The sequence below is a fragment of the Vulpes vulpes genome, chromosome 6 (genome assembly GCF_048418805.1).
Source record: "Vulpes vulpes isolate BD-2025 chromosome 6, VulVul3, whole genome shotgun sequence".
NCBI classification, from domain to species: Eukaryota; Metazoa; Chordata; class Mammalia; order Carnivora; family Canidae; genus Vulpes; species Vulpes vulpes.
The window spans coordinates 102,082,016-103,196,593 of record NC_132785.1 but is presented as its reverse complement, the minus strand read 5'-3'; the positions used below and the strand labels follow the sequence as shown (position 1 = coordinate 103,196,593).

The following is a 1,114,578-nucleotide window of genomic DNA, read 5'->3' as shown; positions in this document are numbered from 1 at the left end:
GGCCTATGTGCTCATTCTGGAGTGGAGGTACAGCCCCACCCGGGCCACCTGGACTTGGAGTGAGTGTGTCGGGACTCTTTATTGCAAGCAACACAGAAGACTCTGCCTGCCCCCAAAATTCCCATAAAGAATGGGCTCTCCAGAAGCTGATGCTGGCCAGCCAGCAAACATGACATCATTTAAGAAAGTGGGAAGGAATGGATTACCATCCTAGATCAGGGGCTGTGGCTGGAGGCAAGGGGAATTAGGGTTGGGACGATGGGTGGCCAGCACCCAAGTCAGAGGCAACAGTCACACCACTGTCACGGCCCTGCAAACTTTCACCTAGAGTTCTTGCATCTCTGTGCTGCAGACATTCCCCGCCCCACCCCCCCCCCCACCCGCCAGAACCACCGAAGGCCACTCTGCCTGAGGGTAAGGCAGGCTGCCAGGAAGCAGCTTCTAGGGAGAATGCATACCAGCTTCCACACCCCTCGGACGGCATTATTCTGAGGCTGGAGGTTTGCACTGTTTCATAGCATTGTCCCACAGGATTGAATCCAGCTGCCCAGAGCTTGTGGCATAAGCAGCCAGCCACCCAGTGGTGGCTTTGGGGATAGCCCTAATGCACACACCGCCTATTCTCAGGGACCTGCAGGCAGAGTGACTTTACCTGGTGGCCTCCGTTTAGACCTTTGAGATGGGCATGCAGGGAGTCCTATGTCCCGGCCAAACATCGTCCTACAGCACTTGGGCCTGCTGGTTGGAGGAGCCTCCAGTGTGCTTCAGAGGAATGAGGAATCCTGGTGGCCAGGCATATGGACACTCAGAAAACTGTCACTGGGCGCCTCCCCAGTGGGAGACTCCAGGTTTAGGAGCAAAATTCCCATTTTATAATTCAAGGTAATGGGAAAACAGGGTTCTTTATGCAAAACGTTTCTTTATAGGTGATATTTAGGCCACATCTGTTCACTAAGCACTGCCTGGAGGAGGGTGGATGTTAGGTAAAGCACCTAACCCGGAGTCCAGTAAGACCCCGTTAAGGCTTCCACCCTTCTAACGCTACTACGTGAAAATGCGGAGAAAGCTGTTGTTAAAATGAGCTAGGCGGATGCTGCCCCCCAGTGGCCGAGCATTTCCTCACAGCGTATCACGGATTGCAGCCGGGAGCTCGAGCCCAACGCTCTCACCAGGACATCCTCCCCTGCTTCCATTTGCCCTGCTCCCAACGTGTCTCACCTGGGGAGTTTCTGGGATGATGAGGGATCCTGGCCTGTGCCACAGAGGGACAGCAGGAGCAACTGGGCACACTTAGCAGGAGAAAAACAATGGCTAACATTTGTTGAGCACTTACTTGGCTCTGGCCTAAGTCTTAAACCATTTGCATGTATTTAATCTTCACATAGACTCACATAGACATTATCCCTTTAAAAACCAGGAAACCAAGGCACAGAGATTTTTTTTTTGAAGATTTATTTATTCATGAGAGACACCCAGAGCGAGGCAGAGACATAGGCAGAGGGAGAAGCAGGGTCCCTGGAGGGACCCTGATACAGGACTTGATCCCAGGACTCTGGGATCATGACCTGAGCCAAAGGCAGACACTCAACCACTGAGCCACCCAGGTGCCCAAGGCACAGAAATCTTAAGTTAGTGACGGAACTGGGATTTGAACCCAGGTCCCTCCAACCCCTAGACGCAGAAACAGTGTGTTTCATTCACCTTATCAGTGGTTTTCTGGTAAGAACAGAGCACTCTGCTGTGCTCAAGAATTGTTTGGGAAGGCTGTCAGAGATGCAGAGCCCAGGGCTCTGTCCCTTGAAAACGTGACCAAGTGGAGTCTAAGGAGCAAAGACAACTGGGAGTCTGTCCTTAGGACGTTCTGGGTAGAACCCAGTAAGTAATCCAACGAGGGTCACAGGCCGCATTTTGGGAAACACCGAAGTAAAATCTCATCATTGCCAGAAGGGAGATTTTGTCTGGATACAAGAAAGAACTTTCTCTTTTTTTTCTTTTTTCCTTTCTTTTAGATTTTATTTATTCATTTGAGAGACAGAGACAGAGAGAGAGTGAACCAGAGGGAGAGGCAGAAGGAGAGGGAGAAGCAGACTCCCTACTGAACAGGGAGCACAATGCCCCAGGCTCAATCTCAGGACCCTGAGATCATGACCTGGGCCGAAGGTAGACACTTAACCAACTGAGCCACCCAGATGCCCCAAGAAAGAAATTTCTAGTTATATCTGCTGATTCAATTCATGTCTGCAAGCCGTGCATTTTGATAGGTGCTCTCATGAACACAGTCCATGTTCCCTTCCTTGGTAACCTTGGGAGGTCAGTGTCCCCGGTGTGCAGATGACGGTGCCTCGATGCCTCCCAGAGACAAGCCCCTTCTCCCTGCTTTCTTGTTCTTGGAGATTCCTTTCATTCAGCATTCCACTATGTGTTTACAGTGGGTCCCCCGGAGGCCCTCCAGGACAGGCCACTTCTGCATAGGCGTTCTTTTGAAAGGAAGGTGATCCAGAAGCAGATACAAGAAAGATATCCTGTCCTCCTCTTATATCCTGGAAAGCAGGACATGAGGCTGTGTAAGGGTCCCCTTCTCCCCTCAACTAGGAACAACAGAAGTTGGTCACCAGAGAGAACTCTATACTCTCCTCTGCCCACAATGGCACCAGAGGAGGCTCCATAACCAACATTGCTAAAACTAGCCCTTGGTTCCCATTAATTTCCCATTTGCTGCCCTAGAAACGGTCTTTTTTCTTTGTCTTGCTTCTCTAAAAATGTATTGTTCTTCTGCCAAGATGCTGTATGAGCCCAAGTTCTAACCACCCTTCTGAGTCATTCAGCTCTGAGAGCTCCCGTGCATATGTGGGAGGAACATGTTAATAAACTTCTGTTTGTTTTTCTCTTGTTGATCTTCTTTTATTTTCTTTTTTTAAAAGATTTTATTTATTTATTCATGAGAGACAGAGAGAGAGAGAGAGAGGCAGAGACATAGGCAGAGGGAGAAGCAGGCTCCACACAAGGAGCCCGAGGTGGGACTTGATCCTGGGACTCCGTGATCACGCCCTGAGCTAAGGTAGATGCTCAAACACTGAGCCATCCTGTGTCTCCTTGTTGATCTTTTTTTTCATCAAAACTCCACCCTTTGTCATTAATGTACATTTACTTCATTTGGTACTTCGAAGTGAAGGATAACTTGGTATATTAAAAAGTTAACGAAGATGATGGGATCCCTGGGTGGCGCAGCGGTTTGGCACCTGCCTTTGGCCCAGGGCGCGATCCTGGAGACCCGGGATCGAATCCCATGTCAGGCTCCCTGCATGGAGCCTGCTTCTCCCTCAGCCTGTGTCTCTGCCTCTCTCTCTCTCTCTCTCTGTGTGTGTGACTGTCATAAATAAATAAAAATTTAAAAAAAAAAAGCATCCACGATAACAGTCCTTTGTCAGAAATATGTATTGAAAAATATTTTTTAAAAAAATAAAAAGTTAACGAAGATGAAAAATTATCTCAATTTTCCTTATCTTTCTTTGAAAGCAGTAAGTGAATTCCTTCCATTTTGAGGCTTTTCCTCTGAAGTACAGTGATCATTATTACAGATTGATGAGTTTCACAGAGAAATATGGCTTGAATCAATAATCATCCACCTTATTTAGAGACGATCTACCACTTAAAATAGGCAAGGGGCACCTGGGTGGCTTAGTGGTTGAGCTTCTGCTTTTGGCTCAGGTCATGATCCTGGGGTCCTGGGATCGAGTCCCACATCAGGCTCTCCCCTCAGGGAGACTGCTCCCTCTGCCTATGTCTCTGTCTCTTTCTGTGTCTCCCATGTAAATAAATAAATAAATAAATAAATAAATAAATAAATAAATAAATATTTTAAAAAATAAATAGACAGGGGCAGAAATAAATTAAAAGGTAGAATAGGGGTGCCTAGGAAGCTCAAGTTGGTTACGTGTCTGATGATATCAGCTCAGGTCTTGATCTCACAGTCATGAGTTCAAGCCCCACGTTGAACTCCACACTGGGCATAGAGCCTACTTAAAAAAAAAAAAATAAAATAAAAAAAAAAAATAAAAAAAAAATAAATAAATGATAGAATAGACAAATATCTGAATCATTCCAGAAGATGTATCACTTGTTAACTTTTTTTCAAATTTGTGAAGTATTTGTTGATTTTTTTGAGATTCTAAGTCCAATACCCGTGGAAACAAAACTCGGAAGAAAGTTTTTGTTCTAATATTACATTTGCTATTATAGAAGTAGTTCTAGATAAAATGGAAAGTACTTCTGAAATCTGTCTTTGGTTAGGCTAACTTACAGTGCCCCCAGCCAATGAACCTGAGCTAAGTAGAGGGGGAAAAAAAGTTTTTTTTTTCCTTCCCCTACGCCCCCATGGAAATGAAGCACCTTGATGTTGCTGGGGACATTTGCATAATCTGGCAGAGGCCCAGAGTGAGTGCAGGTAGTGTTGTTGAGCTGGAATGCCCCAACTGCCCCGAGCAGGCTTGAGGGGGGCTTGTGGGGTCTATGGAGCGGCTGCCCCAGGTGTCACCGGTGGGGGGGATGGGGCATCAATCCTGGTATCTGAAGCAGCTAATCCCTGGGACAGGCCCTGGGGGTGGGAGTGGGGAGATAAGGCCCCATAACAGACCATTTGGGAACCAAGTCCCAGTCACCGTGGGGGTGCTTTTCATGTGAGCCACGGAGTGCTATCAAACCAGGACACATCCTCTGCGAGGAAGAAGTCCGTGTGGTCAGTGGAGGAACCAGGCAGCATGAAACCTTACAGTAGGCTGGGAGGAGGGAGGCCAGCTTGCTCATATTGGGGGCCCTAGCACTGCTGCTTCTTATGATCATCTTCCAAATAAACCCTTATTCTTAAATCCCTGACTTGGGGTGTGCGTTTAGGGAAAACTCAAACCAAGCCAGTGGCCCTCCCTGGGCCCAGAGCCCCTGGTATGGTGCTTCTTCAGTGGCACACAAGTCCATGTTTAATGTCTTGCTGTCCAGCAAATATGAAAAGCTCTGGTTTGCAGTGTTCGCGGATTTCTGTGGTGTAAGTACCCCACCAGGCTGACCTCCATCCACCAATGCGATGTCCCTGATCCACAAGGCAGAGAGGAGGTGCCCACTGCTGGCTCTCAGGGTGGTGTGAGCTGGCTCTGCACGGCACTGCCCTGTAACATCTGCTGTGCTCTACTGTGTCTGCTGCTGCTCTGCGGCCCCTCTGTGGTGTCCTGTCATCTCAGCACTTGGCAGTGTCCCCTCATCGTGAGTGCAAATATTTGTTGAGCCAATGAGAGTAGCAAAACCATGGTGGTTGTAGAGTTGAGAACTGCTGTCAAGATGTGCCTGGGCAGAGGGGAAGGGGACCCATGGGCCTGGGAAAACTAAAGACTACCTAGAGGTAGTCTTCTGGCCGAGACCTGAGTGTTCAAGCATTAACTGTGAATCCACCAGGCCTGGCAGGGAGAAACTGAACATACAGGGGTCAGCAAGAATAAAAACTGATTGGGGTAAAGAGGGAATGTGGGGGAATGTCAGGTCTTTGGGAAGCAGGTGGCTGCAGCATAGATGAGGAGAAAGGAGAGGTGTCCCTCAGTCTCTGGGGAACAGTGACCCTAGTATGATCTGCTATCCCACTGGCCCTCCCTACCCCCAAAGCTGAAACCCAGACAGAACCTGCCAGTGGCCCACCAGCTATTTTGAACATGGGAGCCCTGACCTGGTATCCTGTTAGTTCTAGTTTGACAAGAGAACTTGCAATCAGTGTCTTTCCCCAAACTGCCACCTTTGGGAGCTCCTGCAGCTTCTTTCTCCAGGGTCTGAAGAGAGAAGCAGGAAGTAAGCAGGGTCTGTAAAGCCCCAGTGGGGCTGGGAGGGCAACAGGAAACTCATACTAAGAGCCTGGTAGGATGGGAGGTAGAGACAGGCCAGGAAGCCAAGTTCACTGAGCCGCTGCAGAACCAGGTGAGCTGGGAGCCATGAACCAGGCCTTCCAGAAGCTTCCGCACTTGCATATTAAGGATTCAAAAAGAGCAGATGGGGGTGCCTGGGTGGCTCAGTCTGTTGAGCATCTGCCTTCAGCTCAAGTCATGATCCCAGGATCCTGGGATCAAGGCCTGCACTGGGCTCCTTGCTTGATGCTTCTCCCTCTCTCTCTGCCTCTCTCCCCTGCTTATGTGCTCTCTCTCTCTCTCTCTCTCAAATAAATAAATACACAAATCTTTAAAAAAATAAAAGCAGATGAGAATGACCTACCTACCCTGGAGAATTAGCCAGAGCCTGAAGACAGAAATGACAAACTGACTTTGCTCTTGCCTCTCTCACTTTAGCTAGAAGGCAAGAGCCTCAGGTTACATACAGGGAAGCATAGGGGCCCGCAAACCTGGATTTGAATTCTGCTTCTGCTGCTTACTAGCTTTGTGGCCTTGGGGAGGCTGTTTACCCTGGGTCTCCTCGCTCATCTGTGAGATAAGGCTCCCAGGGTTGTGTAATAACGTATGATAACTGACCAACATGGTGCCAGCAATATAATTAGTGTTCAATAAATAATATTGGATTTCATTGAACCTAACATGTCATCATTTTTCCCCCTCAGTTTACTGAGATATTATTGAATGCCACCAATTTTAAGAGTCCATCTTTTGGGGGAGAATGCTTTTATAACATGTACATGCATCTTGTACACTTTAAATATCTCACGATTTTATCTGTCAGTTTGTCTTCAATTGAAAACATAAAGTCATCTTTATACTTTTCTAAGAAAGAAAACAAAGCTACCAAATAAACTGACCTGCCATCCGTTGTAAGATATGCCCAGATTCCAGAGATAATAAAATATGAAAAAAAAGTCCATCTTAGCCCTGATGAAATGTTGTCGTTCTTTTTTTTCTTCTCATCTGTGATTTTTATGCTTCAGGACTTTTCTGCCTTTGGAATATTGTAGAGTGCAAGAACCCCACCCCCAGCTGGCCTGGAGAAATAGTTTCAGATCTTCTGTTCTCTTTCCCTCCAAAAACACTACTGCCCTCTCTGGACTGGTGCTTGGGGGCTGGATGATGCACGTGGTTTCTGGCTGCTTGAATGTCCCTCTTGACATCAGTCTTAAGGGGCCCAGGAAGTCAGGGTCTGTGGTGGCTCACACTGTGTCCAGGACTTTCTAGCCTCCTAGGGCCATATCCACTGCCCGCATGGGTCTCCCACATTTCAAGAGGCTGACATGCCCATCTGATTTCTGCCCCCTACAGCATGCAGAAGTTTAAGGTACAGTAAAACAGGCCACGGGCTCCCTAGAGTCGCAGCACTGACCATTTGTGCCCTAGAGGCTGATGTAGGCATGTGGCAGTCCCTGAGCCTGATGCCACCTGGAAACATGCCCCGATTTGACTTTCCTGTAAGTTCTGTCCTGTCAAATGTTTTCTTTTCATGCACAACTCACAACTTCACTCCCCTTTTGCTACACTCTTAAGGTAAGGCTGATGGCTCTGAATCAAAAATTTGTTTCCAAAATATTTTTGTTGTTGTTTTGAGATATCTTGGCTAAATGGTTGGTAGTTTTGTTTTTCTGTATGAAAATTATATCTGCATTTCAAAAACTATTGACCAATCCCATGGAGTTCCTCAGTGCACTCTGAAACCTTAACCCTGACCCCAGTTTATTCTGGGTACTTGGACACCTAGAAAAGTGGTTTCCTTTGGAAAATGTACAATAGTTTTTTTTAATTGAAGAGTATGAGTTTTAGAATTAGCGGGACACTTCCTGGTGTGTTGCTGTTATCAATGAAGCTACAGAGGAACTCCCTGAACATGATCTTTGTACCCATGAATGCAGATGTGTCTGTAAGCCTCATTACCAGTAATGGGATTGCAGCATTGATGAGTATGTGCTTTTAGCCTAAATAGCCTAAAAACTACCTTTCATTTATGTTCCCACCTTAATGTTTGAGAGATCCCATTTGTTTAAAGATGAGATTAGGGCAATCTAATAGGATAAATAGGATAAAAGCTGCATAACTAATTTGATATAAGAAGTGGTAGGGATCAGCATCAATTAGATGTCAGCGTATTTGTGTGTATGTGTATATATACAAACATATCATCTTTTCATTGCCTAAGGTTTATAAATTATCTGCCTGGGATTTTTAAAATACACTGCTTTATTGAGGTCTGGTTGATAAATAGAAAGCTGTGGGTATTTAACGTACACAAGTTGATGTGCTTGTGTCTGGCACCTTTTAAGTCTCTCCATCCCTGGAAATCACACAGTTAACGTATGTGAGGGCCAATAAATTAGACATCGCTGTTGTTCGGGGTTTTTTATTTTTTATTTTATTTTATTTTATTTTTTTGTTGGGGGGGTGTTTAAAATGAGAAAAATCGAGTCCAGCTGGGAGGACCTAGCCGCAATCCTGCTTCTGGCCAGCAGATGGCGCCTGTGCTCCCCAGTGGCCGCCCCGCTGTGAAACAGGACTTAATATAGTAACCCGATGTTGCCCTGAACGTATAATTTTCAAACCTCCTATCCCACCACAAGGAAAACCTCGGAGGATTTTCTTCTGGGAAGAGCAATTAGCCTAACCTCTTAGGAGGAGAAATTGCATCCCCGAGCTTGACTGGGAAAGTAAAATATCCTCCCTAAGCGGTCTTGGGGGGTGGAGAGAAACCACCGAAGGCCTTGGGGAGGGAGGGGTGGGGAGGAAGGGCTGGGAACTGCAGGAGCGGAGTTAGGGCTGGGGTGGGAAGTGCCTCGGATCTGAGGACATCAGTCCCCAACCTGTCAGTCTCTGGGTTTAGGTGGGAGGGTGATGGAGATACTGAAGAGTGGCAGCATTACTTGGGCTGGGTGAGGAAGGGGTCTCATGCGAGCCCGGCTCAGACCTATGAGGACCAGGCCAGTGCAGGAAACTGACCCCCCGCCCCCGCCCCCCATCTATAGTGAGCAAATGTCACTAGAGATGCAGCTGTGACAAGGTGGGTCTGGTCCTGTCTTCACAGAGCCGCCAGTTTGGGGTGGAAGCAGAGCAGCCTTTTTGCTAGGGTCTCCTCCCAGTCAGGGCACTCAGGTCAGTCGCCTTAGATTCTGGACACCTTGAGATTAAAGACTGGAGGAAGTGCCCTGAACCAGAGAGGATGGCCTAGAAAGGCCCGCACAGCAGGAGAGCCAGCTACAACCCATCAGTGGGGGAGAGTAGGGAGCTTGGAACTGGGGGGTGGTGGTGGTGATGGTGGTGGTGGCACTTGTCACTAAGGCTGTCAGTAATTAGAACCAAAGGAAGCATCCAGATGGCCAAGACTGTGTGACCCTGGGCAAATACTTAGGCTCTCTGTACCTCAGTTGCCTTATCTGTAAAATGGGAACAATATTAGCAGCCACCTCATTGGGCTGCTTTTAACAAAAGGGTGAAACACAAAATCATGCTTGTAAAGCACGTAGCACCGCCCCTGGCACCTGATGCAGTCTCAAATGGTGTTTGTTGCTATCATTTATCATCATCGTCGTCATGATTATTGTCATCAGCTGGAAGAGGAAGGATGGGCAAAGGTTAGGATGCGGATGGGCACGCAGAAGCCAAGTCATGGGGTGGGGAAGGCAGAGCAGGCTGGACTGTGAGGTGCAGGGGGAGCAAAAGCCAAGAGGTGGACGCGTCCAATGACGAATGTAAACAATTTAGCAATGAGTTCGGTGTCTTTTGAGGAAAAACCGTCCCCGGGGGGGAGGGGGGGAGTATACCGCCTCCCAAGCCCGGGGCAGGCTTACCCAGGGATTTGGGGCAAGAGTTTTTCGTGGAAGCAGGGCGTGATTGGCTGGGAGGGGACTGATGCCCTTAAATGGCTAGCGCGTCCTAACCTAAACAGCTAGGGTCAGGTAAGGGGGCGCCGGGGTGGAGGACTGTGATTGGTTAACGTTAGGGTTCCTCATAGTGACGCACTTCCTGTTCTGGGCGTCCTGACGTTCTGACGTCGTTTAGGTTTGTGACGTGCTCCGCGCCGTGCGGCAGCCGCCATTTTGTGGGCCCACCGCACGCGAGTTCCCTTCCTCCGAAGGGCCTGGCCTGCGTCCTCGTGCGCTCCTCCAAGCGTAGCCGGAGGAGCGGCGGCGGCACCTGGAGCTCGTTAAACACGCACACGCTTGGGCCCCAGCCCAGGCCTCCTGACTCAGGATGTTCTGTTCGTCAGGCCGTGTGCAGACGCTCTGTTTGCACGTTGGCGGCCGCGGGGCGGCGTCGCGCGGCGACTCAGGGGCGAGGCCAGTATGGCGGGGCAGGCGGGGAGCCGGGCTGGGGCCCATCAGCACGCGGCTCCTTGCGTACTTGCACGTGCACGCGGTGCTTTGGGGCGCGGTGTCTGTTTCTGGTTCCCCCGCCCTTGGAGGCGAGACTCCGATGCCGTGAGATGCACGTGCCTCCTGTCCCCGTGAGTTCTGACAAACGCGTCTTCCGTCGAAACCCGACTCTGACCAAGATCTCAGACGTTACCAGCGACCAGTAAGTTCCCCGTGCCTTTGCCCCGGCCCCTCGAGGCAGCCTGCATTCGGATTTCTTTCCCGCCAGGACTAGTTTTGCCAGTTTTTTTTTTTTTTTTTTTAAGATTTTATTCACTTATTCATGAGAGACACAAAGAGAGGCAGAGACACAGGCAGAGGGAGAAGCAGGCTCCATGCAGGGAGCCGGATGCGGGACTCGATCCGGGGTCTCCAGGGTCACGCCCTGGGCTGAAGGCGGCGCCAAACCGCTGAGCCACCCGGGCTGCCCCTGGTTTTGCCAGTTTTATTTGAAAGATTTTATTTATTCACGAGAGACGCAGAGAGAGAGAGAGAGAGGGGCAGACACAGGCCGAGGGAGAAGCAGGCTCCCCGCGCGGAGTCCCATCTGAGACCGGATCCCAGGACCCCGCAATCACCACCCGAGCGAGCGGGAGGCACGTGGCCAACCACTGAGCCCCCCACGTGCCCCTCTCTTCCTATTTATTTATTTATTTATTTATTTATTTATTTATTTATTTTTAAATTTATCTACGATAGTCACAGAGAGAGAGAGGCAGAGACACAGGCAGAGGGAGAAGCAGGCTCCATGCACCGGGAGCCCGACGTGGGACTCGGTCCCGGGTCTCCAGGATCGCGCCCTGGGCCAAAGGCAGGCGCCAAACCGCTGCGCCACGCAGGGATCCCTCTTCCCACTTTAGAACCGCAGAGAAGCAGAACGGCGCGGCCAGTCTCCTTGGCAATACCTGTTTCCGTCAGCCTAACGGGGGTAACACGCTCGGCGTCGTGTGTGCCTGTGACACGTCCCTTTTCCTCATGGAGTTGTATTCTGTTGTAGCTGCTCGCCGGCCTGTGTATCCGCTAGGTTGCCTCTGACTGGGGCTCCTGAGGAGTAAGGCTGCCAGAGGCATTCCCGTGTGAGTCTTTTTGTGAACATAGGCCCTCGGTAGATAACGTACGTAGGAGGTGGACTTGCTAGGTCCTAGGGGAGGTGTATGTTTAGTTTTAAAAGAAGCCGCTAGATTTTTTTTTTTTTTAAGATTTTATTTATTCACGAGACACACACGGAGAGAGGCAGACATAGGCAGAGGGAGAAGCAGGCTCCCCCCCCCCCCCCCCCCGGGGAGCCCAACGTGGGCCTCTACCCAGGGTTGTGGGGCTCAACCCAGGTCTCCAGGATCACACCCTGGGCTGAAGGCGGTGCTAAACGGCAGAGCCACCCGGGCTGCCCCCGCTAGATCTTTTCCAGAGCGGTTGTACCATTTTATACTTTCAGCAACAAAGTGTGACCAAACATTAGCATTTGGTCTTGTCAGGCTTTTTAGTTTTTGACCATTTTGGTGCGTGTGTGAGAGTGTCTCGCTCTGGTTTTATTTTGCGCTTCCTGATAAGGACTAGTAACGGATTGCTGTCTTTTTTTGTATGTTTATTGGCCATTCGCAGGTCTTCGTCTTTTTTGTTTGTTTGTTTAAACATTTTATTTATTTATTCATGATAGACATAGAGAGAGAGAGAGGCAGGCTCCATGCCGGGAGCCTGACATTGGGCTGGATCCGGGGACTCCAGGACAGCGCCCTGGGCCAAAGGCAGGTGCTAAACCGCTGAGCCACCCAGGGATACCCCATTGGCATGTCTTCTTTTGAAACCTTTTGTTTAAATATTTCGCCTAATTAAAAACGGCGTTATTTGTCTTTTTACAACTTGAGTTGTATGAGTTATTTCTATATCCTGGATATTGGTCCCCTGTCGGATATGTTTTGCAAATATTTTCTGTGAGTGGAGTTTTACAGGAATCTTGGCTATTGGGTTTGGCTCCAGGTGGGGCTGCTGTGGTTGTGTGGCTGGAAGCAGAGTGGGAGTGGACCACTGGCTTTGGGGTTGCTCTTCCTCTGGGGCCGCGAGTCCCTCCCTCACAGTGCTGGTGTAACATGCGGTCCAGAGGGTGTTACCACAGGGGGTGTGAAGGGTGCGGGTGGGTGCACAGCAAGCTGCTCAAGGGCTTGGCTCCCTCCCCTGTGCCTTTGGGCCCTGCATGAACCCCCTGATCCAAGGAAACCTTCCAGGGGAGTGAGACCAACACCGCCCTCCCCGGCCTTCCTGTGCAGGGTATGAGAGAACATGGGTAAAAGTCCTTTGTAAAGTATAACAAGATAAGCAGAGGTTTATCATTGACCCTGTAATCACAACAGGAGAAAGGACCCTTTCTCTGCCTTTTCTCCAACAGTGCAGTGTGTCTTGGGAGCAGGAGACTAGAGAGAAAAAGCTACCCCTTGGCTGGAGGTGGCCTCTCTGGCTAAGATCTGAGTGTTATAGTGGAGCACCTAAAACAGTACAGGCTTGGTTATCACATGTAGGCTCCAGTCCACGTTCGGCCAGATACTTTCTGTATGCTCTTGGGCAAGCCCTTATTTCATCTGGAAACTGGAAACAACACCTACCTCAGCCCAGTCATTGTGAGGATTAAAACAACTCTTACTTTTGGTGGTATTATTATTTGCAGAATGGTATGCTGAGAGGGCTGCAGATGTTGGGCACTCCTCACGGCGACCCTTTGATGTAAGTTGTGTCACATTACACCTTTGATGTAAGTTTTGGTTTTAGGCAGTTGCTGGTTGCTTAGAAGATGCTCCAGGAGCCTGTAGGAGGCTGCCTTGAGGTTGTGCTCCCAGGAGTCCCATCTGGGGAGTGCAGCTCTATGCACCTGTGCCACAAGGAGCCACCAGAGGGCCCCCCTCCTTCCCCCCCTCCCCCGTGCGGAGACTGGGAGGTCCCCAGCCCCAAACTCGGCTTCCCACTGCTACCTGCTCCGTATCCAAACTGGTCTCTGTGGCATTTTTGAGGATGGAGTGTAATCTTCAGAAGGTCCCCATTTGGAGATGGGGGCCAACTGTCCCACGGGACCCTGCACAGGAAGGCCGGGGAGGGCAGTGTTGGTCTCACTCCCCTGGAAGGTTTCCTTGTATCAGGGGGTTCATGCAGGGCCCGAGGGCACGGGGAGGGGAGCCAGGCCCTTGAGCAGCTTGCTGTGAACCCCCCTACACATACACGCTTCACACCCCCTTTGGTAACACCCTCTGGACCACATGCCACACACACTCCCACACACTCTGGTGGAGGTAGGGATAACAACTCATGGCAAGGCAGGCCTGTGCCTGACCAGACATGACTCTAGTCTCCTCTTTGGCTTCCTCTGTCTCAAAGTTGTGGAGTACCTGGCACTTGTTCTCTGGAGATTCTCGGGCTCCCCCCTGCCCTTTACTTGCTTCAGTCTCCTCTAGACACTTGGCTGGGGGTGGGGGTGGGGAGTCTCTCTGTGTGCCCTTTAATGTACAGAATAGCCCTTGACTTGGTCCAGTTACTTTCCCTTTGTGCTTCATGGAAGGTATGGGGGGGGGGGTGAGTTCATAGACCCATAGGTGCCATGCCCCTCCCTCCAATTCTAAGGTACACGGCCCCACATTAGAGCAGCAGTTTCCTCATCACCCAGTTTCTGACACATTATCCTTACTCCTGGCACCATCTAGCCTGCCCCACCTCCAGTCCAGAGCCCAAGTGGGGACTTACCCCGGAAGGAGGGGCCCTCGGTTCTCCTCGGGCATGGCAGTAAGCCCTTGGTAAGCCACTTCCATGTCAGCTCGAACCCACCCCCTTGGGCAAACAGGCTAGGGTACTGACCCCAGGGCCCAGTGGACAGTGGGCAGGGGTGCTATCCTGGCCTGGCCTTACCTGCCTATACAGGGCAGTAGTGAGGCCTCTTGGCCACCCACCCCCACCTCCACCTCAGGCAGGGCCAATGGATCTCTTGCTCCTCTTTTCCTCCCAGCAGGGGTGGGCAGGTCGATACCTCCTGGCCCAGGGTCCTCTTAAGCAATCGAGCTCTCAGTGGCCAGTCGATGATTGACCAGGCCAACCTGTTACTTGGTCACCAAACGTGCATGTGTCCAGCAGGCAGGAGCCCTAGGGCTTCTAGAGCCCCTTATTCTGGAGACTTGCTGTCTAGGGAAGGAGACCTGGGGGGAATTCATGGTGAGCTATCACGTAGTGGGCCACCCAGTTTCTCAGAAGCCACATTCCTTCCTGTCTCCCAGAGGCCATGTGACAGAGCAGCTACTGTTTTTCCCTCCAGCTGGGCCATTAACCATACAACTACTGGTTTACTAGTTTACTTGTCCACTTGTGCACTGGTCCTCTCACTCATCCCTGTGCTAATCCACTTGTCTACTTGCTTGTCCACTCCCTCTCTTGTCCAGTGAATGTCTGAATACATCAGGTGCCAGTCCAGTGCTAGGAACAGCCAGCAGGGAAGTGCTAAGTGGTGAAGGGCAGAACCTCCGGGGTCGGAGGGACCAGATGTGACTCCTGGTTGTAGTATTTCCTGGCCCCATAACTGTGGGGGCACATTCTCAAATTTCTGAGTGCCAGTCTCCTCATCTATAAAATAGAGACCCCATGCGTCTTCTTCCTCCCAGGATGGGTTTGAAGATTAGCTTCAGGATTAATTCAAGTGCTTTGACCACAGGCTGGGAACTGGAGCTGTGGTTACCTGACCTCTCAGGGGCCATGTCCTGGCCATGGGGTTTGCCTTTGGCCTATTTCCCCATGGCTACCCCATCTCATCCCTGCCTCTCAGCCAGACTATGTTCCTTAAACAGGTGGCCCCCACACCCAGCCTTGAAATGGAAGGCGATAATCACTGCCTTCCCACACAACCTTCACTCTGCCTTCTTGCCCATGGGGCACTCAGGGGTTGCGTCAGGTCAGCCAAACACCTGGAAGATCCAGCTTGCTTCTTCCCTTATTTGCTGCCTAGTTCTCCATGACAGCCATGGGGGGTGGATACAGGCCTAGAGCATCTGATCCCTTGAGGGGTCATTTCCCCTCCTGTCTGAGGCCTATACCTGGCCAGGACTTAGCCCCTACCCTGTTCCCTTCTCAGGCCTGCTGTGGACTCTTCCCTTCAGCTGCTCTGGGGGATTCTTGGGGTTAGAAGATGCTTCCTGGCTGCAGAAAAATTGGCTGAGCTGGAAGGGTGGGAAGATGGGAGAAGACAGGAGCATGGTTGAAATGAAGCTCTGTCTGAGGGATTTCTTCCCCACCTCCCCACCCCTGCCCCTAGACAGCCTGGCCCGGAGGCTGCACAGTACATGGGGGAGTGTGGCACGCTAGCTTTGGCTGGGGGAGACGTGTAGAACTGTGGGTGTGGACTTTGGAGTGGGTTAGACAAGAATGTAAATCCTCTACAAGCCCTGTGACATTGAGCAAGTCACCAGTAAAATCTCAGTGGTTTAAGAAATGCATGTGAGGGGCGCCTGGGTGGCTCAGTTGGTTAACTGTCTGACTCTTGATTTCAGCTCAGGTCATTATCTTAGGCTTGTGAGATGGAGCCCTGAGGCAGGCTCCTTACTGTGGAACCTGCTTAAGATTCTCTCTCTCCTTCTGCCCCTCCCCCTCCCTCCCTCCTTGGAGGGGGGAAATTCCTGTTATGTGCTGAGCCTGAGATGAGCCTGGCACCTAGGAAGTGCTCTGACATCAGGGGCAGCCGCTGTGGGCAATGGCAGTATACCAGTCTGGGTGTCCCCTGGCCATTTGACTCAGCCCAGCACCCCTATCTACAGCTGCCTTCTGGAGTGTGAGATGGGGTCCTGTTAGTGCTCAGACGGAGCCTCTCTCTCCCCTCAGCCAGGTCTCTGGAGCACCTTTCCTTGTTGGGAGAAGCTTTTTGCATCCTGGATGGGGGTGCTGGTGGCGGGGGGAGGGCGGTGGTTAAGGAGCCCAAAGCCCATTACTGAATGGACCTGCCTTGGGGGATTATACTCTAAAGATGGGCTCAGCTGTGGGACCCATGCAAGCAGATGCACAGCCACACTTCAGCTGCCACTGCCCATGGGGTTGGGGCCCCGCCTCTGGGCTCCTCGCCCCTGGCAATGTGGTCAGTATTAGTGTGTTTAGTTTGATTAGGTCACTGAGTTTTTTTAAAAGATTTTATTAATTAATTAATTAAGAGATCAAGTGAGTGGGGGGGAGGGGCAGAGAGAGAGGGAGATAATCTCAAGCAGACTCTGTTGAGCATGGAAGCCGGTGTGGGGCTTCATCTCATGGCCCTGAGATCATGACCTGAGCTGAAATCAAAACTTGGACATTTAACTAAGCTTCCCAGGCACCCTAGTTCACAATTTGAAGCTTCTAAAGGACAAGGACTTTTTTTTCTTAAAACCTCAGTCTTCTTGTTGCCTCGTAGTGTGACTGGCTCTGAAGGACTGAATGAAATGAAAGACCACTAGGCAGGCACGTGGTCAGAACAGGGTAAAGGGACAGTGACTACCATGTCTTGTCAGGCATTGAGTAAGCCAAGGTGGGCACCTCAGGCAGGTCTTCTAGAGGCCTGGGCACCATCTGCCCTGTGCTCTCTACCTGTACTGATGTGGGAGGCTGACAGGCCTGGAATGTGTGCAGCCTTCTTGGTGAGCTCAGGGATTTCCTCTGTCCTGTTCCTGGGTCCTAACACCCACTTCCTATTTGGGGCTTGGCACCCTCTTCAGAAAGGGAGTGCTTTAAAGGCAGGGCCCACATGGCACCTGGCATAGAATGGGTGCTTAAGAAACACTTGTCCATTGAGGCATACACTTGCCGGCTGGGCCTGGGAGCTCTGCCCAGGGAGCTGGCCAGGGACAGTGCTCATGACCTGGCCTGCCCAGCAGGCTAGCCCCAGGGCTGTGGCACCACCCAGCTTCATACCCAGTGGAGACAGATGGCTTGAACCCCAGGAGGTTGGCCAAGAACTGGAATTTCTCCTGAGGAGGTAGCCTCTTCTACCATCCTCTGGCCTGGCCTGGAGCAGGGTGACTGGGAGGTCACCTTAGCCACACCAGTGAGCCCTCCTCTTGGGACTGTAGTGCCAGGATGGGGCCCCCTCGGGAGCAGGCATGCTCACATGCCGTGTCTCCACCGTGGGGCTCAGGCTGCGACCAAATCCTGCTTGGCTACTGGCTACTGGCTGTGACCTTTGGGTGTTGCTTGCTTGTCCTGAGTCCATTTCCTTGTCTGTAAAATGGAGGTGCTTCCACACCATGGAGCACTATGCAGCGGTAAAAAGAAATGGAATACCAATCCGTGCTAAAGTATGGATGAACCTTGAAAATGTGCTCAATGAAAGAAGACAGATACAAGGTCTGGGCTCATGAAGTATCAGAATAGGCAAGTCCATAGAGACAGCACATTGGTGGTTTCCAGGGACTGGTGGGGACCAGGCAATGGGGAGCTACTGCTTAACGGCTGCAAGTCCCCTTTTGGGGGAAACATAATTCATGGCAAGATAGAGGTCATGGTTGCACAATGTTGTGCACGTGCTAAATGCCACTGAATTGTGCACCTTAAAACGGCTCACTTTCTGTCACGTAAATGTCACCTTGGTAAAAATGATGGGCTCGCTGCTGACCTCACTAGGGGGTTGGGAACATCCGGGGAGCAGGTGCGTGAGAGGCCCTGGCTGGATGCTGGCAATTGGAACAGAAGCCGCATCACCCTGGCGGCCATACTACCAGTTCCCTTCCTCGCTCTGCCCTGGACTGTGGGGTCTGACACAGAGGCCCAGGTGGAGGTGAGGGCAGGGGGCCTAGCCAGGCCTATCCCCTCAGCCAAGGGAAAAGGGAACTTCACTGGCTGCTTCACCAGCTGTGGTCCAGGTTCCTATGCTCGAGACCCAGGCTCCAGCCTCTGATTTGCTGGGCAGCTTTGGGCTGGCCCTTCAACCCTGGCCCATTTCTCAATCTGCTCATACCTGCCTCTGCCTGCCTTGGAAAGTATGTGGCCACTGTATTGGACATGTCACCCTTGTCACATCACTGTGGCCCAACTCCCATCTTCTTCACAGTGTACACCATTGTCGGACAATGTATTAGGAACCTCTTGGTTGTGTTTATCATGTGTCTTCCACATAGAATGCAAGTTCCGAGGCACCTGGGTGGCTCATTCGGTTAAGCATCTGCCTTCAGCTCAGGTCCTGATCCCAGGGTCCTGCTCAGCAGGAAGTTTGCTCCTCCTTCTCCGTCTGCCCCTCCCCCTGGTCATGCGCCCGCGCTCTCTCTCTCTTTCTGAAATAAATGAAATCTTAAAAAAAGAAAAGAGGGATGCCTGGGTGGCTCAGCAGTTGAGCGGCTGCCTTTGGCTCAGGGCGTGGTCCTGGAGTCCCAGGATCGAGTCCCACGTTGGGCTCCCTGCATGGAGCCTGCTTATCTTCCCTCTGCCTATGTCTTTGCCTCTCTCTGTGTCTCTTGTGAATAAATTAAAAAAAAAAAAAAAAAAAAAAAAAGCAAGTTCCACAGAAGTAGATACGTGATCTGTTTTGTTCATGACTAGGTCCGGGTTGTTGTCTTGCCCACTTTGCAGATAAGGAAGCTGAGGCGCTGGGACATGGGACAGCCACCATAGAGCTGGGATTTCCACCCAGCAGGCTGGCATCACAGTCCTCACTGTGACCCACCCTAGTAGGCTGTCTCCTACCCTCAGAGCTCCTGGTCTAGAGGGCAGCCTGGGGCCTGGAGCATCTCCTGCCTCCTCAGCCAGCTGGCACCTCCCACTCCCAGGACCTGGGCGGCCCCACATTCACCGCCCCGGAGCCTTTTTCTCAGGCTCACAACCACCTCAGCCCAGCTTCCTTCCCTGAGAATCACTGTCATAAAGAGGGCGAGGCCCTGATCTGGCCTGTCTCTCCACCCCCAGGCCTTCCTCACCCAAGGGAACCTTGGTTATAAATACGGGGGTCACACCTTGCATTTGTATTAAGCACCTTTCATCTGGGGAGCTCCTGGCTGTGTAGAGGCTAATTAGCTGCTCTCTGGGAAGAGTGAGTAAGAGCTGACGTCCCAGCATGGGCATTGGCTAACTAGAGCTGGGGCTGGCCCTCCCAGGGAGAAGTGGGCGCACCACCACGTGGGTCACTTACTCCTTCATGTTTCTCTTTGCCACCAGACCTCTTCACAAGGGTCCCCTTTCTCTGGCTGATCATGAAGGTCACCATTTATTGAGTGCTCACCATGTTCCAAGGGCTGGCTAAGCCCCTTCTGCTGGATGTAGCCATGTGTGCACATAGCACTGGGGTCCATTGTGAAATGAGAACCATGGGACTCCCATTATCAAACCTTCCTCCTTGTGCCACAGGGGCCAGTGCTTCACAAAGGACCTCATGGAACTGATAGGAAGCCCTTAGCGCAGTGCTACCCGTGGAATAAACACTCGGTAAATGGTAGCTAGTACTATTAATCTTCAGAGCCACCATGTGAGGTAGGTACTGTATTATCCTCATTTCTCAGAAGAGGAAGCTGAGGCCCCGAGAAGTTAAGCCACTTGCTGGAGATCACACAGTGAGTGGGAAGCAGAGCTAGAATTTGACCTGGATTAGTTTGACTCTAGAACTGCATGTTGGGCAGCCCTGGTGGCTCAGTGGTTTAGCGCCACCTTCAGCCCAGGGCGTGATCCTGGAGACCTGGGATCGAGTCCCACATAGGGCTCCCTGCATGGAGCCTGCTTCTCCCTCTGCCTATGTCTCTGCCTCTCGTTCTCTCTGTGTCTCTCATGAATAAATAAATAAAATCTTTAAAAATAAATAAATAAAACTGCATGTTGCTTTTCAGGTGCTCTTTCCTCCCTCCCCTTGAGGCTATTACACCCCAAAGGCCTTCCTTTGCATAGTTGCGGGTCACTGAGCAGGGGCTTTTACTCATCTATCACCCCCCGTAGTGTGCAGGTGAGCCAGGCTTGCACTCAGACACCTTGGGGATCATCCCTGCCCCCCATTTTTCAGATGAGGAAATGGGGGAGGGCAGTGACTGCAAGAGGATGGGCCTAATGGGAAGATGCCCTTCCTGCTCCCATTAAACACACTGACACCAAGTCAAGAGCATCCTTACACCAGAATGGCCTCCTTTTACCCAGCTGTTCAAGCCAGAGGAGCTGCCCAAGGGATGTGTAGGTGGGATGGGGGTCTCATGCTATAGGTTAGGGACTGAGACTGGGGGCGGGGGATGGTACTTCATCTGCTGCCCCGCAAGGTGCAGTCCAGGGCAGGCCTCCCCCTGGTGGTATGCTTGACATGTCACTGGAGGGACTCTACTACAGACCCACAGTAGGTACTTAAAAATGGTCATTGGAGAAATGGCTGTGTCCTGGACCCACAGTGCGGGAGATGAAGTGTGGAATGTACAGAAGGTTAGGAGGGTATGCCATATCTTCTCCCCATTGCTTGGTGAACTGGATCCATCAAATGTGGCTCTCCTTTAGATGTTAGGAAGGGGCCTAAACAAATCTGGTTTGGGCAGCAGTAAGTTGGGCCACAGGCACTTAGCTGAGGTTCCCACAGGTGGGACACCCTTCTTGGGTGCTGAGGGAATGGCTAAATGCTCAATAACCACCTTCTCTCCTCTTCCCCTTTGAGTGTTGACGTTTCTGAAGAGTCAGGTCTCTGGGTGCCTGCCCCCCAGCTCTGCCCCTCCAACTTCTGCACTTCCCTTGGACTCTGCAGCGTCTCCCTGCTCTACCTGCAGCCTCACCCCTCCTACCCAGATCTCTCTCCTCCTTCTGGCCTCAGCTTAAGGGTTTCCTCAGAGAGGCCTTCTCCAACAGCCCATCCCAATTTGAAACGAGTTTCCCCTATATATATGTTCTTTGAGCACTTTATTCTTTTTCTTCACAGGAATTCGAAAACTTTTCAAATGGAATCTTACATTTATGAGATTATTTGTTCAAAACAAGTCTGTCTCCTCTGTGAGAATAGGCCCCACAAGGGTGGAAACTTGGTCATGGGTCACTTCTTGTCCTTAGGGCCCAGCAGGTGCATTATCTATTCACGAATGATGCCAGAATCGCTAGGACAGGATGAGCCAACTGAGCCGGTTCTGTAAATGTGGTCTCAGGAGCAGTGGCAGCAGCAGCCCCTGGGAACTGGTCAGAAATGCAAATTCTCTGATCTGAGGTGTGGGACCCAGCAACAGTGGGTTTGAACCTATTGTCCCGGCACCCTGGTGCGTGCTGAAGTTTGAGAACCCCTGGAGGAAGCAGATCCCCTGCCCTTCCACCGGCGTGCCCTGTGGCAGACGGCAGCGTGGGCCTCCAGAAGAGGCACGGGGGTGAGCAAGGCGACACGGTCCAACCCCGCGGAGGGGCGGCCCCTCTGGCAGGAGGCAGGCGGAGGGGGACGCCGGCCCCGCGCGCTGTTTGGCGGGCTGGCCGCTGGAGGGCAGTGCGGCCACGTTGACGGCGCCCGTGCCAAGGCTGCGGCGGGAGTGGGAGCAGCCCTGGAGGCCGCCCGGACCCGCTGGGCGGCTACAGCCCGGGGCGGGGAGGGAGATGGGGGCGAGCCGGTGCCGACCGCGGCCCCCGGCGTCCCTCGGGGCGGAGGGCGCAGGCGCGCGCACCCCGTCCTCCGGCTCCCCGACGGCCCTCCCTGCTCGCCGTCCGGTGCCGGCCTGGTGGCCAGTGTGGCTCGCCGTGGGCCTGGAAGTTTCGGCGGGACTGCAGGCCGCGCAGGGGAGGAGATGCCGTCAGGCCGCCTGGGGCACAGCGCCAGAGAGGGCGGCGGGACCTTGACAGCCTCCCCAAGGCAAAGGGCAGCCTCCCGCGTGACCCCTCCGGCGTGCAAAACAAGTCGCCATCTTGGCGGCCGCGGCGGGCGGGGAAGGGGCGGGGGGAGGGGCGGCGACTGAGACGGGGGGCGGGGGGAGCCTGGGCCCGGGCAGCCCCAGCCCCCGAGGCCTCTGCGAAGCGAAGCGGGCCCCTTGCGGCGCACCTCCTCCTCCTTGCCCGGGGTTAGAAGAGCCTACGGAGGCGGTGAAGCGGCTCCTGCGGCCAGCAGGTGTTGGTCTGCAGTCGGATCGGATCCGAGGCGAGCTGCAGCCAAGTGCGGTGTCTTGTTGCTCACTGCATGGAGTGCCGCTGCTCCCCAGGCCACACGGGTGTCCGGGTGTCCGAGCCAAGGGTCAAGGCCCGGCAGCCTGGGTCTGAATCTGAGTGGCACTCTCCTCTCGGTCCCTCTCCACCATGAGGACTTCCAGTGCCATTCCGAATGCCCCTCCAGGAGCCTCAGGCCTGCGGGCCACACCACACCTGTGGTCTTCCATCTGACCTGGTTCACTCATCCACACTCTCTCTCTTGTCATTTGGGATTTTTCAGCTTCTAAAATATTCTTTTTTTTTAAATATATATTTTATTTATTTACTCATGAGAGACACAGAGAGCGAGGCAGAGACATAAGCAGAGGGAGAAGCAGGCTCCATGCAGGGAACCTGATGCAGGGCTGGATCCCAGGAACCCAGGATCAGGACGTGAGCCAAAGGCAAACGCTCAAATACTGAGCCACCCACGTGCCCCTAGAATATTCTTAATATCATCAGTCCTTCAAGGTCTAACTTACATATCAGCTCCAGCAGGAAGCCTTCCTCAGTTTTCCTCTCTTTGCTGTCAGCAGACTCTGTCCCTCCCCTTCTCTGCCCACAGGTGGTACCATTAGCCTTTGCTAACAGGACTCTGTTTTCTTCCTTGTGTTTGTCTTCCCCCACTAAATTATGGGCACCTTGAGGGGAGAGACCACGAGATAGCAGTGGTCTTAGTGTCCCTGACAACAGCACACATGTAGGTCATTCAGTAAAGGGTTGCCAGACAATCATGAAATTATTGAATGGGTTTTGGCGTTGGAAACAAAGTTCTCAAACGTTTTGAACCTTGGGCAAAGGAACATATAATGGTGTTTTCTTAAGCCCTGTAATGGAATCCTTTTGTGTTTTTAATTGCTTTAAGTTATTTTTAGTGGAAATGTCAGGGTGTCATAGGAACAAACACCATGGAGCTGAGTTGACCAAGAAGACTAACCACTGAGTCCTGGGATGTTGCTTCCCCTGTGTGGCCTCGGGGTGGGATCCTGTGACAGGGATGCCCAGTCTGCAGGTCAGGCCCCAGGGGCCAGCCAAGACAGGTCTAAGCAGGGCTTGAGGTGGTATTTGGGCTGAGGTCCCACAGGAGGCAGAAAGGAAAGTGCCTGGAGAGTCTTGGAGGAGGCTGAAGCTACAGGAAGAATTCTTTTTCCTTTTAAAAGAATAAGCCAAATGCTTCATGAAGGACTCCAGAAAACCCCTTTCATGCCTCACCCACAGATGATTTGCTGAACGCTCATTAAGGGGAAAACAAAGAGGTGGTTTTGTTTATTTATTTAAGAGGAAAAATGAATGAGCTGTGACAAAACAATTTGAAACCAGGCCCCTCTGAGACCTGGGCTTTCACTTCCTTGATGGGAAGTAAAACAGAGAATCGAATCCCCCTCCAAATAAAAGTGAAGTTAATAATCAGACAGCTCGAGCCCTGGCCACATCCTGTGTCAGCTCCCTCCCTCCCTTGGCTCACTGTTTATAGCTGCAGAGCCGCCCTCCTGAAGCCCAGAGTCATTTTAACTCTTTCTTTCCCATCCCAGGGAAGCCCAACCCTATGGTGCAGGCTGGCATCGGCAAGGGCAAGGCTGGCTCTCCCCAGGCCTGGCCACGTGGGCCTGTTCCCCATGGGGCAGCCTGCCTGCCTCTCAGCCTCTGGCTGATAAGTTTAATAAGCCCCCCTTAGAGTCAAGTGATGTTTTCTGCTTGTCCAGCACAAAAGTCAAAGTGGCCACAGGAGGGCTGCACCCACTGGGTATTCCTTTCCTTCTCTACCTGTCCACAGACAACACTAGGTATCATTTCTACCCCAGACTCAGGGCCCCTCCTCCAGGCAGCCTTCCGAAGCTGGTGGCTTCCAGGAGGTGCATTCAGATGGCAGGATGCACAGATATTTGGGGCTTCTGATTTGCAGCACTCTGTGCATGTCCCTGAGCTGCTTTCTATGAAGACTTTACACTTCCTTCAGATACTTTCCCACCTTGTAGCACAGTCATTTCTTCCAGGAAACGTGGGGCTGTCAGTAGTGCATCCCCACCAGGCTGAGGAGGGGAACCCTTGCTGATGTTTACTGAGGGCCTTTTTTGTTTAGCCATCATTGTAAGCCCTAGCTCTGCCCTATAGAGCCACTTGTTATCTTCATTTCACAGAGAAGACTGAAGCTCAGAGGGCTAAGCACCTTGTCCGTTGCTACAGGGTTGATAAGTAGCAGAGCTGGAATTCGAACTCAGGCATGGAGGCTCCAAAGGCTGTGCTCTGCTCTTAGTCTCCCCTCCCCCCACTTCCCGCCCCTTCAAGGTCTCACAACAGAGATTGCTCTCTTCTCTGGAGCCAGGACACTTTCATAGAGCTTAGAATAATCCGGTGAATGCCTTCCGAAGTTCCCAAAGCCCAAGGACATTTTGAGAGTGTTCACATTCTGTGTAGGGATACCTCCCTCTGTTCTGGTTTCTTACTAGGGAAGAAGGTGCAAAGAACATGCAGCCAGGTTGGGCAGACAATGGTATAAAGGAGAGCCTGGGGCATGAGCAGATTGGGATAGGACAGACACTATCACCGCTTGGCAGGAGGCCACAGAGCAAGAATCTAAGGACTTGGGGTGGCTGCTTTCTCAGCAACAGGACTGCCTTCTGCTCTGTCCCCTTGTGCCTTTCAGTCCCGTTTGCCTCATGAACACCTCCTCCTTACTGGTTCTTGTCTCTAGGAAGCCACTTAACCAGTTGCCTGGGGACAAGTGGCAAAGACTTATGAACTGGCTCTGTGGGCCACCCGCCTCTTCTGGGATCCCTGCCTCTGGATGCCGCGGCTATTTAGTTTTGTTCTTAGAAGGGTGTCAGTGGTTCGGTCACCTTGCCCAGCCATTTGGCACCTCGTCCCTCTGACCTGGGAAACTGTGTTCTGCTGCTCCCTGGGGTCTGGAGGCCTTCATGACCACTTGCCTATAACTCAGCTGGGGAAGGTTTCAGGAGTTCCCTGCTGGGGAGCGCTGCAGAGCACAGGGCCTGCTGTCCATCTGTGTATCCTGAACTCCTTGCCCCTGTATTTGGAAATAAGATGAACTGCTGAACGTCTGCCTTCTTAGGACCGACCCATCTTGCCATTCAAAGCCACGGCCCCCAAGTGCAGAGTGCCCTAGTCCTCATTTTTCAATTAATTCTTCAAAGAGAGAGGAAGTGGGGGCTCCATTCCAGGTGGCCCGTTCTTCTCAGAGCAGGAGGCCCTTCTGGAGAGGGAGAGGACAGCAGTGGCTTCTGTGACACCCAGTAGGGTTCTTGGCCCAGAGAGGTCTCAGAGTATGTGTGCCTTGACTTGTACCTAATTTCAATGTTTAAGTGAGGCCACTGCAGTTCAAATAGAACACTTAAGATGGGGTGCCTCCACTAGGGTCCTGAGAGGCTAAATACTGACATTTGCCAATAACTCCTCAAATCATACCCATCCTTCATCAGTGCTTACTAGTACCAAGACACTTAACGTACTTTAATCTCATTTTTTAGCCTCACGATCTTGGAAGTGGGGCACGTCTGATTCACCTCATTTTCCATTTGAGGTTAGGGAAGTTGTCCACTCTGCTATAATCGCTGTCTGCTGGGGAAAAAAAATGCATTGTGTTTTAAAATACATTGAGACCAACCTAAGAACAGTTTTCACTGAGTTTAAAAGCAGTGCCAAATGAACACCAGTCTCTTTGAATGTTTCTTCCTAGCCTGGGAGGCCCTGAGTGATGGGACACCACTCTTGGTTCTCCTATGTGTGGGGGGAGGTGGGTTTAGGTGCCTTCCTGCCCCCTGGGTGGTGGTCTTCCTGCCTCTTCCCCAGTTCTCCCCACTCCTGGCAGGTGTCCCATAGCCTCGCCTCTTGTCCGAGAGCACATGTCCTCAGGAAGTAAAATGTCATGTTGCAAGAACCAATAAGACAAGAATCCCTGAGTTTAAGATGGTTCAGCTTTTATGAACTTAAGACATTTTATTATGGAAAATGTCAAAAATATACAGAAGACAGAGTAGTACGATGAATCCCCACATACCCATCACCAACATCGGCAACTCGTGGTCAGGCTTGTCCACTGACTCCACCATCTGCCTCCCCACCTCCCATATCATACTGAAGTAAATCCTATATATCAGGGCACACTGTTTTATCTGCTAGTAGTTTAGTATGTACCTCGAAAGAAAGGGGCTGGTTACACTTTGTCACACTGTCTTTATTTCACCTAAAAATTAATAATACCCCTTAAATGTTAACAAGATTCAGTTAGCATTCACAGTTCCAGAACATTTTTGAACTCTTTGCCTTTCTACTTTAAGAAAGAAAATTGGCCCTGAAATAAGAATTTCTCAGCATTTGGTCATATCCTCGCAGGCTAGCTCCTAAAAGGACAGATCTCTGAATTTGGGCAGAAAGGCCCGGGTATTAACTCTCTGAGGCCTGTGATCCCTGCTCAAGCTTGCTCCCCAACGATGGCCCTTGGCCTGGCTGGCGCAGAGCACATAGTGGGTACTAGGTAACTACACGCTGGGGTCCATGGAAGGATGAACACATGCAAGGGTGGGGACACTGACAAGTTGAGCTAATGCGGGAGGACTGGAGCGCAGCCCCCTGCGTCCTCCCACCCACGCTGTGAGTGGCTGTCCTTGGCTCTCCCTGCAGTCTCCACCCGCCAGCTGCCTGGGCCTCCTCTGGGACCCTCTTCTCTCTCTCTTGCTCGGGATACTTGACCGCGTTCCAATGACTCCGTGGAACCCCACTTTGTGGGGCCTCCAGCCTCCTCCTTGGTCTTGCCAATTTGCTGCAGAACATACAGCAACAGTTGACTAAGGGGGGTGCTTTTAGGGAGGGGAGCTGCTCACATGTGCCAAGCGCCTTGCTCATCTGTCCTCACAGCAGCAGCCCCAGGAGATGGGGATTGCTGTCACTGCCATTTCATAGCGGAGGAGACGGAAAAGGCAGGTAAGTCCCTTGTCTGCCTAGGCGGTGGCAGTGCCGGGGATCTGAAAGTGGTCAGGCCTAACACGGGCAAACATTAAGACTTGTTTGGCAAACTGCACGGCAGCTTGGCCCAGGACCAGGCACTTACCCTTTTGAGGACAAATCTCAACAAGTTGGGATCTGCAATCACCATGCACTCTTCCCTGCGATGTTCACATCTTCCAGAACAGATATAGCATGACTTATTATTATACACACCCTTATTAGGAGATTAGCTCAGTTGAATGGAATAAATTTTAGGTCATTCAGCCTCTAATTTCCTGGTTTGTCTTTTTTTTCACAGTTAAATAATAGTTTGAGTCATAGATTATACGACTGTGGCAGATTGGAAGGTTAGGAGGGATGAGAAGAAATTGGGTTGAGTATCCAAGGCTACAACCTAGACGTGATACCTGCTGTACATTTTGCCACATCTCTTAGGTTTTTTATAGGAAAAATATGACTTTTGGAATGTACAGAACCAGGGTGAAGTATTTAAGAATTCTTGGGGAGAAGGGCCAGTGTGGGCACTGTTTCCTTTGTCCTCATCAGGCTGTGTGGCTTCCCCTCAGCTGAACTCTGGGAGAGAATTTTTAGGTGGCCTGGACCCCTGTCTACCAGGAGCCTGCCTCCAGACAGCCTGGGCACGCCAACGCTGGGCGCTTAAACCAAACTCGCATTTCTTACTTCCTTTGCTTCTCGATTTTGCTTTAGCTTTCTCCAGACTCCTGCGCTCATAGAAAAATGGACTAGTGGGCAGAGGTGGGTGTGATGAAGTAAGGGAAACGAGCGACCTAAGCAGACACAGAGGAGAGGCCCTGGCTGACTCACAGGAAGAGGGGCAATCGAAGGCTGAAAGGCCAGGCAGACAAAGGGAGAGGAACCAGCATCTTCTGCAAGCCTTCTTTGCCGATAAATGAATTTGAGGCATGGAAGGTGAATTTCAAAAAGCTAAGCTGTTTGCCACCTTAGCAATGAGAAAACTGTAGCTATTTAAGTCCCCTTGGGAATGCCTGGAAGGGAATTTAAATCGTCTAAGTTGTTTCCAAAAGTTGCATTTGCTGGGGCTCCTCAGGCTCTGCATAGAATTGGGTATGCCATCTTCCAGGAACCCCTGCTGTTCCAGGCACCTTGTGTCTGAGGCCTGGGCTAGCCCTGGTCCATCCACAGAGAGGTGGACCTGGAAGATGAAAAGCTGATGGTACAGCTGCATCACACCCAGTGCTTCTCCATGCCAGGGCTCCTTCAGCTCAGTTTCCCCAGTGGGCCCTCCAGAGGGCACCATGATGGAAGCCACTCGGCTCTGGGGCGAACGGCAATGGTTTTCAGCCTTGCCCCAGGAAGATGACCTCTCCTCCTGAGAAGGACCAACGGTGGGGTGAGCTGGGGGACTCATAGGAAAAACATGGGCACACAGGAAGGCTTGTTTTCTAGGGCATGCTCTGCTCAGTGTTAGAAGAGTCTGAAATCCACAAGTGCAGTAAGACTCAGAACATTACTGAGTGTGGTTGGTTGAGGGTCAAACCAGTTTTATTTTATTTTATTTTTTTTCAGGATTTTATTTTTTTTATTTTTATTTATTTTTATTTTTTTTTTTAAATTTTATTTATTTATGATAGTCACAGAGAGAGGGAGAGAGAGAGGCAGAGACACAGGCAGAGGGAGAAGCAGGCTCCATGCACCAAGAGCCCGATGTGGGATTCGATCCCGGGTCTCCAGGATCGCGCCCTGGGCCAAAGACAGGCGCCAAACCGCTGCGCCACCCAGGGATCCCTCAAACCAGTTTTAAACTCATTGCTGCCCCTCTTTCCCTCCTGGGTCTTTTTTTTTTTTTTTTTTTTTTTTCTGTTGTTGTTTGCTTTCACATTCTTCTTCCTTTTCAGAATATTTATAACATTCCCCCTCTTTTTCATTCTCAGTTCCCTTCCCCACCAGACTCTGCCTTCTTAGCATATTTTTTTTCTTTTGGCCTGCCTTATTTTACATCTGGATTCCCGGATGGTTTACTTTGTCAGTTTCCTGAACTCCCTTCCTCTCCTTTTCCTCTTCTTTTCCTTCAGCATCAGTTCATTCCCCTAAAGCTTTCCTTGGGCCACACAGGCTTTTATTCTTGCTCATCTGTTTCAGCAGTGCTGGCAAGGAGGAGGCCACAGCCGGCAGGCAGGGCCATGGTGGCAGGAGAGGACCCAAGCATCTGAAGAGTCTCCCCTAGCCCTGGTATCCCTGGAAGAGGAGCTCGTTTCTGGAGAGGGGGGCTTAGGGACAGTGAGGCTGTCCTCCTGTGAGCGTTCATTGTCAGGCTGGGGCCGAGGGTTGGGGCAGATGGTGTTTCCTCCATGGTGTGTGGGCCTGGGTCCCATTCCTCTCTGAGGGGACAGGTGGGGGATTCATCAGGTTGCACGCTAAAGGCTGGAGCTCAGGGGAGGCGCTGCACACACTGGGAATATATTACTTGCAAAGCTCTGTGCTGTGGGTGGGGGCCTTGCAGCATAGGGGGCTGCCTCTTGGGGGAATCTAGGTGTCCTTTGATACTAGCTCTATGGCCAAAGACCTGAGGCAGCCTTCCAGTAGAAGGCCCTTCCCTCCCAGGGGGTGTTTTTTAGAGCACAAGGAGAATGCAAATAGTGGCTGATCATTTCAAGGTGTCTTAAGGGTGGTTGCAACACAGACTCACCTGTGGGAGGCTCTGAGGGTCAGCCCCATACTGATAGAAGCAGGTGGCACTTCTTGAAGGGTGCGGTGGCAGAGAAACCCTAGAAGTCGCAGCTGCACCCCTCCTGTGTGAAGTGACAGGGGAGGGGGAAGAGGCGCGTCCTGGCTCTGCTCCCCAGCTGTCTGAGGCAGATCGACTGGAGTCCATCTGGCCGTCCCCCACCGCCCCCACCCATGCTTGTCTCCCACCCTGGGACATTGGTGCCACTGGGGCCTGGCTGAGCTCTTGGCGGGCCTAGATAAGGAGTGCCTGGGTCAATATACACCTGAAGCTGAGCTGCATCCTGGGGTGCTCCCCAGGTGGACGTCCATGGGGCTGCACTGCCTTTTCCTAAGCCCTGTGGCGATGGGCATACGCTGCTCTGGAAGCACCATCGAAGTCTCCCTCACCTTCTCCACCCCTTGCTCTCCTGCCAGGTCCCATCAGTTCCTCATCATCTTCATCCATGTTCAACATTACTGCTACTTCAGAAAAATATCGTTGAGGACATAGAAGCTTGAGAAAGATCTTTGCTTATTTTATGTTTTACCTCTGTTTTCTAAGCCTTCAGCCCTAGAGTCCAACTTTTGGGGTCCAGCATCCTTTAAGAGTCTAGAACCAGCAGCTGCAGGAGCCCGCAGGTCCTTACTCTTGAGCCCTGTGGACCTGCTTTGTCTCTCTGGCTGAAGGCAGAGCCTCTGGTTAGGGGACTTATGGGAAAGATGGTGAACTTTCTTCTAAGGTCTTCTCTTAGCTCTTGAAAGAAGGATGGGGGCAAAGATCAGCCTCTCTGATATAGCAGTTTGGTGGGGGGACAGGGGCATTAGGATCCTAGTAGCCTCTTGCCCTTCCTACCTGATTCCCACCTGAGCAAGCTCCTACTCTGTGGTCTCAGCACCACCTCTGTTCCTGCCACCTCCCTCTGCCTTTCCTCTTCCCACATACCGCGCTGTATAAATATTTACACCCCCAGGCTGGCAAGAATCTTTCCCTCCCTGCTTCCACGTCTCTGGGAGAGCTTGTTCTCTTTCTGAACAGCTGCAGCAGATCTGGTTGCCTTTGGTCAGACCAGGGCAGGCCCTGGTTTGGGGGCCCGTGGTTCCCGCAGGGTGGAGAGTGCAGTTGGCAGGAGAAATTCAGCTCCGAGAAAGTCACAGGGCTGTGGCAAAAATCCATCCTCTCTCTCTGGCTGCCCATGTGATGACCCTCCAAGAACTGTCTGATGGCTGCTGTGGCTGGGGAGGGGGCAGGTCCTGCTTCCCAAAGGAACAGCTCCCAGGGGTGGGCTTGATCCATTTCTGGGCTGGGCTTTGCTAGAGAGGGCTGGAAGGTAATTCCAAAGCAAACTGGATGGTGCTAGGACAAAAGAGAAACTTTGTTTACTTGTGAGCCCTTTCCAATTTCTAAGTATATCTGTACCCTTTATTCTTCCTGAAGCAGCCACCCCAGTTCAGAGCAAGAATCCCTTGGAGAATCTTCATGTCAGACCTCTCCCGGCCTCCTGCCCCAGGCCACCTTCCCTCCCTGCCACCAGTCCCTGTTCAGTCTTTCTACCTGGGGGCTGGGGAGTGGAGAGGACAACTCTCCTTACCCCATATTCCCTGGTGACCCGGAAGCAACAGTTTGCCAAGGAGTGAGACTGGCATTTGTTGGGTTCCCATGGGCGGAGCACCGTGTGAGGTACTTCCCCATATTCTCATGTAATTATTTGAGTCATAAGCCCAGAAGATTTTTTAGCTTCCTTGTGTGTCTCTTTTTCTGTCCTCAGAGAGCGGGCTGCATGGCACCAAGTTCTCAGACACAGGGCTCTATCTTTTCTCTTGTCACACTTGCACCAGCAAGTAAGCAACCAGGTTCAATCTCTCACTCCTTTGGAGTGCTCAGACCCCTTCTGGGAATGGGAGAAGAGCAGAGGTCAAAGAGGCCTGGATGAGACTGCTTGGTGTTTAGGGGGTAGACAGCCCCCTCAAGTGAGGGGGCAGGGGGCCAGGTCTGGCCTGCTGGGGAAGACACAGGGAGAAAGGTGGGAGACTGCAGCTCAGAAGCTCTGCAGCTGGCGAGATATTCCTGCTGCCTGCCAGCCTGCCTGCCTCCCCACCCCCAAAAGGTGAAACAAAACCCAAATAAAAGCCTGACCCGGCAGATATTAATACTCCAGAGCCAGGGCTGGTGTGCAAGCAGCCACCCACCCCCCTTCCTCCTTGTGTTTCTATAAGCGGCTGAAATAAATTTAGCGAAACAACCCCACCCGTCTGAGGGCCTAAGATTTCAGAGCAGTGTGACTTTTATACCCTGAAAGCCCCTGTTTTTCAGAGCTGAGAGCTTTTTGTTTAAATTCCCTTTGGGAACGGAACGCTCTCAGTCTGAAATAATTACTGTCCTGCAGTCACCTATTCCTCGTTGATGACTATGACTTTGACACAGTATGGCTTGCTAGAAAGCTTATCTGCAGATGCACTGCAGTTTCAAATAGTCAACTCTACGGGGCTAATGCCTCAGTGGATCCACTGGGGTATTTATTGTAAGATTATTCTTCAGGATGTCTGAACGTTCAGCCAAGTCCCTCTGCTGTCTGTGAGAGGGGCAGCGGTTATAGCGGGCTAAGTCACTAAAATAGAAAGTTACTTATTGAGAGCCTACTGCGTGTTAGGTCCTGTTCCAGGCACTGCAGGTTGAGAGCAGAGAGACTGCTCTCATGGAGCATGCATCCTAGTGGGAAGGGGAGATGTCAAAAAGTTAAATGACTATATTAAAAAAAAAAAAAAAAACTTGCAACTAATGTTGTACTTAATAGTCAAAGACTGAATGCTTTCCCCTAAGATTGGGATCAGGTTAGAGTGTCTACTCTCACTGTGCCTATTCAATAGCATACGTAAGTCCTAGACAGAGCAATAAGGCAAGAAAAAGAAACAGGATGCATAAGATTGGAAAGGAGGAAATCAAGCTCTTCCCATTTGCAGATAACATAATTGTCTATGTCAAAAACAAAACAACAACAACAAACACACAGGGAGGGGCACCTGGGTGGCTCACTTGTTTGGGTGTCTGACTTTTGATTTCCTCTCAGGTCATGATCTTCTTAGGGTCATGAGATTAAGCTCTGTTCTGGGTGTGGAGCCTGTTTAAGATTCTCTCTCTCCTCTCCCTCTGCCACTGCCCCTGCTCATTCGCATGCTCTCTCTCTCTCTCAACAAAACTTAAGGAATCTACCAAAAAAGCCTTACAATTAAAGTGACTTTTGTAAGATCACAGGATATAAGGCCAATGTACACAAAACTGTATTTCTACAAATTAGTTATGAAAAAATTAGAAACAAATTAAAAGTTCCCCCCCACCAAGGGGGAAATACTAGGTATAAATCTAACAAAACATGTATAGAATCTATGTGCTAAAAACTATACAACACTGATTAGAGAAATCAAAGACCTCAATAAATATACCTATCGTGTGTAGATTAGAAGACTCTACACAGTAAAGATGTCATTTCTTCCTGAATTGATCTGTAGATTTAATGCAACTCTAATAAAATTCCTAGTACTATTTTTTTTGTAGATATAGACAAGCTGATTCTGAAATTTATATGAAAAAGCAAAGGAACTAGAATAGGTAAAACGATTTTGAGAAATAAGAAAAAAGTTGGAGGAATTATACCGATTTTAGGACTTGCCATAAAGCTACAGTAATCAAGACAGTGTAGCACTGGCAAAGAAATGAACACACAGATCAATGGACAGTATCAAGAGACACACTACAGCAAACTGATTTTTGGACAGGTGCAAAGAATTCAATGGAGAAATGATAGTCTCTTTAATAAACAGTGTTGGGATTGGACACATAGGCAAAAAAAATGAACTTCAACCTAAATTTCCCATCGTATATAGAAACTGACTCCTAATATATCCTAGATCTAAGTGTAAAACATAAAACTATTAAATTTTAGAAGAAAACAAAATCTTAATGATACAGGGTCAGGCAAAGAGTCCTGGATGTGCCACTAAAAGCATGATCCACAAAAGATAAAACTGAAAAATTAAACTTCATCCAAATTAAAAACCTCTGCTCCCTGAAAAAAATTTTGCTCAGAGAATGAAAAGATAAGGGGCCGACTGCAAAAAATATTTGCAAATTACACATCCCACAAAGCAACTGTAGCCAGAATAGGTAAAGAACTCTCAAAACTCAACAGTAAGAAAACAAATGACCCAGTTAAAAAAAAATGGGTAAAAGACACTTGAACAGATACTTTACCAAAGAGGACACACAGTTAGCAAGTACACACATGAAAAGATGTTTAACATCATTAGCCATGAATTAAATGCAAATTAATACCACTACATACCTATTGGAATGACTAAAATAAAAAATACTGACAATTATAAGTGTTGGTGAGGATGCAGAGCAATCAGAAACTCTGATATATTGCTGTTGGAGATGCATAATGGTATATCCATTCTGGAAAACAGTTTGGCAGTTGTTTCTTAATCTCCACATACACTTCCCATTTGGCCCAGCAGTCCCACTCCTACCTATATACCCTAGAGAAATAGGCACTGTGTTCACACAAAAGTCTGTACACAAATGTTTACTGCAGCTCTATTCATAATGGCTCTGAACTGGAAATCCAGTGCCCTTCAACAGGTGAATAAACAATGGTGTACCCATACAGTGAAACAGTATTCTTCTAAAAAAGTAATGAACTATTGATATATGTGACAGCACAGATAAATCTAGAAGGCTTTATGTCCTGTGAAACCATACATACTATGTGATACTACTTATATGGCATTCTGGAAAAGATCAAACTAAAGTATAGGGAATAGATCAGTGGCTACAGACTAAAGGACAAGGAAGAGCATGACTACAAGGCAGTAGCATGAGGGAGGTTTTTCAGGGTGACAGAGCTATTCTGTTTCCTGATCATGGTGGTGGTTACATGAATCTATTGATGCTAAAAGTCTGTACACCAAATGGAAGTCAATTTTTCTGTATGTGAAATTTAAAAATTAAAAAAAAAAGGTTACAGGAATGAATATTATGCATAAACCAAAATAATTACTCTGAAGGAAATGAACATGGCATGAGGACATAAGAGTGAAGACAGATACCTGGCCAAGTTGAGGGGGAGGGGGACTCCAAGAATGGTTAAGGAAGTGATGCTTGAGCCTTTTTTTTTTTAGATTTTATTTTTGAGAGACACACACACACACAGAGGCAGAGCGATAAGCAGGCTCCATGCAGGGAGCCTCATGTGGGACTCTATCCTGGGACTCCCAAGATCACACCCTGGGTGGAAGGCAGATGCTCAACCACTAAGCCACCCAGGCTTCCCCCTGAGCTGGATTCTAAAGGATGGTTTAGAACTTACTTGGGCCAAAGGCAGGTCAATTCAGATAGAAGAAATAACAAGTGTCAAGGACCTAGGGCAGAAGGAAGTATCCTTCGTTTTCATCTGAAACTGACCAGAGCACAGGGAGTGCCCTGGTGGGATGGGAGAGGTGGTAATGGGGAAGGAGGAGTGTAAGAGTCCAGGCTGAACAAAAAGTCAGATTTTGCTGGACTGAGGGGATGGCTTTATTCTAAAAGGATCCCATCCTTTTTAGATGGGGCTGTAGGCAAGTGTGCCACAAGATCAGATCTTTGTTTTGAAAAAGATCTCTTGGGCTGCCCTAATTTGAGGGGTTTTGGGGAGAGTAGGGATAGAGCTTAAGTAAGTACACAGGAATCTTGGAGGTGGAAAGAACCTCCAAAACTGGGTTTCTCAGGGTAGCTGGGTGGCTCAGTGGTTGAGTGTCTGTCTTTAGCTCAGGTCATGATCCCGGACTCCTGGGATCAAGTCCCACATCAGGCTACCCGTGGGGAACCTGCTTCTCCCTCTGCCTATGTCTCTGCCTCTCTGTGTGTCTCTGATGAATAAATAAATAATATCTTAAAAAAGGAAAACCAGGTTTCTCAGTTTTGGTACTCTTCACATTTGGGGCCAGATAAGTTTTGTTTTGGGGGCTGTTGTGTGGATGTTTAGTAGCATATCTGAACTCTACTTTCCAGATGCCAATAGCTCTGGCCTTCCTTCCTTCCTCCAATAGTGACAACCAAAAATGTATCTAGACATTGCCAAATGTTTACTGCAGGACAAAATAATTCCTGGTTGAGAATTATTGCTCTAAAAGAGACAAATCCAGTGTTTCTGGCTTCCTAGTAGAATCATCTGGGGGGCTTAGAAGATGCATAGGCTGGGCCTCACCCCAGACCAACTGAAGTGGAATCTTTTGGAGGTGGGGTGGGGTGGGATGGGGTGGGGCAGGGCATCTGTATAGCTCCCCAGATATTCAGCTCGGAGTGATTATTTGAGTATCACCTGTCCAGTCCAACACTCTCTATCCACAGAGCAGAACAGGGAAGCCCAGAGTAGAGAATGACCTACTAAACTAGAAGCAGAGTAGTTCTAGAATCCAAGATTCCTGACTCCTAGACCAGTGCTCAGTCCATTAGACTATATCACCTCTTGGGGCGCCTGGGTGGCATAGCGGATTAAGCGGTTAAGCATCTGCTTTCTGCTCAGGTCATGATCTCAGAGTCCTGAGATCCAGCTCTGAGTGGGGCTCTCAGCTCAGCAGGGAGTCTGCTTTTTCCTCTTCCTCTGCCCCTCCCCCTACTTGTGCTCATGCTCTGTCTCTCAAAAAAATAAGTAAAATCTCTTTTTTTTTCTTTTTTTAAAGAGTATCGCTTCTTAACAGCTGCATAGAACATGCCCTGGGCCAGCTGTGGAAGCCCTGCTTCCCTGAATTACCATCTCTGGCTTTCTGAACCTCCCAGTGGTAAGTAAGACTGCCATCTCCCCTTATGGCAGAGCCCAAGCCCTCCCTTTCTGCCACTCCTGGAACCTCTGCCACCCTTCTATCCCATTGCCAAATTTAGGGTGACCGATGTGTCCAAATGGTTTCAACAGCAAGGTTCAGTAAAAATTGAAAAGTGCTGCGTGCCAGGACTAACTCCTGAGGCCTGGGTAATAGAGCTGCCCGTCCTCGAGGAGTTTACAGTCCAGGGGGAATAAGTGGATTAATTCCCATCAAATGCAGCCGAATGCTAGAGTGGCAGGGCTGGGAGAGAGGCATTTTGCCTGCTCGGGCGCTGCCTGAAATCCCGACAGAAGGAACCTCTTGAGCAAAGCCCCAGGGAGGGGTGTGCAGCAACCACCAGCAACTGCTAGCAGTTTGGAGTGACTGGAGGGCAAGTGGCTGTCTGGGCTAAGCACTGGCTGGAAGAGTTTAACCTTCCCCACCATCCCAGAGGCTAAGTGACCTGCTTGACGTTGTGCAACCAGTGGCCAGCTGGCAGAGTTGGGCTTCCCATCAAAGTTTAGGTGACTGAAAACTCATGGGCTTTCTTGTGTCTCTAGGCAGGCCCAGGCAAAAAAGGAGGAGGTACAGCAGTGGCCAAAGTTGTTAGCTGGACCATTTCATGGATGTTTATTATGAAGAATCCTTTTGCAAAGTGAATACTCCTCAGAATATGATTTGTGGTGTAATAAGGCCCCCCAGAAACGGTTTAGTTTACATACAATGGCTAGGCATATAAAACGATTCTGTGGGGTTTGAAACTAAGTACTTTATCAGCCAATTTTAGGCAGTCTTATTATCCATATTCTAGGGGTGAGAAAACAGAGGCTTTGGTCATGGTCTTGAAAACTCACACAGCTAGAAAATGGCAGAGCCAAGATTTGGATCCAGAATGGCCCAACTTCCAAGTCTTGGACCACTGATTCTTAAACCTTAATGTCTGAGTCACTGGCAGGAAATAACTGAAAATACAGATTCCTTACCCCACCCCAGGGCATCTGATTCACTGGGCCTGGGTCCAAACAGAGGAATATGCATTCTACAAACACTACAGGTGGATCTAAGCCAGGTAACTCTCAGGCTGCACTTGGCCTGATAAAGGGCCTCTAATCCAGAGACCCTGCAGCAGTCCCAGGGTCTCAGGTAGAAGAAGTTGGGGTGGGCAGGGCGAGGCCCCATCCAAATAATTTGGGAGCTTGTGCAAGTGACCTGAAGCCTGAAGGGCTCTGGGATGGCAGGTCCTGTGTTGCAACCAGGCCAGGAGGGGATCCCAGGAAGCGGAGCCTTGGAGGGCGCTGATGACAAGGCCCAGCCCATTAGGGGCCCGGCGCCCCCACTGTCTCTCACCTGCTGCGAGGTGCGCCCACGGTCCAGATTGGCCCATGAATATGTCCATCGCGCTTCCCTAATTCCGAAGACTTTCACTTTCCTCCTTGAACAAAACCTAACACCTCCAAGCCAAAAATACCTTAGGCTAGCCCCTCCTGGCGAAGGGATCGGCTCCCAGGGAGCCAGCAGGGCCCGGAAGTCGGGCCTGGGACGGAGGACGGCGGTGCTGATCGCCTCCCGGTCCGCAGGCGGCGGTGCAGGTGAAGGCGCGGCCTCTCCCCACCGGCGCGGGAAGGAACCGGAGCGCTGCCTGCCTCGCCGAGGCGGCGGGGAGGGCGGCGCACGGCGTCGGCCCGGCTTCCTGCCGGGGTCGGCGCTCGCGGCCCTCCCCGCCGCCGTCGGGCACCTGCGGAGCTCGGCCGGCCGGCGCGGGGCGGCCGCACCCCGGGACTCCCAGCCCTCCTCGGCCCCGCCGGACGCCGCTCCCGGGCCGCCGGGTCAGCGAAGGGTTAAGGAGGCTCGCTCCCTCCCCTCGGCTCCCTCACCCTTGGAAAGTCCCCGAAATGACGTTTCAACCCGACAATTAAAAGAGAGTTTAATTATAGAGACAGGCTCTGGGAGCTGGAACAAACTCGGCGGGTCGGCGGGGCCGGTAAACAACTCGGAGCGAGCGGGCCAGGCCGGCCGCCGCCCCGCGGAGCCCGCGCCCGGGAGCGGGGGAGGGGAGCGGCGGCCGCGAGTTGGAAAAGCGGAGGAAATTCGAGGAATCGGCGTTCTCCTTGCGGGGGGGCGGGGGGAGGTAGGGAGGAAAAGAAAAAAGACTTTTTAGCTAGCCTGCGGCGCCGGGCCCGCGTGACGGTTCTTCTGGCCCATCCTGCAGCCGCGGGGGGACAGCGGGTGCGGGCCCGCGGGTGCGGGCTGGGCCTGCAGCCGGGAGGGCGGCCCCACCCGCTCCTGGTCCCCCTTCTCCCTCGCTGCTCCACCCCTCCTCCGAGCCCCCAGCAGAGCTTCGCGAACCCTCCAGGGTTAAAGACCAACGGGCCTTTTTTGGTGGTGGAGGGGGGAGGGAGATAAAAAGACCAAATAGCTTCACATCAGGACGCAGACTAACCTTGTGGTTTTAACGCGCTGCCTGGTCTGTCCTGAAATCTGGAACTCATTACCTCATCACCCAGAAACTGCACGATGGCCCCCTCCCCGCCTTGGAGCTGGGGAAAGGAGCGAGCAAACACCCCTTTAAGAAAGAAACCTACACTTGAATGATTTAAATTAAGGTGGATGGAAGTTATTTCCCTTTCTGGCGCTTGCCAGATTTCAAGAAAAGCTGAAAAAAAAAAATGGGAGCAGGGGGAGGGAAGCAACAGGAGGCTGGACAGCAGCAGAAGGAAAGGCAGAGGGGGCAGCAGTCAGGTTAAAAATGGGAGCCATCAGTGTAAGTCAGAGGGGCCAAATAAAAGCAGAGCCGCTGGGATCACGTAGATTCGTGGCTGCAGCAAAAGTGGTGTGTTTCGCAAAGATTAAAAAAAAAGAAAAGAAAAGAAACCGGTTCCTTTCGTTGTGATTTGGAAGGTTTCCCTGAGTCCGCTCAGAGGTTGACGAATACATCAGAAATGTAATAAAAATGCGTGTGTGTGTGTGTGTGTGTGGGTGGGTGGTGGTGGTGGTGGTGGTGGTGGTGGTGGTGGTGGTGGTGAGAGCGCGACTCGAGCGCTCTGCTCCGCCCGCCCTGTCCTTTCCAAAGAAACGTGCTCATAATGGGGTGACCTAATTACATCGCAATGGAACCCGCTCTTAGCCACTCAGCGCACGGGGTTTCATAACAGACCCGGCGGCCTCGAGTGCTGGGAAGAAACGTGCGAGGGCTGAGGAGGCGGCCGGGCACGCGGGGAAATAGGAAAGAAACACAGCCCCGCGATTTCCGCCTGGGTCTTCGCTCCAGCACCCGGGGGGCCGTGGGCGACACGTTCGCAACTTTTTATTTGGGTGGATGGAGAAGCATCCCAACCTAACAGCATCTATCTATCTATCATCTATCTATCATCTATCTATCTATATTACAGTCTTAAACGGAGTAATCTATGGGGAGAGGGCTTTCGGTTTCGAGAATCCCATGCCCCCCCTCCCCCCATCCCGCCAAAACAGCGCAGCGTGACAAGCCATATGTTCCATTCCCGTGGGGGCGGGGGAGAAGCAACAATAACTTAGAGTGTCGCCTCCCCCATTTCTTTACCTTCATTCTTTTGCCAAAGTAACTTTTTTATTCATTGTTCAAGCATCTAGAGGTGTGTGTGTGTGTGTGTGTGTGTGTGTGTGTGTGTCCTAGTTCAGAGCGAGCGTGGAGAGCTGCGCGTTAATGATTTTTAATTGGGCGGGGAGGGGGGCGGATTGGCAAAGGGCATTCACGAAGATTCGGGTTTTCTTTATGAAAAACTTTTAAGGTTGGATGTGTCACACAAATCCCACTCCCAGGCCTGTTAAACAAACAAGCAATCCGCCGGGGCGGTGGTCTTTTCCGCGACTTCCCCTCCCGCCGTCTGGCTGCAAAGCGCAGGAGGGTAAAGTCGCGTGCGGCGCGCGAAATCGTGCTGGGCTCGCCCCGCCGGGCCGAGCCCTCCCCGGGGGGAAAAGGTCTCCCTGGTTTCCCCTGCCACTCCACCTCCGCCACGTCCTGCTGGAAAATAAACAAAAAAACCCGAACCCCCTAGACCTGAATGCTTTGTGCGTCCCAAACTCCCGATCTCCTGGCCTTGCCTGGTTTGCGGAAGGCGGCCGAGTGAGGAGGAGAACTCGGGAAAAGTAAGGTGTGGGGGACACTTGGAGAAGTTTGGGGGGGGGGATCTGCTCAAGATGGAAACCGCAGCCCGGGCGCTCAGGGCTCAGGACGGGCTTCTTTCTGCTCCAGCTTGCAAAAAGAGAAAGTCGAGCCCGCCTTCCTGCCCGACAAAAAAAAACAACAACACAACAACAAGAACCCCGAAGAGGGTGGAATGAGTGATGTCACAGAGCCGCGCTCGCAGGCTGACAAAGGGGGGCGCCCCCTCCCCCTCGCGCCGCGCGGCCCCGGAGAGAGGGGCGCCCCAAGCGCCGGGGAGCCAAGCGAGCGGACTCGAAACTTTTCCTCTTTAAGAAAAAAAAAAGTTGTGCGCGGCTCGCAGTTGGTTTTTTTTCCCCCCCCCTCCGGCTTCTTTCCTCGTTTCCCCTCCCCCTTCTTCCTTTTGAAAGTTTCTTTTTTTTTTTTTTTTTCTTTCCCGAGTTTGACCGCATGGCTGATTCAACTTCAGTGTCAATCAACTTTTTTTTTCCCCTCCTCTTCCTCATTTAAATAAGTTTAAAGCTCCTCCTTCCCCGGCCCACCAAATCTGAACTTTATAAATTGGGCTTCGCGCGCCGCAGCCGGGGAGAGTCAGAAAGGCGAGGGGCGCCGGGAGCGGGCGTGTGGGACTCCAGACCGGAGAGCCGGAGGCTGCGCCTTCCCCGCACCGAGACCTTCGCGACACGCCAGATCCTCGTCCCTGCCCCGTGCGAGCGCCCAGGATGACCACCACCCTCGTGTCTGCCACCATCTTCGACTTGAGCGAAGTTTTATGCAAGGTAAAGTGCGGCGGAGGGTTTGCTTTTAAAAGTTTCCTTTTTTCATCTAAAGAAAGATCCTCCCAAAAGTTTAGGTCTTGGAAGGCAGGGAGGAGAGGAGGGGGAGGCGAGATAGGGTTTTTATTTATTTTTTTCCAGCCTCATTTCACCCCCCAGTTTAAAGGAATGTGGCTCTCTCCACTCTGAGTTTCAACAGGTCCTCGCGGCGACTGCATGGGAATTTGGAGACCAGAGTTTTGGGGGGCGAAGTTTGAGTGGCGGGGCTGTCCCGGGGACGCGGGGCATTGGCCGGGACCGGGGCAGTTGCACGCTGATCCCGCCGTCCCTCCCGAGCTGCTCCAGCCGGGTTGCCCCGTGCGCGCTCTGGGTCTCGCCGCCTCCGTCGGGAGGGGTTCGAGTCTCTCCAGCCACACCGCCAGCCTTCGGGGTTAGCGAGTCTCGGGAGGGCGTTTTGCTGGGAGATTTCCCTCTCTGATGTCGAATCTGAGTGCTGGGGATCAGCGAGAAAAAGACCAAGAGTTGTGATTCAAAAGGATGTTGCAAGACGGGTTTGCAGTGGGGCTTCAGTTCGTCCCAGCGCGGTCCGGCTTCCTGCCGTGAGAGCCTCCAGTGCTGCAAACTTTGGGGTGAAAATGGGACTAGGGTTGTTTTCCGAGGCGGTGGGGGCACTCGACACCAAAATGCCGGCCGAGCTCGAGGGGTTCTGCGAGGAAGGATTTAATGGGGCCTCCTTAAGAGGTGTAGCTTGCCAGCCGGTGTGGAAAAAAGGCAGGTTTTAAACACTGAATGTTCCAGGCGTGTGGTTTAAGTGTACATAGCAAAAGTCGATGGATGTTAAGTTATTTTTGCCCCCTCGCCCCAGTTTGAGAGCAGGGAGCTGCTAGGCTGCTTTTAATTGCTAAAGTGTTTCGCCTTCTTTTAAACACGTCGGGTCATGTCGCTCTCTTTTCTCAGCTTGCTTCTCCAGTCGGCCCAGCTGCCAGGGCCCCAGGGCTGCAGGGTTGGGGTGCAGGGACTCCGAGGAGCTGAAGAGCAACATCAAAAAAAAGTTTGAAATTTCAGCTTCCTTCCCTCCTTGGCTTTCCCAGACTCCAGCTGCCCTGGCGGGGGGCCTGAACTCAACCTACACTTCTTACTTCTTTTCCCGGCTTTCTCTCTCTCTTTGATCTATTTCTCTTTTTTTCCACTCTCTGCACACCCCTGCCACCAACCCACCCCCCCCCCCCCCCAGGACTTTTTAAATGAACCTTATTGTTGAGAACCAGCTCTCAACTTGGTTCCTGTAATCCGCTCTGTGGGGTGGTTGCTGTTACAGATTCCCGATCCCCTGCAGCTGATCCTAAGGGACCAACTTTAGAATTTGCACAATGACACCCACATGGGCTGGGAGCCAACTCCCAGGTCCCCGGCTTGCACCCTTTCCAAATCTTGGGTACGGGTTGGGCAGGTGACCAGGGTCCCACTGGAACAGAAACCTATCTGTGGTGGCTCTGCTGCCCTCCCCCCTAAAGCCACTATTGACTAGGAGGCGGGTGGGGGGGATGTAGTGCCTTCCTTTTCCTTCCCACCTGCAGCTTTGCGTTAAAGATTAAACACTGGCACTCTTATCCAAGCCTGCCCTTGCAGCCAGAAGACTAACTGCAAAGGCATCTTCCCAGGGGAGGGGGTGGGGTGGGCTGGGAATGGTGGGGAGATCACTGTAGGAGACACCCCTTCCCTAAGCATGGGGCAATGAATTTTGTTTTTTGGAATCCCATCCTTCTCCTGGCCCTGACCCCTACCTCTGACCAAAGTGTTCTCCTGCCCCTTCCTCTCCTCCTCCCCTAAGCAAGATAAAGCCAAGGCAGTCTGGAAACCTTTTGCCAAAGGAAGGGAACACTTCTAAAGGAGGAAGTTGAGAGTCTTAGGCCAGGTCCTGTGTGTGTGTGTGTGTGTGTGTGTGTGTGTGTGTGTGTGTGTATGGAGTGTCCATGAAGGAGGGACTGATGAAAAGGGAGGTACTCCTAGTCTCTTGAGGTTTACCTGGTTTTGTTTGGGGGTAAGGGGAATCTACAGAAGTCTGAGTTGTCTGAGATCTTTTGAGCTAAGGAATCCATTTGGGAGGTAAAGAAGTTAGATTTTGTGGATAAAAGTGGTACCTTCGGGAACAGGATATGGGGGCACATCCCAGGGGTCTGCAAAGAGTAGGGTGGACATATAACAGTTTGATATGGGTCGGGATTTTGTGGTTTCTTCTGTATGGGGCCAAAGTAAAGCTAGGTGGCCTGTCTGTGGGAGAAAGAGGGGGAGGGGGCATACCAGGGGCAGAGTTAGAGATGGTTCCTTAGAGATACAAGGGGCATTGCAGCTTTTGGAGGGGGCTGCACTTAGTGGTACCTTCTTGGCCCTGGTGGATGGCCGTTGTCACTAACCATCCTGTCTCTTCCCTCTCTTTCCTCCAGGGTAACAAGATGCTCAACTACAATACTCCCAGTGCAGGGGGCTGCCTGCTGGACAGGAAGGCGGTGGGCACCCCTGCTGGTGGGGGCTTCCCCCGGAGGCACTCGGTCACCCTCCCCAGCTCCAAGTTCCACCAGAACCAGCTCCTCAGCAGCCTCAAGGGCGAGCCGGCCCCAGCTCTGAGCTCCCGCGACAGCCGGTTCCGAGACCGCTCTTTCTCCGAAGGGGGCGAGCGGCTGCTGCCCGCACAGAAGCAGCCGGGGAGCGGCCAGGTCAACTCCAGCCGCTACAAGACCGAGCTGTGCCGCCCCTTCGAGGAGAACGGCGCCTGTAAGTACGGGGACAAGTGCCAGTTCGCACACGGCATCCACGAGCTCCGAAGTCTGACCCGCCACCCCAAGTACAAGACGGAGCTGTGCCGCACCTTCCACACCATCGGCTTTTGCCCCTACGGGCCCCGCTGCCACTTCATCCACAACGCTGAGGAGCGCCGCGCCCTGGCTGGGGCCCGGGACCTCTCCGCCGACCGTCCCCGCCTCCAGCATAGCTTTAGCTTTGCTGGGTTTCCCAGTGCCGCCGCCACCGCTGCCGCCACGGGGCTGCTGGACAGCCCCACGTCCATCACCCCACCCCCCATCCTGAGCGCCGATGACCTCCTGGGCTCACCCACCCTGCCCGATGGCACCAATAACCCCTTCGCCTTCTCCAGCCAGGAGCTGGCGAGCCTCTTTGCCCCTAGTGTGGGGCTGCCTGGGGGTGGCTCCCCAACTACCTTCCTCTACCGGCCCGTGTCCGAGTCCCCCCACATGTTTGACTCTCCCCCCAGCCCTCAGGATTCTCTCTCGGACCAGGAGGGCTATCTGAGCAGCTCCAGCAGCAGCCACAGTGGCTCAGATTCCCCCACCTTGGACAACTCAAGACGCCTGCCCATTTTCAGCAGACTTTCCATCTCAGATGACTAAACCAGGGTAGGGAGGGACCCCCTGCCTACTCCACCCCTCCCATCCCTACCCTCACCTCCCTACCCAGCCATTCCCAACATCCTGACAACCCCAACATTAACAAGGTTAAGCTCAACCCCTTTGCCCCAGAACCTTGGAATGCCCCCTCCCCCCTCATAATCCCCACCCCCTTCCCCTAACATAAGGACAAGTCAATTTGTCAGTAGCTTCCTCTGGCTTGAAACCCCCTCTCCTCGATTTTATAGTCCACTTACCACGCATAACAGACAAGTCCCATATTTGTCAGTAGATGCCTTTCCCCCCCGGCTTAAGCCTTAAGTGCCAAATCACAAAAGAAAAAGCAGTAACAGTTTACAGAAGCAATTTAGTGCCTTGTAATCTAACTTTGTCACTGTGACTACATTACCTCTTCAGCGCCAGAGGGCACCCGTGGGCCTCCCGGAGCCTCTGCCCATGGGGAGGGGGAGGGGACCCAGAACCAGCAGCTCCCTCCACTGGCGACCCAACTGCACCTTCCCTTATTTCAGCCTCCCACACACTTCCTCCTCCCTCTCCCCATGACCCCCACACCCTTCTTGGGAGCGTTGTTGCCAGACTCGGGTTTTTGGGGAAACCTATCTTGACATTCAAAACCTTTTTCTTCCCGACCTGAACCTCTGATGACTAATCTTGCCTGGGTTCGTGTAGGTCTACAGGAAGGAAGACTGAAAAAGTGGATGAAGATTGTGACATAGTGGGACTTTGTGATTTAATTTTTTGTCTTTTTTTTTTTTTTTTTAAGTGGGGAGGATGGGGAAGCTAGATGGACTATGAGAGACTTGATTTTGGTGCTAAAGTTCCCCAGTTCATATGTGACATCTTTAAACAACAACAACAAAAAATAACAAAAAAAAGAGAGAAAAGCTAAAAAAACATGTAAGGGGTGAGCAGTTAATGGTATTCATTCCACATACAATATCTGTGTAAAACGATTTCCTGTAGAAGTAGCTTTAATGGTTTTTGCTCTAGAATACCGTAGGTCTATCCTTAGAGCACTCACGCCATGCTTTTTTCCCTGGGTTTTAAACTTCATATAACTTTCAGAAATTGGAGAGCAAAAATTTTGCTTGTCACTGCACATCAATATAAAAAAGCTTATTTAACTTATCAAAACGTATTTATTGCCAAAACTATGCTTTTTTTTGTTAATTTTGTTCATATTTATCGGGATGACAAATCCATAGAATATATTCTTTTATGTTAAATTATGATCTTCATATTAATCTTAAAATTTTGTGACGTGTCTTTTTCCTTTTTTTTCCACAGTTTTAATATATTATTCTTCAACGACATTTTTTGTAACTTTACACTTTTTTTGGTTATTTTATTTTAAAAAAATGAAAAATTAATTTAAAAAAATGCAAAAAACTGTTGGATTATTTATTTTAGAAATTTCCCCCCTTTGTGTTGGACTGCAAATTGAGTTTCTTCTTCTTTAGGCCTTTCCACAACTAGGACTGAGAATGTATGTAAAAGTTCTGTGACAGTACAGAAGGAAAACAACTTTTATGTATGGCTTCTAAAAGGGAAAAAAAAAAAAAAGAAACCCTTTGACTTCCACGTGCCCATCTCAAGACATTCCGATTGCAGATTTGAGGTTCTGGATTCCAGGCTTGGAGTTCTCCAATGTTAATGCAAACAGAACTGGCACACACACATTAAGATGAATGTAATTATTCCTCTTGCTGGTCACTACCGTCGCTTCCTATTTCTCTTTCTTTGTGTGAATTTATTTAAAAGAAAAAAAAACTTTTTTGTAACGACTATTTGCAGTTTAAAAATCAATAAACCCCGTTTTTTTTCAAGAAACATGGATGGTGAAGCTAGTTTTACTTCATTTGTGGTTTCACTTTGCCTGTAGGTTTGTCCTTTCTTTGTATGGGATGCAGGTGCTGGGGAGAAGTGGGGGGGCCCTGGTTGCTTCCCCCCCCCCCTTCCTTACAGCTTAAATTCAGGGCTGTAGCTCCCTCTGTTGATGCTGGAAGTCTCAGCTTAGAAGGGATGGGATGGAAATTTTTTGGAAAGGAACCCGGACTTCTCTATTGTCCTCCCAGAGTGTTGGTTCTTGACACGGGACCAACCTTGGGCACCGGGGCAGCTTTGGAGGTTATTCAGAAGAGCTGATGAGGCCCATGGTTTGCCAGTCTTCTCCAGCCTGTGGTCTTCAATCCTCTGGGTGGTGATTGGAGTCCCAAAATGGTGGAGGGGGAACCTAGCACCTGGTACTTCAGCCATTCTGGGTTTGAATGAGTTCTTTTGAGTGTTTCCAGTCTCATTTTTCTCCCATGAAATCAACCTGAAGCTCTAGCCTCTCAACACCTGCCTGGGGCAGGCGTGATGAGGCATTGCAGGCTTAGTGAGGGGCAGTTAAGATGGCTAGGGGCCCAAACCACAGCACTGGGGATTGGGGTGGTTCCACAGGGAGCTGACATGTACTCCCATATCTGGAAGGCTGGTTAAGGAGAAGCAGCTATGAGAACGGTCAGTCATTAATAGGAAGTCCTTAGGAGTTCCCAACCCCTTACTCTTGTTACACCTCTAATGTCAAGTGGAATACGTAGGTTGTCCTCTTGGGAAGAGTGGGCTCCCCTTGGCCTAGAAGCACTGCAGCTAAGGCCAGATGACCACTCAGAAGGGGTTGTTTTGCCTGCCCGTGAGGCTGGATCCTACTGAAAAGGATCCAGCCTGAAGAAGACCCTGAATCTGGGTCTCGAGAGCAGTTCTTTTTTGGAGAGGCAGGGATGGATATTGCTATTTGAGGCTGCCTTTGGTTCCTTGCACTCAGTGAGTTGGGGTGTGTGTGCAGGGAGTAAGTTGAATTTCTGCCTTGACTCCACCTGGCTTCTCCCAAAGGCAGATCTGCAGCAGACATGGGCTGGACTTGCCCTTGGGGCTTGGGAAGACCCACCTTACCTACCCAACTTATACTTCCCTGGACAGCAGGTTCCAGCTGGGGGGCAGAGGCATGATAGAGAAAAAAGGACAATGACCTTTCCTAGGGCAGGGGCTGCCAGTGGAGGTAAGGGAAAAGCAGCCCTTCTTGGGACTGGAGTGAACCTAAGCTACTTGTCCCTGAAGGAGGGAATGAGGTGTGTGTGTGTGTGTGTGTGTGTGTGTGTGTGTGTGTGTGTGTTGAGTGGTGATGGTGGTGGTTGGGGCATGTGATCTTCCTCACTGACTAAAGGCAAAGACATTTAATGGTTACCTTGAGCTCATTCCGTGCAGGCATAGATGAACATACGGCAGACATCTTTCTAGTTCTGTAGCTCATGGTAACAAGGGTTGGGTTCCCAGGGGCTAAGGATACCCACTGGCCTGCCCAGAATTTCTTCAGTTGGAGTCGATCCCTTGAGTGATACCAATGGTAGAAGCATGGTCTCCTGGAGGGAAGGGGTTGCCTGTACAGGCAAGGGGAGGCTCCCTATGGCCTTGGGAAGTTCCCTGTCCCCAAACTTTGATGCTTTACCCCACCTAAGTTGTCTCCATGGGAAATACGTGGGCTGCGAATTCAGCTGCTCAGGCCCATGCATGGTTATCACCACAAAGTTGGATTTTTTGCCATCTAGGTCTTCCAGGTAGAGGAGGAGATAGATCCAAAGCTCTGTGGAAAAGGACCTAGCAGGAAACTTTTGGGCCTTTCCTTCCAGGATGTTAGAAGATGGAAGGACGTTGGCAATGAGCCTGTGCTCTAGGATGGCAGGAGTCCAGGAAGGTATGAGCCCAGAGCTGGCAGGAGACCTCTATGCCTGGGTGCCCCTCTAAAACGGGGAGGACAGGAGCCGTGCAGATATCTGGAGGTAAGGCCTACACTAAAGAAATGGAACAGGAAAGGCCAGGTCTGACTTTGTCAGCAAGTTCTTTGGGCACAACCACTACTTCCTCACTTCTTGTCCCTGACCTTGGGGCATCTCTGGTTTGGGGGCCTGCATAAGGGCAGGGCCTCCGTGGCTGTTGACCTGGCAACTCATGGTCTGGCCCTTTGGCTACAGGTCTTTTTCTCTTGAAGCAGCAAAAAGAAACAAACTATTCTGGCCACTGAGCAATGACTTACTTCCCCAGGCCGGGAAGCCTCATCTTCAGGAGGAAGGTTAGGGGCATAGTGCAGCTTATTGGCACTCTGGTGAAAAGAGGGCCTTTGAGAGACCAGGAAGCAGACATGAGAAAGGTTTCTCAGTCCACTGGATCGTGAAGCCCTGGTTGCCAAAGGGACAGAGAGAGTCATGATAGGAAGAAGAAGGGAAATGGAACCCTTTGACCTGGGTTCAGATCCCAGCTTCTTTTGTGTCGGCTGTGCCTTGGGCAGGTGACTCAACCTTGGATTTCTCATCTATATCTCAAGAGGTGACTGAGGATCAAGTGAACGTTAGCAATGACAACTCTTCATAAGTGGCAGGTAGTCTGAGAACTTTGTGTGTGTTAACTCATCAAATGCTCATATCACCCCATGGAGGAGGCACTTCGACATTCTCATTTTCCATATGGAGAAATTGGGGTGCAGAGAAGTTCACTAATTTGTCACATAGCTAGCAGTGTTGGGATTTGAACCCAGGCAGGCCAGCTCCCTCATTGCACTTAACCACCATATCACAGGCTGGCATACTGAGTACATTTGGCACAGTCCCTGGCACATAGTAACTGCAAATCGACCGGTGTCAGTTCCTGTCTCCCTTGGCCCGTGGAGACTTTGTAGGGACGCAAGAAGCAGCCAGTTGGATTAGATGACTCTGCACACACCCCTCCAGTATCATGATCTCATGTCCCATGCGGCCTGGAGTTGGCATGTTTGTAGGATGGTGCCTGGGAGGAGGGGCGGGCCACCCCCTTGGACTTTCCCCTTTCCTGCCTGCCATGGGGTGGCTCCTGTTAATGATCAACAGAGCAAAGGGTGCCCCAGGGCCACCTGGAGAGTTGGCCCTGTGCCCTTCTTCCCCTGGGATCTTACTCCCCTGCACGTAGCCAACCATTTAATCACGTCTGGCTGGACTGCCTGAAACAGTGCCTGAGTTCAGAGGGGGAGGGGAGATACTACCCAGGCTCTTCACCTCCCCCTGCTGCCTTTTGGATGGCCTTTCTCAGCCAGGTTTCTGGTCTGCTGGGCACAAGTAGGTACCTTGAGCATTGGGAAGCAGGACAAAACCTTGGCCTTTCCTTGAGGTCAGGCTAGCTCTTGGAGTTCATGTGGTGACCCACCTTTTGGTGGGTAAAGCTTGGATTACAGAAAACCTTCTGGTCTAAGGGCCTACACTCCTTTTGCAGAAGTCACAAAGGGTTACCTCTGAGTTACTCTTGTGGGAAACTAATCTCTGAGGAGCCAGGGCAAGAGCTGTCCACATGCCAGGCCACGTTCCCTCCTGCCCATGAGAGCCAGCTGCTGGTCAGGGGATGAGGATGTTCCCACCACGTTTAGGATGTTTGCAGTTATTTCGACATGTTGGCGAAGACCAGGTCTCAAGGTACAGAGCTGGGAGTGACAACTGTATCTGCGCCATCAGCTTGGGGTACAGTGAAAATAAATATTGGCCATGGCCAAATCTGAGGCAATTTTCTCACTATCTGGGGCCAGTCGGGTAGCTGTCCCTCTGACTCCCAGTTGTACCCCAGGCAGAAGGAGGTCATGACCAGATGGGACAGAGTTCATCATTTCTGCCCACCCCAGTGCTCAGGGGGATGAGAGGCTCTGCTGCCCCAGGTGAGGAGCTGGTTTTGGAGTCAGAGAGCCATGGGTTCAAATCCCTGCTCAGGGTCAACCTCACTCTGTGACCTCTGGCTAAAAACTTAGCAAGCAGCTTAGATCCCCAGCTTCCCCATTTGCAAGATGGGGTGAGGACAAGGAGATGATGCTAACTACATCTATGGGTGAGCTTTGGCACAGTCACACAATGGAGTACTATGCAGCCATATACAAAAACAAGTGACAGGGATCCCTGGGTGGCGCAGCGGTTTGGTGCCTGCCTTTGGCCCAGGGCGCGATCCTGGAGACCCGGGATCGAATCCCACGTCGGGCTCCCGGTGCATGGAGCCTGCTTCTCCCTCTGCCTGTGTCTCTGGCTCTGTCTCTCCTTCTATCTCTCAAGAATAAATAAATAAAATCTTAAAAAAAAAAAAAAAAACAAGTGACAGGTAAACACAGCAACATGGATGAATCACAAAAACATCAAGTTAAAGGGGAGGGGTGCACCTGGGTAGCAGTCAGTTAAGTGACCAACTCTGAATTTCGGTGCAGGTCATGATCTCCAGGTGGTGGGATCAAGCCCCATTTCTTATTCTACTTCTCCTTCTTCCTCTGTTCCTCCTCACTGCTCTCTCTCTCTCTCAAAAAAAAAAATAAATAAATTTTTTTAAGAAAGATTTTATTTATTTATTCATGAGAGACACACAGAGAGAGATGCAAAGACAGAGGCAGAAGGAGAAACAGGCTCCATGCATGGAGCCCGATGTGGGATTAGATCCCGGGGACTGCAAGATAATGCCCTGAGCCAAAGGCAGACGCTCAATGCTGAGCCACCCAGGCGCCTCTGTTAAAAAAAAAATTTTAAAACCTCATAAGGTTAAGAGAAAGAAGCCAGTCAAAAAGAGTGCAGGTTGTATAAGTTCATTTATATGAGGTTCATAAGCAGGCAAAACTGAGCTACGATGATAGAGATTCCAGTAGAAGATAGAGTGCATACACACAGAAGTTCATGGAGCTGCGTGCTGGAGATGTATGTACTTTACTGAGTGTAAGTTACACGTAAATGTAAACTCCTATGGTGTTATTTTAAGTGCTCATATACATTCAGGAAAAGTGAAATTCGTCAAAAAAAAAAAAAAAGGAAAAAGGAAATGAAATGAAGACTTGACCCATGGTAGGCACTTGGTACCTTGTGGCTGGTTTTTGTAGTAGCCACGACCTGAGGGATAGCAGTCCTGCTCCCTTTTTATAGAAGGAGGGAATGGGTTCAGAGCAGCTGAGTAACTTGTCTACGAAAAGTGGGATTTGCATTCCAGCACGTCGGCTTTTAAGCCCACACAGCTGCTCACTACCCTAGATGCCCCTCAGTGCACAGGTGTTGCTTCCTTAGAAAAGCTCAATACAGAGTAATCCAGATTCCAGCAAGCTAATTAGTAAATTAAAAAAAAATTAATTAGTAAATATAATCATCTGCATTTAGAAAAGAGTTTTTTACTTTGCAGATTCAAAATTAATCTCCTGTGGCTAGTTGTTACCTCCCACACTTTGTGTGGGATAGATGGAGGCCAAGCTGGAGCCTGGCTGAGCTCTGAGGGGCTGCGGAGAGGAGGGCGTGGCTGGGCAGGCCAGCATCCCTGTCCCAGGATTCACCCGTGTGGCCTGCCTGTCCAGGCCCGTCTCTCCTGAAGGCTGATGGGGGCTGTGAGGCCTCCGAGGGGCCTAGCTGGCCCAGCCTGCCTGCCCTGGCCCTCAGCCTCAAGGGTGCATGGAAGCCTCACGTGGCCATCAGGGTACCACCTTTGACCTCTGTTCCATTCCATTCTTTTGGGACGTGGCTCTCGTATTGAGGCTTTGGAAATGTTCTTGGATCCTGACTGAGGGAGACACCTAGCTCAGCCAGGAGATCTGTCCACCCGAAGGTCTGGGGGCAGGTTCTTGCAGGGTTGATCTGCCAGGGCAGTGTGTGGAGACAGTAGTCTCAGTGCCCAGGCTGCTTAGTGGGCTCAGGCAGCAGGGCAGAAGGTAAGATGTTCCCTCTCAGGGTGGGGCAAGCGAGTGCCTCCTTAAACTAGGCACGCTTGGCACCTCACTCTTGGCACCCTGTCAGGCAGGCCTGGATGTGTAACCCTGCTCAGGCACTTACAAGCTGTGTGACCTTGGGCAAATCACTTTGCCTCTCTGAGCCTCATTTTCCTCCTCTAAGCATGGGTACAGGAAACACACCCTACCCTGGCCACCTCATAGGGCTGTGGTGAGGATCAGATGAGGTGGAGAGGAAGAAGTTTTGGGAATGAAAGCCCCTGGACAGAGGTGGCATTGAGAGTGTGAGAGTAGCTTGTGGCCCTCTGGAGGGACAGAGCCCCTTCTCTGCAGATGTTTAGTGTCACAACCTGGTGCGCTTGGCTGCTGTGGCTCACCTTCCGGTTGTCCTGCCTTGAATTCACGGGTGGTGTATATGTTGTAGGTGATTCTTCAAAATTTACCTAATAAGCATACTAACACGGCTCAGTGTTTGTGGAGACTTACCACGCATGCGTGGTGCTGGTTTCAGCCCTCCATCACACAGTCTCATTTGATAGCACCTATGAGCAAGTACTATTGCTAGACCCATTTTACAGATGGGGAAAGTCAAGCTCAGGACAAAGTTTGTATTCCCAATCACATAGTTGTACCTAGTGTGTCTGACCCCACACCACACAAGCTCATCCCCCACACTCCGGTCGGGAGGCAGATGTCAGATGGCACTGGGGTCACTCAGCAGATCTGGGTTTCTAATATTCATCCTCCCCTGGGGACCCACAGGCATGGAGGAGAATATGTCTCCCCCTCAGCCTGTCCTTTCTTGGGATGTTGCCATCCCGTCTGGTTACCCTCTCCACAGCCCAGGGGATCGGAGTGGTAAGCAGAAGGTATGCTTGTTTTCTGCCTCTTTTGTAAATGGGGAAACTGAGGTACAATATAATAGTGGGGAGTGCCTGGGGATCACTCTCAAGTGCAGCAGCCGCCTTGAAAACCAAGTCCCCAGGGTGGGGGGGCTGTTCTGCCACCTGGCCAGCGGTGGAAGGAATAATATTTTAGCCCTCAGAGGGGTGTCATCCTGCCTAATGGTGATGGAGAAATCCAGGCTCCTGCAGGAGCCCCCTAAGGGCCAGGGTGATCACTCTCTAAGCGGCCTTCGGGTCCACCTGAAGGGGGGACCTGGGCGGGCCTTCTCTGGAAGGCACTGGATGGTTGCTCGAACTGGTGTGCCTTCTTGGGGTGCACCCTTTGCTGAGAGATGTTGCCCGCACTCCAGCATTCCCGGTTCACCTCTCATGTCTTCCTGCTAGTGCAGGGGTCAGAGGGAGAAAAACTGTAGGCCCTTGAGCTCCAGCCAGTCCCTGAAGCAAAGGAAGGAGGCGCTTGCCCATCAGCTCCCGCCTCAAGCTGGAGGCAGGAGGGCAGGGCGCAGGCCGCTTCCGTGACCGGCTCCGAGAGGCCTGTTTCCTCAGGCCTCTTTCTCCCTGTGTTCCTGGTGCTCTTGCTGCCCAGCCTTGAGTGCCCTGAGGCACTGTGGGCCGCCAGGCAGTTGGTTTGGACTCAGGTAAAAGCCAACATACTTTTGGTTTCTGTGTTGTCCTTGCTTCTGCTTCTTTCCTTCTATTCTGCAGTTTCTGCCCTGGTTTGGGGCTGGAGCTGAGTCTGCCCGCACCACGCATGGTCCCTGCGCAATGACCAACGCACATCAGAGCCGAATAGGGGGCCTGGCCCCTTCGACGCACAGTCAGATGCTCAGGAGGACTCCTAGGCTGTAGGCCCACATGCTGAGAGGGCTTTAGGAATCTAGGCTTTCTCTTCTTAAACATACATTAAAAATCACCGGAGGATCAGAAGTCCATGCCAACGTGCAAGTGACCCCGAGAGTTCTATAGTAGGACCACTGCCCAGCTGTGGCTCGCCTGGTTTGGGGACTGGAGAAGACAAGTCCCACCTTGGCCATAATTTGCTGTGAACCTGAGTAGCCACTTCTCATTTCCAGCCTTTCATTTCCTTGTCTTTGAAATAAGAGGTTTGGACCAGATGAGTCCTTAGTCCTATGATTCCATGAATATCTTAGAAAGCAGAACGCACAGAGCCAAGGCTCCTTTGCCATGCCAAATGATGGGGCAATGGAGCCAGCACGGCTGATGCTCTAAAGCCCCAACTACAGTTCTAGCAGAAGGGACCTGATGGGTCTTGTTAATAATGTCAGGTGACTCACGAGGACTGACCCGGGACTCTAGAAGTGGATTGTCTGAGCCTCCTTTGAAGTGGTGGTCTGAAACACTTTTATGAACTGGAGCTTGAATGAGAACATGTAAGTCATCTCCTTGGTATGTTGTATTTTCCCAAACACACAATTTAAAATCAAAACACTGAAACAACTGTCTTATTTGGGGATGGTGCTTTGCATTTGAACACACTGCTTAACATCATTCGCTGCCTGGTTTCTGTGACACTTGGGAGAATGAGTTACTGAAATTTGAAGTCCCAGGGAGGTAGATTTCAGCTCATTTCAGGAAAGGGCTTTTGCCCAAGCCAAGCTGGCCTTTGGAGGTAGGGAATTTCCCATCAGCTGTGATGTTCAAACCAATGCCAGGGGCTTACCAACCTCCCGCCCAGGCCCCCACAGTGCCCTCCTGCCCACCAGTCAGGTTCCCTGACCCCCATCCCAAGCAGCTGCCTCCTCCTCACCCTGTCGTACCATCCTGGCTACTGCTTTAGAACTTGTCACTCTCTGAAGGTGTCACACCCGTTTATTTATTTATTTTTCTCCTTCAGCATCTTGCCAAACTCCAAGGTCAATCTGGCAAAGCAGGCACCCGGGCCCTGGTTCCCCACTCTGTCTCTGGTGTTTGGCCTCCTGGCACGTAGCAGACACGCAGCACATACTGAATGGGTACAATTTTGCTATTGGTATAGGCTTTATAGCTTCTGATCCTATGAGCCCCTCATCCTACAGGATTAGGCCGCTCAGGAGCATGGTTCCAGATGTTGGAAGGAGCTGAGGGAGGGCAGAGCAAGCAACCACCGGGGACTGCGAGGGCAGAGACTCTCTCGCTGGCCCTATCCTTAGGGGAGTCACCCAAACTTTTGGGGTTTTGGTGGCCTCATCTGTAAAAGGAACGGGTTGGATTCAGTCATCTCAAGGCTGACTCCAGCTGGACCACCTTGTGATTCAAGTACTCTGTGTTTGTACTCACTCCTCTGTTCTCAAACTGTTTGTTCAACTCCCTTTTATTAGGGGTTCTAGGGCTATTAAAACAGAAAAAGAAAAAAACCCAACCCCAACTAAGTAGCCTTGGGAAGTGAAGAGTAAATACAAGTGCAAATGGATTGTTTTATTCCACATAACAAATTACAAGGACTGCAGGTAGTCCCCAAGGAAACTATTTAATTAAATAATCCTCAGGTTAAATATAGATAGTTCAACCCAGTCACAAATTAACAACTGAGAATGTTTTTTCCTGATATACTTTAGCCACCTAACAGGGCACTCAGCTGTGACACACCTAATAATCTCTGATTTATTGAAATATACTTTATAAAGAGGTTTATACATTCTTCCTTCTCTTTGGCCTCTCTAGGAGATGGCGAGGAAGCTTGGATGTTTCCATTTTACTGGTGAGAAAATGAAAAATAAGCTACTCTTCGTGATATCATGAAAGCAGCCCCCTGCGGCTGTTTCTGGCTGCTGGCATGTGCTGATAGGCAAGCCACAGAGATGGCTCATTTTTTGTTGATAGATAAATTTGGGACTAGCCTTTGAATATTCCTCTTTCTTCCCTACATAGTCCTCTTTCTTTGGAAAGAGATTTCTTCTGTATCCCAAAGTGTTAATCCGCATGCCACCTGTAACAGCAATTAATTCAGGATTCCCTCTGTGTTGAATCCATCAACACATAGATAGGTATTGGATACGAATAGGGTGTAAAAGGTGCTACACGGTTCGAAAAGATATAGGATGTGATCCTTGTTCATAAAGAGTTTGCATTTCAGTTGGGGAGGTAAGGCGTACATTAATGAAGCCATCCTGAATGAGACTGGATTTTGTGCTTTGATGGCATTCCGCACTGATACAATAGCTTGAGATAATGAGGGGATGGTGCAGCTTGTGATACTCTGCGAATTGGGTGGTACGTTTAGTGCCAATAAGTCAGAGGAGGGAGAGGTTGGCAAGGGCCAGTGTCTCTCTGGAGAGAGGCTTGCTTGCAGCTCCACAGTGGCCTGGTTCTGGGGGTATGGGAGGGACCCTGCAACTGCTCTAAGCCATCGATCTCAGGGAATTGAATATGAGTGGCACCCACTGGAGCGGTGTGGCATGGTGGCCCTGCATCATGAAGAGCTCAGATTGCAGAGACGTAGAGCCGGTAAAAAGATGGCGCTGTCTCAAGGTCACCATCCATGATCTGGTTCAGCCCTTGGGTCCATTAACATGTACCATGCCTTACATGGTATTTCTAAATATTTTGAGCCAACATTTACAAAATCAAGAGATTTAAAAAATAATAATCAAGTTTTCTGGCATCTCTTGAAACATTGGTATATCTGGCCATGGAAGACTCATAGCCCCTTTGGGCATTGATTGAGGTGCCTGTCATGTGGATCTAAGTAGCATCTTTTAAGACGGCTTGTGCTGTCTGGCTTGTCCGCGTCCCCACTTCTCCCTGTTAGTCTCCAAGACCTCCTACCCCTTTTGCTCCAGTGGCAGAGAAATATTTCTCTGTACTCCCATCTCCACTAAGAGTAAGAAAAATAAAAGCCCAAGAGGGCTGTGTGTTTAAAAAAAAAAAAGCAACAGGAAAAAGCCCCATCCTTCATAGAAACAAAGAACGTGCAAACAAACGGCAGCACTGTTGGAGGAGTTTAGCCCACCGGCCTCCCTCATGTACATTCCTGCTAGGCCCTGTGCCAGTGGAGTTTGCGGGAAACACGGATGATTGAATAACAGAGAGGCACCGCCTTACCGGTCGTCCTACTAGCTGAGGTTTATTTTATTTATTTATTTTTAAGATTTTATTTATTTATTCATGAGAGACACACACAGAGAGAGGCAGAGACACAGGCAGAGGGAGAAGCAGGCTCCATGCAGGGAGCTCGACACGGGACTCGATCCCGGGACTCCAGGATCGCGCCCTGGGCCAAAGGCAGGCGCTGAACCACTGAGCCACCCAGGGATCCCCTAGCTGAGGTTTATTAAGGGCTATGGGTGTCAGAGGCTACCTCGCTTAACCTTCCCAACAACCCCACGAGAGACGTACTGCTATCTCCATCTCAGAGTGGGGAGACAGAGGTTACCCAACGTGCCCAAGGTCACACAGCTACTTGAGGGTGGGGACAGGATTTGGGTATGGGTCTGCCTCACCCCAGACCCCATTCCCACCGCTGCTTCCTCTGTGCTGCGGGGCCCTAAGACAGCTACCCCTGGCCGGGGTGATAGATGCATGTTGCGTGGTGACATGTACATGCGTGCGCTGTCTCGGTACCCAGAGCAGTCTTGGCAGCTAAGAAGCTCGCAGTCAATCTCTCTGAATGTGTGCGCTGGGCAGGTGGTTCCTGAGGCCCCCGGGGGCTGGGGCTGTTTGCTGAACTTGTTCCTCTGAGAACCACATCCTGCTGGGGGCTCAGGTTGGGCCTCCTGCCAGCTATGGGCAGGATAAAAGAGACAGGCAGGATAGCCCCACCTGCTCCATACCTTGCTTTTCCAAGACTGGCTCCTCCTGTTCTGTAAGTCTTTCCACCTCCACCTGCCTTCACCCCCTAGACCGCGAGATGAGACAGTTGGTGGCTGGCAGAGTGAAGGGCAAAGCAGCAACTGTTGGCAAAGCCAGATGGTGAAGGAGATGGTTCTCCAAGCCACTGAGGCCCCATGAGGGGCTGTCCTGGGGTGTGTGTGCACAGGGGCTGTGGGTGTGGGTTAGAGGGCAGTGTCTATGCAGCTGGCTCCCTGATGGGAGTGGAGGAAGCCGTGGAAGCAGAGCTACGAGGCTGACAGCAGCAGTGGTCCTGTGTAGAAGCCCCTGCTCAGTGCCTACTGGTCTTCGTTGCTTAGAACTAAACCCCCAGATAAGGGTTTGAGCGCTAGTAGTTAACTTGAGAGGTGATCCCAGGAAGCCCCAATAGGAGCTTGGGGAAATGAGTCAGAGGAGGGAAGGCAGCCAACAAAGGGTTTGTTTTCAAGTTTGTTATCACTGGGGGTGGCTGGACCTTGATCTTGCCGGGACGATCTAGGAACCAGTAAAGGACACATGCCTCAGAGAAGCGCATGCAGGGGGCAAGGGGGCTGGGTACGCACACAACAGTCCCTCAGTTGTGGGTTGAGGGTCACTTGGTCCTTCTGGCTTGCCGTGGGAGTGGGCAGGGGGGCTCGGGTGGCCAGAGAGAGTCCCCAGGTGGAGATACAGGTGCTACAATTGGCAGTCGGACAGGCGTGCGCTGAAGTGGGGAGGGCGAGGGGACGTGGGTGGGCAGCAATCCCCCCTCACTCCCCTTCTGACCATGTAGGTGGAGCATCATGGCTGGAGCTTGGGGTGCTTTGTAGAGGTTCTACACCTGTCCTGTATCATCGGCTTTTGCTACCTAACAGACTTCCTCCAAACAGTGGCTTAAAATAGCAATCGTTTATTTAGCTCACAATTCGGCGGGGTGGCAATTTGGCCTGGGCTTAGCTGGGTCATTCTGGTCTCAGCTGTGCCTGCTCGTGTGTCTGTGGCCAGCTGGAAGGTGGGCTGGGGCCGGCCGGTCTCTGACAGTCTCGTCCGTGGCAGGCTAGCCGGGGCGCGCTCTCACGGCCGTGGCTGCGCTCCAAGAGAATGAGCGTCGGCAGGCAAGGGCTCTGGAAGCCTAGGCTTGGAACTGACACGGCATCACTTCCACCGCATTCTGTTGGCCAAAGCAAGTCATCGGGCTTGTCCAGATTCAAGGGGCTGGGAAAAAAGACTCTGCCTCTCTGTGGGAGGAGCTGCAAAGTCACATTTAGGAGGATAGGAACGTTTGTAGCCATTTTTACAAATGATCTATCATATGTCCCATGCCTTTAGGCATCTTGTGGTCTGGTGGACAATCAAAACCAGTGTTTGTTCTACTCTTGTAGACATAGTAGGAGTCTGAAGCTGTCTGGATCAAGTGTGGGAAAGTCTCTGTCCTGTAATATCTCCTCCACTTCTGCTTTCTGCTTAACGTTGTCCTTTCTTCGGTCATCTTTAAGAAAGCAATTATTTCTGAGGGATAGCACATTAAGCGTCTATTTACTGCAGCAGTGGTTCCATGTGGGTGGGAGAGGCAGCAATGAGCTGAGTGGGTGTGGAGAACATAAACTATGTTTGCTTTACTTCGGGCCATTGTCTGAACCTCTCCCCATGTTTAGGGAATGCCTACCATCCTAGTCCTACTGGGTGGCAGCAGAGCCCGCCACTTCAGAAGATGAAAGGGCCTTGTATTCCCTCGCCTGGCCTCCCTTGGCAGCCAGGGCACGGGCTTGACCTGGGCTCTGCCAATCAAACACACTTGCCCTCATGCTCAGAAGGAGGAGCTAGGGATGTGAAGAAGTGGGGATCAGTAAACTCTCTGGAGGCGGTCTGAGTTCCTGGGTAGTGTGTCCTTGGGCCTAGGAGCTGGGTCCAGTGTCCCAGGGCTAGTATACCGGTGGCATAAGCCACTGTGCCCAGTGCCTGTGGCTGGGGTGTCCTCACAAGTTCTGCGGTGTGTTTTAGGGGAATAGATTCTGGCTACAGAGTCTCAAACTTGGTTCCTTAGCTCTTCCACAGATTATGTAAAATGTGTGAAGTAGCCGTTTAGTGAGTTTCTGTTTTGCTTGAATCGGCTAGACCTTATTTCTGTTGCTTGCAGATAAGAAACTCTAACTTATATGGTCAGGGTGGAGGGGGCGGGAGTGGGGGAAGTTAACAGGAGAAACTGGTTCTTATGTCACTAATTTGTCCCATGTGGCCCCATTGGGAACTGAAAAAGAAAACTGGCTAACTGTTTTTGAAAGCATGTGACACTTTATTAGTTTCAAACAATTTTTTCAGAAGATAAAAGTTGTGCCCTTTTAAGAAGCCAGTTGAAATACTGAGGGATAGCCCTCTGAGAGAGAGGGGCAGATATGAGTGTGCTTCCTGTTTGGAGCCCTGGAGCCAGACATAAATGTCTGAGACTTGGTGGAAGGCCAGAGGTGGCTGTAGGGGGTGATGTGAAACATAGCTGAGGATCCCCGAGTCAAAGGACAGAGTATGAAATTCATTTATTTTTCTCTGAAGAGCATCGAGTTGGATGGGGACATGTTACAACAGCAAAGTTGACAAAAAACATGTGTTATTTAAGGTCTGGTACCTGCTTAGCTAATAAGCAAAATTTTTTTCCTTAATAGAAGATACTTTTAGAGAAAAACCATGGTTGAGTGAATCACATAGGATATTACTGCTGCTTTTGGTTTATCAACTCTTTTTTTTTTTTTTGGTTTATCAACTCTTAAAGAAAGTTTACGTTTGAGCGTAGAGAAATTGGGCAGTTATTTCAAATGTAGTTGGCATCGCCAGGAGGTTATTAATTCACCTCCCTACATTAAATACAAAAGAAATACACTTACAAAAGGCAAGTCAGAGAACATCCAAACAATGTACAATACGGCCCTGCTGGTTATCTTGGGTGGAATGATAGTTCTTGTCAAGACATGGGTGAGGGAGGTTAGCTGCCTAGCAGTAATGCTTCTTGGGCTGCCTGGGGTCATAACTTCACTTTTGGGTTACCCACTCCCCACCATCACCCAGGTAAAGTGCCTCTCGCAGGTGCCTGGCCTTTTCTCCTTCCCCGCACTGCTCTTCCTGAGTTACCTGAGCTGCTGTGTAGAACCCCATTGTGTTCCTGCAGCACCGTCAGTCTCCAAAGAGAGCAAATTCAGCTGTTGTCCCAAGGGCTGGGTCTACAGAGTGGGCAGGGTCCTAGGAGAGACACCCCAGGCCAACTTGCCTCCAGAGGGAGGTGATCCAGCCTGGAGAGCTAGACTACTGTGTGAAGAAAGACTGAGAGGCTCTGGCCCATGCCCATTCACTGGCGGTGTGGGTTTTGCTGAAGGGTGCAGAACACTTTAGATATTAACACATCAAATCTGCGGTGGTTGTAATGGAAGCCCCTCCTTCCACCCCAGGAGGCAGACTGCTCTTGCAGTATCTCCACGTGGGACCAGCTGGGTGCGAACTGAGCATGCGCAGTTCCAATATTCGTGGGTGAAGATGAATCTGTGTGAGTGGCCCTCACCTGTGGTTCTCACTGTGCATCCTGGAAACCAAAGGAAACTTCTTTTTGGCCCTTGGTGCCACTGACTGGGGATACTCAGTCAACCAGCCCATGGCCTTTGTGAACATTTATGTAGAAACTCTTTGCCTTGAAGGCTCTCCTTCCACTTGCTCTTCATCTCAGTCCCTGTTTTACAGGGACTTTTTACAGAAACTGAGGCTTCTAGAGATCAAATGGTTTGGCCAAGTTTACGGAGGTGGTAAGGAGTGGAAATCAAGTCTTTTAATTCCAAATCCAATGTTCTTATCATAATACCTCCCTGTTAATCTCGAATTTGCTCAAATACTGCATTGAAGAGAAGTGACTTAGAGATTTGTTAGTAGTCTTCCTTCAAAATGTTATATGCATCCGGAATGTTCCAGTCACCTTTTTATGATGTCACTTCAGTGATGGTTAATTTTATGTGTCAACCTGACTAGGCTAAGAGATGCTCACATAGCTGATAGAACATGATTTCTGGGTGTGTCTGTTAAGGTGTTTCTAGAAGGGATTAGCCTTTGAATTGGTAGTCCCAGGAAAGAAGACTGCCCTCACCAATGCAGGTGCCCATCATAATATTTAATGAGAGCCAGAATAAAACAAAAAGACCCTGCTCTTTGTTTGAGTTGGACCATCTATCGTCTCCTGCCCTTAGACTTTGATGCTTTTGCTCTCAGGCCTTCAGACCAGGGCTGGGGTTTACACCATTGGCTCCCTAGTTCTCAGGCCTTTGAACTCAGACCAGGACCAGAACTTACACCATCAGCTCCCCTGGTTCAGGCCTTTGGGTTTGGATTAGAACTATACTGTTGGTTTTCCTGGCCTTTGGCTTGCAGGTGACAGATGGTGGGACTTCTCAGCCCCCATAATCCTGTGAGCCAATCCCTGGTAATAAGTCTCTTTCTCTATATCTCCATGTATCCTATTGATTCTGTTTCTCTGGAGACCCTAATACAAACCTCAGTTCCCCTTCCCCATATGCTCTGCAAACACACTGTTCTCATTGCCTCCCGCCCACCCCGGCTTTCTTTCTGCTGATGTGTATGGCGGGTGTCTCAGTACCCTTCCCTCCCCCCATCATTACCTCTGAGTGCGCAATGGGGAGTGGGACACCACAGGTCAGCAAATCCATCTTCCACTGATGTCAACTTCACTGGAAAAGTTTTGGAGGGGAGACTACTACTACAATATATATCCACCTCAGCAGGAGAAAGTCTACTTTGAAGACGAGTGTTTTTTTATCTTTAAAATTAATGCAAAGAAATTCTTGCTTGCAGCAACTGTATCCAGAGATAGCCCTGGACCTTCTAAAGACAGCTCAGTCTCCTTGGCAGACTGTGGGGGTTATTTGCAGAAATACAACCCTCATTATCTGAAAGGCTTGTAGGGTGTCTACCAGATGCCCCAGGACACTGTACTGAGTTCTTGTGTTTCTCATGCATTGTTAGGTAACTCTTCTAGTCTATCCTGTTAGGTTACACCCACTTTGAAGTTTTTGTAGTAGTAACAGCAAATACCTACTATGTGCCAGGAGTAGGGCTGGGACAAGGCTGAGGCCACCAAGGCACCTAGTATAGAAAACTCAGGGGCGCACCCGGTAACAACCTTATACCTAGCAGGACCCTGAGAGAGAGGGCCTTGTTGAATTTTGTACCAGAGGTTCCTGGCCTCTTGTTGGTCCAGCCCTGCCTGGTTCTTTGAAGACATTTTCTCATGTGTTTTGTCACAACAGACTCATTTTACGGGTAGGGAAAATCTAAAGCACATGGTGGTTAAGAAACTTGCTCAGGATCCCACAGCTGGTTCCAGCACACTATTGCCTGACACTCACTTTATCTCCTTTACTTTTCCTACAGCCCTGAGGCCGTGATTGGTCGCGTAGAGTATTGGTTCAAGAGTATTGGCCAATTGCTAAATTCCCGGGAATTCTGTGAGTCAGCTGTTAAACAGCCATCATTAAATAGTCAACGAGACAATCATAATTAATTAAATAAATTATATCAGAAGCAAATGTAATAAGTACCCCCAACCCAACCCTTTCTAGGTCTGATCCCCCATGATTGGGAGGGAATCCTAGCTCTGCCACTTGGCAGCTGTGTGCCTTCGCTGTTCTGTGAGAGCTAAGGAGTGAGGAGCCCTCTGGAGAATGGAAGGGTGGTGACGAGAACCCCGGATTCAAGTCCTGGTTTCACCCCTGCTATCTGTGTTTGTTTTCTCATTTGCACATTGGGAGCAATGCATAGACGAGCATATTGCCACTGATGGCAGTGTCCGCTGTATCCGTCACACGCTGTTGAACACATAGCTTGTGAACATTTGCTGAGCACTCATGATGTGCCAAGCATTGTTCTAGCCCCTTGCTTATATTTTCTTAGTGGTGTTCCAGCAACTCACTGAGATAAGGATTGTTTTTCTCCCGTTTTCAGTTGGGGAAATAGCCTCAGCACAATGAAGTACCTTTCTCAAGGTCACACAGCTGGTATGTGGCAAAGCCAGAGGTTCCTCTTGGACAATCACTTGTACCTAGAAGATGCTTAGTGATCATGAATGACCAGCTCCTGCAGCCCCCCTGGGGCCCCGTGTCATTTTCCTTGGGAGCTTCTAGATCAAGTGTCAGAAGGCATAGAGGCCTTTCAACTTTTCAGATGGTGGATCCTAAAGCTGGCCGGGCCCCCGAGGAGGCAAGGGTCAGAATCCAGCCCCTGCACCCAAACCCTCTTGTCCTCCCTGTCTGAGGGCACCTGAGAGGTAGCTGCAGCTGGTGCTTTGGAGCAAAACTCCCTCCTCTGTAGGGCGGGAAGAGGCCGGCTCCTCCCTGCACCAGCCGGATGCCACTTCTTCCGGTCATTCTCCAGGGCGGATACATTGTAGGAATCAGCCACGCTGGCCGCAAGGAAGAAAAACACCCGCTTCCCATACTCCCAGCACCAGCGGTGGAAAGCTCCAGGCTTGAGCTCCGAGACCTCTCCCTGGGTCCCTGGAGAAATAGGCTCCCTGAGAGGGGTGACATGCCTCTGTCGCCAACAGGGCCTGAAGGGGCTGAGGACAGAGGCTATTGCCCTGGGGCTGAGGAGGCAGTGGGCCTGGGAGGAAGGAGCTTGGCTTTGCGAACCAGGCAAACTTGGATTTGAATCTCGCCTCTGCCTCTTATAAGCTGGGTGTCCTCTACTAACTTCTCTGAATTTCAGTTTTTCCATCTGTAAAATGGGAGAATACCCAACTAATGGAGTCTTACAGACTTGGGGCTTAAAAGTCAAAGAAATGGGGGCACCTGGGTGGCGCAGTCAGTTAAGCATTGCCTTCAGCTTGGGTCATGATTCTGGGGTCCTGGGATCGAACCCTGCATCGGGCTCCCTGCTCAGCAGGGAGCCTGCTTCTCCCTCTCCCTCTTCCCCTGCTTGTGCTTTCTTTCTCTCTCTCTCTCAAATAAATAAAATCTTTTAAAAAAGTCACAGAAATGTGTACAAAGTACATAGACATAAATGGTGGAAGGATTGGAATAAATGGTAAGTGAATAAACACTCATAGCATTGTGTGCCAGGCACTGTGCTAGGCAAGGAAGGTCCCAACAGGGGTGGACAAGAGTTGAGGACTCTGCAGAGGCAAAGAAATGAACCGAGAGATAAGATGCTGTGGATGTGGTGCCGTGGTAGGGGTGTGGGGAGAGAGCAGGGAACACGGGACGGGGCCTCACTTGCCGGTACAGGCGCTCGCTGAGTTACTGATGAGACCTACTATGTGCCTGTGGGTGTTATGGGGGATGCAGCTATGAATACAATCCAGCCCTTCCCTCTTAGACACTAACAGGCACAGAGAGTCAAATGACGGTCCGAGGGATAAAAGCCTTAGAGACTGGGGCACCTGGGCTAGCTCAGTTGGAGGAGTGTGGACTTTTGATCTTAGAGTCGAGTTCGAGCCCCACGTGGGGTATAGAGAATACTTGGGATAATGAAATAAATAAGAAAAGCCTTAGAGACTAAGGCATAAGAAATCACAGAGGGAGAAATGTGGCTTTTAACCCTCCTGAGAGGGACAGGCGACAGGGAGGACACTGGTTCAGACTTGCAGTAGAGTCCTGCAGGTGACGGGCTTCTGGGGAGCCCAGGGTGCTTCTCCGCCTTGTTTTAGCAAGGTGCAGGACAGAGGCCAGGCCTGGCCAGTTTGCTTTCTTCTGCCCAAGCAGTTCTTCCCCGGGTGCCCCCTCTCTGCCTCTGCTGCACCTGTCTCTACTGGACCTCAAAGCCAAGCTGGGACCCTCCCCGACCTGTGTCCCCCCACTCACACCCCCCGGGAATGCTGGGGGCATGCAGGGAGAGGGCGTGCAGGAGCTTGGGAAACAGAGCCAGTCCTTACACCCTTTGTGGGCTGGGGGGATTTGGAGAGGAGCTGGCCCTTGGTTACAGATCTGTCTCTCTCTCTGGCTTCCTCTTGTGCCACTGTCTCGTGGCTGAGTCAGATGGACCTCCCTGGGTTGAAGAGACTGTTTCAGAAAGAGTATAGGGAGTGCGAGGGTGGCAAGTTGGAAAACGAGGCCCTCCCCACACTTCCCAGGCTGGGCCCCTGCAAGCCACCTTGCTCCCTTAGAGGTCCAGGTACATTCCTGCAGCTCCTCTGCCTCCCTTTGCATAAACTGTGTCTCTCTTACGGCACTTTGTTTGTCGTGTGACCGTGTGTTGGTGTCTGTGGACACAGCCTCTTGGTATATGTGACCTTCTGCTTTACCAAGGAACCACTTTTCTCCCCACCCAGGAACAATGAACCCGTAATAGGCCATAAAGAAGGCAACGTGGTGATATCCCACTCACCGATGCCTCCATGCCCACATGACATTAAAAAGGGATCCGTTGGGCAGCCCCGGTGGCGCAGTGGTTTAGTGCCACCTGCAGCCCGGGGTGTGATCCTGGAGACCTGGGATCGAGTCCCACGTCAGGCTCCCTGCATGGAGCCTGCTTCTCCCTCTGCTTGTGTCTCTGCCTCTCTCTGTCTCTCATGAATAAATAAATAAAATCTTAAAAAAAAAAAAAAGTATCCGGTTTTGAAGTTAGAAGAGTGGCTGGAGTGCCAAGTCCACTTAGTCGTGTGGGGCGAGGTGCTACTCCTCTCTGTGCTCGCCAGGCTCACATCTGTGTCTACAGGAGCACTGTTGCGTGGCGCATACAGGGCTGTGTTTCCCCTGAGTGTATTTTCACGTTACAGATCACCTTACCCTCAGAGAAGGGGGACTCCTTTTTGGGGAGAGATAGGCTGTTTCTGTGCTCCTGATGTGGGGGATGGCAAGGAAGGCGCCACCACCACCAGAGTCCTGAGCTTTGCTCACGTCTGCAGTGGGGGTTATGTGTCTGACCCATTTAGCAGAGTTGCCATGAGTTAGGGGAGGGTCAGATGAGGTCTCTGCACAATGAGGAGCACGCGATAAGTGCTCAGTAAACATTGGCCTGTGACAGGCTTGCATGAGCCTGTGGGGGGTGGGGAGACAGGAAGATGACATCCTTTCCCACTTGGTTCTTTCCGTGTTTTTCTTAGGAAGCCCGGTCCTGGGGCGGGGAGCTGCAGCCCCCCAGGGGCACCCTCCCTGCTTCTTCGCTTGAATGGGCCTGGCCATTGGTGGCAGTGGCTGGGTCCGTGCCTGTGGCCGCGACAGAACCACGACAGCGCATTTTGCAGCTCCTCAGTGTGGAGGCTGAACTTCACAGGCTCCGGGATTGTGGGGCCACCTCCTCCCACGACTGGGCCATGTTTTCATTCCTAACCGTCCTCACTAACCCAGAACACTTGGGATTCTCTTGTCTCCAGCAGAACCCCAAACACCTCCCACCCTCTTGTTGGTCTAGTGGTTAATTAAGTGTCTGTCAGTCACAGAAACCAGAGGCAGATATCAGATGACTGTTCACTCAGCCTTTTCCCGAAAGGCCCTTCTAGGCTGGTTTCCTCTGCTCAGCACAGCAGCTCCTCCACCGCCTGTCCTCTCGGGCACGAGGGCGCTGGGCCTGGGGCTGTGAGCAGCTGCCGGCCCTCTCCTGGAGCCAAGCGGGGAGCCAGGCTGCAGCAGGCAGCCCTATCTGGGAGAGGCCAGAGGCAAGCCGCCTGCTCATTATTGGGCTGCCCTGAAAACTTCAGCCCTGGAGGTCTTTCCCAAACAGGATAGAGTTTCATCTCTCTGGAATGTGTTAGGGCTGCAAGGCCTACCGTCCTCTCTGTCCAGATGAAATTCATCTTCCATGAAGGACTGGGCCCCACGTCTGAGCTCCACAGACTGCATAGACCTCCACGAATAGACCATAGAGCTCCACTCCTGGCCGCGGAGACCATGAATGACTATCTTTCCCAGGTACGTGCTTATTTCTTGAACTCCCTGGAAGGGGAGGATTATGTCCCACGTGATAGCCACGCATCACTTAGCTCGGCGCTGGATACTTCTTAAGCATCCGCTGAGGCCCCGTAGTAGTCAGGTGGCGGCCCCTAAGGGGGGAGCAGAGCTCGAGAGGATGGGGCACAGGGTTGGTAGGTTTTGAGGAAGCTGATAAAGGGCTGGCGATTGGGGTGTTGCCTAAGGAAAGTGGGCTCCAGAGTGGGGCGGGGCAGTGGAACTCAGTGCTGGGGACAACAAGAGGAGGTAGTAGCCTGGGGAGAAAGCCCTGGAAACAAGGAAGACAATTGGCTGACGTCAGAGCTTGGTTGACAACCATCCCTGGAATCCCCCACGTGGCCCCTCTCTTTGTGTCAGACCTAGTGCGCCTCTGCTGACCTCCAGCTGGACGGGAGGGGGTCCAGGAGAAGTGTGAAGGAGATGTGGTTTCAGGAGAAATGGGGGCTTGGGTGTGCAGAACCAAAGGATGAGCCTCCAAGCCAGGAGCGATGCGGGGAGGCAAGAACTCAGAATGCCACAGGCCACGGGGCTTCCTACAAGCCTGGGGATGCGGCCACACCCTGTGTCCCCGGGTTGGCAGACCTGAGCTGGTCCCTGGGGTAAAAAGGGAGAATGAATAATAGTGGCCATGGCAGTGCTTCAACGTGAGTGGTGTTTCCCAGTTTACAGAGAGCTTTCACACCTACTAGCTCAGGAACAGGGAGAGGGTGGAGAGTTTCAGTTTCCTCTACCCCATCCACTTCCTGGAGGGCCTTAACCCTGATCCTCTCATTTCTCCTGCCTCTTTCCAGGACTGAGCACTAGTCCTGGATGTGCTGTCTCTAGCAGATTTCGAGCAAGGTGAGAGCAGTGGGGACAAGGCTCTTCAGGGGTGCTCCTTAGAGCAGCCACACCTCCTCTTCTTTAATCCTGCCCCTGCCCCTTCCCAGAGGCAGGTGCTCCCACACCTGGCTTACCTGGGTTCCCAGGAAGAAAAGGAGGTTGGTTCCTCTTTCTGTGACTCCCAGAAGGGAAGAGATGGGGCTAGGAGGAGACCGGAGCTTCTGGTACCTTATTGGCATCACGATAATCTGTTTCTTTCCTCACCTGTTCTACCTTCTAGGTACACCCATGGCTTTCCATCTTGCTCTGCCAGTGGCTCTGTGGCTCTGCCAGCCCCACAGGTCAGCACCTGTTTCCCACACTGACTCAGATCTCAGCTTCCTTCCTGACAAATAGCACACGTGGTAGCCTCAATTCTGGCCTTGGTAAGTGCCCCGATACTCCTCCACAAGCATACTGATCTTTCCAACTTGGGGATTCTAGCTTCAGAAACTTCAACCAGCACCTGTGGCCTGCCCTGATCTGGCCAGGGCTGTAACAGAGGCAGAGGAAAGGTTTGCAGAAGCCCAGAAGACGAATGTTTTTGACAAGAAAACAGGCGCATGTATCAAAGAACAAGAATGGTTGACCACAGGGGAGAACTGCCTCCCGATGGGGCAAAGAAGCCAACATGAAACACTGTGAGCTTAGAGTGTCGTGTGAGGAAGAAGAAAGTCGGCTGGGCCCAGATGTGCAGATCTGGTCTGGCTACATAGAAAGCACAAATAAATTTGATGTCTATGATCCTGAACTATCAAGACTGGCAGATCAGGACATGGATGTATTCTTTGCACATCCAGTGGACTCACCTAGAATTTTCAGGCTAGGACATAAAAGTGCATTGGATGGTCCCACCTATTTAAAAAAATGTCCTGTTGCAACCCAGATCCACAAGACATTGTCCCTTAGGAGTCACAAACAGAAGTATGGGGTATCATGAGTGTAACAGTCAAGCATAAGGAGAAGTGGGGAGAAGGGTCAGAGAGGAGGGAGATGGAGAATCTTAAGCAGCCTCCACGCTCAGCCCAGAGCCTGACTCAGAGCCCAGTGCAGGGCTCGACAGGGGCAGGGATGGGGGTGGGGGTGGGGACTCGATCTTACAACGCTGATATCATGACCTGAGCAGAAATCAGGAGTCAGATGCTTAGCCGGCTGAGCCCCCCAGGTGCCCCAAGCACAATGAGAAGCCTTACGGGGAGAGCCGCGCTGCATGGGCAGAGTGGTGGAAGGTACTGCAGTCTGAAGAATTTGATGTCATCCACTGGAATCAGGTGATCACTTCCCCAATGAGAGTCAGTAGGGAACTAGAAGAAAAACATATAGTCAGCTTGGCTGGGACACATCTAGTGTGCAAAAACAAAGTCAGGGTATGTGCGGTTATGCTGTGGTAATAACCACAAAATCTTGGTGGCTCATGATAACAAAGGTTATTTTTCACTTGTACCACGTGTCTTTTGTGTGTTGGCTGTAGGTCTGCTCAGCGGTTTTCACTCCTCAACTGATGGACAAATGTTGGGACTTTTCGATCTGGGACTCTGATGGTTTCATAGCAGAGGGAAGAGAGACACGATGAATCACTCACTGATCCTTAAAACTTCTGTCTGGAAGTGACCCCTGTCATTTCTGCTCATGTTTCATTGGCTGATGCAAGTCATATGGCTGAGCCTAAACTCCCCCTGGGAGAGTAAAGGATAATTCTCCTCTAATGAACAGTAATAAAGTCTACCGTAAAAAAAGGCCCTAAAAGTCAGTTTCTGCTTTAGGCTGTATTGGGGTCCGGCCTCACTAATTCTTATGAGATATAGAGACTTAAGAATCCAGTTGTGGACAATTGTCTTAAGTTGGAGTTATAGACCAGTCGCAGGAGTATAAGCTCCCGGAGGGACAAGTGTATTTCATTCACTGGTATATCCCAAAGGCTACGAGCAGGTCCCTCATCATATCTTTATTGCCGCATGAATTATAAATGAGTTCAAGATGCAATAAGATCCTTCCTGCCTCAGCCAAGGAGTATCTGTGTCCCATGTTGTGATATCTTTGGGTATAGAGATGGACATGATCAGAGAACCAGGTGAGTCAGGACTTCATCTTCTTCTTTGAGATGCTGTGTGTCCAGCCCAAGAGTCAGCAGACTGTCTATAAAGGGCAGACATTAAATATTTTAGGCTTTGGAGGCATCATATGGCCTCAGTCACAACTATGCAAGTGTGTTGTGGTGCAAATCGCCCATAGACTGCGTGTAAATGATTGAGTGTGGCTATGTTCCAAGAAAACTTTATTTGCAAAGACAGGCAGTGGGCCAGGATTGGCTGGGGGGTGGTCGTCTGCCCACGCCTAGTCTAGCCGCAAAGCTGGCTTCTCAAGCCATTCCTTTCCCCAGTGTCCTTTTCAGGACCATTTTAGAGGCATGCATTTATCACTCTCATCTCCAGAAAATGAAGTGCCACGACACTATAGCTTTGAATCCTCTTGATGTCTGGTTGGGATGTTCAGGGCTTTGGTTTATTTTTGTCCAGGGAGCATGTCCCTCTCTCAACAGCCTGACCTGGCCAGGTTTTGGCTCTCACTGTGCTGTTGTAAATCCCAGATGTTCCACTCTATCGGCATCCTCACTCGTCTTGCTTTGGGGGCATGTGCCCACTCTCCCTGTTTGACTTGCTCCCTGGACCCCTGGACTACTGTGGGGGAAGAGTAGGGCATGTGGCTGGGTGACGAGGAGGACCTCACCTCTCTCCTCACAGGTCAGCTGGTCTGAGAAGCACAGGAATCTATTTTCTTAGGGATATGGCTCAGATATTTTCATTTCATGGAACCTGATGCCTCAGAGTCACAGATTTTTTTTTTTCTTTCAGGCTGGAATGCCTCCAGTATAATTTGACAGTCTGGAGAGTATTAGCAGCTACCCCTTCTTTCTGGGTCAGTACCAGGCTTATGTAATTAGAAGTCCAAAGAGGAAACAGGGAGACAGTCAGACTCACCCTGGGCAACAACCTTTCCCCCTCGCAGCCTTCTAGCTGGTTGTCACAGAATTCTAGACCAGGAAGAGATCTTGCACGTAATGACCTCTCCTCCATCTGGTTCCAACTGGAGATTTGAACACCATGAGGACCAAAATGCAGCCCTTTTGCTCTAGGTGTTAAAGGCAGGGCTGCAGACCCCATGGGCACTCCGCATCCTATCCTTCAACTTCCAGACTGCTGCCTGCTACCCCTCCCCATCGCCTCCAGCAAGATAAACACATCTGTGACCCCATCCTGAGGGGACCTGGGGGAAGGAAGGAGGGAGGAGGGAGCCTCCCCAGTACAGACAATCAGAGACTCGGCCTTGACTTGGGTTGTTATGATAGGACTGCCTCTCTTCTCCAGCTGGTAGGAGCACTGACCCCAGGGAGCTCAAGTCCTGGGGGAGGAGAGGCTTGGCCAGGGAGAAAAGATAAGGGAGAGAAGGGGAGGAGTCTGGTTAGCTCCCATCTCCTGGTTGCTGTTCCAGCCAAGTGGCTGAGCTGGAGAAAGAAAACTGATAACAGATAAGGATGCTTGCTTTCCTGTGGCCTTGTTTCCCTAAGCTTGGGTTCTTGCTGGTCCCTGGGGGCCCGGTGAAGGAGCTATGTGCATAGAAGGCAGTGCAAGGTTCCTGGCCTAAGATTTGCATTCAGCTGGTTGAAGTCTGCGGATGGCTTATAGACCTCCCCCTTACCTCCCAGCCCCACTCCCAGACTTCCTGCAAGAAGCCAGCTAGACAATGGCTTGAGCTGAAATACAAGGCTTTCCACCCTTGGAGTGGGGCCTCTCACCCAAAAAGCAGAGGGCATGGTGACTCTGTCTCTTACCTGGCCTCCTTGGTGTCTGGGCACCTGAGTAAAGATCTCCAGCCCCAACAAGCTGTATGGTAACACGCTTGAGCTAATCCAAATATTCCCTGCCTTGCTTTTTCTGCACTGCATTCCTCAGCCTCCCTGAAGGAAATGGAGTCTGAACTGTACCATTATCTGAGGAGCTGAAAACCATCAAAGAGCAGTTGCTATGTGGTAGGGAATAGGCACAGAGTAATGAATAAAATAGACACAGTTCAGGTACCTGGGTGGCACCTGAGTGTCTGGCTTTGGCTCAGGCCCTGATCCCAGGGTCCTGGGATTGAGTCCTGCATCGGGCTCCCTGCAGGGATCCTGCTTCTCCCTCTGCCTAGGTCTCTCCCCCTCTCTCCATGTCTCTCACAAATAAATAAATAAATAAATAAATAAATAAATAAATAAATAAAATCTTAAAAAAAAAAAAAAAACAACAAAACAGACACAATCCATGCCCTCATGGAGATTCAAAGCACTTGAGTGATTCTATGAATCACGGGCCAAGGCAGGATGTGCTACGGAAGCACATAGCAGACGCCTAACCTTTCTGATGGTTGGGAAAGACTTTCTGAAGCGTGGTCCAGAGGAAGAGTATCCAAGGCAGAGGAAATACTGCAGATGGAAGCACTGGGGAGGAGAAAGAAAGTGGGGTATTTGGGGGAAAAAGAAAGTAGTGGTGTTTAAAGAGCCCCCAAACGGGAAGGAAGCAGTAGTGAGAGATGGGGCTGCAGAGGCAGGCAGGGGTGGGTCATGGAGGGCAGAAAGAAGGAAGAAGTGGGACCTGGGGAGAGGAAAAGAGTGGGAGCAATGTAGACTGGTTGGGGTGGGAGGTAGGAAGACTCCAGGAGACTTTCCTCTACAGAGAAATGAGAACCACAGTCATTTCTGAGATACTCTTGGCTGGTAACTCCTGGGGCAGAGCCCTCGCCAGCCTCAGCTGGTTGCCTTCCAGTGTCAGCACTCCCCAAATGCTTGTGGCTTTGGGGCTGCCTCCCATGGATGTTCCTCTTGGCCTCAGGCTCATCTGTGGTAGGCATCTTTCTGGTCCCTTAGGCTAGCCCCGGGTGGTGTGAGATAACACCAGACTTGTGATGCTGTCCTGAGTGGTCAGCATCTCTGAAGCAGCTCACCCAGATAAGGCCCAATTCCTCTGAAGCTGTCTATATCCACCTACCATCCCTACTTGCCCTCACAGAGCAGCAGTTAGAAGGATCCAGAATATCTTGCTAATGGCCAACTCATGTGTGTGAGTCACCCCCAAGACCCATCAGCAAATCACCCATTTGCTCCCTACTTATCCCTTCCTTCCTTCTCTCCCCTTCAATGATTACTGAGTGCTTATTGACTCTCTGGAATTAGCACACACTGGGTAGCTTCACTGGCTTGAGTTTTATTCTCAGTCCAGGAAGCCCCAGAGCTAGTAACATTAAGTTTAATGGGTCAGGGTACAGGTTCCAATATCAAACCATGAGGGTTCAGATTTTCTTTTTAAAAACATTTTAAAATTTAAATTCAATTTGCCAACATATAGTATAACACCCAGTGGTCATCCCCTCAAGTGCCCCCCTTAGAGCCTGTCACCCTGTCACCCCATCCCCTCCTCTCGAGGGTTCAAATTTTCTAACCACCCCAGTGACATGGAGGAAATCACTTTTACACCCCAGTTTCCTAATCTGTAAAACAGGTAACAATAGGACCTATTGCCTAGGCTGTTGGTGGATCAAAGGAGAGATTCCTGTAGAAGGCTTTGTGCGCCATAAGTGCACAGTTCATCACTGAATATCAGTTACTACTGTTTACATCAGCTGCTTACTTTGAAACAGGAAATTGTTAGGAGGGGATCTTTTTGGTGTTCTTCGCTGAGACGGTAACACAACAAAATTAAAGATATCTATGCTAACAGCAACTATTTTTATATTCACTTCCAGTATTTATCATGAGATCATAATTTTAAAAAAATCCAGAAGTCCATAGAACTTTAGGCTCTCTTTTCTTTCCATCTACTCCAGTAAATCTGCTATATATAGACTCAGGAAATGACCGTGGTGTATGCAATCCACCCCCATATCCACGCTGAGATGTGAGAATGCTGGATTTACATTCCGTTCCGTCCCTTCCATCTTGTGAGATTGTGGATAGCATCTTGGAACCTGTTTCTCCTCATCTGTTCGACGGAGATGATAATATCCTCTCTGGGTTATGGGAAGTAGTGCTAACATGGGCAAAATGCCCAGCACGTAACAGAGGACAGCAAATGCTAGTTCTTACCCTTCCCTCTAATGTAGTGTGGGGTTCAGAAAAATGCGAGGTACAAAGGGGTAGTTGCCCCCAGGCTGGCCCAAGCCTACCTCCAGCCTTCCCACAGGAAGCCCCCAGACTACCTAAAAGGACTGGAAACTACTTTGCTTTAAAGAAGTAGAGGGGGTCGGGCAGCCCTGGTGGCTCAGCGGGTTTAGCGCCGCCTCCAGCCCCGGGCGTGATCCCGGAGACCTGGGATCGAGTCCCACATCGGTCTCCATGCATGGAGCCTGCTTCTCCCTCTGCCTGTGTCTCTGCCTCTCTCTCTCTCTGTGTCTCTATGAATATATAAATAAAATGTTTAAAAAAAAAAACAGGGTTCTTTGAAAAAAAAAGTAGAGGGGGTCAGCCACCCTCTAGTTCTTTCTCTAACATCAGTGCAGGGAAGGGCTGGACCAAGCCAGCTTCCCCAGCTGGCCCAGTGGAAGGGAACTGGGAGTGGGAGAAGGCAAGGAGGAAACACTTTCTGAGAGCCACTGGGGGCTCCATCCTCTACAGTCACAGTGGCCTAACAGCTATTGGGGAGTTGGGGAGAAGAACTGTGGCATGTACTGGCGGGTGAGCCGGGGGGGCGGTGGGTCACAGTGTTCCAAATGAGTGGATGGAAGGAGCCAAGCATGATGAGAGAGAAGCTTCAATGACTGGGGTTTTAGGGCTCATTAAATCAGGCTGATGGGGGGCAGCCTGGGTGGTTCAGCAGTTTAGCGCCACCTTCAGCCCAGGGCGTGATTCTGAAGACCCGGAATCAAGTCCCATTTCAGGCTCCCTGCATGGAGCCTGCTTCTGCCCCTCTCTCTCTCCATTCTCTTTCTGTGATGAATGAATAAATAAAATCTTTAAAAATATTAAAAAAATAAATAAATCAGGCTGATGGGAGCAACCTGGCTGAGTTGCCTAAGTCCTCCTCCACTTGCCCCACAAAGGCCTTTCTCAGACACCGGGAGAATATTACATTAATAATGAATAGTTTTATGGGGTGCCTGGGCGGCTTGGTCAGTTGTGCATCTGACTTGATTTTGGCTCAAGTCATAATCTCAGGGTCATGAGATGGAGTCCCATGTCAGGCTCCACACTGGGTGTGGATCCTGCTTAAGATTCTTTCTCTCCCTCTCCTTCTGTCACTGCCCCCTTCTAAAAAAAAAAAAACGAATAATTTTTGGTTTGTAAAACATTTTAGAAATTACAGCATTCTTTTACAACCATTTTCTAATTCCAATCTCACAAAGAGGCGGGAAGAGAAGTAATATTCCTATTTGACAGCTGACAAAACTGAGGGTCAAAGGGGGCTAAGAAACTTGACTAAGTGCACATAATTCCTGAGCTGGGATGTCAAGCCAGGCCTTCTAGTGCCAAGGTACCCACAGCTGAACAATGAGCGGGGGTCCTCCAGGCAACTAGTGATTGGCCACTCAAATAATTTAGAACTTTTTTCATCAGAATTTTTAAAAGATGAAAGTACTATCTGGCTCTTATTCCTTTTCAGATTCATCAGCTCCTTTTTGGACTTAGGAACTGAGTCCCCATGGGAGAGTTGTCTGGGGACAGAGGACAGAGATACATACAGTACTACACAGCCAGAGGGATTTGTGGCAGCCCTGAAGAAGGATTTTCAGAGCTGCTTGTTAATAGGTGACTAATTGAGGTTACAAAATCACACTGTCTGGACATCAGCTGTCACCAATAGGATTAGGGGCCTCTTATCCATTTAGTGTGTATCTAAGAGATGACCCTAACAAACAGTGTGAATGTGGGCCTTGGGAAGCCCCATTCTCCTCTCTGGGCCTCGGTATCCTCATCTGTAAATGGATAAGCCTTATTCTCCACTCTCCCCCCACCTGCCGTCCCAATTACCTTAATTTGATTTTCTGTGTGCAGGTTGGTGGAACAAACATTTCTTGAATTCCTGGAAACCAGTCTGGCTCTGCTGTTATCAAAAGGTGGCCCTGGACCTGTCACTTAGCCTCTCTCTCTGGGTCACAGTTTCCTCATATAGAAAAGGCTCATGGTGGCTTTTTGGGGTCCTTCCAGCTCTAGTGTTCTCTACAGAAGCCACCCAGCAGGGGCGCACTGGGAAGCCTGAGAGGACGGTGAAGCCTAAGGTCTTGCCTGGATGGGCCCGAATGAGGGGACCGAATGGGTGGGCAGGGGGTCAGAGAAGCCAGTGGAGGGAGGGAAGGAGATCGGGGGAGAGGGCCTGGAAGGGCAGAGTTAGGAGCCAGGGCTGTGAAGAGGGACTCAGAACACCTGGCTACCCCCTCAGGCCTTGCTCATCCTGCTGGGCTATCTCAGAGGAGGCTCTAAGGCCTCCAAGACAGCCTGGGGAGATCCCCTAGGGAGGCTGGAGCTAGCTACAGTGAGACAGGCCCCTTTGCCTCTGCAGGCCTGCCTGACTTGCTTTCCGCTGAGCGGATCTGTCTGAGGCAGGCCGGGAGGCAGGAGGCGACAAATGCCCCAGCTGGAGCTTGCTGTGCAGGCCAGCACCGCCAGGCTAGCGCAGGGTTAAAACCAAGCTCTCCCTAGGCAAACAGCATCTTGGCTATCTGGCGTTTGGATCCCAGCATGGAGGAAAGGCGGTGGCCATAGGAGGGCTCTGCAGTTATCTTGAGGCAAGGCAGTTAAAGGAGAGGGAAAGGGGTTGAGGGAGGCAGGCCGGCCTATAGATAATGGCCAAACTGTTCACTCCAGCTCTCTGGGCTCTTTCCCATTAGGGCCACTGCCTTTCTTGAAACAAGTGCTCTGGAGCCACCTCTAGTCCAGCTGCCTGAGAGGCCTAGAAACTTATTCATTTTTCTCTTGGACCAAAGTGCAGAGTGGAGGGGTCTTGTGGCTATGGCCTCTTCTCAAATAATGGGACCTGAGTTTCAGTTCTCCATCTTTTAAAGAAGGAGAAGGATCCCTTTGGCCACCCTCTCACTCTGGCTCAAGAGGGTAGCATGAGGATACTTGAGATCCTATTGGTCACAGAGCTGTGGGTCGTTAATGAGGCCCTAGGAAAATATGGAGGTTTGAGGCTCAAGTATAGCTCAGTGGTGTTCTTACTCATTAGGTCCTGGCCACCATGCTGGTCCCAGGTGGGACATGGTTAGCCAGGCTCACACTGAGCAGGAAGCCAAGTGCACTTTCTTTTTTTCTTAGTGCAGCCTCAGAAACCTAGGGCTCTTGGCCCTTGGAGTCAGCTAATTCCCCTGGCCTGGCAGCCGGGAGAGAGTTGGGGGGTGGTTGGTTTCTGCATGGGAGCCCCCGAGTCTTCTCAGAAAATGACACACGTCTCCAACCAGCCACATAGGCCATCACCAGCTGAAAAATGTTGACTGTGGGGCCATTGGCCCTGAGAGGTCAGCGCCCTCGGTGATGAGAGGGTAAGAGGTGGGGGCTCGTGGAAGGCGCCTCCTATCAGCTGGAGACAAGTGTCTGAACCTGAGTCAGAAGGCAGATCCCTGTGGGCTGCACGCCAGCCATGTGACCTTTGTCACACAAAAAAGCCCTCTGCCTCAGGTTTCACATCTGTAAAGCCAGCACTCTAATAATAATACATGCCTCATAGGATGGTCGCAAGAACTAAACACGATCTAGAAGGTTGGTGGTCCCGGTGGAATATTGAGCACATTGGAAATGCTCACTAACTGGTAGGGAGGGGAGAGAAGACAGGAGGGCACTAGGAGTGGACAGACGACCTTTCCCAGTGGTGCGGTGTCGCGACCTTGGGGGAAGTCGAGGGGGTACCCGAAGACATGGTTGTAGACACCAGTCTGGGGGTATCGGGCCCAGGCAGCGGCAATTCGTGGATAAAGTTATTGGGATCAAAGGGACAGCGGGTGGAGCAGGAGCAGCTTCTTGGGGAGATCTGCCCTCCCTCCCTCCGAGCCTGAACCCTCAGAGCCCTAAGGCTTTCGGAGGCAAGTAAGGGGAGAGACGGCAGGCTCTGGGGTCGGAGCCTAAGGCCGGCACGGGGACTTCTGTTCTCCTGGAAGCTGCTTGTTACGTCAACTGGAACAAATTTCTTAACCAATCATCCCTGGGCAAAGGGTGAGGCAAATAGGTCTCACCGCTTCTGAGCTGTGTGACCTTGAGCGTGTCATTGCTCCTCTGTGCCAGGAAGCATAATCAATCCTCCCTGGGAAAGTTTGTGAGGTTGGAAATGAGATCACCGTGTGTGCATTCGTACCACCTGGTGAATGGAAGGGGTGGTTGTGAGTGGCAGCCCACACTCATGTCACAGGGCAGGGCTGGCCACCACCTGCCACCTGGAGTGAGCAGGGGAAATTCTAGGATTGGCTCCATCTCACATGTGGGCTCTGGGGGAGCTTCGGTTCAAGGGACGCAGGGCCACCAGTTCAGAGGGCAAGGCCGGCCAGGAGGAAGGTTCTCAAATTCTCCAATAACTTTGTGGCGCCACCTTAAGAGAAATCGGTTTGGCGTCCCAGTTCTGTAAACTGGGCAAGTCCTACCCCCTTCCTAACAGAAGGAACAAATGAGAATTAATTAGTAAACGTGGCTGTCAAACGTGGTCGGTGTTGTTATTAACTCGATGTGTTTGTTTAAAAGGGGAGGCAGGCCCGCTCCAGCCTAGGCGTGTGAGCTGCCAGCCAGCCAGGTTTGATGGGAAATCCTGGAGATTGTTTCCACATGCGGCTTTACAGCACCAGTAATTAGTTGCAGCGGTGGAAGGCCTTGGAGGCAAGGACCGAGGGGTTCGGATGATGGATTTTGCAGTCCTTCATATAAAATGCAGAGGCGGTCCCTAAGGGAAGTTCTGTACCAGGGAGAGGGCGCCCCAGGCTGGGCGAGCAGGCGGGGTGACCAAAGGTGTGGGGCGGGTGGGGGCAGGAGAAGGCAGTGTGGAGAGGCTTGTTTGTAATGAGCCATCTGAATTTTCTAGAATGTGCTGGCGTGAGGGCGGGCAGAAGCACCTCTGCTCTGAATGCTGGCTGCTCCAGTTGACTACGGCTTTGGCTGTATTCGCTGCTCGCTGTTCTTTCTGTAGGCTGGATTCCCGAGCGTCTTAGTCCTGTCCCCCGAGGCAGAATAGAGTAGTGGCCGAAAGCCTGGACTCTGGAACCACACGGCTTGGATTTAAATACTGGCTCCAGTACTTACTAGCTGTGTGACTTTGGACAAGTTACTTAACCTCTCTGTGTCTCAGTTTCTTTCATCTGTAGAATGGGTGGGATTATCTTTTATAGACTTGATTGTGGGGTTTGAAGAAGTTTGTAAAGCTTTTCGGCCAATGCCTTCCTAGGTCATGGTAAATGCCGTATGAAGGGAGGTTAAACACACGAATGGGTTCTCAGTGCCCTGATCCAGGGGCAGAATGGGCTGCTTTAGGTTGCCTAGATCTTTATAATATTTCCTCTCCCCCAAGCCATTTGAACACACAGTCTAAACACACTATGTTTTCCATGCTTTTGGTATTTCATCGCATGGCTCTTTCTTGGCAGCTTGCAAGCTACCCTACCCTGAGCCCACCATGACTCTGAACCAATTTGCCTCATCAGGATCCCCAAATCTTTTTTTAATTTTTTAAAGATTTTTATTTATTCGTAGAGACATAGAGAGAGAGGCGGAGACACAGGCAGAGGGAGAAGCAGGCTCCCTGCAGGGAGCCCGATGTGGGACTCGATCCCAGGTCCCTGGGATCAGGCCCCGGGCTGAAGGCGGCGCTAGGATCCCCAAATCTTGACAGCTGCTGTGTTCTTTGTTCCTTGAAAGGTGATTCCTCGGGCACCCTGGGTGGCTCAGCGGTTTAGTGCTGCCTTCAGCCCAGGGCCTGATCCTGGAGACCTGGGATTGAGCCTCACTTCAGGCTCCCAGCATGGAGCCTGCTCCTTCTGCCTGTGTCTCTGCTGCTCTCTCTCTGTCTCTCATGAATAAATAAAATCTTAAAAAAAAAAAAAAAAAAAAGGTGATTCCTCCTCATCAGGGAGGGTGAAACCAGCCTCTACCTATACCCACCCTCATTGGGCATCTGCCTTCCCATACTGGGCATTACCTTGAACCCAGGAGACCCCTGTTTGTGGGCTCACTGTTCTCACTGTGGCAGGTGAGACAAGGGTGCGTTGGGGAGCTGCAGGGTCCATTTTAGGTTCTGGTTAGTGTCTGGAATCCTCAGAGTGCCTGGGGATACCTGCTGTCCTGGTTTGCCATGAAGTTAGGCCAGAGTCTTGTACCCATCAAGAAAGGACATTTTAAGGACACCTGGGTAGCTCAGCGGTTGAGCATCTGTCTTTGGCTCAGGGCTCAGGGCATGATCCCTGTCTGGGGATCGAGTCCCACATCGGGCTCCATGCGGGGAGCCTGCTTCTCTCTCTCTCTCTCTCTCTCTCTCTCTCTCTCTCATAAATAAGTAAAATCTTTAAAAAAAAAAAAAAAGAAAGAAAGAAAGAAGGGACATTTTATTGACTGTCTGCTTGTTTTTTGCCTACTTTGGTATGACCCAACTCAATATTTCCAGTAGTAAAGATAGAACACTATGAAAAGAAAGCTGGAAAATAAAAGCTGGTATAAACCAAAAATAAGTAATTGGCAACTCTTTCGCCCTGAAACCTAAGCAGACTGTGGTTAAATGTGTGTGTAGGTGTGTTGGGTATCTGTCAAGAACCTTTAAAATGTTCACATCTTTCAAACTAATATCACTTCTGGGAAATTATTTCTAAGGAAATGCTATGAAATTTACAAAGTGCATTATGCACAAAGATGTTCTTCATATAGTTATTTATAAAAGGAAAAATTGCAAACAACCAAAATGTCCAGGATTTAGGGTAATGTGATATAAAACTATGGTTACATGAGTTCCAGTGGTTTTCAATTTTTTGTAGCTTTATGAATTGCTTGGGAAACCTATTAAGATGAGGATTCCCAGCCTCCACCCCTGGAGATTGATTTAATGGGTCTGGGATAAGATCCAGAAATCTGCATTTTTAACATACCCCATATAATTCCAATGCAGATGTTCTGCAGTTCACATTTGAGAAAACTGATCAACGTAATGGGATATTTTGCAGTTATTTAAAATGATGTTTATAGAGAGATTATAATAACATGGAGGAATGCTTTAAAATAAAAAAGTATGTAAGACTGTATATATAACTCTGCATCCAATTATGAAACAAAACTTTGTAAAACAAAGCAAAAATGTATAAAAATGTAAACAGAGGCGGTCTCAGAGCTGGTAGAGTTATGGCGATTTTCTTCTTTTTTCATTTTTTTATACTTTCCAAAACTTCTAAAACTGAGTATTATTTTTATCATAAACCCCATAAACCTATACTTTTAAAACAGAAATTGTTCTTTTTTGCAACGAATTAAGGGGCTATTTTGAGGGGATACATATGCCAAGTGGTTTCATTTTGTCTGTAAACAGACTGAGGGCCTGAAGCAAAGCAGTGCCAGGTTCTTCATCTTCTGAGGGGCCCGGTCACTTCTTGGAAGTGCTTACCACCAGGCTTCACCTACGGACAGTTAATAAACTTCTAGAGTTATCCAGCACACACTTGTCCCCTGCCCCCTGCAGTCATTGTTAAGAGTTTCCACCTGAAGCAATTCTTAGCATGAGATGGTATTGTGGGTTATTTTGCAGAGCTGGACCATTTCTTTTTCTTTTCTTTTTTTTTTAAGATTTTATTTATTCATGAGAGACACAGAGAGGCAGAGACACAGGCAGAGGGAGAAGCAGGCTCCATGCAGGGAGCCCAACATGGGACTTGATCCCCAGTCTCCAGGATCATGCCCTGGGCCCAAGGCAGGTGTTAAACCCCTGAGCCACCCCGGGGATCCTGAGCTGGACCATTTCAACGCAGGTCTCTTAAGAATATTTTAGATGCTATTAGGATTTGTACAGGATGGCCAAGTCCTCTCCCAGGGTGCTGGAGATCAGGCTAGCACAGTTGTTTTCTGAGAGGTGCATGCATCAGTGTGCTAGCACTGCTGTAAGAAAGGACCACAGACCGGTTAATCTGCTTCTATCCCACTCCAGTTGTTAGGCTTTCCAATCACATGAGCCGGGGCTGTTGAGGAACCTCTCCAAACTTCCCCTGTAGAAATGGGAATAAAAACTCCTGTCCTGTCTATCTCTCAGGCTGTTGGAGATAAGGTAATGGAGGTGCTGTGTGAACTGCAAAGCTCTTTCGATCCCCACCAAGCAGACAGTGCAGTGAACACCCCGTCTCACTGGCAGCAGGTGGGCATGAGTCTCTCTCTGAACGCTCTGGGTTCAATCATGCTCAGAAAGAGCATTCAAGAAGGTGAGGCAGTCTTGACTCTGATCGAGGCATATGTTTGTCGATAAAGCACCAACCTTATCAAAGTCCCCACGACATTGTTAAAAAAACAAAAACAAAAACAAAAACCCGCCTTATTATGAAAGTCACACATGTTTCTTATATGAAAATTTATAAATTGGATATAGGCAAACAACAAATCAAAATCCCCCTTTCCAAAAAACAAAACAAAACAAAACCAAAATCCCCCTTTCCCTATCATTCTATCTCCTTCCTACCATCTGGAGATACCCCCTTGGCTCCTACCCCAGTGACTTACTATCTTCCTGTGTTTCCTATGCTTATAAAATATGTATGTATACTTCAAAAAATGATAATTTGGTTCATACTGTTTGAAAACTTGTGTTTTTAACTTAAAGGATAATTGTGGCCTTCTTTTCCATGTCATTTCATGCAGATGGAGCTTAAACCTAATTTTTTTAAAGTACTGCATAGTATACTATAAAACGGATATACTATGTGTTATTTAACCATTCCTTCATTAATGGACATTTAAGTTATTTCCGGTTTTAAAAGATGTGACAAAAACAACTGTGGTGAATATCTTTGAGCACTTTGAGTGTGAATGGACCTCTATAGGATGAAATTCTAAACATGAAGTAACCGACTCAAAAGGGATATTTACACATTTAAAATTTCAAAAAGTTTTGTAAATTACTCTCCAAAGAAACATTGTATCAATTTACACTTTCTCCAACGGAGTTTCTGAGAATTTGTATTTCCCCATAACCTTGCCAACAATGGACATTATGCTCTTATGCCATGCATTCTCTGGAATGTCAAGGCTGCCTATTTTTTTGAGACTATTCTTTCAATATCTTCCCAGAAGTTTTCAAAATCATGATTGTGGGACGCCTGGGTGGCTCAGTGGTTGAGCGTCTGCCTTCGGCTTGTGCGTGATCCTGGAGTCCCGGGATCGAGTCCCGCATCAGGCTCCCTGTGAGGAACCTGCTTCTCTCTCTTCCTGTGTCTCTGTCTTTCTCTGTGTGTCTCTCATGAATAAATAAATAAAATCTTTAAAAAAAAATCTAAGAAAAGAAAAATCACAATTGCAAAGCCTATTGGAGAGAAGCTGCTTGGTCCAAGACCAGAGCGATTGTCAGTTTCTCAAGGAGGCCTCTGAGCACTGGGAGCTTATTCAGGGGGGCCCTGGATTTTCTACCTGAACCTGGTTCCTGCATGGACCCACAGAGAAGCTCATATCTATCTTTCTTTTCATATGAGAGAGGGGAAAAGAAATGAAGACAAGTTTGAGCATCTAACCAAACTCCTGACCTTGAAATAGTTCTCTAGCTATCTGTCTATCTCATCTGATTGGTTTTTCCGCTTCTCTAAATAGTGCTTATAAGGGGGTGCCCCTATGAAATGCTTAGAGTCAATCAACTCCTTATCAGCGGGGAAGGCTGGCCTTGCCTAAGCTCATTCACCCCTGATCTTGTGAGGACACAGCACACACTGGCTGCTGCCCAACCCGGGAGGCAGACTGAGTGCCTCATTAGGATACCAGTAAGTCTGGGGCCCCAAAGCAATGAGGGGAAAAAAAAAAACACAGCTCTGATAAAGTTATCCAGAATATCATGTTTGGAAACATATAGAAAGAAGCAATTTTTATTTCTGAACATATGCACGTTTTTCATTTTGTAAGTTCATAGTGTTTTTATCTGGAATCCCATCACAGATGGTGCCATATGTTGAGGGCTTAGGAATCGGTCTGAATCGGCTCCTCTGGCATTTTCTCCCACCCCCAAGTCATGGCAGATTAAGTGTGCTCTGAGGCTCTGGGATTTTCCAGTCTTTCATGGAGGTCCCTGCCTGCTGGGATTCTTGAGATGGGGCTTCGTTTCAGTGATGTGTTCAGAATAACTACATCACAGGGTGGTGGTGGGGATTTCACTAAAAAAGCATGTGAAGGCATCTGACAGTGTTGGTACTCAAGCAATATTAATTTCCTCTCCTCGTTAGAAGCTTGTTCTATCTGAATCAGGGTTTGACAGGGCAAGACTTTAAAGACTTTAAGAAGTCCTTTATTGCTTTATATGCAAAGTTCTAGAAAAACGAAAAGAGAGAAGTGTGAAATTGGAATTTTGCTATATATCCATGCCCATCATAGGGTTCTCATAAACAGTTTTTCATGGAGTTGAGTTGAATTGAATCGAATCATGCTTGTCTTCACTCTATCCAAGGTTAAATATGTGTGATTCATGAGCAAACGTTTTTCTCCTTCCTAAAACTTTTTTTTTAAGATTTAATTTATTTATTCATGAAACACACAGAGAGAGGCAGAGACACAGGCAGAAGGAGAAGCAGGCTCCCCAGGGGGAGCCCGATGTGGGACTCAATCCCAGGACCCAGGATCCCTACCTGAGCCAAAGGCAGATGCTCAACCACTGAGCCACCGAGGCATCATCCCCTACCTGGAGCTTCTTAATTTCTGTATTTTCATTAGCTATGGAAAACTTGTATTCCATGTTGGAGAGAGGGAAGTAAAACTGTGCATTTCTACAATGTGCTAAACGTTTAGCTTCATTTTACCTTCCCAACAGCACAAAGAGTATTGCTATTTTATAATTAAAGAGCCAGAGTTCCAAGCATTTCTTCTCAGGGTCACGTAGGTGATCCAGGGCAGAGCCAGGACCAAATCACAGGTCCACCTGACCGTATTTTGCTCACTGCCTCCATGGCATCATGTTGGGAGTGAGTCCATGTCATGGACATCAACCCATCATCAAGTTTTAAGGCCAAAGTATAAAGAGAACTCCCGGCTCCCACCCCTTACTGGTTAACTTGAGCATCAGGTGGCTCAGAAGCAGCACTGCTGTGGGATAAAGCTGTGTCATCCAGGGTACAGGAGCCAGGCACAGAGGGACAGAGAGGGCTCTGTAGGTAGGGGTCATGGAAGTGAGTTTGCAGCCTCCTCCATGGCCCAGGCCTTTCAGTGTGTCCTGATGGAGACCCTTCTGTGGCCCCTTTCTTTAGAGAGGCTCACCCTTTAAGCCCCAAGGGGTCACAGCAGCCACTTAGAATCCATCTATTCATGTGTTCTGTGATTCATTCATTCGTCTAGGGACTGTTTATTGAAGCCGCCCTCCTGTCCCCCACTCTGGGTGCTGGGGATAAAGCAGTAATGAAGGAAGGTACTGTTCTTGCTCTCCATAGGCTAACCAGGCAGCAGCTAAAGTCAACAGTCACAGAGGAAATGCATGGATCACACTTTTATGAGTGTGATGAGAAGAAGGTGCACCAAAATCTAGAAATAACGTTTACCCCGAGACCTAAAGGGTGAGCTGAATTTGGCCAGGCAAAGGAGTGGAAAGTGCATTTACATAAACCCACCAGGCTTTACAAATACCAACTCACTTAATCCTTATAACAACCCTATGAATCCGTGCTATTATTAGCCTCATTTTATGGATGAAGAGCTTCAGGCACAGAGAGGTTAAATGACTTGTCCAAGGTCACCCACCTAGGACAGATCAGAACCTAGATGGACACTCATTAGCATATGGCTGGTTCTCAAAACAGGTCTCTTTTGAGACCAGCGATTGAGGTCGATTGAGGTCTCGCTGGGTGTGAGCACAGGCCCAGAGAAAGAGAAGACTTAGACGGAGGCTGGAGTTAAGGAAGACTTAGCCAAGTGGTCTGAAAACAATAGGCAGGCAGGCAGGTGGGGGGCAGGGGAGGAAGTATTTCTGGATGGAGGGAGCTTTTCACCTGGCCAAATGCTGCTGACTGGTGGGAGGATGAGGACCGAGAAGTAACTAGCATGAACCTTTGTAAACCCTTGGCAAGAGGAGAATTGTGGGAGCAAAGTCCCATGGTTAAAGCTTCAAGAAAAAAGGAGAAGAGAGACGTAGTGACCATGAAATCAATAGTTATTTTGAGGAATTTACCCTAAAAGGAAGAAGACAAATATGATGGTGCCTGAAGAATGACCTTGTCCCTAAGGATTTTTTCTTTTTATAAGCCAGAGGTAGTGAAATACACATGCGCACAGGGCAGGCTCGTGCACCCAGGACACGGCGATGCTGCCGCCCCCGGGCAGGTGGGGCAGGTGAGCCGATGGAGTCCAGGTAGAGTGCAGGGCTGTTCCGCAGGGACCCCTGCAGGTAGGCTGAGGGCCACTGCCCCCTGCAGCCTTCCTGAGTCAACAGGAGCAGACCTTGGAAGAGCCTCCCCTCCGGAGCAGCACAGTCCTGTCCCGGAGTGTCACCAGCCTTTTGCTGACATTGTACAGTCTTGGTTGTATCCTTGCAGAGCTGTGAGTCCAGTGAGTAGGAGAGAGTTAGCTGCACCAACCAAGGGGAGTTTTCTCGAAGACTTGTGTGGCCCTTGCTAATCAGGGGCCCTGGGAATCCCTGCTGTCATGTAATAGACTCGAGGGACACATAGCATCAGCTCATTGGACAAACAAGATAGCCGTGAACCCAATTCCAGCAAGTTTACTTAAACTTACTGTGGAGTTTCTAATGCATAAAATTGGCCAATCGGTGCCCTGGGGCGATCGACTCTTCTCCAGGGTCTGGACTTAGGAAATGTCTAGCCCATGTTGAGCGCTGCGGGTTCCAGACCAGCACCCCAAAGTCTACCTTCTCAGCCTGGCTGCGTTAGGCAGAGAAATACACCGGACAAAAGGAGGGGAGGAACTGCGTTTGGAGAGCTTTGAATGCAAAATCAGGGAATTCCCCATTAGGGAAACATTCCTCTGGTTTAAAAAAAAAAAAAAAGAGAGAGAGAGAATTGGGTAAATGAGGCAGAAACACCACGCTATAAGACACCCGGCGCACCACAGGCCTGCTTACTTCATTAACCACTTTCTCATGTAAAAAAAAAAAAAAAAAAGTCTCAAAAATAATACATAGGTAGGTATCCCCTACCCTCTGCCCCGGAGAACTTGCTGTCAATTTCTCCTCTCTCCAATTTATTGTAGGTTGTATTGTAAGTCGTCTTCCTACAAAGTAATAAAATGTAAATGTGGGTTTTAGGTATGCTAATGTTTCCGGCTGGCTGAGCCTGAATTCCCAGCCAGTTATGGGGCGAGGGGCCTGCGAGGAAGCTGTGGGAACCGAGTAGGGGGTGGAGAGTAGAAGGGAAAACAGAAGTTCCCCATTGTTTCAGTTTGAGAAAACCGGGATTTAGGAAACCATGTGATTTGCTGTGAGCTGGAGACATCAGAAGGGAATGTATCCATTAACCATCCAGACGCAAGTTGGCTTTCAAAGGGCTGAAAGCAGTGAGCAGCCCTGTCAGAAGGTCTCTCTAGCCACACAGTAGGAGAAGAGGATCAAGGACCCATTCACCTCCAGGCAGAGGCTGGTGTTCCCCCTCTGGGAGGCTGAGCTTGACTCTTCCTGAAGCCCTCCCACCTGTGGAAAAGGGGCCTGAAAAGGACCCTCCAGGTCACTGGGATAAAGTCCCATAGTTGCTCCAACAGAACATTGGGAGGCCTCCTGTGAACTCATTTTCTTTTAAGTTTTAATTTTAATTCTAGTTAGTTCACATCCGGTGATCATGAGTTCATTTTATTTCAAATCAGACTTCCAGTTTATAATGGAAATAGGTGGTGAGAGAGGACTCATGTACAGAAATTGGTTAAGTCCAAATTGATATGGTAAAATGGGAAGAACCTATAGCTCCAGGGTGGAATCCATCTGGAAAGACTTTACAAAAGCATGTAACTTGGGTTTCTCATTTCTGGATTGGAAAATCCAACTTTTGTTGTACGTTGAAGGCTGGCAGGGCCCGGCAAGGACTCTTGGGCAGCTGGGAAGATGCCAGGATGGAGGCACCGAGGGCCAGCCAGGGGGGTCTGTGAGGATGCTTGCGGGGTGCTTAGGGGGCCAAATGGTAAAGAGAGGTTGGAAATCTACGATTGGCAAGTTGGAGTTTGATAATAGTTGAGAGATTCCAAGAGCTTCCATGAACTTCAAGGACAGGGATTTGATTCAAAGAGGTCTTAAGGCAAGAAGAGAGACTGGAGCAAGAGGAGTCTGAGAAGGAACTTCCTTCTTTTTCAGAGGTGATGGGCAAGAGGGAACCATGCTGGGAAGGGTCATCCAACTGGTGGAGAGCTGCAGAGAGGAAAAGGAGGAGTTATCAGGTGAAGTTAACGGTGGTTGCCAGTCCCTGAGGGCCTACTATGTGCTACCAGTCTGTGGCCTCCCTGTGTATCCCCAGAACCTAGCACGGTGCCTACACCTAGATGACACTCATTCATTATTTGTCTGATGAATGAATGGGTGAAGAAATAATAACAACTAAAATGTCTTGAAGCCACTGTGGAAAACAGTGTGGAGGTTCTTCAAAAAAATGAAACATAAAGTTACCATATGATCCAGCAATTCCATGCCTGGGTATGTACCCCAAAGACTTGAAGTGGGGATTTGAGCAGGTCTTGTTATCCTTACACCACATGTCCTCTCTTCTAGTGCCATGTAAGACAAGACTAGAAGGAGTATCACAGTAGTCAGCAGAGTTCACGCAGGGCACATGTATTAAGTACCAGCTGTATACTCTGTGCTCATTTCTAAGAAGAGCAGGTAAGTAGAAAACACTATTCCTGCCCTCAAAGAGATGACTTACTTATGTTGGGCTAAGCAGCAGATATCGATCTCAAAGGATCTCAGACTGGACAGCATGCATCCACACCGTGGGCTACGAGGTACAGAGGGAGCAACTCAATGTCGGGTGAGATAGTGGAAGGCTTCTGGAGCCAGGACTTCCCGGGAAGGAGTCATCCAGCATACAGTACATTAAGATAGAAAAACCCAAATGTTTAAATATAAACAATATTAGTACAAAGTCACAATCCCTACATTGCAAGGCTGAAATTCAAAGAAAAAAGTTGTTTTTTTAAAAAAGATTTTATTTAGTTTTTTGGGAGACAGCACAGGCACGTGAGGATGAGTTGGGGGGAGGGGCAGAGGGAGAGATAAAAGCAAACTCCCTGATGAGCATGAACTCAATCCCAGGACCCAGACCCACTGAATCTTGACCTGAGCCAAAGGTAGCCACTTAATGGACTGAGCCACCCAGGCGCACACTCCCTCCCCCTAAAACGTTTTATTTATTTATGTGTTGTTGTTATTGTTTTGGACCGAATCTTACCTGGCAGCAGAACTTGACCTGAACTGGAGAGGCTCTTTACTGTTTTTACTTAAGCCCCTCCAAGTGGTTGTTGATGTGTTCACTGCAGAATCATGAAAAATGTCTCACTGTGGGGCACTGCCGCAGGGGCCACTGAGCGGGGTATGTTAGAGATGGTTCTGCACCATGACTTCCTAAAATAAGAAAAAATAAGTGAAATCAGTGAGACAAGGAAAGACAAATACTGTATGATCTTACTTACATGGGGAAACTAAAAGTTCAAAACACCAAAAACCAAACCAAACTCATAGATGCAGATTTGTGGTTGCCAGAACTAGGGGTTTGGAGGCAAGCATAGTGGGGGAAGGTGGTCAAAAGATACAAATTTTCAGTTATACAATAAACAAATCCTGGGGATGTAGGGTACAGCAGGGTAACTATAGTTAACAATACTATACTGTACATTTGAAAGTTGCTAAGAGAGTAGATCTTAAAAGCTCTCATCACAAGAAAAAAAATTGTAACTGTGTGTGGAGATGGATGTTAGCTGAACTTACTGTAGTACTCATTTCACAATATAGACATATACAAATGATTTTATTGTTTACTTAAAACTAATACCACGTTTTTTTTTTTTTTAATTTTTATTTATTTATGATAGTCAGAGAGAGAGAGAGAGAGAGAGGCAGAGACATAGGCAGAGGGAGAAGCAGGCTCCATGCACCGGGAGCCCGATGTGGGATTTGATCCCAGGTCTCCAGGATCGCGCCCTGGGCCAAAGGCAGGCGCTAAACCGCTGCGCCACCCAGGGATCCCCTAATACCACGTTCTATGTCAATTATAGCTCAATTAGAAAAAAAGAAAGAAAAATGATCTTTGGGTCCAAGGTTTTTTTTTTTTTTTTAAAGCTATATGTTGTTTTTTATGATCCACATTTTTAAAAAGATTTTATTTATTTATTCACGACAGACACACACACACAGAGAGAGGCAGAGACACAGGGAGAGGGAGAAGCAGGCTCCAAGCAGGGAGTCTGATATGGGACCCTATCCAGGGTCCCCAGGATCACACCCAGGGCCGAAGGCGGCGCTAAAATGCTGGACCACCAGGGCTGCCCCGTTTTTTGTTTTTTTGTTTTTTGTTTTTTTTAAAGATTTTATTTATTTATTCATGAGGGACACACAGAGAGAGGCAGAGACACAGGCAGAGGGAGAAGCAGGCTCCATGGAGTCAGCCTGATGTGGGACTTGATCCTGGAACTGCTCAACCGCTGAGCCACCCAGGCGTCCTGGGCCAGGGGTTTGGATGAAGGGTTGACAACCTATATTCATCACATGGTAGACCATGTGACCCAGGGATTTTGCCAAGTGCTTTCCCCACATTACCTCACTTCATCCCTTACAGCAGCCGTACGAGACAGGTCTTATTATTATTGCCATTTTGCAGATGAGAAAACTGAAACCAGAGAAAGTAAATAACTTGCTCAAGATCACAGATCTGTAAGTGATGGGGCTTGGTTCCAAGCTTGGGTTCTTAGTTTCTAGTGGCCTCTTGGTTTTGCCTTAGTGGGAACAGTTTCAGAATCAAGGTAAGCTTCCTTTCCAACTAGGGCCCGGCAGAATGGCTCCCGCAAAGAGGGGTGGCGAGAAGAAGAAGGGCCGTTCTGCCATCAACGAGGTAGTGACCAGAGAATACACCATCAACATTCACAAACGTATCCATGGAGTGGGTTTCAAGAAGCGTGCCCCTCGGGCACTCAAAGAGATCCGGAAATTTGCCATGAAGGAGATGGGAACTCCAGATGTGCGCATTGACACCAGGCTCAACAAAGCTGTCTGGGCCAAAGGAATAAGGAATGTTCCATACCGTATCCGTGTGCGGTTGTCCAGAAAACGTAACGAGGATGAAGATTCACCAAACAAGCTCTACATGCTGGTTACCTACGTACCTGTCACCACTTTCAAAAATCTACAGACTGTTAATGTGGATGAGAACTAATCGCTGATTGTCAAATAAAGGTATAAAACTGCAAAAAAAAAAAAAGAATCAAGGTAAAACTGGAACTCAGATTATGGAGGCCCAAGGAGGGAATGGCTGGAGGGAAAAGGGGACCTCAGGACTGGGTTATCCATCTGGGTGTTGATAAGGAGGGGAGGACAGGTGACGGTCTGTAGTGACATCCAGATCAGGTAGGCTCAGGTGGATAGACAGGGTTGGGGGCTGTAGTGTGGCTGGACCTTTGAGGGGAGTCTGGGCTCCCTGTGGCTGAGGCTGCAGTTTGGAGAGCACAGGGCCCCAGAGAGCCTGGATCCCTAAACTTGGCCTTTAATTTGTCACCTACTCCCAGACATAAGTGGCCACCCTTAGGCTTGCAGCCATTCCACTTTCTGTTGAAAGAGGAAGCAGCCCTAGAAGATCCCCTTTACCCACTCTCTGTGGTGGGAAGAAGAGGAACCTGGATCTATTTGGAGTTTTTTAAGAAGTCTTGCTTTACGTGGACCAATTCAACTTCTTCATTTGCTGGCCTAACCAGGACTATGGTAGCTGTGTCTCCTCAGGGACTGGCCAAGGGGACTCTCTCAGCCAGGGACCTCTGAGGGCTGGAGTTTCCCAGCCCTGGTTCTGTGACTTCTTGGGGTGCCTCTAGTTATCTCCAGGGCTACTAGAATCTTCTTAAGTCAAAATTTAAATATTGAAATAAACTTATTGCAAAAATAGGCCTATGGAAAGAAATAAAACTTATACCAACCAGCATTTCCTTGGAGAAGGGGAGAGAGTTATAATTTTTTTTTTAAAAAGATGTCAGTATTCTAGGTGCCTGGCTGGCTCAGTTGGTGGAGCATGCAACTCTTGATATTTATTTTTTAAGATGTTATTTATTTTTTCATGAGAGACACACAGAAAGAAGCAGACACAGGCAGAGGGAGAAGCAGACTTCCGCTGGGAGCTCAATGCAGGACTCAATCCCAGGACACCCGGATCATGACCTAAGCCAAAGGCTGATGTGCAACCATTGAGTCACCCAGGTGCCCCACAATGCTTTTTTTTTTTTTTTTTAAAGATTTGATTTATTTATTCATGATAGACATAGAGAGAGAGAGTGAGAAAGAGAGAGGGGCAGAGACATAGGCAGAGGGAGAAGCAGGCTCCATGCAGGGAGCCTGACGCGGGACTCAATCCCGGGACTCCATCCTGGGACTCCAGGATCGTGCCCTGGGCCAAAGGCAGGTGCTAAACCGCTGAGCCACCCTGGGATCCCTGTGTTATGATTTCAAGCCTCACATTGGGCATGGAGCCTACTTAATATTTTTTTTTAAAAAAGATGCCAGTATTCTAAAAACTGTCATCCATTTTTTTAAAAAAGATTTTGTTTGTTTGTTTGTTTATTTATTTATTTATTTATTTGAGAGAGAGAGCAGGAGCAGGGAGGTGGAGAAGGAGGAGGGAAAAGAATCTCAGGTAGACTCTCTGCTGAACTTAGAGCCCAATGGGAGGCTTGATCTCACGACTCTGAGATTGTGACCTGGGCTGAAACCAAGAGTCAAATGCTTAGCAGACTGAGCCACCCAGGCGCCCCAAAACTGTCATCCATTAAAAAAATGGCTCAATAACTTCCTCACTGTGTGACTTTGGACATGTCTCTTAAAGTTCTAATAAGGTAGGGCTAAAGATGGTCCTGCCAAGGCTGCTGGGAGGACTAAGCAAGATGGGCTCCATGAACTCGCTTTGTAAGTTATGAGGCATTACACAAAGGCAAGGGTTCAGTACTGCTGATCATCCCCCCAGAGCAGAAAATCCTACCATCTCACCTGCACTGATTCTTCTTTCCTGGTGGAGGAGGGATCTGATGGACATCGTTCAGGGTTACTCAATCCATACTTCCTTTCTCTAGGCCTCAATTTCCGTGTTAGGCTAAGCCAGGCCATGCTGCAGTGACAAAGAAGCATCTGAGTTTTTTTTTTTTTTTTTAAAGATTTATTTATTTATTTATTTATTTATTTATTTATTTATTTATGAGAGAGAGAGAGAGAGAGAGAGAGAGAGAGAGGCAGAGACACAGGAGGAGGGAGAAGCAGGCTCCATGCCCGGAGCCTGATGTGGGACTCCATCCCGGGACTCCAGGATCGCGCCCTGAGCCAAAGGCAGGCGCCAAACTGCTGAGCCACCCAGGGATCCCCATCCAAGTTTTAAAACATCCAAATTTTAATGGTTTAACGCAATGAAACATTATTTCTTGCTTTGATGAGCATGCATCAAATCTTTTCCACCTTGTCACCACGCTGTCAAAGCCTGTGGGCTGTAAGTTCACAATGGTGGGGAGAGAGAGGGATGGAGGAGACACATCATCTCTTAACTGTTTGGGTCCAGAAATGATACACGTCACAAATAGTCTGTTGGCTTTACTTAATCACACAATTCTTATCCCCCTGCAAGGAAGACTGAGAAATCCAGGGGGGCACATGGATTTCAGTGAACGCAAATGGACTCTTCATGGGTTCCTCATCTCTCGAGTGAGAGAGTTGGACTACAGGACCTCTGAGTGGGCATCATCCAGCTCTGGCCTTCTGGGATTATTCAAGCCAGATTCCCCAGAACTTGACCTATGGTGAGTGTTAGTACCCTGGGCTACTGCACACAACCTTCCACGGGAAGGACTGTATCCCACCCTCCAAAAAAGTCAATTTCACTTACCTTACTGTCTCCCAGACCACCTCTGTTGCTCCTCCATGCAGTCCCAGATTCTTCAGCCTGTGTGATAAGAAGGCTTATGGGTGACCCCCACATCAGTGTTTTGCTTTCTGAGGGAAATGAGACCTGTCTTGAAGCAGGACATTGATGAAGAGCTGATAGCCAGGCTGCTGGCCAGCTGGGACCCCCTGGAAGCACTGAGCCCTGGGATCCCACCTTCCCTCTAGCATCTCTAAGAGGGATTTAGAAATAACTCTAAAGACCTCCTCCATTTGCTTTCTCCTATTTCTCTCTTGATCTGTGTACTTCCCACTCCCCTTCCCAGTCTAATGGGATCCATCAGCACTGCTCCAGCCCAGATGAGTAAAGATGGTGTATGTGCATTTAAAAGGCATGGTGAGGGGTACCTGGCTGTCGCAGTCAGTGAAGATTGCAATTCTTGATCTTGGGGTTGTGAGTTCGAGCCCCACATTGGGTATAGAGATTAGTTTTAAAATATCTTTTTTTTTTTAAGATTTTATTTATTCATTCACAAGAGACACAGAGAGAGAGGCAGAGACATAGGCAGATGGAGAAGCAGGTTCCCTGTGGGGAGCCCGATGTGGGACTTGATGAGGGACTCGATCCCAGGACCCTGGGATCACAATCTGAGCTGGAGGCAGATACTCAACCACTGAGCCACCCTGGTGTCCCTAAAAAAAAAAAAATCATTAAAAGGCATAGTGATCTCTAGGAGCTCGCATGGGTTCACCAGGAACAAACCTTGGTCCCCTTCCCTTTTTTTGATACAATGTCTGAATTATCAGATCAGGAATGAGCCCTAGATATATTTTTAAGTTCCAGCAGGGGCATGTCATAAGCTCTCATGCACTCTCAGGAGAGGAACTGAAGTGCTCAGCTGGACCCGTATGATAGCATCGTGTCACATGACACTGGTCTGACTCTGTGCACGTCCCAGTTGTGATAACTGGGATTCTGCATTTTCCAGGACTCAGTATCCACCTAGAATCTCTGCTCTATTAGAGGGTTCTTATCATGGTAGCCTGGCCTTTATTCCTCTCGGCAAGAATGTCAGAGCTTTTAGAATATTGCTTCTCCTCGATTACTTATCACCATTGAGTAGCCTGCTGGCTAGAATGTGCACCCTGACTTGATGAGAGAGTATTTTTTTTAAAGATTTTATTTATTTGTTCATGAGAAACACACACACACAGAGGCAGAGACACAGGCAGAGGGAGAAGCAGGCTCCATGCAGAGAGCCCAACGTGGGACTCCATCCCGGGTCTCCAGGATCAGGCCCTTCCTTGGCTGAAGGCGGTGCTAAACCGCTGAGCCACCCGGGCTGCCCCTTGATGAGAGAGTACTGACTGTAAGTACTTCTGCAGCCGAGTGTAGGCTTCCAGGGCTGCTGTAGTTGCTCTAAAGTTCTCTGACATTATTTCCACCCAGAGGTGGGGTCTATGGTTCTCCCGTTGAATCTGATAGTCTTGGATGGCTCTGATCAGTAGAGGATGCAGAAAGTGATACTCTGACTTCCAAGGCTTGGTTCATAAAAGGTCCCACAGCTTCTGGCTGCTTCTCCTAGAATACTTGCTCTTAGAGACCAGCTGCCACGCTGTGAGACACCCAGGCCACATGGAGAAGCCACATGCAGGTCTAAGTGGATCGGTTCTAGCTGAGGTCATCCCAACACTGGTACAAGATGTGAACAAAGAAGCCTATCTTCTGCCTTCTTCCTTCCTTAGTAGACAAATTGCTTTTATTTTTTATTGATATTTTGTTCATTTGGATTTATTAAAAACATTAAAAATTTAAATTTTAGTTCACACATATTAGTTTCAGGCATACAACATAGTGACTTGACAATTATAGCGAACATTTCATAATGTATATAAGTGTAGTTACCACACAGAGTTATTACAATATAATTGACTGTACTTTCTTCTGCGTGATTTGCTTATTTTATAACAGGAGGTTTGTACCTTTTAATCCCTTTCACCTATTTTCCTTATCCTCCTACCCTCCCAAAGAAGCCTTTAGATAACTCTAGCCTCCAACTGTTTAGGTCACCCTCCCTCCCCTTGTAGTCTACTTTTCCCAGCTGGAGCTGAGAAAAGCCATATCTGATATGTTCTGTTTTTTTTTTTGTTTGTTTTTAGATTTATTTATTTATCAGAGAGAGAGAGAGAGAGAGAGCACACAGAGGGAGAGGGAGAAGCAGACTCCCCATTGATCGGGGAGTCCAACATGGGGCTGGATCTCAGGACTCTGGGATTGTGACCTGAGCCAAGGCAGATGTCTAACCAACCAAACCACCCAGGCACCCCATCTCTGGTATGTTCTGTCCAAATTCCTGACTCACAGAATCTGTGAGCATAATAAAATGGTTGGCATTTTATATCACTGAGTTTGAGGTGGTTTGTTCCATAGCAAACTGGAAAACCACCATGTCCTTCTGCCATTAGCATGAAGATGAGGAGATCAATGTCAGCTTCTAGGAGGGAAGTCTCTAGTAGCAGGCTACAGAACCCATTCCTATCCAACCTCTTTAATGACGACTTACAGGGAGCCACAACAGCAGCAACAGTAAAAACAACAGAAGGATCATTTGAAAGTTGTGGGCATCATGGGGCACCTGGGTATCTCAGCTGGTTAAGCATCTGCCTTCAGCTCAGGTCATGATCCCAGGGTCCTAGGATCAAGCCCCATATTAGGCTTCATGCTCAGTGGGGAGCCTATTTCTCCCTTTCCCTCTGCCACTCCCCCTGCTTGTGCTCTCTGGCTCTCAAATAAATAAATAAAGTAAATAAATAATAAAATTTATTATTTATTGAAAATAGAAAAATTGTGGGCATCACACATTGAAATACTGAGGCAGGACATAGGGGGCTGGGGTCAGCATCCTGAAGATCTCAAGTGGCTAAAATGAATCTAAATCCTGCACTTAGGTTTTCAAATCCAAATGTGTATGTACAGGGTGGATTAGTGGTTAGCCAGGTGAAGGGAGGGTTGCCTATCCAGGGTAAGAGGAGACACCCAGCATAACTGAGGGAGGGTTCTGTGGGTGGAGCCCAGGGGGTGTGACTCAAGATGAGACTGGTAAGTGGGTAGGGTCCTGTCAGAGGTCTCAAGGGCCATGGTAGGGAAGCTGTAAAAGGTGCTGGACCCTGGGGTGGGTTTACCCTGCATCCTTGCCCTCAGGAGCTCAGGGAGCCTAATGGGTCTGGCCAGTTACCATCTTGCGTTGCCAATTCTCCTTGCGGATCTTAAAATGGTACAGAATTGATTAAGCTAAGGTAACTTGTAAATGTACGAAGCAAGAATCCAAGGATAAAAATGGCTGGGGTTCACATGATTTATTCTGTTCAGATTCTGTTGGAGCTTCCCTACCATCCAGTCCAGTTACAGCCCTGGACGTACAGCATGTTGGAGTGACCCTGTGGGGAGACAGCTGGACTGGGGGTCCTCCTGGGAAAACCCTGGCAGTGCTCATGCATTAGATTGTTGTGGGTCTCTCTCCATTCTCACTTGCTAAAGAGGCTGTGATAGGGAGGATCCTGGATGGGGATGCATTCCTGGGGCTACTTTATCTAACTGTGGTAGGATATGAGCACTGTAGGTACTTTTGTTTCGTTTTGTTTTATGCAGGGTCTGGTCTGGGCGCAGGGCATGGGCAAGGTAAAGACCCTGCCAGCATATGACCTCACAACCTCTGGGTGGCTCAGCAGAGGAGGGATATCATGGGTGCCAGAGGAGCATGGCCCCTTGCTCCCCATCAGAGTGGCCATGCCATAGCAGGCTTGATCGTCCTCAAGACCTGCATGTCAGGGCTACAGAAAAAACTAGCTGGCTGAGCAGGTTGTGGCTGTGTATAGAAGGAGGGGCCTCCTCTATTTTTTTTTTTTTAAAGATTTTATTTATTTATTCATGAGAGAGAGAGAGAGAGGCAGAGACACAGGCAGAGGGAGAAGCAGGCTCCATGCAGGGAGCCGATGCGGCACTCGATCTCAGGTCTCCAGGATCACACCCTGGGCTGAAGGCGGCGCTAAACCGCTGAGCCACTCGGGCTGTCTGAGGGGCCCCCTCTAAATTGACATCTGAGCCTCATGGGTTCCAGCAGTGGTGATGCTTTTTTTTTATTTTTTCTTTTTCTTTTTTTTTTAGTGGTGATGCTTTTGGAGACACCAAGTGAGAAGCAGAAGGTCCTTTTCTGTCCCTTGAAATTTAGGATGGAGAGGCCCATACTGAGATTGCCAACTTACCTGGCCACCTGATGCTCTCCTTCACCTGCAGCTGCCACCTGTGTGAGGCTCCTCAAAGTCAGCCTGTGCCCATGACCAGGGGTTCACTTGTCACCAGTGCTCAGGGGCAGGAGAGAGATGACTGTGACCACTCTCTGAGCAGGTGATATGCCAGACTGAGACTTTTCCTAGAACCACCTTAGTTTAATTCCCATAGTAATTCTTTGAAACAGGTATTATTCCCGTTTTGGAGATAAGGAAACTCAATCTCTAAGAGGTTAATGGGCAGGTCACATTGCTGTTAGGGGCAGAGCCAGGACACAAACCCGCATCTGCCTGACCCTAAACCCAGGGCTCATAGCCACCACACAGGCCACCTTTCAAAATGTTCTTTCAAGGAGAGCTACGGACTAGCAGATGGAGACCCCCTGGGAACATGAAGCAGTTGAAGGGTGGTCTCGAAGAGTATGGGCCTGGGAATAACCCTATGGGCCCGGTGAGATGCGGCATGGTGGCCCAGCAGAGTTGCTTCCTGCCTTCCCTCCTTCTCAGCCACGCTCTGCTGAGGAGCGCGGGCTCTGTAGTCACCATCTGACCAGCTCTCAGGCCTCCCCCGCCTGAGACTGGCAGAGAGAAGCCTCCAGATCCCCAAGACGGCATCCCCTGGGCTCCACTTCCAGGCTGACTGGGGCTGGAGGAGGACAGGAAGCAACCTGGGACGTCAGGTGTGGGAAGAGGGCAGCGAGTCTGACAGAACTGAGGAGGGCACTGAGGACACACGGGCGGGGCCGGGGCAGCCGGGAAGGGGGGCGGTCTTCCTCATGAGGAGTGAGGCCCTGGGCTTCAGCTTTTGTGGCACAGAGCCCCACAGTGAGGGGCCACCTGAAGCTTGAGTTCTGGCAGAGGAAGGTGCCATCCTGGTGGCGAAGGTCCAGGGGCCCTCTGGGGACACAGAGGCCTGACAGTTCTCTCTTTGCAGCATCATTTTCTTCTCTGTCAAGCAGACTGCTTTAAGTTTTACAGGGATTTTGCCAGATATGGTGCCTGAGTGCAAAATCTGCTGGGGTGGACAGAAGGGTTGAAGAAGACTTGAGGCGGGTGGAGGATTTCAAAAGAACTCGGTTTGGATGAAAATTCTAGGAATGGAGTTGATTGGGCGAGAGACCTGGAAGCTGGTAGAAACGCGGAGGTATTCCAGTCAGAAACACCTCAGGGCTCTCGCTCTCTCTCCCTGAGCAGAAAGGCATCAGAAAGCTCCCTACCTACTGATAGGGTAAGAATTCTGGAATACTTTGTTGGGTGAAAAAGCCTGGGGCACAATACCATGTATATATGGTATTATGCTACCCCAGTGCAAAAAAAAAAGGAATGTAAAAGGAATTATCTGTAATCATATTTGCTTGTAACTACACAAGCAAAATATGTAAGAAATGAATAAAGATAGGGATGTGGGTATAAGAGCTGGACAGATGGGGGACAAGATAGGAGGAAGACATGACCTATTACCTTCTGCGTTTCTCTTTCTTTTTTTTTTTTTTAGAGTGAGGTGGAGAGAGGGGCAGAGGGAGAGGGAGAGAGAGAGTCCTTTTTTTTTTTTTTTAAGATTATTTATTTATTTATTCATGAGAGACACACAGAGAGAGGCAGAGACACAGGCAGAGGGAGAAGCAGGCTCCTCACAGGGAGCCTGATGCGGGACTCAATCCCTGGACTGGGATCACGCCCTCAGCCAAAGGCAGACCCTCAACTGCTGAGCCACTCAGGCCATAGAGAATGTTAAGCAGGCTCCACACCCAGCACAGAGCCCAATGCGGGCCTTGAACTCATAACCCTGAGATCATGACTTGAGCTGAAATCAAGAGTCGGATGCTTACCTGATTGAGTCACCCAGGTGCCCTTCTGTGTTTTTATTTCTGATCCTGTGATTATATTACCTATCCAAAAAATAAAATAAAAATATACTTTTTTATTTTTGACAAAAAACCCAACCAATCCAAACCCTCAAATCAACAACCAAACCCTCTAACTCTAAGGTCACCAGCTGCCTCTCCTCCCTCTGCTCCCACTCCATTTTTGCTAACGTTTTCATGGCTTTCCTTGCTTGATTTTCAACCTCAGCCTGATTCCAGGCCTCCATCGTTAAAGCAAAACAAAGGTTTCCAAGCCTAAAATCTCTGTGGAATTGTTCTTGACTACATATAAATGTTGGCAATAGTTGGTCCCTTTCATCCCATCAGGACTGAGGCTCTGAAATCTGATTGTCCAACTCTCCTGGAGAAGGTAAGGCCATCCCTAGCTGTGGTAACCTGCTCCACACTCTAGTCATCTTCAGTGCGTTCTTGAACATTCCACGTGGACGCTCCCGTCTGGGCCTGTCCATCTGCACCCAGTAGCTAGAGAAATGCACCTCTACCGTGGCCTGTTGAACAATCAGGGCTGGCCAACCTTACACTTCTTCAGTGATCTCTTGTTTCTTTCCTTGCCGGACTGAATGATCTCGATTCCCATTGCCGATTTTACAACCCAGTCATCACACTTCTTTGGAAATCACTTGGAGCATCTCTCCATATCTCAAGCCTCTGTTTTATAACAAGAGGCTAAGCCCTAAGTACATAGAGACCTGTGAAAAGATCACCATGCAGTTTCTCTCCTTCCTTGCTCGGATCCCTGTTGAACACTCAGGCAAGTCTCTTAGATGTTGTTGTTGTTGTGGTTTTTTTTTTTTTTTTTTTTTTTTCAGCTTACAGAGCACCACCATCCCCTCTACCTTGGCTCATCATATCTCTTTAGTGTCTTATTATTTCCACTGATTCAGGGTAAGCCTGGCCCACTGTAGTCTTTATTTAGATCATCTTTATTATACCTGTGGGTAGATCTTGTAAGCAGGCCTTGGCACAGCTTTATTTGTGGGTTTCCTTTTAAAAGGTCACTGTGAAACAGGAAATGTGACTAAGAAAATCTTCTTCTTCCATGAAATCTTCTTCATTAACTGGAAAAAAGCACCCGTCCCCTCTCCCCCAATACTTACTCATGGCCCAAACAGACACATTTCAAAAGAACACATAGTTCCCCAAACACTGAAAAGTGCACCATGAGGCTCACGTGTGGGGCGAGTGGTTATTTGTCAGGTTTGCGCTGTCTGGGGCCGCCCTCGCGCCCACACGTGCAGCCTGTCACCGTTCTGCGTAGCATGTGAGGCTGGTGGGCACCCGGGAGGGCCGGGAGGCCTGTGGCTGCCCGAGGGGGAGCGTGAGCATAAGAGCCAGAACAGCTGCCAGTGTTCCTATGCATCAGGGCCGAAGCGGATGGGCCCCGGGTCTCCTGGCTCTCCAGCCACATTTGCTCACTTAAACCACACGCCTATCTCCTTAAGCTTCTGGAGGGGCCCCTTGCATCTTTCTTGTAGTACAGAAGCCAGGTGATGTTGTAGTGGGGGTGGGGTGGGGGGGTGGGGGAGCAGAGGAGGGGGACCAACATGGGCATGCTGGGAGGGACCCTGGGCACATAGTCCAGGCTTCCTGATAGGGCTTTCCTGGGGAGGCTACTGCACTTGGGATCACCTGGTTTGCAACCTCGCTTTGCTTCCCTCAGCCACACAATAGAAAAACAATAGTCTTTCACTTATAGGGTTGTCATGAGAGGAAAATAAATTAAAACACAGAAGGTGCATCCAGGACAGTCTTGGTGTGCCACTCCTCTGTAACTTTTAGTTATTATTCTCATGGGTTCCTCCTTCCTATTTGATTCAAGAATTTGGCACCAGCCATGGGTTTTGTTGTGAAAATGGCCACATTGAGGTGCCATCTTATTCCTGGCCAGTCTCTGAGTGGCCAGGAGTTTGCCAGTTTGTCAGTTAAGAAAATCTGACAAAGGGCACCTGGGTGGCTCAGTGGTTGAGCATCTGCCTTTGGCTCAGGTCGTGATCCAAGGGTTTTAGGATCGAGTCCCCATTCGGGCCCCCTGCATGGAGCCTGCTTCTCCCTCCGACTGTGTCTCTGACTCTGTGTGTCTCTCATGAATAAATAAATAAAATATTTTTTAAAAATCTGAAAAAAAAATACAGATGATTCAAATGCACAGTCAATACCGCTGGGGGCTGAGGTGCCTTTGTAGACAGGCTATATGCATCAGGGAGCCGGGGGTCTGAGGAGGCCTGGTGCAGGGCTGCAAGCAGCTCCTTAAAGACAATGAATGAATGAGTGGTGTGGTGGGCCCTGGAGCCATCCCAGGCGTGGCCACTGATGTTGTCGTGGAGAATACAGATTGAGGTGCAGGATTTTGGGGCTCCATGGACTTAGACCAGATGCAGACATGGCGCATGGGAGGATGTGAGGGGAGTCTCAGCCAGACTTAGGGGTGCAGGGTCTCAGCTTGACTCACCCCTCCATCTGCTGCTCTCACTCCCAAAGCCTTTGTCTGTATGCTGGGAAATTCCTGGGGGATGGTTAAACCCCAGCTCTACAAGGCATGATACTCTTTTCCTGAGCTCTGAGTTGCTTCACTGGGCTTAACAGCTTCCTGAAAATGTAGTCTTGCTACACTGGAGGAAGGATAGGTCATCCACAGTGTGGGGACCCTGAGTCAGCAGGATTTAATAGGGGAAGCCAGAGCTGCAGCTGCGTGTGTGAAGTTAACAAGGCCGAAGTTTTAATAAAATTGTTATTTCTATTGCATGTGTCTATGCATTAGGCACCAATCTGCATTCCTCCAATGTCAATGTAACCTTTTGTCTCTGTCCTCTTCCCCACCTGCTGACACACCAGGGTTGGGGACCCTCTGTCAGGGAGTGAAGCACACGTGCCCAGTACTGAGATACCTATTGCAGACCATCCCCTGCATCTAGCCACGGCTTAGGCCTGGCTTGTGTTCTGCTGTGCCACCAGATCGTTTTCTTTTCTCACCTACTCCTGGTGGATAGATGAGCTGTCCTTCCTCGAATGTACCTGGATGCATCATAATTACTTGGGTTGCTAGAATTGGAGGGGGTTGATGATTTCTGAAAAATTTGCTCTGATATCAATTACATCTCTTTTTTAAAATTATTTATTTATTTATTTATTTATTTATTTATTTATTTATTTATTTATTTATTTATTCATGATAGACACAGAGAGGCCAGAGACACAGGCAGAGGGAGAAGCAGGCTCCATGCAGGGAGCCCGATGCAGGACTCGATCCCAGGACTCTAGGATCATGACCTGAGCCAAAGTCAGTTGCTCAACCACTGAGCCATCCAGGAGCCCCCAATTACATCTCAGTAAGACTGGGAACCCTGTCCCCTACATACACACACATGGCACAAAGCTAGCATTCAATAAATACAAATAATTATGACCCCTCCCCTCCCTAGACAAGAAAAAGAAGAAAATGTGCTCTGTTTCTAAATGGGATCAAAATAATCCTTAATTTTTTTTTGATCCCTGCTTGGGATCCATTCCATATATATATATATATATATATATATATATATATATATATTTAAGTAAATATATATATATATATTTTTATTCATGAGAGACACACACAGAGAGAGAGAGAGAGAGAGAGAGAGGCAGAGATACAGGCAGAGGGAGAAGCAGGCTCCATGCAGGGAGCCCAACGTGGGTCTCGATCCCTGGTCTCCAGGATCATGCCCCGGGCTGAAGGCAGGTGCTAAACCACTGAGCCACCAGGGCTGCCCAGGATCCATTCCATAGTAAAACAAAATGACAATGGACCAAGTTTTCATTGATTTTAAACTGATTTGCGACAAAACGAAATTCCTGAGTAAAAATAATTTTTGGTAAACTTAAAAGTGGGACTGCTAGTGGTGTTTCCCATTTATTAACTTAGTGTTTGAAAGCACCATGTCCTGATTTTCCTTTTTTTTTTCTCTCTCTCTCCGAGGTCCTTTACTCTTCTTCCAGAGTTTTCTGATGCAGATCTGGGGAGAAACGGCAGGGAGAGAAAAGTGGGAGTTGGTTGGTTTGGGGTTAGGAAATGGGAAAGAGTAGACCTTTCCAGTTCCCAGTATCCCTCTATCCTGAATGTCTTCTGAGTTCCAAAACGTGGCTCTGGGCTGCTTTTGGAATCTGCCTGTGCCCCGGGCCCTGGAGCCTCCTTTGCGGCACCCCCTCTCCGAGCCCCCTGGGGTGGACATGGGCAGAGGCAGACCCTGTGTGTGGGGGTGGTGGGAGCCTCACACCCTAATGGGACTGAGCTGGCCATAACGCCTGTCTCTCCCAATTAGTTCCCCAAAGGGAACAAAGCGTTATTTCTTTCCTTCCTCAGTTCCCAGGCACTGACTGGGGGGAAAAACAATCCCTGGCAGCTCAGGGGTTAAAAATAAAACACAGCAAGGGGGAAAACAAGCCAGGCAGCTGCAGCGGCTCCTCAGAGCCCACTCCAGGCCAAACAGAGGCCCCGGCAGCTCCTTGGAGACTTGAACCCTGGGCGATGGAATTCTTCCTTGCATGGAGGCTATTGTCCTCTGGAAAGGGCCAGGGCCAGAGGAGGGCTGGGGGAGCACTGGTCTCCCCGAGCTCGCAGTCAGCGAGTTCCTGAGAGCCCAGGGGCTCTGTCCCACCCAGCTGGGGTGGGGGAAAAGGCACTGGGGGCACCGTCCACCCCTCCCCCTCTGAGAAAAAGGGGGGGTCTGTTGGGGGGGCTTGCAGAGGCCTGGGCACCAGTTGTTACCCTACTCCTCAGCCTCAACCAGCCAGTCACTGGGATGGAATAAAAGGCTTGGTTCCCTTGGCAACGGCAGGGTCTATGGTCTTTCACAGAGTACAAGATGGGCTTGGGGGTGGGGGTTGAGGGGACAGCATGGGGGAGAGGTGGGGGGAAGAGGGGGATGGGCAGCCTGTTTACCAGCCTTGTTTGAGGGAAGCTTTTGTAGGTTCTGGCCTGGGAAATGCAGGATACCCTAAGTGTGGGGGATGCTCTTAACTGCTTCCCAGTTTCAAGCCACAGTTGGTGGTCCATAGCAGGAACAGGATTGTGTAGGCCTCACGTTGACTTCCTAGACGGCTCAGGAGAGTCAAGTAGAGCCTACCTTTCTAGGTACCAAGGCCTGGACCTGTTTTATGACTAGAGACCCCTGGAAGTGTTGATAGATGCTTGAGCCCATAGAGAGCTATTTGTGAAACCGAGATTAGAATAGCAGGCGCCTGTCTCCTGGGTCTGATCTCGATGGACCAGACAAAGCTATTTTTAATATCAAGCTAGTGGGTTGCTGAAATAATGACAAAGTGCAGAGCCTGGGCTGACTTTGTCTCAAGCACTAGTCTCTGTGAAAGGAGTTAAAAAATCTATTCACATACCAAACAGATGCGTTTAGCCTCAGTGAAAACAAGTGATAAGGGACAGAAGACCTTGACCCAGGGTTTTGGGATTAGAGGTCCCAGCGTGTTGTCACTAGCACGGAGGTGTATGGGACTCTTGGTGTAACCTTTTCTGGGGTTTTAGATTGTGAGAGCTTGAAACCCGGCATTAACAGCAACCGTACATTTACGATGCCTTTAAAAGGGCGGCATCTACCAACCAAATAGAACAAGAGTCAATAAACTGATAGGGTGGCTTAAGAAGAGAGATGACTAGTGTAAATCAGCACACTGTTCAGGAGTCTTAAAGTGATTTTATTTTCAAAAAAAATGAAAAACAAAAAACCACCCAGATTCCTATCTGCTATAGCCAGGCAGGTTTAGAGACAATGAAAACTAGGTTAATGGTTGCTTCTAGTGGAAGGCTTGCTTAATTCTTCTGCTTTTGCCTGAGGATTTGCGGGTGAGGAGGGGTCAAGGGAGAGGTGACAGAGTTTTCCCGAAAGAGTGGCCAGGGCCATCATCATTGAAGTACTTCCTCACGCACACCAGGGTCAATTCCTTCAAAGCTCAACTCCAGTGGGTGGGTCTCATCTGAAAGACACAATTTGAGGAAACCTAGAGGGTGGGTCGTAAGATGAGGAAACACCTGGGTGGCAGGTTCTCGATAAGGAAACAATCCTGAGATACCACTGCGGCTGCTTTGCATGCATGACCTGTGGCCAATCAGACAGCCGCCTGCTTTAATCATCATCATCAAAATAATAATAATAATAATAATAATAATAAAAAGGAATCACTTATCACCTAATTAATTTACTTACCAGCTGGCAGATTGGCAGAGAATAAGTCCCAGCAATGCACAATAATAACCCATTTAGAAAAAATGCAAAGAATGGAAGCCCAGAGAAGAGAAACTAGCACGGGCTTGCCATGTATGTGTAGCCATTCATGTACATACAGTCTCATTTAAGTTTAATGACAATTCAGTGAAGTTGGTGGTGTGATTATTATTCCCATTTTGTCGACGAGAAAACTGAGGCCTGAGCAGGTTAATTCACTTGAGCAAGATCCCATAGCTGAAGGTAGAGAGAATTGGGTTTTGAATCCTATCTGATGATCTTAGATCCATATAACAGCCACTTTCAGATATGAAATCTCACTTGATTCTCAAAACCACTTATTAAGGCAGGAGATTATTTCTGTTTATAGCCTCAGAAGCTGAAGGTCATGGAGTTTAAGTGACTTGACCTAATCACAAGACCAGTATGTGGTAAAGCTGTGACTGCTCTGGGGCTTTTCCCACTGTGGCATGTGGCCTGGTCTCGAGTTCCATTCTTCATAACTCTAAGGAGATTTTAACATTCGCCATTCACTCATTCATTTATTCATGTAGTCATTCAGCTAATATCTGCTGAGTACCTGTCACAAACCAGGCATCGAGGGGAACAGAGAACGAATGAGATTTTTAAAAAGTCTCTGAGTAAAAGGATTTTGTAACCTCACCGTCCTGTGTCTGTAGTTGTGGCTGTCAGTGGAAATCTTCCAACATCAATGTGCTGAACCGTGTCTCATTCAACAAGCTGATACATTTACAATGGGAGAAGGCAAACAGTAGGCATTACTGAATCACAGACGATCCCGGGACACCTCACTCTTTAAGATGGACACAGTCATTCAGCAAGCTTTGGATGCACTCACGGTGACACTGGAGTGGAGGCAGAGGGAAATAAGTCCTGGCCAAGGCTCCCTGGGGCCCAGGTTCACACAGCACCCCAGCCTAGCAAGCATTCCTGTGTCCCTGGGTCCGTGGACTCCGTTGTGAGGGAGCCCTCCCAGGGACAAACTTCCTCCCCCTATCTGATTTCATGGGCCAGCTACTTCCTGAACAGACCCAAATACTTATCAGATGCCTACACTTAACGTCGGCCCGAGTCAGGCTTTATGGGCCCTACTCACCCATCTGCGCAGGATTACTTTTTCAAGCAGATTTCTCACACGCAACTACCACTACCACGGGGAAAACCTCGCTCCCCAAGTGACACAAGTCACCATAATATGTCAAGGGAGATCAGAGCCATTTAAAGACAAACGGGATGTGGTAGTTGCCTGTGAAGAGCATGCAGTTTCAGGTGGGCCCATGAACAAAATTTCATCCTGTCCATGTGGCCTGACATTTCTTCATTCATCTGGGTCACCGTGCAGGTTTTATTAGAGCACAAGGTGGAGGGAAGCTAAGGAGTTTCTACAAGGAAAACAGAGGTGATCAAGGAATGGGGGGTTGGGAGGCAGGCAGGCCTTTGAAGAGAAAGTGTTGATTGAGGTATTCATTCAACACTTACATATATTGAGTGTTTTCCCTGGGACCTGGTCCTGCTCATGTTTACGTACCACCCAGTGCTTAGTAGGATCCTGTGAATTGAGGGCAGGACCAGGTCGAACAGGCTCTCTTGGAAACAAGGGTTGACCTCTGAGAAGGTAGAAACTGGATGGGGAGGAAACATGAATGCCTAATGCTAACCTCCACCTCCATCTGCAAGGGTTTTGCTGCTGAAAGGCACCCGGGAGACATTGATAGATACAGTTGCCCTCTGTGACAGGAAATAGTCTAAATTTTAGAGACTCAATTAGGAAACCCTTCACATTCTTTTGGTAAATGTTAATGGCACTGTTATTCATAAATGAGACCCAAACTTTTTTTTGTAATCTTTCACATTTTGCTATCACTTAATTTTATTGTTTGGGATCTCTGCCTCTTTTTTCTTCTGTCTAGCTTCCCCTTCTTCTTCTTTTTTTAAAGATTATTTATTTGGGAGAGATAGAGAGAACAGGAGCAGTGGGGAGAGGGAGAAGCAGGCTCCCTGATGAGCAGGGAGCCAGACGACCTGGGGCTCCATCCCAGATCCCAGGACCCAGAGATCATGACCTGGGCGCCCAACCACCTGAGCCACCCAGGCACCCCTTAGCTTCCCCTTCTTAAGTAGGACTGCTAGATTTAGCAAATCAAAATACAGTACACCAAGTTGTAATTTCAGATTAACGACAAATACGTTTTTTAGTTTAAGTATGTCCCAAAGAATGCATGGGATATGCTTACACTGAATAATTATTTGTTTGTCTGAAATTAAAATTTAACCTATGTGTCATGTATCTTATCTGATGACACTTCCCCCCTGCCTTCCACGCCTGAACCTCTTTGGGTTTATTTATTTGGATTTTTATTGCCCGTATCAGCTTGTCTCAGGGCAAAGAGTTTCCAGGTTTGTTATCTTCTGTGTGAAGGAGTGTCATGAGTTGTCTTCACCTTTCTTCACTGTCTGTCCCTTTGCCAGAGATTTCAGAAAATGATGTGTTTCTGTGGAGTTTATTTTCTCTTTAATTCTATGGACGTCCATGTTCACATTTGCCTTTCCAAATAGGAAAGTGCTAAGTACATCAGATGTTCCCATGACCAGCTTCTGTATTTCTCCCATTCTTTCTTTTTTTTGGGGGGGGGGTCATCATTCCTCAGGTATTTAATAGAGACTTTAGGATGGATAACATTTGATAGTACCGTGAATCTAGAGGCAAAGACCCAAGGGGATTAAATGTCAGCAGGATGAGATTCAAGATTCTCTGAGGTTTCCTTCCTGATAATGCCCACATTAGCCAAGAACCAATGTTTCCTGGGCAGATAGAAGATTGATAAGGGCTGTAAGGCAGCGCAGGTCCACTCGATAGAATCCTTGAAGTCTGTGTATTTTGTCTTTTCCTGTTGTGTGTTGTATGTGTTATATGTGTGTGTGGGATGTGTGTGTGTGTGTGTGTGTGTGTGTGTGTGTGTGAGTCTGATAACAATCGAATAAAACAACTGAGAGAGTAGAGGAGGGAATACAGGTAAGAAAGATAATGTTGTGCTCCTGACAGTGCTTTCAACACAAGATACTACATAGTAGAGATGTGTTTGGAGGCTTAAATTATGATTCTTCTCTCTCTTCTGTTTTCCAAACCATGCAATATAATTCTTGGAGTTTTTAAAAAAGATTTTATTTTTGGAGTGCCTGGGTGACTCAGTCAGTTGAGCACCGACTCTTGGTTTCAGATCACGTCATGATCACAGCGTGGTGGGATCAAGCCCCGAGTCAGTGTCCCTATATTTCTCTAACTTAAAAATAAACCTGGGGTGCCTGGCTGGCTCAGTTGTTGTGATCTCAGGGTTGTGAGTTCAAGCCCCGTGTTGGGGATACAGCTTATTTTAAAAAACACACTTTTGTTATTTATTTTTATTTTTAAAAGGTTTTATTTATTTGAGAGGAAGATAGAATGAAATAGGGAGAGAAAGCACGAGGCGGGGCGTAGTGGGAGAAGGAGAAGCAGGTGGGGCTTGATCCCAGGACTCTGGGATTGTAACTTTAGCCAAAGGCAGATGCTTAACCAACTGAACCACCGAGGTGCGCCTAAGTCTTTTAAAAAATAAAAATAAAACCAAAAATTTGAAAGTGTTCTTAAATATTTAATTTTTAAAAAATGCAAAGTCTTGCTATTAAAATACCATTGACTATAAAAATAAAACATGACATTATAAAATTATCAAAACATATAAATGCTTTGTAAACTTCACATATTATTTTCTGAGTAACTGTTCCATGATTCCATGACGAAATGGTAGTGCTGCTGGAACTGGAACTCATGCCTGCCTGGCTGAAAACCCAGGCCCTTTCACTGTATTGTAGCAGAATGTACTAGTTGAATCTTGTAGGAGTGTGTCTGTTCAGAGTCTCAGGAGTAATAATCACATGGATTTCAACACTTCATTATTAAATTATGTCTCTATACTCTGAAAGCTTACACTGCCTACCTGCACAATAATTGATTTTTCACTATTGATTCTTCTGCACAAAATTTATAGGGCTTGTGAATAAACCAGCAATGGAAAGTCAATTATAATAACAGCCACTGTTTCCTGGATGCCGCATATCAGGTGCTGAGATGACATTTTAATCCGTTTCACTAATTTAATCCTTGCAACAATTCTGAGGTCAGTTCTAGCCGCATTTTATGGGGGGAGGAAATGGAGATTCAGAGTAAGATCCTACAGCAGTAGGTCAGGAGACTGAGATTCAGAATGAAGAGCCTAGTTACGTGCAATGTGTTTCCTTGTATGCTAATCCTTTTAAAAATTCCATCACCCCTACAGAGGGTAGTAACTCTCTGCATTAGAAAAGGAGAGTACTTTCCTCCCATCCTCCTTCTCTAAGCTGTGAGTAAACAGTTCCCATCTTAATAAGATCCTTAAAAGAAGAGAATGAGAGAGGACAGCTCAGGAGGAGTCACAGTCCGCAGAGTCGACTTAACCCTTTGGATGCCTGCAGTTCAACTCAGAAACACTCACTTTCTGAAGGAGCTTCAAATCTGGCATCTATCTGATGCACCCTTTTAAACTGCTCCTTCCCTTGGAGTTTGTATTGTGAAGGTTGCAGAGGAAATCTGCTTCTTCATTTCGTCCCAGGCCTCGGGAGGATCATTTTCCATATTAAACAAAGCATCACACATTCCTGAGAATGCCTCTCCCACAGACTTGTTTTGACAACCAGGAGGGAAGATGGGAGGCCCCAGAATGGGCTGCATGAGAACCCAAGAGGACCTAGGAGAGCCCTTTGCAAAACACTGGTTGATTATTTCCAGCTCCCCATCAAGCTGCACTTCTCAGAGAGCAGCACTTATCAAAGGGGAGACACCTGGTTCTCTAATAACCTTCCCCGTGTCGGAGGTGTGTTCGGAGCCTTTATCACCCTGATGGTGACCTGGGAATGTCCATGCTTCTGGCCAAAGGTTTGTTTATGTGTTTCACTGAATAGGTTGAGCATTTATCAACCATTATTGGTATTTCATAACTGTTCCTCTTGGTGTCGTAATTAGAATTCTTTTTGCATTCTCAAATTTTGACATATGATTGTTTTTGTATGGGATACTTTGGTTTCAAAACCACTCCGTTTTCCCCTTGTGTGTGTGTATGGGGATGTAAAAAGGAGCTCAGGAGATAGGGTTCTCCTAGGACTTTCAATCACAATGCTTTCTTTCCAGAAAGTCCATTTGGCACTATTTTGGTAATAGAGTCTATCATTAAGTTATGGGTTTCCCTGCCTTTATATCTCCGTGGCAGGCATTACTTCCCATTTTATATAGGCGAGGAGAGATTATTGCTTAAAATCTTAGTGATTTTGCTTCCTCTCCAGAATAGCATTTTTATCGTCATGTAGCAAGAATATCTACACAGATTTATTTGGTAAAGATTCTATTCAAAGGTCTGGGTACTGATTAACACTGCTTGGCCTACTGAACAATGGGTGTAACCTGGGCTTGATAAACCAAATAAGACCTTTGTCTTGTTTTGCTGGCTGGCAAAACTGCCTGTGCCATAAAATCCTTTAGCCTCCAAGAAGAGGCCAGGATTCTTCTTGTTATGACCTGGTTTTTATTTCTTGTCCCTGATGGGCAGTTATATCAAGGGAGGCGCGTGCTGATAGGAAAGGCCTTAAGGACGTGTGTGTGTGTGTGTGTGTGTGTTTGTGTGTGTCCTTGTGAGTGTGTAGATGTCTATAACATAACACACTTGTGCACATGCTCACAAACATACCACCCACTGGGATCCCAGCTGTGGGGGATGGGATGGTGAAGCAGCCAGGTGAACATGGATTGCTTGTGCCCACTTCTTGCTCCAAAGTATCCACATCCTCTTCCTCACCTGCACTGGTCTGGGTCACTTTGCTCAGGTGGATGAAACAAAGGACTAAGGAAATTCCAGCTCCAGTAGTTTCCTGAAAGAGCTACTCTGGTATCCTCATTGATATCTGGAGGATAGTGAGTTTGAGTATGAGAATAGACTAACACAAACCCACCCCTCTCTTGGGAAAACTGCTTGGGCTTGTTCCAGAATGGGGTCACCAGTGTCATGCTTATTCCCTAAAAATACCCCTACTTGCTAAAAACTAAAAAAAAAAAAACAACCCAAACCCCGAAATCCTAATATGCCATAGTGAGGTTTTACAGCCCTCAGGATCCTCCCTGTATCTTTGCGTGTATCCTTGAGAGTGAGTTCCTTGCCCCAATTCCTGACATGGATCTGGTCTTCAAGATGAGAGAACAAAAGCATTAGGAAGACCCCACTCCAGTGAATTTGATGCCTGTCCGTGGCTACTTTTTAGAATGTATTATTTGGAGGAACTGAGGTTACTTGAGGGAGGGGGACTCTCAAAGGGGATCAAGCTTATAGCTTTAAAATACCCAAAGGGCTGCCATGGTGAAGAGGAAATAGACTTATTTAAGGGTGGAAGGGTGGAAGTTTCTGGAAGGAGTATTTTGGTTCGATCTAAGAACAATTGTCTAACAACCACCCAGCAATGAATGGAAAGCTTCCTTGAAGGTGCAGAGAAAGGGCCCACTCTCAGGACACTGCAAGCAGAGGAAAACAGGGATGTTGTAATGTGAATTCCAGAAGTACACGAGGTTCAGCTGATGACCTCCAACGTTCCTTCCAGCTCTAAGATTATATGATTCTATATCTGTAATTTTCCATTTCCCTATTAAGAAGAAAATTTTCCACATTCAAATTTGTTTTAGTATTTGATAAAGGTTGTAGGATGATTTCAGCTCTCGTTGCTCTAACATAGGGCTTACTCCTTTGTATTATGGCTTAGCAAGACATAAGCACATCAGTGCTATTTGTTGGACAGAGGAGATGGGAGTTTACTGAGGAGTGGGAAGGTGCTGGTTACATGAGTCCTACTTTGGAGAAGTTGAGAACTCCGTATCTTGCCTCCTACCCAGTTTCTTTCTTTCTTTCTTTCTTTTCTTTCTTTCTTTCTTTCTTTCTTTCTTTCTTTCTTTCTTTCTTTCTTTCTTTCTTTCTTTCTTTCTTTCTTTCTTTCTTTCTTTCTTTCTTTCTTTCTTCCTTCCTTTCTTTCTTTCTTTCTTTCTTTCTTCTTTCTTCTTCCTTTCTTTTCTTTCTTTCCTTCCTTCTTTCCTTCCTTCCTTCCTTCCTTTCTTTTTTTCTTTCTTTCTTTCTTTCTTTCAAGATTTTTAAATTTACTTATTCATGAGAGACATAGAGAGAGAGAGGGGGGCAGAGACACAGGCAAAGGGAGAAGCAGGCTCCATGCAGGGAGCCCGATGCGGGACTCAATCCTGGGACTTCAGGACCTCGCCCTGGGCTGAAGGCAGGCACTAAACCGCTGAGCCACCCAGGGATTCCTTCCTACCTAGTTTCTGAAATTCCTCCACCCAAAGGATATCTTATCCCAGTCTTGGGTGGTGGACACAACAAAAGCAGTCTGGAGCCTGACTGTTCATTATGTCTACTACCTTGACAGTTCCTCTAGCGTTCTTCCCACCCCCCACAATTCCATATCCTTCTCATGGACCCTGTATAATACAGATTTCCTCAGGAATCTTTGGAAACTCTTACCTAACTTGAGGACAGACTGAACTTTCCTTAAAAACTGACTCTCTTTCAAGTGCTCCTTCCATTGAGCTATTATAAAGAATGAAAACCTATTTAAAAAAAAAAACCCAAAGAGAAACACTAGCACTAAACACCTATCAAATGCTAGATTAAAACTTTGACTTTAACTTTTAAGTGGAATGTTCTTTTGCTTCAACATAGTTAAATCTTTGCCTTGAATCAAAGATTGGTTGTTTTCTTTTTCCTTACAGTTACTTTATGAATATCCTTTCTCTCTCTCTTGGGTTAAGGATATGTTGCAAAGAGAGTTCTAGGAGTTGAAAGTAAAACCTGATAATTCAAAAATGAATAAACTCATACAAACTGATTTTATATCAGTGTTCACTTCAATTAGTAGAGTGTATCAAGGATCTGAGATATAAAGACCTCACCCTTGATGGAATCCACTGGGGGAACCAACCCTCAGCTCTTCTAGTGATAAGCGAGGAGAGGTAAGTATTAGCTGTCAAATCCCTTTAGCTAAATTTCAGACGAAAGGCAACGAACAAAGGTATTCAACATAATTAGTCACCAGAGGACTATGAATCAAAGAGACCTTGAGATACGCATCTATCAGAATGGCTAAAACTGAAAACGAATGAGATATTCAAGTGCTGGGGAGGATGTAGAGCTACTTGCAAACTCTCATGCACTGCTGGTGGGAATGTAAATTGGTACAACCCCTTTGGGAAACTGCTAGGCAACATCTAGTAAAGCTAGAATGCCCACGATCCAGCATCCCGCTCCTAGGTATATACCTAAGAGAAAGGAGTTCATAAGAAATGTGTACAAGACTGTATTTGCAGTTTTATTCATAGTATCCCCAAATGGGAACCACCACAAATGTCCACCAGTAGGAGAATGGATGAATAGATTGCAAGGCAGCCATGCAGTGGACTCCAACACGGAAATAAAAAAGAACAAACAGCTGAAATGACTGACACTGCAACATTTTTTGAATGAAAGAAGCCAGGAGTACTCCTCAAGGAGTATTTCATTTAAAGAAAGTTGAAGAAGAAGAAAACAAATCTATGATGATGCAGAACTATGATGACTGTGGTAGGGGGTAGTAACAGGGAGGTGGGGTGAGGGAGATGTTCTGTATCTCAATCTGGGTGGGGATTTCATAGGTGTATGCATTAGCAAAAATCCATTAAGCTGATGATTTAAGATTAGTGCACTTGAAACAACAATGAGATACCACTTCATTCACTACCATGAGGAAAACAAAAAAGACAATAACAAGTGTTTTGTTAGTAAGAATGAGCAGGAATTGGGGCACTCGTACGTGGTTGGTGGGATTGTGAAGCAGTTTTTTAAGAAGACTATTTGGCAGTTCCTCACAAAGTTCAACATAGAACACCATATGGCCAGCAATTCTACTCCTAGGAATATACTCAAAAGAATTGAAAACATCTGTCCACACAAATACCTGGACATGAATGTTCATTGCAGCATTATTCACAATTGCCAAAAAGTGGTAACCACGTGCATGTCCATCAACTGATGAATGGATAAACAAAATGTGGTGTATCCGCATAGTGAAATACTCTTCAGCAATAAGAACAAATGAAGTATTAATATCTGCTACAATACGGATAGATCCTGAAAACATGTGTTGAATGATTCCATTCACATGAGATGTCTGGATGGTAGACAGAAAGTAAATTAATGGTTGCCAGGGGCCGGGAGAGGATGCAAGGAGGAAGAATTACTCATGGGTGCAGGGTTTCTTTCTGGGGAGATTAAAATGTTCTTAAATCAGTGACAATGGTTGCACAATTCTGTGAATATGGTAGAAACCATTGAACTGTACACTTTAGAAGGATGGCTCAGTCGGTTGAATGTCTGACTCTTGGTTTCACCTCCAGTTGTGATCTCAGGGTTGTGAGATGGAGCCTCAAATCAGGCTCCCAGCTCAGTGGGGAGTCTGCTGGAGATTCTCTCTCCCTCTGCCCTGCCCCCCACTCACACACTCTCTCTCTTTGTCATATTCTCTCTCTCTCAAATGAATAAATAAATAATTTTTAAAGAGGATGAAGTTTATGGTATGGGAATTAAATTTCAATAAAGCAGTTTTTAAAAACAGATTAGTGCACTTTATTGTGTGTATTTAGACTTCAAAGAGAGAAGAATAAAGATGAATTCTTCGACTGAAAACAACAACAGGGAAAACCATGTGAGTTAAAAAAAGAGAGAAGAGGCAGCCCGGGTGGCTCAGCGGTTTAGCCCTGCCTTGGGCCCAGGGCGTGATCCTAAAGACCCGGGCTCCCTGCATGGAGCCTGCTTCTCCCTCTGCCTGTGTCTCTGCCTGTCTCTGTGTGTCTCTCATGAATGAATAAATAAAATCTTAAAAAAAAAAAAAAGAAAAAGAAAAGAGAGAAGAGAACTGATTTGCTTGAACATCTTCCGGAAGTGCCAAGTACTTTCTGTATAGCATTTCGTTTAGTTGTCACAGAAGTCCAATTACACAGGCATTTCCACATGAAAAGTGAGGAAACTGTCTTCTTCAGTAACTTGCTAAGGTTTCCAAAGCTGGGAGTTAGGATCCACGCTATTTATCCTCCCTTCCTCTTCCCCCTCAGATGCATTCCTCTAAGGGCTGGTGTTGGCCTGGGAGCTGATTTTGTCTGGAACACTCATGTGGCAGAAGAGGACCCTGAGACCTAGATGGTGATGTGGCTTCTATAAGATCCCACCGCCAGCTTGTGGCAGGGCTGCATTAAACCCGGAGCTACCAACGTAGGATTCTTCTAATAGCTGATAAAATTAGTAGCACTATATTAAGCCCCAAATCAAGTGGCTTTGTTTAGTCCAGTCATCTCAGAGACCAATCTGGAAGGGCTCAGTAGAGTGAAAATGTGTTCCCCTGGAGCCCAGAACTCCCTCCTGGGATTCTCACTCAGAGCCTTTCTTGTATAGGCCATCCGGGTGTTCGCTTCAGCTTTATTTGTGGCAGGTTAGTGATCTATCACCAAAGGAATGGGTAAGTTAACTGTGGTGGGCAAATACTATGGAATATTCCCAGCTCTTAGAAGCAGGGAACTACAGGCACATTCCATGATATGACAATTTTCTTACAGCCAGAAAAGAAAAAAAAAAAAAAGCAGGCAACCAAATGCTCCTTAGAGCAAACCACTCATAAATTAAAAAACATAACTCCCCACAAATTAATACCATATATTATTTTATAAGGAAATATGCATAAAGGCCCTCTAGAAACACATTAGTGTAATGAGCTTTGGGGTGAGGGCAATTCTGTGGGCATGGTGATGCCTTGAGTAGAATAGCATGATTAACTCAATTCTTTACCTCTGAGGCCTTGGGGAAAAAATATTTTTATATCGGATATTTTATGGAGACAGAAATGTGTCTCCTTTATTTAACTGGTCGAGGCCTGAGTTCACCTAGAAGTATCTAAATCAAAATCTACGAACAATGCCTTTCGAAGTAAGGAGAAATTCCAAAGAGAGGGTGGTCCCTGCTTGGGTAGTTAGTGTTCTTCTGCAGATGCTGCTGGCCTTTCAAGGACAGCTCACAGGAGGCTCTTTCCTCCTTCCTGCTTTGTCCTTGACATTCATGACAAGATCCTCTTGAAGGCAAACAACCACACTGTCTTCCTCAGAAAGCCCACCGGCCTGGAAATGGGTTCCAGGTGAGGAAAATGAAGGTACAGAATAGGAACATGATTTGGCTACGGCAGGTATTATGGAGCTGAGTCATATCCAACATTTGTAGGTTGAAGTCCTAATCTCTCGTACCTCAGAATGTGACTATATTTGGAGACAGGGCTTTTAAAGAGGTAACTAAGTTAAAATGAGGTCATTAGGGAGGGCCCTAATCCAATCTGACTGGTGTCTTTATAGGAAAAGGAAATTTGGACACATAGACCAGCGGGAGTGAGGGTAGGAGACATGTGCAGAGAAAAGTCATGTGAGGACACAGTGAGAAGACCACCATTTGCAAGCAAAGGAGACAGTGCTCAGAAGAAATAAAACCTACTGACACCTTGATTTTAGACTTTTAGCACCCAGAACTGTGAGAAAATAAATTCCCATTGTTTAAGCCACTCAGATCATTGTCAGCTGCCAATAATTTCCTTACAAGTGTCACAGGTCTGAGTAAATCTGTAAATCTGTTTAATTCTGTGAGATTTTATGGCAGTCCTAGCAAACAAATACAGTAGGAATTGGCAGAGCTGAGATGTAGCCTCAAGGGATTAAAAACAAGACTTGGTCCCCAGTCCTCTGATTAGTTAAGTTGTCCTGTAGGTCTTGCTTCAGCAAAACTCTGGAGAAATTTTCCTAAAAAAGACACCTCCGGGGCACCTGGGTAGGTCAGTCGGTTTAGCATCTGATTCTTGATCTCAGCACAGATCTTGGAAGTCAAGCCCCATCTTGGGCTCAATGCTTGGGTGTGGAGCCTATTTTAGAAAAAAAAGACACCCCCGTCTCTTGGTGGTTGGAAGAGCTGACTAAGGTGGATCTCTGGGAAGAACAAGAGATGTTCAATGAACTCATCTAGCCTCTGCACCCTATAGTTAGGGAAGCCTTGAGCAGTTGGCTGACAGACAGGGCACCTGGCGGTTATGAGTCCCCAGGTGAGGGGCAGTCATCATACTTGGTGAGAGACATTTGGCTGGAAGTACCTCTCAACTGACAATAATTCCTTTTTTTTTTTTTTTTAGGATCTCTTTTTTTATTATCATTTTCTTTATTGGAGTTCAATTTGCCAACATATAGCATAACACCCAGTGCTCATCCCGTCAAGTGCCCCCCCAGTGCCTGTCACCCAGTCACCCCAACCCCCCGCCCACCTCCCTTTCCATCACCCCTTGTTCATTTCCCAGAGTTAGGAGTCTCTCATGTTCAGTCACCCTCCCTGATATTTTCACTCATTTTCTCTTCTTTCCCCTTTATTCTCTTTCACCAATTTTTATATTCCCCAAATGAATGAGACCATATAACATTTGTCCTTCTCGATTGACTTACTTCACTCAGCACAATACCCCCAGTTCCATCCACATTGAAGCAAATGGTGGGTATTTGTCGTTTCTAATGGCTGAGGAATATTCCATTGTATACATAAACCACATCTTCTTTATCCATTCATCTTTCGATGGACACCGAGGCTCCTTCCACAGTTTGGCTATTGGGGACATTGCTGCTATAAACATTGGGGTGCAGGTGTCCCGGCGTTTCACTGCATCTGTAGCTTTGGGGTAAATCCCCAGCAGTGCAATTGCTGGGTCATAGGGCAGGTCTATTTTTTTAAGTCTTTAAGGAACCTCCACACAGTTTTCCAGAGTGGCTGCACCAGTTCACATTCCCACCAACAGTGTAAGAGGGTCCCCCTTTCTCCACATCCTCTCCAACATTTGTGGTTTCCTGCCTTGTTAATTTTCCCCATTCTCACTGGTGTGAGGTGGTATCTCATTGTGGTTTTGATTTGTATTTCCCTGATGGCAAGTGATGCAGAGCATTTTCTCATGTGTTTGTTGGCCATGACAACTGACAATAATTCCTTTGCAAGTGCCACAGGCCTGAGTAAATATGTACTTCTCATGAGTTTTTTTGAAAGACTGCTCACTCCAACAGCCCATTATAGGGCTTTAAAAAGCCCAAGTTCCTTCTGCTATCAGACCAGAGATTATCGTTCCTATATCAAAGGCCTAAGGAAGGTTAACGAAGTTCAGGAGTGGAGGGGCTGAGTCTGGGTCAAGCCACAGAGCTGAGGAGGTCTCCCAGTACCGTACACCCTAGGAAAATGTCCCAGCAGAAAGAGGGGAATAAAGGTTACTTCCTGTGTCTTGAGTTTTAGCAATGTTGAGGCAAAAAAACACCCAGTATTTTTGATATAATTTGTGGTACCCACTTTCTCTCTTGTCAGTGTCATGGGTCTTCTAGGAGCCAGGGAGTTTCACTGGTAAAGGAGAATAGACACTGTACGTCTGTGTTTTGGGGCGATACCTTGTAGCAGTGGTTTGGGGTATATGGATATGATGGGAAAGTTAGGTTAAAAATAGGAAAAAGGGGAGGAGGGACCGCTCAAGTTCCATTGGCTTCCCTGAAAGGTTTGAGAACCTCCTAAAACTTGGGCTTTTTTTTCAACCAGCGGCAGGCCACTTTGGGACTTGCCTTGGAGCCTCATTAATGCTCACAGGCAACACCTTTCCCACACTATTACCCTTTTGGTCCATGACAGACCAAGTCAAGTCCTATAGGATTTAAGACAGCCCAAGCCTGTCTAGGGCATCTGTATTTGTTTGCTTGGCTGGTCCAGTTGAAATACCAGTTGAAGAAGGTGTCTCAGTTTATCTTGGTTCAAGGATGTTGCCTACTTCCCATACCCATATTCAAGGCACCATGGCTAGAACCCAGCTAGACAGTCCAGGGGTTTCATATTCTATATCTACCACTTACATGGTGTGAAACTTTGGCAAACTACCTAATACTCGAGCCTCAGTTAGCCCAACCATAAAATGGGAGAATCATTTTGATTCTATAGTGCTGCCAAGAGGAAAAAGTGGAATAAAAATATAAAGTGCTCCTGGCACAGGGTGGGCATTTAAAAATATTAATTTCCTTCCTTTCACTCAGAGGAAGTTTGTGCTATTCATTCATTCATTCAACAAATGTTTATTTATTTATTAAAATTTTTTTGTGAGTAGGCTCCACACCCAATGTGAGGTTCCAATTCACAACCCCGAGATCAAGAGTCATATGCCTTACCAACTGTGCCAGATAGCACCCCTGCTCGACAAAGTTTTTTTGAGTGCCAACTAAAAGGTAGCACATGGTGCCCCCTGCACTTAGGCAACCTGGTGGCCTAGATAACCCTGCCTTAATGAAATGTTTAGTTGAGTGGGTAAAAAGCAAAGTGGAATCAGGTGTCAGGGAAATTGTGGCGTCATGTTTTCTCAGCCTTGTTCTCCAATGTCTTGTCACTTGGCCATGGGGCTAGACATGAGCATGATGCTCAGGGGAATTCTGTGAACCAACCTTGAGAACAAGACAGCGGTGACTCACAACAGGTTCGTTTCCGTCAGCAGCAAATGAAGGGCTGAGGACGAGGTCAGGGAGCCCAGCAGATGTCACAACAATCACCACCATCTCCTACTTATGAGGGACTCTTCTCCCCTTGCAAGCTAAGTGCTTTCTGGGCATTACTCAGTGAATTCTCACAGCCTCCCCAGGTGGCAGGAGGGGCGGAGATTATTAGAGATGAGGAAACAGGCACAGCCAAAAGATAAGTGCCTTGCCTGAAGTCACACAGCCGGCAGAGGCGCTTGACCCAGAATTGGGTTGCCCAACTTGGAGTCCATTGGCTCACACTCTGACCATCAGGGCCATGAGGTCAGGAGGCTGTGTGTGGCTGTGGGAGGCGGGGCTTGTGGTGGCAGGGCAGCCTTCCTGCTAGTTCTTCCAGGCCTCAGGCAGGGCTTCTAATTCTACACTGTATTCTGTTCCAGTGGCTCTGAGCAGTGCGTTTAGGGAGATTCCAGTATTGGTCTCTTCCTTGTCCCTTGATATTGTCCTTAGGATGTTAATGCAAGGGGACCCTAGTGGCAACCTAATCCAATCCTTTTGTGTTATATATGAGGAAACTGAGGCTCAGAGTGATGAAATGACTTGCCCTGGTCACAGAGATGGGAAGTGGCTGCACTAGGTCTAGAGCTCAGCTCTCAGTCACCGCCAGCCACCCTCCCCACTCCGCCACCAGGAAGGTTCCCAATAGTGACCTGGTTCTGCAATCCCAGTGCTCTCTGTTGTCATCCGCCACTCCTGACATCCCACTTTGGAGTTCCAGGCCTCCGTTCTCCCAGTAAAGTGCCTCTATGGGATTTCTCATGGAGCCCTGTCTACCTTGAGAAGCTGTCTTGGGTACTAGCCGCAGGATGGATACCTGGAAGGTCCCAGGAGGGGAGCCACAGGCTGCTCCCATACTTGCTCTTGTCCGCAGCACCAGCCCTTCTGAATCACCTTTCTCGCTTGAGTGCTGAGTGCATTTAGCACATGTGGGAATATTTTCCGATGACAGTGACTTCTTCTCTGCCGGAGATAACATCTGTGTTAGTAAACTCTTTTACCTACCAAGCTTGCCACTTTCTTCCACCACCCGGTGACATATCCCAGGGGCCTCCTCGGCTTCAGGAAGGGGCTGGCATCTTGGGCAAAGTGGTTCATGGCCTCTGTCTGCTGACTAGCTTGCCTTCTGGAGCCTAGTGGACCAGTCAGCCAAATTGCATTCTGGGGGCACCTGGGTGGCTCTGGGGTTGAGCATTTGCCTTCGGCTCAGGTTGTGATCCCGAGGTCCTGGGATCAAGCCCCACATCGGGCTCCCCGCAGGGAGCCTGCTTCTCCCTCTGCTTATGTCTCTGCCTCTCTCTGTGTGTCTCTCATGAATACATTTTTAAAAATCGCACTCTGTTTCACCCTCAGTGGTCCCCACACTTGAAGCCTTCTGGTACGAATGCGGGTAGATGGCTGTAGGTGAGAATGATCTACTTTTTAATGCTTGTGTTTTGATCTCAACTTAGCATTTTTGATGGTTTTTCGATCTTGTCTCTCTCTCTCAGGGTCCTGGGAGCAGGGACACTTAAACTTTGTAGATCCCTGTGGCCTCATTATTCTACACTCACACAGACCTCACAGACACTGCTGCTGCTGGGAAGATACCACGGAGGACTGCTGCAAATTGACGTCCCTGCCTCCCCATTTCTCTGCAGTCCAGCAGCCTGATCTCCACCATCCCATAGGAGCTTGCCGGGGAGGCCCTATGGCTCTGGTTCACAGGAAGGCAGGAGGGGAAGGAGGAAAGGTCCAGGAGCAGTGAGGGTGAGAAATCGCTGATTCTATTATGAAACGAGTCCCCTGTGGCCCAGAGGTGACGTCGTCTAGTCACACAGCTCTAGGATTCTACAGGCACTGATGGGAGACCTGCCCATGGAGCTGTAATAGAGCTGACAGGGTGGTGTAAAGGTATTGGCACTGGGGGCATCAGAGAGTGGGTGCGCTCAGCACATCCTGCTCTGTGATGAGAAGTCTGCTTTGGATGCCCTCTGCAGGTACTACCTGCCCCTTTGGGGTTATCTAGGCCTCTCTTCCTGATGCTGCAAGCACTCTACATCTATCTCATCCATCTGCTCGTCTGAGAACTGGTATTATTACTGCCATCTTACAAGATAGAGAAATTGGGGCGCAGAGCAGGTGTGGCGCATGAGTGAAGTGAGGCTGAGAACGCAGGTCTGATCCCAGCTTGCAGGACATACTGTATCCTGTCCTGCCCACATTCACACCTAAGCCCAAACAGCAGGAAAAAATGGCTTTGGAAGGAAAATAGTGTTAGTCATCTATATGATGGTAAGCATAATGTATATTGACTGTAAAAAATTTCAATGGTCACCAAATTTGGGATTCAGATTCCTCAGATGGGGAAGAATGAGTAGGGGTGAGTGGCGTCAGGATTGTCTGGGGGCATCAGTTGTATAATAGTAAGGCTTTCTGGTTTGGGTTTTGTTTTGTGTGTGTGTGTGTGTGTGTGTGTGTGTGTGTTTGGTTGATGAGTACATGGGTGTTATATTTTTCTTTTATTTCCTTTCTGTATATCTTAAATATTGTACACTAAACGCAAGTCACTCAGACAATCCCCAAAGTGTAAGATTATTGTTGAAAATGAAGGAATTTAAACTAGTATTTCCAAGACTGGGGGCATTAAGGATTGAAAGGATCATTTGAGGAGCCAGAAAGGGGTGTACTTCCAGTGAGAATGGAGGAAAGTGCTCTGGCCGAGAAGCAATCATGGAATTGATTATCATGAAGTAAAATAATTACATCAGGCTTTCTGGGGTCTATATGCACCAAGCACTGGGTTAGACCCTAAAAAATAAACACGTTCCTGTTCTCCTGGAGCTTTCACTCTGATGAGAAACAAAGGTAAACATAGATCAGTAGTCAGCAAAATCTTCGTACAAACTGGGCTGACGACAATAAGGAGGAGTTTAAGTAGAACTAATGTTGCAGGGGAGAAGGCCCCTAGGAGGAGAGGAGCCTCCAGTGGACCCATCTCTTGGTCCCGAAGGGTTCCTCTGTCATCTCTCACTGCACAGATTTGGGGAGCAGCAGAGCAAACTTGGGGAACAAGGTGAGGGTGGAGACAGAGCCGGTATGAGGAGCACCACGGAGGCCTAGAAGCCCCAAACTCGACCAGTCTGGTGCTGGTTCCGCCCTGGGTGTGCCCGGAGCCTGTGCATTATACTCTAATGAGGGGTTGGGCCAATGGTGGTGTATTTCTTTCTTTTTTTTTCTTCTTCTTCTTCTTTTTTTTTTTTTTAATGAGGTGCTGCTTTGCATAGATAAATACTATGATTGTGATGTGGGAACCAAATGGCAGATCATTATGCAAAAAGCATTGGCAGAGGTGAGATTATGAAACCAGTTCTGCTCGAGGCCTGCTGCCTGAGCGTGGGAACTAGGAGGTGTCTGACTGTCTGCACCTCCGCTGGGCCAACTTGATGGAGACCGCCCTCTCCAGCTTGTCTCATGACAGCTGGGCTGGGACAGGAAGTGCTACAGATTCAGAATCCCAGAAGGGGGAAGCCGGAGGGGAAGGCAGGTGCCCCCCCCCCCCCCCCCCCCCCCCCCCCCCCCCCCCCCCGTTGTCCCTACTGTTTGGTTGGTGGGACCAAAGCTCTGCCTTCCGCTGATTCCTGATTGTGGGAAAACAAGAGCAGGGGCTTTAGGTGTCCCACATTGGACTCCAAGAAATCCTCTGCCTGGAAGAAGGCAGAGAATAGGGAAAGGAAGGATGACCTTGGTTCCGAGTGTATAGGCTGGCCTCTCAGCTGGGGTAGCCGGGTCTCAGAAGAGGAGGTGAAGACCTACAGGGAGATGCTGTTTGGGCAGCCAGAGACGAATACTCCAGTAGCCTGGAGAGAGGCAGAGAAGACAGACAGCCGAGGAGGGAGACCTAGGGCCCCAGGATGCAGGCAGAGGATGCTCCCGTGATGCCTCATGAAATGGAGAGCTGCTGGAGTGGTCAACCAGCTAATCAACATAGTGCACACAGTTTGTGCTGTGATGCACCCATCCGTCTGCCTTATGTCAGGCTCAGAAAACCTGCTGAGGGTGAGCATTGTTGACAGCTCCCAAGAGGTCAGATCCAGGAGATATATAAAGCCAAGGTCAGCACTGCCAGGGGAGGAAGATGCAGTGGCCTGCATCCCAGGTGTTTGCTGCAGTGAAGGCTGCAGTGAGAGCGCCCCCTACAGAGCACATCAAGGAGAGGCAGCCTGGGGAACAGGGAGCCTGAGGGTTTATCAGGCGAGGCAAAAGCCATCAATTCTTTTACTCAATCAACAACTATTTGTTGAGCAACTCATGTTTTCATGGAAGTGAAATCAGAATAACCTCCTTATGTTACACATCTGGAGAGCAACTAGAGTTTTCCTCTTGGTTTCCCCTGGTTCCTCAGCACACTGTTACAACATCAGCTCTGAAGAGGAAGTGAGACTGGCTAATGGTCTTCATTACATCTAGATCTCCCTTCCTACTTCTACCAGCTGAGCAGCTGGAAAGAGGGCAGCATGGGAATTGGGGGAGGTGGCTCCACCTTTCCCAAGGTCTTGGGACTCAGTGGGACGCCTCTGGATATTCCCTAGACATGTGGGTGATGTGGCAAGGAGTGTTAATGATGCAATTCAATTATGCCAGGCTGTTAATGAGCTAAGTGCTGTATCTTTATTATGCATCAAATACTGGAAGACATTAAGTACTTACAGTGTCCCGGGCCTTCCCAATACAGAAGAGCATGATTCTGTAAGAAGCTCGGAATCCCTACTTGCCCAACTTCTTAATGACCTGATCTTAAATTGATTCGTAAAACGAACCATGACTATTACTCCTAGGGCTCAAGAGAGTGAATTAATGGAGGATTCCATTATTCATGTTTCATGTCATCCCAGGAATGGTCTTTGGACCTTGTTCTACTCTGTTCTCCTTGTCAATTCCCACCACACCACTGATTCCAGTCCTGGGAATGAGTTGTAAGGAAATTTCTCAACAGAAGCAAAAAATTGTATGTTCCAAGATGCTCGCTGCTGTTAAAAATGGGAAACAACTTAGCACATAGTAGATATGAAATGTTAGAAAACCAGTTGAGTAGCTGATAGCAAATCTGTACATGGTACATTATACAACCACTAGAAATGGTAATGATAATGCCTTTGCAGAATGATGGAAAATATTTATTTGGCAGTAAGTGGAAAAAGAATATAAGCAAGTATGTGCATTTTAGCAATCTATAAGGTATGCACTGAAGGCTGTTTGCAAAAGAGATAATTGTATTAGAATGGTGGAATGCTGGTGATTTTATTATTTTACAAAATTAGTGTTAATGTTAGATAATTTTAAAGCACTCTAAAAGAAGAAAAAAATACTACTTTAAAATATCATAGTAACTGTCCATGATTAGCCATTTTCCCCGACCCTAAAATTGATTCTCAAAGTGAGGCGTGGGGTGACCTTGACATTATATTCAACATGTGGATTGCTGGGCCCTACCTCACCTGGGACCAGAATCCCTGGGAACTTTAATCCAAGAATCAGAAGTTCAGCCAGGCTGCAAAATGATTCTAATGCACATTCATGTTTGAGAACCACTGTTCTAGAAGTTCTCAGAATCAAATTGTAAACAAATGACAAGACGGAGATATTGATTTTCCCTCCTGAGAAGCAGACCGATTCTCTGAGAGCTAATGTGGTCAGGAATCAGTTCATCAGTCTTTGAATTTACCAAATTTTTCAATTTAGCCAACTTACTTTAAACTTGTTTTAACAATAATCTTCCAAAATAGATTCTCTGTGAACATCTGATTGCATTCTGCCTAAATATGTTAGTAACTACGCATTAAAAATATATTCTTATTTGATTCAATGTATTCTTCATGAATTTATTTCTTGCAAAATATTTTCATTAAATAACAGATTTAAAAGAAAATATATTCATAGGAAGAATGTATTTATATGAAAACTAAATCATTCTAGGTCTCTGAGCTTTTGACAAATGGAATATTCCTTAAATTGCTGTTAAGGGCAGCCCCGGTGGCTCGGTGGCTCAGCAGTTTAGTGCCGCCTACAGCCCAGGGTGTGATCCTGGGGACCCGGGAACAAATCCTGCATTAGGCTCCCTGCGTGCAGCCTGCTTCTCCCTCTGCCTGTGTCTCTGCCTCTCTCTCTCTCTCTCTCTCTCTCTCATGAATAAATAAATGAAATCTTAAAAAAAATTGCTGTTAAGAAAAAATATCCATTGAGAATATTCAAGGAGTTTTTGGAAACCCGTGAATTTAGTGAAATCAGAATTGTCATTCAGCAAATTGATCCTTTGGGGGATTCAACTTTTGTTGAATTGACCTAGAGTCCTCTTGAAAAGCCCAAGGACTCTGGGCTATACTGAAGTCCAGGAGGCTAAGGTTGGGTCAGCAGGCTGAGTAAAAATCTGGGTACACGAGGTCTCCTAAGAGGTCCTGATACTCACGCTGAGAGTCCTGAGGGGGTCAATGGTAGCTCTTCCTCTTTCCACATCCAGTGGGTGCAGGAGCCTGCCAGCTGTTTCATCAGAGACAAAGCAGCCCTTACCCCTGTTAGAAATGTTAAGACCCATTCTATGGAGTTTCAAAAAGGAAGGTAATGGTTTGCAGTGGAATTGGAGAAGTGGGGACAGATTGCACGCTTAGAGGGAGCCCCTGTATGCCTTATTCCCCTCACCTAAGGTGGGACTTCCCCACTGAAACCTCCTTTCTCCCGTGGGTGATCTTCCTTTGTGACTCTGCCATAGCTTTGTTGCTTACACAAATTCACACATGACCACCATTTTGGGCTTCACCCTGACAGCTTAGCAGCTATTGAAAGAGCCCTCAAAAGGAGACTGTGCTGATGCCAATGGCCACAGAGAGTCTTAGATAATCCCTGACGACGTCAGCTTGCATCTGTTGAGTGCTTTCCATATGAGAGTCAGTGACCTGCCAACTTCTGTGCACGGTATCACTTACACTACAGCCCTATGAGGGCTCAGTGCAGGCCTATGAGGCAGGTATTATTCTTATCCCTGATATACAGATGGAGAAATGGAGACCTAGAGATGCTAAGTCATTGCTCGAGGCCTCACAGCCACTGTGTGATTGGCCTGAGCTTTGACACCAGGTAGGTCGGCTCCAGAGCTTCTGCCTCCTTTGGTTAGAGAGAAACACTCAGTTTTATTACCTGAAGCCCATCTGCTGACAGTGTAGTCTTGAGGACAAATATTTAAAGAGAAAATGAGGAAGTGAAGGAAGAGGTATTCTATTCTCACAGGTGACCTGCCAGGAGCTTGTTGACAGATTTTCAGACTTGGCCAAATGGGTTCTGGGCCTTGGGACCAATAGCAGATGAAAGTTGGCGATTCTCTATTGAATAAAAAAGGAATCCGTCAGCAATACAGGTCCTGAGGAACTCCTCTGAGCGTCATAGCCCAAGGGAGATGCAAATCAACTGACAAGGGCCTACGCTTGCTTTGTTGGGTTGCTTGAGAAAATACAGGATGTCCAGTTAAATTTTGATTTCAGATAAACAACAAATTTTTATTTTCATTTTACTTATTCATCTTTATTTATTTATTTATTTATTTATTTATTTTTTACTTATTCATTTTTAAAGACTTTATGTATTTATTTGAGAGAGAGAGGCAGCATGAGCTAGCAGGGAGGACAAGAGGGAGGGGCAGAGGAAGACAGATAAGCAGCCTCCTTGCTGAGCAGGGAACCTGATGCAGGGCTCCATTTCAGGACCCCAAGATCATGACCTGAGCCGAAGGCAGATGTCCAACCTACTAAGCCACCCAGGTACCTCAACAAATAAATTTTGAGTATAAGTGTTTTACAAATATTACAGGGGATATACTTATAATAATGAATTTTATTGCTTACTTAAAATTCAAATTTCACTGGGAGTCTTATATTTCTATTTGCTAAATCTAGCAACCCAGTTTCTTGGGGGAGACAGCTCACAACCCAGGCAGTGTGTTAATAAAGACAGAGTGAGAAGTACAGATAATGGGGCCTTTGGAGAAGGGAGAGTTCTGGATATAAATCCAAGGAGGTTACACAATCTTCTGGGTTAACAGACTCACTGGAAGGCACTTTGTGATGGGATGGCTTCCTGGCAGAGCTGGTTTCTAAGGATAGAAGGGAAGGATCCAGAAGGGTAGAGGGGGGGAAGCCTTTGAAGCAATGCGGGGACAGTAAGCAGACAAGGAAATGTCTAGAGAATCTTCTTGCAGGGGAAGACCAGAGGTGAAAGATGGGTCTGTGGAGGGTCTTAAGTGTCCTGTAAAGGGATTTTGGAGACTGTCTTTTGGACAAGGATGGGTGACCAATCAAAGTGGTATTTTAGGAAGGTTAATCTAGTGATGGCACAGAAGATTGGTGGGAATAGGGCAAGAGACTGGGAGTTGAGTGTGAGGTGATGAGGGTCCGTGGGAAAGAGTGACCAGAAGGACATTCCAAAGCAATGGCCTTGTCTTTCAGGTACAATATCCAGATGCCCATCAGGAACACAGGTGGCCCAAGGTGGCTGTCTCCTGTCAAGTGGGAGATCTGGGCCCTGCTGGGTATAGAGAAGAAGGCAGCCATGGATGCAGAATCTCAGAGGGAAAGTATTCATGTCCGAGGCACCCTCAGAAGTCTCTCACTACAGAAGATGGAGGAAGGGAGAGTGAGTGTTATAACTTGTTCCATTCTATCCACCCTCTCTGCAACACACAGGTGCACACACACCACTGTTGCTTATTCGGTTTGTATAGGTTTCCAACAGAAAATGAACTTCTGTTTTAAACTCAGATAATATTTAGTAGGGATGCAATTTCAGCCTTGCATTCTATTGTTTGCTTTCCTGGAAGCCAGTCTTTTAAAGATCCATTCCACTCCCAAAGCTGTCACCAGCTTGGCATGTGACCCTTTTTCTGTGGGTCCTCCTGCAGCTAAGACAACCCTATTTCTTGTAAACGGTTTTGAGATCCTCTAAAGAAAAATATTTCAGCAGCACATAAGATCATTGCTACATGGCCAACTCATCCCTTGCCTTGGCCCTGGCACCCAGCCAATCCTGAAAAGCCCACTCAGCTGTTCTAGGTTTTCCCAGAAGAGCTACCTGGGCAAGAAAGGAGAGGCCCAGACATGTTGGAAATGGCAACTGTTCCAGCCCTTTCCTGGGACTGGGTGGGACAGAACAGACCCACAGGGGCAGGGCATGAGGGAGGAGGCTCCTCCAAGCAGTGGCAAGGCCCTGGGTACCGTGGCTCTATCTGATCTTCTCCCTACCCTGGGGTGATTGAGGGCTGGGCTTATGACAAGGGTGACTTTCCAGAATGGCCTGGAGCAAAGGTGTGGCCCCAGTGAGTGAGGAGGGAGAGCATTAACCTCCCCAGCATGTGAAAGCAAGGTGTTCAAACCCTAACTCAAACGCACCATTCCTGCCTCCTGCCTGCATGTCTTAGGCCAGGTGACTGCTATCTCTTCCTCCCATTGGGTAGAGTGTACGTCTCAGTATCTTCCCTGAGGAACTGACCAAGGCCAAGGTGCACTTGCCAGGACAGCTTGACTTTGGCATCAAGGTGATCCAAACTTCAGTGGTAAGAATGGGGGGTGGGAGGCAATGTGCAAACTGCCCATTAATCCTCATCGTGCCAGCCACTTGCCCATGGGAAAGACTCAAAGGCTCACCTTACCCTCCCACCCCATTGCCCAGGAGCTAAACTGTGCTGCCCAGGGGTTGCACCCCAACCTCGCAGACCTGCAGCCTCTCCCTGTTCTTGTGGCAGCTGGCCTATGCATGGATTCTGTACCCCTTCCCTGATTGTCCTTCCTTCATCAACTTCTCTGCCTGGAGAAGTCCTTATGGGACAACTTGCTCCAAAGTCCTCTCTCCCGTGAAGCCTGCCAGTTTCCTCCTTTGACACCTTCTTCTTAGGGCCCTCTGCTATCTGGAGAGAGCACTTACAAACCCAATACTCCGGAAGCTCTGTGTCCCCAGTTTCCAGCCCTGTGCAAATCTCCACAATTGCTCCCTGCCATTTCCCTGACCCAGTCTGGGTCCACTGAATGTTTGGGGTCTAGCCTGGCTGGACTTTGAGGGTCTCTGGGAGACAGTGCCTACAACTGGGGCTTTGAGCTCTCTTTCCATTCCCAGTGGCCTCCCCAGAGGTGGGGTGCTGACGGAGCAGGAAGTGCCCGGGTCAGTGCCCATGCACACCACCTGTGGCTTGTCTCAGCCTCACGCCTGCCTTCTCTGGCTCATCTCTGAGGCACTGGGTTCCTCCTTTATCCCCCAGACTCCTCCACTGACCGCTCCCTGGCCTTTCTTGCTGAGTCAGCCCTCTGCTAATTGCCACCAGCTGGCCAGGCTGCCTTCCCAAGATGCTGCGGGCTGCCGGCTCGTGGAGGCTGACTCTGGGTGGCTTGTGTGCTGGGGAGTTGGCATTGTCTCCCCCAGTGAATGTTGGGGGAGATATCCCAGCCAGGCCTGGGGGTCAGGTGAGTTGTGGGGAAAGGCCCAGGAGAATGTAGGGAGATGGGGGAATGGGCCTGGGGGAGACCCAAGGGCCTCCCCTTCTACTATCCATAGCCTTTCTTTACAGCAGTGGTTCTCAACGAGGCAGGGTGATTCCCTCTCCCCACCCTCACCTGCTTGGGGCATCTGGCAATGTCTGGAGGTGTTTCTGGTTGTCACAACTGGCGGAGGGAGGGGAGAACTACTGGCATCCCACGTACAGAGACTGGAGATGCTGCTCAACATCCAGCAAAGCACAGGACAGTCCCCATGACAAAGTATTATTTGGTCCACAGTGTCAACAGTGCCAAAGTTGAAAAACCCTACTTTAGAGAAAAGAGGCTGGGGCTGGCTGACATAGGGGCCTCACATTCGAGAGGTGGGATCAAGTAGGTTTTCATTTGTCTGGGGGATGACTTGTCCTTAGGGCACACATACAGTCTTCTCTCCCCCTTTTGGCCCCCCCATGGAGCCATCAGCACTCTCCCTGCACTCACTCTGCTCCTTACTGCCCACCCCCCCACCCCCATCCCTGTCTCCCAACAACTCCTACTGGGGGCAATTTCTGCAGCCAGCAGGTATTAGATGCTGAGAAAACCTCTTACTTTCCTTTATTTTGCTCCATTATCAGCCCATAGTTTCAGAAGGACAAGGAAGCAAGGGTTTGCTTACTATTTTTCCAAAAACACTGTAGGCAAAGGAACATTTCTTTTCTTTCATCTCCTATATGATAATATTATTCACCACCATGCATTGATTGCTTATTTTGTACCTGGAACTTTCACACACGTGTTATGATATCATTGTCACAACAACGCTATGAAACAGCTATTATCACTCCTTGAAAAAAACCCAGCTGAGGCCCAGACTAGTTATGTAACTTGCCCAAGTCATGTAGGTAAAAGGGGTGGTGCTGAGATTGGGAGCAAGTCTTTGGTTCCCAAATCAGTAATCGGAACGCCCCCAAAGATTTCTCCCATAGGAAATCAGCATCACAGAGGAACTTTCTACGTGAAAAGGACCACAGGGTCTCTCATGTCTGCCAGAACCATATGGGTACGAGGAAGGGTGACCAGGAGAGAGGCTTCGGGCCGCTAGGAAAGAGGAGGCTACCAGAGGACAGGACTGGTTTCCGGGAGGGGTGACTGATGCTGCTGTGAGTCAGCCTGGGCCCCGGAAGGGTCCTCTTCCTCCTCCAGGGCCCCTGCTCTCTGGCCCTGGGGTTGGTCAGGTGTCTGGAAGGAAGGACTGGGTGTCCCCCCCCTTCCCCAGGAGAAGTGGTCTCTCCAGGCCTCCATCCGGGGAGCTCTTGCTGGGCTGCTGAGTGCTGCCAGGGCTTGGAGGCTGCAGGAGGCAGGCGGTAAACAGGAAATGGTTAAGTCAGAGCAGGTGGAGCATGCCGGGTGCTGGAGCAGGGCAGGAAATAGCTAAGCGGCTGAATGGACTCAAAAGAATGCTCTGCCCTCCTCCCCGAGGCTTTGGCCAAGGGCTGTCCACCCACCCCTCCCTGCCCTGCACTAGCAGACACGGGCCCAGCAGCCGCCTGACGCCCCACTGCCCTCCTCAGTTCTGCTAGGCCTGGGAGGTGCTGCAGGGAGAGGGCCCAGGGAACCGGGAAGCCCAGCCAGGACGGGCAGGGCAAGAAGGAAGGGCTTCCTTCTCTCTGGGGCTGGGAGCTGGGCCTATCTCCAGTGGCCCAGGAGTGAGAGGGTGGGGCTGGGGGCTTGGGCAGCCTCCCAGGGTCCTAGAGGTTGTTTTTGTCCCCCTGGTTCTTTGTTTCCTAGAGGAGGGCCCTTTCTACTGACTGGGGCTCCTACCCTGGGCTGAGCCTGCAGCCAGAACAGTGGCCTGGGATGTAGACAGAAAAGGCTGGATGCCCCAGGGGACTCTCCTGCTCTCTGCTTTCCTCCACAGCAGCAGGTGTCCCAGAAGAGGGGTGGCACTATCCTGGAAGGTGAGATGAGGAACCTGAGGTTAGGGAAGTTGAGTAGCTCACACAGGGAAAGGGAGCTGGGGCTCGAACCCCTCTTCTGCCTCTCTGTCCTCCCCTGCTGTCCCTCTGCACCTCTGTGCCTCTCCTGTTCAGAGAATTTTCTTTGCTCTACCCCGGAGTAAAATCAGTGGTGCTCTGGGTACTTCTTTGACTCCTTTCTCAGGGGACTTACCCTTGTGGGCAAGCAAGGCTCTACTTCCCAGGGTCCTCTTGCAGGTGAGTTGTTTCTCTGCAGAGCAAATGGTCCCATTGCTCTGGTCTTGAAGGGTGACTGACATGTTACTATCTGAGAGCTCTGGGCATCCAGGTATGAACACTCAGCAGGCAGGATTCCCTGGGTGCCTGAGAGCCACACAGGGACACTGAGATAGGCGTAGCCTATTCCCGGTGCCGGTTGTTGCTTGTTCTGCAGCACATGGCTCCTGGGTGCAGCTGTCTTGCCTTAGTAGGGGGAGAAGCTGTGCTTACATATTTTCCTGGTAGCAGTGGGCACCAAGGGTATCTCAGCCCCCCAAATAATGATAACCACCCAAGTTTATGGGGGTATTTTGTCCTATTTATTTATAGGAAGTATATATTTAAGTATGTACATGAATATATTTATACATATATTGATTCATGTAATCCCTACAGCAACCCAAAGAGGAGGTACTTTGATTATTCCCATTTTAGAGGTGAGGCATAGAGAAGGGAAGTAACTTAACCCTGGTAGTAGGGCAGTGGTGGATTCAGGTACACTGAAATCAGCCCTGGGCAGCTGGCTCTGGCCCGCACTTTGGCCACTAGGCTGTATTGCTTGTGTGGGAGCCTTTGGAGGAGGCCACATTTATTCTCCTTGAGGTCTCTCATAAGATCCCTATTCTTTAGGAAAAATTCCTTGTCTTTCCAGAGTCAGAATTTCCTGAGCATCCTTCAATATATGTGAGGCTCTCGAGGTCTCTGATTAAGAATGCCAGAACAGAGAAGGAGAAAATAGGTGGAAAGCTCCTCGGTTCTCCCAGCTGGGCCATGAGCATGGCATCTTCCAGCTGCCACTGTTATGGGGCCCTGGGGAAATTCCACTATCAGTTCTGTTCCTTCAAGAGCTGTGTGTTGACACCAACTTTTTGCTAGTCCCTGGGCTGGGTACTGGGAGGAGCCAACTAAAGCAGACATATCGTGTGCCCTGGGGTGTTGGCAGTAACAGAAGAGTGTTTTCATGTGTCTTTTGATTAAATGTGGTAGATACTCAGATAGAGGGAAGTGTGCAGGTAGGGAGCTCAGAAGCAGAGGACTAGTACTCAGGCAGCCTGGGAAGTCAGAGAAGGTATGCTGTAGGTGAACAGGCTGGACTGAGCCTTGAAGGAGGAAGAAAAGGGGTGGGCGTTGGGAGGCAGAGGTGACAATGCAGGCAAAGGCTTAGAGGCCTGCTATGTTGGTGAAAGCAGAAACAGAAATACCTCAGCTTTGCTAGAGGCAGCAGGACAGGAGAGGACCTGGCGGGGTTGGCATCACAGGGCCAGTGAAGCCATATCAGAGCCCTAGAGCCTTGTCAGCCTCTGCCTCCTGGCTTGAAAGACCCCTGCAAAGAGAAAGGACTTGGAGGATGACAGCATAAGAGGTGGACTCACACTCTCTGGTTTTAAAAGTTCCTATGAAGCTGCAGTAATTGAAGCAGTAGAACTGATGGAAGGATGGACATTTATAATAGTGGTCGTGGTAGAGAGTGGTGAGGGATATCCCTCACACACAGTCAGCTGCATTTTGAAAAGTGCAAAGGGAATTCAATGGGGAAAGGACAATCTTCTTAAAAATGGTGCTGGAGGGATCCCTGGGTGGCACAGCGGTTTGGCGCTTGCCTTTGGCCCAGGGCGCGATCCTGGAGACCTGGGATCGAATCCCACATCGGGCTCCCAGTGCATGGAGCCTGCTTCTCCCTCTGCATGTGTCTCTGCCTCTCTCTCTCTCTCTCTCTGTGACTATCATAAATAAATAAAAAAAAAAAATTAAAAAAAAAAATGGTGCTGGAAAATTTAGACATCCATAATGAAAAAAAAAAAAGCCATAGCTTTTAATGAAAAAAAAATCAGAGAAAACAAAAGAGAAGGTATGAAAGAAAACATAAAAGAGGGTATGAAAGAAAAAAAAACTAAAAGTAGGAAAGAAGAAAATGCAGGAGAAAATCTCTGTGACTTGGGTTAGGCAAAGTTTCTTGGTTATGACACTAGACGCACAATCCATGAAAGAAAAATGGACAAAGGGGACTGACCAAAATTAAAAACTTTGGGTTTTCAGAAGACACTTAGGAAAATGAAAAGAAAAACAACCACAGACTGGGAAAAAGTGTTTGCAAAATCTGTATCTGACAGAGAGGACTTATATTCAGAATATATTGAAAAATTCCCCAGACTCAGTAATAAGAAAATGAACAATTCAGTTGTTTTTTAATTTTTAAAAAAGATCTTATTTATTTATTTGACAGAGCACAAGCAGGAGGAGGGGCAGGGAGAGGGAGAAACAGACTCCCTGAAGAGCAGGGAGCTGATGTAGGGCTTGCTCGCAGGACCCTAGGATCATGGCCCTCGCCAAAGGCAGATACTTAACCGACTGAGCCACTCAGGTGCTCCAACAATTCAGTTTTTAAAATGGGCCAAATATTTGAACACACACTTTACCACAGAAGAGATGGGGATGGCAACATGAAAAGATGTTTAACGTCATCAATCACTAAAATAAAATGATAATAAGCATCCACTATATACCTTTAAGGATAGCTCAGATTTAAAAAAAAAAAAATCACAACCCAGCAGCTGACAATACCAAGCACTGGGAAGGTGGTGGAGTGATCCAAACTCTCGTTGGTTGCTGGTGGGAATGCAAAATGGCCCAGCCCCTGTTGGAAGGCAATCTGGCAGTTCAGCGTGCAGTTTGGCCTACACTTACCCTAGCACCCAGCAATCCCACAGTTAGGTATCTACCAAGAGAGATGAAAACTGATGTCCACAAAAACTTGTATGCAAATATTTATAATGGGATTTTTCATAATGGCCAGAAACAGGGGACAACCAGGACGACAGAAACATTCTTCCACTGCTGAGTCGATAGACACACTGTCATGCCATCTCCTGAGTGGGACACCGCTCAGAGAGGAAATCAAACTGCTGATCCAAGTAACAACATGGGCCAATCTCAAGTGCACCACGCTAAGTGAAAGAAGCCAGACCCTGGTGACTTTGTACCACAGGATTCCATGAGCAGATACACCTCGGAGACATCATGGGTTCAGTTTCAGACCCCTGCAATGACGTGAAAATCTCAATAAAGGGAGTCAAATGAATGTTTTGGTTTCCCAGTGCATAGGAAGTTATATTTACACTATACTGTGGGCTATTAAGTGTGCAATAGCATTATGCCTACAAAAACAACATATACCTTAATTAAAAATGCTCGCCATCATCTGAGTTTTCCATGAGTCGTAATCACTGATCAAACATCACCATACCAAATACGACAATAATGAAAAGCTCGAAATATTGTGAGAATTACCAAAATGTGACCCAGACCACTGTTGGCAAAGTGGTGCTGATAGACTTCCCCCATGCACGGTTGCCACAAACCTTCAATTTGTAAAAAACAAAAAAACAAAAACCACACAATATCTGAGAAGTACAATAAAGGGAAGAGCCTATATATGACAATCTGGAAAAGGCAAAATTACAGGAACAAAAAACCTAGTAGTTTTCAGGGCTAGGGCTAGGGCTGGGGACAGGGGTGGGCCGGGAACCCAGGAGAATCTAGAGAGTGATAGAACTGTTCTGTGTCTTAATTGTGATGGTTACATGACTGCATGCTTTGTCAAAATGCATAGAACTGTATTTTAAAATGAATTTTACCATATGTAAGTTATATCTTGATAAACCTGACTTTATTTCTTTTTTAAAAAAGATTTTATTTATTCATGAGAGACTCACAGAGAGGCAGAGACATAGGTAGAGGGAGAAGCAGGCTCTCTGCGGGGAGCCTGATGTGGGACTCGATCCCAGAACCCCAGGATCATACCCTGAGCAGAAGGCAGACACTCAACCCCTGAGCCACCCAGGTGTCCTGATAAACCTGACTCTAAACAAACACAGTGCACCAGGTTATAGAGCCTCATTTTATAACTAGGCTTTAGGCCTGGGAGTCGGGGAGACTCACATTTGGTCTAGTTCTTGACAGCCATCCTGCCCCCTTGGAGCCCCCTCATGCCCCCACTCGAGAAGCCTTGCTCTTTGTGATTTCAGAGGGCCAGAAGGGGAACCATTAATAAACCCCTCCTCTGGGGTATTGTCCCTGTTTTTATTGAATGCAAGTGCTCCTCGGAGGCAAGTAACTTAAGTTTGAGGGAGGCCATGGCAGAATGAGAGAAGGGAATGGAAGGATGGGAAGGGAAATGGTTTCCATGAGGCTGGAGAGGGTAGGGGTGGAGGAGTGGGAGGTAGGCCTTCAGTTTGGTTGGTGGCACTGCACTGTACCCATGCACTGTGAGTGTTTGTGGGGAGTATGGATTAGGGGCTCCATGGAAGGAAGACTGCCTCATTGCTTTGGCTTATTATGCAAAATCCTCTTTCCCTACCTGGCCACCATAGCCCCTATCTGGGCTTCCTTCCCCAGCACCTTCCTCCTAATTATCCAATTCCAATTACGGGTTGCCCAGACAGGTTGGGGGATGATTTATTTATGGCATCTAAACACAAAAGACCTCAGCATCCTCTTGCTCACCCACATATTTCCACTCCTCTGGGTCCTTCAGGGTTCATATCACCTTAGGCATTTCTATCCTGTTGGAAATTTCCTTGCCAGAGAGGAGTAGAAGTTCTGAGAAGGCATCAGGGCCCCAGGCTTCAGTGGTCTTGTGATGCAGATGATGGGGTGGGAGGATTGGTTGGGGCATCTGCTTGGCTTGTTTTTGTTTCGACAGCATTTTCTTCACAGGTGCATTCACTCTCCCACCACAGGGCCTTTGCACACACTGCTCCCTCTCTCTGGGACTTCTCACTTTCTGAAGTTTAATTTAACCACCATTTACTATGCCTTACTGTATGCCTGGTATGGAGGATGCAGAAGGAAATAAGACTAGTCTTTTTATGGTAAGAAAGACTTTGGCCTAGGGAGATGGTGGTAACAACAGCAGCCGCAACAAACGCAGGGCCATTTAAGGAGACATTTATGCAGACAATGACATTCAAAATTCAACAGTCCTAAATGCATGTCATTTCTATTAGTCCCTTTTTCTTTTTTCTTTTCTTTTTCTTTTTATTTGCATTTATTCTATGCAGAATTTACTCCCGGGCCATAAGTTTTTGTTTCTTCAGTTTCTTCTGGGATATCTTTTTCTTCTGTGCAATCTCCTCTTCTGGTTTAGGAACAATCTGCTCTTTTTCAGTAAGAATCATCTCAATGTGGCAGGGAGAGCTCATGTATGGATTAATCCGGCTATGAGCCCTGTAGGTTCTACGTCACATCTTGGGGCTTTATTCACCTGGATGTGCTCAATGACCAGAGAATCTACATCTAAACCCTTAAGTTCAGCATTACTCTCCGCATTTTTAAGCATGTGCAGTAAAAATTCAGCACTCTTCTTGGGCCACCGACCCTGTGTCCAGCCCCACTGTTTGGCCTGCGCACACCTACCAACTCCACCATTGTAGTGACGGAATGGCACACACTGCTTATGCAAAGTGATATCTTTCAGATACTTGGTGGCTTTTCGAATATGCATACCCTTGATGGCCCGGGCAGTTTCACGTGTGTTCTTAAAGTGAACACGAAGATTTGAACCTCTCGACTTGCATGATTTTGTAGGGTTTTCTGGGTCCAGCGAGTAGCGAACCATCTCCGGACGTCACCTCAGGCAGCTCGGGGGAAGAGCTATTAGTCCCTTTTTCCAAGTGAGGATGCTGAGTGAGTCTCAGAGAAGTTAAATCTCTGGCTGAGCTGGCACATGGCAGGGTTGAAACTTGAGTCTGTGCCTCTGGATCTCCAAAGCCACGTATATGACCATAGTATCATCCCACCCTCTCTCCCACATGGAGGAAAGCCACTGTCCAATTCCAGCCCCAACCTGCCAGGTCTTCAAGTTGATCTGCCATAGAAGGAATGAAAAGCCAAGAGCACCCTGGTCTATCCCAAGGGATGCGGGCTGTACCTGGAGATGCCAGTCCAAGACTGGGCGAAGGGGGCTGTGCAGAGATGCTACACGCACTGGCCAGCTGGCCCCCACCTTTCCTGCAGAACCCTTCTCACTCACTGTATTCACAGGGGACATTTTCCAAGGTGTGAAATACAGGACTACCTGCTCCAGGGACCGGAGCCTTGGGAAGGTACTCCAAGGATGAGCCTCCCTGGCTCGAGGCTCTTGGGCTCCGTATTTTGGACAGAGGGAAGGCATATCCTTGATGTTGAGTCCACAGCAGACCCATAAGTCAAAGTCCTGGTTGGGCTCTGCTGTCTAGTAAACCGAAGATGATCATTCATGAATAATGTGGGAATGATATATTGTGTAATAGGGCTGGTTGATGGGCTGAGGGGTGACTCATTTCTGGAGAGCTTGAATCAGACCACTGTTATTTCCTTTGGCTTCCAGTGGACTAACCCAGACTCCTCTAAACACCTACCTGCCTCAGTCACTGAATCAGAGATGTGGGCCCTGGTAGGCTGTGGAGAGCTGTGACCTTAAGGCGGGCCGAAACCAGTTAGAGAGAGATGCTTCGAAGAGGTGATGTGACAGGCTTTACAGAAGGGCTGATGGGACAAAGTGGGAAGTAGGGGCTCTGTCCAGGTGCGGTTGATATCGAGACCACAGAGAGAGGGGAGTGCGGTGTTTCGGTTGAAGCCAAGAATGCTCAGAGGGAAAAGAGACAAAATCTGATCCCTGAGAAAGATTAGACTTTCTTTTTTCTCCCTCTCTACCCTCCTCTCAAGAGCTGGAGGGAGAAGAAGTCTAGGAGGAATCTCCTGATTCTTTGGAAAGAATTTGGAAAGGCTGTGGCTTGCTGCCTGCATGGTGGTCCTCTTGAAAATGTCCCTGAGAGAGACCTGACCAGGTGGAGCTGGTGAACTGAATTCCTGTGTGGGGCTGGGGCTCCCACTGGCCCCGGTCATCTGGATATGCCCAGAGGAGCAAAGCAGGGAGACCCTCCTTCTGGGGTAGCTCCCTGAAGGCAAGGGGGAGCCTTCCCTTCACAGTGCCCTCCTCCATTCAACCCTCCCTCCCTGCTCTCGCTCTGGCCAGCCAGCAGTGGGTCCTGAACTTTGGGCAGAGTAAGCAAAAACTCATCAAGGAGAAGAGGCCCAATAGAGGGTGTGGAGGAAGATACTGGGAGGGTGACTCTGGCACAGTCATCAAGGGCTGAAGATGCCCATGGAGCCGAGAGGGGGGCAGGGTGAGAGGGACATTTGACAAACTGTGCAGGTGCAGGTGGGAGCTTCCAGGCCCCACAAAGTCAGTGCTCTCGTCATGGTTAGGAATGGTGCCTGGCCTTCAGCGAGCCCAAGATTCATGGCCATTAGCCCAATTATCTACATTGTATAGAAAACACTGTACTCCTCCTAAGACATCTATAGTCATTACCTGAATCGCACCATTTTAGCCCTCAAACAGCTTTCGGGGAACATATCTACTGCCTGAAGCCTGTTGTTTTCATGTGAATTGTGCGAATGACAAGGTACTTCACTCCCAAGTCTTCATTTTGTTATCCATCTCGTCTGTGACCTCACAAGCCCCATGCCCAGGACAATTTGCTCCACACACAGCCCAGACTCCTCCTAGATGACATGGGCTGCAGAAATGGGGGTTTGCTCGCAAGGCTAGGCCTGGGGCTGACAGGTTGTCCCCCTCTCCAAAAGGAAGCTGAAACACTGACAGGGTAGGCTTCCTTGCTTTGGGGCCACCCAGGCATCACCATATGTAAGTACTGTAAGGATCTCAGAGACCCTGGTCCAACCCCTTCCTTCCTGGGAGCTTCTTCTATAAGATTCCAGAGGCTGCTCTGTGGCTGTTCCCACGCCTGCCCACCCCTGCATACCTTGCCAGACTCCATGTACTTTGCCCCAGACTTTACCTGTCTCCTTCACCTCTTTCCTGAAGAGAGACGGTTCTCATGTGTTGCACTGATGGGGCTCAGCAAATCCAAGGGGGTTGGAGCAATGGGTACTTTTTGAGCAAGGCCTCTGGGAGAAAAGCCTATCTGACTCAGTGCTTCCGGGGAGTGGGGTAAACAAAGGCACAGTCTGAGCATGGGTTGCCATAGGAAGAAGCTAGTGGGTGAAGGTTAACAGGAAGCTGTGGGCTAGAACACAGCATTCTACTCGCTTTCCCTACCTTGTTCCCTGCCTTACTCGGCCCCGCATGGCATGTGTCCTCTGAAACTCAGCCACAAACTCCCAGGTTCCTTGGCGTGGTGTTCACAACCTTACCCACTGTCCTCTCAGGCCCCCCTGACACCTCCCTGCACATTCTCACCTGCTGGCCACACTCATCCACCTGACAGCAGTGAGCTGTGGGCCCTTGGGTGCTTCTGTACCTTTGCACCTGCTGTTCCCTCTGCCTAAAACATGCTTATTTCTCTGATAATTTTCTCATCTTTCAAACCCAAATCAACTCTCCTGGGCTAGAGTCTTCCCTCGTCCCCCACAGAGAGGGTAAGGCCATCTCAGGGAGAATTGCCAGCCTCATTGAGGGATGGTTGACCTCCCTGCACTGTAATTAATCGTTGGCCCTCCTGTCTAATTCCTCTGCCAGAGTGACCCCCTCAGGAGCTCCTGCTGCATCCCGTAGTAGTAGGCACTCAATAACCGGTCATGTGAGCTGATAAATGAACGAATGATCTAGTGGCAGCTTAAGAAAGGGAAACACAGGGTGTCCTCTCCAGAGTCGGCTTTGGGCGCTGCTTCGGACACTGTTTCTCCTCCTCCTGCCCTCAAAAGAAGTTCCTCAAGAAGTTATGCCACCTGCGCGGCTCCTCCAGGGGTTTCTTCCTCGCTGCTAGCTTGTGGCTGTTCTGGGCAGTCCAGTGCAGGGTTTGCACATTTGTTGGGGACTTCTTGCCTGAGAAAGCCTGGGAATCTGGTGTGGGTTAAATCAGAGGCAGGACTTTACTGTCTGCAGTGAGATTAGAGAGTATGTACACCCAGGGGCTGCAGCAAGAACAGACAGGAAGGTGAGATTCCCAGGTTTAGGGAGGATTCCTTTTCGGGGTGGGGAAACCATAAGGACGATTGATAGAGTTGAGGTTGGGCCTGGAGACCGTGGCAGGGGTGGGGAGGGAGGGAGGGAGTGAATGTATGGGGCTGGCCGTGGGAAGGGAAGGTGTGGGCAGGGTTTCCCAGAGAAGGAGGAAGGGAATGGGAATACAAGTGGCTCAGTGGCCCAGCCCGGCAGCAGCTGAATCTTCAGTGTCTGCAGAGATCTGCAGGGAAAGCTGGAGAAAGAAAACGAATCAAGGATGCCCAGGGGCCGGGATCTGGGTGGAGGACAGAGTAGCTTGGAAGTGCTAACCGGAGAGGTTGCTGGGCGCACAGGCAGAGAAGCAGGAAATTGGCTTTAGGACACGGCCCGCGCTGGGAATGTTCTGGACAGTCCCTCTCTTCCTCACAACGCAGCCAGGCTAGTTCCCTCAGGGACCCTGGCCCCACACAGCTGAGCGTGTTTCCCCACTGGCCCCCACTCCGCCCCTCGCAGTTTAGATACTAATAGCCCACGGCACCCCAGGAGGAGGCGAACGGGGATCCGTTTGCTTTTTCAGAGTTTGACCTCGGGGTAAAACTCTTCCCCCCAAATGTGCGGGTTTAAGTGAAAGCAGCGATAAATCAGCCCCTTTGAAATGCAGAAGCAGCTTGGGGAAGCCCCCTTTGATATGCAGCTTGGAAACGGGGCACTTAAAACCTGGGTTAATTCTCCGGCTTTATTGGAGGCCCAGAAAGGGAAGAGGAGGAAACCCAGGGCCACTCATTAAGTCTGGGGCACTTGAAAGGCCTGGGGCAGGGGCCGAGCGGCCGCAAAGAGATCACGAAGGCACAGCGGCCCTGGGAAAAGCGTCCCTGTCCCCGACAAACTCTAATCCCGGTTCCCACCCAGACAGATGAGACGTGGAGGGGGGAAGGCGGTGGGGGGGGGTGGCGGTGCAGCGGAGGGGCGGGCAGGCCCGGGAGAGGCTCCTGGGGATGGGGAGGCGGTTGCCCTGGAAACGGAGTGGGGGCACCGCAGAGGAGAAAGCCAAGGGCCAACCTGGCAATTTCCTGAAAGAAGCTGAGAACTCAAGAGAGTGAGTGTCTCACTCCCTGGGCAGCCCCTGCTTGGGAGCCAGGCTGCAGGGCCTGCCTGTGGTGCCTCCCGGCCCTGCTCTGGGCCCTTCCTTAGAAACATCTGCTCCTCCTGGCACTCCGTAAGGCAGGGCGCAGGGCGGGCTGAGGGCACCCTTCAGGCTCTGGTGGGGCTCTGGGGACACTCGGCTTCCACCATCTGACTCCAGAAGGGAGGAGAAGCCGAGTCCGGAGACACAAGGCACCAGGCAGGTGCCCCTGTGTCCCGCATTTCGGGCTGGTTCCCACTGCTATCCCCGCCGGTGACAAGTCCATGTCTTGGATGGGTCAGGTGGCAGGTTCCACCAGCAGCCGGGTAACTCTAGTGGGATTCCCTGGAGCTTCTGAAGCGTAGCACCCATGGCTGATGGACAGTCCTGCCTCTTCCAAAGGGCCCCTGGCACCACCGAAGGCTGTGAGTGGAATGAGCGGGAAACAGTTTGGTTGCTGCCTTTCCACCCCTACTCTGTCTGGCCTGGTTTTGTTGCGTGTTGTTCCTGTGCAGGGAGGTAGGTGGGTGGTGAAGGATGGGAGCGGAGAAAGCAGAAACCTTTTTAGAGCTTGGTCCTCCCATTTCAGACAGGCCAGGCTGGACAACATCTTACAGGCTCTTGTCACCCCCCTTCCCCCCTCTGACCTGGGGGTGCTGAATTCTGGAAAATGCATTTATCATGCAGCTTGTTGCCCCACACAAATCCTGGCTCAGTGGGCTCAGGGTTTGCATACAGAGATGCTTGCGGTGAGCTTAGCAGCCAATGACAGAGGCCTTTTCTGAGCCCTCAACACATCTCCCCAATCCCTTCCTCATCATGGGAATCCAGAACCCATGGCCATTTGGAGTCTCACCTCCACATGCACTTCTCACTCAGATGCCAGCCCACCTTGGCCGAGCAGGGCCTCGGAGGGGCTGCCAGGATCTCCCAAAGCCTTTCCCTGTGTTAGAACAACATGCTTACAATTGCAGATCTATACTAGGTCTCAGACAAGGAGTCAACTAAATAAATCACAGAAATGACTCACTTTCAGCTCTCTTAACTCAGGGCAAGCTGAAAGCCTGTGGAAGGCAAGAGCAAAGCAGGGATTTTTCTGTCTGCCACTCCCTACCCCTGAGGGATGTGAGGGAGGAGGGGCAAAGGACCAGGCCCAGATCCCACAGAGCTTGTGCCCATTCCCCCCCACCCCTGCCTGGGGGTGACCAAGAGGAGGGAGGCTTCCCAGTGTTGCTTTATCATGTCTCTCCCTGGACTAATTACCTTTAGTCTCCAGATGAAATGAAATGAAATGACTGGAGCATTTCACCCGGGTTAGGGCAGCAGGAGCTGGAGTACACAAGCCAGCTCCATGGTCTTCTAGAAGCCCAGGGCAGAGGCACCATTTTGTTCTTGCTTCCTCCCCAGCTGCAGGGAAGGAGGGGCTTGGGAAAGAGAGGTGGGGAAGTCAGGCTCACAAAATGCCTGCTTGGAAGCAGAGCCAGGGGGGATTAAGAAATTCAGGCAGGCCAACTGGAGATACAGTCCTCTGAAGGCCCCAAAGATAAAGGGAAAGATGACAGAAAAAGGAGGTACGTGGGTCCAGAGAAAGGAAGGCAGGAGAGGAAAGGCAGACTATAGTGGCCAGGGGGAAATGACCAATCCCGGTCAAAGGCCAAATCTGTATTATCTGAGGTGTTGCTGGGAAAAAGATTTGCTGCGGTGGTGGTGGTGATGGTGGGGTGTATGTGCATGAGTGCCTTTGTGTGTGCATGAGACAGGAGCCTGTGTACCTACACACACACACACACACACACATCACTATTGGGTAGGCCTGTGCCAGAAACTGCTGCATTCCTCCTAAACCCAAAGCCAGCCCCCTTTCCAAAATGCTTTCTCATTATTTGCAGGCACATTTTTCTCCACCACACTCGGCTCTTATTTCTCTATTTCTATATGCTTGCTGCAGTTGAGGCTCTTCCCTGCTCTGTAATGCAACTGTAAAAACACCTGCATCTTATTACTGCTGCCTGGAGCCGGGCTGGGCTGGGCCCCTCTGCTCTCACCCCCTGCTCCCTTCTCCACCATGCTCAGTGAAGCAAAGCACCAGCGTTAACCCTGTGTGGCTGGGTCTCGGTCCTGGTCCTGGAGCCCTGGGTACCCCGAGGGGTGCAGACCATGCAGAAGAGGTGGAGATCCCCTACATCCCCGAGTAGACTTGGCAGGCATTTGGGGGACGGCCCTGGCTCCATGCTTTCCTTGTCCCAGACTTTTGATCTATTTCTCTTATCTCTGCTCCTCAGTTTCTCTCTCCAGAATGTGAGAATACCATTTTGTCTTGAAAGGAAAACTGGCAAACTTCTAAGACAGACTCCTTGAGAAGCCTGGCCCTTTAAGTATCTATTCCGTCTTCTTGCCTTGAGGAGCCATTGAGACTAAACCATTCCAGAAAAATAGCTGCTTTCCTCTTTAAAATATTTTAAATAAGGAAAGCATAAAGAATAAAAATGCCCCATAATCCTATCACCCTGAGAGTCCTGTTAACATTTCTTTTAATGCAATATGTGGACATGGCTAAAAAAATAATAATAAAAAAAGAAGCATAGAAGGTATAACATGAAACTTAAGTTTTTCTTCCCTTAAACCACAGTTGTTCCTTCCAAAGGTAATAATTATTAACAGTTTGTGTATCCTTCCAGGGAAAGGATTTGGGTATATACTGACATTTTTTTTTTTTGATTAAAAATAAGTCTGGAATTCTTGCCATGTCAGCACATGGAAACCCCCTTTGTTCTTTTTAATGGTTGCATATTAATTCGTGGTATGGCTGCACCATGGTTTATTTAACCAGTCTCCTAGTAATGGGCTCAGAGGCTGCTTCCAGTCTATAATCTTACAAACATTGCTGTAGTGAGGATCTTCAGACATACGCCTTGGGTGGACATGTATGAGTACATATCTGCAGGGAAATTCCTATGAGCACGGTTGCTGGAGCAAAGGATATGTTCATTTAGCATTTGTCTACTCTTTTTAAAGGGTGATTTTTTTTTTTTATTGCTCGTCTCCATTTTTCTTTCCTTTCTTTCTTTCTTTCTTTCTTTCTTTCTTTCTTTCTTTCTTTCTTTTTTACCAGGCAAACTCCAAGTCATCTATTAGAATCTAGCTCAAATTTTGTCTCCTCTGTGAAGCCTTCCCTGATTGATCAAGGAGCCTGCTGGATTCCCCTTCCATGCTTCCTTAGCTCACTTATCTAAGCCTTATTGTAGCTCAATTTTTAAAAGTGTTTGTTTTCCATACAGGACTGCAATATGAGCACATTGACGTCTTTTCTCTTGGGGCACAATACTTATGTCTTTTCAAAATTTTTATTTGTGCAATTCCACTCCTGGGTATATTTTCAATTCCCACAAGAATTGAAAGCAGGGACTTGAACAGATATTCATTCGTACTCTCATGTTCAGAGTAGCAATATTTACAATAGCCAAAGAGCAGAAACAACCCAAATGTCCATGACAGGTGAATAGATACAATGTGGTCCAGCATTCTCTCTTATCTGCTATTTTGCTTTCCCTGGTTTCAGTTATCTTTGGCCCATTGTCTGGAAACAGATGATCCTCCTGATGTATCTTCAGAAGATCAGTAGAAGCCTAACACTACACCATAAGGCCTTCATCATTCCCCTCACTTCGTCTCATCACGTAGGCGTTTTATCATCTCACATCATCACAAGAAGGGTGAGTGGTATAGTAAGATGCTTTGAGAGACCACAGTCACATAAATTTTATTAGAGTATACTGTTGTGATTGTTCCATTTTTTTTAGTGATTGTTCTATTTTAATTTTAGTTGCTGTTATTAATCTTTTACTATCCTTAATTTATAAATTAAACTTTATCATAGCTATGCATGTATAGGAAAAACATACTATATATAGGGTTCAATATTATCTGTGGTTTCGAGCATCTGTTGGAAAGTGTCCCCTGTGGATAAGGGGAGGTGCACACAAATATATATTATACAGCACATAACATATAATATATAATATATAACATATGTAATTCAGTCTTAAAAAGGAATGAAATTATGACATATGCTACAACATGGATAAACCTTGAAGGTATTATGATAAGTGAAATAAGCCAGTATGCACACACACAAACAAATATTGCATGATTCCACTAATAGGAGGTACATAGCATGGGCGAACCCATAGAGACAGGAAGTAGAATGGTGGCTGCCAGGGGCTGGGGAGAGAGAGCATGGAGAGTTAGTGTTTAGTGAGTGCAGAGCTTCAGTGTGAGAAGATGAAAGGTTCTGCAGATGCACGGTGGTGATGGCTGCACAGCAGTGCGAATGTACCTAGTGCTACTGGACCACACACTTAAAAATGGAGAGGATGGTAAATTTAATGTTATGCACATTTTACCACAGTAAAAAAATTGTTTCTTCATGTGGAAACATACCGTGTTATAGACTCAAAGTTCTTTGCAAGCTCTCTCTGCAAGCTCATCCCCTTACTTCAAGGCAACGCTGACCTATCCAGGATTGGAGAGTACTTATCCTATTTCCAGATATTTCCAGGGAAGGGAGCCCATTACATTATTAGGCAATCTTTTCCAGTGTCTCAAAACCCCAGACATTCTTGGTACCAGACCTTTCCTGCTGCACCTGAAGTTAATTTTTTCTTGGTCAGTAAGTGCTTTGTCAGGCCACTGACTCTTCACACACTCGAAGGCTCTTGTTACATCCCCCCCACACCATGTCTGAGCTGAGGGCACCGAGTAACAGGCTTGTGGGTGGACTTCAAGGGCCTTGTGAGACTTCCTCTCGTGCTTGCATCTCATCAGCAATGATGGATGGAAGGAGCCCACCCGTCTCTCACCTCATTTGTGATGCAGTTTGTTGGGTACTAGAGCTTCTCTCTCTCTCTCTCTCTCTCCCGGCTCTGCCCTCTGCACTCTTCTGTTGATGGCCTTTTGCTGATGGGGTGGAGCCCCCTCAAAGGACAAGAGCGGAACTGGTGACTCACCTCAGCAAGCCCCTTAGACTCTCCTCTGACTCGAGACTACATGGCACCTTCACCAGCTGTTGGAAGGTGTACTTGGCAGGCATGTTCTCCACGGCCTGGAAGATGCTGACCTTGTCAGCTTAGAAACATCAAAGGGCTGATGAGGGAAGAACAGGGGCTGAGAAAGGCACCATCACCTGGGTGCCTGTTGACCGCAGGCTTCCTAGGCCTGACACGGCTGAAAAATGTTGTCAGGAACTCAGAGGAAGTGGGAGCCTTCTCTGTTGTGAAGACCTGCCCCCAACCTCCTCCTGGGGCACAGGAAGGGGAGGGGGCGAAGCTAGTTGGTGGCCCCACGCTCAGTGGCTCAGATGTCACTGCTACCACAAAGGGAAATCCGTGTGGGGGTGGTACTTCCAGAGGCCTCATTCACCTGCAATTCAGAGGATCATAACATCACCCCATGTGTTTGTGGGCCAAGCCTGTCAGCCTCGTAACATTAGTCAATGCGCTTGAGTTGGTGCTGACATGTCTGATTTCAGCTCATGGTTTATGTGAAGGACCTGGCCTTGAGAAGAGGCTGAGCCCTCAGGAGACAACAGTCCTCAGGTCTTGCAACAAGAGTAGAGATGAGGAAGGAGAGTCAGTCCAGTAACTGGGTTTTGTAGGAACTAGATCATGGGCACTGACGTTCATGTAGTTTGCGTGTCATCAGCTCATCTCCATCTTTTACATTTCCTAATAAGCTAGAATGTGCAACAGAGTGAATTTCTGATGCTCTGATAGAATTTCCATTATGTTCAGGTGGTTTGAGGGCTGTCCTGTTTCTACAAGCATTTTGGAACTGCTAGTATTCATATTTGGTTGTTTTCTTCCTTTAGAAATCACACTGTATGTGTCTAGTTAGTTGTTGTATTGATTCCTATCATATCTTCCCACCCCCCAGACTACCCACGCGAAGAGCTGGTTTTAGGAATCACAGTCGTGTGCTCCAGAAGGTTTGAGAAAGATTGCTGGGTCTCATATGAAGAGAAGGCCTATATCTGTTAGTCACCACCAAATTCCCAGGACCTTGCATGTTGCAGGCCGTTAGAGGCTCTGATTCATAGCGGATAAATCTTACAGAGAGGAGAGAGTTCACTTGAGTTGCCGATATTCCCCAGCAAATCAGCAAGGAAGCCAGGAAGAGAAGCTCACAGGCCAGGTCTCTGCAGGAAGCCATGCCTGTCTTTTTATAAGCGTCCTGTGGATGGCTTTAGGTGTCAAGTAGCTCTCCCAGGGGAAGCAGTGGACAGGGCTGAGTCTTGAGCCTCGGGGTGGCTTTGAGACTGTGCTTCTGACAGGATGGGCAGGGCTCAAAAGCCTTGAAGAGCTGGAAAGGCTCTTCCTGCAGCAATAGGCAGGGGGAGGAACTTGGTCTTTGGGCTGGAGGCCCCTTGGCCTAGAATTGCCAAATGGCCAAATGTTAGGACCCCGACCCCCAGAGGTACTCCTGGAAAGGGTCTTCTTGCAGCCCTTGGAGCTGAGGCAGGGCTGGGCCTTCTCCCCTAGGACATGCTCCAGAGAGGCCAGAGCCAAGGGAATAATGCATCCATCTTGTTTCTCCCCTTAGGGCTCTGTTTTCTTTCTTAAGGAGAAGGCTTCCTATTTTTTTGTCAACTGGGTTCAGAAAGTCTCCTTCCCCATGGTCCAGACATTCTGACTGGACCAGAATGTGAGTAGGAGGGAAATTGTCTTTCCAAGAGTGCTCTGTGTTTGGATTGACCATCCCTTGTGCCCTGGGACTGAGAGCATGGGCCAGAGGCAGTAGTTGAACCAGGCATTAGAGCACCTTTGTCTGCTGTGCTTCACTTTTGGAAAGCCAACCGGGACAACACCTGAGCCTATAGGCAGCTCTGGCCCTTCCCTGGACCCTGTTCTAAAGACTTCCCTAGCGTCATATGTCCTTCCACACAAACTCTCCTTGTTCAGTCTGTGGTCCAAACAGCCTGAGGCCTGAGACAACGGTGGTTTTGCTGAGGCCATCAGAATGTTCAGCCTGTGGCTGGGCTCATTCCACCTCACAGAACTGGTGTGGCTACCACAGGTTCCCTGTGGGACAATTAGCTCACCCACCCACCTCAGGTCCATCAGAGGACTGGTTCATTTGCCCTGCTGTCTTGCCGCCCTCTCCCACTGCCCCTCCTCTGTGCCATCTCTCGGCACCATGTCCTGCAGGGACCCTGACACCTGGTACACCTCATGGGGCCAGCTTTCCTCAAGCTCAGCTCCATTGGTGTGAGGAGCTGAAGGTGTTTTCTCTTAAGGATAAGTTGGGAGAGGGTCAGAGAGTGCTGAGAAGTTACGCCTGTTTCTTCTTTCTTTTCCTTTCCCCCTCTGGGGCTGACAGACCAGATTTTTTTCTTTTTTACAGTACATTTTGGCAAGCCCCGTTTTTTTTTTTCTGAAGAAAAAAAAATAACAGGCATATTTTGGGCGATTACTCAACTGGGGTCCTTTGTGACAGGATATGCAGCTGCGTGACTAATGGAGCTGGCTTTCTCCTGGCTTCCTTCCCCTTTCAGAGCTCTTGTTTACTGCACTATACCAAAAAAAAAAAAAAAAAAAAAAAAAAAAAAAAGCCATAAGCTACAGATTTTTATATAAAAAAAATGCCTGTGAGATACTCAAAGGCAATAAATCCTTTGGATATTCCATTTCTAGGGCTGCAAACTCCTCACCCTCTCCCACTTTTTCTTTTCAAATGCTTAAGCTCTTGACTCACGACATGTGAATCTTCTTCTCCAACCCCCACATCCCTGCTTTCTTCTGAACATATGTCCAGCAGATCGTGTGTGTGAGTGTGTGTGTATGTTTGTTGGGGGGGTGGGGGTGGGGAGCAAGATGGGAACCATATTTTTGGTGCTTAACTCAGCAATTGCTAAAGGAAGGAATAATGACTTCCAGGGGCCTCGGGACCTTTTTTTCCAAGGCCTGTTGTGTTTCCATAATCTATGATAATTTTGTGGTGTAAGCAAAAGTTATTACAAAACATGGAACTAGCCTAATGAGGAAGGGTATGTTCTAAACAGGGAGGGACTGTCTCTTTATAGAGGAAGTCTGAATTTTGGCTGGCTTTGGAATTGAGAATCCTTGGCCTTCCCATGGAACTTTTGGAAGATATTCTCTCCAGCTTGTCATGTTCGACAACTGGAACTGGCCTTTTAGTTCTTCTAGAGATCAAACAGCTTTTTATTTCAGAAAGTGTCTGGCCTGTGGATGGGAAAAATGAACTAGCTAGTCAGGTTTGAAAGAGACAGATCGGTGTAGACGAGGTACACGATTTGTGGCCAGATGATTTGTGGGAGCCTCAGTTGGGATCTGGAGTAAGTCATTTAATATCTGTAGGTCTTAGTTGCTCTCGTGAAAATTAGGAGACTGTCCCATTCCCCTAGGTGGCAAGAAAGGTGAGATGACAGAAGTCCAAGGCATGGGAAGGAACTGTAAAGAAGTATTCGGTGACGCTGCTTCTCTAAAGGGCCCCTCAAGCTTTAAGCAGGGTAGAGAGGCTTGTTCCAGAAGAGACTTCCCGATGGATGGGACAGAGGCTGTTTATACAGTGGCCTTGGGACACCATCTCCAGGGGTATTTCGGAGGCTGGTATTGCCTCCAAGTTTGCCAAGTCCCTGGTCATCTTTCATGTGAGTCTCAGAATCCTAACTTTGATCACGTTCTTTTCCTACTCAGGGGGTTCTTGTCAACCCACATAAAAGCACCACTAACCCCGTCTTGCCTACCTTTTCTGTGTCTGGCTCATCCTTTGCCAACACACTGCCCCAGAGATGTGCACACTGGACGCAGTTTACTCTAACTTCCAGCCCAACATTTTCCCTGATGTCGCTTGGAGACCCCCTCCTTCTTTAGCCTCCTTCTATTCCTCTTGCCACTGCTTTCTGGTAAACCTTGCATATTTGTCATTTCCTAGAAGAGGTCACCTAAAATTTAGCTTTTCCAGGAGACTACACTGATTAAGGACATCACCAGGTTACCCTCCAGCAAACCATAGCAACTATATTTCTTTCTCTCCAGAGTTCAAGTCTAATGTTCTTGCCAAAGGCATTGACTTGATTGCACCACAGGGTAAACTGAGGTACCAGCCAGGGAACCAACTGGCCAGGGATAACATACCAAGTCCTTGACACAGACAGGAATAGAAACCCCACATCCTGATTCCACTTTGCCTGGAGTTTAAAAAGGCACCTTAGCTTGGATATCCCAGAATAGTTTCTCCCAGCCTGACCAGCTGTGAAGTGATATGTTGCAAGGGTTATTTTTTGACTTGGCTTAACTCTTAAAAAAACACCCCAAACTTCCTAAAATCAGCCTAAGAAAATCCATCTCTCACAAAGTCGTTTGCTTGCCAAGTATAAACCTAGTATATTACATCATGGACGCCTTTGGGCCTCACTCTCAACTTACGGCGACACTCAGGTATCTGAAGTAAATTCAGAAATCAGAGTTTATTGAAGGAAACAGATCATTAAGTCACTCCACTGGACTGCAGCCGTCCACATTGCTTATTTGGAGAAGCTGAACGTCGAATACTGTTCTCTTGATTCAAGGGGACTTGGAGTTATTCAACAAAGGGTGTGGCTATCCCATGGCGTGAGGCCTGTGGGGGCTCTTGGAAGAGGGAGGGGATGGCGGTGTGCTGGAGCTGCCTTGCATTGGCTGATTGTTAGATTTTCAGGAATTTTGTGAGCCAGTTGTTAAACAAGCCATTCTGAAAATGAAATTATATGAACCTATAATTGAATGCGTTATATTAAAAACAACAGCCATAAATACTAAAAACAGATCACATCCTAATTATTTTGCTTCAATTTACTATTATCTATGCTTTTGAGTTACATGTCTCCTCCATCCATATGGTGGGGACACCATATAATAGTAGGCTGCTTACCATCTCTTCCCAACTCCACATTCAGTAATCTTACATTGGGAAGTTTGAAATGGGCCACAGTGAGAATATTTATGTTACAGAAATCGGCAAACTCTACAAGCCAGGGCTTGTTCCATTGTTTTGTTGATTGTGTAGACTTCAGAAAGTGATAGAGAAGTTGCCAACAAGGTAGATTAAATATAAAAGTGTGTCATAGCTGTAGAGTGACATTGTAACACGAGGAATTGCAGTAATATTCTTCCAATATCCAAAAATAATGATCCAATTTAGCAGTTGCTCCTGTCATTGACAAATGAGTGAAGTTCTGAAATTCATCTTTGTTGCTCCGCTGTTGTTTTACTTATTATTGTAAGTGAAATTATCAACCAACATGCACGTCAGTTCTATATGTGGAAAGCTGATTGTTACACATTTACCATCCCCTCTTGGAAAGGTGTGTCTATGGACTGCTTTCTTGGGGTCCCAGAGGAATACCTGAAGCTCAACAGTAAGGAGCATGTCTGAGGGACAGATGTGGAAGGAGTACTTACTGCTGGGAAGAGACCAACACAGACAATCCAGTGTGGAGTCAGCAGAGACAAGCCCATCGGAACAGGAATGTGGAAAATACACCAGATTTGCTAAATCGAAATGTACTACTGTGTACCAACAAGGCTAGATGGTAGAAAAGCCATAATGACTTCTACATTCAAGGTGAGGGTTAAATGCTGTATATTCACAGTGCTTTAAAGGCCTTTTTTTCAAGGCCTTTTAATTATTATTATTATTATTTTTATTTTTAAAGATTTTATTTATTTATTCATGAGAGACACAGAGAGAGAGGCAGAGACACAGGCAGAGGGAGAAGCAGGCTCTATGCAGGGAGCATGATGTGGGACTCGATCCCAGGTCCCCAAATCAGGCACTGGGCTGAAGGCGGCGCTAAACCGCTGGGCCACCCAGGCTGCCTAAAGCCTTTTTAAAATTAAAAAAAATTTTTTTTATCCATGAGTTCATGTGCCCACCAGAACAGAACCATGAGGTAGATGGGTAAGTTAACTATCAACATCATATCCATTTAACAGATGGGAAACTGAGGCAATGGGTGTCTAAGTGGTTCACCTGAGGTTATTCTCTCCACATAAATGGCTAAGTTGGTATTTGAAGGAAAAATAGAAATAGCACAGACTTGGGTCAGACACATCTGGGTTAAAGATCCAACCTGTTATTTATGTAACTTTGTTACTTTACCTTTCAAAATCTTTTCCTTTCTTTTCTTTTCTTTTCTTTTCTTTTCTTTTCTTTTCTTTTCTTTTCTTTTCTTTTTTCTTTTCTTTCTTTTCTTTTCTTTCTTTTCTTTTCCTTTCTTTTCTTTTCCTTTCTTTTCTTTTCCTTTCCTTTCTTTTCTTTTCTTTTCTTTTCTTTTCTTTTCTTTTCTTTTCTTTTCTTTTCTTTTCTTTTTTCCTTTCTTTTCCTTTTCTTATAACCTACAAAATGAGGACAACAATGCCAGGTCACATGTTTGCAGTGAGGATTGGCTTAAATGAGATGATGGGTATAAAAGAACTGGTACTTAGGATGTCATCAATAAATGTTTATTTCCTTCTCCCTTCTACCATGATGTTTTAAAATTGCTTATGTTTGATTTTTAAATGCAGTATATGACTCTTTTGGCTAATGTATTCATTTTTCTAATTATAATTTTTAGGTTTCAGTAAAATTATTCTACATAGTTTAGGTGAAATTAATTAGAGGAGGTAGGGGCAGGGGCAGGGGTGTGGGGGGTGGGCCTGGAAAGAGCTAGACCAGGATTTAGATTTCATAAAGGGCTTCTTCACTCCCTGGTAATGGGAAAGAATCCATACATGGTATCGAGTTCAGCAAGGCCTTTCCGTGCACCAGGACCGAGAGCTCCAGATGGCCTGCCCCTTTCTGGTCCTAGGCTTCCATGTCACCACTGCCAGCCTCTTAGCCCTCTGTCCCCTGAAACACTCATACCCTCGCCACCATGCTTTGCCTTGGAGCAAAGACCAACCCCATAGGAAGCAGATGCCTCAGGCCATTCCTCATTTCAGTAGAGAGGCAGCCCAGCAAGCCCACCAGGACTCCTGCTCCTTCTGCCCGGATTTATCTTTCTTCTTAGCACTTCTCTCTCTATGCCATGCTGTGTAATTTGTAAAACTGTACCCTCTATGAGGGCGGGGCTTTTTGTTGGTTTTGTTTGGGACCTAGAGCAGTGACAGGGAACATGTAAACCTCTCACTTAAACAGTTACTCAAAGAAAAGAGTAAAATGGGCCATCACCCCACTCCCTGTTTTTTTTCTTTCAAATAACCGTCCATTTGTTGATGGAGTTCCGTGGACTCAGATTTGGCTCAGACCTCACGGGCATAGACTGTGGTGGCAGAGGGTGTTGTCAGAGATCTGAGGCAGAACTCCAGGAAGAGGTGGGGGTCCCTGAGGATGGTCTGCTGACTGTCCCACAGGGACTGAATGAGGCAATGAAGTTCTGTGGTTAAGGACGTGTTGGTTAAAATCTGGCCCCTACCACTTATTAGCTATGCAATCTTGGGCAAGTTATTTTCTCTGAGTCTCATTTTTCTTATCTGTAAAGTGTGGATAAAAATATCCATAAGGTTATGATGTGGAATGAGATAAAACATGGTGCGTGCTTAGCACAGAGCCAGGCATGAAGAAAGGGAGCCAGTATCCCTTACATCGCAAAAGAAGGTGGAAGAGGGGGTTTGTGCAGGGTAGATGAGCACAGCTGGGGGAGCCGGGAGAAGCCAAATGTGCTCAGTGCCTTGGCTTCTGCCGACACAGCCGAAGCCCAACCAGCCTGGCATGGGGCACTGCAAAGGGGCTTTGGAACAATGACACTGACCCAGGAGGATCTGGCTGTCACCGGCAGAGCCTAGCCAGACCCAGAGGCTGCTGGCATGACTCCAGTGACTTTGCTGGACTATGTATGGCGTCTAACACAACTTTCTCTCCTGGGGCAAAATAAGCACAAACTCACTTCAGCCCCTGGGAGAGTCTGTAAGGGGGCGGATACCAAGGCTGAAGCCATGCCCATGAATAAAGGACACAGGGGTTCGTGCAAGGAAGGGAGTTGAGGACAATGGGTTTAGAGCAGTAGGAGGAGAAATGGGCCAAATGGGGAGGATGGCCTCGTTTTCCTTGTATAAGACAGTCATGGTTTAATTCTGAAAGGTGGGTGTTTAGAGGGCATTGGGGGCATGGGGCATGGTGAAAGGGCAGGAGAAGACACTTCAAGGACAGGAAGTCACATGTATAGAGGGGTCAAGTTCATGTGAAGAGGATTGGGTGACAGGGGAGAGGGAATCAGGGATTGGGGGGTACACAAGGAAGCTACAAGTCTGTGCAGTGTCTAGGCAAGCCCAGATAGATCTGTCACTAGGCGGACAGTCTGTCCCTGGATGGGCTCCCTGGGGCCAGCTGGATTTAGGCCCGAAAGTCCCTCTTCTGCTTGGCATTTGAAATGCCATGGGTGCTCAAGACCATATGGTCTACGGGAAGATAGAACTGGAAGAGGGTCCCGCAGATTTAGTTTGAGGTTCCTGAAATGTCATTTTCTAGCTTTGACCATGAGCCTCAGTCTCCTCAGCTGTGACACATGGAGGACCACTCCTGGCTCCTCCTCCTGGTACTCACTGTCAGAGGTTAGTGAGATGAAGCATTGAAAGTCAGCAGTCCTTCTCCCAGGTCTGTCTATTACTAACCCCTGGGCCTTTGGTTCTGGGTGCTCCTTGGACCACTCATTTCAGCAAGCCCACCTGGCTAATGCCGCCCCACGAAAAGAGCAGAACTGCCCAGTTTGGTTCTGACCTCCCGCTGGCCTGCCTGCAAGCAGAGACAAAGTCCCTGGATGCTGGGCCAAGAGGCTTGTCACTCACTCAATGCAGCTCAGGTGCTAAGCACATGAATGGATGCCTGCAAAGCACTCTGGGCTCTTTTTGGGAAAGCCATTGGAGTGAGACAAAGGATGCCTTCCCTCTCTGCATTCCTTAGCAAAGCTCCCCCCTGGCCTGCCTTGCCCTAGCAGCGCCCGTGCAGGTGTGGACATGTACGCTTTCCTAGATGCTGGCCCAGCCCCTGAAAGTGTGCAACGCAGGTGTACATTCCACTCTCCTGCAGCTACCTTTGCAACGGTGGGCAGGCCACATTTCCCTAATCTCCCAGGTTCTCAGTTTCCAGAGCTGCAAAGTAGGAGCCATAGATATTCTAAACCTGCTTGCTGGGAAATCTTCCAAAAGCTATTATGGAAGTTTTAGATTCTCTGGGACCTCTATGGGCCAGCCCACCAGGATGGGGCTCTAGCTTCTACTTACTAGCTATGTGACCTGGGCAAATCACTTTAGCCTTTCCGTGCCAGTTCTCTCATCTCTAAGAGGAAGAATCATGGTTGTATTTACCTCATAGGTTGTTACAGATGTAGCATGAGCTCATACATTTGAGTTATGAGTTAATGCACGAGTTAACACAAATGTATGAGTTCATACTGTAAATGTGCTTAAACCAGGGCCTGGCACATAGTAAGACTAATTATAAGTGATACATAATAATAACACTTACTATAACCCATTTTCCACCCCAGTTATTATTCTGGTCCCATTTTCCTGACTTGCTCACCATAGCCTGAGGGCCTGGCCCTGTTTACCCTCGGCTTGCTACTACCATGAGCACCCCAAGACTTGTGGAAGCAGTGTGTGGGAGAAAGATTGCATAAAGCAGAATGGGATAGAGGATTAAGAAGAGAATATGAGCTCCAGGGAGGGCCAGGGAGATGAGAAAGGCCTAGAAGATGGGATGAGGGAACAATGCCCAGCTAGGCCAACATCTCAGAGGCTGGGTAGCCTGATGCAGATGCAGAGGGTCTGTGGAATTATTCCCACATCTAAGGTCCTGTAGCACCTGCGCTTTAGGTGAGTGAGGCCTCATCACTGTGTTCCTTTCGTGGGGAGGGAACTCAGTAAATGACTCTTTAATTGAACCACATATGAAAATTAGTGTGCTAACCAGTTAGGGTAGTAACTGTGGCCTGGGGTGGTGCAGCAGGGGTGGGGGGGAGGGTTTCCCAACCCTAGGCCTTTTCTTAGCACTCCTATTACTGAGCTGACCCATCAGGAAATTAGGAATCCCCTAGACACTCAAGCCAGCTGGGAGAATAGGAGTGCTGTTTCATGCCCATTTGCCTAGACTCTGTGCCACTTCCCTCTGTTCTTGCTTTCTTTCTCTCTTTTTCTTTTTCTTTTTCATTCTTTCTTTCTTTCTTCTTTCTTCTTTCTTTCTTTCTTTTCTTTCTTTCTTTCTTTCTTTCTTTCTTTCTTTCTTTCTTTCTTCTTTCTCTTTCTTCTTTCTTTTCTTTCTTTCCTTTCTTCTTTTTTTCCTTTCTTCTTTCTTTCCTCTTTCTTCTTTCGATTTATATACTTATTTGGGGGGAGGCAAAGGGAGAGGGAGAGAGAATCTCCAAGCACACTCCATGCTTAGCACAGAGCCCAGTGTGAGGCTTGATCCCATGACCCTGAGATCAGGACCTGAGCTGAAACCAAGAGTTGTCTGCTTAACCGACTGAGCCACCCACATGCCCCACCTCTTGTCATTTCTAACCCATCCCATGGCACCATGTTAGGTTTGTGCCAGATACACTCCAAAGACTTGAAATCTCCTCAAACTATACCTCAGAAAAGCAGGGCCCCAACTCAGATGTTTTTAGATTCCCCACAGACTCCCTCTAGATGTTAATAACATCTCAATCCTGAAGATAGGATCTTAAGGAAGAGGGCAGGAAAGGCCTGCTTTGTCTAACTGCTGCCTTTCTTCCTCTCTCTCTTCCACTTTCCTTCCTGGCCTGGAAGAGCTTTCTGTATCCCTTCCCACCTGGAGGAAATTTCCTCAGGCTACCTGCTGTCTTTTCTGCACTATGACTTACAGCAAAGTCCCATTATTAGATTTCCTGGCTTTGTTCTTATTATGTAAAAGGAAGATTTTAAAATTTGGGAACCCTCTTTCCAGAAAACCTCTAGCAACTCAATGAACCTTCAAGGCTGAGCAGTGGCCCATTGTCCCAGATGATGTCCCCTCCGTAAGAAGAAGCCATGGCAAGAGATGACTCACAAAGGAGAGGAAGATACAGTGGTCTAAGATATTTACTGGTATTATCCCAGCATATTGAGGAAATAAAATGTATCATGAGGCTATTTCTGTATAATTTGACAATTCATTTTATTCTTACATGTACAAATTTAAATAAATGGAAAGGGCATATGGCAAGTGAAAGTGGTCTTTCCTGCATGGTGGGAATAGACATGATTTTCATCTCTTTCTTTTATTTTTAAGATTTTATTTATCTATTTGACAGAGAGAGAGAGAGAGAGAGAGAGAGAGAGAGAGAGCACAAGCAGGGGGGAACAGCAGAGGGAGAGGGAGCGGGGAGCCTGACGAAGGGCTCCATCCCAGGACCCCCGGGATCATGACCTGAGCTGAAGGCAGATGCTTAGCCAACTGAGTCACCCAGGTGCGCCCCTTTTCATCTCTTTCTTTTGGCTCAAGCATATTTTCTACAATTAATATGCTACCTTAGAGTAAAAATTAAAAGACAAAATGGATGATTTCTGATATTTTATATGAAATTTTATATGAAACATAAATATATAAGAATATATGTGAATGAATGAATGTTTTATGAGTAAAGAATTCTATATATCTCTTCATTTATATAGTTAAATATTATATAATATATAATAATACACATAATATATAATATAATACATACTATGCATTGGTATATAGGTGACTATTCATAGAGATACTGGAAGGAAATACAACAAAACTATCAAAAGTTTCCAGTTGTGTTTTTTTTGTATTTCCCAAAGTTTTTTTTTGCATTGAGCATTGATTACTTTTGTAATTTGTTTTTTTTTTTTTAAATGTTTTTAAATTTTTTTTTTATTATTTATTTTTGATAGTCACACAGAGAGAGAGAGAGGCAGAGACACAGGCAGAGGGAGAAGCAGGCTCCATGCACCGGGAGCCCGATGTGGGACTCGATCCCGGGTCTCCAGGATCGCGCCCTGGGCCAAAGGCAGGTGCCAAACCACTGCACCACCCAGGGATCCCCTACTTTTGTAATTTGAAGGAAAAAACAAAACAAAACCTATGTAAGTGTTTCACTTTGGTGAAAACAAAAATTGTCAAGTTATTTTCAGATCATTATTTTTGCTGGTAAGTTTACCTGTTTAGCATGAAAACAAGCACAACGTTTTTTTTTTTTTTTTTCCCTGTTAAGTAGCTTCTAAGAGTTAGGCTTAAACCCTGAAATTACTACGGATTTGATGTTTTAGTTTGGCCAGCTCTGACTTGTTCATAGAATTGGTCAGCGTGGTCAGGTGGACTGCGGATTAGCATCTATGTTTGTTTACAAACAGCAAAAGCCCACACAGTAGAGAATGTTCTGGACTTAATTTCCATGCAGGAGGTGCCTGTTTTGTAGGTGTTGCCTGTCTGGAGGGGATGTATGGGAGATTAATCAGAAACACTACTCACAGTCCAAAGCAAGCAAAAGGTGAAGGCTGGTCTAGGGGGTGGGGGGGTGGTGGGTGAGATTGCATGGTGGCTGTCCAGGCCCCTGGGGAGAGCAACATGATGGTCTCATGGTTATTCTCCATCCCTCATGACCTATGGGACTTCCCTGATGCTGGTGTAGCTGTTTGCAATTTGTCCTTTGGCTGATACTTTCTAGATTGCTAGGAGGAGAAAACACTGATTTATCTATTTGTATTCTGGGGAATATAAATAGCAAAGTTTTAGGTTCCCACCCTCTGTTTATGAACTTTTATCCAATACATAAATGGGCTCCAGAGGGAGAAAGAAACATCTTCAGTAGGTGGATCTAGACTGTCTGGAACCTCTGGGCCCAGATGGGTCCATCTGCAAACAAGGACTTAGTGTATCTCCTCCCAGTCCCGTCTCCCATGGAGTTTTCTGAGGGAACTTCCTCTCTGCCCAGAATTTTGAAATTCTCTGATGGAAGCTTGGTGTAATGGCAAATGTCCTTTTGAAGCCTCAGAATGTTTTCCACTCTTCACCAATCAACCTTCCACAAAGCAACTTTTAAATCCTTCCCTAACACTAATAAGGATTGAGAAACAATAGAGGTTTCATGCTCTTGTCCAAATTGCATGGAAAGTTCCAGGGGCTACGGGAGGGAAGGATGGGGAGGAGAATAAAAACAGAACATCACGGTCTCAGGATGTCCAGCTTAAAATATTAGCCTCTGAAACTCACTGCTTCAAACATGTCACCGAGTCTGTAAATACCATCCTCCTCACCCGGGGTCGTAAAGCTAACATTGTTTAGCTCTCTGGCTTTGCGTTTATGGTCTTGTTTGATTGCAGGACACTGTTCACCCGACCACTACCTTCCATGCACCTCTGTGGGATTCTAGGACCACCAGGGACTGCCTAGAAAGGGATTCCAACTTGTTACACCACTGTCTCCAAGAAGGGACCACCTGGGCACATGCTCATAGCTCACTGAACATTTCTATACTTTTTCCAGGTTATGCATCTTTCTGATCCTTAACTATCTTTTTGCATAACCGATCAAATCTGTAAGTATTGTCTAAGGCTCTATAGTGCTCAGAGCACTGGGGAGGCATCCTTGGAGCCCACATTCTGGGATAAGGCTGGGGGACACACAGACTCAAGGAGACAAAGGCCAATACATCTGAAATGGAGAATATGTGATAATCTTCAGTAAAGAGATAAACTTTATTTGTGCGTGTGGTAGACAAAAAGAGTCATGAGTGGAGAAGGAGAGGACATGGGGGCTCCAGGCTTCCCAGAAGTTTGGCTGAGGGTCAGGGGAGAGGGGAGGGCAGGGCTGGAGCTGGATCTCTGGAGATGGGCAAAGTCTAGATAGATATTGTAAGCAAAGGGAATGGAAGGAGCAAGGACAGAGAGCAGGGATGGAGCAGGATACGGGGTAGATTTGTAGGTCTGGCCAAGGTGGAGTTCTTGGGGGAAGGCCTGGGGTGGAACTGGCTGGAGCAGTGGTAGCATAGGGCTACATCACGGAGGGCTTTCAAAACTTCTTTTTCATTATAAGTTCCCATGCACTCGTCTCCAGATAAAGACATGTTGCCAGCAATGACTTGTCCAAAAATCTGACATTTGCTCCAGATCTCTTCCTCTCGTCTTCTCCCTCATACTGACCCACTAGTAAGCCCCCAGGCACTGACCAACCCTGGACAGGTGGTTTGCCCGGTTATCATGGGTGCCTCATGGACAGTCCAGGCAGCTTTCCCTCGGCAGGGAGCTTCATTCTGCCAACAGAGCTGGACCGGGAAGAGCCTGGATCGAGGGTTTGGGCTGTGTCTCCACAGGCTACCATCTTGGGAGGGCCGATAGCAGACGCCAGGAGCTGGCTGGCGGCAGAGTGCAATCTGGTAGCCACTGAAGAGACCCCCATCCTCAGAGGGTCTGTGAGCCCATAGACACCTGCTTGGCTTGGCTCGCCTTCGCCGGGAGCATTTCCGGCAGAGAAGAGCGGGAAATGAACCGGCAGCTGAGAGCTGACAGTGAGAGGGAAGAAAGGGTCTTCAGTGCTGAAATGGGATATTTGTGAGCCCCTTTCTACAAACAGAGATGTGTCTCAAGGGTCACTGTTGCCTGAAGCACTGCAGTGGGAGGTGAGGGTGGAATGGACCTGTCAGTGCAGCTCTGCGCGTGAAAAGGAAGAGTAAAAGGAGCAACTGGCTGGGAAGGTGAGGTGGGCCATAGATTGAGACAGGATGTGAGGGGTCAGGATGGGAGAGGGTAAGGCATTGCTGGGGTTTGCTGGGGATGGGGCGCTCCCAGGGATGGGAGCCATGGCAGCAGTTCCATATGGACCCTTTCCATCTTTGCACTCGCGGCCTACTGCCTTCTACATGGGTTCATGAGGCCAAGAAGCAAAAGTAACACACAAGAAGGCTTTTCAGCAGAAATGCCCTGCAAACAAAGACTTACTGCCACCAGCAGAGCTGCAGCAGGGGAGGGGGGCACACTTGCCACTCCTCCCAGCCTCATAATCATGACTTTCTCACTCAAAGACTGTCCATCTGTCCATCCATTCGGCCAAGCCCCACAGCCCCATGCTGATTTCCTTTGGAAGAGCCCCAGCTCCTGGAGAGGCCTCAGCAACAGCAGGGCCCACGGACCGCTCCAACCCCAAACTTCCCATCACAGGCAAGAGTCAGCCTGGTCCGTGAAAGTTAAAATAACACACTGGCTGTTTATGAGCAAGAGTCCTCAATAAAGTCATCGGTTGGTTCTCTAGGCAGCGTGTCTAATCTCCTCTGGCTGCCTTTCTGGGCCTGCAGCTCCTGATCTATTTTGGTCTTTCTCTTCTTTGACTCATTCTAGGACTTCCGTGCCATAAATCTGAGCCCCCTCCAGTGCCTGGTCTCACCAGCAGGCAGACAATTCAGAATTAGCGGTGGTCATGGTTGTCCAAACTGACAGGCAGGGAAACTGAGGCACAGCAGGCTACAGGGCCTTGTCTTGTCTCCCACAGTGATCCAGCAGCACAGCTGCCAGCGAGGCCCAGGGTTCTGGCTGGGACTTTTAACACTGGAGCTTGTAGGGAAGGCTGGGGGCCATGTGAACTGCCATAAAGCTCTTACTGGGCCACACTTGGTACAAATCCCAGGGCTGGGTGGCAAATGGGGCGGCAGTGTGTGTGTGTGTGTGTGTGTGTGTGTGTGTGTGTGTCTACCAGGCTTGATGGTGGTGTTTGTAATCTTCTCCATTCCTGGAATTTGACAAGCACAGAATAGAGAAGGACCAGAAAACCCAAAATAGTGGAGATGAGAGAACAAAGAGCCTTCCCAAAGCCATGGTTCAAGCTGTGGGTAAAATGTCTTCCTGTTTCTCATGCAAAGCCCCTACCGCTGGGCCCAAGGGGCTGGATGGGCTGGTTTGGCCAGTCCAAGGTCAAGACTAAACTCCTGATTCCAATTCCTCCCGCTGCCCCAGGCCTCTCTGGGTGCAGGCTGACGTGCTCTAGAGAGGGGAGCAGGGGTGGGGGTAGGGGAGGTGGGCAGGCTGTTAGGGTTTCAGACACTTTCTAGGTGCCTCAGGGGACCTACATATTTCCTATGTAAAGTTCAGTCTGTTTGCAATTAGGCCTCTCTTCTTTGCTTATTTCCGGAGAGATTAAAAATAGCGAAATCAGCTTAATCTGGGACTCTCTGAGATCAACAAGGCCACTGTTTCCAACAGTATGAAAATACCAAGCAGTCCCACCCACATTCATGGGTCACACCGCATGGCAGGCCTGGTAGGCTTTCTGTAATGAAGGAACTTGAAGTTGCATGAATTCTCAACAGATAAGGCTCTGTTTTTGGACCCCAGCAAGGATATTTTCAACTAAAATGGAAGGGATTCCACACTGTTTTGGGCTTGGAATCCTCTCTTTCCTTCTAAATGAGCTCAAAGCTGTAACTTTTCAAGAAAAATCACTTTGATTCAAATACTTCACCGGTTTTAGTCTTTTCTTAGGGGTTTGGGCACAGAGTGGATCCTGGGCAGCTTTAGATACAAGGGTGCTGCTCCCAACTTGTCATGGCCAATGCAACAAATGTCTGAGGCTATTTCCTCAGACTGGGAGCCATGTCACTTATCTTCGGTAGCCCTGGGGAGGAACAGCCCCCATCTGTGAGCTGGCTCTGGGCTGAGGAGGGCCATAGGCCAGAGGAATGCTCCCTTCAATGCTCTACATCAGTCAGAATGGGGATGCTAGACTGCTATAACAAAGAACCCCACATGTCTTTGGTTATGCCATCTGGGACTGTGACGTCAAGATCACTGTAATCAGGGGAGACAGGACTGGATGGTTGCTGATATGCTTTTGAGGGCCAGCCCTGTAAGTGCCCTACATCACTTTGGTCCACATCCCTTTGGCCAGAAGCCAGTCACATGCAAGGGAGGCTGGGAAACGTGGGATTTGGGGTGAGCAGGCCTCATCAGAGGCTTTGACCTGCCATCATCAGCCCTAAGAGTGCCAAAGCCTAAAGAACACCATTGGAGAAACCTCTCAAGGGGCTGCTGGCAGAGCAGTACCATGAGTTGATAGGGCCTGCCTATCGTCCACCCACCATTTCCTCTCGGCCTAGAGGACCACAGGAATGTGGCCGCCTCAGGGAGGCGTTCTGGAGCCTAGCCCCAGGCTGGATGCCAAGACGAAGCCTATAGGAGCTAACTGGATTGAATAAAATTAAGTACCTCGGTTATTGGTGGGTGTAGATGTCTTCCAGACCATCAGAAGGCAGGGTGAGGCCCTTTGGTTGACAGCACAGGGATTTGTAATAACTTGTCCTTATTGGGGCCACAAGTCAGACTTCCTAACAGATCAGCCAGGTGGAAACAACTTCCTGTGTGCTTCTGATGAGGCTCTCCCACAGGCAGCACTGGCAGGGTGAACGCACCCTCCTGCAGCAGGTGCCTGACTCACCACTGAAGGCTGGTCTGCTTTCAGCTAAGACACGGGGAATATATCTTCAGCCACTGGGGGACCATGGGACAGGGCTCAAGTGCTTTTCTGGGATGGTGTTGGGAGGGGAATTCTGCAAATAGTGAAAAATAAACCAATAGAGATTTAATAAATAAGAGCTGATTCACACATTTTAACATCAACAGAATTAATAAAACATTTCATGCAGACTGAATTAAGTCACTATCATTGATTTTCTTCTCTGGTGGGGACTGATAGAGTTTTGTCAAAGGGATGCTCTTTGTAGTGTCCATTTTGGCCTTGTCTTGAGAATCTAAGGCTGAATCCTCACTACCATGTGGACAAGCAGGTGGGAATAGTGGTTCATGCTGGGTGGAATGGTTCATTTTATGTGTCAACTTGGCTAGGCTTTGGTGCCAGTTATCTGGTCAAACACTAGCCCAGATGTTTCTGTGAAGGTATTTTTTAGATGTGATTGACTTTTACAAATACTTGATTTTACGTAAAGCCAATAACCTTCCACAACGTTGGTGGACCTCGCTCAATCAGTTGACGGACTTAAGAACGAAGGCTGAGAATTCCCAGAGAAGGAGTTCTGCCTCCAGACCGCAGCACAGAAAATCTGCCTGAGATTCTAGCCCTTGGACTCAAGACTGAAACATCCCTTCTGACCTGAATCCAGCCCGCCTGCTGCCCTGCAAGAACCCAGGAGCCAATTCCTTTACGTCTCTCTCAATCTCTGTCTCGTGAAATATATATATATATTTCAGAGAACAGAGGACAGTGTAGGTTTCCCCAGGAAGAAAATGGAGCATGGGTACCAGAAGAAAGTGGACGAATGCTGGATAGTAAAAAGAACAAATGAGAAAGCTTAAAAAAAAAAAAATATATATATATATATACACATATATATAAAATTGCCCTGCAGGAGCAAACAGTTTCACATTCTTTTAAAAATGGCTTAAAATTTTTGCCATAGGTCTCCAAATAAATGGGTTAACGTTTCTATTGGCGCAGATTGGCAAGTTGCCTTTGCTCTGGACTTGAACTTATTGTATGAAATGAGTTGGAAGCCATGTAAGAAAATAACATAGAAATGCATAAGCGTAATAAAATCATGCTTAAGTGGTGATTCCCCCAAAAATGTACATATATATATATATATATATCTTATTGTTCTGTTTTTCTAAAGGACTGTAACTCTATACCACTAGAGGGAAAGCAGATTAAATTAGAAGTCATTTCATGATTAATAGTTATTTGTATATTCATAGGGAAAGGGAGTAAACTATAGGGAACTACAAGTCATGATGGTATAAATAAGAGGTTTCACTACAGTAGTATTCACATTAAATGTACAAACTTGATGGAAATGGTTTGATGTTTTAGTAATTTCAATTCCCCCTGTTTGCAGGGGGAACTTCCTGTCTGGGGCTCAACTTTTTCCTTTCTGGGTACATCCTGGTACTGCTCTCCTCACATTAGAGTGCGTGAGAAGCCTCTATCTGTGCACTGAGCCACAGCCTGTGCTTGCAAATTACATGCCTATGGCTGGCCCTGGCTCCTTTCTCTTCATTCCATTTCAACTATGTATGTACCTTGAAATAACGACTGTCAACTAGGGCTCATTGGTTGCCAAACAGAAAATCATCTCAAAGCGCTTTAGCAAGAGAAATCTAATGGTCCATAAAACTGTAAGGTCCAGAATTAGGGTTAGCATCAGACATAACGGGATTCAGGGCTAAGATAAAACACTATTAGGACTTGACTACTTTTCATCTCTCAGCTCAGCTCTCTGCTATGCTGGCTCAAGACTCAGTTTTCACATGACCAGAGACAACAGCAGTTCCAGGCCTCTCAAATTTGAGGTTCTAGGGAAAAGAGTGTCTTTTTCCCAGAAGTGGTAGGGAAAACCTCAAGGTATTTTATTGGCTCTGATGGATCAGATGCCTCTTCCTAAACTAATCACCGTGCCCAGGAGAATGGGCTGCACTGATTGGCTTAGACCTAGGCCATGTGCTTCATCCTGCATTGTGGTGGTATTGGCTGTGCTGGAATCTCATGGAGGGAGAACAGAGGACAGTGTAGGGTTCCCCAGGAAGAAAATGGAGCATGGGTACCAGAAAAAAGTAGATGAATGCTGGATAGCAAAAGAACAAATGAGAAAGCTTAAACAATCATAATCTATTTTATTTATAGAAAAGCACCTCTGGGGGCAGTGTCGATGTGAAGTTGGTTCATCTCTTTTTTTTTTTTTTTTTTTGAGGTCCTGCGGATCCCTTTCCATATGTGTTGTACAATTGTGACTGCCAGAGTGATGCAAGTGTTCTTCCCTTAAGTCCCTTTCCCAACACCCAGCTCTATTTCCAGAACCTGATATAGACAGAGTTGGGGAGGAGGTGGGGGGGACTATATTTCTGACAAAGTAATGTTTCCATTTCACACATATGACTAATAAGGAACTTAGCCAGGAATAGCTCTTTTGCAGTTTTGGAAATCCTGGCCTAGACCATAAATCACTGAATGAAACTCTAGCCACATCCCTTAACTTAAAACTCAATTTCCATCTGCCTAGGATTCTGCTTGAGGAGTGGAGCAACAGAAGAACTGACCTTGAGTGTCTTAGTGGTGTCATCCCATTGGGACAGGCCCCACGCCTGTGGGGAGGTCACCTTCCCATGGCATTGCCCTCAGCAGCAATCTAGGGTCAGGCTGAAACCCTGAGCTTGGTCCCTCACTCCCTTCTCCTGCTGCCTTGCCAATACAAGCCTTAAAAGTCATGGAAACATCTCTGGTTTTCTAACTCAAGGGATTCCAGCAACAGAGGTCGGAGAGTGGAAGGTCACATGGGAGTATGTGGAAGGGCAGATATCTCTGGGCAGAGAGATGCTTGTCCTTGGTGCATCTGTGTGGGTAAGGGGGGAAAGGGGCAGTGAGCATGGAAGGAGCCTGACTTGGGCCTCCCAAGAGAGAGAAATCAAGAGTGAAGGGCATGGGCGAGGAAAAGAAGCATGTCTAGGCTGAGAATCCAGGACAGTTGGTCAGGCATTTCCATTAGGACAGACATCCAGAAAACCTCAAAGCTTCTAACATAGAGGATGACATGGCCCACAGGATGAGTGAGCGTGTTGATGGTTCAATAGGAATGGTTCAGTAGCAAAACTTGGGTTGGAATGGCAAAAAAGCAGAACAACTCAATGTGACCAAATACAAGGAAGACACAGTAGGTGGAAGATTCTGTGGCAACGAATAGATATCATGGGGCCTAAGGAGAGAATTGCTTTCCCCTAACGGGGAGAGCTGTATTCCTTCATCTCGGCAGAATCTTCAACTTTCACAGAGCCCAGATCTTGGGGGAACCTTGTTTTGCCCTTTACTAGCTAAGAATAGTAGGGTGAAATGTGACTGACTGAAGAACCTTTGACCTCTTTTGGGTTTAGCTTTTGGACAGAGTTAAGAGACTCTTCTCTGAGTCTTATTTTGGTAAGAACATCATTTGGGGGAAGGATGGGGTGGGAAGAAGCTCTGTAAGGGCAGGCTGAAGGGCACCACATTTCTTTAGCTTAAACATGTAGCAATCATACTTCATGGTTGGGGAACTTTAAGATCATGCCAAAAAGGGATAGAAAAGGGGGTATCAGATAGAATGTAAAAAACAGTCTCCTAGAAGATTCTTTGCTTAGGATTTCTCTTGAAAATAAGTAATAGAACTGAGAGCTTCTTAAGCTATTAATATAACAACAGTACTTACATTTTCTTTCTCCTGTAGTATATGGGCCGATTACCTGAGGTCCAAATTCCTTGGAGTCATAAAGAGTAAAACCTTGCATCACATTGCTACCTTATCCTAGCACCAAAGCAACACCTTCAATGGTGAGATTTTCTCTTAATGATAATCTTTGATAATTCTCATTTCTTAAGGGCTTGCAATTTGTCTTAGTGTTTCACAAATATAATCTCATCAGGTCCCTACAATGAAGTTGTTAGGAGGGATTACTGCTCCCACTTTACAGAAGAGAAACCAGGGGCTGATAAAATTAATTACATAGCTGCAAAACTAGAAAATGGTGCAGATATAATTTAATCCTGGTCAGACAGACCATAGGTTCTGTGACTTAACTACTGTGCTGTTCTCTTCAATGCCTATACCCTCTGCCCCCCATACATGAGCACTGTTAACCTAACTCTTTAGGTTAACATGATTCAAAATTAGAGTATAATGGTCAGTGTCCTGGCAGGAGAGAGATGACACACTTCGATGGGGTCATTGTGAGGATTTAGAAATGGGACAACTCTCAAGACATAAGCAAAGTTAAAAGAAAGCTAACAAGGCATGGTGAAGCCCTTCAGGGCTAACAGGAGTGGGAGCCTGAAGAACACATGGAGAAAGGCATGAGAGAAGGTGCTCAGGAGAGAGATACCCAACAGGAGTTATGGCCTCAGGTAGAGGGACAGAGAGACACAGTGGAGCCAGGGCCAGTAGTGAGGAACCAGGGGAGTACACACTGTGGCCTTGCTCTACCAACCTCTTTCTTCTTGGTGGAACCCAACTGAAGCCAGAGGGCAAGTGCCCCCAGTGGTGCAGTCCTCAAGGTCAGCATCCTGGGGCACAGAGTAGGGAGAGAAGGATGGAGAGGGGTCCTGGAGGAGCAAATGGACATGCTCAGCATAATGAGTTGACAAGTTGGGCTGATAACAAGCTGAGGGCAGCTTCTGCTTTGGGGTTCAAGGATCATCTCTTTCATATATAGGCAAAGGGATGGTTTCTGAAGATTGAAGAAAGAAAACGCTGAACGTTAGGAATCAGCATGGATTCACCAAGAACAGAGATGGGCTACCAGTTGTATTTTTTTGGTGGGGGGTGTGGGATTCCTAAGTTTGCTTATAGCATTGCAGTGAAAGCAGAGCAGGAACATTATGTGCTCTTGAGGGCAACGAGAAATGGAAGACAGTATAAACACAGTGGCTGGAGATGTGCTGAGTGACTCGTAAGCAGACAAATGTCAGCCTGGATGGGTGGTCTCCTGCATCCCAGAGCACCCCCCTTAACGCTTACTCTTCAAAAGTCTCACTAGACACTAGGAAGAAGAGGGCAAACTCACCCAATCATGACTGGAAGGAGTAGCTTATACCTTGGGTAACAGAATTAGAATCCTCAAATGACAACAGTTTGGATTAATTCTGGTGACAAGTGACAGATAAAACATAATAGAGTTAAATGTATATCTGGAATCTTGGGCGGGGGGGACAAAAGGAACTATACACATCTAGGATGGGAGAGATGTGAAAACCTTGGGGGTTTGTGTTGATGGGACACTTGACATGAGTCAACATGCATGATTACCAAGAAAATTGGTGTGATCTTAGGTGACATTAATTGAAGAAGAGTTTGAGGATTAGGAGAGTATTTCTTTTGCTAGACTCTTTTCTGGTCCATCCTATCTGGGATGCCACACTGTGGGTGTCACTTTTAAGGGAGAAACACGAAGAAACTGTACTGCATTTGGGGAGGGGCAGGGGGATGGATGAAGGGGGCACCATGTGGCAGAAAAGCAGAGGAGATAATTAAGAGGAAGGGCAAACAAGAGAGAGATCTTCGAGGTGGTCATGCTGAAGAGCTGTGTCCGTGTCACGCAGGAAGCCAGCACCATGGCCAGTGGGCGAAGGCTAAGGAAGTGGATGGAGGTTCTAGCTGCTGGCAGTCAGGGTGGGGTGTGAGGTAGTGAGTGTGAATCTGCCCTCTCTGGAGGTGTTCTGGCCAAGGGCTGCTGGAGAGCACGCCTAGGCACTGGACAAAAAGGATCTCTGTCGAATCTGAAAGCCTGGCCACATGAGAAATGTTTGCATGCTACACTTCCTTCACATGGACAATCCATCAGCCGTGGTGACTGATGATAAGCACACCCTGTCACTATTCGAGAACATTTGTGAATGTAGGTTTCCCCAGCGGAATGGAAAAACCCTGGGCTTTGGGGTCAGGCCAACCTGAGTTTGGGTCTCGTCTTGGCCACTTCTGTCTATGAGACGTCAGACAAGTCCCTTGGTGTACAGCGTCACTGAGCTCCTGGGGACAGGCCCTGTGCAGGGAGGAGGGCTTCTGAGCAGCAAACTGAGGACCTTCCTGTCCTGGGGAGCTTGTTGCACTGTGTCTGTTGCTTCCTCCTGAAAATGGGAGTGATTGCTGCTGCTCTCCGGGGTGTGGTGAGGGACGGGGGACGCATGTGTGAGGAGCCTGGGGTCAACCAGAATTGGTTTCCTTTCATTCTCTCCCTTGCAAGTAGCTCAAAGCTGTGGGCAGTGGCAGGAAATTGTGGGCGTCCAGAAATGTTCGTGGGCACTCGTGTGAGATCTGTCTCCCTCCGTCCTTCTGAAGGTTGCAGAGTGTCAGGCATGCCCATGGCTCCCTCCTCCACGGCAGCCCTTCATCAGAGGGCTGCGCTCAGTTCACACTTCCCCAGCCCCCAACTTGTCCCTTGGAGATCCTACCCACAATTTGCTGGCAGTGGGGGTGGGCACATGGGATGGGGAGGCTGGGGGAGGCTGGTAGCCGTTTAGGGTGGCCACCCTTTCTTAGCAGGTGGGGGCTGTCTGTTCCTGTGCTCCTGGGTCCTGATAGTCATGTTCTTAGCGTCCTAGGTGGGGTGAGAAGCCTTTCAGTGTCCGGAGTCTCCTTCAGCCCAAACCTTTTTCAAGGTTTAACCCAAACACTGCCTCCTCTGGGAAACATTGTCTGGTTTCTCCCCATCACAAAACATTTTCTTTTCTTTTTTTTTGTAAATAATATTTTTTAAAGATTTTATTTCTGAGAGAGAGAGAGTGCACACAAGAGACCATAAATAGTGGAAATGGAGAAGCAGGCTGTCCATCGAGCAGGGAGCTCAACGTGGGGTTCGATCCCAGGACTCTGGGATCATAACCTGAGTCAAAGGTAGACGCTTAACTGACTGAGCCACCCAGCCAGCCCCCTCCCCATTTTCTACCACATAACCAGCCTCTGTCAAGAGCTCGTTGCATTTCCCACGTCACTCTGTCTCCCCAACCACAGTGTAAACCCTTGAGGGCTGGGACAGGGTGTTCTTATTTTCTGAACCCATACAAACGTTTAGCTCCATGAAGACACAAGACGCTCCCAATAAATCTTGCTGTTTGATTCCTTTTCAGCCTTCCTCTCACAAATCCCTTTGTTAAGCCGAGAGCAGAGGGAGTAAACAGCAAGTTAGCATTCACTCATCCAACCAACATTTTACAAATGTCTCAAAACCTGTGATTCACACACTAACACCAGCCCACAGGCACGCCTCAAGAAGAGGACATGTGTTTTTTGTTGTTGTTTGTTTGTTTTCAAATTATTGCAAATGTTTAAAAAAAAAAAAAAGACCTGGAGATTTTATACAGAACTCTTGAGATTTTAGGCTCTCTTAAATATTGAGCTGAGTTGTGGCTGTCCCCTTTAGATAGATCCTCTCTGGTTCATGGCAGTCTCCGACCAGCTTCATTCCTTTGGGTTACAGCCACTCCCCATAGGCATCTGAGTTTAGTTTGAGAGCTACTCACATCAACAGGAATCCTATGAAATTTTGAGCTTAACAATAATCTGACTTCCTGATCCACTGTTGGATGTACTGCTCCAACCCAATTCAGGGCAAGATTCTTTCTTGGCGCAGCCAAATCCTAATCCTCTTGTGGTTGTCAACACCTCCCATAGCTTTTGCTGCCAGGTCTCCTGGCCCAGGACCCTGCATGGCTTTTGGGGAGCTCTAGGTGGGCAGGTGTGTGCCCCAGCAGGGCATGGCTCCAGGTTGAGCCCAGCGAGCCCCAGCAGCTGCTCTCCATGTGTCAGGTCCCAGGCAGAGAAAGCTGGTTGGGGAGACCACCCACTCCAAGGCTGGGCCACATCTCTAGAACCTCCTTTCAAAGACACCCCTGAAAGTGACTCTCTGCTTGACCAGTGCAGTGACCTGAGGTTGCCCACACTCTGGGGGCAGGAGGGACCCTGCTAGGGTCCTGTTTCCTGCCCTCTGCAGGCCCAGATTTCAAAGCTGGCCATTTACTCTTCCTTCTCCTCCTGCCTGCCTCCCACCCTCTTCTCCTCCCCAACATTCTTTGCTTCTTGTTTATATTGCAGAAAACATCTGTGAGAGTAAATGACTGAGATGAAAGATCTTGGCAAAGGGCTATTTTTCTTTGCGTGGCTTAAAGGGGACAGATGAAGTCTTCAGCCTTACCCTTGCCTTCCTCCGTGTAACTCCCTCCCCCACCTCCCGGAGAGGAGAGAAATGGGATCTGAATGAAGACAGACCAGAAGGTGGCCCAGCCGGCCCCAAGTCCCCAGGCAGGGGAGATTGTTTTTCCAGTGGAACAGGCTGGCCCAGAGGAAAAGGCTACTCAGAGGGCGGAGGGTGGAGGGCGGAGGGTGGAGGGCGGAGGGAGGAAGATGGGTGCGCTTCTGCAGCCGGCTCAGCACTCTCTGCCCATCCTGCAGAGAGCAGAGCCACCTGCCTCCGTTTGTAACAGGGTGCTTGTTGCAAGGGCCTTGGCACTTTATGGAGGAGGAGAGACCACCCCCCACCATCACCCACCAGCTCTCCTCCCCCTTGCTCTTCTCTCCTGAGTGGCTGTGTACTTTTACAGGAGTAAAGCCCTGGGCATCACATCCTCTCTCACCTCAAAGGAATTCTGTGGTTTTGGATAAGTTAGTAACTTCTCTGATCCTCTGTTTCTCCATCAGCTGTCCTGCCTAGCCATTGTCACTAGTGGAGGGAGGTCAGTGGTCTTGGTCATTTAAATGAGCCCTGGTACATGCACCTTGAGGACGGGCCTATCAGTATAGACTGGGGCTGAGTGTCCTGGGTGCCCAGATTCTCTGTCCGGGTAATCCCCACTGTTACAGCGTGGTAGCACCAGGGTTTCCAGGATGCAGGCTCAGGGGATCCCACAGCAAAAGGCAAACGATGTGGCCGCCCTCAGAGAGCTGCTTGGAGAGCTCTTCCCACCCCATCTCATCTGCCCACCTGGCCCAGAACCTCCCCTCTTTCCTATGTGGCTCTTCTTGGTATCCTGCAAAAACAACAACAACAACAACAACAACAACAAAAAAAAAACAAAACAAAAAACAAACAAAACAAAACAAAACAAAACCTTGGGAAGGGCAAGGCCAGAATTTCGGAGGACATTGGCATGGCAAGGCAGTTTTTATTTGGGAAAATAATGAGCAGATTCTTACCAGGATGGGATATGGGGCAGGTAACTTTTGACTCAGGTATAGGAAGAAGAAAGTTTGGCACAGGGTCCTGGCTTAAGAAGAAGGTAGTTAGTGTTTGAGGACAGCGGGAAACTTTTTTCCTGGCCACAGCATCGTCCATCCTGGGCCTACTAGGCTCCCCAAATGAATCCAGGGACAGTTGTTCATGGAGGATGAAGCCAGAAGACACAGAGCAGAAGGCCCAAGCCTGGAGACCTATCCCAAGGCTCCTGGATCTGCCCTGTCTCTAACTTCCATGGAGACATAACCTTTTCCTGTGCACAGGCCTCCCTCAGTGGGGAAGTGCACACCTAGGAAGGGAAAGGCTGGGTCTGTCTCCTCCTTCAAAGGCAGAAGCACAAAGCCCCCCAGATTAGTCTCCACTGGGGGTGATGAGGGGATACACTTCGGCCACTAGCTCATTTCTGTTCCTATGAGCTGGACGCCTAGCACCTGGTGCCATGGTGTGCAGAAGCCTGGCTCCCATCAGGCCCACTGAGTAATGTTATTCAGCCATGCATTTAAAAATGAGGAAACCTGGAGCACCTGGGTGGCTCAGTCAGTTGAGCGTCCGACTCTTGATTTCAGCTCAGGTCACAATCTTGGGTCATGAGATCAAGCTCAGGGTCAGGCTCCATGCTCAGTGGGGAGTCTACTTGGGATTCTCTCTCACTCTCCTTCTGCCCATCCCCACCCCCCTCACTTGCAGGTGTGTGCTCTCTCTTTCCAAAATAAATAAATAAAAATTTTCAAAAAAAACTTGGGGGGCATCCTGGGTGGCTCAGTGGTTTAGCGCTGGTCTTTGGCCCAGGGTGTGATCCTAGAATCCTGGGATAGAGTCCCACATCAGGCTCCCTGTATGGAGTCTGCGTCTCCCTCTGCCTGTGTCTCTGCCTCTCTCTGTGTGTCTCTCATGAATAAATAAATAAAGTATTAAAAAAAAAAAACTTGGGAAACTGAGTTCTGAGAAGTCAAGCAACACAGGGCAGCCACACAGTGGTAAGTGTAAGTTACAGCCAGCGTGTGAGCCTGGGTCTTGATGCCCCTCCCTGGGAGACCAGCACTGTGCTATAGGAGTATTAATGGCCACAGGTATCATCCACAGGTGCTTTAATTGATGAACTGACACAAAAAGCCCAGTTTCTCAGTCGCACCAGGCACACTTCACTGTTCAATAGCCATGCATGGCTAGTGGCTCTCATGTGGATGGAAACTTCCATCTTTGAGGAAAGTTCTCAGTGTGGCAACTAGACTGAACTTTCTATCCTTTTTCAGCCATGCTGTTTAAGCTATTTTATTCAGTTATAAATTCATCTCTTCTCCTAACACCTATACCCCCTGCCCCTACCCAGTCTGTCCCCAAGGGGAGGGTAATTATTTACCCACTCTGGGGATGAATGGGAACACTACAGAGCAGAGAGGCTCCATGAGGGCAAGGGCCAGGAACTCAGCCCCATCCTCCCTGCCACTCTGATCCTTCCTTGCTGTGTCCGTGCAGAATCAGGACCCGGCTGGTCCCCTCAGGGCTGGGAGGCCGGGTGGGGGTGGGGGGGTTGGGGCATGGGGCCTGACTCTTTCACCCATTGAGGCAGGCCCAAAGGTCACAGTGCTGCCTGCAGTCGCCCTTTCAATCACCCATCTCTCTGAATGGGACCCTGTGAGTGAGCTTTGTGCAAGTGCAGGAGAAAGGGGCTCTGTTTGGGAGTCTGGGAGCTGCTCTGAGCCCCGCACAGAGGCCAGCCCTGTGTAGCGCCGTCCGGAGAGGTCCAGCCTGGGAGGGGCAATGACCTCCAGCATCACACATGGGCCGCCAACTGTTCCCACACTGGCTTGTGTGTGATGTACCCAAATCCTTTGCTACCCCATGAGGTAGCAGGGCAGAATCAGACAAAGCTTCTAGACCCTGCCGAAGGGTTTGTGCAGGCTCACTGGAGGCCCCAACTGCCCTGGGAGATAGGCAGGGCCCCTCTCATCCTCCCCTTTGGCAGATTGAGATGACTGATGCACACAGAAACTTGCCCCAGGTCACCCAGCTAGATGGTGGCAGAGGAAGAGACTGCCTGGAGCCAGGTGAGCTGGTCACCAGGTCTCTGTGGGGAACGGAGGGGGTTCAGCTCTGGATTTGCCTGAGCCCCTTTGACTTGTGCTTTAAATACAGGTCAATCCATTTGGCTTTTCCATTTGCTGGGGGCGCTCAGAAGGCAGGAACCTTGTTCTATCCGTTGCTGAAAGCCAGTACCTGAATCATGCCTCAGAAGGCCCTGAACAGACCTCAGATGGAGGGACAAATGGCTGGGGCTGAATGCAGGTGAATGAGTGGGACAGCAGAGTTGTCTGGCTCATGCCAAATGGAGGTCAGGGCCCCCGGAAAGTACTATTACCTCCTTGACAAGGCTCCGGGACAGAGAGAAGAGACCCCAGGAATTCGTAAAGCCAAGCCTTTTGGAACATTTGGTGCTCCCCCAGGTCCCCAGATCTTAGGGACAGACTCTGGTTCCTCTCCTGCCCCTTGGCCCCGGTTGTGGGCAGCCTGAGGCTCACCCCGGGGCTGGCTTCCAGTGCCCATGGCTCCCCACCAGGCCCCCAGGGCTGGGCGGAGACTGTGTAACCGAGCAGGAGCTGCGTGTCAGAGGGAATGGGGGATGCACAAGAAGGCCTCAGCCAGGATGAAATAAATCTGCCCATCTCTCCCCCCACAATTGCCTGCCCTCTCCCCCGACCTGCACAGGTTTGCAATTCATCCGCCGTGCTCAGATGCTGTTCCTGCTATCAGATGATGAAAATGGAGATTCGTCTTGAAGAAAGAAAGAAGTAGCTCGCTCTCCCCCCTTCTGAGTCTATTTGAGCCCCCCTCCTCCCCCCTCACCATGTGTTCCCGAAACCTGGGGCTGTTCCAAGTCCTAAATGTGCTGGAAAGTATATCCCTGAGCAGCTGCGAACCTGCTCAGGCTGCAGTGGCCTGGGGTGAATCAGAAACCAAGAGAGAGGCAGGCTAACAATGCAGCCCCTTGTTCCTGCGTGGAGAGAGATCCCCATCAGCGCTGGGGCTTCTGGGAGTGAGGGCCAGTGAGCTCACACACACACACACACACACACACACACACACACCATCTACCTCTGGACACCATCCATCCCACCCTGGCCCCCAGAGAAACACTGGGGAGAGGGCTTACGTAGCCAGCCAGAGAGCATCATGACCGGCCAGCTGGGCTAGCCTCTGTGGAGGCTGCCTCTAACTCAGCCTCCTGATCTTTCCTTGCACTCTAATGTAATTGGGAGGGCAGGGTGGGGAGCCGGAGGGGAGGGTTTGCATGAAACCAAGCAGGATTGTCTCAAAGTCTCCCACTGAGCTGGAGGACCACGAAGGAGAGTGGGATGCACAGCCAGAGGGGTTTCTTGGAGCCTGAGAAGGTTTGGGGAAGCCAGTTTGCAGGAACCAGACACCCTGAAAAAAAAGAATTTGCAGGCAAGTCTCAAAACCCGGTCACAGAGTTGGCAGGCGCTCAAGGCCGCGGTGGAGTCAGGGGGCCTCTCCATCAGGGGGCCTGATTACAACCACTCATGAGCCTGGCCAACTGCAGGCATTAAGTGCCAAGTACCTACAGGGGTCTGAACCACCCACAGAAACTGCTCTATTCACGCTCACCACATCCTGGAGAGGTGGGGGTGTTCTCCTCTGGTCACAAAGAGACAAACTGAGGCTCAGAGCCATCTCACTGCCAGGCCTGGTGGTGACAAAGCTAGATGCTCAGTTCCTTGACCCAATTCCTCATAGTTGGGTTCTTTGCACCAGATGCCCCCCGCGAGCCTGGTGTAAGGGCAGGTGAGGAGAAGGATTAATGTCTACACTCCCCAGTGTAGATATACCCCCCAAAGCCCCATCTTCCCATGAGAGGCAGGCTAGTGCAAGGGTGCCAGGAGTGTTTCCAGGACAGAAAAAGGCCTCAACTCCACAACTGATACTGAAGGGCTCCATCCACTCTGAAGCACCCGGGTCACCTCCAACTCTCCTCCCTCTCTTTGTTCCTTAGCCACTATGTCTGAGCCCTGCATGTTCTGTCTCAGAGTGAGTTCTCAAATCCCGCTCTTCCTTCCCTTCCCAATCACCACTGTCTTAACCCAAGCTCACATCACCTCCTCCTGCATTGCCAACATAGCTTCTCTCCTTTCATCATCTCGTCATGCATTGGTTTATCCTGCTCCTCAACTTAAAAATCTCCTGTTTCCCCTTATCCTCAGGACCAAGTACAAGCATCTTAGTCACACATAGCCCTTTATAAACAGGGGCCAATGCCAATTTGTCCTCATCTTTTGTTTTTCCTCCCTGAGCACCTGCCATGCCAGGCACATTGAACTGGTGCCCCTGTGCCTTTGCACATGCTATTCCACCTGCCTACAATATTCTTTCTCTCACATTGTCTCTACCCAGAAAACTTGTGTCCATCCTGCAGAACACAGCTCAAATGCCTTCTAACTTCACGCATGGCCTATGCATTCACACACTCTATGGCCTTCTTTGGACTTCTTCTTTGGATGATTATAATAATCATTTATATATTTGTCCAAACCATTAGACCAGTGGTTTCCAACCCTGGGGAGACTTTGCCTCCAGGGGACATTTGACCATTTCTAGAGACATATTTAGTTGTCACTACTTTGGGGAGGAGTGCTATTGGTATCTAGTGAGTAGAGGCCAGTGATGCACCCTATGATGTACAGGACAGCCCCAACAGCAAACCCTTTCCTGCCCCAAATGTTAATAGGTTGAGCCATTGTGCATTAGAATGTATGTCTCTTTAAGGGACTTCTTATTTGTATCTTTATATCTCCAGTAGTTGGCCTAAAGGAGTGTCCAATAACTGTTTTGAGAATAAATGAGTGAACAGACTGACCAATTGTTTCATATACTCTCTATCTGCAGCATGTGGCTCACTTTGAAACTAACTTAGAACTTAAGAAAGTTGACAAATAGTGAGCGAATGTATGGAAAAGGATGGGATAAAATATGTACTTGAACCAAAATTTGCTTCCAGTGCAGAAAAGGACTGATGTTACACCATCATGTGGATCTCCAGTTAGGTGTGGACACATCTCTCCACTGTAATGGTTTGTTTTTTCCTGAGCCAGGGGCCTGTGCTTGAGAAACATCAGGTGGATTCCTTCAATCCTCTCACCCAGCCAGAGTCAAACCCGATTAAGGCAGAGGACTCAAGGCCTGGCTCTACATCCTTTACAGGTTATGGCCAACTTGGAGCCAGTACAGAAAGAATCCATGAAAATGATTAAAGCTCTGGACATCTAGGCCTAACGAAGAAAGGCAAAAGGAATTGGTATTACTTAACCTCAAAGAAATGAAGCCTGGGGTAGTAGGTATTTTCCAATAACACAGAAGGTTGCTAAATGGGGAGAGTGACCAGCCACTCGTTGGCACCTAGGACACCAGGAGAAGAAGCCAATGGGAGTGAGATGGAGATTAAATGGATTCTAGACAAAGCAAGTAAGTGAAGGGATGCCAAGAACTCAGGGGAGCTCATTGTTGAAGGTCCTAGAGGAGGCTGTGTTTCTCGACTCTTTCTTAGATAATAACCCTACTCCACCACTAGTACTGATGGAGAGCTGGGGAAAGGTCTGTCCCGACTTCGGGTCTTGCTTCTAGAATTTTCTTAGAAGAAAAGGCGGGAAAGACAATAGGAGCCTGGGAGGCAGAGGGAAGAATATCGGGGAGACCAAAAAAAAAAAAAAAAAAAAAAGGTGAGAAAGCAGGAGAAATGAAAGAGAGAGCAAAGAGGCAGCTGGAAAGACATCAGGAAAATGTCGAGGCCTCCGCATCTGGAAAACAGACCGGGGGCTATATTTAGACTGCCATGACTTGCAACAATTTGTGTGAGGGGGAAAAAAAGGAAAATGTGGAGTTGGCGTCATTTTGGGGAGGGAATGAGTTATAAGAAAAGGATGGCTTGATAGGGGAGAGCCTCAGCCCTTGGCCCTTAGGAAAGGGCATCTGAACAGGGCAGGCTGTCAAGAGTGAGTGATGGTGTTTACCGAGTCTCATCCAGCTTATGCCCCTGTCCCCAGCTGGACCCTGTGCTCCCCACCAACAACTTGGGTGCACTATTGGGCATACCAGGTGGCCTGGCTGCCACAGCACCAAGACGTGTCCGTGATGATGCAGGGTGCTTTCTGGAGAAGTAAGGGACGAGGCAGGGGCTCAGCAAGGGGGCTCAGGAATACATGCGCGGCACTCTGTAAATCCTAGGAATTTGTATATATTGCTGAGGCCTTTCTCCAGCTGGATTATAAATAGAGGATTAGTTCAAAGGCAGGCAGCCTTTTGAAGAGATGGTGCCAAGCGAAGCCTGCAAACCAAATACAGTAAAACCTCCTTAAGCCCCTGTTGGTTTATTCCAAATAGCATCCAAGTCAAAGTAACAGCATTTCCCTGGCTGACTAGGTGCCCTGATGTCCTTTAGAGAAAAATCTAGAGGGTTCAAATGGAGCTATAGTGAAACCGCACCTAACCCAAAAGAAAACTGCCGTTGTGGATGGTAGAGCTTGCCAGCTAGCTACGGGGCTTCCCTTGGAAACATCACATGTAAAACTTCAAACATTTTGGATGGAAATCTTTCTTTAAAAAAAAAAAGTTACATACTTCCCGGTTTTTAAGACAGAATATACTTATTTTAACTGAATTTTTGTTCCGCCTTGGGTCATGTTTATAAACTTTAGTCACTGTGCTGTTATTCCAGTAGTGCCAAAACCTTTGAGATATGTGTGGTCGCTTGTTTTTTATTTCAAGTAGGTTCACATTGCTGTGCTTTTGGGGTTCCTCGGTCTACATTTTATCAGGGAACATGCCACTTTACCTTCAGTGACTTCACAACCCAACTTATTTTAGCCTATTCTGGGTTGAGAAACCAGATATGCAACTTGTTAAAATTCTGTGTAGAGAAAAAGTAAGTAGATCATGAGTGAGGAAGTTAGCCTTTCTCTTCCACTTGGATTCATCCAGTCTTTCTTAGGGGGGGTAATAGTTCATCTAGCTCTCTGGGGACAGTTGCTTTGAATTATATGCTACTTTAAATAAACCAATATGAGCCTATGAAGATAATTTTGGCTGCTTAGACGTCACTTGGCTTATCTCCAAGTTCTGGGCTGATTTTAGACCATGAGGTGTTTGGGGATTTGCGTTTTGGGTTGATGAAGTCTTACTCTGCTTGCAGTCTACATTCCCAAGGCCTTTGCATTTGAGATAAGTGTGGGGTGGGGGTGGGGGGTTGCCTACCTATATGTGAGGTTGGTAGACTGATTAAATCCAGTGCAAAAAAGAGAGTGTAAACAATGCCCTTGGCCACTTTGTTCATTAATGTCTCATGTTCTATGTCCTGGAAGTTGATGGGGATTTCTGAGCAGGATGCTAGGCAGAAGAGCCATATTAAAGAATGGGATGATAGAGGTGCCCGGGTGGCTCAGTGGATTAAGTGTCTGACTCTATTTCAGCTCGGGTCACGATCTTGGCCCCGGGTCACGATCTTGGCCCCGGGTAAGGCTCTGAGTCTGCTAGAGATTCTCTCCTTCTCTCTCTGTCTCTCTCTGTGTCCCTCTCTCCATCCCTGCCCATGTGGCATGCACTCTCTCTCTGGAGGAAAGAGAAAAAGAAAAAGAAAGAAAGAAAGAAAGAAAGAAAGAAAGAAAGAAAGAAAGAAAGAAAGAGAAAGAAAGAAAAAGAAAGATAGAAAGAAAGAAAGATAGAAAGAATGAAAGAAAGAAGAAAGAAAGAAGGAAAGAAAAAAAAGAAAGAAAGAAAAAAAGAGAACAGAAGGAAGACACAAAGGTATTAGGCTATGCATTGGTTCAGGGAAGCAAGAAGAAACTGGGTAATCAAAATGGACAAAAACAGGCCAAGCCAGCCTGGGAGGGCCTAAAGGTCCTTGGGTTGTTTTGGGTATCTTCTGGTTAAGCAGTGAAACTCTTTCTGTGGTTAATTAAATTTGGTGCTTTATAAAGTCCTCAGATTGCTGATTTCCCGTCAGCAAAGACTGGACATTCCTGCGAGACATTATGCTCCAGCAGGGAAAGTGACTTTATATTCTCATAGGCCAACAGGCCAAGAGGTGACTCTCAGAGGCCCTGCAGCCAGGCCACTGCCTCAAGACAACATTGTCAGTGCGCCTAAGGAGGAGGAGTCTCACATTCTTTCAACAGTGTCGGGAGAAGTGCTATTACTGACTCCTGCATAAGAGCTCAGGGTCAGGCTTCTTTTGCTCTCATATTAGCAGCAGATTAAAAGACAATCTGCCTTTTTGCTCAAGACGTTAATGCGTTCTCCTCAAACCTGAGGAATTCCGTATCTAGCTTTTCCCCAGAGGACGCATTTTCCAAGGTTTTAATCCTTTTTTTTTTTTTTTAAGATTATTTATTTATTTATTCACAAAAGACGCAGAGAGAGGCGAGACAGGCAGAGAGAGAAGCAGGTTCCCTGCAGGGAGCCCGATGTGGGACTCGATCCCAGGACCCCAGGATCACACCCTGAGCAGAAGGCAGACACTCAACCACTGAGCCACCTGGGTGCCCCCCAAGGCTTTAATCCTTATGCTGTCTTTCTCTCATCCCTTCTAAAGATTTCCAAATCCCTCATGTTCCACTCTTTTGACTGGTGCCGCGGTCGCCCCTGGGGATGGCCAGAATTGATTTTAGTGCACACTGTGCTGCTGGCCCGCCCTAGGACTGCACTCTGCTTGATTTCCTAATAACAAGGCTGTCCTGCCGGCTGACTCCCAGAGCTGCTTCTCCCTAACCCAATACCTCCCCAGGGTCATCACTGTTACAAGATGTCAGGCAGGAAGGGACTTGGCGGTCATCTAGACCAACCCTGTCATTTTAGTAATGAGGAAACTGAGTCCCAAAGAGGCTACATAACTTGCCCAAGGTCAGGCAAAGTTGAAAAACTTGTTTTTCTCCCATTGTGTATGTGCGCCTGCGCATGCGCATGTGTGTATTTTTGACATTTTTGAGTTTGATCTCAATAGTTTAAAAATTCTTCTTCAAGCTTCAGAGGCCATTTTGAAGTGTGCATATTCAAATTCAAATACATTATTTGTAATCCTTGGTGACTGATAGAAATCAACATACAGATGTGCCACAGAACTCTATATGCCCCAGGGTAGAATGAACCCACAAATATCCTATTAATACTCATCTTTTTTATGACTGGTCTCTGAAGTAGGATATGTGCAAGCTGATTTATTGGGGTAAGTGAGAAAGATTAGAAAGTCTATTTAAAAATTGTTTTTTTTACTATAATATGTAAAACACAACACATACACATATATATTTGGGGGTCCCCAATTTTTTTAATAGGCGTATGCAATCAGACTTTAACACACAGTTCAAGTTCACAGTTGCTGTTTACAAAATATATGATATAATGTGATGGGGCTTGTGTAAATTCACCCTAATTCTGCTTTATGCAATACCACAGGGTGAGGAGTACTAATATTTCACATTTGAAAACTCACAAAGAAAAAAATGATGCAATGTTTATTTCTTTCTTTCTAAGGATTTTATTTTTTAAAGTAACCTCCACACCCAATGTCTACAACCCTGAGATCAAGAGAGCCAGGCACCCCTACAAATACTTTTAATAAAATTAATCACTCCTAATTTTTCCTTTTTTCAACAAACAAATCTCAGGAAAATAAGAAGAGACAACTACTTTGTTAACATGAAAATACTTTTTTTATCTTAAATAAAAAGCCAAAGCTATTCTTTTTTTTTTCTTGTTTTTTTATTTATTTGAGAGAGGGGGTGGGGGGAGTAAGCACGATCTGGTCCAGGGGAGGAAGGAAAGGGAGAAGCAGACTCCCTTCCGAGCAGGGAGCCCAACATAGGGCTTGGTCCTAGGACCCCGGGATCATGACCTGAGCTGAAAGGCAGACAGATGCTCAACCACTGAGCCACCCAGGTGCCCCACCAAAACTATTCTTAATTGCACAACATTAGATGCATTCTCATTAAATGCAGAGATAAAATAAGGATGCCAGCTATTATTTTTACTATGTAGTTTTATTCTGTAATAATCATTTTTGAAGTTTCTTCTGATGCAGTAACACATGATAAGGCAATAGGAGGTAAAACTCTTGGAAGTGAGAGAAATAAAATTAAGCTACAGTAAAATACATTAATGTAAGATACGTGAATAATTACCAACAAGGAAAGCAAATTATGTCAAAATCCTCCAATGATCTGAGAATAGATAGAAGTTCCTTTATATTTAGAATTTTAATGTTGAAAGAAATCCTAAATATACATCTGACCTACAGAAGATGCTCAATAAATATTTGTTGAATGCATGAATGATTAAATGACATAAATAAGGTCACTTTTAAGAAAAATGGATTTTGCTTTATGTATGAAATTAAGAGTTGCCACAAATCACTGGGGAGGGAAGTATATTATTTTTTTTTAATTGGAGTTCGATTTGCCAATATATAGCATAACACCCAGTGCTCATCCCATCAAGTGCCCCCCTCACTCCCCGTCACCCAGTGAAGGGAAGAATTTTATTCAGCAAATAGAGCTGAGACAAATTAAAGATTTGAGAGAAAAATTAATTTAGAAACTCATTGCACAACATTTCCAAATAAACTCCACATGGTTTAGAGAGTTATTATTTTTTAAAGATTTTATTTATTCATTCGTGAGAGACACAGAGAAAGAGGCAGAGACATAGGCAGAGGGAGAAGCAGGCTCCCCTTGGGGACCTCCATGTGGGACTTGATCCCAAGACCCCAGGATCATGACCTGAGCTGAAGGCAGATGCTCAACCACTGAGACACCAAGGCGTCCTAGTTTAGAGAGTTAAATGCAAAAAAACAAAATAAAACAAAACAAAACAATAAAAAGAACCCATACAGATACATAGATGGAAATATAGGTGAATAGATAGATACATCTAATCTCTCAATGAGGAGAGACTGTAGACCAAGAGAAAGTAAGACTGATGAAAGAATTGGAAATTTGATTAGATGTAATGTTTAGTGCCTTTACTTTGGAAAGTAATAGAAACTTAATTTAAAAAGCAAACAACATGCCGAGAGTAGTATTTGCAACAAAATGGGAAACACATAAGGTTATTATCTTAGAAGAGTCCATGTAGTCTGATAAGAAAAACAAAAATATAAACCAAGTCAAGAGCACGTTGTTAACATAAAAGGAAATGTTAAAAACTAGCCTCTGGAAAGGAAGGGTGAATTTCATTGATAATCAAACCTTTTTGAATGATCATTTTTTATCTATCAAAAAAGCAAAGTTTTATTTTTTCCTTTAAATGTTATTTAAATAAATGTTTTTTATTACTATTAAATAGTAATAATAAATGTTATTTTATTACTATTTTATTTTTTATTTAAATTCAAATTAGTTAACATATAGTGTAGTATTGGTTTCGGGAGTAGAATTTAGTGATATAACCTCCAGTGCTCACTACAAGTGCCCTCCTTAATGTCCATCATCCAGTTACTCCATCCCCCACCCTCCTCCCCTCCAGCAACCCTATTTCTTCTCTATAGTTGAGTCATTTATAGTTTGCCTCTCTTTCTGTTTTAATCTTATTTTTCCTTCCCTTCTCCTATGTTCATCTGTTTTGTTTCTTAAATTCCACATATGAGTGAAATCATACATTTGTCTTTCTCTAACTTATTTCGCTTAGCATGATATACTCTAGTTCTATCCACATTGTTGAAATAACTCAAAGCTGCCACTTTTGTAAGGAAACAGGAATTTTCATTCACTCTTGGGGGAGAGGAAGCTGGCAGTATTTTACTGAAAAGATTTTAGGCCATCGGCATCCAAAACCTTGAAAATTCTCATCAACTTTGATCCATTAATCCCACTCCTGGGAATTCTACCTATGGTAAGGTTGCAAGATTTAGTAAATAAAAATATTTAGGACACCCAGTTAAATTTGAATTCCAGGCATACAGTGAATACTTTTTAAGGATATGTTTGCTCCTGACAATATTTAGGGCAACTTACACTATAAAATTATCCATTGTTTATCTGAAATTCAAATTTAACTGGGCATCCTGTATTTTACCTGTCAATCTTTGCTTATGAAAATCATTTAAAATGCAGCAAAGAATTATGCACAAATCTTTGTTGTAATTTTATTTTTAACAGCAAAAATACTGAGAGAAAAGAATCCTAAATTTTCAACAATAGGAGAATGGGAGAGGGGTCTGTGTCCGAAGTTTTTAATGATAATACTTACAATAGAAGGTAAACTTAAAAAAAAAAAAACAGGCACCCACACTCTTTAGGATGCTACTATCAAAAAACTCCAGAAAATAACAAGCACTGGGAAGGATGTGGAGAAGAAATTGGAACCCTGTGCATGGTTGGTAGGAATGTAAATCAGTACAGCCAATGTAAGAGACAGTATAGCAGCTCCATAAAAAATCAAAAATAGAATTACAGTGTGATCCAGCAACTTCACTTCTGGGTATATCCCCAAAAGAACTGAAAGCAGAATCTCGAGGAGATTATTTGTACACCCATGTTGTTGCAGCATTATTCACAACAGCGAAAACATGAAAGCAGCCCAAGCACCTATTGACGGATGAATGGATAAGCAAAATGTGGTATCTACCTACAATGGAATATCATTCAGGCTTAGAAAGGAAGGCAATTCCGACACACACTACAACACGAATGAACCATGAGGACATGAAGCTAAATGAAATAAGGCAGTCACAAAAAGACAAGTACTGTATGATTCTACTTACAGGAGATACTGAGAGTAGAATCCTGTGATGGACCTCAGAAGGGCAGCTGCCAGGGTCTGGGGCAGGAGGGAAGGGGGAGTTCAAGTTCAACAGGGATAGAGTCCCAGTTTTGCCAGATGACAAAGAGGTCTGGAGCTGGATGGTGGCGACGGTTGCACAATGTGAATACACTTAATGTCACTCAACTGCACACTTAAACATAGTTTAGATGGTAAATTTTAGTGTATTTTACCACAGTAAAAAAAAAAAAAATTAAAAACTAAACAAGTGAGGCCAAAGCTAATGATCCCAAACAATAAAACAATATGCTCAGGAGAGGAACACAAGATGTCAACAGTGGCCCTCCCTAAGTGCTGACATTATGGGTTATTTTTATTCTCTTCTCTGTGCAGTTCTGTTTTCCCTAATTCTGCACCATTAACACATAATTTTTTTTTTTTTAAGCGGGTGACGGGTGGCAGGGGATTGGTAAAACCAATTAAGAAAAGTAAAATAAAATAAAACCAATTCAGGGTCTGATCAGAGCCTACACTGCCAAGCTTGAGGACACATCTATGAGGGTCTAAAGGCAGATTCCTGCAGTGAGCTGGGAAATACCCTGGAGGCAACCTATTCTCCCTCTTTGGAGAGTGATTCCTGAAGCAAGCCAACTCTTAGGGTGGTCTGTGGGCTTCAGAAAGTAGTAGGGAAACCTGTTTCCAGGCAGGGCCTCAGGAGGGCCTCCAGACCTCAGAGATGGGCTGTAGATGGCTCTTAGACGGTCTCACAGAGAAAGATTCTGGAGGTTCCTCATGGAGGGGGGCATGCAGAGAAGTGGTAGAGAGAGGTAGGTCTTGTAGACATGTGACCAGGGACGAGCCCCATAGCAAGTGTCCTGGGCCACAGCACCCCCTCCCGAAGACTGTAGGGGCAACCTCCGTGTTTAAGCATCCAGTTGATGCTCATTGCATGAATTATCATGGGCAGGTAAATGCTTGTTGCATGAATTAAGATGCCACAATGCCCAGGGCAAGCCTGAAGCAAGGCCCAGGAAAAGGAAGGGAGAAGGGGAGGTATGGGACACAGGAGGAGGGAACAGGTGACCGAGTGCCCCCATAACAAAGAGTAGGCACCCCTGGGGAGAGGCTGGGGACCAACCCTGGGAGAGGCAGAGTCCAAAATGGAAGCTGAGAGATGCTGGCTTACTGATTCCAGCACCTTCTCCCATCCCAAGAGGCTTTGCCTCCTTTCCATCTCAGTTGTTCTCCTCTGGGAGCCTGTGGCTCTGCAGGGAGTCGGGCAGCTGCAACCTGAGGCTGTTGTGTTTGAGGCGCAGCCTTCGAGGAGGGGTGGGTGACCCTCCCAGACCTTCCCGAAAAGGGGAAGACACAGGACTGGTCTGGTTTCTTTCCTGGCATGTGTTTAGCGTTAATGGTATTTTCCGTGAGTTATGTGTTCTGAACACGTCTGCCCCTTCCGCAGAGGAGCAGGATAAAAGGAAGTGATACAGGCAGACCTCATTTTATTGCGCTTCACTTTATCGTGCTTTGCAGATACCATGTTTTTTTACAGACTGAAGTTTCGAGACTTCAGTGGAGGAAGTAACTGCAGATGTGGTGGAAATAGCAGGAGAGTTAGAACGAGAAGTGGGGCCTGAAGGTGGGACTGGACGGCTGTGATCTCATGATCAAACTTTAACTGATGAGGAGCTGCTTCCTACGGGGGAGCAAAGACAGTGGTTTCTTGATGTGGGATCGACTCCCGGTGACGATGCTGTCAAGACTGTTGAACTGACCGCAGAGGATTTAGAATATGATATAAAGCTAGTTGATAAAGCAGGGTTTGAGAGCATTGACTCCAATTTTGGAAGAAGTAAAATGCCATCAAACAGCATCGCACGTCACAGAGAAATCATTCAGTGGGGGTGGCGGGTGGGACAGCATGGGGGGGGGGAACGTCAACTGATGGGGTGAACTCCATCTCTGTCTTATTTTAAGAAACTGTCACAGCCACCCTAACAGTCAGCAGCCATCAACATGGAGGCAGGACCTTCCACCTGTAAAAAGATTCAGAACCCTGAAAGTTCAGATGATGCTTAGCATTTTTTAGCCACAAAGCATTTTTAAATTAAGGTATATACATTTTTTATAAAGACATGATACTATTGCACATCTAATAGACTACAGGATAGTGTAAACATAACTTTCATATGCTCTGGGAAACCGAGAAACATTTGATTTGCTTTATGGCAACATTTACTTTATTGCAGTGGTCTGGAAGGGACCCGAGGTGTGCCTGTGAAGGGCAGAGGAGGAGAGCCATTCCACCTGCAACCACGTCTTCACTTCCCTCTTCTAATGAGGAAATAGAATGGCTTGACTCAAGTACTTGCTTATTTTATAGGGATCTGGTTTAGGCTTTATTCCCTTGCTGTTTCTGTCCTCCGATGGGACCCACCCCCCTTCTCCCTGTAGCACCTGAAGCAGAGTTGACAATGAAGGTGGCAATCATTCATAGCCACGGCAGCCACATACACCCAACTGACTTCTGCTGGACACTTCTCTCTGGTGCCCCCCAAGGAGCCTCGGACCCATCATTTCCCAAACAGAACTCCTCATCTCCCCCTCAGCCTTGCAACGCTTTGGCCTCAGTGGCCAGAGGAGGCATTGCCCCCCGGCTAAGGGGAGGGAGGCAGGAATCCTCATCCCCTCAATATTTCTGGATTGGTGACATGGTCAGGGCCTCTGGCTTTGTGTGAGATCACACAAGACCATTATCCGCTTCCTGCTTAAAGCTCTCTCCGGTCCCCACTGGCCAGTCCCCACGCTCACGGTCCTGCCGACACTTCCCAACACTTCCCGTCACATCGCCCACCCGTTCTACTACAATGTTATGGTCAGAGACACTAAACTCGGAGATGCCCGCCTTACCGGCATCTCAGCCCCTGCTCCGACACACACACACGTGGGGGTGGTGTTCCCCACTGCTCCTTTGCTCCTAGGAATGCCTCGGTCTCTGCACTTACCACACTGTAGGAGGATCTGCTGGTGTGTCTGTCAGCCCTATCTACAGTAAGCTTCCCTTCTAGGGAGCAGTCATTTTGTCTGGGTCCTTTGACTATCCAACACCCCCATGAGGTGCCTGACCCTCAGTAAATGAGCAATAAATGTTTGCTGCACAAATTACCGAGGATCGACACCAAGTGGATTACTGCTCACTCTTATAACACAGGTGGCAAGTAGGTCCCGGTATGCCCATTTCACAGATGGGGAAACTGAAGCTCAGAGAGGTTACATTTGCTCAAGGTTAAGGTGGCTTTTCTGGATTTGAACCCAGATCTTCTGACTCCAAACCCATATTCCCGCCGCCGCACCACAGAGAGGTTACCAGGCAGTCATGGGATGTGCTTATGGAAGGTGCTAGGGAATCATTGCTGGCTGCTTCCCAAAGCCTTGAAAGCTGGCCCAGCCCCACTTCTCCTTAGGCCTTGTGGGACTTAAACTGAAGGGCTCCTTCTCAGTCCCCCTTCCTTGTAGTCTTTGTAGGACTGATGGATTCTTTCTCTTTTCTAAGCTGCCTCTTTTTGCTTTCCTTCCTTGGCTCCTCCTCTTCCTCCCTCCTAAATGTGGATGGACACTCTCCCTGCTCCCCATTTGCACTTCTGTTGCCAACACACTCCATCAGATTTTGGTCCCTGTCCGTGTTTTGGGGCAGAGATGACCACCAGATTGTCATGCCCCCCAGAGACAGACGGCCAGCAGGGGGGCTACCAGAGGGCCGGGTCCCCTGCATGTGGGTGGGGCCAAGTGGCTGAGGTCTGGCCAATGGAATGTCTGGCTCACAAAAACCACCTATGAGATCCTCTACCTTCTCCTAGCCAGATGGATATCCATCTATTGAAGGGTGAGCCTCCCTCAGTCAGGATCCTTGAAATACTGTAGGAGCAGAGCTCCACAAGTCGGGCTTATGTGAGCAAGAAAAAAACTTCTACTATGTATCTCAGGTTGGGGAGTGTGTTGCAGTAGCTAGCAAGGCTCTACTAAGATCCCTAACTGAACTTCGTGTTCCTGGGCTCTCCCCACCCCGGGAGCCTCCTCATTCCACTCTGCCCTATACCCCATTGCTAATCTAATCTTCCTTCAATCCATCTGGGTCGTGTCCCTACCTTGCCCTCGAATGTTCAGTGACTGCCCCTCACCCACAGACACAAGGACAAGCTTCTGGAAATGGCCTGGAGACCTCAAGCCACCTGCTCCCTCTCCTTACATTCATTGTGAAATCAGAATGCCCAGAGCTGCCCAAATGTATCCTGCCCACGCTCATGTTTTCTCTCCATCTTTGTCAAGATCCCTCATCGCGGATCCTTCCTTCTCCAAGATGAACTTTTTGGGTTGTCCATCCATACAGACCGAGGAACACCCACCATCCTCCAACTGCGTGTCACCCAGGGCCCTCTGTCACTGTGCTGCCCTAGAGGTGTGTGTGCCCCCTCCCGCTGGACTGTCGGCTCCCTGAACACAAGCCTGGGTCCCCCATTATTACCACCGGGGCCCCCTCTCTCTCCTCCAACAAGCTTCCATAGTTCTTCCTTGAGGGTGAGGCCAGGGGATTGCAGAGTGTCCATGGCCAGCTCATCCATCTCCCTCCTCCCAACACACTCACGGGGCTAGCTGTGTGACCTTTTGCATCTGTGGATTCCTCTCTCTCTCTCTCTTTCTTTCTTTCTTTTTTTTTTCAAACACAGGGTCTTGGAGCTCGCCTGGAGGCCCAGCCCGGGGAAGGAGTTGTCTGTTCAGTTATATTTAGGCTAGCAGAGACATCGATCTAAGGCTCTTTAAAAATAAAGTCTTATTTCAGCTGGATCCCCGAGCACGTCCCCACCCTCTCCTAACGAGAAGCCGGTCACCTCCTCTGGGTCCCCATGTCAATCCCAGACCTTTCACGTGGCCCACACATGTGTGAACGTGTGGGAGACGTCAGTGAGCCCTTGCCATCCCTGGCCACGCTCAGAGGAGGATTTCTCTCCTCTTCTGGGTCTTCTTTTGCTGGGGCCTTTCTCTCCTCCCGGTCCTGGGGATCTTGTGACCCTCTTCAAGCCCTCTTCCCTCCTCAGGTAGCCACAAGCAAACCTCATGAATGGAGAAAATCCTGCCTCATCCAGAGCCCCTCCGTCCCTCCTTGCCCACGGGGCCGCTGCCTTGGTGGCCATGGGAAGAAGCAAACAGAAGACCAGAGACTGAAGCAGAAAGTGGGGTTTGCAGTTAGTCAGAATGTGGGAGGGGGGCCTCGGAACGAACACTCCCCGGGGGTGGCCTGTGTGTGTGTGCACGCGTGTGAGTGTGCACACGTGTGGGGAGCATACCGGCGGTGCATGTGAGGCCGCGCATGGGAATGCTGGGGCCGACCCTTCCTACTCCTTGACTTGGCTACCGCAGCCCTGGTCCTTTTCCATCCCCACTGATGAAACACTTCTTTATGTCTTATTCACATCCTGTCTTGACTACCACAATTGTCTCCTTGCCGGGCCCACATGTCTCTCATCACCAATGGGATCCAAATGTTGCTGACAAAATAATCTCCCTGCCTTTGTGCTGCAATCACATTCCTCCACTTTTCCAAAGTTTTCTCTGTCTCCCATTACTGGGCGAATCGCACACACAGACCACCACCTCTCTCTGCCTCTTCGTTCCTTCGCCCTGCACCCCACCCCTCTGGGCGCGCCTCCACTCCCATGCCTCTCTCTGCCTTTCCACAGGCTCCTTTTCATCTTCTTGCCATTCCTGAGCTCATGGCTCTTTGGAGCCCTGTGCTGTGTTCCTGGCACAAGCTCCAGCACTGTATTCAGTCAGCAAATGTTTATTAAGAGTGACAGGCACTCTTCTAGGCACTGGAGTGAAGCAAGAAACAAAACTGAGGACAGCAGTCGGCAGAGAAAAATCGAATGGCCTGTCAGGAACTGTAAGCACTAGGAAGGAAACAAGAGCAGAGAGGGCCAGCGAGCTGTTTTGGCCCAGGGTGGTTGGGAAGGCCTCCCCCAGGAAACCTGGATCCTGCTCCCCACCTTTCTTCCATTTGGGGCTGAGGACTGGCCTAACATCCTCCTGCTTGGCCAGACACCTCCCCTCCCATCCTTCTCTTTGTTTGGAACGTGTTTATCTTGATCTTGAGAGTAGGGGAGGCACCGGGCATAACTGCTGCAGCAGGAGACCTGCCGCATCACTGACTCACGGAAGACTCACCATGGGGAGAAGGAACCAAGCACACACACAAATCACTAACACAGACCCAGTCCTCTTCCATTGCCCTGTCCAGAACGCACAGTCATGTAAATCTGGTGTCTGAATGACTAGCGGGAGATCTGTCCGAGTGTCCCACACTGTCCGAGCGGTTCCTCCCCTTTCCTGGAATCAGGGAGCATCACTGGCATCCATGGCCCGAATCTGGCTCTGTCTACTGCAGCCAGGCCTTCCCCTCTTCAGAGAGCCCACAACACGGCTGCTCGATGCTCATCGGGTACCACCTTCAGCTTTAAACAGCCTATGGGAAAGGCTTCAAGGAACAATTTTATTAGCAAGTGAAATGACTAACACAATTGCTAGCAGTTTTTAAAATTTTATTTTTCATTTTTTAAAAAAGATTTTATTATTTATTCATGAGAGACACAGAGGGGGTGGGCAGAGACAGACAGAGGGAGAAGCAGGGTCCCCAGGGGGAGCCCGATGTGGGACTCGATCCCAGGACCCTGGGATCCCTCCCTGAGCCAAAGGCAGACGCTCAACCCCTAAGCTACCCAGGCATCCCTGCTAGAAGTTTTTAACAAAATTGTCATCTATGTGTGTTTTCCTTCCTGGGAGTGGAAAGGCTGGGAGGGGTAGGAGATGAAATCTGGCTCTCTATTTAGACTGGGAACAAAGTTATGGACTGCTCATCTTTTCACAGAGGCTCTAGGGCAGCCAACTCGCTAGTGGTAGTCATGCTGCCCATAACATTCATCCCGGCCCCAGGTTTCTTAGCATGATCTAGCTGGATCCTAGCATGATCTAGCTGGATCCTCCCCAAGCAATACCTCAGCCACCAGCCTCAGCAGGCTATGCACAACTGGGATGTGGCTAGTCTGAATGGATGCATGTTGCAAGCTGTAAAACACCTACCAGATTTTGAAGATTAAGTACAAAAAAGCAAACACGAAATACCTCACAAATAATTTTTATGTTGATTACATGTTGAAATGATATTTTGAGGCTAAATAAAAATATCATTATAGTAAATAAATATTGTCTAATTAATAATACTTATGAATGAAATGTACTGTTAAAATTAATTTCACCTGTTCATTTTTACCTTTTTCTTTTTTAAGGATTTTATTTTTAAGTCATCTCTAGACCTGACGTGGGACTCAAACTTACAACCCCAAGATCAAGAGTCGTATGCTCCACTGATTGAGCAGCTAGGCACCCCCATTTTTATCTTTTCAATGTGGCTATTACAAAATATAAAATTGCAGATGGACTTGTCTTTGTGGCCTGCATTACTTTTGTATCGAAAAGCGCTGCTCTTGTATCACATCTTTGCTTTTTAGAACACTGTTTATGGCAGTTATGCTTTGTTCTACAGCAATCCTACACAGAACTCCACTCTGCAAAGCACCTAACAGTGGAGCTGCCCAGGTGGAAGAGAGGGATATTTGTGGGGAGAGGAGGTTGGGGTTGCAGGGAGGGGGCTGAGAGTGTGGGAGGAGCCCTATCCATTCTCAGAACCTGGTCTGGCTCACTTATTATTGGTTTGGGTTCTCTGTTCATTTGCAAAGGGGAGTGGGGTAAAATACTCACTTGGAGGAGGCCCCCATTCAATCACCCTAAGTGGAATCTGATCGTTATCTTGGGATAAACATTCCAAATGGAAGGTGAGTGCTGGGAGATTAGGAAGATAAGGAAACCATATGGCCCTGTCAGGAGGCTCCCAAGACCTTATTCTTGAAAGGATTAATGAATCCAAGGTGGGGGTGGTCATCTCGGTGCTGTTTTTTGAGAAGGGAGAAGTCCCAAAGCCCCAAAAAGGGATGTGGACTGTCTGGAGGAGGAGGACTAGAACTCAGGACCCATTCTTGCCTTTCCTGGGTGCTCTGCCCCTCTGCGCTCTGTCCCACCCCTTTACAACACAGCCTTTCTAAACCACATTTAGAACTCAGGCCTGCAGGTGTTGGCTTTTGGGATCTGGATCCCTCACTGCCTTGTCTAGCAGAATTTCCAGAGATTCTACTTCTGTCCCCCTAGCCCCCAGCCGCCCCCACTGGCCATTGGCGGACGTCACGGTGGGTACAGAGGGGGAGAGGGTCTCTCTGGGCAGGCCTTGGGGTTGCCCGGGGCCACATGGTGGGGCAGAGAATCACCAGCTGTGGGGGAGGGCAGGTAATATGAGCCCCAGAGAAAGGGATCTGGGGCTGAGGGGAGGGGGAGGTGGAGGCTACGGGCTTTTGAGCACGTTCTCTCCTCCCCTATGTCACAAGGCACTTCATCCTTCATTCCTCTGGCACTGCCTGTCTTGCACAGCTGTTCTCAGACCCACAACTGGAGACTGTCAAAGGTATCGGATTAGGTGCAAAAGTGGGTGCTCAAAGCAGGGTGGCTTCAGGATGGTGTGATAGAGTCACCAGTGGATCAATAAGAATAATACAAAAAAATAACCAATATTTACTGAGGGCTCATTTTATGCCACTGCCTATCTCGATTACCTTGTTAAAATCACAATGGCTCTACAAGGCGGGTGTCATTCTGCCAAGAAGGAAATGGAGGCTCAGAGAGGCTGAGTCACTTGCCCAAGGTTGCACAGCTATTAAGAGCTGGAGCCAGGAGTCAAACCCGAGAGGCTGGACTGCAGGCCCCAAGTTCTTGATGCAGCCAGGGGCCCAGCACACAATTATTCCCATCAGACCCCATCAGCCTTGGTCAGTGACAAGCATTTAGGAGAGAGACTCCTGCTCGGATCTTGGACAGCCCCAAGGTAACCAGCATGGGCCGTGGTGTCTGGTTGCCAAGCCAGTGAGCCTGGGTGGTCACACTTTGCTTGGGAGGGGGGGGGGGCCAAGCCCACTGTTGTCCAAATAGCCCTGGCCAGGAAGAGGTCACCCCATCACCCCCTACCCCCAGCACGGTCACATCTTAGGGAGAGGTGGGAACAACAGAGGGCAGCAGGGGTCCCACAGAGTTCCAGCCATAGGCTTCCCTGCTTCAGGCTGGCCCTGGCCGATGGCCTGGTTTTGGGGCTTTTCTGTGCTCCGAGCACAACTAAACATTTGGAGCAAAACAAGAAAGCGAACAATAGACGTTTGTGGGTTAGAGGACAGGACCGACTTTCCCCTGGGACTCAGCACTGTTCATAAACCGCCCCAGCTGCACTCTCACGCTGGGGATGTCACTGGAGCGTCCTTGAATCACAGCCTTGTCCTCACTGGGGGCCGGCCACTGGCTCCTTTTATATATCTTTAGGGGATGCAAATGCTGGTGGGGCAGCCGGCTGCTCTGGGGGAAGGCATGTTTTCCTGCCTGAATTTTGGGAAATCACACAGAAAAGAGGCATCCGAGCCTGGCATTGTGGCCCTGCCAAGTCATCCCCTGACAGACGTGTTCTGATCAGAGCTGTTTGCCCCACAGGAAAAGAATCAGCTTTCTATCAAGTGGACTCTGGGCACCACCCCAGAGAGCTCAAGCTCCAGAGGACCTGGAGAGTAAGTGGAACTCACTAGTGCTGAGAGCAGTTCAGCCAGCCAACGGTGGTGGCGGCGCCCTCAGGAAGGGGCCGGTGGGGCATCGAGCTGGGTGGGGTGGGAGGCTGGCCAGTGGTGGTGGGCTTCTTTGAGCTGATCCTCCTTAGGCTGCTCAGACCATTGTCATAGTCAAGGGCAGCAGGGCAGGGTGTGTTAGGCCAAGAAAAAGCCAGTGGGTAGAAGGGCACAAACCTGAGCTGGGACCCCTTCTCGTTCAGAGCTGACCCAGTGATGCCTGCTGAGGCCCAACCAGGCTAAATCCCCGGATCGAGTGCTCCCACATCTGTCCCCAGGACCCCCAGACAACAGAGAGGGCCTGACATGGAGTGTCCCCGCCCGGATGGCATCCCTGGAAAAGGCTGGAGTGTTTCTAAAGAGGCTGTTCAGACATCACATCACAGTCCCAGACGGCCGAGAGGTTCTTGCACTCACTTGGCTGCCCTCCCTGGGAAATGCTTTGGATCAGACAGCACTTCTGGGTTGTTTTTGCCTGAGGAAAGTGGTAAGAATTCAGCAAGAATCCCATGGTTGAAGGAAAAGTCAGTGGATTTACTTAGCAAAAGCATGCGTCGAGAACCGTCCAGGAGGTAAGCAGGGTGGCGCTGCAGGCCTGGAACTGCAGACACTAGTGTGGGCAGGAAGGCCTCCAGATGAGGGCACCTTGGGAGCAGACCAAGAGGAATCCAGAGACAAATGGTTTGGCTTCTGGAGCATAAAGAAAGGGTTTTTCAGTGTCTAAGAAGTTTAAAATGCCAGTGCCAGGTCACCCCGGTGAGCTTTGATAGACCATCTCGTCCTACACAGTTCTTCCTGTGGGCCTCGTGCTCCCTGTGACCCTCGGCCATTTGGCAGACACCTACTGAGGGCCCCGGGCATGCGTGCTGAGGATGTGAGAGACGCACAAGAAATCTTGCCCTCAAAGCTCTTGCAGGCAAGCCAGCTGTGGTTACATGGTGTGGAAAGAGCACAGGTGGAGGGTGGGCAGAGAGTGCACAGTGGCAGTGCAGAAGCGTGGGCCTGGGGATGCAGAAGCTAGAGCTGAGTCTTCCAGAATGAGCCAGGAGTTGGCCAGGCAGTCTGAGAGGAAGGACAGCTAATCCAGGCAGAGGGCACAGACTGTGCAAAGGCTGAGAGGGAAGCATGCCCCCTCCCCACCCCTAGAGACAGCTGGAACAATGGCTCTGAAGGGAGCGGGTGCCCAAGAAGAAAAGACCAGCCCCACATTCTTTGCTTTGACGCTCATGATTTTCTGTCAGCTGGGTACAGGCGAGCTGTGAAAACTCCCTGGCACAAGGGCCTCAGCTGAGTTCGGTTCTGTCCCTTTTAGCACATTGATTAAAGGCCTTATCCCAGGCTTTGGTGCTGGAGTGACCCCCACAGAGAATGTGTCTATGGGACACTCATTCCTTTCAAACCTAATGCTTTCCTGAAAATTCACTGGTCTCATGTGTAAGAGGCAAAGAGTACACTTGAAAGCTATAAGGCAGGGTTCCCTTCCCGGGGGCTGAACAATATTATTACTGTATTTTCTTGATTTCTTGTCTTGTCTTGATTTCTTGACTTCCCAACTCACAACATCGCCCTCACCCCTGCCCTGAAAACTGTCATTAAGTCAATACAGCTGTAGAACTGAAGGAATGTGGTAAAGTCCCAATCACATCTCACCTTAGGTACAATCTTTGACCATGTTAGGTCCAGAATATCATATATGCTCTCTAACGTATTCTTCTTCACAATCGAACGCACAGGCGACTGGCTTAAATCCAGGGAGCATCTGACTGAGGCCATGTATTCCCCAACTTTCGGCGGACCTAATGATTTCCATCTTTGTCTCAATCACGTTAAGTTTATGAGGCCTGCCCTTCTTATCACCAGCATCAGCACTTTATTTTCCCATTTTCCACTCATTCTTATAAAATAACAAGGTCCAAATGCAATAACATATGCAAATACTTGCACAAACACTGCTGAACAGTCAAAAGGTGATGCTGCTGAAACCAAACACTTGGCCACCAGGCAGCATTCCCATGTGATGGCTTGAAATGTGAGTTCATCTGCCAACCCTGGAGAGCTTCAAATCAGTGGATGGCTGGTGCAAGGAAGGGGTCGCAGTGGTGGTGGTGCTGTAGGTCAAGGTGGGATATATGGTAAAGGAGGGTGGGCCAAAGTGAAAGGTACAAGCTAGAGGTCATCTACAGTGATCCCACCCTCTGAAGCTCACTGGGATATAAATCCTGCCACAACCTCCCCAGACACAGGGGCACTGCCATGCAATGGCACTGTTGGTGATGGCTTTTCTCCAAGCAGGCTGTATTGTATCACAGAAATGCTCCAGTATCCCTTCTAACATCTCCGAGTCTGCAGGGGTGTGTGTGAGGGAAGAGGGGTTGTAGGGACCACCACCTTATTTTCGTATTCTGCACACTCATCACAGACAGAAGTCAGTTCTAGGGAACACTTTCCCAAACAACTCAGCTGCAGGTTGATCTGCAGGCAGGGGGCCTGGGGGGCCGTTATCATTTCCAGAGATAGGGGGCTCACTGGCCAACAGAGTGGTGAAAGGACACTTAATGCTGCTTGAAGAAATTCCTAAGAAGACCAAAGAGTGCCTGGAAACAGACAGCCAGGATTTCTCTGACACTCAGCAACCCTGGCAGCCAATCGTGACTGGGTCTCTAAGCTTGTAGCTAGTGTGTATCTGAGGGATATACTGAGCAGAGGCTCTTCATCTCTCCACAGGGCTGTGTGAATACCAAGAACCTTTCCTCAAAGCTTTAGGCTCTTGACTCAGAATCCTCTACGTGGGACGGATTTGTGAGGAAGCTGTGGGTGAAAACCTGGTCTTTATTCCACGCCTAAGTAGCAAGCACATCAGAAGAGAAAGAATCCAACTGTGGACATGGGAGACCTGGTCTCCAGGCCCACCTCAGCCCTGTCTTTCTGAGTGGTTGTGGCCAGGCTTCCTCATTTGCAAAATAAGAAGGTTGGTCTGTATGAGCTCTCAGCTCCAATGCTTACAGCATTGGTGAGTTGAGACAACATGTGACATGTGCGTCAAAGTGTGACTTAAAAAAAAAATACATCTCTGAAAATATTTATGGTCTTCATGACTAGAAATGTGACCAAGGCAATAACAAATCATGAGGGAGGATTTAGGGGCTCTCAGTCCGGCCTAGAACAACCACAACAAAACTACCAAATCCTTTACTTCTGAATCAAATCCTCCCAAGCCAGTTCTTCCTCTTTCACCTGCCCTGGGTGGAAGGGTCACAATTTCCCTTCAAGATTCTAAGAGGTATGGGGGCTTTGGTCACAAGTGAAAGTAAAAAAAAAAAAAAAGAAAGAAAGAAAGAAAAAAATTCCTTTTGATGAAACTGAAGACCAAACACACTTTCCCCGAGTTGCTAAGGCCCACATTTCGTGTTTTGCTCGGATTCCAAGGCCCAGTCTGAGGGGCAGGGTTCCCCTACTCTTAAACAAGAAAATGGGACCGAGAGGAAGCCCCATTTGTGCTGTGCCCGTTGCACACCTTCCCGGTGCGAGGACGCCCCCTCCGCCGCGCAGGTCCACACGCACCTGCACCTGCGCAGGAAGGAAAGCCACGCGCTAGTCCGCAGGGGCGGCGCAGGCCCGGGGAGGGAGGGCGCGGCGGCGGGCCGCTCTCCGGCGAGCTGAAAGCCAACTTTTGTTCGACTCTCGTCCCAGTCCTCACCCACCGGCCCTCGACAGGGAGGGGCCGAACCCGCGAAGGTGTGATTTCCCTGAGGGCGCGCTCCCACCAGCCGGCAGCGAGAGGCCCGCAAAGCCCGGGGTGACGGCCTTTGTGCAGCGCCCCCGGGGGCCGCGAGCCTGCGGGGAGGAAGGGTCCGCCGCCCCCCGTCCCCTTCCCCCGTTAGGGTAGGTTTGCGCCGCAGCGCCCAGTGACCCGCACCTTGTCAGCGCACAGTTTCGGACTGAACCCAAGCGGCTGACTCCGCGGGTTCGCGCCCCGCTGGCGGCCTCCGCACCCCCTTCCAGGCGGGCTTTGGAAACGCTTCTGTCCACTCCCCGTTTTCAGACTCTTACTGTGGGGACGAGCCCCCCGCCCCCGCCCCCGCCCCCCTAGACGCGCGGCCCCGGTGACCGAAATGGCTGAGTCAACTCGGCGACACACGAGCGTCCCCAGCGGGCCGGCGCCCCCAGCCCCCTTCGGCCCTCGCTCGGCCCCACAATGCGCCCTTGTGCCGCGCCTGCAGCCAGGCCCGGGGAGCTGGCGCAGGGATGGGGGGGAACAGTCGTCAGATATTTAAAACAGAACCGGGGGAACAAAGCAGGCCTTTGTGCAGCGGGAGCGGGGAGCGGGGAGCGGGAGCGGGAGCGGGGAGCGGCGGCGCGCGGGCTGCTGGGCGCATGCGCGCGGCGGGCCGGGCCGCGCTCGGGTTCCCGAGAGGGTTCCTCCCGGGTCCGCCGCGCCCGCCTTAACCCCTTGCCCGCCGCTCCCCGGGGCAGGCGGACGGACGAGGTGCCTTCCCTCTGCCGGCCGCTACATGTTTAATTGAGAAAAAGAAATAGTCGTTCTCCATGTTTCTATAGGAAGCACAGATCATTAAAAGAAAATGATACACCGATTGGGAACCCAGATCTTAAATGAGCGGGGATTTAATGGGACACTTGGGCCGCGTGAACATGGAGGCATTTCGAAAGGACGCCGCCTTCGGACGCCAGTGAAACCTTTTGAAAGGACCAGCTGCTCTGTTCTGGCCTATGCAGGCTGACCGGCCGCTGTCTTCCTGTTTACAGTCGCTGGGAGCTGGAAGATATGTTGGTTATGGTCAAGGTTCTGACTCCTGTTTGGGGTGGGGGCTGGACGATGTTTAGTTTATTTTTTTTAAATAAATAGAGGTAGAGTGTGCATGGTACAAAGGCGAGATTGGGTCACGAACTAAGGAATGTCATTAACTTCATCTGTGCGCTAGAGGTTTTTTTCTAGAAAGAGAGGGAGGGAAGGAGGAAGGAAGGAAGGAAGGAAGGAAGGAAGGAAGGAAGGAAGGAAGGAAGGAAGGAAGGAAGGAAGGGAGGGAGGGAGTTGTTGAGCACATTTTGTTGGGTTGGGGGAGTTCTCTCCAGCAGCATAGACTGGGAGTGACTGGCGGATGGGACGTGCAAACTACTCCATTCTGCTTTGCACTAGCAGTGATCACCTTTCCTTGGTACGTAATGAGGAGTGACAGGCAGAGGCTGCGGAGGTTAACTGCAGATTTATTATGCTTGACTTATCCAGATGAATGGGAAGGGCGGTCTCAAACCACCAGGTGATTCTATAGCCTTGCAAACAAAGCTCCTAAGCCCAAGTCCAGCAAGGTTAGATGGACAGCCCCCAACAGAGCAAGTCAGGGGAGTGGAAGGAATCCAAGGGACACCTCATGACATGTACACTAGGACTCTGCATTAGCTTACTCTGCTCTGCCTGTGTACATACATCTGAGGAATTTATGGCTTTCTCTCTCCTTCATAGCTTCGTTACCAGGTGGTCACAAGAAAGCAAAGAGATATCTCTGTGAGGTCATCTTGGCAAGAAGCTCCCTTACCGTCCTTGACTTCCAGGTCTCCAGGGCAACCACTGCTGGGATGTCATAGGCACCAGATCCTGTCCCTTAGAGTCCACATCGCAGGAAGGACAGATAAGCAATTTCTTGGCAACTGTCAGGTAGCAGATTCATTCTCCAGTGAGAATGATGTATGTGGTTTTTTTCCACTCTCTTCCATATTCTGGCCCAGAATTCTTCTGGGCCTAGGATATAGTCTAAGAATGTACCTTGGGATCTGAGTTAAGAGAATCGTGTGAGGAGGGACTTGGAGAAAGAAGTACCTTGTTCTAGACACAGGGTTAAAGTAGTTTTTCCTTCTGGCCTCCCAAGCCCATAGCTCATTTCCTCTCCCTCTTCAAGCTCAATAAAGGAAGTGGTGGGGGACAGTCTCCAAAGCCCCCAGCCTTTCCCTCCTGATGTTTGTGTGCTGTTTCCCACCTCTTGAATCTGGGATAGCCATAGTGACTTGCTGGACCAACAGAATACAGTGGGCCACATTCTAGAACTTCCAAGCCTTGATTATAAGAAGCTTTCTGATATCTGTCTGGGTCTTTTAGAAGCTTTAGTCCTGGGACACTTGCTCTAATAACTGGCTACCATCCAGTAAGAAGTCCAGGCCCCACAGAGAGGCTGGAAATAGGTTCTGTCATCAAGAACCTAGCTGAGCTCTCCTCCAAGATTCACATGACTGCCAGCCTTGTGAATGAGTGATACCCATGTGGCTGTGCAGCTCAGCAGAACCTTGGGGTGAGTCCAGCCCTAGCTACCTTTTGGCTGTCACTGCAAGAGGTCCTGAGTGAGAACCAGCTGGCTGAGCCCAGCCAGCACAGCTATAAGAGAGAATAATGAGTTGTTTTTAAGGTACTACGTTTTAGGGTGTTCTGTTATGTAGCAATAGGTAACTGAACAGAAATGAAATGCTGGGTGGAGAGTGAAAAGAGAGGAACTCCTGACAGTGTGGTCACTTTGAGGGGTTCTGTTTCTCTTTTTGTCCCCCTAGGTACCCTAACAGCACCTGTTCTTTCTGAGCCGTGCCTTTCTGAGCTGGCACACAACACACCAACCTTGTACTGCTGCTGATTGTCGCACATGTACTCAGCTCTCCCATGTGATGGTGGACACCCTGATGGTGGACTCCCCTGAGGGTAGGGCCTGTCTTATTTGATTCCTACCCTCCCTGGTACTGACAGATTCACCAAGCTGCACTAGGTGATACACACGGAGAGTAACTGCTGGAACAGTATCTCCAGGTGCATAAATGGCTTGGCCTCTGATCTTTGACATTTAATACCTGGTATCTCAAGTCCCTGCTGCCTGGGCCCACCTAGGAGCCAGCCACACCATGGGGGAGTCTGAACCCCCCCCAGTACTCTGGCCACTTAAGGGAAGGAGATCAGGGCCAAGGGGACAGTTGCAAATCTCCTGATTGGATTTGTCCCTCTGGAGGCTTTAGAACCAGTGAGAGGACACAGCGACAGCTCTGGGAGCCAGAGGAGGTTTGTAACTGTGACCCCAGGACTCATTAGTGGAGCTCCCAGGAACAGCTGAGAGCCCGTTGTATGAAGGACGCTTCCACATGTTCAAGGCCTCCCCCCAACTGTCCATTGTAGGACATGAGTGTTTAAGCCACGCCAGGGTCAGTGGTGTGAAGAACCTGGTGCCTGCTCAGGGGCCCTGCTGAGCCCAGTGCACTCTCAGAGTTTGTGAGAGAGGAAGGGGAAAGGCAGTGCAAGGGCAGCTCTGGAGAAATTCCTTCATCCTTTCAATAAACATTCAGCTGTGAGCCCCACTTGGCTCCAGACACTGGGCATGCAGTAGGAGGCAGTCCCTGCTTCCGGGTGAAACATCTGGGGGAATTGTATCTCAGGAATTGTATCAATGTCACCTGTGTCAGCAGAGCTTGGCTGGCACTGAGGATCAGGGGAACTGTGTCTTCCCTCTTCATTATAGCTTAGGCTCCGGACTTCATTTAAAGACCCGGAAATTCCTGTCCTGTGAAGGTGGTAATAGGTGTGGGCACTAATGCCATATGATCTGAGTTCAAGTCCTGACTTCACCAGGACTTATTGGCTATATAATCTTGGCCAAGTTGCTTAACCTCTCTGAACCCCATTTCATCTCAGCAATGTATGGAGAGTTGATGAGACCCTGCTGGCAAAGCAAGCACTTAGCTCCATTCCCATAGCTTGTTTTCTAACCTCCGGGAAGACTGGGCAGATGGGTAAATATCACAGGATATCATGCTGGGAAAGCATTTCTGAGACAGGGTAGCTGCCCCTGCCCACAGGTATGAGTTGCCTTTGCAACACGTCCGTGCACTGTAAAGAAATCCGTGAGGGACCACGGCCCATCTGCACCCACCAAGCATTTGCTCAAACCGCAGTCCTCCTCTCAAGCAGCACACCTATGTTATGCCACCATTCAGACAACACTGTCAGCTAATCATTCTGAGTATGGAGTATGTTCTCTGGTGAGAAGCTGGGCCCTCCATTTCCTCTCGTTTTTCTGAAAAATGCCCACTTTACCTCATCTTTCGGGGCCTCCTTCCTGACCAACAGGCTCAAAGTAAGTGAAGCTAGAGCCCGGTGTCTGGGAAAGATTCCAAACCCCTGGTGTTTCCAACACAGAGAGGATATACTTACTGTAAATCTTTACTCTCCTTAAAGTAGTTTAACAGAAATAAGGCATTTGATCCTTCCTTAGTACATCTCAATAGTTCAATTTGCACTGTCATCTGAACTCAGGACATAGAAAAATAAAACATAAAGCCTTCCTGGGACTACTGGTTTATCCATCATATTCTATTACCTTCTAAGAAGTCTGTCCAATTAGCATATCTGATTGCTTGAGGAACACCTGGCTGGACTATTTAGGTGGTAGCAAGGGATGGATTGGCTTATTTTTCTCCCCAGATGTAATTCTTTGGGCTCTCCACCCAGGGTCACCACTAGCTCACATGGCATGTACGTGCAAGTGAGAAAAAGACGCCCCTTCCTTTGTGTGGATGCAGCCCTGCCAGGGGGCACAGCGTGGCAAGCAGAGGGAGGGCAATGAACAGCCTACATGGCTACATATGGTAGCCCTGCCTCTATGCATACCAGCAGGGTCACTAGCTCCACTTTCTCTTCTTGGAGCTGTGTTTGCTAGAGGGGGACTGGGAAGGGGGTCCTCACTGCTGTGTGTTAGAGACAGGTTTCCCAAGACCCAAGAGCAATACCTTAATGCAGGCAAGTTTTGAGGTCTGAGAGACTTTCGGGGCGTTTGTAGTAGGGGCACTTTTTCAGGGATAGAGAGCCCAGTCTTTGAAGTTAAGACAGTTCTGGGGGCTGGGACAGCTGGTCAGTCTGCCCACAATCCTGCTGGGAAACCTGACAGCAAATGGCCTTGGATTTGCTCATTTGGATGCTTTATGGTAATTTCCAAGAACTCTTTCCCCTCTTCTGAGAAAGAGAGGGTAGATTCATGGCGCTAGTCTCCCCTTGTCTGTGGTTAGGACATCTGGGCACAGGAGTCTAACCCATCTCTGCTTTCATATCTAAATCCAATCACCTGTCAAGAGGCTGGCCTTTCCTGCTTTAATGAGTCCATTTATGGAGTTCTCCACGGTGTGATCTGTGTGGGGGGAGGGGGTGAGTCCGGCAGACTCCCTGTGGGATCTCAGGGGTATCATCTTTCCTACTTGTGACCCGGCAAACTCACCTCTAAAATGGAAGGACCCGCAAGCAACACTTCCATATCATGAATAGACTGAGGATTCATGACTTTAAGTTTAGTTAGATTTTTTGGTGTATGAGTACATTAACAGACCCAGCACCAAATCCCATTAGTAACCAAGGGTTCTCAGGGAATGTGGAGATATTTGTTCATTTCCTAGTTTATTCATTCAACAAACATTTACTGCATACTACCATGTGCTGGCTCTGTACTAGGCTCTGGGTGATGATGTAAATGAGAAAAATATTCTCTTGTTTTCTGTTTCAATCCCATTTCCTTGGGAAGGCTCCTCCCAAGAAGGAGGACCCCTCCCTGACTATACCCTCCCTCGGCTCGGGAGCCCTGTGTATATTCCCTTTTGGTAGACAGCAGTGTACTTTAGTTACTCCATCCATTTCTATTTTCACCACTAGATAGCTTCAGGAGCAAAAGGACCGTGTCTGCATTCATCAAAATGCATCTGCACTAAATTCTGGTGCCATGTGGCCCCTCAAAATATGGGTTGACTGAATCCATTTGTTCCCCACCTTGTATACTAGATCAGAATGGCTCTTCCTCCTGTGATACTACTGTGTTTAGGAAATCTGACTTCTGTGGAGGATTGGATCCCAAGCAAGGATTCATTTGTTCCTAGAGGGTCAGGGCCAGATGATTGTCAAGGCCCCTCGAGCTTAAAGCCAGCAATTCTAGGACAGATGGGGCTCTAGAAGCCTGGACAGTAAATGGATAATAGAGCATGAAGATGGGCCACGTTAAAGGCATGCTTGTGGAAACATTGCAGGTGCCAAGGCTCCAGACCTAATAATCCCTTCTTTACGAAAGGAATAAAGATGTGAACTGGGAATGTGGCTCTGAAGAGGAGCCTCCTGAAGGTCTGAGGCTGACCACCCTCCACTTCTAGCACATGTGCTCCAGTTAGGGGAGACTGACCTTCAGTGGGTCTGCCAGAGGCAAGAGGAGAGAGGGGAGTGGAGTTATGGCTGTTGGCCTGTCTCCTACACCTGAGAGCGCTGTGTCTGGTTACAATCATTGTCACTGTGCACAGAACCGAGGTCACCATTGGAAGAAGATTAGCTGGGCCCTGGTTGCTGACAGCACTGTTTTAGTCTTGCCTGACCATTAAATCCTGGCTTTGTTGTTTTGTTGTCAGTAGCAACAGGAGGCAAGGCAGTTTTCTCCATGTTGGGAGCTTATTTTTCTCTTCTTTTGGATGGGCTACAACCAGCCCAGGGTCCTTGCATGAAGGCTGGGTGCCCTGGGCTCCCCATCAAGACCCTAAAATCCACACCCTTTTGGCCGGGGAAGGCAAGGTCAGGTTATTCCACCCAGGCACACTGGGAGTGGCAAGATAAAGGGGGACCTGTGAGTGAGGAGTTAACAGCTTTTCTTTCTTTCTTTTAAAATTTAGATTTTATTTATTTATTCATGACAGACACAGAGACATAGGCAGACTCCCTGTGAGGAGCCCGATGTGGAACTCGATCCCAGGACCCAGGACCACGACCTGAGCAAAAGGCAGACGCTCAACCACTGAGCCACTCAGTTGCCCCGAGTTACCAGCTTTTCTAAGATTGGGCTCAGTTGCCCCACTTTAGTTTTAATGGCTACAAAATATCCCTGGTGGCTGCCTTGGGTATGCTTAAAGGGTGAGGATTAGAGGAAGAAAAAGGAGAGGAAAAAAGGAGAGAAAACAGAAAGGGGATTTAAGAGTAGAAGAGAAAGAGATGGGGAGGGAATGAGAAGAGGAGAAAGGTGTCTGTGGAGAAGTGTGGTAACCCCATTGGCAGCCTCTGGCATCACTTGGGATTTGAAGCCAAAGTGTGTTGACCCCACAGACCTGAATGAAAAAAAATAGGGATTCTTTCTGAAAGGGGCTTTTGCTTCCCATTGGGAAGGAGCTGCCATCCTGGATGAGTGGATAGATGGATGGATGGATGGACAGGTGAATAGGACAAAGACCAGTGGGATAGGATTTGCCAGGGATTGAGTGAGTGAAAGGGGAAGAAATAAAGTGAGAAGTGAGAGAATCCAGTGATGGGGTGAATCATTTTAGAGACTATCAACTATGATATTGGTGCCAAGTGGTGGTTGTGGGAAAGGCGGCAGGGGAGGGGCTTCTATCTGCCCTATCTCTGTCTTAGATAAACATATGACCTAACAGAAATTTAGTAGTTACTATACAAATAGCCTGAAGAAAAATCCCCTGTATCACCCAGTTCTCCATCTCTAGGTCCCTCTTTCGGGAACTCCAGAGCCAACACTGGTCAACTGCAAGGCATCGTGTTGACTTTAACTAAATCCCTTCCAAGACCAAGTGAATTTGGCTTGCATGGACCGGCAAGGGCCTGAAACGTAATTAGAGGAAGCAGGGAAAACACACTTCAGATTAGTTTGAGGATAGGAAGAGTTAAAGGCCTCAAAACTGTCAGTCACTCCTCTTCAGGCATTTAGAGTATTAATTACTCCGACAATAGCAAATCATTGAGTACATGGTCTCTTTTCTCCCTTCAGTAAAAAATGTTAAGTATGGACCTATTCCCAGGGAAGGCCCAGTGGGAATTAGGGTCAGGGTCAAGGGTTAGGGGTCAGAGGGTTATACTTTCCAAGCCTTGGATCAGTAGTGTGGGTAGCTGGCACAGGGGTGAGCAAAACGTTTTTCATGGAGGTTCCTTATCAGAAACCAGACTGCACAGAGGGATGCCATGAGTCAGGTTATAACAGCTAGTGGTAGGATGAGGTCACAAGGGGCATTATGTAGAGGCTGCAGGGTAAGGGTGCCATTCTTTGGGCCCTGCTACTATAGGAGCCTGCTGACTCACTTGGAAATCCCAGAGCTCCTAGGTAGACCCAGTCCAACAACCTGCCTGGGTGCATTCTCAGGTAAGTTTGGGTTGCATTTAATGTCAACAAAATAATAGGAAAATACTGGCCTTTTCTGCAAAGAAAATGCACGATCATGTTCAGGCCTCTGTAAGAGTTGAAGAGTGAGGAGGTCTGGTTCCCAGAGAGGTGTAAACCTTCCCCAAAATCTTGGAAGGGGCCCTAGAGAGAGAGGGAAAGAGAGGGGTTAATTCGGACATAGTGGCTCCAGAGGTGTTGGCACTGAGTTCCAATATGGGCAGAGGAAAGGTACATTATATTTAGAGCAAGGGTCAAGTGAAACTCTAGGAAAAACATCAACCATGTAGAGTGAATAGGCTGTCATGTTAGAAGTCTCTAAGGGGCCTTAAGTGTTCCTTTGATCAAGGGGAAGACACAAAAGGTGCACTATGCAGAAATAACTTCCCCAGGAAGGCAAGTAGGTTTAATGGGTTTTCATAGAAGGGTGGAAGACCATCTTTCCCCTCTCAGGACAGGGAGATGGGGACGCTGGACCCAAAGGTTATGTGTTCACTTTTATGGTTTTCATTGTGGCCTAATGTCTATCAGGATAGACAGCCACTAACTCTTTGGTTCTTGTTGCTTGTGGATTTTTTCCACTCTTCCTTTGGCTTCCATTTCTAAATCTCCTGTAGCCTGAGGGAGGCTATAGTACACAGCCCTGTCTAACTTTCTTGACCTCAGGAATACCTTTATATAAAACTAACCTTTTAAACCTTTAAAACCTTCCTCATGACTTTTCCTTCTTTATTATTTAATTATAATTTAAATTATTTTCGATTTTTAAAAACATTTTTCTTTATTCATGCTATTTGTCTTTCTAGTTAGAAGATAAAAATGCCTTCTCTAGGGTGTATATCTCAGGAGGGAAAATTTTTTTCCTTGTGTATTGAGCCCTACTGGCCAGGGCCAAATGCTCAGTAGCTTGTATGAACTTGACCTTGATCTCAAAATGATGCTCATCCTCATTAAGTGGTCTACATTTGGTCTGCTACTTTCTTAGCCCTCAGCCGGTTGTATCTGTTGCTAAGATCTGGAGGGAGGCATGTGGATTACCCTATGAGGCACAGCAGCTAAACCAGGAATTCCAGTGTGGGAATAGGAGACAATAAAGAAAAGGTAGGTTTGGGGAGGGGGCACTAATTATCTTAGGGCTGCTGCTGTGGGGTAGTCTGCTGAATTTGAGTTTCTGATTTATACGGCCCTGCATAGTCAAAGCTAGGCCATGGGCAAACTAAGGAGATATCGGAAAGTGGTCTGCCTAAAGTCATACAATTAGTGGGCAGTACGTTGTTCAGTTAGGGACAACATCAATAATTCTATAGTATCAGGGTCTTTGTGGGAAAAAGGGAAGAATTTAACAAAAGGATTATTTAGCAAGGTTTGATCAGGCTCAAGGGAACTAACAAAAGTGGTGTGATACTTAAGGTTTAATAACATTGAGAAGACGTTACCATTCCCTAAATCTGAAGAGTCAAAAGAAAAAATAGTCACTAGAACCTAGAAAGAGTACCTGACAAAACCTATAACCTATGATCTCTGGTGGAATAACAAAACCAATCCACAGTCACGGTGATTTGGCAGGTAAGGAATTAGGGGAATAAATAATCTTCCTGCCTTCCAGTTTCCCACTTGTACCTCTCTTTGGCTGAGCACAACTAGAAACCAGAGCCCTATTGATGCAGTATAGAAGGTTAATCCTCTAAGGTACGGGGCAGGATGAAGGGTGGAGAGTAGATCTGGAGAAACAAATAGAAACTATCTAGGCACCTGGGAACACAAGTGAGATTTGTTTTAATAGCCTCCACCTTTTCTTCCTTTCTCTATTGTCCTACTTGTTCCTGCATGGCTTGTAGATGCTAGAATCTTCCTGCTGCCTCCATATACCCTGGGATCCCCAGCTAAGTCATTAGTGTCTGACTTTTGGGCATGACTTTTCTCACCACTATTTCTTTATCAAAATCAGGCCTTAAGATTTCTGCTTCTGGCCATGACAGAGCAACAGGATCCCGATTTACTTTCCCACCATACACAACTAGTAAACTAAACAAAATGGATACATTGATGGCTTTAGATACTGCATAACAGGCAGTACAAGACTGTGATCTCCGAGAAAAAGGAAATAAATGAGATGGGTCCAGTGATTGCCTCAGTTTCTGATTAGAGACATATTCTGGTATAGAGCAGGAAAAGGAATACCAAACTGTCTGGTGGTCTTGCTGAGTTAAAAGACAGAACCTGAAGATCAATGAAACTTTGGATGGAAGGTGTGGGGCAGAGTTCTAGAAAAGTGGGGTGTATGTGGAAACAAACTCCAGAAATCTGAATAAAGTTCTCTTGAGTATTTGCTTAATACTAAGATGTACACAGAGTGAAGCTCCATAAGACTGGGCAAAAAATGATCAGAAGCTATCAGCTGAATAAGAGTTCACATGGGACTGATAAATGTTCAAATATCAACCAGTTGGATCACTCAGGGCATGTAGTAGAGACCCTGTAAGGGTAATGCCAACTAGTATTTTCAAGCAATTTTCTCTAAGGACAATTTAGACCAACTCTAAAAAACTTAAAACATGCCTCTAAAGGATTGATCTTATCCATAAATAGCCTAACTGCCTTCCAGATAAAAAGTTCGACATTCTTTATTTTATTTTATTTTTTAAGATTCTATTTATTCATGAGATGCAGAGAGAGAGAGAAGCACAGGGAAACAGGCAGAGGGAGAAGCAGGCTCCATGCAGGGAGCCCGATGTGGGACTCGATTCTGGGTCCCCAGGATCACGACCTGAACGGGAGGCAGATGCTCAACCACTGAGCCACCCAGGCGCCCTCAACATTCTTTAAAGAGAGATAACAAAACAAGACAATAATGTAACATAAAATATCTGACATCCAATGAAAAATCAATAGAATTATCAGGCAGCAGGAAAATGTGACCCATGACTAAGGAATAAAAAAATACCAGTCAATAGAAATAGACTTTAAAATGACAGAACTGGTAGAATGAGTAGACAGGCACATGAAAACAGCTATAATAAATATGTAAAATATGCTTAAGGATTTCAAGAAAATCATGAATAGAATGAGGAATGAATGAGATATGTATACTTAAAAAAGAACCAAATGGAACTTCTGGCAATGAAAAAAAAAATACAATATCTGAAATGAAAAGTCAGTGGATGGAATTTAAGACAAACTGGACACTACAGAAGAAAAATAAATGAAATTAAAAACATAGCCACAGAAACTATCCAGAATGAAGTGCAGAAAGGAAAAACACAAATGTCCAAAAATCTTTCAAATTTGATAAAAACTATAAGCACTTACAGACCCAAGAATCACAATGAAGCCCAGCAGAATGAACAAACAAAACCAACAAAGAAAGTCAAATTGCTAAAAATTACTGAGAAAGAGAAAATCTTTATTTTTATTATTTTTTTTAAGAGAAAATCTTTAAAGCAGCCTGATGTAGATATATCTTATGGAGGCACAAAGATAATGGCAAACTTCTGATCCAAACTATGCAAGCCAGAAGACAATGGAATGACATCTTTAATGTGCTGAAAGAAAAACTGATCAACCTGGAATTCTGCATCCAGCAAAAATACCCTTTAAAAATGAAGGCATAATACTTTTAGAGATACATGAAATCTTAGAGAAATGTTAAAGGAAGTTCTTTAGGCAGACAGAAAATAATACTTGGATCTACATAAAAGAATGAAGAATGCCTGAAATGGTAAAGAAGAGGGTAAATATAAAACTTATTTTCCATTTTAAAAAATTTCTTTGAAATATTAGAGCAAAAGTGATAACAAAGTACTATGGAGTTGATAATGTAGAGACAAAATGTCTAACAACAATAGCACATAGGACATGAGAGTATAGTTAATAACTCAATATAGATAAAATGAAGTCATAAAGAAGACCCCTCCACCCAAAAGAAGACAGTGAGAGATGAAAAAGAGAAGAGCAAATGGAACAAATAGAAAACAAATAGTAGGATGCTATACCTAAGCCAAACAGATTGTAAGTACATTGTATGTACTTGTAATTAAATGCAAATGACCAAATTAAAAAGCAGAGATCATTAAAATGGGTAAAAAACATATTAAATGAAACCCACTTTTAATGTGAAAACATAAATAGTTTAAAAGAAAAAGAACGATAAAAGATGCACCATCCAACCTTTATCATAAGAAAGCTAGACTATATTAATAGAAAAAGACTTGAGGACAAAGAATACTATCAGGGATATATATGGATAATTTCATAATGATAAAAAGAAAAGTTTTTTAAGAAGGTGAAGAAGGTGTAGTAATCCTAAATGTGTGTTCACCCACAAACAGAGCTTCACAATACATGAAACAAAAACTGACCAAATTGAAAGGAGAAATAGACAAGTCCACAATACTTTGATATTTCATCATTTCTCTTTCAGGAGCTGATGGAACAAATAGGCACAATAATTAGAAGACTTGAACACTTGTTTGCCATCCTAAGGGGACATTTTTAGCACACTCCATGCCACTCAACAGCAGAATACATATTTCTTTTTAAGTCCCATGGAATATTCATCAAGATAGACTACAATTTGGGACACATGCACACACACACACCTCATAATTTTTAAAGTGTAAAATTTTATTGCAAAATAATTAAATTAGAATAAAAGCCAGGAAGATGTTTGGAAAATGCTCACACATTTAGAAGTAAAATATCACATTTTAAATAGCCCATGGGTCAAAGAAAACAATGCAAAGATATTTTAAAATGATTTTAAATTGAATAAAAACAAAAGCATAATGCATCAAAATTTATGGGATTAAGCTAAAGCAGAGTTTAAATGAAGTTTTCAAAAAAATCTTATTAAAAATATTTACTGAAGTATAAATTCCATATTATAAAACTCACCTGTTTTAGGTGTACAATTCAATGATTTTAAGTTAATTCACAGAGTCATGCAACCATTACCATAATTTGTATTATCTTCTGGTCCCTCAAGAAACTACTGTTAAATTCCAGTTGCAATAAAGTAACAGTTGTTAGCTTTTCTGCATACCCATGTACCTAACCTAACATTTTAAAATTGAGATACAATTCAGATAACATAAAATTCATCATTTTAAAGTGTGCAGTTTGGTGCTTTTCACTACATTCACTATGTAATAAAGTAATAATCACTACTATCTAATTTCAGAATAATCCTGTTATCCCCAAAAGAAATCGCATACCTATTATCAGTCAGTTCTAACTCCTTTGTCCCTTATCCCCTGGAAATCATTAATCAACATTCTGTTTCTATGGATTTGCCTATTCTGGACATTTCATATAAGAGAATTTTACATTATGTAGCTTTTTGTGTATGATTCCTTTCACTTATCTTTTGTATGGAATTTTAAAGCTTTAAATGCTTATTTTAGAAAAGAAGAAAGACCCATTTTTGACATTGTTATCAAGACAATTCAATAGGAATAGAATAGTCCTTTCAACTTATGGTCCTGAGACAAATGGATATTTGTATGCAAAAAAAAAAAAAAAAAAAAAAAAAAAAAGTTGGATCCCTACCCCACACCATATACAAAACTAAAAAATGTATCAAAGAGCTAAACATAAAATTCTCAGAATAAAGAATAACAAATCTTTGCGACATTGGATTAGGCAATGGTTTCTTGGCTATGATATGAAAAATATGGCAACAAAAGAAAAAGTAAACTGGACTTCATAAAAATGAAAAACAATTGTGCAAAAATGCTATCAAGAAAGTGAAAAGACAACCCAATGGAATGGGAAGAATATTTATTTATTTATTTTTAAATATTTTATTTATTAATGAGAGACACTGAGAGAGGCAGAGACATAGGCAGAGGGAGAAGCAGGCTCCCTGTGGGGAGCCTGATGTGAGACTCGATCCCAGGGCCCCAGGATCACAACCTGAGCCAAAGGCAGACGCTCAACCTCCAAGCCACCCAGGTGCCCCAGGAAGAATATTTACAAATCACATATATGATAAGAGATTTATATCCAGAATATGTAAAGAACTTTTACAATGGAACAATAAAAAGACAAACATTCTAAATTTTGAAAATAGGCAAAGGATTTGAATAGACATATCTCCAAAGAAGATATACAAATGGCCAATATGCACATGAAGAGATGCACAACATTTTTAGTCATAAGGAAAATGCAAATCAAAATCACAATGAGATACTACTTCACACCTACTAGTATGGCAGTAATAAAAAAGACAATTTCAAGTGTTGCAAGAATGTGAAGAAATTCACTCGATATTACTGGTGGGAAAGTAAAAGATACAGCTGATTTGGAAAACAATTTGATAGTTCCTCCAAAAGTTAAACATAGAGTTACCATATGACCCAGCAATTCCACTCTTGGTAATGTACTCAAGAGAATTAAAAATACACGTTCACCACAGTAATACATAAGTGTTCGTATCAACATTATTCACATTAGCTAAAGAGTAGAAACAATCAAAATGTGCAACCAATGAATGGAATATTGTTCAATCATAAAAAAGGAGGAGATTCTGATTCATGTTACAACATAGATGAATCTTGAAAACATTATGCTAAGTGAAAGAAGCCAGACACAAAAGACCATATATTTATAATTCCATTTGTATGAAATGTCCAAAAGATGCAAATCTGTAGAGACAGGCAGTAAATTACTGGTTGCTTGGGGGTGGGAGGAGGGAGGAACAAGGAGTGACTACTAATGGGATTTGTTTCTGGGATGATGAAAATATTCTGAATTAGATAGTAATTGATGATTGATTACATGACCTTGCGAATATACTAAACAAAACAAAACAAAACACTGAATTAGGCACTTTAAATGATGGGTTTTATGGCATGTGAATTAAAAAAAATAAGAATCTGGGGTCCCTGGGTGGCTCAGTCAGCAGAGTCTGCTCAACTCTTTGTTTCGGCTCAGGTCATGATCTCAGAGTCCTGAGATTGAGCCCCATGGCAGACTTTGCACTCAGCAGGGAGTCTGCTTGAGATTCTTTCTCTCCCTCTCCTTCTGCCCCTCCTTGCCCATGCTCTTTCTTTCTCTCTCAAATAAATAAATAAATAAATAAATAAATCTTTTTTAAAATAAATAAATCTTAAAAAAAAGTAAGGATTCGATAGAAATGACTATATGCCTCAATATTGATAAATGATAAAGTTTTAATGAGCCACTCTTTACAGGAATACCTGATTTAACTTGGGCCAACCCTTCCTGCCAAAGGCTATGGAATTTATTTTCTCAGAAAATCTGGCTCCTAGGACTTTTGATTTTATTCTCAGCTGTGATTGCTACTGGGCTGCCTCCAAAGCCTGAAGAATCCTAAAACAGGTCATGCAGATTGAATTTGTTTTTTTAGGATCTATGCTAACTTTCCTGCTGTATGAATTCTTTAAAATCCATTGTTATCTTTTTCCCATAGCCAGGCTCAATTGGAAGGATAAAAGACGACAGTGAGGCACTTTACAGTTTACAGAAAGCATTTTCACATTCACCGCTCTTTTGATCTTAGGCATTTACATTTAAACGTGCATTATGACTGGCTACACAGTGGCTGGCCCTGAACTTTAGCCCCGATTTCTCGGACTCCAAAAATCTAGTCTTTCATAGAACAAGCCAAATGCGTTTGTGAACAGGTCATGGAGAAAAGGCCTCCCATTCAGCCCTCCAAGGATATTACACAGGCTCTTTGGCATTTAAACAACAGCTTCCGCTGAGAACCCTCTATTGGTTTGAATTATGCAGAATGACCCCCGAACTAGTCATGGGGAGCACCCAGAGATTAAATGGCTTGGTCCAGTATGCTCACCTCCTTCATCATGCTATTTATGGACTCATTTTCACTCCTGTGGGGTCACAGACTCCCCCAGCATGCTTGGGCATGTGTGTGTGCGTGTAAAGACACACACACACACACACCTCTCTTAAGGGCTGAGAACTGAGTCACCTGGCTGCCTCCTCCCAGCAGTGATGTGATCTGGACTGAGTCCCCCCTTGTATTTCTTCCCCCCTCTTTTTTTATTATGGTAAAACATGCATAACATAAAATATACCATTTTAACCAATTTTAAGTGCACAGTGTCCTGTGACATTGTTCACCATCTGTCGTTTTCATCTTCCCAAACTGAAACTCCGTATCAGTTCAACATGAACTCCCCATTCTTTCTCCCCTCCCTCCCCTGCCTCTGACCCCCCCAACCACTGCTCTACTTTCTGTGTCTATGAATTTGAATACTCTAGGTGCCTCATATAAGCAGAATCATACACTATTTCACCTTTTGCAACTTGTCTTCTCGCTATCAAGGGGTCATCTGATTCCTGAGCTGGCCCAGGGGACCGATGTCTGATGGGGTGACCAGCCCAGGAGGAGTGACAGCGAGTCCTGAGCACAGAAACAGCTCTGATCAGAGTCATGGGGGCTCTCTCATCCCAGCAACAGCTGGAAATTCTTTCTGCTCTTCTGCAGGCTGGGTGTTACAAACAGGAGACTTTGCAAACTCAATCCCAAACACAGGAATTCTCCCCTCGTCTGTCTGTCTCCTGGGCCCCAGCGAGACAGCTGTACTTCCCACGCAAGCAAGCGAAAGCATTCAACTGTGAGAGCCCTTTCCTGGGTCAGCTTGCTCTAGCTTAGCCTTGAAAGATAACACAAGCACCTCCCGAGAAAGGACTATTTTTCTGCTCCAGGTTGTGTGGATGTGGGGTAGAGGACTTTGGAAATGTCCCTTGCTGCTACCAGCAGCAACGGCGCCATCTATGCCATCCCAGGTTAGAGTGGCGATGGGGTTTACACAGCCAGTTCTCTGAAATTTACCAAAAGGATTGGAGTCTTACACGCCTGATCCTTCCACTGGCTTTTGTGAAGGTAAATGAACCAATTCCTTCTGAAACTGAAAAACAGAATCCTTCACTGGATTTGAGGTAAGGCCACAGCTAGATTGGAAGCAAGGAGAGCTGAAAAATGCATCTAACAGATTCTGGGTTGTCCCAGGCCAAACCAGGTGATAGGGGCTGGGTGCATACTGTGCCGTGGGTGCCCAAGCACAAAGATCTGCGTAAACTCTTGCCGAATGAAAAAGCTTGGCTTTCTCTGAATTCCCACAAATGACCTATGTGACTACCCAGTGTGGACAGGGGGGTGGTGTCCTATTTGACTTTGACAAAACACATTTATTTGTTTACTTTTATATGGTGCATTTCCTTATAGGAGCTACAAGCCTTAACAAGCTCCCAAAATCTTCCTGCAATGAAGATAGTGCAGGAGGGAGTGCAGGAGATGGGAAGTCCTCTTCCCACCCCTGCAGAAGACCTAGCTGGAGGAAAGATTTACCGTGGGTGTTGAGGGTTAGAGGGGTGGGAAATTTCAAGAAGAACAAAGAGAGAGATTTTTCACTGGAGATGGTGGGGGTGATGGCATCCTTTGCTAAAAAAAGGCGAGGAAGCAGTTTCCCTAGAGGTTCAAAAAACAGGACTGTACTCACTGTTGGCTATTTGATGTGGGCCTGGGGGTGGTTGTGATGGAAAAATGGGCTGCATGACCCCTGACTCCTCATCCAAGGTCTCTCTGTCCTGATTCTATTCCACTCAGTCTGTGGGAGAAGGGAAAGAGTTGAGGACAGTTGAGCACATCTGTGGAGGACATGTGCTGTCAGACGATGTGCAGCTAAGCCTGGGATTCCTTGTCTCCCTAGAACCTTATCAGGAACCAGGAGCCCAAGGCTGGGATGTAATGCTGCTGCTGACTGGCAGCAAAGTCTGGGGTCACTCTGGCCACAGTTTTATCATCTATGAAATCAAGGGAAAGGACCTAATTCACATGTGTAGTTTCAAGTTGCATAAGAACTAGCTGTTCTTTGGCCTGCAGGGCCACATAACCAAGGAGATCACACACACACACACACACACACACACACACACACACACACACTGGGATGCAGTTGTAATAGGAAACAAACACTACTTTAAGAGTGAATGGGGAAGGGGAGAGGTGGATTTTACCTTTGGAATCTTGCAGGTTTCTTCAAGAGGTGGGCTATGGACTAGACCTTGAGTATGGTTGGATGAAGTGATGACAGGTGGGTATGGAAGCAAAGAAGAGGAGGTATCTCTGGCAGATAAGACAAATGAACAAAAAGAGAAACCAGAAAACTGGGTGAGTGCAGGGTAGAAAATTCTGGGGAGTGCAAAGTAAGGAGCTATGGTCTGGGCACAGGAATACATCATATGACCAATCAGTATCTGCGAGGGATGATGGCAGTGACAAGGACCAGGCTGGAAGGACAGGAGGGGTCTCCCTGTCTGGGGAGCCAGGAGCAGCGCCAAGTTCAAATGGGCTTCTGAAAGGGAGACGGCCACCCTGATGGGCTCTGTGTCCAAGGGCAGATGGACATGGGAGGGGGGGCCCACAGGCAGAGGGGAAAGGTCCAGGGGAGAGATGACAGGCGTTTGAATTTAGATAACAACATTTGGACAGAGAGGTAGGTATATACAAAATAATGCAAAAGAAGATTCTGCAGGCTTCTGGAGGCTGATTGGATGTGCGAGGAGGGGAAGAAGGAGATGGTGACAATTCTGAGGGTTTTGAGCCCGGGTGGTGGGGAGGATGGAGATTCCTGAACAGAGATGGGCAAGGCAGGAAGAGAGATGGGTCGAGAGAGGAGGTGATCAATGTAATGGGAGAGACTCTGGGACGTCCACAAGGTTTGTGTGTAGAGAAGGCCATCGGTTAGACAAAAATGTGGACATTTCAGTGGCTCTTTGGGCTCATAGCAGTAATGGTTGAAGAAGCAGATGCAGGTAAGATGGATAGGTGTGCGGGGAGGAGAAGCCAGGTGGAGGGATAGGTAAGGAGCACCTGCCCAGGGAGGAAAACGGAAGCCTGGCAGAAGGTTGTCAGGACAGCCTGAGGGAGGGAATCTGAATGGTCAGTGGGGCTGAGCCATGTGAGGAGGAGGTCATAGAGGTGGCTCCTGGGCCACTGTTTGGAGAAAGGTGTGTGGCAATGGCCCCAGGTAGCAGCCAGTGGCCAAAACCTGAGGAGAGGAAATAGAGGCAGAAGGTATGGGATGCCTGGGTGGTTCAGTGGTTGAGTGCTTCCTTTACACCTAGGTTGTGATCCTGGAGACCAGGGATGGAGTCCTGCATCCGGCTCCCTGCATGGAGCCTGCTTCTCCCTCTGCCTGTGTCTCTTCCCCTCTCTTTCTCTGTGTCTCTCACGAATAAATAAATAAAATCTTAAAAAAAAAAAAGAAGGTGTAAGGGATCCTATAAAGAAGTTCACAAGTAATGGAATGAGAACAAAACAATGGTGAACTATGTATACAATGGAATATTACTCAGCCATTAGAAATGACAAATACCCACCATTTGCTTCAACGTGGATGGAACTGGAGGGTATTATGCTGAGTGAAGTAAGTCAATCGGAGAAGGACAAACAGTGTATGTTCTCATTCATTTGGGGAATATAGATAATAGTGAAAGGGAATATAAGGGAAGGGAGAAGAAATGTGTGGGAAATATCAGAAAGGGAGACAGAACATGAAGACTCCTAACTCTGGGAAATGAACTAGGGGTGGTGGAAGGGAAGGAGGGCGGGGGGTGGGGGTGAATGGGTGACGGGCACTGAGGGAGACATTTGACGGGATGAGCACTGGGTGTTATTCTGTATGTTGGTAAATTGAACACCAATAAAAAATTTATTAAAAAAAAAAAACCAATGGTGAACTGAGAGAAAGTGGGACCAAAGGAAGCCATTTTAGGATCAGGACAATGTGGCCAGGCTTTGGGGCAGTGCTTCTCAAATGTGGTTGTACATTTGCATCACCAGGAATCCCATTAAGTGCAGCTTCTGATCCAGGAATGAGGGCAGGGGACCACATGTCACAGAAGACACAGGAGCCCATGATGCCACCTTGGGCCAGGTAAGTAAGTTGGTTTTGCAGAGGAGGATGAGGTGTCGGCTGCGCTCAGCCCAAGGGAAGGAAGACAAAAGTGTGATGTGAAGGAGCCATGAGGTGGGGAGAAAGAGGCATGAGGATGCCCCTGTGGGGATGCCTGGACCCCCTCGGTCTTGTGTGCAGTGAGATTCTGCAGATGGAAGGCAGAGGTGGGGCCCAGGTGGGGGGCGGGGGTCCCAGGGGGATGGAAGCCTCAGGGACAGTGGTCTGGCTGACTCTCTGGCCAGCAAGGAGCATGGGCCTCAGGTGAGCTGTGCAGATAGTGGGGTGGCTGTGCCCCTGCTGCAGACTGGAACCTGCAGGGCGAATGGGTGATGGGCCCTCTGGAGTTCCCGAGCCCCAGGGTGCAGATGAGCCCTTGGTAGAAAAGGAAGCTCCCAAAGGGACATGGGCGGGGCGGGGGCGGGCGGGCCAGGAGAGGGTTGGGAGAGAAAGCAGGAGAAAGGAAGGGGTGAGGGGGGAGCTGCTGGCTGCAAGGTCTGGGAGGTGAGCATCGGAGTTGGTGCAGGGGCCCAGGCAGCGGGGCGCAGCAGTCTGGAGGCTGGAGACACGTGGGCGTGCAGGCGAGGGCCCGCGGCGTGGAGGGCGAGGCAGGTCTTGTGGCAGAGTGATGGGTGACACAAAGAACCAGGGCCCGGCAGCTCCAGGAGGGTGGGAGCCAGGCGTGGCCTGCGAAACTGCTGTGGAGAGCCCTTCCGCGGGCGAGCAACAGCACCTGTGTGGAGGCCAGAATGGCTCCCCAAGGCAGAGGGGCCTGCCCTGTTCCGGTTCACTCAGCCCCCACTTCCTGAGGCTCCCGGGGTGGGGCGCTGGGCTGAGTCTCATGCCTTCAGACCATGATGTGGAGGGAGGATGTGAGAAGTGACTCCTGCTGTGAGGACACACAGTGGTCACCCCAGCTTTGGGCGGCTGCTCCCTAGGGCCAGGAAAGGCTAGCACCCTACTCTGAGGCTAAGCCCTTGGGCACTGAGATGCCAGCAGTCCAGGGTCCCAGCCCCGGGGAGCACCCCTCACCTCTCCCACACTGCCAGACCTGTCTGGAAGCCCGTGAGTGCTCCTGGCACAACCCTGAGCCGGGGAGTCCTGCTGGGGAAGCAGGACAGGCCGTTAGCACTTCCTGCCCAGGGAGGACAAGCCAACAGCACGGCTGGACACCCCACTCTCAGTTTGTTCGGCTCAGTTTGATTCTCTTTCTCCCCCTGGTGAGCTTCAGCCTGTAGTTGTTTGCTCTTCATCAGCAGTTTATGGAAACTGTGGTGTCAGGGGAGGAAGAGGAGGGACGGGAACTCTCTGGAGCGCACTGGTGTGCAGTTGTGCCTTGAGTCTTCCCATTAGGCCTCCCTGGCGTGGGGAGGGCCTCCGTGGGCCTGACCCTCGGACCCACAGTCTTGTCAGACAGCCCCTCGTGGTGTACTTTTTAAAAGGCCCTTTGGAACTGGACCAACGCCTGCCAGAAACCGCCTGGGCTCCTTCCCTCCAGATCAGAATTTCTTTTCTTGATTCCCTGAGTTAAGGCCTGGAGTTTCTTTGCCTCTCAGCCCGGCTCTCCCTCCCTATGGAGGCCTTTGCAAGAAGGGGGCAGGAGGTTGGGCGGCTGGCCTTCCTTTCGCCTTGTCCCCCCTGGGTGATCTATGGCTGCTCTTGCGTTGCCAGACCCGCTCCATCCTCCTGCACCACAGGGAGATGGCCTCCCGCCCTTCCTGGTGTGTGTCTTCTCCACCTCTGTTGGTCATTCTATCCACCCGGCCCTGTGTTCCTCTTCTCCCCTCCCCACCCCACCCCGTGCTCCTGCTTATCTGTCCAGAGAGGAGGAGGGAAGCTCTGAAGGATTTGTGCAAAGACCCTGGACCGAAGAAGATAAATGGAATTTGCAATAAATCTAGGAGCAAAGTTGTAACTTGACTTAAAAACAAACAGAACGGCCAGGACTGCACTTAAGCTCCGCAGAAGCTCATCTCCCAGTGTAAACAGAAAAGGGCGGACGTGGGCCGAGGAGCCGAGCAGGCCTGGGACAGCCAGGGAGGGGTCTGGAGTGCCTGGCGGCCACCCACTTCCTGGAAAAGACCAGTGGTGGGGAAAGGTCTCTGCGGCCTTGTGAGAGGAGAAAGAAGATGCTGGCACTGCTGCTGTTTGCCACTCGTTTTTCCATGACTTATCCTTTTTAATGACACTCTCAGGATTGGGACAAGAAGGTTGTTTGGGGGGAAATGCCTTCTCAGTCTGTTATGGTGGCTGGAGCCTGGCAGATAAAAGCTGGGAGCCATAGAGAGCAGACAGGGGCGGGTGTGAGCTCCGGAGGCCTCAGCCTCCCCCCCCCCCCCCCCCCCCCCCCGCCCCACGCTGGAACATTAGGGAGTTCACTTGGACCTCTCTGCTGGCTCCAAGGCACAGAGCCCACCACACTGGTCTTCCCTCAGACTGTGGCTTGCTCACTATGACCCTGGAGGGGTCGCTCTGGTGGGAATCACTGGTCTCTCCTGGAAGTGTCAGGCTGCAACCCCCACAGTTACAGCACCATGCCTTTCCATATAATTTTTAAGTGCTTCTACACAGATCCTCTGAGGTGGAACAGATATCAGCAGCATTTTACAGGCAGGAAAACTAACACAGAGAGGTTAACTCTCTTATCCAAGGTCACACAGCAAATCAGCAGTTGACCTCAGTCAATGCAGGGGAGAAGTTGGACTTTGAGATACAGTCAGCTGATAATGAACCGTGTGGCCTTGGGTGAGTTACTTAATCTCTCTGGACACAGGCTTTCCTCCATAAGATGCAGTTCTTTCCAAAGTTTAAGCAGATCGGCTGCCCCTCTAACTCTGTGCCTACATTATCAACCTCAGAGGAAGCTCAGGGGAACATAATGGTGTGCCAAAGAATATGCAAAGGCACCATTTAAACATGGCACATCTTTCTGGAGCCTCATTTCTACACTTGGATATTTAAGGAGGAAGAAAATAATCTTTTTTTTTAAATTGTAAAACAAGATGGCTGTGTCATAGAAGGGAATGCAAAATTGAAACTTTCAAAGTAAAACAGGAAACTAAGGCCATCTTGTGCTTGCTGCTGTCTGTTTCGGGTCCTCCCAGTACACATCCTCTCTTACACAGCTTGTGGACTAGGTGGGGAGTTTTCAAACGGGTATTTAGGACCTGCCAGGCAGTGAAGTGCAGAAACTCATATTCCTGGTGAATGTGTGTATGTGTATGTGTATGTGTGGGGGTGCTGCATCCCCTTTCCTAAGGAGAGACCTGTTTTCCCAGCATCTGATACAGTTATTTTTACCCCAGGCTTCACCTGCTGAGGTTGAAACACACCCATGTCAGGTTCCCTCTGACCTGGCAAAGCAGAGTGCTGGGAGAGTGGTTAGTGTCCCATGGATTCTAAGAGCTTCCCAGGGGATCCTAATGTGCAGCGTGGGCAGTCACGGTTCCGACTTGGCAGTTCAGGGAGCCCCAGACTGTCCATGTCCATGGAGGGAAACGGTGACAGACAAGACAAGCTCCCTACCCTCTACCTCTCAACTGCTGTTCAGACTGGTGAGCAGAAGAGACCGCATTCTGGAAGCCTGTGCCCCTGCTAAAGGAAAGGGCAGTGAGTTTGGACGGAGGTGGAGAATAACACAGACACTTGTCAGGTCAGTGCAGGAAGGCTGTTCTGGGTTGGATAGCATTGCCCTAAAATCCATGTCTTTCCTGGACTCTTAGAATGTGGCCTTATTTCTTATTGAAGTAGGGTCACTGCAGATGTGATTCATTAAGATGAGGTCATACTGGAATTGGGTAAGCTCTTAATTCCTTGCAAAGTTGAAGCAGGAAAACTGACAGAGGTAAAGACACCTATCTGAGGTCACACAGCACTTTGGCAGTTGGCGTAGGTCAGTGCAGCAGAAAAGGTGGGTCCTGGGATAAAGTTCCTTACAAGAAGAGGAGAGACACACAGGGAGAGCACCGCGTGAAGGTGGAGGCAGGGATTGGGCTGATGACGGACCCGAATGTCAGGGAAGCCTGAGGAGAGCCGGCAACCATCAGAAGCTGGAGAGAGGCCTGGAACAGAGGCTGCGAGAGCCCTCAGCAGGAGCTAACCCTGCCGACACCTCGATTTCAGACTCCCAGCCTCTTGAATTGTGGGGAAGGTTCCGTTATAAGCTGAGCTTTACCAAGTTTGTGGTCCTCTGTTGCAGCAGCCCTTGGAAGCTAATGCAGAGGCTGATGTCAGGAATCCTGACTGTCGTGCCAGGACCACGGTGGGCTTGGGGCCGAGGATCCTGTGAGCTGGGAAGGGAACAGCGTGGGGCTCATTCTACTGAGAAGCTGAGGGGGACAGAGTCAAGTGTGACCCGTTGGAAGTGTGAGTCTGTGAAGATAAGAAGAGAACAAAGGAGTGGGTTCTTTCGAGCCTTCCCTCACTCGTTCACCTTCTATGTGAGGTGCCCAGCTCTGTGCCAGGCTCCGGGAAACAAAGATACAGAGACCAGAGCCAGCCCTGCCCTGCCTTCAGGGAGCTTGCATCTGAGGAGTCCCCTGCTCATCGATAAGGAGGCTGGGTCAATGAGCACTGAGATTTCTTCTACCTCTGACATTTGGTGGCTGAAAGGGAGCAAGGATGGTGGCCTGGCTGGGGGCCACTGGGCTGCCACCGGGGCATTTTGCACGGAGAGAGTGGGAGACACTGCTTTCTCTCTGCCTGCAGGGGACACATGCCTGTGAGGACATGGGGCTGGACCCCTGCTTTCCTCTGCAGTCACAGATGGTGAAGCACGCCTTACCGGAGGGCCGTGGTGGTCTGGAACAAAGGCTGGCCTTGGCCTGGCCGCTGCAACCACTGGTGGGACACTACAGTCGGTGAGATGGGCCTCAGTAGTCACCGCTAATTGCACGAAACCAAAAAATCTTGAGAATATTTTCAGCCCATTTGCACTTATCAAATATCACACTGGAAACCCCAGAAATTTGCGTAGGATCCTTTCCAGAATGAGGGGGATTTCACCAATTTGGCCTGGTGCAGCATGAGTTTCTTGGAATTTCAGCCTGGGAACGAGCCTGGCCTCATTGTTCTGTTCACCCCACCTGGGTCCACATGGCTCCAGCCACTCGCTGGCACACCTGCCACGTTCCAAGGTGACTCGAGACATGCTCTCCAGCCACGAGATGTCTGCATTTGTCTGGCTCTTTGGCTTCCACTTCACAGTTCTGGGAGTTCCATGGCACTCAGCAGCTGGTGATTCTGGCAGTCTAAGAACTACAAAATTCAGGGCCTGAGGTCACTGTGGCCTCTGCTGTGGTTTTCTGAAGCTCCATTTCATCTGGGCCAGAGGTGAACACTTTCCTCCGGAGACCCCAGCAGGCGGGTCTGAAGCAAAGTTCAAGGAACAGTCGCTTCCACCATGGCTGGGTGTTGTTCATCTGGCCCAGATGCAGCCTGACGACACTCTAACAGGCGGCCCAGGAGTGGCCACAGGGCCCGGGGACTGGAGAGGTGGCCCAAGGCGAGACGAGGTGTACCCAGCTTCCCGGCTCTGTCTTGACACCAGTTTAATAACAGCCGTAATCATTAACTCCCTGAATGCTTTTATTAAAAGTTTCATGTTATCTGACACTTGAACATAATTAAAACAGAACAACCGTTTGCAGCTAGCTTTACCTTTTATGACCACACAGATTTTTACAAGGATGTCCCAGAATGCCTTCTTTTCAAAGGAAAGGCAAGAGATAGGCCAAGGGCCCCAAGAAAGCACAGAGAGCAGAACCCTGAATCCCCTCATACTCATAAATGAAAAGATGAAAGAAAAAACATGTACTGTGTTTCTATGGTTATAAAAGTGTTAACATGTGTTAACATGGTCACAGAGGACAATTTGGAAGACACAGAAAAGTATAAAAAATAAAATAGAAGCCACCCACAATCCCATCCCTAGAGACCACTGTCAATGGTCTGTGGTATATATACCCTTCCTCAGTATGAAAATCTCTCTTAACAGCTGCCCCTTGAAAATGAAGGTAGAAACAGACTGGGGCATAGTTCATGCTTTCATAAATGAGGCTCGAAAATGTGTCCTGTTTCAGGTAAATTTGATATAGGGATCAGTAAAAAGAATCAAATGAATTAATGCTCCAGGTAAGTGAGGTCCTGCTTTGTAGAAAGTACTCCCTTAGGTACTAAGGGGGGATTAGGGATACCCACAGCATTGGTCCTGACCCCAAGAAGGCAGAGGGAGAAGACAACACATGGAGTGGCTTTTGATATTTGTATCCTCAGCTCCTAGCAGAGCTCACAGTTGGGCCCTCAAAATGGCTTTCTCCAGTAAGCTGCATGGGGCCCATCACAGAGGCTGTTTGTTATCCCTTTACTGAGTATTTACCTTGTGGGTACTCTGAGTCAGGGGTGAGGATCTCAGGTTTTGGAGCAGGGAACCACTGTGATGAGGGCGATGTGTTAGGAGATTTACATGAGCATTGGCTTTGCCAGATGGTGGGGTGGTGATTAACTTTATGTGTCAACTCCACTAGGCCATGCTACCCAGATACTTGGTGAAACAACAAGCTAGATGTTGCTCTGAAGGTTTTTTTTTTTCAGATAAGATTAACTTTTAAATCAGTAGATTTTGCGTAGAGCAGAAAACCCACTGTCGTGTGGGTGGCCCTCATCCAATAAGTCGAAGGCCTTGAGAGAAAAGACCAGAGTCCCGTGAGGGAAAGGGAATTTTGCTTTCAGACTGCCTTTGGACACCAGCTGCAATTTCAGACTTGCCAGCCAATCAATGAGCCAATTTCTTAAAATTTCTCTGTGTGTGTGTGTGTGTGTGTGTGTGTGTGTAGAGGAGAGACAGACAGACAGACATATGTATATATCCTGTTGGTTTTGTTTCTCTGGAGAACCCTGACAGGAGTGCAGAAAGGCAGGAATCAGGAGAGGTGGTTGCTCAGCAAGGGTGAGGGAGACCAGTGCAGCCTGTTAGGGGGTTGGGAGGGCAGCAAAACTTGGGTGTGTGTGTGTATGTGTGTGTGTATCCTTTGACTTTGTGTGTGTTATTGTGTATATGCCTATGTGAGTATGTGTGTCTATGTATACATCTGTGTGTGCATCTGAATGTGTGTGCTTCCGAGTGTGGCAGTATGTGTTTGTACATCTATGGGAGTATTTGTGTCTATATCTGAGCGTCTGTGTGTGTCTACATGAGAGCACGGCTATCTGTATATGAGTCTCTACATCTGTGTGTGCCTGCTTACATGTGTCTGGGTGTGCCTATGTGTGTCTGTGTGTCTATGTACCTGTATCTTCGTGTGCTTATGTCTGTGCCTGTGTGTGTCTGGGTGTGCCTGTGTGTGTTACCTGCATGATGTGTACATGTATACATGTGTCTGGGTGTGCCTGTGCATGTACCAGCATCTCTTTGCACATCCTTATACATCAGTGTATGTGTGTCCTCACAAGTGCTCATGTGTGTCCATGTGTTTGGGTCTGCTGGGGCCTGTAGGCAGGGGTGAGTCTGTCAGGGTGCCCCTAGGTGAAGACCTTGGGTGCTAGATTTTCAGTCAGTTCAGATGGCTGGCTGGGAGCAGGAGTGCTCACAGGTCTGGGAGGCAGGGCAGGAAGGCGGGCGAGCAGGAAGTGGGTCCTGTGGTGTCCCGACCTGGAACAGCCCACAGGGAAGGGGCAGGAGACTCAGATGGGTTTGGGAAAAGGACCAGAGGCCACAGTGGTACAGAGAGGCCTGTGGGACAGTTCAGGGACATACACATGTCACACCTACCTCAAATCTAGAGGTTTCGCCACCTGGGGAGGGTTTTTGCAAGGACAGAGCGAGCTGGGACAGTAAAACCCGGCAGTAGGGGTTGTCCACGGACAGGGAGGTCTCAAAGTAAGGGCAGGGAATTGATCTGAGGACAATGGTGACTTCAGTTTGGACCTGTTGGGGTTGAGGAAATCACAGAATAAGACTTGCAAGGGAAAGGAGCGAGTGGTGACCAGTGTCATGCTCCAGAAAGGACAAGGAGAATGTAGAATGAGAAAAGCCATTGAGCTTAACAATTAGGTGGCCTTGTAACCTTGGTGGAGGTGACAAAAGCTGGAGTGAAGGAAGCAGGCAGTGGGTAAGCATGGTAGGAGGGGAGCAGCTGTTGTACTATGGTGTATAGAAATGAGAAAAGAAAACAGGATAATAACATGAGTGGACAGCAGAGTCGAGTGATAGGAGCCCAGTGCATATTTGATTTAAGAATGAAACTCAATCATCAAGATATTTAGCTCTGATCCCATTAAGTACTTCCTCTGAGAGTTAGCAAACTGATATCCTTTAATCATGCCTTATATTTATAAAGGCCTCTCTCCAAAGAACTCCAGGTGCTCAATAAACATTAATTAATTCACCCTTGCAGCCTCCTTTAGGGAAAAGTTGTGGCAGGTATCGTCATCATGTTTATGGGCATGGATATTGTGGTAGAGATGAGAACCAAGTTCACACAGCTAGTCAGGGTGGGAGGCGTCATATCTGGCTCTTCCCCTTCTGCTTCTAAGCAGGCCATTCCTAAGTCACCCATATCTTGCCGGGACCCCCATGTTAGTGGAGGGGGGCTTGGCTATGAGACAGACCAATTACAAGGTTCATGCTTTAGGGGGTAGCCTCAGGATAATCCCAGGGTGAGTCCTGGGGCTGCCAGCAGTGGGGTCCTGGGAATGAAGCTGTTGTTTGCTCAGTTCTGGGCCATATGGGGGCCTAAGCAGCTTACTGTGTCTGCTGAGTCCTTAAGGGCCACAAATAAATGCTGAGTCTAAGCAACAACAGAATCGCCAAACTGAAGAAAGCATGCCGTTGTTTCACTTGTGTTCCACAGGTATCCTCACATGGGAAATTCTCCACTGCCTTCCAGTAAGGAAATGCCCCTGGTCTTTATGCTTTGGGCTGTGCAAGATCCAACCATTTGCTCAGAAGCCAAATGATCTCTGAATGGCCAATAATAATCAGGGACAGCCCAGTAAGATGATTTAGTTGCCTCTGCTGGTGAGCTCGGGCTTTACCGGGCCAAGAAAGGCAGGAAATCCCAAAGATCTCAATGGTGAAGTTGGTCTGCAAAGCCCCCCAGCCGTGGCAGATATAGGGACAATTAACCTAAAGTCATGCTGTCCTTCCAGGATTGGGCCTGCCGACACCTGTTGAACTCTGTGAGCTGGCCATGCTAAGACTAAGACTCCTAGCTAATGAGCACTGGCTCTTACAGGCTCAGCTAAGCGGTTCACATTCCTAGCCCGGTGTTTATGCCACTTGGGTGGACTTGGGAAAATCAAGGGGCCACCGGCATGTTGGCCCAAAGCCAGGGTTTAATTAAGCCCTAAATCTCCAGTGATTCCACCAGAGGCCTGATCCTCGTGAGGCCAGCTGAAGGGAGAAGCATCCCAGGGAGCACTGGGTCGGCTTCTTTTGAGTCTTCCCCGCAACCCATTGTTTGTGGAGGCCTTGCTTGTTAGTGCAAATAATCCCCTCAAAGTCACAGAGCAGCGTACAGAAAACCAGGGGACCAGCCCGGCACTGGAGCAGCCTAATTATGGCACCTCTATCATGGAAAGCAAGTTGTTTCCCACACCCGTCTGCTGCATTTGGTAGAACGTGGATATCCGTGAGCAAAGAGAGGATAGATTAGCACAATACTTTCCTCTGGGTGTTTCTGTTGAAGGATTCTTAGTGTTTGATCATAAATTACCAAAAATTAGTCTTGTTCAGGAAATGGAATGATTAGGGATGACTCTTTGAATTGGAAGGCCCAGAAGGTCCTATCACCCTGCAGGGCAGAGGTCTGGGACCCATGGTGAGGCCTAACCTCTGGGAGACCAGAGGACCCCTGGGAAGGAAGAGAGTGATATGAAATGCTTCTAATGGAGGGAGGGATCTAGTGCTTTCAGGGGATTTTTATCTTCTCCTGCATGTCCCCAATCCTCCTTCGCAGGTTTGGAGCAGAGAAATCCCAGCCTTCTATAATTAAGGGGAAGAGGACCAATGCCAGAACGGACAGTCGTGGTGCAGACCCACTTCGTGTCTGGGTGGCCAAAGGTGAGATAATATTTTCAAAGAACTGCTGGATGAAGGACATGGATTCAAGTGGACTGCAAGTGGGGCCTATCAGATGGAAGACTGTGGGATGAGAACTGTAGAGTCTTATCCTTCTCTAGCTTATTTTATCTTTTTTTTTTTTTTAAGAACATAAGAGGTAAGTCCTTGACTCTTGGGGTCAGATGGTCTGAGTCTGCACTCTGGAAAATGCCACTTGGAAACCTGGTCCCACCCTATTTGGGAGCCCACCAGTCCCAGGGATCCTGTACTTACACAAGGCCAATGGGTTTCCCAAAGAAGGCGAGGCCAGATTTCTGCCTCCTGGCAGCTGCCTGCTGCTGCAGCTGGGGAGGTAGCATGCTAGGCTCCTGGGTATTTCTGAACTGAGTTGTGATATAGTACGTGAGGATGGCATCTGGCACTTAGTAAGTTTTTTATCTTGGTACCACCAGCACCACCACAGCCACCACCACCACCGCCTTCTTCTAAGGCCTGGAGATGATTGAATATGGAGATTTGCCCATACCGCCATAGCTCCTGGCAGCCTCCCTGGGTCCGGAGAGTGTGGGAACAGGGCACTGGCCTGTGTCTGATGGCTAGCACTGCAGCGGATCACAAAGCAGCGGCAAAGGGAGCGGCCCGCTCAGATAGGGCGCTGGAGATGAAAGCCACCGTGTTTGCCTTTCCAAAGTGCCGCTGTGTTCCTGCACGCCTGCAGCTTCCTCTGCCCTGCTGGGGTTTTTTTTTCTTCTTCCCAGTTCCTCTCAGTGATATCTTAAGAGGCAAACTTCCAGCACTAACAGGAGGTCTTTTGTTCTTTTTTTCTCTAAGTGGACTTTAACCCAGTTACGACAGATGAGTCACTGTAAAAACAAACAAATAATAATACTCCATTTTCTTAAAGGCTCTTCCAGGCCTGCTGACAGAAAAGGGGGAACCTGACACTGCACTGGGCCTTTGGGGCTTCTCCCTGCCCCGACCTTCTGGAAGCACAGTTCGGAAGAACCTTCCAGAACATAGCAGAGCCCAGCACTGTGAAACTGTTCAGCAAGGCTCTGGCTTGTTTGGAATTGCATCTGATGTGGGGTGGCCCGGGGGCTGCGAGGAATCTGGGTGTCGGCACAGTCCTGGTTGAGATTTACAGTCTTAGATTCAAGTAAATTCTGGACTTGTCTCCCTTCACACATTAGTTTCTCCATATGTGAAACAGAGTTATTAGACACTTCATGATTCTATCAGGAGGGATTTTGAAGCGAATATTTTCTGCTATTAGAAGACCTACAAGTGCAGTCTGCATCTGTTCAATAAAAGTCCACCAGGCCTTGGGAATTGGGGCTACAGAGATGAGAGAGACCCATTTCCTGCCCTTGGGTAATTAGACATATAAGTAAATGAATACAGCGACTTCTGAAACAGGTAAGATGCAGCATGTGCCAAAGTAGGGTAAGGAAGGGGATGGCCATTCGATCCAGAAATGTTGGGAAAGTCTTCTTAGAGAAGATGGTATTTGAGCTAGGTCTGGAAGCGTGACTAGATATTCATCAGATGCTCTGGGAAGAGTGGGGCAGATATGGTAGGCAGAGGGAGCAAGGGGCAAGCCAAGGACTGAAGCCCATGGCACATTAGGACCCACCCTATGCAAACTCTCTCCAATCTTTGTCCAGGCGTTTTTGCCCTATATGCTTAAATGGAGCTGGACTCTCAATTTCCCTAAGAAGGAGCCATGTCTGGATGAACATGCTCAGGACTCAGGTCTGAGATGTCTTCTGGCTCCATCAAATGTTAAGGCCTGCAATGGGCCACTAGCCCACAGGTTCATTGCTAAAGAGCACAGCTATGACTTCTGATGGGTGATGGGGTGCATGTTCTATAGAAGGCTGTCACCCACTGTGTTCTGACTTTTTGAACCTCAGATACATAGTGAAGTACACTCATGTCTATGATGAAAACATCAGTCTAATTGCCTGGAAAGCTCCTACTCATTGTTCAGCCCAACTTACAAGTCTTTACTGTGAAGAGCTTCTAGAAGCTGTGAGCAGAATTAACATGCTTCTTTATGCACCCATGACTTTTTACCTTGCTTTAGTCTTTCACCATAGTCTATAATAATTTCTGAGTCTCCCTGAGTGCCCTTCTCCTAGACTGTGAACTCCTGGAGGGGATGGTAGGTAATGCATTTTATTTGGTGCATGTACCTACAAGGTGTTCAATAGATATTTGCTAAATGGACACGTGAATAAATGAATGAGGTTTGAGTTGGTGTGGTTTGCATAGCCTGACAATGATATCAACAGAAAGCTTCACCTTCATCTTCTTTGATAATAAAATGGTAGCACCTAAGGATTTCCTACAGAAAGCATCACTTTGTGCATAAGTAGTTTTCTCACCCTGAAGCTACTTTCACTTGAGAATTTAGACTTCAAACAGATTGAGCCCTCCATGGGGTTCTAGAGCTAAGGGGACACTTGTCTATTTCTCCAAGCTGACTTCCCTGCTCTAGCCAATTCTGGGAACTGAAACAATGAGGATCTTTGGTTTAATCTATTGAGTTTTTGTTCTCTGAAATACAGAAATACAATTCTCTATTTCTGTGTCAGTCATCTGAAAAGCGAACATCTTCCCAGCTTGTGATCTGGCAAGGATAGAGTAGGGTTAGACTTCCTTCCAGCAGGGTCAGTCTATCTATTCCTACTTTCCTTTCCTTTTCCTTTTCCTTTTACCTTTTTCCTTCTTTCTTTTTCTTTCTTTCTTTCTTTCTTTCTTTCTTTCTTTCTTTTTCTTCTTCTTCTTCTTCTTCTTCTTCTTCTTCTTCTTCTTCTTGTTCTTCTTCTTCTTCTTTCTCCTCTTTCTCCTCCTTCTTTCTTTCTTTTCGTTTCTTTCTTTCTTTCTTTCCTTCTTTCTTTTTCTTTCTCTCCTTTTTTGAGAAGTCTTCTCCAGGGTCAGGATAGTGGGAGCCTCATTCTACAGGGTAAGTTTTCCTTGGCTGGCCTTTCCTTACCCACTCTTTATTTCCACCATCCCCAGGCAATCAAGAGTAGAGAGCATGAAATGAAATCAGGTAGGGCTGTGGTGATCATAGCTGTTGGAGGTGGACCCCAGACTCAGTGCATAGCTCAGTCCAGCCTAGCCTCCACTCCTTTGTCTGCTTTGGAAGAACCCAGGACCCTGCTTCAGACTTCATCTTCTGGGGCTGGCTTATAGCTTTAAAAGGATGAGTAAAAAAATTCCCGGAACAGGCTTGGTCTCAGACAGGAGCTGGTTAATGACTTCTGCGAAAATGGAAACCTTGGTCTCCTGATAGTGCAATGACAGGCACCAGAGGAATTTTCCAGTACGAGAAAGGAATGAGTTTTCCAAGGACAGGCTGACTGAAAAAAGCCACCATCTGACCAGGCACCAGAATTGGGTAACGTGGCCCCCCTGGGGTGGCAGGAATGGCCAGCTGGCATAGCAGACCAGTGGACCAGGAGAACAGTGGTGCTCCGGGCTACCTTCTAGGTGTGTCACCAAGAGCTGCCACAGACAGGAATAGTGACTTCGGGACAGCTGGGACACCTGTAGTGCCATGTCCAGGGAGGAGAAGGGGTTGATCTTGACCATTCTACTTCAGAAGGAGGTGGTGATAAGGAACAGCTAAAACTAGATGGGTTTTTAGAAATCTGTGGCAGAAATGGTGTGCACCGAGGCCGGTCTCTTTTCGGCAGTAGATTTTACAGTGGTTTCCTTCCGTGAAATCAATTGCTACTCCCTTTGCGCACTCTCAGGCACCCCTCTGTGCAGGGCACTGTCCCGTGACCCAGGCAAACAAAACCCAGCTGTGTCAGTCTCTTAGTTGTGTCCCCTCCAGTTCCCTTCCTTGTCCTCCCATGGTTCTCCCAGGCCCTTTCCCCTTCTCACTATGACAGCAGATTTTCAGAACTCTAAGGGATAGGGTGCAATAGAAAGGCTCAGGAGAAGGGATGAATCACCTTCATGTTTGAAAACCCACGGAGCAGCTGTTGAGGTTTATAATTGTCCTCTGTGAGCCCCAACCCCGTGGAGAAGTTTGTTCCTGGTTAGAAGAACAATTGGTTTGGGTACTATTAATTCCCAGTGTCAGGTGGGAGGGACACCATTCCAAAGCTGTCACTGTCAGTGAGTGATTCACCTTGGAGATATTGCTTAGGACATCAGCTACTCTGTGCCTCTTGCTTCATAAGTATCTGTCTATTGTGGGAAGGGCTGAGAGATTTGAATTTCCAAAATAAAATGGAGAAGAGACATGGGATAAAGAAACAGAAAACCTATTTTCTGGCCTTTAAGATGATCTGTTTTTTAAAAATAATTTTTCCCCAGGTTTTGGAATAATATATGTTTATGGAAGAAAATTTTTTAAAAATAAGAGACCAGGGTACTTGGGTGGCTCAGTTGGTTGGGCATTTGACTCTTGATTTCAGCTCAGGTAATGATCTTAGGGTCATGAGATTGAGCCCTGTGTTGGGCTCCTTGCTGGGTATGGAACCTACTTGAGATTCTCTCTCTGCCCTCCCCACACACCCACGCTCACATGTGCACTCTCACTATCTCTCAAAAAAAAAAAAAAAAAAAAGCCAAAAAATCAAGCCAAATCTAATTACCCAGAGATAGCACAATTAACATTTTTATGCATATTCTTCCAGTTAAAAAATATACACAGTACTAGTTTCTTACAAGACTGCTATGTTCTGTCCATACTGCTTTGTAATCTGCTTTTTCCTTTTAATGATATGTTGTGAATACTTTCCCACGAGATTAAGCCTTCTTCTAGCACATAATTCTAATAAGGGCCCACTATCCATTATACAGATGTTTGTGTAACTAATACCCTATGGGTGAACACTGAGGTTGCGTCTGTTTTTTGCTATTTTAAGTAACCCAATATACATGCTGGGACACTAACTCAGGCTGTTTCACTGTCCTGGTCTTAAGTCACGTAGTCCTTCCTTATAAGCCACTGGTCATTTTGTGAGCCAGAGAAACTACACTGGCTATTTCATAAACCTTGCTCAGAACATACGGACAAACTTGATTTACTCAAATAGATTAAGCCCTGCAGGTTCTCCTAATTCCACAGAAACACCCACCAAGATAAAAAGACAGTTGTATTTAACTCCTTTGTTCATAGATGTGCTATTTCAGACAAAACATGTTCCCTTGCTTGGCTCCCCTTTGACTCTGGTCATCTTGCGACAAGGAAGTTGAGCTTATTGTTGAGAGCAGAAGAAGCTTGCAATGAGTATGATAAGTCAGCAGAGGCACCTGGAAGTATGCATTCTAGGGTGACTCATACCTCATTCTGAATCATACTCTGCATTTAGTATTTCTGGTGTCACTCTTCTGCTTTGCTGGAGTAAATAGTCAAGAGGGGAATAGCAGAAAGGCCCAAGGATCCCAGCAAGCCAAAGGGTTAACCCAAACACTGTGCTTGACCTGGGTAGAGCGGGGTAAGGGTGTGGGGGGAGTTGAGGGGAGACTTGGCCACTGAGCAAACTCCCAGTTGAGTATTTGGGGCAGAATCTAGGCCACTGGTTCCCGGGTTCGAGAAAGTCAAGCTGCCACCTGGGGTGCTACATGTCTTCTGTTTCCATTACTGACATTTGAGCTTAGCAGGAAGTCCCAGAGGAGCTGCCAGGTGAAGGGGCAGGTGCTTCATGCTTGGGAGCTTGGTCTGGGCAGGGCGATCAGCAGAATGATGCCATCACCCCTTCTCATCCCAGTTCTCGCCCCATCCCATGTCTTCAAGAGTCAGTGGATGATGAGATCACCAAGGAAGACATTCTCATTCTAAGGCAAAGTCTAGACCCTCTTGTCATCATCTCTGAGGCCTGAGGCTTCCAGAAGAGGCTGGTAGAAGGAGAGGAGTTTGAGGGGAATGGCATAGGAACACACATGATGGCTGAAATGTGCAAAGTGTGAGAAATCAAAAATTGGCTGGGGTGGAATAGAAGCACACAGTCTCACACTCATGCACTCACTCACTCACTCACAGTTTAATGGGGTTTCTGGGAGAGGAAACTGTGGTCTTCAATGTCTATAAGAAGTCCTGGAATGAGCTCTCAAAAGAGAGTGGGCTTGGGGAGCTGGGCGATCCCAAGATTCCCATCAGGCAAACATGTTTGTCTTACCTCCTTTCTCAGCTGCTATGATATGTCACCAAACACCCTGCCCAGCCTGACAGTCCCATGGCCACAAACAGCACCCCAGTGAGCCATTCCTTTCCCAAGCCAAGGGGTCTTCTGGAGGTTGAAAAGCATTCTTTCTGGGCTGCTCCAGCCCTGGCTGATGAGCTCAGCCATCTCCTCTTCTAGGAAAGCAGGCTGAGCTTCTAGGAAAGATTTATTGCAACAGAACATGGCTGCTTTCCACCACCTCCCTCAGCCACCCTAGTCTTTCGTCCAGGCTGGAAGCTGATGTGGGGGAAGTTTTAGAGGGGATCCTGGGAATAGATCAATATTCCTGCCCTGGGTGATTGAGGAGCCAGGCAAAGGCAGCAGCAACCCCTCTTCATGCCCACGATTGAACAATGTGATGCCATTGTTCATCTCTCTGTCCCATCAGAATTCATCTCTCCTCTTTCTTGAGGCCTACAAGGACAGGCCCTCATGGATTCCTTTTACAGTTTTCTTCTCCCTACTAATAGGACAACTTGACCCCTACCTTATCCTTATTTTCCGGATGAGACTACTGAGCCCAGAAAGGTTCATTAATTTTCCCAAGGTCACACAGATGACAAGTAGCAGAGTGAAGATTTGAACCTGGCAGCTTGGCTTTGGAGTCCTGCCCTTAAGGCCATATTGCAGATGGTAACAAAAAAGCTCTGTTTCCATCCGTCCTTCTGCTATCCCAGATCTGACCTTGGGCCTCAGTCTGACAACAAGATTCTCTCTTGCTCCTGTGCTCAGACTCTTTTGTAGAGACTTCTTGGTATGTTCATCTCTCTAGCATACCTTAGGATACCCTATCCTTACCATCCCTCACTTCAAGTTCTGGAATCCCACCCTAAGCTCATGCTGTTGGTCATTGGACCTTGCTGACAGATCCCAGGCAATAAGATTGATGTCTTTCTCAACTATGGGTCCCATACCCAGGCTTCTAGCACAGTGCTTAACACACAAGGAGTGTTCCATTTACATTTGCTGAAGGAAATCAATGTCTAAAGCTCTGTGCCTCAGTTTCCTCATCTGTTCAATGAAAGCATCATAGAGTTTTGTGAGAACGAATTAAATGAATCTATGTAAAGCTCTTAGAAGAGTGTCTGGCACATGGCAAGTGCACTGTAAGTGTTGGCAGTTTCTGCTGTATGTACAAGTGGAAGACCACTCTCAGGAGACTACTCTCAGAAGCTGGGATTTGAATGCTATCTCTGCCACTTCTCACATTTACGATCTTTGGTATTTGACCTAAACTTTTCTTCCTTTTTTTTTTTTTAAGATTTTATTTATGAGGAAGCGTCTGACAGTGGCGGCAGCAGGCGGAGACTTGCACGATGGCCCCGGACCCCTGGTTCTCCACATATGACTCTACCTGCCAAATTGCACAGGAGATTGCCGAGAAAATCCAACAGTAAAATCAATATGAAAGAAATGGTGAAAATACAATCAGGCTTACTGTGACAATCAGAACTTTGTTGCAGAATCTGAAGGAAAAGATCGCCCTTTTGAAGGACTTATTGCTAAATGCTGTATCAACACATCAGATCACAAGCTTGAAGGAGACCAAAGACAGAACCTCCTGGATGAACTCATAACTCGAGAGAGACTGCTTGTGGCATCTTTTAAGAACGAGGGTGCAGAACCGGATCTCAGCAGGTCCAGCCTGATGACTGGAGGGGCTATGCCAGGAGTCCCCAACCCTTGGCTCTTTGAGGAGCCAGAGGAGGCCAGAGGTTTGGGTTTTGATGAAATCCAACAACAGCAGCAGATTATCCAAGAACGGGATGCAGGCCTGTATGCTTTGTCCTCTATCATAAGTCGCCAGAAACAGATGGGGAAGGAAATTGGGAACGAACTGGATGAACAAAACAAGATAATTGATGACTTTGCCAACCTGGTGGAGAACACAGAGAGAAAGCTCTGCACCGAGACCAGGCGTGTGAACATGGTGGACAGAAAGTCAACGTCTTGCGGGATGATCATGGTGATTTTATTGCTGCTCGTGGCTATTGTGGTCGTGGCATTCTGGCCCACCAACTAGTGATAGCAAGGGAACCGCCAGCTGTGACACCTGCCGGTGATGGAGAAAAGCCCAGCACCCCAGTGGTACATGAAACTGCTCTCAATAAATCCCTCCCCAAAGCAAAAAAGAAAAAAAGATTTTATTTATTTATTCATGAAAGATGCACAGAGAGAGACAGAGACATAGGTAGAAGGAGAAGCAGGCTCCCTGCAGGGAGCCCGATGTGGGACTTGATCTCTGGACCCTGGGATCACGCCCTGAGCCAAAGGCAGATGCTCAACCACTGAGCCACCCAAGCATCCCTGGCGTAAACTTTTCAATACTTATTTTTCCATTAAAAAATTGCATAACAATACTTGTACCTCACAGGGTTTTTTTTGCAAATTAAACGAGATAATATATGCTAAGTGCCTGGCATAGAGAAAGATGTCACTAAACGATAGCCAAAAAATGATTAATTATACTATTGTGATTATTTTACAAACGAGATGCATATGGTTAAAGCATTTTGGGTCACTTAGTCGTCTTCTTTTTTTAAGATTCATCTATGATGGACATTTGGGCTGCTTCCATAGTTTGGCTATTATAAATAATGTTGCAATAAACATAAGGGTGAATGTATCTTTTCAAATTAGTGTTTTCATATTCTTTGGGTAAATACCCAGTATTGGAATTACAAGATCATATGATAATTCTACTTTTAATTTTTTGAGGATCCTCCATACTGTTTTCCACATGGCTGCACCAGTTTGTTTTCCCACCAATAGCGGATGAGGGTTCCTATTTCTCTACATCCTTGCCAACACTTGTTGTTTCTTGTGTTTTTTATTTTAGTCATTCTGACAGATGTGAGGTGATATCACATTGTACTTTTGATTTGCATTTCCCTGATGATGAACAATGTTGAGCATCTTTTCATGTGTCTGTTGGCCATCTGTATGTCTTCTTTGGAAAAATGTCTGTTCATGTCTTCTGCCCATTTTTCATTGAGTGATTTGTTTTTTGGTGTTGAGTTGTATAAGTTCTTTGTATATTTTAGACATTAACTCTTTACCACATATGTCATTTGCAAATATTTTCTCCCATTCAGTAAGTTGCCATTTAATTTTGTTGATTATTTCTCGCACTGTACAGCAGCTTTTTATTTTGATGTAATCCCAATAGTTTATTTTTGCTTTTTTCTCCCTGCTTAGGAGATGTATCTAGAAAGAAGTTGCTAGAGTCAATGTCAGAGAAGTTACTGCTTGTGCTCTCTTCTAGGAGTTTTTTTGGTTTCAGTTCTCATATTTAGGTCTTTAATACATTTTGAAATATATTTTGAATGTATTTTTGTGTATGGTTTAAGAAAGTGGTCCAGTTTCATTCTTTTGCATGTATCTATTCAGTCTTCCCAACACTATTTGTTGAAGAGACTGACTTTTCCCCATTGCATATTCTTGCCTCTTTTGTGGAAGATTAATTGGCCATATAATCATGGGCTTATTTCTGGGCTCTTTATTCTGTTCCATTGGTCTGTGTTTCTGTTTTTGTGCCAGTACTATACTGTTTTTGATCACTTCAGCTTTGTAGTATATCTTAAAATCTGGGGATGTGGGTGCCTGGGTGGCTCAATGGTTGAGGGTCTCCCTTTGGCTCAGGTCATGATCCTGGGGTCCTGGGAGTCCCGCATCGGGCTCCTCACAGGGAGCCTACTTCTCCCTCTGCATATGTCTCTGCCTCTCTGTGTCTCTCATGAATAAATAAATAAAATCTTAAAAAAAAAATCTAGGGTTGTGATACCTCCAGGTTTTTTCTTCTTTTTTAGATTGCCTTGGCTATTTGGGGTCTTTTGTCATTCCATGCAAATTTTATGATTGTTCTAGTTCTGTGAAAAATGTTGTTGGTATTTTGATAGGGATTGCATTAAGTCTGTGTATTGCTTTGGGTGGTATAGATATTTCAACAATATTTGTTCTTTTGATCCTCATCCATGAGCACAGAGTACTTTTTCATTTGTTTTTATTGTCTTCAATTTCTTTCATCAGTGGCTTATAATTTTCAGAGAACAAGTCTTTCACCTCCTTAGTTAAGGAGATCCCTCCCTTTGATATTCAAGAAACACCTCTTCACTTCTCTCTTCCTTTCCTTGAACATGCACTACAAACACACACACACACACACACACACACACACACATACTCACACACACACAGGAAGACATGGTACCGCTAGGGGCAAACACCCAGGGAAGAAGACTGTCAGAGCAATGGGGCTCATGGGTTGATTTGATCTTTTAGATTTGAGAGAGAGTGAGCATGAGCGGGGGGAGGGACAGACAGACAAGCTGTCTGTCTGAGCTGGGAGCCAGCCCTGGGGATCCATCCCAGAATCCTGAGATCATGACCCAAGCCAAAGTCAGATACCTTACTGACTGAGTCACCTAGGCACCCCTATGTGGATTTGATTTTAATTATCTGAGGGAACTCTGCCTATAGTATCATCATGGAGTTATTTATAGGGAAGTGTCCATGTTGGAGGGATATTCTGGAGCGATTATGATGGAAAAGCCACTTTACTGGTGAATGTGAGATAAGTAAAGCAAACAGAAAGGGGCATCCACAAGATTCAGCTGGAAGAGTGTGGCTGCTGTTCAGTACACACAGCTTCCTCGGGAGACCTTGGTATTGGAGGACTGCCATTGTCCCCCTCCTATTTCCAGGTCTTTTTCAGTCTTCCACTCCCCACTGCCCTCACACATGTCACCCTGCTATTAGAGCCCAAGCTCAATCCACTGTGGCAGCCTCCCCTAACCTACTGCAGGGAAGGTGCCATGACTCAGTTTCTAAACACAAATAGGAAACAGGGTTTTAACTTGTTTTAATAGAAAGGAGGGAGAAGGGTCATAGGTGAGATGTATACGGGGACACTGCCATGATGGGGAGAGGTGGGGACAGGGGCTGCCTGGCCCTTCTCAAGTGGGGGCAGTCATCTAGAAAGGACAGGATGGGGTTTAGCTCAGCCACCCCCCTACTGCCCCTCCAGAAAGGCTCTTCTGTGATGAGGATGTTGGAGATAGGACATTCTGAAGACTTCACCTTCCCCCATGGTCAGTATCAGAATGGCTCACTGTAGTCTGCGGTAGTTGGTAGGTAGCTCAGCTATGGCCTTACCCTGAGAGGTGAGTGCTTCATTAAACTCTTAGGTAGAAATGTTACAGGGACATGGAAAAATTAAGATTGGATGGCCCCTCAAAGGCAGTGGCGAATGTCAAGTAAGGCTGTAGGTAGTACTGACATTTAGGACTCCAGGTAGGTCTGTCTATACCTGCAGTAGGACACCCCGCACCCCCGAGGTGAAATCCAGGTCTATTTTTCAGTCTTGGGATGCAGTAAGAAGACCCGAGTTCCAGGTGCCTTTAACATAGAGAAGCCCTCAGAAGACCTGAAGTCTCCAGGGTTTCTTTGCTGTGGGAACCAGACTCTGAGACAGGTGACCCCAAACCCTGCAGGGCAGGTGAACATGAATACCCTGCTATGCAGGCAAGCTGGGTGGGATTATAGGCAATGTGAGGAGCAGCCAGACTGGTTTCAAGCTTGTGACCTACCCGTGGAAGACAGATTTCATTTTGTAACAACTGTCAACTGCCCTACCTGAGCCTTTGTAGAACGGCTGGCCGAGGGAGTTTGAAGAGATACCTAGCCATTTGAGCCTCAACTGTCACTCCATCACCCAGCCCAAACCTTCCCTGACACACAGAACCTAACTAACACACAGCAAAGCTCTTCACATAGCAGGCCAGGGACTGAGGCCAGTGTGAGCTCTCAGAATCAGCATCTGGGAGGACACACCAATCGGCTGTCCTGGGGTGACCTGTGTGGGGACAGGCAGCGGATGAATGTGAGGTGAGAGTGCAGGCAGGGAAGGAGGCTCTAAAATGGGACTAAGTCTTAAGTGAAATAAATGCCAGTGCCATTAACAAATACACACCGTGAGCACAGATCTGAATGCATCTGGAGTGTGTATGTGTGTGTGTGATTTGAAGAGCTAAGGAAAAAGGGGGAAAAAATGAAAAAGAAAAAAAATAATAAAAGTCCTTTCTATCCCTGTAACCATTAGAAAGAAAATGAAGTCCAAATTGCGTTCAGGGCTGCTGGGACAGAGGAAGAGAAGCAAGAATGGAAAAAACAGGCCATAAAGATGCCAGGGCTGCTTAAGCAGAAACATCTGTTGAAGTCATAAGACTCGGGCCTGGTCAGGCTTCTAACAAACCCAGGAAGAGGAGAGTCTGTGCTGGCTCAGGACGATCCTCGTCCGCCCCATGCAGGGCCCCTGGGACCCGCATACGTGCCGAGGAGATACCTTCTCCAGGGTTCTGCCTGGACCTGGCTTCCAGCAGGAGAGGAAGGGGGGAGGGGAGGCGTCCCCAGGTCAGGAGCAGTTTTGAGCATGTATTTATTTAAAGCTTTAAATTCACTGGGGTAGCCTGGTGGGCCACATGTGTCAACTCCTGCAGCTGAAAGAAAAAATGAAAGTGGGGGAGGAGAGGGTCAGTTGCTGAGCTGCACAGAATGGGGGGGGGCGGGGGGGGGCTGTGCTTGCGATTTGTAAATGGGAGACCACTTTCTTGTTTGTGGTTTTCTGCTTAGGCCAACCGCCTAAGGCTCACCTCTTCTAACAACTACAAGAACGACAGCTAGCGTAGTGCCCAGACGGCGTTCTCTGTGCCATACTCTTCATAAGTATCACCTCATTTAGTCCTCCAGCTACCCATCGTCCCTGGGTCCCCAGAATGGGTAGAGACTCACATGGCATCTTCAGAATTGCCATCCTAGGAGGAAACTGAGGCTGAGCCAGGTTAGACGAGCTGGCAGGTAACCAGCCAGGACATTTCAAGGAACACCCAGGAGCATTCCTGGTCTCTGCCCCCCTAAAATAATTAAAAGCAGCATCAGCTGAGCACCGTTGGGAAAGCAGCTCTGCAAACTGAGCCCAGCCTCCGTGGAGACCTCACGGCTTCAGCGGGCCCCTGTGGCTGTGTGTCCCAGGGCTCTGTTACCTCAGCACAAGGGAAGAAGAGGGAGCTATGGCTGAAGAACAGGCAACACACAACAAAGGGAGGGGCGTCAGTGCTCCTCCCCAGCAAGGACCAAACGCTATCGTCTCTCAAGAAATGTAGAGATGGTAAAAGAAATGAAATCCAGACTCTGTAAGCTACTAGCTTGTGGGAAACAGTCAAAGTACCATTTATGAGGCTCCATTCCCTTTTTTTTTAAATTTATTTTTTTTATTGGAGTTCAATTTGCCAACATAAAGCGTAACACCCAGTGCTCATCCCGCCAAGTGCCCCCGTCAGTGCCCATCACTCAGTCACCCCAGCCCCCCACCCACCTCCCCTTCCACCACCCCTAGTTCATTTCCCAGAGTTAGGAATCTCTCATGTTTTGTCACCCTCACTGATTTTCTCTCCTTTCCCTTTATTCCTTTTCACTAATTTTTATATTCCCCAAATGAATGATGAGGCTCCATTCCCAAAGATGCTGTGTGCGTCTCCTCTTCCTAGAAGTCCCTCCTCTCGACCTGGCTCTGCCTGTCTGTTCCTTCAGCTCCTTCCCCCACCTTCATCCTGCCACAAGGACAACTCACCACCCTCCTTTCACATGGGGGGCCAGGAGAGAACTAGAGATGAAAGGGACAACTATTGGTCAGGGGTCTATGGGTCCTTTCAGAAAATACAAGTGAAACAGCAAGAGGGCCGGCTGAAGCCTCAGCTCTGTGGAAGTAGATGATATTAATGTTCCCTGAGCGATCAGCTCTGTGCTGCTAACATTTACTAGGTTGGAGCCTACTGGTGCTGGGCCCCCGCCTCCTGTCAACCCTTTATGACAGATAACATCACCTCTGCTTTACAGATGAGGGAACCGAGGCTCAGCGAGTGTGTTTCTGTGCCTAATGTCACACTGTTACTGAGTGACAGAACTGATATTAAAATCCGTGAGGTCAGAGATGGAAGCACCCGTACATTCTCTCCTGAGATCAGGTGCGTTGCAAACTCCAATGTGCCTCCAAATACCGGGCTGTCTTGTTAAAACGTATTCCCCGATTAAGGGTAAGGGCTGAGATTGCCCTGAGATTGCATACCCATGGTGATGGCCATGCGCAGGCCCCAGGACGACTTTGAGAAGCAAGGATCTGCACCCCGCAGGCTTTCTCAACCCACGCTGTCTGTGCCATCCGGGCTGGCATTTCTCTGCCTCTTCAGTGTAGATTTGCCACCAGAACAGACCGAAAAACCACCTGTGCCACCCAGTCAGCTAAAGCGATGCACCGAATTACTGCTAATCATTCCACTCCTCCCCATTACCAGGCTGAGTTGGAAAACCCCACCCCAGCTTTAGGTAAGAGAGGCTGGCAGTGCTGCTTCAGTGAGGCACAGAACCGGATGTCAGAGGACGGCTGTTCCCCCAACACCCCACCCCGGGCTGGGATAGGACTTTGATATGATTCTGTATCTCGGGGGGAATCTATGTGATGAAATCTCCCCCGGTTGGCCTCTCCAACGAGCTGACAGGAATTTCCTGTTCAAACCAGCAGAGGAACTCGGGTTTGCTCCTCCAGGGCCAATCTTGGTGGGAAAAGGCACAAAAAAGCAAGAGGCAGAAGCTGCCTTTGTCTGAGTCCAGATGACTTGGGGTCCTGGTTCTGTTCCACTGGTAGCTGGGGGAGGGGGTCTTCTGTGGCTTTCTAGTTGCAGCCCTCAGGGCTGGCTCCAGGGGTCTGAGGACAGATCTTTCAGTAAGGCTGCTGTGACCTGCATTCCACAGAAAGGAGGGGTGGGGAGAGGCTCTGGCTCAGGTTTGCTCAGGAGCACAAAGACAGGCTAGAAGGACAACCCAGAAAACCCAGCCCCTGCAGCCCCCTGACATGCTCCTTCCCGTCTTTCAGCAGACATCACTGAGGGCCTCTGGCGCAGGTGCTGTGCTGACGCTGCACACGGCAGAGGCCGGGATTCCTTGGCTGTGGCCCCACGGAGCTCACAGCCAGAGGGAGCCGAGTTTTAAACAGGTCTCTGGAGTTCCATGGAGTCAGTGCTGAGAGGGGGAGTGTCTGCGGTGCAGGGGCCCAGGTGGGGGTTACAGGCTCTGGGTGCTGTTCCCTACCTGGTCACACAATCAAACAATCCAGCTTTCCTTTCTCCAAGAGAAAACCATCACCTCTTCTGGTTTACTTGCTCATTCTCACAGCCTGGCAAACATGGGTCTCCTGTCTCCTCTGGCCAGCTTCCATCTCCCCCAACACCACCCTTTTAGGATCCTCTGGACACCTTGGTGAGAAACCAAAGACCCATATGGGCTTGTACACGAGTGGGCATCTGGAACTTAGCAGCATGTTGACTGGTAAGGTCCTTCCTTGGGCACTCTGCAAAGGTTTGCCTTGGTCAAGAATAAAGGGGTGTGTGGAGGGTGAAAGGTCGGGTCAGCCAGGGAAACAGAGGAGTGGCTGGAAGTGGATGTTGCTACAGTCTGGTTACCAGGGGCTTGTTACCACCCGAACTCCAACAGTCCTGGACAAATGGCAGCCTTTGGAAGGGGACTATTGTGCCTCTCTCCCTCCTCACCAGCCTTGGAGAGTTGGGATCAGTTTTTCTCCCCCCTGAATTATCTCCTCTTCCCCAGGCAAGCGATGGGGTTGAGGGGTGGGGTTTTGGAGGAGTACTGATGGCAGCAGATTCACCATTAAAGGAAAAGCCCTACATGCTGTGGATGTCTTGCAGGGCGTGATGGGGTCTACAGCAGATGAGCAGTTGCCTTGGTGACACTAATGAAAAGCAGGCCTGGGAGAGGTCCAAGAACCCCCATGGGCTGAGTTATCTACCCCTTCCACAGCTCCCCTCGCCTCCCCACCACCAGCCTCAGATCAGACTCTCCGAATATTTATAAAATCTCAACCAGAAACAGAGAAAGTCAGCCGCCCAGCCAGGCGTCTGCCCACGTCCTTCCGGAGCTGCTCGGGTGACAGTCTCCAACGTGGCTCATTATTCTAGTTTTCTTCCTTGCAGTGAGCTGGGCAACCAGACTAGGAGAGAGAAAAGAAAAAAATGTTTGCTCTGTCCTATCCTGGATGATTTTGAATCAGGGAACTTACTTGGAGTTTAGGGGCCTTATTTTGGGCAGGTCACCCTGTCCCTACCCCTAATGTCCCTGGGCCACTCCCTGCTCTTCTGTCCCCAATCTGTTTTTTGCTTGCTCCCACCCTCTGTGAAAGTGGGGCTCCAACCTAGACCCTCCACTTCATTTCTTCTTGGCTGTGTACTCAGCTCTTTCCTACTCTGACCCCCCAGCTTTCCCTTGGGAAAGTCAGAAGGGGCACTTGTTATGATGCAAATCTGGGTTTCCAAAATGAAAATGCATGGGATTATGGGGATTGGTAGCAGGAGGAGCCGGCTGCCAGCTGCCTAACGTGGTGGAGCAGGGATTGGGCTTGTTCTCTCTGGAGAAAAGGGGAGACAACAGGGAATTGGGGCTGGCCTGAAGAAACTCTGGGTGACCTCTGATAATTATATATATATATTTTTTTTGATAATTATATTTTTCAGCGTGTTTTCACGCTGGATCTTTTTAAAACAGATAGCAAAGAACTTGAAAAGCATAAGGTGTATAGAAGTGAGCAGCAGCTCTGGACTCTGGGCCAGCCAACAGGCAGGTGCCATTTTCCATTTAATGAGTATATCATGTGATTGTCTCTCATGACTGCCCTATCTTCCGGGTGACACAGACTTCCATATGGAGAGGAGCAGGGATTTGTGGGCAAGCCTCAGACTGGGTCAAGGGGGTTGAATGTAATTCCAACAGGTTTAGCCTGGCTATGTTATAAAACCTTTATCTTGGTTTTACCTTTTAAAAAAAATGAAGGTTGGACTAGGTGGTCTTTAAAACCTCTTCCAGTCCCATGATCTTTATATAAGAAGCAAAGAATAATAATGCCATATGGCATGAAGTACTACCATGAATATAATTCATTTGATCAAGTGTGGGTCCAGGTGATAATACAGGTGAGAAAGCAGGAGAAGCATTAACAGAAGGCATTGGGAACCTTTCATGAGGTTGGAGCCTCAAGTGTATCTTGAAAGATAAAAGGGATTTGGACAGAAATAAGGAGAAAGTTGAGCTGGGGGTAGGTCAGCAGATGTTGGGAGCAGGGGAGGAGCCTGGAGAAGGAGGCAAGCTAGGTGGAGTCAAGGTAGGTGTTGGGAAACACTGGAAGGTAAGGGTCAATAGAAAGGGTTGGTCCAGGCCATGGGGGAGGAGTATGAGTGTAGGAGAGACAGAGGCTCTCCTGCTTCTCTGGAGATCAGTGCACCTGCTTTGAGTGACTCCCACCAACACACAGCAGTGAAGGTGGGAGGAAACCAGGTTGGTAATTGGAGGCCAGGACCCTAGGACAATGGGTCCTATGGCCTCAAGAAGGCTTTGGGGTCTGACTCCCCAGAGAGAGTCCTCTTGTCGCCTTTCTGCCAAGGAGAACAGCCAGGTGGCACAGGCTGGTAGGGATTAGAGTCAGAGAGTGTGAGAGGAAGAAAATAAGTCCCCACTGTTTCAGGAGTGTGAGGCCATGATACCTGAATGACCCCAAGGCACGAGGTATCGGGCAGAGGCCCAACCTGGAGCATAGAGGTACTGGGCATCCTAAGGACTCTTCTAGGAAACCTCTGGTGTTTCTCCTTCTAGTTTTCACTGGCTTCCTGCACTCCCACTAGGCACTGGCCTCAGCCTAGTGATGAGAGTGACCAACACATCAGGAGTCTGGCTCTGGCTCTCCTCCTCCTAGTCACAGCCCAGGAGCCATGGGCTCAGTATTCACAGGTGTTCACAGGTTAGAAGTCCATTTCCCCAAGATCCATGCATGCCCTGCTGCTGGATCTTGCTTCGGGTATTGGGATCCTGGAGTCCCCTCCCCAGTTCCCTGAGCTTAACTCCAATGCCAGGGCGGGACTTGAATCTAAGTCTTTTCTGCCAACAGGAGTGGAATGCCACTGGTGAGCGTACCTGTGGACCTCAGGGGGACAAAAAAGGGATGACTTTTGGGAGTGGATGTGAGTATGTATGTGGAGCTGGGATATGTGGGCTGGGTATCACACATGTGTGCTCAAGGTGCTTCCCAGTGCCAATGGAGCTTGGGTGTGGAGCCAACCCTGGGTTGACTGCCCTCAGACCACTATGTTCCAGTGTGAAACTCCAAGAAGTCCACCAATTCTAAATTCAAATTTCACCTTAAAGATGCCATGAAGTATACTTGTCAACTTGAGAGAAGGCAACATATTGTATTTAATAGCTTGTTAGTTTAATATGCAACTTTCAAATATTTAGACCTATAGAAGCTGGGTTGCATTTATTCTTACCTAGACCCCCAAAGTGAGAGGGCATCTACATTTTCTAACCCATTTTATAGCCTGTTCTCTGACTTACATGACACTAATGGTCACCTGGTCTCTGAAGAGCTCATGCCCTCCTGGCAAGCCTACAGGTGCCTTAGGCAAACCTGATGGGCAAAATCAATGGATCTAAGACCTTGGTGAATCCCCACCCCCACCCCCCCAAAGCCAGTTCCAGAAACATAGCAGCACAGAATACAGGCCTGCAGAGATCTCTACACTCTCCCATGTGTGTTTCTCTGGCCTTGATCACCCCATGAGGCTGGGGACCCTGTGTGGGCAGGCAGGGCCCAACTCATAGGAAGGCAGAGTGGGTCCCTGTGTGATTTTGAGGGAACCTGCAAGATCTCCTTGGCTTACCAAAATACCTGCTCCCCATCCACATCCTCCACCAATGAGGCCTGAAATTTCTTTACAGGTGACCCCAGGGACGGGTCACTCTAGGTCTCAACTGCATGCTTCTGCTCAGACTGTTAGACTTAAGTCTTCCCCACCCTGTCTTAAAGGCAGACTGCTTGACAGAGAAGGGCCTTGTCAGAAGTGACCCATCCCTTCTCCTTCAAAATCACATTGTCCTTGCAGTTACTATTAGAGAAGTAATTAATGCACCTGGGAAAGATCACACATCCTATAGACAGGTAGAAATGAAAAGCAGAAGCTTCTGAGCCCTAGCTGCCCTTTTCCAGAGATGACCATGGAGACATAGTTGCTTGTGTCCCTTGTAGAAATAGTCTGAGCATATCCAAGGCTATCTTGGCCCTCCTATCTGTTTGTTACCTGAGGTCTCCAAGGGAAATGATACAGAGACGAGAACAGAGCCATGCCTAGAAGGAACCTTGGGGAAATGGGCCTGGTTGGAAGGGACTGAGAGAGGCAAATGGCCATGAGAAGGAAGCAGAGATGCCAAAGAAGGGAGAAGAAACGTGGAAGAGCATGGCATCATGGAAACCTTGAGATAAGGCACGGCCTCACAGACACTCTGTGAGAGAAAACTGTGGAAGGTGTGCATCAGGGACAGTAGAGGGCTCAAGAGGATGAGAACTAAGAACAGAGGCACTAGGGTGATTAAGGGAGCTGTTGAGTGGAGCTGCAGGGGCAGAAGACCACCCACTGTAAAACAGTGTCTTCTCTATGTTGGTCACTGTTCTAGGTGCTTCCTGCATGTAAATCCATTCCATCTTGACAAGAGTCCCCGTTTGCAGATGAGGAAATTGAGGGGCAGAGTGCTAAGTACTCCAAGGCCACACAGCTAGAACAAGGGAGGGATGGAGTTTGAAGCCTACCAGTGCAGTGTAGATCACCACACTCTTAGCCAGACCATACCTAGTCTGTGTGTAGGAGGTAAGGATGTGGCGCCAAGTGGTGGGGCTCCCCAGATATGGTTTGCACCAAGCCCAGAACAGCCCATAAGGTGTCCATGTCCACCATTTTCCAGAAAACTGAGGGGAAGGAAGAAGATGGGTTAAATCAAAAGGGGAAATGGAATGAGAGGATCCTGGATACCATGCCCGTTTTGTTCTGGGATAGTGGGAGCCAGCAGAGGTGTCAGGAGGGGTAGCTCAAGTGGCTGTTCTGCAGGAAATCAGTGCCTCCTGAAGGGGCACCTTTCCAAAGTCCCCTTCAAAGCTCCATGCTTGCCCTGCTGGGCTCTTTCCCTCTCCCCAGTCTCCAGTACCTGTTGCCACCGCACTCCCAGTTCTCTTCCACCTCCTCTTTCTGGGCAGATGGTCTGGAAAAGGCCCTTCGCAGATCCCTGCGCCCTTGACTGTGGGGGCATGTGCCACGTTTGGCAGCCATGAGCATTTATTCCCTTGCATTTTCTTTCTTGGGTGCTCTGACAGTGGGGTCGGCCAGCCCTATCAAAAAGGCTGCCTATGGGGAACAGGAGATGGGGTCAGAAGTTGCGCCCCACATGGCAAGCCCAGTTCTATCTAGGCTGATTTGGGACTGACTGGTGTGTTTAAAAATCATGCAAATAGGATCACCAGATAAAATGCAGAAAACCCAATGCAATTGGGATTTCAGACAAATGAGGAATAAATTGTCAGCATAAGTGTCTCCCAAATATTTTACATACTCATACTAATATATATCATACTCATACTATATACTCATAAATATATATGTATATATATACATATATATATATATATATATATATATTCACTGTTTATCTGAAATTCAAACTTAAATGGTGTTCCCTATTTTTATTTGCAAAGTCTGGCAATGCTACCCTCAAACACAAAGCTGCAGCCTGGCTCCCAGGACTTGTCAAAGAGAAGGCCAGGCGGTGCTATGCCTTTGATCTAGTGGACCTGCTTAAGTCCTTGTACTCCAGGAATAAAAGAAATCTCTGAGCCGCCCCGGTTCATTGTCTGAGAAGCTCAAGTGCCAAGTTAAGAGGTCCCTCCCCCTGGCCCCTCTGGTGGGAGCCTACATCTCTGTGGGTGGTAAGCAGAGAGGGGGAATGGGGGAGCTTGGCAATTTGGAAGCAGCTGGACAAAGGTCTTGAAACAGTAGACCAGGGGCTGGTTCCTCACATGGGAGGCTCCGAAGTGACTTGTTTTCAGACCCTTGAATTCTCAAGGTTGAGTAAGACCATGTGTGCAAAGGGAAATTGGTGGTGGTCTCACTGAATCCCTCACTACTTCCAAAAGGTAGGTAGGGCAAAACACAGGCCTATTAGATGTCCCTCAAGTGCACTCTCCTCTCTTGCTTTCTCTTGGCAGCCCTGGATTTATCATGTGTTGGAAGGCACATGGGTTGGGGCATCATGTGTAAATCCAGACCGCCTCCCCTGAACACCTTTCTGAATTTTGGTCCTCGTGATCCTGTGACCTACTTTTTCCAACTTGCTCTTGGAAGGAGTCACTTCAAGGCCTTTTCTCTATGAATTAATATATCTTTTTGAGGAAAGAGATTATCAAAAGACACTTCAGGACCTGGGACTCAGATATGAAGCTTTGTTTATTTTTAAACTAATTGTGTAGCAGGTCTTGCATGAAGCAATCTGGTAATTTCTGAAAATCTCTATGAAGGTTGCCATGTCACACTATCTGTGGAGGGAAATTACTTTATTGGTTTTTGTTTTCTTTGCTTTTACCACGATTAACAATGAGTTCTAACAGCTATGGCCACATTCTGTTGTGTGGGCAGCAATGGGTTTGACGCCAAATACACATCACAGAATCAGGAAGGTCAGTGTGTTTTTCAGGAGTTTGCCTGATGGACGTGAGCCAGCTTGAAGTCCTACAAAGCAGCAGGCACAGCCAACATTCCCTCTGAGTTGCAATAATCCAGGCAAGAGGTGACGGCAACTTTGACCAATGAAGTAGCAGTCGAGGTGGTAGGAGGTTGTTGGATTGTGGATTTATTTTGAAGAAGTTGCCAACAGGATTTGCTAATGGGTTAGATGTGGGGTGTGAAATCCCCAGAGAAGCAAGGATGACTTCAAGACTTTTTGGCTTGTACAGCTGGAAGGATAGAATTACCCTTTACAGATATGGGGAGGTTGAGAGGGGTACATGTTGGGGAAGGAGAGTCAGGAGTTTCACTCTGGATAAGTTCATCTGAACATGCCCAGTAGACATCCCTGTGGAGGTGTCAAGTGGACACTTAACTCTGCAGTTCTGGAATTTAGGAGAGAGGTCCAGGCCAGAGGTTCAATCTGGAAGCTGCCAGCAGATGGATGTCATATAAAGCTGTGAGACAGCATGAAATCATGGAGAATGAATGAAGATAGAAAGAAGAGGTCTGAAGGTGGAGCCCTGAGGTCCTTTTCTACTGTTCACCAGCAATACCGAGGAGCCATGCTCAATGTTCAGTGGCCACTCAGGTCGCCCACAGTAAGGGCTGGTTCTTTTTGCATGCAGGTTTTCTAATTCAAGAATAGGCTTGGGAGTGAATGATGGCTGTAAGGTAGATTGCATAGCTGTTCTATTGGACCTGGAAGAGGTATTCAGGGAGACAGGCAGACCTTGGTGCCCCTACAACCAGATTTCCAATATCGTGAAGCAGGCCAGGAGGCTGAAGGCGTGTACAGTGGGAGCTCCTCTGAGAGCATGGAAAGCCAGGCTACATAGATAGGAGATCTTGGTTGGAGAAAGTCATGTGCTGAGGCTCTGTGAACCAAAGGCATGGGCCAATTCTCATGAAGTGGGTTCCAAGAGGCCGGCTGTGCTTAGGCAGATGGGTGCTATAAGGAAGGGTCTAGGTAGATGAAATGGGAGAAGACAGTGCCTCAGAGTGAGTGCCGCGGTCAGGCTGATGTGCACTCAACTCGGGCAAGCTACTAAGCCATGCTATCAACAAGGAGTTGAGCATGGTGCCTGCAAACAACCTATGATCCATAAATGGTAGCTGTTAGTATTTTAACAATCACTCGTGGTTTTAGGACACTCTGTCTGTATCTAGGCTTATTCAGATGAAGATTGGAGGATACATTGCAGAAAAAGCAAAGACAGCATACTGCCCCTCTGAGACATGAGTTTGGTTTTTAGAAATAGCTATACTGAAGCTTTGCCTTCCACACAAGGAGGACATTTTTTTAAGGTTTTTTTTTTTAAGGTTTTATTTATTCATTCATGAGAGACACACAGAGAGAGGCAGAGACATAGGCAGAGGTAGAAGCAGGTAGAAGCCTGTGGAGAGCCCGACATGAGACTCAATCCTGGGACTCCAGGATCATGACCTGAGCCAAAGGTAGATGCTCAACCACTGAGCCACCTAGCTGCCCCGAGGAGGACATTTATTTTCATGACCAGGAAGCAGTGGCCTTACTGAGAGAAACGTACCTTGGAAGAACACTTTCTTGCCTCCAGATATGACAAGAAAGGGAGAAAGGCAAAGCAACGCAGTCCAAAGCACAGACCTGGGAAGGTAGTGCAGATGGACTGAGTTGGTCACTGTATTAGCAGAGGCTGACTTCAGCCTGTAAGGCACAGGGAGGTACCGTCCGGCACATCCTTTTTAAGGGGGAGAATTGGAAATGTGTCCTGGGACCAGCCTCACCCTTTAATTTGAGAAGAAACAGGCTTGACGCAGGGGAAAGAATCACTAAAGGTTATATAGCTGGTGGGTAGAAGGCTAAGACCAGGTCCAGGAAGGCAGAAGCTGTGGGGTAGGAGGATCTGGATGAGGTGTGAGGAAGGTGCGAAGGGTAAAAAGTAGGTGCTCTGGCTTATAGTCTGGGTTGTAGAACCCCATGGCAACAACCAGCCTGGGACTGGATTTTTAAATTCTTTTTAAGTAAAAATCAGGGGAACAATGAATACAATCAGATCATTAAAATAATGCTTTTATATTTCATTGTGGAAGCCTCTAGACTAGAGAAGTGAGGATTTATCTTTAGTTATTCCTTTCTGAAGCTGGGCCTTTATTTTTAAAAGGATTAAAATAATGGGTGACAGGGTTTAAGGAGGGCACTTGCTGTGATGAGCACCAGGTGTTGTATGTAAGTGATGAGTCACTAAATTCTACACCTGACACTAACATTACACTGTCTGTTAACTAATTGGAATTTAAATAAAACCTTGAGAAAGAAAAAATAAATAAATAAAATGATTAAAGTCATGGACAAGGCTCCAGGACAAGAAAGACCCAGTGAGTGGCTTTGCTCTAGTTATCCTGTGGAGGGGCAGCCAGTTCCTTGTGTTCCCTTGAGCCTGGACCACACAAACCTGGCATTGCCCTCCTCTCTCCTTGCCTCATGGTGTCTCCTCTTGAATTACAGTCATCATGGAGATCAGGTTATCTCTCTGGCTTTTAGGCGAAAGGTCAAGATCTGAAAAGACTTGGAACCAAACTGGAAAATCTGCTTCCCTCTCCAGAACTCCCTGTCAGCTTTTAAGCTCCTTCTGTTTATACAAGTCTCAGAGAGGGCATTGGTCTTTTGTGTTCTCACATAGACGCAGGCCTCTCAAGCTTGTTTTCCAGTGAATCTCAGCAAACCACAAACAGAATGGCCTTGTTTATTCCTTATTTATCCAGAACTTTTTTCTAAGTAAGAGAAAATCAAATGCTTTCTCTTGCTTTTGAAATACACACATGCCAAGATCTGTTGTACCATGGCAGTGGTGAGCTTAGCAAGGAGCATGGATTCTGAGTCAAGCGATAGCTCACCCAACCCAGGCCCACCTCTGACCCCTTACTGGCCTTACATCATGCCCATGCCCCCAAATCAAAGTCCTGATCTCACCTCCAACACAACCAATTGAACAATGGACTTCAGAGGAGTAATACTGATCTAATTGTTATGAGGCAAGGATGCCTCCTACCCAGAAGCTCTAAAGCACTGAAGTCCAATCTTCCTCTGAGAATATTTCCCTATATTGCTTGGCATTAGTCATGCCCACTGCTTTAATGTCTCTTTCTAGAAAGTAAGACTCATTTCTTATCACCAAGCACCATAGAAATTATGCCAAGAGACTTGGTTAGAACAAGGGTTTTAAATTTTACTCATCTTCAATCTTCCTGCAAATGTCTTGATCTTTCATTCTCCAAAGCTTGGAGATCCACAAAGGATGAAATTGGCTGCCTGGTGGGCAGACAGCTTGGTTGCAGCGGTGGCTGCTGGTTTCTAGAATGAGCAGGGCAGAGGGCTCTGGCAGTTGCCTAGCCGTCTTCCTCTTTGGGATAATCCCAGCTCATCAAGGGTGTGTGTGTGTGTGTGTGTGTGTGTGTGTGTGTGTGTGTGTGTGTGTGTTGGGGGAGGCCATAGGAAACGCCTACTAGGAATCTAGTAGGCAAGGTTTTAAGATTCAGTGGTCAATTTCAACTTACCAAACAGGGTCCCAAACCCAAAGAAGCACCAACTGAGCTCATTTCACTCCAAATCTGCCAGACCCAAACCACTCTAGGTTCTCAGTCTGGGGGGAAAATGCAGTATGGGGACCTCCAAGGAGACATTAGAGGGGACTCGTATGAGTTTTGGAGTCAGACAGACCCACGTTCAGATTCTGACCTCACTATTTAGAAGCTATATGAACTTGGGCAAGTCAAATGACTTCTCAGAGACTCAATTCCTTCATTTTCCAGTTAAGGATAAAAAACACATCCTCATAGAGTTCTTATTTTGATAGAATACCCCTGGCTAAGCAGTAAGAAGAGGCATCGAAAGGGTGTGCCAGGCACAATGCCAGGCACAAAGCATATGCTCACTAAAGGGTCTCATTTGTATCTAAGCCAATCCCTATGGTCTCCTATCAAGGAAATAGTTATTCTTGAGAAGTTTCTTGGAAGCTAGGGTCTTTTTAATTAAGACTATTTTTTTTTAGCTATAGGCTCCACACCCAGCGTGCATCTCAATGCATAATGCAGAGCTTGAACTCATGACCCTGAGATCAAGACCTGAGCTGAAATCAAGAATTAGACACTTAACCGACTGAGCCACCCAGGTGCCCTCTTACCCTCTTGCCCCTTTAACTCCTTGGCCTACTTCCCTAATACCCTGCCACCCCACCTGGCAGCTTAAGACAAAAAACCCTGGCTAACTCGGTAGGCTGTCACCACTCCTTGAGGACCTCTGGAATTGACTGAGGTCACCTCAGGTGCCACTTTGCCACTAACCTTGGAAAAATAAATAAATAAACTATGATCTGTTGGAGAACAGCAATAGGAGAAACATGCCCACAACCTGGTACTGTGGGGATCTCAAACCACAGGGCTTTTTTAGTAAAGTAACACATTTCTGTTTCACCAGCCCAAGGTCCACTGACCGGGCCTGGTGGACTCAACATGGAGGTCTGGGTGCTCCAGTTTCACTCTGGCAGCCCTCAGAGTCCTACCTTCACAGGCTGCAGAAGTCCTGGATGGGAGGACAGGAGCTATCTTTTAGGAGAAATCAACAATGATTTCTCAGTTCTATTATTTTAAATAATATCCCGTAGGTGCAACATGGTTTTGTGGGCTAAGTATTCAACCTATGTGGCCAGTGATGTTAGTGAAAACAGTTTCTTGCCATCCCTGGCTTGCTAGAGTTAGGGTGAGGGTAGAGGGTAGAGGGTGTTGGATTCCCTTTAATAAGTAAGTGAGCATAAATAAACAGATAGATAAACAATAGATAGGTGATAGATAGATGATAGATAGATAGATAGATAGATGATAATAGAGTGGTCAATGAGAATGGAAGATTGATCTAAGCCCAGAAATATGTGCTGCATGTTCTTGTTCGCCAGGCTATATGGAAAGAACTAGGCACCAGAGTGAAGCTAAATCTTTATCTGTGAGCTGAATGCAAGGTCTTTCACCTGGTGGCTCAGGAACAAGCATGGAGTGGGACTCAGGACCAGGACAGTGTCTGGAGGTTCCTTAGAACATCGGGTTTCTGAGGGGAGTTTGGGGGATTCATATACTAATTCAACAAGTATATGCTGCAGCTTTGTTCTCAGTGGGAATGACAGATAATAAACAACAGAGACATATCACATATGTTGTTTGGTGATAATTTTATGGAGAAAAATCAGTCAGGTGACAGGGATGAGGAGTCTTTAGGTAAGAGTGCCAGCAAAGGTAGGGCATTTTGTTTCTTCATGTAGAATGTCAATAAAGACCTCCTTAAGAAGGGAACAAGCCAAGATACAAGATTGGGGGAGGGCAATCAGGGAGAAGGATGAGCAAGTGCACAGGCACTGAGGTAGGCAGGAGCCTGGCTTCCTTGAGGAACATCAAGGAGTCCAGTGTGGCTGGAAAGGAAGAGAGAAGAATGGGGAGGCAGAGGAGGTGAGGGCGGAGAAGGGGCAGGACTAGGTCATGTGGGCCTCTAGGCCACTCTGAGCCCCTGGCTTTTACTAAATAATATGAGGGCCACTAGAGGATTCTGAGAAGAAGGAGAACATGATCAGATATACGGGGATTACCCTGGGTGCTGGTGCCCCACAGCTAGGTTTGAATCTTGACTCCACATATGACCCATAGCACCTTTGGTGAGCTATTTGATCTTTCTATGCTTCACTTGTAGAATGGATTAGTACTCATCCTTCATAGGGGCCTTCCTAGGGTTATTGTAGGGTGAAATGAGGTAATGCATGCACAGTGCCTGGCATGTGGTAAAAGCTCAAGCATTAGGTATTATTATGCTGCTGCTGCTGCTGCTGCTGTTGCTGCTATTGGTTTGGACATAGGAAGGCAAGTTCTATGGGTGCAAAGGGGTGTTAAGATTGAAGCCACCAATGGGAGGTCAGTCATGGAAGTCAGGACTCACTGGGAGGTCAGGACAAGGAGTGGTCAAGAGGGAGAGGACAATCTAGCTCTAGAGGCAAGGTGACAGTGTGCAGGTGGGCAGTGAGGGGTACCCCAGGAGTTACCTGGTTGGCTAACTGGGTTCAGGAGCGCCAGGCAAAGAGACCTGGAAACAAGGAGCTGGGTCCCGGGCATGGCATAACGAAGGTGCTCTCCAAGAGATCCAATGGAAGAAGTGCCCAGCTACAGGGACAGCTTGAGAGCAAGTAGACCAATGCCTTCCTTTTGGTGGACTTCGTGAAGAAGAAGCATTAGCTTCTAACAAGTAGAAAGCAAGACAGCTGCTGACACAGTCCAGCTTACAAAGTGTGAAGTCTGGGAGGTAGTTGGGCAGGTCCATGAGGCAGGGTTGGGGCTGAAGTGTGGTGGAGGAAATTAAACCCACTGTAGGGTTGAGAGACTCCAGGGGACTACCAAACACTTAGCAGAACCCAGTAATGTATTTGAGCTAGAGATAATATCTCAAAAGGTTGACCAGACATTTAAAAACGGATTACAAACATCCCTGCTTCTAAGCCAGAAGCTTTAGGACACAGGACATGGGACAAACACCAAGGTCTTGAGGCCAAGTTTCTGTATAGAGTATGAACTAGTTAAAAACTGGGGTCTGAGAGGGCAGACAACGTATGTGGGCTAAAAATGACTCCAGAATGGCATATTTTCTAGTTCTTGGGATTGTGCTTTATAGGTTTATTCTGCTAGGCAGTGAGATAAAATCCTGTGTCTGCCTCCAGCAGCCCCTTCTTCCCGTTAGAGACTGTTGACTCTTCTTTTTCTCTTCTTCTAACAGTCTTGATCATCTGGTTCTTGAGTGAGGACCAGAGCTGAGGATGTCTTTCAAAAACAGCAAACCAACAATCAACCAAAACAAACAAACAAACAAACAACCCAATTAATAACTGACAACAACGAACCTACTAGGTAGGCAAAACAATGGCCCCTTAAGGATGCGCATCCCCTCATTCCCAAAAACCATGAGTATGTTACCTCACAAGGCAAAGAGGAATTAAGGTTACTATTGGCTGGCTTTAAACTAATCATATTGTCCTGGATTATCTTCGAGGGCCCATTGTAACCACAAGGGTCCTTCAAAATAGAGGGAGGCAGAAGAGGAGATTGGGGTGATGAGATGTGAGAAGGACTCAACCCATCACTGCTGGCTTCACAGATGGAGAGGGGCCAGGAGCCAAGGAAAGTGGGTGGCTTCCAGAAGCAGGAAAAGGCAAGGGAAGCAAGTTTTCCCCTGGAGCCTCCAGAGAGGAACAGCGTCCTGCCAATGCCCCCATCTCAGCCCAGTGATACCTTGTCAGACTCCTGATCCCCAGCACTGCAAGATAATGAATTGGTGTTGTTTAGGCCACTAAGCCTGGAGCAGTGTCCCAGCAGCAGTAGAAAAGGAGCACAGTGCCCCCCAAACTCTCTGTCCCATGGAGCCCACCAGGTGCTACAGCACGGGGGCCCTCAGCCTGGCTCCCAGACTTAGTGCACAAGGTCGCCGGTCTTGTGCTACCGTCCCTTGACCATCCCTGCCTCTCACCACTACCAGTGCTCAAGATTCCTCCTGAAAGGGTCCTTTATGTTTGCATAGAGCTCTCAGGCTTACAAAGCACCTTCCGTGGTTGGTGTGAAGTTGAGAAGAAACGACTTACGTGTGAGCGCTTTGCGAACTGGAAAGTGAACACAAGCATGAAGTAGTGATTTTGTGTGTGTGGCTCTCCAGGCGTCCAGCCCAAGGCCTCTGAATGCCCACAGGGCTTCTCCCCTCAGGGCACTGGCTACAGTGTCTTAAATGCTAGTTCTGTATATACACGAGTTACCTTCTCACCAGGCCCGGAGCCTCTTTGAGGGCAGGGCTCCGGACTTACATATGGATCTTGACAACCCTCGTAGGGAGAAGCTTAGCTGTGGTACAAGTGGGCATGGGGAGGGAAACAAGAGTCAAAAGGTCACAACAGATTGGCAAGGGCACTGGCCCACCTCTCTGCTTAGCCACAGCACTTAGACTCACACTCCCTGATGACAGGGCCATGCTTTTGCCCCCTTTGGAGTAAGGTGTTTGGCAAACAGTTGTTGGAAACATATTTCTCTCAGTACCCTGCCCTGGTATCTTTTTTTTTTTTTTTTTTTTAAGATTTCATTTATTTATTCATGAGAGACATAGAGAGAAAGAGAGGCAGAGACACAGGCAGAGGGAGAAGCAGGCTCCATGCAGGGAGCATGATGTGGGACTCGATTCCAGGTCCCCAGGATCAGGCCCTGGGCTGAAGGCGGCGCTAAACCGCTGAGCCACCCGGGCTGCCCCGGTATCTTTTAAGTCCTACCACAAATTCCTCCAGATGCCTCTGGCCTTTGTCTGATTCTGGATCTTTTTCTTTTCTTTTTAAGGATTTATTTATTGAGACACACAGAGAGAGAATGCATGAGTGTGTGGGAGGTGGGGGGAAGGGTCAGAGGCAGAGGGAGAGAGTCTCGAGCAGACTCCATGCTGAACTCCGGGCCCGACTTGGGGCTTGATCTCCTGACCTGGAGATCACAACCTGAGCTGAAACCAAGACTCAGACACTTAACCAGCTGCACCCCGGATCCCAGGGCTTCTTACCTACAGTCAAAGGGCCCCATGAGGGACACCTGGGTGGCTCAGTAGCTAAGCAACTGCCTTCAGCTCAGGGCGTGATCCTGATCCAGGGATCAAGTCCTGCATCGGGCTCCCTGTGAAGAGCCTGCTTCTCCCTCTGGCTGTGTCTCTGCCTCTCTCTCTCTCTGTGTCTCTCATGAATAAATAAATAATTTTTTAAAAAACCCTGAAAACATTAAAAAAAAAAAGGGCCCCCATGAAAAGAGTCTTAATTCTGGGCCCTCTCAAGCTCCCTCATGCGTCCTGCGCTGGGCTCTACTCCAGGCAGGACAGGCCTCTGGCTACTGCGTTTCCACAGGTTCGGGGAATGGATGCAAAACAAGGAGCCCTGCAGCAGAGGGATCCGAGTATGGGGACCCAGGGGCCAGCAGGGCAGCCTTGCTCTTCCCGCTCGTTGGCACAGCCTATCCTGTTACTCTGGGCCACTTTAGGTGAACGGGAAAAAAAACAACGTCTGTCAGCTACAGAATGAACCCATCAGGAAAGGAATGTTATTGCCAAGTGTTCTCAGAGGGCTTGACAAACAACGAAGGTGAAAACTTTAACATCAGGCTCCGGTTCCTGACCTTGGCCCCTGGTGGCCCTTCTGTGTGCAGAGGCCTGGGGCCCCTTAAGAGAGAGCCCCTGTCTACCTGACTCTCTTCACGTTTCCAGGCTTCCTTGGCCTGTTGGCGCAGCTCCTGGGAGAGGGGCTCCCAAATGAACAGCCTGTGGGGAGCAGAGATTGCTGGGATTCCGGCTGCCGTCAGGCCAGGCGCTGTGGCAAACCTGAGAGCCCACGGCAGTGTCCAGTGTCGCTTCTGGCTGTGCCCTTTCTATAGTGGCATTTCCATCTCCAAGGAGGCAGCCAAGGCAATGGGGACCTTCAGCGTCTTGCCCTCTGGGCGGACAGGGGTGTCCCCTAGCAACTGGAGCTGTGATCTGCATATGACAGCACGTTGCATCTATTCAGGACTTTCTTTCCCTGCTTTCTTTGAACCGAGCTTGCCCTCTACCCAAGTTCCCTGTGAACCCCATACAATGAAAACAGCAGTTGACAGGTTCCCTGTAACTCGTGCAATCTGAGTGCATCCAAGAGGAGAAAGAGAGCACTCATTACTGAAACACAAAACGAGCCCCTTCCAAGGCACAGCTAGTCGGCCCTTCAGTTTGCCGCCGCTGACCCCACTGCCCTTCCAAGCACAATGAGCAGAGGGAGGAGAGGGAGAGAGAGGTCTTTACTCCTCAAGTTGCCAATTGATCATCTTCCTAACCCCTCTGGGGGCTTCTTCGTCCAAACAATTCAGGTGACAGAGGTCAGGGCTCCAGCCCATTCCTTGGGGAGATCTTAGCTCTCCCTGCAGGGACTTTCCCAGGTGAAACAAAGACAAGCTCTAGAAGCCTTAAACAAACTCCTGCTGATGACGCAGAGCAGAAACAGAGAAAGGGGAAATTAGAGGTGCTCAGAATCACAACACTGGGCCTCAGGCCTTTCATCCAGCCAGACCTCAACACCCTTTTCACACTCTGTGACTGGGCCATGCATTGTGGAAGCCCAGTCATGTCCAAACCCCCAACATGGCAGCTAATGACAACCACCTGGTAACAGGGTTGGGGAGAGAAGCCATGTAAGGGATGGAAACAGGTCTTATTTTTGCCCAGGTCAATGAACAGCCTGTGGGGCAGTGATTAACCAGACTTTTAGCTGATTAACCAGACTTCTAATATGCAAAATATCAGAAGATGAGAAAGAAGAGACAGAGAAAGAAGAAGGAAAAAGATGGAGGAAGATGAGGACAATGATGAGAAGGAGGAGGAGGAAGAAGAAGAAAGAAGAAGAAATAGTTTATGAGGTAGGTCTAAACAGTTCAAGCTTTCAAAGAAAGCCTGCAGAGAACTGCTGACCATTCCGGAGGCTGTCCAGGGAGGGTTCTGATGGATCTAACTCCACCGCTTGAATGTTATACCCTATTGCGCACAAAGCAACACAAGCTAGTGTTAATGAAAAAATATACCCGGGCTCTTGGGCTTATCCCATCCAGTCCTCAGAAGAGCAAGAGATGGCTAAGCAGCATAGGGCTTTGTACTTTTATTCCTAATTCCAGAAGCAGTAAACAGAATGAGCACACAGCCACATTGCGCCAATGATCTCTTTGGGTTTATGTAGGACCACAGGACCAATGGGCCTCTGAGTTTATCATCAAGAAATGAACTGTATAACTTGCAAGTCTCTACATATGCCATGTACTTTCATTTTTCCAATACTGACCCCTTATGCCGAGTGCCCTCCCTACACTTATTGACCTGGCAAATTCCTGCTGAGTCTTCAAACCACATACCAAGTGCTATGTTCTTTATATACACTCATATCTTAGCAGTGTTCACATTGTGATCTATTTACTTACCTTTCTGTCACAAGGCTGTAATTCCTTTGAGTGCAGGATCACGTTTGTTTTTTCATTTTGGTATTGGTGGTTAGTACATAGTATCTACTCAATAATCACCTAAAGAACTGAACTAAATCATGATAAAGACCATTATTTCTTTTTCAGGTCCTAGGTTGGGTTTTATTCAATCACCAAGGACTGTGAACAGGGCTCTGGCATTGCATAACTCCAGAGACCCCATTTTCATAGAATATAAGAATGTTCTTATACTCTCTATGCAATATGGTAGCTCTGCTTATGGAACTCCTAACATAGGCCAGGCTAAGGGGGAGTCTAAGTAGGAACTTACACTCTAGTTACAAGGACAGAGCTAATGTGGAAAGATACAAAAGTCAAGAGTGGTTTTGCCTATGGGTGCAGGAGGAGGCCTGGGAAAGGAGAGATCAGTGTGGACTCTAGTCACTTGGAAAGGCTTTGTGAAGAAATTTCACTATCTGTGATGAATGGGGTAGAAAATAGAATGATAAAAAGAAAGCATGAAGAGCACAGAGTACTTTCAGGACAGTGGACCTATTCTCTATGATATTAAAATGGCAGATACGTGTTATCATACATCTGTCCAAACTCACAGAATTTATAACACCAAGAAGGAACCCTCATGTAAACTGTGAACTTTGGTGATAATGATGTCCCAATGTAGATTCATTGGCTGTGGGGGAATGTATCACTTTGGCAGGGGATGTAGATAGTGGAGGAGATTGTGCATGTGTTGGGCTGGGGGATATAGGAAATCTCTTTACTTTCTGTCAATTTTGCTGTGAACATAAAGCTTCTCTAAAAATAGTCTATTTAATAATAAAAAAAGAAAGCATGAATCTATTTGGGATATTAACAGGAAAAGGTTTATTGAAAAAGGAGCAAGCAAAGCACATAGGAGATAGTAAACAACGTGGCCTGACCAGAGATAGTGGGAGGAAGTATGCACTGAAGAGTAATGAGAAATTAGGTTGGAGAAGTAAGATGGGGCAGATGATGAAGAATCTTGAAAACCAAGTAGAGAAGTTCAGACTTGATTTTGGAGGACATAGGGGGCCTTATAGGTTTTAAGGCTGGGAGGTTATTTAACAAAAATAATAAATGTAGAAGCAGAGTTTGAAGAGTGTTTAGAGAGAGAGAGCCTAGAACATTCTCCTAGTTATCAAGGCACCAAGTTCAGTAGGTATATGTTTTGATCTCATGACTATTTATGGACAGAGCTGTGGAAGAGTGTGGTTGGTCTGGCAGCAGTGGGCAAGATCCTACAGTGCTCTGTGAGTATGAGCTTTCTACTGGATTGAGGTCACATGATGAGTGAAGCTGGCATGAGAGCATATGAGACAAGGAGTGCTCAAGCTTGAGGGGCTAACCCGGCTTTGCTGCTTACTTAATTTGCTGCTGCTTGAAATTTGGCCTTGACATTGTTTTCCTAATATCTAATAAGGATGATAAATAAGACAGTTCCAGGGGTAGCCCGGGTGGCTCAGCAGTTTAGCACCGCCTTCAGCTCAGAGCCTGATCCTGGAGACCTGGGATCGAGTCCCACATCGGGCTCCCTGCATGGACCCTGCTCCTCTTTCTGCCTGTGTCTCTGCCCCTCTCTCTCTGTCTGTCTCTCATGAATAAATCAATAAAATCTTAAAAAAGAAAGAGACAGTTCTGTGGACAATGGGCCTTCTTGTTTATTGTTTACCTTCTTGTTTAGTCTCTGGATTTTTAGTACAGTTTGTAAGAGATGAAAAAGTGGTTTTCTGTATCTTGAAAACCAGTCAGTCATTCAACAAAGAGTTATTAACTTTGAGGACAGACCAGGAAAGAAAAGAGACAAAATCCCTGCGTTTCCAGGGCTAAACATTCTAGTAAGAAGCCATGTAAATTAGTATCGTATCAGTTGTAGGAAGGGTGAGCCCTGGACCCATGTAGCCTGGAACAACCAGGAGTGGAGGGTGACAAAAACCAGAGAAATGTAGGAAGTTGGAACCAGGAAGAGAGAGCAAGCTTACTTTGTTTTAGAAAAGTAGTCTTCAAATTTTACAGACAGTATACCCAAAGGATGCAAGTGGATATAGCCTCTCAGCAAGAGTGGCTTGTGGCTACAGAGGTACTAAGGAACGATGAGAGTATAAACACCCTGAGAAAGAAGAAAGAAGAGATCCAGGTTACATCCCTTAGTTGCATGGGGATAACCTGATGGAGTGAGGTGTACAAGGGAGCAGTTGCTTCCTTGGAACACATTTTCCTTTAAAAAAGCATCTTTTTAGCAATATCTTAAAAGATGATATTGAAATTAACATGTTAAGCCCATCATGAAAACACACTAGGGAGAAAGCAAGAGTCAGTCTGTCTAGTATGTAGTCAAAATATTAATGACCAGGCATGAGATGTAGAGAGAAGTGGGGACAGGGGGCAACGAGGTCAGCCTTCTTTATATGTCTGGATATTGGAACCTGGGAAAACTGCTGGCCAGCTCTTGAGAACTATTATAAAACTGGGTCAATGCATCAAAGTCACAGAGTGGTGGATTCTATCTCAATATAAGAAAGAACTTCCTGAGGATGAAAACTTTCCAAAAGTGGCTCAGATGTCTTCACAAAGTAGTGTGTATCCTATCCTGGAAGAGTTCAAACCCCATAATGGACATCTGTCAGAGCCTCCAGTATTGGGATGACCAGCCAAAGCCTCTAATGCTCCAAATCTCAGATTCTGGTGATAGAAGGTAGACGTCTGAAGAGTAGGATAAATCTGAGGACTAGTCTTACCCAAAGCCTAGAGAAAACCTTCCAGCTACAATCATAGGAGCCCAGAGACTGGTTCTTAAAACATAATCCATTCCCTGTCAGCCCTTCATTACCAAGGGCTTGGCAGTCATTCCTCTGCATCATTATTTGATAAAATACTTAGAGGCATTTTTAAAAAAGATTTTTAGTTTATTTATTCATGAGATACACACAGAGAGAGAGAGAGGCAGAGACACAGGCAGAGGGAGAAGCAGGGTCCATGTGGGGATCCTGATGCGGGACTCAATCCCGGGACTCCAGGATCATGCCCTGGGCCAAAAGCAGGTGGTAAACCTCTGAGCCACCCACGGATCCCTCTTAGAGGCATTTTAAAGATGGCCAAAGTGGAGAAGTGAGAAAGCAAAGGGCGTAGTTCAAGAAGGAGACTTGCCTAGGACCAGAACTCAGTGAGGTTTGCACTCAAGGGGTGGTGCAGAAACTCCAAAACAGAAAGGCCTGGCTCTGACAGAGTCAGATCTCAACTACCCTGGGCCCTCCTTTGAATGGTTGAACAAACGGCTCTAAATCACCTTTTGCTGGAGGAAGCCTGGTGCTCACAGGAGGGTCTGAGATTGGCCCCTGATAAGGCAGCATGTCCTGTCTGGCTCCCCATCCACACCTTCCCAGCTGGGCCCGCTGTGGATGCTGCAGAGTTCAAAGGCACTGCTTCCCTTGGACCCACATCAAGGACTAGAATGAGAAAAGGTCCTCTGACCTTCCCATAGTGAAGGATGGGACCACCTTTGTGTTGCATGTGTTGAGAGGGGGAGTAGATTTTTCCTGTCACTATTGTGTTTTCATGTACTGAGTGTAGAATATCTGAAAACAATCATCGGAAATAGTCTTTCACCTATGGCCAGAGGCTGGAGCCTGGCCCAGTGTGGGGAGAGGCTGTGTCCATCCAGTGGGAACCCGGTGGCCCCTGTTAAGGACTCACTAGGGGGCATGGCTGGGCTTTCCTAGTCCCTGCCCTTAACACTGGTGCCCTGTGAGTGCCTTCTGGCTAGGCCATGGGTTCTTTTTTTTTTTTTTTTAAGATTTTATTTATTATTTATTTATGGGGGGGCGGGCAGAGACATGGGCAGATGGAAAAGCAGGCTCCATGCAGGGAGCCTGATGTGGGACTCAGTCCCGGGTCTCCAGGATCACACCCTGGGCTGAAGGCGGCGCTAAACCGGTGAGCCACCCGGGCTGCCCTAGGCCATGGGTTCTGATTGCAAGTGCATTCTGCTTACCAGCTCTGTCAACAGGAGCCATCAACCTGGAGACCAAACCCTATCCTAAGTCCCACAATCCACCTCAATCTCTAAGTTTTCTACTTCCTCTTCAACCCAATTTGATCATCAAGACCATTCCAGGCCTGAAGTTCAGCCCTCTCCTGGGCTCTTGGGAAGGTGCCATGTGGTAATGGCAAGCCATGTGGGGAGACAGTCAGATTTCCACCCACCCTGAGGTTAAGGCTGCTGGGTGCTGGTGGTGGGAAGCTGACGAACTCTGTGGCTGTAAGTACTGGGTGGGAAGGCTCCTCCAACCAGAGCTCCCCTGCTCAGGCCTGGACTGGCCTCCTCTCCGGGAAAGAGGACCATGCCACATTCTTTCTCACAGGCCTGTCCCACGCCGGGATAGATCGCCATGCTCCAGAGGCCTCCTGTTATCAGAAAGGGCCACAGCAGTGCTCACAGGGGCGGTCCAGGCCTCTGTGGTATGACCTCTCCTGAGAGGAGCCTGGAGAAGCCATGGACCAACACCCACAGGTTGAAAAAGAGACGGAGTACATTAAGGAGGGAAAAAATGAGAAGCATGAAGATCTGTACCAGAGGGGTGCTGGCCACAGCAAGCCCCTCTGCAGGCTTTCCCCACCATTCTCTGCCAATCCTGACGTCTCAAGGACCCAGTGAAGAAAAATTGAGCCCCAAACTGATTATGGCCCAACTTTCTGAAAGGACATAGGTCACCCCTTTTCCTCCGTCCCAAACACCAGGCAGAGCAAATGCTATTAATAACCCCAGCCCCTTCCCAGGCCACTCAGGGTATGTAGAGCCGGAGCCTGCTTCTCGAATGCAGGCAGCTGTTCTGAAACAGGTTTGAAAAGTGATCTTTGGCACATAATGAAAAGGGTGTGTATATATGTGTCGGGGAGGGGGGTACCCAAGAACTCTCTATCAGGGCCAGTAATATTTTTAATTGCCGAGAATCGGCCTGTGGCTGTTGCTCAAGGCTACAGCGTGCAGGCTTGCCAAGGATTGGAAACTAATTTCAGAGGAGGTAAGAAAGCACGTCCCAAGGACTGTTCATTACTGAGCTGTCATTTCTTATGGAAAATCAGGTGACGCCTCAGCGTTTATACAGTCCTCTCCCCACCACCTCTCCCTCTTTCGTTCCCATCTAGAAAGGGAGCAGTGAACTTGAGCAATCTGGGAATTTTGGTTTCTGCCCTCCCCCTGAAGCATGACCGATGGCCCATTTTTCAAGCCAAATCTCACCCCTTGCAGGCAGCTGTCAGGAAACCACAGAAGGTGCTTGCAGGAGCACAAGAAATGGCTGGTTCTAATCTGGGGAAGAAAATGAATTAACAAGGCAGCTACTTATGGAAGAATGTTTTCTTTCCTTCAGCCTCAGCCTGCATATTTTCACAACATGTGTACTCTGTTACCTTGTCACTTCCCTGTTTTCTTTGGGTAAATAACTGGGCTCTGGATTTAGGGGAAGAAAGAAAGAAAGAAAGAAAGCAAGCAAGCAAGCCAGCTCAGGAGTATCACCAGGAAGGCTTGCCGGGCTGAGCTGGAAAGGGAGAATGAGCATGCTCTGGGCAAGAAAGGGGCGCATTGCAAACTCAGCCTGGCCTGTTCCAGCCGGGGCTTTTCACTGACCTCTGCAAGTCAGGGTGTGGGAGTCAGAGAAGGGAGGAGAAACCTGCTCCCGCAGCCTTGGGGCTGGCAGGCCCCGTGGCTTAGGGGGAAATAAAGAACTTTTCTCCTTTGCCAAGTCAAATGGAAAGCCCTCTCTGAACTCGACAGAGTCAACAAGGCATACTGTGGCTCTGCTCCCAGCCTCTGCCTTCCCAACTGGCCAGGGAGCTGCCAGGGTGGGGGAGGCCCCTCTCCTGGCCCCCAATCCACACCCCATTGTGAACTTTGGCAGGACCCGGGTCCTTCCGTGCAGCCCAGGAGCAGGGTCTTTCTTTGTGGAGCCACATGGCCAGCGTTTGCTTCTGTAGGCAACATTCTCCATCTCAAAAACGGCCGAAGGTTTCTGAGTCTCTGTCTTGCGGAGGTGTTGCTCAGTCCTTTACTTCTCTGGACTAGGAGTGCTCGCCTTGGGATATCTGTGCCATACACCAGCTGGGTACAAATCCACACTGGTTTCACCAGCAGAGTACCTTTTAGAAATGCACTGTTGATGACGGTGCAAGGGAATGCTGAGTTTGTGGGGAACAACAATTTACTCTGCTAACTTAGGGTCTTTTATTCATAAAGCTTTGTGACACTTATTCCCTCAGGTCCTCACAGCTAGTCATTAGAACAGGGAGCCAATACCAACATTGCTCCTCATATTGCACAGCACGTAAAAGGAGTTAGTTCACCAGCCGCCACAACACACTTGTGGGTGCTGGTTCCATCCCGCAGGGGGAAACCGAGGCAGAGAGCACTCAGAGGCTGAGACCAGCACAAAAGCCCCCACAGGCAACATGGCAAAGGCACAGGCGGATTAACTGGGTGCTGTCTGGGCTTCTGCATATGTGCATTTCCTTTCTCCATCTGCTCAGGAGCCTTTGATTCCAACTCTGTACTCCCTATCTCACTTTGTAGATCACACAGCCTTCGCCAGGCAGAGGTTTGGAATTCAAAACCAGAGTTTTTGGTTGCAAAGGTCTGGCCCCCATCTGTCGAGCTGTTCCTTCAGTATGTCTGGGAAAGGCTGCGAATGTCCCACAAGGTGAGGCCACTTGGAGCCGAAGGGGGATGTGGTTGTTGTCTCTTCCAAAATAGTACTTGCGGGACATCAAGGGCTTTCAGCTGGAGGGAAATGAAGGATGAACCTTCAGATGAACCCCAGAACTTTCTGGAAGCAGAGAGACAAGGACACTCATGGACTACCCAAATCATCCATGTGCTCTAATTCAACAGCGGGCAGCGTCAGAGACCTGCTGCCAGGCAGACAGGAGCAGCTATGAGAACAAAGACACCAGCTTGGGGTCCTTGAGCCCTTGCCCCTCCCAGGACTGCTGAGAGCTTTGCTGGGGGCACCTCATCTGTTCCCCCGCTAACCTGGTAACATGGGTAATGTTGTCTTCTTCTTCCCAGTGAGGCACAGGGAGAGAAGACGTAGCCTGCTTCAGTTCACCCTTAGAGACCAAACGGGTGACAGTCACTCAGGCAGGGTGATGCCAAAGCCAGTATTTTTGCTCACTGTGCTGTGCTGCCTCTGAGGAGAAGCTGAAGGAGCTTCTTCCTCAGGATCATGGCATTCGGGAGCAGCTCCTCTGCCTGGCTTGGCGATGGCCCACCCCAGATCCAGGAGAAGGCTCCACTAGCACTGACACTGGTGGCAGAAGATTGAAATGTCCCTTCAGTGACTGTTCCACTGTATTTCCATGTGGAACCCTACAGGGCTGGTCCTGGGGCAGTCACACTTGGAACTGCCCTGTCTCGACCCCGCTTGCCCCGGTTCAAGGCCACTGCCAGCCTGGTGTACACCAGGGCTTCAGTCATGCCCTTGCACTTCTGTCTTTACTTCCTCCTCTTCACCTCCACTAAGTGCCCTGGGCATGCTTTGTGGAGTTGAGGCTGATGTGAGCATGCTTGGCCAAGAACTAAGCCACGTTTCTCCACGGGTGGCCCCTTAGGCCACCAGCACCAGAATCTTCCAGGTGCCTCAAGAATGCACATTCTCTGGCTCTGTCAGAGACCTCAGTAAGGTTTTCAGCATTGGGACGGGAAATCTGCATTCTTAACATGCTCCCTCAGGGGACTCTGATGCTCCCTGAAGCTGGAGACCCACAACAATTGGTTTCTCTGAATTAGGTTGTGTTGAACATAAGCCAGATGTGGCCAAAAGAAACCAGGCAGTGTCATGCTGTAGTCTGCCTCTCGTCCCTCAGAGGGGCTGGAGTGGGCACTGTGCAAAGAGCTCAGAGTTTATTTGGGTAGAGACATGGGTGTTCTCAAATGAGGAGGCAGGGGTGAAAGGAAGCAGGGAGGGGCAGAGGAAGGTGGAGGAGGGTGTGCACTCTCTCTGCCAGTCTATTTAGAAGTCCGAGATGGGCAAAGTTTCCAAGCAAAATGCCTCCAAAACCCCATTTAAAAAGGCATTCCCGAATCCGGACCATTTCCTGCTGGATGATCCCAGCAAGCAGGATGGAGAGTGAATCAGACCCTAGGGTTTTCAGAAGGGCAATCAGGCAGCCTTGCAAAGCAGAGAAAGCAGGAGCACCAAGTAGGCCACCTGGGGCAGAGGAGCTGTGTGAAGAGGGTAAGAAGCATCTCAAGACTTCTGAAGGCCACTTTCAAAGAGGCATGTGAGAGAGGGAGCCCCTGAGGGACCTTGAGCCCCAAGATCATTAAAGATATCCTAGGCAGGCCACTGTGTCCAGAAAATGAGATGAAGCTTTTAGTCAGTCAGTTTGGAGTTTGAAAAAAAAAGTTCTTTTCTTGATCCTTCATAAAACTGAAAAAGGAACGGGTTTTCCCCCCACCTCACCAACAACCCCAGGACAACTGAATACAAGGGGCTTTAAACTTGACATGTAGGAAGACCTCCCTGAAAATCATTTCCCAGCTCATTTGAAGGGAAAATAGTGCTATTTGGGAGACCACCTATAACCTATAACATCTGGGCATATTCAGTGGAAGTAACTCAAGTGAAAAAAATCTATTAGTCGGGAAAGTGTGACACAGAGTAGATAGAGAAGGAAGGGGTGGCGTGAGTCGGGGAGCCTCTGGATATGTGTAGACATGACTTCTTCTACTTGTCAAATGGTATGTGCTCCAGTGGACCTGGACGAGCCATGTCACATCTTTGGGTCTGGGTCTTTTCCTGTGAAACCAGGTAGAGGAGAAAGCTGCATGATCGGCAGAGCTGCTGCCCTGTGGCACCGGGGCACCTGGGTGGCCACACAGTGCCTCTGTGTATCCCGCATCCTCATGTCCTTGTCAGAGCCCAGCCCCGGCAATGACAGACCTTTCCTATCATCTTTTTAGTGGGCAAACCACAGGAAAGAGATTAAGAGCGGCTCTGTGGTGTTTAGATTAATAAAACCAGGGCATTACTCAGAATTACTCCTATGATTGGTATTTATATAGTGTCATATATGTATTTATTAGTGTCATATATATTTATATTATGTCATACATCATATATACAAATCACATATACCTGCCATTTGTATTTATATAATGTCATATATGCAGTGCCATTTGTATTTATATAGTATTACATCATGTATGTTAACAAATATGTGTATTATCATGTCACATTATATGATATGTGATATCATATGTATGATACTATATAAATACAAATCAGGGGTATTTGTATACATATTACAAATAACCTATTATAGGTATACGTAGGTAAATGCGTATTCTAGGTATTTGTATATACATGTATGCACACATATGTGTGTATAGGTATTTGTGTGGGTATATATATATATGACATTATATAAATACTAATCACAGATACGCACACGTACACATACACACACAGTCACGGGTTGAGTAACCTGAGGCTTCCCAGTGAGGCCATGGACAATAAACATTTGACTCCTATTGTGGGTTGGTTTGCATTCGAAGAAGATACATTGAAATCCTTATCTGTGAATATGAACTTATCTGGAAATAGTGTCTTTGCAGATGTGAGTAAGATGTGAGTTAAGAGGAGGTCATACCACAGTAGGTTAGGCCCTTGTTCCAATACGACTGGTGTCCTTATAAGAAGAGAAGAGACACAGACATAGACATGCACAGGGAGACGATGCAGACACATGGGGAAGATGCTACATGAAGATGGAAGCGGAGACTGGCGAGATGCATCCGCAAGCCAAGGATCAACACGGATTGCCAGCAACCGCCAGAAGCTGGAAGAGACAAGGAAGGATATTCCCCTAAAGCCTTCTGGTAGTGTGGCCTTGCTGACACCTTGATTCAAACTACTAGCTTCCAGAACTATGAGAGAATACACAGCCGTCCTTTTAAGCCACCCAGTTCAGCACCAGCGTGTGACACCTTGTTAGAGCAACCCCAGGAAACTAACATGACTCCCACTGTAGAGTGGTAGGGGAGGTCAGGCTTTTGCATCTGCTGAGCACCCCTGTCCTTGGCTGCTTTCCCTGGCTCTCTCACGGGGAAGGGGTGGGGTGGAGAGATTTAACTGTTTCCAATTGAAACCAACACTTGAAAGGTTCTGAAGGCCCCCACACCCCCTGCTCCTCTGTGGTGATAGCTGATGGCTCAGGCCACACCTCTACCACCCCAAGCCCAAGCTGGATCATCTGGACCGAGCTGAGAGGACAACACTTCGCAGCCTTCCTCTTCCGGCACCGGCACAGTGGCTTTGAGCCCTCAAAGGGTGGTGGGAATTTATGGGTAGGCTGCCTCTGGATCAGAGCTCCTGCTGTGAGAGGTTCTCTTTTTTCACTTTAATGGTGCCCGGGAATTCTCTCCACGCCCCCTCAAAACAGCCACACATCTTTTTAAAATTTGCACCTTTTTTTCAGGCTGGTTTCCTATGGTGAAGGAGAGGCTAGGAAATGCCCAATAAATCATCTGTCTGTCCTCACTCAATTGAAAGGCAGGAAATGCAGAGAACAGTCCCTTACCTTTTCCACTTTGCATATAACAAGAGCTAGCAGGACCCTTAGGAGGGCAGCCCCTCCAAGGGCAATATTAATTCTTCAAGGCCACTGGAGTTATTTTCAGGGACTAGACCCAAGGGGGCAGGCACATTTGGGATGTTGATTGCCTTCACCACCAGCCCTTTCCATGGGCAACGTTTCTGGGACTTGCCCTGGGAAGCTGGGTCAAGGAGTTTGCAATCTAGATCGTACAATAGCTAAATCGTGTCCAAGAAGATAATGACCACCTACAAGGGAGTTTATGGAGGGTGTCCAAGGAGAGGTTGAGGGTGTGTGGGAAGGAACAGAGGATGCTTCTTGGTGGCCAGCAAAGACTTCTTGGAAGAGGTACAGAAGGTCCTGGACTGAAATGTGAAAACTAGCAAGGTCTGGGAACATAAGAAGGAGGCATGTGCCTGCTGGAGAGGCTGGGCACTCCTGAGAATGGCCTGGAATGGGGGGTGAGGAAAGCATGTGGCTTACTTGGGGAGCAGTGGAAACCCACCGTGTGTGGAAAGAGTCAGGTGGGGTGGCAGGAACAAGCCTGGGAAGCAGAGGAGCTTCTCCAGGAGGCCTTGAGAGCCCAGCCGAGGACTGAGGATCAGAGGGAGGTGAACTGAAATCATGCTTCTAATCTGCACAAAGGGGTTGGCAGTCCCTGCAACACGGCCTCCACTTGGACACCCAGTCAGAGAAACATGGCAACTCCTAAAGCTTTCGGGCCTAATGTAAGCCCCACCCTGGGTTTTCTCCAGAGGCCCTCAGGAGATGGGGTTCCTACAGTGCATTTCACACCAAACCCTCCCCAAACCCCCTGTGATACTTCCCCTCTAGTTTCACACACTTGAATTATCCCTCAATCTCTCTTTTTCTCTCTTTCTCTTTCTGGCCACCTCCCCTTAACCTGTCCCACCTCCACCCTGGGGGTCCCCTCACTGCTGCAGGCTTCTCCTCTTCTGACCTGCCTCACTCCCCCACCAGTCAGGCATCCACCATTCAGGATAGATGAGCCTCTCCTTAGGGAATTAGAGGTGACTTCTGCTGTGCCCAATTTTCTACTCATGACTAGCCCTCTGGCTAGCCTGGGGCTACGATGCTTCATCAGGCTCTGGCTTCTGGAACAATCTGGGGTGGGAGGTGGGGAATGCAGGCCTGCACTGCAAGGATGTGGAGGCAGTGCAGACAGGAGAGCAGATAGGGGGCCACTGGTTCCTGGGGCAGGCCGAGAAAGGCTCTGGGAAGAAAAGACCCCAAAGGAAGATGGGAAATTCACATCAAAAGGTGGTCCTGGGTCTGGACAGACTTTCAAGTTTGAGGTCTGTCACCTTTACAGACTGGGAGCCATGAGCCTGAGTCTGTCCTGTTTACTCAGCTTCTTTAGGCCCTAGCACGGCGTTGAACACACAAGAACATTTGGTACATGTCTACTGAACAAATGAATGTAGGAATGAGGAGAAGTGTGTAAGTAACTCAGCAGCGACCCAACTGAAGAGAAGGGATCCTCTGCAACCCCATGCAGGTGATGGGGTTCGGAACACACTACCCTCAAAACACAGCAGCTTGGCATATTGGATATTTTAACCTGAAGGAGTCTGAGAAAATAGCAAAAGCAGGAGGGTCACTCTGCCCCCCTCCTCCCCACCCTTGACAACACTGTTCCCCCGAAACAGGCCATAAAACCCTCATGTGAGGGGTGCCCTTCACATACTTGGAGGTATATCTTATCCCCAAAGAAAAAGGGACAAAGAGGGGAATCCTAGCGAACAGGCTTTGCTAAGCTTCCCCCAGTTTATTACATTTGCCTCCTGTTCCTTAAGCTATGGAATCCCTCCACGCCTGCTCCTCCTCATCAAATCTAGCATCAAAATAGTCAGATCCAGCTGTTTCTTCGGGTCTTCATTTCCTTGTGGAGGCTCTCGTGTCACACACAACTTACATTACACAAATATGGATGCTTTTCTCCTGCTAAACCGTCTTTGTCAGTTTAATTTTCAGATCCAGCCAGGGACCCCAAGACGGGTGAGGAAAACTTTTTCCTTCCGTATACAGGTCGATGAGCAAACGTCCCGGGATTCACTTGCACAGCTGTCCACAAAGGTGGCAATCCCAACAGGTGAGAGGGAGGGAGTCGCCCCCAACCAGGGTGCCCCCCTGCCTGTCTCCAGTCTGCCCTGCGCTGATTCACACCTTGGTGGAATCCCAGACAGTGTGGGAAATATCCTCGGAGACCTTGACTCCCCGTCCCACTAGATGGACCAGGAGACCCTGGCTGGTCCAGAGTGTGACTCACCCACTCCCCCCCACAAGGGCCCATGTGAGGTTTTCCCTACACTATCTGCTTCATGGATTGTTATCCCCTCCAGAAATATTGTAATCATAAAAGCGGACCATGCTGAGCAGAGAACACTTACTACAGGAGAAGGGAAGGGGAGAAAGAGAACAAATACATATTGATTCCCTATTATGAGCCATGTTAATGTTCATGCTGTGCTAATGTGCTTAAGAATATTTTATTAATTCTAATACCTCTCTTGCTATCCATACAACAATTACTTTTTGAGTACCTAATATGTTCCAGGCATGTTTGAGGCATGGGGAAAAAGCAGCAATTGAAACAGACAAAAATCCTGTCCTCATCACACATTCCAGCAGAGAAACAAGAAAATGAATAGGACGCCTAGCATATTAGCAAGTGATCAGTGCTGCAGAGAAAAAGAAAGCGGGGAAGGAAGACAGGAAGTGCCAGCTGGTAGGTGGGGGGTGGTGGAATGTAAAATTAGGTGGTCCAGGAAGGCACCTTTCAGAAGGTGACATTTAAGCAAAGACTCAAAGAGGGTAGGGAACGACCCATGGCCACATTTGGAGGAGAAGATTCTAGGTATAGGAACTGCCTGCATAGGGTATGATCCTGTGGCTGGAACGTGTGTGGTCTGTGCCAGGCTCAGCAAACCCAGTCTGGCAGGTAAAACACTAAGCCCACTTTCTAAACATGGAAAGAACTGGCTCTTCTTGGTGGCTCGCCAGGTTAATTCATAGGATATATTTGTTTTCCAACAAAAGTCATCTTGCAAGGACAGAGGAGATGGATCACAGGAGAATGTATTAATGGGCCCAACTCTGTCCTTCCTGCTGGCCTGGAGCCCAATCCCACTGCTGTTCGCCCTGAGACAAATCATGCTGCTTGAGCCTCAGTTTTCTCTTCTGCAAAATGGGGGGGGGGGGTAACATTTAACAACACTGATCCCAAGAGATTGGACTAATACCTTGTATAAAGCACTTCGTAAACTGCGACATACTGTAGAAATTGTTTATCGTTCTTCTTATTATACTGTAAAAGCAACTCAAGGTCTATATCCAAGTCAGGTCGGGTCTGCAAAACCGCTTTCATAGGCAGAGATAACTTCTTGGTTCTCTTTGCTAGGTTGCAAAACTATTTTTACTTTGGTGTTACAAGTAATCTTACTACTTGGGGTGGGAAGAAGAGATTTTACGAGGCTCTCACCAGCCCCTCTGAACTTTGGCTGGATCTACCAGACTGTTTCCCAAACCTGTGTTAATCCTACCCCCACCCTTACATTCACCCCACTTTGGCTTCTGTCTCCCAGCATTGTGGAGAGACTGGCGTGTCTGTGCCAATGGTCTCTATCACTAAGTCTCACGGGGTGACCACAACCGGGCTCTCAGCAGTGCCAAACAATTTTCATCTTCTGGTTAAGTCCTTGTTTGCTTCCTGCGGTCAGAGCTCAGAATCCTAGTCCCCAAGCCCACAGCCCTTCCCCTCACTCTGGGCAGATGGCCGGGCTGCAGCTGCTTGAAGAGGTGCAAGTTCAACCCCACAGGCTCCTCCCTGCCTGGACATTCCTTACCACACCTCAGTCTCCCCTTTACTCCACCCATCTTCTCTAGATCCAGAGCCAAAATCATTCCCCTGTGGAGGGGATGACTTCTTCTTGTGCTCATGGCCAAGATCGCACCTTCTATAGAAATAATCAGAGTGACTCCAAAGAACTTGCAAATAAGGAAGCCGACTGCTGTATTGTTTATCATGAAAACTGAGAAGCAACTCTATGTCTAACCAAAGGAGGCTGATTAAACTGTGGATGTGTACAGCCATGAGATGGCAAGGAAAACTTTATAAACAGCATGTCTCAGTGTTGCTAAAAGCCAAATAAAATTGGCAACAGCAAACACAAACATGTGTGTACAGAAAAAAAAAAAAAAGACTGGAAGGAAATATACAAAAATATAAATAACAATTACCTTCAGGCGATGACATTATGAGTGATTTTTACTTTCAGTATTTTACTATATTCTGAAATGTCTACTGTAAACATGCAGTATTTCTATGATTAGAACAAACAGCAAAAATATTATTAAAACTTCTCTGTAAAAGCTGAATGCAATTCAGTTCTTGTCCCTTGAAATGCAGCCTTTCCCTGGTGGGGTCTGGTTGACAGCTGGACAGTAACTCTCATTACATGTAAGGCCTAGAAGAAAACCATAACCAATTAACATTACAGCGGGAGCTGAGGCATGCAGAATGGAAATGCCTCAATGGGAACGTGTTATTACTAATTTTTTTCTTTTGTGGGACAGGTGTTTAGAGGAATGTGTTAAATTGGCTTCAGATGACTTATTTTTTAAATATGATGGTTACTTCATTTTCTGCCTCTGTTTTCATGAGAACCCTTACAATGGGGAAGGGTTCAGCATGGATACTTTGTTCTAAGCCTGCTTAACCTATTTACCTGAGGCCCTACTGTGTGCTGGCCCTGATGATACAAGGGGTTACCTGCCAGTGCTCCTTACCTAGGGCTTTGGAAATGTTTGGGGGTGATTTTGATTGTCCAAATGATTGAAAAAAAGTGCTACCAATTTAGTGGGTAAGGGCCAGGGCTGCTAAACATTCTATGCTATCCTGGACAGTCCTATGTAACCAAGGATTGACCTCCCTCTCATGCTACCACCCCCAGGGAGAAACCCTGAACAGGACAGGGAAAGTAGGGAAAGTCTGGAAGGGCCAGAGGAAAAGGAGGGCCCGGCTGCTTCTCAACCTTGTGCTAGGAGTCGGGGATCACCCGATCTCCCCGGTTTTCCAGTGGAGCTAGAAGTGTAGATGATGATGTAAATTTTCCCGATTTTTAAAAAACACTGTATGGGCCAAAGAAAACACATCTGTGGGCCAGATTTGGCCCGCAGGTTGCCAATCTGCAACCACATCTTAGGGAAAGTCACAGTCCCTGTCTCCGTGAGAAGAGTATGATAGAGCCCATCGGAGTTCAAGTTCAAGTTCTTGAGTGGACTGACCTGGGTTCAAATCACGGCTCTGTCATTCACTAGCGACAATAGCCAGCAAGTTAACATCCTCTGACCCTCACTTCCCTCCTCCGTAAGACGGAACTAATGGGCACACTCATTGGTTTGTTACAAAGATGAATCCAAATGGGAGAAGTCCCCAGTGAGGTGCACATGGGAAGTGCTTAATAAAGTAGATCACAGTCGAGAATAAGTACTTACTGTGCATAGGACACAGTGCTAGGTGCTGAGGGCTTCTAAATAAGTGTGAGAGGAAGCCCTTGACCCAGAGGTGTTTTCATTCTGGAGAAAGATAGACCCAAGACATAAATATTTTAAGCTGGTCAGATATACGAATGTGACTGACATGGACATTTATAGGAGACTGGAGGCCTGTACCTCTCACGAAGGAGGTGGGGGCTCAAGGTGTTGGAGTCCAGCCAGAGAGAGGGGGGAGGGAAGGAGTGGCCTGAGCCAAGGACAGATTACAAGATCATAGTAAGAACCGAGTGCATACCACATGCCAGGCACAGTCTAAGCGCTCCATGGGGTGGTGGATAGGCTCCTTTGGCCTCATACATATGAGGGATAAGGCATGGGCCCGGAAAGATCCCCTGGAACTGGGGGAAGGGGGTGCTGACCCCAGGCCAGACCATGGCAGAGTTTTTAATGTGTTGGCAGGGGAGGGGAAGCCAAGAAGTGACATGCGGGAGCAGTAATCTGGGGTGGAGCACAGGATGGAGTGGGGGTGGAGATGAGGCAGCACACTTGTGGGGAGGCCATGAGTGAGGCCAGGGCATGGGTGTGGAGCCCCGTGGAGGGATTTCTTTCCCAGGTTTCTATACAGACCCAATTGAGGGGGGGAGGGATGCTGTCAAAACTGATTGCCTAGGGGACGATGGGAATTTTATAGAGAGAAAATGATTTTAAACTCTTGTCTTGTACTGCCTCCACGCTCTCCGGCCTCTCCCTCCTCACCCTCCACTAGCATGTCCCCGTTCACTACTGACCAGGCCTTGTGGTTATAAATACGTTCTCCTTGACTATTTTTGAAAATTTTGGAAGCAACTCCTTCTCTCACTAATGTGCTGTTATTTTCAAATCTCTCCAGCCTGTACCTAACCGCCACCCCCCCTGCACACCCCCACCCGCACCCCGGCACCTCTCTGGAGCACAGACCACTGAGAGGGTTGATGGATGGGTACAGAAAAGCTTCCAGACTTCTGGCCCATCAGGGCTGGCTGATATAAAATCCCATACTAGGTATGAAGGAAGAGTGTATTTAGCAAATTCTATGGAACAGTTTTTTTCAGGGGAAAATTGTTAATCCACTAGAAGAACAAACAGTTTCCAAGTACTTCAATCCATTTGCATGTCAACAGGCAAAATGCTGTTTACACAGGAAGCCCATCTTTTTTTCAAAGTCCGGACCAGGCCACACCTCTCTGAGGGAAGATTGTGTTAGCTGTGATTCTGATTTACTCTCTAGGACGAAGAGGAGTAAGACCATTTTGCTGGGGATGTTGGATGCCCGAGCTCTCTAGACACTCACCTGAATTAGTCCAGGTCAGCACAGTTTTGCTGCAGGGCATCTTTAGCACGAACAGCTTGCCCAGGTCAGAGCAGACCAGTCCGTTCATAGATGGCCTTATAGACGGAGGGGACCAAGCGTCATGCCCTAGCACTAGGATTGTGTGCGGCTTTCCCCAGGAAGCAGTAACAAAGAAATACCTATCAGACCCTTTTTTTCTTTCTTCTAGAGCCTTCTATAAAAGTGTGTCTAAGGCAGGGACTAAGCACCAGATGTGGGCTAACAATCCTGTGGTTACCTGGCCCTGTGATTTGGCGCAAGTCACTTCTCATCGGGTTAGACTCCGAGAAATCTGAGCAGGCTCCTGAGCTCAAACATTCTATGACTTAGAGGCAAAGGCTCAAAAACGAAGACCTTTCCAGGTCCGACTCAGAGCCTTGGAATTAGGATTGTCCTGCTGAGGAGGTGGGGCGGGAGGCTGGAAGTGTATCTGGTGGATTTTAAAGGACCTGACGTGGTCCCGGGCTCCAGACTCTCAGCTCCCACTCTGATTCCTGGGACCAGAAACTGTCAGCCTCTAGACCTCTCTCCCTGGGGATCTGAATCTCCGACCCCGCTCAGGGGTCCTGTAATCAAATGCAAATGATGCTTTTAAGCACCAAAGGGGTGGGAGGAGGGATTAGCTGACAACCCTGGGAGCGCTGCCTAAGGCCCTTGGGAGTGACAGCCCCCCACAGGGGGAGGTCAGGAGGGAAAGAACAGAAAAGGGAGAGTGCTCAGGAGGGGTCAGGGGCCTGCAGCAGCCCCCACTTCATCCCCAGTGTGCCCCGAACACGGCCCTGGGTGGGGGTCTAATCCCCAGGCGGCCCTCCCTCCGCATTGTCTTGCCAGGGTCAGGACCCCCACCCCGTGTGTCACTGGATGCACTCTGGCCCCTCAGCCTCTGTACTAACGCCGCCACTCTCCAGGCCAGGGGCCCAGACGCATCTGATCTGTCCCTCTCACTCCTACCCAGGCTTGGAGGAGTCAGGACTGAACACAAAGTGAGGGGAGGGGGGCCGCTGATGGGGCCAGAGCTTGGTGAATAGGGGTGCACAGAGGGCGGCAGAGCCGGTTTGGAACCAACCCCCAAAGAGTGAACCAAACCGCTCACCTCCCCTCCCTGCAACCCTTTCCAATCATGGAATCTAAAATTACCATATTTACAGCATCTGCAGCCAAGCCGAGCACTAAACAAGATGAATAGCGGTGACGCACAAGCCGAGTGGAAGTATGCAGCAGGGCTGGGCTGTGTGCGCCCCGCACGGGAGAGCAGGCGGGAGGCCGTCCCTGGCAGGGCACTGGCACCACTCACCCAGCACCGAACCCAAAGGGAGGTGAGAGACAGACAGACAGACGGACAGAGAGGATTTGAGGACACGATGCTGCCTTTACAAAGCGTCTCCCTTTCCTCTCCCTCTGCCTCCCTGCTCAGGAAGCAATGGTTGAGGCCCCAGGACAGGATCACTGGGGTCCTGCTCACAGTGGGCCACCTTTGTCTGTGAGTCCTCTTCCCAGACAGCCTTTTCCGGGGAAGCTGTGGTCAGCCCACATGGTGACTCCTTTTATAGAGAAGGCCCAAGAGCCTGAGCCACGCAGCTCCGGTGGAGACCAAGGCAGGGAAGGTGGGAGCGTGTTCCGTGTCATGCTGTTCTGCGACTGCACCAGCCTGGCCTGTTCTTTCTCTGAGAGGGAAAAGGCCCAGGAAAAGAGTGACTCGTGACCTGCAGACGCTCTCTCAGAGAAGTTCAGAGCCAGGAGGGACCGACCTAAATACAACAGAGACCTGTGGGGGTGGGTGGGGGGGGAAAGAGATAGAGTTAGGGAATCTAGGCCCACAGACTCTTAGGCCACTACTATTTCTCCTGCCTCAGAGGCTCACAGCATATCCCCTGGGGTGCTGGGGCTCTGAGGGACCCCTCCATTCCTTCCTTTAGACCAAAGAGCATCTCCTCTTTGGTCTGTTTTGTGCCCTGGGCTTCTCTTGAAGCTCTTGTTTCATTTCTGCAACATTTTCAGTGCCTAAATTAGTGTGGAAATTGCTGGCTTGTGCTAGAGGGCAATAATAGAAGGTAGGGTGGCAAGAAGAAAGGCAGAAGGAGGTTGTCTGTAGAAACAGGGTTGGATGATGCTGAGAAAAAGAGGTTGATATCGATGGAAGGTTAAGATCAGCACTAACTTGTGAACCAGCTCCCAGAGGAAAACATCTTCCTTGCAAGAACTGCAACTAGCCACCATTTGCAGTAACCCTGCTGGAACCTGAACCCAGACCCCAAAGTGGGGGCCATTTGTTAATCCACATGAGCCATTTTTGGTAGGAGGTGATAAGAGGCAGGATTTGCTCATGTTTGAGTGGTAGCTGCCCACTCGAAAAACATTTCCAAGCTGAGAACATCCTCAAATAGGCACACCATTCAGCACATGACAAAATCTGGCCCTACCCCCAGGGTATGTTAGAAGGAGAAAGTCTTGACAAACTACACAGATGTGGGCAGCCCAAGTGGCTCAGCGGTTTAGCACCGTCTTCAAACCAGGGCCTGATCCTGGGGACCCGGGATCGAGTCCCACATCGGGCTCCCTGCATGGAGCCTGCTTCTCCCTCTGCCTGTGTCTCTGCCTCTGTCTCTCTCTGTGTGTCTCTCATGAATAAATAAATAAAATCTTAAAAAAACAAAAAACAAAAAACAACTACACAGATGTGTTTCTGTTCTTCCCAGTGACCGGAATTGCTAAGAGCTTCCCTTTACCACTAACATGGTAAGAAATGGGCGGTATAAGTCACCCAAGATGGCGGCTCCTATTCTCACTGCTCTGTCTTAGGTGAGGCTTGTATTTCTCAATGGTGGCCAGGAGTCTCCCTCTCTTCTCCTCCTACTTCCTGGACCTCCCCTTCTGTCTTTCCATTGCTCCTCTTTCCCACTTTCCCGTGTGTTTCCTCCAGGTTTAGGCTTCTGTTGTCTGTTCGAACTCTGTTCTCCTTGAGCAACCTTATTCTCTGCTGGCTTTGTTTATCACCAAAAACCTGTGACCTCAGCCCCAGCCATCTCCTGGATTGCCCACATATATTTCTGACTGTCTGCTGAACATCTCCAGTTGGACATTCTACAGTTGTCTCAAATCACACATGTCCAAAACTGATCTCATTATCTACGGTCTCCTGCTTCCCATGACAAGTCCCTCCTCGGGTTCCTCCCCTCTCCTTTCTCTCTCAATGGTATCACCAGCCACTCAGACATCCCAATGGAAACCTTGAGTCACCTCTGACCTCTCCTTCTCCCTCATCAGAGTCTGTCAGTGTTAACTCGATGAGTCCTTTAAATCTTTCCCCCTCCTTCTGTGCCAGCATTGCCCCAAATTAGGCTCCAAGCTTCTCTCCACTACTACAATCCTTCTTAGGGAATGAAGATCCTCAGATCCCCTCCACTCTACAAACAGGAGGCAATTCTCTGAACACCGATCTGATTTGGTAAATATTCCTGAGGGCTCATTTTGTGCCCAAGACTGGGCATACAACAGTGAGTAGGACCAGGTGGGGGTCCCTGTCCTCATGGGGTTCACATCCCCATTGGGGAGTTGGACAGGAAACAAGTACAGACTATACAAATGAATAAAATACTTTTAAGTTGCAGTAAGTGCTAGGAGAGAAAAAAATCAGGGGCTGAGGTTGGAAATAATGGGGCGGGGCGGAAGTCTGTGCTGCCACCCACATAAAGACCTTCAAAGGCTCCTCATTATGCACAGAACTGGGTTCAGACTCAGCTTGGCATGCAAGGCCCTTGCCAATCTGGCCTGATCTGCCTTTCAGCTCTTCTTTCACCACCTCATCCCTCCCCGCTCCCCTCTAACCCTATGCTCATGTCCCATTCATCTTTGAACTCCCAGATCCATGTTTCCTGGCAAATAACAAGCAGTTAATAAGTGTTTGGGGAATCAATATGTAGAAGAATGAGTGGTGGACAGAATTCTCTTTATAGTCATGCCCTCTCCCCTCTTACATGACTGCTTTCTGGTGAAGCTGCTTTATAGCGGTTCCTTCCCCAGAGTCTCCATAGTGTTTCTCACTCTATTTCTGCCCCAGGTACTTAGAATACTTGACTGTCTCTCCTGGTAGACTCCTAGGGCAAAGGCAGTCTTGTTCCATTCTGAAAAAAAAAATGACTGGCACACAGCAGGTGCCTGAAACATGCCAGTTGAGTTGATGTGAAGAGCATGAAGCAAAGGGAAGTGATGGGTGTTCTTTTTTTATTGTTTTCTCCTGAAACAACTCCAATGGCCAAAATAGTTGGGTGGAAAGAAGCAGTGTGAAGACATCATTGCCAAGTGGAAAGCCAGAGGCACACACCTCCTCTCGCTCAAGGAATGGCCTCAAAGAGCCTGACTTTATCACTATGCCTCTACTTTGAACTTATTCTTGCACAACCAAAGCAGGGAGCAATGAAGCAAAAATGTGCCCGTGGAAACTGGTACTCAAAGATCTGCCTGTATCCATGAGAACAGAAACTCCTCCGGGTTGGGAGTTGGTTCTAGGGCTCAGCTTATCCTTTCACAGGATCTATGAAGAACCAGCTCAATTTCCATCTGAGCAACCTAGGGTACTTGCTTCTTTCCAAGGACCTTAAATGAAACCTAACTTTTCTGCTGTTCCCACATCCCGTGCTTGAAACTCCTTAATCATTATTCCCTAAGGGCAGAATAAATAATTCAACACAGAGGTCTGTTGGTCTTTGGCAAATACATTTGGCAGGGTAGGGGGAAAGTGGACAGGGAACCAACCGTAAAAATTTTCAATAAAAAAATCTGATTAAAGGTAAGAATAAAAACGAGAAGTAGATTTTGTGAATTATTTTAGGCTTAGTGCCTGTTCTCAGAAAAGTACTGGACATGTGCCAATATGCCTGACTTTCTCAAGTCACTGTTGATTCATTTGAATTTCACACATGGTCACCTTGTCCTCCTTTCTTTTTTCCATCTCTCCAGAAAGCACCCCATTTCTGACCTGAGCATTTCATTAGTCCTATCTCCTTGGAGACCATTTCAGATTTTTCTTGACAGCCTTATTTTATTCACTCTGGCTCAATGTCACCAACCCAACTGTCCTCAGCCAAGCCTCCAAAGGAAATATGATCCACTTGCTGCGTCAGATCATTTGGAAATAGATACGATTGGCTTGGAGTCACTCCATGCGGGGCTGTAAAATTGCTCTCTCTCCTTCTGAGTGGGTTGGGTCAAGCCCAAACTGAGGCAAGAGGTTTCCAAGGAACACAGAGCAGAGGACTATAGTAAGTGGTGGTGATTCAGTCAGTGGTCCTCTTGCTTCTGAGTGTGAACCTTCCATTGGTGGCAAATATGCATAGGCTGCCTCCACAGTCAAACAAAATAATGAAGTCTTCAACACTGGGGATCGTGAAACATTTTATAAGAGTAGCAGGGTTGCAGGCTTGGTGCAAATCTCTACATTCAAGCCAGTTTCTAGTCTAAATTTTTGTGTTTCCAAGATAAATGAAAGTTAGTTAAATTGATCATGAGCTTTAGGTTATCTTGTGCAAAGTTGGCAAGGTGTCTGTATTTCTATTGGGCCAACTCTATAAGTACCTTTGAAATTCTCACATACGTTGTCCCAAGTTCTCTTTGGAATTTCAAACGGGATCAGTTTCTTCTTTGAACTAATTTTTCACTGTGTCATTTTGTTCTAACTACTTAAGAGGCTCTGTGGTCTAGTGAAAGAGCCTAGATTGGAATCAGAATACCAGGGTCAAAGTCCCAGCTCTATCATTCTTTGGGCGAGGTATTTAACATGCCTCAGTTGCCTTGTCTACAAAATAGGAATTGTGCTACTTGTTTTGCAAACCATAAAGCAACATATAAACACAGGGAAGTTTTGACCTTAGCAGTGGCAGTGTGGTTGAAAATAAAGTAATTCTCCAGATTATATTAAAGCCGTGGGCCAAAACAATGTGATGAGAACATGCATGTGGATGGTCAGGTGAGCAGGACACTGATTGCCCTGAGAAAAAGCCTAGTTTTAATTCAAGCCAAATCCTTGAATCTCATTTATTAGGATTTTTATATAATCTTTTACTTAAAATAAGTCTTATAAGTAAGCCATTCAATCTTGTACCCAGTGTAAGAATTTTCCTCCATTTTTTTCTACCAAGAATGTCATGATAATGCTTGATAATCAATAATGTGTCTTTACTGAATGGCTTCTAGGTCCCAGACTTCTAGCTTCCAGGGACTAGGAATGAATCTTTGACTTTAAGGGATTTAATCCTTTGAGAAAGATGTACTTTTAGAAGAGATGGTCATGCAGAAAAAGCTAGAAGGGGAACAAGGTATCTAGGGCAGAGATTGGCAAACTATAGCTCTAGGACCAAATCTGGCCTACCCACTACCTATTCTTATAAAGACAGTTTTGTTGGAACACAGCCACACTCTTTGGTTTCCATACATATTATCTATGGCTGCATTGGCACTACAATAGCAGAATTGAGTAGTTGTAATGGAAACAGTATGGCCTGCAAAACTTAAAATATTTACTATCTGGCCCTTCATAGAAAAAGTTCACCGACCTCTGGGCTAAAAGAATCAAGTCTTTTAAAGACTCAACTTGAGTCCTCAAAGTTGAGGAATTAGCCAACTGGAGAATAAGAGAAAGGCATTCTGGTTCGGTCTAACAGTAAGTAATAAGGAATGGAGTTATTAAAGGGTATTTCATGTTTAAGAAGCAATGAGAAATCTCAATAGTATGTGACAGAGAACAATGGGAGATGAGGCTGGCAAGATGGAGTAAGGTCAGACAGAAAAGGATTCTTTATGTTAATGTTAATGTGCTTGAAATTAATCCTGTAGCCCTTTGGTTTCCAAATGGGATGGACATCCCAGAGTTACACGAGATGATCCATCAGGATTCAGGCAGAAATTTTCAGAATTTTAACTTCATTTTTATATAAGAAATAAGAAATTTGGCTTTCTGATATTTAATATACACATCAACACTCTGTTCATGGCTGTAGCCACAGGTCATAGATAGTTCCTGAGCTAAAGTATCCTGCGGCAAGATTCGGCATGGCACAGTGCAGAGGGCTCACCAGTGGGGTCCTCAGTCCTCGCTCTTCTCTGGGCTTTTAACAGAATTTAAGCCAATACAGTTTACATGTTCTTGGTTCATTGAATTATGGATATTATCTAGTTCAACTTCACATATACAAAATGGACAAGGGGTCTAAAACTATTCCTGCATGGAAACAACAGATGAAAGATAGTATTAGTAGTATAAGAATAGGTAAAAAAATAGTATTTATACTTCTCTTAGAACAAGTTCTCTTCAGTCATATTCCAGCTGAAAAGAAAAAGAAGTACCAAATTTTCACGTGCAACAAGGAGAGCCAACCACAGTTAGAAAGTTTCAGAAGAACTGTCAGACATACAGATTTATCTCCTCTCTCACTTATGATGAGCTCTGCCTGACACAATTATTGTGTTTTATATTAGCTAATGATAGTACAATGAATCCATCATGATTAGCAAGATGTTTTAAGCTATTGCTTATGTCAATGTTATTTCAGCCTTCTAAAAATTTTAATTTTGTATATGTTTCATAATGTACATACATAGTGTATTGGTAAAGAAACACATGTGTATAATGTAAAAATAAATACATATATATTGGGAGTACATATTCAAAAGTTCTTTAATTTTAGGGAATTCAATCAAAAAAGTTTGGAGACTGTTTCTGTAAACAATAGAGAACCAGTGGAGGTCTCAGTAAAAGAAGAGTCAGGATTAGGCATGCTTTCGAGAAAGATGCCATAGGCTGCAACAAGGAAACCAGAGTGGAAAGGGAGAGACATGTTGTAGAGTGGCCACTTCCAGTCATTTTTAAGTGCTTGTAGACCTCAAACAGAAGGTGTAAATACTAAGAGCTGTTATTACAAATTCCACTCCGCCAACTTTCTTCTTTCCAAAATGAATGGTATTAAGCCTGAGCAAGGTCGTGAAGCTTTCCGCTGACAATATAGCTTTGTGATGAGCAAAGTTAGTTGGGTGACATAAAAGCACAAGAGTAAATTCCAGAGATGAGAAAACATACCCTAAGAATGTTGCATGCCACCTGGACTCAACTTTCTCCTCTGACCTACATGACAAAGGATTCTTCAGTCGTGAAGGATGTAGCCACTGTTTCAGCCAGAGAGGCCAATCCTGGTGCTGACAAGCATGATTAATTGATTCTGATGGGCAGATATCATTCTATCAAGACTGTGCATATAGGATGTGGCTTCTGGGGAGGAGGAGTATGGCATTTCTCCTGGGAAAGGGGCCAGGTAGGCCATTAACCTATTATAGCCAGTTCTCCTTAGCCATCTATTTCTTGCCACAAAGAACCTAGCTGCCAGATTTGAAGAACTTAACTTATAGCCTTTCAAAGTCTTCAAGAAAAAGAAGCTAAACCGAATCGGGTAGGGTAAGGGTCTGTGGCATTCCCCGGAGGACACTGCCTGGGCAGTCCTCAGGAGGAACCAGTGTGGTTCATAAACCTAAAAGGTTCCTAAACCTAAACCTAAAGCCCTGAAACACAAAAGGGCATTTCCTTCTCTGTGCTCCATGAAGGAAGGCATGCCCTCATCCTTGCTCTCCCTTTAAAGTGCTGGGGTGGGGGTAGGGATAAAACTAAAAACAAAATGAAAGCAACAGCCACCACTTTTTATGGACAAAGATGGACTTAGAAAGAAAAAAAGCACACTCCGGCTTTCACAACTCTACGTCATCTGGCCCTACTCTTCATGAGGATTCTTCATTCCAGTAATGTCTGTTCCCTTCTCTCAGACATGCCGTCCAACTCCACCCTCTGCTCCTGGTTGAAATTCTACTCAAACCTGGAGCCCTTGCAAGCCTCCATCAGCTTCATTTGGCTTCCTTCACTGCTCCCAAACCCACCCTCTCTTTCTTCTTCTGAATTCAGTTAGAGCTCCCCTGTGAGTTTCTCTAATTGTTTTGGGTCTCCCCAGCTATCTTTCTTGCAGGGCTTTGTCCTTATGTATTTCCATAGCACCTAGATCTTGAGCCTGAAAACGGGTGCTAGGAACTCAAAATTCTTTGCCCGTGTTTGACCTGAGCAGATTGTTTTAATTCACTAGATCTTGTGTTTAAAACAAAACAAAAGAAGGAACAAGATGGGACTCACTCATGACCTGGAAGCACTTGGAAGGGGCTGAGAACAGACAGATCTATCCAGTGGATTCTCTCTGTTCTTGTTAGTTCTGCACAGCTGCTAGGGATGGATGCCAGCACAGACATGCTCTGAGGAGGACACATCCTGCCGGGGGGATTACAGGGCCTAAAGGAAACACCACTGCAAAATACAAGCCTGACGCCCTTTCTTATTGCGTCCATAAAAAAGCAGCAAACGCAGGACAGCTTAGCCAACAGCAGACTGGAGGATGCAGGGCCCCGCTGGAGGCCACAGTTTAGCATCTTTTCACCCAGATAAGGGAAAAAGTCCCTTCTTTTCTCACCCCTTCCCCAAAATTAAAACAATGAAAATCAGTTCTCATTATCCCAATAATTAAGTCCCATTCAGCCAGCTGACAGCAGCCAAAGAATGATTTTTCTGTGCTGGGCTGTGTGGCTGCCCTCCATGGCCCCATTCATGGGCCACTGTGTGCATTTAATCACCCCAAGCGGGCTGAGCTAATGAAATGCTGGGGCCTTGCCCTGCCCTGACCCTGCTGCTATTTCTATCTGAGCTCAGCACGTCCTTTGCTTGACAGTTGCAACCGAACAAGCAGATTTTTCTCTCCCATCTATGGAGTGTAAAGAGCCTATTTTGGCAGCCTGTGGGGCTGGGGACCCCGCTGGAAAACCAGTGAATGCCCCTGGAGGTTAACGTGCAAAGCTGTTTTCCAGACTGAGGCCGGGCGGAGGAGAGGCGGAGTGCGGAGACCTGAAGGCTCGGAGGCCAGTGGCCCGCGTGCATCGGAGAGGAAGGGCAGGGGCTCCTCTGGGGCAGAAAGGGAAGATGAGCCTGGAAAAAGTAAGGGGCCACGCAACGGGCAAAGCTGATTTATCCGATGCAAACCTGAACAAAAGCTCTTTGTCAGTTATCAAAAAATCTCCCTCCCTCGCTAGGGTCAAAGTGAGAAAATCCATTCCGTTTGGTTTCCAGTTCGCAGGGCGTGGTGAAAGGGGGGATCCCTGCCGAGAGATTGCTCTCTTGACATTCCTAGCTGTTTTTATGTTTTTATTTAATGACTCCCTAAGATTCAGAAGTTAAGGGGTAGGATGCCAAAATTATGCTCATTTATCCATACTGAAATGTAGTCAATTACACTTAGCTAATGAAAAAATAAATACACAGTTTTCTCCGAGGGAAGTTGGGGAGAAGAGGCAGAAAATGTACTAAATGTGTCAGCATGGCGGCTTTATATAGAAAAGAGATATCTAATGAAGGACTTAAATCAGAGGTGACAAACTCACATGCTCCCAGGGGCCAGAGAGGTCGCCAGAATGACTGAAGGGAGGCAGGTGGGAGCTGTGGCACGCGGAAAGGCCTCTGCTCAGTCTAGAAAAGGCCTCTGCTCAGTCTAGAGAGTGCAGTTGCTACTCAGCCCTGCTTCTTTCTGCCGTATAGCTGGGTGGGTCTGGGATGACATGATTTTCTGTGTTTTGTTAAAAGAGAAACCAAAATCTCTATTCTCATATGAAATCTCCCATTTGTTAACGTTGGAAACTAATTCAAGATGTTAAAAACAAAAACAAAAGCAACCCAGCATGCTAGCCAAACTAAGTATGCTTGCATACTGCAATCCTACTGCTCACATTTGCAGGGCCAGGGGCAAGGGGAGAAATGGGAGCCACATATTATATGCCTAAATATTGAAAAGGTATAAATCAAGCTCACTAACTGTGAAACAAAATATGCTCTGTCTGCCTACAGTGAAAAAATATGCTTGTCTAATGACCTGGTAGCCAGGTGTGAATTTAGAATCCTTGGACACCGTGGAGTCTGTCACAGAAATGAGGCAGCAGGGGGAGAGCTGGTTCCTGGCCCCAGGTCCTTCTTGTCCCACCCCTACTCCATCCTGCATTACCAGGAGTCTTGTACACTCATGTGGACACACCAGCCCACAAGTCCAAGCTCTGGCTACCCCCCTACACCTCAGATGGCTGCCCCTTGGCTGTCACTCTGGCGTAGTGGTATCTCCAAAAAGGATGCAGTCTGCCCTTGGGAAGGTAGACCCAGATGAGCTTGGAGACATTTGAGAGTGAACTCCAGGGTTCTGGGATCCAGGATGTGGTCCAGGGGTAAGAGCATCATCTCTGAGTGGTCACATCTCTTCGGCCCATGGAATTAGACAAGGGCCAGATTGAGGCCCTTTAAAGAACAGGGTCGAAGGCCCAAGTGAAGTCCTGGCATCAATTTCAGATCCCTGCCTTAAATAATCATATGCCCAGAAGTGAAGACATCCTTATTTCGGGCCTGATTTTGTGACTAACTGGTTATGTAACTTTGGTTAGATCACCAACTCACTTGAGAAATAAAATGAGATTATTTTGTGAAAAAACTTTAAATAATAACTAAACAGAGAAATTTTTTAAAGGATTAAGAAAATAATAACTGCCTCAGATACAAATTTTATAAAGAGAACATATGTCTGAAGGTCTCACTCAAACAATCTAATTAAAAATCCATTTTATCTCGGGAGGCCTGGGTGGCTAAGTGGTTGAGCATCTGCCTTCAGCCCAGGGCATGATCCCAGGGTCCCAGGATTGAGTCCCATATTGGGCTCCCTGCATGGAGCCTGCTTCTGTCTCTGCCTCTCTCTCTCTCAATCTCTGTGTCTCTCACGAATAAATAAAATCTTTTTAAAAAATCTATTTTTTCTCAAGATATGGGCTGAGTCTAGAAGAATTGAAATGAAAGTTTTTTCTCTTTCCTAACAATCCCTCAGGATGGGTCTCCTATCACACTGATTTTTTTTTTTATTGATTTTTAAGAATTTTATTATTTGAGAGAGAGTGAGAGAAAGAGAGAATGAGCAGAGGGAGAGGGAGAAGCAGACTCCCCACCAAGCAGAGAGCCTGATGCAGTGATCAAATCCCAGGACACTGGGATCATGACCTGAGCCGAAGGCAGCCTCTTGACCAACTAAGCCACTCAGGCGCCTCCCTATCACGCTGATCTTAAATGATGTTGCAGAGATAAACAAAAAACAAAAGCAAAATAGATTTACAGTGATTCATGAGTCCTTTCTAAAAACAGAGCAAACTCTTTTAATCCACATTCGGACAGAATTTGTCTTTAGGGACATGGGTCCTGTTACTGTGATAGTCATTCTAGAAATGTTGCGTCCCAGTTTTTAATGAAAGAAAACCAATGGGAAAAGTGGCAAAGGGAAAAATCTCCATAACGATCTAAATCAAGTCAAGAATTTTATTTTTAAAGGCATGGAAAAATAACTTCAAACCACAAAGGGAGATATATTGTACAAAAGATAACTTGATATACCCAGAAACAGTCATGTGACAGTAAATTGAAGAGTTCCTTCCAAAGAAATATTGCTTGATTTTGATAATCATGTCAAAGCATGCTGGTTTGGTACTAAAAGATATCTTTCTCTCCAGACCGAGTCAGGACTGACCCTGAAAGTATAGCCAGAGAGTAGCTAAGGTTTTGTGTCTTCTTAAATATCCACAGAGGACCTGCAAATTGTGAGCATTTGTTGTGTTAGCATGCCTAGCCCTCATTTCCTCTCCTTAACACCACCTTGTTTTCCTTTTGGGGGATAATCTCTTCCCCTCAGGATGAGTCTGTGGATAGATATGGTTAGGAGGTTTGGGACTCAGGTTAGGCCAATCAAATGCTCATCTGCGGAACATGAGTTTTAAGCAGAAGGACAAAGAAAATGGAAACATAAGGAAAGTCATTGGATCCAAGTCAAGCATCCTGACCAGGCTTTTGGGATCCTTGTTGGGTACTTACTTTCTAGCTTCTGGAGCTTGATTGCCTCTTGCCCATTTCTCAGGCTGGTTCTCTAGTCTTTCCTTAATCCTATAAGCCTCCTATATCCTCCTTTTAAACTTCCTTTGGTTTATGTAAGCCAAAGGTGCTTCTGTTGTGTGTGACCAAAGAATTTTAATGGATACGACAGCCCCAGTGCACTGTGGGCACTGACCTTCTGTCCTATTTGCCATGTGTTTCTGGAGACCTTCCCAGTGTCCTGACCCCAGGGAATGTATGTCTTACTGTGGGACATGAGGCAGAGGCCTAACACAGAAACAAATTTCTACTACCCAGTTACACATACCCATTTTCTTTCTTGGTTTTCTTGAAACATTGGAAGGTTCATTTAGTTGTTCACTTTGCAGTGTGAGCGGTTCATAAAATGGGCAGCAGAATCTCAGCACTTCAAAGGGTGCATCCAGAATGAGTATGTAGTTGGAATCAGTATGACAGTGAGTCAGCCTAGTGATCCCCAGGCTGCAGTGAGATCGATGTGTCAATATCACATGCTCAGAGTCTAGGTTCCAATATGCCTGACTGTCCTTAAAAAAGTTAGTGGAAGAGGCTGAGGGTATGCCAGGTGAAACTAAAAATAACAAAGAAGGGAATATGCGGTGGGTCAAGATATAAAGGAAAGAAGGGGAAACTCACAGCAGAAAGTGATTGATTCACAGTGAGAGATGAATGAGTAAATGACATTTGGGGCAGCAAATGCCCTATGCTAGCTTTTAGACTAGCTTTTGAAATCAGTGGTAATATTTATTGTTTAATTTTTAACCCCATTGCTCTTTGGTCATGTACCATCTTCTGGGCTCTTAGCTTGATATTGTTCTGTATGTCCACCAACTGTAGGGAGGGGGGGTAATTTGGAGGTTCACAATATAGGGGTTCCAGAGCCAAAATACAATGAGAGTGTGTTTGGACATCAGCTCTACCACTTGCTAGCTAAGGCAAGCTATGTAGCTTCTCTGTGCCTCAGTGCATCTATCTGTAAAACGGGGTGATAATAATAATACATATGAAACACTTAGCTGTACCCTGGCACATTCGTGCTCAGTAAATAGTAGCTACTGTTATTTATTCAACATTTACTGAGCATCTAGGATCTCCAGGCAGTCTTCTAGTCCTTGAGATATATCAGTCAACAAAATAGACAAAGATCCATACCCTCACAAGTTTACATGCTAGTGGAGGAGAGACAATAAACAACATTGGTGCTGTTATTATACCTGACTCAATTATTATTATCTGACCCAATAGCCACCTCCTCCCTCAAACTTTCTGGAACTCCCTTAAATTTTTATCCTCATCTTTAAACAGTCTGTTCATCTTGGGGCCTTCACTGAAACCTGGTTGGCCCAAGTATATGGTTTTCCCCATCGCAATGAAAAGTGGGGTCTGCTTTTTCTCTCATTGTCCACGTATCCCAGAGACTGATAATAGGGAAATTGGCTTCCTTGCTTCCCACTGCTCTTTCCATGCCTTTTCTCCTCCTTATCCTATAAAAACCACATCTCTTTGGATGCTCATTTCTTCAGACCATGTAACCTTTCTCCATTTTGTTGCTGTCATCAATCACCTCTCCATTACTCATTTATTTATTCAACACTGGACAATGCAGCTCACTCTCCTCCCATTCATCCCTATTTCTGTCATCATTCTTGTTGACTCGAATATCCCTGGTCTCTGAGTTCCTTGACCCCCCTCACTTCCACTGATCTGTTCTTCCATCTTCCTTGCCTATTTTAAAATGGCCATAGCCTAGACCTTGTCAGCACCCCTCTTTCAAGTCTAGATTTTAATTGTCATGTGATCCAACCACCAGTTTCATCTTTCCAGACAACTTTCTCTAGTGTTCCTCCTCCAATCATGTAAGCTCACTTGCTTGTCTATTTGTGTTTTGTTTTGCTCTGTGTTGTCCTATCTAGGCCAAACTTGCCTAGAACACGCCAGAGCCGGTTAAACCCAACTATCAGCCTAAACTGCAATAGCTGTGAGGCAGTTTAAGATAAATTGGGAAGATGACACCCTGAATTGACTGATCCCATTTAAATCCAAGACTACTATAGTTCTCAAATGAGCATTCAATATTGCCCAGAAACCCTGCATTATTTCTCTGTCAAGTTCATTCTAATTTTCATAAGATCACTGTGTGTGTCTCTTCTCCCCTTCAAACCTCTAATCATCACCCACTCTCGGTTGATGATCTCAACTCGTGTCTCATTGAGAAACAGAAATAATCAGACCGAAACTCTCATTTCCTCCAACATGACATCTGCCAAAGTACTGGCATAGTATATTCCTATTAAAGCCAAACCCCGCTACTTGTGTTGTGCGTCCCATCCTCTCTGGATGTGTCAAGGGCTTTGTTTCTGAGGTCAGCCCCATCTCCCTTCTGCACAATCAGACTCTTCTACTGAATCCGTCTATCAGCACCAGCAACAGGATGCCCAGTTATCCCTCATCTTTAAAAACCCTCCCTTCATACCATGTTCTCCTCCGGCTACCATCCCATGCTGTCTCCCTTCGAATTAGTTTTATATAGTGTATAGGGAAGGCCAGTGACCATTTTTTAAAAAGACTATTTTTTTAGGGCAGTTTTAGGTTCACAGCTGAATTGATCAGAAGATACAGAGATAGTCTCCTGCCCGCCTCCAGCCTCTCTTATTATCAACGGCCCCCATCAGAATGATTCATTATTATAATGGATGAACCCACATTGACGCATTATCAAAGTCCATAGTTTGCACTGCAGTTTGCTTTTAGTGTTGTGGATTCTATGGGTTTGGACAAATGTGTAATGACACACATCCGTTATCATCCAGAATAGTTTCAGCCCCCTAAAAATCCTCTGAGCTCCTCTGCCTATTCATTCTTCTCCCCACTTTCCCTCCCACCCTCTGGCAATTTCAATATTGATGTTATCTTCAGCACACCACCTAACTCCCTTTTCATTTATGATACTTTTCCTATAGTATGGATTTTTCTGTGTATCTTTCTATTCAAAGGAAGATCACTTGTCTTTTCTCTTTATAATTCTTCTATCTGATTTCACTTTCTTTCCTCATTGCACTGATAGAGCTGATAATGGGTATCGTCACCATCCCCCCTGCCTGATTTTAACAGGAATATATATATATATTTACCACTGAGGTATATTACCTTTACAAAGGTAATTGTTATACATCCTTTACTAAGTTAAAGGAATTCCCTCCTATTCTTAGTCTGCTGAGTTTTTGTAAAGGATAATTTTTGTTTTCCATCAAATGACTTTTCTGCATCTATAAGATGATCATAAACCTTATCTCTTTTAATCTGTAACAAGTGGCATCTTATATTAGCAGCTTCTGATGTTGGGTCATCCTTACATTTCTTGGATAAATTCCACTAGAAGGTTTTTTAAAAATGGATGCACATGCCCTATCATCATCATCATCATCTCTGGTAATATTTTATTTAGGAATTTTTCATTTATGCTGGTAACAACCAGTCCACAATTATATAGTCCTGGGTTTCATATCAAATTTATAATAGGCTCGGGCAGCCAGGGTGGCTCAGCGGTTTAGCGCCGCCTTCAGCTCAGGGCGTGATCCTGGAGACACGGGATCGAGTCCCACGTCAGGCTCCCTCCATGGAGCTTGCTTCTCCCTCTGCCTGTGTCTCTGTCTCTCTCTCTCTCTCTGTCTTCCATGAATAAATAAAAAAATCTTTAAAAAAATTTATAATAGCCTCATAAATCGGGTAATTTTCCTTCTTTTTCTATACTTTAAGACAGTTCGTGTAACATAGAGGTTAGCTGTTCCTTGATGGGTTGGTAAAACATTCCTGCAAAACCACGTACGCTCAATATCATTTGTTTTTTTTTTATTTATGATAGTCACACAGAGAGAGAGAGAGAGGCAGAGACACAGGCAGAGGGAGAAGCAGGCTCCATGCACCGGGAGCCCGACGTGGAATTCGATCCCGGGTCTCCAGGATCGCGCCCTGGGCCAAAGGCAGGCGCCAAACCGCTGCGCCACCCAGGGATCCCGCTCAATATCATTTGAATGGAAGATTTTGAATAGTGATTCAGTTCCTTCACGGGTTATTGGTTGATTTAAAGTTTCCAGTTAATTATCTTTGATTCAATTTTGAAAATTAATTTTTCTAAAAATTATCAATTTCATACATTGGCATTAAGTTGTTCATAGAATTGTTTATAAAGTTGCTCATCCTATTTTATTGTGATTTTTTTTATCCCAAGTATCCATAGTTATGAGTCATGGTCTCTTTTTTATTCTTAATATTATTTTTTTCTTTATTTCTCAAGTAGTCTTACAGATCTTTATGTATTTTCATTTATTTTGCCAGTCATTTCAAAAATAATTTTACCAGTCATTTAAAAAATAATTTTTGGGTTTGTTGATTCCATATTTTGTTGTTTCTTTTTCTTTTCCATTAAGTTCTGATCTTTATTATCTTGTTATCTGCTCTCTTTGAGCTTAATCTATTTTTTCCCTTGCTTCTAGATTTAAACATTTAACTTCTTATATTCACTTAATTTTTTTAATGAATGTTTTTTAGGATTATGAGTTTCTCTCAAGTACTTTGGCTATGTCTTCAAGCTTTGATGTATAATTACATTTTTTTTTCTCTTTTAACACTAGTTACTTATGAGATTAGTTTTTCTTATTTAATTTCACTGTGGTTAGAGAACATGTCTGTAATGGCATAAATTCTTAAAAATTTGTTGAAACTCCTTTTGTGGCCTATTATGTCAATGTGTGTAAATGCTCAGTGTGTTCTTAAGAAGAATATGTGTTCTTTATTGTTGGATTTTGAGTAAAGTGTATAGCAGTTTGTGGTTATATCTTTTACTTCTTAATAAGTATCTTTGCAAAAATGAGTTTAAATCTTCTACCATGATTGTACATTTATAATTCCTTCAGTTTTTATTTTATATAGTTCAAGGTTTCAAGATTGTGTTTTTAAGGGCATACAGATTCAGGATTGTTATGTCTTCTTGATGGAGACTTCCTTCTATCATTATGTGTTTCTCTTTATCCCTATTAATATACATTGCTTTAAATTCTATTTGTTGTGATGCTTGGGTGGCTTAGAGGTTAAGCATCTGCCTTTGGCTCAGGGCATGATCCTGGAGTCCCAGGGTCAGGTCCCACATTGAGCTCCTGCATGGAGTCTGCTTCTCCCTCTGTCTGTGTCTCTGCCTCTCTCTTGCTGTCTCTCATGAATGAATAAATAAAATCTTTAAAAAAAAAATTCTATTTGTCTGTTATTTATACTCTGACACCACCTCTCTTTGGTTATTTCCTAGTATGGCTTTTACCATCCCTTTATTCTTAATGTTCTGTGTGGATTGGCCTTGGTATGTGTTTTGAAAACAGCCTATAGCTGGACACTTAAAAAAATTCGAATCTGATAATCTCTGGTTTTTAGTAGGTACATTTGATCCACTTATACTTATTATGGTTACTATTATATTTGACTTCTTCCATTTTACTTAGAGTTTTCTATTTATCTTCCTTCTTTGCTTCTTCATTCTTGTTTACTATTACATTGATAAGGTGTTCTGTGCTCTATACTTTTCTCTCTGTTGATTTGGAAGCTACAGATTGAAGTTATTCTCATACACATTTAGTTGTAAATGTTTCAAAGTATAAAGATTTTTGGTATTTTATCTTCTTGACCGGGAAGGAGTCTTAGCATATTTTAACTATCTAATTATCTCTCCATCTCCCACCAGATTGTCTTGATTAATATTTTGATTTAGCCTTTAGTTTAAACTCCAGATTTAGTTATTGTTATAATAGTTGAAGTGCATTTTAATCAGTTTATTTCTATGCCCACTATAGTTTTGTGATTCAGATACTTTACTCAAGACTCAGTCTTTTTCTTACTATAACACATCCTTTAAGAGTACTTTTAGTGATGATCCAAGACTGACAAACTTCATTTCTTTTTATTTCTAAAAATTCCCTTATTTTTAATCCTCTTTTAAGTGCTAGTTTAGCTAGATATAAAAAAAAACAAACAAACCCTTTAGATTCAAAGTTTTTTTTTCCCCCCTCAGATCTTTGAAGATATCACTCCACCGTCTTCTGGAATCTCTTGTTGCTACTGACATGTCTATTATCAATACAATTGTTATTCCTATATAAGTAACATCTCTTTCCTTTCTGGTGATTTTTAATATTGTCTTTTTTTAACCTTGAGGTTCTACAGTTTCACTACAAAATATTTGAATATGAATTTACTGTTATTTATCCTGCTCAGTATTCAAAGTGCTTTTTCAGTTAATTTTTTTTCAAATGTGTCTTCTTGAATATCTCCTCAATGCTTTCCTTCCAGAACTGCTACTAGAGATAAATTGGAGCTTTTCATGCTAACTTCCATGCTCTTAACTTTGATGGGCTGTATTTTGAATGAATTCTTCCTAAATACCTTCCCATTTACTGATCCCCTGTTCATCCCCTGTGTCTTTTCTAGAGTTTATCCTATCTACAGATTTTACCTTTTTAATTGGTTCTTTTTCATATTTACTAATTCTGATTCACTTATACCTGCTTTCTTTCACAATTTCCTTTTAAGAATAGGCATTATTCCTTTTTATTTAAATACACTTAGTTTAAAGTCTTTGCCAAATTATTATCTTAATTTCTTTTGGATGAAATTCACCTAACAAATGTTAATTGTGTTGACAATTTCTCTTACTGTTGGATATTTTTGTTCAGATGCTAGTTGGAGTGTGTATGTTGGGAGGAAGATGGTCCTCTTTCTTTCTTTCTTTCTTTCTTTCTTTCTTTCTTTCCTTTATCCATTCTATCTTAGAGATTTTATATAGGTCTCTGGTTCAGAACTAAGAACTTGCATAACCATGGTAGTAGAGATGATTCCCTAAGTAGTTAAAGTATCCTGGTTTCTGTTGCTAGGCTTAACTACTTCCTCCCACCTCTATAGGCCTACAGTTTCATAGAAGCAGTCCCAGGTAGTGTCATCAACATCATTTTTCAACCTCCTTACCCTAGTAAGAAAATTCCACCTCAGTGTTTCATTTCTAGCAGTGAGTTCAACTACAGTCATCTACCATGCCTGGAACAATTTAGTCCCTATTATTCCATGGACTCCTTTGTCCAGATTCTGGATTTGGAACTCAGTCATCTGTGGTTTCAGCCCTGTTTATCATCTCAACATTAATCCATCTAGAAAAAGAAAATCAACTGCATTTCCTGATGCAGAATAGGGTTGGCAATTATTTAGAGTTGAATGGACCAGGGTGTCAACCACAGACTTATCACTTACTAGCTGGGATGTTGGGGGAAATTTATCTAACTTGTTTGAGCCTCAGTTTTCTCATCGGTCAATTATAAATGATAAAACCTTTGCCACAAGATTGATGAGATAAAGTTTAAAACAGTGTCTGGCACCCAGTAGGTGCTCACAGCATGTATTAGAATTATTAAACAATCATTTTAAGAGGTAAATATTATGTTCCAAGTAAATCCATATTTGCAGTCAGAATTTTTTTTCTCACTAAATACGGGATCTTGACTCAGACTTTCTCCTTCATTCTCTTCATCCCTCCTTCCTGGAACTTACAGGTCAAGATGTTTAAAAATATGAATTTTAACGGGCTGATCATGAGTTTTTACAAGCAAATAGATAAAATTTCATTTATTTTTTGTACTTTATGATTTATATCCAACTTTCAACGTATTCTTAATATAGTTTACAAGAAAAGAAATGTGTACAATAAGTTGGATGAATAAGAGAAAGAGAAATTTAAACCATAGAGGAGGAAGAGAAAATAATTATGCCAAAAACCTGAGCTAACCATTACTGTAATTGAGCATTAAATTTGTTCAAGGCTTCTTGGCAGCTAAAGGCAAAAAAGAGGAAATGTGATGGGTGACATAATTCTCAGTGGCTAAAGTTTTTCTCTTAAGTAGTTTAGCAAGGTTATGGTGGGGTAGAAGCCATTTGGGGGTTAAGCTCCATTGGGGCTGCATGATGTGGAGAAGAAAGTATTCTTTACTGGGGATGGTAGAGTCTATCCCCATGGCTTTAGCAACATATTGGATGACTTTAGCTTTGTATGGCTTAGTTCAAATCTGACTGGAGCCAGGAAACTGAGATTGGTGACTTTTTAAGCAACCTTTTTTAAAATTTCAGATAATAAAAAAATACATATTTATTATCAAAGATTTGAAAAATACAAAAGAATATAAAGGAACAAAAGTTCATAATCCCATCACTTAGAAACAATCATTATTAAAACTTTAGTGAATTTCCTTCCAAACTTTTTTTCTATGTGTACTTATATTAACTGACTTCTTGCAGTTTTCTTCTAGTTAGAGGACTCTCTAAATTAGGTGGTCTTTGGCCCACGTGATTGTTACATTTAACTAATGAAAATAGCTGCTGCTTGCCTATTGAATGTCTAATGTGCTCCAGGCCCTGTATTTCCAGTTTTTCTAATATCAACAGGTACAAGGCAATTTTTCCGATTTGCAAAGAGGTTATGTAACTTGACTACATCACACAATGAAAGGAGAGCAAAAACACAGATGCTGGTGTATCTGCCTGTGCTGCTTCGTCTCCTTCTTTTGCGGGTGCTGCTTCCCTGAGACACAGGCCTATTCCTGGCACCTGCCGCTCACCTGGGACTCCTGGGAGTGGGGGTGCCTGGGTCTGACATCATCTTGCCTGACTCATGGGCCCCAAATGGCCAACACAAAAAGCAGAAGGAGCTCATTCTTTCCCTATTCTCTCCTCTTTCCTCCTGTTCCTTCCCCTACATGCTGAAGTCAAGAAGCTAAATTGCTTAGGTTCCCAGTTTAGGCCAGCCAGCTGTTGGGATGCTTTTGGCTTTGATAAAATTTTATAATTCAAACTTCCTATAGAAACAAAGTTAAGAGAAAGCTGAGAATCTCAGTTCTGTTTTCAGTCCCGAGGATACTGAAGAGCATGGAGAATTTTTGTCATTGTTATTACTATGGTTTGTAATTGAAGCTTTGTGCAGATGTGACTTTATTCTCTCCTGAGCCCCTCTATCTGCTCAGAAACTTCTTTCATGAGTGAATCACAGATTAAAGTGTCCTGCAGCAGCCCCCAAGTAGCCAGTAAGAGCCTGCTCCCTCAGCACAGACCAGGCCACGTGGTTGCCAGGGTAGGCTGGTTGCCACACCCAGAAAGGCAGCCTATTGTGAGTGGCCTCCAGCCAACACAAGCAGTGTCTTGGGCTCTCAGGGTGCCTCCTACCTGAAAACTGGCCAATCTTCTCCCCTCTCTGTCACCACTTCTGGGGACCTATGAGCTAAGTCTCGAAATACTAAGAGGCCTAAATGTCAGGGCTCCTGGTTGGCCACACAGTGAGCTGAGTTGAGAACAGAACTCTGAATGGTCTGGGTGCAGGCTGGGCTGCCAGTGGGTGTGAGTCAGCAACTACAATACCCTCTCTCCACTACATTTGCACTGCGCTAAGCACAGAGGTTGGTGTTTCCCTACAATCACTCCTCTGACCCTGGCACAGCAGGGCCTGCTTCCCAAAGGAGATGTCTGGAGGGGAAAAAAGCTTTAAAAGAGGATATTGCACACCTGAACTTTCAACACCATGTGGTGGTAGTTTCTGTCAGTTGAAGCATAATATATGATGAACCAGGAAGAAGCTGGTTTTCCTGATGTGCAAAGTGACTTGCCCCTGAGATTTTGGACCAAGTTAATTATAATAACACCAGAACAACAATAGCAATACTAACCACAACTAACACTTACCTAGCCCTGAACATATGCCAAGTGGTTCTAAGTCCTTTATGCATATCAACTTGTGTATTTCCCCCAGTTTACAGATAAGAAAACTGAAACACCAGAAATTTAAATAACTTGCCTGGTGTCACACAGCTAGTAAGTGGCCGAACCTGAACCCCAGCAACTCTAGCTTCTTAGCTCAAGAGTTTGGCTTGGACATTCATGTGGGAGGAATGGCAGACTGTAAAAAAATCACAAATTTTCCAATAGTTAGCTTCTTAAACCCAAAGGTATCTCAGATTGTGCCCCTGCACATGGCTCTGTCATGCTAATTCCATATTCAGAGATCACAGAATTGTGTCTGGCTGTCTGGAAAAGGAAAGAAATCCCCCAAACATCGAACTGGCCTGAAGTATTTAGCCTTTTTGGTTGGTGTGAAAGAGCAGCTCACCATAAGGCTGTAGGATATCTGGACCACACTGGGGGGAGGCCCTGGCAACAGTGCCCAGAAGTGGAACATCCCTAGCTGAATGCAGGCCCCATCCAGGGAGAACTCTGATGGCTGGAATGTGCACATGTAGACAGACGGTGCTTAGCCAGGAGGGCAGTGAGAGTTTTCAGATGGTCATCAGGAAAATGCTGAAGTGACTATTGTGATTTTTAATCCCCAGATCTTGGGACCTGGGGATGTTGTTGTCTTTTGCATTGCAGCTGTCTACCAGACTCTGGGTTAGTTTTCTATTGCTGATGTAACAAATTACCCCAAATACAGCGGCTTAAAGCAATACGAGTATATCATCTTGTAGTTTGGGAGGTCAAAAGTCTGACACAGGTCTCACATTGCTAAAATCAAGATGTTGAAAGGGTTGTCTTCCTTTCTAGAGACTCTAGGGGGGAAAAAGTACATTTTCTTAGTTTTCCAGCTTCTGGTCACTGCTCACATTTCTTGGCTCATGGCCCCCTTCCATCTTCAAAGCCAGCAATGGGTCACATTGCATCAGTCTGGCACTGACTCTTCTGTCTTCCTCTTCCATGTCCAAAGACCCTGTGATTACATTGGGCCTACTTGTGCAATCCAGAATAATATTCCTATTTTAAAGTCAATGGATTAGCAACCTTAAATCCATGTATTACCGTAATGCTCCCTTTTCATAAAATATAACATATTCACAGGTTCCAGAGATTAGAACATGGGCATCTTTGGAAGGCCATTATTCTGTTGATCACAGGCCCCAAATGGAAAAGCTGAACATCCTTATCATGGACATTTGTAGCCCAGTTGAGAGCCTGCCCAGCAGCTGGCAGTCTCTGCTGCATGCTAGAGAAGAATCACTGGGGACCTGCTCCAGAGAAAAGGCTGGGCAATCCATATATGGTGTTCAAAAAGCTGCAGATGCACCTGCTTTCTTGAGAAGACCCAAACACTAAAAATCTCAAGTTTCAAAACCTCTGCTCTGCATCAGAACCTAGATAAAGAACCCATCCCATGTGGTCAAATCAATGACACAGGCAACTAGGAAGCTTTCTTCAAGGGACAATTGACAGGAGAATGTGAGCACTCTCCCACAGTTAACTCATCCCTAAAATCTCAAGAGTATGTCTCTAAAATATTTTAAAATCATGTGTTAGGCACACTTTATGTAAAGCCAGCTTGAGCCTGTAGGTGTCCTTAGTCTTTCTCTCTACTAGGGAAGTTAAGTGTAGTCCTTGTAATTTGCTTATATTTCTTGGTCTTGAAATACCTCCTTCAGGAGTATTCCTAATTCCAACACTCCAGTGTGTTACCCACTCAGAGTATCCATACACTATCTATATCCACACACTTTTAGTCTGTCCAGCCTAAAGAGGTTGGATTTTTTACATTTTAAGCATCTTGTTATATATGTTTCAAATTTTTCAGTGCTTCTAAGCCACTCTGGGATCATGACAGGAGCTTTCTCTGTTGGTCCATTATGCTGATTCTGTGTGTGTTCCTGGGTAGGTCATGTGACCTCTCTCTCTCACTTTCCTCATATGCAACATGAGGATAATAATAGTACCTACCCTATAGGGCTAGAGTCAGGAGTAAATGAGTGAACCATGCAAAGCCTTTAGAACAGTGCATAGTACTTGGTAAAGCTGTAATACATCTTGGCTCTTATAATTGTTAAAAGGCCTAATAATACATGAACCCTTTCTCTTAGAGTCACCAGAACCGGCCATTTTGTAATGTCTCCAGACATTGATATTCATTCCACCTTGAGGGTAGAAGACACATTCCTAATCAAAGTGCCTTTTTTTGCTTTGCTCTATAGGCATACTATTCCCATAAAGGCTATTGCTAATAGTTAAGGTAAGATATCAAGATCCATTGTCAAGGCAGTGGAGACGGGCAGATAGAGGGCTGAGTACTTATGCCAAGAGAAAGCTTTTCTTCTCAGCTTGGGGTATAGGCACGAATCTAGCAGACTGGGTTCTCTTGGGGCCCTTTGGTGCCACATTTTACCCTAATCCAAACTCAAAAGGGAGCCTCTTAGGAGAGTGTCATGTCTCCCTAACAGTCAACCCAGTCCTATTAATTCAAAAGGCCACCTGGACAATTATTGTCATGAAGAGCTCTTGGCTAAGACAATTCTATTGTTCCAGCAAACCTCCATATCCCAGCTCCACTTACATCTCTATACTTTGGGGCACAGTGCTGAATGTCACAAAACTACCCTTGGGTTCTATAAAGAAGCATGAGCCCTAAGGCTTCCACCCCACCCCAGGGCTGCTTTCTGACCTCTGACCTCTTGCCCAGTATTCTGCTTTCCATTCTCATAGCAGTGGTTACCCAGACTGACTCCAAATGGCCAGATTCTGCTACTAAGCCCAGAGGAGTTTCAAGGCTGGAGAACCTTAATTCCAAATAGCACACAGGCCACATAAATTCCTCAAATATGCACCCCAAAACAAGAGTCCCCAGGGATTCAGTTTATCTCACCAAGTTTCAGCTGAGGGAAAAATATTCTAATGGCACATAAGGAAAGCTGTCAGAGAATGTTTTGCTCAACATCAAATGCATTCCAGGCCTTATCTAATCAGGGAGTCTTCTTCACAGCTGATGCAGAGGCTGTTCCTGGACCAGGAGAGAGACCTTGATTTTAAATACAAAATAATGGTTCTTTTGGCACAGGCAAAACTGGTCGGCAGCTGGAGGTTTGGAGTGACCCCTGACCCTCTCCCACAGTTCCTCCTGAGTCCCACTGCACAAAACTAAGCCATGCTCAAATCCCAGGCTCTAATTGGTTCTGGTTTGTTTTGCTTTTCTATTCTATCCAGAGCTTCAAAAGGCGTTTCCATAATTGTTTGAGGCATGAAAAAGGCAGGTTTCAGCTTTCCTAACTGGAATTGGAGGTAATTACTGTCTTGCACACACGAGCCAGTACATGCTTCAAATCAGATGGCTCTGGGTTGTTTTATAAAGTGTAGCTGGGCCTCTGAGCCAGGAGAGGGAGGATTATGGAACCTTCTAAAGGCTCTGTTCTAGAAAAAGAAAAATTTGGACATCTCAGAAACAGTGCGGGAAGCATCCATATACTTCTGTGGTTACTTTAAACTCTGCCCAAGAGATTTGGCCTGAAAAGATTGTGTCCCCAACCTCATCTTTCTAGAATGAGGAGGCATTTTTTTGGTCCTCTCTTTCAAGAGACAGGAGCTGACACCCCATATAACTCCCATCTTGCTTGTAATTAGCACCCGTGGTGTTGGCCTGGGCTGTTCACTTGTGAAAACTCAGAATAGGGGAAACAGAGTCAAGCATCCTAAGAGCCACCTCAGAGAACCAGATCAGGGATGCACATGTGGATTCTGAGGACAGCAAACACAAACATGGGCAGTCTCTGGCTTCTGTCCCACCCACACCACCCTGAGTGTGGACTGGGGAGCAAGACACTATTTCAATCTCAGCTAATTCACATTACTAATCCTCCATGGCCTCACCTACAGAATGAGAGTAGTGACTGGCCCAGCCTCATAGGGTTGTTCTGACATCTAAATGAGGTCAACCTGTATCAAATGCTTGGTCTGGTATGTGCACATAGCAAGTACCCAATAATAGCTATTATTATGAACATAATTGTCAGGGGCATGGCTATGAGGGCCAAAGGGACCACTTTGTAATGGTGGAGGTTTTCAAGATTCTAGAGATTCAGAAATAGTGGAAGAAAAGCTGCTGCAGGAATCATAGAAGGAGTGGGAAGGGGAAGCAGTGTGACAGCCCCCACCTCAAAGTGTCTTCCCTCCCAAGGGCATTGTCTTACACATATTAGGTGGCCTGAAATTCCACAGATTAGAGATTTAGTTCCGCCTTTTTTCAACAATATATCTCAATGAGAACTAGCTGGTTAAACAGCATTCACACATCAGTGTAAAGTGGTTTATTTGCTTTCTTTCTAATACCTACATACTCAGCAGCTTGGGGGTCAAGGAGCTTGGGACCGAGGAAGGAAGAGATAATAATTTAATGTCATGAAGCTCTGCCTGGGACAAGGCCAGTCCAGATTCTGAGAGCTCCAATTCAATTCACTCACTGGCCCACAGACTGCTTGCCTGGCTCAGAGGAAAAGAGGAGGTGGGGGTTGGATGTGTGCTGGGGTCCCTGAATAGCTTTTCTGATTTTTGTACTCTCATAGGGACACACCTAAAATAGCCTCTTCCAACAGCTTCCAGGACTGTCTCCTCTCTGGGAGTTCCTTCTCCTCTGCCAGAGAGAGGTCATGGGGCTCAGACCTTGCTTCTCCATTCTCACATCACCCCTAAATTATCTCAGGAGGACTTGAGTCTGCCTCTGTGTTGTTCACTCCCAAACCAACTTCCCTCTTGATTTGGATATTTAGGTGCCTACTTGACCTCTCCCTTTCAAGTGTTCCAAACTCTCAACAACCCCTTCTGCCACCGAAAACAACAACAACAACAACAACAACAACAAAAACCTATTGATAAGGTCTCCATATAAATGTTCTCATTGCAGATGATCTTTCAAAACTGTTGACCTTCCTCTTTGTACCATTGTCTTTCATACCACTCAAGACAATGTATAATCACATATTTATTTTTATATTTATTTGTATAATATCTGTCTCCCAGTAGGCCATAAGCTTCACGAAGACAAGAGGAGATCTATCTGCCTCTTGTTCTTCCCTACACCTAGCCCAGTGCCGGACATAGACTAAATCTTAATTATACATTGGGTGAATGAATGAATGATTTCAAAGTGGACATGGGTCCCCAGATGAGGAAGAGAGCTTCTAGGTACAAAAAAGCCTGTAAAATCTGGCAACAAATACTGAGATGACATCTTGTTTTCCCAAAGTGGGCCATTTGGCCACTCCCCCTTCCCATATGATGAAGTTTCATGTTTAATAAAAGCCCTGAACAGTTAGCACAAACATATAGGACTTGATCATGAATTTGATGAGCTGCTGCAATGTCTGATATGGGGAATGCCTAAATTATATTCATAAACATGGCCCGCTCTCAATTATCCATTCTAGTGGATAATCTAATAGTCAATAATCTAATAGTTTGTAATTCAATAGTTTAGAATCTTCAAAGTTTTACCTGTGGCTTTTGTGAATTTGCATCAGTATATAAGGAGCTCTGATAGTTTAGGAATTCACAATACTTTGAGCTCAGATGTCCAATGTCACCTTCCCCAGTTGCCTATTAAGGACTTCTCTGGGCTCCAACCACATGTAGAGAAAATACTGCATTGTGTTTGGGAGGAAGGCACATTAGTTTTTTTGTTTTTGGTCCTGAGAATTGGGCTCCAAACTCCAGCTCTGCCACCTACCAGCTCCCTTTTCATATTATCTGGCCTGGTCTTTGTTTTCTCATCAATACCTACCTCCCACGACTATGATGAAATTTTTCAGGAAAAATTAATGGGAACCACTCACTCAGGTAGATGCAAAACAAAAGTAGGGTTTGGTCTTCTTTGAACTTTGTTTCACAGCTGAGGAAAGATTTCTCTTTCCTTCTCTTTTTTTCTGCCATAAAGGAGCTTCTCTTCCAGGCTCAGCAGGCTAAAGTAAACAGGGTCCTTACTTCACAAATCATATTTGATTGTGAAAGCTCCTGCTAATGCCTGTACAAATCTGAAAGAAAAATGCTATCTTGAATAATCTAACATTAAAAACTGACCATGGACCCTCCCTGGGCTCCATCAACCCTCTCAACAATACAAATGATGGTGCATATGTCTGGGCATTGGCCCATGTCACTTTGGGTCCAAGTCTCAGGTTTAGAAAGTAGAGACATCCTAAGATCCAAGGCAGAACCAGTTGTCTATTGTGGGGGCTAGAACCCCAGAGTTCCCACCTCCTTTTCCTGTCATGAAGTTTATATCTCGAGGGAAAACAGCTGTCCATTCTCAGGCCAACTGGGACTAAAGCCAGCTGTTGCTTCCAGATGCCAAGAGCCAGATGTACACCCACTCTTCTCTCCCACTCCTTAAGCCTGAAGTCTTAAACTTTACTGAATTTATTAATAACCTTCACAACGTGCTAAAAATGCATTTCCTCAGGCTCTCCCTCCAAAGAATTTAATCCAGTTAGTTCAGGTTGGCCAAGAAATCTACATTTTAAACAATAACACTTCCACTCTCATCTTCTCTTTTCTCTAGGAAATTCAGATATAATTAATCTGGGAAACATACTTTGAACAACAATCTCTATAGTAGAGGCAGCAGCATGCTGGTAAATGTTTAACAACCAGTTTTGGAGTGGAGAAAGCCTGGTTTGTAGCTTGCCGATTTTGGTGATTTAAATATTCTCACCGTGGTCAGTTCAAGCTACCAACATGACATCATGATTTTGAAGTTGGGAAAACAAGCGTGCAATCAATCCTCACGAGCTCATAGGAACTGGTTCCAGCATACCACTGGGTAGAAGCCTTTGGTTGCCTCCAAATGGTGTTTCCTGGGCTTTGGCATAGAAGGGCCACTGTTCAGCCCATGATGTCACATCCCTGAGTATTTTTTCCCCTCAGTCCTTAGCTCTTTGAAGGGTTTGTTTTGGTGACTGGTTCCCAGAGACCTCTAGGGGTTCCAAACCAGAAAGAGAGGAAAGAGAGAAAGAGTTCCAGGAAAGAAAATGCAATTAGCGTGGGATGTTGGCCTCAGCCACACTGTCAACCTTGTTCAACCCAGCTTTCAACAGGGAGGAGCTTTGCAAACACCTGCTTCTGCCTTCATTTGATAAGCTTTCTGGTCAACTCACATAAACCTGATCCTGCTGACCTGGAGAATGATGAAAAGGCTGAGTGTTGGGGACCTGAGGGGATGAAAGGGGACGGGAGAGGACCATGGGGTGGTCAGATGACCCGGGGTCGCCAGCAGCTTAAGGCTTCCCCTTTGTCTCCCTGTTCTGGCCCCGTGTTGGAAGTTTCTGGTGATTTCCTCCCACCCCCGACCAGGCCAACAGATGTGGAAAGGTCTCCAGTTCCCAGGGATCCGGACACAACCGTTTGTTGTTTCCCGCTTACAGACAGGGCCTGTGATCACAGACAGAACAGCTACACAATCACTCACCAAAGAGCTGAGCCCAGTCAGGTGCGAGGTTCAAACCTACTCTGCATTTCTGCAGCAAGAAAAATGTGTAAGAAAAACTGAATGAGAATGAAAAAGACCCACACCTCTCCCTGTGTTGTCTAGGTCGGCTTCACAGGAATGCTGAGGGCTCCAGGAGAGGCAGCACCTTTAGCTTTTCCACACTGAAAAAATCCTCATAGATGCCATGACCTTTTGAGCACATGCAACCTTTAGGGCCTGCTGCCTACCTCATGGATGTAAGACCTGTGCCCACTTTAAGGTTGGAGCTTGAAGGATCCTACTCCCCTGAACAGGATATCTTCCACAGTCCACTGAGCTGTCACTGCTCAGGGATGAAAAACAGAGAAGAAAAGGTTACAAAGGAAGGGGGGCAGGTGTCAGTCTCCTTGTTTACCCTAATAATTTGACATAGATAGTCTGAGAAATTTCTCAGTGCCAGCTACCTACTGCTGTATGCACACCTTTTACAAGTGGGGAAACGAAAGTATGAAAACTAACTTCCATAAAGAACTTGTCTCATATCAAGTGCACCCACAAGAATAAGCTGATGTCTAATGAGATTTTTCTAGCTTCTGCAACAAATGATGGCCATTACAATGTGACACAAAGACCCAGTACATATATGTCTTCGCATGTAGTACATTCATCTATGAATGCTGCAGGCAATAGAATGGTACCCTTTGCTCTAAAGCAATGGTTCTCAAAATAAGATCGATGGACCCCTGGGGTCTGTGAGACCCTGTGAGGGTGTCTGCAGGGTCAAAGTCATTTTTATTATAATACCAAGTTGTCATTTGCCTTCTTCACTGTGTTGACATTTGGGTAAAATGCTGGCACCAGACACAGTGCTGGCAGTCATGTTATTCTTCACTGCCAAAATGTCACAGAACAGAAAAAAAAAAAAAAAAAAAAAAGGAAAAGGAAACCACTTTTGGCTTAAGAATGTCTTAGATGAAGTAGTCAAAATTATTAATTTTGTGAAATCTTGCCCAAAGTACATGTCTTTTTTTTTTTTTTTTTTTTTTTATGATAGTCACAGAGAGAAAGAGAGAGGCAGAGACACAGGCAGGGGGAGAAGCAGGCTCCACGCACCGGGAGCCCGACGTGGGATTCCATCCCAGGTCTCCAGGATCGTGCCCTGGGCCAAAGGCAGGCGCAAACCGCTGTGCCACCCAGGGATCCCCAAAAGTACATGTCTTTTAACTATTATGTGTGGCGAACTGGAAAGTAAGCATCCTGTAGCACAAAGGTTGTTTGGAGGAAAGGCATTCGCAAGAGGAGGAGGTTATCATGAGCTAGCCCTTCCATGAAACACTGTGTTTGCTCAAAAGGAGCAAATAACCATGGCTATTCAATCTTGGTTCTTGGATAGACACTTTCTCCCAAATGAACAAACAGAGCTTGTCACTTCAAGAAAGATAGCTGCCAATATTTGCTGCCAAAATCAAAGCTTTCGAGCAAAAATTAGAATTTTTGAGAATTTATATCTGCTGCAATGAGCTTTACACCTTCCCAATACTTAAAGAAGTTTCTGATGAGACCAGTGCTGTCATTGGCAAATGGGAATTTTCAGTTTTTATTATGAGACACATCCAACTCAGAAAATCTGCATAACTTAGTAGAGCAATAGTTTCCAAATGACCCATGCATAGCATTATACAATCATGCGTGGGCAAAAGAGCCACACAAAGCACAAGACAGACCAAATGGATTTTAATGTAACGGAGCATGAAAAGTTCATTGATATCATTTCAGATGCTACATTGCAACTAACATTTAATGACCTACCATTTGTTGAGTTTTGGTAGTGTCAAAGAGAAACACGGGCCACCACCACCATCCAAAAGTAGAGCGTTGCTATGAAATCTTCTGTAAGCTGAAAAGGTGCAATTTCACCTTCAGTTTCTAGGGAAAAGTCTTTTCAGTGTTCTCAGACCCCAAAATACTTCTCTTAGGCTTTTCTCATACCTTAGGACACATCTTGCTAACAAATGCACCTCAAAGATGCAGTTCAAAGCTCTGGTGGCTGGGATGGATGCTAAGGTGCTGAGTGTAGTTCCCAGGGAAGGAGCCGGGCAGGGCCCCTCTTGCTGGTTGGGGTGCACGCTGCACCTATAAGGACTCTGCAACACAAATACTGAATGAACAGTATCTTCACTTTTTGCCTTTTTTTCAGAAAAGCAAAAATCCTCTTCTGATTTCTTTTGGTTAACGAAAAAAGGCACTAATGTAGGGCTTTCATAGAAGCAAAATGGTGTAAAACAGACTTTTGAAAAGTGGGGTACTTGTATCTACAATTATCTGAAAAAACTGTTAAAATATCCCTCCCTTTTTCAGCTACATATCTATGTGAGGCTGGGTTTCCTTCATACACTTCAATCAAAACAACATTATCACAGCTGATTGAATGCAGAAGTAGATATGAGAATCCAGCTGTCTTCTATTAAGCAAGACATTAAAGAGATTTGCAAAAATGTAAAACACTGTCACTCTTCTCACTAAGTTTTGTCCTCTTTTGCTGTGGAAAACACAATTATTTTTACAATAAGCTTATGTTATTTTTAACTTCTTGGCAAATAAAAAAATTTATGACCTTTAATGAAGTAATAGATATGACTACTCCTATAAATGAATATTAGATAGATTAACAAGTAAATATTAAGTGTATTCTTCTCGGGTTTCTTTTTTTAACATGATAAATGATTTAATTATCTGTTACTGCATAGCAAAATACTCCAAAACCCAGCAGCAAAGCAACAGTTACCCATATCCTCATGGTTGCTGTGGATTAGGAATTCAGAAGTGGCTTGACTCTGCAGTTCTGGCTTGGGGCCTCTCATGACACTACAGTCGTGTAAAGGCTTGACTGGGGCTGGAGGATCTATCTGCTTTCAAAGAGGCTCACTCCCAGGCCTGGCCAGTTGTTGCTGGCTGTTGAGAGGGGGCCTCAGTTCCCCTTCATGCAGGTCTCTCCCAGTGTACTCAAAACATGGCAATCCGCTTTCTCCAGAGGGAACGACAGAAGAGACTAGACAGAAACCTGGGGTCCCTCTTATGATCTAGCCTCTGAAGCCACACAGCCTCTCCCGCCATTCTCTGCCGGTCACCTAGACCAAACCTGACTCACTGTGGGAGGAGAATCCACAGGCCATGAATGCTAGGAGACACGGATCACTGGACACATGCCAGGGTTCATCAATAGATACTACCCACAAAAACAAGGGCTTTGGGGGGTCTTCAGCAAATTTAGAGTGCAGAGGAGTCCTTAAGGCCAAAACATTTGAGAGCTGCTAGCCTAAAGGAATTGATCCACATCTTAAAAGGATCTTTGCCTCTCCTCTCCTCCTTCTCCTCCTTGTTTTTTTTTTGCCTTGTTGCTTACAGTTATACCAGCACTTAGGCAGCTTCTTGCTCCACAAGCTGAGGGACAGTTCCTTCTAGCTTTGTTTTTTCGGAACTTCAATTTATCGGGGAATCCCTCATGAGTTTAACACTCCTTATAACCCTTGTTTGTTGGATCTTTTGCTTGGCAATGCTTGGGGCTCCCTTCAGTTCTTTTCATTTGCAGATTAGGCTCCCCAAAGAGCCCATGTCTTGAAGGAGGGGTCACCAGCATGTGAACTTAGGTCATTGGTAGGCAAAGACAGCAGCTCTGAGCCAAGGGCCTAAAGACAGTGGAGAGAGCTGTGAGCTAAACAGAATGGGGTCCCTGCCCTCATCTCCGCTATTCCTGGAGTAGACTGTAAAACCCCCCATTGCATTCACTCCTCTGGGTGTCAAGCCTGCCCCCCTAGGAGCAGAGGTTCCCATGCCTTGTACAGACCTTCTACTACCTGTTGTGTAGAAGACAGTAAAGAAAATCACACACGGTGTGCAATTTTATTTAAAAGAGTGCAAGACTGTTCTTGAGCCTCTCAGTCTGGTTTTTTTTTTTTTTGTCTTTGTCTTTCTTATCGGAAATGAAAGAAAACAGCCATGGGAGATAGGATCTCAGGTCAAGAAATCCTAGCAGGTAATTTGGGAGTTGAAAACAAATCTCCCTTGAAATGAATTAAGCAGGTGAAGGGGATTCTAGCTTCAATTCTTAAACCACACCTTATCCTGGCCTGGCAAATGACTTCCTTCCAGCCCCAGGCAAATCCCAACTTCCACCTACTAAATGCCTGCAGTTAATAAATGTTAAACAACAACAAAAACCCAAAGTGGAAAAAGGAAGACTGATTGGAGGCCAAGATACCAGAAGGACTGCTTGAGAACCTTCCCTGAGAGCTGCATCCACAGAAGCAACGTTTAAGCAAGGAAGCAGGGCCTGGGATGGGTGACCCAAGATATGACAGTTTTTAGAACATCAGAGCTAAGTAAATATCTGACTTGAGTTAAAATGACTATTTTTCTTGATCAGACCTGTTCACTTGTTTCATTAGAACTTTATACCACGAATGACATTCAAACCCTTTAAGTTGGGATCCCTGGGTGGCGCAGCGGTTTGGCGCCTGCCTTTGGCTCAGGGCGCGATCCTGGAGACCCGGGATCGAGTCCCACGTCGGGCTCCCGGTGCACGGAGCCTGCTTCTCCCTCTGCCTGTGTCTCTGCCTCTCTCTCTCTCTCTCTCTCTCTCTCTCTCTCTCTCTCTTTCTCTCTCTCTGTGACTATCGTAAATAAATAATAAAAAAAAATTAAAAAAACAAAAAAACAAAAAAACAAAAAACAAACCCTTTAAGTTGGCTAAAATCTCCGGAATCTATTACTGAGCCACAATTTCATCATGGCTCCTGCTAAGTATGCCAGGACTGGAAATCCCAAGCTCAGGTCTAGGTAAGTTAGCTGAAGGCTGGCCAGGATGTTCTCATAGGTCCAGTGCGAAGAGAGAAAAATAAGCATCGGGTTATGCTCTGAGGAATTCACTCAGCATTACTTTTTATTCTCATTCTACAGACCAGAAAACTGAGGCTTGGAGAAGCTGGGTGGTCCCTTAGCTAGCCAGCAGCAGAACCAGGACAGAGATTCATATGATAAATCACAATGACTATCATATGCTAAGTACATTTGATGAGACAGGCAAAGTACCTTGTACTTTGTGCATGTTAACTTTTTCATTTCTCATGGGTTATTTCCTTTCTAAAGAAGTGAAACCATCCAATAGAACTTCCTGCCATGTTGGAAATGTTCTATATCTGCACTGTCCAGTAGCATGAGAGTCACCAGCCCCATGTGGTTATTGAGTACTTGAAGTGTACCAAGTGGGACTGAGGAACTGAATTTTTAAAAATTTCATCTTAATTGATTTAAATTAAATAGCCACACGTGGCTGATGGCTACCGCATTGGACAATGCAGTGCTAGGAGGTTTGGGAGCTTTTTAAAAAACTTTCAAAAGTTTGTTAAGTGGTAAGGCAAGGTTTGCATCCCAGGCTGACTGAACCCAGAACCCTCACCTCTCTCCTCTCTGCTCCTCAACGAGGTAGCCTGCATTTTGCAAAATGAGAGAACCTGAGAAGGAAACTGATGAGACAGTATTCAGGCAGCCAAAAATACAGCCAAACCCCCTAAAGACCAAGTCTGTACTTGAGTCTGATTTTTCTGAGTGCATCTAGAGGCCCCCACAGAGGTCCCAACAAGTGGTCAAACAAGAAGCTCAAGACTCTGCACCAGCAACTTCCCAGAGCCTACCAAGAGTGGCCCAGTTGATTGAGGGTTCTATGACTCACAGGTCCCAACCCTGCTATTTAAACACCAGCATTTCCTTTTTTGGGGCTTAAGACTAATTGGTATAGAGGTGGTGAGCTCCCAGGCCAGCCCCACCTTGCTGAAACATATAGCCCTCAAAGGTTTCTACTTCAGGCACCACCCAAGAGGTACAGCTACCATCTGCCATGTGTCTGGGTGCAAACGTTTACCCCGAGCTGGGCCATCATTCTGGGTCATCAGTTTCTCTCCAGCCCTCCAGTGTGCATCCCTGCTGCATCACCCCCTTGCTCCAAAGCCTCCAAAGACCACCCCCATGAACCTCACAACAAACCCCAAAGTCTTCCTTCCCCGAGCTGGTCCCTACCCACTTCTCTGACCCCATATCGTGCCTATTATTCACTCTGTTCCCATCCCTTACCTCCTAGCTGTTCTGAATACATCACACTTGTCGCTATCCCAGGCTTTTGTACTTAGTGTTCCTTTTGCCTGGAATTCTTTTTCTCAGGGCTGAATGTGGCTTACACTCTCTTCATTCAACCTCTGACCAAATGTCCCCTCTTCAGAAATGTCTTCCTGACTCCACTATATATAAATAGTGCATCCCTCACCCCTCTCTCTCTACCTTGCTTTATTTTTTTCAAAGTATCTATCCCTAGTTGATACATGTATACATATATGTATGCATATGCATATTTGTTGGTGGTGCTGTTTGGTTGGTTTGCCCATTGTCTATCAGCCCCACTAAGATGTAAACAGGGTGAGGAGGGACATTGTCTTTTTTCACTCTATGCTCCGGTGTCTAGAATTGAGTCTGGCACATAGGTGCTTACTGAATATTTGTTGAATGAATCAGTGAATGAATGAATGCATGCATGACTTCTTCCTCTAAGTGCAAGGGGGGGTTGGGTTGTGGGGAGCTCTGGCTTGCCTCACTCTACACAGATCAGTGCTTTCTTGGCTTGGATACCAAACCATGAGAAACAAAGAGATTTGTTGGTTTAATTTCTTTTGCCCTGGGAAAGTTAAAGATCATAGATAATCCAAAACTCAGTGCCAAGTTCTCTATTTATAATCGAGGAATTATTCACACAGAGGTAAACAAGAGCAAAGGACTGACAAGTGAACTGTGGGAGAATGATGGGAAACAGATTGAGGGACCCGTACATCTGCATGCCTTCAACAGGCCTGGGTTCCTACCAGCACTCATTCAACCTTGGATCCAGAGAACCCTTGACAATTTTCAGTCCCAGAATCATTTGGGCCAGGCTACCTAGGTGGCTGTTGGGAGTGAGGTAGGGATTGTAAGCAAATGCAGCTTAGGTAAGTCCCATACCTATGTGACAATGATATCATTAGGCCTTCTGAGAGGCACATCCAAAACAGTAGGTGTTTCTCTAGAATGTCCAGGCCCACAAAGTTTCCCTAAGACCTGGATTTTGGGGGAAAAATTGCCTTTCTTTCTTTAATGTATTCCACAGAATTGTATCTCTTTTATTTCTTCTCAAAACTTCAAAGAAAAGAAATTAGCAGTGTCTAGAAGTGTCTGACACAGAGGAGGTAATCAGTAAGTACTGAACAACGAATGAAAATGTCAAGGCAAAAAGGAATGTAGTCTGGTGAGGAATGGATAGTTGGGCAAAACCTGATGGCTGGGAACCATGGGCTGGACCCTCTACTCCAGCTCTAAGGCCTCAGTTTCCCTATCTGTAACACTGGCCTGGATGAGCTGGACTTGAATTTCCCTCCCAGTTCTGACACTCTCTAATCCTCTGAAAAACTGTGTTACAGCTTTATTGTGGATTAGATCTATCTAGCTGGTGTCCCACTGAAAGCAAAGCCTGCTGCTCTGTAGACTGCCCATTGTTTTTAAGCACCAGGGGTTATTTAATAGCAACTCTCCCAAAATATTTTTCATGTCCTTCATGAAAGAAGGTTCTGGAAGGTAGCCATCATCAAAATAGGAAGTAAAGCCAGGCTGGTGTTCCATTTATCAGATAATAGATTAAAAGTTCCTGTTACCCCATATGGTGATTCTGGGAGCTTGACCAGATTTCAGAGGTTTTATATTCAGAGCAGTAAGAAATCATCTCTGTTGCTTATAGGATTTAGTACCTATTTCCCTCCTTTCCGAAGCTCGGGGCTCTGGGTGCCAACATAGGCCCCCATGACTTTCCTCTCAGGGCCTCAGCGCAGTGTCTGAGGAGAGCTCCCCCTATGGGCATTGTTGGGACTCCAAGCACTGGCTTGGATGGCTCCCCTGTCCACTGCAGCATGTTATGTTAAGCTACATGTGAGCTTGCCATTTTCCTCTACTCCTAGAAATATCCTAAAACACCAGTCCAATAGAATTCAGACTCCTTCTCTACCTTTCCTACCCTGTTCATTGCCTTCATGCACCAGAAGGATAAAGAACACCCAGTTGAGAGTCTGAGAGGAGATGAGATGGGCTCCTGCTGGGGTATCTATCTCCCTAGGCTTCAGTTTCCTCAGATGTGAGATTAGAAAGGGGTGCTGGCTGGTTCCCCTGTCTCCTCCAGCCTCATGATCCACCCCACCCTCAATTCCTCCCCAACCCAGGCCCAGAGGCAGAGCCAGCCCCTTCCCACGAGGGAGTCACAGCTCACATGTTATGTAATGGTCATAAAGGCTGGAGCTCTTCTTATTTTCTTTTTAATGTTTTTAGGTACTCTAGGAAGAGAGAAACATTTTTATGATCCCAGTAACCAAACAACATAATGAAAGTCATGGCAACCATCAACCTAATAAAACCCATGGCAAAAGCCTCCACATTCTCAAATAAGACCCTGGGAATTCCAAGCTCTCTGAAGCCCTAAGTGGTCCGGGCCTTGCTGGAGGCCTTGGGATGCCGGCTGATGGTTGATGAAAGGATTTTAACGCGCCACTGAAATTCTCTTTTCCAAAATAACCACTTTGAAACCTGTTAATTACAGACACACAACCAGCCCCAGCCCCCAACAGGACCTGGGGCTTTCACCAGGGAGAGCCCAGCTCCAAGGCTGGCTGCTTCCATGACGCTACACATGCTTTGTGTTGGGAGAATTAGCTTCAGGAAGAGAATCCAAATTAATTAAAACCACATGGCCACTCCCCTCACCCCCCAGCCTTCTACCCCACCTCCCTCCCCTGGAGACAGAGGCCAGTTCAGTCTAATTTGGTCCAGTGTTTTTGTTTCCTAAAATCTGTCTTGGGCTCTGGGCCATTAATAGGTTGCAGCTGATTTTAATCTACATGAATCAGAGACCTGGCTTCTTTGGTTTTAAGGAGATTACAAATTGTGTGTCCCACAAACGGGATGGAGGGGAAAGGTCCTGGGGAGGGCGGGGGAAGGGGACAGATCCTAGAAGTCACAGAAACTCTGCTCTCTATTAAGTGGGTGGGTTTGAATGAGCCTGTGATCTCTCAAAGCTGGAGGAGGGGAGTGAGGTGGAGGTGACCCCGTGGAAGGAACACAGACCTGGGCTCGTGTAAACAGAATTAAAATCAAGGATCTGGAGCACAGAGGTCTCTACTCACCTATCTTTAACATCAATTTCCCAAGTTTTTCCTGAGCACCTATCCCCAGGTAGAACAGGGCTCAGCACACCATGGCCCATGGGTCAAATCAGGCCCACAGCCTCATTTCATAAATAAAAATTTCGTTGCAACACAGCCATGCCCACCTGTGTATGTATCATCTGTGGCTGCTTTCGTAGTGTGGCAGAGACCCCATGGCCCACAAAGCACAAAGTATTTACTAAACATCACTCTTCAGAAAAGTGTGTGTCATTTAACCAACGACAGTAAGGAACGATGCCAATAATCATGCCACTCAGTTAAGGGTTTAAAGTACTCTCCCTGACAGCCCTATGCTTCCACTTCAAAGATGAAGGAACAAAGTCATGGAGATAAAGCAACTCACCAAAAATCAAATGGGAAACAGCACAGTTAGGGAGAGCCAGGCCTCTGAGTCATAGTAAAGTCTTCTGTTCATCAGATGATGGTACTGAAGGGAGTTGGGGGATTTTAACATAATACTACCCTTTATATGTGTTGTACTGGCCATTTTATGAAGTTTTTTTCACATATAGGTCTACAAATAATCCAGTAGAGGCTCAGAGAAATATACCTCCAGTTTTTAGGTAAAGGTGTATAGCACTGAGTGTCAGTGGATGGGGATGAGAATGAGGGCAAACCCCTTGAAAAGTGCCTTTTTCCAAGGCCCAATGGCTAGTGAGTGTTGGGGGTACTCATTGCAGGCCCTAGAGGACCCTCATCCAGCCAGGACCTCAGGCCACCCCAGACCCTCCAGTGTGCCTATAAGACGGCTCTTTGCTAGCAGGGGAAGACACAAGGAAGGGGCAGATATGACTCCATGACACACATAGTGATGGAGGGATATATATATATGGGGTTCTTGGGGAGGACAGAGGAGAGGAACCCCACCATTCCCTAAAAGCAAAGCCCTCTCAAGGAAACCCAAGTGAAGAACCTCTGATGCCAAAGCTACTGCCTAGAAATGTAATCAGGCCCCCTTCCAGGGCTGTTGGGGGCAAAGTAGTTGCTGGAGTTATTGTGAGGCCTGTCAGGGAAGCCTGAAAAATCCACATCCTCCCAGGGCCTAGTCTTGGCACGCAAGTGCATGGCACCCAGAAAGTTGCTGCCTTGGAGCAGTCTCTTCCCACAGGAGCCCATTTCCTCTGGGGCTAGGATTGGCTCCAGATGGAGAGCCTTCCAGCCAAGGAAGGACTCATCTCAGCTGCAGTCACAGTGGTCTGGAACAGGCAGCTATGTCAGGCTTTGAATAGAATCACAGATGAACAGAGTGCTACACTAGCTTGCATTGAATGTGAACTCTATGTCAAGGTCCCCAGTGAACAGGAGCCGAGAGGTCCAACGAAGGACAAAGATCTGTACCTCACTCCATCTCCACTGCTGCCTCAAGGTCTTTTTTCCTTGGCAAGCTTCTCCCTGAACTTTAGGCATCGCTTCAAAGGAGTTTCAGAATTCACTGAGGAGTCATAGGTCCCAATCTTTCCAGTTCTGCTATTGTTCAGAGGTCTCCTAGGATGAGATATTGTGAATTGCTTGAGGGTGATGGAGGGATGCCAACTTAGTGGGGATGGAATATCAAGCAAACTCCTATCACCATAAACAACTGAAGTCCTGCATCAGACCCAGGCAAAGCCTGGGACATGACCCCATCGGCAGCACGCCACTGTAGGAATGCCGCGTTCAGTAACAGCTTTAAGTGGGGCTTAGACATTGGCCTGATAGAGGACAAGGTATGGCTCTTCTCGCCTCTACCTCCCAGTGAGTCTTCTGGCACACTCCTTGATTGGTATTCTTTTCCTTCCATAAGCATCAAAGGTTGAGGGTGTGATCTGCAGAGCTCTGTTTTGTCTAGACTTGGCCTCCTGATAGGTTTGGGCTCTGCTTCATGGAACCCGACATCCAGGAGATTTTTCTACTCTTCCTGGAGTCTAGACTAGAGGAAGAACAGAGGCTCGTGACTCTCATGCAGGTGTATCAGGAAGCCGTGTGTGTTCAGGACACCTGATCCAGCAAGGTACTGTGCTATGCTGAAGAACAATGGGGGTTCTGTTGACTTTGGTCCCTTGGTTGGACTAGAATGCACCATGGTTAATTAGCGGCCACTGAGCATTTATGATCTGGGTGTCACATGAATGAATATACTGGCAAGATAGACTCTGAGGAGGTCGCATGCCAAGGAGTTTGTTTATAGAATGTGGTTTCTCCCCATACTGAAGTGTTCAGCAATGTCTGCTCATATGCATGCCATGGTGATGTTGGGTCAAACTTCCCAGCTTCACTGTGGATGCCGGTCCGAGGACCCTGTATGATCTGAAGTGCCTAAGTCAAGCTCTCCCCTTCCATGCCACCAAACAAAAGCAACTCAAAAGAAAACAGTGTGAAAAAGCTCATAAACACTTCCTGAGGCCAGGCTCACAAACTAAAGCTCAGAGTGGAACAAGCCAGACAAGTTTAAAAACACATACACACACAGGAATGTCCAGCTGCTATTGGACAAGCAGATCGGGCACTAAAATGGCTTCAGAGCAATGAAGGACAGAATTTTAAAAATTAGATCTCTACCTTCTCTCTCCCAAGTATACGAGGGTGGGAATTCTGGGTTACTATTAAAAATTGATTTCAACAGTCCTTTAAAAGACACAGGGCGGTGACTCCCCTCCACTCTGCTGCCCACCCCCACCCCTCAAAATACACTGTCCCACAGCTCACCTCTGATACCTGGAGTTTTTGCTCTAAATCACATTTCATGTCCTGTATCCACAAGGGCTGGTAACTAGTACAGGAAATGAACTTCACAAGCATTGAATGTGTACCAACCTGTGGTATGGGGAATTGCCAAGATATTTTTCTAACTGAGAATTTTCATAGACTCTTGAAACTTTCTTTCAGCTACCTCTTCGCACACTTGAACGCATGCACACATGCCATATGTATGCACTTACCCAGACACAAAATTCCCTGTTTCCCTCAACACACATGAACAGAGGTCTGTGCTCATCCACAGACACACTCCCATTCTCAAAACTTCCCCTTGATTCCCCACTCCCTCCATCTGTAAATTTGAGCATTTAGGTGTGTGGGTGCTCCCTGAAGTCCTCTGATACACACAGAGCTTTGTGCCCCCTCAGACTCCCCCCAGCAAATAGGAACCCAGAGCCATATTTATAGTCTGAAGTGCACACATGCGCATATGCACACACACAGAACCACATTGCAACTGGTTCAATCATAGCCGTGACAGGCCTGGGTCTGCTTGCTATTGTTTCTCACTTGCCTCTAGCAGGCCATTCATGTAAAGAGAGTCCTGCCATCCCTTTTGTAGCATTTTCCCTGAGTTCGAGTGTTGGGAAGGTGGCTTTTAAAGGCATGTGTGGATGGTGGAGTGAAAAGCAGGGACAAAGGCATCCCTTTGGGTCTCCTGCCATAGTCTCCCATGCTAATGAGCACTGTTCTGGATTGTTCAGGGCATTTCTTTATTTGTTGTTCTGTCTGAAACCAGGCTGAGAGGATGGACGCTCAGCTGAAGAATTTCCAGAAGTCTCTCAGGGTCCTGCTTTGCCACTTCTTCCTGCTCCCAGTATTCCAGGCCTACACCCAAGCTACTTGAGGGCAAGGCCTGGGTGGCAGGCACCAGCCAAATGAGCAAAGACAAATCTGGGGAGAAATTTAAGGAGATGAAAATAGGCCCCAAGTGACCACTACCCCTCTGGGAACTTTGGTGCACAAGAAGAGCTGGTATACAGAGGATTCTCCTCCCCTCCTTGGACAGCAGTAAAGGTCGCATTACATTGCAAAGGGGTCACTGTCTGCATTGACAATGGGACCGACTACTGTACAACTTCATTTTTTCTGTCCAAGAGCCAGACGGACTTAATGCATCTAAGAAATGAACAAGCTTGGGTGCCTCCTCCATGGGACTGGACAGGGGGAATGCCTCCTCTTGCATCATTTATACACCACAGTTGACTCATGGTAGGCACACACGGGGTCGTGACCAATTTCTCACCGCTCCACTGAACAGTGGCGAGGGGCTGTCTAGAAGTATGTGTACTTTGTCCTTGGCCACTGCCTATAAACTCCACCCCACTCTCTTACCCAGCAGTCTGTTTTTCAAATAAAATCTTACTAGAAAGCCAGTGTGCAAAACTGATAAAAGCAGAGATGGTTGCAAGGGGAGGGGATGAGTTAGTTGTGTGTGTGTGTATGTTGGGGGTGGGGGTGGTGGCAGTGGGGGTGGTGGAGTGTGGTCCCATCTGCTCTGGCTCCATCCCAATCCCTCCCCTAGCTCTACATCAGGGGCTCTCTGAGGGGTTCCTTGGACCCTAGTTTGAAAACCATTACCATAATGCAGGCCCTTTCTTCTAATAATTGTTGAACTTTAGTACCCAAGAACGCACACAATGACAAAGAACTGGGAGAAATTTGACAACCCTTTTAAATTAGACTTTCACATACTATTGATTTGGACTATAACCCATATTTGGTGTGGCGTACAGAGTTAGGGACCCCTTGCTAAAACTCTATACTCCTGCCCACAGGTCTGCAGCTCACAAATTGGGAATCATTGCACAGAAGTTAGAAGAGGGAACAAGAAATAAGACTGGGGTCCCAGATGGAGTCATACTAGAAAAGGACTTCAGGGTCTAGTGAAGCAATTTGTGCCTAACACTATTTGGCAGTGGAGAACTATTAAAAAGGCATGTGCAATTATTATTATTATATTATTAAAGCCAAGAAATGACATGATGGGACATGAACCAGCAAAAAAAAAAAGAAAAAAAAAAAAGATTTGCAATTAAGTCCCCTTACCCATCTCCAGTTGTCTGAGCCTCAACATCCAGTGTGTCCATAGGACATAGGAGCAATTTCCCCCCCAAGAACTCCTGGGTGTGTGTCAGCCCAGACATCACCTTCCTGTCGCCTTCATCAGAGGGGCTTACTGTCCTACACATTGGCACCCACCAAATTACACAATGAACATGAGCCTAAATTAAAGAACGTGCATAATAACGAACAGTCAACAAGGGGGGATTTATACTGTGTGCAGGCCTGAGTGAGGTCTAATTCCTCAGCTTTGCCCCTCTCATTCCTAGACCTTCTCACTCCCACCCCCACCCCTCGAACCTCTCAGAAAACTTGGTTTTATTTGCTGAGTCAGCAAACACAGCTGGAAATGGCCTCCAACACACAGGTTTAGGGAATGAGGCCATGTTCTATTCACCTTGGGGAGAATTGCATAAGCTTTTGGTACCCAAACCTATCCATGCCTAAAAGGAGGGGTACTGTTAACATGCGCCTACCAACTTCAGAAAGGGCCATGGGGATGAAGGTGTAATTAGAGCCTGTGAATGCTTTGTGCTTCCTGGATGAAAGACAACACTCTGAAGTTTTATTATCTACCTACTTTGCTTTTTTATTGTTCCAGTTCCCTTCTGTTTTTCCTTTTGGGGGTCTGTGTAAACTTTATTAGGTATTAATTTCAAAAAAGGCCTCCTTGCACCTCAGAGAAGGATTTTATTTGGTGCCTCAGAGAATTTCTTTCCATAACCCGGACCCTCAAAGGATTCCTCTTAGTCAGGGTGAAAGAGGCCTGTGTGTGTTCAGCCGCTCAGTTCAGTTCAATTTAACAAATATTTCCGAAGCATCTACCACCATATGCCTAGCCCCTGGAGGCAGGGCAGGCCTGGAAGAGTAGGGAAGGTTATGAACTCTGGAGCCAGGCCGCCTGGGGATTGAGTTCCAGCCCAGCAGTTCCATGTGGTCCTCGGAGAGCCTTGATCAATTCTTGGAATCTCTGTTTCATCACCTGTAAAATGGAGATAATCCCATCCATCTCTCCGGGCAAAGTAATAAAAAGATATAAATCTCACAGTGAGTAGTGGGTGGCAGGTCAGTAATTCCTGGTTGTCCACCCCCTCTTTAGGATCTGGCCCCTGAGAAGGGGGAGAGGAAATGCCTTTACCTTCGTTTCTGTCCAGTCTACCCTGAGGCCCTCTCTCTAGTCCTTAGTCATCCATTTTGGAAAGAATGCCAGCTAGCTAAACCAGCAGTTCTGGAACGTTCTCATCTCAGTTTCCCCGGTGCTTCCATTTCCTCTATTCATTCCCCCTTTACCCAAATCCCTTCCAGGCCTCCTTCACCCTCCCTTCAGACCCACTCCCAGGAGAGAGAAGAAAAGAACGTTCCCATCCCTTTGAGAAGGAGAGCACAGTGGAAATGACTTTGGATTTTTTTGCACCCACTTCACAGGCTCTGTGAAGCCCCAGTCCTTGGAAGGTGAGCTCTGGGCAGGAGGGAAGGGGCTCGAGGCCAGCAGGGTGGGCTGAGGCCATCCAGTTCAGGCAGGACCCAAGGGAGAACGTTTTCACAGGTTCCCTCGCCTCCTGGATCCAGCGTGGAAGATGACCCTAGAGTGTTCGCTGGCAGATCCTGCTGTCCAGTCTGAGAGAAGCACACTGGAGGCATCCACACAGGACCCCGTGAGCCCTGAAGGAGGCTTCTTGCCATTTCTCTGGTTGTCAGGGAGGAGAGGGGATGTCAAGGAAGCCCCAAAAAGGCACCAAGAGGCCAACACAGATTAAATTAAGCTCCTGAGGGGCCGGGCATCCCACAGATCCCTGGGAGTGCATAGCTTCGAGGAGGCCTGTTCAGTTGGTTTGTTCTTTCAGGCGGCACCAGGGAAGCCAGGAGTTATTGTTTCCCCAAAGGTAGGCCCTCATCAGGTGGGTGGTCTTAGCATTTTCCATGTGCTTTCATTCCCTCCCTCTTCTTTTCAGGACCACTGAGGGGGTTCTCTCCCCTCTCCCAGCGGCGCTGAGGCAGGGTGGGAGGGTGGCTGCACCGTGCATCTGGGCTGGGTTTTCCCACAGGCCCTCGAAAGGGCAGCCTGGTTGCCTTCAGAAAGCCCTGGGCGGCCCGTGGGGGGAGCAGGGCTGCAGCTGTGGGTCCCCTCCCTCCGCAGCAGGCTTTGATCAGTTCTCATGGGGGCTGTGTGCAGCCTGACCTCCCATCTCCAGCGCCTCTCAGGTGGAAAGTTCTGTTCAGCCTGTCTGAGGCTTCAAAGGCTCTCCCCTCCTTAGGCTGGGACGAGACTGATAATGGTTCTCATTTTGTTGTCCTGTGATCTCCCAGCAGCCCCCATCTTTCGATTGACAGGCTTCTGCTTGTTTGCTTGGGCTGCTTCGGCCGAACTCAAACCACCTTTCTGGTTGAGGAAGCACATTGACATCCTCCCCCATTGAGGCGCCTTTGTTGCTCAGACGTGGCCTCCAGCCCAGACAGAGGTGACCGGGCCACCGCAGCTGGGCACCTGGGGAATCAGACTGGGCGTTGGGCAGGGCGGACGTGAGAGAGAGGCCAAGGACTCCCTGAGCCTGCAGGCTTCAGGAGGAACCCTCAGCTCCGCCCTTCCTGCCTCAGGGAAGCTGGTGGTTCTGCCCCAGTTCCTCACAGGAATCCAGCTGCGGGGGCTGAGGTGTGCACCCCGAGCCCGTGCGTGGACCTGGCTCTGTGTAGGAGAGGCTGCGAGGCCCCAAGACACCAGCTTCCCAAGAACCAAGCTATTCGCAGTCTTGAGCCTCAGGCACCAGGCCAGCCGCATTCGGGAAGTTCCTTTGAGGGCCTATTATTTCCAATGGCTGTGGCCTTCTGGCCTCAGTTCTCAGCCCAAGGGGTAAACAACAGCTGAGCGGCCACTCCAGGGCCCACTTCCAGCGCCCTCCCCACACGGCTGCTGACCCTGAGCCCGGGCCTCCCAGCCCCCTGCCCAGGGCGAAAGGACACGGCTGGGGTGACCCACCCAGGTGGCTGTCGTCAAGTTTGGGCAGGATCCCTGCCTCACCAGAGGGCCAGGGGGCCTCGGAATGGTGCGCTGAGCCTCACACAGGGATGGGGTTAGGCTGCATGTTGCCCTTCGGTTTCCTCATATTTAAAATGAGGGTGGCCAAGGGCAACAGGGGCGGTCAGGAGAGCATCCTTCTTCCCCAGCCTGATAGCACAGTGCTCTTCCTTCCTTTTGATCGTACTCAAAACACCGGCTGCACTAGGAACAATGGGCCCGGGAGGAGGCCGGAGGGGATTTATTATGCTGTCGTCCTGTGGCACAGCCTCGCCTGACTTTATCTTGCACAGAGGTCTGCGTAGGAGGAAATCTGGCAGGCCCTCGGGTCGCCTCTCTGCTCCTGCACTCCCTCCAACTCAGAATGCTGGGAGGACAGGGAAGAAGCTGCCCGTTTAGCCACGCCTTAGCCTAAGCGGGGGCCAGAGAGAGGTCAGCCCAGACCTCTCCAAAACTCTGCCTGTGACTCTGTGAAAGGCACAGGGACTCCAGGTGTTGGGCCTGCCTGAGTCCATCCTGATGAAGAGAGGGCCCCAGACAGTGTCGGTGTGCCCAGGACTGGGCTTTCTCAGAGCCTTTCTCTCTAGGCAGCTTGCTCTCTTCTCCTGGCGATGGGGAGAGAGAGTTATGCCAGATGGGTTCTGTTTGTGGACTGTCCAGCCTTTCACAGGGAGAGGCCACTTGATTAGGGGTTTCACCTTTTGCCCCAGCATGGCCAAGGGGGAGAAAGGCCTTGGGCCTGAGAGGACCTTTCTCGATCAGTATCGGTTGGGACTAGATTTTCCTGGAATGTGGATGTTTTGCCGTCCATCTGCTGTTAGCAGGGTCTAACCAGATCCTTACCCAAACTGTAGTGTCAATGGTGTTAATATTTAGAAAATAAACACTTCTTTCTCATCAGCCAGCAAGGCATTGTGGGATATTGTGGGGTGCTGGAACACCCGTCTTTGTGAGGCTTGAATCTTCTGTAATGCTGTGGATTCAGCACGGGTCTGGTGCCATCATCATTCCCTCTATGACCTTGAACAGGCCATATGACCTCTCAGAGCCTCAGTTGACTCATCTGTAAGATGGGGATGAGAATGCTAACCTCATAGAATGGTTTTGAGGATCAAACAAGATAAGTATGTAAATTACATAGCACATATTAAGAATTCTATAGACTATGGTCACTATGATCACCACCATTCCAAATAGGTGCGAGGGCCTGATCTGACTTCCTCTGATCCTGAGTAGCATCCTTGAGGGAGCTGTGGGCCCTGCTCTCAGCTGTGAGGAGTGACAACATGAGGACCTCTTGAGGAAAACAGACCCACAGCACAAAGTTGACAAAGTTCGCCTTGGATACCAGCCCTAAGTTCAGGCATTGGACTTGGTTTTCTAGATTCTCTCTCTCTCCTGTCACATCATCTCTCTGTGCAACCTCATTGTATTAGTTTTCTAAGGTGGCTACAACAAGTCATCACAAACCCAGCATCTTAAAACAAAAGAAATTTATTCCACCACAGCTGGAGAAGCCAGAAGTCCAAAATCAAGATGTTGGCAGGGCCATGCTCCCCTGAAGGCTCTTGAGGAGAACATGTCTCTGCTTCTTCCAGCCTCTGATAGCTCCAGTCATTCCTGGGCTTGGGGCTGCATAACTCCATTCTCTGCCTCTATGCTCAAATGGCCTCCTCTTTTTCCTGTTTCTCTTATAAGGACACTTGTCATTGGATTTAGAGCCCACCTAGGTAACCCAGGATGATCTTATCTCAAGATCCTTCACTTAATTACATTTGCAAAGACCCTATTCCAAAGAAGTTCACATTCACAGGTTCCAGGGGTTGGAATGTGGACATATCTTCTGGAGGCTGCCATTTTGCCCACCACATCCATCTGCCCTGTAAAATGTCCTGCTGGATTATGACTAAAGAATCAAGACCAAAAAAAAAAAAAAAAAAAAAAAAGAAGACAAAACTCTCACTTGTGGCTGGTGAGGAGGATCACTCATTTCCATGGTTCTCCCCTTAGCCCCAAGAAAGGGGTGTGGTCCATCTTCAAAAGGTAATCTGGCTGTTCATTCTTTGGTTCCTGGAGGGTAGTGAAGATAAGTTCCTCCTGCCCTGTGAAAAACTGAGACATCGCTGCATTCAAGGGCAGCACTAAAATCAGAACTGCGTTCCAGGGGTTCCTGTTCTTAGCCAGACACACTGGGGTTTCAAAGCCCCTGAAAGGAAAAAAAAAACAAAAACAAAACCCTGAAAGGCTTACAAGAGAGCTGTGAAGACCTACTTTCAAATGGTGTGTTGAGTCTCTCTTCCTGCCAACCCCACTGGAAGCATTTTTTCTTCCGGTGCTCATACTCTTCCCCTTCTTCTTTTCCCCTTGCCATCTTCCCGAGGCCTTCCACTCACAGAAAGTGTCCAGGAGACCCTAACCCTCTCTTTTCTTAAAAGCCTCCTCTGGCCATCCTCCCTTCACAGGGCCATGCTCTGAGAGATCCTCCCTGCTCTCTTTCCTGTTTTAGCCCATATTCAGCCATAAAGGTCCATGCCTAACAGAAAGGACATTGTCTCAGGGCTTCCAAGGCCTCTCTCTTTGGAAGGCCTTCTTTCCAAATTGCTGATGCTTCCGCTATCAGGCTGTGCAAGAAGAAGAAAGATCATCATATAGCAGGGTTTTTTTTTTTAATTCTTCCAATCAAATGATACTTATATATAGATTTAACATATGCTTTGACTCCCTCTGAGTGGTTTCAAGAACTAAACCAGCTCTATGCCCCTTTCCTCTGACCAGGCTAGTTCAGTGGGGCTCTGCTAATGACCTGGCCTTTCTCCTCTGCAGTTACTATGAATAACTTTGCTTTTGTCGCTTTCTCTTTAAAGGTGTTCCTCCTCTTTCTGGTTCACAGATGGTAATGGGTGGCATGAGCAGAGTTCAGCTTTCATGAATATGGGAGCTCTAAACATTGGGTCACATGCTAACAGAATCCCTCATGTTTACGAGAATCTAGCTAAAGGTAGAAAGTCAATATGACCCCACAGTCTTGAGAACATTGTGAATTCCCATGAGGATAAAAATCTGACCTGTGCCTGTACATTGCTAGTGGGAATGTAAAATAGTTCACCCATTTAGGAAAACAGTATGGCAGTTCCTGAAAAAGTTAAATATAGATTACTCTATGACCCAGCAATTCTACTCCTGTGAATTTAAAACAGTTACTCAAATAGATACATGTACACACGAGTTCACAGCAGCACTATTCATAACAGCCAAAAAAGGTGCAAAGAGCCCAGATAATCCACCTGTGGATGAATGGATAAGCAAAATGCGAGATATATCCATACAATGGAATATTACTCAGCCAGGTACTGAACTATGCTACAAGATGGAGGAACCTCAGAAATATGTTGGTGAAAGAAGCCAGACACAAAAGGTCACATACAGTATGTTTTTATTTACCTGAAATATCCAGAATAGGTAAATCCATAGAGACAGAGTGCAGACTGGTAGTTTCTAGGAGCTGAGCAGAGGTGGGAGGATTGGAATGCACTGAGTAATGGGTATGAAGTTTCCTTTTGGGGTGATAAAAGTGTCAGATATTGGTGGTGGTTGCATAACATTGTGAGTGTACTAATCACCTCAGATCATGTTTTGTGTTATGAGATAAAAACTTCAAATGTAAAAAAAAAAAAAAAAAAAAAAGGTAAGAGAAAATCTGACCTTTGTGCTCCACGCACCACCCCAGCCCCTGGTCTTAGCCTCTCTCTACATGTCCTTCCTGGCCAGACCTGTGGGCCCATTCTCAGTGCCAGGGCTCCAGATTGGTTTAGGGTACAGATTACTCTCAGGCTTTTTCTTGATCCCACTTCTAAGGCACATCTCCTAAAATCCCATGACTAAAGCTGAGTCTTTGCAGCAGCAACCAAGTGTTGTAGCAGAGAACAATGGGTGTGGGTGAGAAAACCTTTCTATCCAGACTGTTGTTTCTCAATATTTTGTTTCTGTGGCAGTGAGCTGGATTTTCTAAGCAAGATTAATAGGTTCGTACATTTCCCTGTCTTTAAGAATTTCTACAGGTTGGGAGAAGACAAAGAACACAAGTGACAAGGTACCTAGAAAAAGATGTTCAAGGCCTGCATGAAGCCTACCTTGGGTTCTATTTGAAACTATTGTTTGTTAAAGTCATGGAGGAAGAAAGTTCATGCCCCATTATATTTATTCCAACTTCATTTGAGGAATATGAAGAGACTTGGAGTTTTGTGCTTCCAGAACAGAGGAGATATGGGACTTTGAGAAGAAAAATGTCTCTCGAAGGAACGGGGGCCATGGGGACTTCCTCACGTTAACTGGGATAGAAAGTTGGAAGTCTGATAACTGAGCTGTCATTCATCAGGGCACTCACTCACTTACCCCACTGGGCCTGCCCTGAGCCAGCATGCAATGGGCCAGGCCACTGGCTGGAGTAGCCAGAGGTGACCAGCACCTGTCCTGACTGCATTTGCAGCCCCGTGTGGAAGTGGGGTGGACATATGGCGAGCATCATGGCCATGGTGCATGTGCTCAGTCCGAGGGCCGTGGAGTACCAGGAATCAGAGCCTGAGGTGATAGGGAATGCCTCCCCCCCATCATTGGTGACATCTGAGCCCAGGGTTGAAGGAAGATGGAGGCAGGGACAAGCATCACAGATAAGTGAGCACAGCAGCAGTATTGGCCCAAAGGCATGAAGACGAGTGGCATATCTGGGGAATATGGCCAGATCCCACAAAGAGGGCTGCACACATCCCTGGAACATGTAGGAAAGGCCTAGAATGGCTGAGAGGTTGTCGCTGGAGAGGCAGGGAAGAGCATAGGTTTGGGGAGGACCCCAGAGGCTTTAACTGAGTTGGTGACATTTCATTTCTTAAGCTGGGTGTTGATATAAGGAAGCTCTTTATGCGTTTTTGTACATGTGAAATTGTCTCAGTGACTTGTCAATCTCTGTGGGAAAGTTTCGTGGTACATGGAGGCTGAGAAGTCCTTGCAAGACTACGAGCTTCTGAGCATCCCACTGTGGTGGCATGTAAGCTGCTCGTTTTTTATTCCCTTTGCCAAGGACTCCAAGGCCACACCTCTACAGAAAAAGCAGGACAGAGCCTGACCCTCCCAGCCCTGGGGCATACAGTTCCTGGAACAGAACGTTTCCCATCTAGGGAAGTGTGAGCAGAGAGGAAGGAGTCTAAGCCCCATTTTGTGTCCTCGGGGACAGCTGATACGCCCCTTAATGGACACTGCCCCAAGTTCTTTTTCAAGTGAATTTCCCTTCAGCTACACTGTTTGCTTTTTCCTGCCAGAGCATCCTGCCCCCTCCAGTGCGGTCCTGAGGAGGAGATCCAGCCCCTGCCTTCCTGGTGTGCAGAGCTTAAAACAAGAGCCCTCTGCCCATCGGACATCCTTACCATTTCCAGCTATTGAGTGTAATCAGGTGTGCCAGGATCTGATTTCAAAGCCCAAATCCAAGGGGCTCAGAGGAATCCTTTCTCCCTGTTGCTCCAGTGGAAGACAAAGGGGACTGAACAAACAGGATGTGCTGAGAGCTGCACGGAGCACAGGCAGGCGGGCAGGACGCAGGGCTGGAAGAGATGGCCCGTGAGCCGGGGCGCGTTGGCATGTGTGGTTAATCATGCCCAAGAGAAATAAGCAGGACAAGAAGAGCAGACACAGTGGTCCATCTGAAAGCCTCTCTGGATGGTGATTCCTTATACTCACGCTCATGCAGGGTCTGGGGAGTTACAGAATCTCTGCCTCCCAGAGGATCCTGACTCTGGCCATTCACCTTGCAGAAGCTGTTAGTATTTCTAGAAATTGCGGGGGCAGGAGAGAGACAGGACTCAGGGATCTACAAACAAGTTAGGACGGATGCGGGGTGCAGTTGGGAGAAGACACACCAGTCGCAGCCCAATGGTTGGGTCCTGGTGATTCCATTTGTTACTGTCCCTGTTTCTGTCTCTTACTATCCCAGACTCTAATCACTGGGCTTGGGAACTTACATCTAGTAAACCCTCTCAATCATGAACTTGAAAAAGAGTCCAAAGTCATTCCAGAGAACAAAACCCTTCTTAGGAGGATAGTTCCTCCTCTCCCCTTCTACTGCACAGTTTTTTGTTTTGTTTTGTTTTTTTAAGATTTTATTTATTTATTCATGAGAGACACAGAGAGAAAGAGGCAGAGACACAGGCAGAGGGAGAAGCAGGCTCCATGCAGGGAGCCAGATGTGGGACTGGATCCCGGGACTCCAGGATCACGCCCTGGGGCTGAAGGCAGCGCTAAACCACTGAGCCACCTGGGCTGCCCCCTACCGCCAGTTTTATATGGGAGAAATCAGAGATTAAAATCATATTTATCAACACTGGATTTGAAAGCAAACGAAGGTCTTTGAAGGCTACAAGGGTAGGAAGCATCTTACCCTGGGGATAGGTTCGTCCCCTTACCACATAATGGTATCTGCCCCCAGCCACCATCTTTCAGAGATACTCTCCCTGGTACTTCCAATCATGGGTACTTGGAATATCGCTTCAGGCACTTCTGGTTCTTCCAGGCACTGGGGGCCACACCTCACATTCTGTGGATGGGGCAGCAAGGACAAATGCCTGCTGGTACACAGGGCAGTCCCACACAGCTGGAGAACTATGCCAGCATTTTTTTTTTTTTAAGATTTTATTTATTTATTCATGACAGACACAGAGAGAGGCAGAGACACAGGCAGAGGCAGAAGCAGGCTCCATGCTGGGAGCCCGATGTGGGACTTGATCCCCCCGTCTCCAGGATCACACCCTGGGCTGAAGGCGGCGCTAAACCGCTGGGCCACCTGGGCTGCCCTGCCAGCCTTTTACTAATAGAGAAATACTGGTGGAATTGGTCGTTTCTGATACCCAGCACAACCCCAAGCATCTCCAACCTAGAGTCTTTGAACATAAAACCTACAGAAAGAGTATCTGACAGGGAGTAGCACATTCTAAAGGTCACTGTTGGTTCTAGATGAAATAAAAAGCACCCGGAAAATGAAAACCTGCATGACATCTATAGTTCATCATTGTCTCTGAAATAAACCAGAAGTTTCCAAGAGAGATTTTAATCTGGCACAAAACATCAGATTTATGGAGATACTTCCCCCTGGAGCTAATGTTCTGGGAGCTAGGGATTCAGAGGCTGTCCCTCAGATAAAATTGGTTTGGGCATATATTAAGTTGCTTTGCCCTGATGTGGTGTAAATAGTTGGCATGCTAAGAATGGTTAAGAAAGAAAATCCCAGCTAAGAGTGTGTATATGGAAGGCACAATGAACATGCATGTTAAGTAGCCAGAGTGAAAACTGAGCTGGGGTCCTTGGGGGAATTCCAGCTACATTAAATGAACTAACTAGGGTCAGTTTGGGAGGGGAGGGGGAGGACGCCAGGAGACACATCCAGATTTTCTTAAAGGGAGAAACTTGAAGAATCCATCATTCCACTCATAAGCAAATGACCATCCCAAAGAATTTGAATTCTAGAGAGATCTTGAGCACAAAATTGCAATCTTTCAGAATTTGATTTGTGATTCAAGATGAACTGCTTGCTAACTCTGGAGTTACTCAGCCAAGGAGGGTGGGAAAGGCAGGCCCATTAATCAAAAGGTGTCAGGAGACCCCTCCAGGTGGTAACTGAATGAAGGGAGAAGTGAGCTCAGGTGGAGAAGAAAAAGGAAAAAAAGAAACACCCCTTCTCTGATCCCCTGGTGTGGCCAGGAGAGATATCTGCTTGAGGGAAGCCCAGGGGGATGGTCTGACCCAAACTGTCTCTCAGAACCAGAGTGGCTGGAGCTTGTCTGGGTAGAATTAAAATCCTTGCTCTGCCACTCTCTAGTTGTATGATATTAAATAAGCTAACCTGAACTTTGGTCCCTCACTTGTGAGATGGGGTTAATGGTACCTGCCTCAGAGGGTTGTCAAGGAAATAAGCAAGCATTTATTGAGCACCTTATATGTGCCAGGCCAGGTATCAGATCCTGGAGAGACAATGGTGAAAGGGCTGACAATTTCATGAGATTACTTATGTAGTGAACTGGGAGCAGACACTGCCTAGCATATAGTAGCTGCTCAACAAAGTCCTTATCCATGTTTTCCATCCTAAAATTACTACAGTCATGCTGTGTGGAAGAAAGAGAGGATAGATGGGCCAGGCTTTGCTGAGTGGTGCCTGACAGCAAGGATCCAGTTCTGGGATCTTTGCCCCCTCCCTCCAGACCCCTTCCTCTCTACCAACTGGACACCTGCTGTGTACAAACAGTTTTGCCAGGCCCATGGGCCTGACATTACACAGCACTTTGTAGCTTCAAAATTGGCTTTACGTATCAGAAAAAAATGTCAACAGTTTTCAAATTTGTTCACTGGAGCAAGAACTATTCCACAGAGAGCCTGCAGGGACGGAGAGATTTTTGAACTCATATTCCCTTCAACTAGAGCAGCCCTTCTTTGATTGGTTTTATATCCTGGACCTCTAAGAAAGATCAAACCTATTTACTGAGTGTCCTTGATGTGCTTGACACTGCTCTGGTGCTTAAGACATTCAGTGAGCCAAGCGGAGATGCCTGGCCTCCAAAACTTTTATTGTAGTAGGGAAGATACACAGTGGATGGTAAACAGAATGAGTTATTTATTACGTCGTATGGTGATGAGTACTTTGGGAGAGGCAAAGTAGAACAGGATGGGGATAAGGAGGGTGGGCAGAAATGTAAACAAGGTAGGTCTCATGCAGAGGTGACATTTTGGCAGGAAGTTATAGGTAAGGGAGTCACAGCAATATCTGGGAAGGTTGGTGAGGGCATCAGCTTCGGGACTGTCTGGGGAGCAGGACTGCTACAAGGAGTCAACGTACAAAGTCCATGAGGGAAAGAGGGCTTGGTGCCAAGAGGTGTGGCATGGAGAATGGGATGGTCAAGGCAGGTGAGCTACAGGAGATGGGACTGCAGGTGCTGGTGGGCATGCGGGTTGTGAGGGACAGCAGAGGGACTCTACATTCAGTCTAGGTGAAAAGAGAGTCCCTTCAGAATTTTGAGCTGAGGAACAGCATGATCTCATTCAAGTCTTTAGACTGCAAAAATGGGTCAGTGCATTAACTCAGGTTCAGGCCACCAGCAAAGGCTGGAAACCAACCATTCATCTACATAGGCATCCCCGTGGCCCCTTGGAGTAAAGCCTGGGCAGATTACTCCTACACCCATTTTACACATTGGGAAATTGTGACTCAGGGAGGTCACAGGCCTTCTTTGAGGGCACACAGCTGGAAGGCAGCGGGCTAGGGACTGGTCTTGGCCGGGCTGCTGGCCCCAGGGGCTGGCCATCACTCCACTGCCCACCTGAGTCTCTTGTCTCCTTGAGAACTGTTTCAGGGCAGACAAAAGACCACCCGGGTCTACTTGGTTTTTCAAAATTAGTACTTTATTTACTGAAGTCATGCATTAAAAAACTCAGTTGTCTCTCAGGCTTTAAAGTTCACCTTACAAATCTTATTTTACTCTAGTTATAAATCACAGATGCTCAAGAAGCATCTGTGATGTCCTCACATTTCAAAAGCTCCTTCCTTGCCTTATGCCTTAACAATGAACCCAGTACATTCCACCTAGTACATCCCGCATCATGTATCCCACAGTAAATCACACCAGAAAGGAAGAGAGAGCCCTGTTGGGAGGCCTGGGCCAGACAGGACTGTGACCCCAGGCCTGCGGGGTGGGGCGGACTTCCTGCCAGGCACCCTGTTGCTGGGCAGGGTACCACAGCAGAAGAATCCAGAGGCACCTGGATGAAGGAAAAGGAAATGCTTTCTCTTCCTCTATTCCTTTTTTTTTTTTTTTTTAACCCTTACTCTAAAGAAAACTTTGTGAGGGCAAAGTTGCAGGCTGATGAGCAGAGGCTATGCTTTACAGCATAGACTCTCTGAGCCCCTCTCCCCTCTGTCCACTGTCTACACCATCTCACCCCACCCTGCTTTTCTAACTGCTCTGCCCTCCATCTGCCTCCCAGTACTCCAGCTTTTCCCTGTCACCCTCCCTCCCACTGCCTTCCTCCCCCCACCTTCCTCAGGCCTTGGGAGCTCTCCGCCCACCCCCTCCCTGCGTGTCCTTCCAAACCCACACTCTTTGTTGCCGAATTCAAGGTTCTCAATACAATAAAGCTTTGATGATTGGCCCCGATTGAGAAAGAATGTCAGCTTAAATTAATGAAGGGTCTGAATAATAGAATTTTAAAGAAAAGTTTAGTTGCTCTCATGTTTGTAAGACATCCTTTCCAGGGAGAAGCCTTCACATTCAAATGCCCTAAAAGCTAATGCTGAGAAATGGGGCAATATGTCTTAGAGACTCTTTTAAATGCTTTAACAGAAAGGGCCCTCTATAATTGGCATATACTTTCTTTGAATATGAGTGTTTCTGCTCCTAAAACCTTTAATTTTTGGTGACCAACATTTCTTTTTATCACTCAGATTTTATTCTCTCAGATCTACCACAGTTTCAACTCCTGAATTCTTTATGACAGAGACATGTCCACATGGAAAGTCTCTAAAAATTTCAGTTTTCAATTTCGTGAGCAATACACGAACATGTGTTTCTTTGCAGAAAATTAAAACCTTAGAAATAACAATAAATGAAAGCCTTATTAATAGTAAAAGAATACGTGTCCCAGTTTATATCACTTTAAGGTGGTAACAATGTATGATCTATAACAAACTATCCAGCATAAAAATCCCTTTTTAGGGATCCCATCCAAAAGGGAAGGCACCTACATCTGATTGGGAATTGTTTTCTTGCAAAAATAAGGCATCCTTGAGGTGGGTAAAGCCCCGTGCTCTCCCATTCAGTACCACCATGCCTCCATCCATTCCCATTTCCTTACTGCTGCATTCCACCCTTGAAAGGAACACTCACCAATAGGAAATGAAAAGGGCAAATGGTAACAATTATTAAGTCTAGATAAGGGTACTTGGGTGTTCATTTTGCTATTTTCTCTACTTTTCTCAATGTTTAAACTTTTCATAATAATAATAATAATAAACCTCACCAAACGCTAAGAATAGTGAAATAGCCAAGTAACCCTTGGAAGAGAGAAGGACTGGTTCTGTTTAACACTACCCTCCTCTTCATAGGGATTCCCAGCCCCGCACTGAGCAAGGCTGAGCCTCACTTACCAGCTATAGTAACAAAAGAAGTACATGGTGTATTTCTTAGCTATGTGCCCACATTTGTAAGCCCTTTCATACATATTCTTCTTTTCCTTTGGGGGATAGGCAAGGCAAGTGTTGTCACCATTTTGCAATAAGGAAACCAAAATTCTTAGTGACACTACTTAGTTACTGCTTTCTTATGAAGCAGCAGGCATTATTCTAGGCACCTACTTGTATTAACTAATTTTATCATTACAACAACTCTCAGTTACATGTGTAACTTGCTCAAGATTGCAAAGCTAGTAAGCAGTGGGCTGGAATATGAACTCAGGCAGGGTATCCAAGAGCCAGAGCTCTACACCTACAGCCTCATGTGATGACATTACAGATGCTTTTCCAGTAGTCCAAGAGTGGAAACCTGGCAGCCTTCAGGGTTCACTCAGGCTATAAATGTGCTGATTTGGCTCATACAGTATTTTACAATTTTTGAATTAATGGCCATAATCTAAAATTTTATTTAAAGGAAGATTCCATCAGAAAATCCAGATTTCTTGTTCCCTTGAAAAATCACATACTGGCAACATTAGGCTGCCATCCCACAAAGTAATAATTGGCTGGAACTGAGTATACACTGCCCCTTTAGGCAGGGCACACTCTCTTACCGATTTGTCACCTTCCCCACTACTCCCTATTATGCACCTGGCCTCTTTTTGCGACTCTGTTATTTAACATGAGCATTTGAGTTTGCAATCCTTGCAACCTCTGTTACCTAACATGAGCATCTGAGTTAACAACCCCTGCACTGTAAAAATCTACAACCCCAAAGTAGTAGAATGTGATGGCTGCCCTGGTGGCGTCAACACACTACTTAAGTCATATATTCATCCATCTATCCATCCAACCATCTCTTCATGTATCCAAGTGTCCATCTTTTTGCTCTGCCTATCTCAGCCACCTTCCCTACCTAGCTTAGGCATTCTCAAACTGACTGTACAGAGTGCCTAGTATCTACACTTCTTCTGCTCAGAAAGGCAGCATCAGAGGATGGGAGATGATCTGTTGAGGAGAAGTTATGGCAGCTGTTATGGACTGAACTGTGCCCCATTCCATCACCATCAAATTCATTATGTTGAAGTCTTAACCCCCAATCTGACTGTGCTTGGAGATAGGCCTTTATTTTTTTTTAAGATTTTATTTATTTATTCATGAGAGACACACAGAGAGATGCAGACACATAGGCAGAGGGAGAAGCAGGCTTCCTTTGAGAAGCCTAATATGGGACTCAATCCCAGGACCCCAGGATCATGACATGAGCTGAAGGCAGATGCTCAACCACTGAGCCACTCAGGCATCTAGAGACAGGCCTTTACAGAGAAGTAATTAGGGTTGAATGAGGTCATAAGAACAGGATCCTAGTCCAAGAAAACTGGTGTCATAAGAAGAGGAAGAGATATTAGGTGTGCACACATATGAAGCATCATGTGAGGACACAGTGAGAAGGGTCCCATCTGCAAATCAAGGAGAGAGGCTTTGGGAGTAACCAAGCTGACTGGCACCTTGATCTTAGACTTCCACTCTCCAGAACTGTGAGAAAATAAATTTCTGTTCTTTAAGCTTTTCTGTGGTATTCTGTGATGGCAGCCTTAGAAGACTAATAGAGCAGGAAAATATTTTTCATGTGTCCCCCATCTAGCCTTCCAGCTTCCTGGTCCCCAGCCCTTTTCCCTGCACAGACAATCACCTGACACCCAAAGCCATCTGGGCTGGTTACTAAGAGACATCGTCAGCCATCCCAATTAAGAATAAGGTCTGCTGGGATCCCTGAGTGGCTCAGCGGTTTGGTGCCTGCCTTTGGCCCAGGGTGTGACCCTGGAGTCCCAGGATCGAGTCCCACGTCAGGTCCCCGGCATAGAGCCTGCTTCTCTCTCTGCCTGTGTCTCTGCCCCCAGCCCCGCCCCTATCATGAATAAATAAATAAAATATTAAAAAAAAAAGGATAAAATCTGCTATTTCTCCAGTGGTGTAAACACAATCATTGGGATGGGCTGAGAGGGTAAGGAGAGTGCTGGGAAGATGCCACTAAAGCATTGCATCAGTGAGATGCACTCAGGACATTTCACTAAACCCCGTGTACCTAAAATATATGCTGCCTGAGTTCACAGCATAAGGAAACTCTGGAGCTGAGATGTGGACACAGAAAGTATTAGTAAAACCTAAAGTGGCTTAAGGAGCATTGAGAGCCACAGGTTCATCCAGTTAGTTGGCTGGTTTTAGCAAGCTGGTTTTTCTTCTGGACAGTCTGAGTCCAGCTTAAACAGTGATGGTCAGAATAATTACTGTAAAATTGGCTTCATCTTAAGCCTTCCTATGGGTTTCCTCCCAGGTGTTCTAGTTAGAGAGGCTTATGTTATTAACACAAAGATAGGTGGTTGCTGATTAACCTCAGAAGGGCCTAGAGGACTGGGAGAAAGCCAAACTGGCTTCTGCTCCATCTTTGCATCAGCTTTCAAGCTGTTAGAGTGGCAATGACTGTGGAAATTGGACAGTGGTGTTGGAGAGAGAGCCTGGACAAACCCCAGATGGGTTTTCAGATACCAGGGGATAGACAACGGCAATAGATTTCAACCTCAGATTCTAAATGTAATGAACAGAGATCTGGAAGTAATCCAGAGGAACTGGCTCTAGAATCCCACAGCAGCAGATTTAGAAACACCACCAGAACTACCTTCCTTGCCTTCATAAGCTCCTAGGGAAACTGCAATTTTAGTCAGTAGATAAAAGTTTGAACAAGGTTTGATGGATGATTTAATCAACACTGACATAACCCAGAGCTCAGGAAAGGGCAAGGAAATACAGCGTTGTTTAGACTTGCCTCTAATTCACTTCTAGCCTCACATCCACTGAAAAGAATACAGAGATGCTGACATTTGAATGTGGGTGTTTGGGATTGGCCTTTTAACCAGCTGATGAGGTATAAAGGCAAAGCATAGTATCATAATTCAATTTTTCCCCTAGTACTCTCCCTGGGTGTGTAAATTCAGACAAAGCATAATTTCTCTGACTCTGGTGAAACAGGGCAACACCACACATGACCAACCCTCTAAAATATCAGGGAGATTTGTGAAAACTGCCAGTGAGGAGCTTTGGGCATCTTGGGAGAAGGCAATTGGTAAAGACCTTATCTACACAGATTCTTTCACTTGTGTTCTAAACCCTACTTTGAAAGTAAATTGCTTGGGATTTGATATTCAAGATTCTGGGGTTCCATGAGGCATGAGGGTGGGGGCCCATGGAAATGCAAAGGTCTGGGATGGGAAATAGGAATGGGGTCAGAAAAAGCTCTGTGTGATTAGTGGAGCTAGACTATCTTCCTGCTTTGCTCCATCTGGGTCCCCTGATGACATTTCTCATGATTCTGCTGATGTTTGATTTTGGGGAAAGGGAATTTACTCCAAAGATTAGGAGAAAGAGAAAAGGTACTTGGGTCCCCTTGTGGGAATGGGATTTTCTTTAGCTAAGAAAGGGTTTTATTTCCATTTCTTTTTCCACGCCTTCCCCAATCTTACTTATATTCTCAAATAAACTTTAAGAGGTCTTTCTTCCCACTTACCAATCCTATACTCCTGTGATGGGTCAGTTCAACAGGGTGAGAAGCAGGATGCTGATCAGGCATTGGGGGATGAGCAGTAATGGGAGCGTAGGCTATGACTCGAGATCTGGCCTACAGTTGATGAGAGTGGGGAGGAAGAAGCAAGAGAGAATAAGTATCCTTGCAGCAATCCCATGAAGGGTTCAAAGAGTCCACTAGAGCCCATCATGTCCTCACGACCTCACAGATCCTCTAAAGGAAGCTTCCTTGCCCCATCTTCTGCAACTTAGGCAATCATGCTTGCAGGGCATCCCTCAGCCCATAGTTGACTGGCTGGCTAGTGACCATTGATGTTATCTGAGACAGAACAATAAGACAAGCCTGAGCCAATACGATTGTGTCTTAGGAATTTTAACTAGGCATACCAAGGAAGAAATCCAATGGGAACTGAAGTTGAAAGGCTGAGGTATATATGGAGGAGCTCAAGAGCCCATGATGAGCCACATGCAAGGTGAAATTTTGAGTAAGCAGAAACTGCAATCTATAGGACATATCTGCTAGGACATGAGAGTACCTCAGGCAGAAATGCAGAGGTAAGCAGAAACTCTTAGGTAATAAATCCTCAGAACTACCTCTGCTCCTGAAGGCTTTCCAATTCCAGACCATCTATATCCTTAATGCCTGTTCCTTTTTACCTGAAGTCACTGAGATTCTTCTCAAGTTCCATGTAGGTAAGCTAGAATTGAATTATCTGAAGATATTTGCTTTAGGGAGAATGAGTATGCTGGCTCCTTTAGTAAACATGGCTACTGCCATTGCTTACTTGGAAGCATTTTGTGTGCTTGAGATCAGGTTTCAGGCAGGAAATAGTGCATCCTAATTTCTCCCTTTGTTCTTATGATGTCAGGGTAGGCCAAGACTATGTTTGAATCCTGAAGAAAGGAGGTCTTGGCATTTACAAAAAGTGGGCTGGTCTGAGAAAGCTAAGTCCTTTTTAAGTTACTAAGATCCAGGTCTACAAATCTCTTAAAGGGAAGCTTTAAAACCATGACTTTTTACCTAGTTAAAAGGAGCAAAGAGGTGTGGCAGCCATGTTGGTTCACCAGTGGGATCTCGTGAATCATTTCTCATCTCCAATTTCAGGGCTTAGGAGGGCTAAACTGGAAGGAAAACTGAGAGCAGGTCTTGTCAATATGAGACCTCATCTATTATGTCCACAGCCTGTTGGAAATGTCCCCCGGCAAGGCTGCCATCAGCACTTGACTGAAAACACATGGAAACAGCCCACTCAGAGCAGGAATTCATTACTGGAAGAATAATAAGGGAAAGTTTTTTCTTTTTTTCCTTCTCTCTCTCTCTCTCTCTCTCTGTCTCTGCTGGGAGAGCTGCTTTCTGGAAAAGTCACAGGGCTTAGAGGGAATTTGAATCATGTCTGGTAATAACGGGAGGAATGGAGGAAAAAGGGCATATTTCCAGAAGCCCTTTCAGACAAAGCATGATGGTTCTGGGCAACTCAAAATTAGTTGTTACATCTTAGATGTATTATTGAAGTCAGGCCATGGCTCCTTTTAACCCATTACTCTTTCCTAGAGTTATTAGAGTCTGATAGTTCCAAGGGAAAAGTTAATTGGTTTTCCGGGGCTATTCCTCTCTTTCAAAATGGTTGCTCATAGATTAAGATGGACCATAAAACTATTTGGTCTTCTTTCCTCAAAACTAGCCCTAAGTCTTCAATATATGCTGGGTGATCCCAGAGAAGGGTATTTACAAGGCATGAGTATGAAAGAAGGAAAGATATGCCAGCTCACTGGCTTCAGCATTGTGTGGCAGACATTATAAGTGTTCACTAATATCTAGTTCTCCATCCCTTCCAAATACAGGGGAGGTTTGTATTTCCCACTTCCTTGGAGTTGGGTATGGATGCATGACTGCTTGGCCGTAAGAGCAGAAGTGATGTGTGTCACATCTTGGGGGAAGCACTCAATTTACAGTGTAGAGCCCTTCTCTTTTCTTCCCCTACTGTGGCAATTGTGGAAGTCCATGTTGATACCAAAATGGAATACTAAAAAAAAAAAAAAAAAAAGGAATATTGAGTCATCATATGGGGGATACCATCCCGGGAGAGTCTCTCAGACATGCAGACTTTCAAGATTTCTGGGGGTGTGTGTTTAGGCAGCAAAACCAAGTCTGTCCTGACTTATGCCCACTATTGATTGGTCTACTCTCTTCCAAGACCTGTTTGGAGTTTCTTCCCAGATCTGTTTGGAGCTCTAGAGAACTTGTGCTCTGACTGAACACCATGCTCACTAAAGTTCAGAGAGGTAGGCAGTGTGCTTTCTCTCACACTTAGGATTTTCTCTTGAGGACTGCAATGGGCTCCTTTCTTTCACTTGAGCAGAAGAAGCCTTTCTTGAATTCTGTAGTTGAATAAAGAAAGCCCTTTAACAGCCAGAGGACAAAAGTGATGGTGACAATATTGAAACCAAAGCTCAGAAAAAAATGATACTCCCAAGTGGTTCTAAGACCACACTTTTATTTTATTTATTTATTTTTATTTATTTATGATAGTCACACACACACACACACACAGAGAGAGAGAGAGAGAGAGAGAGGGAGAGAGAGAGAGAGGCAGAGACATAGGCAGAGGGAGAAGCAGGCTCCAGGCACCGGGAGCCCGACGTGGGATTCGATCCCGGGTCTCCAGGATCGTAACCTGGGCCAAAGGCAGGCGCTAAACCGCTGCACCACCCAGGGATCCCAAGACCACGCTTTTAAGGTCAGAATGTGACATTTGCACTTCCTCTTGCCTTCATTCCCCATTTCCCTTTACCTAATCCTTATTCCCCATCTCCAGAGTTCTCATTTGGCAATCATGATTTTGCCAGATAATCTTTAAAATCCTGTCCCTGAGTGGCAACCTTGGTCATAATATACAACATACAAGATCTGACACATAGAGTTCAGCACTTTCTGTTCTTTTTGTTTTTTGTTTTTGTTTTTTTTGCACTTTTTGGTTAGTCCAGAAATGTTCACTCTGTGGGCTGACAGGGACCACTTCTGAATCCTCACTAGGACTGCTGCACACCAACAGAGTAGCTAAGAGGATAGCACAATTCTGGAAACAAAGTTGGACTTTGACATATAGATGTATATGTACACACACACATAGAAAAAAATCAGCGAGTAGCATCCAAGTTCAATCCAACATACCTTACTGGCATCTCATGGGTGGTACCAGCTTGTCAGCTGCTCACTCATGAATACCACCTGTGTGTCTTTTTTCTTGTGAACATTTCCTGGGGTGACTTTCCTGAGCATGGCTCCTAATCTTTAATCATGGTGGAAAGAGAAGGAGGTAGTGATAGTGATGGAGCCTCTACTAAACTCTCAGCACTGCTGCCTAGGCTTTCTGCAGCTACTCCTCCCAGTGGAAGATCAAACCACTAGTGTTGCTTTTGGTGATTCTTTGGAAAATACAGAGTTCCTATTACGCGCATAGTGTTATGCTGAGCACTTTAGTGAATTGAGGATGACTAGGAGAAATTATAACAGATGTGAAAAGAAATACTACATGGGTGAGGAATGAGAGAGGAAGCAACAAGGCTGAGTGGGTTCAAATCCACATTCCATTACTTTCTAGCAAGAGACTGAATTTTTCTTGCCTCATTGCTCATCTGCACAGGAGGAATGATATGAAGTCCTACTTTGTGAGACTGTTAGGATTAGGCAAGCTTATGCATATATAGTATGTGTCAGACATGAAGCAACACTTAATAAATACTGGCACGATGCAGAAACAGCATGGAGGTCCTGTCCTGGCAGTGCGGCTTGTGGTGAAAAGCCCTGTTGGAACTTGGAGCGGAAGAGTATGGGATTGATTTGTCAGTCACTGGGTATACAGCACTGTCTTAGGGTTTCCTGGTGTCAAAAAAGTAGGCTCAAGGGGGAAGACATTTAATCCTTGCCATTTGGGATTGGGAGATGTCTTCCTGGTACCTTTCTCAGACACTGTTGAGTGCCCTGGTTTAATGTGTGAATTGCTTAGCTTTTCTATCTTGGTGGACAGTGAGAGTGGAGAGAGACAAAATTCATAGTTACAGAGGATAAAACATCTTTCTCAATGTCTAAAATAGTCCCTTGATGTTTGGAATTAGTCAATTCAGGTAGTAAGAACTCATAGGGAATGTACATTCAATCAGCTCCAAAAACTCAGCCTGCTTTTTACAAATGTTCTGTTGAAGACCACAAGTTCTCAAAAAGCATTGCACTCAGAGGGAGGCAAATGACCAGTCTGGAAAGTCTGCCTCCCCGACTTCTTTCAGGTCTACCCAAATCCTCCCTGCCTTCTAACACCCAGCACATTGCTTGCTCTCCAGGAATACCTTCTGTGACTCACTCCAGCTGGATAAAACGTCTCTGCTCTTACCCTTGCAGCATGTGGCTTGGACGTTCATCTATCGTGTTATTTTATTTTATTCTGTTTTATATTATAGTTAGTAGTATATGAGTCTTTTCCATTCTTTATGATAGAATAGTTCTCGAGAATGGGATGCATATCCTGTTTTTGTGAGCTTTCCCACAGAATTTGGTATGTACTCAGCAAATACTAAGTAGTTAAAATACTTAGTCATTCAGTCATTCTTCACTGATCCATACCTACTTGGTGCATAGTGTTCTGGTGGGCACCGACAGGAAGCATTAGATAGGATAAGACCTGACTCTAGCCTCCAAAGCATTAAAAACCTCTGGAGGGGGAGCAGGTCCAAAGTAATTCTAATAAAGGACAGCTTAGGGGTTGGGAAGGTTCGATGCCTGGCTTTGAAGGAGCTGAAGCCCCCAGGCCTTGCACTGCACCCAGTCTTCCAACTCTTGGTTGGAAACTTCACTGGCAGTAGGAGGGTGTAAGGCTGGCTGTTCTGCTGGAAACGACTACATTATCCTATGGGTTACCAATTGGTTTATTTGCTAATTGACGGCCCAGCTTTGGGCTTTAAATCTAAAGAAATCATTTCATCCTTTATTAAATACTGCATGAATCTCACTCTTGTTCTGCAGGGCTATACACAATAAACTAGAGAAATCTGAATTTACACCACAATAGTTGTGCCACTAATGACTTTCCAAATGCCACTAATACCATACATGTTCTGCTTCTCAGTTGGATCTGAACCTGTCAGTGAATTCTGAGCCCATTGGTCTCCCTCTGACACAAGGGCAGACCCCCACGCCCATGCCCGCCCCCAGCCTCCCCACCTTTCCATGATTTAATTTCTGAATCAGTTACTCTTTGGAGACCCCAATTCCTTTACAGCCATTCTTTTTATATGGTGGACAATACTTTATTCGGAAATGTTCCCTCCTGTAATTACAAATCCTGTTAGTCCTCCTCCTCCTCTCCCCAGGGGGATTGTGGGCTTTAATTAATTAACGTTGCTAAACCGCTTTGAGGTGCCCAGTTGAAAGGTGCTATATAAGTGCAAATTATTATTATTATGGCTGTTGACATCCCATGGTGGCAAAGCCTTCAGCCCCACGCATCTACAGACCTGAACAAAGGCTTCTTCATCCTCACCTTCCCTGCTAGGTCTGAGATGGCTTGCTAAATGGTATGGGGGCAAATCTGTTACCATCTCAACATCAATCAACTAATTAATCCCCATTATGTTGGCTTCCGTTTCCTTCTTCCAAGTAGCACCATCCTGTTTCATTTCACAAATTGTGCCCCCAGCAGCTCTAGACAATGGTCATAGAGTCCATAGCTACGGCCTCTATGCCTAAAAGAGAAAAAAAAAAAGAGAGAGAGAAAAGAAGTTTGGGGGGGGAGGGGAGTGTCATCATGAAATGCACTAACTTCTCACTAACAGTCTAAATAAAATTTTCCTTCTAGCTGTAGTCCCCTTAAACACATGCCTTTCTATTACCTAGGGAGCCAACAGCCTTACAAACCAGACACCCAGAAACACAGCACAGGTATGGGGTAAGGCCCTGTAGCCCTGGCCTGACTGCCAATAGCTACAGACAAAAGCCCTTTCTGGGCTGGGTGGGAAGAGGTCATCCAGAGAAGTGAGAGGCCCTCTTTGGCTTCCTCCACTAGCTCCAGGTTTCCCCTGAGAAAGCCCGCTGCCATCTGTAGCCAGGAAGCCCTCACAAAGACGGGGTACCATGATTTAGATGTTTTGTGCTGCACCTAGCAAACATCAGTCCTTAACAAATGCCTAGCACTTCCACTGTGATGGTAGTCATTGAAAGCAGCCCCGTGGGGGAGATGTGGCCTCTTGAAGGGATGCTGCTGACCAAAATGCTCCTTACAAGGTTGTGCCTCAGACCCTTTGTTAGTGTGGACGTGGGCGAACCTCAGGGGGTCATGTCTTCATCTGCCTCCATTTATCCTCCCTATTGAAGAACTCCTTCAGGACATCGGTCAGTCTCTGTGGGAAGTGATTTGGAGGGCAACAAAAGAACTTGGGCCCTTTGGGGGGCCTTCAGAATTCAGTAAACATCTGGACACGGAAGGCCAGGTTCTCAAGCAGTCTAGCTGGGGAGATGTCAAAAGAGAGAAAAAGCTGTGTGTGCAATGTGAACCCTTGGTTCTGTGGTGACATTTGTTGTAGAAAAACATAGCCGCCCCAGTAGGTAGATAGGAAGATTTTTCAAAAGCTCCTCTATTTGTCAGTTTGTGTGAGTGCAGTGTATTCTTTGTAAGTTCTTGTGGCATGTGTGAGGAAGCAGAAGTTTCACATGGCTGGGGAGCGGCATGTGATGGATGTTCAGATTCTCTCTGTACAATGAATAACCCACAGTTGCACAAGCCTGTCCTGGGAGTTGTTATTAAGCATTTCTGTTATCCTTGAAGTTTGTAAAACACTTTCTAGTCAAGGTGACTTGTTAGATTCTCATCATGAGCACATTTTAATTGACCAAAAAATGAAGGACTGGGGCTAAGGGATTTACATTTCATCAGATGGTGAAATTCAGGATCTGAACTCTTGACTCTCAACATTCCCTTTATTATTGAATCAATCCGTTAGAATACATTAGTCAGCATGATTCAACATTAGTCACATGGCACTAATCAGCATTCCCCAGGGTTCCCAAATCTATCCTCAAACAGGGAAAAAAACTGGCCTCTATCAAGAGACAATGGAATGCCATTTCATCAGTATTCCATCAGTATTCGGGGGATGAATACTGTTTAAACCTTTCCTGCCCCCCCTCAAGAACTTTCCTCAGTCATCCTGCTTGAAATGATTCTATCTCTTTTACCCATATCACACTGTTTGAACCTCGATAATAGGTGTTATAGTTTGCCTTTGATTAAACTTACTTTGTTTTTGAGCTAACTAGATTTTGAGCTACTGAAAGAGAGGGACCATTTTTTTTTTCCAGGCTTATATCCTCTGAGCACCATGGTCTACATACGATAGATACCTCTACAAATACCTGCTGAACTGAACTCACTGAAATGGAGCTTAAGTCATATTCCAGAAAAAACATCAAGTCCTTTTGGAAGAAGTTTTCAAAGAAAATCAACAACCTGAATTGATTTAACATCTTTTAGTACTATTACCTAGGCACTTTCACAAATGCAAATTGTTAGCTCTGCAAAGATATCCAAATGGCTTCCAGGTTCTAAAAGAGTGTGGATCGAGTCTAACTATAGTCCAGGGCCTTGGAATAAAGTTTTTTCTATAACTTTATTCCAACTGACATTTTGTTCCATGCTTAAAAAAATTCGGAGACAGGAAAAAATATTTTTGGTGAAAAATGTGTTTAGTCTATGACTTTGGACCCAAATTCATACCCTGCTTTGTGCTATAAGTACAAGCAGCTCTTGTTCAAGTATCTTTCTTGCATAATGTATAATAGCAAAACACACACTAAAGTTTCTGCTTGAGAAAGATTCTGATTTGGGTGGGGGACCAAGATTTTTGGTGCTGATCCTTGATGGTAATACTGATTGTAATACTCTACTTGTCTGCTGTAGATTCTACCAAAGAGGGCCTGATAGCATTTTTAACATACAATATTTACAATACATTATTTATGCTACATTTCAACATTATGCTATGAGCCCAACCCTAGGGTCTGTACTATTGTACTTTAGGGTCTAATCTCTGCAACTGGGCTCCTCTGAAAGTGATGTGCTACTGAATATTTATCTTCTCTTCTCTCTCATGGTAAAAGAATTCCCAAAATTTAGCTGGGCACATGCACACCCACATAAACAACCAAATTTTCCAGTCTTTCTTCCCATATATCTGCAAACTGGCCAACATGATATAAGCAGAAATAATGTGTATAACTTCTGATTAATATCCTTAAAGAAAAGAAGATGCCCTTTCCTCCCACCACCATTCCCTACTCCATACAAATTCTAATACCTGGATGGAGGTCAGGATACTGAGCCATTGTGGACTGTGACTATAAGAGCAACATCCTAGATGTGATGGGGCAATAAGCTGAGAGCCTGGGTCCCTAGACAAACACATGGGATGAGCTGCTATACTAGCTCTGGACTGTATTCCTCTGCAATGCTATGCGAGAAAGCAGTAAGCCTCTACTTTGTATGCCACTGTTAATTTAGATTGTGATTCCATCCAGCCAAACATACAACCCAACTCAGGAACTTTCTTGAGGGCTTGCTTACATTAGTGTGATCCATCTTAATTTAGGATTTCAAGATTCAAGATTCAGGACAGGACTGGAATATCCCAACAATGACTCATGAAGCCTGAGGGGTAAGTTACCAGAGGGGCTGCCATGATGGAAGATGAGAAGATCCAAACTCATCTCTGATTTCACAAAATCTTAGGAGCCCTGAGGATCTGCAATTTTGAGACAGTGAATACTACTTGGCCTTTCTGGAACTCTGTCTGCTGACCTGAGTTCAAGGGCGATGGATGACACTAAAATCTCTCATTCTTGGAAATGTGTATAGCTAACTTTGGGAGGAATTAAAGTAATTTTTGTCAACTAATCATCTAAGTATATGCATAAAGCACATGTGTTGTGCAGAAGATCCCTCTAGAGACTATGGAAAGATTATACCCCAATGGCAGAGATAAAAGAGGCATCCATAAAGAATACAAAGAAGACTGCCCATGGAAACATGGCAACAAACTTATAATTACACACAGCTGTGTAGAAATTGGTCCACTATGTCCAGAGGAAGTTTACATTGGTAAATGTCCTTGGAAAGCAACTTGGGAATATACAGTAAAGATTAAAATGTGCATACCCTCTTATCAGTCATTCCACTTTTTATATATCCCCAGAGAAACTCTCACACCAGCATACCAAGCAGCACATGCAACAGAATTCAGTAAGTTAACAAATAATTGAAATTACCATCAATAGGGGAATGGATAATGTGGTACATTCATATAATGAATATGGATACCTCATTAAAGTGAAAGAAGTAATCTATGTATATCAATGTGAATAAATTGTAAAAACACAACATGAAGTGACAAAAGCAAGTTGAGGAATGATGTGTGCAATAAAGCATTTATGCAAACTGGGAATGCACTCAAAACAAATCATTATATTATGTTTGGATTCACGTACAAGTAGACAAGGTCTTTGGCACGAGGAGAAGGATGTATATCAAACCCTGGAGAGTTCTTTTTTTTTTTTTTTTAAACCCTGGAGAGTTCTTACTTCTGTGGAAGAGTGTGAGGTAGGGAGGGAATGGGCTGGGATACATACAGAAGAGTTTTTTATTTTGTCTGGAGGATTTTTGCTTCTACGTTCATCAGAAATATTGGTCTGTAGTCTTTATCTGATTTTGGTATTATTTTATAAATAATCAAGTTTTATTCCTATAGCAAAATCTGGAGCAAATGCGACAAAATTTTAACATTTGCTAACTCTGGGTGTTCAAGTCATGGGTTTTACTTTTTTCTGTCCTGCTCTGTATATAAAATATTTTTTTCACACGGAAAACAGAATCTCTCTTTGAAGCTAATAGCCAGAGTAAAAGAAGTAAACAAGCAGAGGGTTGGTGTGAGGAGGTGTCATGGAGGTAGGGATTGTGAAGTGTATGTTAAAAAAAGGAGGGATCCCTGGGTGGCGCAGCGGTTTGGCGCCTGCCTTTGGCCCAGGGCGCGATCCTGGAGACCCGGGATCGAATCCCACGTCGGGCTCCCGGTGCATGGAGCCTGCTTCTCCCTCTGCCTGTGTCTCTGCCTCTCTCTCTCTCTCTCTCTCTCTGTATGACTATCAAAAATAAATAATTAAAAAAAAAAAAAGGAGAGAACTGGCAGAGGGGCATCCTTCCTCATTTCCCTTGGGAAGCTCCTCCCTGAGAGGTAGGCAAGAGCCATAGAGGACAATGGCTTGACCTGCACCAGCTTTCTGAAGCTGTTGTGGCACCTGGCAGCCCAGGGACAATGTGACAGACCTGCTTTGCCCTCTTCCCTGTGACCTCTGGGAGAGGAGTTCACTTTCTCTGCTCCACTGAATCCCAGGGCTGTCTGCCCAGGCTCCCACAAGAATGCCAGGCTATGCCGGGTGTGTGGGTTGTGTTTACCAAGCAGACCTCCATACCTGGATGGAAATGGATTGAGAGTCTTCTGGGTCACTTTGAGTCCACCAGGCAGAAAACATTTAGATGGGTTACTAATTCAAACTGAAATCTGATGAACTTAGATGGTGGTATTTAGGGGAAAGAATTTTTCAATAAATCATCCAGTTGGCTCAGTGACTAAGAAAATGGAGTAGAAGAATCTAACCCAACTTTGTGACAAGGGAACAAATAGAGGAGATTAATGCCTCTCTCAATAAGCTTCAGAAGACGATCGTCCGACAGCCATTCTTGATTTTACAAGAGAGATGAGGGGCATAGCTTTCCTGGTCTTAAGAAAAATCATTGTTTCTTTGTGTTTTGGTTTCTTATGAGTCCTTGTATTAGGTGATTAGAAAAACAGGAAACTAGTTTCATTTGCAGAGTTGTCTCTGGACCCATCTCAGTGTGCCTGGGCTTCCCTGAGTTCCCTCAGCCCCATCCCAAGGTTTATGCTGCTCATTCAGATTTAAACTGGCAGAGGACAGCACCAGAAACCAAATTCAACCTGTTATACCTAATTTTAATTTTTTAAAAAACAACCCAAGAATCATGATTCTATCCTACCTAGAGACTAAACCATTATCCTCGTCCTTAACAACCTGTCTTTTGTTTTTCAAATGCTCCCTAGATTCTTGAGGAAATGGAGAAGGTAGGGCAAAGAAGAGTGAATAAGGAAGAGCCCCTGCTGACTTGGTCTCTTCCTTATCCATGGCCAGTCTTGACCAAGTTGACAGGCTTCTGCTGCCATGAGTCCAGGATAAGGCCAGGATGGCCCTGGGAGAGCCTGGCTGTGGGTTCTCCCTAGGCCTCCCGCAGCATCAGCAACACAGCCTGGCTGTTTTCAATTACAGAATCTTAATCTTTATTCCTGGCCTGACACAGAGGTCCAGGGGTCCCAGCTGTGTTCTGTGGGGCACAACATTTTGGGCTTGTTGGGGAAACAAGGAACACGACCCGAGCAGAATATGGGTCGAGCTGGAGTTCGCTGTAAATCCTCCCTTCCCTTCTGTGGCTGTGCGGTTTTGGGGGCCCACTCCATTCAGGCCGATTCCCAAAGCCAGCTCCCGCTTTTCCTTCTCCCTTGGGTTCTGGCACCCCTTAGCCTTACTCTGAGCCAGCCAAAACTCTAGGCTTTTCTACCCAGTGGGTGCTGAGACTTTCATGGTGACCTCTGGGGACAAAAGGAGAAAAGGATTAATGGGAGTCACCCCCACAGCCACCCCCATACCCTCTACTTTTACCACTTCAGTTGCACAAAAGGGCTCTCTCTCCCTCTGCCGGGAGCTGGCCCCTCTCAGAGTCTGAACCATCAGGAAGCTGGTGGCTGTGAGCTCCCTACCCTTTGGGGCCAAGTTTTTCCAGGGTCTTGAACCCAACCCGGAGGACAGGATCTCAACAAGTACAGGACAGACAAAGAAGATGCAAACAGCACAGTATTACCATGGTAATTGCCTTGAGCCAGGCAGCTTCCAGAAGGTGCAAGGAGGAGGGGTTTCTTTTCCTTTTCCTTTCCTTACCTTACCTTACCTTTTCTTTCCTTTCTTTCTTTTTCTTTTTTCTTTTCTTCTTTTTCTAAAAGGAGAACAGTTCCGCTTTCTATTTTACTACAACAATAGCCCAGATCGGCTCCTTCAAGTATTTCAAAAGCCAGCCTGAGAAATCTCCAACCAGGCCCCTCAGTCTCCCTGGCCTGCCAATTTATTGTTTCTCCCATCCCAGGAACAAAGGGGCAGGAAGGGTATAAGGCCCCCCAGTTGCTGGCTCTTCTTAGCATCCCAATCCTTGAGAACTGGTGAAGGGGATGGCCTGTGGAGCCATTAAATGGAATTTTGGCCTCACCTTTTATTCCCACCCTCTGCTTATGCATACAGGAGCACTTCAGGTATTATAAAACCTCTTGGTTAGCAGGCTGGTAGGAATCTTGGACTTGCTAAAGGGATAAAAGGCACCGAGGGATCATTCCCATATTCACCAACCCCCTCATAAAAGGGTAGCCTGTATGAATTGTTTCTTCCCACTACTCCAGGCTGTCTCCATTACAAATATACTAAACGTCCAGTCCCAAGTGGCTGGGCTAGCAGTTTCTTTTTTAGTTGGTACCACAGGAGCTGCCCTCATCTTCCCAACCCTTCCCCTCTCTGCCTCTATGTGCCTCAGACATGGACTGTAAATCTCCAGCACTAGGTACCAACCAACCTCCATGCCAATTTGGGACTAACACACCAGAGCAACCTCTCACCCAAGGAAAGCGTCTTGGCCTTGATTCCTGGTATCTTTCCAAGGTTACTACCCAGGAATCAAAGACTTCTTTGCCTTGAACCTGGGGAATTGTGCAGGTGTTTCTGTTTTGTTTTGTTTTGTTTTGTTTTCAGCTCAGTCATCTGGTAAGAGTGGGGGAAGAAAATAAGCTTTTATGTTCTGGTGTGTGGAGATCTCAAGGTACAACTCTACTGAGCTAAGTGATGAGAAGTACACCATCTCCTAGGAGAATCAGATAAGCTGAAGGGTTAAGGCCTTTAGAGGTCACTGAGGCCAATGACTACAGTCCAAGCAAGAAAAACAGTTTCCACTGCACATACACAAATTCACAATGCACATACAGTCACACAAGAAATATTTCATGAAATAGTGTAATAAGTGTGATGTAATCTGATATTTTCTATTCTCCTTTACTTCATTTTTTAAAATTCTGGTTGTGACTCCTTAATTTCATTTCATGACCCACAGAGGGTTGCAACACAGTTTGTAAAGTGCTGAATCAAGTTCAACACTGTCATTTTCAAGCTGACCAAACACAGGTGACAGAGATTTTCTCAATATCACACCGGAGCTGGAACAGAAATCCACCGGGTCTCTCCACTAAAGAAGGTTCTCCATTTTTCTCGGGATAAGAGCTCCTTTTTGTTTTCCCAAAGTCTTGGGGAGCACACAGCTATTGGGGATGGAGTGCTAGAGGCTTGTATTCAGTGGCATTCTTGCTATGGGCATAAGGGTTCTGCTGCTTCAGAAAACCTCACAGAGGGAGGTGGTATAGCTAGGGGAGTGGGATTGGGGGAAAAGCTTCAAAAGCAACCAGGTGAGGCACTGAGGTCTCCTAGGCATTTTTATTTACTGGTTGGGATTCCTGCATCATCGGACACTTTCCTGAATTTTTCTCTTTCCTGGACACACAGCTACGGGTCAGCCTCCTTTAGTGATCCACCTTTTCCTTTGTTTTCTGGCTTTTTCTAATAGTCTTCCTTTGTAGATTTTTAATCTCTACTGATCCATTGTACTTCTAGCCTCTACTTTCTCTACCCAACTTCCTGTTTCCTGTCAAAATCAAGATCTTAGCAATGAGTGTCAGAGAGGTAACTCTGTGAATCTTGTTCTCACAAATGTTATCCTATAAGTTATCCAGATTCAGTCAGGCTTAGAAATGCTATTTACAAAAAAAATAAATAAAGAAAAGAAAAGAAAAGAAAAGAAAAAGAAAAAGAAAGAAAGAAAGAAAGAAAGAAAGAAAGAAAGAAAGAAATGCTATTTACCAAAAGGCCCAGTGATCAAGATAGAGACACTGTATAAGCCATCTGGGCAGAACTGCCTTTTTTCCTTTCTGAAATTGCCTTGTAATCTTCCATAGAATTTCTTAAAATCTTCAACTAAATTTGCTAGTTAGTCGATTTCTAATCTTTTAAGAAAGCCTCTAAAAATGAAGAGCCAAAAGCCACACTGTGTACTGGGTAAATAAAAGTTCAGCTTTCTGATTGCTTATTAGTTATACACCCTTAGAGAGTATGTAACAAAGGGGCCTGCTGTTTGCTTTGCTTAATCTGGTCTTAAAATCTCTGCTTCTTTGTCAGAAAACAATATTTGCAATTGTAAAAAAAATATTTACCAAGGAACTTGGATAGCATAAGTCAAAGGCTAAGAGCCAAAGGTCAGTAGTTCTTACCCCAAATTTCCCTGGACCTGAGTCCCCGCTGTGGAGCTCAGCTACACCAAACAAACAGGCTGCTTTCCAGGTCCATTAAGAAGTGGACGTTTTAGAAGGGGAAGGAAAAGAAAGGCTGGAGCCTGTTCCTCGGTCCAAAGCATGAACCCTGCAGCCTGCTCCACAAAATTGCTGCTAGATCTTTGCAATTCAATGTGTCTCCATGGGAATATTGTAAGGATTCGCCCTGTTTCATAAACCTGGGAAAACTACTCAATTTACAAAGTCCTAAGGGGCAGATATTCCTCTCATCAACAGCAAGGACAATATGCTCTACCAGGGTTCACGGCAGATGTTCACCTATGCATTCTGTGGATGGGGCCTCCTGCCTGGCCATGGGGGACAGATGTGTATCCAAGCACTTCAGTGTGGGGCCCGTTCTCAATCGACAAAGCAGCTTTGGACATCTGGTCCTCTGGGCTAAATTCAATGGTGTTTGAATCTACCTCTCATGTTCCTTATTTTCTGGACAGACATAATAACCACCAGAATATCCACCCGAAGATCCAGTATCTGAGAACTACCACTGAAGATCAGTGAGTTCCAGGTTGTGGTCTTAGAGCAGGCTACCATGAGTCAGAACTCTACACCTTCTAGGTCCCAGGCCCATGTCACAAGAGCAAGTCAGCAAAGGCCTGGTCCCTGGAAATGTCGGGACTTGAGTAAAGAGAACAGAAATGGAGTAACCAGAAAGAGGCTGAGGCAGTAGCACTCCTGGAGTCATGACAAAGTGCCCCACAGGCTGCCAGACCAGATGGTTTTTATGTTTGTTAAGTAAGAGGGTGCTGAGGCAGTGCCAGGTCCTCCATACTGGTGTCAGAGGCTTACCGCCTGCTTCTTCACTCCATAGGATCTGTGAAGAGGCCTAGTGATTGGTAGTTCCCAGACTGGTGCTTTAACCCTCATTCTTGGTCTCACTCTGTTAGGAAATTCTGCAGTTCTCTTTCAGCCCTACCTCTACTTTCTGTTAAGTTCTTGCTACAACTGCCAATCTCTTTTATCTCATCTGAATAAATATCATTGGCAAATTCATCTTAGCCTTTGATTCTGTCCTGAGGTATCTTCTATCAGGAGCATAGCAGTAATTATTACCAATGATAGGCAGCACTGAGTATAAGCAGCTTAAAGACACAGCTTAATCTGAGGATCTTACCTTGTAGAACCAGGCCTTCCTTCTTGATGGTGTAGGCAAATGAGGTGAAGGGAGCCAGCGGGGACTTGGCGATAAGAATCTGCACATAGAGCATATTTTCCCAGGATTGGTCAAAGGGGATATCAGAGATGAACCTCTATTCCCTCCCCTTCCCACTTTGAGATAAAATGGTAACCTGTGACTACAAGCCATAAAGCTTATTTAAAAAAATTATTTTAGAACCAAATGAGTGTTATTCCTTCAATCAGCTGGCCATTTTAGAAAGCTATACATTTATCCCAACTATTCTGCCACCGAATGCCATGTTCTTGAGCCGTTTCTTCTAGAAATGTTTCATTACTTTATGTTACATGCTTAAACAACTACCTTTCTGCCCAAAGATAAACCTAGACTGATTCTCTAATCCTATTCATAAATTCAGCTATTTTGCTAAAAAGAAATTCAAAGCTACCTTCAAAAGATAAAGTGTACCATCATTACAAATATTCAAAGTAACCCAGTAAAAACAAAGCCATGATAATTTGCTTTATTGGCCCCAATGCTTCACCAAGTCTGTTTTCATGCTGTTTGCCAGGTGACCACATTTCCTCTCACTTATGTGTAGGCGATTTCCATGGTCCTGCACGGTGGTTTTGGCCATGTGACTTGTTTCCCTAATAGGTTCTTTGGCTAGGCTTCATGTAGCCTCAGATGTTTTCACTTGCTCTCTTATGTTTCTGCTAACTGCTAGGGGAAAATATGTCCAAGCTCATCTGCTATCTCAGAAGGAGGATGAGAGACACCTGGAGCAGTGCTGGCCATCAGTGAAATGCTTATTACTGCATGCTTCTGAGATTTTGGTGTGGTTGTCATGAATTATCACAGCAAGAAGAACTGACTGGTATACCAGCCGACACAAAATGTCAAAAATATTTTGAGTAGTGGCATTCTCCTAACAAAATACCTACTTTAAAAGGGATAGTCATTAACAAATTATTATTATTAACAACAATTACCATATTTCATATGGTTCCACACAACCTCTAAGGGCTGGTGGATTATTTTATTATAACATTTCTCAAATGATGAAAATCATTTTCCTGCTTTACAAAGTAACATCGTCAGACATGGTGACAGTTTAGTACAGAGCCTCTTATGTAATCAGGGAGGCAAGAGAGAAGGAAGAAGTAATTTCAAATAACCAGAAGGCTTACATGTAATATCTCAATTTATCTCAGTTCAGCAAACATTTACTGATTGTCAACTATGAGGAATGGTGGTATAATGTGGTGGAAAGATCACAGGTTATAGTCATAGAGTTTGAATCTAGGCTCTTCCACTAATCAGCTTGGTGCCTGTGGCAAGGCCTGCAATTTTCCCCTGATAGCCACTTCCCCTTCTTCTTTTTAGTTAATAACTCCCCAGGCTTCAACATTTCTTTTTCTCCTTTGCAACTGGGTGTAGCCGTGTGACCAAGCTCTAACAGATCATGAGTATAAGTGACAGGTAGCACTTCCAATATTTTGAAAATTTATCTTTTCATTAAATAATTATATGCTCTTCACTTTCCCTGTCCCTCTTCCTAAGGGCAGGAACCAGCTTCAACCTCATGGAGGTGGACATGCTGGGAGATGATGAAGCAACATGGGAGAAGGAAGCAGGGTGACCTCATAGAGCATCTGTGCTTCCCACCTGGGGTCACATGCCCATCTCAAGATAGAGCCACTTGTCTGAACCACTGAGGTCCCAATGTTTTCATTATGATGGTAAGTATAGCCTGAATTCTAACCAATACTGTGGCTTTGCACAACCTACCCTTTAGGATTCTCAATTTCCTCACCTGTGAAATGGGGCTAATAACGCCCACCTAAATGGGATTATTGTGAAGATTAAATTAAATATATAAAATTCCTGTCACTGGGTCAAACTAACAAAAATATTTCCAACCAACTCATCATGTATGCTTCCCAAGTACCCCTTGATTTTCACTCATCAAAAACAAAAATACGGGGATCCCTGGGTGGCTCAGTGGTTTAGCGCCTGCCTTTGGCCCAGGGTGTGATCCTGGAGTCCTGGGATCAAGTCCCTCATTGGGCTCCCTGCATGGAGCCTGCTTCTCCCTCTGCCTGTGTCTCCTGCCTCTCTCTGTATCATGAATGAATGAATGAATGAATGAATGAATGAATGAATGAATGAATAAATAAACAAATAAAATCTAGTTCATTTACAAAAACAAACAATAAAAACAAAAATACTTCTACCAGAGGGATTCAACTCAAATTAAATCTCAATAATTTGGGATCCCTGGGTGGCTCAGTGGTTTAGCACCTGCCTTTGGCCCAGGGCTTGATCCTGGAGACCCAGAATCAAATCCCACATCAGGCTCCCCGAATGGAGCCTGCCTCTCTCCCTGTCTCTGTCTCTCATGAATGAATAAATAAATAAAATCTCAACTTTTTCCTACTGCTCCAAAGTTATCTAGATAAACTTGCTCATCATCCTCAGAAACAATGAGTAGATGGTATAGGTGGTTATTTGCATCTTCATGTCAAAAACATCTTACCTGAAAATTAGATAGGACCTTTCTGACAGAGATAGTTTAGGGATGGTTCAATGTGAAGTTAATGGATGCCCCTTGGTAGAAGAATGGCATAACAGAATAGAGGATAGTGCTTCTCAAACTTTAATGTGAGTGTAAATCACCTATAGGTCTGTTGACATGCAGTTTCTCATTCAGTAGGTTTCAACTGAGGCCTGAGAATCTGCATGTCTAGCAAGCACCTAGAGATGCTGATGCCATGCTCTATAGACCATATTTTGAGCAGCTGGTTTCCAGGAAATTAGCCTGACTAAAGAATCTAAGATGAAGAAGTAAGAGACAGGAGTCCTGGAACCAATTAGAAAGCTACTGTGATAACTCAGGGATAAGATGACAAGAGCCTCAACCACAGCTGTGTCAGAAAGAATGGGAAAAAGGGAAATGGAGAAAAGAAACATAAATCCTTTATATCAAAGAGCAATAGGAATAAACTAAACATCCAAAACCTCACATCTTTATTGTCTGCATGGAGCAACTGGACATGAAATCAAAAGGATATAAATAAATAGTAATCAATAAAGTATCATATTATATTTTTGAAAATTATATTACCATTTTTATTTGATAGACTGAAAATCTGAGACTCATGAAAAAAAGGATGGGATATTCCAATGCAACACAACAAACTGGATCTAAGCCTAAGCCTCCAGCTGAGTGGTGCTACCTCCATCATTTGAATGTTTCCACTCCCAGGCAGTGCTTGCTTATTGTGAATAAGCCAGGAGGACCTCACCTGGAGGGATCTCACACCTGGAAGGACCTTACTTGCAGGGAATCATGAAGTTTGGACAGATCATTGATTAATGTCCTGTTCTTCCTGAGCAGGGTTTAAATGGGTTATCGAAAAGATGACTTGTGTGTAGTTAGAAAGAGGAAGTGATCAGTCATGTCAGCTGAATCCCACTTCATTTTTTTGGAAAGAACTGCCAGACTGTTAGATGAGAGAGCTACCACCAACATGAAATATATGATTTTTAGCAAAAAATGTAACAAGTTATCAATATCCTTTTGGATAAAGTGAAGACAAGTTTGGCTGGATACTAATACCATTAAGTGGATTTGTAAGTGACATTAAGATCAACAGCAACCTCTCACAGAATGTACTGGATTCTAGCCTTGGTCTTGTCAATGTTCAACATTCTTACTGACCTGGACAAGGAAAGTGATGTATTCAATCACATCTGTACAACAAATATGGGATCCACCAGGGAACAGAACTGACAAAAATTGCCACCCTAGTGGAACTTCTATTATAAAGGAAGAAAAAGAGAATAAACAAAATGAATTGGTAGAATAAATGGTATATTAGATAATCATGCATGCTATGGAAGGGGAAAAAAGCAGAGAAAGATTACAGGAAATATATTAGGAGAAAAGTGTCAATTTTAAATAGAGTACTAAAAGAAGACTTTACTAAGAAGGTGACCTTTGGAAAAAAAAAAAAGAAGGTGACCTTTGGACTTGTGGATCATGTAATTAAACCATTGATGGGATGCTGAATATAGTAATAGAAGATAAAAAATTTAGGGGTACCTCGGTTGTCCAGCCAGTTAAGTGTCTGCCTTTAGCTCAGGTCATGATCTCAGGGTGCCGGGATTGAGCCCCTTGTTGGGCTCCAGATTCAGTGGGGAGTCTGTTTCTCCCTCTCCCTCTGCCTCTCCTCACCCCATCCTATGCTCTGCTCATGCTCGCTCTCTCTCTCTCTCTTCTCAAATAAATAGAATCTTTTTTTTAAAAGATTTTATTTATTATTCATGAGAGATACACAGAGAGAGGCAGAGACACAGGCAGAGGGAGCAGCAGGCTCCATGCAGGGAGCCAGATGTGGGACTCGATCCCAGGACCCTGGGATCATGCTCTGAGCCAAAGGCAGACAGACACTCAACCACTGAGCCACCCAGTCGTCCCAAATAAAATCTTTTTTAAAAAAAGACAAGAAAACTAGAAAGTTGTCATATTGGATTAGATAATCATAATATCAAAACAAATCTTAGTTTGGTTAGAAGGTTGGGAGACACCCTACAAATATTTTAGAATGAAACTTTATTGAAATGTATGTAAGGCCTTGTCCTTGAGGACAGAGGGCCAACTACTGGTTACAGAATTGGGACATGAGATTTAGCATTCAGAAAATGGATTAGGGGTGCTAGTTAACTACAGTTCAGTGTGAGTCAGTTGTGGGATGTGGTTCACAAAAATCTACTGTAGCCTCAGGTTGTATCAGTATCTTGCAGCATCTGGAACAAGAGAAGTGATGGTCCTTTTCTTATTCAGCAAACCATACTGAGTGCAATGTGTTTGGATTGGAGCCTAAATTCCAGAAAGGAAACCAACAAACAAGAGAACAACTAGAGGAGAACCATCAAGTGGTTAAACACTCAAAGCAACCTATGACCACAAACACTTCAATGCAAACGTGATGTTAAGAGTTCTGGGGTGAAGGTGCATATTGCTTGTAATGTGAGTTTCTTTTCTTTCTTTCTTTCTTTTTTTTCTTTGCTGAGTTTTCTGATCTGAAGATTCTGTAGTGTTACATAGTAGAGAGGGGAAGTGTAAATTCACGTTCTTGCCAGACAGATTTCAGAAAAGAAGTGATGCTTGCCATGTATCTTTATGAATACACAGTCTTCCCTTTTTAAGACTTGAATGAATACCCCATGACTTTCTACCTTTCAAACTAAAAATTATTCTTTTCTAAAACAAACAACCCTCCCTAATAGATAATTTGGGCTGTTTTGTTTCAGATGTTCAGTCATCCCATAAATTTGGGGTGTTCTAATCATTTTCTGACTTGTGCTGTTGTCAAGTATCATTCCACCTTCTTCAATAAAGACCTACAGGGAGGGTCTGGCTGCTTAAGGAAACTCCAGGGCCCTAGTGAAAAAATTTTATCATACTTAACCCTGTGTGCAATATGTGAAGTTGGTTTTGGAATCCTCTGAGAGTTCATAGAAATGTGTAGTTGGGCAAGAATGAGTGGAAACACTGTGGCTCAGAAAGCCCAAGGCTGCACAAGACAGATGTGTGATATTGTGAGCTGTTATACAACCTGCAAATAGCCAGGTTGTTTTTTCTTGAATGTTTCCTTCAAATCAGACTAGTGTAGCTTTATACTCTAATGAATATATTTTCTCCTCTCTTCACCTATTCTTCATGGAAAGTGGCCATCAATATTTTAAAATTCTTTGAAGGAACACTTAAGGTATAGGTGTGCTGGGTCTCAAATCCCACTACTATCTGGACATAATTTCCATTACTTGTACTACCCATCCATCTATCCAAGTACTTATTCAATCCACAAAATATATACTGGGCACTTTTCTTTGTGCTAGGTACTGTTCTGGATGCAAGGAATATAGCAGGCAGTGAGACAGAGAAGGTCTTTGCTTTCATGGAGCTGACATTTTGGTGGCAGAACACAGACAACACAGGGAAGCCTTTGGGCCTTTGGGGTTTTTTTTCACATGGACATTCTACTATGAGTTCCTCACTCCTGGGCACTCATTCATTCATTCAATCCATTCATCGGTAAACATTTATTGTTGAGCCAGGCAGATTCAAATTTGCACTGTGCAAATTTGCACTTTTAAAGGACTGCTATCTATTTCTACCTCAATTTATTTCTTAGGTATATGCTCTGAATTCTTAATGGGATTGCAAAGATTGGGGGCATGTTCTTTGATACCACACCCATCCCTTTTATAGGGCCCAATCCAGTGTTTTGTACAAAGTGGGTTCCTATGGGCTCCCTGCATGGAGCCTGCTTCTCCCTCTGCCTGTGTCTCTGCCTCTCTCTCTCTCTCTGTGTCTCTCATGAATAATAAATAAAATCTTAAAAAAAAGAAAAGGGACCCCTGGGTGGCTGAGTGGTTTAGTGCCTGCCTTTGGTCCAGGGCATGATCCTGGAGTCCCAGGATTGAGTCCTACATCGGGCTCCCTGCATGGAGCCTGCTTCTCCCTCTGCCTGTATCTCTGCCTTTCTCTGTGTCTCTCATGAATAAATCAATAAAGTCTTAAAACAAAAAAACTCAAAGTGGGTTCCTAAAATGATTGATGGGTATTCTCCTCACTGTTCTTTACTTTTACCCCATGCTGTATGTGTCAAGGTTTCTCCCAATTTACAAGTGAAAACACAAAGGCCTAGATATTCTAAATAAAACACGGAAGGGGAAGTTAGCCTTTGGAGCTCACTGGACTCCCCTTACAAACCCTATTCTTTTATGTCCCTCAGGTGCCTATTTAGCTCTGAGCAAATAAATTGTCAACTGATTCTCTTCAGCTCTAAGGTGACAGCTGATTTAAACCTTCCAGTGTTACCCTTTCTGGTGTTTGCATTTTAATATAAGACTCTTGAAGTAGAATAATGGATCTAAAGTGGTGGAATATCCTATAGGATTGAGGTGGGTGAGGGAGCCTTCTGGAGTACCCACAGTAATGATGATGGTGATGATGAAGAAAACAAAAATCTTTTGAGGTAGGTGGCTTTGTTAAGTGCTGAAGTCAGGATTCCAGCCCAAGTCAGCTGGTTCTATAGTCCATACTTTTAACTACCATAATGGTAGTCCTCAATCATGCACAGATAGGTAGTCAAGCACAGATCAATCTACTTCTCTGGGATAATACATCAAATGAGGCAGAATACATAACAGCAAATAAGGGCATTCCCCTGCCCCCCCAACAGCATGGATATTGAACAATTCAAGACAAAGAAGGAATTAGATAGGGCACCCATGCAGGTTGCCTTGGATGTTCACAAGCTTCCCCACTGGTAGTCTTCTTTCTGCCCTTCACTTCTGAAAGTCCACATCCTACCTATTCCTTGAACCCTATACAAATGCCACTTCTCCCAGAAAGCTTATGCCAGTTTCTCCAGCCTGAGGTAATCTGTCTCTAATCCCATTACACTTCATCTATACCTCTCATAGTGCTTACTGCCTTCTCCACTATTCCACAGTTAATGTTACCTGAAGTCACTGCCATGTATTTGAAGGTAGGGGCCATCAACATCATTGCTGCTTCTCCTAGTCCCACTAACTTCCAATATGGTGCCAAATACATAATAGAAACTCAATTATAAAACCCCAAAATGGAGGAATGAATAAATGCACAAACTGGTGACCCTCAGAAGCCCTGACTCACACCTACTTTGAGGACTTAGCTGGCACCTCTCCCCAAAGTTGGGAGACTCAGAAGATGCCACAAAAAAGAGCAGCCTGCCCAGTCAATCACTGCCAAGATTCTCAGCTTGAGCAGGTCCAAAGTCAAGTCTTTGGTTTCAGCATGCTATAGCATCACATGTTTTTCCTGGCCTGATCCCACTTCTAAAAGGCTCAGAAAGTGAAAAAGGAGATGTAGAACAGAAAGTGCTGGCCATAGGAACCTCAGGCCTCCTCCAGTATGGTATACCTTCTAGGGATAGTGCCTGTGTTCTTCTAAAGTGTAGGTGTGACTATCATCTGGGGCTACCCAGCTCAGGCCTTCCTCATGGGTGGTCAGGAAGGCCAGTATGGAGCAGACAGCCCAAAGATGTCAGGAACCTTGGGAATAGGCTATCTTGGAGGCTGCTTTTATAGAGTTCTAGTCCTGGCAGATTACCTGAGTTCCTGCAATACAGCTCCAACTTTAGGAAAAAGTGAGTTTTGCCTTTATGGCTCAGGAAAGTAGACATGAATAAGCAACCATGTGCTGAGGGTAATCTGGCACCAATTCTTCCACTTTCTCTTCTCTAATTCTTGTGCCAGGCAGGCTTCCTTGAACACTCCTAATGAATCCTTCCTCTCTTCTATTTCCTTCCCCTTCCCACCCACTACCCCAAAGCTCACATTGGTTGGGAGTGAAGGGCAGAGTAAAGCCAGCTGGCAGAAGAAAAGAATAAGCAGAAGAATTTCTTCCTGTCAGGGCAGGTGGTAGGCCTGGCTTTCTATCCCTCATCTCTGCTACAAAATTTAGAGCCCAAAGACAATATAATTGCTGAGCCAAGACAATTGGGGTTCGAAGCAATTGAGAGAGCTGAGAAATGTGACTTTATATCCATTTGCAATTTCCCATTTTGGTAATTATTCAACCCTGCCTTGGTCTCCTCTGTGATCAGCAAGATTATGTGATTGTTGATGAATTCAGCAGCAATGTCCTTGTCGAGTGCATCCGATACTTTCATCTGCATGCAAGGGTCCTTCTGAGAAGCAAGGGAGGAAACCTATTGACTCTGAAATGTCCTTCAACAGCGACCCTATTATCTCACTTCAACTGGATGCCGGGGCTAATAAAACCCAATGCTAAGCTAAACAAACCTTTCCTCTAGCTGTGCCAAGTGTCTGCGACAGAAATCCTTCATGCCAGGGATTTTCCTCCTTGTCCAAGACTTAGAAAAAGGTTGTTTTCTCAGCTGCTTTGAAGCCCAGGAAGACAGCCAGGGAGGCAAACAAGCCAGTCAGTCTTGCATCAGATAATTCAACAGGCTTTTGATAACCTCAAATCTTCTGTCTCTTCCCCAGGTTGAGCTGAACTCTCCAAGCCTAGGGACAGAAGGGCCGGAAATGCTCCAGACAGGAAGATCTCTGTGGCTGGAAGGAGGCCACAGGACCAGGGGGGCTTCAAGTATACCCAGTGATCCTCAAAGGAATTCCCTAGTCATTGTGTTAAGAGAGCTGCAGGGAAAGGTGGCAGAGGTCCAGCTCCCAGTCTGCATCTGGATCCTATACTGATTAGAATCTGCTTCATCACTTGGAAAATCACTCTCCATGGAGTGCTGAAGTGTCAGTACCAACAAGTTTGCAAGATTATGAGGGGAGAGTAGAGGATGAGTTTAATGGCATCGAAACTGCCTTCTCAAGATAGGGGAGTAAGGTCTGTAGAAGTAATATAGTACTAGAAAATGACAGGGTGGAAAAAGGAGTCATATTTGAGCAGGCATGAACTTATTGTCTCCATGTGGCCTGTTTCACAACTTTCCCTACAGAAATGAGGGGCAGAAACTAAGTTGATCTGAATTGCTAACGAAATATAATTCTAGACTCAGAAGATTCTCCTAAAAAGTTTGGCCCTGAGGCTACAAGATCTTATTCCCCTATAGAGTATCACCATGCTTTTTTTTTTTTTTTAATAACACCTCTCTGATGATTATTTAAAAATGTTTATCTCTAATACATCAAGTTCCCAAAGTATATAAACTGAAAGAGCTAACTCCCTAAAGAAAACATTAATTTCCTCAGACCAATAGGATATTAATTTAGTAAATTGTGATAGTAATACTTAAGGGTCAGAATGGCATTTTGAGTTCACTATTTTTTCTAACATTTTATTTGGAAAATTCTCAAACATAGAGCAAAGTTGAAAAAATTTTAGAGTGGGTACCCTATAAAGGTACCTATTAGGTAGATTCTACCATTAACATTTTATTATATTTGATTTTATCACTTATCTATCTATCCATCCATCCATCAACCCATGGTATATTTTAGTTGATGCCCCATTTCAAAGTCAGTTGCAGACATCATTGCACTTTTTCCTAAATACTGTGGCATGCATATAGTTAACAATAAGCTTAATATCTGTTCATATATATATATTTTTAAAGATTTTATTTATTTATTCATGAGAGATACAGAGAGAGAGAGAGAAAGAAGCAGAGACCCAGACAGAGGGAGAAGCTGGCTCCATGCAGGGAGCCTGATGTGGGACTCGATCCCAGGACTCCAGTATCACGCCCTGGGCCGAAGGCAGGTGCTAAATCACTGAGCTACCCAGGGATCCCTGTTCAGATATTTTTAAAACCAGGTTGTTGTTATTGTTGTTTTCAGTGAATTTTACATGAGGTTTGAAAAGGTTACTGATTTTTCCCAATTTATACTAACATCAGAGAGAATTTAGTGACTATACATATGTGGATAGCATACAAATATATAATCAAAGAATACAGGTCATTCTTTCTATATTAAATATCAACTTTACTGAGGTATTACTTATATGCGATGAAAACCTTTTTTTTTTTTTAAGATTTTATTTATTTATTCATGAGACATACATAAAGAGAGGCAGAGACACAGGCAAAGGGAGAAGTAGGCTCCCTGCAAGGAGCCTGATGTGGGACTTGATCCTGGGACCAGGATCATGCCCTGAGCCAAAGGCAGATGCTCAACTGCGGAGCCACCCAGGCATCCCTGAAGTTCTTTTTTACTATAGGCACTTAAGCTATAAATTTCCCTTCAAGCACTGATTTGTCTGCATCATATAAGTTTTGGTGTGTTGTATTTTTTGTTCTCACTTTCTCAAAATATTTTCTAATTTCCCTTGTTATGTTTTCTTTGATTGCTTATTTAGGGGTGAATGCATGAGTGTATGTTTAACTTGCATACATTTGAGAATTCCTCACATTTTCTTCTATTATTGATTACTGATTTTATTCCACTGTGACTGGAGACATTTACACGGTTTCCTTCAGGCTCAGTCTGTGGCCTAATATTTGGTCTATCAAGGAGAATGTTCCATGTACACTACACTTGAGAAGAATGTGTATCTGCTACTATTGAGTGGAATGTTCTACGAATGCCTATTAGGTCTAGTTGGTTTACAGTGTTGCTCAGGTCTTCTATTTCCTTGTTAATCCTCTGCCTAGTTGTTCTATTATTGAAAGTGGGTATTAAATCTCCAAGTATTATTGTTGAATTGTCTATTACTCTGCTTCAATTCTGTCAGTTTTTGCTTCATGTATTTTGGAGCTAAGTTGTTAAATGCATATATGTTTATTATTGTTATGTCTTCCTAATAGATTCACTTCGTTATGCTTTTAAAATGTCCTTTTTGGGGGGCACCTGCATGACACACACAGTTGGTTAATCATCTAACTCTTGATTTGGACTTAGGTCATGATCTCAGGGTCATGGGGTTGAGCCCTCTGTCAGGCCCCATGCTCAGCATGGAATCTGCTGGCGATTTTCTTTCCCTCAGCCCCTCTCCCCACTTGCATGCTCTCTCTCTCTCTCTCTCTCTCTCTCTAAATAAATGAAATCTTAAAAAAAAAAAGATTTTATTTATTCATGAGAGACAGAGAGAGAGAGAGAGAGAGAGAGAGAGGCACAGACACAGGCAGAGGGAGAAGCAGGCTCTATGTTGGGGGAGGCTGACATGGGACTCCATCCCAGGTCTTCAGGATCACACCCTGGGCTGCAGGCAGCACTAAACTGCTGCACCATCAGGGCTGCCCATGAAATCTTTTTAAAAAAGGATCCTTTTTTGTCTTCAGTAATAATTTTTTAAAAAGTCTGTTTTGTCTTATATTGGTAACCAGCTCTTTTTTGGTTACTGTTTGCAAAAGGGTCCCTGAACCTAATTTCAATGTACATGTATGTTGAGGCTTCCCCACACCAAGAAGCATTCTCAGGCACCAGCAGGGTGTTCAAGAATTCAACTCAACTCTGACACTGTCTACCTGGAGACAAAATCAGATTCCACAGATAAAGGACTTAGGCCCACAAGACTACTCTCCACATGCCAGTCACAAGTTCATGTTGTTACCTGTGCTTCTCACAAACTGGGCACATTTTGGAGGTTCCAATGATCTGTTCCATCTCAGGTTGCCAATCACAAGTCCAGGGTGTTACCCATACTTCTGATTAACTGGCTAAAATCAGAGGTTCCCATGACCTCCTCCTAGGGTTCAATTAATTTGCTAGAATGACTCACAGAAATCAGAAAAACCCACTTACTTACTAATTACTGATTACAAAGTATATTAAAGGACACTAATTAACATCCAGATGAAGAGATGTATAGGGTAAAGTCCTGAACAAAGGAACTTCTGTCTTCATGGAACTTGGGGCTTGGGATGGTGGCATGTGAAAGCATTCTGGATCCCCAATGTAGAATCTGTCTAAACCACCTCCTTTTGGATTTTGTGGAAGTGTCAGTATGTAAGCATGATTAACTCATTGCCCACTGGTGACTGATTCAACCTCTAGCCCCTCTCCCCTTCTTGGAAATCAGGGTGTGAAACTGAAAGTTCAAATCCCCTCTTCATGGTTGATTTTCCTGGCAACCAGACTTCATCTTTAGGTGTTTTGCAAGAATCACCTTCATTAACATAAACCCATTTGTCCTGGAAATAACAAGGCAACTATTTTACCTTTATGGCTCTGAAGCATTTTCAGGAATTGAAGACAAAAGACTAAATATTATAACAAAAGATGCTCCATTGCTCTTATTGCTCAGGAAATGCCAAAAGTTTTGGCAATCCGTAAGTGAGGAACTGCAGATGAAGACCAACTATATATAAGAAATACATTTGGGTCATCTAAATCACAATTTCACCACTTACATGGTTATCTATTTGTCCATCCTTTTACTTTAAATCAATTTGTGTCTTTGACTCTAAAGTGTGTTTCTTATAGACAGGATTTGGTTGAGATGAATATATATATTCTTATCCATTCTGCCAATCTCTGCTTTTGATTATTTAGTTTATTTACTTTTATTTTTATTTTTTTAAAGATTTTATTTATTTATTCATGAGAGACAGAGAGAGAGAGAGAGAGAGAGAGAGAGAGAGAGAGGCAGAGACACAGGCAGAGGGAGAAGTAGGCTCCATGCAGGGAACCCAACATGGGACTCGATCCCGGGACTCTAGGATCATGCCCTGGGCCAAAGGCAGGTGCTAAACCATTGAGCCACCCAGGCATCCCAGTTCATTTACTTTTAATATAATTATTGATGAGGTAGGGTATATCTGACATTGCTATTTGTTCTTCTGTATATCTCATGGTTTTTTTGTTCCTCCATTTTTCCATTACTAACTTGTGTTAGATATTTCTCTAGCATACAATTTTAATTCTCTTATTTCTTTTACCATACATTTTTGAGTTATTTTCTTGGTTACTCTAAGAGTTGCTATTAAAAATTTAACTTTAAACAATTTAGTTCAGATTGATAACACTTTAATTTCAATTATTTACAAAAACTTTGCTCCAATATAGCTCCATTATCCTCCTTTCCTTTGTACTATTATACAAATCACATTTTTATACATTTTATCAACATAGTTTTATATTTATTGCTTTATGTAGTTGTCTTTTTTTTGTAGTTGTCTTTCAAATAAGATAAGGATAGAAAATAATTACAAAAAAAATTCATACTGTTTTTTATATATTTATCTATGTATTCACATTTACTGACTCTCTGAGTCAATTTCTTCATGTGGATCTGATTTACCCTCTAGTGTCTTTCCATTTCAGCCTGGAGAACTCCTTTAAGTACTTCTTGTAGGTCAAGTATACTAGTAGCAAATTCTCAGATTTTGTATTTCTGAAGATGTCTTACTTTATCCTCATTTTTGAAGGATAGTTTTGCTAGATATACAATCCTTGGCTGATAGTCTTTCAGCAATTTGAATATGTCAGTCCACTGCCTTCTGGCTTCTATGGTTTCTGCTGAGAATCCAACTAATTTTATTGAGGATCCTTTGTACATGAAATCACTTAGTGACTAATAATTGAATAGCTAATGATCAAAAAGATTCCCTAAATGCCTTGAACCCGTAAGTCTCCTCACCTTTGCCAAGGGTCTCTCTGTGTGTTAAGGCATGCCTTCAACATTCCAGCAAGCAATTCAAAACTCTGTGTTAGCCTTTACTTCTTGCTTACACAGAGTCTTAAGGTCAGTGAGAGTGTAGGGTCTTAAGTCCTTCCTGATATTTGTGTAGCCTTCCAGGTTCCCTGGTGTAAGTAGGACATTTACAAAGCCCCCATGTGGACATCTCATTCCCCAATTATTTTCTTCAATTTTTTTTTTTTTTTTTTTTTTTGGCTAGACTCTTGTTAGCCCTACCTGGTAATGGGACCTTAGGCAGTCATGATGGTAAGTAATTGCCACTGATTATTCTAAAAAAATTCCCTGTGGGTAGGGCTGTTCACATAGACCAAGTACTGAGGCAGGTTAAAAAGGACAACTCCTGAAAATGGAACTTTCCCTGAGCTGTTGCACAGGTCAAATGGTGACAGTTCTCTCAGATGGGGTTTTTGGGGGAGCTGGAAACCTTACAGTGGTCACTCTTCCAGTAGTCACTAGGCTGCTGGATTACAAAATTATTGCAGCTGAAAGATGGTCAGCTTTCAAGATTACTGCAGAACTGGGGAGGAGGAGGATGGGATTAGGGAAAGTTAAAATACCACAAATATTGCTGTTCTTACCAGGTTTCTTCTGCTTTTCTTAAATTAACACTCCTCAAATTGTTGCAAGCCTATAGTTAAATTCCAGAGTTCTGAAAAAAGTTGATTTGACAGTTTTTGTCAATGTTCTTCTTGGTTTGTTGGAAGTGCAGACATTGTGAGGGCCATATTCTGCCATTCTATACATTGAGTCTCTCAAGGCAAAATTTTAAACATCTGATTCAATATTCACCTGTTATTTCCTCCTATTTAATCTTGCCACCTTCTTTTTCTGTTTTAAATATTTTCACAGTTTTAGATGATTGGGTTGTGTTTTTTTTTTTTTTTTGAGATTTACTTATTTATTTGAGAGAGAACATGTGAGTGGAGGAAGGGGTACAAGGAGAGGGAGAGAGGAAATCCCCAAGTAGACTCCCCACTGAGCACAGAGCCCAATGTGGGGCCCATCCTAGGACCCTGAAATCATGACCTGAGCCAAAATCAAGAGTTGGACACTTAACCAACTGAGCCACTCAAAGTGCCCCTGTTTTGTGTTTAATGAACTTAATGCTTACATATACTTTGAAATAGCAATAACATCATTTGATATTATCTTCCACCCCTTTAACTGAATTTATGTTGGCTATCATATTTTTAATTTCCAGGAGCTCTTTCTTGTCTCTGTTTCTAATTCAGCAATCCTATTCTCATTAATTCTTTAACTCTCTGAGATTAATTATATACTTTATTTTGCTTTTTTCTTCTTCTAAGTTTTGCATTAGCTCTCATTCCTCATGGAATTTTTTTCTTTTTTTCTGTTTGTATGGTATGTATATATATATATTCTCTCTGTGAAATGGGAGGCATTTCCAAAGTCTAGTGATCCTTGGCTGTTCAGTTATATTTAAATTATATAATATAAAATTATTTTATTCTAAAAATATAATCAGAAATACTATGTATAGGGACAGCATTTGTAAGCTAGTGGGATCCACTAGAGAGTGATCAATGTCAATATACAGATGTCTTCTCAGAGGTGGATTAGCATTTACCGAAGAGTTCTTCAATTTCTTATCTAGTTTTCCATATTCTAGAAGCAGGGCAGAGAAAGATTCACCATTTGGCAGGTATAATCTCCTATTTTAGCCACATGCCTTCCCATATCCTCTACTTTGTTGGGAGTCCTAAGCCTGAAATTTTTAAAATTTATTTTCTCCAAAGATAAATTTTGGCCTTCACCCTGGGTTAGAGATTTATCACCTGGCTGTCCAGGGTGAAAAAGGGGTCCAACTATTTCATATACAATTTTCAACCAATCTGTTGTCATCTTCTCTACCTTCTGTGATATCTGGTGCTTTGAAGTCCTGAGAAAACCTCTTGTGTTCTAGTGTTACACTAGATTGAAGGCATTTTGGCTTGCAGTTTCCTCTGTTATGCTCTGCCAATCTTCTATCACCTTCTCTTTCCCAATGTTTTGTTGAAATCCATCAATGTCTCAAAATGATTCTCAATGTCTTTGCCCTCTTGGGTTAATATTTTTTTATTATTATTAAACTGAAATAATTTCAGATGGATCATGAGGAAGAGTGGAGAGAAGCATAAGCGGTTAAACCTCCACAGTAAAGAGGAGGTTGTCTTTGCAAGCTTTAGTTCTTTCTCCAATTAGGTAGTGATTTGGTTACATTATCATAACATTAGATTTGAGAGTCAGTTACACACACACACACACACACACACACACACATACAGAGCCCATACATATAAGTACTATATACACCAAAAAGCTCTTCTCAAGGGTGTGTATATATATATATACATATATACACACATATATAGTTAAAATTATAATATAAATATAATTATATAATTATAAAAAATATGTTATAATTATAATTATAATATAATTATAATATAATATATATAATTTTTAATTATCCTCAAATCATTCTCCTGGGAGGCTAAAAAAATATGGCTTAGAGCCAAGTACGATCATCATTAAAAAATGCAAAAAGGCTTTGAATTTAGTCAATCATGGCTTCACATGTTGGCTGTATGATTTTGGGCACCCCAACTTCTCCAATCCTCACTTCCCTCATCTCTAAAATGAGCACAATAATACCACCCTCATGGATTTATTGCAGAGATTAATGAGATGAAGGAAATTAATGAAAAATGTGGCACCTCACAAGTACCTAAGAAATGTTAGCTTTTTTCCCCCCACCATGGTGGGAGAAGGGGTAAAAAATGCAGGAAAGTTTGTGACTTCCCTTGTCTCAATGAAGGACAGTCAGCTCAATGATCTATCTGTCTTTGCTGTCCATGTGAGAGTGTCTGTGTGTGTAAAGATAATGTATCATTTCACACATAGGCTTGTAACCTCATTTGAGGCTTCAAATGAGATTTCTAACCATTACTGAAATTGTTAATATTACCATTGGGAGCTGCTATTGGAAGAAGAAAGAACTAGTTGCATCCTTAGTAAGTCATAGCCATCAAATATCATATTTAAACTTTGTTTATAACTTTAAAAAAATCATAGGTTAATGGAAGTATCATTGATTTTAACTTTTAAATAAGTATGAGCTGGTTTCATTGTTATCTGAATTTGGAAATTACAACCTAGCTCTGACTAAAGCAACCAAATAATATTACAGGCAAGTTCAAGTAACAAAGACCTATTCTCTTTCTCTACCCTATATCAGGAGTATAAAAATGACCAGGAAAAAAAAAGACTCACAAAATACACCAGATATAAACACTAAGCTCTCTGAACATGCAGTGAGGCAGGCCTGGCTTCCCAGCACCATCCACAGGCCTGTAGGAAGCAGAGCTGGATCTTCTTGTCCAGGCCTGCTCAGAAAGACAGCCAAGGTAAGGCAGCTCTGGCCTGCAAAGGTCACAGAAGTAAGGCTGTGGCTGTGTGATTATTATGGTAAAAAGATGCCAGGAACTCTGAGGGTGTGTCTTGAATTCTGAAGCACACATCCCTGTTACATCATGCTTGGGCCACGCGGGATTTTCTTTCGTCTTGCAGGAATTGATTCGAGGAAGGCAACATGTTTCTATGTAAAGAGGCCGAACTCTGGGCTTGACATATCCAAAAACAGCTGGTCAAGTGGGACTGGTTTGTGTAATGTACCACATCCCTGGCTCTGTTTTGATGGGTGGAGAAACTATTGCTAGTGAGAAATCAACACACTCTTTCTTCAGAGCCTGGTCAAATTAATTCCCTCTGTTACTGCAGCATTCTTACTATTTCCCTAAAGCCCTCCCCCAGTGAAAAAATGGGCAGAGGACAAGGAGGAAACACAAGACAGGATTGCCAATGAGTTTAAGAGTGTAAGAGAGAGACAGAAGAATATCATTCTCATCCTTTCCTTTAAGGCTTCAACTGAATCTAGTTTGAACTAGTCTTTGCAAGAAGCTTAGTAAGATGGAGGAGAGCTGGAACTTTATACAATAACTCTCTTTGGTGTTGTCAGCACATTCTCGAGAACCTGTCAGTTTAATCTTTGTATTTTTAGTATTTTAACTGTGACTAAATTTTACACTATATATAAATATACAGTAACTCATGTTTTGAGTATTGTTGAAGAATTAAGGTATCTTGAGCCCACAGAATTAGACTCATAGACTGAAATAATTCAAGAGATGGGGATCTGCAGGAGAAGGACTTTAGAAAGAACTTGGTAAGAAAAACTTGATAGAAACCAGATTATTTGTCAATTGGAGTTAAAAAGCTGTCTTATTTCTTTGGGAACCCATCAGGTTTCCATTTGGGGTTTGCTTCAAATGTCAGGACTCTTGGTGGACTTGGGGTAATAATAGTGATAAGAGATGACATTTATTAATTAAGCTCTTGCTATGTGCCAAGCACTATTGTAAAACACGTAGTCCTCACATCAACCTTATAAAGTTGATACTATTATTATCCCCCTTTAAAAAATGAGGAAACTGAGATACAGCTCAAACAAGTCTACTGATCAATATTGGGGAGTGTCTGGCTGCCTATGCCTAGAACTTTTATTTATAGAAGCCCAAGAGCAAGGGAGCCCATCAGGCAGCCATTTATGGGGTCTGATTTGAGGGGTGACAAAGGCCCTTAGTCACAATCTTCCTTCTTTCACTAACTTGTTAGGATCTGAAATTCTCAAAAGAACCATATATTTGGATCAAATCTGTGTCCAAATCACAGCCTCTGTGATTGACACAAAATGTACCAACCATATGGCAGAGCACATTCTCTAGAATGAGTCAGTAGGTAATTTTACTGGGAAGGCCAGACCCTGACGCTAGGAATACAGATGAATATTGACCAAGAAAGAGGTCAGAAAACCATCCAACATAAGATGTTCCCTGTGATGGGGAGTCTGGGCAGGGCCCTTTGTGGGATCCAACATGCCTGGCATTGAGCCCCCAAAGGAAGGAGGTGCGGGGGATAATATAGTTTTATGTTTTTCTGAATATATAAATAACACATGTTCACCATAAATAATTCAAGCAATATAGAGTTATGTGGAATAAAGCAAACCAGCCCCTTCCCAGAAATTCTGGGAGAGAGAAACTCTTTATGTCAGGAACTACAGAGCAGAGAGTGGGGGTCTAAGCTCTCTTGTCTCCCCTGGGGCCCTTTGGAGGTGGGCTAGGAGGCAAGTCCAGAAGATCTGGTCTTAAAAAGTCCTGAACTCTGGTCCCACGCCTTCCAATGTCAGCTTCAATCTGTCATCCCTCTGCTCCTGTCCTCCCAACAGGCAGGGAACTGCTTTCTGGAATGACACACAGCAACCTTGGTTTGGCCCAATTAGGAGGCACAACAATGTGAAAAGCCTCTCCTTTGTTCCCTCAGGGTACCCATCTTAAATAACAACCCTCCACTGTCCCCCCCTTCCCAAGGATTTAATCATGTTTTAGAAGTAAACTAGAGCTCTGCCTAATGACTACAGGACAAAAGCGTTTTTCACAAAGACAAGAGCCCACACACTGAAGAGTTTCCTTAGTGCTCAGGGAGAGTTCTAACACAGCCAGGAGGAAGGAATTAGAGGTAACCACCCTAATGACACTGCAGATTCCTGACCATACCGGCAGGCAGGTTCATCCCTGGGGGGAGCCAGGCAGGACTCAATAAAAACTGAGATACCAAAGAGGAAGAAAGGTGACAAAAGAGAATGGAAGCAAAAAACAAAAACAAAAGTCAGGTCCAGCAACTCAAGAGCCTAGCGGGGAGACCTCCGTCCTCTGGGGCACAGTTACAGAATCTCAGACTCAGAAGTCACATGATGAGGGAGTGTGTGATCTCTCAGGGATGACTTGGGGGATGGGCCTAAGGAAATCTCATTGTTCTGAGCTTGGATTATTCGGTGAGACCTGAGCAGTGTTCTCTCTGTGCCATCTTTCCCTTTAACATCAGGATCAAGAGGAAGGACCAATTAAGGCAGGGCTTATTAAATGACATTTAAAAACAACTACATTTAAAGATCCATTAAATCCAGACCAGTACAGAACAACTTCTATGGCATATCTGTATAATGTTTACTATGCTCTTTGGGTTTCCCAGGTAGAAGGGGTTAGACAAGGTTAACAATGAAGCAAAGCATGCCTACAATTAAAATAGACCTAAATCAACTATTTCTGAAGTGAAGCTATTGATTGCTACTTCTCTGGCTTGGATCAAAGCTATTTGCTCCTTTAAATAATTAAAAACAAAAGTACCTAAAGTATTTTGAGTTTAAGAAACACAACATTTCATTCATTTTAATGTCATCATCCTCTTGACTACATTTCTGTTATATCCATACCACAGAATACTATGCTGCTATGAAAAAAGATTAGTAACTATATTTGCATGGCAAGATTATCCATGATATAAGGATGATTTAGAAAGCAGGTTATAGAACATTAGATATTGTCAGCACACACATATGTTTATATATTCATAGAAAAAGTCTAGAATATAATATACCTCTAGAGGATTTTCCCTCCTACTCTCTATTAGTCTATGTCGCTTGATTATTTTTCTGCAAGTATGCATTACCTTTATGTTTCCCATCTCAGAATAAATAAACAAAAGCCTTCTGTCCCTTGTACAGGTAGGAAAAGTCAAATTAAAGAGAGGGTGAGTGCTCTGCCATACTCAGGCAGCAATCTAGCCAGGATATGCAATTCATCATTGCCAAAAGTTTTCTGTTGAGCAGGCATGGACTCTAGCTGAATGCCACTGAAAGCGGATCATGCCAGAATGAAAATACAGAACCTAAAAAGGGCAGACACACTTTGTAATTATATAAAGCCATTATATTTATAATAAGTATAAGCAATGGTTACTTAGAGCTGAAGGACTTATTTAATGTTATACTAATTCAACAAATATTTACTGAGAACCTCCTATGTCGCAGGTACTAGGCTAGACGTTAGGGAAAACAAAGATGGATATGATGAGGTCCTTGCTCATAAGAAGCTAAATGGCCAGCTTTGAAGTAACCCAGAAGGCCTCAGGAATCTGGAAGATGACACACGCTAAAAAATACTCGCTTCCCAGCTTCTTGCTTCAGGATGAACAACAGTCCAGGGCTTTCTGGGCTAACATGCCTGTCCTTCTAGCTTTTCCAGATTAGAGGTATCCTGGTAGAGCCTATAGCTCATATAGCTACATAATCTTAAAGTGAGTTTTCTCTCTCTCCATCAGATAAGCAAGACACTGCATACAACCCAACAGTCCTTACCCCTAGACTAGCACATTCTAGCCTCTTAAAAGCCATGCTTGGATCTCTAGTGTCTACTTTTCAAACTCTTTTGTGGGTCCTTCCCAACCTGGGTCAACTCATTGCCTCAGTCTCTCCTCTTCCCTCTTCCTCCTGATTACTCAATCTAATTCTGCCAATTAAACATATCGAGCACACCTTTACTTTACAGGGGTTGTTCTCTCTTCCTGAATGAACTATGTTGAGCCCAGCTCAAAAGTCACCTTCTCTACGTAAAGTAGCCCCTCTATTTGCCTCCATTACAAGGCCTCGAATATCAAATGACTCCCAGGCTTACTCAGCCCTTTCCAGTTATTAAAACACTGAAATACTGCCTTACCATTTGGCAGATATTGCTGTTCCTAAGGTCCTCACCAACCCCATTGCTTCACCAGCCCAGGACCCTGCTACATGACCCAGAAACTAAGGCATTACTGCTTGGCACAGTGGGAGAGGGTAGCTCCAGCACCTACTTCTACCAAAGGCTGGCATCTGTTCTGCTGGGTCCCTTCCCACGCAGAACTAGTTGTAAAATATCTTCACTATCTTCCCACTCATCACACTGCACTGTGGTCAGTGGTTCCTAGGCTTGCCGATCCAGCTAGATTTTGAAACTATGTTTTATTCGCCTTTGCTTTTTCCAGAGTCTAGTCCAGTACATGGTACATGTGTGGTAAATGCTAAATGACCACATTTCCCAAATTATTACTAATGTCATCTCAGTTACTTATTTGATGCCACTTTTGAACTGGAAAGAATATTTTACAGCCCATCATTAATGATTAAGTGAGACTAAACCAGAAAAGGTTGTATTTTTGCCATGGAAGAAATGACATCAAGGACTTTCATAAAGCTTAATATGTGGCAAAGAAGCTATGGCTAACTAAAATCCCCAAATGATTTTTAATTGCTTTTAACTCATTATTTTTAATGTACTCTTTATCTGAACCTTTTCAAAGAGCCTTACAAACCAGGAAAGCTGTTTAATAAAAGTTTCATGCTTTTTTCTTTCTACAGAGTGGAGGTGAATAATGAAAAGGACAAAAGAAAACCAAGGAAGGAAAGAGCAAACATAAAAGAAGGAATAAAGGGCAGCCGGGGTGGTTCAGCAGTTTAGCACTGCTTTCAGCCCAGGGTCTGATTCTGGAGACCTGGGATCCAGTCCCACGTCGGGCTCCCTGCATGGAGCCTGCTTCTCCCTCTGCCTCTGTCTCTGCCTCTCTCAATTCTCTCTCTGTGTGTCTCTCATGAATAAATAAAATCTTAAAAAAAAAAAAAAAGAAGAGAAAAAGCAAAGAATGGAATCTTTTAGAAAAGGAGGAAAATGAACCTGAGCAATCATAACTGGTCTCTACCTAATGGGAGGATATTATGAGCATCCAATGTGCATATTATTCAGTACTCTTTCTGTTTTAAGTCACAGAAATGCAACTGAAACTGAATGAAGAAGGAAACTTACTAGCTTAAGTAAATGGAATGCTTAAGGGGTAACTGACCTAAGACATGGTTGGATCCAGGGCTTCAAATGATGACCTCAGAATTTTTCCTTCTTCACCATGGAACATTTTCTCAATCTCTTGGTTTTGCTTCCCTCTAGGGTGACTTCATTGCCATTTTTTTTTAATTAAAAATTTTTTTGAAAGATTTTATTTATTTATTTATTCATGAAAGACACAGAGAGAGACAGAGAGAGATAGAAAGAGAGAGAGAGAGAGGCAGAGACACAGGCAAAGGGAGAAGCAGACCCCATGCAGGGAGCCCAATGCAGAACTCGATCCTGGGACTCCAGGATCATGTCCTGGACCGAAGGCAGGCGCTAAACTACTGAGCCACCCAGGTGTCCCTTCATTGCCATTCTTAAGTGGATTCCCTCTGTATGGTGTCCAAGATGGCCACCAGGAGCTCCAGACTTACATTCTACCAATTTAGCAACTCCAAATGTTCCAGCAAAGTCCTGGGTTTACTCTAAATCGGCTTAGCTTGGGTTAACTGATTACTGCAAACCAATCTCTGCAGAAATGATATATGATTCTTCCTTTGGTCAGATCTCTAGACAACTGGGGACAATCAGCCCTACGTAGATAATCCAGGCTGAAACTTGAAGAGGGGTATTTTCTTATATGAAAATCAGGGTGCAGGATTTAAAAGAAAGGATAAGAGATCAAGGAAGAGCAAAAATACCGGATGTGTGCCATGCCCTTCATGAAGCAAACCAATCTAGTGGCTAAAAGCCACTTTAGAGTTAGACGGACCTGAACTTGATTCCTTTTTCTACCATTGACTGAGTGTTTTTAGCTTTAAAACATTTTTTAACCTCTCTGAGCCTATTTCCCTATCTGGAAGATCAGGAAAATCATACCCACTTCATGGTGTTATTGTAAAAACCCATCTCATAGTATATTTAAAAAAACAATGTTTGTGTAGCACTTTTCACATCCTGGTCATAAAAATGGCAGCTGTTAATATTATAATTAGTATTCCCTGGAGCATCTGTAGAAAGCACAAAGGTTCTTTCCTACAGAAATAGGTAGGAAAGGAGGTAAATAGCCAGCCATAGCCTAGATGCAAGCCATGATGCCCGGCCTCATCTTCAGGCCCTCCGGAGTTCATTGGCTTGATCTTGGTGGAATCCCTGCCTCCAATTTCTGATACTCTTCTCAGCCCAACACCACATTACTTTCCCTCTACTGTGCAAATTTAGTAGGATGGGCGATCCCAGCTATTCACCAAATCGATCACTTTCTATATACCTGTTCATGACTTTGGGAAAGTCCTAATTACAGATTTTCCAATATAAGAATAATATAACTTGAAAATGGCTAATGCCTAATTACATTTAAGGTGAGTCCACAATTAAGAATGCTAAGCATACTAAATCCAACAATTTTTAAATCTGTGGCCCAGTGATATAGACTAAAGAGGCAGGGATTCAGGAAGCCAGTTGATTTTAAGATATATCGACAGAGTTGTACCTTAATGGCAAACAATAATTGAGAACAACAACAACAACTAATAATTACTTAACTCTTTGTGTCTTAGTTCCCTCACCTTTGAAATTCACTTAATAGTAGCTACTACCATACAAAGGTATGATAATTAAATGGATAATTACATGCATAATGGTAAATGGTTAAGCACTTGATGAGCTTAGAGCTGTGTGAAGCTCAGAGCCCTGTGAGGCTGGGAAGAGAAGTCAGTGGTCTCTTTCTCTAACTTGCCCCTTTGTTATAGGCCTGTGGGCCAGCTCTTTAGCCTATAAGCAGAAGTGTAAATGTAGGAGGACATCCTGTAGTTCTAGTCTGTTGTTGGCTTTGGGCTCCATAATGAGGGTCTCTGCCCACCTCTGGACCTCATAAACACAGACTTGAGAAGAAAAATTTGCCAAAGTTCAATTGTATATCAAAGAAAACCACAGAGCCAGAGAGCTCCCTGAGGACTCACACAGCCGCTTTGTCTACTGCCAAGCCATGGCCCCAATGCATGGATACGCCTGTAAGCCAAGAGCCAAAGCCACAAAGTTCCACCAGTTCATTTAGCCTTGGCATTCAACATACTGAAGGATCTGTTATTTGGGTTGTTGTCTCATTGTTAAGGGGTAAAAACAGAAACATCCCCGTCATCGGAAAACTGGTTTACTAAATTCACCACCACTACCCCAACCCCACCCCGAACCCTACCGTGAGAATAGCTCCACTGCCCTGTGTGACGAAATGGAGCAAATGCCAGCTTTTCCCCACTGGTGAACCCTGATCTCCTTGTGGTGATTCTTTCCCACGGGCTGACTCGGATGGGCCAGTTTCTGCATCCCAGGTAGGTGCAGGCCTGTAGCCAACGTCACCAAAGCTCAATATGGGCTGGGGTCTACCCTATCTCAATGCCGGCCCCTTTATCAATGAAGTATTCTTGATAGTTTGATTCCTATTCCAACAACTTTTCAAATCTTCCCTAACATTTCCCCCCACTAAAACATACAAACAAACAAACAAACAAAATTGTAAGTCTTCATGCTTAGGATTTGCTTGTTTCTTCAAATAGTGCCCCCAAATCCAGTGACTACAACTTTTCTCCCTGGATGCCATGATGCTTTGAGTTCCAAAAATGTCCCCAGATGGAAAGCTACATAGAGGACTTACACAAGAGAATTCTGAAGTTACAAATGTTAGCTTGTCTTGGAGACATTTATTTCCTTTAAGTCAACAAATACATGTGGGGCATCTGCTGGCTGCTGGGACTTTTAGGAGTGAGTCAGCCCTGCCTTCTAATTTAGCTAAACACCTAACGATGCAGGGAAATGGTAGCAGGTAATTGCACTTACAGCCATGTGTAAAGGAAACTCAGAGAGCCACTTTTTCATGGTGGTTGAGAAGGATGTAAAAAAAAATGATATCATCCAGACCAGATCATGAAGAAAAAGTAGGATTTCTTCAAGTGAAGGACATTCCAGGCAGGTATAGCACAAACAAAGGAAGTCAGGATGGAAAGTTGTAGGCATTACCACACACTGCAAAGCCTTACTGGAAACATCTCAATTATGAGTAAATACAAAATTATGAGTAAAGAAAAGGTACCTAGCACTAATAATACTTATCTGTGAATTCTGTTTGAAAGCTCAAAGTTCATCTTAGCTTTTACAATTTGAAGCACACAGCTGTTTTGTTTTGTTTTAAACAAGTTTATGTTTTTGGACAAGAAAATACAGTCCTTAAGGAGAGACTTATGCAAGGCTGGGCAAAGGTCAGTGCCTTAAACTCTGCAAGTGGCCAGGCTGGAGGCAGACCTAAGAATTCCCATTTTCTACATTACCACTGGACCACCCGACCATCTAATCAAACTCCATGTCTTGGTTTTGAACATTTGAAGATGGAAAGAAATGTGACAGGTCAAAATCTCAGATTCCTTGGCTTTCTGATTACTTGCAAATCCACACAAGGCTCACATATCAGTCTCCTCTCATTTTGTCAGCATCTGAATTTGTTTGGTTGTTGCATGAGTGATGAAACCTTAAAAGCTATGTTGATATGTACAGCATGTGGAAAACCACTCCTAGGTTCTCTGCTCTGAGAATGCCAAAGGTACATGTACACATTCTTATACACCCAGACTATCGGTCCACTTGTGCACACACTCAACATCACTAGACACTCGTTTAAAAAATGCAGCGTACTGTGCACTGACTTGATGGGAAGCCACAGGCTAAGTTCTCAGACACTGGCCAAGAAGAGAAGGGATCCAACCCATCCCCAGACCACAGGAAAAATACTTTCAACCACAGAGCTGGCTGCAAAATATTCTTTTTGTAGGAAACAAAATGTTTCCAGCCCTGGGATTTTTTTTTTTTTTTTTTTTGGTCCTTTCACTGTTATTGAGTAGGAAAGGCAAATGCTTAAGCAAGAGGCCAAGTAAACATCTAAGGAAACCAAAACCAGGCTCCTCTGCTGCGAGGGTGGAACATAGGGTGAATAAGCTGCATGCTGGACAAGCCCTGGGCCTTTATAAGCTTTGGGGGCAAAGGAACCTGGGCAATTCTTTATGTGTTTATGACCCCAACTTAATCCCACTGCACTGCAGCTCCATTTATTAACTAAGCAGTCTAGGACAAGTGACTTCACTTTTCCAAGCCTTAGATCCTTAAGTGTCAAGAGTGAATGACCATATGGATATCATAGATTACTGTAAAGAGTAAATGAAGCATATGTAGAAGTCAAACAATGCCCAGCACAGAGCAGGCACTCAAGAAACAGTATTTGCTAAGGCAAGTGCAGTAATTCTTATAGGTTACTACAGAACTATTTTCATGGACTATTAGAACCCAAGAATTCTACCCCCCACATTTTAAAAATAAGGAAATAGTCCTAGAGAGATGACAAAGTATGACCAAATCAGCTAATAATAGACCCAAAGCTAAGATCCAGACTACAAACTAGATGCAGAGGGCAAAGGTAGTTACAGGACCTCCCATCAGAGAATATACATATGCTATTGGTTGGCGGTGGCTCTCAGACCCTAGTGTGCCTAAGAATCATCTGGGGAATGTATAAAAATGCAGGCTTTTAGGCCCAACCCTGGCACTACTAATTTAGTTGTGAAAGGCCCAGGAATCTGAGTTTTTTTAATCTGAAGCTTTAACAGGCTCTGCAGGTGAATTCCAAGAGGTTTTCCTCTGACCTCTGGTCAAGAAGTATTACAAGAGGAAGTCATTGGCCAAATAAATATTTGAGCTGAGTGCTAGGGTTGTATCCTATGGTTTAGCACAAACAAATGATGTGGCAAGCCTTACCATGAACATTGTACAAAATAATAAGTGAGGTATAGCATGACATTCCTTCTTCTTCTGGATCATTAACTGTTTTACAGAAGAGGAACCTACAACTCATAGTTGTTTACCTAAGATAATATATATAACTAGAGACAAAGCTAGAACTTAATTCTAAAATATCATTATCTTTTCCAAATGAAGACTCTCTTCTTTCTAGGTATCTGGAGGTGAAGACTGTGGGCTTATGTATGTATGTTATATGCCAGAATCCATGCATTAATTTTAACCTCTGACATAAAAAAAAAAAAATCCTAGCTTTTTGAGGCATTCAGATGGAAAAATTCATATTATTTCTGTGGCTATAATTCACTCCATTGGCTCTCTCATAGGCTAATGGAAGAAACTTAGGAGGAAGAGTAACAATGTCATATAATGCTGGACATTTCAGAAACACCAGAACTATTCACATTGGTGCATACCATCTGCTTCCTTTTCATTAAATTTCTACTCTTTTGTTACAACACATATATCTGACCCCAAGATCTATAAACTTCTGTGCTTCATCAAATAACCACCCAAGTATCCTAGGTAGTGGGTAGTGTGCTAAGAAAAATTGGGGAAACTTCTTAGAGCCCAAATAAATCCATATGTGATTAGATTCAGAGTCATTCTTCAAAGGATGGAGTTTCAGCTGTTCCATGTAGTGATGTAGCAATGTAAGAGTCTCTTAGCAATTTCTGGTGTTTTGCCCCCACAGACTAGCAATAGGGATTACTTTTTACTTCTTGGTCTAATACTGAAGGATCTGAGAAGGTACACAAGTATAACTCTCCTTCACTTTTACTTTCCCTGATGAATGCTTTAAGACAACAATAATCTTCATCCCCCAAAAGACCCTTCTGAAAGTTGCTATGAAATGTGGGGCAATATAGCAAAGTGAAAGCCATGGCCTGATTGAAGAAAATCAGTAATGTATTCTGCAGTTGGATGATGCTTATCCTCACAAGAATCTCAGAGCGCTCCAATTCATTAAATTGGTAATAGCGGCCTGAGAAAAGATTTATGATTTAGATCAATCTTACAAAGAAGATCTGGCCAAAGAAGGGGATTATGGAATTCTCCTTACAGAATCTGAAGTGGAATCTGAATTAGAATCCAAATACATAGCTAACCACTTAACATCCTTTTCCTCTTGCAGAGAATTCTGGCCTTTGGAGTTATTCCTCTGCTCCATGTCATCACTGCATTCAGAAGGTGCCAACTTCTCTTCCACGATGTGAACCCATTAAAGGATGTGTGTCTGTCATGATTTCAACAAGGGAGGACCAGGGTCTTGATGTGTATATACAGACCCTGGAACATTTCAACACACTTCTTATAGAGGAGGTTCTGTTGGTTTCAAACCCTCATCCCACCCCCCCACCCCACCCCACCCCCACCCCCACGTATTTCCAGCCATTAAAATGTTTCCTGAGCTTAGATACAACTGGAAAGTTTTGGAAAATCCCACAGGAAGGAGACAGGGCCAAGAGAGCTCCCTTTCTCATGCCATTCAGGAAGCATTGAACAAAATGTTTGCCCTCCAAGACAGTTCAGCCTAGGATACTGACTCTTAGGGCTAGAGAATCACAGTAGGCATAGGAGCTCTGTACAGAACTGGGGCAATGGAAAGTATTTGGGGTCTTATATTAACCATGTGCCAATCAGAGAGCTTATGCAGAACATGTCAGTCAAGATCCATCAGGAAAATAGGACTCATCCCACATAGCTTAAGAGAGAGAATTTATTTATTTATTTTTAAAGATTTTATTCATTTATTCATGAAAGAGAGAGAGAGAGAGAGGCAGAGAAACAGGCAGAGGGAGAAGCAGGCTCCATGCAGGGAGCCTGAAGTGTGACTTGATCCCCGGACTCGGGGATCACACCCTGATCCAAAGACAGATGTTCAACTGCTGAACCACCCAGGCAACCCAAGGAAGAAAATTTAATGTCAGGAACTAGTTACAAATGTGTTGTAAGAGCTGAAAGGAAAACAGGGGCAGTGAGGCAACCCAGAGACTAGCAGCAATAGGAAGCCACCACCATCCTTAATGGCTCAAGGAGCAAGGGAAGAGGTGCTGTTACTAGAGCTCAGAGAATGGAGCTGCCCAACTCCAGCCCTTTGTGAAGCTGGGACCACACAAAGGTCATGGAGGAGGACTATTACTACTGTCTGAGACACCACTAGAAGCAGAGAGAGGGAGGCAGAAACACACAACTTCTCCCATACTTCTGCCCTCCACTCTCCTTTCAGGACCCCAAACTAAGCAGAATCTGGGAAATGCAGATTACAGCACCAATACTGTGGGGTCACCAAACAGAGCAGGGAGGGGATCTGAGCAAAGAAGCAATTGATTGGTCTAACCCACTAAGGTATGGATTCCTGATTCCCAATTTGTAAATGGGGATCTTTTAGAAAACCTGGAAGCCTAAACTGATAGTTCTCCAAATTAGTGATTCCACATCCCTGGACTTTAAATAGGCCAGAATTTACTGGAGAGGAAGACACAGTTATCCATAGGCCCTCTCCTTGCTGAGTTTAGGGGCTTGCATGCAAATAGTTTGTACCTTTCCCTTTCCCCTGCAGGTGTTTTCAAACTTCATTTTTCATACATTTTGATGAACATTGCATTTTTATAGAAGTTGGGATTCTAAAGGAAAGAAACAGTACCAAGGAAGAAGAGAATGATGGGCTAGAAGCAATGGTGCAGTGTATATAGAGGAAGCGAAAATTTTGACTCAAGATTCTGCACAATTATAAGAACTCTCTTCTGATCTCTAAACTAATAACTGACAACAGTCATTGAAGTCTGGGAGGAAGAATGGAAAAAGCCATACCATCACATAAAGCAGGGCCAGCTCTTCTCTCCCTCCCTCCTCCTGCTTGTTCTCCTGTATTAGACCATTCAGTGAGTGATGACCTCACCTATTCATCATAATCAACCCCTCCTTCTAGATTCTCTCTCTGTGTGCTTAAGTGCTGTTATTCCTGCCTCCTGACCATCTCATATGTGTCTCTTCTTCGCCATCTCAATGGCCACTGCTTTGGTTCAGGCTCTCATTTCTTTGCATCCTATTTCAAACCCATATGGCAAACTTCTGCCTGAGAGAGCCTTGTAAAGTACAGATATGATGTCATAGCCCAGCTGAGTTTCTCAGTGGGGCTTCTGAGACCCCTCAGGGTCAAGTCTGATTTGCCCTGCCTGTCTTTGCTTTGCCTTTATATACAGACTCCATTTCCCCTGCCCTCACCCATTGTACAGACACACACATACCCTCTCCAGTAGTGCTAAAGAAGTGCTACTTCTTTGCAGTTCCCATCCCAGAGCCTTTGTTCATATTGCTTTCTCAGCCCCCTTCCCCAATTACCTGGCAAATCCTGATACACTGTTCAAGTTTTCTCTCAAACATTATAACCTCCTTTCCTGATCAGGTCTTCCCTGCTGAGAGTTCTGACCATCCTGATATTGATGCCCACACTGTATTCTGTTATAGTTCCCTTGGTACCTATTTATATGTATTTACATGGCAGTCTCTCTTAACTAGGTATTCTCTCCTCTGCTAGAAGGAGAAGGTATTCTCCTTCTTCATGGTGGGAAACTGGGTTTTATTTAACTTCATATTCCTAAAATTTGGCACAGGTATCTACCCAGAAACAATTTGAAGGTAGAAAAAGAGGAAGGAGGGATGGAAGGAAAAGGGAGTGTCCAATACAAAGAAAACTTAATGGTTTAGTCTAGATAAAAATATAAGAGTTCTAAGAGGATCCATGTCTATGGTTAGAGCACACACAAAGGACTATTATAATTACAGTCTTTAGAAGATTTATTTCTAAATATTGTAAGTTATAACATATACTATTATTTCCTAATTGAGGAAAAATACTAAGATTTTTCATAGATGAAAAAAAGTGACCAGTACTTCACAGATGCTGTGGCAGTCACTTAGCCGACTTGTTTCAGTGGGTTTTCTTTGAAAATATTTAGCCTTTGGACAGCATTACACAATATATAATGAGATCCCCTATGCATGGGGGTCCTAGAGACAAATGAAGCCTTTGGTAGAAATTCCTGCTGTTTAAACTGAGATTATAGGCTGGTTCTGAGACAGACTGGCCTTCTCAAGTCAATGGGATGAAATGCTAACAGATTCAGCAGAGCCAATCACTGGGATCTTGGAGCAAGGTCTAAATGAGAAAAGGGAAGAGAAAGGCATAAAAAGGTAAGGCTGGTGCCAGAATGGTGTCACAGGTAGAAAATGGAGAACAGTCACAAAAAGAGCCTAACATTCCTGTGCGTGGTCAGTGTAGGAGAGTATGCCTGCAGAGAATGCTGTACAAATAGCTACAAATAAGAAAGAGCAGCTTGGTAAAGGCAGGCTATTAAAAAGTTAGAAACTGCACTGGATCTGCTGAACCTCTATACTCTAAGGAGGGACCTGTAAGAGAACACAGAACTGCCACTGTTTTCCCATGCCAGTAGACATTAGCTGAATATCCATTAGAGTGCTGGGATAATACTTTCAAAGAAGAACAGACTATTCAGAAAAAATGAAAAGAAAATCATGAAATTGATTACTATGTGGGGGAAATGACTTTGCAAGGACAGACTAAAGGGATAAATATCATTTATATGTCATTCTTATCATCTGTGAGGGAAGAGATATCTCTACAGGGTGCACCATTGTATATCAGGGGTCCTGCAGGTTCTTACTCGAGGAGGCCAGGGACAGGTAGGTATAGGTCTGCCCCCACTGTGGACAAGACTCCATGGAGACTTTCTCTTTCTGCTTTGACAGTAAATATCAGGCACTGAAGCCAAACCCAGAACATGGAAATGATGCTGGCTGGAAAGGCCAGGACTGGGAAGTTGAGAAAGGAAGGGTCATGACTTCCCCTGACTGAATGGAAAGATTCAGAGGACCATGTCCCATGGAGCTCATTCTTCTTCAAGAGTGTTCTGTTGCCTCATGGAACCACATTGTTTTTTTTGTTGTTTTATTTTTTTATTTTTTTTATTTTTTTTGGAACCACATTGTTATTAAAAAATAACTGATGAATATTTAACAGAGATATAAAAAGCTCTCTCAAGGCAATGACTCCACTCTTTGAGGGGAACATTCTACCTAGTATAACTGCTGAGGGTGGCCATGCCACCATGGTTGAATGGAGAAATTTCCTGCAAGTAATTTCAAACAGTGGGCACAAAGTCTTACTTTAACATGGGAGTCAGTAGAGGATGATGGTTAAAAACCCAGGAATGTAGAGGACGGAGTGTATGTATGTGCATAGGGGATGAGATGAAAGGTCCTTAGAAGCCATGGGATTCAGAGCAATTCTTTAAAGTTCTATAAACTTCAATGTACTCATCTACGAAGCATACCTAGCAATATCTATCTCATGCAGTAGTTGTGAGGTTTGAACAGGGGAATGCCCACAAAAACTTGGCACAGTAGGCACAAAGGAAATGCTCAAAAAGCAATTGAGTAAACAGACTAAAGTAATCAGAAAGCCAGGGCTGCAGGGGCTTGGGTGAGTTGTTCTCAGTCTATCCCAGATATACCAAGTGCCTCTGCTCTAACTTTTTAAGGTTTATAACAATGAACTTCATTCCAAAGTTTTGACATTCAGAGAATTTCGTTACCTAGAGTTTTGGATCATACTCCCAGCTCAATCTCTCATTGCCAATTCTGAGTCGAGGATTCAGAAAGTAGGCAGTGGGGTAGAGCCACTATAGCTTGGCTCTCTAAAGGTGTTCTCAAAATCATAGTCCCTTTGGTAACAATAAAACAAGGGTCCAAGACTCGAGCACACATGCTCTTTGTCCTAGATGCCAGAATTCTTAAGCTCTGCCAAACCAAGAAGGAAAACTTTCAGAAAGATACCCTCTGTGGAAAATCTCTGCTTTGAGCATTTGAACTCTAAGGCAGTTGCCAGGAGCTATTGATTTAAAAATCCAGGAAGGTTATGGGGTGGGGGCAGGGAGAAAATGTGCAGAAAGGGACAACAGGGTAAGAAGGTCGAGAGAAGGAAAGAGTGAAAATATCAACTCTATGGTAACTGAAAATTCCAAATTATTTAGAGCCGCAGAAATTAGAACAGCTCAACGACTTATACTGCAGTTGACAACCAATCATGCATTAGATAATGTTTAGCATATTATAAAATATTATGGTAACATAATCAGACTTACCTAAATTCAAACTGAATCCTAGAGACATATTTAATTTGTTTTTCCCTACACCTCCATCATGTAAATCCTTTGTCTGCTTCCCACCCTCCTGCACCTAATTTCATAAACCATGAAGATTTTAGAAGGGTCTGAAGCGCCACTGCCCCCAAAGCCCCCAATCAGGTTGAAATACAAACCAGCATTGTACCATGCTGTAACCCTCCCAGCCACCGTGGACCCTGGGAGAAGTAGAGACCACAGGCCCAGGCAGTGCACCACTTGGGCAGGCATACTCCCCTGGCAACAGCAGCCAGATGACGAATTCTCCAAGCTGGATCTGCTTCAGCCACAAGTGTGACAAGCTGTGCTATTCAAATCACACACACAGACAGGGCAAGGAGCATTTCTGAATCACAGTCACATGTCAGGAGTATTTCTCAGCCAAATAATGGCAAGAGCAAGAGGAAAAAAGCAAGCAGCAGCTCATCATCTCCTTCCTAATGTCCCAGGCCCCAGAGTGGGAGGTGCTGTTCTAATATGTAATTCAGTAAGCTTTGGAGGTAAGCTAAATGACATTCTAGATCCAGTCATCCTTGGGGAAAAATCGGAAAGAAAGATAATAAGGACCATTCATTGCAAGCCAAAGGAATCATCACTAAGGCAAAGCTTAATTTTCTAGCACCTCATTTGATTCCTAAATTTTAAAAAAGTGCCTACATCTCAGAGGACATGGTATATAGCAAGAAGATTTAGGCTTGGAAGTTAAACAAAGTTAGTCTCAAATCTTGATCTACTACTGAATACAAGTTTTTTATCCTCTTAGTTCAGTTTCTTTATTTGTAAAAAGGAGATAAGATCTATGTTGAAGGCTTGTTGTGGGGTCAGTGGAAATAATGCAAGTGAAAGGATCAAACATGATGCCTGCAACAGTTAGTACTCAATAAAAACTAACCCCTTCTCTCCTAAGATAATAAAGAAGACTTTAAATTAGTGTTGCCTGGAGCACTGGAAGCCAGCAAGGATGCTCTGTGGAAGCCTGAGATGGCAGGACACTAGCTGCCTGCCTCCTTCCCTCTGTTTCACTCTGACTTTCTCAAATAAAGATGCAAAAGCTCAAAGATATGATCATTACAAAGCTTTTCTTGCTCTGAGAAGACCAGGCAAACAAAAGACCAGAAAACTCCAAAGTTCCCAAACCATCACATACCTTAAACCTATGGAAATAGCCAGCAGGAAGCTCAAGATGAAAGGTGACTCTCAATGAACACACATAACCATCTGTGGGAGATGGGCAGATTAAACAGCCTTGTTTGCAGGATATTGTCTATAAAGAGTCACTCACCTGGCAAGTTTCATGCTCATTGTGAAGTTCAACTTAGAAAAAAATCATGTATTCACCAAGAATTTAAAATACTGACTTTCTTTTATTTTTTTAAGTTTTATCTATTTATTTGAGAGAGAGAGAGAGAGAGAGAGAGAGAGAGAGCATGAGCAGAAGAGAGGAGGGAGAGGGGGAGAGAGAATCTCAAGCAGACTCCCCACAAAGTGTGGAGCCCCACGTGAGGCTTGATCTCAGGACCATGAGATCACAACTAGAGTTGAAACCAAGAGTTGGACACTTAATCTTCTGCACCACCCAAGCGCTCCTAAAATGCTGACTTTTATCTGGTAATTCACTGCAATGTAGGGTGGGATGGTGCCTTAAAAAAAAAAAAAAATATATATATATATATATATACACACACACACATATATATATATACACATAATGTTTGCAGAGTTCTGTAGAACCTTTTTATTAGCCACTGAAATTCACAGAGGATATAAATATCACTTGGCCAGCAAAACCAATAAATTTTTTTTAAATTTTTTTAAATTTTTATTTATTTATGATAGTCACACAGAGAGAGAGAGAGAGAGAGAGAGAGGCAGAGACACAGGCAGTGGGAGAAGCAGGCTCCATGCACCGGGAGCCCGATGTGGGATTCGATCCCGGGTCTCCAGGATCGCGCCCTGAGCCAAAGACAGGCGCTAAACTGCTGCGCCACCCAGGGATCCCAAAACCAGTAAATTGATTGGGCTAGGGCACTTTCTTGCCTAGAGTTTTCCTATTAAAAGTTAGCATAGTAGAGTGAAAATAGCAACAGATTAGAAATTAGAAGAATTTAATTCTACTTCCATTTCTGCTACGTAATTGTGACCCTGAATAAGTCACTGAACTTCACTTGCTAATCCCCATCTGTAAAATGAAATGGCTAGAAATACAGTGTGGTGTTGAGCACCACCCTGGTGAGAATCACCAGAAGTGCTTGCCCTCACAGAATGGTCACTGTGGTGGGGTCTAGGAATCAAGATTTTTAAAAAAGATTTTATTTATTTATTTGAGAGAGAGAGAGAAGGAGAGAGAGCAAGCAGGGGGGAAGAGCAGAGGGAGAGGGAGAAGCAGGCTCCATGCTGAGCAAGGAACCTGATGCAGGGTTAGATCCCAGGACCCCAGGACCATGACCTGAGCCAAAGGCAGACACTTAACCAACTGAGCCACTCAGGTGCCCCTAGGAATCAGCATTAACAAACATTTGTAAGCTTGCTGTAGTTAAGAATCTTGAATAAGATCATCTCCAGGAGTCATCTCAGAGGGGACATTGTTGTATCCTACCTAAATGCCTTCAAAGCTTGTAGTGAAAGCGCTGGTTCATTTGTAAATCAGTTCATAGTTTATGTAGCTCTTGCTTTTCTTAATCAAATATGTTACCCCATTTTCTTCTCAGTCATAGCTAACCAAAGCCAAAATACAACATCCTGTCCAACCTTCATTCTCAAATGAGCCAAATACATTTCAGTGTCCCTGACTCTCAGGTCACTGCCTTGTCCAAGAGATCTCATAGCTGTTTCCTATGTTGTTTCCCAACTGAAAACACATCTCTTCCCTAGCTGACAACAAGGTCTTCAGTTTGGTTCCAAAGCCCTGTGTCTCTTCCACTTCCTGCAACAGCTGAGATTTCTCTGGAAATCTCTCATTCACATATTTGTCCTGGTTTACTTAGCAAGTTAGAGCTGGGAGGGTCCCTGCATAAGGGGGTTTGGTACTAGACAGTGTATAAAAATAAAACTAGTCAGAGCTTGAGGAGAATGACAGAGGTGATAAAATACTGGTAAGATGAGTGGCTCAGTAATGGGGAAGTCACCTAAACACTATGTAGTGGATCAGTCATTCAGCCTCTGACAGTCAGAGATCATGATCCTCAAAAACAGAAATAAGGACATGTACTAAGTCTTTCATAAAAACAAATGTGTCTGATTTATGGTAGTATTCTTTATTCACAGATGTCTTCCCTATTTTTTGGTGTTAAAGTGTCTTTCCATTTTTAAAATGGTGGTCACACTTAGTTTTACAACTCTACTTTTTAATAACATTTAAAACCCTGTGACGGTCACCCCACCAACCCTTATTGTTTTGATTTTGATTTGAACTTTTGATTCCATGTGGCTCAAAATCTCCTAGGAAAAATGGACTCTTCCCCTCAGCAAAGGTACTTTGTCTATCATGGCTAAGGTATCTGAAAGGCAGACCCCTATCAGAAGCATGGCATCTGTACTAATGAATTTTTACCTGGCAACTTCCAATGGAATCCCTTCAAGGGAAAATTTTCTCTAGTTGAGCCCATTCAGAGGCTGTGGGGTTTTTTTGTTTTGGTTCGGTTTTTGTTTTGTTTTGTTTTTATTTTTGTTTTTTAGTACATAGACTTTTTTCAGAGGGGGTACAAGGGAGTCTGGGTTTTTTGGTAGTTGGTGGGGAAGGCACTGGTATTCCTATCTCAAATGTGGAGACAGAAACAGGAAGTGTCCATTTGGGTATCTATGTTGTCCTTTCCTCAGATGGAGCCTGTCTTTAAGCTCTGAGTCTTAGCTCACTGCATTCATTTGCTGTTACTGCATAACTTTAAGTGGGATTTCCTCAGATTTTAATACATTTGCCTGGTGACCTGAAAAAAAAAAAAATCCTTTTAAAAGTCACCATTCTGGGTTCTTCTTTTATACATTTTCCCAATCTGCTCAATACCTGTTAGAGCACTTCTGATGGAAGAGTGTGGGCAGGGGGTTAGATTTCACACTTGAGCAGCTCTGAAAAGGGATGGAACATTTATACCCAAGGCAATGTACTTGGCTGGGATTCTATGTTCCCTCGGCTATTTCTGCAGACATTTATGCTTAAAAAGAAATTTCTCCCACCCCTGCAGCCAAACTTCTCTTTTGGCTGGATACACACACACACACACACACACACACACACACACACACACACACCTCCTTGCCTAAAAACAGCAGACGGGCTGAGGTAGAAAGAAACAGAATAAACATGATGACCCAGAACTATTTTACAAAGGGAGAAGGGCTCATTTTTGAGAGTGCAACTAAGCCTGAATTCCTCTTTGGAGGGATCTGCGAATAGTGAGACATAAAACAATGACTTCCATAAGGTAAAATGTCTTCTTCAATGTCTTTCTTTCAGTGAATATGATTGTATGCCTGACATTCTTGCCTCAAATCTATCCTTCAGCTTATCTGGGAGTTTATTTCTCAACTTTCCTTTAGTTGGTCAGTCCTCCGTTAAGCCTATCTAAGCACAGACAAAAGAACTTGTGGCTGGTGGAAGACAGCAACAAAGATTTCTTATCCTTCTCCTTAGCCAGAGTCCACATGCTGCCTGTCCCCTGAAAGCAGCTGTGGGATCCATCTCCCTCACTCCGACTGGGTCTGTGTTTAGGGCTCTGGTTTGCTTACACAGAGGAATTCCAAGTAGGATTGCAAGGGAACCCTGACTCTCATTCTCCCAGGGTCCCAGCAGGCTGATTCTGCAAAAAGATATTCCTATATCCAGTACTCATACAGAACTTCCTTATAAGTGTCTGCTTATAATTGTCAAAGTCTGATGCCAACCTTTTAAACTGATAATTACTAATACTTTAAAGGAACTATTAAGCTGCATAACTCCATGCCTTTGGGGAAGAGTGAGTCCAAATAAGCAATATGGCCTTCTTCCTTAAGACTGGGTTCATGGGGACATCCAGGTGGCTCAGAGGTTGAGCATCTGCCTTTGGCTCAGGTCATGATCCCATGATCCCAGGGTCCTGGGATCAAGTCCTGCATTGGGCTCCCCACAGGGAGTCTGCTTCTCCCTCTGCCTATGTCTCTGTCTCTCTCTGTGAATCTCTCATGAATGAATGAATGAATGAATGAATAAATAAATAAATAAATAAATAAATAAATAAATTTTTAAAAAGACTGAGTTCATGTATGGATATGAAGAGTTTCTCTCTCCTTTCTCTCTCTCCATCTCTCTCTCTTTCAAAATTTATGTATTGAATGTGTAAGTGTCAAGCATTGTTCTGCTTCTGAGAGCAGTTAAATAAGATTCAGTCACAGCCTTCAAGGGGCTCACAATCCAGGTTTCACTCATGCAAGAACAGAGACAAATACTAGGTGCATTTTGGGGACAAAACTGAGGGAAACAGGGCTGATTAAAGTTGGGTGTCAAGAAGTCTTCACAGTGATGGCATCTGAGTCTTTTAAAACAGAAAATGGATACTGAGAGAAGAATTACATCACCAGAAAGGAGCCACTAAATACTTCCAAGATGCAAAATAACCTGGGACCTTGATGAAAATCTAAGGATTCCAATAAGGACCAGGAGTTTGAGTAACATTATTGGTCCTGTCAACAATTTACTGGGTACTTTAAGCTCTCCCCTCAAGCGTTCTTTAACTTCCGGGTGACTTCTAAATAGAAGATGAAAATATTATTATAAGGTCCATTTAAATAAACCTCCTATATGAAAAAATCATCTCTTCCTAGTTTGTTGAAATGAGAGTCATAATATTTATTTCATTGAGGGGGTGTGAAGCTTAGTTGGGACTAATTTACTTCAGTACTCCTTCCAGGACTCTGAAAAATTTATATAATCCCATATGTGGTTTGTAGGAATGGACTTCATGACAATTTGATGAGAAATAGTATGAATATTTTATCAAGGTTTTTTTTTTTTTTAAATCATTCTTTCGAGTATAACCGCCCTTACTCCAGCTTTTCCAGCCCCTCATGACAGGCACCTGGTCACTGCCAGCACTTCCTGAAGAAGGACCTCAGCCAATCTGTTATGTGTGTTACTGCCTCACCAAACACCCCACAACCTTCCTTTGTGGTGGGGCCCACTCTGTCCTCCATGCTCACTAGACTCATCATGTACATACAGTATGTGCCATTCACATGTTGACCTCTTTCCCTGAGTAAATTGTGAACAGCTTCAGGGCATCAACTTGCTCATATTTTGAACCTCTGGCATCTTACATGGTGACTAGCAGAGAAGAAGTGATCAAATAAAGCCTTGTCAAATGACTGAGGGCACAAACCCTCTGCTCTTGACAAGGCCAAAACCAACCCATGTCTTCTGAACATGGGACTTGCCCTCCGGTTTGTCTTCTTTTGCTGTTCCTCCTCACCCTAAATTTTCCCTTTTCTTTTTCAGTAATATACATTTATCTATTTAAGGCAGCAGTTTTCACCTTGGCTACACAGTAGAATCACTTGGGGGAGATTTACAAATAAAATAAACACCCGTGCCGACACAGATTTTGATTTAATTGGTTGGGGTGGGGCTCTGATGTTGGTATTTTGTGAATGCTCCTATGATGAGTCTAAAATGCAGCCAGGCTTGAGAAAACACTGATTTTAAAGTGATACTCGAGTCCCATCTTCTAAAAAGACTAATGTGCCTCTGATGAGTTTACCTTGCTCTGGATTCAAAGCAGGTGCTGTCTTAACCACTTATTAGGTAACAAATCAAACACTGTCTTGTGACAGTACTTCAGTATTATTTTGTTCTTTAACTCCTATACTTCATTTTGATTACTTATAAGTGTATATACATATGTACCATCTCTCATAGAAGACCAGAAGAAACTTGAAGACAAGAACTGTGTCTTCTACTTCTTTGCCTCCCCAAGCCATGCACATGGTGGACCAAAAACATATTTTTGATTCTTAAAAAAAAAGAAAAGAAAATCCAAAATATTAGAAGAGGAGAAAAAAAAACCTTAGTAGAGGCCATTTTAATTCCACTTTAAGGACATGTCTTTGGTAAGAATAAAAATGTTGCAAAAAGGGTGGGGCAGGATTGAAGCAGACTAGAAAAAGAGTAAATAAAAGTCAAATGGAAAAAAAAAAACTAAATTAGTCCAAAAGAAAATGTTTCCTAGCTTCTTAAGAGGGTTTTTGCAAACACTGAAGCAGTATAAACAAGAGAATTAACTTGGCTTGTGCCCTGATAAGGAGATTTCTTTCTTGGTTATATAATTTTTACAAAGTTTCCAGGGTGTAAAGAAAATAATCAGCCAGGGAGGACTCCTTCCCTTGGACTATACAATTCAGCTCTTGGTTTAATCGGGTCACAGAGCTGCTCAGCTTGACCTGACCTCCTTCCAGCCCTGTGATCTCAGACTAAGCCGCACATTCAAGAGCCCTGGTGTAGAGCTCAATGTCATAGAAATGAGATAAAACATAATCCTCATTCTATGTCCTTGATCCCTTGGTGTTGTGGCCTCTGTTCATTGGTGGGGGTGGGGGGAACTATACCTGGTATCCTCTTCCTGGTGGTTGGTGTTCCATACATCTGCTGATGCTAGAATGATCTAGGCATGTTCTACTAAGTAGTGTTATAAGGAGGTATTGCTTGGAACAATGACCTTAAAGACTAGCTTAAAGTACTGTTTTGTGCACATAACCCAGAAAAGGTTTATCTTCATATGGCTTCTCTACTTTGTCATGAAGCAAGACCACAGGAAAGGCTCAGTGAATCGTGATGCACACCCTCTGCTAAAGTGAGATAAGTTCATCAGATAGAGACATGTTTTCTATATCAAATTTTGTCTTAGTTATAAGGTGACAAATTGAAGGACTGGTTCCAAAAGGTGTGCACATTTCTATAGATTAATTAAGTCTAAGTTCTTTTGCCTGGGCTGGCCATTTTAACACTGGTTATATTCTATTTTCCTATAGCATTTTATTATACTTTACTATTTTATTTACATATTTTACTAATTAGTGTTTGAAAACACAATTCAAAAGCATTTAACTCTGCTCTTGATTGATTAGCAATGACAGTAACATGTTGTCCTTTGTAGATTAAGATAACACCACTGACTCATTTGATAGGATATGAGTTGATAAACTGTCACTAATCTATCCATTCTGTGCTCCTCGTTCTTCTTGTGACTAGTGGCCTGTATTTGACCTTATGAGCCAAGAACCAAGAGCCACCAAACTCCTGCAGTTACCAAATAGACATAAAATAATAGCATTTGTTCCTACCAGCTACTTCCTGTTGCCACAGAAAAAATTGCAAATGACTGGCTAATTTATTAAAATAAAAGGAAAGAAAAATGTGGCTCTAATGTCTTTATATGCTAATAAATGCTAGCTAGAATTGATAAAACAAGGATCTGGGGGCCTGGAATCCATGATACCATCTACATCACAAAATCAGGGTGTACCATCTAAAACCTAAAACAGAGATAAACTACACATTTTCAAGGAATGAGGTTAAAGATCTATGAAAATGAATGGATTAACACTGATTCACAAGGAATTTTGCTTCCTCAAATTAGAGTTTAGGGAGTAGTGCCTGACAACCCATAATGATATCACTAATAGCTGCAAACTGGGTTTATTTAACATAATTTATAACCGAGGGTACAAACCAAAGGTTATTAGGTTCTACACATCTCTGGATATGTTCCATTGAAAAGAGAAGTAATGGATTCAGAACCCAGGATAATTGAATCAATGGGAAAGGTATCACTTAGGTAATGAGCATGCCAGGACCTGAAAACTTAAGAATGTTTCCCTAAATAAAAACAAGCAGCTCCATCTTCTCAGAACATGGCTGACTCAATCATCAAGCTGGAATGTTATTTACATAGTCCCAAGCAAACCAAGAAGAATCCTCTGGTCTGTAACCAAGGGCACTCGGAAAGTTATGTCTGGAACAGGCAAAGCCTCATGTCTGTTTCTGATGATTCCTGACTCCTTGAAAGAGAGCCAATTTACCTAATGCAGGTAAAGGGCAACAACTCCCTGCCACCTCCCCCAGAAAGGACCACCAGCATAATATTTCATGCCTCTTTAGTTAATAACTTGGATAGTAACATATTTAGCAAGATGGGCAAATCTGGATTCTGAATCTGCTCCATCCAACAAATCAGAACAATCACCCTATCTTCTTCCTCCTCCTGCTTGTGGGAGAGGTCATGATGGAACCTGATCCACATAACAGAATAAAGTTAAGGTCAGGCATAGGGAAAAATAAATTCCCTAATTCTGAAACATTTTACCAAAGGGATCAGACTGTGGGGTCCCTTTCTTTAGAGTGGAAGAGAAGATTGAGAAAGGGGTAGAAAAAAAAAAAAAAGAGAAAGGGGTAGAAAGCTAAACTTTCTGGGTGGAAAGGGGGTTAATTCTCATTTGAGGCCAGGATAGAAACCATCAATAGGAAGCTCTGAGAGAGCTAACATCCTTTTAGGGGTCTCCATAGCATCTTTTGGTACTTGAACCTACTGGCTTAGGAGTTAATGCACAAGTACCCAGGGTCTGGGGAATAGTTAAATTACATGGCAGGATCTGTCTGGCCTATGGTTTTTTTTTTTTTTTTTTTTTAATTTTTATTTATTTATGATAGTCGCAGAGAGAGAGTGAGAGAGAGAGAGGCAGAGACACAGGCAGAGGGAGAAGCGGGCTCCATGCACCGGGAGCCCGATGTGGGATTCGATCCCGGGTCTCCAGGATCGCGCCCTGGGCCAAAGGCAGGCGCCAAACCGCTGCGCCACCCAGGGATCCCTGGCCTATGGTTTTTAAAGCATACTAACCTCAAGAAAAAGCACCATCACTATTTAACTTGTACACAAATTACCTACTCCTCAACAAATACCAGCTAAGTGAAATGATCATTCACCCTTTAGAGATGGAGAGTTTGAGATTCCCTAGAGGTCCACACCTTGTCACTTACAAGCCATTGGCAAATATCAGGAGGCATGTTGACTCTACGGGCTCTATTCTTACATATTTTTTCCTGTGAGTGACTGATTTCCCACTTCATTATAACTGCTATTGGGGTGGGCAGGGATGCTGGATTCTTTACCTACCCGCTCATAGTGTTGGCCCAGGACCGACAATACAGCCAATGCTTTCAGAAGATGAACACTAAGATTGCTAAGTACATCTTGTTCTCTAACCTTGACAGTCAGGAAACATTACCAAAGCACTCACCTGTCTTCTCTCTGAACCAAGGTACTGGAGAATCAGTCGGGTGTTTACACTGTGACTCCAGGTGTTTCCTAGGGCAGCCATCACACAGCTGGAAGCAGAAGTGCCTGAAGTGAAACAGGGTAAAACCATGATTATGAAGGCCCATTTCTTGTAATGGTGTTTCACATAAACAAAAGTCCAGTCATTGCTCAAGGTATAGAGACTCCTGGGCTCGGTTCATTACCACAAAAGTTCATGAATTAGAGAAGGAAAGGGGATAAGGAACATGAGACTAAAAATAAAAACCAGTTTCCTTCAGCCTCAGTGAAAGTGACCACCCCTGGGCTAAAAGATAATAGAATTACATATCAATAAGAGGTTGCATGCAGCTTGGAGCCATGGCTAATAATAAATCAAGCCACTCAAAATCTATGGCAGAAAGGCATAATGCTACTTCAGAGAATAAGAGCCAGTTATGAAATAGTCTTAGTTTAAGAGAGTTATGACTTTTTCTAGCTTGATAAGAGTCTTATCTCAATTTTCCTAATCAATATAGAAAAATCGTGGCATATGCACATAAAATTCCTTTGCCCTTCCAACCCCTGCACACACACACCCAGAAGAGGAATCTGGAAACTCTAACCATTTTCATATCTAATCTGTATTAGACATCCTTATCCTCAGAGGAACATTCTTTCACCTTCTAAGACCGTCCTATAAAGGGGAGGATCTGAAATAATCATCTGAGTAGTTTCTAGTCTGCTCCAAGTTATGCCTTAGCTACTACCTTACATCTCCAGAGCTTTGCTGATCCCTCTTGAGAGCACCAGGAGGAAACTATTCCTGCTCTCCTCCTCTTCTTCCTCCTTAAAGCCAGGCTCCCAAGCCCCATCACTTAGAAGTCAGCATCCCCCCCCTCCCATCATATCTGGCACATCCTGAGGTCTTCTCTGAATACCTGTGCCCACTCTGGCCCTAGGCCATGAGAGGAATCTTAGTTCTACAGAGCACAGTGGGACATTCATTATGACTATATCCTGAATATCACATCTCTTTGCAATGAGGAGATTAAGTACAGAGAGGCTGAAGTCCACTGACTTAGTTAAAACATGAGGCCTTGGCCTTCTCATTCATTGCCTGCTTACTGCATCATCTGATTTTCACTCCTCAGCCTGGAGTATTGGTCTTCTTTTCTCTTCTTTCTTTTCTGGACACATCATCTTTTAGGGCGGTCGCTAACTTTGCACAGCCTTACACTACTGGGCTCAAATATTAAAGCAGATGAATGTGGGTCAGTGGTTCCAGGCTGGAGGTAATTTTGTTGGCAATGTGAGATTGCCACTGGCATTTAGAGGGTAGAGGTCGGTGATGCTGCTAAACACCCTATAATGCACAGGACAGGCACCTGTAACAAAGAATTATCCAGCCCAAAACATGACAGTTCTGAGGTTGAATGCCCCTGGGTTAGATAACACCAATCATACATTTTCTCTGGTTCAAGCAGGTATGGGAATGAATTAGATGGAAATCAACAACTGGGACCATAATGAGCCAGGCAATTTTGAAATGAAGAAGAATTTAGCATAGGAAAGAATAAAATTTAGGGTGACCTTGGTGTATCATGCACATAATTCAAAACATATATGAATTAATTTGAAAACAAATTATCTAGACGGTGTTCATCTGATTGTATCACTTCCTTAACTTAAACTCCTCTAGCATCTCTCTGTGCCTAGGAGAAATATTAACTCCTGAATAATGCATCCAGGACACTTTGTCATCTGCACCCGTGTCTCTCTGGCCCCATTGCTCTAAGCTTTCTCCCTGGACAGTCTCCTGTAACTTCCTGACTTCCCTGTCCCCATTCTCCTTGACCTCTTGTTAGCAGCTGATAAAGCTTCTCCCTCTTTTGGCAACTAACATACTGTTTCTTCTGCTTTTTCTGGACCCTGCTGAGCATTCTTCTCCTTCTCTGCTTTTCTTCTCCCTCTCTTCCCACATAACTCACTCTTCCTTCTTTGTCCCTTTCTTTGGCCTTCTAGTTAAACTGGTTCAGAATCTCAGTTCCATTTTTAAACTTTCCTTCTTCCATGCTTCTCAGTTCCAATAAATTGTGACACTCTGTTGATTGAACTGTAAAATCTCACCTATATCTATTCCCTACCCTCTGTTCCCCCAACTCCAGCCTTAGATCAGATCCCCACTTGCTTTTCCCCGGGGATGGTCGCTAGAGCTTTCTAACTGATGCCCAAGCAGCTGCCTGCTTACCCTCCTCAAGCACACAACTAAGCATACTCCTGTCACTTCTGATCAAGCATGCTCGAAAACTTTCAATGGCTCCCAAGTGCATCCAAAGAGTCATACATTCATCATACTGGCATCCAAAGCTCTTCTAGTCTGTACCAAACTGGCCTTTCCACACTGCTCCCTCCATTCCACTTCATACAGACTTTGCTCCAATGTAATCACCTCTTTCCCATGTCCCCTCCACACCTGAAATGCCTCTAGGTCTACACGTTGTCTTTGATACCACTTCCTGCTTGCTACTTTCTTGGTCATCACAAACATACTGTCTTCCTCCTCTAAATTCCCATAATATTTTATTTTCCCCTCTCACGTTACACCATTTTCTCTCCTATGGTTTATTACTTGTGTGTGCTTTTCTTATCACCCCTAATACATATTTTAAGAGGGCCAAATCCATGTCTGATTTATGCTAGCCTGCCTGAATCATATATGCCTCAATCATTCTTTGTCACTAATGCACAGAAGATACTTAATAAATCCTGATTAAATGGTTAATAAGTCATTCCTACTAAACTTTGGTTTTTTTTTCCTACTAAACTTTGAACCATATTATGATATATCTGTTTTAGCAGCAGATTTACATTCTTAATTCTATCTTGCTTAAGCTAAAATTAATAGCATTTTCACATTTTTCAAACAAACTTGTTAGAAGCTTGTTGCTTGGTACCTTCTAAATGACAGGATGAAGTAAGGCTGAGCTTTCAAGTTTGCCACAAAAAAGCTAGCTACATGTGAATAATTAGGAGTTGTTAATTAGTTAAGCACTCAAACAAAAAAAATTTTTGATAATAAAATTATAGGCACTTCCCAGGTGTGGAAGATGTTTTCAGGAGCCACATGTGGCCAGTGGTGACAATTTAAGAACACCATGTCCCTAACCAATGAAAACAGTATAACAAAGTACCCATAAACCTGGCTGCTTTCCAGACGGGTAAGCTCAGGTCCTGATGAAAGGCCATGAGTACATACAAATCGGAAAAGTTTCTAATGGAAACCCTCAGTGGGTGGCTTGAGATCTATTTTCAGGGGTGCTTACAAACATTACACCACCATAAGAGCAGTAACAGAGGGCTTTGAAAGCTAATGGTAAGAAAAGACAATATTTTTAGAGTACTACAAGTGAGACACAAGGTGGGCCCTTTATATAAGGAGGGCTTACATCTCGTTTGAGCTTCATATCCTAGTTACATCTTTTTTGATCCTTACAGTCACCCTCTGAGGTAGGTAATATAATCATCTCTATTGACAAACTAAGGCTAGAAGAGATTAAGTAACTCTTCTAAGGTCACATGTGGGTTAATGACAGGGCAGGGCTCCAACCAGGCTGACTCTCTTCACCACTACTCCAGTCAGCCTTCTCCAGGCTTGTTATGCCAAATAGCTCCTGCAGAGCCTGAAGACCTATCTTGGGAAGGCACTGATGGAGGCATATTGTGAGCATCTCATCACTCATCTGAATCTGTATGTCACTCTGACTCCACAACCAGCTTCCTCTGTTCTGATGTATAGTGATAACTCAGGGCAAGGGGTTTCCAGAAAGACAATGCATGCCCTGGCTTGGCAAGTTATTTAACCTCGCTCAACTGGCCTAGCAGCTGATTCATGTAAATCAGGTGGCCTGAAACTGACCCTCTGGTTGAAGACCTAAAAATCTGGTCAGAATTGAGAAATTATTTCACTTAATAGGACCTTGAAGAGTGGCTATAGGTGGTGGGATTACCTGAGAGAGAAGTGGGAGAAAGGAAGATGGGGAAACTGTCAGTTACTATAAATTTATAACTTTCTTTTTTTTTTTTAAGGTTTTATTTATTTACTTGAGAGAGTGCACAAGTGTGGGGAGGGAGGGGCAAAAGGAGAGGGAGAAGCAGACTTCCTGCTGAGCAGGGAGCCAGACATGGGGCTTGATCCCAAGGACCCCAAGATATGACCTGAGCTAAAGGCAGACACTTAACCCACTGAGCCACTCAGGTGCCCCTGTAACTTTATTTTCAACTAGAAAATTTAGTGGTTTCATGTCTTTTGACTTTCAAACATTTCTATGGAAGGACTGGCATAAATAATAATTAATGTTACTTATGAAAAATCAAAGGTAGGAGGAATCTGTTTGCTGCCTTTCAGAAAAGGTGATTTCCTGCCTAATGACCTAACTGGTTAGGAAAGAGATAAGTGTGTTTTTTTTTATGCTCATTTTAAGTGGGAGTTCTAAAATTTAGAGCACTCTCTCCCTTTCTCCTTTTTTTTTTTTCCTTTCTCCTTTTTGATGACTCTGATATTTAGACCTGCCAAGGCAGAATGACTTCATTGTATTGGAATTTGGTTTGTTTCAATACAAATAGAAAAATCAAATAAGTGAACTAGGTTTTGAAAATATTTTCATTATTGGAGATTTTTCATCATCATAGGATTGAGCTTATGGAAGTATTCGAGTAAGCTACATGGAGAAAATCTAATTTGTTTACACTGAAATCAGATCTCTCTAAAACAGACTGTGGGGACATTCATTCTTCACTCTCTGGGATTCTTTTAGGTAAGTCAAAGGCATGTTTTCTTTCTGTAATTGCTTACCCATCTGTAAAATGTGAATAATAGTTCCTGCCTCCAGGCAACCAAAGGTTCGTGGTGACTCTTAGATGGAGATATTTGATATGTGTAAATGACAGGAACAATGATGATCAAACATTGAAGATGAAATTCTAAGGAGAAAGAAAGTTGAATTATCATCTTCAACATTTTTTGTTCTATTAATAATGGGGCAAGCTAGTAAAGCTCAGTAATGAAGTGGTTAAAACAACAGGACTTGGATTCTGGAATATCTTTCATGACCACTATCTTTTGGATCCAATTCCCCATGCCTGTGGAGTGGGAGTTGGTTACAAAGATACATTTCTCACAAGGCAAGGGGCTCTCTCTCTGTTCTGTACATAGGGTGTAGTCCTTGTGTAATCCGACTGAAGGAGGATAATCAGGTTGCTATGCAGCCTTGATTTCCAAAAAGGTAATGGGCTTCTGGTACCAACCCGTGTCAGTATCTAGAAGAGGCCTGTTGGGGGGCCTTCAATGAGGAAGCTCTTTCTCTGAAAACATTTCAATTTATGACTCCTCTAACTAAGCATTTCTGGGAGGTCAAACTAAAAGTCTAGTACATAACATAAAACTGTCTGCCCTGTAGCAAAAGGACCAACTTTAAAAGAAGAGACTTTCCTATGTTAAAAATAATGAAAGTATTAAAAAAGCACGGACTCCCAGAACAGGGGAAAAGGAAAAATTCGCAGTCCAGGAGAGCTGGATATTCTGGACATTGGTCCCTCCCGTCCCTTTAAATGAAGACCAACATATTGAGATTAGAAAGAGGAAAGAAAGAGAGAGAGAGGGAGAGAGGACAGAAAGACAGGAAAGAAAGAAGGAAAGATGGAAGAAAGGAAGGAAAGAAGGATAAAAGGAAGGAAAGAAGGAAGAAGGAAGAAAGGAAGAAAGGAAGAAAATACCTATACATCTTTCCAGGACTGAAATAAGTTCAGGATGGGGATGGCATGTTAGCATTGGAATGAACAGTCTCTTTCTTTGTCTTCACATCCTAAAGTGTGTTCTATGTAATGCATAACAGCATATGGTTAGCTGCTGGCTACATGGCAGGACCTTGGAGTTCTATTTCCAACTTAGCTGTGGGCTTTTAACAAGACTGGGTGGGAGAAGGAGAGTGACATAACAAAGAACATCAGGGCAGGCCTTGGCAATGACCAGTTACTTCACCTCTCTGAACTTCCAGTTTTCTCATCCATGACAAGGGGTTACTGACAATGATCTCAGAAGTTCCTGCCTCTACTAACAACTTTGAATCTATGGCATTTTGATGACAAGAAATTAGTTCTTCTTTCTGGACTTCACTTTTCCCAGAAGTTTAAGAATGTTCTGTTCCATGTGTTATCTTTGAATGGCTGTACACTACCTAACCCTCATTTAAGCCTGACGAGACTACAGACATGTGGTCCTTTTCCTAAGAGTAGATTTCTCTCCAGACTAGGGATTTTCTAAGTCTATCCTACTTACTAAAAACCTTATGATGATTAAACATGTGATGGCCAGTGGCCAAGTCCCAGCAAACACAACTTCATAAAAACAAAGCTTAAATAAATGTGGGAGTCTGAATGAGAGAGTAAGGATCAGAAGGGGATTACCATTCATGAAATTAAGATTCTCCTATTGAAAACCAGGCCCATGGAAGAGGCTGAGCTTCAGCATATATTTTTTGTTTGGTCATTCATTTGAACAGGGGAAGTGACTGAGAATCTTGGTTAGCCCCAAACAAAAGATGAAGTAGGGAAATATTTAGATCTGCTTTTTCCTAAGTTTCTCAGAGTAGCCCAAATTACCTGTTTGTATATCATCAGGTCTTATTTTATTCGATGCAGAAAGCCAGAATTTCAGCAAGCAGTGTTGAAGAGGATGAATGGGGTATAAAAGGGAAAAAGACTGCCTAGGCTAGGTTATTTCTAGAATAACGATTCAAGATGACCTACAAGCTCCATGAGGCCACAATGCAAAGGTATCACATAAAAGAGACTGGGAGAGGCTCACACATCTATCCTCCAGCAAAATTAATTTCCTTGGGGGTTTGTGGTTCATTAACTGAACCTGTGAACCAGCTGTATTCAGTTCAGTGTGCACTCTACTTCCTCAGGCCTTTAAAATTGACAATGGTCTGTAGGTCAAGTTCCAACGGAAGTGATATTTCTGACCTAGCTCTATAAATAGAGCACTGGAAAAAACCCATCAGCTGCAAATGGCCCAGGAAACACACGCTATCTATTAAGTAAGTAACCGCAGTATCTGTACTGCCATTTTAGATGAGAAAAAAAATATCTTTTGTTATTTATAATCTTCTGAGCTTTGAGATTCTCAAAATACTTTAAAGCTATTAGTCTTCTTTCAGATTTACAAATAAAGGATCTGAGGCATAAAACCACACAATAACTGCCTCAATGTCATCTGTGCATTGAGGAAGGCATTTGGCCTGATACAGAATTAGGCTGCTTCACTTTGGTAAAGCAGAAAATTTCATCCCCAATGTTTCTTGGCTAGAAGTGAAAGATCTGAATGCAGTCCAGAGTCTTTATTTGCACAACACACCGAGGATCCACGTTCCAATAATACTTGTTAGTGAGGAAGGTTAGAAATGTGAAGACAAGAAAAGGCGGGGCAATCAGAACCTTTGGAATGCAAGAGTTAGGGATGGGTTAATCCTCCACAGCAGAAGGAAGAAACAGAGCTAGCTAATCACTAGGATGAAGACTGGTATGTGCTAGCACAAACCACTCAAACAACTCCATTGGCTTTGTGTGGGGAGAACATACTTTAAGTTTCCCAGAGTCTTAGTATGGTTATGTAAGTCATCATCCAAATAGGACACTTTTGAAAATGAAATGGGGACATTTTAATAACTATATTGGGATAACAGAGATAAGCCAGGACTGTTTTAATAAATCAAACCAGGATGCACATGGGAAATCTCAAGACGGGATGAAGGTAGCTCACCCTATACGAAAATGGTCAGTCTACAACCTATCTAATTTACCAATCAAAAGTTTTATAGGGCATACTGCATAGAACTTCTTTGCTATGTTTGCAGTGACAAGTATGAAAGTCCTCAAAGATAGCTATGAAAACAGTAACAGGCATGAGAAGAACAGAACTAGGGTGTCTGAATAGAAAGAATTAATCTCCCACCCAGCTCTGTTTCCAACATTCTCCAAGAAGCCTTGCCCCTGAAAACTTTCTCTAATATAGCTTTCCTCCAGCTCTTTAAGGAGGGGGAAAAATCCTGACTGGTGACCTGTAGCCAGGTTCCCTGACCCTCTGAAAAGAACTATTTAATTAAATTAAACTCACTTATTAGAGAAAATGCATACTATTCTTAGGTAAATACTAGCAAATAAACAAAGAAAACAAAAAACTTAACCATTTAAGGAAATCTGGGGCATTGTCTTTCTGAATCTAGGCTTAATTCAACATCAATCAGGAAGATGCTTATGTGAAATGGGTTTTCTTCCATAGCAATGTATTCTAGATGCTCATTGTAAATAAGTGAATTCCTCAAATTATGCCAATCAGCTGTCTTGATATGAGCTTTGCTTTTCTACTCTCATTGTAGAATCTGGGGCAACAGGAGGATACCAGAGCTGGATTCTACTAAGTCTTGGCATTATACTTGCTCATCTCATTTTTTTAACCGTCTTATATTTTTTTCAGGTGACTTTTTTTTTTTCTGGCCGAAGCAGAAGAAAGATAGTCACTTGTTCTGATTTCCGATTATTTAAGGTCCTGGCTGCCAGGGGTAGGGGGTGAGGGAATACCCCTTAGAGGTATGCATTCAGCCAACTGCCTTTGGAGAAAGCTTGGAAGGACAAAAAGTGGCATATCTTTTATCAGTTATTCTTCCTGGGGAGATTTAAACTATAGTGAAGTAATGTTTGGTAGCTTTACATATCCAGGGAACTAGTCTGGACAATGAGTAAGCTAGGTGATAGCCCACCTGGCTGAGGAGCAGAGGAACACATTAATAGTGACGGGGAATCAGCTCACATGGCAAACCCAGGACCAGGAGATATGGTCCTTCCCCAAGGCCTTGGCTGATGCAGGATTGGGCCCAGGTTAAGCCTGCTGTTGCTCAGGCTGGCACTATATCTCTGGCTTTTTGCCAGTAATAAGGACAAAAGGAAAAAGAAATGCTGTTGTCTATCAGGTAATATGTTCTTAAAGAAAGAAATTTCTGTGAAAACATCAGTGGCTTAAAAAAATCATTAACACATTTGAAATGTGTTACACATTAACACATTGAAATGAAGACATTTCAACTAAATAGAATGTCTAATCCTGGAGTAGATCTTTGATCAGAAAAAAAAAATTTCCATAAAGGACAAAATTGGGACACCCAACAAAGTTTGACTCTGACTGGTATATTAGATAATAGTATTATATCAATGCTAATTTCCTGGGTGAGATCATTGTATCGTGGTTATTACGTAAGAGAAGTTCTTGTTTTTCTGAGATAAATTCTGAAGTATTTGGAGATGAAGGGTCATGATATCTACAGCTTATTCTCAAATGGTTTCCTAAAGCTAACAATAATAGATTCATGTTATAAAAAAATAAGTTGGTAATAATAATACGAGAGAGATCTTAAAAATGTGGCAAAAGGTTAGAAGTCTAGGTGAAGCAGGTATGGGAGTTCATTGTACTTTCCTTGGAACTTTTCTGTAGATTTAAACTTTTTTACTTAAAAACACAAACCGAAAAAACCACCACCAACAACAACTGTGAAAATGTAGGTTAGCCTACCCTAATTGTTGACTTGGGTCACTGACATAAAATCAGGACACAGGACTGGATCTCTGGAGAAATTACTAGGGCATTGTTTCATTTGCATGCTTATGTATTAGAATCACCAACCAGGTAAACCACTTTTTTTTTTTAATTCCATGCTTTGTAGTTTTATGCTATAATTGCTTAAAGATTAGAATTATGTGTTTGCGTTTGATATGTAGTTGAGATAGCTTCTGTTTCTTTTTTTTTTTTAAGACTTTATTTATTCCTGAGAGAGACACACACAGAGAGAGAGAGAGAGAGAGAGAGGCAGAGACAGGCAGAGGGAGAAGCAGGCTCCATGCAGGGAGCCTGATGGGGACTTGATCCAGGGACCCCAGGGTCATGCCCTGGGCCGAAGGCAGGGGCTAAACCGCTGAGCCACCCAGGCATCCCAGTAAACCACTTTTTAAAATGTAGAATCCTTGTCCCCATCTCAAACCCAGTGAATCAGCATCTCTGAGGAATGATGCCTAGGAGTCTACATTTTCAAAAGGCTCTCCCAGATGATCCCTACATACATTAAAGTTTGAAAAAAATCACATGTCAGGCATTTGCTATTTTGCTTGCAATTACAGACTTCTCAGACGTCTGGACAGTCCATGTGGTGTTAATGGATGATGCGCTTGCATTTAAAAAAAAATCTCTCCTTCATGTTTTGTCATGTAGCTCTGCATCCTTTTCATCAATGGAAGACACCAATCTGGTGAGCACCCTCTCCCGGTTTTTAAGACTCCTATCTGCTGACTTTATCCCCCACCCTACTTCCCAAGGGGAATAGGGAAGAGATGTAAACTGTTTAGAAATGCCATAACTCTTCTAGTTGGAGTTGTTGTCAGAGGAGCAACCCAAAGCGCCAACTCAGAAAGTGGAGGAGGGGTAGCTGACAGCCTGCAGCATGAAACAGGACAGGGCCGGTCAGGAGGCCCGGGTCCCCCTAAGGCAGGCACCCTCATTAAGGCCCCTTGTCAGTCAGGCTCCTTGACCTGCATTTCTTCTAGACGCCAAACATAGCGGAGCTTTCCAAGTCCGGCTTCCCTTTGTTTCTTCAGTGGGAACAGGAATGGAGCACAAGTGAGGGAGTAAGAGAATCAAGTGGGGCAGGAGCTGGGAGCCCAGAGGTGCTCTGGAGTACAGAAGTGTATCTGACGAATTCAACTTAAACTGCACTAACACGCTACTTCCCTCAATCCCACACCATCAGTGTGATCATTATTCCCATTTCATAGACTAAGAAGTAACTAGACTGAAACCCACACCCAGTGTGAGGCAGAGCTGGGGCCCGAGCCCAGGCACGCTAGGACTTTCTGCTGACCAGCTGCCTCCCTTTCGGCCTTAGAGAGCACATTGCTGTGGAGAATGCTTTTAATTATCACCTTGCCCAGAGTGCAAAGATTTATTATTACGCTTTCTTCCCGCCCCGTCTCAAGCACCCCTCTGGGAAGTAGCATGATCATGATAGGAATCAGGATCTTTTCATGCATGGGAGGGAATGGAATGCTGGCATCACACATGTTTGTTGCCCCTGAAGGCTGTGAGAGGGGGATGGGGGTTCAGACACAGAATGGTGAATAGTTTGGGGAGGCAATCCCCGGGTCCTTAGCACCCTGAGTTTTAGACAAGAACCCAAAAGTACTTTGGGTATCTTTTCCCACATTGATGAATTCAGGGGGACTGCCAGCTTCCTTCAGTTCAGCCTATGTTTCCTTGACATCTGGAGCTGGGCCTTTTGTGTCAAAGCAAGGAGAAGCTCCTGCACTTCTCCCTTTCTTGAGGTGTGCACACGGATACACACACACCCCATGGTTGTCATGCCAATATAAGGCTCACCAGAAGTTGGGGCCACAGGAGAGGGGGAAACTCCATTCATGCTTGGAATTCACGGTGGCCTCTGGATCACAGGTTGCAGGGTCCAGGCATGCGGGGGTTGCCCTGTTGTGGGGGATCTTGGGCAATGGAGATGACCTTCTTTTAACTTTCTTCAGTATTCTCTCACAAGACTGCCCCAACCTCTGGTGGTACAGTCAAGTATTTTCAGGCAGGAGCCTCATGGCAGGAGAGGGAACTGACGAAAAAAATGTGCTGATGCTAACAGGACTATTTTAATTGGGGGGAACTGGTTTTGGTGGCAGCAGGCAGTCAGCACACATCTGTGAAATATGAGTTCTTGAGCGAAGCAATTTCCTTCTTCCTTGAAGGCCACAGTTTATCTAGAAAGTGGACAGAACTACGGGTTTACTGAAAATGACCAGGTTCACAAAGTGATCAAGATCATCAGCTTGGTATAACTTGTCCCATATCTCAGACATCACTTGTTGCAAGGCATTAAAGAATTATGAGGTGATGTTTTTGGAAGAATTAGTATGTTCCAAACACTAGACCCAATAGCTTACCATACACCCATTATCTCTATGAGGGAGATGTCATTATTATACCAATTTTCTAGAGAAGGAAGTTGAGCTGGAGAAAAAGTTATTGCCCAAGGTGACCCTGCAAGTGGCAGAGCAAGGGTTTGAACCCAGCGGCCTGACTCATCACTTCTTTCAGTATTTCTTTCAGCCATTTAGAAAGTATTTAAAGAATGACCATTCACCTCTCTCTCTCTCTCTCTCTGGGAGAGAAAACTCACCCCATTTTCAAGATACTCCACTCATTTTCCTTTCCTTATTAAGTTGCAATATTCAATTTCTTATTCAGAGTCATCTGTGCCTGTCTAGGAAAGCATATTTTAATAATGCTCTCTCCCTATTGTTGGGAAACTCTTGGTCATATGATATGTTTCTAGAAACTGATACCGAAGAAAAATAAATCTCCAGGTTCTGTAGATTTCCAACTGAAAATATGTAAAATAACTTTAGTTGCCAAAATCATGATTGGCTTTCCTTCCATGAATATAATCTCCACATCTGGTTCACCTTCTTTGCCAAAAAGACATGATTATATATCCTTTTTTTTATATTTTAGGGTGTTCCTATTTCATGACATTTCTAAATAGGATTGCTATGTTAATCATCATTGCAATCCCATTGATAATTACATTATTTCTTTTATCCATGTTAACTCTATGATGAAAAATAAAGCAGCAGAAGGTAAATGTGATATAGTCAGAAAAGCCCCACAGGAAGCCAGTGAACCCATTTTCTCATCTGTAATATGGTTGTGGGATAGGAAGGGGGTCAATAATCATGGTTGACATTCACACGCATCTACAATGGGCCAGAAGCAGTTTCAAGTACTTTATGTGATAACAATCTTTTAGTCATTCCAATAACAACATGAAGTTGGATACCATTATTACCCTTATTTTAGAGATGACAAAAATGTGCCACATTTGTGTAGCTAGCAAGTGGTGGATAGAGGGTTCAAACACTGAGAGTTAGACCCCTGAGCCAGTGTTCCAGCCTTGCCCATGACTCTGACAAGCAGCCAGAGCTGGGAGTCCTTGTTCTTGCTGACCTCCCACATCAGCAGCCAAGTTTAACCCCAGCAGTAGATTATTATATCATACTTAGCCAAGGATGGCCCATAAAGTTTTCATGACATTATCATAGACTCATCTGGTTTATGAAACAGAGTCATGGTGCACACAGAAAAGTCACGTATTAAGCATTTTTTTAGTAAAAGGTTTTATCATCATCATTGTTCTTAGGGAAAGTGACATGCCTAAGGTCACACACTTAGTCATGGGTCAGTATTGGCAAACAAACATCCCCTTTTGGATACTACTTGAACCTTTGGATTGATTGCTTCACTTAGAAGACATCATGGTCTCCCCACCTGATTGGGCACTTCTGTAACTGCATACAGCTCTGTGCAAGACCAAAGGGATCACATACCCACTTCCCAGCAGCCCTAGCTCTAAATTAAAAACAGCACAACAGCAACAATGTAGTAGCAGCAACAAAAATAATAATAAAATACAGGGCAGAAGTACCTTTAGGGTGCAAAATTTCCTTAAACTTTCCATCTAGAGAAGGAAAGGGAGGGTTCCTTCTTTTAAGAGGCATGCTGCCAGCAGGAACCTAAAACTCATTATTATTCTGTATTCTCTTTTTGCATGACTGAAAAGTTTTTCTGTCCTCCTCCCTCCCATCCTTATCAAAAGAATACCCCCAAGACAATCACAAACTTTAAAAGTAGCAAACTGTCACTTCAAAAAAAAATTTTAAGAACGAAAAATCAAAAAACCCACAGTGGTTGCAAAACAGCTTTGTGTGGAAGAAGGGCAAGTTTTCTCTTAAGAGAGGCTAATTTCATAGGGTTGGGAAAGAGAGAGATGAGGGGGAAAGGGTGGGAGCACAGAAGAAGGGGAGGCGGGAGAGGAGGGGATAAAGAAGGAAGAATCGCTGGCTTTAAAAAGCAACATTGTCCAGAGAGGTGAAAGGGAACAGATGGCCGTGGAGAATGTGGCCCTCAAAGCCCAGAAGAAAGGGGCGATGCTGACAGATCTTGCTGTTTCCCATTGACGCCTGAATGTTCTAGTGTGGGGAGCCGAGGCCAGTGCAGGGGACAGATCTCTGTTCCCAGAGTCTCACTGGGGCACTGGCGCTGAGGCTCACTGAGAAAAAGAGCAGGGGAGGGGGGTGGGGAGGGCAAGCAGCTGTGGCCACAGAGGGAGGGACAGTGGGGGGCGTGCGGGCTTCCACAGCCTTCTCTTCTGGCCTGCCCGGGAAGGTCAGCCCAGTGCCGGTCTGTGCCCTGACAGAGGTGAAGGAAAGGGCAGCAGCTGGGGCCCAAAGTCTCGGTGTCCTTCCCCGAAAACACACTGGGGGAGGCATGTCTGGGACAAAATAGATACCTTGAGAGAGGGAAATGAAGAAAATATTCCAAATGCTTTTGGAGGATTGAGACATTCAACTACAATAAACAAGAAACTTGGGTCTTTGAAGGAGGTCAGAGAATCCTGCCAAGTAAATCCCATATTATTTCATGGAGTCTCAGGGCAGAGAAGGGATTTGGAGAGGAAACACAAAAGTGAGCTGGTGGCTGACCCAGGAAGGAAGGAATCCAGGAGTTGGTTTCGAGGTCTGAGTCGGCCTCCACAGAGATGCAGGATTCACAGTGGAGCTTTGCAGGACACAGCGGGATGACAGGACCTGGGACAGAGGGGGACTCCCGTGTCCTGGGTGTGTTCATGTGTGTTCATGTGTGTGAGGGGGACAGGCATCTGGAGGCACTGCCCGTGGGCCCATTGCTTGTGGTTGCCCCACGCTGGAGGATGTTACCGGAAACTCATAAGTCATCACAGACAGACATAAGTGCTGGCACCTCTTGCCTCTCCTGCCTCCCGGGAAGGGAAAGCCAGACAGGCAGCCCCTGTAGAGCAGGCCTGGAGCACAGGTGAAGGGGGTAGGGAGGGTTTGCAGAAGCAGCCGTTACAGAGAGGCTCATAAACTTTAGTGGACAAAGACACAATTTGGTGTAAGTTCCTTAATATAACTTTGATCGGGAAAATTATTGTTCCAAATGACCCCCTGACCTCTCCCTACACCCTCCAGAGGACCACGATAAAATTAAGCACTGCTCCTGCCCACTAAGGAGGGAGCCACATTCTTCTTGGCTCATTGTCCAGCTGGCCCACAGAGAGCTGCACAAGCTTAAAATACTGCTCCGGTTTTGTTTTTATTCGCTCTTCTTCCCTGACCCTGAAAATGAGAGAAACCTGAACTCAGGACTGAGGGTCTTCAAACAGTTGGGTCGGAGTGTGGAGATACAGAAACCTTCATCAGAATAAACATTTGGAAACATTTCCACATGTCTCAGGCCCCCATAAACATCTTTCTTTAAACCGTTGGTGGAGGAGGGGGAGGTTAAAAGGTGGCTCCAAATATATTTAGTGACCTGGCAAGTTCACTTTCACTTGGGCGACATGTCTGTTTTCATGTGCAAGGGGATGCCAGGGTGGCCTTCAAGCCCCATGTTTTGCACTGTATGTACATCTGAGTTCCTAAGAAAATCCCCACAGAGTGGGGTCATAAAAAAAGATCAACCATGATGAAGACCTTGCCGTTTATTTCTCTGCTTCTTCCAAATTGCTCCCCAGGCACATTTAGACTTAGAAGCTCCACTAATCAACCTTATAAACAGCAGTCCAGCCACTGCATAGAAATTACTTTGTATAGCTTTTAAGTGAAATTACTCCCGGGGAAAGAAGATGCCCAGGGCTTTCACAATCACCACATAACATAGCCTCAGTATGAGAACAGAAGGCAAGTATACTTTGACATCCCAATTGAAACTCCAGGCTGAATCGGACACAGAAGAATGTCATTACCTTTCCTAGTCTGACGGCACACTAAAGAAATTGGAGAAGTGGAATACCTATTAGGTCCCCACTAATCCTCCTCCTAAATTCAAAGCAGGGCTAGTCCCTGGAATTCATTTCTGAGTATTCTTCCTTTCTGCTATTGTGAAGCAGCTCAATTGATAAGTGCTTGCAGCTCATAATGCTCTCTACTGAACTCACCCCTCCTCCTTCCTAGCAGCTCAAAGCACTTTACAAATATCACCTCATTATTCTTTATAACACTCAAGTGAGCCTGATAGGTGGAAAGGTTCATTATCTTCTCTTTACCAATAGGGGAAACAGACAAAGGAAGAAGTGACTCGTTTAAGCCAACAAAGCAGACGCAGAACTGGAACGGAAAACTCAGCCGTCCCCCTGACTCCGAATGTGCACATGTCCTATGTCAGCTTGTAGAGACATTCTGCTGACAAGGCAGGATTCTCTAGTTGGGGGCTGTGCTGGAGTCAACAGGTTTGCAGAACTGGGGCACTGGCTGAAGGGGAAAGGGTAGGAGTTGAGATGGAGAAGCCCCACTTGAATGGTCTCAACTAGTTCGGGCAAGTTGCTTCACCTCTGAGTCTCAGTGCCCTCTTTAGGAAGGGGAGGGGTTTTGATTAGAAGACCTTGAAGGTCCCTTTCAGCTCTTAGATGACTAGTCAAGTGCAGGTTTCAAAAGAGGAGTTCTAGTTTTCACCAGCCCCTTGTGATGTCTGGGCTTCATTTGTCTTGTATGCCTGAAATAGCATCCTTGTCTCTTTATAGAATGCTCTCTGTCATCCATTGTTCACACAGATGATAGTGGGGATCAAATCAGTCAGGTCAAGGTGGGGAAAGTGGAAGAGGTAGTCCTGGGGTTTCAAGGCCAAGTGCTCAGGGGAGATGGAGACAGGCAGGGAGCCGGGTGATGGAGGACAAGAAGAATTGGCATACATTCTGAGCTGTGCCTGGGTCCTACCTAGGGGCACTCCCTACATTCCAGGGAACCTATGATAAGTCCTCCAAAGCTAAGGAGGCCCCACAGGAACAAGGCTTGCTTTGCTTTTTCTAAATACACAATTCATTTGCCAACCCCAAAACCCCTGTGAACAATGGCCCAATGTCCCCTGCCTTGGTAGTTTTCCATTTACACACAACTTCATTTTAATGAAAAACACCAATGTGCCTTCAAGTTCATTAAAATTGGATTTTACAGATGGCTTCGTGTAGTTTGTAATTTGTGTTGCTTGAGCCAGATATGCCTGAGCCTTTAGAAGACCTGCAGTATTTTCTCTCTGATCTTTTCTACTCTCTTTTCCTAAATGATGCTTTGATACTCTTTATTTGCCACAAAGAAAATTGGAGAAAGAGGACTTTTAGTGAAACCAACATTTGTTTGCAGGAGAAGCAGCCCCCCGCAAACAGAACAATGACCCTGGAAAGAGTCTGGGTGATGAGCCGATTATAGTGACTGGATATCAAGGACCGACTGCACAGCCGCCAGAAAGAAACACATTTTTGTAATATCTCAGTTGTTTCTATTGGCCTGGCCTTCCTTGCATTCACCATGGGAACTGAGTCAACACATTTTCTCGCTTTTCTGTCAGTGACTGCAGTACATTCTCCTCCCCTCACATACAGGGAAAAAGAAGTAGAGAACAAATAGCCCCTGAGAAGCAAAGCCTTGATGGTCCCAAAAAACGGGTATGATTTTATTTATTTCCAGGTCCAGCTGTAGAAGTAACTAGTTGCAAGCTTTATTCCATCTGCTCTCTCTGAGGACCTCAGCCTGACCTTGTGGAACCTTCTTTCTGGGAAGTTAAGGAATTTCCAGGATTAGCTCAAGTTCTGAGGCTGCCAACTGTGACAATCTACAAAGCTCTCTTAGGTAATGATTCAGACCCCACTTGTGCTCAAGGCCAAGACAGTCCCTGCGGAGTTAGAAATATTCTCATTGCCTGCCTGGACCCGGACTAATAAGGCCAGTTGACCACGGAAGAATTTCAGAAGGGCAAGCTCAGCATCTCTGCATACTAAAGACTCAACAACTGATACATTTATGACAGCAGAAATGTAATTGGATTTGAAAAGTGAGTATTAAGAAGTCGGATCAGAAACAAGTTTAAAAAAGAATACCATGGAGAAAGAAGGAAGTAGGAAAGGAAGACAGGAAAGAAGAAAGGAAGGAATGGAAGGAAAGGAAAGGAAAGAAGGAAGGAAGAAAGCCTCATAAATTTAATAACAGTGGATCTCCACTACCTGATGCTGGAGAAAGACATCTTCTGAATACCTCCTGAATTAAACTTTTGAATTCTCCAGCAGAAGGCCAAGTTTGCAATGCCAATCAGGTAAAATGCCAAATTCCTCTCACCATCACAATCTCAAGATGAGAAAAGAGGAAGGATGAATCAATATTCCCTTCTGTGGGGTGACCTGGAGAAGAGTAAGGCTTTGGATATAACCAGAAATTGCACTAGTTTGATGGACTCTAGGTCACCCTAATCCCTCCTCAGACACTGACTTTCCCTATGCCTCCTAAACAGTAGAGACATCTGGCTAGGTGATGGAACACCAAGTTTCTAACTCCATCTGTGACCTCCTTAAGCCTCAATTTCCCCATCTGAAAAATGAGGAGTAGGACTAGAGGCCTCTAACGCCCCTCTTCTCTCCAAGACACCCTATTACTATTGTATCTCTGCATAGATTGGCTCCAACATTTTCTCCACCGTAATACATTTTCTCTTTTAAGCTTCACCCAGTGCTGTTCCCAAGGGGTCCCTGACAGTGTCTGAGGGAGTCAGGTCAAGAATTTGTACTGGCTAACAGGGATATTTACTTCTCTTCAGTCCTGCAGGGGAAAGTTAGCGTCAGAATACTAGTGTTCCAGCTGACCTCACTCAGGAAAACCCGCTGGCATATGCCAATAGATACAATCCAAAATGGGTAAGAATAAAGGCCCAAGTGGGAAGATTTAGTGTGGAAACCAAAACTACAACAGGCTAAGCACTTAGTGTTAACATCTAGGAAATAAATGGGTAGCTTTTAAAATAAATGACTGGAACCTCAAGGTTTAGACGTTTCCACTACTCAAGATTTGCAGTTTAGTTATGACCCGGCTCAGCAACTATATCCATGACAATGGATTTCCACAGTGTTAGTTGAGGAAATTTTAAGAACAGTCAGCAACTTGACAGAACTTTTCATTTAAGGACTCCAAAATGTTATATAAGTATTATTTCTTATGATCCCAAACAGATGTGGTGATGAGACTCTCCGTTTAAGAAACAAGGAACATATTACAGACTTATCTCAAGTTGAAGAATAAGCTAGGACTTGAATAGAGACTCCAACAAGCCACTCAGAAAGTTATCCATGTTCTTAATGTGTTAGGTATTATCAGAATATCTGGATTTAAAACAGTAGAGAGAAATACTGAAGATTCACTGAGAAACAAGAGGCCTGACTCAGTCTTGAGTATCTCAGTGGTCAACCTGGCAACTCAACTCAGTGGTCCATTTGCTTACTACCACTTTTATTTAGAAGTCTCCTGGATGATGAACGACATCTAGATTTATCAAAATGACTAACATAGATACTAATATGTGTTCATGTTTTTTTTTAAATAAGTTTCCACTTAAATTTTTTTTTTTTATTTTTTAAAGATTTTATTTTTAAGTAATCTCTACACCCATTGTGGGGCTCAAACTTACAACTCTGAGATCAAGAGTCACACAGTCTACCAACTGAGCCAGCCAGGTGCTCTAAACTCCACTTCTAAGTTATCTTTCAGCTCAATTCAAAAGCAGCTTCCTTAAGATAGACAACATTTGGAGTGCCTGGGTGGCTCAGTCAGTCAAGTGTCTGCCTTTAGCTCAGGTCATGATCCCAGGATGGAACCCCACATCTGGCTCCCTGCTCCATGGGATTCTGCTCTTCCCTCTCCCTTGGCCCCTCCCCCTCTGCTCATGCTCATGCTGTCTCTTGCTTGAAGAAATAAATAAATAAAATCTTTAAAAAAGAGCAACATTTAAGATGCTTTGGTAGATCTGATATATTAAACAAAAGAGCAAATTAAAAGGATCATGTGTACTATTGTCTAATTTTTGAAAAATATTTACATAAATATGTGTATCGTGTAGAGAAATGGCTAGAATTATAAACACTGATATTTTACGTTACCTTACAATAGTAGGATTATCGTTTTTATTTTTTGGCTAACTACATTTTCTGCTGGTACATACAACAAAACATGGATAAATTTTATAAAAAATAATGTTAAACAAAAGAAACAGCATCAAAGAAAATGTACTATGTAATTCCATCTATATAAAGTTCAAAAACAGGCAAAGCTAATCTATGGTTGTAGAAATCCAGAATGTAGTTACCCTTGAGTTGGAGAGAATGGGTAGTCACTGGAAGATGGAGCTTTGGGGGTACTGTTAATGTTTTGTTTCTTAATCTGGGTGCTTGTTATACATATGGGTTCATTAAGAAAGCTCATGGAGTTGCATACTTGTGAAGTATATGTTTTTTGCTATGTTATACTTAATTTTAAAAGCTACTTAAAACAGGGGATCCCTGGGTGGCTCAGCAGTTTAGCGCCTGCCTTTGGCCCAGGGCGCGATCCTGGAGTCCCGGGATCGAGTCCCATGTCAGGCTCCCAGCATGGAGCCTGCTTCTCCCTCCTCCTGTGTCTCTGCCTCTCTCTCTCTCTCTCTCTCTATGATAAATAAATCTTTAAAAAAAAAAAAAAAAAAGCTACTTAAAACAGAAGAAAACCGGAATCCGGAGGCTTCCTTACACATACTGCCAGGAAGTCAAGAGAAACAACTGTTTTTTGGGTGGGAGAAATATTTCAAGTTGCACTTTCAATTGTACCATTGTCTCCTTTTTGTGGTGACGATGACAATACATAACAATATCTCCATAGCTTCATCCCTGGGATAGAGATTCTAGAACCTGGCTTCAAAAAGCAGGACAAGAAACACATATTGATGTCATTGAAATGTCCTGACTCATTACTATCAGCATCCTTCATATCTCCTTTGATGACACTGAATTAACAGTGACTCTGAATTAACGAAGACTCTGGAAATCCAAGTTCTCTTTTCACTCAGGCTCACAGGGCTGGATCAGATGCAGTCACACTGGGAGGTACACTTCCTGCATTGAGCTTACATTTGCAAAAAACAAAAAGTGGCTCAATTTGCTAGAAGAGATGTTCAGGGAAGGCTGAGAACTTTTATCCCCAGTGCCTAATCAAGACCTAGCATAGAAAAGGGGTTCGATAAGTACTTTCCAGGTGAGTATAAAAATCCACTTTCAAAAAGAAGAAACTGTTACAGCTCAAGTAGGAGTCACCATGAATGGTAAAGGGACGGAAAAAGGATGGAGTAAGTTGACACATATTCGATTGGTGATACGAGTTTTCGCCTGCTATCTGAAAGTAGACTGTTTCTCTGAAACCTTTTATAAACTGAAATGGCATAAAGTCAAGAAGCAAACACCATGAATTTATATGGAAAAAGTTCTGAACATTCCCAGACTCAAAAAATAACTTCTTACAGGACAGGCTTTTCTGATACCTTAGGGCACATCTTGCTAATGGATGCTAAAAAGAAATCAAAAGGAAGCACACATGCTCACAGACATAGTTTAAAGCTCTGAAGGCTTGATGCTGAAATGCTGCTGAGTGTGGTTCCTGGGGAAGGAGTCAGGCTGCTGTCGCTGCTCAGATGCACCTTGCCTCTTTAAGAGTTTGCTGCAGAACTAACACTGCATGAGTGCTATTTTTGCTTTTTGCCTTTTTTCATAAAAATGAAAATCCTTAGGATTTTTCTCAGTTAGTGAGAACAAGTATTGATGTAGCTTTTTCATAAAAGCAAAGTGGTGTGAAGGGAATTTTCAAAAAGTGGGGGATATGGATACCCGTATGTCTCTGATCATCCTTTCAGTGATCCTCAAGCAAGCTAAGTCAGATTAACTAAGGCATGGAGAGACTTGCGTTGCTCTAGATATTTGGTAAAACCATTTAGAACAGCATGGTCCAATAGAAATATAATGCAAATGTAATATAAAATTTTCTAGTAGCCACATGAAACAAAATAAAAGGTGAAATAAATATTAATTATATATTGCATTCAGTGCAACACACCCAAAACATTGTCATTCAACATGTAATCAATATGAAAATTAATATATTTTGCATTATTTTTCCTGACATGTCTTTTTTTAGGGGGGAAGGGAGAGAATCTCAAGCAGGCTCCACTCCCAGCACGGAGCCTGACATGGAGCTCAATCTCACAAACCTGAGATGACAACCTGAGCTAAAAACAAGAGTCTGATGCTTAACCAACTGAGCCCTCAGGCGCCCCTCACAGCATACTTCAAGGGTTTAACAGCCACATGTATCTATTGGCTATTGTATCAGCAGGGCAGGTTGGGGATATCCATCTGATGAAAGTTCTTTCAGAAAAGATGAATGGGATTTGTGTGTGTGCATGCACACACATGTGTAAGAGAGCTTAAGAGAAAAAGAGAGAGAGACTAACTTGATGGTGTTTAACCCTAGTTTTATGTGTTCCTGAAGTCAGCTGCATCCCAATCCTTAGCTCCTGCAGACATATCAGTATCCTTATAATTTCTATTTTTGCTTATAAAACTTCCAGTATAGTTTCTGTCACATGCAATAAAAAGAGTCCTACCTAAGAGTGATGAATATAGAAAAAACATGCCCTATAGGTGCATCCTGCTTTAGAGGCACAATGCCTGTCCAGTAGTTGACACTAAATCGACATTGTGGAATTTATAAATCAAGAAATAAAGTTATTAACAGAAATTCTACTCTGAAGGCTTTCCTGTCACTTGCTGGTGGTTGCACAACCAATTTGTACATCACTTTTGAGAACAAATGAACCAAAGTCTAGTTCCAACTTGAAATATTCCAGGTGCATTTTGGCTGTAAATTCTGAATCCAACAGGAGTTTAATAAGGTGCAGGCGCTACAAGTTACCTGGATGCTATCCATCCGAGGCTGCTGCCATGTAGCAGAAAATGAAAATGACAGCCTTTCTATCAGCCAGCATACCTCCTGCTTCATCTTAGGGTTTGTCTTCCTGCCAAGGCACCTTTATTTCTGTGCATCTTCAGTTAAACGTGGAACTGGAGTTTGAGAGGAATGGGTCTATGGTTTAATTGTGCTGAGGAAAAAAAAAAAGCAGCAAGCAACCCACAGCCCAAATGATTCTGTTACTGAAACGCTGTCAGTAAGTTTGGCATATCAGTATCACGTTTCATTCTGCTCTGTTAGGTCCAGACCTGCCCAAGAGAGGACAGTTTCATCTTGATTTTGCTTTTCCCATGTCACAAACCAGTCTTCCGGCAGCCCAAGTTGTATATGCTTCCCCTGTTCTTTGGATATCATTGCAAGCAGTCTTCTAGTGAGCTGGAAAGGCAGCACTGAGAGGCAGGAATAATCCCCTTCCCACTGCCCCGTGAGGAACCCCTCTGGAGACAGACAAGAGAAAGAATTCTGTAAAGAGGAGTTCTGGATCAGCTTTCAACACCAAAATGCTGGGCAGCCCCGGTGGCGCAGCGGTTTAGCGCCGCCTGCAGCCTGGGGTGTGATCCTGGAGACCCAGGATCGAGTCCCACATCAGGCTCCTTGCATGGAACCTGCTTCTCCCTCTGCCTGTGTCTCTGCGCCTCTCTCTCTCTGGGTCTCTCATGAATAAATAAATAAAATCTTTAATAAAACAAAACAAAAACACCAAAATGCTAAAGGCACATGATGGAAGGGTCAGTGGGGGTACTAGGCAGTATCAGGACAGGGATAGGTCCTTTCTGACTAGAAAGGACCAAAAAAAGTAAGCTGTCTCATTTGTTGTTAAAATCCCTAGATAAGCCCTGCATGGACTGAATGTGGGAGGAAATTTGCAGAATTAGCTGCGACTCCTGCCATCCAGAGAGGTATAAGATATCTAGTAGGTATAGAGGAAGCAAGGAGAGGAATGGGAAGTGGTATGTTATTGCTACATTTGTATGAGTCATAGGCTTGTAAATGCTTTATATTTTGCATAGATCATTCAACATTTGAATTGGGAACTTAACCCAATTGTCTATGGAGCTGTTCCTGATTTGCTCTGGTTGTAAGGGTTAAGCAGGTCAAAGAATACTTAACCTCTAATATTTGAATTTTCTGCTCATCATAATTATGAGTGGGAGAGACACGTAACAGATGGAGCCCCCAGCAGGAAAGCAAGGATTCCTGGGTTCTGCCAATAGCTTGTGTGTGGCCTTATGTAAGTCCCTGCTTTTATCTCAAAATTTCTATTTGTACAAAGGGGGCAACAATAACTTCCAGAGGAGAAGTTGGCTTAAGTGTTGATGAGATCACATCTAAAGAACCTGCAAACTTTGGAAATATTGCTGAGGGAACAGAGCAGATGGAGTGTTTAAGTGACCACAGTAAGTGTCTAAAAGCACAGCTTTGGAGCCAAGCTCTGGGTTTCAATTGCAGCTTTGTAACGTATCATTGGCTGTTTGCCTTGGAACACACTGCTTAACCTCTCAGTGCCTCAGTTTCCTCGTCTATAAATCAGAGCTAATCCTAGTATCTACTGCACATGAACTCAAATGACTTCCTACATATTAAATGCCTAGAGTCATGTCTGGCATATATGTACATATTAGCAAATTTTGCTATTAATAAGCACAGTCCACTTTCTTTTTATAGCTGGAAAAGATTTCACACAATATCTAGTCCTTCTCAGGAAACACCCTTTCACAGATGAGAAAACCAAAGGGCAGATAGGTCAGAATAAGTCAACAGAAATGTTTTCCATATCTTGGCCAGCTCATCAGCAGAGACAATGACATTTCTGAACTATTCTCAGAAAGAGCCATAAGTGACATTGTTGAATGCTCTTAACACTAGACTAGGACCAGAAGAAAGGTGTGTCCTTCTGGATATAGTCCTTGGGGGACAACTTAAGGCCTTGCTTTCTTAGCTGCCCAATGGGCTCTTCTTTGAGACACAGAAAGTATAGGAGAGCATTTGGTTGGTGGTACAGTGCCATCCAACTTCCAAGATGGTCTGCCTAAGGTTGCCAATTGCCTTGAGGGGGTGCTAGGAGGGAGAGGGTGCTAGAGATAAAAAGCCCAAACCTATCATATTGACTACAAGAGTCTTTGGAAGAGTGAGCTGAGCCTGGAGGCTTATGTTTCTGTTGTAGGGGCTGGGAAGCCTCAGCTCAATGTGATGCAGCAGTGAAGGGTGGCAGACCTGGCCTTCTGCCTGATGAAGAAAGGCTGTGGCCCAGCTGACGGGAGAGTCAGGCTGAGCAGTCCCACTGTTCCCTTGAGATCTGGAGCAAGCTCCTAGCCAGGGGAAGTGGGGATTAACACAATGTGGTGTCCGAGCTAATGAGTTAGCAAAACAGAGACAGATGGCAATTGTAGTAACTTAAGTCGCCCATCTCTGTTTGCAGCTCACTACCACAAGCTTCTCCTCTGTCCTCTCTCTCCATCCGTCCTGGAAGCCCATGGTGACAGGGAAATCCTCCCACATGAAGACCTTCTAGACACAACTGTCACCCACAATTGAGGTGTAGTAGTAAGGAGATCTTTCAGACAGCTTTGGAGAGATGCTGACCTCTGGTTCTAGAGGAAATGCAGTTATTTTTATTGAATTCTTTTTATTTTATGCTTGTGATAGAATTCTTCATAATTGCTTGAAAGGTAACTAGCTGCATATAAGAATGCTCAAAACGGGTATAATTTGCAACTTGAGGATAAAAACAAGGGAACTTTTATTCTAACCACAAAACAAGTTTTCTTTAGACAGATCAATAGACTGGGGATTGGTTTACCTTCACAGGCATTTGCCACATGTGACACATGATGTTAGTGTACACTTAGACCAGACATGCTAACCTGGCTAGGTTGGGAGGCAAACAACTGCTCTACAAGTTATTTATCAAACTTATCCTTTTTTAAGGTCCCCCTCCCCAACTTCTTTCCTAGTGGTTGTTTCCAGGTGTCATTAGGATGCCATCTGCTTGGAGACTCACTTGGTAACAAGACCAGCCAGGACAGAGCCATACTGGGCAATCCTGCATCAGACTTTTGAGAATTAGTTCATTTTTATACTATTCTCTTTATTTTTTTTTTTTAAAGATTTTATTTGTTTATTCATGAGAGACACACAGAGAGAGGCAGAGACACAGGCAGAGGGAGAGGCAGACTCCATACAGGGAACCTGATGTGGGACTTGATCCCGGGACTCCAGGATCACGCCCTGGGCTGAAGGCAGGTGCCAAACCGGTGAGCCACTGGGGCTGCCCATACTTACCTCTTTAAGAATACAATTCTACCATGTAGACAACAGAAGACTTTTAGGAAAAAAAATAATTTTTAAAAATCCCTGATTTGTGCATTTTGGTAAAAATTTTTCCTCCCTAATCTTAGCTCCTTCATTCAATAAGGTTAAGAAACTTAAAAGAGAGAGAGAGAGAGAAAAATAGAAAAGCTAAACTTCATTGATGCAAGTGGGCTTTGCTTTTGCAAAGTGAAAAGCTGACTCATGAGAATAAATTTAGGTGGCCACTGAATTATTCAACAGACCATATACCTAAATAGGGATATTGAGAAAGAAGCTTGCAAGCACAAAGTACTCCTACCCACAACCTCAAACTTCCCACTCAGTGACTCTCAGGGCCTACCCGCTCACCTCGGTCTTTTTAGAATGGGCCTTGGGACTTACACAGAGTATGAGTGATTGGTTTTAAGAATCTGTATCTTACCAGTTGGTAGGGTCAACTTTAGACCAAATGATGTCTGGGGAAATACTTATATTTTATGCCTGATAATGAGGGGCAGTGAAGTAGTGGAGACGCTGAACAATGGGGTGCAGTGAGTAACATTCTGAGGAAACTAAATACAACCTTCTTGGAAATGGATCTTCATTGTGGAACATACTTTCCAATCCTGAGGATCAGCTGTTTTCAGGGGAAGTAACTAGGCACAACCTCCTGGTTGTGAAGAATATCCTGAAGAAGTGAAACTGATCGATGATCAGCATCTAGTTCAGTTACATTTACTCTGCATTTGTCTGTATCATATACTACCGGGTTTTCTCAGCCTCAGCACTCTTGACATTTTGGGTGGGGTAAGTCTTGATTGTGGGAATTATCTTATGCATGGTAGGATGTTAAGCAGTATCCCTGGGTAGACCCTAGTGAGATTCTTCTCCAGTGGTGACAGCCAAAATGACTTTGGATGTTGCCAAATGTCCCCTGGGGGGCAATATCGCCCTGGGTTGAGAACAACTGGTAGACTAGTATACGTGGTTAGGCTAAGAATTCTGAAAAAGCTTGAATGAGAACTGTTATAATCTTATGGTTGATACTTTGAATAAATAATTAGCTTGTAAAATGTATTTTTATCTTGTTTAGTAAGATTCCAACTCACAATTAGCTGGAGAGATTAGAATGCTGAAGGGGAATTAGTACCAAATGACAAGAAACATTGGTTGTTTCCAGGGAAGGAAATTTAAGAGCAAATTAAAAATTAATTGATTTTTTTCCAGTTGTGGTTTCTTATCTAAAAAGAGGAATCAGAGTAAATTAAAAGAATATAATAACTATAAACAAGGCCATCTGGTATCAGAAAGTATAGTGCTGTGAATCTAAAGACCAACAGAGTTGGGCCCAGTTGGGCCAAAAGAAGCCATGTGACACTGTGCTAGTGAGGGTTTTTTTTTTCCCCATTTGTCCCTAGGAATCCTTTCAGCTTTAACCATAGCCTTTATATCCCATGAAGTTATCAACATACCATCAGTAGAACATGTCTTTGAAGTGTGTGTGTGTGTGTGTGTGTTTTAATTAAAGTGTGGTTGACACACAATACTACATTAGTTTCAGGTCTGCAATATCGTGATTCAACAGCTCTACACCAACTCTACATATTACGCTCTGCTCACTGTAAGTGTGGCTACCATCTGACACCATACTATGCTATCACAGTATCATTGGTAATACCATATTCCCCGTGCTATACCTTTCATCTCCATGATCTATTCATTCCATAACTAAAAGCCTGTAATTCCCACTCTTCAATCATTTTGCCTATCCTGCCAAACAGCTCTCCCCTGGTGACTATCAGTTTGTTCTCTGTATTTATAAGTCTGTTTCTGCTTTTTTTTTGGTCATTTGTTTTGTTTTGTTTTTGTTTAGATTTCACATATAAGTGAAATCATATGGTATTTGTCTTTGTCTGACTTCTTGCTCTTAGCATAGTACCCTTTAGGTCCATGTTGTCACAAACAACAAACTCTCATTCTTTTTTATGGCTGAGTAATAGTCCATTGTAAGTATATACCACATCTTCTTCATCCATTCATCTCTCAGTGGATATTTAGGTTGCTTCCATATCTCAGCTATTTTAAGTAATGTTGAAATAAACATAGGGATGCATGTATCTTTTTGAATTAGCATTTTCATTTTCTTTGGGTAAATGCCCAGAAGTGGAATTACTGGATTGTGTGGCATTTCTATTTTAATTTTTTGAGGAACCCTAGTGGTTTTTAGAGTAAGCAGGATATATTTGTGCTGGTCTACTCAGTGAGATGGCTGGTCCAAATTAAAGGCAGATAAGTGAATACAACCTCAAAATCTTAATATCATTAGCATTTGGTAAGCAAATTGATTATATTGAGTAGAATTTAAAGAGTATTAAGTTCTCTATCTTTGTGGGAAGGTTCTCTGTTTCCATCTAGAATTAGCAGGTGCCTAACATGGTGCCCTCTGCAATAGTTATTCTTTCAATGAATGAATGAAGAAATGGCTTTAGAACCTAATTATAAGAAAATTCTACTCTATGGCTTTTTAAAAAAAGATTTTATGTATTTATTCATGAGAGACACAGAGAGAGAGGCAAAGACATAGGCAGAGGGGAGAGGCAGGCTCCGTGCAGGGAGCCCAATGCAGGACTCGATCCCAGGACCCTGGGATCACTCCCTGAGCCGAAGGCAGACGCTCAACCGCTAAGCCACCCAAGTGTCCCTACTCTATGGCTTTTATTTTTTTTATTTATTTTTTTTTTTTACTCTATGGCTTTTAAACAGAAATTTATCAGATCAATTTAGGGGAAACAGGAAAAAAAAAAGTACTGCTTAAAACAGAGCTTATATTAGTAAAATTAGTAAAATTCTTCTAAGAAACGGGTAAAAACTAGAATTCTGGTGACCCAGATCTTAACTAGCTAACTAGCTGTGTGATTCTGAAACATCACACCCATCAATGAGACTTGGCTTCCTCATTCAAAAGAAGAGCTTAGAGGATCCCTGGGTGGTTCAGCGGTTTAGCGCCTGCCTTTGGCCCCAGGCGCGATCGATCCCGGGATCGAGTCCCACCTCGGCGCCCGGCATGGAGCCTGCTTCTCCCTCCTCCTGTGTCTCTGCCTCTCTCTCTCTCTCTCTCATGAATAAATAAATGAGTCTTTTATAAGAATAAGAGATCAATTCTAGCAGCTAAATTTAGCAATTGACAGGATTGACAAAGAAGAGAGAAAATAAAGGGAAATTGGAAAATGTAAGGAATTCTAAATAAACAAGACAATGAATTCATGGTTTAGAATCTGCTCCTTTAATTTAGAAGCCTATCAATATATGCCAATTAAACTCACCTTAACTGATCAGATCTAACTTAAAGTGACTGAAGTGCCCACCTCATTTATTTTTATGAGGCTGGAGCCACCATTCTTCCAAACTGAAGGTTGCCTTATGTGGGTTTACACAAAACATGGCCTTGATGGAGGGAGAATTAGAACAGTTTTCTTCCTGCAGTTCAAGTATTCTTTTTTTTTTTTTTTTTTTCCAGTTCAAGTATTCTAACTTAATGCTGAAAACCCTGAGATTGCAACAAAAGATTTGGGATAACATTTTCACTGAAGTGACACTGGAGTGGGGGTGCCAGGCCGACTCCTGACTGAGTTATGGCACAGATGCAGCCCAGAGTCTTGGCTTTTCTCTGTTGCTTTTTCATCTGATGACTCTCACTGAGACTGTAAAAGCCAATGATCCCTGCTCCATCCCACCCCCATCTCTCTGTGGGGAATTATAATATGATTAAATACTCTTAATTATACACACACCCTGACATCCTGAGGAAACTGATGAAAACTACCTGGCAGAAAGCACAGGTGTATATTAACTCCAACCATCTGGGGCCTGCGGGGGCACTAACCACAATCCTTGGCTTTTACTCCCTAAGTGAGATGTCATTCTGAGACCATGTGTGTGGTCAGTTAATCATGTGTGTTTCAGTTTGGCGTAGTGAATATACTCTGCAATTTCACTTTGGTCTCCTCACATTCTTAGCTTTTTAAGATGACCAAAAACCCCTGTCAGAGACGAATAATCCGGGAGGGAAAGTAGCCTCCTCACTGGCCAAGTGGAGTCAGACAATGCTACATGGTTTCCAGGAGCTGCTTAAAAGCCCACTTTAAGCACAAGAACATCTCCAGAATCCTGGGGCTTTGAGAAAGAGGCAATTTAAGAGAATGACAGCAAAATAAAAGCCTGGAATTTCAGGAAGTGGTTCCAGGGACAATGAGTATACACAAATGAAGTGGAATCACTTTTTCCAGGCAATACACTTTCAGAGACAATGCAGTCATACGACAATAACTAGCATTTATGAGTATGTGAGCACACACACTATATGTTTATAGATACCACAGCAGCAACCAGCAGCGGAAGAGGGTGAATGGATCGTCTGTGACCAGCAGCCTGTCTCTTCAGTGTTAGAACTTCACCACACCCATGGGAGCCTCACTCACCAACCAGCCCAGCAAGAGCTGCCTTGATTAAAATGTGATGGCCCTGGTCACTAATAGTTCTCTTGGGACATACAGGGAAAGGAGCCAAACCACACTATAGGAGAAGCAGAGGAAATATCTCTTCCCTTCCCATTCAGACAGATCCTCGCCACAGAAATTCTCTTCCCAGCAACTCTTCTGTTCTCCATTCTAACCTTCCAACCTGGTTCCATTTATCTGCCTTTCCACTTATGCCTCACACACCTCCAGCATTTCTCTTCTGTTCCTACGGTGGGGCTGGGTATTTCAGTTAACTCCAGGCAGACCAAGTGACACACTCGCATATCCGCTCTGAGGTGTAGTAAATGCATCAGAGACAGGAAGGTAGAGAAAGCCAGAAAGGAGATTTTCTCTGCTGGCCTTGCAGCATACCTCTCTTTCATTAGTTCCCTGTTCTTTTCCCTTTAAAGTACTTAACAATCTTGGAGCAAATCCTGTAGACTTCAAACTTGACAAAATGTTGGCAAAAATCTATGCAGCAAAAATTATCTACAATGTATAAATTTTTATCAGAAGGATAATAGAATAATTTTTTCTTAGATTTATTCATTCAGTTACTCATCATCCAGTAAATATTTACTGAGTAACTTTCATATACCAGGAACTGGGCTGGGTGAGACTGGCTCTGGGTCTTTGATAAATAATGGCATGTGACTTCTGGCAGGCTGAGTAAGCCTGGCAATGTTAGTCTATCCTTGAGTGAGAAGCTCCACTTCTGAGTTCCTAAGACAAATAAAAGTGGAACAACCCAATATGGCAAGTAGCTACCCAATATATATTTGTTTCTGTTATTGGATGAAGATGCATTGTTGGAAAGAACACATAAACTGAGTCAGAAGATACAAGACACCTCTCTGAGTGTGAGTGTCTTCATCTGTGAAATGGGCATCAAGCTACCTGCTTCATTGATCCCACAAGACTGCAGTGAGAATTAGAAGAGATTATGTCCATAAGAATGGAATACAGACACAAACTACTGTTGTGATTGCTCAGTCTTGAGGTCACTGGCAAGAGTAGCTCAACTCTTGGCTTTTTCAATCAACACAGAAGCCCCTATAAAGGAAGGTGGGCTCAATGAGATGAGTCACCAATAAATTAAATCATCCTAGCCCTAGAGGGAACGAGAAGGAGCTATTGGCAGAAACACGCTCCGTATAAATTAACACATAGTGATTGAAAACAGGGAATATTTCAGTTATGAAAAGAAAGAAGCCCACGTGCTAACAGACTTCAACATATTAGGGTGGTCCCAAACTAACTAGGTTGAGGAGGATGAGGATAAGAAAGTTAAAGCTAACATTTTGTCCCACCTCTATATCCAGTTTATGAGCCTATAGAAACAGTCCAGTGCTTCTCAAACTGGAGTGATATATGGACTCCTCTGCTCTCCTTTGGAAGAGAAAAAATTATTTGAGGCATTCAAAATCCATTTAAAAACCTCCAAGAGAACTTAGCACCTAGGCAACCTTAGACCAGGTTTCAGAATCAACTTTAGAAACTTAAGATTTACTTTTTAAAAAATGTCTTTTAATTACTAAGTATTGTCTTTATAATATCTTTCAAGTAAAAACATAAAGAATGTAAAATCCCATAGAATATGCAGACCCCAAATGTCCACACCCCCCAGTTTGAGAAATATTGACTTTTGCCTCACCCTTTCTTAAGGATGAAGGAACTCGGGGCCTGTGAAGCAAAGCAACTCTCCCAAGCCACACACATGACTATTAGCAAAAGAAAGCCATAAGCCCAGGTCGTCTGATTTCTACAGCAGAGCACTTTCCATCTTTAGACAAGGCCTCCTCTGTTTGGGCAGAACTCATGCTATCGGCTCCAGACAGATACTGGTATTGTGTTAGCCCAAAGACAGGGAAGCAGATGAAAGCAAGAAGGTTTGAAGGGGAGGTGACGTGGGTGTGGCCGATGCAAGACATCACTGTGGCTGGGAGAGGGAGTTTGTAAGAGAGGTATTTCCTAGGCTGGATTCTTTTGCTCACCATTGAAACAAAGAAACTCTGGGTGGAAAGCACAAGCAGTTTTAATAGTGGTAGAATTTCTGCCTAACAAGTTTGGGTAGAAAAGTAGGAAGAATATCATCTCAAACTAAAAACTGGAGAGGAACTGCAGAAGGTATGAGGTTATAATTCAGGGTGGCCAATTTAATCAGCTCATATTCATTAAACACCCACATACACACGATGCTTTACAACAAACCCCTTTCCTCACTCTGAAGCATCCATGGGCCTGTTTTAAATGGGCCACCCTGTACATGTTGGGAATCTGGCCAAGGTGTTAAGGCAACTGCTTCCCTTCCTAAGAAAAATAGGGTAGATTTTTAGACAACCACAAGTAAAGGTAAGTCCTCTAGTTTTAACATCCTATCTAAAAGCTGGGGGACACTTGGGGCATCTGTTTTCTAGGAATCTGTTTTTAGAGCTCAGTAATATACTAAATTCTTCCATTTTGGATTGGTAATATCTATACTATCTACCTCCTCAGACTTTATCCTGCAATATCCCTGATGATTTCTGCCTCTTAATTGGAGCTAAACTCAAGTGCTTTATTAATATTTCCACATAATGACTCTTACAAAGCTTTATGGCCCTTGAGTTATGTCTAATTAGCCAATGAGCCATTTTGGTCACTTCTGACCTTTGGATAATGAACTCATTGGAACTACATAAAGCATGTTCTTACCTCTGCCCATTTACACTGCCAAGAATATTTTCAGTTTTACTGATTTATCAAGCAACTTTTGACTGCAGTCTGATGAGATGGCTGACTGGGCCTGCTCCCTTGACACTCCCCTGGAGCTGGGCTTACCAAACTCCTGGTATCAGGTGGTCTTTGACCACCAGGGAGCAATGCAGCACAAGCCATCCTGCTTGAGTCCCTGCCCAATTGTGTGGGCAGGTGCTGTGACTTTTCCAAGGTATCTCTGATACTTCCAAAGATGGTGACCCACACAGGAGGGTATCAGATCATGAGGAAAGACTAAATATTTGCCCTGACATCAGACCATTCTCTGATAAATTTCTCCTTCCTATATGAGGATATCTACTAGAAGTCCTTGGGAAGCTTAGGACAGGACTCAAGACCTTCTAATTATAGCTTATAACATAAAGCATATGGTAGGTATTCAACCAGCCATTGCTGAGTGATTGGTTGTTTTTAAGTTGGGTTAATTTCAATAGGTGGGTTTGGAAAGCAAGATGGGGGACATCCGGGTGGCTCAGTGGTTGAGCATCTGCCTTCGGCTCAGGTTGTGATCCTGGGGTCCTGGGATCGAGTCCCGCATTGGGCTCCTTGCACGAAGCCTGCTTCTCCTTCTGCCTGTGTCTCTGCCTCTCTCTCTGTGCCTCTCATGAATAAATAAATCTTAAAAAAAAGGAAAGCAAGATGGATTCAAGAAGCACTAGTTACAAAAGGAGAGACAGCACAGCTAGTTTGCAATGGCTCTGCATGTTTTCAAAGATATTAACAGGAAAAAATAGGTATTTGTCAAGGCAATTATGCAACAGCCATAAAAGCTATAACATAATTAGGTCACTTTAAAACCACCATCACTTTTTATAAAATCCTTACATGGCCCTTTTGCCTTTGCCTTGGGTATGCATGGAATACATAGCAGGTGCCTTATTTGGCATGTCTCTCTAGTTTAGGAGAAGGTCTGGAGCCCCTGGATCCGTAGGAATCCTCTAGCTTAAGAAACGGAACATTACCAATATTCTGAAAGCCTCTTGTGTAATCCCTCCCCACTGGCATTATCTTTTTTCCCAAGAGTTAACCTTCATTCTAAACTTGGTGATTTTCAATTCAAGCTATATCATCAACAGTTTAAAAATCCTGTCAAATTTACATAGGATAAGGCTCCCCAAGCCAATATAAGGGACAGATTTATTTTATTTTTCAAATCAGCTGGAATCAAATCAGCTAATTCATTAATTTATTCAAATTTACATAGGATAAGGCTCCCCAAGCCAATATAAGGGACAGATTTATTTTATTTTTCAAATCAGCTGGAATCAAATCAGCTAATTCATTAATTTATTCAACAAAGTTTTCTCGAGTATCCACTGTATGTTAAGCAAAGACTTGGGCACTGGGGAAATAGCCATGTAAAAGGCATGGTCCAAACAAGGCAAGTGTGGTCCCTGTCCTCACAGAGCTCACAGCCTAGATAAGCAAACAATTACACAAATCATTCATTGTAATTGTGCAAAGAGCTCTGTAGGTGAACTTGAGGATCCTCTGTGAGGTATATCTGGAACAGTCACCCAGTAGGGGAGGGTGTCCCTGAGAAAACACCATAGGTGGAGACTGGAGGCAGAAGAACCAGCAGGACACTAGGTATCAACAAGAAAATGGAATCATTATTTAACTATCATGGTTTGTTTAATAGGCCCAAACCTTCAAAATGCAGGGTCCATAAAGAGAAATACAGTAAACAGTGAAGAGTTTGGAAGCCACTGCTCCAGAGTGACCCCCTAGCCACAGAAGTGGGGATGGGAGAAAGAGCGCATTTAGAAAATTCAACTTTACCATCACACACAAGAAGATTAAGGAAAACCCTCACACCATGGCTCCTGAATGCCCTTTCTTGAGATCAAGCAGCAGAGCAGTTCCCGGTCTAAACAGGGTGGTGCCGTTTCGGTTGTAGAAGCAGTTCCTTCTCCACTAACCTTTACAAACCATGACTGTGTCAGTTTTTCCAGGCAGGAGAAATGGGTGGAAAGCCAGGCCACATCTTAATAGGGCCTGGGTGAGCTAATGGCTGTGATTATTTCATTGTCTCGGATTCACGCCAGCCCAGGCTCATCAGATACAGGCACAATCCAGGAGAAACATGACCTCACTTTCGACATGGGACTGCACACTCAGATGCCAATAGGAATTTAGCGATCCCTTAGCGCAGGTAAAACTGAACTCTTTACGGTTCCAGCTAATGAGAAGCATACCAAAGTTACCTAAAACAGTAAAGCTAATATTGACATTAACATACTAGATACTGTTAGAGTAAGGGAAGCCAGGAAAAACTTCTGAGACCATCTGTGCTACGTGTGTCACATCCATAATAAGGTGCGTATTTAAGATAAATTGCCATCTCTTTAAATGATTAAGTACCAGATTTATAGAAAGCTATAACCCCATTGGGACTGCAGTGTTGTTAAGTGGTTAGGGCTATAAAGGTGAGAATCTCAAGATTTTCATTGTGTCACAAATTGTCCACTGACTTGCAAACGTCTTTGCCAAGGTAACTTTTGTGCCTCAGTTTCCCCGACAATAGAAAAGCAATTCCATCACTGAGATTGCACAGCTATGAGAAGAGCAGGAGTTCTGCAATAAAAAACATACATGCGTTCACTGATTCATTTGTAGACTGATTCATTTGCAGAACCTTCCACTATATCAGGCCAATATCCATTGGAAAACTCTAAGAAGCACAACACAAGGCTCAATACATTTTAATTGTAAGCTTACAGCATGTTCGATCATTAGCCATATAATAATTTTTCTTGCCCCCCTACTCTGTGCCACAGTCCGACCCTATACCAGACACTAGGGATATAATAGTGATTAAAAACAGACTCTCTCCCTGCTCCAATAGAGCTGAGATTTTGCTAAGGGAAGAACGAGGATTGACTCTTAACTCCTTTGTGAGCTGTGGCACTGGGCAACTCATTTAATTTCTCTGTTAAATTTCATTTCCTCACCTGCAAAATGAAGACAATATAAACTGTCTGGTCTGTGAACATGCCTAAAATTGCATCTGACACATACAAGGTGTCCAAGAAATGTTGATTCTTTCTTTCCTTTCTCCAAATCACAAAGATAGTAATATTTACAGTTTTAATAAAGGTTTCACAAATACAAATAACCAAGCCATTATTATCACTGACTATATGATAGGCAATGTGGTATAGTAAGCTGCCTGGCCAAAAAAAAAAAAAAAAAAAAAAAGGGAAAGCTGTCTGGCTTTGGAAATAGAGACCAGAGTTAAATTTTTTACTCTCTCACTCACTGGACATGTGGCTTTGAACAGGCTATATTCTCTCTGGGCTTCCATGTCCTCATTTGTGAACTGGCAATGAGAGAGCAGTTCTAAGGACTGAACAGGATGATAAATACTATGTACCTAGGGTAAACAATAAGCAGTGGCAAGTACCTAGGTAATTTGCCAGTAATGAGGAAACACATATACACACAGAGCCCATCTCAAAGAAATTGGTTTAATTATTATAGTACCATTTTTACAGACTTTTCCCATTTACTTTATTCACAGAGACACAAAAATACACATCAAAAGAAAACATCATTGCCCTAAGAATGGCATACATCACAGCAGGGTTCCTGGGGAGAAGTAGGCAAAGGGGCCATGAAAAGGTAATGTCACCACCTTAAAGAGGAAAGGAAGTTCTGTTTGGTTTCCATGTTGCTATTCTTTCAGGGACCTCAGAAGAAAAAAAGTAACTCCCTTAATTTCCCTACTTCTTAATCACCTACAAGTCCAGCTTTTTTACTTTCTAGTTATCAGTACACCAAACAAGGATCTTAGAATGTCAGAATTCTAATTAACTGCTGTTTACAAACAGCATTTGAGCAGAATTCAAGTACCTTCCAGGAAGCATAATTGATAGATGCCATCTGGGAAGTCCTCTAGTCAATATTCCCCTTCCCTAAGCACCTACTGTTGGGTCTGTAGTACATACAGATATGAGAGTCAAGAGCTCTTTCACAAATATGAAAGAAGCATAATGTGGATGTAGAATGATGACTTGTTTAGTTTGTTTGGTAGATATCTCTAAGCAACTTAGTGAGGGACAAAAGGAGTTGAGTTGGCCCTGGACAGCTGGGAAATATGCCTCAAGCTCTATGACTTGAGCCAAGTGGGGCATCTTGGAAGGAGGCAATGGCTCTGTTAGTCTCTCCCTCTACCCTACTGGGGAGGGGGGTTCTCAGAGGAGGTTCACTTGACACAGCCACCAACATTTTATCCATTCTTTATAGAGATCATCTCCCCTAGCTCACAGAGTTGGCAGCCATTTAGGGAATCCTATCTCTTTTTCTGGACTCTCTCTTTCACTGAGTAAATTACCAAGTCTAGACTTGGCATCTATTCTCTCATGAAACCATGAAGGAATCAAAGACAGTGGTGGCAAAGTTTAAAGATTGCCTGACTAGTCCATCAAATCTTCTCCAGTCTCCAATATTTCCCTTTCCACTCATCATCTCATGTCTTACTTCACTGTGAAAAGTGAGGCCATCAGAAGAAAATGATGTCATCCTCATCACCAAATCTATTAGCCTACTTGCAGTTATACTCATGTAGTCTTCCTTCTTTTTTGCTCCAATGGATAAGCAGTCCTACTTCAATCTAAGGCCAGTCCATCAGTGTGGACTTGTACCCCATCCCTTCCTATATCCTCCAGGTCTTTGCACTAGTAGTATCCTATTTTCTCCCCAGCATTATCACATTTTCCCTTTCTACTAATTATGTTCATCACTATAAAAATACAAAATAAAAACACATTTGCCTTCTCCAGCTACCTCTCCATTTCCTTGTTTCTAGTCATAGCAAAACACCTTTAGAAAGTTGTCTTTGCCCTCTATTTTTACTTCCTCACCTCTGATTCTTTTTTCAACCTACTCCAGTAGGCTTATATACCCAGCCCCCAACACTTCCCTGAAAACTACTCTTTCAAGGTCACCATGGACTGTATCCTGACAAATCCAAGGCTCTACTCTCAATCCTCACCTCACTTGATCTCTCAGCAGCATTAGGTCTGGCCCCTTTCTTCTTGAAAGACTTGCTTCATGTAGCTCCCAGTAAAATCACATGCTCATGGATTTCCTCCCACCTCATCATCCCTTCCCTCCCAGTCTCCTTAAAGATCTCCCCTCTTCTTGGCTTCTAAGTGTTATACCCCCAAGATCAATCCTTAGTCCTTTCCCCATCTCCAATCATCCACTCCCCTGGGCTCCAGAGTCATATAGTCAGCTGCCTACCTGGTATCTCCAATTGCATGTTTAATAGACATTTCAACTTAACATTTCTAGGACAGAAATCCCTCCTTGTTCCCCTCCATCCAATCTGCTCTGCTCCTCAACATGGTTAGACTTTTTTTTTTTTTTTGGCCTAAATAATAACTCCACGGAACTTCATAGAAAAAAAATAAAACTATTCCCAGAGTCATCTAGGTCCCAAAATCTAGAGACAATTCTTGATTTTTTTTTTAATATTCACACTTCATATTCAATCTTTATACAGTTCTTGTAAGCAGTTTCTTCAAAATTTATCATGAATCTAACCACTTCTCACACCTTCTACCGCAACCAGCCAGTCCAAGCCACCATCATCTCTCACCTGGATTAATGTTGTGTTTCCTCACTGGCCCCTAGCTTCTACTCTGGCCCATTTATAGTTGATATTCCATACTGCAAGCTGAATGACCTCTCTAAAATGCAAATCACATCATGTCCATCCCTGGCTTAAAACTTTACACTTTACATCATGCTTAGAATAAAGTCAAAACTGCTTCCCTTGACTTATATTCCCTTGTTCATGCTTACCTCTCCATCCAATTCACCAGCTTCCCAGGTCATTGTGAATATAAAACTAAATATACAAAGGAACTTTAAAATTATTAGGCACTGCAAGTAGATGATGTTGTTGCTATGGTTATATTGGATCAGTTGCTCTCTGGGACAGAGTTTAAATATGTATTCTAAACATAAACTATAATTCCTGCCAATAGCTATATATTATTACAAACAGATTGTGTAAAAGGCAAACTCTTTCATTCTCATTAATAGGTTCAGCCATTACCCTCTCGCTATATATTTAACTTTGTCTTTTTCCCCTTCTGGATATGAGATGTCCCTTGCAGGAAACAGCAGCTGTGTCACTAACCCTGGACATGGTCCAAGGCCATTTCCATATCCTGTGGGAGAAGCATCCCCTCAAAGTTTGTTTTTGCAGCACAAAGTAGAAGAAAGATCATATTTAAAAATATACATTGTATACAGCAGTTTTTGTCCAGAAGTGACTTCTGTATGACCCGGAGGGATGACTAGGTCTCCAATTTTGCAACTTGTACTGAGCTAGTCATTACAATCATTCCATCCATTACTTGGATGCAATAAGCTCTGGAATGGAATCTAGCAGCCAGAAATAATTTATAATGACTCCAGAGGGAAAATGAAGGACGTGGCACCCATTTTAAAGAATAGGAGTTTAGAGAAGAGGAAAGTCATTGAGTTGTCCCTAAAATTCCAAAGCCAAGTAAAGTAGCTGACACTTTTTCCCTTCAAAAGCATAGGACATGAGTTTCACATTTTACCCAGGAAGGAACAGTGGTATGACCAGAGGAGAACCTTAGAAAATAGAGCAATATTTTATGGATCACCAATACTATTTCCTGAGTTCTAATTTTCTTAGGGAGGTTTACCATCATTCAACTCAGTGGACTCAATGTGTTCAAGAGCTGGTATGCTGAAGCGCAACATGCCAAATCTGATACAATGCTAAGAAAATTTTGATGCTGGTTTCCTAAATGAGTTTCTAAATTTCACAAATAGCCAAAACCATTGGCACTAAGCTATTTGCCTTAAGTGACTTATTTTTAGATGAAAAGTCAACAAACACATGAACAATCTGGGGATTCAAGCAATGAGCCCAATGGGTGATATCAATATGGAGTTATGTCTTAGGTCCCAAGAGAGATGAATCACTGGCCTCCTCAGGACAAGCCAGAGCTGGGTACTGGCTAAACTGTATAGCCAAGGGATGCAGGAGATTGTTGCTTATTGTAGGTTGCACAAAGAGGAAAAAAGTACAATAAAACTAAAAAAAAAAAAAAAAAAAAAAAAAGAACAGATTCCAGCAGCTACCCTGAAAATGAGCCACAAAATCCCAGCATGATTTTACAGTCATCCTTCAGATATTTGTAATCTATTTCATTTAGTTTCCTTCAGGCTTTCCCTTCTAATTCTTAGACTGCATATCTCTCTTCTAAATTCACTGCTCTTTTTCCTTTCTTTATGTAGCAGGGGATATGTTCCCTACTTTGGGAAATAGGCATGGCTTTCTTGTCTTAGGACTTTAAATGATTTTTCTCATTCACCACTTTCAGAGTGAAGTAAAGACACTAAAGTAGCAGCCTTGCTAATAGATATGCAGCACACATACTGCCACTCCCCCTGCATGGGGCCCAGGGGAGCTGCTATTAGACAGTTACAATACAGCAGTCCAAGCCACCACTATTGACCCTTTGGAGTAGAATGGAAGATGGAACCTATTTGCCACTTCTGGCTAGAAGCATCCAAGTATTATAGAGAAAAAGAGAAGGAGGAAGAGAAGGAGGAGGAGGAGGAGAAGGAAACATATCCCCTTTATAGGAAGAAAAACGTGATCAATGACAAAACCAAAACACACACAAGAAAATTCAAATGTCTGCCTTTACTCTTATAGGTTGACATACACCTGAAGATTTAGCTGATGGAAAAGACTATGCATAAAAGAGAGGATATGTGCTTTGCCGCTTACTGGCTGTACTAGGATTCTGAAGAATTTATTTAACTTCTCTGAGGTAGTTTACTCACTTGTGACTATGCAAGTAAAATAGCTGCTTTACAAATTTCTATAAAAATTATAAGAGAAAAATGAAAAGAAATACTTGGGTCAAGATTAAGTTAGCTCCCTTTCTGATTAGCTTTCTGGTATTCTAGTTCTTAGAAGCAATTCTACCCAGCTTTAGTAATATTTCCTTAGTGAAAAAAAACACCACCTTTAAATTGAATCAGCAATAAATAGCAGAATTCTCCAAACTCTTTTTGGCATCCAGATAGATCTATAGCCAGTAAGATAAGAATCAATTCTAGAATGTTGCCCCCAGGAGCTCTTCTTTTCTATGTGGTAGCCAGAGGTCTTGGAATGTTCATCCTCTTAAAGATAGATTTCAGAACAATGTATTTTTCAGAAGTTTTTCTTGTTTTCCCCTTTTCTACAAAAGGGGAGGCCTCAACAATTGCCTCCATTTCTAAAAATCCCATTTCCTTAGGACCCAACAGAACCACCCCTTGATTGGTCTCCTCCTAGAGAAGGTGACAGTTGGAGCCTGCATCTTTTATCTGGGCCATACTGATCACAAATTTAGCCTTTCTGAGTAACCTTTTTCAGTACTGAATCCTCTGCCTAAAATATTCTTCTCCATTTTTCTGCCTCATGGATTCACCTCTTGTCACTTCCATTAGGCTTTTCTGGACCTCCCCATTCTTAAGAAGCAATGGCTCACTTCTCATGCATTCCTTCAATCCTTATAAGCCTGTATTTCAAATACTGTTTGTGGGTCTCACTCTACTTTTTTAAAATTTTCTTTTTTATTTTTTTAAGATTTTATTTATTTATTCATGAGAGACACACAGAGAGAGGCAGACATAGGTGGGATGGGGGGATGGTAGGCGGGGTGGGGGGTAGGAGGGTGGGGGAAGGAGAAGCAGGCTCCCTATGGGGAGCCAGATATGGGACTTGATCCCAGAACCTGGGATCACAACCTGAGCCAAAGGCAGATGCTCAATCACTGAGCTACCCTAGTGCCCCTGTTTTTTTCATATTTTCAAGTCTGGTATATAATGGTATTAAATAAATATTAAGTAAGCAAATTAACGAACAAATTCTTAAAAGTTCTCAGCTTTTCAAATGTCCCCTTACAACTCACGCATAAGCATATAGGTCTGTGGTGAGGTGAGTCTTGGAGCCCTCCAAATCAACTGTAAAAAATAGGAAAGTGGTGAGCTTCCCATTTCATAGATACCATCTAATTTAGTCTAGATAACAAAACCATTACCAAGAAAATGAATATCAAGCACAATTTGAAAAATATTATTGGCATTATCTTTTAGTTCCAACAGTATATCTCATGAATGTTTTTATGAAGTGGCCATTTTGTAAAGGCTTTTAGGTTGCTCATCACACTGGACCATACACAATTATGAGGATTCCACAGCAGTGTACAGTCCCTTCCTGCATTTTATAAAGAGCACTGCTCTGGAAAAAAAATCTGTTTTTATGTTCTAAAGCTCCTGAGAGTGAAATGTTACAGTTGGAAGCTGCCTGAAGCTCATTTATACACTGAAGTTATTAATCCCCTTCTTATATGTTTGATATAAGCCCTAGGGCACTTGGGAGAGTGATCCAATTACCCAATTCAGAGAACTGCCCTTTTCTTTCAACCAAGTTCAGAGCTCTGAAATTTTGTTCCACCAATGACTTTTTGTTTCAGTCAAACAAGGTCACGGAAGAGGCCAATATGTGCCAAGGCCAACAGGGGTTTCATTTACATGCCCACTAATGCGAGCAACATAAGAACCTCTTGAGAGCATTCAACTAGGGTGTGGGACAACAGCCTGTTATTTACTTACCAGCTCCCAAAGCTATCACAGGCAGTTTCTTGCTATTCAACATTTTTGGTTACCATTTTGGACTTAATCAAACTCATCTTCCATCTTCCATGCATCTGGAAGGTGCCGTGGAATTTGCCAGTAGGCAAGGAACCCCTAGGGATGTGTTTGAATGAACCCCAAGGGAAGGCCACTCTACCAGGCACATTCTGCATTTTCTTAGAGTTACACATTTCCAAAGGTGGCCTGTTCATGACTGTAGATCAGCAGTTTTCTTTTACCATTCATTATCTGCCACAGACCTTTATTAGTGATTTTTATTTGTTTGTATTTGTTGCTTCCTTTATAATAAATATTAAAACATGAGTCAGTCTACTTTAGCCAAGATTGGAACACTTCCAGTGTGGCCAGAGAGAAGATGGTCTGGTCAATGTCCTGTCACTGTCAGAGACACAGGCTATCTGTTGGAATTGACTGTGGTGTGGTTTGTTGTTTGAAGCTCATGAACAGTTGAGAATAAGCATTTAACAGACGGTCCAGAGAAATAAGGCAAGATGTCAATCTATTTACCAAAGCTTCCAGGACTCCCACTTTAGAATTTTTGAACAATTCAAGCGACACTAAGGTCAGTTAAAAGAAAAGTTAATCTTAGGAATGTTTATTAAATTCAAAAGTAACCAGTTGTCAAAAAAAATATGTTTCTTCAATTTACCAAACAGTGATACCAGTCTTTGAACTGTTCTGTGTTTGCAATACAGCAATCAACAGAAACATCTGGAAAACTCTCCTTCCTGCCTGAGTATTTCACAAACGTATTAAAATTATCACTGGAAAAAAGTCAGGAAATGAAAAGGGAAGGGAAAAAATATTATATTCTTCCAGTGGCCCAATCATAAAACCAGCAGTTTTTTGCATCTGATATGCCAAAGAGGTGACAAAATTTCATAAACAGTTGGAGATATGACTTATAAAAAGCAAAGGAAGAAATGATAGCTTAAAAATAGAATTTAGACAGTCATACAGTTTCGGACACATACTGCTCAGATGAGAGAATATCTTGTTTTTGTTTTTGTTTTTGTAACAAGAGGAAAGAATGCATAGGTCATACTTATTAGTTAATGATCTGGTCAACAGAAGGCCCTGAGTTTTAATCTCATCATGTGGTTTGGGAAAGGCTTACTCTGCCACCTAACCTCAGTTTCTCCAGATGAAATATGTATGTTGTTTGATACAGCATGATTCCCCAAATAGAATCCTTTTGAAAATAATACTGCTTGCACACACAAGCTCTGAGGTTAAACTCCCTTCAGCAGTCCGAAGACCTAAAACCCTGGAGAGCCTAAAACAAATAGGACAGTTCTGTGCTTTCTAACAGTACAATCAAGGTGTGAGTAGACATCATCTCACATCTTCCCTCATTGAACAGCTAACGTGGGTACAGAACCTGACTCCAATATTCCATATTTCGTACACAGGCCTCTGCATTCCTTCGAAGTCCCCTGAAGCTCCAGCATTAAAGCTGCTGGTCTGTTCTGAGGCAACCCACAAAGTACTCTTTCCTCCCACCTCACTTCCTTTTCTTTTCTTTTTTTTTTCCACCTTACTTTCACTTGGCTGTGAATTCCAGCCCTGGGTATCCAGTCCCCAGTACATTCTTTGGGCCCAGGATAGGATGAGAGATGTGCTGGATTACTAAATCCCTGGTGCACTTACCCCAGAGCAGCCTCCCCACAGCTGAGGGAAGTCAGATGTCAGCATGGAGACACGGGCATCTCTCTGCCCCAACACCTGCCAGTTCCTGCCTAAAACTATCCAAAGAACGCTGGGGTCCAGGGAGCATGAGTGGGAAAAGGGTAACTGGCAGAAGGGAAAACAGATCCTGGTCTCAAAACAGCAATAAAAATAAAATTAAACCCTCCCCCACACACATAAGATTCTTTATGTCTTGAATGGAAGCTGCCTGAGTCCTTCACACTGGAACTACGTGCAAAAGGATTTTCTGCAAAAACAAACCACACACACAACAGACCTTGCTGCTCCCTTGAAGAGGCTTATTTAAGGCAAAACAAGGCCTCCCATCATTCCTGGGAGAGATCATTGTCCCCCTTGTTGCCACAGCGCCCTGTGAGGCTGTGGGAAACAAATGACCTCAGAGGCACTGCAGTGTGTGTCACTGCAGAAGAAAAGAGAAGCGAGGGGGCGGGGGAGGGGGGCTGCTGGCGCACAGAGCCCTCCATGGCGCAGCCGTCCTCCAATGGTATCCCTCCAGGCACAGCAGGAATGAGGCTCGCGGGGCCCCAGGAGTCTCCAGCCAGCCAGTAACGGGATTAAGCTCCCATTCCCCAGAAGCAAAGCGTCTTTCTGGATGTCCTGCTGCTTGTCCTGATCAATCTGGCCTCTAATTGGCCCTCCTCACAAAGTGCCCAATGACTGCTAGTGTCTCACTTTGTTTAATGGGTGTCTTGAGTCAAGACAGGGCCCTTCTGAGGCCGCTGAGGGTCTAGTGGTGGCAGAGGGAGGGGACAGGAGGAGAGTGCAATGCGGGTGAGAGGGCTAGCCAGGGAGGGGCAGGGGACAAAGAACTTACAAACAGAGAGCAATCCAGAGAGGGCAGCGGAGGCAGCGGGAGGAGGAGGAGTCAGGAGCATGGGATGGTGAGGCAGGAGGCAGCGGGAGGAGGAGGAGTCAGGAGCATGGGATGGTGAGGCAGAGCTGGCCTAACTACAGAGCAGACCGTTATTCGGCCACAAACTGCGGGCCCAGGGAAGGAAGCCCACGGTATCCTGGCTCTCACTCAGGGCATGTGCATAAGAACAGGCAGGTCGCCATCATCGATGTTACCTCTTCTTCAAGGACCTCCTCAGTTGATGTGATTTCCACCTTATATGTGGGCACACAGAAGCATGAGAGTGAAGGGTAGGCTCTGAGTCTTTGTAAGGTGGCACCTCTACCTCCAGCACACACAGAGACACACACAGAGACAACACAGAAGAGGCAACACAGACCACCGCCAGTCTGTTTCCACTGCTCCAGTAGGTTACAAATCTGCTCAAAACATTGAGGTGGAGCACCAAGTTTATCATTCCGACATGACACCAGCTCTGGCCCTCTGCTCCTGGCCCCCCTACCCGAACCACAGAGCTATATGAACCCCAAGGTGACAAGCAAAACTGCGGGAGGAGGCCAAGAATGGGAGCAGGGAGGCCTCCCTGATGCAGAGCCAGAGCTCCTGAAGGTATTCTATCTCCACACTAGGGAGCATGTAGAAAATACAGATAAACATAAAGAATTAAAATAAAATATTATATATTAACACATATATACATACAACTACATCATATAAAGTTTATGTACGAAATTCCTTTTCTATATGCATGCATTTCCTATGCAAATACAGAGTATATGGCTATATACGTTTCTTTTAAGTGACTGTTTAACCACCTATGTTCATTCACCAAATATTTACTCAGTGCATAGTACCCATTTTTGAAAAAGAGCTGCAAATATTGAGTTTATCTCTACGATTTGTTTTGGCTTCTATAAAGAGGGAGGCATGGTGTTTTGCAGTCTCAAGGGTAACAAGACCAGTGAGGGTTGCTGAATATGAAAAACAACTTTGTACCAAAAACCTTTCCTCACAAACAGCCTCAACTGTGGTAATACAGGTTTTTGCAGCAGCCTGGCAACTGGGAAATACTGGTTTGGAGAAGCTGGGTTTGGTGCACAGAGGTCCTGCCCATTTTGAGTTGTTTCCCAGGAACGCGGACGTCCCTGGGTTGCCCTCCCTCCTCCTGGCAGTGCCTGGGGACATGCAAGAGCACCAGAGGCATAGCCTGTTACAGATATACTCAGTCCCATGAAAATACAAATGACAGATAAGAATGAGAAGGATTTGGTATAGTACTTTTATATTAGGTTCCCATTAGGACCCAGGCTTACTATTTTTCAGAGTGGGATGATTACAAAGGAGCATAGGCTCGAGGACCAGAAGCTGGGACTCGAGCTCCCCAAATGAACCTCTCTGTTGTCTCCACCACCCTATCTGGGAAACAAGGCTGGTGATAATACCCACATCATCAGACTGTTGTGAGAATTATAACTATGTTATAAGAATATGAGTCAAAGGGCCCCTGAGCGGCTCCTTTGGTGAAGCAGTCGACTCTTGATTTCAGCTCAGGCCATGATCTCAGGGCTGTGGGACTGAGCCCTGTATCATGCTCCACACGGGGCATGGAGCCTGCTTAAGATTCTCTCTCCCTCTCCCTCTGCCCCTCCCCCATCCCTCTCTAAAAAAAAAAACCCACACATAATAAGATTATGAGTCAATACACAAAAAATCCTATAGCAGTGCTTGGTGCATGGTTACTAGATGTTAGTTGTTGTAGCAATTATTAATCTTAATTAAGGTATTTCCCTAGTTTCACTCTCTTTTAGGAATTTTAGTACCCCATTCAAGGATTAATAAACATAATGACAAGAGCTCACATTTACATTTTTTGAGAACTCATTACATATCAGGGACCAGGGGTCATTTATATGTATTATATGTATTTAATTCTTAAAATTCTGTGAGGGAAGTTTACAGGCATCTTCTTAAAGCCTCTGACAGAGGCACTCTATTAGCTTGACCCAAATGATATGGCTAATCTTCAATTGTTCTGGATCTATAAAAACAGTGACTTCATTTAATTTAGCCTACTTTCTTTAGGGTGACTAAAAAGAAATCAGGGAAATAGGGCTAGTTCAAGGAAAATAGATATGTGAGACAAGGAGGTTACCCTTTGCTCCATCCCCAGCCCTGGAGCTAAATGTGATGAGAGGGTATGGTTCTTAGAGGAAAAACAGGAAACAGGATGATATCAGGTACAGAAGGAGAGACATTAAGGGCCTAGGGAACCCAGTTAAAGGACACAGTGTAAAAGCCATCAGAAAGATTTCCCCAGGCTCAGAAAAACAATTTCAGGGCCATTCAATCAACAGATATTTACAGAGCATCTACTGAGAGGCCATGAAATAAAGTAGAAATGAATAAGATCTGCATTCCAACTTTGGTCCCGTCATTGGTTAGCTGTGTGACAGTGGCTGAGTTGCCTAACTCCTAAGCCTCAACTTCCTCATTGTCAAGCTGGAGATGACACCATCTATGGTGTAGGGTAACTGGGAGGATTAGGGATAATACATGAGAGAAACACACGGGATAGTGCCTAGCATGTAGCACATACCTTATAAAGCATATTACTATTATTACTGTTACTACTGCTGCTGCTAACACATACCACTGCTCTGCCTCTAGCACCACAGGCATTGTGTTAGGCACTCAAGGTTGCTTCCTGCTGTCAAAGATGTCAGTAATGGAAGGAAGACTCAGTGCATTTAGGGCAGCCTTATATGGCCAGAGGACTTCAGGGAAGGGTGGAGAGAAAGCATTCCAGGAGAGGGAGTGGCACCTGCGAAGTGGAGAAGCTTAACTGGCAGGCCCTGGGAAGCAGCTGAGTTTAAGAGTGTGTTTGGGAGGCAGAGGGACCAGGAATAAGACAAGGCCCAGAAAGGTGGCTGGGCCACTGGATGGAAAAAAATGAGTAAAAGCATTTTCTCTTCTACCTTCACTGGTAATCCAAGAACAAGAAAGAGTAGATAAATTTTAGGAGATTCTTCTCTTAACTGTTGAAGAATTTCGGGGGGGGGGGGGGGGGTCGTTTGAGTGTTTGTTGTTTGAGACCAAGTTGCCCAGCCCTGGCTCACCAGAGTTCCCCTACAGCCTGCAAACATGGAGAAAGGTCAAAAGTAAACACGTAAAAAGTACTCAGGTCAAAGGCAAACAAGAGGGTTGGTTTTTTTTATTCTCTACTTCCATTCTCTCTGAAAAGACCTGTCTCTATTTCAAACAAAAAGAACAGACAGTTCCAGCTTCTAAATACTGGCAGAGATGAACAACCACTCTTTTGGAGAAATAAAAAACACACCACCCACCACTTTCAGCAACATTTTTGCCAGCAGCATTCAAAAGGATTCCTTTGAGTTAGCCAAGAGGAGCCCTCAAAAGGTGAAAAAACGTGCAGATATGCATGGCTTCTGCAGGAGGTCCTTGCCCTGCCCGTTATAAGGCCCTGCTGCAAGGTGTGGCTGCCCAGCTACCCAGCCCCCCTGTGCTTCCAGGCAGCAGCTGTTGGTGTTCACCACTCACCACCGAGGAGACAGGCATCTTCGTCTTCATTCTCCACCCCACCCATCCCCCCACCCCAGCTCCCTCAGAGCCCTCTCCCAAAACAACAAAAACATGCTGCCTTCCCCTGGGCTAAAAGGAATCCAATCACCTAGAAAGGGAGACTTTATGAGCTTTCTGGGGGCTCTGGGCGGATGGAAGGGATTAAAGCGAGGTGTGCTTTATGTCTTTTGTAGTTTACTCTCCCCCTGTCCCATGGAGTAGCCAATTCCCCACCCTGGGACAGGTCTGCTTATTCCTTTTGGTGAGTTCTCTTTTTCTTTTCTGCCCACAGGTTTTTCTTGAATTGGAGAGAGGATGCAATAAAACTTCATTTCAGATGCATCATAAAACTCAGAGAGGCTGGCTTATAAGCAGCTTTAAGCAGGTGGGGTACTCCTGGCTGTTGTAGCAGCTCCTCTGCAGAGAGGTTTCCAAGAATTCTGTTGCTACTTGCTAACACAGAGAGGGGCACAGCCCAGGGACACCTTCTCTAAAATTGGTGTCTCCAATTTACTGTTGACAGTCAAATTGACTGTCTCCAGTCAAATTGGCTGTTGTAGCAGCTCCTCTGCAGAGAGGTTTCCAAGAATTCTGTTGCTACTTGCTAACCACAGCAGAGGGGCACAGCCCAGGGACACCTTCTCTAAAATTGGTGTCTCCAATTAACATTGTGAATGTCTTCTTTAGGGAGTTAAGGATATTGTTAAGGATATTCAAATGTTACAGTATAGTAAATATAGAATATTCTTAAAATATCTTCCTAATGGCTTTAAATTTTTTTCTTTACTATAGGCTTTCATATCTTGCAATCTACCTGACAAATACTTTATAGTCCAGACCCTACATTCCATGGGCCAACCAGACCATAACACAACCAGAGTTTTCAGACTGTGCTAAGCAAGTAAGTGACAATAGGAAAAATACAAACAGGCAATAAACATACAAAAGATGCTCAATCTCTCTAGCAATCAAAGGCAAGCAAATGTAATCAACTATAAGATATCGTTTTCATATAAGAGGTTCACAAAGATTGAAAACAAATGTAACCCCCTGTGTAGGTATGCAAATTGATACTTCCTGACAGGTAGCAGGGCAGTACATATAAAAATAGAAACATGTCCATCAATATCATTTCAGGAATGTATCTTAAGGAGTCAGACAAGTTTGGAAATCTATATGTAAAAAGGATGCTCAATACAATGTTTTTTCATGATAGTAAAAAATAGAACAAAACCCTAAATAACCAACAATTGAGAAATGCACAGTTATTTAATGGACTATCATATGTAGTCACTCTAATTAATAATGTCCTTCTTTATATGAACATTCAATGGACTCTGGGGATATTACTAAAAAATATTTGTATTAACATTTTCTTTTCTATACAAAGAGTTAAACAACAACAAAAAATTATGTCTCCAAAAAGGAGGCAAAACTGGGATGTAAAAACATATTTGCACTGGGATCACCAGAACAGGAGGGCCAACTCTGCTATGCCTGAGCAGGGTCCTTTGGGCAGGCTGCTCAAACCCCCCCAGTGATGAGAAAGAGTCCTTTTCCCCATGCATTATGGTGCCCCCACAGCCAGAGAGCTCACACCCTTCACTGGAATTTTTCCTAAATGCTGAAAGGTGCTCAGATACTCCTCTCACACTGGGATTATCCTCTCCTTTTACAGGAAGGGAAACTGAGTCACTCTGAGACCAAGAGGCTTATTCAAATGCATTTCAGATCTCAGAGCCTGAAATGGGACTCTAAATTCAAAATTTAGTCTTGAGCTCACCATCGAGTTGTCTTTTCTCCCTCAAATCATAAGTGATTCCAGAGGCTAGCCTGCAACTTGCCAAGGATTGACCTGACTTCCTTCCCCATCAGACAGCATAAGGTTTGGGGGCTTTTAAGCTTCCAAGTGCCCAGTTTAAACCATTATTAGAATATGTAAATGTTCTTATAATAGGCACACTATTTCTATTGCACCACAAATAGTAGTGACTATGGCTCCTCTTCTAAGTTCTTCACTACTTTACAAGTAATCTCTTTGTCAAAAAGACATTATCATTATAGTCAACACTTCTAAATAGTTTTCTGTTTCATGGAAATGGTAATGAAAAAGGATCGCATACTTGTTTGTTTGTTCAACATCACAGGTGGTTCTTACATTGTGTATACATGATTAGAGTACATTCCTTAGAGACCCATGGGCTTGTGTTACCCCACATGGTCATACCAGTTGGGTGGCCTGAGTTTCCCAGAAACCTCATTATTAAAGCATAGCTATGTGGACACAGGGAAAGTCTTCCTAAATCATCCCCCTAAAGTGGCAACTTTTCAGAAAAATTTTAAGTAAAATGTTGATAGTTCTGTGCTCTGATCCTCCTGCTGCAACAACCAGACAACAGTGGCCCAAGCCATGGCCCTCTATACCCCACTCTCTGTTCTGTTATAACCTGGCACCACCTCTGCTTCCAAATTTTTATCCTCTCTGCTGGTGACCCCATGGCTACCTGGAAACCCACCTTTCTCAACTGGTCTTTGATCTTGTTTTGCCCAAATGCCAAGGAAGCTACTCAGGTTCATATGATCTCACTAGAATATGGTGATGTCAATCCTTTTTTTTTTTTTTTTTTTAAGATTTTATTTATTGGGCAGCCCGGGTGGCGTAGCGGTTTAGCGCCGCCTGCAGCCCAGGGTGTGATCCTGGATATCCGGGATGGAGTCCCACGTCAGGCTTCCTGCATGGAGCCTGCTTCTCCCTCTGCCTGTGTCTCTGCATCTCTCTCGCTCTCTCTGAATGAATGAATGAATGAATGAATGAATAAATAAATAAATCTATCTTTAAAAAAAAAAGAAAAAGATTTTATTTATTCATGAAAGGCACAGAGAGAGAGCCAGAGGCAGAGACAGGCAAAGGTTGATCTGGAACTCCAGGATCACACCCTGAGCCAAAGGCAGACGCTCAACTGCTGAGTCATACAGGTGTCCCTGGTGATGTCAATACTTTGTGCGACCTACCACTACCAACAATGCATCACTTTATTTTTCTCTATGGGGTGAAATAGGGTGGCCGTAATTTATCTCCTATATATTTTAAAGATAAAGGAGGGGCTACTGGCAATTATGCCAAAGACACAGGCAAAAACCAGGAGAGGCCTCAGAAATTGGGATATGTGTTTATCCTTAGTCTCAGGAAAACAACACAAGATACGGAGAGGCTAGAGAAGAGGCCAGACAGAGTTGTTTTGTTCTCAACCTGCTTTCTGACATTGCTAGCAACAAACCACCTTAGAAACTTCCAAAGAGTTGTGTGCTTGCTTTAGGAATTAGAAAGATAAGAAACATTTTATGACACTACTTTGTAGGCTAAGCATGGGGAAAGAAATAGCGCTATCCCCACCCTCCCTGTTATATCCCTCCTCCTGACCCCATCAGATTCTTACTTGCTGATAGTAAAAGCAAAGGACACAGGCAGGTCAATATTTGGAGTCTCAGACAGGATAAAAAGGGGTGAATGGGTTCAGGTGCAGACCTAGAAAAGCCTCAGAAAGCTTGCACTGGTAGGGGTCCCAGAAACCCCTGGAGTCCCCCACTCTGAAGCCAGTAAGCCCCTCACAATCACAACCCTGTCTCTCAGTGCCTGGAGAGGGGGTTGGGAAGAGAGTGGAGACCCATGCCCAAGGCAGAATGAGGGAAAGCTGTCCTGGTAACCCAATGTCCTATTGAACTTAATGTCCTTTAGAAAGGGCCCTGGTCAATTAGGGTCAGTTGGGGTCTCTAGTGGCATCAGCCTAGGAATCTAGGTGCTTCTTGGAGAACAGTGTTCTACAATCCAAACAACCATCTTCTATGTGAACTCTTAGAGTCCACCCACTCGCAAGTTGGAAGGTTTTAGGAGGTGTTTCCAAGTAGGCAAGGGGGTGGCTTGGTCACTTCCCAGCTATTTGTTAGTTTTCAGAACATATCCATACGAGACACAAGGAACAGTCACAGCACAAAGAATTTGCTTTGACTTCCTCACAAGTGATAATGAATAGTTACAGAAATACAGCATTGCACAGCTGTTTAGGTCCTCTTCTTGTTCTATGTTCTCTCCTCACCCAATCTCATCCCCTAACTCATTCTATTATCATTCATTCAACTAACATTTATTCATCCACACTCAGGGTTCAATTACCATCTACGGAGAGATGATTCTCAAATGTGTATCTCCAGCCCAGACCTTTCACTGAGCTCCAGATCCCTGTATCTTCCTGGTATATCTTCTCAGTGTGCTAAAGGCACCTCAAACTCAACAGTCTCCAAGGCCAAGCTCATATTCAGCCCTTGAATTTATTCCTTTCACTTCCTCCCCATCACCATTACTCCAGTGCAAACAACCAGAATATGCTACCTGGAAAATCTCATTTGCCTCCCACTGGGACTTCCTGCCTCCCTTTCCATGTCTCTAATTCTTTATGCTGCAGGCAGATGGCCTTTCCAAAAAACAAATCTCATCACTTCAACCTTGCTTACAAAGAGTTAATGGCTTCCCTTTACTCATCGAATAAGGACAAATTCCCTACCCTGGTGTGCTTCCTAACTCTCTAGGCAGCTGCACCTAGAGGGCACATACCCTCACTTTCACGGTGTCTCGCACAGGCAGTGTGCACTCCGACTTGTTTTCATGCAATGTTGTCCCCTAATCAACTCATACTCACCCTTCTAGCCACAGGACATCTCCCCAACAAAGCCCTGCAAAATATGTAAAATTCGCCTCTAACACCCTCCCTTAGCCAATGCACACTCTTTGAGGTAAGGATCATAGCTGTAATCTGTCGTTTACTTTGGGCTTGATTTGTGGCCGTCTCCTTCTTCAGAGTGTAAGCTTTGTGTGGACAATAGCCGTATCTGTGTGGTTTACCACGGGTGTTCATTAAATAATTATTGAATAAAGAAAGGAGGGAATGAAGAAGGCAGGGGGAGGGTATACTCCCATACTCTCAGAACACATTGTGAACTTTCCTACTTTTGGAATTTTGTTTATGCTGTTCTCTCAGTCTAGCAGATTCTTCTTCCTCCTGCTAGTCAAATCCCTCATTCTCACTCAAAGCCCAATTCCAATGTGTGCTTCCAATGTCTCCGTTCTATATCTGCCCTTCATTTTTGGCATTCTTTGAACCTGGACTTGATTAGGGCGATTCATATACACAGTCACCTTTTGAGAGGGTACATGTTTAATTTGTCTCTCTCTCCCACCCCCGCAACCGCAACCAACCTCTGGACTTAGGACAGACAAAAAGAACTAATTCAGCTAGGCACCATTGATAAGGCTGGAGCCATGGAGAGAAAATTTCTTTATTCTAGAGTTAGGAGCTGTCACCTTGTATAATCACAATGCTGCTCAGTGCCATCCTACTTAAGACTTCATTGAAGCTGTGCTGGCAGTTAGTTCTGTTAGATTTAAAAAAAAAAATTTTTTTTAAGTAGGCTTCACGCCCAGCATGGAGCCCAATGTAGCTTGAACTCACATCCCTGAGATCAAGACCTGAGCTGAGATCAAGAGTTGGATGCTTGACCGACTGAGCTACCCAGGAGCCCCCCTACTAGACTTTTTTTTTTTTTAAGAAGTCAAAGAGATGTGATTTCTATCTTCTAATATCCCACTATCTAAAATGGAGGACCATAATAAGCTGAATACTTAAATGCCAGCATGAGGGTAAGGGTGTTTAGTGGGTTTGATGAATTGAGGTGGAGGGAGTTAGCTAGCCTGGGGCAACCATCACCTCCCTTTCATTCCATCAGGGAAACTGTCTATCTTCACTTAATTCTATTTACTTAACATGAGCCTAAAGAAAACTCGTTTTACTTTATCCATCTGTCTCATGGTTGCCACAATATAATTTTCAAATGAAATTTCTAAATGCAGACCACACACGCTATTTCAGTGGACCTAACCCTGATTTATGCTAAGACTGGGGGAAGGGAGATACTCTGAAGAAAGATGCTTAGCCAGCAGTTTTCTGACTGCGAGCCGTTGCTTGCTTTGCCATAGCAGCAAGCAGATGTAGTTTAGTGTCTCAATTACTTCTGGATTTGGCCTGTTCAAGAGTTATATCATTTCTACTACACCAAGTAGGCATGAAAGTCAAAACTGTGATTCCTAAGACAACCATGGTGATAGAATATAAATTAAAAGGCCCTTGCTTGCATAGCCTTCATCTGAAAACATCAGAATGCAATTTGTTGGACAGATTCTATAATCTGCAGATGAAGGCAGTTATAGGGCTCAAGTTTATCCAGCGTTAACAAGCCCTAATAGTCTAGTTCAGCTCAGACATAACAAACGGAAATGGCTTTAAATTATCCTTCCCTAGAGACATGATTTCATAAGAGAACAAACTCTATATGCGCACAGAGAGATTTCCAATGTAAACATGTGGTGGAAGCTAAAAGCTGCAGCAGGGTTTCAAGCCTGGATATGCCAATGGGAGGGTATTTGATTTCAAAGACACCGATTTCCGCCCAGTGCAATAGCATGCATGCTTTTTTTGCTGACTACACTTTGAACTGCAGAATACACACAAGCTTGCATATATGTGTAATTTTATAGTTTTCTTTCTAGCTAGGATATTAATAGATTTTAGCCTTTTCCATGCACAAGTATGGCTGGGATACAGATGCTTAGGGATAGAGTTCCTCATGGAAAACACAAGGCTCACTCATCACTTGGGCTGTCTGAAATGTAGACTGGCCTCTGAGGCTTTGAGAAACGCAAGGTGAGCAACTTGGCACTTACATGTTCAAGAAGGACATCAACCCAGCCCCCTCTGAATATGAAAAAGTGAAGAAAGCAGAATTTCCTTGCACTATACTGAGGGCAGAACACCCTAGCTTGTTCCTTTTGGGCTAGTCAAGTCCAAAAAGCCTAAGACCAAGATTTTACAATGATAATCATCCAATGTCCATTTGGCTTATAGGCCAAATGAGGTCTGCCTCCTGTTTTTTGAATGGTCCATGAGCTAAGAAGTTCTTACATTTTTAAATCATAGGAGAAAAAGGCAAAAAAAAAAAAAAAATTCATGGCATGAAAATACTGTGACATTCAAATTTCAATGTACATAAAGTTTTATTGGAACACAGCCATGCTTATTTGTTCATGTATTGTCTATGGTTGCTTTCACATTATAGCGGCAGAGTACCTGCAACAAACACCATACGACCTGCAAACCAAACCTAAAATATTTATTATCCGGCCCTTTACAGAAAAGGTTTGTTGATCCCAGATCTAAACTATGAAACAAAGGCAGTATTAATCTTCAACCTTCTTGGTTTGTTTTTATTTTTTATTTATTTATTTTTTTAAATTTTTTAAAAAAATTATTTATGATAGGCACACAGTGAGAGAGAGAGGTAGAGACACAGGCAGAAGGAGAAGCAGGCTCCATGCACCAGGAGCCCGACGTGGGATTCGATCCCGGGTCTCCAGGATCACGCCCTGGGGCAAAGGCAGGCACTAAACCGCTGCACCACCCAGGGATCCCTTGGTTTGTTTTTAAATAAACTGATGCATTATGCCTAGAAACTCACAAATGAGTTAAATATTCTTTGTGTTTATATGAGAATCCATTTATCCAAAGTTGAAAGCCTTTGTGCAGTTTTCCCGAAACCACTAAGTCATGTTGAATCATTTAGACCTGAGATCACAAAGTCAAATACATTTAAGACCTAGGCAGAAACCACAAGTAAGAAATCTTAATTTTTATTAAAAATTTCCTGAATTTGAAAATATTGTATGACTCTGATCCAGTGGGCATCAACCTATAATCTCTGATTTAGACCATGACTCTTCATTTTCAGACACTATAAACTATAACAAAATTGTGCTTTGTATTTTATATTTTTACACAATCAAAAAATAAAAATAATCAAATAAAAGTAATATTTATCATCAGAACCCATCACATAGGTATATTCGTTTTAGTGATGTTAAGCACTTGGGATTATAAACTCTTTGAGGTCTGTCCTTCTTGCTTATCAGTGTCCATCCACAGCATACTTGCTGACTCCATCAGTAGTCTTCACTTCGTAACTTTGGTTTTTTGTTTTTGTTTTTTTCTTAAGATTTTATTTATTTATTTATTCATGAGAGACACAGAAAGAGGCAGAGAGAGACACACAGGCAGAGGAAGAAGCAGGCTCCCTGCAAGGAGCCCGAAGCAGGACTTGATCCTGGACCTCTGGGATCACGCCCTGAACCAAAGGCAAATGCTCAATTGCTGAGCCACCCAGGCGTCTGTTAACTTTGGTTTTCGAAGCCTTGGATGGAATATTGAGCAAATTCCTTTATTTCATCTCTGCCCTGAGGAGATGAGTAGTTAAACCACTCCAGAAAGATGAGGCTCTCTAAAGCTTTAAAGTCCCCTCTCAATCCACACAGATATCCTCTACTTGTGCTCCCACACAATCCTTCTTTATGGGTGCTTACATGATGAAGACCCAAAGTGACCAACAGCCCTCTCAACCCAGTAAGGAACAGAGGCTGTTAACATGAGTGGCCGAAATTACTGTAAAGCAAAGCCTACTCCTGTTCACAAACCTCCTTCCTAAGGCCAAATCATTGCAATACAGAGCCCCCTGACTATTCTGTGGGAGTAGCTAATTCTATATCCTCAAAGTTATAGGAAGTAGAGGAATACTGCTAACAAAAATGCCTACATTGCTGTTTATTCACACACGTAAACATGCATTTAGTCAACAAACATCTACGGGATGGTCTTCAAATGTCAGGTACAATATTATGTGTGTCGGAGACAATAGGAGTGTGAGTTGGACTTAGCGCCCAGGACCTTTCAGTCTGTTAGAGGCAAATTACATTGTAAACAACTCATAAAAAGAAAGAAAGAAAAGAAAGAAAAGAAAAAAGAAAAGAAAAGAAAAGAAAAGAAGAAAAGAAAAGAAAAGAAAGAAAAGAAAAGAAAAGAAAAGAAAAGAAAAGAAAAGAAAAGAAAAGAAAAGAAAAAAGAAATGTGTTGAGGACAAGGCACAGAAGTGGACATAAAGAAGAGACTGCTTGCTTGCTTCTTCCTAAAGGTGAGTGGTCAAAAAGGCTTCAGAGAAGAATTACACTCTGGTTGAGTCTTGGAAGCTGAGTCTGTTTGAGGGGCAAGGGAAGGCTAGAAAGTATAGATTATAGGCAGAAGAGGGGCAACGCAACCCCAAAATGTGAAATAGCATAGCCCCTGAAAGGTACTCTGAGTACTTCACAATGGCTCTAGTGTATGTATTTGTGGGGGAAGGGAGTGATGGCGAAAGGAGGCCAAGAGAGAAACCATTCAGAAAGATATGGCTGGAGAACTCAGCAGTTGCCAGACCCTTGAGGTCCCTGTATGTATGCTAAGGAGTTTAGACTAAATCCTAGAGGCAGTAAAAAGACACTGAGGGATTTCAAATACAACACAATCACACTGTTGCATTGGAAAGAACACTTTGGCCATGGTACAGAAGAGGGAATAAGAACTATACTGTGGGGGGATGCTGGACCAGTCCAGGTAAGAGAAAATTCAAGGCAAGAAGTTAGACACTGGATGTATGGCTGGATATGAGAGGTACTGAGGAGAGAAATCTTGATCATGGAAAGGATATTGGGAGGAAGGAGCAGCAGAGAGTAAAGGAAATCTACGTTGATTCCTAGGGTTGGGGTTTGGTGACAGGGTAAATGGGTGAAGCTATTCACCATGAGAACGGATAGAGGAGGAGAAATAAGATCTTTTTTTGCTTAAAAACAGAAATAAAAGGAGTCAGTGACTTTCTGGTTATAATCTAGGCTAGGAAACCATATCAAATGAAAGTTGTGCTTCAGGGTGTCTTGGAAAATTCTTTTTTTGTCCTTGTGGCTTTTGAATGTCATGGATTAGATTACCATGTTGAAGATGAAGCCATCTTAAATCTGTTTTGGAAAAAGATAGGATATAAATAAATAACACATAAAATGCCAAGATATTTAGTTTTTAAAATCCATTCTCTACACATATTCAAAGACAAATATAGTATTTTTCTAAAGATTTTTGTGAAGATTGAGGGGACCATTAAACTATACAGCTTTCCCACCTGAATTCTAAACCCATCAAAAGAAACAGAGAAAGTAGATGTGGCTTGGGAGCACGGCAACAGTGAGCTTCTCCCAAACTAAATTAGGCAGTGGCCCTGATGCCTCTGTGGCTGGTGGAACACCATACCTTCCTTCAGTTCCTTCCTTATTCTAGACTCACCAATCAGATGAGCCAATCCACTTTCCCTGAGAAGGAATGATGAAGAAACACAGAAGCCAAGAGTTGCATAGGGAAAGCCTTTCCTCATGAGGAATAAGTATTTTCCCCTAATGCTCTTGCCTAGTGAACTTTTAAAGATTATTCTTTGCCTAACATAAGCAGTGTAAACAGTGCATAGGTTCAATAAGCATCAAGTGGCTTCTGTGTCCCAGGTACCAGACTAGATGCTGGAGAAAAAGAGAGACAAGGTCTGTCTTCAAATGTTCACACCCTATTTCAGAAAGCTAGTTCTGTAGGAGGATAACCAAGTGACAGAGTAGAGAGGTAAGCAAAATATTCGGAAGCAAGGAGGAATTAACAATTAGTTGTAACTCTGGGGACTAAAGAGAATATTAAAAAGCATCTTAAATCATTTTTCTTTCACTACATACAATATTTGAAGCTGTGATTTCATTTTCCTTAGTGAAGGCTCTCTTTCTTTCTTTCTTTCTTTCTTTCTTTCTTTCTTTCTTTCTTTCTTCTTTCATTCTTTCTTTCTTTCCTTCTTTCTTCCTTCTTCTTTCTTTTCTTTTCTTTCTTTTCTTTCTTTCTTTTCTTTCTTTCTTTCTTTCTTTCTTTCTTTCTTTCTTTCTTTCTTTCTTTCTTTCTTTCCTCTCTCTTTCTTTCTCCCTTTCTCTCTCTCTCTTTTTTTTCTTTGCCAAAGATGTGAAAGTGCCTGACATGCACTTGTGTAATGTATGGGTGGACAGCTCTTCTTTCTGCCTACTCAACATCCCATGCCCCTTTTCTGGTAACAAAAGACTTCCTTTAGAGAATTGCTCCACCCCACCTTTGGGGCCCTTGTCTTTCTGCCACAGGGGTAGGCAAGTAATCCAGTAGGTCAGATGAACCCTTTTGGGGTACTCTGACTTAAAGACAGAAAGAAAAAGGACCCCATGCCTTTTAAGATCTTAAGTGATGAAGACTAGGGAAGCCACTTTGTCATGTGGAAGAACTTGCTGAGATTAAAAACAACAGGAGGAAAGCAGAGCAGAGAGATGGAAACAGGACTGGAAATGATACATTGTTGTAAACCCAGTTAGATCCACCCCTTAGACTTCTCAATTACCTTAGCCAATAAATTTTTTTTTAAGATTTTATTTATTTATTCATGAGAGACACAGAGAGAGAGGCAGAGACGCAGGCAGAGGGAGAAGCAGGCCCCATGCGGGAAGCCCAATGTGGGACTCGATCCCGGGGGTCTAGGATCATGCCCTGAGCTGAAGGCAGGCGCTAAACCACTGAGCCACCCAGGCGTCCCTTAGCCAATAAATTCCATTGAATCTGTTATTTACACCAAAGATCCTAGATAATACAATATTTATCATAAGCTTACAAATTACTTGAAAACATTACTTATAGATTGCTTCTATTGTACCTTTGACCTAAATAAAATATTCAAGTTGAGACTTCCACAAAACTTTATAAAGACCCTTATTGCTTTTATGCTGTAAGAGATATCCTGGGAATTGACAATTAATTCTATAAATGATAGTGCCATTTAATGATGAAGCTACTCTGATATGGTATCATTTATCAACTATCACTTTCAGTTTTTATTTTTCCAATTTTATCATATTTTTAGCTCAACCTTCACAATACATGTTTCTATGAATTATTTTAATCCATTGTGTTGTCATTTTTTTTTGCATTACAGTTTACTAAAATATAGTCATCTTGGTTCTTGTTGCCCTTTAGAGAGACAAAATTCATTTTCAATGCCAACTTAGAATCGAAAGCATTAACAGTATGCTTTATCTTAATATTCTCTCTGCCCAGTCCATTTTGGCAGCATTTGTAAAGTTAAGACACCATCCATAAGTGGACATTGTTGTTTTTCACCCTCCCTGAAGGTGAAAATTCCAGCAAAATTAGAATTTAAACAGCAGGAATGACTGACCCTCTGTTTACACAGCAGTTAAATAAAGACAGTGAACCCTATTTTCCTCTTCTTGCCCTATAAAAATGAAATGGGACAAATTAGAACACGTAGAGATCTCTGAACACCAGAGGTGGCAGTGTTACCTATCACTTTTGTATTTTATTTCCTACTAAATTCTTTTTTTTTTTTTTTTAAGATTTTATTTATTTATTCATGAGAGACACAGAGAGATAGAGAGGCAGAGACACAGGCAGAGGGAGAAGCAGGCTCCACGCAGGGAGCCTGTTGTGGAACTTGATCCCAGGACTCCAGGATTGCACCCTGAGCCAAAGGCAGGCACCCAACCGCTGAGCCACCCAGGCATCCCCTTCCTACCAAATTCTGATCTCTTATAGAGTCGAGTATCATGGATGTCTTTGGTCATCCCAGATAATGTAAGTTGGTGGCAAGATGACAAAAAGAGGAAAGAATAAAAGCTTTTCTACCTTCCTTGGTAACTCATTCCAATGTTTCAAAACACCTGGCAGTTATTTCTAATAAATATTTCTAAGTAAACACTATTGGTAAAAAACTACTGAATACTAACCTTGTGCCAATCACTGCTATATTCCTCCTAAAGCATTTCCTCTTTTTAAAACCCTTTTGTAGACAAAGATAAAGCAGAAGACTTTTCTGTAGATCATTATACAGTCACATCTCAGCATTGTCTGTGACAAAGCACCTCAATTCCCTTAAACATTCTTTATTTTGGTGATTAAAATTATATGCATCATAGAAAATGACTATGCGATTTGACTATCTTACTCTATTACTTTTCAACTTTTACTACTTGGAAGAAGCAGATTTGCCAAAGCTCTAGTTTTCTCAACATTTAAACTTATGAATATTTATAAGAGGGAGAACTAGACACAGAGACAGTGTATTCAATGTTTGGCTTAGTGGCATCTGTAAGGTTAAATCATCCTAATATATGGAAAGTGTTGCTTCTCACTTTCCCTAAATGTGAAAATTTTGGCAATGGAGGCTGAAATCAGAAATAAAGTTATTTGGTATTGATGCCAGGGTAGGATGGAGAACAAGAATACACCAAGTACAGAGAAATAGTTTGAGACATCTGAATAGCCTCTGATCTGAACTCACACATGGATGGGCCCTTGGCAGTCATGTTTGAACAATGCTATCTGATGGGGGTATGGGCAGGCACATCACCTATTGCTAGGCTAATCAGATCTCCTGGACTGGTCAGCTGAAGTGAGGATCCATAAACTTGGATACTGAGAAGGTACGACATTTGGCCAAGTGCTCACTAAGCAGTGAAAGTGGTCAGTAAAGAAAGAGAAAAGAAGGCAGCAGATATATGGAGAAAGGCAGAGCTTTGAGTCCATAAGGTTCTGAAGGAAGCTAGGCAGACAGAGGAATATATATATATATACACATATATATGGTGGAATATATATATATATATATATGGTGTGTATATATATATACATTTATATACATATATATGTAGGAGATATATATATATAATGGAGACTAGCGCCTGGGTCCTGCTCCATTTCCAGGCTTGGGTCTCTTATGAAGCCCAGATGGATCTCATACCCTTGGGTTTTGTAAAATACTTCTGTTTCCTTATGGTAAATTTCTCTTTTCATTATGAAAATTTGAGTGGGCTTCAATTATTCACAAACAAAAGATTTCTAACCTAGGCAATAAGACTGGTTCTCCATTGTGGTTGAGCCTCAGAATGACTGAAGAGGTTTTCAAAAGCACAAATACTCCTGTCCGGCCTCCAGGGATTCTGACTCAGCAGGTCTGAGACAGAGCCTGGACAGGTTAAATTCTTAAAAACTTAACCTGAGATCTATGGCTCATGGCATGCCACCCACAGAAGAACTGCAGAAAAGGAAAAAGAACATTTGGGACCAAGATAACAATGACAAAAAAGGAAAAAATAACCATAGGATGTAAGAGTGCATACCACTTCCACAAAGCTGAATACTGTAAATGACTAATCTTAGTATTTAATTCCACACTGAACAAACTGTGGTCAATTTCAGTCATCTGTCATGAAGAAGGCTTAAATCTCCAAGGGTTTGAGGTATTTCAGGTTTGATTTACATATGAACAAACTATCCCCTGCAACTTTAAATCTAAATCATTTTGGTACCTGGAAGCATCAAATTTTACAAAAACAAAACCAACCTCACTGAGCTGGACAATTATAGGTTGCAATGAGCTAGACTAGGCACAAATGAGAATATGATGTGGGTATGTACAAAAGAGGCAATTAAGGGGGAATTTGCTATAGAAATTCTTCCCTGAACAGGAAGAAATTGAGTCCAAAAGTTGATTGTATTCATCTGACAGCAAGATTAACACCCAAATTATGGAATACATTAGTACATAAAGCTGCAAGCGAAATCACCCTCTTATTACTTTGACAAAGGAATTTAAGTTTAGAGAGCAGATCTTTTCTAGGGTAGATGAGAAAGTTTACTGTAATATTTGTAAAAAAAAAGTTTTCAAGAATCATGAAAAGGAATTTTATAATATTTTACTCTATAGAAATCCATCTTTTAGAACTACATTATTGGGGTAGGTGGCTCTGGGAACAAATAAGTATATGGTGACCTCTCTTGAAAAACCTGAGAATGAATTCTCTACCAGTAAATGGGCTGATGTCTGGAAGTCACATCAGGATTAATATACAACAGCAGAAGTTTCGATAAACTGATGCAGCAAAAGAGAATCTAATTTATGAGTTACAAATCTCCTCCATACAATAGATAAAAATTCGGCAGCAAGCAGAACTTTGTCATCATCTTATGTTAAGGTTCAAGGCATTTCCATCAAAATGACTCCAGGAGTTGGGGAGTACTTCCCTCTTGAAAAATTTCAAGAACTTGATGGTAATTGTTTGGAGAGCACCATGATAACAACCTGGGTATTAGACAGCAAGACCTCCAACAGGAAGAGCTATCTACTGTGGTCAATGTCATTGCTTAGTGGCCCCATGTATGGCCCCATGTATACCAAAAGGGAAAAATAAGTGTTGGATGAAATATAATGAAAAGAAAAATAAAACCAGCATCACACATTGACATCATTGGACAAATAAATATCTTACTTTTTAAAATTCTGCTTTCTTAACTGCAAAACCGAGACTCACTTGAGTCAAACATGAAGGAAGATGCTAATGACAGCTTTGAGAGATAGGTATGTGGTTTATGGCAAGATGGAAGAACCATAATTAAAGATTCTGTTTCCTCAATAGTTTGTTCTATGAATGATGTAATAATAGCTAGCATTTGTTGAGCATATATACCCGACACCATTCTTACATAGTATATCGTTTAACTCTTTAATTCTCATTACGGCCCCTGAAACAGGTGATCTTATTATTCTCACTTTTACGGTGGCACAGAGAGGTTAAATATCCACTAAGGTGAAACAGCTGGAAGTGGAGGAGCCAGGATACACACCAGGGAAGGGCGACTTCTGATAAACCTCTTCACCATTCTGTTATACTGCTTCACAGGATGCACTGACCACACAGACTTCTCATTTCTCTCCTCATCTCTTCAAGTATGGCTGACCTCATGGCCATTTCCACAATACAAACCTGTGTTGGGGGCCGGGGGCGGGGCAGTTGTCCACAGTGAAGGCTCAGTAGAATTTCCATGAATTTCCAGTATCTCCATGCTTTTGTTACTGGAAAATCAGGAGTCACAGATTCTGGTCCCTACTCTAGTTAGCAGGTGAATTTGAACAAGCCTCTCACGCCCACAGTTTCCTCGTTCAAATAAAATAATTACATTAGATGGTCCCTGAGGCAATTTTCCAAGTCTCTGAAATACTAGGGGGAGAAAGGGAAAGATTCCAGGCATCTCCTACAATTCCCCACATTGTATCGGTACCTTCCCTGAGCTTATCAGCAGCTACAGGCAGGTAAACTAGTCATGGTGAAACCCGTAGGTGGCAGAAAGGAAAGCCCTTGTACTCGGGGCCTGGAAAGATGCATGTCATAAAAAGGTGGCAGGATTGAAGTGTGCTGACTGCAGAGTAGACGCATGGAGGACGATTTTCTTTTCTTAATTCTGAAAACATTTTAAATACAGAAGATACAAAAGAAACTAAAACAAACCCTATTTCTACATTCTTCAGTTTTTTAAAAAATTTTTTGTCTTATACATTAAGAAATATATCAAGTCAAAGTACCACAATTGCATTTCCTTCTCCTGGTAACAACACTTAGCAAGAATTTGGTATTCACCCTTCAAGTCTTTCTTAAAATAAATACACATATGGGGGTTTGGGTACATTATCTTACTTGCAGGGCATAGAGTTCATCTCAGGCACACATCTAGAACTGTATTTATTGGATTGCAGTGTGTGTGCATTTTCATGTCTGTCTAGATGCTACCAGATTATTCTTCAAAGTGACAGTACCAATTTACTGTTTCATTAGCAATATGAATTCTTGTTTCCTCACTCACTAATTGACATTTAGGAGTTTTTAATTTGGTTCTGGTTTTGGTTTTGGTGGGTGTGTTTCTTTTAGCCAAATTGATGCATAAGAGTGGTATTGCATTTTGTATTATTTCTGTAGGGACTTGTAAAATTGAAGATGCAAGTTTCTTCTTTTAAAAGCTACCAGTTTACATAGCCTTTGCCCAATTTTCTATTGGGTTGTCATTTTCTTATTTACTCATAGAATATGAATATGCCTAATTTCCTAAGACTAGAAGGTCAGAGGTTGCAGACTAGTTTGGAAGCCCCTGGTTGGCCTTGATTGGATCAAGCAGCCACTTGATTGGCTGGCAGGCTTATAGCAGAGCCAACATTCAACAGCAGAAAGAGTGAGTTCATTCTATTCAGGAAACAGCCCACTGGTTAATCACTGGGTGGGCAGGTTGTTCACAGAGCTCTTCGGTTCTTTTTCATTTGCCCAACCATTGTCTGGTCACTCTGCTACACTATACCTCTATGTTTTACTCATTAGGAAGCAGAAATATATACTAGCCTTGCTATTATCTCTCATGAGATGAAGATCTCTTAAGCTTTCTAAAGAGAGGTTTCACAAAGATGAGATGAATTGAAAATGTTTCTTCTCAGCTTATAAAACATTTAAGAAAAGAGCAGATGAAATGAACTGCAGTGGAATAGGAGAAAGGTATTTAGCTGTATTTCTCTGCACTTGAGTTTTCTCTTCTGAGAAATGGGGGAAATAATTTTTATTTTCCTGGGGCTAACTACAGATAGCCTACAGTTGGAAATACAACAGATGTAAAATCTTCTCTTTCTGTGAGGTGAGGGAATATGTGGCATGAACTTTTTCCCCAAGAGAATGTGGGTCTTTTAACATGTAGGCTACAAGGCTGCTCCATGGCACTGTCCCTTTCTCAGTGGAGAAGAGCCATGCACCCTACAGAGGTTTAGAAAGAAAACAATACTATGAAAGGGAGCTTAGTCTCTCTGGGTTTTCTTGAAATAATGATCTCGTGTCAAGCCCTGACTGTTAAAATGAATTGTATTTTGATTAATGACCTTTATTCTGCTAAAAAAATAAATGACCAAAGTGTGTGTTTATATATGCAGAGATGTATATTATACACATGTGTGTGTGTATCTCCTTTGTGTCTATGTGTGTATACCAGGAGTGAAAGAGCCAGCTGTTCCAGCCATTTATGTTTGGGGGATGGGTGGGTAATACAGTAAGTTCTGTTGAAAGGAAATTATGGGAGAGAATCTGATACCCTGTATCTTTCAACGACACACAGGTCAGGGGACAAGTGAGGAAATAAACTTAGAAACTAGCTTCTTGTTTCCAAATCAATTTTTAAAAAGTAAACATAGAACATGCACTCTTTTTGGAGGTTAGATTCTTGTTGTTTATAGGTATTTGGTTTGTTTGCTTGATTGGTTGTGTTTTGCAGCTGATTTTTTTTCTTGAGTAATTCAGCTGGGATATAAGTATGGGTGCGGTATTGCCAGGTCCCTTTGTATCAAAACCACATGTTCAGCAAGCTCTTCCCCCAATAATTTCAACAACTGGTTTGCAGACCTGCTAGTCTCTCTTCCTAGTTACTCCCTGTAACTTGAAACTATAGATCTAGAAATTATCACTTGAATTTATTTAGAAAAACTGATTGAGAAGTCAGTCAACCTCTGCTTATTAGCAGATACACTTAAAGGTTGGAAAGTTTTGGATAAACTTTTAAGTGACCATGTGTGCTCCATGAAGATGAAATGACTGCTGGTGTGTAATATATGGAAACAGCAGTGTCTAAGCAATGTGACCAAGGAAACTGTAGAACCCAGTCATGGAGCTAATCAGTAGATGTGTGGGTGCATGAAAACTACAGCCAGGGGAGCTTGTGATTGTACAAAAGCATGCTGTGTTGCCACATAGTAGAACTTGAGATAATGGACTAAGTCATAAAGAAAAAAAGGAGAGCAACATATAGCCTTGAATTTTCTTTTTAATCTTAATTTTTAAAAAGGTCTGGGTCCATCAGGGAAACCTAGGTGGCTCAGTGGTTGAGCATCTGCCTTCAGCTCAGGGTGTGATCCTGAAGTCCTGAGATCAAGTCTACATCAGGCTCCTTGCAGATATTTCCCTCTGCCTATGTCTCTGCCTCTTTCTCTGTGTGTCTCATGAATAAATAAATAAATAAAATCTTTTTAAAAAAAGTCTGGATCCATCAAAGCAGTAATAATGCCAAAACTATTGTTCTTTAGAATAGTTTTTCCACGTATAAAACTAGAATTGTTTCCCTAGATGAAATTCATTTTCCTGAGTCTTGGTTTGAACTCTCTGGATCCTAAATGAGTCCCATCAAGTTATAATAGGCAATAAGCTAGATACTTAATCAGAGTCAACATTAGATGCTCCTGACTCAGTGGAACCCACTTAATTCTACTCCCCCCAAAATACCTATACCAGTGCTAAGCTATCACAGTATTTGTCTCATTCATATAGTTAATGCAGAAACTAATTATGACTTTCTGCCCAACAGCAGCAATTGGAGGCGTAGAAAATAGAAATCCTAAGTTGTACCATTACTTCACTGCTACATTTTTATTTCTGGCTTTTTTTTTCCTGATGCTGTTTGTCCATACACAATATTTGCTTCTTTACAGGCATACTAGGAGTGTTGGAAGTAACTTCTGGATAGAAGTACACCTACACCAAACCCGCCAGTGTTTGTTCATCTTACAGTTTAAGATATGCAGCAGATGGTTTCAAATCCATGATTTAGTAATCAGAATCTTAATGAAGAGGAATCTTAAAGGTCATCTAGTGCAACCTTCACCCAGTACAAGAAACCTATGTGCCTGAAAAAAAAATCCTTCTTTTGTACAAATGAAACATCTAAGGCAATTTTTTTCTCAAACTCAGTGGAGGAGGACAACATGTGCCACCTTTTTCTTTATATGGGTTCTTCCTATACTTAAGTACTATTTATTTTCTCCCTTCAATCTTCTTTTCTTTAGGTTAAATAGCCCACTTTCATCGTTCTTCAGAGATCTGATTTTCCATGCTTTTAATCATTTCAATTGCTTTCCACATCCTCTCAAAATGCACAAGTCCAAGCTGAGCATATTGGCTGAATGAAAACCTTGCTACTAATGTTTCATTAATGCTGAATATGGTGACTCAGTTTTTCATGCCAGGCTCCTGCAAACACAGCCTACCATCATGTTAGATTTTTTAAAGTGTGCTTGAAACACACACACACACACACACACACACACACACACCTGAATCTCTGACCTCTTTAACCATGTTATCAAAAAATATTTTTAACATTAACTTATTTAAATGTGAAAATTCCTCAAGGCATTTAGAATGCTTTTTCTTCCCTAAAGTAAAAACCCAGACATCACTGGGCTTTAACATTTAATCACAGATGTCATACACAGTTGGTGATACACTTTGTTAGCAGTCCCAAGTCTCCTGGAATTCCCGAATTCCAGGTGTGTCACCCTGCTTTCTAGAACCAAAACTGAGGAAAAATACTGTGTAGTTCTCTGGGACTTGCAGCTCAAGCTGACCATACTATCTTTTTAGTAGCTTGTGGCCTCCATGGAACTACAGGTTTCAGAAAGGGTTGAATTCTCAGATGTATGGATATTCTACTCAAAAGTCTAGGTTACAAATGACAGAGTGCCAACTCAGTTTGTCATAATGGGCAAAACAAAAGATAGAGCCTATTAATGGGTACATTTTCAAGGCAGGTAGACTCAAGTGCTCAAGTAATGATAGAATCTCTTCCACCACAGTTCAGCTCTGCTTTCAGTGTGTTGGTGATCTTTAGTAGGCTCCCCCTAATGGGTGGCTACAGGCTTACCAGTTATCCTAGCAGACAGGGAGGGGCTCCTCTTTCCTGGTGGTTCCGGCCAAGCTCTAATAGTGGATTCTCACATCCTTAGCTTGACTCACATTGTTGATTCCTAAACCAATCACTGAAACTCTGCCTGGTCTGATTCCCGTTCAGAGCCAACCTCTGAGCTGGAGGGTAGCATCAGCCTCATATGAACCACATGGATGGAGATCAGGATGATGCTGTCTCCAAAAGGAAAGGGAATGAAAGCATGTCAGGGAAGAGCACAGCACTCCTCTACTCCTAGGCCTTCAGCATCTCCTCACGGCTTTCAGAGAGACCACAGTGGCCTGGTCTGTGACACACCATATGGGATCAGTAAAGGCTGAACGAATGACTCCACTGGCTAGCCGTCTAGCCCCTCACCAGCACAAGACCTCAAACACTTAAGGACAACAGTAGCCTTGCCTAGTAATGCACAAAAGAAAATGCTTGCTGGGTTGGGATGGGGATGTGGAGTAGAGAGAAAAGGGCTGAGAAGATACAGTTCTTTCTGTATAATTTCAGAAAGAGCAACCCAAGAATTAGAGAAATCTCTCCCATGGATCTAAGAAAGAGCATACACTTAAAGCCTATAATAAGAATTCTCTTTGCATTTCTTTGATCCTCAAGTCAGTGAAATTCTGATCAGAATTTTGCAGTGACTTTAGGGGTAGCTCAGTAAAATAGGATGATCACAGACATAAGGCTGGATAAAGGTCTATGAGGTGTATGAAAAGGAGGATGGGCTGAAGGGCTCCATAGAGAAGTAGGGAACTTCTATCTAGAGGTAGGATAGCTGTCCTAGGAAATTATCTACCTTTTGAAAGTGATTTAAGGGGTGCTGATAGTCATGGGTAAGATGAATGAACTTGGTGAATACCTTGAAGAGTCTACAACTGTGATTTCCAGACACTTTGCTGAAACAGGCCATAATCATGTTCCCCAAGGCCACAGTGATTCACGTTTAAGGCCAGTTTATTTGGCCTTTTCGTAGTCACAGATATTCCTTTGCAATTATGACTTGATATTTAATTTGACTACTTTATACCATGTTTTAATAATACCTTCTCAAAGATTAATATCCACTCATAGTGGTTAGAACTTGAAATAATTAGAGTCTGTTTACCTTTGGTTCCTTGTTGAGTCTTAAATTAATTATAAAAATATTTGTAAGTAATAAAAATAGCCTTGTTGGGTAATACGGGCCTTGGTATTAAAAGCAAAAGGGAACCAGGAAGTTTAGTTGGGTTCCCAAAGGAGTTTTTGGCTGAGAAAGTTTTGGAAGCACCATGCTAGAAGTCTCCAAATGTAATATACTCTTGGCCTAAGCACAGTAGGAGAAAGCAGTGAAGAGGAAAAGAGGAGGGGAAATGAAATAACTCTCTTTGTAAAAAGAAGAATCTTTGAAGAATCGCATTTTTATCCTCGTATACTCTGGAAGAAAACAGGCTAACAACTCTCCCCCCATCCCTCCCAAATGAGCTAAACGAATAAGACACTGAGGAAAATAACTGAGCTCATCAAATTGAGAATATAGTAACTATGGCAGAAATAGTTTATAACCTATTAAAAATTTGGCTTGCCAAAACAGATAAAATTGAAATACACATCTCCACCTCTAAAATCAAACATAGAAACATGTTTGTTAGGTATATTCCTGTAGATCACTCCATATTTACTCTCCATCACTCTACACTTTGCTGTCTGCTTTCGAACTTGACCTGTGTGGACCTCATCAACAGGGCCCTTTCCTGGGTTTGGCCACTGGGGAGTGCCAGCAGGGGACTGGAGTAGGTACAATGGCCTTGGGTTGTAGGTTACCTGTGCCCCTTGATGGAAGGTCTCAGATCCTGCCCATTAGTCCTTCCTGTCTCCTGTTTCCAAAATCCAGCCCATCTTCTTGCTCTTTCAGTCTAGGGATATAATGGAGCCAATGATTATTGGACCCAGAATAAGCTCAAGCCCTGCTCAAGCCCTGTGGTCTCCTTGCACCCCTCTCCGTTCCACTACAGGTACTCCTTTTGTTATTCACGTTTTCTCAATGATCCTAATTAAAGTGCCATCTCTTTCGCGATGGAATCCTGGCTGATACAATATGTAATATACTCAGTTGAAGAAAAAGTTGTAGAAAAAGTTATAGTAAGTTATCTGTGCCTCCTTTTATTTCTAGTCCTAACATTTACTGTTATTTTTATTAGAGTTGAATGCTGGCCAAGCCTAGGCATAAGGAAGTTTATGACAAAAACTGCCTTTAGTCCTCTACTAATGATCTAGACATAGATACAGAGTGGACTGGAACGAGGACTGCTTGGCTTTCATCACACTGACACAAACCTGCTGCTTCTTCTCCACTGTCTTCAAAAATCCTGACTTCATCCTTATAACCTGGCACCCTTTCCATCTACTGGGTAGTGGTAGGGCAAACAGCACTGTTGGTGATAGTGTCCAGGACAGTACTTACACACAGTAAGTACCACCAGGGAGATAAGTCTTATTTATAATGAGTAATAACATTACTTAGTTAATAAAAACTTACTAAGTTACTTTGTGTTTCATAAAAGATGAAAAGAAACTGCTATAACCCTGAGCACCTCTGCAGCCAGAACCACATCTGTTATATTTCTAGCCCCAGACCTAATTCAGCACCTGGCACTTAGTAGGGACCCATGAAAACACTGAGATGTGTTGGTGTCACATTCTAAGGGGCAGTGGGATGGTAAGTGCTATGGGTAGTCACACTTGTATATACTGGGTGTACATTTCTATGATCTACACAGTTCTTTTCACTCTTCTTTTTTTTTAATTTTTTTTTAAATTTTTATTTATTTATGATAGTCACAGAGAGAGAGAGAGAGAGAGAGAGGCAGAGACACAGGCAGAGGGAGAAGCAGGCTCCATGCACCGGGAGCCTGATGTGGGATTCGATCCCGGGTCCCCAGGATCACGCCCTGGGCCAAAGGCAAGCGCCAAACCACGGTACCACCCAGGGATCCCTCTTTTCACTCTTCTTAATAGAAATATCATTTTTTAAAAATATTTTATTTATTTGTTCATAAGAGACAGATAAAGAGAGATAAAGGCAAAGGGAAAAGCAGGCTGCCTGCAGGGAGCCCGATATGGGACTCGATCCTGGGACTCCAGTATCATACCCTGAGCTGAAGGCAGATGCTCAACCACTGAATCACCTAAGTGTCCCATAACAGAAATATCATTAATGACTCCCTCAGTGGTGCTTATCCTATTTTGGGTCATGGATGTCCCTCTGAGAATCTTACACACAAACATATAAATATAGGTCAAGGACAAAAAGTAAAAACAAACAAACAAACAACCCTTCCCACCACCCCACCCCAAAACCCACGTCTTAGTTAAGATGGTCTAGAGTCGTGAAGCAGATTTGTTCCCTCTGTAGTAAAAGAGCAGGGCACAAGGTACTCCATGAGGATTCTGAGAAGGCACATTCCAGTCCAGACTTCCCAAGACTATAAACCAGAGAACTTATTTTCTTTAGCCAGACTCTAACTTCTGATAATGAATACCTATGGCTGATGGTGGTGAGGGTGATGACAGCTGTCCCTATGGGCCTAGGTGCTATGCTAGGTATTGCCCTTATCTTAATGTGTTTAGCCTCACAGCATCTTTATTATGTAGACACTATTATCCTCATTGTAAAGATGAAGAAGTTGAGACTCAGGGAGGTTTAGCAGATCATTCAAAGTCAATAAAGTCCTTAGTGAAAAGCCCAGGATTAGAATGCAGGTCATCCCGAGGCCCCTGGGTGGCTCAGTCAGTTAAGCATCTCCCTTTGGCTCAGGTCATGATACTGGGGTCCTAGGATTGAGTCCCACATCAGACTCCCTGCTCAGTGGGGACTCCACTTCTCCCTCCTTCTCCCCCTCTCTCCCCTGCCCCGCCCCCCACCCTCATGCTCTCTCTCTCTCTCAAGAAAATACATATAGTCTTAAAAAAAGAATCCAGGTAGTCCCACAAAATGTTTGAATATTTTCTCACATCTGCTCTTGCTCCCTTATGAGCTAATACCTGTTCCTAACTACTTCACCTCCTAATGGAATGTTACTAGGACAAGTTTCTTGAGCATCTACTGGAATGTAAGGCGCTGGGCTAGTTGTCATGAGAGAAGCAGAGATGTGTGAAACCATTTCACCTGAAGAAGGCAGAAATGCTAGGAGGAGGGGCAGGTTTAATGCCTCATTTGCATTAATACCATGGTATGACACAGGTGAGGAATCACTGGGGCAGGGCATAAGCTCAAGTGAGGCAAAACACTGAGTAGACGGGTCTAATGGAGCCTGAAAGGTGATAAGGTGATATAAACTTCCAGGGAAAAGAAAACTTGACAACCTGAAAAAATTATTAGTAGGAATGAAAATGTGAAGTAATTGGTAAAAAAAGGACAGTCACACTCTAGGAGGAAAAAGTATGTTCAACATTAATATACAACATGAAACACAAAAGTCTGTATCTCAGATATATTATTTACATGATACACAAGGAAAAAAGTTATGAAGAGTCATTTATATCATTAGCAGATACCACTTGGAAGCAGAGGAGTGCAGAAGAAAGCACGTGCAAAGTGAGCCCAGGGTCAGTCCCGATTCTGGGGCTCATCGTGTGCCAGGCTCTGTGTCTGGAGCTGAACAGGAGAGAAGACCTATTCTGAAGAAGCACAGAATATACTGGGAAAGACAAACTGCTTTGCAATTTACTACAAAGACTTTGTGATGACCACAACAACAGGGGATGAACAGAGTCTCTAAAATGAGACCTGGAAATTTCATCAAGAGTAGTCCCTGCCCAGACATGTAGATTGCGAGCAGATAGTTTATTCAATTTAACTGGGTGGAGACGGTCCATTCTAACACGGTCTGAGTAGAATTTAGAACATAAAACAAAGGCACCTGGGTGGCTCAGTGGGTTAAGTGTCTGACTTTTGATTTCAGCTCAGGCCATGATCTCAGCATCGTGAGACTGAGCCGCATGTTGGGCTCTGTGCTCAGTGTGGAGTTTGCTTGTCCCTCTACCTCCCTCACACTCGCACATGCTCTCTCTCTCTCTCAAAAATAAATAAATACATAAAAGCTTAAAAAAAAAAAAGAACATAAAACAAGAGATTGAGACCCAACAAAAGAGCACCATAAGTAAACTACATATAATTTGCATATTATGTTGGGCACTTATAAAGTGAGTTACAGTGTGTACAACTATAGGTGTGTTTTATTTATGATCATCTAGGAGATTAGTAAACTCTTACGGCCACTTGGTGGACTGCAGGTGCCTGTGCTAGCTCCTTCTCTCAGCTTCTTTCCTGGCTGGCTTTGTAGCTTCTGAGGACTCACATCGGCATGTCCTGGCCAGCAGGGTGAACTCTTGCATGTTCTCTTAGTATCTGAATGTCATGGTCGAAGGTCAAGCTCAGACTCTCAGAAAAATGTCTGGGCTCTTGCTTCTGTTTTCTGGATGCACAGCATTGGTACATCACTTCCTGCAGGGCTAGGTTTCTCTAGGGCTTGTTTGCACTGTGCTTCCCCTCTGGCAGGTTTCCCAGTTCTCTAAGGAATGCCACCCTTCATGGCCGAGGCCTTAGATTCAAGGCTCAGTGAGGTCCCAAGTCAGGGCTCAGCCCAGTATCTGGCACGTAATAAGCACTCAGCAAAGATCTGCTATAGAACAAAGACATCAACGAATCAATGCCCACACTTGGGCCTCTAATAGATCCTGCCCTCAGCTGCACAGACAGCAATGCTCAGCTCCCACCGTTGCCTGGCTGGATAACCCTTTAGCTAGTGCCAGTTTCACCGAACATTTCACCCTCCCGTCTGCTCCCACTCCCAGATCCTATAGTCTCCCTGAGTATTCCTGTCTTTGGGCCAGGAAAGCCTATTCATCTTGTCCTTGGGCTCTTCTTGGAGGGTGAACAGCTTCTGGGCAGAGTGCTGCTGGATAGACTAGCCCTGAAAAACAAGAGATGGTCTTCCTGTCTGTATTCTTGCTTTCCTTTTTGAAATTCTCAGTTGCCACATCTAGAGGTCAAGGCTACTAAAACCATACATCTCCAAACATCAAACACTACCCACAAGTGGGGAAAAAGCACGTGGCATTTTTTTATTCTTCCACTGTCTTTGCCCATTGTATCTCTAACATGTGAGAGTGACATGGTCATGTGAGTTGGTGTAAAACAGATTAATAAAAGTGTGGACATACATACCACTGTGCTGGAGGGACAGAATTTACTTTTAGAAAAGTTTTTCCCATGTAATTTTATTTATCCACCCACCAAAACTTGCTTAGGATATGAATAACAGCACACTACTGCCTTAGTTTAGAGAGTGCCACTAATAGATATGCCAATTTCTCCATCTTGCTTTACCCTGTGCAGCAGGGGTGCTGCGGTGCTTTTTCCAGCTCTATTTAGTTCTTGACTCACTAGGCTTGCAAAGCTGGAACATTTTCAGAGGCAGAACTTTGCATAATAAAAAGTATATTTTAAAGTCCCTTTTTAACCTTTTCTCAAGGTGCTAAAAGCATCCTGGTAATTCTGCAAAGCCAAAGTCTTCAGCCTTCTGCTTACAGGCTGCTTCTCTTTTCAGCCCAAGTTGGAATCCCAGCACAGGACCAACCACCACCCCCCGCCTCAAAACTTCACAGTGGCTTCATCTGCCCTGGCCTCTACTGGGGGTTCCCATCAACCTAACATAAAGCAGGGAGACACTGGGCTTTCAACAGAACACACTGATGAGGCCTAGAAGCAAGATTCCAATAGGTGCCACCTAGCTCTCGGCCAACAATTTCCTATTCTGCAAACGCTCAAAAGAACCAATCAAAACACTTTGATAGAGAACCATTCGTGCACAAGGCATGAAGAATGATACACAACCATCAAAGGTGACCCTCATCCCCCTAAAGCAGCTTATGATCTAGAAGATGAAAAAGGCTTTGTACTTAAATTGATGTCCAGTAACACTTGGGCCACACAGGCTGACAGCCAATATGAGGTAAGGGCAGCAAGGGCAAGTGGATACAGGGGAGGGGACGGGAAGGAAATCTGAATGAGTTGGAATGGGAAATAATCAGTCTAGCCAAAATACAGGTGAAAAGAGGTGTATACTAAGACCAAAATGTCAAAGTCCTTGGGTGAAATTAGGGAATGTGTTATCGCGCAGTCCTTGCAAACTGCCACTTGGATTCATTTTGGACCTTTAAGGTGTCAGACAGAAGCTGAATATAGTTATTCAGGCATGGATCAAAAGAGGGACATTATGATTTTTTTTTGGCTTCATTATATTTACTTACTATCATGCTTACTATATGCTAAGCACTGTTCTAAATGATTTATAAATACTAACTCATTGAATCCTTACAGCAAATACTATAACTTAGGATGATTATTTTGCCCTTTATACAGATGGGGAATCAAAATACAGGGTAAGTGACTTGCTCAAAGTCTACACCGGTGCTGCCTCTCTTGCTCCTGAGGAAGAGCAGATCATGGACCAAACGCTTCTGTTTTCTGAGCCTCTCAGAGGCAATGAAATACCAAAGGCAGAGACTAATCAATGTCTTTCCAGAGTTTCTTCTTAAATCTTCTAAGACTGGGCAGCCCCGGTGGCTCAGCGGTTTAGCGCCACCTTCAGCCTGGGGTGTGATCCTAGAGACCCAGGATCGAGTCCCATGTCAGGCTCCCTGCATGGAGCCTGCTTCTCCCTCTGCCTGTGTCTCTGCCTCTCTCTCTCTCTCTCTCTCTCTCTCTCTCTCTCTCTGTGTGTGTGCCTCTCATGAATAAATAAATAAAATCTTTAAAAAAAATCTTCTAAGACTATCATTTACTGAATTGTTCCTGAAAGCCCTGGTGGAACCAGGGTTCCATCCATCACCCAAATGGAGGGAGATAAAAAATTTACAAGTTTACCAAGTGCACACATCGACTAAATTAGACTTACAGGGGCAAGAGGAATTCCGAAAGGGCAGAGGAATGTGAGGAGTGGGGGAGTGGGTGGGGCTACCCTCCTCTCAGAGAAGAGAACAAGATTATTTTTCTCAGACTGTGGAGGGCTGAGGAAGATTCTAACAGTATGCCCCCACCTCTGCTGTTTTCCTAGTTTACCTTTTTTTGTTTGTTTTAAATTTGCTTTAAATTTTGTATTAGAATTAGAATTACTTGATTTCGGAATCTTTGAGAGGTAGGCGCTGAAAGGAAACAGGAAGTAGTACGATGGGGACATGAAGCCAGATGAAAACAGAGCCGAAGACAAGAAAGGAGACCTGTACACTATGACCCAGGGGATAGGAAGATGAGAGGCATGTCGGAAGTCAGAGGAGAGAGGGTAACTCTTCACCAAAGGCAGTGTTCCAGTGTGACCCTATGAAAGACATTCTTCCAGACCCTTGGGCCCATCACACAGTTTGAAAAATGCCATTGAGATGTTTGGTAGACCACACCCATAGAGGTATTTTACACTTAACAACTGTGGCCACAGCAGATGATGGAAATAGAATGGCTAACTTCAGGAACTTTCCCAGCTGGAACAAGTAAAGCTTTACTTGATGAGCTCAAAACGCTGACCAATCATTTTGTATAAGAAGTAGGAGGAGCAAGTGTTGGTTCAAAAAGAAAATGGTGAGGGGTAGTATATTTTTTGCTACTTCTTTGCCAAGAGGAAAGCTGTGACAGGGGAACCAGTGGGGAAGACAGGTCTCTGTCTTTGTCGTGACAGTTGGCTGAGCAGTACAGCAGTCCTGCAGAATTTAGACAAATGGTCATTCTGGAGCAATCATGTGATTCCTATGTAAGTTCATCTTTGAGCTGTTAGCTATTTACAGTCTAATGCTTGAAAGTCTCTTCAGGCTCTTTAAAGATATTAAAATTAGGACACATTTTAAAATGTGGTAATAAAGTTCCAGGGCTTTTTCACATTGTTGGTTTAATCATTTTCATATAAAATAGGAAACATCCAAAGTTAACATCTTCCCATGCCCAAATTCCTGTGTCTATTGCAATGCTGCATGACACACATAAACAAAGATTACTTGGGGCCAATTTCAGATGGAAAAGTTCTCTATCTATTCCAGCTAGTAAGGAACAAGGAAAGAAAGGTTTAACTCCAGTATTAAGTCAAACTGGGGGCTCAGAAGGGAGTGGAAGAGTGGGGAATCTAAGGGTACCACATGTGGTAGCAAGAGGTTAAGCAAAGGGGAGTCAGAGGGAATTGGCTGCTAATACCAAGTCCAACTTTCCATGGCTCTGTGAACTGCAGCATGCTATCTAATCTCTTTGGGCCTTTATTTCTTCATTTGTAAAATAACGATAATAGTATTGCCCAGCAATATGAACTCACGTAGGTAATGAAGGTAAAGCAATGGTGCATTTAGACACTCAGTAAATGAGGACTATTCTTATTCTCAGACACATACCCAGGCAGAGCCCACTTCAGCAGGCCAGATAGGAATTTTAGAGAAGAATTCAAAAGGGTCTAATGCTACCCTAAGGAGGTCAAATATTTGGGATTTAAAAGGGAGCCTCAGTTCTGACCTAATCATCTGAATTAGAGCCAGAACAGAGAAGCCATCCAGATGGTTTATCAAACTATGACTTTGAGCTACACTAGAGCTAGGAGGGTCACTCCCAATAGAAAGGGATCCTCAGGGCTAGCCACATTAAGATAAAGAAATGGGAAAGGACTCCCTTCACCTTTGAATGACTCATCTGATTCTATTTTCGGTTTTATCTCCTAGATTGTTCTGAGTTCAAAACCGATAGCGACCTTCAGTAATCATAAAAACTACCAGGCTTCTTGGGCAGCCCTTTTTATTATAGAAGTTAGGGTCACCAAATGTAGCAACTAAATCTACAAGATGCCCCATTAAATTTAAATTTCTGATAACGAATGAATCTTTTTTCATGTAAATGTGTCCCAGGGCAATATGAGTAATGTACTTATACTCAAAAAGTATTTGTTGTTTATTCAAAATGCAAATTTAACTGAGCATACTGCATTTTATCTGGCAACTCTCAGCAGCAGCCAGGAAGCTACCCTTTCTAACCCAGAGAGTAACAAAGCAAAGTCACTTCCCATCCATAATTAGTAATGCATTGGAAAATACCAAAAGAGAAAAAAAATCCCACAGTTTCTAGGGCTTTTACTTCTTAGCAAGTACAGTACTAAATTTACAGACTTTTTTTTTTTTTAATAATATCATTTCCCCACTCAGGGATTTTTTTTTTTTTTTTTATATTTCAGTCTAGAGCAAAAAAAAAAAAAAAAAAAATAACAGTGAGAGGGGACTTCCCCTCAGATGGCATGTAAGTAATTATTGGTAGACAGACGATTGAGACATGATGCTTGTAAGAGCACTGACCTCTTGCTGTTTTAGCTTGTCTAGCAAGGCCAATAGGATAAGTTATGTTCTTCCAAACATCTCTCCTTTTTATTCTTTATGAAAAAAAAAATACACAGAAATTATATTTCCCCAAATAAAGCAGCATTTTCTTTGGCAGATTCAATGCCACAAAAGACTATGAAATTAACCTTTGGGGCTTAAAGGGCAAGGCCCAGCAGTACTGGCCATTGTCTCTAGCTATAGCAACAGCCTGGTTATTCACACTGACCTCAGAGAGAGAGGTTGACCATGTTGTGAACAAGGCCACACAGTAGGTGGACCGCCCATGCAAACAAACAAATACAAGACTCCCTCTTCCTTGGTTATATCAAAACCAACTGAGTTCTTTCCTTCCTGATTGAATACCAACAATATTCCTTACTTTTCAGAATATCCCCAAACAACCCCTAGGTTCAAGGTCCTCAGCAACCTAAATTTATTTTTTTAAAGATTTTATTTATTTATTCATGAGAGACACAGAGAGAGAGAGAGAGAGAGAGAGAGAGAGAGACAGAGAGACAGAGAGACAGAGAGACAGAGAGACAGAGGAACAGGCACAGGCAGAGGGAGAAGCAGGCTCCATGCAGGGAGCCTGATGTGGGACTCAATCCCAGGTCTCCAGGATCACGCCCTGGGCCGAAGGTGGCGCTAAACCGCTGAGCCACCTAGGGATCCTAGCAACCTAAATTTAGGGATAGGTTTACCCTGTGGAGTCCTGGGAATTTTAAGCAAATGATACCACTTGTCTTCTTTTTCTTCTCAAACCTCTAATCCACTTCCTGAGTCTACTCAGGTACAGCAATTACCCCTTCAAAGACTAGTAGCCAATGTTTCAAGGAGCTGTTTTTTTTTTAATTATCTTGCAAGTATTACATTAAACTTCTGGGCCAGGGTACAACAGGTCTATGGCCACGTTGAACCTAACAAACAAATGGAACTGGTTCCAGCTCACCAACCTGACCCCAAAATGTGCTAGTCAAAGAAGTGCTTTTAAAATCATGAGGAACCACTAGTGAAAATCCGTTGGTGCTTTGATGGTGGTGGCTTCATAATGAATCATAAAAGAAGAAACTAAAGAAGGAAACTAATCATCATATCATCTTGGCATAAAGCATACATAGGGGACAGAATGGAATGAATTGCCTCTCTAGGAAGCCTTCCTTGATATGGCCAGGGGAAATAAGAGCATGTGATTTCTTTGATTTCCCTGTTTCTGACTTGGATATATGGAAATAGTTTATACTGTACGACATATGTATCAATGTTTTCAGAACATATACCAAGCTCTCCCACCCCTGACCCTTTGCTCACATCTTTCTTCTGAAGCACTTCTCAAAGCTTGCCCACACCTACTGAAATCCTACCGTTTTGTCAAAATTCAGCTTTGGAGGTTTTGAGCTTTTGAAGTAGCCTGTGAGCTACTTCTTCTAAGATTTCTTGAGGTAGTTTTTCTTTTGCCCCTGGTGTGTTTTGCCTTTTCCACCTGTATGCAGATACCACATATAATTGGAAGTAGTGATAGATTTATTTCCCCCCACCAATTGCAAAAGCCCCTTGTAGGCAGGCACCAGATCTCACAGAGCTTCATTCACATGGAGCAAAGAACAGGTGCTCAATTTATGTCAGCAAGATTGATGCAATTATTAGCCATGTCTTTGATTTCTTAGTAACATCTTCTCTAGTGAATCTTTGCTTTGATGACCTTTCTGATACTATGCAGCACTTCTCTCTAATATAGAATTTACGACATCATATTGAAACTATCATATTACCTATGAGCCACTAGACTCTAAACTTTCAATGTAGGGACCTTGTTTCACTCACCTGTATGTCTGTAGTGCCTAACATAATAACTGAAAATGAGAGGACATGTAAATAAATCTTTGATGAGATGTTAGGGTGGGCTATAATTTCTTTGAGGGAAGGATCGACACATTCTTATCTTCTGCACCTTCTCTTTACAATCAAGAAACACTCATTGATATTGATATGTGAGGTAGGTTCTATAGCAAATGGTTTCTTAATTCTGTCAAGTAGATCATACCATTTGATGAGCAAAAATATGGAAAAATCTTCTGAAATACGAACATTAATCTCAAGGCTTCTTGTACTTTGAGAAACTCAAGACTTAGTTGTCTCCAGTGACTTGCTAGGTGGCCTTCTTCCCTAGCCCAAGATAGCCTCAAAAATTTATTTTGTACTTCAGCATGACCTGCATTCCAATTATGATTATTTGATATATCAAAATAACTCCAACTAAAGTCATAAAACTGGATTGTGGTGATAGTGATATAACTTTCTAAATTTATTAAAAATCATTGAATTATTACATAAATTATACCTCAGTAAATCTGTAAAAAAAAAAATTACTTTAGACTCTTCAACAACAAGGAAAACATCTTGTTTTTCATTTTGCCTTCCAGGGTCTACCATACTAACAGATAGCATGGCTGTTCCTTGTTAGCCAGGAGGTGCATCCATGCTGGCAGAAGTGCTCAGTCAGGTCACCAAATGTAAACAGCTCTGCAGAGGTCACCACAAAGGCACTGTTGTTCTATCTCATAGCCGAGAAGGAAAGGAGAGTCACCATGGAATATCTACTCTCTCTTGCATCCTTAATTAGAAACATGTGGAAGAGGGCCCACCCACGGGTCAAATCAGCCAGAAAGGCCTCCTTTCTTCTGCCTAATGTTGCATGTTGGCTGAAGAAAGACCTCTCCCTGGGTCTGCCATAGGAATGGTTTCAAATTATAAAAGTATCTACAAAGGCCACCATCAAAGCACCAATGGATTTTCACTAGTGGCTCCCCATGATTTAAAAAACACTTCCTTGACTGTTACATAATTAGTGCCAGGTTGGTACATATGACATATGACAATTTGTCCAGTTCAACCTGACCATAAGCTTGTTGCACCCTGGCCCAAATCATACACTGTTCAGACCCCCATGGGTAGGTGAAATAAAGAACTCACAAAATATACAATTTCTAGGCAGCACCTTGGCAATTCAAATCACACAGATGTCTGCATTCTTTCTTGTAATCGACTTACGTTGAACTTAATACTTTGGTTCTTTTCATTTTACAACTGCACCAGTATCTAAATTGTCTCGGTGAGATATGAAGAAAGTGAATGAGAGATTATATAAACTCTATTTGCTAATGTCCCAAAGAAAATGCCATATTTACTATAATGTTCCCCCAAAGAGCAATACTTTGTTCTCATTCAGAAAAGCCCCAGTAAAGATTCACTTTTCTCTAAACTCTAGGAGACAGTGACTTGTTCTAATAGAAAACTGATATAAAGTCAGCACAAATAAAACTAAAGTTTTATTTTGGGTCTCAAGAGCTACAAAAGCTGGCAGACCAAATTATTTAAACACACTTAAATGCCTTTTTTTTTCTTTTTTTTTTTTTAAACATAGGGAGCAATCCACGCAAAGACTGCTGTGCTGGCCCAACATGGGGCCTTTTGCAAAGATCAGATAGTCCAAGAGGCTCACTTTGATCTGACCAAAGGCGGGTATTCAGTCTCCTACGTAGAAGAAAGCTATAGTTTTTAGATTAATTACCCGACCACAGATCTGCTGCCAAGCTGCTCCAAGTTCCTCTTCCTAATGTGAAATAAAATGGCCATAGACTTTAAACCATGTGATAGAGCCAAACTTGTGCCAGAGAATATGAATTCCTTCTGTGCTCATTTACTGATTATATAAAAGGTCAGTGCATCCTTCGTGTGCTTTAGGAGCAACAACCAGTTTACTCCATTGTCTAGTCTAAGTTTGCCAGAAAGAGGACTAGGGACCGGCAGTGGGTGATTCATGGAAAGGAACTGAAAACCAGAGAGAGTTCATTTTGCATATGAAGAGTGATCTTCTTGGTTGAGATGCCAGACTTACAATGAGACAAAGACTGAAAGGCCTTCTGGGGAATCTATACAAAGTGTCATTATCTGGTGTACTACAGAAAACCAAGTGGGTTCCAGCAGCTGGATGGTGGTGTCAGTAGGTGGGGAGAGGGAATCGTATTTAGAACCCAGGTTCCAGTTACAGTGATTGTATGCTTTACAGGAAAGTGATCACCACTGCTTGTCATGAAGACCAAAGTTTCAAAACTTGGACTCACTGGCTGATCGTGAATGAATTTCCAACCCTTCCAGTGTCTCTGCTGCCTCAACCATTAAAACATAAATAAATATACCCACCCACTTTGGTGTGAAATAAGGTTGTATCACATTTTTGGCTCCACGATCAAGACGTGTCTTGTTAATATTACATTGCTCTGTAGAATCAAGCACGTGGAAGCTTTGGGCTTCCAATATATGAATGAATGCCAGTAACCATATGATCAGCAGCCAAATGTGAAATCAGATTTTCTACAAAGAGGCAAGCATTTTAGGTCTGCCTTTCAAGAAGCTGCAGCCCCACCCAATTGCTAAGGTCTAAACGGAAGTGACTTAACACCATTTGGCTGCATTTTCTTTGGCTGGCCAATGCCTCAGTGACCACCTCCAAGAGAGGTCTGCACAAGGTGAGTGACCTGAATGAGTACACAGGGGTCAGAGGGCTGGGTGTAGGGACAAGAGTGGGCACAGTAGAGTGGGAGTAAACTGGGCAGTGAATTGTCCTATGCAAGTGCTTCTTTTTCTCTAGGCAGAATGATTATAGGGAACTTGCTGTTAGCACTCCTGGACTAATCTTTCCAGAGTGAATGACTCTGATCAAACCGAAATCAGCAGTTGAGGAGGTGGAGGAGGCATTTTAGAAGCTGGTGATTTACTCCTCTGGCACACAGCATTTGCTATAGCCCCTAAGCTTAGGCTGCCAGGCCTGGAGAGGCTATAGCAATCAGAGGCCACAGGGGCCTTTATGCTCCTTCCTCCCTGACTTCAAATTGCCAACAGAAAGAGGAGGAAACCTACTAGTAGCTAGGAATCCTGGTCCTGAACAGTCCTAGCTATTGTCACACCATTCCATATGCCTTCTATCAGCAAAACCACTTATATCACCCCAGACCTATCCCCACCCCACAATCTCCTTAACTGAATCTCAATCCATGATGGTTCCAAGGGAATTGCAGGCCAAATGTGAGGGATTCGTTTGTTTCCATCTCTATGATAGGATGACATGTGGTCCTGAGTGCCAAGGTACTAAGATAAGAGGGGTGCTCAAAATGCCCAGATGGCTGAAGAATAAAAACCCTGAGAACAGAGCCAAATTTGCACAGCAGACAAGGGCCACTGTGGCCAGGGCTGGAAGCACAGTGCTCATAGTCCACAGGCAGCAGCGGAACTAAAGGGAAGCCATCCCCCAACTCAGCTGGTGGGAGTTGGGCCACTTCCCAGCTGGAAGGAGCTCTCAAACACATCCCTGTAAGCTACCCACCAAAGACAGAGATGCCGTTAAAAACAACAAACAAAAGGAGCTGCTAATCAAGAGGAACTTTAGACTTAAGAATGGGATTCAGTCTTCCTTCCAGAAAGATGCACGTCTGGACCGAGGCCCAAGAGCATGACATTCAGCTGCCATACCCCTCTATGGGGCCCAAGTTTGGAGGCACTGAAAGAAGAAGAGATTTACAAATGAGGCAGATGGGAAGGCCCCCATACACATGCAGTGTGGCTCCCATTCAGAAGATTAGAATTCACCAGGTAAAAGCAATCGCCATTGTAATTGGCTGCTTGGAATTGAAGTCATGTTTTGAATGAGAAACCAGCAAAGACCTCAAAACTCCTATCATTCCTTTCCCTCTGAACTTTGAAACAGTTCTAGCCATTTGGTGGTTGATACACAGTGCAGGAAGTCAGCAACCACAGAGCTTGGAACCACTCCAGGATCTGATTCCCCAAGACACCCCAAGCAAGGGCCTTTTCTATGGTGGGTAAAACAAAGGTATTTTGCATAGATAACTCAAATGACTTAATTCTTCTCTTCCAAGCTTAATACTTAAAACTAGACTCTTTTGGTTAATAACGGCCCCTCCCTGCATTTTTTCCTAATCTTTTCAGTACTCTCCAAATTGCTCTTAGCAATATGTTATCTTCCACTAATTCTTCAGCTAGAAAGGCTATGACAGTGCCAAGTGAATCAAACAGAATAAGACTGTGAAGAAGAGAAACAGTAAAAACTTGATGGCCCTGCTGGCAAAATTCACACACTGTGGAAGGAACTGCTGACAAGACATTCTAACAAGACTTGGGCTTTGAGAACTATCTACATGGTTTCTAGGGTTGGGCTTTTTCTTTTTTCCTTGAAGGTCCAACTACCTTAGTTGAGCATAAGAAGAGGCATCAGTGTTGACCCAGCCACTGGCAGAGGATGGCAGGGTTTAAGACTGAAAGGTCTGCATGGTCTCTGTAAACTTGACTTTCCTACCAACTTTGCCTTGATGGCTTGATGGGACAAAGGTAAAGCAACAGAGTCTTCTCCCATTAGGTTTTAGTTTATGACCTGTTTTAAAACAGAAGATGGTAGGAAAGTAGAACGGTGGACTGGTTCTACATTGGTTACAAAGCAACTGAGAGGCTCCAGGGGACCAAAGTTTGCTCTTCCCGCTTCCGGAAGTCGTATCAGTGCCCACTAAGTGACTCAGTCTTCCTCATCAGAAGCAGCTGGTCCAAGTCTAACTTACTCTTGGGTGCAATGCCTTTCGCCAGTATTTGTTTTCTTAAAATACATTTCGCTTTCATGGTGTTACTATTCAGTACAAACCAGGACCTTGGTGGATGTACAGAACGTAGTTAATCCCACAAATGGACAAAATAATATTTGATTAAAAAATAATAATAATATTTGATTTACACAACATAAGTTGAAATCACAGAGCTGAGTTTCAATGGGTAGCTTTGCTGAATTATAATATGTTTGGGACCAATATTCACCTACCTTCTTTTTTCATCCAGCCCTTGCACACACACACACCCCATCATGATATCAACATCTATGTGTAGAGTCTTCTAAACAGCACTGGTGCTATTTTAAGTATGATAATGGGGGAGGGGGGAGATGATCTTGAGCTGAGATAGCATGAGGATTGCAATAGGAACAGGATACCCTTTGAAAAGAGAATGCAAGCTCTTCATAAGAGCAAGAATTCAGGATGTCCTGGGTCACTGTTGGTGGCATTGTCATTTATCACTGGCTACAGCACACAGTGGCCAGATTTCCTGGGAATAAAAAAAGGCTTTTTTTCCTGAATTTTCTCTTGACGCAAACTATTATCTATGGGCAAGAGATGAGGGAAAAAAGGCACACACATATGTTAAGAACTTCGAGCCTTTAAAATAGTCACTGCCTGCTTTCCAAATGGCCTACTTAAGTCTCATTTTTAAAAAATAATTATTTCCTTTTCAGACAAAGCTGCCTAGGAGTAGTCTGTTAAAATTTATTTTGTTGGTCTTGTCTTTTCTACTAGATTACATATTGAGCTGCAGTTAACAAAGTGGACATGGTACCAACATCCTAGTCTACATTCCTCCATGCACAGAAACTTTCTGGAGGGAATGAGTTCCACACATACAAAGATGAGGTGTAGGGATCCCTGGGTGGCGCAGCGGTTTAGCGCCTGCCTTTGGCCCAGGGCGCGATCCTGGAGACCCAGGATCGAATCCCACGTCGGGCTCCCGGTGCATGGAGCCTGCTTCTCCCTCTGCCTATGTCTCTGCCTCTCTCTCTCACTGTGTGCCTATCATAAATAAATAAAAATTAAAAAAAAAAAAGATGAGGTGTACAGGGCTAAATAAATGGGAGATGAGGAAGTATGAGGGGATAGAAGAAAGGCCACTAGCTAATGAGGTACATCTCTGATATGCTGATGATAGAGTGGCTCCCAGCTGGGGGAACTCCATGGCCTGAACTTTCTCCATAGAAGAGGCTGCACCATGATTGTAATGTCTTGAAAACACCTGTGAGAGAGGACGTGAAATGGTTCACAAAGGAGTCAAGTGGGAAAAAGCAAAAGAACAGCCTGGAACCTGGTTTGAATACCCAAGGCTGCTCACCACTCTATAGAGCTTCTTTTGTTTTAGACAAACTAGCTTTCCTTAGAGAGAAAGGCCATCCACTGTTTAAAAAAACTGCCCTCGGGACACCTGGGTGGCTCAGTGATTGAGCATCTGCTTTTGGCTCAGGGTGTGATCCCGGGGTCCCAGGATTGAGTCCCACATTGGGCCTGCATGGAGCCAGCCTGCTTCTCCCCCTGCCTGCTTCTGCCTCTCTATGTGTCACTCTTGAATAAATAAATAAAATCTTAAAAAAAAAAAAAAAAAAAAAAAAGACTGCCTTCTTCCCCCTCACCTTCACCCTGACTGGTCCCACATCAGGCACTCAGACCTGCAATAGTCCTGACAATAACGTGGAGTTGTCCAATATATTATGTTCAGATGTTTCATGTGGTTTACAGGCTTCGTGGCTTTCTAAAAAGTGCAAGCATGGAGGATGAAAAAGGAGAACACTTAAAAACTCATCAGGTGCTAAGAGGAAATCAGGCTTGGGTGCCAGAGGGGCAAACAGCCCAAAGAGTTTTGATGTGATCCTTTCTATCCTAGAAGGAACAGAGAGTTTGATCTTACTTGTGCCCCCACTTTTGCCAGAGGAAGGAGAGATTTGCACAGGACAGAAGCAGGTAACCTCGTGATGTTTACAAGTCTCCCCAGGAGCCTCTATGAGGCAACTGGCTGATTCCCAACTAATTAATTTTTAAAGCCTTAAATTATAGAAAGCAGGAACATAAATGAAAGATGTTCATACCTGACAATGGTGTCAAACTCACACAAAATATAGCAGAATAAAATCAAATTACAAAAAAATCTTATTAAATTATGTTTCCTATGATAGCTAGTCAACTTGATTTACATATAATGTCTTGGTAAGTCTAAGAATATTCCTTATATAATGTTACCACATTCTCTTGGATTTCCCTAAGCATGCTAGAATAACTATTAGCTGTGAATATTCATTTGGGTTTTTTTTTTAAGATTGTATTTATTTATTCATGAAAGACACAGAGAGAGAGAGGCAGAGACACAGGCAGAGGGAGAAGCAGGCTCCCCACAAGCAGCCTGATGTGGGATTTGATCCCAGATCCTGGGATCACGCCCTGAACTGAAGGCAGATGCCCAACCACTGAGCCACCCAGGCATCCCTGTGAATATTCATTTCTTTTGGTTAGAGGAACTAGTTAGTGTCCAACACCAGAGGCTCTGTGTCTATTCCCTCACAAGATCTCAGATAGATATCCCAACTCTACTCTAAGTTGCAATGTTTTATGACAAAGGATACTGCATTTAAAGATGCTTTATCCTTAGGAAGATTTAGTAAAAGCAATTAATAATCCTTATCATTATTGTTGCTGTTAGGAAAATAATGTGGAAGTTTCTAAGCACAGAGAACTCCACACCCCTAGCATGGAGCAGCCTTTAATAACTACTCTGCAGGTACCTTCATCCACCCTCTGATTTTCCTCTCCAAATGTAATGAAAGCTACAACTAGCCAGAACTTTTTGGCTCTCTGCTCTTGGAAGATGCAGTGGTGTTTAATGCCCGGCTGGATCCGTCTTTGCCTTTCATATCTCTCTACTTCTCTGTGATTCTCCTTTCTCTCCACCTGAAAATAAATGCTCTATCCTTGGGCCTGTTGTTTTCTGATGCACAGCCCTTTGCATCATGAAGCTGGTGATGAGTGATGACCTCCCTGTCCTCCTTTCACAGCGAGTACCAGGGCCACTTAGTTCGCTCCTGCTTCAGTAAGTAGAAAGTGGGCAGCAGAAATCCACATGCAGTGAGGCTGCTCTGTCTCTGACACTCCCCATCAGACAGATGAAACAGAGCTGACTTTCTTGGTAGAGAACTTGAGCTATCTTGTAGCCCTCTTAGTTAATGAAGGGTCTTGCTGTAAGAATAGCTTTCCCAGTCTATTAGCAAGATAATTCTCTAAAGGATCTGTGAACATTTCTAAGAACTAAATATGGAACAGCAATCTTCAAGTGGCAGAAACCAAATAATATAGAGCTGTTCAGAGGCCTGGCAGTGAAGTAGCTGGTATTCCACGTGATAGCAAGGATGTCCCTTCTGTTTTATAACACCCTCCCACTCAGTATTGTCCATGAGCTGAGATCCATGGTGGCTTTTCCAATAGAAAGTGCATTTGGTTTCAATTCACTTTCATAACAACAGAGACTAATGCTTAGCAAGATGGAGAACATTAAACGCTATTGTTCCAGCCGAAGTATGACTGGCAGGAAATAGAACAGTCTCTTCTCTGGAGAAGAAAATGTCTGTGGGTAACAAACCTTATTCCCAAACAGCCTTCTACTCTTTTTTTTTTAAGTGACAGTGAAAGAAAATCAAAGAATCATCTCAAATCATAGAAGTGGAAGGGATCTCAAAAAAAAAAAAAAAATTAATCATCATGTGATTCAGCTTCCTCTAGAAGGTTTTTGTTTCTTAAATAATTATATAAACCCCAAGGCATGGTGATTTAATAAGGTCTAAGGGCACAGCAAAGCATTTTATAAATTATTTTCCTAAGCCCCTTGTGGAACCCTTTATTATCTTAAATAATGAGAAATGAATGAAATTCTTTAAGATTTGCAGCTTTCAGATTTTAGAGGTTGTTAAGTGGAAAAGGTAGGATAGGATCCAAGTTGTGTTCTTTTGGCAAAAGAAAATGCCCATGCCATTGGTTAATGTCTCAAACAACCAGAAACTCACTCTCCATCACTGTAATTTTCAGAAATACCCTCCCAGTTACATCCCCTTTTCTCTCACCAATGGAAAGAAAGGCACATTGGATAAGCTAATACAATGGAAGAATTCTGACTTAAGAAATGTCCTAATGAAGGGTCCTTCAGGAAAAAAAAAAAAAAAAGCAAAAACACCAACAACCACCCAAATGAGGAATTATGTAATTCTATCCTTGTATTATTTAGAACATGGCAAGGGGAAAAACACCATCCACTGTACGTTCCTTGAGAACCTCCAATCAAGGGCTCTAGCCATTTAAAAACATGTTTCCTGGCTTCAGACTGGCTATAAATACATTTAATAAGGATGAAAAAAAAATCACTGCATCATTTACAGTTCTCTCTCAACTCCAGCTGACAAAAATCCAGTCCAGATGTTTGTTTTGCAAGAACAACAGCAAAAGGGTGAACTTCAATCATGAGTATGAAAGCCCCAGAAGAAGGGGGGGGGGGTGTTTGAAGAGAAAGGGACAGCGAGGTTGTCAGAGATGGTGTGGACAGACCTGGTCTGATACTGACTTAACAGAAATACAGTAATTAATTTATTTTGTGTGTAAGAAATCCAATTTACTAGCCTTGCCCCTGTCTCATTGCCCCTTTCAAAGCCACAGGGGCTTGGCTGGTGAAGCCTGAAATGGTTGTTTCATAACCTTTGCTTTTAAATTAAACAAATGACCTCAGATTTTGGAGCAATTGTTGATTCAGGGGAAAGTATGCCATTAAAAGTGTGCCAGAAACAGATTTAATTGGTACAAGTCCCAAAAAGTGCTCGAAAGAGAACAGGCTTCCCGCATATAGATTTCAGGGAAATTACTCAAAGGCCGCATAGCTTTTTCAGAATTCGAGATGTAAAACAAGGCAACTGAAAGACTCCATATCAAAAGAGTAAATTCAATTCAGGAGATATTAATCTGATTACCTAAGTAAGGCTGAGAATCGGATATGCTCCATTGTGCGCGCTTGTTCAACCTGGACAGCTGGAGGAGCCAATAGCTTCCTTTTCCCCCCAACATATAATTAAGTTTTAAGAGATGATCGAGTTACGGATACAAAGTTTTAAGAAATATTTCATTCAGGAGTGGCATTTACAGTGCTTGCCTGTTGCAAGAGACATTGTTCACTTTATTTCCTTGAGCCACGCTGGAGAGTGTATGGATCGGGACCTAGGGGCTTGGTGTTTGTGTTTCAGGCTACAATAAACGCCCTCTGTGCACCTGCCTGGAGGAAAAACCAGTCCAGCCACCTCCCTAGACAAAAGGGCCCTGTATTAAGTGCTGAAAACCCAGACATGAACTGACCCTGTCAAATTCCAGATAGAAAAAAAAAAATCAATATTTTTGTCCAATCCAAAAGAACCTGTCATATAGGCTTATGGCTTCCTTTCTCATCCTCACTGGATCTGAACAACAGTGACCTGTCAACAAAAGTCACCTTCTTTCTCACGAGTTTCCTCACCTTTCTAGATTCCTTTCCTGATGGCGCAATCCATGGCCTGGCACACAGTAAGCTATCCTCCAGTGATGAACATACACTTCCAGCTCTTTCTCCACCAAGTCCTTCCCCTGGAATCTCACATCAGTCTCTAAAGACGTACATCTTCCTAAAGAGATGGCATTACTAACTTCCACGTTTTCAAAGATTTCCCCAATACATTACTTATCACAAATTCCACATATGCTTAGATTTTCAAGAATGTTTATCTGTAGGGCAAAATATCAAGATCACAGTTCCTCCATGCCTGCTGTAGTTCCCAATGCTAGTTGGGCAAAGGCCATACCAGGTCATGTGTACCAATTTCGGATGACTCCTTCAGAGAGCTGTTCAGCTTGGGCTTCTTCTAGAATCAATCATGCTAGTCTCAGCTGATCTGTGTATTCTCATGAAGGAAAGTGATTTCTCACAAAATCTGAAACCCAACCAAATGAGGTTTTGTTTGTGAATTTCACCAGAAGCACAGCAACTTTACCCCAGTTCACAGATGAATAAACTGAGGTACAAGGTGACTACCTCAGCTTGAGAGGGCAACTTGGTTATAAAAACCAGAAAAGAAAGGATCCATTAATCACAACCTCTGACTTCTCTAAGCCAGCACTGAATAGAGGGTAAAGTTAATGAAATCCTGATTTTGATAATTACTGAAAACTGTCATATGTGGTAAGGCTTTGGCTGCAAACCATTTTCGAATATATTTGGTGAACAGCTAAACCCCTTTTAAGGGTTAACAGCTTTCTCAAGGTTGCCTCAACAGCTTCTCCAAACTCTGACCCGGAGGGGCAGGAAAACCAGATGATCAGCACAGGAAAGCCAGGTTCCCTAACAGGACTATTCCAACAGGATGTGCTTAATTGTTTGTGTCTGGAGTGAGCATAGGAACCAAGTGCAGTTTATCTGATTTGATGCTCATGAAACAACTGGTCAAGAAAAACAGTCACCCACCACAGGTGCTAAGCTACACAGAGCTACCTTGGCCAGCCCGGTGAGTCCTCAGTAAAATGCATGGCTAATTTACAGCCTGTACTTTTATGAGCGGTGGAGGTTATCTATGGGCTGATATATAGGGCCCTGTGATATATAGGGCCACTGTGATTCAGGACAGACTGGTCAGGGAGTCCATCCTCACGATGTCCTCATATCCTAAAATGGTGGCCCAAGCCACCAAAAGATTGTGATGGTCACCCCTTTCCATGAGTGCCCCAGAACATTTAAAATCTGCCCCCCTCATCCTGGCAACTCACTAAGTCTATGCTTAGTGTGACTTTAACTGGTTCATGTGTGTGGACTTCATATTCTGGCCTTTGCATTTCTTATCTTTTCCTGTCCTATCCGTTGTGGTACACCACATACACCCTGTTCAGATGTAAGGTTTGGCTTCATTACGGTATGAAGGAATTCTAGGATTCCAAGATAAGGCTGACAAAAATTAGAATTAGTCTTTATGTTCTAGAGGGCAGAGGCCAAGCCTAATATTGTTTTTGTTACCCCTGAACACCCAGCTAGGTTTCTTTTTTCTTTTTTTGTAAAGATTTATTTATTTATTTGAGAAAGAGAGAGAGAGAGAGGCAGAGACACAGGCAGAGGGAGAAGCAGGCTCCATGCTGGGAGCCCGACGCGGGACTCGATCCCGGGACTCCAGGATCGCGCCCTGGGCCAAAGACAGGTGCCAAACCGCTGAGCCACCCAGGGATCCCCCCCAGCTAGGTTTTTACATGACAGATGCTTTATACGTGAATGAATGAACAATTGAAAGAATGGAGCTGACACTCAAGTCTCATTCTTTTGGGGACAGTAAAGAATGCTACAATGAAAACAAGGAAGGGAGAAAATCCAACAGTCCCCATGACATTAGTGGCAGCCATATGATGACTCACTGGGATGTGGGAAGAAAATATTAGAATCTATTTCTTTTTTAAGGCCTCTATTTCTGGTGTGTTTTATGTAACCTCACAGCATGGTAGCTCTGTAATTCACAGATAGCAGTTTTATATATTTTGGGTAGTGTGCCCAAAGATGATGGGTGTGTATTCAAAAAACTGTGAAGATTGCTTTCTACATAACCAGTAAAATAATAAGTGACAAAAGGATGTGCCCAAATGTAAATAGAGAGCTTGGTCCAGCCTGAGATTTGCTTTGTTCATCTTTAAAGGAGAAAAAGAGAAGCTTGAAATTTGAAAAAGAAAATATCAGTTTGCCCTTTGAAGAAGCCAACTTCACAAGACATCACCTAAGGCAGCACCCTACATATGTGGTGGAGGGAATCAAGGCCCAGAGAAGTTAAGTGACTTGCTCAAAATAACACAGATGGTTTGTGGCAGAGCTGGTCCTTGAGAATAGACCTCCTAATTCCAAATGCAGTGCTTTGTCTACTGCTTAACAACACCTCTTCTCTAATATCTGTCTGTAAAGACATTTCAGGGTGTCTACAAAAAAGTGATCACAATTATCATATCAGTTAGCCTGGGATCCTCTCAACTCTGGCAATGGCAGGCAGAAATATGTGATCATAAGCTCCATGAGGTAGTTGTATGATCATCTTGTAGAAGTGAGTATACTGTACTGGTCAAGAGCACAGACTCTGAAGCCAGACTCTCTGGGTTTGAATCCCAGCTAATCACTAGTTAGCTGACCATCAGCTGCTTATATAAATGCTCCATGCTTCAGTTTTTTTTTTTTTGTTTGTTTCTAAAATGGAGATAGTAATTGAACCCCACAAAGCTGTTGACAATTTTCATGCTCAGTATAATATCTGACACATATGGGACACTCATCATTATCAATAGCAAAAGGAACACAAAACATTAATTTCCATAGTGCCACTTAAATCATTTGCTATTTTTCTCACCACCTGGCAAAGAATTACAGAGAAGCCATTTCTAACTATAAGGTGCCTTAATAAAGGGAAGGCTCATCTGATGCTATTCAGAGGTGTGATGCACCAAAGAAATCTCTCCCAGGTTGATGAGGTGGAAAATCAAAACCAGACCGGGCCACCCAGACTTTAGGATGGTTAAAGCTTATTATGAAGTTTCCTTTACCTTGAGAAATTTAAGGCTATTCCCACTCAAAAATGATTCCCCTCAAAGAGATCAAAATCCAGGTTCTCTGCTTTCATCCTCATTCTCTCTAACCTGTGTATCACTCTCTGAGAAAACTCTTTGAACCACAAAATAATCCTGTCTCTTGCCTGTTTCAAGGGCTCCCCCCTCATTCTTCAGGAAAGAATTCAAAGTTACTGGCATGATGAGTAACACCTTTCACAACCTGGCCCCTGCCTATCTTGACAGACAGACCTCGTGCCACTCTCTTACATGCCAGCCATAACACCCCTCCCACGGGTCTCCTGTGATGCCCTACCTCTAGCCCATTACATGGGCTTTTCTCGAGGCCAGGAGCACCTTGCCATCCTCTTTCTCCTCTTGGGACTGCTATTGATCCTTCAAGGTACAACTCAAGGTTCTTCTCACTGGAAAGCCTTCCTAGAGAACTCCCATCTCCAAACCAGTACTCCTGTGTGCTTCCCAGCAAGATCCTCCACCCAGAGCCTTCAGAGCACACTTTGCTTACTCCTCCATCACACTTCCCCCTACCTGACTGTGAGCTTTGTAAAGAGCAGGGACTGTAGCTTTTGTCTTTGTACCCTTAGCATTTGCCTAGCACAGGACCTAGTAGATAGTAAGCCCCTAATAAATATCCGTATCAGACTCAACAGATTCAGTTGCCATGCTGGTGTAAATGGGGGAGATTTCCTCTTCAAAAGCAGAGTTATTAGGCTCCTGTTCTGTCCCTTCTGACACTTTGCCTGCACTGCCTAATGTACTTTGTCACATAGTCAGGGCAGGTACATAGTTAAAGCTGACTGCACTTTGGAGGAATTTTAAAGCATATATGATTATGTCTGGTGAGAAAAATCACAATAGTGGTTTCATGCTTCTTTAAGGGAAATACATATCCAAAGCTTTAAATAATTCTTTGAAAAAATAAATAAATAAATAAACAAACAAATAAATAAATAAATAAATAATTCTTTGATTGCCCTCACTTTGTAGCTGTAGGTGCCTCACCTATTCATCAAATATTTATTGAGTAACTACTATACCAGGCAGTATAATAGGCTCTGATGATCCAGTAGTGAACAAAAGAAATAAAGATTCCTATCCTCAAGGAGTTTACCTTCTAATGACCGCAAGATTTTTTTTTCCTTTTGCTAATTTATCAGAATTTTGTATCGTCATATCAAAGTATAAGCTATTTTTCTTGGTTCCAGAAGGAGCCTGAAGGAGCCAAGAGGGTCTTTCTGGTTGGGCTTTGGATCTACCCCTTAAGGTCTGGCAGCCACTTATTCATTGATGTTTGTTTCCTGGGCTCTAACTTTAAAGATTTCAATGATTTATTCTATCTCTGGTCTACAGCTATCTTGGGGACATATACTCTTTGTCGATTAACTTAGAAGCGACTTACTTTGCTTCTAGCCTCATTTGTCTATATATTATATTTAAAAACAAAATAAAGTTTGTTTCCTTAATTCTTGGCCCACTTGAGTATCACCCGTCCTCTATGGCTAGAAGTAATACTCCCAAGAAACTTAGATCCTCTTAGCTGCTCGTATGGGTCCATTAGTTTAGAAACATGGTTAAGAAAATCAACATCAGAACCTAAAAAGACCGCATAGTCTTCTATTAAAACACAGGAGCACACACACACACACACACACACACACACACACTTGCATTTAACCCATAAAACTCAGACCTCTTCCTGAGCTTAGGGAGTAATTTTGTTCCGAGCATGTCATAAATTGTGGAAAGGATGGAACTTATAGATCTGGAGTTTTCCACTGCACATATTTCTGTCACCCAGCTCTCATCTTGGCTTCTCTGGTTTATCTTGTCTTAAGCAGTGGTAAATGATGACTGACCACAGGATGAGTCTGTTTCAATATGCTGGTCACATGCCCCTGAATAGGAGGTGATTTACACACAGGTAAGCTTAGGCTTCATGTCTCATCAGATAATAATTATTTAGAATCGTAGTAGGTTCCAGATAAATAGAAGAGACCTCTCTTGCCCCTAAAGAAAAACTCTAGGGTTGACTGGAGATACAAAGAAGAACCAGATGGTTATCTGAAACTGGGAAAAAAATATTTTCAAATGTTACTGTTTTGTTTTGTCTTCTTTTTTTTTTAATTTTTATTTATTTATGATAGTCACACAGAGAGAGAGAGAGAGGCAGAGAGAGAAGCAGGCTCCATGCACCGGGAGCCCGACGTGGGATTCGATCCCGGGTCTCCAGGATCACGCCCTGGGCCAAAGGCAGGCGCTAAACCGCTGCACCACCCAGGGATCCCTGTTTTGTCTTTTTAAACAGTGTATTGGCTCAAAGGCATGGACTAGGGCAGCCTAGGTGGCTCAGAGGTTTAGCGCCGCCTTCAGCCCAGGGTGTGATCCTGGAGACCTGGGATCGAGTCCCACATTGGGCTCCCTGCATGGAGCCTGCTTCTCCCTCTGCCTGTGTCTCTGCTTCTCTCTCTCTCTCTCTCTCTCTCTGTGACTCTCATGAATAATTAAATAAAATAAAAAAAGGCATGGACTAGCAATAGGTAAGTAATACCAAAAAGTTGATCAAGAAAAGAGGAGAGGATTCTGAGAATGGATGTGACTGATGGTATTGACACACACCTCTGATGGGTACACACACCTCTGGGTTTATAAGTAAATTCATAATGATATCTGCTTAGTTGGACAAAGTTCTCTTAACTAGATGTTATGTTGGGGTAGGGGAATCTGCCCTTCATACATAACCTGTTATAAAAGGAAAGTGCCCCTTATCCGTGTACCTCATTGAAAAGATACGTCAGATATGATGTTCATATGACTTCTTAGCCATGGGTGACAGGGTCAAAGGACAACCCATCCACAGAATTACCAAGTGTAAAGAGATAAATTGGGCCGACCAGATCATAATTTCAAGGGCCAGTGCCATGAAAAGCTGAGGTAGGGATGAGAAAAATGAAGAGAATGACCTAAGTTTCAATCTTTCCGATTCCTATGTATTTGGGCCATATTTTAGTTCCTTCTTGCACACAGCCATGTATCCTTACAGAAGAACCTGGTGGAGAAAAATGTAAGTTCTGGAGCCAGTCTTCTGGGTTAGAATCCTTGCTCGGTTATTAATTGTGTTGTTTTCTAAGCCTCAGTTCATCTATAAAATAGGATAGTGATTACCATCCACCTCAGAGGGGTATTGTAAAGATTCAATGCAACAATGGATGTACAATGCCAGACATACAATATGTGGTCCATACTGTTAGCTATTGTTAATAATAGTCCTAATGTTTTGTTAGCGAACTCCAGTGACTTTCTGTTTCTTGCTACCAAAAAGGCCCCAAAGAGTGTAGTAACTATGCTATTACAGACCTGGGACAAAGCCTGAAGAAAACACCACTGGTGACAAAACAGGGACCATGAGTCCTTCTAACATGCCTATATCCTCTCTTAAGATAGTCTTCTTGGGGCATCTGAGTGGCTCAGTGATTGAGCATCTGTTTTTGACTCAGGGCATGATCCTGGGGTCCTGGGATAAAGTCCCACATCAAGTTCCCTCCCGGGAGCCTGCTTCTCCCTCTGCCTATGTCTCTGCCTTTCTCTTGGTATCTCTCATGAATAAATAAATAAAATCGAAAAAAAAAAAAGTCTCCTTGAGAGAGAGCTCAGATGAGACACATACATCTTGGTATTCTTGGTGCCTAATACAGATAAGAGACTCACTGAATAAAGTGTAGTTCTCCAAGTGTGGTCCCTAGACCAGCAGTATTAACAACAACTCTAAGAATGTGTTAGAAATTCAAATTATCTGGCCCCTCCCAGGACTGAATGAAACTCAGAGTGGGAGCCCAGCAATGTGTATATTAATATTTTCCACCCCCGGCCTGATGATTCTGATGCAGGCTGAAGTTTGAGAACCACTGGAATAAAGGTTCTGGTGTGGAAACACAACCTTTCCATATCCTTGACAAAAGAACAGCCCTATTCTATCTGGGAAGATCATCCATCTTCTTTGATTGAGCATGTGGCTTTGGAAGGGATGCACATGGAACTGTAAGGGAGGAAAGAGAAACATTCCTAGCCAGTCAAATAAGCCTCATCAATCATGTTGATCAAGGAAATGACGTGTTGCCAATGGATTATCCTCACATTCTTCTCACCGGGGCTTCAGGAAAAATCATAAACTCCCTACTGTGGCATGCCAGATGTCCATAATCCACATTGTCTGCTTCTCAAGTCTCATCCCTTGCATTTCTCATACACCCCTCCTGTACTCCCAGCCATAAGGAATTCTTGCAGTTTTTCAAATGACCATGCTCTTCCCATCATATCTTTGATAATGATACATCCTCTATCTACAATGTCATTCTTCCATCTCTGTATACTTAGCACTAAGTATAGTTTCCGGTGCATAATGGGTGCCCCATTTCCCTAAATATTTGATGAGTTCATTGTCTCCCTACTTCCAATCTCCCTACCCCTAAATCATCCTACACATCTCATCCAGGTTGTCTTGAAAGGGTATAGTTATGATCATTTTAGCATGAAAATCTAAATTCAGTCTGGCATTCAAAGTCTGGCCCCAATCTATTTCTAGATTTATTGTAAATGACCATCCCAGGTAAGTGAGGCTTCTTTGCCCTCTTCCCAGCATATCTTGCATTTCCCTACAACACAGATCCCATATTTGTTGAGTATTCTCCAGGAACTACAGAATACAGGAGCAACCAGGGAAGAGTCCCTGCCCTTGAGGAAATTATATGAAAGCACACGAGGCAGACAGTGAACCCATAGACAAATTTATAATATGAGGTCAGGTAGTGATAAGGGCAATGAAGAAAAATAAAGCAGGCTTGGAGGATAGAAGATGATGGGAAGGGGACAGGGGTCCCAACTTAGAAAGGTGAAGGAAGACATCTCTGAGAAGATGACACTTGAGCAAGACAGAATGCAGTGAGAGAGGAGGCCATGGAGAGATCTGGACAAGTGTTCCAGTCAGTGGGATGGAACAAATGCAAAAGCCCACCAAATTCACTTTGGTGAATTTGAGAAACAGGAGAGTGGGCTATGAGGCTAGAACAGAGAGGGGAAGAATGACAAAAGATAAGGGCAGGACATGGCCCAGTTTGAACTTAATGTCTTAGTGCATAGCATTTCCTGATCTCTACTCTTCTCTGTCTGTTGAAATCTTATCTATCCCTCAGGGCTGTCTCTTACACCTTCCTCCCTGGGCCCTTTGGATTCCTCTCTGCTGAAAGAGATGTGCTCCTCTTCCTAAATCCTGGAGGCTGTGGTGCATACCATCTTGGCTGAAAGCACCACCCACATTCTACCAATAATGTTCTCCTTTAGAACTATATTCAAATTACACTGTAAATATCTTGTGGGCAAGGACCATATCTTGCTCATTTCTGGATTTCCTATAACATTAACATAGTGCATATAGTAGAGGCTCCACAACTCATAAAATCCTCCGCTGGAAGGCACTTGAAAGTCTCTTCATAGGAAAAAAAAAAAAAGGAAAGTCTCTTCATCCAGCCAAAAAGGGTTTTTTTTTTGGAGGGGCCATAGCTCTAAAACTATGCTAATATATGCAGGAATGCAGCTATTGCATCGGAAATGTCAGTATAACTGACTGAAATGCAGCTTAATCCAACTAGAATTTATTTAGTGGCTTATCAGAAAAATGAGGAAAAGCAAAGCCCTCAGAGAGACCTGAGCCTTGGTCAGAGCTCAGCTGGACTGTCCTTGGGCTAGACCACCTTGCCAGACCCTGTTATAATCCTCCCCAAATCCTAGTAAACATCACAAATGCATTCTGAATGTTTTTCATGTCACATTACAATGCAAACTAAGTTATTCTCTGGGCACCACTCCTAGAAACCAGCCCTTCATCCCTTCTTTATGATCTCTGACCTAGAGGCCTCTCATATTTGGTACTGAATTCTCTTTGATGATGGTAAACATGGAGCTTGTCTCAGAAAATTCTTCCAACTTGAAGCCCTGTGGGATCACACCCCCTGTTGGATCCTATTCTTGGGCTTCTGGCTCCTCTTCTCTGTAGTTGAAACAGTTGACAAAACTGGCTTTGGTGATCTTGTCCTTTCTGCCTTCATGACACTGAGATGTTAACAGGAACATGTGTAAATCTGGGAAATTAGCCAGTAAATCCTAAGTAGTGAAGAAGTCTGAGGGTAAGAGGAAAATACTTAAAAAGTATTTTCTAGCCCAGCCTTCCCATGAGCCACCTCAAAGACTGCCCCCCAAGAAAGCTCTCTCTCCTCTCATTTGATCATAATGCACCTCATGCTTCAAATATGTCTCTCTTTGGCAAACTATCACTAGAAAAATAGAGCTCCTGACCAAGAAATACTTCATAGTGGCTGACTTCAATGTTCTTTTTCTCTCCTGTTGGTCCTTCTGCCTTGATCCTATAACCCCCTGGTCTCTCTGCTGGACATCTTCAGCACGTTCTTCTCCCTTTTGAGATTCACAGCTTGTCAGACCTTTGTAGGCTCTGCCCACTCTCTCTCGATTCTAGCTGCCTCTACCTCATATAATAAGTAGATTTTCTTTAGCCAAACAATATAGGGTTTTGGTGCTTTTAAACTTTTTCTATAAATTAGGCCTTTCATGGCATCTGAACAGTTGCTGGAAGAAATATATACACCCAGCTAAGTGCCTCGGATTCTTGAATACTAGGGAGGGTAGAGCATGGACAGGTGTGTGTTCCTTGTGAATGGAAGCATGTGAGGTTGTGTGTGTCGGTATATGTCTGTGGCTTTGGAATCAGAAATTGAAAGGTCACCAGGACACTTAAACATTTTTATCCAAAACCCTAAGGGGCAGCAGTAGCCAAATCTAGGATTTCACAGGACAGGCTCTAACTTGTTCTAGGCACCACCACTTCCCACTTATTGTGTGGCCTTTGAGCAGCTCCCTTCTCTCCTTCAGGCTTCAGTGGCTTGAGGTGGTTTAAGTGATTCATCATCTTAAGACATTCTAAAATACTACAGAAATGTTAAGGTCAACAATGCTGATCACAGTTGTTAACATTAACCTCATTGTCACATGGTGACACTTTATGTTTTCAAAGCAATTACAACCAACCTGCACCATACCCCTGAGAGGTGGATTTTTAAAGCTGCTCCACCCATACTCATTTGTACAAGGTCCTACCCAAACCAATGCACATTTTTAGTTTGGGATTGGGCTGTGGAGGGCCTTGGAGCTAAAGTGTGGAGAGAGCTCTGCTAAATTGACCAACCCACCCCAAAGTCTGTGGTTAATGGATTACAAATTTGGGTAATGCCGGACAATAAATTACAACTATAATAATAAAGCTGAAAGTACACACAATTTAAGCAGAAACACCAGTGTTTTTTTTATCGGAAATGAAAGAAACCATTGATCATAGCAACTGTCTGAGATTAGCAGGGAGCGACATTTTCAAACATCCTGCAGTAAATCCAGAGCAGATCCAGCTGGAAAGCAAGAGTGGAAATAAAACTTGAAAATTCATACCATGCTTTGAAGTCTGCTTCTTTCACAACCATGAGTCCCTGATTCGCCCCAACCATTCTGAGCTGCTTTTGCTTGTTGAATTTATTTTAAAAGAGACACAAGCCATGCACTTGCATATAATCTTTCAAATGGACTCCAGCTTTTTGCAGGGATGGTTTGTTAAAGAGTATGAATCCCAAAATACTTTCTCTTGCACATGAAATCAGCCATCAATCCAACTGGAATAGAAAGGCTTCCACTACTAAAACTAGAAACCACTCTGGGTTCTAGTAAGTACTGCTTTCTCTCTTGTGTTCTTTCCTTTACCCATCCATGCACTTTTAATTTTTAGTTTTTGAGTGCTATTGTCCATCAAAAAATATTAATGCAGATAAAAGGATACTAACATGCCAGATGCTGAATGCCAGGATGGCAGCCTAATAATGTCTTCCTTTCCATAAAGCCATCTGGGGCTCCTGAAATGGGCCAGGTCATCATACTGAAGTGACTGCTATCCCATTAAATCATCAGAGGAGAAGAAGCCAATGGTGTAGGTTGAGCAGAGCTTCAATCTTACACAGGCCCCACTGTCACCAGACGTCAACCTCACCTACCAACTGTGCTTGTGTGGACAGGAGCCCAGCCGGTCCTTCTGCCCAAATCCCAGGTGACTTCAGAACAGGGTATGGAGTCTTAGGCCAGTTGGACTGCTAGATCTTTTCTCTACTGATCATTACAGGGAAAAGGGATATTCCCTAGAACAGAGATCCAGTCATCCTTAGTATTTTCGATGTCCACTAGGAAAAACTGGCAAGGGCATCTAAGGAACATGTCCTTGGCGACAGAACAGTCATAATAACCGAGTCAATAACCAGTCACTCAACTTTGTAATAACCTAGTTGCCTGAGTTTCTGTCAACAAAACGAAAAACTAAAGAAGAAAATACTTTGATTCACAGTGCCTGGGCAAGAACAATGTAGATTATAAAACCAGACATCTGGATTTCTGCCCTTAGGTTCAGTTCACAGGACAGTGAATTTTGGTCAATTTGCATTAAGTCTTGAAGGTTCCATTCTTCCCACTGAGTGAAATAATGTTTGTGAAAGGCAAGCTGAAAACTGACAAGCATACTGCATCTATGAGAAGTTATTTTAATGAAATAGGGAAAATTCAAATTTCAATCAGCCCTCTGATTCCTTCTCAAGGCACAAAGCTATGGGGCAGGAGCAATATGAAGAAAGTCCTTGACCTCTGGGGCCTACATCTCTCTTCTTTGGCTCTTCTACCTGGGAGCTAGGTAATGCAACAGTGTAATGAAACTCCAATGAAGGGAATCATACCTTGGAACCAAGCAGTGAACATGGTCTACATTGTCCAAGCAACAACCCAGCCATAAACTTAATAAGAAAAAAAAAAAAACTAGCAACACAAAAACAAAGAACTCTCAACTTTACAAACACTGGGAGGGCAACAGCTGGTCAGCCGAGATTAAAGGAGCGTGAGAGAGCACCTCCCCATCTCCTGAGTTCTCCTCCCCCATAGAGGTCCCTGCAGCCAGCCAGCGCTCGCTTTTACAGCTCTGTGAGGATGACCTTGTTCCAGCTAAGATAGGGGCTCTTTGATCTCAGCAGGGGGATGCTCTGGGCCTGCAGCTGGCAGATATTAATAGTACAGGATCCGCTGGGGTGGAAGAGATCTCTCAGTTGGGCCAGGTCACTTGTATTCCCTGCTCTGCATCAGAGCAGAAGGGACTTCATTTCCCTGAATTGGCCCCTGCTGGGTATTTCCCTAGGTCAACTCAGATCATTTTATTGCTGGCTGCTCTTGGCCGCTTGTTCTCACCCCACAACTGTTTTCAAGGGAGACTGTTTAAGCTGTGCCCCCTGCTCTGCAGCTGAAATCTATTACACGACGGGTGGACCTTGAGCTCACTGCATCACTGTTTCTCACTCTCACTGGTTTGCTCATGTTTCTTCTTGTGTACGTTTGTGTGGAGAAAAAGGCAGAGAGCAAGAGACAGACAGACCACAGCATAATGGTTTACAAAATAAGGATATAGCAATGGGGGAGAGGTATAGCTATACTCTAATAGGTATACCAAAGTATCAATGCTAAAATTCCTAAAGATCCTTTCTATTATGCTTAATCTAGGAAAATACAAGGCCATTCTTCTCATTCCATAAGACAGAATTTTAAAACCCCATCAACAAGTGAATGCTCCTGATCTTCAGATCCACATCATGATCTCTGAATGGTTGAGTAGAAAAGACCTCAACAATCTTGTATTTCCAACCTGTCATTTAATAGAAGAAGAAAAAAACCACCGGAGGCCTTAAGTCATCAAAAGACCCGCCCAAGCTCACAAGGCTAATTAACACAATAGCAAAGTTGATACAACAGATACTGGAAACAACCAAGTAATTTACTAACCATAGTGGCATTAGCAACCATTGCAATGTGTTTGAATAGGTATAAATGTTTTAAGAAAATTGCCCATTTTTGTTCACTGGTAAGGAACTTCATTATAGATTTCAGGAAAAATACTTCCAAAGCCTCTTTACCTGCTCAGCTATGCAAAGGAAAGATCTAGAAAAACAATTGTTTCCATTCCCCCTAGGATTTCATCATTTAAAAAGTTGTCTAATGATAAGCTGGTAAATCTCCCCTTGTCACGAATACAACTTTACCATTTTCTGGAAGCAGTTACCCTGGAGCCCCAAAACAATTTCCTTTGTCTCTATTCTGCTTTTCCTCTTTGCTTAGGATAAACCAAGGAAGCCAAGACAAACCAAAGTACTATCACTTATTGGTTTATAAATAAGGAAACAAGATTGTTTTTTCTCCTCAAAGCTGAATAAATGAGTGTGTGCGTACATGTGAAATAATCACAATAATTTTTAATGAGGTTCTTTATGTCAATATCACTGTTACTGTTTACAAAGTACTTACTACCATGGCATCCACTTAGCATTTATTTACTGCTTACCCTGTACCTAGAACTTGGCTAGTCACTCAGGATACAAAAGGATACAAGATAGCCTATGCCCTTAAAAAAATCTGCCAATCTAGGCAGGAAACCATGATAAGTTAGGTTAATTTTCCTAGACTTTTTCTTTATAAAGCAGAGCAGGTAAAAGAACCACGGAGGAGGAGGAGGAAGGAGTGAGACCTCCCTGGAGTTCAGACTGAAACAAATAATGAGGTTTTGCAGAAGATGTGGTCTTTAAATAAACCTTGACTGAGTTGAAGGATTTGGAAAGAAAGGGAGCAGTACAAGTGAAAAAGAGAAATGCTGTTCTAGATAGGAGGCTGTCTGTATGTACAGCAGCACGGGGCAGGAGTGGGGAGTGGCGGGCAGAAAGCACATTTGATGGAGGAGCTTCACCCAGGCATTGACAAGAACCAAGGGGACTAGGAAGGAAAGGGCAGACTGTGAGGAGTGAGGAGGCACTGTCTCTAGTGGTGTTTAGGAAACCGATCCACACAAAAGAAAAGCAAGAAAATCCTGACTTTTAGCACGTGCTGGTTCCTGTGGTATATATACTTCCACCCTGGCAGGTTTCAGGCTGACAAACCACAAATGCCTGGATATTTTAAAAGCGGCTTACTGATTTTAGCTCATTCTCAGAAAATGGGCTAATACAATTCCAAAACTTCTGAGTAGGAGAGAGACACAGTAAAAGGAAGCCAGAGTCGGAGAGTTGAATTTGGTAGTGGCATAATAGAAATGGTAGAGACACTGGATTGGGTAGTCCATTCTGGAATATATAAAAAAAATCCAGCTGTGAGTTCACTAGGTCAGCTGATCACAATACAAATTACAAAGAAGAGGCACCTGGCTGGCTTAGTCTGTAGAGCATGCCGCTCTTGACCTCAGTCATGAGTTCAAGCCCCACACAAAGAAGAGGGGGCAGAGGAAGAATATATTTGGAAAGAAGAATCAAAAAGACTGGATGAGAGGAGTGTAGGGAGGGAGGAATAAATGATTCATTCAGGTTTTCAGTCTAGGTGATGATGGGGAGGGATGACATATCACTGAATGGGGAAATAGGGAACACAGAGCATTTTAGAATCTTTATAAATAAATAATTAGTTTTTTTGCTCTGAAAAACACCACCAAGAAGCAGGGCCGTGGTCCTTCCAATTTTTGAGCCCATATACTGCAGACAATTCACAGAAGACCACCTGGGCAGTCAGGAACCTTGATAGGCCTATAAGTCCCATCTCCTCCCTCATGAATACTTCTCAGAAAATGGAAGTGCAGAGGGGTCTGTCATAGCTATGAACATTTATCCAGCCCACAGCTAGCAGAACTCAGAAATGTCACATAAGAACTTTCAATAAAACTAGAAACCACCCACTGGCTCAGTGGTGTAATTCCCCTAGCTACGTAAACCATAGACAGCCTGACCTTTGCTAGCATGGGAGGGTGGAGAAAATTTTGCAGACTTACCAACGTGGAGAGTTTTTCTTAAACTTTCTGTAAAGCTGGTTGGGAATGCCACATCTCCAGCACATGACACTGGTGTACACTTTTAGCCAGTCCAAACCAATAAAGCCAATCTATGAGCATCAGTCTCAAAAATCAAGTCACTTAGCAGTTGGCCAGCCCTTATACCAAGGACCCAAAATCAACCTATGGAGATGTGACCAGTTTCAAGATTGAGGTGATGGATGTCTGTGAGGGTGACTCACTCAGACAATAAAGGAAGTTCGCCTCTAGAGACAGGGCAAGAGCCTCTCCAAATACAAGGGATCAGATGCCAGGGAAGTTGGCTAAGCCTAAATGGCCAGGCTCTGGCTGGGTTCGCTGGCCAGGGCCTCTGAGCCCAGTCTCCCAGAGCCACAGGGGGCAGAGAGGCAGAGAAGAGAGGCAGTGGGGCTATATGTCAGTGTCAAGTTTCTGCCCCTCTAGGACAGATCCCTTACCTTCAGACAGGGACAAATCATCAGCTGGAGACACCAGGTCTGCCTGAGAAGCTAGGGCTCTGCTTAGATGCGTTGTAATTTGATTCGTCAAGATAACCTGTGAACAGACAGGGAGGAGGAGGGGGAAGGGAAAAGAAAGAGACCAAATTAATTATTAGAGTTCTCAGAGGACAGACTGTGGTTCAGTGGAGGACTGATAAGCACACAGGTAGGAAAACCCCAGTTCTGACTTCCATCAGTTTTTGTTTTTTGTTTTTTTGTTTTGTTTTTTTTTTTACTTCCATCAGTTTTATCTGAAGGCCAGAATATCTGGCAAAACCTACAGGTCATTCAAAACACAGAAAACAGGCAAGAGGCTTCTTTTGGAGCTTAACCTACCAATCGATTCTTTCTAAAGGCTGAATAAATTGAGACCGAGAGGCATTGTCATGTTAGCTAAATAACAGAAGGCTTACCAGAGAATGAAGATGCACATGAACACATTTTGTCAAACTTCAATGTTTAGGATTATATCTACAAGCCAAGATATTGCTAGTGCTAAATAAAAGCAATAATTTAACATCTGGATGCCTGTGGCTTCTTTCTTATTAACTCAAAGTCAGGGTTTTATTTCCAAATTTGTGAAACTGTAATGAGATTCGTCTGTAAAGAAATCACACTGTTCTTATAGGTTTGTTGAACTCCAACAAAAAATTCCAGTCTCACTATGCATTTAAAACACAAGTTAATATAATCCCATGTATACAAAATAAGGTTCATAGCATTTAAATCCATATGATCCACTGCCACGCAGAGGCATTTGATTTAGTTGATAAACTATTCTCTTCCTTAAAAATCTTACTTATAAAATTTACTATGTTGTTTAGAAACCTGTAAGGACGAATAAAATACAAATTATCTCCTGGAACATTACATTGACTAACACAATTGTTTCCCTAGGTTTGGGTATCTGCACCATGCTAAAAACTGTGAGCATCCTGGTTACTCAGAGGAAATGGCCCTTCTGAAAAGGGTACTAGGCACTTAGTATCTGGAATGAGCATCTAGTTGGACTGTTTTGGTTTGTCCTGAGGGTCAGTTATGGCTTTTTTGCCACCCAAAATGGAACAGAAATGGAAGTTGTCTCCATTCTTTATTGTCTGGCTTTTCAGCCACACCTCTGTCACTGTCTCTTGAATGAACCAGGGACACATCATAAATCCTCTACCAATGGCAGCTTAATTGAGAGCTGAGAGGGGAGCATAATGGCAAGGTCAGGCAAAGAAATGAAGTACTCTATTAGCAAAGACAACCTTTGCAAGGTGTCTGTGTATCAACTAGGCTTATGAGTCTCCAACTACTTTGAAACGATGGTCAGATACTGCAGCATTCTGCAGAGTGTTTGCCCATCTTATCCTCTCTGCTGCATTGCTATTTTTCATCTGGACTGGTAAGAATCACATACAATGTGTCTTCAATTACAGGCTTTACACAGTCAAATAATAGCCTGCTCTTTCAAGAACAAATGTTCATTCTTAGGAGTATGAATAAAAATAATGTTCTCTTTTTATTATGTAAGACATGAGCTTTGGAGTTTAATTAAACTGGATTCAAATTCTGACTGACACTGCACACCTTGGGAAGGTTACTTAAACTTTTGAGCTTCACTTGCTCATATGTAAAATCATACCCATCTTTATAGAATTGTTATGAGAATTAAGTGAAATAATCAATGTGAGGCACCTAACATTATGTGTGGCATATAGTAAATAGTCAATAAACAGAAGCTATTGTTATTGGTGTTATTTTCTTCAGAATGATGCTATTATAGGTTTTATGTATGTATACACACACACACACACACACACATATATATATATGTACACACTATATAGTAATTGCCACATGCTTCAGACACTTGGATCTCACAGAACACTAAATCACAACTTTCTACTTTAGGATATATGTCAGGCTCTGATCATTTCTACTAATCTTAGTCTCTCTTAAGATTTATTCAATTGCGAGGAATTTGTATAAAAATCTCAGTAAGAAAAAGATAGCAATTATTTAAAGGCAGGCTAATAAGTTACTGGTAGTACTCTGAAAATACTATATGCCTTATTACCAATGAACAAAACCATGTATCGGTCTGTCCTAGTTTTTAAAAACATGAAGCTTCTGAGAGATCAGAATAGGTAAACTCTACTTTTTTAGAGGATTCTTCGAAAAGATGGCTTGGTAAAAATGAAAGAACTCCAATGATATGGTAATGATAATACAAAACAATGTATTGAATACCTACCATGCAAGGCCTGTCACCATATACACAGAGGGAAATAAAAAGGTAAATGTACTCTATGTCTTCTCTAGAAACTTGTAAGTTAGAGATGAGCCATTTACAGAAATATTCAGATCATTTGATGATTGATGAACGGAAGCTCATTTTTATTATTACACCAGTCCTATAATGGAAACTTGTTCTGAGATGATGGTTTTAGTATAAGTTACGTCCTGTAGAACCTCAAACCAAACCAGATGTCCCTCTGAAGGTACTCAGCCCCATTTCCACTTTCAATGAAAGACAAGGTGGAGAAGAAAACATTTCACTCCCCAAGGGCAAAAGAATAAGCTCCTAAGTGGTTTTCCTAATAATCCTCTCCTTTTGTATTATGCACCTGAAAGCCAAATCACTGAAGGACACATAGCAACCAAACTTAGGGGTTTGCTAATCAAACCATCTTACTAAATTGTTGTGGTTTTCTAAACCTGTGTTCAGCAAAATGATAGAATGGAAACATTTTCAAATAGCATCAATGACAAATAACCATGGCTTGGGTAGAAGCCTATAGATGTGTTGTCCTCTGAGGCAATCTGGACACCTGAAAATTACACCCTTAAAATATAAAATATTATTACAAGTTATAAACAGAGTCTTAATACTACCTAGTTTCTGAAAATTTGTCCTGACTGACACTTCAGATGGGCTTTCTTGCCACTTTGTTCCATTGGAAAGATTAAGGCTTCTAATGCTTGGTGTATATTTGTGGGGAGCAGTTTGCACAGTAGTTAGGGTGAGTGCTTGGGAGTCGGACAGACCAGAGTTAAGATCCTTGGCTTTACCACTTACTAGCTATATAACATTGGGTAAGGCTCATAACCTCTCTGGTGTGATAATACTGGACTCACAGGGTTTCATTAAATTGGATAATGCACACAAGATCCTAGCATTAGTGCCTGACCAATGGTAAGTGCTAAAATGTTAACTACTAAAGACCATTGTCTTTAGTTATCCTTTGCTGACTGGTACCTTTGTTTTTAGATAGAAAACATACCTGATTCCGTTTTGTATAGCAAATAGCCCACTACTGACAAAGAACAAATGTTATGTTTAAATGATATGTTTAAAAAGCAATGACAATTTAAGTGAAATTATATCAACTACTTTTGCCATTTCTCTAAAAGTATGGCTCATTTAAACATACCACACCCCTGCCCCCATCAACTACAAATCCAAAGGCCCAAATGGGGTTCTTGGACTAAGGGAAAGATATGCTGTTTTTCTCTTTGTTTTGTTTTTAATGATCATATTACATTTGAAGGCAGGAGGAGATGAAAGTCTAGCGCAACGTTTATTCTTCAGGAAGGAGAACATGTAGAGGAGGCTTTGTAAGTCAGATAAAGTAACTATTGTCTTCACTCAACTCTATACATACAGAGAGAGACCACTTACTCCCAGGGCTTCTTCATGCTGCCCTCTGGGTTATAGTATGTTTCGGGTGTACTTGACTTGGAAATGGTCCCTCTTATCATGCCACGTAGACTTTAAGTCTCATTTTTAGTGTTCCTCTCCCAAGGTAACAATGGGGTGAGACTTCTTCATCCAAAGACCACGTCCCTGAGTTCTAAGTTTTCTCTTGCATTATCTGGTTTTCTCTAAGTGCATCCTACTCAACCCTTCTGTATATAGCATCTGTGCTCAGTTTAAAGACACAATAATGCTCTTTATAAAAGAAGAAACTTTAGGGTACATATTCATAAATAACCCAGTAAGTCCTACTTTCACAGAAAATAGGACTTAGAGAAAAAAGTTGGAGAAACAGGAACTAGTTAAAGACCAGGTGAACTAATGAGGCAGATAGGTGGGAAAGAATGCCATTTTGATCAGTAGACAAGGTCCTGTGAATGAAAGAGCCAACTAACACACAAACAGATATATGACTCATTTCCACTAAATATCAAAAAAAAAAAAAAAAAAAAAAAAGCTTAAGAGAACAAACTGGAGACAAGAAGATAGGAACAGAATAAACTGGTCAGAACCATCGGCCCCAAGGGTCAGAGGGTTGGGGAGCTACAGTCTACTGGCCAATTGAGCTTGCCTCTCCATTAGTCTCTGTGTCCATTGCGACCATTTGCCTTCAGTTGACCCATCTTTCTTCGGCTATGCTATGACCAGACTATATCTATGCTATACCCATGCCCCCACACCCTACTCATGCTTCCTGCTCCTGGTCCAGAATATATTCTACCGTAGGAGGCCACTGTATGTCTAGTCTGATCCACTCTACAGTGAAGTATTAGTATTTCTGCTGGGACCTCCCAGAGTAGTCACTTAGTATATTCCAGCCCATGGTAAGTACTGGAAAATGGGAGAAGAGAAAATGCAACAGCCCTGGAGAAATCAGGGTGGATAACTGTCAGATCTAAAGGCACAGCCTTTGGCAGCAGAAGCTCCTTTTATTTGATTCTTGGAAGATGACAGAGAAGAAGGATGTTATTGTAAGTCAGGGAAAGAATAGGTTGGAATGGAACATCTGGCCCTCTTTGGTCAGCAGAGGAAATCTTCAGGGTCAGCAAAACAGTAACTCAATCTTTACAAATCAGATTTTTTTAAGGACCTAAATATATGGCACGTGCCCTCATTCAAATTTCTGAGGGGACAAGTGAGAGGCAAAATTTGTAAGCCCCACTTTCCACCAGGTAAACTAGAGTCACCTGCCTGAGGTCAACAGCTCAGGTAAAAAGAGGGATGGGTGTCTCGGCTTTCCCGCTCACTCCTAAGGCAGCAGTGGGCAGAAGAGAGAGGAACTGAGCTCAGACCCTAGGACAGGTGACTTTTCCAGGACTGCATGTCCTGGTCTAGAGAATTTAATCTATAGATTTCTTTATTATTTTTAATGCCCAGAAATTATATTATCAAAGTGTTACATTGTAACAAGAGACTGATCTTATGACAAGAGTCCTTTTGGACTCTGATGCTATGAAATAACCATAAATCAAGAAGGTAAATAGCTTTAGCTTCTACAAAAGAGCCAAGCATTTGAGGCAATCTGAGGAAAATGCTGACTATCTCTTTGGTGTTTTTTAATGGCCACAGATGCATATCATTTCCAAGGCCCACAGAAGGCCTAGAATCTAAAGCTTTTTGTGGAACTCATGTCTAAGGGCTAGAGGAATTGTGAGGCCTCATGGGGGCATTTCTATGCCCCTAAAAACACCCACTTCCTCCTCCCACCCACTCCCTGTCAGAATCCTGCTACAATCTAACACAGAGAATCAGACAAGTTTCAAAATCACTTCAATTGGGCCTATAGGGCTAGGTCCAACGATTGCCCTAATGCTCTTGTTTTACTCAAGTGAACAGACAATGCACAGATCACCTGGCCAGCCAGGAAAAGAACAACACTGGAGTGCCAGACAGAGAGGCTGGGACTAACTCTGCTCACAGACCTCCTGCCTGCCACCCATCTAGTACTCTCAAAATGACAGGGCTCTTCACAGGTTCCAAAGGCAGAGTTAATTTTTTCTTCTTTTTGTATTAAACATGCTCTATCTGCCCAAGGTACACTTTTTTAAACTGGTATTTTTGGTATCTTAAATGATTCTAATTGCCAGATAGGACAATGATGGATCCTTCCTATCTAAACATAGGCCTTGGATAAGTCAGAAATTCTGGTTTTAATCCTGGCTCTGTTAAGGGTTGCTGAATGTCCTGCTTTTAAGAAGACAGAGGCCAGAATTTTCCTGTGAGAAATTGTTAAGGTTCATTGGGTCCTTTCATCACCAAGGCTTGAGAGAAAGGCCCTGGAGTGGTTTTTACCATACTCTCCTCTTGATTCCCAAATATGACAGTGTCTGCCCCAACCCATTCTGCTATATAGGAGTTGGGAGTGACAGGGAACCAGAGTTGGGGGGTAAGCAGGGGGAGGGCATGAGGGATCTGAGGGAGCTCTGCGTGCAGTGTAGGAACAGAGGGAGTCCCCTGAAAGAGGCCTAGAGGTCCACACTCATGCCTCTCCCCTGACTCTCCTCATCCCAATCCCTTCCTGTCACTTTCAGCTTTGAAAAGAGATATCCAGTATTTGTTGTGAGGAAAAGTCAGACCAAATATTTTGGAGTTTGAGCATCACAGATCTGGTTTTACTATTCACTGGCTTAATATTGCCAAGGTCTGGAAAATTATAAATCATTCCATTATGAGAAAATAATCATTTTTCTTTCGCTTCAGCCCAGAGGATATCATTTCTAGAATAGAGAACTGATAAGGCTTTAGTATTCCAGCCTGCTTGAAGGTCTGCTGACAATTGTTTTCTGGGAAAATATGAAAGGCTGTGGGGGATTTTCCTTTCAAAATATTTGTGGTAAAAGGACCAAACTTCAATTTGGCTTGAAGAAAACACTATTGTGGTAGGCAGGCATCCTGCTTCGTATTTTTGGCTCTGTCACTGTTGCAATTCTGCTGTGCAATTCTAGAAAATGCTCCTAACTTCTCTGAACCTAAAAAGTGTTAAGTTAAAAAAAAAAAGTGTTGAGTCCATAAAAGATATAAAGAAAATGAATATATTATGACTATAAATGTAGCAATCTGCTATGAAAAATGTTATACATTTCAACTCACATCAGGATGAGTGTTATAATTTAAAATCCATCTTATCATTGATTCTCATCATCTCCACCCTTAAGAAATCCATTTTACACAGAACCAATTGGCAGTGGCTGAGGAAGAGAGAAGGAAGAAAAAGAATGAGGGACACAACTTCAAATAATTTTGTATTTGTGGTGAGAATTCTTTCAAATCTTGATAAAAATTCGCATCTCTTATTATGAACCTGGAGGTTCATAGGTTATAGGTTTCACTGTGAAAATTCACAGGCAAAGCTCAAGAAATACTGCTTAGCAGGAGAGGCCCTAAAGTACAAGAGTCCCTAATGAAGATACTGGCTCAGTATGAGGCCCTGAAGATGGAAGAGAAATGAATCTCCACAGCTTTGCACAAACACACACTCAATCACACAGAAATTGATAATAATCCTGCTTCTGTCTCATGTTAGCCATTGTCTAGACCACTGAGTTCAGAGGAAATGAACTGAAGTGAAACTGTGTCTGCCATTTGGTCAAAGTAAACATACAAGAAAACGGCAGCACTATAGGGTGGCTTTCTCTTTGGTCTACTTCTCCAGGGGTGCACATGCAAGGGGATGCGGTGGGAACCCTGGGGTGGCAGCTACTGTGTAGGCGTGAAAGCTCTGGTTCCACTGTCAGCTTGCCGTTCCACTGGCTACGATGGGTTGAGGTTAACACATGCTGGTTCCGGGTCTCAAATGGGGTGACAGTTGTAATGAGGCCAACAAACAGCAGCCTGGTGTGTTGTTTCCACCTGCAGCCCAACCTAGGCGACATCCTGTCAGTGATCTTGGGCTTATTGTAGAAAATAACACGGACCATTGGCGAACTGCGACAGTGTGCTCACAGTGGCTTTGAATAGTGCATTCCCTAACTGTGTGCTGTTAGCATAGGGTCAAATAGGTCTCTGGCCAACAGGGGCTTGGAAACGAACAAGGCCAATTGCTGGATGACTCTGAAGTTCACAGATTTGGAAGAAACCTTCCTACCAGCCTTCACTGCACCGTACATTTCTTGCGGCCGAGTCACTTTTGCGTGGTTTGTTTGGTTGTCCTCGCCCACTCCCTTACTGCCCACTGAGCCCCACAGAAAGGCAGGGGAGGTGAATTTCCAACAGCCCCCTGAGTTTCTGCTGACCTTTTTAGGTGTTTTTGTTACTTGATGGTGCTTTCTATTCACGTGTACTCCTGGGGTCTGGGGATTCCCCTCCTTTTGATTTCCAAAGAGGGTTAGAAAGACACAGCTTTGTGATCAGTCCATCACAGGCAGCTACTATTGACTGATTTCCCCTCCTTAGACTCATTTGAGACTAAGAAAATAGTTCTGTTGAGTCACTTGCTCCCCAGGGGTCTGAAAATAGGGCTCTTGGGGGAGTCCAGCCTGATAAACATCAACTTCTTTGCGATTCTCCAACCCCAGCCAAACTTTAGTGGCTTATCGTAGGGAGGAGCTGAAGCCCGGAGGGCCTCAGATCATACCCCACCTTTTAAAAAGCTCCAATGGAGGATGAGCCAACACTAATCTAACTTCTATATCTCTATGCCACTCAGGCAAATGGCATGCCAAGGGCTCTCTGAACTCAGAAACTGAGTGTATGCATTCAATTCTATCTTCAAAGTGTATCTGTAGCATAAAACGAGAGCAAAGATCATTCACAACCTGTTCAAAACATCTGCCTAGGAACAAATTTCCAAGACAGCAGTAGCCTCATCAGAAAAGCCTTTGAACAAAAACTGTTTATTTGATATCCTCAAAGAAGGGATACTGTGTAAAGCATTGTTGTTGTTATTGGGGGGGAGGGGGTTGAGAGCTGAAGCTGTCTATATCCATACTTAAATAAATGACATCAACATACACAAACAATAATAACCTACAGTTAAACAGAGTCAACATAAGAGAGACAGAAGAATAGGGCCAGAACAAATATATTAAAATGGCTAAATATTTACATGGCAAGTGAGGACAGGCCTCCTTCCATAGCAATGCCCTTGGAGTGGAGATCTTCGACCAGGGTCACTAAAAAGCCAATCCCAATCATGGGCTACAGGCCCATAAAATGATGTCCTAGCCAAGGGTAGGTCACATTCAAGGCATGGACCCCAAGGCCAGATGACAAATAGACTTTTAGTTTCCAATATCAACTCCGGTGGCTTGGGAATGGCCATCTGGAGCACTGTCCCAAGGGGAAGTGTGGTTGTATCAGGCCTCTAAGTTGCTCGAGGGGATGGCAGGGGACATGAGCTTCTAACTATAACTACTCGAGTGTGCTCTCCTATCATTTTTGCTCCCTCATTTGCATTTGTCTATCTTGTTCACCTCTCACCTAACGTCATTAACGAGAATAATGACAGCACTTTACATGTGCATGATGCTTTATACTTTTCAGAGCATGTTCAGAGTGGCCTTAGCTGATCCTCACTGCCTCATGAGGGAAAGAGCTGTTGTGTGTTAGGAGGGTGTGCTCTAGAGTCAGATCTCCTGGGTTTCTGTCTCAGCTCCAGCTGTAAAATTTGGGGTAGATTACTTAATCTCTCTGTGCCTCACTTTCTTCAACTGCATAATGAAATACAATTGTACCTGAGGTGAGGATAAATGAGTTGGCAAAGAAGGCCATTAAGACAGTGCCTGACACCTAGCAGGTGCCTAACACCTATCAGGTTTTTACTACTTATTCTACCGGCTTCCATTTTTCCAGTGGGAACACTGAAGCTTGTGACATTCTCATTCTCCTATGTTTCTCATGGTTCACTCACTCTGGCTCTCATCCCCATTCCAAGTGCCCCTTGCCAAGGCTGAAATATCCTCCTTTACTCTTCTTCCAGCTTCCATCTTTGCAGGGCCAGTTCAAATCCCTCTTCGATGAAGTCTTTCCTAACCATGCTAGCTGCAACTAACTAATCTCCCAGTTCCTAAAGCTCTCATTTTAGAATCAGTACCAAGTAATTTAGTACAAGGATTTTTTTTCTCTGTGTCATGCATGTCTTACATGTCATGCATGTCTCTACAGTGTAAATGTCCTGCAATTTAATGTGTTGCTGCCTCCCTGTCCCTATTCTAAATGCAAGAAGAGAGAAAGGAGGAGACTAACATTTCCTTGTGGATCTAAGCCTGTGCCAAGTGCTCTACATACATTAGCTCATTTCACCCTCACACCTCAATGAGGCAAACATTATTATCCTACTTATTCCTAGAAGATGAGGAACTGAGGCTCAAAGGAGTTGAGCCATTTTCGGAGATTGAATAGCTAGTCCATGGCAGGGCCAGATTCATACCAGATCTGTCTGCACCACCACTGTGTGCTGGCTCTACCACATAAAAGCTTCTTGACCCAAACACTCACAGCCTCATGGATATTTGTAGATTAATTTCCTCAAAGCATAGCATTTGCTGAGATCGGACAGACCAAGTGCCATGTTATTTAATGCAAAATCACATGGAAAGGAAAACTGCACAAAATGTTTAAGAATAAGACAAACTTTCAATAGCAAGAAGAAACCAGTCGACTGTTAGAATGCTGTCTGGTAGAGCTGGAAACACTGAGTCTTCAGTGCAGGGAGGAACCATGCTCCAGCAGGTATGGCAAAAGAAAAGACACAGACTCCTGGATTCTATTTCTGTCTTGGCCGCTAATCTCTCTGCTAATATTTTCACTTCTGCTAAAATGTGATGACAAGAGTTTCAGAAGAAAGGTTGCCACATGAGAGCAGAATAAGAACAGGCAGTTAGCTAGTTAAATGTGGTAGAGCCACAAACAACATTGGTATCTGGAGCAGGAGCTCACAGCTGGGACAGATTCCATTTGGGCATTTATCTTTCCAGTTCCACTTCAACTGACAGAGAATAGCACTGGGTACCCTGCCATCCTTAAATATACATGATAGTAGTATCTATATGTTTAAACACCTTAAAAGGACTATCTTTAGTTTACTTCGGATCCACATGAGCCATTCAAAAAGTTTGTTCTTGTTTTCTGACTTGAAATGATTCTGCATTTAATTTATGACTGGTTACACCATATGCTGGTGGTGCTAAATAAGAAAAAAAAAATCGATTCTTCATATGTTTGATAATTGGTTCATGAAGTGTATCAGTGCTGATGCATTGTGATGGAGGTTCAGTGAAGACACACCCGGGATGAAGGGCATAAGGGCAGAGGTTTGCTCTTGGTCCTTATCATCCAGCCAAGAGGCCAGGTCTGGAAGGACTGGTAACCCAGGTAGGTTTGTGGCCATGCTGGCCATCATTTAAGGGGCATGACGATCCCTTTGAAAACAAGAAACATGGGACCTGCGGATTGTGGCTTTCCATTTCCACATATCTGAAGTCCCACTGAATTCAGAATCCTGGAGGTGTGGGCAAGTCTTTTGTAAGACCTACTGCTCAGGTCGAGGCTTAGAAAGGGATCACTGCTGCAAATGAACAGCCTGCTGCTTTGGCATGGGCGGACAAGGAAGCTCTTCTCTGTCTGGTTATTTACAACACAGCGTTCCTGCTCATGGATTCCTCCTGCCCTTCCCAGGACCACACTGAAATGACTAAATCTGCCTATTACTCCAGTGAATCCAGTCAAATAAATAAGTCAATTCTCTTTAAGTTTGTGGTCTCAACTCCTTGTTGGTTTATTGCAAAATTAAAGGGCACACAGAGGAGAACCATCAATCAGTAACCAGCACAGGAATAAGCTCTTTGTGGAATGTACTGAGAAGCAGGAAAGAAGAAGGAAAAAAAAATGAAAAGAAACCTCATGAAATGGTCATTTGTTAGCAGAACAGAGTGGGGGAGAATCCACATTTCACATGCAGCATCATTTAGGAAAAGTCTTATTAAAGGTTTCCTATCTCGCCAGGAGAGCAAGCACAGGAACGCAAACAAAAATCCCTCAAAATGATCTGCCATTTATTAGTGCTGGTTTCTCATGGACTTCGCTGTGTTCCATAGACACAGCCAGAGATCATAGGGCCAAGCGGCTGGAACAGTGACTCAGCAGGCTCAGGATCGGGGCAAGGAGATAAGATACAATAGCTTATCAAGAGGCAATCATAACTGGCTCCCTCTATTCTTCATCCCAATCTGACGGTCTCTTAGCACCCTATTATTAAAGCACTTCCTTAGTACCATGCCTTATTTGGAATTTTTAATAAATGTGATTTGATGAGGGTAAAAACTAAAGAGCAATATATAGCCTAGGGGAAGAAAACTAATACTCATTGAGTACCCACTGGGTGCTAAGCAGTACACTCAGTGCCTTATTAACATAATTTGCTTTAATCCTCATTGCAATCCTATGTGGTAAGTGACATTGGTCTTCCACTTTCGGGATAAATGTATTCTGTAACTTGCATGGCTTGCAAGTAAATGTATTTACTTCCACTTTCAGATAAATGTATTCTGTAACTTGCACAGCTTGCACCAAGCAGCCACATCTATGTGATTCCAAAATCACTTCTTTCAACCAGACTCACCATGTTCAAGCATGGCACCAGGAAACATTGTGTGGATTTTAAATCCTGCTAGAAGAAATGAAATAGGCAGAACTGGAAATAGCATGATGGTAACTCACCAGGCCCATGTATACCTTGCGTATTTTCTACTTCAAATAACTTTCTTCTTTCAACAACTAATATTTTTTATCATTTCACAAGAGAGGAAAGCAAGGGGCCCCAAGAGGTAGAAGGAATTGATCACACTAGTAAGCAGAAGAGCCATCAGATGACAACATGGCTCTGATTCTCACCTATGGCAAGATGTAGCTTTTGAAATAATTTGGGATTAGGGAAGAATTCTTCATGTTGCTTTAGTAAAAACGAAGGGGTTATATATACACACATATACAAATACAAAATCTCAGGACATCTAAATGGCTCAGTTGTTTGAGCATCTACCTTTGGCACTGGTTATGATCCTGGGATCCTGGGATAAAGTGCAGTGTTGGGCTCTTTGCTCTTCGCTCAGTAGGGAGCCTGCTTCTCTCTCTGCCTGCCACTTCCTCTGCTTGCTCTCTCTCTGATAGATAAAATCTCTCTAAAAAAAAAAATCTCATCTGAACCTTCTTATCATCTAGTGATAAGGTAAGTATTACATCTCTTTCCACATTAGAGAGGAAAAATGAGTAGCCTAAAGTTTATAGCGTATATGTGAACCCAAACCCAGGTCTACTGACTCCAGATCCCATTCTCTTTACACTTCTTGATCCTGAAGGGGAGTGCATCTCCCAGAAAGAGGCAGATTGATGGTAAAGGAATAACATTCATGAGAAAGCTAGGTCTCAATGTCTTTCTGAAACAAGGAGGGGCTGTGTGTGTGAAGTTGGGATGCCTGATGTAATGGGACCTAGGTTTTATTCTCTCTCTACAGAGGTGACTATCGATAGTGTTAGAACCTTTATGATCTCTTTGAAGGTGGTCCTCTGTTACTAATGTGAGGCTCATTTAAAAACTGCTGGTTATGGTTTATTAGAAGTGGTCCCATTCATTAATTCAGCAAAGGAGTTCCTAAGAGAGGACAGTGGAAGCAAAAAGTGAAAGAAAGCTCTATCTGGGACTTGGTAGGTTTGGGGCAAGACTGCAAGGGGTTAAAGAGTAAAGTGTGTATTTATGGCTTCCCTTTCCAACACCCACTTCTTTCTGCTGTGAACCCCATGGGCTTTGTACACTCATCTTTCCCAACACAGCGAGAGAGGAACCCCTCCCAGACTTCCCTTCCCCAGCCTGTACTATCTTGAAGGGCTTTCAAAGCCCAGGACTCTATCCCTATATCATCCACTACTACTTACAAATCCACACAGTCTTTTCTCCCCTTCTCTCTTTCTAATGAGCTAAATCTTAAATTAAGTCATAAGTGACTTTTGCTACAGATCTTCATGCTACCAGGGAGGGTGCCCAGTGACATACCAATTGCTCTAAAGCAGTGGCTCTTAAGTGATTAAGGTGGGCGTTCAATCTAGTCTTCTCCCTCCAAATTCCAATTTAATTCCTCCCCATGTTCTTTTCATCACTCTTCTGAGATAGAAAATCTGGCTCTACATCTAACTGATGGAGTCCCCCATAGATATCTGAAGCATAGCTGAAATATAAGTTGAATATCTGATAAAATAAAATCACTCAAGTTATTTAATTCTTACAACTTAAAATGTTAATAAAATATGTTTAAATACTAATGAGGGTCAAAACAAAGCAAAGACAATATTGCTATTTTTCTGTTAAAAGGGAGAAGTAATATGAGTATTACTATGCAAACTAGAATGAAAGGGAAAAAAATAATCCTTGTTGTAAAGAGGATGAAAAGAGAGAGCCATTAGAGTCTAGAAGATGGGGAGAAGTGGCTTCTCACTGTGGGGCTCAGGGAAAGTGTCATTTGATCTGGGCCTTGGAAGAAGGGTACAACTTTGTCATTGAGAATTATGTGGAAGGTTTTTTTATAAATGGCAGAAGAGGCCTCAATATTATAAGCATTTGAACTACAGAGTATTTTAGAGGAGAACCTTAAACTCTGGAATACTGGCAGGCACTAAAAAGGTAACCAATCTGTATCAGTAACAGACCAGGCATTTATACCAGGAATTCATTTTAATTCAAAGAGGCCTTTGGAAAGCATGGAAAAAGGCCCCCCAGCCAAGAGACACTAGAGGAACCAACCTTGCAGGAAGGAAATGCAAGTTGCCTCCATACCTCCATCCTGCCACTGAAGGTGGCTCCTACAGGGCAGGTTCTTGCAGTAAAATAATAATAATAGTAATAATAATAATAATATCAATTGAGAGACTCATGAGTGTGTATATGCATGTGTGTGTTTCAAATTGTATGTAGAAGCTAAATTCTGCTAAAACACATTGAGGGTACCAGTCCTCATTACAGAAGAGAGGAAAAGCTCTAATCATATGCAACAGGGTTTAGGAAAAATCCTTCTGAAAGACCTTTTAGCAACTAGAGGAGTAAAAACTAAAACACAATAAAAACCAAAAAGTCCTCAAATGACTGTGTGTCTTGTGTCCATTCTGGTAGCTTTCTTCCAATCCTCTCACAGGCAGATGAGACTGCAACAGACTGCAGAACTTCCCTGCCCTGGAGAAAGGAAGCATTAGAAACTAAAGCAGAGTCTTCTGGTTTGTTCCACTTCTTAAAAATCTATTTTTTTTTCCTACCGGTTCCTTTTCAGCATGACTGACAAGATTTCCACTTTCTATTTATGTTTACTAAGCCAACAACAAAGCTAAACTAGAGGTTCAAATAAAAACATGAATCAGTACAACATAGGAGCATATTACTTCCAGGTAAATTCAGTCAGCTATCAGGTAGTACTTGGAGTTACACTGGAGTCAAACCAGTTAATCAGCACTTACTGGTTCAGAACTGAGTTACAAATGAAAGGACAGAATATGTACCCCATAAAATGATGGATCTAGGTAATAATCATCAATGGATTAGATGAAAAGATGACAGAGAATTTGGCAATAGAATGATCAGCTGTCATTATCTGAACCCACTGATCAATTTAATCACCATTAGAGGTGGTATGACAGGACATTATTGTTTTATGGCATGATAAAGTAGGAAGCAAACAGCACCATCTATAGAATATTTTGGCTTAAAAAATCTAAGTTCCAATCTAAGAACTACTCATTGATAGGGTATAGAAGAACAAGTTAAATGACACCATGAGGAAACAATCCACCAGATCTAGAATGTGAGGCATTCTACATCCAATTTCCCCAACAACTCAATATCAAATACAAGAGAGGTACAGGGGGTGCTATGACAGAATAAAAGAAAGGGAATGTAACAACCAATTTGTGACCTTAGTTAGGTACTTACTCAAATTAACCAACTATAAAAGGACATCTGTGAGACAATCAGGGAAATTTAAATATAGGCTAGGTATTGGATGAAATCAATAACTTGTTACTTCTGCTAGATATGGTGAAGGTATGGCAGTTATGGTTTCAAATGCCCTTATTAATTTAAAGATGGGGAATGGGTGGAGAAATATGCTGTAAAGAGAAATTTAAAAATACAAGGAAGGAAGTAAAGGAGGGAGAAAGGGAGGGAGGGAGGAATTAAGGAGGAAGAAAGGAAAAGAGGGAGGGAGGGAGGGAGGGAGGAAAGAAGGAAGGAAGGAAGGAAGGAAGGAAGGAAGGAAGGAAGGAAGGAAGGAAGAAAGATAATCCTGGTACATTTAGTAGCTCTCTGTGAATACTTCCATTGGCACAATAACATAAATGCTAAATGTGGTTTTAACTAAATATTAAGATGACACCACACTGGAAAGAAGGGAAGAGCAAAACTGAAAGGGAGATTAGTGACTCAAGTGGTCATCTTTTACAGAATCATTTTCTATGGAAACATCAAGAAATAGCAATTCAAATATATCATTTAGAAATAGGCAGATAACTAGCAGAATCGACAGCTCAATGGTTTGAAAGTAGATGCTCCCAGAGAGTAAGGATCAAATGGGAGAAGCTGACTTGGGGCCAGGAAATGCCGTTTTTCAGTTTAAGTATTATATGATTATTAGATTTATAAAACAATATCCAAGTTTTACTTTGATGAAAAATAAAATTTAAATTAAAGTGCCCCCCTCACCAGATGTATGTGAGGAGGAAGTCAGACAGCCAAAAAACTAATAGAAAGGATAGCCAGCGAGGCAAATGATGGCAGTGCTGATTTGAAACCAAGCTAGGGCTGCCACAGGGCCCTGTGTGACCTAGGTGAGCGCATGGATCACCTGACAAATAGATCTGGGCTGTGGACACAGATGCAGCAGACTACCAGTCACCCACCAGAAACATGTGAATCACGTAGCTCCCTTATTGTCAATTCCATATTTAATCAAGTAACCTTCCAGTAACTTGATTTAGCATTTAACTTGCTTTGAAGAGGAAATGTGCTAGTTAGACCAGCGTGCCTGTCCAGTGCACAGAACACTGTCTTTTTCATTGTAAAATTAACAATTAGGCATTCTGCTTTTATAGCTCAGTCTGGCTTGAGAGCTTCGGGACCATAAATAGGGCCAGGTCCACCTGAGTGTGGTAACTCTGGGTCGAAATTTGGGCCAAGGCCAGATCCTCAGGCAAAGTCTACCTTATAAGACCTTCCTGACTGGCCTAGTAGCTTTCTCTCTGAGGGCTGCCCTGACTCAGGGTCTTTCCCAGATTACCCCAAGCACCCTCATAACAACCCTGTTGACCCCTATCGTTTCCCTACCTTACACTGAATAATTGAGAGGCAACTGCATTTGATCACTTCTCGGAAGACAGAAGTGATGGCTTCTTTTCAAGAAAAGAATCTTCACCACATGCTTTCAGGACTCCACAGGGAAATATGGGCAGAAGCTGAAATTCCCAGACTTACAAAATATAGAAAGTGTTCATAGACTTAAAATATTACAATACCAGATTATTTCAATTTTTTAGTAAATGACATAATAGTAAACATTATTGAGTACTGTTCACGTGTAATAGCTCATTCAATGCCCACAAAACCCTGTGGTGTAGGACCATTCCGTTTTTTATTTCTGTCTACCTACCTACCTACCTACCTATCACTTTACAAAGGTGAAGAACAAGTTGTATAATTCAGCCAGGTTACACAGCAAAAAAGAACATGGTTTCATGCCTGGGCCAAACAGTTAGAGGGTCTGGTTGAGATGAAGTGTCTTGTTGAGACTCACACAGCAAATGAGCAGAGCTGCGAAGAGGCATCTCTTCTTCGTGTGTGTGTATTTTTTATTGGAAGTTCGATTTGCCAACAAATAGCATAACACCCAGTGCTCATTCCGTCAAGTGCCCCCCTCAGTGCCCGTCACCCAGTCACCCCGTCCCCCCGCCCACCTCCCCTTCCACTACCCCTTGTTCGTTTCCCAGAGTTAGGTGTCTCTCATGTTCAGTCACCCTTCTTATAGAAGGAAGTGGAAGCCAACTGAACCCTTGAGATACCACAAGCTCCCAAAACCAATTTCGTTAGCTCTGAACAAGTTAACAAAACAGACAAGTTATATAAAGTCCTCCCAATGATCACCTACTGAGGCAGAGCCCCTGTGCCAACTTAGTCCTCCAAAATTCAAAAATAACCCCTGAAATCATAATGGAACTGTCTCATTAGAGAACAAAGAAAGGAGTATAGCCCATAAAAATTGTTCACTGTTCCATTTTCAATTTGAAACAAAAAGCTCATACAGATAACAGGTATTTTGCTTTACTTCCCCTGGAGAAGAGAGAATTGGAGGAAAACAGTAACATTAATTAATTTAGGAGGTTCCCAGAGTCCTAGTATTGTTCTTTTCTAAACTCTACCATTTATTGAGCAGTTACTCTGTACAAGCAATGAGGCTAACTTCAAACATTATTATCACTGTTCTCAAATAATAGTTCAAGTTAATGGATCCCTTACTATGAGCTGGTCAGCCTGGTAAACCCTGAATGTGGATTACCTCTTTAATCGTGACCAGTGTCCTATTAGTCAGGCCATAGTATTATAATCATTTTACAGGTAAAGAAAATGAGCTTACAGAGTTTATAAACATTGCAAAAGGTAATAGGAGAGCCGGAACTTGAAGCTAAAGCCCAGATCCCAGATCTACTGGAATGCAAAGCCTTACCTCTTAGCCACCATGCTATCCTATCTCTTGATCTTTACAACACACCATCAAGGTCAGTGCTATAATCCCTATTTTACAAATGAGAAAACTGAGGCTCAGATAGGTTAAATCACTTTCTGAAGACATACAGCTGCTAAGTGGCAAACCTGGGATTCAAATCTGGGATCATGTGACTCCAGAGCCCAAGCTCTTTATCACTACATTAGATCTCCTTTCCACTGAAACATTGGCTCACTCACTCAAGGAATATTTACCAAGGACTCAACTATGCACCAGGCACTGTTCTAGGCACTTAGGCATACAATGTGAATGAAAGAGCAAGAAATCCTTGCCCTGTGGAGTGTATATTCTACCAGTGGGAGGCAGACAATGGGCACAAGAAGTGCTAAGCTACACAGTGTGTCAAAATGTGATTATTTCTAGGGGAAACAATTAGAGTAAACAGGTTTGGTATACCTGAGAGAACAGGTTGCAATTTTAAATAGAATGGATGGGATGCCTGGGTGGCTCAGCAGTCGAGCGTCTGCCTTCAGCTCAGGTTGTGATCCCGGGGTCCAGCACTGAGTCTCACATCGGGCTCCCTGCAGGAAGCCTGCTTCTCCCTCTGCCTAGGTCTCTGCCCCTCTCTCTCTGCCTCTCATGAATAAATAAATAAATCTTAAAAAAAATTAAACAGAATGGGCAAGAGAGGCCTCACAGAAAGGAGAAATACGAAAACAGACTTGAAGCTGAGGGCAGTGGGTGGGCATGCGGCTATGAGACAGTCTGTAATCTATATCTTCTCCCGAGATATCTTTAAAAGGAAATCCTCTAACCCCTTAATATCCTAACTCATGTGGAAATACCAAGGAAGCAGAAAAGTTAAAAAGGCAAGGGCCTGGGCAGCCTGGGTGGCTCAGCGATTTAGCACCGCCTTCAGCCCAGGGCATGATCCTGGAAACCCCGGATCGAGTCCCATGTCGGGCTCCCTGCATGGAGCCTGCTTCTCCCTCTGCCTGTGTCTCTGCGTCTCTCTCTCTCTCTCTCTGTGTCTCTCATGAATAAATAAATAAAATCTTAAACAAACAAACAAACAAAGGCAAGGGCCTGTGCTTTGCCCCTTAACTTGCCAAAACTGCACACTGCAAGGTGATAAGAAAATATGCACGTGGCTCATCTACCATTACAAATGGAAATGGCAAGTTTGGGTGGCTCTGCCCAGGCAAGAAAGTGCTACATATTTTACTTTTCAAGCATTAGCTCCCAACATACATGGTCTTTCCCAGCAACCCAGCTCTCGGTCTACAGATGTTACCATTATACAACTATTCCCATAAAACTGCTCTGAGTGACAGAGGCTGGCTGAACCCCTGGTTTTGATAACCCAAAAGTGCTATCTCCAGAAAACCAACAAGGTGAGCCATGAGTACACAAGGCCCAGGCCATCCCACTGTAAGAGCTCATTATACTGCAAGGGTCATCAAGGAGTTCAGCCTATGACTGTGGGAAGTTACAGAGATAATCTCTCAAAATCCAAATAAAAATAGAATTCCTCTCCTAGGAAAATCCTGAGAACTCATCCTCCTATTCCAGACTTTCTGATAAGAGCAAAACCTAGGCACTCAACTTTGGTACTTGGCCTCCTCTATAAATGGTCCCTCGGTGGATCTTCCTCTTCCTCTTCACAAGCACATTTCTCTGTCATGTCTGAAGATTCAGCAATCTATATATCTTATAGGGCCTCTCTCATATTGGGCTAGATCACAGGGCATCTCACAAAATAAAGGAACTAAAGAAGTAGTTCAGTAACGGAAATTAGGGTTGAAAGGTATTATCAGAGTTAATGTCAGGAAAGTATTACAGATTGTTTGAAATTTCTTTGTAGTTTTGATTTACTTACTGACCAAATATTATAGAACCATGGTTCTTTATTTATTTTTTAAAAGATTTATTTATTTATTCATTCAGAGAGAGCGAAGAGAGGGGCAGAGACATAGGCAGAAGGAGAAGCAGGCTCCCTGCAGGAAGCCCGATGTGGGACTCGATCCTGAGTCTCCAGGATCACACCCCGAGCTGCAGGCAGTGCTAAACCGCTGCGCCACCAGAGCTGCCCGAACCATGGTTCTTTAATAGCTGTTTCCAATTCACAGTGGTGCAAGGCTAGAATCTTCAGATCAAGTAAGCAGGGAAGCCCAGGGCTCTGGCACAAGGCCTGTGGTCTAGCATTAGATCACCCTGCTTTTCATGAGGCAGGTTCTGCACAATAAGTGAGAGAGAAACAGAGACACAGAGAGAAAGAGAAGGACAAGCTGAGAGAGGTAAACAATGCCAGACTCCATCCTTCACCGAGTCTACATGTTATATGTTTATTGAGCAGCCACTGGGTGACTGTTCTAAGACACCATTCTAACTTCTGGAATAACAAAGAACAGGACAATGCCAATTTCAGATGTGGTGAGTGACATAAAGAAATAAAATATCGTGTGTGGGGCTACTGATAGGTCAGGGAAGTCCCGTCTGCGAGAGAACATCTGGGCTGGCATCTGAGTGATAGCTCTGGGGTGCCACAGAGTTCAGGGCACAGGCTAGGCAGAAGAGTCAACCATTAAAGTCCGGAGGCAGAAACAAGCTTGAGGTGCTCTAAGGACCCAAAGAAGTCCAGCCTGGCTGGAGGTTAGTAAATGAATGAGGGGAAGGGTCAGGCCGAGTCAGGCAGTAACTTCGAAGCCCAGCCAGCACAAAGGCTTCAGGTTTGGTTCTAAGCGTAGTGGGAGGCCCCTGGCAGGCTTCAAGGACAATACTGATGTGATCTGGCTTGTTTTAAAATCTGCTTATTCTCAGGAATTAAAAGTCCAACATTTAATCCCCCTTGTGAAGGTACAGATTTTGTGTTCTGTTTGAAATCCACTTAAAATATTCATAAGAGTTCAATCCCTCTTGGCAAGAGAAAGGGATGAAGAAAGAAAGGGAGAAAAAAATGGAGGGAGAGAGAAGGGGGTAGACAGAGAAACAGGAAAGAAGAAAGAGAGGAGAAAAGAAAAAGAGAGAGAGAGAGAGAGAGGAAAGGACGAAAGAAGAGAATGTCCACTGAGGCTCCACTTTTTCAGGCTGCTAAGAGTTGGAAGCAGGGTAGACACTGAAACACAAGGCCCCAGAAACCCAGCACAGGAGAAGATGACCCACTAAGGGCCTACACTGGAGCTGGGGAGTGGGTTCACAGCCCCATTTTCTGGGTGACCCAGAGGGTAAGATCCGAGGGAAGAAGGTATCTGATCACAACACACCAGCTTAATCTTAATAGTAGTGATGGCAACGAAGAAGAGTATTTCTAGCTAGAAACACTCTCAAATAGAATTCCAGTTCACCCGGACCAGGATGTGGTCCCACTGTATCCGTCAGCAAGTACTTATTACATCTCTACCAAATGCAGTGTAGGAACAGAAAAAGATGACAAAGCGAATTTGTGTAAATTACAGATGCAGCGTGCCTTTGAGGATTTGAGTCTCATAGGGAAGCTTAGGAGAGAAGGGGGAAATTCTCTGTAGTGGTAGACAGAGCCATCTTCACATACATGTAGATATTTAGAGGTAAAGCTCAAACGCAGGTCTTTGGATTCCTGGTTCATCACCATCTCAGGTGAATGGATTCACAAAGCCCATGGTTTATGATTCTAATCGTAATGGGATGTGATCAGACATTCTGCCTGCTATTACCCCCAAGAAGACAAAGGTCATCCATAAACAGTCACTTGGCTGAATCCACTTCAGTAAATTCAATCTCTTCCAACCCACCATCAGTTTCGCTTCCCTATGGGGAAGCTACAAAATGTACATGGGAGGAAGTGAGAGTAACCAGCTGGTGATCATTTGTCTTTTTTGAAAATGCACAATCTACACATGACATTTATGCATACACAGAGACAAATGGCAGCCTGGGGTGTGTGTGTGTGTGTGTGTGTGTGTGCGCGCATGTGCATGCACAGGCACATGTGCATGTATATGCATTCTAACAGCTCATCCAAGAAAAATAAGAAAGATCTGAATATGTCAGGTGTGTCTACAAAGTATCTAAAGTGATATCTCCTAGAGGGAAGACAAAATTGGCTTAGTTTTTCTGGCTAGTAGGGAATGCAATTCTCTTCTTGCTGCCTAGACAGTAATGTTAGCTTGGTCAGAGAGGATTTTTTTTTTTTTTTCCAGAGAGGATTTTTTTATATGTCAGTTTCTGCCCTCCACTCAAACAATTTTCAATAAATGTGGCACTTAGTTCACTTGTTTAAAACAACAGTGATTTATAACAGTAGCTGATATATCGCATGGAAACCTCTGGCATATTATGTGACATCTGAAAAGTTTGGTTTTTATCCATGTAAAATTGGAGCTATAAAACTGAAGTGGCTCAGAGTCAGGGGCATAAGGAGCTCGAGCATGGAATCAATTGTTTGATTTATTATGATAAAGCACTGTGTAAACAACAGCCACTGTGAATATATTTATTATATTATATTCATAACCAAAGTGATACATATGATTTATCGGATGTTAACCCAGATCTATCAGCTGGAGAGACATGAGGCTTACTTGTTGCCCATGAGCCAACTATTTTAAAGATAACTTCCTTTACAACCATGGGAGGACTCTTCTTCGGGGGCTCTCCAGGCACTGAGGAAACTCTGGCACAAAACTCTTCTGTGAAATGGCTTATATCTAGGAGGGCCTTCCTTTTGATTAACATTAATATTTGTTAAATGATCCATCAAATCCAAAATACCTAATTTTCATCTATTATCTCTTTGGATTTTTATAGCAACTTTCTGAGACATACAGAAAAGTCATTATTATGATAAAAACATTAAGATGATAAAAAAAAAAGACTCAGGGAAACTATTGGAATTGTACTTTCTAAAGGAGATAGGGTTCTAATCCTAAATTTTGTTGATATCTAATTATCATTATTTCTGTTAGTCAGTAAATTAAAACTAAACTTTAGCAAAGTTCTGTTAGTCAGTAAATTAAAACTAAACTTTAGCAAAACTATAGCAAGTTAGAAAGCAAATCAGTGTTTGCCTGGAGCTGGGGGCGGATACTGATTGCAAGGGAACATTCAGGAAGTATTTGGAGTGATGGAAATATGGTTATTAGATACACCTATTTGCCAAAACTCATCAAACTATATACTTTATATAAATTAATTTTTAAAAAATTGATGTTAATGTAACTCCCCAATTTTGCTTCACATAAACAAGAGAAGTGATTGATTTTCATGACGTTCCTGCTAATGCCTTTGTCCAGAAGAATTCATCATTTCATCTGAAATCTTCTGGTGGTAAACACATCCTCTTTGTTGTCATCTCTTTGATGTTAATTGCAATGACATTAAATTATGTTTCTGGGGTTGCATAAAGGACCTTTTTTTCATATAATACCATATGTATTTTCTTATCTTGGTTGGCTAAATCGAGGTATGTTTTTAATATTTGTGTTTGTCACAGTGTTTCTACTATTAGGATTATTCTGTGGATCAGAATCAGCTGGGTTGTTCACATTTCAGAGATTAAAACCAAAAGAGTGGGATCCCTGGGTGGAGCAGCGGTTTAGCTCCTGCCTTTGGCCCAGGGCACGATCCTGGAGACCCGGGATTGAATCCCACGTCGGGCTTCCGGTGCATGGAGCCTGCTTCTCCCTCTGCCTGTGTCTCTGCCTCTTTCTCTCTCTGTGTGACTATCATAAATAATTAAAAAATAAAAATAAAAAAAAATAAAAAATAAAACCAAAAGAGCAAACATTTCTAAAGAACAAAAAAATGTAATGTCCTTCTCAAAAGCATAATATTCTCTCCCTTTTCAAATTTCCTTTTACCTGACAGAAAAGCATACCAGGTCCATGAAGGCAATAAGGTAGACCTGCAAGAGGTAATTTTCAGGGTAAGAGCCCCTAGAGAGGACTCAAGGCTTTGTTCTACTACCACTTTGGAGCTAATACAGAATCCTGATTCTGTTTTCCTAGAAGATGGGTCCTATATCTCTGTGGCTCTGCATATTATATAGAACTGCATAAATAAATGGTTTGCCAATGTTTTTGATAAAATACTAACATTTACATCTTTTCACAGCTTTTTACATAGTGCTTTCACATTTATTAGTGCACTTGAGTCAACAATCTTGTGAGGTTGGTACTATTATTAATCCTATTTCATAAAGATATGAAAGTCACCATGAATTTATGCAACTTGTCAAAAGACACTCAGCTTTTAGGTGGTAGAGTAAGAATTTTGCCTGTCCTCTACTTATTCCTACCACATTGCCTTTAATAACTCCATGTGATCAAAATGCCATTCTTCTGGAGAAGGAAGCATCCAAAGCCTATTTTCAAGAGTGCAAACATTGATCACTTTGCTAGACAAGGACTTCCTTACAAGTAGGGAAAGAAAGAACAAATGAGATCATCTACCACTTTATAAGCCCAATATATACAATTTATGCAATTTGGTGGTGCTATATGTTATTAACTGTGCATTTCCAACTATATTTATTTTTTTTTCCAACTATATTTAAAACTCATATTTTTTGAACAAAATATTCATCCCTTAAAACTCTAGCCATTCACTCCCTCCCCTATGAAATCCTGTATGATCTTTCAGAGTAAACTGTTTTCTTCCTCTGTGCTACTTGATTCATACCAATAAAATAGCATTTATTATCTTATATAGCATAGTTAATTATTTTCATACCAGTATCTCCCACTGGTCTGGGAGCACCTTATAAGAAGGCCCATGGGGACAGTGGCTGGCTCAGTGGGTAAAGCATGCAACTCTTGATCTTGGAGTTGTGAGTCCAAGCCCCATGTTGGTTATAAAGCTTACTTTTAAAAAAATAATTAAATAAAATATTTCTAAAAAGGAAACAAAACAAAAAAAAAAACAAGGTCCATGTGTCATTCACCTTCATGCCTTTGGCACAGCACCTGATGCACAGCAGACCCCGAGGAAATGATGACTGAAAACTCACTATGGAACCTAAAATCATGTGACATTCTTAGCCATGAAATAAGTGATAAATTTTAAGAGACCAAGCTTTACTAAGGCCTAATCATTGTCCCAAAACATAGAAATTCTATTATAATCCTGCCTCCAAATCTAATTTAAGAACTCTATTTTAACCACTGATGAAAATTATCACAGATCCCTAGACCATAAGGGTCCATGAACTCCAGACATCAGGGTATTAGAAGTCCTATCAGTTAAGTGAACTGGATACAGGATAGGATGTTGAAATCCAAGACTATCCCACTTATTCCAAGACATCTAGTCACTTGGCCAGTATTCCATCTAATCCACTTGACCTAGATTATCCCATTATTTCCCACCAAACTTTGTGGTAAGCATTATATGCTAATGTAGACATACAGTTCAGAGAGACAAAAGTCTTTAGACACTATATTCCATGTTTTCCCACTATACTGTGCAGCTTCCATACACATACCTTCAATATGAGATTAGTAATATCCAGACAAGGCAGATGAGAAGTGGTAAAGGAGGTTTAAAGCACAATGTGAACCCCTCTCTCTCACTTCCTGCCATCCATTTTCCTTGGATCCTGAAAGCTTCTGACATCTTATTCAGTATTCTGTAATCATCGCAAACTTGATTCTACTAAACTCTTTTCTTTCTTTCTTTTTAAAAAGATTTTATTTATTTATTTGAGAGAGAGAAAAAAATAGTAAGAGAGAGCAAGACAGAGCATGAGCAGGGGCGAGGGGCAGAGAGAGGGAGAAGCAGACTCCCTGCTGAGCAGGTAGCCTGATGCAGGGCTCAATCCCAGAGCCCTGGGATCATGACCTGAGTTGAAGGCAGACACTTAACCAACTGAGCCACCCAGGTGCCCCTAAACTCTTTTCTGATTGAACTAATTCCCAGCCTTGTAACTATGTCAAGGCTCCATGAAATTTCCAAAAACCAACTAGAATCCACTTTCCTTTTTTTCTCTTTTCTAGTCTCTAAAAAGGTAAATACCCTATAAATGCCTCCTACATCTCTGGCATGTCCCACAAATTAGTAAGTCCTCTGATACTCCACAGTATCTCTCACTGGCTCTTTTAAAATTTCACAAATCCTTGGCCATCCAAAACACTATCTATTTAGAAAACTTTCTCTTCTTTTCCACTCTGGTAAATTCCATCACTAAGCTTATAAATCCCAGATAATATGACAGAAATCTGATTCCAGAGACACTTGAGTAGCTCAGTGGTTGAGCGTCTGCTTTCTGCTCAGGGTGTGTTCCCAGGTCCAGGGATTGATCAAGTCCCACATCAAGTTCCCTGTAAGGAGCCTGCTTCTTCCTCTGCCTGTGTCTCTGCCTCTCTCTGTGTGTCTCTCATGAATAAATAAATAAAATCTTAAAAAAAAAAGAAATATGGTTCCATTCCTATCTGTAGGTCATTCCTAGTCACAGTATTCCTAGAAAACTAAGAACTTTTTTTTTTTAAAGATTTTATTTATTTAAGAGACAGAGCATGAGAGAGAGAGGGAGAGAGAGAGAGGAGAGAGCGAGTGAGCACATAAGCAGGAGGGAGGCGTGAAGGGAGAAGCAGGCTCCCCACTGAGCAGGGAGCCCGACGTGGGGCTCGATCCCAGGACCCTGGGATCATGACCTGAGCTGAAGGCAGACGCTTAACCCACTGAGCCATCCAGGGGCCCCGAAAACTAAGAACTTTTAAGGCATTCACACTTCCCTGAAGACGGTCCCAAATGGTCTAGGCATGTTGACCAATATGACAACCCTACCCTGACTACATGAAGACAGAGTGTCAAAAGAGTCCTACTAATTTAGAAGCCATAGTCTAGACAAACATAATACTCACCCCTACTCTAAGCAATATACCCTAAGCTCTACTCATTGTTTTCAGTGAATTCTGATGAAGGGCAAGAGAGGTCCTGAGTTAGAGGGTATAGTCTGCAGAGCCATCTAAAAGGTTTGGCAAAATGGGATAAGCACCCACCGTTTTTTGGAGGCCTTGGCTGTTCCCAGAAGAGAAGCAAGTGTAAGTCAGAAGATAAGTACCCAGAAGGTGAAATTTACATATGAAATAAATTTGCTGCTGACTTCTCTTTGCACATTACTTTTTGGCAACCCTTTTACCTACTATACGTTGTTTATGATTTTTGTGTTCTGCTTTCTGATGATCAAGGCTGCCATTAGTGCTCATTTAAACCAGATGTTTTCCACAAGAAAATGTCAGATGAGGGGAAGGGCTAGACTTGTTATGAAAGAACGTAGGCCTTACAACTTTCCTCCTCCACAAGACATTGCAAATTTGACTCAGGTTTCCGAATTGAAAGCCTGACACATTCTGTTTTGCTTACAGTAAAATGTAGTTTCGTGCGTTCAAGTAAGAACTAGGGTCAGAAGAAAAAAAAAGCACTGTGAAATATACTAATCTTTACTGTATATGCAATCGATATTAAATAAATCTACAATGTAAAATTAGCAGTAAATATTCATCTAAATGGTATCATAAAATAAGATTGAATTTCAAAAACGTTGCTTAAATTTTGCCTGAAAATATGTCATCAACGTCACTGGGGCTGTCTGCCTTGTAAGCTCCCATTCTGTCCCAACCCTTCTACATGGCTATTTGCATCCTTGCTCTCCTTTCATTTCTGAGGTCTTCCCTGGCTTCTGTGAAACCAGAAATTCTGCTTTTTGTATAAGCTGGTTAGGTTTGAGTTTTTATCACTTGCAACAAAGAATCTTGACTAAAATGTCTTACTATGCCTTAGGATTTTCTGTTCAAACTCTTGGTAGGGCAGTTTGTTTTATAAGCACAAACATTGGGGAAAGTGCTTACAGATATCCTGTTACCTTCATCCTTCACAATATACCAGTGAGATGGGTACCATTTCCTCAATGCAGATAAGAATACTGAGACTCAGACACTAGCTCAAAAAACGAATGGCTAACTAGCTGGGGAGGATTCCACCTTGGTAGAGGAGACTAGAATTTCATGGACTTCCTCAAGGAGTTGGGTGAGGGAGCAGGTGAATATAAATTTCAGCTGTACTTAGTAAAAAGTCTAAGTGGTGTGCTGTTTACACTTTTCCCTTACCAGATCTAACAGTTTTTTGCCTTGGATTAAACACACTCCGAGTTAGGGGTGAGGCAGGGGTGAGAAAAGGGTAGGGAGTCGTGCTCCAGGCAGCCAGGGAGGGGGGCTGCCAGGTGCATAAGAGTTTGACCTTTACTCTGCTCCACCCCTCAGTGGTTCAGGTCCCACCCCACCCACCCCCACTCCACCTAATAGCCCCAGGCACAGAATAAAAGGCAGAACTTGCTCCTACAACTGCAGACCCGCAAATCCTCTTGTCTCTCATGCTTTTCTTTCCTGCACTGCTGCTTTTCCCTCCTACTCTGGCTACAATGTCACAAACACACACCCACACACATGCAGCAGCATTCACACAGAACAATGCACAAGGAAGCATTATTACAAGGTGAAGGGACTCTAGGGAAAAGAGGTATTATCCAGCCAGCAGGGGTTATTCCCCTTGGCTAGGATGGCTGGAGTCCTGCACTCACTAGAGGAAACTTTCTTATCCATAAATTATCCATCAGCCTCCTTCCCTGCCTGACTTCTGCATCAATGGCCTTGGATTTCCTTTTCCTCTCTCTTTACTGTTGAATCTCACAAGTTCCTTCAACCTCATCCCTTTTCCATGCGTAAAGCCGGATATTACCCTTCTACCCCAACTGGTGTTGGGGGTGACAATGAGTTGACTCTCAGTGATGCCCACTCTCATACTCTAGGATCATCAGTGATTTTAAAATATTGAACAGAGAGGGGCACATTTTACATCAAGATTGCATTCTAAAGTTGGTGTGTAAGTCAGAATTTACATAGCTGAAATTACCCTGGAAGATCCCTTGAGCCTCCCAGTAAAAAATGTAAGGTTCCATAGTCACAACACTGCACAGTAATATGTGTACACAGTAATATGCATAGCATATAACTAAAATTACGAGTGCAAAATACAATTCTGGAATATTTTAAATTATAAACAAGAAAGAGAGTGCACAGCTGAACTTGAATAAATTCAGCGGGGTGCTGATGCTGCTCGTCTGTGTCTTTTCCCCAACCCCCACAGGCTCTCCACACACCTCTAAATAGGCTTAAGGACTCCATTTACATGAAAAGGCAGACAGCTCCGGGAACCTTTGAGGCCTTCTCAAAGGTATCTTAAGATACACAATCACCACAAAAGGAAAAGGGAGAGCATTCTTTCACACAGATCTCTTTTCCTGTTTTTGCCTTGTGGCAGGAACAAAAGAAGATTTCTGAAAGAGAAAGCTGGTAAGAGCTGCAGGAAATCACTTCTACACTAGGCTGTGAAAGATGCCCAGTGTCAGGCTTCCTTTAGCTGCAACATCCCAGACATGCAAAAATCTGCCCAACCAATTGGCCTATGGTCTCCGAAGGATGCGCCAGCCTTAAGAGCAAATCAATTCCAAGGAACCATGCAGAATTGAATAAGAAAGGTGCATCCTGGGCAGCCCCGGTGGCTCAGCGGTTTAGCGCCACCTTCAGCCCCGGGTGTGATTCTGGAGACCCGGGATCGAGTCCCATGTCAGGCTCCCTGCATGGAGCCTGCTTCTCCCTCTGCCTGTGTCTCTGCCTCTCTCTCCTTCTGTATCCCTCATGAATAAATAAATAAATAAATAAATAAATAAATAAATAAATAAAATAAAATAAAATAAAGAAAGGTGCATCCTAGCTGAAGTCTGGGGTAAAACAAAGCTTATGTTAGGTGCTTAAGGATTAACGGAAGATTAATAATTTTTGTGAATGTGCTTATAGTTCTTTAAGAACTCATTCTCCAGGGATCCCCGGGTGGCTCAGCAGTTAAGCGTCTGCCTTCAGCCCAGGGCATGATCCTGGATTCCTGGGATCGGATCCCACATCGGGCTCCCTGCAGGGAGCCTGCTTCTCCCCCTGCCTGTGTCTCTGCCTCTCTCTCTCTCTCTCTCTCTCTCTCTCTCTCTCATGAATAAATAAATAAGATCTTAAAAAAAAAAAGATAAAAAAAAGAACCCATTCTCCAAGTATATCTTGAAATATGGTATCCATGATTATTGTTAGTGATTGAATGTTCTTGTACGTTTGAGAAAACCAGCTTTGATCACTCTCCCTGCTGTCTTCTCCTTCCAGCTTCTTTACCCTCCGCACATACATAACACAGTGTCTCAATCACACTGGCTGCCATTTTGTTGGAGAATTCTTCATGCTTATTTCTACCCCAGGGCCTTTGCATCAACTATTTCCATCTATCTTGAATGTTTTCCTCAGTTCTCCCCATGTTTGGATCCTTCTCATCATTTAGGTCTCAGCTCAAATTGTCTGCTCAAAGAAGCATTTCCAACTACCCATTTTATAGCAGCCAGCCTCTCTACCACACCCCACCATCTCCCTGTCATCACCTGCTTTGGTTTTATTTCCCTTGTCACATTTATCAATATCTAAAAATACTTCAAATATTTGGGGTTTTTTGCTTATTGTCTGAATCCCTCCACTAGAATGTTAATTCCTAGCTTTGCGTAGTGGCAGTATCATAACCAATGAAGTTTAACCAAGGCGCAATTATTGCTAATAGAATGTAAATTCCTTGAGGACAGAATCTATCTTGCTGACCACTTTCCTCCATGTCTGGTTCATGCCAGGCTCAGAATAGGTGCTCAATAAAAATCTGATGAGAGAACAAATAATTCTCTGGCTAACTAGTCATAAAGCTGTGGGCCACATAGCCTTAGCCCTCCTGCTTGGACCACAGCATTAGGGCCCAGGCACCACGCATAACTGGTGAGTGCTATCTTAAGCACTAGGTAGAGGTCAAGAAAGAAAATGAAGCTTTAAGAAGTCAATTTGCAAGCCTAAAGTTATAGAGAGCCAGAATTATCAAAGAATTGATTGGTTTGAGGCTTTTCTATTTACCATTTCCCTCTCTGACTATTGAAAAAAGGGAAGAGATATCAGAGATGCAGAATTACCACCCATCAGGAATATCGAGTACATCACTGTCTGAGATCTCCAACAGAACCAAGTTCCCATACCATTAATGAAAACCTAGCTGCTGCTGCTTCTTCTTCTTCTTCTTCTTCTTCTTCTTCTTCTTCTTCTTCTTCTTCTTCTTCTTCTTTGTATCATACTTTATTTTTTATTGAATGATTTTCAGTTATACTAGGGCATTTTAATTATTACAATCATTTTATAGTGGAGGAAATGGTGGCTCAGCAAAGGCATATAGCTAGTTGAAGGCCACACGGGTACAAAATGATAGAATTTGCTTTGTGAATCTTAAATGATAGTAAATCCCAGCCTTGCACATCCTAGTGTTCTCAAAAAATTTTTTAGATTTTTAAAAAGATTTCTATTTACTTTTAGAGACAGGGGTGGGGGGCAGGCAGAGGGAGAGGAGAAACAGTCGCCCTGCTGAGTACAGAGCACCCCACCCCCCCACCCCCGTGCTCAATCTCACAACCTTGAGATCATGACCTGAACCAAAACCAAGAGTTAGAAGCTTAACCAACTGAGCCACTCAGGCATTCCTACTTCCTATCTTTTATTAGACATCTCCACTTGGATGTCCCACAAGCTTTTCAAGCTCACCATGGTAAAAAAGTCAACTCATCATCTCCATTCCCCACCATACAAATCTTGCTCTTTCTCCGTTCCTTATAACCTAGGGTTGCTCCTTCTAACTGGCCCAGGCAGACTCAGTAAGAACATAGGTTCTAATCCAGGATATTGTGGGGGAAGCAAACATGGTTATGACATAACCATTAGACCTGTGATGCTTTCTTACTTCATTAAAAGAATATACCCACCTCCTTTTATGGTACCTGTTGAAATTCATTAAACAGAACTTACTAAGTACATTGTAGACCAGACATTACACAGAGTGCTACAGAGGACACTAAGATGAGAAAGAGTCAGTGTGCTCAGCATCAACAATTTACTTGACTATGGGAGGCATAAGGCAAACATAAAAACACAGGTTAACAGAAGTACCAGAAGAGGTCCAGAGAGTGCTCACTTCAAGAATCACTTATTACTAAAATGAATAATCCATTCAGAAGGTAATATACAGAAGGCTAATGGATCCAATAATAAATTTATGTGTCCCTATTATCTGAGCTATGGAAGGCACTGAAATAGCTAGCTAGAGAATCAAGGACGCAGTAGCATGATAGTAACAAACCATAATGAATGGGGAAACATATAAATACTTCCCAAAGTATCTTCCAATATGTTAGATATCATCCTTGTTACCTTTACAAGGATTAAGTAATTTTTATAATAACCACGTAAGGTAGAAATTCTACTTTTATCCTTGTTTTTACACATGAGAAATGTGGAGCCCAGAGAGTCATGGTAAAGGACATGAAGGGGAGACATCAGCATGGGACCCAATCTTGACACTCACCATCCAGTCCCCTTTTTATTCCCCACAATCATTTCCTTGATCACGATATTATATAACTCATCTGTGTGAGACAGAAAACCACACTCACATGAGTTCTCCAGATTCAGCCTTTTTGGTGATAAATACATAAACTTCCAAAACAGAGTCCTTGCCCTTGTAGAGCTTACACTGTAGTAGGGTACATTTTATTGGTGTATTGGCTGGAGGAATGACAAACAGGCAAATGCAGCTATAATCAAGAGGGAAATCCTATTAGAAAGATAGGAGATCATGTAAAATCTTGGAGGCCGTGGTATGAGTATTTTGGATTATATTCTAAGGGAGATGGGAAGCCACCAAAGGGTTTTCAGCAGATGAAGTGCTAGGACATGATTAATACACTAGAAAGACCACTCTTGGCGGCTATACCGGGAATAGATTTAAGATGGCAAAAGTAGAAACAGGAAAGCCAGGCTGTTATAATTGCTTAGATCATTAATGATGGTGACTTCGGTTAGAATGGTGAAGGGGACGAGACTATAGTTGAAAAACTGATATTCTGGGCAGCCCGGGTGGCTGAGCGGTTTAGCACCGCCTTTGGCTCAGGACCTGACCCTGGAGACCTGGAATCGAGTCCTGCGTCGGGCTCCCTGCCTGGAGCCTGCTTCTCCCTCTGCCTGTGTCTCTGCTTCTCTCTCTGTGTCTCTCATGAATAAATAAATAAAATCTTAAAAAAAAAAAAAAAGAAAAACTGATATTCTATTAGTCTGATTTCTTTCAGTTTAGGTTTTGTATTTTTTTCTGTTTCTAACTGGCATCTGTTACCTTTGAGTGAGCGCAGTGTCTAAATATGGGTCTAGGTATCAGTACTTTAATAAAAACAAATCCAAACTGCCTGAAGGTAACAATAATGTTTCATGTCCCTATATTAGACACTTTGATCTTGGCCTGCCACAAGCATGTCTCGTAAGGGAGATCCTATACCTATAATCCCTTCTGTCAGTGTTGGATAGAAGGCCCAATTTCCCTCTCTCTCTCATTCTTTGGTATAGGCAAATAAAATTTCCTGCAAATGTTTCTGCAGCATCAAGTGCCATCTTTCCTCTCCCCAGCCACGTTGTTGCTCCTATGCTCCCCAATTAAAATTCTAGAGCCTCTACTGCCAGTGGCCTTACATGGTCATATTTCAGACCGGGGTGTCCCTTTCCAGTTAAAGTTGACCAGACCAGTGTTAAACAAATGAGTCAAGGGTAAGAAGTGAGGGTGGAATTTGACAGTGGGTGGGATCCAGGAGGAGCTGCTCAGACTACAGTGGAGACATGTCAGTGAATAGGCTCCCCAGATTCCTGCTGCTCAAGTCCACCTTTTGGTATGAACCTCCATGAAGCTCTACACTATCATGGTTTCTGTTCTTGAATTTCTAGGAGATTCTTCTTCCTTTACAGTAAACCTTCTTTTCATTTGAGCTAGCTTGAGTGGGTCTTTATTTCTCACAACCACAGAAGTCTAATTCAGTTAACAATGTATGAAAAAGAAAGAATACTACTCTCCATTAAGTAAACTGTCTCATGGGGATGGTCATGAACTGCCCTCAAACAGGCAACTTGTGGGAAAGCCTTGAGTAGGAATATGGTTGGAAAGGTACATTCATTGTTTGACACAACACAAACACACACACAATCTGCCATCATGGTCTACATTGTGGATGCTATCCTTGAGATGACATAGTTTTATAAAATAAATTATATTTGGAAAGAACTATAGAAATCATTATTAGTAATACACACACATACACCCACCCACATCCACACACTATTTTATTAGTCAGTGAACCCACAGACTAAGTTTTATTAAAACATGAAGTCCATGGAAACTTTCCAGAGTCACAATAATTTTATTACTGACTGAAGAAATATATTTCTGGAATAAGTAAAAAGCAAAGAATCAAAACCAACAACTGGTTTCAAATCTTACCAACTATGTATTGTCATACAACTTCCATTTCTGAAACCCAGATACTTCATTGTTAAAAGGTGAGTAGTAATAACTTTCAGGGTTTTACAAGTATTTAAATGAAACCAATTATACTAAATATTTAGCATTATATCTGACACATAGAAGTATTAAAAAAATATCAGTTTCCATCCTTTAGTTTGAATGTCTTTACTTTTCTCATAATTAATACATCTATTCATGAATCAAAAGCATTAATTATCTACTGTGTAATTCTCTGTGATTTTGTGCTTGTATTTGTATTTTTTTTAAAGATTTTATTTATTTATTCATGAGAGACACACAGAGAGAGAAAGGCAGAGACACAGGCAGAGAGAGAAGCAGGCTCCCCGCAGGGAGCCCGATGCGGGACTCAGTCCCGGGTCTCCAGGATCAGGCCCTGGGCTGAAGGTGATGCTAAACCGCTGAGCCACCCAGGCTGCCCAGTATTTGTATTTTTTTAATAGACTGGTTATAAACTTCCAGATTCCAGGTGAGGACTTACTTTTTTAATGTTTATTTTTTAATTTTTAATTTTTTTTCCAGGTGAGGACTCTTGATGTATCTTAAGTGCTCAAGCTAAAAATCAGGAGATAATTTTTTTTAGGAGATAATTTTTTTATTGCTTTTTGATATTCTGCTTTTCCATGTGATAGAGAAGACTTTTTTTTTAAATATATGTACACCCAAAATAATACATATATTCCTGAAGAAGAATATTAGATCTTTCTTTCTCACAAAGTTAAACTGCATTACATTTATTGGTAATTCCTGGTTATTAAATAATTCTTTGGAGAGATAATATCTGTTCCATTTTACTATGTATTACTTTCTTTTTTTTTTTTAAGTTTTCTTTTTTCTTTATTTACTTTTAGACTCCATAACCCATTTCTCTCCTCTACCCACCACTCCCCCTATCCCTGGCAACCACCAAACTTGCTCTCTGGATCTATGAGTTTGTTGTTGTGCTGTTGTTGTTTAATTCTACATATAAGAGAGAATATGGTATTTGTCTTTCTCTATCTGGCTTACTTCAGTTAGCATAATGCTTTTGAGGTTTATCCATGCCATTGCAAATAGCAAGATTTCATTTATTTCTATGGATCAATAAGATTTATATACACACACATGCATATATATATATATATATATATATATATATATATATATATATATACATACACACACACAGACACACACATCTTTATCTGTTTATCCACTGGTGGAGACTTGGGTTGTTTCCATGTCTTGCTTACCATAAATAATGCTGCAATGAACACAGGGATGCAGGTTTCTCTTTGAGACTGTGATTTCATTTCCTTTGGATAAATATCCAGAAGTGGAATTGCTGGATCATGTGGTGGTTCTATTTTTAATTTTTTGAGGAACCTCCATATTGTTTACCATAGTGGCTACAGCAACTTACTCTTTCAAAAACATGGAGTATAGAAGAAACAAAAGACACAGACTCTAAGTGCTTACAATTAAGTTAGGAGGCCAAAAATCATCACAGAGAACACATTAAAACCTTAATATGTCTATATACATAGAATGTAAGATTTTATAATAATTTTTAAATTTATTTTATAAAATAATAAAAATTTTAAAAATATTTATAATAAAAAATTTTAAATATTTTATTTATTTGAGAGAGAGAGTGAGTATGAGAGAGAAAGCAAGACCAAGAGCATGAGAGGGAGGAAGAGCAGAGGAAGAGGGAGAAGCAGACTCTGCTGTATGAGGTTTGATCCTGGGGCTCCTGGATCATGACCTGTGCTAAAGGCAGATGCTTAACTGACTGAGCCACCCAGGCACCCCTATAATGGAAATATTTCCAAAAAAATTACCAATCCTATAACCTTAACAAATCAGTTGTTTTCATTCATCCATATCCTTCTTATCTTGATTCACATATACACATTTTTATAATTTTGTATTCTGCTTTTATTGCTTACTATTCTACAAAAATTCTTATCGATGCAGTCTTCAAAAATAATTTAATTTTAAATTGTTATCAGGAAATTCACAGTGTAGTGTGTATATTATAGTTGAACTAGTCATTTTCCCATTGTTAGACACTGAAGACTTCCTCTGTAATTAATGCTGCAATTAATTTCATTAGTGTATTGATCACTGTAATTTTTTTTTAGTTTCACATTTTATTACTTTTCCCTAGATCCTATATCCCTAGCAATAAAATGTTACATATGAACTTTGTTCTTAGAAATATCAATCACTTTTTTTAAAAGATTTTATTTATTTATTTGAGAGAAAGAGCACATGAGTAGTAGGGGTGTGGGGCAGAGGGAGAAGCAGACTCCCCACTGAGTAGGGAGCCCGACACAGGCTGATCCTAGGACCCTGAAATCATGACCTGAGCCGAAGGCAAGACACTTAACTGACTGAGCCACCCAGGCACCCCCAGAGACATCAATTGCTTATAATCTCTATAATATGTCTTATGTGAATAAAACCAGATTTTACATTGACAACTTTAGTACTTATTGGACTCTATTAGACTGCTTCCTCTGCCAAAGTTTATCTTTTTTTATACAAACTGTCAGATCTGTAGAAGTTTAGTGGCAAGAGAGATTGGTGAAGGATTAAGACAATAGGAAAACCTCATGGAAGAGGCAGGATTTGACTCAGGCCTTGGAAATACAGTAGGATGGTGAACTGACCACGGAGAAAAGGGACACTACAGATAAGGTAAGGAGCTTGGGAGAAACCAAGTTGTTATAACCAAAGTATAATGACTGAGCAGTGTGCTTTATGGGGCACTTTCCCCAATATTAGTAGATATATCATGGGAGGATAGACAGACATAAAAATTGATACGTCCCCAACTGAAATTAATCCAGAGTCACAGTCATCAGATCAGATGAAACATTTAATGAGCTACTTGATAAGTCAAAGAGATGACTTCAGATACTCAAGGCTTTCTGGCCAAATGAAGAGAGACCTCTAACTCCCTCCACAAAAAAACATTTAGCAGACAGCAGATGTCAATGGGCATGACAGAAATGGCCAGAAAAATGGCCACCCACATTGGCCAGGACAGGTTACAAACATGGTGGGAACTCAGTTATAAGGGCTGTAAGTCTAGGGACCAGCCCACAAATTCGTGCTGAAATATGATAAATCTAGCCATTTGTCAAATTCAGTGTGTCACCAGACCAAATCCAGTCAGAGGTAAGGTGCAGCATATATATTTTTTTGATTGACCACAGTATAATGTCCTGGATCCAGATGAACTTTCTTTGCACAGTATTTATTATTCTAATAAACTAAATGGAATGTTTAGAGATGACTGAAGCAATCTGATTGGCAAACTTACAGGGCATTAATTCTTCCAAGGTGACTGGTGCATAAAAAGTGAAACTATAGCACTCATGTAAACAATCCACCTGCCTCATTTCCCTCCCCCAGGCACCTCTAATTTTCAGCTTATGTTAGCTGTAAGACGAGCTAATGTTTTTAGTGTAGAAAAATGGCATTATTCCAGACATAGAACTTACTTTAAGAAAAAGAGGACAAATTGTATAGCCATACAGATTGTATCAATAGGTATCCATGACCAATGACTAAGATGAACTGCTATTACATTTCAGCAGATAGGTGAAACCATGGCATAAGGATTTCAGAAACTAAATCCTAACTTATTAAGGCATCAGAAGTTCCACTTTAGGTGAAAAAACTGTGCGATAACTTTTGCCATAAATATGTATACTTTTGAACTAATCCCAAAGAAATGACTGCGACTCAACAATACATCTAATTGTCTCATCTTTTTTTTTTTAAAGATTTTATTTATTTATTCATGAGAGACACAGAGAGAGACAGAGAAGCAGAGACACAGGCAGTGGGAGAAGCAGGCTGCATGCAAGGAGCCTGATATAGGACTCAATCATGAAACTCCAGGATCACGCCCTGGGCCAAAGGCAGGGGCCCAACCGCTGAGCCACCCAGGGATCCCTAATTGTCTCATTCTTTTAAAATAGGTACTCCCCTGTGGGTACTGTGAAAAATAAGAGTGAATGATTGTCTTATGAGACAAGTAGTTTATAAAAGGAGCTGGATAAGTCAGATATGAAAGCAGGCTTTGAAACTATGGGTCAGACCAAGGTACACATGCTCTTTCACTTTCAAGCAACCAGGTAGGTGCCCTCTAAGGTCAATTCTTAATTATCTCCAGATAATTACCTTACACTTACCTTTGGCAGATCTTGCTCTCCACTTTTGGTTGATATTATTAACCCTTTCTATCAAGCCCTTTGTTTAGTCTTATTCCTAAATTCATTCTTAGACCCAAAAGAGGAAATACTTTTTAAAAATAGTTGAAACACAAACTCATTGTGATATCAGTGTTTTCAGAGTGGAGAGTGAGAGAAGTAAAGAGAAAGAAAAGGAGAAAGCATAGTTGATAGAAAAAGAGGATGAGGAAGAGGATGAGAAAGAAATGAGGAAGACAGAATGGAAAGAAAGAGGTACTCAGTGAAAAGCAGGGAGTATGAAAGGGGAAGGAGAGAGAAGGGAATAAGTAGTTCTAGTTATGATGATAAAGAGAATTTTTCTAGAAGTGAACAGATCAAGGCAATAGAGAGGGATGTGCTGGATTGTTTTTCTGCCCTTCCCAAATCGCCTCTTGATCACTCAGTACCTAATGAGCATTGATAAAGTCCAACAGTACACTTTGCATTCAAATAGATAGAGGCTCTTCATAATGTTTATCCATAGACCCTTTTGGTGGTTTGATGAAGCCTATGGATCCCCCAAAAAAGCGTTTCTAAGTGGATAAAAACATAGGACTACAAACAAAACCAATTTTATAGAAACTCAGTTTCTAAAATAATTTTTGAATATGTAAAATATTAGTAAACATGCTTCTGAATCTATTACATAGCAAAATCAGTAGTGGGTCTAATATGAATACTATAATGTCAAAGTAGTGATGAATATAAAAATATTTCAAGATATCTGAAACAACTAAAATGTCTTATTAAATATCTATAGTTTAAAATCACAAGTACTTGGGTAGCCTGGGTGGCTCAGCGGTTTAGTGCTGTCTTTAGCCCAGGGCGTGATGGTGGGGACCCGGGATGGAGTCCCGCGTCAGGCTTCCCACATGCAGCCTGCTTCTCCCTCTGCCTGTGTCTCTGCCTCTCTCTCTGTCTCTCATGAATAAATAAATAGAATATTTGAAAAAAAAAAATCACAGGTACTTTTTTTTTTTTTAAATCACAGGTACTTCTATTTTTTTTTTTTAATTTTTATTTATTTATGATAGTCACAGAGAGAGAGAGAGGCAGAGACACACACAGGCAGAGGGAGAAGCAGGCTCCATGCACCGGGAGCCTGATATGGGATTTGATCCCGGGTCTCCAGGATCGCACCCTGGGCCAAAGGCAGGCGCCAAACCGCTGCGCCACCCAGGGATCCCCTTAAATCACAGGTACTTCTAATACTACCATGGTTTGTTGCCTACATTCAAAATTGAAGGGAATGGTCAATTTCAGTTATAAAAGTTAGTGAAAATAGAGATGTAATTCTTTTCTTAACCAAATTCACGGATATCCTGAATTCAGAAGTGGAGAAGAGCAGGTCCATTCGCCCTAGGATAAGACATACTTATCCTTTTTTTTTTTTTTTAAGATTTTATTTATTTATTCATGAGAGACACAGAGAGGCAGAGACATAGGCAGAAGAGAGAAGCAGGTTCCTTGCAAGGACTCGATCCCGGAACTCTGGGATCACGCCCTGAGCCAAAGGCAGATACTCAACCCCTGAGCCACCCAGGCTCACATATCTTATTCTCATATAAATAATAAAAACAACTGGAAGACTTAGTCTCTCTTGTTTTATAAACCCCCCCCCTTTTTTTTTATTTATTTATGATACTCACACAGAGAGAGAGAGAGAGAGAGGGGCAGAGACATAGGCAGAGGGAGAAGCAGGCTCCATACACCGGGAGCCCGACGTGGGATTCGATCCCGGGTCCCCAGGATCGCGCCCTGGGCCAAAGGCAGGCGCCAAACCGCTGCGCCACCCAGGGATCCCCGTTTTATAAACCTTTAATCTAGGAGCAGCATCAGATTCCACAAAATTATGCAGACCAAAGTTGCTGAGGAAACCAAGAACTCTGAAGAGATGCAACTGAAGAAACAACTAACATGAAGTAGCACTAATTATAAAGTCTTCAGGGGATCCCTGGGTGGCTCAGCGGTTTCGCGTCTGCCTTTGGCCCAGGGCACGATCCTGGAGTCCTGGGATCGAGTCCCATGTCAGGCTCCCGGCATGGGCCTGCTTACCCCTCCTCCTGTGTCTCTGCCTCTCTCTCTCTCTATGTTTATCATGAATAAATAAATTTAAAAAAAAATGATAAAGGCTTCTTGGAAAAAATAAGTCCTTTCCAAAGTCCTAAAAAAAGTGTTAACATATTGGTGACGTTGACTAATTGAAAAAAATTAAATCTGAGCCCCACCTCATACCACACATTAAGGTGAGAGCCAGACAAATGAGAAGGAAATAAAATTAAAACTACTCAAAACATTAGGAGAAAATATAGGTATTTTTCGTCTTTGTTTTTAGTGATTATTGAGACAGAGTAGGATTTAGTACAGTACTCCAGGCTTAGCAAATATATCAGTAAAACATATGGCCATATAATGAAGTGGGGAAGAGTGTGGGTTTATAGACCAGACTGCTTGGGTTTATGCCACTTCTATTTATATGACTCTCTCTGCCTTAATTTCCTCATCAGTGAAATAGAGATAACATTACTTATCTAATAGGTTTGTCATAAAGAGTAAATATATATAAACTTATATATATAAAACAGTTGACATGGTAGCTAAGTGCTAAAAAATTATTATTATTATTATTATAGCCTCTTTAAAGGTCCTTTTAAGCCTAAAAAAATAAGCTATAAAGGAAAATACTAACATATTTGATTATATAAAAATTTAAGACTTGTATAATCTGTTATGGTTATCTGTTATGGTTCTATAAACAAATTAAAAGACAAATGAAAAACTAAGGAAAATAACTGAAACAAATATGAAAGACAAAAGGTTAATAGCTTTACTATATAAAGAGTTCTTACAAATCAATATAAAACACATTAACATTCCAATAGAAAAATGAACAAAGGACATAGACAACTCACAACAGACAAAATACAACACGTAGACAATTTGTTCAAAAAAAGATTTAAGGATCAAGAAAATACCTAAAGTAAAATGTTAAATAGAAAAATATTGGACCAAAACTATACACACTGTGTCAGTTTTGTAAATATTTGCACAAATACATTGAAAAAGAAGGCATGGAAGAAAATACAGGAAAATGTTAAAGATGATTCTAGTTAGAGGATTATGAGTAAGTGATTTTTATTTTCTTCTTCATATTTTTCTGCCTTTGTGGAGAATTTGACCAAATTCTCAAGGAATATTCCTTCTTGATTAAAAAAAAAAAAAAAATAACACAGCATTGCTTGCAATAGTGAAAAATTAGGAGCCATCTAAATGTCAATCAATAACAAATAGGTTAAAAGTACACATAATACATATGCATGTATTCAATATGAATAGGCAGCTGTTAAAAAGAATACAGTATATTTCTTTCTCCAATGTTTTTACATAACACTGCAGAAACAAACAACTTGCAAAACAGTTTATTTAAGCGTGACCCCATTAAAAATACTGTGTCTATTTCTCCATTATTTGGCAAAAATACGTGTGTGTGCACGCACGTGCACATACACATGCATGAAAGGAAGGGTGGTGAAAGAGAAGTAGGCAAATAGATTAAGGCCTGGAGGGAGTATATTTAATTTCTAGAATCTAAGATAGGCCCATATTCACATGTAAGTTCAAAAATACATATCCAAGCTAGAGTTGTATACTCAATTCCTTCAGCCTGCAGAATTAAAAGAGGAATCTAAGCTCTTTCTCTTTTGTAGAAGCTGCAAGAGACCCTTTAGAAATAAGGGACTAAAAAAGAAAGGCTATTGGCTGTGAAACACTCCTTTTAAATTCTCAATAAAAATCAGTTCCTTCCTGCGCTTTACAGGTTACAAAGGCTTCCCCAAATGGCAGACAGATCAATCTTTATGTGCATGGCTGAATGAGAACTGTATTCAGTCTAAGAGACACTGGTGTTTTTCCCATAATATCAGAAAATGGAGCATTTTTGCATAAGTGTGTTAGCATAACATCTTTAAACAACACTATTCCTTCTCATTATTGAAAACAACAGTATTTACACTTTTATAAGGGTTGAGCTAAAAAAGTACAGCACTAACGTCTGAAAAAAATCATCAGGGCAATGAGCAAAGACGCTGAGCCCAGCAGACAGGGAAGCAACTTTAGGTGGCTCACGCACACAGAAGAACAGCTGTGATGTTTGCAGGGCACTTCAGAGAACAGAAGCCCATCATGGGAAAGTCTCTTTTCTTAAAATTATTTCCTTTATTCTGTTCTCCTAAACATTAGAGTCAAGTGACAACTCCTCCACATTCCTTCAAAAGTTTCAACAGGTTTTAAGCTATTTACCAGCATTTAAAAGAGAAAAAGACTTTTCCCTTCTGTAGCTACACTCCCCTCTAAAAACACAACACATGCTTGGCTCTTTCACCTCATGCTTTTAAGAAGGAATTTTAATGGGATGGAGCTCCTCGAGGTGCACAAACTTAGGGGGGAGGAGCACAATAGTAAATTACACAAGAGTCTGAGCCCACTGGTCACTGCCAGTGATGTTAAATCCATAAACAAAATCTGTCTTACAGGAAAAAAAAATTCCTCCTTGAAAGGTGCAACAGAAGAAGATGAATCGCTTCTTTTTCTTTGGGTCTGTCATACAACAGCCAAGGACTTGGCAATGATTCCAAACAGCAGGGCCTTGACAATTGGTCAAAGACAAAGTTGTTTTGTCCAGCATCTCTCTTTTCTCTGGAAGCATTTTCTTCCCAATTAATATAAGTTATGAGGCTTTACTGGAGAGCTCAATAAACAGAGACTCAAGAACATTTGTTGGCTCTTTAATGCTGAAAACCATGGTAAGCTGATATCTATAGCTTGTGTCCATGAGGGTGCAGGTGCCAGGACTTCTGGTCACCCATTTCTCACAACCCTACCACTGCACTAGGGCTGAGCTCCCAGCTCACCTCTGCCATCCTATTTTGCCAATATTCTCTCTTCTCCTATGAATGCACCCCTCCACATCTGCCATATTCCTCAACTCTACCCTTCTTACAGTTTGACCCCAGCCACTCTGGTCTCTGGTTTTGAGATATCATTTGTATGTAGGTATAAAGTCCTCAGTGAATTAATGGTGGTTGTTCTGAGACTGTGAGCAGGGCTGGGTACACCTATTTTGGATGTGTTTTTTTCCCCTATGGATAAAAATAATAGAACCACTACCAATGTGTTGTTCACTTTGGAAACACAAATCCAGAGACTTTTGCAATATATGAGGACATCTAATTAAAGATATTGTTTAAATTAAGGTTATTTCCCTTAAAAGTAAACTATATAGCTCTATACCTTGAGCATTATGAGAAAATTAAGCTTCTTGACTCAGAAACAAATATAGCAGCAAGCCATGACTCATTTTTACCATTGTTCTATTCCAGAAACTTAAAAGCATGGCCTGCATAGTGAAGATCCACATAAAAATGCACAGACACATTTGCTGTAATCCTAAGAGCAGAAGATATCAATTAATTGGGGGGTGTGAAAATAAAGACAGAACAAATGGTGGGGGGGGAGAGTAGGAGGGAGGAGTGACAAACAACAGCAAAAATATCATAAATAATTCAGAATGGATGCTAAATACAAAAGTGGGAGCAAAGCCAGGCTATAGTTCAGAGACTGCATCTAGGGTTATTTTGTGCAACACATTGATTCACTAAAGCACCAAAGCGGCTATTGAAGGAAACAATAAAAAGGTCCCCTCCCCCTGGAAATTTGAACCCTGCTTTGGAATTTTTATGACATTTCATTCTTAACAAACAAGAAAGTCTCACAATCCTCTTCCAGCTTCAAAGCATCACCATGGTGGTGGCCTGTGATAGATATCCTGGGTCTGATTTATATATGTTGTTTCAGGTATTCTCAAAAGTCATATGGTTTACTCTTTATTAAAGAGAAGCAGCTCTGTCAAGCAAACAAATAAACAAAGCCTCCTTCTCCCTAACGTGTGAGCTTATCCTGATTCCTGCCACTCACCTGGGTCACTTCAACAAGCCCTTAAGTCACCAGTGCCTTCTCTGAAAAAGTAGGGTCATACAAGTGGCCTCAGCTACAAACCAAAAATACTCCAAGATTCCCAGTTGGAAAATAGTGTAGAGTGTGGTATAGGTAGGTGTGTAAAGCTACAGTCCAGTTACTCTTTGATGCAACAAGTGGGCTTCTGAAAAGTCAAGGTTTAAATACTTTTTTTTTTCATGTTTGTAAATGGAATCATTTACAATTCACATCAGGAACTTGCTATTTAATGAAATCCTATTGTGTTTCCAGCTGTAAAGGACAGAATGCCCCCGTAATTAAAATAAAATCTTTTTTGACTAATTTTAGACATTCAGACTTGGCTTTACTGGAGTTCCTTTGGGGATCCCTGGGTGGCTCAGCGGTTTGGCCCCTGCCTTTGGCCCAGGGCACAATCCTGAAGTCCCAGGATCGTGCCCAGGGCACAATCCTGAAGTCCCAGGATCGAGTCCCACGTCCGGCTCCCTGCATGCAGCTGGCTTCTCCCTCTGCCTGTCTCTGCCTCTCTCTATGTCTATCATAAATAAATAAGCAAACAAACAAACAAACAAATAAATAAATCTTTAAAAAAAATCTACTGGAGTTCCTTTATTTAGCGTCTACATAGGGTGTTCTCACTGGTCGTATGCAGTTGTGTCTTAATGCTACTCTTTTCTTTGTCAGCAAAAACTCCAAGAAGAATTTCTGTACTCCTAGTTTCTGCTCTTAGCAGCATGGAATGACGAACCTGGTACTGCTGCTTTCTTTACTTTGTGCTTCCTGTGGCATGGGAGGTACCCAGGGAGACAGACACTTGAGTGCTGAGACATCAGCAAATCATTAGAAAAAGCACAAAACAAAACCTAAATTGGACGCGACGTTCCCCAGGCCATGCAACGATATTGCTAAACAAGCTAAAGAGCTGAACCACCATCAGGCTGTTCTTTGAAAACAAAAACCTGTTTTGTATACCTGAGTCAGCGAGGGCAGCATCTTCAAGCCGGCCTAGCTCGGCCACTGCAGTCCCCCTGCCAGAGCAATAGACACCACTCAGGGCAAAGGCTCAGGAGCCTTTCCCCTAGGCCCTCGATGAGCCGCTGGCACTCAGGGTAAGAGTGCCAGCACCACTGGGGGCATCCATCCCAAGCTGCCATTTCAAAGCAGCTGCCTGCAGGTCCTGTCTGCCCTCTGCTACATGAATGCAATGGGGCAGAAAAATTAAAATGCTGGGGAGCTGGGGGAAAAAAAGAAAGGAAAAAAGAAAGAGGGAAACCTTAAAGGCAGTATCTTGGAAGCATATGTTTTCGAATCACTGCAGCCAGTTCCCTGTCAAGAAAATATTGGCCAGGTTGTCTGGTCCGATCTCATGCAGCCACAGATGGCTTCTGCCTCACTATTCAGGTCCCTCCACCGAAAGCAGCAAGAAACAAAGGATACCCTACTTCGTGGTGTAGTCATTCTGCCACCTAGTGTTATACGTGAAAACAAACACATGACTACTTGCTGTCTTAAAAGAGGAAAGAGTCAAGAATATTGCTAATTGCTTTTTTTCTCCCCTTTCTAAAAAAGAACATCCTTCATTTATGCTTACAGCCTGAGGTGGTATCACCAATATTTACAATAGTCTTTTTCTCATATGAATGGGAAGCCAGAGAGCATGAGATCTGCAGTTTAGAATGTGAAGGAGAAAGGAGTGTAGCCCCACAAACCCATTCTAATGATTTTTAAAAGATCTATCCCTCAATATAAGGAGGAATGTAAGGTAAGGGCAATACCTCCATGTAAGGTAAATACTACAAATACAATAATGCAAATCAGGAAGTGAAACCACCTAGGCCTAGGCAGGGACAGCCTACCCCTGCACTTTCTGTCCTGGAGAAGAGAAGAAAAGGCAGAGAAAACAGGCATTTCTATTTAAGGTGTTATCACTTCTATAGCTAACACACAGGGAGGTAATGAAATAAGCTGCAGCCTTGGAGAGAAAGTCTTGGGTTTGAGTTGCAATTCTGTAGCTCCCTAGCTGGGCTGGGTGAGTGGCTCAGTATCGCTGCGAGGTGAACTGCTTTACTAAAAAACAACTGTACTTATGACTCCTCTTTCTGCTTTCACAAAACTGTCCTAGAGGATCAATTAGGTTATGGACATGAAGGCATTCTGTCAACTATAAAGCATTACGAAGACCATTTCCCCAAGTTATTATTCCCTTCTCTGGTTTATGGTTGTCACTGATGTGTAATGTGGCCCCCTGTGTAAAGGGTTTGTGTAACCAACTAGTCCTAGAGTGCTAGTGTTTATTCTCAAATAAAGTGCTTTTATGGCTAAAAGAAATATTAAGTAAGAAATGTTTGAATATTTATGCAACATATGAAAATATCCCCCCACTTGACTAATGAAGAATCAGCATTATAGTTTAAAATCCGGTTGCTCCAAATGTTTCTCCTTAAAATTATGTTCCCTTGAGAATGATAAGGTTATCTTGATGAGCTGTTTCACTAAGACTGACATAGTCGTCCAAGTTCTTAAAGTTACAGAGAGCCTGAACTGAACTTTCCCTCTCGTGAGTATAGCCTGCACAGTGATGATCATTGATCTAGCATCAGGACTCTCATCTTTTGTTTCTATTCCCACATTAACCAAGTCAGGCAACTGCAAGCAAGTCACTTAACTCAATTTCGGTTTCCAAATGTGCAAAATGTAAGGGGTGGAATAAATAACTGCTCTTTCCAGTTCTATAATGAAAAGTTGTTCTGCTTTTGATATTGAAATTCAAAGAAAATTCAAAGCTCGAGGTAGACCAGCTATACTGTAATTCTTCAGAAAAATCCTAAAAGTTATATAAATTTCCAGCCACGGGACAGAGGGGACAGCCTCAAGAGAGATGGCCACTGTAGAATGGGTGTTTTTGTGTCCTCTATCAGAATCTCTTAAAGCTGTTCAGAAACCACTGTGGGCTAAAACAAACAGGCTGCAAGAAAGTGCTTACCCAGCCACCTACCTAGGCTTTCAAAATGCCAAAGAAAGATTTTGCTTCCATTTAGCTTTGAAAACACAGTTTTGCTCTTTTTAGTAATATTTTTAACAATGCCAAAAAAAGAGTTCTATTTATCCAGATTTCCTCCCTTCCTACAAATGTCAACATTACTTGGGACTACAGCACAAACAGCCTGGAGTTTTCATGATGTGAACATCAGACCAAAGTCACAGTGCAGAGGGATCAAACTTGGAATATGATTGCCAATAAAGGGTACCACTTGTGCCTAGAAAAAGCCAGCCATTGATTCCTCTGTCAGAAATCACAACCACACTGGGTTTACCAGCTCTTCTTGCCATATGGAAGCCACCTTATTTTAAATGTCCCAGATTCCCTCTCCCCTAGGGTGATGCCGTTGCCTAGTCTTGTAAAAAATGCTTAGCTTTGCTCAATACCCCTACCCCCACCCCCCACTACCCCAGGGCTGCTATGTTTGTGTATGTCGTGGCATATTTGGGCTAGGAAGATTTAGTCCTTACCCTTCCCCCATGGACTGGAACTCCCACCACCCATATCAAAAGGATTTTTTCAGGCCTTGCCAATAATCTCCTGGAGGCCTTGGAAACAAACTTAATCACGGTTCTCATCAATCTTTCTCCTCTGGCCAAATAGAGCCAGGAGGAAAGGTGGTGCTAGACTCTTTTATTTTCTCCCTCAAAACACACTTCTGTCCACAGAGTTAGGCCCACTATGGGTTCCTGGGAGCTAACACTTTTCTGAGGAAAGTTCTGGGATTTCACATTTGCCCCAAACCAAATGCATATGAAACTTTAAGTCTAAATTCCACAGCGCCTTTTAAAAGGAGGGGCCTTGCCTCCCCTTGGCTTACAAAAACCCTGAAGGCTTGTTGTAGCTCATTCATTTTGGCAGTTTTCCAGGACAGCTGACAAACTGAAAATAAGCACACTGCTGTCCCCCCTCCTCTACTCCCCACACCACCTTCCCCCATTCCCTGACAACCAGTACTCTTCACTTACACACGCAGACCCCAGAGAGTCAGACATACTCTCAAAATAACGTGTAGGTGAACACCATCTCTGCCTAATTGCTCAGAGTTTAATAGTGATCTTAAACATTCCTGGTTTGAGATTACAAATGTCAGCCATCATTAGTTAAATCAGACTATGGGATTAGAGCCCTGCTCAATATGTGAGAGTAGGATTTCACCTTTTGGGGATCTGTATCCAAGGTCAAAAATCTCCTTTGAGACAGGCCTACCTCCACTCCTAAACTGCCTCTGTGTTTCTGTCTGTTTTGATAATCAACAGGAAAAGATATACAGGATAACTGTTGTCATACAATTTGAAACCAATATTTGAGGCAGGCCTCTCCATGCTTGGGAATCCCTGTTGGAAAGCTGATTTGGGAGAAGGATGTAAGCAGTATCATATGCTAGCAAATCCCACCAATGCTATAAAATCTGAATGATGGACTCCAAGTAGACAGCTGGGCCCCCACAGAAGGCACCACTGCCAAGGACCACTGATACATCACAAATCTGATCAGCCATAGCTGGAAGTCTACTTGACTCAAACTTATCAGCAGGTCCAGTTCCCCAAATAGGGGAGGGGAAATAGGCATCCAGTTTGTAAAGCCTTCTAGAAAGAACCACTTTCTTAGAATTATTAAATTTATATCTACCTCGGTAGGTACCTTATGGGACCTTACCCTGCCTGGGGCTTCTCTAGATTATAATATGAGTGGAATTAAGACCCCTAGGATCAGGTCAAGGCCTGATGGTCTAGAGAGGATAGAGGAGACAATGAGGATGAGGCCACAGTTTTGCCTAGGTGTTTTCACCTTGGTGTCAATCAGTGTATTTCAGCTCTTTTGTGTTAGGATATTTTCCAACAACTCCTTCGAAGAGAAAGATCATAAGCCTTTCATACCACCCCCATTCAACTATCCAAATGTTAGAAGATTATTTTCTTTATGAAGTATGCTGATTAATTGCCAAGGCAACACCTGTGCATCCCCTTTTTTTGCTATGGGAAGCATTCTAGGAAATTCATGTACAAGACTGCCCAGAGATCACCCACCCATTGGCTTGGAATGCAGTGTGACCAAAGGCATTTCCAGAGAGCTCACAGGGCACAATGGCCATGCATGCGTGGATTTGCTGGATGGATTAGACAAACCAACCGCAACCTTTCCATCTTTTGTTTCGATTCCTTCCAGTAGATTGGCCTTGTTACCAATACTGATGCCAAGACTAGCAATTGCTTGCAACAAAGAATTGTTGTTAACCCCTACCCCCTGTTTCATTCACCCTAATTATTCTCCAACAATACAATGGCTTCAAAAAGCCTCCAACTGTCCAGCAGACACTATGGGCCAGAGGAATCACTGAACACAGGCAGCCTATCAATAAAAGACAATACTGAAGCAGCTTCTGTCTGGGTATTAGCTGCATCTTCCCTGAGACAATGGGAGAGAGAGCTCAGGGAATAAAAAGGAAGTCCTACCCTACAGATCTTTTGTTTGTCTGCCAATGCGGTATCTGTTCCAAGTTCTTGGGCATATCCTTTACCACTCCCGAATACAGGGAAAAGCCTCCATTTCCTAGGAAATGCAGCATCTATGTTTTTGATGAATTCTTATTGTAGCCAAATCAAGACTTCAGTGAGGATTCTGGTTAAGACTTTTTGTTTTGTTTTTTCTAAGATTTATTTATTTATTCATTCAGAAAGAGCGAGAGAGAGGCAGAAACACAGGCAGAGGGAGAAGCAGGCTCCATGCAGGAAGCCCGAGTGGGACTCGATCCTGAGTCTCCAGGATCACACCCCGGGCTGCAGGCGGCGCTAAACCGCTGTGCCACCGGGGCTACCCGACTTTTTTTGCTGTTGAAGGTCAAGTACCTCTTATATACCAGAGATCTGTGGGCCACTGAGATAATTCTTAGTAAGCAACAGCAAAATAGTTATGTTCATAATATTTAAGATGACAGCACAGAGCCCGCAAACCTATCAGCATTTTTGTTCTGTTTTTTGCTTTTTTAAACAAATAACATGGGTTAACAGAGTAAATGAACAGATAAATAACGGGATGGAAGCAGGCCATCGTGAAAGGAAACCTGTTTAAGAAATTGAAATTGAAAAAAAAAAAAAAGAAATTGAAATTGATAAAATAATCCTGGAAGTTTCCAAACAGGGAGAAAATAAAGTCAGCAGCAAATGAAATGAGAGGAAGCTTCTCTTGATTACAAATCAACACATAATTAGATTGGGATGCACCCATGGTGATGAAACGTCAGTGGAAATAAAAGGTCAGTTGTTTCCAATACTCCATGCTGTCCATCCCATGTTTAAGGAGAACAGACCAACACAGTGAACCAGAATCCCAAAGATATTCCAGAATAAAGGGGACTCATTATAGTCTATTTGAGTCATCAAGTAGTGTATGTCCATATGTAAATGGAACATGGGATCTGGAATGTGTATAATATGTCAATTACTATGGAGCAATTGAAGCAATAAAAACCAAGTCTTCAAACCATGCCCACAGTAGAGCTATAAATAAGTGAACGAAAGGAAACTGAATTCCCCAAGGAAGGAAAAGGCTGGATCAAAAAAAATCAGCAAACTCTAGACCTCAGAAAATACAAATAACACCAACCATGACAACTTAATTGTTACATTACCCATTAATTTTCACATGCCGGTGACCCAACCAAAATGAGAAACTGTTAAAAATGTATAATCATATGCAGAAAGTTGCTTTTTGCCTAAAGATTTGTATAATGCAAGAAAATTTACCATAGGAAAAAGTTTGAACAGTATGTTATATGAGGAAGAAAAAAGAAACTTCAGTTAACTAGAACTTGTGAAGGTTAAAAAATGTAACCACCTCGAAGATAATGTAACTAACTAGAAAACAGGCTGCTAATTCTAGGCAAGTTTTCAGTGCATTTTCAAAAATTATAATATCAAATACTATGGCTACAAAAAAAGGAAAGAAATGTCATTGATTATCATATGTGAATCAAAGAGTGATTTAAAAGTAACTGGTATTGCTTTGCTTTAAAATCTCTCATATGTAGTCCCAGCTTCTAGACATAAATTATTTCTGAAGATCATGTCTTAAATTAATAAGTGTGATAATAATGCATAAGGTACACACTACTTACGGTGTCATTAGTTGGTAGATATTGAAGTGCACTGTCCAAAAGCCCCTTCAAGGAAGGACTTGGTGTACAGCCATGGTCAGCAGACAGCCTCTGACATCAGCTCTTTTAGGGTCAGCCTCAGTTTTAGAGGGTCTCCTTGACCAAGGTCATGCCCTTGAGGAGTAGAACATATCCCTTAACTAAGAGGCTCAGTGGGGGTTGGGCTGGGTATAAAGGCCACAGCAAGTTTTAGAGTGAATAGGTTAATAATGTTGGTTCTCTATTAGTCTAGTGGGGGGACTTTTTTTTGTTTTTATGTACTCTAGAACTTGCTCCATGATTGGCTGATGCTCTGCTAGGTCTTTAACACAGCTTCCCCTGCTCAATCCTGCTCCTTTCCCTTCTTTTCACAAGTGTTGATCCCTGCAACATCTTGTATCCAAAGTCTACCCTGTATCTGCTTTTGTAGAATCCAATCTGAAACAGTTAACAGCTCCAAAGTTCATTCATTCATTCAACATATAACAAATATCTATCTATCTATCTATCTATCTATCTATTTCAAGTAGGCTCCATGCCCAGTGTGGAGCCCAGCCTGGGGCTTGAACTCATGACTCTGAGTTTAAGACCTGAGCTAAGACCAGAGTCAGGCACTTAAACAACTGAGCCACCCAGGTGCCCCAACAAAATATAACAAATATTTATTAAACACCTATTATGTGCCAGGATACTGGATACTACGTTCTGGATACTACGGATTCAGTGCTAAGTAAATTGCTGCTGCTACTGGGCCTCAATTCCAGCAGGGAAAACAGGCAGTACATATAAAAGCAAGTAAATGTGATCAATTCACACAGTGATAAATGGCCAGAAGAAAATAAAATAAGGTAATTAGGGTAGAGAGTGTATAGAGGAGGTAGGAAAGGGACTGCTACTTTAGCTGGGAAGTCCAGGGAAGTCTCTAGAAGATGAATTTCTAGCCAAGATGATGGGACATGCAGCTGTGAAGATCAGGTATGATAGCACTCCAGGCAGGAATAGACTATTGCAGATGCAAGGGTCTGGAGACAAGAACAAGTCTGGCATGCTGACGGGAGATTGGGAAGGCCAGGAGGTTGAAGTGCAGTTTTAGGAGATGAAGTCAGGGAAAAAGGTGTGGATTAGCTCACATATCTTTGTTACTGGACACTCAGTAACTCAACAGACCTATATCTTATTTATCTGGTTAAGAGCACAGGTTTGGGGGCAGACAATTTGGGTTCAAATTCTGGTTCTAACACTAACTAGAGCTGGATAAACTTGAACAAGTTACTAACTCCTCTGACCTACAGTTTACATGATAATACACTGATAATTTCTTCCTCAAAAGGTTGTCATGAGTATTAAATTGTGACAAGTACTTACTTAGCATAGTGTCTAACACCTAGGAAGGGCTCAGAAAATTGTAGCTATAATTTTTAATTCCAGCAATTAGCATACTTTCTAACATTTAGCAGGCATTCAGAAAGTGTGTGTTGACGAAGTAAGACAGAATCCTGATTGCTCATATATTCTATCTTCCTCTGTGTGGACATTAGAGGAAACAATCAAATTCAAACTGAGAAGACAAAATGTTGAAAGAGAGAGTTTTATTATTTATTTACTCAATATTTATTAAGCACTGACATGTTTGAAAAAGACTTCCAGCTTCATGGGACTTACAATCTAGAAGGAGAAATAAAATCTATTTTTTTCTATTTTCCAGGTAATCTGGGACAAGTACCATCTAGTAGACTATCCAGGAGTTCAGAGATTGGAGGTCCCTAGCTAGAGTGGCTAGGGAGGGTACCTTGAAGGGTAATGGGATTTTTGACAAGCAAAGATGAGAAAAGAAACTCAGCCAGGGCAAACAGAATTGACTAAGCCACGTGTAATGTGTAGAAGGTAAATGCATCTTTAGGGAATGATGACTAGCCCAGACTGGCTGCAGGGAGGGAGTTTATACTGGGGAGCAGGGAGAAATAGGTCTGGGAAGAACAGTGGGGACTAGTCTGGAGGGACCTAAGCACCAAAGCACAGGGGGTGAGAGCCAGAAGAGCTTCAGAGTCAAGGTGAGGTCACACTGAGACAAACTGATCTGTCAGCTATGTGGAACGCTGACCCAAGCAAGGGTACTCTGGAGATGGGGTGGACACTACAAGTCATTTAATCCTGATAATAACCCAACAAGTATTCTTCAATAGGGAAAGTGAGGCAGTGTGTGCCCAAGGTCTCAGAGCTCAGAAGTGGTGGGGTGGGGTATGAATTCTGACTCCAGAATTCATAAAGAGAGAAACATGATGAGGCAGGAGGAAGCATGTGATGGTCTTGGGGAAATATACATGGGCTGGGCTGGGCTGGGCTGGGCTGCGTGGGGTGGGGTGGAGAGAAGGTGGGCAGAAACAAGTTTTTAAAAAATAAAATCTGGGGTGCCTGGGTGGCTCAATCAGCTGAGCATTTGACGTTCAGTTTAGGCTCAGATCATGATCTCAGGGTTGTGGGATCAAGCCCCATATTGGGCTCCACACTCAGTGTGGAGTCTGCTTATCCCTCTCCCTCTCTTCTCCTCCTCGTCTTCTCTTTCTCTCTCTCAAATAAATAAATAATAATAAATAAAATCTGAGACCACAAAGAACTTGAATTTAAATGGAACCTGTATTTATTAGACTTAGTCAAAATGATGAAATCAAATATTTTTTCATGACATTATGATTGACAGTTTTCTTTTTTTCTCTCTTTTTAAAAGATTTTATTTATTCATTTGAGAGAGAGTGAGAAAGGGAGAGAGAGAGCACAAGTAGAGGGAGAAGCAGACTCTTCTCTGAGCAGGAAGCCCAATGTGGAGCTTGATCCCAGGACCCCAGGATTATAACCTGAGCTGCAGGTAGATGCTTAACTGACTAAGCCAGGCAGGTGCCCCATGACTGACAATTTTAAAAGAGCATAAATATATTTTTTCATAACAAAGGAATAAAACAAAGAGAAAGAAATGGAGAGAGAGAAATAATTTTTTTTCAATCCTGAGTCCCAATGCTGACCAGCAGCTTACAAGATGGAAGAACATGCCACTTGGGTTTGTCAACGTACTAGAGAAGATGTCATAGAACAGGCCTTGGTGAGTCTTGGAGTTTAAAGCCATGACAACATATAGCTACTGGCTAACAGAACAAATGATAAACATGTAAAGATGTGAAGCTCATTGGAATTGCCTTTCTCAGCAGACATATCACAGAAGAATTGGGTTTTATTTTAGTTTAATGCAATAATCTATGTAAGGTGACCAAAACAACTGCCTGAGGCAAAGCAAATGCTAGTTCCTTTGCTTTTCCTTCTCGGCTTTTTCCCATCCTATCCTACACAAAGGTAATATAGATAACCTTTCTTTCTCCAATAGCTTCATTTGGAAAAACATAAAACAGTTCTATAAATCTACAGAATGAAAAACATCAAGGCAAGTTTTCCTGGGTGAAAGTCCTTGAGTTCTGGCATCATTTATAAGTGAGTTGGGATGGGTATGAAAATAGAACCTGTTTCTTTGAGAAGTAAATGAAGGCAGGGATGTGAGCAAATATGGAGCCACATGAAAACAAGAGGTCTTTTATACTACGGACACTTTATCTTTATTCTATTAGTGACTCACCATAAAGAACAAGTTCCTGTGCCAGTTGAAACCTCTAACTTCTTTCGTTAAAGAAATAATCATTCTTTATTACCATTTTACCTCCTAGCAATTGATGAGTACAGCGCTTCTAATGAGGTATTAGGCAAGCAAAAGTATTGATCCTCCATATGCTGTAGATGAAGCACACTGGACACACACATGAGTTTGGAATCCTAGTGGTCTATGCTGCTCATGCATATCATCTTCTCTTTCTGTCCATCCTCCCTGGGCAGGTAGTCCCTAGAAGTTTCTGTTTATTGTCTGTCTGTCCTTAAGTGGTTGTGTAAGAAGTATGGAGTTGAGGCTGTTAAGAGCTTCCAGATCCTTGGGTGAAAGGTACTGTTTTAAGTCATCCTACCCATTATGGATAGAGCAGGCATAGGCTGTGGCTCTAACTATATCCAATGAGGCCTGTTCTGAGGTGAAGGAAACTCAAGATCCAAGGCAGTCTTTATGACTGCAGATATCATGCCCAGGGTAATAAAGGGTGCCCTATAAAAACCACTGCTGCAGATAAAGAGGGGCTGGGGGCTCCTGCAGAATTTCAGTGTCATGCTTAGTGAAAAGATTGCTCTGCTCCAGATGCCCATGTGGATGCTCTTGTGGCCAGACTTTGGCCTGGTAGACTCTGTAAAAGTAAGAAATGCAGTGGGCCAGAACAATGTGGCTAATGTAGCTTTTACATATCCAGTCTGAGACCTTCCATCTTTTTTTTTTTAAAGGTTTTATTTATTTATTCATGAGAGACACGGAGAAAGAGGCAGAGACACAGGCAGAGGGAGAAGCAGGCTCCACGTAGGGAGCCCGATGTGGTACTCGATCCCAGGACCCTGGGATCATGCCCTGAGCCAAAGGCAGATGCTCAACCGCTGAGCCACTCAGGCATCCCACCTTCCATTTTTTTAATTCAAATATTGAATTATACTCAGGGATGCCAAATTTTTTCAACTATAAGCCTTGTCAGTAAAGTATATTTAAGGGGAAAATGGAACAGAATATTTTAAATGAGATTGTTGAAACATCTGATGATGATAATAGATTCTTCTGAACAATGAGGTCTTGTGTGGCTCTTCTGGCTGGAGATGATTACAAAGAATGCTCCAGAGTCTTAGGCTGGATCAGTATCCCTGCACGGGGCTGCCAGAATGGGTGGGTGGAAGTGAGAAAGATTGAAAGAAGAGAGAACAGTAGACAAAAGAAGAGAGTAGTGAGATGAAGAAAATATATCAAAGTTGGGTACTAGAGTGGGTTTCTGGGGCTCAGTGAAAGAAAGAAAGAAAAATGGCCTATGGGGAAGTACAGCTTCTTGGACAGAAGCAGAACCTGAGTCTGGCACAGGACAACTGACTCCTTCCTTGGAAGATCAGTGTCTTGGTCTGCACAGGCTGCTATAACAAAGTACAGTTAACCAGATGGCTCAGGAACAACAGAAATTTATTTCTCACAGTCCTGGAGGCTGGGAAATCCAAGACCAAGATGCTAGCAGGGCCATATTCTCATTCTTTTCCAAGCTACAGACTGCTGTTTCTCATGGCAGAAAGAGCGAGAGAGCTCCCTGGGGGCTCCTTGATAAGGGCACTAGTCTCACTCATGAGGGCTCCACAGACCACAACCCAGGGTATACACTACTAATGTATACCATTTGATGTGGTCTGGCTGTTAAGAGTTAAGATCAAGCTGAAAGTTTCAGTAATGAATGAGGGCTAGCATAATCTATCAGCAATATTTCCTTATGAAAAGTACAAATTCTATGTCTTCTCACTCTGCTTATGTCTATGCCTCTCTGTGTCTCTCCTGAATAAATAAATAAAATCTTAAAAAAGAAAAAAAAAGTAGGGAGTGGTGGGGACTTTGGCAAATGGGGGAGGCATCCCCACTCTAAAGGGTGCAGAGGGGCAGCCCCGGTGGCCCAGTGGTTTAGCGCCGCCTTCAGCCCAGGGCATGATCCTGGAAACCCAGGATCAAATCCCATGTCGGGCTCCCTGCATGGAGCCTGCTTCTCCCTCTGCCCGTGTCTCTGCCTCTCTCTCTCTCTCTCTCTCTCTCTCTGCACCTCTCATGAATAAATAAAATAAAATATTTAAAAAATAATAAATAAAAAAAAATAAAAATAAAGGGTGCAGAGTTATGCAGGTCTACTCAATTGTCAATCTGCAAGAATAGAGCCCAATGTTGTAGATCTTCTAATTTTCAGGAAAAGTAAAAAACCTAGATTTTTATATGTCTCAATTTTTAAAATACTGACAATGAATTCATATTTTCATTATTTTTATTTTTATTGGTGTCAACTACTTTATTTTAAATTAGCATTTTCAATTAAAATGATCAGAACTGACAATAATTTTACCATATTCTCTCTTTCTTTCTTTTTTTATTGGCGAATTCATGGTTTTCTTAAAGACATCATTGAGACATCAAAGTAAAATATGTCTGTGAGCCAATGGATCCATGATTGCCAGCTTGTGACCTTGAATCAATACATGTACCTTTCCTTCGCTGTTAACAAAGTTGATTGCATTTGAGGAGCTCAGAGGCCTTCATATACTAACAATTTGGAAAGTCTAACCAGGTGACAAATATTTATCAGAGGCCTCTTAGGTGTAAGGGACTATAAGTTAGGAGCAATGTGAAACAAGAGAATAAGTTACATCCTGGTTAAGTCAATTAGCATCACAAATGGGAAGTATGGCATTTGTGAGGGAGATGGCTCCAGCAGCCTTCATAAGACAGTTACACATATGGCATTACAACCAGGATCCTAAATCCCAGCACACTGCTGGGCCCCATTTTGAGATACTTAAGGTTGGCTCTGGACTATCTGAATTCATTTATTTTTCATTGCTGCAGTGAACAGCAGGAAGAAATAGACTCATAGTTTTTAAATGTGCTTAGGAGCTTCAGTTCAAGATGCAGCTCATCGTTCCCGAGTCAGAAGGGAACAGACACTTGAATCCAGGTGCTCTGTATGCTGGAAGAGATTTAAATCCCGGAGTTGGCGCAAAAGTAGAAATACTTTTCTCATTAATTCTCTTCTGAAGAAATTTCCCAGGACAGGGAGTTTTGTGGCAGATACATCACTGCTCACATAATTGAAATAGCAGGTGAATAAAGGGGGGGGGGGGGTCAGCTGATTTGATGAAGGGTCATACAGGTGTCCTTGAAAAAGAACAACCACTGGAGAATCAATTTGTACACTTTCTCAGAGACCCAGGAACAGACTGTTACAATTAGTTAAGGGGTTGCATACAAATGACACTCCTTTTGTGTGGATGCCTGCAAATCTCTATAAGGCCAGCAGTTGTTTGGAATCCAGGTCAGCCAGGGAAAGCTGAGTGGGAACATGTGTTTCTGTGTCCCTGAGAACAATCTCCAACTCCTCCCCAAATCAGCACACACAGATAACAGCCTGCAGGGAGTCAGTGTCCCGCTAGCCTTTGACTGAGGCTTCCAACCTCATTAAAACATTTATTAGTCATGTGTAGAAAAATAATAGAATCCAAAGTATATCTTGCATAGAAACAACAAACACAGTTGGGAAATGGCCAGTTAGTGATTCTTAAAATTCTCTACACAGTATGAATAGATAGATTCCTGATCCACAACTAGAATAGAATATACTGTCTACTGGCCCCCTTTCTCTTCTGCTTCATTGATCTTATCAGCTTCAAGTAATTCAGGTACCGCTCAGCTGATCTCTTCCTTGACCTATGCTCAAGAACCGCCCACTGCACTTCTCTACCTCAATGTCTCACCTCATTAGCACCTAAATTTCAACTCAACATGTCACAAAGTGATCTCTTCACTCCCCAAGGCTGCCTTTCCTCCAAATTTGTCATTGAAAGCATCATGATCCACCCAGTGACCCAAGTCCCTAATCTGGGTCATCTAAATCTCAAGTCCTGTATCTGACTAGTCATTAGAATCTGCCCATTTGACTTCTGAGACACATCTCAAATCTGTCCCCTTCCTTTATGCCCACCCTCCACTGCCACATCTAGACTATGCAACAGCTTTCTAACTGGTCCCTTGTTTACCCTCTTCTCCTACTCCATATTATTATCAGAATTTTCTTCCTGAAAACATAATCAAATAAAATTACTCTTTCTTTAAAACCTCCATTAGCCCCTCCAGGGCTTACAGGTTAATGCCTTAGTGTGCCATACAAGGTCCATCACAAGCTAACTCCAACTTACTCCATTTTTGTCTCATTTTTTGCCACAGTCTCATGTTTTAAAATGTCATATTCTACCCTAAACATGTTATGTTCTTTCCTCTTTGTACACACTGTTCCCCCTACTGAGGATGCTCCCCCCCACCCAACCCTTTGTCATTCGGGACAATTCCTATATGTTTTTGAAGTTCCAATTCAAGTGTTTCCTTTGCAGAAATATTTGCTGCTCCCTCTGTGCTTTCTCAAAGTATTTTGCTCATACCAATCACAAAGCACTAACACAACATGTAACTTCATGTCAGGGTGATGTCTCAATGACCAGTACACTCAGGTACTTAATAAATGTCTGTGAATTGAATGAATAAACCAGGAGACTAAAACATTACAAAAGCAAGAGAAGCAGACTTTCCAGTAGAATTTAGACATATAATCATGGATCTAAAAATAAACATTTCTTCTAAAATGAATTTCATGATGTGGAATATTGGCCAGATGAAATAATGTAATCAATATATATGGCCTTGGCTGAGACAACCAGAACTAACCTTTTAGTCTTGCAAATATAGTCTCTTAGGGAAAACAATTAGTATAGTGCCTGGCAAATAATAAGCAATATATGTCTGTTTGTTGTTGTTATCATTATTAGGGGGTTATGATTTGACCCAAAGTTCATCTAAAGAGATATAAATATTAGGTGTCATAATGGAATTTTACTGGCTAAGTGGCCTACAATACTAAACATTACATTAAGGAACTAATATACTCACATATACCTAGGTTTCCTAATGCACATGGAACTATCCTGCTTCAAACACATGAATGAGCCAATGGCCTTTAGCCATAACCCACATACTAGCATCCGAGGACGGTGTACTTAAATGTTTTGGCAATATCTTCTAGGTTTTTCTATAGAACAACAAGCCAATTTATCTGACCTCCTTGATCTAAACAGCCTAGCTAGTACCTACAGCTATGTTCTAGAGGCCTGAATGAGTCAGAAGAAGAAAATGATTTATCAACTTGGAGAGATGTGAAAGCTGGAAGAGAGCCATCCTGTGAGTAAAACTTCAGAGCTATGGGATTGCAGCCATTGGAAAGTTAGGGGATTTCCATGGTTGAAAACATTTGGCCGGCATGCTGTAGTCCTCTGACCTTGTAATAAAGACAAAACCTTCTGAGCTGGGCAATTTACCTCTGATAATATCCTATGTCTGCTGCCTTTGGCTTTTCACTCTGACTTGACAAAACCGAAGTTATCCCTCCTCAGTGTTATGACTTTGGAACTGGCTCAGAAAATTCCCTCTGCTTTTTCCTCCCAATGGATATCATTCTGGGTCCTTGGCTTCACTGTTATGTATAGTGAGGCTTAAGTTGAAGTGTCTGTAAAGCACCTAGCAGAGTACTTGGCCAATAGCAGGTGGGTCTGCACTTTTTTTAGGCCCCGTTGAACCCCCAATACTCAAGGTATACAGGGCCATCTTGCTTTTCTTTTTTGATAATTATTAAACTAGTAGTACCATTTAAAATCACTTTTCCTGCTCAAGATCTGTATCACTTACCACTGTTCCTCGTTTCATCTATTTGAATTCTTCCAATCCCTTTATCAAGAACTTGATTTTTGAAATTAAATTTTTTAAAGATACTACTCTAATACTGTCTGGCTTTTATTTTTCAAACATACTAAAGATACTGCATCTGAGCAGTATAATTGATATTCTCTGTTTGCTGTTTAACATGTTTTATTAGGGGATCCCTGGGTGGCGCAGCGGTTTGGCGCCTGCCTTTGGCCCAGGGCGTGATCCTGGAGACCCGGAATCGAATCCTACATCAGGTTCCCGGTGCATGGAGCCTGCTTCTCCCTCTGCCTGTGTCTCTGCCTCTCTCTCTCTCTCTCTCTCTCTCTGTGACTATCATAAATAAATAAAAATTTAAAAAAACATGTTTAAAAAAAAACATGTTTTATTAATGCAAGGACAGCTTTTGAAATTTCTGATCTATTTGTTTCCACCAACATATCTTGATTTCCATCTTCTTGCTCTTTCACATATGTACACTGCCCTCTTTCTCCTTTCTTTCATTTAAACATATGAATCACTTGGATTTTATTACCGTTTATTGCCATCTCTTTCCTGGTTCTGCTTTCTGTTCTATCACTGCATCCATAATACATTCTTTGTGTCTGCTATCAATAATGTGCCAGCAGGATATACTAATGCCTAATTGTTTATTGGTCTCTTGTCCCTATTCCTCCTTGAATATAATCTATTTTCCTTATATAACTTCTTAGGATCTTGTCCACTAATATAATAAAGAAATAAGTTTAGGCAAAGCTTTCAACTTAACTCTCTTTCTTACGAGGAAAAAAAAAATCCAAGTATCTCTCCATTGAACAAGCTAGTTGTTTGAACACTGTCACACATCTCCATATACATACAAACATATCAATGTAAACTTTGACTGGCAGGGTCCTTAGCCATTGATTCATGGATCACGAGGCCCTTGTTGAGCAATGATAGGTGCTGCTTTGCACAGCACTGGCATTGAGAGAAGGCCCTGGGGGATTGTGCCTTTTAGGCCACAGGTCAGTAAAAACACATTGGTAATTAACAATGAAGAATAAAAAGCTTGGGAGTGAGGCACTAGAATGTTGATTTGGAAGAGTAGAAAGAAAGGGAATTTCAGGAAAAGGAACAGAAGTTATGGACCAAATAAGGAAAGAAAGAGAAGGATGAAATAGGGTTAGAGAAAAGAAGCTTTAGAGAGAAAACACAAGAGTAGGTTGGAGGAAAGTGGTTCGGGAAAAGAAAGAATCAGGAACAGAGGCAAAGAGAGAAGAAAAAGGTGGCAGCAGCTGGTCCTCCACTGAAGAAAGAAAGCATGAAGGAATATATTTAGGAATAAGTAAATACAGATGAGAAAACATTCCAAATCAATGTGTCAGCCTCATTTTAAAATCCCCTTTGTTATTATAATCTACTACCCATAATATGGCTTCTTGTTATAAATCCCCGAGCCTATAGAAGCAGAAATATCTGTCTTGCTGATTTGTTTGAAGTCAGTCACTCTCATCAAAGCCAAAGGGTAGGCTTATAACAACCCAAGCCAGCCAATCAGACACTCTCTTGGGAATTTGAATAATTAGCTGAACAGTAAAGATCAGAAAATGTCTGGAGTGGATTCAACCCAAGAGTGGTACTATGATGTGACTGTCCATCCGTTTCTGTTTCTTGTATTCCTAGAGCTGTCCTGGTCTGGAAATCTGTTTGCTTTACTTTTCCTTCAATTCTATGACCCATTGCATCTACATCCATTCAAATTTTGCTTTTTTCCTTTAAGTTAGCCAGAGTTAGTTTCTGTTGCTTGTAATAAAAAAATCTGTTAATATAATACACATTCTGCTGAATCAAAAAGTCATCTGTGTAAGACTGTCCTACAATTTGATGCCTTTTGTAAACCTCTCAACTGGCTACAGGCCCACTCTCCTTGCCTTTTCAGCCCTGGATATCCAGTTGGAAAAATTTAACTTATTCTGAAGAGCAGGGGTAGAATGCAGTGATGTGCTAGAAATGAAAGGAGTTATTTTAGCCGTCAAAGTTGAACTTGTAGTGTGAGATGAGGATATAGCCTGGCCTCTGATGGCCCCAGAAAGTGGTCACAACCATTCTGTCAAATCCTAACCATTAATCTAGAGGTGAGGCAATCTAAAGAGCTGGTTGAAATGCACAGATACAACTGATCTGCAGAACAGCTCTGATCCTGGCCCCATACTGAATGCCCGTCTAACCAAAAGGACAGGGCATGCCCCACATTGCAGCTGGGATACTTGTCCTATCAGTTACAGTTTCCAGGGGCAGCCTTTCTGTCTGGAGACAGGGTAACTGACCAACTAAAGAGGAAACACTGTTCAGCATATACCCAGGGACTTGCAGGGATATAGCTGAGTCTAGGACTGGAGAATGGGGCCTAGTTATTCCCAACATCCTGGAGAGTGCTCTACTCTGAAACTGGCTGTGAGGAGATTAATACAGATTTTATCATAGATATCTACTCCATGGGGCCATTTCTTTCTCATCCTGAAGCATATGAGGCCTTGAAAATTACAATTCCTGTCACTGTGAAGATGAATATGCCAGGGACATCTTATATAATGCAACATTCTTACCTATACTGAGAATTGTCCAGAAGTCTCAAACATTATTTCAACACCTTGGTTCTTATCATATACTATTCTAAGATGCAATGTGTTGCTCATCTTATCCATACAAGTCCCTCCCAGAAAGTTTTATAAGAACTCGTAACTGCCAAGAATTTCAGAGGTAAGCCAAGAATACAATTATGCCAATAGTGACTAGGTTCTTCAGCTCCTGGCCATTAAGACATATTAGCTTGGCCAGCATGGTAACTATAAGTCAATGTGAAAAGATTTAAATATATAACAGTTCAATGTAAGAAAGAATATTTACTTCTCATCTGTCCATAGATGTTTGTTTATAATGTACTTTCAGTTTATGAATTTTCAAACTTATAAAGCTATGTCTCTGTCAATTTAGCCCACAGCAAAAGATGATAGTAGCTATTGCATGAATAGTATCTTTTTGGGCTTAGAAACAAGTAGACATTTGGGACCTATCTGTTTATAAGTTAAGAACTTCTGTAGTATATTCAGAGAACATTAGGTTTTCTTCCCAAATCTGCAAATTTCTAGGGTTACAGATGAGTCACTGAGATAATTATACTTTATTTCCACATTTATAGTCTACAGAAAGCTACAAAAGCTGAGACCTGGAAGGGAACTTAGCAATCATTTAGATTAAATTTCATCATTTTGCAAAGTCAAACTGCATGTGAGACCCATTCAAGAAGTCGTTACCTGACATAAGCCACACAGGGGCTAGGCTAAATCTAGAGCACAGATTATCTGACTCTTCTTCAGAATTTGTTTTACTATATCAAGTGCTTTTAAAACAAAGCAACTAAAATCTCATTCATAAATTCCATTCTACATAATGTATGATATGTTATGATAAATTTGATATTATAAAATTCTGATATGCCAGGAGCTGTTATAGGTAGGCACAAAATGATAAATAGAAATAAGTTCCTTAAAAAAAATCAAAGTTGAATCTAAAAATAACACCTCTGAGTGCCTTAACACATTTTGACACATGGTAAAGGCAAAAGAATTAAGACAAAGATGAAGTACGGTTGCACATTCCTAGTAACAATAATGGTCCAGTATCAGTTAAAGCCATATGTGAATTTGCTGCCAACAATAGGAAACATTTCCACTAAGCTTGAAAGTAAGGCTTAGAAACCATTCCCAGTAAGGCCAAGAAGCCATTATGACCTAGCGTATTCTTGACCCAAAGGTAAGACTCTAGTCTTAGCCAGGATGGCAAAAAAAGGAGCTATGGTAAAAAAAAGATCATGGGCATTGATTGGGCTTTTGATCTAGAGAGACCTGTGTTTAAATTTTGGCTCTGCCAATTACTAGCTCATGACCTTGGACAAGTTCCTTCCTCTTCCTTGGTCTCCATTTTTTCATCTCTAAAATGGGGATGAGACCACTTACTTTACAAGGTTATTATAAAAATTAGATATAATACATGCAAATCATTTAGCTCAGTTCTGGCACAGAGTGGACCCTTAATACACAGAATCTACCATTATGGTCACCAATAATAATTAATGGCATTATAATACAACCTGTAGAACAATTCTTTTTTTTTTTTTTTTCCGGGTCAGACTCTGGGAAGAGTGTAGAACAATTCTAAAGGAACAAAACTAAATACATGAATTCCCAGCTGACATCTTATAAAACCTTTACATAGGTATGTCTACCATACTTAAAGTTATCTCCAATTAAACATTAAAGATTTGAATTTAGGTTGGTCAGACTATAGAACCTGAACGCATAACCAATCTGTATACTATCTCCAAACAGACAGACACTCTAATACAGACAATCTTCAGGAAGAAAGCACAGGTTAAGTAACAGGACCTGAGAGGGGTCTGGCCTCCTTAGGACTAGGTTTAGGACTAGGATTTAGGGCTAGGCTGAAGAGACCACTGCAGAGGAGGTTAAGAGTAGGGTTGCCGTCCAGGAAATCAAATGCTTATTGCTTTCTTAGTAATAATCATAGTCTCATGGGTATTGTTTCACTTAATGCTTACAACACCATCTGAGGTAGATATCAGTATTATTACCCCCAATTTACATATGTCTTAAGTAATTTATCTGAGGTCAACAGTTGCTGAGTGGCAGAGTAGGGATTTAAACCCAGGGAGCCTTTAGGCTAAATAATTGGCTTGGACCTCAGGCAGGGGTGTGGGGTTGGCTCTAGAACCTGGTGCTGTGAGTTGCAAAAGTTCCATATATGTCTTAGCCATGTTTAGGTCCACATCAGAGGGTCTGGAAGAAGAGAAAAAAGGGGGAAGAGGCTCTTTGAGAAAGGGAGGAGAAATTTACAAAGCCTTGGAGGATATGTATTTCTACCTTTTGTTACTCTGCTTCTGACCACAGACTTGGGACAATGGAGGCATTATTATACCATTAAATGTATCCACATGCCTAGAAAAATCCAAAAACCTCTTTTACTATCTGAAACACTTTTTCTTTGAATTAAAAATCCTTGAAGCCTCCATCAAATTCTATTTTTATGACCAGCAACTAGCACAGTGCCTACCATATTAACAGAGCACAATAAACATTTCTAGAAGGAAGAAAACAGAAGTGAAGGTTAAAAAAAATAAAAGTAGATACGATTCTCAAATAGTGAATCAGAGTATCATTATCAAAGGCCTAACTCAGTGAAAGAGAACTGACCTGGCAGTCAGGAGATTTGGGGTCTATCTAGCTCTGAGAGCAGCCATGTAAACAGGCAAGTCATTTTGTCTCTCTGGCTCTGTTTTGCTCATGTATAAAATGGGTTGGATGAGATAATTTGTAAAGGGGTTTTGCTCAACAGCCGCCCAAAGAAGGCTTTTATCCTATGTTTACTATAAATGATGCCTCCTACCTTTTAAACTCTATCCTAAGTAATTTAGCTGGGGCCCCCTCATTTCACATTTTACAGATTTACATTTTACAGATGAGAAAACTAAGGCACAGAGGAGTTAAGTGATAAATACAAAATCACCCAATTAATTATCGTACACCCAAGACGATAAACTCCCTCGACTCTCAGCCTGATGCTCTTTCTTCTGCGTCACACTACTTCTTGACTTGATTGATCTACTTGCTTCTCTCCTGCTACTTATGAAGAAGCTTTTAAAAATAAAAACACCACATGATTGATGGGATTCCAGGAAGCCATCAAATCTACACCATTGTCATTAAGCAAGACTCATCTCAAAACACCCAGAGAATAAAATATATAATTTTTAATTCTCAGAGATGAAATTCTACCATATTTCCCAGTAGTCTATAGTCTACTCCAGTTTTGCTTGTTACTAGATTCCTTCTCATGTCCAAAATCTTTCATGCTATAGTTTAAGTCTCTTGTGTTGTCCTCAGGTGAGATGAAAAAAAAATGTTGCGCTAAGAATCTTTTTGTAGACAAAGATGGCTATGAAGTTGCCCTTTATCTTCCTTTCTTCCCAAGCTGACTAATCCCAGTTTCTTCAAATTGCTTCCTAGTTCTTCATTCCCAATGCTTTAATCACCTTTGTGGCTGAACTTTCAACCACCTCTTGACTCAACCCCTCCCTGTTGATTACAAATCACAGAACCAGGGATGATTTCCAACCATGGTTCTGAATGTTGACCAGCAAACTGATTGTGTCATGGTTCCTATGGGGTAATTCCCTCAGGTAGTGTTCCACGACCATGCTTTAGTTTGTAAAACTATAGGCCACTCTATTTGGGCTGAAAGTAGATGATTTGCAGCTTCTCCACAGCAAACTTACATATGAACTGGCTATCTCCTAACTCTTAGCCTAGTTCTCTCTACTTCTCTAAGCAATCGGAGAACTAATTTTACTAAGAACCCAGGTAAAACATGAGAAAGAAAATAAATTTGTTGAATAGGAATCCTAAAATGTGTATTAGATATGAATATAAGCAGGTTTGGGTTTTGTTTATCACTGTTCCTACATTTGTACAGATAATATAGTGGTATTATTTGGCAATAAGTTGCCAAAGCACAATTTACTTAACATGTATCATCTCTATAGTGTTTTCTGTTTATTTGTATAATCCTAAATTTACTATGTTTTGGAAAAAAATTTTTTTTCTAAATTGCATAATAGCATGTCTAAATCTTTTTCTACAATAAACATACCTTTCTCCTGTGTTTTCTATATATGTTGTTGAGGCTTTAAAAAAAATAATTTTTTGAAATGTTTTTGTCATTTAGTTAAAAAACAAGATCATGGTTAGTATAAAATTAGCAATCTCCTCAGCCATATATTAACATGAACTTGATGAATATTTATCAGATACCTAGTATGCACACACTAGGTACCTAGAGAGCAGGATAGAATATAAGCAACACATAGTATGATTCTGGAAAGCTTTTCAGAGGAGGTGACATTTAAGTTGGACATTGAGAAATGAGTAGGATTTTTGGCTGACACCCAAACTGAAGGAACATAAACCAGGCAGAAGTAACAACGAGCCAAGAAAGGCATAACAGCATCAATTATAAGCTAACGAGACATTGGCCTAGGAAGTGATTGGGAAAGAACAAAATTGGATTCTGGAGAGATGCTATTTTTACAATAGTTTTTCCAACGAAAAGCTGTCCTTGAGAAGTCATCTTAGTACTGTTAACAGAGTCACGCCATTTCAGTACAATCTCAGGATGAGAAAACTAATTAACATGACAGGCTTCGTGCAGGATGGAGACTGCATAAAAGGAGGCACTTAAAAGGCTGAGCAATCCAGGGAAACAAAGTCATTTGCTTTTTATGGTTTAAATAATTTCACCCACTATGGTTTCACAATTGTTCTTCATTCCACACAAGGATTGTTTGGTCCCACTTGGCTTACAAGGGACTTCTTTGCCTGTGCATGTGTGTTTCTCAGCAAAAAGAACAACAACAAAAAAATGTGGTTGAGGCTGATTTGTAATTTTTCACTGTGGCTTTGAATCATGTATGGTATCAGCAGAGCTACAGAAATTGGGTTTGTCAGCTAAGACTCCCTCCCTGCCAGCCAAGCAGCAGAGCATGAAATATAAACCATAAAGAAACAATAGCAAGACTTGGGGGTTATTTATTGTTGTTCTCCAAATACATCTTAGTGACAGAATGGAAAACAGTCAACTGGGAATCCAAACTATATTCTCATCGAGGCCAGGATAATTTCTTAGGGTAGGATTTTCTTTTCTCTCTTTCCTTTATTATTATTATTTTTAAGTTTTTGAAAATTTGTTAACAAAGGAGAGGGAAAATGGTTGAGCAATGTCTGAGAGTGGTTTGGCAGCACAAAGTATGTGGTTTAACTGGCCAGAAGGTATTTTGAGTTATTGTGGCAGAACTCTCAATCCACATCCCTGTAACAATGACATGGGCCCATAGGCCTATACAACATAGGTGTGCATAACACCGATCCTGGGAGGGGGTTAAAGGACTGGGCAAGAGTCCGTGGACTTGGAGGACTTGTATGAACACTACATGTATGTGTTTTTAGACACACACACACACACACACACATTTGTGTATGTCCTTTTAATAAAAAATGGAAAGCTATAGAATAAGTGCCTATTCATTAGATATTTATTAAGAACATGAATATCTTGGATCAGGCCTTGAGCTGGGCGGGGATAACAAGTAACGAGCAAGGAACCCTGTCTTGGAAGGGATCCAGAACCAGAAGGAGAAAAAAGAATGTAAACAACTTTGATCTGGTGTGGGTAGAAAGGGAAAGGGGAAGTTCCTCTGGCCCCAAACTGTGATGGAGGCAACTATGATTTTTCCCACTCATCAAGATGGGAAAAAAATTGAGAGATGGTCATTTTGGAAAGAAAGATGAATAGTTCCAACTTGAGCACTGGAGCAGCAGGTAGTGAGCAATACAACATGGATTAAGTAGGACACCTACAGCAAACCCTTGAGCACATGGGCCTGGGGCTTCGGAGAGAAGTGTGGGCCAGAGGCAGAGATGTGAGTATGAGAGTGAAGGTGGATTCAACAAACATAAAGAAGAGAGGATGGCTAGTGAGAAGAGAATCACGGTATTGAGAATGCTGTAATAGACAGTAATTCAGCAAACACTTCTTGGGACACCACTCTGTGTAATCACTTCAGGAGGTACTTCCAGGCATAGAGAGGTGCAAAGAACAGAGTCCTGGCTCTCATGGATATACTCCTTATGGGTATTTGAGTAAAACAAACCTTTCTTGCCCAATGTCAATAGTACTGTCCCTAAAACTATGCCCCAACTTACTAAAATGACATGGAAAGTAATATTTTATACTTTCTATGCCTTCTCGGTACATTTTCCTAAGTTTTAAATTTTGTTCCTAAATTTAGGATTATCAGTTGCCCATTTTGTCTCTGCTGTTTGAACACTAAGTTCCTTGAGGTCAGGAGCCACAGTTATTCCTCTTTTTAATTCTCAGGACTCTACATGAGACTGGTAACTGTCACTTACTGAGCATATAACATATGCCAGACATTATTTGTAAGTACTTTACAGAAGTTATTTCATTTAAACACGAGAGCCTACAAGGTTGGGATTACTTCTCCATTTCATAGATACAACAATCAGGCTATAACTGCTGGCAAATGGCATAGCCAAGACACAGATCCAAATCTGTCTCATGACCACAGGAGCAAATCATGATCTTTTAAGTGTCCATGTGTCATCTTTGTGTGTCCACTCCTCATGAAGAGAGAACAAATGATCACCATCAGTGACAGGGGGGAGGTTTATAATACCTGAGGATCTGCCATCAAACACTCTTGTCCACCTCTACCCACTCCTGGGATTACTTTAGGAAACCAATTAGCCTACTTTGAGAAGTACTCCTCTTTAAGACTATTTAGCGAATGTCCAAACTTTGGGGGGCATGAAAACCTGATGAATAAAAAGAGGTTGTTATATTATTAACAAAACAAAACATATCTATTTAAAAGTGGAACAGGTAATGTTGTAGGCAGGTTTACAAGGTTGGCCTTGGATCTTTTTCTTCCATGTGTAACTAATACTGTGTCAGGCAGTAAAACTGGGGACTTAAAGGGATCTTACTAAACTGAAGAAAAAAAATCAAAAAGCTAAATGAGATTCAAAAACACAAATTTGAAAGAATATCCCCAGAGGAGGAACAGAGTAGATTATTTGGCCTTAATGTACTGAGTTTAATAAGCAAGCAAGAATAAACAAAACATGGTGTGTCCATACGATAGAATATTACTCAGCCATAAAAAAGGAATGAAGTCCCAACTTGTGCTACAACCTGAGTACATCTTGAAAACATTAAAGGAAAGAAGCCAAACACAAAAGGCCACATATACTGCCTGATTTCATTTATATGAAATGTCCAGAATTTGCAAATACATAGACACAGAAAATAGATTAGGGTTGCCAGCAATTGGAGGGTGGGGTGCAGGGATGGAGAGTGACTGCTAACAGGCACTGGGGTTCCTTTCTGGGGAATGAAATTGTTCTAGAGTTAGATAGTAGCAATGGTTATACACCTAGTGAATATACTAAAAAAAACCCATTGAACTGCACACATTAAATATGCAAGTATGTGAATCCCAGATCGATTAAAAATTACAAATTAAAAAATCAAGCAAGACAATGAGATTCATAAGAAAAAGTACTTAGGAATCACAAAACAACCTTCTTTTTATTAAATAATTGGTTAGACCCTATGGACTACAGCATCAAGTTCTGGAATCCAGATGGTTTCTAGGAGAGGGTCAAAGCTGATTAAACTTGGAAAATAAGACATATGGGATAACTAAAGAGATGGGAATGATTCTGTCTAAAAACCCACAGTAAGAGGGGGTGATTTAATCAGTTTCTTCAAGTATATAGGGATTCTTAAGCAAAGAATAGTAACCAGCTGCTTTCCACCTCTTGTGAAGATAGAGCAAAAGGAAGAGGGCTCAAAAGATAAAAGGAAGGATTTAGGATAGACACCAAAAAAGTGTATCTTTACAGTCAGAGTTTAACAAAGGACAAGAATTTAACTAAAGGAGGCTGTGGGCTCTCCATCACTTCTGAACATCTATGGAATAAGGGCAGGGGTATCAGGACTTTCAAGAATGTTTTCAAACACCCAATTGTGAATACATCATCAAACTATTCTAGAGGACATCCCTTCTACGGTAAGATAACTGAATGGGATGTAGGGAAAGACATCCCATAGACTAGACGAAGTCTAACTGGGTTTATGTTAGAGTCAATTTCTTTCGAATAATTCCAGTTTCCTATTGTTTTCCTTCATAAATCATCCTCATGGGAGGAAAAGAAAATTATCAAATTCTTCTGCTTCCAAATGAACTTAGAAGATTTGATACACAAGATTCAGGTGCTCTATCACAAAATGCTCCTGTGCTGGGTGCTTTAGTTACTCAGAAGTGCAGGAATTGTCCCATCACCAGGTTTTGTGTTTTATTGAAGCGCCACTGCTCCCCTGCTGCTGTCCACAACAACCTCTGGGTTGGACTGCATCATCCACCACATCTAGCAGTTCTAAGTGGGGAGACTGATAATATCCATACACCCTACTGTCTAATACATTGCATCTTCATACTGAAAAATTCTACAAATTTAAACTTTCAGATTATGCTGTTATCTATGTTAGATGCCTGCTTTTTCAATATAGAAGTATGAATTTTCTTTTTTTTTAAGTTTTTTTTTAAGAGATCTTATTTATTTATTCATGATAGACATAGAGAGAGAGAGAGAGGCAGAGGCACAAGCAGAGGGAGAAGCAGGCACCATACTGGGAGCCCGACATGGGACTCGATCCCGGGACTCCAGGATCATGCCCTGGGCCAAAGGCAGGCACTAAACCACTGAGCCACCCAGGGATCCCCTAGAAATATGAATTTTCTGATAGAAGTATGGTAATTTTTTATAGTTCTTTTGTGTTCTTTTTTTAAAGATTTTTATTTATTTATTTATTCATGATAGACATAGAGAGAGAGAGAGAGAGAGAGAGAGAGAGGCAGAGACACAGGCAGAGGGAGAAGCAGGCTCCATGCCGGGAGCCCGACGCAGGACTCCATCCTGGGACTCCAAGATTGCGCCCTGGGCCAAAGGCAGGCGCCGAACCGCTGAGCCACCCAGGGATCCCCTCTTTTGTGTTTTTTATCTCTAAGGAAAGACCAACATACTGATGTTCTAATCATACAAATGAAATTTCTATCTCTTGATTAAATAGACAGAAGTTAATGTCAGTGCCATGTCACTAACATTCACATTCCAGTAAGAGCAAAATTAAGTCATCACTTATAAATTGGCATGCTTTCTAATAAGCACATATTTGTAGAGTGCTCATCCTCAGAATATCACAAATATTACTGGCAGCCATATAAACTGCTATGAAATGTACTGCAAGCTGCCAATAATACTTAACAAAAAGTAGACATCTCACCTAACCGAAGCCAGAATCAAAGTTAGACCAGAAATGAATCAGGCAAAATTACAATCTTTTTCCTAACCCCTCGTACTAACTTGGAAGTAAGATGGGGGTGGAGGAACAACATCAAATAACTTTTACAAGTCAGAACAGAACAGGTCTTAAAATTGTTTTTGGCTCCACTGCCCCTGGGTCAGCTCCTGAAACAGAAGTCAAGCTGTGACTTATAGGCTTATATTAATTTTCCTTATGCTGCTTAATTTTAGTAGCATAGTTTCCACACACCCTCATTTCTTGTTTTCAGTGTTGTATGACATGTCTTGTAAATAGTGTGAAGTTGGTTTAACTGCACAACATTAAAGTTATATCCCCATTAGGTCTATAATCTAAAGACCTGCTACTTCTAGATAAGGAACAGTTCTGACCTCTGGGAACTGCTGAGAATTATGGAGAAATCCAACAAGGCCTTCTTACTTGCTTGAGACTAACCTTAAACAAGAAGGCCTTGCTAATTTATACAAAGTGGTCCTTTCAAAATCAAGTAGACAAACACTTCATGCTCCAGACCCTCAGTCTTCCATGACTTCCACTGTTTCAGAAAAATATTCTTCTACATGAGTGTCCAACTTTCTGCACCACATTGTTCAAGTCCAACTCCTCCATAGACTATGTAAATGTGGCTAATATCATATTTCTCTTGGCCCACAGCCATATAGTTTCATCAAGTAAAAAAAACTTGTGACTATCACTTGAGGGCAGGGATTGTATATTTTCAGTATTCGGAATAGATCCTGAGAGCATGCTTCAGACAGGTCCACCTAGCAATACAGCAGCCCTTGGACTCTCAGTGGGTTAAGGTCCCAATTGCCAGTCAGCCTGATGGAAGAATCCACTTCCCCTATCCTGCACACCCTCCTGATAAAACACCGACCAACTGAAACAGTAGTTAAGTTCCTGATCAAGGCATCCTTCTTTGTAAAAGGGCTACAGCCTCCATATTAATCAACCACAAATGTCACATCTTTACATTGTATAGGATTAACCTCTCTGATATCTCTATATTACTGATAACATGAGATTCAAAGCTAGCGGTATTAGGGAAGGAGAGATGAAGAATGATCTAAAAGCAGCAAAGAGGAAAAGGATGATACTAACCTGGCAACCAGGTCTGGGGGCATGAGACAGTAGAAAACAAAACTGCCACCACTAAGAGGACAGCATGCTCAGAAGAGAGACATATTTCTGTTAGACTTAGGTGAAAGTAATGTTCTGAGAAGAGGTTGGGAATATAGGAGATTTTGCTGATGCTGGATTCTGAATTCTAGAGGACCCGGGACTTATGGAGGAGTAGAAAAGGAGTAGATGAGAAAAATTAGAGTTTGAAAGTTTTAAAAAGTTTCCTACAAGTTGGGCTTCTTGTGGTGACATCTAAACAGTGGTCAAGCATAATAAGATCAGACCTGCATTACTGGAGGCAGATATTGGGGACGAGGCTGAGAGTGGAGTCAGAGAGGGATGACCATCTGGCTCCCTTTGACCCTTCTTGATGGAAGGAAGGAAGTCCAGGGGAGTGGGATATTATCCTTTTCTTAATCCCTGACAACGGAGGAGGTAATAAATTCACACAACAGAGGAATATCACATACATTAAATATTTCTATGTAATTCTAGATTTAATTTTATGATAGGTAAGAAGGTAAAGGAACAGCTGGAATAAATGGAACTTAGATGAGATTCTTTAAGAAGACTTTGACAGCCAGGGCACCTAGGGGGCTGAGTGGTTGAGTGTCTGCTCGGGTCCTGGGATCAAGCCCTGCTTTGGGCAAGGGGCCTGCTTTTCCCTCTGCCTATGTCTCTGCCTCTCTCTCTGTGTCTCTCATGAATAAATAAATAAAATCTTATAAAAAAAAAAGACTTTAACAGCCTTACCTGGGAAAACCTTTAGGGAAAGTTAGAGATATTTCATGGCTCTGGGAAACTGAAATAGGTATGATTGAGTTGATGCCCTCTTAAACATTTACAAGGCACTAAAGTGGAGTTTACATTGGGAAAGTTATAAAATCTTGAGATTCAGTTTCCTTATCTGTCAAGTGGTTAAAAGTGGAATAATACCTAATAATACCTATCTCCTAAGACTTTCATGAGAATTAATGCTGTAATTAATTATGTAAATACAAGCATAGCACCTAGCATATAGTATAGGCCCAGTAAATGTATTTTTTTATTTGAGTATAGTTGACACACAATGTTACATTAGTTTCAGATGTACCCAAAGCAATCAACAGATTCAATGCAATCTCTATCAAATACCCACATCTTTCATAAAAACTAGAACAAATAATACTAAAATTTATATGAACCGTGAAAGACCCTAAATAGCCAAAGCAATCTTAAAGAGAAAAAGAAAGCTGGAGGTATCACAATTCTAGATTTCAAGATATACTAAAAAGCTGTGGTAATGAAAACAGTATGGCACTGGCACAGAAAATAGACACACAGATCAATAGAATAAGAGAGCCTGGAAATAAACCCACAATTATATGGTTAATTAGTCTATGGCAAAGGAGGCAAATTTATACAACAGGGAAGGCTGTCTCATCAATAAATAGTGCTGGGAAAACTGAACCCAGCTACAGGTAAAAGAATGAAACCAGACCATCTTTTAACACCATACACAAAAATAAACTAAAAATGGATTAAAGTACTAAATGTAACCCTGAAACCATAAAAATCCTAGAAGAGAACACAGGCAGTAATTTCTCTGACATTAGCCATAGCAATATTTTTCTAGATATGTCTCTTAAGGCACGGGAAACAAAAGCAAACATAAATTATTGGGGTTACATCAAAACAAAATGCTTTCACACACCGAAGGAAACCAACAACAAAACAAAAAGACAACCTATTGAATGGGAGAAGATATTTGCAAATGACATATGCAATAAGGGATTAATATCCAAAATATATAAAGAATGTATACAACCCAATACCAAAAAACCCCCAAACAATCTGATTAAAAAATAGGCAGAGGACCTGTATAGACGTTTTTCCAAAGAAGATATACAGATGGCCCACAGACATATGAAAAGATGCTCAACATCACTAAACATCAGGGAAATGCAATCAAAACTACAACGAGATAACACTTTACACCTGTCAGAATGGCTTAAAAATCAATAAACATTAAATGACCCTTTTCATTTCTTCCTCATAACAAATGCATGAGTCAAATGTTACCTTTGTTTTATTTATTTTTTTTTAAAGATTTTATTTATTTATTCATGAAAGACAGAGAGAGAGAGGCAGAGACACAGACAGAGGGAGAAGCAGGCCCCATGCAGGGAGCCTGATGTGGGACTCGATCTCGGGTCTCCAGGATCACGCCCTGGGCCAAAGGCAGGCGCCAAACCACTGAGCCACCCAGGGATCCCCTACCTTTGTTTTAAAATGCAGAAACAGATTCTTTTTTTTTTTCTTAAGATTTTATTTATTTACTCATGAGAGACACAGAGAGAGGCAGAGACACAGAGAGGCAGAGACACAGGCAGAGGGAGAAGCAGGCTCCTCAAGGAGAGCCTGATGCAGGACTCGATCCCAGGATCCCAGGATCACACCCTGAGCCAAAGGCAGACACTCAACCACTGAGCCACCCAGGCATCCCACAGAAACAGATTTTTAGTGAGATTCAGTAACTTCTTTGAGGTGCCTCCTCTAGGAAGAGTATGAGCTGGAATTTTTGACTCTGCTTAGACTGATGCCCAAGGTTGGTCTAAGCTCTTTCTGCTGAGCTTCATTGCTTCTCCTGTTTGTTTTTCTGTTACAGTTAATATCAGAACTTATTTCCCGAAAACTGATGAAGAAACATACTGAAAAAATAAAAATAAAAAAATAAAAAATAAAAAAAAAAGAAACATACTGCCTCTATAAATGCCAAGCATAGTAAAATAGGTGTATCTGGCACAGGCCTACATGTGAATCACTCTCAGACAAGAACCACTTGCATACTGATGTAGTGGTGGTGAAGAATGAACAGAATATGAAGAAAACATCAGGCACTTAAAAATCTCCTAATAACCTTAGATTCTTTATGATTCTAAGTGAGTTCCTCTATATTATAAGGGTACAGTTTGGCTCAGTTTTCATTTGTTTCCTCTTTATGTATTGAAAAGAACCAGTTATTAATGAAAACCAGTGAAGCAGATGCAGTGTACAGAAGAAAATGGGTTTAAAAAAAAAAGAAGCAGAAGAATGCCCTAAATAGTCTAAAGACATTCTGACTCTACCTAGGCCATCTGGGTACCCAGTGCTGGCAGGTTCATAACCTCTCTGGTAGTAATAATCTATTGATTGAAAACATAAGTTTCAAAATCAAAATGCTATGGGTTTGATTCCAGTTTTTCTACTTACTACTATGTGACCTTGGACAAGTTTTACTCTTGAGCCACAGCTTCTGCATCCCAAAATGAAGAAATTAATACTTAATTCACAGACCTATTATTACAAGTATCAAATAGACTATTGCAGATAGTTGGTACAGAGTTGGTGCTCAAAAAACATCTGTAATAATTGTTACCACCACCACTCTCTGAGTTTCATGTTCTCTGTCTCTGAAATGGGACAGTAATACCTGTCTAAGTCCCCTCTGCTCTACCTTCCAAACAGGATTATTTGAGATGACTATCATTGTGTAAAATGGAATTTCGTTCCATTTTAAGACCATGCAAGAATAAGAAGTTATTATGATGGTAAGTCAGGAGAGAATTGAATACTCTATTGCTGCCAATAGTGACAGGAATGATTACTCTTGAGATTTTGGGAAAATGATAACCAAGTCCTAAAGATTCTAAATATCTAGCTGAGGAAAACAAAAATGTTCTTCAGGTTCTCAGAACTCCAAGTTCTTTTTTCCATAATATAATTGAAACCCCTAAGGGTCCACTTAATTCACAATATAAACGTAAAACAACAACAACAAAGTTGAAATAAAGGGAAAGATGGTTTCACAGATTGCCCACAAAACTGGGAAACTGTTTACTACAGCACAATGCAATAAAGAGGCTTACAAATTGAGTCCTGGGGGAAGGACACAAGCTATATTTGTTGCATGTGGATATCAGAGGCCAGAAGTTGGCTTCTTCTATTCTGTGAAGTGCCATGTGCGTAAATTTGTAGACTGTCATTCCCTTTAACTCAAAACACTGGTGAACAAACAGTTGGAGCAAAGCCACCTCCAGAACATGACCAGCCATAACTCTCAGAACACTGACCATCTCTCATTGCTCAAACAAACTCAGCCCTAAATCACTGACTTGCTGAAGTCAGAGTTGTTGTTCACCAATGTGAATCTTCACTGATTTTAGAGAATCTTAGGGGGGAGGGGATGATATAAGTTATTTGGACCTGCCTCCAAGCCCTCAATGCTAGAAGTGTCTTTTACACACAATTCCCTACAGAGGCAGGACATTTCAGAGACAAGAGTGCCTAGCTGGCTTGGTGGCCCCCACTGGTGGAGTTACTTACGGTTGACAAGTACCAGGGCTAACACAATTCCTCTGCCCTAAGGCTTCCATGAGGGGCCTCCTGCTACAGAACATTCTGATCTTTTTTTGCAGCCCTCTCCAAGGATTCCAGGAAGAACTTCTGTGCAGACATGAACTAAGCTCCTCTCTCACTCAGAGTACAGAAGTTATTGTTGTTTTCTTCAAGCAAGTACATGACAATATTGACACATTATATTTCCCATCAACAAACATCACTACAACTTTTCCCCATCACTTGCTATCAAATCAATCTTTCACCTTCCTCTTTTGGACTTAATGTAATGTTTTGTTAAGTGTAGGACTCTACATTGACCTCTGTAAAATTCTGACTCACTGGCTCTAATAGCATAGTATACTAGTTAAGAACATGGGTTTTGGTGTTAAACAACTGGTTTCTGTTCCACCTGTGCCTCTTATTGACTGTGGGACTTGAGTAAATAACTTCACATCTCTGTGCCTCTATATATCTACAATCAAACAGAATATTAATAGTACAGACCTCAAAGGGTCATGTAAGGATACATGAGGGAATATACATAACACATTTGGCATTCTATCTGGCATAAGTCCTCAATAAGTGTTATGTGTGGTAGTTATTAGCAAACCCATCCCATCAACCTACAAAGATCTTTTAAAAATCTTATCTCTTATTGGATATGTTAGCCATCATTTCCAACTTTGAATGAACCATACATTACACAACCACATCTTTTATGTTTTCATCAAAATTTTTAAATGAGTAAACTGGACAGAACAGCATCAGCAAACAAATTCCTGAGTCCTTCCAGATGGACATCAATCCATCAATCAGCTTAAAACCACTTGGTTAGGGGGATCCCTGGGTGGCTCAGTGGTTTAGTGCCTGCCTTCGGCCCAGTGTGTGATCCTGGAGACCCGGGATCGAGTCCTGCATCTGGCTCCCTGCATGGAGCCTGCTTCTCCCTCTGCCTGTGTCTCTGCCTCTGTGTGTGTGTGTGTGTCTCTCATGAATAAATAAAATCTTAAAAAAAAAAACACACTTGGTTACATTTGTTAAACCAGCTATGAATCTACTTAATTAATCCCAATTAGACAACAAGAATATAAAAATCACTGCCAAATTCCTCCCAGAAAGAAAAATCCATTCTATGACATTCCTATAACCAATCAGATGACTGTGGAAGAATAAAAGGATGTTAGAAATAGGAATGTTTTGCTTTTTACAAACTCATACTGGTTCTTAATAATCGTCACAAGGTGTCATTTGCCTTGGTGGTGGTGGTGGTGATGATAGCAGCTATGTATAACACTCTGAGTCAAGCACTTTACATGGATTATCTAATTTAATCCTCAAAACAGCCCTTTTTGATTGGTGTCATGATCATCTTCTTCCCTTTTTGCAAAGAAAGGAGCAGGCTTAGGTCATATAGTTTGTAAATGGCAGACCTGGCACTCAAACCCATGTCAGTTAATTTCTGGGACCCAAATTTCTTTCTTTTCTTTCTTTCTTTTTTTTTTTTTTTTTGTTAAGATCTTATTTATTTATTCATGAGAGACACAGAGAAAGAGAGAGAGAGGCAGAGACACAGGCAGAGAGAGAAGAAGGCTCCCTGCAGGGAGCCCGATGTGGGACTCGATCCCGCATCTCCAGGATCACGTCTGGGGCTGAAGGCGACGCTAAACCACAGAGCCATCTGAGCTGCCTGACCCAAATTTCTATCTAAGGTCTACATTACCTTCCTTTTGTACTAAATGCCACCTAATGCCCATTTGAACTATAGAGCTGGGTTCCAGTTCCAGCCTGGTAAAGCTAAAATCTCGACACTGTCAGTATCCCAGAACTGATTAGTATTAGTTACAGTGCCTCACCTTGACAAAGTTCACAATCAACTGGTATAGCAAACCAGAATGCCAATTTATTGATTTACAATAGCAATGTATCTATCGCACAGACCATAGCAGTCATAATTGTCTGACCAGAGCACTTCCCCTTTCCACCTACAGAGTTCTACTTACAGAGGCAAATTCTAATCACAAGGTATCAGAATGAGAAGTTTGCTGAAATGTTAAATTGAATTTCCCACAACAGAGGACTTGTAAGTAGAACCAAAACTTTGAAGGCTACTGACAATCCCATTCCTAAGGACAGTTACTGGAGGCATGAGGCACAAATAGTATGCACTTTTACGTGTCTGTGATTGTTGTTCAGCTCCCATTGTGACACATTTATGCTTGCTTACATTTATGCCAGTTTTTGGCTTGGAGATAATCACTCTTTAGGTGACTGTCCCCAACTCTGATCTGATTCATTCTCTGGTGGTCATATATATTAATTTATTTCCCAACCAAGTTTTTGAGTAACCCCATGTCTTAATCTATACTCTATACTATAATTAGCTCTGGCCTCAGGCCTTTGACTCACTCAAGACAACTAGGAGTTCTCTACCTTTTCTATTTTTCTTCCTTACCTCTTAAAAACATATCTACCATGTTTAATTTGTTGAACATGGTGCAAAAATAGAATTAAGTATGCTTCTGTGGACATTTTTCTCTCTTCTCCAAATACTGGTTTCAATGGGGAAAGGGGGTAGACGGTAAGTAATGTGATCCAAGAGAAAGAAAAAAAGGATTAACTTATTTTTTATACAGTTCTGTATTATTTTTTTAGAAAATGTATGTGTTACTTTCATGGTTAAAAATTCCAATACAGGGACACCTGGGTGGCACAGCGGTTGAGCATCTGCCTTTGGCCAAGGGCGTGATCCTGGAGTCCCAGGATGGAGTCCCACGTAGGGCTCCCTGCATGGAGCCTGCATCTCTCTCTGCCTATGTCTCTGCCTCTCTCTGTGTGTCTCTCATGAATAAATAAATAAAATCTTTAAAAAAATTCCAATACAGTTTAAAAAATAAAATAGAAGTTACCTAGTCCAATAATATAAATCCTCTCTACAATACACCTTCACTAGTTGTCCAGTTTACTCTGAAACATCTCCAGTAATGGAGACTCAGTCTCTGGAGGCTCTTCATTCTACCTGTGAACAGCTGTGTTAGAATCATCTTTGTATCATTAAGTCAGAATTTGTCTCTGTGTAGCTTCTACCCATCACCTTAGTTCTATCCCTTGGAGCCCCAAAGGACATAGCTCACCCTGCTTCCTCTTAGACATTTAGAGGCCTTTTGATAGTAAATGCAGCGTAACCCAACTTGCCTGGCTTTTCTTCTAGGCTGAATATTTCCTACGGTTTTTGAGAAGGATGCTGAAAGACAGCAGAACAATATATGTTACACATCTTTTCTAGACTGATTCCTGAGATTGAGCCAGAACACCTTGGCTATGGGAGGGTTCACCACCATGTTACATGTTACAACTCTCACTTATAGAAGGAAGCAGGTAGCCAGCACTAAAAAGGGCACCAAACCACAGTACCCAGAAAAGGGGGCCCTGTGCTTAGGCAGCCAGGTCCTTGACCTAGAAGTGGAAGTAACCCTATACACAAACAAATGAGAGCCACCACTAGGCCATGGGTGGTGAGGGCAGGGGTAAGGTTCCTAGAGAACTTTCTGGGCTGGGCTACTTGTTGATTTTCAACATTCCTACCTAGGAAATGCACCATGAGCAATGCTCTTATTCTGACCACAGTGCATTAGTCAGATAAACAGGCTTCTCAGAGAAAAGATCAAGGAAGACAATGAAAAATTTTAAGTGTGGGAATGTCTCTGACACTGAACCGAAGCTTGAGAACTTGAAAGTGAAAGTGACAGGAAATGAAGTGAAACCAGTTTGCTGGTCAGGAATGGAATGTGAAAATGAACCGAACATCTTAAATGGAGCACACTTCTCATGACCCCTCCTCAGTTTACTTGGTGACTCAGATGGGGAGTTTCTGCAGCACATACAGAATTCTGTTTGGTAAAGTGACCTACCTAACTTTTCTGACCACCTTATCCTGAATATCTGGGGAATAACTCACTGCACGTCATCATAACAATCACAGGCATATTTCTCCACTCTCTCAGACTGCTACAGAGATTACGAAGCACTTTCCCAAAAAAGTTTTTCATCTAACCCTCATATAACCTCTGTGAGGTCGACATTTCTGTCTGTTTGTTACAGGTAAGGAAACCACTCTAAGTTCAAGGATTTTTTTTTTCTCCATGATACTACAGCAGTGGGGGCTGCGATGATAGCCCACACAGACTTCCCTGCAGGCTACCAAAACACACTCAATTATCACTCTACCACCCTTCATTAGCCTGAAGCCTAGCCATCTAAACAAACAAGCCCAGTTTCTGCAGTGATTTGTGCACACATACACAACACAGCCTTATCAGCTCTAACATCTTTAAAATAAAATGCACACGGACCAAGAATGCTTTTAAGGTAGTCCTACATATTTAGCCCTGGTATATCTGAACACAGGAATACAAATACCGACTGCCTTTATGTGCTTCAGGCATGCCATATGAAATCTGGTTCCATTATTACCTGGTCTCAAATTTTCCAACACAGAACTATTCTAAAGATATTCCTAGAGTGTGTTTCGCTCAGATTAACACAGCCCGATGAAATTTCAGTGCCAAATAAGGAAAAAGATCATGTGCTGCATTCCCTGGAGGGATATTACAGCCTGGCAAGCAGCTTCCTGCAAGACCCATTTGAAAAGATAGCAGGAGAAAGAAAACCAAGGTTACAATAAAAGAATTATCACTAAAAGTTCTCAGTGTAATTCCTTTCTTTGAGGTGTAAACATAATGTTTTCTAACAAGATGGTAGGTAAGGCTTGTGTATCCAAAGGGCAGTAGATACCTGACGGTATAGAATAATTTAAAATTATCTTCCTAAAAGTAGATTTAAATGGGACATTTCCATCTTTCAGGCCTAAATATTCTTTCTCCTTACCCTCACTTCAGCTTCTCAAAATGTTAAAGAAAACTGAAATGAAAAAGACAACAAAGAGAATTTTTAAATTCTCTTGGAAAACCTCATCTCTTTCAAGGGAATCTTAGTGAGAAGGCTGACTTCTCCTGAGGAAGAGTCAGTGAAGCCGTAGGAACACAGGTTCTGGGAGCCAGAGCGGTGACCCCCCACAAAGGCCATGGCAGGGACGGTCAGCAATGGCTGCCATGCATCCTGTTACTGCCCTAAACCCAGGAAGGAGGGCGGTAGTTCTCAAATGTCCTTGTTATTCCTACTATGGTGTCTGGCTCACACAACGTTCTGTAAATATTTGCTGACTGAAAAGAGATGAAATGGAAACAGCATCCCATATGTCCCAAACTGGTAGCCACTTTTATCCCAGAGTAGAATTATTCTCTATTGGCAGAAAGGAGAAAGAAATATGATTTTGAATCTAATGTCGTTAGGTTTTGCAACCTGAAGGATGAGACAATTCTCTTGAGTCCAACAGTCTCCAGACTGGATCACCTATCATGAAAAAGGAAAGGGCTTTCATCAAGTGCTACAACCCATAGCATGTCTTCAACCACTCAACACAACAGAACTTCGCCTCGGGACAGGCCTAGCACAGATCTCCACAGATCTCACTCGACTCAGAGAAGGTTTTACTTTCAGGTTACCCACAGGGTTTGCTTGCGGGTGGTGGCTACCTGACTGCCGCTTAACACAGTACAACTCTATGATGAAATAGATTTGGTGCGCAACGTCTAGAGTATAATGTATCACCCCAAAGAGGTTTTGCTGCTGAAAAGAGATGCTATCATGTACGATACGGCTACAGACCTGGGTGCAGGGTCAATTGGCCTGAGTTCAAGCTCTATTATTTTCCAGCTGTGGAGACATGGACACATTATTTCACCTGAGTCCTGTTTTCCAGTGTTTTCATCTGGAATGTGAGAATGTAAAAGGCTTAAAATGGTTCACTTCAAAGATCCTTTCTAGCTTCTACCACTGTTAATACTCCATGACTCTGGGAAGAAAAACAACTGTATTTAAACCCTTTGTTGCTTACATGCTGCCTAGAAAACAGGTTGATGCATCAACAGGTCACAAAGACATGGATCCTATTAGCAAGAGCTCAGCCCTTTCTGTGGCTGAAAGGAATAAGAATAATATTTTGGCTTTCAGAGAGGGCAAAGGTTTGGTTTGGACTTCTCTCTAAAAAGACAGCATGTCTCAGCAGTTAGAAATGATGCCAGTAGCCACAGGCTGGGTCACTGCTTCTAGTGAGGGAGGCCCAGCATGCACAACACAAATTTCTTAATTACCATTACCATAACCTTTACCACACCTTGTTTTTCTTGGGGGCTCTCCTGGTCAGGTAATCTGAGTTAGATTCAACCCAATTTATAAAATTTGAAACTTTTCCCACTGTAGGTAAGATTACATGCTATTTTAAGAAACCTCCTGGGGGATGAGGAAATATGCTGTTTTTCTTTTAAATATTATACTGTATATCGATTCCAAATGCTACCCGAGCTTTTAAAGAAAAACATGAGTTCTCTAAAAATAGCCTGTCTACAATGCCTCTTAGATTTGGGCATTTTATACACAAAGCATAACTTGCTTAGCATGTAATTAGAAACAGAATAATATTTGGTGAACATATCTAAAAGGTTAGAAAAAACTAAATATAAGTGTCAAATATTAATTAATGTGAGCTACATTGCTACTTTAAAGTTGTACTCTTAAAAAAGCTCAAATGAGCTCCTAAGTCCATTTTTAAAAATATTTGGTAACCACCTGCTCAAATCTAAGGTCTAGTCTTGGTCCTAGTCTAGTCTTCAGTTTTCCCTGACCATCTGCAGGATTTGCTAAAAACCTTTCTAGTCTTGACCTTCATGACTCTATGTAGGACTGGCTCTTATTCTCTTCATCTCCTTCCTGGGCTATTCTTATTTGTCTCCTCTGTGTCCTACCACAATATCTTCACGGATCTCAAAATTTAGTGACCATCCTATTTCCTTTTTCTTTTAGTATATTTTGCATATAGTCTCTCCTTTGGATTTAGTAATCTCAAGGTGTGTTCACCCTTAACTCTGGTTGGATGACACCATAACCTTAATCACTAAATCTAACTCTCTTATGTGTGTTTTATTTTCTATCTTCCCTACTGCATGCTGGATATCTTTACCATTTCACTTTACCATTATTTCAAACTTGGAAGCTATATAAAGCTGAATTGAGCAAGAAAGAACACTGTGGAGATGGACTATAACTGGAAGTATCAGAGTGATTTCACAGTTTCTAAAATATGTGTGTGTATGCATATGTATATTTATATATATATATTTCCCAGCTCTGTCAGCTGAAAGAGCCAAAAGGCACAGAGCACACCTACTCCTAGAACCTGGTCACTACTACCATTTCCAATAAAAAAGAACTGGGAATTATTGGAGAAATGGGTGATTTAAGGACTGGGGAAGAATAGGTACAAGATGAGCCTGGGAATTGCTTTTTTTTAAAAAAAAAAAAAAGGAAAAATATGATGGGGGATACGACACAATGGCTAAATCTGGGACAATTTGAGCATCAAAATAATTCAGTACAGTAACCACTAAAAAGAATAGGAATTCATGAGTTCAAACTGGTGACGGATGGATGGATGAATGTGAGAGCTCTCTTGCTTACAGAAAAATGTCTAGTGATAACTGGTAAATGTGGAGGAATGTTAGAATTGGAAAATCATGATTTTGCAGCTGTCTTATACAGTTTGGACTACACAAAAAGAACTATCAATGAATACTAAATACGGGTGGATGATGAAAAGCAAGACATTTACTTTTTACTGACTGCTTGCTTAGTGCCTTGCAAGGAAAAAATGGTAACTATGTACAGGAAAAAATACATAGTATCTTAACCTAGTGTTCAAAACTTACATGAGGGACAGATGGACATTACATCATACATACAGATATGATAACCTGAGAAGGACGAAACATCATCTGGCTGGCAAGACATCACCTGAATCTAATTACAAGGAAACAACAGATAAATTCAAAAGAAGGGTGTAAGGAAGGAAGCTGTATTCTTCAAAAATGTCCAAGCCATAAAAAATAAAGGTTATGAATCTGTTCCCAGATTAAAGGAGACTAAAGAGACATGACAACTAATTGCAATACCTAAATCTAGACTAGATCCTATGCTAAAGGAGGAAAAAAATGCCATAAAGGACACTATAGCATCACTAGGTCAACTGACAAAACTGAAATACAAATGGTAGATTAGATGAAAGTATTTAATCAAATTTATTGAAGTTGATAATTCTCTAATGATTATATAAGAGAATATCCCATTTCTTGGAAATACACACTTAAGTATTTCAGGGGTGAAGAATCAAGATGCATATAATTCACCCTCAAAAAAATCAGAAAAGGGACGTCTGGGTGGCTCAGTGGTTGAGCGTCTGCCTTCAGCTTAGGGCATGATCTTGAAGTTCTGGGATCAAGTCCCCCACATCGGGCTCCCTGCATGGAGCCTGCTTCTCCCTCTGTCTATGTCTCTGCCTCTCTCTGTGTCTCTCATGAATAAATAAATAAAATATTTTTTAAAATCAGAAAAATATTATGTATATGCATATGTAGTTATTTAGATGATACACATATAGTGGGTAGGTAAATTTTTTTTTTCAGGTAAATTATAAAGCATGTAAGAGATGCCTTGGTAACTCAGTCCATTAAGCATCCAACTCTTCATTTCAGCTTGGGTCATGATCTCAGGGTTGTGAGATCAAGCCTCATATTGGGCTCTGTGCTAGGTAGGTGTAGAGACTGCTTAAGAGTCTCTCCCTCACCCTCTGCCTCTCTCCCCACACTCATGCACATGTGTTCTTTACACTATGTTCACTGCCAAGGGTAGCAACTACCATCTGTTCCATGATATTGTTGTTGCACTATCACTGACCAGTTATCACTACCATTGTTACTCTTATAAATTTTCTATACTTCCAAATAAAAAGTAAGAAAAAAAAAGAACAGTAAACAAACAAACCTGGATTGAAATGATTTATCTTAGCTTCCAAGCAAGCTGTCTCTACCTCCTATTGATTTTATTCTCTCAGGAAAGCTTGAAATACTGTAATTGTCTCTGGAACTCTTCCTTCTCTCATTTTTTAGAGACATTCCACCATATATTGCCTATTCACCCTTCATAATGTTTCACATCTAGCCTTTCTTTTGAATTCCTACAACCACCACACTATTTCAAATGTCTATCATTTTACTTTATTTCTTTGTTCATTTTTAGAGAGAGAAAGCATGGGGTGGAGGGGCTGGAGGAGGAAGGGTGGAAGGAGAGAGAGAGAGAGACTTTTAAGCAGGCTCCATACCCAGCAAGGAGGCCAATCTCATTACCCTGAGATCATGACCTGAGCCCATATCAAGGTTAGTCAATGGTCAGAATGGCTAAAATTAACAAGTCAGGAAACAACAGATGTTGGTGAAGATGCAGAGAAAGGGAAACCCTCTTACATTGTAGGTGGGAATGCAAGCTGGTACAGAATGGAGGTTCCTCAAAAAGTTGAAAAGAGAGCTACCCTATGACCCAGCAATTGCACTACTAGGAACTTACTCCAAAGATATAAATGTAGTGATCTGAAGGGGCACCTGCACCCCAATGTTTATAGCAGCAATGTCCACAATAGCCAAACTAGAGAAAGAGCCCAGATGTCCATTCAACAGATGAATGGATAAAGATGTGGTGTATATATGCAATGGGATATTACTTAGCCATAAAAAAAAAAAAGAAAAAGAAAGAAAGAAAGAAAGAAAGAAAGAAAGAAAGAAAGAAAGAAGAAAGAAAGAAAAGAAAAAGGAAAAAGAAATCTTACATTTGCAATGACATGGATGGGACTAGAGGGCATTATGCTAAGCAAAGTAAGTCAACCAGAGAAAGACAATTATCATATGATTTCACTCATATGTAGAATTTAAGAAACAAACAGAGGATCATAGGAGAAGGGAGGGAAAAATAAAACAAGACAAAATCAGAGAGGGAGACAAACCATAAGAGACATAGGAATAAGAATCATAGGAAACAAACTGAGGGTTGCTGGAGGGGAGGGGATGGAAAGATGGGGTAACTGGGTGATGGACATTAAGGAGGACATGTGATATAATGAGCACTGGGTATTATATAAGGCTGATGAATCACTGAACTCTACCTCTGAAACTAATAATATATTATATGTTAATTAATTGAATTTAAATAAATTTTTAAAGAATTTTTAAAAAGTCAGTCAAATGTCCATCATTTTACAATGAAGTATTGCTACAATCTGCAGATTCATTAGCAATGAACAGGAGACTCAACAGGAGGCTCTCTCTACTCTCAAACATCTTACACTCCTTTACACATATGTCTTGCAACAGTATTATTTTCTTTTCTTTTTTTTTTTTTGCAACAGTATTATTTTCATTCTGTCACTTACTTCCTCAGATTTTCACACTGGACTCTGTATTGCCTAAAATAAATGAGTAGGTTAAAAAAAATAAAATAAAATAAATGAGTAGGTTAATCAACAAATAAGTGTCTAATTTCTGATCCTCATGTAAAAAAAACTTAATTCAAAAAAGCACATTTTCACAGCAGAAGAAAGTTGAAAATATCAAAAAGATCAAAGAAGAAAACTGAAATAACTCATAATCTCAAAACATATACACAACCACTGCCAACAGCTTGTGGTTTGCCCTCCCTGATATTTTTCCTCATAACACATATACTTTACAAAATTGGGATCATACTGTATATTCTATTTTATGAATTACATTTTTCACTCCTTCCTATACTATACCATAGTATTTCCCCATTTGAGTAAAAAGTTTTATACAACATGATTTTTATAGCAATAGAGCTTTCCCTTGTAAACGTGTAATCTAACTTAATCAGTTATCTGAGTTTGGGTATTTTTTCCCCTCAATTTTTTCCTTAAAAAAACATTTGTACCTACATATTTTTTTTTAGAGAGAATCTTTTTTTTTTTTAAGATTTTTTAATTTATTTATTCATGAGAGACACAGAGAGAGAGAGTGAGTGAGAGAGAGGCAGAGACACAGGCAGAGGGAGAAGCAGGCTCCATGCAGGAGCCTAACGTGGGACTCGATCCCAGGCCTCCAGGATCATGCCCTGGACTGCAGGAAGCGCTAAACCACTACGCCACCAGGGCTGCCCCTGTACCTACATATTTTTAGTCATCTCTTAATGCTTTCCCTAGGATAAGTGGACTGTTTTTAAAAAACTTAAGCTGAATCACATTTTCTTCTATGAATTAATCTCCTACTATTTAATGTATACTAAACATGTTATGACTTTTCATTCCTATGCTTTTACTTCCTTTCTCATGTTCCTTTATGCCTCCTCGATGTCAATCCAAATCAGAATCAGGCTCCATATCTTTTTGTTTTGTTTTGTTTTGTTTTGTTTCAGGCTCCATATCTTAAATGTCTTTGTATCACAAGTGCTCAGAAAATGGTCTTTGAATGATTAACATCCTCTATTCTTCCAGGCCTCACAGGCCTCACATAGGTCTCCCTTCTTCAACAGAGCCTTCCCCATGACGTCTAGAGGCCACAGTTAGCCCTCCTTCCTGTTTACCATGGATACAAGAGATTGCAATATTTTCTTTCATTGACAAGCAGGTGACAAGTACCTATGTCTCTTCCATTTGGCAGATAGGAGAAACATGATACAGAAAGGTGACTTATTCACCAATGGTCTGGTTCTGAGCCTGTGCCCTCAGAGAAGCCAAGAGAAGCATATTCCCTAGGAAATTTTCTGTGATACTCAACTTGCCTCTGTTTGGTCCTATATGTCTGATGAAAGCACATTTTGACTGGGCTCGCTTAACATTAAAACCAAACGATTTTTAAATTAATTATATGCATGAATACTTCAGGTTAATGAATTCTCTTTCCAAAAATATCACTAAGATTCAAGATGTTACCTTTTCATTATTTTCAGGTAGATATGTTTACTAGAATAATGCTAAGACATCTAACAGAGAAGGGGCTTTACAGAACTGCTTTAATAAATAGACACAAATGATTTATACTTACAAGCTCAATAAATGATATCTGAATAGAAACTTCTAAAGTTTGTGAAAATACTGGAGAACATTTTTCTTTTCTTTTTTAAAGATTTTATTTATTTATTCATGAGAGATACAGAGAGAGAATCAGGGACATAGGCAGAGGGAGAAGCAGGCTCCATGCAGGGAGCCCGAGGCGGGACCCTCTCCCAGGACTCCGGGATCACGACCTGAGTCAAAAGCAGACGCCCAACCACTGAGCCATCCAGGTGCCCCTGGAGAAGACTTTCCAATACAAAACTTTCTAATCTGACTGCATTTTAAAAACAAATTCATGAAAAATCAGAACATCAATGGGGCTCCAATATTTCAGCAAAGCAGTCAGGATTACTTTGGACTCTGAGGCATCCAGATGCTGCCTTAATACATTTACAGAGAAAAATCACTGTTTTATTTTACTGAGTTCCTTTAAGTAAAATTTTAAGCATGAATTAACTAAGTCACGGCCCAAGCCATACTAAAGTACCTTTGAGGTTCATGAAAGGAAAGGTCTCTGAGGATTAAGTTAGAAAACACACTTGCAAAATTTTGTTCCTCAGCATTTTTTGGTCTATTTGGGAATTTTCTGTAGTAGAATTTTATGCACATTTTTTTACAATTTTAATGGGAACCACTATTTTAAAAAGCAACGACACAGCACTGTGTATTGCCCTCTCTAAGACGGATAAGTTCTATCTTGTCAAAGGGAGGTTAGAAGGGGCAGCTAATATTGCTGTAGTAATCCCCATGTCAAAGCCTCCATGTGGATGGCCTATGTTCTCAGGCTCCCTCATGCTGGACACTGAGATTGGTTTCAGGGACAAGGAAGGTGCCACAAAAGAAATGATTAAAAACAACCAGAGGATGATTACTCCTTTGTGACTCCTGCTTGAGAGCCTGAAATCTGAGCAGAATTCATCTCAGTTTCTCTAATGAATTCCTCTGCTGCTGTCATGCGGTTAATTCTCCACATTTTCTACTACTCTGATTATTAAAAAAAGAAGTAAAAAGGAAAAGGAGCCAGCCAATATAAACATCAAAGAGTACTCCCACTTCTGTGGCCTTCAGATATTTTCCAGAGCTGGACTGTGGGGACAAAAGAGATTGGGGGTGGGGGGTGGCGGGGAGAAGCTTGATTTCTGTTTCCTCTGGGAGACATTGGGAAAGTCGGCCCCATAACGCTGTAGTGCAAGTAGGTGGCATGTTTCTCAGTGAAGCTAGGCATCAAAGGTTTTCTCAGTGAAGTTGGATGTTCCCTTGGCTTAGCCAGAGACCCCAGCTATTACTGAATGGTGGCATGTGGAGGATGAGAGGGGGGCCCTCCCTGCAGACACCCTCCCCTGGGCCTCAGACCAAAACATTGAAGGGAGCTGGGGGATGAAGTGGAGGAAGGAGGCGGGAGGCAACTTGAGAAACTTAAAACCAGCATAACTTTTCATTTCCTGAACTTAAAGCAAATAACTGTTTGTGGTCTTCACTGGAGTTTGAGTTTTTTTCTTTTGCCAAGCCTTGTAGACTCCACCAACGTCAGTCTGAAGTTAACAAGAGGAGACTGAATGGGAATAAATGTACAAACCTATTACATGGAGAGAAGAAAGTTCAGGATAGGAGAGTGATCAGGGCTGAACAAGAGTTCATGTGAGAAAGATCTAGAGTTTTCGTCGACTGTGAACAGTATATGAGCCAACAGTGTGACTTGCCTGCTAAAAAATCCAATGCAATTAATTTAAGGCCGCATTAGCAGAAGTATGATATTCAGAGTAAGGGGGAAAATGGCCCCCCTATGCTCCACACTGGTCCAGACACAGCTGGGGTGCTGCCTCCATTCTGACTGTCAAGTTTTCAAGAACACAGAGAAAAACTGGAACATGTCAAGAGTGTCACAGGAAGAAAAAGGGGGTGGAAATCATGTCACATGCAGAATAACTGGAGAAACTAGGATTGCTTCAACTGTGGAAAAAGAACTTCTTGGGGAAGTTCTGTAACTATTTGCAAATAGCTGGGGAGTCATTGTGTGGAAGACAGAGCAAACTTAACTCCATGTCTCCAAAGAGCCGACAAATGGGCAGAAAAATAACCCAAATTAACAAAAAAAATTTCTAACAATACAAATTGTTCCAAAATGGAATCAGCTCTTCTGAGTAATAGTTACTTCTCCAGCATTGGAAGGGTTCAAGGCCAAACCTGCCAGGGATGTTACGAGTATTCCAACGTTAAGTGGAAGACTGGGCAAATGGCTCATTAGATTCTGAACCTGAGAACTATATGATGAGACAGAAGTAACATTAAAAAGTAAAAGGGACCTACCATTTGCTTAAACTCTTTTATATATCAGTGGGAAATTGACTCAGTCATTCAACAATACCACTATGGTTCTTTCAGCTCCTATTAAGAGTAAACAAGGGAAGCCTTCCTCCTGTTAGGGTCTGAAACTAGAGAACTTTGTTTGTAGGAATGCGAGCATTCTAACACCTTTCCTACTATGTTTATTAACCTGTTTTGCCTTTTAGGTATCTTCAGAAACTCTAAATGCCAAAAACACTGAACTCCTTGAGAGCAGGGTCTATGTCTTATTTACCTTTGTACTCCAAGGACTAAGCACAGAGCTTGACACAAAAATAGGTGGTCACAACAATTTGTTATCTGTGTAGCACATGCTAGGTTCTGTGAATACAGCAAAAACAAAACAGTCCTGGTTTTAGCCATCATGAACTTGCAACCTAGTGGGAGCCATCCATACTCAACAAAAAAGTCATAAATAGAAACACATAATTCTAAAGTTATATAAATACAAAGAATAAGAAGTAAAGAGAAGAAAGAGGGGTTATAAGGAAAATCTAACTTTATTAAGGGAGTGATCCTTAAAGAGTGGAGGAGAATGGGAGTTGGCCAGGTGAAAGCTGGAGGAAGGAAGACTATTCCAGAGAGAGGAAAGAATCTGTCTAAAGCTGTTGAGAGGTGGAAAAGAGTGAGCAGAAAGCAAAGGTGGGGACCATGCAGGACCTCACAGGTTTAATCCTAAATGCAACTGGAGCCAAAGAAAGGTTTTAAACAGGGAAATGATAGAAACCATCCCTCTAAGAGCTGCATTGAGGAAGATTGGAACAATCAACCAGTGCTGGCAGGAATATAGAGAAAAAGGAACCCTGTGTACGGCTGGTAGGAATGCATACTGTTGCAGCCACTTGAAAATAGTATGGAGGGTCCTCAAAAAATTAAAAATAGAATTATCATATGATCCAGTAATGCCACTACTGAATATCTACCCAAAAAATATGAAAACATTAATTAAAAAAGATACATACACCAATGTTTATTGTGGCATTACTTACAATAGCCAAGATATGGAAGCAACTCAAGTGTTTATCAATAGATGAATGGATAAAGAAGACGTTGTGTATATATATATACATATATGTGTATGTATGTAAGTATGTGTATACATATATATATTCATATATGTATGTATACACACACACAATGGAATATTATTCAGCCATAAAAAGAATGAAACCTTGCCATTTGCAACAACTTTAGATGTATCCAGAAAGTATAATGCTAAGTGAAATAAGCCAGTCGGAGAAAAACAAATACCATATGATCAAACTCATATATGGAAGTTAAAAATTAAACAAAAAACAAACAAAGAGGCAAACAAACAAACAAAAAAACACCCCAGACTCTTAGTTATAGAGAACAAACTAGTGGTTGCCAGAGGGGAACTAGGTGGGGGAGAAATAGGTAAAAGGGATTAAGAGTACACTCATCATGATGAGCACTGAAAAAGGTATAGAATTGTTGAATCACTATACTGTAAACCTGAAACTAATGTAACACTGTATGTTAATTATATTGCAATGAATGAATAAACAGAAGGAAGAAAAGGAGGGAGGAAGAAAGAGAGAAAGGAAAGGAAGAAAGACAGAAAGAAGGAAGGAAGGAAGGAAGGAAGGAAGGAAGGAAGGAAGGAGAAAGAGAGAAAGAAAGAAAGAAAGGAAGAAAGAAAGAAAGAAAGAAAGAAAGAAAGAAAGAAAGAAAGAAAGAAAGAAAGAAAAAGAAAAAAAAAGAAAAGAAAAGAAAAAAGAAAGAGGATTAGAACAGTCTGTTTCAATGCATTAGTGGGTCACAAAACGATTTTAGTTGATCCATGCCCAGGATGAAAAAAAAATAGAGTTTCCAAAAACTCTGATTGCATCCTACAAAGTAAAGGTAAGTCAGTTGAGAATCTGACCCTTGGTTTCAGCTAAGGTCATGATCTCAGGGTTATGAGACTGAGACCCGCATCAGCTCCAAGCTCAGCACAGTCTGCTTAAGTTTCTCTCTCCCTGCTCCTCCCCTCCCCTTCCTTCTCCCCCCTGTAATCAATCAATCAATCAATCAATCAATCAATAGTGAAAAGGTAGTCAGGCTTAACAAGAAAATGAAATGTCTTATATGTTTAAAGTCAAGGAAGAGCACATCAACTTGGGACAGATTTTTATTATAAATCTCCACTTATTAATTAAAAGTCACATTTTATAAAACCAAAGGAAAGCTATCTTTAATCACAATCATACTATAAAGCACTCTCACTCCTTTATTGCAGAGTACTAATAAATCTTCAAAAGTCCTCTTCTACCATGCTGTCACATCTCATTTGCACTCGGTGTTTACAGATTTACAAAAGATTCAAAAGTTCTGAATTCACAGTCTAAACATTACTCAGATTATTCCCATGTACTTGGTAGAGGGCAGGTATAATCCTCAGTTCAAAGGAAATAAATGAGTTATGGAGAATATCCAAGAAATCTAAAGCCACTTAGCAGCAGAGTCCACAGTAACCCATTCCTTGCCTTCTGGTTTGTAGTCAGCCTGTGGCACTTTGGTGACACTCTGCCTAACACCATTTTTTGTTGATCCTGGTACATCTGAGCTGTCTATTAAACTTCCACTCCCTCAGGGGTAGACACTGTGTCTTCTACTTTTACTGTACTGTCCATGATGCTTAGCAGTCCTGAAAACACTAGACACTTAATATTTCTTGACTGGACTACTAATGAGGATAAAACGGAGATCTGCTGATTTAGAGGCTGTTTAACTAGATTGCTCCCTTCATCAAGTTGTGTTGGTCTTGCATGCAAGTTTTATCTCCAGCCGACCCAGTCTTCCATTACAAAATAGCACTCGCCTCTTTCCAAAATGAAAAACATTTTCCATTGTAAATTATACTTGCAGCTGCGATGTTGAAATATTCCTCAAGCAAAGATTTTTATCTGTGCTGCAAAGGGGAAAGTGTAGCTCATAAGCTTAAATCTTTAAACAAATCCAGTAACTCTGTCCCTTTGGTCCAGACAGCCCTCTTAGCTTATTTGTTTGTTTTCATGCCCCATGTTCTTCCTACCCCCCCAAGATTCCTGGTAGTAAATTACCCAGTGCATGTGATCACACTAAAACAGATTATTGCTGGTGTGACAAGTATGATCTCTATGATCTCTTACAGCTAACATGCCATCCCACACAAAAAGAACACTGAAAGGATAGGTAGGAGCAGAGAGGAGGCCTTGGGTTAACTTGAAAGAAGTCTAAACAAACAAGGTTAGTCAGAGCGCTCATTCCCCAGCCTTCTTGCCTGACTTTGAAAAACAGACGGGAGGAAGATATGCCAACTATCTCTCCTGAGTTTTAGGGATCACAAAAGTGCTAACTATGTGTTTTGTCACACATCTGGAACTGAAAACTTGAGGTATTCATTTTGAGGACAGTATTGACTATTTTAAAGAAAATTTTGAGTTTGACCAAGTGTTTTACTACCAGTCTCTGAGCTCTTCCTCACAGCAGTTCTGAGAAATCAAAATATCGCTGTTTCCATATATTTCTGAGAAAACAAAAGATGCATGCAACTTTGTGCTGAGCCAATCACTTAGACGCAACTTAGAGATAGGATCCTGGTTCTCAAAGTCTGCCTCTCATAAAGGAGGAAAATGTGTATAAAAGTCAATTAAAACACGAAGTAGAGTGAACTAAGTGCTCCAATAATAGGTCAAAGAGAGCAGTGCAAAGAGTGGCACTTAAGCCCAACTGGAAAGCGGTGGGCAGAATTCAATGATGGAAGGAGCATTTGAGCCTTGCCTTGAGAGATGTCAAGTATTGCAGTAGATGAGAGAAGAATGCTAATTATGAAGAGCATAATTCAAGCCACAGAGGTGTGTAAAAGCATGCTGTATTCAGGGAACCACATTAAACCTAAATGGCTAGAGCAAAGGACTCTCAAGTGATCATCAAGTGAAGAGTAAAAGTTCACATGAGTGAAATCCATAAAAAAGCTATCAGTAAAAAGTAAGTGTGATTTTAAAGTCTGGAAACAGTGCAGCCTGGGTGGCTCAGCAGTATAGCACTGCCTTCGGCCCAGGGCATGATCCTGGAGACCTGGGATCGAGTCCCACGTTGGGCTCCCTGCATGGAGCCTGCTTCTCCCTCTGCCTGTGTCTCTACCTTTCTGTCTCTCTGTTTCTCCTGAATAAATAAATAAAATCTTTTAAAAAAATAAAAAATAAAGTCTGGAAATATTTTGAATGTTTCAAAGAAAAGCATCTGTACCAGCTTTAGTGTTACAAATTCAACGTAGGATGAAGCTGACAAATTAACAAATCTGAAAACATAACGTACTACTATATTATTATAATTAAAAAACCCACTTGTATAAGCAATCTATTCCAAATTCATTCATAAAATGATCCTATCCAAATTCCTGGATCTTACCCCCTCTTTCAATAAGGGTAACTTACAAGATGAATTCTCACAAAATAAGGTAAGGATATAAAGGAAACAAAAGAGAGAGAAATGGGAAGGTTGTATCCATCAGGTTGGGGGACAGGAAAAAGAGCTGTCTGGTGAGATCTAGTCTGTTTACATTAACATCAATAGAAACATATGTTTAAAAACAGACACTCTGAATTCTGGATAGCAAAATCTGTTTTCAGAGAGACAATATATAACATTTGGCAGCTGACATTTAAGAACTAATCAAGTTTGGGGCCAACTGAAAGAAATTGTCTGGAGAAAACTGACCTATTGTTTCTATTGTCATTAGCTGAAACATAAACATTACAGCTTGATCATTTCGATTTGGAATAGAAAAATCAGTTTTCTAAGAAGCCAATATATAATATTCAGCAACTTGTGCAAGTCAACACAGAGTCTTCTCACAGTGAAAGGGGGAGAGCACCCCAAAGGCAGACTTCATGAAAGGCTCCTTTCAAACAGTGGCCCTTGCTATGTCCTCTTAATTAAGGGCTCATAAATAAAAAGACACAACAGCTGCAACTTATGATTAACCATGGTATAGTATTTCAAACAGTGAATAACATTATAGTTATTACAACTAACAAAACTCCTTACATTGGTTCAACACATGACCTTGGTTTTGTCTGGCCTGTAGGTGACCTGAATTGAAGAGAGATGTCTGGGTTGAAATTTAACTCGGTGTCTGAAAAGCTATGTCACATGGCTGGAAAGTCAGTAATGTGGCAATTTTGGGAACCTCTGCTTCTTTCAATGTGATTGGATAGTGTGTAAAGGTAAATCTGAGAAGAACAGTGAAAAATAAAGCTAACTGGTCAGTCTAAGACAGCCCTTGAATAATGTCCAAACATTTGCAAACTGTCTGAGTAAACCACTCAGGTTATTCTTAAACAACCTAAGGTAACTTTACTGAATGCCATGGGCAAGTGCCCTTTAGATTAACGTGGTAAACAATTCTTGAGTGATTAATGACATACACTCTTTCTCTGCCCTCTACTGAGGGCAGAACTCTAAGGAGAGTAGGAAAAGGTATTACCTTTTGATTTATAGGCTAAGACCAAAGCAATCTGAGTTTCCTCTGATAATGAGAATCTATTCCTGAGAAAGATATGGGTTCTCAAAAGAGGGACCACAGAAGACAAGGAAGAAAGAGTCTTCTATTATCTCCTTGCTCCATTAACTATGCTCTGAGAAGCTGCCTGTGTTCCTCCAGTCTTAATTAGATGGGTTCAGGACCTAATTCTAAGAACTATTGTCCTCATGACCATAATAGATGAAAACTAAAGGAAAAGCCTGACTTTTCTCATTTCAATTGATAAGTAATCATATCACTCAGTACTTCATTTCTTATCATAGAACCTCCAATACCTTTTATTGGGTTGTCTTTAGGTGTCTTGATCATGTAATACAGAAACTCATGTTTCGATAAAAGCAGATCTAGGGTCTCTTAAAATCATAACCAAGGCACGTATGATTAATTTTTGTCTGTTTATCACTAGTTCACATCTTAACATAATATAAGATTTAAGCAATCACGTTTCTACTCCCAACTCTGCCAACAAACCACTCAATTCCTCTAAAAATTCGCAATAACATTTAATATAAATACATTCTTTTTGAATTTACAATAGTGCTCTTTGAAAAAGGATATTATTTCTTTAAAAGCCCTGCAGTGATAAAGCATTAACTAAAAGTAGTTAGACAATTAATATTGGGAACTAGGAAGATATATGTTTCCCAGGAAAGAAAAGTTTGCTTGGATCTTCCATTTCATTATTACTAACAAAATGTATAACATTAACCACATGAAGAACTGAAAATTCATCAGTCACTATTTAAATCAGTGGGATAAATTGCTAGCTTCTAGAGAGATTTTGATAATGATCTTGAACAGTAGTGAGCACAGAATAGATCCTAAATGGATACTCATTAACTTGAGCCAATTAACCACAGGGAGTAAAAAAATAATTTTTTAAGAACACAGAGCTGAGGTAAAATTTTAATCTGAACTTGTCATCTTAGTATCCCCAGAGTACAGAGTGCCTTGTACACAATAGGCATCAACAATGACTGATTTTGTGAATGAACGAGCTGATTAATTAATTAGTGGAAGAAGGGCAGTTCTAAGACAAACTAAGAAGGGATAAAGCCATCTGGGTCCTAAGGATAGTAGAAAAGGCATGTCCATTTGGCGCTAATATTTACCTATTTCTAAATATATTTTTCAAAAAAGAAAGTTAAAAATCTGAATTAGCACAAAGTAATGATATTTCAGCCTGGATTTTCTAGCACAGGGAAGGTAACTAGACCAGCCTCATTTTAAATAGGGAAGTTTATTTATTTCCTTGGAGGCCCTAATGTAAATTAAAGAGATTGATTTCAGGATCACCTTTCAAGAAAGACTACTAAACCATTTTGTTAAATCAAATTACTCTAAGTTTTCTGATATCTAGCTTTTAAAAAATGCATATATACCATTTCCTTTAATATGTCAGCAACTCTTAATGGGAGAAGTAATCTTAAAGTTAAATATCATTCCACTTCCGAAGTAATTTAAGCCTAGATTTAGGAATTTAAGGGAAGGATTTGTTGCTTTTGTTTCTACTACAAATAAATTGTAAAAAAAAGGCAGTTTGAACCTAACTATATCTCTTTTCTGTCTAATACCTTGGCTTAAGATTTATAGTTTCTTTTCTTTTTTTTAGATTTATCGTTTCTAATAAAGCTTTATCAAAAGGGTAGAAAAATAGGTAAAAATTGTTTTTATTCATGGAGCCACAATTGCCACTGAGGAAATCAATAATAATATAGGCTATATCTCTTTTGAGGCTAATAGCAAGGAAAGGAACAAATATTACTTGGTGTCATAGTCCTACAAAAAATACCCTTTAATGTCCCTTTCCCATAAAGAAATCAACACCAGATGGATATAGTGGCCACTCATTCATTCAAGCACTACTAAGTATCCCTAGAGCTCTAAGAATGAATAAAATAGGATTCCTATTCCTAAATTCTGAAGGCTCACAGTCCAGGTACAAATTCATCAACTGTCTATTTAAGATTTGTATATTTTATTATACAGAAATTATGCCACACACACACACACACAAAAATTAAAAGGGCAAAGACACATACGGTAAGTTATACCATAGCATCAGAATCACCATAATAGAAATAGAGAAGAGGAAATAGGAGTTCCTTTCTTTGTCTGGGAAGTCTAGCAAAGCCTCACCAAGGAACTAATGAACATGCAAGCTTCATCTAGCAAAGAAGCTAGCAAAAATAGCAGAGGGTAAATCCATGCAAAAGCACAAAGGTGAGAAACAGCAAGAAATACAATGCATCTGGGGCACATGTAGATGCTATGAGATGCTGAAAGTTGAGACAAGAGAGGAGGGTTAAAAAAAAAAAAATCTGAGGGTATTCCTCGGTGGCTCAGTGGTTTAGCGCCTGCCTTTGGCCCAGGGCGCAATCCTGGAGTCCCGGGATCAAATCCCACGTTGGGCTCCCGGCATGGAGCCTGCTTCTCCCTCTGCCTGTGTCTCTGCCTCTCTCTCTCTCTGTCATGAATGAATAAATAAAATCTTTAAAAAAAATCTGATATACCAAGCTAATGAATTCAAATTCTATCCTACAGAGAAGTCAAGAAAGGTTTTTATTTTTTTTATTTTTAAAAGATTTTATTTATTAATTCATGAGAGAGAGAGACAGACAGACAGACAGACAGACACAGGCAAAGGGAGAAGCAGGCTCCATGCAGGGAGCCCGATGTGGGACTCAATCCTGGGACTCCAGGATCACTCCCTGGGCCTAAGGCAGGCGCCAAACCGCTGAGCCACCCAGGGATCCCAAGAAAGGTTTTTAAATAGGAGAGTGACTAGATCAGATTTGTTTCTATGTGGATAACTCATTCTTTCTTTCCAAAGCAGATCAACATCACCTCTAAACTCCATTGGTTTTCACAAGCTCATTGCTGGAAAGAATCCCAGGATGGGAAAATTGCTTTCCTGAAATCATTAATTCAAGATTCATACTTTTAAATACAATAATTTCAAGTAATGGGTTGGCCAATATGGAAGTAGAGCCACAGCCAAACCTAAAAAGTTCTTGCTTAAAAGAAAAACAACGACAACAACAAAACCACCCTTTAGCTCTCTTCTTTGTAACTCTGTAAGATATTTACCATCCAAATCAGGGTCTAAGGGGTTCTGAAGGATTATGAGAAAACTGGTATCAAAAGTCCTCCTATAAAATATGTCTAATAGGTAATATGAGAAAATTGTGCAAAACTACATGTAACATAGAAACACATTTTTGTTAAGAAAATGAATAGTAAATATGCTCATATATGCATTGAAAAAGTTTGAAGAAATTATCAAAAACTTGGTATCAGTAGATAAATCTAAGATTATGGGATTATGGAAGACTTTCTTTTTCTCCATAATATATGTCTTTTTTTTTTCTTTAAACTTTTTTTTTTAAAGATTTTATTTATTTATTCATGAGAGGCAGAGAGAGAGAGAGAGGCAGAGACACAGGCAGAGGGAGAAGCAGGCTCCGTGCAGGGAGCCTGACGTGGGACTCAATCCCAGGTCTCCAGGATCACATCCTGGACTGAAGGCAGCGCTAAACCGCTGAGCCACCCGGGCTGCCCTCCATAATATATTTCTTAAAGTTTGAATTTTATAGGTATGTATTACTTTTACAGACAGAAAAACACATGAAAGATCAATTTAATTTAAATAAAACCTTCGATGGCAGCCTATATTCACAAAGGTTGCAGGAAGCCAGATAAGTGAACTAAGAGCTTCCGCGTGAGACTCACCACTAACAAGTAGGTTCATCACATTTCTATGTGGTCAAATGACATACCAACAGGAAAGTTTTCAGATTAGCAGGCAATTCTCATCTATCTGCCTCCCATTCTCCCTCCCTATTTTACTCAAAAACATGGTATAATTCCTTGCTAAGCTAATTTTTTCCCTGTGGACTTTAAAATGATGATTTGAATGCTGATTAATTTATGGTCAGTCCATACTAGCCACAAATAATCATCAGTTTTTGTCTTTGTGGGCTGCATTTTGGGCTTGTTTGTTGCTTTTCATGGAGAAGCAACAAACCCAAATGGTGAATTCAAGAGATTCAAGATTTCTGCATGCATCCCACTGCCCTGGGCGGCTCAGCTTGTAAAGGTCAAATCTAACCTGCTGGCAATAACCTGCCAGCATTACCTTCTATAGTTATTTTTCATTTTTCAAAGTACATTCTTATACATTGTTTCATGTGATTCTCATAATAACTCTATGAGGCAATTGGGACTGGAAATTATCTCCATCCTTATTGTTTTTCTTGAGTTTCACATCTTAAGAGATACTGGGATTGGGAGGGGAAGTAAATACAAAAGGATCACATTCCCAGTACATAAAATTTGGAGGGGCGGGGGGGGGGGGGGGGGGGGAAGAGAGTTAAAAAAAAAAAAAAAAGGAAACAAACCAAACTAAATATTATTCATAATTTCACCACCACCACTGTTATTACTATTTGGTTATATAGGTTTCCCAATATTTCTTCTCTGTATTCCATTAAGCTTATTAGAAGGTAAGAAAATTTTCACATGGATAATGAGAGTCAAAGCCAGGGCTAACACCCATGAATACTTTCCATCATACCAGGAAGTTCCTTCCTTCTTACTAACCTGTTCATCTTTCAAAATGTCCAAGCATTATAAAGAAGAAAGCTCAGAAATACAGATTATTATATATTCATGTTTTGTTTTGATGTACTAATAAGTAAATTTACCAGTGGTCTTTAGACATTCATACCTCTAGTATATGAATAACTGTCAAACTCAGTGATCTCTAAAATGCTCTTTAACTATGAAGTAATTCTAATCTTCTCTGAATGAAAAATGGCCAGAAGACAGGGTCAAGAATCTGAGTCAAAAGGATATCAGATGTGGGCAAGTTAAGTAAATCAAAATCTCATAAAGAAGGAGTTAGCCAAACTAGAATCAAAATCACAAATCAATATGTCATCCATTGGAACAAGGGTCAATCAAGGAAAGGAAAGAAATGTAAGTCTGGAAGGATGAGGCTGAACCAACAGATACATTTTTCAGAGATTGCTCGTTGGTCATAAAAACCTATTTCCTTTTCTTGGACACACAGCTACATCACGGTTCCTAGTTGTCCCTGCAGTTCAGTATGGCCATATAAGTCCTAGCTGATGGAATATTGGTGAAAATGATCTGAGAACATTCTAGGCTTGGCTCCTAAAAACCTGACAATTTGTAATTCTTCATGCTTTCTTCTTACAGGGTGACTTTGGAAGTCATCTGTTGAACATGGTAGAGTCACAAGATAGAAGGAGCCACACGATGGAAAACAGTTCTGCTTGAGGAAGAGCCTCTCAACAATCAAGAACATCTAATTAAACTTGATGTAAGATATAAATTTGTATTTATTATGTCATTGAGATTTTGGGGTTTATGTATTACAACTAGTATTATAATCTCCCTGGCAGGTGATGAATAAGCCAGGCCATGTGGGCAAGGCCAGACTGACATAATCATGGATTGCCTGTCTTCCTCACTCTAGGGCCATATCTGCTGAGCAGGTTTGATAGGCAAATTCAGGATGCTGAATTACTTTTTGTCAGTGAACTATTCTGAATTTCACATAAGCTAAGAAAATCAAATGACAGATGGAATCATAAATGTGTTATAGGCAAATTGTGAAAAGACTCAACAAAATCCAAATGTCCATTCAAGTTTTGAGAACACTTTGATAGCATTTTGCAGAGAGAAAGCCACAAAACAAATTAGAGCATACAGATTTTCCAAATCAGAAATGCAAAAGGGAGGGAGGGAGAAAGCTATGAATTAAATGTTTGTCACTCCCCTATATTCATATGTTGAAATCCTAATCTCCAATATAATGGTATTCCAAGATGGGGCCTCTGCAAGGTGTATCATGAGGGTAGAGCCCTCATGATTTAATTAGTGCCCTTATAGGAAGAGACACAAAAGAGCTTTCTTTTTTCTCTGCTCTTAGCCACGTGAAGATACAATGAGAAGGTGGTTAAGACCGAGGGAAAGTAAAACTAATATTTATTTGAAGTCTATATTCTAGAATCTTTCACATATATATTCTTAGTTAATCCTTACAACAAATCTGTATAATAGTTATTACTATTCCTTTTTTTCAGAGGAGAAAACTTAGGGTCATAGCAATTAAGTAATCAATCTAAGGTTACACATCTAGAAAGTGGCGGGGGGTGGGGGGCGCGGGGGCAACATTAAGCCTTAGTCTGTCCTGCAAAGCTTGCTCACGTTTTCACTATAGCTTTGTTATCTTGATATTCGCACATGTTTCAAAAGATATGCAAAAGTTTCCCTGACCCTAGTGCATTTCTTGGATGGCCTCAAAGGTCTCACCTATCTAGGTACAATCACAGAAACTCACTCTAAGAACCAAAGAGATAAATGCCTCTAAATTTTTCCTGGGAGGTGACTTCTTAGAACATGCCTTGGGAAGGTGCTTTAGAACTCATCTTTGAGGGCAGCCCCAGTGGCTTAGCAGTTTAGCACCGCCTGCAGCCCAGGGCATGATCCTTGGAGACCTGGGATCAAGTCCCACGTTGGGCTCCCTGCATGGAGCCTGCTTCTCCCTCTGCCTGTGTCTCTGCCTCTCTCTCTCTCTCTCTCTCTCTCTCTCTGTGTCTCTCATGAATGAATAAATAAAATCTTAAAAAAAAAAAAAAAAAGAACTCATCTTTCAGCTGGATGCTTGTTCCAGCTTCTGGCAGGTGGTGAGAAGATTAACATCTCTGCTCTCTGTTACTATATGAACACCATGTACATGTGCATGTGCATGCATGCACCCACACAATGTAATTGGCTACATTTCAGGTCACCTGACCTTCAAGTGAGGTGGCCATAATCAGAAACTGGTATACATCAAAAGGACATATGAAAAATAATCCAAATTGAAGGGAATATTAAAACATTTACAGAACTTACATATTTCCTGTTCAAGAAAATTCTGCTTCCCTCAACTTTGCAAACACATTTGTTTATATTATGTTAAATCATTACATTGGAGATAAAAGTTCAAACCAACATGCTGATCTGAATGGGTGAGTGACAGACTGAAATGCTTACAGCAGTCAAAATTGGAAAAAAGTAAATCACAGACTTACCCAGTACACCTCTTAACTGTTAATTTAGCTTTGGAAAAATCTCTCTTAAAGCAGAACTTTTAAATGGAAGCCACAAGATGGCCTGAATAATGGCCGTGGTTTGTAAGGGAGGCCGGTATCCCTTGGAAGCATAGGGACCACACAATAGACATGAGGGCTCTCAAGTACACTTTGCTTCACCCACTATATCATCATGGCAAAATACCTCATAATGCTCTAGGGCTTGAAAATCTTAATCTATAATGCACACATAATTATATTCTTTAGGATGGTATTGCATCTAAATAAAAAAAATTGTACTGTTTAAAGCCAATTGTACTTATTAGCCATGTAAGATTGGAGAACAGGATGCTTGACTTTTACTCAGAGTTTTTCCAGTGACTCACTGTGTAATTCTGAGGACACAGTGCTTTGATCTTTAGTTCCTTAGCCTATAACCAGAGAGTTTTAAATTGTGCACCCCCCCCCCAATCTTTTTTGGAGGGCACCCTCTCTAGCTTCTTTTGCCCTCAGATGAAAGGATCTACAGACGTGGAAAATTGTCGTTTGGTGATTTCCTATATCCCCCTTTCTAGTATTTCAGCTGTTCTCCTTTTACATCTGAGGGACACTGCAGAGAAATCACTGCTGCGCACAATCGAAGCCACCGGCTTAAAATTTCACTGTTGGAGGGGCAGGCTGAGAAGGAACAAGTCTGGCTTTAACACTACAAATATCTCCAGTTACCAAATGTGAGCAGAAAGAATACAAAAAACAAGGGAAGACAGAAAGACCCTTGGTATTCTTCAAAGCTTCCCTTTTGGGATGAAAGTGGTTTTTTTGTTTTGTTTTGTTTTTTGTTTTGTTTTGGGTTTTTTGTTTTTTGTTTTTGTTGTTGTTGTTGTTGTTTTTAGGCTTCCAAGGCAGAAAGCCTAGGCAGCCTGCACACCTGGAGTGCATTAGTGGGCCCTGGACTCAAGGTGAAACAGGCTGAATTTCACCTAGATGCTTCCCACAATCCATTCTCATAAAAGCTCACAGTAATTTACCAGCTTAGGAACACGGCATGGTATTCATGGAGCACTGAACCCTGGGATTACCTTCCAGAGGCACTGGATAAATCCCACTGCTCATCTATGTAAATACACTTTCATCTTGATTACCTTTAGCTCAAGGAAAGTTTAATTTTGTTTGCTGTGGCACAGGGTCAAGACCAAAATCCACCCTCAAATCACTCTCACAGCTCTTTCAAAGAGCATCCAAATATTGATGTAACTAATGAATGAGTTTTTGCATTATGCTATGTATCCATCTAAATACATAACACCAATGCCTCTACTGTTATTTCCCTTTCCTCACCTGCCTCGAGGAGGTGATGCCAGCTTGTCTTTCCAGTTCTTCATTTTAGTGGCCCCAACCTGTATAGAGAGGAAGTTTTGCTATAGTCACCAGGCAGGCTCTAACCTTAGTGTGGTGCTCCCACCCAGAAAAACCCTTTGTCTTTACCCCATAACTCAGAATAGGGCCCACCTGGCCACTATGACTACTGTATTCCATTTTGGCTCTGCAGTTTATTACCCATATGACTTTGGAAAGGTTATCGAGCCTCTCTTTGCCTCAGTTTCCTTATTTATAAAATGGAGATAATGATGGTAGCTACCTCATACATAGAGTTGTTGTAAGGATTAAATATATGATCTTAGAATAGTGTCTGAAATGTTGTAAAGCACTCAACAGCATGATGACTAACGATCATGCTGATAGCTTCAATATCAAGGTCAAGTACTTTCTTTAAAAAGACCACTCCTCAGATAGCCTGGGTGGCTCAGCGGTTTAGCGCTGCCTTCAGTCCAGGGCCTGATCCTGGAGAGCTGGGATTGAATCCCACGTTGGGCTCCCTGCACGGAGCCTGCTTCTCCCTCTGTCTTGTCTCTGCCTCTCTCTCTCTCTCTGTGTGTGTCTCTCATGAATAAATAAAATCTTAAAAAAAAAAAAAAGAAAATGGGACTTAAAATGGAGTCCATTTCTTTAAAAAAAAAAAAAAGATCACTCCTCCAAGTGGCCATCTCTCACAGTAAACTGCAGGATAAGCAACTTTGGGCAAAATACGACACAAGGGCAAAATAAAGATGAATGAGATAAAAGTTCTCAAAACATGCTGTACTCCATCAAACTAAATGTTCTAAAAAATGTAGGTTATGGCTCAGAATCTACCCAAAGTTGGGGTATTATAAGGTGACAGGTGATGATATTTCTCTCCTTGACTGTAAGGAGGACTACTTGAGTTAGGCAGTGCTCTGGCCTACAGACATTCCTCAGGACTGAGAAATTGTTGTTGCCATAGACCAAACTCTAGTCACAGAGTGCCAGGTAGGAAGAAAGGGTAGAATATGAAGCACATCCACACTCAACATACACGCACATGTGTACCTTCTACCATTAGTAGAAGAACCTGTTGTCTTGAAATACTTTAAGATGTGAACTGGCTGGAGTCTTGGTGTTTGTGGCTTCTAAGCCATTTATATCTCCAGCATTATGTTAGGCATGATACTCCTACATTGTGAAGGATGTATTTGTCTGTTCATTAGCACACACTAGTAGTCTAACACACGAGTTCTGTGGCAGCATCATTCCTAACAGATACAATAATAGTTTAGCATAACATTTTTCAAAATGTACATCTTTCTGAATTATGTTATTACTAGAGATGTTCCTTGAAAAGAATAATCCCATGTGCCATATAAATTGTATCAATTTCTATGTGTACTATGACATAAGAAAGATTATAAAGCATTGCTCTAGACTACTATCAGAAAGAAACTTACTGTTAATAGGATCCAAACATTTATTGAGAAACTATTAAGTATAAATCATGTGATACTATGCCTTTAATAATCTGAACTTTGATTTCTTATCTGTAGGTCAGTGATAAATACATTGGTCTCAGAGGATTGACAAGAAGGCAATAATGGCCATAAGTGCTTTGAACTTTTTAAGTAAAGAAAAAAAAAGTTTTTAAATATTTATTTTTAATTTGCTGCATGAAATGTGTTTTATCCCCAAACAGATTCTTGCCAAAAAAGAAAAAAGAAAAGATAACAGAGCCTCATCCTAAAAACAAAGCCTGAAATCCAGGGCTTATATATGAAGAATATTTACCACATTCTAGTGTAACAAGGAAATTACATACCACTAAACAGTAATTTAACTGTAGAAGGAATGCTAACACATACTAGAAGCAGCTCCTTTATCTTCAAAGGAAAAATATTAATGAAGGAAGAAGGGGTTTTAGAGTACTTTGCAGAAAGGTGGCATTGATCTCACCTGCCTCTGTTAAAATGCCAATATAGAAACATACTCCCACACTCCCACTTCCACAACCAAGCATTTGGCATTCTCTGTGATTCAGACCATAGCAACACTTTTATCTCCACATCTCCTTCAAAGTGATTCTTATTTCACCTTCTTCAACACAACCAAATAATATTTTGCTCTAGTTCTGACCTCAAAGAATTCTGTCTAAAGTCTGCTGACAAAAGTGGGGCAAAATGATTTTTTTTTTTTTTTACAACCCAAACATCCTCAGTTGCCAGACATACAAAATAGGGGCAAAGAAATGGATGTGCTAGGAGGGGGGGGCAGCGGGGAGGGAATTTTTGTGGTGCTTTACTGAGGACTCTCTCCTCTCTTGACGGTATAGTCTGCCAATTTCCAATACGCTAGCTATGGGCCAGAGCTAGGAAAAAGTTACAACACTCCCTGATGCAGCCTGAAAACTCCTTTGTTGATTTAAAGGAATAAGATAAAATCAAAGGCCTGACCTTCAAACTTTTAACAAGAAGGATTTACAAAGGAATGGGATTGAACGGGCCCAATTACTTAGATGATGGAAGTCTTAATCCACTCTCCAATGCCAAATCCTCCTGTGTGGTTACAGTCAAGGAGTTAACCCCATTTCTTCATTCATAAGACTAGAGGGTAGAGGCAGGCAGACAGTGACAGAAAAAAGAAAAAAATGCTCAGTTCAGCACTTGTCAAAATGTAAATTGGTATACAATTAAAATGATAAGGCGTATAAAACAGTAACAGCCTTTCTCTTATGGCTTCAGAAAAAATGTTTCAACTAATTGGGTCACCAGGAAACAATATCATATAGAATTTTGATAAGTGGGTCCAAAGGTTTAAAAGCTACTTATCAATGAATTCATTCCAGGTCTTTGTTCTACAAAGACATATGGGTTTCAGTTGATACTTGCTGTTGTCAAAACAGCCTCAGGGTGGGAAGGAAGGTGAGAAAGGAAGAAGACTCTGATTACTCCAAAGTAAAGAAGGCAGCATGGTCACGAGCTCCATGTTAGAAAAAAAACATTATGATAAAAGCACTGCTGAGATGACCTGGTATTCTACTTGCTTGGATAAGCTGCCTCCTCTTGGGTAATGCCAAGGTCACTTACTGAGCTGTTAAAGATACCCAGGTAGGAAAATATTTTCTAGCAAGGTGACTTTCTTTAAAGTGTGCTCAGCACATGGTCATCTGTTCATCTCAACAGTGGTTCAATGATCAATAGACAAGACAGGGTAAAAGGTGAGTCAAAGTTCAGAAGGTCTGAACCTCTTGGCTGGAGAGTTAAATTCTTTTAACCTTTGGAAGGCTTTCTTAAAGCCAATTTATTTATATATATTGCCAGAGCTTTGGCAGACTTGTTTTTTTTAACTTAATTGCTTTTTATTTCCATTTCTTCATGCCTTTCTCTTCCTCCTTCTCCCCTTCCCTCTCTTTCCTCTTCCTTCCCCTCCTTTCCTCTCTCTCCCAAGTCAATTTAGGATTACTTGGAAAAGCTTCAATGATAATGTCAAAATGAAAAAAAAAATTATATATTTTCTCCTTATGAACAGAATTGAGTTGTATCTTAGTGAGAGAAAAGATAACCAATATGTGATTGTTTTTAAAGAAAAGCTCATTGAAAAAAAAACTAGTAAACTTGAAAAATGGATTTTGGTAGATGGAAATCAGAAAAGCATATGTTAATTAGATCACTCTGGTACTGGCCAGCAACAAGGATCATTCTAAAACAAAAAAAAATCACAACTAGGTGTTTTGATGTGCCCATGCCCACACACATGTACATGCAAAGACAGCTGTTGGTAGGCTGAGTGTCTTCATGGCACCCAGGAAAAGGTGGTACTTCTATTTTTTTTTTTTTTTAATTTTTATTTATGATAGTCACACACACACACACACACACACACACACACACAGAGGCAGAGACACAGGCAGAGGAAGAAGCAGGCTCCATGCTCCGGGAGCCCGACGTGGAACTCGATCCCGGGTTTCCAGGATCGCACCCTGGGTCAAAGGCAGGCACCAAACTGCTGCGCCACCCAGGGATCCCAAAAGGTGGTACTTCTAAAAGTTCCCAGGAGAAATATTACTGTGTATGATTGTGAACAGAATTGCATGCCGTTTGCCCTTCGGAGTAGATATGACAATGTACATGATCGGTAGTATTCTGGAATCTGGAATAAAAACATTTACATAAAAAAGTCTTAATCCTCAGTATTATCTTTCTTGGCTTATTCTTGGAGTTACGATCTAAGCAAAAAGCTTCTTTGCTCATTTTGTGACATGCCTCATTTGTGGATGGCACACTTGATGACAATATTATGAACAAAGTGATTTAGAACAGATCTCTAGTAAAAAACAGAACTCAATCTTGGCATAGTGCAGTTGATTAGTATGCCTGGGGCCCACAAAATACACACTCTTGCTGCTAATTGAAACAATCCAGAAGCCTTCTCTGGGAGTTACCTAGGTGATACTGTTCCATTACTTTACCCTCTTTTGGCACTGCTCTAACTATTTTAAGATTGGTTACCATTTCATTCCCAGAAGCAGGATATTCATGGTCCAAAGTTTACCTTTTTGCATTTAAAATGAATGTGCTCAGAAGTCTTCAATATGAAATATTAACACTAGAAACTCATGTAATTTTCATCCTCTCTGGAGACCAAAGTGCTTTACTAATGCTATTTTAATTCTACTCCTGAACAACAGACATCATGATCCTCATTTCCTTCATGGAGAAATCATCCAAGGATGATTGAGTTGCCTGAGGTGGTCAGTGGTGAAGCTCAGAAGTAAAATCTGAATTTCCTGATTCACTATTGCAGCACTAGATTTTATTATCTTATTTTAGACATGATGAAGGATTTGAGAGCTAACTCTTTGAGAACAGCACATTAATTAAGAATACAGGTTTTGGAATTATTTGGACCTGGCATTGAATCCCAGTTCCACTATTTACTGTTGTGTATTTAACCTCTTGTGCCTCACTTTCCATTAATCCATGCAAAGGCCCAGAAAGGAAATAGGTGTGAGGTGGTATATTTCCAAGATGCATACCTAAGGAAGAAAACCTGCCTCCTCCTCATCTCCTAAAGATGTTTTAAGGATTAGATGATTGGTGAATCAGCACATACTCAGAGAGCCCAGCTAATAGAACTCAGCACCCAAATAAGAGTCCAGGCTCAGCAAGAGGAGCCAGTCTATTAGAACACTCACCTGGAGATGTTCTAATGACTGCAGTAAGCAGGCTGCTCTATCAGCTACCATGATACAAGAGGAAGGAGGGAGCAGGTAGGGGGACAGGAAACACTTGGATGACAGATATTGCAAATTCTTTGCAACTACTTTAAAAACTGAATATGTAGTTTAAAAATGTGAAGCCATTGTCTTAGAACTGTCAGATTTTACAAATGAAGAAGTGGAGGTCCAGGGAGTTTCACTCAACAGAATTCATACCATAAGAGGTAGTAGGAAGATTTGAACCTGGGTCAGACAGATCCACATGTTTTCTACTGATACTCTGAATTTACCTAGGCAGTAACAACCCAGTATGTAAATGTTAACTGCTAATTTATCTCAGCCACTTGGAACTTAAACAGACATCATAATTCCAAAACTTGAATTTGGTTTGGGAACCATAAAAGAACCCTGGTCCTTCTGGTGAGGCACTGTAGTGAGTATTGTGTCCCAGCAATGATTTAGACAGAAAAGAATCACAGACCGAGTCAGTAATAGCTAATCCTATACAACCCCAAATAGATGTTTCTTAGTTATTTTCCATATAAAGACTATCTCCTGTCAGCTATGTTAGTGAGGTATGATGAGCTCACCTAAAACACAAGTGGAAGGGCCATAGACAAGTGCACCTACCAAGTCTTTATAAGCCATGAATAAAATGGAAATAATCAGTCTGACGCATGTAATACTTAAATTACCCTGCATGACAGATACTGTGCCCCTTTGGTATGCTTTATTTCTATTTCAAACACACCAACTATCTTTAAGTTCAGCAAATACACCCTGAAGTCTTTCCCTCATCAATGACATCAAAAAGATTGAAAAAGGATTTTGAAGTTGCAAACCTCCATTGAGAAAAGAAAATAAAAAAGAGAGAAAAAAAAAACCCATGGGGAAAAAAACAAGTGGAATGACAAAATGTGTTCTATCAGTATAAACAAAGATCAGGTATTTCAACCATATCAGTATCACTTTATTTAATTTTTAATCTTTCAGAGAAATCCTGATCACCAGGATTCAAAGTATAGCTAGAAAAAGGAGAACTTTCTGTTCCATTCTCACAGGCAAATATTATTAATATTTATACTAACTAAAAACCATTATTTGCAAGGAGCATTAAAATAAAAACTAAGATGTGGATCACACCACTGAACTCACCAACTATTGCATTATATTTTCTTATGTTATGCAGGGTTAATCAACAATGAAGTTTCAATGAACTCATTCAAATCACTGCAAGTTTAAATAGTTGGGTCAGAATAGATTTGAAGCCCTCATTGAGAGGATGACATTTAGGCAAAGAATTGAAGGGGGTGAGGAAGTTAGTTAGTTAGGTGTATATCAAGGAGAGGAGCATTCTAGTTCAACCGAATGGCCCTGGTCTTGGCCCCACTGGGGAGAGCCTCACCACTTGCTCTTGGCTTTACTCCAGCACTGTTCTGTATTGTCAATGTACCCCATCCTATGCCCATATGCTTTATTTTTATTTTTTAAAGATTTTATTTATTTATTCATGAGAGACAGAGACAGAGAGAGAGAGAGGCAGAGACACAGTTAGAGGGAGAAGCAGGCTCCATGCAGGGAACCCGATGTGGGACTCAATCCCGGGACTCCAGGATCATGTTCTGCGCCAAAGGCAGGCACTAAACCACTGAGCCACTCAGGGATTCCCCCATATGCTTTATTTTAAAATGGCTTTTGTTAAAGGGCTCAAAACACTAAGTCTAAGCTGCTCTTGTCTTAGCCTGGGATCACTGAGGCCCATCAAGATTATATCTTGTCTTAGTCAAAATGATGTTTTTCTCTTTCTCCCTATTGTTCTTTATTCCTTGATATCCTGAACTCTAAAATCTACCAGTAAGTAGAACTTACCAGTGTCTCCATTAGGGTCTAAACATGTAGAGTGGGCAGCCCCAGTGTCTCAGTGGTTTAGCACCGCTTTCAGTCCAGGGCGTGATCCTGGAGACCCGGGATCCAGTCCCACATCAGGCTCCCTGCATGGAGCCTGCTTCTCCCTCTGCCTGAGTCTCTGCCTCTCTCTGTGTGTGTCTCTCATGAATAAATAAATAAAATCTTTTTTAAAATTTTTTAAAAATAATTAAATAAAAAATAAACATGTAGAGTAAAAAATAGCATTATGTGCAGAGTAAGGATAGCAACATATGGATCATTAGAACGATAAGGGGGAGGGAGTAGGAATTAATAAGCAGCTGCTAATCACTTATATAGTCAATGCTACACTGGAAACATCGTGATGAAATAATCTAAGACTTGGGCTAGTCAGTGCCATAATTACAAAGATGCCTTAAAGAGTAAGTTTCTAGTGGTTGAGGTTTCAGTGGCTAGAACTTTCCCTTTCATAGACCAATATGTGGCCACAGATGTCAATATAATAACCTATGTAAGAGTATTTTGTGTATCTTACCAATCTTAAGACTTTACTCTTTCAATGCTAAGCATTCTTCCTTGAATACATATTTATCTATACACTCCAGTGGCTATAGCCCAAGGAAGAAGCCAGGAAACATGGATCCCACCCCATCTCTGCCTCTGCTCTTCAATATGACAATGCAAAAGTCCTGTCTCCTCTAGGTTCCCACTGCTTGAGAAACTGAGATAGTCTATGCCTCGGAACCAATCCTAGAAACCTTTACACAAAATCACTCCTTTCCATGTGATTCTTATTTCACAGAAGGTGTCCAGTCCTTGGAATCTAAATAAGTAAATGACTCTATTCTTGTCACTTCTGAGATCGTGATTAGGACTTCTCTCCACATAAGAAAAACCTGCAGCACAAAGGTAATCTCTCGGTTAGGTCTCACTACACCTATTGACTGTTGTGTTGGAGAATAAAGTCTTGTTTCTGAGGTCAGGTTTCCCAAGCTCTTTGCACTGGAATATAATTTTGATAAGTTTGACCTAGGCTTCAGTGACAACAGATCAAACACAAAAACTTATTAACAACAAATGACTCGAGCCAGTCCTACTTGGCTTTATAAATAAGAAACAAAAATGAGTTAGACCCTGAGCTAAGTATATAAGAGTATACACTCATTCGAATTCTGCCATAGACTTGTGGAACTTTTGGCAAGTCAAAACTGCCCTGAGTCCACAGCCTCATCTGATTTAAAAAATAAATAAATAAATAATGATATTTTACTAACTAGGTTTTTACAAGCAATAAATTTAAAAATGCCTTTGAAAAATGCAAATGCCTGGAGCTGTATAATCAGTCACATCATCTTCAGAGTAAAACAAAGGCCCAACTCCCTGTGATCCAGGTGTCCCTACACTCAATAATAAGAGACCTTGGAGATTTGGCTCAGAAATGAGTAAACAGACTACAATACAGGAAGGGCAAGCTACTGGGAAGGGAGGCAAATGCAGGTTAATGATTCACAGGATTAAGTGTCTTATTTCTCTTTCATAACAGAGGCTTGACTAGCATACCCAGCCAAGCACAAAAAGCCATCAGTGGTTAAAAGGAAATAATTGAATGGGAAAGGAACCATGGTTCAGGTCACATCATTTTAATTCTCTTAAGTTCTTCCTTTTTAAGGGTCTTTCTTCACTTGAAATTTGGAAGATATCAGTTTAACCTGGGTACATGGAAATTTAATTATTTTTCTTACCTAGGCAACCACTTACATGTTGTAAAAATGAGCCCCCAAAAGCTTACGAATTCTTGTGGAAGAGCCTGGCAAGGGTTCTCAATCCCATTCTTAGTTTCTTGCTATGTGACTTAGAAAAGTGTCTTAATCTAGCTAAACTTCTTTTCCTCCAAGTTAGAAAACAAATTATGAATTGGGCCCTGGCTAATGAAAGGATAAGCCCATTTGTGCCTGGCTCTCCTTTACTTAAGTAATATGTTTGTACTTTGCAATATGATCAGAGGTCAAGTCAGTAAGGATAGCACAAGTGTACATGTAATAGGTTAAAAATGTAATGACAGGAAAACAAACATACAATACCCACATCCTCCTCTCCACAACTGATGAAGCATTTCCTTACCCCTTCTAAATGAAAATTGGACAATATAAGTGAGAAGGAAAGTAGAGAGTGAAATTGGGGGAGGTACTATTTAATTGAAGACCAAACAGAATATAATAGAAGTATATTAAAATTGGCTGGTAGGATATACAAATTTAAATGAGGCTATAACACAAAGGTGTTAAAGTTTCAAATATTTTCATCAGCCTCAAATAGGAATATGAAATATGATGAATAAGATGAAAGGTAATTACTGCCTAAAACTATATTTTTCTTTAAAAAATAAAAAATATTTCTAGTGAAAAGACTGTAGTCTCCAATCTTTTACTCCAGAGATGATTCTTCAAGAAAAAGAGAACCTCTTATATTAACACAGGAACTCAGTCAGGCTGAGAATCTGTCCACCTGTTCACACAGAAGAGTGAGAGACTGCTCTACTACTTGGGGTGTGGAGGTGGAGCTAATCTGGATGTTGACCTAAAAACTTTCCCTGGGCAGGTGGATCTTTTAGTGACTCCTGCTGAAAACTTACTTTGCTCAACACAAAGGCTAAAACCAAGACACAAAGCTTTTATTTTTGGAAACTTTGGTCTCAAACTCAAAGGCATTACCCTCTGCACATTTTTTTTAAAATTTCACATAAATGTTTTATGTTCAGAAATCACAATAAAAGGTCTCACAACCTTTCCAAAATGCAACTTGCTTTTTTTAAATTTTTTATTTATTTATTCATGAGAGACAGCTGAGAGAGGCAGAGACACAGGCAGAGGGAGAAGCAGGGTCCTCGCAGGGAGTCTGATGCAGGATTCAATCCCGGATCCTGGGATCATGACCTGAGCCAAAGGCAGGCGCCCAACCGCTGAGCCACCCAGGCATCCCATAACTTGCTTTTTACAATTGTGAAAAATAGACACATCTTGTATGTCCAACAGTAGAAGAATGGCTATGGAAATTATGTTACAATCATGAGATAAATTATTATGCTGCCATTAAAACTGTGTTTACAAAAATGTTTTTAATAGGATGGGAAAATGTCCATGATAAAATGGTAAGTGAAAAACACTATGTAAAAACCATACATAAAATATAAGCTAAACTATGTGAACATTTTAAATTTATATAAAATAGGAAATATAACAAAATGTTATTAAGTAGTAGACATTTCAGGATTGAGTTTTAGGTGATAACTTTTTGTAGAACCGCTTTCTTTAGATATAATTCACATACTATACAAATTCACCCATTAAAAAATTTCAGTGTTTTTTAATCTACCCATCAAGTTGTACAACCATTATCACAGTCAATTTTAGAACATTTTTATCACTTCCAGCAGAATCCTTCAGCCATTTATTACCCCCAAATCTCCCATTCCCACCCTTAAGTAACCACTAATCTAATTTCTGTCTCTATAGATTTCCCTGCTCTGGACATTTTATATGAGTGAAATCATGTAATGTGCAGCCTTTTGTGAATGGCTTCTTTCACTTAGCATAATATTTTCAAGATTCATCCACATCGTAATATGTATTTGTGCTTTATTTCTTTTTATTGTCGAATAATATTCCATTGCATGGACATGCCACATTTTGTTTATTCTTTCACCCATTGATGAATATTTGTTTCTACTTTTTGGATATTATGAATAATGATCCTATGAACATTTGCATACAACCTATTTTCTGTTATCTTAGGCACACATCCAGGAGCAGTTGGGTGATTTTCAAAACTTAACCATGCTCCCAAATTTTCCACAAGTTATATATAATACTTGTATTATTTAAGAAAAAAAGTAATGAAAACAGATACCCTTTTGATTTTCATTCTTTGCGCGCAGTGCCTCCCATGCTCAATCCCTCAGTCTCTCCTAAACCCAAGCCAGACGTTTTGTAGTTAATTAACTAAAATGCTTTTAATGAATGCTTGCTCTGAACTGGACCCTGTACTAGACAAATTAGAGGATATGAAATAGGAAATGAGGGCTTTGCTTTCAAGAAAGAGATGCTGCTTAACTCTAGAGAAAATGCTTGGGATGGTAAACCACCAACATTAACCTAGGAATTAGAGGAATCTAGCATATTCAAGTGGGGTAGGGTCCATCCTGCACTAAAGAGTGAACCATTCCATTGATCAACATAAAACCAAAGAGTTCTCTCATTTGCCTATGCTCTCACCAAGAAGTCAGAAAACTGAACTTCACAATCATTATCACCTTCTGGAGGAAAAGCATTTTCCTAATGAAGAACCAAAGGCTGGGACATGGTTATAAGGTTCTCTCTGCCACAGCTAAGAGCCCACAGAATAGTATTATCTGTGATTTTCTGTATGCATGCATGCATACATGCAAACAAGACCTGTTTCCATTTAGAAAAGGTAGTAATGTCAGGACAGTATAAAAAAGTTGGGAAATGGCACTGCTGTAAGGCAAACTAGGAGTCCATCCAGAACCTCCAGTTCAAAATGAGCCTCTCAATTCAATGCATGCATCATGACTGACTTGCAAGAACAACCTGCCCTCCCGTGAAAACGTATCACTAACTGCCTCTCAGCCACAGAACAAATCAAGGCATGAGGACTCAGCAACATCCACAGAGAGAGAGAGTTGTTTGTGATATAAGATATCCCATCAAGGGAGGGAATTAACTTTTTAAAATGTAACTTACTATTTAAAATATATTTATATGTTCTAAAGAATGATATAATACCCAAGTACTCAACTTACGATATAAAACATCAATGAGGTATACTGTAAGGAACAGATAAATGGAAAAATCAAATTATGCAAAATTAGTGACCAATAATAGAATTGAAAGGTTATAACCATCAGCAAGAAGGTCTAAGACTAGTATAAAATGCTTTGGGAACAGAAAATTTGAATCAGGCACTAAACAAAAAAAAAAAGAAACCAAGCTACTTTAAGATAATGTAACTTGTCCCAAATAGGACTCTTGCCCTGGCACTCCCTTGCCCTCCTACACTACAGCCTCCTTTGAAATCATGCTTCTCCCAGAGTACCAGATGAATCATTCAAGTGGGGTAGGTTAGAAAAATGAAGAAAACAGCCTCAGTTTGAAAAGAACAGAGACCAAAATTCATTGAGGTTCCTATGCGTGCTGAATTCTTCAGGGAACAGGATCTACATAAACTGCTGTTATGATGATTAGGAAAACAACAACAGCTAGAATAATCCACACCCCCCCCCTTCCCGAAAACTGAAATAGGAGAGTGCCAGGAGTGAAATGCTTTAGTGGAGGTATGCCCATGTCCTAGCACTGGAATAAAAGCGGGTTTTAAAGGGCAAGTCTGAAATGTACTCGCTGAACATGACCTGCCTTGCTAAGCCTGGTTCTTGTCATGGCTATTATGCCCTCAATTTCATGAACATCATGTTCACTTGGAAAGAAAGAAAAAAACTTGTTTTAGTAGTAATTGCACATCAATACGAGAGTCCTATTATTTCTATTAAGTTAATTAACCTATTTTTGAAAAGTATACAAAATAGGTCACTTAAGTGGGTGTGACCTTACCCAGTGAACTATGCTTTTAAACTGTCTCCAACTATTAAGATTTATAGATGCCTTTATCAACATCTTAGTTTGAAAAGACCGGCTGAGTGAAAGGCATGCAGCACCAGGCAAAAACAGCTTCGGTCCCTATCAATCAACCTATTATAACTTAATGATATTTAGATGATGTGATTAGATTTTCAAATTGAATGCTGCTTAATCTAAATTCCAGAGTGCTTGTGTAATCATGCCATATTTTTAAGGCTTGGGCAAACAGTCTGAAGGAGAGAACTTGTATCTGAGTTCTATAAAAAGTAATGTTCTTCCTAGGTTGCTGAGGAAGAAAACTGTCTTACCATAGCACACATATGTGGTCAAAAACCGCTTCTAAATGATCACTACTATCATCATCACAACCATAAAAGGACTTTGTAGAACTGAGCATGGAGCTAGGCAACAGACAAACATTTTGTCTCTCATTTTGCTCCTGATTAGATGGCATAAAAATCCTGGAAGTACATTTCTATTACCTTTAATAACATTGCATTTACAAAGTAATAATGTCCTTTCAAGCCCCTTCTCATCTGAGGGTCTCTGGTTCCATGACCATGTGGCCCAGGCCAATGAGTGCTGTAACTGATATCATCTAGATGATGGGAAACCTTTGCAAGCTCTCACATTCTAACAAAATGGCTTCACTATCAGAGAAGTGCAGATCACAAAAAAAGAACATCAAGCCTCCTAAGCCTGATCACCTTCATAGGATCTGTGAGCTCCAAAATTATGCGTATGAAATGTTTCTCATGTTGAGACCTCAACTAAAAAGTAGTGAATTGTGTCAAAGTCACAGAGCAGCATCCCAATTTAATTCATTTTTAACCCCCTGCTAGTAATCTATCAGGCACTCAGAAGCTTACTAATTTAATGAAGTAGGATACAGCAGCTGGCTCCTTGGCACCTTCCAGAAGAAAGTCCAGCCTTCTAAGTCTTGTCTTTGAAGGTTCAATCTCTGTTCCTACCTTCATTTTGCTCCCAACTCAGCTCTTCATGGATGCTTCACTCTAGGGAGGGTGACTTACTTTTGATTATTTACCATTCACTCTGGCTTTCCTCCAACTTCGTGGCTTTGCTTGTATTATTCCTTCCACGGAAAGGTTTCCTCAACCCCCTGTCTTCAAATCGTACCCACACTCTTAGTTTGGATGTAGCATCCTGCACATCCTTCAGAAGTTTATTCCCTGGAGAAATGGATCTTAAGGGATTCTGGACTCAAAGACGGAAAGCAAGGCTGGTGAAGTAGTGAACAGAATTGTATTGAATGGGAAGGCTGATAAAATTCTATGTACAGGAAGAGACAAGACCCCTACCTCTTGCCTCTTTCCTTCCCTCAGCTCCCTAAACTCTGACAACCATCTGTTTCTCCCTCAAAACAAAACAAAACAAAACAAACAAAAACAAAAACAAAAACAAAAACAAAAAAACTGGAAGTTTCCTCTCCACACAGCGAGAGAAAAGACAGAGTTGCAGATATTTGGAGCTCCACCTAGAAAATACTGGGATCCATGCCCACAACCCTCTAATGAAGACACAATCAACATAACTGCCCATATACCTAGAATTACCAGTGTGTGTGTGTGTATGTCTGCACGTGCATGCTACTCTTGCTCTTCAATACGAATGGCTTACCAAAGATCAGCAGACTTTTGAAGAAAACTTCCCACATGAAAGACAAAGAACAAATTTTAATCCCACCAGTGCTGCATCATAAAACTAGCTTGTGTTTCCCATGAAACAATTACATTAAAGATTTTTAAAGAACACTTTTGGGGATATCAAATATATGATTTTCAATATTCAGCATCTTGTACTTCGATAAGATCTAGATGACTATCAATATAAGGATGATAGAAACTTTCTATGGATATTTTATTAAGATTAAGTTAAGATGTCGGGATGCCTGGGTGGCTCAGTGGTTGAGCATCTGCCTTTGGCTCAGGGCATGATCCCGGGGTCCTGGGATCAAGTCCCACATTGGGCTTCCTGCATAAAGCCTGCTTCTTCCTCTGCCTGTGTCTCTGCCTCTCTTTCTGTGTGTCTCTCATGAATAAGTAAATAAAACCTTTAAAAAAAATTAAATTAAGATGTAGCTTTAGCAAAGAAGTAGTGAATGAAGAAATAAAAATTTTGCTATTTATATTAAGATAGTGTCTATCCTAGGGACACCTGGGTGGCACAGTTGGTTTCGGCTCTGGTGGTGATCTGAGGGTGGTGAGATTCAGACCTGCATTGGGTTCCACACTCAAGGTGGAGCTGCTTGAGACTTTTTCTCCCTCTGCCCCTCCCCCTGCTTTCTCTCTCTCTAAAATAAAGAAATAAATCTTAAAAAAAAAAAAAAAGACAGTGTCCAACCTAGGCCCACCATCATATCTAACCAAAGTCTGACTTCCTAGGGCTTGCTCCAACCTTGAAAATGATCCTCCATCTTCTTTATACTATTTCTCTCTTTCAATATAGAAATTACAACTCTCATTTCCTCCTCAGAATTCTCCTCTTGGTGATTTGGCATGAAGAAAGTGATCCATTTGACTAATATACACTAAAGTATTTAACTGCTAATACATTTGTGTATCCTTCCAAGGTAAGGGCCTAAAGAAAAGAAGATGCTGGAATCAATGAACCTAGGCTCAAGCCCTAGCTCTACCATGTCAATGGAATGACTTTAGCTCCATGAATTGCTTTGAAGTTTTATTTCTTTATCTCTAAAATATATATGATAAAAGTCTCTCTCATAAGGTTGTTTTCAAAATTAAATAAGATAATGTTTATGGAAGGACTTTGTAACTATAAAGTTCTAAGAGGGAAAGGAGTGTATATGAAATATCAGAACCTTAACAAATGAGCCTTCATGTGAAATTTCAGACTATCTATGAAACCTTTGGGTAGGTGGAGGGGCTAAAGAGACATTCTTGTTGGCCTTTCAATCATACCAATAGTAAGTAAAGACCTAGTATATCTATCAGATCTTGATCTGGCTATTTATTAAGGCCATTTCCATTCAATACTGAAAAGGGAGTGGAATTTGAGCAGGTAGATAGGGTCACAGAACTTTACTTCATCCATCCAGCAAATCTATCAATCAAGTCCTACCTCTCTTCCAACCACTGAGTCAGACATGGAAGTACAAAGATGAACAAGATACAATCCCTCAAGTAGTCAAGTAGGAAGAGAAGGGTAAAGTAAGTGCTATAGGTTTCACAGGAACTATATAAGAAGCATATACAGGGTATAATGGGATACCAGGAGGGAGTAACCAATTCCATTTGAGTCACAAGCAAGTCACAAGCAACATCATGTTTGAATTGGGATTTAGAAATAAATAAATGTTTTCCAGTCAATGGAGTGGTTGGAGAGAGTGTAGAGTGTTCACAGGGATGTCTAGGAATCCATAAACTTTCAACGTGACTGGAACATAGATCACAAGAGATTCAAAGTCAGAAATAAGGTAAAGATCCCTAAGACCTCAATAATCAATATAAGGAGCTTAAATCTTGTCCGGTAGGAACAAGAGGCCATTACAAATTTTTCTGGTAAGAAAGTAACACTTTATAATTTGCATTTGCATAAGGTTAATCTGGAAATAGTATGAGAGTAGACTGCAATTAGAGAAGTTCAGTTGCAGGAAGGCAATTGCAGCCATCCAGCAACAGAGAGCATGAGTTCAGTTAAGCTAGTAATAGGGGGAGAGAGAAAAGGGGCATAAAATCCTGATAGTCAAATCCATAGAATTTGAGGGGAAGGAGTAAGACTTTTCTAGCTTGAGAGATGGGTGATTCCATTTACAGAGAGATGAAATTTGGGAATATTATATTAACTTAATTTTTATACATATCGAGCTAGAAATTATCATAGGCCATCCAAGTAGAGAGGTGGTCTACTTACTTGAAATTTATGGGTCTAGAATTTTTTCTTATTCAGGACAAAGATCTAGGGTAGAAATATAGATTTGAGAATCATTTAATAGATTGGGGCTAACTGGAATTATGAATTCAGCAACATTTCCCTAAATACTTTCTTTGCTGCTACTTAGCCGATGTCAACAGATAAGTAGTCTCAGATCATTTAAAATCAAGGACACCTTGAAGATGTGACTTGGTTTATAGCTTAAAAAACAGTATTTAATTGAAGTGTTGGTACAAATAACAAAATATCTCCTTCTGAAAGTCATGCCATGGATTTTACTATACTCTGGATCCAATTTTGAAAAAAATTAAATATGGTAAATAATTGTTACATGCAAGACTAGTAAATATAACACAGAAAAGGTTTACTTCAAAGGCTTACTCTTCTGAACTGTATAAATATTTTTTTACCCATTGGTTATATTACCTTTTATCCTCTTATAGACTATAAGAACTTTATACTCTCTCTTCTTAGTTTTTTTTTTTTTCTCTTCTTAGTTTTAACAACATGTCTGTCAAGTAGGCAAATGGATTAAGACTTGTATCTTCATGGCATAGCTAGAGAACCTAAAATATTAGGAGTACAAATAATGTGCCTCAGGTTTCCCAGTAGGTCATTAAAGTGAAGCTGGAAACTGAATACAGACTACCAAACTCCTGGTTTTCACTCTATACCGTCACCATCATCAATCACCTCTACAATGGTAGTAAGTACCTGGTTTTATATTCATGGTCCCATGTCAGGCCACCCTCATATATAATAAGATACTAATGCAGAGATCATTGAGGGGTGGGGGAAGAGGTGTGAGTAGGGAATTTCTATAAGGCCTTTCAGATTATAAGGCCTTTCATGTACCATGTTTACCAAATAAAGTAGATTATTATGAAAAACTAAACAAAATTTTAGAAAGTACTTGCAAGCTCAAGTATAAAGCCAATGCAAAAGATAATCTATCTTGGTAAAGAGAGTTGTCTTGATCATTACCAAAAAAAAAAAAGTTTAATGAGGTAGACAAGATGATACTGAGAACTGGCTTGAGACTTGGAGCCCTATACCACCAGATCACCAGTTCAAATCTAGTGGAGGCTTGGTGTAAATGGAAGTTATTTTGATATCATAGTGTTTTGTTGGCTAGTGTGAAATAACTGATCAGTTTCATGCCACTTCTCACAAGTCAAGAATCTACACCACAAAATAAATAGTACTTCTGATCCTAAAGGACTCTCTGCCCAAGAGAAAAAATCTGTATGAATAGAGCCTGAATTTTCATCTACCTACCCTTCTCTCTGCCATAAAATCTGACCACTTTCTCACTGCTCCATCCAAATCAATAACCTCTAGATGGTTGTTATCTCCTTCTGGCAAAGCTTGCATGCCACTCTGCAATCTTACTTTCCTTCTGAGATGAACCGCAGAAGTTTCCAGGTTTAAATTAAAGTTAACTGGTGCAAAGTTCCCAATGTGTTATTAATGGGACAAAAGAAATTTCATTTTAGAGTGATTTTCAAATCTCTCTACAGGACATCTGAAAGTACTTAAGAAATACACTGTACTCCTAGTGGTTGAAAGGGGGCGGGGGGGGGGGGGGAAGAGAACAACTCTGTCTTGCTCCATAAAGGTTATTGAAAATACCATGCGATTAATGCTATTTATATGGCGTTGAGCTAAACTCGAAAGGTAACACTTAACCACTCTGTTTACCAAGTTAATCTACCAGATTTGTTTACTTTGTCTGATTTACGAAGACAAATACGTTGAGTGTCTGAAATGTTTTATCTGGCCCTGGGAAAGGAAAACTAAAGGAGTGTTGTGCTTTTATTAATAGATAAGTGCAAACAGGCCCTATCCTATCAAATGAACAGCTAGGACCTTTGGCCACTGTTTACTGAAAATAAAATTAGCCTTGGCTGGCAGGTACTTATCAGATCTGAGAATAATTAACTACTCACATCTGGTACATGTTACTGAAAATGCTAGTGGGAGCCATTAACTTTGGTAAGGGTTATTTTTCCTGAACAGCTAACATCCCCCTAACATTCCATCAGAATGTACTCTTTCTTCCCAAACACACTCATGGCAGCACCAAAAGCAATTCCACAAGCTGTTTCCCCACTTCAACCCAACAAAAAAAACAGTTCTAGAAATCCAAAAAAAAAAAAAAAAAAAAATTACTGAGATGTGGCTGGTTCCCACCACACTCCGAAATGCTCCCCAGTGGCAGCACCTGCTTCAGCAAGCACTGGAAGCTTTGCAAACAAACAAGGGTAATTTTAAGTTAATCAATAATAACATCTTGCCCTTTAAGTTTGTTTTTTTTTCCTCAAAGAACTTCAGGGAACAACATCAACACAGAATAAAATGAGTACAGTTTTCACAATTCCAAAGGAGAGCCTAGAACCAACATCCTCCATTACCAGTCAGCTGAAAAGGTGGTAATCAAATTCAGGTACATTGTGCCTAAGTTCATTTCTTTTTTGTTCTAACAATTTCTTTACTAGGTAATAGTTTTCATGATTTTATTAAAGGAAAGGAAATGTTCCAAGGCATTTATATAAATAAGCAATGCAAAATAAATCATTTTATATTTATGTCATGGGCGCTAAGAGACAGGAAACTCAAGGGCTCTGCAATTAGCTTACTGTGAAATTCTAAACAGGTCAAATGACTTGTTTAGTCAAGTGATTTCTCATCTGTCTGCTCTATAAAACTGGGAATACTAACTTACATAACAAAGCTGTGGGGAGGAGTAAACTTCCAACAGTACCAGGAAAATGATCATAAACAGAAAGATAAAAATCTCCAAATCTCAAAGAACATTTCTTCTCAAGAAAATAGTAGGCCTATATAATAACAAATTATAACATTTTACCCAACACCATTTATCAGGACAAGTTGCAGACAAATATTATTGCCTATTGTAATGTGACAAAATAATTTGGATCTTAATGATTAAGACCTTGGGTAGTTTGAAGATCAGAAGCTGCCTTATTTCCAAGGCAAATGCAAACTGTATTCTATCAACAATGAACGGATGGCCTACATATACTAACACTTACCTTACTAAAATATGCTTGGGAGTAGACATCAGATACCTTAGTAGATGAAGTCGTGAACTAAGAAACAGAGAAATCTCAGGATGTGGAACCAGTAAATAGAGTTTGGGAAGCAGAAGGAAGTTGGAGTACTAAGTGAGAAAAAAACATAATACAAGGGAGGGAATAGAGGCCCCAAGAGAGGGCAGAAACACAGAAGAAATAGAAAACCAATGAGTATTTCCTGGTTTAGGCAGTATGGTCAGTGGAGGAGTGAAGCCAAGCCCATGGGGATGACAGGCCTGAGCTGGAGGAATCGCAAATGATCAAGAGAGATGGGGGTGGGGTGGGGAGAAGGGAGTTCCATGTGAGATATCAAAACAAATAGGAATTATCTGGTTGAAATCAGAGAAAATGTTGATCTGGGTTAGGTGTCATGAGGTTGAAAAGAACCAGAGAGAGGAATGGATTCCATGTAAGCAGTCATGAGGCATCTGGAACATAATACTGAAGAATTATTTGTGTAAACCCGGCAAAATTAGAATCTGCTAAGCCCCAAATCTTCCAACTCCAATAATAAATTTGATTTGCTGGATTATGAGAGATTTCTTATGTGACTGCAATCTGTAGTATCCCCCTAATCATTTGATTATTCTACTGGAATACTACTTCCAGTTAACTATAGAAACACAGCTTTCCCAGATGATTCAGATTTGCATAATTTAGAACTCACAGTCTCAAGGAAATGGACAGTTCAATCTGTTTTAATGTCATTAAACAAGAAGGCTGATTTTTCTGAAGTGTCAAACCCCAAAACTAGCAGCTATAACACATTAAGTGTACTCTTCTGCCTTATTGTTCATAAAGCACTTGCTCATAGAAATAAATTAAATATTTTATTAAATTAAATCTCAATATCATCAGAATTTTTAAAAATGCTTTGGCTGAGAGTTTAAAAAATATCTCCACTGGTATAGAATCTTCTATTTGAAATGTTTAAAAGGCTTCCAAGATAAACTTATATATTTGTTTTAAAAGCATTCAGTATTTGATTTAAAATATTCCCAGATCTACATTTTAAGGAAAATTTATATGGTTTTGGAATGAAAAAATTATGCCTGGGAAGTTAGCTAAAGGCTGCATAAAACAATTTTTTTTAAAGGAACATATGTGCTATTTCAATTGACCCATTAAATAAGAGAATGTGCTATTCTAAAATTGGCTGCTTTGGCAATAAGATTTCCCTTAATTGAGACGTTACTTAATTGTACCTAGATATTTGAATTATTTCAGTCTTGCTCTTTATTACATTTTTCTTTCAAAACTTCTGTTAATATCAATAGCCTGGAAATGGAACCTATAAAGCAGAGTGTCTCAATTTCAACTCTGTTGACATTTTGGGCTGGGTAACTTGTGGGGCCAGGATGGTCTCTATTCAGGATGCCTCCAACCACCCTGCACTCTCCTGACAGCCAAAAGTGTCTCCAGACTTTGTCAAATTTCCTCTGGAGGCAAAATCACCCTGCTGGAAAAGTACTATAGAGAAATGATAACCATAACAATTTCATGGAGAAACTTCAGGAGAAGGAGTGTGGTATTAAAGGGAGATAACAAGGTGTGGAAAAAAGAGGATAAAAATTAGAGTTAGGCAAATTTGAGTAAAAATTCAGGCTTAATTACTCATTAGTTGTGTAGCCTTGCAAAAATTAACTATGCCTCGACTTTCTCATTAATGAAATGAGAATGATATCTTAATAGACATTTGTCTTTGCCATCTAGCAATCTCTTTTGGAGGGGAAGCAGTTAAGAAGGTCTAGCCACTGCTCTGGGACTGAGCATTGAACCACTCTTTGCCAGTGAAATAACTACATCTCCCAGGCCTTAATTAATGGTGCAGGGATGGGCATATGACCCATAGTAGGCAGATTATATCCAATTCTGAGGCCTTCGCTGGAGTAATGAGGAAAAACTTATTCCCTTTCTAAAGTTACTAAACTAGTAGAGTATGAGTCTGAGGCTTCTGTGTGGGAAAAGCCAACTCTGCAGAAAACATTCAAAAGATACAGAGACCAAGCCCTAACCAAATGTGTTCATATGCAAAGTCTACCCATTAGATTTTCAGTTGTTAGCTAACAAATTTCCTTTTATTTTTAACTTAAGTCAATGAGAGTTCTCTTTTATCATCTGGAACCAAAAGTGTCCTATCTAATAAGTTACCTATCTTAAACAGCTATTGACAGGGCCAAGTAAAATAATGAACACAACAGGCCTATAAAGAGCTTCCCTTCCTGATTCTTAATTTATAGAAATCAAAACAAACAATTACACAAGAGCTCAAAACACAATGCAGTGAAGTATCAGAAAATAAAACCCAGGACTTAGCTTTGAACTCTTTTCAATAATCTGGTAGACATTCTTTTTTTTTTTTTTTAAACGTTATTTATTTATTCATGAGAAACACACAGAGAGAGAGAGAGAGAGGCAGAGACACAGGCTTCTTGCAGGGAGCCCAATGTGGGGGACCTGATCCCAGGTCTCCAGGATCACACCCTGGGCTGAAGGCGGCGCTAAACCGCTGAGCCACTGGGGCTGCCCTCTGGTAGACATTCTGAGGGAGCTTAAATTCACAGAGCCAAAAATTACTACTTTGAGTAACGTACAACCAAGTCAATGAATAGGACATGCAAATTCCAGTTTTTCTTTGTTACCATCATTTTTAGGGGGCTAACAGAAAGGGCTTGCTTTGAGTATAAAGGTTCCATAGCTTTTTTTTTTTTTTTTTTTTTTTTTTTCTGCCAGAAGCCTGAATGAAAGGATTTACAGAGTTAGGGGGTTAAATAAAAATAGCAGGGCCAGGGGTAGGACAAAGAAAGGGAGGCACTAATCTCAGATGCAAAATCTTAGAGGCTGCCAAACCTCAGTAATCAAGATAAAATAGTATTTTAATGCAATTTTTTATAAATCAAAATTAGTGCCAAAAATCCATAATGAAGAAAATAGCAGAATTTTAAACAAAGACAGATCAGTATCACTGAATTTTCATTTCGCCTCAGGCTTCAATATGGCTCAGCATGGCAATGCAAAATAGAGTAAAATGTCTTTCTTTTTCTTTTTTTAAAGATTTTATTTATTTCTTCATGAGAGACACACAGAGAGAGGCAGAGACATAGACAGAGGGAGAAGCAGGCTCCGTGCAGGGAGCCATATTCAGAACTCGATCCCAGGACCCCTGGATCATGACTTGAGCCAAAGGCAGATGCTCAACCACTGACCCACCCAGATGTCCCTAAAATTTCTAAGCTCTAAGAAGCAGAGACATTTCTAGTGTTCACAAATAACATCAAGGGCCTAAAAGCACGTGAGAAACAACCTAAGAACTCTGAATGGAAAGCTAAGGGGCTCAAGTTCAAGTTCCAGTTTTGCCAATACTAAGGTATGCGTATGTAACTGTGCAAATTATTTGGCCTTTTCTAATCTTTAGTTCTTTCAAACATAAACTAAAAGGACTATACCAGGTGATTATCAAGATCATTCTTAACTCTAAAGTTCTATGATTACATTCTAAATTTGATTTCCTTTGATGTCTAGAAACAAATGATATCATATATGTTATACTTCCAGTTCAGCATTTGTGTTATCTAGGAGCTTATGAAATGACAAGCTTTAACCATTCAAGTCTTACTAGTGAAAGTAATCCAGGTTGAGGGTGATTTTATTTGTTTGTTCAATATGAGTGCTTTCGCATGTTTCAAATGCTATTCGATTATAAGATCCTATAATAGGCAGGTCCGCAGCTTTCTGTCATGAGTATAGTGTAGCATGGTTGATCTGGGTTTCTAAAAGCTGAAATAATTTATAGGCCACCTACTGACAAGTCCATTGTAGCATAAAGTAACCAAGTTAATAAGTGACTATTCATAATTCTCAATAATTTCCAGAAATATGAAAATGAACATCTAAACTCAATAATGACAAAGAGAAGATGACAAATGTCTAGAACAGGCATAAGAAAAAAAAGGAATTTCTGAATTCTTTTAAAATATCATGTTAAGTTACAAGTTCTAAAAGTAGCAAGTAGTTTAGAAAGCACTGGAAAAATATAAATATTGAATATGAAAAACTAAAGTAATGCTCATAGGCTCATGATTAGGTTTTTTTCTTCTTTCTTTCTTTCTTTTTTTTTTTTTTTTTTTGCTGAACTCTAAGAAATAAAGCATTCTCCATGTCTGAAAGATAAAGGACTCAACAGCTTTATCTCTGCCTCTGCCTCGTGATCCCACGGTCCTGTCTCTGCCTCTTTCTCTGTCTCTTATGAGTAAATAAATAAAATCTTAAAAAAGAAAAAAAATAAAGGCCTTGATAAATAAAAACAGGTGCTTTTAAAAAACTTTTTATTATGTAAGATTTCAAACATATGCAAGGGATACAGGATAATATAATGATCCCCCATATACTCATTAACTGCTTCAATAATTATCAACTCCTGACTAGTCTTATTGCATCCATAGTCCCACTAATTTCCCCCTATTCTCATAAAGGGCTTTTCACTTTAAGCCCCAAAATAAACAAATCTTTTGGGGCTTCAATTTCCTTGTTTGTAAAACACAGACAACTATAACTAACCTCCTCACCTACGAATAAATTCATGAAAAATAGCCAAACCTTTCAAGCCTCTTCTAATGCTTATGTGGTATTTGAACATAAGAAACAACAAGAGAGCAAATGGAATCAACTTGTGTTTTAAAAAGTCTTTTAAGCAGTTCAATGCGCTTTGGAGGATTTATCTTTCATTCTTCCAGCACCTTTATGTGGTAAATGGAAGTATTATTATTCACCTTTAGCACACACACAAATTAAAGAAAAAGGAAATGATTCAAGCCAGATCAAATGAAAAATCAATAGTAGGGGAAAAAATAAGTCCACATTTTCTGATTCCCTGTGCTCTGTCATTACAAAATGCCACTTCTATCAACATATGTGGGTGAAAATGATTGTTTTCCCTAAATAAAATGGACGTACACTCTATTAAGCAGTTTATACTTTTAAAAAAGCAGTACTATATAATATGTAGGCCTTCAAATATATTGACTGACTTTATTTTATTTTTTTTTAAGATTTATTTTTATTTATTTATGATAGACAGAGAGAGAGAGAGAGAGAGAGGCAGAGGCACAGGCAGAGGGAGAAGCAGGCTCCACACCGGAAGCCCGACGCGGGACCCGATCCCGGGACTCCAGGATCGCGCCCCGAGCCAAAGGCAGGCTCGAAACCGCTGAGCCACTCAGGGATCCCCATATTAACTGACTTTAAAGCTCACCTTGTAGATTCATACAAGAGCACAATCTTAATTTAGTTGGTTCAGCCTACATAAAAAAAGACAGTGAGAAGTAAAGGAAGGAAATTAAATACACCTGTGGTTCACTGGAATTGAACAATTATAGATTGCCATTTCATAGGTTTGAAATTTAAACTATTTACTTGGCAGATACAAAAATTACTTCAGTATTACACCGGAGAGTTACACCGTTTGGGACCAGTCCATAATGCCACAGGCATGGATGATGCAATTTCTAACTCAGTTGCAGAATATTTTTATAGCACTTACCAAGTCATTATAACTTCATATATTTAAGACACTTTCCTTCCGACTCATACAATGGTTCCTGTTCATTGCATTTAGTCAAGGCAAGTTGGGATAGTGTGGGAGGGAAGGAAAAAAAAGGCCATGGAAAGAGTGTGGTGAGAACAGTCTGCATGAACTAGGCTTCCCTCAATGCTGCCTATTATTCATTGCATGGGATACATCAGTGCAAAGGCTCTTTCTCTTTCTATGGTCTCAAAAATAGTAAGCTGTGACCCAAGTGATGTCTTCTAGGATCATCATAGCAGAGATGACAATTACCTAAACATTCAAATAAATGGTTTAAAACCTTATATAAGGGGATTCTTCTCCAATTAGTTTTCTCCAATTTTGAAAATAATATTAGAGGCTATGACCTATCTGCCACCTGGCTCCCTAAGGCTTTTTGACAAGACAAATAGAAACCAACCAACAACCAGTCAACAGGTTTATTTTTATTTTTTTTAAAGATTTATTTAAAGATGAAGCAATAAATAAATAAATTTTATTTATTTATGATAGACATAGAGAGAGAGAGGGAGGCAGAGATACAGGAGGAGGGAGAAGCAGGCTCCATGCCGGGAGCCTGACATGGGACTCGATCCTGGGACTCCAGGATTGAGCCCTGGGCCAAAGGCAGGCACTAAACCACTGAGCCATCCAGGGATTCCCTGTTCTGAAATTCTTAAGACTGCATAATTCCTTAACATTTATTATATTACTCTATTTAATGTCCTCATTTTTCATAATGCCATCCCTTTCATATAACATGCTTTAAAACGTTAATCACCTATTGATTAGTTTATAGAAAAAGTTTAAAGCAGAGAAAAAAAAAGAAGCATTCATATTAAATGAGCTTTTATTCACACCCTTTTATAGGTATAGGTTAAAAAAACAGTAAGATTTTCTAGTTCTTCTCTCAATCCCACCTAATCACGTGGGTCATTTTCTGAGATTCAGAAATGGCAGTTTATAAAATAATAACATATACATGTCTGGCCTAGCACTCGGTACATAATAGAAGCTAGATAAATATTTGGGTACCTTCACTTCTCCCCAAATTCCCATCCTCCTAACACTACCACCTCCACCTACCACAAGTCTTTATAAACTGCAATACCTTCTTTCAGTCAGAGATGCTATGGAGCCAGGCTGAGGACTCAATTCTGAACAAGAGTTTATACTTTATGTAAAAGAGTTCAAAACATCACCCAGAAAAAAGAAAAAAAAGTATCAGTTTCTGTTTTCAAGCTGTCAAAAACAGCCTTGGGTGAATTACTAATAAAAGGAAATTTGTTAATAAATGTAAATCATCATAATTCATTATAGCTGAAATATATTTTATATTTTCCCAAATACTTCCTGAATAAATGTCACTTGGTATGCAATGACCTTATTATGGTGAAATTAAATATGAATAAACATAGAACATATAATAGTAATTTTAAAAATACATAAGCCTCCTGGGTATACTGCATGTACAACTTACCAAACTAAGCCTGAGACAGAACAAGATATGCTGTTGCAAGTTTAAAAAATGCCAAGAGAAATCATTTTTCTAAAATGCTTTCTTATTTAAAAGAGGGATTGACCTAAAAGCTGATAATTAGATAAAGAGGAGACCAGTCTTCCCTCACAAAAAGGCACAAAAAAACTAAGAATAGCAACGTAACCGAAAAAATATTCTAGAATTTTAAAACTTGAAATACAAAAGCCTTTCTCTGTGGAGATGAACTCCTTCCATTCTCCAAGGACTCTGTCAACATCACCAACCTCAAATACTTGGCTCACAAAAAAATGTGATGACGCAGGAAATTGTCTGGAAACAAACAAATAAACAAAAAAGCATTCTCTCTCCCTGGAACCAGAGCTGCCCCGACAGAGCAGGCAAGCAGCCAGCATGTCAGGGCTTCATTTTAAAGTCTGTTTTAATTGTTCCATTCCAATTCAATAGTCCAAGCCCCTCTTCCAAGAAGTACAGAGGGGGGGGATCTTTACAAGATATTATCTATCTCTTACTTCACTAGCCCCTATTGAAGAAACTCTAAGTGCTAATTAGTCACATAACTGGGCAGATGAACTTCAAGTCTATGTATCTTTCTCGTCAAACTTAGAAGGGTCTCTATCTGCTCCAAAGACCTAGTCAATCTGAAACTCACACTTGCAAATTGTACCCTAGATTCACAGTTGTATTCTAATCACTGCTGTTTATCCATGACCTTTTCTACTTTTCAAACTACCTATAAAAGGAGAAAGAAGTTGCAGCAACTACCTTACCACATTATAGTTGGATTTTTGCAAACATTTATTGACTTGGCTGACTTTATACGAGGTGTAAGAACTGGAAAGAGATAATCTACAATTCTTTAGCGTTGGGATATTTTTTTCCTGCCACTTTTCTTGCCAAAGATTACTGTGGCTTCCCAGTGACACACACACACACACACACACACACAAACACACACACGAAAAAAACAAAAATCTCACAGCTATTTACTGATAGAAAGAAATTAAAATACTACTGTACTATGATACCAATTTGGTTCCCTTTGCATCATTTCCTTTTTATAGAATGGATTCTATGAAACTTAGACTTTCAGTGGCTTCTGTATATCTTTTCCCCCCAAATTCAATAACCTGCCCATTGATGTGGTCAATAATGTATACAAGGAATTTCATTAGGCAGATTATTTGTGAAGGATTTATTTGAGTAGAAGGAAGAATAGGTAAGAGTAATTCTGAGATGAACTCTCTCTCTCTTTCCCAGCTCTCAATCTATGATGAAGCATCATGGGTATTTCACTTAGAGACCCCCTGTTTTACTACTGGTCATTTCTAAAACCACCTTTGAAAATTTAAAATAAGCTCTTTTGCTTCTGACCAAGATGGAGGAAGAGTAATCAGATTTACATTATCACCTAAAATAACCAAAGGCTTTTTAAAAGACAACATATGAAACAAACTTTTTTCAAGACACTAAACATCAAGCACTAAAGGACGGTGATCCCTTAGAGATGGAAAACAAACAAGGAGAGCTCTATGACTGCCCCAGCTTACTGCCTTGAAAGAATTTCCAGGCCATGGTTTGGGGAGAAGGAACCCAGGTAGAGTGCAGACTCCCCGAATTGAGAAGTTGGAGCCAAAGATCTGGAAAGAACAAGGTACTAGAGTTCATAAAAGAGATCTATAGAGAGTGCTCCTCAAATATTTAGCAGACTGCTGATTAGTGTAGACATGTTAAAAAATTACTTAAGGTTAGAGAGAGAGAATGATTTGAAAGGAGTACAGAAAAGAGTACCTGCACTGAAAGAGGGCTATTACTATGAACCAGATTAGAAAATTTTATAATTCATGGAGCAGTGGGAAGAGTATTCAGAAGGGTCTTGCCTTAATAGTGGAGAATAGTTAACTTTAAACTAAATGGTTCTGGTCTTGCCAAGACAAATCCTAAAAGCAAATCCAAAATATCCAAAGGATCAAACGGTTTCCAAATGATTTAATTGCAACTCAAAACAAAGCTTATTTTGTAGGAAGACAAAAATATACAGCACCCAAGAAGATAAAATTCACAATGTCTAGCACCAGTTAAAGATAACCAGACATGTAAAGAAGCAGGAAAGGAAGACCCATAATTAAAAGACAAGTCCATAGAAATGACTCAGACTGACATAGCTGCTAGAATGAGCAAAGACATTAAAATAACCAATATAGTTATATTTCATATGTTTTAAAGGTTTAGAGACCAAGAAAACACAATCAAACTTCTAGAGATATGGGATCCCTGGGTGGCACAGCGGTTTGGCGCCTGCCTTTGGCCTGGGGCGCGATCCTGGAGACCCGGGATCAAATCCCACGTCGGGCTCCCGGTGCATGGAGCCTGCTTCTCCCTCTGCCTGTGTCTCTGCCTCTCTCTCTCTCTCTCACTGTGTGCCTATCATAAATAAATTAAAAAAAAATTAAAAAAAAAAAACTTCTAGAGATAAAAAATACAATGTATGAAATAACAAATACACTGGATAGGATTAATGGTAGATTATACATTGAAGAACTAGAAGACAACGATAGAAACTAAAAACAATGGAAATAGACAATAACAATTAGTGAATTTGAAGGAATAACAATAGAAATTATCCAAAATGAAACACACAGAGAAAAAATTTAACAAAAATGAAAAGAGCATCAATGAACTATAAGACAACTTCAAGTGGTTTAGTAACAGAAGTCTCCAAGGAAGAGGAGGTAAAGAGAGAAGAAAAAAATATTGAAAAAAAAATAATGGCCAGGATTTTTACAAATTTGATAAAAACTAAATCCACATGTCAAAAAACTTCAATAAACCCCAAGCATTAAAAAGAAATGAAAAGAAAAAAGTTACACATGGAGGTACTTGATAAACTGCTCAAAAATCAATGAAAAGAGAACAACCTAAAAGGAACGTAAAAAAAAAAAAAAAAGACCTGTTATATACAGAGGAAAAAAGATAAAGATCAGTGAAGTTTCTAGTTGGAAACAATGAGACTGAAATTTAGTGGAGCAACAACTGTAAAAAACTGAAAGAAAAAACTGTCAACCTAGAATTCTATTCCCAGCAAAACTATCTTCCAAAAAACCAAAGGTAAAATAAAGACCTCTGCAGACATGCAAATGCGGAAATAATTCATCACCAACTGACCTGACCCACAATAAATGATAAAAATAAGCCCTTCAGGTGAAAAGAAAATTATACCAGATGGAAATTGGGATCTACTCAAAGGAATAAAGAACAATGGAAATGATAGTTACTGGTAAATATATAGATATTTTTCTTATTTTTTAATATATTTTAAAGATAATTGCTTAAACAAAATTGTGTTGTAGGATTTATAATTCATGTGTATCTTCTATGTAAGTAAAATGTATGACAACTACTGCAAGGCCACTGTAAGTTTCTTACACTATATGTAAATGTAAAGTGGCATAATATCACAAAGATAGACTGTGGTAAGTTAAAGATGTATACTATAAATCCTACAGAAACCACAACAATAACTAAACAAAGAGTTATAGCAAAAAAAAAAAAAAAAAGAATTATAGCTAATGAGGTAACAAAAGAGGTAAAATGAAATTGTGAAAAATATAGTTAATCCAAAAGAAGACAGGATAAAGGTTAATGTACAAAAGTCAATTTTTTTTACATACCCATGATGAACAATTAGAACTTGAAATTTAAAACACAATATTTTACACTAGCACTTAAAATACACAGAGAGAGAAACACTTAGGTAAAAAGCTTAACAAAATATGTACAAGATCTATATGAGGAGATTATAAAACTGATGAAAAAAATCAGAAGACATCTAAATAAATGGAGAGATATTCCATGTTCATGGGTAGGTAGGAAGACTCACTATTGTCAAGATGTTGGTTCTTCACAACTCAATCTATAGATCCAATGCAATTCTTTTTTTTTTTTTTTTTTTAAGATTTTATTTATTTCTTCATGAGAAAGAGAGAGAGAGAGGCAGAGACACAGGCAGAGGGAGAAGCAGGCTCCATGCAGGGAGCCTGACATGGGACTCAATCCTGGGTCTCCAGGATCACGCCCTGGGCTGAAGCCAGTGCTAAACCACTGAGTCACCTGGGCTGCCCCCAATGGAATCCTAATCAAAATCCCAACAAGTTACTTTATGAATATGGACAAACTGATTCTGAAGTTTATATCAAAAGGCAAAAGACCCACAATAGCCAATACAATATTGAATAAGAAAAACAAAGTTGGAAGACTGAAACTATTGAGACTTCAAAACAGTATAAAGCTACAGTAATCTGAGTGTGGTATCAGTGACAAAATAGATAACTTGATCAACGGAATGGACTTGAGGGCCCAGAAATAGCCTTGCATAAATATAGTTAACTGAATTTTGACAAAGGAGCAAAGGCAATTCCATACAGAAGAGTCTTCTCAACAAACGGTGCTGGAACAACTAGACATTCACATGAAAAAAAATGAATCTAGACACTGACTTTATACTCTTCACAGTATTAACTTAAAGTGAATGATAGAACTAAATATAAAACACAAAACCAGGGACACCTAGGTGTCTCAGTCTATTAAGCGGCTGACATGATTTCGGCTCAGGGTCCTGGGATAGAGCCCCACACTGGGCTCCACACACAGTGGGGAGTCTGCTTGAGGATTCTCTTTCTTCCTTTCCTTCTGCCCTTATCCCTGTTCAGACTTGCTCTCTTGCTCTCTCTCTCTCTCTCTCTTTCTCAAATAAATAAATAAATCTTTAAATACACACATACACACACAAAACTATAAAACTTCTAGAATATAACATAGGAGAAGATCTAAGTGACTTTGGGTCTGGCAATTAGTTTTTGATATAAAACAAAAAGCACTATCAGTGAAAGAAAACATTGTTAAACTTGGAATTCATTAAAGTTAAAAACTTCAGCTTTGCAAAAGATACTTATTAAAAGAATGAAAAGACATGCCACAGACTGGGAGAGAATATTTGCAAAACACATATTTGATAAAGGACTTGTATCCAAAATAGTCAAGGAACTCTTAAAATTCAACAATAAGAAAACAATCAATCATTTAAAAACAGAGGAAAAATCTGAAGAGACACTTCACCAAAACAGATATACAGATGACAAATAAATATATGAAAAGATGTTTATCTTCATCTCATTAGGGAATTACAAATTAAGACAATGAGATACCACTATACACCTACAGCTGAAATTCAAAGCACTTGAAATCATCGAATACTGGTGAAGCAACAAGAACTCTAGTTCATTGCTGGTGGGCATGCAAAATGGGACAGTCACTTTTGAAGATATTTTGGCAGTTTTTTACAAAGAACTATCCTAAGTTCTAGCCATTCTACTCCCAGGTAGTTACTCATAAGAAAAGAAAGCATACCTATATTCAATGATTTGTAGTCAAACATTCAAAGTAGCTTTATTTGATATAGCCATAAACTGGAAAGAACCCAAAATGTCTATCAATAGGTGAACAGATAAGCAAATTGTGTCATATGCATACAATGGAATACTATTTAACAATAAAGAGGGATGAAGTATTGATACATGAAACACCATGGATGAATCTCAAAGTAATTAAGCTGGGTGAAAAAGTCAGACCAAAGAGTTTACACTATATGATTTCATTTATATAAGACTCTAGAAAATGCAAACAAATCTTTAGTGACAAAACAGATCAGTGGTTTGCATGAGGAGGTTAAGGTGAAGAGGGATGGGAGAGATGGATTCACAACAACCATATGGAAACTTTTGGGGATGATGGATATATTTATCTCCTGATTGTGGTGATGACTTCCTGGGTGTACACATATGTTAAAACTTTTCAAATTACACTACATATGTGCTGTTTATTGGATGTCAATTATGACTCAATAAAGCTGTTAAAAAAATTTTATAAAGCTCCCAATTTTGCTCCCATGTTTGACTCTTTAGCCATAGTTCCTTCCTGCTACATTAAGTCTCTCACCATGACAGTCAGTTGTTTAAAATATAAAGAACTACTTCTTCATTCTCATTAAACAGAAAATATTTAATAAACACCTAATGTATGTAAATCATTAGACTGAGCACTTGAAAGGGATACAATTGGAGGATATATGTCAGATAGATGTCAGACTACAAGGAATAAGTGATATAGTGATAATGGCAGGTGTAGTTTACTTCACTAGAGTATAAAATGGCTCAGAGAATGATTAAACAGGAAGGCAAATTTTAGGTCATGGAGAGCCCTTGTCAGAAAGCTTTAAAAAATGGCAAGGCTAACATGTCAGAACACAAAAGATACCAAACACAAGTTCTTAAAGTAAAATCCTTTTCTAATCTTCTTATTTATTAAATGGTAGTTTATTAAACCTCTATGGGAGAACATGAGATTGGGGCAGACACATTATTTTGAAGACATATTTACTCATAATATTTTTTCTATATGAAAACTACAGGAATACATAGTTCCAGTATCATCTAACTGAACTATGTCTCCTGAATTTATAGACTTCAGTTGATTGTTCTAAAATTTATCAACTTTTGCACTGTCCCCTCAAGGGCCAAGAATCTTTGGCTGTTATGCCTCAAGTGGAATAAGACTCCTGGAGAAATTCTTTTGCTACCACAACTATTTCAGTGCGGTTAAGTGGTGAGCCCCAATGCTTGCCAAATTCCTCTGGTTTGATCCCATCTGGATGAACTCAAAATACAGCAAAATAGCACCTTCTACTTCCTGGCCATACTTGATTGTCCAATATCCTTCCAAAATCATGCACACTTTTTATCTGTAAGAAACTACTGGCCCAAGGCTTTTAATCTAAAAAGGACATTAGGTACAAACAAGCATGAGGAACAACCATTTAATTCTTAATCACTGCTATATTCTCTTTCACTTTCATCTTACTGAAAAAGTAATCAAGAAAATTCTAAGAGTGTTTACACCTTTTACGTGTCTAATCATAGTTACAGACCAAATTACACGCACTTGAAAGTCCCTTGGCAATCAAGGGTTTCATAAGGAGGACCCCCATCATGTGCAAAGCACAAAGTGTCTCTGGGTAGCTTAATATCTGTCTAAAATCTGAGCCAAATCTCCTTTTCTTGAGCGCCCTCTTAATTAGAGAAGTAAAATTTTTTCTGTATAGTTTCTCAAAGTCCTTCTATCCACTTCAATCTTAAGAGAATTCCAGTCAACCAATGAGATTTATGCAATCTGAGAGGCCCTCAACTGAAATTTCCCTGAATCACTAATTCTGAAGCTTCCAAACTTTCTTTTGCTGCTTCTGGACTTTGCTAATTCAAACTTAGCTTTTGTTTTCTAACTCATTCCTTCTCTCCATACTACTAGTTTTGGACAAGATAGTTCTGTTTTGTTTTTTGTTTTTTTTTTTTTTTAATTTATGATAGTCATACAGAGAGAGAGTGAGGCAGAGACACAGGCAGAGGGAGAAGCAGGCTCCATGCAGCAGGAGCCCGACATGGGATTCGATCCCGGGTCTCCAGGATCGCGCCCTGGACCAAAGGCAGGTGCCAAACCGCTGTGCCACCCAGGGATCCCAGTTCTGCTTCTTTTTAACAGAACAATCTTGGGTCCCTTTGTGTTGAACATAACTTTTTTTTTTCTTTTTTCTTTCTTTCTTTTTTTTTTTAAGAGGCTCCACACTCAGCATGCAGCTCAACACAGGGCTTGAACTCACAGCCCTGAGATCAAGACCTGAGCTGAGACCAAGAGTCTGACACTTAACTGACTGAGCCACCCAGGTGCCTCCATAAAATAACTTCTACCTGACTGAAGTCATTCACTACACAGTTTAATGAGTTTCAGCATAATACTAAAGATCTCAAGCTTCTCAAAACTATGAATATAACATTCTATGTAGATTATATTTTAGATTTATACCCTAGTGTCTAGCTAAAAAGAAAAGCAGGGGGTAAAACCAAGTACACTCCAGATGTCTTCTTTGGGTGAGTTCAACTTGTACAAAAATTTTTGGACAAGATACATTGCAGCTAAGTACAGATGAAAGCCATAAAGAAAAGGAAAATGCATGAATCATAGTCACGGTATAAATAATTTGCAGGAATTCATTTCCAGACAACTCACTTCATTCATACTTCAATGCTGAGTTTAGAAGAATATTATTGAATAAAAGAGGGTCTGAATAGTCATCTATAAAACATCTACTTTAAATTATTACTTGTGAAAAAAAATTAAAAAAAATAAAAAATAAATTATTACTTGTGCATATAACATTTCCCTGTGATCAGGTTTTTGTAACAATAATAATTTACAGAACATATGTATAACAGGCACTTTACAGATTATACAATCCAATATTCACAATAACTGTAACATATTATTGTTGTTATTATTACCACAGTAAGGAGGAAGAAAGAGTTCCCAAAAGTTTTAATTATTTGCCCAATTTACCTGCCAGTGTAGGGTAGAACATGATACTCAAACCCAAATGTGGGTGTGAAAACCCGTGCCCTTTCCAGTAGGATGTATTCACTTGCTGTGAAGTATTTATTACTAGTCCAGTGCTTTGGAAAATTCCTGACATGTGCAGCCTGGGGTAATATAGTAGAAAAACACTTGTGGGCCCAGACTGGAGTGGGTACATGACCTTTTGTAGGGTTTCTTTTTGTCTTCTATAAAATGAAGAGTATGGATAGTTGACATATAGGGGCCTTTCCAGCCACAGTGCAAAAAATACGGACTGGGAGGAAAGGATGAGTAACAGAGGGTTACTTGGTTATTAGGAACAATATAGCCAAGTAAGTCCAGGACTAAGGAAAACAAGACAGACAGGAATAGAAGAAAAATGTAGTAGTATTATATTCCCAATAGGAATAAAAAGACTTTATTTGGTATGTATAAAGTTAAACAAGATCCTATCACCAAAATATTTCATCAGACTCATCCTTTTGAATTTAATATCAATTAACATTTAAATCATATGAAATAAAATACAAAATACAGACATGAGAAATCATCAACCCACATAAAGATGCAGGTTGAGTTTTGTTTTGTTTTGTTTTGTTTTTTCACAAGGTTCTGAAAACTATGTGGGGTTCTGCTCATATAAAAAAAGGTATGAACTGGCACAGTCAGGCATAGGGGAAGAGAGTTGGTAGAGTTTCTAGAAAGAGTGGCAGAGAAGAACAACCCATCGGGTTTAAAAGAGTTCTATTCATGAGTGAAAGAGAAATGTTGTACTGCAAAAGACAATGACTTCATAGGATTTTTGTTTTGTTTTGCTTCTAACATTCAGGCCAGCAAAGTCAGTCTGTGCACAGTGGAATAATTTAAAACCTTCATAATACATGGCTTCTCCTTGTATCAAGCCAAGATTCTTCAATAAGATTTCCTGATTCTTTCTTAGTTTTCTAAAATGATGAGAACCAAGTACCTCTTTACTCAGCTGCCATCACTAAGAGCCAATATAAGATGTATGCAGACAAGTTCCGTGGGAAAGTAGCATAGGTCAGAGGTGAAAGGACACCAGAGCTAGCTCTCCACCAGCTGGGGCCTGACAGACAAGAACGGCCAAGAGCTCTCTGGGCCTTGAGAGACCTAATGGTTTGGGATATACTAATTTCTAGGCTTGTGAGAGAGTACAGAGGCTCTGGTTATCCATCTTAAGCTCTCTCAATAGATAAATATGTTTTATGTGGAAAAAAGAAAAAAATAAATAAAAGATGATTAGCAGCCTGGCAAAGGAACCTAACACAAACCAAATCTTCCACAGGATATTCGCAGACAAAAAGGCTGAGGAATGTAGAAGGGGGAAAAACCTCCCCAAAGAGGAAGGGAGGGGAAAAAAATTAAAGCCATCAGTTCTGACATTTGCCAAAGAAGGAGAATGAAAACACTGTTCAAATTGTCTATAAACCAGGTAAAAGTGACTTGGTTCTGACTGAGTCTACACACACTACAAACACCCCACCACCACTGCCACCACCCCTATGCCTCCACTGAAGACTGCAGCTGCTTCTCAAAGCCCCAGAGAGCAACGGGCAGAATATAGTGACAGCTGGAAGGAAGGGGATTAGGCGAAGACTTGGCAAACACAGAATTATAGCCAAAAGGCACAAATATGAATAACGAAAGACAATTTTCCTGTGCAGTTTGTGTGTGTGGTATGTGGGGAGCTCAAAAGATGAGCTAGCCAAAGTTCTGGCCTTGATTGCCTGAAGGACTTGGCAGGCTCAGCCTTTCTCATGGCAGGCAGGCCAGGAAATGAAGCTTTCAGCTGTCTGCTTCAATGTTTGCCTCACTGTCACCATTTTCATGTTTGGCCCGTGGCTCGTTTGTATTTTCTTCTTCTTCAGGGATTAGCACGTAAGTGTGGACAAAATCCATTTTGGTTATTCAAGACTGTGTCATTTCCTCCCACACCGTATTTGTCAACTAGGGACTTCAAGAACATGAAATTCTGACAGAGTACAAAACAAACCATAGAATTAGATGATCTGAAAGGGACCTGGGAAGCCGTCTATTCCAGACTCATTTTACAGATGGGAAAACTAATAACAGCTGAGAAAAGTAAGGTGATCTGCTGAAATCACACTGATATTTAGAGAGCAACAAAGTTGGGACAAGCATCCAACTCTCCCATTCCCATCCAGCCAGTTCTCTGTTCACTGAAAGCAGTGTTCCTTTAGGATCCATCTCAGACAACATGCTAATCTCCCCCATACCAATCCCTTCTTTAATGAGGACTTAGTAAGATTATTTTTTTCCCCTTCCTCTGCCTTCCCTCCTCCCTCCTCTGCTCTCTGGTCAAAAATTCACACATAGGTTTGGTAAGTAATTATCCAAAATTTTAGGTCTCGGGCAGCCCAGGTGGCTCAGTGGTTTAGCGCTGCCTTCAGCTCAGGGCGTGATCCTGGGGACCCAAGATCGAGTCCCGCGTCAGGCTCCCTGCATGGAGCCGGCTTCTCCCTCTGTGTTTCTGCCTCTCTCTCTCTCTCTCTCTGTGTCTCTCATGAATAAATAAATAAAATCTTAAAAAAAAAATGTTAGGTCTCAAGAAAAATTGGAGATTTATATTACTAATAATACTCTGAGCAGAATGCATGTCACTAAAAATGGGCTTAGATGTTGACTTCCATGTGTCATCTACAATTACCACTATCAGTAGATCGTGAAGATAATGCTACTACCGGGATAAACCGTGGCCTCAGTGTATTCTGCCATGTTGATGCACAGGAACCAAGTATGGCCCCTAAGGAGCCCTTTGAAGGAACCACAGTCAAGACAGTATAGAACTCTGTCTCTTTGGAAAGAAAAACACCTGCAAGATAGCTCAAGTCCAGAGAGATGAGCTAATTCTTGAAGGGAACCACAGTAAACTTGTGTCAAATTCAGCTGCTTTGATACAGTAAGCCACAATAGTTTTAAAAGTCTATCAGAAAATCTGGGAATGGTAACTACTATGTCTTTGAAAAAAGAAATAGCTCAGGGAATCCCTGGGTAGCTCAGCGGTTTAGTGCCTGCCTTCGGCCCAGGGCATGATCCTGGAGTCCCGGGATCGAGTTCCACATCAGGCTCCCTCCATGGAGCCTGCTTCTCCCTCTGCCTGTGTCTCTGCCCCCCTCTCTCTCTCTCTGTCTCTCATGAATAAATAAATAAAATATTTTTTAAAAAATAGTTCAATACACTGATGAATAAGATCTAAAACCTGCATGGCTAGAGAAACAAGATACTGGGTGACTCCTAAAAAAAAATGACATCATTGTTATGTCAAAATAAGATTATTTAATAAAGAGTACTCAAACAATTAAATAGCAAAAGACAAAGACTTAAAACAAAACAAAAAATAGCATCAAGGTAACCAAACATAAGAAAACATCATAACCCTCAGAGCTGTCATAGGAGCTTTGTCTCCCTATATTTATACAGAGCACTAACTGTATGCAAGGCATCTTGCTAAGTGTTGTAGTAGACGTAACAATGAATAAACTAGTCTCTCCCATCAGGAAATTTATCATCTCACTTTACTTGCATGTTCCTTCCAGGGATGAGAAAGGTTCAGGGCAGTAGTTCTCAAATCTTTTGGTATTGGGACCCATTTATACTCTTAAATACCACTAAAGACTTAGTTTTTATTTATAAGGGATATGTTTACCATATTAGAAATGAAAACTGATGAATTTTTAAAGCACTTGTTTGTTAACTCATTTAAAAATAACACCCATAACATGTTAACATAAATAACATATTTTTATGAAAAACAACTATTTTCTAAAACAGAATAATTTGGTGAGAAGAATAATACTGTTTTACATTCTTACAAATCTCTTTAATGTCTTGCTTTAATGTCTTGCTTAATATGTGGTTCTTCATTCAAGGTGTTATAATATCATACTTCACAGGTTCCCTAGAAAACTCCACTGTATACTTCTGAGAAACTGAGAATGAAAAAGGCAAAAAGAATGTCTTAATATTTTGATGAAACTACTTTGACCACACAGACCCCTTGAGAGATCTCCTGGGAATCCCAGGGATCTCAGACTTCATTCTAAGAACTACCGGTTAATAGCAAATGTTCAAAACTGGGTAAATTGAGAGTGTGAATTCAAGCTTACTTTAGTTGAGGTTTTAACTTAGGAACATCTTAGAGTAATAGAGTTCATTACTTAACCTACTAATTCTAAGACTAGACTTGTTTTCTTGTAAACGAGACAATCCACATTGCATGATGGGCCTGCCTTCTCTGGCACTGTCAAGATTGCCTCCTCAAAAGGCTTGGGCTGGGTGGGTGGGTGTTGGCGCAAAGATGATGGGACCCGGTGCCCTCTTTGCCTAGGTCAATCCTGGTAAAGTCCTATTGTTTCAGAGTAATCATTAGTAGAACCCCTTCACTCTGAAAAATGTTCTAGTTTAGATGATAAATTATATGGTCACCTTGATAATGCCTTGCAAAAGCAGCATTCTGTTTCTTCCCATTGTGTGGACAGGTCTAAAAGAAGCCATACTAGGTTTGTTACACAGTAATATTCCACCAGCTTCTTCTACTAAAAGAAATCTGATCAAGGCAGAAAATTCCTCACAACCTCTTGGTTCTGTGTCTTCTTTCGCTTTCTTAAACTGTTGACAGCAACTATTCTTGATAGTATGTATGATAGCATGTGCTGTTAGATTTTTGCTGTGTGCCTCATTCAGAGTTTGAACTACAGGATGTGACTCTTGCCCAACTGTTTCAAATTGGGTGGAATATAACCTACAGATTGAGGGCTACAAATTAACCAGACTGGGTTAACCACTAGGCTAATAAAACCCTAGGCAACACCTAGCACACAGGTTCACCCCATATCCAGAAATTGAGGTAACCCAGTAAGACAAGAGACTTCTTTGAAAAAGTATTAAATCTACCAGGCCTAACTCCATGAGTATGGCAGGGGGGATGAAGAGGACTGGAAAAGAACTGCTGTAAATTTTGATTAGTGAACCTTGAAACTGACACGAATTTGGCTTTGCATCCCCAAGTGGCAGAGAAACCTCAGCGGTCATCCGGTGCTTTTAGAGAGTAGGGTAAAATTATAAGAACATTTTTATGAGTTGTGGCTGGCAAGCCCTGGCCTGTTAAAACTCTTTAAAAACCAATGCCTTGGTGGAGGTAACATTTACTGTTTACTGTAGCTCTGGTTGTTAGGGGTTATTGCTAAGGTCCCCATTTTCCATGACATCAGCAGCATTCCAAGGGAAGTGTGTGTCAGTGACTTTCAGTAATGACTCCTTTTTCCAAATGTTCAAAGCTTCTGCCAAGCTGCCCTACACCTGCACACCAGCTGAGTTTGAGGAAAAGGAAAAGCACAATGGATTTAGTGGGATTTTTGTCTGGGTTCCTTAATGAGACTAAAGGCTTTTCTTTCTTCAGTGTTTGGTTTTGTCTAATAAATTGATGCCAATCCCTTTAGGAGTGACATGACTCATCCTTAACATTTCATAAACCAATTTGACTATCTGTCATGACCTCTTGCTGTCATATTCTGGACTAGCCTTGTGAGAGTTTTCTTCTGCAAGAAAAGTGTAGAGCTTAGCAAGATGATCGGCATGGCATGCCAAACACTGGAAGAGGGTTTTGAAGGAGGCATCTGCTGCTCCCCAAGGTAGCAGGAAACAGAAGCACTGAGATGCTACTGCATAGCTGCTTTAAGGATCACCTGGCTGGCAACATTTCATACCAGATGTATACTCTCAAGGCAGAGTTAGACTTACTCCAGAATCTGTCTTCACCAGAACAGGGATCTGGTTAATTTAATCCAAGGGTGCCTACTGCCCACTCAAGAAGTTTGTCAGTGATAGTATAACCAATACTAACTGTGTGCTTACATAAGAACTTTCTTTTATTTTTTTCTAATTTTTTAAAGACCTTTCTTCCAAACTGTGATGTGGACATATTGATGTTTCCAAAGAAGAAATGTTGGTGACCTGCAAAAATAAATCTGACAGATAACTACTTACATAGCATTCTTCTAAGTAAAGGCAGTGGGGCAGCCCTGGTGGCTCATTGGTTTAGCGCCGCCTTCAGCTGAGGGTGTGATCTCAGAGACCCATTATTGAGTCCCACATCAGGCTCCCTGCATGGAGCTTGCTTCTGCCTCTACCTGTGTCTCTGCCTCTCTCTATCTGTCTCTCATGAATAAATAAATAAAATCTTAAAAAAAAATAAGTAAAGGCAGTGAATTCCCCCATTTCCAACTGGAGGATTTATTTAAATAAAATATGCTTATTCAATACTTCCTCCAAAGATGGTTTCTTTAGTAACCCACGCATTTTGTTCAAAAAGGGTAATATTGTATTCTTGTGTGAAATGTAAAAAAGCAAGTCTTGCCTAATGATAATGCCACATTGTATATATTTTTGTTCAACAAAGAGGTATAAAACAAAAGTTCTTGTTTGCCTATAAGTTCCTGACATTAGCTCCCATTAAAGTAAGAATAACAAAAAACAAAACATGAATTTTTGCATTAAAAAAGACCTTTACTCCAAAAGGTTACAAGCATTTTATCAATATTGAAACTCATCAGTTTTCATCACAACCCTCTGAGAGGTGGCAAATATTAGTTCAGGATGGTAGAAAATGGGAGATGACATTAAGGAGAAGTAAGTCCTTTTGCAAGAGTGAGGCAGAAAAGCTCATGGAGCCGCTACCTCACACTTTCATCCCTTAGGTAACTGACCCCTTTCCAGTTCTGCCTATTCTAGACTAATCTGCTCTCCTGTCCCAATCAAATGATTGTGAAAAACAAGCCCTGTTGTTAATGAGGCAAAGTGTGAAGCTGCCAAAGGAAAACAAGAAATTTTATGGAAAAGTAAAGAGGAATGCCCTCTTAAGGATTTTGATAAGAACGATTTGCGCATTCAATATCTGCTTCTAGGAACAATGAAAGGCAAAAGAGTCCATCTTTTTGTACGTTAGTTCCCTCATCTATAAATGCTAAAGAATTTTTTTTAATATCTCCAAGAGATGTTTTGAAATTTTAATTTTTTTACTTGCATAGAGAACTTTTTTTTTTTAAGATTTTATTTATTTGTTCATAAGAAACACACACATACAGAGAGAGAGAGAGAGAGAGAGAGGCAGAGACACAGGCAGAGGGAGAAGCAGGCTCCATGCAGGGAGCCTGATGAGGGACTCCCGAGTCTCCAGGATCACACCCTGGGCTGAAGGCAACACTAAACCATTCAGCCACCTGGATGAGTGATCTCCGAATCAGAAGGATGATCTCCGAAGTGATTACACGGTTCTGAAGGAAATTCCTTTAATTTAGGAAACAGGAGTAAATTCATGTGCTTTCCAGTGATTTTTTTAAAATAAAAAAGGCTCAAAAAATAAATAAATAAAAATAAAAGAGGCTCTATAATTACAAAAATAATAATCTTTTCATCTTGAAGAAACTACAAATAATTTTTTTTAAAGCCATAGGGGTGGTATTATCTGTGGTTTGTGGCAGTCACACATAGCACACTAACAAAAATGGCTATTTCCCAATTTCTCTAAGACTTTGGGATACAAACATGAAAAAATAGGAATCATTCTCATTCAACCATAGATTGCCTATGAAGACAAAAACACAACTCTTGGGTTCAGTTCCTGAATTAAACTATGAGAAGTCTGCCCAGTATAATCTCACATTAAATCCCAAGCCTCAGCTTTCTTGAATAATTTTTAAAGGGGAAATTTCACAAGTATGGCTTAATAGAAAAGATTGAGCTACTAGCAATGATAAAACAAGATTTCAATAAAATTTCTGGTACATCGAATTAAGTTACCTGAGAGTAAATTCCACCAATCATTTCCATAAATAAATAAATACATAAATTAGGAACCAGTGGCAGGAAGTGTTTTTCCAAAACGCTTAAGTCCTAAGAAAAAAGAATCAGAAAAAAAATAATTTTCTTCTCAAAGATAAAAGATTTAATGAGTTACTAATCCCCTCAGTAAAGTTCCTTTGGTAACTGCCCCTATTCTAAGCCACACTGATTTTGCTAGGAGCTTTTGTTGTTAAGAGATGCTGTTTTATTATGTTAACCTACACACAAAAGCAATGTAACAAAACAGCAAAATATGCTTCTGATTTTGTTATGCTACCAACCTATACTTATCCAGAAATTGTAACTGCCAAGCGTCTTTTATCTAATGCAGACTTCATCTTTCACCACCCACCCTTCGCCACATGAAGTAACAACGTCATTAGGAGTGGAAAACTCTGTGGGAATAAAAACCTGAGCCCTGGAAAAAAATACTAAATGGGAATCTGCCTCCAGCTCTGCAGATTTTCGAGTTTATCCTGGCCTCTTGGGTCTGGAAGCTAGACTTTTGTGCCCAGAATAAGCGTGGATGAGGAAGACAATCTCAAATCGCACCCCGAGGGCTAGGAACAGAACACACAGCCTACAGTCCTCTAAAGAGGTTTGAGGACGCCCGCTACAGAGAATCCTTTCTCATTGGCCATTGGTGATGTCATGCCCATGTCTCCAGGGCCCAGGAAATGCACCATGACTAATGGAGTACCTCATTTGTGAATACACATTCCATCTCAGAGGAGCAGCAACAGGCAGAGTTTCAAGGCAATGAAGGCCCAGAGAATGCCAGTCAGCCATGCACAGAGGGCCTTTAGTAGTCCTGAAATAGACTGCTCTTGTTCACATCCTCAGAAACCCCTTCAGCAAATGCCTGTATGCCTGGGCCCTGGACTACTGCAGGACAGTCACCCTCAAACTAGTTAAAAATTACTCGCTTTAAGGAAAGAAAAGTGGTCACTGTAATGGGTCACATATCCTTCCAGATTTCTAACATATTAAGGCAAGGGTTGACAAACTTTTTCTGTGAAGGACAAGATCATACAAATTTGAGGCTTTGCAAGCCATTCGGTCTCTACTGAGACTACTCATTTCTGTCTTGCAGTATAGAAGCAAGACCTAAACAATGAAGTACAGATGCATTACAACAACACTTGATTTTACAAAAACAGGCAGCAGGCTGGCTTTGGCCAACGGGCTGGAGTTTGCTAACTTCTGTGTTAAAGGGTGAATCACTCCTTCCTTTGCCACTTATCCATGCCAAAGGACTCTCAAATAAGAGTGCAGTTGCCAGGAAAGGATGTGAAGGAGTTTTCACGATAGACCTGTGATGGTTATTCCATGTAGATAGTTTACAGAGGTGGTCTAACCCATGGTTTCCTACTGTGGGTTCTGAAGTCAAATGGCTGGGGTACAAATTCTGACTCTGTCACCTCTGAATTTAAGGATTTGGACAAGTTACTTTATTTCTCTGAACCTTGGTTTCTTCATCTGCAAAAGGAGTCCCAAATTATTCTTACTTGGGTAAATATGAAACTTCAATTAGATAATATTTGAACAAAGCTTATTAGCATAGTGTGTAGTACTCAATAATTATCTGCCATTATTGCTAGGTTTAAAGTTTAAAAATGACCATAATTACTACCCCTGATTCCAATAGCCCAAAGTGAAGAGGCACAAGATCACTAGAAATAAAGGGCATTGTGAATTTCTTTCCAACTTTATTCCTTTCTAATACTTTCATCATCTTTAGGAGCTGCATAGAATTCCACATGGAATGCACTAAAATTCCTATTGCTTAACTTTTGCTTAATATCTTTAGCCATTATTAATAATAGTATGATAAATGTCCTTAAATATATACCTTTGAACAACTGTTCAATTTTGTTCCTTGGGCAAAAAAGGTATGCACATTTTAAAGAACTTGTAACTATTCTGCCATTTGGCTCTCCAAGAAGGTTGTACCAATTTCTGTTTCAACCAGCACTGAGAGGGTCTGTTCCCTAACATTCCTGACAACACTACAAACATTTTGTTTTAACACTGGAAAAACTGAGACTCACAGAGGTTAAATCACTTGCTCAATTTTAATAAGAAATGCTTACTGTTTCCTTTGGCCTACAACTTTATATAAAACATTTTATAATTATTTTGATAATGGTCAATTTTTCCAGAACCCATATGATTGGCAATTATTATTATTAACAATTCCATTTTATGATTGGGAAAGCTGGAGCTCAGAAGTTTACTTAAGATAGCCAAAGTTCTCCAGATAAGGCAAAGAATAGAGAGGAGCATGATCAAGCTAGAAATAAACTTCACCCTATTACAGGGCCATGCAAGGCTCACCCATAATATCTCAGACAAAATTTAATTTCCAAACAACAGAGAAATATACTGCCTTCTCAGGAACTGATTTAATTTTTCTTTCTTTTGGCAATTAGCTAATCCAAACAGATCTCTCTCTCTCTCTCTCTCTCTCTCTTTTTTTTTTCTGTGAAACTAAGTAAGCCTATAAACCAAATGGCTTCTTCCCAGAGGAAAAAACTTGAAACCCTGAGCTTTTGACATGAAAACCACAGATCTAAAACATATTTTATTCACTCTGTCCTATCCTCTTGCTTTATTTTCAACACTTATCACAATTTGAAATATATTATTTATTTATTTGTAACAGTGAAGTTCCATGAGGGCAGGAACTTACTTAGTCTTGTTTACTATCTTTTCAGTACCTAGAACAGTTACTGGCACAGAGCAAGTGATTTTTAAATATTTATTAAATAGATGAATCCTCCCACATGCCATTGATGTATTTTTCTAGCTGTACAACCTCCAAGACAAGCAGGCTTTGGCATGTATTCTCTATTAATAAGAGTTGCTATTTCCTATTTACAACATTGCAAAACAAACCAGCTTCCTAATGGAGAAGAGCAGGCTGCTTCTCACAGCATCAGAGTTCTAGCCAGTTATAGCCCAAACAAACCTCCATTATAAGTTGAACCACACCACACGCTGGCACATGTCAGCATACCCTGATTTCCCACCTTATCCTTTCAACCAGGATATTCAGCCACTGTTTGCCCTTGTGAGTACGTGTACTGGTTTTATGTACTGGGTTTGTTTGACTCTAGAAGAATCTCCCAAGTGGGTCACTAATTAGGTTGAATTTTGAAGACAAATATACCACCTGTTCACTGTTTTTATAAAAGATGTTTTATTAAAGATATAATAAACATGGTAGTTAGCCAACTACCTAGCACCATTCTGTCCCAAATGAATGATCTAGTTCTATGTAGCCAGATATGGTATCCACTGGCCATAGGTGATTATTCAAGTTAATCCCAAAAACTCAGGTCCTCAGTTGCACTAGTTTCAAATGCTCAATAATTGCCACATGTGCCTAGCAGCTACTGTATTGGAAACACATACAGACTATTTCCATCACTAAAGAAAGTTCTATTGAACAATATGGGTCCTAGTCAAACATGGTAATCTCATTCACTTTGCCTGCAATTGATTTTTAAATGGGCATGTGACAGAATTCTGGTCAATAAAACGTGGAGAAGTCTGTCAAGTAGCTTTGGGAAAGGTTTCCTTATTTCCACCCAAAAAAAAAGAAAAAGAAAGAAAGAAAAAGCCCCACAGGACTTCTTCTGTCTTTGCATAATATTTGTTTAGAATGTGATGGAAATGCTGCAGCCCTCCTGTGAACCTAACTGGAGTCAGTCTAAGAGCAAAGCCTACCCACTAAAGATGGCAGAGTAGAGCAACAGAAGGAATAGGACTTCTTAATGAAATCACTAAGCTATTAAATTGTTACCAACTCTGTATCCTCATTGTGTGAGATAACTAGATGACAGAAGTCCCTATTGTTAAAATCATTTAGTTCTTGAAGTTTTTGTAATATATATCCAGATGCAACCTAACTTATCCAGAGCTTTGTTTATATTGTTGTATTACTCTTTAATAAAAAGGTTTCAGTCCATCAATATACTGCTAAAAATCTGCAAGGGCACTCCACCATGATGTAGATCTCAAAGTTTGACTACAACACTGTAAATAATATTGCCTTTCACAGATCTAAGCATCTTAAAAATAACAGAGGGAGAAAGGAATTATTTACCCTACCACTTTCTCATCTGAAAAATTTAAGTTTAAAATGCAATGTGGAAAATATTTTACATTTGCAAACAAAATTTCAATAGTGAAAGCTCTATTTTTGATGAGTAACATAAAGAATTCCAGGGTAGGATTAGAAATTTCAGAGTTCTCAGAATTGGGAGGATCATCAAAGATCACCTAGTTCAGCTCTTTAATTTACAACTGAAGAAACTGAGGTCCACAGAAATATGGTTAACTGTGATAGATGGAACAATGGCCCTCCAGAGATGCCCAGGTCCCAATCCTCTGGACCTGTGAATATGTTATCATACATGGCAAAAGGAATTTGGCATTTATGTTTAAATTAAGGTTCTGAGATGGGAAGATTACCTGGGATTATCCAGTGACCCCATTACAATTACAAGGGATCTTGTAAGAGGGAGGCAAGCAGGTAAAAGAAAGGAAAGGGAGATATAACAATGGAATAAGAGATTGGAGTGATGTACTCTGGTGCTAGAAGGGGCCACAAGCCAATGAATGACAGTGACTTCCAGAATGTGGAAAAGGCAAAGAAATGTATTCTCCCCTGAAGCTTCCAGAAGGAAGGCAGCCCTACCAACACCTTGACTTTAAACTTCTCACCTCCAAAAATGTAAGTAGAATAAGTTGATGTTTTATGCCACTAAATGTGCAGTAATTTCTTACAGTAGCAATAGAAAATATAGTTAATTACCTTCCCAAAGTTAACCCAGCTTGGAATGGGAATGCCAGAACTCAAATCTTCTGACTCTAAATCGAGTTTTCCTCCTATCCAAAATTTCTATACATTACTTCCTTTTCCAGGCTGCTTTCTAAAATATGGGAAAATCTCAGTTCAATGCCTTTATAGTGTTATATGGAAAGACACCTGATTAACCACAATATGAGGCCATTGTGTAGTAGGTAAGAACATAACCTCCAGAGCCAGATGGACTGACTTTGAATCCCACCTGGCTCTGCTGCCTATCAACTAACTTTAGGAATTCTGAGCATAAGAGCCATTCTGTGCCTCAGTTCCACCATCTATACCATTGGGCTAATAATATTACCTATTTTATAGGTTTATTATGATAATTAGGTAATATTTGTGAAGAACATAAGACATGGCCAGTACAAGGTAAACAGTATGTGTTTGTTATACCATTACAAACTTTTAGAAATCTGACCAACCTACAAACTGTCACATGTGAACCTGCTCCCAACAACAACAACAACAAAATTAAAGGCTATTAGATGACAAAGAATTTAACTCAAAGTCAAATTTTCAACTTAGGGTGTTTCTTACTAACTTTGATTTCTAAGTAACACAATTCAGATCTCTTTAGAATGTTTTGTATGTTTGGGCAAATTACATTTAAGCCAGACTACAAATAGATCAGCCAGATTACAAATAGGAAAAGTGTTTCATTTATACCATAAAACTGTTAGGGAATCAGTTTTTATAAATATATGACTGGGATTTTTAAAAACATGGACCATTCAAATGGTATTTGATTAACTAGTTCATTCAAATGACTGGGCCTCATTTTATAGAATAAGGTGAATGGAAGCCTTTGAGATCTCATATTTAGAATCCTCAATCACTCTTAAGGTAACTTAGGGCTCTGCCAAAAATTTCCCCAATTGGCAAGAAAGTAGCTAAATATGAGGATTTTTCTCCTCATAACATATTCTCATGTGCATGCTTATAAGTATTACTTTTTTGGCTTGGTTTCCATGTTAATGGAATGCAGCCACTCCCAAAGCATTAAAACCATTCACTGAAATTTGGACATGCTGGATTTTGGACGATTGAAAAAGATTCTTTAACAAGAGATGGGAAATAAGGACATTTACTTGAATCACTGAAATATTCACAGGCAGCACAAGCCTATAATAATAAGAAATAAGAACGAAAATGTAAACTCCATGAGGGTAGCACCTATGCCTATCCTGTCCCCATTATGACCCTGACTTTAGCACAATCGGATTGCCAAAAGCTGTACTTTCTGATATGTTCTGGATTGTAGAGAGAAGAAAATATTAGTAATGTGAGGTGTCTATTTGCAAAGTCAATGGTACAAGTAGAATCTATAACAAAATCTTGCTGAACTCAGAATGAAACTACTCCCTTAAAAGAGCTGATTTTTTCTTCATTAATTTAAATACCACCAAAGAGAAAACTTGGTACTAGAATAGAGCCAAACACACAGGCATTCCACTATATTTGAATACTGTATACTGAATGATTTTATTCATCTTAAATTTAGCCATAACTGAGCTGAAAAAGAAGGTGGAATAGGTAACTTGATGATTTAAAATTCTTTAGACCAGGGGTGCCTAGGGGACTTAGTGGGTTAAGAATCTGCCTTCAGTTTAGGTTGTGATCCCAGGGTCCTGAGATTGAGCCTCTCTTGGAACCCCAAATCGAGCTCCCTGCTCCTCGGGGGAGTCTGCTTCTTCCTCTGCCTCTCTCTCTCTCTCTCTCAATTTCTCTCTCATAAATAAAGAAAGAAAACCCTCAACACAAAATAAAATAAAATTCTTTAGATCTATCACAAATATATAAAAAGAGAGTCATCTTCATCAAAATTTAAAACTTGTGCTCTGCAAAAAACCATGTTAAGGGGATTTTAAAAACCAATTTACAGTCTGGGAGAAAATATTTGTAAACCACATATCCAACAATGGACTCATGTCCAGGCTTATGAAGAGAACTCTCAAAACTCAACATTTAGGGACTCCTGGGTGGCTCAGCGGTTGACGGTCTGCCTTTGTCTCAGGTTGTAATCCTGGCGTCTCAGGATCAAGTCCCACATAGGGCTCTCTGCATGGAGCCTGCTATAGCCTCTGCCTGTACCTCTGCCTCTCTCTGGGTCTCTCATGAATAAATAAATAAAATATATTTTTTAAAAAAACCTCAACATTTAAAAAACAAACAATCCAATTAGGAAGTGAACACAAAGATATGCATGGACATTTCACCAAGGAAGACACACAGATGGCAAGTAAGCACATGAAAAGACCTTCAGTATCATTAGCCATTAGGAAAATGTAAATTAAAATGACAATGAAATATCACTACGTAACTATCATAGGTGCTAAAATAAAAATTAGTGATAATATCAAATGCTGAAGAGGATGCAAAAATTAGATCACTCTCATACATTGGTGATGGGAATGTAAAATGGAATAGTCACTCTGAAAATAGTCTGACGGTACCTTTCAAAAACAAAAATACATTTATCACACAAGCCAGAACTGCACTTAGGCTTAGATCCCAGAGAAATGAAAACTTATTTTCATTTAGAGACTTGTACAGGAATGCTCATAGCAGCTTTATTCATAAAAGCCCCAAACTGGAAACTCTCCAGATATCCTTACAAGGATGTGGTACTCCATACCACAGAATATTACTCAGCAATAAAAAGGAATGAATTGTATATCCAAACAACAACCTGGATGAACCATAAGGAAATTATGCTGAATAATTTGAATAATGCCCCCTGGACATTTCTTTGCACCTTCCTGTGAATCTATAATTATTATAAAATTTCAAAAAATTTTAAATCTTCTTACAACAAATCATTAAGATTTAAGAATGTTGTAAATGTTGTATCCTTTTGAAGGTAATCTATGTGATTTTAAGTCCCTAGGTTCCATTTTTTAATTTTTTTAAGTACACATGATTTCTCCCACACGGGACATTCATGTTTATTTTATTTTATTTTTTTAAAAGATCTTATTTATTTATTCATGAGAGACACAGAGAGAGAGAGAGACAGAGACAGAGACACAGGCAGAGAGAGAAGCAGGCTCCATGCAGGGAGCCCGATGTGGAACTCAATCCTGTGACTCCAGACCATGCCCTGGGCTGAACGCAGGCACTAAACCAGTGAGCCACCCAAGTGTCCCAAATGATTTTTTTTTAAGATTTTATTTATTTATTCATGAGAGACACAGAGAGAGAATCAGAGACATAGGTAGAAGAAGAAGCAAGCTCATGCGGGGAGCCTGATACAGGACTCGATCCCAGAATCCCGGGATCACAACTTGAATCAAAGGCAGATGCTCATCCGCTGAGCCACCCAGGTGTCCCCATTCATCTTTAAATAATAAAATATTTTCCTCCATTCTCAAACTCAAAAATATATTTGGGTAAATATTCTCTGGTTTCCAACCAGACAAATCCTTGAGTTGAAATACATAGGAAAAATATTTCAGATATAACCCAAAACAAATATAAGCAGGTGGAATATTTGCATCTCCAGGTTAGGAAGAATTTAAGGATCTTCCAGTTCAAATTCCCACCAACATAAAAATCCTTTCTGTAACATCTCTGACTGATCTAACCTTTGTTTGAACAGATACCATGATAAAGTAATGGACATTAATTGTTTTACCCACCCACCACATTCCCTTCTGACAAAAGCATCCCTCTTTCTTCTGTGAACTGCTTTTCTCAACTGTGGTTCTACCTAGAGCCAACTTTTCCCCATACCCTAGTTCAGTTCAGAGAAGGCACCTGAATCACACTGAGTGTCCTGACCATTAGCCATGGTTGATTTGTCCAGAGATGGACACCTGACCCAAACTGGACCAGAGCCTTTCCCCCAAAATTTTTCTCACTAATGTGATAAAGTTTCTCAGCAGTATTGTGAGATATGAAATGCAGCACTCTTAGCAGCCATGTTTCCTATGATGTACATGCAAGAGAGTCTGCAGAAAAAGAAAATAAATTCAATATCCTGAAGAGGAGATGATAGAAAGAGAAATCACGCCAGCTGCATTTAGGTCTCTGGTTCTAGTTGTTTCTGAATCCCATTAAGATGTCTGCCCTTCCCACAGTTTGTCTGGTCAATCCTTTTTTGTTCACATGAAATATTCCTAATATTTTTCTAATAATTTTCTTTTTTACCAAGCTAGTACAAGTCAAATTTCTACCACATGCAACCAAAAGAATCCTAATAAAAATGGGCTCTAATTGTTAGAATGTTCTTCAAGTTGAAACACTTAAGTAAGCTTCCCTGGACATTCTACCTATTGCCATACATCCATATCAAGTCCCACCTCTTTTTCAAATATGCAAAGATTGTGATTACATAACCTGTTGTGAACATCCACTACTTTTTGACTGTATGGCATACATTTCCCTACTATTTTAATAACAGCACCCCAGTTCTTTGGGGAAAATTACCTCTACCCTATTGAATGTAGTCCAGTAGGACTGTGAGTCAAGTGTCCTGTCTTCCTTGACAGAGGAGCATATGGCCCAAGCTAGACTCCCTAGTCTTGAATCTTGACAGAAATGCTGAAAGTTGCTAGAGCATTATCACTCTGGCAGTGAAGCCATGAAGAATATGACCATCAGGGTTGTAGAAACCTCTTGAGCTGCTCTGGCCCCTATCCTTTCTAAGCTTGATTTTTTCAACCTTCCCTGACTATGTACGCTGCTTGATACTCTTCCAATCGGGTATGTTATTGGTTAAATTAACTAGTTTATGCAATCAAAGGGTTCTAACTTAAACATACTCCAAAAGTTCTTTTTTAGACTAAGTAATTCGTTTGTTGAATTGTACTAATTCATGTGACTTGACTTCTAATCTCTAATCTGATTGATCCCTCCTAAGTAAATTCATTTATCAAAATCTTTCTGAATAGCCAAACAAAAGGTGGTCTCCCAGAAGAGAGATAAGAATAATATGTCCATCTTTGAACTGGACATGTGCTTATGTGAATGTAGCTACAAAGCCCATGACACGATGAAACTGAGTGAGGATTTTTAGTTTATAGGTAACTATAATTCAGTCTTCTTCATGTTAACTTCTATAAAATTAAATATTTCCTGCCCTAAAATATAGAGTTGACTTTTTAAAGTCTAAGTAACATTTCAGTATGTTGGATTTATGTTGTTCATTTCAGTTCAGTCTGCAAAGGTTTACTATAACCAGTGTTCTGATATGGCTATCACCAACTTTAGAAAAAAATTCAAATAGAGACTAAGTTTTATTCTCTGACAATGTAAGACTATCCTCATCTGACAAAGGAATGAACTAAGAATAATCCTGATTACCAGTCTTTACTAAAGGAATTTAAGAATTCTATATTTGCATATTCGAGTTATATAAAAGCACTAGCTAATTAAACTTTTATAAAAGGACCTCCAGGCCATTGATACTCAAACAAATAAAACTAGACTTTTCTTAAGGGATGAAGAAACAAAATTAGGCAAATAGAAGTAAAACACATACATACGCAATCAGGCACACAGACCAGGTATTGAAAATCAGTAGATCACAAAGCCTTATTTGTTAACTCTCAATCATTTGTAACTGCAATGCACTCCTCTCTGCAGGAATTCCCTTGGGAAGTGAAGTGAAGCTGCCACTGTTTCACCCTTTCTAATTTTATTTTCAAGATCCCACTTCAGGTCAGAAACTATCTCAAGGCTTTAGTAAGGGAATCAATTCTCACACAAAGAGAGTTTGGATAGACTGGCTAAAGAAAAATCACTGGACATTTTGTTTGAATTTCTAAGAACTTTTCCATTTTAATTCTCTAGGGTATACTATGTAATGAGAAGTTTGAGGAGCAAGTACCACTGTAAAGCAATAGAGGGGGATGATGCCTAAGAGGACAGGCTGGCTGCCCAGTCTATCTCCAACAGTGGTTTTCATTTTGGTGAGTTTTTCTTCATCCACAATCTGAATCACAGCTAATCAGTCTGAAGCAAGCCTTAAACATAGCAAGACTGGGACTATATACTAAGAGGAGAGCCACATTAAACAAGTTCACAGGGGCTGAGGTATAAAATCAGAATACTGATCTATTAATCTCCTGAGAGAAATTCAATTACTGCATAGACCAGAACACTTGAGTCAGGCAGACTAGCATATTTCTCCCTTCAAGGCAGCCACTATGGACCTGAGAGTGACCTCCAGGAGCCGAGAGCAGTACCCAACTCTTGCTTGCGTTGATAGCAAGAAAACAGGACTTCAGTCCTATAGCTGCAAGGAAATGAATTCTGCTAATAACCAGAATGAGCTTGAAAAAAGACCCTGACCTCCAAATGAGAATGTTGCCAGCCAATACCTTGATTTCAGCTTAGAGAACTCAGCCAGGCTGTCCTGGATTTTTGGCCTATAGAACTGTGAGCTAATAAATAGGTTGTTTTAAACTGCCAAATTTGTTACACAGCAATAGAAAACAAATATACCTATACACCAGTGAGTCTTAAAGTGTAGTTCCCCAACCAGAATCAGAATTATCCAGGAACTTGTTAGAAATGTAAATTATTGGGCCCTAAGAATTTGGAGGGTAAGACCTAGTAATCCATATTTTAATAAGCTCTCTAGCTACTTCAGAAGTGCACTAAAGTTTGAAAATCACTGAAGTAGGATGGTCATGTAGGCACAGGCAACCTTTATCTTGTGATTTGACCTTGTCTGTGCTTCAACAGCTAAACAATATATTCTCTGATTGATACACTCTTTCTCTAGGATGAAAACATATGCTCTTGAGTTCTCCAGTCATCTTTTTTGCTTTGGCAACATACTCTAAGACAACTGTGTAAATATCCACTGTGATCCAATGCTTATTGATTCCTAGTTTAACACTAAGGAAAAATCTTACCCTCCTCATTAAATAAGGCATCTCATCATTGTTCCCCTATGGTGTCTACCCTGTACCTAATGGCTAACTCTCTAGATAAAGAATAATTTATTTAGGTCTCTACATATTGGCTGTGTGTTGCCACCCAAAATGCTCAGTTCTTACAACTCTGTCAGTTGCAGCCTGGAAGTGAGCATCTTGTCTCACTAGATAAAGAAAATCCATAAGACATAGTAGGAAGAGTCTTGGACAAGATGTCAAAAGACTGAGGTTCCAGTTTAGTCATGGACTAGCTATATAATCTTACACAAGTCAGTTAAAATCTCAAAGCCTCTTTCCTCATCTATAAAACGATACGCTTAAAACAGATGATCTCTAAGGTCTCCAGCAGCTAAATCATTGTGTGGCTGCCACATTCCTAGTGCATTCCCTTTAGAAGCAAGACTGGTGAGTGCCCTGGATGATAAAAGAAAGATATAATGTAGTAGATGATATTGCAAGTGGCTTAGTTTATATAATATCTCACAAGAAGTGGAAAAGACTAGCTACCTTTCCATCTCTAGGAAGTTATCCTTGGGATTAAATAAAAATTAATTTCAATGACATGTTAAGTTTCAAAATTGAAAGGTTACCAAAACTAGGTTGAGAGTTTAAATTAAAATTATTCAATGCCACTTTAAAAGTAAGGGAATAACTTACTAAGAGCTGTATATTTAATGATATTTTTTTAAAAGATTTTATTTATTCATTTATTTGAGAAAGAGAGAGTGTGTGTATGAATGGGAAGAAGAGGGAGAGAATCTCAAACAAACTCTACCCTGTGCATGAAGTCCAATGCATGGCTCCATTTCACAACCCTGAGATCATGACCTGAGCTGAAATCAAGAGTTGGACACTTAATTGTGAGTCACCTATGTGCCCCATAAGAGCTGTATATTTAATATCAAATTCAATTCATGTGAGAATACAAATATACAGCAGGATCTATAAGCCCTTTATTAATGAGACTTGTACTTCTGTCAGATCAGTCTGAAAATTACAGAAAATATGCTGAAAAATTTTACTCTTGTGATCTGATTTCTCCTCACATTACCTTTTTTAAAGTTTATTTCTCTGAGTAAGAATCTAAGACAGAGATAGAGAAACAAGTAGGATTAAGCTTCTAAAGGAATGAAGTTTAATCTTTTAAAGGAAGAATCTGGGAGCAACCAACACCAGATGCATATTCTAACTTGTAAATACCACCATCTTTGTAAGATTTCAACATTTCTCTTGATAGTCGCTTGGTCCCAGGTATTCCACCAGCAATAAAAAGAACTTTCACTTTGAAGATAAAGAATTTGTATAGGTTTTTCCAATTGGGTCATACAGTCATTCTAACATTCAATTCAATAAATATTTACTGATTATCTACCACACTCTCTAGGCTCTATGCTGGGAACCTGGGGATATGAGGAGGCATGGTATCTCTTAGAACTCAGGGGTCTTGGGCAGCCCCGGAGGCTCAGCGGTTTAGCGCCGCCTGCAGCCCAGGGCATGATCTGGAGACCCTGGATCGAGTCCCATGTCAGGCTCTCTGCATGGAGCCTGCTTCTCCCTCTGCCTGTGTCTCTGCCTCTCTCTCTCTCTCTCTCTCTCTCTCTCTCTCTCTCTCTGCATCTCTATGAATAAATAAATAAAACCTTAAAAAAAAAAAAAAGAACTCAGGGGTCTTATATCTGTGGGATAGCCGACTAATTAATGGCAATTCTATCAACAGATACAATGAAAATTCAAATCTAAATTTGATTGTAGATCAGAGAAAAGCACAACAATCAATTCTATTTAAGCCCCTAACAGATGATAGATTACCATCTCTATGTTTTAAAGTAACAGTTGAAAGCAACATATTCTTCCTGTCATGATGATATGACCATAAGCAGAATACTTCTTGGTACTTATGGTTCTCTGGGGATAAAAAGCACTAATGCATGTATATGCATTGTAATGCGCAACTGTCATTTATGTCTATTATTATGCAGTGCAGCTAACCATAGAAAATGGGCCCCTTTTCCTCTGTTCCTATAACTCAAGGCACTGTTCATTGAATAAATCCAACATTCATTTAGTAGAAATGTAATGAGTACTCTCTGTGTCCCAGCATTATGCTAGGCCCTGTGGAAATACAGATGGAGGGCATAGTCATGTCTCCATGGAATTTGCAGTCTAATAGAAGAAACAGTCTAATAGAATAAACAAGTCATTGGAATAGTATGTAAATCGTGCTTCAAGAGCACATAATTCTAATAGAGATGAGGGAGTGAACAGACTTTCTTAGTAGAGGAAATCAGGTGGGCTGAGGTGTGTACTTGATCTATGGCTACATTCAAGGGACTGGGTATAGCTGTTGGGGGAATACAAAAATCAGTAAGATGAAATTTCTACCCTGGTTTCAGTGGTAGATGGGGAGAGAAGTGAAAAAAATATTTCAGAGGCAGGTTGAGATGTGAGATAAGTGCTTATAGAAGTGGAAAGTGCTTTGGAAAAGCAGAGCCAGGAAGACTTTCTTTGCACAAGACACTGAATAAGGCTGGTATTTGAGTTGGTTCATTGGCTTATATTCTAGAATGTTCTATTTATACTAGTAGACATAAATGATTTCAGTTCTGAAGAGGTGCTTTTAGACTTTCTCTTATTTTAAAGCCTTGACAGAGAAACTGCAATAGGCAAGTATATTTTCTGCAGAAAGAATCCACCCAAACACCTTGACATTCTCATTCCACATATTTCACACATGGTATCTTTTATGTCTGGGAAAGTAGACTAGGAAATGATTCAAATACCCAAGGGCCTCAAAACATATATGTTGGAAAGTGTACCTAATTTCCAAAAAAGGTCAAATTGCAAAAGAATCCATTTTGATTGGAAAACAAGCTGTTCAGTTGTGGGTCTGGAACAGTTGCTGAAGTTTAGGCAAAAAGGAAGTGAAAAGGCACCTCTGCTGTCGGAAAGTCCTTGTACAGCGTCATCTTCAGACCAGCAGCAATCTCACACTGACCAGAGTGTCACATGAAAACCAATTTGGGAGGCAGGGAGGTAGGCAGAGTTTGATACAGTTGTTCAAAGGAGTGAAACACTTCTGACTGCTGCTTCTGATCGTTGCCAACAGTGATTTAGCACTGGAAGACTTGAATACAAAATAATCCATAAAGAAGGAAAGTTATTTTGCTTAGTGTGAATTGTTTTCTGACATACATAAGAGTTAAATGGCTGCCCCAGAAAAATAATACGTACAACAATAGAACTGAGGAATGGAAGTGATCAATAAATTAGGCTACACTAACTAAAAGCTAAGTCTGAATATTTAAAAACTGATAAAAAGAATGATTATTTTTGGCTACTACAAGGAAAAAACAACATTATCATCAACCCAAAGAAACTGCATGGCTCAAAGACATAGATGTGTACAATTCAATCTCCATTTCATTATAGTTACACAGCCAAGTTATTCATGCCAGATCTAGCACCTGAGAAGCGACAAAGGAACACCAGGTTGAATTAAGAATGCCCATCAACATAAATACTGATAGTCATTGTGAAGATCCACTATGGGGATGTCTTGCTTTGACTTCACAGGTATCATTTCAATAACCGTTTTATAGATTCTTTTTCTGTTATCCTATGTATCATGGTGCCTTATTATGTTTATTACACTTCTAAATGACACCGAAGAATGGGCTTTGATGGAAGATGGGCTTCTAAGAACAGAGATTACCATCAAATTTCATGGCAGATTACATGATATTTAAGATCAACTATCTCATCCATCATCCAAAAAGAGGTTTACCTTTTAAAAATACAAGAAGAAAGAAAGAAAGAAAGAAAGAAAGAAAGAAAGAAAGAAAGAAAGAAAGAAAAAAGTCTTTTAAATATCTAACTGGTTCCAATAGCCCCAGAAATGAGGCATTTTTTACTTTCCCCAGGCATATCCAATTCTCTTGGCAACCCAACTGATCGAAGCCAAACTGTACCAATTATCCCTACAAACCTGGGTGTGTGACACATTACCCAAAGTGCTCTGCCATTGCTCACACTAAAGCTCAGCCTGCATGCCTTGTAATTTGTGTTCAGGAAGCCCCAGTTCTAAGAGTTATCAGACTCCATTCCCATTTAGAGGAACACAGGGCACTGAGAATTACACAGCCAGCTACCGACAAATGACTGCTTGTGCTTTTTCCATTGCATCTTTTCTTCCAGCTCTCATGGAAACAAGCACTGCCACAACCTCTTGATGAGCCAGCAGAGCCCAGTCATCTGGCAGCCATGACTGGTCTCTGGCATCTGAGAAGAACATCAACGAAAGAAAATGAGAGGATAAAAAAAGAAGTGAACACAGACCATTCATTTCTTGCCCTCTTAAATTCTGCAGTTCCACTTGCCTGACTCTAAATTAATTTTGTCTTGAATGCTGTAGAAACTAATGTTAAAGCTCTATGCAGTTTTCAGACCTCTTTGCTATATGTCTAGTACAGGGCTCAGTAATGTTACTGCTGGCTTGAGTGCTTCATAAAGCTTATGACTCACTGACGTAATATTTTAAATAAGGATATATTTCTCATCGAAAATGACATTATGTGGGAAAATTTAACTCTGTCACCTGTTTGTCACGAGAGTTTGAGACAGTTACATATTCTCTTTCAACCATACCTTTATCTGATTATTAAAATGAAAGTAAGAAAACCTGTCTTTATTAACTGGGAGGTCTACTGATTATTCAAAATGAGCAAAAACTATTCACAAACTAAGTGACATCAGGATGTTAGTTCACTGTTTTACTTTAGGAAACACTCTTATAAGGCTTCAGAGAAAAGAGACGTCACACTTATGTGATCTCTGAGTTCTCTGCTAGTTATTTCAATGACCTTATGTAAATGCATTTGGTGTTCCCTATCAAAGCAAGATGTTAGCCTCTCAAATAAGATATATATACACACATATATACGTATGAGAAAAGTATCGTTACATGAAAGACAATATAGTGTAGTAGTTAAAAGCACAGATTGGAACTAAATTCTTCTACATATAAACTATGTGCTCTTAAGTAAATAAGTTACTTAACCTCCTTGCTTTTCAAGATAATATTATTGCTTCACATGGTTTTTAGAAGAATTACATGAGTTAGAACTCATAAAGTGCTTAGATTAGTGCCTAGAATGTAGGAGGCTTTAACATTATGGATGTTTGTGAACACTGTCAATCCAGGGACATTACCAAACCATAGTTCTTCACACCAAATTTTCATTGGCAGGCTTTTAGGCCAATTTTAGGCCAGGTTTAAATTTTTACCCTAAACCACATTGGACAAGTTTTGTATAAAAATTCTCACAATGCCCAGTGACTAGAATGAGTACAAAATAGGCACCTAATAAATATTTGTTGAATGAATGAATGAATGAATGAATGAATGGAAGATCCCCCCCACACCCACACACATATACCCTTTTCCTCCCCCCACACCCCAATCCATCCAGAGCCATAGCTGAGAAGAGCAGGCTATCCTACTTGAGGGACAGCTTTTCCTAGTTTGCCCACTGAGGTTATTGCCCTTTGGAGTCTCAGCTATAAGCAGGAAGCTCCCATTTACTCTTCTCCTGATCAGAACTAGCTTTGTCTCCTATCCTCTCAACTCTGAGTGTGTCAAGTGTCCATCAGAACCCAGACTCTACTTCACCAAAGATTGGCAGCTGCTCTCAGGGGAAAATCCTTCCAAATTTTCTTCTTCTGAGAAATGTTATTTTTTCAGCTATTTCTGGCCAACATTTACTTTTCTTTGTCTCTAGATGAACCTGCTTTAAAAAGACAAATTTTACACTTTAACCAGAATTCTTAGGTATAATGTACTCACCCACCATATTGCTAGATGTAGAATTCTCTACACTCATTTCTTTAAAATGGAAAGAATGGGTTATAAGAAAGTTAAGGTCTCTGAGGTTTGACATTACATCTTTACTCCTTGGAAGTTAGAGTTCTTTATTTTGTGTGTTCCTGATTAGAACACATTTATTATTACCTCATACATGAATAACACTAGCTATAGCCTATTGAATACTACAATGCACCATGCATTTTACATATATTATCCCTAATCATTACAGTAACTTTGCAAGAATTTATTAGCCTTATTTTAAAAGTGAAGAAACTGAAAGCCAGAGCATTTATGAAGCTTTTCTAATGATTCAAGGCAGTAAGAAGTTGTAGCAGATATATATTATGGCACCTGCCTACCCACATTCCTCTAAGGGATGTTATTTTACCTTGTTGAGGGGTAGCAGCCATGGTTTATACCATATACCCCCATATCCCTGCCAACAAAATGAAAGGTACTATATTGACCAAGAATTTGTTATATGTTGGGTCAATGCCCTCTGACCAACCTAAATGTTGATGTGGGCCAATCAGGTTCTCTCTTTTTCATATGAACTTTGCCAGTGGTGGGTTATCTCTAACAGTCAAAATTTCCTTTAAACATTTAAGTGTTGGGAAAAACAAAAAGTTGAGAAGTTCTAAGTGGTCAGTCTTGAAACAAATGACAAAGGACTATATTTTTTCACCATTATTTAAATAAGAAAAATAGCCTAATTGGAAGTGCTGTACGTAAGAAACAATATAATAACTTCTCCTATAAAATTATTCTACTTCTTTATTAAATCTCAAGTATTTATGAGACCAGAGGAAACAGGAAAAAGGCCCACTGTTTGTTTAAAATGTCCCTGCGTGGTATCAGTTAACTTTAAAGCACTTGAACAATTTGACACAGTCACTGATTATACTAGGAGGAGCTCAAGTCAGTAATGTGTTCATTCCCTTTTAATCATACAAATTTATTCATTTATTCAACAACTATATTTGGTGAGTACCTACTGTGCTCTCAGAATTGTGCTAGGGGCTAGGAAATAACAGTGGTGAACAAAAAAGACTTGGTTCTTTACTTCATAGTATTTATATTCTAGCAGGAAAAAGACATCAAACAAATAGTTGCATAAATAATTACTTGCTGTAGCAAAAAAATGCTATGAAAAGGGAAATAAGATATCTAGTAGAAGGACCAGAGAATGAGAAACTAGCACAGAAATGTATTACATACAGATAAATCTCACTCATTATAGGTACAAAATTTTAAATAAAATATTAGCAAATAATCCATCTTGCAGCACCTTGAAAGAATAATCACCATGACAAATGGAGTTCATATAGGAATATAAGGATAGCTCAGTATTAAGAAATCTGTTAATATAATTTACCATATTAAAACATCATAGAGATAAATCATATTGTCACCTCTATATATGATAAAAGGCATTTCATAAAATTCACCAAATTCTTGATTAAAATAAGAATATATATTTTTATTGACTGCTTACTACATTCCAGGTACTTTTTGAAGCACTTTATGAGTTTTAACTCATCTAATACTTTCAAAAACCCTATGAGGCAATAATATTATGGCCAAATCATACAAGGCCTAATAGGCCTTACTGAAGATTTTGGATGCTATCATAAGAACAAGGAGAAGCTGCTGAAAGGGTCAAGCAGAAGCATGATGTAATCATGCTTGTATTAATGTATTTATGTATTTTATGAAAGATCACTCTGCCTACAACATGCAGATACAAGAGCAGATATGGGGCAACCAATGAAGAAACTATAAGAGTAGTCCCAGTGATTAACAGAAACATCAGATCTCCCAAGTTACAAACTTGGGAAATTGTTAAAAATTAAACGTGGGGAGAGCTACTAAGAATTACTGAATAGAAAGATATTGCATGTACAGAGGTATTTGGGGTGAGTCAGAAGGGGGAAGAAAGTCAGAACTAGAGAGACCAGCTAGGAAATGACTAATAGATAAGGAATGAGGCTGAACTAAGGTGATGGCAGAAAAAGTGGAAGGAAGATAGGGATACAAGAGACTCTGAGCACCAGGACAAAACTCCCAGAGCTTCATTTAGATCTGTACCATGGTTATGGATAGTTGTGTTGTTTTCATGCACTATGAGCTCCTTTATGACCAAGCATATCACACTCTTCACATTATTGCAGCAATCAGTACAAATTTGGCACATGGTAGGCTCACAACTGGTCAAATAAAGGAAAAAATGAACAAGATACAGAATAGCTAGAATCGAAAAGACAAGAAATAACAAATTTGGCAGGGATGCAGAGAAAAAAGTACCCTCATGCACTATTGGTAGGAATGTAAATTGTGCATCCACTATGGAAAACAGTGTGGAAGTTCTTCAAAAATTTAAAAATAGGAATATCATATGATCCAGTAATTCCACTACTGAGTATTTCCCCAAGGAAAACAAAAAGACTAATTCAAAAAGATATATATGAAAGATATGCACCTCCATATATAAAAGATCTATATTGCAGCATTATTTACAATAGCCAAGATACAAAAGCAGCTCAAGTGTCGATCAATAGATAAATGGATAAAGAAGATGTGGTGTATATATACAATGGAATATTACTCAGCCATAAAAAAGAATGAGATCTGGCCATTTGTAATAACATGGGTGAAACTAAAGGGTAAAATGCTAAGGGAAATAAGTCAGAAAAAAGACAAATACCTTATGATTTCACTTACATGTGGAATCTTAATAAAAAAAAACATCAAAAAACAAATGAACAAACAGACTCTTAAACGCGGAGAGCTGGTAGTTGCCAGAGAGGAAGGCAGGGAAGGAGGGGGTAGCATGGGCAAATAGATAAAATAAATTAAAAGGTACAAACTCCCAGTTATCAAATAAATAAGTCATAGAAATAAAAAGTACAGCATAGGGAATATAGTCAGCAATATTCTAATAATGTTTAATGACAGGTGGTGACTACACATCTTCTGCATTGAGTAATGTATGGAATTGTCAAATCATTATGTTGTATACCTAAAACTAATACAACACTGTATGTTAATTATACTTCAAAATTCAAATACAAAAAAAAACCCCTCAAATATATAGACAAGTAATTTGAACAAATTGTTCTGTCAACTATTCCACTGTATTGCAGGCTATAAAATAAAATCATGGGGGAAAAAAGAATGTGCAAGACAGTGACAGTGACAGAGATATTTTTGGAATCACAATCAGAGTCTATGGCTCTTTTATTTTTTTTTTGCAAGGGTTGGGAGGGAGGTGGTACTTTCCTTTAAATGTTCTTGTGGAACTGTCACAGATTAGGAGAGACCAAGGACAGACACACAACAACAAAATGAAGTACTGTGGGATCCTGGGTTGGATCTTGAAGCAGAAAAAGAATATTAATGGGGAAAACTGGAGAAATTTAAATAATGTACATAAATTAACAAATAGTACTTTATTGATGTTACTTTCTGGATTTTGATAACCATACTGTGCTTAAGTTAGATGCTGGGTGAAGGATATACAGGAACTCTGTACTATTTTTATAACTTTTCTGTAAGTCTAAATTATTTCAAAATAAAAAGTTAAAAAAATAAATACATTTGCTAAAGGCAGATCTTTATTTTTTAAAGTATAGAACTAACAGACAACAGAAAAGAAAAGAAAAATTAGTGCAGAACAAAGGCTGGTGAAAAGGTCAGTAATCTATCTGGGTAATACTTTCCCCTTTCTTTGCAAGAGGAAGGATTGATTAAAAAAACATGGTATGACTTTAAATAAATATGAGACTGTTTTCCTTTACAGTTCATAAATGGCTTCTAAAGGCAATTCAAAAGGATGAGTTCTAAAAATATTTTTTGCAATGACAGCATTGTTGGATTCCTGTAAAGAATGGCTACACTGAAGAATAGCAGTCATTTAAACAGTGTATCTTATGGTATATTTATTTTCAAAAAATCATTATTCATTCCCTTCTGGTCATACCTCAGGGCATTCAAGCAATTTCTGGGCACTCAGTAAGTAAAAGTTAATTGAATGCAATAATTTATCGTGTCTCCTTCTGCTTTCTAATGTAGGCGCCCAAGTCAGTTTTTAGACTACTCTTCTGTTATGGAAGGTCTTGTTTTACCTTTTTGAGCTTGTGAGCAAATTTATTACTTTTAAGCAGAAATTTGCTATTCTTTGCAGGGGGGTGGGGAGGGGTGGAAAGTACAAAGAGAAACAGAGTGACAGAGAGAGAGAAGCCACAGGCAGTGTGTGGTCAAAAAGGTCAGTTCTCCCCGGTAATACCTTTGTTGGTTTCACAATGTACTCTCTCTAGATCAACACGGACCATCCATCCACTGGACATAATTCACCAATTGTTGGTCATGACATCTACACCGTTGTATGGAGAGTTTATAACTCGGGACTTAATCCATGAGCTAATAAGCTCAGATATTCATTGATCAGAATTTGTGTTGGAAGATTTTTCATACACATAACCAAAAAATAAAAGAAACTAATATATAAAACTATATAAATATTCATAAACAACTATCCAAATAGGCACTCTACCCATGTCTATAACAAAACAGAAGCATTTTATCTCATTTCCCTAATGAAGCAATGTAGTATAGGATATAGGCCCACAATTTAGAACCTATGTCCTAATTTTTGCCACTCTTCTTTTTGTCACTTAATTTGCCCACATTTTGCCCCTCCTGCTTATAAAACACATGTAATAACATTGTTACCTTCCAGGGGACTTATGTAAATTAATGAATATGGCTATAAAACATTTTGCAAACATGAAGTGTTACATAATTACTAATTCCTTGACTGTGCTCATTATATTACCCACTTTGAACCTTAATATTTGCTTATAACTCAACACTTCAAATTTCCCCAAGGAAGAAATTCCAACTTTACTTGCTTGTGGCCTTATAGACATTTCTTTATATAAGCAAAGTCACAATTCAATAGGACGCAGAACCATGAACAAACACTACTAACTGAAAACCAGGCACTATTCACAGATGCTCTCAGCCTGTGAATGTATAAAATGCACTCTAGTCATAGTTAGGCACATTCATTCAACATTTCCAGTTGGGGATTGTAACAGAAATGTAATGACTTACAGAGTTAGTTAGATAGTAAAAATTAGAAGTTCACATTATAATCTAGTGACTCTCAAATTCTCTGCTTAAACAGAAGACCATATTTTCTCACTATTCAAAGGGCAGAATCCTATTTGGGTAAAAGAAAATTTTATATCTGAAAAATATTTGAATAATTTAGCCTATTGTTCTAGCTTTACATGTTTTGTCAATGAGTCACTTTAAATTACTGCTACTCATGCTCTATTTTAGCCCATCTGAAATGGTCACCAACTTGAAAACACAGTGTCATGCTAAAAATTACTAAGATAATTAAATAAGACAGTACATGAAATATTCTGCCACAGTATCTGTTATACAAGGTAAGCACTCAATAAATAGTACTTACAAAAATATGACATATAAGTAATAATTAACTCTGACAAATCAGTTGTTGTCTAGTGAAAATTATATTATGGAAGACTTAGGGAAATACCAATATTTTTACTTGTACATTAAACCCATGACAAAGAAACACAGGTTGATAAATATTTAGTCTATATTTCGATAATAAAATAAAATAAAAAACTCAACACGAAATGAAAAATGGTAGCTCTACTTGTGGTGAGCTACACTTGTGGTGAATCACTATGTTGCACACCTGAAATTAATATAACATCGTACATCAACTATGCTCAAAAAAAACCTTTTTTTAAAACCTCATCACAATGAGAGTAACAAGATTAGGGAAAAATATTCTTGATAAAACAATTTTTATATGCCAATATATCATAAAATGTAACACAGAAACCATCATATATTACTGCACAAATTTAATGGCAAAGTGTTGTGTAGAGCCCTCAAAAGCTTCTATTAAAAGACTGACTATCACAGCATAGGTAAGTAAGTAACTGTCATTTAATTGTATTACACTCAGATTGAATAATGGAAGGATGAATATTATGGTAAACAGTATGCAATCTATATAAATGAGTCAGTGTGAAACAAATGTTTTGTTTTCTAATATTACAACTTGGAACAGGTTCTGTTATTAACAGAGAATAGTCCAACTCCACCTTAATAGTTATAGATATAAAACAAAAAAAAATATGATTTAGTGCAAAGGATGTTGTTCAATGAGGCTGAAGGGTTTGCTATGATTCAGGACTGGACACCTGTCACTAATAATCACAAATACATAGGATAAATTAGTAAAACAACCAGAAGTGCCACAACTCCTATGGCATCAGCAAGTTCACACAAGAGAAAAACTATACATGTACTGAATGTGGAAAAGTGCACAAAAAGATTAAGACTGCTTGCATACCAGAAAATTCATGCTGGAGAGAAACTATGTCTGTACTGAATGTTGGCAGGACTTCAGACAGAAGTCAGAGTTGATTACTCAATCAGAAGATTTGTACTGCAGAGAAACCTCATGGAAATAGTATCTGTGGGAAATCTTTTGCTAGGAAAATCACATCTTCAAGTGCATCAGTTAATTTATACAGCAGGAAAACCTCTATATGAACTAATTACAGGAAGGCCTTCACTAACAGGCCAAATGTGCAGAAACCTTTAAATGGTCATATTCAGTATAGTGACTCTGCTAAGAGTTCCATCCAGTCACCCTGATAGCCAGATATTGAGCCTAGTATGCATCAGAACATTCATCCATAAGAGAAAAAGCATTTGTTGTTAGAAAGTGATAAAGCTTTCTCACAGGAACCTAAGTTACAAATAAAATCTAAGTTAGAAAAGAAAGTTAAAAGTAGCTAATGCAGAGGTGCCTGGGTGGCTCAGTCTGTTAAGCAATTGACTCTTAGTTTCTGCTCAGATCAGGATCTCAGGGTGCTGAGATCAAGCCCTGCTTTGGGCTCTGGGCTTAGTGTGGAGTCTGCTTAGGTGTCTCTCTCCTTCTCCCTCTGCTCTCCACCCCCCCCCCCCGCCTTTCTCTCTAATAAATCTGTTTAAAAAAAAAAACAAACTCTCCCCCTCCCTGTTCCCACCCCATTCTCTCACATGTGTGCTTTCTTTCTAAAATAAATAAAATATATTTTTAAAAAGGTAGTGAATGCACATTCTACTGAAATTTTAAAAAATCAGTAAACCAACTGACTACACTTTAAACATAAGTATGCTATCCTACCCAATAGAATCTATAAAATATTTTCAGGCAAAAATTAGACATCATGGGTCAATAATTATATGAGAGTTTAGAGAACTTTAAGACAACCAAATTTAAAAGCATATCTTTGCAATTTAGGGGAAATAATACCCAATTATATTAGGTAAATATTCTTTCTGTGTAGGGAATTTATTGAATTTGTAAAGAGGAAAACGGTGATGACATGCCTACTAAACATGAACTATATTCTTAATACCTTTTTACTGAAGTCTTACTTCCTGAGTGTTAATTGAACTGGCTTCAAAAGCATCTGGCAGGTATTGCTTTGGATGACCAAAGAGGACCATCTCCTGGAGTGGGGGAGCCTGGGGAGCTGCCACCACTTTTCCCTCTGAATACAGCTCAATAGAACCAGCCAGGACACAGCTGCAGCCCAGCTGTTGGCTTTGTTTTCCTATGGCTGCACTAAAATCAATCACCCCAGCTTCATCACATGATAATTAAATCTGAATTACTATAGCTAAGACTCACAAAATTAAAAATTAAAAATTGCCAAGAATTCAGAAAGACTATCTAAAGAAAGAAATACATTTGTGACAGTGTCATTATGTACCCCTATGTATATTTTGTTATCTCATCTGAGATCAGGTAGACAAAAGGGCTGATCGCATTTTGTAGAGAAGATAAATATTACATTGGCCAAATGAAGAAGGAGAGAAATATATTAAGGCACACTTTTGACATAAATGCCATTAACAGAGTAATCATCATATCAACACTCAGAAAAACACTTTTCCTCAATACAGCTCACCAGACCATAAGTTCTCAAGAGCAGGGAATATAGACTACCAATTTTTCTAACATCAGCCCAAGCACAGTGCCTAACACGTAACAGGTACTCAATAAATGTGTTCTGAATGAATGAGAAAGGAAGCTGGTAAGATAAACTACACAAAAATCTCCTTTAACTAGATAACAATGGGATGGTCTGATTATTTTATTCATTATGTGATGCAGAGAAAATTAGAGGTAGAATATTCCTCATTTCCACAGACTCTGTCCCTTCTGGCCATGACTCTCACAGAATGAGTGCTCAACAACTTCCTGATTATAAAGAAGAATATTATTGGTATCTACTCTGGATCATAACCAGGAGAAAAAGGAGAAAAGCATTCACAGTTAATCAAAAGAACTTCTAGGACTAGGAAGCAAATATTCTCACCAACAAATATCTCCAGTAGGTTCAGGGTTACCTTTAATAGTGATATGTGCTTCAATAAATGTCTTTTTAAGGATAGCAAATCCTGCAGGGTGCCTCTGACCTGGTGTCTGCCCCACTTACTTTGCTGGAGTTGTACTGAGTGTAGGAGTTGTAACATAATTCTGGAAGGCCAGAAACTCATTTATATAAATTATATGTAAATTATACCAGAGAAGTGGGGAAAATAATCAAGACATACTTATTTTGCTAGCACTTTTCTCTTGGTCAGAGAAAATGCTGGGTCTATCTTAGGGGAGCATTGACACTTTAACCTTTCATTATTATTCCCAAATGTGGCTTTATAAATGGGGAACTATGGGATCCCCAGGACGTTCCTGTGATTCAGTTTGAAAATGTGTCCTTGTGGATGGCTGGAGAGACTGGAGATGATGCCATGTGCTTGGCTCTTGGAGACATGGACACAGATACTTCAGGAGTGGTAATAGGGTCTACCCTGTGATAAGATAGGTAGACAGGAAAGGTGGGCTAAAGAGGGCACACTGAATCACAGGGCACACTTAATCTCAACCAAGGGAAAGGACGTGGACCTGTGTTCTATATCAGAGAAAAGAAAGAAGTTACTGAGAAGATAGCAAGCGAGATCTCAGAGGAAGGTAGTTGAGATTGGGCCTAAGTGAATTACGAAAGACCACTGTTAAGTGAGGTTGAAAAATGCAAAAATTCAATGGAAGGAGAGGTGCCAGAACCTAAGACTTTATGAACACAACATTATCTAAGATTCCTAACTTTGAAAGCTAACTGAATCTCCTGTATGAGGTTATGCTGTGGTTAGGTTACATTTCAAAGAGTGAAACCCCCAAAGGCTTAGAAAAAAATTCCTTGAGGCAGTTGCATGTGCAGCGTTGTATCTGCCGCTGGAGCCCGGGAGAGATCCTACTATGCACTTACAGGAAGGTTAAGGATAGCAGAGTGAAGCTAGCTTTTCAGCAGTAGCAAGGCTTGAGGGCAACCTATAATATGAAAACACATGCCCAAACAATGAGCAATGGGGTCTGGGGGAGGAGGCTGGAGGAGGATCACACAGGTAACGTAACTTGAGCACCTGGAAGGTACACGGTACAGGCACAAATCAAAGGCTCAGTAACATCATCACACTTATCACCACAGGTCAGTCTGTTGTGGGATATAACTGCTGCCTTCTTTCTAGCAGCCATCTCAGAAGAGCCTTGCAGCACCTCTGGCAACCTGCCCGAGGTGGTCCTCCCCTTTGTATATTGGCAGGAACTGAGGTACTGGGGTAAAGGAAGTGGTTTGGGGAACATGACTGGATTTGCAGTTTAACCTAAACCAAAGTACTTCAAATAGCATTGTAGTGGGGTTGTACTGTATTTACTTCTCAGAAAAGAATGAACTGCGGCACATTTGATATGGGAAGAGGAGCCTTGAAAGCAGACACCTACACAGCAAGAGCAAATAACAATTTAAGATGGATGAACTAAAAAGACATGCAATAGCACAACCACATGAGAGCTTTTGCGTATGTAAATTTGCTTGCTTTTTTAAACCACTGATATCCTGTTTCTGAAAACTTATTCCTAGTCCCATTCTCCTCTAATAGAACCCAATCAGTTTCTGACAGCTCTTTCCCAAACAGCTGTCTTTCATTTAATTTCATTTAGTGTGCAAACCGTTTCAAGTTGCATGCACAAGCACACTGTGAAGAATTCATTTTCTCTAGTTTCCTGGCGACGATAAAAGAATTTAATAATAAAAAAAAAGTTGAACTTTGGCCTGAAATGTTGCTGTCCTGCTGAAATGGTGAATTATACAAGTGGAAGTGATCCAAAGGTTATTTGGTCCACCCCCTACCATGCAAAAAGAGCCTAAACAGATCCTTTTGTGTAATTATTCTACTTGTCCTTTTAAAATCTTGTAAGAAAAATTCTACATTCTCACTAAATAAATTTGGTCCAGACCTTGATAATTTGAAGAATGAACTTCCCTAGGGATAAATGCAAGGGGTGTGTGTGTGTGTGTGGAAGGATATAGGACTCACAAACTGGAATGAGTTAGGATATAGAATTAACAATACAAGTATGATCCTAGAGTACTTTTACAGGGAAATAACAGGGAAGATTTGTGTTAAAAAAGCTGAGTTCTTGAAAAAGAGAGACACATCAGGGCACAATAATTTAGGGCATAGACTTTAGAGTTTCATACACATGATTCAAATTCTACCAATGCTGCTCTAAGACATGGTTCTCTTGTCTCCAAAACAGGGGTTAACCACAACATTTATTGAACTCTTACTACATTTTGGGCAATATTCTAAATGCTTTATGTATTGATTTACAGAAAAATGCTAATATAGTGTTGTATAGATTAAATAAAACAATATAACATGCTTGGTACAATTCTTGTGTTCAGAAAGTGGGAATAATCATTATTCCAACTTTTGCTCATGAAAATCTAAACTGACCATCAATAAAGAGTTTGGCACCCAAAGACCTTAAAAAAGAACTAAAACAAGTGACACCACTTTGCTCCCTGCCCTCCTTTTCCTCTATGCCCCATAGGAAACAAACCTGAGACAGGCATGAGAAAGGAAGGAAATTCAGTTTTGTACTTTTGCCTAAGTCATAACAGTAAGAAGGGATTATGGATAGTGTGAGGACCTTCCTATTTTTTTCTGGCCCAGTTAGGAATCTCCTCATCCTCCACCTCATCCTTCACTGCAAGCATGCTCCTTGTAACATTCTGAGTTTCGAGTCCACCAGGATCTTGAATGCCACACGGTGCTTCAGAGAACCGGCTTGTAATCCCTTGTACGGCTTGGCCCCTATCTTAAACTTCCACCTATCACAGAAGACATGCTAAGCTTTACTTTCCCAGTTTCTCCTTGGAAATGGCAAACGTCTCATTATGAACTTCAGCAGAATCAGGGAATCTATTAATAGGACTTCAGTCTCGGCATCTCTCCAGGTAATAAAACTCAGACTTCTCTGTTCAGTTCAAGCACAACTTGAACTCCAGGGAGATAGAACTCAAAGGTGACTATGAAGTCACTTGTCCAAGAGACTTTTCCATATTTGGGGGAGAAATATTGAGAGTAGAGAAGAATGACTTGCTTCAAATTGAGAGTGAATATAACATCTACCTAATAAATAGGAAAAAATAACTGAGAAAACTGAATTAACCTTGCTAAAGGAAATAATTTTACAAATTTTAAAACATAATTTCCTTGATAATGAAAACTGGTATACTTTGGTATGAGTTAACTCTTTAAGAGTTTTTTAAATTATTTAAATTGTTATTTTCTGCGGATGTTTTTAGCTAAAGCATTCTGTTAGAAGGAGAGAGAGGATGATAGCTGAAATTTCAATTTAACTCTAAGATACTATGATAATTCAAATGTTTCTCTAGCATAAAACTTTCTTTTTTTAGAAATTCAAGTGAACAAATGGTCATTATTTAACGTACCCACTCCTGCTGCCTTTAAAAGCTGAAATATCTGGGATACCTGGGTGGTTCAGTGGTTGAGCATTTACCTTTGGCTCAGGGCATGATCCCAGGGTCCAGGGATTGAGTCCCACATCAGGCTCCCCATGGGGAGCCTGCTTTTCCCTCTGCCTGTGTGTCTCTGCCTCTCTCTCTCTGTCTCTCATGAATAAATAAATATGATCTTTTAAATAAATAAATAAAAGCTGAACAATCTATTCTACTTTAAACAAAATAGATCACCTGTTAATCTAGGTTCAAAACTGCTTTAAAGAATGGAAAATAAATTTTAAAATAATATATTCCATCACCCTAGGGAGCTGTTGAAACCAACAACTATAAGGTTAGGCAGGGATTAAAAGAAGCTAAATTTAGAGCTTGCTATCACTTGAACTGGGCACAAAGACTAAGAGGCAAAGGGAAGGTTGCTGGTAAGTAGGACCAATGTAGCAAAGACTTGATTAAAATTAACAATTCAAATGTGGCTGGAACTGAAGCCATGTTAATAGAATTCTTTCCACGTATGCCAATACTTGGCAGGCAATGGCTACAGGGATACTTAACATTCAACTTGACAAGAGGCTAAAACATAACCTATTTTAAAAGAGAAGACCAGCAATGAAAGTGGTGATGCCACTGTCTTGTATTATCAAATACTGCCACCCACTCTTTTCTGTCCAGCCCATCCTGCCATCACTAGCAAGTACGCCTGAGCCAGACACCACATTCAGAACCATGGCTCCTTGCTGTCTCTATTCCAGGCCCCAAATAACTGGTTTCTTTATCCAATCACCCTGAATAAGAGGGAATATTGTCTAGCAACTACAGCAAAGGAGCACCAGGCACTCCCTAGGAAAATGCATTGGGAATATCAGTGGAAAGGAATTGTCTCCCAGCAACGAGTTTACCTTCTCGATCTTCCAAGCCCATTACTTCTCTCGGAAAACTTCACTTCCTATTATATAATGAATGCTTTGGGTAGGACACTCACACTTCTCACTAGCACCATGCCAGAACATTCAAGAAATAAAACCTACTTCAATTCCATGTTTACAAAAAAAGAGGATATGTATGAATTCATTCCATAAGCGGGTCTCACAGACACATTATAAAAGTCATATTCAACCTGCCTGCATTTTATCAAACCATAAATCATTTCTACTCTGACCCCCCAACATTCTTATGCTCTGGCCAGGGAGCATTTTAAGTGTGTGGCCATCAATTGCCATGAATAACAAAGAATGCAGGAAAAGCAGTTTCTAAATCAAATCCATACTCTTGAAAATAAACATATTTCCAAATGATGTAATTGCAACAATATGCCAGTCTTGGTTTGAAAATTAATATAACATTAAAGTTTTTTTTTTAAAAGACCAAGAAGGAAGTATAAATAAAAATGACATCATATTACTCTATCAGTTTTTGCCTGTATGTAGTAAGACTAGCTGGTGGAAAGCAAGGCAGTAGATAGATGCATAAAAATAAAGAAGATTAAAGGTCCTCCTGGATAATTAAAGTTTAGATTACATTGTTACTCAAACTGAAATAACCCAAACACAGATAATCCAAAACCAAAGTAATAGATTTTTAAATACATGTAACAGCTTTGTTGCGATATAACTCACTTACCATAAAATTTACCCCTTTAAGCAATTCAGTATTTTCTAGTACACTCACAGAGTTGTATAACCATCATCAGTACCCAAGTCCAGAAGATTTTTATTACACCCAAAAGAAACTTTGTACTCATTAGTTAGTCACTCCCCATTGTTTCACTCCAGACTCTGACAACCACTAATCTATTTTCTGTCTCTATGGATTAGACTATTCTGGACATTTCACACAAATGTAATCATAGGATATGTAGCTACTTGTGCCTGTCTCACTTAACATCATGTTCATCTGTGTTACCAATCTATCGGTACTTCATTCTTTTTCATTGCCAAACACTATTCTGTCGTATGGATATACCTTATTTATTTATGCATTCATCAGTTGATAAACAACATCAGTTGATAAAATATTTGGGTTGTTTCCATTTTCCGGTTATCATGAATAAGGCTGCTATGACTTTTCATGTGCATGTTTCCGTGTAAACATGTTTTCAATTATCATGGGCATATACCCAGGTGCAGAACTGCTGGGTCATAGAGTAACTCTACATTTAACTTTTTGAGGAATGCCAAGCTGTTTTCCAAAGTGGTTACAATATCTTACATTCCCACTAGCAATGTATGAGGGTTTCCATGTTCCTACCCCTCACTAACACTTGATATTGTCTTTTTTATTATAACTGTCCTAGTGGTGTGAAGGGGTATTTCATCTTTGTTTTGATGTGTATTTCACAAACTGCTGAGTGTCTTTTCATGTGCTTACTGACCATCAGCATTTAGTCTTTGGAAAGATATCTATTCAAATCTTTCATCTGGGGGCAGCCCTGGTAGCTAAGCTGTTTAGCGCCGCCTTCAGCCCAGGTGTGATCTTGAAGACCTGGGATGGAGTCCCCTGTCGGGCTCCCTGCGTGGAGCCTGCTTCTCCCTCTGCAGGTGTCTCTGTCTCTGCCTCTCTCTCTCTGTATCTCTCATGAATAAATAAATAAAATATTTTTTTTTAAATCTTTCATGTTTTTAATTGAGTTACTTATCTTTCTATCATTGTTTTTCAAGTGTTCTTTATGTTTTCTGGAAACTAGACTCATCAGATATAAGATATGCAATTATATTCCTCTATTCTGTAAGCTGTCATTTTACTTTCTCGATGGCATATTCTGAAGCAAAAAAGTTTTATATTTTGATGAAGTTCAATTTATTTTTACTTTGGTTTTTGTGTGTGTGTGCTTTTAGTGTCATACCTAAGAAACTAGTGACGATTCCAAGGTTATGAAGATTTATACCTATGTTTTCTTCTAAGTCATATAGCTTTATAGCTTACATCTAGGTATCTGATCAATTTGATATATGGTATAAAATAGGGGTTGAATTTTATTCTTTTGCATGTGGCTATCCAGTTGCCTCAGAGCTATTTATTGAAGAAACTAACCTTTCCTCCATTTAATTGTCTTAGAATGTTTGTCAAAATTCAAATGACCATAAATGAAAGAATTTACTTCTGCATTCTCAATTTTAATTCACTTATCTATATTTCTATCCTACATCAGCACCACACTAACTGGATTACTGTGGCTTTATAATAAGTTTGGAAATTAGAAAGTCTGAATCCTCAAACTTTGCTGTATTCTTTTTTTTTTTTTTTTTTTTTTTTTTTTTTTTTTTTTTACTTTGTTGTATTCTTTAAGGTTATTTTGGCTGCCTAGGTCCCAATGAACTTTAAGTTCAGCTGGGATTTTGACAGGGATTGTGTTGAAACTGTACATCAATTTGGGGAGTACTTCCTTTTTTTTTTTTTTTTTTAAAGATTTTATTTATTTATTCATGAGAGACACAGAGAGAGAGAGAGAGAGAGGCAGAGACGCAGGCAGAGGGAGAAGCAGACTCCATGCAGGGAGCCCGATGCGGGACTTGATCCCAGGTCTCATCACGCCCTGGGCTGAAGGCAGGTGCTCAACCGCTGAGCCACCGGGCATCCCCCATTGGGGAGTACTTCCATCTTAACAATATTGAGACTTCTGATCTGTACACAGGAGATATCTTTCCATTTATTTAAGCTTCTTTAATTTTTCAACAATGTTTTTATAGTTTTCAGGGTATAAATTCTACTTTCTTTTGCTTAAACTAATCCTAAATATTATATTCTTTTTGATGCTTAAAGTATTAGGTTTTAGGGATCCCTGGGTGGCGCAGCGGTTTGGCGCCTGCCTTTGGCCCAGGGCGCGATCCTGGAGACCCGGGATCAAATCCCATGTCGGGCTCCCGGTGCATGGAGCCTGCTTCTCCCTCTGCCTATGTCTCTGCTTCTCTCTCTCTCTCTGTGATGACTATCATAAATAAATAAGAATTAAAAAAAAAAGTATTAGGTTTTAGTCTTCTAACTTTCTTGAAGCACCAAGATAAAAAATAATTCTATCCATAGTCAAGCACTTCAGACCAATCTTGGATGTTTATAAAGATCTTTAATGAAGAAGGAAATTGTATAGATCTATCAAGAGGCAGTAGAATGGAGCGGAATGCAGACTGGAATCAAGTAAGATGGGTTCAAACTAAAACTTGGTCACTTATAGATTATAGAATGCTGGAAAATTTGTTTTCCTTCTCTAGTTTCAGCTTTCTCATTTATAAAATTAAGAAAATACCTACCTGTATACTTTATATAGACTAGAAACAATATACCAAACATAAACTTCTTAAGGGCTTTGTCTTATTCATTCACCACTATATCTCTAGACCCTAGATCAATGTCTGGAACATAGAAACTACTCAAAAATTCGCTGAATGAATGAACAAAATGTCTGACGTAGCATCTAGCAAAAATAAGAACTTATTAAATGACAGCAATAGTTATTATCATCATTAATATTATCAACATTAGTATAAATAACCTAATGCTCCAGTGAAATAAGTAAACTAAATTATACCAGTACTACAATCTGAAGAAAGTGGAAGAACAAATAAATTTAGCCAGAGGTAGTGCAAATCTGATAATAGCAAAGGAAAACTTCAACAATGCCAATGTGGCAGATCTCCTTTAAATTAACTTTTTGCTTACTTCCTATTTTTGAATATGGGAAAGGCTAGAAAACGTTGTTGCAGATAAGGGAAAATACGCCAGAATAACTGGAAATTTAAAAACCTATCATGTCTGTATTATATTGATTATAATAATAAAAATATATTAACAGAGCCAAGGAGGTACTCTGATTTTTCAAAAATGGAACATTGCTTAGGTCCTTATTTTCTGTAAAGTTCACTGTTTCAAAAAGAAAGAAAGAAAAGTAGAAAGGATAAAAAAAATAAAGAACTCTACGAATAAGCCAGGCTAGAAACCTCTAGTTTGGGGTTTTTTAGAGTTTTTCAAAACTTCATAGAAACATCTGTAAAAATAGGACAAAAGGACAAAAAATAATGCTTAAACCAAAATTCAAGTCCAGTGCCATATGCAGCCTCTAAAAAAGCCTTCTGATGTTTCAATAGACTGTGCCTTTTCATTTCCTGTAGTTCTATCTTATAAGAAGAGGGAGCCACTGTTTTGCATTTAAGACATGGCGTTAAGAAAGACTACACTCTGACCTTGGAACTCATCACTACTAATTAATTGGTTTGAAAACCGATTGTTTCCATTTCTATTTCATTCCAATAGCAGCAAATCAAAGGAAGATGATTCTACAAACTGTCACAGATAGGCTAAAGGAATAATATCTTTTGGAGTGTCAAATAAATAAAACTCTACAATCCTGTCATTAACATTGCTAAATCTTGCTTCTATGGTTTTAAAAGGCTGCTTATTTCATCAAACAAAAGTAGCTGTTCTCATTGATAGACAGGATTTAAAAGATCTTTCTTACTATAATAAAAGCAAAAAATCTACTTATAATTTCAAATAATATGTTAAGTCTACATAAAATATTTGGAGTCTGAAATTACATTCCACATATTGTTATCCTGGTATGCATTCTGTAATGATTTCAAAGTCTTCCTTTTTTGTCCTTTTAAAATTAATAATAAGGCCATTTAAAAAAATTTTTTAAACAATGCATGGATTTAGTAAAAAAATTAGAAAATAAAAGTATAAAATGAATGTAAAATTCTCCCTCTCCACAGACCCATTACCCTATTTCCCCAAAGAAACTACTATTAACTGTTTTTTATTAATAACCTGAAATTTTCCATGCACAGACAGGTATACCCAATCATACATATACAAAAGAAATTTCAGTTTTACTACTGTCAACTATAAACCATCTCCTTTAATACAAAATAAAATTATGCATGTATCTAAATATTTTATTTTCAGTGTATGACTATAATACAATAATTAGAGAACTTAGGTGCTTGAAGCAACTCTGGGAAGCATTTACCAATCTCTTTGTTTTATAGTTCAAGAAACTGCCACTCAGTTAATTAAAGTTAGTTAACCAGGTCCTAACTGACCACTTGGAAGTTCTGGTATTTTGTTCATTGCATGATTCTAAAGATATTACTATCTTCAAATAGAACTTAGAACATTCTTCTTGAATTGGGAACAAAATTCTGAAGTTTATTTTAATATAAAGATTTATTAATTTGACAGAGAGAGAGAATGCACAAGCATGGGGAACAGCAGGCAGAGGGAGAAGCAGACTCCCTGCTGAGCAGGGAGGCCATCACAGGGCTCAATCTCAGGACTCTGGGATCATGACCTGAGTTCAAGACAGACACTTAACCGACTGAGCCACCCAGGCACCCCCTGAGATGTAGTTTAAAGTGAAGATACTGTTCACTTTAAACAGAGAATACTGTTCACTTTAAACAGAGAATACTGTTATTCTCTCCCTCAGTTTGAACCTCTCACTCTGCCAGAGTGGAGATTTCATTTAGTTTCATCCAAAACAACAGTTCTGCCTCCTGGGCAGACTCAACAGCCCTATTCACATCTGTAGTCTTAAGTAAACAAGTAAAAATAAGGTGCAAACCTTATGAATTTAGCTAACTCCCATGTGAGCATAGTAAAATGATGGATTTGGCTTTCTCAGTTGAACACCAAAGAATTCAGAGAACCAACAGGCCCCAGCCTGTACCCTACGTAATAAATGAATAAAGATCTCTCATTCGGAAGCTCAAGAGGGCAAGTTCTTAGTTTCTTCAGAAGTGAATGAAATATATGATGGATTCCTTGTAATCCAATTAAAAAAATCACATGGGCCAATATTCACCCAACTGGTATGTGAGCAGAGACAAAATGTCAACGGAATCTAAAGATAGCCCGGTACCAAAAGCCACTGTGTTTACAGCAAGACTCTGCAGTGATGAAAAGTACTTTACTGAATGAGTGCTGGCTTAATATGCAATAAAGTGGGTAGATTAGATAATTCTGTTTTGGTCACACCATGTGACCACAGGCCTATCTTCTAAGTGCTTTGTTTCTCAGTTTACCTGCTTTCCTCATTGGTCACAAAAGAATTTAGTACTGGTTTGGGAAGAGGTGTGGGTTTCAGAGACTTTGGATGAACAAAGGCCTTGCTCAATGAACCATAGAACTTACTGTGCTTTTTGACTTCTTTTAATTAAAAAACAAAAAACAAAAAGCCAACAAGCAATTGTTTGCCTTCCCTCACGTCTTTGCAAGGTTCTATAGAAGTCTGAATCTCCATCCTCTATTATATAATATTTTCGCTGACTTTTTAAACCTTTCAGAATCACACAGAAATAGAAACTGCCCCTTAAGTCTGACCTGGCACTAAATACTAAAACTTCTGTAGATTGTTAGCAGTAAAAATGCCAAATAAAAATCTCCCGGATACACTCTCGCACTCGGCGCATGTTGTTACCTTGGGCTTCTGGGATTTGTCTCCAACATAAACAGTCCTATTGTCACACCGAAGGAGGTTACCTCAGCCCTTCTGAAAACAGGGACTGAGTGAGTTCTAGTCCCTGAAACAAAGACAAAAAGAGGATGGGCCAGACAAGTGACAACTAGCACCTACAACTAGCACTGACAACTAGTGCTGACAACCAGTACCAAATGCCAACTATTGCTTCTAATGGGATACAAAATATATTCTGAAAAAAAAAATATTCTGAAAAATTCTCTATATTTTTACGGTTGTAATTAACTGTATTTTTCAACCAAAAAGCACCTTTCCTTTGAGGAGTTATTTGATTGATTTTTTAAAAAAAATTTGCATGCTCCCTGTCTAAAGTTGTTTGTCAGAAGTCAATAATACATTTTCTTCCCCTTCATGCTAGTTGGGGCAAGGACCCTTCCTTATTCAGCCTATCCTCTAAGGAAATCTAGAAAAGCTTCCCCTCCTCAACTGGTACTAATATTTTAAATTAACTTTGCACCCTGGGGAAAGTAAAATGAAGAGTTACTATAGGTTGGGGATACAGACATAAAATATTATAATAGTAGTCTTAGAAACCCACACTACATTCATAGGAGGAATAGTCTAGAATCTCAGTGACTGGCATCTGATAACCAAGTATCTTTGCTTTTGTTTTTCACCTCCTGGTTGCCTATTTTGGGGCTACTTTTATTTTTTTAATCGCTGTATACTCTCCACAGCAGGAAGAAAAACACAACAGATTGAAACCTAATGTTGTAATTGACTTTGTAGTTGCTCTCCTAAAAAGTTTGATGGAAACAGAGACTGAAACTATCGTACTGACTCATATGATGTTCTGAATTATACAAGCAATTCATTTAATTATTTTATAAATCAATAAAACAAGATGCTGTAGTTCTCTCCATTGCATGAAACACTGAACCCTAAGCAGCTCAAAAGATACGCATCAATGTAGGAAAAAAATAGACAGGGGGGCAGGATCTGGGTGGAGTCCCTGCACTTCTCTTTGCTAGCTGAATGCCCCTAAGCAAGCCAATTATTCTTTCTGCAGTTTACTCTTCACAAAGTGGCAGGTGGGCCAAATGATTTCTAAAGCTCTGTAAATTTATGAAAGATAATGAATTATTTTTAGCAAATTAAATATCCATAGCCCCTTTGAGGTAGGTCATGCTCACATTAAAATTATTCATAAATATTAGGAAAAAATAAGTAAAGTCCAATAGAGAGATAAGAAGCCAGTGTCCATGCTCAGTAAATAGAGAAGCTAAGTACTACAGTAAGTTTACCAACCTTGGAACAGGCTCCATAAACTTCTACTTTTTTTTTTTTTTAAGATTTTATTTATTTATTCATGACAGAGAGAGAGAGAGAGAGAGAGAGAGAGAGTGAGGCAGAGACACAGGCAGAGGGAGAGGCAGGCTCCATGCAGGGAGCCTGACGTGGGACTCGATCCTGGGTCTCCAGGATCCGGCCCTGAGCTGAAGGCGGCGCTAAACCGCTGAACCACCCGGGCTGCCCACCATAAATTTTTCCTAAAGAAACTACAGACTTTCAAAATTAAACCTCTGTAAAACAGGCCAGAGTTTCACACGTTCCAGAGGCAAATAAGCATCCAATAGGATTCGTAAAATAGTTTTAAAAGTCATTTTTCTCTAATACAGAAATTTGTATTTGATCATTATCCCTCCACCATTGAGGTGGCTGGAAAACACTTCTATCTCCTTCCTTTCCTATCAAACTCACACATGCTTACAAGAGCCAGCTCTAATCCAAGCATGAACGAGGTCATGAGACAAGATCTGATCAGGAAGAAAGTCAGCAAGAACTTCCCCCACCCTTTGAAATTTTAACTCCTGTCCAGGCACTCCCTCTCACCCCATACTCCTCTCATAAAACGTGGTATTTATTTATCTTTGATTCTCCCTAAAGGCGCCAGGAGAAGCCTGTCGAGTGAGCTGCCACCTTCCAGATTGAATCGGTTTCTCTGAGCTGCTGAGCAGCTCTAAAGGCAGAAACCAGAAACTCTTCCGCCCGATTGGGTTTTCTCAATACAAGAACTGGCATAGTCTCACACAAATTTCATCTAAGCGGAACAATAACAATATTAAGTTCCCTCCTATCACAATGGCCCTAGTGTTATTTGGTTGGGTTGTCATTCCACCTGTCAGCTGCCACCAGAGGACAACGAATTTGCAAATTGACACAGTTTTCTTAGGAATGTTCTTTGTTGTTTTTCTCTTTGTATTTAACATTTCTGTACCTCCTATTCTTCAAGGGCATGGGGCTTATTTAAACATAGATTTTTACAACTTAACTGGAAGGGTGCCCTGCTCACACATGGGAAACTGCCATAGAGCAGACCTAATTTATGTACTGAGCAGGTGATAGAGCAAGAATAGCAGTCAAAATGATGATTTCTTGTCTTACAAAAGGGTCTAAGAGGGTTGTGGACTGGATCAGGGGTCTGGGAAAAGAAAACAGTGGTATCTAAATCCAGTTACAGTAAGGGAATTTTATATACATCCATAACCTGAGTCAACTCAAAGACATAAATACCTAAGATGCTCTCACACATCCCTGATCATCATGATTAAATATAGAGAGATTGGAGATCTGTCCTCTAAATCAGTCTCCTACTGTGTTAGGAGCCTCTAAATGATAAAAATCTATGGGTTCTCCTCCTAGAAAAAAGAGTAGGAAATGACAAGCAGTTGGGAAGAACAAAGGAACTTTCTCATGTTGGGACTTTTCAGTTTCAGAAAACAAAACAATCAAAAAAAAGGTATGATATAAAATATCAAAACAGAACAGACTGCACAGTTAAATAACAAACAATGCTGATGTTTGACAGCCTTTTCATTGCTATCTCCAAGGCCTCTAGAACAAGGCCTGGTACATAACAGATGTTCAGGAATGTTATTCTCTCTGCCCAGAACCAGCCACCCTCCCCCATAACACCACCACCATGCCCACAGGGCTCCTGTCTCACTTCATTCAGATCTGTGCTCAAAGATTTACTCTTTAAACACACCTTACTTGATGCTCTAGGACCTCCTCATTCCTCTTCATTTTCCTTACGACACTTATTACTCAATACTGTATTTATATGTACTTGCTTTTTAATTGTCTGATAGGTACTGTTTTTGTTCACTGTAGTATCCCAAGCCTCTCAAACAATATCTGGCACACAGTTAGTACCCAATAAATAGTTACTGAATAAATAAACAATTAGACTGGTTTACAACCTACAGACTTACTCTATTTCATGCTCAGTCAGCCAGCCAATAACTACTAGCTATTCACTAAATGTTGGACACTGTCTAGGAGTAAAGAACCTATGTTAAGATTAGGCCCCTCTCTAAGAAAGTCATGATAACAGTTTAATAGGGTATGTGTCATGAGGCTGTGCATAATGGGATACGTGAGCAAGGAAGAAAGGCAGCTAATGCAGAGAATAGGTAAAATTCTCCCAGTCATGCTTCAGTTACATTCTGCAAAGTGAATAGCATGGAGGAGGATATGGAGCATGTAGCCACAAGATGAAACTATGTGGTCAGTAGAGAGAAAGGGCAGGAAGTAAGATAAGCACAATGCAGGGGACTTAGCAGGAAGGACCAAAACCAAACCTAATCCCGAAAGCTGGAAGGAGCCATTGAAGGAAGGAGCCATTGAAGGTTTTAAGCAGAGGAGTGACATGATCTGACTTGCATTTTAGGAATATCACTCTGACAACATTAGGAGGAGGCAGAAGAGAGGCAGAAGTCCAGAGAGAGCAGTAAAACTAAGACAATCCATCCCAACATTCATTTGTGCATTTCTTCAAGAATACGGATGCCTGCTTAGGAAGGCTATGTGCAAAGGCTCTCAGAACAGGAAAGAGCAATGGGAATGGAAAAGGGCCAGCTCTAAAGCTACAGAGTGGGTAAAACATAAAGACCTGGGTGGCTGATAGGGACATGTAATATGACAGCCATGTATGTGGTTTGGCTATAGCCAGAGCAGTGCCGTTCATCAAAATAAGAAATGGAGTGGGAAACGAGATGGGGAAAGTGTGGAGGTAACTTGATTTGGGGGTAAAATTACATGTGAAGTTTCAGATGATTTGAAGTACTAGTCAGACATTGAATTAGAGGTGGCCATGAGGCAATAGGGATTTCTTTACTTTCATGAGAACAAGCTGAAAAAAGCATTCTATTCTAGGTAAACTCAAAAACTTCTATAATGGTAGTTCTGTTTCGATATTTTGTATCATATCTTTCTTATTCTTATGAAAGCAACAAATTAGTTAAGTGTCTTTATGTTTTCCATAAAAATTAAGTGCATACCTTTACTAAAAATTGAACTTGGAGAAATATACATTAAAAGACTAACTTAAAAAAAAGACCAAGTTTTCAGAAAAACAATTCTTTATGTTCATACTCAACAATGAAAGGCAACCACTGACATTCTACTATTACGTTCATCAAGAGAGAAATCCATAATAAAAAATGACAAATTAGAAGGAGATGAAAGAGAGGAGGAAAACAAATGAGGAACATCAACGTGTCTACATGACATTCCTAGCAGGAAGGTGATTTAATTATCAGGTCAGGAAAGCTTCAGTTGACCTTACACATGTTATTTGTACATTTATATTCATCACCACCAAAGGGATATGTCGCAACTTATGAAAACACATTCAAAGCAAAAAATTTTACAAATTAAGAAACATGAATTCAAAGAGAAACACAGAAAAATAATGCTAGGAATAAGATTATTGCACAAATGTATATTGCTTATTCTTTCACGTCCATTAGACATGGTCTACAAATTTGGCTCTAACCTTTCTAGTAACCAATGTAAAGAAGAAAGTACGATCAAGTATAAGATTTTTTTTTTTTTTTTAGAAAATGAGTCAGTGAAAAGGAAAAAAAAAAAAGAAAAGGAAAGAAAAAGAAAATGAGTCAGTGCTTCTAAACCCTGGGATCTGAGAAGAATGTCAACTGCAAGTCCTCTCAAAAATGATGTGATGTACTATACTAAGTAGACTTGTTATTAAAAACACAGAGAGAATAGTGAATTTCACCCAGCTACTTGCTATAACATCCATCATTGAAGGCCAGCAACTTAACACCACTATCCTATAAATAACATTTCTCAGAAGTAGGTTTTTGAGCAAATGGACAACAGAGAATTTAAACTTCCAATCTCTAAAAGGAATGTGAACACAGATTTTTTTTTTTTTTTTGGTACAACTTAAAGGCGCCACATCCTTTAGTGATAGCTAGAGCAGAGGGTAGGGTTAAAGTCCTCTTAAAAAATTAAGAAGTTTAATGAAGACATCACATTCTGCAAAAATATGGATTTTGTAGAAGATAGTCCATGAAAAATACAGTGCAGTCAGGAAGGAAAAAAGATGAGCTTTGGAGTTATGTTTGGCTTCAAAACCTGGTTCTGATACTTATAGCTGTATGGCCCTAGAATAATCACTTAACCTTTTGGAGTCTGTTTCCTTTATCTATAATATGCAGGGTATAATGAGGAATAAATGAGATTATAAATATAAAGTGTTAGTATAGTGTTGAGTACGTGAACATAAGATAAGTGAGGGGGCGTGGGACAGAATACCAATAGAACTAATTATAGTAGGAAATAGTATACATAATAGTGAGGGGAAGGAAATATGGAATCTGTATCTGGCAGAGGAAGACTCATTTACACTGTAACTAAATGACTTTGGTGCCAAGAGAGTGCCACTTCTACTAATGGGAGTACATCATATTCCCCAAGAATGTTGATTGAAAGTAAGTATACAGTTCTAGACCATAATTGCCTTTGCTCCCTCCAGTTGTGTACAATTAGTTAATATTCAATGTTTCTTAGAAATAAGAAGAACCGGGACACCTGGGTGGTCCAGTGATTGGGTGTCTGCCTTCAGCCAAGGGTGTGATCCTGGAGACCCAGGATCGAGTCCCACATCGGGCTCCCTGCATGGAGCCTGCTTCTCCCTCTGCCTATATCTCTGCCTCTCAATCTCTGTGTCTCTCATGAATAAATAAATACAATCTTAAAGAAAAAAAAAAAGAAAGAAGAACCTACACATCAAATGACAAAAACCAATAAAATAATTCATCCATCTAACTTCCAAGTAGCCACCCACATATCAACTTCTGTATATCATCAATTTAAGGTGCAGCCAAAAGCACACATGATAAATGACTTAATTATAAATCTATACTTGCCAGGGAAAGAGTTTTAATTTAACAAGCAACATAAAAGATAACTAGAGCCTGTTCTCAATAGTAGCTACTCATTTTTGTCTCACAGCAGGTGTACACATGCACTTGAAACATCTGCTTTCCTTATTATAGAAATCTTCACCTAAAGAAAAAAAAGAGAAGTTCCTGTTTCTCCCACAAAAGCTTTAAAAATCAAAAAAGGTGCAACTAAATGTAGTTATTTAGGGGCGTTTTTCTTCCTTACAGGCATCCTGCTTATGAATCATAATACTTGAAATATTTTATTTCTGTTTTCCTTCAATTAACCATTTTTTGGCTAATCTGTTTTCCCATCACCTCTACTAAAATACATTCACCTCATCCCCAGACTACTGGTTAATCACACTTCTCAGCCGAGAGTATATTATCACCATCAGTCCATAGAAAGCCCCTCTCTTGGTTTATTTATTTTATTGTTTTCCCCCCCTTTATCTCCAATCCCCATTCTCTCCCACTTCTACACAAGCAATCACTGAATTGTCTGGCATCTGTCTTTGGATACAGATTGTTTATTTGAAAAATATAAAGTGTTGTTTTTGTGTATATGTATGTTTAAAATTTTTCATCAGTGGCAATGTACTATGCATAATCTTCTCTCATTTCTCATGAAATCTTTCCAAATTGTATCCATGATGTAGCATGGCCTTTTAATCCACACTAAACTGTTGTGTTGTATTCCAAAAAATGAACCTGTTACCTCAAAAAATGCTAATATATCCAAACATGACATCTAGATAAACTGAAACTTAAATGTAAAGGTGGCTAACAGTGGAGCGCCTGGGTGGCTTGGTAGGTTAAGCATCAAACTCTTGGTTTCAGCTCAGGTCATGATCTCACATGACATGAGATGGAGCCCTGAATTGGGCTCTGAGTTCAGCAGGAGTCTACTTGAAGATTCTCTCCTTCTGCCCCTTTCCCACTTGTGCACGTGTGCTTGTCTCTCCCCCAAATAAATAAATAAAATATATATTTAAAAAAGATGGCTAAGAAAGAAATGTCAGATCAGTGAATAATCTTGTGGCCCTAGAAAATAAAAGCATAACTTTAAGGTAAAAAAAAAAAAAAAAAAAATGGAGGAGGAGGAGGAGAGGAGATATATTTGATAAATTCAAAATTAGTCTTAAATCACAATAGTAAAAAGCCAAATAACTAGCATATAGAGACTAAACTTTATTAATAATGGAAGGAATGTAAATAAAAATGAATATCTCTTTACATCTGTCAGTTTGGAAAAATGAAAAGTCTAAATATATAAAATGTCGGCAAGGATGTGGGGAAGCAGGAGCATTCATCTACTATTGGTGGGACACAGACAGTGCAGCCTTTCCAGGAAGCGTTCTGGCAGTACTTGGTGACTTTCAGAATGTGTGTTCTTTTAAAGATGTTTATTTATTTCAGAGAGAGAGAGAGAGAGAGAGAACAAGCCAGGGGGTGGGGGAGGAGGTAAGGGACAGAGAGAGGGAAAGAGAATCCCAAGCTGACTCCAAGCTGAGTGCAGAGCCCAGCGAGGGACTTGATTCCAGGACCCTGAGATCATGACCTGAGCAGATATCAAAAGTCAGACGCTTAACTAAATGAACCCCCCAGGGGCACCCACAATGTGTGTTCTGCAATCCTACTCCTGAGTACATACCCCTAGAGTACAAAGATGCTTCTCATACCATTGCTTGTGGTAGCAGGAAGAGATAATCCACTCCTTGTCTTATGCAAGATAAAATTATATAGATACACACTATGAAACTATGTATCAAAAAAAGAAACTATGTATCTCTTATCTCTATAACCTTTTTAAAACAAAGATTCTGCCATAAATTTTCTGTAAAAAAATTAGAGCATGCCTGCAGACTTGAAGTACAAAACACAAATAACATCTCACATTGGCAAATAGTGGAATATTTTCCTATAGAATCAAAAGGAATCTTTCCTAAATAACTGAATATTCTCTACAAAGGTCCTAAATACATGTACCTGTATGAGTACAGTCTGAATATTATTTAAATATAATAGCAATGTACTTGAAGACTTAAAAAAATTTAGAACAATTTATTAAAACTGCAAATTCTACCTGTTATTTTAGCTACAACGTGATAGTAAATCAAAGGATACAAATTGAGCTTTTTAAGGTTATATTAGCCATGTAATGACAAAAGTTCCCTTATTCTTATTTTCCTGTGCGGCCTTAAAACAAGTAAAGTCATCAGTTCTCAAGAATTATGGGATATAAATGCTACAATTTAACAACGCACAATGCTATCAGTGTTCCAAGTGCTTTAAAAAAAGGTCTGATGGATACTGGTCATGTTAGTGTCACACTCAATTACTGAGTTCATGTACACATGTGGCTCTGGAGTCAGAGTTTTTAGATGTCTGGGCTTTAAATAAGACAATAATTTGGACACTCAGGAAAGTTACGAAAAGCAACTTGAATTATAAATACGCAACTCAGTTTCTTATAACATCTCTAATTTTCATGTACTTTCCCAATATTAGATCCAAATCTGAAATGATACTACTTGGGGCATAAAAGCCCAAATAACTGCTGCCTATACGTCTCATGAGAAACCACTGTCCTGGGTACCTGGATGGCTCAGTCAGCTAAGCGTTGCCTTTCGCTCAGGTCATGATCCCAGGGTGCTAGATCAAGCCCCCACATCAGGCTCCCTGTTCAACGGGGAGCCGGCTTCTCTCTCTGCCTGCTGCTCCCCCTGCTTGTGCTCTCTCTCTCTCTAATAAATAAATAAAATCTAAAAAAAAAAAAAAAAAAAAAAAAAAAAGAAAGAAACTTCTGTCCTAAAGTGTACTTTAAATACAATGGTCAAAAAATAAATAAATAAAAATAAATAAATACAATGGTCCTTGCCCAAAGGCTGCTTTTTCACACACACAGAAACATTTACCTGACACAGAAGCTTCCAAAAGAACTACATTCACAGGAGGGAAAAGAGCTGGGAGCGAGACTGGTTCTTGGCAAGGATGGCTATTTGAGAGGCCTGAGCTGACTGGACCGTATGGCTTTGTTCCCTCCAAAGGTCGTTTGAAGCACAGTATTTTTATGGTAGGGTATTGAGTTCTGAGATCTCTGATACACCCCAGGGAACGAGCAAAGGCTACTCTCCGCCCTGTGCCAGCCCCCTGCCAGCTCACTAATGAAGGTGAAGAACTGTGAGTGCACCCAAATAAAACACAGGAAAAGGCGAAAAAGGACTCCGAGCTGGGTCCATTCCTTTTATTCCGGGAGCAACCTTTTCTGCACTTAGGGACTAATGAGTCATGAACAAGAGGTGGGAACAAATCCCACAGTGCGTTACCAGGAGGGACAACACCGTCGCCCTTTGTTTTCCCTAGCTGGTTCAGTTTTCAGAGCATTTCCCAGCAAGGACCAAAAGCAACTAGAACAAAGGAAATTGAGCAGATACTTGAACTGTCTCCATTTATACTTCAGGGAACTGGGTGCCTCAGTGTTGACGCGATGGTGCGGGTGTGGAGGAATACATAGGTAAAGGGGCCCAGGGAATCAAATAGAGATGACTTTATCTGAAAAGTTTATTTAAAAATTTACTTTGAACAACCTTATCTTTTCTAAGGGACTTGAGCTCTAATCCCTCAGCAGACTTGTAAAAGGAAAACAAAAATAAAACTTGAGGTATTGTATTTTTCTATTCTTATCACTTAATTAAGAAGGGCCTTAATTGCCTTTCCCCCTCTCCAGCCTCCTCCACTTGGGGGAGTACCTAAACCAGAGTACCTAAATCAGAGCGGAACACAAATCTGAAAAGCTACTCTCAAGGGAAAAACACCAACACAATTATCTTAGACACCATGTCTCCCTTTCTCCTCTGCTCTCTTTCCCCCACTCCATCCATCTCAACAAGCACACATCCACAGCATTTCTGGTGTACAAGAAGCTTTCCTGGCAGCACTAAAATCACCAAATGCTGCAATATGAGAAAGTTCCCAATAATCTGCAGAAAAGGAAGAAGAGGGAAAGAAGTTATAAAATAGGAAAAAAAAAAAAAAAAGGATGGGAGAGAGGCTAAATCTGCCATGAAATAACATCTTCTAACTAAGACACATTAATAGAAAATAACAGGGATCCAATAAAATTTGATTTGCTCCCCTATATGTTAAAAATCTAGAATTTTACCTCTTTTCTTGTTATTTACTATGATGACATGCAGACCAATAAAAAGTGTTCTTTGCTGCCCCAGAATGATCAGGAAACTTCTGTGATGTGACTACCAAAATTTATACCAAGGACATTATCATTAATCTCTCTTAGACCCACAGAGAAAAAAAAAATCCTCAATTTTGATTTGGTATTCTAACAAATCAGAGTATGCTCACCAAGGGTCTTATAATAGTAAATAATAAATTATTTTTATGTAGTTAAAAATTATATCAGCTCCTTTTTTATTAATATCAATAATGTGCTAGCATGTATGCATGACCTCTAATCTTTGTAACCATGATGGAAGTTAGACATTACCAGATATTCCCATGAGGATATTAAAGACTGAATGATGTGCTCAAGATCTCATAAGCTTAGTGATGGAACCAGGATTTGAATCTAATTTTTTCTGGCTCCAAAGACTATCCTCTATTAAGCCACAGAAGAAAGTGAACTATATCCAGCCCTTTAACATTTGAACAGTAAAATTTAAGCTTAATACTATGATAACACTGAATTTTCTACAATCAACAATCCATCATATCGATCAGTAATAATGAAGAATCATAATGAGAATGACATAGTTGCTAATTAAAGTAGATTGACTATAAGTGACATCCAGGTTGTACTTCAACAACTGCATAAGTTTCTGAGGGGCTCAGAACACCTGGCTACGTTGATTATTTAGACTATGATTGGACTCTAAACCCTAATCTAACCCATAGGTTCAGAGTCCAATTCTAGTATATGCCTGCTACCCATAAAAAAAAAAGAGTCATCAAATGAATGCAACCTCTGGGGATCAATGGCCCTTAAGGAATTCAGAAATAGTATGGATTTTACCAGAGGTCTCTCAATGTCTCTATCACTCTGAACCTTCGGGAAGTCCCAGAAGTGTAATTCCCCGAAAGCCTGGAAACTAACCCCTGCAGAATATGGACCTTCTCTATCATTAACAATACTCCTCCAGTTTGAAGGATACCTCTACCTAAGATCAGTCCTTCTTCCTGAGCTCTGGATTCATCCCATCTTAAGTTGCTCCCATCCTCATGTTTGTTCTCTCCTCTACCAACCTCTATGTCTCCATTGTCTCCTACCTATCAGCATGTAAACATGCTCCAGCTCTCATATCCTCTCCCAGCCCATACCTCCATCACATACTGTCTTCTGTCTCTTCCCTTCTTTGTAGCCAAAATACATCAAAGCATGACCTGCACCTGTTGATTCCATCCACTCACCTCCCACTTAAGTGTTTAATCAAATTTACTGAACTCCTGCAACCATCAGTCTACTGAAAAAGGTTCTCAAAATGTCACCAATGCTTTTAAGTAGCAAAACCAATGTCACTAGTCTTCACCTTACTTGACTTTTTAGTTGAATTCAAAACCATTAAATACTACCTTCTTTTTAAAATTCTCTTCCTGTGGGTTCCACATAACATACACTCATGATTTTCCTCAAACTTCTGCAGCATCTCCTCTTCAGTTCCTGAATATACCTCCTTGTATGTTGCTATGCTAGGCTCTCTTCTTCCTCTAGGGATTCTCCCTAGGCAATTTCATCTGTCTCCTTGATTTCAATCAAACCAACTATTCCCTAAAGAATACCAAACCTATACATCCAGCCTAAACCAGTCTGCATCCCTAGAAATGTAGACAACACCTGAAGAACAGGATATATAACAAGGAACAAAATAGATATGAATTATTCTTGGCTCCTCCCTTGCTCCAATCAGTTACCAAATCCTAATGTTTCTATCTCCTAAATACCTATGAAATCTCATCATCCCACTATCACTACCCAAGTCTACGCAAGCACCATTTTTCACCTATGTTACAGCCAATAGCTTCTTAACTGGTCTACCTGCAGGTTTCCTTCCTGTTAATTTGCTACACATAGACATAAGAACCACATAGCACACACATGTCACCAACACTGAGACTGGCCTATAGCAGGAGCTTAATATATTTTTGTTAACTGAATGAGTGAATCAATCAATTGATCAATGAACCAACCAATTCAGAACTCAAGGGCTAGCTTTAATGATCCTTAAAGAATCTCCTCGAAATTGAGTGGTGGCCTTTAAAAAAATATTGCCCCCAAATTTGTGCCTTTGTGTTATTCTGCTGCACCAGGTCACAAATACTGGGGAAGTGCAGCAGACTGTTGAATACTGTGGGAGATCCACATTTATACCTGCTCTGTAGGATCACCATGTATGCCTTTGGTAATGACTCTTAGTTGAGGTCATTTCTATTCCCCTGGGGGTACTGCTACTGGCATCTAGTGGATAGAAATCAGGGATGCTGCTAAATAGACGAAAATGTACAGAATAGCCCCTCATAACCAGGAATTATCCAGTCCAAAATGTTAATAACGTCCAGGTCTATAGTTATAAAATCAAAGTACCATCACCGTAACAGTTAACACTATTTCCAAATGCCACAAGATCAGAAGTCACAAGATAATAAACCTTTCCATTCTCTCTGAAAAATGAGATATGATACATTCTAGAGTAAAAGTTAATGGGCTTCTCCAATTTAAAAAAAGAATGGAGATAAAATTTAAATAATGATTTAGCATTCCAGCTCTGGGAATATAAAAAAATATATACACTTTTGAAACAACTTCTAATAAGATTTATTCATTTCTTAACAGTATGGAGATTCCTCAAAAACTTAAAAATAGATCTACTCTATGATCCAGCAATTGGATTATTAGGTGTATATCCAAAGAATAGAAAAATACTAATTTGAAGGGATATATGCACAGTGATGTTTATAGTACCATTATTTATAATAGCCAAATTTAGAAAAAAGCCCAAATAAATGTCCATCAGTTGAATGGATAAAGAAGATTTGGTGTACATATATATATATATACATACACACACAGACACACACACACACAATGCAATACTACTCAGCCATAAAAAAGAATGAAATCCTGCCATTTGCAACAACATAGATGGAGCTCAAGAGTATTATGCTAAAAAAAATAAAAATAAAATAAATAAATAAATAAATAAATAAATTTTTTTAAAAAGACTATTATGCTAAGTCAAATAAGTCAGTCAGAGAAAGACAAATACCATATGATTTGACTCATATGTGGTATTTACAAAACAAAACAAACAAACAAGCTGGGGTTGGGGGGAGGAAAACCAAGAAACAGACTCTTAACTATAGAGAACAAACTGTTGGTTACCAGGGGGAAGGTGGGGGGGGATAGGTTAAATAGGTGTTGGGGATTAAAGAGGGCATTTGTTACGATGAGCCCCAGGTGTTGTATGTAAGTGTTGAATTACTAATATTACACTGTATGTTAACTACCTAGAATTTATTTTTTTTAAATTTTTTTTAAATTTTTATTTATTTATGATAGTCACACACAGAGAGAGAGAGAGGCAGAGACATAGGCAGAGAGAGAAGCAGGCTCCATGCACCAGGAGCCCAACGTGGGATTCGATCCCGGGTCTCCAGGATCGCGCCCTGGGCCAAAGGCAGGCGCCAAACCGCTGCGCCACCCAGGGTTCCCAACTACCTAGAATTTAAATAAAAACTTTAAAAAAAGCTTTATTCATTTCTATTGAAGAGTCCATTCTCAGAATAAAAATGAACACAATAACAAAACTCCCCAATATGCATATAATGTTTTATTATTCTTATTATTCTTTTTCATGCCTTTGAGAAACAGGAAGATGGTCTCTCTCTCACCTCTATCTTCTCCACTCTATTTAACCAACCATAACATAATTGGGAAGTATGTTTTATTGTCTGTTATACTAGATGATATGCTTCCTCTTCCTAAGATAAAAAATAAGTAGACTTTCTTTATATATTTCTCTCAGAACAAAGACTGAAACAAAAAATCTGAATCAAGATGTTTTATTTGCATGAATAGAAACATATTTTTTGACAATCAAGAAATAAGAAATATTCTCCATTTTTATCTTAGTCAAAAAGCCATCAACCAATGGCAATATAAAACCATTCTAATGGCTTTTTTTTCCTTTTATAGATACCACACTTTTAAGGAATGGTGTTTCTGCACAAAATCAAAGCTAAGAGACCAGCAATTATAATTCATTGAGTGAAAAATTTAGGGGAAATAAATACTCCACTGATTGAATATGAAAACCTCCGTTGCTTGCTGTGACAATATTCCTTTTTTGTGCTTCATATGACTCAGTGAAGATTTAGCATAACCTACTATATAGGTCAACAAGCATGCTCAATGATTTTGTTGTGTAATTACCATAACCAACATAACCTTAAGAGTTTTTGATGATCAAATGTACCAGCTGCAGCTTGAAGAGAGCTATATGATGTAGGGTGAAATTACATATGGAGACCTCGAAAGCAAAAAGTAAAACTGTTTTGAGTATGTATACTCATCTCATCCTAAGAGCTTTAATGGTTCCCATTTTCTTAACCCAACTTTTTCAATGATGCAGTTTTCTTTATCTTTCTTGTTTTTTTTTAAGATTTTATTTAATTATTCATGAGAGACACACACAGAGAGAGAGAGAGAGAGAGAGAGAGAGAGAGGCAGAGACACAGGCAGAGAGAAGCAGGCTCCTTGCAGGGAGCCCCATGTTAGATCCCAGGACTCTAGGATCAAGCCCTAGGCCAAAGGCAGGTGCTCAACTGCTGAGCCACCCAGGCTTCCCCAATGATGCAGTTTTCAATAACACAATTTGAGCGTCACTAAATAAGAACCATGTCATCTAACTGAAACTTTGTAATGCCATGGTAATAAAAATCCCAAATTAATAACTGTAACTCTTTAGTTTGCCAATAAGAGCTATGACTCAGCACTTTTACAACATTAGGATCTCAACCAACAGGATTTACTTTGAGTACCCTGGGGAAAGAGTCTAGAACTAGATAGGTTAGCATGTACCCAGATATCTATACACAAACATCTCAGATGTGTCAGAATAGATAGCTCTCCATTCTTAGTACTAATATCCAGACCCTGACTAAAGCAGGAAATAATTTGAAAATGAAAAATAAGCAGAAAGGAACATTAATCATTAATTAAAATAAAAGACTGGCAATATCCTATGTGTCCATTAGTAAGGATCTAGTTTAAAAAAAGTTGTGATTTACTATATGATCCAAACAATACATAACAAGAGACTACAAGAAGTCTTTTATGTACCAAAATGGAATGATCTTCAAGTTATATTATTAAATGAAAATAAGACATACAATAGTAATAAGTAGCAGTGTTTGTGTGAAAAGGAAAATTATTGTTTATTTATGTACATATTATATACACACATATATACATTAAATATGTACATACACATATCTTCTATATGCATGAAATATTTATGGAAAGAAACAGAAGAAGCTAGTAGCAGAACTGGGTTTCAAGGAGGCTAATATGGTAGTTTGGGAAAAAGAGTGAGTGAAAGACTTCTTATATACTGCTCTGTACCCCTGTAATTTTGAACCAGGTGAATATATTTCCTACTGCAAAATAAATAAAACTGAAATTTAAGAACATCTTATTTGCCAAAACATTCCATAATGATTCATTGGGGGAAATACTACTTCTCCTTCTCTAAGTCAGTGACTTCTGTTAACGTGTGGGTCAGGATGTATGCCTCAACATTCCATTAATATGGCACTGGTGAGAGCTCCTAACAAAACAGTAACTTAAAACAACAAGAACAACAACACTCTATGGCCACTTTTTCCTCAATCATTTTCTCTTCAGGACACCTGGGTGGCTCAGTGGTTGAGCATCTGCCTTTGGCTCAGGGTGTGATCCCAGGGTGCTGGGATCGAGTCCCGCACCGGGCTCCCTGCATGGAGCCTGCTTCTCCCTCTGCCTGTGTCTCTGCCTCTCTCTCTGTGTATCTCTCATGAATAAATAAATAAAATCTTAAAAAAAAAAAAATTTCTCTTCAAATCAGTATAGAATTTGCAGTGAAAAAGAGGCAGCATTAAGGTTTAATTTTTGCTTCCTGATAAAACTTGTTTTCCTTAACTATGAATAAGGGGAAAAATTAGATGTTTTTGGCTAATTTATTTGTCTATCATTAGGAAATACATATAAATACACAAGTAAATTTGGACACAGGCGGTTCCAACTTTAAATGCCAAAAAATAAAATTCTGCCCTAACTCTTCTCTTTCTAAATAACACCTGTATCATTTAACAATGTGACAGTGCAACGTGGACACATATCCCAAGACCATAGTTAAAAGAAAGTTGAGGACTGCCCTTCTAAGCTAGGACCACAGCTCTGCCCACACATTCTAGGAGTAGGCTCAAGAAGCATTTGAATCAAAAAAAAAAAAAAAAAGAAGAAGAAGAAGAAGCATTTGAATCTTTGTCCGCCTTCTGACAGATGAGGAAAAAATAAAAAACAAAAAAAACCCCTCTGTATCAGTTATGCCAGCTCAAAACCTATGATCTCTGGGAACACTCTCTTTAGTACTCAACTACGTGTTTTTTTAACTTTTTGAACAATTACATGCTTTAAGCATTTCATTATAGAACAAAAATTTTTAAGTTCTGTCAAAATCGTTTTAAAGAGCTACTTTGACTCTTAACTCCTGACTTTAAAAGCTACCAGGACAAGGTAATTTTTTAAGGTCATGTTAGTGCTAAAGACCTTTGGGGTTCAACTAAGTACTTGTTCTCACTCGACTTCATAAATCAGATTAGGGCCAGGTTTTTTGCACAGCCTTATAAATGGGGAGGCATTACTTTAGCTCTGACCTTCAGCAAAATTCTATCAATGAATAGTGTCTAAGTTTCAATGTCCTTTTTTTTCTCTTGACATTTAAATGTTCATAGTTTATGTGTAATTAATGGTGACGCCATATATTTACTAAGCTATTTTTCTTTTTTCAATAAGTATCAGACAGACTACGCATATATATGTTAAGTGTTGTGGTAAAACATGCTCTTACTGAGAAATTAAGACTTTTTTAATGCTCTCAAAGAGACCACCAAATTCAACCCTCAGTGATGGCACTATTTCATAAATGATCATTTAGGTTAAAAGAAAAGAAGGTATCTGAGTAGACCAGAGGGAGGTTTAAAAAAAACAAAAAAAGGCTGAAACACTCACCTTGAGCTATCTGCACTTCAGATTGGGGACACCCCTCTTGGAATACCTTCAGTGGTCTAGGACCTAGGTTTTGATTGACACTCAAAACAAATGCAGCTATTCAAACATTAGCCCATATCTGAAAAGTATCTTGAGTACTCAAGTGCATTATGGAATGTGATTAACATGCTTTGATTTTGAAAAATCCCAGGAAAGGAAAAGAATGTAAACAAAAGAATGGAATATATATATATATACACAGTTGTACATTATGGAATCAGAAGTGTATGGACAGAAAATATATAAGTAGGATTAAGTTAATACATATGGGGAAGGAAACACTAGTCCATTCACAAATTCTCTATGAAGTAAATGGGAAGCAACTCTTTCTATTCTCATTTTGCAAATAGGAAAATTAAGGCATGAAACAGAAAAGTAACAATGTGTGCGTGTGGGGAAGGTTACAGGTTTACAAAAGTAATGACTGAGTAAGAACATTAAGGCTAGTCTCTTGATATCATAATCTATGGTTCTAATCTTTCCTTATCACAGAAGTACCTCAATTGTTCTTCCTACTTGTTCTTCAGGAAATTTGTGAACTACCTAATAACCACCATAATATATAATTATCATTTTCATGCATACAGAATATAATTTTAGGTGGTGTGAAAGACAGAGGAGAAAGGGGAAAAAGACATGGTCTTTGATTTCCGGGAGATTTGTTGAGGGGGGTGGGGAGGCAGAAGAGAGGGAATATACTGTAAATCTTTTTGGAAACAGAGAAGAATGAATAAAATTTGGTTTAAAATAGGTGGCATAGGGCAGCCCGGGTGGCTCAGCAGTTTAGCACCGCTTTCAGCCCAGGGCATGATCCTGGAGACCCGGGATTGAGTCCCACGTTGGGCTCCCTGCACGGAACCTGCTTCTTCCTCTGCCTTTGTCTCTGCCCCTCTCTCTCTCTCTCTCTCTCTCTCTGTAGGTCTCATGAATAAATAAATAAAATCTAAAAAAATAATAAATAAATAAATAAATAAATAAATAAATAGGTGGCATAGATATAGTCCAATATCATACAGAGTGAGAAAAAAAATACTTAAAAAAATTTTTTTGTCTTTTTTGTTTTATCATGCACTTTGACTAAACAGTCACATGACACTGGATGCAGCAGTAATGAAAAATCAACCAAAATATTTAGATTTCATTGAGATAGGCTCATTCTAGTTCTAAATATTAGTTTATACTGCTAGTAATGCACACTAAAACTAATAATGAAGGGGAAACTACTACTACAGTATCCTCTGTTTGCTCAAACATATCAGAGTTTAGACAGAAGTAAATGTTAAATATTGCACTCAAGTAGAGCTTAAGATTTCTGTGGGATTGATGTACATTTTTTTTAAAGGCCACAAATACTATGAAAATCAATGGAGCCATAAGTTTCTAAGCAGAATGTGACTACAATTTAAGCATAATTGTAAAAACCACATGAAAGTTTAAGAGTAGGGTAATAATTTGCCTGCAGAAGTTTTGACTGAACATATATCCTAAGTGCTCCTTGCCTGAAATCATACCAGCAGAGTGGAAAAGTAATATGTGAACAATGGAAAACAACTGAATTAAAATGCACATTAGACTCTAAAAAAGAAAATTATTATTTTGGAAAATATAGGCTCTAAGAAATAAATATCCACAGCAAAGTTGGCTAGGTTCTAAGACCACAGAGATTAAAAACAAGAAGGTATATAGTATGTTAGCTCCTTTCTAGCATCAAAATTTGGATAGCCATTTAAAACAAATCCAAGATTTTAAATAGACCAAGTTATAGGTAAATATACCAATGACCTACTCAAGTGGAAATCAAATATCTCTGTATCACAGCTAAAGTTGGTCTCTCAGAAAACATCCAAACAATGTGCTAAGTTAGCTACTAATTATCTTTATAAGGTTTTATTATTTTATTTTTTATTATTTTTTAAAGATTTTATTTATTTATTCATGAGAGACAGAGAGAGAGAAAGAGAGAGAGGCAGAGACACAGGCAGAGGGAGAAGCAAGCTCCATGCGGGGAGCCCGACGTGGGATTCGATCCCGGGTCTCCAGGATCACACCCCAGGCTGAAGGCAGCACTAAACCGCTGAGCCACCAGGGCTGCTCTCTTTATAAGGTTTTAATATGACATTTTAATGACATTAATAATTAGACAACCTTGTTTATATTTATTTAAGAAGAAAAAAAGACGAAAGGCTTAAAATCTATCATATATGTTCTATTGTTTTTACTTTAACATGTTCTGTTCATAAATTGTTCCTTTAGTAGAAAGAATAAGAACTTAATATAAACCAGAAATGACACCCTTCAAGCACTGCAAAGCTAAAAGCAGCTTAAATACAGACATCTTGTGTTTATAATATAATATACATTTATATTATAATAAAATATTTTTAGCCATTCAATTAAAAATATATATATATCACTCAAATAATGAAAGATTTAAATATTCAAAATACTTCATATAATATCTGCACATCATGTGTATTTTATACATGTGACATACCTTGCATACTGGGTAGCTCAAAGACACTTAAAACATTTGTTATCTTCCACCTTATGTACATATAAAAATAAACACATTTTTTTTCATTAAAGATTTCATTTTTTTATTCATGAGAGACACAGAGAAAGAGACAGAGACATAGGCAGAGGGAGAAGCAGGCTCCCTAAGGGGAGCCTTACATGGAATTCAAATCCAGGACCCTGGGATCACCACCTGAGCCAAAGGCACACACTCAACCACTGAGCGACCTAGTTGCCCCATAAACACACATTTTAATGTGATATATTCCCAGCAATATTAAAACACAACTCATATTTTTGTTTAGGGAGGAAGGATTGTTTTGCTTGTTTTTGCAATTTGAGTTTATGATAGTCTTTCATCATTGATGTATACAAAATAGTACATGTGCAGATATTGAGAAAAAGTAAATATCTTTAATATACAACTTGAAACATTCTCAAGTTTAATATGGAGTCTCTACATAATCAGTAGGCTAGTCCTCTCAAAGTAAAACCTAAGCAAGATAACCTATTAAATAATAAACAATCTAGAGGACAGAGTGATTATAAGTACCCTGAGGGCAGGGGCCATGTCTTGTATTCTACATTCTGCCCATCATCTAGCACGGCAGCTTGCATACAATAATTATATAATAAATACTACATGTCCAAACAGATTCAAACAGCCCAAATCCTGGCTTTACTTCTACCACTGACATTTTTTTAAATGAAATAAATATTTCATGGAATGTCTATCCTAAGACTTACTCCATCCTCCCTCTTAGAGCTATTGACCACAGTATAGAGGAGAATGCCTAGGCCTGCCGCCATTTTAATCTTATTTCAATTATATGGCCCTTTCTCCTTGTCCCTAGCTGATCGGATCAAGGGTAGACTCAGGATTCAAATAAAAGCAATGAGAGCATTTCATATGAAAATTTGATATTGGAGGCACATAAACTGGTATTTGGAAACTAAATATGGCAGTGGGGCAGAGTATTAAAACAAAGGTTCAGCTGAGTTTCTCACAGCTAACAGTTCTTTTTTCTGAGGCTAGCTGTACAACTATTCCTTGAACTCTGAGAGGTTCCTTATATTCTTAAAGAAAAATTTCATTTTTGAGTAGTAAGTAATAGAAATGAACTAAAGTTTAAGCAAGAATCTGGGGCAAGTCACTTCTCTTCATAGGTATTACAACACATGAAAAATATTAGATATAGTCTTTAAATAAGTAAGGACCTTAGATATAAGTTAGTTTAAACTTTGAATCAGGAATTCCTTTGACAAACCCTTAAGAAGTAGCTCATGCTAACTACTTTTTGAACAGAAGAAGCCAGCCCTAATTACCAGGTCCCTTTTTGAAAAGAGCTAAAAAATCTGCCTTCCTATAACTTTGATCTAGTGGTCCTAGTATTGTCTTCAACAGAAATTTAAATAAATTTATTCTGCTTTCTATGTGCCAATCTTTTAGCTTTTTCTAGATAGATGCTCTATTAACCCCTTATACTAATATAAGCTCTCCAGCTCATTCAATTCTTATCATACTTGATAAAACACTTGATAAAATACAAGATAAGATATTTGATTTCTATCCCTGGCTACTGAGATGTCACCACTAAAGGAGCTCTGCATTCAGCTCCTCCATCTGGAAAGAAACGGCATGGAAAAAGTGCCTCTGTTTAGAAAACATTTCTTGTATGGACAAGTATTATTATCCCAGTTAGAGACAAGGGAACTGATAGCAGCCCAATTTCAGACAAGCAAGAGCAAAGCTTGATATTCCCTTCAACATTTCCTTCCACACCCAGAGATCCACACACTATGACATACTGCCATGCTTTCCCCACAAATTTATTTTCATTGGTCTGTGGAAAGCACCCCTAAATGCACTGAGGCATTTGTATGCCCTGCTCCAGTTTCTAAGGCATAGACAGCTCTGATCAAAGCATAACAGGTCATACGCCTGCTCAGAAGCATTTTTTTTTAAAGGCACACTAGTAGCTCATAACAACTCATCTTATAGCATAAAAAGAAACAGAGTATTCAGGAAAAGCAATTCCAGAATGGCAGTGCAGTGATCTTTAAAAAGATCTTAGAAAAAATCTGGGGATCCCTGGGTGGCTCAGCGGTTTCGCGCCTGCCTTTGGCCCAAGGTGTGGTCCTGGAGTCCCAGGATTGAGTCCCTAGTCAGGCTCCCAGCATGGAGCCTGCTTCTCTCTCTGCCTGTGTCTCTGCCTCTCTCTCTCTCTCTCTCTCTCTCTCTCTCTCTCTCTCTTTTTTAAAATTAAAAAAAAAAAAGATCTTAGAAAAAATTTTGTTGCCCATTCAGAAAAGCAACAAGAATACTGGCAAATATCAAAATCAACTCTCCCAGAACTTTGGAAATTAACTAAAGGCTTGCAACCATTAAAAACTTACTCTATGATCCAACTATTTCCACTTAGGTATAAACCCAAGAGAACTGAAAACATGTCCATATAAAAATTTATTCGTAGCACCATTATTCATAACAGCTAAAAAATGGAAACAACCCAAATGCCTATTAACTGACAAATAAATAAATAAAACTGGTATATCCATTTGGTACATTTGGCAATGAAAGTAAATAAAGTACTGATACATAACTAAGACATGGATGAAGCCCATTCTAAATCAAAAAGGCTAGTCACAAAAGGTCACATATTGTATGATACCATTTATATGAAATGTCCATACAGACAGAAAATAGAGTAGTGATTGCCAGGGTCTGGAGAGTACGATAAATGTTGAGTGACTACTAATGGCTGTAGAGTTTCTTTTTAGGGTGATGAAAATGTTCTAAAATGTTCCAAAATTAGGGGCACCTTGGTGGCTCAGTTGGTTAAGCATGCAACTCCTGATTTCAGCTCACGTCATGATCTCAGGGCTGTGAGATCAAGCCCTGAGTTGGGCTCCACACTGGGCGTGGAGCCTACTTAAGATTCTCTTTCTGTTTTTTTTTTCTCTCTCTCTCTCTTTCTGTCTCTCTCTCTCTCCCTCTGTCCCTTTTCTTTCTCTCTCTCCCCGCCCCTCTCCCTCTCAAAAATAAAATAAAAATGTTACAAAATTAGATTATTGGTGAGTTATGCAACTGTGTAAATGTACTGAAACCATTAAATTATAAATTTGAAGTGTTATAAAAAGTTCCTATTTAAAAGAGAGTTTTCGGGGATCCCTGGGTGGCGCAGCGGTTTAGCGACTGCCTTTGGCCCAGGGCGCAATCCTGGAGACCCGGGATCGAATCCCACGTCGGGCTCCCGGTGCATGGAGCCTCCTTCTCCCTCTGCCTGTGTCTCTGCCTCTCTCTCTCTCTGTGTGGGACTATCATAAAGAAATAAAAATTTAAAAAAAATAAAATAAAATAAAAGAGAGTTTTCACTGATCTAAAAACGGCTCCCATGTTTTCTCACCTTTGCTTCTTTGTCTCTTTTCCTCTGCCTGGAACGCGTTCCCTTTTACTTCTAACTACTGTAGTCAGACTCATTCTCTAAGAGTCCATCCAAATGCCACTCTTTCCACAGAGTCTTTCCCAGAGTGACTTTTTTCCTTTGGACTTCCAGAACACTTTCTTATGCATTAGCTTTAATAATTCTTTGTGAACATGTTTTACCTTCCCTACTATATTCTAAGATCTCTTGGGCCAGGGGGATCATACCTTATTTGTGTAAATATAACCTGAGTGTATAGTAGTTTGCTTTTAACCTAGAAGGTATTCTCACAATGTTTGGTGAATGAGTATGCTTTGCTATCTGAGTAAACAAAATATATTAAATCACCTTTACACAACAGTCTAATACTTTTCCTTTTTATTCTGTCTTCTTTTTAGGAACATGCAATACATTGCTTGAATAATTAACATCTGAAATCTTTAATTTAATGTTTCACATAAGAGTCATCTTTATTATAAGTCAGTTTTTTAATGCTTTTTCCTTAATTTAAACACTATATCTTTCCAGAAAAATGGAAAAACAAGTGAAAAGTTTTAAAATTATTAATATTATCTATCCAGCAGAAAGACTAACATTTTTCTGTATTTCCCTATATACTTTTTTCAATGCATCATTAACAGTTTGAGATCCCAACTGTATGTACAATTTTGTAAATTTTCCTCTTAATTATGATGTCTCATCATGCCATTACAAAATCTTTGCAAACATGAAATTCTTTCCTATAACTGAACCATCATTCTTCTTAATTCTAATATTAGGTTGTTTTCAAAATTTCTCTATTATGAATATGACAACAAATTACTTAGCAAATAATCTACCTGTATTTTTTATTATACTTTTGGAACTTAGAGCAAGTCAATAGATTGATGTGACTGGCTCCAAAAGAAGAAACATTCTTTACAAAATAACATCCGTTAGCTTTTCTTTTTCTTTTTTTTAAATTAAAGTATAAAGTACAATGTTATATTAGTTTCAGGTATACAACATACTGATTCAACAATTCGATGCTTTACTCAGTGTTCTGCATAAGTGTAGTCACCATCTGTCACCATACATCATTAGAGTATTGACCATATTCCCTATGCTGCACTTTTCATCTCCATGACTTTTTTTTTTTTTACTTATTTATTTTATAACTGAAAATTTATACCTCTCAATCTCCTTCATCTATTCACCCATCCTCTGCCTGTCTCCCCTCTGGCACCCACCAGTTTGTTCTCTGTATTTGGGAGTCCTGTGGGGGTTTTTTTGTTGTTTCTTTGTTCCTAGCTTTTCTTTATCATATAAATTGTATATGATCCCTAAAGGAAAAAAACTTTTATTTTTTTATTTTTTATTTTTTTTGGAAAAAAACTTTTAAATACATAAAAGATATAAGAAAAATAACAATTCCTTTTGTGTTTTTCCTTCTCTGTTCTCCCTCAAATATGTGAGATCATGTTTTATGCAGATTATTTTCCTGTCTTAATTACCATTGTAATATAAGTACTTTAAAATTTTGGGATCCCTGGGTGGCGCAGCGGTTTGGCGCCTACCTTTGGCCCAGGGCGCGATCCTGGAGACCCGGGATCGAATCCCACATCGGGCTCCCGCTGCATGGAGCCTGCTTCTCCCTCTGCCTGTGTCTCTGCCTCTCTCTCTCTCTCTGTGACTATCATAAGTAAAAAAAAAAAAAAAATTAAAATTTTATTAAAAGTTTTTATAGGGAACCCTGAATGGCTCAGTGGTTTGGTGCCTGCCTTCGGCCCAGGGCATGATCCTGGGGTCCTGGGATCGAGTCTTGTGTTGGGTTACCTGCATGGAGCCTGCTTCTCCTTCTGCCTGTGTCTGCCTGCCTCTCTCTCTCTTTCTGTGTCTCTCATGAATAAATAAATAAAATCTTTAAAAAAATGTTTTTATAAATATTTTAATGACTTTATAATACTATGCTGTATAAATATACAATTATATGTTTATTTAATCACTGAGGAATATTTGGATAGTTTTCTATTTTTATTATAAATAATACTGCAGTAAATATCTTTGCATATAAATATTTTATATATAAATAATCATATGTATATGCATATATATGATTATTTCTTTAAGATAGATTTTCTGGGGCAGCCCGGGTGGCTCAGCAGTTTGGCACCGCCTTCGGTCCAGGGCATGATCCTGGATACCGGGGATGGAGTCCCATGTCAGGCTCCCTGCGTGGAGCCTGCTTCTCCCTCTGCCTGTCTCTCTCTCTCTCTCCCTCTCTCTCTATGTCTCTATGAATAAATAAAATCTTAAAAAAAAAAAAGATAGATTTTTCTGTTAACAGAATCCTGAGGTCCAAAATAAGGCTGTGGATAACTTCAATATTCTGGATATTATGACACTAAATTACATTCCAGGAAAGTTATAATATTTTATACTGACAAAGGTCTATGAATGTGACTGTATCATATATAGCATTAGGCATTATCTTTAAACAAAACAAAACCAAAGAACTAAAATTTAAGTGTGCCTTTTAAATCTATGATTTTGTTATTTTTGCATTGAAATATGTTGTTTGTGTTAACATATTAACACATCAATCTATTAATCTTTTATTTTCTTTTTTCCATTGCCCTTAGGCTTTGGAAGTTCTTCTCTATTGAGATTCACATCAATACTTACTGATACTTTCTCTTAGCTTTTTTAAAGTGCTCTAAGTGTTATCTGGGAAATATCCAACTGAAATAAAATATCTACTTCATTTTTTAAAAGTTTCTATTTAAATTCCAGTTAGTTAATACACAGTGCAGTATTAGTTTCAGGTGTACAAGACAGTGATTCAATACTTCATACATTACACAGTGCTCATCACAGCAAGTGCACTCCTTAATCCCCATCACCCTTGCCCCCCCATTTCCACTCACCTACCACCCTCTCCTCTGATAACCATTAGTTTGTTCTCTATAGTTAAGAATCTGTTTCCTGGTTTGCCTCTCTTTTTCCCTTTGCTGTTCTGTTTCTTAAATTCCATATATGGGTAAAAACATATGGTATGTGTCTTTCTCTGACTTATTTCACTTAGGATCATACTCTAGCTCCAACCACATTGCTGCAAATGGCAATATTTCATTATTTTTTATGAATAACTATTATTCCATCGTATGTATGTAGGTATGTGTGTGTATATATATATAGACACATATATCTCATATCATCTTTATCCATTCATCAGTTGATGCCCACTTAGCCTATTTCCATAATCTGGCTATTATAGATAATGCTGCTATAAACATCAGGGTGCATGTATCCCTTTGAACTAGTATTTTTGTATTCTTTGTGTAAATACCTACTAGTGCAATTGCTGAATCATATGGCAGTTCTATTTTTAACTTTTTAAGCAACCTCCATATTGTTTTCCAGAATGGCTATGGCAGCTTGCATTCCCACCAACGGTGCGAAAGAGTTCCCCTCTCTCCCCATCCTCATCAACACCTGTTGTTTCTTGCGTTGTTAACTTTAGTCATTCCAACAGGTGTGAGGTAAAATCTCATTGTAGTTTTAATTCATATCTCACTGATGATCAGTGATGTTGAGCATCTTTTCATGTGTCTGTTGGCCATCTGTATATCCTCTGTGGAAAAATACCTATTCATATCTTCTGCCTATTTTTAATTGGATTATCTAGGGTTTGGACATTGAGTTTTATAAGAAAAAAAAGAAATATAATTCTTGTTTTAAAAATGTGTGGGCTCAAAACTGACAAAATTAAAAAAAAAAAACTGACAAAATTAGAGTCAAAGTTAGAAGGAAGTTTGAAGGAATCTCAGGTGCTTCTGCTGCTGTCATATCAAACTAAAGCAAAATCAAGGGTCACTTTAGTTGCAATACTATAGACAAAGGGAAATTTCATTGAAGAGGGAAAATGTAAACTCTAAAGAGAAAAATAGAGAAAGGAAAGGAGAAAAAAAGAGGAATAAAGGAAAAATTTTATAATGTTAGTATGTTTGAGATAATTGAAATCACCTTCATTTTCAACAAACTTGAATAATGGACTTCCAACTTAATAAAATAGATAATAAAGGAAACTAATGTTTAAGAACTATTTAAGGTCTAGAATGTAAGGAATATTCTGGTTGTTAAGAGTTATCATATCAGATAGTGTTATCTACTGGCAAAGGATAATACTGTAATCCAATTCTTGTAGACATTATAAATATCCAGAAAGTACCTGTGTGATATTACTTTATACTTTTATAATGATATAAGATAAAGATCCTACATGTTTAAATATTCAGCAAGATTTTCACATCTAGCATTGCTTATTGATCCTTTGTTACCATTATCACATGATTGCTTTCCATCTCACATGGTAGGATTTACCAGTAAACCTATCTGGTCTTGGACTTTTGTTTGTTGGGAGACTTTTGATTACAGAACCAATTTCCTTACTAGTAACTGATCTGTTCAGATTTTCTATTTTTTCATGACTCAGTCTTGGTAGGTTGTATGTTTCTAGGAATTATTCCATTTCTTCTATGTTCCAATATGTTGGTATTCTAATCTTCTTTTCAGAATCACTATTTGGGGATAATTTTTGCCTTTGATGACATTGATTTCTCTTAATATGCATATTAAACAAAATAAACTAATAGTGTTTATCTACAGATCATCAGAGTTCTTGGATACTTATGTTATATATAAATATGTTAGTAAATCAATAGCCATTCATCCCCCAAGGGATTTATTAAGGGAATGAGATCACTTCCAAAATCATCTTGAGACTAGCCATACCCTGATACCAAAACAAAATTGCAGGCCAATGTCCCTAATGAATTAGAGGCAAAAATCTGCAACAATATATTACCAAACCAAATTAAACAATACATTAAAAGGATCAAATACTATGATCAGGAGGGATTTACTCCAGGAATGCAAGGTTGATTCAACGTCTGCATTTCAATCAGTGTGACAAACCACATTAACAAAATGAAGGATAAAAATCATATGACCCATCTTAATCAAAGGATGAAGAAAAAGCATTTGACAAAATTCAACATCCATTCATGATAAAAAAAAAAAAAAAACTCTCAGCAAGGTGTATATAGAGGGAATGTACCTCTACATAATAAAGGACAAGTCCACAGCTAATACCATACTCAATGGTAAAAAACGGAAAGCTTTTTCTCTAAGATCAGGAACAAGACAAGGATGGTCATCTTCACTAGTTTTATTCAATATAGTGTTGAAAGTCCTAGCCAAAGCAATTAGGCAAGAAAAAGAAATTAAAGTCATCCAACTCAGAAAGGAAGAAGTAAAAATTGTCTCTATTTGCAGATGACTTGATACATATAGAAAACGCTAAAGAGTCCACTAAAATAAAATTAGGAGAATTAATCAATGAATTCAGTAAAGTTGTAGGGTACAAAATCACTATACAAAAATATGTTGCACTTCTATATACCAATAATGATCAGAAAAAGAAATCAAGAAACAGTCTCAATTACAATTGCATAAAAAAAAAAACTTAGGAATAAATTTAACCAAGGAGGGAAAAGACCTGTATGCTGAAAACTATAAGACACTGATGAAAGAAATTGAAGAAGATACAAATAAGTGTAAAAACCTCCATGTTCATGAATTGGAATAATTCATATTCTTTAAATGTCTGTACTAACCAAAACAAGCTACAGAGTCAACACAATCCCTAACAAAATTCCAATGGCATTTTTCATGGGAATAGAACAATAAAATTTTTTTTTGAACAAAAAAATTTTAAATTACAAAAGACCCAGAATAACCAAAGCAATCTTGAGAGAAGAATAAAGCTAGAGGTATCACATTCCCTAATTTCAAACTATATTATAAAGTTGTAGTATTCAAACAGTATGGTATTGTCATAAAAACAGACACATAGGGATCCCTGGGTGGCGCAGCGGTTTGGCGCCTGCCTTTGGCCCAGGGCGCGATCCTGGAGACCCGGGATCGAATCCCACGTCAGGCTCCCGGTGCATGGAGCCTGCTTCTCCCTCTGCCTGTGTCTCTGCCTCTCTCTCTCTCTGTATGACTATCATAAATAAATAATAAAATAAAATAAAAATTAAAAAAAAAAAAACAGACACATAGATCAACAGAACAGAATAGAGCCCAGAAATAAATCCATACATATGTGGTCAATTACTTTATGACAAAGGATCCAAGAATATACAATGAAAAAAGAGAGTCACATCAAAAAATGGCACTGGGAAAACTAGATAGCCATATGCAAAAAGTAAAATAAGAAAAGGAAAAAAGAAACTGGAGCACTTTCTTATACCATGCACCTAAATTAATTAAAAATAGATTAAAGACTTGAACATACAACCTAAAACCATAAAAATCCTGGGAGAAAACAGGGAGTAAGCTCTTTGGGTGGGGAGGGGAGCTGTAAGCTCTTTACTATCAGTCTTGGCAATGTTTTTTGGATTGACCTGAAAAGCATAGGCAATGTAAGGAAAAATAAACAAGTGGTATTATAACCAAAGTTTCTGCACAGCAAGAGAAACTATCAACAAAATTAAAGGCAACCTACCAAATGGGAGAAAATATTTTCAAACCACATAGCTGAAAAGGGATTAATATCTAAAATAAATAAAGAACTCCTACAACTCAATAACAACAACAACAAAAACCAATTCAATTAAAAAATGGACAGAGGGTCTGATAGACATTTCCCCAAGGAAGACATACAAATGATCAACTGGTACATGAAAAGGTGCTCAGTGTCACCAATTATCAGGGAAATGCAAATTAAAATGACAATGAGATTTCACCTGGTACCTGTTACAATGGCTATTATCAAAAAGACAAGAGATAACAAGTGCTGGTGAGGATGAGGGTGGAAAAGGGAACTATTGATGGGATTATAAATTGGTACCAGCTACTATGGAAAACAGTATAGAGGTTCCTCAAAAAAACAAACAAACAAACAAAACAAGAACTACCACATAATCCAGCAATTACACTGCTGGGTATTAATCCAAAGGAAATGAAATCACTATCTCAATGAGACACTGGCATCCCCATGTTCATTACAGTGCTATTTACAATCACCAGGATGTGGAAATAATCTAAGTGTCCATCAATGGATGAATAGATAAGGAAAATGTGATTTTGTATATACACACACACACACATACACACACACATTATAATATATATTGGAATATATATGTAATGAGGTATTATTCAGCCATTAAAAAAGAGAAAATCTTGCCACTTGCAACAACATGGATGAACTTTGAGGGATTATGCTAAGTGAAATAAGTCAGAGTAAAACAAATACTGCACAATATCACTTTTATGTAAAATCTAAAATTTAAACAAAAGCAACAGTACTCATAGATACAGAGAATAGAGTGGTGATTGCCAGAGGCAGGGAGTTGGGAGTGAGCAAAATGGGTGAAGGTGGACAAAAAATACAAACTTTTATTATAAGATAAATAAGTCCTGAGGATATAACCTACAGCATGGTGACTGACTATATAGTTAACAATATTATATTATATCTTTGAAAGTTCCTAAGAGAAGAAATCTTAAAAGGTCTCCTCACACACACACAAAATTTGTAACTATGTTTAGTGATAGATATTAACTTATTATGGTGATCATTTTACAATATACACAAATATTGAATCATTATGTGGTACATCTGAAATTAATATATGTCAATTATACATTAATAAATAAAAAGTTCTCATCACAAGAAAAAAATTGTAACTATATGTGTTGATGGATTTTTTTTTAAGATTTTATTTATTTATTCATGAGAGAGAGAGAGAGAGAGGCAGAGACACAGGTAGAAGGAGAGAAGCAGACTCCATGCAGGGAGCCTGACGTGGGACTTGATCCCTGGTCTCTAGGATCACGCCCTGGGCTGAAGGCAGCACCAAACCGCTGGGCCACTGGGGCTGCCCTATTGATGGATGTTAATTAAATGTATTGTGGTAATCATTTTGCAGTCTATACATAAATCATTATGCTGTACACCTAATACTAATATAATGTTATGCATAAATTATATCTTAATTTTTTTAAAAGAGTTTAAAATATACTCATATCTTCAAATTAGCTGTACTGAACAAATCGCAGGTTTTCCTTTTTTTAAATATTCAAGATGTAAAGGATGTTAGACATCATCTAGACTAATGCCTTCATTTTTATAGATAAGAAAACTAAGACCCAAAATCATTATATAGTTAGATAAGTATTTTTCACTCAACTTAACTGTTGAGTTCGGGGAGATTATTATAATACACTATTACCAACAAGACTCAACTGGCTCTCCAAAGTGATTATAACTTTAGGAGAAAAAAGTATGCTCAATACAATTTAAGATTGGTTCAAAATGTCATCTTATGATATACTGACACAATTGAGTCCTATGCAGTTGAACAAAAAGAATGAGGAAAATCTTATGAAATGATTTGGAATGATGTAGGGATATGATTAAGAAAAAATACAGAAGAGTATCTATCGTATGCTACATTTGTGTATGATAGAAGAAGAAGCTTAAAAATATATGTGTCTGTTCAAATAAGAAATATATACATATCTGCAAAAAGAAAGACAGGAACAATGAATAAGAAATGAGAGAGATTATTAGTTATAGGAGGTAGGTGAAAAAGGGAGGTGGGAATGATATAGAAGGAAAGGGAGGTGATTCTATTCCGAGTATACTTTTTCACACAGTTTTGACTTTGGGAAATTTTTCATGTTTTATACACACTCAATAAGAATGGAAGAAAACTCTAAAATGAAAAATAAATAGAAACAAAAGAACCAAACTCATATTTCAAATGAGTAACACAATCACACTTGGTGGAAGGATACAGGAGAACAGAGAATGGAAACCAGCCCAAGTAACTTATAAACATAGTATTTGCAGTATCATAAATACAACCATATTTATCAGGCTAAGAGCAAAACAACACTCTAAACAAATATTGAATGCTACTTCATAGGATTTCTTTTTACAGATATATGGGCTAGCAATTCTCAAACTGTTTCCTTTGTAACCTAGGATTGAATAAATAAGTATACTGAGTATATGGAACTGGCTTCTCACTGTCAAAGATGGGAGTTAAAATATGGAAAGAAAACATGATAGAATGAACCCTGTGGTGCTGAACTGGAACTGGAGTTATCAGTAGGAATTCATAGTTTCTCATAGGAATAAAAACAAAGTATCACTTTTGTGGTATTACCACTCAAAATGTATAACTTGAATCCAATCATAAGGAATCATCTGACAAACCCAAAATGAAACTCTTTTTATACAACAGGACTGTATTCATCAAATATGTCAATGTTGTAAAAGACAAAGAATGACCAGTAAACTGTTCCAGAGTAAAGGAGAGTAAGAGGCATAGCAGCTTAATGTAACATATAATCAGGGATTTAAATTTGCTATAAAGACTGGTATTGAAACAACTAGAAGAATCTGAAAGAGGTCTATAGATAATAGTATTACATCAATGTTTTTATCTTAATAACTGTATCATGACTAATAAGAGATCATCCTTGTTTTTAGGAAACATACGGGGAAACATTTAAAGATAAAAAGACATTATGTCTTCAGTTCCAAAATGGTTCAGGAAAAAAAAAGTGTGTGTACATGTGCATGTGTATGTGTATAAAGCAATTATGGTAAAAATTAACATTTGGAGAATTTAAATGAAGGATATTACTAGAACTCCTTGTAATATTTTTTCCAAGTTTACTGTAATATGTCAAAATAAAAGGTTTAAAAACTAGTCCTGTTCATTGCTGCAACCTCAATGCCTAGAACCTGGCAGAGAGCTGGTATTCAATAAATATTTGCTCAACAGATGAAGCCTCACTATTAAGTTATAAAACTCTAAAATCAAGTCAGAAAGAAGGAACAGACATGGAAACTCATTAGGAATCAAATTTCTGCCTCCTTTCCCAACTGCAAATACATCAGATACCCAGAAGAGCAGACGATTGAAAGGGGAACTATAGTTTCTATTTTATAAAAACAAAAATGAAACATTTTCCCACTTTTGCTATGTGTCGTTGTGAACAAGCTATCAGCCTAAATGCTAATATTCCCCACTGCACACATACATACATCAGCCTGATCTCAGAGTAAAGTGAGATCAACACTTACCAAGAGAATTATATTAGGGTATCAGAGATAGTGAACTCTTGAAGGAAATAAAGCATTTAAAATAATCTAAAAGATCTAAGGACCCTGATTAGAGTATTTAAGATAACACATTTAGGTACTTACAGGAAAATTAGGAATAAAAGGTGCTTTATCAAGAATCCAAAAGGTTCTGTCTCTTTTTGACCAGAGCATCTGACTTCAATATACAAAGATTACTGATGAGAGTTAAATAATCCTTAGCTGAAGGGAGGAATCACTTCTAGAAAAACCATTTTATCTTCTCATTCTCTATAATTCATTCATTCATTCATTCATTCATTCATTCATTCATTCCATTATTTGCCCAGGCAATTTATATTTATTGAGCACTTACTACATGCTAGGTCCTATGCTAGCATTCTGGTGACCCAAAACCATAGAAGTCAGTGATGCATGCATATAAGAGATACCTCAAAAAGACAGGTTCTGCTTGATTCATATTCTTTCATTCCAAAGAATAAAGCAAAGACAGGTAGACAGCTTATTTATGTCAAAGACTGGCCTAGGTATTCCTAATAAATTGTTCCATACTTTTAAGTTTCCAAAATAAATTTCAAGAGCCCAACACCACCTTTCAGAACTATTCAGGGAAGATAGCCTTTTTTTCCCAAAAACTATACTCTGAAGATCTAAAGTAAAAGCAGTTCTCCAGCTTCCCAATTCTGAAAAGACTGTTCTATTGGAGAATGAATCGGTATTTAAGTGGCAGAACCCACAGCTCAATTAAATATCAAGGTAAATAGTCTTTCCAACTGAATGGGCAGTGGAACTATTCCATTCTTCTATGGATTCAGTTCAAGCCTGGGTTAAATATAAATATAGCTACCTGTAGAACTAATGGGTGAGAAGGCAGGACAAAAGGGCAGAAATAGGCACAATTTGGTGTCCATATGACAGGGACACATGAAGAGAGACAGATGAAAGGAAGACACCAAAACAAATAAAGAGAAAAGGGATCTAGAAATGACTAGAGACAATGAAGCAGGAGTTAAGAATAGGAAAAAAAGGCTGAATGGAAGGAATGTTCATTAGTGGCAATGAAGCCAACCACAGGGGTCTGTCATTCAATGGCAAGTTAGTTTATTGCACCTAAGGGTAAGTTTATCGGTAAAAAGAAAAAACTACTGAAATTCCATCTCAGATGCATTACACAGTACTTGGTGCATAGTATATGTTAGATACATTAAATGTTAATTAATTAACAATAACAGTGATAATTAATAGCAGCAGCTGAAGAAATAGATCTTATTGATGTTACCCAAGCTGGATTTAAAAAGAAAATTAATTCATTTCTGGTATAGAATACCCTAGACATTGGGACGCCTGGGTGGCTCAGGGGTTGAGCATCTGCCTTCGGCTCAGGGCATGATCCCGGAATCCAGGATCAAGTCCTATGTTGGGCTCCATGAATGGAGCCTGCTTCTCCCTCTGCCTGTGTCTCTGCCTCTCTCTCTCTGTCTCTCATGAATAAATAAAATCTTAAAAAAAAAGAATTCCCTAGACATCATCGTGCTGCTTTTAAATTATTTCCTCAATATGTTAATGTCTTAATTGCCCTAGAAGCTGAAGCAGAGTAAAATGCAGAGAAACCAGATCTTTCTGTATATTCAACAGAGTTTGAAGTCTGTAGTTTAGATATTGTAATTTGCTTACCTGTTTATGTATTATTTACATTTTACAATTTAAAAGGTCTTAAACCTCAATAATTTTCTACTTAATTTTGAAAGCTAGCATCATTCTCCTAAAAACTGAGTTATTGAAAAAGAAAAATGTATGTGTTAAATAGAAATATCAAATAAGTGTGAAAAAAATAGTTGTCCTTTTAATAAACAAAATTCCCATGGGAATTAGATTAGCAAAGTCCATTGTTAAGAGCAAAATCACAATCACTTGTGACAAAGGCCTTAATAATGTGAAAATTCATCTAGTGATTTCATGTCTAGGTTTTTATTTTATAGAAACAACCAAGGTTTTACATAAGAATTTATCCATAAGGATGTTCCCTACAGCATATTTATTTATAACAGCAAAGAAAATATTGGAGAAAAGGAACAATCTATATTTCAAATAATAAGCTAGTTAATACAGTCATTAAAATCATGTTCTAGAACTTAGTAGCATAGAAAACACGTTCAATATGTATTTTTATTTAAAATTTAAAAAGTAGTTCATTTTTTAAATAAACTTATTGGTATTTTCAAAAACTAGTTTTTCTATATAAACTTGAACATTATTTTATCCAGTCTTTAAGAAAATCAGGATTCTAGCAATCTGGTAACTCTTGCTTTTAATTTATCCTTAAGGGGGCATCTAGGTAGCTCAGTGGTTGAGGGTCTGCCTTTGGCTCAGGTCATGATCCTGGGGTTCCTGGGATACAGTCCTGATAAGGCTCTCAGCAGAGAGCCTGCTTCTCCCTCCACCTATGTCTCTGCCTCTCTCTCTGTGTCTCTCATGAATAAATAAACAAAATGTTTTTTTAAAAAATAATTTATTTTTAAGGATTTTAAAAATTGTTGACACTGCTGTAAATGTAACAATTATTCTTTTTTTTTAAATTCTAGTTACTTAAAGGTACATAGAATATATATATATCTGGTCACCTAATTAGGTTTTTTTCTCTTATTAATTCAAATTACTTGTTAGTATTTCTTCTAGAGTTGAATGTAAAGCAATTAATGCTCTTGGAAGGATTTTCTTAATGTACAAGGGAAAAAGATTCAAATAATTATATATAATATTATCCCACTTTGGCAGCATACAAATGTCATTATATATAATATATTTGTATATGACTAAATGAGGTTGGTAAATGCTTAGACACACGGCTTGTTCACATGGATGTCTGCAGAGAGAGTGAGAAAAGGGGAAAAAGGAAGTAAGATAAAGTTTCTTCTATATAAAATTAAACATTTCTAAAAAGATATTCATGAAAAGCAGCATGAGGGGATCCCTGGGGTGGCTCAGCAGCTTGGCACCTGCCTTTGGCCCAGGGTGTGATCCTGGAGTCCTGGGATCGAGTCCCATGTCGGGCTCTCTGCATGGCGCCTGCTTCTCCCTCTGCCTGTGTCTCTGCCTCTCTCTCTCTCTCTCTCTAATCTCTCATGAATAAATAAAATCTTTTTTAAAAAAATGAAAAGCAGCAAGATACATGTCAACGTGTGTATATGAAGAGATGCCTAAAAAGACAGTCGCCAAAATGTTCATAACTTCTTATGGTGATAGGATTTTAGGTATTTTTTATTTCTTTCCATTTTTATGTAGGGTTCAAAAATATTTTATATGAAAATATATAATATCAAAAAATAAGTTCTTTTCAATATGTGTATCAAAATATGGTACACACTTGAACATGCTGGTATCCTGATAAGGCTTTCTAAAGGAAAAGAAGAGGAATTTGATGTAAGGGAGTGAAGATAATAGTCCAGTGATTTTTAACTATCAAGGAGAGGTAATGGGGACAAAGCTGGAGGAGAAAAAAAGAAAAAAGGTTTTGAAGAGTACTTGCTTTATGATGATAATGAAGAAAAAGGGACAGCATTCACTCAATCTTCATCAGAGTTTCTTCTTTTTTTTTTTAATTTTTATTTATTTATGATAGTCACACAGAGAGAGAGAGAGAGAGGCAGAGACATAGGCAGAGGGAGAAGCAGGCTCCATGCACCGGGAGCCTGACGTGGGATTCGATCCCGGGTCTCCAGGATCGCGCCCTGGGCCAAAGGCAGGCGCTAAACCTCTGCGCCACCCAGGGATCCCCATCAGAGTCTCTTGATGAAAAAGTTTATAATCTAGTTGGGGAGGGGATCCCTGGGTGGCTCAGTGGTTTAGCACCTGCCATGGGCGTGATCCTGGAGACCCGGGATCGTCCCACATCAGGCTCACTGCATGGAGCCTGCTTCTCGCTCCGCCTGTGTCTCTGCCTATTTCTTTCTTTCTCTCTCTTTCTCATAAATAAAAATCTTTTAAAAAAATCTACTTGGGGAAAAATAACTTTCGTAATGACATAATTTCATCTATATGGTATATAAGAGGAGTAGAGGGAAAGGAAAGACCAAGGTGGACTGAAATTAGAAAACATTTAATGGAAGAAATAGAACTTGAAGGATTTTCTAGGCCTGTGAAAAAATATGATCAAAAGTATACAGGTTGAAATGCACACCAGTGAACTGCAAAGGTAGCTTCATGTGGGAACAGGAAATAAAAGTATGCAGGTAGGGGTGGCCAGGTCAGAGAGAGCCTCAAAGAACAAGCTGAGAAATTTAGGCTTGATGCTCAAGGCATTCTTGAGCAGAGGAATGACAGGAGAGGAATGTTTTAGAAAGATAAAGCTGAAGAAGGTATGTAAGAGGGTACACAGTGGGGGAAGAAGCAAAAGAGCTGGAGAGGAGGCTGTTGGGAGTAATGAATGCCTGGATTCCTATCTTGGCTGTGATGATAGGTATACAGGGGCAAATTCAGGAGATACTTTAAAGGACTACTTAGAAAATCTTGCTATAAAATCTCAAAGTCTTAATTATAATTCCAAGGAGACCTTGAGCTCTAGGAGGCACAGATCATCAGCAGCTGGGAAATCTGGAGTTGTTTGTAATCTAGAAAGTGAAGTAAAGGGCAAGGAATGACTCCGAGAAGGGAAAATGGAGAGGCCTCAAATGTTAGCAGAGGAGCAGGGACACTGAGTTGGATAGGTTTTCCGGAGCAAGCAAGGAGTGCCACCTCTATGTGCTCTGATGTGTCCTGGCACCTATAGGAAGTGCTGGCCTGGTCCAGGCTCCAAGTAGCATCTTCAATAGCTAACAAAATGTCCAAATTGCTGCTGATCCTTTATTCAATTCTATCATATAAGCTCTACCTAGGCTGATCTTAACCTCCTAGTAAATGTGTAAAGAATGTTTTGATTACTCACTATGTAGCTATCTAAATGTTGTAAAATTCAGTTACTCCCTTGTATATTTTATCTAGGTGTTGGAGGAGTGAACGCCCAACAAATATGTTCATATCATTTTCAAAGCAGCCTTTCTTCTGATAAGACTTCTTCACCATTTAGAACTTGTTGACATACTAAATGCTGCAGATAAGGTTTTGGTTAAAAATTTTTCATTCTTTAAAGAGGACAGGTTCTTTTTTCATTCCCTCGAAAATAAAACCTCAAAGCACAAGTGAGTAGGAGAGCAAGCAAGAGAGTGAATGAGAGAAAGAGCAAGAAAGAGAAAGCAAAAGAAAAAGAGAAAATAAAAGAAAAAGAGAATGGGGCAGCCCAGGTGGCTCAGCAGTTTAGCGCCGCCTTCAGCCCAGGACATGATCCTGGAGACCGGGGATCGAGTCTCACGTTAGGCTCCCTGCATGGAGCCTGCTTCTCCCTCTGCCTGTGTCTCTCCTCTCTCTCTCTCTCTGTGTGTCTCTCATGAATAAGTAAATAAAATCTTAAAAAAAAGAAAAAGAAAAAGAAAAAGAAAAAGAAGAGGGAAGAGAAAGAAAATGAGAAAGCTTGAAAGAGAAAAAGAAAAAAGCACACCATGAAAAATGTCTAGCTTTCTTTCCTATTGTCTGCATTTTCTCTATACAGTAGAGCCCACTCAAAGAAGCAGACTCATTTATTAGACACTCTCTGAATCACAAGCTCAAAGCACAATAATATCTATCCCCCACATCAATAAGAAGAGATAATATTTGCAAAATGCTTAACATAGTCCCTGGCACATTATAATTACTCAGAACGAGAATACAAAATAATGATCAACACAAACAATAGCCGAGACAGTGTTCATACAGCATGATTTCAATTATATTAAATTACACGGGAAAAAATCAGAAATATCCTAAAAAGTTAAGAGTCCTCAGCAAAAGAAATGACCAACAAAATAAAAAGGCACCTACCAAATAGAGAAAATATTTGCAAATCACAGAGCTGGTAAGGGGTTACTATCCAAACTATATATAGAACTCCTGCAACTCAATAGCAAAAAAAACCCCAAATAATCCAATTAAAAATGGGTAGAAGACCTGCAAAGACATTTTTCCAAAGAAAATATTCAAGTGGTCAACAGGTACATGAAAGTACCTGAACATGAACATGAAAATAAGTTCAGTATCACTAATCATTAGGGAAATGCAAATTAAAATGACAATGAGATATCATCTCACATCTATTATAATGGCTATTATCAAAAAGACAAGATATAACAGGTGCTGGTGAGGATGTAGGGGGGAAAAGGGAATCTTTGTGAACTGCTGTAGGATTGTAAATTGAGAGTCACTATGGAAAACAGTATGGAGTTTTCTAAATAAAAGAAAATCTAAATAGAGCTACCATATAATTCCACAACTCCACCTCTGGGTATATATCCAAGGGAAATAAAATCACTATTTCCAACAGAGAGCTGCACTCCCATGTTCACCACAGCATTATTCACAATGGCCAGGACCTAAGCATCCATCAATGGCTGAATGAATGAAGAAGATATGGTATTGAGATATCTATCTATTCATCTGTAAGAATATTATTTAGCCATAAAAAAGCAGGAAATTCTGACATGTGTAACAACATGAATGGACACTGAGGGCATTATGATAAGTCAAATAAGTCAGACAGAGAAAAACATATATTGTGTGAGCTCACTTTTATGTGGAATCTATAAAAAGCTGAACTCACAGAAACAGAGAACTGATTGGTGGCTACCAGGGATTTGGGTGGGAGGGGTGGGGCAAAGGTATTTAAAGGGTACCAACTTACAGTTTGAGGGTTAAAAAGTTCTAGGGATGTAATGTATTGCATGGTAACTATAGTTAATACTGCATTGTATATTTGAAAGTTGCTAAGAGAACAGATCTTGTAAGTTCCCACCACTCATACACACACAAAAAAACACCTTTAAATATGTGAAGTGATGAATGTGTTAACTACACAAGATATACATACATCAAAAATCACACTGTATACCTTAAACTTACACAATGTTATACATCAGTTATATTTCAATAAAGCTGAAAAAACTGAATGCCATATTAATAAGCTGCACAACCATGAAAAGAAAAGGAAGAGAGAGTCATCTCTGGGTGATGGTGTTAGGTGGTTGCTCTTTCTTCTCTTTTCCTCATTCTTTTCAAGTTTCTCACAATGGCACACATTTCTTTTATAATCATAATGTGAAATTATCTAATAGTAACAGTGTTTTGCACAAAAAAAGGGGCTGGGAGAGGGACTTCATGCCTCTGGCAAGTAAAGATGGAAAGAATTTTTTTTCCTTTCTCTGTTGAACACTTTGGCTCCTTAAATGACAAGGCCACACCTCATAAACTTTATTTGCCTTCTATTTGTTCCCTCTACTTCTCTGAAAATTGTCTACCTGCTATTCTTTCTTTTGCCCTCTAGTGTTAAAGAATAAAAATTTTAAATGTACAACAGCGCCTGGGTGGTTGGTTAAGCATCTGACTATTGGTTTAGGCTCAGGCCATGATCTCATAGGTCTTTGGGTCAAGTTCTGTGTTGGGCTCTTCACTCAGCAGGGAGTCTGCATGAAGGATTCTTTCCCTCTGTCCCCCTCCCACTTGTGCTCTCTCTCTCTCAAATAAATAAATAAATCTTTTTTAAAAAGTTTTTAATGCATAGAAAGCAAATAAAAACAAATTTTAAAGAAGCTTACTTCTAAGTAGAAATCCTATTTATGTAGATACATGACATATTATAATAAAAGTCTCCTGTAGTGGGTGTATGGTGTGATGTGATGTTTTAATATGGTAGAAAACTTGGAAATGCTATAATTTTATTCTTTTTTAAAAGATTTTATTTATTTATTCATGAGAGACACAGAGAGAGAGAGAGACAGAGACAGAGACATAGGCAGAGGGAGAAGCAGGCTCCCCACAAGGAGTCTGATGTGGGACTCGAATCCAGGATCCTGGGATCACGACCTGAGCCAAAGGCAGACACTCAAACACTGAGCCACCCAGGCACCCCAGAAATGCTACAATTTTTTAAATCCTGCAGAATCCTATTATCCTATTTTAACTTTTTAAAAATGACACATATGTAAACCCTATATAAGAATGGAAGGTCTTTCATCCAATGATCTTAAAATGGACCACAGTATAATTCTATCTGATTTGTTGAGAAAGATAAATGATCAACCCCATTTAATACTAAAAACCATAGAGTGTGTAGATGGCTCTAAAGTTTTTTAGAAGCAATGTTCCAAAATGCTACAAGATGAACAAGTTGTTCCGCAGAAGCTTTTTCTCTGCAATGAGATATGGTATTCTGCAATTTCCACAGGAGAAAGCCAGGGCTTCTGCTGGTGCTGCTGTTAAATCTAAGGAGGGGAAAAGAAAAAATTCTAAGAAGGAAAAAACCAACAAGAATTGAAGACAACCTCTGTGTCCAGACTTGAAGAATTAAAATATCTATATCTCTAATATCTAATAATTTTAAGCCCTTAAATTTATAAGCCTTTTCTTTTTAAGCCCTCATCCATGAGGGCTTGCCTCGCTTGCAATTATGGGCTGAATGTATCCCTCCCCAAATTCACATGTTATAGCCCTAACCCCTAATGTGATAGCATATGGAGGTGGGGCCCTTGAGAGGTAATTAGTTATAGATTAGGTTACAAAGGTAGGACCCTCATTATGGGATTAGTGCCTTTATCAACAAGAGAAACACAGAGATCTTGCTTTTTCTACGCATCCACACATGCACTAAGGCAATGTGGGCACAGAGCAAGAGCAATGTGTCTACAAGAAGGGAAGGAGCCCTTACCAAAAACTAAATCTGCAGGTACCTTGATCTTAGATGTCCCAGCCTCCAGAAATACAAAAATAAATATCTGTTGTTTAATACACCTAATCTATGTTATCTCATTATAACAGGCTGAGCTAAGGTGCTCTCTTCTTCTATCCCATGTTATACCTGGCTTGTCCCCTAGTCACTAATACCAACTTTAGGACAGGAATCAAATACAGGGCTAAGATATTTTTACATTATTGTTTCACATACTTATCATGAGAATGCTTTGCTCCTTGATGTTAATTTCAAATGCATAACACTTTATGCTTCTCGAAGAAAAAAAAACTTATAAAAACTAAATTAAATTACTTTTTGTTCTATGATCCCCATTTGTTTTTGTTTCCTGTAAGACAAATGAATTTGGGGCAGAAAATATTGTTCATTATTCCTGGATTATATATTAAGATACAGAATTAAATATCTTCCCTCATACTCAAAAATTAACTGAATTAGAATTGTAACAATTTTTTACTCAGCCTCTGCTGTGTAAAGCACTGTGGGAGATAAAAAAACATGAAACAAGAGCTTCCCTCAAAGTGTTTGCCTATATTCACTATTATCCACCAAACTATACCCTCAACAATGCAACAAATTATTTTAATTTTCTAAAAAGTAATACCATCAGATTCATGGGATCTATCTTTTCCTTTCAATGTCACACAAATCATGCCTGCTAGAACAAACTACAGTTGGGCAAAAAATAATATGTCACAATGTTCCCACTGGTCACTGATAAGTGCTCACTAATTAGATTACTACCAGTAAGAAAAGAAAGCAGGGAGGAACAAAAAAAGAAAGGTAGAGAAAGAGAAAAGAAAAAAAATTGTTTACCAAGTTGTCTGTTTTAAGATAACCAGGACCATGCTTTAAGAGGGAAAACATGACTTTTTTCTTATTCTGAAAGTAATTTAAGTATTACTTAAAGAAATACAGCCCAAATCAAACACTTTAGATCTATGCCAGTGTGGATCTCTAAGGAACACCTAATACTCTAACCAGCTAAACCATTGCCCGGATAAAGTCAAGGACTCACAACAGCTCTTTTTGCTTCTTTGGCATTTTAAAGAGTTTAAAGAACACATGTATTAAGGGGGGGAAAAACCATCAACACTAGCTCAGGGATAAGCTTATCCTGCACCCCATCATTTGAAGAAAAGAAGAGTCTACATCGTTCTGCCTTTCTCCTTATACTGGTTTGCAGAATTCTAAACTAGAATTTCCCAGTACCTCCTACCAGTTGGTTTCAAAATAATTTGAAATTGAAGACATCCATGTCAATTTGTTTAAAATGCTTCTTTATTCTCCTGCTGGATGCTTATTTGCTCGGTTGTTTTCTCAGGAGACAGTGACTAGTCATTCAAGTTGCTGGCACTGCTTTCTCTGGGCCAGTTACAAGAGATAAGATGCTGACAGTAGACAAGAAGAAACCTGCTTTTGGGGATCCCTGGGTGGCTCAGCGGTTGAGCGCCTGCCTTTGGCCCAGGGCGTGATCCTGGAGTCCTGGGATCGAGTCCTGCCTAGGGCTCCCTGCATGAAGCCTGCTTCTCCCTCAGCCTGTGTCTCTGCCTCTGTCTTCTCTCTCTCTCTGCCTGTGTCTCTGCCTCTCTCTCTCTCTCATGAATAAATAAATAAAATCTTAAAAAAAAAAAAAAAAAAGAAGAAACCTGCTTTTATCTTCATGCTTTGTTGCAACCTGATGGGCAATACGAAGTTCAGTGTCATATTTAGCCATATCCTTCCCTTGTTCTGTAAAAAGTTTATGGCTTAGTCCTCATTTGTAAAGTCTCAGCATGCTTCCTTCTTTCACAACCTTTTCTACAAACTGTAATGGAAAAGCTACCTCACAGCACCTTATCTAACATAAGTCCTCTCAGGGGTTTTGCCATCCCTGGTAATTTGGCTTTCAAACCAAAAATCTGCCCTATGCTTATTCTCCTTGTTTTTTTTGTTGTTGTCGTTGTTTTTGTTTTTGTGTGTGTGTGTGTGTTAAAATTCTAACTTATTTCCCCAGAAGAGAGTTGTTCTTTCTACTTACTTGTTGAAAATCTTTTTTCTAACATTAATTTTCAAATTAAGTGTTGGCCCAAGGTTGCAGATCAGCTCTACAACTTTTCTAAAGATTTGCAGATCAAGCCAGAGAAGTCGGGTCTGGTTTGCTTTTGTGGAAAAAGTGATATGGACAAAATTGGAAACTACTACTTAAAAATTCCAAGTTCCAAATCTGACTGAAAATATTTGGGGCTTGAATTCCATTTTTATCCTCATCTAAGAAAAAGTTGGTACTAAAAACCTGATTATAAAGTTCCTAATATTTCTCAGTCATCAAATATCTTTTCCAAAACAGCTTTCTGATCAGTATAATGCATATGAATCACCAATAAAGCAATTAAATTCCACCCAAAATATTCCCATACTAAAATTCAAAGGAAAGTGCTTGGCAAAATGCATCTTAGAATCTGCCAAACCCCAAACATTTGAAAACAAATAATAACTCCAGGATGCTTTGCCAAGCTCCAAAATGCCAATGGCCACTGCTCTTTGAGAATGCACGTTTCTGAACATCTTCTACTTAGACTGCATAGTCTAAGCCCTTTAGTGTCAAAGGTCAAGAACCACCAACCAAAGAATTAATAAGACTGAAGCTCTGGGTAAATAAACTTAAAACTCCAAACCTCTGTCAGATTAGATTCTCACACAGTTCATCTGTTGAGAGATTTTTTTTTTCCCCATTCAAGGAACATTTTAGCCTTAGGATTACCTTTCATTCAGCAAGGATCACCTACATTCTAGCTCTTGTGGTTATTACAGCAAATCATGGGGTTTGAGAACTTGGCTTCCTCCATCTTAATAAAGCAGTTAAAGTCCTAGAGGCAGTTAATCTTTGGAAGGCTTTGTGATCCCATCCCCTGACATGTTTGATAAATATGGAAATTGTAAAATGTTCTGACTTGTTAAAAAATTTTTCAGCCTGCTTAACATGCTCTTTGGCCTTAACATGCACAAAGTGCTGACTTGGTATGCCCAGGGGCCTCCATCACCTTCTCTATTGTGTATACACTGACAACCCCTGAAGCATAAATAAGTCACACTTCACAAAGAAATGTTTATTCTACACTCTGAGAGGGATTCTCCTTTTCTCAAGGAAACAAAAGTATGGCAAGGGGAGGGAAGAAGGGTGTGTACAAAAAAATGTGGCAGAAAGAAGGAGGAAAAGCCTCAGTTCTAAATGATTGCAAAGCTGGAGACCATTAAAAAAATCTGGGTCGGGGCAGGTGTGTCTACAGTTGGCTAAAAGATTCTAAACAAATCTTTCAGAGTCTGAAATTATAATGGTAAGAAACAAGTATTCCTTTTTGGTTTTTGCTGTACAAAATGTAACGAATAATACAGTTTTCTTTCAGTACCTCCTATACTTCAAATGAGCCAACTCCCCTTTAACACCAAAGTCAATAAAATGAAATACAATGATGACCTGTATATCTGGCCATCAGTGAACAAGAAGGCAAGCTCCCCCGTCATGAGTAGGCCCAACTTCTACTCATCTTAAATAACTAGTCATCTTAGAGATTGAATAAACAACTACATAAATACCAGAAAGAGGGCCTGTAACTATACAAATTGGGTGTGGTGTCTAGAAATCCTGTAGACTCCTCTGGGCACAGTATTCACAGGGAAATTCTATGAAAAAACCACAAAGACAATACACTGATGAAATGATGATGACGCACTGGAATACTTCAAAATTTATGGCCAGCTGTACTCGTCACAGCCATTCCTGATATTCCCAGAATTCCCAACATCAAATTCCCAATATTTTGACCATTTCCAGAAGACTGTCTTTATGACATCTCCTGAGGCTGCTGCTTGTATCAAACTTAGAAATGTGAGCGTAACAGCAAGAGATGCATGGTGGGATAGAAATGGAGGTCACACAGATGCAGAGGAAGGCAAAAGTGATAAGAAAAGCGAGCAGTAAAATAGCTGAGTGGCATGGAGCTGGAGGGGGAAGGAAAGAAGCCAAGAGTCTGGATTGGTATTCATAGTATTAAAACCATACAAAGATAACTGAAAGTTAGTTGGAGCTCTGCAGACTGTTAGTTCTCAGGGTTAGGGAGATTTAAGGTAGGCAGGAAAAGGGCCCACCAGATCATTCCAAAGGGCAAGAACTTGGTCTGTGGATGCCAGGGAAGGAAACAAGAGTGAAAATTTTGATCTTTCAGGCTAGTCTTGTTACCCCAATTAAGGAAAGAAGGAAAGTGGACAAAAGATGACTTCAGGAGAGAAAATAATCAAAATGATGGAGAATATTCTCTCATGCCTTCCCACCAATACAAAGCAGCAGGCCATGAAGAAATAACACTGCAGAGAGAAAAGAAGATCCGCCAAATCAATGACCAACTCATCCATCTTCTGAGATGCAGAATGCTCTGCAGTCTAGGTCAAAGCTTCTCAAACCTTAATGTGCATAATCACCTGGAATTTGTTAAAATGTAGATTCTGACTAATTAGTTCTAAAGTGGGCCAGAGTTTTTGCAGGTAATGCTAACACTGCAGGTCCACAAACCATGCTGCGACTAGCAAAGGTTAGTATGGATCTTGCTCGGGATAAATTCTGGCTTGTCCCATAACCCTGGAGAAATTACTTCTTTAATTTCTCAGTTTCCTCACTTATTAAATGGAGATAGATACTGACCTCATAAAGCTGATATGAGGAATAAATAAAACTATTTAGCCTTATACTTCCTTATTACAAACACAGTATTTCCCAAAGTTAAGTACACATATCATTGGTGTTACATTGGACAAACTTAAAAGTTGTCATTTTTAAGCAATATTTTCATAAGTATTAGAAAAAAAATTACTGTTACCTTAAAGTCAAGATTTCATGGGTATTATCACTTAAGAAAAAGCTAAGTTTAAAAGAAAAAGCCAATCTAAAAAATTACTAAGTAAATAAAGGTACAAGAGGTATATGGATATGACAAAAATGATGGGAAACATCAATGAACACAGTTACTAAGTTTCTGAAGGGAGGGACTTGACCCAATCATCCCATCAAAAGGCACAAGTGTGTGACAGAGTCATGAATGTATTTCAAAACCTTCTGATCGCTCAAGGCTTAGAAACTACACTTTAACCAAGTGATATTCTGACCCACAGACTTGTATATATTGCATACCTCTGCTATCATAAATCATCAAACTATCCATAAGGCTAAGGAAAACAATTCCATGGAATAAAGCCATTTTCCTCTTTGATACGTAAATTAACCAAACCTAAACTACCTCCCAAAAGTGGGCTAAATAATAGAATTATGCCTCTAAGGAAGGAAAGCTATGATTTCATAAATCTAGTATAATGATGTTTCCTCTTTTCCCACAAACATTTTGTAACACCATTCTAAGGTAATTTGTGGTCAAAGAGATGAATGTAGATGACTGAACACTTTACAAACGAATTTGTCATACCCTTTAACAACAACCTTTCGAGCTAAGACAGGAAGTCTGAAGTCATATATGAGTTGGAAAAGAGGCAGCATGTTTGTGAGTGGCATGGTTTTTAAAAGAACTATAAAAGGATTCCTGATGTATTTAGCATCTGATGTCTGGTACACTTAGAGCAATTTATCATTCTTACAATTCTGCTGTGGCTGGCCAATGGTTCTATTCAACTTAATGAGCAAAAAGAAAGTAAACACAGACGTATGTCAGAACTTCACTCATTCATTTGTCTATGATGTGAATCACTTCTTTGCTGAAATGGATAATAGTTTCAAATATTGGAAGAATATTTTCTCATATTTTGTGCTATCATAATATACTGGCTATAGACATGATACACTTTAATCTCCATTATTAACATTTTCTCCATCACTTTCTTAAGTCTAGGCAATTAACAAAACAATAAATCAAGTGCTGATTTGGTTTTGCCAATTTCCAGTGTTAATACTTCCACTATGGCTGATTTCAAGTTGCCAACATGACCTCATTGAACATAGAGTTGGAAGAGATGTGCAGGAGTATACACCATTACATAGTATTTTCAATGCAGATGCAATAGAAATGAATATTTCAAGAGTATAGATAATAATAAAATGTAGTGAAAATTATGAAGTAATGAACTTTGGGCATTTTTCAATATAATTTATTTAATTTTAAGTTTATATAATTTAATTTGTAATGATAACCAACTGACACAATTTCTAAAAATGTAATAATTGGACCTTGGGAGCTTATGAAGACTGGCTCTAGCACACCACTTGCCAAGGACCACATCCTACACATTGTTGCTAATCCCACCATATTTATACATCAATTTTGAGTTTTCCAAGTTAAAAATCTCTTACAGAAATATGGTAAATCTTGTGTATTGGAGACAAGAGCCATAAAAATAACCGATGGATATTACAATCAGTATTTTTTTTCATAGCCAAGTTTGTATTAACAATAGAAAATAGAAACAATAGAAATAGGCCACGAAGCCTTTAGGAAAGCAACTGACAAAAGCACCTTTATATCTTGGGAATAAACATGTAGGCAATAGATATTTGTTTGGGTAAAAAAGGACATCAAGGCAAAGATAAAGGTATCTGGAGCAATTTTCATAAATAAAACTGGTCAGAAAGACCTGTTTTCCTAAGGGAACAAAATTAAAAGCAATAATTGCTTATAAATGAATCATAAATATTCTTTCTATAGACAACCACCAAATATAAATACTTTACATATCATCATTACATGCCAATACCAACTTTCTAATTTGTAAAAGATAAAGGAAATTATAAGGAAATCCAAAGGTATTTCACTAATCCCTGTAGCCAAAATAAACTGCTCAGGGAATGAGAGAACTTATTCCACGAAATGGTCATTTATGATAACTAACACTTGCAAAGACTCAAAAACAGGTCTGCTCTGCCCTGCTAAGTCTTGGAAAAACTAAAAGTAGTTAGGTTGCTCTCTGTCCCTTGGAAAGTTTGATTAACAAGGTAATGTTAAAAGCGTGAAAATTCAGCTACCTTCCCCTTCACAGAGGACATGCTTATGTGAATGACTTTCCAAAACCAACTCTAATATCCTATGGAATTGTTTCTTTCAAAACTAAGTCTTCAAAGCTGAGAGAAATGTACAGCACACACATTGTTTATCTCTACAAGATGGAGCATATGGAAAAATTTATAACTGTCAAGTGTTATTACACTGCAAAACAAACATGTGCAAGTATACAACAAGGATAAATATAGTGAGATTTGTTTCCAAACTGGAAATGCTGGAAGCACGTGGAAGAGTTTACAAAAATTGCAATGTTTAAGAGAGATCAGGAGGACAGTGGTGCTAGCCTGCCTTCACAAAAAGATTGTATGCAATAGATTCCATTCTTCCTTCAGAAGGATAACACAAGTCTGGACATGCAGGTTAATATGAGAAGCAGCCTTTAAAGAAAGGAAAGAAGAAAACAACTCCTGTCTCGTGTTAAAAATTCCAAATAAACATTATGGAAACTCAAAAAACAGGAGTAAACATTAAGATCATAAATAACCAGTGAATAATAAATATTCTAAAGAAAATAGAGTTGAAAAATTATCTTAACAAAATACTTATTATAAAACAAATAACTTAGTTTTCTTAAGAACTTTAATGAATAGCAATACAAATTGTAGAATTAGGTAATTTTAAAATATCAGCCATTTCTGTAATGACTTTCGGTAAAAAAGGAAAAAGGGGGGGAAAGGCACTAAATGTACATTTTTAAATGGAGAATTTTGCACTTCCCAAAACTCCTCCTTCAACATGGTCTAATATTGGAATATACAGTATTTTAAAAATCCTACTTTCACATACAGAGCTTTAATGAGAAAAAAAAATTTCCCCCAAATTTCTCAATATTAGCAGTGCCCTGAAAAACAACAACAAACCCTTCCTAAGTGGAGTATAATGATAAAGAGGTACTCCCAAGGTAGTAAAAAAGTATTCTCTGTCCTAAGCACACATGTACTACTAAGTGCAGAGGCTGAAATAACGCTTGGACGTTCTATTTCCTTCAGTCCTCAAGTCATTACTTTAACAGGCAAAGAATAACTAAACAGCAAAACTCTTTGACAGAGCACATACTTTCCACACACTCTAAGTGTCACAGGCCTGTTTAGAGAAAGGCCAAACAATCTATGGCATCTTAGCCAGAAGGGCCAGAATTAGATGTTTCTGACTAAGGAGACTATTTCTGCCTCTACCATGGCCTTATTTTGTAACGTTACTAAAGAGATTTATCTGTTCCTCACTTGGCTTTAAAAATAAAGATTGAGCCACATAACCTCTACTTAGCTTCCTAGAATATTGCAGGACAACAATAAATAATGCCCATAAAAGCTTTGATCTCTTCAGGAGGAAAAAATGAATTCTGACAGAGGCAAGAGAGGTTTTAGAGGTTCCTGAGAGACCAATTCTGGTCAAGGTAGAACACAAGGAACAGATAAACCACCAGTCATTGGAAAATGCCTGTTAACCTTCCTTATTTATTTTTCAGGTAAAAATGGTCTTTGAAACTAAGCCCATAACCTGTCATCTAGATCATATCCAATTTCTACTTCTATTGTATCCACTTATGCCATCACTACAAATTATAACACAAGAGTAGGTAAGAGACAACTAGAGAAAAGAGACTCATGATTGGAAAACCCAAGGAAAATTCAGCATTCTTGATTTCTAGGCCTGGTTTCTCCTGACATTAAAAAAATGAGGAATTAGAAAGTTAGTTTTAAAAAAAGATCTCAGGCCTCTTTATAGTCCCATCTGTTTCTCTCATGAGAAGTCATCGATATGGCTGCCAAGATTTCTTGGTGGGAAAATTATTTTGTAAGATGAAACAATTACACTTAATTGAACCTTAAGTTTCTGGATATATGCCAGAATTTGCATTTAAGTTTTTAAGGACTGGGAACAATGGTTTCAATTGAATCTTCTCTCTAAAGGCTCTTATGTCTGTAATGCATATAATTTATATATTTTCAACTATTGTATATATTTTCAACTATAATGATGGCAACAGTTAATTTCTTTTTTCCCTAGAAGTTTGATTCACAATAGCTACACATTTCAAATACCAGATACTTATTAATATACTATATGACAACAGAGTAGCATTTAGAGATTTATAATGTGACATGAAATCATCATGCAGAGTAGAAAAGGAGAAAATAATGGAGTATATAAACAATCTTAGCAAAATTTCTACATCTTGACACAATCTGTGTTTTGTTTCATTGACCACAATTTTAATCCTTAGCGTTTGAAATCTACCATACAACTAATCTTTAATCATTATCATCTTTAGGAAAGAATGGTAGGTCATTTGTAATTTCTAGCTTTAACTAATTTTTTGTTAAGATTTTATTTTTATTTATGAGAGAGAGCAGGGGAAGGAGTAGAGGGAGAGGGACAAGCAGACTCTGAGCTGAGCTGGGAGCCTGATGTGGGCTTGATCTCAGGACCCTGAGATTATGACCTCAGCCGAAACCAAGAGTCAGACGTTTAACTGACTGACCCAGCCAGGTGCGCCAAATTCTGATATTTTGTCTGTTTTACAAAAAGATACCTGATGTGGTATTCATAAAAATTTTACTCTATATCATTAATAAATTGGAATCATGGTAATAATAATAAGGCAATAATACCAAGAGATCTTTGAAGACTGTGAGAAGGCAAGAGTAGTAGCAAGAGACCTTTGAAGACAGTGACCACCTTTATATGCTCTACCAGATAGATGAGATCATGAACATAAAATATCACAGTTTTTCTCTCACTTTCAAATTCCTTCAATCATCCTAAGCATAAGAAAAGGTGGTTTACTGAAGACTAAACAGCAAGTAAATTGCAGAATAGGGATTTGAGCCCAAGTCCATCTTGCTTCAAATGTCTATGTTCCTTCCACTGTGCCATGAGCCCTCCACCAGAGGAAGACAAGGCCCTCTCAGTGTCCAGAATATCACTGGCAGCTCCTGCTCCTGCTACCAGTACCATTCCTAACACAATCAAGCAAAAGGAAATGGGGGACAAGGAAGCTGTTCCGATTGCTGTTCCCTACCTAATTCTAGAAACATATTTTCCATAGAAATAGTTAATTTTTTTAAGTTAAACTGGAATCCACCATCTGAAGTGTTGGGTTTCTAAAAGAGTAAGGAGATAAGTTTTCCTTGCATATTAGTACACAACAAGGGAAGATTGTTATATTTTCTTATTTGCATACCTTGCTCAAGAATATAACTCAGAATCTGCTAGTCTGTGAAAAAGTAATTCTTTGCTTTTTAGAGCTGTACATTAATTTTCCTTGTATTAGTCCACGTTTTCAGAGTATCTGAGTACGAGTATAAAACAAAAACAGTTCATTTTGAATCCTTTAAAACTGATATCCTGCCAACCTTCCTAACAGACACTTAAATTATTTTTTTATAGATAAAAAAGAAAAAAAAAGTCAGACACTGGAAATAAGAGATAAAAGGATGAAATCCATGAACACACTCCCAAGTAGTTTACTTTTTATGAGAGGAAATGGGTAAATTAAATTAACAAAATCCAAAAGAATCAGAGATCTTTTTGCAAATAGGAAGCAAACCTATCCCCAGCACAGATTTAGGATGTACTTAACCCTGGAAGCCCAGATTCCTTTCAGTCATATCCTCTTCTTGCTTCTGCCTGAAATCCAAGGTGCATGATGGTAAATTTACCTAATTTGAAACATTAGGAATACCAAGCTCTTTGGATGAGCCTCTCAGGTTCTCTAGGTAAACTGCTAGAGAAAAATGTTGAAAAAAAAATTATACGGCTTACTTTCTCCCCAAAGGACTTTCTTCTTTTTTTTTTTTTTTTGTAACTGTCTAGCATAGGCTTTCCTCTGGGAGACTCTAAAACAACAGATTTACCTTTTTTGCCAAAAGTGGTATTTGGGTCAGCCTAAAAATATGCAGAAGGGACATCCATTATTTAATTAACTCTAGTTGATGATAATTTTGTATTAAATGGAATTATATAGATAAACTGCCTTCCCAATATTCTTGTTATAAACTTAAGAAGGCAAATAATCTTTAAAACAAGTCTAATCTGTTTTGGGTCAAGAAAGAGCTCTGAAAATTATATCTTCCAGTGGTATGAAAGGCTCAGTAATTCCAAGATTAGGAATATTTCCCTGTAAAATTTTTCTAATTATGTTTTTGACCCAAGCAAGATGCACCAAAAAAACAAACAAAAGCTATCAAATAGTCAAAATAGTGGTCAAATATGCTATCAAATAGTCAAAATAGTGGTCATATCAGAAAGGCAAGGAAAACTAATATATACTGATTCATTTGTATATCAGATTAAAAAAAAAAAAAGACTTCTTTCTTAGGAACAATGCAATCAAACACAATCATTATCAACTACCTTCTACAATGAAGTTTTCATAAGTAAACTTGATGAAAATGTTTCTTAGCTAGCAGGTTATATTCAGCCGTAATATGAATGCTTTCCAGAGCATTCGTTTTTCTCTGTCAGGGATGATTCAGCTCCAGTACCTACTTCAGCCCAGTGGTGACTGAAAAGGAGAGGATCATTAATCCATCAACAAGTTCCCCTGAGGAGTCTCCCTGTGTGCAGCTGCCTGTGGGAGGGGTATGAAGGGACCGAAAAAGTCTAGGCCAAAAAGTTTAGCCCTCTGCCCTCCTGGTGCTTTCTAGTTAGCCTGGAGAACAAGACAACTCACTGGGCTTTTTTATCTTTTAGGTTACACTGAATTGAAGACTACATGATTTAAACACAACTCCTAGTTGAAAAAACTTCACAAAATTATCCATGGAAATGTCATCCAAATAAAGCTGGAAGACTGAATGAAAGTTGGCAGAAGTGCTGATGTTAAGTGGCATTTTACACTCAAAAGCATCCAAATTGGGGGGGGGGGGGGATGCGGTATTTGTAGCACAGAATGAAAACAAACATTAAAAGATTTTAAAATAAGGAAATGTGTAAGGATAGAAAAATAAGAGCATGTGTTGAAAAGCAGTCTTACTATTTCTACATTTACTTATGTTTAAAGAAATATTCAAAGCTAAATACAGGAATACCATATGTAGCTCTAAACCCTAACAAATGTCGTGGTATAGGATGGTTTTTCTCCTTCTGTTGTTAATTAACAACATTTAACAAAATTTTACTGAATGTCTACTATAAGTCAGGCACTATACAGGACATGGCTCCCGCCTTCAGGGATCTTGGGAAAAGACAAGGAACTATAACATGGAACAAACACTATGATAATGGGGTAGTATGGGACAGACCACAGGGACACCAAGCCTGCAAGAAGGCCCATTTGAGGAAGTAAAGTTTAGGCTGAAACCAGAAGGCTAAGCAGGAATTAGGCAAAGAGGAATGATGAAAGAAGGAGGGAAACAGTATGTGAAATAGCTCAGAGGCAAGAGGGAGCAAAACAAAATGAAAAGAAATTAAATTAAATTCAATCAGGAGAGGGAAGCCAAGAACAATGGTGCAAGATAAAGCTAACGAGACACAAGTAGATCCTGATTAAGCAGGCTCTGTCCTAAGGACAATAAGAAGTGAGTGGAATGTTTAGAAAGGAAAATAACATCATCAACTTTGCATTTTTTTAGAAGATCATTCCATTTATAGTGTGGATTTCGAATAGTGTGGTGAGGGGTGAATAGTACAAGGCTATTGTCACAATCTTGTGAGAGAGAATAGCTCCTTGGACTGGAATGGTGACATCCCGAAAAAGAGAAAGGCAGGGAGAGAGAGATGTGGAAACGTTGAGGCAATATTTAGGAGGTAGCATTATCAGAATTCTGCTTGGTACAGAATACAGAGAGAAAGGAAGAAGGAAACAAAGGTTATCTTCCAAGTTTCTGACTTGAACCACTGGAGGATGAAATCGCTGGAAGCAAATCAGGTGTGAAAGGAATGAGATTAGGATTGAGAATAAAATTTAAAATGCTTGAGAAGCTCAGAAACTAAAGTGGGTTCCAAAATGAGTAGAAGGTGAAAAGTTGAGAATGTAATGGAGAAGAGATACAGGGCTAAATGTGTAGTTGAAGTAGAACAGTTTTTAAAAGATGAATTTAATAGACTTAGGAACAAGTAGAAAGGGAGGTCATAATAATACAGACATTTCTTCTGAGTGCTTACTTGGTACCAACCACAGAGTTTAGCACTTTAAAGATATTCTCTCTTTTAATCTTCACAGCAACCCTAAGACATGGGTATTATTATTCCCAACTGACACACAAGGAAACCAAGACTGAGAGATATTATATAATTTGCCCAAGATTTCATAACAACAGATCTCAAATTAGAATCCAAGTATGTCTGATTACAAAGCCCATGTTCATCATCACTAGTCTACATACAGAATTTGGGAGAGAGATGGGATTCGAGAGAAATCAAGATTCCTCTAAGGAGGAAAAGAACTGAATCCAGACTTTAGGGAATGAAGGAAAACCTTTTTTCCTAACAGAAGGAACAGAGGAAAATAACTACATGAGAAGGTTTATACCTTAGATAGCAGATGAGAAGGGAGTTTTCCAGACTCGGAAGTAGTCATTTGCTGAGTATCAAGACAGAATTAGTAAGATGTTAGAGAAGAGTAGAAAATAACTGAAATTGTCATTCATTCACTGAAGAAAATTTTTTGAGTGCCCACCCTATATTCTAGGCACTGGGGTTACAATAGTAAGAAAAAGAAAGATAAAGTTTTCTGTTCATGTGATCTTTACATTCTTGTAGCGGAACATATCAAAGAAACAAGTAAATAAATATGGTAATTTTACACTGTAATATTGTAATGGAGAAAATGAAGCAGGGTAATGAAACAGAGTGTTTAGGGAGAGCCGCTTACATCAAGTGCTCAGGGGAAGATCTGTGTGAGGCAGTGGACACAAGCTGGGACCGGAAGGAGAAACCCCAAGCAAAGCACATTGTCCTGGCAAACGGAGAGAGTTATTTAGGGAATAAAATTGGATCACTTCATAATGCTGAAAGAACAAGTGAGGGAGGTGCCAATGTATTTACAGTGACCTTAATCTGCCTCACTCTATGTTTTTCTCCAAATTAATTCAGCAATTCAGGAGAAATTGCAGAAAAAGCTCCAGAGTCACTCTCATTTGGGAATTTACCAGACAGATATAACTGACAATGGGGCATAGGAGTTTAGTAAGTTAAAAAGAGAAAAGTTGGGTTTAAGGTTCATGGAACCTAAACTAAAGAGAAAGGATAGTGAGGAACTTGTCCCATATAATCGCAAGTCCCCATGAAGCTGAAAATTTGGTGATAAGCTGGAAAGAAAGAAATTATGGCCAGAGAGGTAAACATCTGAATTTCAGAAGAGGTATGAAGTGGATAGAAAAGTGGCATGGGGAAAAAAGGTATCAAAAGAAATGGTTTTTAAAGAAATGGAGAGAAAGGGGTATTGGAAGAAGAATAATGGGATGAATGGAGTACCCATACAAGACAAAGAGTGAAGTGGAGGCGGGTGGAGAAGGAGAACAATGACAGCTAAACCAACTGTTATTTCTTTTCTGTACTAAGTAGCAAAAGCATCCTCAACAAGGCAGAGTATTTTACAGCAGATGAAGAAATAAATGGTGGCCTACAAGTTGTAGGGGGGATTTAAAAGAACAATGGCCCTGCAACAGAGGAGGTGTGGGAAAATGTGAGCATCCTCTCAGAAGAACTGTAGCACCTCAGGGGAGAGCAGGACCTGGAGTCAAGAGACCTTCCTAAAAGAGGTTTACCCTATGCTGAAATTTCAGACATGCCTGCCATCATTGGCATCTGATCCTTGTGTGAAGGAACCATTTCTCAGGGTGTGATGCTCTCCATCCACAATTCTCTTTTGCCCTTATTCCTCTAATATGACATTAACATAGTAAGGAAGAAATCCAAGAGAATCACTAGTCTGGAATAAACATCCTTTTAGACAAATTAAAAAAAATTATACTTTGGAAAAAAAAAGAAAAGAAAACCCCAAAGCTGCCATGTTGACATCAGAACAGTAAAGCAGTTTATTTAGAGAGTCATTTGAACAAGGCAGACACAGTTTAAGGACCCAGGGGGGTTTTCAGTTTCCACCATCTGGTTATTTCCCCAAGTCCTCTGCCATGCATCACAAAGCTCTCTGTGAATCCACTTAAAAATGAAAGAGCTAACATTCCTCTTTATTTGCTTTAACACTGCCCTCAATAAAAAGTGGTACATCCAAAGGATAAAGTAAATATTCAGCCACAAAAATCACATTGGAAAAATATATTTCTTTATGTGGAAAGGTGTTCTCTTTTTATTGTTAAGTATTAAAAGCAGGTTATAAATTAAGATGTTGAGTATGATCTCATTTTTGCAAATCATAAATATTTTTATGGTGATAAAATAAACATAACATAAAATTTACCATTTAACCAAAATATACATAACAAAATTAACCATTTTAACCATTTTCAAGTATATAGTTCAGTGGGATTTAATGCATTCACACTGTTGTGCAATTATCACCACCATCCCTCTCCAGAAATTTTTCATCTTCTCAACTTTCAACTCTGTGCCCATTAAACAAAAACAATGAATTTTTACATAGGAACATAGAAAAAGTCTGAACAAATGTATACCAAAAATGTTAATGGTGGACAATGCAATTTCAGGTGGCTTTTTTCCTTTTTTAGTCCTCCCTATTTTCTGATTTTTTTTTCCTAAAGGAACAGCATTTCTAGTATAATTTTTTAAAGTAAATTGATTTCTTTAAAAGACATTGATAGTTCAAAAGAAAAGGAAAACAAAATTAGGGGCCTTGCTCATCACGTTTTTTAGATATGAACTAGTTACTAAAATATATTCTATGAGTGATATAAAGCAACTCGGTTTTCTTTTTTTTTTTTTTAAATAAATTAATTTTTATTGGTGTTCAATTTACCAACATACAGAAAAACACCCAGTGCTCATCCCGTCAAGTGTCCCCCTCAGTGCCCGTCACCCATTCCCCCCCACCCTCTGCCCTCCTCCCCTTCCACCACCCCTAGTTCGTTTCCCAGAGTTAGGAGTCTTTATGTTCTGTCTCCCTTCCTGATATTTCCCACACATTTCTTCTCCCTTCCCTTATATTCCCTTTCACTATTATTTATATTCCCCAAATGAATGAGAACATACACTGTTTGTCCTTCTCCGATTGACTTATTGCACTCAGCATAATACCCTCCAGTTCCATCCACGTAGAAGCAAATGGTGGGTATTTGTCGTTTCTAATGGCTGAGTAATATTCCATTGTATACATAAACCACATCTTCTTTATCCATTCATCTTTCAATGGACACCGAGGCTCCTTCCACAGTTTGGCTATTGTGGACATTGCTGCTAGAAACATCGGGGTGCAGGTGTCCCGGTGTTTCGTTGCATCTGAATCTTTGGGGTAAATCCCCAACAGTGCAATTGCTGGGTCGTAGGGCAGGTCTATTTTTAACTCTTTGAGGAACCTCCACACAGTTTTCCAGAGTGGCTGCACCAGTTCACATTCCCACTAACAGTGTAAGAGGGTTCCCTTTTCTCCTTATCCTCTCCAACATTTGTTGTTTCCTGCCTTGTTAATTTTCCCCATTCTCACTGGTGTGAGGTGGTATCTCATTGTGGTTTTGATTTGTATTTCCCTGATGGCAAGTGATGCAGAGCATTTTCTCATGTGCATGTTGGCCATGTCCATGTCTTCCTCTGTGAGATTTCGCAACTCGGTTTTCTATGTATTTTTTAGAATGGAAATAAAAGCCAATTATCAATTGCCTAATACTGCAATACTTGAAAATAAAAATGATAATTGCATCATAGACAGCTTATTGTCCCCCATTGTCCATTTCCCCTCTTCTTCCTAATAAGAATCTCAGTTCTTAGCAGGGTACATTGGTGCCCAACCAAAAGAGAATTATTTCCTGGTTGTCCCTCTTGTAGTTGTGACCACATGACTAAATTTTAGCTAAAGAGGAAGTACTATGTGCCACTTCCCAAAAGGAGCACCCTCTTCTTGTTCTTCTCTCCTTACTAGCTGTGTACTGACTCAACAGCTCAAGCTATGGCAGCTATCTTGGACCATGAGGCCACACTAGGGATGAGGAAGCCATAAAACAGACATCTTTTTGTTATATGCAGTCCACCTGATCTCCAACTGAAATAATTACCTTCTAAATTGTTTTTCTTCCAACATATCTTACATTCAGTCCTATACCTTTGTCAATCATAATTATAAAAAAAAAATACTAGTAAATACAAAGATGATTATTTATTTATTTATTTATTTATTTATTTATTTATGATAGTCAGAGAGAGAGAGAGGCAGAGACTCAGGCAGAGGGAGAAGCAGGCTGGTAAATACAAAGATGACTATTTATTTATTTATTTATTTATTTATGATAGTCACACAGAGAGAGAGAGAGGCAGAGACTCAGGCAGAGAGAGAAGCAGGCTCCATGCACCGGGAGCCCAATGTGGGATTCGATCCCGGGTCTCCAGGATCGTACCCTGGGCCAAAGGCAGGCGCCAAACCGCTGCGCCACCCAGGGATCCCCAAGATGACCAATTCTTAACCTTCTTCCTACTTGAATTCTATATAGAATCTGCCACTAGTGAACTAGGCCAACATTCTGAAACTCTTTTCTTTACTGAAATAACACCTTGTAGATTTTGCTTCCATCTCTGTATTTGTTCCTTTTCAGTTTCCCTACAAGGCTCCTTTACAATCTGGTGGTCAGTATCTCTAAACTGTTTGGACTATAATTAATTTTTTTGTATGTATTTAATCTCTGTTTCAGTGATCAAAATTTCTCTGAAGCAGTATGCTATGGAAGGACTTAATTGTGTCCCTTTAAAATTTATGTGTTGAAGTCCTAACCCTCAATGTGATGGTATCTGGAGATGGGGCCTTTGAGAGGTAATTAGATTTAGTGGTCATCAGGGTGGGGTCCTCATGATGAAATTAGTGCTTATATGAGAGGAAACACCAAAGAACTTGTTGCTATTTCTCTTTCTCTCCCCGCAATCATGTGAGGACACAATGAAAAGGCAGCCATATGCAAGCCAGGAAAAAGAAATAAGTTGACTGGCACTTAATCTTGGACTTCCAAGCCTCTAAAACTGTGAGAAAATAAATTGTTGTTGTTTAAGCACCCAGTCCTTGGTATTTAATTATAGCAGCCGGGCAAATGAATATACAGTTACTCCCTCAATTATTACTGAAAGCTTAATAACTAATTACTTATTGAATGCTTACTATATGCCAAGAACATTAGATATTTTATCTCGAACCCTCTCAGTTACCCTGAAAGCTAGAGATTATTATTTTCATTTCAGAAATAGGAGGCCTGAAGCCTGAAGAACAATTACCCAAGTTCCCATAGCTGGTAAGTGGAAGAGTCAGACTTTGAATCCAGGTTTACGTACTCTAAAGATCACTAACCTTATACCCATGGCACACACAAGTTTCTGACTCAAGGTATTTATGGTATTTTAGAGAAGCGACCCAGACAAATAAAAAGCTGAATAATTCAAAAAGCTAATAATAGTAATGACAAAAACAGAGAAATAATAAGAAACACTAGGGTTCCTAGGAGGGAGAGATCACTGAGCTTAAGAGATCATGAAATAACCAAAAAAAAAAAAAAAAGAGAGATCATGAAATGCTTCGATTTCTCCCCCATATAAAGAGTTATTGTTAAACCAAATCCTTGTTGAAGCCCATCCAAACCAAGTAAATAAAGTGATGAGACATTTCAACCTTGGAATAAAGGTAAAACTTTAATAGAATGTGCTTTGACATTTAAATTAATATCTTTAAAAAGGCACTAAAAAAAGCACTTTCCTTCTACAAGATAATTTATTTCATATCTTAATCTTTACATGAAAAAAATTACAAAGAACCTTAGCTTTTGTAAATCGTCTACTAAAACTAACCAGTTATTACTAAACTAAAAAGGGTCAGGAAATGTAGTTAAAAGTATTTTCTGGAAGGTCATGAAATTCTATTGCTAGCTTGTTTTTGTTTTTTTTTTTTTAAGATTTTATTTATTTATTCATGAGAGACAAACACAGAGAGAGAGAGGCAGACACATAGGCAAAGGGAGAAGCAGGCTCCATGCAGGAAGCCCAATGTGGGGCTCAACTGCTGAGCCACTCAGGCATTCCATTGCCAGTTTGTTTTTGAAGATACAGGTTATCTCCTACTTTTCAGAAGTTCACATTATTACACCACTTAAGTTTTTCAAAAGAGCTTCATTATACCTATTTTCCCTAAATGAAAAAAAATCTGAAAAGGATTTTCACTTTTAAGAAAAAAAGACAAAAGGCGAAAATAGCAGTCAGCATTTGTTTTAGAGACAGCCACCCCCAAACAGCAAGAGCCATCAGTCCAGCTCCTTCCCCGGGAACCACACTCAGCAGCATCTCAGCATCAAGCCTCCAGAGCTTTGAACTGTGTCTGTTAAACATCTGTGCTTTATCTCAATTTATTTTGTATATCCGTTAGCAAGATGTGTCCTAAGGTATCAGAAAAGCCTACGAGAGGTTTATTAGGGGGTCTGGGAATCCTCAAAATTTTTTCCATACGAATTAATGGTTATTGCTTCTTCACCTTATGTCTTTTCTGCCTCCAAATGTTTTCATAGGAATGCTCTACTTTTGGATAGTGGGGAAAACTTGTACTTTTAAAATGTCTGAGAAAAACCTTTATTAAAGTAGGAAGAGCTATAAATGGTCAAATAAAATTTTAACAACTCACAGGATGGGCAGGAATATGGGACACACAGGACCTAGACTCAATTTCGGAACAATATATCTTCAATTTTCCTAGTGATGGCTAGCTAGCTACTTCAACTACTAAGTGGTTTTTAAATAGATCTATCAATTAAATAGATAATTCTGGAGTTAAAAAAAATTTTAATGTGGGATACTTTTATAAAAACCCAAAATCTCCCATGGACATCTATGATAGTCTGCACATAAAATCTAGGAGAAAAAAAAACAAATCCAGTATTGATCTATAAGAAGCAAATTCAATTTCTATGTTCTATTAGTTGTGAAAAGAAAAGAAAATTTCTCAAACAGAAATGATCTATTTGGAAAATGCCTTTTAATTCAACAAAAATTAGAGCTATTAATTAGAATTTGGTATTATAACAAAAAATGATATTATATTTTCATTATAAATATAAAATATGATCCTGACAGGAGATTTGAAAAATGAAGACAAGGATAAAGAACACAGCATGTCCTTACAATCTCCAAACACTAACATTTCCTTCTACTTAGCATATTTTTATACTTCTTAAAAATTTTGATCATTCAATGTAAACAGCGTATTTTTTTGCTTTTTTGTTCACTTAAACATATGGTATCTTCCCATGCAGTTATAAAATCTTCAGATTAATTCTTAACTATAAACAACTAAGTTACTTTCTGTTACATTAATAATGTCCTACTGAACATAGTTCTACATTTTCCAATTCACAGATAATTTCCTTAGCACAGAATCTAGTGGTGAAATTACTAGTCAGAGTCATACAATCACTAAATAGCAGGACCTGGGCAAAGAGACATGGTAGAGTCAGCTTGTACTGGTTCATGAGTGCTGCTTGTTAAATTTTCAGAAATTTTCTAAGCTACTTGTTAAATACATCTAGCATTAAAAATTAAATGTTATAAATGTACAATTAAACAGATTTTATTAACACAAAGGTAATGGGTGCTCAAAACTCACCATTTATTCTGTTACTGCAGTTTACCATTATCTTTGCTGGCAGTTATTTATACCTACTGTATCTATATAGTGAGATTACTACCATATATAATGCTGTCCCACTGTGCATCTCTTCCTACTGCCACAGTCAGTGATGGCATGCTGGTAGCATGAATTTGGCCATAGTGGGAGTACAGATGAGGGCCTTTTACTCCTCTAAAGAATCTAGCGAATTAACCTGATTATTCAGATGGTGAGTTATCAGTGTATCTTGTTTATTTCACCCTGAAACTGCCTATTTTTCTACCTATCTATGCCTTTAAAGAACCCTCAAAAAAGATGGAAGCAGACACTGACATCTGAGCATGTTAATGTTTTCCTACTTGAGCCATTCAGTAAATGTTTATAAAGTATTTCTGAAGAGTACTATGTTGAGTGGCTGTGATACAGGAATGTTTAAGTCTTCAAGTAAAGAAGATAAGATCTGCACAATAATGATTTAACAAGATAAAAAATGATAAATACTATAAAATAAAATGATACATGGATGCAAAGAAAGGAGAGATTATGTCCTCGCTGAAGAATTTTAAAAGGTCCACTAAAGATATAACATTTTCAGACAAATAAATAATGGCAGAGAAAAGTGAAATGGCTTTTTAAGGCTATCAAAACCTCCATCCTCTTCCTTTCATAGCACTTTTACATACCTGCTTTATAACATATTACTCCCCCATCCTATATTGCAATGACTATTATTGTTTATACCTCTGGCCCACTACACTATTCATACCTTCCAGAGCAGAGCTTTACTTTTATATCCTCATCATATCAAATGTTCAATAAATTTGTCTTTTGTGAATGAGGACCTTGCCACTCTCCATCAAAAATTGGGGGTCTATTTTTCTCCTCCTAAACTTGGATGGACTTGCGACTGTTCTGACCAACAGAGCAGGAGAGAAATGTTGTTCTGTGATTTTCAAGGCTATCTCATAGAAAGGATACAGCTTCTGCCTCACTCTCTCTTTTCGGAATGCATGCTCTGGGGAACCCAAACAGCCCACTTAAAGAAGCCAAAACTTCCATTTGGAGAGATCACAAAGGAGAGATACATGTGGAGAGGAACTAGAGTCTTCCTAGCCAACAGTAGGCAACAACTGCCAGACATATGAATGAATGAGCCTTCGGGTGATTCCAGTTCCCAGCCTCTGGGTTTTCCAGCTTCAGACATTGTGGAACAAAGAGAAGCCATCCCTGCTGTGTCCTGGTCCAGATTCCTGATACATGGAATCTGTGAGCATAATAATGGATTGTTCTATGTCACTAAATTTGGAGTAATTTGTTACACAACATTGGGAACAGGAACAATACAACTGCCACACTTACAATTTGCATTTAAACTAAAACCAAAAAGATTTTAAAGTGGCTTACAAAATTAAATATAATGCAAATAGGGCACAGATAAAACAGACATAGAAAATCATAAAACAAAGTAGAAACAAATGTCAGGCAAACAACATATTATTATAACAACAACAATAGCTAATAGCTAATGCCTCCATGCATAAGGCACTGCAAAAAGCATTGATTTAACCCTCATAAAGGACTACTGGGATAGTGGTGTTACCTCTATTTTATATATCACACACACAAATCAGAAATAAAATACCTTAAGACTAAAACTATGAAAAACTTTTTTTTTTTTTATCTTGCTTTGTTGATTCAGATGGCACTTTTAGGATTCTTGTAATGGGTGATCATCATAACGATTGCTAATATAGACCAGGGGTTGGCCAACATTTTCTTAAAGAGCCAGACAGCAAACATTTTAATCTTTGAAGGCTATATATAGTCTTTGTTGCATATTCTTCTCTGTTTTCTATTTGTTTGTTTGCTTGCTTGTTACAACCCTTAAAAAATGTAAAACTGTTCTTAGTGGTAGGCAGTACAAAAACATGTTGTGGGAGGGACCATGGGTCATAATCTGCCCAAGAGACCACTATAGGGAAATGCTGAATACTACAAGTCTAATAAGCCTACTTTTATTATAATAGTATAATAGCATCTATAGTTATACTAAATTAAGAAAGCATCATTTCTGGCTTAGCCTTTTATTACCCACTAAAACCACAAGCCTCCCTGAACTGTTGGTAAGTGAAAATGTAGACCCAAACATCCATAATTTCCATTACAATAAATATCTATTCATAATTGACATTCACCTACTTTGTAAAGGTCTGGAAGACTGTCTGAAAGAAATTATCTCTCCAGGGTCTAACTACTTCTCTAGGCATATACATAGATATCTCTATGTTTGTTTATTGAGATTAATGACATCGCAATGTGACTGATAAAACACTGAACACTTCTAACCTTTAGTGTTGCTCCTTTGCAAGAAAATATTTATTATTCTTGGCAGGAAATTATGGAAACTGGTAAGAAATAGCCAGACTACCTTCATATGTAAGTGAACTGGAATTTTTAGGGAACAGTTCTGCCTAGTAAATTTGTCTACACACTGCTTAATCAACTAAATTTACAGCTGTTAACAGGTTGTGCCTCTGTATTCCTGAACATATAAATAAACTTCTTAATCAGAACAAAAACAAGTTTGGAGTCCAGTTGTTTAAACTGGAATTGGTACAGCCAGTACCCATCTGTGGTTAAAGTGACTCTCAAAGAGAATCACAATCTTCATAGACAGCTTATTTTTCAGTTTCCTCAAACTACAAAGATGCTATTTGGCAAACACTTCCGTGATCATCTAAAACTGAAATGACATGATCTCATTTAAAACATGATACCCATTCTAATGCCAAATCAAACACACAAGTTTTCAAATTGAAGTTCCAAATTAGGAAGAAGCTAATTACTTATATTCAATTGGAAGAGGAAAGATTTTTGAAGTCTATAAATCAGAAGGCCCTTAGATATTGGAATTTTGAAATGCAAGTACTAGAGTAAGGAAATGAACTCAAGTATAAAAAATTTACTCATTTTGCTTAGAAATGCAAAAGCAAATAAAGTTTAAGTAAGTAAAAAATAATAAGAATGTTTATGAACAGTCCTCTTTAGAGACTAAGAATAGATATGAATTGATTACTAGTAGCTAATGTGTTGGCCATGTCATGATAATAGAAATGAGTTGCCTTGCTGAATTAATTCGTTAAAATAGTCATCAAGAAAAGTAACCAGTCCAATCACTAAAAAGGCATAGCTGGCCAATTTACTTCCTCCATTTTTTAAAATCTCTGAAAAATCAGAAGTATTATTGCAAGGCATCTGAAATTTTTATTACTGTGTATGATTCTCCACATTTCTTTCCTCCAAAAGATTATCCAAAAGACAAAGAAATAAAAATATTTCTGATAAGTACAGAATAGAGCAGCTAGACTTACAGAAAAATCTATCACTGTAAAAACAGCACTTTTCAACCTATATTACTATATAATTGACAAACTCTATTTATTATAAGCTGAACTTAAACAATACCATACTCCATATGAAATCTAAATTTTATGATACTCTAATGCCATATAATACCTGCCAAATTCTCCTTTCCTCAAATTATTCCAGCATGTCTTCAGCCTAAGTGTCCTAAGTGTCCACAGTAAAAGCTGATCAGAAGAAATAGCTCACATATATATATTTTCTAAATACTGGGAAGGGATCTAATAACACTTAAAATAATGACATTTAAGCAAGAGTATCTATTTATAAACATCTGAATTGTTCTGACACGGGAAAGATTTTCATACTGGCAAAACAGAGCCTATTACTCTAAAATTTAAAAATCTGTAGTAGAAAGACAGGAAAAGATTTGGGCTGAAAAAATAAAATGAATAAATGATACAGGACACCAAACAATCAGCTTCTCCAATGAGCTATATGTCTAATGACCCAAGGTTTCAATGATTTTTTTCTTTTCTGAACTTCTATAGCATCTATGGACTAATCAATCACATGGTCAAGCAGCTGATTATATATTTCTATTGTTTTCAAGTGATTTCTTATATTGCTGTAATGTCTTTAATTTTTTTTTTTACTCTTGTAGCCTGCTAAATACATCAATAAGCAATTCTTACAAAACCACTCGCTTCCTTGAAACTCTCCTGAGTGTTGTGGAAAGGTATGCTTCAGTTTAGATATAAAAAGCTTTGAGGGCAGCCCTGGTGGCGCAGCGGTTTAGCACCACCTGCAGCCCGGGGTGTGATCCTGGAGACCCAGGATTGAGTCCCACATCAGGCTTCCTGCATGGAGCCTGCTTCTCCCTCTGCCTGTGTCTCTGCCTCTCTCTTCGCTCTCTCTGAATGAATAAACAAATAAATCTTTAAAAAAATAAAAAGCTTTGAAAACAATTTAATTTAAAGGATTTGTGCTTAATTCAGTAGATGATGGCAAGCCACTGAAAAAGAGTGAAATGGTAATAGGAGTATTTGAAGAGAGTTATCAGATATCTTATGTAGGTTGGATTAGAGGACTGAAAGAAAAACAAAACAAAATTTAAAAACTATTCAATTGTCCACAAATAGATGGGCACTGCCTGAACTAGAGTGGTAGGAGGGGAAGTAGAATATGCATAAAAATAAATCAATATATTGAGGCAGCCTGAAAAATAGTCACAAAGTGGTAATTTATTAAGTATAAGAATTAGACTGAGGGGCATCTAGGTGGCTCAGTAGTTGAATGTCTGCCTTTGGCTCAGGTCATGATCCCAAGGTTCTGGGATTGAGTTCCACATCAGGTTCCCCACAGGGAGCCTGCTTCTCCCTCTGCCTATGTCTCTGCCTCTCTCTATCATTAATAAATAAATAAAATCTTAAAAAAAAAATTAGACTGAATGGTCAAAGATGGTTAGTTTCAGTTCAGCAAACATTTGTGGAAATCCTACTTTGTGTGAGGCACTCAAAAATATGAAAATAAATCAGCTCTCAACATACTTAAAATGCACTAAGGCAGATAGACAATATCCTAAAAAATAATGAGGTTTGACCATAATGCATATTATAACATAGGTGGAAACAACATATTACCATAGTCCAGGAGGTGACACAATCAATCCTGAGTAGAATTGAGAAGACTAAAGTTTTAAGTTTGAGAGACTTTTAGAATAATGGTATTCTTGTCAAATAATGTATATTCTTTCTTCAAAATGTACCTTAATTCACCTCCCTTAAATCTCTTTCTACTAACAAAATCCAAGCACAGGTCATAAGTAGAGCAAATCAAGTTAATTAACAAAGTGTTAGCCAACTGTTTTTATCATGCTACTACTCTCTTACTACTTTAAGGGAGAGGAAAGGGCTTTGGTGACTTCCAGTGAATTTGAGGATCAACCTATTGCTCCCAAAAAGGTCACTTCTCTAATCCTCTCATCCTACTTTTCATCTGAGCTCTTCTCATTTTAGTCAGAAGACTTTTACATTTCTTTTTATCTTGGTTAAAGAGACATAACCTTATTGTAAAGGTAATGTGAAGGGCCTGTGACTTACGAGTCAGAAAATATGAGACTAGGGACACCTGGGTGGCTCAGCAGTTGAGCGTCTACCTTCAGCTCAGGGCATGATCCTGGAGTCCTGGGATCGAGTCCCACATCGGGCTCCCGGCATGGAGCCTGCTTCTCCCTCTGCCTATGTCTCTGCCTCTCTCTCTGTGTCTCTCATGAATAAATAAATAAAATCATTAAAAAAAAATATGAGACTGCACACGGGCTCTGCCACCTCCTGGTTGTACGATATTGGGCAAATCAGTCTGTGCTCTTATTTCTGTATCTGAGGAAATAAAGCCAACCTTGTGGAGATATTTTGAGGATATATGTGAAACTTTTATAAAGCGAGAAGTCAGGATACAAACTATAAATATGAAGATGACTACAGATGCATATCAGCTAAAGTCAATTCTTTACCTAATGAGTGACCGTCTACATAGTTCAGGGCCTAGATCAAGGATTGGCCATCCCAAGTTTCTGAGTCCATTTGTTTTGGCATGCCAGACTAATTGGAGTGGTTTTTAATCTATATCTTTGGTATGATTTCCCAAGACTCCTGAAGCCTTTGGCTTTGTATCCCTATCCAAGCCAAATAAACTGAAGTTTTCATCTATAAAGAAAAAGAAAAGCCTAACTGGCCTTTTTAAAAACACAATTAGATTAGAATTTCCAATAACTGTTCCCACTCTGTTTTTTAAAGCATTTGTAGTTTGGGAAACATTAAACTCTTTTATTCACTATTCTCCTCTTCTATAGAAATGTTTTGCTAGAGTTCTCTAGCTAGTCATGTGTTAACTGTCTACAATAATGTTGTCCTACAGCATTTTCTGCAAGGCTGCTTATGTTCCATATCAGTGCTGTCCAGTATGGTAGCCATTGACCACTTCTGGCTCTTGAGCACCTATAATGCAGCTAGTGCATCTGAAAAACTAATTTTTTACTGTAATCTTAATTTAAATGGTCACAGGTGTCTACTAGCTACTGCTTTGAATGGCTCAGGTCTATTCCATGTGTACCAGAGACCAACTCATTAAGACTTATAAAATCTACTGACAAGATTTTATGTCAGCTAGAGTATCCATACCACCTCCATTACAAAAATGTTGCTGATGCTCTCTAGAGTTGGGAACTAGCTCCCACAAGTGCACCTGTACAACTATGATTCACTTATTGGTCATAGTGTTCCCTCTGCTTCAAATGCCCTTCCCCTGACTGTGTGCCAAGCAAACTCCTATTTATTTTTCAAGGTCAATTCAAATATCACCCTGCCCATCGGCCAGCTTTGATTTTTTTTTTTTTAAAGCAACATAGTAGAGTGAAAAGAGCTATAGTTAAGAAACAAGGCAGATTAAAGTCTGAGTCCTGGAGATAGTCCTAACTAGCCAGAATTTACTAAATCTTGAACAAATCTTGAGCCTCAATGTTCTCATTTACAAAATAATAATTAAAAATATCAATTTTGTAAATTTGTTGTAAGATTAAAAATTCTAAGCAACATCATATTATGTCTAAAATTTATTGTGTCTACTTGTATCAGTCATTGTGGAAGCACAACACCACTAAAATTTGTTCATCTCATTTTCACGGCAACCTAAAAAGTAATATTCCTTTATCTACTCATCCATATATTCATCAGTTTCATTCAATTTTTCATTCAACAAACAGTTGAGAGCCTAATGTGCCTCGTGATAAACTAAGGATAAGGCACCTGGGTGGCTCAGCAGTTGATCGTCTGCCTTCCACTCAGGGCATGATCCTGGGATCTGGGATTCAGTCCGGCATTGGGCTCCCTGTGGGGAGCCTGCTTCTCCCTCTGCCTGTGTCTTTGTCTCTGTCTGTCTGTCTCTCTCTGTGTCTCTCATGAATAAGTAAATAAATCTTTTTTTTTTAAGAAACTTAAAGATACAAGAGTGAACGAACCCTGACAGATTTTAGAATCTAGTGAAAAAACGTAGTAAGCAAGACAACAGATGTAGAATATAGTATCAGTACTGTTAAGTGTTAGAAAAATAAAGCAGGATAAAATAGAGAAAAATGAAGGATGCTATTTTGTAGAAGAGGTTGTCCAGCAAGGCATCTCTATTGAGATGAAAATTGAACAGTGAACTAAGTGATGCATGAGGATGAGTTATATACAGATATATGGAAGAATTCTCCCAGGAAAAGGAATACATTGGGAATGACTATGTAACAGACCCTATGCTAGATGTTAGATGTATATGAGTAAACCAGACAAAGTGATTGTCCTCCAGGATTTTGCATTACTGTGAATAAATGAACAAAACCATGAAGTCTCAAGAGTAAAAAGTTTAATGAAGAAAAGGAGAAAATATAAGGAAATTATTATTATTATTATTTAAAGATTTTATTTATTTATTCATGAGAGACACACAGAGAGAGAGGCAGAGACACAGGCAGAGGGAGAAGCAGGCTCCACACAGGGAGCCCGATGCGGGACTCGATCCCCGGACTCCAGGATTGCCCTGGGCTGAAGGCAGTGGTAAACCGCTGAGACCCCCGGGCTGCCCGGAAGAAAGTATTATTTCTATTTCACAGATGAGAATACTGAGAGGTTAAAAAAATAATAATAAATTAGAGAGTAGGTCATTCTTTTAATTATTATGCCATTTTCTCCAACCCCCCCCCCACTATAAAATAAAATCTCTACTGGGAATCAGAGAATGGCAAGGATTACAATCTACTCTTTGTTATATCCTTACTATTAGTGCAACTGCACATAGCAGATGCAAAATGAGGTTGAATTAACTCAGATTTCCACTCTAGATATAACATAAGAACTCCATTATAATTAAAGATACCATGATCCTAAGAACAGGAAGATGGTTCTGTTTATTACAGAAATCCCATTTAAAAATTCAAAACAAGAAACAATATATAATATTTAAAGAAAAAAGTGATAGGTTTTGGAAGAGAGTTGGAGTGAGACAGAGCTACATAAATGGCCCTAATGCTTATTACTGCAATACTGAACTACTTATATAAGTTTGGTCAAGGGTAGAATGGAAGACTAATAAAACGGGGAGGAATAATAAAGTTATCATTACAGAGATGTTAACCCAACTGGTGACAAGTTAGCAATACATTTTAGGACATATTGACATTAGTTGCCAAAGTATTTTATTCATTGTAAATCCTTAGGATTTAAAATATTTCAAGTTTCAAAGCTGCTTCCTAACACTTAGCAAACTAGTTCACAACTATCAACTCTCATAAACTAAAGAAAATCCTAGGGCCATATGGAAAAAATTCTCAACAAGCCATAATAATCTATTTAATCTGTGTGAAAACATCTTTTTTTGTAAATACTGTACTTTTTTCTAATTAAAAAGCAACACATATTTATTTGTGAAAATCTAGAAAATTCAGAACTTTACAAAGGAGAATATATCAACTTTAATTCATCACCCAAAGATAGTCAGTCAGTATGAGGTATTTTTTTCTATATCCATATCTGTGCATGTTTGATGGTTGTTGTGTGAATGATGGTTGTTTTTTATACAGCTGTTACCATACTTTTTATATAGCTTTGTATCTTGCAATTTTTCACTTAACATTAACATTATATGAAGAACTTGTCCATATTTTAAAATATGAATTTTAATAATTTTAATAATGGTAAAATATTCTACTGTATGCAATTAACCATCTCTGTACTGTTGATTCCAAATTTATGCCACTAAACATGCTGAGATGAATATAATCATACTTAATCCATATTAAAAGCAACAATTATTTTCTCAAGATGAATTCCAAGAAGTAAAACTAGTGGTTTAAATTATATAAATATACCAAATTTTATAAGTGCTATCAAATGTAATACCAGTTTACATATCCACTATTGAGTTATCTGAGAGTTTCACTCCATACTCACCCATAAAAAGCATCACATTTTACTAAAATATGCAAGGCAAAAAAACCCTGACATGTCAGTATTTTAATTTGTGTTATTTCATTAATGAAGCTAAATGAAGCTAAATAGTTTTCTTTTCTCTATTAGCCACTTGTACCTCTGTGTATTTTTTTTTTACCTCTGTGAATTTTTATTTGAATATGTCATGTGGCCATTTTTCTATTACATGTTACCATTTTTCCCTTCTCACTGATTTAAAAGAATATTTCATAGAAAGATATTTGCCCTTTACCAACATATATTTAGGAATACTTCTACCTCTTTACTTCTGGCAAATATAGAGACAGAAAGTAGATTCATGGTTGCCAAGGGCCAAGGGAAGGCAAGAGACTGCTAATAGGTACTGTGTTTTGTTTAGAGATGATGAAAATGTTCTGGAATTAGATAGTGTTAATGGTTGCACAACTCTAAATGTACTGAAAAAACACTGAATTGAACCCCTTATAATGGTGAATTTTATTATATATAAATTATATCTCATTTGTAAAAAGATTTTAAAAATTAAAAACAGAAAAAACATAAAAGTTAATACTGTACCAGCCCTGGGGTTTATGAGACCAGAAATTCCACTTTATGAATTTATCATCATTGTAGCCATGCTTGCTACAGCAAAAGACTGAAAATGATTTAAATCCCCATTAATTGGGGACTGGGTAAATAAACTATCATACAACATTATTAGATACTATTAAGTTAATTTTTTAAATTAGAAGCTCTCTCTATATGTTAAAAAGCAAGGATTTCCTAGAAATATTGTTAAGTGAGGAAAATAAGTTTCTTAAAAAAAAAAAGTGGTGGGGAGAGTGAAAGGGAGAAACAGACTCCCTGGTAGCAGAGCAGAGAGCCCAGGTCGGGTGCTGGATCCCAGGACCCTGAGATCATGACCTGAGTCAAAGACAGATACTTAACCAACTGAGCCACCCAGTCACTCCAAGAACACAGTTCAAAATAGTATATAAAGCATGCTACCAGTTATGTTAAAAATACACATATTCATATATGCTTGCATATACAATATTTAAAGAGAAAGTGACTAATAATTTTCTAAAATTGAAACAACTTTATATCAACAGATTTATTTTTTTTTAAGATTTTACTTATTTATTCATGAGAGACACAGAGAGAGAGAGGCAGAGGGAGAAGCAGGCTCCATGCAGGGAGCCCGATGGGAGACTCGACCCTGGGTCTCCAGGATCATGCCCTGGACCGAAGGCAGGCACTCAACCGCTGAGCCACCCAGGTGTCCCTATATCAACAGATTTAAAAACAGATAAATCAACAACCTTCCAGGAAAGATTTTTATAAGTACCGCGTGCTAATTGATTGTGCCACTGGAGCTCCAAGGAAATGTTTTTAAAATGATCTCAAAAGGAAACAGAAAACTTGAATTATTAGAAAACTTTAATTTTAAAACTACCCATAGGGACTCCCGGGTAGCTCAGTGGTTGAGCGTCTCAGGGCATGACCCCGAGGTCCAGGATCAAGTCTTGCATCAGGCTTCCCCGGGGAGCCTGCTTCTCCGTAACCTGTGTCTCTGCCTCTCTCTCTTTGTCTCTCATGAATAAATAAATAAAATATTTAAAAAATTAAAAAATTAAAATAAATAAAACTACCCATAAAAGAAACTATTTGCAGTACATTTATCCAATAAAGGATGCATATCTGTAATATATAAAGAACTTCTATTAGTCAAAAAGGAAAAAAGAAAAAAAAGACAGTCCAAATGGACAATAGGCACTTTACCAAAAAGACTATACAAATGACCACTAAGCATATGAAGAAAGGTGCTTAATGTACTTAATCATCAAGGAAAGGCAAATTAACAGCATACTGTGATAGTCAATATACCAACCAGAATGGCTAAAATAAAATAAATACCAAGCCCCAATAAGAATGTGTAAAAATCAGAACTCAAAACACTGCTGATAAAAATGTAAATTAGTTAAACAACTTAATTGGAACCACTAAACCACTAAAGCTGAACAAAAGCAAATTCAACTCATAGGTTAAAGGGGCATGTAAATACATTTACCAAAATACATATATAAAAATGTTCAGGGCAGCCCGGGTGGCTCAGTGGTTTAGTGCCGCATTCAGCCCAGTGGATCCTGGAGTCCCAGGATCAAGTCCCACATCGGGCTCCCTGCATGGAGCCTGCTTCTTCCTCCTCTGTGTCTCTGCCTCTCTCTCTCTCTCTCTCTCTTTGTGTGTCTCTCATGAATAAATAAATAAAATCTTTTTAAATAAATTTAAAAAAAAGAATGTTCATAACAGCCCTATTCATATTAGCCAGAAATTGGAAATACCCCAAATCCATTAATAGTATAACAGGTAAATAAATGTAGTATATCCTATTATATGACTATTCATTCAGGTAATAGAATACTAGACAGCAAATAAAATGAATGCTATAAAATGATGAATAAAAAGATGAATCTCACAAATATACTGTGGAGTAAAAGAAGCCATATGCAAAAGATTTCATCTCGTATGATTCCACTTACATATAATTCAAAATCAACCAAACAACAAAAAAATCCCCAATCTCCAGTTTAGAAATTGGGGTAGTGGTAACTCCTGGGGAGGGGCAGTGTTTGCCGAAAGTATATGCAATTAATAATTCTGGGGTGCTAGTAAGATTTAGTTTCTTGATCTGGATTGTGGTTACATGGATTTGTTTAGTTCGTGAAAATTCATTGAACTGTACACCCATATGTATGTTATACTTAAATTTTTTTAACCTATAAAAACAAACAGGGGCACGTGGGTGGCTCAATCAGTTAAGCATCTGCCTTCAGCTCAGGTCCTGATCCCAGGGCCTGGGATGGGCCTGTGTTGGGCTCCCTATTCTGTGGGGAGTCTGCTTCTCCCTCTGCTTGCTCTTCCCTCACTGCTTGTGCTCTCTCTCAGGCTCTCTCTCAAGTAAATAAATACAATCTTTAAAAAACAAACAAACAAAAATAACCTCTCTCCCACCTAAAAGCTTCACCAAGTACAGAGGGTATAAAATAAATTTTACCATATCTTCAGGGAATAAATCCTATATTACACATATTTTTCCAGCTATTAAAAAATTAGGAAAAGTCTCCAAGCTTATTCTATGATCAAAAATGTATTAACACTAGAAAGAAAAGTCACAGGGCATTCCTAAACAAAATATTAACAAAAGAAATCTAGCAATATATTATTTTCAAGTAACTAAAAAGAGCTTGACTGGGAATACAAGAATTGTTTAACACTAGAAAATCCATTAACATTTTATTACATTAACAGGATAAAAGAGAAAATTCACATGATTTATCTCAGTAGGTATAGAAAGAACATTTGAAATTCTATATTGATTCACTACTTTAAAAAACATTTCCACCAATCTAGCAACAAAGAGAAACTTTCTAACATGAAAAATGATGTTAGAAGGAGTCTCTTAAAGTCAGGAACAAAGCACAATCCCACCCTCACCACTTCTACTCAAGAATGAAGTAGTATGAGATTTGAAAAGGAAAAGAAAAATTGCCACTGCATATGATCTGATTCTTTCCCTGGAAACTCTAAGAAAATGCACAAATTATTTTAATAAACAAGTAAAGCAAATTTACTGGACTCAAAATCTGTATGTAAAAATCAATTTGGGGGGATCCCTGGGTGGCTCAGCAGTTTGGCGCCTGCCTTTGGCCCGGGGTGTGATCCTGGAGTCCTTGGGATCAAGTCTTGCGTTGGGCTCCCTGCGTGGAGCCTGCTTCTCCCTCCTGTGTCTCTGCCTCTCTCTCTCTCTCTCTCTCTCTCTCTCTCTCTCTATGTCTATCATAAATAAATAAGTAAATCTTAAAAAACAAAAAAACAGAAAAAAATCAATTTTCTGAGGCAACAACCAATTTGTATAACAAAAAAATAACTCATTTTTTAAAACTATTAAAATCTATTAATAAATCTAATAAATGACGTATAAGATATTTGAGGATAAAACTCTATGATTATTGAAGAGGGCTTAGGTAAATAGAGAAATAAACCACTTTCATTAATGAGAAGATTCAATATTGGAAATATGTAAATTTTCCTCAATTTAACTTATGAACTCAATGTAATTCTCATACAAACCTAAAAGGATTTTTTTATGAGAACATACTACAGAGAAAGAAAGGGACAGACTTACAAATGATTGTTATAAGAGAGAAGGGCAAAGGACTTTTTAAAACTTGAAATCCATATTTTAAGGGTGATATTTGAGTTTTATATTTGTCCACTTCTGGTCTTATCATTTCCTGGGGTAACAGCTCTCTCTATGAGCCTTATTTTTTTCCAAAATATTCCAGAGCTTCAGAAACCAAAGAAAACAATAATAGAATAAATACCTAAAGGCCAGATAAAAGTTGCCTACCCACTGGAGAAATGAAGCAAACTCAATTCAGGAAACCCTCTGATTCTTAATAATCATAGTAAAAAATAGTAATTTAAAACAAAAGCACAAACAAAATCTCATTATAACCAATCTTACCCTCAATGAAATAAAATGCTTAAGTTTAGAACCCTCCACCAGAAGAAATGTAGAATATATTATTTACATATTTTATTAAATCCGGGGATCCCTGGGTGGCGCAGCGGTTTAGCGCTTGCCTTTGGCCCAGGGCGCGATCCTGGAGACCCGGGATCGAATCCCACGTCGGGCTCCCGGTGCATGGAGCCTGCTTCTCTCCCTCTGCCTATGTCTCTGCCTCTCTCTCTCGCTCTTTGTGTGACTATCATAAATAAAAAATTTAAAAAAAAATTTTTTACTAAATCCTTGACAGTAATCCTACTACATGTGAACACAAAAAGACATACTATAGTTAAGAAATGTCTTTTCAGTATTTTCACATTATCAATCACTTAGAAATCTTAGGGAATCAAGCTTTACTGGACAAAAAAAGATAAAAATGGAAATAACCCAAGGAAAAAGATAACCAAGAAAAGCAATTCAGCAAACCCTTAGAAACTTGTGAACATGCTCTAGAGTTTAATATTAATGAAATGATCAGCTTAGAATATCAACTTAAAGTAGTTTTGAATAGTGGTTAGGAAAATATCAGCCCACAGGAATTTTCCACAGGCCTTCCCAGATTTATTAGTCACAGCAGTAAATAGGAATGGCCTAAGGAAGTATACTTTTACTATGGGTTACATTTTCTGCTTGTTCTTTTATTATTATTATTATTCTTACTTTCCTACTACTAGGGTTTTTTGGTTGTTCCCCCCCCCTCCCCAAGACCTACACTCCTTTTCTTAAGGATCTGGACTATGTTAACTTTCGTAAATATACTTGCAGACTTCCCCACCTTTTACACCTTTGAGACCTTGCTTCCTATTCAGGTCCTTTAAAGTACAACGTTCTTGGAACCCATCTAACATGCATCAAAACCCTATTTTGCCTTCAAGACACAATTTAAATGTCATTTCCTCCCAAAAGAATTCTGCAGTAATAATTAACTGTTCCTTTGTCCTACATTAATTCTAAGGAGAAACACTTAATAAGCCTCTACAATATGCCAAGTATTCTATAAAAGAATTTCATTTCCATCTTCTCAACAATCCTGAAAGTATTTTCTCCATTCTGCAGAATAAGAAACTAAAGCAATGAGAGGTTACACAGCACAATAATAAGTCATGGAGTTGAGATTCAAATGAAGCCTATCTGATTTCATAGTCTATGATCTTCATATAATTTCATGTTGTTCTATTATAGCTTTTATCAGGAGCTGACATAATGAGTTATTTATATGTTAGCCTACCCTCTCACAGGTTATAGATCCTGAAGGCAAAGATCCTATCCTATTTAGGTTTGAATCCTCCCATCCTAGCACAGTGTCTAATATGTAGAACATGATGTCCTCTAGCAGTACCAGAAATATGTGAAGAAATTAATACAATGTTCACTTTCCTCATAGAATTAGCTCTCATGTGATCTCATGACCATAAAAAATAAGTACCTGGCTTCCAGCCATAACAAAGTAACCAGGATCAGAGCTGTCCTCCTGCTATAAACAGTGAGCAAAGTAACCAAAATACATAAAAGAATTACTGTCACACATTGGACAAAAGTCAGTGAGGACTATGATCCATAAGTGCAGGAAAATGAACAAGATAAATCCCCAAAATGTCCCAAAAATGTCTGCCTGGAAGTACTTTCTGGAATGCAACACAGGGAGCACTAACCTAAGCAGAGTATAGATGTCTTGTTAAATTGGGGTGATAGAGTTCAGGATTAAAGAAGAGGAAAGGGATATAATCTGTAGAACAAACTACTAAAAAGAAGGGAGCTAGGCAGACAAGAGCTCAAGAAGTCACAGTGGTTCTCTTGAGACTATGGGTGAAAATTAAGCTGCACAAGTCCAGAGCAAAAGCCACAAAACCAAGCGAAGTATCATGAATGGTAATCTGAATAATATTCAGAACTCATACAATGCTACATGATATTTTGACCAGCTAAAGTAGAGACCTGGATAAATATCTGGAGCACTGCATAGAGACTCCAGAAGGGTGCCACACACTAGCAGCAAACCTAAATTAGCTCTAGAGTAATGATTCTTAAAAATTAAGAGTGTATCAGAATAACCTGGAGGGTTTGTTAAAACACATACTGCTAAGCATCACCCCACAGTCTGTGATTCACTGATCTGGAGCAAAGCTCTAGAATTTACATTTGTAAAAAGTTCCCAAGTAATAATGATGCTGTTGGTCCAGGTACCATACTTTGAGGACTACTGCCCTAGAGGAAAGACAACTCTAGGCACACTAAAAGAAACTTCAAAAGAATTGAACTAATCCACAATTAACTCACTACTTGTTATAACTAAGCCTGTCTTTACAAAAGACAATAAAATTCTGCATTCAGCAACAGAACATTCACAATATATAGTATCCAATCTCAAATTATCATATGTGCAAATTATCAAGAAAATGAGACCCACAGACATTAGAAAATAAAACATACATGTAAATGACAAAGATATAGAAATAGCAGATAAAGACTGTAAAAGAACTAAATTTATAATCATGGATATAAAAGAAAACACAAAAATAAGGAGAGAAATGAAAGATTACCAAAACAAACAAGCAAAACAAAACAAAGCCCAGAGCTTTTAGAAATGAAAACCAAATATATGAAGTGAAAAATGCATTCATGGAATTCATCACAGATTAGACACAAGAAAAGATCGTTGAACTTGCACAACAATAGAAATTATCTAAACTGAGACACAGAGAAAAAAGACAAAAATAGGCTCCCTATCTGTGGAATAATATCAATTGAGTTTAAAGTGTTAAAAAACAAAACACATTGTCAACCTAGAATTCTATATCTAGCAAAAATATCCTTTAAAAATAAAGATAAAATTTTTGAAAATTTGCAGGAAAACAAGACTCCAAGAACTTATCGTAGTATATCCATAGTGTAAGAAATACAAAGAACATTCTTTGGGATGAAGTTAATAAACATTGCCAGAGGAAAACCTAGATCTATGAAAATAATGAAGAATATCAGAAATGGTATTCAATATTAATATTTAGTTTTAATACTTAATATTTGTTAACAAATTTTAAAAATTATTTATAAATTGAGTTTATTTAAATTTAATAGTATTATAAATATTATTTATAAACTGTTTTAATTTAATTCAATGAATTTATAAAATAAATTTAAATCTTAATGTTTAATATTAAAATAAGTATACAGAAGACTTTCCTCCTCATTTACTTAATTCCTTCAAATATAATTGACTGCTTAAAGCAAAAAAAAAAAAAAAATCACCTTTTACAAGCATTTGTTTGATACCAGTATGCATCACACATTATGTATATTAGAGTCTGGGGATAGAGATAAATGAGGAATAATATTTGCCCTCACAAAGATTATGAGGGAAAATGAAAATAAATAACAGCAATAATATGTTATTTAGGGTCTTAAGAATAGTATATTACTGGCTAAAGTTGGGGCAAAGAAAGATGTGGTCAATTCTGCTTGGACAGAGTGCTACAGAAAACCCTTTATCCAAAGGTAATGCTTGAGTTAAGATTTGAAAGATAATATAGGTTTTTGATAAGTGAATTTGGAGATGAGATAGGAAAGCAGTGTATTCCAGAAAGAGAAAAGAGGCGTGAGATAGTGTGAGTCAGAAAGGGAATAAAGACTAGAGAACTAGAGATGGCAGATCATAAAAATCTGTATCAGCATAGATTTTATAGACAATGGGAATAATTGATCAAATTTTAATTACAGAGTAACATTGTCTTTTGTGTTTTTATGTCTTTGTGGTTTTTGTTTTAAGGAACACTTTGATAAAAGAGCAGAGAAAGGATAGGTATGTGGAAGAGTTTGGGAACAGAATAAGAGACAGAGTATAGGGTATAACTTAAGAAATGACTATGAAGAGGGACAGCCCTGGTGGGGCAACCCTGGTGGTGCAGCGGTTTGGCGCCGCATGCAGCCTGCAGCCCGCAGCCCAGGGTGTCATCCTGGAGACCCTGGATTGAGTCCCACGTAGGGCTCCCTGCATGGAGCCTACTTCTCCTTCTGCCTGTGTCTCTGCCTCTCTCTCTCTCTCTCTATGAAAAAATAAATAAAATCTTTAAAAAAAAAAAAAGAAAGAAAGAAACAACTATGAAGATTTAAACCACGCCAATGATGAATTACTCATGCTGATTGATATGCTTCCTTCACTTGCCTTCCAGGGCACTACACTTGATTTTTCTCTTATCTGACCAGTTGCTTCTTCTCAGTCTCCTTGGTCAATTTCTTTTCTTTCCCCCACCTTGAGGCAATCTAGATACCTTAGTGTTGAAGTGTCCTGCGCTCAGTTCTTGTCCCTTTTCTCTAGATTTCACCTAGTCTTTGGTTTTAAATACCATTTATTTGCACATGACTCCCAAGTTTATTTCCACTGAAATTCTGAACTCTGTCTACTCCATACCCCTACTTGGATATGAAATAGATACCTCAAAGTTAACAAGTCCAAAAATTCAACACCTTCCCTCTAAAACTTGTTCTACCCTCAGGCTTCTCACCTCAGGTGATGGGAAATACAGTTTACTTAGGTAAAAAAAAAAAAAAAAAGATTTATATTGACTCTCTTACCTGATATGTAATCTATTAGAAACTCCTGCAGACTATCTTCAAAATATACTGAATCTAACCTCATCTCACCCCCTTACCCCACCACAAACCACTCTATCCAGGATACCTTTATATATTGATTGAAATATTCTAACAACCTTCTATCTGGTATCTCTATTTCAACCCTTGCTTATATAATCTACTATCAACCCAGCAGCCAAAAGGACTCATTTAAAATACAAATCAGGTATTTCTCCTCTGCTTAACACATCCATTATCCAAATGCCCCACAAAGGCCCTACATGAGCTGACCACTGTTACCTCTATGATCTCATTTCCCATGACTCTTCCCTTTGCTCTCCCTAATCCAAATGTACTGGTTTCCTTGGTCTTCCATGAACTCACCAATCATGCTCTCATCTTAACAGCCTTTGTGCTGGGTACTCCCCTTGTCTTGAAAGCTTTTCATTAGATATTCTCATGGCTCATTCCCTTCCCTCCTTCAGGTTTTTGCTCATATTTCATCTTCTCAATGAGGTCTATGCTGACCACCATTTTTAAAATTCCAACTTTCTCCCACCACACACACTCTCAAACCTCCATTCCTATCCTACCTTTTTTCTTTTTTTTTTTTTTTAAGATTTTATTTATTTATTCATGAGAGACACAGAGAGAGAGGCAGAGACACAGGCAGAGGGAGAAGCAGGCCTTATGTAGGGAGCCTGACATGGGACTTGATCCTGGGTCTCCAGGATCACACCCTGGGCTGAAGGCAGCGCTAAACCGCTGAGCCACCAGGGCTGCCGGTATCCTACCTTTTTTTTTTTCATGGCATTAACATTTTCTAAAATACTATAGAATTTATTTGATACTTAGATATATTCTTTATTATCTGTCTTCCCTGCAAGTTACATGGGGGCAGGGATCTTTTTGGGTTCACTGCTACAGCCCACAATCAGAAGCAAGTCTGCAGATGCTAGCAAGTATTCCTTGAATAAATAAATTGTACCACTGATATAGAGAAGGCAAATAAAAGAAAAGTGAAGAATGTATTATAAGCAGGACTCAGCCATCACTAGTATTTGGAGGATAAAGGGGAAAAAATGTGCGGGTTAACATGCATGTGTCTAACTTGGGACAGAGGAAGCAAAACAAATTTGTAAGGAAAAGATCCCAAATTTAGTTTTGGACAGAGTAAATGACGGAATTATATCCTTTACTGAGTTTGTCTTAGAGCCCAAATCCTGAAAGTCAAAGCCAAAAACCTTTAATCTGATAAGTTTAGTTTTGATAGAGGGGTATTTGTTGTTGTTGTTTTTGTTTTTCATTTCTCTGCAGTCTTTTAAGTTTTAATGTAAAAGGGAATGTTTTTATTTAGCTAGCCTTTTGAAATATTTTTGAAAGTTCTTTTTTTAATTGTGGTAAAATTCATATTACATAAAATTTACCATCTTTATCAATTATAAGTATACAATTCAGTAGTGTTAGGTATATTCATATTGTTGTATAACCAATCTCTAGAACTTTTCATCTTGTAAAACTTAAACTCTATACCCATAATAATTTCTCATTTCCCCCTCCCCCTCAACAACCAACCACCATTTTACTTTCTGCCTCTGAATCTGACTACTCTAGATCCTTCACATAAGTAGAATCATACTACTATTTGCCTATTTGTGACTTGCTTGTTTCACTCAGCATAATGTCCTCAAGGTTCATATATGTGGGGGCTTATGTCAGGATTTTCTTCCTTTTAAAGACTGAATAATATTCCAATGTATATACCTACCAAATTTTGTTTATCCATTCGTCCACTGAAGGACTTTTGGTTTGATTGAACTTCAAATATTGCGAATAATGCTGCTATGAACGTGAGCATACAAATATCTCTCCCATTTCTCTACAATCTTGAGATGATTATGGGAAATGTCAGAGATCATTGTCAAGTTAGGGATGGAAAGACTAATGAACAAGAATCAACATTTTGCCAAAGAATCCTCGAAAACTTCAGATAAAGACAATCTGGCAGAAAGAATAGTCTTAGACATGTATAGATGACTTGATGATCAACCAGAAAAGACCCCTCCCCGCCTTAAATCTTGCTTACTATAGTATTCTCATTTTACATTTCTAATTGTAAAACTAGATACTACTACTCTTCCCTACCTGGGTGTGATAATGATTTATAAGCGAATGTTAATAGGTATACTTTTAAGATGAAAGACAGACAGTAGCCTTCTTATATTAAGATAAATTAAAGATAAAACTTGGCAGTGTAACCAGTGAATATATTCAGCTATTAACTTATCCTTCAGGCAATGCCTTTGTTGGCTTCATATTTCTAAAGCTTTCTTTTTTTCAAGATCATTCTTGTCTGCTTAGCAATAATAAACACTGAAATTAAAACTGGCTAAAAACATTTAGCCAACAGAGCAAGAAAGGCATTTTTCCTCAAAAAACAGTGGTTAGCATGTATTTTAAAACCCTTTGCATAATATTTTATTTTTCCTTTCAAAGAGCAATATGGAAATTAATAGTCCAAAAAAAAAAAAAAGTACACAAAACTCTGACATTATAAAGAAAACTCTAAAAAACCAAATTCTACCTCAGAATTCAGCTTTAAAGCAATGTTAAATACTGATGATGTACATAAAGGTGTGATTTTGTATGAATACACATAATAGCTAATGCAGTTACACTAAGGATTTTCCTGCAGTTCTTTTAAAGTTTTCTTTGCAGTTTACATCATAAAAAAATAAAAAATAAAGAGTGACACTTATTTATTATTTTAATAAAAGTGTCTCTTAGCAAGTTATTAGACCTGCGTCTATTAACAGTTTATTAACATTTTCATCAGATAAATTATAGTATATATGAACTTCCCAACACTTAAGAGTGCCCAGCTCTTACACCAAGTTAGTAAAAAATATATATAAATAAAATGAGTAAAATAACAAATGAATGAACAAAACCAATGAACTTGGTTATCCTGATGTGTCTGTTGTTTGGTTTCATAGTACTATCTTCTCATAGCTGCCACATAATCATCTTGGTTTTGGTGCTAATCAAAAAAAAAAATGTGTCAGAGTATAAACAAAAATTGTTGCCTGGAAACAATACTATTTTCCCTTATAAACCCCTATGTTAAGTCCTTTTAATTTCAGGAATATATTTTAGGTGTAAGCAGACAAGAATAAAGTTCTTTGCAGAAGCAACAGGCATGTTTTGATAATAACATAAACAGATGATTCCTGCTTCTCAATTTAGGGTCAAAGACATTCTCTGCTTCTTAACCAAATGACAGGGAGTAAGATTGGTTGTAAACAAACAGGGAACACACCACCAAAAAAAAGTCAGACTGCATCTTAGAAACCGACTAGTTTTAGTCACTATCTGATGAATTAATTTCTTCTCTTACCATAGGCCGAAGGTAATTTGGCAGCACCCTGGAAAATTCACTGCTTAATTCCTAATGCAATCCATTCCACTTTTCTGGACAACTCTAAGGACCAGAAAACTCTTCTTCATTGAAGAGTTTTGTGGAGTCAAAAATCTATCTCCACAGCCTGAGTCTCATTCTAACCACTCTCCTAAAGGGTTGCCCACCAAACATTAGAAATGGCTTTATGCCCCCTTACAAACTAAGATCCCTTCTTTCTCTAGTTTGTTTATATGAAAAATCCCCTTATCATTTTAGTTATTTTCTTCTGGATGTACTTGAAGCTTGTTACTCTTAAAGTGTAAAACTCAAGTAAAGAATGGTCTAAAACAGGACAAACCTATTCTAGATGTTTTATTAATGTAGCCTAAGATCATACTGTATTTTTTCAAAAGGAACATAAAGTTGTTCATATTGAGTTTTAACTTAGAGATGCTAAGTCTTTTTTTTCTACCCCTATATCAAAACCACCTCTTCCCCATTCTGTAATACATAGTATTGTGTATACTACATTAGAAACATGTTCTCAGTAAATTTTATCTTTTTTAAAGATAGATTTATTTATTTATTTATTTATTTATTTATTTATTTATTTATTTATTTATTTTAGAGAGAGAGAATGGGGGGAGGAGCAGAGGGAGAGGGAGAGAGGAAATCCTTAAGCAGACTCCTAGCTGAGCATGGAGCTCGATGCAGGGCTTGATCCTAGGACACTGAGATCATGATCTGAGCTGAAATCAAGAGCAGACACTTACCTGACTGAACCACCTAGGTGCCCCATAAATTTTATCTTCATGACCAAGCCCATCATCCTAGCATGTTTGGACCTTTTTTGACTCCTGTCTCTATCACCTAATAATTTAGTCATCCTTCCCATACAAATTTGATCAGTGTGACAACTATATTTTCCTTTAACTCCTTGTTTATGTAGTCTATAACATGAAGCTGAAGACAGATTCCTATAGTATCCCAGAGTCTTCCTTTAGTAGGTTTGCACTTTTTCCATTAAATAACACTCTTTCAGATGGTTGTTCAATCAGTTGCATATGAATAGGACTGTGTTATTATACCTCTCTCATCCATCTTGTCTACAATAATATCAAGATGGGCTATGTCAAAAAGCTGCAGGAGGAGCCTGGGCAGCTTAGTCAGTTAAGCATCTCCTTTCAGCTCAGGTCACAGTCCCAAGGTCCTGGGATGGAGCCCTGAGTCAGGCTCCCTGCTCAGTGGGGAGCCTGCTTCTTCCTCTCCTTCTGCCACCACCCCTGCCTCCCACTTGTGCTCTCTCTTACTAAAAACTCTCTCTCCCAAATAAATAAAATCTTTTTTAAAAAGCTGTAAAAAATCTCAGACACTTGTTTCTTGTGATTAATAGTCTAATAACCCTTCCAAAGAAGAATGAAATTAGGCTAATCTACCATAACATTTTTTCATAAACTCAGGCTGACTCCTAGAGATCAACATTTTTCCCTCTGAGTACTGAAAAACCATCTGCTAAGTCATCTAACCTGGAATTTTACTGAGGATTCCCTCCAGATTCACCAGCTGTACGGAACAAAAAAGAGAGAGAACCTACAGATGCTCTTGCCTTAGGCTCAGTGATTTGTTCCCTCTCTTTTTACCCCTATAGCTCCATCTCCAGGGATCATGACCAAGCTGCAAACAGAAGCACGGGGAGAAAAAAGACATGAACAATAGGTTTTCCAGATTTAAGTGTCCACCCAGCTCCTGTTCCCAACTGCCTCTCCCAAGTTCTTTATACCAATAAAGAGTAGCAATCATTATCTACTATTTTTGACTGTACTACTGTACTTTTTTTTTATCTCTACTACTTTTCTTCTCCATTAATATATGGTATAGAGTTAACTATCGTGAAATGGTTTATATTAAGGCTTCACTTTACACCTTCTCTAAAAAGAAACAAATGCTAAAATTTTAACATAGCCATATGTCTGTGAGGAAAGAAGAGAGTAGCTTGAGATGCAGCTATATGATCATACCTTTCTGGGTTTTCTTTTCACTCTATCACCTACTTACCACAAATTATACATATTCTAGACTTTTAGCTTAAAAATGTCCCAAAGTACTTATCAGTTAAACATACTATCATTCTTCAGTTAAAAAAACTCAAAGTATCAAAGCTTAGTTCTTAAGCAGTTATCATACCCAGTAATTGGGTATGACAGATCAGAATTTTAAGTCAGGAACTTTATCGTCAATTAAAAATGTAGAAAAAAACACAATTCATTTTTCTAGCAAAGATAATTCTAGCATTTGTTAAGTCTCATAACTTCAAGCATTAATTCAGTCTTTCAAATCTTTCAGGTTTAGGGACACCTTGATGGCTCAGCAGTTCAGCTCAGAGGGTGATCCCGGGGTCCCAGATCGAGTCCCACATCAAGTCCCGCATCAGGCACCTTGCAGGGGGCCTACTTCTTCCTCTGCCTATGTCTCTGCCTTTCTCTCTCTTTCTCTCTCTCTCTCTCTCTCTTTCTCTCTCTGTCTCTTATAAATGGATAAATAAAATCTTAAAAAAAATTTTTTTAATCTTTCAGGTTTATGTTTGGGAAATTTTTCTGAAATTGCAATTCACTTAAATATATATTTTCTATTATAGACTTATTGCCATGCATGTTTCTAGAGGGTCCTTGCTGTTATTAGCAACAGGTCTTTTATCACAGAAGACATCTTCTTAGCAAGTAAAGAACTGGTCATAAGACAAAGAGAAGCCAAATTCAGAATACAAGTGCATGAAATACTATGCTCCCTAATGATATTTATTCTCTAAACAGCCACTGGACGTGAAAGATTTTTATTTACTTTTGCTTTTACTTTTTTGCCTGATCGTCCTATTAGGAATAGTGACAAAATTAATCACATGGTGTTAAAAGTCAAGTCACTATACCTGGCTATGATTTGAAGAGTCATTTTGTAATTTCCTCTGGGAAATTATCATCAAGTTCAAACTTAAAGATGTTTCGTAGGTGAAACAATAGCCTACACTGGGAAAAATTCAGGGGTAGGCATGTAAATGCAAGCAAAGCAGGTAATTTCAAAGAAAGACATTATATCAAGGCTAAGGTAATGGCATAATACAGGAAATTCTAAATGAAAGTTCTCTCTAAAATTGTGGCCTTACAGTGGGGTTGCCCATCAACCCACTGTCCTCTACTCTAGCAAGATAATTAAAAGTCACATAGTCATAGTTGTTGTTGTTCTAAGTATCTCATTTCCATATCAAAATGCAAAGTCAAAATTCATGTACTATTTTAAAACACGTTTCTTTTAGAAAATGTGTCAGGAATTTCTATTGTATTCTGCATTACATCTATCATAGATACCATAGCAAAGTAGAAACCTAGGATTTCAGAGTTGAAACCCAGGATATCATCTAGTGTAAGGCTTTCATTTTTCAAAGGTCCAGAGAACTTAAGTGATTTGCCTGAAGTCAAGCTGTCAATTAATGAATAGATCAAGAAATAATAATCACACATAATTTTGTTACCTGGACACTGTTGGCACTGGGTCCAAAAGAGTATACTAATAATCCTTATTTTTTTTAAATAGGAATCATACTTTGCTTGACAGCCAAATATTTTACATTAAGTGCCTGCTAATTCAGAAATCTAAGTTTTCACTTAAATGAAACTAAAACATCTAAAAGCAAACATAACCACAAAAAAATGAGTGAAGTTATTGTACATTTTACAAACCACATTATAATAGTCTAAGTGTGTTATAATCAAATGGCATCACATATAATTAAAGATAAATTCAACATCGTCAAAATAGAAGATCAAAACCCTTTTAACATAGCAGGGGCCATGATTTTCAATGGATAGTTCCTTTACCATTTCTTTAATTCACACAATTCAGTGAACCATAGTGCCTCTTTCTGCTGTAGTAGAAATATGCCTCAAAAAAATCAACTTTTTGAAAAAAATAGGCAAACGTGAAATATTCCCAAGTCATGTCTATGAAAAGATTAGTGCATGGTCAGTTTTCTATTAAACCTGATCCTGGAAAAAAAGAGATGAGATGTTGTTTTTCCTTCTCTAAGTCAGATTCTGATCTAAGCATACATTTTTGAGTCATAAGAAAGAATTCTTGGCTTCATACTATGGCAAGAAAGTAGATCATCTGAATTACCTGATATTTCTTGTTTATTGGTGGTTGTTGGGTTTTCTTTGTTTGTTTGCTTTGTATTAATTTGTTTTCAATACCTTCCAAAGGCAATGAAACACTACCTACTACCTGAGTGATTCAGTAAGAAAGAATTGAGGATAGTATCACTCGGCATGACACAAAAAACTTCCATTTCAGTTATTTCACTCCGCTAAACTTTGGCTGAACCACACTGATTTGTTACTTCGCTGGGGAAGTGATTGCCAAGTTATCCACAGGCACATAGACACAGACAAACCACAATATGGAGAATGTCAGCCGTTACTCCTCTAAGAATATCTCCAGTAAAGTATGTGCTGAGTAACGAGGAGTGATTCAGTAAGTTGAGATAAATGCAGAGTTGGAATAAGTCTTCAGAGATAAAGAATCAACAGAGATAATAATTGGCCAAGACAAGAGTTAAGAAAGTCAATACTAAGGATATTACATGTTCTTCATCAAAACTAGAGAAAATAATGTTCTGGGAGTTCCTTAAAGCCTACTGATTTAAAAATTCTAAATAATCCTAAGTAACAAATTCAAGCTTACTATGGACCTTTAATAAAGAAGTAATGGGTTTCGGGGAAATCAGAATCTCGAAAGGCTAAATGCAACTTTTCAGATGCTGGCTTCAAAATGGAAAACTTTTTACTTGTGCTTGCCCTTAAAACTTACAGTGAGCCACTTTCTTTTAACCTTGTTTAGTTGATAATTAAAGAGTAATTAAAGATAATAAAAGATTTTTTTCTTGACCACCTTAGATATTTCAATCTTGAGAAACATATTTTTAAAAGTCCAAGATATTTCATGCTAATTTCATTGTCCACTGAAATACCAGGTCAGATGTAAATGCTATTTTGGAACTCTGAATTTGGAAAAGAGGTCAAACTTTATTGCAAAGGGTTTCCTCAGAGGAATGATGAAAAGAAATAACACATGTCAATTAGTACAGGATTCCCAGAGTTCTGTGCATGCCGCATATTATATTACACTCTGTGGTAGCCAATTTCCTTCAAGATTCAATAAAATAAAATAATACTTCCATTGATATCATGGCATTCTTTGACCTCCTTAATTACTGAGAGTTCATTAATCTGGTATATCCTTTTCTGTACATTTTAAAGCATCCTTTTAATCTACAGTATACGTAAGAACTTTGGCTTATGAATATATTTAATTTTTATTATAGGCCAAGTATCATACATGTTTGGAAGTGTCGAGAACAAACATTAAGAGGATGAATGATCTCTGTCTCCAAGGAATTTATAATGCAATTTGGGAAAAAGGACTTACAAATGAGCACACAGCACATGTGTACTCAGAGAGAATTAAACTGCAACAAGAAAAAAAAAAATCAAGATATAGTGGAAACAGTTATGCAAATCCAAATGAGGCTTTCTACAAATTTAAGGACCTGTACTCTTAAAAAATGTCAATGCCATAAAAGACAAAAGCTGAAAAATTTCCCTAGTAAAGAAAACTAAAGGGACATGACAAAAAACTTCCTATCCCCTAATCCTCAGATTAAGGAAAAAATAGTATAAATATATATACCAAAAAATAGGCGAAATCTGAATAAGGGCCACACACTACATAATAATATAGTATCGAGTTTGTTGAATATACTGTAGTTATGTCTCAAAGAGTATCCTTGTTGGGATACCTGGTGGCTCAGCAGGTAAGTAAATAAAATCTTAAAAAAAAAAAAAAAGTATCCTTGTTCATAAAAGACACACACTAAAGTAATTAGGGTGAATGGTCATAACCTCTGCAATTTACTAGCAAATGGCTCTGAATGGCTCTGAGTAAAAGTATGATATGTAAGTATTTGTGTATTTATGAGAGAAAGAGCAAATATGGCACAATGTTAAGAGTGGATAAAACTAAGTGGATGGTATATGGGAGTTCATTACAGCACATTTACAATTTCTCTGTATGCTGGAAATTTTTTCAAAATAAATTTTTTAATTCAATGAACACTTAGGCTACAAAAAGACCTTAGAAATTACTAATTCAATCCTAGACTTAACTATACAAATGAAGAAACAGATCTGACAATTTGAAATATATAATTAATAACACAAATCAGTGGTCTCCTAACATTTTAATGTGTGTCTCATCAGGAAAATATTTTGGGCATGTACCTTTCCTCAATATATGCATTTTAATTATTTTCTGTATTATGTTTGTGTCCTAATTGATTTTGTACATTATAATACTTTGCAAATATTTTTATGTGTAAAATTCTAATATTTTCTTTCTGCATATAGTGGAGCATCCTTGGCATCCTGTCCCCTTACCCCTACTTTGGTGACCAATGGCATAGAAAACTCTAAGCACAAATGAGGCATATATAATACGTATAGATAGGTCTGACAAAAGGTCTGACTAACTAAAGTGGCATCTGAAGCATTGTAGTGCTAAGATAAATAGAGAGGAAAGAAGGGAAGAGGAGCCAGACTGAATAAAGACACAGAAAAGGCAAAGAAGGAAAAATAAATCTTAAAAGTTTTGGCAATTCATACAGAGGAGCAGTTACACAAAGGGTTAAAAAACAGATTGATGATGGACTGTGAAAGGAGAAATGACATAAACAGGTAATGAGAGACTTTTGAAAGTTAACGTAAGAAGATGCCTTGAAACCAACAATTAATTGTTTACAACAATTAATACAGTGTCTTGAAAAAGTAGTTCAAAAAGATACATAAGGGCAGCCCGGATGGCTCAGCGGTTTAGCGCCGCCTTCAGCCCAGGGCGTGATCCTGGAGACGGAGAATCAAGTCCACATCAGGCTCCCTGCATGGAGCCTGCTTCTCCCTCTGCCTATATCTGTCTCTGTCTCTGTCTCTCTCTGTCTCTCTGTCTCTGTCTCTCTCTCTCTCTGTGTCTCTCATGAATTAAAAAAAAAAAAACGTAAGTTATTACTGGATTATTCATCAGGAATTGCCATAACTTCTAAGAATCAAACTAAATCTTTCATGAAAACTTCATTCTCCCTAACTTTTTTACTTACCTAAATTATAGCTGACTCTTAAGGTTTAAACTGTGTGGGTCCCCTTACATGCAGACTTTTTCCAATAAATACAATATAGTACTGTAAATCCATTTTCTCTTCCTTATGGTTTTTTCTTTTTTTTTAATTTTATTTATTTATTTATTTATTTATTTATTTATTTATTTATTTATTTTAGTCACAGACAGAGAGAGAGGCAGAGACACAGGCAGAGGGAGAAGCAGGCTCTAGGCAGAAAGCCCGACATGGGACTCGATCCCAGGTCTCCAGGATTATACCCTGGGCTGAAGGCAGCGCTAAATCGCTAAGCCACCCAGGCTGCCCAATGATTTTCTTAATAACATTTTCTTTACTCTAGCTTACTTTATTGTAAGAATACAGTACCTAATACATATAATATATAAAATATGTGCTAATTGACTGTGTTATCTATAAGGTTTCTGGTCAACACTAAGCTAATGGTAGTTAAATTTTAGGGGAGTCAAAAGTAATATGCAGATTTTTGACTGTGCAGAGGGTCATTGCCCCTAAACCCCACATTGTTCAAGGGTCTACTGTGTATCACAATAGACCTGGCTTGCTTTCCATCCACCACGAAATATACCTAACAATTTTCAGTACAGATCACTTGTTTTGTCATTGTTATTTCAAATCCATATTGCCAGCTAGTCACACTTTCTCCTCCAAGATATAAAAAAAATTAAAAAGCTGATAGGATATGCTTATTACTATAATTGAGAACTTCATTTAAAAACTAAGGACTAGTAGCTCTGCAGGCTCATCTTAAATTGTTGCAGAATCAAATTAAGTATCTCTTAAACATCATCATATACAGAAAGTAAAAATCATCCCTATTGTCAGCTACCTCATAATTTAGGTGATAGTTTGCAGGATAAAAATACTAACAACTTTGAACATATTTTGCACATTGTTACATGTTATTGCAGAGCTGTCCAAGTGGTGTCATTGAACCTTAGCATAAACTCATTATTTTCTTTAACTCACAATGATGTTGACATATGGTAGCCTACACAGAATTGCTTTTTTTAAAAAATAAACAGACCAGTGAGATCTGAGCTTACTTTCATAATAGATAAATTAAGCACAATATGTGAAATACAAAGATAATGCTGACATTCTACTCGATTTAGATTCTTATTTTAACCACTATATTGGTTGGTTTTCATTCCTCATTTGTAATAAAACACAACAGTTGCCTTCTCCAAATTATTTTGTAAACTAGTTGCTTAACCAATACCATGTAATAGTACTATAGTTTCAATGGATTCATTCTTATTTTAGTAATAACTTGGTTTAAGAGAACACACTGAGGGACACCTGGGTGGCTTAGCGGTTGGGTGTCTGCCTTTGGCTTAGGGCATGATCCCGAAGTTCCATGATCGAGTCTCGCATCGGGCTGTCTGCATGGAGCCTGCTTCTCTTCCTTCTTCCTATATCTCTGCCACTCTGTGTGTTTCTCATGAATAAATAAAATCTTTATTTAAAAAGAGAGAGAGAACACACTGAGAAGAAACAGAAAAATATAGGGTTTAGCAAGAAAATAAAAGAAGGAAAATATTAATATTTAGATAAAGGTTGAGGTAGTCTACTAGAATTAAAAAATAAAACTTAAAAAAATAAAATAAAATAAAACTTGTTCCTTTTTTTATTATCAATGTAGCTGTACATATCCTTTTTTTTTTTAGCTGTACATATCCTATATGCAGAGTGAAAGATGAGTGCTAGATGATCAAGGTATAATAATTTTTTCTTTTTTAAAAAAAGATTTTATTTATTTATTCATGAGAGACGCAGAGAGAGGCAGAGACACAGGCAGAAGGAGAAGCAGGCTCCATGCAGGGAGCCGGACGTGGGACTCGATCCCACCAGGTCTCTAGGACCACGCCTTGGGCTGAAGGAGGCACTAAACCGCTGAGCCACCTGGGCTACCCAATAATTTTCTTTATAAAATGGTCTTCTTGGGGCACCTGAATGGCTCAGTTAGTTGGGCATCCTTTTGATTTTGGCTCAGGTTGTGATCTCTGGGTCACGGGATCAAGCCCCAAATGGGGCTCTGTACTCAGCTGGAGGTAGCTTGGGATTCTGTCTCACCCTCTCCCTTTGCCCATTCCCCCAGTTTCCCATTCACATTTGCACTCTCTTTCTCTCTCTAAAATGAATGGATTGGATCTTTAAAATTAAATAATAAAAAATACAATGGTTTTCTCCTTTGATAATATTCTAGTGACTTTATAAAACCAAAGATGATAGGCAACATGTGGGTCTCTTCTATAACATATGTTGTTATATTTATGTTTATAAATACACACATTATATTTAAATTACATTTATAATATGCTAATGCACATATGAAATGATATAGCTTTGGCTGAATTGTATCACTAACACTTCTTTATAATATTTTTTCCTTTTTTTAGTTGAGATGCAATTTTATTTAGCTGTGAAAAGCTGCAAATAGGGCAGCCCTGGTGGCTCAGCAGTTTAGTGCTGCCTTTAGCCAAGGGCCTGATCCTGGAGACCCAGGAGCGAGTCCCACATCCGGCTCCCTGCATGGAGCCTGCTTCTCCCTCTGCCTGTGTCTCTGCCCCTCTCTCTCTCTCTGTCTCTCATGAATAAATAAATAAAATCTTTAAAAAAGAAAGAAAAGCTGCAAATATTTAAAAAGTACAATTTGATAAGTTTTGAATTACGTATACATCTACAAAACCATCATCACAATTAAGAGAGTGAAAATATCAATCACCCCCAATAGTTGCTTTGCATCTCTGTATACACCCTTCCTCTTCCCCTAACCCTTATCCCTACACAACCACTGATCTGCTATCATTATAGAGAAGTTTATATTTTCTAGAATTTTACACAAATGAAATCATACAGTATGTGCTATCTTTTTGTCTGGCTTCTTACATTCAGCATAATTATTTTAAGAGCTCTCCATGTTGCATGTGCCAATAATTAATATCTTTCATTGTTGAGTAGTATTCCCTTATATGGCTATACTATAGTCTGTTTATCCATTCACTTGTTGATGGGACATTTGGATAATTTCCAGTTTGAAACTATTACAGGTAAATCGGACTCCAATAAAAAAAATATACAAAAAAAGAGAGAAACTATTACAAATAAGACTGCTGTGACATTCATGTACAAGTCTTATAAGGAAATATGCTTTAATTCTCTCAGGTAAAAAGCTAAGTAGAATGGCTAGACCATATGGTAGGTATATATTTAACATTTAAGAAACTGCCAGAGGGGTGCCTGAGTGGCTCAGTGGGTTAAGTGTCTGCCTTCAGCTCAGGTCACGATCCCAAGGTCCTGGGATAAAGCCTCGCGTCAGGCTCCCTGCTCAGTGGGGAGTCTGCTTCTCCCTCTTCCCCTGCCCCTACCGCCACTCATGCTCTCTCTCTCAAGTGAATAAACAAACAAAAAAATTGCCAGAGAGTAGAGTGGCAGTTACCAGGGACAGAGGGTGGGTGAAATGGGGAGGTATTAGTCAAAAGGTACAAACTTCCAGTGAAAAGGTTAACAAGTTCTAGGGATTTAATATATAGCATGGTGATAATAGCTAAAAATACTGTATTATATACTTAAAACTTGCTAAAAGAGTAGATCTTAAATGTCCTCATCACACAAAAGAAATGGTAATTATGTGAAGTGATGTATATGCTAGTTAATATTATGGTGGCAATCATTTTGCAATATAGAAATGTTTCAAACTAATATTTTGTACACCTTACATTTACACAACACTATATGTCAACTATATCTTGATAAAGCTGAAAAAAAGAAAATTAACTGCCAAACTTTTTCAAAGCGGTTGTACTACTTTATGTTCCTACCGGTAATACATGAGTTCTGGATCCTCTACATCCCTGCAACATTTGGTATGGCCAATCTTTTGCATTTTAGTCATACCAATAAGTGTGGTGTCTTACTTCAATTTGCATTTCCCAAATATTTACTGATGTTGAGCTTCTCTTCATGAGCTTATTTGTCATCCATATATCTTCTTTGGTAAAATATCTGTTCAATTTTTTTTTTTGTCTATTTTTGTTATTTATTTTCTTATTGTTGAGTTTTGAGAGTTCTTTATATATTCTGAGTCCTTTATCATACAAATATTAACTCATAGACTATGTCTTATCTTTTCATTACTTTTTAAAGTTTTATTTAAGTAATTTCTACATCCAATGTGGAGCTTAGACTCACAACCCTGAGATGAAGAATTGCATGCTCTTCTGACTGAACCAACCAGGCACTCCTTCATTATCTTTTAAAGTGTAGAAATTTCTAACTTTGAGGAAGTCCAATTTATCAATTTGTTCTTTTATAAATCATGCTTTTGGAATTATATATAAGACATTTGCTTAATCCAAGTGAACAAATATTTTTTTCTCTTTATGCTTTCCTTTAAGAGTTGTAGATTTTAGGTTTTACATGGAAGTCTATGATCCACATTGAGTTAATTTTTATATGGTATATGAATCATTTTTAAATATATGAATATCCAACTGCTTTAGCATCATTTTTTAACAAAATTGGCCTTCTCCAGTGAATTGCCTGTACATTTTTGTTGAAAATTGCTCAGTTATGTATGGATTTCTGGGCTCTCCATTCTCTTTAATTGCTCTTTTTCTCTATCTTTATGCCAATACCACTTTGTCTTGATTGTTCTAGGTTTATAAGTCTCAAGACAGGTAGTGTTGGTCTGCTAACTTTATCTTCTTTTTCAAAGTTGTTCTTTAAAAAATTTTTTTGGTATGAGATGCCAGTGCTAAAAATGAGAAAATATAATTTCAATTTTAAACATATAAACCCCAGGGCTTTTTCTCTATTTCTCTTTTTCTCTATTTAAAACCATCAATTCTAAAAGCCAAGCAATAATTTTAAAGAAGACAAAGTAAAGACTTCAGTGGGGCTCATTTTATAGTCTCCAACATATATTAAGCAATGTGCAGGCACCATTACTCAACTCTTTCATTTAGTAATTTATCTAATTTAAACAGCTACAATTTTTAATTTAGTAACTACAATAATAGAATATACATTTAATATCCATATTTGCTCAAAAGTATATTAGACTCCAGTTTAAAGAAATGGAAGATAGTATTTCTGTCATACTGATATCCACTTGGAAAGAACACACATACAACAATTAAAAAAAAAAACTTCAATAAATCAGCATAAATATAATCAAGTGGGAACTTGGTTGAAAAGTATTGTGGAAGGATGCCTTTGTGGCTCAGTGGTTGAGTATCTGCCTTTGGCTCAGACCCAGGGTCCTGGGATCGAGTCTCGCATCCAGGAGCCTGTTTCTCCCTCTATGTCTCTGCCCCTCTCTCTCTCTGTGTCTCACGTGAATAAATGAGTAAAATCTTACAAAAATAAAGTACTGTGGAAAAACAGAACAGATGGGATTATCACGAAGACTCCTTCAGGAAATTATAAATCAAGTTTTGAGAGAAGTATTGGCGAGACTAGGATGAGATCAGTTGATGATCAGTTGGAAAAGGCATAATGTTATTTAAGAAAGATTATCCTACAGCACCAGGTAGGGCAGGTTAAAAAGGACAATGACGAATGCTAGGGGGAGCAGAGAGAGAAGACTTTTGCTATAATCCAGGCATGAGGTATTGGGGGCCCAGCCAGAGCAGTGGCTATTGGAATAAATGCCTTGAGACACACAAAAAATCTGAGAGCAAAAGTACTTAGTTATTCACAGTGCTCAAATATGTTACATATAAGAATTTAATACTGTATTTTAACTGCACTTTGAAAATATTTGGAACAGTATACAAATCACAATTGCATTTTTAACGATTTGCTTTTGTGGGGCAGAAACAGCTCTCCACTCTCATCCTGAACAGTAGAGAGGCTCTGGGTTGCAGAGTTGTTTACAGTGAATTCTGAGGGGCCACAGCTGCCAACCTGCCCACATTGTAGCTTCATGTTTATACAGCAGCAAGTCAGTCAAGTACATTTTTCTTTTTTCCTCCTTCAGCAAAATGAGTAGACTAGCTTTTAGCATATGGAAGCACTTTCATATTGCAAGTTCTGGTGGGCGGGGGAGGGGGATAATTTGCAAATGCCATCAAGTGAAATGTGCACTTTCAAATGAGGCTGATTAGACAGATTTCATGTGGCAAAAGTTGCATCCAGTAAGTCTCTTCCTTTTTTCAAGAAGTGAATGTTCAATATTTTTTTATAAAATAAAGCAGTGATCAAGAAAGATGGAGACTAAGCAAAAACTACATTTGGTCTTAGGAACATCTTTGGAGGTTTTCAAAAAAGCTCTTTTATTGAGTATTGAGGATTGAAATTCAAACAACTTTGTTTAATTTTTATTTTAAACTCCTTTAGAAATATTAGAGTGGTGGCAGCTGGAACATGGCACAATAGGGCAGAGGTTAGTTAGGAAAGGCAGTCAAGTCCTTTGAGGACTACACTCAACCTCATCCTGATTTGTTTTCATGCCTGTCTCTGCCCCTTCCTGACTCTCTCCCACTTCTCTCTTTTACCTTTAAACACAGTGGAGGCTGCCCACTGGATAGGGAAGTGTGGAGAAGTATGGAATGCGTTGAGAAGAAAACTAAAAGAGGTGATAATCAGAGCTAATATTGTTGGACTGGATTTCATAAGGAGGCCCTGATGGGTGCAGGAAGGCTAGAGGAAGGAATGCAGAGACAGGATGTAGGAACTGAAGTATCCTTTATCTTCTCCAGGAAACATATCCAAAAGTCATTAGCTATGAGGATAAAAGGCAAGAATCAAGAGCTTTAACCTTTCAACTTCCTTAATTTCTCTAATTCAAATATTTTAGTGCTAAAAAGACAGGAATCTTGGCTGAAACAACATGAACAAAAAAACAAAAGGAAAATTTTTTTTGTATAAATAATAGTAATTTAGCTAAATGCAGACCAAAAATGTGCAACTAATACCTAAATTGCAGACTTGACATTGTAAGTAATTCTAAAATATAAACCTAGAGACAACTATAATGAAAATTTGCTCCTCCTCTATTCTAACCATGACCTATAACTTTGGAGGAAAAATAATGAAGAGGAACAGAAAGGTAGAGAAAGAGGGAGAAGAAACAAAACGAACAAAAAATAGGATACAAAAGAATGTCAGTAGAAACTAATAATGTAAATAGAATTCCATCTTAGCATAGACCTAAACTTAAGGTTACCAAAAGAACTGAGGCTTTACTTCACACTGACTGACAGACCTCATTCTCCAAGCCTGATACAAAATTATACCAAGAATATTATGGAACATGATTTTAGCCCCTACATTATTTTTAGTCTGTATGTGTACTTATATTTTGACTACTATTATTAACTGACTTTAACTTTTCTAGGTGAATGAGAAGATGCTGAGACAAAATTTCAATGATTGCCCTTTCTTTATGAATCAAACCCAAGAAAACTGAGAGACAGAGAGGAGGGAGAGAGAAATGGAAAGGGGGGTGAGGGAGGAGATAAAAGTAAATTCCTTGTTCTACTTATCTATGCCAAAGGGCTTGGCCAGGCCAATAGCTGAAGCAGGCCAGGGATCAAAAACCTTGAATAGCTCGCTACTTAATACCTGTTCTGCTCCAGGCGACTCTGAAGCGTTTGCTTTGATTCTTCAAGGCTAAAAGCCAGTTTTGATAGTTGGCCACAGGCAACATTTTTCAAATCACTTCATACAGCAACTCTTCTTCAGGAAAATGATGAAATAGTTCCAAACTGTCCTAAGTCTTCACTCACCCTCATTTCCAGCTCTGAGAGCTCAGATTCATTCAGCAATATCACAAAGAGGTTTTTTTATACAGCTAAATCAAGTTTTCTAATTTTTAATCAATCAGCCAACATGTACTTAAGAGAGAACAGTAAAATAGAGATGCAAAAAGTGAAAGGAATTGGTCTTACAGAACTGGAATTCCAATTGGGCAGGGAAATTAGCTAAGTCAACTAAACTAAAGATATATTGTTTAGTATTAAGCATTAATATAACAGGAATTCAAAGATTAATAATAGAGTGCACCAGACAAGTCTTAAGTGGCTTGATGAAAAGGTAGAAGGAAGGCACATAAAGAGATCTAAGCTAAGAAATAATCAGTAAGATAAGAAAAACCAAGGAGAATAAACATGACAGATGAGGGAGATAATCAGAGATGAAGACAAACAAAAAGTAAAACTGAAGATAGTATTAGGGATAAGGGTGGGGATGGAGTATGAGTTATAAATAACCAGTTTAATTAAAGTAGGTGTTTGTTAAGAAACACAGTTGAATAAATAGGGTGAGGCTGTATATGGAATGCTTTGCATGCCAAGAAGACTAATAATAATAAAAAAAGACTAATACAAACTTAAAGATTAGGCCTTAAAGATCTTGAAGATCAGGGAAGCAGCATCATTAATTTCTGTAGAGAGGGCAGTTTAACAGCAGCATGAAGGTAAAGACTGGAAGCCAGCATAGAAGTTGGTGGAGTTATTTAGGTGTGCGGTATTGAGAACCTCAACCAGCGTAACAGCATCCATTTATGAAGATTCGATAACATTTATTGAATGCCTGGATATTTATCATACGCATGTGGTATTATTGGCCCACAGAAACAGTGAGATAATAAATGTTCATTGTTTTAAGCCGCTAAATTTTAGGGTAGTTCTTCTTAAAGTAATCTCTACACCCAACGTGGGGCTCAAAATCACAACCCTGAGATCAAGAGTCACACGCTCCACGACTGAGCCAGCCAGATGCCCCAAGGTAATTTGCTGTAGCAATAAATTACTAATGCAGAAGTGAAGCCAGCAAAGGTGACACCGAGGAAGTTTAGGCAGGAGGGGAACCAAAAAATATATTGCCACTGAAAGACAGGGAGAAAAACTGTTTCAAGTAGAAGGTAGGTAGATAGGGTCAGACATAAAAGAGGAATATAAGATGATAAAAGCTTAAAAAAGGTTATGGAACTTGGTATAGTTCACAACTAATTAAAATAAGATAATGTATAAGAAGGTGCTTAGAATAAATGGTGACCAAATTGTTATTTTTTTAATTTTTAAAAAAATTTAAAATGGAATGCGTCAAGAGACACATTATTTGAGACAGAGAGAGGGAACAAAAGAGCATGAGTGGGGTGACAGGGGAGATGGAGGAAGACCACTCCCCACTGAGCAGGGAGCTTGGATCCCAGGACTCTAAGTCAGATAGATGCTAAATGACTGAGCCACCCAGGTACCCCTCCCCATAACAAAATAAGAAGCTTTTAATTTATTCAAACCTCTGTCATATCACTTACTACATGGTGCCATAAATTATTTACATGTCTGCCATCCCTACTACCAATAAGTTCCTCCAAAGCAGGGACCTATAGTTTATTCATCTTTGAAGTCCCAATACCTAGAACAATACCTAATCTACGGATTTTCAGTCGTTAATTGAAAATTACTAAATGTAGGGGCAGCCAGGTGGCTCAGTCATTTACGCATCTGCCTTCATCTCAGATCATGATCCCAGCGTCCTGGAATCCAGTCCAATGTAGGGCTCCCTGCTCAGCAGGGAGTCTGTTTATCCCTCTCCCTCTGCCTATACCCCAATTCGTACATGCATATTCTCTCAAATAAAGAAAATCTTTAAAAAAAAATTTTTAAAAAGAAAATTACTAAATGTAGTAAAAAACACAATGTCTTTCCAAACATATTCCTAGATCATAGATGATTTTTGAAGAGTTAAGACTTTTCTCCCACTTCTGCCTCCGTTGGATAGTATCTCTTCACTGTAATTCCCTACTTAACATTGTCCTATTTGTCCACCTTAGAAAACTAGCTGAAGGAGTACTATAAAAGTTATAGTTTTCCATTTTTATTTCCACACAAGCAGAGAAGTGATGCCTTTTATCCTGTATTTATATACGCAATTATTTTTTTCACTTTATAACTGATATTACTGATAATAGATATGATAGATAATGGAACTAAGCTTACACAAACACGACATAAATTAGTCTATGCTTTTTGCTGTATCTCCATTAGCAGTATACATAACCTATAGTCTATTACAGATTTTTTTTTAATTTTTATTTATTTATGATAGTCATGGAGAGAGAAAGAGGCAGAGACATAGGCAGAGGGAGAAGCAGGCTCCATGCACCGGGAGCCCAACGTGGGATTCGATCCCGGGTCTCCATGATCGCGCCCTGGGCCAAAGGCAGGCGCCAAACCGCTGCGCCACCCAGGGATCCCCAGATTTTTAAAAAGAACGGGAAAATAAAATCTGTCTCCTTTAGAGTATCTCTCTACAAAATCCATACTTTTGGCTAAATATAAAAGATAAGATTTCTAAAAGTAGCTTTACAAAGGGGGGGGGGGCTATTTAAAATTGTGACTTGGACACCTAAATGACTCAGTGGATGAGCATCTGCCTTTGGCTCAGGTCATGATCCTGGGGTGCTGGGATCGAGTCCTGAATCAGGCTCTCCACAGGGAGTCTGCTTCTCCCTCTGCCTCTGTCTCTGCCTCTCTCTCTCTCTCTTCTCCCTCTGCCTCTGTCTCTGCCTCTGTCTCTCTCTGTCTCTCATGAATAAATAAATAAAATATTTTTTTAAAAAAGAATACTAGTTGAGGTCCTTCTATCACGTATGTTTTCTTCTGCATTTTTCTACCGATTCTGCAGATTTCGTACCTCTGATGTTAAAAAGACATTTGAGTATCTTTTTCCTATCCAACTTATTGATACTCAGTGAATTAAACTGAGTATGTTTCTCAAAAGATAAATCCCCAGAAAAACAATATGAAATAAAGACGAAAAGATGGGTGGGTAAGTTAGCATTAATTGTTAGACACCACTCATATAAGTGGTTCCTACGTCACCTTCTGCATGAGTCTCTTGAGTTTCAGTGTCTTCACTTCTATAAATTCAACTGCATTCAGACTCAGTTCTACACTGAACAACGCTGAATCCATTTCTTTCATGTCTTTCTTTCCATATCATTCCAAATTTTGGTTTAGAATGTCAAAATACTTATTTGGGTATATCAGAATCTAAAATTCTGTATTCTCTTCCTCTCAAATTGATAACTGTCTAAATGAATTAAATAATGAAGTAATTAAGAGGCTATTTTTAGAAATTTAAGTAGAAGCATAAGAAATAAGAAAATGAGGTGAAGTCATATAAAAATTAATTTAAAAAATGCTCAACTTTTAAAGGTCTATTTAAAAAACAAACCAATCACATTTTTAAATTTTAAAGTGGTCCTGATACACCAAATTAATAGAGTAACTTTGCTACTTAAAATAGAAATAGGCTACTGTCAATCTTAAGTAGTTATAATCCAGACAAATCTTACACTGAAAATGTTTATGGGCATTCACGCAGAACAGCTGCCACCCAGGATGACTAAAATAACACAAATTAGATGTAATTGAGTTAAAGGACCACACCAGGTTTGTAATTCAATTTGTCCTATGTGGTTTGGGTTTGGGTATTTTTTTTTTTTGCCCCTTCAGCAAACCACAGTTTGAAAACTTCATCAAATGGGAAGTACAAAGGAATAGGAATATATAAAGAAAATATTTAGCATGAAAAATTTACATAAATTTACTTTAACAGTTTAAACGATTTTTTTTAAGGTCTGAGTGCAACAATCACTTATTTAATAAAGCTTCCTTTGAGGGTCCTATTCAATAAAACTTCTTACTGCCAATTTCTCACTCTATCATAATTTATCCTAGCTGTAAAGTGAGTTTTGTTTTGATCTAGTTTCCTAACCTAGAAGTATACAACAGAGTCCAGGTTAGATTCAAGGCCACTTACAGAGTTCAGTCCAAAATCCTTAGGGTCATTAATGAGAGTCAAAAGTAGAGCCAGAATTTTTACCACAGTGGACCTTTCAGCAGCCTTAGATATGGTTGATTATACACTGCTGATAGATGTGGCTAATTACATTGTCATCACTGGTTGATAATTTTGATATTATAAGTCCAGCCAGCAAAGAATTGTCCCTAGAAGAAGAATGTTTAAATAAGCTGTCCCAAAACTAACCAATCCCAAACCCTTATGGAATCTACTCATAAGGGCAATTTGATCACTGAGAGATTTTTAAGAAAAAGACTTAGGTTTAGAAACCTAATGTTGCCTCTCACTGTGCCCTTTCCATTAGAAGCCATGGATTTGAAGCAAAATTTGAGGTGAAGAATTTTCCAAATGAATAGGTTGAGTAATCAGCTCTCTCAGTTCATGCCATGACAATAGTTCCACATAAAGCCAAAGGGTCTAACATAATTAACAGGTTTCATTTCAGAAAATTCTACTTAACAAGGTTTCTCTGATAATTATGGTTAAAGCAGAACACAGGGGATCCCAGGATGGCTCAGTGGTTTAGCACCGCCTACAACCGAAGGCATGATCCTGGAGACCCGGGATCGAGTCCCACCATCGGGCTCCCTGCATGGAGCCTGCTTCTCCCTCTGCCTGTGTTTCTGCCTCTCTCTGTCTCTCTCATGAATAGTAAATAAAATCTTAAAAAAAAAAAAAAAAAAAAGAACACAGCAATAGGAGTGTGTATCAACTTGATAACCAATCAGAAAACAAAATCACCTTTTTATCTCAATTACCTATAAACTAATCTGAATTCTTGCATGTATTAAAAAGTAATTTTGCCCTGAAAAGAGAACATACTTTTACTGAGACACTCTTGCCCCTTCAGTTTTTGGCTCTGGCAAATACAGACATGAAAGGCACCTGGACTAAATAATTCTTCCTTGCATAACACTCTGGAACACACCACAAACCTATTCCCTCTAAAGCCTAGATTCTTTTTCTTTTTTTTAAAGCCTAGATTCTTCCAGCTTTCCTAAGACTGACTCCAAAACCACACACAAGTAGCTTAAACTTCTTAGGTTGTTCAGACAGTAAAGTTATTAATCGTGTCAAATGATAAGAGAAAATTATTTTTAAATCATATTTTAATAATACTGGTATCAGGGAAATAATTTTTTTTAATTACAAGAGCTAGCTATTCAGTCTTCTGCCTGGTATCTGACACCACCTGAAGTATACTGTAAATCTTCATGAACAACAAGGCTGAGAAGTACTACTGGCTAATTATAGGGGTCTCATGTATAAACCAGATGCTGAATAGAAGATGACTAAGATTATTGCCAGCTAGAACATGTATAAAGTACTAAAACTATCTTGGGAGCCTAATCATTATTCTTATGCACACACACACCCCCAAACACACACACACAAATGTAGTTCCATTCTTAAAAGGATAAGAATGTACTAATGTGGCAAGGCCATCTTCTATATTAAACTCATTCATAGTGAAGAGTCATCTCTACAACTTTAAACTATTTGTCTCCACTGAATTAAATAAACCTCGAATTATCTAGCCATATGTATGTATAACATACTAGTCATATAAAACAAAAATCTCCAGGAGGGAATCTGGAATATATTAAGAACCACGTATTCTTCAAGACCCAGCTCAAATCCTATTACAATTTATTCCCCTTTCTCCACTTTCCAAATTTTCTATGCTATCAAACTGCCTTTATTTTAATAACAGTTTTTTCTTTTTACCTTTTTTTTTTTTTTTTTTTTTTTTTGGAGGTGGGTAGGGGCAGAGAGAGAGAGAATTTTAAGTAAGCTCCAGGCCTACCACAGACCCAGGGCTGAATCTCAGGACCCTGAGATCATGACCTGAACTGAAATCAAGAGTCAGATGCTTAACCAACCAACTTAGCCACCCAGGTGCCCCAACAACAATTTTTTGGAATACAAAGCTGTAATTCAGTTTCAATTTGCAGGCAAAGAAAGGAAAAACAATAGAGATGCAAAGTATGTGAATGGTATCCTCTCTAATTGCCCTGCTTGGTTACTTGACTGATTTGGATTGTAAACTTCAAGAGCAATCAAAAAGTAACCTTGTTTTACCTGAAAGCTAAACTCCAAAACCAACTCTACTAACTACAGATAGAAAGAAAATATGTTCTTCTGGTATAAGAAGTAAACAGACTTAAATTTGGAACTAACCAAACCCCAGTCATCTTTCAAAATTCATATGAAACTGCTGAATAAGGAAACATCCATTTTTACAACATCAGTTCACAATCTCTTGCTTCAGCTGAGACTGGTCTGAAGCATTCCAGAGTAGTTTACCTACTGAGGTATAAACATAACCATTCCATTTCAGCATAGGTTATACAAGTTTCATATGTGTTTATAAATACTTTGATTGTGAAATATATACTCTAAAAATTGTAATCTTAATTTTTCACATCATAACAGAATAGTCTCCAGATGCAGAAAACACACAGCAAACACTGCTGGACTTCGTGCAATCAAGTGTCAGTTTTGTTCACCAGTTGGACTTTAAGCTTTGAAAGAATTCTCACATCCCCCTGGGGTGACATCAATTTGGAAAGAAGTACAATGAGAAAGAATGCATTTCTTTAAACTCTTCCTCAAATATCTCCTTTCATCTACAATTGTTTTTTCTTTAAAGAGAGTTTATTGGCGGTTTGCATCAACCAAAGAAACAACAGGTATTTTTCAAGGAGGTTAAGAGTCTCTTATCTGCTTTTATAACAAAAAACAATCAATCACAAGGTGAAAAGTGGCATTCAGAAAGAGAATCTGACACGATGACTCCACAGAAACGGTTAGAATTCCAGTAAAATGGCAAATTTTACATATGACTTTCTATTTCAAGGTTATCTAAACGACAGAACTCATGGAGACTATTTGAACAACATAAAAATACAAAAATCCTCCTCCCCTCTCCCCACAAAAAACAAATTGAAAGGTGGGTCACTAACTTTTGTAAAAAGCAGTAAATGACTCAGAACATTAGAGCTAGAGAAAGCTATCTAAAAACATCATGGATTTACTCCTACAATGTCACAAATCTTTACTTTTCTATTAGTTTTCAGCTTTGTTCTACCTAACACAGAGCATGCTTTGTTGCCCTAAGAGAAAATGATAAACAAAAACTTTATTTTTTATTTTTTATTTTTTTTTAATTTATGATAGTCACACACAGAGCAAGAGGCAGAGACACAGGCAGAGGGAGAAGCAGGCTCCATGCACCGGGAGCCCGACGTGGGACTCGATCCCGGGTCTCCAGGATCGCGCCCTGGGCCAAAGGCAGGCGCTAAACCGCTGCGCCACCCAGGGATCCCAACAAAAACTTTAGATGACTTATTCTGAGTATTCTTCTCACTTTCAAGAACTTACTTTTTTCTTTTTTTTAAGATTTTATTTATTTATTCATGAGAGACACAGAGAAAGAGGCAGAGACACAGGCAGAGGGAGAAGCAGGCTCCCTGTGGAGAGCCCAATGAGGACTGGATCCCTGAACCCCAGGACCATGCCCCGAGCCAAAGGCAGATGCTCAACCACTGAGCCACCCAAGTGCCCCTCAAGAACTTTCTTAAATAATGCAAAAACCACCCTACTACTGCCATTAATTGATTTGGAATTTCTACCAAGCAGTACAAAATAGTGGGTAGTGGTTATATTTATTATTTCAGAAAACATCCCTTTGTAGGTTAGGAGTCAGAAATAATCTACTACATGTTACAGGTGGGGAAATTTAAGAGCAAGAAGTGACCTACCATCACAAAGTGAGTCAGTGATGGGCTGGGACTGACTCCCCAAATCCTGACTTTTAACTCTTTGTTCCTGGTATATGAAGGGACCTCTTAAATCTTTAAACACTCAAAAACATATAATAACTGCAAATATCTCACAAGTATTTTCTTAGATCACCCCTTCACTTTGACTCAGTCCTGCATTTTGGTGGTAATAATAGTACTTGACAGTTATGAAGTCCTTTGAGTGGCTTACTTTGAACATTAAAGGAAACATTCAAGGAAGAGTGACAAATAAGTAGCACAAGTTTCATCTATTTCAACATTACTAAATGATCTATACTCATAATTTTTTTTTAATTTTTATTTATTTATGATAGTCACAGAGAGAGAGAGAGAGAGGCAGAGACACAGGCAGAGGGAGAAGCAGGCTCCATGCACCGGGAGCCTGATGTGGGATTCGATCCCGGGTCTCCAGGATCGCGCCCTGGGCCAAAGGCAAGCGCCGAACCACTGCGCCACCCAGGGATCCCCTATACTCATAATTAACCACAACTTATGCACAGAAAAGTTTCAGTTTATCAGAATGTAGTCTCTAAAATAAAATTGTCCATAACTTAAAAGAACTCTAGAGCTGTAAAAACCCAAAAGATCACCTAACACCCTCATTTTACAGATTTCAAATTTGCTTCTTGAGTTAATTTGGGAATTTAAGTGCTAAACAGAAGCAACTGAGGAGGGAGGACCTGAGCATATGGAAAAGGGAAAACCAGATGTATATATACCGCAAAGAGCCTTGGTTACATTCAATTTCCAGCAATGCCAATAATTGGGGAGTAGGGTTATGGGAAACGGAGGGGGTAGGGTGTTAATGTCAGTGATGTCCTTTGAACTGGGTCCAACAGTGTTTCTAAGACATTCTAATTTTTAAGGAAAACATTCCTCCCCCACCCAGCAATTGCAAGCTTCTTCTTATTTAATTGGCAGCAGGATCAATACTTGCTTGCTGTGCTTTGTTCTCTATTACCTTCTAATTGTCCATATGAGATTACCAAGAGAAGAGGAAATGGACAAGCTTCTTGTAGGAACAATACTACGAAGTAGAAGTTGAAAAAAATGTGATAAATCATCTGTACTGATATGAAGAGATCTCTAAGATATACTGCAGAATATAAAAAGTTTACCAAATGAGAAACAGTATGATACCACTTTTGTGGGGAAAGCAGACACAAACACACACACAAAGCACTACTATACATCTTTCATAAACCTATTTATCTACCCATACATGTATCTTTAAGTTACTGCACAGAAAAAGGTCTGAAGCCCCAAACTGAAAATAGTTTTGATGTCAGGAGAAAGCTGATTGGGATTGGGGTGATAGTGGTAAGGGGAATGTCAAAGGAGCCTTCATAGGTATTCTGAATGTTCTGAACATGTTAATACATGACTTACATAATAAAAAATAATTTTTTAAAAAAGAATCAGACATATACAGAAAGGAGAAGAGTTAATCGGGAATATGCAAAGGTTATGTAAAAGCATGCCTAGGCACAAGCTTTAGAAAGCCTCTTCTTCCCTCTGAACTCTAGGTAAAGAGCTGCTGTTTTCCTTCCTTCAGTTTAGTCCTTAAACCCACCATCTCTGGCTCCATCCTATTGACTCTTAACAATGCACCAGTGTGAAGGCTCTTAGTAGTTTCTTATCTGTTCCTTATTCCCTTGGAAAATGAAATAAGGCAGGAATAGTAGGTATATAAGGGTAATGTGTTCTCAATTCTTGAACTATACCAGGAATCTACCAAGGCTCCTTTCTTCTATCCTCCACCTATAAAAATAGGAGCTGGCTCTTGACTATCAATAGTAATAAGAAGGAGGCATTCCTCTAATACTGTTATAAACTAGCTCATCACTGCTCTGGCTCTAGTACCTTCTGGAATTAAGTCCTTCCTCCTGGCTGGCCTCAGGTAGAAGTAGTCTACAGCTCCTAATCTGACCTCTGCTCTAATGGGTATCCCTAAATGCCATGTTCTATACACAGGACTCGTTTCTTTTGCCCTATTTTGTCAAGAGTATTCTTTATAAAATCTTAGTTTCCTCAGTTGTTCCACACAAGCAGTTTATCAAAGAAGAGTATTCTGTGTGTATGGAGCAAGGAACGGTATGATCAAGAGCACAAGGAGAGCAAGCTCAGGGAATAATAAGGAAACCGGTGAGACAGAATAAAGGTTCCTGTGTGCTTGGCAGTAGAGTGGGGGTAGGGAGTGGCAATTGTGGCAGAAAATAAGGTGAGAATAGTAGATTGGGGCCAGACTATGAAACACTTGCATGACAGCTAAAGAGGTTAGACTTTATCCTTTCAACATAATAGGGACCCATCAAGGGTTTTTAAGTCAGAGAATGATATGATTAGATCTGTCTTTAAAGATATTTGACAGCATGCTGGAGGATGGATTGGAAAAGGAAAGCCTCAAAGTAGATAAGCAGCTCTCCTCAGAACTGGAATGAAAGGTGAAAGGGGCCTATGCGGGGCAATGGTTATGAGAACAGAGAAAAGGAAACAAACATATTCAAAAGCAATTTTGGAGACAGAAGAGACAGGACTTGTTGATAGATTGGTTGGTTGTGGAGCCTAAGAAAACATAAGGACTCAAGATGAATGTGAGGTTTCCAGCTGAGAGGATTGGGAGGCCATTTAAGAAGATAGAGAATAGGGGGAAGAAGGAGGTGTTTAGAGAGTGTGTGGAAAATTGAGTTTGGAATTTGTTGAACTGTATGCTAGCATATCAACTCTCAGTAAGCCTCAAAAGGATAAGGATCTTGTTTGCTAATTTTCTCTGTGCTGCACCCAGTTGCAAAGCCATGTGTGATCAATTCAAGTTTGTGAGGACAGTGATAATGCTAAGCTACCTCAGGATAATTGAGACTTGACAATATTTAAGATATCTCTTCAAGGTCCCTGTATGGAAAGGAAATATGAGACAAGGAGATTTGTTTTACTTTTCTGTCAAATTTCTTCTTTAGTAGTTTCCAAAATAAATTTCCACTAATAATAGGGCTTTTAACAAGAAGGCCCATTACTAAGAGCAGCCTGAGGCAGACCAGAATACCTCTCACAACTTTACATTCTGCACATTCCAATAATCAAGTCATATCACCTTTAATTCTCTTTCTTGTTCAAGAACCTGTACTACCACTTAAGATTCTAAAACCAGCCACTCCCAATAGTCAAACATAATAAGAACCATTTAAACAATTTGAAAACAAAAACCAAAATACTGTTGTGTTTTATTTGAAAAATCTTAAGAGGGGTATATGGGGGGGGGGAAGCATCATTTATTTGTTCTGGTTGGTGTTGTTGTGCAATGTTTTCTGGGGTTTGCCTTGTAGACATGTTGAAATCATAACTAAATAAATCAGCTTCGGCAACACAAAGAAACAATATTCCCTTCCCCCTTGGACGCCTGAAGGAAAAATGGCATCTTCACCATGATGTGCACACACTTTGGAGCTGCTTTGTTTTTAATCCTCTGCCAAGTCAAGTTTTAGTTTTATTTTAATCTTAGTAACCACAGTAAATTCCAAATCTTTGACAAGTAAATGCTTTCTTCCTTGCCAGAATCCCACTCACTTTCCTTTCTAACTCTTAGAACTTAAGAGTTCAATAATGCCTGCACTGCTGATCTCCTTTCATAAGAAAGAAAATACGCTATAAATTAAGTATATTTCCTGATATTTACAAGTTATTCGACATGTGACATAGGTTAAGATAAAATTATATCTTTCCTGCCCATCATTTTAAAAAATATATATATTCACTTGTACTTTAGGGGAAGGAACAAATAGGAAGTCAAGAGATCAGGGCTCAATCCTCATTCATTTTAGCTGACTTGTTAGTCAAGCAACTTAAAGTAGGTTTCTTACATGAAAAAGACAAATAGGCTGGTCGGTTTTTAAAGACCCTTCTCTTTAACCTTAAAATTCTGATTCTTAAGATCATAGCTGTTATCTGATTTTTTTTTTTTAACACAGCAGTCATTCAAAGAAACACTCCTAAGAAAAATACTAGTTTTTGTGGTAACATGGAATAAACTTCAGAAATTATCTAACCCATACAGCTTTGAAACTATATTCCAAGAGTTATGTATTGTTTTGTTTATTGGAAAAATTCTATAGTTTAAAGAAAAAGATTACAACCTACTAATCTAATCCAACTCTGTCATTACAGATGAAAAACTGAGATGAGGATTGGAAAAAGAAATATAACAAATCCATAAAATACCACGCAACTATTAAACATGATGGCAAGAAATAAAAGGTCATGATAAATTTAAAAAGAAGTGAGGATATTAAACTGTGTATTTTTTAAAAAATGGCATTTAAGTATTAACCTATTTTTCAGGGTAATATATTCACTGTATTACTTTCACTAATTTTTTTTTTAGAGATTTGTTTACTTGAGAGAGACAGAGAAAGAGAGAGAGAGAGAGTGAGAGAGAGAGAGCATGTGCCCACAGGTGGGGGGCAGAGAGAGAAGGAGAGAGAATCTCAAGCTGACGACACTGAATGTGAAGCGCCATGCAAGACTCTATCCCATGGACCCTGAGATCATGACCTGAGCAAACCCAAGAGTCAGATGCTTAACTTTGCCCTCTAGGCTCCCTTCACTAAAACATTTTTACTATCAATATTCAAAACAACAAAATATACAATAAAATGCAACAAATGATCCAAAACCTCAACACTGAGAAATATTAGATATTAACATTTAGTGAATATCACCACAGAGAGCTACTCACATGTACAGATGGATAGATAGATGAACAGGAACAAATTCATTATTTCTGGGATAAGAATATACTAACTTTTAAAAATAAAAAATATAATTTTAATTTTACTTGAAATTAATAGAAGCTAACATAAAACTGAAGAAATTTTAAACCTTAGATAAATGCTACTTCACTTAGAAAGCAGTAACTATGAAAAATCCCTCTAAATTTAAGAAAAGTCATTTTTAAAACCATAAATAGATTATTACAACTATTTTAAAATTGACATTACTGATAAAATTGTTGCTATGAAAGGAGATTAATAATTTCCATTTCCCTCCCACCTACTTCCAACCTTTGTTTTACTTTGCCCTGATGTATAATGTCTATATTTTGTTCTGTTACCACAGTTTCCATAGTTCCTAAATCTTAGATTTACATGTAAATTATTTTTTTTAAATATCAGTCAATTTTATCTTTTTTTTTAAAGATTTATTTATTTATTTATGACAGACACAGAGAGAGAGAGAGAGGCAGAGACACAGGAGGGAGAAGCAGGCTCCAGCCGGGAGCCCGATGCGGGACTCGATCCTGTGACTCCAGGATTGCGCCCTGGGCCAAAGGCAGGCGCTAAACCACTGAGCCACCCAGGGATCCCCGATTTATTTTTTTTAACGTGAGGCTTGAACTCTTGACCCCGAGATCAAGACCTGAGCTGAGATCAAGAGTCTGGTGGGTTAACTGAGCCACCCAGGTACCCCTATGTATTTAATATTCACAACCAGTTGTTATTTGGAGTCATCTCTTGTTGGCTCAGTTATAACAAGTAGTTTTTTCAGAAAGGTCTCACAAATGTTTATTCTCTAGATTCTTTCATATTTGATGATTTATATGCCTGTTGCCTTTAGTCCTCAGCAACAATTTGGCCAGATATAATGCTCTTGGGTCATACTTTGGGTCATACCTTCTTTTTTATCTGAACTGTGTTGATACTGCTCCTCCAGGATTATACTTTGTTGTGGAGAAATCTGGGAACAGTCTAATTTACTCTCTTGCAGATGACTTTTGCTTTTGCATGAATGACTGAAGGAGTCTTTCTACAGTGACAATCAGAATATGAATTGATGCTGATTCCTTACCAATTTCAGTATTCAATGTTAACTTTTTGAGGGGCAGATTCAATTTTTCACTTCAGTGAAGTTTTGCTCTATCAATTCTCTACTTTTTAGTCCCATTTGTTGGATCCTCTTCCTCACAGACACCAGTAATCTTTTCCTTGACTCTTCTTTGTATATCATCTATCACTATTAACCAGTTTGCTTTAAACTATCTTTTACCCCTTTGTTTAGTGTGATTATTTCAAGCTTTTGCTCCAAACCATTATATTTTCAGTCACCTCTTCTATTCCCTATTGGTTCTATATCACTTATTAGTTCTTCAACCATGTTGTTCTAGCCCTTAATTTGTTTCCTTAGCTCTACAACCTCATTTTTCCTCAATAAGAATTTCTTAGAATTTATTTATTATTTCTATCTGTATATTGCGTGTGATTCTCTGTGTGTGTATAATATGCATGTACTATAAAAGCCCAAAAGACTATACACCAAAATTTTAATAACTTTCTGTTGTAGTCAATGATTTTTCCTTTTTTGCCTATTAGATTTCCTAAATTTTTTCATAGTGAACATATCTATTACTTGCACATTGATTCTGATAAACACATACACATATATATAAATATCCCATATATATCTTTAGAAAAAAATTGTATTTCTAGAAAAAATAGAACAGGAAAGGTGAAATAATCTGTCTAAGGAAGTTATCAGTAGGATTATAACATTCAACTCTACGATGCTATTTCCAAGATGTTTGTTTCTGACAGGATAGCTATAAGTTTTAAGAGAACTGAAGTATCCAGCTAGGGACTAACCATCTTTATGTCAATGATCCAAAATGTATAACTTTCTAATAATATTCTTCCTCAAGTTATACTTGGTTGTAGTCTTTGGAAAGTAGGAAAGTAAACTGTGTGAGCAGTCAGATATACAGCATATAATCTGTATCATAGAGATACAGAGTAGATATGAGTAAAAACCACTCCTACTTTCTTTCTGACTTTGTTCTGTTTCAGAGGTTAAGCAAGTATAGACCTCAGATGATCTTTCCATGAAAACTGTATCTAGAAAAGGAAATTCCTCTCAGAGTAAAGCTCATATTGATTAATATGTCTAGGCTCTATACAGTGTTTTTGAAAATATATTTCTCTTAAATTTATCTTCTCTTAGATATATCATGGGTATATTACTATACTTATACTCACTCTGATTCTTTCAAATTCCTAAAATCTTAGGACAGGGTCCTGGAACAAAAAGCAATTTTTATTTTATTTTGCTTCATTTTATTTTATTTTATTTTATTTATTTTATGTATGTATTTGAGAGAGCAGGCATGCATGCTCACAGGAATAGGGAGAAGGGGCAGAGGGAGAGGGAGAGGGAGAGAATTGCAAGCAGACACTTCATGAGATCATGACAGGAGACGAAATCAAGAGTCTGACGCTTAACGGACTGAGCCACCCAGGCGACCCAGCAATTTTTTTAAAACAAAAGATAAAAATTATAGGATCTTCTGAAAGGTTGAGCTGAAAAAAAAACCAAGAACTTTCACTGATGGTTAAGAAAACAAATGTGATTTATAAAAAATAATCATAAAAGATCTGAATTTTTTTTTTTTGGAAGAGATGAAATGATGTCATAGAAAGATCAGGTGAAATGGAATCAAACTGTTCCTGAATTTGAGTCTCAGCTCTTACCAAACTGTATGACTTTCAACAAACCATTTAACTTCTCTGAACTTGATTCATCTACTCAATAAACCAGTATTTATTTCTGTCAAGTAATATATTTATATACTTACTATAGAATATTAACTTTATAGTTGTATTTTTATATAAAATTTAGAAAGTGATTTTAAAAGGTCTCATTCTTGGTAGAAATGGACAAATATAAAATTGATTTTAAAAATTAGTTGTCTATATCTATACACACACACAAACTAGAAAGAAGACACAGCATGGTAATTTTTTTACTTCTTTATAAACTAATCATTAACAATCTGATAACACTTAAAGATACATCAGGATATTTATCTCTGGGCTTTTATTTTTCAATGCTAACATAAATTTTAAAAAAAAATACTGACCAAAAGAACGAAGGAGAATCAAACAGAAACATCATGAAAGTCAAAAACAAATTTTAAAAAACTGACCACAATAAAAGATGTAGCAAGTAACCTCTGAAGCTTTAGAAAAAGTCATAATAAATCTAGATAAAGGGCAAAAAAGGTAAGTTAGGGGAAAAAGAATGGTTTTCAGGGAAATATTAAAAAGCTACCTTGTCAGTCTAGGAAGTATCTTCTTAGTGTCTGGAACATTCTAACAAAGAAAACTAAGCTTAATAGTTGTATCCACATAATGACTTTGGATGAGCAGTTTTAAAATTTAGTAATGCAAGTTAAAGTAGATGGATACTCTGAAGGAGGATCTAGTAGTAAAATTTGGTTTTGCTCAAATAAGAGTTGGACAATCTTCAGAAAGCATGGAGATCTTATTCACTTTGCTCCAGCTCTGTTTCATCAAATTTGCATTCAATCCTCCAACACTATTCCAGAAGTTTGCCCCAAATAAGAATAGGGATAAAAATAAAAAGGAATATTTGTTCACTATAGCTTTTATCCGAATTTCCTGTTTACTGTATTCAGTCTTGATTTCATATGAAGTTTATTTGACAAGCACTTGGTGGTAAAACTAGACACCAAATTTTTCCTCCATGAAAACCAACGTGGGTGGCTTCTCTGTATTTTTCATCTTTTTACAAGAGGGTACTTCTTTGTGGTGGCATAAGACCTCATATAGCTCTCTGTGAGACCTTCTGCTACTAGGCATTCAGTTAATTCCATCTCTCTATGTTCTACTGGATGAATAATTATCAGAAGTTTCAGCCAATCTAAAGTCACAAAAGGGAAGAAAGGCATAAAGAAAATCATCATCAAATAAAAATAAAGCTTAATGTACAGAGCTCTCTGATAAGCATTATGCAAAATAAGCAGATATAATCTCTGCCTTCCAGAAGCCTCCATGCTAGAGCAGATGATGTCGACACAGACATATAAACAGACTTTCACAATGTAGAACAGAGACTTGACGACTGCCAGTAGAGCAGAAATAAATCAACAACAGCTAAATATTTACAAAATGTGAGAGATTTATTATGTGCAATGTATTTTGTATAATACATAAAATAATCCTTGGAATTGGTGACGGTTGAATAAAGATACATTTCTTTTGTGTCCTGATCCCACTTTCTCTCTGACTCCTCATGTAACCCTTAGGTTTTAAACTACAGTGATTATTTGTTGTTGCCCTATAAAAATGAAATAATAGCATTTAAATTTCTCCCAGGTTATATATCCTGTAAGTGTATAGGTTCAGGAAAATATAACACAGAAAATTATATTATTATAATTTGCAATGAATTGAATCAGGACAGTAAGTCGATTTTTAAAATCCCTAATGAAAAATATTCTCACATAACACACTTAATGATACCACCTTAGCCATTTGGGAACAAGAACTTCTGAAATAGCTGATCTGATATTTTGACTAAAGATAGGGAATCTAGTGTTATATAAATGGAATTATCATTCCCCATCAAATGCTACCCATTTTTATTTCTCTGAAACTTCCTCTGGCCATTTTCATTTATTTTTTCCTTTTCTCCAATTTCCTTTCTTTTCATGTCTTCTTGTCCACCTCTGACTGTGGGATCTACAAATATAAGCTCCCCAAATAGTGAGAGGAATCAGGGACCTTTTTCCCTTCAGATTCAAAATAGAAGGAAGACTGTTTTTTAAATACCTTAAAGATATCATAAAAAGACTCCAAATTAAAAGACCTTACAGATCATCTGGGCTCTAGTCATAGTGAACACCTTTCAGTCCCTGAAACATGTCACATTATTTTACATCCAAGTGTTTTTACACTGCTTGGATCATCCTTTCACCCACTTTCTCCAACATTAATCAAACCAACACCTACTTACCTTTCCCCAGAAGTAAACCTTGAGTCTTGCTTCTGTACTTTTCCTCATATACGCTCATAGCTTCCTATAGTGGCACTTATCACATCTTATTTTATTCACCTATTAACTTAAATCTATTCTCCACGAGACTGAAAGATCTATGTAGATAGGAACTAAAACTTTTCATGATCATCTGGCACATAGTAGACATTTAATGAAGGTTTGCTGAAGATATGAAATGAATGGGGACCCTGGGTGGCTCAGTCAGTTAAGCATCTAACTCCTGGTTTCAACTCAGTCATGATCTCAGGGTTGTGAGATGGAGCCCCATGTCAGGCTCTGCACTAAGCTAAGAGGCTGCTTGAGATTCTCGCCCTCTCTTCTGCTGCTCACCCTATGCATGAACGTGCTCACTCTCTCCCTCTAACATAAAATAAATAAATCTTTAAAAAGTAAAATAAAATGACCAAGCCAATCATCTGAACTCAGAGCAGCACCGCCCAACAGAGTTTTCTGCAATAATGAGAATATTCAAATATCTATGCTATCCAAGATGATAACCATTGGTGTGGCTACTAAGGACTTGAAATGTAACTAGTGTTAACTAAATTTTTAATTGTAGTTAATTTTCATTCATTTTAATAGCCATTTGTGGCTATCACTAACATATTACAGCATAGCTCTAGAATCACAGTGGGAATGTAGAACATTATGCATGACTTGGTTTGCTTATATTGTTTAACATATTGACCTTTTAGCTAAAATTAGCTTGCTCAAATAATTAAAATTTCCAAAGTGAAATTTCTCTTAACAGAGTATGCTCTTTCTGAGGTCAGGAATTTTATCTTGTTCATCATCTTCTTATATATAGAGGTTATGTAAAAACAACGTTCAGTTTAACTAAATGATATCAGTTGCTCAAGTTTAAAGACTTTGGTGTCTCTTTCATTTTCTTTCCAGTTTAAGAGTAGCAGGTAAAACTAAAAAATAGCTACCATTAAAGTAAAATAGAATAAAAAAAAAAAGATGTCGTGATATCTGGACTGACTGTAGAGACTGCTACCTAAAGTCTTTACTTTTAGAAAAGGAACTAAGGAAAGTAGCTTCCTAAATACATACCACATCTCCACCTCTGCTCCAACTTTGCTTATTCTATTTTCTTTGCCAAAAGTGGAACTCTTACCCCCAGTGCCATCCTAATCTGTCCAAAGTCTACATATACTACAATGTCTAGCTCACATGCCTTTATTTATGAAGCATTCACCTTGACAAAAAAGAACAGGATCTCTTATCAAGACAGTCCTCTCAGAGGGTTCAATTCTGCTTTGTTCTATAGATGTTTGTTAAGTTTATGAAATAAAATTTGAGTTAGCCACATGGCATTTCATGTCTCACTTTTCTAAACTATCAGCAACATCTATATGTAATGTTTCACTTTTTATCATAACAAATTCTGAAAATTAAAAGTCTTCTCGGATTGAGTCAAACATCTTTTACACATTAGCCTGTTTCTTGATTTGGTGTATTTCCAAACCCAGAAAAATATCTTTCCTATGAAACAGATGAAATCAGAAACAAGAGGAGGCAGACACTGTGTCATGCAAAACCAGCCACTGAGTGACAGAAAAGATATGCTTGGCAAAATCCCAAGCTACATTCCTAGAACGAACTCAGTCCCTAAAGAGATTCTGTTTTCTTATACTACTTGAAAGTACCTTCAAGTCCTAAGTGTACATTACTTTTTTATGATCCAGCCATAAACAGTAACAGTACCATCATCATTTATATTTCTGGATCCAAGATATGTACATCATTATGAATTAGCTGACAACAAAATTCTTCATATTTCTGAGTATAGCCTTTCATGGAATATTCTTCTGTCCTTTTAAGCAAAAAAAAAAAAAAAAAAGTGGGGGGGAATTTTACTAGAGACAGGCAAGAAATAAAATTATCTATCCTCAATTATGTCCTCACTGAAACTCAACAATTAATATCATTTTAACTACCTCTTACTATAACTACTCCACATCTTTTCTCCACTCCTTTCTCCTCATTCCTAGCAAATGGCCTTACTATTTTTAATGAGATGTCTGAGGTCATATGGTATATCCTCCCTCTGCATCTGTCCTTTCTACCAAGAAGCTCCCCTGTACCTTCACCCATCTTTTGTGCTCTTTCTCCTCTTATCTCTAAAGATTCTCTCCCAATATGAATACCTCAACCCATACATTTTATTGCCTTCTTTCCAGACTCCAAGATCTGTCCGTCAGTAATCAACCCCCTATTCCTGAGGACCTTTTTGCTCCTTCTCTAAAGATTCCTTTACCTCTGCCTACAAATATGTTCATTTTCCCATTAAAAAAAAAAAAAAGATGAAGAGAACAAGCCTTCCTTTCACCTTAGTCCTTCTATGGCTAACATTTCATCTCTCTACTCCCATACATCTCCTAAACCTTGAAAGAGTAGCTCAAAACAATTAAATTCATTTTTTATAAAAAAAAAAAAAAATTCATTTTTTATAAGGTACTCCATTCTTCAACTTTCTGGATTTTTTTCACCATATCACTGTACTAAAACTATCTTCTTCTTTTTTTTTTTTTTTCTTTTTCTAAAACTATCTTCTTAAAGGCCATCTGTGACCTCAAAACCACCAAACCTAGAGGTCTTTACTTAATCCTCAGGTATTTCCTCCTCTGTGGAGCATACGATACTAGATACCAAACTTTCACTAAGATTCTTTCACCTTTTGTTTCTAAGTCATATGCTGGTCTGGAGAGCAAACATCACAGCCAGCAGCTACACCTATCAAATGCCTACAATCATTTCCCTCATTCATAAGACATAGGAAAAGAAGCACTTCTTTCACTGGGTCTGTCCCAAGTGGATATTTAGCACATAGAATCTCACCTATTGGGTGAGCTGGGGAATGATAATATAACCTTGGCACTGAGAATGTAGGCCTCTGATTCCTCACACTGTTCTCTTGATTATCAGTCCTAGCAGCTTCTGTGATGTTTAAATAGGGAGAATAATGGAGTTAACTCAAGCTAGAGGACTATTATAACTGATTTCCCAAAACGTTGGAGAGCGGGGAGCACAGTTCTTTGGCAAAAAAGACCATTCACTGCACAGTGAAAAGTCTAGGGCAGTACACAGCAGAGATTACAGGAACAGAAACTATAGTAGCCTCAGTAACATGGGTCACACAGCAGAAGCCAGGCTTCTTTAACACACTCCTTTCTCCGCTCTTTGATCACTCTTACTAACTTATTTTCTTCTATTCAAACTCCAAAAGTTATGTAATGTATTTCTTAAGGCTTCATTTTCAACCTTCTCTTCCTGTTGCTTTCTCCTCCTTACCATTTTTTTGTGTCCCTACACATTCATCTCAAGTACTTCTTAATCTTTTTAATTCCCCAAACCAGCTCCTCCTCCTATTCCTGTTTCTATTACTGGCATCACCACTACCCTAGCTACCCAGATGAAAATCTGCCTTAAATTCTCTCTTTTCCTTTGTTCTACACATACAATCATGGCTCAGTTCTGCTGATTCAGCCTAGCAATTGTTTCTCCTTTCTATCCCATTTCCACTGCCACACCTTATGTCAGGCCCTTGTTATATTTTACCTGAGCCTCTGCAATGTCCTCTAAATTTCACTTCTTAGTTTCCGTTTCTCCCTACTCCATTGTACCCTTTCAGTTAATCATCCTAAGCACAGCTATTGGCTCCTCTCCTGTTGCTGCTAAAAAGCTTCACAGGTTCCCACTGCCTAGATAATAAAGTTCAAAATCTTCACGTCTTCAGTTAACTTTTATTTACTTTTTTAAAGATTTTATTTATGAGAGAGAGAGAGAGAGAGAGAGGCAGAGACACAGGCAGAGGGAGAAGCAGGCTCCATGCAGGAAGCCTGACATGGGACTCGATCCCAGGTCTCCAGGATGACACCCTAGGCAGAAGGCGGCACTAAACCGCTGAGCCACCCAGGCTGCCCTTCAGTTAACTTTTAAAACCTTCCATGACCTGGATCCAGCCTTCATTTCCCATTTTATCTCCCACCACTGTCTTCCATGAAAGCTATACTTCACCCTATCTCAACTACTTCCTGTTCCTAAATATCTCCACATCTCCACCTCTGCTCCATCTTTGCTCATACTTTTGTCTTTGCCAAAAGCCTGACTCTTACCCCAATCCCATCCTAATCTGTCAGAATTCTACATGCACCTCGATGTCCAGGTCACATGCTTCTTTGATGAAGCATTCATCTTAACAAAAGGATGAGATATGGCTTGTCCACAGAGTCCTCTCAGACAGTTCACTCTACTTTGTTCTAGAGATGTTTGTATATTTATGTTCCCTGCCTAACTAAACACTTGGTTCTCTGAGGACAAAAACAATAATCACCTTGCTCTTTCTGCAATGCTTAGCATAGTATCCTATAGTAGATGGGACTAGAATATGTGCTGAATTAATGAAGTCTCACAAAATAGCTGGTGTAATTACAGACACTCAGTTGAGAATGCCAAAGGACATCTGATTCAGAAATAGTTTCATGCTAAAAAGGAATCCGTTTTTGCTTTTCGAATCCTCAGAGAGCTCTGAAGTTGCACTCTTCCAAAATTCTCATTGTATGCAGTGTTCCTGAAAACTTTCCAAAATTTGGACATTTTTTAACTTCCAGTTATCATTTTCTTTATAAATGAAGCCAGGGAGAATTTTCTACATTTGGTTTGGGCAACATCTGATTATCTGAGATGATCTTTTGTGATGATACTGGTATTATAGTATCAACAAAACTTACAGTAGCAATAAAAAGTAAAGAAATTCTGGAATCCAAACACTGAAAAGAGTGACTAATACTTTATTTCTCCTGGTCGTCATATATCCCAAAGAAGAATTTATTTTAAATACCTGTATATTGGTTTGACCATTCTAATTGCATTCGGAAGTATCTATTGCTTTTACCAACATTTGTAAATCACATGGGGTTATTTGCTCAAAAGAACATGAGGTACAGAAATGTTTCCATATGCTAGAAAATGGTTTCAACATTTTAATAAGACAGAGGAAAATGTGGTTTATTTTGCAAATAAACACTAAGCTATAGAAGGTGTCCTTATAAGAATAAGTGATCTTCAGGACTAGCCATAAACAACTCTGCAGTCACAAGAGATCACCTCACAAAAGGACAGAAAAGCATAAAATCAATTATGATTTACATAAGTTTAAAAATGCTATGGTTAAAATATAATTTAGTATCTAAATTCCCATAAACTTGAACTCTCACCCTGATAAAAAGGCCTATCCTTTTGTGACATACATGATCATATGATCAAGAGGAGACAGGTTTCAACTTTCTGATTTCAAAACTTTTAACATTCTTACTCCACTCTGTCAGAGCCTCTTAAACCAAGAGGACAATAAGTTTTAGGGAAAAAAATGGAGATGCTACCTTAAAGACTACAGGTTAGTTGCCTTATTTTAGTTAACAAATAATTTAATTTTCCATTTTTATTCTTCTGAAAATGTTCATTAAAATTTCACTTAATAGCACACTACCAGAGAAGAAAGAAGACCAAAGCCACTGACAGCCAGATATACTGTTATTACAAATCTCATCCAACTCTAGACCAAATGAATAACACTATATTTCTTTTTTTTTTAATTTTTTTTAAAGATTTTATTTATTTATTCATGAGAGACACACACAGAGAGAGGCAGAGATATAGGCAGAGGGAGAAGCCGGCTCCATGCAGGGAGCCCAATGTGGGACTTGATCCCGAAACTCCAGGATCAGGCCTTGCACTGAAGGCAGATGCTCAACTGCTGAGCCACCCAGGCATCTCGAATAACACTGTATTTCAATGGGCACTAAACCACCACAGGCTATTAACTACATATACTACAAGCAAATTTGCCATGGAAACAAAAAATATTCTAACACTACATGTTGAGTAGCAACTATGTCCAGACACCAATTCCTAATGCAAGAGATCTATACATACCTACACTGTCCTAGAAGATGTTTAAAGTTCACTGTCTATGTGTAGGAAATAAGGAGATAACATTTCTATGACCAAAGAAGTTCAAAATGTCCCCTAATCTAAACGCAACCTAGAATGATTCTAGAATCAACCAAGCCTCGTGAGAGTCTTCTTTTTCAAAAAGGGTCATATCTGGGATCCCTGGGTGGCGCAGCGGTTTGGCGCCTGCCTTTGGCCCAGGGCGCGATCCTGGAGACCCGGGATCGAATCCCACATCGGGCTCCCGGTGCATGGAGCCTGCTTCTTCCTCCGCCTGTGTCTCTGCCTCTCTCTCTCTCTCTGTGACTATCATAAATAAATAAATAAATAAATAAATAAATAAATAAATAAATAAATAAATAAAAAATTATAAAAAAAAAAAAGGGGTCATATTACAATGTTTCTGTAGACTAAAATACATTATTATGGATATGTGTATCTGGACTCTGGTATGCAAGAGGGATAATAACCTATATGCCCAGTTAGGTACTTAATCTAAATATAACTCCAAAAGACAGAGTTTTTCTTAACAGATGGAACAACTATTTACCTAACTTTGTCACAGTGGCCATACTTCATTATGAACAGTGCTCATTTCTGAAAAATATCATGTTTCCTGTAGTTGTAAATGTTTTGCTAGACTATGTAAAGTTCTCTAAAATAAGAGAGTAAAGGGCAGCCCAGGTGGCTCAGCAGTTTAGCGCCGCCTTCAGCCCAGAGCCTGATCCTGGAGACCCAGGATCGAGTCCCACGTAAGGCTCCCTGCATGAAGCCTGCTTCTCCCTCTGCCTGTGTCTCTGCCTCTCTGTCTCTCTGTGTCTCTCATGAATAAATAAATAAAAACTTAAAAAAATATATGAGAGTAAAGAGTATTTCTTAAATATCTTATTGAACATACTACGTTTTGGGCAGATTTTTCCACTATCATAAATACACCAGTATACAAGGTAATTTAAGTATGAAATGGGGATCCCTGGGTGGCTCCGCGGTTTAGCGCCTGTCTTCGGCCTAGGGCGTGATGCTGGAGACCTGGGATCAAGCCCCACATCAGGCTCCCTGCATGGAGCCTGCTTCTCTCTCTGCCTGTGTCGCTGCCTCTCTCTCTCTCTGTGTCTCTCATGAATAAATAAATAAAATCTTAAAAAAAAAAAGTGTGAAACATCAGTGATTGCCTGATATATACACAATGAAGATAATGTTTTTTGTTTTATTTTTTTTTAATTTTTTATTTATTTATGATAGTCAAAGAGAGAGAGAGGCAGAGACATAGGCAGAGGGAGAAGCAGGCTCCATGCACCGGGAGCCTGATGTGGGATTCGATCCCGGGTCTCCAGGATCACGCCCTGGGCCAAAGGCAGGCGCCAAACCGCTGCGCCACCCAGGGATCCCGTTTTTTGTTTTAAAACCAAATATTTGCCTTTCTACAAAAAACATCTTAAACCTGAATGTTCTTAAGTTCAATTAAGTCTTGTTTCCCAAGTGATTTGTTTCAAACAAAACAGCCTTCTTCCAAAAAAAAGATCTGTATTTTAATCAATAATTCTAAAAGAGCCACATTACTGATGTGATTCTTTCATAAGAAATTCTTAATATGAAAATAGCAACTATTTTTGGAAATCAAAGGAAAAACAAAAAAGAAAACATAGACAGATGAAGACAAACATTTAACAGAACATCAACTGTGGGCCAGACACTAAAATGGGTGCTAAGGATAAAGGTAAATAAAACATAGTCCTGGCCCTCATGAAGCTTATAATCAATGTGATGACATCTCTATATTTTTCAAAAGAGCTATCAATATTGCTATTAATCTACAAATGAAAGCTAAACATGTCTTGAAGAAAACTCTCTTCTAACCCCTGCAATGATCTGCTCCTTCAATCAAGACACTAATCAACTTGACCTTCCCATTCCTCTATGTCTTTGGGTGATTTTACTATGTATTCTTTATGCTGTACATTCAGCCTTGGGTATACGTAGTATATATGTTGTTATAATGATGATGATGATGATAATGATAGCAATAACTAATACTTATTAAGCATTTATCAAATTCCAGATACTGCACTAAACACGGCATTTATTATTTAGTGTAACCTCACCATATTCTATTTGGTAGTTACTACTGTTATGTTTGACAGAAATAATATTAAAAGGTCACTGTTTAATTAAAAGATATTAGGTCAAAATAAGGGACTTTAATATATCAAATTAAGGGGATCCCTGGGTGGCACAGCGGTTGGGCGCCTGCCTTTGGCCCAGGGCGCGATCCTGGAGACCCGGGATCGAATCCCACATCGGGCTCCCTGCATGGAGCCTGCTTCTCCCTCTGCCTGTGTCTCTGCCTCTCTCTCTCTCTGTGACAATCATAAATAAATAATAATAAAAAAAATTTTTTTTAAATATATCAAATTAAGAAATCTAATTTTATTTCTTTCTTGATTCTTCTATCTAGAACTACAGGTAATAGCTTAATCAGAAATATATAACTGTAATTTTAAGTTATAACTATCTGCTCCTCAGTAGAGTATATGCAAAGTTAGGACAAGAGAGACAATAGGGAATAAAAAAGTATATGTATCCCCTCCCTCCTTAAACCTCTGTCTAAAAAAAAAAGTATAAAATCAATTTGTATTATCAAATGACTTATACCAAAGACTTTTATCTAACTCTTTTATCCTGCGATGAAACTTAAGATTTAGGTATTAATTTCTTCAGTTCTTAACTGAGAAGTTCTAACAACTTTTTCCCTTTCTTACTCCTTTCTATTCCATTTTCTAAAAATAACCCTTTCCCTGACTAAAAATTTGAATTGAAAAGAAGTATTTTCAAATTCCCCAAAAGGCCCTCAATTCAAATCAGTATAACCTACTGAGAGTTGAGAGTTCCAAAACCCCATAATGAAACACCCACCTTCAAGACCCAAATTCACTCAGAATCTCCAAACTTCAGTCCCTAAAAGGAACCAAAACAGCCCCTCCTTCTCCAAGACGCCTATTTGGGAAGATATCTCTCTTTTCATGATCCTGAATTGGAGAAAAAGTAGCAGACTCCTTTAGGTAAAGTCCTAATTCTAATTCTTTACTTTCTAAGGGACATAGAATTTTTTGAGAATCTTGAAAGGGTGATGGACTTTCTTCCCAGAGGAAAGCTTCTAAGTACGTACACATAAAATTTAACACCATTTCAGGAGTCCTATGGAGTGAAGGAAGCCCAGTCATAGACCTCAATTTAAAACTCTTGGTCTATGTTGCCTTATCAATTACATACCTTTCTATAACACCAGGGCAAGGATCATATTTGGGAAAATAATAGAGTGAAACTTTTTGAAGAAAAATCAATTAACAGAAAAATGTTAAATATCCCAAAAAGGAAGGGGTACTTGGCCATTTGGGGTCTCCCTAGGCTGGTTATACACCAAAAGATTTCACCAAATGGTACAAATGAGGCCATCTAGAAGTTATCATGGTCTTACTATGTACGAACTACATTATTTTCTCAGACTCTCTTTACTGATTGACACTTTCTTGCTTAGATATTTTAATACCACTTATACTCATATTTTCCTTACTCTTCCTGATTCTTAACTGGAAGACCATTTAGTTCATGTTGGTTTTTTTTGTTGCTGATTTAATGATTTAACTGTTAAGAGAGAGGGAAATCTTGCTTTATTCTTGGTTTCTATGAGTACACCTAAATAAATATTTTAATATAGTAATGCATTCAAGTTAGGTATGATTTTATCTTTCCCTTTGGGGAAAAGGCTCTCTGGTCTATCCAATAATCATGGTGACTCTGCAAATACATCTCTGCATCTTTATGACCTATTCCTAATCCTGTAGATTTCAGTGACTCCATCAAGTATCTAACAATCTGCAAGAATCATAAGGGCAGAACCTGGTCAGTTTTGGTCACTATATGATGCCTAGTACTTAGCATGACTGGCACATAGTAGGTGCTCAGTTACTTGTTCACCCACTGAGTATATGAGCTTGGCAAGTTATGAAACATTTCTGAGACAGTTTATTTATCAAGAAAAAGAATAATAATCCTCATAGAGTTATTTCTAAGATTAAATAGTTTTTAATTATTAAATATACAGTATAGTAGTAACAAAAGTACTATAGTTATCCTTTAATGTACACCTATATTTTAAAGTCTACTAGAATAAATATAGTTGAATTTTTTAATATGACAACATTATAAATTGATATGATTCAAATTACTTTTACAACTACATTTTTATAAAATAATAAATTAATTAATTAATTTAAAAGGGCCAAAAAAACCTCTGCTAGCAGAGAAATATTAAATACTGGGACAAAGAAGGAAAAAAATTGTCATAAATAAGACAATGTTTTGAAAGAAAATAACTTCCTTATATATTTGTGGCTTAAAACACAACTAATACTTTCCAAGTGACAAACCTGGCACAAAATAGCAACTGGGAGATTTATTTTTGCTAAAATGATTATCTAGCTCTGTCAAAAAAAAAAAAAATCCTTACTTCTTAGAGGCACGTACTCTAAGATGAAATTGTCTTGGTTAAAAAAAAAAAAAAGCTCATTAAAATGTGCTTTAGCTTTCTTTTTCTCTCTAGTACTTGTTTCTTTAAAAACTAAGTCAAAAGCGCCATCTACTGTGTCTATTAGGATCCCACATCACTTTTGTTAGTTTTATCAGAGTGCTGAAGAAATGTAAACTGTAGCAAATTTAGAATTTGATATTTTAAAATCTTATTCCAAAGAAATAAAAGAGGGTGTGCTTTTTTTCCCATTATATATTTTTATACAATACACTTAGCTGTAACTTAGACACACACATTGTCCTGCCTCAGCAATCATTTTTCCTGCTTTGTTTTTACTTTCTTCTTATATAGGTTTGAACTCATAAAAAAAATAATCACAATAGGAAGCAAAATGGTTACTTCTATACATTAGATAAACATGTAATAATAATAGTAAAGTTTTATTGAGGGATTACTGTGTGCCAAATAGTGTTTTAAGTGGTTTTTACTCACTATATCATGTGATCCTCAGAAAACCCCACGGAGACAAGTGCCATTAATATCACCTCCATTTTACAGATTAGGAAATCAAGGCACAGAGAAATTATTAAACTCTTTGCCCAAAGTAACACAGCTGGGAAGTTACCAAAGTATGATTTAAACCCAGACATTCTAGCACCAGAACCCATATCTTAACTATGATACCAAGTTTTCTATTACTATCAGTGGGTTCAAATAATTATTAACCACACTTCTATCATCAGAACCACATAGGATAGGGGTAAGCATACACCTACATGGCTGGCCCAGTTGGTCAAGCATACACCTCTTGATCTCAAGGTTGAGTTCAAGTACCAGGATGGATATAGAGATTACATAAAAATGAAATCTTAAAAAAAAAAAACTGCATAGGACAAATGCTACATCATACTTTATTCCAATACATCCTAACATCATTCTATCTTTGGACTTTTTTCATATATATCTATTTTTAGTAGGTATCATTTTATGCATAGAAGAACTTGTTAAAATACCTGGGCCCTACTCTGTAGATTCTGATTTGATATGTCTGAGCTAGAATTTGAAAGTGCTGTTTTTAACAAGTTTTCCTCAGTGACTCTGACACTCCAGTCTGAAGCCCTGCATTTAGAACCATAGAGCTTTAAGACATATTTTATTCTTGGGCTAGCCATCTGCTCTCAAATTTTTAAGTTCTACTAACTTTTCTCTTATTTTAAGAGTTTAAATACAGAGAATTGCAAAGGAAAAGTCTGTCATAAATTCAAATATGTGGGCAATTTTGTGTTTATATTGACTTTCAAAATAGGGAAGCAAAGGATTGGTAAATGGAAATTTTAAATTTTGTTTTAATAATCGCAGGAGAGTAAAGAAGAAATGAAGTAAGCCTCCCTAACTGCTTCATATGCAAAGTATTTCCTGGCCCTCCAGATAACATATTCTCTGTACCAATGGTTTTCAAAAGTTACTCCAGGATTCTCACTGAGGCAGAGAAGAGAAGGCAAAGATTCAGCACCATCCCTATCCCACTCTCACTTAATCAAAATAAAATTTCCATAGATAATGTCTGAGATCATTGACTTACTCCACTAACTACTGGTGCAATTAACTGCTGTTTGTTTCACATGTATACATCACCCAGCAAATCAAACCAAGCATCTTAAGGTAGGGGCTGTGACTCAATGTTCTTTTGAAGTAAATCAATGGACAGACGGATGGATAGATGGATAGAGATGGTCAGCCCATAACTCCTGTGACAGTGGCTATCTTATTTATTTCCTAACTCACAGAGTCTTTTTTCATTAAATAGATGTAAGCTTTACTGAGAAAATATCAATGCATTAAAAAATAATCTCGTTACTACCTAATCTCCTGCTTCACCCATAAGATTACACTTGGGAGTCACAGAACTCTAAAATCTTAAAAACAGAAGGTCATTTATAAACATGGTGTATCTATAATGTAATGAAATGGGTGTTTTAACAAGCATCTATAACTTACATATCTAAATGACATATAAGTTATGCATAAATTATACACATATGATATGTAAATTCTACATAAATGATATAGTAAGTTAAATGATGTTTGTGAAATAAATCAACCAAGAACTTATTCTAAAGGAAATCCTGCCATTTACAATGACATGGATAAACCAGGAGGACATTACATTAAGTGAAATAAGCCAGACAGAGAAATATAAATACTGTATGATCCCACTTATATGTGGAATCTGAAAAAGTTAAACTCATAGAAAGAGAGGGTAGAATGCAATTAGCAGGGAATGAGAGGGGGAAAATGGAGAAACGCTGGTCAAAGGACTTCAGTTATAAGTTATAAGTAAGTTCTAGGGATCTAACGTACAACATGATGACTATATTTAACAATACTGTACTGTATACTGGAAATTTACAAGAACAAGTCTTGAATATTCTCAATACAACACAAAAACACTAGGTGAGATGATGGGTATGTTACTTGATTGTAGTAATCATTTCACAATGAATACATATACTGCATCATCACATTCCACATCTCTTTTTTTTTACGGTTTTATTTATTTATTCATGAGAGACACAGAGAGAGGCAGAGGGAGAAGCAGGCTCCTGCAGGGAGCCCAATGTGGGACTCAATCCCAGGACCCCTGGATCACGACCCAAGCCAAAGGCAAACACTCAACTGCTGAGCCACCCAGGCATCCCTCATATTCCACATCTTAAATGTATATAACTTTGTCAATTATACCTCAATAAACCTAGGGGGGAAAAACAGAGCAGTTTATCTAAAAATGGGGGGAGGGTACTTATTTTAATATTACCATTACACAAATATTTTTGCAATTTCTCCCTTGGTAATTTACTTCAGAAATTGTAGAAGCAATAAAAGAAAATTAGTTTTATTACTTTATATTTAAATTATACTTAATTTTGGGGGGGTCCCTGGGTGGCTCATCAGTTTAGCACCTGCCTTTGACCCAGGACGTGGTCCTGGGGTCCCGGGATCGAGTCCCACATGGGGCTCCCTGCATGGAGCCTGCTTCTCCCTCTGCCTGTGTCTCTGCCCCCCCCCCCCCCGTGTCTCTCATGAATAAATAAATAAAATCTAAAAAAAAAAAAAGTTTAAATTATACTTAGTTTGATCACTCGCCTTATTCATCACACTGGATTCTAAATGACAACTGGCTATATCAAAAATCAAAACTAACCCCCTAAATGAAGACCTGCTACCATAGAAAATAGAATGTACTAAAGGCTTCCCCCAAAAAAAGAAACCAGTAGCATGCATAAAATGAGTATATAATCCTCTGTGACCATTTTAAGGGAAACAGCACTTATTTGAATGTACTGCTGCTGGCATTAAAAAAAGAAAAAAATCAACACCATAGTTTTAAATAAATCACTGTTTTGTAATTACAACTACTGCTACAGAGGTTTTTATTTTTTTATATATCAAAATGTCCTTTGTCCTAAGTCTTCTTTTCATAAGAGGAATCTAAGCCAAATCCTTAGGATTTCACAGTCTTCCTCTTGGAAGACTTGGCAGGCTTTGTGACTTCAATATATTGATATTACTCCTGCTACTTCACGTAAACCTTCACTTCAGTTTGGTGTGTTTGACACCATATTGCCCAATCCTTCCACTATTCCAAATACTCTAAAGAAGCTTCCCAGAAATCCCTGTTTGGATCAGCAAAAGCAATTTGGTGTCATCAGCAGATTTCACCATTTCCTTTTGGAGTCATTAAAACATTAAACAAGCACGATCTTGGTATCAACCCTTGGAGTTCCTACTACTAACCTCTCTCCAGCTGAAGTCAAGCCATTTTCTGCTATGTTGTGATTCCCATCATAAAACCAGGATGTGTTTATTTGCTAAAAGTTTAAACTGTGATGGATATTTTTTTAACTGAAAGTTGCAAAATGCATTACGAAAGTAAAGAGAAAAAAATTCCCAAAGGAAAGGCCAAGTAAACCAACAAAGAGAAACAACCCCTACTTGAGTTGTCTTATCCCAGTACTCAAACCACCTCATATTCAACTGATTGTAAAACTTCAACAGAAGGTTGACCTTTCCCTCCAATTATTTACTTCTTTTATAATTGTATGAGAAACCTTATTAAGCACATTTGAAAATTCTATATGAATTATAACCAGCAAGTTCCAACTACTTTATTAGCTTTTTCCCCTCTTTATTACATTTGAAGGAAAAAAGCAAACAGTCCTTTACTCCGAAAGTGAAAAAGCAAATAGCTTTCTCTTCAAACTGGTCTGTACTCTGAACAAGAGAAATCACTCTTTCTTTTATTCAAGTGCAAATCTGTTTGAGGCTTTCATTCTGCTTTCCCAGCCTGTTCTCTGCAGCTGCATAAAAGATGAGACGTGGGAATGAAAGAAAACTAGATTGGGGCCAAAAAGCAATACTGTCCATATGCAAACTCACTCAAAGAGCAGCAAAGCTTTCATACATCTCTTCCCACATTTTCCAACCTAGCAGACCCCTGGCCAAAAGGAGGAGGCACTGTGCTGCCCATGTCCAATCACATTTAATACAACTTTTCATATGTCATTAGAGGAAAGACAAAGTTACTAGACACCCTCCCTTCACCATCCCTGGTCCTGACATAGTGCTTGAGGTGATCTCAGGACCAACCTTTTCATTCTAAGTTAGATGGAATGAGGCAAAGTCAGGGAACAAATAGATCCTCACAGATCTCTGAAGCTGCTTGTGGAGCAAGAGAGTGGCAGAGGCACAGCAGCAGTAAAGAGAATTTATTTTATCTATCTTACCCCGTGCAAAATCAAGGCAAAATCTTCCCCCAAAAAGCCAGCTCTGTAGACTTTCAGAAAGTCTGGCAGCCCATTAGCCTAGAAGCAAAGGTGTTAAATAACCTTGTAATTCCAGCAATCTACTCAGGCCAAACAGTGAACCACAAATTTGAGAAAGTTCACCATCAAATCAAACTCTGCTGGGATCAGAGAGTATTCTCAAGGGTTTTTACTCAGATGTCATTATAACCCTATGTTATTTTTAATACTGTTCTTTGGATTTTGCCCCACACAGAATTCCCAAGTTACAGGAGTACCATGAACAATGTCCAGATGTATAAAAAGCAAAAATACTTCCCTCCTACTTGTGGATTCCAAGATAAACACCACAAGAAGCACGTGTGACTAAACTCAGAGCTCATTCCAAATTAAATACTGCATCATGTGCACAGTGTAGGACTTAAAAAACAAAACTGCACAAATATTCTACACGGTTCATAAGCCAGACATGGGTGAGCACATGACCATGTTATAAGAAGGAAACATGAATTGGAGAGTAGGGGTAAAGGGTGAGAAAAGTCTTAGTCATGACCTTTCCCAGAAAATTGGTGCTATTTTCAGAGAACACTTGTATAATATGGGACATAGATGAAAGACAAAATAGTATTTTTCTTTGTTTTTTTTTCCTACTGATGACCCTCAATTCTAAAACCACCCAGTAAATAGAAAACCCTACAAAGATTTCAAAATCCCTAGCTAAGCCATGCACAAACATCATTAAACACACACACACACACACACACACACACACACACACAGAGGTAATGAATACTTAACGTCTGGCTGGCCAGCCCAGACTGAATCCTTTTGACCTATAAACTGGGTTCTAGACAGAGTACATAGAACTTTAGAAAGCAGGGAAACAGAACATTCAGGTCATATGAAAAGACTTCTACATAATTTTTATTGTGTTCCAAAAACTGAAGTATAAAATATGGATGGTTAGATGGCTGGATGAATAGACAGTAGACAAAGAAGTAGTTTGGCTGAGTGAGTTTGGTTTTTCTACCACAACTTATCCTAAGTAAAAGCTTTTAATAAATTAAGATTTGGAAATGTTTACTGAATTATCTGTATTTTTAAAAATTACATAACATTGATAAATACAAAGGAATATATATAGTAAGTTATAACACATAATGAAAAATATGTACCTATGAACCCATCAACCAATTTATGAATTAGAATATTCCTAGTTCCAATCAAGTTACCATTGGCCCTTCATGAATTCATATCTTCCTGCCTCTCTCCCAATGGTCATCACTATTCTGAATTATGCATTTATTTTATTCTTGAGTTTTAGAAAAAAAATAGATTTTACTATAGCTGATGTCATTTTCAAATGCATGTTGTAATTCTCCTTTGTGTATGCTTCCATAATGGGAAGAAAAAAAGAGTAAATCCTTACTTCAATTTACGAAAAAAAGGATCTGCCTGTATGTATATCTTCCCCCACAGGCAAATACCTCAAGATCAGGAATTATGTCTTATTTACTCTAACTTCACAGTACCTAGCAGAGTCGTAGGCACAGAATATGTCAGATAATTCTTTTTCAACTAGTCTTTCAAATTAGAGTCCAAATGCTTTAAAGTTTCACAGTTGGAGATGATACACAACAAGTATTGCTCTTTGGATCATTACCTTTCTTCTATGATAGATCTCCTAACCCTAGGCCCCAGGGCCCAAGTTTATCAATTATCTCCATAGACTACAAACCAATATAACATATCACCTCATCACATACTAGATAAAATCCTAGATGGCACTGAAATTGTCAAATGAGACTATTTTCCTCAAGGGTCAAAGAGTGCTGACTCCCTAGTCTGGAAGAACATATTACCACATGAAAGTTTAATTCAATAGTGTTTGAGCTACACTTAACCACAGATCCCAATCAGACATGGAGGCATCAATTGTTTTCTACTTAAGAAGGGCATCATCTACAAAGCAAACTATACACAAAATGAGTGAGATATTCCTGTTATTTGACAGCAAAGAGTTTCACAACCACATTAAAATATCTTTACATTATGAACTGAACACATGTCTCTCCGGGGCAGTGTTCTAAAGGATAAGTCTACACCCTCAATTATGTCACCATTATGCAATATACTCATGATTACAAATTTTCCCTTCAGCCTAGAAGAGCAAAACCAACAGTTAATGTGGCTTCAGATTCAGATTACATTGTATGACCTTCCCCAATGTATTAGTGTTAGAAAATTTCTCTGACTCATTTCTTCACTCTGATCAAAGCACAAGTTTAAGATTAAAATTAAGAAGATCCAAAATATCTTTGGGTGTGGAGTCAGGAGAGAATGTTCCTGAAGGACTTACACCAGTCATAAGACATGAATCTAAAAGATCTTTCTTGGGATGCCTGGGTGGCTCAGTGGTTGAGCATCTGCCTTTGGCTCAGGGCATGATCCTGGAGTCCCAGGATCAAGTCCCACATCAGGCTCCCTGCATGGAGACTGCTTTTCCCTCTGCCTCTGTCTCTGCCTCTCCCTCTCTCTGTTTCTCATAAATAAATAAATAAATAAATAAATAAATAAATAAATAAATAAATAAATAAAATAATAAAATAAAATATATTTCTTAAGAGATAATTGCAACGTTACTCCAAAAGGTTTAATAGTTACTGTAGGGAGCAAAGTTTAGGGAACTGTTCACATAAGTAAATGCTATCTATAGTCTGGAATTAGTTCATATATTATAAAAAATGAAAACTTAAAAAATGTTAAAGCACTGCAGCATATGAGAGTCTACTTTATAAAACCCACATCTTTTCACATAGTAAAGAGAAGTCTTAGGAACCCAATTGATTTTGATGGCCATTCCAGGGAAAAACCTTGAAGAGGTGAACATCCTTCTCATAGTGCTCTATTTCAAACTCTTAATGAAAAAAGAAAAGAATCACTTATCTGTCCCTGTCATTTACCAAATACAATCATCTCTTCCTTTTGTGTGTGCAGAAAGCATCTTTTTTTAAATTTAAATTCAAGTTAGTTAACATATACTATATTATTAGTTTCAAGGGTAGAATTTAGTGATTCATCAGTTGCATATAACACTTAGTGCTCTTTCCATCAAGTGCTCTCCTTATTGCCTATCATCCAATTACCTCATTCTCCTACCTACCTACCCTCCAGCAACCCTCAGTTTGTTCCCTATTGTCAAGAGTCTCTTATGGTTAGCCTCTCTCTCTGTTACTATTTTATTTTTCCTCCCCTCCCTCTATGTTCATGAGTTTTGTTTCTTAAATCCTACATGAGTGAAATCATATTTGTCTTCCTCTGACTGACTTGTTTCACTTAGCATAATAACCTTCTAGTTCCATCCATGTCATTGCTAATGGCAAGATTTCATTTTTTTTGATGGTTGAATAATATTCTATTGCATATATACACCACATCTTCTTTATCCATTCATCTGTCAATGGACATCTGGGCTCTTTCCATAGTTTGGCGATTATTGTGGAGACTGCTGCTATAAATATTGGGGTGCATGTGCCCCTTCGAATCACTATTTTTTGTATTTTCTGGATAAATACCTGTCAGTGCAATTGCTGGGTCGTAGGGTAGTTGTATTTTCAACTTTCTGAGGAACCTCTCTACTGTTTTCCAGAGTGGCTATCCCAGCTTACATTCCCACCAGCAGTGTAAGAGGGTTCCCCTTTCTCTTCATCTTCACCAACATCTGTCATTTCCGGAGTTTAAATTTCTTTGCTATTACCATTGCACTTTGACAGCAAGCTGAAGATATGGTAGGGGGACTAAGAATACTCTCAAATGACAGTATAGACCACTTGGAGAGACTGATCAAAAAGATGGTCAAGTAACTGCAACCACCTCAGTGCACCACTCCATGTTCATCAAAGCAGTCCACCTCTCAATTACTAATTGAGCAACATCTCCACTCAGACTAGGATATAGACACACTCCATTTTATCTACCTATCTCCCACCTATCCCCCATCTAAATATGAGTCTTATTACCAAAGGGTTACTCTCACTCTACCTAAAGTCAAAGAAAAACAGCAGCTTGTAGCACTAGGATGTCCATCAATTGTGAAGGCATTTCTTTGACAGTGATTTGACAAAAGTAGAATAACTGTCATCTCTGCTGGAACTAGTCAGTCTTTTATTGTTTTTTGCTTTATTTTTGGTTATATCTCAAGATATAAGATATATCTTGCCTGAGCCACAAACGTAGAAAACAACTACCCTTTTCTCATCATCCCAACTCCTAGCATTTCTCTACCGGTTTGTAACTAGGATAACACAAAGACAGTAGGAAAAAGGTATGATATATACTGGAGGGTTTATAGTAGTTCTTAGTAGTTTGTTCCCTTTTTGGCTTCCTGTAATTGCATTCCATACTGATTGAGGGAACAGCTTTGAATATTAGTAAAAGACAATTGCCAACGTCCTTGTTCATCACTTTATTTTTTTTTTAAGATTTTATTTATTTATTCATGAGACACAGAGAGAGGCAGAGACACAGGCAGAGGGAGAAGCAGATTCCTTGTGGGGAGCCTGATGCGGAACTCGATCCCAGGGCCCCAGTATCACATCTCAAGCCAAAGGCCGACACTCAACCGCTGAGTCACTCAGGCGTCCCTGTTCATCACTTTAAATGACATGCTACCTGATACAATGAAGCAAAACAATGCAATAAATCTAAACCACCTTATTTCATGTTATAAATATTGCATTTATACATATATAAATATATTTGTGCTTCAAAGAAGCAAGAAAGTGAAAAGAAATAATGGGAGAAAATACTTAAAAATCAAATATCTGATAAGGGACTTCGAGTCAGAATATACAATGAGTCTTAACAATTCAATAATAAAAAGACAAACAGAGGAGCCTGGGTTGCTTAGTTAGTTGAACATCTGACTCTTGGTTTCAGCTCAAGTCATGATTTCATGGGTTGTAGGATCAAGCCCCACACGGGCTCCATGCTCAGCAAGGAGTCTACTTGAGATTCCCTCCCTCTGCCTCTCACTCAAGTGTGCTTATGCTTTCTCTCTAAAACAAACAGTCCAATTTAAAACGAGAAAGAAATGTGCAGAGGATTTCAATAGACATTTCTCCAAAGAAGATATACAAATGGTCAATGGGTACATTAAAAGATTCTCAACATCTTTATTCATTAGGGAAATGCAAATCAAAACCACAAGGAGAAACAACTTCATACCAATACTACGATGGTTATGATTAAAATGAAAAAAAAAAAAGACAAGTATTGGCAAGAGCATGGATATATTAGAACTCTCATTCACTGCTGATGGGATTATAAAATGGTGAAGCCACTTTGGAAAACAGCTTGGCAGCTCCTCAAAATGTTAAGAACAGAGCTACCATATGAATCGGCAATTCTATTCCTAGGTACATAATCAAGAGAAATGAAAATATGTGTTCACACAAAAATTTGTACATAGGTGCTCATAACTGCATTATTCATAAGAGCCAAAAGTATAAACAAACCAAATGTCTACCAACTGAGGAATGGATAAACAAAATGAGGCATATCTATACAATGGCATATTACTTGGCAATGAAAAGGAATGAAGCACTGATAACATGCTACCATATGGACAAACCTTGAAAACATTATGTTAAGCAAAAGAAGCTAGTCACAAAGACCACATATTGTATGATTATATTTTAACAAAATTTCCAGTATAGGCAAATCCATAGAGACAAAAAAAAAAGATAGTTGCCAGCAACTTGGAGGATGTGGAAATAGAGAGTGACTGTGATTAGGTATGGAGTTTCTTTCTGGGGGGATGAAAATGTTTTGGTACTAGATAATGGTAAGGGTGGACAAATGTGTGAATATACTTTTTTAAAAACCCATTGAATTATATACTTTAAAATTGTATGTGAATTATATCTCAATAAACCTGTTTAAAACACATTTCTGTTATTTGAAAGCTTTTTGTTCTTTATAAATAGCAAGTATTATGAGGTCTATAATGATATATCTGTTTTCTATGCATTCTTGAATATGAAAGCTCTGGCATTCAATAAATAGATGTTGATCTACTGACACTCACCTCTGGTGCAGAATTCCTATTCTTCCTATCTTTTCCTACTCTACTCAACCTAGACTTAGTACTAATACTCATCATTATAAAATGAAGTCCTCAGTAAGCCCTATAGCCTAAGTAGTAATAGAGGCCATCATCCCTATTATTTTTTAAATAAGAAATACAGCTGGGTTATTTATCCACAGCAAAGCAACGGAATCCACATTAAAATTTAAGAGTTGTATTTACAGAATTGGTATTACAAATCCATCTCTATCTTATGACTGGTATATCTTCTGGTTATCTTTGAAAGTGGATTATATGTTAAACTTCAAAGTAATTGTCTACACACTCTCATACATGTGAAAAGTGTTAAGGTAAGATCTTTCTTTTTTTTTATTTATTTATTTATGATAGTCACAGAGAGAGAGAAAGGCAGAGACATAGGCAGAGGGAGAAGCAGGCTCCATGCACCGGAAGCCCGACGTGGGACTCGATCCCGGGTCTCCAGGATCGCGCCCTGGGCCAAAGGCAGGCGCCAAACCGCTGTGCCACCCAGGGATCCCAAGATCTTTCTAGTATATTCAAAAATTAACTAATAAAGGGTTCCAGTATAAACCTACCTTATAATTAAGTACATTATAACTAAGATTTATTCATTCTTTTGACCAAAAATTTTTGATGACTCACACCTGCCAAACACTGAGATTGCATAAATGAATTAAATTAGACACAGATGCTACCATAAAATAATTCATCATTATGGAGAAACACAGAATGCCCTGTAAACAGACAATGATAATGGTGTGCTACAGTGGAGGAGGGTGTATGGTGCTGTCAGGAAAAGTCTTCAAAGTCAGAAACCTGAATTCTACAAAGGGAAGAAAGTCTGAAAATTCTAATCAGGAGATAACTTGCTGAGGTCCCTATTTGATCCCAGCAGTCATTCAAAATTAAAGCACCTTCCCCACCACCATTAATAAAAGACAAGAAATGAACTGCATGTTCTAGATGCTTGAATGACTAGCCCTTAAGGAGCTAACTTTCAAATACGTTAATGAGAATATTTATTTTTAATTCCAGAAAAGGTTTACTCTGATAGAATGAAATTGATATGAAAGAAACAAAACTAAAATTAAAAAATATTCATTTCCATATTAACATATACTCTACAAAAAAGAGGTCAAGTTTTAAATTCAGATATTTTAAGCTCCCTTTACCTATAGGGGAATGTAGCTGGCTCACTCAGTAGAGCATGCACCTCTTGATCTCAGGATCATGAGTTCAAGCCCTATGTTGGGCATGGAGCTTAATTGAAAAAAAAAAAAAAAGAGTCTAAACTCCCTTTACCTATAAACTCTCAAGGTAGGAAGAACATCTTGTTCACTACAGTATCCTAAGCTAGATTCCCTCTCATTAAATACATGTCAAATAAATGAATTATCAAAAAAAATCAATCAGCAAAAAATGCTATTTTACTACTTCCTTTACAGTATACCTCTTTTCCTTTCTCCTTTTCTCTTCTCTTGCCCTCCTACTTCTTCTTTTTCCTTTATCCCTTCTATTCTTCCTTTCTTTCTTACTTAAAACCTCTGTCTTTGGACTGCCACCAGTTGCTATCACTGGCCAAGTTTTTGCTAGATTAATCCCTGTGGTAGTGCACTTGAATTTTCTAATTATATTTCTAATTATAAAGCTCCACCTAGTGGTCTAAGCTTCCTTTATCTAAAAGGTACCAGATAATAAAACTAGAAAACCTGAAAGTTAACTAAGACTAAGACACATCAATGAATTCCAGTTCTTCCGTTGTGCCAGACTGGTCCTCTCATAGCATCAGATTCATTGAATCCACGTCTTTTCATATCTACAACTGATTGGCCTCATCAGTTCCAATGTTCCCAAGTGCAGAAGCATGAAGTAAAAGAAGGATGAGGTCTCCCACCCAGAAAGCGCACCTGGGTGGCTCAATCAGTTAAGTGTCCAACTCTTAATTTTAGCTTGGGTTATTATTTCCAGGTCATGGAATCGAGCCCCATGTCAGGCTCCCAGCTCAGCCAGGACTCTGCTTGAGATTCCTTCCTGCCTGTGCATTCTTTTTCTCTCTAAAATGAATGAATAAAATGAAAGAAAGAAAGAAAGAAAGAAAGAAAGAAAGAAAGAAAGAAAGAAAGAAAGAAAGAAAGAAAGAAAGAAAAAGAAAGAAAAAAAGAAAGAAAGAAAGAAAGAAGAAAGAAAAGAAAAGAAAAAAAGAAAAGAAAAAAGAAAAGAAAAAAAAGAAAAGAAAAGAAAGAAAAGAAAAGGAAAGGAAAGAAAGAAAAGAAAAGAAAAGAAAAGAAAAGAAAAGAAAAGAAAAGAAAAGAAAAGAAAAGAAAAGAAAAGAAAGAAAAGAAGGCACCCAGGAGTATATCTACCCTGTCAAGAATGGACTGCTAACAGGGACCAGTGGGAGAAGCCATGATTATCCTTCTCACTGATGGGAGGGGTCTGGATGAAGTTGGCCACTACTTAAAGAAATAATCATCTATGCTTTGATCACCACATTAGAGGAGGCCATCAGTATCTGGCAGATACTAGTAGAAGATTTAGAACATAGCTCTCTGCCAACCACTCTGAAGACCTCTAATTCCCCTATTTAACTCTGTTTTCAACATAGAAGGTGTGGATACTGAAAAGAGAGAATGAACACTATCTCTGAGCTAGACCACAAGCAGCCTGAGTCACAGCTGCTAGCCTGCACTGGGAGACTATCCTTCCCAAAGTTTCATGCTGACCTAGACTATTTTAAATAACAATAAAATATACATGCATATATACATACATTCATCTATACAAACACGCACACACACACACACACACACAAAAGTTGTGAAATGTACTCTTGAGGTCTCATATAGAAAAAAAATTGGGAAACAACACTTGCTTATATCCCAATAAACTGAACTTACTCAATAAATTGGTTACAATAAGAACTACCAGGGCACTTGTTAAAAACACAGATTCACAGTCTCCCTCTGAGGACTCAGATTTTCCAGGTCTAGGGTGAAGTTTAGGAATTTATTTTTTGTTTGTTGGATACTTAACATTTGTGTGATGCTTATGATCACACTAATTTGAGAAACCCTATTCTAAGGGGAACAGATTAAACTCCTGAGTGTAGTATATCAGAGAGCTCTCATGCTTTCTCAGTTCTTCCTCTTACTCTATGCTACAAAGAGAAATGTTTGCTATTTCCACAAGTAGTATTACATGTCCACATTTGCTCTTCTTAATACCTACTTTTCTTGAGATGACCTTTTCTCTTTATTCATGTGGCTAAATATCAGCTAAAGCTAAACTTTCAACCTTCAATTTTACTACATTTACTTGTTTATATATCAAACTCCTTTCTTTGGGACTAAGAATTATTAGACATCCTACTTGTTCTGTATTCCCAGGACACAGCACAGAGCCTAACATACAGCAGGTACCCTAAAATGTTTTTTGAGTGGATTAACTAATGCACCCAGACCCCTGGATGATCATATATGATAGGAACCAAACTACCATAAATTCTTTCACAATGCTAAAACTTTAAAGTAATAATCTTCATTTAGATTTTCTTTTTCTCCCCCTGTAGTTTTTCCTTTATATACTCACTTATCTATTAACTTACCAAGTGAAAAAGCAGATGATACATGGTTCCATATTTATGAGAGAAATACTAATGTGATACAAAACTGTCATATTTTATGTTATAGTCAAATATACAAAAGAAAAAATGCAAACTCTAGATCAAATAGATTTATAATTAATTAGGCCTTATTCTTTCAACAAAATTTGTATTTGCTTTTAATCAATCTCCAACTACAAAATAACTGCATAGCAAAGAATTCCACAAGGGAAAAAAAAAAAAACATCACTGGGATAACATTACTTTATTGATGTAAGTCAGTGGGTATAAGTCATCTTGGGAAGGTAAAAGAAATTATTACATAAAAATTCCATTGCTTCCCATACCTAAGATTAATAATTAAAAGTTTTTTTTCTTCACACTACTACATAGCCATGTTGAAAAACAAGATATTCTTATAAACATAGAAGTTCCATACATACAAAATTAAAAACAGATAAATGCTGATAAATGTATATATGAACTTTAAATTCTTTCAACTAATAATAAACAATGGTTTTCCCCTGCCCATTCTCTGCAAAAGTAAAAGGAAAAACAAAAGAAGTTTTCTTTTCTAGAGTGCCACAAGGACTATTCTTTGGCCAATCCAACAGTCAACCCCAAGCTGTTGGTTTGCCAGTTCAATTACAGACGGTCAAGGAGCTAAAGACTAGACTTTTAATCCTTCATCCTAACTATGAGTGGTCTAGGAGTAGAGTAATAATAAACTTTACAAACCTTCACAGAATCCTGTAATTGTCTGTTTACTTGTGTGTACTCCCTCCAGTGTAAGCACCTTTAAGTGAAGAAGAAGAGAATTCCCTAAATCTATGAAAGAACGACAAAACTCCTTCAGAATGGTCAAATATGTCAGTATCAGTTCAATTTGTTTTTTAGAGCCCTCTTCCCTGGATCTTGCCTCCCTCTGCCCCAATCTGTACTGGTCATCTCTAAATCTGTCAGTTGTCATCCTGAATGATCTTTTACTATCATCCTAGGAATTTCCTTTATCTCTCTCCAGTATTATATCTCTGTTTTTCTTGGATTTCATGTCTTCTTTTTCCCTTCATGTCTCTTTCAACTATTACCTCTCTTTCTGATCCTTCAATTACTTCCTAAGAAAGGATGTATACGAGATACATTTTTGAGACCTTGCATGTTAGAATATATCTTTACTCTAGGCTCATAAATAGTGTGTGTTGCTGGTATAGTGGTGAGCATAGCTGCCTTCTATCCTCATAATTGTTTTGACAGAGAAATACAGGTTTGTGGTAATTTTCCCTCAAAATTTTGAAGGTATACTTCACCGTTTACTAGCTACCAGTGTTATTTTGAAAAGTCTGACACAATGCTAATCCCTGTTTCTTTCTTTGTGACTTCTTTTTATTCGAGGGTACTCTGAAATGTCTTGGTAGTATCTCCCCCTACACGCTCATTCATAGTGCTAAGCACTTTCAATCTACAAATTCATGTCCTTCAGTTCTGGAAAATTTTCTCGTATCATGTCACTGATAATTTCCTCCCTTCCATTTTCTTTGGTCTGTCTCTCTGAATATCCTATTGGAAAAAAAGCTAGACCTTTTACATGGATTTGCTATTATTTTTAACAGATCTCTGATATTTTTGCATCTCTCTGATTTTTACTTTCTGGGAGATCTCCTCAATCTCCCAATCTATTATTTTTTAAGTTCTTCTGTTCCACTCTATGAGCTCCTTTTCTCTGAATATCCCTTTTGCAACCTGTTACTCTTGTTTCATGTAACAATATATTCCTTAACTCACAGAGATAATTATGTCAGGTAGTATGCTAAATGATTTACATTCACCACATTTAAACATCTCAAATTCAATATATATGGAAATGAACTCCTGATCTTTTTCCTAAAACATGCTCTACCCACAGTCTTCCCCTTGTCAGTTAATAACAATTCCACACATCCAGTTCCTCAGACCAAAAGTCTAGGCTCCTCTTTTTGTTTCAAATAAACAATATATCCCAATCCATCAGAAAATCCTGTAGGCTGACCCTTCCAAATGTATAAGGAATTCAACCATTCCTAGACATCTTCAGTATTACTACACTGATTAAGCCACCATCACTCCTCAGCTAGGTTACTATGAAAGCCTCCTAACAATTTTCTCTGCCTTTATCCTTAACCCCTTACATTCTGTTCTCAAGACAGCAACCAGAGGCAACCTTTTAAAACCTCAGTCAAGTCTTTGCTCAAATGTCACCTTCTCAAGGATGCCAACCCTGACAATCCTAATTCTGTATCTGTTCTCTTCCCTAATCCATTTCTCCCTGTCCCTGCTCTACTTATTCTTTTCCTACAGCAATTACTATTTTACAATGTCTGGTTATTGCTTCTTCTCCCACTAGAATGTAAGCTGCACAAAGGAAGAAATCATCATTGTTTTGTTCACTGATGTTTTCCCCAACACAGAGACTAATAATAAATATCTGTTGAATGAATAAATAAATAACTTTTAAAAAATTAAATAAATAAATAAATAAATAAATAACTTTTATATATGAGAGTAGTGAGGCCTACAGAAGTTAAGTGGTCTAAGGAGACACATCCAAAACATGAAAAACCTGGTTAGAACCCATATTGGCCTGCTACCAGTCTTAAATTAGACTGCTCCTTGACATGTCTGTGATTAAAATGAGGTAAATCCTCCATAGACTTCCAAGTTTGGAGGGTTTTCTTCTTACATTTCTAACAAAGGGAAAAACACATTCCTTTGTATAAATTCAGAGGGAAAATGTTTATGCAAATGTGTCAGGCTGCAGAATGTGATGGCATTTAACTCAACACAAAGGCCAGCAGAGTAAGTAGACTGGAAATTGCTTTGACTCCTTCAACTATCTAGATAGGAACAAGGTTGCCAGAAAAACTTCTAAGTAAGAATCTCTGACCCCCTGGTAGGATATGTACTGCTTCCTTCCACTTTTTACTTAGTAAAAGCATGCCACTGAGATACATAGCATATTGACTTTTCCAGGATTTTCCAATCTTTCTTCTAAAGATTTAAACACATGCTATTAAGTATTTTAACTGGACTATTGAAAAGTTTTTGGCTATTTCCTCTATTCCTATTCAAATGTCTAAATTACATATTCTCCTTAAATAGGAGCTAGGGAGGAAAAAAGCTTCAGGCTCCAAAAGGAAATATTGCTTTTTTTGCATTGGCAAGCTTAGAAAGTAAGGATAGAGACTTTATATGTTGTAACTTTAGACAATACTAACAAAGAGAATCAAACTCCTGTGGTATAAATATATAATTTTATAAATATTTTATATGTTACATAAGAATGGTACATTTTACCCCCTAAAGTCAAGAGGAAAGTTGAGGCAAGGTCTTTTACGTGTCTTTGGCAGTAGGTCTGGTAGGCAGGACTTAAGCTACAGTAAAATAGGACCCTTATGCTTATTTTCCTTCACACTGCTTGCCTGATGTCATTTCCCTCCAGCAAGGATGGAAAAAGTAGTAAGCTACTGCTAAAGTACGGAAGAAAGCAAGTAGTAGTAAGGAGTCTATTCCCAAAGAATTCATTCAGGCCATTTTCTTTCTCCAAAGTATCACAATTTTTTCATTCACTATTAAACTCAAACCTATCCAATAAATCTTACCCAGGTATAAAACTTGTGCCTGACTGGCACCTAATCCCCACTTCTTCTAATAAATATACCCCATTTCTTTGGAAATCTCCAAATTGTCAGACCATGTGTTTTGGGAGGGGTTGCATCCCCAGCAGTAGGGGTGTGCCATCCAGGTCCAGCAGGGACACCAAATCTCCCCAGCCACAGTGGGCATATGACCTGGCAAGTCTGACCAAAACAAACCCCAAGAACTTGACAGGAGCTACAAAGAGGAGACAACATGGGTCAAAGCAATTTAGCCAAAAATAGACCCTGAGAATAAGGGTAATATTGAAAAAAGGAGAAAAGAAAGATCAAGAGAAAGAAGACTAAATTCTGATAAAATCATTTGAGCTCTCTAGATTATTTTTTACTTGAGGCTATACTATTTTCAGACTAGTTAGGGAGAAAAAATGTGTGTGTGTGTGTACATATATACAGATTTTAATATAAGGTATTCACCAGTAACTCTAATATAAGGCATTCAAAAAAACATTTACTATTGTATGAAGCACTGCAAATCATACTTGATTTCTGGAAAAACTAGAGTTGCAGAAATGAGACAGATCAATTTTCAGTGTTCAAACAATTTAAGTAACTCTTTTATTCACTCAAGCTGCTAACAAAGTCCAGGAAGATAGTGGAGGCAGAGTTAGTATGGTATTTCTAGAATTACTTCTAACTTTTTCTGAAAACATCCACTCTTAGATTACCAAGTAAATAATGAAATGTGGTGTCATTAAGAACAGCATCCTCTTCCCCACTGAACAGTTTTTCTGATTATTTCAAAGCCTTTCCTTTCTTGCTTCCTACCTCTGTCCCTTTCAATTCCATTTCCTCTCTCTACTTATACATCACGATCTTGCCAGCACCAAGTTAGAAATTACTCTCTCACAGTCTTACTATATCAAAATTAAAGCATCATTCACTAATTTGATAAAAAATAATATACACCTTAGTCCTAAAGCCAACATCTTACCTAACAAACATTGGGGACCTACCTTCTAAAATCAAATGCAAGATAAGGATACCCACTATGTCCACTACTATTCAACACTGAACTGAAAGTATTAGCCAGTGAAACAGGCAAGAGCCTTATGAATTGGAAAAGAAGTAAAATTATCTCTATTTTCAGATGATATAATAGGGTCATATCAAAAACACTTGAGAATCAATTATATAAACTAACTGAAAACAATAATTCAATGATGTAGTAAGTTATAAAAATAAAATATAGAAAACAATAGCTTTCATATACAAACATATTAAACAGCTAAAGAATAAAGAGAAAGAGTAAATTCTACTAAATATAACAAAAAATACGATAGGATTCTTAGGGATAAATTAACAAAAAATGTGCAAAACTTATATGAGGGAAACTTTAAGACACTCTTAAAAGGTACAAAAGTGGATTTGAACAGATGAAAAGACATCTAGTGTTCTTGGCTAGAATGATTCAACATCATAAAATTACCAGTTCACCTTGAATTAACTTATAAATTTAATGCAATTCTAATAAAAATATCAATAAAGTCTTTTGGGGAAGAACTGGACAACTAGATACTAAAGTTCATATGGAAAAATAAACATGCAAAAATAGTCAGGAAAACACTGAAAGAAAAGCTGTAACATAGTATATACTATTGGAACATAGTATAAAACCTCTATAATTAAAACATGTAGTATTAGCACATGAATAGACAGATAAGATTAAGTAGGAGAGTCCAAAGCCAGACCCAAATGCATATAAAACTTAATAAAAATACAGGTGGCATCTCAAATCACTAGAACAAAGTTTTTTTTTTTAAGATTTATTTATTTATTTTACAGAGAGAGCAAGAGAGAGTGAGTTGGGAGAGAGGCAGAGGGAGAGAATATTCAAGCAGACTCCCCTCTGGGCACAGAATCCCACACAGGGCTCAATCCCACAACCCATGAGATCATGACCTGAGCTGAAACCAAGAGTCAAACGCCTAACCAAGAAAGTCACCCAGGTGCCCCAAAGATGGATTTTTAAAATAAGAAAATAAATGGAGATGGGACAACTGTTTAGCCATTTGGAAAAACATAAAACTAGATCCATACATCAAATCATTCACACAAATAAATCCCTAAAGGATCAGATATCAAAATGTAAAATATGAAACTAGAGTCGATTTTGTTATTCATAGCAGTTATGTTCTACAAAGTCTCCACAAACACTGAATTAGCAAATACTGAATCCTTGCTCCTAAGGGAAACGCAGGATTAGGTTCCTCAAGCCTCTGGTGATAACAGTTTCATCAATCGGCCAATACATAACTTGTTTTATGTATGCTTCTGTTTAAAGACACGTTATTTAACATACGTTGTCGATTCATTAACATTGAACTTGTTTCCAGTAGCACTAGGTAACTCATACCTAAATGAAACTTATCTGTTCACTCCCTGAGGCGCATCACAACCTCCTCATGCTTAGGAACACCAGAGAGCAGTGCAGAGAGCCCATTTTAAACAGCAAAATCACCAACAAAAAGCACAAAAGAAGAAGGCAGAGCATCACATTGCTCAACCTGGGGGGGGGGGGGGCGCAGACCATGAGCACTAGATGAGTCACATTTTTCACCCCTCTGCAGATATCTGCAAGTGACTGTGAGAGTACCAAGACTATTAACTAGGAAGTTACAAATAAATTTTAGTGGAGGCAAACTCACAAATACAGAATCCACAAACAATAAAGATGAATTATATGTTCATACTTGAAGAAAACATGAGTGGCTTCCTCTTTACTCTCAGTATTAGGAGAGGCTTACGAACTATGACTCACATTCCAGATATACTTAGAAGAAAATATAGATATATTTGACTAATAAAAAATTTATGTATGGCAAAAAAAATTACAAAAGTCAAAATAAGCTGACAGAGGAAATATGTATAAAATACATCCCAGATAAAAGGCTAATATTACTAATGAATCTTTAAAACTTTAAAAACTAAAGGAAAGAAAAACTAGACCCAGAAGAAAAATATGCTAAAAATTAACAATTTACACAAAAAGATATAAAAATAGGCTTTACACTAACAAAAGAGATTTAATCTCACTCATAATACGTGAAATGCACAAAGATATAATTTCTAAAGCATCAGAGAAGCAAAATCAAATATAATAATACAATATGTTGTCACGCTTATACATTGCTAGTGGGAATGCAATTTGGCACAACCCTTATGGAAAATTTGGCAGTTAATAACAAAACTACATGTGAGTTCACCTTTTGTCTTTTTTTTTTTTTTAAGATTTTATTTATTTATTCATGAGAGACACAGAGAGAGGGAGAGAGGCAGAGACAGAGGCAGAGGGGGAAGCAGGCTCCATGCAGGGAGCCCAATGTGGGACTCAATCCCAGGTCTCCAGGATCACGCCCTGGACTGAGGCGGCACTAAACCGCTGAGCCACCTGGACTGCCCTGTGAGTTCACCTTTTTTTTTTTTTAAAGATTTTATTTATTTATTCATGAGAGACACAGAGAGGGGAGAGAGAGAGAGAGAGAAGCAGGCTCCATGCAGAGAGGCTGATGTGGGACTTGATCCCGGGTCTCCAGGATCATGCCCTGGGCTGAAGGTGGTGCTAAACCGCTAAGCCAACCGGGCTGCTCTATGAGTTCACCTTTTGACCGAACAACCCCACTTCTAGAAATTGACCATGATTATATACTTCCAGCAATACTGACATACATATGTCATTTGTTGCAGTATTGCTTTTAAATGCCACATACTAGAAAATAACCTGACTGTCCATATAAAGGAAAGTGGTTGAATAAAGTAATAAACAATAGTGTATCCACACAAAAGACTTCTGACACAGCTATCAAAAAGAATGAGAATGATGCCTATTGACTGATAGAGTTATTTGCAGGTTATATGGCATGATTCCACTTACACAAAATTTCCAGAATAGGCAAATTCATAGAGACAGATCCCAAGTTTATTATTACCTAACAGATAACAAATTGCCAGAGACTAGGAGGATGGGGACGTAGAGAATGACTGCTAATGAGTATGGAGTTTCTCTTTGGGGTGATGAAAACGTTTTAGAATTAGACAGTGGTGATGGTTGCAAAGGGGTAACTATTAGTGCATGTTAATCATATCTCAATAAAACATTTTTTAAAAAGAGTATCTATATTATGCTGCCTTATGTATAAGAAATGAGGGGAAATAACATCTGTGTGTGTATGCTTTTGTGCAAAAAGTAACACCAGAAATGTATGAGGTTGGTTATCTACTGGAGGTAAGTAGAACAGAATGGAATGATGACCAGGTAGAAAAGGGATAGAGGAATAAGGAGAGGGAGTGACTTTTCTTTCAGTAGATCTTTTTGTATACTTCTAACTTTTAGAACTATGGTAAAAAATAAATACACAAATAAAATCAACCAGGGTAGGAAAAAAAATTCTATAATGATCCACTAACAGAACTATATTACAAATGTATAACACAGTCACTGGGGTAGAAATGGGGAATAGAGAAGAAACCAAAGTAACTTTTGAACACAGTATTTGAATTATATTCCCTTAAACTAAAGATATTTTTAAATTCCAGATGAATTGTAAACTCTAAATAGTAGGAGGTTTTTCCCCAGAGGCTTAGCTCAGCATTTCTAAAACTACTTGCCGTGTATTCTATGATTGAATAATATATCCTAAACAATGGGACATATACTATGAACATTAGAGAAGAGAGTTACAAATGTGGAAGGGGTAAGAAAAGAATGAATCCTGTGATGCTGGGTTATAATTAGGAGCATCAGTATTAATTCATGATTTTATATAGATAGAAACAGAAATAGGTAAAGATATAGACATAAATGTAGAAATAGATATATGTACACACACTCACACACACACACACACACACACACACACACATTTTCCCCCCTAGTTCTGTCTGCTAAGAGGACCTAGAATTGATGAGCACACCATATGCCCAGATTTCAGTTTCTAAAAACTATATTAAAAAGAACAAGGACTACTTCTACAGGTAGGACTGGGAAAGCACAAGATGATCATAAAGCATGGTTTTATGTTAGAAAGTAAAAAAGGGCTCAAAGAATGATGAGAATATGTCAGAAGAACATAGAAGCCAGCTTGAAGAGGTTCCCACTGGACTAATCTGGGATAATTTCAGTATCAAAATAAATAATGATAGTAATTGTTTATAGCCCACTGAGAAAAAAAAATCCATGAGTTAATACTCATAAAAAAATCAATACATAAATAAATGGAGAAAAGGAAACTTATTCCTTATACCAGAAAGCCAATTAATAAATGTAGGTAAAGTGATAGTATTAGAAAATCATTATTTGACAATCATCATGGTAATAACTGATTCAGACAAGAAGCATCAATAAATGCTAAAAGTACAGTGAAAGTTTGAAGAGTAATTTTAGGATATATACCAAAGGATATATACCAAGTCTCAATATACCTCTTCATAAGATACTTATTAATTCCAAAGGGGAAAATAGTCATTTTACAGTGGAAAAACTTGGCAGATACACCCTAAGTAAAGTGATTAAAGTTAATATCACTAGTAATGGGACAAATCAACATCATGTACCTTATGTTATGATACCCCGAAAAGACCATACGTCACTTTTGTGGTATTCCTTTAAAAAAAAAAAACGGGGATCCCTGGGTGGCTCAGCGGTTTAGCGCCTGCCTTTGGCCCAGGGTGCAATCCTGGAGTCCCGGGATCGAATCCTGGAGTCCTGGGATCAAATCCCACGTCGGGCTCCTGGCATGGAGCCTGCTTCTCTCTCTCCTCCTGTGTCTCTGCCTCTCTCTCTCTCTCTATCATAAATAAATACATAAATCTTTAGAAAAAAAAAAAAAACATGTCCTATATCTAAGCATAAGGAAACTCAAATTGAATGACATTCTACTATTCAGGTGCATATTTAGATAAAGGGGCATACATATTTATGTAAAGGAACAAAATACTCATGATCACATTTAACCTTCCATCCAACACTCATCCATCAATGATTACTGCCTAAGTCAATAACCCTTCATAAAGATGATAGAATAATAATCTTCTATCATTCCTTCCATATTTATTAACTGGAACTCTTCTGTAAAGGGTCCCTTGATTTCCCTAAAGTATAGTTAAAACAGAAGACAGAGTAAATGCTGAATTCTTTCCTTTAAATTGCCAATTTTCACATTAAGGAATCAGTGCCCTAGGTTCTTCAATGGTTTCCTGTGAGATGTCGGGTATTTTTCTTTTTATCATAATTATATATATTTACACATTAAATGTGTATCAACCAATTGTTTGTTTAGTTGGTTTTTTGTTTCTTTGTTTTTGAGACCTAAATTTTCTTATTGGCCAATACAAGCCACTGATGCCCTTTGAAGTTCAGTTTTGAACAAAATGAATTTGAAGAGCCTATGAGACATATAAGAAGATAGACCTAGCAAACAATTGAAAAGTGTTCTGAACAAAGAAACAAAATAAAAGGTATATATATATTTCCCTTAGTTTCTGGTCAGTCCCTACAATTCTTGATGTTCCTTGGCTAATTGCTACATCACTCCAATCTCTGCCTCTGTCTTCACATAGCCTTCTTCCCAATGTGTATTCTCTGTGTTTCTATATCCAAATCTCCTTCCTTCTCTTATAAAGATACCCATAATTGGATTTAGGGCCTATTTTAACCTAGTATGATCTCATCTTAACTTGACTACATCTGCCAAGATCCTATCTCCACAGGTGATAAGTTTAAGGACCAGTGATTAGGACTTGAACCTATCTTTAGGGGGAACACTCAACCCACAACAAACCTCTTCACACTCCTACAAAGTACTGAGGTTCCCAAAGAAGTTTCTTAAATGTGGTTACATTCACCAATACTTATCATATTAGAAATTAAAATTAATTTAGCACTTAAGTACTTACCTATTAATTTATTTCAAAGTAACAATAAGCTCATTGCATGTTAATTTAAACAACACATTTAAAAAAAAAAAAAAACTGTATTTTACCCAAAGAAACCTGATGAAAAGAGTGGCACTATTTTAAATGTCTGCAAATCACAACAGAAGACAGCTAGATTCTCATATCTACTTCCTCAATCCATTGCAATGTAGAGTTTTTTTGGGTTTTTTTTTTTTTTTTTTTTATGATAGTCACCCAGAGAGAGAGAGAGAGGCAGAGACATAGGCAGAGGGAGAAGCAGGCTCCATGCACCGGGAGCCCGATGTGGGATTCGATCCCGAGTCTCCAGGATCGCACCCTGGGCCAAAGGCAGGCCCTAAACTGCTGTGCCACCCAGGGATCCCGCAATGTAGAGTTTTGAATGAAGTATCTAAACATAATCTGACCTCACACAGATATGTAGTTGGAAAAAAAATGAAGTGTTTCAGTGGCTTTTTCAGATAAGTATAGACATTATTCCTTACAGTACATATTCCTATAGTACACCAAACTCAATAAGTGGTCTTTTTTTTTTTTTAAGATTTTATTTATTTATTCATGAGAGACACAGAGAGAGAGGTAGAAGCATTGGGCTCCCTGTAGGGAGCCTAATGCAGGACTCAATCCCAGGACTCCGGGATCACCACCTGAGCCACCAAAGAGCCCCAGTGGTCATTTTTTTGAAAGTCTGTTACAACACAGGCTCTGAAACTATATCAATGAACTTTTGTGCTATTATTAAATATTACAACACGTTCATTTACTTTGTACTTTGAATGGATGTCTACCCATGCATGATTCTATAATACCATGCATTGGTCATTGGAAGATGTTGGTTATGCAGATCTTCCCAATGTTAACAGATTTCAAATACCATCAATCTCATAGAAAAGTCTTTAAGTATTGGGAAGTTTTCCACATTTCTTGTTTTTGCTTGAAAGCTTAGATTTTATCATTAGCAATGATAAAACTCTGTTTGTTTATTTTGGGGAAATTTTTGAATTTTCCCAGAATTCGAAATCGAAGTCTGAATAACTATATATAGTTTGTCTACTAGTCATTTTTTTCAAGTGAAAATGGTGTCCACTTGGGGGGGGGGAGGAGGGAAACAGCTAGTTTAGCTCACAACTCAAACAACTGCAAAAGTATTATTCATTGAGACAATCATAAAACTTCAGAATGCAGAAGTACTTAATGAGTATTTTCCACACTGTCAATTAGAATAATATAACAAGTGAGCAACTATATGCCAGCAAATTACCAATCTGGAAGAAATGGATGCATTCCTAGAGATGTATAAACTGCCAAAACTAAAACAGGAAGAAATAGCCTGAACAGACCCATGACAAGCAAGGAAATGGAAGCAGTAATCAAAAACCTCCCAACAAACAAGAGTCCAGGGCCAGATGGCCTCCCAGGGGAATTCTACCAAACATGTAAAGAAGAACTAATACCAATTCTTCTGAAGCTGTTTCAAAAAATAGAAATGGAAGGAAAACTTCCAAATCTTTCTATGAAGCCAGCATTATTTTGTTCCCCAAACCAGACAAAGACCCCACCAAAAAAGAGAATTACAGACCAATATCCCTGATGAATATGGATGCCAAATTCTCACCAAAATACTAGCCATTAGAATCCAACAGTACATTAAAAGGATTATTCACCACAACCAAGTAGGATTTATTCGTGGGCTGAAAGGGGGGTTCAACATCTACAAATTAATCAGTGTGATACCCTACATTAATAAAAGAAAGGACAAGGGACACCTGGGTGGCTCAGCTGTTGAGCGTCTGTCTTTGGCTCAGGGCATGATTCTGGGATGGAGTCCCCTCGGGCAGCCTGCTTCTCCCTCCTCCTCAATCTGTGTATCTCTCATTAATAAATAAATAAATCTCAAAAAAAAAAATAAAAGGACAAGAACCATATGATCCTTTCAATAGATGCAGAAAAAGTATTTAACAAAGTACAGCATCCTTTCTTAGTTAAAACTCTTCACAACGTACCGATAGAGGGAACATACCTCAATATCATAAAAGCTATAAAAAAGCCCACAGCAAATATCATTTTCAATGGGGAAAAACTGAGAGCTTTTCCCCTAAGGACAGAAACACGGTAGGGATGTCCACTATCACCACTGCTGCTGAACATTCTACTAGAAATCCTAGCCTCAGCAATCAGACAACAAAAAAGAAATAAAAGGCATCTGAATTAGCAAAGAAGTCAAACTCTCACCCTTTGCAGATGACATAGATACTCTATGGAAAACCCAAAAGACTTGATCCCCAAATTGCTAGAACTCACAGGAATTCAGCAAAGTGGCAGGATATAAAATCAAAGCACAGAAATCAGTTGCATTTCTATATACTAACAATAAGACAAAAAAAAAGAAAGAAATTAAAGAGTCAATCCCATTTACAATTGTACCCAAAACTAAAAGATACTTAGGAATAAATTTAAACAAAGAGGCAAAAGATCTGTACTCAGAAAATTATAGAACACACATTAAAGAAATTGAGAAAGACACAAATGGAAAAATGTTTCCATGCTCATGGATTGGAAGAAAAAATACTGTTAAAATGTCTATGCTACCTAGAGCAACCTATACATTCAGTGCAATCCCTACCAAAATACCATCAACTTATTTCAGAGTTGGAACAAATAATCCCAAAATTTGTACGGAACCAGACAAGATCCCAAATAGCCAAAGGAATATTGAAGAAGAAAACTAAAGCTGTTGGCATCACAATTCTGGACTCCAGGCTGTATTACAATGCTGTAATCATCAAGACAGTATGGTACTGGCACAAAAACAGACACATACATCAGTGGAACAGAATAACAAGCCCAGAATGGACCCTCAACTCTACAGTCAACTCATCCTCCAACAAAGCAGGAAAGAATATCTAATGGAAAAAAGTCTCTTCAACAAATGGTGTTGGGAAAATTGGGCAGCCACATTCAGAAGAATGAAACTGGACCATTTCCTCAAACCATACACAAAAGTAGACTCAAAATGGATGAAAGGCCTAAATGTGAGAGGAATCCATCAAAATCCTAGAGGAGAACACAGGCAACAACCTCTTTGACCTCAGCTGCAGCAACTTCTTGCTAGATACATCTCCAAAGGCAAGGGAAACAAAGGCAAAAATGAATTATCAGGACTTCATCAAGATAAAAAGCTTTTGCACAGCAAAGAAAATAGTTAACAAAACCAAAAGACAACCAACAGATGGGAAAAGATATTTACAAATGATGTATCAGATAAAGGGCTAGTATCCAAAATCTATAAAGAGCTTATCAAACTCAACACCCAAAGAACAAATCCAATCAAGAAACGGGCTGAAGACATGAACAGACATTTCTCCAAAGAAGACATACAAATGGCCAACAGACACATGAAAAATGTTCAACATCACTCAGCATCAGGGAAATACAAATCAAAACCACAATGAGATACCACCTCACACCAGTAAGAGAGGCTAAAACGAGCAAGTCAGAAAACGACAGATGTTTGCAAGGACGAGGAGAAAGGGGAATGCTCATACACTATTGATGCAAATGCAAACTGGCGTGGCCATTCTGGAAAACAGTACGGAGATTTCTCAAAAAGTTGAAAATAGAGCTACCCTATGACCTAACTATTGCACTACTGGGTATTTAGCCCAAAGATACAAATATAGTGATCCGAAGTGGCACCTGCACCCCAATGTTTATAGCAGCAATGTCCACAATAGCCAAAGTAGGGAAAGAGCCCAGATGTCCATTAACAGATAAATGGATTAAGAAGACGTGGTATATATATACAATGGAATACTACTCAGCCATTGAAATAATGAAATCTTGCCATTTGCAACAATGTGGATAGAACTAGAGGGTATTACGCTAAACGAAATAAGCCAATCAGAGAAAGACAATTATCATATGATCTCACTCACATGTGGAATTTAAGAAACAAAACAGGATCATAGGGGAAGAAAGGAAAAAATAAGACGAAATCAGAGAGTGAGACAAATTATAAGAGACTCTTAATCATAGGAAACTGGAGGGAAGAGGAGTGGGGATGGAGTAACTGGGTGATGGGCATTAAGGAGGGCACGTGAGTAATGAGCACTGGGTATTACAATATTGATGAATCACTTACTTCTACCTCTGAAACTAGTAATAGATCTTAATTAATTGAATTTAAAATTTAAAAAAATAAAAACATGTACTCAAGAGGCAAGATTTAATGACATTAATAATTTTTACTGACTCATTCTTAAGCAAAATTAGATTTTTTCCACAAGTGTGTGGCAGTGAAAAGTACATTGATTACTAATATAATTTGGTACCACTGCCTTAATTTGTGCTACGGCAACTGTAAGTCTATCCCTCATTGTGTTTCCACCATCAGTGGAAATGTCAACACAGTGAAAAAGGCAAAAAATGACCTAGTATAAATTTGAAAATAATGACATTGCACACTCCTGAGTCCCAGAGACCACCTCCCACCAAGAGTCTCCAGACCGTATATTGTGGACCACTGCCATACATAAGTGTTAATCAAATTTGATGTGCATCACAATCACCTGTGACTTCAAACTAATGATTCAAGTATCTGTATGTTATTGACAAAGCAACATTACAGAAATTTCAGGGGCACCAAAGGTTGATAATTCCTGGCCTAGATAAAACTAGAATTTTTTTTAAAGATTTATTTTATTTATTCATTCATTCAGAGAGAGAGAGAGAGAGAGAGAGAGAGAGAGGCAGAGACACAGGCAGAGGGAGAAGCAGGCTCCATGCAGGGAGCCCAACGCGGGACTCGATCCCAGGTCTCCAGGATCACACCTTGGGCTGCAGGCGGCGCTAAACCGCTGCGCCACCGAGGCTGCCCAAAACTAGGATTATAGTAGTGGGAATAAACAGCAGGAGACAGCAAGATACTCTATTAAGAACTAAAAGTCTTTATAGATTGCTAAAATGTGAGAATATGAAGAAAATTAAAAACATCAAAGATTATGAGTACTGATTACTGAAAAAAAGTGGTAACGTCATTAGGAGAATGAGAGAAGTCCTGAGAAGCCTGTAAAGGAACTAGAGAAATAAGAAGGAAGATGAATTATTTGTTCTTAATCGTCCTAGACAGAATTAACCTCCCCCTCCTCTATGCTCTCACTAAATGTTGTTCTTATCTCTATTTGTTAACTTACTTCACTTAAAATTTTACTTCATCTTGCAGTATATTACAGTGAGCTGTTTATATATCAATCTCCCACTCAGTAGAAATTAAACCACTTGAGTGCCTGAATGAGCTTAGGAGTACCAGTTACCAGTTCTGGACTCTTAACTGTATGATCTTAGAAGTGTCACTTAATCTCTCTGGACTCAATTTTATCATGTCTAAAATAGGGATAAAATGATCTATTTTTTAGGGTAACTGTATGGGTCAGAGATAAATTTTCATAGTAATTAGCATAATGCCAAGCACTAAGTAAAACTCAACAAGTAACAATAACAGAATCAATCAGCATAGTTGCATTTTGCTTTAAAGTACTCTTTTACAGCTAATACTTTTCTGAGTGAATACAAACAGACCTTTGGTAATTTTCACTGTAAAGTATAACACAGAAACAGATTATTCTCAATTAATTATAGGAATGATAATCTAATTTGTTAATTGAATCGTTCAATTTATGCTGCAACAGGCTCATTAAAGCCTCTAGAAAAATGGGCAAACAAGAAGTACATGTTTATAATATGTTTTGCTTTCTGGGAATGCTGCATTTAACTCTGCATAAAAAGTAGAAGAAAAAAAATTCTCAAATAAAATTCCTAGATTGCTAGTGGATTGAATTTACTCATGCTATCTTAATCCTCATATTTACAGATAATTTACAATTTATGGCAGAGTAATAAAATTCTTTTCTCTATTCTTCTAACTGAAACACACATCTGTTCTAAGAGACAGCAGTTTGTAAGAGTCACTTCACAGAGATTAACAGAATAGAAGTACAGCACAAAACTCCATTTAAATTAAAAAGAAACAGAACTGAGGAGAGAATGGGAAGGGGTGTAATCTAAGGGAGGTGAAACACGACTCTCAAAGCTGGCTTTCAGCCAGTATGGCTAAGTTTATATCTCCTGACTTGCCAAAAATAACATTAAGGTCTTTTTGACCACAAGTAGTAAGGACTACAGCTTTAGGTTTCATCTAAAAATAAGTATAAAAAAACAACACCCCCCTAATACATCAAAGTGCAATGAGAATTTTTAAGATTCTGTATCATGATCCAATAAATGTTGTTTCTATTACAATCAGAAATGGTGTGCCTTCTCCCGTTATTTTTATATGGCATGCATGGAGGAGGTTGTAACTCTTTAGAGAAACAAAATCTAGAGTGTCATATTGGATGCTTTCAGTTACAAGTTAAGTAAAATTCAAAATATTTTATTTGAGCCAATTCAAAATGGCTCAAAGTAACAGTTCTCCAGCTTTTGTGCACATACAAATCATCTAGGGATCCTATTAAAATGGAGATTCTGATTCAGTAGTACTAGGAAAGAGTTTGAAATTCTTCATTTCCAAGAAGCTCACAGGTGATATGGATGCTGCCAGTCCATGGACTACAACTTCAATAACAAGGATTTAAACTGTAATGAAATACATAGACTAATTCATCTGGAAATGCAAAAATAAGACTGTTCAATAATGTCACCAAAGACCCAAGGCTTTTTTGTCTCTCTGCTCTACCACCCAAAATGTCAGCTTCATCCTAAGGTTGAATATTTTTCTTCCTCATCCCACCAATGCTATCATTTGATTCTGAATCCACTGCATCAACTTTTCCTGCTTTTAAAAATTGTTATTTTGGGACATCTTTAAAATCTTTACCACATTTGGGGCACCTGGGTGGCTCAATGGTTGAGCATCTGCCTTTGGCTCAGGTCATGATCTCTGCATCCTGGAATTGAGTCCCATGACAGGTTCCCCTCGGGGAGCCTGCTTCTTCCATTGACTGTGTCTCTGCCTTTCTCTCTGTCTCTCAAGAATAAATACATAACATCTAAAAAAAAAAGATCTTTACCACACCCTGTAAAATGGCTATTACTAAGCTCCTTCATCTATTAGAGTTCATTTTAGAGTATAACTATAAAATAATTTCAAAATACTTTATCAACATAAAATGAGAGAAATTTTATTTCAGAATATATAAAATTATAGAATAATAATAGCAACAGACTATATAGAAGCCCAATAGTAAAGTAAGAAATAAATTCATACTGTGGGATATACAAATGAATAAATGAATGGATAAAGAAATATGGCCACCAATTTTCTCAAGGAAGCAAAACTCATCCCAGATCAATTTCATGGTACAAAAATTATACCTGAACAAAAATGTTAAAAAAAAAAAAACACTCTTCCCTCTAATAATAGAGCAACAACTTGCAGAAAAAATATCTAAAACTGAGGTAGCCACATGTCACAAATGCCAAACATCTACTGGTCAGTTTAAACAAAAATCAGGATCACATAAATGCAGAAAGTAATACCAAAAATGTGGATTGGCTGGTCTGATCTTTTTTTTTTCTTTTTTTTTTTTAAGATTTTTTATTTATTTATTCATGAGAGACACACACAGAGAGAGAGAGTCAGAGACATAGGCAGAGGAAGAAGCAGGCTCCATGCAGGGAGCCTGATGTGGGACTTGATCCCGGGTCTCCAGGATCACGCCCTGAGCCAAAGGCAGGCACTAAACCACTGAGCCACCCAGGGATCCCCTGTTCTGATCTTTAATGTTGCTCTACTTCACAGAACTCCTAGACTCAGGAAACATAATGTTCTTTGGAAGAGGTACTCTTGCCTTGATCGTATAGTACTCTGCGTTGTGGAAGAGGTACTCTTTGCTATAGCAAACAGAAAGCAAAGGCTGGAGTCAACTATATAAGCTCAATGCTTGCACACATTGTTCCTAAGAAAAATTTGGCAAACACCTCAGTCATAATTCACTAACAGAGGAGACCTTTTTAAAAAACATAAATACTATAGAAATTTTATCCTTTTACAGTTGGCCTATTTCATAAGGATCTCATCTTTAATTCAGCATTAACATTGTGAAGGAAAAACTACTATTTCAAAATTAGATCTATAATACACAATATAAATCCTTATTCAAGACTATCTTCAGATATAGGTCTATGCTTTTCAACTTGATTTCTAATTGGTACCTGATTGCAAATACTGCATAAATCTAGCACTACACAAACCTAATGAAATATAAAAAAATTAAATGGTATTATTACTCTCAATAGCTAAGATACAGAAACAATCTAAGAGTCTGTCAACTGATGAATGGACGAAGAAGACATGGGTGTGTGTCTGTGCATGTGTGTGTATATGTGTGTGTATATGAACATTATTTAGCCATGATAAAGAAGGAAATTCTGCCATTTGTGACAACATGGATGAACGTAAAGGACATTACGCTAAGTGAAATAAGTCAGAGAAAGACAAATACTATATGATCTCACTTATATGTGGAATGTTAAAAAAAAAAAAGGTTGGATTCATAGAAACTAAGAATAGAATGGTGGTTGGCAGAAGCTGGAATGGAGGAAATGGGGAAATGTTGGTCAAGGGCACACGTCTTCAGTTATAAGATAAATAAGTTCTGGGGATCTAACTTCCCACAAGGGGAAAAAAGAAATACCTCTGCCTGGTCTCTAATAATCTGCTTACCCTGATTATTAATCCCCCTTCAACCTACTAGGTTGAAGGGGTATTACCTCGTAATAGGTATTTATTTGCCTCATAGAAGAAAAGGTCTGGAAGCAGAGCATCCAGGGCTGACATCTAATGATATCAACATCCTTAGCATTTTAGTTTATTATATCATGGGCACAAGATAGTTGCTGTTCCTTCATGGCAAAAAGGGATAAGCAATGGAGGACCATGCCAGAACATCACTTTCTTTTCATTGTTAAGTAAAAGCCTTCCTAGAAGCTTTCTTCTTCCCACTAAGTACCCTTCCCTTAAATGTTGTGGCAAACTGTATTTTCAAAAGAAGCCACACCAATATATTTATCCCATCTCACATGTTCTTTTCATGATGTGATAGAGATCTCTAAGTGAGAGGTCACGTTCTCTCCTTCTGCATCTGGGTAGGGGCTTGTGATGGTGTCAACTAAGAGTACAGCATAAGTGATGCTATGTGACTTCTGAGGCAGGATCATAAAAAGAATGTAGCTTCCATCTAGGCTCTCTCCCTCAGGAAGCTCTCAGAATCTAGTGAACATGTTGAAACCAAGTATACATGTTCCAGCTGGGCCCCTAGCAGACACAAGCATTAAATGCCAAACAGCATGAACAAGTCTTCATAAGATTCCAGCCCCTAATATTAGAGTCTTCTGGCTGAGTTCTCAGACATCTGAATTCCTGACCCATATGTGAAATAATAAAAGTTGATCATTGTTTTAAATAATTACATTTTAAAATAACTTATTAAGCAGCAATAGGAACTAAAATAGATATCATTGGCCAGAACTGGGTTACATGCGCCTATATTCTGCTGCCAAAGAACCTAGGAAATCAGGGAACATGATTTCCACGAATTTTTAGCTAAGTTGGGTACACTGCCACTGAAACAGAATCAGGGTTCTAGTAACAAGGGGAAGACGGAAATGAGTATTGGGTAGGCAACCAACAGTTCCTGCCACAACCACTTACTTAAAACTTATTATCTCCCATTTTATATCATGTTGATCTTTTCTTAACTATATGTTTTATATCCACTAATAGAATATAAGAGATTTGAAAGCAAAGGCTATTTCATTACAAAATCTTTCAATGGTGGTTACTCTAAAGACATTAGCTATTTAATTTCTGAAGGGAAATATTTAAGTTATACTTTAGAAGAATTTCTAGGTCCTAGAAACTGTGTAAAACAAATGTACAGAAAAAGTTTTATAATTTTTTCCTAGATTTTTTTTCTTCAGAATTATCTCTCTGGGAAAATGCTGGAGCAATTGAACAAATGAATAAGCACTGAAGTTTTTTTTTGGTATACAGACAAATGTCAACTGATTCCAGAGTTAGAATGAGTCAGCACAATGGTATCTAGAAATCCTGCTCAAAGCTTGCCAATATAGGGACTGGCCGAACCCTTTATGTAGAGATATACATTAGTGTGGGCTAATTAACAATTGCAAGGTACTTTGTAAACATAAAGTGTTAAGTATTTATTTTTAAATAATCACACTGATTTATCACTAAATAATAATCTATTCTTAGTAGAGCAGGAACCACACTGTGACACTAGCCCCTAAGTATTCCAGACCACTCATGATTTTTACTGAGTCACTGCCCCTATCTTTTAGTAAGAATAATAATATAAAAGCCAGACATAACTGCAATTTAATTTTAAAATACAACTTAACACTCGTCAGAAGACATTCCAAAATTTCTATTTTAGCTAGCCAGAAGTTAAGTGCATTATCTGAATTTCTAAAACCCTGATTCATCTTTCAAATAACTGACCTGAACACAGCCACTAATTCATGTTCAGTTGATTATGAAAATATCAACTAATTTATTCACATCGTGCTTCAGAATTTACAAAGTCCTTTCATAGATATGTAAATATATATATTCCTATAAAATTATTACATATGAAAGTGCTTTGATGGGGTGCCTGGGTGGCTCAGTTAAGAATCTGCCTTCCCTTCAGGTCATGATCCTGGGGTCATAGGATTGAGTCCTGTGTCAGGCTCCCTGCTCAGTGGAGAGTCTGCTTTTTCCTCTCCCTCTGCCCTTCCCCACTGGTCATGCTCTTTCACGCTCCCTCAAATAAATAAATACATTTTTTAAGTGCTTTTGTAAACTGTAAAAACCTTGATAAAGGTTAGTAATCTAGTCATACATGTTTATTATTATTCACTTACTAACATTATTAGTAATAATAATATTAAGTCTTTTGAAGCAGGAGCTTTTACCCCCTTTCTACAGATAAGGATACTAAGGCTCAGAAATAGGAACTGACTGATCTACAATCCCATAACATTAAAATGCATTTGGTTCTTAAAATCACATTTTCTGACTTGAAATTCTAGGTACTTTCCCTTGCATCATACTCTTTCTACAAAATGTTTACTTTCCAAAGTGTGGTTCCCAGGGAATGGAAGAGAGAGGTAAAAAAAAAAAAACAGGTCTATTGTTGGACAGAGAACTGTCATTTCCAAGGCTGTAGGTCAGGCCCAGCCCATGTTATCGGACAACCTAGTAAATTAAGCTAAAGATCACAAAGCGCAACAAGAGATTCATTCAATATAGTCTAAGAAATGAACCAATTTTAGTTAACTTTAAGCTAGGAGCATTAAAAAAAAAAACTTTTCACATTATAACATTTCAGTATTTCTTTAAAACACTGCACTTTGGTCCTCATAACTACAAGTATTGCTTTATTCCAGTTCAGGTCAGAGCTGTCCCTCCCTCAAGCATATACACTAGAAGTCCTTTGAGTCATGATGCTTATAAAAACTATCTTAAGTTGTAAGTTCCTAGGAACTTTTAATTAAATTCATGAACAGCCAATTTTACTGGACACATCTGGCCATGAAACTAAAATGTCTCCTGTCTAGTCATAGCACGTATTGAGTTTTCATTAAATCTCAAAGCAGAATCTTAGGAGGCTGTCTGTACTTCAGATGTTGCCCAAGAGAGATCCAAAATACAATTATTTTGGAATTATTTTCCTAAAACAGCATACTTGTCCCAGAATTTAAGCTACAAGGCTGCCAATTCCAGCTTGAGAATACAGAAACCCAAAAAGTCTTCAGCATATTCACTAGCAGATAAAAGGCATTAATTATACTCCTAACATACATGTATGATTTATATGTAGTAAGAAAGGAACCAAAGCTGAAAAAGCAATCAAATACTTGCAAGTATGCAAGCATTTCTCTTACTTGAAATACTGATACCACTCACATAGAGGCAACTCTACAATTACATTTCCATACAGAAAACAAAGCATAAAGCAAAGCATGAGACTTTCCATTGAAAAAAGCTTAGAAGAAAGAATTCTAGTACTGAACGGCTTTTAGTATACCAATGAAAAGCAAGGAAACAGAATAATTTTGACTGCCGCATTTTAAGAAGCAGTGTCCCACTGTGAATAAGAACACATGCATTGGAATCAGATCTGAGTTCAAATCCTACCCCTTCCACTTACTAGCCGCATGATTCTGGGAAAGTCATTTAATCTGTATAAGCCTCAATTTTCTTCAACTACAAAAAAGGAATTATATGACCTACTTCACAAAGTTATTTAAAGTTTTTTTTAATTTTTTTTATTTATTTATGATAGTCACACAGAGAGAGAGAGAGAGCCCGACGTGGGACTCGATCCCAGGTCTCCAGGATCACGCCCTGGGTCAAAGGCAGGCGCTAAACCGCTGTGCCACCCAGGGATCCCTTAAAGTTTTACATGACTATGAAAACTGAAACAAAAATAAGCCCCCAATAAGGTATAATTATTTATTATTAACAGCCATTGAATAAGCCTGTACATTTTTTACATAAACTAGAACAATTTCAACAACTACCTACTTTTGCCAATAAACTAATTCACACACCTTCCAAGATACTAAATAAGGTCCCTGATCTTAAAAGGGCCTACAAAACCCAAACATTTATGATCAAAATTTAATTTTAAAAGAAGCTTAGGTTTTCAAACTATTACTGGTAAGAACAAGAGCCTTTGCTCTCTTTCTAACCTTACACATTTTTCTCTCCTGTGACCAACAAAATCGTTTTAGGATTAAAGAGCTATCAATTGATTTAGATGTTTCACTTTTAATAAAATATTTCCCAGCAAAGACTAAATCAAAACAAATAGGAAAATGAGAAACTGGTAAGATTATATCTTTTTTAATATTAAGGATAAACAAAAGGCAAAAGATACACAGGGAACAAACTGTTCAAAAGAGAAATATCTAATTTTTTGTATCTTCTATTTTAAATTATCTTATTTGTATTGGAAGACAAAACCTTTAAACTACAGCTGTTATGTATTCACATAGACTCTTAAATGTATAGGAAAAAATTGTAAATCTTACCAAGTTAATTAAGTGCCTACTCCAATTCTTATACTCAATAAAGGAAAACATTCTAACTGGGGTAAAGTTGTTTTCTGTTTTAAAACTAAAAGTTAAAGCCAATAGTTAAAACTCTATTAAAATTATGGACTATAAGAGGAATAAATTTACTGACCTAATAAGCTTGTAAAAGGGAAAAATTTAGCATGTCTAACTATACTGCTTCTACTTCCCTTTCTGCTGTGACCTATAGCTTAGGAACTTCTGATTAGCCCTGTTACATAAGCACGTTAATCATCAAAGGAATTTTGCTCACGGCTGAGATTTGCAAACACTGCTTTTTTACCCAAAACCTATCTCACTTGAGGAGATAAGGAAGTTCGTACAGAAATGACTATGCTATGCTTAAGATTTATAGAACACATGCCAGATTCCTATACTGAAAGATCAACTGACCAAGGACAAAGAAGTTACATGATCATCCTCCTGATGCCTACAGTTACCTTTGACTCCAACCCCCAATGCTTCTGAGCAGAGGAGGATGTTTTCAGAGATGTACTTTGCGAAAACTATGTAGCAATGGTATGTACCTATACAGAAAAGAAATAAGCAGACCAATTAAGACATTGCAGTAATAATCCCAGAGAAAAGCAGCAAATGATATTATTCTATTATGCAAACGATTTGTTGAGGAGACTTAGACAAATCACTTCATTTGTCTGCATTCTTCTTCTCACTTGAAAATTAAAGTTTGCCACTCAGCCACCTTAAGATCCTCAAGATCCTTAATCGGAAAATTCTACAAACACATCAAGTCACTCTGTAACATATATAAAATAACACTAAAGACCATGACCTGCAACTGCTTTCCTTTCTTTTTCTTAGCAACATAACTTTGGAATTGTGCTTGTGCTTTATCAGTTTAACCACTATCTGTCTCCAAAAAAGCACTCTCCTTCTGAATAGGAATGTACAATAAGGATCAAGATTAGACATGATAGAGGCGCCTGGCTGGCTCAGTCGGTAAAGCATGTAACTCTTGATCTTGATCTTGGAGTTGTGAGTTTGAGCCCCACATTAGGTGTAGAAATTACTTAAAAATAGGGCAGCCCCGGTGGCGAAGTGGTTTAGCGCCGCCTGCAGCCCAGGGTGTGATCCTGGAGACCCGGGATCGAGTCCCACATTGGGCTCTCTGCATGGAGCCTGCTTCTCCCTCTGCCTGTGTCTCTGCCTCTCTCTCTCTCTCTCTCTCTCTGTGTGTGTGTGTGTCTCTCTCATGAATAAATAAATAAAATCTTAAAAAAAAAAAGAAATGAAATGAAATTACTTAAAAATAAAATCTTTAAAAAAAAAATTAGACATGATAGAGTTTAAGTAGAGCCTATGAAAGTCTAGCTACCTAACTTTATTTCTCTCTTGTAATCCACAGTCCCAAGTAAATGGAGAAGGCTACAAAGCTACTTACATAACTGCTAGAAACACACACAAAAAAAACAGTGGACAAAATACAGGTTTCTCCCATCATCCAAAAGTACAGCATCACTATGAAACATTTCAGAACCCAAAAGACATAAAGTGAAGAAGCAATTACCATTAACTTAGAGGGGAAAAGTTTTGAGTGTTCCCAGACCCAAAAAATAACCTCTCCTAGGCTTTTCTGATACCTTAGGACACATCTTGCTAACAGATGCACAAAATAAATTGAGATAAAGCACAGATGCTCACAGATACAGTTCAAAGCTCTGGTGGCTTGATGCTGAAATGCTGAGTGTAGTTTGGGGAGAAGGAGCTGGGCGGGGCTGCTCTCCCTGCTCAGGTTGCCTCTGTAAGGGTTCACTGTAAAACAAATGCTGAGTGCTATTTTCATTTTTCATCTTTTTTCATAAGAGCGAAAGTCCTCTGAAAATATTTCCTTCAGTTAGCAAAAATACAGACTTTCAAAATGTGGAGGATACCTGTACTTATTTCATTGTCCACTATACCAGAAAGCCATCTGTCTCCCACTATTTACTTACTTACAGAAGCCTTAAGGACAAAGACAATATTCATAGTACCTAGCACAGAGTTTTGTACACAACTGCTGAAGATGGAATTAAAAAGAAAAAGATGAAGAGAGTCTGAGATCCAAAGAGTGAGTTAACCAGGCATTATGAGGGTCCAGGCAGTAACAGCAACCATCAAAAAACAGCTAGAAGAGGATATGATATTTTTCTGCCTGAGAAACATACAGCTTTGTGAAAAAGAATATCTGGAGGAGAGAGATAAAATATACCAAGCATTTGGAATGAGGTAACTACTCAAATTATTAATGGCTACCTTTTACTGAATGTGTCAAACATTGTGCAAAGAACATTACAGACATTATCTCATTTAATCCTCACACCCCCATGAGTCAGATATTATTATCCCTGTTTTTCAAATGGGAAACTAAGAGCTGGAGCTAGGATAAATAACTTACTCAAGGTCATAAAACCAGCAAACAGTGAGGCTATGATTCAAACCAACATCTAACTCCAAAGCCACTCTTAACCATTGGGAACCCAGATGATGACACTAAAGGTAATGGGAAATAATCAGGTATTGAATATATCTTGAAAAAATAGCCAGCTAGATTTGCTGAAAGATGATGAGCAGTGTATAACTGAAAAGGTATTAGGTAACATTTATGGGACCAGATGATTAAATCAGTGAGATCCAATGCCTTAGAAAAAGTAAATCCCCTTCTGGCAACTACGTTCCTTCTCTAGACACAATCAATGGCATTTCTTTATGAGCTGCCAGAGCCAATGTATGCATATAAAAACACCCCCAAATCACTTTTTTTAAACTTATTTTAAAATAATCTTAGACTCACCAAACAAATTGCAAAAAGATAGCTCCTTCCTATATGCCCTTCAACCGGCTTCTCCTAATGTTAACCTCTTATACAACCATACTAAAATTACCAAAACCAATAAATTAAGAGTAATGCAATACTAGTGACCAACTTTGCCAGTTTCGAGCAATTACAATAAGTATTCTTGTACATATCTATTGATTCCCCGTGTGTCAGGGGTCCTCAGGACTACTCTCTGGGAGACAATTTACTGAACGGACTCACAGGTCTCAGAAAAGCTATTACACTCAGTTGTGGCTTATTAGAGTAAAAGGATACAGACAAAAATAAGCAGAGAAAAGGAGCATGAGCAAAGTCCAGTAGAAACTAGGCACAAGCTTCCAGGTGTCATCCACAGCGGAGTTGCATGGACATGCTCAATTCTCCCAGCAACTATGTATGACAACACATGCGAAGTGACGTCAACCAGAAAAGCTTGCCCAAGCTCTGGTGCCCAGAGGTTTTACTGTGGGTCAGTCACAAGGCATCCAGGACCTGCATGACTAACCCCAGCTTTCAGATTCCAGACCCCAGAGCAAAATAGGTGTTCACCATAAATCAAATTGCTTTAAACTATCTGATCCAGCTAGTACTGTGTAGTCCAAGTCCTCAGGCATACAAAAACACTCTTTTTATAAAGAATATTCCAATAGCTAGAATTTGTGTTCCAGGAGTAAGCTAAGAGCCAATCTTGAAGACAGGCCTTTCTCAGAAATGTGCTGGGTTTGGGCAACCCACACCAACTGAGTTAATCCTTTTTTTGTTTTTTTTTTTTTAAGATTTTATTTATTTATTCATGAGAGACACAGAAAGAGAGCAGCAGAGACATAGGCAGAAGGAGAAGCAGGCTCCATCCAGGGAAACCCAATGTGGGACTTGATCTTGGGATTCCAGGATCACGCCCTGAGCCAATGGCAGATGCTCAACCGCTGAGCCACCGAGGCATCCCAGAGTTAATCTTTTCCTACACAACCTGTGAGTGTATTTCTGGGCTCTCATTCATTTTAACAATGGCATGATATCGTGTTAGGTGGATGCACCACTAATTTAGCCAATCACCTACTTATTAACCTTCAAGCTATTTCTAGCTTTTGGCTCCTCTCAACAATAAAAATAAAGTTTTAGAAATTATAAAGAGCTACACAAAAGAAAATACAATTTTCCAGAATTATTGTCACTGACTGATAAAGGTTTAGTCTATAGTACGAGTTTCAGTCACTTGAATGAATAAAGGGTAGCTGTAAGAATGAACTGAGTGAGCAAACAGAAGGCAATTATGGAAAAGAAAAATAGTTGTAAAGGATGTTTCTCACCTCATAGAAGTCCTATAGTGTTTGCTTTCAGTAGTTAATAGGAAAGTAATCAAAGTAAACCAAAAATTACATGACTTCTAGAAAAGCAGATAATAACATTACACAACAGCAAAATATAACTCTAGAGTTCTGATAACTTTCTTATATACACCTAAAATCTAGGATCCCTATTTTACAATCCAAGTAACTTCATTAGGCTTTCACCATAAATGCAAGTACTGAATTTTTATGTTAATGATAAGAATAAATGTCAAAATTAGGAGTACACACACTCTCCTCTATCCTACAAGTCATAAACATAATATTCCAATTTTGTAACTAATAATACCTCAATTTTTTAGACGAATTGGCTTGGTTTCCTATTTTTTTTTAAGTTTTTTTTTTTTAGCTTTTATTTAAATTCCAGTTAGTTAACATATAGTGTAGTATTAGTTTCAGGTGTAATAATTTAGTGAATCAATACTTCCATACAACACAATTTAAAAAATTTTTAACATTGATTAATATCTAAGATAAGACATAATCCTACAAAATTAAATTTCTTTGCACAATGGGACAGCTAAAGGGAAAAGAAAAGAAGCCTTGGCCCATATGAAGTTTACCATTAAACTGAGAAAAAAAAGAATATATTTTTATGCTTTTGTCAAATAATAATAAAAAGTTTAATTTTGTATGTGCCCCACTTAAAACAAAAACAGAAATAATTTCCACTAATGATTTTAAATACATATCTTTAAAATAAGAAAATAATATACATATTTTAATTCATTTTTCTATAAATAGCTTTAAACCTTTAGTAAACATTAATATTTCAAACGAAGCTTTGTTATGCAATAAGTTAGAGCAATGCATATTCTCAAAAGGCACATAATCAAGAATATAGTTGATGACAACAAAAAAAACTGGTTAAAATCACATCTCAGTAAAATAATTTGGATTTTAACAATACCTTTTAATGAAAATAACACTTTTCCTTCTTAGATTGTTTAAAGAGTACACCCAAATTTTTTTTTTTTAATTTTTAAAATTTATTTATTTATTTATTTGACAGAGAGAGAGAGCACAAGCAGGGGGAGTAACAGAGGGAGAGGGAGAAGCAGGCTCTCTCCTGAGCAGGGAGCCTGACATGGGGATTGATCCCATGACTCTGGGATCATGACCCAAGCCAAAGGCAGATCCTTAACCAACTGAGCCACCCAAGTGCCCCTCAAATTTTTCATGAACTGTTACTGGTTTCCATATACTAGAAAATACTTATACAATATCAAGAAATGAAGGTAAAATGAAATAGAAAGGAAAGAGACAAAAACTTGAATGCTACTCATATACTAACAACTGAAATTAACTCATCGAATCCTCTGAAACAGTAAAAATTTAGACCATAGCATTTTGTTTTTTCTGCATCTGGGTTGGCTTGTTCAAAAATACAAATTTGAAGCATTTGAAGAAGCATCTTGAAGGTTAAAGTCCTTTTATCTTAGCAATGTATTTTTATTCCCTTTTATTTAAATAGTGCATAAAAACTCTAAGAAAACAAAAAAAAATTAACAAGAGAACACAGCTAACACGGCATACTATAAAGGCCAATATAAAAAACAAGGAAAGGATGTAAGCAGTAAGCAGAGAAAATTCAAATTATGTTTAAAAAGATAAAAATTTTCAAATAACGCAAACATTACATATATGTAGTAACTATATTTTCATAAGCCTTAATTATAATTTTTAAAACTTTTCAGGTCCCTTTACAACACTCTTAAAATTAGGTCCCTCTTATTTAAGCAACAGTTACATGTTCTAGTAACTCATACTATCACTTATCATTTAACAAATTACTTTCCTCATTCAGCTCAATAAAAAACTTCACTTTCAGGCCCTCTTTACACATGTGGAAGTTAATACACAACTCTGTTATTATTTCAGGGTCCTGCATATGCTTTTTTAAAAACTGAGATATAACTGATGTTATATTAGTTTCAGGTATACAATATGATTTAATAATTGTTATTTTATTAGCTATTACTTCCTAAATATTACTTGTCTGCAGTATGAGGCCCACAATCCTGTCTTCAGAAGGTTTAGGTCTCAGGAAAAAGATAATCCTACAGTAGAAAAAGAATCCGAGAACCGGCATCCAAAAGATCTTGCATTCTACCCACTATTTGTCCTCTCCTATGCTAAATATCCTTGAACAAGTCAAGTCACTACTCAGCTTCAGTGTCATTTGTGAAGTGAAAGGGCTGATTTAAGTGAACTTTAAGGTCCTTTCTGGCAAGAAATCCTATTATTTTAATCTGATACATAATTTTCAATATGTATAATAACTACTCTGTGTATGGTAATTAGAAGTCAGTGATAAAGAGTCAACATAGGGCAGCCCGGGTGGCTCAGTGGTTTAGTGCCTGCCTTTGGCCCAGGGCCTGATCTTGGAGACCTGAGATCGAGTCCCACGTCGGGCTCCCTGCATGGAGCCTGCTTCTCCCTCTGCCTGTATCTCCACCTCTCTCTCTCTGTGTGTGTCTCTCATGAATAAATAAATAAAATATTTTTTAAAAAAAAAGAGTCAACATAAAGAACTATGACCACAATTTGTTTTATACAGGTAATATTTAAATTCTTCTCTCATGTTCTTTTCAAACAGTGTCTATAAGCACTTTTAGAGCCTTCTGCTTTTTTTCCAATACTAGCACGGACCACTTTAAAAAGACAAAGATTCTGTATTATAATCCCAACAGCAGAATGTCCCTTACAGCTCCCCGATAAACTTCAGGACACAAGACTCTATAAGACTTACACAATTGCATCTCTCAAACTGTAATCTATAAATATATTCAGTGGTCTGTAAATTCTGAGGATTTCTAACTTTTATGTTTTCATTTCAATAATGGCCTGAAATATTAGTATAGACATTTTATAATTGAAAACTGCCACATAAAAAAAAAAAAAAAAAGAAAACTGCCACATGATATCACTGTCTGTTTTCAATCAAGTAATGTACCGCTTTAATTATCAGGGACTAATGAGAAAAGAGCAATGGTAGACTCATATATGCATTCACACCCAGGTGAGGGCCAAATAACGTCACCCTTTCCAAACAGAAGAAGGTTCTGTAGTAGCTCAAATAGATAAAAGAGGTGGGAAAGTGGAGTCTTCATATGAACGACAGTAGAACATACATATATATGTATGTGTATATATATATATAGAGTATATATGTATATTCTATTGCAGTTCATATATAGACTATATATGTATATTCTACTGTAGTTCTATATGTAGAGACTATATTTATATTTTTATATATATGCAATGCAAAAGACCCTGTACCATAAGTTAACTTGTTTATATTGCAAGCAATAATTTGATTTAGCAAATTATCATCTTTAACAGAGTAATGAATTTGAATAGTACTGTGTCACTTGTAAATGCAACCCACTTTCAGGTTTCATGGTGTGATCTGATATGAAAAGTTATTAGCTTGTTTTATAATTCTATCTATTTCTGTGATATTAAAATGAAACTGAAGTCAATAATGGGGGTTCATGAGAATATTATTTGCATTTAAAATTGGGTCAATGCCTTAAACTAGTTTGAGGAAACACTGCTTTTATGAGCACACTGTTCTATTCCCTTCCTCCTAATCCCATAAACTTCTGGACTTGTGGTAGCACCAGTCCTGGGTGGCTTAGCCTAGAGAGAAGGGAGAAGGGTCCAGATCAGGGGTTGGCAAACTATGACCCATGGGTCAAATCTGGCCCTCCATCTGTTTTTGTAATCAAAGTTTTGTTGAACCACAACCATACCCATTTGTTTGCAAATGGCTTATGGCTACTTTCAAGCTGTAATGGGAGAGCTGAGTAGTTGCCCCAGAGACAGCACAGCCCACAAGGCCTAAAAAATTACTATCTGGCCCTTAGAAAAAGTATGCTGCCAGTGGCCTACATGAGCTAATAGGACAAAATGAGAACATGCCCACTGGCATTTGAAAGTCCTGGAGCAAGCAAATGGGAAACAAAGTATTACTGTTTCTGGAAGAGAGACAGTAAGATTCTCTCATCTGTAAAATGAAGGTGTTAAATATTAGTTATAAGCTTACAGCTTTTTTCAACTGATCATTTGTTAAGCTGTGCGTGAGCCTCTGTGCTAAGTATTTAATTCAAAAGAACAACCAGTTTCTACTATCTGGGAAATACCTTTTTTTTAAGTCATCCTTTAACTTTTTTAAAGTTTATTTATTTATTTAAGTAATCTCTACACCCAACATGGGGCTCAAATTTACAACCCTGAGATCAAGAGTCTCATGCTCCTCTGAGCCAGCCAGGCACCCCACCCTCTAACTTTTCTACTATCTACTGAAGACTATCACTATACCACTGTTTTAAAGTTGGGCAAGTCCCATTTTATACCTCAGGAAACTTAAAGATATAAAAGTTAAGTTATACTGGTAGCAAGTGGAGAAATCAGAATTCTAACCCAGATCCGTTTGACTCCAAAGCCCATGGTAAAAACTACTATAAAGTACAATTCTAATATTGTAAAAGTTTGTGAGAAAAAATGTTTTCACCCAAAATCCTTAAGCAAGTAAAAACTCTCTTTGAAGTTAAGTTTTGGCAAAAATTGACTTATCAGAGACAGAAAACTTCCACAGACATTAAAAAAAAAAAAAAAGGCATTAAAGTCTGTGTGTGTGTATGTGTGTGTAGGTATCCTCTACTTACTTACCTGAAATTCTGTGAACCAGAGCAGTGAACCACTACTGATTATTCATGAAAACAAAATTGACCTCTAATGTGTCTTTATTAAGGTATACAGAGGTTCTACTGTCCTAATACTTCATATACATTTAAAAACATATATAAAATATAAGTTTTAGAAATAGAAGGTAAAAAGTAAATATGGATGTTTCCAATGTTTTATTCCAACACCGCAACGTATCATCTTATGCCCACCATATGAACACACTGCTTTGGAGATCAGTGAAAAAGAAAACAATGCTTTCCCTTCAGCAAGTAGATATAAGACCTGAAATGCAAGTGAACTGAAGATCTAAGATGTTGGTGAAAATAAATTTGCTGAAATGGTGTAAACGATTTGTTTCTTGTTAGAGGAATAGGGCTAGAATATAGGACTGCACCACAGCATGGTGGTTGTTGGAATTTGCAGAAGCGTAATTGGCAGCAAAAATCCAACTTGGTGATCCCATCACACATGTCTCTACTGCATATTCTCTGAACTGTTTATGTCTCTCAAAACAGTATTAATAAATTAGATCTACCAGGCTTATTGACACTATGTATTTTTTTAATATTGGGTTTCCTGGGCTGCCATATTATAAAATAAATTCTTCCTAACTTGAATACACTTAGCATAGTACAAGTTTACCCCTTCTGAAAGCTGTAAGACTACCCATATTGAAGCAAATAGTCTTCTTCACAATGAAATAAATGGATCTAATCAAATACGTCTAATGTGTGCACTAGATTAAGGCATCCCAGCAATATCAAGGGGATGAATGTGAATATTATTCTCTATTACCTAAACTTTTAGAGGAATCATGTCTGTGAAGTCCCAAGAAATTAAATAATTATGTAAACACTTCAATTAAGTAGTAAAAATAGACTCTGTGTCTCCTGAAAACTTTATCTGCTACCATTTTGTCTTAAGACAGGAACATGCGGGGAGCCTTGATCGTTCAGTTGGTTAAACATCCAGCTCCTCATTTCAGCTCAGGTCATAATCTCAGGATAGTGAGATCCAGCCCTGCGTCAGGCTCCTGCTGGGTGTGGAGCCTGCTTAGGATTGCCTCTCTGCTCCTGCCCATCCTCACCCTCTCCCTCTCTTAAAAAATAAAAATAAAAAATAAAAATAAGACAAGAACATGAACTGAAGCTTAAAATATAATGACATACTTTATTAGTGAACCAAATATGGTGAAATCAATCAAATATTTCACAAACGTCATAAAAGAAAGCTGTGTAAGTCCTATTGTGACCAATCACAAAAAGCTTTGAAAAGATATCAGTATAACAAAATGTTAGAAGGGGAAATGGCCTTGCCTTGGTCTTCTGCAACTTACACTTGCTTGGAATATGCTCCCAAGTTACTACCTGAACATCTCCAAACTTTGAAAGAGGATCAAGTCACCCATGGCCACCAAATGTCAGAACTTTAACACCTTTGGGGGACCTAAAAGTCCCTAAAATTTAGAATTTTTTGTGCTACATACTTCTTCTTCACCCTATTAAAATAAAAAAGTAGTGAATAGTATATCCTATATAAACTACTCCAAAGAGCTGCTTTTTGTGACTTTCCACAAAACTAATAAAATAAAATGTCTAGATTTAAATCTTGATTGAGATCATAGTATCTTGTTACACAAAACTAATGAAGAAAGAACAAAAGAAGACCTTGAGAGATCAATTTATCTTCAATCCTGAGGGAGGATGTTTCTTCTTACATTCTTATAAATTAATCATCTCCAAAAAGAAGGCATGAATTTAAAATACAAGTTAGTGACAACTTCTGAGGTTAAAACTATCTGAATTCAAACTGAGACATTTCAGCTTTTTAAAAATTTGCCTTGGCATTATCGTTAGGGATTACTATATTTCCAACAGTCATTAATATGCTGGCAGTGCTCACAAATTGTCCAAATATATCACTTCATAGACAAAGATATTAGTTAAAAAAAAAAAAAAAAAAAGGAAACACGTTTCAGAAAGAAGAATTAGCAAGAGGCTAAGGACCAGTTGGGTTGTTTCTTACCTAGAAGTCTTCAACAACTTGCTCCTACAACTCAACTGTAAAAAAAATCTACAAAACTGATTTTGAGGCTATTATAATGCAACATGAAATAAAACTTCAACAACTTGATATTTTCCCATAAATTCTGAAGACAACAGCAATTTTTTAAAAAGAAGACTGTTAGGCCAAAGCTTGAACTGCTGAAATAAAGTTCACTAATTAAACACACCTGGTAATTCTTTTTCCTTACAGTAACGGAAAGTTAAAATCAGAGAAGAAAATTCTGAATCATAAGAGATCCTCTAGCATAAGTGCTTCATTTGCTTTTTGTTGTTTCTTCTTGAGGAAAAATTAACACATAATTTAAAAAACAAACCCTGTTTGGGTGATAGTTCTGAGTTTCGAGGAACTTACATACTCATCTAGCCACACCACAATTAAGATATCGGCCACTCTCATCATGCCAAAAAGTTTCCTCATACCCACTAGTAATCAATCTCCTCATCTTCCCACTCTGAGCCCCTGAAACCACAAACCTAATTCTCACTTCCATAGATCTGCCCTTTGCAGAATATCCTAAAACAAATCACATAAAATACAGTAATTTCAGTCTGGCTTCATTCATTTAATACAATGCTTTTGATACCCACCCCTGCTATTTGTATCAGTAGTTTATTCCTTTTTATTGCTGAGTAGTATTCTGCTATATGAATATTGAATTATTTGAATATGAATTTCTTTATCCATTCACCAGCTGATAAAATTCATGCTGTTTGTGGTGTTTGGTAATTGTGAATAAAAGTACTAAAAACATTTTCATACAGAGTTTTACAGGGATAGAATATAATTTCTTTGCATAAAAAACAGAATCCCTAGAAGAAAGATTGCTGGGTCACATAGTTAAAATGTTTAACTTTACAAAAAAATGTCAAAGTATTTTCCAGAGTGGCTCTACCACTTAGCATTTCCATCAGCATGGATAAGAGTTGGAGCTGCTCCACACCCTCATCAACATCTGGTAGAATCAGGATTTTGTTTTCTGTTGTTAAGATTTTACTTATTTGAGAGAGAGAGTGAGAGCTCTTGAGTATGAGAGAGGGGAGGGACAGGGAGAAGCAGACTCCCCACTGAGCAGGAAACCCAATGTGGGACTCGATTCCAGGACATGATTCCAGGACAAGATCATGACCTGAGCCAGAGGCAGACATGTAACCAACTGAGCCACCGAGGTGCCCGGTTTTTGTTTTTTTGAATTATTCTAATAGGCATGTAGCAGTATTTCATTGTGATTTTAACCTGTATTTCCCTAATGACTAATAATTGAGCATCTTTTCATGTGCTTATTTGCCATCTATGTCTTCTTTTAAGTGTATATTCCATTTTTTGCCATTTAAAAAATTAGACTTACTGAGTTTTCATAATTCTTTATATTTCTAGGTATCAGTACTTTAACATATAAGTTGTACAAATATTAACTGATAATCTGTGCTTTGTCTCTTCATTTTCTTAAAAGTATCTGCAAAGAGTAGGAGGGTTAATATATTTTACAGTTCATGTGTTTTGAATCACTAAGAAACCTTTGCCTTGCTCAAAGTGACAAAGATTTTCTCTTGTGTTTTCTTCTAGAAGCTTTATAGTTTTAGGTTTTATGTTATAGTGGATGATTCATTTGGAATTAGGTTTGTGTAATAATATGAAGAATTGGTCAAGGTTTATTTTTTACAAACAGAGATCCTATTGTTTTAGCACCGTTTATTGAAAAACTATCCCTTTTTTGTTGAATTATCTTCTTTGTTCAAAATTAACTGACTATAAATTTACTTATTTTCTGGACTCTCTATTCTGTTCCACTGATCTGAGAATCTACCCTATCACCAATACAATGCTCTCTTAATAACTGTGGCTTTATAGTAAGTCTTGAATTCTTTTTTTTTTTTTCCTTTTTATTTTTAAGTCTTGAATTCTGAGAGTGAAAGTCCTCGATACTCCCCTTTTTATAAATTGCTTTGGCTATTCTCAATTTTCTGCATTTCCACATAAACTTCAGTTGCCTTATTGATTTCTACCAAAAAGCCTACTGATTTTGACCGAGATTGTGTGTTAAACACATAGAGCCATTTGGAAAGAAATGACATCTTGACCGTACTGAGTCTTCAGTCCATAAGCATGATATGTTTCCATTTACCTAGGTCTTCTTTGATTTCTCTTATCAATGTTCGGTAGTTTTCAGCATAAAAAATATTATATATATTTTGTCACATTTATCACTAAGTATTTCATGTTCTTGGTGCTCTTATAAAAGGTACAGGTTTTTTATTTCAATGTCCAATTGTTCATTGCCAACATACAGAAAAACAAGTGATTTCTATATATTGACTCATAGTAGCTAGTAGCTTTCTTTTTTTGTGTAGAATCTTTAGGTTTTCTACTAAAATTATACAATCTATGAATAAACATAGTCTTATTTCTTCTTTCCTAACCTAAATGTACTTGAATTCTTTTCCTTGCCATATTATATCAGCTAGGATCTATAGTACATTAGATTACAATGGTAAGAGTAGGCTATCTTATCCATGCTCCCAATCTTAGGAAGAAAGATTGTATTTTACTGTTAAGTATAATGTTAGCTGAAGGTTTTTGTAGATGCCCTTTATCAAGTTGAGAAAGTTCGCTTCTACTCTGGCTTTATTGAGAATTTTCATCATGAACAGCTGATGAGTTTTGTTAACTGATTTTCCTTCCTGCATCTACTGAAATCTTTTATTAATATGTTGATGTGATAGATTTTATGTGTTTATTTTTTTTTAAAGATTGTATTTATTTATTTATTTATTCATGAGAGACAGAGAGAGGCAGAGACACAGGCAGAGGGAGAAGCAGGCTCCATGCAGGGAGCCCGACGCAGGGCCTGATCCCGGGACTCCAGGATCACACCCTGAGCCAATGGCAGGCGCTCAACCGCTGAGCCACTCAGGGATCCCCAGATTTTATAGTTTAATGTTGCATTCAAAATCCACCTTGTATTCCTGAAATAAGCTCCACTCAATTTATTGCTGGATTTAATTTGCTAATATATTGTTAATGATTTCTGTGTTTATGTTTATAATGGATATTGGTCTGTAGTTTTCTTGTATATTTTCTGGAAGACTTGTATAGAATTGATATTTCTCCTTTAAATTTTTGGTAGATATTACCAATAATATCATTTGGACCTAGAGTTTTCTTTGCAAGATTTTAAACTACAAATTCAATTTTTCTAACAGATAAAGGATGATTTAGGTTATCTATTTCTTCCTCAGTAAGTAATTTGTGTCTTTCAAAGCATTTGTTCATCTCAGTTATCAAACTTAATAGAACAAAGCTATTCATACATTCCTTTATTATCATTTCATGTCTATAGGATATATTGGGATATTCCCTCTTTCATTCCTGACTTTACTAGTTTGTTTTTTATTTTTTCTCTTGGTCAATTTGGGTAAAGTTTCGGGTAAAGTTTTATCACTTCTATTGGTCTTTCAAAGATCTAGCTTTTTATTTCATTGAGGTTTTTTTATCCATTGTTTTTCTGTTTTCTTTTTTGTTTGTTTTTCTGTTTTCAATTACATTGATTTCTGCTCTTATTTTTATTATCTCCTTCCTTCTGTATACTTTGAGTTTAATTTATTCTTCTTTTTCTATTTCTTACAAACTTAGATCATTGATTTGTCATCTTTCTTTTCTGTATAAGCATTTAATTGTATAAATTTCCCTATAAGCACTGAGTTAGCCACATTTCACAAATTTTGATATGTTGCATTTTCATTTTGATTTACTTCAAAATATTTTCTAAGTTCTCTTGTGATTTATTCTTTAACATAGGTTATTTAGAAGTGTTTGCTTAACTACCAAATATTTAGGGATTTTCCAGATATGTTTAGATTAGTGATTTCTAATTTAATTCTTTTTGTGGATCAAAAAACATACACTGTACCATTTCAGTCTTTTAAATCTGTTGAGTTTTATTATATGGCCCAGAATACTGTCTATCTTGGTGAATATCTCATGTGTACTTGAAAGAAATGCATTTTCTGCCCGCAGTGGGTAGAATGTTTTATAAATGTCAATTAGATCAAATTTGTGGTGTTATTCAGGTCTTCTGACTTTCTAGATTTAATTTGCTAACATTTTTGTCTATTAGTTCTATCAATCACTAAGAGAGAAGATTGAAATCTTCATGAATGCAAGGATCCTTGCATACAAACATATGGAAGCACATAGAATGTGACATTCAAAATTAAGTACAGATTATACTTTTAAACTTTTCCCCACATATTAAAAGCATTGCATGTTCACCGAAAAGAAATTTTAAAATTCAATAAAGTACTCATACTATCACCTAAGGAAATGATATCTAGAGTGTCAAAGTACCAGACATGGTCTTGACCCTATCCACCATCTCAGATCCACAGCCAGAGGGCAGACTGGAATGCCTGGCTTCCTGCCCACAACTCAGAGAACATTGGACATTCACTTATCATAGTTCTACTAAACTGAAATAGAATCTTTTTAACTTCCTGGCTTTCTGATACTATATAGATCTCTAAAGCCTTTTCCAAGCTTAAGAATTTTAAGAATTCTTTTTCTTCCTATCAAATGCCAGTGTAATCTGAGTACAGCTCCCATATAATGACATTCTGCTATCTAATATTATCTTTTATTACTATTAGAAATAATAAACAATATTAAAAATGGATCAAAAAAGGTTAAAAGCAAACATTAAAAATTTAAATGTAGTACCAATATATATAAAATTAATTCAAGTCCAAAGAGAAAAGCAATATCTGCAATTCATATATTCAAAAATATTTACTGAGAGCCTACTATGTGTTAGGCACTGTTTCTGCTAAGAATAAAGTGGTGAACAAAGTAGACAGTTCCAGTGGCCAGTCTATGGGGTGGAGGAGATAAACACACAATTATAATAAATATATAACATGCTAGAGGGTGAAAACTGTAATGAAGAAACATCCCAAGCATGATAAGGGAGATAGGAAGGCAAGGAGTGTGGTTAACACTTACATGGTAAGGAAAGTCCTCATTAATAAGAGGACAGGAGAGAAGAAATCATATGGATATTTGTAGGGGAAATATTCCAGACTAGGAATAACAAACACTTCTTGCGGTGGGAATGTTTGTTGGTATGTTAAGGAACTATAAAGAGGCATACAGTCTGCAATTTTGAAAGGGATAAATTAGATAGTCACATATTGTTTTCAGCTAGTTAGCTTCATGTGAAGTCGCTTATTCAAAGTACAGCTCAAAAACCTAAAAGTTCAAGATTTTTCATTTAAATGAGGTAATTAGCCAGGAAAATCCCCACACTTCCCAACGGAAGTATTTTTCAAAATCCTTCTAAAACCAACAATAACTTGTCACAAAAACCACTACTATCCTGTGTTACAGAAGTGCATATTATATTCTACATTTATCTCCAAAGAGAAAAACAAAGGCAAAGACAGAGAGTTGGAACAAGTACCTACTTTTTCAGAGGGCACTAATAAAAACAAAGAAAAGCAGAGCCCTTTTCTCACTCAAGAAAATAAATTACCTCAGAAAAAAACTGAGAAATACTAGCCTACAATTACATTTAAAAGTAAACAAATACAACTTATAAAAAGTGAATTTTCATATTTTGCATAGGATTAACTCAAGTAACCAGTATGAATTAATAAAATAAGCATACATACTTAACTTTTCCATTTAATCAAATAACCCTACAAAATTTTTAAAAATTCCCTTGGCCAGGGAAAACATGGATTTGGAATTATCATTTTAATCGACTACAATAAAGTTTAAAAGATGAGTGTCATCCAGGATAAACTTTACAGCCCTTGACTTCACCAGGAATTACATCATATAATCCAAAATATGAATTAAAAAGCCATTAAGAAATGTAGAACTTTTTATATGCCACATTTTCTACTTTGACTTCCTGCTTGGGTTTATAAATCTCAAAGACTGTGTGGTAGTTTACAGCATTGGTACATATTATAAAGATCCAAACTTTTAATTTTCCATTACGAATCTAAATTTCATTTTCATTTCCAAACACGAATCTAAAAATTATAAAATCATAATTAAATTTTATCTCAGTTTAGAGAATTTTCTTATCTTCTGCTGAGATGATGTCTGGCTAAAATTGAAAAGTCTAACTATACTAAATGTTGGTGAGGCTGCAGAATAAACAGAACTCTCCTCTCTCTGTACTGCTAATGGGAAAGCAATCAGTACATATACCTTATAGCTTACCCACCACAAACCCTTGCAAGATACCCGCATCTTCAGATTTACTCATCACCACCCCACTATGGAAAGTGGTGCCAACAGTAATCTCTCAAGGTTTCCTTACTGATATTTTCAATACTGTCACTCCCAACACACTAAAATGTGATAGTCAACCTCTGGCCATTTGGAGCAAACCAAATGCTACATAGTGTATAAGACAGCACTGAACATTATAATATAGTATCTAAATCTAAAATATTTATAACATTGACAAATATTGCCATAGAATAAATGACAGGAATAGATCTAGGCAATTTCATATAGTTCTAGTAATTCATATTGACCTGGGTGTTTAAAAAGTAATACAAAGCATACACAGAGAGTCAACAATGAGATGGAAGAAAAAGACTGACTAAAGGAATTTTTACAAACAACGTTAAATCTGCTCCCAACTCCAGCTGTGAAAAAGATAACCTCAACAGTTTAACAAATTTAAGAAGATGGTGGTATTTGCTATAGCAATTAGACCATGCTATCTTTAACACACCATCTGTTTTATTTTCTTCTAATGATATTAGTTGATGTTATAGGTCAGTGAACTTAACATAAAAGAAAACACAGAAAAAGAAAAAAACTTACCGGGATTGAAAATTCTTCAGCCAAATACTTCAAGGAGGCTGCTTCTCTCGCCAAGAACTTGTTTCTTTCTCTCATGTTGCCCTGAAGTTGTGTATCAAACTCCTTTCTTACCACAGAAGCAACAGAGTCAATAATTATGAGTTTAACTCCCTTGGAAATAATTTCTTCTTCCAAAGATTCAATCCTATAAAAGCAGAATTTGCAAAATAGTGGATAAATTTAAGATACAATATAAAATGGAGTATTACAAAGATGAACCAACTTAAAAACAATGCCAACCAATTGTTCTTCCCTAAATTACAGTAATGATTGCGAGTATTCAATAATCATAACTTATTTCCAGCTCTTTTATACATATAGCACTCTTTTGAAAATGTACCAAAATGTTTTCATTTGGTTTCTTTCTCTGGTTCTCCTACAATCCTGCTACTTTTAGGGTAAAATTGCTTGTTATCAGCCCCCATTACTCCCACCTGGTATTGACAGCCTTCTGCAGTCCCCTCCCACAATTACCAGGGTTGGTCTGTATAACCAACAGCATATGACAAAATGATGAGATGTCACTACTGAGAGTAGGTTATAAAAGACTACAGCTGCCCTCTTGGGCTCTCTCTCACTTGCCCACTCTCTCAAATCACTCTCCCTGGGGGAGGGCAAGTTGCCATGTTGTTACAGCTCTATGGAAAGGACCACATGGTAAGGAACAGAGGCCTCTGGCCAACGGACAGTAAGGAAGGGAGGCCTTCCAGTGGCCTTGGAATTCTCCAGCCCTGTTTGAGCCTTGAGATGACCATAGTCCTGGCTGACAGCTTGACTGCAACCTCTTCTGCAACCCTGAGCCAGAAACACTCAGCTAAACCACTCCCAGTGGTTTAAAATACCTAAGCCTCTGCTACTACATGAAATAATACATGTTTGCCTTTTTAAGCTGCTGAATAGGGGATCCCTGGGTGGCTCAGTGGTTTAGCACCTGCCTTTGGCCCAGGGCGTGATCCTAGGGACCCAAGATCAAGTCCCACAACAGGCTCTCTGCATGGAACCTGCTTCTCCCTCTGCCGATATCTCTGCCTCTCTGTGTGTCTCTCATGAATAAATAAAATCTTTAAAAAATATAATAAGCTGCTGAATATTGGGAGTAGCCTGTTAATGTAATAGGTAATTAATACATCACTTAAATAATTAATTAAATCTAAAACATTTCACTCATTCAATATGTTGTTTTCATTTTTAAAGAAATGTCTTATCCAATAGGTTATAGCAAATAAAGAACACTGAAATAATTATTTCCCATAACCCTAATACATATGCAGAAACTTTTTCACTCAGAAGCTAAAAACATAAAAAACAAAAAATAAATCTTCAAAGTATTACCAAAATCTAAAGCATCATACCTTTGCAGAACTTCATCACAGCTGAGTTCCCGATAAAGATGAACTTTACTGCTTGTCAAAAGTAATTTCTCTTCAGTGTTAAAATATCTGGGAAAACGAGATTCTGCTATCTCAACCAGTCTGTAGGGAAGAAAAATTGCACAAGTGAAAATAGTTAATGATATTTAAGGCTGGAATGCTGAATGTCTAATGAATTTTACTTAGGAAACTCATAAGCCACAAGTAACACAGAACAAAAATAGAGTAGGTATAAGCAAAATGCCTTAATATATTATTTTAGATAGTAAGCCTTCCTTTATAAAAACTAAGAGAGGTTAGCAGTCAGAGCATGAAGCCAGCAAGTGCTTTCAGATCTCATCTAAGGTTAAGTACACAACAATGTCCTGAGGTTTATCTTTCTAGAAATAGATACGTTTTTCAATAAATGATAATTTGACTATATGTTTAGTAAATAAGAAAATTATTTCATCATCATGAATGAAATATATTTGAACAAATATATAATATTATCATTGTAACAATCAAGTATCAGTTAAGTCTCCATGTCTTAGAACAGAAAAATATGCTTTCTCAATTAAAACTTAATACATACAAAATAAATGCTACGCAATAGCTTCTTGGTAAACAGGAAATTATTTTCTTTCTAAGAGACGTCTAAGTCTCTTGATTAAGGTAACTATTTGCTGAGTTTGGAGCTGGTCAGAGAAGTCAGCTAAAATAAAAGCTCTGATGCTTGCAACCCACTAATTTTTAATAGGATAGGTATGGCAACATCTGCCAAAAACCTGCAAGTTTTCCAAAACTGGACGCTCAGTTGATTAGGTACTGAGTACTTATCTCAGTCAGTGAGTACCTAACTCATTGGCAACAACAACTGAATAGCTGACAGACAATAATAATTTTCTGCTTTCAACACTAGGCTGAATTTCAGCTGGTGCCTTGAGTGGTAAAAGGCTCTCTCATTCCATTAAGACCCCTCAGAAGGAAGGTGGTCAATGTATGGACACAAAGTGACTTTACTCACAGTTACCATGCTAAATAACTCTATCAAATGGTTATTTATATATCAATACACTATAATTTTCTATAATCAGGTTTTCTAAATATTTTTTTATTTTAGAAAAGATATCTAAAAAATACAGAAATCAAAAGCCAAATACAAATGTAGTATCTATATGCCTCATATTAATTATAGCAATTTATTGTGACAATCTTCATCACAAGTATCTTTCTTGGTTAGAGGAACAACAGAAAAGATCCTATCTTTTGCTCCCAGACATTTACTACAGAAAGTTTGAAAGCAATGCCATCTAGCGGACATCTTTTTCATAAAAAGTATTCAAGTATGCACTTAAGATTCCTTCATTTGAAACATTTAGTGAAGGGCGCCTGGGTGGCTCAGTTGGTTAGGCGTCTGACTCTTGGTTGCTTGGGTCATGATCTCAAGGTTATGTGTGGGATTAAGCCCTGCGTTGGGCTTTGTGCTCAGTGCAGAGTTTGCTTCAGATTCTCCCTCTCACTCACCCTCTGTCTCTCTCTCAAATAAATAAATAAAATCTCAAAAAAAAAAAAACCCCAAAACAAAACACACATTTATTGAGGATCTACTAAATACCAGGCACGATTCTAGGTGACACTGAAAAACAACAACAAAAACAAAAAAGCTGCCCTTGTGGAACTTACAGTCTACTGAGAGGCACAAATAAATATATACTATATATCAGGTATTAAGTGCTCTCAAGAAAAATGAGCCAGAATGAGGGAACAGACTGTGACAGATAGACATACTATTTTATATAAAGTGGCCTGGGAAAGTCTCTTTAATAAGGTGAACTGAAGCAATGGTTTAAGGGAGATGAGAAAATGAACCATGGGATATCCAATGGAATAGTGTATAGGAAAAGAGAATTATATATAACAAGGGCTTGGGGTGCCTGGAGTGATCGAGGAATAAACAAGGATGCCAACATAGCTAGAACACAGGAAACAAGAGGGAGAATAAGAGGAAATGAGGTCAGAGTGCTAGCCAGGGGCCAAGGTCACATAAGATCCTTAGGTCTATGGTGTTTTATTTAGATATTATTTAGTAAAATAAGAAACTTGAAAGCCGAACTGACATGATCTGACTTCTTTTTCTTTCTTTTTTTTTTTTTTTTTAAAGAATCACTCTACCAAAATGGAAAAGAGGCTGTACATGGGACATGGGTGAAAGCAAGACCAGCTAGTACAGTAGTCCAGATAAGAGATGATGGTGACTTCATCTGGAGAAGAGCTCAGCTGATTAGAAGTGAACTTAAGGTAGAGTTCAAAAGAAGAGCTGAAGGGATTTCTTGACTAATTGGATGAGAATCTGGAGGAATGGAATTACCATTGAAGTGGAAAAAACTGGATCCGTTCCAGGTTTTTGTTATTAGTTCCCCCTGTTACTTCACAGCTCTTGTATAAAAGGAAAGTTAAATGCTTTACATTAGTGACCACATGACAACTTGAAAGAAAACACATGCTTAATGTAAAAAAAAAAAAAAGTTTTCCAAAATTCTAGTTGAAATATAGCATCATAAATGTGCTGAAATAGAAGTTTATGGTTCCTCAAAGCTGCTTGTACATATGTATTTTCCTGTTCATTAATTCAGTATGGATTTGTTCAGCACTGTGATATAAATACAACAATGTGAATCTATTAGTCCTTTACAGCTTTCAGAAAATTCCAAAGTTTTGTTTTAATAAGTACTTATGACTAATTTCATTCTCTATCTTAGAACCTCTTCAAGATCTCCCCACTAATTCACCTAGATTCACAAATGCTAAGTAGCTGAAATTAGACTCAAGTGAAACCTACCCAGACTTAAGAAACCATCTCAAAAAGTGTCTCTCTCTCCCCACTATTGTTTGCCCCTGGGTCACAGATCCTGGATTCATGTCAACAAATATATAAGTAAATGGTCTTAAGGCCACACTGGTAATTATCTTTCTAATGAGCCAAAGTCATGGAGAGCCACTAACATTATATGCCTCCCTCCTGATATATTTATTCAGAAAAAGTGACATTCTAAATAGTCTGGTGGGAATTGGAGGGCACTAGCTATGGGATACTTAAAACCTTGAGAGGTGACAGGCAGCTCTTCAGATCTAAGCTTGACCACTGCTTCCACATAGTATCAATACAACATACACCTCTCCTTTGTGCATGGACTTATAATAGTTACAATTCTACACATTCGTGATTATTTAATGTCTTCCTCTCCTGTTGAACTACATTTCTTCCTAGTTTTCAGAGCTATTCTGATTTCATGACAACTCAGGACTGCCCACTTCCATCTCCTAAATTCCCAAACTGATATTCCACTTCCCCAGGTCCATACCTTCCAGAGTCTCAGACCCCATCTCTTATTTCATCCTTCAGTTTGCCTCATACACATACCCACTTGCAGTTCTAAGACCTAGTTTTACCTTCTTTTATCCATTTTATTTCTCCCAAAATTGTACTTTTTAAAAATATTTATTTATTTATTCATTCAGAGAGAGAGAGACAGGCAGAGACACAGGCAGAGGGAGAAGCAGGCTCCATGCAGGGAGCCCAACGTGGGACTCGATCCCGGGTCTCCAGGATCACACCCTGGGCTGTAGGCGGTGCCAAACAGCTGCGCCACCGGGGCTGCCCCCAAAATTGTATTTTGAAAACATCTATTACTATTTACCATCCTTCCTTTTTTATTCTTAACCTCTGGTTCCATCCTTTCCTAATTACCTCCAAAACGGATAATACAGTAGTCACTCAATTCACATATACTAGAATTCTCATGGTTGCCAAAATTTCTGTACAATCACTAGATTAATCTATTTATCCATATTCTCAATGTATGTAAGCATAGAGTACCTATAACTATCTCAGATCTTAAGCAGACTCTTCTGAATCAATGAGAAAGGGAGACCCAGAACTCTACTTACTTATCAATCCCCTCTTGCCGAGGTAGTCCCTGAATACCTTAGCACTAGATTCTACTATTATGTAATTATTAATAAGTTTGGAGATATAATTTCAGTCTGTGGTGAACACACTTAACATATACTATTTTATTTTTTTTAATATTATATTTATTTATTCATGAGAAACACAGAGAGAGGCAGAGACATAGGCAGAGGGAGAAGCAGGCTCCTTATAAGGAACCTGGTGTGGGACTCGATCCCAGAACCCCAGGATCACGCCCTGAGCCAAAGGCAAATGCTCAATCGCTGAGTCACCCAGGTGTCCCTTAACATACTATTTTAGATTATCTTCTCAAAGATATGTAAAAATAAACTTTTTTTTTTTAAGATTTTATTTATTCATGAGAGACACAGAGAGAGAAAGAGGCAGAGACAAAGGCAGAGGGAGAAGCAGGTTCCATGCAGGAGCCTGATGTGGGACTTGATCCCAGAACTCCGGGATCATGCCCTGAGCCAAAGGCAGACACTCAACAGCTGAGCCACCCAGACATCCCAAAAATAAACTCCTTAAAACATATACCTAATTGGGATGCCTGAGCGGCACAGTTAGTTGAATGACCGACTTTTGGTTTCTTTCAGCTCAGGTCATGGTCTCAGGATGGTGAAATAGAGCCCCACCACAGCAGGCTCCAGCATAGAATCTGCTTGGGACTCTCTCTCTCCCTTTCCCTCTGCCCTTCCCCATTGTGCATGTGCATGCTCTCTCTCTCTGAAATAATCTTTAAAAATATATACATAACTAATCTTTCCAAAGTGCTTTTAATACATCATCTATAAGGTTTTCTTTTTTCAAAATGCATTTTAAACTTAAGCAATTTTTATTTACTCCTTTATTTTTTTCTTTCCTCCTTCATAAAAAGGTATCTAGCAATTTATTATTTAAAAATTAAAATTATTTTCTACTTTTTATCATTTACATTAAATTCTCTATATGCAAATTGGGTTGGTTTTTTTTCTTCAGAGAGAGACAAGGAGAGGGGTGGGGGGTGAAGAGAGCTACAGGGAGAGAGAGAATCTTAACCAAGATCCATGCCCAGCATGGAGCTCAATGTAGGGCTATCTCACAACCCTGAAATCATGACCTAAGCCAAAATCAAGAGTCAGACACTTAACCAACTGAGCTACTAAGGCACTTCTTTATACAAATCCTTCAACCTTCCTCAGAATAATCCTTCAATTCACGTTCTCATTTCTGCTGATCTGATAGCTTGCTTATAGGCACAAAATGAAGACACTGCTACATACAGAGGCATACAGAAAGCTAAGATATATTTGAGTCTCATATTTTCATGCTTTTACCTCTTCCCTAAGTCCAGAAACAGTCCCAGTGGTGACAGACACTATTAATTACCTACAAATATCCATTCCCACTTCTTTTTTCTTTTTTACCATGAGAACTCCAATTTTATCCAGGCAACAATGTTAACCAGCCCCAGGAAACTCATCATGCTTATTATAACAATCTTTTCCCCTCCTTTCCCCACTCTACCCTGTATTTAGGGGTGGTCCAGTGAGAAATCTGCAGGACAATTCCAGAGGATGAAAAGGAATCCAAAAGAGGGCAAGAGACATTCTGGGAAAAACATATTTTCCTAATAAAACATATAGCTAGTCCTCTCCTTTCCTACTGACTGGACAAGATGCCTAAAAATACACCAGCCCTAAGTCTCCCTATCATCACTGAGTGGCAGAATCAGAGCCCACGACCACCAACTCACTATTCTGTGGGTATTCAGTTAACTTGCAGCAAAAAGCTTTCCTAACTGATTAATCTTCCCCAAAAAAATACAAATAGGGGTCAAGTAGTCCTGTAATAGCACAAATGAAATGTGACCTCACAGTACAGACCCAGCTCCATTCTCTGACCCACCATGAGAAACTCTCCAAAGGGCAGTTTGTCAAAAGAGAACTGGTATTTTTTATTCCACCTGACCCTATCACCACACCTCAGAATGCAATCCATGTGGCAACCAGATGACCACACTCTTTCAGCCTGTGGAGAACAGACTAGAAAAGTAAAAACAATATAAATTTCAACCCCTATCCTCCAATGACCTTCATAAAGGCTCCTTGTGAATTATGAAATATAATTCCAGGGGCACATGGCTGGCTTAGTCAGTAGAGCATGCAACCCTTGATCTTGGGGTTGTTGAGTTCAAGCCCCACATTGAGTGTAGAGATTACTTAAAAATAACATCTTAAAAAAAAAAAAAAAAAGGAAGAAACATAATTCCATTAAAGGAACTAAAATTTTACCTCCTCATTTCCAACTTGTTTTTGGCTTGTTAGTTGAAGGTTAGTCATTGACATTTTATTTTATTTTTTTATTTTTTTATTTTTTTATTTTTTTTAGTCATTGACATTTTAAAGAGTACCTTTCATTTGGCCAACCTCAGTAAACGAATGTCTTTAATAATGTTAGCATCAAATATATTTCAGTGTTCAGACTTTCAGTGGCTTCATATGTTTATGCTTCTGTTCTTTTTAATGATTTATTTAAGATCCATGTAAGTTCATCACATTGCATTTGACCAATATATCTTTTTTTCCCCAGTTTTATTGAGATATAATTGGCATATAACATTGTGTAAGTTTAAGGTATACAGGTAATGTAGGCAAGGTATAAGGTGATGAAGGCAGAAATAACTTTCAAATCTCTTTTAATCCAAAAGTTCCTCCTCCAACTCCAACAATCATTTATTCTGTCATTTCCCAGTTTGGATATTGCTGGTGTGGTTTTACATATTCGTCTCTTCTCTGTATATGTTATAAACTGGTAGTTGGATCTGAAAGCGTGATCACATTCAGACTTGACTATTCTTATATCAGGAGGTACCACAATGACTAGTTTTCTTTTTTGTGATGCTAGTAGCCTTTTATGTTTATGAACTGTTTTTACTCACCACACTTCTGACAGCAAATGTTTGGGTTTTCCATACCATGCAATTGTTTAATTCCTTATATACACCAACTGTGTATCTGACACTTAACTACCAGGAATTAGCTCAGACCCCACAGTTTAAGGGCTCAGACCCACAAGACTGCCCTCCTAACTTGGGACATTAATCACAAGTTTTGGAACTCTGGGACTACTACTACTACTACTACTACTACTACTACTACTACTACTTTTGACCAACTGAGCAACTACAAATCAGGAGTTCCCACACACCCCTCTTCAAATTCAATAATTTCACTAAAATGGTGCACAGATCTCAGTAAGGCACTTTACTTACTATTACCAAGTTATTACAAAGAATAAAAGATACAACTCAGGAAAAGATGGGGGAGGGCTCTGGGCACCTGGGTGGCTTGGTGGTTGAGCATCTGCCTTTGGCTCAGGTAGTGATCCCCGGGTCCTGGGACCAAGTTCTGCATCAAGCTCCCTGTAGAGAGCCTGTCCCTCCCTCTGGCTGTTATCTCTGCCTCTCTCTGTGTGTCTCTTATGAATAAATAAATAAAATCTTAAAAAAAAAAAATGGGAGAGGGCTCCAAGGCACACCACCCTCTCAGCACCTTGATGTGTTTTACCAACCCAGAAGCTCTCCAAACCCTATCATTCAGAGATTTTTGTGGAGACTCCATTACATAAGCATTATTGATTAAAGCATCAGCCACTGGCAATTAACCAGTTACCAGTCTCTTTCTCTTCCACAGAGGTTGGGGGGAGGGGGATGGGTGGAGCTGAAAGTTCCAATCCTATAATCTTATTATAACATCATGATCTGCAACCATCCAGGGGCCCACCAAGCCATCCAGGGGCCCACCAAGAGTCATCTCATTAGCATAAACTAAGATTAGGTTGAAAGGGGCTGATGATGAATAACAAATGATACTCCTGGCACCTCTATTACTCAGGAAATTCCAAAGGTTTTAGAAGATCTGTGGCCAAGAATCAGGACAAAGACAAAATATGGATTTCTCATTATATCACAATATTCAATGTCTAGATCTGTTAGATCGTTAAGGTTTGTAATTTGGTAACATTCTATCATTCCTTCTTCCTTTATTACTGGAATACTCCTCCTCTAAAAAGACCTATTTGCTATTTAGTAATACAGTTCATATAGAAAAAGAATAGATGTTTGATTTCCTTTTTTTTTCTAAGATTTATTTATTTATTTATTTATTTATGATAGACATAGAGAGAGAGAGAGAGAGAGGCAGAGACACAGGCAGAGGGAGAAGCAGGCTCCATGCAGGGAGCCCGATGTGGGACTCGATCCTGGGACTCGATCCTGGGACTCCAGGATCAGGCCCTGGGCCAAAGGCAGGTGCTAAACCACTGAGCCACCCAGGGATCCCCCAATTTCCTTTTTTTAAAACTCATTTTCAAAATAATGAGTTGCTTCTCCAAAATTTTCAATACTGGGATCCCTGGGTGGCACAGCGGTTTGGCACCTGCCTTTGGCCCAGGGCGCGATCCTGGAGACCCGGGATCGAATCCCACATCGGGCTCCCGGTGCATGGAGCCTGCTTCTCCCTCTGCCTGTGTCTCTGCCTCTCTCTCTCTCTCTCTGTGACTATCATAAATTAAAAAAAAAAAAAAAATTAAAAAAAAATTTTTCAATACTAATCAATTAGCTGCTGTTCATTTCCTTATATAAATTCATGAATTTAAACATATTTTATGGGTTTTAACCTACTGTCATTCTTATTGGTGGTCAATTTGTCCCATCTTTGGCCACGAGAGCCTGTTCAGGTTGACCCCTAAGTACAAAGTAGTCTTTGAGAGCTTCCTTGGTATCTGATAATGATGTTTCAGACTCAACTTAAAAATTTCCCACTCTAGTGCTGGAAGCAGCCATTTCTCCAAGAATTCTCATTCCTTTTAATAGGAAATGGTATCTGGATTTCACAGTTGAGAGTAACACCTGTCAATTCATTCATCAAACATTTTCTGAGCAGTTAATATGTGTCAGTCACTAGATTTGGCTTTGAAGATAAAGATATAACACAAATTCACAAAGCTGACAAACCAGTGGCATATATTTAGAATAGATAACCAAGCAACACAGAACAAAGCAAATAAGCCCTATGCAAAACAATTCATTTGGAACTTATCTGGTCAAGGAATACACTTTGATCTAACTAGTATCCTTAGAGAAAAATAAGAGAGAAATGTGATTCATAATGACAGAGTTAAAGAAAGACTCAAAGGACTATACCTATACTACACCTTGACTAAAAGAACAGAATTGAATCATTCTCCAGACCTATAAGTACTATGCTCATGAAAGTCAATCAGAACTGGGGAGGGGGGTTGGGGGGGAAGGTTGAAGAAGGGCAAACTTATTTTCACGTGTACAAAATTACCCAAATAACCAAATCCTTTTCATACAATGTTAAAGGTCCCAGCCAAACTAAGGAAATCTTTCCTTTCCAAGGATAGGTACACTTACCATCAGTGTGTTTCTTACCATACTATTGCAGAGATTGAAGTGAAATACTCTCAATCAAAATATATTTTGAAATTTGCAACTATTCCATTCACTAATATTTTACTTCCAACTAGAAATTAGTTACATAGCACCTTACCTTTTTTCTTTTTTATTAATTTTCCCTCTTCCCCATTTCCACTTACATCCCTTTCTGTTTCTTAAACTTCTTTCTTCCTGACTTCCTGAAATGGAGCTTATCCAGGAACCTCCCTTAAACCAATGACAAAGCGATAGAAAAGACAAAAAGAAACTGCTTCCTGTGTTAATTTTAAAAGGAAAATTCATTTAAAACAGTATCTAGCATTCTGCATTCTCACAAAGGAAAGGTAAATGTTAACCTGTTTGAAAATGTTACATGCTATAAGTTACAAAATTAAACATTACAATAGAAAAGAATAAAATTTCCCACCTTTCAGCACTAAATGCTGACTCTGTGTCGATGTACACAACATCTCCTTCTAATCCTCCCATGTTGGTAGGTAATGTGGCCAAAATGCTCATCATTATACAAAACTGAGTTTTTCCACAACCTGGTGGGCCTGTAATCTTAAAAAAAATTTTTTTAAAGTTATTTATATAAACATCACAAGCTAGTCAAAGCAAAATTCTCTTAAGAACTTGCCACTTGCACAGTCCCACTAATCTGGGCTCCTGGAGTTCCTTAATGTTTCTTAATATTCCTTAGAATGTTCTTCAAACATTCTAATACATCTACTGTATGTAAGGAATTAACTTCTCCCTTATGTGTCTGTGTTGGTACTAGTTTGATACCATCCTTGGGAAAAATGAGAAAATAGTCACTCAAACCATGCTTTATGTTCTGCAGTTCAGATGAAAAGCTTTGGTTGAGAGAGGCTGGAGGGTGCATTTATACATTCAGAACTGGGAGTTCTATATCTTTTCCTCATTAAGACATTTATAGAAGGAACTTGAAAACATTTAAGAGGCTCTATTAATTGGTTTAGCATTCTTATGTATTGGCCTTTTAAAAGAACAATTTTGTACCAGTCCCCTAAAAAGCTACTTTGATCTTTATTGTGAACAGTAAAGAATTTAGAGGTGAAGAACACTGATGTATACAATTTATTTCCAAATGCTTCAGCAAAAATAAAAAAGGCATGTGCACACACATGCGTGTGTATACAGAGAGAGATTAAGCAAATATAACAAAATTCAACAATTGTTGAATCTAGATGATTCATACATTGAAGTATGTTTTGAAATTTTAGTTGGTAGAAAGCCATCTAAAATTATAAAATTTGAAATCAGGAAGCTAAAGATGAGAAAAAATAGAAAATTATATACATGCATATTCAAATCCAACTAGAGATAGTTAATAAAAATTAATTTGAAAATGTTAAAAAAATACCCCCTTTAAAACACATGCTATTTATCACATTGGTGGTGACATCCAAATTTTAGGAATCAAAACATTCCCCCTTTTGTGAAAATAACACTAATGACTTTAACACACATTTTTCACAAAGGAAGGGAAAAGAACAAGAGGGAAGGAATAGCAAAAAAAAAATCTCAGGGAGAGATGAGAAAGTCTGAGCTTAGACTAAGATTATAAATATTTGAATAAACAGTCTCAGATATACCAAGTAGGAAGAAATAAGGGATGATCAATGAGTCTACATCATTTACACCAGTGGTTCTCAAACTTAAGTGAGCATTGGAATTCCCTGGCAAGCTTATTAACCAGCATCTCTGGTTCCATAGATCCGGGATGTAGCCTAAGAATTTACATTTCTAATAAATTCCCAGGTGATGCTTATGCTGCTGTATACTTTTGAGAGCTACAGTCTTAAAATTTAGACTGAAGCTAACTTTCATTTATCAAGGCTCAACATTAAAAAACAAAAGCTCACAAGTTACAAACTACATGCTGATTTATTATAATTTCTACACAGTGATTTAGACTTTCAGAATAAATTGTTGCTACCAATAACAGTTTGCCAGATCATGAGTAATCAATGAAAAGGGGTCTCCACAAGGTCACTTAGAGAATCAGTAATAGGGCTTGAATATTAATTATACTTATCCACCACATTACAAAGTCTCACATTACAAATATGAACCTCAAATTTAAATAACCTATTTTATTAGACAAATAGAGTCTTTTTTTTTTTTTAATTTATGGGTAATGCAAGCCAGATTAAAGGACCTCACTGTCCATGACTCCCATGTTTGGGGATTCTCCTACTCACTATAAAAATTTTTTATAACCCCCAAAATCAATACTCAACTCACTCTCATGGTCATTCCTAGGTATGAACAGAGCAACAAAATATTTGAGTTGCTGATAGTGCATGTTCCCAGCTAAGGTCCAGTGTGGGGATACTTTGCCTTCTTGTTTTGGATCTGATACTGTAAATAAATATCCCTTTTGTGGTTTAAAAAAAAAAAAAGAAAGAAAGAAAAGGGGTCTCCAAAATTTTTGATTACATAGTCAGACCAACCAAAAACAGACAAAATTTAGTATGGTCTTCCAATGTATGCATGTTTATTATATACACACTATTTTACTAATACATTATAGATAATATAAAGTACACATAAGATAGGGATTAAAAATTTTAAATAAGCATTTAAAAATAATTTCATATCTTATTTTTTAAGATAAGATAGGGATTAAAAATTTTTAAATAAGCATTTAAAAATAGTTTCATATCTTATTTTTTAAGATTTTGTTTATTTATTTGAGAGAGAGAGTGTGTGTGTGTACATAAGTGGGGGTGGGGGTGGGGGAGCAGGGACAGGAGAGGGAGCAGACTCCCCGCTGAGCAGGGAGCCCCACTCAGGGCTCAATCCCAAGATCATGACCTGAGCCAAAGGCAGATGCTTAACTGACTAAGCTCCCAAGGTGCCCCTCATATCTTATTAGTTGACAGATTTTTTTTTTTTTAAGATTTATTTGAGAGGGAGAGAGTCTGAGTAGGGGTGAAGGGCAGAGAGAGAGAGAAAGAGAGAGAGAGAGAGAGAATCTCAAACAGATTCCCCACCAAGCAGGGAACCAAACTCAGGGCTCAATCCCACCACCCTGAGATCATGACCTAAGCCAAAATCAAGAATCGGGTGCTTAACCAACAGAGCTACCCAGGCACCACTATCCTGTGTGTTTCTTAATTTTGATGGCTTCCTACTACCATTACTCAGTATTTCAAGGGACAAAAAAACAAAAACAAAAGTTTCATTAATAAATGATAATGGATATAATTTGGTATATCAAATTATCTTCAGAATTTCAAAATTTTTTGGGTGTATTCTCAAATGGAATCAGCCTGTCATTGACTTTTACTTCATTAGTCAGGGGAAATTCATTAGCTCTGACTTGTTTGTGCATGTGGTTCACTGCTACCACATTACTAGTATGGTCTCCAATATACAGTTTCTTTGCAGGAATCTTTTTATGCCGTTTGTCTGTTTTGTGAGATTTGGCTTAGTTAAAAACAAAATCCACCTAACTAGGTACATGTACAATTCATCCCAGTATGCTGGGAAGATGAAGCAAGGTGCTTCTGTCGATCTTCTGTATCACTTCCTCATGGACTATACGTGACACATGACAGTCTGACATACAGACGAAGTGAAGATGCCAGTGTCCATCTATATGTTAAACCTAATTAAGGTTTACTTCATTTTTTAGGTTGAAATACCAATAAAAGTTCAAAAAAATTTTCCCACAACCTAATGGACCATCTTACATACTCCGCTTTGGAAACTGCTAATTTTAAAGAGCCCCAAACACTCTTCACAGACCTTTTATCATTATCAAAGACAGCATGGATCAAGTTAATCATCAGAAATCAGAGGAAAGGTAGCTTTGGTCCGTAAAAGTTGAAAGTGGATCTAGAAAATGAAAAATGGTTACTCTTCAGGATGCTAACTAATGGGAGGAACAGAGAGCGGCCTTTCTATACGTACTATGTACACACCAGGTTTTAGACAGGGTCTGAGATTTAATGAGCTTAAATCCATTAAACGCTTTGTGATTTTTAGTGGAAAGGTAAAACAAGCCACCATTTTAATTAAAATGATACATATGAAAACATTAAGTAACATATCAAGTCCCAAGAAAATGTAAGGTATTCTCTTATTGTTCCATCTTTAAAGAAAACATGTAAAAAAATCTGAAAAGTTAAACAAGTATAACTGGCATTTTTTTTCCTACTTCATTATTTTCAGGTACTATTCAGTATAGTCTTGGGAAAAGTAGAACATTATGTGAATAACTTTATAAGAATTCTGGGTTTGTTTTGTTTTTATTTTGCATTTAAAGTTCGATAATTACATTATTTTAAGCTATCATAACTAATTTCTATTTCTTCAGCAATCTCAGATCCTCTTCATATATTTTTCACTCTCTTCCTAGACTCAAAAAAATGTATGCTGTATGCAATTCTGATGGGCTGACTGGAGTTAAATTTCATTATTTTTTCAGGTTTACTTAGTGGGTTAAAACATTTCAACATTAATAATTTTTAGCTTCAGATAGTTTAGCTCTGAATTCTACCAGCCAAACCACAAAATTTCAAGTTGTGTTCAGTTCCCAGGTTCAGCTCCAATGGCGGTTAGAAAGAGAGAACATGCCAAACCAGAAAGTCTCAGTCAGTTGCTTCTTGGAAACTCAGTGAATACACCACTTACACACTGAAGACACCAGTAAAATACAATCAGCTTCATAGAGTTTAGATTGTGAGCCTCAACCCCGCCTGAGAAATAAAAGAACGGAAGGAAATAACCAGTGGTAAAGATCACTCGACTATTAACAACAAGAAAGCAGATATTAATAATTAGTTTAAAGAAGAAAGAGAATTTAAAAAAAAAAAAAAAAGGAAGAGAATTAATCTCAAGAAAAGAAAGTCTAATTGTTCTGAAGTAAAAATGAAGCCTAGTCATTTTAATCTTTAGTGAAACTGAATGATTGAGATGATTGTGAAACCTGGACCCATTAGGACCTAAAACCAAGTTAACTCTCCTCTCATTCAAGGTGGAGGCAACAGGATGGGCCATCCACCAAGCCAATACTTCATCCAAGAAAATTTAAGGACTGCCTGGTTCTGATCTGGGAAAAGAGCTTGTGAAAATTTTGTATCATTTTTTTTTAATGACACTCCTCACCCATCATTTGTCTCCATTTGCTCTACAATTATGTAGAAATATGATTAGACCTTCAGACCTACAGAATTCATTTTATAAATAACTAATTCTTAAAATCCTAAAACAAGCAAACAAAATCTCAGACAATTTCAGAATGGCTAGATAGCACTTTGCCTTCCCTAAAAAACCTTAATCTTAAATCACTTTACAACACGTGGAAGATTTTATACCTTGGATTTTCTCCACCACTCCCTCTTATTTCATATTAACAACTGCTGTCTTTCAAATACATGGCAAGAGACAAAAAAAGAAGAAGGGTGGGGAACACAAGAGGACATGGAAATGACAAGTACCCCAAGCCTCACGGTTAAAAAAAACACCAAACAATATCAAGGGAATAATCATTCATTTAACAATCATATAACATGTGCCATATAAAAGATTCTTTGAAACCTTTATGGAGAAAGACGTTTATTTCTAAAGCTGGAAGTGAGTGAAGAATTAGGAACAATGACCCAATCAACCACAACTGCTAAACTCCTGTATTAGGACAGAGGCCTGGTTATCTTGCCTTTCAAAACACTAGGCAGGGCAAACAAACCATGTCAGTGAATTACAGTCAAGGAACGCCAATTAGAAATTTCTCCCTAGTAAACCTACTGCTGTTGTTACACGTGGAGCACACCTTAACCTGACTGTATTTTGAAGATGAGACCCATCTTGGCCAACCTACACACCCATGGGCAAGAAAAATAAATGTTTGCTGCTGTAGTAAGCAGGATAAGCAGTCAAAACTGACTAATCAACATTTATGTCTTATACTTGATTGTTTATGCATTTTTATGACATGCTTGGACCTTGTAGGCATTTAAGTTTACAACCCTGCCTTATTCGCTCCTGTGATCTTGGAGGCCACAACTAACCTTGCAATAAGAAAGAAAAAGAACTGTATATTGAACTGTTCTGAGGAAAAATAAGGATGCCAAAATAGGATCCTGGCATCCTGCTTCTTTTCAGGATAGTAGAATAGTCATTTCCAAAGCAAAACTGACCCCCTCAAGGAGGACACCTGGTCTCCTTAAATCATGAACAAAGCTTAGAAATGAATCAGGAAATACAAATAAAATTAAAATGTGCTACATCCCTTCTTAGTATGTAGAACAAGGATCTGAGTATAATCATCCTTCTTAAATGTTGTAAAGATTTGGCAGTGCTTCATAGGTTTTACTCTTCAGAGGTACCCTTTAACAAAGATATGCAGATACACATCCCTTTTAATTGACATGAGTTTGGACCAGTTCTCTAGTCCAATAACTTCAGGATTACAATATGAAAACATGTTTTTGGTGATCCCTTTAAATACAACCTTAATTTTGCCAAATGACATTAGCAACTTTATTTTGCATTTTCAGCAGGGGTGATCTTGACCGGAAGGGTGAGGGTTTTGATAGGGGAGAATGGAGATTTTACTCTTTCACTGCTTTTACTGTATAAAACACAGATATACACACAGTACATAAATAGGTATACAGTGTATTTCTGGTATTAAAATCTCATGGGGGGAACTTCATTAAAAAAAGAAAATGGGGATCCCTGGGTGGCGCAGCGGTTTGGCGCCTGCCTTTGGCCCAGGGCGCGATCCTGGAGACCCGGGATCGGATCCCACATCAGGCTCCCGGTGCATGGAGCCTGCTTCTCCCTCTGCCTGTGTCTCTGCCTCTCTCTCTCTCTCTCTGTGACTATCATAAATAAATAAATAAATAAATAAATAAATAAATAAATAAATAAATAAGAAAAAGAAAATGTTGGGGCACCTGGATGGCTCAGTTGGCTGAGCGTCTCCCTTTGGCTCAGGCCATGATCTTGGGGTCCTGGAATCGAGCCCTATGTCAAGCTACCTGCTCAATGGGGAGTCCGCTTCTCCCTCTCCCTCTGCCCCTCTCCCCACCCCACTCCTGCTTGTCTCTCTCAAATAAATAAATTAAATATTTGAAAGAGAAAGAAAGAAAGGAAAAGAAAAAAGAAAAAGAAAAAGAAAGAAAGAAAGAAAAGAAAAGAAAAGAAAAGAAAGAAAAGGAAAGGAAAGAAAAAAAAAGAAAAAAAGAAAAAGAAAAAGAAAAAGAAAAAGAAAATGTCTAAAAAGCTCCTTAGGGAAGAAAATGAAAACAAGACTCAGAAACACTGATTTAATGTACATTACCCTTATGAGAAGGCTACCATGTGGTTTGACCTCCATATAATGTAACCTTTTAAACTTTAAATTTCAAATGTATCTTTACTACCAATAGTCAGTAATAACATATGCAGAATTATCTGCGTATATATTCCACAAGTAAGGAATTTGATGTTCTCAGGGAATGGGACAAAAGCCCTGTTGTTCAATTTGATCTGTGATTCAGCAGAATTGGTTTCTCTTTGGTTTCTCCTCCGCTGCTTCTGCTTTTGGCATGAGTAGTGCTTCTCTAGTTCTACTTTTGATCTTGGTGCTATAACTGCATATACAAAGATTCAGTGAAGTTCACATCAATCAAAACTGGGGATAAAGAAATTAAGGAATTTGGAAGTTAGAGTCAGGAAAGAGCAGCTATAAAAATGCCACCAGAATGTTTCCAGACTTATTCTTACTCCCTCAGTTGTCTCCAGGCCTCATCTAAGTTTATTCTACCAATTACTCTACCTCTCTCTCCCCTCCACCAGATCTAACTTCTACCTGATATTGGGGATTCTAGGTTTGACCTTTTAACCAGAAACAAAGATCATGCAATACAATTAATTAGGCACCTCCAAGGATGCTTGGATGGCTCAGTGGTTGGGCATCTACCTTCGGCTCAGGGTGTGATCCCCTGGTCCTGGGATCGAGTCCCACACTGGACTCCCTGCATGGAGCCTGCTTCTTCCTCTGGCTATGTCTCTGCCTCTCTCTTTCTCTCTGTCTCTCATGAATAAATAAATAAAATCTTTAAAAAAAAATTAGACACTTCCATTGATACTATTTAGTTCTCTATTGTTCTGTAACAGATTACCACAAATTTAACAGCCTAAGACAATACCCGTTTCTTATCTCACACTTCTGTAAGTTAGCCTGGATGGGCTTGACTGGATTCTCTGCTCAGTCTCAAAGGGCCAAAATCTAGGTGCCAGCTGAGCAATCCACTACTCTGTAGCTGTGTGTCTGAGTTCCCTATTTCCTTTCTGGCTGTCATCCAAGGGCTGGTCACTGCTTCTAGAGGCCACCTACATTCCTTCTCACATGGCCCTTTCCACCTTTGTGTTTTGAATCTTTCTCATTTCTCCTTCTTCTTTAGCCAGAGAGAGCTCAGCTTTCAAGGGTCCGGGGAAGTAGATCAGAATAATCCCTCTCTCTTAAAGTCAATTGTGCCATATAACATACCATAATAACGGGAATACCTCATCATAGTCACAGGTTACAGGATTATGGCAGAGCATCCTTGGGAGGCCATTTTAGAATTCTGCTTACCACAAAGTCTCTGAGAACGGAGAGGTAATAATGTAAAGTTTTTTAAAGCTTACACAGACACACACACATACATATGTAAATACACATATATAGTGATAGCCAGGCTCTAAGAAGGACCCAGTGATCTCATTCTGGTATTCACACCCTTCTGTGTCCCCTCCCACACTGTAACAAGTGTGTCTGTGTAATAGAATATAGGAGAAGTAATGCCATGTATCTTCCAAAGATAGGCCATAAAAGACATTGCCATTTCTACTTTGTTCTCTAAGATCTCTTACTCTAGGGAAAGTCAACTGTCATGTCATGAAGACAGGCAAACAGTGGAGAGGTCCAGGTGGCCAATAACTAAGCCTTCCAGTAACAGCCAGGACCAACTTCCAGCCATATATGCAAGCCATCTTAGAAGCATCTTCCCCCAACTCCAGTCAGGTTTTCAGATGACTGCAGCCTCACCAATACCTTGACATAATCTCATGAGAGATCATAACCAGAAAACCAGCTAAGATGCTCTTGAATTCCTGACTCACAGAAACATAATAAATATTTCTTGCAGTTTTTATCCACTAAACTTTGGAATGATTTGTTAAGCAGCAATATATAACAAATCCATAAGTATGCAAATACAGATATACAGATATTAGATACATACAACTTTAAAGACATTTAAGAAAAAAAACTCCTAAAATGAAAGAATCCCTGATGTTCATTAATAGAACATAAATTAAGTAGAAAAATCATATTCCTTAATAGTACTATTTTGTACTATTTTGATAATTTAATGGCATACAAATGAAAATAAATATTATACCTCAGAATAGCAATAACATTAAAAATCCCTAAAGTTTGGCTTATTCCAAGACTCAAGGAGAGAATATGAAAGAGGTAGCAGGAACCAAAGTATTACAGCAAACAAGCACTATATAAGTGTTTTTTGTTTTTTTTTAAGATTTTATTTATTTATTCATGAGAGACACACGGGGCGGGGGGGGGGGGGGACAGACACAGGCAGAGGGAGAAGCAGGCTCGATGAAAGAAGCCCGACGTGGGACTCCATTCCCAGGTCTCCAGGATCACACCCTGGGCTGAAGGCGGTGCTAAACCACTGAGGAACCCAGGCTGCCTGTATACATGTTCAAATAAATGAAAACAGATTCATTCTCTCAATTAATATTAAGTACCCCCTACATATGCTAATATTGTGAATGTAACAGTAAAAATAAAAAGATATAATCCCTACCCACTTGGAATTTATTCTCCAATGAGGAAAATATGCACTAACTAATTAAACAGTACATGTGTAACAGTGACAACTACGACAAAGAAGAACCACAATACATGCTTCAGTTCTCTAGAAACATATGACTATTCTAAATGTGTTAAGTTAAACACAATAAAATAGGCTCAAAGTACATTAAGTAAAAAAATAATAGAATTACAAGTAACTTTGTCAATTCAACAACATAATGAGCTATTTTAACAACCTTTTCTAAATTACTATTAGGTCAGGCAGAGAAAGAAATTGGTAAAGACAAAGAAGATTTGAACAACCCATATAATAATCTTAATTTAATGGTCATATGCAGAACATTCAATTATTAGAGAATAATCATTCTTCTCAATCACACCTGGAGCATTTATAAAAATTGATCACATAATAAACCTTAAAATAAGTTTCAGAAAATTTCAGAGAATCAGTATCATGTAAAGTTTTCTGACCAATGAATTTAGGTTAACAATCTGATTTTAAAAAGAAAAATTTTAATTAAATAATTTATATATTCAAAATTTTCTAACGCATGAATAGAGAAGCAATCATAATGGAAATTTTAAAATACCATTAGAACTAAATAAAAGTGAAAATGCTTTATATAACAAAAAAATGAAGCAATGGATATTCATAGCCTATAAGCTCAGAGTAAAAAAAAAACAACTGAAAGTTTATGGGTTAACTGTACAAGAAGTTGGCGGGGGGCGGCGGGGGGGGGGGGAGCGTTGGTTGTGGTTAATCCCAGAAAACATGCAATTACATAGGAAATAATAAAATAACAGAAATCATTGAAGTAGAAGACACTGAAAAGATAGAGAGGACCAGAAAAGAACAACAAAAAGCACAGTCTTTTGAAAAGACTATAATAATACTCAAAACTTTGATCAGACTTTTTAAAAAAAAAAGAGACAAAGAAGACAAAGTAGGTAATATTAGGAATGAAAAGCAGAATAAAGCCACATATAAAACCAAATTTAAAGATAAGGAGAACACAGGGAATAACTTTATGACAATAAATTTGAAAAAGGAAAGACAATGGGCATATGCCTAAAAATATCATTCACCGAAACTACTCAGGAAGAAATAAGAAATCTGAATAGTCCTATAAATATTTAAAGGAATTAATTTCATTTTTTTAAACTTCCCACAAAGAAAAAAAATAAAAAATAAAATAAACTTCCCACAAGGAAAATATCAAGACCAGACAATTTTTTAGGCAAGTTTTATCAAATATTCAAGAAACAAATAATTCTAATTTACACAAATTGTGAAATATTAGAGATATTACACAACTCTATCAATTAACTCAAAATAGATAACACAAAAATTAATTCAAAATAGATCATAAACTAAATGTAAAACCCAAATATAAAACTTTAGAAGAGGGGATGCCTCGATGGCTGAGTGGTTGAGCGTCTGCCTTCGGCACAGGGCGTGATCCCGGAGTCCCGGGATCAAGTCCCACATCGGGCTCCCTGCAGGGAGCCTGTTTCTCCCTCTGCCTGTGTCTCTGCCTCTCTGTGTTTCTCATGACTAAAAAAAATTTAAAAAAATTTTTTAAAGATTTTATTTATTTATTCATAGAGACACAGCTAGAGAGAGTGAGAGAGAGGCAGAGACACATATCTCATATTTAAGTACATAGTCAATAAAAGAAAACTATAAGGAAAAAATTATAGGCATGGTAAAAATTCAGGATACAGATTACATCTCAATAGGAGGCTAAAGATAGGACCAGGAAGAAGCCCACAGTTAGTTTCAATGGTTTTTGTATTGCTCTGGTTCTTATTAAGCCACCAGGTCATAAGACTCCATTTCTTACACACGCAGGATATATTTAATCTTATATACATAAAATATACAGTAAAATTTTATTAATAAAAGGTAAACAGCTGAAAAAAAAAACAACCCAAAATAACTGAATAGACTACCTGTAACTAAAACAGAAAGTAAAGAACTTGCCACTAATAAGCAAGCAATCAGGATATTTATGCTCCAAGTCAACCAAGTAGATCATGACAAAACAACATGGCTTATAACTACCACTTGGATTCAGAAAGAATTGACAAAAGCCAAGTGAAAAAGCATTAAAAATTATTCTAAAACTTAAAAACCAAAAAGTAACTTTTTTTAATCTTCCTTAAGTTCAGTTTTTACTATTTAGATAAGTTTATAACTGCGGAACACTGCTGTTATAAACTCATTTGAACAGAGGTCCAGCTAGGGTGTAAAAACATTATAGATAATAGGATTCTGGCACCATCTGGTGGCAGTACCCTGAAACAGCCGGGGGCTTTTGCTTCTTTTAAAGATTCACTCACTCATTTATTTAATAGGCATCCTCAAAGCATAGTACACACACATTTTTAAATCTTTCTCAGAAGACAGGAAATAAAATAAGGTATAGTATCTAAAACAGAGTGCCTATCTTCAAGGAAAAAATATACAATTAAATTTATGACTATCAGAATATAAGAGTCTGCTCTTGGGCAGCCCAGGTGGCTCAGCTGTTTAGCGCCCTCTTCAGCCCAGGGCATGATCCTGGGGACTTGGGATTGATTCTCACATCAGGCTCCCTGCATGGAGCCTGCTTCTCCCTCTGCCTGTGTCTCTCATGAATAAATAAATAAAATTAAAAAAAAAAAGAATATAAGAGTCTGCTCTTGCTTACAAGTTTGCTTAAAGTATCTATGCCCCTAGAATTCTCAAGCAGGTAGTGCCTCAGGAGTATCCAGGTAAGTCCACTGAGTCACCACACCAGGACCAGTAAGCACACCAATGCAGCTTGCACGGAAAAGAACTGGCAGCTTTTAAATGTCCTCCATTTCACTATGGAAAACAATATAGAGGTTCCTTAAAAAAGTTAAAAACACATCTACATACAACTCAGCAATTCCACTTCTAGATATATATACCCAAAGGACATAAAAATGATTTCACCAAGATATCTGCACTCTAATGTTTATTACAGCAGTCTTCTCAATAGCCAAGAAAGGGAAACAACCTAAATGCCCATCACACATGAATGGATTTTTAAATGTGGCATACATACACAGTGGAATATTACTCAACCACGAGAGTGGAGGGTATCTTCCCATTTGCAACAATATGGATGGACCCTGAGCACATTACACTAAGTAAGATAAGTCAGATAAAGATATGTACTGCATATCAGTTATATGTGGAATCTAAAAAAAGTTAAACCTGTAAAAAAAAAGAGTAAAATGATGGTTAACAGGGGATGGGGAGATAAGAGTGATGGTATCTGCAGTGCCTGGGTGGCTTAGTCAGTTAAGTGTCGACTCTTGGTGTCAGCTCAGGTCACGATCTCAGGGTCGTGTGAGATGGAGTCTCATGTCAGGCTCCACACTTAGCAGGGAATCTGCTTGAGATTCTTTCCCTCTGCCCCTCATCCCCCTCCCTGTTCACCTGAACACGTTGTCTCTCTCTCTCTAAAATAAATAAATCTTAAAAAAAAAAAAAAAGTGATGCTGTTTAACAGTACAAACTTTAATAAGTAGTAAATAGGCCATAGCGATTTAATGCAGTCTAATGAATATAGACAATATTGTACTATAATTACGTAATATAGTAATTATTGCTATACCAGCAATCATATTACAATATAAATATATTAAAGTAACATGATGAAAACCTTAAACTCATACAATGTTACATGTCAAACTTATTCAATTAAAAAAAGTGTCCTCAGGGCACCTGGGTGGCTCAGTCAGTTAAGCGTCCAAATCTTGATTTTGGTTCAGGTCATGATTTCAGGGTTTGGAGATCAAGCACTGCAAGGAGCCTGCTTGAGATTCTTTCTCTCTCTCTGCCCATTCCCCCCATAAAAAAAGAGAAAAAAGAGAAAAAAAAAAAAAAAGTCCTTGAATTCTTGAAACTTCTTTCTAAAAGTATAGCCAAATTTCTCTTCCTTGAACATAAGCTGTATTAATGACTTGCTTCTAAGAAAGAGAATGTAGCAGAGGTTAACAGTGTATAACTTACACAGCTACATCATCAAAGGAATCACCGCTTCCATCTTGCCTTCTTTTGGATTACTCACCCTTGGGGAAGTCAAACATCATGTCATGGGGAACTCAAGCCTGCTTGGAGAGGAACTGTAACTTCCTGCCAACAACCAGCATCAACTTCCCAGTCACGTGAGTGAGCCCCCTTGGAAATATCCTCCAGCCCCACCAAGCTTTCAAGATACTGCATCCCAGGGGCACCTGGGTGGCTCAGTCGGTTAAGTGTCTGTCTCTGGCTCAGGTCATGATCCCAGAGTCTTGGGATCAAGTTGCACAACAGGCTCCCTGCTCAGCAGGCACTCTGTTTCTCCACGTCCCTCCCTTCACTCATACTCGAGCTCTCTCTCTCTGTCAAAAATTTAAAAAAATTAAAAAATAAAAAAGATACTGCATTCCCCACGGATATCTCTAAGCTAAGCCCACTCCCAAAGAAATTGTTGTTTCAAGACACTCAGTTTTTTTTTTTTTTTTTTTTTTTAATTAATTTTTATTGGTGTTCAATTTACCAACATACAGAAAAACACCCAGTGCTCATCCCGTCAAGGACACTCAGTTTTGAAGTAATTTGTTGTACAACAATATATAACTAACACAACCTATCATATCCTAGAACCAAATTTTATCTACAACAGAAACTAAAAATAGTTCACTTCAGTTTAATACTATGATTTGCTCACGTTAATCAAATTTCAAAATTTCCTTCCTACTACTCTAAATAATATTCTTTCTGTATACTAATATACTCCTAATACATTAAGTATTCCTTCTTTAATTCCCCCAAATTGTTTCATACTATTTCATAATATTCATCATTTTCTAAGTGAATTTAAAGAAATAGTAACCTAAGCAAACTTCAGGTGGTCAGTAAGGACTATTTTGAGTATCTTTATTTTTGCAAACACCTATAGTAGGTACTAAGTGGAGAACCACACCCTTGAGGTATGAAATAATTCTTGTTTTTCAACTAATCTTTCTCCCCTGGCTCTTAATGGGGGGTTTGGAAAGTTTCTCCTTTACCTCTGTGAGGGATCCACAAGCCACACCACCATGCAGGGCTTCATCCAATGCAGAAAGGGTTGTAGCTAAGAATGCGGGCAAGAGAGAAGCAGACGTTTCCATCTTTATCCTATAAGCCTGAGCAAGAAAAAGAAGACATTCTTTTCAGTCTCTGTGTCTATTCAAAACCAGAAACAACTCCAAATCTCAATTTCTAGCAGCTGGAACCCCATTCCATCTCTCTTTTCCTCAAACATCTATTCGTTAAACAAATATTTACTCCATGCCAGAGACCGTGCCAGACAATGGGGATATGACAGAAGAGATAGAGCCCCTGCCCTCACAGCGCGTAGAGTCACCCAGTGATTGAAAGCAGTACTGGAAACCAGGCAATTACAATACAGTTATTAGAGATGCCATGACTGGGAAAGTGGACGCAGAGACAGTATACCTGATCTACGGATTTTGTGATCCAGGAAGGCTTCAGGAAGAGCTGGATGTCTGAGCTAAAATGTGAAATAGCTGTTAAACAAAGGAAATCATGCATGCTCCTGCCAAAGAGACAGACGTACAAGGAAAGGGAGAAAATGGGAACTAATAAAATCTACAAAAAAAAAAAAAAAGAGAGAATTCATTTAGAACAGTTTGAAAGATGAAGTGTGGTTACAGTGGGGCCAGTGATGAGGCTGGAGAAATAAGCAGCGGTCAAATCATGAAAGAGCCTTGTTGAAGTCTGGGTTCTATGCAAGAACAAGAAAGAATAATATGGTCAAGTTATCTTTTCAAACCAAGGTTGGTCTGTGAAGAATAGCTTAAAGTACAGTAGGCTGAGAAATAGCCCCCAGAAGATACTTGCATCAAATCCTTGGAACCTGTGAATATTACCTTCTTTTAAAAAAGGGCCTATAAAAAAAAAAAAAGGGCCTATAAAGATGTGATTAATGTGATTACGTACCTGGCAATGTTTACGAATGCTTGCCTCTGCAATTTCTAACATTAAAAATTACTAGTATTTTATTAAATTGCCCAAATAAACTGAGGTGAAGCCACAGGATTATAATTATTCATTTATTCATTCATTCATTTATTCAACAAATACTGAGTAGCTACTGCATGCCATATACTATGACAAACTCTGGGAACAGAGACAGTTTCTAACCACTTAAAGTTTACAACTTAATAAATCTGTATATCAAATCCAAGGCTCTTCTGCTTCTGTGAGGATCTAGGAAAACCAGCATATTAATATTTATAGGACATAAATGTGCCCACTGCTATCTAATCTCACCTATTAAATTCTTAAATCAGTTAAACCATGGATTATCACTTTTTCTAAGTCTATACTCAAGTGCATAAAAAAAATAGAAAAGCTACAGAAAAAAAAGTCTTGTGGCTTGTGGTATGCATCAGATTTAGAAATATCTAAACATCATCCACAACATATCATCAGACTGATGCCAGACAAATGGGTCCGGGGACATTTTAACAAACATGTAAAGGCTGCCCATTCTGTTAACATTAAAATACTTCCTTTGCAACTGTAAGTACAGTAATCATTAAAATAGATTTAGTGACACATATTTAAAAAAAGACTAAAATGGACAAACAGAATCAGACTTCAGAAATGGCAGTATGTACATAAATGAAACAAAAGGGAATATTTTGGTATGCCACTCCCCACCAGTTTTTCTTCTACTTTGGTGGCTGCTGCTTCTCAGACACATCAGTATCTAATCTGATCTTAAAGTGTTGGCTTCGCTCAGGAGTTGGTGTTGGAAATGCCGATCTCATTATCGTATCTACACTGATGACTCCCAAATGCATTCTGCTACTACAGACCTCTCCTTCAGACTCCAGGTCCATGCAGTGAACTGCCTGCTTCACATCTCCACTCACTATTTCACAAGCACCTTACATTAAATAAGTACTAAATTAAATTCATGATCTGCCTCCCTCAAGCCTGATCCTCTTAAGCATTCCTCATCTCAGGACATGGCACTACCCAGTTTGCCAAAACAAAAATCAAGGAATCATCTATCACTTTCGTGTTTCTCACCACCACCCATAAGCAAACAATCATCAATCCTATTCATTCTACCTCCTAAATATCTCTCATCAACAGCTGACATTATGCCATCTGCACAGATACTACACTAATAATTCATGTCATAATCACTTTCTGTCTGTAATACAGAAGTAGATCTATTTCTTTAGAAATATCTAAATATCATCCACTAATTGGGATGTATCATCATACACTAATAATTCATGTCATAATCACTTTTTGCCCTTTTTGGTCTTTTTTTTTTTTTAAGATTTTATTTATTTATTCATGAGACACATCAAGAGAGGGGCACAGACACAGACAGAGGGAGAAACAAGCTCCATGCAGGGAGCCTGATGTGGGACTCAATCCTGGGTCTCCAGGATCATTCCCTGGACTGCAGGCGGCACCAAACGACTGAGCCACCTGGGCTGCCCCCTAATTGGTCTTCACAAATATTTTCCTGCTCCTTTTCAATCATTTATCTATGTTCAAGACTGAGTTTTTAAAAACACAGATTATACTCTTTTATGACTTTTTATTGCTCTAGGAATAAAGTTCAAAATCCTTTACAGGGTCTGCAGGCCCCATGATCTGACTCCTGCTTACTTCTTTAACTTTATCTCCCAGGCCAATCTGCCCCTCACCGTTATGTTCCATTCATTTCACCCTGATTTTACTGCCAGGTAAGTGCTATTCTTCTCCTCACAGGGCCTTTGCACTTCCTGGTCCCACTGCCTGCAGACTCCTCCATTCTCACCTCCTTCCCAACTTTGCCTATATCTCCCCTATTTTATATTTCTGTTGCCTTTATCATATCGTTTTTATAAAATCCACATGAATATTAGAAGTTTTAATTGAAGTTTCTTCTTCAGGTAAATATTAGTCTTCTTCCATAACATTATAAAATGTTTTTAAATTAATATATTGGAAAGTTTGTGTTTTGCTACATAGTTCCATTGTTTTGTCTCCTTGGTTAATTGAAATTATTTTTTTAAATGTAATAGTTCTCATATATAAAAAAAAAAAAAGGTTTTAGCTTCAGGTTTTAGCTAAAGTGTCACTTCCTAGGGGGAGCCCTTTGCAACCTCTGAACTAAGTAATGTACCCTGTTATTAAGTTTCAGAGCTTTTTGTACTTTTCCTTGATAGAACTTATCATTACTTCAAGCAACTAATTATTTACATAATTATATGTGTAATGTCTGACTTCTCCCACTAGACTGTAAGCTGCATGAGGGCAGGATGTTACCATGTTCACTACAATATCCCCAGAGTACCTACTACATGGCTGGCAATCAATAAATACTAGTTAAAGGAATATACAAATGAACAAAAAAATCTTCCCTGGAAAAATGGACTGAAGCGAATCCAATGTTTAAAATAAGATTGGAATCGACAGAATTTGATTCAGAATTCACAGGATGGAACTTAGAACAAAGGAGAAAGACAGCTTCTGAGCCAGTGTTTGGAATGGTATTGATATTGCGGTTGAAGTGGTTGCAGGAGTGGACACTAAAGGTGAATTTCCTGCAAATACTCTGGACTATAATTCTCTAACTAGAAATATGCCACAGATATTGACCAAACTGAAGGACACATATCAAACTAAAACACTTTCTTAGTACTTTACAACCTTCAAAATAGCAACAAACAAATTTGAACCTGGTCACAGAATTATCCCTTACTATTTTAGCCCTCTTATTTCTCCCCTAAAAAAAGTGCGCCGTTCAAAGCTCTGAGGTCAATGACAAAGGTAAGACAGTGCCAATCCCTAACTCCAATTCTAATTCTTCTGACCATTCTGCATTTGACGTATTTTCCTAGATCACAAGCTAAATCTGAACAAAAGAAAATACTTTATTCATTAATTTCAGAAGTTTCAAATGACACTAACATCCCTTCTTTCCAACTTCATAGAATTGAACTCCACTTTATTGCTCAATGGTTACCAAATTTCAATATAAGACGTAAGATAAGTAATCTACAATCCATCCAAATAAATACATTTGCAAATCACTGAACAGACTTCTAGGCATCACATTCTGGGAAAACAAGATCTTGTCTACCATGCACTAAACCAATATGTTGAAAAGCTAAAGTTATGAGACAGGAAGTATAAAATAATAGTACTACCTAATGAGTACTATTATATTTGTTATAAAAGACTCTTCTCAGGACGAAGCAAAGTTTTTAGTATTATTTGTTCAATCAATAAGCAAGCATAAATCCAATATGTGTACTCTGTGATGTAGACTAATGATGATAAGTTAGCATTACATAGGACATTCTAAAACTAGGAGTATATTATAATATAACTGTGAGGTCCACAAATCCTACCCAAACAAAAGACAAAGATGACCTTTTGAAATATTACTATTAGCTACACAGAAAAAACTTCCTACTGCTTCCTCATTCCCATAATTATGAACTGTCTCCCGTAAGCTTATAAACTACATAAATTTTTCACATACATTCTCATGAAAGGACTAACTCAATGTGAGAGTCAATATTTTTGAGGTGTTCATCTCTATTTTTGATTTTGCCTCATCCCAAAAGAGATTTTAATTTTTTTAAGATTTATTTATTTATTTTAGAGAGAGAGAGAGCATGCACATGCATGTGTGCATGCAGGAGGGGAGGCAGAGGGAGGGGGGAGAGAGTCTCAAGAAGACTCTGCAGACTCTGCACTGAGTGGAGCCCAATGTGGGGCTCAATCTCATGACCCTGAGATCATGACCTGAGCCAAAACCAAGAGTTAGTCACTTAACTGAATGCACCATCTAGGCACTCCTTAAAAAAGACTTTAATGAGATAGTCATCTCAAAATAAAAATCATAATCAAATTATAATAAAATACACATATATACCGTTTGCATCTTTGGAGCACAGGCCCTGCTGACCATACATAGAAGTTCATGGACACCTTTATAACTAAGGCCAGTCATCTTCATAAGTTCCAGCGGGGAAAGACATAAAAAGTCCTAAAGAGACATAAAGAGACTATTTTAAACATATACGTGCAACAAAGATACTGGAATTAAAAGGAAATTTTCAATGGACACTGTCCATGTGGAGATAAAGCATATCTTGTTGTAGATCAAAGATTTGTATGTTTCTTATAGTACTTCCCCCCAAATATGCCTTAACTGAAAGATATGATGCCATAAACTTAACTAATTCTCCAATGTAGTTAGCATATACCAAATAACATCACATAGCAGCAGCCTCCAACCCAAGTGTATATGAGCACTGCCCTGTGTTAGAGTTTGGGCACAAACACCAGAAAGTGTCAGGTTGAAATAGGTTTCTTGGTAAGCTGTAAGATCATTCAGAGGAAGTATTTAATAATTGAGACAATGAAACTCACTATAGAATTAAATGTTAAATCTCATACTTTTAAGAGTATTTCTAAGCATGAACATGAGGATTATTAAATGTATAACAGAGGAAACAGAAATACCATCAACACACAAAGCAATTTTTAAAAATTGCAGCATACTCTGAAAATCTGTCTTATTAAGGATTAATCCTAACACAAAACCTTATTTAACCTCCTAAGAAGGAAGTTCACTAGTGTGCTTAAAAATGCAACATCTGCTCTATCCATTTCTCTCATTCATTGATAGGAAAATGATTCTATTAATTTATCTGGCTTGCAAGAGATATTATCCATTTTGAATACTAGCTCCTCATCTGAGTTCTCTCATATAACTGCAAACATTCTTTCAAGTGGATGAAAACTTCTCTAGAATCCCAAATAAATGGCATGCGTATACTTCACATTATGCTATAAGTATTCACCCCCAATCCTAAATGGAAACATATTGGAATCTGGGTAAATGAAGTCACATTTGGAAATACAACCTCAGTGGTCTATTATTTTAAATTGGCTTCTGAAGAAGCGCTATCATTCATCTTTTTATTTTTTTAGAAAGTTACATTTTCATTTTTCAGGCTTATTTTAGAGTTATTAAGGTTTCTCCATGAGAAAAAGTACATAAGTTTTACCTGACAGGTAACAATCTGATATCTGTTCAGACGGTCACACAGCTCTTGTGATAAACCCACTCGTCTGAGCTTCCTGCTACTCATGGCTTCGGATGCAGCGAAAAAGAACCCTGGAAAGCATTGGAAAAGAATATAAGCAATAGTAGACAGGCTATCCAAAACACTCTACAAAATAAAAAAGTCTTCAAACTTCTCCAGTTGCAAAATGAAATGTATAGTTTTTAAAATATTACTGATAAAATAAAGGAAGGCTACAGAATCTAAATGTCCACCAAACATGCACACAGAAAAACAAGACAATGTAAGAATGTACATTTCCCACAATTCTTTGATATTTCTTATATGAGTATAAAGCTACCACTTCACATTTGTATAGCATCTTAAGATTTTCAATGCATTTTGAAATTTTATTTGGATATATAATTAACCTTCAGGGAATACTTCCAAGCAGCACTCCTTAGAAAGTCTTTACTTTCATTGCACTGTAATAATAAATTTACTGTGCACCTACTATGTACCAGGCACTGTTTCAAAGCTTTACTAAATTATCACATTTAATCTTCTCAACAGCCCTATCTAGACATTTGATTATTGATCCAATTTTTACCCATGAGAACACTAAAACCTGGAAATGTTAGCTATTTCATTGTCACCAGAAAAAGAAATGGTGGATCCAAAATTTCAACTCAGGAAGTCTGAGACTCTATCATCTCAACCATTACATCTTACTACAAGTCCATAATCATATTTAACCTCTCCTTTTTCTATGAGGCAGAGTAAATCTCCGAATCAAATGAGATTAGTTCAGGTCTTATTTACAACCTGAAATTTTTTTTTATTGTCTTAGCTGCTCACATTCTCACATGCAACTAAATTTCATTCTTCTTGTTGAACCTCACTAGGGCTAAATGAGGCTCATGAAATATTTGCCTTCAAAGAACTAGAACATAATCTCCGATTCCTTTCATAATGCATGCAAAGGAGAGGCTGAGATGGCAAGATATGCTCTGGATATAGTAGAACAAGGAACTCTTTGCTGTTCAGGGGAAAAAGCAAAATACTTATCAGAAGAGGGGTGACATTTTGAAACAAAAGTACAGTCCTAAGAATGTAGATACATGTTTATTTCCAATACCATGGTCCAAATTCCTACATAACATCTACATTCTCTCAATCAAATGAACCCTCTCCCCTGCTCTCTTTCTCACATTCACCTGTACTTGCACACATACACACACACTTCCCAAACACATTTCTCTCAGTGGGAATTTGTCAGTATTGATTTGTTTCTCAAATAATTAACCAAGTGATATCTGCCGTATCATTTCCTAGTGTCTTTACGAATCAGGGAGTTCTGGGCAATAACACCATTTAGACTGATAAATTCAATCAAAAAGGAGAACCCAAACTACCTGAACTTTAACAATACCAACTCTGCTATCACAGCCTTATTAGGGCCACTCCCATCATTAGCCTGCACTATTGCATACTGCCCCTGGATATTCCCTGAATCATAAAAAAATAAAAATAATAAAAAAAAAATCATTAATCTGCTCCTTCTGCAGACACTTCTTAATCACACTCTGCTGAGCCCCAGGGTAGGAGAATCAATTAAGCATATTCCCGACCCTTTGGGAACTCACAGTAAAAGGTGAAAAGACGTGTATACACAAATAATTACAGTCATGCAGTAAGTCTGTCATTGGCATTTAAAGGTGTTATGGAAGTAGACAGAAAGAAATATCAAACTGGTCCGCAAAAATCAGGTCAGTGCCACAGATCCTGCCAGAGACAGCCACCTAAAAATTTCCTCCAAACCTATCACTGTCATCCTTTACAACTACCCATGGAACCATTAGACCATGGGATAAATTCCACAGTTCTTAAGACCGCATGAAGCCCCTTCACCAAATGGTCTCTCACTTCCCTCTCAGTCGTACAACTGATTGTAAGGCCTAGATCCTGGCCTTGTTGGCAGCTACTTCACCCCCTGGTGTTTGTTTCCTCATCTGTAAAACAAGGGTAATTCAAATATCTACCTCATTAAGAATGTAGTGAAGGTTAAAGGATTTGGATGGCGCCTGACACACATAGCTCAAGGTTAACAATCATTAACACTACCAATTCAGCCAGCAACACATCATTTGCCGCCTCACTCATCTGCTCGCCAGCTGCAATATGCTAGTAGGTTACATACACAATGGTCAGTCAGCCCCACTCCCTGACTCTGACTCTTCTCCACGAAGCCTGCCGCCCGCCAGCTCACTCTTCCTCTCCAACGCTCTCATCATATTTTGCACGTATTTATTGGATAACCTTATGAACATATTGTCACAGCTCGTGTGGTTTTTTTCCCACCAGACTTAAATGCCTGCTGTGTGTGTGCGCGTGCGCAGGCCTGCACATGTAAACAGGGGCGAGGGAAGATGCTCTATCCTGAAGACTGAAACCTTCCCTCCTCAACAAAAATCCTCACGTAAGAGGTTCAATGAAAACTGCCAAGTAACGATAATAGCTCATACTTATTGACCTCTTATTACGTGCCAACTACTGTTTCAAGAGCTTCCACCAGATATTTTAACCTCCTTTTTCAGACTAAGGATACTGAGACATTGAGTTGAAAAACTTGTGCAAATTCTATCAGCTAGCAAATGGTTGAGTCCGCTTTCGAATCCAGAGATCAAACTCCAGGTTCCTCGCTTTAACTACGTCTTCTTCAACACCACCAGAAGGCGAGCGGACCCCAGACTTCCCTTAGTGACGGGCTCCCCTGCCGAGACCCACGCAGCCCGCAAATGGCAGAGGGGAGGTGGGCATCAAGAGGCCAAAAGGTCACCTAGAATCCCCTAAAAAGAACTTTTTCCAACAAGGAGCAGTGTCCCAGCATCCCCCACAAAAGAAGGCCAGAAGCCCCCAGACTCGCGGCAGGGTTCCTGTTAAGATGCGTATAGGCCTAAGGAGGAATGTACTGGACCAAAGAGAGATTCTCGGCTATCCTGAAATCCATAACACAAAGAGGGGCCCAAAGAAGGAGCAGGAAATAATGAGCGCACCCCCATTTCCCCACAAACGCCCCCCACGCGAAACTTTCCAGTACCGGGTCTGTAGCATCCAACTTTCAAAGTTTCCCCCACCCCTCACGGTTCCCCGCGGAAAGCGCCGCAAAGCAACAACTCAAACGCTGATTGGGTCGTCCCCCTGGAGGAATATCCAATCAGAGGCAGGAAGAGTCCCGGGTGGGCTCCACTGCTTGCTGGGAATTGTAGTTCACACTATAATCGGTGGATGAGTTTCGGATAGTGTCTCAATACAGTGATGATCAAAATCCTGTAGAAGATCATCAGCTATGAGAGAATGAAGCCAGGAAAACCTTGCTTGGAATGGTCTCTTTTCTTTCTTTTGTCACTACATTTAAGAAACGTGTAATGGACCAAAGAGACATGTTAGTTCTCAGGGAATAAAGAATCCCCCAATGGTAGAAGAGGTTCTGAAAGAGGACTTGGTTTTGTCTTTGCTTTTTTCTTTTCTTTTTAAGATTTTATTTATTCATATGAGACAGCGCGCTCACAGGAAGAGGGGCAGAGGGAGAAGGAGGCTTCCCCCTGGCCAGGGAGACCAACGCGGGACTCCATCCCAGAACCCCAGGGTCATGACCTAAGCCCAAGGCAGACCCTTAACCGCTGAGCCACCCAGGCGCCCCTGATTTGCTTTTTTAACCACACTTTGGTGGGAAATAGTTTGGGAAATGCTTAATTGCTCAAATTGAAAACACATAATGGGGCAATGTAAGAGTCTGTAGTTTAAGATCATGAAGGAAACCAAACAGAAGTTTCTGTGTAAAAGCAGCTGTGATAAGGAAGCTTAGTAAACTGTTGCTTTAGGACCAGTTTCAGGTAACATATTTGCAAAAACTAGAATCACTATTGATTATATTATTATAGTAATATATTATTATTATTGTTATCTACACCATTATTTTTGCTCATTCTTTGCTCTCATCCCTGCGGTGCACACTATCTTATAATTTAGCCTACCTTATCCTAATTACTAGCCTGCACTCCTCAGAGGACTGTGAGCTCCTTGAGGACAGGGTCCGCAACCTATTCAGCCTATAAAGTAGGGCCCAGCACCCCGTTCAACGAACAATTGTTAGGTAAACAAGCAAATAAATTAGTAGAATTAGGCAGAAAATGGGAATTCAGGACGTAGGATTCTGGGATTATAAGAGAGCCCAAGCAGAAGAACAAAGGAGGAGGATCCAGATTTCCTTACTCTCGTATCCCCCAAGGCCTGGCAAAACACTGTCACTGGCTAGCACTTAGTAAAAAGCTGACTTCAAATGCTGGGGAATTAAAAGAGAGAAGAGGGGAAAAAAAAGAAAAGAAAATCAAGGGACACTGATATTCCTGCCACCTGCTCCGCCGAAAGCAAAACAAGGTGTCGAGCGGGGGTGTGGGGTCAAAACCGAGAGGAACCATCCTCACTAGCTAGGTAGCTGGTTTACTGGGTCCTAGCGTTCTCTATTCCTAAGAGCTCGCATCACGTGACCCAAATAAATATGGCGCCTTATTTGCATCGTCTCTCTATTGGCCAATAGGAGTAGCGGCTGTCATCGCCCCACCCCCACCCCGCCGTCGGGCAACCTCCCGAATGGGACCTATCACCTGACTCGGCTCAAACATGGCTGCGCTGGAAGCCCTATTGCTTTGGGTACCGGGTGCGGGTGAGTGAAGCCGCGCTAGAGAAAGCGGGGGCGCTCTCCACGACCTCTGTAGGGAGCGTCCGTCAGCCCCAATCCCCACGGTCATCTAGCTCGGACACAGACTCTTCTGATCTTCACTCGTCTGCCTTAAGAGAGGGCGCAAACTAGGGAGGTTCCCACTGAATTTCTCATCCCTAAGGAGGCGACCACCTGGGGATTTGGAGTCGGAATGGGCGTAAAAGTTAAGTGGGGAATATGAAAGTGGACCCATGGGTCTGCACCACGAGCTAAAACGATCATTAAGGTTAAATCCTGGGTGCGTGTAGAGGGATGGGATCCACCCCTTGGGGGAAAGGTGGAACTTCTCGAAAAGAGTAACACGTCAAGTTAAACTTAAAACGATAATTAGGGAAGTAAGTCCCGCTTTTCCCAGCCGGGCTGGTAGTTACTAGTTTCTCTAATTATGGTTCCTTCCGTTTCTCCTCACTGTGGTGTGTATTGTTTCTAGGAGGTGCTTCACGAATGAGAAAATTGACAATGTGTTCTGCGTAATTCATCTCTTTTTATCTCCCTGCACTCTGTGCTGGGAAAATGCATCATCCATTTGGAAAAGAGGAAATTGCTTCTCAGAAGCAACTTTTTGGGTTTTTCTGTGAGTGCCTTCGCAGAGGAGAATGGGAGCTGGCTCAGGCATGTGTACCTCAACTACACGAGGCACAGGGGGATATCCCAAAAAAGGTGGAAGATATACTTCAGGCGCTGGTGGTGTGTCCAGATCAGCTAAGGTAAGGGATGTCTCTTCATTCCAGCAGTCACAGGGCGGGAGACCAGGCCAATATTTGGGCCCTCACCTATGCTCTGAAGAATTCTCAGAGTGTATTTCACCTATGCTCTGAAAATTTGCCTCATACATATTTACTACTTAATCAGTATTGGTTTTGAATTGTCATCTGCTACATTTAAGCCTGGTCAGTAGTGTGCCTGAAACCACCATTTCTTGATTATTATCATTAAAGTAGATGGTGGAACTGCATTGAAAAGCATTTTCTTTGCCTCCAGAAAAGCAAACCCTGCTCTCTTCTTGCCTATGCAATTGAAGATATTACAACTTTCTTTTTTAAGATTTTATTTATTTATTCATTATTCATGAGCCCAGGCAGAGGGAGAAGCAGGCTCCATGCAGGAAGCCAGAGGTGGGACTCGATCCCCGGACTCCAGGATCAGGCCCTGGGCTGAAAGCAGCACTAAACCGCTGAGCCACCCAGGCTGCCCCATATTACAGCTTTAAAAAGAACTGGAAGTTAATTCACTGAAAGCTTTTATTGTGAAATAATTATATAAATATTATATTAAAAGCTACATAAGTTTTACATTCACAAAAAGTGAAAAAAAAAAAAATAGAGTACTCTTTACCTAGCTTCCCCCAATTGTGGTATCTCATATACCTATTGTACAATGTCAAAGTCAGGAAATTGACATGGGTACATTTCTGTTGACTAGACTACAGACCTTATTCAGTTTACACTCCACTTTTTTAATGTGGATTTGTTAGTATGTGTGTAGTTCTGTGCAATTTTATCCAGGTACAGAATCATGTAACTACCACTAAAACCAAGATATAGAACTCTTCGTTGCACAAAAGAATTCCCTCACTCCCTGGGAATACCTCTTTGTATTTGATCCCTCTTTGTACCCTGGCAACCACTGTTCTCTATCTGAATTTTTAATGAAGCTCTTCCTGGCAATGCTATTAACAGCTAGTGATATGATAATTAAAGGTGCTGTTTAGTCTCTCCCTCTCTTTACCTTACTTTGGCAGCTATATTGTTTTAGTACATACAGAGTAGAGACTTAAGTGATTCTTTTTTCTCTTTATTTTTTTCCCCTTATATTTGGGTTCTAGCCAGTTTGTCTAAATTACTAACTTCAAAGAAAGCCTTATGAATTCCATAACCCTGTTTTTAGCATAGATTTAAAAATAAAGTCTTATAAAGTATTTTTGTTCTTTAAAACCACTTGATTCAATAAATAAATAAATAAAGCCACTTGATCCAGTTTCTCTTTTCAAGAATATACTTCAGGGAGCCTTGCTTTTATGGTTTTCTATGGATGTTATTTTGTTTAAAAATAATAGATTAGATAGGGAGGTGGAGTGAGACTTTTTTCCTTTTTTTTTTTTTTTTTTTTTTTTTCTTAATGAAAGCTGCTAGCTCTGTTCTGGTTTTATTGATCTATCATATACATTTAAAAATTTCTCGTTAGGACAATGTCTTGCGGTTTAAAACAAACTAAGCAGTGAAATCCAAGTCTTGGATCACAAAAGAGTAAAGGTCAGTAGAAACTCTTTGTTTAGAAATTCTTTCTTTTTACATTTTTCAGATGTGGACAGGACATCAACCCTCAAAGATTAGCCTGGGTCTGGTTTCTTGTACTGGAAAAATGGTTCTCCCAGGAAAAGGTAAACAGGTTTATATTTATATTATATGGATGTTTTCCTGAGGCCAAGATTGAGAAAAACTTGGAAGTAGTTATAAGATTTCCGTTTCATCTCTTACTTCCTTTATTGTGAGGTTTGTCATATTCCCCTTTCAGTATCAAGGGTGAGAATGGCTTAAATTTTTATTGTTGTCTCCTTACCTAAATTTACTCATTAATTTGCTAACATACATTAGCATATAAAACCATCTGAGATGATATCATGTTAAATACCATTGTGAATCTTGTGCCTGAACAGATCTTTGCAAAACTAAGTGAAAGTGACAAGACAGCAAATAAAGTATGAACCTCAAAATACTGAACGCAATACAATAAGTAATGGAGAATGGGCTGAATTGAAACCTTGCTGTTCTTCCAAAAATCTCATTTTAATTAGTTCAGTGCAGTGAATACTAATAGATTTAAAGCTCATTGATTAATAATTTAATAATCCACATGAATTAAACTAAAAGTTACCAGATATAGGGATCCCTGGGTGGCGCAGCAGTTTGGCGCCTGCCTTTGACCCAGGGCGCGATCCTGGAGACCCGGGATCAAATCCCATGTCAGGCTCCCGGTGCATGGAGCCTGCTTCTCCCTCTGCCTGTGTCTCTGCCTCTCTCTCTCTCTCTCTCTCTCTCTGTGTGACTATCATAAATAAATAAATAAATAAATAAATAAATAAATGTTACCAGATATAAAAACAGGGTGGAAAAAAAAGTGAGCAAATTAATAATGAAAAGCTTATAACAAAGTGCTTTTTTTTTTTTTTAAGGCTGCCATTAAAAGCCTTTTTAAAAGTAGGTGATACTTATCAGAAGTTGATATCCATTAGAGGAATTCCTCTGAGACAGTTTTGTATTAAGCCTCAGACTTGAAGATTTAAGTGAGAAACCTCTGACCCAGAAGAGAAGTAACTGGCCCAGGGACACACCATAAAGTTAGTTGGAAGAACTAGGGCTGGAACCAAGATCTTCTGACTTGAAGCCCCAGTCTACTGGTTTTTCCACCTCCACATTATTTGAGGTGGCACTTAAAAGAAAGAAACCATAAATTCTGTTTTGTAAGTATCTGTAATTCAGCCTAATTTTCTTTACTCCCCTTCTGTCATCAGAGTTCATTTTGCCTTCAGTTCCAGTTTTGCCTGACACTTCTTCACACAGCTGTTAAAAAAATAACAGAAATTACTAATCTAAATGTATCTCATATGCAGGTTTTTGCTAGTGTCTAAAAAAAAAAAAAAAAGACCAAGAAATGACTAGCAAGAGAAGAGAGAGAAGCAAAATTTAAAAATAACTGACCCCAAGATGATTGAATTGGCTATAGTTTCAGATCTAAAAGGGAATTAGAATATTTAAAATGTCTTCAGAGAAGAAAAGAAAAGTGTCTATTGTTATTGACTAAAAATCTGTCTAGTCCAAACATGGAACTTGTCAAACCAGATGAGCTTTCCCCTCACTGAAGGGTATTTGCCTATTTCATGTCTGCTTTTTCTTTTTAAGATTTATTTATTTATTTTAGAGATGTGTGGGGAAGATAGGGGAGGCAGAGAGAGGGAAAAAGAGAATCCTAAGCAGGCTCCACATGGAGCCAGTCCCAGGGCTTGATCTCACAACCCTGAGATCATCAACTGAGCTTAAATCAAGAGTCAGATGCTTAACCAAGTGAGCCACCTAGGCGCCCCATTCATGGCTACTCTGTTGCTTATTTTCTGCATAGTTGCTCAACCAGACCAGGTGGTTGATTTCACTTTGGTGGCTCCTTTGCGCAAACTAAGAATTGTTCCTATTTTTCCCAATATCCAAGACCATTTGGTCTTAAGGCTTCAGTGCCTCAGTTATTTAAACAGTTGTGGGAATGTTTTAAACTTTAAGCAAGGACCTCAGTGATTTAACTCTTACAAGGACTAAGATTGCAATTCTTACAAGGACTTAGAGTAGTTCCACAAGGCCAGTCGCTATCCTGAGTGACCTTCATCTTGTAGGGGACTTGGCTGCCTCTTCTTTTCCAGTCTCCCACCTTCTTCTAAAAACTTCCTTTTTAATTATTAGTTGAAACAGTGATTTCATTTTCCCTTTTCTTCATCCACTTTTGCCTTCTGCCTTTTTATCTTGCAGTGATTTATCTCTACAAGTGGAAGCATGTGTGCAAAGATTTAACTGCAGAGATGTTCACTGCTGCACTGCTTCTAATAAAGGAAAGCTGGAAACAACTCCTATCTCCACAGTACTGGACTGGCTAATCTATTTGTAAAATACCATGCCACTATTAAAATTATGTGGTAAATGAACTTTCTGTGACATGGAGGGATGTCATACTCTGCTACATGAAAAAACATTTTAGAAAACTATGCATTTGGGATGCATGAATAATTTGGGATGCAGTCATTTATGACCCTGCATGTGCATAAAGCAATTTCACTAGTAACATAATTATAAACTAAGGAATCTTTAAGATTCTAGATTAAAGTCCTGATGTCTTAACCAGACTTTGTTCTTTATCAGGCACCTGCTGTCTGGACATCTTATCTATTCCTTCCTCTTAGTCTTCAATAGAAGCAGTTAACTTTTAGCCTTCCAGCATGAATTTTCTCCACTGACTTCTAATCGCAAGCATTATATAAGCATTCAGGTGGCATAAGTGCATTAAGGAAGGACATGATAAAAAGAAATAGGATTTTGCACCAAGTACACACTAGATCATGTTAGTCTCTGATACAGTGAGAATAGAGAAAGTGTGATCTTGTGTTCTAAACCACGCCCCTCCCCCCACAGTCTTGCAGATGCTTCTTGCTTGAGATAGGAGACCTTAAAATAAAACTCCTGGAACCTTTAATTAGCCATGTGATTTACAGGTATCTATAATTTAAAGCATTGTTGGGGTACCTGGGTGACTCAGTCACTTAAGCATTGGACTCTTGATCTCACCTCAGGTCTTGATCTCAGAGTCGTGAGTTCAAGCCCCATGTTGGGCTCTACACTGGGTGTGGAGCCTACTTAAAAAATAAGTAAAGAAAAAATAAAGCAGTGTTTGTTAGGATTTGTCCTAGATTTTACTCTTATTTATATTTGTGTCTGGAGAAAGAGAAACTATAATTTTAGTTTTAAGAACTAGGTGAAGGCAAGTTATTGTGAAACAAGCAGGTCCAAGAAGAGTCCAGAGTTCTTTCCTTCATATATCAGTTTCCTCTGATGGTATGTCTCACTAACAAATATTTGGTGAGATCACTTTTTCTTTTTCATGCTTGAAATAATTGGAAAATAATTCCTAACCATTTCATTTTTAATAAAATATATGCTCAAGGTACAGGTTTGTTTGCTTTAGAGATTAAACAAAATTTTTTTAAATGTGTTAAAACATGGCACACAGTATCTGGCACATAGTGTTTAATAAACATTAGGTCCCTTCCTCTTTCGTTTTCCAACTTATAGTGAATACCAAAAAACCAAGATTTGGACCAAAAGAGGATCAAGTGGGCGGTACCCTCCCAGGCTTACTCATAACTGGGTGTTTGGACACCGCAAGGGAGATTCTTGGAAAAAAGACTTCATGTGACAGAGAAGTCACATGAAATGAACAAACCTTGGAATTTGAGGCTTATCCATGTGGGATTTAAATATTAGTATTTAAGAGGGATATGCATCCAAGTTTAGCTGTTTTTGTTTAAAAAGAAAAGTATCTCAAGATGCCTGGGGTGGCACAGTCAGTTCGGTATCCAACTCTTGGTTTCAGGTCAGGTAATGATCTTATGGGTTATGAGATCAAGCCAGGTTTTGCACTCAGCAGAGTCTGCTTGAAGATTCTCTGCCGCTGCCCCTCCTCCCCCTTGTGCGTACTCTCTCTCTCAAATAACAAATCCTTTTTTAAAAAGAAGAAAAGTGTTTCAAACATATCCAGGAATTTAGGGGTTAAAAGTACTTTATCTTAGAGAAACAGCAGAAATAAGACTAACTGGAGAGAAATATTTGCTTATTATTTGTTAAGTAAAGCGTATTTCTAATCTTTATGCTTCTTTCTTACGATTTTTCTAGAAATTACTCCCAAATGTTTTTCGGAGAAAGCTTGAGTTTCTGTTATTATCAGAAGACTTCCAATGTGACATTCCAGAGGACATCTTCAAGGTGAGAGAGGGCTTGGGAGCCATCTGCTGAGGGTTATAGTCCCTCAACAAGCCCAGCTTGTAACTGATGACATTGGCCAAGACCAGGTTGGTAGAGGTCCTTCTAAAGGAGAGTTCAGAATTATAATAAAGCATACCTGATTTTAGAATTCTTAGAATTGGATTGTCTGGAAGTACTAAGTATAACTGGGGATTAAAGGAGTTTTTTTCATTCCATGTAAAATAAATATATAACTTAGATTTAAACTTGGTATTTGAATTTTTCACCACTAGCTCATAGGGAGTATAAAGGGAGAAAGGAAATGGTATTTGTTGAATACCTCTTCTATAACAGGTGCATTGAATGTGATAATTCTCACAATAACCTTCTGGGGACAGATTCAAACTAAGTCTTAGCCATATCTATACTTAAGTGCCTAATGTGTGGCCTGAGGGCTGGTACAGATTTTCTTCATGACCTGACCACCAGCTAATTAAAGACATATTAACAGTAGGATTTAGGGTAGGAACTTTTCATTTGTATAGGTCAAGGAATCATGACCCTGTGACCACCTTGGAGGCAGTTGATGAAGAAGCATCCCTGAGCATTGTCCATGAGCATGATGCTAAAGCATGGGAAATCACCTACTTCCCCATCCTGCTTTCTCCCTCTACACTAACCATGCAAACAAATTATAGGCTATAGAAGTTCTTGCCTTCACCGGCTTACCACCTAGTTGGGGAAGAAAAGACTAATACACACATGCCACAATTATGGACTAAACCAGATGGTACGAATTTTGAGTACTTTGAAAGCCCAGTAAAGAAAGAGAGTTATGTGGGTTGAAGGTATCTGGGAAGGTTTTAAAGGATGAGGAATGGGCTATACCTCAAAGATGGAACACCTAGGCAGTTGAGCTCTCTCTTTGCCTCCATCTCTTCATTTGTAAAATGAGGATAATATTAGCATCTTCCTCTTAAGGTTGTCGTAAGGATTAATTTAACTTGATTTTTCTATGTAAAGGACTCAGCACAAAGTAACTATTACAAAGTGTTTGCTACTGCTCCTATTATATACACACTGAAAAGAGGAAAACATCAAGGCATATGAATGATAACATCCTAGACATGCTCACCATGAATCCCTTGCTTCATTCTCTGTTTAGGAGTTATATGAGGCCTTAGCTCAAGATACAAGAGGCCCTATGCTTGACGGAAATCAGAGGCGGGAGAGCTGGACCCCTCGACTCAGCTCAGAAGCTGTCTCTGTGCTCTGGGATCTTCTGAGGCAGGCTCCCCAGCCAGCACAGGCCCTGTTGGAGCTCCTACTCCAAGAGGACGACGGTACTGGCCTCTATGGCTGGTCTCTGCAGAAGGCACTGGTGGACCTCATTCGAAGGGCACTTGAAGCTGTGCAGGGCCCTGCTGCTGGGCCCACTGGTATAGTAGATGCCATCTACAGAGCCCTGCGGAGCCTGCATTGCCCTGCAGAGCCACTTGGGGTGAAGCTACGTCTCCTGTGTGAGGAACTCTTGGAAGTCTGCAGGGCTGAGGGGAGTCCCCTGCAGGAGGAGCAGGTGCTCAGCTGCCTGCTACATAAGGCCGGACAGAGCCTGGTATCCCTGTACGGCCATACCTATGCAGAGAAAGCCACAGAAAAGTCAGTGAAGGCCATACCCTCGGGAAAAGGTGTGTGCTCTTTGCTGCTGCTTCTTGCATTTTGGTAATTCCACTGTACCCAGCCTCTGAAGTTCCTCTAAACTGGTGCCTTCCAAGTTGCTCAGGAAATCTAGTGGAGAGGCTAAGCAAAAATAGTAAAGTGTTCTTTTGTAAAAGTACAGAGTTTGTAGTCCAAGATTGAATGATGGAAAAAATAAAGTAATAGCAATACCTAGAAAGAGCTTTTCAGAAACTAATGAGAGAAGTAAAAGTGTCTTTAAGATAAAAGTGTAGGAAGCCTGGCTTAAGTTTTTAGAAGAGTGAACTCTTACATCTGTTGGTTTTTGAATGGGCTTTAGCTTAGGAAGGAAGAGCTCCCTATTCCCCAGTAACCTTGTGTGGTTTAATTTTTTTAGTGTCCCCTGATCATCTAGATCCTGAGCAGGCAATGCTAGCCCTGTTCTCCAATCCTGACCCAACCCAGGCTTGGAAATCAGCCTATTTCTACTGCCTGAGCAACAGCAAGCACTTCCTTGAGCAGATCCTGGTAAGTCAAATTTACTCATTCTCCATCACAGAAGGACCCAGGGATTTTCTGTAGGCTTTTCCATTTCTCATTTCTCTCCCACTTGTTCTCTCCCAACATAAAGCAGTCTAATTAGCGGTGAGTCATTTGGTGTGTCCATCGCAAAGTCCCAGGGGAAGGGAGGCTCTGAGAACTAGTACCATTCATAATTAGAACTGCATTCGTTTTATATTCACCCTTTGGTGGGAACTAAGATGTTCATACATATAAGCTTTCTAGAAGGTATGAGGAAGAAAAGATGGTGGCAGCAATATGTTGCCTAGCTGACAGGGGACTTGAATTATTCTAACCTCCTTCCGGACCACAACTGAGCTTTAGTTTAATTCAACAAATATTTATTAACCTCTTCCTGTGTGCCATGTACTGTGCTAGGAGCTGGGGTTGTAACAAGTCAGTCCCTGCCTTCAGAGGGCTTACAGTCTAGTGTTTGTACTCAACTGGCCAATTCTGTCATTGTCTGACCTCTCCCTGCTTTACCATAAAGCTTCCTACGCTACTTAAAAAGCAGCAGGTAACCACCTACAGCAGCTTCTATTGGCTTATAGGTAACAGCACTAGCACTGCTGAAGGAAGAAGACTTCCCAAGTCTTGGCTGCCTACTAGACAGAGAATTTAGGCCTCTCAGTCGACTGCTTGTGCTCCTGGGCTGGACACACTGCCAGAGCCTAGCATCAGCCAGGAGGCTGCTCCAAACACTACACAGAGCCCAGGTAACTCTCACTCTGCAGTGTGAGCTATGGGGCTTCGAATTGAGGCAGGATACAGGGTCCTGTAGTGGGTCACAGCCTCTGACCCCGGGTGCCTTAGTCAGTGTCTCTTTCTTCTATATCAACACAGGACCAAGGCTGTGACAAGCTCCTCAGGGATGCCTGTGATGGGCTGTGGGCTCACCTGGAGGTCCTGGAGTGGTGTGTACAACAGAGCAGGTATAGTCCTATCCAGCCAGCCCCCTTCCCCACTGTTGGATGGACTTGACCCCATGCTCTGCACATGTACCATTTCAGGTTCCTTCCACATTTATGTTTGAATTGACAGCATTGACTGATCATTCCAGCTGTTAAACCAGGAAAGGAACATAATTATTACCATAGCCATAAGGTTATAACTAGAGGATAATTTGAGGATGACAGTGAGGAATGAAACAAAAGTTCACATTTCCTGAGCACTTTCTATCTGCCAGACATTGCTTTAAGCCCTTTCAGTAGGTGATTTCACTTAAGCCTCACAATCATTCTATGAGATACATCCTGATCTTGTTCTAAGTGTAAAGGTAGGACAACTTAAGCCCAGAGGAGTTAAATAACATGCCTAAAGTGATATAGCTAGTAGATGTGGCCCACATTCTTAGGCCTGTGTTATCCTGGATCACACATTTAATCAACAACTGCCTCTCGCATTGTGTATAAGGCTGTGCTTCCCTGATAATTTAGCCTTAGATTTTTCTGAGATCCAGGTTCATGGTTTGTTCTTCCACTTCACCAGCACTTCCTAAAGTAGAGTAGGCAGAGGGGCAAGTGGTGGGGGGCCCTTACTCAAAGCAAAGCAGAAAACCTTGGGTCAGCTCTTAGCTGGGAAGAGTATGGAAATTGGGAAACCTGATCTGTAGGCCCTTTCTAGGTCCTTTCTAGACAAGTAGAGGTGACTTGATGGATGTACTTTCTGATGGTAAACAAAAGCTCTGCTATGTCCTAGACCAGCTAGAATTTAATGTTGAGGGAAGTGAAACCTGTGGTGTCATGGGCCAGAGAGAAAGAACAAGAGGGAATCAAGATGGATTTTTCAGAGCACTAATATAAACTCTATCTCGGGCAGCCCCGGTGGCGCAGCAGTTTAGCACCGCCTGGAGCCCGGGGTGTGATCCTGGAGACCCGGGATCAAGTCCCACGTCGGGCTTCCTGCATGGAGCCTGCTTCTCCCTCTGCCTGTGTCTCTGCCTCTCTCTCGTTCTCTCTGAATGAATAAATAAATAAATCTTTAAAAAAAATAAAAAATAAATAAAAAATAAACTCTCTTTCCTACCTCTCTATTTTGCCTTTCAGTGACCCTATACCAAAGAGAGATCTCTTGTGTCATTTACATGGTGGAGACAGCCACTCTGTGCTCTACTCTCTCCATCACCTTACCAACCTTCCAGCCCTCAGGGAGGAAGATGTTCTCAAGCTCTTACAGATGGTGCCAGCCAAGGACCCCCAGCAGGACCATGGTGAGTTGGCAAGGATGACTTGGGCAAGCTTTTGTCTTAGGACAGTCCTGCACCAGTTTATCTCAGCATAAGATTTATCTAGAAATGATCTGTCAAGGTGGGTGGTCCAGCAGGTGCCTACTAGATTCACACCATTTGCCCCAGTCAGATTATGGGATGTAGGGACACTGTTCTCCTTTCTTGGTGAGGTATGGGAAATCCTACGAGAACAGTCCCATAGGAACCTTTGTCCTCATAGAACCTTCTCAGGAACCATTCACATACCTTCACCCCAGTGAAGCAGAATTAGGACCTGCCCTCTGAGTTTACAGCATTTGTTATGGGCAGTATTTTCCATGCTTCATAAACTTCCTCCTAGCACATTCTGTGCTTCCTTTCCCTCCCATCTCTTGTGCATAATCTATTGAATAAATAAAGAAGTTTAGAAAAAAATACTTGCCTAAAATAATAACAAAGCCTGGTTTTAACTTTGGATCTCTGCTTAAAACTGAGCTCCGCATTAACAAGCTCTTTTTAAAAAAAAAATAAAAAAATAAAAATAAATTATAAATAAATAAATAAATAAATAAATAAAAACAAGCTCTTTTTGGTATCAAAAACACATCATAACAAAGCCAGAACACAGACCGGGGACACTTAGCTTTGAGAGAAATAAATGTTTCCTTATGGCAGTAGATGTTTCTCAACATAGATACTGCTTTGATTTACTTTTTATTATTATTTTTTAGGATTTTATTTATTTATTCATAGACACAGAGAGAGAGAGGCAGAGACACAGGCAGAGGGAGAAGCAGGCTCCATGCAGGGAGCCTGATGTGGGACTCGATCCCGGGTCCCCAGGATCACACCCCAGGCTGCAGGCGGCGCCAAACCACTGTGCCACCAGGGCTGCCCTGATTTACTTTTTAAAAGAACCTACTGCTAACTGGGAAACCAGTTTTCTACATTCTATTTATTTTTTTAGGAAAAGTAGGCAATCTGTTTACCAAATTTCCTAAAGGAACTAGAACACTCTTTTTTCACATACAAGTACAAAAAGGTAGACTAAACATTAACTTGACATTTTAATTTTTTTTGGAAAACTTTTATTTTAAGAAACATAAGGGAAAGCCTTGTTAAATAGCCATGAGGGCTATAGTGAACAGCCACGTAGAGGGGAGGTGGGTGGGAACAGAAAACAGGGGCTGCATGTTGGTGTTGAGTGGAGGAGGGGCCCAGGCCGTGTGCAGGCCAAACTGACAACAAGGAGAAAGTGTGAGAATCTGAGCCTAAAGAGCAGCATGTCTTTGCTTTGGCCATGCTTGTAGCCCTGTCTGAGAGACCTGGCTCTGAAGTTCTGCCTATTTCTCTATAATTCAGATTCAGCTGAAGCCCTAGTCCCAGAGCACCTGAGCCGGTGTCAGAACCTGACACTCTACCAGAGCTTCTGTGCCATGAAGTATGCCATTTATGCCCTCTGTGTGAACTCACACCAGCACTCCCAGTGCCAGGAATGCAGAGACAGAGCTTCAGAGGACCTGGCCATGGCTGCAGAGCCAGCAAATGATTCTCTCTCCTCCCCAGGTACAACACTTCTCTCTACCACCTATCACAGATGTAAGCTGGTAACAGCCTATCCCAGTGAGTTCTTCATGGAATTGGGAGGTGGCCTTGGTTTTCTTATGCCTGGGCATAATTTCATCCATTTATCAGCCTCCATGAATCAAAAGGACATGGAGAAGACAAGTGATTTGCCTAAGTTCTAATGGAGTCTGATCCCTTAGTGCGGTATTTTCTAAATGCTTCTTTTTTAATTACAATCCGCAATGAAAATAACATTTCACATAACACTCCTGTTTGTACTTAGGAATGTAATTTGCATTATTTATATATATATATATAATAAATATATATATATATGATATAAACTAGTTATTTAGTTATATTTATGTTATATAATTATATTTTTATAATTATATATTATATAATTATATTTATATGATATATAAACTAAGTTTTTTGGGTTTTTTTTTTTTTTAATTTTTATTTATTTATGATAGTCACAGAGAGAGAGAAAGGCAGAGACATAGGCAGAGGGAGAAGCAGGCTCCATGCACCGGGAGCCCGACGTGGGATTCGATCCCGGGTCTCCAGGATCGCGCCCTGAGCCAAAGGCAGGCATTAAACCGCTGCACCACCCAGGGATCCCTGTTTTTGTTTTTTAAGATTTTATTTATTTATTCATGAGAGACCCAGAGAGAGAGAGAGGGGCAGAGACACAGGCAGAGGGAGAAGCAGGCTCCATGCAACAAGCCCAACATGGGACTGAATCCCAGGACTCCAGGATCACACCCTGGGCTGAAGGCGGCACTAAACTGCTGAGCCACCCAGGCTGCCCTATAAACTAAGTTTTAAAGAAACAGTACTTACCCTTCCAAATGGAGCATTTATATATATATATATAATGTGAGATATATATGTATCATATATATATGTGAGATATATATAACATATATATGAGATATATAAACTAAGTTTTAAGAAAGAATACTTATCCTTCAAATGGAGCACACTCTCGATTATTTTTCTGTTCTTTTTTTTATTAATGTAGCTCTCTAAGTCAATGTCCTGGGTTACAACTTACATTCTGAAAGAACGTCATGTTTTATCCTCTTTCTTTTTTCCTAATCACTTAAAATTCCTTAACTTGCTTTCCATGACTAGTGGTCAGTTTATCTCTCCCATGTGGCTTTGGAATAGACCTTCACCTGTGAGCATAGTCTTTTTTTTCTTTTAAGATTTTATTTAGTTATTCATGAGAAAGGCAGAGACATAGGCAGAGGGAGAAGCAGGCTCCCTAGAGGGAGCCCAGTGCGGGACTCAATCCCAGGACCCCAGGATCACACCCTGAGCCAAAGGCAGACGCTCAACCACAAGCTACCCAGGCATCCCAGCATGGTCATTTCTGACCAGTGAGTATTTCTTGAAAAATGTAGGTAGCTCATGATGAGTGAATGAAAACATAATTGAGAAATAAGGAGTCTCTATACTGCCTTCATTCCAGGTACTGAAGTGCTTATCAGAACGAGGGATAATACTTAAAAGCAAAAACAAAATAATGAGTGTTCAGTAAGCTATATTCTTAATTAAGGTAGCAAAATCTTTCTGCAAATCATGAAAAGACATGGCTGAATAGTCTCTTATTCTTCTGACTATAATTGCTTCCCTTAGTCATTAAAAAATAAATGAGTTAAAAGTAAGAGAATGTTTGAGTCTGGCAAGTTTATAATGTTTGCATTTTCTCTCTTCTCTTTCTCTGACCTCTTATATGTGCTTCTTTAGGTGCTTCAGATCTCTTTTCAACATACCTAGCCAGATGTCAACAGTATCTGTTCAGTATTCCTGACTCTTTGTGCCTGGAACTTCTAGAAAACATCTTCTCATTGCTCCTCATCACGTCTGCCGATCTTCACCCAGAGCCTCACCTGCCCGAGGACTATGCTGAAGATGATGACGTCGAGGGGAGGGGCTTTTTGGAGTTGAGGTCACCATCAGAGAGCCCTCAGCACATAGAACAACCTGAGAGGAAGTCAGAACAGGGTTGCCAGGGAGTCCCCAGCAGCCTTCCTAATATAGTCCCAAGCTGTCTGAAGACAGAGCCAAAAAACAGTTCCCCAGGGTCCCATGGCCACAGCTTTTTGGACCTAAAGCACTTTACTAGTGGTATCAACGGGTTCCTGGCTGATGAATTTGCGATAGGGGCCTTCCTCAGGCTTCTCCAGGAGCAGCTGGATAAACTCACCAGCCACGATCCCCCTGAGAAGCCAAAGCTGCTAGAAGGCCAGAGCTGCTCAGGAAGCAGAGATGGACTGCAGAGCCGCCTGCACCGGTTTTCCAAGGTTCTCTCTGAGGCCCAGTGGAGATACAAGGTGGTAACAAGCAACCAAGGCTCAGGTGAGAGGAGACGGAGAGCTGGTGGGTCCCAGAAGTGAGGAGGTTAAAAATGCCAGGAATGTAGGAGAGAGCGAGTTATGTAGGAGTCACACCTTAACTTCTGGCATATAACCATAGCAACCAGTGTCAGAAACCTAAGAGCCAGTTCAGATCTTCCCCTACCTGTTATCCCAGGAGGCAGGTCAAGTCAGAATTGGACACCTCTATGTGACCCATTGTTTGCTGTTGCAGAGGAGCAGCCTTCCGGAAGATACCGGCCTGTTGCCACAGGGTACCTGAGTCTCCACCGGAGGCATCGGACAAGAAAGAGCTGGCCAGGTACTCTAAAAAGCTCTCCCCACTCCTCATTCCAATGTACCAGGCAAGTGGTATGCTGCCACGTGTCTAGTATTCTTTAAAATAAAACACATGGTCCAAACAAACGCAAGGGATCTAAGATTATTCTAGTCCCATTCCCCCAAAGTAACCTTGCTAATAGTTTTCTTCCAGAAATTTTCCATGCAATATAAGCATATGTTGAACTTTATATATACAACACAGATGCATCATACTGTATTTACTGTATATATTGAGACTCATGATTTTTTTCACTTGCATTCTTTTATATATATAGATGTATCATACTATTATATTGAGAACTTTTTTTCTCTTGTAATTTAAAGTCTACTTAACATTTCATTGTTATATATACCTTTTTGTAGACATTTAAATTGTTTCCTGTTTTTTACTATTATAAACAATGCTGTAGTAAACAATCTTGTACATATGTCTGTGTATACATACATGTATATGTGAATATATCCATAAAATAAGTCCCCTGCAGTAGAATAGCAAGGTCAAAGATTTGTGGATATAAAATATAGATGATACCAAATTGCCTTAAAAAGGAGGTAGACCGGGATCCCTGGGTGGCACAGCGGTTTGGCGCCTGCCTTTGGCTCAGGGCGCGATCCTGGAGACCCGGGATCGAATCCCACGTCGGGCTCCCGGTGTATGGAGCCTGCTTCTCCCTCTGCCTATGTCTCTGCCTCTCTCTCTCTCTCTCTCTGTGTGACTATCGTAAATTTTTAAAAAAAGGAGGTAGACCAGGATCCCTGGGTAGCTCCATCAGTTAAGCATCCAACTCTTAATTTTGACTCAGGTCATGATCTTAGGCTTGTGAGATGGAGCCCCAAGTCAGGCTCTGCTCTGGGCATGGAGCCTGCGTAAGATTTTTTCTCTCCAACTTTACCCCTACCCTTCCACCCCCTTCCCGCTGCTCATGCTCCCTAAAAAAAAAAAAGGACCAATTGATAGTCCCACCAACTGTATATGAATGCCTATTTGTACATGCATCCATCAAAAATGAGTAGTATCAATTAAAAATTTTTTTCACAAATATTAATATAATAGTGGTTTTTATATTTAATATTTTAATATTAATTTTTGGGTTGAAGTTGTATTTTCATGTATTTATTAACCATTTATATTTTTCTCTTAGCTGATTATTCATATCTGAGGCCCATATTTTCTGTTGGGTTTACTTATTGAATTTTAAGAAGCATTTTATACATTAAGGAAAACATGTCATTATGAGCTACAGTTTTTTCTCTATTTTGTCTTTTTTTTTTTTTTTTTTTTAAGACTTTATTTATTTCAGGGGATCCCTGGGTGGCTCAGCGGTTTAGCGCCTGCCTTTGACCCAGGGCGTGATCTGGAGTCCCAGGATCGAGTCCCACGTCAGGCTCCCAGCATGGAGCCTGCTTCTCCCTCCTCCTGTGTCTCTGCCCCTCTCTCTCTCTCTCTCTCTCTCTTTCTCTCTCTCTGTCTCTCTGTCTCTATCATCAATCAACCAATCAATCTTTTAAAAAAAGATGTATTTCAGAGACAGCATGAGCTGGGGGTAGGGGCAGAGAGAGAAGCAGACTCCCTGCTGAGCATGTAGCCCCAATGTGGGGCTCGATCCCAGAACCTGGTATCATGACCTGACCTGAAGGCAGACGCTTAACTAATGCTTAACTCCTATTTTGTTTTTAGACTTTTATTATGAGTTTTTCTTAAGGAGTTTAATACAGGAGCATTATACATGAGCATTATACATTTTTAGATAGCAAATTTCACTATGGTCTTTGGTGCTGGCTTTCAAATAAGTAACAGGAGAAGAGTGCCTGGCTGGCTTAGTCAGTGGAACATGTGACTCTTAATCTCAGGGTTGTGAGTTCAAGCCCCATTTTGGGTATAGAGATTACTTTAAAATAAAAAATCTGATAAATAAATGACAAGAAATTCTTAAGAGTTTCCTGTGTGCTGAACAGTGCTATCTAGGTAGCTTAAGGGCAATGAATGAGGCATGAACCAGGACCTTGCCTTCAGAGAATCTTAAGTTACCTGTATTGACAATATATTTGAAAAACTTCAACTGCACTGAAGTATTCACTGTCTGAAAACAAAAGAAATCTCTTAAAAGGGGAGATCAGCATAGCCTACAAAGATTAGGGAAAGGGATGTTATGGAAAAGTTGACTCTTGAACTGAGCTCAGAAGAACGAGTAGGCTCTAGCTAAGTGGCAATGAGAAAAGTGTGCATACTGGGAAGGGTGGAGGATACTGTGAAAGAAATCTGGAAATTTCAAAGTTGAGTTGCTAATGCCTTAAGCTGCTCATTTAATTGGTTTGAGTCAAAATAGTTTGTATCTGCTTGACCCATCCAGCCCAAGAATGCAAAATCCATCTTCTCTTTCCTATAACTGTCCATTTCTTTCTAGTGAGCCAAGGAGCCTCCTGTGCACAGGGCTGATAACACTCTTAAATGACCACAGTAAATAATAGCAAGCCTCCATTCACCAACCCAAGCACTTCAGAAAGCAGGTGTTCAGAAGCCTTTGCTCCAGAGCTTTAAATGTCATGGTCTTTGCCAGACTGGTTTTTATACTTGGTTCCCTGCTTTTTCAAGTATGAGGACTCTTTCTAAGTCAGAAAATTTTTTGGCCCTCTTTGCACCCTACGTGTCCTGCTCATAAGAGTTGTGCTTTTATTTTTTTAGAATATAGACAGTGCTTAGTAAGGAGACAGGGTTGCTGACTCCTAGAAGTAACTTGAACGCTCCTGAGGCTCTGAGACCCACAGGTTGGAAACTGCTATTATTCAAATGAGCACAGGGACCGTATTAGGCCCACCCTTCACCTTTGATCTGTAGAAACTTGTATTTGCCATGAAAAGAGCAACAGGGTAATAGTTACCATTACCCTCTCATTCTTAATACCCAGGCCTTGGCTTCAAGCTGAGTTTCCACACTATAAGTTGATGGTTGATTTTTCTCTCTTCTTTCTAATACCTTTAGATGGCCAGGACAGAAGTTCTAATCCATCCCTGGAAAGTACAAGTAGTGAGCTGAGCACAAGTACTTCAGGTATGGGGGTCCCAACCAGTTGCCAACTTCAAGCATCTTTGCCTTGATATAGAGTTGCCCTACACCATGATATAAAATCCTGGACTGAGCAGTTCATATCTGGGTTCAAGAAGGTTGGTCCTAAGAATGCAAGCTTCCAGTTATAAGATAAATAAGTCCTGGAGATATAGAGTGTTACTGTAGTTAACAGTTCTGTCTTGTATATTTGAAAGTGGCTAAGAGAATAGGTCTTAAAATTCTATCACAAGAAAAAAGTTTGTAACTAGGTGTGATAAGTGATGGATGTTAACTTATGGAGTGGTCATTTCACAATATGTACGTAAATCATTATGTTGTACACCTAAAACTAATACAGTGTTATATGTCAATTATATCTCAATTTGAAAAAAAAAAAAAAAAAAAAGATGGCTCTGCAGATGGACAAACAGATTTCAGCAGGGAAAAGGGGAAGGGCTGTCCCACCATCAACTGAGTTACCCATCAACAGAGGGAAACAGGTGAAAAACCCAAAAATGATACTTAAGTCTTGTATACAAAAATGAAAGCATAGGTTTGCCCTCAATTGAGGAAAAAATGAAGCTCTGTTTACAGAACTTTTAGAGAAGGACTTTGAAGATAAGAGTTTGGTGGGAGGTGCAAGCAGTATGGTTTTTCCTCAATTTCTGTTGCTTCCTTGGCCCCCACATTCTTGCGTCCTAATAGAGGGAAGTCTGAATGCTGTGTCTGGAAGGAATGAGCTGAATGGCCAGTTGCAGCCCCAATCTCAAAGTTCACTCATCCCCATGATGTTCTCCCCACCTGAGTCACTGCTGGCATCTTGCATCCTCCGGGGTAACTTTGCAGAAGCCCACCAGGTAAGGGGAGTACCTGTGTAGCAGGTGTTAGCCGCCCAGGCCATGCCTTGTGCTAGTAAAGAATACTAAGGCAACCTGTCACTGTCCAGGGCCCACTGAGCCTCAGGAAAACCTAGATGTATGTGCAACCAGAGCCTTAGGAGCACCTAAGGGGCCACATCTAGCAGGAGCAGCAGGGAGAAACTTGTAAGCATCAAGGCCCAGTCGTCAGCAATGTGGACTTCACGATACATCCTGAAGATTTAAGCTGTTGAATTATCTCTTAACAGAAACAGTATTTTAACAAGATCAAAGAAAATATTTAGCCACAATTCCACCACTTCAAAACATTGAAGTATTTTTGTTTCTTTCCTTGTACTCCTTCTGTGAACACATATCTGTTTTTATATAGTTAAAAATTGTGATGCAGGAGTGCCTGGGTGGCTCAGTTAGTTAAGCATCTGCGTCTGGCTCAGGTCATGATCCTGGGGTCCTGGGATAGAGTGCCGTATCTGGCTCACTGCTCAGTGGGGAGTCTGCTTCTCTCTCTCACACTCCCCCCACTTGTGTGTGCATGTTCACTGTCTCTGTCAAATAAATAAAATCTTTTAAAAAATCATAATGCAGACAATTTTTAATAATAGCTAGAATGCCAGTTCATTATACAAGAAGTATAGGAGCTACCAAGCTAGAATTTTCATGTTATATAAGAAAAAGCACAAGGAGTGGAAGTCAGAAAGACTCATACCCTCTCTGAAATTCGATATACTCATTTGAAAATTGCAGTTAAATGTAATACCTATTTGTCCTACCTCATGGGAATGTTAAGAGGATTATGTACAAGCTGTGAGAAATCGCAAGAATCTTCTACTAAAAATTGCTTACATTTAATGGCATAAAAACCTGCTGTGCTGGTTTTAAGACTTTTGGTATTTTTATCACTCTTGCTCTGATCCCTTAACACAGAGTTCAGAATTTTTCTTTCATGTGAGTTCAGTTGTTGAGTAAATGGAGAAATCTAGGTGATGGAAGAATCTTTAACTTCCTTTGATCATTTTAGAACCCGTACTTGAATGATAATGATAAATCTGACCCTCTGGGAGAACAGAACCCTTGCCAACCTTTTTACACCCAAATCCAGAGAGGAATTCAGCTGGGATTCCCCACCATCCACCCCCCCAAGGCTTTACTCCTAAATGTCCTCACCTCCTCTTCCTTTCCTAGGACTTCGATCTTTTCTATTTTTTTTTTTTAAATAAAATCTCTATTTTCTTTTTTTTTTTTTTTTAGATTAATTTTTATTGGTGTTCATAACATCTCTATTTTCTTAACCTGGTTATAGAATAAGTCATGTGTATTGCAAGAAAATACCAATATTAAAATTGCAAGAACCAATATTAAGGGTAATATATATATTTTTGCCAGTATTTTTTCCAAGTTATGAATGATTTTTATGTAGCCAAGATTATGTTGAATGTAAAACTTTAGTGCCTTTTTTGCATTTGCTTTGTAATTGGTTTTAGTGATCTCACAGCAGTCTGAGCAAGTAGGTGCATCTGACCATTCCCCTGCTGCTCAACATAAGATTTTTTTCATCCTTGTAAGAGCTGTAATAAATAGTGCCAAGATTATCATCTTTAGGCATTAAATTTTTAAAATTATTTCCTTTAGAGAATTTCTCATAGAAATTAGTAAGCCAAAGAATAAAAACATTTTTAAAGCTGTATAGACTATCAAATTGCTTTTTAAAAAAGGTGGTGACAGTTCATTCTACCACCACTCCATGAGGGGTTGTTTTTACTTTTTGTCATTGTGATAGATGCAAAGTGATGTTAATATTATTTAAATTCCCTGGATTACTAGGGAGAAAACATTTTTCATCTATAGATTAGTCATATGTAATTAGTCATTTGCATTTTTTCTTAGAAATTATCTACATATTTTGCCTATTTTCTGTTGGGGCCATGGTGACTTTCTTGCTGACTTTTATGAATTATTTCTATATTTGATCTGTTCTAACATTCAGTGCTCTCACAAGACTATAAAGCAGTTGTCTTAGGACCATATTCTAGTGATAGGCAAGATCTCATGTGTCTTGGTTTCCTAACTCAGCAGACTCAATACAACCCATACTCATTCTTCTCCTGTGACAGGTGGTGTTCATGTTCAACCTGAAGTCCTCGCCCAGTGCAGGGGAACTGATGTTCATGGAGCGCTACCAGGAGGTGATCCAGGAGCTGTCCCGGGTAGAGCACAAGATTGAAAACCAGAACTCAGATGGTGGTAGCAGTACCATTCGAAGAACAGGCAGTGGCCGCTCAACGCTACAGGCCATTGGCAGTGCAGCAGCAGCAGGTACCACTATAGGTGGTGAGGTAGCCGGGGGTGGGGGTGTCAGGGGAAAAGCCACTCAAATCTTAGGTTCCTCATAAAGGTGAGCAAAAATCCAGAGCAGGACACTTGCCTTGAAGAATAGCAATCCTGACACATGTAGAGTCATTTTCTAGCTGTGTCCAACTTCCCTGACCACAGTGGTCACATACCTGCCACATGAGCTACTCTGTGAAGTTTGTCCTATGGGACTTAAACTGAAGAGTGTGAATGCTCTTCCTCCCATATGTTTCAATGCCCACTAGCTTGGGCTGTGGGAAATGGCTAGGAGTTTATTTCCTTCTATGTAATTATTCAGAGATAAAGCATATCACTCTATTTTTCTATAAAGTGAAGAAGTTGTGTTTAACACTGATGGCTTAGGATTCCACAGGTCTTAATGCCCAACATTGGCTACGCTGCAAAATTTCATCCTTTCATTATTTCTTGAAAATGGAATCCTGCCCCACATTTCCACATCTCTTATTGGCCTAGGCTCTGCATACCAAGTACCATCACAAATCTTTCCTACATTCTCCCAGGAAGTTTATAGACCTCTTCAAAAGAATATACGCACATATTTTTTTGTTTTTAATACATTCTTAACAATGAATACTATGTTGTACCTTATTTTTTGTTGTTTTTTTAGCAATGTGTTTTAGAGATGGTTTCTGATTAGCACACACAATGCAGCTTACCTTTAGATGTCATTGGGAAGAAGCCCCTATCATCTTGATCATTTTGAGTTTCTCTGGGCCTTCCTTTCCATAACGTTGTTTTGAGGCTATAAGAGCAGGCTGTAATGGTGCTGGTATGCAAGAAGATATCCTGTGCAGAAGGATCTCAGACATTTGTTTTTAAATAACTACTTTTTAAAATAAAAGTGGGAGTGAGAATCATGTTAACCTGTTGCTTTTTACTCTGCTTCTGGGTGTCCAGGAATGGTATTTTACTCCATCTCTGATGTGACCGACAAGCTACTCAGTACCTCTGGAGAACCCATCTCCACGCTCCAGGAGGACTTTTGGATAAGCAATACCCCAGTGGAGCCCACTGCCTCGCTGAGAGAGGTGCTGGAAGACCTCAGTCCCCCTGCCATGGCTGCATTTGACCTAGCTTGCTGTCAGTGCCAGCTCTGGAAAACCTGCAAGCAGCTCTTGGAAACAGCTGAACGACGTCTGAACATTAGCCTTGAGAGTCGAGGTAAGTGTGCCTCTTTGGCTTTATTCCTTAATTCCCAAATGAGGGGATGGGTTTCTGAGATGCTTGAGAAATTCTATAAGAAGGAAATGCTTATTGGGGAAGGAGGGACAGGGAGACAGGATTATTAGTTAATTCCCTCATGGCCAATCTGGAGGCTTAAATAGAGTCTGAGAATTTTGTCTTCTGAATAGACTTGTCAGGGGGATCCCTAGGTGGCTCAGCGGTTTAGCGCCTGCCTTTGGCCCAAGGCGCAATCGGGCTCCCGGCAAGGAGCCTGTTTCTCCCTCCTCCTGTGTCTCTGCTTCTTTCTCTCTCTATGTCTATCATAAATAAATAAATCTTTAAAAAAAAAATGAATAGACTTGTCAGTCTGCAATCATTCAGAGAACTTCTGGTTTATAGATAAATTCAAGGAAGAAATATATATTTAAAACTTGTATAAATGGAAACTGTGCCTTTAGACTGCATGCCCCTGCCGGAGTGAACCCCACTTAACCTAAAACCTAGAATTATCTTGAGTTTGTAAACCTGGCAGAAGGGAATATTTCATGGATCATAGATCATAGTTAGAGAGAGGATTGTATCTTGAGGTTAATAATATCCCAGAGCATGTATATGGAATTCTTGAGAGGAATCCAGTATATGAAGGTAGGAGAATGTAAAGAAAGAATTAGGAAAAAAGTTCCATTCCACTCATTCTGGATATACACACCAAACATTGGAAACAGCCTGCCTCTCTCAGTGATAGGGATGGAGAGATGGATGGTGAGTAGGTCATGATATTATAGCCACTCTTAGGCTCAGTGACTCATTAGAAGAAATTACAGAACTCAGCATTCAGTCATACTCATGGCTAAAATTTATTTCCGCAAAAAGACACATAGCAAAATCAGCAAAGGGAAAAGGCTGATGGGACAAAGTCTGGAGAAAATCAGGCACAGCTTCCAAGAGTCTTCTCCCTGTGGAATCACACAAGCTGTGCTTCATTCCTCCAGCAATGAGTTGTGACAAGTGTATACAATGATGTTTATTGGAGACTCAATGCCCATGGTTTTCATGGGCCGTCATCTCTGCCCAGCAAGTATCAAAATTCTAGACTCTCAAAAGGAAAGCAGATGTTTAGCATAAACCACACTGTACACAGTTTAGACAGAGCAGCCACTCTCATCATTTAGGGCACTTTTTTTTTAAGACTTTATACAGAGAAAGAGAGAGAGGCACGGACACAGGCAGAGGGAGAAGCAGGCTCCATGCAGGGAGCCCGACATGGGACTCAGTCCCGGGTCTCCAGGATCAGGCCCTGGGCTGAAGGCGGCACTAAACCATTGAGCCACCCGGGCTGCCCCTACGGCACGTTTTATATCAGTGTCAGAAACCATTTACCAGTTAAGTTTATAGCTGCCAGCCTGGCAACCTTGCAAATATGCCTTTCTAAGGATAGCATTCACAGGCCTGCTGTGGTACCTCTTTTCTGCATACGCCTACAAATCACTTCTGAGCTATTTGTTAAAATGTCCGCTAGTGTTCACATAGCCTTTCTAAGAAAATATACTGTGGCATACGTAGTGCTGTTTTGTGTTTGTTTTTTTTTTTAAAGATTTTATTTACTTATTTATAGAGACAGAGAGAGAGAGAGAGAGGCAGAGACACAAGCAGGGGGAGAAGCAGGCATCATACAGAGAGGCTGACGCGGGACCCGATCCAGGGTCTCCAGGATCACGCCCTGGGCTGCAGGCGGCGCTAAACCGCTGCGCCACCCGGGCTGCCCTGCAGTGCTGTTTTTATTGAACAGTTTCCCTCCCCCTTATCTAGTACTCATATTTTAAAATGAAAGATGTTATTCAAATTGTTAATAGCTGGGGCAGCCCCCGTGGCGCAGCGGTTTGGCACCACCTGCAGCCTGGGTGTGATCCTAGAGACCTGGGATCAAGTCCCACATCGGGCTCCCTGCATGAGGCCTGCTTCTCCCTCTCCCTCTGCCTCTCTCTGTGTGTCCATGAATAAATAAATAAAATCTTTAAAAAAAATTGTTAATAGCTGAAATGGTCTCATGTCAATCAATTAGGAATTAATTTAGTACCTGCTGTGTTTCCAGATTACCTGAAGTGAAGGGGATATAGGAGAGATATAAGGAATAATCTTTGTCCACAAAGTTGTTCATAGTCTAGTCAGGGTGTCAAGATGCCACTTTAAGCAAAAGAGAACACAGGATCCCAGCTCAAGCTCTCAGCTGAGAACACTACCAAGGCAAATTCACAAGAAGTGATTAGCTTGGGACGGCAACTCAATAGGAGTGCCAGAGATTCTGGGTCTGCTGCTATTGGCAGCTGAGGCATCATGCTGGAGGTAGCCCTGGAACCTCAGGCATGAAAAGGCCATTTGGTTCTCACCCAAAATGGCACAGCATATATTTCCTCCTTAGCATTGAGGAAGATAAAATTTTACAGTAAATACAGGACTGAGTATCAGTCTCTGAAAGTACCTTATTTTTTCTGCATTCCCCTTCCTTCAACCCATTTCCAGGTCGACGGCTAGACCATGTATTCATCAATGCTGATAGCATTCAAGGTTTTCCATATGTTCTTCAGCAAATCAGTAAGATCCTCAATTATCCACTTACATCAACTGGACAGACTAAATTGGGTGAACTGCTTTCCCCCGCCCCCCACCCCCTTTTTTTTTTTTGGCTTCTGGACTTGGAACATTAGGTCAGCATCGGAGTTCACTTTTTCTCCTTTGCTTTCCACAGAGAGTGTAGAAGAAAAAGGCGCTGGCCCTCCACGGTGCAGCATTGCTGAGCTGCTTCAGATGTGTTGGTCCAGCCTCACCGAGGACTGTGTGTCCAGCCATGCCACCCTTTCACAGCAGCTAGATCAGGTCCTCCAGTCACTGAGAGAGGCATTGCAGCTGCCAGGTACAGGCCCGACTGCTCAGCAGCAGAGGCGGGCTGAACTGGGGAAAGGAAACAGCCAAGAAGGAAGAAGCACTTTGGAGCAGGGGCTGAGGACTCTAGAACTGGGCTTTTATAGCCCCCTAGTTAGCCAGGGCATGTCTCAGAGCTATCTCTACCTGTTTCCCCACCTCTCAGGTGAAAGGATGCTTAATGCTCCCATTAGCTGATACATTTTTCTGATACTTAATGAGAAATACACCCAGAAGGTGCTTGTAAACATTGATCAGCCTTTTCTAAAAGATTGCCGTGCCCTTCGTAAAGCCGTTCCACCTCGGAGATACTGGGGTGAAAACAAGACTATCCCCCCCTGATTTTTCCAGACTCAAAGCTCTTCCTGGCTGAGAATCACTTGTACAGACAACCAATTTAGGATTTTATAGCTACCTTATAAGCCTAGCACCCAAGCTATAGGATGCCCCATTGATCCAAAGCTGGAAGTACTGACTAAAACCCCTGTCCCTTCCCCTGTCGTAACTGCTTCCAGAGCCCAGGAGTACCCCACTCTCCTCACTGGTGGAGCAAGCAGCTCAGAAAGCTCCAGAGGCAGAGGCCCACCCTGTGCTGATCCAGACTCGGCTCCTCCAGAAGAACTTGGGCAAACAGACCCCAGCAGGTAGCAGACAGACTGACTACATGGGCACCTTTTTCAGTTACTGCAGCACTATGGCTGCAGTTCTCCTTCGGAGTTTGAGCTCTGAGCCTGGTAAGTAGCAAGAAAGGGGATGGAGTCATGACTGGCCTGGTATTTAGAACAGGGAAGAAGAAGGGCATGCAATTAAGAGGTTCTGGGGACTGGGGCGCCCAGATGGCTTAGTCAGTTCAGCGTCTGACTCCTAATTTTGGCTCAGGTCATGATCTGAGGGTTGTAAGATCAAGCCCTGCCTCAGGCTTTAGAGCCTGCTTCAGATTCTCTCTGTCTACGCCTTCTCCTCTCCCTCTCTAAAAAAAAGAAGGGGAGAAGTTCTGGGTACAGTAGCCAAGAACACCAGGTTTATAGGGTCCTTTCTTACTCATCTGTGTTCTATTCATCCCTGTCTCCCCCCCCCCCCCGCCCCCTCAAGTGTACTACTGCATGGTACAGCTGTATAGTACATGGGAGTACTTGATAACTTTTGATTGCATTAATGACAAAAAATGCTTCTCTCAGATCATTGCGGATTTGAGGACCCAGAGAGGATCAAGTCTCTGATATGAGTCCACAGAGTGAGTACTGGGTGCACTTTAGTTATGTTGAAGAGAGCAGGATGAGCTGTTTGTGGCTAGAGCTACCAAACCTGAAGTCTGTCTGTGGTTGGAAGTCTTTAGAGCAGTAGTAAGGTGTAAACTTGCAGTCAGGGTCACATGAGGAATACCCTTTACATAGAAGATATCAACAGAGGGCTCTTGATGTAGTCCTTTTTTTTTTTTTTTTTTAAGGTTTTTGTTGTTGCTATTGTTGTTTGAAAGAAAGAGTACAAGTGGGGGGAGGGGAAGAGGGAGAGGGAGAAGCAGGCTCCTCACTGAGCAGGGAGCTCCAAGCAGGGCTCCATCTCAGGACCCTGAGGTTATGACCTGAGCCGAAGGCAGATGCTTAACTAACTGAGCCACCCAGGCACCCCTCAATGTAATTTTCATTTTGACAGTGCTCTTTTTTTATTAATTCTGGGAAACAGGGCTCTGAGCTGTTATAGTCAGTGGTGAAAACAAAGGTCACTTTATTTTTTCAGATCACATGGAGGTCAAGATAGGAAATCCATTTGTCCTCCTACAGCAGAGCTCTTCCCAACTCGTGTCACACCTCCTACTTGAGCGACAAGTTCCCCCAGACAGGTAGGAGCTACTCTGTGGAAGTTAAGCATGGATGGGCCTTCCTAACTGTTTAGTTACATTAAGGAATACAAGGGCTCAGTGGGGCTGTGCTTGAGTTCAGTGCAGAGAGTGGGGTTTTCTTCCAGACTTTTCCCTTAATTTGCATTTACTCTTATACAGCTGCATTAAAATTAAAATTCAATTTCAATTCACTTCATTTCTTTCTGTTTTGCCACCTCTCACAACATTCATATTGCAAGCATAAAATTAAGGGGTGAATCTTCATTTATGAATAAGCAAAAATCAAAAATTTGATAACTCATTTGTTGGCTATGCTATAGGAAAACAAGCATTCTTCTCATAGATTGCTGGTGGGATATAAATTGGTACAGCCCATATGGGAAGACAATTTGTCCATATTTATTTAAAAAAATAATTATATACCCTTTGACCTAGCAGTCAGTCCACATTGGGGAATTTATCTTGTGGCTTTATTGACCTATGAAAAATTATATATATACAAAATCATTTTGTTACAGCTTTATATGTAATAGAAACAAATAAGAAAAATTTATTCACTAATAGAAGACTAAAGTATGGCTCAACTCATAATGGAATACTATGTAGCTGTAAATAGGAATGAGAAGGTCTTTCTGTAGAGGGATGTGGACAGATCTCCCAGATATATCAAGTTAAAAAAGCAAGAACAATGTGTTTAATAGGCTACCTTTCATGCGGGGGGGGGGGGGGCAGAAAGAGAGTAAGAGTAATAATTAAAGAGTCTGCATTTACATTTGATTGTATAAACAAAGAAATTCCGTACTTGGGTAACATGCCTGTGCACTCAGGTCCTTTGCATCCTCCGCTTCTCTCCCTCCAGGCTGGCAGCCCTTCTGGCCCGAGAGGGGCTCAGCCTGAGTGTGCCAAAGGTCATCGTTAACTGCTGCTGTGAGCCTCTTGCCCTTTGCTCTTCCCGACAAAGCCAACAGACATCATCCCTTCTGACCCACCTGGGCATCCTGGTCCAGCTGCATACCTCCCACTGCCTGGAGGACCTGCCACTTTCTACACTGAGCTCCCCAAAGCCAACTGGGGATCCCACATTGAAAAGGAAGCCCCGCTCCTCCCCAAGGGATTCATCACACCCAGCCCTTACATCCTCTGCCTTGGCCTTCCTTAAGTCTCGCTCAAAGCTGCTGGCCACAGTGGCCTGTCTGGGGGCTTCCCAGGGGCCCAAGCTCACCAAGCCCAGCTTGTCATGGAAGGAGCTTCGTGGTCGCAGGGAGGTGCCTCTGAGTGCAGAGCAGGTTGCCCAGGAGTGCGAGCGCCTCCTGGAACAGTTCCCTATGCTCAAAGCCTCCCTCCTGGCTGCCTGGGAGCCCCTACGACAGTCCACTGAGCAGGGGCAGAACCTGGCAGTGAGTCTCTGTGGCCGGGCCAGTCTCTCTACCGTCCTCCTGGGCCTGCACTCTCCCAGTGCCCTAGATGTGCTCACCGAGGCCTTCGAGGAAGCCCTGCTGGCCAGAGATTGGCCCCGAGCCCTTCAGCTCACGGAAGTGTATGGAAGAGACGTGGATGACTTGAGCAACATAAGAGATGCAGTCCTGAGCTGTGCCACGGCATGTGGTGAGCAGAAGGCTATGCCTCCCTCTTCATTGGTGGTAAAAAAAATTGAGCATTCAGCGAGTGTATCATCACATTTGATCCTCACACTAACTCTAGAGAAAGGTGCCACCATAATCGCATCATATTGAAAGGAGACCAAGGCTCAGAGGTTAGGGAACTTGTCCAGGATAGTAAATGGTAGAGCAGAGCTTAGAATCCCACTCCATCTAACTTTAGAACAGGCACTCATAGCCAGTATCCTCAACACTGCATATCAGAGTCACTGGAAAATTCTATAAACTGTAAATATCTGAGCCCAACCCCCAGACACCCAGGATGGAGTTCAGGCAATTGTCTACTTTTTTTTTTTTTTTTTTTTTTTTAATGATAGTCACAGAGAGAGAGAGAGAGAGGCAGAGACACAGGCAGAGGGAGAAGCAGGCTCCATGCACCAGGAGCCCGATGTGGGATTCGATCCCGGGTCTCCAGGATTGCACCCTGGGCCAAAGGCAGGCGCCAAACCGCTGCACCACCCAGGGATCCCAAGTGTCTACTTTAAAACCGGGGTCAGCAAACTTTTTCTGTAAAGAGCTTTGTAGCCATACAGTCTCAGGTGCAACTACTCAACTCTGCCATTATAGGATGAAAGCAGCCATAGATGGTACATAAACAAATGAGCATGGATATAGTGTAATAAAACTTTATTCATTAAAAACAGACTGACAGTGCCTGGTTGCCTTCCTCAATGGAGCATGCAACTCTTCATCTCAGGGTTGTGAGTTCAAGCTCCGTGTTTTGTGTAGAGATTACTTAAAATCTTTTAAAAACAAAAAACCAAAACAGATTGTGGGCCTGTTTGACAATCCTATTTTAAAAGCTTCCAAAGAATCAGCTCTTTCTGCCCACAGGTCCTGTCCCAATGCTTTGATAAAACACTTTTTTGCACTGAAAAAAATAAAAGCTCCCAAAGAGTCCTTAAGGGAGTTGAGAGCAATGATCTATAATACTCCACTAGAGGGAGCAAGAGTTGGGCATGCTGTAGGAAATGGCTTGGCGGGGAGAGTGGGGGGACTTGGTTGCCCTGACGAAAGGAAAAAAATCCCTCCTGGGGAAGGTGAAGAAATCCACTTACTGGCTATGCACTCTTAATTGCTTTGAGTGTTTTCAAATCTGTGAAATAGGTGTAAGGAGAGAAAGATATACCAAGTAATAATGATAGGGTATGAAGGTAGTGAAACTAGTTTACTTGAAATAACTTTCAAGTAGTTATATATGGCACAGAGTAGAAATTGCAGGGAAAACTAAGAGCTCTGCCTACACACTGAGTCTGAAACAGTGCCATCTGTGCAGCATGCCAAAACATGGAGAGCTTCATCTGTTCTGTCTCTTCTTCCTTCATTCTTTCCTTCTCCCTTTGTTCTTTTTTCTTCCCTTTTCTTTCTCTTTTCAGAAAGTCTTGTGACTGTGATTAAGTTCTTAAAAAGAGAAACATAGCATTTCTTCTTTTCATTTAATGGTTCCAAGTGTAGAAATTAAGATCAGGTCGATCTTAAGGATCCTCCAAGCTCCTGTTTTATGAAATGGAGCAAAACTGGACTCTTAAGCTCTTCCAGTGCCAAGTTTGCCACCTCTGGGAATCTTTTCATCTTGCAGACAAAGAAGGTTGGCAGTTCCTATTTCCTGTGAAGGATGCATCCCTGAGAAGTCGGCTAACCCTACAGTTTGTGGACAAGTGGCCCCTGGAGTGGTGCTTGGAGATCCTGGCATACTGTATCTCAGACACAACTGTCCAAGGTGAACTAAAATGTGAGCTACAGAGAAAGCTGGCAGAGCTGCGGGTGTATCAGAAGGTATGGTTCCCTGCATCAAGAGAAAGGAAATAGGCTTCCCACCATATTACCAACTTCAGCCTTTTCCTATCTGATGGTGGAGTTTAAGAAACAGACAGTCTGGTCCTGGCTTTTGTTCTGGATCTGGCTTCTTTTCTTAGGTGAACAACGAAGAGAGACCTTATATCTATTTACTATGTTATTTTCCTTTTGTAATTTTAAATATATTCATGAAATAAGGATAGTAAGAACAACAGTCCACAAAGCTTCTTTCTCATGTATTCTTGAGTTTTGTGCATGTTTTATGTTTGTTATGTGTTCCTTGTTGTTCAAAAGTTCTTATAGAGCTTAATCTCCATCTTTTTTTTTAAAGATTGTTTTAAATTTCTGCTAAATTTCAAGAGCCATTTTGAAAGCTGCATGAAAGTGACAGTTTTGGACAGCCGGGTGGCTCAGTGGTTTAGCGCCACCTTCAGCCCAGGGTGTGATCCTGGAGACCTAGGATCGAGTCCCACTTCGGGCTCCCTGCATGGAGCCTGCTTCTCCCTCTGCCTGTGTCTCTGCCTCTCTCTCTCTCTCTGTCTCATGAATAAATAATCAAAATCTAAAAAAAAAAAAAAAAGAAAAGAAAAGAAAGTGACAGTTTCAAAATGAAAGATTATTTGGGGAAATGTATTATTCTCAAGATCAAGAGGTCAGGGAGACAGATTTAGGTGGTATGGCTACATAGCAAGTATAAAGTATATGCTAATTTTTCCATGTATACATGGAACCAAAAAGAGTCCAGAGCCCCAGCAGAGCAAGTGAAGATGGCAAGTGAGAAAGATTTTCTTTCCACTCTTCTTCAGCACTTTTCTTGCAGAGCTAAAATGTTGCATTAAAGGGCAATCCCGCTGAGAATTCAAGCTGGAAGAGTATCTTAGTTAGAGTTTTTAAGATGGAGGAGCATGGGACAAGTGACCCCAGGAGGCTGAACAAGCTATGAAGCACAGAAGCCTCTGAGAATTGCTCTCATAAGTGAAAGGCCCCAATCCTGGCCTCTCCGTTCAGCCTTTCCTCCCTAAGGATGCTTCACTCAAGTCATTGCTTCATTTGCTTTCATTCCTCTGCTCTCCTGGCAGGTTTTGACAGCTTGACATTGGGACAGAAACCTAGGATAGCCCATCCCTGAAAACTCGAGTGAGTTGTTCGTGGAGGGTGAAGCGATAATGTGGTTTGATAGCTCTTCCTATCTTTCCTTAGATTCTAGGTTTGCAGGCTACCCCAGTGTGGTGTGATTGGCAGAGTCTGAGGAACTGTTGCATTGAGGACCCATCAACTGTCATGAACATGATTCTAGAGGCAAAGGTACTATTTTCCTGAGTGGTATTCCCCTTTTTCCTCTTCTCAGAGTTGCAACTTTTTACCTGGTTGTACAGACCCCTTTCCATATATCAGAGTCCACATTTTTTTGGTAGCTACATCGGATTCTTTCATCTTTTTGTGTGTGTGAAATTTACCAACATATAAGTGTAGAGAATAATACAATGGATGCATTTATACTATTATCCTACTCTGTATATACAAAGTACAGAATGTAGAGCTAGTGGTGGAATTGCTGAATCATCAGGCATAAGCATCCTCACCTTTACTGAAACATTATAGATTGCTCTTAAGATCAGTAAGTCCACTTGCAGTTCCTATTGCTCCATATCCTTATAGCATTTGGTATGTCCAACTCTTCCCTTTGTGCCAATAGGATGGTATCTCATTACTGTTTGAATTTACATTTCCATGATTACTAATGACCTTGAATGTCTTTTCATATGTTTATTGAACATTTGAGTGCTAAATAGAATCTTATTTATTCTTTAAGGAACTGATATACCATAGTTCAAAATGTGGATGTGCTCATTCAGATGTTCATGCATGCATTTATTAACCATCTGTTATTTGCAACTGCACTAGATGGTGGTGAAGCAAAGATAATTAAGCTTAGTCCTTGACCTTGTGTGGCTCACATTTTGGGAAGAGGAGTAAAATGAAACACATCCCTAGATTATTGTGATATATCAAGTGACAGAAGTAAACCCAGGTTGGGAGCACAGGCAGGGCACCTAACATAGCCTGAGAAACAAAGAAGCATCCTGAAAAAGATGGTCCCAAGCAGAGTTGTGGGGAGGACATTCCAGATGGTACCATATTAAAATACCTGGACAAAGCCTTGGGAATTCCATTCTCTGAAACTTTAATCCAAGGTTCACAAATTGGGGGTAGGGAGTAGCAAACAGGGACATAGACTCCAATGCCCAGGATGCTTGTTTCCCCCATGCGGTATTGGTCTGCCAAATTTTTTTTTTCATGTTGCTTTCACTGCCAATGTTACAAAATAGGGAAATTTTTTAATTAAAAAATTCTTTCAACTTTTTAAGCACTGGGACCGCACATTCATACAGCAACAATCAGACCTAAGCAGGCACTGTCTCCTTTGTGTTCTGTTTGCCCTTTATTTATTTATTTAAATTCTAATATAATTGACATTTAGTGTTATATTAGTTTCAATGTACAACATATAGTGATTCAACAACCCTATACATTATTTGGCATTGTCTCTTTTGGACAATCTTCTCTGTCTTCCTCACTTCCTTACTATCTCCCCAGGGCTGTGGAAGTACCAGTCACTGTATGTCATGTATCTTTTTTATGCTAGATCTCAGAGGAAAGTGATATCATTAATCATCAACCTACTTTGATCATTTTTGTAACTCTCTTGCCACTGTCATCCTTTGAGTTTATGAGCCCACTTTAATCCCAGAGTGTAGTTCCCAAGAGCACTTAACCAAACTTTCCTGGGGCTTTACCAGACTCAAGACTGCTGAGAAAAATCAGGCAAAAACTGGATGTGTGACAAGGCTAGTGAGTCAAAGGAATTGAAGCCGTGTATGTTTCTTTCCAGGAATATGGGCTGTGTGAGGAGTGGGGCTGCCTCTACCCCATTCCAAGAGAGCATTTAATCAGCCTACATCAAAAGCATCTTCTCCACCTTCTAGAAAGAGGAGATCATGAAAAGGCTCTGCAAGTAAGCCTCCATCTCTTGAAATTTTTCTTTTGGGATAAGACAAAAAGGTTAGTCAAACCAGATGGCTTTGTTCATGAGAAATATCATGCAAAGCATTTGCAGTCTCAGGTCTGCCCCTTCATGTCCTTCAGGAGTCCTTCATGGCCTCAAGATGATTGTAGTCATCTTCAATAGGAGGTGCGTAAACCTGCCTTTCATGCTAGATGGTCAGCTGGGTCCAGGATTCTGCTAAACTCTAGTCAAAGTCATCATTTGTGGAGCTTCAGGGATGGTGAAAGAAAGAGTGCAGAGAAGGGATTAGTCCAAAATGAATAAACCTAAATGTTCCATCCCAAACAAAACAAGGCTGGACCGAGTTCTTTATGGGCCTCATCTCCCCTCTACCCTTCTCTTACAACAGCTCCTGCAAAGAATTCCTGATCCTACAATGTGCCTTGAAGTCACAGAGCAATCCCTTGACCAGCACCCTAGCTTGGCCGCTTCTCACTTCCTGGCCACCTACCTCACCACTCACTTTTACGGAGAACTAACTGCTGTCCGACACCGTGAAATCCAGGCACTATACATGGGATCCAAGGTCAGGAAGGAAAGGGGGTGATGGGAAGGCATGTCTGGGGGAGAGACCACCGGCCCAGCTTCTACTTCAGAACTTACCCTGTCAGTGGCTCTTCCAAGCACCTGCCATTCTTGTCCTGTGCTATATAAAACTTTTATCCTAGCAACCCACCCCTGAGTCCCTTGGGAGTTGTCATTGTCTTCCTGCCTTGCCTCCAAAGTGAATTCTACGTGGTCCTCTTAAGTTCTCTTTGTGGTTTCCCTGGTATCGGTTGATCAGTGTTCTTAATGCTGACCATGTAGTAGAATCACCTGGACTTTAAAAAAAAAAAATTGTTGACCTTTATCCCAGATCAGTTAAAACTGAATCTTTTGGGGCAGGACCTAGCTATCTTCTGAAAAGATTCTGAGGTGAGGATTTCAAACTACTACTTAATAACCTAGTTTGTGCTAAAGAAAAAAGAGTTAATTCTCTAGGTAATGAAGTTCTTACCTTTGATATGTAACCTTGGAGACACTAACAGAAGAAAAAATTGCAAGCTAGAAAAAAGTAATCTAGAGAAGGGGGGCGGGGTTAGGGAGAAATGGGGCCCTCTAACACTGTTCTTTTTTTTTTTTTAAAGATTTATTTTTTTAAATTTATTTATGATAGAGAGAGAGAGAGAGGCAGAGACACAGGAGGAAGGAGAAGCAGCAGGCTCCATGCCAGAAGCCTGACGTGGGACTCGATCCTGCGACTCCAGGATCACGCCCTGGGCCAAAGGCAGGCGCCATACCGCTGAGCCACCCAGGGATCCCCCCCTCTAACACTGTTCTGATGATTCTGATTGGCTCATATCTACCACTTCATGAGTATAGACCTCATTCCACAAATAGAACAAGTGCTAGGAGAACCATCAGTATGAGTACTGGCTCACCTGTTAAGAGTTCAGCTACATAAAGTGTTCCTAAAGAAAATGCACTTTTTTTTTTTTTTTTTGGATGCACTGTTCCTACATGGGGGAATCCTTTAAAATTGGCAGTGAGCAGAGCCAGTGAACATATTTCAAGCCTAGTGATAACAGTCTGTGGGAGTTGAGGACATCATTTACCTATAGGACACTAAAGTGCTAGGTTTAGGCAACCTACTGACATCACCTTATATTGCTCATTCTAATTAAGCCTCAGACTGACAGAATGGTGGCTGTAAGAATCAGGCAGTGTTCAGCGATACCTGGAGGTGCCACCTGTGGGCCAGATCCAGTCCTCAGCCTACTTTTGTAGATAAGGTTTTATTGGAACATAAGTTCGTGCATTCATTTACTTAAATATGGCCTGTGACTACTTTCACATCACACTGGCAGAGTTGAGTAGTTGCCACAGAGACTTTATGGCCCAAAAAGCCTAAAATATGTATTATCTAACTCCTTACAGAGAATGTTAGCCAACCTCTCTTCTAGGTAATAGGTACCTGAAGTACTTCTTGATTGCCACCTGAAAGATTGAAATAGAGAGATTGCTTCCTAAAAGACTCCTAACCAGTTTCAGTAATTGGCCATGTGCCTTTGGTCCCTGATCTCCTTCCCCTTCCCAGTAGGAACCTTGGATTTCTTCTGAATTGTGTATACTGTTTTCTTTACTCTGTGAATCTACCCTACAAACAGGTTCTGCTGACCCTCCCTGAGCCACACCGAGCCAGCTATTCCCACTTGTCCTCTAACCCCCTCCTCATGCTGGAGCAGCTCCTCATGAACATGAAAGTGGATTGGGCCACTGTAGCTGTGCAGACTCTGCATCAGCTACTGGCTGGGCAGGAAATTGGCTTCACCATGGATGACGTTGACTCACTGCTTTCCAGATATGCAGGAAAAGCCTTGGACTTCCCATACTCTCTGAGGGAGAAACGATCAGGTAACTGCCAACATCCTAATGGGGACTCCATGTGGTGGAGGAAACAGCATACCACATCCTTAGTTGTAATATGCCTTCTTTTATTATTTTGAGTTGATCAAGAGTGAAAGGAATATCCTCTAGAGAGATAACTCTTTGCTATATAGGAGAGCTCTTGGCCTTGGAGGAAGTGGCAGGCTAACCAAAATTAAAGTTTGGTAGGTTATCACTGTGCAAACATAAAGGTTTGGGAGACAAAACATGATGGGAGTGGTCTCTGTTTGGCCTTGGTGCAGTGGACTCTTATGTACTGTCATTCTGCATTGAGGGTGTGCAGTGCTCACAGGGTCACATCAGATACCGCTACTACATGAGCTAAGTCTCTTTTAGAATGAAGAAAATGGATATATGTAGGCTGATATTCCCAGACAACTTTTTATTTTTCTTACTCTCTACCCTCCAGGGCCATTATTTGAATGTCTTCTACTTCTCTCTGGGCATTTTTAAAATTTATTTTGTAAAATCTTGGCAGACTTCACTACTTCATGTGTCTAAACATAGTTTGCTTTTTGAGGAGTTGAAGAAGCATGCCTGCTGTTGTCTTGGGAGTACCTCCACCATGCTTTTTATACCAGGCAGAATCATGGGATGACAATCAGCAAAACAACAGAGATTTAAGCTGAATGCCTAGCAGAGTGATGCTTATGGTAGGATGATATTTTGTCAGCATTTTCCCTCTCTACAGATTCTGTGACTCACCTCCAGGAAGCCAATCAGGCTTCGGACCTTGAGACCTTGTCTAGATCACCATCAGCAGAATTCTCTGCTGCTGTTGCTACTCCTACTGCTCCTGCTCCTGGTAAGAACAGGTTCTGAGAGTTACCCATTGTTTAGTTCAAACTTGCCTTTATTCTGACTTTCTGATTCTTTAGCCTCTTTTTTCTTTTCCAGTACAACATTTTTATTTTTTTTCTTGGCTTATTCCAGCTTTGTATATCCCAGAAAATTTATCAATCAATTTTCATTATTTGCAGTAGTATTTCTATAAGAACTCTGCAAACACTAAACTAGCAGATACTGAACCATTGCTCATCAGGAAGATGTGTGTATGTGGTGTGTGTGTGTGTGTGTGTGTGTGTGTGTGTGAGTCACTTAGATTGAAACTGAAAACAATTCATCCTAGTAGATTTTATTTTGAAATTGAAATTGAAAATAATTCATCTTAATAAATTTTATTTTCTTTATTTTACCAAAGAGAAAAAAGAGGTTTAAAGGTGTTAACATGACTTGCCTGAGTCAAACCCACTAGTGAGTACCTGTTGAGTTTGGGATTCAGGCCTGTCCAGCTAGTCCGAGAGCTAGAGCTTCTTGCCCTACCCCACCCTGTCCCCTCCCATCTCCATTCTCTGGTCACCTCTGTATGAGAGCTGAAATACGAAAGCAGAACATCACCTTGTTCATCTTCAGATGAGAACCTGCATGTCAGGCAAATCAAATTATTTATCACTCTGCCCATATCTACAAAGGCACGGCAAATACTGATTTTGAAGTTACAAGTAAATTTTGATGAGTGGGCAAATGCACAACTACTGATGCTAATAGAGAGGATAGAGTATATTCAGTCCTCATGATCATCCTGGCCCTCTGCTGCAAGATCGTTATTTATGTTTGTCACCTACATAGCATGCAGGCTCCTTGAAAAACTCAGCTGTGTCTTGATCACCCCTTTTCACTACCCTCCTCTTCCCCACCACCCCTCCTCTTCCCCAGTCCCTGGCCCTTTGCACAATGGCCTACAGTCCTCAGAAGAAGCTCAGAAAGTGTTTGTTTTGCCAACAGTCAAGGGAGCAGGATTCCAGGAAGAGATCTATAGGTGGTATCAGGAGTCACTGTGTTTTTCAGTTCTCTTCTTCTGCGACCTGCCAACATTGCTCCGCTAGTCGACAAGAAATTTCCTTAGGTACCAATAAGCAAAGACTGTGGCATTTCACAGCCATACTTTGAAAATTAGCCATGCTTTACAATAACCAGTAGACCTGAGGGAAGGGCTCAGACTTACAGAACTACAAACAGCCTCCTGCATCTACAAATGGCAGCCTGAGGAACTTTGGTTTAATTTTTTTTAAATCTTTTTATTGTGGACATTTTCCAGTATACAAAAGTAGAATAGTGTAATAAAGTCCCACATATGTATTCCCAACTACAATAATTACCATCTCATGATGGCCATTCTTATTCCATACGAGGTTATTTTGAAGCAATAGATATCATATGATTTTGTTTATAAATGTATCACTATATATCTTTAAAAGGTAAGGAATTTATAAAACAAAACTGTAACATCTTCATCATACCTAAAAACAAATTAATGATTTTTTATTATTACTAACTATCCAGTCAGTATTCATATTTCCCCAGTTGTCTTGTTAATGTTTTCCTACTGTTTTAATTTTTTTTTTAAGATTTTTTATTTATTCATTCATGAGAGAGACAGAGAGAGACAGAGAAATAGGCAGAGGGAGAAGCAGGCTCCCTGCAGGGAGCCCAGTGCAGGACTAGACCTCAGGACCCCAGGATCAAGACCTGAGCCAAAGGCATATGCTCAACCGCTGAGCCACCCAGGTGCCCTTGTTAATTTTTTTTTTTTTAATTGGTTTTCCTAGAACCAAAATCTGAATACTGTCCACACATGGCATTTAGCTAAAATACTTCTCAAGTTTCTTTTAATCAATAGGTTCCCCTACCTCTTTTTTATTTATCTAGTTTATTTGTCCTGTAGAGATTCCCATATGCTAGATTTCGCTGATTGCCACCCTCTAGTCTTGGTCTCAGTCCTCTGTATTTCCACTACACTGATAGATCTAGAAGCTTGTTTGATTCAGGTTTAATATTTTTTGGTAAGTATATTTGATAGGTGCTTGTGTGCCTTCCATCAGGAGACACACACACAGTGTCCAGGTGTCTCTCTTTTTATAATTCAGTCAGCCATCAATGACCATTATGCTGGATATGTTATTTCAGTAGGTGTTTGACACATGGTGAAATTCTGATTTTTCTCATTCCTTCATTTATTAGCTGGACTATTGATCACCTTTTACTCTGACTTTGGCTTTGACTCCCAGGTGTCTCCACTGTACATTCCCCCAGTCCAAGGGAGAGGAGCTTCCCAGAAAGTCAGACTCCACTGGAGTTTGTCCCCCCAGCAACACCCCCTGGCAGGCATCAATGGGTGCCTGATGAGAGTGCAAGCATCTGCATGGTCTGCTGCAGGGAGCGTTTCACCATGGTAAGCAGTGTTGGTCTCCAGCTTTGCCTGCAGAGGATGTGAAAGGAAACCACCAATTCATGAGCCTAGAGTTTATAGTCTATCCTGCTATCCCCAAGAGAATATTGGTACTTTCAGAAGAACTACCAAATCTAAGACTTTGGGTTTAATTTTGACCTGATAAGGTGTATTTTCTGTATTCAGACAGGTGGTAGATACCTTCAGGTAACTTTAAATTCTAAAATCTTTGCCATTCTCATGAAATGACTAAACAGAGGCAGAGTGGTATAACAGAAGGAGTCACTATCACTAACACAAGGAGATCTTGTGTCTAGCTCCTCTTTCACCATAAGACAGGTGGCCTGGTAGTGGTTGTATGTACTGTCTCTGGAGATAGGACCTAGGTTCTAATCCTAGATCTGCCTCTTTCTAGCAGTATGACTTTTTCAGTCTCAAATGCTCACTTGTAAGTTAGGGATGATACATTTTTTTGGCCCATGGGGCTATAAGGACCAACTATGATGACCAAAGTACACTTACCACTGTACTGACTGGCATATTAGCTCAAGGCTGACAAGAACAACAATGATTTGATTTCTGTGTGTCTCATTCCCTCATCTATGAAGGAGGTATAACATGTAAGCCTCTTCCAGTGAAATGAGGCAGTACTAGTGAAAGCATCTTTTTCTGTTCATCATCATCAATGCCATGAAAACATGTGATGAGCATTGGCTGAGTAAGTCAGTTCTTCCCTACTGTTTTTGCTGTGTCTTCACACATTGCCTCCACAGACAGGTAAAACTTGTCAGGAACTATTGCAAAACTGCCCATTGGACTTTGCCCACTATCTAAGACATACCTTTAAATGCAGCTTCTTAAAGGTATGGGCTTGGTATTCTTTCTCAGTAGAAGCCCAAACACCTGGTGTTCTTAGTAAGTTGCAGGTGGCTAATACCAAAGATAAGTGGGTTGACAGGTATACTCACAGGTCCTGCAATCTCACCTTCTCTTCCTCCCTCTTCGTTCTCTTCCCAATAATACTCAGTTCAACAGGCGTCACCATTGTCGCCGTTGTGGCCGGCTAGTGTGCAGTGCTTGCTCCACGAAGAAAATGGTGGTAGAAGGCTGCAGAGAGAGCCCTACTCGTGTGTGTGACCAGTGCTATAGTTACTACAATAAAGAGTGAGTGTCCTACACTGGGGCCACTACTTCCGTGGACCTCTGCACACCCACCCTCCCCCAAGGTCAGGGGGTCTTGGTGTCTTATTGTGGAGAGCATCTCAAGTCTGGAACAATTACAGCAAGTTCTAATTTAACATTCATACTGAAATGCCATAAACTCTATAGCGAAATGTTTGACCTAGATTAGAGAAACTTCTAAGAGAGGAAACAGAGCTTAAGGCTCTTCTATGATGTTGTCTCTGAGATCAGGACACTTGGTTCCCGACTGAGGCCATTAATCTTAGGTTGCCAACAACCTCACCAGTTTTCCTGCTGCTCCTGCTTCCATCCATCTTAGCTGGCCTCAAAGGGATGTGTTCACATCCACTGACTGTTCCAGCATCATTTGCATCAGTTTTAATCCAGCTAGTCATCCTGGCTTGTTATCCACAACTACAAGAGCCCCCACACCTTCCTACACACAGTTTACCTAGAAACAAATTTCAGAAACTGTTTATACCTCTGGCAAGACAGATTAAGGCTGTTTGCTGGCTTAGTGTTGCTCAATTTTTCTCACTACCTCTAGCAGCAAAGGAGGGTGAGACCAAGGCTCATAGGCCATCTGGGAATATGAGCTAAAGCAACTCCTCAAAAGCAAATTACTTTGAATTCTTCATGTTTTGCTACGAACAAATTGATTTTATATTCTGCTCAGTAGCTCAATAGCATTATTAAATTTGTTTTAATATGAATATTTTTTGTCATTATTTACCATGATGATTACTGATCTCCTAGGAAGGAAGACATGCCATTCTTATATTGTAGTTTCTGTGACCCTGACCTACCACTTGCCTCTCTTGGGATAGGAAACAGAAGAAATATCCATATACCATATTGCTGAGATTGGAAATGAATAGTTAGTATTGATTGGGATTCTTTCATTCAACAATTACTCAGCAATAATCCTTTCCTCAAGGAGCCTCGATTTTAGTGGGAAAACAGGTAACAGACCACAAAGTCATTAGATGAGTGCAGTGGTAGAGACACCCAGCTTAGCCTGATGGTCAGAAGGTGTCTTAGAGGGGTGGCACCTAGTCTAAGCCTTAGAGTATAAGAACTTAGGAAAAGAAGCCAAAACAGTGCATGCCCAGAAGTAGAATTAACAACTGCGAAAGTAGGGGCAGGAGAATATGTGGGTCCTTTGAGGAAGTATGAGTAGGTAGCTGATAGACTGAGGTTCTAGCTAGCATACATTAAACTTAGAAAACTGACAGTTGAGTGAGGAGGACTTGGGCCCAAAGGCTTGGAGCTTGCTCTTTGGCAGCATGATCTGGGGTTGACCAGCTGGCTTCTTGTGTAGACACTAGACTTGACCTCCAACTTGTGGCATCAGGACTTAGTGTTTGGTGGTGCCAACTGAAGTTGACCAGAGCCAGTGACAGAGTGGGGAGGACTTTTATGAGTTGAGCACAGGTCATGAGTGCAGTGCTCTCAAGAGATAACTAGGCTAGGTCATAAGGTCTTTGCTGAAACTGCAAATGTGGAATACTTTTACCCTGAGAAGCTATGGAAGAATTTTAAGCAGAAGCATAACAGGACCAGATTTGCATTTTTTTAAAACTTGCTGTAGCTACAAAGTAAGGAGTAGGTTGACAGAGTCTAGGACACCAATTGGGAAGCCATTATAAAGGCTCTAGCAATAAGTGATGAGTCCTCTCTGAGGCAGGGATGGAGAGAAAGATGGGGACATTTAAAGAGGTGGACAGAAAATGGTCAGTGATTAGCTTGACAGGTGAGTGACAGGAAGAGTTTGATTGGTTCCCTGGTACATCTTACTTGGGTAACCGTGTAAATGTCAATGCACTATCCCAGCTTCAAAACAAAGAGGAGAAGGGATCAAGCATTTCTTTTTTCTTTCTCTGTTTCCAGTGTGCCAGAGGAGAATCCAGGACAACCAGAAGGTAAGGCTGAATCACATTCCTGTGTGTCTTCATTTATATGCTCAAGTCTTGGAGTCTTCCTTTGTGTTTCAGCTGCAACTGATACCTTTATTAAAAGTATCAGTTGCAACTCAGTCCAACTGGTTGGTCAAGAAGAAAAGAACATTCTTGTCATTTCTATCATGCTATTTCTCTTAAAGTTTACCATCCTATTAAGCTACCATACTGGCTCATTAGCTTCCAGCATTCAGAAAGCCAGCAACCAGAGAATTTGGTCCCTAACTTTGAGTAGGTGGTTTCTTTTTTTCCTCTTAGATTCCCTTTCACCTCCATCCTACCTCCAAATGCTCCCTCCTTCCCCCTTGGCAATCACTATTAATAGTTTGGTTCATATCCTCCCACAGAGGTTAGTTTTTAGGATACCCAGTGACTCAGCCCTCCATTTGAAAAGGCTGTACATTTCAGAGTTTCTTGTGTGAAGCAGTGGGGTTGTCTGATGCTGTAACCATCATCTGAGATCTTCCCTGGGGAAGAAAGTTTGAGGTACACAATGAGATCTCCTAAAGGAAATAAAAGGGTCCAAGAAGAGACAGAGGCCCTCAGATAGTGCATATAGCTCACGCCAGTTTTCGGGCTGGGGCTACGGTGGACTGCTGGTTAGAGAATGACACTTGAACGACACTTCTCTCCTCAGCACCAGACAGCCCCAAGAGTGAAAGTCCTCCATACTCAGGCGTGGTGAGAGTCCCCAAAGCAGCTGAGGTGGAATGGATTTTGGATTTGAATGAGGAGGAAAATGAGCTGGTGCGGAGTGAATTTTACTATGAGCAGGTAATAGCAATAAAACTTGTTGGTCATTTGAGTTTCTTTACAATGTGTAATTATGGCAAGAAATGCAGAGATAGGGCAAGCTGGGTGGCTCAGCAGTTTAGTGCCGCCTTCAGCCCAGAGTGTGATCCTGGAGACCCGGGATCAATTCCCGCATTGGGCTCCCTGCATGGAGCCTGCTTCTCCCTCTGCCGTGTCTCTGCCTCTCTCTCTCTCTCTCTGTCTCTCTCTCTCTCTCTGTGTGTGTGTGTGTGTGTGTGTGTGTGTCTCACGAATAAATCAATAAAATCTTTTAAAAAAAAAAGAAATGCAGAGATAGGTGAATACAGCCTGGCCTTCACATGGGAGCTAAGACAAGTAAACCAAATGAGACAGAAGATGAAGAGCATCTTGGAAATATATGAGAGCAGGTTGGAAAGGGCTTCAGGGGGGCACCTAGATGGCTCAGTCAGTTAAGCATCTGACTCTTGGTTTTGGCTCAGGTCATGACCTCAGAGTAGTGAGATAGAGCTCTCTGTTGGAGCCTGCTGAAGATTCTCTCCCTTTCTCCTTGCCCCTCCCTCTACCCCCTCTCTAAAGAAAGAGAAATAAAAAATAAAAACAAAATTTAAAAAAGGAAAGGCTTCATGGAAAAACTAGCATTTAAGATGATCCTTAGAAGAATGTAGGTGTGTGACAAGCAGAAATCTGGGGAAGGCAAGGAGAATGAGGATAGGGGAAGGACAAAGAGTACAAAACTAGAACATCTGAGTAAAGGCACAATGTCACTATTCAGGGCATGATTAGGGGACTGGAAATGGCTTAATGTGAAGGAACATAGAGTGTTCATAGAGAGGCAGTAAAAGGTAGGATTGAAATGGGTGATTTATGGTTAGAGCCTTGAATCCTGCAGTAGGAAAAGTGTACTTGAAAGGTTTGGAAGTGTGCTTTGGAATATGAACTCAGCAGCAGTATGTCCAGGCTTAAAGCAGAGACTTCTCCAGCAAGGCAACTGTCATAGTCCAATGATCTAGCAGGACCATTAGAATATCTGAAATGTGTTTAGTTCCACTCCTGCTTTGCTGTGGAAGTTTGGCTCCCTCCTGCAGTGTATTTCAAGCCTGGTGGAATAGAAGAATAATTCTTGCCACCCAAATGCATTAGAAGCATGCTTTGGTCCCCAAGCTCACTGCTTCCCTCCTCTTCCACTCTGGCCAGTCACCCAGTGCCTCCTTGTGCATTGCCATCCTGAACCTGCACCGGGACAGCATTGCCTGTGGCCACCAGCTGATTGAGCACTGCTGCAGGCTGTCCCAGGGCCTCACCAACCCAGAGGTGGATGCAGGGCTGCTCACAGACATCATGAAGCAGCTGCTCTTCAGCGCCAAGATGATGTTCGTCAAGGCCGGCCGGAGCCAGGACCTTGCTCTTTGTGACAGGTAAATGGGAATGAGTCTCTGTTCTTTTACATGGTTAGCAGTTCTGTCTGGTTGCTTTTTCTGGCCCCCTTATGACTTCTCAACCTCACCATCCTCTCTCAGAAGATGCACTGAGTATGTTTTGCACCTCAGTTTGACGATGGTGAAATGCTGCTACCAGATCACAAGTGGTCATCCTCACCCTACCTTGACAGCCTGTGTCCTTCTCTTTCCCTGGGCATATCCTCAAAGCAGTGTAGCCTCTAGCTCTACCCAGTCAGAAAGAAAGTAAAGACTTTGGTTAATTTATAATTAAAATCTTTTTAGGGGCCTTTCGGCCGGAGCCGCCATCTTTCCGTAATTAGCCAAAATTACCAACACGAAGGGAAAGAGGAGGGGTACCCGCTATATGTTCTCTAGGCCTTTTAGAAAACATGGAGTTGTTCCTTTGGCCACATACATGTGAATCTATAAGAAAGGTGATATTGTGGACATCAAGGGAATGGGCACTGTTCAAAAAGGAATGCCCCACAAATGTTACCATGGCAAAACTGGAAGAGTCTACAATGTTACTCAGCATGCTGTTGGCATTGTTGTAAACAAACAAGTTAAGGGCAAGATTCTTGCCAAGAGAATTAATGTCCACATTGAGCATATTAAACACCCAAAGAACAGAGATAGCTTCCTGGAGCATGTGAAGGAAAATAGTCAGAAAAAGAAGGAAGCCAAAGAGAAAGGTACTCGGTCCAACTGAAGCGCCAGCCTGCCCCACCCAGAGAAGCACACTTTTTGAGAACCAATGGAAAGGAGCCTGAACTGCTGGAACCCATTCCCTATGAATTCATGGCATGATAAATGTAAAGAAAATAAAAGACCTCAGGATTGTAAAAGTGTTTCTCTTAAAAAAATATATGTATATATTTTTAGGGGAACACGTTTCAGCTCTATGGAACTTTCTAGCTTTTAAGGAAAATGTGTCCTCCCTAAGTGTCCAATGCTTAACCTTGGCCGGGACTCTATCCCAGTCTTCACCAAATCCAGACTGTGGCCTCAGAAGTTCTGGGTAACAGATCTATAAAGTGTACTAGGGGCTGGTCTATCCCTGTGTCACAGGTAGGAATCTGAGTCATAAAGTATAAGTATCTATGGAAAAGGTATGATTAGGCCCCAGATTCCTGTACAACCTGCTCTGCCTCCATTCATTAACTTGACAATTGAAACTCCCCGTTCCCAGCTTATCCACCCAGATGTGTGACTCATGTGATGTGTTCTCAGCACTCAGTCCTAGCCAGATTTGGGAGCAGCGAGCATAATTTTCTTTGAAGTATAAGTGCCTCAGGCACTTGTTTGAAGTATTTGCCTGCAAACTCCCAAGACAGCAGAGCAAGCACAATGAACCTCATCTGCACTACTTCCTAGCTCTATAACCTTGGACAAGTCTGTTGACTGGCATGGGCCACAGTTTCCTCCTCTGTAAATTGGGGATGTTAGTAATACTTATCTCATAGGACACTTAGTAAGATAAACTGAGTGTATCCCTGTAAAGGGCTAAGAGTATTTCTACACCAAAAATGCTAGTTTTACTCTTTTTAGTAACAAAACCGGAAGATTGAGGAGGGAGGTGACACAGAAAGTAGAAGGAAGTATAAAGCAATTAATCTCCCTCTTTTAAGTGAAGAGACAACAGATTATACATCATTTTTCAAGTTAGTGAATGAAGAAGTGAGTGTACGTTAAGTTTTCTAAATAACCATGAAAAGAACCAAGAATCTATCAGTTTACCAGAAATGGAGGAGAAGAGGGACAAGGAACAAAACACACTCCATATAGAAAAAGTAGAATTTAGAGCAAAAATAAAAAGATACCTAAATATATCTCAAATATCAGTAATGTAGATGAAATAAAATCTTATTAAAGAAAAAAGTATTCAGTTTGGGGACAAAACAAATTTAACAAGTCCTTTACTTTCTTCAAAGCCTAATATAAATAGAGGAAATATCCACTTCAGGCTGCGGACAATAGAAATGAAGAAAGTGCTTACTCCGGTAGGATTCTCCTCCCCAGATTCTTTGGACTTCTCTTGACAGTGTACAGCAGTGGTTTCAAATTACACATTCTTTTTTCCCCATTCTAGATTCAGACACACCCATTCTAGAAGATGACTTCCTTTGTGCAGGTTTGCTAATGGGAGTGAATTCATCTCTCATGTGTTTAGAACTCCTGATTTGCAGAGTATTTTTTTAATCCATACTTCCTTCCCATAGACATTTAAATAAATAAATGTTTAAAAAGAAAGCTCATATAACCTATTAAAAATGTAAAATACATTGTGATACCGAATTTGATTTTATACAATATACTCTCTCCTACCCTGTTCCCATTAGGTTGAGAATGACTGATATACTGAATCCCTTTCCAGGGAAATTGGTGGATAAGTCAGGATCCACAGGTTGTTGTTTTTTTTGTTTTTTTTGTTTTTTGCTAGAATTATATACAACTGTATATAACATACACTGCATAATTTATTTACTGTGTAGTATATATTGTAATTGTATTACGTACAATTATATTCAAGAACTTTGAGTGTGGGACTGTTTCAAGCAGCACTAGACAAAATGACCCAGTTCTCTAGGCTCTCTATTGCTGTGAGGTTTTTGCAGTCACCAGGTGTCAAGACTAAGATCAAAGGTGGCAATGCTAGTGGACTGTAGCAAGGGCCCATCCTTAGTGCAGGGAGATGATGTCAAGTCCAGGAGACTAGAATCTAAGTGATTGCCCAGCAGCACCTGCAGGGAATGGTAATGATGTGACCTCTAGACTGACTAGAAGTGCAGGTCATGGATATAGTCTCTGTGCTTTCTCCCAAGCATACAGGTTTCTAAAGAACCAAAAAGCAAGTGGGTAATTTGTGAGTATCCCTACTTTGAGTATTAATAACTAATATTTAATGAGTACTTACAAAAATCTAGACTCAATCCTAAGCCCTTTTACTCAAACTATTTCATTTTATCCTTAAAATTCTCTGTATATTCATTTTACAGATGAGTAAATCAAGGCAGAGAAGAGTTAACTAACTTGCCCAAGGTCATAAAGCTACTAAGTGACAGAGTTGAGACTCAGTCTAACTCCAGAGCCTTCTCTGTGTTTATGTACCTCTCAATTCTCATTTTCACATTCCACATTGGAATTGAAATAGAAAACTTTTAAGCAACAACTATTTTTACTAAGACTCTGTGGAGCCTCATTGCCTTGCCCGTTTCCTCCCTGTAGCTACATCAGCAAGGTGGATGTGCTGAATATCTTAGTTGCTGCTTCCTATCGCCACGTGCCACCTCTGGATCAGATCCTGCAGCCGGCTGCAGTAACCAGGCTAAGGAACCAGCTTTTGGAAGCTGAGTACTACCAACTGGGTGTTGAGGTGAGACAAAGACAAAGCTTACTTCTATGCAACTGTAATGAGTTGCCTTTTTCTAACCTTGCACACAGGTATTGTCATCTCTCAGTTGTCCATGGCCATTGGGGAGTATCTAGGGCATGACAAGTTCACCAGTTGGCAATAATGGCAGGTGGGGTGATGGGAAAGGAAGACAACTGGCAACAATGGGAAAGAATAGGTCTTTGGGACTTTTGGCCTGGATTTAGGTACGTCTCACTAAAAGGAGCAATTTTTCTTCCAGATCTCCACAAAGACTGGCCTCGATCCCACTGGAGCATGGCATGCTTGGGGCATGGCCTGCCTCAAAGCTGGAAACCTCACTGCTGCACGAGAGAAGTTCAGTCGCTGTCTGAAGCCTCCTTTTGACCTCAATCAGCTAAGTCATGGCTCAAGACTGGTACAGGATGTGGTTGAGTACTTGGAGTCCACAGTGAGGCCACTCTTATCCTTGGTAAGAACACAGCAGGGGGAGGGTCAGTTCAGGGAGGAAGGCCCAGGAGCAGTAATGACCTGGAGAAAAGGATCAGCTTCCACTCAGCTTATAGTTTTAGTCCTCACTCAGAGCTGTCCTGGCTCAGAGCTGCCAGACTTAGATTTTGTTCTTTCCATTATACATAATTAGATAAGTAACTGTGTATGATTAGGTAAGTAATACAGAGTCAATCAAAAAAGAAAAAGCAAACTACAGAGAAATATTTTTTTAATGATAAAAATGACTTAAGTAATGTTTAGACTTTGGTGAATTTTCTGTCTTATGCTTTTGAATGAAATTGGTGTTACACAATATTATAATATTGAGAATGTTGTGTCCTGCCTGTTTTTCTGTCTTTAAAACAGTATTGTAAGCCTACTTCCACATTCCTAAATATTCTTTGAAAATGGTATTCTCAGAGGCTGCTGAGAATTTACTGGGTTTTATTTTTCTTTGCACTCTTTTTTCTTGTCAGCAAGATGATGATTATTTTGCTACCTTGAAAGAACTGGAAGCTACCCTGCGGACCCAGAGCCTCTCTCTGGAGGTGATTCCTGAAGGGAAGATCATGAACAACACCTACTACCAAGAATGCCTCTTCTACCTGCATAACTATAGCACCAATCTAGCCATCATCAGCTTCTACATGAGGCATAGCTGCCTGCGGGAAGCCTTGCTCCACCTCCTCAACAAGGTGGGACACACCTCCTTCTCAAAGAGCGGTGCCCACTTTGCCCACCTAGGTCGGCCCACTCAGCTTTAACTGGAGGCAGTAACCCCCTGAAACTTAACCCAGTGTTGAGCTATGAGATCTCTGGCAGAGTCAGGTCAAAATGGAAAATTCTGTCACCTAAATTATGATTTGATATGCATGCAACAAGTCTTAACCTGAGTCCAGATTGCCCTACTAATTGGCGATGACAAACTTCATCCCTTTTGTCAAAACATACAGCAGAATGAAATAATAGTTGAGAGCATGGTCTCTGGAAGAGGTGGTTGGTATGAGTGGTGTGACCTTGAACAAATTGCTGTACTGCTCTGTTTCCACACACCTCTCACCTGCCCTGGGACCATGTCCCACTGCTGATACAGCTGCTAGTCCACTCAGAGTTGTCACAAGGGCCAGGTAATACATGATCCTATATTTGGGCCCCAAAATCTAAGAGAAGGAGAGTATCTCTCCTTTTTTCCTTCTGATATCCTCTGTTCTCTTCCCACTGGAGGCAAAGGCACCACTAAAGTGCATTAATTCTTTGGAGCCATTATTAAGCAAAATCAGGACTCTCTTTCACCGTGACCCTTTGGCATTCACTTTTATCGGAACGGTCCACAAACACTTTCTGAGAAACTTGCTAATCTATACCAAAGTTCAGGAAATTTAATTAAATTTAACTTAATTTAAATTAAAGGAGTTCAATACTTTTAATTTCAGTAGGCCACCCTGACTCAAAATGGCAGCCAATGAAAGTTTACAAAGGTACATATCTTCTAGGATTGCTTCAAGTGAAGTCAGCTGTTCAGTCATGATAACCGTATCCCTATAGGGTAGCTACTAACAAGGTTTCAAAAATAAAGTAAGAGTTATATTATTTAGAGTTTAACTGCTAATTTTTTTCCTTTTCCTCTGTTTCCAAATAAGTTTGGGGGTAAAACAGTTTCCCCCAAGCACAATTTGAGAGTGGAAATCAACCAGTTCTGTTTCTTCTGTTGACCAGAGAGTTAAGCAGCTTACTTACTTATCTTGGTATAAGCTGACAACAGCATTACCCTGCTTTCCATTTGTCAGAGCGAGGAAAGAAGCCTTATTTTTATCTTCTATAATCATAGTTACCCTTGAACTGAAGTATCTTAATTCTCAAGCAGGTAGGGAACAATAGAAAACATATTGTGAAAACGACAATTGAATGGCTAGAGCCTGGAAGGTGTTCTGTTGCTAGCCTCATTCCCTGCCTTTTTTCACCCCTTTACCTGCCAGGCTGCCCCAGACTAAGCTTTCTAAAACATAATACATGCTTTATGTTATTCATAGTTCATGTTATTCCCCTCTCTGAAAGACCCTCAGAAGATCCCATGGCCACAAGAGGAAGTCCAGATTCCTTAGCATGCATATAGGACCCACCAAGATCAGGCCCCCTTATTTCTCCAGTTTATTTTCACCACAAGCCCTATATATGCCCTACATTCCAGACATCATACTATTTAAATTTTCTTGATCGTACCTTGTACTTTGTTACCTCCATGAATCTGCATGTGCTGTTCCCCCTAATCTAGAATACCCTGTCCCTCTGTTTTCTTTGAAAACTCCTGTTTATCCTTTCAGACCCTCTCTGTTGAGCATTCATAGAATGCACAAGCTACATTAGTCAGCTCTTCTATATACCACCGCTGTACCTAGAATACAGCTCTGTTATTGCATTTATCCCACTGCCTTGCAGCTGTTCGTTTACAACTGTGTCATCCTTTCTGGACCAAGAAAGCTTATATATTATTTCTGTATGTCTTCAGATGCCTGACCTAGTGCCAGGTATAAATGAAGGAGCAAGTAGGTAAATAGATGAAATGGAAGTTCTTAATGTATAGCTCTTCTGAGAAACTCCACCTTTCCTATGGAACTGATTCCCCTGCCTTTTAAAGTTTATTCTAAAACTTTTCAATTAGGTCTAGGTTTCTGAGTTAGAAACAGCCAGAATTGGGAAAGGAATCCTCACCCACAAAGGATATTGTCAAAGCTGAGAACTACTCCAGTTCTAAACAGCTTGTACCCAGTGCTACAAGGCCAACATGGTTATACTAACATGAGTTTATGGCCATTCTTTACCCTCCATTAGTTATTCATAGCCTATAGTCTAAATGCCCAGATTATTATTTTTTTTCTGTGACTGTGGAATGCAGGTTTATGACACAGGGTCTCTGAACCATGAATGAGCTTCAGAAGGGAGGAGATTAGTATGCGTGTGCATCTTCCAAGGAGTTGGTCCATAATGTTTATCACTTATTCATCCAAGAAATACTTATTAAATAGCCAAAGAATATTCTGGGCACTGTGAAAAAAAATAGACAAAAATATCTACCCTCATAAAACTTACATTATAGTAGGGAGGCAGACAATAAGCAAGGTAAATAAAATCCAGAATTATAGATAAGTAAGAAGAAAAAGCAGAGTAGAGGGCAGGAATGAATTGGGCAGTTTTAGAAAAGATGCCCAGGGAAGATGACAGACAGTAAAGGACTAAAGGAGGTGGAGAGTGAGCCATACAGATTATGGCTCGGTGGCTCAGCGGTTGAGCATCTGCCTTTGGCTCAGGTCATAATCCCGGGGTCCTAGGATCGAGTCCCACATCGGGCTCCCTGTGAGGAGCCTACTTCTCCTCTATGTCTCTGCCTCTCTCTATGTCTCTCATGAATTTAAAAATAAATAAATAAATAAATAAATAAATAAATAAATAAATCCCTACAATTTGTAGTGGGGAGACTTGCTCCAAATTTCTATTAAAAAAGAAAAGAAAAGAAAAGAAAGGTTACAGAGGAAGCATAGTCCAGGCTGAGGGAGTAGCAAGTGCAAGGGCCAACGTGGCTTGAACAAAGTGGGCTGGGAAAAGCGTAGGAGTAAATAAGGTCAGAAAGGTAATAGGCCCAATCATATGAGGATCATATAGGCCTTGTAGACATTATGAGGGCTTGGGCTTTGTGTTGAGTGAGGAAAACCATTGGAAGATTTTGAGCAGAGGAATAACATGATGTGACTTAGGTTTTACCAAAATCACTCAGGTTGATTGGTTAGCATTAGAGAAAAGAGACAGGAGCAGAAGGTAGTAGACAAGGGAAGAGGCTATAGCAAATATCCAGGCAAGTGGGTAATGGTTATGATGACTTGGTCACAGTGGTACATTGAGGTAGTGAGAAGTGGCTGGGTAGATGCAGATTCTGTGTGTATTTTGATGGTAGAGCCAGTAGAATTGCTAATGCATGTGACATTGGGTGCTGAGGCAGGAGCAACAGATTTTACTAGGTTTTTGACCTGAACAACTAGAAAAACAAAATTGCCATCTGAGAAGGGGAAGACTATCAAAAACGGATTTGGCAGAAACAACCAGGCATGTAGTTTTGGGTATATTAAGTGTACTAGACATCCAAGAGGACATTTTGAGTAGGCAATTGGATATAAGTTGGATATCTACTTCTGGAGTTCAGGAGGAATGTACAGGCTGGATATCGGGATCTAGATATAATCAGCAAATAGATTTAAAGCCATGAGATTTTATGAAATCACCAGAAGAGTGAGTATAGAAAGGAAAGAGAACAGGTTCCTCCTAAGCCCTGAGGAAATTAGGAGGAATCAGCAAAGGTTGAGAAGGAATAGCTGGAAAAGTAGAAAGAAAACTTGGAGAGGCTGGTGTTATAGAAGCCAAATAAAGAAAAATTTTCCAAGGAGGAGGAAACCATCAGCTGTATTAAAAGCAATTGAGGGATCCCTGGGTGGCGCAGTGGTTTGGCGCTTGCCTTTGGCCCAGGGCGCGATCCTGGAGACCCGGGATCGAATCCCACGTCGGGCTCCCGGTGCATGGAGCCTGCTTCTCCCTCTGCCTGTGTCTCTGCCTCTCTCTCTCTCTCACTGTGTGCCTATCATAAATAAATAAAAATTTAAAAAAAAAAAAAATAAATAAAAGCAATTGATAGTTCAGATGGAAAACAAGACAGAGATTTTAGATTTAACAATTAGAGGTCATTGGTGACTTACAGGGCACTTTCAGTGGAGTGGTGGGTACAAAAGCTAGATAAGAATGTGTTTAAGAGACAAGCACAGGAGAGAAATTAGAGACAGGGAGTGTAGATAACTTTGTCAAGGAGCTTTTCTACTCAGGGAAGGAGAGAAGTGGAGCAGTCACTAGAGTGGGATTCTCAAAGTTATCTGTGACATGTAAGAAGAAGCACCACTATAGAAGAAAGCCAAAGGTGTATGAGTGGAAGGAAATCCAGGGTGGGTCCCAGACAGTGCCAGAACCAGGCTCAAGACTTGACTTTTTGCCTTGCCCTGTTCCAGGAGAGTCCTCCAGAAGTCTTCATAGAAGGCATTTTCCAGCCAAGCTATAAAAGTGGGAAGCTACATACTTTGGAGAACTTACTAGAATCCATTGATCCAACCTTAGAGAGCTGGGGAAAGTACTTGATAGCTGCCTGCCAACATTTACAGAAGAAGAACTACTACCACATTCTATACGAACTGCAGCAGTTTATGAAGGTAATAGCCCCTTCTCGCCCTCTACTTCTGTTGATGACGCCTTGCCATACAGGGAGACTGTATAGGATGAGGGAACAAGACTGTCATTTGGCCTCACTATTTGACCAACCCTAGAACAAATCCATGTGGCTCTCTAGCATTGTTGAATAATAATAGGATTTCCATCCTCATCCTAAAGAGGCAAACCTTAACCTTGTCTGTAATGACATTCTTCAGAATTCAAGGAAGATGAAAAAAAGATCTGTGGCGATTTCAAGATGAGCAAGAAGCATAAATGCAGAATTCATAAGGAATGATGGAGAAATGTTTTTAGAGAAAATATATGAAGGGAGAGGAAATAAGTTTCCCCCAGTCTATCCAAGGATTGCAAACCCTAAATTACAGAAAAATTGAACCAAAGTGAGAGTGAAGCCGAGCTGAATGGAGAATCAGAAGTATCCTTTTTGAAGATCTCTTCTGTGGTGGAATAACATTTTTTTTTTTTTTTTTTAGATTTTTATTTATTTATTCATGAAAGACGCAGAGAGAGAGCGAGGCAGAGACACAGGCAGAGGGAGAAGCAGGCTCCATGCAGGAAGCCTGATGTGGGACTCGATCCTGGGTCTCCAGGATCAGGCCCTGGTCCGAAGGCAGTGCTAAACCGCTGAGCCACCAGGGCTCCCGATTTTTTAACATTTTTTAAAAATTTTTATTTATTTATTCATGAGAGACACTCTGTGGTGGAATAAAGTCCTTCCCAGGAGTTCAGCCAGTTGGCTTGCTTTAGGATCCCTTGGGCTTAAGAGTAACTAACACAGAAGAGTTGCGCAGCTAGTGATGGGAGTGAATGTTGTGTTGCAGTTGCAACACAGCTTCATGGTGGAAATCAGGTCAGAATCCTCCTCACACCCATACCCTCCAATATCCCTGAACTCATTTGACCTGAACATTCATTTTCCTCTTCTAGGACCAAGTCCGGGCCGCCATGACCTGTATCCGATTCTTCAGTCACAAAGCAAAGACTTACACAGAACTGGGAGAAAAGCTCTCATGGCTGCTTAAGGCCAAGGACCACTTGAAGATCTACCTCCAAGATACCTCCCGCGGTACCAGAAGGAAGAAAACCACCTTCTTCCAAAAAAAGATGACTGCCGCTGATGTGTCAAGGTAGCCCGAGGCTCAGGAAACAGTTAGGGTGGGCAGAAGGGCTGGAATAGAGTGTCTATTGATGGTGAAGCTGCGCTTGTCCATTCCTGAACCCTTGAAAGAGAACACATCTAAAGGGAGCAACAGTGGCCAGTACAAGTCTGGAGAGCCTACAAAGGAGCTTGCAGAGAAGAGAGCAGGGGAAATATTGAGATCAGACCCCTTCCAGTAGGCAGGAAAAAGAGATCCTGAGAGATTGTTGGCCTGTCCCTGTCTCCATCTTCCTCTCATACTCCTCCCTTCTCCCTTGCCGAGCAGCAGTCACACTGGCCTCCTTGGGCTCCTCCACACACCAGGCCCTTCCCTTCTCTCAGTCTTCATGCTGGTTCGTCCTTTCACTCTTTGCTTACAATACGACATTTAAAGTAAATGCTGCACCTCGCCTTTATTGCCTCCATAGGCTCAGTCACTAAATATTTTATGCGTTCATTCATTATTCATCTGTCCTCTAGCCTATGAACCCTGTGAGGGCAGGGTTCATGTCCCTCTTGACCTCTGTTGTTATCTGCAGCACCTAGGTGCTTTGTAAATACTGATTCAGGGACCAGACTTTTCATCCAGTTCCACAGAGCAGCTATAACCCCACTGAGGCACCTCTGTACAGGGTACCAGATCACCCTTTTCGTCTTGTTGTAACTTCTCAGAGGGTATTTTGGATCGCTTCTCCCTCCATATCATTTCTTTTGCCTTTTCCCATGCCATCTTAACATGATTTCTCATGGCCCTAATCACTCCTGAAGTGCCTCAGGAAGCTAGATTGCTCATCTCTCGTCCCCATAGGCACATGAACACACTTCAGCTGCAGATGGAAGTGACCAGGTTCTTACATCGGTGCGAAAGTGCTGGGACCTCTCAAATCACCACCTTGCCTCTGCCCACTCTCTTTGGAAATAACCACATGAAAATGGATGTTGCCTGCAAGGTACATACAAATGTTTTAGACCTCTGATGGACTGCTCTTATCTTTCAGAAGCTTATCATAATTGTAATCATCTAGCTAGTATTTCAGTTGTTCATTTGAAAGCTGCCTTCCCACTAGAATGTGAGCCAAAAGAGGCTGGAGATCGAGTCCATTTTGATTACTCTTGTATCCCCAGTGCCTGGTACTTAGTCGAGTCTCAACAAATATTTGTTGAATAAAGGGGGCTCTCTTCCTTGATAGAAGGGCTACTCCATAATTATTGCTTCTTTAAGCACATTTTACTCTCCTTTTCAGGTCATGCTAGGAGGGAAGAATGTGGAAGATGGTTTTGGAATTGCATTCCGTGTTCTGCAGGTATGACATGAGTCACTCAGGATTATGCTGAGGGCAGTCAGGACCTGAGTGCAGTTCCGTGAGAGACTATCCTTCAGAAAACCTTTATCCCAAGGGTAGCAGATTTATGTATACAAACTAAAGAAGTCAGGGTGGCTATTTACAGACTGTGTCAGATTCAGGATTCTGGGACACTTTGCCAAAAGCCAAGTAACCGATGACAAGTTCATCAAAAGCTATCAAATAAATACCTGAAACCAGGTCTAGGACAGCTCCCACAGCTGTTTCCCTCTGAGGGGAGCATGGCTGAAGGATGTGGCAGGGGATGAGTGGGGGGGGGGGGGGGGTCCTGTGCAACAGGAAGGGCCACTGGCAGAATGGGCTGCCCCTCCATCCATCTGCCTAAGAGCTGGCTCAAGGAGTACCTTGTGTTGCCTGTGGCAAGAGGACACCGGTGTGGGACGCCAGGGTGGCTCAGTGGTTGAACGTCTGCCTTTGGCTCTTGGCATGATCCCAGGATCAGTGGTTTAGTCCCGCATCAGGCTCCTTGCAGGGAGCCTGCTTCTCCCTCTGCCAATGTCTCTGCCTCTCTCTCTGTGTCTCTCATGAATAAATAAATAAAATCTTTAAAAAAAAAACAAACAAAAAAAAAGAACACTGGAGCAGAGTGTGGAGCAGGGCACCACAAGATTTAAAGTTTCTCCAGACCACTGCCCCCTTCCCCCCACCACTAGACCGTTCCACATAGATACCCTAAGAACCATCACTCTGGGCAGGTGGGGTCTGAATACATTGTATGTGTCTTGAGGATCAATGGCTTCATGAATGACCGGACTAATTCCTTTCTTTTCCACCTATTCCAGTGTTGGAAAAAGCTCTCCACACCCAAGCTGCCCTGGTGGACAGGCAGAGCCACAGCTCCTCTCAGACTCTGTCAAGGATTATCATAGATCGAGTTTAAAGTGGTAGTTTCTTAAACTGGTAGTTTTTAGCAAATCAGTCTTTTGGTGAATTGGTTTGTTTCCAAATACTAAGGCATCTGCTGATAGAGAACCAAGAGTCCGCAGCAGCCAATACCAACCCTCACCATCCCTTTCCTAAGACAAAGGTGGCTCATGAAAAAAGGAATGAACTAGCCTTGAGAATTTGATTAAAAATATTTTCGGAAAGTGACACAACAGTGAATGAGACATACTATTTTAGATACCAAGGTTACGATTGTTTTGGTCGCTTCCTAAAATGCCTAATTCCAAAAGGAACTTTTTGCTTGTTTTTGTTTGTTATATGAATGTTTTCTACTATGACTACAACCAATATGGCTTATCTACGCCAAGCATAGTGGGGATTTTTTTAAGTGTTGCCTTCCTTCCTACTGCTGATGTCCCCTGCTCCCCTAAACCCATTATCCTGTGTTCTCTTCTAGGACTTCCAGCTGGATGCTGCTGCCACCTACTGCAGAGCTGCCCGGCAGTTGGTGGAGAGGGAGAAATACAGTGAAATCCAGCAATTGCTCAAGTGTGTCAGTGAGTCAGGCATGGCAGCCAAAAGTGATGGGGACACCATCCTTCTCAACTGCTTGGAAGCATTCAAGAGAATTCCACCCCAGGTATGCTCACTTCTTTACCTCTTGGCTCCTCCATCTGTTTCATTGTCTTCACATCCCCCTCTTGGTTTTCCTGTTCCCTGTGATATACTCATAATGTACTGACACTCTGCAAGATCCCTTCATCTTTCTGACTCCTCTGTAATATTGGTCTCACCTTAATCAACTCTTCCCTGGAAGGAAAATTTATGGTCATAACCTCTATATCCGGAGGGTGTCCCTCAATATCCATTGTCTAACATCTGTACCTGTGGACAGACCAATCTGAACTTCTCCCTGTGAGGTAGAGGAGGTCAGGGTGGGTGTGCAGATGGCCTTTGAGCATGTTGCCTATGAAATTGTCCCCCGTGGCTTCTTTATGAGGTAAACAGAGCCATATCCACTTGTGAAGGCCAAGGACAGTCCTCTCAGGAGCTGTTCTTTTTCCTCAAACTCCCAGGTGTAGTGTTATCATTAGATTTCCCTTGATGCTCTTATAGCAGAAGTTGAGTTAAAAAGTCAGAACATGCAAGCTGAAGCCACATTGGGCCTCAGCTCCCATGCTGGGGACTCTTCCTCCTCTCACAACCAATGCTTCTGTTCTGCACAGGAGCTGGAGGGTCTGATCCAGGCGATACACAGTGATGACAACAAGGTGAGCAGAACTGTCCCCAAACCCTGGTGATGTTCATGAGCAGCAGCTCCGGCTTCCCTTTTCACCTTTATCCCTTGGTCCCCACAACGGTTCCATTCAACCTGTATCTCAGCTTCTTTGTTATTCAGAGGTGGAGGGTGGGGGTGCAGAGAGAAAATAGATGGAGCACACACAAACACTGACTTCATGAGTCCTTGCTTTCCCACTTCTTTATGTCCACTTTCCATGCAGAGCTTTCTCAGAGACCCCTAGGAAATCCTTCATTTCTGTCTTCAGGTTAACTGACTGAATGAGGTTCTCAGAGTGGGTAGGCATTTCTTTATCCTGGAGGGGAAGGATACCCTGTACAGGAAGGATAAAATCGCACCTAGCCCTTGAGCAACAGATACCCATCTGTGTCTCATTCTCCAGAGCAGGCTGCTTCCCTGAGGTCAGTGAACTCTTCCTATTGAGTAGGAAATCAGTGCTTCTGCAGGGAGTGCCAGCCAGAATAGACATCCTCCCAGCTGCTCCTATTTGGGCCTAGCCATAGGCCAGCAGTGGCAAAGGAAAACCAAGCCAGACTGCCCTGGCCACTAGCAGTGGGAAAATTTGGCAGCTCAGTCCCTGGTGAAGAAAACTAATGTCAGGCACAGGGCTTCTTACACAACCACAGAGCTGCTCCCCGTGGTAGTATTGCTGATACCCAGACTGAATTTGCCTGGCCTTCTTCATTCAAGGAATTAGGGAGAACATGTTCTGAACATTTCTTTGTTTATGCATGCAGCATCCAGATGACCTCCTATGGAAAGGATGGAATTTTGGTTTTTTTTGTTGTTGTTGTTTTGTTTTGTTTTGTTTTGTTTTAATTTTTTTTTTTTTAATTTTTTTTTTTATTTATTTATGATAGTCACAGAGAGATAGAGAGAGAGGCAGAGACACAGGCAGAGGGAGAAGCAGGCTCCATGCACCGGGAGCCCAACGTGGGATTCGATCCCGGGTCTCCAGGATCGCGCCCTGGGCCAAAGGCAGGCGCCAAACCGCTGCGCCACCCAGGGATCCCTGTTTTAATTTTTTTTAAATTTTTATTTATTTATGATAGTCACAGAGAGAGAGAGAGAGAGAGAGGCAGAGACATGGCAGAGGGAGAAGCAGAGGGAGAAGCAGGCTCCATGCACCGGGAGCCTGATGTGGGATTCGATCCCGGGTCTCCAGGATCACTCCCTGGGCCAAAGGCAGGCGCCAAACCGCTGCGCCACCCAGGGATCCCAAGGATGGAATTTTGATATTGTGAATTGTAGAGAATTACTTTCTCAGAATCATAATGAGGATCCAGCAGCCAAGCCAGACACCCCAGTTCCCTGTATCCCACACTGTGGTCCTTCTCCAAGGCTGCAGGACAAGGCTCAGTGAGCCTCCCCCACTGCAAGACAGGCCATGCCATGTCTCTCAAAAAAACATACATTAAAATCTTGACAGTTGTTCTTACTTTTACAGGTCTTTTTCTCTCAGCAGCTGTTTTCATGCACTACTTAAGTGATCTCAGGCCACAAGGTCTTGCCAAAAATCAGCCTTACTCAGTTCCTATTGCAGACTTTGTGACAAAATGCTCTCTCCTCTAGGCAGGAATTTTGGCTGCCAACTTGTGATATTATGTTTAACGTACATGCATGTTAAGTAGAGCTGAAGGCCTGGGTGAGAGGAAGCGTCCTGGGGCAGCAGGTAGATATCCAGACAGCAGGACTTGATGACTTAGTAAGCTTAGAGAATATCCAACATCTTCTAGCTTTAGAAGATTATCTGTAGTTGAGCTTAGGATAGAAAGACTCCAAGGACCGAGACAAAAAAAAGATCAAAGATTGAAACATGAAGAGAGAAGAGTTCCTTCTAAACCACCAGAAGGGACTGTCACAGCAGAAAGGCAGTTGCTGGTGGAAACTCTTGAGGCAGCTCATGAGGGCCTTGCTGTTAACTGGCCTACAACACTGGCAAACCAAGGATGTGCTGGTGAGATCAGGGCTAGGGAAGGCAGGGGTTATAGTCTCCACTAAGCCAGGGGTTAGTGAGATGGAGGGCCTCCAGAGTGGGAAAGAGACACCCCTCAAACCCAAAAGTGAGACACCTCTGATCCAAACAGCACAAGTCAAGTCAGCGTGGGATTAGACCTTAAATTGGATCTTTTCTAATTGTGTGTATGCATGTCCATCCCTGAATTTCCAATTACAAGATTAAATACAGCAAGGTAAAACAGAAAAATAGTGAAGGAACAAGAATCTGTGTGCCCATTGTAAGAGAGAGATAGAGATATGATGATTCATCCATTCATTCAGTCACTTAATGCATATTTATTGAATACCTAACACATACTAAGCCATGCGCTAGGTACCACAAGTACAAGAAGTAGAAAAAGCAAACAGTATCCCTGTCCTCATGGAGCTTAAAATCTAGTCAAGGGAAGAGACATCAATCAAATAACCACCCAGACAACTACAAAATCTTAAACTCATGACTCTTCAACTCTTAAACTCAGGAACAAAGTTGACTCTGAAGCTAGGCAGAAGCTGGGGAGCCCAGGATAGTAAAGAGGAAGCCCTCAGAAGGAATAGACAGAGGCTAGACTCTGCCCACCTGCCTGCTTTCTTTTTGAAATTCTTAGATTATCTGTAATAATTATAAAATAACACAGTGTAATGGCTTAATGTCCAGAATATTTCAGTTGCTACAATGTAATGAAAGACAAGAACCCAATCATTAATTTGGTAAATGAGAACTGATCTTTCATCTGGTGAACCCTGACACAGCTCTGTTTGTTGCTTCATCACCCGTGATGATTTCTTTTTGGCTATCTCTTATACCCGATTGCCAGGTTCAGGCCTACCTGACGTGTTGCAAGCTGCGTTCTGCCTACCTGATTGCCGTGAAGCAAGAGCACTCACGGGCCACGGTCCTGGTTCAGCAGGTGCAGCAGGCTGCCAAGAGCAGCGGGGATGCCGTAGTGCAAGACATCTGTGCCCAGTGGCTTCTAACAAGCCACACCCGAGGTACCCACGGCTCAGGCTCCAGGAAGTGACTGGGCAGTGGGGCCTGAATACTGTGGAGAGACAGAGATGATCTCTACCTCTTTCCTCCTGTGCACTGGGACTTCCTTGGCTCTGCCCCTGGTCGGAAAGAGCTGGATTGGACCCTACTTGCCATCTTGGGCAAAGATAGGACCTTTCACGCCACGCAAGTGCCATGTTTCTGTAAAATTGTGGAATCTGTGTTTGTCTGGAGATGGCCAGTTCTTTCTACCTCAGAGTGAGTGTGTGTGTGTGTGTGTGCACACTCCTGTGCACTCATGTTTACGTCTAAGCATTTCTGAACAAGCAAAACTCTCCCCCACCAAAAAGAGACACTTTACTTTAGACTTCTACCCGTCTGAAAACCTTCCCTGCGTTTTGGTTCTTAACCCGGGTCATCCTATTTATACACAGTTCCTTCCGTGTGGAGATGCTCAGTAGTTCCTCATAACTAGAAAAGTTTCACAGAGAATTCTAGAGCAGCACCAAAAGGATTGCCTCTTTTTTCTTCCTTCCCCTCCCAAAATTCAGAGATGGCCTTGGGGCAAGTGCTACCCATGGAATAAAAGTCATCCACGTATGTCCTGTCACAAGCACAAGGTGTTACCAGGAGTCTTTGGAAGGTAGCCTGAATAGAAGGATCCTCAGGTGCTGGCATCTGAAAGCTGTGGATGCAAACAGTGAGGGGCCAGAGCCCCTGCTGACCAGCAGGCGGGACACCATTACATCCATCCATCAGGGAGAGGAAGATGAACCTCTCCAAACAAGAATGCAGGGAGGTTGCTGACAAGCACAGAGCTGGCTTCTGTGGATATCACTGCCACAAAGAAAGAATGTGGCTCTCTGTTTGAGAGTGGGGAGAAAACCGGTAGCCAAGATCCTAAGACTAAAATGGCCAGACTGCCTATTTGAGTGACAGTCCTATGTGTGCCCCTTTTAAATGGTTAGGAAACCACTTCTCTCCTGCTTCTTCACAGTCTCAGCAGGACCACAAGATGAAGATGAAGTGGCCCAGGATCATTGAGGCAGTACACGTATTTGTCTTCACAGAGGGAGTCAACAGTTGGGCCTGTGGATAAGAATCAGAAAAAAAAAAAAAGAAGAAGAAGAAGAAAAAGGAGACGATGAATAGGTCCCTCACAGTTGATAGAAAACCAGGCAAAAATTGGGCACTGGCTTGTGTTCCCACACCAGATATGATTTTAAAAGGGTCTGTCATACTCAGTGACTTGGATTTGCAAATGAGGGCCCTAAGGAAAGCTCTGCAACTCTGAGCCTCCCACCAGCTGGAGCTCAGTCTCTTGACCTCACATTTGTTGCTGAGACAAAGAGGAACTGGAAGCCAAAGTCTGGTGCTTAGACCCTATGGATTTCTTTCTGAATGAGGTTTTTTGATAGTAAAAAAGCAACTAGTAGGGGCATCTGTCAGATTCAGAGCTTTGGTCCTGTAGAGAGAAGAAAGACTGCAAAGGAATTTTCAGATCTCTCCTGGGGGGAAGTTTAGCAAGTGAAGTGGTTTTCCTTCTCTGGATCATAGAATCATCTGTCTTCCAGGCATGTCATTCCCTGGCATCTGCTTGTCTTTCTGAGTCTGCCTGCCCTCTTTGCACTGAACATAAGCACTTTATATGAATGGGTTGCAGATCTTGCAGCTCTTTAATTTGGGATGTTATGACCATATTTTTCTTTTTCTTCTAACCAGTTGAACTGTAAAATAGGTAACCATTGACTAGGCTGACATAAGATGAGGCTAAAGGCCTTTGAGCATCACACCGTGGTCTCCAGGAAAAAAAAAAAAAATACGTGTTGAAGGGTTTACTACAAGCAAGCCACAATAAAGTGTCTGTCCTACCAGGTTTTTGGCTTCATGACTTTTTTGTGATATCTTGTTCTTACCCTTCTCTTCCTTTTTGCCTTGTCTTCTGTTTGAAGAGAAACCATGGTTGGGGGAGCTCAGATGGCCTTCAATTCTTGAACTTTCTTGAAAGATTCCCATCATAACTAATAATAACTCTTTGGTTAGGATTTATTTCAAGTTTCTTATGTGTTCATAACTATTAGTGTACTCTCTATCACCAGAAAACTTTTTTGCTTCAGTTGGGTTTGTAGGTAGAAGTAGATTATACACTCATCAAGTATAAAAAGTAAGTGAAAAGTCCTCCCTTCCCTGTCCCCTCAATCCAGTGCCCTCTCAGAGGCCACCAATGCTACCGATTTCTAGTGTTTAGTTCCAGAGCTATTTTATTGCATAAGCCAAAAGCAGTAATTAAAATATTCCATGGTGAAAGATATGCCATAATTTTTAGCCAGTCTCTTAGATATTTTACGTCATTGCTATCTTTCACCACCACAAGTTATGCTGCAGTGAATTATCTTGTCTAGAATGCCCCTGGGTCAGAGGATATGTGCATTTGACAAATATTGCCAGTTGCCTTCCTAAGAGATCATAGCAATTAACTCTTCCACTAGCAGTGTAGGACAGAGCCTGCTTTCCCATACCCTTGCCATCAAACTTTGTAGCTCTTTACCAGTCTGATAAATGAAAAATAGTAGTCTGAACACTTTTTTTAAGCTGCTCATCATTTTTAAAATTCCATATTCTTTTTAATATCAACCAAATTGTAAATCTTCAAAACCAAGTATAGGATCTTTGGGGAAAGTAGAATTCAAACTTAGCTTAAATTGTTTTCTTGTCACTCTCTTAGAGCATGTATTTGCAGTATAATATTTGAGCCATGGACTGTAGCATTGCTGCCATTATCTCCTTTCCCCAGAAATATGACCTCCTCTAATTTCTTGTTCAAAAAAAAAAAAAAAAAAGTCCAGAAACAAACACAAAATTATTGATGAAAGTAGACTTGTAAATCCTGGTATGAACATGACACAAAGATGTATCACAACACAGATAATTAGAAAACCCAATCTAACACTAGGATAGGGGACTGTAGACTATGTTTAGAAACCTGAGACACTCCAAAGTTACCAGATATCTTTGGCTGAAGCTTAAAGTAGGTCAGATGCTCCTAGACCCTCTTTATACCAAAGCAACCAAATATCAGTAGTTCCTTAACCCACAGGTTATGGCCTTTTCTTGGTCAGCATCCTCTCTTCCACAGTAATAGTGTTGACTTGCCTATCCATAAAACTTCCAGTTCCTCTACAACAAATTCATTCCACATCTTGGTTATTGAATGGCTTTCCTCAGTGGAGTGCTTTCTGCTCCCTGTTTCTTTGTGTTATTTCTGCTTGGAACCCTTCCTTCACAACCTCTTGTTCTCTACCCCACCCTTCAGTCTACCATTGTCAAAACCCTTTCTTCAGGCTCATTTTAAGTCCCATTTCCTCAAAAATTATTTACTTATCTGGCTATACTTCCTCTTCATCCCCCCTAAAAGACAAAATTCTTAATAAGATTCTATCCATTCTCTCTTGACACTTCACTGTCCCATACAAATCCCATAATTTCAGCGTTCATCTTGGTTTGCTGAGTTCTAAACCAAAGTTTTCCCCTCTTAATTCCTGTCCACATCAAACCTGCCTTTTGATTGTTTCCTGGAAGTCACCCACATGACTACCTGTACCATGACTAACCACATGGCTAATATTATAAAAATATTAGCAAGTCCAAAATGGAACACATCTTATTACACCCACAAACCTGATCTTCCTCCTTCAGTGATTTGTATTACTGTTACGCATGCTGCCTGAGTTAGAAACATCAGGGTTTGTCTGTATTGCCCCTCATTCAAACACTCAGGTACCTACCATGCATCAAGCATATATCCAGTTAGAAGCCAAATTTTGTTATCATCCTGCCTTTCCAGTTAGAAAAATCTAAATTTAATGAAGACAGGAATTTAAAGATAGAAATTTGGCTCCTGCTTTTTATGAAGTAAATTACTAAAATGGTATGTCATCTGCATGAGATAGCACCTACAAAGAAATGCTGTTGTTATTTTAGAGCTGGAAGTGACCATAGAATACATTGAATGCATCTCTTATTTTTTCATTCAATTATTCAGCAAATACAGTTAACAGTTATATAGTGAGCTGCATGCTAGAGATACAAAGATAATCAATGTAGACAAAATTTGTGTGCTCCTGGCACTTAGAGAGTCCTCACAGATGTCCAGTCACTTGCTGCAGTCACATGTAAAATATTACATGAGCAGAAGTCCACAGTGTAAATGAGAGCTCACAGGAGGAGCACTGGATACAGACTTGAAGATCAATGAAAATTTCCCCAGCAGATATAACACCCAAAACACAAATAGAAGGGGGGAAAAGAGGTTCCTGGCAGAATGAACAGCTTATCTGGGATCCAGAGACAACAGAGCATCTAAACTAAAAGAAATCAAAGAAACCAGTCAGGGTGCTATGACAAGGTCATGTGAGGTCTTGTAAGCTTGTTAAGGAGTTTGGGATTTAATCCATTGGACAATAGAAAGACACTAGAATGTTTTAAGCAAGAGAGTAACATGACGTGACTTAAATTTTAAGATCATTTGGCTGCAGAATGGAGTACACAAGTCAGGGCAAAGAATAGAATCAGATGCTAGAAAATGTGGGCAGTATCGATGCATCCTATAGCCCTTAGAATAAAGTCCAAATTCTTAACAAGGCTCAAAGACCTGCCTTATCAGATCTGTACCTACTTCTCATGTCTCACCTCCCACCTCCACCCCCTTCTTTCAGTTCCCAGATGTGGCATATTCTTTGCTCCCTCTGAGCCTGTTGCCTGGACCACTTCACTTCACCTGGCAGCTCATCCTTCAAGTCTTGCTTAAACATATGCCACTTGGTTCAGGAAGTCTTCTCTGACCTCTTCCCTTTACACCAGATTAGGACAGGCACTTCTGCCATGTGCCCTTATAGTGAGAGGACAGGTACAAGAACTCTCTTGCCAACTTCATGCTTGCAATAATCCTAAAACATAGTTATCAGTGTCGTTGTTTAATAAGTAAATGATTTGGGACACCTGGTTAAGCACCTGCCCAGGGTGTGATCCTGGAGTCCCTGATCGAGTCCCATACCAGACTCCCTGCATGGAGCCTGCTTCTCTCTCTCTGCCTCTGTCTCTCATGAATGAATAAGTAAAATCTTTTAAAAAATAAAATAAAATAAATAAATAACATGATGTCGACCTGAGGAAATCTATGATCTAAGGAGCAGGCAGAGGAAAAAAGAACTTGGCAGGAGGTCCTAGAAGGAGGAAGTGAACCAGGAGAATAGAAGGAAATAAGTTGACTTCTAGTTTCCACATGGCTCTTGTTACTCTTGAAAACCACCCCCAAAGGGCAGCCCTGGTGGCTCAGCGGTTTAGCGCCTGCCTTCAGCCCAGGGCGTGATCCTGGAGTCCCCGGGATCGAGTCCCATGTTGGGCTCCCTGCATGGAGCCTGCTTCTCCTCTGCCCCCCCTCTCTGTCTCTCATGAATAAATAAATAAACAGAAACTCTTTGATGAAACTAGGAGACAGGGATCCCTGGGTGGCGCAGTGGTTTGGCGCCTGCCTTTGGCCCAGGGCGCGATCCTGGAGACCCGGGATCGAATCCCACATCGGGCTCCCAGTGCATGGAGCCTGCTTCTCCCTCTGCCTCTCTGTGTGTGTGTGTGTGTGTGTGTGTGTGTGTGTGTGTGTGTGACTATCATAAATAAATAAAAATTTAAAAAAAAAGAAAAAGAAACTAGGAGACAACTGTTAAGAGAAATTAACAATACAAAGATTTAGAAATGGATGGAGTGACCCCTCTTCTGTTGTAGAAAGTAGAAAGGAAGAAAATATGAGTGGGATACAAGTGGGTTTGCTGATTTGGTAGCAGAAGGAGGGAGTTTATGGCTGATGACTTTCATGTTGTCTATGAAGTCAGAGGAGAAGTCACCTGTTAACAGCTCAAGGTTGCTGGTGGGTTGAGTGACTTGAGAAGATGGAGAAGACATGAACTGCGTGTTATAAGCCAAGAGGCAGTATACTGTGAAGCTTTTGAACTTATTTGGGCCTCTCTGAGTAAAGGAGTCCCTGAGAGCTGTATTTTTGGATGGGAGGCAGAGGGACAGTTTGCTGTTAGCATTTTTATGCAAATGTTACTGGTAAATTGTCTAAAAAGATCTCAGAAGCCCTTAAATACCCATGGCTCCAATTACCCATGTGGTTAATTGGAAATTAACCGTGTGGTTTTTTTTTCTTTATTTTTTTTCTCATTCTAAAGCAACATGCACTTTTGTACCTAATTTTGTACCTATAATTTTATATTCCCTTTTTTTTTTTTAAGAAGAGAGACCATGTATAATTTTATATTCCCTTTTTTTTTTTTTTTTTAAGAAGAGAGACCATGCGTGTGCACGCATCTGTTATTTGGGAGCAGAAGAGAGAGAACCTTAAGCAGGCTCCATGCCCAGCACAGAGCCAGATGCAGGGCTTGATCTCACAACTCTGAGATCATGACCTGAGCCAAAATCAAGAGTCAGATGCTTAACCAACTGAGCCACCCAGGTGCCCCTGTATTCTCTTCTTAAAGGTGGTCCCACAAATTGCCTAAACTTCCCTGGACCCCTCCTTGACTGTGGGGAAATAAGTGATCAGGCACCACTGAAGCCGGCTGACATTGATGACCAGTGGTTGGTAGTGGCTCCAGACTGGCAGGTTGAGTGATCTTTCTTTCTTTCTTTCTTTCTTTCTTTCTTTCTTTCTTTCTTTCTTTCTTTCTTCTTTCTTTCTTTTTCTTTCTTTCTTTCTTCTTTTTTTAAGATTTATTTATTCATGAGAGACATAGAGAAAGAGAGAGAGAGAGGCAGAGACATAGGCAGAGGGAGATACAGGCTCATTGAAGGGAGCCCAATGTGGAACTTGATCCCACAAATCGAGGATCACGCCCTGAGCCAGAGGCAGACACTCAATCACTGAGCCACCCAGGCGTCCTTTCTCCGGTATCATATAGAAATCAGAGATTTGGATTCTTCGAGGTTTGGCTTTTGCTAAACAGGTGTGATAATAGGACAAGGGAATTGGAAAGGGGAGCTGGAGGAAAAGGAAGTTGTGGTTAGAGTAGGAGTTGGAAGATGACATATCTGAGGAGTAGCAAGTTCATGGGATGACAGGGTGTCCAGGTGTGGCCCTTGTCATGGGAATGGGAGACCAAAGAGGAGTGGAGGAGAATATCAGTGCTGAGGAGATCAAGGAACTGAGTCTGAGTGGACATACAGCACACTTTCAAACAATAGTGCTTTGGGCAACCCATATGTATGCATGGTTATCACCTTCCTCTAGTACCATGATGGTATTTGAGTTAAGATATATACTGTCTAACCATTCTCTATCAGATAATTTATGAAGCAGAATTCTCATATGTTCAGGAAACATTCAATCTTTCTTTCATGCCAGATTGACATTACACCTCTGTGGTAGACATGAGCCCTGGCACATAAAATGGACCTCTTTTCTGGGAATTCCTGGAGCTGGGCCATCAGTGCCCATGTCAGAACTCTGTGAACAGTAATGCCCTTAGGCCCAGGCAGGAAGGGCTCCTTTCCTCAGTCATACACATTAAAAAACCCTACATTTTAAAAAACAAAAATGCACTTGGATATAGTAAATTAATTTAAGAAGTGTGAACATCTGTTATTTGGGGGGCAGCCCAGGTGGCTCAGCGGTTTAGCGCCACCTTCAGCCCAGGGCTGGCCCTGGAGACCCGGGATCAAGTCCCACATCAGGCTCCCCGCATAGAGCCTGCTTCTTCCTCTGCCTGTGTCTCTGCCTCTCTCTCTCTCTCTCTCTCTCTCTCTCTCATGAATAAATAAATAAAATCTTTTTTAAAATATCTATTATTTGGGCTGTGGTGCTCAGTTCTGACATAATATAACCTGATAGCCTAAACATCTGCTCTCATGCCTAATAACACTGTTAAAGCCCCCAGGAAAACAAGACCTGACTGCATCCAAATGCTTTGAAGGTGTTGTAGAGTGTGCTGCTGCTCCTGAGTGCAGGGAGGATTTAACAGAGGAAATGATTGAGAGGATAAAAGGCAATTTAGGCAATGTCTTTCTCAGCATGAGGATCACAGACACTTGCATTAGTATGGGGGCATCATTTTCAGTACTGCTGAGTGACTTTTTTTTTTGTCTCTCTTCTTTTTCCAAGGTGTGTATGTTTGCAACACTTGTATCTGGAGGTTAAAAATAAACAATTGATTTTACCTTTAAATTGATAGACATGTAGGTGTAGAGGAAACATGAATGAAGTATAATATCCATTGTTTACACTGGCAACTAAACAGACATTGAATATTAGAATCATGAATAGTTTTATTTTTATAAAACTTCCTAGAATTAAATTGTCAAAAGCTAAAAAATTTAGCTTTATCTAAATAATTATCTAAAATGTTGATATTTATAGCTATATTGCATTTTGCCTTTAAATTTGGATAAATGATTATTCTTGAGGAAAATAACAAAGATATTTAAAGTAATTTTTATTTTTGCATTTCTTTAATTTACATTTTTATGAAAATATATTTAAATTGCATTTATTTTATACAATTACGCATTGTATTTTTTTAAATTCTTTTAGGTAACTACTGCCACTAAAACGCAAGATATTGAAGTTTTTTTGTTGTGGTGTTTTTTTTGTTTTGTTTTTTTAATGAGAGACACACAGAGAGAGGCAGAGACATAGGCAGAGGGAGAAGTAGGCTTCCTGCGGGAAACGTGATGTGGGACTCAATCCCAAGACCCTGGGATCACACACACTGAGCCAAAGGCAGATGTTCAACCACTGAGCCACCCAAGTGCCCCTAAAACACAAGATATTGGATGATTATAACAATATAATTAATGATTTCATTGAGATGGAAGCCATATGGAGCAGAGCCACCCTTCCACTTTTGCCCCATTGGACTGTAAAATGAGCAAACATAAGTTTTATTGTATTAAGCCAGTAAAATTTAGCATTGTTTATTACAGCAGTTAAACTACTCCTCCTACCAGAACAAGTTGTACCTCATGTTCTATGATCTTCTCAGCTGATTATTTTGGCTGAGATATCACATATCCATGTGTAGAAAAAATAGATTATACACACAGTTTAAATTTTGGATATACACCTATGAAAGTATAATAGCCAAGACTATTAAGACTCTGTACAAGAATGTTAGATTAGTTATCCCTCTGGAGGCTGAAATTATTGGAAGATGACATATTTAGAGTAGAGAAAAATACAATGAAAGCAGAGTCAAAATGTACAGATGAGGAAATTGGAGGTGGTGAAAGTAGATCAGGAAGACATCTGCCTTAGATCAGGAGTAATGGTGGGGGAATGAGCAAAAAAAAAAAAAAAATGGTAGATGGGTTTCCTGAGTGGCTCAGTTGGTTAAGCATCTGACTCTTGGTTTTGGCTCAGGTCATGGTCTCAGGGTCCTGAGATTGAGCCCCCAGTCAGGCTCTGCACTGAGCATGGAGCCTGCTTGAGATCTCACTCTCTCCTTCTGCCCTTCCCTCCACACAATTAAATAAATAAATAAACAAATAAATAAATAAATAAGATTTTCAAGTGGTGAAACAGCAGTTTCATATGGCTCAATATAATACTATTGTATTAGGACATAGATTTCAACAATAAAGACCATTTATTATGTCATATAACAATAAGTCTCAAAGGAACACAGCTCCAGTCTTGGTTAATTCAGTGACTCACTAATTTATCATCAGCACCCTAGGTCTTTTCCATCTTTCCCTCTACCATCCTCAGCATATGAGCTCAGTCTTTTAGCCCACTCAGCTCCACTTGTGACTCAAGATAATTGTGGTAGGCTCTGCCTCATGGCAACTGCCCCCCTCCACATGGACACACTGAGCTAGTACCCACGCCTGGAATCAGGCTACAAACTCCCCCGCACCTACCACCTGCCACTGCCTCTGGACAGGGGACTGCCCCCCCCCAAAGTGAGCGAGCTTCAGGCGTTTGTGAAAATGTGTAAGCAAGATCTGAGCATTCTGCACCCCAAGGAAACGTGCTTCCTGTGGGAGTGGGTGGAGAGCATGGGGCGAGAGGATACCACCTGCTACTCATAAAACTAAATCAGAAGACAGTATCAAAGAAGAAAAAAACAGATAGTAAGAAGGCAGAGAAAACATAAAGACAGACGAACCATCAAATGAGGAGAGTGATCTAGATATTGACAATGAAGGTGTGACTGAACCAGATACTGTTGCTCCTCAAGAAATGGGAGATGAGAATGTACATATAACTGAGGAAATGGTGGATCAGGGAAATGATAAAAAAAAAAGTGGCTGCCACTGATGTCCTAAATGATGGTGAACTACAGAAGGCCATTAACTGGTTCACAGATGCCACCAAACTGAACCCTTGTATGGCCATTCTATATGCCAAGAGAGCCAGTGTCTTCATCAAATTACAGAAGCCAAATGCTGCCATTTGATACTATGACAGACCTATTGAAATGAATCCTGATTCAGCTTAGTCTTACAAGTGGTGAGGGAAAGCACACAGACTACTGGTCTTTGGGAAGAAGCAGCACACGATCTTGCCCTTGCTTGAAAACTGGATTATGATGAAGATGCTAGTGCAATGCTGAAAGAAGTTCCAACTGAGGGCCCAGAAAATTGCTGACCATTGGAGAAAGTATGAGCGAAAATGTGAAGAGTGAGAGATCAAAGAAAGAATAGAAAGTTAAGAAGGCCCGGGAAGAACATGAGAGAGCCCAGAGAGAGGAAGAAGCCAGACAACAATCAGGAGCTCACTATGGCTCTTTCCCAGGTGGCTTTCCTGGGGGAATGCCTAGTAATTTTCCTGGAAGAATGCCTGAAATGGCAGGAATTCTTGGTCTCAATGAAATTCTTAGTGACCCAAAGGTTGTTGCAGCCATGCAGGATCCAGAAGTTACAGTAGCCTTCCAGGATGCAGCCCAGAACCTAGCAAATATGTCAAAATATCAGAGCAACCCAAAGGTTATGAATCTCATCAGTAAATTGTGAGCCAAATTTGGAGGTCAAGCATAACGCCCTTCTGACAAATTAAGCCCTTGCTGAAGGGGGAAAAAAAAGGTAATTGTGGTAGATTCAAATGTCATATTCAACCATGACAACATCTAACAGAAGAAGACAAAAAAAATTCTTGTGCCCCACTTTTGGTCAACATGGAAGCCTCTCCCAGAAGTTGCCAATAAGTCTCCTTCCACATGGACTTGGGCCACAGGCCATGCATGATTGAGACACATGCATTTTTCGTAACAAATCACTTGTGAGGAAAGTGTAATTACCTTGGCCCAGCAGTTCACAGCCCTACCTGCACATCAGAATAACCTAAGACTTTCAGAATCCTTTGCCCAAGAATACAACAAGTAAATATGAATCTATAAGGTAAGACCTAGGTATTGGCATTTTATGTTTTAAAGTACACCTAAGTTTGAGAATACTGCAATAAGTTAATCAGTAGCAGACAGTGATATTGGCAGCCCACAGTGTCTACTGAAAGTATTCATTTTTATTTATTGAAGTATAGTTGACATACAATATTATATTAGTTTCAAGTGTGCAACATAGTGCAATATTTATATACATTAAAAAGTGGTCGCCATAGGGGTGCCTCAGTAGTTTATCTGGTTAAGTGTCTGACACTTAATCTCAGGGTCATAAGTTCAGCCCCATGTTGAGCTCCACACTCAGTATAGAGTCTACTTAAGAAAAAAAAAAGAATTTGAAATGGTCACCATAAGCACAGCTACCATGTATCACCATACAAAGTGTTTACATGTTATTGACTATACTCTCTATGCTGTACATTAAATCCCCATTACTTATTTATTTTATAACTGGAGGTTTGTACCTTTTTATCTCCTTCATGTATTTCACCCATCTTCCCCCACCTCCCCTCTGGTAACTACTAGATAGTTCTCTGAATCTGGGTCTGTCTCTGTTTTGTTTTTAGGTTCCACATATAAGTATTTATCTGACTTATTTTGCTTAACATAATACCCTCTAGGTCCATCCATGTTGTCACAAATGGCAATATTTTATTCTTTTTATGGCTGAGTAAAATTTAATTGTGTGTGTGTATATATATACACATATATACACCTGTGTATATACATATATATGTGTGTGTGTGTGTATATATATATATATATGTAAATTTTGGCATGATTGTTTTTGGTGTGGGGAACTCTCTTGTTGCAACATCCAGTTTGCATATACACATATATATGTGTGTGCATATATACACACACATATGTATATTCACATATACATACACTATATATATCTCACATCTTCTCTGTTTATCTAACAATGGACTCGGGTTGCTTCCGTATCTTGGCTATTGTAAATAATGCTGCAATGAACATAGGAGTTCATAGATCTTTCAAATGAGTGTTTTTGTTTTCTTCAGGTAAATAAATACTCAAGCAGAATTGCTAGATCATATAACATTTTGTTTTTTGGTGGGGGTGTAGTTCTATTTTTAATGTTTTGAGGAACTCCATACTGTTTTTCATAGTGGCTGCACTAATGTATTCCCACCAGCAGGAAATCATTCATTGTCATTTCCAAGAAAAATGTGAAAATACTGTATTTTTTTTTAAATGAAATTTAAAAAAATATTTAAAAAAAAATAAATTTATTTCCTATCAGTGCTTCCCAGAGGCAACCTCTTTTATGTGTTCATTATATATGATTTTAGACCTTTCTCTGTGCTTTTACAAACTTTCATATGTACCTACAGAAAATACATGGTATCATGTTATAGGTGTGTAATCTTTAAATATAAATCTTATCACCTTCACTCATTCATCATTCTGCATTCCATCAACTTATCCAGTAATGTGTGTGTATGTCTATATATATATATGGTATATACTTTTTAATACAATCACTTTTGGAGTAATTACCCCAAAAGTGAGTATACTACTACTCCATTCCACGATTATATCAAAGATTAGTTTCCTCCAATGGGACATTAAGATTGTTTCCAACTTTTTGCTAGTACAAAAAAAGTCTCCTTCACATATATGCTAATGTTACTGCAGATATTAAGAAACAGAATTGTGGAAATGAAATGACTTCACCATTTCTTCTACTCTTACCAGCAGTATATAAAAATATCTGTTTCCTAGACTTTTACCAACATTTGCTAAGCTCTCATTTTTTGCAATCTGTTGAAAAATGACATTGTGGGGCAGCCCGGGTTGCTCAGTGGTTTGGCACTGCCTTCAGCCCAGGGCGTGATCCTGGAGACCCGGGATCGAGTCCCACGTCGGGCTCCCTGCAGAGACTGCTTCTCCCTCTGCCTGTGTCTCTGCCTCTCTCTCTCTCTCTCTCTTTCTCTCTCTCATGAATAAATAAATAAAATCTTAAAAAAAAAAAAAGAAAAGAAAAGAAAAATGGCATTGTGTTGTTTTAATTTAAAGTTCCCTGAGAGGGCAGCCCGGGGGCTCAGCAGTTGAGTGTGTCTGCCTTTGGCCCAGGGCGTGATCCTGGAGACCCAGGATCGAGTCCCATGTCAGGCTCCCTGCATGGAGCCTGCTTCTGCCTCTCTCTCTCTCTCTCTCTCTGTCTCTCTCTCTGTGTGTTTCATGAATAAATAAATAAAATCTTAAAAAAAAAAAAGTTCCCTGAGAACTACTAAAATATATTGGTCATTTTTATTTCTCTCTGTGAATTTCCTGTTATGTCTTTTTTTAAGTGTGTTTCTTTTACTGTTTTAAGTAACTCCCATACCCAGCTGGGGCCTCAAACTCACCACCAAGAGATCAAGTATCATGTGCTCTATTGACTGAGCCAGCCAGGAGCCACCTCCTCCCACCCTGTTTATATCTTTGTAGTACTCTGTCAGGTATTATGTCTTGTCCTTACTAAGAAGTAAAAGTTCTAGGGCCTCCTGGGTGGTTCAGTCAGTTAAGCATCTAACTCTTGATTTTGGCTCAGGTCATGATGTCAGGGTTGTGAGATGGAGCCTGCTTAAGATTCTCTCTCTCACTCTCCCTCAAAAAAAAAAAAGAAAGAAAAAAGGGGAAGGAAAAGTTCTTTATATAATATAGCTACTACTTCTTCATCTGACATATATCTATCACTACAGCAGATGCTATGGTGTGCCAATCAGATTCGCCACTTCAGAAATGAAACATTTCAACCCCAGATGCTGGGAGTGTTAGCAGCTGACAGCTCTCAGCTAAGTCTCTCTCCAGAACTTCCCTCATCAAAAAGAGCCACTTTGTCCAGGTCATGCACCCTCGCTGGCTCCATGGAAGTAAAGGGGTCCAAACCAGATTTCTATTTTATTGGGTAAGTAAAACATAACACCCAGACATGTTTGTAAGAGGCCATAAATTATTTTCATCTGCCTGGGATGGCCAGAATTGAGATTGGTTAATTTTGCTAATGTCTTTGCAGATGTTTTTTAAAACATGGGAATGTGGCTACAAGCACTTCTGAGGTACATTTTTTTTTTTTTTTGTGATAGTAAGTTTAACAAAGAATAACTGATCTTAATGGCCAGCTTTTTATTTTTATTTTTGAAAGAGAGAGAGAATGCAGGGGAGAGGCAGCAGGAGAAGGAGAGAGATCCTAATCAGGGTCCATGCCCAGCACAAGCCCACCAGGGCTCAATCCCAGGACCCTGAAATCATGACCTGAGCCGAAGCCAGACACTTAACCAACTGAGCCACCCAGGTGCCCCCTGAGGTTCTTTAAATACTAAAAATAGGAAATTATGCAGTGCCTCTTCAATGGTAGATACTGTGAGGTGTGAAGCTCAACAGTTTTCCACAGTCAAGTTTCTTGCCGCTTACTCTGAAGTGAAGTCCACATCCAGAGAAGAGCAAATATTGTGGAGAGGGGCAGGGTGATGCTTGATGCCTGATCTCTAGTTTTTTCTGAGCTACATCCCCGCCCTTTCCCACTTTCATATCCAACATTTCCCTGAATTTTTGAGCAAAATATTCTATGTTATTTTGCTTAAGCTTGCTCAAAATGTGTGTCTATCTTGTAACTAACAGAGGCCAAATACACATGATGGGTCTTCCAAGGCTTGGAGGCATGGCAACACTGAATACAGAGCTGTGCTGGACAAGGGTAGGGGCCAGACAAGGTCATCTGTGACAGCTGGGCTTCACGGAAGTAATCTGTGCTCTGCAACTATTTGCTTCTTGACTTTTATATGTTTCTTTGGTTTCCCTTTCCTTTAGTTTCTCAGACAAGTTTTATTTTTTATTTTGTAGAATTTTTTAAAAGATTTTATTTATTTATTCCAGAGAGAGCGCAGGGGGAAGAACAGAGGCAGTGGGACAAGCAGACTCCACACTGAGCACAGAGCCCAACGCAGGGCTCAATCTCAGAACTCCAAGATCATGACCTGAGCTGAAACCAAGAGTCAGATGCTTAACCAATTGATCTACCCACGTGCCCCCAGACAATTATTATTTTTAAGAAATTTAGGCCAGGCTCAGTTGAGTCAAAGGGAAAATTTTTCCTCACCTGGGCTGGGCTAGGTAAGGGTGTCCAAGCATAACAGAAGCCAGGAACCATGAAGGCAGGGGGCCTGGGGCAGCTTGAGAAGCAGCTAGGAGCAGAGAAATCAGGGACAACTGTCATCCTGAGTCCTTCTCATCAGAATCTTGTTCCCTGGATCCTGAGGGACACTCTGCCAGGCGGAAAGCCATCTCCATAACACAAGTAAGGGGAAGTAAATGGCCTCTGTGATCATAGGAGAATCTAATGAGAAGCACAGGCCAAATGGTAACTGGGTCATCAGATTCCTGATGTTTGTGCTGGGCCAAGGCCTTTCCCTTGCTTGGTTGTTAACCTGGGACAATTCTCTTCTAGAAACATGACAAAGAGGCCATGGCTGGCACTTGTTCCTCAACCAGGCTGAGGAGACTAGACAATGCTTTTGGTTTTGAACAGGAAGTTTTACAGAGGCAAAATGAAGCCTAAGCATACAGCGGTTCCACAGGAGTGGTGCTGAGGGAGACTGTCTCATGGAAGTACCTGAAGGCCACAAGAAATGCTAGAGTCTGGATCTGAACAAGGGGAACAACTGTTGTTTTATATTATGAAAATACCAACAACATATAAATCAATACCCACACCTAATTTTTTTTCTCACTTTTAGCATTCTTTGCTGCTCAGCTCTCATATATTTGGTGTCACTACCATTAGGTGCAAATGCATGCAACAATTTAAAATAGGATAGAAAACTCCAGATTTAAAATATATTACCTGGCCAGGGACACCTGAGTGGTTCAGTCAGTTGTGTTGGCTCAGGTCATAATCTGTGGGTCCTGAAATGGAGCCCTGTGTTAAGCTCTGTGCTTCTCTTTCGGCCTCTCATCCAACTCATGCTCTCTCGCACGAGCGAGCAAGCTCTCAAAAACATAAATAAAATTTAAAAGAATATATATATGTGTGTGTGTGTATATATTAATATATATATATTCATTCATTCCCTGGCCAAATAACATATCACAGGCTTCTTTAAGTGAGAGACAGTATAGCATTGTGGTGAGGAGCAACCCCTCCCAGCCCTGTGCCACTATGAGCTGGCTGAGCTGTGCCACCTGCTAAGTGTGGCAGGAAATAATATACATTTCAAGTAGTCACTCTTTAGGAAGGAAGAGATCTACAGTATGGCAGTTATGATTAGAGAAGTTGCATTGGAGCAATTTCTATGTTTTCCAGAGACTAGGGTTAGGTGATAATGCAGGGGATGACCCCAGCCCCACTCCAAAATTCAAGAGGAAGGATTTCTCCACCAAACACCATGACCTTAAGATTAGCCCTCCAGACACCTGGGTGGCTCAGTGGTTGAGCGGCTGCCTTCTGCTCAGGTCGTGATACTGGAGTCCTGGGATCGAGATCGAGTCCCGCATCTAGCTCCCGGGGGGGGGGGGGGGGGGGCGGGGGGGTGTAGCCTGCTTCTCTCTCTGCCTGTGTCTCTGCCTCTCTCTGTGTCTCTCATGAATAAATAAATAAAATTATTTATTTATTTATTCATTCATTCATTCATTCATTCATTCATGAGAGACACATACAGAGAGAGAGAGGCAGAGAGAGAGGCAGGCACCATGCAGGGAGCCCAATGCTGCTCTCAACCCCCGGGACTCCAGGATCATGCCCTGGGCTGAGGCAGGCGCTAAACTGCAGAGCCACCCAGGTATCCCTAAACAGAAGTCTTTAAAAAAAAAGCCCTCAGCCCCCAAACTTCCTAAAGCCATTGTATTGAGAAGAGCAAAATCCTTCCCTCTTGGATGCCAGATTCTCATGCAAATTGCTTTTGTCAATCTCCCCCGCTCATCTGGGTTCCTCCTAGCATTAGATTCTGAGGATCTTATATTCATGCCAGCATGAATCTTCCATCTTGGCCCTTGATCTAAGCTCTGCTCCCTTGCTATTCCCATCCCTGTACTCCAAATTGAAGCTAAAAGCCCTTTACCCCCAGCAATTGGCCTCATGGGCTCTGAGTATCTTAGAAAATATACAAAAGAAGTTTTTTAGATTTCAAATACTTGACACAAATCAAGAATAAGATGACCTTCATTAAGCCAATCATACTAACAAGTAACCTGGCAAACATGAAAAATTTATAAAATGTAATAGCCCAAAGGATTCTAAGCACACATAATGTAAGGATTCTATATATCTTAAGGAGCAATCTTTTGAGTGTTTTAACATTGTGTTCTCTGTGAAAAAGATATTCCATAGAGAGGAGACTCCAATTTAATAAAAAGGACTATAGTTCAATGTGTGACAGGGGAGGAACCCAGTCTCGGGAGCAGGTTTACTCGAGAGCCATACACCCCCAATCCCAATCCCAATGTTCTCTGGATATAGGAGCTGGAGGCAACTCCTTGCAGCCCATACATGGCTTTGTTTCTTCTCCCTATAGCCAGCCCCCTCTGATATGCTTAAATATCCCGAGGCCAAGCCCACCCCTCTTGCCTCAATGTGCACTGCTTATTAGCGCCTACACTAAACACACAGGTGTGAGTCCTCCTCACACGCATGGTCTGTTCTCCTTGCTGGGCAGAGAATAGCTCTGCACGCTTGCCTTCCAGCCTACCCGCCCCCTCCCCGCCCCCGGGGTTTTTTATTTGTGCTTGTTCCTCCAGCCCACAGGACACATCCAGGATCATCAATGCCCCACGTGCTCCTCACCAGCCCTGTCTCTCACCCTGGGATGGTCTTTGCCTGTTTTGTTTTGTTCATCTCCTCTTTCCTTCTCTTTATTCTTCACCAGGCTCTTCACCAAACCCAACAGTCTTCGAGACACAGATTGTAGATCCCACTAGTGAACATAGACTGGTTGCCTCCCCAATCTTATTACCCCCCACCCTCACCCCATACCCATTCATGTTCCTGGGCTTTTCCTTAAGAGGTGTGTTGCTTCCTCCATTGCGGGAAGCAATAGACCATAGCAATTAAGAGAGCAGATTCTGGAGTGAGACTATCTGGGTCCATTCCACCACTTATCAGCTGTAGGAACTTTGGCAAGCTACTTAACTTCTCTGTGCCTCATCAGTAAAATGGAGACAAAAATGGTACCTATCCCAGAGAGTTCATGTGAGGGTAGCTAATTCTAATATAAGTGCTCTATGTTAGCTACTATTCTTCCCCACTGGGTGGATTGGGTGGGATGGCCCCCAGCTCAGGTGTGGATAACGAATGACTTAAGCCAATTAACATAGCCCCTCTGTAGTATTCATTTAGGCAAATGAGACACAAGATTTGCTGAAGATTTGGGGCACATTGAGAAAAGTTTCTTCTTTTTTCAGGACCATTTCTCTGTCCCTGATTTGCATAAACTGGCAGTTAAAAAGACATTTGTGAGACGACAAGGTAAACTTGAACTCCAAGAACTAACGTATAGTCAGAAATTATTAATGTTTTCAGGCATGACAACAGCATTGTGGTTATGTAAAAAAACAAAAGTTCTTATTTGGATATGGACATTATTTATGGGTGAATATACGATGTCTGGAATGTGCTTGAGGGTATCCTGTCCCACCCCCAGAAAAAACTGTCACAGGAAATAGACAAAACAAGATTGACAAACATTAACTGTGTTGAAGCTAGGTGATGGATAGATACATGGGGATTCATGATACTTCAAGTTATGCTTTTATCTATTTGAAAACCTATGTAATAAAAATTTTTTGAAAAGTCTCCTTGCTATGGAAGGAAAGGGCATTTTGTCCCCAAAGGCCCTTTGGATGCTTTAGAACTAGAACCAATGAGTTTTTGTGTCAATTAGCTAAAAGATCAGGCACATCTGCACCTGCCTCTTCTTGGTGAACTTCAGCACTTGAGGCAAGAAGCTGTGTCTCTGCCACCTGCTTCTTGCCTCAAGTGCTGAAGTTCAGACACAGCATAGGCGAGCAAGGGAAGTCAGGAGAGAGAAGAGCTGCAATTTTAGGACCAGGAGTTATCAGGGCTTGTCTTTCTGCATCTATGTACCAAATTAAGTGAAGTCTGTATTACCTCTGGCCTTAATCTATAGTGGAGATCAGCATCTATGTGCTTTAAGTCTCTCCTCTTACATTTCGATGATAAAATGGGAGAGCTGGAAGAAACTGGAGAAAATACCCAACTGAATCATCTTTTTTTTTTCCTTTTTTTTCCAACTGAATCATCTTATTTTGCACCCAGATGCAATAATTTAAGAAGGATATGGGTAGGTGGGTAGGGTGAGATACTACTCACTAAACTAGAAGGCTGGGATCCCTGGGTGGCGCAGCAGTTTGGTGCCTGCCTTTGGCCCAGGGCGTGATCCTGGAGACCCAGGATCGAATCCCACGTTGGGCTCCCGGTGCATGGAGCCTGCTTCTCCCTCTGCCTGTCTCTCTCTCTCTCTCTCTCTCTCTGTGACTATAAAAAATTAAAAAAAAATAAATAAATAAACTAGAAGGCTGACTTCCCCACTTTGTTCCATTTCTCCTTTGCTACCCTGACAAAATAAATAAGGCAATAAGATGAATGCACCATTTTTATTTTCTCTAAAAATTTAGGTAAAGGGAAGTTTGCAGGAAGAAACCATCAATGTGATTGAGAATGAGAAGGCCCAAATTTACTCAATATTATGTCAGTTAAATCTCAATAAAGCTAAAAAAATTTTTTTTAACTTCTTAAAAAGAACTGAAAAAGGAAAATGGGAAGGTACAGCTTCATGCAGTGGCTCCAGGATGCTCAGAGAAAGAAACCAAAGTTGACCAAGGACAAGCCAAGATTTTCCTGAGTTGGTTCAGCCTCCAGAGTATCCCAAAGAGGATGAGCCAGAATTTGGGTCTATAGACCCTGGACATATAGTATGTCATGTTGACACTCCTGTCACATCCACTGAGCATTCTGGCTCTGCCCAGTCCTTCTGCCCAGAGAGGGCAGCTGACTCTGCAATACTTAGAGAAGAATCCTCCGTAGGTGTGAACATCTTGTACCATGAACCAGCCTCACCAGAGTGTTGAGTGTGCAAAGGTTTCCAGAAGAATGGAGAGAATCAGAGCAGGGCAGGATTCTCAACAGTAGCCAGCCAGGAGGAGAGTCCTTCTGAATTGGCCTTCTCCTTGGTCTTCTTGGTCTCCTTTCAGTAAGGCATGGACTAGGCCTGATACAGGTGTAGCTCTTCCACCAGCTCTAATCCCACTGGATTCCTAGAAGCTCACAGCTGACATTCCATAAGCGCTCAGCCGTTTTGTTATCTCGGGCCCTCGGAGACACCCAGGCCCTCTTGCAGTCACTGGAGGGCAGAGAAAGAACATGAACATCCAGAAGTGGCAGGTGGCAATCTGGAAAAGTTGATGGCCTCTTTCTCAGAATATATTTTTAAATGTCTAAGATATATTGGATGAAAAGGAGCTCATTGTCTTGGATTGCACTTTTAAAATACTTTAAAAACAAAAAACAAAAAAAAAAAACAAAAAAAAAAAACAAAAAAAAAAATAAAATACTTTTAAAACAGATTTGTGCTAGAGTAATGCAGAGGCTTCTTTGTGAATGTATTCTATCTCAAGAGCTTGCTGGGTCTAATAGCCACCGGCCTTTGAAGTAGTGGTGAGCAGAGGTGACACTCTGAGATAGCTGCACCAATAGCCATGTGACATGAAAATATTTAGTTTCATTGGTAACAAAGTCACAGGTATCACTACTACTCCTGCAGCTTATGGCTGACATTTGTCATCAAAGGAAATGTCAAATTACAGGTGGAAGTTAGTGAAACTGAAGACAAGCAATTAGCTTCCCATCCAACTTCACAGACCCCTTGAATTCTATCCGTAGACCCACTTGTGCCCCATGAACCCAGCCTAAGTACAGTATTTTCTTCTTTTGGAGGGAGCAAAGGATGGGGGAGGGGTAGCTAGATGGATGAGGAGATGGGGGGAATACAGTGCTCACGGTGGTTTTCTTTAAATAGTATTTTTTAACTATAAAAGTTCTGTATAAAGCTTGCAAAATTCGGTGCTGATAAGGAAGAAAAGCCTATTTACTTTTTCTTACACTTATTTGCTTTGTGTATGAATATAGACTATTTTCCTTTTACAGAAAACTGGGACCATATTGTATGCAGGATGGGGGGAAGATATATTTCTCTTGTTAAAAATGTATGTTTTAGGGCAGCCCGGGTGGCTCAGTGGTTTAGTGCCATCTTCAGCCCAAGGCATGATCCTGGAGACCCAGGATTGAGTCCTACATCAGGCTCCCTGAATGCAGCCTGCTTCTCCCTCTGCCTTTGTCTCTGCCTCTCTCTCTCTCTGTGTCTCTCCTGAATAAATAAATAAAATCTTAAAAAAATAAAAAAATAAAAATGTATATTTTAGGGACGCCTGGTCATGATCCCGGGGTACTGGGATCAAGCCCTATATTGGGCTCCCTGCTCCGTGGAGAGTCTGCTTCTCTCTCTCCCTTCTGCTCCCCCAGCTTGTGCTCACACACTCTCTCTCAAATAAATAAAGTCTTTTTTAAAAAAATAAATAAAATTTAAAGATAAAAATGTATATTTTGATTATATAAGTGACAGGAAATATGTGATCTTTAAAAAAAGGTTTTAATACAGAAATACTTGCAATAAAAGGTTAAAGTTCTCCTTCACACTCCTCTCTTTCTCAAACTCCCTGGAAGTAACTACTACTATGGTTTGCTGTGTATCCTTCCAGACTGTCTTCTATGTATTTACAATGAATACTTACATAGTTCTGTATTGCAGTTTTTTTCTCACAATATTATATCACTGACATTTCCCCCACTGATTGAATATTATTTGGAAATATTTTAGTGACTATATAATATTGTATTACATACTTATGGCAGTGATGTCAAATACTCAGACTTCAGGATAGCATTGTCTAATACAAATGTGATGTGAATCACAGATGTGAGCCACATGTATAATTTTAAATTTTTTAGTAAAATTTTTTGTAAAGGTTTTACTTATTTGACAGAGAGCAAGTGCACAAGTAGGCAGAGCAGCAGGCAGAGAGAGAGAGAGAAGCAGACTTCCCACTGAGTAGAGATCCCTACTTAGGGCTCAATCCCAGGAACCCAGGAACATGACTTGAGTGAGCTGAAGGCAGATGCTTAACCAACTGAGCCACCCAGGTGCCCCTCTAATAAAATTTTTAAAGTATATTTTAAAGAGGAAAAATAAATGGATGAAATTAATTTTACCAGTATATTTTATTCAATTCAATATAGCCAAATAATTTCAGCATATAATCAATATAACAAATTACTAGTGAAATATTTTAAATTTCTTTTTTCATACTATGTCTTCAAAATCTGATGCACATTTTATACTTACAGCACACCTCAATTTGAACTAGCCCTGTTTCAGGAGCTGAATAGCCACAAAGGGCTAGTGGCAACCATACTGAACAGCAAGCTCTATAACCAGACTGCCTGGGTTTAAATTCCAGGTCTACCTACAAGCTATCTGACCTTAAGCAGGACTTAATTATTCTAGGCCTCAGTTTCCTTGTCTGTAAAGTGTGGATAATATTATTATCTACCTCCTAGAGTTGTAATAATGATATGAATTATTACATGTAAAATATTTAGAAGAGTACCAAATATTTACAAGAGCTCAAGCAACATTATCTATTATTATTTATCCATTCATCCATTGTTGGGCACTGAGGTTATTGCCAATGCTTCACTTAATAAATGGTGCATCAAGGGTGCCTGGGTGGCTCACTTGGTTAAGCGACTCAGGTCATGATCCCAGGGTCTTGTGATTGAGCCCAGGGGGAGTCTGGAACTCCCTCTCCCTCTGCCCCTGCCCCAGCTGGTTTGCATACTCTCTCTCTCACACACACATTCTCTCTCCCTCCCTCCCTCCCTCCCTCCCTCCCTCCCTCCCTCTCTTGGTCATGTAAATAAATAAAAATCTCTAATAAATAAATAAATGGTGCATAATGAAAAGCCTTGAACAAATGGGACAGGATAGCAGATTGGGATAGATCAAGTCATGGAATGGAAAAGAGATTTAATCTTGGGCTTCTTTTTTTTCCCAAACTCAGATTGCGCAGTCTGCCACAAGATTCAATAGTGAAATGTCTTTGTCTTCAGTCCATCAGATGGTGCCAATCTTGGCAGCACTGGGAGAGAGTTCACTGGGAGAGAGGTGACCTTGCCCCAGTGCTTTGTACTACATGGTATTGAAGAATTCATTAAAGAAGTCAATCAAAAGCTTAAAGGAGGAGAAAAAGGGCCAGAGGGCCTGTTAATGTTCTTTCCAAAGCATAACCAAGAGGGCCAGTCCTTTCTAACAGCTCTTAGAAAGCTACAAAGCTGACCTGAAGATGTGGCACATAGGTATAAAACAAACATAAGAGCAACTGTTGCCCAATTTCTGATGTGAGCTCCCTTGGAAAAGTAATAGCACTTGGTTTGTTGCCTCAATCTGTCTGGATTCCATTATCAGGCACAAGCTTGGCCACGAGGGTGGGGAGCAGAGCCCAGGGAGCCCTGTGCCCCACCATATACACAGGTGATGGAGAAAACCAGGACTGCCTCCACTTACCTGAAGTACTTGCCACTCAGGGGCTCCAGACCCTCAGCCAGGGCACAGTGCAGGCTAGTCTGCGCCCCCTCCCGTGCCGACTTGACAAAGGGGGAGAAGATCCTCCAGAGCAGGCACAGCAAGAAGGAGTGTCGCACTAGCTCAGAGCTGACGACGCCTGGGTGCACAGCATAGGTGGTGACCCCTGTGCCTAGGGCAAAGAAAGCACAGTTATTTGGGGGTGGGGGTATATCCAAGCCCAAAGAAACAGCTTATCTGCTGCAGCAAAATGCACAAATGGGAAGGGGACTCAGAAAATGAAACCCCAGCTTCAGGAGGTGCCTCTCCCAGCCAGGTAGAATCTGATTGTAATTAATTGATCTCTCCCAGAAAGATCTATAGACTTCTCAGACTTCTATGCTCCACAAGGAGTGCTTGATTGAAGGTCTATTTCAATGTCACCTTTACTCTGTAGCTTACATATTAATAATAGAAACAACTACATGTAGTAGTAGTAGTAATAGGAGGACAAGGAGGAGGAATATCAACTATTAACAGTGGTATCTTTGATATTTCTATAGAAGGAGCTTAGGGAAAAAAAAAAGAAGGAACTTAGGGGAAGCAACTAGTTATAAGTCAGAAGGCTAGGACCTTGTTTTGAACTGTAATTGCTGGGCAAGTATATTTTATGGGGTATAGAATGAGGGGTGTTGGGGAGATAATGGAGGTTAACATGACCCCAAGGTGCTCCTACTATCTTTAGTACTTATTATATGCAAGGGCTTTGCTACATGCTCTACATGCATTATCTCATTTAATTCTCAAGAGGCTTGCTTATAAGGTGCCCATTTATGGGAGCAGAAACTGAGCTCTCATCACTGAGAGGCTCAGTAAATTGCCCAGTCATACCTAGCAGGCTGCAGGGCTAAAATCTGAACTCTGATGAAGCATAAAGAGCATAGACTCTGGAACTAGACTGTCTGCATTTGAATCCTGGCTCATTTAGGAAACTTGCTTGGTCAAGTTTCTTAATATGTCTGTGATGAGATATAGCTATCTCTTCATTTGTAGAGTGGGGCAAACCTACCTCATAGAAATGTATTAAATGAGTTTAGACGTGTACAGTATATGGCACATACAAAACTCTCAATTATTATTATCATATTATTTCTTCTAATAATTACCCTATTCTTCTACCTTCTGCATTCTGATGGTAAATACCATTGTTCCAATATTCCAACTTATTCCCAGTGGCAAATGGTCTGCAGATTTGCAGATATCAAAGCCAACAGCTGAGCAAAACCTTCAGGGGAGCAGAGAATCAAGAGATTAAGAGAAATCTCACCTCATTTTACAGCTGAGGGGATGAAATCAGGGGAAATTAAAAGGATGTATCCATATACATATGTGACTCCTACGTGGTAGAGCTCAGACCCAGGGGGCCGAAATCCAGCCTGAGCTTATTGACTGCAGGCAGTGGCAGCTTTATTGCTTAGCTCACCATATGAACCTCGGCAAATGGCACACACAGAAGGAAGAACCCTGGATTTATTATTTTTTTTTATTTTATTTTTAAAAAATTTTTTTTAATTTTTATTTATTTATGATAGTCACAGAGAGATAGAGAGGCAGAGACACAGGCAGAGGGAGAAGCAGGCTCCATGCACCCAGAGCCCGACGTGGGATTCGATCCCGGGTCTCCAGGATCGCGCCCTGGGCCAAAGGCAGGCGCCAAACCGCTGCGCCACCCAGGGATCCCAGAACCCTGGATTTAAAGCAGAGTTCCCACATTCCAGTCCTGACTCCTTCACTTGCCATATAACCTTGGGCTGGCCACTTCTTCGAACCTCAGTTTGGATACATAAGATAATAATAGTAAGTACTCTGCCTGTTACAAGAATTTGTTGTGAAAAGTCAAGTGAGATAGCAGAGAGGAGATAAGATGTGACATACACGTAAGATAGATTTTATAGATTCCTAACCCCTGTTCATTTTCAAGCTTCCTGAGGGCAAAAATTATTTTTTAGTCTGTGTATAACCTCATTCTCTTTAGTGTATAAAGCTACCACTGAAAGGTGCATGTTTGACATCTTGACTCCAGAAGTTTCTACAAACCTCTAATCTAAACAGAAGACTTTGCTTTTGCAATGTCTCTGCCCTGGCCCTTTCTCCAGACTTACCTTGGAGCCTCTTGGCCAGCTCACGAGTAAAAAGCATATTGGCCAGCTTGCTGTGGCAATAAGCAAAACCTCGGCTGTAGCGCTTCTCACCCTGGAGGTCATGGAAATGAATTTTGCCAACGTGGTGAGCCACCGATGACAGGTTTACCACCCGTGCAGGGGTGGACTCCTTCAGCCGCTCCAGGAGCAAGTGAGTGAGAAGAAAGTGGCCTGCAAGGAGAGCCAGGAAGGGAGATTGAAGAGTGGAGTGGTAGCCCAGGCTCAGGGGGTAGAAGCTGATGATAGGACTTCAGCATTAGCTCACTCTCTTCTGGGTATGAACAAATTTTGATGCTATGAAAACTCAGTCCAAATGATCAGTCAGTCTGAGCTCGTGGATTCCTCAAGACAGGGGCCAGAGCTGGACTACAGGTAAGGCAATATGGACTTAATCTGTATTTATTTGTCCCTGCGCCCTGTCCCAGTCAGGAGAAATGCTACCTGCTGGCTTCTGACCACCCTTTGGCCATGTTCACACAACTGAGGTACCCAGGTACCTTCATGTACAGAAGGGAGGATAGAATAGTCAGAAAAAATAAATTGCCTAGGACCAGAGAATATGTTTCATAATCTCCTCACTAGAGCCATTACTTTGAATTCTAAACCCCAGCCTTGTTCATTACCTCAGGTCCTCAAGGTCTGCCTCCTCCATCATCCAACCCTTGACCTGCTTGGCCCTCAGTTAGAGATATGACCCCCTCCAGCCAAACGGTCTCCTGCATCCACCATGCCCTGCTTGGCAAGCCTTGTACCACCATGGCCCCATCTAAGAAGGCATTCTTTTTCCTGGTATCTCCCAAGTTTTGGGTTTTCTTAATGGTACAGGGATCTCACTTTTTTTGTGCTGGACAGTGGAAAGATAGTGAGCAAAAAACCAATGTCCAGTCTATTGGAATCCTGGCGTCTAGAAGGACCACTAGAGATTCTTGGCACTCATATAGGGTCATCTCCCTACAGAAAACAAGTTGGGGGTTTGTCTTGCTTTTCAGTCACTCAAAAATGCTTACCAGAGCATCTGGGTGGCTCAGTCGGTTAAGTGGCCAACTCATAATTTCAGCTCGGGTCATGACCTCGGGGTCATGAGTTCAAGCCCCACATCAGACTTCATGCTCAGGGGAGAGTCTGCTGGAGATTCTTTCTTTCCCTCTGACCCTCCCCCAACTCCTGATCTCTCCCTCTCTCTCTAAAATGAATAAATGAGGGACACCTGGGTGGCTCAGCAGTTGAGGGTCTGCCTTTGGTTCAGGTCATGATCCCAAGGTCCAGGATTGAGTATCGCATCAGGCTTCTTGCAGGGATCCTGATTCTCCCTCTGCCTATGTCTTTGCCTCTGTCTCTCCCTGTCTCTCATGAATAAATATGTAAAATATTTTTTAAAAAACGAATAAACAAATAAAATCTTAAAAAAAATTAAAAAATAAAATGAATAAATGCATCTTTAAAAAAAATGCTTACCTAGGTGGTTGACTCCCAGGTGGGTTTCAAAGCCATCAGCTGTCTTAGAATATGGACACATCATCACCCCTGCATTGTTGATCAGAATATGGAGCTGCTTTTCCTCTATAGAGCAAAACCAAGGAGACTCTGTAGTTAGCAAGAAGCCCACTAGCTGCCTGTAGCAAGCCTGAGTATTTTCTCCTTGCCATTGAACCATCTCAGTGATATTTAATAACTGCTGTCATTGGGTTTCTAAATTTAGTTACTGATATCTTCATGGACACCACTCATTCATTCATTCATTCATTCAGCAAATGTATACTTAGTACTAACTCTGGGCCAGGCCCACTCAGCTATGCCCTGGACATATAGCCCTAAAACAAGACAGACATAGTCCTTGTCCTTCATGAATTTCATAGTCCTTGGTAGAAGCTAGTCATTTTCCAAGATACAGAAGAATTTTGGCAGCGGCACAACTTCATCTAGTGCCTGGGGCCACAGGAGGTTGATTCTCAGAATGAGAAGAGTGTGACATCAGAACCACACCTTAAAGCCAAGCAGCAAGCCCAGACAGACAGCCCGACTTTCCCATTGCTGAGGAAAACCATGATAAGGATCCTGCCCAGCTTGTCCACCGCCAATTCCTTGCCCTGCTGGTTCAAGTGGCAGAACCTGTCCAGTGGGATCGATAGTGGCTCTGATGTAAGGGTCCCAGGTGGCACAGGGTGGAGCAGCCACTTCCACACCCAGCTTTCTGCTTTTCTGTCTATTGGCAGGGGACTTACCTGCCAAAAAGCCCTCAGCAAAGGCTCGGATGGACTTGGTATCAGATAGGTCCAGTTTCCGCACCAGCACCTGGGAGTTCTTTGTATCAGCTCGGATTTCACTGGCTGCAGACTCCCCCTTCAGTACGTCTCGGCAGGCAATGTACACTCGGGCTCCTGGGGCCAAAACAAAGAGAAAGCCATATGTTCAGACCCTAGGCTAAAAAAGTGGATGTAAGCTTGAGACTAGAGGACAAAATATTCTCCCAGCCATCCCTAAACCATGAGTGGCTATATTGCCACCTCAGGATTCTCATAAGTAGAACTGCTCAATCCCTTTGCTGTCAGCTTAACCCTAGGCTGGGAACCCTGGTTTTTACCCACTGGTATTTAATGCTACCTGGTATCCCATTTAGAATCATTGGTTTGACCAATATTGTACATGAACATCATTATTTCCCTCCATATACTAGGGAAAGAGAAGGGAGGGTGGGAAGTTTGTTTAAAGGTACAGAGTAAGTTGGTGTCAGAGCTGGACTTGAATCCCAGGTTATTTAAATTCCCAACCAAAACCTCCAAGCCTAGGAGGAAAGACAAGGAAATGTGGACAGAACCCCCAGTTTGAAAGGCAAGAGGCACTGTCCTATGAATACAGAAGGGGAAGGACTTGCCTCTGCGAGCCAGCTCTCTGGCTGTCTCCTTGCCAATGCCCGTGTTGGCGCCGGTGATCACCACTACCTTCCCAGGAAGCTGCACGTTTGATCTACAAACCCCACCAGCAAAGAACTTCCTATAGGCAAGGGAAACAAAAGCACTCATGTATCATCCTTCCAAATTCCAGACTGAGATCAACATAAAACCCATCTGGCCTCAAAGGGAAATTTCTTTACGTTGTCCTCAGGAGACCCAAAGAAGCTAATCTTCAGGAGACACTGTTTTCCCACTGGGCATCCTGCTCATCAGCTCAGGTTGGGAGGTCATGTGCCCAGAAACTACAAATGATTCTTTTGATGAACTGAATAAGTGTTCTTGAGCCAGGGCCAATGGAGACCTTCCTCAGATAACATGGATGCCCAGCTCTTATTTCTAGAGGTTCCCAGAGGTCAGCTTCCTCCTCTAACCTGCATTCAGAACATATGGGTGATGAGCATTAGTGGAATCAGCGTTCCTGAGCCCTAGGTCTTCAATAAGCATCAAGAGTGAATAATTGAGGGATCCCTGGGTGGCGCAGCGGTTTGGCGCCTGCCTTTGGCCCAGGGCGCGATCCTGGAGACCCGGGATCGAATCCCACGTCGGGCTCCCGGTGCATGGAGCCTGCTTCTCCCTCTGCCTGTGCCTCTGCCTCTCTCTCTCTCTCTCTGTATGACTATCATAAATAAATTAAAAAAAAAAAAAGAGTGAATAATTGATTAATAGCACTATGAATACAGCTCTTGGGCTGCCTCTCCAGTTTTAGAAAGCCAACATCTTCAAAGGCTTTCTGCTGTCCTACTAAAGAGTCCATTCTAGCCATCAGTGCAGAGAGAAACTTACCTTGTCCAGATGCCTGTGCAGAGAGCACCCTCTCATATAAAGTTGACTTGACAAGTTCCAAAAAAGAGGATGAGAACAGGGCAGAACTAACATTTCCTGAGCATCATCTGACTGCCAGACACTAGGCTAAGCGCTTTTTGTAAAGAACTTATTTTAATCCTCTCAACCACTCCAGTATTAGCCCCATTTTACCGTGGGGAAGACCGAGGGTCAAAGAAGTTCAATCCATTTGCTAATGGTGGCAAAATTGGAACTTAAACCCAGGTTTCTCTGCCATGACCTAGAGCAACACTCTGTTCCTGATATGTCCATTTAACCTTCTTTATTATCAGCAATTTTCAAATTTTTCGATCAGAACACACATTTCTTTGACATCTCCAGGAATCCCACAGCAGAAGACCCATCCCAAATCATTAGTTGAGGGTAGCCTCAAAGGTAAGAGAGTTTGTTTCCTTTACAAAATGCCTGGTACTTAACAATAAGTCCCTGAGCAATGACCTCCCATGGTAACCCAGCAGGGCCACCTTGACCGGGGACAATAAAGAAGGGACCTAGGGCCCTTCAGAGAAACCCAAGGGAATAGAGTGATAGAGCAAGCACTTCCACCTCAGCTGTCAAGCTACTTTATAGAGTCAGCTGTTCACTGGCACCAGAATTCAAACAAGCCCCTTCTCTCCCAGCCCCAGGTGCTTCCTTCTCGTTTTTCACCAGGGTATTGCTAACGACCTCCTTCCTGCTTTTTCTGCCCTGACCTTCCCTTCCTCAGCCTCAATCCCTTTCTCTTCTCTCAGCAGCTGAGAACTGCTACTTACAAGCTACGCATATCCCAATCCAGGGCTTTGCAAAATATTCCATGAGTTACTCAAACAGGACAAACCTGATGGATGGAGCTATCACGTACAGGAAAGAAAGGAAGGAGGTGAGCAGTCCCAAGATAGCCAGCATCTTTTCAACTTCTTTAGTTGCTGCTGCTTTAGCAAAAGCAACTTGAACTCCAAGTCTGGCTGAAGCTCCTGGTCTGACTCCAACTCCTGGCTTCTTTGTGCTACCCCTGCCTCCTCTAGCTCCTCTTGCTGCTGAGTGAGTGAGAGCTCAGCAACAGCCAGGCTGGAAGCTTAGCCCAGAATCCTATTTAAATCCGAGAGCTGTCAGAGCACAGCCTGCTGGGAGATGTAGTCCTGGGCAAGCGGACAGTGGAAAGAGCACTGGCATTCCCTTACTGGCAGAGAGAATTAGGATGAGGGGAAAATAGCAACTGCCTGCTAACTCTCCACTCTCAATTATTTCTCTTTTCTAGGGAATGTGTTCTCCTAACCACCCCCAGAGCTACTCCTGCAAGACAGGATATTTTTAACTTTAGTAGCTGACCCAATGACACTTGTAATAAAAGTGTGATTAAAACCGAAAGAGAAGGTAGAAACTCCCAGGAGAATGGTAAGAGAGGTCAGGAGGGTGGTTTCCCTTGGTGGGAAAGGGAAAGGGGTAGAGACTGGGAGGGGGCATGTTGGGAACTCCTGTGGGGATAAGCGTTCTGTTCTTTGAGGTGGGTACTGGTTACAGAGGAATGCTCAGTTTGTGAAAAATTCATTGAGTCATACACTTGGTTTGTGCACTTTTCTGTGTTTTATGTTATACTTCAGGGAAGCTAAAACATGTGTACATGCCAGAGTAAGAGTTTCAGTGCATGGGCTCTAGAGTGGAGTTCCTGGTTCAGATCCCAGCCGATCTATTTGCAAGCTCCAGAGCCCTGTGTAGTTACTCAGTTTCCTCCCTGTGCAATGGGTATGGTAAAAATATATACCCACCTGTTTTAAATATTAAATAAATACTTAAGTAGGCAGAAATTAAATTAATTAAATAGGTAGAAATTTTGAGAAGAAACTAGCATATAGGAAACTATGTGAAACTATGTGAAAGAGTTGGCTGTTTTGATTAATTTTTTTAAAATATTTTATTTATTTATTTATTTATGAGAGACACAAAGAGAGAAAGAGAGAGACGCAGAAACACAGGGAGAGGGAGAAGCAGGCTCCATGCAGGGAGCCTGACACGGGACTTGATCCTGGGACTTGAGGATCACCCCCTGAGGCAGGTGCTAAACCACTGAGCCCCCCCAGGTATCCCATGTTTTGATTCATTGTATTGATTCCTGTCTCCTTTGCTATCCCACTTGCTTTATTCAAGGGTTTGGGGCAGAAAAGGAAGACATAGTGAATGGGAGTAACATTTCAGTTGGATGCTTTTTTTTTTTTTTTTAAGTAGTCTCTGGATACAGGGCTTGAACTTGTGAGGTCAAGAGTTAGACATGCAATTAACTGAGCCCCTCAGCTGGATGATATAAAAGATGAAGGAAAACACAAGACAAAAAGCTAGCAGATACTCTTGGAGCCCTCCAAAAATGTGTGAGAGGGTGGGAGGAGGGTTCACAGTCCTTGCTCACTCAACATCCCTCTCCTGGATGGGTTGACAGGCAAGAGTCTTCAGAACAGGACCCCAAGAGTCATGCCCTAGTTCTGCTTCTTCCTGGGGAAGCTAGAGCTTCCTAGGCTCCAGGAAGACGCATGTAATGAGGAAGATTCCTGTGGCAGGCAGGTGTTCACTCCCTCATTCATCCATTTAACATATACTTGCTAAGCACCTCTTGGTGTCAGGCATTGTGCCAAGTCTTAAAGACACAGTTCCTGCCCCTTAGGAATGTCATGGGCCTGATGAACAGAACAAGGTGTAATCAGATCATTCCCAGGAGGAATCTCTCTTGACTCCCATGTTGCCTCTCTCTTCTCTTTCCACTTCCTCTGCTCTGGCTCCAGTTCACTGCATCCATGCCAGTTGCAGAGCCCTCAAAGTCTCAGAAGCCCCCGAGGAGACCTTGCCACTGGCACTCCCCCATGATGTCCACTGAGCCAATATGATCCAGTTGATTGGACAGAGTCCTTTTCCCCCATACCTGCTGACCGTGGGTCTGCAACACCTCACAGATTTTATGTGAAAACAAACTCTTTGTTTTACACTTAGAGTCCTTTTCTTCCCCCATGAAACCAGGGCCAGGGTCAGCCAGAAAAACAGACACAATGCCATACCACACAAAGGAAAATACATCTAGTAACCTCAAATCTGGATACCTTTATACTAATGTCTTCTGGCTCCCCAGTGCTACTGAATCAAATCCAAGTCCTCCAACATTTGTAGAGATGATATTCAATTTATCTAGAATTATGGAAATACATAGTTTTCTAAAAACACATTAAATATTATATGTCACCTTCAAGTGATTGATTAGTCCCACCAAATGTTAAACTATGTTACAAAGCTACAATAATTTAAATAGTGTGATACACACAGGTGAATAGTCAGACAAATCAACAGAACAAAATGGAAAGCCAAAAAGTAGACCCAAATACATGTGGAAATTTTTAAAAATTTTTACTTTTTAAAGGTTTTATGTATTTATTTGACAGAATGAGTGAGCACACAGCAGGGTTAGGGGCAGGCAGAGAGAGAGAGAGGGAGACTCCCCGCTGAGCAAAGCTCCCAACACAGGCTCGATCACAGACCCTGGGATCATAACCTGAGCCGAAGGCAGGTGCTTAACCAGCTGAGCCACCCAGGCACGCCTACATGTGGAAATTTAGATATAATAAAAGCTCCATTTCAAATCAGTGTGTGGGTTGGGGGTGGGCGAGATGGATTATTTAATAAAGTTTTATACTACCTAGGTATCTAGCTGGGAAAAAAAGTAAACTTGACCCTTACCTTATTCTTTACACCAAAATTTCAAATAGATTAAAGATAAAAATATTAAAAACGGGACCATTAAAGTAGAAGAGCTACTGAACAAATTTTAAAATAAGGGAGTGGTATAATAAGATAGGAAACCCAGAAATCAAAAAAAGAAAAAATCTTCATGACAAAGACTACCATACATAAGGCAACAAACATGAAAGAGAAATTGGTGGGAGGGGTGGACTATCACAATGCATACTGCAGACAAGAGTCTAATTTATTTAGTATTTAAAGAACTCATGCAAATCACTAACAAAAAGAATAAACAATCCAATTGAAATAACTGTTTAAAGAAAAGGAAACACAAGTGGCTGTCCAACCTCACTTATAACAAGAGAGATGCAAATTAAAATTACAGGAGCTACTTTTCACTTAACAGATTGGCAAAGACCAAGAAGATTAGAACACAGTCCATTGGCAAAAGTGTGAAAAAAATAACAAAGGACTGCTGGTGGGAGAGTTGATTGATTTAGCCTCCAGAGAGTAGTGTGATGACATCTAATAAAGCAAACCATACACCTGTTGACCTTGACATTCCGCATCCACTTATTTGTAAGGCTATCACAGCAATATGTGTAATAGCAAAACCTGGGACGCCCAATTGTCCATAATGCTATCACCACATACACAATGGATACTATACAGCTGTAAAAAAAAAAGAATAAATACCTTTTAAGAAAACATACTGATAATAGAATAACCTTTGAGACATGTTAGGTGAAAAGCTGAGAGAACAGTGTTTATAACATGCTACCATTTGCTTAAAAATGGAGGGAATACATGGACGTATTTGTTTGTATATGAATGGACTATCTCAAAAGAGATGACAGGAAATGGATACTGATGGTCATTTCTACAAGGGCAGGGGGACAAGAGGAGGAAGCTTTCACCGAATGTACCTTGTATACCTTTTGTACCCTATGAACTTATAACCCATGGCTTATCAAAAATTCAAGCTTTGAGCAAAATGATCCAGATCACTTTGAAACAACTTACTGAGCACCTCGGGGGCTCAGTTGGTTAAGCATCTGCCTTTGGCTCAGGTCATGATCCCAGGGCACTGGGATTGAGTCCCACATCCAGCTCCCTGCTCAGTGGGGAGCCTGCTTCTCCCTGGTCCTCTGCCTGCCACTGCTCCCTCTGCTTGTGTCCTCATTCTCTCTGACAAATAAATAAATAAAATCTTAAAAAAAAACCAATTTACTGGTTCAGTTTCATTAATCATTGCAATATCATAAAACAAAACCATTTCTCAAACCAATATTGAGACATTCTTAAACGTGTTGCCACATTACCATGACCTACTTCCTCATTGTAATCGACACTGAAGGACCATGGAGCAGTGCCTGTTTTTTAGGGACACTCGATCTGAAGCAAACATAGATATAAATCATAGAGAGAACAGGATGAAAACACCAGTATGGGAACAGATCTGAAATTCAGGGATAAAAAAGCACTCATCCGTTGAAACACCACTGAGAAGGGCCCTCTTCCTGCCACTGGTAATTCACAGGTCAGAAGGTAACCGCTATCCTCCTAGGGCATGCTGTGAAGCTGGGAAGCTGCTCTACCATTTGACCTTCGTTCTGAATTTAAGTGGGGTCATACCTCACTGGTCACGTGGTTATCCCTGTCTTGATTACTCTAGAAAGGAGGAGTCTCTTATGAATTAGAGCAAGAGAAAGAACTGTAAACTTCTCTCTCTCCCCCGCCCCGCCCTCCAGTCTTAAAATCACAGATTCTAGAAGCTAGACAAGTAAGAGTTTCCAAATCCAACCTTCCTATTGCAAACCATCCCCCACGTTCCCGAAAGGGCTCAGGCAGCACCGTATGGATATTTCCATTTCCAGCCACAAGAAGCTTGCCGCCTCTTCCCATGTCTCTACCCTAACCTTCACCAAAATGGAATCACATGTTTGCGTTTGTTTTACCCAATAATGATTGTTCCTTTTCTTGATTTTCTTGAGTGGAATAAACACACCATCTTTCAAAAGAAAAAAAGAAAGGAAAGAAAAGAAAAAGAAAGGAAACAAAATGAAAAGAAAAGAAAGAAAAAAGAAAAGAAAAGAAAAAAAAAGTTTGCTGCTAATACATAACTTCTATTGATTTTTTTTCCCCTATAGGTGAGTGACCCTTACCTACAGCAGGCACTATTGACATTCTGGGCCAAATACTTCTTCCTCTTAAGGCTGTCCTGTATATTAGATGCATTAGTACTACTACCACCATGTGACAACTAAAATGTCTCCAGATGTTGTTAACTATCCCCTTTGAGAACCACTGCCTTCCAGGATGGACCTTTAGGATAACAGAATGATACAACTTCAGCACGTGTATTATTGAATAGGATTAGAGCACGGTAATGTTTTGCTTAGTATCCCATGCTGTTGGCTCAGCTGCAGTCTAACCAAGCTAACCCCCTAATCTGGTCAGTCGATAGTAATTCTTCAGGATCTAGGAGTGCTGCCCATTTCCTAATCCTTTTGTCCTTCAAAACTTTATCTTTTCCCAGCTTAATTCTCCCTACCTCATTCCATTTGTCTACCACAGCTGGGATCTGTACACATGTATTTCAAAAACAACTCTTATGACAGAACTTGCCTGGGGTGACAGGAATGATGTATATCTTAACAGGGGTTTGGGTTACATAGATCTATGCATTTGTCAATACTCAGTGAATGTACACTTAAACTTGTGCATTTCACTGTACATTTTACATCAAAAGAAAACATTATAGACAATACTGAACTCTAGTTAATGATAAACATCTGAAGTTTTTATTTATTTTTATTTTTATTTATTTATCTTTTTCATCTGAAGTTTTTAAAGGGAAAGTGTTCTGAGAACTGGAAGGTATTATGCTGAGTGAAGTGAGTCAATCGGAGAAGGACAAACATTGTATGTTCTCATTCATTTGGGGAATATAAATAATAGTGAAAGGGAATATAAGGGAAGGGAGAAGAAATGTGTGGGAAATATCAGAAAGGGAGACAGAACGTGAAGACTCCTAACTCTGGGAAATGAACTAGGGGTGGTGGAAGGGGAGGAGGGTGGGGGTGGGGGTGAATGGGTGACGGGCACTGAGGGGGGCACTTGACGGGATGAGCACTGGGTGTTATTCTGTATGTTGGTAAATTGAACACCAATAAAAAATAAATTTATTATAAAAAAAAAAAAGAAAGTGTTCTGAGGTCTGCAGCTCAGGCAAATTCTTATTTCCCCCATTCAGAGACAGAAACAGGACCTATACGTCTTTATGTTTTCCTAGAACCTAGAGCCAAGGTTTGAATGCAGCAAGTTTACAGTAATCTCTCTCTGGTTATAAAATCCTAGAATATTCTAATTTAATTCTTTGCAGCTCTGTGAGTACTGTAAAGATTTTGGTTCTAACAGAAGTGAATTGTGAGTCCTAAGTATGCTATAAAGGATACTTAGAAAAAGAACAAACTGGTCACTGAGACTGACATGGGATATAAAGCAGAAAAGAAGCCAAGGGGTTTTTGCAATTAAATCTTGGGAAAATTTTGGGGGTGTCTGAGTGGCTCGGTCAGGTAAGCAGCGGGCTCCTGGTTTCGGTTCAGGTCATGATCTCAGGGTTGTGAAATGGATCTCCGAGTGGGGCTCTGCGCTCAGCAGGGAATCTGCTTAAGGATGCTCCCCACTCTGTCCTTCCCCCTGCTCATGTGCTCTCTCTCTTTCTCTCTCTCTGTCTCTCTACGATGGGTAGATAAGTCTGTGAAACAAATAATATAAAGAATATTCACAGTTACCATCTGGCTTACGAAATAAAACCACATCAGAAGTGGAACTAGGGGCACCTGGTGGCTCAGTGGGTTAAGTGTCCGCCTTCAGCTCAGGTCATGATCTCAAGGTTCTGGGATGGAGCCTTGCATCAGGCTCCCTGCTGGGGGGGTGTTGGGAGGGTGGCAGTGGCATCTACTTCTCCCTCTGTCTCTGCTCCTGCTCTCTCTCACATGTGCTCTCTCTCTAATAAGAAAATCTAAAAAAAAAAAAAAAAAAAGGCTGGAAAACTGTGTGGAGGTTCCTCAAAGAATTAAAAATAGAACTGCCCTACGACCCAGCAATTGCACTGCTGGGGATTTATCCCAAAGATACAGATGCAGTGAAACGCCGGGACACCTGCACCCCGATGTATATAGCAGCAATGTCCACAATAGCCAAACTGTGGAAGGAGCCTTGGTGTCCATCGAAAGATGAATGGATAAAGAAGATGTGGTTTATGTATACAATGGAATATTACTCAGCCATTAGAAACGATGAATACCCACCATTTGCTTCGACGTGGATGGAACTGGAGGTATTATGCTGAGTGAAATAAGTCTATTGGAAAAGGATAAACATTATATGGTCTCATTCATTTGGGGAATATAAAAATTAGTGAAAGGGAATAAAGGGAAAGGAGAGAAAATGAGTGAAAATATCAGTGAGGGTGACAAAACATGAGAGACACCTAACTCTGGGAAATGAACAAGGGGTAGTGGAAAGGGCAGGGGGTTGGGGTGACTGGGTGATGGGCACTGAGGGGGTACTTGGCGGGATGAGCACTGGGTGTTATGCTATATGTTGGCAAATTGAACACCAATAATAAATAAATAAATAAATAGAAGTGGATCTAGATGTCTATTAGAATTAGAGGACTCTTAAAAAATAATTAGGGGACTCTTAAAACACGATTTATTTGGTAGCAAGAGAGCACAAACGGCGGGGAGGTTCAGAGGGAGAGGGAGAAGCAGACTCCCAACTATTTAAATTTTAGTTCACAACATTTTTCCTTAACTCTCTCTCTTTTAGCTTAATTTTTTTTAAAGATTTTATTTGTTTATTCATGAGAGACACACAGAGAGAGGCAGACATAGACAGAGGGAGAACAGGCTCCCTGAAAGGAGCCGTATTCAGGACTCAATCCCAGGATCCCAGGATCATGCCCTATGAGTCAAAGGCAGACGATCAACCACTGAGTCACCCAGGTGCCCCTCTCTTTTAGCTTTATTGGATATAATTAAGAAATTAAATGGTAAGATATTTAAAGTGTGCAATGTAGTGGTTTGTTACCTCTCCTTTTTTAGGGAGTCTTTTCTTCTATCCTTTTTGACTGTTCACCCAAACTTGCAAATTCCTGCATCTTCTCATATAAGACAGTTCAGCTATTTATTTATTAAACTGTCTCCTCAGGCATTCTTCCCCTTCCTAAAGATGCTATTAAGGTATTTTTCCCAAAACAAGATAGTTATAACCTCTAAGAGAAACTGTTTTGCAGCTTTTAAATACCTTTTTATTTGACTTCTTTTTTTTTTTCTTAAGATTTTATTTATTCATAGAGACAGAGGGGCAGAGACACAGGCAGAGGGACAAGCAGGCTCCATACAGGAAGCCTGATGTGGGACTCGATCCCTGGTCTCCAGGATCACACCTGGCTGCAGGCAGCGCTAAACCACTGCGCCACCAGGGCTGCCCTTTATTTGACTTCTTACATAGAGTGAATAGTAATAAAGCAAAATTTCTACCACTTTGTAATCATGATGCATAGCAAGAAAGAAGAGAGCATGAGAGTTAAGCCCAGGTTTCAGGCCAAACTTCCTGGGTCCAAAATCCTGGCTTTACTCAACAATAAAACAGTAAGTAATGCAATTAAAACTGGCCAAAAATCAGAATAGATTATCTCTGCGGAAATGCTTTCAAAAATAAAGTGGCTAATACATACGTTAAAAGAGGCTCAGCATTATTAGTCATCAGGGAAAAGGCAAATCAAAATGACAGTGACACACTATTCACACCCACTAGGATGACTAAAACCAATAGACAATAACAAATTGTGGGCACCTGACAAGGGGCACCTGAGTGGCTTAGTGGGTGAGCATCTGCCTTTGGCTCAGGTTGTGATCCTGGGGTCCTGGGATCGAGTCCCGCATCGGGCTCCCCATAGGGAGCCTGCTTCTTCCTCTGCTTATGTCTCTGCCCCTCTCTCTGTCTCTCATGAATAAATGAATAAAATCTTAAAAAAAAGCATTGACAAGGATGTAGAGAAATTGGAAATCTGTATAGTGCTGGTAGGAATGTAAAATGAAATAGCGTCTTTGGAAAATGGTCCCATAGTCCCTCAAAATCTTAACATATTATCTAGCAATTCTATGCCTAGGTATATCTCTAAAATAAATGAAAACATGTATTTATACAGAGACTTGAACACATGTTTATAGGTGACTTCATTATTGTCACTTGAGCCAGCAAGTCCTTAGCCCCTCAGTCCCTTGATCTGATCTCCAAAAACCCCCTTCCTTACCTCATTCTCATCCCTCAGTCTGTCAACACCTGGAACCATCCACCACTAACTTCCTACATTCAGACACACACCCCCTCACCATCCTGCAGCACCTCCTACTCACCTAGCTCTCTAGTGGCATGAATCCTAACATGACAGTTATTTAGCCCCAGGAGGACCTCCAGACCACCATAGCCCCTTCTTGCCAGTCACTTCCTCAGATCATCCAACTGAGATTCTACACTCATCACTTTAGTCATTCTCTTTGCCAATACCCTCAGCCTCCTGGCCCTCTTGTCTTTCTGCTCCAAGAGTCTGAAAAGAATCCCAACTCTTGGTGAACCATCCACCTGTCTGCTTTGTGCAGCTGGCTGAAGAGAGCCGCTACAGAAAAATCACATTGCCTTGCATGTTGATGCCATTAGAAATACATAGCAACCAGCCTCACCCAGAGCCTCCAATTAAACCATCAAACCTTTTTTTTTATTTCTCTCATCACCACTAACCTAATCTCCACAATGATGACTTCACATGTTTGCCACTCTTCTTAAGTTTCTTGACAACCCCTCTATTTCAGCATATATCCTGGCCTCTTCACGCACACACACATGCATACGATAGGGACCATCAGAAAGAAAACTTCAATATTCTGTTACCAAGCTCATAAATCTATTTGAATTTGTGCTCATCATATTTTTCTCTCCTCCTAAGATGAATTTCTTTCCATCTCATTCTCTTCTGCTTTCTTGAGGAACTTATTCTGTCATTTATCTTCTATCTCCCCATTCATCCTTTTTTCTCTGTGAACTTTAAAAATGCTCCTACCAAGGACACCTGGTTGACTCAGTTGGCTAAGTGGCTGACCCTTGGTTTTGGCTCAGGTCATGATCTCAGGATCTTGGGATCAAGCCCTGCAACAGGCAACGGGCTCAGCAGGGAGTCTGCTTGGGATTCTCTCTTTTTCTCTCTCCCTCTGCCCTTCCTCCTGTTCATGCTCTCTCTCTCTCTCTCCTACATAAATAAATAAAACTTTAAAAAATATTCCTACCATTCCATCTCCCCCTTTTGATGGGGAAGTCTTCTCTCCCAGTTTGAAAGAGTTGGCTACGTTTTCTTACTTTCCACTCACCCTTCAGCTTACTCCACTCCAATCAGGCTTCCATTCACCACTTCTCTGAAACTGTTATCCACAATATCACCAATTATTAATATGGTGCTACATCCACTGGATATATTTCAGTTCTTATGTTGCTTGACTTGTCAGTAGTATAGCATACTTGAATACTTTCTATTTTAACAGCTTTATTAAGGTGTAATTGACATGCAATAATCTGTACATATTTAAAGTATAAACTTCAATGAGTTTTGACACTTGTATAAACTCAAGAAACTATCACCACAGTCAAGACAATGAACATGTCCATTACCCTCCAAAATCTTTCTTGTTTACTTGGTAAAACCTTCCCATCCCTCCCCACTTCCTCCCATCCCCAGGAAGACACTGATCTGCTTTCTATCACCACAATCTATAATCCTTATTTTGCATTTTCTAGAATTTTACACATAATGGAATCATACAATATGCACTCTTTTTGGTCTGGCTTCTCTCATTAAACATAATTATTGGAGATTCATTCAGGCTTCTGTGTGTGTTGGAAGTCTAGTCCTTCTTATTTCTGAGTAATACATATTTCATTGTGTAGATATAGCACCATCTGTTTATCTGTTCAACCTGTTGATGGACACTTGATTGTTTCCTGTTTTTGATTAGTGCAAATAAAGCTATTATGATCATTGACACACAAGTCTTTGTATGAATAAACTTTCATTTCTCTTGGGGAATTACTGAAGAGTCATACAATAAGAGTATGTTTAACTGACATTTAACTTTAAAAAAATTATAAACTATTCTCCAAAGTGGTTGTATCACTTTTACAAATTCTCAAAAGTGGTATATGAGCTCCACATTCTCATCAATACTTGGTATGGTCAGTCTTTTATATTTCAGCTATGATAGTAGATATGTGATGGTATTTTTTCTTTTTTTTAAGATTTTATTTATTTACTCATGAGAGAGAGAGAGGCAGAGACACAGGCAGAGGGAGAAGCAGGCTCCATGCAGAGAGCCTGATGTGGGACTCTATCCCGGGACTCAGGATCACGCCCTGGGCCCAAGGCAGGCGCTAAACCTCTGAGCCACCCCGGGATCCCATGTGATGGTATTTTATTGTGGTTTTTATCTGCTGACCCCTAATGACTAATGATATTAAGCATTTTTTGGTGGCTTATTAACCATCTGTATTATCTTCTTTGGTGATATAGTATTCAAATCACTTGGCAATTTTAAAAATTTAGTTATTTTCTTAATCCTGAGTTTGGGGATTTTTAAAAAATTCTGACCATAAAGACTATCAGGTGTATGATTTGCAAATCTTTTCTTCCTATATTTGGTTTCTTTTAATTATCTTTCAAAGAGTAGATATCCATAATTTTGATGAAATCCAATTTACCAATTTGTTCTTCTTTGGATCATCCTTCTGACGCTCTAAGTACTACTTTTTTTTTTTTTTTAAGTACTACTTTTTAAAATACCTTTTATTATTATTATTTTTTTAATTGTGAAGGGAATCTCCACCATTTGGCAATTAGGCCAATTCAATGAGACAAGTAGTTTCTTTCTTTTTTAAAAAAAAATTTATTTATTTAACAGAGAGAGAGAGCGAGAGCGCACATGCACACAAGTAGGGGAGCAGGAGAGAGAGAGAGAGAGAGAGGGAACTCCCTGCTGAGCATGGAGCCTGGCCTGTAGGGCCAGGACTCTGAGATAATGACCTGTGCCGAAGGCAGATGTTTAACCAACTGAGCCACCCAGGTGCCCCTGAAGTACCTTTTTAATGCATTCTATCACACCACATTCCCTAGATTCCCTCCCATGCCAGTTATCAATTATTGCCTCTCAGCTCCAATTCATCCTTATTGCCTGCTCTGTGAAAGTGGAAATGGACCCTTGAAATATATTTTTCTTTGCCACCTGGCATGATATTAAACTTGAGACATTGAGGGAGGAAAGAGGTGTGCTTCCTAGTTCTGCTGTGCTAGCTCTACAGGCAGTCTGCAGCAGTTGACTCCTGTGGTGTGCACACTTTCTCTATCAGTACTCTGTGGCCAGCAGCTTCCTCTTTAGTGTTTTGTAACAGTGCTCCTTCTGTGACACACCTCCCTGTGCATAACTGTCCCTGGCACCCTACACAGTAGATTTCTAGCAACTTCCACAGGTGCAGCTCCACAGCAACTTTTTGCCATTCAGTGCACTATACCTGTCCCTTTCCAGCAAGGTCTGGGAGTGAAGGAGTCTCCTTGGGATCTCTATCTCAGACCCAAGTTGTGGCTCTTTTGTATTATATTATTTCTATCACATCTACTATTACATTTTAAAAATACTATATTTTTATCTGCTCTTTTATTTTTTTAAAAGATTTTATTTAGGGATCCCTGGGTGGTGCAGCGGTTTGGCGCCTGCCTTTGGCCCAGGGTGCTCTCTCTCTCTCTGTGTGACTATCATAAATAACTAAAAAAAATAAAAAATAAAAAAATAAAAGATTTTATTTATTCATGAAAGAGGGAGAGAGTGAGGCAGAGACATAGGCAGAGGGAGAAACAGGCTCCATGCAGGAAACCCAATGTGGGGCTTGATCCTGGGACTCCAGGATCATGCCCTGAGCCAAAGGCAGACATTCAACCGCTGAGCCACCCAGGTGTCCCATTACCTGCTCTTTTAATCTTCTTTAGAGTTCTCTTTACTTCTTCCTAATCCACAGGCTGGCAAACCATAGGCTAAATCCAGTCCACTGCCTGTTTTTGTAAATAAACAGGCCTGGAACACACTCATTCATCTACATGTTGTTTAGGGCTGCTTTTAGGCTGCAACACCAGAATTGAGCAGTTGCAACAGAAACCAGATGGCTCCCAAAGCCTAAAATATTTTTCTGTACAGAAAACATTTAATAGCTCCTGCACTAGCCAGTTCCTCATTACTGCAATTCCAATATGGTTCATAATTCTTTATATTGAACTCTCCCTGGGACACCTAGGTGGCTCAGTGGTTGGGCATCTGCCTTCTGCTCAGGGCGTGATCCCAGAGTCCCAGGAATGAGTCCCATATCAGACTCCCTGCATGGAGCCTGTTTCTCCTGTCTCTGCCTCGCTCTGTGTCTCTCATGAATAAATAAATAATCTAAAAAAAATAATAATCTGATTAACCCTCTCCATGCCTGTGATCCAATCAGGTTTAAAAAAAAAAACCTCTCCCTGTTCAAGTTACTGCGTGGTGTCTCTAATCTCACTGAATCCAGTCTAACACCTCACCAACCTCTCTGTCCCTTTGTCACTGTCTATTTTCAGGCTCACCTTACTCTACCTATCACATAATGTTAGGGCTCCCTAAGACCCTCCGTTCTGCTGTCATAGCCTCTCTAAGCCATTTGTTTACTCATCGTCCATTATTGGGTCTATCTGATTTTTTTTTTAATCTGATGGTTTTTAATCTGAGTTCTACGAATGAAATTACACGAAAATTTTGTGAGGATGTGCAAAAGCACATGTATATGGGAGGTCTCCAGCCTCATCTTTGGGCAATGTGACTTAGTAGTTAAGGGCACAGAGCCTGGATACATCCTTCTTAAGGTTGAATCCCAGTTCTACCATTATGGCCTAGGACAATTTATTTAACCTTGCTGTTGCCTCAGTATCCTCATCTATAAAACAGGAAAACAACAACAACAACAACAACAACAAAACCTGTAGTCCTATTACAGGCATTAAGGTAGTTAATATATATTTGTACAGAGCCTGGCACATAATAAGCACCATTTAAGCATTAGCTATTATTGTCATTTCTAGCACTCTCTCTTGCTCCTGCCACAACTAGACCAATGTTTTCCATTTTTCTAGTGCCCCTGCTTTCTCCATCTCTGAGCTCTCCAGTGGGCTCTTCCCTCTGCTCAGAGCACTCTTGCCTGTATGTTGGCCCACTAACCCCTGACCTTCCCTCGGGCCTCAGTTCAAATGTTATTTCCTCAAAGAAGCTTTTCCTGATCTCCAGACTAGGAGGCATTTCATGCTATGACCTCCCAAACCTTTATTTTCCCTCATAATCCTCATCACAATTTATTCAGGACTGACTCAGTACAGTACCTAGCATATTGTAGGAATAGAGTAAACATTTGTCAAATGAATGAATGAATAAGGAACAAAACACATGAAAGTCTTAATAAAAGCATTAAAACTTGAGCGGCCCCGGTGGAGCAGCGGTTTAGTGCCGCCTTCAGCCCAGGGCGTGATCCTGGAGACTTGGGATCGAGTCCCACATCAGGCTGCTTCTCCCTCTGCTTGTGTCTCTGCCTCTCTCTGTCTGTGTCTCTCATGAATAAATAAAGTCTTTAAAAAAAAGTGTAAAAACCTCTACATATATTAGGCACCACAATAATGAGCATAAGACAAAATCTGATGATTATTAATCTAATGTTAAATCAGTAAAAATTTGTATTGTGTGAAGGAAAACTCCTCTTCAATTATAATGAGCATATGACAAAATCTGATGATTATTAATCTAATGTTAAATCAGTGAAAATTTGTTTTTTTTTTTAATCAGTGAAAATTTGTATTGTGTGAAGGAAAACTCCTCTTCAATTTCTATAAATATACTCATTTAAGTTGAGCTTGGAACATGACTTTCAATCAAATGGAAATGAATTATCCCAGTTATTGACTTGTTAAAACAACATCTCCCACCTCTACCTCCTGGAAACTAGATATTGGCCTCAGATGGCAGAGCTGAAAGGAATAATTGAACGGGGAATCCACTTGTTCTCAGAGAATTTTCATGGCCTTACTTCAAGACAGGATTACATATTTCATGAGTAAGCAAAACCAACTGTGTTAATCTGAGAAATTCAGTGCTACCCGGGGAGTTAATATATCTAATCCAAGTCACCAGGAAACCTGTGTCCTGTTATCAACTAAGACCCAAACAGCAGGAAAATCATGATGGTTAGCATGATGACACACAATGAAGTGATTCTCCTGCTAGTGTCTTCACGGACAGGTTGCTTATACTCCACTGGAGGAAAGAATCCCCAAGGAGGAAGGATTCTCACCTCCCCCCTTCCTTCCCAACTGTCAGACTCCAACTGCTCCTCTCCTGTGTAATCCGCCTCCTGGAACACTCCCCAGACGCCAATCTTTGATCCCCAGGAGAAACAATGCGGTAACTGGCTCATTATGGTTGGGGAAAATGTAACCAGGATCTGGACTTGGGCACCGGGAGCTAGAGGACCGGGGAGGTTTCACCACAACCCCGGTGGCCCGAGGACTGTGGGAGCTGGACGATCCTAGAGGCCCTCGAGCGTAGACGCTCGGGCATTTGAGGCGTACGAGGCGCTATCAGGCAAGGGTCAGGTTGCCTCTGCAAGCAGCTCCCTCTCGCCCAAGCTGTGGACTACATTTCCCAGACGCCTTTGCGCCCTGGGCCGTCGTACTAAGACTAGGGCGTGTCGGGGAGCAGCAGTCTCGCTCGGCCGGCGCGGTCGGGGCGTTTCGCTCCGTTCCTGCAGCCGCCGCAGCCGCCGGGCAAGATGATCACGTTCCTGCTGCTGCTCCTCCTCCTTCTTCTCCCCCTTTTCCTGTACATCGCTGCACCCCAAATCAGGTCTGTGCAAATGTATTGCCTTCTCTTGAGGAGAATTCAGAAGGACGTTAATCCTCACCGGAGCTCTGTTTCCAAAAGAAGGAAAAGGAAAAAAAATTCCCCCGGGGGGGGCTGGCTCCATGTAGGTCGAGGCCGGGAGTTCGGTTGGTCGGAGGAGGTCTAGCTGTCCTGGATTGCGGGGAGCGGGAGCAGGAGACCCCAGGCGGCGGGAAGGGCACCTCACTTTGTTCCTCCCGACCCCTTTTTTTTTCCTTAGCAGCCCTTGCTTCCTGCTCCAGAGAATCCGGAATGCAAGGCTACCTCACTTAGGTTTCCAGCATTGCGGGATTTCAGACCCTAAAATGGAGTGTGGACCTTACGACTGTTTCTCCCCCTCGTTCCCACGCCTTGAACCAGCCCTGTCTTAGCTTCTTGCCTCCAGCCTTTGAAGCACAATGGAGCGATTCGACTTTTTTGCTTTCTGGAACTGTCCCTCGGTGGGGATCGTGGTATCTGGAGACCCACTGCTTGCACTCTTGATGCTGTGAGATTCGCTCTTTTTCTGGGCGGATATTGGAAAGGAAAGAAATGAAGGGGGTTTCATCCTGAGCCATCCTGCCTTCAGAGCAGGAGTATCCGGGGGCCTGAATCAGGCCCGGGATTTGGGGGTGGGGGGGACGAGAGGCTGAAGGGTAGTGGACTCTGGAGCTGGTGACACATCAGCCAATGGCTGGCCGGATGCCTCAGAGAATCGGCGGAGAGCTGCACAACGGGCGCCCGCTGATTGGTTCTGAGTCAATCACCAGTAGTGACGGTGATCCAGAGACTGGAGAGCCCGTCCTGCCCCGGGGGCGCGGCGGGGGCGGGGTCACCGTCCACCCTCGTGCTCCTCTTCTAGTTTTTTTTTTTTTTTTCTCCTTTTCTGAACCCCTAGGGCTCCCACTCAGATAAGAACGCTTTTTATCTCTTGCCACCACAAGATCCTCTTACCCAAATAGTATCTCAATGAAGAGTTGAGCCTGGGGATCCCTGGGTGGCTCAGCGGTTTAGCGCCTGCCTTCAGCCCAGGGCCTGATCCTGGAGTCCTGGGATCGAGTCCCACATTGGGCTCCCTGCATGGAGCCTGCTGCTCCCTCTGCCTGTGTCTCTGCCTCTCTCTGTCTCTCATGAGTAAATAAAATCTTAAAAAAAAAAAAAAAAAAAAAAAGTGGAGCCTGAACTGAAAACAGTGCTCACATCTCTGAGGAAGATTATACCGCAAGGGTCATAGCCCCAACCACCTGGCTAGGTCGTGGGAGCTAGCCCACAGCTAGACTTTTCCTACTTCATTGTCTCTTTGGTTCCTGTTGGTAAGGAGAAGAAAGAGCTCAGAAGAGATCCTGATTTGTTGTCATTCCCGGAGCTAAAACTGAAAGGATATGAAAAACTGACCAGGGAGGCTTGTTCTCTGAGGAGGAAGATATCTTTTGGTGAGCATCATGAGTTAGTTTGTTTTGCTTCCTTATTGGCCTGTGTGCACAAAGCAGGTAGCTTTAGTGGCTAGGCATGTGTGCCTTGCAGCCCCAAGTTCAATGAAAAAGCTGAAACACTCTTTAAAAGTGCATCTCCTGGTCAAGAGAGGTTTTTTTTTTTTTTTTTTTTTTGGTTTGGTTTTGTTTTTTTTTTGACTTGAGTCTTGAAATTTGCAAAGAAAAAAAGAATAGTTTGAGGTGCTAATCCCTGTTGGTGGATTCATTTCTTTGGAAAAGAGGGGTAGTATAGTGCTAGGAACAAAGACACAAATTAAACCAGGACTTGAATCTCAGCTCCCCTTTGATTTTTGTCTCTTCTTTGTCTCATTTTTGATTGTGTGTGTGCATGTTTCCGTTTGACCCCAGGTTGATAAGCTTCCTTAATTTTAACTTTTTGTGTTGGATTAGCTCTGTATGGAGGGCATAAAGTGCCAGTTGTGGACAGATTGACGTAAGTGGACCAGTTCTTGCTTCTAGGCTGAGTCTTATGATTCCCTAAGCCTGTCAAAGAGCTCAAACTGAAGCCAGGTGCCTGGATAATCAAATATTTATCCAGTTCTTGTACTGCAGTTCTTGTACTTGCTTTTGTTCTTGAGCAAGAGCAGAAAATATTTGAGCAAAAATACCTTGAGCAAGAGCAGAAAACTTTTCTTCAACTTTCCTTAAATCTCTAAAAGGACAGCACTGGAAAGAACCAAAGTAAACCTTAGCCTTGGGATCGGAAGACGTGGTAGCTGCAGGAACCTCTGGCTGAGACCAAGAGAATGAAGAATTGATGAGCTCTCCCTCTCTCTCTACAGGAAAATATTGTCTAGGGGTGTGTGTACATCAACTGTCCAACTTCCTGGGAAGGTAGCTGTGGTCACTGGAGCCAACACAGGCATTGGAAAGGAGACAGCAAAAGAGCTGGCTCAAAGAGGCAAGCCCATCTGCTTCTAATTCCCTCCTACTGCTGCCATTTTATCCCTCACAAGGATGACCATGCTGATTATTTTCCCCCAGTCTTGGAATTCGAGAACTCTCCAAGTGTCCCACAGATTTGCTGGTCTGAACCTAGTATAATTCACTACATATAATAGACACTTAATGACTTATTGATTTATTTTTCTTTTTTGATTTGCTCATCAAATACCTCTGTCATGAAGTAAGGGTAAAATTCCCATTTAAAACAGTAGGGGTGCCTGGGTGGCTTGGCTGGTTAAGTGTCTGCCTTCAGCTCAGGTCATGATCCTAGGATACTGGGACTGAGCCCCACATTGAGCTCCAGCTCAGCGGGGAGTCTGCTTCCTCCTCTCCCTTGGCCCCTTCCCCTCTGCTCAAGCACTTTATCTCTCTCTCTTTCTCTCTCAAATAATTAAATAAAAATCTTTTAAAAATAGTAAAATAGAACAGGAAATCACACTTATAAGTCTTTAAGTCTATAGTGTCTACTCAAAAGCAGAGCTGACAGTTTGTCTCTTTTATGTTTTGGTTGACAGGAGCCCGTGTATATTTAGCATGCCGGGATGTGCTAAAGGGGGAACTGGTGGCCAAAGAGATCCAGACCATGACAGGGAACAAACAGGTCTTAGTGCGGAAACTGGACTTGGCTGATACGAAATCTATTAGAGCCTTTGCTAAAGGCTTCTTAGCAGGTAAGTATAAAACTGGAGATTATGTTGTTGGTCTTGCAGTCAACATAGCAGACTTAGTTAAAGGAAAAGCTCCTTCTCCCTCTTTAATACATAGAAATGCTAGATAAGTTATAATCAAAAACTTTCATTTGTAGCTGAACTCCTTAGTAACAAAGGGGGAATCCTCAAGAAGCAGAAACAAAAAAATGAGTTTAAAAGTCATAGCAGTGCATAAGAACTAAAGCCAAAAACCTCACAGGAATATCAGAACTCAGTATGAGCTTTAGGGTCTAGAGTCTAAATACTCATACAGAGATAGGAGATGAGGCCGCAGGCCTTGAGGGGAGCTGTATCTTGGCTCCACATAGGGTTGGGATTCACAAAAAACTATATGGTCCATGGTACAGGGGCTTAAAAAAAGTAGGCAACCAGCTCCAAGACCTAGAAAAGAAGCTTATCTTCTCTTTAGGTCATAGATGGTTAGAGAGTCATCTGCAAGATATTAGAACCTCAAGTTGGCATCATCTGTGCGGGAGAATTTATTACATCACCAAATGGTACAAGAATCTTGAGCTGAGGAGTTCACATAAAACCCTGTAGTATCACATCAAAATCAAACCCAAGAGTAGTCTGTAGGCATATCTCCTCATATCACAGGAATCTTGGCCTCCCTAGGTAAACAACTTCTATGGATATAAGCTCATAGTTAGAAATTACAAATCGCATGAAAATAAGCCACAAAAAAGAGTTGTCAGATGCAACAAAGAGGTGAAACCAGCACCTTTTGGCACCTTTTGGAGTTCTCCAGTGGCAGAGGTGCATACAAAACAGCCTTTTTTCTCTTACTTCGGAATCTTCTGATTCAGCCCGGGAGGTCTTTCTATTAGGAGAGGTGAACAGAACATTTTCCAAAAAGCAGTAAGTAGCTCTTCAGTTGGAAAGATCGGAAAGGCCATTTGGTTGTGTAAGAAGGAATTTTGCTCTGTAGTAAGTATGCAGGATTCAGCTAAAGTCTTAAACAGGGAAAAAAAATACAAAATACAAATGAAGCAGAAACAGGAAAGATTGAAGTCATGCATCACCATTTTTAAAGCATAGGCATAAGGCAGACTTCTCAGATATAGCTGTAGTGGCTGGCTGCTTCAACACCACATCTCCTCTTCCCTGCAGAGGAAAAGCATCTTCACATTTTGATCAACAATGCAGGAGTGATGATGTGTCCCTACACTAAGACAGTAGATGGCTTTGAGATGCACATGGGAGTCAACCACTTGGGTAAGAAATCTGGTTTTGGGGCACCTGGGTGGCTCAGTCAGTTAAGTGTCTGCCTTCAGCTCAGGTCATGATTCCAGCATCCTGGGATGGAGCCCCACATCTGGCTCCCTGCTAAGTGTGGAGTCTGCTTCTCACTCTGCTCCTTCCCAGCTCATGCTTGCATACACACTCTCAAATAAATAAATAAAATCTTAAAAAAAAGGTGGGGGGGGGGAGAAGAAATCTGGTCTCATAACAAAACTAGAGGAAATCCAGAGTTCTCCTTAAAAAACTTAGGGGTTAGACTGAGCCGTCTTTGTGGTGTAAGTGACCTCTGGGCCCTGATAGAACACAAGTGAATGGTTCTGCCCAGAAGTTCAGGGATAAACTTAGGCCCTCTTGAGGTTCCACCATATTTTAATTTGCAATCCAGATTCAATTTACCTTGGGGTATTTTTGAACAGCCTAATTGAACTGGGGGCTGTGTTGCTTTCTTTGTGGTGATCCTCATGGCCAGCATCAGATAGACCCTGCCTGCTCTTGAGTGATATTAATCAGAGTCGGAAGGAGACAAGACTTCATTCATATTCACATGATCTAGACCTCCCTCATGGAAGGTATTTCCCCAAACCCTCACTGAGCTTGTTCTGTAGTTGATTATTAATGAGGCAAAAAGCCATGTTTCTGAGTTTTCTGCAGGGCTCATTACTCCCTTTACCCTGGCATTGGCCCTGGCCATTAATTCTAGTTTTCCTCATAGGTCACTTCCTCTTGACCCACCTGCTGCTAGAGAAGCTGAAGGAGTCAGCCCCATCAAGGATAGTGAATGTGTCTTCCCTAGCACATCACCTGGGAAGGATCCACTTCCATGACCTACAGGGCGAGAAATTCTATAATGCAGGTCTGGCTTACTGTCACAGCAAGTTAGCCAACATTCTCTTCACCCAAGAACTGTCTCGGAGGCTCAAAGGTAGGCTTAGAAGAAATGAGTATAGAGATAAGAGTCAATGGGAAGTAGCAAAAAGCCACAGAATACCTACTGTTCTCTGGAGCCCATCCCCTGGACAAAACCTGATGCCATGACTGTAACTGTATTATTTTAGTAAGTAGCCCACAACTGAATATTGGAGGTGGCTGACAGGAGATTGGGAAATTCTGACTTTGAGTCTTAAGGCTTGGCTTTAGCGCTTATAGCTGTGTGACCTGCAGCAAGCTACTTAACTTTTTAAGACTTATTTCCTCATAAGTAAAATGGGACTACTTTATAGGTTATTGTCCTCGTTAGGTCAGCCCTTGTGAGCAAGCAAGGTTTTTTTTTTTTTTTTTTGATTTTTATTTATTTATGATAGTCACAGAGAGAGAGAGAGAGAGAGAGAGGCAGAGACACAGGCAGAGGGAGAAGCAGGCTCCATGCACCGGGAGCCCGACGTGGGATTCGATCCCGGGTCTCCAGGATCGCGCCCTGGGCCAAAGGCAGGCGCCAAACCGCTGCGCCACCCAGGGATCCTGCAAGCAAGGTTTTTTATTCATAGTGAGACTAGATAGAAGGGAGGGACCTGGGAGTGCCTGGGTGGCTCAGTTGGCTCAGTGTCTGACTCTTGATTTGGGCTCAGGTCATGATCTCAGGGTTGTGAGATTGAGCTCTGAATCAGGCTCTGGGCTCAGCACAGAGTCTGCCTGAGATTTGCTCTCTCCCTCTCCCTCTGCCCCACCTATGCATGTGCTCTCTCTTTCTCTCTCAGATAAATAAATAAAATCTTTGAAAAAAATGTGTGTGGGAGAGGGACCTGATCTGGCACCAGATACAACCATTAGTATAAAACAGGTGCTGGACTATGGTGGTGGTAGGGAGCAGGACTGTTTCCCTAACAGCAGAAGGTTACATAAGAGAGAAATGTATGCTTGAAGAGGGGAGTCTCCAATCACAAATACAGAGGTCTTTTGCCTTGCCTGCTCTGAATTTTCGATAAAAAGGAGTAATCCAGGGCAGACAGCTGGAGTTGCCTTAGGAATGGAGGCAGGCAGAATTTTGGCTCAAGGAGTCAGACGCAGGAGCCCCATCATTGAATGGGATCATCAAACTATGTGGAAATTAAATAGGTTACAGAGTGGGTGGGACAAAGCATCTAAAGATGTTGAGAAACATTCCAGGCAGACAGAATAAAATGTTCAAGGGTCTGGGCTCAGTTTGAGTAATTGAGAGGCTGCTGTGATTAAAATGTAGAAAGCAAGAAGAATAGAGGTCTGAGCTGAGACTGGTGAGGTAGACAGAAGCAAAATCTGTAGAGGCTGTGGTAGGGATTTTAGTGGAAGAGCACTGGAGAACCTTTAAAATGAAAGCCTTTTTAAAATGGGGGCAGGAGGGGCGCCTGGGTGGCTTAGTGGTTGAGAGTCTGCCTTTGGCTCAGGTCATGATCCTGGGGGCCTGGGATCAAGTTCTGCGTTAGGCTCCCTGCTCAGCGGGGAGCCTGCTTGTTCCTCTGCCTATGTCTCCGAATAAATTTTTTTAAAAATGGGGGCAGGAGTGCATGCAGCAGGTGATTTCTGTAGTCTAGGTGAGAAATGAGGGTGGCTTGGACCACAGTGGAGACGGAGGGTAGTAGACACTCCTAAGAGTTATTTAGGATGGGAAACCCCCAGGGCTTGTTGATGGATATACATGGTAAGGTGGGGAGTTATCAAGAACTGCTCTGTGTGCCTGGCTGGTTGGGAGTTAGGGAACACTGCAAGATCCAGGTTTGGCCTTAAAAGTATGAAGTTAGTTTTGGAGTGTGTGAGCATTACTATGGGTCATCTAGAATAGATGTCAAGTTGGAAATAATATATGTCCGTAGTCCTTTATCTGCAATCATGAAATCCACAAAGACGTGAAAATTCACTTTTTTCAGAAGCTTGACACCAAAGCTCATTTGGCAGCAAAACTTCACTTGTACTAGGGAGATTAGGTTATAAACAATACTGTTTACAACCTAATATATATATATATTATACCTAATATATGCATATATATATATGCTATATTATTTTTCTAAAATCAATAAAAATTTACTGGGTGCAAGAATTAGGTTTACTCCTATTTTAAGAGGAAACTGAGTCACAACATAGGGAGATTGCCCTGGGTCACACAGCTAATGAGAGGCAAAGCTAGGATTTGAAACTGGGCAGTCTGACCACAGAGTCTGTGCCCTTAGCCACTAGAATATACTGCCTCTCATAGTCACCCAAGAGTTCAAAGGAGTATAATGTGCACAAAAATGTGCCTGCCATATAGTTACAGAGAGGGAGTTTAGCAAGCCATGAGAATTCCAGCATTTGAAGTTTGGGTAGAAGATGATGGACTGGTCCAGGAAACTGATAGGAAGTAGTGGGTTAGGAACACCAGAAGGAGGGTGGGGTCACAGAAGCCAACAAAAAGGCAGCTTTGAGAAAGGAATGATTATTGTTGTCAAGTGCTCCTGAGAGGTTGAGTTCTGCCTCCCTCTACTGTTCCCTAACAGTGAATAACCTCTTTGAGCTTTAATCTTAACCTATGGATCCTCCATTGGGATTTATAAATTACTGTGAGGAGTGCCTGTAATACTATTGTGGGAAGGGAGTCTTCATGGGGCCAAATGTTTGTTCACACCCTCTGCTCTCCTTGGCTATTTGACAATATCAAATTATGTCTTCCTCTATGTGGTACCCCCCCCCCCCCATCAGGCTCTGGCATTACAGCGTATTCTGTACACCCTGGTACAGTCAAATCTGAACTGGTTCGGCACTCACCTTTCATGAAATGGATGTGGTGGCTTTTCTCCTTCTTCATCAAGACCCCTCAACAGGGAGCGCAGACCAGCCTGTATTGTGCCATCACTGAAGGTCTTGAGGTTCTAAGTGGGCATCATTTCAGGTATGAATGTATTTATTTTTGAAGATGCAGTTTTACTGCCCAAAGGAAATAATTTGGATTTGTCTGGTGTACTATACTCCTCTTAAAAAGTACTTTGTGCGACATATCTTTTGTCTTTTCACTCGGATTCCTACCTGGTAATAAGGGGGTTGACTCATTTGCATTTTTTGTGGTACGGCTAGTTTTGATTTTCTCCATGGCAATCATTTGTTATATTTTCTGGCTGTTTCTTTTCTTCCTACCTTATGTTATGTCCATCCAGTTTTCTTTGTTCCTTCTTGGACTCCTAGTTCAAATTTTTTTTTTTTACATTAAAAAATTTTTTTTAAAGATTTTATTTATTTATTCATTCATGAGAGACAGAGAGAGAGAGAGAGAGGCAGAGACACAGGCAGAGGGAGAAGCAGGCTCCATGCAGGGAGCCCGACGTGGGACTCAATCCCAGGACTCCAGGATCACGTCCTGGGCCAAAGGCAGGCGCTAAACCGCTGAGTCACCCAGGGATACCCTACGTTAAAAAGAATTTGAATCTGTATTTCTCTATTGTCTTCAGGACTAAAATAATATTGATAGACTCCCTTCGTGAATCAATGAAAACTTTTAAAACTTTTTATTGTAGACAACTTTGAATATACACAGTAGTTGATAAAATAGCACATTGAACGCCCCCACCTCCACCCCCACTGTATACCCATAAGGGCAGCCTCAACAACCATTAAGCTGTGGCTAGCACTCCTCTATCTCCATGCACCAGGCCTTCCCGTATTTTCCCCCCCTCGCATGTTTTTTTTTTAAAGATTTTATTTATTTATTCATGAGAGAGACACACACAGAGAGAGAGAGAGAGAGAGAGATTGGCAGAGACACAGGCAGAGGGAGAAGCAGGCTCCATGCAGGGAGCTCGACGTGGGACTGGATCCCGGGACTCCAGGATCACGCCCTGAGCCGAAGGCAGGCGCTAAACCGCTAAGCCACCTAGGGATTCCCCCTCTCATGTTATTTTGAAGCAAATCTCAGACGTCACATAAGACTGAAATTTTATAATGTTTTTACCTCCCCCTTCAAGATCATGTGGAAATAACTTGACATTTTAGAGAAAGGGCTGTAAATAAATTAAAATTAGAAAGAAAGGTAGACTGTTAGATAATGAAAGGCCCATAGTATCAGGCTTGGAGAGGAGCCACAGAAGTTGTTCCGGTAGAGAAATAATTTGCTCTGCGCTTCAGTGAAACATCCCTGGTGACTTTGTTTAATGAATGAATAAATAATCCAAGTGAGAGAATGAGTTCCTGATTTAGGGTAATGACAGTTGGAATACAAAGGAGGGTTAAGTGATAGAAGCCCTGAGGAGGCAGAATTTTTATGGCATGATAACTAAATGAGTGAGGGGTCAGGGAGGAGTTAGTGACCTGGGGTCAAGCCTCACTTACTCGGAGATGGATAATGACATTAACTGAGACAGCAGACATGGAAAAATCATATGTAGAGCTTAGGGTTCTTTGATTCCAAAGCAGTGGAAACAGACTCACACTAACTTAAGTGAGAAGGGAATTTATTAAAATATGGGTATTCTCCTAAGAACCAAAGAGAAGACTGAAAAGCCAGGCTTAGAACAGACAGTGGCCAGTCAGCTGGCCAGGGTACTGCTGCTGGAATGAGCATAGGCCAACTACCTTCAGTCTTTGTTTTATTGCTCACCATTCACTCTCTAGCAAGGAAGCACTGGATCTTCCATCCTCTCATCCTCACTCCCTTGGTGAGGGGAAGACCAGCCTCTTGATTAATGGGGTTTTCAAACTGTGGGAAGAAGGTAATTCCTCAGAAAGGGATCAGGTTGCTATTGCTGAAACAGTGTGGAATGGAGGTGCCTAGATGGCTCAGTCCGTGAAGCATCTGACTCTTGATCTGCTCAGGTCTTAATCTCAGGGTTGTGGAGATGGAGCCCTGCATTGGGATCCACACTGGGCATGGCCCCTGCTTGAGACTCTCCTTCTCCCTCTGTCCCATCACCTCCTTAAAAAAACAGAATGTGGAATAGACTGGTTGCCCACTATGTAATAAACCTAGCTCAGTCCATGTTGAGTTTGTTATCCATAGGACTCCATGTGAGTAGAAATGTATAGCAGATAGTTGGAAATATGGATCTGAAACCCAGGAAGATAAATTTATTTTTTATTTTATTTTATTTTTTTAAGATTTTTTATTTTTTTATTCATAAAGACACAGAGAAAGAGAGAGAGGCAGAGACACAAGGCAGAGGGAGAATCAGGCTCCATGCAGGGAGCCTGATGTGGGACTCGATCCCAGGTCTCCAGGATCATGCCCCGGACTGCAGGCGGCACTAAACCGCTGCGCCACTGGGGCTGCTTAGGAAGATAAATTTATATAGTTTTATGTACTAGAAAGATTTTCCATAAGTGACTGGATTCGTCTTCCCTGGAGATTTTAAGCCGTTTAAAGAAAGTCAGCCTCAAATCCGTGACTTAGTAATTATTTAATTGACTTTTGAAGAGCCTTTCCAGTGCCATGGATTCTTAATTTTAAGCATTTCGAAGATCCAACAGCAGCTATATTGACCATTATCAAAAAATGAACATAAGTCTCTCTTAACTGAAGCATTGAAACTTTGCACTGGTTATACTTTCTGACTGAAATCACAAATCTACTTTTTGTGTCTATGGATCTGTCTGTACTGGACATTTCATATCAATGGAATCATATAATATGTGGCCTTTTGTGATTGGCTTCTTGCTCACTTAGCATAAAGTGTTCAAGGTCATCTGTGCCAAAGCATGTATCAGTGTATCATTCCTTTTAATCACCAAATAATGTTTGCTTTGTGGATATACCATATTTTATTTATCCATTCATCAGTTGATGGGCATTTGAATTATCACTTTTTGGCTAATTGAGTAATGGGGCTATGATATTCACGTACAGATTTTTTTTTTTAACTTTTTATTTTATTTATTTATGATAGGCACACAGTGAGAGACAGAGAGAGGCAGAGACACAGGCAGAGGGAGAAGCAGGCTCCATGCACCGGGAGCCCGACGTGGGATTCGATCCCGGGTCTCCAGGATCGCGCCCTGGGCCAAAGGCAGGCGCCAAACCACTGCGCCACCCAGGGATCCCACGTACAGATTTTTGTATGGAGATTTCTCTTGGTTTATATACCTAGAAATGGAATCCCACTGGAATATGGGTCGTAGGGATGCCTGGGTGGCTCAGCAGTTTAGCATCTGCCTTCGGCCCAGGGCATAATCATGGAGTCCCAGGATCGAGTCCTACATTGGGTTCCCTGCATGGAGCCTACTTCTCCCTCTACCTGTGTCTCTGCCTCTCTCATGAATAAATAAATTAAATCTTAAAAAAAAAAAAAAAAAGAATATGGGTTGTATATCAACTCCATGTTTAACTGTTGAGGAACTGTCAGACTGATTTCCCACCTGGCTGTACCATTTTATGTTGCCACCAGCAGTGGATAAGTGTCCCAATTTCTCTGTACCCTTGCTTACACTTCTTATTGTCTGTCCTTTTGATTTTAGCCATCCTGGTAAGCATGAAGTAATTTTTCTACTTATGTTTTTCTAGTTTTTCTCATTGGTTTTCATTTGCACTTTTCTGCTAATGATGTTAAGCTTCTTTTCATGCACTTATTGTCCATTTGTTTATCTTTATTGGAGAAATGCCTATTCAAATCCTTAGTCCATTTTTAAAATGGATCATTGTCTTTTTATTGTTTAATTGTAATAGTTCTTTATATAGTCTGGATTCAAGTCCCTTATCAAATGTGTGATTTACAAATATTTTCTCCCATTCTTTGTTTTTTTTTTTTACCTTTTTAATGGTGTCTTTTGAAGCAGGGAAATTTTTTGATGAAGTATAATTTACTGATTTTTTTTTTTTTTTTTTTTTTTGTCACTTGTGCTTTTGGTGTTATATCTAGGAAACCATCGTCTAACTGAAGGTCACGAAGATTTACTATGTTTTCTTCTAATTGTTTTATAATTTGAGCATTACATTTCTGTCTATGATTCATTTTGAATTAATTTCTATATATATCATGAGGTAGGAGTCCCACTTCAATTTTGCATGTGGATATCCAATTGTCCCAGAACTGTTTGTTGAAAAGTTGTTTTTTCCAACAACTTTTGAATTTTCTTATTAGCTGTATTAAAATGACTTGGGCTGGGACACTTGGGTAGCTCAGTTGGTTCAGCATCCAACGCTTGATCTTGGCTCAGGTCTTGATCTCAGGGCCATGAGTTCATGCTCTTTGTTAGGAAAAAAAAAAATTCCTTGGGCTGCCATAATGGAATACCAGAAATTAATTTCCCTACAGTTCCGGAGGATGGGAGTTCAAGATCAAGGTGCCAGCAGGGTTGGTTTCTGGTGAGGCCTCTATTCCTGGCTTATAGAGGGCTGCCTGCGTGCTCTGTCCTCATATGGCTTTTACTCTATGTGTGCACATTCCTGGTGTCTCCTCTTCTTATAAGGACACTAGTCTCATTGAATAGAGCCCTATATTTATGACCTTACTTAACCTTAATTATCTCTTTAAAGGCCCTATCTCCAAATATAGTCACATTATATATTAGAGATTCAACATACAGACTTTGGGGGACATGATTCAGTCTATAACAGAATTATCAAAAATCAGTTGACCATAAATGTAAGGGTACCTCTATATTTTTAGTTTTGTTCTATTTATGTGTAGGTCTATCCTATGCCAGTAGTACAGTGTCTTGATTATTATGGCTTTGTAGTAAGTTTTGAAATTGGTCTTTTTATGTATACTGATTGATAATCCCCAAATTCCTACTGGAAATATCAGCACCATGACTGTGCTAATGCCATAACCACACTTAAGTAGCTTTTACAGTGGTATTTGAGTAAATTTTACAGCATGTCTTAGCTTATGGCACAAGGCACTTTCATGCCCATTATGTCATTATCTGTCATAACCTTCCAAAGAATGTAAGGCACAATACAGTAGAGGCTATAGGAGCTTACAGAGGCCAACTTATTTCCAGAGAGTCTGATGGAGACTTTGGTTCTCAGTGATGGTCTTTTTACTCAGCAGCGGCAGGCTGTGCTGGTCATGCTGGTGAATTCCCTTAAACAGAAGTACTATACTTACAAGTATTGTTTTGTAAATGTGAAGATATCTTTAAGTGGTGTTTCTCAAACTTTTGTGCCTTTTAGAATCATCTAAGGAAGTGGTTGAAAACAGATTCCTGGGCCTCTACCCTAGAGATTCTGTTTTAGCAGGTTTGTATGGGGCCTGAGAATTGGCATTTCTAGCAAGCTCCCAGATGATGCTCCTGGTGGTCCATAACTCACTCTTTGATTAGCAGTGTCTCTATGGACATAATGTTAGGAGTTTGCTTCATGTGCTTACTTCAGACTTGCCGACTTTCCTTTTCATCTTCAGAATTTGCTTAAAATGTCTTGGAAGCAATTTCCTTGAAATAGTATAATTCTTAAAATTGCTTCTTATGTGACTTAAAAGATTGCAATCTGTTTACTCAATCACTTTTTAAAAAAACCTTTGTTGAATACCTGCCATGTACTAGATGCAGCAAATACAAAAATGAGTAAACTTTCCTTGAGAAAATTTTCTGGGCAGTGCACAGTTTGTATACCTCTCGTGCATTTAATAGAGACTTAAAATAATTAGGACTACAACAATGAAGAGAAAGTATATGAAAACACTTGGTACCTTATTGTTACATTTCTCTTATGCTATCAATCTTTTCCTTCCTTTGTTGTTTATGAAGCTGGCTTTACTTGTTATTTGAGTTTAGAAACAGTTATAATTGGTGGCACAGGTGCAGTTGATTAAGCATCCAACTCTGGTTTTGGCTTAGGTCATGTTCTCAAGGTCATGAGATTGAGCCCTGCATTAGGCTTTGTGCTCATTGAGGAGTCTGCCTGGGATTCTCTCTCTCCCACTCCCTCTCTAACCCCTCCACCTCATATTCTCTCTCTCTCTCTCAAATATTTAAATTAAAAAAAAATAGAAAAATAAAGTTATAATTGCAAGTAGACCAGAAATAGTAGGTTTCAGAGGAGTTTTTGATTGTTTTAACCACTCCGAGCATCTGTAACCAATGTAATCTCTGCAACCTGACACAGTACAAGTCCTGTGTGAACAGGCTGGACATACACAGGTGTCAGTCAGACACTGATGTTATAGTTAAATATATACATATAAAGGAGAATATGAAGACTAAATGCTATGCATTATATATTAGACATTCTGATGGAAGGTAGCCTGGTGAGGAGATCTCAATGATAATTACATTTTCTCAGAGGTAAGGATTGGAGGATGAAGAGATAAGACAAAGACTGGCCCTATGAAGTACATAGAAGATATGTCATCCCTTGGTTGTTCTTCTCTCACATTCCTTGTTCCAGTCAGAGAACAGACTCCATTCTTAAACCCTGTGTTCTAAGCCTCTGTCTTTCCTTTCCAGTGACTGCAGTGTGGCATGGGTCTCTGCCCAGGCTCGGAATGAGACAATAGCAAGGCGGCTATGGGATGTCAGCTGTGACCTGCTGGGCATCCCTATAGACTGACAGGTGGTAGCAGTTGGACTCAGGAGGAACATGCAGCAGACTACTGAGTACTCCCTGCCAAAATGATTCTCGTTCATGAGGGCCAAAACCTTGAGCACAAAGAGAACAAACTTTCTATCCCTGCCTGCTTGATGTCTGAGAAAAGCCCACTGGACACTGCCAGATTCATCAAAACACCTTACATTAGTTCAGATTTACTTTACTCTTATTACTGCCAGAGTTACAAGGGATATCATAGGATAAGATCCTCATTTGACCTGCAAACTCATACTCGCCTCCTGAAACCTACCACCTAGGAGAATCTTAGCTATGGCAGGGTCAATTTATAGCAGTTTGGACTACTTTCTATCCTCCTGACTACTGACCAACCTTCATTTCAAGAGGTCCACATTGCAGCCCCAGGTGAACTCCGAGTCAACAGTGGCTTGGCTCAAGAGCAGCCAAGGTGAGGACTCATCCCTCATCTATTGAGAAAACCATCATATGCCAACATCTAGATTCTTTCAGGAAACTCGTAACTGAATCTGGATTATGGCATGGCTTTATCTCTGACAACCTAAAGCCACTGCTGTTAAGACACTTTTACATGTCTAGATCACAGGAGAGCTTCCTTTTCTAAGAAGTTTGTGGAATTGGAAGGATGGCAGAAATTTGGGGGAAGGCAGAAATAAAAATCAAGTTTAAACTGTCATTTTCCTGTTTCTCAGGCCAGCAAGTGGGTAAAGAACGGAGTAGTATGGGAAGATAGACCACCTACCTGATTTCAGTTTACTGACCCCAGACCCACGGAGGCCTTTTTGTGCCTTAGTTTCTCTTAGAAAATCAGAAGAAGGGAAAGGCTATTTGGTGATTGTCACTGTGTATATCTTTGTGTGTTCTTATGTAGTTAGGGAGTTGGGATTATTTTCACAAAATTCAAAATAGCTACAAAGGAACTGTATTAAACTGGACTCAGTGCAGGTAAGTGTTCAAAGATGGAGTAAACAGTGACATCCAATCTTTAATGCAAATGGGTAAAGCTGCAAAGGGAAGCAGATTCTGTGTATGTGGATAACTACTCAACAAGAAGCGCATGGGTAGCAGGGAAGAAGTCCAAAAAAGAGAAGAATCCCGGATTCTTCTGGAATGCAGTGAAAGGACTAGTTAAGGACTCAAAAAGCAAAGACACAGCTAAAGATGGGTATATGTAGCTATGGAAGAATTGAGGGTGAGCACTCGAGTTAGCCAGACTCATACTGCTCTGTCTTAATAAGCACCAATCAATGTGGCAGAAAAAGATCCAAAACAAAACAATTCTTTATTTGGTAAAATTATCCTAAGGAGTGATATGAGTAATTTACAGTCAATTTCATAATCTTCAGAGCATTTCTGTACATTACATTGACAAGATTTAAATGTCTATTTGGTGAAAATATACATTTAATTTGGAGAACTTTTATCAAAGGTCATGCTGCCAAAGGAAATTGGAGGAATCCGGAATGTTCCCATCACTTGCTTGGAGTATGTTGTTCTAGTAGTTTGTGATTTTTTCCATGGACTGACAATTAGATATTCACTTTGGTGGGAAAAAGTTATAAGACCACAGTCTTCTCATATTTGTAAATGAACATTCTCTTGTTGAACTTGTTTTGACTATTAAGGTATATATTTAGAAATGGTAAAAAAAAAAAAAGGTTTTATGGAAAAATTGGAAAGTTTTAATAAGCACAACTGAACTAATATTTTACTTAATTTATGTTGAACTATCAATGACAAAAATTTTTTGATTGTTATTTGCCAAAATAAAAACTGTAAGAATTAACGTTTAGAGTCAACAGAAGAAAACAAATAAATGAAAGTTTAGTCATAAGACGAAAATACTTTTCATTATTAGGGTTATACAGTCACTTCTCATTTTTAAGGGTAATTTGTCCCAGAGTCTCACCACAGCCCAGTCTCAATTCAAATGTCATTAACTTCGGTCATGTGATAACATGATCACTGATTCACCCATTTTCTACCTGTCTTTTATGATGCTGTTTAAAGAATAAAGATTCCTTTATTCCATCCGAGGCTATTATGTTTCTCTCTCTCTCTCTCTCTCTCTTTTTTTTTTAAGATTTTATTTATTCATGAGAGAGGCAGAGACACAGGCAGAGGGAGAAGCAGGCTCCATGCAGGGAGCCCAACGTGGGACTCGATTCCGGGTCTCCGGGATCAGGCCCTGGCTGAAGGCGGCGCAAACCGCTGAGCCACCCGGCCTGCCTTTTCGTACCTGCCCCTTCTGTAACAATGCCGTGGGACTTACCACAGTACCCTTACACTAACAACTTCAGAGTTTGCTCTCTATACTCAGTGAATATTAGGCGCTCAACGTGTTTGTTGAATCAGTGGTCAATGAGTCAGTCTAATAAAAATAAAGGTCCAGGAGCTCTAAATCACCAGATCATCCCCCCCTGAACAGTCCCATATCTTTTAGTATGTTTGGGCTGTTTTATATATTGGGCTGCCAAGCAGATATTTCAGAGAGGGCTTCGACAGGAAAACCATGAAATAGTTGGAAATAGGAATTTCCCACCACCGAACCGTGAAAACCAATGTAGTGAGCGCACAAAGGACTTCGTAATTGTTAACACATTACACAGAGTGGGAAAGAGACCTGACGAAGCGGGTCACCGCCTTGCTCCCACATCACCAAAAAAAACCAAGTGCAGAGTGACCTTTATTCACCAACGCATGCCCAAATCCAGCATGACTACGCCTAATAAAGACACTGCTGAGTGGCTGCATCCGCGAGCCCGGACGCTGGGGGCCGAGCGCAGATTTTGCAGTCCTGCTGCCCGGGGACAGCTTGGGAAAGCATGTGACCCTCCTCGCTCGGCCTCCCCGAAGTCCTCTTCCGCTCGCGGGCAAGCTGGAACCTGGCCCGGCTATTTTCCCAGGGCTGAAAGCTAACGTTTAGCAGTCAGAGCGGCCAAACGGTGCGATGACAGCGACGACGGCCTTCAGGAGCTTGCAGACACCACACCACCTGCGCCTGTGGCCTGACAGAACCACCGTCCCCGCCTACGCGGGGCCTCGGAGTCCGAGCGTCCTCCGCGCCGAACTACAGCTCCCGGCATGCACAGCAGCGCCCTCCGCTCGCAGGAAGGCGGGGCCCTGGGGACAGGTGGCCGCGCTGCCCGCCCCGCGGGTCCTCACAGCCCTTTACGCTGTGGCGCTCCCTCCATCCCCTGGATCGGGTATTTTCGGGACTGCAGGGCTGCCGCTCGCCCGACGTGCCGCCACCCTCCCCGGAATCGCCCGAGCGAGGAGCCCACGCAACTTTCCGTCAGGCTTCCGCGCCTGGCGCTCTCCCAGTGACGGAATGAAGGGGGTGGGCGTTCCGGCTCGGGAGGACCCCGTCGCGGCCCCGGAAGCGCCTCGTAGCCGGCGGTGGTGGCGGCGGTCGCCGTGATGCCCGCGGGGCTGGGCGGCTGACCGCCGGAATAGGAGCGGGCCCAGAGCCCCAAATCTCGGCGGCCGCGGCTCGAGTGCGGCCTGCGCCATGGCCACCTCCGCCGTCTCCTCGGAGCATTTCGAGAAACTTCACGAGATCTTCCGCGGCCTCCATGAAGACCTGCGAGGGGTGCCGGAGCGGCTCCTGGGGATGGCAGGCACAGGTGAGGCGAGGGCTGGACGAGCAGCGGGGGAGGGGGGCATGATGCCTGGCCCCGCGAGCGCTCTGGAAATGAGAGGCCCCCGCCTTCCTCCCGGACCCCAGGACCCTCGCCCCCGTCCCTCCCGCGCTCATCCCCAGACACGCCCCCTAGGGTTGGCTGGGTCTCGGCGCCCAGGGCTTCCCTGCCGCCACTTGAGGGTGCTCGGGGATGGACCTCAGAGTGTGGTCTCCTAAGGGATTCTCCCTCTGGATCCTACTGTAACCGTCGGAATTTTCTTATTTTCATCGTGGCAAGAAGAGCATAAATCTGCGACCCTATATTTGAGTAAAATTGGTTTCTTTCGTAACTGTCTGTATATTTTGCTTTTCGTGCATTTAAGGGCATTCCCAGAAGTCCATAGTTCTCACCAGACCGGCTAAGGATCCATAGCACCAAAAGGGCTAAGAAGCCAAAGGAAAAATAACTTTGGGGTTGGTAAATTATCAGGGCGAGGGCGAGATGGTCTTAAAAATCAAGATTGTGTGTTTAGGTGTGGTCCTCTTAGGAACTTTCTGTTTAGACTATTTCCTGTCCCTTGATTTCAAAATTCAAGTTGCCTGCAAGCTTTACCTGGAGGAGTTACCTTTCCAGTTAAACTTATAGGAAGACCCGCTGTGGCTCTTTGCCACTCAGAACCGACAGATCTTGATGGCAAGGCTGATAAGACCTTGTTTTGTTGTTTTTACTTAAGAGTCAGAGCTTAAGTGTTTGTTTTTTTTTTTTTTTTTCTGAGTTTTCCTGAGGTTGCGTGAATGGAATGACCCTGGTGAGAATGCCAGAGAATGTTCCACATATTTATTGAGAGGTTGCTGTGTTCTAGGCACTCTCCTAAATGCTGGTGATGTTGCAGATTATTGCGATGAGGAGACTTATAAATCCTTGTTCTAGTGGGTTAATGATAATGCATAAATACTAAGAGGAAAGTAATGCAGGGCAAAGAAAGGAATGGAGAGGAGGATCTTAATATTAAATAGGGTGGCTGTGAAGGGCTTCTTTGAGAAGGTGGCGTTTGAGCAGAGACTTGAATGAAGTAAAGGAGTAGACCATTGGAAAATTTGGAAGAAATGAGTGTGAGGAGGACAGAATAGCATTTGCAAAGGTCTTTAAGGATAAATGAGCTGTGTGGGTTCTAGGAAGAGCAAGAAGGCCAGTTTATTTGGATGAAATGAGCAAAAGAGACAGTGGTAGCAGATGAGGCTAAAAAGAGGCAGAGCCAGATCACGTGTGGCCTTGTAGACCCTAGTGAATGATTTGCACCTTTTTCTAAATGTGATGGGATGCACCAATAGGGTACTGAGCAAGAGTGATGGGTGATGGGATCTGGTTTACATGGTTGAAAAATTGACTGTTTTTTCAGCTTGGTGCTGAATTACATTTTGCAACGTTCATTGGAAGGGTAAATAGTGCAAAAGGGTATTCCATTTTGAAAAATAGAAAACCGAGTTATATTCGCCTTTATCATCTACCTAACCTTCTCGTTGGTGCAAAGAGGACAATCAGAAAGGTATGAATAAGGTATGAATAGGGGATCCCTGGGTGGCTCAGCGGTTTGGCGCCTGCCTTTGGCCCAGGGCGCGATCCTGGAGTCACAGGATCGAATCCCACATCGGGCTCCCGGCTGGAGCCTGCTTCTCTCCTCGTGTGTCTCTGCCTCTCTCTCTCTCTCTCTATGTCTATCATAAATAAATAAATAAATCTTTTTTAAAAAAAAAAAAAAGGTATGAGTATCTACCCAAGCACAAAATACCCTTAGTACAGGTTGCTGTTTCCAGACTTAGTTGTGTAATGGTAAGTAAATATAGTGTACACATAGCCATAGGTTTCGATAAGAATTTTAATAGCTTTCAATCTCTGGTTACTACTTTGCTCATACTACTCGGTAAATATGTTGAATAAATTGAATGTAGCTGAGCAAACATACAGTGCCTCATCTATGAATCCTTTTTTTCTAATTCTGAGATTACTTCATACACTTTCCAGAGCTTTAATTTCCATCATGAATTATTAGGTTCTGAATAATGTACATAACACAGCTCTTGGGTTTATGCTCTGTAATTGAACTCAATCAGTTTTCAATAAATACTTCAGAATTATATATCAGTCACTGTCTGGACCCTGAGGAGTTTCAAGAGTTCTTGCCTTAAATGGGACTAAATTTACAACAAAGTTTGTGATTGGTCCTAGATAGTTTTGAGACCATAAAGAAAAGGCTTACTTACGTGTTGGGAGAGGGAAGCTTTGCAGAAAGGAGAACTGAGTATAAGGGTTTGAATGGAAGTTTGCAAGACAGAGGGGAAATGGAAAAATGGAATAACAGAATAGAAAATTGAATACTCAGAACCATGACTGAAGTTTTAGGGTATGTATGGGAGAATAATAGATGAGTAAAGTGAGACACAGCCAGATTTTGATGGGACCTGTGTATCTCCTTAAGACATTTGAGCTTCTTACAAAGTACTTAATAAAAAGTACTCAACTAAAAGTTGTATTCATCTGTGAAATATATATATATATATTTTGAGATTTTATTTATTTATTCATGAAAGACACACACAGAGAGAGAGGCAGAGACACAGGCAGAGGGAGAAGCTGGCTCCATGCAGGGAGCCCAACATGGGACTCGATCCCGGGTCTCCAGGATCACACCCTGGGCTGAAGGCAGACGCTAAACCACTGAGCCACCCAGGGATTCCCTATCTGCGAAATATTTATTGAGTACCTATTCAGCATTCCCTGAGCTAGGCACAGAAATACAGTAGTCAAAGACACAGTCTTTGAGAAACTTCTCCCTGCAAAATGGGGATAAATCATAGTAATTATTTCATAAGGGTTTTTTGAGGATTAAATTAGTTAATATATGTAAAGCCCTTAGAATACTGTCTGACAAGAGCCATTAAGCCATTATCACTATTGTTTGGGAAATTGGATATTTTATTTAAATAAAACGTAAGAATATCAGCTCTGTATGAGCTATTTATCTTGCTCTACTTTTGCTTTTTTTCCTAGAGCACTTATCTTCTAACATACTAGACACTTTATGTATTTTTGATGTTTATAGTATATTATTTGTCCTTTCACTAGAACAGTGGTTTTCAAAGTGTAGTCCCTGAACCACTAGCATCAGCATCATATGGGAACTCTTTATTTTTTTTTTTATTTTTTTTTTAATTTTTTTTTTATTTATTTATGATAGGCACACAGTGAGAGAGAGAGAAGCAGAGACATAGGCAGAGGGAGAAGCAGGCTCCATGCACCGGGAGCCCGACGTGGGATTCGATCCCGGGTCTCCAGGATCGCGCCCCGGGCCAAAGGCAGGCGCCAAACCGCTGCGCCACCCAGGGATCCCTGGGAACTCTTTAGAAATGCAAATTATTGAACCCCATCCAAGGCTTACTGAATTATTAACTGTTTTAACAGTCTTTTTTCACATCCATACAGGGAGGTACACCTGAGTGGCTCGGTTGGGCTCCTGTCTTCCGGCTCAGGGTGTGATCCTAGTCCTGGGATCGAGTCCCACATTAGGTTCCCTGCGGGGAGCCTGCTTCTCCCTCTGCCTGTGTCTCTGCCTCTCTCTCTGTGTCTCTCACTAATAAATAAAATCTTAAAAAAAAAAAAAAAAAAAAAAGAGTTGCACACTTAACATCCATCCAGGGGATTTCTGATTCGTGTCAAGTTTGAAAGCAACTGAGCAAAAAATAAGCTCTGTGTTTTCTCCACATCTTTGTTAACACTTGTTATTTCTTGTTTTTTGATAATAGCCATTCTCTAACACGTATGAGGTAATATCTCATTGTGATTTGATTTGCATTTTCCTGATGATTATGATGGTGAGCACCTTTTCTTGTACTGTTGGCCGTCTGTATGTCTTCTTTAGAAGAATATCTGTACAGATCTTCCACCCATTTTTTAATCAGGTTGTTTGTGGGTTTTTTGCTCTTGAGTTATAGGAGTTGTTTATATAATTTGGATATTAATCCATTATCAGATATGTGATTTGGAAATATTTTCTTCCATTTGGTAAATTGCCTTTTTATTTTGTTGGTGTTTTCCTCTGCTCTGCAAAAGCTTTTTAGTTTGATATAGTCCCACTTGTTTATTTTTGCTTTTATTACCTTTTGATGTCAAATCCAAAAAATCACCAAGACTGATGTCTTTTTCTAGGAGTTCTATGGTTTCAGGTGTTAACAGCCAAGTCTTTGGTCCATTTTAAGTTAATTTTTGTATATGATAAAAGATAGTGGTTCATTTCCATTCTTTTGCATTTTTCTGTAAAGTTTTCCCAAAACCATTTATTGAAGAAATTGTCTTTTCTTGTCAGGTAATAGAAATATATATATATATTTGGTCTCTGTCCCTGGTTCCTGGCACAGATCTCCTAAAAATCCTTGTAATTTCCGGAGTAATTACTAGGATTGGAACGCTTGGGTGGCTCAGCATTTGGGCGTCTGCCTTTGGCTCTGGGTGTGATATCAGAGTCCCGAGAATCAAGAATCGAGTCCTACATCAGGCTCCCTACATGGAGCCTGCTTCTCCCTCTGCCTGTGTCTCTGCGCCACCCCCCCCCCCCCCCCGCCGTCTCTCATGAATAGATAAATAAAATCTTTTAAAAAAAAAAGGGGGGGGGGGGATCCCTGGGTGGCTCAGGAGTTTAGCACCTGCCTTTGGCCCAGGGTGTAATCCTGGACTCCTCAGGATCGAGTCCCACATCAGGCTGTCTGCATGGAGCCTGCCTGCTTCTCCCTCTGCCTGTATCTCTCTCTCTCTCTCTCTCTCTCTCTCTCTCTCTCTGTCTCTCATAAATAAAATCTTAAAAAAAAAAAGAACACTAGGAGCATCTTTTGTTCTAATGAGGTGACTCTGGATGGGGACTGATCACCAGAAAGACCAACCTGTGATTAGAAGCTTGGATTTTCGGGATCCCTGGGTGGCGCAGCGGTTTGGCGCCTGCCTTTGGCCCAGGGCGCGATCCTGGAGACCCGGGATCGAATCCCACGTCAGGCTCCCGGTGCATGGAGCCTGCTTCTCCCTCTGCCTGTGTCTCTGCCTCTCTCTCTCTCTCTGTGACTATCATAAAATAAATAAAAATTAAAAAAAAAATTATCTTAAGAAGCTTGGATTTTCAGCCCTACCCATTGTCTTCCAGAGAAGGAATAGGAGCTGAAAATGGAGTTACTAATTTTTTTTTAAGATTTTATTTATTCATGAGAGACACAGACAGGCAGACGCAGACCCCATGCAGGGAGCCCGATGTGCGACTTGATCCTGGGACTCAACCACTGAGCTGAAGGCAGACACTCAACCGCTGAACCACCCAGGCATTCCTGGAGTTACTAATTGATCATGCCTGTGTGAGGAAGTCTTCATAAAATCCCAGTAGTATATGGGGTTCAGAGAACTTCCAAATGGGTGAACATATCCATACCTGGAGGGTGATGCACCCCAACTCCACAGGAATTGAAGCTCCTGCACTCAGGACCCTCTCAGACATGGCACTGTGTACCTCTTTATCTGGTTGTTCATCTGTATTCTTTATCATAACCCCTAATAAGTTGGTAAATGTAAGTAAGCGTTTCCCTGAATTCTGTGAGCTTATCTAACAAGTTAATTGAACCTGAGGAGAAGGTCATGAGAACCTTCAATTTGTAGCCAAATTGGACAGAAGTTGTGGGTTACCTGGGGACCGGACCTACTACTTAACGATTGACATTTAAAGTGTATGTTTGGGAGGGGGGGGCAATCTGTAAGACTGAGCCCTTAACCTGGAATCTGATGGTATCTCCATGTAGATGGTGTCAGAATTGAGTTGATCTGTGGATACCCAGCTGGTGTTGCAGAGAATTGTTTGGTGTGGAGAAAAACCATACATTTGGTGACCAGAAATAAAGTGTTCTGTATGAGTAGTAAAGGAGACACAGGAGAAACACATAGGAAGACTGGGTTCTTCTCTATGTAAGAGAGAAAGGCATAGGAGAGGGAAAGACTGGGTTTTCCTGAGATAGTTCCCCATTATTTTCTTGATTTCTTTATTGTAAGTTAATTGACCATGTATATATATGTTTATTTCTGGGCTCTGTATTCTGTTCCATTGATTTTTGCATTTGTTTTTATGCCTGTACCATACTGTTTTGATTACTATAGCTTTGTAATATCAGGAAGCATGATGTTTACAGCTTTGTTCTAATTGGAGTCTTTTGTAGTTCCATTGATTGATTGTTCTATTTCTGTGACAAATACTATTGGAATTTTGATAGGGATTGCAGAGTCTATAGATTGCTTTGGGTAGTATGGACCTTTTAATAGTACTAATTTTTCCAATCTATTAGAATGGAATATCTTTCCACCTATTTATGTCTTCAGTTTCTTTCATCAATGTCTTGGAGTTTTCAGTGTACATGTCTTTTACTCTTTTTGTTGCAATTTTAAATGGCATTGTTTTCTTAATTTTTCCTTCTGATAGTTTATTGTATATACAAATGCAGTCAATTTTTGTATATTGATTTTGTATCCTGCAATTTTACTGAATTTGTTTACTAAATCTAACAATTTTTTTTGGTGGAGTCCTTAGGGTTTTCTGTGTATAGTATACCATCTGCAAATAATGACAGTATTTATGACTTCCTTTCCGATTTAGATGCCTTTCATTTATTTTTCTTGCTAATTGCTTGGCTAGGACTTCAATACTATGTTGAATAAAAACGATGAGAATGGGCATTCTTGTTTGTGATCATAGAGGAAAATCTTTGAGCTTTTCACCAATGAGTATGTTAGCTGTGGGCTTGTCACATATGGCCTTTATTTTGTTGAAGTATATTCCTTCTGTATCCAGTTTGTTGAGATTTTATATCATAAATGGATGTTGAATTTTGTCAAATGCTTTTTCTGCATTTATTGAGCTGATCACACAATTTTTACCTTTCATTTTGTTAATGAGATGTACCATCTTGATTTATGGATACTGAACCATCCTTGCATTCCTGGAGTAAATCCCCCTTGATCATGATGTATGATCCCTTAATGTATCATTGAATTTGATGTGATGATACTTTTTTAAAAAAAATTTATTTATTTATTCATGAGACACACACAGAGAGGCAGAGACATAGGCAGAGGAAGAAGCAGGCTCCCCATAGGGAGCCTGATGTGGAACTTGATCACTTGACCCCAGGATCACAACCTGAGCCACAGACGCTCAACCACTGAGTCACCCAGGCATCCCCTGATAATACTTTTGTTGAGGATTTTTGCATCTTTCTTCATCAGGGATATTGGCCTTTAGTTTTTGTGGTATCCTTTGTTGTTGTTGTTGTTGTTTTTAAAGATTTTATTTATTCATGAGAGACAGAGAGAGAGAGAGAGAGAGAGAGAGAGAGAGAGGCAGAGACAAAGGCAGAGGGATAAGCAGGCCCCACACAGGGAACCTGTGGGACTCGATCCTGGGACTCCGGGATCACGCCCTGGGCTGAAGGCAGGCACCAAACTGCTGAGCCACCCAGGGATCCCCTGTTTTTGTGGTATCCTTGTTTGGTTTTGATATTGCCATAATGCTGGCCTCATAAAAGTTTGAAAGTGTTCCCTTTTCTATCCTACGCTCTGTCTTTTGTCTGTTTTGTTTATTATGTGTTCTAAGCACCTAGAACAGTGCCTCTTACATACTAGGTGTTCCATAAATATATTTTGAATGATTGTGTAAGTACTGTGAATTGTTGGGGAGAAACTATTAATAATCTGATTGGGTGCTGAAACTGAGTATAATTGTATTTTTACTCTACAATGTTTCCTGCATTTTCGTCACTTAAAAAAAATTTTTTTTAAAGATTTTATTTATTTATTTATAGAGAGAGAGAGAGAGAGATTGAGGCAGAGACACAGGCAGAGGGAGAAGCAGGCTCCATGCAGGGAGCCTGACGTGGGATTCGATCCAGGGTCTCCAGGATCATGCCTTGGGCTGCAGGCGGTGCTAAACCGCTGTGCCACGGGGCTGCCCCTAAAATTTCTTTTAAAATATTTATTTATTTTAGGTAATGTGCATGCAGGGGGAGGGGCAGAGAAAGTCTTACACAGACTCTGCTGGCACACAGCCCAAGGTGGGGCTTGATCTCACAACGCCAAAGATCACCACCTGAGCTAAAACTGAGAATCGGTCACCCAACTGACTGTGCCACCTAAGTTCCCCTTCATCACCTTTAAAATGAGTATCTATACCTAGTAAAACAAAAGGGTAACAGACAAAATGTGTCCCTTTTTAGGAGGTTTGTATGGCAGTAATAGTCTGTTAAATATGTGATTAATTATTAATCCATTTAATATTATATTAAGCACATACAGTCATAATTTCCAGTTTTAGTTTTAGAGCGTCTGAAGAGGTCTCTCCAGATACCTCAGAATGCTGTAAATTATTATCTAAATAATATGGTAAGTGCCTATCATGTTCTAGTTTTGGTTTTGTAGTACCTGAAGGCAGCTGGAAAACGTATTAATGAGTGTTGTAAAATTATTGAAAAATTTCCATTTTAATTCACTCAAATTTCAGTGTATGTCTATGGAACCCCTTTATATTGGGAACCAGAAAAAAATCACTATGGATAATCATATGCACCAATTACCATTGACTGAAGAATTTTAATTTCTTTGACACTCCTCACATTTTTTTTGTGAATTTTGTTTATGCCCTAGTTCTCATCCACCTAAGGATTTACTTTTAAAAACAATGGTAGTGGGCAGCCTGGGTGGCTCAGCGGTTTAGTGCCGCCTTCACCCCAGGGCAGGCATGATCCTGGAAACCTGGGATCGAGTCCCACATTGGACTCCCTGCATGGAGCCTGCTTCTCCCTCTGCCTGTGTCTCTGCCTCTCTCTCTCTCTCTCTGTGTCTCTCATGAATAAATAAATAAAATCTTAAAAAGAAAAAAAACCAATGGTAGTTACTGTTTTTGAAACTCCTACTATGCCTATCATTTACTAAGTGCTTATTATGTATATTATCTCTCTTAACCTTTTCAGACAACCCTACAAGGTCAGTACTGTTCAGTTCTTTCCTTTCCTTACCTTTCCTTTCCTTTCCTTTCCTTTCCTTTCATTTCATTTCATTTCATTTCATTTCTTTTTTATAGGGGACGCCTAGTTGGCTCAGTGGTTGAGTACCTGCCTTGGGCTCGGGGCGTGATCCTGGAGTCCCAGTATAGAGTCCCAGGATTGAGTCCCATATTGGGCTCCCTGCAGGGAGCCTGCTTCTCTCTCTGCCTGTGTCTCTGCTTCTCTCTCTGTGTCTCTCATGAATAAATAAATAAAAATCCGTTAAAAAAATTCTTTTTTATAGATAAGGAAACAGGCTTAGAGAGATCTGATGCAAGCATTATCTTGTTTTATGGCTCTTCACTTTATTGTACTTTATTTTATTGTGCCTCTCAAATATTGCATCTTTTTTTTTTTTTTTTTTACAAGTTGAAGGTTTGTGGCAACCCTTGTTGCCAACCCTCAACCCAATGTTGAGCAGATTTATTAGCAACATTTTCCAACAGCATTTGGTCACTTCGTGTCTCTTCACATTCCCAATACCTCAAATGTAAATTAGGCCAAGTAATAACCTTACATTGGCCTCTTAGTGTTCAGATGAAAAGAAGCGGTGCATATCTCACTTTAAATCAAAAGCTTGAAAAAAAAAAAACAAAAAAAATAAATCAAAAGCTTGAAATGATCAAGCTTAGTGGGGAAGGCATACTGAAAGCTGAGATAGGCCAAAACCTAGGCTTCTTGACCAAAGATTAGGCAAGTTGTGATGCAAAGGGAAAAACTTTGAAGGAAATTAAAATTGCTGCTCCAGTGAACACACAAATGACAAGCAAGCAAACAGCTTTATTGCTGATATGGAGAAAGTTTTAGTGGTCTGAAAAGATCACACGAGCCACAACCTTATCTTAAGCCAAAGACTAATTTGGAGCAAGGCCCTAACTTCAGTTCTTTGAAGGCCGAAACTGGTGAGGAAGCTGCAGAAGAAGTCTGAAAGTATCAGGGGTTGTTTGATGAGCCTTAAGGAAAGAAGCTGTCTACATAACATCAAACTGCGAGGTGAAGCCCCAAGTGCTGATATAAAAGCTACAGCAAGTTATCCAGAAGATCCAGCTAAGATAATTAATGAAGGAAGCTGCACTAAACAACAGGTTTTCAGTGTAGATGAGATAGCCATCTAGGATTTTCATGGCTAGAGAGAAGTCAGTACCTGGCTTCAGAGTCTCAAAGGACAGGCTGATTCCCTTGTTAAGGATTAATGCAGACGGTGACTTTTAGTTGAAGCCATAGATAATGATTCCTCTGATGGATCTGAGCATAGTAAAATGAAAACCATCACGAAAGGATTCACCATTCTCAATGCCATTAAGAACATTCATGTTTCAAAGGAAGAGGTAAAAATATCAACTTTAATGGGAGTTTTGAAGAAGTTGATTTTGATCTTCATGGATGACTTTCAAAGGTTTGAGACTTCATGGAGGATGTAACTGCAGATGTGGTGGAAATGGCAAGAGAACTGGAATTAGAAGTGGAGCCGGGAGATGGGACTGAGTTACTGCAATCTCATGATAAAACTTTAACTGATGAGAGGCTGCTGCTTATGGATTGGCAAAGAAAGTGGTTTCTTGAGATGACATCTACTCCTGGTGAAGATGCCGTGAAGATTGTTGAAATGACAGCAAAGGGAAGCACCTGGGTTGCTCAGTTGGTTAAGCGTCTGCCTTCCACTGGGGTCATGATCCTAGGATCCTGAGATAGAGCCCCAAGTCAGCCTCCTTGCTCAGTGGGGAGCCTGCTTCTCTCTTTTCCTCTGCCCCCCCCACCCCACTCATGCACTCTGTTTCTCAAAGTCTTTTAAAAAATGACAGCAAAGAATTTAAAATATTGGGGATCCCTGGGTGGCGCAGCGGTTTGGCGCCTGCCTTTGGCCCAGGGCGCGATCCTGGAGACTCGGGGTCGAATCCCACGTCGGGCTCCCAGTGCATGGAGTCCCACTTCCTGCAGGGAGCCTTTGTCTACCTCTGCCTATGTCTTTGCCTCTCTCTCTGTGTCTCTCATGAACAAATAAATAAAATCCACCCCCCCCCCAAAAAAAAAGAAATTGTTTGTGAAAGGAAAAGCCCGTTGATGTAGCAAACTTCATTTCTATCTTTTTTTTCCCATTTTTATCTTGTTTTAAGAAATTGCCACAGGGTACCTGAGTGGCTCAGTGGTTGAGCATCTACCTTTGGCTCAGGTCGTGATCCCGGGGTCCTGGGATCGAGTCCTGCATTAGGCTCCCCACAGGGAGCCTGCTTCTCCCTCTACCTGTGTCAATGAAACTTCAGATGATAGAATTTCTCAGCTGTAAAGTATTTTCACAATTAAGGTATTAATCTTTAAATTAAGGCACATTTTTTAGACATAATGCTATCACATACTTAAAAGACTACAGTAGAGCTTTTTTTTTTTTAATTTTTTATTTATTTATGATAGTCACAGAGAGAGAGAGATTGGCAGAGACACAGGCAGAGGGAGAAGCAGGCTCCATGCACCAGGAGCCCGACGTGGGATTTGATCCCAGGTCTCCAGGATCGCACCCTGGGCCAAAGGCGGGCGCCAAACCGCTGCGCCACCCAGGGATCCCTACGGTAGAGCTTAAACATAACTTTTATATGCATAGAGAAACCAAAAACTAATTTGACTTGCTTTATTGTGTTACTCACTGTGGTAGTCTGGAACCAAACCCACAGTTTCTTCAGGGTATGCCTGTGCTTTTACAAAACTCCTTTTTTTTTTTTTTTTAAGATTTATTTATTTATTCATGAGAAACAGAGACAGAGATATAGATATATAGGCAGATATAGAGATATAGGCAGAGGGAGAAGCAGGCTCCTCACAGGGAGCCTGATGTGGGACTCGATCCCAGATCTCGGGATCACACCCTGAGCCAAAGGCAGATGCTCAACCGCTGAGCCACCCAGGCGGCCCAAAACTCCTGTATAGTATGAGATCAGTGGTGTACAAATAGAGGATGTAGGTCTTAGAAGTGCCACAGTGGGGCACCAAAAGCAAATTAACCACATGATCCTGGTGAAACTGAAGTTATTTCAGCTCTAATGGGTCAAGGTTAGTCATTCTTGGGTTGGTAAATCAAACCACCCATAAGGAAGAGAGGCTGCCCCTTAGTTGAACATTAAGGTAGGTTTTCTCTAGCTATTTCAAAGCTGACTTTTTCATGGTGCTGCCATCCAACCAGTTTATAACCAGTTAGTGTCAGAGTGAGTCATTTACATGTGACTGGTTTGAGAAGGCATATGGAATAGGGGGATAGTGTTTGAAATAGCTCACTCTTGTTTTTGGTGCCCATTCCACTCAGTGTCCAGTTCTGCAGTTTTGTAGTTAACTGTGGTGTTAACTCTAACTCCCTAAAAAATGAAAAAGTCTGACAGGTTTTACCTGTTGCTGAAGGCTGTTTATTCCCTGGGAGCACAAAAATACTCCTCAATGCTATAATGTACAGCAGCCTTGGATTGGAAATCAGGAGACTTGCATTCTAGAATTAGTGTCACCATTTGCTCCTCCTATGACCTTGGGGAAGGCAGTTTCTCCAGGCTCTAGTTTCCTCAACTGTAAAATGAGAAGGTTAGATTAGATGACCTCTGAGATCCATTTCCACTCTAACATTTATTGCTTTCACAATTCTGAGACTAAAGTATAAAGAAGCGCATCCTGGTACTTCCAGTTGGATAGATAGAGTTCAACCTCTTTTGAACCTTGAATTGTCGTCTATCTTCCTGGCTTAATCATCAGAAGGGAGAATTTCAGAGGCTTTTTTTTTTTTTTTTAAACTTTAGGATTCCATAAAGTATCTCATAATGTGGTGAAATTCTTAAAATTATTTTCAAAGGGAGCATATGTCTTTTAAAAGTATATGAACTGTATAGCACTCCTAAGAGAATGTCTTATAAAATTAGAGAATGGGACAGCCCCGGTGGCGCAGCGGTTTAGTGCCGCCTGCAGCCCGGGGTGTGATCCTAGAAACCTGGGATCGAGTCCCACATCGGGCTTCCTGCAGGGAGCCTGCTTCTCCCTCTGCCTGTGTCTCTGCCTCTCTCTTCGCTCTCTCTGAATGAATAAATAAATAAATCTTAAAAAAAAAATAAAGCTTTAAAAAAATAAAATAAAATTAGAGAATGGAGTATCCCAGATTCCAAATGACAATCATGGAGAGAAGTTAGTGAAAGGATCAAAATCCTGTGAGCTACCTCTTTGCCCTCCTACTCTTATCTGTGTACCCACTTTCTAGAGTTGGCCTCTTAAAAATGCAGATTTTCCTATCTCTTACAAAGGAAGAATAAAGAAGGAAGCTTTTTGACTAACTGTTGTAGATAAATCAGAGCTAAAAAGGGAATGCACTTATATGTAGAATAATTCTTCTTCCTGTCTGCCATGGATCAGAAGTGTGTTTGAGTTTGAAGATGTGCCTATTCAGAGGAGTGGTGACACTCAGCAGCAGCTTATTACAGAGTAATATGATACTTCTCCATGGAGGTAGCCATTCTTGATTGCAGATACAATTTCACTGCTGTGGCTGAAAGTACTACTCAGAGATAATGACAGCTGCTTTTGTGCTTACTTCAGTTACATCATGGATGGTCAAGATGCAGACCATTTGCCATGGCTGAACTTTCTCCTATTTAAAACAACAACAAACCCTTGGTTTTGTGAGCAGTGTAGTGAAAAATAGCTCATTGGGAGTGTCTTGTGTATATTAAGGGAATGTCACATAACAATGAAGGAAGTATAGTTAAAGGTACATTGTCGTTTGCAGGCAGTAGTAACATCTAAGGAACACTACTATGTTTAGAGTTCTAGAAGCTATGAAACTTAGAAAAAGTAGGGGCACCTGGGTGGCTCAGTTGGTTAAGCATCCACCTTCAGGTCAGGTCATAATCCCAGGGTCCTAGGATCAAGCCCCATGTCGGGCTCCCTGCTCAGCAGTCTGTTTCTCCCTCCTCCCCCTGCAGCTTCCCCTGCTTGTGTACTCTTGTGCTCTCTCTCTCTCAAATAAAATTTTTTTTAAAGATTTTATTTATTCATGAGAGACACAGAGAGAAAGAGGCAGAAACATAGACAGGGGGAAGCAGGCTCCATGCAAGGAGCCTGAAGTGGGACTCCATCCCAGAATTCTGGGATCATGCCCTGAGTTGAAGGTGGATGCTCAGCCGCTGAGCCACCCAAGCATCCTTCTCTCAAATTTTTTAAAAAATAAATTTTCCTGTTCTGGAGAAGCTTGATCTCCAGCTGCAAATATAGAATATATAGATGCGGAATGGTTTATGATCACTTAAAAAGCATCAGACAGCTGACATCATAGACACTGTTGTGATTAACAAAATGTAAATCCATATATAAAGCACTATAGTGGTGTTACATCTTATATGGGATTGGGTTTGAATGCTTAAGATGAAAACCAAGGTAAAGAAAATTAGCCAAGAAAATCTCAGGACAGCATATTGAATACCCATGTGCCATCCCTTCATAAGCCCAACTCAGCTGTTTTCTTTGGCATTGAATAAAATTGCTCTTTTTTTTTTCAGTTGATGAGGTGCTGACTTTTATTTAGGAGTCACAATGAATGAGAAATAATGCAGCTTTAAAAACCACGTCTGTATATACATGCCATGGTATGGATGAATTATGCTAAGTGAAATAAGGACATTATGCTTATCGAGGACATTATACTAAGTGAAATAAGCCAGACACAAAAGACAAATATGTTATTCCTCTTCTAGGAGATGCTAGACTAATGAAACTCATAGAAACAGAGAGTAAAATGGTGGTTATCAGAGTCTGGGGGAATAGGAAGTGGGGAATTAAGTGTTGATTTGGTATGGAGTTTCAGTTTGGGGTGGTGAAAAGGTTCTGGAGGTGGGGTAGAGTGATGTTTGCACAGCAGTGTGAATGTACTTACAGCTCCTTAGCCATATACTTAAAAGTTGACAAAATGGTAAATTTTGTTAAATAAATATTACCAAAAAAAAAAAAAAAAGACTATCCCCAGATTGTAAAAGTAATTCCAGGGCAGCCCGGGTGGCTCAGCGGTTTGGCGCCACCTTCCGTCCAGGTCCTGATCCTGGATACCAGGGATCAGGTCCCACGTCGGGCTCCCTGCATGGAGCCTGCTTCTCCCTCTGCCTCTGTCTCTGCCTCTCTCTCTCTCTGTGTCTCTCATGAATGAATAAAATCTTAAAAAAGTAATTCTAAAAGGTAAACTCAAACAGTGTAAGCAGTGGTAACCTTTTGGTCATAAATAGATTACATGTAGAGTTTCAGGGAGAATATCCATTTGGACACATTTTTAGAAATCAAACTCATATGTAGGGCTAATTTTTGCTTGTTACATATGAAGGAATGACCTGCCTCCTGTTTTATAGCTAAGGAAGGAGGTCAGGTCCCAAAGTGATGAAGAATTATTTATCCAAGCTTACATGTTTGAGTTAACGCCAAGGAAAAGTCCCTTTCTCACCAGCTGTTCCCTTTTTACACAGATATTTACCAGGTGGTATCAATGCCAGTACTTCATCATTTTTGCCATGTCTGAGTACCATTTTTACTGTTACTTGTTTTCTTTAAATAAGCATTTCTTATAAAATACATTTACTTAATATATAAAGTTATTTTTTAAAAGATTTTATTTATCTGAGAAACAGAAAGTGAGAGCTCGAAGGGATGGGAAGGGACAGAGGAAGAGGGAGAAGCAGACTCCCCACTGAGCAGGGAGGCTTGATCCAGGACCCCAGGATCACGAGCTGAGCTGAAGGCAGACGCTTAACCGACTGAGCCACCCAGGCACCCCCATAAAGTTATTTTATTTTTTTTTAAGATTATTTATTTATTTATGAGAGATAGAGACAGACAGACGAGGGAGAAGCGAGGGAGAAGCAGGCTCCATGCAATGAGCCCATTGTGGGACTGGATCCCGGGTCTCCAGGATCATGCCTTGGGCTGAGGTCTCCAGGATCGTGCCTTGGGCTGAAGGCAGCACTAAACCACTGAGCCACCTGGGCTGCCCTCATAAAGTTACTTTAAAAGGAAATTTTATATAACCACTTTAAGTGGAAAATCTTTTTTTAGTTTGAAGTATTTGAGCATTTATGTAAATTTCAATTCTTCACATATTGCTACTTAGTTTAATTTTTTAAAAATTATTTTTATTTTGGCTTTTTTTTTTAAGATTTTATTTATTTATTCATGAGAGACACAGAAAGAGGAGAGAGGCAGAGACACAGGCAGAGGGAGAAGCAGGATCCATGCAGGGAGCCCGATGTGGGACTCAATCCCGGGTCTCCAGGACCACGCTCTGGGCTGAAGGTCGTGCTAAACTGCTGAGCCACCCAGGCTGCCCTATTTTGGCTTTTTTATGTACAGTTAACTTAACAATGTTGTATCAGTTTCAGGTATGCAATATAATGATTCCACGATTCTATATATTATTCAGTGCTTATCAAGAGAAGGGTGCTTCTTGGGCAGCCCCGGTGGCGCAGCGGTTTAGCGCCGCCTGCAGCCCGGGGTTTGATCCTGGGGACCCTGGATCGAGTCCCACATCATGCTCCCTGCATGGAGCCTGCTTCTCCCTCTGCCTGTGCCTCTGCCTCTCTCTCTCTGTGTCTCTATGAATAAATAAATAAAATCATTAAAAAAAAAAAAGTGTGCTTCTTAAACCCCTTTATCTCACCCATTCTCCCATCTATCTCTCTAGCAGCTGTCAGTTTGTTCTTTGTATTTTAAGATTCTGTTTTTTTGTCTCTTTTAATTTTGTTCATTGTTTCTTAAATTCCAAAATATGAGTACAGTATTTGTCTTTCATTTTTTGACTTATTTCACTTAATAATATACCCTCTCAATCCATCTGTGTTGTCACAAATGGTAAGGTCTCATTCTTTTTCTTTTTTTATGGATGAATAATACCGTTTTATATTTACATACACACACACCCCACATCTTAATCTGTTTATAGGTGGACACTTGGGTTGCTTCCATATCTTGGTTATTGTAAAAAATATTGCAGTAAACATAGGGGTGCGTTATATCTTTTCAAATTAGTATTTTTGTTTTCTTTGGGTAAATACCCACTAGTGGAATTACTGGATCATATGGTGATTCTATTTTTAATTTTTTGAGGAACCTCTATACTGCGTCAGCTTGCATTCCCACCAACAGTGCATGAGGGTTCCTTTTTCTCCACATTCTCACCAACACTTGTCATTTCTTGTGTTTTTGATTTTAGCCATTCTGACAGATATAAAGTGACATCTCATTGTGGTTTTGATTTGCATTTCCCTGATGATTAGTGATGTTGAGCATCTTTTTATGTGTCTGTTGGCCATCTGTAGGTCTTCTTTGGAAAAAAATGCTTATTCAGGTCCCTTGTCCATTAATTGGATTATTTGGCTTTTTGGTGTTTAATTTTCTAAGTTCTTTATAAAGTGGGTATTAACCCCTTACTAAAGATATCATTTGCAAATCTCTTCTCTCATCAGTAGATTGCCTTTTTGTTTTGTTAATGGTTTACTTTACTATATAAAGGCTTTTTCTTTTGCTGTAGTCCCAATGATTTCATTTTGCTTTTGTTTCTCTTGCCTGAGGAAATGTATCTAGAAAAATGTTTCTATGACTGATGTAAAAGAAATTGCTGCTTGTGTTTTCTTCTAGGAGTTTCATGGTTTCAGGTCTCACATTTAGGCTCTTAATTCATTAAAAAAGGGGTCCAATTTCACACATAGCTGTCTAGTTTTCCCAGCTCCATTTGTTGAAGAGATTGTTTTTTTTCCCATTATATATTCTTGCCTCCTTGTTGTAGATTAATTGATCATATAAGCCTGGGTTTATTTCAGGCCTCTCTATACTGTTCCATTGATTTCTGTCTCTATTTTTGTGCCAGTACCATCCTATTTAATTACTATAGCTTTGTAGTTTATCTTAAAATCTGGGATTGTGATACCTACAGCTTTGTTGTTCTTTCTCAAGATTGCTTTGGCTATTCAGGGTCTTTTGTGGTTCCACACAGATTTTAGTATTATTCTAGTTCTGTGAAAAATGCTCTTGGTATTTTGATAGGGATTGCATTAAATCTGTAGATTGTTTTAGTAGTATGGATATTTTAACAATATTCTTTCAATCCATGAGTACGGAATATCTTTCCATTTGTTTATGTCATTCAGTTTCTTTTATCAGTGTTTAATAGTTGTCAGAATATAGGTCCTTCAGCTTGTTAAGTTTATTCCTAGGTATTTTATTATTTTTGGTGTGATTGTAAATGGGATTTTTTAAAAAGATGTTTTATTTATTTATTCATGAGACAGAGGCAGAGACACAGGCAGAAGGAGAAGCAGGCTCCATGCAGGGAGCCCGACGTGGGAGTCAATCCTGGGTCTCCAGGATCAGGCCTCGGGTTGAAGGCGGCGCTAAACCGCTGAGCTACCTGGGCTGCCCGGGATTTTTTTTCTTTATTTCTCTTTTTGCTACTTCATTATTAGTGTACAGAAATGCAACAAATTTCTGTATATTAATTTTGTATCTTATGACTTTACTGAATTCATTTATTCTGGTAGTTTTTTGGTGGAGTCGTTAGGGTTTTCTGTACATAGAATCGTGTCATATGCAAACAGAATGTATTACTTCTTCCCTCCCAGTTTGAATGCCTTTTATTTCATTTTGTCTGATTGTTGCCATGAAGACTTCCAGTACTATGTTGAATAAAAGTGGTGAGAGTGACGTCTTTTTTTTTGTTTCCAGTCTTAGAGGAAAAGCTCCCGGTTTTTCACCATTGAGTACAATATTAACTGTGGGTTTTTTATATACGGCCTTTATTATGGTGGTGAGGTATTTTCTCTCTAAACCTACTTTGTTGAGAGTTTTTATCATGAACAGATGTTGCACTTTGTCAAATGCTTTTTCTGCATCTACCAAGGTGATCATGTGGGTTTTTATCCTTTCTCTTATGGATGTAATATATAACGTTGATTTATTTGCAAATACTGAACCATCCTTGAATCCCCGGAATAAATCCCACTTGATTATGGTGAATGACTTTTTTAATATGTTGTTAAATTTGGTTTGCTAGTACTTTGTTGAGGATGTTTACATTTATGTTCATCAGGGATATTAGCCTATAGTTTTCTTTTTGTGGTGTCTTTATCTGGTTTTGATATCAGGATAGTGCTGGGTTAGAATGAATTTAGAAGTTTTCCCTCCTTTTCTTTCTTTTTTTTCTTTTTTGAATGGTTTATTAGGTAGTTAGGTTGAATTCACCTGTGAAGCTCTCTGGTCCGGGACTTCTGTTTGTTGGGGAGTTTGTTGATTACTGAGTCAGTTTCTTTGCTGTTAATCAGTCTGTTCAAATTTTCTATTTTGTCCTGTTTCAGTTTTGGTAATTTATATGTTTCTAGGAATTTATCCCCATCTAGATTTTCCGGTTTGTTGGTATATAGTTTTTCATAATTCCCATAATTGTATTTCCATGGTGTTGGTTATTTCTCCTCTTCTCATTTATGATCTAGTCCTTTCTCTTTTTTTTTTTCTTAAGTCTGACTAGAGGTTTATCAGTTTTATTGGTTTTTGTTTCTATATCATTTATTTCTGCTCTAATCTTAATTATTCCTTCCTTCTGCTGGTTTTAGGTATTGTTTATTCTTTTCCTAGCTCCTTTGGGTGTAAGGCACTCTGTTGTTTTGGGGTTTTGTTTTGGTTTCACCTCTTTAAATAATATTTTTATTATTTCCTTCCTTCTACTGGCTTTGGGCTTTTGTTCTTTCCTTGGCTCCTTTAGGTGTCATGTTAGGTTATTTCTTTGAGAGTTTTCTTGTTTCTTGAGGTAGGCCTATATAGCCATCCCCAAAATTTTGGACAATTGTATTTCATTGGTCTCCATGTATTTTTAATAACGGTATATAGTCAACATACAGTGTTATATTAGTTTCAGGTATACAATGTAGTGATTCAGCAATTCTGTGTTACTCAGTGCTCATCATGATTATTGTACTCTTCATCCCCTTCACCTGTTTTACCCAGCCCCTCTCTTTCCTCTCCACTGGAAACAACCAGTTTGTTCTCTGTATTTAAGCATCTTTTTTTTTTTTCCTCCACTTGTTTTTGTTTCTTAAATTCCACATGAGTGAATCATACTATTATGGTATTAGTCTTTCTCCAACTTATTTCACTTAGCATTATACCCTCTAGATCCATCCATATTGTTGCAAATGGTAAGATTTCATTCTTTTTTATTGCTGAGTAATATTCCTCTGTGTGTATATGTGAGAGAGAGAGAGAGAGAGAGAGAGAATCTTATCCATTCATCTGGGATGGACACGTGGTTGCTTCCATATGTCTAGCTAGTGTAAATAATGCTGCAGTAAACATAGGGGTGCATATATCTTTTTGAATTAGTGTTTCTGGCATGCCTGGGTAGCTCAGCAGTTGACCGTCTACCTTTGGCTCAGGGTGTAATCCTGGAGTCCCGGGATCGGGTCTCACGTCGGGCTCCCTGCATGGAGCCTGCTTCTCCTCTGCCTATGTCTCTGCCTCTTTCTCACTCTCTGTGTCTCTCATGAATAAATGAATAATGTATTTTTAAAAAAAGAATTAGTGTTTCTGTTTTGTTTGGGCAAATAGTAGTGGATTTACTGGATTGTAGGGGAGTTCTATTTAAAAAATTTTGAAGAACCTCCATACTGTTTTCCACAGTGACCACCAGTTTGCATTCCTACCAACAGTGAATGAGGGTCCCTTTTTCTCCACATCCTTACCAGCACTCGTGTCTCCATGTATTTTTTGATGTCCTCTTTGATTTCTTGGTTGACCCATTCATTGTTTAGTAGTGTATTATTTAGTCTCCATATATTTGTGTTCTTTCCAGTTTCTGCGATTGATTTCTAGTATGCATGACATAATTTTAACTTAATGAGATTTGCTTTGTGTCCTAGTAAGGGATCTGTGCACTTTAAAGGAATGTGTATTGCACTCTTCTTGGATGGAATGATATATATATATATAGATAGATAGATAGATAGATAGATAGAGATATAGTTTTTTTTTTTTAAGATTTTCTTTATTCATGAGAGACAGAGAGGCAGAGAGAGAAGCAGGCCTCCTACAGGGAGCCCAACGTGGGACTTGATCCCAGGACCCCGGATCATGCCCTGAGCTGAAGGCAGACGCTCAACTGCTGAGCCGTCTAGGTGTCCCTGGAATGATATATATATATATGTGTGTGTGTGTGTGCGCGTATGTGTGTGTGTTCAATGGAAAATCTTTCAAACCTATCTAAATGATCAAAAAAAATGTAGTGAAGGCAAAACAATGCTATTTTAGTTAAATGTTACTGCTTGGCAGCTGAAGCCTATTTTATTTTTGTTAAAAGAAGAAATTAATAATTTTTAGGCATTCAAGATACCAGCACCAAAGTGACAAGATGCAAAGGATTGAAGCAGAATTGAAAGGGGAATGACTTTCTCACTGTGTGAGTCATTGGTATTTACATCATTTTACATATCACCACCAGTGGGTATGGCCAAGAAATATGTACCCATACCCTGCACTCCCTGCAAGTAGAGTAGGTGAGTTTTGAATTTGTTTTGCAGAAGAAAAGCAGTGGTAGGGTTAATATAGAGAAGTGTTTTTCAGTGGAGATAAAAGTGGAGACAAGATTTCAGAGAATCAGTATTGTTAAACCTTGTTGATGAAGGTGCACCTAATCCCTCTAGGGGAAAATTGGTTGACAGTGGTTAATTAATTAATTAATTAATTTTTAAGATTTATTCATGAGAGACAGAGAAAGAGAGGCAGAGACACAGGCAGAGCGAGAAGCAGGCCCCATGCAGGGAGCCAGACGTGGGACTCGATCCTGGGACTCCAGGATCACCCCTAGGCTGAAGGCAGGCGCTAAACTGCTGAGCCACCCCGGGATCCCCAACAGTGATTAATTTAGACCTGTAATGTTTCTTAGTAGGATAATATTGACCTTTGGGGCCAGATAATTGTCAGCACGAGTGTCCCAAGCATGGATATTTTTGTTACTTGGGCACTAAAATGCCATTCATAATACCCATCCTCTTCCCTCCCCCATTATTGTGATAACAAGTCCCATACATTTCTAAATGTTTTTTTAGGGGTGCCTGGATGGCTCAGTAGGTTATGCATCAACTCTTGATTTTGGCTCAGGTCATGATCTCAGGATTGTGAGATGCAGCCCCTCCCTCTCCTGTCCCCTCCCCTATGCCAGCTTACCTGTGCACTTGCTCTCTCTCTCAAAAAATAAGTAAAAATTTTTAAAAAGTAATTTTTAGAGATAATTAAGTACTACTAATCCCATCGGGAGGGTTGGGCAGTGTATTCTAAGCAGAGGGAATGATCTCTACAAATATATGAAAACAGGACTGAGCATTTGAAACTTCTCTATCTTTTCCAGAAGAGAAGAAGAAGCTGATCAGAGATTTTGACGAAAAGCAACAGGAAGCAAATGAAACGGTGAGGAGGAGGAGCATGTCCTTACTTAAACCTGGAGTTAGTCATTTCCAAAAGTAATGCTTATTGATCACAGATTAACTGTTCCTGTCTTTGATCTTGGTTTTGATTATTTTTTTATTAAATGAGGCCAATTGATGGGGTGAGTGGTAAAGGGGGTTTGACAAACACAAATGGATAAAGCTTGGATACTCTCTTAAAATGAGTCTTTGATATAATACATTCCTGATATGAGTAGTAAGGGCATTCTCAAACCTTTACCTGGGTGATCTTTTCTTTTATTTTACTTTATTTAAAAATTTTTTTTTTTAATTTTTATTTATTTATGATAGTCACACACACACACAGAGGCAGAGACATAGGCAGAGGGAGAAGCAGGCTCCATGCACCGGGAGCCCGACGTGGGATTCGATCCCGGGTCTCCAGGATCGCGCCCTGGGCCAAAGACAGGTGCTAAACTGCTGCGCCACCCAGGGATCCCTATTTTAAAATTTTTTTTTAAATTTATTCATGAGAGACAGAGAGAGAGAGAGAGAGGCAGAGACAGGCAGAGGGAGAAGCAGGCTCTATGTAGGGAGCCCAATGTGGGACCCGATCCTGGGAATGCAGGATCACACCCTGGGCCGAAGGCAGGGGCCAAACCACTGAGCCACCCAGGGAATCTCCCTGGGTGGTCTTTTAAAATTTCATTAGGGGCACATAGGTGGCTCATTCGGTTAAGAGTCAGACTCTTGGTTTTGGCCAGGATCATGATCTCGTGGGTCATGGGATTGGGCTGCATCGGGCTCTGCACTCATTGGGGAGTCTGCTTAAAGATTCTTTCCATCTGCCTACCCCCCATTTCTCTTGCACGCATGCACACACACACTCTCTAAAATGAATAAATAAATCATGTTTAAAAATAAAATTTGGGGCATCTGGGTGGCTTAGTTAAGCATCTGCTTTGGCTCTGGTCATGATCTCAGGGTCCTGGGATCGATCCCCAGTGGGCTTGTGCTGGGCATGGAGCCTGCCTAGGATTCTCTCTTCCTCCTTCTGCCCCTCGCCTGCATTCTTTCTATCTCAATAATAAAAAAAACTGGCCATTAAGATCAATTTTTCTTCTTTGTTAAACTTAGTATAAAAAAAAATGTATCTCAGAAGTGCTTGTAGCCACATTCCCTTATGTTTTAAAAGAGATTAGCGAAATTAACCAATCCCAACTCTGGTCATCCCAGGCAGATGAAAATAATTTATGGCCTCTTGGGAACATGTCTGGGTGTTACATTTTACTTACCCAATAAAATGGAAATCTGATTGGGACCCTGGATTATCTAGGACATGGAGACAAACAATTGATTTTCAGAAGAAAGAGGAAGGGGAATAACCCTGATGCCAGACCCTTACCATTTTTAGTACAGTAGACCTCAAAGTGCTTCATGATAGCACTTGAACCATAACAAACTAAAAATTTGGTATACTGAAAAGGATATTTGAAGATTTGTGTAATCTTGAGCAGATTTCTTCAATTTTTATATATGAATTAGAAGTAGTATTTCCTACCTTATTGAGGACAGGAAAGATTAAGTTATTAAATAATGTATAAGATGTTTAATAAGAAATAAAGTACTTGTTAGTTTTTTCACTCATTTATCACATACTTTCTGAATGCCTGTTCTATATGGACTAGGCACTGCCAGGCACTCAGAGAAAGGAGGTGAACATGAAATGCCTGGGTGGCTCAATGGTTGAGCATCTGCCTTTGGCTCAGGTCGTGATCCTGGGGTCCTGGTCTCAAGTCCCACATCAGGCTCCCTGCAGGAAGCCTGCTTCTCCTTCTGCATATGTCTATGCCTCTCTCTGTGTGTCTCTCATGAATAAATAAGTAAAATATTAAAAAAAAAAAAAATAAAGGAGGTAAACATGTTGCATGTGGTCCCTGCCCCTCCCCTCGTGGAACATATGGTCGAGTACTTACTCGGATTTGTCTATGGTTTGATTAGTCAAAACTAGCATATGCCCAGATGAGAGCAGCCCATCTACTCACTACTTTCTGCCTTCCTAGCTGGCAGAGATGGAAGAGGAACTACGTTATGCACCTCTATCTTTCCGTAACCCTATGATGTCTAAGCTTCGAACCTACCGGAAGGACCTTGCCAAACTCCATCGGGAAGTGAGAAGCACACCTTTGACAGCCACACCTGGAGGCCGAGGAGACATGAAATATGGTTCATATGCTGTAGAAAATGAACATATGGTAAGTTTCAGCTGTTTTTTTTTTTTCCCTTAATGGCCTGTGGGCACAAAAATTAGCCATATTGTAGAGTTTGTTACCAGTCAGTAGTAGACTCTTGTTCTTTACACTGTATCCTGTTTCCTGCATCCAATTCCCCTTCTCCTCTTGGGGTAACCAGCTCTATTGTATTTAATACAGATCTTTCCAAACCATGCTTCGATTTCTTTGTATCTGTTATAAAACAGTGCTAGGTACTCAGTAGAGGAATACAAGTGTTATCTATTCTTAATTGTATCTGGACTTTGTATTCCGACCTATTGATCTGGGTTTTCATGTATACTCAAAAAATTCAGTTAGGCTTTTTAATTTATCCAAAGTTTGTTACAAATTAACCCAGGCTTTCCTTTACATTTATATCCAGATGACCCAACATCCAGAGACATAGTAGAGAAGGGAGGATCCTTCTCAGGAGGGGACTAACGGGCTTTTACTCAATTATAATGGAAAGTAAGCCAGATTACCTTTCTAGACTCTAGCATTCTGATTTATAAAATTAGACCGACAGAATTGAAAACCTATATACTGAAATGAGAAGCTGGATAAAGAATACAAGTTCACAAAAATAAAATGTAATGTGTTGCATTTGGGATTATACTCCACTGTACAAAGTAGAAATGGTCTGGCAAATAGCCAGTAAGTAGCATGGGAGAGAAATGGACAGGGACCCACAGGTATAGACTGTATGTATGTAGAAAGGTCAATAGCGTAGTGTTAAACAGTCCTGTTTCATGATACATCCTGATTATGGTTCAAAGACATTCAGATGATACTGGCCTGACATTGCTGATGTCAGAACTGGAGAGAATGATACAAACTTTCAAAAGTCACTTCTGAAGGGAGACTGGGAAAAGGCAAACAGGTGAAGCTTGTTAAAGTGAGATGAGAGGTATTAAGTGAGTTTGGGCATTTGTTACCAGAAATCAACAACAGAAAAAACAAAACAGGAGATAAAGCCAAACAATAGTTTGCTTTAAAATTACTAGTTTCAGGGGTACCTAGGTGGCTCAGTCAGTTAAGCATCTGCCTTCGGCTCAGATCATGATCCCAGGGTCCTGGAATCGAACCCCGTGCATTGGGCTCCCTGCTGAGCTTTTCCCTCTCCTCTGCTTGTGCACTCTCTTGCTATCTCTATCTCTCTTAAATAATTTTTTTTTAAATTACTAGTTTCAAAAGTTATAAAGATGATTTAGATACACATACCACCACCTTCAGTGGCATTATTGTTCTGAACTGGGGTTGATTTATGTGATCTTATGTCTTTGCCTGCTCTTCGGTCTGATCAGTTAAAAATCCCCCATTTTTTTTTTTTAAGCCATACTCCTTTTTCTTTTTTTTTTTTTTTTAAGATTTATTTATTTATGATAGAGAGAGAGAGAGAGAGAGAGGCAGAGACACAGGCGAAGGGAGAAGCAGGCTCCATGCAGGGAGCCCAATGTGGGACCCGATCCCGGGACTCCAGGATCGTGCCCTGGGCCAAAGGCAGGCACCAAACTGCTGAGCCACTCAGGGATCCCCCATATTCCTGCTTCTCTTAAGCTAAAGTAATTGGGATTCATTTCAGTGTCATTGAAGTGGTTCCATCATCCACTAGTGTGTAGGTCATTTCTTAGCTGGAAACCCAGTAGTTTGGTTTCTTGATGGTGGTGTGTAGTGCTAGTATACTGTCACGTAGCTTAGTCATAGGCCCTGTGAACCAACCCTTTTCTGAATGTGTAAGTGCTTTGAATAGTGAAGAACTTAGCTGTACCCACTAGTCAGTGGTTAATTCTGGCTGACAGAGTCTACCTCTGTCATCGTGCCTTCTGTGTTTGGGATTATAGGTGGAGTAAAACTTTGGTAGGGATTTAGAAAATTAGGGCACTTGGGAAATTAGGGCAGCTTACGTGGCCCTAGATACCTCCTTCCCTGAGAGTAGTCACCAGTGTGGCAACTTCAGAGTTTTTGTTTCAATTGGCTTGAGGTGAAATTCTTTTTGGGTTTCCAAGACTGTAGCCACTTAAGTGTTTTCCAAAATGAGATTAGTGTCTCAGACTTCTAAGTGATTTCTGTTCGTACTGCAAATGAATAGCTTATTCATGATCCCTTAATCCTCAGTACCAATCAAGAGGAAATCTTCAGTGAATTAATCTATTTCTAGGCCATGGAGTTTAGTTGTTTGGTTTGTTACCCCGTCAAAAGTTGCAGGCTATATGCATATTTAGGTAGCTCCTGTACCCCAAATCTGGGCCACTGCCTCTCAGAAGTTATTAGTCCAGAAAGCACATGAAATCACTTCAAATTCATCATGAACACAAGGAAAATGCCTTAATGTTTTTTAATTCCTTTCTTGCCTCACATAAGTATAATAAACAGTGACGTGATGGTATGTGATCTTATATTGGATTCTAATAATCTTATAGTTGATTAGCATCTTTGGTTGTCTTAAAAGTATTGAAAATTACTGCACGTGCTATATCCATTCTTACATCAGAATGGCCACAGGGAATGTGCAGCAGTGAATTCATAACAGAAGAGGTCTAACATTTCCCTTCCATGTACCTGTCAGAACCGGCTGCAATCTCAAAGGGCATTGCTTCTGCAAGGCACTGATAGCCTGAACCGTGCCACCCAGAGTATTGAGCGTTCTCATCGGATTGCCACAGAGACTGACCAGATTGGCTCAGAAATCATAGAAGAGCTGGGGGAACAACGTGACCAGTTGGAACGTACTAAAAGTAGGGTAAGTCTGAGTGGATGGGGGAAAGTGGGTGGGCCCCTTATATTCTACAGTTACAGATGGGAGTTCTGAATTCAGCGTTAGGACCCTTTAGGTGTTTACACTTTTCTTGGCTGGGAGATTTCTCTCGAAAGTAATTTTACCCCTCAGATTTAGAGGTCATTAGAGGAAGAAAAAAAAAAAAAAAGACTGAGGAAACTCAGCCTCTGCATTTATGGAAGATTGTCAGTTCCAAGATTATAGCCACTCCATCCTTTTAATTCCTGTATTACCAACCTAAGATTTTTCTTATGCATGTAGTATATTATGCTGTTCTTATGAAAGCACCATCTATTTAAAATGATCCTAGTTTGTCATTTAGAGCCAAGGCTATTTTCCACAGGTCACAAAATAGTACTGCTGACAATTTATAGAGGTTTAATCCTGGACTATATTGCTACCCAAGGTAAACTGGATCACTGTGGGAAGAAAATGGGAAATAGCTTAGGCCAAATGACTATATCAAGGCCTCTGAAAAACACCTTGTTTCTCCCTTTCCATATACCTGCGTAGGAATTTCAAAAGTAGTGCAACTTGTCAATAAAGTGTCATATTCTTAACATTATGAGGCAAATACAAATTGAAGAACAGATACTGTGGGCAAGACTTGGATTATTTCCTCAGTGTGGGGATTGGAGGGGATTTTCTCATATATTCTAATAGTTGCAATTCTCTGTTCTTAAATCAGAATAATGCCCTTCCCTCCTCAGTGAAAGTTCACAACTACTGAATTCAAGGGAAACTGTGGAGAAGGCAACTTGCTTACCGATTGTGTGGTTTTTGACTTTTGAATACATCAGGTGGATTGTTTGAATTTAAAAGCCAAGGAATGAGCTGAAAGATCAACTTATTACTATGGCCACTGGGGAACAGGAACAGATGGCATGTGGCATCTGTTGAAATATTCCCCAGCTATCTAAGCTAACAGACAGCCAAAAGGAAATGATTTTTTAAAAGGCTTTTAAAAGATTGATTCCTTTCATAATTTAATGTGTCTGTAAAAGGGGTTAAGAAAAAAGGACCAGATCCCAAACGTGGTAATCCACCAGCCTACAAAAATAAACACTAACCCAAGAGGCTCCCCTGAAGTTTGGCTGATGAAATTCAAATCTGAAGTTGCCTCAGTTACTGGCGAGGTACACTTGAAGCCTTTTTCTGTTTGAGTAGCCAAGGTGAAGGATTAGTTTGGTCCCAGAAGTTCCCCACAGTAACCTTGGGATATAATAATTTCTAGGCCTCCTTGTTGAGTACTAGAGGATCTTGTCCTTTCTAGTTTCTTCTTATATTCAGAGGCCATCATTCAATTTGGTTTGATGGAGTTCTAAAGCACACACCCTTTGATGCCCGCTGTCAATTTAGTTAAGTCACGTTTAAGTTCTATAGTATGTACTTTCAGAAGGGGGAAATAATTGCTATTTTCTCTTCTCAGCTGGTAAACACAAGTGAAAACTTGAGCAAAAGTCGAAAGATTCTCCGTTCAATGTCCAGAAAGTAAGTTTTAAAAATAGAGTTGAGAAACTTTGTGACTAAGACATTAAATAGTGACTTGCAAATGTCCTGATAAAGCAGAAAGAATAAACTATTATCTTGTCTAGTTAAATATCCTTTGTTAAGAGTATATGCTGCTCTGACTTGGAACAGTGGGAAATTACTCCACTTTTAATCCCAGTTTACATTTTTCAGAGCACATGCATATTCCTTGAAATATATTTGTATAAACTTGGTTAGAAAACTTTTTACTGCTACTGCTTAATACTTCCTTTTGGCTCCATTTGTCCTTCATGGGAGTCAACCCCTTATCAGGGAGTTCTGTTAGCAAAAAGTTTACTTAAAAGTCCCTAAAAGTGGCTAGTGTACACAAAACAAAACTATGACCAAGCCATGGAATTAGTAGGAGTGAGATTTTTCTAAACAATGGTAAGAGGAAACTTTCCATTTAGAGCTAACATGAGAACCAGAAATTGGATTCCTACATCAAGAAAAGGTAGTGTAGGAGCTTCAAAAACTTCACTACCTTTATAAAGATAACCATTTGGGTTGATGGAGGAAGAGAAGAGTTAGTGGTAATGTATCTCTGCTGTTTTGAAATAGGATTCAAACGGATTCCAGAATTGATATTTTTCAGGGCACCTGTCTATCAAGAGTGTACAACTCTTGATCTTGGGGTTGTGAATTCAGGCCCCATGTTGAGTATGGAGCCTACTTTAAAAAAATAAATAAAACTTCTAGGAAGAGCTAGTTATAAAAATGTGTATTAAGTAATTTTAAAAAAAGAAAATACATTTTTCATAGGTTTTATCTTGAGCCAATGTGGGGCTCAAACTCACAACCCCAAGATCAAGAGTCACATGCTTTTCCAACTGAGCCAGCCAAGGCACCCCTACAAAAGCTGTTTTTAAAGTGAAGAATGGACTACTATTTGAAGACATTTTAGAATCAAGAAACCATTTTTATGTTTTGGTGTATCTATTGTCCCAGTCTTCAGCATTTCTGTGAGGTAGTGTTATCCTTAAGTTACAATTGAAAAAGCTTTCAAGTTGTCACTTACCAGCTAAAGAACCTTATGTGTATATATATACTTACTGCTGAGTGGCGAGGTGATCCAAAAAAAAAAAAAAAAAAAAAATCAGTCTGCCTCACAGTATCCAACCTTGGCCACAGGGTCAAACCCCTTAAGTATTAGTATTAAGAACGGAAAGAAATGAGGTCATCCAGACTTCTGACTGTTCCCTACTTTGCTTCTCTTTGTAGAGTAACAACCAACAAGCTGCTACTTTCCATCGTCATCTTACTGGAGCTGGCCATCCTAGGGGGCCTGGTTTATTACAAATTCTTTCACAAGCATTGAAACTTCCTAGAGGGAAGGGTTTGTGGACCATAACTTTGACCCTGTGAATGAATGGTGTTAGGAGGAATAAGCATAGTGCTGCTGTGAGGTAATGGTTCAAGGATGCACGGTGTAGCCAGAAACCACCTAACTGTGAAGGAACAGCAATGAGACCAGTATGATATACCAACGTAATAAATGCGGTTTATGACTTCTTTAAATTTACATAGTACTTCAACATATTAATACCCTGTGAACTGCAAAAAAAAAAAAAAAAAAAAAAAAACATCAATTTACAGTAGTATTATTGGTCACCAAGATGGAGAGGGAAAGGAAACTTTACAATTGTGAGAATGCACAAATGTTCTCATTAAGGCAGTATTGACCCAGATGACCATTAGTATCTATCTCCTCAGTTGCCTCATAATTCTGGAATGTCCTTCATGAAACATGTCCGCACACAAAATTTGCTAAATTCTCACACGTTCTTCACTTTCTGATTCATCTGGTGAACTGGGAGTAGGAAGATGGTCATAAACAATGTGCCCTCCCTCCCTTGTCTGACCAAAACTTGAAGCAATCACATCCACTGCCAAGCCAGCTGTAGCCTTGGCCTCTTCCTCTGAAGCAGCCAACTGAGGATTGACTTCAACAAGATCCAGTGCTGACAGCAACCCTGAAAGAACAAAGTAGGACAAAACCTCAGACAGTTCCCCAGCTGCTACTTTCAGTGAGGGTTATCCCACTAGACAGAGCAAGCCAAGGTTAAAAGTCATTTTCTACTATTAAAATTACCTACCATAAGGAAGGCCCCTACACCTACCTCATCTTTTTGGGCATGAATTTAAGTTCAAACACTGTATACTAGAGTAGGATTAAAATCAGTCATCCCTGTTCAATTAACCTAATAGGCATAGCTGTCAGGCCTCCTGGATAAGGAAAGAGCTCCTCCTTGGGGAGGAGTTAGATAAGGATTTTCCATACTGCTTGTTGGGAAAATGTGTGCCATATCCAGTATTACTAGGAACCTTCTAGATGTCTGTATGTGGGTATATGAAGAGATCATCTTCCCTCTTTTGAGCCATTACCATTTTTGACCTCTGATGCTATCTCTCTTAAGGCACTACATGCTTTTAGTTATCAGCGTATCTTAGTGACACCTTTTTAGGTCTGAGCTGAGGGCAGGTACCACGTCTGACATGGTTTTTCAGTCTCCCATCATAGTGACCCAGTATCTTGCACTTAGTCAAAGGAATACCTGGCCATACTTTAATTTGGACTTGTTACCTTCTGTGGGTTTAAAAACTTGTACTAAAGGATTTGAGAAGGGAAGATTAGACAAGAACCTATCCAGACCTGCCCACCCCAATACACAAGTCCACTTCTCTAGGGTATTTAACTTTTTTAGTTGGTTATTCTGGGTGAAGCTTATCTACCTCTTCAAGTCATCTGAACAAATGAATACTGGAGAATACAAGTATCAGAATAATTAGGGTGGCTACAAAGCCTGGAAATCTGGGTGTATATATCTACTGGTCTGTTGATGTCACAGTGCAATACGTGATATGCTCAATGACATTACATCTGTTCAGTATGCTGTCCCTTATTAGCAGATTAGCAGTGCATAGCTCAATGCAAAGCTGCAATGAGCAGGCATGTTACTGCAGCATTTCCACTAATTCCTGTGTAAGTATGTGTGTCTGATTTCCATTGACTAAACCTGGGTCTTTGGTATAGCCCAGAAATAATAAAAAGACACTTGAACTATTAAAAATATGTATTACCCATGTTTCCAGACTATTGCTACCCTCTAACTTAAGCAAAGTGCTTTATGTAGTTATGTAGCTATTCTTTGGGAATAGAATAATATAGCAGGGGAGGGAGAAACAAGGTATGACCACTACCCCACCTAACTATTAGAGGTTACTAATTAACCCCTGCTCTAACTGGGGTCATTGGGAACCAAAGTGAAGAATCAAATACCCAGGTTCACTGGCCACTAACTAAAGGACAACTGATAACATCTAAGATCGGGGATCTGAGAATGAGACTATCTTAGTGCTGTCAGACCTGATAGACCTACACATTCTTTTCCTTCCTGTGGTGCCTAAGGTTCCAGTAGGCTCCAGAGAGACCATTTCTCAATTTCCTTATCTATCCTAGCTATTCAAGAGCTTCCTGTGGTTCTGGGCCTTTCATTGTGGGCTCTCTGCTATTTAGATCCTAATTTCATAGAATGGTACTGAAGTTGGTAGTTGTTTAAATTTTGCAAGGAAAGGTCATTTAAAGTAACCTTCAGCAACTAGAAGCTTTCTGACAAATAGAAACTACAAACCATGAATGAATGTGGGGACAGTAACCTGTGTAGCCACTCTTAATCTAGCATTCATTTTACTAATCTTTTGTCATCCATTCATCTTCTAGTATCCCCATATTAAAACTCCTATCAAACAAGCTCTAGTATAAGGTTTATCCTATATGAAAAGACCCAAGATACTGTCCAGCTTTGAAATATCTTCAAGAGAAGGTTTAACTCCACATTCTCAACTTCAAGTAAACTGTTACGTCATTGTAAAAATTATAGCTGTTTGGCCTTGCCTTTAACCTTAGTCTGCCTTTAGATAATGCAGATACAAAGAACTACATTGATTTGGCACGTTATTCTTGTATTTAATAATATTTAAGTAGACAATTTTTTATTCACTATTACCTTTGCATATTTTGATATAAGCCAGGTCCAAACATGCCTCTAAATGACTATTCCTTATCAGCCTGACCATATGGTTTTTAGTTATAAAAGTTTAAGCAAAAATAGTATCTGTAATGACATGGAATAGTAGGAAAAAACCCTCTGGCATGCAAGAGGCATCAGCATATTTACTTACACAGTTAAAAGGTTGATCCCTTCTTACCTGTATTGTGTATTTCCTCAGTAATATACATGCCTTCTCGATAGGTCAGTCCTCCTACCACAGGAGTTCCTGTGGCTGGAGCCAGGGTAGGATCAAATGCATCAATATCAAAACTCAGATGGATTGGCCTTTGTCTTCTTGAGAGGAAGAAGATAAGAATAGTCATTTGGGTGTGCTTGGACATTGATCTTTCCTATGGTGAGAACTCCTTAATTTTGTTGCTGTTAGTCCTGGTACTTTGCTAACACAGCAGATTTCCAGATTTCCTATTCTGGAAGTTACTGTGTATTACCATATTAGCTTCCTACACACCCCTTCATTATTTTGCCGTTTGTTCTGTGTGCCTCAGACTAACTCTGATTTATATTTCTGACTTAACCTAGGCATGAGAGCCTTTCACATTAACAATTTTTCACTTCCCTATGAGATTGGGCTCTGGGAGAGTCCCAACTTAAGTTAGACTGACCTAGGTTACAGTTGTTCTTACGCTCTCCATGTAACAGCAACTGAACTTAATTGATTTGGTATCTGCAGTCTTATCTCCCAATTCTAACTTCAGTTTAGCCCACGTGTCCCAGGAGTGGAATCTAGCATACAACACATATATGCTAGATAACTAAGATTTCTTACAGCTTAAGAAATGTAATTGCTACCTTGTAGTATACCATTAATCACTTGGAAATAAAAACTTAGCACTGAGAACATGCTCTTAAAACTAGCCTTGGGTTGGCATTTATCTGCCATCTTTCTATACTACCAAGATTTGCTCAATATGAAACTTTCAGATGCAGCCACAGTGAGTTTAGGAAGGGGACAATTGAATGAATGCTTCTCATCTCAAAAGATAAGCATTAAAAATGGAGCTAAAGAGAAATTCATGAGACACAGAAGTCCCAGGCTATGACTTCAAGGAAACCCCCTCCCAACCCCAGAGGAGGAATAGGTCCTATGTTTCATATTCTCCCTTTCCAAAGTATTTGAATTTTTTGGAAATGTACATATTTTGCTTTTATTTTAAAAGAAGAGCTGCTGTCCTCAAATGATGGGCTAAAGTGTGCTGCTCATTGGGAGTCTGCCCTATTCCCTTTGGGACTTTTCCCTTTGGAAGTAGATATCCATTGTAAGTTACTTACTTGCCAATAAGCAGATCAAATGTCTGTTCCATGACCTTCTGAATACCAAGTCGATCTATGTCTCTCATGGAAAAATACTGGATATCATAATTCTTTAAAATAAAACTGTATGAAATAAAAAGGAAGGAGTCCTTAGTTTGAAGAGCATTTTTAATCAAATGCATATTGGGGTGGGAGGGAGTTTGTCCTTTTAGTAGCCCTACAAGAGGTTAAAGCAAGGAACACCTATCGAAAGGAACATAAATGGCCGGGACAGACCCAAAGCTTAATTCCAGCATATCAACTTACTGTTCAGGAGGGTCCACATCTCTTAGACCAATATATACGATATTTGGGGAAGAGATACAAGGTTTGATCCAGGAAAATCCTGGGAGTTGTGGTACCTGTCAAAGGAGGAATATACAGGACTCATCAAGGATTCTTGGTCTCACCAAGATAATCACCATATGCTTCCCAAGGTATGCAGTCTGCTTTCTCCTCCTACCTACAGGATATGTTTAAAGCAACCCAGGACACACTTGATCTGGAAAGAGAACTTAACACAAATGGAAATGATTCAGAAGGCAACTGAAGAACAGATTTCTCAATAAAAATTTCTCCTAAGGTGACCACGGTTTCTCATTAACTTACCTAAATAGCAGGAACACTGCTGATTAGCCCTTTTCCACCCCTTTGTACATTACTGAATTGTTTACACATTGGTTCTTGAAACACAACCCAATTGCCATCTTAAGTTGCCTACAGGCAAAACACAAACTCTGCCTAATGAATAACTTTTGTACTCTCCTGGTTTAACTTGGTCTCTCATTGAGGAAAAGGATATACAGATTCTAATCTATGCCTAACATGGACATCTGTGTCTTCTGAGCAGCCTAGGAAAATATTACCTAGAAGTAATCATTGTTTTGCTTTCCCTGAGACCAGTGGGTCTGAGAGTAAGCCAGGCCTGAGAGCCTCTAATCAAGAAGTCCTCTCATGCTGTGAGTATATCACTAGAGTTACTACCCACTGCCACTTTCCTTTCTCGCAAATTATGACACAAACACACACACCCGAGAGACAGGACCGTATCCTAGTCCTCTTTACATCCCTAGCATCTAGTAGACTGCCTGGCCCATAATAATGTTTGATGAACAAGTGAAGGAATACTAAACCTTTCTACCACCACCATCAGCCCATTCTTCATAGAAATCTTATTAAACTTGTTCCTAGCCCAGCATAACCCCTGCAAGCCATTCAACCTTTTCGTTTTAGCCCACTGACCTTGTCCTGTAGTTCTCTGAGGAGAAATGAAACTGGCTGTCCATGGAGATTTCCAGATGAAGTGGTGAGGGGTGTATTGATGTCAGCATGGGCATCAACCCAAATCACACAAAGGTCTGGGCAGTGCCGGGCGTGGCCGCTAATGGTACCAATTGCCAGGCTACAAGGAACAAACACAATAAATCGAGGCCCCCTGCTTGGCAAACATCACCAATAACAAGTATCCTCAAGTCAGTGCAGTTCACACTTTGTCCTCAGGGCAAAGTCAGGGCCCCAGGCTAAGGCTAGATTTGGATGACCAAAAAAGTCCCTGGACCTATAATTCCCAAAGATTAACCTTGAGTAAGTTAGGGAGAAATGGAAGGTTCCAAAGATTCAAAGCTTGTTGACTGGTTATCCTTATAGTTTGACAGATGTCATTGCTGCCTCCAAATCCCTAAAATTTGACCCATTAAGCCCTGGCCCAGAAAAGGACCTCAAATATTTGTTCAGTGAATGAAATCCAGTTAAATGATGTGTTCTGTATATAAAACTCATAAATATTTCTTAATAACTTAAGGAAGATTAGAGATTTAATTTCAAAGAATCAGTTTTTAAGGATAAAAATTCACATAATAGCTTTTTGACATTTCTTTTTAGGAAACTGCACATAAGGACAGTAACGGACACCCAGTTAAAGACCGCATTTAGATGACTGAATAAACATGTATTTGCATGCTATCTTCTATATATTAGCATGGCATTCAAATATCTGTGGGGTTTTTTTTGCCTTTCCTTGTCCTTGGACTCTATGTACATTGGCCAACTACTGTCCCTGTTATAAGAATATAGCTGATGAAATCATGGTTGGAAAACTGCCCAGTTTCTTAGTAACCGAAGAATTTGACAGAGATGGGAAATGCAGCTTAAGCATTTTAGAAACTAACTACAGTTCTCCTTCTTGGTATGACATGAGACAGCATTTTAAGCTCTATGCCCCACATAGGATGTTTTTTAGGATAGCACTGTTTAGTGTGAAAAGCAGTGGATTAAGTCAGAATCCTGGTTTTTTCCCCAGAAAGCTGTGTAATGTAGGATGAGTCATCTGGTTTTGCTAGATAGTTTCCTTTTTTTAAAATTTTTATTTATTTATGATAGGCACACAGTGAGAGAGAGAGAGAGGCAGAGACACAGGCAGAGGGAGAAGCAGGCTCCATGCACCGGGAGCCCGACGTGGGATTCGATCCCGGGTCTCCAAGATCGCGCCCTGGGCCAAAGGCAGGCGCTAAACCACTGCGCCACCCAGGGATCCCTAGTTTCCTTTTTCTATTAGAAAGGGATAATAATCTTGGCTTATTTAAGTCAGAGTTGGTCTGATGTCTAAGCAATAGTATATCCTGTAGAAAAGGAGCAGGGTGACCTAAAGATGCCTTCCTTTAAAATGTTCAGTAGCTGTTCAATTTACATACTCATCCCTTCCTTTCTAGAATCTTCCAGATAGCCTAAGTTTTAGCCCTGAACAGGAAATAGGAAACCGTGACAGGGCTGCAATAGTTAGCTACAGACAAAAGCCAGAGACTACGATTAATCACATTGATAAGCAGTTCCCAAATAGATAACCAGAAGAAAGTCAGTATAAATGAACTTCAAGAGATAGCACTGAGCTAATAGGAAGACCCACACTCTGGCTGATTTAATTGGATCACTGTAGAGAACCTGGACCACTCTCTTAGTCTACCTAAGATTTTATTCCTTTTTTTTTTTTTTTAAGATTTTATCTATTTATTCATGAGAGACACAGAGAGAGAGAGGCAGAAGGCACAGGCAGAGGGAGAAGCAGGCTCCATGCCAGGAGCCTGACGTGGGACCTAAAATTTTATTCCTAATGAGGAAATCTACCTGCACTTAAAATTGTAACAAAGATTCAACTTCTGTTAAGGGACCAGAAAAGCTCTCTGGGCACCACAGTGGCAGTTGCTAGATTGGGTCTCAAAAGAAAACTTCAGGGATGCCTGGGTGGCTCAGCGGTTGAGTGTCTGCCTTCAGCTCAGGGCATGATTCCGGGTCCAGGATCGAGTCCACGTTGGGCTCCCTGTGAGGAGCCTGCTTCTCCTTCTCCCTCTGTCTATATCTGACTATTTGTCTCTCATGAATAAATAAAATCTTTTTAAAAAAAGAAAAGAAAACCTCAGAAGTCACAGTGAATTTGAATCCCACCTCTGCTACTTCCTGGCTCTAAAAGTTGGGTGAGTTATCTGACCTTTGTCCCTCAAGTGTTCCTAGCAGTAAATTAGGTAAAACTGTCTGTCTCGTGGCATTACTATAAGGGTTAAAATGAGAATATATATGAAGTGCTCAGTACTCCTAGTATTATAACGCTATTTTTCTTTCTACCAAAAACCTTAATTACTTAGCTCAAATAGGACTCCTCTAGCCCAGAATGATTTTTTCCTTCTTGAAACTGTAGAATTTGGGCAGCCCTGGTGGCTCAGAGGTTTAGCGCCGCCTTCAGCCCAGGGCATGATCTTGGAGACCCAGGATCGAGTCCCACATCATGTTCCCTGCATGGAGCCTGCTTCTCCCTCTGCCTGTGTCTCTGTCCCCACCCCCTTTCTCTGTCTCTCACGAATAAATAAAATCTTAAAAAAAAAAAACTGTAGAACTCAATATTATTTTTTCATCCCATATGTATTTATTTGATCTAGTCCTGATCACAATTTCCACAATCCCTAGCACTGCACACAACAAGCAGTACTCAGTAAAGTACATGCCGACTCACTAGGAGAGGGATCTCTTAGTCACCTAGGGTCCATATTGTGCAGGGAGAAAACAGTCACATGGCAAGTGGAAAACCTATAACAAACATTAGCAGAAATGCTTAAACAAATAATCCCACAAATTCTGCCTGGTGGATCCTTCCAATTCTCCCAAAGAGCCAAATGAAAGTCATAAAATGTTTTTCAAGAAAACTTTACAAGAGATGAGCACAAAAATGAAACACAAACACACCGTGTCTAAAAACTTCATTTTGTCTACCTCTGAACTTGCCGCATACTATACAGTGTGTTCTGCAACAAAAACCACAGGTGTCTCCCAACAGCTCCGGATCTTAAGATATTAAAACACTGTTATGCACATTATACCATAAAAATTCTAAAGGGCATTTTACTCAAAGTGGGGAAACACTGTGGTTTCACAAGCTAACTGATTAACACAAAGCACCATACAATCCAGCTCCTCCACCACCCCTTCATCCCAGTTTACCTGTGGTCTCCTCCCATTGTGACACAGCTATAGCCACTTGACACAGCTCTACTAACCACTTCAGCCAGTTCCTGGTTGGCAAGGCCCACTGAGCGAGGATTCACTATTAGGTTGTTGTAGAGATCATCTTTAGGGACTGGAGTAAAACTCAAATCTCCAAAATCTTTTAGCTGGCAGCCTGGAAACAAATAGGGGATGACAAGAACAAGATAATAATTGTGTATGTTATTCCAACTCTTACTGGCCCAGGCCACAAATCAGAACTTGTGATAAAGTGCATGTCATACTCATTTTGCCACAGTAAAATTCAAAATGTCACGTGATTGGCAGGATGGTCTCAGTCCTCCTAGCAATCCTATGGGGAAGATCCTATTGGAAACACCAATTTTTCAGACAAAGAAGCTGGGTTTTAGATAACAAAGCCCAGAAACATTCACTGATTTAACCTAACAGTCACAAAATTGATAGTAATGAGACCTCAGATGTCCCAGGGTTATAGAGGATAAATACAATACCAAGAGGTATCCATAGGATTTACAGAAATTTAAGTACTAATCAGAGCAAAAATGCATGGAAATTTTCATGTTAAAACTTTTTTAATAAAAGGCCAATCTGAGGACCTAAAACATCCTAAAAGAGAAATGTCAAACATCTGTTACTTACAAAGGTCCCAGACATTGTTTTGATTGCTCAACATAAATTCTTATTTAAACTCACAACAATCCTGTTAGGCAACTAAAACATACTGTTCTATAGACAAGGAAATGGAAGGTCCCCAAGTCACAAAGCTGCTAAGTGGCAGAAGTGGGACCCAAATTCAGGCCCTCTGCCCTCAAAATGTATATTGACTACACAGTTTGTTTCCCAAAAAGTCCCTCTTGATTCCTCCCTGTTAAGAACAAGTGAGACTTCTTGGAAAAAACGACTAGATAACAGAAATGCAGAGGCAGCAGCAAACCTACTGCGGCACACACCTGGGCCAGCTGCTGCCCATGTTCTCAGAGCAGCTGACGCAGTGGTGGTGGAAGCGCCCTCACTCTGGAAGCACCGGTGCAGAGCCAACCGGGAGGCACTGCCCACAGAGAAGCTGGACAGCAACAGGCTGCCCAAGATGGTGGGCAGCATGGTGGGCATCCACAGCAGCAGGACCTTCGCCCAGGTGGATATCAAGCCCAAGGTGATCAGCCCCTACCTGGGCAAGTCCTCCCCCATATACAAGCCCATGAACCTGGCTGGCCCAGGCATCTGGGCCACCCACTTCCCCAGCTTCGTCCCCCTCAAGTAGCTTGTTGGGCCAGTACAAGCATAAACTTCTCTTTAAAAAACTGTTTTGAAATAACTAGTAATATATGCTGATAATATGCTATAATATTTTCACTCTTAGATTTCACACTATGCCACTATGCATTCATTTTTTTTTAACCTAAAGGTAAGTGCCATTCTTGCCATTTAACCATTTATATGAATAAATTGATTGGTGCCACTTTTAGAGTTAAGCCTAAGTAATCCAACTCTATCATGAACAGATCTGAACTATCAGAGAACATAATGTTACCATAGATTGTATCCTTAAGTCCCTGCTTCTCAAACTGGAGTCCAGGTATGATTGGGGGCAGGGGGTAGGGAGATAGTCATCACAGGTAGTAATACTGGCAGAGGTTTGTGTTAAAGATTTGGAATAAGATCAGCATGGACCCATCTTGAATTCAAACTGTACAGTTGAGCTTTACCTAAGATTTTTAATTTACATGAGAAAGAGAATGTACATGTGCAGGGTGTGGGAGGGACAGGGGGAGGAAGAGTCCCAGACACACACTGCTGAGTGTGTAGCTGGATGCAGAGCTTGATCCCACAACTATGACATCCTGACCTGAGGTGAAACTGAGTCAGACACATAAGCAGCTGCACCCCCTAGATGTCCCTTGAGCTTTACCACTTGAACCCATTCTCCATTCAAAGCTAAGCAACTGAGAGGTTTGTAAAAATTTGAGAAGCAGTGGCCTGTAACATAAGGCCACCCAAGGAATCACCACTAAAAGGGATACTAGAAGCAAAACCAGACCTTATCCTATCCCCCAAAATTAAGATGCAGCTACAGCTGCAGAACTCTGTATGTATCTTTTGGTCACTGCATTTTAAAATAAAAACATGACCAGAGATAAGGAAAACTGAAAGAAAATATTGACGGTAGGAGAAGAATATGGTAACAGGCCAAAGCCATTGGATCCAAGAGAAAAAAAATATGACCAAATAAAACACCTACAAAAATCTTTTAAAAAGAAAAAAGAGCCATAAGGGAAATGCAGCTATAAGATCTCAATACAGGGGACAGTTTAGATTTAAGAGAAATGAAGCTTTAAGTCAGTATCAGGTCTTACTGTTGGCAACAGTCTAGGGCTGGACAGATTCTGAGTGTCAGTTTCTACTTTCCTACCCCTTATGCCACATCAGGCATTTAGGTTCTTACTAGGTATAAGACCCAGGGCATGCAGGTGTTTTATAATATTAGGTGTATAATTAGAAAAGGTTTATTATCTAATTAAATGTTAATATTAACCAACTTTTGAAGATGACTCATTTAATCTTCACATGACCAATAAATACATGGGAATCAACCCAGTGTTTAAGTGACAACTTGGGGGAACATGTAAGTCCAGTCATGGGATCTAGGATGTAGAGTCAGGTAAATGTGACAATACAGTACTCAGCTCACTATTATTTATTCATCAGAAGAAAGCTGCAGAAAGCCTATGAAATTTGGCAGTCTTAGATTACACTCTCTGAGGAAGAGTGACTATATTTCATAAAAGGGTTTTTGGTCATTAAACATGTAACTCTTTGAAGTGGATCACCAGATTAATTCGCAGCCCAGACAGAGGGTTCTTCTAAGATTATCCAACTCCATTTGCTCTCATTCCTTACTCACCAGCCTCCCTCTGGTTATTCACTTAGTTTCTCTGTTGCCCTCATACTGGCAAGAGGGCCTCCTAGCAGCAGATGTTGGAAGAACTGTTGTTTACCATAATTATGAATGGGCCTTCTGGTATATACCTCACGGTTAAAATGAACCTTTGGGTTGGAGAGCCTGATAAACTCTGCACATGAAGATTTATTTTCCTAACTAATTCCAAAAGAGACTGCACTGCTATGTTCATTACAGCATTTTTACAATAACCAAGATAGGGAAGCAACCTAAGTATCCATTTATATATGAACGGATAAAGAATAGGATAAAATTCATATAAATCTATTCTCTGATTATATATAATATATAAATATATAATTTATTTAAATCTATTCTTTATCTGATTATTTATACTAAATAAATATAAATAAATATATATATAAAAATATTACTCAGCCATAAAAAAGAATGGAATCTTTCCATTTACAACAACATGGATGGACCTACAGGGCATTATGCTAAATAAAATAAGTCAGATAGATAATACCATATGATTTCACTTACATATGGAATCTAAAAAAAAAAACAGAAACAGGGCAGTCCAGGTGGCTCAGCGGTTTAGCGCTGCCTTCAGCCCAGGGCGTGATCCTGGGGACCCGGGATCAAGTCCCACATCTGGGCTCCCTGCATGGAGCCTGCTTCTCCTCTGCCTGTGTCTCTGCCTCTCTGTCTCTTGTAAATAAATAAATAAAATCTTTAAAAACAAACAAACTCAAATACTGAGAACATACATAGTTGCCAGAGGGAGCGGAATAGAGGGATGGGCAAAGTAGGTGAAGGGGATTAAAAGGTACAAACTTCCAGTTATAAAAGAAGTCATGGAAATTAAGAGTGCAGTGTAGGGAATATAGTCAATAAAAACGTAGTAACGGGGATCCCTGGGTGGCACAGCGGTTTAGCGCCTGCCTTTGGCCCAGGGCGCGATCCTGGAGACCCGGAATCAAATCCCACGTCGGGCTCCCGGTGCATGGAGCCTGCTTCTCCCTCTGCCTGTGTCTCTGCCTCTCTCTCTCTCTCTCTCTCTCTCTCTCTCTATCAAAAATAAATAAAAATTAAAAAAAAAAAAACGTAGTAACGTTGTTTGGTAATTTTTTTAATTTTATTTATTTATTTATGATAGTCACAGAGAGAGAGAGAGGCAGAGACACAGGCAGAGGGAGAAGCAGGCTCCATGCACCGGGAGCCCGATGTGGGATTCGATCCCGGGTCTCCAGGATCGCGCCCTGGGCCAAAGGCAGGCGCCAAACCGCTGCACCATCCAGGGATCGTAACGTTGTTTGGTAACAGGTGGTGACTATACTTACGGTGAGCACTGTAGATGTACAGAATTGTCGAATCGCTATGTTGTGTACCTGAAATTATTGTATGTCAACTATACTTCAATAAAACTTAAACAAAACAAACCCTTCTGTTCCTGGGTCCACAAAGCTGAAGACCAGACCACTGAAGGGATTAATATCTGGAGAGACCCTGACTGATTTGCCCACCCTATAGGACTCCCAATTCTGCTATTAAAAAAAAAAAAAAAAAGCCAGGTAAGAACTAAGGACAATGAGTCTTAAAAGGCAGAAAGGAAATTCAGTGAGGATTGAGGGGTGGGGTGGGGCTCAAGGAATGATTCCTACGTCAAGTAAGGTTTGTACCAGCATTGTTTTGCTATTTTTGTTGTTGTCTTTCCTTACTAGTAGAAAATTTTTGTAAAATTGTTAGTGTCTAGTGGTGAAAGTCCCTACCCCACCTCCCAGGCTTGACTGCTCTACCTTTGCAGACCTTGGTGCATAAACACCATTCATACTATTCTTTTAAATAACGTTGTTGGAGTAGGCTTAATTGCTGTAACTAACCTTCCCCCAAACAATGGCTCAAACACAGTAATTGGTTTCTTGTTTGTTTAACATCCAGGCTGGATATTCTAGGTCAGCAGGCGGCTTTCCTTCACGCAGTGATTCAGAGACTAAGCTCCTTCTGGCTTGTGGCTCTGCCATAACTAGGGCTTTGCCACCTGTGTGGCTAAGGTTTGGGTCTCCCCAGGCTCAAGGCAGCAGGAGAGGAAGACAGCCCCGAGAAGTCTACTTTTAAAGGCCCAGGCCTAAAAGTGGCACATCACACATGCTCAGATGGCACTGGTCAATTAATGCAGGTCTAACTTATGTCCAGAAGAGAATGGATTTTGGCAGACAGCTAGCAATCTGCCACAACAGTACTTTTAATTTCTACTGCCATAACTTTTGATTAAAAACTCAAAATATTGGGATCCCTGGGTGGCGCAGCGGTTTGGCGCCTGCCTTTGGCCCAGGGCACGATCCTGGAGACCCGGGATCGAATCCCACATCGGGCTCCCAGTGCATGGAGCCTGCTTCTCCCTCTGCCTGTGTCTCTGCCTCTCTCTCTCTCTCTCTCTCTCTATCATAAATAAATAAAAATTAAAAAAAAAAAACTCAAAATATTGAAGGCTTCTGTTGCTGATTCTAACTACTGGCAATCCTAACCTAGTGCATTACAGAGCTGAAACAGTGAATATACTATGCCAGCCTGATAGGCCTCTCAGGACCTTTCTCCTCTAATGCCTGCTATCCCGATAGCATTGTAGCCCCAGAGGTCTAGTGGTGAAGAGCCCAGGATTGGTTTCTAAAGCGTGAACAAGGTTCTGAAAGAAGAAATGTACAAGCCACGTTTGGAAAATGTTGAGCGATTTAATAGAAATGAGAAGTTTGCATACTGGAGTAATGCAAATAAGGCTCAAGAGAACATGAATTGTAACCCATAGGGCAATATTTCTGAGGAGTAGGGTTTTATAAGAACAGGATGAACACAGTAATGATGAAGTTAGTAACTTTATCAGAGTGCTATGGCAAATTCTTCTAGTTTGCAAGGCCCAAGAAATAGTCTCACTGATTTTTAAAGAATCTTAGAGTCCTAGTGAAAAGAGTAAATATAATAATGGGAAGAGTATCTGCGGGTCATGCTTGAGGGAGCTGCCCGTTTGTCAAACTTTTTGTGCTTCAGGTCAATTCATTGGCAAATCTAGATGAGATGAAACAATGTTTCATTGCTGCTCTGTCTTCTAAGAAGGCATGGTAGGACAAAACAAACCTAAGACTTCAAAGCTCTCATGACAGATTTGGAACCAACTTGAAAGGGCTCTCGTTGTGACTTGCAGTAGGGGGGAAACATCAAGCTTTGCAGATACCGGCACAGCCTCGTTGCTTCTCTCTCTGCAGTGCTGGTAATAAAAATCCACTGAATACCTCTATGATCTTTTAGGCCCAAATGTTAACCTTTGGCCCTGATGAACTTCTCCAGGCTCCATCAGAGTGGAACGGGAACACAACAGAATGATGCAACCAAATGGTGGGGAAGAAATCCAAATAGCCCTAACACTAGAGAACGCCTGATGGAAGCCAGTGAGAGGGAAAGGAACAAAGTTGTCTATCTCCATACCTCACACTGCTCTAGAGGCTTTAGGGATAGCAGTTAGTCCTCACGTCCTCTGCTGCTATCACCATCCACACAGTTGAGAGGGAGAGATTCAGCAAAGTTCATAGTTCCAACTGTGTAGGACAAGCCTGGATCACCCTTTCGTTAGAGACCCCCATATATAGGTGGTGTTCTGAGTCAGCAGGCACCTTTTGACAGCATAGAAGGTGCCCCATTCTGTCTAACTGCTCTTACTTCCACTTCCAGGGCGCTCTCACCGCTTCCCAGGCTCCCAGCAGGTCAAGAGGAATGGGCTCAAAAGGGAGCTGACACAGGTCAGGTAGCCCACTGTCAGAATAACAGATTCTGAGAAAAGCTAGGGACCGATTAGTGTGAGGTTTTCCAAACTGTCCCTTAATAGGTGGCATGTTTATTATGACTTGTCAGGAATAACAAGTCAGTGAACCCTGGGGAAAAACAAACACTCAGCTCTCACTTGATGCTGGGAGGATACTAATACTAATGGCTTTCAAAGGTTACAGGCTCAAGGGGCGCCTGGGTGGCTCAGTCAGGTAAGCATCTGCCTTCAGATGCTGAGATCAGCTCAGGTCATGATCCCAGGGTCCTGGGATAGAGCCCTACATCAGGGCTCCCTGCTCAGCGGGAAGCCTGCTTCTCCCTCTCCCTCTGCCTCTGCCATTCCCAGCCCCCCTCCCCAACTTGTGCTCTCTGGCTCTCTCTGTCAAATAAAATGTTTAAACCTCATATTTGCACATAACAGATTTAGCCCCAAAAGGAATTCCTGGTATTATAAAGGAATGGAACTGCGAATCCTCAGAACCTCAAAATCATACCTGGAAAACCAGCCTATTAAAAACAAACTTGCAGTGTTACCAGAGGTCTAATTTAGGAAAAGGCCAGTTGGGCAGCCCTGGTGGCTCAGCGGTTTAGTGCTGCCTTCGGCCCAGGGCGTGATCCTGGAGACCTGGGATCGAGTCCCGCATTGGGCTCCCTGCATAGAGCCTGCTTCTCCCTCTGCCTGTGTCTGCCTCTCTCTCTGTTTCTCATGAATAAATAAAAATCTTAAAAAAAAAAAAAAAAAAAAAAAAAAAGGAAAAGGCCGGTTACTGCAGGGCATCTGAAGTAAGAATTTCTCTTATCTCTGAAATGTGATTTGGGTAATAATCTTTGAAGAGACTATTACTTAAGGTAAACTCATTTGATTACCACTAAGAAAATGCAGATGTCTGCATTTTATTTAGTGCATTTCCCTGCCAGAGGCTGTACAACCTCCCACATCAGGTGTCCTGGAGGCCTCTAAAAATCCGCTCTTCGCTTCTTAGATTCCGTCTCCAAAGTAAGTTTAGTGCATCAGGGCAAGAGATCCTGTCACACAAATAACTCATATTTGTTCCAGTTCACTTCTGGGTCTCTGAGAAGACTGCTTCAACCAGGGCTCTCAACATCTCCTTGCCCTTCACCCAGTTCTCCAACGCAATGTGAAACATGGCTGAGGAAGACCAGACCAGGCAGAGTGGCCCCAGAGGCTTGAGGATGAAAGGTGAGCCAGGTAGCCAGGCCAGTCATTTCAGACATGTCCATCTAACACACATACCAGAGTTATCCTCAAGATCAAATAGTACAAACATGGTGTCAATAGATGCCTTTGCATGAATGTGATCCTTGAGTAAAAAAAAAAAAAAAAAAAAAAAAAAAAAAAGTCCTAATATAGAACTCAAAGATTTAGTTCAAGACCTGTAACTGAGGGATCCCTGGGTGGCTCAGTGGTTGAGCACCTCCCTTGGGCCCACGGCGTGATCCTAGAGACCTGGGATCGAATCCCACATCAGGCTCCCTGAGTGGAACCTGCTTCTCCCTCCGCCTGTGTCTCTGCCTCTCTCTGTCTCTCATGAATAAATAAATAAAATCTTTAAAAGATCTTTAAAATCTTTAAAAGACCTGTAACTGAGAGGACTAGCAACACCATTTATAGTTTTCTTGCTACTTGGTTCTCCGGCTACATCGGCCCTTCTTTCCTAAGGAGGAAAGAGTATCCACTGTCTGAAGATAAGCTTAGTAATGTATGCGCTCTGAAGCATATTGACGTCAACCTGCAAAGTGCTTCTAGACCAAGATGAACCAGCTCAGGCTTTCTAAGATGGACTGTTAGCTGGTGGCACCCAAGCAGCCTGATTCCAGCACAGGCAGGGGTAGAGGGGAGGAGGTGCCTCTGGCTTCCCAAGTCACATAATCATCTACTCCATTCAGAACAAGATCTTCGAGCTTCTCCAGAAGAGAGATCTGCTATTGTTAACATGCTGACAAAACTTCAACTTGCTCGAATATAGAACCAAAGAGATAGTGACAATCCCTGGGGACGAAGTACTGCTCTTCAGAAAATGGGATCTTAAGTTCTTGGATGCTCCACTTTGTTCCAGAAAGAATTTAAAGCGAAGCCTATCAGGCTGATCAGGCTGGTGACTATAGCTTTGCCAGGTAACACTTCTGATGTACAGCTCCCTGTCCCAGACCCTGGGCTGGCATCCTGGTGAGTGTTCCCAAGGAACCGCAAACCAGAAAGACCGCATTCCATACCACTCTGGGCTGAAAGCAGAGTGCACAACAGATAGGTACAGGTCAAGTGCCACAATAGATGCAAAAGAGGAATCCTTGCCCTCTGGCCCCTAACGTCCTAGAAGAGTCAAACTCTCCAGCCAAGTTCGGTTTCCGAGCTTGTCCTATCTCACATGCTTGTTAGGAGTACATGAGATAACAAGGGAAAGCCTCCACACGCTAAGGATTACATATTAGTTTAATTGGATGAAGCATCTTTGTGGTTTTTCGCCCCACCCTACCCTTTTTCTTTTCCTTGAAACTGATGGCGTAAGCTAAGACTTCCCAAAACCTGTTTGTAATAGGACTAGGTCATTTTGATAAAAATCAGGTTTTGGTAAGAAGTAGCAAACACACACAGGCCCATGGATTGCTCATGGAAATGGCTCCAATAGAGTCCAGCTCTCACATACAGCTTGAATCTTCCACATCTCCTATAAAAGACTACAAAGGCAAGGCCAATTAATCCTGAAACACCAATTCTCTAAAGCCCTAACCACAATGCCACACCCTTCTGTGACTCAATTCTTGGGTCACACAGGAAGGAGTTTTCTACTTCTCCTATTCAGGGGTTCTGACCTGGGGGCCTGGGAGAGAAAAACAGGAAGATTTGGTCTTTCTTCTCCCAATCTGAACATTACCACACCTGTTATATTAACATATCCTCACTACCAAGAGTTTGATCATTAATAGGGAGGAACAAAAAACTTTATTCAAAGATTAAATTATTTAAATCAACCACAGTAATCCCTTAGCTTCCAGACCTCTGAACCATGCTTTGTTGGATATTAAAATAATGCCAACATCTCTCTAAAGTAACTAGAAACCAGCCTTACTTGAAGTAGTCATCATTATTAGCAACTCAGGTCCTGATTCAGAAACAAATAGGTTTGATAAAAGGGCAACAACTAGCTATTATCATCTACTTTTACACTTAGCTTAAATAAATTTATCAACTGGTAGCCTAATACCTTGTAAGAGTTAAACAGTTTCACATATGACTATTACTATGAGTTATACATTCTCAAAAATCTGGAAATCAGCTGGCTTTTAAGGAGCAAATCATTTTGAGAAGAAGCAATAGTGATCTGGGAAAATCCCACAGGTCATGATGAGAGTGAAGTTACAGGAACACTCATCAGGATGCTTATTCCTCTGTTCCTTCAGCAAAGGCCAACTGTGTGCCTGGTACTCTAGTAAGTCCTGGGGATATGGAGATGAGGTAGGGCTGCAGCTTTCAATGAGTGCACAGCCTGACAGGAAGACAGGCAGGGAAATCAAGGTGCAGTGCTTACCACTAGTGAAGGGAAGTGGGAGGTGCTGACTCAGACCCAGGAAGAGCCAGAACTTATCAGACGGGGCAATATCTGAATCTTGAAGGTATTAACCAGGATAAAAGCAGAAAAGGGAAAAGCTTACCAAGCAGAAGAGGCACATAATACCTTCAGCCCTACAGAACAATTTGCAATTCCCCTGAGCCCAGGGCTCCAGGGAGGACTGTGAAGAGAGGCGGAGGAACACATCCTAAGCTGTAGGGAGCTACTAAGGTTTTCATGTCAGGAAGTGACAAATCAAATCTGCGCTTCAGATCTAGTGCCCTTGGGGTCTGAGGAAAATGGTGGACTGGCCTCCACAAGGGGACTGAAAGATAAGGGCATAGGAGAGAAGCAACAGATTCCAGCAATACTTGGAGTGGGTGTGGAGACAAAGGCCTGCACACCAGCTTTCTGGCTCTGCCACCAGAGTTGAGAAAGATGCAGGGGAAGGGAGTGAAGATGAGAAGTTCAATTCTGGATAGATGGCCTTGAGGTGTTAGAGACCATCTTGTTGAAAATACATGGAGGGGCGCCTGGGTGGCTCAGTGGGTTAAGCATCTGCCTTCAGCTCAGGTCATGATCTTAGGGTCCTGGATCAAGCCCCATATTGGGCTCCCTGCTCAGCAGGGAGTCTGCTTCTCCTTTTCCCTGTGCCCCAAACCCCTGCCCTGTGCTCTCTTGCCATCTCTCATAAATAAAATCTTCAAACGTGGAAACCAGTAAATGGATCAATTCTAGGCAATGCTTAATAACAAATAACATCCCTTCAGTAGAAATGTATATACTGCCACCACCTTTGCAGAACTGCAAGGAAAAAAAAAAAGCCTGAATCTAACCAAGGATCTATATCCAATTATCAATTTACAGGAAGTACATAAGACAAAACAGGGTGCCTGAGTGGCTCAGTTGGTTAAGTGTTTGCCTTCAGCTCAGGTCATGATCCTGGGATTGAGGCCCAAATTGGGGTTCCCTGCTCAGCAGGGAGTCTGCTCTCTCTCTCCCCCCCACTTGTGTTCTCGCTCTCGAATAAATAAAATCTTAAAAACACACACACACACACACACATCATAGGACACCATGGAGATAGATATAACCTGCAAAATTCAGAGATTATACAAATGACCTAGTTTCCTCCACAAATACATGGCAAGAAAGAAAAACACAAAAACGAAGCAAGGAACCAGCAAGGATGTAAAAGATATCAATATAGAGCTCATTTGGATCCTGAGTAAAACAAACTGAAAAATAAGTGCAAAAAGCCTAAGTCAAAAAAAAAAAAAAAAAAAAAAAAAGCCTAAGTCAATTGAACAGTGTCAACATAAACTGGTGTAAGACAGAGACAAAATAAAAATAGACTGAATTTTCCCTGTTTAGAAGGGAAAAGACTTCTTGCTCCCTTCTGTTTGAGAATTCCCTTCTCTGTCCTTCTCAAATACATGTAAATACAACAAATAAACCTCTTGCCAATCTCCCAACCCAGGAATGTTTCCCTCAAGGACTAGAGATTAACAGACTAACTTCTATGGACACAGGGGATGGGCAGCTTGCTCCATATTGCAAAACTACCTCCTATCTTAGAATATGAGAAGTTGGTTTCCCCCCTGGTGGTTGTCCAAATTTCTATGATAAAGTTAAGATGAGCTTTATCCCACAAAAGGTACCGTTAAGTCCTCTAACTGGAGGACTAGTTACTATTTATTATGATATACTATACACTATTTATTATCTTGAAAACACATAATGGGCTGTCCCTGCTTGGCTACTTAAAAGGACCAAATTGCTTTATTTTCACCATCTTTTAGTAGATTGCCTGATTTAATGCTTATTCAATAAATGGTTTTCTTTCTCTACTACTTTTGTGGAAAATTGCTCTCAATTGAGTTTTTTTTTTTTTTAATTGTTATATTTCCCCAACCCTGGGCATTGGATATTAACTTCTTTTAGGTGTGATAATGGTACTGTGGTTAAATTTTAAAGAATTCTTTTTTTTTTTTTTTTTTTTTTTTTTAAGCAAGCTCCAAGCCCAATGTGGAGCCCAAGGCAAGGCTCAAACCCATGGCCCTGAGATCAAGACTTGAGCTTAGACCAAGAGTCAGACACTTGACTAACTGAGCCACCCAGGCACCTCAAATTTTAAAGAATTCTTATATTTTGAATATTTAAATATTTGCAGACAAAACAATATGATATCTGTGATTTGCTTCAAAAAGTAGGGGCACCTGGATGGCTCAGTTGGGCAGTGTCCAACTTTTGATTTTGGCTCAGGTCATAATCTCAGGGTCATGAGATGGAGCCGTGGGTCAGGCCCTGCACTTAGTGGAAAGTCTGCTTTTCTTCCTCTCCCTCTGCCCCTCCCTCCTGCTCATGTGTTCTCTCACTCTCTAAAATAAATCTTTAAAAAAAAAAAAAAAAGGCACAGAGTAGGGTGATTGCCATATATTGATAATTGACACCGGATAACAGATACAACAAATTCACTCAGTCACAATATCTACTTTTGTTATGTTTTAACACTTTCATAATACAGTCAAAAAGAACAAGAAGCCACCTGGGATACAGGTTTGGAGCTGAGTGAGAAAACCAGTGTTGGAGATAAAGCTTTGGAGGCATCAGTATACAGGTGACAGGAAACCCATAGGGATGGACAAAATGCCAATGAGATAATATTAGAGCAAGAGGATCAAGGGCAGAACCGTGAGGAACACTAGCACGTAACAGGTGGGTAGCAGAAGATCTAGCAAAGGAATCTGAAAAGCTAAAACCAGTAGAGCATGGGGTCTGTTTCGATGAGGAAAGAGTGGCTGACAGCGACCAGTAAGGTAAATGTGGCACTGCGAGAAAGTAGGAGGTCTAAGACCTCAGCAAAACCAGTTTCATTGCAGTGATGGCCCAGGATGTCAGAATATATCAAGTTGCAGCCTGCCAGGGCAGTGGAGAAGCCAGGACGGTGGCTCTGAAGGGAAGCAACTAGACAACAGCTAGAAGGCTTCCTAAAGATAAGGGAGGATGGCAGGACTGTAAGATTTGCAATTAATTATTGACGGGATGGGTTAGAAGTTGAGAAACCAGGGGAAGGAAGGGATAATTGCTAGAACAAGAAATTCAGAAGGCAGTAGAGATGGGATCTAGGGCACCGGGAGGTGGTGTGACCACTTGTTACCTGTCCAAGATTGGTTTCTTGCTTCTTCAGAGATAGCTGGAGCATGACCTCTTAGAATGGAGACTAAACTCACCATTTTCCCTTGTCCCTATGTGTGGCCATGTGACCCATCAGGGCCACAGGATAAGCAGAAGCGTCCTGCGACTTCTTGGGAACTTCCCTTGAGGGAAAGCACAAGTCCTCCCTTTGCTTGCTTCTGTCCATCTTGCAACCTGCTGCCAGGCACAAGGCCACACCATCTGGGACCATGATAGCGGCCTGGCCGGTACAACAGCAAGATAAGAATCTAGGTCTGAACTTTTTTTTTTTTTTTTTAAGATTTATTTATTTATTCATGATAGATCTAGAGAAAGAGAGAGGCAGAGACACAGGAGGAGGGAGAAGCAGGCTCCATGCGGGGAGGCTGATGCAGGACTCGATCCCGGGACTCCAGGACCCCGCCCTGGGCCAAAGGCAGGCGCCAAACCGCTGAGCCACCCAGGGATCCCCCTAGGTCTGAACTTTAAAACACACAGTGGCCAAACCAGCCCTGGACTTCTCTTAGATCCCTGTTATTTTGTGCTTTTGCCACATGCAGTTGTAGCTCCCTGATACAGGGAAGGCTGGATCCTTCATCCTTGGAGAGTGTGAAAGAGTCTTGGGTGATACAAACAACTGGGGATGACAGGGAGAAGGGCTGCCAAGGGGGTTGTGGCTGGGTCGGAGAGCCAAGGCTGTGAGGATTACAGGGCGGGACCTGCAACAGCCGTCCCGGAAATGGGAGAGGCAAGGCCCTGGGGACACAGGACTTGGGAAGTAGGAGACCGTTTGCTTATGATGGTGCCACTCCAGCCGAGAAGGCCCCCACCTGGCATCAGTTGTATCTGGCAGGAAAAGAGATTCTCAACTACTACTGTGACCGTGGCACCTGCACTAAGTTCCTCAAGGTCTTCAGGACATTTTTGGTTTGTTCATTCTCAGCTTTTATTTATAGAGCAAAACAATGTGCTAAAAAAGTTGAAGTTTTTTTTTTTAAGTTGAAGTTTTTTTAAGCACATGGCGTTGTTATGTCTAAAGAAAAGCTACAACCTCACTTTTCTAAAAAAAAAGATTTTATTTATTCACGAGAGACACACAGAGAGAGGCAGAGACACAGGCTGAGGGAGAAGCTGGCTGCATGCAGGGAGCCCGACGTGGGACTTGATCCCGGGTCTCCAGGATCACGCCCTGGGCTGAATGAAGGCAGCACTAAACAGCTGAGCCACCAGGACTGCCCTACAACCTTCTTAATTCATATTATATTCTAACTTATTTAATTCTTTAAATTGTGGTAAAATACACACAAAAATAACCACTTTGGGGGCACCTGGGTGGCTCTATAAGTGTCTGCCTTCAGCTCAGATCATGATCCCAGGATCCTGGGATGGAGCCCGGCATCTGGCTCCCTGCTCAGTGGGGAGCCTGCTTCTCTCTCTGCCCTGTGTCCCTCCCCCTGCTTGCACTCTCTCTCAAGTGAATAAATAATCTTTAAAAAAAAAAATAACTTTTATGTGGAATTAAGTACATTCACATAATTGTATAACCATAACTACCATCCACCTCCAGAATTCTTTTCATCTTGCAAAACCGAAATCCTGTACCCATTAAACAATAGTTCTTCATCCTCCCTTCCCCCAACCCCTGGCAATCACTATTCTGCTTTCTGTCCCTAGGAATTTTTTTTTTTTAAAGAATTTATTTATTCATGAGAGACAGAGAGAGGCAAAGACACAGGCAGAGGGAGAAGCAGGCCCCATGATGGGAGCCCGATGTGGGACTCGATCCCGGGATTCCAGGATCATGTCCTGGGCTGAAGGTAGGCACTAAACCACTGAGCCACCCAGGGATCCCTGTCCCTAGGAATTTGATTACTCTAGGTCCCTCACAAGTGGAATTACAGTATCTTTTTGTGACTGGCTTATTTTCAGCATAATGTTCTGAAGATTCACCCAAAGCTGCAGCATATGTCAGAATTTTTCTTTTTTAAGGCTAATATTCTGTTGTGTGTTTGTATCATTTTGCTTATCCATCCATTCATTCATCAGTGAGCACTTGGGTTGCTTCCGCTTTTTGGTTATTGTGTATAATGCTATGAACGTGGGTGTTTTCTTCTAGGGATGCCTGGGTGGCTCAGGGGTTGAACCTCTGCTTTCGGATCAGGGCATAATCCCCAGACCCAGAATCAAGTCCTGCATTGGGGTCCCTGGGAGGAGACTGCTTCTCCCTCTGCCTATGTCTCTGCTTCTTTCTGTGTCTCTCATGAATAAATAAATAAATAAATCTTAAAAATCAATCAATCAATCAATCTCTTCTAGACCCTACTTTTAATTCTTTTGGGTATATGCCTGAACTGAAATTGCTGGATCATATGTTAACTATTTTTTATATTTTGAGGAACTGCCATATTGTTTTTGACAGCAGTTATATAATTTTACATTCCCACCAACAATGCACTACAGTCCTAATATCTCCACATCCTCACCAAGTCTTGTTATTTTCTGGGAGATTTTTGGTCTTTCTTTCATTCTTCTTTTTTTTTTTTTAACCAACCACCCTAATGAGTGTCATCATTTGTTTTTGACAAATTAAGAAGGACATAGTAGTAAAAGCCAAGCACAATGTCCAGAACACAATCAATGAATCAAACAACTTTGAAATAAAAAGTGTAAATTAAATTCTTTGCAATTTTTTAAAAAAGATTTTATTTATTTATTCATGAGAGACACAGAGAGAGAGAGAGAGAGAGAGAGAGGCAGAGACACAGGCAGAGGGAGAAGCAGGCTCAATGCAGAGAGCCTGACATGGGACTCAATCCCAGGTCTCCAGGACCACACCTGGTCTCAAGGCGGTGCTAAACCTCTGAGCCACCCGGGTTGCCCATCTTTGCAATCTTTATAAGAAGGAAAGATCAGTTATAATGAAATTTGCCAAATCCCAATAATGCCTTTAAGAGATTTACCTATCCTCAGGTACATCAGTGACATATGCTTTTGTTGTGGCATATTACTATGCAAACTACTAATTCCAGAACAACTTCATCACCTTTCAAAAAGAAACCAGCACCCATTGCCAGCCACTCCCCATTGCCTTCTCCCCACCAGTCCCTGAACTAATCTACTTTCTGTCTATGGATTTGCCTATTCTGGACATTTCATATAAATGGAATCATAGAATATGTAGCCTTTTGTGTCTTTCACTTGGTATAGTGCTTTCAAGTTTTATCCATGCTGTAGCATGAATTAGAAATTCATTTTTTATGGCTCAATAATATTCCACTTGTATGGATAGATCATATTTTTTTTATTAGATCTCCCACAAAAATCCAGACTTCTAGCTTTTCTTGAAAAATTGAAGAGAAGGCCCTCCCTTTCCCACATAGTAATCACTGGCTAGAGCTCAGTAATGGCATTTTGTCACCTGGATGTTCCTGGCACCTGTCTCTGGGTCTTACCATTCCCTCTGCCTAAGGTGCTCCCAAACAATGCATCTCATTTCTTTCTTCACTGGCCAAACATTTGCTCACATGACCCCTCCTTGCTGAAGCCCCCCCATCCACATATACAATCCCTGCTCTATCCCCAGTACTTGCTATACCCCATCCCTCGCTTTCATTTATTCTACAGTACTCACGTTACCACCTGACATATTATAGGTTTTACTCAGGTCTGTTTCCAACCACCCTTCATTAGAATGAGAGCTCCAAGATAACAAGGATTTGTTTTGTTCACTATTGTATTTCCAATACCTAAACCTTAGCAGTGCTCAAATCTTTTGAATATAGAAATTAGTGGGAAAAGAAAAAAGAAATTAGTAAAAGAACTTGTTCTAGTTTTTTTTATTTTCATTTATTTTTTATTCTTTTTTGGCAGTCAACATGCTTTATTTCCTGGGGCCCAGTGTTCTAGTTTTTAGTGACTAAAAAGCTGCTCCTAGAAAAAATAAACCTGAAAGTGATGGGTTGTTTTGTTTTGCTTTTTAAGATTTTATTTATTCATTTGACAGAGAACATAAGCACAAGCAGGGTTCTGGGATTATGACCTGCACCCAGACTCCCAGCTCAGGGCAGGAAGCTTGCATCTACCTGTCTCTGCCCCTCCCCCACCACTCCTGCTCTAATAATAAAATCTTTAAAAAAAAAATAAAAAGCTTTGATGCATACTTTATATTACATTTTAAGTTCAATGAGATTTAGCAAATGTATAGTCTTGTAACCCTATTATGATATGTGCTTAAGGTCTAGAACATTGAAAATGATTTAAGTCACAGAAATACATTAAAGTAGGTCTGTTTTACTACAGTCAGGCATGCCTAGAACTTTAAAATATCTTTAATTAAAACTTGAGGCTGGGCAGCCCGGGTGGCTCAGCGGTTTAGCGCTGCCTTCAGCCCAGGGTGTGATCCTGGAGACCCAGGATCGAGTCCCACGTCAGGCTCCCTGCATGGAGCCTGCTTCTCCCTCTGCCTGTGTCTCTGCCCCTCTCTCTCTGTGTGTTTCTCATGAATAAATAAATAAAAATCTTTAAAAAAAAAAAACAAAAAAACACTCGAGGCTGTTTTCAGAAGTCACATTAAGGAACGTGATGGTTGAAAAATCAAAGCACCAGAAGAACAGAAAGCCATTAAAACCCACAGAGACTAAGATCTAGTCCTAAACTAAAGGCCAAAGTATATTAACTTATAAGAAGACTGTGTCAAGTACTAGGGAAATAGCAAATAAAAGAACAAGAATTTAGGGATCCCTGGGTGGCTCAGCGGTCTGGTGCTTGCCTTGGGCCCAGGGCATGGTCCTGGAGTCCCGGGATGGAGTCCCAGGATCAAGTCCCACATTGGGCTCCCTGCATGGAGCCTGCTTCTCCCTCTGCCTATGTCTCTGCCTCTCAGTGTATCTCTCATGAATAAATAAAATCTTAAAAAAAAAAAAATAGGGCCGATATCTGGGTTAAAGGCCACATTACCAGCAATAAGGCTTCAAAAGCCACACTGCAGGATGGTCCAGTAAAGATTCTATTGTTATCGCCTCCATTACTAGAGAAAGGTATTACATGCAGCTGGCATGGCTGACTCCATGACACTGGACAGAAGCCACTGCTGGCACTGTTACCACCCTGCCTATCACAGAATGAATTCTTTGCTGCCCTTTCTCAAATTTCAAGTCAGTTTAGGATGCATGCTTCTATTGGTGGAGCCTAGGTCAAGATCCCATAATTCTAGTTGCAATGAAAAGAAGGCAGAATGTGGGTGGAGAGAAGTCTAAAGAGGTAGATGAAGGTCAAATTACAGAGGTCCCATTGGCTGAAGTCTAAAACATATAGCAGTAGTAGTTGAAGGACAAATATCAAAATGTAAAACTACTGGGGCATCTTGGTGGCTCAGTGGTTGAGCATCTGCCTTTGGCTCAGGTTGTGACCCCAGAGTCCCTGGATCAAGTCCCACATCAGGCTTCTCCCTCAGCCTATGTCTCTGCTTCTCTGTGTCTCAAATAAATAAATAAATAAAATCTTATTTAAAAAATGTAAAACTATAAAATGAAAGTGTATTACAAAAATGTATCTAGTACAAGTCTGAGATTTCATTAGTTATTATAGGTTCAGGCTATGTTTTAATAGTATGAAACTTTAATGCTAACTTAAAGAAATACAAAATGAATAATATGGCAAATTAGCAAAGACAGTATATGAATGACAAGACTAAGAAGCATGGATGCATGTATAAGAAAGCCATGGAAAGACTTGCAAAGGAAGGAGCAAAGGAGAAGTGGTCTTAGAAAGCTCACTCTGGTGGCAGTGAAGATGTGAACCAAGAAAGGTAAGAATGGGATAAAAGATACCAATGGAAAGTTATAGTCAAGTGTAAGTGGGATAGAACTATAGCAGCACCATTATGGTGAAGGACTCTAATGGGTGACAGCATGAAACAGACAATGGGAAGACAGCAAGAGAAACAGATTTGAGGGAGAAGATAATGAATTTTGTTTTGAACAGGTGGAGTTTGAGACATCTGTGAGACAAAGTTGGAGGAACACTGGGGTCCAACATTTAAGGGTTGAGAAGAAGAGGAAGATCCCACAAGGGAGTCCAGGAAGGAATGTAGGGAAGAGACTCAAAAGAGTCTTTGCTAACATAACAGTATTTCCAGAATAAAGTGGTCAGTTGTACAATAAAGAGGTCCAGCAAAATAAAGGTTGACAGATCAGTGGGCTTGCTCAAGGTAGTCTCGGTGGAACAGCGGGGTGGAAGCCAGGCTGAAGGATTACGATCATACAAATAAACTTACAAATGCTAATATTCTCTACCAGTCACCAAAAGCAAGCACACACTCCTGAACTCACACATCAATCCATACCAAGTGAACAATTTTCAGACCGCAGATGTTAAACTACCTCAGGCCCTCTATCAGTTCTTCCTGAAGCAGACCAGATTCTGGGGCTCAATCAGAGATTCCTAGTCTGCCATCTGATGGCACACCAAATGGAACAGGAAGAGCAAACATCTCTGGCCTCACTGAGAGGAACCAGAGTAGCTCCCATGTGGCTTCCGACTCCAGGACTCTGGGCCTGGTCACAGTGGCAGTTAATTTAGATAGTTGCTTCAGTGGCTGGGCACCTCTTTTCAGGACCACAGTTGAGTCAAATTACCTAATTACAATGATAAAAGCCTCAAACTGTTAGTCTGTTTATAGCTATCTTCCACCCCCACCCCCACCCCCCGCCCCACCCCAACACTCCACAACTTCTGAAGAAAAAAGAGGCAAATGAGCATGGCTGTCAGCTACCCAGAATCGAAGCAGAGCCACTGCCTCTTCATCTCTCCCAGGCTCTCTGCACATACTCAGATAAGGGGTTACCTGAGAGAGGAACCACCGAGTGTCCTGACTAAACTCAGGGAAAAAACAAACCCAGACACTAAGTCAAATCCATTCATTCAAGAAACTGGAAGTTTGACCAATTCCATGGCAACATCAGCAGCCTGTGACATCAGAGCTGAAGGCAAGGAACAAAGGCATTTGTGAAAGTTACCTTTCCGTGGGTCTTCTCTCCCTTGAAATTTGACCCATGCTGCTTATTTGGAAGTGCCTAGTACTTTAGTACTGTTTCACAATAGAGCAATTGAAACTTCTCTTGGTACTTTTTTCTCCAACATATTTTTGGAGATTAGCCAAAACCACATGCCGCAAATCTGCTGAGTGCCACAATCTTATTAATATGCAATGAGATTCTATTTTGGGCTGCTGGTGATACTGGCCTACCAGTGAGCTACAGGGTAAGGATATAAATTCTAAAACTACAAATATCTGAAAAAATTAAAGAGAAGACCAAATAAACTGCAGCTTCCCCATCACTTTAGGTTGAGAGTTTATAGAGGAGGTATTTGAGGGAGTAGTATTTAAGGGAGAAAGGGTTGGAGTGGAAAAATACCGCGAGCTAGGACAGGAAAGGTCTACAAAGCATGAGTAAGGGAAGCTGCCACAAATGTGTCCCTCCCCCTCATTCAGCAGCCTCAGCTGAATCTTATAAATGTGTCCTGTATAAGAGGCTGAAATTGAGCACCGAGCAGGCAATTCAAGCAAGGCCAGGCCCAGTTCATCAGATGGACTGCAGAGCTTTATCCAGTATTAAGAAATAGTGATTACCAGAGATTGTTGTCTGCCGATGTAAAATGATGCCTTTTAAAAAGGCTGAATGCATACCGCTGACTTAAAGGGACAGTGTCCTCAATTATAAGCAGGAACAGAAACTTCTTCCCATTAGGTAACTGATGACACAATAAAACTAAATTTTCATTTATCTTTCATCTCTGGTGGTGAATCTGGAGAGTTATTAAAATGATTAAGAGACCCTACTGTAATTATTTAACAGAGAAAAGTTTTAAGTATTCAACCATAGACACCATACCTAGATGTAGCCAGAGGTATAAGACGTATACCTCACTCAAGGTGGCTTTGGTGACTTCATTATTCCTGAGTTTTAGGAGGAAATGATCCACCTCTGGAATGGACTCAGTGATCAGCAGAGGAGATTTCAAAGCAAGAGTGGGGAGGGAATTTGTAATTCACCTACATTCCCCATTGCTATCTCCAGGACCTACAGCTCCCTGCCTTTTGCACTTACACCTTCAGAAAAGATCTGTGAATTGTCCTAATATGAATGGAGGAAATGGCTTTAAACACTTTAAACACCAGCTAGAAACATTAAGGTTAAATAAATAACCTGAATCAATAACAGTTGGAATTTGGTGCCCTCTTACCAAAAGAAGGGTTCTCTATTACCATATGCATGGCATTTATCTTTGGGTCAGGTTCTGTAGGTTTAGACAAGAATGAAACTTTACTGCAGTTCACCGGGGCGCTTGTGAAAATGCACACGTCTAAGTCTCACCACAGAGCCAATAAACCAGACTATTTCATGGAGGAGCCTAGGAACCTGTTTTTAACAAGTAATCCAAGTGATTTTCATAATCAGAGAAGTTTGAGAAACTGATCTAAGGCTCTGACTACAGTAATATAGAGTTATTCATCCTAAGGAGGAAAGGAAGGATATGAACAGAGGAAACTAGCTAGACTGATGAATCAGAAGCACTTCCTGACTGAGTTCAGAGAGCTAGAATTTGAGAGAGAAAGGCTGATGGAGCAGTTAGAGTTGGAGCTAGCTAGCATTCTTCACACTGCTTTGCAGTCACTAAGCTTGCTCCAGCTGCCGCCTCACTCCACCTCCTTGCCTTCCACAGTTACTCTATAGGCGACAAGACTTTGCCTGAAGACTCTCAGATTTTAAACAGCAGATGGAATCCAAAGGAGGATGAGAGGCTTCCCAAGTACAGATAGTGTGCAGTCCCTGGATAGGAGATGAGACTCTGAACTGGTCTGTAAATGGCTATCACAGACATCTGAAAATCCAACCACTTACCCAAATTGGAGAGTCTTTTCATCAAGCCAGCTTCTCTTATAGCAGCAGGACCATATTCCACACCCTTTCTTTTCTGTCACATAAATTACACGGTTAGATGTGAGGGAAGAGGGTTAAAAACAAGACCACTTTATTTCACAAAAATACAGAAACCTGCTATTCTGTACCTAGTTCCCAAACAGATCCTTCTGGAAACCTGTGACAGCAAGCATCAGCCTTTCCTTTTATTATTTTCACCTGAGGTCGGTTCATTTCAAACACTCGCAGGAAGAAAGCCCGAAAAACAACAATTACTGGGATCAAACCAACCTCCAAGCCCGTGGCTGTGGGATGCACAAATGGAAGCCGAGACAGGGGGAGGGGCTGAGCCAGGTCTGGACCTAGAGAGCCCGGGCTCCCCGCGCAGGGAGCTCTGCACGGCTGCAGGTTGCATCCATTGAAGAGAACAAAACAGCCGCTCCCATGCTCCCGCCGCTGCAGACGGCAGCGCCGACTTCCCCGCCGATGCAGGGTTTCTAAGAATGGACCCCGAAGCCTTCAATCTTCGGTCGCTCTCTGTGACCTCTTGTCTCTCGACTTTGCACCAGGCACTCGGGCTGGCTGCTCCCCCTCCAGCCCCTCCCTGAGATCCCGTCCCCCCTGCTCCCCCAGCACCCCAGGCGGGACCCACCACCTCCTCCCTCCTCCGGGGGAGGCCGCAGAACCCCACCAGCCCGCGGCCGCCCGCCCGCCGCGCGAGCACGATGCCCTCCTCCTCCTTCCACACCTACCGGGGAAAACCCCACGTGCTCTCCCGGGGCCCAAGTGTGGGAACTCACCACCTCACCCCCCTCTCCGTTCCTCCCCGCCCGTCACCCCACCCCCGCTTCCCCCAGGTTCTACCCCACCGAGCCAGGTCCAGGTCCCCACCTGTCCCTGCGAGAACGGGGCCCCGATCACAGCCACCGAGTGAACGGACTTCTTCAGGACGGAGTGCGCCCGCGTCCGCAGGAGACGCGAGAGGCTGCTTCCCAGCGACATGACCGGCAGCGCGGGAGCGAGCAGAGCAAGGAGGAGCGGCTCGGTGCGGCCCGCCGCCTTCGACGAGCGCAGCCGCCCGGCGCCTCGCTCACCTACCCCGGCGCCCGCGGCTCCGCCCCGCCCTGTGACGTCACCGCCAGGCCCCGCCCCCGCCCCACAGGCCCCCGGCACACCTTCCCGCAGACCCCGCCCACCGCTCCTGGCGTGGACACGCCCTCGTGACGTCACCCCGCCCCAGCCCGGGCGCTCCCTCCGCGGACGAGCCCTGCAGCCGACGCCGCGAGGCTAGTGTCCGTGTCTGGCCAATAAGGGCGCGGTCGCCGACAGGTGTGTCCGGTCGCGGGGAGCGAGCCGCGCAGGTGAAGTTAGCGCATCCGGCGGAACGCGGGAGCCAGCGCGCAGCCCTGCAGATCGCGACTCTCCTCCTCCAGGTGCACGCCCGGCGGACGCCAACCCTAGGGGCTGCCCGCTGGGTCTGCGCCGCTGGGAGCCCCTTCAGTGCCTGCCGCGGCGAAGCCCCGTCCGCCTGCTCTATTCCATCAAAACTGTGGGTGCAAAGAACACGCTTATCCCTCTTTGGGCGTTGAAGGCTAGGAGATCAAACAAGAGCTCTCCGGGCTGGGCGTGTTAGGGTCTTAGGAAACAATCACCTTCCAGGTGTTTTCACTTCTTTACCTGAATAACGGGAGCACTGGTTACTAAAAAGCAAACTTAGCAACATATCTGGGCTATTCTTAAAATTTGGGGAGATTGAAGAGCTGATAGTAACTACTTAAAGTTTTTATAATAATATTTTGATAATAATAATTAAATCTCCAAGAACGTTTAGCCCTCTAACAATTCCATAAATCTGGGGGCAGCTTGGGTGGCTCGGCGGTTTAGCGCCACCTTCAGCCCAAGGCGTGGTCCTGGGGACCTGGGATCGAGTCCCACATCGGGCCTGCTTCTCCCTCTGCCTGTGTCTCTGTTTCTCATGAATAAGTAAAATCTAAAAAACAAACAAAAAATCCATAAATCTGGGACTATTTTAAAGAGGAGGAAACAAGATGAGAGAATATAACTTTCCCAAAGTCACATAGCCTGTAAGTGACAGAGTTGTGTGTCTCCAGACTCCCAAGTTCTTATCCATGGTGGGCTTGTAGGAATTTGGACGTTAGTCGTACCAAGACACATTTACATAAACAACAGAAAATTATCTCACCTGATGCCAACTTACATGCTGCTCTCCAAAATAGTTCAGAGGTCTCCATGGCAACATCACAACTCCAAGGAGCTTTAGTATCCTAAGGCAGTTTATTTTTAGAGGATAAATTTTATACCTGTCTCCCCCTGCTGGTTTAACAAAGACATGTCCTGAAGCTTTAGCAAAATAAGAATATTACTGTAAGGCAGTAGTTCTAAAAGTGTGGTCCTCCCGCTAGCACCATCAGCCTTTGCATACTTGTCAAATGGAAGTCACTGACTCAGTAACTCTGAGAGCGGAGCACCAGCAACCTAAATTTTTTTTTTTTAATTTATGATAGTCACACAGAGAGAGAGAGAGAGAGAGGCAGAGACACAGGCAGAGGGAGAAGCAGCCTCCATGCACCGGGAGCCCGACGTGGGCAGGGTCTCCAGGATCGCGCCCTGGGCCAAAGGCAGGCGCTAAACCGCTGAGCCACCCAGGGATCCCAGCAACCTAAATTTTAACAATGTCTCCAGGGTCAGAGCTGTAGGGAGTGGTACAGGTGTGGCCAGGGATTCACGGTCACTGATACTGTCACACTTGTTCAGATCCTTGGGATTAACTTGGTACCTTTTTCCTATCACCACATCCAATTTTTTCCCCTTGACTGTTTTCTGACATTGATTCAGGCTCTCCTGGACTACTGCAAAACCTGTTTCTTAAAAACAAAAACAAAAACAAAAACAAAAAACACAAAAAAACAAAACCTGTTTCTTGAGCACCTACTGTGGGTCACCAGACTGACCTTTCTAAAGTACTATATTAATCTTGCATGCATTTCAGTGGCTTTCCATTACCTATAGTTTAGTTAGAAATGAATTACCAGCTCATTATTAGGGTCCAAGAAGGGGACAGTAGATTGTTATATTACTATTATCCTTTAAAATTCTAATTATTATTACATTTATATGTGGGAGATATTTTAGAATTCATTATTAAAACCCTGAAAAACAAGTGGTCTGCTTTTGTTTTCAAAATAGGCATTTATGGAATGTCTGGGTGGCTCAGCAGTTGAGCAGCTGCCTTTGACTCAGGGCGTGATCCTGGGGTGTGGGATTGAGTCCTGCATTGGGCTCCTTGTGGGGAGCCTGCTTCTCCCTCTGCCTGTGTCTCTGCCTCTCACTCTCTCTCTCTCTCTCTCTCTCTCTCTCATGAATAAATAAAATCTTTT

At 41.8% G+C, this 1,114,578-nt stretch overlaps 9 protein-coding genes, 5 long non-coding RNA genes and 2 pseudogenes across 24 annotated transcripts; 12 read left to right on the top strand and 4 right to left on the bottom strand.

Annotated features, from left to right (window-relative positions):
• Positions 1-40,893: 40,893 nt before the first annotated feature.
• ZFP36L1 (ZFP36 ring finger protein like 1) lies at positions 40,894-47,040 on the top strand. The gene is made up of 2 exons (XM_026008459.2): positions 40,894-41,791; positions 44,233-47,040. Exons 1-2 carry the CDS (start codon positions 41,735-41,737, stop codon positions 45,190-45,192), a joined length of 1,017 nt encoding a protein of 338 aa, XP_025864244.1. The 5' UTR covers positions 40,894-41,734; the 3' UTR covers positions 45,193-47,040.
• Positions 47,041-67,931: 20,891 nt separating this feature from the next.
• LOC112927130 (uncharacterized) lies at positions 67,932-71,302 on the top strand. Its single transcript, XR_012002213.1, has 4 exons — positions 67,932-68,522; positions 69,353-69,401; positions 69,664-69,808; positions 70,894-71,302. It is a non-coding gene; the product is annotated as an uncharacterized lncRNA (long non-coding RNA).
• Positions 71,303-92,524: 21,222 nt separating this feature from the next.
• LOC140599230 (large ribosomal subunit protein eL31-like) lies at positions 92,525-92,963 on the top strand. Its single transcript, XM_072760451.1, has one exon. The coding sequence runs from the start codon at positions 92,547-92,549 to the stop codon at positions 92,922-92,924; it is 378 nt and encodes a 125-aa protein (XP_072616552.1). The 5' UTR covers positions 92,525-92,546; the 3' UTR covers positions 92,925-92,963.
• Positions 92,964-107,456: 14,493 nt separating this feature from the next.
• On the bottom strand, positions 107,457-123,687 carry LOC140599387 (uncharacterized). The gene is made up of 2 exons (XR_012002212.1): positions 123,542-123,687; positions 107,457-107,751 (listed from the first exon to the last, which is right to left on the bottom strand). It is a non-coding gene; the product is annotated as an uncharacterized lncRNA (long non-coding RNA).
• Positions 123,688-146,981: 23,294 nt separating this feature from the next.
• Positions 146,982-156,341, top strand: LOC112927129 (uncharacterized). The gene is made up of 3 exons (XR_003236469.2): positions 146,982-147,089; positions 149,078-149,231; positions 155,879-156,341. It is a non-coding gene; the product is annotated as an uncharacterized lncRNA (long non-coding RNA).
• A 43,028-nt stretch (positions 156,342-199,369) lies between these two features.
• On the top strand, positions 199,370-202,801 carry LOC112927199 (uncharacterized). Its single transcript, XR_003236474.2, has 3 exons — positions 199,370-199,666; positions 199,924-200,292; positions 202,445-202,801. It is a non-coding gene; the product is annotated as an uncharacterized lncRNA (long non-coding RNA).
• A 1,344-nt stretch (positions 202,802-204,145) lies between these two features.
• Positions 204,146-921,246, bottom strand: RAD51B (RAD51 paralog B). Of its 5 annotated transcripts, none has more exons than XM_072761803.1 (11): positions 921,164-921,246; positions 918,067-918,176; positions 916,926-917,039; positions 912,034-912,150; positions 897,550-897,686; positions 887,713-887,832; positions 886,322-886,505; positions 514,323-514,419; positions 406,299-406,402; positions 362,065-362,143; positions 204,146-212,028 (listed from the first exon to the last, which is right to left on the bottom strand). In XM_072761803.1, the coding sequence occupies exons 2-11, from the start codon at positions 918,148-918,150 to the stop codon at positions 211,802-211,804; spliced, it is 1,263 nt and encodes a 420-aa protein (XP_072617904.1). In that variant the 5' UTR covers positions 918,151-918,176; positions 921,164-921,246; the 3' UTR covers positions 204,146-211,801. The 5 variants fall into 5 exon arrangements, with proteins under 5 accessions (XP_072617904.1, XP_072617905.1, XP_025864242.1 ...); XM_072761804.1 differs by lacking the exon at positions 204,146-212,028 and adding an exon at positions 221,922-222,001; XM_026008457.2 differs by lacking the exon at positions 204,146-212,028 and adding an exon at positions 247,327-250,137.
• Positions 221,922-244,049, top strand: LOC112927198 (syntaxin-8-like). 2 transcript variants are annotated; one of them, XM_072761808.1, is made up of 5 exons: positions 221,922-222,046; positions 223,721-223,814; positions 233,789-233,892; positions 241,342-241,413; positions 241,719-244,049. In XM_072761808.1, the coding sequence occupies exons 4-5, from the start codon at positions 241,397-241,399 to the stop codon at positions 242,101-242,103; spliced, it is 402 nt and encodes a 133-aa protein (XP_072617909.1). In that variant the 5' UTR covers positions 221,922-222,046; positions 223,721-223,814; positions 233,789-233,892; positions 241,342-241,396; the 3' UTR covers positions 242,104-244,049. The 2 variants fall into 2 exon arrangements, with proteins under 2 accessions (XP_072617909.1, XP_072617907.1); XM_072761806.1 differs by lacking the exon at positions 221,922-222,046 and having other exon boundaries at positions 223,540-223,814; positions 241,342-244,049.
• A 1,445-nt stretch (positions 921,247-922,691) lies between the features above and the next one.
• On the top strand, positions 922,692-986,482 carry ZFYVE26 (zinc finger FYVE-type containing 26). Its single transcript, XM_026008455.2, has 42 exons — positions 922,692-922,789; positions 923,277-923,553; positions 925,148-925,226; positions 929,275-929,364; positions 930,509-931,031; positions 931,418-931,548; positions 932,133-932,297; positions 932,425-932,513; positions 933,627-933,790; positions 935,150-935,353; positions 937,112-937,723; positions 937,955-938,041; positions 941,042-941,110; positions 941,813-941,964; positions 944,097-944,298; positions 945,253-945,516; positions 948,040-948,159; positions 948,266-948,430; positions 948,954-949,172; positions 950,176-950,278; positions 951,138-951,883; positions 953,516-953,712; positions 954,934-955,038; positions 956,627-956,749; positions 957,150-957,326; positions 958,948-959,194; positions 959,919-960,032; positions 962,296-962,459; positions 963,484-963,620; positions 965,529-965,560; positions 966,234-966,370; positions 967,565-967,785; positions 971,035-971,182; positions 971,442-971,651; positions 972,148-972,366; positions 976,714-976,911; positions 977,858-978,057; positions 978,877-979,018; positions 979,313-979,372; positions 980,775-980,957; positions 981,544-981,588; positions 984,434-986,482. Exons 2-42 carry the CDS (start codon positions 923,360-923,362, stop codon positions 984,635-984,637), a joined length of 7,641 nt encoding a protein of 2,546 aa, XP_025864240.2. The 5' UTR covers positions 922,692-922,789; positions 923,277-923,359; the 3' UTR covers positions 984,638-986,482.
• LOC140599442 (large ribosomal subunit protein eL21-like) lies at positions 967,925-968,650 on the top strand (annotated as a pseudogene).
• Positions 986,483-993,863: 7,381 nt separating the features above from the next.
• LOC140599249 (hsc70-interacting protein pseudogene) lies at positions 993,864-997,266 on the top strand (annotated as a pseudogene).
• Positions 997,267-1,004,601: 7,335 nt separating this feature from the next.
• RDH12 (retinol dehydrogenase 12) lies at positions 1,004,602-1,019,418 on the bottom strand. Of its 3 annotated transcripts, none has more exons than XM_072761802.1 (7): positions 1,019,352-1,019,418; positions 1,013,711-1,013,829; positions 1,013,061-1,013,216; positions 1,012,294-1,012,398; positions 1,010,800-1,011,009; positions 1,008,641-1,008,830; positions 1,004,602-1,005,361 (listed from the first exon to the last, which is right to left on the bottom strand). In XM_072761802.1, the coding sequence occupies exons 1-7, from the start codon at positions 1,019,381-1,019,383 to the stop codon at positions 1,005,259-1,005,261; spliced, it is 915 nt and encodes a 304-aa protein (XP_072617903.1). In that variant the 5' UTR covers positions 1,019,384-1,019,418; the 3' UTR covers positions 1,004,602-1,005,258. The 3 variants fall into 3 exon arrangements, with proteins under 3 accessions (XP_072617903.1, XP_025864128.1, XP_072617902.1); XM_026008343.2 differs by lacking the exon at positions 1,019,352-1,019,418 and adding an exon at positions 1,015,450-1,015,681; XM_072761801.1 differs by lacking the exon at positions 1,019,352-1,019,418 and adding an exon at positions 1,015,474-1,015,652.
• Positions 1,019,419-1,031,148: 11,730 nt separating this feature from the next.
• On the top strand, positions 1,031,149-1,048,021 carry RDH11 (retinol dehydrogenase 11). Of its 2 annotated transcripts, none has more exons than XM_026008452.2 (7): positions 1,031,149-1,031,341; positions 1,033,632-1,033,750; positions 1,034,310-1,034,465; positions 1,035,615-1,035,719; positions 1,036,459-1,036,668; positions 1,039,398-1,039,587; positions 1,046,070-1,048,021. In XM_026008452.2, the coding sequence occupies exons 1-7, from the start codon at positions 1,031,268-1,031,270 to the stop codon at positions 1,046,170-1,046,172; spliced, it is 957 nt and encodes a 318-aa protein (XP_025864237.1). In that variant the 5' UTR covers positions 1,031,149-1,031,267; the 3' UTR covers positions 1,046,173-1,048,021. The 2 variants fall into 2 exon arrangements, with proteins under 2 accessions (XP_025864237.1, XP_025864239.1); XM_026008454.2 differs by lacking the exon at positions 1,046,070-1,048,021 and adding an exon at positions 1,043,537-1,045,207 and having other exon boundaries at positions 1,031,168-1,031,341.
• Positions 1,031,728-1,032,790, top strand: LOC140599386 (uncharacterized). Its single transcript, XR_012002211.1, has 2 exons — positions 1,031,728-1,031,864; positions 1,032,675-1,032,790. It is a non-coding gene; the product is annotated as an uncharacterized lncRNA (long non-coding RNA).
• A 1,275-nt stretch (positions 1,048,022-1,049,296) lies between the features above and the next one.
• On the top strand, positions 1,049,297-1,084,386 carry VTI1B (vesicle transport through interaction with t-SNAREs 1B). 3 transcript variants are annotated; one of them, XM_072761798.1, is made up of 7 exons: positions 1,049,555-1,049,813; positions 1,071,281-1,071,456; positions 1,072,308-1,072,366; positions 1,074,408-1,074,599; positions 1,077,184-1,077,357; positions 1,078,823-1,078,884; positions 1,080,145-1,084,386. In XM_072761798.1, the coding sequence occupies exons 2-7, from the start codon at positions 1,071,420-1,071,422 to the stop codon at positions 1,080,239-1,080,241; spliced, it is 621 nt and encodes a 206-aa protein (XP_072617899.1). In that variant the 5' UTR covers positions 1,049,555-1,049,813; positions 1,071,281-1,071,419; the 3' UTR covers positions 1,080,242-1,084,386. The 3 variants fall into 3 exon arrangements, with proteins under 3 accessions (XP_025864236.1, XP_072617900.1, XP_072617899.1); XM_026008451.2 differs by lacking the exon at positions 1,071,281-1,071,456 and having other exon boundaries at positions 1,049,297-1,049,813; XM_072761799.1 differs by lacking the exons at positions 1,071,281-1,071,456; positions 1,072,308-1,072,366 and having other exon boundaries at positions 1,049,387-1,049,813.
• ARG2 (arginase 2) lies at positions 1,080,400-1,112,320 on the bottom strand. Its single transcript, XM_026008450.2, has 8 exons — positions 1,112,072-1,112,320; positions 1,111,163-1,111,235; positions 1,088,772-1,088,949; positions 1,085,529-1,085,688; positions 1,084,554-1,084,648; positions 1,084,266-1,084,370; positions 1,083,133-1,083,269; positions 1,080,400-1,080,896 (listed from the first exon to the last, which is right to left on the bottom strand). The coding sequence occupies exons 1-8, from the start codon at positions 1,112,180-1,112,182 to the stop codon at positions 1,080,691-1,080,693; spliced, it is 1,065 nt and encodes a 354-aa protein (XP_025864235.1). The 5' UTR covers positions 1,112,183-1,112,320; the 3' UTR covers positions 1,080,400-1,080,690.
• Between the last annotated feature and the right edge of the window lie 2,258 nt (positions 1,112,321-1,114,578).

Bases quoted from the DNA above. Each gene is read 5' to 3' on its own strand.
- ZFP36L1 (XM_026008459.2), top strand. From the start codon at position 41,735: ATGACCACCACCCTCGTGTCTGCCACCATCTTCGACTTGAGCGAAGTT. The intron at 41,792-44,232 runs GTAAAGTGCGGC...TCTTTCCTCCAG, and splicing joins TGAGCGAAGTTTTATGCAAG to GGTAACAAGATGCTCAACTA.
- LOC140599230 (XM_072760451.1), top strand. From the start codon at position 92,547: ATGGCTCCCGCAAAGAGGGGTGGCGAGAAGAAGAAGGGCCGTTCTGCC.
- LOC112927198 (XM_072761806.1), top strand. From the start codon at position 223,663: ATGTGGCCAGGCTTTGGGGCAGTGCTTCTCAAATGTGGTTGTACATTT. The intron at 223,815-233,788 runs GTAAGTAAGTTG...CCTCCTTCGCAG, and splicing joins ATGATGCCACCTTGGGCCAG to GTTTGGAGCAGAGAAATCCC. The intron at 233,893-241,341 runs GTGAGATAATAT...TTTTTTTTTAAG, and splicing joins TCGTGTCTGGGTGGCCAAAG to ATTTTATTTATGAGGAAGCG.
- RAD51B (XM_072761803.1), bottom strand. From the start codon at position 918,150: ATGAGTAGCAGGAAGCTCAGACGAGTGGGTTTATCACAAGAGCTGTGT. The intron at 912,151-916,925 runs GTATATATGTGT...TTTCTTGCTCAG, and splicing joins GTGCTCCAAAGATGCAAACG to GCTTATAGGATAAAGATGGA. The intron at 514,420-886,321 runs GTAAGTTTTTTT...GTCTGTTCACAG, and splicing joins CTGAAGAATTTTCAATCCCG to GTTATCTTGACGAATCAAAT.
- ZFYVE26 (XM_026008455.2), top strand. From the start codon at position 923,360: ATGCATCATCCATTTGGAAAAGAGGAAATTGCTTCTCAGAAGCAACTT. The intron at 971,652-972,147 runs GTAAGAACACAG...TTTTCTTGTCAG, and splicing joins TGAGGCCACTCTTATCCTTG to CAAGATGATGATTATTTTGC. The intron at 979,373-980,774 runs GTATGACATGAG...GTTCTCTTCTAG, and splicing joins TTGCATTCCGTGTTCTGCAG to GACTTCCAGCTGGATGCTGC.
- RDH12 (XM_026008343.2), bottom strand. From the start codon at position 1,015,517: ATGCTGGCTATCTTGGGACTGCTCACCTCCTTCCTTTCTTTCCTGTAC. The intron at 1,013,830-1,015,449 runs GTTTGTCCTGTT...CCTTGCCTATAG, and splicing joins GTGATAGCTCCATCCATCAG to GAAGTTCTTTGCTGGTGGGG. The intron at 1,005,362-1,008,640 runs GTAAGTGGAGGC...TCTGCCCTCCAG, and splicing joins CTGAGTGGCAAGTACTTCAG to TGACTGCAAGAGGGCCTGGG.
- RDH11 (XM_026008452.2), top strand. From the start codon at position 1,031,268: ATGATCACGTTCCTGCTGCTGCTCCTCCTCCTTCTTCTCCCCCTTTTC. The intron at 1,035,720-1,036,458 runs GTAAGAAATCTG...TTTTCCTCATAG, and splicing joins CATGGGAGTCAACCACTTGG to GTCACTTCCTCTTGACCCAC. The intron at 1,039,588-1,046,069 runs GTATGAATGTAT...TTTCCTTTCCAG, and splicing joins CTAAGTGGGCATCATTTCAG to TGACTGCAGTGTGGCATGGG.
- VTI1B (XM_026008451.2), top strand. From the start codon at position 1,049,699: ATGGCCACCTCCGCCGTCTCCTCGGAGCATTTCGAGAAACTTCACGAG. The intron at 1,049,814-1,072,307 runs GTGAGGCGAGGG...TATCTTTTCCAG, and splicing joins CCTGGGGATGGCAGGCACAG to AAGAGAAGAAGAAGCTGATC. The intron at 1,077,358-1,078,822 runs GTAAGTCTGAGT...TTCTCTTCTCAG, and splicing joins TGGAACGTACTAAAAGTAGG to CTGGTAAACACAAGTGAAAA.
- ARG2 (XM_026008450.2), bottom strand. From the start codon at position 1,112,182: ATGTCGCTGGGAAGCAGCCTCTCGCGTCTCCTGCGGACGCGGGCGCAC. The intron at 1,084,649-1,085,528 runs GTCAGTGGGCTA...CTCCTTTGACAG, and splicing joins TCAGAGAACTACAGGACAAG to GTACCACAACTCCCAGGATT. The intron at 1,083,270-1,084,265 runs GTAAGTAACTTA...CTTCCTCTCAAG, and splicing joins TTTGATCTGCTTATTGGCAA to AAGACAAAGGCCAATCCATC.